Below are 1,070,590 nucleotides of genomic sequence, written 5' to 3'. Positions count from 1 at the left end.
GGGGCATTTGGAATTGTATCCATATTAGAATTGGTTTCTGTGCAGCCATGACAGCTATGTTCCTTTCAACTGAAGACATGGCTGTTGCTGGGCAAAGAATCGCACTACACTTGAACCTTTTTCATCTGGCAAGCCTGGGAAACAGTGTATGCCAGATTGAAGATTTTGCTGGGCTAGGGAGGGCATGGTGGGGTCTGGGTGTTAGGGAGATGGGGCTGAGGTGCTTTCATGGCACCCTGCTCCCAAAGGCAGATGATGTGCCACACCACACCACCACTGCTATGGGAGCAGTAGGGAAAAGCTGCAGGGAAAGTGTGTCAAAGCCACGTCCTCCTCCATACCAGGAGTGTTCCTTGGTTAGGGACACCTGCTGTGTGGAGGTAAAAGTGTATCAGCTCTTCCCTGCTTAGTTGGAGACTTATGCTAACAGATGTTACTGTTATAGCTATTATACCTGCTCTCTCTTGCACTCCCATGCACTCAGTTATGAGGCTTCCACCTACTCATTGCCCCCTTCTTTCCCTGAGTATGTGACCATTTCATGGTAACTTCCATCACAGTCTTCTGGCACCTACTTTCCCACTTATTTCTGGCAAGTTCCATTCAGTCCTTAGATCTGAAAGCCAGACTCATCGGAAGTAATGATATTTTCAGACAGACCTCCTGCAAATGATTGACAATTGGTTCATATGTTAGGCTCAATCATTGTAAATGTCTCAGCTAAAGAGATGTGGGAAGGAAAACACTCTTTCTGGTTTTCATAGAATGGTAGCTGCACCATCTCCAGACAACATTAATGTCCCTGCACTGTAGTGAAAATCCATGTGTTTAAGAACACCAAGGAAATAATCTCTAGCCATACTTACACAACACATAAAAGGCAAAGCTGTCAGGATGATCCCAATGATGTGAATTGTGTCCTACTTGTGAAAAAAAGATCTTTAACCTGTGCATATTGCTTTTCCATCAGTTTGTGTATTTCTTTACCTGAAGGATATTATCAGGTCATGGACAAACTCATTAAGCCTCCTTCAGTTCCTTCTGAATTCAGTAACACTGTCCAAAAGAGGTGAGGGGTAAAGGCCAAAATGATTGTGGGGAAAAGATCTCTTTATCACCACTCTCTCGCTGTTAGGGAGTGGTGCAATTTTATGTCACTAACATCAATTTAGTTTCCTTTTTTTACAAAGCTGATTTCACAGGCAGGTTGCCCAGTGGATTTTATCCCAGTTAGCTGTTGTCTTCACTGTCCCCAAGAAGACATTGAATCCATTCTCAAGGTTGGTGTGAAATTGGTTTAACCATTTGCACTCAGTCTTGTTAGTGACATTTAAGTGTTTATAAAAAGTTGCTACCTTTCCAGCTATGCTAAATTGAATGAATATTGCTACATGGTTTTTAAAGATTCTGATGTCTTCAGTTGGCCTGTACTTTATGAATCTCACTATAAAGCCTTAATTTACTACCAAGAAATAAAGCAGTATATTGGTAACTGACAAATATGGGTGGTCATTTGAGCTAATCAGTTAATTTCTGGCTGATCATGGGGAGAGACTTAAAATATTCCCAAGGTTTAGTTTTCTCTAGTTCATTAGTATGTGAGTGGACATCTCACTAAAAACTCATAGTTGAATATAATTCAGGATTTCCCTACAGAAAAGATTACAAGAGACAGCAGTGATGGCCTCCATATCTGTTTAGAATTTTCCTTCACTCGGTCAGACTTGATCTCAAAATGTGGTTGGTGATTGGCAAGTATTTGAAACAAATGTCAGTATTTCATTACATTTACAAGAAATTCTTGAAGGTACCTTGGCTAGTTTAAAACCCAGCTTAATGTTAACTTGATCTTTTAAAAATAAATGTAAGAATATAGAGCACTTGTATGATCTGAGTAACTATTACCCATTGAGTGTGCCATTCTACCAAGGGTCAGGCTCAATGCAGACATATAATAACCATTATTCTTCACACTTCACAGAGACACTCCTCTTCTGAGAAATCACGTGTGTTATTCTGGGTGGGTATGGAAGATGAATGAAGACTTGAATCCATTTTAAAATAATCTCAGGTGGCCCTAATCTTAAGTGCTATACTATTGTGAAGCTGAAATTGATTTCAAGAAAATTTCCATGTAATTTATTGATACTACAGTAGTCAAGTGATTTAAAACAATTAATTGATTAATCACAGCATTTTTTTAAAATGCACAATTAATTGTGCTGTTAAACAATAGAATACCATTTATATAAATATTTTAGGACTTTTTCCAAATTTTCAAATATATTGATTTAATTTACAACACAGAGCTCACTTTATATTTGGGCTGTAAAAATAAAACAAATTATTTTTAATTCTCTGACTACAAGTACTATGGTTCAATCTCTTTATCGTAAACTTAAAAAATGTAGAATTATGGACATAAACTAACTACATTGAAAAATAAAACTTGAGGTCCACTTAGTCATACTTCTTGCTCAGCCAATTGCTTATACAATCAAGTTTGTTTACATATGTTGGAGATAATACCACTTGCTTCTTGTTTACAATGTCACGTGAAGGTGAGAACAGGTATTCATGTGTTAAGACTGTTCAGTGTGTTTTAGCAAAAACAATGAGGAGTCCTGTGGCACCTTGAAGGCGAATAAATTTATTTGGGCATAAGCCTGATGTTTCATGCATCTAATGAAGAAAGTTCCAGCTCACAAAAGCATATGCCCAAATAAATGTTAATCTTTAAGGTGCCACAGGACTACTTCTTGTTTACTACAAACCACATATTGGTTCAAGCCAATGATTTGCATCTAAATGAACTTTCACTATGTCTAGAATTAAGTAAAATCAAAATCATTTCTCTCAGTGAAAGTGGGGAATTGGTATGAAGTTTAACATGTTTGTCTTTGCAGGTTATGCTTACTTGGCCTACTACAAAATGTAAAACAGTTTCTATAGAGAATCTTGAAGCAGAATCAGGATCCAAGATTCACTAACTCCATTCTAGATAGTGAATATATGGCTTTTGAAAAAAATCTGAATTTTGTCTTTATACTGGAGAATCAAAAAAGGAGTTACTGCAAATATAGTGCTAAGAAAATTATGTCAAAACTAACATGAAAGGGAGCATATTAAGAAGCTTCAGGGGGTAGTAGAGTTAGTCTGTACAGAAGAAAACAACAGCTGTCTGACAGCACTTTATAGACTAACAAAACATGTAGATGGTATCATGAGCTTTCGTGGGCACAGCCCACTTCTTCAGATGACCGGAGTTCTGAGTTTAGGATGTGCAGACCCAAAATAAATAGGAGAGAAGGAGGGAGGGACTGGGACTGGAATAGTAGAGGTGGAGAAATTGTGACTGAAAGTTGGAGGGGAAAAACTGAGGCTGGCCGGGAAAGGATAATGGAATTGGGAGACAAGGGAGGGTAGGATTGATTGGACAAGTAGACTGGGAACTGGTGGGAAGCTTAATAAGGAAGCTGTAAGGTTTGAGCAAGGAGACTAGGACTGAGAGTCAGTTGACTTAGGGGAGAATGGTGAGGTTCCTGTGTGGAGAGATAGTATGAGGTCATGGAATTAAGGGTTTTATCAAAATGAATGTGCCTTAAATTACACTGAAACTTCCTTGGAATAAATTGCAGCTTCCCAAGAGAAATGAATTCTGGTTGCACAGCCAGCCTTCTTTCGGGAACTTGCTGGCTTTGGCGTGCCGAACCTTGATGTTCTTTGACACAGTTTTTTGTGTTCTATATGAGTGATTCCAGAACAACTACGACAATGGCTAGCAGCAACGCAACTGTCCACAAGTGCCTGGCCTGTTTTAGTCCTAGCAGTGGTTCTGCCAAATTATAATGGAGAAAGAGAAACTTTGAATCTGTTCAGCTCCTTCCTTTCCTGTTGAGATGAACCCAGGTGCCAATCACAAATGGCAGTGGCATCCTTGTCACCAGAGGCTCATCTCGGTTCACAGCGACCAGCATGCTCTCCAGCCATCAAAACATACTGGCCAGAAGCCATTCACCTCTGCAAAATAAGCCATGTTTTTAAATGAGGATGACCTAGATGTAAAAGCCTCCTAAACAGTTGCTAGGGCAACATAAGAAGTTCTGGAATTATGGTGAGTAAATTTATTCCTCCTAGGCACTCTCAGCAGTACAACTTTATATTCCAAAGAAGAAAATCTTGGATTTCATAGATACATTTACTGCCAGTAAAAAGATTTTTTTTTCCTGAGCTATTTGTCTTTCAGCTTCCACAGCCAATATACTTTCAGAGCCTGATTTTCTTCATTGACTTCAGAGAAGTTACTACTGTCTTTCTCTTGTATAAATGAGATGCTACAAGGAAAATATATGAATAATCAGGTTCATAAAGGAGAGAGTTTGTTTTTGCAGCTCATTTCAGCAATATCAACTTAAACATTTTGCACTGAGGCCAGAATCAACTCTGCTTCAATTATGACTCTTCTGACATGCTGAGGAAAATCAGAGGCCATTACTGTAGGGATAATCAAAAGCAGGTTCAAATTACTTCCGGATAACATTCTGTCAAACAAATATTTTTCTTTAGGTCAAGCTTGAATTCAGAGGCATACAAGCACAATAGCCATTAAATAATTTTTTTCCTATAAAGTGGCTAAGATATTTGTGGTATAGTAGCTCCCTTGTGGTATAGTAGCTTTCCACTCTGGAGAAATTTTCTTCTGAATGTTTTTCTGTCTTCAGTAATGTTGGGTCATTTCCCCTGTCCTCTGGATGCTCATCGTTTTTTATTTATACTATGTTTTTTTTCCAGTGGACTCCACTAATGCAGATTTTTAAAATATTGTGATTGTAATGATCCAGTTGGCTACAGTTTCACTAGATTAATCCATTAAAAATACAAAAGTTACCAAACAGTGACAGCAGAGGCTTGGAAAGCAAAAAGATTTGTTTATAAAAAATAAATAAAAACAAAGTTAACAACAATAAGCCCTTCACTCATAATGAAGAACATAAAAATATCCATAATTTTATAATAAATAATATCCATAGTCCCCAAATATTTGTCAGTGTTAGAAATTATTAATTTTCCTTCCTTTTTTGAAAGAAACTGATGACTCAAACTGTGATGAAAATGTAAGCAAAAAATAAAAAGACAAAAATAGTAAGAGAAGCAAAAGCACTAGTGCCGCCAACAGGGAATTTGTATATTTTACAATCTCTTCTTGCATTGTCTGATGGTCCACTCACCTCAATCCCCGCCCTCCCCTGTAGTGGGAAGCCAGCACTGGTGCTTCAACTTCATGGGGGAGGCACGGGGCTGGAGCATCAGTGCAGGCTCCCCAGTGCACAGAGGCAAGCCCTTAGCCTGCGGCCCACCTGCAAGATGGTTGCCGATCACTTTGAGAACCACTAGTCTAACTGACAATGGTCCCACAGTTCATCTCTTTCCATGGAGTAGAGAGGGTGGAAGGTGTGCACACTGATATACTCACAGAGTGAGCTGGCTGGGGCACACGGCTGCTGGGGACAGGAGAGGTGGCTTCGGACAACTCAATTTTTTCAGAGTTACAAGTATATAAACAAAATGTTAAATTATAATACACTGACAAGACATAACTTACAATTTGTTCAAGTCCAGAGAGATCTGTATTTCTCTGTTTTCACACTGCCTAGCATTGTGTGATTCTGCTTGAAGTTTCTAGGTGCTAACCTAATATAAATGTTAATAATTAGAACAGTCAAAAAAGAAAACAATAAATAATTTTAAAAAACAGATTCAATGTGTGCAAGGATTAGGGGAGTGGTAATCTTTTGCCCTTTACCACTCTTGGGGCATGTCTAGATGACATGGCTCCATCGACAGAGCCGTGTAGATTTGTTTACTCAGCAAAGGAAATGAAGCGGCGATTGAAATAATCGCTGCTTCATTGAAATAAAAATGGCTGCCATGCTGTGCCGATCAGCTGTTTGGCAGCACAGCGCTGTAGTCTGGACGCTCTGCAGTCGACATCAAAGGCATTTTTCGACCTCCCCAGTAAACCTCATCCCATGAGGTATAATGGGGAGGTCAACAAATGCCTTTGATGTCGACCGCGGAGTGTCCAGACTACTGCGCTGTGCCGCCAAACAGCTGATCGGCACAGCATGGCAGCCATTTTTATTTCAATGAAGCGGCGATTATTTCAATCGCTGCTTCATTTCCTTTTCTGAGTAAACAAATCTACACGGCTCCGTCGATGGAGCCATGTCATCTAGACATGCCCCAAGAGCCATGTAGTCTAGACGTGCCCTTGGTGATGAATGATGGCTTCAACCTTTCTTTGAAAGAATAAAATTCTTAGCAAGCTGATCAGGACAGACATACTGGGCTCTTTTTTCCCCTGCCTGTGCTAAAGGACAAATCTTTGCAGGATTTGAATAATGAAGTCATTTGAGACTAGTGCCCTGGGTTATAGCTGCTGCTCTCCCTTTTCCTGGTCAAATGGGAGGTGATGCTGAATCACAAATTGAGAATCACATGGGTTATCCTAACACTTAATCTAGTTCAAAGAACACCATTCCCTGCTCTGCTGCCTGCAGTATCATTAACTGTTGAAAACAAAACAGAACCCTAAACTCAAGCCTGGTAGTTAACTGGAGAAATTAGGGGTTCAATTCTCAGCCACACTAAGGCCCCTATGGAAGCTTTTTGGCTGAAAAAGAGCTGGCATATGGGTTTCTAATTTTAGCTCTGCTCTCAACTTCCCAGGTAAGATATATGACAGGGGTGGGGTGAGGGAGATAAGGGAGGGAGCCAGAACAAAGAAGGAGCATGGGCCACACACTCTCCTGTTCTGTTTCCCAGGGGTCCAGGGTGGCAGAGCATTGAATTACAGCAGCCCTAAGACTGCCCTCAAACTATGGGAAGCACAAATACAAGTAGCTCAATGGTATAGGCAACTCGTGGTAGCACTCAGGAGGTGCACCACACCCAATGCCACTGTCATAATGTTAATTGCTAAATGGGTTGCCTCCATGTGCTACCTTTCTGGGTGGCCCTCCCTGAACTCTCTCCCTTCCCACGCAAGCACCAGGCTCCCCTGCTCTATGACACAGCCATAATTGCCTCTTCCTCCTCCACTCTGACACACATGAAGACACCATGTTCCTGTGCCAAGCATAGGAGTGGAGTACCTATGAACTAAGGCTAATTTGCTATTGTATATTTGCTGTACCTAGTGCACAGGTACCAGTGCTCAGGAACTTCTGTTACAATCTGAATTCTAGAGTGCTCACAAACACATCCTCAGGAATGGGCCTCAGCTGTGTATTACAGAATATAACAACCAATTTGAGTCTTCCTTGAAGAATTCCTACAAAACAATGACAAAATACACTGTGGTTCCCATTCTTCCAGCTCAGTTTATCTGATGTTCTTTGTCTCCACACATTTTTGCTTTGCTTTATTCAGCCTTGGTGGCCCATCCATCCCATCCCCACCTTTCTTGTTGCTCTGCAATGACCCCAACTCTCTGGCTGGCACTTTTGTTTTAAAATCAGCATCCCCTACAGCAGATGTTACAGCAGCTGCACCCTTCAGAAACACTTGACATTTTTCCTTTTTACTGAAAAAAAAGCTAAATCAGAAGAAGCTTAATATAACAAATCCCTGAGTTTGTGTAATATAAAAATAACAGTCCTGCTATATGTGTGTAAATGCCAGCAAATGAGTTCTAACTCAATTTTCACCAGTAGCTTTGGAGCATCTATTGATCCTTTTCAGACAAAGGCTGACTTGTTGGGAAAAAACTAATGGCTGATGACAGCATTAAATGAATTTATTTCTCTCTTGCTATATTCTTCTATACTAAGAATCATAATATATGCATCATCTCCATCATTCAAACAGTGGCTTAGTATTTCTGAAATCCCGTATTTCATTATTTTAATTATATGTTGTACCCTGGTACTCACTGAAGGGTTAAACAGCTTTGGGTAGTTGCTAAGTAACAGTTTTCTAGCTTGGGAATCACTGATTGACCAGTTTTTAAAAAATGATTGCTTGCCTGTTTATAGCCTTGATAAAGATTTCTCCAAGCTGAATTTCTCAGCTCTCGTTCTTCAGCATGTGAAGATGAATTAATTTCTCTTAATAAATGCTGTTGATATTTTTCTAATTTGTCCTAGACACTTGATACCGATTACCCTAAATGAAGCAAATTACTGACATGAAAGTTGTTGGATTAAAAGCCCTGGTAACTACAGCTTCCATTTCTTGCCACCCACAAAAAATGGATTGGCTGACCGTTAAAATTGCTACAGCAAATTGTGCAACCTAGTATAAAACGAATACCATTAAAATATGGTAATATTAAGTTAATTTCCATAAATAATCTCTCAGGGCACATCTACACACACGGCTAAAACTGAAATAAGGTACGCAGCTTGAGCTACATCAATTGCATAGCTTAAGTTGAAATAGCTTATTTTGGGTCTTGGCGCTGTCTGCACAGCAGGAAGTCCAAGAAAGAGCACTCTTCCTCCAGCTTCCCTTACTCCTTGTAAAATGAGGGTTACAGGAGTCAGAGTAAGAAGTCCTCCAGCTTGACATTTTGTTGAAATAACTGCTTGCTATGTAGACGTGGGCTATGTTATTCCGAAATAACAGTGTTGTGCAGACATAGCTTTTTCCCTACAGTTAATACATGTGAGTAGCAATAGCAGTGAAGTATGAAAATTCACCTGACACAAAACACTAGCAACTTGATTAAAGCTCTTCGGTGGCGAAGTTATTTTTGAAAATTTTACTGGGTCACATTTTCCATACTGCCTCTGGGTCCCTGAAAGTCAATGGGTGGCCTGCATTTTGGACCCTGTCAGCATGTCTTGAGTGCCATCCTTAGGTGACAGCCTGGATTCCTACACCTTCTTTTGGGTGGGCAGCAGCCTCTGGGTTTCCAACTGTGGTAAAAGCACAAGCCCAACTTTAGCAGCTATGTCCCTTTGGCATCCTATGATTGCATAATTTTGTAGTGATGCAGAAACAGCATCTTCAAATGAAAATATTATTTATTCATTCCTAAAAGTTACAAGCGTGTAGAGCACATTAACGGATCCTATGTACAGAAGCTTATTTACACCTAAATTTCCCCCACCATTGTTATAAGTCCAGCTGCCTCCATCACTTGCTGGGAGAAACAGACTGACTTGCTCACAGCATCTGTGTCTGTCAGTTGGGGTGTCAGCCTGAGTGTGGTGACAACTCTTTCTCCAGGTCAGTGGCTGTAGGAGTTAATAGACATTTTGGTCCCACACTTTAGTCTTGGGAAGGGTAAACCATCGCAGTCTGGGTGGAGCCAGACAGCTAGGCCCAGATCCTCAAAGGTGCTAAGTTCCCAGTAAGTGAGAGTTAGGTGGCTTAATCCTTTTGAGGATCAGGATTGCAGTTTGTTCTCCATTGATGCCCCAGCCATTGTTAGTTCAGCTGCTTTGAAGCTGGTCATCCCAGGTATCTTACCTTTGCTATTGTTTCTTTCCAAAGAGTTTTCCCCTTGCAGCATCCTTTGAGTTCACTCTATGCATTCAGGCAGGATAATACTACACAGATGTATTGAGTTGCCCGTAAAAAACAGTTTTCCCCAGTTTTTGAGAAGGACAGTCCCATTTTCAAAACTGACTTAGGCACTATGGCTCAGATTTGTAAAGATATTTAGCCACTTTGTAAAGATGACTTTAGCTGTCCAGCCACTGATCATCCCTATTTTTAAGAGGAATAAATTAATATTTGCTCTTCTTTGTGAAATACTCAGAGCGCTATGAATACAGAGTGCTGTAGAATTGTCAACTTTTAGTATTTTTTATTAGTTATAAATAGGAAATTAGGTGTAGGCCACTTTAAGACTATAGCTCCCTCTAAAACTAAGTGTGGTCCATGCCCTACACACTGGCTAAGTCCACCATCACTTGTCAGTTTTTCCCATCTCCATATGCTACCAACTCCCCATGGCATCTCTTGTGCCCCCCATTAGTCCTGGGAAGTGTTGTCTGTCTTGTCTCAAGCTCGCTAAAAATCCTGGTTTGTGACACAGATAAAACCAAATAAATTAACACAAATCTCAAGAACTAGAGATTTGCAATCAGATAAATGATTGCACAAACTATTTAAAGCTGACTTTCTTGTATAGGAGCTGTTTCCCTTTTTGTGATTTTAATCCACATCACAATGGACTACTTTGGTGTTTTGTTGAGCAAGAGCTCCATCTAAGGGGAAAGTACTAAAATCCTCATCAGAAGTAAGTGCATTTCTACTTTGCTAAAATTATGCCATCTGAAAAAGTCAGCAAGAAAAATTAAACTATATGAACTTTTCTTCCAAAACTGGAAATTAGTCCCTAACTAGCATATATTTTAGAAACAGCTATAACGTTGCGGAGCTTGATTTTAAGTTATTTAAGCTCTAAGTAAAGCTTAAGGTTTTTTCCTGTTATGAAAATGTCTTTCTGAAGCTTAAATTCCTTTACTGCATTACTTCTTCCTACATGCCTTTTTCATTTCTGGCCTGTTTCCTTTAACTACTTCTTTCATTCTCTTCTCTGAAAATTTTTTTATGTTGCCACAGGAAAAGGCACATCCTGCCAATTCCCAAACTGGCTACGTCTAGACTACATCCCTTTTTCGGAAAAGGGATGTAAATTAGACATATCGCAATTGCTAATGAAGAGGGGATTTAAATCTCCCGCGCTTCATTAGCATAAAATGGCTGCCGCTTTTTTTCGGCACGGAGCTTTGTTGGAGAAAAGCGCCAGTCTAGATGCTGATCTTTCAAAAAATAAAGTCTGTTCTTAAAAACCCATTTCTGTGAAGTCTTCCTAGATTAATTGCAGCAAAAATACTGCCAGAGTAGTTGGGTTTGCATGTAGTCCTGTGTACAGCTTTTGTCTGTTAGATGATAACATGGGGTCTATACATGTTTTGTAAATCAGTAAACCCTACAATGGGGGGAGGTGGGTAGATTCTGCAGCTTCTCCTGGCCTATTATACCTGCCACCTATGAGGCAGCATACACATTTTTATCCTCACTTTGTGTTAACAAAAGAACTTTGAACAAGGAGGGATTTCAAGTTCCAACTACATATGCAAAATCATGTTTTCTTTAATCCATTTCAGTTGCTGTAATTTTAAGGGGAATGTGGTACAAAGCCAGTCACATTTCCATCTGAAAAGTAGTGATAGAGATGCAGCCGGGTTAGTCTGGTCTAGCTGAAACAAAAGACAGGACTATGTAGCACTTTAAAGACCCATCTTGTTAGTCTTTAAAGTGCTACATAGTTCTGTCTTTTGTTCTATCTGAAAAGTATGTGCCTGCTATTGATCTAAATGGAAAGTATTCTTGGTTTGTGAGGTTAAGTTGTTTTCTTTCTTTTTTTCTGGAATCCCACAAGATTTATCCTCCAGGTGTTCATGATGAATTTTGAATTCAAGCCTTTGTCATTTTCACTATGGGTACATCTACATAGCACTCTTATTTCAAAATAAGCTATTTCTGAATTTATTTTATTTAGCGATTTTGAAATAGCGCGTCCACACTGATTGGACACTAACTCACATTTAAGGCCACCCAGAGCCACTTTAGGCAGGGCATTAGGACGCAGTTACTTCTTGCTGCCTGAGGCTGCCTGAGGCTACCTGAGACTCGTGCTTAAAGGGAACCCCCCGTACAGCCATTTCTCAGGTTCTTTTCCTACTTGCCTAACTCTCTGAGAGACAGCAAAGCCTTTTCTCTGACTGCTGTGGTTCTACATGCGGACACCTCAGCTTGCCAGCCATGGACCCAGAGCTTCTTCTAGGCCTGCGATGGCCCCTGTCTGTTGTGCTGCAGTTTCTGCAGGCTGCCCTCCTGACCCTGCAGGACCACAACCTTCAGCTGATTGAGGAGACCCTCACCATCTGTCTGGGAGCACAGCTCTTCCAGCTGGACCCCACTGTGCATCGCTGCTTCTGGCAGCTGGACACCAGTTCCAACTGGGGGGACCGGCTCGTTATGGAGCAGTGGGATGACCAGCAGTGGTGGAAGAAGACCTTTCTGGAGCTGTGTGCCTGTCTCGCCCCTGCCCTCATGCGACAAGACACACGCTTGCCTTGCCATCCCCCTAGAGAAGCGGGTCACTATCACTGTGTAGAAGCTTGCCATGCTAGACAGTGGGAGCCAGTTCAGTGTGGGGAAGTCAACCATCGGGGCCCTCGTCATGCAGGTCTGGTGCTCTCAGGCTAAAGTCCCAGGAGGGGGAGGGGTGAAGTGCTGGAATGGGAAACCCTAAGGAAAGGGAAGTGGGGGAAGACCCATACCCTAGGCAGTTCTCCAGTCCCGCCCTCACACAGCCCTGCCAGGGGGTGGGTTACATAGGGGGTAGCTCCTGGTGTGATGTGTGGGGGGAAACGGGATGTGGGCTCAGGGACCTGTCGAGGACTCTGGCACCCTTGTGATTCTGTCTTGTTTGTCACCTTCTACAGGTGGTGAGGACCATCAACGCTGTCCTGCTACGCAGGTTCATCCACCTTAGCAACGTGGACCCCATCATTGCCGTCTTTGCTGCCGTGGGCCTCCCCAACTGTGAGGGGGCTATTGACAACACCCACATCCCCATCTGGGCCCCTGACCACCAGGCATCTCTCTACATAAGCCACAAAGGCTACTCCTCCATAGTCCTGCAAGCCCTGGTCGACCACTGTGGGCAGTTTTCTGACATCTACATCAGGTGGTCGGGGAAGGTGCACAATGCCTGCATCTTCAGAAACTCCAGTGCCTTCCAGCAGCTGGAGGCAAGCACTTTCTTCCCCAAGTGTGCCATCAAGGTCAGGGATGTGTCCATGCCACTAAGCATCAGGGGGGATGCAGCCTATTCTCTCATGCCATGGCTCATGAAGCCCTACACCAGACACCGTGACCCCAGCAAGGAATGCTTTAATGCCAGGCTCAGCAGGGTCCTCATGGTCATGGATGGTGCTTTTCGATGTCTCAAGGTGAGGTTCAGATGCCTCCTCACCCGGCTGGCTGTTGGGGAGTGGAACATCCCCCAGGTGGTGGCTGCATGTTGCATGCTCCACAACATACGTGAGCAAAAGGGGGAGGCGTTCCTTCTTTGGGGGGGGCAGAGGCAGGCTGGGTTGGCAGGACCTTTGAACTGCATCGCACAGCTGCCATCCAGCACACTCAGTAGGGGGGAGTGCACATCCAGAAAGCCCTGAAGGAGTGTTTCTCACAAGGACCCGAGTGACGCTCCCCCCAAAGCCTCCCCACTAGGGGCCTGTGCCTTTCCTCCCTAATCCCTCCCTTCCCTCCTCACCTGCAGAGACGACAAAACTGACACTGTTTTTTGTAAACAATAAATTGTGTGTGGTTTTTATTTGGGGTCAAAGTAATTGGGAAGAGACTGGAGAAAGAACCTGGAGAGGAGAGTGGGGGGAGGAAAGGGAGGAATGAGAAACTTTGAGTGGGGAAGAGGAAGGGAGAGGAGAGGCTCAGGGCTGGGAGTGGGATTGGCACCTGGCTTGATTGATTCCACTGCCTCAAGTGCAGGGACCTCAGAAACCATGGGGAGGGGGGAGACTAGGGGGAAAGGCAGGAGGTGGAGCTGGAGGAGGGGCAGGAGCAGGAGCTAGCTCCGGGAAGGCAACACCATGTGTTGCGCACATGGTGAGGCCCTGATGCAGAAACTCCCTCCAGGTCTCTCTGCATAATTGCATGTCCTCCTGGAGTCTCTGGTCAAAAGTCTAATGCAGGGCCCAGAGCACAGAGATGTGCTCCCACAGCAGTTCCTCTTGCATTCTCAGGCACCTGTGGCTCCCATGGTGTCGGGCGGCTGCCCTGCGTGGTGTCACTCAGCCCTCTCATGCAGCTGGTCTAGCTGGGGAGAATAGAGATGGTCAGTCATCCCTGGAGACACTGTCCCTGAAGCCTTCCCTCATCTCTGAGCTGAGACCAACAGTTCTTAGGTTAGATGAAGGTGATGTAATGGGAGCAAGGCCATCTGTGGCCTAGACAGCAGGCCCTTTCTTACAGATGCCCTGATGTCCCCAGGGTAGCAAGCTTCCTCCCCCACGCCCATCCCAGGAACAAGCAAGTGTGGGAAGTTGCCTGCCACACTGGGATCTGGAGGGCAACAGGGGGGCCATGGGCTGCCTGGGCTTGCCTCGGTGCTGTGCAGTGGTGGCATCCTAAGGGGAGAGGACTTGTATCCCTGACCACTAGAAGAGAGGGGGTCAGAGTCTAGGGAGGAGGGGTGTGTGAGCAGCAGATGCACCTGCACCTGGCAGCACAATCACAGGAGCGGGTGCTATAGGCATGCCTGTGTGCCATGTGTGGCACTCCTGAGAGTGTGTGTGTGGGGGGGGGCATGTCCCCAGCCGCCTCCTAGTGGTGGCTTGTGGTGGGAGGGTGTCCCACCGTGTCCCACCCGGGTGTCAGAAGTGTGCCCAGGCTCCCTAGACCCTGTGAGCAAGAGCCCAGGGGTACTCTGGTGCAGCCTCATGGGGCTGTGTGGCCCAGACTAGTGCTGCACGTGCATCCATGTGCACGGATAGCAGCGCCATCCCCAGGCTAAGAAGGCCGCACAAGGAGTGAAACCCAGCCCCTTATCGCCTGCCACCTGCACACTGTGTCACGTGCCTAAGATCACTCACCTGATGATCCTTCCTCAGCCTCGGAGGATGCCTGGGACACATCCAAGCCATAGGGTACCAGCTCCAGGGTCACCATGGTCCTGGTGCTGGCCACGTCGGGGTCCTCCTCCTCCTCCCCACGACTGGTCCCACCCCCTGGGTGGGCAAGGATGTGTGTCTCCAGCTCAGAATTGACCACCAGAGGTGGGGAAGGGTCTGTACTGTCCTCCTTCCCACCCAAGGACTTAACAAGACTTTGAACTTTCTCACCCATTACCAAGACAGTTTCCCCAATTATCACCTGTAATACCATTAACTCACAAACATCCCACTCTCCCTACCTTTAATATCAGCAATTCACAGACACTTACCTTCCTTCCTCCCCCTCCCCCCCCCCCCCCCCCCCCGCATCCGCCTCCTGTTCTGAAATGTGATTTGTCCTTTTCATATGTGTTCATTTTTTTTAACTGTAACCTTTGGTATATATGGTTGTGACTATTTTCTTCCACTATTTGATCTGAGGAAGTGGGTCTGGCCCACGAAAGCTCATCATCTAATAAACCATCTTGTTAGTCTTTAAAGTGCTACATTGTCCTGCATTTTGCTTCAACCTTCCCACCCAGGATGCAGTGCAGGTCCAGGTAATAGGGACAAGATTGTGTTTCTGTCCCAGAGTAGAAGCTGCACTGCCTTGCCTTGGAATAGGCTTGGCCTCTTTAACATTCATCTGGACCTGCTCCTGGGTCCGCATTTGGCCTTTTATGGACAGGCTATCAGCCATGCAGCTGTAGATATCGACGTTGTGTCATCTGGTGCAGGGATCCTGGAGGTTTTCCTGCTTGCCCCACACCTCAATGAGGGCCAGGATCTCCACCCTAGACCAGGACGGTGTGTGCCTCTTGCAGTCCCTGGCAGGCTCCTGAGAGACATCAGACTGCTCCCTGGGAGCGATCGAGGGCTCTTGGGGGGAGAGGGAGGGGCTTTAGGGTCATTCACTATGGCCCTAGGAATGGTTGTGGCAGTAGTAATATGGCTGGAGGCTTTCAGGGCCAGCTTCCTGCCACAAGTCCTTTCCCCTGTGGCTACAGCTTTAAGGGCTGCAGGAGAAGAGGAACTATAAAGTCCTCATGAGTGTAGCGGGAGTGGCCAGCAGGGCACCTGTGGGATTTTCTGGAGGCTCCTTATTTCTAAAAAACTCCAGCTGCCACATCCACACGCTCAGGCTATGTCTACACTGGCATGATTTTCCGGAAATGCTTTTAACGGAAAAGTTTTCCGTTAAAAGCATTTTCGGAAAAGCGCATCTAGAGTGGCAGGATGCTTTTCCGCAAAAGCACTTTCTGTGCCCCCTTCACCTCATTCTTACTTACTGCAACCAGAGGAATCCCAGCTTGCCCACCTGAGCTACCCTGAGCATTGGCCTGCACACCTGCCCAACCCAAGCCTTGGTCACCCACAGGAGTTCTGAGCCCCAGGAGTTCTGTGGCTGTGGCAAGGAGCATTAGTAGAGGTTTGGGGAGGCTTAGCCTCCATTACACATCATCCATGCTAACCAATCCTGAAATATGTTTTTTTATTTTCAATCTATTTCTTAAAAGCCACCAGTGATGAAGATTCCACAATCTCCTCTGGAAATTTTGTCAAGAGCTTAACCACAATGACAGAAAAATTTTCCTAATATCTAACCTAAATTTCCCTTGCTGCAGGTTAAGCCCATTACTTTTTGTCCTACTTTCCCTGGATATAGGGTATGTCTACACTACAGCATTATTTTGAAATATCTTATTTCAAAATCGTTAGTTCAAAAATAAGTTATTTTGAAATAATATATCTACTCATAAAATGCATTTTGAAATAGTGCATCTACACTGATTGGATGCTGAATCTCATTTAAGGCCAGCTGAAATGAGTTCTGGCAGGGCAACAGGTCAGTCGTAGCTTTGTGTGGCTGCTGTCTGAGGCTATCTGAGGATTGTGCTTAAAGGGACCCCCCGGACAGCCGGTTCTCAGCTTTTCCTGCTTTCTTGCCTACCTCACTGAGGGACAGCAAAGCATTTTTCTCTCTGCCTGCTTGGTTGCCTTCACTCGGGACACCACAGCACTCAACACTATGGAGCCAAAGCCCCCTCTGGGCATTCTGGTGCTTCTTTTGGAGCTTTTGCTGCAAGCCTGGCAGCAAGTGCTGGAGACTGCCTGGCACCATCTGCGGCAGCCAAAACCCCATGTCCTCTTCCGGACTCCCTTGGGGGCCGTGGAGGAGCAGCGGCCGGACACCAGTGTGCCCGCCGCATCTGGCACCTGGACACAAGCAGGGACTGGTGGGACCACATCATCCTGGAGCACTGGGGAGCTCAACAGTGGACCCAGAACTTCAGGATGAAGGAGGACACCTTCCTCGAGCTCTGTGAGTGGCTTGCCCCGCTCTGCAGCGACGAGACATGCACATGAGGCCCACCATTCCCCTCCAGAAGCATATGGCCATCATCCTATGGAAGCTCTCCACGCCGGATAACTACCGATCCGTGGTGAACCAGTTCGATGTGGGGAAATCCACCGTCGGAGCAGTGCTCATGCAGGTATGGCAGTCTTCAGGGGAGTGTGCCAGGGGAGTGGGGGAGGGATGGGACAAGGAGTGGGTGGGCTGCCCCAGGGAAAAGGGAGGGAGGGGGTGCAAGACCCCTCCATGGGAGGGTTTGTTCTGTCTCAGCCGCACTTCAGACTGCCCGTAGTGGCCAGGATTGCGGTGGAGGGGGAGTTACTCCTGGGGAGTGGGGCGCAGGGCAGTGGTGGGGAAGGAACACTCTTGGCCACCCTGGCACCCCAGTGACTCTTGGTTTTGTGTGTTCCTCTGCAGGTGGTCAAAGCCATCAACAGAGTGCTGCTCCGCAGAGTCATCCGCCTCACGGATTTGGACGCGGTCATCGAGGGGTTTGGCACTCTGGGGCTTCCCCAACTGTAGGGGGGCAATCAACGGGATGCCCATCCCCATCCGTGCCCCTGAACACCAAACCTCCCTCTACATTAACCAGAAGGAATACTTCTCTGTCATCCTGCAGGCCGTGTCTGATCACTGGGGCCACTTCCTGGACATCAACATGGGCTGGTCAGGCAAAGCACACGACGCGCATGTACCACAACTCCTCTGTGTGCCAGAGGCTGCTCACCAGGACCTTCTTCCCCGACCATCACATCAAGGTCGGGGACGTGGACATGTCTGTCTGCCTGGTGGGGGATGCGGCCTACCCACTACAACCCTGGCTCATGAAGCCCTACACGGGATACCTCAACCCCTCCTGGCAGGCCTTTAATGCCAGGCTCAGCAGGGCCCGCATTGTCGTGGAGGGGGCCTTCGGCCGGCTGAAGGCCCAATTTCAATGCCTCCTCACCCACCTCGACCTCTCCGAGAGGAATATTCTGCATGTGGTGGTGGCATGCTGTGTGCTGCACAATTTGTGTGAGTAGAAGGGGGAGGCTTTCCTGCCAGGCTGGATGGCAGAGGCCAGCCACTTGGCTGGCCGGCCTGTATGTGCAACTCCATACAGCTGCCAGCCGGGAGGCCCATTGGGGCCTACCGGTATCCAGGAGGCCCTGCGGGAGAGCTTCCAGACAGAGGAGGAATGAAGTCTCCCTGGCATGCCTCACTGGGGCCTTGTGCCTTATTCCACCCTCACGTCCTTCCACTTTCCCCTCCCTAGCCCCTCTTCCTGATATTAAATAAAAACACATGTGTTGCCAAAAAAACCTCTTTTTATTCACCATAACTGGGGGGGGATGAGGATGGGAGAGGAAAGGGGGAAACCTGGGAGCAGGGAGCTGGAAGGGGGAGGCAAGAGGAGGAAGGGGGAGGAGAAGCTCAGGTTTGGGGGTCTTGCAGGTGCGGGGGCCTCGGCATCCCGGGGGGGAACGGGTATGGAGGGGGAGGCAGTGGAGGAGGAAGGAGCAGCAGTGGGAGGAGGAGCGATAGCTGGAGCGGCAGCAGGCAGCAATCTCTGTGCCATGGTCTGCAGGTGGTCGCAGATGTCATGGCCCTGGTCATGCAGCTCCTGCAAGCTCTCCCGCTGCAGCTGCAGGTCTTCCTGCACCCAGTGCATCTGGCTGTGGACCTGCCTTTTCAGTAACCCCAGGTGCTGCCGCTGGTATCCCTTCTGGTTCCGGGTGCGCCTGCTGGCCCAGGTGCGGGAGGATGTCCCAGGTGGGGTGGTGCACCCCGCCCTTGCAGCTTTGGAGAAGCCAGAGAGGTGGTCAGTTATCCCTGGGGACACAGTGAGTGAAGCCTAGCCCCCCTCTGCAAGGTGAGGACAGAAGGTCTCCGCATCATCATGTCCTGCTATTCCCAGGACTGTGAGCTGGCCCGGGACTGTACCTATGCTGCTGTGCTGTATATAGTGTGTGGGGGGGGGGGGGAGGAGAGGAGAAGGATGTGGCCTGCCTCTGCGTAGAGGGGGCTTGTGGAGGGAGGGCATCGTGCAGTGTCCCTACTCAGGGTGTGGAGCATGTCATGTTCCTTCATACATACTTGTGTGTGGGTAACAGGCCAGGGCCCCTGTGTCACAGTCAGCTGGGGCCACATGCCCTGGCTGGCATGGCACATGCACAGGTTTCTGCATGATCTGTGGTCAGCAAAGCTCACACACGCAGTCCCTGGGCTCCCTCTCTCCTCCTCTCCCCCCTCCTTCCCCCCCGCCCTGCATAAGGGGACAGTGATGTCACTCACATGTTGAGGGCTCCCTGGCCTCAGAAGACAGTGGTGATTGTGCTGCTGGTATGCCTCGGGAGTCCAGGGTGAGTGCCATTCTCCCTCCAGGCTTCTGCGACTCCTGGCTGTTGTCCTCCTCCTCCCCCTCCTGCTTAGTGCCCTGATCAGGGCTCTCTGCCCCACGGTCGATGACCACCTGGGGGGGCACGGACTGTCCAGTCCCCCAAGATGCGGTTCGGGGCCTCAAAGTAGGGCAAGAGGTCTGGGTCTGTCCCTGGTTGGGAGCTGCCCCCTGTGGCCCTGGCATGGGCCTGCCTCCGCTCTTTTATCTTCAGGCGCACCTGCTCCAGGGTGCGCATGCAGCCTTTGGTGTCCAGGCTGTCAGCCATCCATCTGCAGACAGCCGCATTCCTGCATCTAGTGCGGAGATCATGGACGTTGGAGGATTCCCCCCAAACCTCAATGAGGTTCATGATCTCCACACTGGACCAGGAAGGCACCTGCCTTTTCCAGCCCCTGGCAGGCTCCTGGGAGCTGCCAGACTGCTCCTGGGGAGCGGTGGAGGGCTGGCTGGCACTGGCTAGCTTGCTCATGCTGGCAACTGGGTCGGGGCAGTGCCTGTGCGCTCTGGTCTGGTAGACCTGACAGGATACCTGTGGCCAAACAGACTCTACCCCTTTAAGGGCTCTGGGGCTGGGAGAAAGGGGGAGCAGAAGAGTTTTCCTGGTTTGGCCCAGAGTGGCAACCAGGCCACCCTGGGAAGGGCTGGAGGCCCCCTATTTCGAAATAAGCGTCTACACAGCGCTTATTTCGATTTAGCTATTTCAAATTTGGCGTTATTCCTCGTAGAATGAGGTTTACCAAATTCGAAATAAGCGCCCCACTATTTTGATTTTACATATCGGTTTACCTGTGTAGATGCTATTAAAATTAATTCGAAATAGTGGCTGTTATTTCGAATTAACTTTGATGTGTAGACATACCCATAGAGAATAATTGATTACAGGTCTCTTCATGACACCCCTTAATGTATTTGAATACCATTATTAGGCCCCCTTCAGTCATCTTTTCTTAAATAAATCATGGCTTAGAAACACCTTGCCTCATGGGTTACATTTCCGAACCCATTTAGGACTTTTGTTGCTCTTCTCTGGACTTCCGCCCATTTGTCCACATCTTTCCTAAAATGTGGTGCCCAGAATTGGATGCAGTGCTCCATCTGAGGATTAAGCTGCGCTAAGCAGAGCATGACAATTTGCTTCCCTTGTCTTATGAAATTCCTGTTATTACACCCCAAAATTATATTAGTCTTTTTTGCAACTGCAAAAGGTCAGAAGAGATTATTATAATCCTCCTTTTTAGACTTAAAACTGATAAATCTATTATAGAGACCATTTTCACATGAGATGCTTGGTTTATCAGAGTTTATAACCTCGGCAAACAGCTGAACATAAACTTGAATTACAGCAGCACTAGACAGAACAAGACCCTAGTGGTAAAACTGCATATGGGAGATATTTGTCCCCTGGCTGTTCAGTTTTTTGTGAGAAAGAAAGTACTTGTCATCTGTAAGTGGAATGTAGTAGCATGGTCTCACTTTAATGGGAAAGAGTTTATTGAGAGGCATATATTCCTACATTTATTTTCATCTTTGCCGTTTGGAGTGCTAAACCTGTGAGGAGGAATCAGTGTAGTTCTTAAAAAATAGGGTTGTTATTGTGTTTAGTAAGTAATTCCTAAAGGCTAGCCCAAAATGGAGCCCAGTTGTGCTAGGTACTGCACAAACACAGATGTTCCCTGTGTCCAAGACTTTATAATCCAAATAGGCCAGGGGTGGGCAATAAGTTTTTGTCAAGGGCCACTTCAGAAATTTTTGAAGTGGCCCTGGGCTGCACCAGAAGGGGCAGGGCCTCAAGTGGAAGGGGCAGGGCCAGGATACTTCTCTGCTTCCCCACCCACAGACCATGATTGGCATGGGGCTGGGGGAGCACATGAAGTCTTTTGCCCCCCCCCCCCAGAGGTTCCACATAGGCATCCATGCCCCTGGTGGTGGGAGGAGACTTTGCACATTCTTCCTTCTGCCCCCAGGCCAATCAGGGCAGGGGAGCACGCAAAGTCTCCTCCCACCCTACCAGGAGTGTGTGGTGCTCCTAAGCACAGCGTGTTCCTTGCTGGGTGGGATGGAAGAATCTTTGCATGCTCCTCCCACCCCCAGGCCAATCAGGAATTGGGGGCAGGAGAGCGCATGAAGTCTCCTCCCGCCCTACCAGGAGCACATGATGCTTTTAAGTACCATGTGCTCCTGGCAGGGCGGAGGAAACTTTGTGCGCTTCCCCCACCCCAAGGCCCTAATTAGCCTTGGGGTGGGGGAGCAGCAAGGCCTCAGTGGGCTGAATCAACCCACTTGGTGAGCTGGATCTGGCCTGCAGAGACCCTTTTGCCCACCCCTGAAATAGGCAAAGGGGTAGAACACACAATCAGAAGTAACAATGTGATGGGTCCATATGGCATCTTAGTTCCATGGTTTTTTGGAAGCTGGGCTGGGGTAGTAAGAGGGCATCAGTTACACTGAAATAAAAAGGAAGGACAGAGACAGGAGGAGGGCAGGATAAGGGAGAAAAGACAGGAGGGGTGAATGTGGCATGAAACTGAGGTGAGGAAACCAAGTTGGAAGAGAGGGATACAGCATAGATGGTCTGAGAATATTCTATAGTTTTTGTCTGGAATGTCTAGTGGCTCTTTTTTGGCAGCTCCTACTTCTTCCAGCTGGAGTCCTTGGCTGCTTCCTCTCTTCAGTTATATATCCTAAGGTCAGATGATGTGGGGATAGCATGGATGGCACTATCCAGGTACTAGATCTCCAGAACTTGGGAAGGTTCCCCCCGTACAGTTTTTCGATTCTTCAGAATGCTGAAGGGATTGACTTGGATAGAAAGACTTTCTTTTTCCAGTGATTTCCCATCATACCCTTGTAGTGGGTCTTCTTATGGGTAACCCAATAAAAAGCCTTTTCCTGCTGAGTTATCAACTGTGAGTATCCTTTTTGGTTCCATTTTGATATTTACATGGCCCTCAACATTATTAATTAAGAGCTTCAAAAATATTAATGAAAGTACCACACCCATCAAGAAGGGAAATATTACTATCCTATTACTATTAGTATTACTTTTACAGGGGGAATCTGATTCAGATAGTTTAAGTAACTTACCCCATGTTACCTCATATATGTCCACAGAGCAAAGAAAAACCTGTGGCTTGTAAAGAAATCTAACATTGAGTATAAAAGCAAGTAAACAGAGACTCCTCTCACACATCATAATCATTAGTGGTTTAATTAAAATCTCAGTTACATGTCACTGCGCCGTTCCCCTGGAGTAAATGAAGAATTCTCTACTAGATATCACAAAAGCTCCCTGTGGGAAAAAATGAGTTTTTTGTAATGGAGGAACATTTCCTTTGCTTGTGGTCAACAATGCCAACATTTATGTCTACCAGTGTTCAGAGGAATTGTTCTGCTTTTGTCATGATTAGCACATTTACTATTAAAGTCAATCAGTGTTCCAATTAAATTCAGCCCAAGTAGATAAAGACTATTCCATTGGTGGCAATGTTTATGTCCTACTGCTGTCTTTCGTTTATAGTAGATCTTTTTTTCATCACTCTCCCTTTCCTGCAAAAAAGTGTTTGGGGACAATTCTGCCTTCCTCATTTATGTTGAAGAGTGCACTCCATAAGTAGTTTACTGATTTCAATTGACCTGACTTTGGAGGAAAGCACTACTCAACAAGAGTCAGAGTGGAAGAACTGAACCCTTTTTAAACTACAATACATACCTTGCCCACAACTGAAATGCACCCACCTCTGAGGTGGAGGGCAGCTTCCAGGCAGACTGCCTATCACTTCACCCATCTCTGAAATGCAACCAAATCTAACATGCAAGTTATGATATTGTCAGGCTACAACAATAAGCTAGACTGTTTCCCTGAAAGCTGACACCCTAACTTATAGCAAGAGACTGACAGAAAAGAAAAAACAGCATCTAGCAGTGAAGAACAGTTTGGCTGTGTCTAGACTGGCAAGTTTTTCCGCAAAAGCAACTGCTTTTGCGGAAAAACTTGCCAGCTGTCTACACTGGCCACTTGAATTTCCGCAAGAACACTGACGATCTCATGTAAGAAATCAGTGCTTCTTGCGGAAATACTATGCTGCTCCCGTTCGGGCAAAAGTCCTTTTGCGCAAAAGCTTTTGCACAAAAAGGCCAGTGTAGACAGCTCAGATTTGTTTTGCGCAAAAAAGCCCTGATCGAGAAAATGGTGATCGGGGCTTTTTTGCGCAAAAGCGCGTTTAGATTGGCACAGATGCTTTTCCACAAAAAGTGCTTTTGCAGAAAAGCATCCGTGCCAATCTAGACGCTCTTTTCCGCAAATGCTTTTAACGGAAAACTTTTCTGTTAAAAGCATTTGTGGAAAATCATGCCAGTCTAGATGTAGCCTTTAGGTTTGGGGGTGATTTCTTCTTCACTTTCATAAGTAGGTTATGTTTTATAAGACATGTATTATTCAACCACAAAAGACAATCCCTACACATACCTAGCTAAATATCAGGCTTTTGCGCAAAACAAAGAATAAACAGCCAAACTGTTCTTCACTGCTAGATGCTGTTTATTCTTTTCTGTCAGTCTCTTGCTATAAGTTAGGGTGTCAGCTTTCAGGGAAACAGTCTACTTATGAACATACAATACAGGCATACAATACTTACGTCGGATCCCTAGATACGAACGGGGTGAGGCAACTCCCGCACATGCGCAGCAGCATTCCCGGGGCTCGCTCACCTGGGTCCTAGGATCCTCCTCGGGCCGGCTCCGACTGGGGTCCCGCAGAGCTGCCGGGCAGAGGAAAAGTGCCTCCCCACGCCCGCTGCCCCCCCCCCCCACTCCCCTGCCAGCAACAGGCTGCCCCCTCCCCTGAGCAACAGGCTGCCGAACAGACAAAAGCAGCCTCTCTGCCCCTCCTCCCCTCTATACATGCCGGGCTCCCGGAGCGCAGCAGCGTCCCTGGGGCTCGCTCACCTGGGTCCTAGAATCCACCTCCTCCTCCTCTTCGGCCGGCTCCAACTGGCCTCTGCCTGCAGCAGCTGGCCACAGGGACAGGGATCCCGCAGAGCTGCCGGGCAGAGGAAAAGTGCCTCCCCACGCCCGCTGCCCCCCCCCGCGGCCTCGCATCCTGCACGCCTCCCCCCTCCCCCCCTGCCAGCAACAGGCTGCCCCCTCCCCTGAGCAACAGGCTCCGAACAGAAGACAAAAGCAGCCTCTCCGTCCCTCCTCCCCCTATACATGCTGGGCTCCCTGGGCAAACAAAGACTCCACCAAATCAAACAAAGTGCTGGCCTCATTGTGTTAGCAAAAAAAGGACCCTCCTCCTAGAACCCTGGGTGGTGTGTGGAAATAAAGCTATTAGCTCAAAGCATGGTGCAGAGCTGTTTGGTATTTGATTACTCCTTTAGTCCTGAGTTTGTCACAGGGACAGAAATAGATGTGAAATCTTCTGAACAGGGGAACAGACAGCAAAACAAACATTAGAGGGGAGTTAACCTTTCCCTATGCTTTCCAAAACTAAAAAAAATGTTTGGCTAGAGTTTCCCCTACAATATGTACCAGTTCCGACTTACATACAAATTCAACTTAAGAACAAACCTACAGTCCCTATCTTGTACGTAACCCGGGGACTGCCTGTATAGTAAGATAGACAGTTGGCACTAAAATACTTTTAATTTGATACTGATAATGTTGTCTTTGAGAAATAATGCAGTGAGGTTAAAACGTGCTAGATAGCATGATATACTGGATAGTGTATAAAGCATGGAAGTGGGCTACTGAGAGTAAAATCATCATTACTGCTAGATAAATGAGATTCTCTTTCAACTTAGATAATAGAAGCTTGTAGACAATAGTGCATGAGACACAAATGGCAATTGAATAGGGCCCTGCTAGGTTGTTGGCAACAGATTTAGCAGCTGAGCCACATGGGAATCTCCACTAGGCCCAATCAGTGGAACCTGATGTGTTTGTTACAGCAGGAAGCTACTATTGTCTTGTTTAATACACATACACATTAAGAATTGTAATGTTCTTGTTATTTTATTTTTGGAATTTCCTCCAAGTAATTGTTGCTAATAATTAGTGGGTTGGTGATGTGTACACACGGAAACTTGGATGAGATTGATCCACTGCAATTTCACGTCTTCTTGTACTCAGGATTTGAACTTATATCCCTACTTATGAATGTATTTGTCTCCTTCTCCTCCCCCACTTTGAAGTAAGTTCTGCTTTTAAGTGTCCTGTGGTTTTATTACTTCTAGGGTATTCTGCACCATTGTGCATGTGCAGAACTCATCTACTGCACAGAATTTTTTTTTCTCCATGGAAAATATATTCTGCTGGAGAGGAGCTGCAGTTAAAACTTTTGCCCACAAGGGACTGCTGTGGCACCAGAACAGAGGGCAGCTGCTCTTAGGCAGGAGTAGCCCCAACTGGGACAAGGAGGAGAAGCGGCATATGGGAGATGCTGGGAGGTCACACATGGGTTCAGAGGGGTGAGTGACAGGGCTGAATGTGAGTTGGGATGCAGGGCATGGGGACTGAGAGGAAGGTATTAGGGATACATGAGGATGTGGAGAAGCTAAACAGAAGCACAGGTACATATGGGACAGAAGGAAGCAGGTGCAGGGGCACATAGGAAGGGAGTGGCTGAGTGGGGGTGCAGGTCCATGAGGAGAGACAGAGAGGAAGGGTGGCTGAAAGGGTCTACAGGGACACACAGAGATGGGTGGGTGCCAGGGAAATGGGACAGACATGACTGACTCAGAGAAGCTAATGAGTCAGCATGAGAGAAGTTCCTCAACTCCCTAATAACCCCTTCTGCCCCCACACCTGATTTTTTTGTTGTTTGTACTCTTACAGATATACTTGCTGAATAAATTATCAAAATAAGTGAAACTGGCATGGTTATATTATTTTGAAAAAATATACAGCATTTTGAAGAACTTTAAAATATTGCTAATAGATTTTTATTTTTATTTTTTATTTTTTATTTTTTTTTTGGTGCAGAATTCACTTAGGAGTATTTTACAAAGCCTATCCAATAAAAAGTGAAACATCATCTATGCTTAAAATGAGAGGCAGCAAAGGGGGAGGGGAACAGGATCCACTGCTGGGGGGAGCCGGCTTAAAAGCCAATTCCCCCAGCACGGTGTCTGTGGCGAGAAGGAGCAGGGCCACAGCAGGAACTGGCGGTGCTTCCACCTTTGAACTGTAGCAAGAGGAGGGCTTGGGACTCAAACAGTCAGCCGCTGGCCCTACGTTCCCTGCTTTTGAAATGTAGAAGAGCTCTGAGAGCCCTGCTAGGGCTCTTGTACATTTTAAAAGCAGGGAGCACAGGGCCTTTGAAAATCTGGTCATAAGTGTCCTATTCAGTTCTGAATGTGAGATGTAGGAGCCCAGTCCTAATTCCTTCAGGCGTTTTGTTTGTTTGTTTGTTTGTTTTAATTTGAACATTTATCTACACTAATTCCCCTCCTTTCTCTTTCACTATCCAATACATGCATGGATCAAAATTATAGATGCTTTGTGAATATGGTGACTTGAGAGTGGAAATATTTCATATTGTCATGTATGATTCCTGGTAACCCATCTCAAATATGAAAAACTAGGTTGATACCTGTTCATCTCAGGAGCTGTTGAATTCAGTTTTCCATTTGCAGTATCTCATTAGGATGTTTAGTAAAGAAGATATTGTTGTTGTTTTTTTTATTTATACTGTGGGCAAAACATGGGCTCACAAGAATTCCTCCATTGTTTTACCATGAGTCTCAAAACATTTGGTGTTTTTCTAAAGGCCTGGTGTCAATTATGTAGGAATCTCAGCTTTCATTTTTAAAAAGTTCTCTATACTTCTGGGCCTTACAGCTAAGGAGGAAAGCTTTAAAACATGAACCCTAAATACTCAAGAAACAAAAGGCCAATAAAAATCCAACATGTTTTATTTTTAAAATATCTTATGATTTGTAGAGCATTCGCATAACTTTGTGTAGGCGTTCCTTGTGATTTTGGGGTTGTCTGTTTGATTGATGAATTTAGAGAGTTCTCTCCCTTTAGTTTCCCTTTCCATCCTCCTTTTTTGTCAAAAGTCATCAGAGAATCATAGAGACAATGGAGAGTAGGGTGAGTCCATGACTCTGGTTAATGACTGGTCAGGGTGACTAACTATTATCAGCCAGTGGTCTGAATGAGCTATCTACTGCCATCTGTTAATCAACTGTAGGAAAAGGCTTCACAAGCAGACCTTATTTATATATACATACCTACTTTGCCACAGAGATCAGTAGACACACTTGATGTGTCAAGGTGCTCGATTTTGGCTCTTTTGGGTCAAAATTATCTTAAGACTTGGAGGTGGGAGAATGAAATATTGTTATCCATATTGTATGATTAAAAGGTAAGAGACCTGAACTTAATAGGACCTGGCTTAGGGTCTACCATAACTTGAACACTAAGCAGAGGATAGTGAGTCACATCTAACTGAAAGTCACAGAAGATGGAAACAAGGTTTTATTTCTGGTGGTGTAGAGTCTATTTGAGAGTTTTCAATTATATGTGACACTTTACATCCAGTGTTTAAAGGCAGAGCTGACTAGAATCAATTGAGAGTCCTTGTCTTGTCTCAGTGATTGCTTGTGTCACGTTACCAAATTTGAGGGGAGCAGCCAGATCGCTGCTGCACCCATAGGTGGGGGTGTTGGCCCCAGAAATTGGTATAAAAGGGAGCCATGTGGGGTATTGAATGGGAGCTTATTGTTTGCTGATCTTATGTACGCTATTTATGTGAGTGTATAATGTCTGTGTGTGTAGGTAGGAATCTGTAATCTGTATGGAAGCTGAATATTTCTCTGAATGTGGTTAAGCATTTCTATGGACAGGCTGATTAGCCAGGCCCTGTAGGACAATGGCACTTGATGGGCCAAGGACACACCCAAAGAATGGGGGCTGTCACCTGAGAGCAGCCAGCAGGGAACACAGAGATTGGCCCCTGACCAGGTGACCTGCTACATACTAGCAGAGGCCAGGAAGGAGGTATAAAGAGGCCATGTGGTCGATGCCATTTTGTTCTCAGCTCAGCACTTCATCCCAGAGGCAGCACTGCAGGGATCGAAGAGCCCGGAAGACCTGTGAACCCATCCTGATGTTAGGATGTGCAACAAGAACTTTTAAACCAGCAGCTGTAACATCTCTGCTAGAGCCTGCATCAAGGACTGGGAGATTCGGTGCATGTAACGTACTATTCTTTAACAACCTGACTCTCAGGCTTTTCTTTCTTGTGATAATAAACCTTTAGTTTTAGATTCTAAAAGATTGGCCCAGCGTAATTTGTGGGTAAGATCCAAAGGGTAAATTGACCAGGGATCTGTGGCTGGTTTCTTGGAACCGGACAGAACTTGTTCGGGGTAGGTGGGATTGGGTGCTAGGACCCCCCACCTGTGTATGAGGCCTGGGGCCATCTGGGGCACGGATATTGCTGGGGTGTTGGAGGGGTTTTGCTCGTGAGGCTTCAGGCAGGCTGCTGAAATGCTCTGTGGGACTGGTTTGTGGCCTGCTTGGAAAGGTCACCAGTCTGGGGGCTGTAAGTAGCCTCGGATTTGAGCAACTCACCCTGAGCGGACACCCTCAGCTGTGCCCAGACATGGCCCGGTCTGTCACAGCTTGAGCAAAAATCATTGATAAAATCTTGTGTAGACTGACCTTGGACTCAACATGCAGGCAATGTGTGTTGAAGGGCAGTGCAAAGGAGGCAATGGTGTTGAGGTACCGTATTACCTAGTGAAATCAGTGGTGCTGAAATCACTAAGGACTGGAATTTGATCACAGAACTGATACTTTCTTAACAAAGACTCAATTTTTGCTATTTCAAACGTAAATCAATGTAACAGAAAACTGCAAAGCTCTCTGGTAACTTTTTAAACATCAAACTTTAAACTTCATTAAAAAGATTGGATAGTTTGCAATTGAAAATATTTGACCTACACTTAAGGCAACTGATTTAATTTTGTGTAAAATTTTGCATAATAAAGGATGGAATTTTTTTGAAAATGTTCAACTATATTGATATACATTTTGATCAGATCTACTTCTGATGTGATATTTGTGTGTGGTTGTGGTTTGTTGTGTGGGTGTTTGTTTTTTTCAAGAACAAATTCTGGGTGGTGGGGCCCAACCAAAACTGTTCGAATTGGACCCCACACTTCCTAAAGCTGGCCCTGCCATGAGGGCCACCATTTCGCTCACTCTATGAGCTGAGATTATTGCCACCTAGAAAGCAGTCTTTAACGTTAAATGGTGTAGGGAGCATGTAACCATAGGTTCAAATGGTGGCTTTGTGAATGTTGTTAATACCATGTGCAAGTCCCATGGTTCTCGAGGAACTGCAACATCTGGGTATAGAGCCTGTAGACCTTTTAGAAATTGCTTAGTTATCAGGTGTGCGAACACTGTGGTGTCCTCCGCTGATACATGGAAGGTTGTAATCGCTGCCAAGTGTTCTCTGATGGAACTGAGAGAGAGTTGTGATTGTTTGAGGTGTAGCAAATATTCTAAAATTGCAGGGAGCGGAGCGTCTTGTGTTGGTATATTATGGGAGGTTGCCAGTGAGTGAAGTGGGTCCACTTATTAATGTATGTTTTTCTTGCTGCAGGAGCCCGGCTTTGTAATAGGACATCACACACCTGTTGGGAGCACTGTAGTTCTACACTTGAGATGGAGTGTCGGGAATTGAGGGTGAAGAGACGTGATTCCCAGTTGGTATAGAATGTTTGGATTGCTTGGAAGCATGATCGGGTGATGTCGTGCCATCCTGTGTAGAAGGGGAAACCACGGTTGGTGAGGCCAACAAGGTGCAATGAGAATGATTTTTCTTTTATCCCTCAGTGTCTTTATCAGGACTCTGTTGAGGAGGGGAAATGTGGGGAAAAAGCATAAAGAAGAGGTGCATTCCATGTTAGAATGAGAGCATCCCCAAGGAAATGTTTCCCCATGCCTGCAATACATTGGGCATTTTTTGTTGGCTCTGGTGGCGAATAGGTCTATGTATGGGAAGCACCATTGGCTGAATATGTTGTTGAGGGCTTCATAATTGAGTTCCTACTCGTGGTCCCACAGTAGGGCTCTGCTGAGGGCTTCTGCTGTTGAGTTGAGGATCCCAGGGAGGTGACATGTGGTTATGCAGGTGTTTTGGGCTAGACACCAGTTCCAAAGTGCAATGGCTTCCTTGCAGAGAGTCTGTGATCGAGCACCGCCTTGCCTGTTTATATAAAATATGCATGCCGTGTTGTCCATATATATTCTGATATGAATCCCTGTGGTAAGGGGGAGTAATTTTTGGCATGCTAGGCAAACCGCCCTGAGTTCGAGGACATTGATGTGAAGGACGCGGTCTGCTGAGGATCATAGGCCTTGTATTGTTTGGCCTTTCGTGTGAGCGCCCCATGCAGTGAGGGAGGCATCTGTAATAATGATTACTGTGGATTCTAGGCTTTGAAAGGGTATGCCTGTGAATAGGTTGGTTGATTTTTTTTTCCACCAATGTAGGGATGCCTTCACTGCGTGTGGTAATGTTAGCATTTTGGTCATGTGATGGATGTGCGGTTTGTATTTGAGTTGGAGACGTCTTGGAGACATCTCATAAATAGTTGTGCATTGGGCACCATGGGATTGCACGATGCCATGTGACCTAAAAGTTGTAGGCAGTCATGAACTGTTACTGAGGGCATCTCTGAGAGAGATTCTGCCAGCTGACTGATGCGGATTAATCTGTTGGTAGGCAAAGACGCTTTGGCTGTGATGGAATTGAGGTGGGCACCAGTAAATTGGATGGTTTGGGTAGGTGTAAGCATTGATTTGCTATGGTTTACCAGGAGCCCTAAAGAATGAAGACAACTTAGGACCATGAGGCTATGCTGGTGGCACTCATGTTCAGTCCTTGCTTTGATAAGACAATCATCTAAGTAAGGGTAGATAGTGACTCCACATTTCCTGAGATGAGCAGTGATGACTGCTAACACCTTGGAAAATATCCTAGGTACTGTGGAGAGTCCAAAGGATAGCGCTGTGTATTGGTAATGTTGGAGACCTAAGGTAAAATGAAGAAAATGTCTGTGAGTCTGTCGAATGGATATATGGAAGTACGCATCCTGTAAGTCGAGAGACAAAAACCAGTCGCCAATCTCCAGAGCTGGGATAATGGTGGACAGAGTGACCATTTTGAATCTCTTTTTTTTATGTATTTGTTTAGCAATCTGAGATCAAGGATCGGTTTCCACCCACCTGTCTTATTTTCTATGAGGAAATAGTGTGAGTAGAAACTGGTTCTGTGGAATTCCGGGGGAACTGGTTCCATGGTCCCTGTGATGGGGCGCCGGGCTCCAGCGTGGAGAAGCACACGGCACCCCACACTCCCCGGCAAGCCAAGGGCAGGGGAGGCTCTGGCGAGGAGGACACAGGTCCAGCCATGGCAGCAGGAGGAGCCGGGCTCTGGGGACATTGCCGAGTACGGGCTGCGTCTTGGCGCGCATGCCCAGGATGTACTGGGGCAGCTGGGGGCCAGGATGTCTCCAACGTGGGCTTCCCCATGGCTGACATCATCACCCCGTGCCCCGGGGAGGAGGCGGGGCCAGGAGAAGCGGGTCCTTCAAAAGACACCCAGAACAGGCAAGGAGGGAGGAGAGCATCCTGGAGAATGCCGGAGGGACCACGGCAAGGCGAGCAGGCCAAGGCATGGAGGACCAGGAGGAAGTGACCCAGGACAGGGAACAACACCCTGAGGGTTGGTGAGTTTCGGGGAATGCCCCACCAACCAGGCGGCACTAGGGTTCTGCTGCCTTTAAGTGTCCTGGGTCGGGACCCGGAGTGCGGGTGGGCCCGAGTCCCCCTCCTGCATCACAGCTAGAGGCACCCCATCGACGAGATTAAGACTGAGTGCACTACCCGCGGAGCCATGAACTTAGCCATAAAGCAGGACTGGGTGATGGGAAACATGGGTATGGGAAAGGTACACGGGCGGCTAACCCCGATGATGAATAGGCTGTAAGCCTGAGGGGTAGCTCAACTTGTGACAGTCCCTAATTGGAGCAGGTGATCCACCTCTTGTTGTAATATCGTCTCATGAGAGGGGTCCCTGAAGAGGGATGGGATAGGTGGGTGGAGTGGGGGAAGGGAGAGGAAAGGGATGGTGTAACCTAAGAAGATGGTTTGTTTTACCCATTTGTCAGAGAGAATAGTTTTCCAGTTATGTAGAAATGGTAACAAATGAAAGTGGAATAGTTTTAATACATTTTGAAGCTCTGGGGTAGGTGATGTGGTTTTCAGTCTCTTGACTGATGTTTCAAATATGCTTATTGGGTTGGGACGAACAGTCGGGGTTGTTATTCTGAGGAAGTCATCTTTGTTGCCTATTTCGCCAGCTCTGTTGGTATGGCGGGTGGTCTTGTCTCTGGTAATAAGTGAGTTGTGGGTACCTTGATCTCTGATATGGTTGGTACCTGTATTGTCTTGGTCTCATTACAGATGTTTGAGTGTAGTATAGCCCTGGAATCCTTCATTGACTAAAGTATTTCATTGGTCTTCGCCAAGAAGAGCTTCTCCCTGTCGAACGGGAGATCTTCCACTGATGGTTAGAATTGGTGGGGAAAAGCAGAAGAGTTGAACCATGAGGTTCGTCTCATAGTCATGGCTGTAACCATTGTCCTTGTGGCCATATCTGCTGCGTCAAGTGTGGCTCGCAACACTATGCACGATACTGTCTTTCCTTCAGAGATGATAGCTTTGAATTGTGTCTTTTTATTATTAGGGATATCATCAATAAAAGTATCAGAGGGATAGCCGTGTTAGTCTGAATTTGCAAAAGTGACGAGGAATCCTTATATCCTTATGGCACCTTATAGACTAAGAGATTTATTGGAGCATAAAAGTGTAAAGCTTCGCATAGTTGTTAAAATCGTATTTACTGAGTAAAGCAGCGTAGTTTGCTACTCTCATTTGAAGTGTAGCCAAAGTGTAAATCTTCTTGCTTAATGAGTCCAATCGTTTATTGTCCTTCTTGGATGGAGTGGATTGGTTCTGTTGTTTATGTCTCTGCTGTGCAACATCCACTATAAGGGAGTTAGGCAGAGGGTGTGTAAACAGAAATTCAGAGCCCTTGGGGGGTACGTAGTATTTCTGATCCTCCTTTTTGCATGTAGGTGGGATGGAGGCAGGTGTTTGCTACAGGGTTTTAGTGGGTTCAAGTATGGCTGGATTGATAGGCAGTGCTATCTTTGCAGATGAAGTCGACTGGAGGATGTTGGTGAGTTCATGGTGAAAATCCGGAACTTCCTCCATAGGGATATTCAAATCAGTTGTGACTCTTTTAAAGTGATCTTGAAAAGAGGAAATCTTGTCTGTGTTTTTAGAGGACGGTGGTAGGATTGCCTCCTCCATGCCTGAAATTGAATTTGTGTGGGCTAAAGTTGCCGAAGTCAAGATTGGGGAATATTGGTTTTCACTCTCATTCCCCTGCATGGACATATGGGGTGATTGGGTTAGGGGTGAGCAAAGTTTCACCATATGTTTGGTTTTAAATGGCCTCTTCCTATGTTGCTGAAGGCATTGATTGGACATTTGCGATTGTGAGGGGTAAAGCATAGGCGGTGGCACCCAGAGGTAAGGAGCCATTGTGCCATTTGTGCTCTGACAAAAATCTGGCTGCACCTGATAACTGGATATTATTGAGCCTTCTGTATATGGCTGAGGTGGAAAACCAGCTAAATCCTCTCCCTCATCCATTGAGAGGAGAGAGGGGGACTCAGAGTAATCAGAGAATGTAGAGTGAGGATATTTATTATCACTCAGAATAGGAGAATGCAGTGTAGAAGAGATTGCCAGATCCTTGTGTTCCCTGTAACTAATGGGAGGAGTTTGTGGCATGGAGAGCTCTGCTGGCTGTGAGTGCTGCCTGCGGTACAGTAAAAGAAGAGCTCCCGGCATGAGGGGTTGCCCTGGCAATGGTGGGGGAAGGGTGGTGCGAGTGACTGCCCTGTGAGGAACTCCTGTGCCAATGCTGGGAGTCTGAAAAGGGAATTACTCACCTTGTGCAGTAATGTCTGTTCTTCGAGGTGTGTGTCCCCGTGGGCTATCCACGTATGGTGTCAGGCTCATCCTGGCGCCGCAGATCGGAGCTTTTTCTAAGCAGTTGCTAGCAGTTGCTGGCAGTTTGACAGTTGAGTGCGGCCCGACCCCCTCCCCTCAGTTCCTCATCTACTGCAGAGAAGATGTACTCCAAGTAGCAGGGAGGAAGGGAGGGTCATGGAGCACCTCAGGGACACACACCTCGAAGAACAGATGTTACTGCACAAGGTGAGTAACTCCTTTTTCTTCTTCAGGTGATGTCCTTGTGGGTGCTCCACGTATAGTGACTACCCAGCAGTGTCCCATGCGATTGGTGGGACTCGGAATTACTGTTTAACGGTTGCAGACAGAACCGCTGTATCATTTGCCAATTACAACATTATTGAATAATGTTTAGAGTGTGTGTGGTTAGAGGACCACATGGCTGCTCAGTAAATGTCTCGTAGAGGCACATCATATATATAGTAGCCCAATGTCTGTGATTCTGTAACGCTGAAACGCTGGCTGTTCCCTCTGGGCAGCACTACTGCCTTCCGCCGTGGTGCTCAGCTGACTTTTGCACCACACAGCTGGGCCGCCACGTGGTGCAAGCAGCTGTTTGGGATCCGTGTTCCCCATGGAGCACGGCTGAGCAGCGCAGAAGTCAGCCAAGCGCCACGGCGGGAGGCAACAGCACTGCCCAGAGGGAACAGCCAGGGGGCGGGGCCTGGACGAGTGTGCATCTCTGATGTCAGGAAAGGGCGCTGGATTCAAAAGGAGGAAAGTGGAGCAGACAAAGAGGATGCGGAGGAGACAGCGAGGAGAACGGAGGAGGCAGAGGACAGCGAGAGAGAGAGTGAGAGAGATGCAGCAGGAGGAGGAGAAGAGAAACACAGAGTGAGAGGTGAGAGGGGGAGAAGAGAAAGAGAGAGAAGGAGAGAGAGGCAGGAGGCGGATGAGAGATGAGAGAGAGAGAGAGAAAAAAGGGCGAAGCAATAGAAGAGAGAGAGAGGCCGTTTGTGCTGCTTGCTCCAGCGCAGCGGCCCGGCTGAATGGCGCAGAAGTCAGCTGAGCGCCAGGGCGGGAGGCAAAGAGGGGCAGAGAGGTGATATACATACCCAGGGGGTGGGGCCTGGATGGGCGTGCATCCCTGACGGAGACAGAGGAGAGTAGAGAGAGAGTGAGAGGCAGGATGGGGAGAAGAGAAAGAGAGAGATGGAGAAAGAGGCAGAAGGCGGAGGAGAGCTAAGAGAGAGAGGGGGAGGCAGTAGGAGGAGGAGGAGAGAGAGACAGAGCGAGAGGCCAGAGGCTCAGGAGAGAAGACCGACATGGAGGAGAGACCTGAAAATCCCATCTTATGATGGGCTAATTGACTAGTTTTTAAAGAATGCCATGGATGCTGTAATAGCCCGAGTAAAATGGGCTCTTGGTAGAGTTGGCAGCAGTTTACCAGAGAGTAAATGGCATTGGAGAATGCAAGTCACTATCAATTTTGAAATTCGCTGAAAGGCGAGTCATAGCAACAAAGAGTCGTGGGATCTTGCAAAAAACCTCGGGTTCTGTCACTGTAAAAAGCCAAATCTCTTTGCACATCCCTTGAATACAGCATTGCCTCTCCGAGCAAAGCATGAGGTCTTGGGAAGAATGTGAGTAAGACAATGGGTTCATTGATGTGGAAGTTTGTGCCAACCTTTGGAAGGAACTCTGGGTGACAAAGTTACTTTGTCCTTACTAAACACTGTATAAGGCAGGCCCTCTATTAGTGTGCCTATTTCACTGACTCGTCTCGTGTAAGTTATGGCTATGAGAAGAGAACTTTCATGGTGAGTAGTGAAAGAGTATACAAAGCCATTGTCTCAAAGGAGGACTTCATGAGAGCAGGAAATACCATCTTAAGGTCCCATGTAGGGGTTGGCACCCATGTATGAGGTGTGTAGAGATTGTGAAGACTTTTGAGGAACCTCTGTGATAGTGGATGTGCAACATGAAAACCCCATCAATCTGTTCATGGAAAGCCTAGATGGCAGCAAGGTGTACCCTGATCAAAAAGACGGATAACCCATCCATCTTCAGGGTGTGTAAGTAGTCTACAATGGTTTGCATTGGCGCTTCATTGGGGTGGACTTGTGTCTGCTGACACCAGGAGGTGACATACCTCCATTTTTGCAGGTAAGTTGACTTGGTGGACTGTCTCCTGCTGTGCAGTAAAATGTCCTTCACCCGCTCAGAACACTGAACCTCATGGTCATGAAACCCTTGAGGAGCCATGCACGGAGATGTAGCGATTGCAGTTTTGGGTGACATAGCTTGCCTCCATTCTGGAATAGGAGGTCGTAGTGAAGTGGTAGTGGGTAAGCTGGTTGGAGAGACCAGTCCCGAAGGGCTGGGTACCAAATCTGTCTGGACCAAGCAGGGGCTATCAAGATAACCCTAGCGCCATGAAGCTGAATTTTTGCACAACACCCTGGGAATCAATTGGGGGAAAGGCATAATATAGTGGTTTATCCCGTTTAAGGAGAAACACATAATCCTTGGATTCCCTGTCCAGTCCTGCTCAAGAGCAAAATTGGGGACATTTGGTGTTGTTTGGTGTTATGAAAAGATCCGTGATGGGATACCTCATTTGTGGAAGACGATATCTGTGACTGCTTGGTGGAGTTCCCACCCATGGTGAATTGTAATGTTGTGGTTTAGGGCGTCTGCCATGGTGTTGTCGACCCCTGGTAAGTATGTGGCTTTCAGGGTAACACTGTGCCTCATGCACCAATTCCAGAAGCAGACTGCCTCTGTGCACAGAGCTCTGGGACATGCTCCCCCCTGCCTGTTTATGTAATAGACAGTGGTCATGCTGTCTGTGAGAACATGAACTGCACAGTTGGTTATGGAAGGGTCAAAGTGCCTGTAGGCATCTTTTATGACCCTGAGTTCCAGAATGTTAATGTATAACATAACCTCGTTTGGCAGTCATTTGCCCTGGGCAGTTTTGCTTTGGAAGTGTGCATCCCAACCCAGTAGTGAAGCGTCTGTGGTAATTTGTATGGCAGGTTCCTCCTGTAAAAATGGGATTCCAGTTAAGAGGTTGTGTGGACATGTCTACCATTTGAGCGACTGCAGTACTTGCTCTGGCACAAGCACTGGTTTGTGCAATGAATGATATGAGGGCATGTGACGGACCGGGCCAGGTCTGGGCACAGCTGAGGGCATCTGCTCAGGGCGAATTGCTCAAATTCAGAGCTCCTTACAGCCCCCAGACTGGTGACCTTTCCAAGCAGGCCACAAACCAGTCTCACAGAGCACTTCAGCAGCCTGTCTGAAGCCTCACAAGCAAAACCCCTCCGACATCTCAGCAATATCTGTGCCCCAGATGGCCCCGGGCCTCATACACAGGTGGGGGGGTCTTACAACCCAATCCCACCTACCCCAAACAAGTTCTGTCCGGTTCCAAGAAACCAGCCACAGATCCCAAGTCAATTTACCCTCTGGATATTACCCACAAATCATGCTGAGCCAATCCTTTAGCATCTAACATCTAAAAGTTTATTGCCACCAGAAAGAAAAGCATGAGAGTAAGGTTGTTAAAGGATAATACTTTACATGCATCGAATCTCCCAGTTCTCGATGCAGGCTCTAGTAGAAATGTTACAGCTGCTGGCTTAAAAGTCCTTGTTGCGCATCCTAGATCAGGATGGGTCCACAGTTCTTTCTGGTCCTTCGATCCCTGCACTGATGCTTCTGGGATGAAGTGCTGAGCTGAGTACCAAGATTGAGTCAGTCACATAGCCTATTTATACATCCTTCCTGGTCTCTTCTTGGCTGCAGCAGGTCACGTGGCCAGCGGCCTATCACTGTGTCCCCTGCTGGTAGCCCTTAGGTGTTGGTCACCATTCCCAAGGTGTGTCTTTGACCCATTGAGTGCTATTGTCCCACAGTGCCTCGCTAATTAGCATGTCCGTAGGCAGGGCTCTGCCCAATGCTCATCCACATTAAGAGAGACTTCGGGTATGTCTACACTACAGCGCTAGTTCGAACTAACTTAGTTCGAATTAATTAATTCGAACTAAGCTAGTTCGAACTAACGCATCTAGAACTAAAAACTAGTTCGAACTAGCGTTTTGCTAGTTCGAACTAGTAAGTCCACATTGAGTGGACTCTGAACAGGGCTTAAGGATGGCCGGAAGCAGTGCCGGCAGGGCATAAAAGGAGGACTTAGAGCATGGAGATGCTGTCTCAGGCTAGCCGAGGGCTGCGCTTAAAGGGTCCCGACCCCCACCCCGGACACACAGTTCTAAGGGGTGCCCCGCTTGCAAAGAAGTTCTGGCTTGGAGTGCCCTGAGTGCCCACACTGGGCACATCACACCACTCGGCCATCAGCCCGGCTGCACTTGCCGCAGGCTGCCATCTGGGGAGAGGGAGTAATTGGGGGGCTGCAGGAGAGCTTCCACCCCCAGAAGCCCGCAGAGCCAGCCCAGTCCTCCCCATCGGGGGCTCGTACCCCATTCCTCCCTCACCTCCTTCCACTTACCCTTCCCTAGCCCCCCTTCTTATTGATGTACAAAATAAAGATAACGTTTCTTCCAACATTGACTCTGTCTTTATTGAAAAAAACTGGGGGAGACTGGGAAAAGGAGGTGGGAGAGGGGAAGAGAAAGGCTGGGAGAGGGGAGGGCAACTAACATGATCAGGGGTTGGGAACAGGTCCCAGATGAAGAAAGGCTACAGAGACTGGGACTGTTCAGCTTAGAAAAGAGGAGACGGAGGGGGGACAGGATAGAGGTCTCTAAAAGCAGGGGTTGGGTGGAGAGGGTGCATTCATAAAAGTTCTTCCTGAGTTCCCATAAAGAAGGACTAGAGGACACCAAAGGAAAGGAATGGGTAGCAGGCTTGAAACTAGTAAGAGAAAGTTGTTCTTCTTGACAAAGCAAATAGTTAACCTGTGGAACTCCTTGCTGCAGGAGGCTGTGAAGGCTAGAACTAGAACAGAGTTTAAAGGGAAGTGAGATAAAGTGATGGAGGTTGGGTCCATGGAGTCCTATTAGCCAGAGGGTAGGAGTGGTGTCCCTGCCCAAAGTTTGTGGAAGGCTGGAGAGGGATGGCACGAGACAAATGGCTTGGTCATTGTCTTCGGTCCATCCCCTCCAGGGTCCCTAGGGTTGGCCGCTGTTGGCAGACAGGTTACTGGGCTAGATGGACCTTTGGTCTGACCCAGTACGGCCATTGTAAGCTCAGGGCTCAGGGTTGGGGGTCTCACTGGACCCCCTTGATTTTCATGCACACCTGGTCCTGGGTGGCCAGGCTGGCAGCTCTCCTGCCCTAGACGGCCACTTTCCTGTGCCTAGTGCGGAGATCGTGGACGAGGTCCACGATGTCCGCACTAGCCCAGGAAGGTGCCCTCCTCTTGCGGTCCAGGGCAAGCTCCCGGGAGCCGCCAGCCTGGTCCCGGCAAGAGGGGGTGGGCTGGGGGGCATCGGGTGGGTGGCTCTGTGCCGTGCCACGTGCAGGGTCTGCTAGCTGGGTGCTGGCAGGCTTGCACCTGGCACGGGCACCATAGCCAGCCCGTGCCCCTTTAAAGGGTCCGGGGCCGGGAGGGGGGCATAGAGTTTCCCTGGTGTTGGCCAGAGTGGCCACCAGGGAAACCTGGGGAGGGCTAGCCTCCCACTAGTTCGAACTAAAGGGCTACACAGCCCTTAGTTCGAACTAGCTAGTTCGAACTAGGCGTTAGTCCTCGTAAAATGAGGTTTACCTAGTTCGAACTAAGCGCTCCGCTAGTTCGATTCAAATTCGAACTAGCGGAGCGCTAGTGTAGCACCTATTAAAGTTAGTTCGAACTAACGTCCGTTAGTTCGAACTAACTTTGTAGTGTAGACATACCCTTCAAGTCTACATACAGATTACAGATTTCTAACTACACACACAGACATTATACAGATATATAAAGAGCAGATACAGAATCAGAAGAAAGTAAGCTTTTGTTGGACCCCTCACATGGCCCCCTTTGTACCACTTTTGGGGCGAACACCCCCCCCATGGGTGCAGCAGTGACCCGGCTGCTCCCCTCACAATCCAATAATGTGACAGGGCATGTAAACCAATGCTAGCCAATGCTGTAAGGCATGGGAATGGAGGCATGCATACTATATCGCATATGTGGTGGCCACCATGTACCCCATGAGTTGAAGACAAGTACCGACTGTGGTGGATGGGTTTGCGATGAGGGCAAGAACTAAATCTCAAAGATTCTGGAACCCGTGTTGCAGAAGGTATGCCCTGGCTGATATGGCATTTAGTCTTGCTGCTATGAATTCTAAGTCCTGAACTGGATTGAGTGTTGATTTCTGTTTGTTGATTAAGAGCTCCAGCAGGTTGAACAGGTCTTTGTTATGTTGGTCACTTCCCCTTGTGAATGACCTCTCAGTAAGCAGTCATCAAGGTAAGGAGAAATCTTTACCCCCTGTTGTGTGAGGTATGCTGCCACGAGTGCTAGGACTTTGGGGAATACTCGCAGGCAGATGATAGGCCGAAGGGAAAGACCTTGTATTGAAAAAGGTCCCCTCCTGCTGTAAAATGAAGGAAATGTCTGTGTGATGGATGTATTGCAATGCGAAAATATGCATCTGGTAGGACGACAACTGTGAACCAGTCCCCTCTGTCCAGCGCTGGTATGATTGTAGCCAGTGTAACTGTTTTGAAACTCTGCTTTCGGAGGAACTAGGGGTATGTCTACACTACAATGTTAGTTCGAACTAATGGATGTTAGTTCGAACTAACATTCATAGGCGCTACACTAGCGCTCCGCTAGTTCGAATTTGAATCGAACTAGCGGAGCGCTTAGTTCGAACTAGGAAAACCTCATTGTACGAGGATTAAGCCTAGTTCGAACTTACTAGTTCGAATTAAGGGGTGTGTAGACCCTTAATTCGAACTAGTGGGAGGCTAGCCCTCCCCAGGTTTCCCTGGTGGCCACTCTGGCCAACACCAGGGAAACTCTATTGCCCCCCTCCCGGCCCCGGACCCCTTAAAGGGGCACGGGCTGGCTATGGTGCCCGTGCCAGGTGCAAGCCTGCCAGCACCCAGCCAGCAGACCCTGCACCTGGCACGGCACAGAGCCACCCACCCGATGTCCCCCAGCCCACCCCCTCTTCCCGGGACCAGGCTGGCGGCTCCCGGGAGCTTGCCCGGGACCGCAAGAGGAGGGCACCTTCCTGGGCTAGTGCAGACATCGTGGACCTCATCCACGATCTCCGCACTAGGCACAGGAAAGTGGCCGTCTAGAGCAGGAGAGCTGCCAGCCTGGCCACCCAGGAGCAGGAGTGCATGAAAATCAAGGGGGTCCACTGAGACCCCCGACCCTGAGCCCTGAGCTTACAATGGCCGTTCTGGGTCGGACCAAAGGTCCATCTAGCCCAGTAGCCTGTCTGCCGACAGCGGCCAACCCTAGGGACCCTGGAGGGGATGGACCGAAGACAGTGACCAAGCCATTTGTCTCGTGCCATCCTCTCCAGCCTTCCACAAACTTTGGGCAGGGACACCACTCCTACCCCCTGGCTAATAGCACTCCATGGACCCAACCTCCATCACTTTATCTCACTTCCCTTTAAACTCTGTTCTAGTTCTAGCCTTCACAGCCTCCTGCAGCAAGGAGTTCCACAGGTTAACTATTTGCTTTGTCAAGAAGAACAACTTTCTCTTACTAGTTTCAAGCCTGCTACCCATTCCTTTCCTTTGGTGTCCTCTAGTCCTTCTTTATGGGAACTCAGGAAGAACTTTTATGAATGCACCCTCTCCACCCAACCCCTGCTTTTAGAGACCTCTATCCTGTCCCCCCTCCGTCTCCTCTTTTCTAAGCTGAACAGTCCCAGTCTCTGTAGCCTTTCTTCATCTGGGACCTGTTCCCAACCCCTGATCATGTTAGTTGCCCTCCCCTCTCCCAGCCTTTCTCTTCCCCTCTCCCACCTCCTTTTCCCAGTCTCCCCCAGTTTTTTTCAATAAAGACAGAGTCAATGTTGGAAGAAACGTTATCTTTATTTTGCACATCAGGAAGGGGGGCTAGGGAAGGGTAAGCGGAAGGAGGTGAGGGAGGAATGGGGTACGAGCCCCCGATGGGGAGGACTGGGCTGGCTCTGCGGGCTTCTGGGGGTGGAAGCTCTCCTGCAGCCCCTCAATTGTCCCCTCTCCCCAGATGGCAGCCTGCGGCAAGTGCAGCCGGTCTGATGGCCGAGTGCTGTGATGTGCCCAGTGTTGGCACTCCGGGCACTCCAAGCCAGGACTGGATTTCAAGCGGGGCACCCCTGAGAATTGTCTGTCCGGGGTGGGGGTTGGGTCCCTTTAAGCGCAGCCCTCGGCTAGCCCGAGACAGCATCTCCACACTCTAAGTCCTCCTCTGATGCCCTGCCGGCACTGCATCCGGCCATCCTTAAGCCCTGTTCAGGGTCCACTCAATGTGGACTTGCTAGTTCGAATTAGCAAAACGCTAATTCGAACTAGTTTTTAGTTCTAGACGCGTTAGTTCGAATTAGCTTAGTTCGAATTAACTAATTCGAACTAAGTTAGTTCGAACTAACTCTGTAGTGTAGACATACCCTTATTTAGTTTGCGGAGGTCTAGGATTGGTCTCCAGCCTCCTGCACACTCTGGGTCAGGAAATAGATGGACTAGAACCCCCTTCCCTGATATGGTTCGGGTACATCCTCTATAGCTCCTAGATGAAGAAGCAGGTGGGTTTCTTGTTTGTGGGGTATCTCATGAGATGGGTCCCTGAAGAGGGATTGGATAGTGGAAAGGGTATGATGGAGGGAGTTGAATGGAATTGAATATCCCATGTGGATAATGTCTATGACCCACTGGTCAGATGTTATGGAGGCCCATGATGAAGGAATGAGCGTAATCTATGGTTGAATAGATGGTTCTGGTCTTGTTGCACTGGATGGTTGGGGAGGTTGGGCATGCCCTCAATCAATGTTTCAAATTTGCTGCTTCAGGGTCTGGCCACCAGAGGGACATGGTTGTTGTTTATGGTTCCTCTGGGTCCGCTGCCTGGTGTGATTGTACTCATTTGGTTTGTATTGAGTATGGTTGTAGTACGAGTCCCTGCTTTTATTGTAGGGGGTATAGCACCTGCACCTGTACAGTGGTGTGTACATTCCCAGAGTACGCAAGGTGGTGTACGTGTTTTTGCTGTTGTGCTGAATCTCATCCATGTTGCTGGCAAAAAGCTTGTGCTAGTCGAAGGGGAGATCTTCCATCTTTGACTGCAGTTCTTTTGGCACCCCATGGCCTAAATCCATGATGTTCTTTTCATCATGACTTCTGTAGCCATTGTTCTTGCTGCTGTGTTCACCACATCAATCACAGACAGCAGTGCTGAACAGGCAGTTGTGCGGCCCTCATGTATGACTGCCCTGAGTATAGGCTTCTTGGTATCAGGCAGATACTCCATCAGGTCTGCTAGTTTGGAGTAGCTGTCAAAGTTGTGATTTGCCAGACATGTTGAGTAATTGGTTATGCTAAGCTGCAGGGTGGTAGATGGGTAGACCTTCTTTCTGAATTGGTCTAGCCTCTTGTGCTCCTTGTTGTCATTATTTGATCTAAAGTGAGGGGCCGTTGGCTTGCCACGGTGATGGCCAGTGAGTTTAGCCGAGGATGGGAGAAAGGGATATCTTGATCTTTAGGTAGGAGGAGATATTTCTTGTCTGCCTTTTGCAGGTCGGTTGAGCCAATGCTAGTGTTTGCCAGACGTCTCCAGAGACCTCCATAATTATTTCATCTATTGGCACTGCGATTCTGCCCTGTGATGATGGGTGGATATTCTTCAGGAGATCATGCTGTTTCTGCTTACCCTCCTGATGTTTTATTTCTTGTGATGTAGCAACCCTCTTAAAAAGGCCCTGAAATTGTTTCAGGTCCACTATCATGTGATCATCATCCAGGACTATGGCATCCTAAGGAGGGGAAGTAGGATTATCTTGTGATTGTGCCAGCTGAGTGTCATCCTGATCATCAGCTAATTGGCCTTCCTCCTCCTCCTCTGAATTGGGTATGGCTACCATAGTGAGGGATGGCGAAACTGGTGGTTGCCTTTTTCCTGAGGATGGGGCAGTAGAGTGGTATTTGGGTGGTGCTCAGCAATCCAAAGGTGCCCACTGTGGCTGATAATGTAGCTGTGGGTAATACCAGCTTGGGTGCCACTGTGGGTGATATGGTCATGGGGTGTAGTGATACCCTTGTAGAGATGAAGTGAGGGATGCCTGCTGGGAGGAGAATACACTCCTCTCATCATGGATCTCTGTTGAGCACCGCCATCCCTGCGAGTAAGCCTGCTCCGGTTGTTTCAGCCATGGATAAGCCATGCTGTCAAATGGAGGGACTGGACATCTGGATGGTGCAGGATGCCCCTCTCCCTGGTCTGAGTGACCAGATCCGGGGTCAGCGGCAGATGATACGATCTGGCTTGTGTCATTTCTCACAGGATGGGATACCAAAACTGCCTGGGCAAGCCCAGGGCTATCAGGATGACCCGTGACTCGAACAGCCTGATCCTGGTAAGAACCTTGGGAACCACGGAGAATGGGGGAAACAGTATCCCTCATGGCCAGGGTGAGGTCAGGGCATCCCCAAGCCTCAGAGGGAGAAATACTGGGGACATTTCCTTTTCGCTCCAGTGGCAAACAGGTCCACCTGGGGATGACCCCACTGTTGGAAGAGCTATATCAAGACGTCTTCCTACAAGCACCACTTGTGGACTCTGAAGGACCTGCTTAGTGAGTTTGCCAGCGTATTTACGCATCCCAGCAAGTAAGCTGCTTGCAACTGGATGCTGTGGGCTATCCAGAACTCCCATAGGAGAGCTGCCTCTTGACACAGTGGAGATGATCGAGTGCCCCATTGCTTGTTTATATAGAAAACAGCCACTGTATTGTCTAGCCACACCGAGACCAACTTCCCCGAGAGCATGGTCAGGAACACCTCGCATGCCCTCCTGACCACCCTCAGTTCTCTCACATTTATATGTAACAACCTCTCATGAGAGGCCCACAACCCTTGCATTCTATGACTCTGTAAGTGCACCCCCCAGCCGTCGTCGTAGGCATCAGTAATTAACGTGACCGACAGCAACTCTGTCTGAAAGGGAACCCCTTGTGCACACCTCGCTCTTTAGCATCCATCAATGCAGAGAGGTGAGGACAGTTTGAGGCACTGTCAGGATCTGGTCCCAAGCCACCCTGGCCTGGTTGAATGACCTCGCTAACCACGCCCAGGGGTGGCCCGTGCATATAGGCAGACTCGGCAGTCACCTAGGACACCGTGTTAAACGGGGCACCCAATGATGACGCACCACTGTTGAGGGCTTTGGATGCGGGGGTGCTGATCACGCATTCTGCCTGGGGTGTCAGTTGCTGGCAGCTCATCTCGGGCTGCCCCTGACCACACCTGTAGTGGTCTGAGCCTCAGTCTGGCGTGTCTTACGACATAGGTGCAGACTGCCATGTGTCTGAGCAGCCTCATGCAGGACCGCACTGTTGTAAGCAGGGACTGCCTCAGATTGGACACCAGGCCCCTGATCGCCTGGAATCTGGACGCTGGGTAAGCCCATCCCATCCTGGCATCCAGGTGGGTCCCCATGAATTCTATGTCCTGGGCCAGTGTTAATTTTGACTTTTCCTCATTTATGATGAGCCCAAGCTGTCGAAAAGAGTCCTTGATAGCTGTATGTGCATGACTAGCTGGTCTCTTGACTGGCCCCTGATGAGCCAGTGTCCAGGTAAGGAAAAACTTGGACTCCAAGTCTCCTGAGGAAGGCTGCCACTACAACCATATACTTCGTAAAAACCCTTGGCGCCGTCAAGAGTCCAAAGGAAAGGATAGCAAATTGGAAATGTCAGTGGGATACCACAAACCGAAGGAGTCTCCTGTGGTTTGGCCGAATTGCTATATGAAAATACGCATCCTTCACATCATACCTATCTCCCTTGTCTAAAACTGTAATGATGGAGGCGAGGGTCTCCATCCTGAACCTTGCCTTCTGTATGGCTGCGTCTAGACTGGCATGATTTTGCGGAAATACTTTTAACGGAAAAGTTTTTCTGTTAAAAGTAGTTCCACAAAAGCGTGTCTAGATTGGCACGGATGCTTTTGCACAAAAAGTGCTTTTGCGCAAAAGCATCCATGGCCAGTCTAGATGCGATTTTGTGCAAGAAAGCCCCAATCGCCATTTTAGTGATCGGTTTTTTTTTTCACAAAACAGTTCTTCCCTGTCTACACTGGCCCTCTTGAGCAAGTATTCTTGCGCAAGAGGGCTTTTTCCCGAGCGGGAGCGTGAAAGTATTTGCGCAAGAAGCACTGATTTTGTACATTACGACGTCAGTGCTCTTGCGCAAATTCAAGCGGCCAGTGTAGACAGCTGGCAAGTTTTTGCGCAAAAGCAATTGCTTTTGTGCAAAATCTTGCCAGTCTAGACACACCTTATATGTTTGTTGAGGTCTCTGAGGTCCAGGACAGGCCGAAGCCCCCATTTTGGCTTGGGAATGACGAATACTGGGAGTAAAACCCCCTGCCCTCCAGATGGGAAGCGACCCTTTCCACCGCTCCTTTCTCCAAGAGCGCGAGGACCACCTGTCTGAGGAGGGCCTCATGAGACGGGTCCCTGAAGAGGGACAAGGAGGGGGAAAGGGAAGGATGGGAACCCAAGAAAGGGATAGAGTACCCCTTGGTGATTATGTCCAGCACTCACCTGTCGGAGGTGATGACTGACCAGACCTGAGCAAAAAGGGACAAACGGTCCCCAAAGGGAGGAGAGATGGTAGGGATTGGTATGCAGTCCCCGAGCGTGCCTTCAAAATGGCACCTTGGGCTGATGGGGGTTGAGTAGAGCCCCTGCCCACATCCAGGCGAGGCCGACAGCGCCTATTGCGTGTACTGGAGCCCTGCGTATTAACAAAACCCCCACCAGGGCCCCGAGGTCTACGCCTCCAATAGTCTGGGTACGCAGCCTGGAACTGACGCCTATGTGTTTGTCTACTCGGCAACTGCCTGCGTATGGATAACCAATGACCTAAACGTAGATCTGGTATCTTTGAGTCTATGAAGCGTGGAATCAGTATTCTCTGCGAAGAGGGCTTTCCCATCGAAAGGCAAGTCCAATATTGTAGCCTGCATGTCTAACGGGATCCCTGAGACCTGCAGCCAGGCACTACGCCTCAGTACCACGCCCAATGCCATGGTCCTGACAGCTGAATCCACTGCATCAAGGGCCGCCTGCAGAGCTGTGCAAGCTATTGTTCTGCCCTCTGTAGCTAGGGCAGCGAACTCCTGCCTGTCATCCTGGGGCAACCGGTCACGAAATTTCTCCATCGCTTGCCAGGTGTTGTAGGCATAGTGGCTAAGTATTGCCTGCTGGTTGGCAATGCACAATTGCACCCCTCCAGTCGCGTAGACCTTGCACCCCAACAGATGCATGTGCTTAGGGTCTTTAGCCTTTGGGGTTGGACCTGGCTGCCCCTGCCCCTCTTCTTGCACTGCTACCTGGACCACGATTGAGCCTGGCATGGGGTGTGAATAAAGGTGTTCATGCCCTGATTGGGGGGTCGTAATATCTCCTTTCAATGCCCTTGAGCATTGGGGATATAGATGCTGGCATCTGCCACAATGCATTTGTAATTTTTGCCGTGGTTTTATTAAGTGGCAGGGCCAGTTTGGCCGGGGCATCCTCGGTAAGAATGTCCATCATCAGGTCAGACTCCTTAGTCACCGGCTCTACTGGTGCCCCTAGGTTTGCTGCAAGTTGGCGGAGCAGCTCCTGGTGTGACCTGGCATCTGCTGCTGGCATAGATGGAGCCAGGTCTGCCAGGGCCTCATCTGGAGATGACGAGGATGATGATTCCCAACCTAGAGCCAGTTGCTCCATCACCACTGGTGCAGGGTCCGGCTGTTGCAACACTACCGGCTGCTGCTGGATATCAGTGTGTGACTCCCCTACACCGGTGTGCCCCTGTGGACTGGACCCCCTGGATGATGGTGGGGCTATGGACAATGAGGCAGACAGTGTGGACCCACCAGCCGAACGGGAAGGTGGCATCGGGCCCTGCCATTGGTGGTAGGCCCAAGATGTCCAAAAGGGCCAGTACTGCTGTGCCTATGGGGGCCACGTCTGTTCAAATCCCTGTGGTACCGGTCGGTGTCGGGAATGAGAGCGGTACCATGACAACAAGTGGAATGAACCTGCAGAACATAGCGATTCCGCCTTGGATTTGAAGGACAGCTCCGACGACCATGGCGGTACCTCAGAGGGCTGCTCTTGTACTGCCACAGGTCTGTACCACGCCATACACTCTGGCTTTCCGGCATGGTTGTGGAGCTGCGGCCACGGCAACTGTGGTACAGGGCCACCAAAAGCCGTTTGGTGCTGTGGCACTGATCCTGGGGCCTGAGCAGGGGCTGCCAGTGCCATAGCTGTTGGTGCCGGGGCCTGAGCTGGAGGTGCCAGTGCCGGTGCCGGTACCAGTGCCAGCATGGCTGATGGAGCCGCCAGCCTCACGGGTGCTGGCAGTGGGTGCGGCACCGCAGATGTCCCCATAGCGGGAAACGGTGCCGCCCCTACCACTTCCAATAGCTGTGACGAGCGGTCTCCCAGCACCTTAGGTGCTGCCGTCGGTGCCAGAGCAGGCTGACCCTGTGTAACTGGTGTCAGCAGCAATGGGTGGTCTCCTGACTCTGACGGTGCCAGCCAGAGTCCTGGAGATGGGGAAGTCACCAGTGCCCCCAAGGCTCCTGGTACTGAAGTCGAGAACCCCTCCGAGGAAAGGGGCGACAGAGGCAAGGCTGTCAACTCTATCAGTTCATGAGCTGCCTCAAAAGTCTCTGGAGTGGAGGAGCAGTGGGTTGGAATAGGCATGGGGCTTCGTGCCCGGTGCGAGGCCACCTTCCTCTTCCATGGTGACGATGGTGTTGGAGAACGTCTATACCGGTGCTGGTCCTCATGGGCCTTTCGGTGCCAGGGACTGATGGCCCTCTGGAGTCCTTCACCCTTTTCGGTGCCAGGGACTGAGATCGGTGCTGCAGTGCCGTCTTCTTCGGCACCACCATGCGGGAGGGGCCGGAATGCGGTTGCCGTACCGACGCCGGTGCATTACGCACTGAAACTTCTTCAGAAGTCATGGGTTGAAGTGATGATTCCATGAGAAGTAACTTTAGATGGGAATCCCTTTCCCTCTTAGTGCAAGGCTTAAAACTGCAGCAGATTTACAGGAGTCCATGAGATGATTTTCCCCCAGACACTTAAGACACTTGTCATGGGGAGCTCCCTTGGGCATAGGCTTAGCACAAGCCGCACAAGGTTTGAAGCCCTGCGGGCCTGGCATCACTGTCCCCCAGCGGAGGGGGTCAGGGGAGGAGAGGAAAGAACAGCAAATGATCTACTAAATACCTAACAACTACTTAACAAAGAACTGCCAACAGGCAACAATTAACTAGCTGGGATCTGCAAGAGACAGTAAGCTCCAATGACCGTCACAGGCGGTAAGAAGGAACTGAGGAGGGGTATTTATGCTCTGCTATAGTGGCGCCACTCCAGAGGTCAACCTGCCGGCCCAACCCGCTAGGGAAAAAATGCTCCAGGAGCCGTGCACACGTCTCGCGCACACCTCATTCAAATGGACATGAGCAACCACTCGAAGAAGAACAGAGTGTTCCCCAGCTTGATTTGTTTGCCTTTGAAGTGGTAATAAAGTATCAAGGATCCAAGATGAATTGAGTTCAAACGGTTGAAGGTTTTATCTATGAGGAGAAAAGTGCCTGAAGAGGGAGGATGACTCCGTCTACGGCCAAGGGCAGTAGAAGAGGAACTGAGGGGAGATGGAGAGGCGGTGCGAGTGACTGCCCTGTGAGGATCTCCAGTACTGTACTGGGAGTCTGAAGTGCTGCTACAGCTGATGTGAGAGCCATCGGTTCCATGCTCAGTACCGCGCTGTATGAGGCAGGCATGACATGGCCTGTTGCTGCTGTGAGGGCAGTCTTTTTTGTGCTTTTAAAATTATTGCATGACTCGCCCGAGCTACCTGGGTAGTCAAACGTGCTCAGGTGTTTTTTGTCAGAATAATCTGATTTATTTCCCTCAGAACGCCTTTTTAGCGAATGGTGAGGCAGCGAGCTTGCCCATCTTTTTAAGGGCTTAGGGGACTTGTCCCTTTTTGATGTAGTACTCTGTCCTGAGCCCAGGTCAGAAGCATGTTGTTTGCCCTTGTCAGTCAGGAGCATTTTAAGCTGGAGCTCTCTATCCTTGCGTATCCACATTTTCAGCTTTGCACATTGTGGGCAATCTTTCTGAAAGTGTGAATGCCCCAGGCACTTGACACATTTATTGTGCCCACTGCAGGTGGGCAATGCAGTTGCAGAGCACGCAGCATTTGAAGCTGGGTGAATCCATGCCGCGGTATTACTCAAAGAGAGCAGTTTGAGGTCAGTCTTTCTTCTTTTTTTTTTTAACTATAACTAACACTAACAAACAGTAACAACAATAATGACTAATAACCCTAATCCTAACCAACTATGAATAAAGTGTGAAGAGAAATTCTTTCGTGAGAGCACTGAAGAGTTCCGTCTGAAGCCGGGGATGGTAGAAAGGAACTGAAGGGGGGGGGCATGCATGCACGATGGCACCGGGGAGGCCAGCGCACACTGCGTGCACAGTCCCCAGTGCACTGCTAGAGAAAATTCCATCTAGAGGCGCTGGGACGCTCAGCACCTAATGTGGAGCACCCCCACGGATGCCTTTCGAAGAATTCACAGTTCAAGCCAAAACTCCATCCACAATTCACCCTTTTGTGCCAAAGCAATCCAGACACATGGTTTTGTGCTGTCAGTTCACCACCTGCCCTTCTGAGATACTCAGCAGAGAAGCAAATCAGTATAGCTCTGACTTTGGCCCCAAGTCTAGACATCTTCCATGTGGGGCAGGGCCAGTGGAGAAGTGGGAGATCAAGGGGACTATATGACATATTTGCACTCCCACCACTGCATAAATGGGAGCAGTCTCAGGGCCATTACACAAGTTGCAGATCAGAGGAGCACAGTGTACACTGGCTACAGTCCTTCTTCCAACACAGCCCCTCCTACACCACAGCAGCCAATGCAGCCTTTTCAAAGTCCAGAATCTGGCCTCTTAACTTTATTCTAATGCAATTTAGTTGTCATATATGAATTTCTGCCCTTACAAATATATGCTGTTTGTATTTTATCAGTAGGCATTAAAACTGTGCTGTTTTAATACTCATGAAGCCAAATAAACTAGTATACATTTTTTTTCAGGCATATAAGATTCATTCAGTTTTACTATAGTGTAAATTATTCCATTGTCTGTTTGGATGTGCACATAATGTGGAGCCCATATTTCATAGGCCTTGCAGCCAGAAGAATGGGCATAATTCTTACACCAAATCCAGTTCCCAACTGAGCATGGGTAACCCCACATGAAAAAGATGAAAGATAAGATTGTAAATTTATACCAATAACTATTTACAGACCTACTATAGAAGACTAAAACTAATGCTGTGTGTGTATATATACTAAGGGGGGAAGATATGAAGAAATTTAAATTGTTGTTGCAACAACAACCATTACTGGTAGTAAGAAGGGACTGAGGTTTGGTTGGGGGCAGTGCTGCTCTTTATACCTGGTTGCAGTGGTGTGAAGAATTAGAGAGCACTCACGCTTCTCCGATGGGTGCTGACAACGGTGCATACGTTGTATGTACACACCTACATTGGAATGCATGTGTGTAATTGTTCAAAGAAGATTACTTTCCAATCTCTTTCTTTTCTTCTTACTTCTGCAGTTTTCCTTCTCTGATTTTCTCATGATATTCTTTTGGTGCCATTTTCATACTTGCACAGTGACCTGGCTAAAAATTTTTGTAAATCGTTTAAAAATAATGGTCTTTTCTCACATTGCTGAGTAAAATGGTCAACTGAAGGACACTATAATTGCAATCAGGCCAACCTATTGCATTTTCTGCTCTGCTTCTGACCTGCTGTCTCCTTCAAAAAGTCACTTTGCTTGTGCTTTTCCCCATTATTTTGTCATGCTTGTCTTGACTGTCTAAACTTTGAAGCTCTTCAAGGCATGGACTGTCTCTTAACTTTGTATTTCTATAGTAACTAGCACAGTGTGATCCTCAGTGGAATTGGGGTATCCAGGCATTCTCTTATCACAATGATTATTGCTTTTATTTCAAATTATAGCTGAACATGTAGTAGGCAAGGGGTTTAGAAGAAATGCATCATTTAGCTGGTCAGCAGCAGTTCAAATGCAAGGTATCAATGAGGTGCCACATTAGAGATTTGAGCTCTAAAGGTGACATTTCTTTCCACAGGTGTCACACTGCATAAAACATCCACACTCCCTACACCAGTGGTCTCTAACCTTTTTAACCACAAGATCACTATTTCAATTTAAGTGCAATGTAAGAGCTACCTCGAACCCAAATACCCTTGCCCCACTTCCTTCCCACCCCTTCTCTGAGGCTCTGTCCCTGCTCCACCCCTTCTCTGAGGCCTCACCCTGCTCACTTCATCTCCCTTCCTCCCTCATCCTCACTCACTTTCATCCAGCTGAGGTATGGGGTTGGGGTGCAGGCTCTGGTCTTGCACCAAGGGTTTGGGAGTGTGGAAGGGGCTCCAGGCTTAGCACAGGGCAGGGGATTGGGACCCAGGAGAGAGTTCAGGGTGCAAGCTCTGGGAAGGAGTTTGGGCGGAGGGGGACTCATGTCTGGGGCAGGAGGTTGGGTCTAGGAGGAGATTCAGAGCTGGGACAGGGGTTCAGGAAGTAAGTGCTTGCTGGGCATTGTTTAACTGAGATGGCTTCCGGGTTGTGGAACAGTGGGGTTAAGGCAGGCTTACTCCTGCCCTAGCCCTGCACCACTTCTGAAAGCAGCTGGCACGTACAGCAATGGCTCCATAGCACCATGTGCTGCCCCTCATCTACAGGCATAGCTTCTGGCTATAGTGTGTGTCTGTGTTTGAGGGTTTCTTGCTGTGTGCTGAGCTTGTGTTTGTCTGTGGTTTGTTTGTTTTTTTCCTTCTCCCCAGCCCCCGCCAAGTGTGTGCTCTGACTGGCAGGTGGAAGCTGTGAGTTGCTAATCCAGGTTTGAAATCTAGAAACCTCTGCTCATTGGCTGAGCCTTAATCAGGCCTGTCCAGGGCTTTATAAAGCAGTGAGTCAGTGAACAGGGAGCTTGTGAACAGGGACTACAAACAGGGAGTTTGGGAGTGGGAAGGGGGTGAGATACACTCGCCACTCTTTAAAATCTTTTCACAAACCTATTCTCAAAACTTCCTGAGCTCTGGAGGGACTTCAGCGGTTGATGGCATCAGAGGCAAGGCTTTGAGTTAGCCTTAGTCTTATAAAAAAGGCAGCCAGAGCGAATGCAGAGAGCAGCGAACAGGGCAGCAGTTTTCCTGGGAGTTCACCCTGGGATATCCCCATAGTGTTAGTGCTCTTTTCCTTAAAAAAAAAAAAATTCTCTCTCCTGCCCTTCAAAGAGACATTTAATAAAATCTGAGGAATCTCTCAGAAGGAAGGCAGGTATGAATAGTGATAGGTCTGCTGTTGTTACATGCACAGCATGTTCCATGTTTATCTTCCTCACAGAAGAAAGAAGGGCTTTCATATGCACTAAGTACAAGCTGGTCACCATTTTGGAAGAAAAAATTAGAGGACTTGAGGCCCAAGTATCAACCCTACGTTCCATCAGAGAGGGTGAAGATTTCCTTGATAGAAGGCAGCATTTAATCCTGCAGGCACAGCAGGCTGAGGAGCCAGTGAGGGCAGTACAAGACAAGGAAGAGAACTGGCAGCATGTAACCTCTAGAAGAAGGAGGCAAACTCAGATATCCCCCATTCCTGTAGTGGTAAGTAACCACTTTCAGGCTCTCTCCACAGGCATTGTGGTGGAGAATGCTTTGGCAGGGACCTCTCAGGGAAGAAATCAGAAGGGTACACCATCTACTGGAAGGCATGGGATGCGTAGTTCTAGGGATGGGGGTTCCACGACCACCACCCCCAAAAGAAGAATATGGGTGGTGGTGGTTGAGGACTCCCTCCTAAGAGGGACTGAGTCATCCATCTGCCATCCAGACCTGCAATCCTGAGACGTGTGCTGCTTGCCAGGAGTTCACATTCAGGATGTGACCAACAGACTTCCAAAATGGACTAAACCTTCAGATGGCTACCGCTTCCTGCTTCTCCATGTAGGAACTCACAGCAGATTATGTAGCGCTGGGAAGAAAGATCAAGGAATTTGAAGCGCAAGTGGTATTCTCATCCATCTTGCCTGTTGAAGGAAAAGGTCCAAGTAAGGATCATTGAATTGAGGAAGTAAATGTGTGGTTGCGCAGGTGGTGTTGGAGGGCTTTGGTTTCTTTGATCATGGTCCTCTGTTCTGGGCACAAGGATTGTTAGGAAGAGATGGGATCCACCTAACCAAGAGAGGAAAGAGCATCTTCGCAGGCAGGCTTGCAAACCTAGTGAGAAGGGCTTTAAACTAGGTTCATTGGGGGATGGTGACCAAAACCCTGAGGTAAGTGAGGAAGTCAGATACCGGGAAGAAACACAAGGAGGAATGAACAACAAAGGAGGACCCATGATTTGAATGGAGAAGGTAGGGCAATCAACTGGTTATCTAAGGTGTTTGTACACAAATGCAAGAAGCCTGGAAAACAAACAGGAAGAATTAGAAGTCCTGGCCCAGTCAAAGAACTGTGATTTGATTGGAATAACGGAGATTTGGTGGGATGAGTTGCATGACTGGAGAACTGTCATGGAAGGGTATAAACGTTCAGGAAGAATAGGCAGGGGAGAAGAGGAGGAGTAGCATTATATGTTAGGGTATGTCTACACTACCACCCTAGTTCGAACTAGGGTGGTTAATGTAGGCAACCGAAGTTGCAAATGAAGCCCGGGATTTGAATTTCCCGAGGAGTAACAGTAGTTCAGAATAGGAAGCCTAATCCGAACTACCTAGTCCGTGTCGCGTGTAGCCGCGGGCACGGAGTCCGAACTAGCGGACATTTAAAAATGGCGGCGTCCGGCAAGATGCAAATAAAGCCCAGGAAATTCAAATCCTGGGCTTCATTTGCAAGTTCGAACTAGGGTGGTAGTGTAGACATACTCTTAGAGAGCAGTATGATTGCTCAGAGTTCGAGTAGAGGGAGAAAAGCTCAGCCGCACTGTTCATGGCACAGGGGCATGGGTGCTGTCTCAGGGCACCTCCCACTCCCAGGGATAGCTGGACATTCCAAACATGGCCTCTGGGCAAGCACAACGGCTCTGACGGTGCAGGGCACGGTCATCCTCACCTCGCAGATGGGGGCTTCACCCACTGTGTCCCCAGGGAGAACTGACCACTTCTCTTCTTTCTCCACAGCCGTACCACCTGCACGTGCAGGGCGCACCACCCTGCCCGGGACATGCTCCCGCACCCGAGGGCTCTGCAGGACCATCGCAACACTGCAGGGGTTCCACGAGTGGCACCTAGCAGCCCTGCGAGACCAGCCCCGCATCATAGAGCAACAGGCGTAGGAAGAATGGGAGTTCCGGCGGGAGCTATTTGCCCAGGGTTGTGCCATCTGTCACTATCTGCAGGCCCTGGTGCAGAGCATGCTGCCCCATGCCTCTCCCACCCCTGCTGCTCCCCCAGCTCCCGCTCCTCCTCCCACTCTTTCTCCCCCCTCCCACCTCTCCCTCCTCAACCTCCACACCCTCCTCCCCATCCCCCTGGGATGGCCTGGCGAGACCCCCAACCGTGAGCCCTGAGCTTCCCCTCCCCTTGCTTCCCCTTCCAGCTCCCTTGTCCCAGTTTTCCCCCTCCCTTTTCCCACCCTCTCTCCTGCCCTCTCCTGCCTCCTTTCCCCCGTCTCCCCAGAGGTTCATCCCCCCCCCCCCCAGTTGTGTTAAATAAAGACAGTTTCTATTTTGAAAAATACGTGTATTTTATTTGACATCAGGAAGGAGGGCTTTGGAGGGGTAAGTGGAAGGATGTGAGGGAGGAATGGGGCACAATCCCCTGGTGGGGAGGACCAGGGTGGCTCTGAGGGCTCCTTGGGGTGGACGCTCTCCTGCAGGGCCTCTTGGATCCTGACAGCTCCCCGATGAAGCTCCCGGATGGCAGCTTGCAGCAAGTGCAGCCAGGCTGATAGCAACGAACCCATGAGATGCACTAGTGTGCCCGGGGGCAGGTCTGGTTCCATGTTGCAGAGTGCCATGGTGTCTCGAGTGAGGGCAAGCAGAGCACTCCGAGACACAAATGCCCTGCTGTCCCTCAGCAAAGTAGACGAAAGCAGAGAAACCTGAAAACTGTCTGTCCGGGATGGGGGTTCGGGTCCCTTTAAGCACAGACCTCAGATAGCCTGAGGCAGCAGCCCCACACACTAAGTCTGACCCTGATGCCCTGCCAGCACTAGTTCTGGCCAGCCTTACCTTCGATTCAGGGTCCACTCAATGTGGACGCACTATTTTGAATTAGAAAAACACTATTTTGAATTAGTTTTTATGTCTAGATGCGTTATTTTGAATTAGCTTAATTCAAATTAACTATTTTGAATTAAGTTAATTCAAAATAGCGCTGTAGTGTATACATACCCTGAGTGCAGCCGGGATGAAAGCATTACATGCGTTCACAGAATTTCAAGAAATTGTCCTGTTAACTTTCTTTTGTGTGCTAATGATGCTTCATAGGACATATATTTTACTCTTAAAAGAACACACTGTGCAATTATAAAAATATTAGTAATTTTTCTTGGCATATTAAGAATTAAAGGGACATTTATAGACCATGTCATTAAGATTGGCAGAGATCTAGCCCTATGATGGAATTCAAAGCTAAATGGTTTTGCAAGAATTAACAGGCGTTTGAAAGTTCAAATAATCTACCTGCTGGTACCTGCAGGGTAATAAATAGGTTTATTACCAAATCTACTTGAAAAGGAAACCCAAAAGAGAAGCATTTATGAGTTCCTTCTCTCTGAGGTTGGTTTGATATAAGAGTCAAGAGAACTAGGAAATTCCACAGGAAGGGAGTTAGTTCCAATTTGAGGCCCATCACAGAAAACAGGGTTACTTACCTGTAACTTTTGTTCTTCAAGATGTATTTCTCATGTCCATTCAAATGAGGTGTATTGCTCCTGGAGCATTTTTTTTCCCCCGGTGGTACCTGTTGGGCTGGCAGGTCGCCCCCTGGAGTGGTGCCGCTATAGCAGAGTATAAGTACCCCTGCCGGCCCTTCCCCTCCCCAGTTCCTTCTTGCCAAAAACTCCGGTGCAGGGGAGACAGGGGGGGAATCGAATGGACATGAGCAACACATCTCGAAGAACAACAGTTACAGGTAAGTAACCCTGTTTTCTTCTTCGAGTGGTTGCTCATGTGCATTCAAATGAGGTGACTTCCAAGCTATCCCCATCGGAGGTGGGGTCAGAGACAGCTTTTATCGAGAAAAGACACCTACACGTGTTACGTAACGTAACAAACAGAAATTTAATTTAACAATACAACGGAACCTACCATAACACAGGAAAGCAGGAGAGGTATTTACAGCACGTAATACATCAATCTCATCCTTTTTTTTTCTTTTTTTTTTAACAGAACTGAGCCTAAAACAGCGGAACCCAAAGCAGCATCCTTCCTGGTCTGTTGGGTGACTGCATAATGCTCTTTAAACGTGTGGATAGAGGCCCATGTGGCCGCTCTACAGATTTCAAGTATAGGAACTTGTGCCCCAATGGTTTACGTGCAAGCTGAGCAAGGTTTGAAGCCCTGCGGGCCTGGCATCACCATCCTCCGGGGGAGCAGGGGGAGGGAGGAGAAAGGGTGAAAACTATCTACTAAGTACCTAACAACTACTTAACAAACAAGGAACTGCCAACAGGCAACAAGTAACTAGCTGGGATTTGTAGGAGACAGCAAGCTCCCATGACCGTCATGGACAGTAAGAAGGAACTGAGGAGGGGGAGGGCCGGAAGGGGTACTTACGCTCCGCTCTAGTGGCACCACTCCAGGGGGCGACCTGTGGTCCGACGGGTACCGCTAGGGAAAAAACGCTTCATTCGAATGGACATAAGCAACCACTCGAAGAAGAAGTTGTGACTACAAGGAGTCACAGGGGTGTTGGTGTTTAGCTGAGAAGAGTATTGGGGCACACTGGTGAAGAATAGGCCAAGGAATAGTAGAAGTAATTTAAGTTTGTGCTTTTGGTTTTGATTTTTTGGAGAACTCCAGAGATGATTCCTACGAGCCACAATCCTGAAGGAACATTGATTCCTGAGTACCTAAGGGTATGACTACACTACAAAGTTAATTTGAAATAACAGCCGTTAGTTCGAATTAACTTTAATAGTGGCTATACATACAAACCGCTAGTTCGAATTTAATTCAAACTAGAGGAGCGCTTAATTCGAACTACGTAAACCTCATTCTACGAGGGCTAGTTCGAATTAAGTAGTTCGAATTAAGGGCTGTGTAGCCACTTAATTTGAACTAGTTGGAGGCTAGCCCTTCCCAGCTTGCCCTTGTGGCCACTCTGGGCCAAACCAGGGAAACTTTTCTGCCCCCCTTCCGGCCCCAGAGCCCTTAAAGGGGCATGGTCTGGCTACAGTGCCCATGCCAGTTGCAAGCCTGCAAGCATCCAGCCAGCAGACCCTGTACCTGGCATGGCATGAGCCAGCCACCCGCTGCCACCCAGCCCTCCGCCTCTTCCCAGGACCAGGCTGGTGGCTCCCAGGAGCCTGCCCAGGGCCGCAAGAAGCGGGCACCCGCCTGGTCTAGTGTGGAGATCGTGGACCTCATCGACGTTTGGGGGGAGGCCTCCAACGTTCACGACCTCTGCACTAGGCACAGGAATGCAGCCGTCTAGGGCAGGATAGCTGCCAGCCTGGCCACCAAAGGCCACATGCGAACCCAGGAGCAGGTTTGCATGAAAATCAAGTTGGTCCAGTGAGACCCCTGAGCCCTGAGCTTAGAACATAAGTATAGCCATACTGGGTCAGACCAAAGGTCCATCTAGCCCAGTAGCCTGTCTGCCAACAGCGGCCAACACCAGGTACTCCGGAGAGAATAGACCGAAGACAATGACCAAGTGATTTGTCTCCTGCCATCCATCTCCAGTCTTCCACAAACAGAAGCCAGGGACACCGTTCCTACCCCCTGGCTAATAGCACTCCATGGACCCAACCTCCATGACTTTATCTAACTTCTCCTTAAACTCTGTTATAGTTCTAGCCTTCACAGCCTCCTGTGGCAAGGAGTTCCATGTGCTGTGTGAAGAAGAATTTTCGCTTATTAGTTTTAAGCCTTCTACCCATTCATTTTCTTTGGTGTCCTCTAGTCCTTCTATTATGAGAACTAATGAAGAACTTTTCTTTATTCACCCTCTCTACACCACTCATGATTTTATAGACCTCTATCATATCTCCCATTAGTCTCCTCTTTTCTAAGCTGAAAAATTCCAGTCTCTTTAGTCTCTCTTCATATGGGACCCGTTCCAAACCCCTAATCATTTTAATTGCCCTTTTCTGAAACCTTTCCAAGGCCAAAATATCTTTTTGAGGTGAGGAGATCACATCTGTATACAGTACTGAAGATATGGCATACCATAGTTTTATACTTCCCCTTCTTCTTCCCCTGGCTTCCCCCTTCCAGCTCCCTCCTCCCAGGTTTCCCCCTCCCCTCTTCCACCCTTTCTCTTCCCCTCTCCCACCTCCTTTTCCCAGTCTCCCCAGAGGTTAATCCCCCTGCCCCAATTTTGGTAAATAAAGAGATTTTCTATTTTTGAACACACGTGTCCTTTATTTTTTACATCAGGAAGGGGGCTAGGGAGGGGTAAGTGGAAGGAGGTGAGGGAGGAATGGGGCATGAGCCCCCGATGGGAAGGACTGAGGTGGCTCTGCAGGCTCCTTGGGGTGGAAGCTCTCCTGCAGGGCCTCCTGGATCCTGACAGCCCCCCGATTGACCCCCCCAGATGGCAGGCTGTGGCAAGTGCAGCCAGACTGATGGCCGAGTGCTGTGATGTGCCGAGTGAGGGCACTCCAAGCCAGGACTGCTTTGCTGTCCCTCATCGAGTTAGACAAGCAAGCGGGGAACCCTGAGAACTGTCTGTCTGGGGTGGGGGTCGGGTCCCTTTAAGCACAGCCCTCGGCTAGCCTGAGGCAGCAGCTCCACACTCTAAGTCCTAACCTGATGCCCTGCTGGCACTGCTTCTGGCCAGCCTTAACTTCGGTTCAGGGTCCACTCAGTGTGGGCATGCTATTTCGAATTAGCAAAACACTAATTCGGCTCAGTTTTTAGGTCTAGATGCACTGATTCGAATTAGATTTTGAATTAACTAATTCTAATTAAGTCAGTTCAAATTAGTGCTATAGTGCAGACATACCCTGAGAGGCTTTTAGGTACACTCTGAACTCAGGAAGGGACTGCAGGAAAGGCCTGCTGATAGGCTGAGGTAAAAGAAGCATGGGCAGAAGGGATGGGAAGGTCTGAATATATATACCTTGCATGCTATCTATAGGGTTCTTGGGCTAGAATGAAGAGGAGAGGAGGAGCCTGGATTACCCTACAGGCTCCCCAGAAACAGTACCAAGAGTCAAAGGACTAGTATGTCTAGATTTGGACCACAAACTTAGTATAATTCTGTTGTACATTAGTTAGTTGGATTTGCTTTTTTACCCCAAAAAAGGAGGACTGTAAATGATCTGGCTAGAAGGTTACATCACATGAAGAAATATACTGCTGCAGGGCTGGACCAGCTGTGGCAGAGGGCACTAGATGAAGTGAGCTTGCTACACCATGCCCAGAGAAAAAAGTGGGGTGGGAACAGTGAATCCGTCTTGAACAAGCCCCTATATATCATTTTTCTGAAATGTCTGACCAAACTACTAAATAGTTTATATATTAAATGATGCACTTAATATGCTTAGAGTTAGTCACAGAGATATCAGTCATCTATTTTCCTCAATGTACACATTTGAAAAATGATATAGATTGGAAAAAATACGCTTGAAGCTATGACAGGGTTTTTTGGAGCTTAAACAATTGCTTTCCTCATTATTCAAGGCAATGACAGTTAAATTATATTTTTATAAATTTCAAGTACAAAATGACCAAACTATGTAATATACCAAACTATAAAAAAAGAAAGCAACAACTTTTTTTCAGAAAAATGTATTTGCAATTCAATTGATCATATAAAAAGCATTAAATGTTTAAAAAGTTGTAAATATTTTTAGAAGTGCTGTGGTATCACCATTCATTGCAACTACATTCCTAAATACTGTAAAGTCCAGGGCACATTATCCGTATTTGTGTAGCACAGTGAGCATAATCTTTACACTGAAGTCACTCTCATCACAACCTCTCCAGAACTGTTATCTTCTGATGAATCCTCATGAGGTCTCATTCGATTAAACAGATGTAACAATACATAGCCACACTGAAATCTTGGAGAGGTTAACTGTGTTGGATGGATTAAATTTCTGTTTCTAAATGCAGTTAGTGGTAACCACAATGTCCTACCCGGTGAAGATGCTCCTCGATTGCTCTCTTCTATGTCTGTAGCTTTATCGTAATTTAATACATCCCAGTGAAGATTAACAGCCCTCCAGCGCTTAAACACTCTGTAAACTGATGCACCTTCATGTACAATTAGTCCTGAAATTTAAAGAAAGAATTATTAGTTACTGAACAACATCTTGGACTCCATTTTAAGAGGGAATAAATAAAGATATAAGTATAACTACATTTATCCCCTTGCAACTGGCAGGTGCCTATCAAATTAAGATGAAAATCCCTGTGAGTATTTTAACTCTAATAGAAATAACTTTTCCATCATAATTTTATCTCCTTCTCCTTACTGTCAGTGTAATCAGAAAAGACAGTTACCTGTTCTATAACAAGTGTTCTTTGAGATGTATTGCTCATGTTCATTCAACATAGGTGTGTGTGCCTTCTACATGCACCAGTGCCAGATGGTTTTCCCTAAGTAGTACCCTTAGGGGTGCAGTACTGTATAAGGCACTATATATTCAGTATTATATAAGGCGATCCTGGCCCCTCCCTCCTTAGTTCCTTCTTGCTGGATCTTTGAAGGAAGGGAGGAGGTTGGGAGGTTGAATGGACATGAGCAACACATCTCAATGCCAGTTACAGAAGAGGTAACTGTCTTTTCTTCTTTGAGTGCTTACTCGTGTCCATTCAGTGTAGGTGACTATAAGCAGTGTCTGCGGAGGTGGGTAGGAATTATGGGAATGCCGACTACAATACAGCCCTGTCAAATGCAGCATCCTCCCTGGACTACGGCATGATGGCATAATGAAATATGAATGTATGTACGGATGACCATGTTGCTGCCCTACAAATGTCCTGGATTGGGACATGTACAAGGTAAGCACCCGAGGAAGCCTGAACCTGGTAGAGTGAGTACTAATCAACTCAGTGGCTGGGCCCCTGCCATCTCATAGCACATGTGGATTCAGGAAGTGATCCATTTAGACAATCGCTGGGAAGAAATGGGAGATCCTTTTCCATGTTCTGCATAGGCCATGAATAGCTGGATGGAGCTGCAAAAGGCATGTGTCCTCTCCAGGTAAAAGACCAGCATCTGACATGTCCAGTGCATGGAGGTGCCTTTCCTCATTATTCCAATGAGGCTTGGGGTAGAAGACCAGCAGAAAAAATGTCCTGGTCCACATGCAAGTTGGAAACCACCTTTGGGAAAAAGGCATGATGAGGCCGCAGCTGGACCTTGTTCTTGAAGAACTGGGTATAAGGCAGTTCCGATGTCAGGGAAAGGCTCCGACACTCATCTAGCCAACGTGATGGCAATCAGGAAGGCTAACTAGAAGGAGAGCAGTGACAATGGAAACGTTGCCAGGGGCTCGAACGAAGGGCCTGTGAGCTGTGCCAAGACCAGGTTCAGGTTCCATTGTGGAAGAGGGTCTCTGACCTCAATGGAGAGGCATTCCATGCTTCTCAGGAACTGAGAGGTAGCATCATGTTAAAACTCCGAACGATCTTGTATGGGCAGATGAAATGTGGAAATGGCCACCAGGTGGACCTTAGTGGTGGTCAGAAAAAGGCCTTGCCACTTTCCTAGCAAGTAGTCTAGGATTTCCTGAAGGAAAGCTGCAGCTGGGACTACCTGCTGCTGCTGCACTCATAAAGAGAACCAAATCTATTTGGCAGCATAGGTGATCATGTTGAAGGCTTTCAGTTCTCAAGGAGACCCCTCTGAACATCACCCAAACACACTAGCTCCTGGGGGTTCAACCATGGATGAACCACATCGTCAGGTGAAGTGAGCTGAGGTTCAGATGGAGCAAGCATCCCTGATCTTAGGAAAGCAGTTCCAGCCTCAGCAGCAGCCACCTGAGTGGGGGGGACACCAGGTTCATCAGCACCCCGAACCAATGCTGCTGAGGACAGGCCAGTGCAATGAGGATCACCATTGCCTTGTTCCCTCTAGACCTTCTTCACGACCTTGCCAATGAGGGGAAACAGAGAGAAGGTGTAGAGACAACTTTCTGACCACCTGTACAGGATGCATTCGAAAGAGAGCCCTGCTCGAGGCCAAACCAGGAGCAAAACTGGCTGCACTTTGCATTGTGTCTCATTGCAAACAAGTCCACTAGGGGAGAGCCGGAGTCATGGAAAAGGGAGGTAGCCACTTCAGGGTGCAAAGCCCACTCCTGGTGAGATGAGAACTCTCTGCTGAGACAATATGTGATTGTGTTTCCAACCCTTGGGAGGTGATGGGCTTCCAGTTCAATATGCAGGATTCAAAACTCCTAGAGCTTCATGCCTCTCTGCCTAGCTCTGGAAAGTGAGCTTCTCCTTGTCTGTTTATGAAGTACATGATGGTGTTGTTGTCTGTGAGGATGCATACCACCCTGCCTGGGAGAAACACCTCGCAATGTTCCTGATCACTCTTAGCTCATTCATGTTTATGTGCAGTGATCTCTCTTGAGCCGAACACATGCCCTGGCTCCCCAACTACAGTCTGAAGCGTCGGCTACCAGCTCTCTCAAATGTGGCTGAGGATGGTATGGAATGCATGACATGACCTGGTCCAGGCTCACCAGGCCAGAATGGACAGAACTTGGTTCAGGACCATCACCACTCTTTCCAGAGAGTGTTCTACCTTGGAGTGAGCTGTCAGCTGATGGATCTCATCTTCTTCTATGACGTCTTTGGTGAGCAACTAAACCAATCCTTGATCAGCAGAGCTGATTACAGATGTCACATAAAAAGCTGCCAAATGCAGGTGCTGTATGTTCTTTTCAGATCCTCTGCTTTTCCTACAATGCCTGAATACGCTGACTCTCAAAGCAATTAAGAGTCTGTACAATGGTTTGTTGCCAGGACAATCTTCGTATTGGCCTTTAAGATGTCTTTATAGAGCTTATATTGACCACTGATAGAGCGCTTAGAGAGCTGGCCATAGAAGACCTTCTTTGGTATCCATGTATCATCCATCCTCATAACATGACCAGTCCAGTGAAACTGTTTGTTCATAAGCATTGCTTCCATGCCCGTGACACCACACAGTTTAAGAACCTCCGTATTAGGAATTTTGTCCCACCAGTTCACATGGGCAATCTTCCTCAGACAACACATATGGAACTGATCGAGCTTCAAAACATGGCGGCGATATATTGTCTATGACTCCAAGGCATACAGCAGGACATTCAGGACAATTGCCTGATAAACCACTGTCTTGGTATGGAGTTTAATACCATGGTTATTCCATAGGCATTTGGAAGGTTTTCCAAAGACAGCACTGGCTTTGGCTAGTTGAGCAGATACATCATGATCCACATTTATGCTAGAAGTCAGTACACTTCCCAGGTAGCAGAACTTGTCAACAGCCTTAAGGACTGTACCAACAACAGTAATCACTAGAGTGCTGAGGCATAACTTCTGTCTTCTTGAGGCTCGCTGTGAGTCCAAAATGGTGAGCAGAAGTACAAAGCAATCAAAAAGCTCCTGTGCATCCTTCACTGAATGAGCCAGCAATGCACAGTCATTGGCAAACAGAAGATCACGAATAATTGTAGTAACCACTTTAGTGTGAGCCTGGAGTCTCTGGAGATTGAAAATACTGCCATCTGTTTGAAACTGAATAGGTACGCCCAATGTGCAGTCCTTAAAAGCAACTAACAGTATCATTGCAAAGTAGATATTGAACAGGAGAGGACAAGGACACATCCTTGCTTTGTACCATTTGATATTTCTACCAGTGCATACATGAAGGCCAACCGCAGTGGGAGGGGCCTTATTCTGCGTCTGGCCTGGGGCACTACATATGTGCAGGCCACCGTATACCCCAGGATCTGCAGACACACTTGAGATGTGGTCATGGGGGCAACTGTGAGTTGTCGAATGAGGGTTCCAAGGGCCTTGAATCTCTGTTGAGGGAGTGATGCTCTGGCTGTAGATGAGTCCAAAACCATTCCTGTGAACTCTATTCTCTGGATAGGCACCAAGAGGGACTTTTTCTCGTTTATGAGCAGGCTGAGCCAGGGGCATATATCCAAGAGGAGACACATGTTGTGCTGGACCTTTCACCTCAACAGGTCTTTGACGAGCCAGTTGTACAGGTAAGGGTACACCTGTGTACTCTGATGCCTCAGATATGCTGCAGCCACTGACACGCACTTGATGAAAACCCTGGGGACTGTAGATAGACTAAAGAGCAGCTAGTAAGGAGCTGGCTCAGGCAGATTGGGGCCAGCTGACTCCACTGCTGGCTTGCTAGTGGCCTTTAAAAGGCTCCATAGTTCAAAGCTGAGGGGTGAGAGTAGGGGTATATCTACACTACAGCATTATTTTGAATTCTTATTTCAAATTAGTTAATTTGAAATAAGCTAATTCGAAATAACGCATCTAGATCCAAAAACTAATTCAAAATAGCGTTTTTCTTATTCGAAATAGTGTGTCCACATTGAGTGGACCCTGAATCGAAGATAAGGCTGGCTGGAACCAGTGCCGGCAGGGCATCAGGGTTGGATTTAGTGTATAAGACTGCCGCCTCAGACTATCCGAGGTCCGTGCTTAAAGGGACCCAACCCCCCATCCTGGACAGACAGTTCTCAGGTTTCTCTGCTTGCTAGTCCACCTCGCTGAGGGACAGCAAAGCATTTGTGTCTCAGAGTGCTCTGCTTGGCATCACTAGGGGCACCACAGCACCCTGCAACATGGAACCAGACCTGCCCCTGGGGACTCTGCTGCGTCTCGTGGACACGTTGACAGCAGCCTGGCTGCACTGTCTGCAGGCTGCCATCCCGGGGGTCCATCAGGGGTCTATCAGGAGGCCCTGCAGGAGAGCGTCCACCCCGAGGAGCCCCCAGAGCCACACCGGTCCTCCCCACCGGGTGCTCATGCCCCATTCCTCCCTCTCGTCCTTCCACTTACCCTTCCCTTGCCCCCGCTTCCTGATGTCAAATAAAAGACATGTATTTTCAAAAATATAAACTGGGTTTATTTAACACAGCTGGGGAGGGGGAATGAAACTCTAGGGAGATGGGGGAAAGGAGGCGGGAGAGGTCAGAAGAGAGGCTGGGAGAAGGGAGGGGGAAAACTGGGAGGAGGGAGCTGGAAGGGGGAAGCAAGGGGAAGAAAGGAGAGGGGAAGCTCAGGGCTCAGGGGTGGGGGTTTTGCAGGGCCAACCGCCTCCCAGCACAGTGGGGAAGGAGCCCTCGGCATCCCCAAGTGGATGGGGAGGAGGGTGCGGAGGATGAGGAGGAAGCAGTGGGAGAGGAGACAGGAGTGAGAGGAGAGAAAGTAGCCGGGGGGGGCAGCAGGCGCAGGACCGGCATAGGGCACCATGCTCTGCAGCAGGGCCTGCAGGAGTTCAGCGCTCGGTCCTGAGCAAGCTGCTCCCGGTGCAGCTGCAGGTCCTCCAGTATCCAGGCCTGGACGGTGTGGTGCAGGGCTCGCAGGGCCCTCAGGTGCTGGTCCCAGTACTCCTGCCGTGTGGTGGTGGTCCGGAGCAGGCCGCGGGTGTGGGAGCATGTTCCGGGCGGAGTGGTGCACCCTGCACGAGCAGCTGGTGCAGCTGTAGAGAAAGAAGAGAAGTGGTCAGTTCTCCATGGGGACGCAGTGGATGATGCCCAGCCCCTCCTGCCGTGACGTGAGGGCGACCGTGCCCTGCACCGTAAGAGCCATTGTGCTTGCACAGAGGCCATGATCAGGATGTCTGGCTCTCCCTGGGACTAGGAGCTGCCCCAAGACTGCACCCACGCCCCTGTGCCTTGTATAGTGTGGCCGGGCAGAGGGGAGATGTCCCCTGACTCCGTGTAGAGGGTGTGTGTGAAGGGAGAGCGTCCTGCTGGGTCCTGCCCCGGGGTCAGGAGCATGTCAGGTCTCTTCACACACGCATGTGCCTATTGGACCACGGCCCCTGGGTGTCACGTAGCTGGAGCCACCTGCCCAAGGGTGGCATGGCACATGCTTGCACGTGCACAAGTGGCTGTGTGATCCGTGGGAGGCATGGCCCACGCGCGCGATCCATGGTCTCCCTCCCTGCCTCCCCCCTGGGTAGGAGACAGTGCTGGCACTTACCCGGTATGGCCTCCCTGGATGACCCTGCCGACTCCGGTGCCAGAACAGCTGGCGGTGGCCCCTCCTGTGCTCCCGAGTCAGGGCTCTCCTGTCCCAGCTCGCTGCCTCCTGAGCTGGCGTGGACTGCCCCGCCCCCAGGAGATGGTTGAGGGCGGGAAAGTAGGGGCAGGTGGCAGCCCCTGCTGCAGTGCTGCCCCTGGTGGTCCTGATGTATGCCTGCCGCAGCTCTTTGACTTTGAGGCACACCTGCTCTTGGGTGCGCCTGTGTCCCTTTCGGGCCATGGCGGCCGCTATGCGGCTGTAGACGGCCGCGTTCCTCCACCTTGTGCGGAGATCATGGACATTGGGGTCCTCCTCCCAAACCTCAATGAGGTCCATGATCTCCGCACTAGTCCATGAGGGCACGCACCGTCTACAGCCCCTGGCTGGCCCCCGGGTGCTGGGGGACTTGGCAGGGGAGAGCTGGCTGGCACTGGCTGCCTGGCTCATCCTGGGGCCACTGGGTCGGGGCAGAGACTGCTGGCAGGCCTGGCTCTGGCAAGTGCTGTCTGGCCAGACACTACCCCTTTAAGGGCCCCGGGGCTGGGGGAGAGGAGAGGAGTTTTCCTGGTTTGGCCCAGAGTGGCCACCAGGGGGAACTGGGAAGGGCTGGAGGCCCCCAATTCGAAATAAGTGTCTACACAGCACTTATTTCGAATGAGCTATTTCGAATTAGGTAAACCTCATTCTATGAGGAATAACACCTAATTCGAAATAAGGGCTCCACTATTTTGAATTAATTTAGAAATAGCGGTTTGTATGTGTAGACAGCTATTACAGTTTATTCGAAATAACGTCTGTTATTTCAAATTAACTCTGTACTGTAGACATACCCTGAGAGGACAGAAGGGAGGAAAAGGAGAGACAGAGTTGTCAGCAAACCAGCATAGTTCTAGAGCAGAAATAGCAGGGGTGGGAGTCCCAGAAGGAGTGGCTGGGCTTCCTACTCCAGAAACCAGCTGCAAGCCCCAACCCCTGGGAAGGAGGGTGAGAGGCCGGCCTGAGCAGGGGCCTGGGTGTTAGGGGCTCTTGCCACACAGGGTATAAAGGTACAAAGTACTTTTGCTCAGCTCTCCTGGCTATAGGCAGAATGGAGGAGGGGATCTGCCAAAGTATCTTGGCAATCTTGGTGACTGTCACATGCAGGGGCAATGCCACCCTGCTGGGCCCTGCTTGATCCTGGACCCCAAACAATACATCTGAGGTCTCTTGATCCTCCTCGGCCTGGAGGACCAAGCCATTGGCCACCCTCCTTTGGAGGTCCCGGTGGGCTCTTGAGTCCTCCTGGGGTAATGCCAGGGAAGGAGCCACAATCGCCTCATCCAGCAATGAAGAGGAGGATGCCAGGGCATGCTGGGCTTCCTCCAAAGGCGGGGGTTGGTCACTCCCTCCCACCACCTATTGAGGGGGAGGACAAATATCCTCATGTCCCCTTGGGGTCACAAGGCCCTGGTGGCATTGAAGGGGTCTGGGACACTTCGGTGACTGAGTAAGCTGGGGCTATACCAGGAAGCCCAAGGGAGTCCACGGGTACCACTGAGCCTGCCACTGTGATGGTGGCCATGGCATGCCCTGGGTCAGTGGTGACAGTGCCAATATCAATAGTACCAGTGGCTGTGCTAACTCCTTTGTTGGGGGTATGGAGGCTATCTCCAAGGCCATGCTGCAGGAATGGATGCTCACCAATGCCCAAGATGAGGAGCAAGAATGGTGGCCCTTCTGGTGCCAGGACTCTGGGTACCGATGGAAACCTTGGAGACCAGGAATGTCCAGAGTATCTGCAGGAGCTGCATGGCCCAAAAACCCACCCCTTAAGTCTGGAGAGCGGTGCTAGCGAGAAGCTCCACAGTTTCGGGACGGGGACCGGGAGAAGTGGGACATGCTTCTGCAGCTTGACAGGCTCGGTGCTAGCGAGTATCCATGGTGCAGCAAATTGTACTGGTGCTATGGAGAGTCCTGAAGATGGCAAGCCATGTAGGGAGAGTCGCTATTTCCTGGGTGCTTCTGACGCTGGGTGGTGTGTGTCTGCACAGATCTGCACACAGACTCCAGAAAAACGGAAAATTGCATGTCGTGCCCTGATCTCTAATGTGCAGACCTATGAGGATTTTGAAGCATTTTCATCTTGGACACCAGAAGAGAACACGATCGGCCCATGCCTGGAGATCATAACGGCAGTTTACACCGTGCCAAAGCCCTGTCAGTGTGGCAGGCGCTACCAATACTTATGTCCTGCTAGGGCCATGGGCGATGACTGGGGCTGAGAGGTCAACGCCAGTGGTGTGCTGTGCACTGAGGCACCAGCACTCGGTGCTGAGTCTGACCGTTCTGGCTGTTGATCTTGTGAGACTAGTGCAGACTCCATTAAGAGTGCTTTAAGATGGATGCTTTGATCTTTAGTAGTTGTGGGATGAAAGAACCTGCAAATGCGACACGTGTCCAACACGTGACCTTCCCCCAGGCAATGCAGGCAGTCAGCATGCAGTTCGTTGGCTGGCATGGGCCTGTGACACCCTGCACAGGCTTTGAAGCCAGGGGAGCAGGGCATGCTTGGTTTCCCCAGGCAGAGTCTTTTCAAGGGATTGAAGACCAACAGTTCACAGGTACTTTGCAGTTCATTAAGGACTATTACAATGCAAAGAGCATATTTGCTACCGCCCAGGCCAGAGCACACTGTTCCAAGCACAGTCACTGGCAGTAAGAAGGAACTGAAATGAGAGAACCTGGGGTGGGGTGCCCTATATTGCATACGTGGGCCACTCTATGGGGCTCTGGGGACCCTGGCCCCTGTGGGTACTGCTTAGGAAAAAACTTCCAGGTGCACACACCTATACTTTATGGACACGAGCAAGCACTCAAAGAAGCCTCTAAACTTTTAAATAAAAGTTTCTATCCTTTATGGTTCTGAAGTAAACCTGAAACAAAAGACAGAACTATGTAGCACTTTAAAGACTAACAAGATGGTTTATTAGGTGATGAGCTTTCGTGGGCCAGACCACTTCCTCAGATCAATATATGGAAGAAAATTGGCACAACCATATATACCAAAGTGATACAATCAAAAAAAAGTGAACACATGTGAAATTGACAAATCAAATTTTAGAACAGAGTGGGAGTGAGGAGGGAAAGAGAGGTTACTCACCTTCGGTGCAGTAACGATGGTTCTTCGAGATGTGTCCCCGTGGGTGCTCCACATTTGGTGTCAGGCTGGTCCCGGCGCCGCGAATCGGAGCTTGCCAGAGCTGTTATTGATTGGGTCGCGCGTGCGCGCCTTTGAACAGCCGCGCGCGATCCGGTCCCCGCCAGTTCCTCTCACCGCCCATCTGCAAGATATAATTTAACAAGATTCCGTAGTGGGGAGGAGGGCGGATCATGGAGCACCCACGGGGACACACCTCAAAAAGAACCATCATTACAGCACTGAAGGTGAGTAACCTCTCTTTCTTCTTCGGGTAGTCCCTGTGGGTGCTCCACATTTGGTGAATCCGGAGCAGTAATCCACTAGACATGGGCTACGGAATCACAATTCTGATGGTTTGGCAGCACTGTTGAGGCCAGAGCTGAATCGGAAGCCAGGCGCTGCACGATCGCATAATGTCTTGAGAATGTCGTGTTGGAAGACCACGTAGCCGTGCGGCATATGTCACATAGAGGGACTCTGACAAATGCTGTTGACGTAGCCATTGCCCGCGTAGAGTGGGCTTTAGGCTGTGATAGAAGTGGCCTTTTACAGATGTCGTAGCAGGTAGTAATACAAGAGACAACGAGCTTCAAAATGCGTTGGGCAGATAAGGGGTGGCCCTTAGAGTGCCCTGAGGTGGAAACAATAAGATGGTCCGTTTTCCTAACATCGCGGGTTCTATCTACATAGAATGCTAGTGCTCGACGGACGTCTAGAGTGTGCAGGAGAGCGTCATGCTTTGACATGTGAGGTTTTGGATAAAAGCATGGTAGAACGATTGGCTCGTTGATATGAAACTCAGTGCAGACCTTCGGCAGAAAGGCTGGATGAGATCTCAATGTTACGGTGTCCTTGGTAAAAACTGTATAAGGGGGTGATGACATCAGTGCTGCGAGCTCACTCACCCCACGTGCCGACGTTATAGCAAGAAGAAAAAGTACTTTCATTGTAAGGACCGGCATCAGTACAGTTGCTAGGGCTTCGAACGGCGGTCGTGTTAGGACATCTAAGACCAGGTCAAGACTCCATGCAGGTGGCAGGGGTCTGTATGGTGGATTGAGGTTAACGAGACCTTTAAAGAATCTTGTCATAATGGGATGGGAGAACACTGACTTCCCTTCGATGGGATGGTGGAAGGCCGCAATTGCTGCTGCATGGACTCTAAGCGATGATATGGACAGACCAGTAGCCTGCAGCTGGAGAATATATTCCAGTACGACATTCAGTGGTGAGATAAGAGGATCCAGGTTCTTAGGAGTGCACCAGCGTGTGAATCTCGACCATTTAGATAGATAGGTCTTTCTGGTAGAGTCTTTCCTGCTATATACCAAGATGCGCTTTACCTGGTCTGAGCAAAGCATCTCAGACGTGCTGAACCATCTACCATCCAGGCTGTTAGGTGTAGGGTGTCCAGCTTCGGATGAAGAAGGAAGCCGTCCTGTTGCGACAGCAGGTCCTGTAGGTGAGGAAATCGGTGCGGTGTATGCGTTAACAGCTGCAGGAGGGTTGAATACCACGGCTGCCTGGGCCAAGCAGGGGCTATGAGTAGCACTCGTGCCTTGTCTATGACAATCTTCTCTCGTACCCTGGGAATGAGCACAACAGGGGGGAATGCATATAACAGTGATGTTCCCCAGTGAAGAAGAAATGCATCTCCCAGGGAGTGAGTGCCCACTCTTGCTCTGTAACAGTAAGCTCTGCATTTCGCGTTGATTCACGTGGCAAAGAGATCTACCGCCGGGTGACCCCAGCGGTGAAAAAGAGGTAGGAGGACGTCTGTGCGAATTACCCACTCGTGGTCTTGATAAAAATGTCTGCTCAGCGCATCCATGATGGTGTTGTTCGCACCGGGTAAATATGAAGCCACAAGAAAGATGTCGTTTCGAATGCACCACTTCCACAAGCGAACCGCCTCTGCACAAAGGGACCGGGAGCGAGCACCGCCTTGCCTGTTCACATAGTACATTATAACGATGTTGTTTGTGAGGATTCTTGTCGTTGTGCCTTTTATGTGCCTCTTGAATTGCCTGCATGCATGAAACACCGCTTGCAGCTCGAGGTGGTTGATGTGCAACATCATCTCTGCCGAGGACCAGCGGCCTTGGGCCTTTTCGGTGCCCATGTGAGCACCCCACATGAGAGACGCATCTGTGGTTATCTCGCTTAATGGTTGCGCCACGTGAAACGGGACTCCTGATAGCATGTTGCTGTGGTCGGTCCACCAGTGCAAGGACTCCTTGACCCGCGCAGGAAGCGCCACGGCTTTGCGAATTCTGTGTCTGATGGGATTGTATACCGTGGTCAGCCAATGCTGTAGGCATCGCAAATGTAGTCTTGCGTGCCGCACGATGATCGTAGTAGCCACCATATGACCCAAGAGCTGTAGGTATACTGTTATTATTGGGGACTGTTATTATTGTAGACTGTTAGTATTGGGGACTGCAAGATCATTCTCACTAAGTCTTTTATGGCTTGGAAACGCTCGACCAGCAGATGCGCTAGCTCCTCGAGGGAGTTCAGCCGAGCTCCTATAAAAGTAAGGGTTTGTGTCGGTTGTAGTCGGGATTTTTCTGTGTTTACAACAAGGCCGAGGGATTCGAATAGAGCCCGAGTGGCCGTCACCATGTGGGAGGTCTCTGCGTGAGTGTGGCCCTTGATCAGGCAGTTGTCTAGGTAGGGGAAAATTGCGACTCTTGTCCTGCGTAGGTGGGCCGCTACGACCACCAGCATTTTGGAGAAAACTCTCAGTGCCAAGACAAGGCCGAATGGGAGTACTTTGAACTGGAAATGGTCGTCCCCTACCACAAAGCGTAGAAATCGCCTGTGTGCTACATGTATTGAAATATGAAAGTATGTGTCCTGTAAATCTAGGACTGCAAACCAGTCTCCTTTGTTTAGTGCTGGTATGATCTTGACCAGCGTGGTCATTTTGAAGCGCTGCTTGCGGATTAAACGATTTAGACCTCTTAGGTTGAGAATCGGCCTCCAGCCCCCCGACTTTTTGGGAACCAGGAAGTACCTGGAGTAAAAACCTTTTCCCTGAAACTCCCTTGGGATTTGTTCTATGGCACCTATGCTTAGAAGGTGGAGGACTTCTTCTCGAAGAACGGTCCTGTGAGATGGGTCCACGACAAGGGCCGGGGTGGGAGAGGTAGTGGGGGGAACTGAAGTAAACGGAATCGAGAGGCCTGATGCTATCAGCTCTAAGACCCATCGGTCCGACATAATGCTGGCCCATTGATGTAGGTAGGGCTTCAGCCGATGATTGAATATGCTGGAAACAGGCTTTTGTGTGATGACCACTGGAGGCGTGTTTGAGTCCTTGGCACAGGAGTCAAACCTGCTGCCTAGAAGCAGGCCAGGCTGGTGGACGATTCTGTTGTTGGTGTTTGCGTTGTGGATGCTGTCGAAATTTGGGCTGGTCAGGTCCACGTTGCTGTTGCTTATATGACGAATAATCGTACCTCCTTTGGAACGGGTAGTATTTCCTTCGTGTGTACATACCCAAAGTTCTGAGGGTAGTACATGAGTCCCTCCCTGAGTGAAGAATCTTGTTGGTAGTGGAGGCGAACAGCTTTTGCCGATCGAAGGGCAAATCCTCAACTTTGGCCTGTAGTTCCTTAGGAGCTCTGCCGACAACAGCCATGAGGCTCTGCGCATGGCGATACCCGTTGCCATGGCTCACGCCGTGGTGTCCGCTACATCAGTGGCGATTTGAAGGGAAGTCCTGCATGCCACGAATCCTTCCTGAACTACAGCTTTTAGAAGGGCTCTCTTGCTGTCCGGAAGGTGTTGCATGAGTTCGGGGAGCTTGGAATAGTTGTCAAAATTATGGTTTGATAGGAGTGCAGCGTAGTTGGCAATTCGGAGGAGTAAAGTTGAGGAAGAATAGATCTTACGCCCGAATGAATCTAGCTTCTTAGAGTCCCTATCAGGCAGGGAGTTCTTGAAGTGAGGAGTCTTTGCCTTATGGCGGACTGCATCAATGATCAGCGAGTTAGGCTGGGGGTGATTAAAAAGAAAGTCTAGTCCTTTAGATGGTATGAAATACTTCTTGTCCACTCTTTTGTTAGTAGGTGGTACTGATGTTGGCGTTTGCCAAATCTCTTCAGCTACCTCCATAATAGCTTCATCTATCGGTAGGGCAATCTTCCGCTGCTGCTTCGGGTGTAAATTTTTGAACAGTTTATGTTGCTTCCCCTGGGTCTCAGTAAATTGTACTTCTTGGGATTGTGCCACACGTCTAAAAAGGTCTTGGAACTCCTTGAGATCATCAGGGGGTGACGTTTCAGCCGGAGTTACAGCTTCATCTGGCGAGGGCATGGAGGAGTGAGCATTAGGGGACATGTCTGGTTCTGTCTCAGATAGTTGTCCCTCCTCCAGGTCTGATTGCTGCGATCAAAGGGTTGGGGATCATGGAGGTAGTACAGGCCTGAGCGAGGACTGCTTCTGCAGTCTGGAGTGTATGGAACGTGGGCTGATCGACCGGCAGGAGCATGGTGACCTACGGCGAGATCGCGACCGGCTAGAGCAAGAGAATTCGCCATAGTAGTGACTATGATAGTGCGAGTAATGTCGGTCAGAGGCTGTAGGTGACGAGTGTCTAGAAGACCTAGCGCTGCTGTGCCTGACATAGTACGTGTGCCATGGTGAGTGCATCGTGGAATGTCTGGAAGGAGATTGAGATATGGAGCACCTGTGATGCGAACAGCTACGCTCCCTATGGTAATGACGACGAGATGATGCACTGCGATTGCAATGCTCTCTGCGTCCCATGGTGTGGTCAGCATGAGTAGACAGGTGAGGGGATGCCTCTGGAGAGGGTGAAAGAGAGAGCGCCTGAACATCCGATCTGAATGCTGCTTTAGGGGGCTGTGGTGGTAGCTGCTCATGGCATAAAGGCTACAGGGTTGTAAGCTCAGTTCAATGAGTGCAATGAGGCAGGCATCTGCTCTGTAACATGCATTCCCGGTGCGCACGGTGCTGAGGACAGCTCCTTGTGAGGAGGAGTGACTGCAGAGGCTGTGGTGGGGTCAGCACCAGGAGCATAGGTGCCGATGGAGCTGGCCCTTTAAGAGGCTCCTCAGGTGCTTGCGGTGCCGATGCGGCCAAGGCTTGGATGTGCCGGACGGCTTTTTTGCTGCCAGTGCCCGGGCTGCCCTGGAACCAGAGGCACCCGGCTTATCTCCTGTGCTCCCCCGCGACTGTGGGGCTATTGGCAGGGACTTAGCAGGAGAGGCTCTCTTCCTCTTTGGGGAAGGCGCAGTCGGGGAAGGAGCCCTCCGTTTTTCCAGAGTGGGGTCTGAAGCAGAGGAGCCTGTTGAAGTAGAAGGCATCTGTGCCTTATCAAACAGGATTTCCTTAAGTTGCCGTTCTCGCTCTTTGCGAGCTCTAGTTGTAAGCTTCGCACAATGGGCACATTTTTGAGGGATATGTGCCTCCCCAAGGCAGTGAATACAGGCAGAGTGACCGTCAGAGAGCGGCATAGACTCTCTGCACATGCAACATTTCTTGAAGCCGGGGGAACCCGGCATTTTAACAGATCAAGAGGGGTTTATTTCGCGCCTCTCTATGCTGGCTTGTTCTCTTGTTCCCCGTTTCTCTTTTTTATTTTTTTTTTATTTTGAAGAACGGACCTAAAAGTAACAGAAACAGTAGCCACAAAGGGCTAGAAAAACTGTAACTATATACAAATTATAACTGTTTAACTTCCTAATGTTATTAAAATCTGTCTTTTTTTTTCTTTTTTTTTGAAGGGATGAGCCCTCGGGGATAAGGGCTGCTGCAGCAGAAGTATCGGAGAGCTGCGCTTCCAACTATAACTCTTAAAATTAAATATATATCAGAGTTGTTTTGTTTTCTCTTTCTTTTGAAGAACAAAGCAGTAAACTGCAGAGGGTAAGAAATTATTCTGTAAGTTTTTCTTTAACTTATTGTGAGGTAAATGAGGAGATGAGGAGAGCTCCGTCCACGACCAGGGGCGGATGAGAAGGAACTGGCGGGGACCAGATCGCGCGTGGCTGTTCAAAGGCGCGAAAGCTGCTCGCGCATGCATGACCCAGTCAATAACAGCTCTGGCAAGCTCCGATTCGCGGCACCGGGACCAGCCCGACACCAAACGTGGAGCACCCACGGGGACTACCCGAAGAAGAAGGTAAGTTTCTGTGAGGTATGGCGGGATGTAGGCCAACGTAGACGCGCTTTTCCGGAAAAAAGCCCCGATCGTCATTTTCACGATTGGGGCTTTTTTTGCAGAAAAGACTACTGTGCTGTCTACACTGGCCCTTTTCCGGAACAGTTTTTCTGGAAAAGGACTTTTGCCCGAACAGGAGCAGCATAGTTTTTCCGGAAAAACACTGACAATTTTACAGTAGATTGTCATTGCTTTTCCGGAAAAGCAAGTGGCCAGTGTAGACAGCTCGCAGCTTATTCTGGAAAAGCGGCTGCTTTTCCGGAATAAGTGGCCCAGTGTAGACACAGCCGCACTGTTAGTGGTAGGATACCAGGGAGGGAGAGATAAAGTGTTAACTATAATTAAGTTCTAAATGTATTGTTTTCATAGAATCTAGTTGTAGGAATTGTGCGCTTAGCCAGGGAGCCACAACAATATTGGAGAATAGTAGCTGTCTTTTAAGGGATTACTCTATTCCTTTTATTCCAATATTCATAGAGGACACAAATATCTGGTTCCCTTTAATCATGCTTTAATTCCCCTCTGCCTCTGGAAGCCTTATTTTACTTGGGATACAAAATAGAAGAATAGATTGGTGTTGCTCTGTGGAGGGAATAAAGAGCTGTGATTTCTCTTTCTGGCACTACCTCCCCAGAACCCAACTATAGAAGACTAGTTAGCATTGTCGCCCTCAGGACAGCTGAGAAGTCCCGCTAGCTAAACAATTAATTGAACCACTGCCCACTCATAGCCAGTTTCTGTCCTTGATGCCATTTTAGGAAAGAGTGATTTGTAACTTCCTGTAGCAGCCATAAAGACTTCAAGTCAGGATACACTGTGGATATATGATATCAAAGGTGTCATCCTCCAAAGCTAAGTGACTCCTGAGCTTCAGCAAATTCATCATGACTGGCTGTGTAGTCATATTCACTTAGTTTTTTTATCAGAGATGGTTTAACTGTCTACAAAGGCCACAAATTAGCTCTTCAATTTTCTAAATTGCTTAGTTGTGTCTTAGTAGTAGTTCTCTGGATATATAGGTTAAACAACTTTTTCCTTCAAAGTTTTAGACATTCTGATGTGAGATGAAGACAAACAATGATATAAACTAACTGAGATTAAAGTCCAACAAAATACAGGCAGTCCCCGAGTTACGCAGATCCGACTTATGTCGGATCCGCAGTTACGAACGGGGTTTGCTGCCTGTCTCCCTGGTTTGCTGGAGACCAGCAGACCAGGGAGACGGGGAGCAAAGCCGTGGAGCACACGGGCAGCGGACAGCCCAGACCAGCAGACCAAGAAGACGCGGATCAAAGCCGTGGAGGACCCGGGCGGTGGGACCGCAGTGCGTCTCGGTCCCCCGCCCGCGTCTCCCTGGTCTGCTGGAGGGGGGGGCGCAGCTAGTACACCCCCCCAGCAGTCCAGGCTTTTCTCCGGATGCCTGTAGTAGAGCAGCTGGGGCACTGCTGGTTGGTCCCGCAGCGCCACTCTGGGCGCTACTGGACCAACCCGGCAGCACCACAGCTGATCTGCCCCAGGCATCCTGATTCAGCTGCTGCTGGTCAGTTTCAGCAGCGGCTGAATCAGGACGCCTGGAGCAGAGCAGCTGGGGTGCTGGTGGATTGGTCCAGTAGCGCCGAGGAGCGGCACTACTGGAGCAACCCAGCAGCACCCCAGCTGCTCTGCCCCAGGCGTCCCCAAGTCAGCCGCTGCTGAAACTGACCAGCGCTGACTACAGGAAGCCCGAGGCAGAGTTGCTCTGCCCCGGGCTTCCTGGAATCAGCCGCTGATCAGTTTCAGCAGCAGCTGACTTGGGGACGCCTGGGATTCTTAAGTTGAATCTGTATGTAAGTCGGAACTGGCGTCCAGATTCAGCCTGTTGAAACTGATCAGAGGCTGATTCCAGGAAGCCCGGGGCTCCGCAACTCTGCCTTGGGCTTCCTGTAGTCAGCCGCTGGTCAGTTTCAGCAGCGGCTGAATCTGGATGCCAGTTCCGACTTACATACAGATTCAACTTAAGAACAAACCTATAGTCCCTATCTTGTACGTAACCCGGGGACTGCCTGTACTTACCAGAAATTTGAAATTATGTCTAAATACAATCATGACCTTGTTTTACAGTATAAAATCTGTAGGCCATAACTATTTTGGCAAGGACTCTCTCTCTTTAGTACATGAGACACACTGTGGCTGTGTCTACATTGGCAAGATTTTGTGAAAAAACTTGCCATCTGTCCACACTGGCCGCGAGTTCTTGCGCAAGAACACTGACGTTCTAATGTAAGAAATCAGTGCTTCTTGCGCAAGCACTCTAACGCTCCTGCTCAGGGACTAGCCCTCTTGTGCAACTGTTCTTGCGCAAGAGGCCAGTGTAGACAGGGAATGTTAATTTCTTGCACAAGAAAGCCCGATGGCTAAAATGGCTTTCTTGCGCAAGAGAGCGTCTACACTGGCACAGATGCAAGAGAGCGTCTACACTGGCACAGGAGCAGGTTTGCATGAAAATCAAGTTGGTCCAGTGAGACTCCCGGCCCTGAGCCCTGAGCTTAGAACATAAGAATAGCTGTACTGGGTCAGACCAAAGGTCCATCTAGCCCAGTAGCCTGTCTGCTAACAGCGGCCAACACCAGTTACCCTGGAGGGGATGGACTGAAAACAATGACCAAGCGATTTGTCTCCTGCCATCCATCTCCAGCCTTCCTCAAACAGAGGCCAGGACACCATTCCTACTCCTGGCTAATAGCATTCCATGGACCCAACCTCCATGAATTTCTCTAACTTCTCTTTAAACTCTGTTATAGTTCTAGCCTTCACAGCCTCCTGTGGCAAGGAGTTCCACAGGTTGACTATGTGCTGTGTGAAGAAGAACTTTTGCTTATTACTTTTAAGCCTGCTACCCATTCATTTCCTTTGGTGTCCTCTAGTCCTTCTATTATGGGAACTAATGAAGAACTTTTCTTTATTCACACTCTCCACACCACTCATGATTTTATATACCTCTATAATATCTCCCCTCAGTCTCCTCTTTTCTAAGCTGAAAAATCCCAGTCTCTTTAGTCTCTCTTCATATGGGACCTGTTCCAAACCCCTAATCATTTTAGTTGCCCTTTTCTGAACCCTTTCCAAGGCCAAAATATCTTTTTTGAGGTGATGAGACCACATCTCTACACAGTACTGAAGATATGGCGTACCATAGTTTACTACTTCCCCTCCTCCTTCTTCCCCTGGCTTCCCCCTTCCAGCTCCCTCCTCCCAGGTTTTCCCCTCCCCTCTCCCACCTCCTTTTCCCAGTCTCCCCAGAGGTTAATCCTCCCCTCCCCCCAGTTTTGTTAAATAAAGAGAGTTTCTATTTTTGAACACATGTGTCTGTTATTGTTTACATCAGGAAGGGGGGCCAGGGAAGGGTAAGTGGAAGGAGGTGAGGGAGGAATGGGGCACGAGCCCCCGATGGGGAGGACTGAGGTGGCTTTGCGGGCTCCTAGGGGTGGAAGCTCTTCTGCAGGGCCTCCTGGATCCTGACAGCCCCCCCAATTGACACCCCCCCCCCGGATGGCAGCATGCGGCAAGTGCAGCTGGGCTGATGGCTGAGTGTTGTGGGCACTCCGGGCACTCCAAGTCAGGACTGTTTTGCTGTCCCTCATCGAGTTAGACAAGCAAGCGGGGAACTCTGAGAACTGTCTGTTCGGGGTGGGGGTCGGGTCCCTTTAAGCACAGCCCTCGGCTAGCCTGAGGCAGCTGCTCCACACGTTCCAGCCAGCCTTAACTTCGGTTCAGGGTCCACTCAATGTGGACATGCAAAACGCTAATTCGAATTAGTTTTTAGGTCTAGATGTACTAATTCGAATTAGCTTATTTTGAATTAACTAATTCGAAATAAGTTAGTTTGAATTAGTGCTGTAGTGTAGACATACCGTAAATTATTATTGTCCTGCAATTCTGTTGCAGCTCTTTATATATGTTCTTTTTTTAAAATCATTGGGGGTACACTCACATTACATTTACAAACCTTTTTCTGCAACCATAAAAGCTTAAAAAAAATTAAATGAAAGCAGAGATTCTCATACACTCACTTAACTCAAGGAGCTGTTAAATTGAATAAAAACATGAAATATCACAAGACTTGCAATAAAACAGAGATCTGGCAACAGTTGATGAGACAGAAGGGGCAACATTTGAAGAATTTCCCACCATTTACTCCCTTAGCACTGAGTCTGACTCTGCATTTGACATAGCTACTGCTTCCAGGGACTCAGGTGAAGGGGGGACAAGATATCTTCAGCAGTGCTTTCACCTTCTTTGCGGGACATTTTCTAGGGAAGTCCTGGAGCTGTGGCCAGATCAGTCTTATCTAGCAGGATCAAAAAAGGCTTATATTCAGGATTTCTAAGATTTAAGAAAAGGGATTACAGTGGCATCTGGCCAGATCCAACTGTAGGAGCACTTTTTCTTCTAATTGTGATCTGTTTCAGAAATTGTACTACTGTAAGAAGATCTTTCCCTGGCTCCCTACAAAGAATCTGGATTCTGAACTAGTGGAACAAATTTCAGAAGTCCCTGCAAACACCTTTAGAAGAAGACAATCCTTTTTTATCTAAGAGTTGGCATCAGGCTACAGCACCAAAACTGGCTCTGCTTCCATAAAAACCAGTTGGTTCACAGATTTTTCCAGTTTGTTAGCAATTACTTTTTCCCCTATGCACTCTAAAAACATTTTATATTGAACCAAAACCAAAGTTTTCCAAAATGTTTGGCAAATCAAAAAGTCAACAATTCATTTCATGTTGACCAAATGATTCGTTTTGATTTTGATCATTTCTACATACTTTGATTTTTTAATAAAATTAAGCCAAATTTTGAAAGTAATTTTGAACCAAAAAGCAAACTTTAAAAATGTTGAAATTAATTCTTTTTTACTTAAAGAATTCAGCAAAATTGAGGCAAAATCATGAAATATTTCAGGATCACTGAATCTGTTTTTTGTGTAAAATGATCAAACAATTATTATGAAATATAAATAAATCTAAGCTTAGCAATACAACTATTTAAAAAACTACTTTTAACTAGGTTTGTTTAACATGAAGGAAAAAGACTGGTTCTGGAAATACTCTGGCAATACTGGTTCTGGAAATACTAGAAAGATAATGCAGTACAATTAGAGGTGGACATTTATACCATTGGTCCATTGAATATTACAAGTGAGGGAATTGTACACATACTGACAACTAGTACTTCAAAAAGTTTCCATTATCACATACTTAGTCATTCTTTGCCAATCCTGTGGCTTTGTGGAGGCAATGTGGTGAAGGATTGCAGCCAGGTTCAAGCAATAGAAGAGCAGGGAGGTCCTCAGTGATACCTTAATGTTTTTGCATCCTTAGTTCCTTGAATGTAACTGTCTGAGTTGTTTCTTTCTCTTTCTCTGATAATCCCAACAGGGAGGGAACTAATCTCTGGAAATATCAATGTATACAGTTTTAACTGGTCACAGTTCCATTCTTTGCAAATCTTGTGTACTCTGGAAGTTTTCCTGTGAGAGCTTCATGCTCAGTTCAGATTCAGAATTGCATAATCGCAATAGTTGACTGTGATGTGACTAGAAGGGGATGTTGTAAGGAGGGACCCAGAATTTCCAGGGAAGATCAGAAGAGGATGAAGGAAAAAAGGGACACAAATTTAACCTACATGTTCAAATGTATAAGTTAAATTTATGTTGATAGTACACTGTCCTGTACATAGAGTTTACGGATAGACTTGTTAAAGCCACTTACAAAAGTGGACTTTGCGTAAAACAGAATGGCTGTGTCTAGACTGCATCCCTTTTCCGTAAAAGGGATGCAAATTAGACACATCGCAATTGCAAATGAAGTGGGGATTTAAATCCCCCACGCTTCATTTGCATAAACATGGCTGCCGCTTTTTTCCGGCTCGGAGCTTTGCCAGAAAAAAGCACCAGTCTAGACGGGGATCTTTCGGAAAATAAACCCTTTTTCGGAAGATCCCTTATTCCTCTTAAAAAAAGGAATTAGGGATCTTTCGGAAAAGGGTTTATTTTCCGAAAGATCCCCATCTAGACTGGCGCTTTTTTCCGGCAAAGCTCAGAGCCAGAAAAAAGCGGCAGCCATGTTTATGCAAATGAAGCGAGGGGGATTTAAATCCCCGCTTCATTTGCAATTGTGATGTGTCTAATTTGCATCCCTTTTACGGAAAAGGGATGCAGTCTAGACACAGCCATTAAGTGCAAATGGACTTGAACAGAGACTCCACGTAAATTATTTAGTGGATGGAATACTGGTGAGCTGTAACTTTTGACAGTTTTCTCTTGATACAAATAAATGACAAATCTGGCAGATTAAAATGTTACTTTAATATTACTTACTGGATAGGAGTGTTGACTGATATAATGAAATCAGATTTAATGGAAAAATACTAAAAATAATCTGTTAAATTGATAAACGTACAGGTTTTAATATAACTGCAGTTTTTAATATAACTGCGATTATTGAACTACATTTTAAAATTATAAAAACAAAACATTTCAAACAATGCAGATAGTTACATTTCTCAGATGACTGAAAACATTTTGTTTTATAGGCAGAGCCATTGTGTGCATGATTTTAGATAACTGGAATAGGTCTTTAGTCATGGAGTTTACAACTCAAGCCCTAACCCTATCCATAAGCACACCCTTGTTCTTATGAAGATCCCCACTGAAGTTGTGAGGTTTTGCCTGGGTGCAGGGACCTATCCACAGGAAATTTATTTCAGAACAAGCATCTCATTGATAATAGAGGGACAAAATAATGGATGATAATGGATAAAGCAATGAATGATCACAAATAAAGGGTGAGATGCTTAACTTTTAAGCTTGTGCTTCATAACAGTTCTGTAGGTTGTGGGGATGTCAACATGTAGTCAACTATATGATTAACCAATAAGCCTAGGCTTATCAGTTAATCTTGTTGACTACATGTATTCAGTCCCCCTTTCTACCTCTGTTTCAGAGGCAGTGGGGGGGGAGGGGAAAGCAGGGGCTGGTGATGGGGGGAGCCAGCTTAAAAGCTGGTTCCCCCAGCACTGGCTCCATGGTGCCATCCTACCCCCCCAACACACCTATCAGAGGCAGCAGTATGTGGGAGAGAGACGGGGATGTTGCTGGGGACCAGCCTCTGTCTGTGATGGGCCCAAGCTTCCAGCAGACACAGTCTGCTCCGCCTCCCACGGAGCAGCCTCTGTCCATGGCAAGCCTGGGCTCATCACGGACAGAGGCTGGTCCCCAGCAACATCCCTTGTCCACGTGGGGTCCAAGCTAAGGATGTTAAATATCAGTTAATTGAATATTCAATTAACCTCATGAATTCTTATTGATTAGTCGACTATTCTATAGTCCCCGGGGGTGGAGCCAGCAGCAGTGTGGAGTGGCAGCGGTCCCTGTCTTGGGGGGACTGAGCTCTCTGAACCAGTGCAAGCTGGAATTGACCTGGGCTGCCTTTCTACCTGGCTCCTTAATACACTTTAAATGCAGAACTGCAGCTAGTGGTAGGTCCCAGACCCAGCATAAGCCAGGACTGAGCCAGGCTGCTGGCTAGCCTGCTAAAAAATTTACTGGTAAGAGGGTGCAGGGGGGAAATGTGCGTAGTAGATAGCAATGTTTCTGAAAGTGCTCCACGAAATCACTTGAGAAACACATTAACTGGTCATGCCAGTTTGTTTATTTAGTGGCGCTGCAGCCACAGAGCCTTGCGGCTCCCATTGGCTCCTTTTTGCTCTTTGCAGCCAAGCGAAGCAGTGCGCCTGGCCCACACCACTTCCCGCGACTCCTCTTGGCTGCAAAGGATGAAACGGAGCCAATGGGAGCCGTGAGGCTCTGTGGCTGTGGTGCCAGTAAATAAATAAACCGGGGTGGCCAGTTAATGTGTTTCTCAAAGTGGTTTCACGGAACACTTTCAGAAACACTGGTCATAGCATTATCCTATAAGCTTTTGCTTACTGGTTAATCGGTTAATCGACTACACTACTATATCCCTAATCCAAGCTCCCTGCGGACAGGGGCTGCTGCTGGAGTAGCCTCTGTCTGTGGCTGGCCTGGGCTCACCATGGATAGAGACTGCTCTGTGGGAAGTAGAGCAGCCTTTGTCTTAGGAGAGATTGGACAGCAAACTGGCAGCATCTAACCTCTAGAAGAAGAAGAAGGCCAAATCAGGTATCCCCCATTCATGTAGAGGTAAGTAACTGCTTCCAGGCTCTCTCCACAGGCACTGCGGTGGAGAATGCTTTGGCAAGGACCTCTCAGGGAAGAAATCAGAAGGGAACACCATCTGCCGGAAGACATGGGATGTGTAGTCCTCTGCGTAGCAGAGTGACCTAGACAGGTTAGAGGATCGGGCCACAAGAAATCTGATGAAGTTCAACAAGGACAAGTGTAGAGTCCTGCATTTTGGACGGAAGAATCCCAAGCATTGTTACAGGCTGGGGACTGAATGGCTAAGTAGCAGTTCAGCAGAAAAGGACCTGGGGATTACAGTGGATGAGAAGCGGGATATGAGTCAACAGTGTACCCTTGTACCCAAGAAGGCTAATGACATATTAGGGTGCATTAGGAGGAGCATTGCCAGTAGATCCAGAGAAGTGATTATTTCCCTTTATTCGGCTCTGGTGAGGCCACATCTGGAGTACTGTGTCCAGTTCTGGGCCCCCCACTATAGAAAGAATGTGGACGCATTGGAGAGGCTCCAATGACCAAAATGATTAGGGGGCTGGAGTGCATGACCTATGAGGAGAGACTGGGGAATTTGGGTTTGTTTAGTCTGAAGAAGAAAAGAGTGAGGGGGGATTTGATAACAGCCTGCAATTTCCCTGAAGGGAGGTTCCAAAGAGGATGGAGAGAGGCTGTTCTCAGTAGTGACAGATGGCAGAACAAGGAGCAATGGTCTCAAGTTACAGTGGGAGAGGTCTAGGTTGGATATTAGGAAAAACTATTTCACTAGGAGGTTAGTGAAGCACTGGAATGGCTTACCTAAGGGAAGTGGTGGAATCTCCATCCCTAGAGATTTCTAAGTCTTCACTTGATGAAGCCCTGGCTGGGTTGATGTAGTTGGGACTGGTCCTGCGTTGGGCAGGGAGCTGGACATGATGACCTCCTGAGGTTTCTTTCAGCTCTCTGATTCTGATTCTATAGACTCTGTCCACAGCAGCCCAGGGCTCCGCAGACAGAGACTGCTTTGCAACAGTCTCACCTCTTCCTCCTCCCTGTGAGCTGAGATCCCCGCAGACAGGGGCTGCTGCCACTCCAAAATGCTGCCTCTGTATCAGAGGCAGCAGTTCAGGGTGGCAGACAGTCAGTCTGCGCAAGGAGCTGTTTTTTTAATAGAAGCAAGAGCGTGTGGTAGAAGAAGGCTTTCCAGGCTTCCCTGGCTGCCAGCCCCACTCCTTGGCTGCTGACCCTACATCCCAGGGATTATAGAGTAGTCGAATAACCAATAAGAATTCATGCAGTTACTCGACTATTCAATTACGCAATTTCTAACATCCCTAGTAGTCTGCATCAGCAATACAGAGGCCATAGTGTGTGAGAAAGGTAGAGAATAGCATATACTTACTGGTTAGTATTTTTGCATAATTTCATGCTAGCAGGTAAGAATTAAACATTAAGATAAAAATTTTCTAATGTAATATAATTATAGTCCACTGAACTGTTGGAAACTTACATCTGTCACCAGATTGTCTTGTGGCTATTTTAGACCATTCAGAAACATAAACAACACTTGTATTATAAGGCATTTAATGCAAATATTTTCAGTTAAAACAATTAATCAGATTAAAGTCCTTTATCCTATAGAAGTTACAGTAACAGACACCTCTAGTACACAGTCCGTTTGGAAATGCTAATAAATATTTTTAAAATGTGCACATGGTCTTGAATCCACATTTAAATTACAATAGGCTGCATAAAATTACTTGAAATTATATTGTACTTGAATGGTCTGAGCTGATCAGAAGTACAGGAATGCTGAACAATTACCCAGCCAGTTAATTAGTTATTTCTTAATTCTCAGACACAAGTTTAGTAAGAGGAGGTTACTCACCTGTGCAGTAACTGACATTCTTCAAAATGTGTCCCTGTGGATGCTCCACATGAGGTTGGTGCCCCACCATAGCTCCGAGGATTGGAGTCTTCAGAGAAATGTCTCTGGGGCTCTGCATGTGTGCACAGCTAGCCACACACTCCTAGAATGTGCAGGCATTGCACATGTATGAGCCTCCCTCTCCCCTCAGTTCATTACCTACCTCAGAGAGAGACCTTCTGGAAAGGCCAGAGCTCCGAAGTAGAGTGGAGGAAGGGAGGGTAGTGGAGCACCCACAGGGACAATCATCTAGAGGAACATATGTTGCTGCAGGGGTAAATAACCTGCTCTTCGAGAGACAGATGTCCCAATGGGTGCTCCACATGAGATGACTACAAAGCTATATGGGTTTTAAGTAGGCAGGGACTTCTGATCTGGCATGAAAGCAGTGGAAAGGACTGCCTTAGGAAATCTGAGTTCTGATAAGGGTCTCTGAGTAAGCACACGGTGCTTTGCATCTGTGTCGTCTGATGTCCATGTAGCAGCCCTACAGATGTTTGTTATGGGAACCTTGCACAGAAATGCTATTGAGGCAGACATGGCTCTAGTAGAGTCATGGTCATTGGAGGTTCGATGTCAGATAGAGTATAACAGAGTCCAATACATTCTGATATCCAGTGCAAAAGCCTTTGAGATGAGATGGGCTGTCCCTTGTTATAGTTTGCTATGGCAATGAATAGACTTGGAGTGGATCTAAAGTGCTTAGTACAATGGAGGAAGAAGGAAAATACCCTACGTATTTTTGACACAAAGGAGTTAGTATGTGGTTTGGGGAAAACTTGGGTAGGTGAATCGTTTGGTTAATATGGAAGGATATCTTAGGGAGGAATCTGGGGTGTGTGCATAATGTCACTTTGTCCTTGAAAAAGGTAGTATAAGGAGGGTCTCCCATGAATGCAGCAATTTTACCTACTCATCTGACCAAGGTTATAACTAGAGCGAAAGGCTGTTTTCATAGATAAATGCAATAATGAACTGGTAGCCCTTGGTTTGAAAGGGGACCGTGTAAGTGCATTTAAGACCAGGTGCAGGTCCCAAGGCTCTACAGGTGGAATGACCTCTGGGTAGAGTGCTTGTAAACCTTTCAAGAATCTCCTAGTGAGGGGATGTGCAAATATTGAGGACTCATCTATCTTGAGATGAAAGGTTGTTATAGCAGTGGGATGGACCTTGATGGAAGTATTTACAAAGCCTGGTTCTTTAAGGTGCAACAAGTAGTCAAGGATAATGGGTAATGAGGCTGTGGATTGAGCGATCTGATGGTCTATACACCTTATGGTGAACCTCTTCCATTTTTGAGAGTATGTCTTGTATGTACTTTGAGCTCTGCTTTGTACCAAGGCGTGTTGCACCTGCTGTGAGCATTCTAGTTCCTGCTCAGAGAACCATCTAGGAGCCATGCTTTGAGATGTAGTACTTTCAGATTGGGGTGTCTGCTCTGAGTTCCTGGCAGAGAGAGATGGCCCACTGTGTGGGGCAAATATACTGGGTTTGTGTAGGACATCCTTACAAGGAATGGGAACCAAGGTTGACATGGCCATGCAGGGGCTATGAGAATCTTCATACTTTGTCTGTTCTTGCCTTGTGTGCAACTTTGTTCATTAGAGGTATGGGAGGGAAAGCATAGAGGAGATGGGACAACCAACAACATTGCCCATTTAACCTTTCCTCATACCTGTTCTGGAGCAAAAGAGATGGCACTTTCTGTTTGAGTGGTGAAAAGATCAATGGTGGGATGACCCCACAGGTGAAAAATCCATAATAGCATGTATGGGTTAATCTGCCACTTGTGATCGGTGGGAAGAACCCTGCTGAGTTCATTGGCCATTGTGTTGAGGTTGCCTGGAAGATGGAAAGCGGAAATTTTTATACCATGCCTTAGGCATCAGTTCGAAAGCATCATGGACTCCATATATTGGGCATGAGATCGAGCTCTACCCTGACGATTTCTATAAAACATGGCCTCAATATTGTCAGTATATAGCCTTACATGGTTGTTGACAATAAAAGGGAGGAATCACTCACATGCATATCTTACTGCTTGGAGTTCCAGAACGTTGATGTGAAGATTTCTTTCTGTGTTGGACCATGAGCAGTGTGATGTTCCCCACCCCATGAGGGAAGCATCTGTTGTCATAGAAACTGATGGTTCTGGTGTGAGAAAAGGAACTCCCAAGCAAAAGTAAAGTGATTGTATTACTGTCAGAGGAAGCAACAGGGATTTTGACACATCTAAGGGTATGTCTAGACTGCATCCCTCTGTTGGCAGAGGGATGCAGATTAGGCAGGTTGACATTGCAAATGAGGCAGGGATTTAAATATCTCATGCCTAATTTGCATAAAAATGGCCATCACGTTTTGCTGACTCAGCACTTTGTCGGCAAAAAGTGGCAGTCTAGAGGGGGATCTGTCGAGAAAGAAAGACTTTTTCAACAGATCTTGTAAACCTCCTTGCAGGAGGCATAAGGGATCTGTCGAAAAAGTCTTTCTTTCTCGACAGATCCCCCTCTAGACTGCAGCTTTTTGCAGACAAAGTGCCGAGTCGGCAAAATGTGGCAGCCATTTTTATGCAAATTAGGCACTGGATATTTAAATCCCTGCCTCATTTGCAATGTCAACCTGCTTAATCTGCATCCCTCTGCCGACAGAGGGATGCAGTCTGGACATACCCAAAGCCAGCCTTGCATATACTTCATGTACAGGCGTGCATTGTTGACAAAAAAATTGCACGCGGCCATGTGGCCCAGGAGTTGCAGGCAGTGGTGAGCCATAACTTTGGGGGCAGACTGATAGGTTTGCATGATCTGCACTATCTGCTGGAAGTGCTCTGTTGGGAGTGAAGCAATGCCTTGGGTAGACTCTAGGTAGGCTCCCATGAAGTGTATTTTCTGTGTATTTTCTGTGAGAAGCAAGATTGATTTTGTTTTGTTTATTTGTAGACCAAGGGAATGGAAGATGTGCTTAATGATGGAAGTGCTGTGATGTGAGTTGAGTTCAGAGCACACTTTGAGGAGGCAGTCATCCAAGTAAAGAAATATAATGACATTCTGTTTCCTGAGGTATGCGGCAATTACAGCTAGGACTTGTGGAAACACCCTTGGGGCAGTGGAAAAGCCAAACAGTAGGACTTTTACTGGTAATGTTGGGTACCTAAAACAAATCAGATAAAATGTCTATGAGCTGGGTGAATAGAAACATAAAAGTATGCATCTTGTAAATCGAGGGACGAAAACCGGTCAGCTTGTTCCAACGCTGGTATAATGGTAGTGAGTGTCACCATCTTAAACCTCTATTTTCTTACAAATTTGTTCAATGCTCTTAAATCTAGAATGGGTCACCATCCTTCCGACTTCTTTTCTGTCAGAAAATAATGGGAATAAAAACCCTTCCCCATTAAGTGTTGGGGAACTGTCTCTATTGCACCTACATGTAAGAGGTGTTCCACCTCCTATGGAGAAGAGTCTCATGAGAGTGGTCTCTGAATAGGGATGGGGTAGGGAGATGGGAATAGACATGAAAGGAATGGTGTATCCATGTTTAATTATTTTAAGCACCCATCGATGTGATGTTATTTTATGCCAATTTTTATAGAATTGGAGAAGATGGAGCTGAAAGAGCTTGTGAGATGATGGTGGCATTGGAATAGGTGATATTCTTTCTCAACCCTTGATGTGTTGTTCAAATTTGATTGCTGGGTTGCTGCTTGTTATTGGAGGATGGGCATCATTGTTGGGATTTATTTTGATGACATTGTTAATGCTGCTGATCCTCTCTGGGATAGTTATGAGTATATTGAGGGTATTGTGGTCTGGGATAAGGGTGATACCTGAACAGTTCTCTCCCCGTATGTTCCTCTGCTACCATGGCTTTAAATAGTTGTTTCTTTGCCTCTGGGATGTCTGAAATAAAACAACTGAATCTAGAATAGTTCCTGTGATAGCATTTACTCACTAGTACTGCATAGTTTACTATGTGAAATTGGCACATGGAAGACATGTAAACTTTGCAATTGAGTAAATGCAACCTTTTGCTATCTCTATCTGGGGGTGTGTATCTAATGTGCTGCTGCTTATTTCTCTGATGAGCAGCCTCCACCACAAGTGATTTTGGAAAGTGAAGAGTGTGTGAAAAGAAATTCAGATCCCTTCGGTGGAACATATTTTTTGTCCACTCTTTTGCCCATGGGGGTAGCAGTGGTTCATAGACTCATAGACTTTAAGGTCAGAAGGGACCATTATGATCATCTAGTCTGACCCCCTGCACAGTGCAGGCCACAGAATCTCGCCCACCCCTCTTAGAATAATCCTCTCACCTATGTCTCAGATATTGAAGCCCTCAAATACTTTGAAGGCCCCAACATGCAGAGAGTCCTTCAGCTGTGATCTGTGCCCAATACTACAGAGGAAGGCGAAAAACCTCCAGGGCCTCTGCCAATCTACCCAGGAGGAAAATTACTTCCTGACCCCAAATATGGCAATCAGCTAAACCCTGAGCATGTGGGCAAGACTCACCAGCCAGACACCCAGAAAGTTCCCTATAGCAACTCCTATCATCCCTCCATTGACCTATTTCCAACTGATAATGAATGGTCAATTAGTTACCAAGATCATGTTATTTCATCCAACCACCCCCTTATCATAGAATCATAGAACTGGAAGAGACCTCAGAAGGTCATCAAGTCCAGCCCCCCGCTCTAGGCAGGACCAATCCCATCTAAATCAACCTGGCCAGGGCTTTGTCAAGCCGAGACTTAAACACCTCTAGGGATGGAGACTCCACTACCTCCCTAGGTAACCCATTCCAATGCTTCACTACCCTCCTAGTAAAATAGTTTTTCCTAATATCCAATCTGGACCTCTCCCACCACAACTTGAGACCATTGCTCCTTGTTCTGCCATCTGTCACTACTGAGAACAGCCTCTCTCCATCCTCTTTGGAACCTCCCTTCAGGAAATTGAAGGCTGCTATCAAGTCCCCCCTCACTCTTCGCTTCTGCAGACTAAACAGACCCAAGTCCCTCAGCCTCTCCTCGTAGGTCATATGCTCCAGACCCCTAATCATTTTGGTTGCCCTCCGCTGGACCCTCTCCAATGCATCCGCATCCTTTTTGTAGTGGGGGGCCCAGAACTGGACACAATACTCCAGATGTGGCCTCACCAAAGCCGAATAAAGGGGAATAATGACATCTCTGGATCTGCTGGCAATGCTCCTCTTAATGCATCCTAATATGCCATTAGCCTTCTTGGCTGCAAGGGCACACTGTTGACTCATATCTAGCTTCTCATCCACTGTAACCCCCAGGTCCTTTTCTGCAGAACTACTACTTAACTGGTTGGTCCCCAGCCTGTAACTATGCTTGGGATTCTTCCGTCCCAAGTGCAGGACTCTACACTTGTCTTTGTTGAATCTCATGAGATTTCTAGTGGCCCAATCCTCCAATTTGTCTAAGTCACTCTGGACCCTATCTCTGCCCTTAAGCGTATCTACCTCTCCCCCTATCTTAGTGTCATCTGCAAACTTGCTGAGGGTGCAATCTATCCCCTCATCCAGGTCATTAATAAAGATATTGAACAAAACCAGTCTAGAACCGAACCTTGGGGCACTCCACTAGAAACCGACCGCCATCCTGACATCGAACCGTTGATCACTACCCGCTGGGCCCGGCCTTCTAGCCATCTTTCTATCCATCTTACCGTCCATTGGTGTGTTGGTGTTTGCGAAAAGGCTTTAGAAGGCTCCATAATTGTTGGATTAATGGGCAACACTATCTTGGATGACGTGACTGACTGTAAAATGTTGGTAAATTCGTGTTGATTATTGGTTACCTCCTTCAGTGGGACGTTCAGTTCTGTGGAGAAGCACTTGAACAAATCCTGAAAATGAGAGAAGTCATCAGCAGTAGTTGGAGGAGAGGGCATGATGGCTTCATCCGGTGACAAGGATTCATTAGTATCTGGAGATGTATCAGGGGATGGATCAGTGTGAAGTCCTCAGCAGCTTGTTGACATTGTAGGGAAGGTGACTGTGGTGGAGGAGACTGTTGAGGCACAGCATGGAACTTCTTTGCATGATGGTATGTATGATGTGACTGCCAGGGTCTCCAATATTGCCAGTGTGAATAAGGCATTGGAGGTGGCATCCAAGGGTTACCATACTATGGTGGTATGTCCCTGTATTTAGCGTATGGAAGTTGGGTTCTGGCAGAATAAACAGAGTGGTCTGTCACAGGCTAGTTGTGCAGGGAAAACACAACATCCACATCCTCATCCGAATCACTAGAGAATCTCTATGGAGAGAAAGTTGGTTGTGGTGCCAGAATACCTAGGGAGCAATCAGTGCCAAGAAAAGTCTAATTAAAGTGGATGATACCATTAGGTCTGCATGTTGTGGGAACTTTTGAGCAGGAGTTGACAGTGCTGTAGTTGGCTGCGCCAAGGCAGTTTGTGGTGCCATATGGGTTCTTGGTACCGAGTGCACCAGAGATGTTGTCGATGCCATTGTGGTACTAGCTGATGGCAAGGAGGTGGTAATTGGCACTGGGGTTGGGTGAGGTGCTGGCCCAATGAGGCAGGCAACTTGAACCCTGTAGCCTTGTTGAGGGATTTTACAGAACCCGCTCTCATTTCAGTGCCAGTTGCGCCAGATACACCCAATGCATCATAAGTGCTAAGGCGTGGAGGCGTTCCTGCTTTCAGCACATAGGAGCTGGTGAGCACCTTTTGGGTGCCGTAGCTTCATGAAGTAAAGAAGAAGCCTGCTTTTTCATGGGCTTTTTGTCTTTTCATGCATGTTGGTACTCAGAATTTTGGCCTGGGTCTGATGCCGAGTGTAGAGATTTTTCTAAAAGTATAAGCTTCAATCATAGGTCTCTGTCCCAGAGAGCACTAGATTTCAATGGATACATTGTGTGTGTCCGTCAGACAAAGGAATGGGGTTGTTGCAGAAGGATCAGCATTTAATTCCCAGTGAGCAGGGCATAATACTAACCATCTAACTATTTAACAAGAATGGAAAAATAGAGAAAGGTAGTGTTTTTTAACGATGAACTATTCACTACTAACTGTAAGCTAACTAATTAACAGGTAAAAACAGGGTTGAAAGGATTACTTATCTAAGAACGAGGAATGAAGTGAGGAACACTGCTGAACTCCTTCTCTAGCCAGAGAGAGTAGAAAAGGAATTGAAGGGGGATGGAAAAGGAACTGAAGGGGGGTGCACGCACAACGCCTGCGCACTAAGAACATGCAGCTAGAGGCATGCGCAGCCCCAGAGACACTGCTCTGAAGACTCCAATACCTGGTGCAGGAGCGGGACACCGACCTCATGTGGAGCAATCTATGGGGACATCTCTGGAAGAAGAACTTAAAGCTATTAAGTAACACAGTTTGTTAAAACAAAACCAAAAAAACCCCTCCTACACAAGGTAAAAGCTCTGTTATTTGGCACTCAATTAATCAGCATTTCTGATATCTCCCCATACAAATTTTCAATTTGGTAACCAGGACTAGTATACTGTCCAGCATGTTATGCAATTGCATATTCTGCGCTCTACTTTTATGCTAAAGAGACAGATGACAAGTAAGCAAGCTAAAATCAGGGAATACATATATTTTTGATGATTTCGGTGTACACCATGTGCTGTCAATAGTGATATGTTGTGTCATAAGATAATCTAATGTTTGGAAAACTTTTCCTGTATACACCAAAGTGCTTCAAGAAAGCAACTACACTGCAGTGCACTGCTACTAATGGATTGGTGAGTATGTGTACACTATTGTATATTTCATGCATTGTATTGTATTCTAATTCTTTGAAAATTTGTATTCCATCGGTAAATTATAGCTCTCAGATAATCAGATCACTCAATTCAACAAAACCCTCCATTCCCCCAATAAGCTGGGTACCCGAGCTTTGACTGTAGTAAGATTGTTACCATTAATTAAAAGTCAATGTTCAAGTAAGGAAACTATAGTTAGAAAAATGTATATAGAGATTTTAATGAATGTATTAGTATTAATTATAAGACTGTAATTATATGCATATATTTAGATATCCAAGACCACTGGCAGATTCCCAAGTACTGTATCACTACTGTGCATTGTTTTAAATCTAGATATGAAAATTCATATTGGACATTCCGGTGACTATTTTATAACTCTTAGCAATCCTTTCTTAGAATTGAATTTTCTCATTAGTACATCCACGATACTATTCCATTGATACATTTAGCTCTATAGATGCATACCCTAATGTATTTTTAACTGTCTATAGATACTAAGCAATATATTTTGAACTGATTAGAGTTTGATTTCTGTTACAAATAAAACCAATGAATAAATTCAATTAATACAACTAGTTTCAAATAACTATGTTATCAACAGAAATGTATGATAACGTGTACATAGTATAATAGGAGGCACTGTGTTCTCATGCAGAGCAGAACACTGAGAATCTGGAATTCTAAGTTCTCCCCCTCACTTTGTCATTATCTTACTATGGGCACAAGTCACCACCCTTTCCCTGAGTTTCCCGATATATAAAACTGAGTTAACAGCAATACTTGCAAAACACCTGAGACTTTTAAAATTAAAAGCATTATACTTTTCATCATGTTATTAATATAAATATTTGAGTTCAAATTATTATGCCTGTCTTGCTCTTAGAGAGACTAAAATCCCTATTTTTATTTGAGTATAAACTTCTTTCACATTCAGCTCATAGTTGCTTTATTAACTATTTAAAAGATTTTATTTAAACATTTTGGGATCAATTAATTAAAGGAAGTACAAACATGTATGCACACAAAACCCAAAAGCTTTCAGAAAGTTACATCTTACCCTTTAAAGTGATGGAATCATATACCAGTTGAGCTCTGCTTTCAAAGTATAATACATTAAAATGCTTAGCACTTATACAGTGTTTTTGGTCTGTTTAGGATATCAGCAGAACTCTTGAATGAGTTTTTTCATTTCACAATAGGAGTGCACCCTATTAGGTATACTTTCTTTCTAAGATTGTGATTTACAGAACTCTGTTCAGTGTAGTCCTAGATACGTAGTTCTAAAAGAAAATCTGCCAGGACCTGTTCTATCCTTGATGGAAATATCTAGCTCTGATTAGCAACAAAGAAAGATTTGGGAGAACAGAAAGATTTGAGAGAACATTAGTCCCTTTCATCAAATCTTTGTTATAATTTCACCAATTGATCCTCCCCTTTAAATGTCAAAGTAGGCAAAATTGATTGTGACTCCAGGAATTTAACATTTAGGGAAAGTGATTTGAACAGTCTGAGGGCTACATTTGTGTTTGGTTCCCGTCTCATGGTGTCTCTACTTTTATGAAAGTCAAGTGTTTGTTTAATATGCTAGCTAAGAATACAGAAGCAGAGAAAGTTTGATCCATAGTTATACTTTTAAATCATAGTCTGTGCTGTTTAATATTTTGAGCTTACCTATGCACACTAGATCCATAAAACCATACATTCCATAGCAGATTTGAAAAAGGATGTCCTTTCTTTGCCATACTGCATAGGGGCTGAAGGCTGACCAGAGAAGCCAAGTCACACTTGCTACTAAGAACAGAGATCCTAGGATTACAGCAATCATCTGCACTTTCTCAACCAGTGTTATAGTAATGCTTTGCCACTAGAAGAGAAACAAAGTAGTGTAAGATAAAATGTTATTTTTGCAAACTTTACATTCAACTCCTGTTTTCTCCTGAAACTAGAAATCATTTACATATTCATATAAATCAACATTGCTAATATTCTTGACACCACAGTTTATGCAGGAAAGAGACTAGTAGTATAGAAACTGGTTATGTTAAGGTTTATTTTAATGTAATCCGTATCATCATCTAGAAATGTACTTTAGAAGATTTACATTTATTTCGATCCTACTATGAATACATAGGACAAAAATATTCAACCTCAGAAAATCCAGCTTGCCTTTTGCATTTATGTCACAAGTACCATCAAGACACTATGGGAAGGACAATATCAAAACCTCATGAAAAAGACCAACAAAAGACTTTGTAGTTTCATATTAGTTTTATACAGAATAGAAATCAAAGTAAGTTTCCTTCAACTAAGGTACTGTACATATACAATACAATTTACCAGTATTTAAAATCTGTAGAACTATATTTGGATCTTATTAGGGTTATGTATTCAATTGAAAAACCATTTCATACTTCTCAGCTACAGCCATAGAGTGCTTTTAACAATTTTCTATTCTATAACGCTATCAGTAACCAACATTTCTGTTCTTCTCTTCACATTTACCAAAGTGAGTCAGAACCAGAATAATTGTGTTTTTGCTAAATATTAGAAATCAAAACAACACTCTCAAATGTAATAAAAATTATTTTTGTGAGTCACATAATTGTTCAGAATAAATATAATTTTTCAAACATATTTAGAAAAAATTAGTCATAAATTGATAAACAGAAAAACCTTCCCAGTACAATTTTGGCAAGTTTAAGGTTCCTTTGTAAATAAAGGTATGGTCATATGAACTTGTCTTTCATTTTTCTTTTTGTTATGTTTAAAAGAAAATGAATTACATGTTTTAAGTTTTCTTTGATATCATCATTAAAGGTTTTAACTTTGGAAGGAAGAGGAAATGCAAATGTTTGGTTTGGGACAAATATTACAGGACTCTAATCCTCCTCCTGAATTACTGAGGGACTTCGTCAAGGGTTCCCATTTGGATTAAGAATGACATTCATAACTGGGAAAGGGGAAACAACTGCTTTTTATAAACAAGTGGTAATTTACCAACATCATTTGATAATTGGCCATCTTCATTTCCAGGATGTCTGGTACTTATTTATCTACTCTTTGATGTTGAAAGCAGAAATGTAAGGATGAGATACAAATCCTTGGACAGGTCTTAGTTCCCGAGATGCCAGAATTTCTGCCAGTGGACATGCGCAATATCACCGAAAGTCCTAATACTGCTAAAATGCTCAGCATTCCAGCTCAGGTCTAATCCCTGCTAATTCACAAATTAGATATATCTGTAGGATCTGATCTGGTTGCCATACTCTTAGCATGCCAAAGAAAGGCGGAGTAAAGAGAGAGCAAGTCCCATTATCTACAGGCAGGAGAGCTGGGGCAGGCCAGGGCTGCCATGCCTCAGCCTGGCCTTCTCTAGTGTCCAGGGGAGAACCAGGGCTGCCTACCCCCAGAGAGGGGGGTTGGTGAGTGTAGCAAGCAGGGGGCACAGCCCCATTGTATATGTATATGTATACAGGTTACATCTCTAAAATCTGAGATTCTCTGGTCTGGCAACATCTGTGGTCCAGCATGACCATGGATGTTCTAGGATCAGAAATTCCTGGTGCAATGCAGGGAGATGGGGGCAGGAGTCAGTGGGCAGCTTAGGTGGACTGCGAGGGAGCCCCGGGAGTCAATGTATGGCTCAGTTGCACAGTGGAGGGGCAGCTAGGAGTGAGCACTCAGCTAAATTGGGCTGTGAAGGGGGGCAGGAGCTGGTGCACAGCTCATCTGGGCTGCAGGGGAGAAGGATGGGCAGGGAGCCAGCAAGTGGCTCAGCTGGGCTGTGGTGAGGGGGGTTGCCAAGAGCTGGTGCACAGATTAGCTGCACTGGGGAGTTGCCAGGAGTTGGCACATGGCTCAGCTGAGCTGCAGGGGAAGCTAGGAAGCCCATGGGGCAGGGAGAGTGGTAGGGGGCCTAAAATAATGTCCCCTGGTCTAGAAAAATCCTTCATCCGGGACCAATCAGGTCCTGAGGGTGCCAGACCAGGGCGGTCCAACCTGTACAAGAGTTGCTATATCGTCTCAGCTGAATGACTCATCTAACCGTGTCATGACAATGGCCCATACCTAGCCTTCAGAGAGAGTGTGCTAAACAGGGCAGTTGGAGTGATCCATCCCTGTCTTCCCCTTTCAGCTTTTGGCAATCAAAGGTTTAGTGTTGCAGTGAACATGGGGTTACATCTCTAACCATCTTGACAAACAGCCATTGATGGAACTATCCGTTCTTTTCCAAGTGTCCTTTAAACAGGAATGCACAGAAATTTTTTTACAAGTTTCTCAGTTGTCACAACAGGTACTGAATAGACAGAAGAAAAGAAGCAAAACACCAAAACCATGTTGTAAAACTCTCGGTCTTTACTCAGGACATACAACTTGAATCCCCAAGAAATATTCTGGCCCTGATTCTTCTGAGTTATCGCTTTTTAAATCAGGAGTGGTATTTCTGAAGTAAGTGCAATTAATCTGGTATGAAACAAGTGTAAAAGTGAGCTTCATTATCACTGTCTTTTGCTCTGTAGGGACACCTTACCATATCTGGCACACTCTTACCATTCTTTAAATGTGTCAATAAAATAGTGAACAAAAGAGAAGCAGTTGACATATATTTGATCTTTCAACAAGCCTTTGAAAAGTATTTCACATGAAATCTCTGAGGTGAGAGAAAAAAATACTTCCATGGATCAGACATTGGCTAAGACAAAAATGAAGGATTAGAATAAACAGTCAATTTTCTTCCTGGCAAAAGATTAATAATAGTACGTCTCAAGATTTCATACAAAGCTAAGTGGTATTCCATATATATATTATCTAGAGGTGAGCAGTAAAGTGGTACATTTTTCAGGGGACAGCAAGTATTTCCTCAGGACTGGAAAAGACTAAATAAACTTGGAGGGACTTAAGCAAGCTAGATGAATGGAAGATGAACTCCAATGTTGACACATGCAAAATAATCCACCTGGGAAAGAATAACTTAATCTACTCAGGGTATGTCTACACTACAGCGCTATTTCGAATTAATTTATTTAAAATTAGTTAATTCAAAATAAGCTAATTCGAAATAACGCATCTAGACACAAAAACTAATTCGAAATAGCATTTTTCTAATTTGAAATAGAGTGTCCACATTGAGTAGACCCTGAATCGAAGATAAGGCTGGCTGGAACCAGTGATAGCAGAGCATCAGGGCTGGACTTAGTGTGTGGGGCTGCTGCCTCAGGCTATCCGAGGTCTGTGCTTAAGGGGATCCGACCCCCCATCCTGGACAGTTCTCAGGTTTCTCTGCTTGCTGGTCTACCTCGCTGAGGGACAGCAAAGCATTTGTGTCTCGGAGTGCTCTGCTTACCCTCACTCAGGACACCACGGCACTCTGCAACATGGAACCAGACCTGCCCCATGGGACTCTGCTGCGTCTCATGGACACATTGCCAGTGGCCTGGCTGCACTGGCTGCCATCCGAGAGGACCATCATGGGGATGTCAAAGTCCAGGGGGTCTGCGGGGGAGCTTCCACCCTGAGGAGCACTAACAGTCTGCCCCACTGTGGGCTTGTGCCCCATTCCTCCCTCTCGTCCTTCCACTTACCCTTCCCTAGCCCCCCCTTCCTGATGTCAAATAAAAGACACGTATTTTCAAAAATATAAACTGTCTTTATTTAACACAACTGGGGTGGGGGAATGAAACTCTGGGGAGACAGGGGAAAGGAGGCGGGAGAGGTCAGGAGAGAGCGAGGGAAGGGGGGAAACTGGGAGGAGGGAGCTGGAAGGGGGAAACAAGGGGAAGAAGGGGGAGGGGAAGCTCAGCACTCGGGGTGGGGGGTCTCACCAGGCCAACCGTCTCCCAGCACAGCGAGGGAGGGGGCCTTGGCTTCCCCGGGGGGATGGAGAGCAGGGTGCGGAGGTTGATGTGGGGGGTGTGGACATTGAAGAGGAGGGTGTGGAGGTTGTGGAGGAAGAGGTGGGAAGGGGGGCAAGAGTGGGAGGAGGAACAGTAGTTGGGGAGGCAGCAGGCGCAGGACCAGCATGTGCTGCAGCAGGGCCTGCAGGTTTGCGTTCATTGTTTGGTCCTCAGCAAGCTGCTCCCGGAGCAGCTGCAGGTCTTCCAGCATCCAGGCCTGGATGGCGTGGTGCCGGGCTCGCAGGGCCCCCAAGTGCTGGTCCCTGTACTCCTGCCGTGTGCTGGTGGTCCAGAGAAGGCCATGGGTGCAGGAGCATGTCCCGGGCAGGGTGATGCACCCTGCACGAGCACCTGGTGCAGCTGTAGAGAAAGAAGAGAAGTGGTCAGTTCTCCCTGGGGACACAGTGGATGATGCCCAGTTCCCCTCCCCCCACCCAACGTGAGGGCGACCGTACCCTGCACCATCAGAGCTGCTGTGCTTGCACAGAGGCAATGGTCAGGATGTCTGGCTGTCCCCGGGACTGGGAGCTTCCCCAAGACTGCACCCATGACCCTGTGCTGTGTATAGTGTGGCTGGGGTCGGGGGGGGGGGGAGATGTCCCCTGCCTCTGTGTAGAGGGGGCGTGTGAAGGGAGAGCGTCCTGCTGGGTCCTGCCCCGGGGTCGGGAGCGTGTCAGGTCTCTTCATACATGCATGTGCCTATGGGGCCACGGCCCCTGGGTGTCATGTAGCTGGAGCAACCTGCCCGAAGGTGGCATGGCACATGTTCGCACATGCACAGGTGGCATTGTGATCTGTGGGAGGCATGGCCGACACGCGTGGTCCCTGGTGTCCCTCTCCGCCTCCCCCCTGGGTAGGGGACAGTGGTGGCACTTACCTGGTATGGCCTCCTGGACGACCCTGCCGACTCGGTGCCAGAACAGCTGGCGGTGGCCCCTCTGGTGTGCCCGGGTGAGGGCCCTCCGGTCCCAGCCCGCTGCCTCCCGGGCTGGCGCAGATAGCCCTGCCCCCCAGGAGTCGGTCGAGAGTGGGGAAGTGGTGGCAGGTGTTAGACGCTGCTGCGGCACCGCCTCTGGTGGTCCTGGCATATGCCTACCGCAGCTCTTTCACCTTCAGGCGCACCTGCACTTGGGTGCGCCTGTGGCCTTTCCTGGCCATGGTGGCCGCTAAGCGGCCGTAAATGGCCGCGTTCCTCCGGCTAGTATGGAGATCATGGACGTTGGGGGCCTCCCCCCAAACCTCAATGTGGTCCATGGTCTCCACACTAGTCCATGAGGGTGTGCGCTGTCGATGGCCCCTGGCTGGCCCCTGGGGGACTGGCCGGGGGAGAGCTGGCTTGCACTGGCTGCCTGGCTCATCCTGGGGCCACTGAGTCAGGGGCAGAGATTGCTGGCAGGCCTGGCTCTGGCAAGGGCCCCCGGGCTGGGGGAGAGGAGAGGAGTTTTCCTAGTTTGGCCCAGAGTGTCCACCAGGGGGAACTGGGAAGGGCTGGAGGCCCCCTAATTTGAAATAAGTGTCTACATAGCACTTATTTTGAATTAGCTAGTTCGAATTAGGTGTTATTCCTCGTAGAATGAGGTTTACATAATTCAAAATAAGGGCTCCGCTATTTCAAATTTATTTTGAAATAGCGGTTTGTATGTGTAGACATCTATTAAAGTTAATTCGAAATAACGTCTGTTATTTCGAATTAACTCTGTGGTGTAGACATACCCTTATACACATAACTAGCTTCTAAATGAATTATAACCACTTAAAAGGGGTGAGCACCATTGTAAGTCATTTTGCAATATCATGTTGCTAGGCAGCCTTCTTCTCCCCTTTGCCACACCCCGGGGGCTCTTCCAGGAAAGCTCTCCCCCCAGGGAGAAAACAATGTTATTTTTTATGACAGATGACAAAAGGAGGCGCAATGGTCTCAAAGTTGTAGTGGGGGGGTCTAGGTTGGGTATTAGGAAAAACTATTTTACTAGGAGGGTGGTGAACCACTGGAATGGGTTACCTAGGGAGGCGGTGGAATCTCCATCCCTAGAGGTTTTTAAGTCCCAGTTTGATAAAACACTGGCTGAATTGATTTAGTTGGGATTGGTCCTGCTTTTTGTTGGTGGTTGGATTCAATGACCCCCTGAAGTCTCTTCCAGCCCTATAATTTTATGAAATGCATGGCTGTAGCAGTGATCAAAAAAGTCAAGTGTTAAGACGTATAAGGAATTGGATAAAGAGTAATACTAAAAATATTACACTAAATTAATGGTACTAACTTATGTGGAATAACTTCATTTTTGGTTATTCTATCTCAAAGGGGGTTCAAGGATGGGAAATATCAATTATGTTAGAGGCATGGAAAAATTCTCAATTGAAGAGAGAGTAAAAACAGTAGGATTACTTGCACTAGAATAACAAGTGAGAAGTTATGGTAATAAGCGTATGGTGAAAGAAGATTAGGCATTGATATTTTTCCAATCTCCTACCATATATGTAAGAAGATATTTAATGAACTTGAATAAAGTACATTGAAAACTGAAAAAGGAAATGCTTCTTCATATAATACACAGCTAGCTTATGGCATTCAATGTTACAAAATATCACTGAGGCCTAGAATTAAGCAGGATTAAAAAAACCATGGTTTTATAAGGATGATAAGAACAGCGGTGGGCCCTGGGACAAGGTGGGGGGATCCCTAGCTCCATGCCCCCTGTAGAGCTGGGCCTCATGTGGAAGTAGAAGGACTGAGGGCAGTCAGCCCTTAGCACTGCCCAGACCACTGCGCCCCCACACTCCAACTCTCAGAGCCAGGCAGAGTGTTGCTTCAGCATTCCAGCAGCAATCCAAAAGTGACCAGAACTCAGTGGCAGCATCTAGGAGCTTGGGGCCTATTTGAATCTCTGGACCCCAGGGCAATTACTCGCTTTGCTATCCTCCTCCTCCCCCCCGCCCCCAACAGCAGGCCTGGACAAGAACATCTAAAATTATGATTATAAGTACTTTAAAAATAACAGGCATGGATACTAGCTCTATCTACTGGAAGGTCAGAAATGAAATTACTGACCCTTCTCCCACCCCCATCAGTACTTTTCCAAGTGCCTTCTACAAGGTTCTTCCTCAGAAACACCAGCTGTTAGTCACTAATCAAATCCAGTATGATAATTCCATTGTTTCTGAACTGGGGAAGACCGAACTACTGTAAAACCTCACCAGATATAAAGCCATCCCATGGAGGTTAAGCAAGTGTCTTTTTGCATATATCATGCAGTTTTGCAAAGTGTTAATGATTATTTTATTTCAAGGATAATTTAGAATACCTAAAATCTGCAAAACAATGCAATGTACAACAAAAGCAGTACCTACTTGACTCCCCTTTTGCCCATAGTCAGCTCTATGCTCAAGCGAGATTTTACATAAGAATATAACAGCCATACTGGGTCAGACTAATGGTCCATCCAGCCCAGTATCCTGTCTACTGACAGTGGCCAATACCAGATGCCCCAGAGGGAGGGAACACAACTGGTAATCCTCACATAATCATTCCCCTGTCACCCACCTCCAGAGAAACACAGGGTAGGGACACTGTTCCTACCCATCCTGGCTAATAGCCATTGATGGACCTAACCTCCATGAACCTATCTAGCTTTTTTGACAACTTATAACATAATGGATGTTGATGTGTCACATCAGAGAAGGTGCAGGCAAGTGGATATGTTACTGGATTTAAGAAGAAGTAGTATGTTATTTTTAAATGTGTTAACTCTCCCTCTTAGCCTGGCTATGTGGGCATTGACCATGGATTGCTACAGCTGAGCAAAGTTTATAAAGCCTACTTGTGGTTCACCTCTAAATACTGTGACTAAGCTGAACAGATACCAATTGGAAGACATAAAAGCTTTCTTCCTGTTCTGATTGCCAGTTTGAGATTGTTCCAATAAATACATGTTAACCATAATATTCATTATGCAATATTGGATTTGAAACTTGCTTTTACACATGTAAAATTCTTATTTAAGCAAAAAACCCAACATTTTTGTGAGCTCAACAAAGGTTCTGAAAATACACAATTAATATTTTTATTCCAATGGAAAATATGATTAAACATTCAGAAAACCTACTTTCTCAGAGGCATAGCAACAGACACAAAGTTCCATATGTATGACTTCTCATGAAGAGAATGTAAAATACAGGTGATACCTTAATGACCGAATAGCTTATATGTTGGCAAGCATAAGTATTTTAAAATTCAAATTTCTTCAATATTTTAAATGATAGGATATAGCTTTCTCTAGAAGCAAGCACAGTTATGTCAACTGCAGATACCTGCTTTGATGCATCTAAATTTTGATAAAACATGAAAACTAAGGGTGCTTAAAGTTAATAATGAGCACCCTGTCTTTTGTGTCCCACAAATTTCTCATGAAGAGCACTACTAGGTTTGCTTAGGTAAACTTTATCAGCCCTATCATGACAACATGTGTCAAGAGAGAAGGATGTTTATATGAGATTCTTAAATCTTCCTCCTTCTTTCTTCCTTCTCTTCAAGCTAGAATTCTGGAGCTATTCCTGTTCTGCTACAATCTTTTTATACTGAGTCTGGGCAAAATATGGCCTGTGGGCTGGATCCGGCCTGCCAACCCACCAGATCCAGCCCACGGATACAGCAGAGAGCCCCAGATAGGCTCCCTGCTTGCCTCGCCCCACCCACACACCGCTCAGAAAAGCAGACAGTGGGAGCTGCCTGTTTGAATAACAGGCAGACACAAAACACCATGTCTCCTTCTTTCCGGCTCGTAGTTATTCACACACAAATAGCCCTGCAGCCTGTGTAGGGGGAGGGCAGGTATGATGACTGCCTGAGAAACATGCTGGGCTGTTGTCCAGGAGTCACCCAGTAAGTCTCCTGGCCAGAGCCTGCCTCTGGTACCCCAACCCCTCCCCCAACTCTCTGCCCTCCATTCATGCCCCCCTACTCCACATATCCAAACCCTCTGCCCCCTCCTGAACACCTATCCCCTCCCAGATCTGGCACCCCAATCTCCTGCCACAGATCACAATCCCCTCCTGCCCTAGATTACAACCCAAACTCCTACACCCCAATTCCCTGCCCTACATCAAACCCCTATAAACCCTCCTGTTCTCCAATCCCCTGCCCTAGGTCACAGCCCAAGCTCGGGCTCCTCAGTCCACTCCCCTAAGTCACAACTGCCTCCTTCACCCAACCTCCATCCCAGACCCCACACTTCCTCCATTAATATCACGGGGCTCATCTAGACTACGCAGAAGTGCTGAAAAAGGATATGCAAATTCCATGAGAGGATATGCAAATTCTATAGGGGAGAACCCAGAGGGAAGGGTGCCATGGTCTGGGAAGGGAGCAGGTCCTAACAAGGTGGTGGAGCCATTAACAGAAAACAATTAACAGAAGGTGAGACACCAGCCAGAAGAGGGTGCACCAGCAGGAGGTGCCATGGTGGTGAGTGCTCACCATGTTATACCCCAGCCCCTGTCCTCAAAGACCTAGGCAATGTCAACTAAGTCTTCTAGTCACAAATATTTTAGGATTCCAAACAGATCTGTGATAAGCACTGTATTTTGGGAAGAGGTTAATAACTTAGGGTATGTCTACACTGCCACCCTAGTTCGAACTAGGGTGGCTAATGCAGGCATTCAAAGTTGCAAATGAAGCCCAGGATTTAAATATCCCAGGCTTCATTTGCATCTTGCTGGGCGCCGCCATTTTTAAATCCTTCTTAGTGCGGACTCCGTGCCCGCGGCTACACGCGGCACAGAGTAGGTAGTTCGAATTAGGCTCTCTAATTCGAAATACCGTTACTCCTTCTCAGAAGGAAGGCAAGTATGGAAAGTGATAGGTCTGCTGTTGTTACCTGCACCACATGTGCCATGTTTGTCTTTCTCCCAGAATATACAAGGGATTTCACCTGCACTAAGTGCAAGATGGTTGCCATTTTGGAAGAAAAAATTAGAGGACTTGAGGCCCAAGTATCAACCCTATGTTCCATCAGATAAGATGAAGACTTCCTTGATAGAAGGCAGCATTTAATTTTGCAGGTACAGCAGGCTGAAGAGCCAGTGAGGGCAGTACTGGACAAGGAGTAAAACTGGCAGCATGTAACCTCTAGGAGAAGGCCAACACAGGTATCCCTCATTCCTGTAGAAGTAAGTAACTGCTTTCAGGCTCACTGCACAGGCTTTGCAGAGAATACTTTGGCAGGGACCTCTCAGGGAAGAAATCAGAAGGAGACACCATTTACCAGAAGGCATGGGATACGTAGTCCTAGAGATGAGGGTTCCACGACCACCACCCCTAAAAGAAGAAGACGCGTGGTGATGGTCAGGCACTCCCTCCTAAGAGGGACAGAGTCATCCATCTGCCATCTGCACTTGGAATCTCGAGAAGTGTGCTGCTTACCAGGAGCTAGAATTCAGGATGTTACCGAGAGACTTCCAAAACTGATTAAACTGTTGGATCACTACCCCTTCCTGATTCTCCACTTAGGAATGAACGATACAGCCAAGAATGACCTTGAGTGGGTCACTGCAGATTATGTAGCTCTGGGAAGAAGGATCAAGGAATTTGAAGTGCAAGTGGTGTTCTCATCCCTTGTGGTACTGATCGTCGAATCATGGAAGTAAATGCGTGGTTGCACAGCTGGTGTTGGAGGGCTTTAGTTTCTTTGACCATGGTCCTCGTTCTGGGCACGAGGATTGTTAGGAAGAGATGGGATCCACCTAACCCCAAGAGAGGAAAGAGCATCTTCACGGGCAGGCTTGCAAACTTAGTGAGGAGGGCTTTAAACTAGGTTCGTTGGGGGACAGTGACCAAAGTCCTGAGATAAGAACAGGCAGGGGAGAAAAAGAGGAGGAGTTACACTGTATGTAAGAGAGTAATATGATTGCTCGGAGCTCCAGTATATAGAGGGAGAAAAGCCTGTTGAGAGTCTATGGGTTAAGTTTAGAGGTGGAAGCAACAGGGGTGATGTTGCGGTTGGTGTCTGCTATAGACCACCTGATCAGGTGGATGAGGAAGATGAAGCTTTCTTCAGACAACTGAGGGAAGCTTCCAGATTGCAGGCCCTGGTTCTCATGAGGGACTTTAATCACCCTGACATCTCTTGGGAGACCAATACAGTAATAAACAGACAATCCAGGAAGTTTTTGGGGAATGTTGGGAGTAACTTCTTCATACAAGTGCTGAACGAACCGAACAGAGGCAATGTGCAGCTTCCCCAGCTGATCACAAACAGGGAGGAAATATTAGGGGAAGTAGATGTGGGTGACTTCCCACTTATTTTAAAGACACCTTATTGAAGGCACAGGAAGAAATCATCCCGATGCACAGTACCAAAAGCAAATATAGTAGGTGACCAGATTGGCTTACCAGGGAAATCCTTGGTGAGCTTAAACACAAAAAGGAAGCTTACAAGAAGTGGAATCTTGGACAGATGACTAGGGAGGGGTATAAATATATTGCTTGAGAATGCAGGGGAGTTATCAGGAAGGTGAAAGCACAACTGGAATTGCAACTAGCAAGGAATGTGAAGGGTAACAAGAAAGGTTTCTACGGGCATGTTAGCAATAAAAGGGTCATCAGAAAGGGCGTGGGGCCCTTACTGAATGAGGGAGGTAACCTAGTGACAGATATGAGAAAAGCAGAAGTACTTAATACTTTCTTTGCCTATGTCTTCACAGACAAAGTCACCTCCCAGACTACTGCATTAGGCAACGCAGTATGGGAAGGAGGAGGACAGCCCTTGGTGGAGAAAGAACAGGTTAAGAACTATTTAGAAAATCTAGACATACACTAATCCGTGGGTCCAAATTTAATGCATCCTAGGGTACTGAGAGGGTTGGCAAATGTTACTGCAGAACCTTTGGCCATTATCTTTGAAAACTCATGGTGATTTGGAAAGATCCTGGATGATTGGAAAAAGGCAAATGTAGGTAAGAAGGATAATCCAGGGAACTACAGACCAGTCAGCCTTACCTCAGGCCCCAGAAGAATCATGGAGGAGATCCTCAAAGAATCCATTTTGAAGCACTTGGAAGAGGGGAAAGTGATTGGGAATAGTCCACATGGATTCACAAAGGGCAAGTCATGCCTGACCAATCTGATTAGCTTCGGTGATGAGGTAACTGGCTCTGTGGACATGGGAAAGTCAGTGGATGTGATCTACCTTGACATTAGCAAGGTTTTTGATACGGTCTCCCACAATATTCTTGCCAGCAAGTTAAGGGAGTATGGATTGGATGAATGGATGGTAAGATGGATAAAAAGCTGGCTAGAAAGCCGGGTCCAGCGGGTAGTAATCAATGGCTCGGTGTCAGGATGGCAGTCAGTTTCTAGCAGAGTGCCCCAAAGTTCGGTTCTAGGACCGGTTTTATTCAACATCTTTATTGATTACCTGGATGAGGGGATGGATTGCACCCTCAGGAAGTTTGCAGGTGACACTAAGCTAGAGAGAGAGGTAGATACGCTTGACAGCAGATAGAGGGTCCAGAGTGACTTAGACAAATTGGAGGATTGGGCCACAAGAATTCTAATGAAGTTCAACAAGGACAAGTGCAGAGTTCTGCACTTGGGACGGAAGAATCCCAAGCATTGTTACAGGCTTGGGACCAACCACCTAAGTAGCAGTTCTGCAGAAAAGGACCTGGGGGTTACAGTGAATGAGAAGCTGGATATGAGTCAACAGTGTGCCATGTAGCCAAGAAGGCTAATGGCATATTAGGCATATTAGGTTGCATTAAGAGGAGTATTGCCGGCAGATCCAGAGATGTCCTTATTCACCTTTACTCGGCTTTGGTGAAGCCACATCTGGAATATTGTGTCCAGTTCTGGGCCCCCCACTGCAAAAAGGATGTGGACGCATTGGAGAGGGTCCAGTGGAGGGCAACCGAAATGATTAGGGGGCTGGACCATATGACCTATGAGGAGAGGCTGAGGGAGTTGGGTCTTTTTAGTCTGCAGAAGCGAAGAGTGAGGGGGGATTTGATAGCAGCCTTCAACTTCCTGAAGGGAGGTTCCAAAGAGGCTGGATGAAGGTGGTTCTCAGTAGTGACAGATGGCAGAACAAGGAGAAATGGTCTCAAGTTGTGGTGGGAGAGGTCCAGGTTGGATATTGGGAAAAACTATTTCACTAGGAGAGTGGTGAAGCACTAGAATGGGTTACCTAGGGAAGTAGTGTAGTCTCCATCCCTAGAGGTGTTTAAGTCTTGGCTTGACCAAGCCCTGGCTGGGTTGATTTAGTTAGGATTGGTCCTGCCTAGAGCAGGGGGCTGGACTTGATGTCCTTCTGAGGTCTCTTCCAGCTCTATGGTTCTATGATTCTATGAATTCCATGATAGAGTCCAGAGCCTTAGACAAATTGGAGGATTGGGCCACAAGAAATCTGATGAGGTTCAACAATGACATAAGAACATAAGAATGGCCGTACTGGGTCAGACTAAAGGTCCATCTAGCCCAGTAGCCTGTCTGCCAACAGTGGCCAGCACCAGGTGTCCCAGAGAAGGTGGATTGAAGACCATGGTCAAGCGATTTGTCTCCTGCCATCCTTCTCCAGTCTGTGACAAACAGAGGCCAGGGACACCATTTCTATTCCCTGGCTAATAGCCTTTTATGGACCTAATTTCCATGAAATTATCTAGCTTCTCTTTAAACTCTGTTATAGTGCTAGCCTTCACGGCCTCCTCTGGCAAGGAGTTCCACATGCTGACTACATGCTGTGCGAAGAATAACTTTCTTTTATTAGTTTTAACCTGCTACCCATTAACTTCATTTGGTGTCCTCTAGTTCTTCTATTATGGGAACTAATAAATAACTTTTCTTTATTTGCCCTCTCCATACCACTCATGATTTTATATACCTCTATCATATCCCCCCTCAGTCTCCTCTTTTCTAAACTGAAGAATCCCAGTTGTTTTAACCTCTCTTCTTATGGGACCCATTCCAAACCCCCTAATCATTTTAGTTGCCCTTTTCTGAACCCTTTCCAAGGCTAAAATATCTTTTTTGAGGTGATCTCTGGGTTGATTTAGTTGGGATTGGTCCTGCCTAGAGCTGGGGGCTGGACTTGATGACCTTCTGAGGTCTCTTCCAGTTCTATGATTCTATGATTCTATGATCTGTACACGTTATTCAAGATGTGGGTGTACCATATTTTATACAGGGGCAGTAAGATATTCTGTGTCTTATTTTCTATCCCTTTCTTAATAATTCCTAGCATCCTATTTGCCTTTTTGACCACCACTGCACACTGTGTGGAAGTTTTCAGGGAACTATCCACAGTAACACCAAGATCTCTTTCCTGATTTGTCATAGCCAAATTAGCCCCCATCATATTGTACATATAGTCGGGGTTATTTTTCCCAATGTGCATTACTTTACACTTATCCACATTCAATTTCATTTGCCATTTTGTTGCCCAATCACTCAGTTTGGTGAGATCTTTTTGGAGTCCCTCACAGTGGGTATGTCTACACTACCTTCCTAGTTCGAACTAGGAGGGTAATGTAGGCATACCGCACTTGCAAATGAAGCCCGAGGAGTAACGGTAGTTTGAACTAGGAAGCCTAGTTCGAACTACCTAGTTCGTGCCCCGTGTAGCCGCGCTGCACGGGGTTTGAACGAGCGGGGTTTTAAAAATGGCGGCGCCCCGTTTATGCAAATGAAGCCCGGGAAATTCAAATCCCGGGCTTCATTTGCAAGTGTGGTATGCCTACATTACCCCGCTAGTTCGAACTAGCGGGGTAGTGTAGACATACCCAGTCTGCTTTTGTCTTGACTACCCAAAACAGTTTGGTATCATCCGGAAACTTTACCACCTCACTGCTTACCCCTTTCTCCAGATCATTTATGAATAAGTTGAACAGGATTGGTCCCAGGACTGACCCTTGGGGGACACCACTAGTTACCCCTCTCCATTCTGAAAATTTACCATTTATTCCTACCCTTTGTTTCCTGTCTTTTAACCAGTTCTCAATCCCTCTTATCCCATGGCAATGTAATTTACACAAGAGCCTTTGGTGAGGGACCTTGTCAAAGGCTTTCTGAAAATCTAAGTATACTATATCTACTGGATACCCCTTGTCTGCATGTTTGTTAACCCCTTCAAAGAACTCTAATAGATTAGTAAGACATGATTTCCCTTTACAGAAACCATGTTGACTTTGGTCCAACAAATTATGTTCTTCTATATGCCTCACAATTTTATTCTTTACTATTGTTTCGACTAATTTGCTCGGTACTGAAGTTAGACTTACCAGTCTGTAATTGCCAGGATCACCTCTAGAGCCCTTTTTAAATATTGGTGTCACATTAGCTACCTTCCAGTCATTAGGTACGGAAACCGATTTAAAGGATAGGTTACAAACCACAGATAATAGTTCCGCAATTTCCCATTTGAGTTCTTTTAGAACCCTTGGATGAATGCCATCCAGTCCCAGAGATTTGTTGACATTAAGTTTTTCTATTTGTTCCAAAACGTCCTCTAATGACACTTCAATCCAGGACAGTTCCTCAGATTCATCACCCACAGAGGATGGTGCAGATTTGGGAATCTCCCTAACGTCCCCAACCGTGAAGACTGAAGCAAAGAAATCATTTAGTTTCTCCGCAGAGGCTTTATTGTCCTTGATTGCTCCTTTTATATCTCGATCATCTAGGGGACCCACAGGTTTTTTTAGCAGGCTTCCCGCTTCTAATGTACTTAAAAAACATTTTGTTATTTCTTTTTGAGTTTTTGGCTAGCTGTTCCTCAAAATCTTTTTTTGCTTTTCTTGTGACATTTTTACACTTGACTTGACAGTGTTCATGTTCCTTTCTATTTATCGCACTAGGATTGGACTTCCACTTTAGAAGATGCATTTTTGTCCCTCGCTGCTTCTTTTACATGGTGGTTAAGCCACGGTGATTCTTTTTTTATGTCTCTTGCTATGTTTTTTAATTTGGGGTATACATTTAAGTTGGGCCTCTATTATTGTGTCCTTAAAAAGTTTCCATGCAGCTTGCAGGGATTTGGCTCTAATCACTGTGCCTTTTAATTTCTGTTTAACTAACCTCCTCATTTTTGTGTAATTCCCCTTTTTGAAATTAAATGCCAGAGTTCTGGACTGATGAGGTGTTCTTCCCACCACAGGAATGTTAAATGTTATTATATTATGGTCACTATTCCCAAGCGGAGCTGTAACGGTTATCTCCTGGACCTGATCTTGCGCTCCACTCAGGACTAAATCGAGACTTGCCTCTCCCCTTGTGAGTTCCTGTACCAGCTGCTCCAAGAAGCAGTCATTTAAGCCATTGAGAAATGTTATCTCTGCTTCTCTTCCTGAGGTGACATGTATCCAGTCAATATGGGGATAATTAAAATCCCCCATTATTACAGAGTTCTTTATTTTGGTAGCCTCTCTAATATCCCTCAGCATTTCAATGTCAGTATCGCTGTTCTGATCAAGTGGTCGATAATATATCCCTGCTGCTAATTTCTTATTTTTGGAGTATGGAATTACTATCCATAGCGATTCTATAGAACATGTTGATTCATTTAATATTTTTATTTCATTTGATTCTACATTATCTTTCACATACAGTGCCACTCCGCCACCCACACGGCCTGCTCTATCCTTCCGATATATTTTATATCCCAGTATGATTGTGTCCCACAGATTTTCCTTATTCCACCAGGTTTCAGTGATGCCTATTATGTCAATCTCCTTCTTTAATATGAGGTACTCTAGTTCACCCATCTTATTAGTCAGACTCCTATAAGTGTAGAGACCTGCACTTCCTTAAGGGAGTTTCCAAATAGGCCGGAGAAAGGCTGTTCACAATAGTGATGGATGGCAGAACAAGGAACAATTGTCTCAAGTTGTGGTGGGAGAGGTCCAGGTTGGATATTAGGAAAAACTATTTCACTAGGAGGGTGGTGAAGCACTGGAATAGGTTTTACCTAGGGAAGTAGTGGAGTCTCCATCCCTAGAGGTGTTTAAGTCTCAGCTTGACAAAGCCCTGGCTGGGTTGATTTAATTGGGATTGGTCCTGCCTTGATGGCCTTCTGAGATCTCTTCCAGCTCTATCGTTCTATGATTCCATGAAAATGTAAAAGTATCATCAAGCCACCTTTTGTCCCTCTCCTCAGTCTTGTAGAACTTGGCTAAGACCCAAAGGAAAAGATAGCTTTAATTCCACTTTTGAATCCAGGACATAAGAGGAACCAATATTTGAGTTATTACCAGATCCAAAGAATTAATACATATTACTGAATGACTCTTTAACCCTAACAATTCCTGCACAGTGCTGAATAAAATAGATCCAGAGTGCACTATGAGTCCTTAGACGGCCTGGCTGCTCTGCTTACCGGCAAGGGATCCAGACCGTTCTTATCAGGGCAGAAGCAAGAACTTCTTTAAGTAGGCTTAGGCCAGAAGAGCCACTCCCTGCCAAATGACTAGATTCTGCTCTGATGTGTACTCTTCCCCAATGACTAAGCACTTTGAAATGGGATCCAGTTTTCCACAACAGGGCATGCATTCTCTCAGCAGTGATCTGTTTAGACAATGTTCGGGAGGAGAATAAAACCAATATGTTATACAATCTACCTGTGTGCCATAAATCAACATTTGCAAGTCTCTGACATAGAAACTAAGCAATATTTTTGGTCTGTATTAAGTATGTAAAAATGTTACCTGGCAAGGTTTTTTCATTTTAATTGCTATTACATGGTATCTGTAACAGCAGAGCTCACAGGTCCATGACCCTCTTTCACTAATCCACTTTAACAGGCACAATTGATGTGTGTACCGTACTGACCCATCACATCGGCAAGGATTTAACAATTCACCCTGAAACAAGACAAAAATATCAGAGTGATTTTATTTTTTTATACCATATTTCATGTTTTGTGTTCTGGAATGTGATTGTTTTAGTCACTGTCTTAAGATTTTGTATTTTTGGCTAGAATAACAACCAAAAGTTAGAGCTCTTTTAAATATATCATCTCTCACTATCTCCAAATATTCTACCACATTGCAAACAACAGGTTGAAGTGCATTACACTGCATGTGTAATTATTATGCCAATGATCTTCTTGGGTAAACAGTAATGCTATTTATTATCTTTTTCTAGTAACTACAGAGGGATGGTTGCATGTATTTCCGCTGCAGTTACTCTTAATCATGGGTAAAAAAGAAAGGCATGACATCATAGTGAACTGCATGCTTACAGTAGCAATTGTACTGTTAAGATTCCTAACTGTCAAATTACAGTATAAAAATTCTCTACTAAATGAACAGTTTTCAAAAAAATAATCTAAAAATGTCGTTCCAGTCAAAATATTATACTATGTCAAATTATTTACTGAAATTGTGTTTGCTTGAAGCTTTTTTGTTTCTTATTTCTGTGATGCTACTTCAGAAATATAACAGACTAAGCTACCTAATCATACTAACAGTTGCCCTCATCTATGTTCTAAAATAAAACACCAAGTTAATAGTCTCTTATATTAAAGTCTAACTGGACAATTCAATAATAGCTTTCTTTTTCTAGTTTCTTTTAATAGAAAAATAAAGTATAACAACCCGCATTCCTCTTTTTATGTCATAATGGCCCAAAGAGGGAGCTGGCCGACTAAGGTGACATGTATAAAGTAAAATGCTAGTGGAAGGCTCCAGCTCCGATCCTGTGGGAATGACCAATCATGAAACCTTTTCAGAGGTTTTCCTCCTAAAAGTAGTGGGGAAGCTCGTCCCGGTTCATTAACACGCAGAGGACACGCAGCTTTGAGAAGGAGATTTGCCCGTGCAGGCTGCTCCCTGCTGAGCCACGAGGCCGCTATTTCCTGCCTTTCCAGCCGGGCAGAGGCGGCCGGCAAACCGCCGCACAAACGGGACCTGCGGGTCCAGCCCGGGCAGGCGCAGCTGGAGGCGAGGCCCAGCCGCAGCCCCTGTCCAAGGTGCTGATCGCGGCGCGCTGGGGCCGGCAGCCTCCCGCAGCCTGCCCCGGCCCCATGGGCGGTGTCCGTCCGTCTGTCCCCGCCGGGTCCCTCTGTCCGGCCGGCCGGCGCTCACCTGCTCGGCGCCCTGGAAGCAGATCTTGCAGATGGGGCCGGCGCCGCCGGGGTTGCTGTCGCTGCCGCTGTCGCTGCCGCACACGGAGCGGGTCTCGGGCTTGTCGCCGCCCCCCGCCTCCGCCCGGGCGCTCTCCGGGCCGCCCCTTCTCCCCTCGGAGGGGCCCCGGGGGGTCCCGCCGAAACCGCTGCTCTGCCCCGCCCCGGGGGGGTCGTCGGCCGCCGGCTCCTCCTGGGGCTGCAGCCGCTGCAGCCCCGCGCTTTCCTCGCGGGGGGCGGCGCCGGGGTCTCGCGGCGGCTCCCGGGGTCGGTGGATGCTGCTCGCCCCGCCGCCGCTCATCCCCCCGCCGGCCCGGCCCGAACCGGGTGGGGGCGGGGACCGCGTTCTGCGCTCACGGCAGCCGGGAAGGTGACCGGGGCAGAGGCTGCGGGCGCGGGCGGGGGGCGGGTCCCGCTGTCAGGGCGGCTCGCGCCAGTCCGGCTCCAGACGCAAACAGCCGCCTCAGAACGGCGAGAGAGAGACCGTTACACGCGCGAGCCGGGCGGGGGAGCGAGCGGCGCGAGACAGCCACTGCCACCGCCACGCGGCACAGACACCGAGACGCCTCCCCCCGCCCCCGCACTCCCTCCTGGGGGCCGTCACCCCTGTGCCCCTCCCCCACCGGGGCTCTGTCATAGCGGGAACACAGTCACCACGCACCCCCACCGCTACTAGGGCAGCCGCCTCTCAGGTCCCACAAGCCAGAGCATCTGGCATGATCTTGAGCCCAGAGACCTGCACTGCTGGCGGTGGGCTATGGGTACCCTACAGATTGCCCAGAACAGAGGCCTCAATCATGGGAAAACCTGAACAGGTGGCAGCTCTGCCCCTCTGCGCACACCGAGGCACTCACACCCAGGGCAACTATACACACCAAGGACATTGTCACCTACTCCCCATTGGGAAACATTCCCTTCTAACACTATCACCTTTGCCTCTTCCACACAATGATCTTTCCCAATGGCCCCCATTCAACTTCCCACTAACACTAGCATTTGTCTTTGCAACAGCCTGTCACTTCTCCACAGCTGCTCCCCTTTTCAAAATGCTCACCTTCCTGCCCTTGACAATCAACCTTTCCTCTTAAAATTCCTCACTATGCATCTCTTCTGTCCCTTCAAAAACCTCTCTCTCCCTACACACAAAGCATCCATTGCCACACCATTACCTCTCCTTTATAAATACTCACTTTCCTTCCAAAACTATTCATCTTTCCCAAGCAGACAGAAAAATTGTCCTCCCTCCATCCAGCATTGTCTACCCACAGACACAGTCACTTGCTCCTTTTCATCACAAACATCGTCGCCTCATGGACACAGTCCAATCAACATTGCACACACCTATACATTCCCTCTCTTGAACGTCGTCGTCCTCCATCACGCTTCCCTCCACTCCCAGACACTGTCACACTGACTCTTACGTACATTTTCCACTTTAAATATGCCACTACAAGACTCATCGCTCCTCTCACGAAACTGCCGCACTCCACTGCAGGATTTCTCCTTAGTAAATAAAGCCTACATTATTGTACAAAGATATTGCCACAAAACATTTCATTAACATTTGCATGCCGAACATTTTGGACTGTTACTAGGTCTTTAAAAATAGGAGCAGGGCATAGGTTAGCAATACAGATTCTAATTGATCTGGTAACAAACACATGTCGTTGAGCCTTCATATTTACACCTGACTTCAGTTTCCCTTTCTGCTCTACATATGTACTAGAAAGTGCTCATTCTCTTCCCTGGAAAATAAAGAGATTTGTGTCAGACTCTCAGTCATATATTCATATTTAAGAGTGAAACTAGGTTTCTTGCTAAATCATATACCCTCTCCTTCAAGAAAGGGTTAGGGGCAATCACCCAATCAGTGAACAAACTTCACGTATTTTGCTGTCTCTTAGAGGCAGTTCATCTGCACTGCCTACTGTGTATAACAGAATTATGCTTGTTTGATAAAGCTTTGCTTCAGACACTAGTGCCGCTATCTGTCACAACCTCCTTGAGAAAATTGGGGGAAATTGTGAGTTCACAGGCTTTTAAGAGTCAACAGTACATGTTTCATCTCTTTCCTCCTCCCCATTTTCTCTTTGGTTTAACAGTTGCATAGTATGGTTTTCCTCACTCCCCTTTATTAAAAACAACGACACAGTTATAATCCATACACTACAGAATTACAGTAGCATTGTTGAAGCATTTGGAATGCTGTCATTCAATCAATAGCAAAATGTTGCTTATGTTTGAGAGATGAATGTGTATTATTGCATAAGGGAAGAGGTACATTTTGAAGAAGAGTATGGGATAAGCACAATTTTTTAGGTATGTGTTGCTGGTGATCTTTGGAGAACAGGGTTGGCATAGTTGCCAAGAGGACTCCCATCTCCTTGGACTAGTGGTTCATTTATTTTATCTGACTGGACCACATGAATTGTTTTTGTAAAATAATAGTCCATGTGTTCTTTTCCAAAAATTCCATTTCCCAAAAATTCATGCTCTCACAGGTTTATACAATTACCATATTCTTGAAAATATTTTGTTTATCTTCTAAGTCATAAACAAATACTGTGTACAAATACCCATTCTGGAGGAATTACGTGTTTTCAGACAGTACTTTATAATAAAAATCTTAAATCCCTTATATTTGCAATTTTGTAAACTTTTACTGTGCTTCATAAAGTATATGGGAAATTCTGTAGCTAAAAAATGAATTGTTTGTCTTATAATAAAGGAAGCAAAAGGACTTGACAAGGAAGAGATAAGGAAATCAGGGTATGTCTACACTACAGCCGTTAGTTCGAATTAACTTTAATAGCGGCTATACATGCAAACCGCTAGTTCAAATTTAAATCGAACTAGCGGAGGGCTTAATTCAGACTAGGTAAACATTCTGGGTATATCTACATTACAGCACTAATGCGAACTAATTTAATTCGAAATAGTTAATTTGAACTAAGCTAATTCGAATTAGTGTATCTAGACCTAAAAACTAATTCGAATTAGCATTTTGCTAATTTGAAATAGCATGTCCACATTGAGTGAACCCTGAACCGAAGTTAAGGCTGGCCGGAACCAGTGCCGCCAGGACATCAGGTTAGGACTTAGAGTGTGGAGCTGCTGCCTCAGGCTAGCCGAGGGCTGTGCTTAAAGGGACCCGACCCCCACCCCGAACAGACAGTTCTCAGGGTTCCCCACTTGCTTGTCTAACTCGATGAGGGACAGCAAAGCAGTCCTGTCTTGGAGTGCCCTGAGTGCCCGCACTCGGCACATCACACCATTCGGCCATCAGCCCGGCTGCACTTGCCTCAGGCTGCCATCTGGGGGAGTTAGTTGGGGGGCTGTCAGGATCCAGGAGGCCCTGCAGGAGAGCTTCCACCCCAAGGAGCCTGCAGAGCCACACCAGTCCTCCCCATCGGGGGCTTGTGCCCCATTCCTCCGTCACCTCCTTCCACTTACCCTTCCCTAGCCCCCCTTCCTGATGTAAAAAATAAAGGACACGTGTTCAAAAATAGAAACTCTCTTTATTTAACAAAATTGGGGGGGGGGGCGGAATTAACCTCTGGGGAGACTGGGAAAAGAAGGTGGGAGAGGGGAAGAGAGAGGGTGGAGGAGAGGGGGAAACCTGGGAGGAGGGAGCTGGAAGGGGGAAGCCAGGGGAAGAAGGAGGAGGCGAAGTATAAAACTATGGTATGCTCACATCTTGAATACTTGAAGCAACTGGGATGCTTCAGTTTAGTAAAGAGGAGACTGAGGGGGGATATGATAGAGGTCTATAAAATCATGAGTGGTGTGGAGAGGGCAGATAAAGAAAAGTTATTAGTTCCCATAATAGAAGAACTAGAGGACACCAAATGAAATTAATGGACAGCAGGTTTAAAACTAATAAGCGAAAGTTCTTCTTCACACAGCGCTTAGTCAACCTGTGGAATTCCTTGCCAGAGGAGGCTGTGAAGGCTAGGACTATAACAGAGTTGCTTTAACCTCTCCTCATATGCGACCCGTTCCAAACCCCTAATCATTTTAGTTACCCTTTTCTGAACCCTTTCCAAGGCCAAAATATCTTTTTTGAGGTGAGGAGACCACATCTGTACACAGTATTCCATATGTGGGCGTACCATAGTTTATACAGGGGCAGTAAGATATTCTGGGTCTTATTTTCTATCCCTTTCTTAATAATTTCTAGCATCCTATTTCCATTTTTGACAGCCATTGCACACTGTGTGGAAGTTTTCAGAGAACTATCCACGATAACTCCAAGATCTCTTTCCTGATTTGTGATAGCCAAATTAGCCCCCACCATACTGTATCTATAGTCGGGGTTGTTTTTCCCGATGTGCATTACTTTACACTTATCCACATTAAATTTCATTTGCCATTTTGTTGCCCAATCACACAATTTGGTGAGATCTTTTTGGAGTCCCTCACAGTCTGCTTCTGTCTTGACTATCCTAGGGTATGTCTACAGTACCTCGATGCAGGCATACCGCTCTTGCAAATGAAGCCCGGGATTTGAATTTCCCGGGCTTCATTTGCATAAGCGGGGAGCCGCCATTTTTAAAACCCTGCTGGTTCGAACCCCGTGCAGCGCGGCTACACGGGGCACGAACTAGGTAGTTCGAACTAGGCTTCCTAGTTCGAACTACCGTTACTCCTCGTGAAATGAGGCACACACAGTGGTGTGAAAGTGACAGAGATTTGCCAAGCTTCCTCCATCCCTTTCTCTCTGTGTGGAGACAGGGTACAGAAGTGGGGGGAGGAGGGACACCCTGACATCAGTGCCCCGCTTCTTTCTCCCATACCCTGCACAGCAAACAGGAGGATCCCAGGGGGGCAGCTCCAAGGCAGAGGGCAGGAGCAGCAGGACAGTGGGTGGAAGTGCAACTGAAGTGCCAGCGCTTGATAACTTCCTGGCTAAACCAATCAGGATCACTAGTCCAAGATCTACCAGTAGATCCCAACCTGCAGGTTGGTGACTGCTGATCTAACACATATTCAAGAAAGAAGAAAGATGCAGTACAAATGAAAAAATAAGAACTATAAAAAAAAGTCAAATATTGAAGAAAAAAGAAATTAAATTAAAAACAATTAGATACAAGTGGTGAAACAAGAGCATAAAAAGGGGAAATGGATATTGGAAGAGTACTGTATAATGGAGCAATAATGCATTGGTGTCCTGATGTTCTTTCTCTTTCTCTTCTGTAGAAATTGGACCGTTGTTTTATTAATATCAGAAGAGGAAGAAATAAATATGACTGAGATATATAGAATAATGTGTTAGGGAAGCTATTTGGGTTTTCCTATTTTATCTTTCCTAAGGTGTAAGTACAAAAAGTATACTCCTTAATCAAAGACAATCTGAAATGGAAAAGAGGAATTGTATGTTTAGGGAGTGGGAATGGAGTATAACATAGATTTCATTCCCATAGGATATTTTTAGACTAATAGTTTAGTAAGATTTTTAAAGAACTACTTATTTATCTGCTTAGGAACATGTGCAGTTACATACAGGAAAATAAAATTGCAAAGACTATCGACCTTCATGCTTCAGAGTTGATCTTTGTTTTTCAGCATTCTGAGTGATGGGAGGAGAAGCAAAGGAAAAGAGCAGAAGGGGTAGAGAACATTATATGACACATCCTCCACTCAAAGCAGCATGTGGCCTTCTGGTGAGTGGGAAACAGGTATGAGAGCCAAAAATAAGAGAAAAAGAACCAGAAAGGATTAAAATAAGAGCAGAGAAGAAGGGATAGATTTTGAAGTTGTTGTCGTAGATTTTAAAAACAGCAGAAAACCAGGGATGAGACGCTGGATATGAATCAACAGTGTGCCCTTGTAGCCAAGAAGGCGAATGGCATATCAGGGTGCATTCAGAGTCAGCAGATCTAGGGAAGTGATCATTATTTGGCTCTGGTGCAAGGGGCCTCATTTGCATATCTTCTTGCGCAAGAATGGGTAATTTAGATATAGCCCCCCTGGAGTATTGCATTCAGTTCTGGGGCCCCCATTACAGAAAGAATGTGGACACATTGGAGAAAGTCCAGTAGGGGCCAAGAAAAATTATTAGGGGGCTGGAGCACATGACCTACAAGAACAGGCTGAGGGATTTGAGCTTTTTTAGTCTATGGAAGAGAAGAGTGAGGGGGGATTTAATAGCTGCCTTTAGCTACGTGAAGGCAGGGTTTCAAAGAGGATGGAGAGAGGTTATTTTCAGTAGTGACTGATGACAGAACAAAGAGCAGTGGTCTCAAGTTGCAGTGGTGGAGGTGGAGGTTGGATATTAGGATAAACTAGTTTACTTGGAGGGTGGTGAAGCACTGGAATGGGTTACCTAGGAAGGTGGTGGAATTTCCATCCCTAGAGGTTTTTAAGTCCCCACTTGAGAAAGCACTGGCTGGGATGATTTAGTTGGGGTTGGACTGGATACACTCCTGAGATCTCTTCCAACCCTATGATTCTATGAAAAAAGAAGGATGTTGTGTTTTGAAGACAGCAGCATGGGATTCAGGAGATTTGTGTTCAATTTCTAATTCTATTGCAGATCTTCAATTATTTAAATTTCATGCTGCATGGACGTTCTTGCACAAGAAAGCACTGATTGCCATTAACAGAATGGCCAACAGAGCACCTGTGCTTTTTCTGATAGGCTCTTTTTGCGTAAGAAACCCCTGCGGAGCGTCAACACCTGCCTTTTTGCACAAAAGCTGTAGCACAGAAAGGAGTTATTCCTTCTGGGGAGAGGAATAACTCTATCGGTAAAAGCCCTCTGTTCTGTCCATTTACTGTAATTTTTTTGTGCAAGAACATGCTTGAGGTGTGGATGCTCTGCTGGCTGTTTTTGCACAAAACCCTTGTCGTGCAGACATAGCCTGAGGGACACAAACAGAGTGGATATGTATATTATTGCATACTTAATTACCAAATCCTCCTATTTAACAAAGAATTTCACTGATGCACTAGCATTTGCCACTGTCAGACAAAATAATAATGGATGGATCATTTGACAATTACGTTTCTATGAGAAGATACAATGCATCTTTTTTGTTTTTATAAAAGAGAAAATAAATGAATTACCAACATGTTAAAATATTATCTCATTAGAATTCAGCTAAGCAAGGGGAAAAATGAACTCACTTAAAAAGGAAAGTGAAAAATGATATAATCATAAAATATATGCTAAATAATTCAGAATCCTAATGCAGTATTAAATATGTTCTTTGATGTACAAAGCAGTACACCTAACCAGGGACAATCACCTGTACTTTTTAAGGCATTTTTAAAATAATTGAGCATTCAGATTTAATTTTAAATATGCTTTACATGTTTGGACTAACATAAAATGGATCTATAAATAAAACAACCATTTCTTAAACTTCCATTTTAAATTGTTCAGCAACAACGCTACATCAGAAAATGTGAACAGATGGTTAACTGCAATGCTCATGATTGTATATCATTTGCTTATTCATACAATATTACTGTTTTCTGTTATGAACATGTACTCATCCTGCAAGGAAGACTTTTATGGTTATGTCAACCAATTAATATCTCCTGTATTATAGAAAACCACTGTTTTATAAAACCTTTAATTATTAGTTGCTCTTCTCACTGTCTTGGAAATATGTATTTAGGGCCTTATCTACCAAATATTGAATACACAGATCCACTAAAACTGCACATGCACCTAAGAACAACTAGCCAAAAGGTTGATCCTGATTTTAAGAATAGTGATAGAGATGCAGCCATGTTAGTCTGGTGTAGCTGAAACAAAAGACAGAACTATGTAGCACTTTAAAGACTAACAAGATGGTTTATTAGGTGATGAGCTTTCGTGGGCCAGACCCACTTCCTCAGATCAATATGTGGAAGACAAATCGGCACAACCATATATATCAAAGTGATACAATAAAAAAAAATGAATGCATGTGAAACTGACAAATCAAATTTTAGAACAGAGTCAATTTCATGTGTTCATTTCTTTTTATTGTATCACTTTGGTATATATGGTTGTGCCGATTTGTCTTCCACATATTGATCTGAGGAAGTGGGTCTGGCCCACGAAAGCTCTTCCTCAGATCAATATGTGGAAGACAATCGGCACAACCATATATACCAAAGTGATACAATCAAAAAAAATGAACACATGAAATTGACTCTGTTCTAAAATTTGATTTGTCAGTTTCACATGCATTCATTTTTTTTTTATTGTATCACTTTGATATATATGGTTGTGCCGATTTGTCTTCCACTATTTGATCTGAGGAAGTGGGTCTGGCCCACGAAAGCTCATCACCTAATAAACCATCTTGTTAGTCTTTAAAGTGCTACATAGTTCTGTCTTTTGTTCCTGAACTTAAGAGTGAAATTCAGAAATTCTGTGACCACCCAAGACTCTCATAAGGCCAAAGAAAAGAGGACAATTTTACATAATTGCTTTTTTTATTGTTTTTATAAACCTCAATCCATAATCAATAAGACTTGTCAAAGATGCTTTGTGACTCATCCAACATTGTATTGCGGTGCGACAATGTGTGCCATCATGTCCACAAAGCAGCACACCCGCCTGATGCCGCTGCTCCTGACTTTCACCCTCCTGCCATGCCCATTCTCTATCCACCTGTCCCTCCTGCTATGCCTCTGCTCCCTCCCCAGGTGATGCCCCTGCTCCCCCCCGCCAACCGTTACCCCGCTCCAACCCCACTCCCAGCCACCCACCTGTGCTCCCCAGACCCACCCAACCACAACTCCAACGAGATCCCCACACCTGAGGTGGCACATCAAGTTGCTCCCCTCTCCCTTCCAGTTCTGAGCCCCCCTTCCCCTTTTCAGAATCTTTGATTAATACAGACTACATTTTTTTGAAAACCAAACAGATGTGTTTACTGGGAAGTCAGGGAAAGGGCGAAGGGAAGGATTGTGGTGGGGAAAAGATGGGCCCACAAGCCAAAGGCCCCTAGGGAAGAGGCCCTGGGGAGAGTTACTGAGAGAACCTCTCCCTTAGGACCTTCCAGATAAGCACCCCGGCCTAATGGGCCTGGTGGATGGCAGCTGTCCACAGCTGCTGGAAGGCTCACCCCAGAAGGCCTCCCTCTTCCACTCCACAATGTTGTGGAGAACACAACATGCTGCCACCACCTCGGGGATGTTGTGCTACCCCATGTCAAGGCAGGTCAGCAGGCACAGGAAATGTGCCTTGAGGAGGCCAAAGGTGCACTCCACCTGCATCCAGGCCCAGTTCAGGTGGGCATCGAATTGGTCACTGCTGGGATCCAGGTGGCTGTTGTAGAGTTTCATCAGCCACGGCATCAGGGTGTAGACCGCATCCCCCATGAAGCACAGTGGCATCCGCATATCCCCAACAGCAAGTTCACAGTGGGGGAAAACTGTGCCTGCCTCCAGCTTGTGGTACAGGCTAGAGTTTCTGAACACGCGAGCATTGTGTGCCCTGCCCAACTACCTGACAAAAATGTCGGTAAAGTGTCCCCAGTGGTCGTCCAAGGCCTGCAGCACCATTGAAAAGTAGCCCTTTCAATTAATGTGCAGGGCTACTCGATGGCCCGGTGCTCAGATCAGGATGTGGGTCTCATCGATCGCTCCCCTGCAGTTCAGGAACCCCAGTGCAGGAAATCCAGCCACTGTCATGTCCAGGTCTCTCAGATGGATGACTCTCTGTAGCAGGCTGGAGTTGATGGCCCTCACCATCTGCAGAAGGAGACAAAGAAACACACAAAACTGAGAATGAGAGAGGGGTGCCTGAGCCCTTGGAAGGTGCCCGCCCTGCTCCCCTCCTCTGTCCCCCGCACACACACCCCAGGAGCCACTCCTATGAGGCTACTCTCCCTCCTGCAGAGCTGTGTGAGGGCAGGATGGCACAAGCCCCCAGAGACAGGGCTTCCCCCCCAACCCTCACTTCACCCCCCAACAGCCTCCAGCTCCCCTTTCTCAAGAGTCCCTCTTATGCAACACTCTCCCCACCCACCTGTAGGGACTGCAGCCCAAGAGCTCCTTACCTCCATGAGGAGGGCCCTGACAGTGGACTTCCCCACGCCGAACTGGTTGCCTACTGACTCTTAGCTGTCGGGGTGATGAGCTTCCAGGGGCGATAGTGAACCACTTCTCCAGGGGGGTGGCGGGCCACAGGTGGGTGTTGCATCTCCAGAGGGCAGGGGCATCAGGCACAGAGCTCCAAAAAGGTGGCTTTCCTCATGCAGACATTTTGGAGCCAGCGCTGGTCGTCTCACTGCTCCATAACCAGCCAGTCTCACCAGTCCGAACTGATGTCGAGCCTCCAAAAATGCTTCTCCATAGTGGGGCGTGGTTGCCAGAGTGGAGCAGCCATGGAGAGAGTCCCCAGAATGAGGTTGGGGTCCAGGGTCATGCAGGACCAGGAAGGCAGCTGGCAGAAAGTGCTGCAAAAACTGTAGCATGGTCGTGTGGGGCCATCACATGCCCAGGGCAGTTCCGGCTCCATGGCACAAAGGAAAAAGCTGTGGCATTCAAAGAGAAGAGGGCAATAACAGCAGGCACTGCGAGAGCTTTGCTGTCTCTTGAAGAGCTGGCAAGCAGACAGCAGAAGCAGAGAAACAGCTGTCCTTGGGAAGGTCCCTCTAAGAGCATGTCTCTGCAAAGCTCCGGCACCAGCACTCGGAAGCAACTGGTGACCTAAACCCCTGGTTGAAGTGGTTGCCTTTTATGCGAGACAGCATCCAATCAGTCTCCATGCTCTCCTTTGAAAAGGCGCATCGCTTTTTCCATGTGCTTTTGTGTGTAGACATGGCCTTGTGCAAGAAGTTTTTTCAGAAGATCTCATCTAAAAAAAAAGCTTCTTGCGCAAAAAGCCTTCACTCTAGATGTAGCCAAAAAGAGACACATCCCCATTGCTGGTGGGTTATACTTCTATTTATGTAACAGAAGTTGAATCCTGTGCCTCAGAATTCTTGGTTTTCATTCGTGGCTCTGAGAGCAGAGTGTAGTCTTATGATTACAGATGTCAAATACAGCACCAACAACATTTTAGCTGTCAGTGGGAACTTAAATCCTCAATCTCTAGAGATAAAAACATGAACTTCTGCAATTTCAGCTAAAGAACCAACCCTGTTAACAAGCAGCCACAGAGTTTTAAACCTCTCTATGGGTACATCTACCCAGCAATTAAAACCAGCCAAAATCAGGTTTCCTGTGATAAATTCACAAGAGCCTGTCCTGTGGCAGGCTGGATTAAGGAGGGAAGAGGCTAATTCCCTACAAAGGGAACCAGGCAAAAGGCCTGCTAGACCCAGCTTGCCAGTTAAGAAAAGAATTTCCACCAGGACTCAGAAAGGCATTTATTTAAGCCAGCCATTTTTACTCATATCAACGGGAAAGTAGAAAGTGTTCTGTTTCTGCTTGCCTCAGTCTGAAAAGGCAGAATTGAGAGAAGCAGGGGCCTGTATGTATAGAAGAAAGGTTACTACAATCTAGTCAGAAAAGTAAAATACTGAGCTGGGATCTCAGGTAAGTGTTACTTTGGTTTTCTTTATCTTAATTGCCTCAGCTGGAGAAGCCTGCAGTCAGACAGGGTGTTATAAAGGTAGGCATGCCAATCAGCATTGGGAAGTAGTTCTGACTGGGAAATGTAGCTGTTATTTGTGGTGGTAGCATAGGGCTGTATCTGTAGCTAAGGCCAGTAGGTTGGATTTCATGCTGGAGGAATGGCATGGACTCACATCTTATCACTTATTCCTGGAGTCAGGGATACATTCCCACAAACAAGGACTGAAGAACTACTTGTGAAGAAGACCCTTAGTTTGATTGGAGTGGAATACTATTCTACCAGCACAGGACTTGAACTAATGAGGGGAAAGTGAGTCATGGGCACACCTGCTGATGAGGTAAAATTATGCTTGGAATCATACACACATAAATAATACCTGCTCAAGAGGTTGTGCACTCTAGTTAGGATGACCGGACATCCTGGTTTTAAAGGGACAGACCAGGGGCATAGCCACAAGTGGGCCTAAGTTGCCCCCAGGCCCACCCTAGGCACACTGTCAATGGGAAAGTAGGAAGTGTCGTCTGGAACATAAATGAACTGCTTCCCTCCTGAATTAGCTCCAGGCCCATTCTAGTATAAGCCATAGGCCCCTACCATCCCTGAATCCACAAGCTGGGACTCCTAACCCCAGCTTGGGGTCTGTTAGCCCAGCTGTCTACCCTCTCCTGCTCTGCCCCGCCCCACCCCACCCCATGTCCTGCCAGCATCACATATCTCTCTCTGTTCTCCAGCACAAGTGTTAGCTCCATATTGGGGGGCAGTGTAAAGGGGTGGGGGAAGACAGGTCCCCATACCTCTTGCCCACTTGCCCCATGGTACTAAATCCACCTCCCTCCCTCCCTCCCTAGGGCACTGGATCCTTTCTGTGCCCCTGATTCTTCCTGACCCATTGCCCCAGGGCCTTCCATCCCTCCTGTCCTTCCCACCTCCTTTCACTGCCTATCCACTTTTTCTATCCTAGCTGCACCAGTGGAACAGACCTGTATTTAAGCCCTTCTACAGGGGTCCTTATATTTTCTTAAAACCAGTTGAATTGTCACACATCTTTTGTCTCCCATATCAGCACTGACAGATCTCCGTGAGACACAATTTGTGCTTTGCAAATTGCATCACTTATTTTGATCTAATTTCAAAATAGCTTATTTTGAAATTTAATGCTGTCTACATAGCACCAAATTTCTAAATAAACAGCTATTCTGAAATGTCCCTTTACCCTTATGGGACAAGGGTTACAAGGGCGCTGGTATAGAACACCTGTTATTTCAAATCTATTTCAAGATAACAGTCACACTCAAAAGATGCGGAATAGCTATTTTGGGATACTTCCGGTATCCTGAAATAGCGCTGCGGTCTAAAGGAAGTTTTGCTGCTGTGGAAGAAAACATTGTCCTCACTCTGAGTTTGTAAGCAACAAGTAGCCAGAGGCAGTTTTATTACGAGCTGCAGCAAGGGAAAAACTGGTTCGGGCAAGGGGGGGAGTCCCCCCCCTCACCGAGGCAGATCTTCGAATACAAGCAATTATGAAGCAGTTTATATACTGTCTATTAGATATAATAACAATAACACTTAGTCTCCTTCCCATTACAAACACCAATGGCTAACAGTTATTTAGTTCCACCCAGATGCTCCTTATCTCAAGGTCCCTACCAGAATCAGCATTCTATCCTTATCTCCGTATGGAGGCGAGAGGCGAAGGCAGCGTCTAATTACAGATCTCGCGTTGTCAGGCCACAGACTTAGCCTGACTCTTGCTCTCTTGATAACAAGACCAAGATGGCTGCACACAAATTCCCTTATTCCCTTTTCCTGCCTCCACACTGCCTTTCCACTAGTAACGAGTGGGAGGGGGGGGTCCAGTGGCCAACAGTGGGGTGATTATGCACAGCTGGTGATGGGGCAAAGATATTGCACATGAGACCACTGTGAGCTGAGGTGGCTAGTGAGTGCAGGCAGGTGCCAGGCAGCAGCAAGTTACTTATCCCCTTTGCGCCCACCCACCAACTCCTTTCATGTCCCTCCCCCTTTGCTGTCCACTCCTCACTTTGCCCTTCACTTCCCCCATACCCCTGCTGCTCCTCCATATCCCTGCGAAGGGAGTGCATCACACCCAGGCTATGTCTACACTGGCATGATTTTCCGAAAATGCTTTTAATGGAAAAGTTTTCCGTTAAAAGCATTTTCGGAAAAGTACTTTTTGCGGAAAAGTGTCCGTGGCCAATCTAGACGCACTTTTCTGCAAAAAAGCCCCGATCGCCATTTTCGCCATCAGGGCTTTTTTGCGCAAAACAAATCTGAGCTGTCTACACTGGCCCTTGTGTGCAAAAGTTTTTCAGAAAAAGACTTTTGCCCGAACAGGAGCAGCATAGTATTTCCACAAAAGCACTGACAATCTTACAGGGGATAGTCAGTGCTTTTCCGGAAATTCAAGCGGCCAGTGTAGACAGCTGGCAAGTTTTTCCGCAAAAGCAGATGATTTTGTGGAAAAACTTGCCAGTCTGGACACAGCCCCACAGTACTGGGTGTAGAACCAGCTCCTGGTTAGAGCACTTTGTTACCCAGGTGGTTGGTGAGCTGTCTCATTCCCCTGCTCCCTGTCTCTGACTGGACTTGTGCCCCAGAAAAACCCAAGACCCAGGCACTGTCCAGGAGAAGCCAAACCCTATTCCTACAGTTCTGTCAAGGGGAAGCTTCCCCAGTCTCTACCTCTTAGCTAAACTCTGAAGTGGTGACTGTGGGGTAGGGGAAACCAATTTCCAGCCTATTCATACCTCAAACGGGCAGGCTCATAAAAGCCTGTAAGCAGGGGATTAGCACCTGCTTCACCCCAGTGCCTCATGTTTTGGGTCCTGCCTCCAGAGAATGTAGGGCTGCTCCATCCCATAGGCACCATTCTCTGCTGAGCCACATTTCTGATTAGGTTTGTGGAATCCCCTGCAGTTAAGTTTCCTAGGCTCTGGAGCATGATGTATCTTTAGGGCTTAACCTCTTCCTGCCTGCACTATAGTTGGGAGACAGGTGGTGGCTGGGTTATATTGGTGGATATAAATTCTGTGCCCACGAAAGCTCATGATACCATCTACATGTTTTGTTAGTCTATAAAGTGCTACCAGACCATTTGTGGGGGGTTTTCCTGTAACAGACTAACTTGGCTACCCCCTTAAGGTCTTTCACAAACTGTGTCACTGATTTGATCAGAAAATGTGATGATCAGTTATCTGACTGGAAAAATTATTCAGCAATTTGCTTGCTAGTACATGTGGCTTATTTTTAAGATAATTATATGCAGTTCAAGTAATACTTTCTATAGCTAATATTGCCTGGTGGTTTCCAGTGTTAAAGCCTGTTATCAGTTGGCTACACTTATTAGAAAGTGTCAGCCCAAACTGTGTCAGGTTTGTCCTGACATAATGAATTCTTTGGAAAGTTTCAGTTAAAATAGTTCAGCCATTTCCAAGAAGGTGCTTAAAGGGGGAAAATAGGTGTTTTTTTCCATGTTAAACAAATGTGTACAGTTATTTTGCTGACATGCTCTAACACTGCCATATTTTGGAGCTGGGACTTGAAATTTGGTAGAGAGATCATGGTGATGTCGGATGTGTCCTTTTCTGGCCCTTTGAGAAATTGTCTAAATTTGATTAGTTGCCACTGGAAATAATTTGATTCTGCCTTTGTAATTATGGTCGAGTCACATAAAAAAAATTTCACAAATGACCACTGCGTGTTGCTCACTCTCTGGGTGTTCAGATTGGGACACCAGAATCCTGATTTGCAGGAGTGCTCATATTAAACACTCAACAGTAGCTGGTGTTTTTGAATTCTATGAAGAACTGTCCTCCTTCAAGATGGTGCCTTCTCATTATTCTCAATGGATCTAAGTGTCCCATCTAGTGTTGCCTGGCATCCAGTTTTGACCGGAACATCTGCAGCTCCCAGAAGCAACCAGCATGGCTAGCTCCTAAGTGCAAAGTCTGCATATGCTGCCCCACCCCTACCTATGGGGGCAGTACTTGTAGACACCGGCGACACAGAGCCCCCTGCCTCCCCACACCTAGGAGCTGGACACACCAACCACTTCCTGTATCCATGTGGAGTCAGGGCCTTAACCCCTCTGCACAGCCAATGGAAACTACCTTCGGTAAGGGTCATCGAGCAGGAGTCCATGCTCCAAACTCACTCTCACATCCCAGCTCCTTGCTCCAGGTCAGAATCCCCTCCAACACCCAACCTCCCTCACAGAACCCGCAAGCAACCAACCCTCCCTCCCTCCCTCCCTCTAGCCCCTTGTCCCAACCTGGAACCCCCTTCCAGGTGCCAGCCCTCCAACCTTGCACCAGTCCTCAGCCCCCTCCAACCCAAACTCCCTCTCAGAGCCCACACCTCCTTCCACACTGCAGCCCTGAGCCCCCTTCCACATCCAAACTCCCTCAGAGCTTGCACCCCACTCCCTGCTCCAGTCCAGTGAAAGTGAGTGAAAATGGGGGAGGGCAAGCAATGGAGGGAGGGGGGATGGGGTGAGTGGGGGGCAGGACCTCAGAAAAGGGGCAGGGCAAGGATGTTCTGTTTTGTGCCATTAGAAAGTTTTCAACTTTAGCCTTACCTCCTGACCGCACAAGGAGGCTTCTATTTTCTCTGATGCATGGAAATGTGCAGGTGGGGAGAGGGCAAGAGGGAGTTGATAATGGGGAGTGTAATTGGGGGTAACAGGGAGATAATGGTGATCAGACCTTGAGGAAAATAGCTGGTGTGTCCTGGCTGCTCTGTCTGCTCCAGGGTGATACAAAGTAAACAAATTACTAGAGAATCTGGTCCTAAAAGTTATGTTTCACATTGATGCATTCTTTTTTTACTCAATGGTCAAATCTTTGGAAAAACATCACATAATATTCTTTAAGGTTCTTTTATTTAGCTCTCAGGTATGACCATTTTAATTTTTAATTTAATTAAACAAACTCCCAGAAAAAAGCTGTTAAGAAGGAGCTAAGATTGAATATGTCAGAGGAAGTTAAGGATAAAAAATTATATGGATATTGCATTTATCCCCAGAAACAAATACTGAACTATAAGACATTTGGAGCCTAAGTACCTTTTAGAAAGGATTCTTTGTGGACTTAAGTCTGCTCTCTGTTACAATGTAAATCAGGAGCAACTTCACTGAAAGTAGTTAATTTTTCTGGATTTCCACCGAATATTACTATTGTGCATGCAATTCCTCAACTGTCACATGTAAACAGGGAACTGCATGACTTCAATAGTACATATAGGCTCTGAAATTTCAACTTTTAATATTCAGGCACATGATTACTTGAGGCAAATTAAAAATCTAGAAGTTAAAAACTACTACTAAAACTTGTATTGTAGGACTAGAGATGCCAGAGTTTTGAGTGAGTGAAAGAACAGCCTCTCTCCATCCTCTTTGGAACCCCCTTTCAGAGAGTTGAAGGCTGCTATCAAATCCCCCCTCACTGTTCTCTTCTACAGACTAAATAAGCGCAAATCCCTCAGCCTCTCCTCATAAATCATGTGCTCCAGCCCCCTACATGTTTTTGTTGACCTCCATTGGATTTTCTCCAATGCATCCACCCCCTTTTGGTAATGGGAGGAGGGGGGAGGAGGCAGAATTGGATGCAATGCTCCAGATGTGGACTCACCAGTGCTGAATAAAGAGGAATAATCACTTTTGTCTGGAAATGGGTGACAGGAGAGGGATTACGTGAGAATTACCTGTTGTGTTCCTTCCCTCTGGGGCATCTAGTATGGCCACTGTCAGCAGACAGGAAACTGGACTAGATGGACCTTTGTTCTGACCCATTATCTTTGAAAACTCATGGAGATTGGGAGAGATCCTGGATGATTGGAAAAAAGCAACTGTAGTGCCCATCTTTTTAAAAGGGAAGAAGGACAATCCAGGGAACTACAGACCAGTCAGCCTTACCTCAGTCCCTGGAAAAATCATAGGGTATGTCTACACTACAGTGCTATTTCGAATTAACTTAATTTGAAATAGTTAATTCAAATTAAGCTACTTTGAAATAATGCATCTATACACAAAAACTATTTCGAAATAGCACGTCCAGATTGAGTGGGCCCTGAACCGAAGTTAAGGCTGTCCGGAACCACTGCCAGCAGAGCATCAGGTTAGGACTTAGTGTGTGGGGCTGTTGCCTGAGGCTAACTGAGCTCCATGCTTAAAGGGACCCTACTCCCCTCCACCCCACAGAAAGACAGTCCTCAGGGTTCTCCACTTGCTTGTTTACCTCGATGAGGGACAGCAAAGCAGTCCTGTCTTGGACTGCCCTGAGTGCACGCACTCGGGACACCACAGCTCTCGGCCACATGGAGCCAGAGCTGCCCCTGGGCTCTCCAGTGCATCTCGTGTGGTTGTTGCCATCAGCCCGGTTGCACTTGCTGCAGGATGCTGTCTGGGGGGTCCACTGGGGGGCTGTCAGGATCCAGGAGGCCCTGAGGGAGAGTGTCCACCCCTCAGAGCTTCCCCGGTCCTCCCGACCCGGGGCTCGTGCCCTATTCCTCCCTCACATCCTTCCACTTACCCTTCCCTAGCCCCCCTTCCTGATGTCAAACAAAAGACACGTATGTACAAAAATACAAACTAGGTTTATTGAACTAAACTCAGGGGGAGGGAGAATGAATCTCTAGGGAGATTGTGAAAAGGAGGTGGGAGGGTGAAGAGAGAGGGTGGAAGAGGGTGGGGAAAACCTGGGAGGAGGGAGCTGGAAGGGGGGAAGAAGGGGAACGGGAAGCTCAGGGCTCAGGGTTGGGGGTCTCGCTGGGCCAACTTGACTTTCATGCTAACCTGCTTCTGGGTTCGCATGTGGCCTTTGGTGGCCAGGCTGGCAGCTATCCTGCCATAGATGGCAGTGTTCCTCCATCTAGTGTGGAGATCATGGATGTTGAGGGCATCCCCACCCAAACCTGAATAAGGTCCATGATCTCCACCCTGGACCAGGAAGGCACCCGCCTTCTCCAGCCCTTGTCAGGCTCCTGGGAGTTGGCAGACTGATCCTGGGGAGCGGTGGAGGGCTGGCTGCTAGTGGGTTGCTGGCTCATGTTTTGGGGCCCCTGAGTCAGGGGCCCCAGTTGCCACTGCTGGCTCTGGGCTGGCAGGCTTGGAGCTGGCACAGGCACTGTGGCCAGGGTCTACCCCTTTAATGTCTCCCGGGGCTGGGAGAGAGGAGAATAAGTTTTCCCGGTTGTGCCCAGAGTGGCCACCAGGGCTCCCTGGGAAGGGCTGGAGGCTCCCTAATTCAAATTAAGTGTCTACACAGCACTTAATTCGAAATAGCAATTTTGAATTTGGCATTACTCCTCATAGAATGAGGTTTACCAAATTCGAAATAAGGGCGCTGCTATTTAATTTAATTCGAAATAGCAGTTTGCATGTATAGATGCTATTAAAGTTAATTCGAAATAAGGGCTGTTATTTCGAATTAACTTTGCATTGTAGACATACCCATAGAGGGGATCCTCAAGGAATCCATTCTGAAGCACTTGGAGGAGGGGAAAGTGATCAGGAATAGTCAACATGGATTCACCACATGCAAGTGATGCCTGACCAACCTGATTAGCTTCTATGATGAGGTAACTGGCTCTGTGGACATGAGGAAGTTGGTGGATGTGATATACCTTGACTTTAGCAAAGCTTTTGATACGGTCTCCCATAGTATTCTTGCCAGCAAGTTAAGGAAGTATGGATTGGATAAATGGACTGTAAAGTGGTGTGGCAGGGTGTTGCCCTGCCCTGGCCCTTTAAGGGGGCCAAGGAAATGGAGGGAGGAAAGCCCAGCTATGGGCAATTAGGAGAGCCCAGCTGTGGGCCATAAGTATAGCCTAGCTGAGGGATATAAGAACAACTCCTGGGAGGAGAGAGAGACCTGCCTGCTGCTCTGGAGGAGAGAGCAGTTAAGACCTGACAGCCAGGGAAGAAGGAGGCTCCCTGGAGAAGGGTAGGACTGGGAAGGCTCAGGCAGGAGGAACCCAGGCTACACGGCTGCATAGGAGGCAGTCATGAAGGGCCGGGGCAAGCAATGGAGGCATCCCTAAAGGGCCGGGCCGCATAGGAGGTGGCCACAGCTAGCAAGGAGGCAGCTGCGGTAGTCAGGGGGAGACTTAGCCAGGGAAGCCCCAGCCCATAAGTCCAGGAGGCAACTGGGCAGGCAGAGGCACACCTGTGGCCATTGATTAGGGGCCTGGAGATCCTGCAGACTGCCCAGAGGGGCTGTTAAGGGGCTGGCAGGGGGCCTGAGGCCAGGATGAAGCAAGGGGAGTTAGGAGTCCCCAAGGAGAAGAACTAGGGGTCCCAGAGCGTCGGGAGGACCCTGGAGAAGTGGACTACAACAATATGGACTCTCCCCCGGAAGGGGGGTGTGGAGCAACCAAGGAGTGGTCACTGTCGGAGGGCAGTGCCCTGAAGCCACCACCACACCCAAACGGGGCGTCCGACCAGCCAGCTTCTTTCCCCAACTAGCCACACTGGAGGGAAGAGCTGGGCAAAAAAGGAAAAAAATATGAGTCAACCTACTACAGTGGATTGATTGGCTAGGTTGTCGGACACAGTGGGTAGTGATCAACAGCTCAATGTCAGGTTAGCAGTTGGTTTCAAGCGGAATGCCCCAAGGATCGGTTCTAGGGCCAGATTTGTTCAACATCTTTATTAATGACCTAGATGAGGGGATGGATTGCACCCTCAGCAAGTTTGTGGATGACACTAAGCTAGGGTAAATATGTTGTACAGTAAGGATAGGGTCTAGAGTGACCTTGACAAATTGGAGGATTGGGCCAAAAGAAATCTGACTAGGTTTAGCAAGGACAAGTGCACTTGGGATGGAAGAATCCCAAGCATTGTTACAGGCTCAGGACCAACTGTTTAAGTAGCAGTTCAGCAGAAAAGGACCTGGGATTACAGTGGATGAGAAGCTCAATATGAGTCAACAGTGTGCCCTTGTAGCCAAGAAGGCTAATGGCATATTAGGTTACATTAGGAGGAGCATTGCCAGCAGGTCTAGAGAAGTGATTATTCCCCTTTATTCGTCACTAGTGAGGCAACTTCTGGAGTATTGCGTCCAGTTCTGCCCCCCCCCCCGCCCATTATAGAAAGGATGTGGATGTATTGGGGAGGGTCCAGTGGAGGGCAATGAAAAGGATTAGGGGACTGGAGCACATGACCTAGGAGGAGAGGCTGTGGGATTTTGTCTTATTTAGTCTGCAGAGGGGGGATTTGATAGCAGCCTTCAACTTCCTGAAGGGAGGTTCCAGAGAGGATGGAGAGAGGCTCTTCCCAGTAGTGACAGATGGCAGAACAAGGAGCAATGGTCTCAAGTTACAGTGGAGGAGGTCCAGGTTGGATATTAGGAAAAACTATTTCAGTTGGAGGGTGGTGAAGCACTGAAATGGGTTACCTGGAGGGGTGGTGGACTCTCGTTCCCTAGAGGTTTTTAAGTCTTGGCTTGACAATGCCCTGGCTGGGATGATTTAGTTGGGATTGGTCCTGCTTTGGGCTGGAGGTTGGACTATGACCTCCTGAGGTCTCTTCCAGCCCTAAGATTTTATGATGTCAGGTTCTGGTTCTCATTGCTGCAGGGTGATCAGGTGACCAGTGGGGGTGCTATGGCAGCTTCCTGCCCATTCTGGCACCTCAGATTGCATTTCACCCCAGAAGCGGCTGGCAGCAGGCCTGGCTCCTAGACTGGTGGGGGAGGGGTGGGGTAGTGCATAGGGCTCTGCACACTGCCCTGCCCCAAACTCTAACTCTGCACTCCCATTGGCTGTGAACCTGCTGCTAGCTGCTTCTGGGGCACAGCATGGTCTGTGGTGCCAGGATAAGCAGGAAGCTGCTGTAGCACCCCTACTGACTTGCTGACTGGGAGACACTCAAGGTAAGTCCATCCTGTCCCAATCCTGACCTCTCCCCCAAAGCCAGAGTCCCCTCCTTCAAGCAAAGTTCTCATCCTCAATCCCACTCTGGAGCCCACACTTTAGTCAAATGATGTTGGGTCACTGGCATCAACAATTTTCTTCTACTGGGTCATGAGGAAAAAAATGTTGTCACCTTGTTGCAGTGGTTTTCAGAGTTAAGGTTGTCTGACCAACCTCACCTCTGGCATTTCCATACTGCTAAAGTAGCCAACTGGAGCAGTTTATAGGTGATTCTGGAGATTCTAGATGCAATAGTAATAAATGTTTCTTTTTTTTTCAACAATTGGCATTAGCATAATAAGCAATTATTTTGTTTGCAGTGTAATTGAAGCTATGTTGGTCTCATAGACCAGATGGGAGTGGTAATCTATTTTTGGACCAACTCGTGCTTGGTGTTCTGTTTGTCAGAAGCTGGGAATGGGTGTCAGGGAATGGATCTCTTGATGATTACTTCTTATGTTCATTTCCTCTGGGCACCTGGAATAGCCACCGTTGGAGTACAGGATACCTGGCTAGATGGACCTTTGCTATGACCAAGTATGGCCGTTCTTATGGAGAAAGAGGCAAGCTTTGGCACTTATACACCACTCTTGAGGTCTGGGGAAATTACTCCGAGTATCACTACTTGAAATAGATTGTTTCTGCCTTGTATTTAGCTGAGACAATGAATACCTATCCCAGATGTGAAAAAAGTTCTGTGTAAACTCCAAAGCTTGCCTTTCACCAGCCACAAGTTGGTCAAATAAAATAGATTACTTCACACGCGCTCACCTTGTGTCTTTAAATAATGTATTTCTTTAGTATGCTTTTGCTGCAAATATCTTACCAGAACAATAAATACAAATCTCTTCTCTGCATTCTCATGTTACATCTTTACACCTGCATTGCAACGCTGGCACATTTGCACAGCTGTGGAAAAACAGCCATCAATGGTAGAATAGATTCAAGAAGCGTTGCCAAGTATAAGACAGTATACCAGTACAGCTGATGAGGTTGAACTCTCTCCCATTCTGCAGATGCCAAACCTTGCCCAGATACAGAAGAAAAGCAAATAACTTCTTGTCCCCTAAACTGCTTTTCTCATGCCAAAAAATATGGCTATTTATCATAGCTTGCAGAAGTACAAAAACTAGATGTCATTGTTAAAGAAACACTGCTAACTGGCTAGTCTATTGCATATGTGTTGAGGGGAGGGGGAATTCTGTTCAATATATTTTCCTATATGTTCTGATGTTATAATCATCCCAATACTTGACAGAATAGTTGAGATAGTTACAAAGGAACTTGATCTGCAAGAATTAGAAGACCTTGGGATAATTACAAGGAGCTCTTTCATCATTCAAAATAAAATGGGGAACCTGGCATTTATTTTACTGATGAATGTCATGCAGAAAATGTCATGCATTCAAAAAACAGCATCTGTACAATGTGCGTATTTAGAAACTAATCATTATTCCTTATTGAATTAGAGTTCGTGAATATGCATAGGTTACTGTGTCTTCAGGTGAAGTAGGCCAGCCATCAAGAACCACATGTGATTGACTGTGAGCTTTTAAAATTCTGCATCTTCCATGGCATACAAAGTCTCCTTTCAGTTGATTGCTAGAAGTGCAGCAGTACTTGGAAAAATAAGCTTGAGCTTTAATTAAAATCTGAAAAAATAGATTTAAATATATGCTAACTTAAATTTCAATTCATCGTCTGTTTTCTTCCTAATGCTTCATATACTTACTAATGTTGCCTTCTCTGAAATTTGATCTTCCTTTGTTTGTGTAATAAATGTAGCAAGATGAGGGCCTGGAACATAAGCCCATCTATTACAGGCCTGGCATGCAACCTGAGGCCTGTGCTAAAGGTCAAAACTTGCTAATATAAAACAAAAGCCAGGTTCTGACCAAGAAGCAGGCCCAGTTCACAGAATCTGGCATGAACATGGCTGATATTGCAAAAAGCACAAGACATACTAAGCATAGGACGTGTGCAAACACATTCCAGAAAAGTGGTACCAGAAGACCCCATTAAGAAAAATCTTGATATCTGCAAACTCCCCATAGATAAGAAAAAAATATCTATCCACCCTGAAGAGAAGATCACAATGACAAGATGATGGATAGGGATGTTCTGATTAAACCATTAGGAGTAACATGTAACTTTTTGTATCTGTGTAGAAAGATGTAGTTTAAAGTGGGCTGTCTTTGTCTATCCTAGGGGGCAATGGAAAGTCCTGCCACTGACTGAGCTGTTCCATTGCAATGGCCATACATGTGTTAGTGGTCAAGTAGAGACTTCTGGATACTAGGATCATGCTTTTTTGACAATAAACCTGGCCAGCTGCCTTCATCCCGTATCTGATTTTTGTGGTCATTGGGGATTCTTGCTAGGTTTGCTGTGCTGGCTATCTGTGCAGAGTAGGGGCAGTACACAGAGGGAGAACACACACACAGATGAATGGTTATCAACATTTGTTGAGGTTTTTTTTTAATCTTTATCGGATACATTCTTCTGGGACTTGTATAAAGCTTGCTAGGGTGCACAGTTGATGCATTTGTGGACCTGTGATGTTGCCATTGCACCAAATGCAGCACCACTGTGAGATTTGTATGAAAAGATTGTGTGTGTTATCACATACCTCCTAACCTGGGACATCAAATGGATTTTTACAATGGAAAAATGCATTATGTCTATTCTCACTGTTCATCTGATCTGTCATATATAGATTTTTATCAAGCTTGATGTTTCAAAATAAGAAGCATGACTGAAATCTGTAAAAGTATACAAATGTTTGGATTCCAGATTAAATAAATGAGCACATGTTTACAGTACCTATGTACATTGAAACCCTACATCCCTATGAACATATGAGAACAGATGGTCTAGCTACTCCAAAATCCTGCTTTTAGGATTGGCCTCCATTTACTTCTTTCAAAGTAAGGTGAACAAGTCCTGTTTTTTCATTCTTGATCAAGCTCATTTGGATGGAAATACACATGGGTGTCCAATGTCCTAGGTGGGGGAAGGCACAGCTTTCCCAAATCTCCAGGCATGTCCCCGCCCATATTCCACCCCAAGACCATCGACTGTAGGTGTACTAAAGTAGAGTGTCACAGCCCCAGGGTGCCTGGAAGGCTGCGGGCATGCACCCTTTTCCATCTCCAGTGCTCTAAGGCCAGGGAGGCTGGGGTGCACACTCTCGCCCCCTTCCCTCTACATGGGTGGGGCATGAGCTCGGTGCACTGCGCTGCCTCCTCTTCTCCACATTGTGGGGAATGGGCCTCAACAGAAGGGGTGAGGCTGTAGGTGGGGCTCGGGGCCTGCCTTCCCCAGGCCTACCTTCACTGACCACACATGGAAATTCTAGCCCTACAAGTGATCAATTATGCCCTAAAGCATAAAAGGGTTTTTTTTGGTAAGTCATCCTACAGGTGTTTTGTTTTTCTTAGTCTCTTCAGAACACATTTCGGTTCCAAGTACTCAAGGGAGATTATTCAATACAAAAAACCTCTTTCTTTGGCAAAAGGTTTTAGGTGATCATCTTTCTCTTTTAATAATTGCATAGGTTTCAGGAACTGTAAAATTCTAGAGTACAGAATTTAATTACTCCACATATTTATCCAGATACATTCCTTGGAAGCTACATCCGTAGTATTACTGCCCTAACTCATATCTAATAGAGGTCATACTCCAGGTTAATAGCCTGCAGTTCAATGTTCATTAAGTCATTCATTGATCATTAAAACATCCTGAAAGGGCTTTGTGTTGAAGTTTTAATAGCTGTAATATATGAAGGTTTGGTGTACTAAAATAATAATAATGTTTTTGAAAGTTGGCCAGAAACTATTTGCACACAGCAACTGGCATTAATCTCAAATATCAGTTTATTTCTTTGGTTTTGTAGTTATCACACTAGAATTTGTGCACTTCTTAAAAATATCAGGGCCGGAGACAGCATTTGAATGAGTAATGTTTTCAAGCTAAGGAATTTCCTCAGTTCAAGGGGGCAAATGGTTAGAATGCATTCAAAAAAATGAATTGCAGAAGACTGGAAGTCTTAACCCTTTTAACAAATTTCACTTTGGACGCTTTTATATGGCTCTGTATCTACCAGGTTTTTTTCTTGGGCAACTTTTTTAATATGACTGTTCAAGGGAGGTTTCTTAAATTTCATGTTGGTTTATAGCGCAGTACTTCTAAATGTTAAATAGTGGAACTGGAGGGACTAGATTCACAAAGACACATGGACATGAGGGCCTGGCATTGCTGACCATCACCACCCCAAACTTTAGATGCTTAGAAAATCACTTAGTTCAATACTTAGGTGCTGTATATAATGAATGGAGAAAGAAAGGCACTTCAGAGTGGCATTCACAAAAAATGCTAGGCAGCTTCTTGCCTAAACTATTCCATGGCAGATGCCAAGCTGAAGAGCACATGTCAAATCCTACCTCTTTTTTTTTTTTTTTTTTAAAGGACATGTGAGACATCTCTATATACTTGGATTTAGAATCATAGAACACCAGGACTGGAGGGACCTCAAGAGGTCATCGAGTCCAGCCCCCTGCCCTCATGGCAGGACCCACTACCATCTAGACCATCCCTGATAGACATTTATTTCTCAGCTGCAACCACTCTGTAGGAGTTAGATGCCTGTGCTCTTTAACCAAAAAACTTGCGGAAGGAAAAAGAACTCCCTAATAACTTTTAGCCCAGTGGTTAGGGTAGTACTCACCTGGGACTGGGGGAGTGGGAACTAGATCCTGGAGCTCCTATGTTGCACATATGTATCCACTGGGCTCTGCCAGGAGCTGCAGCAGTGAAAGGAAGAGAACACAGAGTCACTGCTCCCAGGGGTCTGCACACCATGCCAGCAGCTTCCACAGGAGAGATTGGGAGCTCCACATCAAAATCTCCCATAGCTTTAGATATTCACCTGAGAGGAAATACACCCCACTTTAAATCTTTTCTCCCCATCGGGCAAAAGGGGGGCTGTGAAGCGGGGTCTATAATAGCTCAGGTGAGTACTGTAATTGCTAGGCAAAAAGGTATGCCCTTCTCATCCTTAAGTTCTGTGCAAGCTTCTCTGTAGCAGCCTGATAGGAAAGTTCTGAGCATATTGGATTGGGCCCTGCAGGTGAGTTAGGGAAAGGAAATTTTATCTTCTCCTGGTACCTGTCAATTTGGTGTGGCACCCCTGCTATGGGATCCCGCTCAATTGGTTAAACCTAACATTTAACCTGTTAACTGATTAAATGGGATTTTACATCCCTAATTTCTAATAGATGTGATTTATCTCAATTTATTTTTAGCCAGAAATGGCTTCAAATGTTTGAATTAGCAACAGGAGGCCTGGAATTGTGTTTTCTGGTTTGGATATATACAAAAGAACAGCCCATGCCCAATTTGGACTCCATGGAACCCATTTGTATGCCTCAGATATCTGGATGAGTCTGTATAGATAATTCCAGAGGCTCAAGAGCCAAATCCAAAAGTAATGGAGACAGTGGGTACAATCTTCCTTACTACCTCTGAAGAGGCTCGCTGTATCTGAGATCACCTTATTAGTTGTGATGTGAGAGGTTGGATAAGATTGTAACAGTTGGATTCAGAAACTATATACAGGTTGAAATACAAAACATACTTTAAGCCCACTCTATGAAAAGCTTTTTATGTATCTAAAGCTACTATGGTGACTGGTCAGAAAAGAGCTGAAGTGTATGGGCTGACTCCTAAAAACTTTTTCACATGCCATCAGTGGGGACGCCTATATAGAGATATTTACAATCTTGACCTGCGTGCATGGGCTATATTCTCTGCTTCTACAAGACTCTGAAAATATCTAAGGGCTACCCCTACTACCTAGAACACATCATTTTGAGATGGTGGATCATTCTCAATTACTCATTGGGGAAGGTGACTATCACTGAACTGTCTTAAAGGCACACGGCTCACTTGCTGGAGGAGTCTCTGCATCTTGGGGTCCTTCAACCATTTGAGGACCTCAATATCTGAGATATAGGTGAGAGGATTATTCTAGAAGAGGGTGGGTGAGATTCTGTGGCCTGCATTGTGCAGGGGGTCAGACTAGATGATAATAATGGTCCCTTCTGACCTTAAAGTCTGAGTCTGAGGTTTGGCTGGCATCCTACAATAATGCATCTATCTGCCCTTCTGTTTTACTCTTGGATCTATCTCTGACTATATGCTATGTTGGTTGAGGACAACTACCCTACTATGTAACTCAGGCTGCATCTGCACCTCATCTTTCCTGTAAAAATGAGCTCTCTTGACATCGCAGTTGTGGCATCAGTGAAAAAGCAGGAGATCCCAGAAATGTTCAGGATGCTCTAGTGTATGCCAAAGGGCCAACTTTACCCCCTGAAGTGAATGGTATCACAACCCTGGCCTAACACCACAATGGACTCTAAACACAGGTGGAATATATAATGTTGTGAGGTAGCCATTTCATTTAATCACAATAAACAAATGTTATGGTTCTATACTTCTTTTATATGTGCTAGTACAAACAGCTTGTAAATTCATATATAAATACAGCCCCAGTATCACAAAGGTCAGGGATCTGATTCTCCCTGCCGTATATGTTGTGGAACCCTTTTACATCTGTGTGAAGGGTGTGTGAAAGCTACCATTCTGATGTAGTAACATTTTATACCTATTTTCCACTGGCATAAATAACTACGGTAAATCCTTGCCTAACTTGAAATGTCCTGTTCCTTTAAATGTTTGAGCACTCTGTCTTCTCCAATGCAAAGCCTCACTTTCAGGTCGGTTTCAATTTTGCTGCCAAAACAATCAAGTCTCCACAGTAAACAGCTATGTTTCTGTTGGGTACTTCTGTGACTACATCTCTCCTATTATCTGCTGTATCCAAATATATTGGCAATGCTGATATTCTATCCCATGAGAGCTCCCATTGCCTGAACAAAAAGGAATTTTAAAAGGGGAAAAATGCTCACCTAGAAAGAGAAGGTTGCAGACTTCTGCTGTGTTTTAATATAGGTACAACTGGACCTAGACAGCTAGAGAAGGGGGACTTGGCAATTAAGGACAGAACATAGGAAATATCTTCTGCAATTCTTATCTGTTCAGAAAGATTGATGGGCACACCATGCCAGAAGAAAGGACGTGTGACCATAATCTGTCACACAGTTCAGCAGACAGCAACACAAAGTAAGCATTAATCCAAGAAGATGTCTATCAAGACAGTACTTAACAAAGGTCAGAAGTCAGGAATTTATAATGTGGGAATAGACTAACTCGAGTGACACTGACCAGACCTAGCAATGCATGTAATGTCAGAAATATCACCTGGGTTACATCCTTGTTCGGGGGAGTATTTACATGACTGGAGTTTGACACTGGAACATCTGTTTTACTTATTTTTGCATCTACCTATCATGAGACATCCAAGTTCCTCTAGAAGAAATCTCCACAGTTTTGAAGACTTCTATGGAAGAAAACTTGGTTCCAAAAGGGACACTCCAAGCAAAAACTGAAGTAGGTGGGCAGTCATTTTACCCTGGTAAGTGATGGAAGGAAAGAATCCACCATTATTTGATAGGTCTTGGCTTGAGAAACTCAAAATTAATTGGACTGAGATCAAGGTGATCATAAAAGCTCTTGGTAATCTTCAAGAAATCTTGCACGGGCTTAAAGAATATGGGGTGCAACATCTACAGTTTTTGAAAAAGTACTTGGACAAAGGAGCAGTGAAGTTCACTGTTATGTCTGACAGCAAACCAAAATATTGCAAGCCAAAAATTGTGCTGTATTCTCTGGTGGAAGCTGATTGGATTTCCAAGTACAGTTCGTTCTTTCTCTGATCCCTTCTCCTCAGAGGAATATGTGTTTTGATGGTGTGTTTATTATATGTGTATATGTGTGTGTGTGTGTGTGTTTGTGTGTGTGTGTTTATGCTATTGAAAGGTTAAAAAATTGCACACTTGGAGCAGCAAGTTGTGAGGTTAGTGGAGTGAGATTGTTTGCTTGTCTGGGATCAGCCTCTGAGAAAGTGCTCTCTCTTTTCTTGCACAGAAATTCAAGCTTCTGTGCTCCTATACACGAGGAGTGGAGCTTTCAGCCATGTTCTTCAACCTTTAGCAAATGTTCTCAAGCTGCATTGCACCACAACTCTCTTCTGATAACAAGAATTACTATGTGATCTGGGGGCGGGGGGGAGACTGAAGCCTGAACCTGCACAAGCTAGAGGCCCACTGCCCAGGGCAAAAGCCGCTAGGCTTTGGTAAGATTCAGGTTTTGGCTCTTGGCCTCCATCACACCTAAGCCAGCCATAGCAATTCCATTATATTGGCCTATTTTGAGGTCCTGACCCACAGTCTGAGAACCACTGACCTAGAGACTTAGTCAGAGTATGTCTACACAGCAAACTTATTTCAAAATAACTTTCCTAGTGTCTACACAGCCAAACCGCTATTTTGAAATTAATTCAAATTAGCAGAGCACTTATTTCAAATTTGGTAAACCTCATTCTACAAGGAATAACGCCGAATTCAAAATAGCTATTTCGAAATAAGAGCTGTGTAGACACTTATTTTGAAATAGGAGGCCTCCAGCCTCAACCAAGAACACTCCTCTCCCTCCCCCATCCCCAGAGCCCTTAAAGGGGCAGACTCTGGCCACAGTGCCTGTGCCAGCTCCAAGCCTGCCAGCCCAGAGCCAGCAGTCACTGCCCCGACCCAGTGGCCCCAAAACATGAGCCAGCAAGCCACTGGCAGCCAGCCCTCCGCCGCTCCCCAGGAGCAGTCTGCCAGCTCCCAGGAGCCTGACAGGGCCCAGAGAAGGTGGGTGCCTTCCTGGTCCAGGGTGGAGATCATGGACCTTATTCAGGTTGGGGGGGAGGATGGTCCCAACGTCCATGATCTCCGCACTAGACAGAGGAACGCAGCCATCTATGGCAAGATAGCTGCCAGCCTGGCCACCAAAGGCCACATGCGAACCCAGAGCACATTTGCATGACAATCAAGTTGGTCCGGTGAGACCCTGAGCGACCCCTCCCTCTTTTTCCCCTTGCTTCCCCTTTGCAGCTCCCTCTCCCACCCTCTCTTCTCCCCTTTCCCGCCTCCTTTCCCCCATCTCACCAGATTTTCATTCCCTCCCCCCCCCAGTTTTATTAAATAAAGAGTGTTTGTGTTCATGAAAATACATTTTATTTTATTTGACATAAGAAGGGGGGTTAGGGAGGGGTAAGTGGAAGGACGTGAGGAAAGAATGAGGCACAAGCCCCCAGTGAGGAAGACCAGGGAGGCTCTTAGTGCTCCTCAGGGTGGAAGCTCTCCCGCAGGGCCTCCTGGATACTGATAGCCTCCCGATGGACCTCCCAGATGGCAGCCTGAAGAAAGTACAGCCAGGCTTGCAGGAATGCTTCTCTGGCTCCATGTGGCAGAGTGCTGTGGTATCCCGAGTGAGGGCAATCAGAGCATGCAGAGACAAAATGCTTTGCTGTCCCTCATCGAGGTAGACAAGCAAGCAGGGAAACCTGAGAACTGGCTGTCGGGGGGTAGGGAAGTCAGTCCCTTTAAGCACAGACCTCTGTTAGCCTCAGGCAGGAGTCCCACACAGTAAGGGTATGTCTACACTACAAAGTTAATTTGAACTAACAGATGTTAGTTCGAATTAACTTTGATAGGTGCTACACAAGCGCTCCGCTAGTTCGAACTTAATTCAAACTAGCGGAGCGCTTAGTTCGAACTAGGTAAACCTCATTCCACAAGGACTAAGCCTAGTTCGAACTAACTAGTTCGAATTAAGGGCTGTGTAGCCACTTAATTCAAACTAGTGGGAGGCTACCCCTCCCCAGCTTTCCCTGGTGGCCACTCTGGCCAACACCAGGGAAACTCGTATGCCTCCCTCCCGGCCCCGGCCCTGGTCCCCTTAAAGGGGCACGGGCTGGCTACGGTGCCCGTGCCAGGTGCAAGCCTGCCAGCACCCAGCCAACAGACCCTGCACCTGGCACGGCTCGAGCCAGCCACCCGCTGCCACCCAGCCCTCCGCCTCTTCCCGGGACCAGGCTGGTGGCTCCCAGGAGCCTGCCCAGGACCGCAAAAGGTGGGTGCCCGCCTGGTCTAGTGTGGACATCGTGGACCTCGTCCATGACTTCCGCACTAGGCACAGGAAAGTGGCCGTCTAGGGCAGGAGAGCTGCCAGCCTGGCCACCCAGGAGCAGGTTTGCAGGAAAATCAGAGTGGTCCAGTGTGGAATGTGGAGTACAGCTAGTTCGGATTAGGTAGCCTAATCCGAACTAGCTACTCCGTGCCGCATGTAGCCGTGCGGCACGGGGTTCGAACTAGCCGGGATTTTAAAATGGCGGCGCCCGGCTTATGCAAATGAAGCCCGGGAAATTCAAATCCCGGGCTTCATTTGCAAGTGCAGTATGCCTACATTATCCCTCTAGTTCGAACTAGTGGGGTAGTGTAGACATACCCCCCAGTCTCTTTAGCCTCTCTTCATATGGGACCTGTTTCAAACCCCTCATCATTGTAGTTGCCCTCCCTTCTCCCACCCTCTCTCTTCCCCTCTTTCACCTCCTTTTCCCAGTCTCCCTGAGTTTTGTTCAATAAAGAGAGTTTCTATTTTTGAACACACGTGTCCTTTATTTTGTACATCAGGAAGGGGGGCTAGGGAGGGGTAAGTGGAAGGAGGTGAGGGAGGAATGGGGTACGAGCCCCCGATGGGGAGGACTGGGCTGGCTCTGTGGGCTCCTCCGGGTGGAAACTCTCCTGCAGCCCCCCGATTGACCCCTCTCCCCAGATGGCAGCCTGCGGCAAGTGCAGCCGGTCTGATGTCCGAATGCTGTGATGTGCCAAGTGTGGGCACTCAGGGCACTCCAAGCTAGGACTGCTTTGCAAGCGGGGAACCCCCTGAGAACTGTCTGTCCAGGGTGGGGGTCGGGACCCTTTGTGCACAGCCCTGGGCTAGCCTGAGAAAGCATCTCCACGCTCTAAGTCCTCATCTGATGCCCTGCCGGCACTGCTTCCGGCCATCCTTAACCCCAGTTCAGGGTCCACTCTGTGGACATGCTAGTTCGAATTAGCAAAACGCTAATTCGAACTAGTTTTTAAGTCTGGATGCGCTAATTCAAATTAGCTTAGTTCGAATTAACTAATTCGAACTAAGTTAGTTCGAATTAGCGCTGTAGTGTAGACATACCCCCAGTCCTGACCTGGTGTCCTGCTGGAACTGGTTCCGGCCAGCCTTAAATGTGATTCAGAGTCCACTCAGTGTGGATGCGCTATTTCAAAATAGCTATTTCGAAATAACCTATTTCAAAATAACACTGTAGTGTACCCTCAGTCTTTTAGAGATCCTCTTGGTGGCATTGCTTCCATCCTCTTATTTAACATGATGGACCTACCTTTTATATTCTTTGCAATGCCAGTGTGTTCAGTGGTGTTCCCTAGAGCATAAGGAGAGAATTCGGCCCAATAGTTTTACTTCAATTGGTGTGCCTCTTTTTATTTTTTGTTAATTTCTGTCTCCCTAAAAATAAAAACACCAAGCATAGAAAGAGGCAGCTGAGTATCATGCTCTTCTACTAAGAAGTTGAGGTAGCCAGTACTTTATACATAAAACGCCTGACACACACTCTAAATCCCTCCCTGAAATAGCAAAGTTGTCATTATTCAGATTCCATCTCAACTATTTTTGATCATATAGCCCTGACCTGTTTCCAAATATCTTCTGAGTGCTACAAGGAGTTCTCTTCTCCTGCTTTTGATGGTGCTGCTGTAGCAGGTTGTGTTCACCTGCTTTTTCTCTTGCAGTTGCACTGTTTAGCTCCTGCTACTTCTTCCCATGTGAGACTCAAGTATGAGAAAATAGTGGCTAGTAAGCACCATGTCACCATGGTTCTACTGCAGTGAACACAGTATAAATTCCAACATCTTCAAAGTGTCTACTCTATGGGTATGTCTACACTACAGTGTTATTTTCAAATATCTAATTTTGAAATAGTTATTTTGAAATACATAATGCATCTACACACAAAATGCATTTTGAAATAGCTTTTTGCTGTTTCGAAATAGCACGTCCACACTGACTGGATGCTGAATCGCATTTAAGGCCAGCCGGAACTGGTTCCAGGCATCAGGTCAGAAGTTACCTTGTGGCCAGAACAGCCAGCAGGGCACCCTGGGAAGGGCTGCAGGCCCCCTATTTCGAAATAAGCGTCTACATAGCACTTATTTTGAAATTGAAATTGGTGCTATTCCTCGTGGAAAGAAGTTTGCCAATTCTGAAATAAGCCTTCCGCTATTTCGAATTAATTTCGAAATAGCAGTTGGCTTGTGTAGACGCTAGGAAAGTTATTTCAAAATAAATTTGCTGTGTAGACATACCCTATGAGAGCAGCTTTTTTGTGTGAAGGAAGAGAGCAAATAAAACTTAAATTTTACACCCTGACAATAAACCTTACAGTAGCCTAATTTTTTTTCTGGGAACAACGTCTTGAGCAAGGACTTTGTGCCCCAGAAAGGAAAAGATTTATTATTTTAAATTTTTTTATCTGTCCCACAACAGGGACACTGCCCCAAGAGTCAAAGCCCATGTGGCTTCTTCAAACCTTCCTCTTAAGGAAGAGCTACACATACCCTATTAGTGAAGAAATGATATCACGTGACTTGTGATTACTATTGTCCTGTCCCCTAGACTGCATCGCCTTGTAGTCAAGATTTGCACATTTTATGCCACTTTAAGGTTTTGGACAGTGTAACTATCTACTAAAACACATTGAGCTAGAAAACTGAAGCATTTTAAGGGTTAAACTTTGTAAAGATAACTAATGCATAGTAACACTTACTCTCCTCCACTTGCCTAAAGACAAACAGAAATGTCAGTATGATGCCTACAGAACAGTTAACTTTTTTTTTCTTTATCCTTTCACAGAATGTACCTCTATTGCTGTTGTTTCTCAACTCTCTTTGAGTATCTCCTCACTTAAGTCTCTCATTAGTGGCTAACTGTACTAATGTAATTCTAATGGTAAATAAATTTCAGTATCAAGTACACTGTGTCCTATATTTATTCTTAAGCAGGAAGTTCTCCCTCCTAAAGAAGTGCACTAATACATCTATTTTATTTTTATGTTTTCATATTTGGCAGCACAAAAGACAGATTGCCATGCACTTACTCCTGGTGGAACACAGTTTTAACTCCCTCAGTACCTTATGTTAGAGACGGGTAAAACATCTTGAAGTTTCACTAGGTTTTTGGGTTCCCCCCCCCCCCCTTCATTCCACTCTTGAATCTGGATATTTCTAGAAGATGAAATTTCTGAAGGGTGCCACCTCTGATATTTGAGTTTGAATGGGGACTTAAAACTAGGAAGTAATAGCTATATTTCCATATTCCTAGTTCAACTTACCAATAATGAGAGAAAATGAGGTCACCTTATAAGCTTTCTAACATTTTAAGTTTGCCAGCTTAATTTCCAAGTCACAAAAAGCTTCAGAAAGGCAAATGAACTTTCACGTTCATATAACGCCACATTTCTCCATTTCTTGAGACCATCCTTGGATAGATTTATATCAGCTGAGAACATTTAGCTCAATTGTCAACTTTTTGTTGTCTTCTAATTCACATGCAAATCGAAAACAATCCTGACTGGTGTAAATCAGCATTATCTTATTGACTACATAGAACTATATTAGCTGAAGATCTGGGCAATTTGTGTCTCCATTAAAAAATCCACAAGTCCCCACAATCGTCTGTGTACAACAGTTGTGCTATCTACCTATTAAGAAAAACCTTTTGAATGGAACATAAGCCTATGTAAATAAAAAAAAGTAGTGGCTTGTGCTGATTCTACCAAAGTCAATGGGAGAGTTTTGCTATTGACTTCAGTGGAGTCAGGTTTGGATCCTGGTCAGGAACCTATTAACAAAAATGCAGACTCACCTTGGTGTGGGTGTGTGTGCATGTGTGTTCAGTTCAAGAGTTCTGAATTCTGGCTGCTATAGGCTTGGAAAATAATACTTCCACTAGAAATTAGCAGCCAACATCCCAACACCTGAGTGGGTGCAATAAAGTCCATCGTAATGCATGTGAAGTTTTGGTAAACAACCTCAATGAAAAAAAGTGTGATTTTTAACTATTTTGATCTTTTAAAAATATAAATCTGAGTATTAGTTGACACAAAACATTTAATTATTCTTACAATTCCTTTTTTCCCAAGCCAGCCAGAATATTCTCAAGCCAAATATTTTATGCAGATCTTTCTAAATGTGTGAAGTTGTCTTTTTCTCTAGAAGAGCCAAGATTTAAAAAATAAAGCAATATGATATAGTAGATTGAGCATAGGACTGGGAACCAAGATCTCCTAAATTAGAACTCTCCCCCCCCCCCATATCTATAGCAAGTCAGTGATGGAATCACTTAACATGTTCACTCTCTCCTCTGTCAAATGGAGATAATGCATACTTAATCCAACAAGGATGCTGTAAGGATTAATTAACTATTATCTGTTTGTACAGCACTCTTAAAAATGTAATGTGGGGGAAAGGACCAGTAAGAACTAAAGCTAGTTTAGTTGACATTATGGAATCTAGTTTGTCCTTCACTCATTTGGCCATAATGAAATAAAGTATGGAATTTTGAGATTCTAATTGCATGTGTTAGTCAAATGTTAGGTTACTTGTTAGAGGAAGCCTTAGCATAGAAGTCAGCTTTGTTAGATGCTGCCAAAATATTTTTCTCCCTCTTTTGTTTTAAGCTCAGATAACTATAGCAATCCCTCTGGTCCAGCAATATCTGTGGTCCTGCATGATTTTAGTTATTTATATTTATCCTAGGTGTGGCCATGTTTCCTGTAGTCCCATAAAGTTTGTTCATGGCCATCAGTCCTGGCTCTTGGTGGTCTCTGCTATTATCTATGTCTAATTCAGTGGTCCCCAATCTTTGGAGGGTGCCGGATGCCAGGGGGCGTGGCTGTTCGCCCGCCAGGGGGCGGGGCCCCCCATATCCGCGCGCCCGAGGGCGGGGCCACCTCCAAGAGCCGTGCGCCTGGGGGTGCGGCCCCCCCAAGGGCCGCACGCCCGGGGCCAGAGCTCCCCCCAAGTGTCACGCGCCTGGGGCCGGAGCTTCCCCCCAAGTGCCGCGTGCCCAGAGCGCAGGCGGCCAATTCGCGGTGCTCCCGGGGCCGGCGCTTACCGTGCGCCCTGCGCCCGGGGCTGGCTCCAGCACCATGCATGCGCCACGTGCCCAGGGCCAGGCCAGCCCCGAGCACTTGGCGGGCATATACAAATGCCCCCGCGGGCGCCATGGCACCCGCGGGCACCGTGTTGGGGACCATTAGTCTAATTTATCTCTAAATTTCTTCTAAGAAATCAGTAAGCAGTGGAAGTGTTGGTAATGCTGCTTAGACAATATTGACATCCCGTGGTTTGGCAAATTCAGATCCCAAAGGTGACAAAGAAGTTCAACCTGTATAAACATGGTAAGAACAAGTGGTCCCCAACCTTTAATTAAAATTAGAAATTCCCCAAATTTTCATTTTGGGGCTAAGCTTTTAGCATGAAAAATTATCCACAATCTCCTTGTTTTGGGGGCAGGAGTAATAAAACAAGAGAGGTATCACAAAACAAAATATGAAATAAAATAATCTGATCACATCTAACTAAACATTCTCTGTTGTCCCAAAGTGTAATTTTATTTTCTTATTCCTGTTCAGTCCATTTCTCTCCAAGCTCCTCTCCCAACTCACACACAAAGGAGACTGAAACAAGCAAAACTTGTTTAGCTACAAAAATTTCTTATTTCTCTTTGCCAATACTTCCTGGATACCCACTGTTCTGGGTTTAACCCTTTCCAGGCACTTTAGTTACTGAACAGTGGGGATGTCCAGAAAAGGGTAGCACTCCTCCCATCCAACACAGGTGCTGTTTCCTCAAATTAATACTGAATTACTTCCCTCCTTTTATTCATTTTGCTTTACTCAGACTCTATGCTTGTGAGAGGGCAAGTATTGCCTCTTAAAGATGCCCAAGGGTGATGTGATAAGATCCCTGTAAATGTCATGGTTGTGCAGTTACCTCGTTAGCACCATGCAGGTTCTCAAGGCCCCCCCACCAATTCACATGCCCTCTAGCCTGCTGTGGTGAGGGGAGGAACGTCCTGAACCCAGCACCTCACCTTGAGGGTGAGAACAAAGTTACATAGGTCTGCTATCAGATTGGCAGTGGTGTCCTCTGGGATAGTGTTTCTAATTGCTTGTAATCCGTCTTCATGTGGGATGTTGGTGTATAGAGCTTCTATACACCATGGTCCCACAGTATGCTAATATCTTTATGGCTGACCTAGAACAATGTTTCCTCAACTCCTGTCTTCTTTTACCCCTTCTCTACTTATGCTACATCGATGACATCTTTATGATCACAGGACATACCACACTAATACCAACCCTGGTACCTTCCCTTGCAACAAACCCCGTTGCCAGCTTTGTCCACATATTTACTCTGCTGATACCATTATTGGATCCAACCAAGTGAGTTATAAGATCAAGAACACATATTCCTGTGCATCCAGAAATATAATTTATGCAATCATGTGCCGAAAGTGTCCATCCGCTATGTACATTGGACAAACGTCTCAGACACTTCGCCAAAGGATCAATGCCCACAAAACAGATATCAGACAAGATCACAAAAAAAAAACCAGTTTCTTGCCATTTCAACCGGAAAGGACGTTGTCTCAACGACTTGATTACCTGCATCCTGCTTCAAAGACCTTTTAATACTTCACTTCAAAGAGAATCCTCTGAACTGTCATTCATGCTTAAATTTGACACTTTACACTCAAATTTGAATAAAGACGCTAATTATCTTACCCATCACAAAGATAGTTTCCCCAATTATCACCTCTAATATCATAAGCTCACAGACATTTACTTCCCCCCCTTCTCCCCCCTCCATCTCCCTTCTGTTCTGAATTTTGATTTGTCCTTTTCATATTTGTTCACTTTTTTAATTGTACCCTTTGGTATATATGGTTGTGACAATTTTCTTCCACTATTTGATCTGAGGAAGTGGGTCTGGCCCACGAAAGCTCATCACCTATTAAACCATCTTGTTAGTCTTTAAAGTGCTACACAGTCCTGTTTTTTGTTTCAGCTACACCAGACTAACACAGCTACATTTCTACCACTATTCTGTATAGATTTACTAACAGTTTTTCAAGACTCACTTCAATAAAATGTTTGTTTATATTAAATACATGTTTATACTCTATTTATATTTGCAGACTTACCCAGCATTGTCCGGTCCTTCAAGGCAGGGGGCTGGTAGTGTGGAAGGGGGTGGTGCAGGGCCTTGGGATGTGGCGTGGAAAGTGCAGGAGGCTGGAGGCCAAGGGTGCGTGCAAGAGTGAGGGTGCTGAGATGACGGACTCACAGCATGGGGGTCCTGTTTGGCTCAGGACGTTTTTCTTGCCCCAGTCCCTCCTGGCCACCAGAGCCCCTTTTTCTCCTTCCCCTTCAGTATTGCGGCCAAGGACCGGGTAGGGGGAGCAGGAAGGGTTTGGGGAAAGAGGACTGGCACAGGTGTGTTGGCAGGCAAGATGACAGAGCTCCAGCCCTCCTGGCCACTCCCTTGGTGGTATGGCTGACCACAGTGGACACTCTGCAGGATAGCTCTCCTCTATGGGCTCACTGCTCTCAGTGCCCACTCTCATATTGTGTCCCACCAAATAGCAGCCCTTCCTTTTGCATATTATAGAAAACTGCAGATAAAACCTGCATAATTTTCAGATCCATGTAGATACTTTGCAGATAATACTAAAACATAATACAGTTTCATTAATTGTTTCTTCATAACAGAGATGGTATTCTCTGTGTGCATATGCACACATGCTTGCATGAAATACAGATGCTCATCCTCTTATCTTCTTCTAAAACAGCAGCAGCACCACCATCACCACTAGACACCATCACCTTCCTTTTGGTTGATCATAGTATTCATGGGGACTGATGTGTAAAAGTTAAATCAACCAAAGGCTTGATTTAATGTTTTGCCCATATGGTGAATCAGTTATCTCATTAATTTCCTCTTTATAGATGCAAGCCACATAAGACTGCATTTTCAGAAATTCCTAGGTGGGTTCCAACCCAGTATTCACAAATACTCATAGACTCATAGACTTTAAGGTCAGAAGGGACCATTATGATCATCTAGTCTGACCCCCTGCACAGTGCAGGCCACAGAATCGCACCCACCCCACCTAGAATAATCATCTCACCTATATCTCAGATATTGAAGCCTTCAAATAGTTTGAAGACCCCAAGAAGCAGAGAATCCTCCAGCTGTGATCTGTACCTCATGCTACAGAGGAAGGCGAAAAACCTCCAGGGCCTCTGCCAATCTACCCTGGAGGAAAATTCCTTCCCGACCCCAAATATGGCGATCAGCTAAACCCTGAGCATGTGGGCAAGACTCATCAGCCAGACACCCAGAAAGTTCTCTATAGTAACTCCTATCATCCCTCCATTGACCTATTTCCCACTGATAATGAATTGTCAATTAGTTACCAAGATCATGTTATCTCATCAAACCATCCCCTTCATAAACCCATCTAGTTTAATCTTGAAACCAGATAGATCTTTTGCCCCCACTACTTCCCTTGGAAGGCAGTTCCAGAACCTCACTCCTCTAATGGTTAGAAACCTTCGTCTAATCTCAAGTCTAAACTTCCTACTAGCCAGTTTATATCCATTTGTTCTTGTGTCCACATTGGTATTAAACTTAAATAATTCCTCTCCCTCTCTGGTATTTATCCCGCTAATATATTTAAAGAGTGCAATCATGTCCTCCCTCAGCCTTCTTTTGTTAAGGTAAACAAGCCAAGCTCCTTGAGTCTCCTTTCATAAGACAGGTTTTCCATTCCTCGGATCATCCTAGTGGCCCTTCTTTGTACCTGTTCCAGTTTGAATTCATCCTTCTTAAACATGGGAGACCAGAAATGCACACAGTATTCCAAATGGGGTCTCACCAATGCCTTGTATAATGGCACTAACACCTCCTTATCCCTACTGGAAATACCTCGCCTAATACATCCCAAGACCGTATTAGCCTTTTTCACGGCCATGTCACAATGGCGGCTCATAGCCATTCTATAAACAACCAGGACTCCAAGGTCCTTCTCCTCCGTTACTTAAGAACATAACAACATAAGAACGGCCGTACTGGGTCAGACCAAAGGTCCATCTAGCCCAGTATCCTGTCTACCGACAGTGGCCCCAGAGAGGGTGGCCCGAAGACAATGATCAAGCGATTTGTCTCCTGCCATCCCTCTCCAGCCTCTCACAAACAGAGGCCAAGGACACCATTTTATCCCCTGGCTAATAGCCTTTTATGGACCTAACCTCCATGAATTTATCCAACTTCTCTTTAAACTCTATTATAGTCCTAGCCTTCACAGCCTCCTCTGGCAAGGAGTTCCACAGGTTGACAACACACTGTGTGAAGAAGAACTTCCTTTTATTAGTTTTAAACCTGCTACCCATTAATTTCATTTGGTGTCCTCTAGTTCTTCTATTATGGGAACTAATAAATAACTTTTCTTTATCAGCCCTCTCCACACCACTCATGATTTTATAGACCTCTATCATATCCCCTCTCAGTCTCCTCTTTTCTAAACTGAAAAGTCCCAGTCTCTTTAGCCTCTCCACACTTCCAACTGATGTGTCCCCAGCTTATAACTAAAATTCTTGTTATTAATCCCTAAATGCATAACCTTACACTTCTCACTATTAAATTTCATCCTATTGCTATCACTCCAATTTACAAGATCATCCAGATCTTCCTGTATGATATCCTGATCCTTTTCTGAATTGGCAATACCTCCCAACTTTGTGTCATCCGCAAATTTTATCAGGACACTTCCACTTTTGGTGCCAAGGTCAGCGATAAAAAGATTAAATAAAATTGGCCCCAAAACTGATCCCTGAGGAACTCCGCTAGTAACCTTCCTCCAACCTGACAGTTCACCTTTCAATATGACCCACTGTAGTCTCCCCTTTGACCAGTTGCTTATCCACCTCTCAACTTTCATATTAATTCCTATCTTTTCCAATTTAACCAATAATTCCCCATGTGGTACTGTATCAAATGCCTTACTAAAGTCGAGGTAGATTAGATCCACTGCATTTCCTTTATCTAAAAAATCTGTTACTTTCTCAAAAAAGGAGATCAGGTTGGTTTGGCATGATCTACCTTTTGTAAAACCATGTTGTAATTTGTCCCAATTGCCATTAGCCTCAATGTCTCTAACTACTTTCTCCTTCAAAATTTTTTCCAAGATCTTGCATACTACAGATGTCAAACTAACAGGACTATAGTTACCCGGGTCGCTTTTTTTCCCCTTTCTTAAAAATAGGAACTATATTAGCAATTCTCCAGTCAAATGGTACAACCCCTGAGTTTAGAGATTTATTAAAAAATTTTGCTAATGGACTTGCAAGTTCATGTGCCAGTTCCTTTAATATTCTTGGATGAAGATTATCTGGGCTCCCCGATTTACTCACATTAAGCTGTTCAAGTTTGGCTTTTACCTCGGATATGATAATATCTACCTCCACATCCTTAGTCCCATTTGTTATGTTACCATTATCCCTAAGCTCTTCATTAGCCTCATTAAAGACTGAAGCAAAGTATTTGTTTAGATATTGGGCCATTCCTAGATTATCCTTAACCTCCACTCCATCCTTAGTAATTAGTGGTCCTACTTCTTCTTTTTTTGTTTTTTTTTCCTATTTATATGACTATAAAACCTTTTACTATTGGTTTTAATTCCCTTTGCAAGGTCCAACTCTACCTGACCTTTAGCCTTTCTCACTTTGTCCCTACATGCTCTAACCTCAATAAGGTAGCTTTCTTTACTGATCCCTCCCATTTTCCACTCTTTATATGCTTTCTGCTTTTTCTTAATCATCTCTCTGAGATGTTTGCTCATCCAGCTTGGTCTAACACACCTGCCTATAAATTTTTTCCCTTTTCTTGGGATACAGGCTTCTGACAGCTTCTGCAACTTTAACTTAAAATAATTCCAGGCCTCCTTCACCTCAAGATCCATAATTTCTTTAGTCCAATCAACTTCTCTAACTAATTTCCTTAATTTATTAAAGTTAGCCCTTTTGAAATCAAAAACCCTAGTCTCAGATTTATTTTTGTTTATCCTTCCAATAATCTGGCACCTTTGGGACCTAGGTGATGCCAGATTATCGGATATGACAGAGTATCAGGAGGTACTGCATACTCCCAACCCAATCCCCCTCTCCCACCAACCTTATGCTCAGGTCCCGGAACCACCAGTACAGCTGCATGTCTCCCCTCCAAGCACTGGGGCACGTGCGCTGAGTGGCTGGCTTTTCGATGAGCTGGCTGGGATACCATGCGTAACCCAATCTCCCTCCTCTCCCTATCCCCTCCCCTTCCCCAGAGCCAAACATCTCCCCTCCCTGCTGTAACCCATGTGAGAGCAGCTGACCTGAGCGGTTCTGGATTCTGTCCCGGTTCCGTCAGGAGCACTTGCCATTTTGATGCCCGACTATTGGAGTTTTACTGTATATTGATTCAGCTGAGAAAATGAGAGGGGACAAAAAAGCATAGATAAAGAAGTCAATGCCAAATAGACTGACTCACTCTTCCTATTACCTGCGTGGGAGGATTATAAGTATTTCAATCAGAGATATGCTTAAGAAATGGTTATGAATCACTGCATTCTGTTTCTAAGTAACATAGAAGTTCATAGAAGGTGTGGCTGCTTTCTCTTTTAAATTCTGCCTTAAAATATATATTTCTGCTATGTTCCTGTGTCATCATGGAATTGGGACAGGAGCTGTTAACAGGGAGTTTGGAGAGGGAATTCTCCAGATAAAGGAGGAAGCTAATATAGGACCCTTAAGGGAAGTGGTCTGTCTGGCATGTGTGTGTGTTTGTTTTTTTTGCTGTATGCTGAGCTTGTGTTTGGCTGTTTGGGGTTTTTTTTCCCCCTCGCCCTCCTCCCCCCTTAAGGAGTGTGTGCTGTGGTTGGCAGGTGGAAGCTGTGAGCTTCCAATCCAGGTTTGAAATCTAAAAGCCTCTGCTCATTGGTTGAGCCTTAATCAGGGGGAGGGTCTATCAGGAAGTCCAGGGCTTTATAAAGGAGTGAGTCAGCAACCAGGGAGCTTGTGAACAGGAGCTGTTAACAGGGAGTTTGGAAGAGGAGTGGGAAGGGGGTGAGATGCACTTGCCATTCTTTAACATCTTTTCACTACACTCCTTCCCTTCAGGAAGGCATTGAATAACAACTGAGGAATTTCTCTGAAGGAAGGCAGGTATGGATGGTGATAGGTCTTCTCAGAGCTGGACTAAGGGATGGGCTAGCTGGGTAGCTGCCCAGGGCGCCAACCTACAGGAAGCCTGGGAAACAAACAGGGAGAATTAGAAGCCCTGGCCCAGTTAAAGAACTATGATTTGATTGGAATAATTGAGACTTGGTGGGATGACTCGCATGACTGGAGCACTGTCATGGAAGGGTATAAACTGTTCAGGAAGAACAGGCGGGGGAGAAAAGAAGGAGGAGTTGCATTGTATGTAAGAGAACAGTATGATTGCTTGGAGCTCCAGTATTTAGAGGGAGAAAAGACTTTGACTGGGCCAGAGCTTCTAATTCTTCCTTTTGTTTCCCAAGCTTCTCGCATTAGTGTCCAAACACCTTAGATAACCAGTTGATTGCCCTACCTTCTCCATTCAAATCAGGGGTCCTCCTTTGTTGCTCATGCCTCCTTGTGTTTCTTCCCAGTATCCGACTTCCTCACTTACCTCAGGACTTTGGTCACCGTCCCCCAATGAACCTAGTTTAAAGCCCTCCTCACTAGGTTTGCAAGCCTGCCCGCCTACACGGAGAAGCATAAAGGGGTAGCGACCCGAAGGTTTATCAGTTTTGGAGGACTCCCAGGCACATCTTGAATTCGAGCTCCTGGTAAGTAGCACACTGCTTGAGATTCCAGGTTTGGACAGCAGATGGATGACACCCTGGCTGGTGACTCACTGCTTTGTAAAGCTCTGGCCTTCCTGATAGCTCCACCCCCTGATTAAGCTCAACCAATGAGCAGATGCTTCTAGATTTCAAACCTTGATTAGAAGCTCACAGCTTCCAACTGCCAGCCACAGCACATAATCCTTGGTGGGGAGGGGGAAAAAACAAACAAAAAAACCAGACAAACAAAAACAAACACAAGCTCAGCACACAGCAAGAAACCCCCAAACACAAACTACAGCCAGCCACTTCCCTCAAGGGTCCTGTATTAGTTCTTCCTTTATCTGCAGAACTCCCTCTCAAAACTCCCTGTTTTCAGTGCCTGTTTGCTCTTCTTCAAGAAGACATAAGGCATACCAAATTACCAGTTTAAATCTCAGATCACTGCTGTGCTTGACATACAGCACTTATATGTACTTGTTTTCACTATAAACCTAAGTGCATACACCAAATAATTTGCAGAAGCAAGCAGAATTAATGGAAACAAAGGGTTAGATAAAAATTAAATTTTAATATTCATCCTAGAACCCAGATTTATCTAAGAAGGTATTTCCAGGTCCTGTAGCTCATTCTCTGAGAATTTTACAGCCTAGTTGGTTGGCACCCTCCATTTGTGAAACATGCATACTGTCATCTTATCTTATAGGAGAAGGATACTGGGTACACTCTGGCTATGTCTATGCTATAAAGATAAATTGGGGAAAGAAATTATTTACTTCCAAAAGAGGTTTTTCTGAAATTTAGCCTGTATACCTGGGGCCAAATTTCGGAAAAAACCCTTTTTCTGAAGATCCCTTCTTCCTTGTAAAACGAGATTTATGGGGATGTTGAAAAACACATCTACTTTTCTGACATTTTTTTTGGAAAAGCAGACACATTCCTGGGATGTGGCAGAGCTTTTCTGGGATACCTCTTTCTTGAGTAGTTATAGACAAATTAGTCCCCATCGTATTATGTATTATATAGTTGGGGTTATTTTTCCCAATGTGCATTACTTTGTTTATCAATATTAAATTTAATGGATTCATTTTTTAGGGATAGAGAATGGCCTTGACAGACCAAGTTCTCTACAACGGATGCAGCAGAACAAGGAAAAGTGGCTCAGTGGTTCATGTCCCTCCAATTGTTCCAGTTCCACATGCAACACAGTGCAGGGATCCATCATGGCAATGCCAATGGCCTGTCACATATACAGTGCCTAATGTCCCAAGTTGCCCAACCCCTGGGTGTTTCATGGAAGGGGAGGATATGTGACAGACCAGCTGGCTGCCACACTATAGTGAAAGGCAAATATGCTGGGCTCTGGGTAAACAGTTTCAATTTCCCTGCATAACCAGGGCCAAGCCAAGTGCAAAACAATCAAGCAGAGACCTGGGGCCAGTTAAGAGTTTTTTAGAAGAAGCAAGCTAATCAGAGCACCTGCAGCCCATTAAGGCTTTCTGGGGCTTGTTTAAAAGGTCTCCCTGTAGGTTGGAGAATGAAGAGGTGCACTGGGTGAGAGCTGAGCTGAGGATTGCGAGCAAGGCCAAGTACCATGGAGGGAGCAGGGCAGTCTTGCTTAGGTACCAGAGGAAAAGTACTGGGAGAGACAGTTTGCCAAAGTATCCTAGGGAAGAAGCTGCCAGACTGGGAGTAGAAGAAACCCTGTCTATTGCCACTGCCTTAGAGTCCCTGGCCTGGAACTGTGAGTAGTGGGAGGGTCCAGATTTTCCCAATCCTCCCCATGCCACTACAGTGGAGACCAGGACTATGGAGGGGGTTTCATCCCACACTGTGGACTAGCCTATGATGAGTGTGGCTCAGTAGGCTGTGAAGAGAAAAGGAAAGAGGCTCTGTGGAGGGTCACAGTGATCAACAGAAGTGTAGGACTCTCGGGGCACAGCCAGAGCTCTGCCACAGCACGTAAACTACATTTCTTCACCCTCGTCCTCACTGGTTGTTCTTTCCTATAGGCTTCTTTTTTGTAAATTTTGCAAATGTTGATTAGGAGCTATCTCAGTGTGTAAATAGGCATACAGTCTGAAGCATAGACTACTCAATTTATGTATAACCAGACAGTGAGATAAATGTCTTCTGTCTGCAAGACACATTTTTGTCACCTCCTGGTGACATGCTTCAACTCACAGACCTGAAGAAAATAATGTCATATATATATATATATATATGATCCATTTATGCTTTTTAGCGTGATGAGCTATGTGGTGATAGTATCCAGTAGAGATCTCACATGACTCCTTTTGTGGCATTTTATGCAAATATCAGGTCCAGGGGATCCTTGTAAAACCCTGGGCTACACCTTTCTGTGTCCTATGCCAATTGAAAGCAAGAGGTCTTTGGGTCACAACTTCCTCTTCTTCAAGCTTTAACTTCATTATGGCTTTCATTCATTTATCTGGAGATTGTGTCACATTCCAGGGTGCAATCCAGACCAGTTTTGTCACTGTCTGACTTGCAAACCTGGGTGCCTCACTATGCTTTACTGTTGTAGCTTCCAGTCTGGGCCACCTTCAAACAGCCTTCAAGTATGTAGATCACACTCTGAGTGTCTGTGTATAGCTACAGCTCTGACCCAGCAGCTCTGACCCCACTAGCCTATCAGGATGCTCTCATCACACTCTGGCTTCCACCAGCCTTGGTTACCACTTGCAGAGTGACCTGCAAACGTTCCCAAATTGTCCTCAAAATGTGTGTTCTGTACTGCTCAACCCTCTCCTGGGCTGTCCAGATAGAGTACCATTGCCCCTATAAGAGGGGCAATATTCAATAGTTTGCTGTTTCAACTAATGTTAACAAAGAGCTCAATTTACACACAATACTGGATTAGTTTTGATTGAAAAATAAAACTGCATTTAACTACAAAGAGTGCTTTTAAGTGAATACAAATACAAGGTACAAAATCAGAAATGATTACCAGAGAAATAAAGGTAAAATGTTTTCTGTAAGTTAAAACTTACTGGCTATGTCTACACTGGCGTGTTCTCACGCAAAAACTCTTTTGCAGAAGAGTTCTTCTGCAAAAACTCTTCCAGAAGAGAGCGTCTACACTGGCATGTGCTTTTACACAAGAGCATCCATGCAAGTGTAGACGCTCTCTTGCGCAAGAAAGCTCTGATGGCCATTTTAACCATAGGGCTTTCTTGTGCAAGAAATTCATGTTGACTGTTTACACTGGCCTCTTCTGGAAGAGCTCTTGCACAAGAGGGCTTATTCCTGAGCGGGAGCATCAGAGTTCTCGCGCAAGAAGTCCTGATCTTATACATTAGAACGTCAGTTTACTTGAGCAAGAACACGCGGCCAGTGTAGACAGACAGCAAGTTTTTGTGCAAGAGCGGCTGCTTTTGCGCGAGATCGTGCCAATGTAGACAGAGCCACTGAAGCAGATAAGTTTAAAGTAAAATTCTTACAATGTGTTCCCAGAAAATTGCTGACCATATTCTCAGGTAGGGAACCCCTAAAGTCAGAGGTCTTGGCTCCTTTACTGTCTTTGAGCACGTCTAGACTACAGAGCTTTTCCCAAGGAACGCATCTGCTTTGCTGAAAAAAATTTCAGAAAAGCAGACACATTTTTTCAGCATCCCTGTAAGCCTCATTTTACGAAGAAGGGATGTTCCAAAAGAGGATTTTTTCCAACATTTGGTCCCGTGTAGATGGGCCAAATGTCGGCCAAGCCTTTTTCGGAAGAAAAGTGGAAAAAGATACACAAATTGCAGTTTGCAATTTGCATCTCTTTTTCCAACTTTTCTTTGTAGTGTAGATATAGCCTCTAGTTAAAAGAGGTTAGATACCTTGAGATATGTAATATAGAGAATTTGGTGCCAGACCTGAGGACTGAACCAGAGGCCGTGAACTAAAGTCAGTGTATGTATTAAAACAGATGATTACAAGTTAACTGTGTGATACAGGGTGTTTTTGCCCTTTGTTTTTATAGTCCAGTCACCCTTTGAACTGGATTCTTCTGTGCGGCCATTACCGCATGAGGGAGGTAACCTAATGACAGATGATGTGGGAAAAGCTGAAGTACTCAATGCATTCTTTGCCTCTGTGTTCACGGACAAGGTCAGCTCCCAGACAAATCCACTACACAACACAGTAGGGGAAGGAGGTGGACAGCCCTTGGTGGGGAAAGAACAAGTTAGAAACCATTTAGAAAAGCTAGATATACACAAATCCATGGGTCCGGATTTTAATGCATTTGAAGGTACTGAGGGAGTTGACAAATGTCACTGCGGAGCCTTTGGCCATTATCTTTGAAAATTCATGGAGATCGGGAGAGATCTCGGATGATTGGAAAAAGGTAAATGTAGTGCCCATCTTTTAAAAAGGGAAGAAGGACAATCCAGGGAACTACAGACCAGTCAGCCTTACCTCCTACCCCAGAAAAATCATGGAGGAGATCCCCAAGGAATCCATTTTGAGGCACATGGAAGAGAGGAAAGTGATCAGGAATAGTCAACAAGGATTCACAAAGGGCAAGTTGTGCCTGACCAATCTGATTAGCTTCTATGATGAGGTAACTGGCTCTGTGGATATGGGAAAGGCAATGGATGTGATATATCTTGAGTTGAGCAAAGCTTTTGCTACTATCTCCCAAAATATTCTTGCCAGCAAGTTAAGGGAATGTGGATTGGATAAATGGACTGTAAGATGGATAGAAAGCTGGCTAGACTGTCAGGCCCAACGGGTAGTGATCAACAGCTCGATGTCAGGTTGACGGTCGCTTTCTAGCGGAGTGCCCCAAGGATTGGTTTTAGGACCGGTTTTGTTCAACATTTTTATTAATGACCTAGATGAGGGGATGGATTGCACCCTCAGCAAGTTTGCAGATGATGCTAAGCTAGGGGGAGAGGCAGGGCCGGCCTTAGGCCGATTTGACTGATTCGGTCGAATTGGGCCCCGTACCTAACGGGGCCCTGCGCCTCTGAACCCGGAAGTGCCGGCTGGCGAGTTACAGAGCCGGGGGCCCTGCTCCACCACTATGTGGAGCTGGGTCTCTCCCCCAGCTCTGCCCGGAGCAGGCCCCGGGCCCCCCTTACAAGCCCCGCCCCGGCAATGCCCTCTGGTACCTTTTTAAAAATCAAACTTTAAACTTTATTTAAAAAATTGTATAGTTTTCAATTGAAAATATTTGACCTACACTTAAGGCAATTGATCACCAAATATAGTAGGCAACTTCCTCTTACTCTAACTTAAACCAAGCTCAGGATTTGGTTGTGCCTGGCAATTGGGAAGTGCCAGGAATGGGATTATTTTCCATAGCATGAAAACCGAGGGGGCAGAGAGCAGAGGGACGCAAAAGGAAGGGGCATAGAGAGGAGGAATGTGATATTGTGCCCCCTCCAGTGCCCCACACCTCCACAGCTCGCTGGCTCTCCATAGAAGGGGGGCGGCCACCGGGAGAAGCTGCAGTACAAAGAGAGTGGCCAGCAGGGCTCTGGCCCTGTCATCTTGCCTGCCATGAGGCCAGGTAAGGAGCCCCAAACCCAGTGTCCGCCCCCCTTCTATGGAGAGCCAGCGAGCTGTGGAGGTGTGGGGCACTGGAGGAGGGGGAGAAGCTGCCCTTCTCCAGACAACCTGCAGGCTGAAGAGGGGTCGTTGGAGATTGGGGTCAGCCCCAGAGTTTTGCCTCTGCCCCAGACAGTCTGCAGGCCATTGTGGGGCTGCTGGAGACCTGGGGCAGCTCTCAGAGCCTCACAATAGCCTGAAAGCTGTGTGGGAGAAAATGGGAGGCACAGCCCTGGAGCCTCGCCCTGCCCCACTCAGCCTGCAGGCTACGGGGGGCCATGAGAGGGAAGCATCTGGAGGAGGGCTACCCTGAAGCCTGGCATCCCTGACCACCTGCAGGCTGTTGGAGGTAGGCTTCTCCCAGAGCCTGACCCTCTCAGCCTGCAGGCAGCAGGGGTCCACTGGAAGCTGGGGGCATCCCCCAGAGCCTCACCCATCCCCCTAGACAGCCTGCAGGCCACGGAGCTGGGGGGACCTGGAGGCCACGGGCAGTCCACAGAGCCTGGCCAGCCCTCTGGATTGCTCCCCTCCCCAATCAGCTGCAGGATGGAGGGGGCTGCTGGTGACTGCCCCCGAAGCACCACCACCCAGATCAGCTGGAGTGTTGGGGGCAGTTGGAGGCTGGAGCCAGACTGCAGAGCACTGTTCCCCACAATGGGCTACAGCCGTGGTCACCAACCAGTAGATCGCGAGCTACCGGTAGATCTCAGGGGCTCTAAGAGTAGCTCTTGAGCCCTCTCTGAACTGTGCACCTGCGCAGTACATTTACATTAGATTTCCTCATGTAATGTAGGCGGGGCTTCAAGGAAGGGGCGGGGCAGTAGATCTTCGCCTGTTCTGTGACTTAAAAAGTGATCTTGGGTGTAAAAAGGTTGGAGACCACTGGGCTACAGGATGAGGACGCTACTGCTCCAAGCAAGCAACTAGAGCAGCTGCCAACCCTCTGTCCTAAGACACCATCCCCCTGCCTCTCCTTACCCTCATTCTAGCCTTCTTTTTCCTTAATTTTTAAAGAATACAATCATTGAAATAAAGCATGTACATTTTTCATTTATTTAAAAAAATACTTCAGTTAAAGACCCAAGCAATGCATGGTACATCTGCTAGTATTTTTATATTTTAAAACATAAGAATGTTTCAGGATTTTTCAGATTGCTACCTTTAATTCAATTGCTTATTTTTGTCCCAATTTAAGGTTGCATTTCTCAACCAAGCTACCAAAACTACCATCATTGTGTCCTAGTAGAGATGCCAGATAATCATGTCCATGTGTAGGATATTGTATGTAGGATATTGAATATGCTCTACAGAATATTTGGTTTCATAATTTTATTTGATGGCTGCCAGTCAGTAAAGCTGCATTCTTGCCCTAAAATGCCCCTACTATGAGTAAGAGATTTGGAAGACTTGAGGAAGTAACTGTCATGAAGGAAAATAAAACAGACAGAGAGCTGAAGGGAGATGGATCTTGATTTAACTTGTGTCTGGATTATCCAGAAAGAGTGTGCCAGTGTCGGGGCTGGTAGAGGAGCCAGAGTAGGAGGTACAGGTTTCAGGTAATGTGAGAGGATTGATTTGGGGTATCTGGAGAGATGGAAGACATAAAGGAGTCAAGAAACACTGAGGTGAGAGGGGAAATTTTTATTTGGGTTCATATAACAGCTTCTGGGTAATTGTATATTAAAATGTTTAGGCTCTGGCCATATCTCCAATTACTGTTGATGGGAGTGAGGCAATAGGCCTCAATGGTGCTGAATTTTATTGCAAGTTTCTTGTTCTATTTCTTTAAGCTCCAGCTCCTGGAGAAGTGTGATTGCATGCAGATCTCATTGCTTTAAAGAAAGTTTCTAGCCTTCTTGGCTGCAGTGTTAAAATGATCCAGATGCACCCTAATGACATTGAAATTGAGAGGCACGTGAAAACAACCCCAATTTTACAAAAATCATTACATTGTTTTACCAGTCCCATGATGTTGAGGCCTGCTTCATGACTTTATGAACAAAGTTCTACCTTAGCACATGGGTTGCCTTATTCCTTCTCAGTTTTGCAGGTGATAGTGAGACTGTATCAACATTGTCCATTACTGCTTCCAAAAGGGCAGAAGCTAAATTTCTCTTACGGGAGATGGTTGCCACTTGTTTTTCATGGGAAGGCCAAGCAAATGTAGAGGTGCTGAGAAAGGGACTGTAAATGCAGAAAAGAGGGACCTTACAGTGGCCTGAAACCTGATATAAGGGGCAGATACGTGATGCCAATGTGTAGGATAGATGTTGGAACAGCAGGAACCTCCAAAGATCCTGAGAGCAGACAGGGTATTGAACTCTGTAATAATCCTACACACCAGCACTATAATTACAGCTGGGCCTGTATGAAACCCTAGTGAAATCAGTAGTGCTCTGTAGGGACACCACAGTCCACCCCTGAGCAAAGAACTACAGAACTCTTTTACTCTTCTCATCTGCCTATGAATGAAGTGAGCAGACAAAATGTATTGATGGCAATATACACCTATGGACCAAAACAAAGATGGCATTCAACAGCAATGTGGGTGGGGATAAATGGAGTTTACTCACTTCCCATTCTGGGAATATGGAGTTTTCTATAGGCTAGTGTCACAGTTCAGAGTAACTGCACTTGTCTTCTCCACTCCATGGTCCAGTAAGAGCACATGCATTATGCTCCTCAGCCATCATCTCGCTTCGATGGAAAACCATTTCTCTCTCCCTCCTGATCAGGGTTTTCCCAGGCTACACAGCTCCCTACATAAGCTACTTTGTTCTCCAGCAAACCAGACTACCTAAGCAGGCCAGGATCTTCATGCTGCTTTTTCTGTGAAGGCTCTCAACAGCTATAATTGCCAGCAGTTACAAGTTACCCCACAGCTCTGCCTAAGCAAGTACATTTATTCTTAAGATTAAAGCATTACAAAACAATCCAATTTAAAATTAATAAAAGAATCTACATGCATGATAAATGCTTATGAGAGGTCATTCATCTGCATTTAGAGGTCCCAAACGGTTAAGTTCTCCCAATCCCTCCATGAGGATTTGGCCCCTCCCACAGAGACAAAAGGTCCTGTCCATTTTCTGAGACAACAAGAAGGCTCTGATTTGTTTAAACTCAGAACTTTGGGCCAAATCTTTGTCTGATGGTAGCTGGACAATCCAGTTTGAACTGGCATATGAGTCACAGGAGGTGTTACAAATTGAGTGAATTTGCCTGATCACCTCCCACTCTTCTTGTGGTACGTCTATACTGCATTTTAAAACTTATGACGGTGAGTCTTAGAGCCCCAATCTACAGACACAGGCTTGTAGGGCTTGTGCTACAATGCTAAAAACAGCTGTGTAGCTATTATAGCTCAGGCTACAACTTGGGCTTTGAACCTCAACCTCCTCCTTGGGCTTCAGATCCCAAGCCTAAACGTGTATACAATGGTTTTAAAGCCATAACACCAGTCTTGCTAATCCGAATCTGGAGACTCAGCCTCTGGATATGTCTACACTGAATTCTTCTTTCAAGAGAGTAATGCAGAGTAGACATACCTTCTGAGATTCACTGATGCAAGTTTTACAATGTATCCTGCATTCCCGAAAAGCTGTTTTCCCCCTCTCCCAAGGAAATAGTCTCTGGCCCACAATGATACATCATTTTTTAAAAATCAATGAGTTTTGTCCAGGCTATTGTAGGAAATTACCATGTCTGTCAAAGTTAGTTTTCCTACTTTTCTTTTTTTACCATTGCATCATTGGCCTGGAAGGTCTAATTTTAGATCCTGTAATCTTGAAATTGTCTATTTAAGTCAATAACAAGTGTATGAAATTAAGTTTAAGAGTTTTTTTGATGTGACTTGTAACAATGCTTCATTCTCTTCCTCCTTGATTTCCCTCAAGAATACATGAAAATTTCAGAAAATAGCAGCTGTCTACCTCTTGTAGCATATCATTATTGTGCCTAAAAGTATAAATTGATCATTTGATGGCTTTGGGAAGAAATGTCAGTTTATGGCACATTAATGTACAGTTCAATGCATTATGTCTTCCTCTGCAGGATCCATAATTAGCCACAGTTAGTTGCATGATTGGTCTGTCCAGTATGTCAGTTCTATGTTTTTCTCAGTAGCAACATAATGAAGATACAAGAAGGTTTTTTGTGGCTCTGCAGTAGGTTCATCTCTTTCCTGTATGTTTTACTTTACATAGCTCTAAACAGTGTTGAATTCAACAGCAAGTATCAGTCCATTAAGAATCACTGCCAAAGGCATATAACCTTTCCTGCTTAAAACAGGAAAGCAAGGACAAGAGGTCAAAAGATGAAGCTCAAATATATCATTCATATTGCAGTATCAACACATTGGCTACGTCTACACTGGCACCCTTTTCCGGAAATGCTTAAAACGGAACAGTTTTCCATTATAAGTATTTCCAGAAAAAGCGGATGTTGATGAGCTTTTCCGGAAAAAAGCCCAGATCGTCATTTTTGCGATTGGGGCTTTTTTGCGGAAAAGACTACTGTGCTGTCTACACTGGCTCTTTTCTGGAACAGTTTTTCCAGAAAAAGACTTTTGCCTGAATGGGAGCAGCATAGTTTTTCCGGAAAAACACTAACAATTTTACAGTAGATCGTCAGTGCTTTTCCGGAAAAGCAAGCGGCCAGTGTAGACAGCTGGCAAGTCATTCCGGAAAAGCAGCTGCTTTTCCGGAATAAGTGGCCCAGTGTAGACACATTGTGTAGTAGATTAACTGTAGTAATGTATTGATTTTTCTACATGACTAACGTTTAATCCATATTCAGGACATATGAGGGAGATGGATGAAGAGCAAAAAGTTTCTTAGCACGTTGATAGATGGAACCATATTTAATAGCCATTTATATCCAAGACCTTACTTTTTATTTGACTTCATGTCTCTTTGGAAGCTAACTGGGTGATCTTTACTCAGTGAGCAGTGGATGGTTGTCCATAACTATCTGGTACATGCACAATTTACTGTGTCTGGTAGTTTTATGTTGAAAATGAAAGAAAATACGAAAGAAAATAAAAATTCAGTATTGCAAATCAACAATCTTGTCTCTGAATGCAGCATAACAAATTCTTCCATTTACATTTTCCCACTTACTAATGCTCTTAAGTGCTTTTTCCGGGGAAAACTGTGGTTAAAATACTACAAGGTTCATTGTAGGGAGTAAAAGTCATGCATGATTCTGAAAAGGGGCATAGTTTTGCAGTCTTGCAAAAGTGATAGAGGGTATTTCCTGCCAATTTTAAATCATAAAGCGAAAGTAGGACCTAAACTTGGGAGATGTTCTTTCCTTCCTGGCCTCACTCGTGGCACTGCACTCAGGACTGACCTTACCATGAGGTGAATTGAAGTGGCCACCTCAGGTGCCAGACTGTGGGGAGGAAGGGCGCCACTAGGACCCAGAGTGTAGAAAATTGTGTCTGCTGCTGGTTCATATGTATTCTCTCTGCTCTAGATGCACGGAGATGGTGGAGTGCTGTGCTGTGCTGTGCTGGAGGAAGGAGGGCACAAGAGACATAACAGGCAGGCAGGAGAAAATGTGAGAGGGAATAACAGAAAGCAGCAGGAGCTTCAGGGAAAGAGAGGAGGAGGAGCCTCTTATGTACCTCTCTAGCACCCCCAGGGGCCTGGACTGATTAACACCAGCGTCTCAGGGAGCTTCCTGTGTCCTGCTGCTTCCCTGAACCCACTTGAGGAGAACAGGCAGTCAACTGAAGTATTAGGAGCCAGTTAGGCCCTTAAGATGCTGATATCTTCCCTCACTCAGGCCCTGCTACCAGCCTGCTTATTTGTCCCCTTCAACTGAGTGTTGAGAGCCACTATAGCTGGCACAGAACAGGAGTCATGAGTGAAAGAAGAAAACGCCCCTCTGGGGCAGCATTCAGAAAAAGCAAGCAAGGAAAGGAAGCTGTTCTATCTAAGCAGGAAGGAGCTCTCCTGAGACACATAGACACAAATGTTCATGGTGTCTTCCATGAAGACTTCCAGCCCCAGTGAGGATGTGCGTGGTGAGGAGATGCCTGATCTTCCAGTTAGTCAGAGTGCAGGTGACCTGGCAGCTACTGCAGCATCCATATCTCCATCTCAAATGGATGTAACCATCACATTCCTGAAGAAAAGTGTAGATCAGAGAAGAGTGTGGTGGAGGTGCAAGAAACAGCTGCTGCTGAGTTTAGTTCCTTTAGTCTAGATGATCTAGGACTGTGGACCCACTTGAGCAGTAGCCTGAGGGACTTCCTTGTACTGCATGGGCCACAGCAAGTGAAAAACATCATGTTCCCCAAATACAATGAAAATAGAAGTTTCCATCCAACACATTACTGGCGTGAAATCCCCAGTGGTGACAAAGTGGAGAGGCCATGGCTTATGTACTCAAAAATCTAGAATGCTGCATACTATTTTTGTTGCAAACCCTTCCAGTCTAATGTTCCAGCCACATTGGGTTCTACAGGAACAAAGGACTGCAAAAATCTGGCTAGAAATCTGGCATGCCATGAGAAGGCAGCAAATCACCAGAGAGCATTCCATAGGTGGGAAGAGCTTGAGATGAGACTAAGGTTAAAGGACACCATAGATGATCAGCATCAAGAGAAGATTGCACTCTTTATTGGCAAAATGTTCTGAAAAGGCTCATTGCTGTTCTGAGACTGCTTGCTACCCAAAACCTAGCACTGCGTGGCACTTCAGATCAGCTGTACGTGCCAAACAATGAAAACTTCTTTAATATTGTGGAGTTGATGGCTGAGTTTGATGCTGTACTCCAGGAGCATCTAAGAAGAGTCACCACCCAAGAAATGTACACACACCACCTTGGAAAAAGAATTCAAAATGAGATCATACAGTTACTGGTAACAAAAGTCAAACAGAAAATAGTGGCAGATCTGAAGTCAGCAAGATATTACTCTGTTATTCTGAGCTGCACACCTGACATCAGCCATACGGAACAAATTACTTTAATGCTGCGTTTTGTAACAACAGAACCTAGTGAAAATGTCCCTGCAATGGTGACTGTCAGAGAGCATTTTCTAGAATTTATTGACATTGATGATACTACAGGAGCTGGTATGACAAATGTGTTTCTTAAAAAGCTGGAAGATACAGGAATTGCGATAGCTGACATGAGAGGTCAGGGCTACTATAATGAGAGGAAAACATCAGAAGAAAGAACAGAGGAGTGCAGACACGGATCCAAGAGTTAAACCCTCGAGCATTTTTTGTCCCATGCAGTTCACATTCATTGAATTTGGTTGTCAGTGATGCAGGATCAGCTTCTAGTGAGGCTACTGAATTTTTTAATGTAATTCAAAGCGTCTATGTATTTTTCTCTGCGTCAACTCATTGATGGCAAATTTTGAAGCAACATCTGGGAACGTTCTCTCTCTCACTGAAACCACTGAGTGCCACATAATGGGAAAGTCGAGTGGAGGCAATAAAGCCAAATTGGGAAGATAGATGATATCATAGAATTATAGAGCTGGAAGAGACCTCAGAAGGTAATCAAGTCCAGCCTCCTGCTCTAGGCAGGACCAATTCCAACTAAATCAACCCGGCCAGGGCTTTGTCAAGCCGAGACTTAAACACCTCTAGGGACGGAGACTCCACTACTTCCCTAGGTAACCCATTCCAGTGCTTCACCACCCTCCTAGTGAAATAGTTTTTCCCAATATCCAACCTGGACCTCTCCCACCACAACTTGAGACCATTACTCCTTGTTCTGCCATCTGTCACTACTGAGAACAGCCTCTCTCCATCCTCTTTGGAACCTCCCTTCAGGAAGTTGAAGGCTGCTATCAAATCCCCCCTCACTCTTCTCTTCTGCAGACTAAACAGACCCAAGTCCCTCAGCCTCTCCTCATAAGTCATATGCTCCAGCCCCCTAATCATTTTGGTTGCCCTCCGTTGGACCCTCTCCAATGCGTCCACATCCTTCCTGTAATTGGGGGCCCAGAACTGGACACAATACTCCAGATGCGGCCTCACCAAAGCCGAATAAAGGGGAATGATGACATCTCTGGATCTGCTGGCAATGTTCCTCTTAATGCAACCTAATATGCCATTAGCCTTCTTGGCTAGAAGGGCACACTGTTGACTCATATCCAGCTTCTCATCCACTGTAACCCCCAGGTCCTTTTCTGCAGAACTACTACTTAACCGGTTGGTCCCCAGCTTGTAACTATGCTTGGGATTCTTCCGTCCCAAGTGCAGGACGCTACACTTGTCCTTGTTGAACCTCATCAGATTTCTTGTGGCCCAATCCTCCAATTTGTCTCAGTCACTCTGGATCCTATCTCTGCCCTTAAGCGTATCTACCTCTCCCCCCAGCTTAGTGTCATCCGCAAACTTGCTGAGGGTGCAATCCATCCCCTCATCCAGATCATTAATAAAGATATTGAACAAAACCGGTCCTAGAACCGAACCTTGGGGCACTTCTCTAGAAACCGACCGCCATCCTGACATCGAGCCATTGATCACTACCCGCTGGGCCCGGCCTTCTAGCCATCTTTCTATCCATCTTACCGTCCATTTATCCAATCCACAATCCCTTAACTTGCTGGCAAGAATATTGTGGGAGACCGTATCAAAAGCCTTGCTAAAGTCAAGGTATATAACATCCACTGACTTCCCCATGTCCACCGAGCCAGTTACCTCATCATAGAAGCTCATCAGATTGGTCAGGCACAACTTGCCCTTGGTGAATCCATGCTGACTATTCCTAATCACTTTCCTCTCATCCAAGTGCCTCAATATGGATTCCTTAAGGATCCCTTCCATGATTTTTCCAGGAACCGAGGTCAGACTGACCGGCCTATAGTTCCCTGGATCATCCTTCTTCCCTTTTTTGAAGATGGGCACTACATTTGCCTTTTTCCAGTCATCTGGGATTTCTCCCGATCTCCACGACTTTTCAAAGATAATAGCCAAAGGCTCCACAATGACATTTGCCAACTTCCTCAGTACCCTCGGATGCACTAAGTCCGGACCCATGGATTTATGTACGTTTAGCTTTTCTAAATAGTTCCTAACCTGTTCTTTACCCACCAAAGGCTGTCCATCTTCATCCCATCTTGCGTCACTTGGCGCAGAAGTCCAGGAGCCGACCTTGTCTGTGAATAACAGAGGCAAAGAAAGCATTGAGTACTTCAGCTTTCCCCACATGATCTGTCACTAGGTTACCTCCTTCATCCATTAGGGGCCGCACACCTTCTCTGATCACCTTCTTCTTGTTAACATGCCCTTAGAAACCTTTCTTGTTATCCTTCACATCCTTAGCCAGTCGCAATTCCATTTGCGCTTTCGCCTTCCTGATAACACCCCGGCATTCTCGAGCTATACCTTTAAACTCCTCCCTGGTCATTTGTCCAAGTTTCCACTCTTTGTAAGCTTCCTTTTTGTGCTTAAGTTCACCAAGGATTTCCTCTGTAAGCCAGTCCTGTCTCCTACCATGTTTGCCTCTCTTGCTACGCGTCGGGATGGTTTCTTTCTGTGCCTTCAATAAGACTTCTTTAAAATACTGCCAGCTGTCCTGGACTCCTTTCCCCTTCATGTTAACATCCCAGGGGATTCTGCCCATCAGATCTCTGAGGGAGTCAAAATCTGCTTTTTTGAAGTCCAAGGTGTGTATTTTACTACTCTCTTTTCTTCCTTTGGTCAGGATCCTGAAATCTACCATCTCATGATCACTGCTTCCCAGGTTGTCACCCACCTCCACTTCTCCTATTAGTTCCTCCCTGTTTGTGAGCAGAAGGTCAAGCTGCGCACGGCCCCTGGTCGGATCCTTCAGCACCTGTGTCAAGAAGTTATCCCCAACATTCTCCAAAAACTTCCTGGATTGCCTGTGTATTGCCGTATAAGTTTCCCAGCAGATGTCAGGGTGATTAAAGTCCCCCATGAGAACCAGGGCCTGCGATCTGGAAGCTTCGCTCAGTTGTCCGAAGGAAGCCTCATCTACTTCATCCACCTGATTCGGTGGCCTGTAGCAAACACCAACCACAACATCAGTGCTGTTGTTTGCTCCTTTAAACTTAACCCATAGACTCTCAACAGGTTTTTCTCCCTCTTTATACTGGAGTTCAGAGCAATCGTAGTGCTCTCTTACATATAGTGCAACTCCTCCTCCTTTTCTCCCCTGCCTATTGTTTCTGAACAGTCTATACCCTTCCATGACAGCGCTCCAGTCATGCGAGTCATCCCACCAAGTCTCTGTTATCCCAATTAAATCATATTTCTTGGTCTGGGCCAGGGCCTCCAGTTCTTCCTGTTTGTTGCCCAGGATTCTCGCATTAGTGTACAAACACTTCAGGTAACCAGTTGATCGTCCTATCTTCTCCATTCGAAACATGGGTCCTCCTTTCTTGCCCTTCCTCTCTGCATTTCTTTCTGGTATCTGACTTTCCCACTCCCCTCAGGGTTTTGGTCATCGTCCCCGACGAACCTAGTTTAAAGCCCTCCTCACTAGGTTTGCAAGCCTGCCCGCGAAGATGCTCCTTCCTCTCTTTGTTAGGTGGATCCCATCTCTTCCTAACAATCCTTGCGCCCGGAACAGAGTCCCATGGTCGAAGGAACCAAAGCCCTCTCTGAGACACCATCTGCGCAACAACGCATTTATGTCCTCAATTCGACGATCCCTGCCCAGTCCTTTCCCTTCAACAGGGAGGATGGAGGAGAATACCACTTGTGCTCCAAATTCTTGGATCCTTCTTCCTAGCGCTACATAATCCACAGTAACACGCTCAAGATCATTCTTGGCTGTATCATTAGTTCCCACGTGGAGAAGCAGGAAGGGGTAGCGATCTGAAGGTTTGATCAGCTTGGTAAGCTTCTCAGTGACATCCTGAATGCGAGCTCCCGGTAAGCAGCACACCTCTCGAGATTCCAGGTCCGGACGGCAGAGGGATGGCTCAGTCCCTTTTAGGAGGGAGTCCCCGACCACCACCACCCATCGTTTCCTTTTGGGGGTGGTGGCCGTGGAACCCCCATCCATAGGACTATGCATCCCATGCCTTCCAGTAGATGGTGTTCCCTTCTGGTTTCTTCCTTGTGAGGTCCCTTCCAGAGCTTTCAGCACTGCAGAGCCTGTGGAGAGAGCTTGAAAGCGATTGCTTACCTCGATAGCATCGGGGGATTCCCGTGCTGGCCTTTTTCCCCTTCTAGAAGTTACATGCTGCCAGTTCTCTTCTTGGTCACGTACTGCCCTCTCTGGCTCTTCTGCCTGCCGTGCTTGAAGGATTAAATGCTGCCTTCTATCGAGGAAGTCTTCATCCTCTCTGATCAAGCGTAGGGTCGACACTTGGGCCTCCAGTCCTCTAATTTTTTCTTCCAAAATGTTGACCAGCTTGCACTTAGTGCAGATGAAATCCGTTCTTTCTTCCGGGAGGAAGACAAACATGGCACACGCTGTGCAGGTAACAACAGCAGACCCATCACCAACCATCGCTGCTATCCTGGAAAAGGGATTTAAAAAGAAAGGCAAGAGAACCTCCCGCCCTTCCCAACTCCCTCTCAAAACTCCCTGTTAGCACTCACCTGTTCGCAAGCTCCTTGGTCGTTTGCCCCCTGCCTTATAAAGCCCCTCCCACTACCAAGGCTCAGCCAATCAGCAGAGGCTTCTAGAATTCAAACTTTAATTAGAAGCCAACAGTGTCCACCTGCCAATCACAGCCAATCACAGCACAAACTCCATCAAGGGGAGGGGGAGGGCAGAGGGGAGGTGGGGGGGGGAAAGCCTCACTCTCAAACACAGGGGAAAATAAATAAATAAACAAACAAAAAAGAACACACACCAACCCTCACTCACAATCACAAGCTCAGCACACAGCAAGAAAGCCCCAAACACAACACCCACTTCCCTCAAGACTCCTGTATCTGCTTCTCCTCTTCCTGGAGAACTCCCTCTCTAAAGCCTCACTCAAACAGGGGGAAAAAAAAACCCAACACCACCACACACCAAACAAACACAAGCTCAGCACACAGTAAGAAAGCCCCAATAACAAAACACACTTCCCTCAAGAGTCCTTCCCTCATTATGGAGGATAATGCTATGACAGGAACTGTTAGTGGGAGAACAGTGGCAGAGGGAAATGGAATCACCAGAAACATACATAACTTCAAATTTCTGTGAGGTTTAGTGTTGTGGCATGACATACTGTTTGAAATAAATGTTGTATGCAAGAGACTCCAAGGTCTTGACCTTGATATATCTGGAGCAATGGAATAACTGGACAAAGCAAAGTCATACTACAGTCTTACTGGTCAGATGAGGGATTTCAAAATGTTCTGAAGAGTGCACAGACATTGGCAGAGGAACTTCACACTGAAGCTATTTTCCCACCCATTCAAGAAAACAAGAGTCACTGAAGAAGACGACATTTTGATTACAAGGCACGGGATAATCCCATAAGAGACCCCAAACAACAATTCAAAGTTGAATTCTTTAACCAGGTGCTAGATTGTGCAATCCAGTCAGTTGAAGAACATTTCATTCAGCTCAAGGAACACAGCGGTATATCTGGGATGTTGTATGATATTCCAAAACTCCTCACTATACCTGAAGACGACCTACACCAGCAATGCAGGGCACTAGAGATAGTGTTGACATATGATGACATGCATAATACTGATGTGAGTGATTCAGGTGATGAACTGAAGCCCTTTCAAGATACATTTCAGCAGGATCAACTACAAAGGCTGTTCTGGAATATATGTGCACAAATAAGATGACCACTCTCTTTCCAAATGTTTTTGTTGCTCTGCGCATACTTCTAACACTTCCTGTAACAGTTACCAGTGGAGAACTCAGCTTCTCCAAGCTGAAGTTAATAAAAACACATCCACGCTCCACAATGACACAGGAGAAGCTGGTCGGCCTTGCAACCATCTCAATAGAGCATGAGCTGGCCCAGACTGTGACCTTCAGGAAGCAGTTCAAAGCTTTGCAGCCAAGAAGGCACGGAAAGCACCACTTTGATTATTCAAACGGATAAAAATGCCAGTGTTTACTATGCAGACAAGAAAAGTTACATTTGCTGTTCAGGCATTTGAAAGTTAAGTGTTACTTAACATTTTTGAACAAGGCATTTTAAGCTGTTAGTTCTCCTTTATTGGGGTAGGTAGCAGAGCAGCACCACGAGAGGAGTAGAACAGGAAGAAGGCAGAATTGAGACCTTTCAAAGTTTTGGCCCAAACAAGGGGGCAATGGGGGCATCATTTGAGCTCCCCACCTCAGGTGCCAAAATGTTATGGGCCGGCCCTGACTGCACTTCTGAAGGAGCAAGGCTATCACTGGTGGCAACCTGCACCCTACTTTCCACAGCTGCAAACAAGGTAGAAGTGCGAAAAGGTATGTAGGGCTTCATACACAATTATCTGTCTCTTGATCCTGTGCCTGCTTACAGTTAAAAGGAAACAACTACAAATAAAATTACAAAAAGCAGAGCAGTCCAAAAGAGCCCCTAGCACAGTGGTCCCCAATGCGGTGCCCGTAGTCGCCATGGCGCCCGCCGGGGCATTTATGTGCACCTGCCAAAACATCTGGGCTGGCCTCACCCCCGGCGCACGTCACATGCGCAGTGCCGGCCCCGGGCACAGGGCGCATGGGCAGCCCCCACCCCCGGGCATGCGGCGCATGAATGGTCCCACCCCCGGCAGTGCGGCACATGAGCGGCCCCACACCCGGACACCCAGCACGTGAGTGACCCCGCCCCTGGGCACCCGGCAGTCACGAAAGGTTGGGGACCACTGCCCTAGCAGATGAGAGCTTTAACTTGCATATTGTTACTGGGTCAATAATTTATCACAATTCTGATGGACAACTAATTCCTGTCAAACAACAGTCAGATTATGGTCATTCTTATTGCAGGTCTGCGTGCTGTTTATGTTCCCTTTTCTCACCCACTTAAAAGGAATTTCAGGCTGGTTTAATCACCCTGATGGTATGCAAAGAGAAGGCTTTGATTTACAGGGCCATCTCCTCCAGTGAGAGCAGTCTGTTCATTATTGATTTTAGAAAACATCTCCAAGTGAGGTGACAACTTTATTATATAAATAGTGTTAATAAAGATTTGTAAGCAGATAAGCTGGGCTTTTGCATTTTGAAGCATAAAGCCAGAGTGGTATGCACCACTGAACTGTCTAGGTCCTAAAATGGTGACATTATGGATTTTAATGTAATCACACAGGATGACAGTTGGCACTGAAAGAAGATAAAAGAATAAAAAGCTGGCATTTACAGAGAAGCAACAGCATGACCAGTTTCAATAGCTCTGTACTGAGCTGAGACACGGAGGGTGGGATGGATAAAGGGATCAATGTCAACCTTCTGTTCTTTTGTGATTTATTTCCTTTAGCCCTCTAGCCGCAAATCCAGCCATTTACTTACTGTGATGAACATAGCCCATCATAACCAAAGCGCAATCTCTGTTACTTTGATTTGAACAAAAGCTACAAAAGTAGCTTGACTTATATTTTTGGGAAAGGCTTTAGCTTCATTTACTTGCAAGGAGATATTAACACATGAATAAGTGTGTATCTGTAGTTTCTTCACTATGATGCATTTGAAACTTTCATACAAACTTAATATATCTGATGTTCAAAGAATATTAACAAAACTTTTCATTTACTGAAGCTCTTCACCTGGCTGTTTTGTCACACACCCTGGGTGCGTCTAGACTGGCATGATTTTGCGGAAATACTTTTAATGGAAAAGTTTTTCCATTAAAAGTATTTCCGCAAAAGCGCATCTAGATTGGCGTGGATGCTTTTGCACAAAAAGTGCTTTTGCGCAAAAGCATCCGTGGCCAGTCTAGACATGATTTTGCGCAAGAAAGCCCTGATCGCCGTTTTAGCCATCGGGGCTTTTTTGCGCAGAACAATTCTTCCCTGTCTACACTGGCCCTCTTGCGCAAGTATTCTTGCCCAAGAGAGCTTTTTCTTGGGTGGGAGCGTGAAAGTATTTGCGCAAGAAGCACTGATTTTGTACATTACAAAGTCAGTGCTCTTGCACAAATTCAAGCGGCCAGTGTAGACAGCTGGCAAGTTTTTGTGCAAAAACTTGCCAGGCTAGACACACCCCGATTCTGGTCTCATTTAAGCCAGTGAATATTGGAAGTAAGTCCACTAAAAACAGTGGAGTCACTTCCTTACCACTGGAGTAATTGGGGGACAGAATCAGCTCCAAAGGGAGTGCTTTATGACAACTTCATTTGTTAAATTTATGCAATGTTGAATTGTGGCACTGACCTCACTTGCTATAATTGCTCCATTTCTCACTCCCTGACTATTACATTCTGAGAAATAGCAGCTGGCTCTTCCTAAGTTTTAATTGCCAGTTCATCAATGGCTATGCATAAGTCTTAATATTACAGGGGAGCTGACTTGCATTAAATTGGCAAGTAGTTGCCCTGTCAGCAAGGTGGCAATATTTCATGAAAATGACTAGGGCACTGGCATGTTTACAGAAACTTCTTTAACCAAATGAAAGGAGCAACAGGACTTATATTCAGAATCACTAAAGCCTTTTTCAGTGTCTTTAACACATGACTGAAGCCATGAGATAATTTCAGAAAATTGACACTGGATTTTGTTGTATGTTCTCCAGATCATCCTTTCTGCAGTATTTTTTCCTTTTCCCATTGTTACGTAGCAGTTCTCAGACTTAGATGTTGAATTTGCAAAAATAAGTACAGAGTTGGGAAGGTCACTTTTGTGTTGGAAAGGAAATTGAAGCTCCAGAGTTACATCATAACAGATATCCGATTGCTGAGGTATATGTGTCACGGAGAGATCCTGCTATCTAGCTCATGCCTATCCTGAAGAAATTGGCAGGACTTCCTGCATGTCACGCTAATTAGGAAGATATCTGGGAAGTTCTTTTTATGCTGCAAGAGATGGACATCCCAAACAATGTACACAAGTGCATTAAGAGAAGAGTGCGGTGGAAGTGGATGGTTTATGTGAATGAAATCAGTTAACCTCATTAAAAATAAAGAGAAAAATTGATACTTTACAGTTCCTGATTTCAAGCCGTTCAGTCTGGCTTGTCTGCTGTACGTGGTTTTGTTCTGGCTTGGTGGGCAGCTGGAAATAAGGATACTCCTGACAAGTAGGAAGTGGATTTATATGCTTTGTTTGGCAACTATCTTTTTATGATTGAATTCCCCGATCCACAAATCACTGAAATTCATGGCTAGAAGGACACAGACAAGACTCATCTGGCACGTTTTCATCCTTTCTTATTAAGGTTTTGTTTAAACTGCTCTTTAATTACAATTTAGTCAAGTCAATTCAGTTAGGTTATGGAAATAGAGTTTGTCACCCTATCTTGAAATGTTGTGTGTAAATTTTTATACTTCTTTGCAAAATTACAATAAAAGATGAGGCTATTTAGTTAGTGGTTGATGAGAAAGTGTGATCTGAAGGTTTTTATTGAGTTCTGTAAAGTTAAGTAGCAATAACCTATCAATCACCTTGAATCTATTCCAAATATCTTGGCTCTTTGTAAAAGTTAATAAATGAAAAAGAAAGCTTTGTTAGGGCTCAGCTCAGAGAGACCTGGACGTATGTTCTGGACATCTGACAGATGATCAAACATGGATTTATTCTAGGCAATAATTAGGGGTGGCATGTATGGAGGGTACAAAAGGTCAAATGCTCCCCAATGCTGTGGGGCACAATTGCCCTTATGGGGGGGGCTCCATAGCACTTGGGTGAATGAGTACAAGGGGGCAACCCATGCCCCCCCCCCCAGCCATCCTGTGGTAGGGGGAAGTGGAGAGACTCAGACCCAGCCCTCTCCATTCCCCCAGCTCCCAGCCATGCCACTCCCAGCCAAGCATGAAGGAGCTTGGGGGATGGGATGGAACTGTTTCTGCACTCACCAGTGGCGGGAAGTGGAGCAGGATGGGCTGAGGCTGGATTGCTCAACTTCCTGCCACCCATTCTGCTGGCAGCAGGAGCCCCGCTAATCCCTCAGGCTGCATCAGACAGGGAATGGGATTTGGGGAAAAAGGTGGAATGGGGATGGGGCAGAGCAGGGGCAGGGAGGAGACAGAGGCATGGGAGAAGCAGTGGAGTGTGGGCAAGATGGGGGTGAGAGGAGGTGGGGCACTCCCTTGGGCTATGGGTGACACAGAGTCATGGGGTGAGGGGGAAACACATGGCTGGTATCATCCTTGTGTCCCTCCACAGCAGCCGCTACTGGTACGTATATTTGAATTTAACTATTTCAACTAGATAGTCGTAAAAATGGAGAACTCTAATGGTAAAGCAGTGTCTTGGGCCCAAATCCCCACAGGTTAGGGTATGTATGTCTACACTAGCCCCCTCCTGGAATGAGGTTTAACAGGCTTTAGTTCAAACTACCGGGTCCCTGCCACGTGTAGACGCAGGCAGTTAGTTCAGACTTGTAAATTTCAAAAATGGTGACCAGCCAGGAAGATGCAAATCAAGAGCGGGATATTTAAATTCCGGGCTTGATTTGCAACTTCAAATGCCTACATTAGCCTCCCTAGTGTAGACATACCCTTAGATACTTATAGTAACTCCATAATCAGGCTCCCAGAGATACCAGCTTTAGTGCACTGAATCCCTGCTCTGCCACACTCTATCCCTCCCCACAAGTGCCCACCACTACCCCTCCTCTTCTTGCCTCTGTTCCACCCCCTCTCCTTAGCACCTACTGAATGCTGCTGAACAGCTGATCATTATCAGGCAGGAAGCGCAGAGCTGGTCAGTAGGGCCCCCACGGCAAGTAGGAGGTGCAGGGTGGAGGAAGAGGGTTTTTTTTCCTGTGGGTGCTCCAGCCCTAGGAGCACCCCTGAAGGGCAGCACCTATACTCCCAAATTAGTTGCCTGGTTTTCAAAGGAGTTGCACATTTCCAATTGCCATTAGAAATCTAAGGGCTCACGCGGTGGCTTGATTTTCAGATGGGCTTAGTCCAATTACAGATTTAGTTGCTTACTTGGTGAACCAATCTGCTCGGTCATGGATGCCTATGTGACTGTCGAAGTTCACATAAGATGATTTTGCCAGAACACGGAATTGAACCCAGAACTCTGTTCCCCATCACTTGCTTTTCCATATACATTACACTAGGAACATTTGCAGATTGTCCAAGAAATAAGGCAAAGCAGGAACGTTAAAGAGAGTAAAAATTAACTACAATTTGCACACATTTCAAAGCCGTTGTTTCTTACATTCAGTATGACACTGAGAAACACCACAATTCCACATAAACTGCAAAGCATACATACTGCATGCAATCTTAGGCTACATCTACACTCCAGGCTTTTTGCGCAAGAACAGGTGTTCTTGCACAAAAACTTGCAGAGCATCTATACTGCATGTGTGTTCTTGCACAAGTATATTTACAGTAAAGCATTAGAAAAGAGGGCTTCTTGCACAAGAGTTATTCCTCTCCCCATGAGGAATAAGCCCTCTTGCGCAAGAGCTCTTGCACAAGGCGGCAGTACGGACGGGCAACTATGGCTAAAATGGCTAGCAAAGCTTTCTTGTGCAAGAGAGCATCCACACTTGTCATGGACGCTCTTGCGCAAAAGCACATCTCTTGTACAAAAGCACATGGCAGTGTGGATGTGCTCGTGCACAAGACTTTTTGCCCAAGAACTCTTGCACAAAACAGTTCTTGCGCAAGCAGCTTGCCGTGTAGACATAGCCCCTGAGTAAATAATGGAGTTATTCATTTTAAAATACCTTGCCTAATAAGTTATTATTCTAAAAGTTCTTCTGCCCAGCTAGTGTCTCTGTACACATTGTGATACAGTCTTAAGATCCACAGGGGCTCTTTACTCATTGAGAAGACTGCAGGAACAGCCAGGGGACGGTGCCTGGATGAGCGTGCGTCTCTGATGGCAGGAAAGGGCACCAGATTCAAAAGGAGGAAAGCGGAGCAGACACAGAGGATGCGGAGGAGACAGAGAGGAGAATGGAAGAGTCGGAGGAGAGTGAGAGAGACACAGCAGGAGGAGAAGAGAAACAGAGCGAGAGAGGTGGGAGGGGGAGAAGAGAGAGAGTCGGAGAGAGAGGCAGGAGGCGGATGAGAGCTGAGAGAGAGAGAGAGAGAGGGCGAGGCAGTAGGAGGAGAAGAGAGAGAGAGAGGCTGTTTGCTCCCGCGTGGCTGCCCAGCTGAGCAGCGCAGAAGTCAGCTGAGCACCACGGCGGGAGGCGACAGAGGGGTGGGGCAGTGATGTACATGCTCAGGGGGCAGGGCCTGGACAAGCGTGCATCCCCAACGGAGACAGAGGAGAGCGGGAGGCAGGAGAGAGAGAGAGAGAGACGGAGAGAGAGGCAGAAGGCAGAGGAGAGCTGCTGGGGGGGGAGAGGGAGGGAGAGGCAGGAGGAGGAGAGACGGAGATGGAGTGAGACTGGAGGCTCAGGAGAGAAAACCAACATGGAGGAGAGACCTGAAAATCCCATCTTATGACAGGCTAATTGGCTAGTTATAATATATTAATCAAACTCTTCATCTCGCAGTTGCCCCCCCCAATGTTCACAAAGACACAGGATTGCTTGAACTTGCTAATAAACATTTAAGAAGCTGACCAAAATAGAATTATTTGCGTTTCATTAATGTGCTAATAAACTGCTTTAATGAATAATTTGGGGATTTTTTTTTCACTTCTCACCAAATCATTTACTACCTTAGCTGCTACCAATAGCTGTCCAAATAGTTGGAATTTTGTCCATTTAAATGTTTTATATTAGTTACTAGACAGTTTACCCGACATTGCTCAGATCCTTCTGGGAGAAGGGAGGGGCAGGACATGGGGGATGCTTGAGGACAGGGGGGCTCAGAGAAGGAGGTTGGGGTGTGGTGGAGTGAGGGTTCAGAACAAATGGGTGGAAGGTTGAGGCGGGGGGGGCTCAGGTATATGACCAGACCAATGCAACCTGCTAGTCAGGCAAGACAGAATTGTGAGGATGGGGTTGGAGGCAGACGTGGACAAGCCATTACAGCAGTGAAGGTTTCAAGTCAACGTGTACTGCAAACACTGAATAGCTTTGCTGAAAAGGCCACAAATATAAGGTCAAGGTTGGTAGCTATTTTACGTACTTTGCAATTCAGAGCAATTGCATTGGATCAGAGTGGCTGGACTGGCATCAATTTTATTGCTTCATGCAACTGTGCTACCTTATGATGCTTCAGTTCTAAATTTAACATTGTACTTGCTGACTGACTTTGGTTTAAATCCAAGTCTGCTGCCTGGCTACAGAATTGATTAGTGACGATGTCCTCTAATTTGGCAAACCGTATCTGGATTTTTCCAGGCATGCTTTAATTACTGGTTTTATCGCTCATTAAGAAGGCAGAGTGAAAAAAGAGATAAAAAATAGTTTGGTGGTAATGAGAGTTAAGTGCTAATTTGCTTTGCTTGCCTCTAAGTCACTATGAAATGTGGCAGGGTTTTGCTCTTTGTCCTTTGCACTTTTAAAAGCTTTTAGGATTCATTAATTTTAAATGAGCAACCTATGTGACTTAAGTTACATAACTACTCAGAAGACCTCTTGAAATCCTCAAATTCATAAGAACAGGCACAAGAAAGGTATAACTTACATGACATGCAGACACGTGTCTCTTTCCGAATTCCTGCTAGGCTGAGCCCTTTACATTGTAGTGCTTGCTGAGATATTTGATTCATACCACTATAGTGTTGTATTCATGTAACTCGTCGGTGGAACTCAGCTTTGAAGTGCTGGCTGGAACTGGGGTATCAGCCCTCTGACTCACTGGCCTGAACTCCCTCTTAGCACTGTGCTGCTGTGACAAGTCACAGCCTGCTGCCAGTCCTACATTTCCCCAGCAGTCACACCATCTGCGACATACTAGCTGCAGTTACATGCAGGCTGACCAGAACCAATAACAACGTGACTACAGACAAAATAATCCCCAGCCCAGGACCATCTCACCTTGATCAAAATCCCAAACCATAGCAATGTATAGCTCAGTTCACACCCCCATCAAAGAGGAGAGGAATATGCACACTTATGGTAAGCAACCTGAGATTTTCCCCGGATACTTCAAAGGTACACTGTAATTTCTTCTATATTCAATTGCTCCTTTTAATCTTTATTAAGCCATCAGCCCCACCAATCTTCTCTCACACTTCCTGCATCTGTCTGCTGTACTTGTTGAGTTGTCATTTTCACAAGGGCACCATTATTGGAATGCACATGAGCCATCACTTGAAGAAGCAGCATGTCTTCCTCCACAGTGTGAGTGCCAACCTCAAGCTAGGGATTTTAATCTCCTTCCTTTCAATGCTAGGCTTTTTTTAACTAGCTTCCTCGGGTACAGGACACTTACTCTTCCATCTTCATTTCTGAAAGCCTCTTCTCCCAGCTGTTACTTGCTCCCCCTATTAAAATAAATCCTCCACTTCATTAACCATTCCAGAAATCCCTTCTTCCCCACCATCCCACTTAAATATATTCACTACTGCTGGCTAGTCTACCTCCCCTCTGCATTATTCCCAGACCTCTGAATTTCCCTTTGACTGCTAGGAACACATGCTCCCTTCCAACTAGCATTTTCTTCTGATTCCAATCGCTCTGGTAAAGTAAGATCCAGAGTGGAGAAGATGGGTCATATGAGTGTTGTGCTGAGGGTCAGTGAGGATTGCAGGAAAAAGAGCACAAGTATCCCCACCACTACTCATGCCTACAATCTTGGAAAATAGCTACTTACATACTTTAAGCCCCTGGTAAGAAAACTGTTTCCTAAGGCTTAATGAAGCTTTAAACCAATGCACATGTTAAGAGTGCACCCAGATACATGATTTACAATCAGCAATTACACTTAACAACTTTGGGCAGGGGGTTGGAATCAGTAAACTCGTGAGGTCTCTACCAACCTGTGATTCTATGAACCTACTGTGCACAGAATCAGAATAGCTTTGAAGCACTACATAGCTGAACCTGAGCTCCATCTATATCAGTAGCCACCAAAAGGTTTCCTCTGCCTGATAGTTCCTCCATAGTGATTAGACAGTAGGTTATAAAATGGCTTAAAACTAGCAGATCCCCTTGGAGTCATTTACTATGTGCGTGAGCTTAAGCAAACACAAATGGTCCCTTGTTTGTGATAGACTCCTTGTGCTCAACAGTGCTACGCTAATAGGGCAAAACTCCCCTATACAGACATTTTATTTGCTTCAAGGACTGCAGGCACTGCCTCAGCAATAGCTGGAAAATAACACTTTCAACACTTTCTTAAACCCTTGTTTCCTCTCCAATGCTTCTTTTGGGGGACAAACCACTATGCCCCCCCATTTAGTCTTAGTGGTACAAAGGAGAACAATGATGAGTGGGGGGTTGCTGCACCCTCCGTCGGCTGTCCGTGGCACGTGAATTGTTAGTTCAAAAATGTTTAAACTAGCAAGGTTAGTGTTTGGATAATAAATAATAAAAATAACAATTTGACCATCCTTGACCAGTTAAAGTTAGGTCATACTGAGTCAAACATATATGAGTATAACTGGTTCCCTTTTTCATGAGTAACAATGTCCACAGTCAGATTGGAAAAAAATTACTTATGTAAGTGGCCAAGTTAGTATAGTATTTGATAATTACTGCTTATTGAAAACAGGAACATTTGTAACTTTCTTACAGTACAGACTAAATATCAAAACTTCATTAAATAATGTACAGGTTTCAAAACAGCATACGTTTTACCATTTGCATTCATGGCTGGTGCTTACATACTAAGGTGATAATGGTCACGAGTCTAACAGCAGCTAGATGAAATGATATCAAAACATTGTTAGCAAAATAACAATGTCTACAACTATATGCTTTGGTTTTAATAATTATTCAAAACCATACATTTGTATGCAATATATTGCACTGAAGTTAAATGCAGATAGTTGGGTTTACTAAAAATATTACAATGAAACTCCTAAAAAGTGAAGAGGGCGTGGCACAATGTACCAGGATAGAAACCATTGGAATTATGATTTTAGAACAAAACTATTTCTTTTTTGATTGTTACTTCAAACTAGCACTGAAATTTTTACAGAAGCTGAACAAAACCAATTAAATTGCTAGCACATGATGAGTGACAGACAATTTATTCTGAGACGCTCTCTTTAATTTACTCAATGAAAGATCCACTCCTGTCCCAGTGCCTCTTACATAATTGTTTGATATACAGAAAAAGTGTGTAACATCTGGAAAGTGCTCTCTCCTACTTTTATTTTATACAATTTTTCTACATTACTCCAGAAGGGCAGAGGCCCATGCCTCAATCTTACTTCAGAGCTCTGAGGCTTATAATCAGAATCTTCTCCTAGTCTCCCTTCCACTCTCATCCCCCTTTCCCTGCCTCGGTTTTCTGTAATTGAGCTAAAGAACCAAAAATTGAGCTGTTTAATCAACACCTACTGCATAAAGACGGATACTAGTACAATGCACACGATCTACATCAGTGACTAACCCACACCACATACTTTATTTGGACACAAATTTGGTGTGCCAACAGTTATTAGAATACAAGAGCTCTTCACAAGACTTATCAGGAGGAGAAGGAATAGTAGCATCCAAGGAGCTGATAGGCAGATAGCAAGTTCTATTTTAATGACAGATACCTCCCACCCCCAAAGGCACTAGCTATTATTTCTCCTCTACAGGAGCAAGCTCTGTACAGCGGATGAGGCAGCTCAGAATCTGACTTGCATCCGGAAATGCATCTGCTTTGTCGCATTGTTACTCATGCCTGTCTTCAGCATCCACTTAGACTTCATCCTCTGAAGATACTGCATGTCACGTTCGCATGCTAGTGCTGTTCCTTTTGTAAAGGAAAAATGGGTAAAAAGTTAGTAGATTGCAAGACTGCAAACTGACTTCAGATATAAGGCCTTGCCTTTTGCTTCACCAATCTAGTTACCCTGGTATAATATTCTGTATCAACACTTATTTTGGAATAAGAATGGCTTTTTTCATTTTAGCTTTACCAAGTTCCAAAGAAATGGACACTAAGCTGAAAGAGGTCTCATGTTGAAGTAAGTGTCCAACAGGGGGCTTATACCTATATAACCATCAGTTTAAATTCACAAAGCTCTATGTGGATACAACTTTGTATCGGCTGATCCACGGGGCTCTACTTTTGGAAGATGCAGTGCCAAAGGAGAAGAACTTGGCGCCGCCACTACTAGGAGGCAGTGGTCTGCACTGGCATATGGCTGTACTGCCCATTAGACCCACCCTGTCTGAACAAGGGTTTGCTTGTTCAGAGATCAAGATCTAAATAAGGGAAGACGAGGGTGAGGGGGCGAGTTTTTGAATGGCTACAGAGCTGAAACAGACGTAAATTAATTGAGTAACTTCCTTGAGCCTCTGTATGGGGCTTAATAGGCAGCTGCTCAGACATGCAGCTTAGAGGGAACTTAGCTGGGGTCACAGATTACCATATTAAATGGCAAATACAGGAGATGCTACCATTCATAGAAGAAGGAAGAGTGCCACACAGATGGATAGGTAATCTTAATCATTGTCATCAATCTTAGGCAAAGAAACTATTAACCATAAAACTCTGCACATTCGAGGGGGGTGGGGGGAAAAGAGGAGGACCACCTTATTTTGTAGTCAGCACAATATATGTTCCGAAGTGTCAAAAATGTGTTTAGAATTCAGTTCTAGACTAATCCTCTGAAGTATTCTAAGAACAAAATGGCCATACTGGGTCAGACCAAAGGTCCATCCAGCCCAATATCCTGTCTGCTGACACTGGCCAATGCCAGGTGCCCCAGAGGGAGTGAACAGGTAACGATCAAGCGATCTCTCTCCTGCCATCCATCTCCATCCTCTGACAAACAGAAGCTAGGGACACCATTCCTTACCCATACTGGCTAATAGCCATTAATGGACTTAACGTCCATGAATGTATCTAGTTCTCTTTTAAACCCTGTTATAGTCTTAGCCTCCACAACCTCCTCAGGCAAGGAGTTCCACAGGTTGACTATGCGCTGTGTAAAGAAGAACTTCCTTTTGTTTGTTTTAAACCTGCTACCCATTAATTTCATTTGGTGGCCCCTCGTTCTTATATTATGGGACCAAGTAAATAAAGTATTCTGCCATACTTTACACTTAACTAGGTTTGTGCATAGTACAATAGTGCACAAATACAACAGTACAGGAGCAAAGAGAAATACATTAGCACAAATTAAGGGAGAATAAACCAACATCTCCTTTATTTTCTACACAGATTCATCCCTCATAACTTCATATCACCCTACTACAACAGGGAAGTTTCAGGCTTCTACACAAATACACTTTTGCAACAAGAAGCAGTGAGACTATAATCAATTTAGATATATGCAAGGGTTGCCTTCTCAAAAAGCAGGGCTGGAATGGCAAATTTCTACACTCTATTGTGCTTATGTGCCTGAAATGAAGAGGACTAGAACAAGAGGGGATACCTAAAAGTCAGATACTATGCAGGGGTATGTCTACACTACAGCACTAATTTGAACTAACTTAGTTCGAATTAGTTAATTCGAACTAAGCTAATTCAAACTAACACATCCAGACTAAAAAACTAGTTTGAATTAGCGTTTTGCTAATTCAAACTAGCATGTCCACATTAAGTGGACCCTGAACAGGGGGTAAGGATGGCCAGAAGCAGTGCCGGCAGGGCATCAGATGAGGACTTAGAGCGTTGAGATGCTGTCTCAGGCTAGCCGAGGGCTGTGCTTAAAGGGACCCGACCCCCACCCCGGACAGACAGTTCTCAGGGGTGTCCCTCTTGCAAAGCAGTCCTGGCTTGGATTGCCCGGAGTACCCACACTGGGCACATCACAGCACTCGGCCATCAGACCGGCTGCACTTGCCGCAGGCTGCCATCTGGGGAGGGGGGCAATTGGGGGGCTGCAGGAGAGCTTCCACCCCCAGAAGCCCACAGAGCCACCTCAGTCCTCCCCATCAGGAGCTCGTACCCCATTCCTCCCTCACCTCCTTCCACTTTCCCCACCTCTTGCAGTCTCGGGCAAGCTCCCGGGAGCCGCCAGCCTGGTCCCGGGAAGAGGGGGAGGGCTGGGGGGCATCGGGTGGCTGGCTCAAGCCGTGCCAGGTGCAGGGTCTGCTAGCTGGGTGCTGGCAGGCTTGCACCTGGCACGGGCACCGTAGCCAGCCCGTGCCCCTTTAAGTGGTCCGAGACCGGGCAATAGAGTTTCCCTGGTGTTGGCCAGAGCGGCCACCAGGGAAAGCTGGGGAGGGCTAGCCTCCCACTAGTTCGAATTAAGGGGCTACACACCCCTTAATTCGAACTAGTAAGTTCGAACTAGGCTTAGTCCTCGTGGAATGAGGTTTACATAGTTCGAACTAAGCGCTCCGCTAGTTCAAATTAAGTTTGAACTAGCGGAGCGCTTGTGTAGCGCCTATCAAAGTTAATTCGAACTAACGTCTGTTAGTTCGAATTAACTTTGTAGTGTAGACATACCCCAGGAGACAAGATCAAAGTTTTACCACAGAGCTCCGATTCTCCCCTCTGCCCTTCCTCCTAAATCTTCACCTACCAGAAACTTAGTTTTTCCCTTGCAAAAGCGATACTGCTCTTTGCTAGAAAGCTCTGAATCTGACAACATGTAGCAGTATCTACATGGAGATTGTACTATAGTTCCACAGCAAGCAGCAGCAAATCTTAAAGCGTGGGAAAACTGACTTGGGCTCATTGTATATCGCTAACAATAGATGGTTGAACTGGACAAGAAACCAGGCTCTGTCACCCATCCTCCTCCAAGAATACAGGCTCAAAAAGAGAGTTTAAAGAACTTAAAATTTGTCACTTACCTGTACTGCTTGTCCAGCCTAGAGCTTTGTACTGTTGCAACACCCTGCCTACTGCCTTCTTATTTTTAGTAATAGCCACTGCTCTTGACAAACCAAACCGCTGCTTGTAGTATCGCATCAAAGAGCGGTGACCAACTCTGGCACCTGTTACACAAGAGAATATTTAACAGTTTAAGTCAAGCAAAATGAAACAGCCTTTGAAGCAAATTAATCACCCAGGTGTCTCTGGAAATTAATCTTACTGAGGACTGACTTTTTAGGACTATGATAAGAGAGACACTAATGTAGCAGCTTCTACCACGCATCATATGCTGAGGAAAGGAAAAACAGAAAAAAAACCAGCAGTTCAACTAAAGGATGCTTAGGAATTATAAAAGCCTACAGTAGGAAGATTTAATTAAAGGCAAGAAATGGAAAGACAGACTGTTAGTTTTGTTGCAAGGATTTGGGCCAGCTTTCTAATGCTCGAAGGTACCATTATAAAAGCAGATAATCTAAAGCGTACAGGCCAAAGAATTTCCCCTAGTAATTCCTGCATCAAGTCCAACAACTTCTGGCTGAACTAGAGCATTTCACTTAGAAGCCATCTCCTCTTGATTTAGGGGTCAGTAGGAGTCATTGTCCTGACAAAACTATTTAAATTCACTAAGGTTCTCTACCACTTGCAAAATGATGGAGATGATCAATCTGAGTAGTGCAGAGTCAAAAAAAAAAAAAAATTGGGTCCACTGTCAAGATTTATATAGCACCATAAACAGAGAGGACTTACATTTACATGGCACCCTGCTTTGCAATTGATCAAGTAGGCAGCTGAGTAAACACTGTATTTTACAATTCAGGTGTACAGGAGAGATTTCCTAATTATATGTTTACTACCAAATCAGAACAAAGATTGGTAAGGTAAGGTGAGCTGTGTTATTTCTGAAAAGTCCCTTCTTGTTTTGTGACCTCTGATGAGTAAAAGCCTCTAACCATCACTGGAATAAATTTTTTTTTTTTTTTTTTTTTTAAAGAAACTGACATTTTTGGTAGGCAATCCTAAGTAGTGAAAACAGGAAACGTAATTTCCTGACAAAATACAGTCCCAATTCTGCACGCTTCTATTTAAATGTTCCATGGAGACCACCAGACTCCAACCACACAATCGCTAACAGGATTAGGTAACGAAACTCTAAACTGCTTCACGATCAGTTACTACTTTATGATCCCCTGTTGAACTCATGCATAAACAAAATTAGAAGGGCTGACATTCCCCCTCTCACTGGAAAATAAAGAAAAATGGGGACTCCGTACCCAAAATGCTTAATTCCACAAGGATGAGCATTTATGACAAGAGAACAAATGCTTGTTTTCTGTTTGTCAACAGTAATGGTAAAACCCTAGTGCTAACAGTTGTCTATTTTTGATGATAGCTTTTATATGAATTTTATGTGCACCAAGGCATGTGTGAATGTGCACCACCAGTAAAAACACAAACCTAGCTGTGGGCACTCCGCTAATTAGTTGGGCAGCATTTGAATTTCTGATGAGTAACTGCACAATTTACAAGGAATACTGCATGGCTCTGCTTCCTCGGCCTTGTTTGTCCTGTAAGCTGAAACAGTGATTGGTGCTAGAAAGACGTGTGACCATGCCACCTGGTGCCGGAATCCATTTTGACCCTGGTATTTTGCAATGGGAAGGCAAACAAAGGGTTCCACTCTGGGGGAAAGTCTATTTAAGCAATGGGAAGCTATCAGTTTGGTCTTCAGCGGGCTTTTGAAACTGCCTGGCACACCCCAAGAGGATACAAAGAACTTTGAAAAGGGCTGAAGACCCAGGTCATAGTAAAAGACTGCTCTATTTGAAGCTTATATCTGAAATAAGAATAGCTGTTTACCGTGATAATTTGTAACAAGTTTCTTAGTGGATTAGAATTAGCTATGCATTTTCTGTTCAAATGAGTAACTGACTTTGATCTGTCTGTTCATTGATAAAGAGAACTTACCTCACAAGCTTTAAGTTTTACATGAAGACACAGACTGATTTGGGGTTTTGAGCCCTGTTGGGGGCTGAGCCCTAGAACTGAGTCCTCCCAGAGCTGAAGTGGTTCAGTGTCTGTATGTCTTGTCTGGAATGGGGGGAGAGGGAGACGAGGATCTGGCCCAGCAGCACAGAGTGGTGGCGATTCCCAGGGGGCAAGGAGGTGGGTGTCTGTGGAACAATCAGCACACTGGGGAACAATCCTAAGGAGACTTCTGTGATCAGACCTTTGGGTCCAGCAATGCTTCTGGCCCCCAACCTGACCATGCTCCAGCCCTGGAGCATCGATGGGGTCACCAGCAATCCTGGATAGGGGTGCTGCTGGACTAGAGGAGTCTGAATTATAGAAGTTCAACCTTTATTGCACCACAAAGAGGAACATAGATCCTTTTAAGTGCTACTTTATTAGCCTTTCCATGCACTGAAATGGTGAATACTACAACTTTATCACAGTAACATGCAATAAATACTTATTGAACCTTTGCGGAGAAAGGCTGGCTGATTATTTACATGTTGTGGAATAAAAAAAAATAGGAAAGTTTGAAAGTACAACAGCACCCTCAAGTGATTTCCCATCATCGATAAATTTAAAGATGAAGCAGTGGTACCCTTTGTGCATCACTAAACAGCCACTGGAGTAGCTACAATTTAGTGAGCAAATCATCCATTTATTCATTTACACGCCAATATTTTCCAATTTTTTTCTACCTAAAAACTAATGGGGATGATCACTAAAACCCAAAGTATTTGTGCATTCTTATATCATGAAAAAGAACAAATGGCAGATCAAGAAGTGCTTTTTTGTTTAAAAAAAAAATCACACATATCAGGTCTGTAATATGCCTGATATTACACTGAGAAAAATAGGATTTTTCACAAGAGTCTTTATAGAATACATTCTTATAGGCACACCAGAGCATGTATTTCTCCTGTATATAGCTGTAGAAGACCTGGCAACATATATTTTAGATTTTATACTAGAGAAACTATTAAACTGGATTTTACCAAAAGGAGGAAAATTTTCAGATGAATAAAAGGGAGTTTGGCACTTATCTTCCACATCATTGCAGTCAAACAAAAGCAGAAGAAAATGCCTCTCCTCTAATCTTTCAATTTTAGCCAATTTAGACTGAGTTATTCGTAGTGACAATGTAGTTTTATTTTTAAGATGGGGGTCCCTTCAGCTCAGTTGCTCAAGAGGAAAGCTCTCTTTTGATTAAAGATTTAATATCTAAACCTTCAACAGGATGCGGAGAAAGCTCCTACTTTAGTTCTCTGGTCATTCAGCAAAAATAGGACACACAATGCAATATTCCTGATATTTTTGAAGTTTTAATAAACAGTCTAGTCTCTAGCACCACAACTGCTTTTCATGCCATCTTTAACCAATCATAGAATACTAGGACTGGAAGGGACCTCTAGAGGTTATCGAGTCCAGTCCCCTGCCCTCATGGCAGGACCCAGTACTGTCTAGACCATCCTTGATAGACATTTATCTAACCTACTCTTAAGTATCTCCAGAGATGGAGATTCCACAATCTCCCTGGGCAATTTATTCCAATGTTTAACAACCCTGACAGTTAGGAACTTTTTCCTAACGCCCAACCTAAACCTCCCTTGCTGCAGTTTAAGCCCATTGCTTCTTGTTCTATCCTCAGAGGCCAGGAAGAACAATTTTTCTCCCGCCTCCTTGTGACACCCTTTTAGATACCTGAAAACTGCTATCATGTCCCCTCCCAGTCTTCCTTTCCAAACTAAACAAGCCCAATTCTTTCAGTCTTCCTTCATAGGTCTTGTTCTCTAGACCTTTAATCATTCTTGTTGCTCTTCTCTGGACCTTTGCCAATTTCTCCACATCTTTCTTGAAAGGTGGTGCCCAGAATTGGACACAATACTCTAACTAAGACCTAATAAGCACAAAGTAGAGGAGAAGAATGACTTCTTGTGTCTTGCTTACAACCAGGGCTCGACAATTAAGGTAATCGTCTCACCACGGGCGAATAAATTATAGCCTGGCATGGCACCGCAGTGCAATCAGCGCACGTGCAGCGCAGTCTGCGCATCCGCAGCCTGCTGAACCACGCGGCTGGAGAGCAGGGCTAGCCACGGCTCGGCAAACCCTGCTTACAACACATTTGTTAATGCATTCTAGAATCATGTTTGCTTTTCTTGCAACAGCGTCACACTGTTGACTCATATTTAGCTTATGGTCAACTATAACCCCTAGCTCCCTTTCTGCCGTACTCCTTCCTAGACAGTCGCTTCCCATTCTATATGTGTGAAACTGATTGTTCCTTCCTAAGTGGAGCACTTTGCATTTGTCCTTATTAAACTTCATCCTATTTACCTCAGATAAGTGGTTCCCAAACTTTTCAGCATCATGCCCCCTTGATTTTTGAGAAATCCTCACGCGCCCTACCCTCAAAAAAGCAGCAAAACTTGTTGGGGGGGATTAATAGGAGGGCTGGGTTGCGTTGCACCCCCCCCCCCCCAGGGGAGCATGCCCCCTAGTTTGGGAACCCATGCCTCAGACCATTATTCCAGTTTGTCCAGATCATTTTGAATTATGACCCTGTCCTCCAAAGCAGTTGCAACTCCTCCCAGCTTGGTATCATCTGCAAACTTAATAAGAGTACTCTCTATGACAATATTTAAATAGTTGATGAAGATATTGAACAGAACCGGTCCCAAAACAGACCCCTGTGGAAGCCAACTTGTTATGCCCTTCCAGCAGGATTGTGACCCGTTGATAAGTCCTCTCTGAGAACGGTTATCCAGCCAGTTATGCACCCACCTTATAGTAGCCCCACCTAAGTTGTATTTGCCTAGTTTATTGATAAGAATATCATGGGAGACCATATCAAATGTCTTACTAAAGTCTAGGTATACCACGGTACTGCTTCTCCCAAGTCTAGGTATACCACATCCACCGCTTCTCCCTTATCCACAAGACTCGTTATCCTATCACATTGGTTTGACATTATTTGTTCTTTACAAATCCATGCTGGCTGTTCCCTATCACTTATTATCTTCCCAGTGTTTGCAGATTATTTCCTTAATTACTTGCTCCATTATCTTTCCTGGCACAGAAGTTAAACTGACTAGTCTGTAGTTTCCAGGGTAGTTCTTATTTCCCCTTTTTAGAGATAGGCATTATATTTGCCCTTTTCCAGTCTTCTGGAATCTCGCCTGTCTTCTCTGATTTTCCAAAGATAATAGCTAAAGACTCAGATACCTTCTCTATCAGCTCCTCAAGTATTCTAGGATGCATTTCATCAGGCCCTGGTGACTTGCAGACATCTAACTTTTCTAAGTGATATTTAACTTGTTCTTTTTTTATTATTATTTTATCTTCTAAACCTAACCCCTTCCTACTAGCATTCACTATGTTAAGCATTCCTTCTTCAGACTTCTCAGTGAAGACTGAAACAAAGAAGTCATTAAGTTTCTCTGCCATTTCCAAGTTTCCTATTACTGTTTCTCCCTCCTCACTGAACAATGGGCCTACCCTGTCCTTGGTCTTCCTCTTGCTTCTAATATGTCTATAGTATTTCTTCTTGTTTCCCTTTATGTCTACAGCTAGTTTGAGCTCATTTTGTGCGTTTGTCTTTCTAATCTTGCCCCTGCATTCCTGTATTGTTTACCTATATTCATCCTTTGTAATTTGTCCTAGTTTCTATTTTTTATATGACTCTTTTATTTTTAGATCATGCAAAATCTCCTGGTTAAGCCAAGCAGTCTTCTACCATATTTTCTATCTTTCCTATGCAGCGGAATAGCTTGCTTTTGGGCCCTTAATAGTGTCCCTTTGAGAAACTGCCAACTCTCTTCAGTTGCTTTACACCTCAGTCTTGCCTCCCATGGGACCTTACCTACCAGCTCCCTGAGCTTACCAAAATCTCCCTTCCTGAAATCCATTGTCTTTAATTTGCTGTTCTCCCTTCTACTATATCGTAGAATCACAAACTCTATAATTTCATGATCACTTTCACCCAAGCTGCCTTCCACTTTCAAATTCTCAACCAGTTCCTCCCTATTTGTTAAAATCAAATCTAGAACAGCTTCCTCCCAGTAGCTTTTTCAGCCTTCTGAAATAAAAAGCTGTCTTCAAAGCAGCCCAAGAAATTACTGGATAGTCTGTGCTCCACTGTGTTATTTTCCCAGCATATATCTGGATAGTTGAAGTCCCCCATCACCACCAAATCCTGCGTTTTGGATTATTTTGTTAGTTGTTTAATAAAAAGCCTCATCCATCTCTTCCGCCTGGTTAGGTGGCCTGTAGTAGACCCCCCTAACATGACATCAGCCTTGTTTTTTACCCCTATGTAACATAAAAAAACCCCAAGAGAGTACTACAAAAGCAAGGGGGTTCCATCATTGCAGATAACCTTTATTCACACTTCCACATGCATTTCCTATAGCACCTACTACTGTTTCACGTGATACACATAAGATTATTGTAACTAAGATTAGAATAATAGATTCCTAGGGCTGGAAGAGACCACAAGGAGGTCATCAAGTTCAGTCCCCTGCCCAAAGCAGGACCAACCCTAATTAAAACATCCCAGCCAGAACTTTGTCAAGCCAGGACTTAAAACCTCCATTGATGAAGATTTCACCACCTCCCTAAGTAACCCATTCCAGTAACTCACCACTCTCCTAGTGAAACAGTTTTTCCTAATATCCAACCTAGGCCTCCCCCATTGTAACTTGAGACCATAGCCCCTTGTTCTGCTATCACTACTTAGAACAGCCTCTCCATTGTCTTTAGATCAGAGGAAAGATTTTATTTCACCCTTTTTCACTGCATATTTGTCAGCACTTTACAGGATCCAAGGGATATGCTGATATTAAGCCTATACAAGGGATCTTTGTGTGTCAAACCTCACACCATTTTCAAAGCATCCAGACTTAGTGTAGAAATTAAATACACAAAGAACAATATGTGGTTGTTTAATGAAATTAATATGAGTAACAGGTTGTCAAAACTGGTTTATGAGCAGGTTCCATTGTGTAGTACTACACTGGAAGAACTTATCTCCGTAAGATATATTGCAACAAAGTGCACATTACAGTCTAGCATGCATGAAGTCAGTCAAGGGCAAATAAGAGAAAGTGACGTCCAAAGAAACACACGCCAATGCAGGAGGATGACAAGAAAAAGGAGTCTTGTAAATTTCAATTTGAGCAAATTTAATAAGAGCATTTTAAAATGAAAACAAGTCTTCAGTTTGAAAACTGGAAGAACAGAATTTGAGATCAAAGCAGATGAAGGATAAGTGAATGTCAAACTGCGTGCTATGAAACAAAAATAGGAATTGTTGGCAATAATTTAAACTACAGTAAAGTCAAGAATATCGCTCAGCGGTGGGCAACCTGCAGCCCATTGAGGTTGTGTGTGTGACCCTCCTGACATTTGTTTACTGTTGCCCATATAAAAGGTTACCAGATTCTGTTTGTTTTTATTCACATTATGCAGCCCACTGAGATGCAGGGGGGCCACTTGTGTGGCCCGCTCATTAGCCTAGGTTGTCCATCACTAAGATGAATGCTACAACAAAAAGTATCTATTCTACGTACCTGAAGGGAGAATCAATTCCATACTTTCATCATCATATTCTAAATTCTTCCCTGCTGGGAACTCTTCAGTCATCATCGTCACATCCTCCCCTTCCCTGTGATCAGGGTAACTGCTCCTATGGAACAATTATAGCAGCTGCTAAAATACACATGAATAGCAGCTCCATTTCAAAACTGTCCTATTTAAACCAAGCATGCTGTAAACTTGTTAAGTCTCAGCATAGTGACAGGCTCCACTGATATCAGGGTTACCAATCTTTTTCACTATGTTTTAATATAGACAGTTCTCTGGGAGCACCTCCCCTTCCCCTCTCAATTCAATTCTACCGCATCAATGTTGCAACAAACTTTTAAATGCTATTCATATAAAAAAGTCCAGTAATATATGACCAGCCAGCTCCCCACTGAGCTAAAATCATACCTAAAATCATAGAAGTCTGCAAATTCCAAGGCAGCATCCCCATCTGTGAAGAGCTTGCAGTGGCTTTTATCATTCATATGAGCCTTCACTGCTTCTGTTGAATAGAAGGATTTCCCCTTTTCATTGCACCACAAGCAGATTTTCCCAACACCAACTTTTTCTCCTAGGGGGAAAAAAAGGGTATCATTTTGAGTTTACACTCCATTCAATTATCAGTTTCAACATCCCTGACATCCATGACTCAGGTCTCCCATTCATTGCAAATGGGAGACCTGAGTCATTCCAAATTAGAGAATCACTGGCTGGAACTGAATTAAGGCTCTGGTCCCTCCGAACTAAAGAATTAAAGAATAATTACAATGACAGAACAAAGGGCAGCATACACTCTGGACAAAAGCTCTCTGTGAAATGCTATAAAATAGAAAATGCACAAAATAAGGTGTTCTCTCATCCTGTGGCAAGAGCTTTAGTAAGGATAGAGTAATATTGAATCTACTTTTGTTACAGCAGTTCCACTGCAAATGGAATATTTACTCTCTCGTACATCTGAAAATATTTGCATCATTTACATTGGTTGAGTAATAGGCACAACCAGTGTAACTATTTTAGAACTTGAGGTTTTTTGCATAAACCTCATGCTGCATGGTTTAAACTAGGGCTATCAAGCAATTAAATAAACCGATCACAATTAAACAGAATACCATTTATTTAAATTTTTTGGATGCTTCCTACATTTTTATATATTGATTTTAATTAGAGTAAAATGCATATAGGCATCACTTTATATTAATTTGCATTACAAATATTTGCATTATAAACAAACAAAAATTCAGGCCACCTAATATAAGTACTATAGTGTAATCTCTATCATAACAGTTGAACTTACAAATAACTATGTTCAAAACACCTGCGTTCAAAAATAAAATGAAGTAAAACATTAAGCTATAAAGTCCACTCAGTCCTACTTCTTGTTCAGTCACTCAGGGAAAGTCCTCACTTGCTGAGATCGACCGGGTCTAGCATAGACCTATAAATTGAACATGGAAGGCAGCTCTGGCTGGAGTTTGTACTTCTTGCAGTCATGGAAAGCTGACAGGAGCATTTGCTCCCATCAGCCTCCTGCAGTGGGGATGGTGCCAAGCCTGGCTTAAGGCAAGCTGATTCCAGCTACATCTACTATGTTTGCGTGATGTTCTTCCAGGTGTGTAGACCTGGCCTAAGACAAATAAGTTTGGTTACAATTTGCAGGAGATAATGCTGCCCACTTCTTGTTTACAATGTCATCTGAAGTGAGAAGAGGTGTTCTCATAGCACCGTTGTAGCTGATGCTGAAAGATATTTACATGCCAGATGCACTAATAATTCTTGTATTCCCTTCATACTTCAACCACCATTTCAAAGGACATGCATTCATGTTGACAACAGGTTCTGCTCAATAACTATGCAAAGCAAAGTGGACTGATGCATGTTTCATTTCATTTTTTGAGTCACTTTTAAAATATACCTACCCTTGGTATTTAACTGTTGGGGGTGGTCATACTTACCCAAGTACTTAATCAGTCCCCTGAGATCCACAAGGTATTCTATATCCGGAATAAAGAAACTGTGGGCTTTTGTCATATGGGCCACATTTTTCATGAGAGAGCTTGAATGGTGAAGACAAAACAAGCAGTCTGTGAATGGCACTGCACCAGCAGAAGTCTGTTTCTCATCTTCATCCACTGCACTTTCCATCTGCTCATCTTCAGACTCAACTTCATCAGAATCCATGTCCTCCCAGCCTTTCAGTACAATTTAAAAAACACTAAGTTTATTTACATTTTCCCCCCCAAACAATCATAATCTATTTGCTCTAGTACAGAATACGCTTACAATATAAATTACAAACTAATACAAAATGTTACGTGTTCTTATTAGGGATATTAAAAAGTGGTTAATTAGATAACCATTTAACCACTAAGATTTTCAGTGGTTACACGCTGCGGGCTCTGCAGTATAAAGCTTACATGGCAGAGTTGGCAACCAGGGCATGCCTGGAGCCAGTTCCCAGCCCCACTCCCATGGAGCCAGCTGCGCTGTGGGCTCTGCAATATAAACTTTATACTTCAGAACCCATAATGCAAGGTGGCTTCCAGCTCCCAACCCCACTCCCAGGGATCTGGCTGCCGCCTCTCATTGCAGGGTCTGATATGGAACCCCCCAGTGCAGGCAACAGTGGGCTCTCCAGGAGTGGGGCTGGGAGCTAGAGTATAACCATTATGGTAACCAATAAGCTCATGCAAAATGATTATTACTACATCCCTAGTTCTAATTACTATACAGAAATTAAAATCAAGTGATGAGCCCATACTGCTATCAATAAAACTAACTTACAAAGAAATGACAGAAACTTAAGGCAAAACTGAAAATTGCTCAGGAAAAGGTTCACCAGATCTAAGAATTTAGGTACAATTTTCTTGAACATGAAAATCCTCTTGCTGTTTGGAAGCAAAATTATTAATGTACCATGTAACATTAAAACAAAGCATAACCGGTAAATAACACAATTCTGTCATAAACATGAGGATCTAATGTCTAATAATTAGGACCTTTTTATAGAAGAAAAAAAGTGATGAATGAGATTACTGGACACTAAGCCTTGCTAGACTTTAATCTTTCTACCCTCTTCATAGCAGGTTCTCTTTTGATGAATCTCATTAGGAAAAAAAGCCACCCCCATGGAATTGTGTTTTCCTTCCTCCCCTATATTTTTTAAAAAAACTACAACATGGGACTTCTACCCACAACCAATAACCAAATTTGCATAGCCAGAGCCACCACTTTACCACCTTGCAGGTTTTCTTACCTTCCATATCCTCATCTTTCTCGCCATCCTCTGCACCCTGTTTCACCAGCTTCCTTGCTTGCTGTTCAAACCACTGTAGCCTTGGAGGTTTTTCCAATCTCTCTCTGCTCTGTGACAAATCACCTCCAGCAGAAGTTGCAGAGCTGACTGTATCAGTTGGGAGCAATGGTATCTTCTTTGGAGATAAGGATGGCTGGGCCCTGATGGCTTGCTGAATAGCTGTATTCATTGCATCTTTGTTTAAACTCTCCTGGCCCAGTCCCTTTTCCAGATTCTTCTCATTTAAGGTTTCTACTTCCTTGCTGACAGCCTGGACAGCTTTTTTTTCAAGATCTAGGTGCTTCTTGGACTTCAAATGGTTCTCATAGGCATTAAAAGTAGAGAACCTCTTGCTGCAAGCTGTACAGTAGGTTGCAGTGTCTTTGTTCTGTTCCTCTGCCACTGCTCGCTGTGCTAGAACTCTCTCTTGGAAATTCTCAACAGTGACAGGTGGCATGTCAGCAACTTTCCTCTTTAGATTGTATCTATGCCAGTCGGTTTTGTAGTGGGCACGCTGAAAGTCAGCATCTTTAAAAGCCACACGGCAAGTGATGCAGGTAAAAGATGCCATTACTAGGAAGTAAAGAAAGGCAGCATGTCAAAAGAAAATTATCAGAAGATGGCAGGAGGAGGAAACATGAAAGAGAAGCCAGTGTTAGGTCCTCGCTTTTTTGAACAACTGCACGTTTGATGCAATCCTGGGGCAAGAGTGTTAGTAAAGTTTAAGAAACATTGATAATGTATTAGACAATGGAAGGGATAAACAAAGATATAAAATTAGTCACAACTATCAAAAATGTGCTATTTGTATTATCATAGCACCTAAAATCTCTCTTAATGAACAAGGACCCCAACTGTGCTAGGAAAGCAAAAAGATGGCCCTTACTCCAAGATGATGTATTTATAGATCTTTTCATTCTTCATCAAAGAGCAAACTCCTGAAGCATCATGCTGACTAGAGTCAAGAGACTGAGAAAGCTTTCAGTTGATTTTCAGCATTTTGTGTACAATCAATGACACATGTTATCCATTAGAATCAGTTCTCCCCATTCATAGGCAAGACTCTCCTAAATATCAACTGGAAGAGTTAAATAGGAAGATGTCACTGCAGAACAACAAAAGCTGGCAGAGAACATATTTTATGTTTGTAAAACACCCAGCATGAGTCCCTCTGCTTGATTGGAGATACATACCAACAATGGCAAAAGTTATCATTAACTCTTCTTTGTGATACTGCTATGGTAATAATAATAATCAGGGCTCGCCGAACTGCGGCGAGCCCTGCTCGCTAGCCGCACTGTCCGGCAATCTGCGCATGCACAGATCGCCCAAACCCAGCTCTTCCAGATTGCAATCTACTCGTCACGGGCAAGTAGATTGCATTATTTGTCGAGCCCTTATAATAATAATAAAAACCAGGATGGACACAAAGTTCACAAATTGAGATCACACCCACCATTCCTGTATACAGAAGTGACTAAACTAAAGCATAGGAAAATGTCTATAATAGAGAGGAAAAAAGTCCCAAAAGTTCCAGCATACAAAAACTGAAATCCCTTCAAGGGTACTAACATGCAGAATTCAGTATTAGAAAACTCCCACAAACACTAAAAGAGACTAAAAGGTGTGGATTTTAAGGAGAGGATGGGTAAATTTCAGAACTGACATTTCCTTTTGGAAGCCAGCATTTGCCTTTCCTGCATTTCTTATCGGTAAATGCAAAGTAAAAAATTCATATACACAAGGGAAAAAAAACATGGAAAATGCTCATTTATAAGAAACACAGAAATAAAGAATTACATTATTATACATAACCCATTTAATTTAGAAGAGAAAAAAAAGTCACTCGTTCTTCAGTGGGAAATAGTTCACTCAACTAACTGTAGGATCATATGCTGTTAAGCCAGCACTTCTGTTATATGCACTTACTTTCATCTATAGCTTTCACTTTAAAAAAGCTAAAGTGAAAATTTTCTCTCTTGTGTGTGGCTTAGGGGCAAACACTGAGATATAGCTGAATTTTTGAAACAAGTCTGTTATTGGATTTCATCTAATTTTTGAAAGTTAGGTTGTTTGCTATTGGTCTTCTATCAAATCTGATTTCTGCTACTTTAACATGCCATCAAATCAACAGCTTAGGAACACAAGAACAGACATACTGGCTCAGACTAAAGGTTCATTTAGCCTCATAAGCCTGTCTTTGAACAGTGGCAAATGCCAGGCACTTCAGAAGGAATCAACAAGTGAGCCATAGGACATTGTCCATTCTCAACTTCTGGCTGCTAGGGACACTTCAAAGCATCGTTTTGCATTCCTGCCAATCCTGGATAACCACCATTGATAGACCTATCCTCCATGAGCTTATCTAGTTCTTTTTAAAACCCTGTTATAGACTTGGCCTTCACAACATCCTCTTGCAGAGTTCCACAGGTTGACTGTGCATTGTAGGATGAAAAACTTCCTATTGTTCATTTCAAGCCTCCTGCTCATTAATTTCATTTGGTGTCCCTTAGGTTTTGTGCTCTTGAGAAGTAAACAACACTTCCTAATTTACTTTCTCCAAACGGGCATGATTTTATAAGTCTCTAACATATTCCCCTTAGTCATCTGTTTTCTAAGATGAGAAGTTCCAGGCTTATTCCTTTCTCCCCATATAAAAACTGTTCCATATGACTACAGGTTGCACCTCTGAAAACCAGTACTCTATGGTCCGGCAACATCTGTAGTCTGGCAGGTCTACAGATGTTCCTGGATCAGAGAGCCCCAGAGCCTAATGGCAGGAGGGCCAGCAGCCCGGCGAGGGACAGTTGAGCTGGAGGAGTGCTGTGTTGGCGTCAGGGACTGAAGAATCCTGGCAGTGTGGAGTCAAGAGGCTGGGGAAACCCAGACACCTATGGCAGCATGGGGCCAGAAGCAGTAGAAGCCCAGTGCCTCCAGCAGCATGGGCTCAGGGAATTGGAGAAGCCCATCCGCCTATGGCAGCCTGCGGCAATGTGGAACCGGAGAACCCGACAGCCAGTGGCAATGTGAGGTAGGGGGCCAGAGAAGCCCGGCTGCCCGCCGCAGAGCAGAGCTGAGGAAATCTGGATTCATGCAGCAGCACAGGCCAGGACCAGAGAACCCCAGCCACCAAAGACAGCCTGGTGTCAGCAGGGCAGGAGAGAAGGGGCCGGAGGCAGGGGGCCAGCTGGCTCCAGGCCCATGGCAGGGGATGCCTCCCCTGGTTTGGCAAATACTGCCAGGTCCCAACCACACTGGACCAGGGAGGTCCAACCCATAGTCATTTTATTTCCATTTTCTGAACCTTTTCACATTCCAACATTGTTAGAACAACTGCTACTAAGCAGAGAGTTAGCAGAACATAAGAGCTTCTGCTATGTAAGCTAGGAACTAGAATACCTGTGCAAAAATGGGCTGACAAGTAAAATCAATTTCTACAGTCACTTTGCATTTCCGTTTTGGTGGTGTTAAATTAGATAGGCCCCACAGTTACTTTTAAGCACTGTAGGTAGAGTTTAGTGTCAGAAAAAGCCCCTTATCTATGAGGAAACTACAAGGTGAGCGTACAATAGGTATCAACTTAGGTGACTAGGCATGAGATGTAGACACTTCACAACATAAAGAGCATTAAAAACAGGGCTGGCAGGATTCGTTTCCTGACAGGCTGCTTAGTCAACTAACTCGCTCCAACGCTACTTGCCCTCAGCGACCGGCAGCCAGGCCTGTCTCACGCAGCTGAGCCCGGGGATGGAGCAGCCCACTTTGAACTCGAGGGGCCACAATTCGCTCCAGTTTCTGCCTAGGACGCGCAGCTGCCACAGCGCCCCGGACGCTGCGTATCTCCCCGGGCCCTTGCCACGCATCTGCGCCCTCCCTGGGAAAGCCGCAGGCACGTGGTGCTGGCTGCAGAAGGGCCGGGCTGAGCCACCTTCCCCGAACCCCCCTGCAGCGCAGGGAGCGGCTTCCCGGGCCTCCCCGGCGCGGCGCCCCACAGGCCCGGGGGGCACAGGCCGCTCGTGGGCAAGGCCCAGGCAGCCGCGCAGCGCAGGGAGCGGGCGGGCCCCTCACCTCTGGGGTCCCCGGCACCCAGGTGCTGGGCGCGCAGCTACTCGCCAGGCTGGAACGCGAGGACAATCGACTCAGCCGCGAGGATTCCAAAATGGAGCAGGAAGGAATCCCGACAGCCCCGCCCCCGCCAGGCCCCGCCCCCCAACCCCAGTGACGCGCGCCGGCCGGGGCCGCAGGGAGGCGCCTCTCGCTGCTCTGCCTGATCGCCCTCTGCTGGGGCTGCCACAGCCGGGCTCGCGAGCTAGTGCGGTGCAAGGGAAGGCTCGCAGCCCAGGTGCCCTTCAGTGCTGGGGGCTCAGGCCCGGCTCGCAGGCTTCAGCACTCCTGAAATCAGTTCCCTGGCCTATGTAATAGCCGCTTACAACCCTTTATTTTGACTGCGGAAGCCACTGGCTTAGTCCATTACTAGGAATTGCCTGTGGACAAGTGTGATGATTTTTAAAGAGCCCCCCCCCCCATGTAGCCCTGATGGTGTAAAAGGGCAAATGGAGGAGGGGGGGGGAGACAGAGCCCACACAAGGTGCATCTACACATCCCTCCCGCCCCTCCTTACCTGCTTCTTTTGAAATTAAAGCTCTATTCTGACAAGTCCCTTAACCCTTGTGAAAAGAGGGTTACAAGGACACCAGGGTAGTGCCTAGAAGTTCCTGGCATGTTCCTGCAGCCCCTGAGAGAGGCAGGGCAGGGCAGGGGGTCTCCATATGCTATCCTTGCCTGCAGACACCGCTCCTGCAGTTCCCATTGGTCAGTAATGGAGAACTGTGGCTAATAGGAGCTGTGGGCTCAGTGCCTGTAGATGAGGGGCAGCACATGGCACCATGGAGCCAGTGCTGTACATGCCAGCTGCTTACAGCCAGGGCCAGGGCCAGGGCCAGGGCCAGCGCAGGAGTAAGCCTGCCTTAACTCCATTGCTCCACCACCCGGAAGCCATCTCAGTTAAACAGTGTCCTGGCAGAGCCTGCTTCCTGAACCACTGTCCCAGCCCTGAACCTCCTCCCCTAGCTGTGAGTCTCCCTGCACCCAAACTCCTTCCCAGAGCTTGCATCCTGAACCCCAATCCCCTGCCGTGGGCCAAATCTAGAACCCTTCCCATACTCCAAATGCCTTGGCCCAAAACTGGAGCCTGCATCCCAACTCCTAATCCCAGCCGGGTAAAAGTGAGTTAGGATGGGGGAGGAAGGAAGATGGAGTGAGCAGGGTGAGGCCTCAGAGAAGGGGTGGCATGGGGCAGGGCCTCAAACAGGGGCAGGAAGGAAGTGGGGAAGAGGGTATTTGGGTTTGAGGTAGATCTTACATTGCACTTAAATTGAAAAAGCGATCTTGTGGTTAAAAAGGTTGGAGACCACTGACTACAGCTTCCCTGGTTTCATACTGCAACAGCCTTTTCTAAATTCCATTCCGGAAGGTCTTGTGCTCCTCGTGATTTAAGCTTCCCAGGCTTTACTCTTCCTAAGCTGGATAGGGGATTTTCTTGTCCTTTGCTGTGGAGAAGATCCTTTCCCCTTTTGCTGATGCTTCCAGGGTTTAGGGGATTCTCTGCCTCTGCTGCTGCCCTTGTTTGTAACAGCTGCCATCCTTTTCCTAGCCCTGTAGCTGGGAAGCCTTCCCGCTGAAGTTCATAGATTTCCCTAATACGATCCTCTAACTCCTGTAGTGAGGTGTTTTGAAAATCCACATGTCCAAGGGCTGTACAGAGGGTTGGTATCAATCCCTCCTGGAACTCTGCTGTATCACATGAGAGAACACCTGCTAAACAATACCGCAGCCTCTTCCTTCCTAAATATCTCTCTGATTTCTCATGAATCATATTTGCCTATAAGATTCTGGTAGCACTTTATGGTCTAACAAAACATGTAGCTGGTATCATGAGCTTTCATGGGCACAACCCACTTCTTCAAATGACTGGAATTTATCTGGTCATCTGAAGAGGTGGGCTGTGCCCACAAAAGCTCATGATACCATTTACATGTTTTATTAGTCTATAAAGTGCTACCAGACCATTTGTTGTTTTTTAAGTTTATTCCATACAGACTAACTCGGCTACCCCCTGAAGCCTATAAGGTTCTGATTAGGGTAGTAAAATTTAATAAGGTCCTCATACATTTGCAGAGGGTTGGTGGCATCTCCCACATACAAGTGCACGGGCAAAGCACTAAATCAAGGGTGGCCAACCCGTGGCTCTTTGATTAAGGAATTGCAGCTCCTGCTGCTTCTGAGCCGCATGCCCAGACTGCTCACGGCAAGCCGCTCTGCGCACATGCCTCGCACCTGGAGGGAGAAGTGAGCAGCATTAGGTTAGAGCGGTGGAGTGGGGGATGGGGAGCCTGGCTCTGGCTTTAGGGGAGGGAAGGGAGATTGGGTTAGAGCAGGACAGGGGAGAGGGCTGGGAGTGCCTGGCTCTGGGGGAGAGGAAGGGGATTAGGTTACAGTGAATTTCATGAATTTCTCCATAAGCAGGGACATTGTTTTCAAATCATGATTTGTTTTTGCCTGCCCTACCCATGGAATGGTAGTTTCAGCTACTGCAAGGGCAGTTTGTTCTATCCAGTTCCATGCTTTCTCCCAAGACCCGTCCCACCTGTTCCTGATATGCCCTGGTGGCAAAGTGTTAACAATCCTTATAGCTGGTGCCATGAGACCGAGGTAACAAAACCCTAAGGCATTTTGCGGAAGCCTTTTATAGGCAAATTTACCACATATCCACCAATAATTATACATGTTCCATGAGTCAGACTGATATATCATCATGGCTCAGTTTGCAAAAGGGGTGTTACCTTCCTTGCAAAGGTCTGCACTAGTGGTCCCTCCCGATATGGTTGTTATTTCTGGTTTGAATAGAGGACACCAAAGGTTTGTGGTAGACATAGTGGAACCATTATGCCATACATATGTTCCATCCACCTTTGTTATAATGTGTATACAGCTTGATTTCCCTACAAAGGTGGTACCTGTAAGGTTCCTATATAGGGGACTTGTGCCACTAAATGATAATTGGATGCACCCAGTCTGGTTGAACCACACAGTTTGTTCCAGTAATGCGTCACTTACTAGTTCAGTTCTGTTTAACAGAAGGGCACTTATTGGCTATCCACTATGCGCGCTTTGTGGTGCCCAGGCACACACCCAACAGTTAGTTTTGTTTGCGGATGTGTAGCGGAATAAACACGCAGTCTGATTTATAAGTTTCGGTCAGGCAGAAATGATTTATTTTTTTCTATGATCATAGGAGAGCAATGCCCAAACAGAGGTCTAGCATCTGATGATACAAGACTCTATAGACAAAGAAAGCTTCAGGGTTTATATACATTTTTAACTCCCATGAGCATATAATGGAATTCAGCAGAAAACCAGAACCATATGTGCTTAAGTGGTTACATCTGTTAGTACATTTTCTCTTTTTGCAAGCCTTGCAATTTCTTTGTCTTCAGGAATGCTCACTTCTGACGCAGCAGACCCCACGTATAGGCCCCAGTCCTTTGACCAAACTTCTCAAACTACATAAAGCTTGATTCACATTCCCCCCTTTGAGACCTTTGGTCTCACTATACCATGCAGTCTTAGAGTGCAGTAGACAAGCTGCAGACGTCTTTCTCCTGACTCTTCATCTGAAGATCAGTCACTGAATGGACCATGCTGTCTTGTCGTCTGCTCTTGCCTCTAGGCCTGTTCTTCCATCATCATTAACTTCTGTATCTCTTTTTCTCTTTCCTTCTTACACAAGTCCATACTCAGGTACATGACCCAAACTTCTTGTCACTGTTCTGGGCTTAACTTCATGGTTCACATTTCTTTAACAAAACATTGTAAGCAGCATTTGATTAATAAGAAAAGAATATACAGCATAAGCAAAGCACAGAATACTATAAGTAACCCGTGGATTATTGTGGATCCTACTGATCCAAAAAGATTACTAGCCCAAGACCATAGTGGCCATTTTTCTTCTTCGTGGAGTCTAGCCACAGTTTTACGTATGTGATCATCTTGGTCGAGGATATCTTGCGATTTATCGGGAATATAAACACAACACTCTTTTCCTATCAAGGCACATACCCCTCCTTTGCTGGCCAGCACATAATCTAATGCCATTCTATTTTGCAGTGTTATTTGGCATATGGCTTGCAATTCAGTGTTTATGTCACTCATACCTATGGCTGTGGAGTTAGCCACTTTCTCCAGAGTAGTGGAAACAAGTCTAATCTCCTTTATGGCCAATCCAGTTCCATAAGGAAAAACAACAATGCTCCAAAATCTTTTCCATTCAGAAATTTCTCTGTAATTACGTATTTTTCCTTTGGGTAATTGTTGCCTGACCATTATAGCTGGATAAATCATGCCTATATAACAAATCCCATTCCATCCTAGGGGAAGGTATTTATAGGCTTTATAGCCACAAACAAAAGAGTGACCGGATAATGCAGTGGTTCCTAATAGATCACTGTAGCTCAAAAATAGCGAATACTCATAATACCCATAAATGCCTGCCTCAGAAGGACCATACTGATTTCTGGAAACAATGGTACCATTTGAAAACTCTGTCCCATGTATCGTGAAAGTCATATTGTTACATTCACTTACACCCACAATTTTACTTATGCCCGTACTTGAACCATCACTAGCCCAACAATACTGTCCTGAAATGGGATGGGCCAACCATACATAATCAGAACCATTAAGTCATATGTCCTGCCAGGTTTCATTTCCTTTAAAACTAGCTGAGGTGTTTAATTGGGAGGTGTTTAAGGGTACTGGTATCATGGTGTAGTGGGGTCTATTTGGAAAACCATGGGAGGGTGGGCGGGCAAAGCCCGCCCACCTTCTAAAAGCCCCTCCCCACCGCCTCCTGGGTGGCGGCCTCCGAGGCAAGGAAGAACACACCGCCTTGCCATACATTTTGGAGGCTGCCACCACAGCCGAGGCCCCCACCACCCTCGCCAACGCCCGCACGTACGTTTCCATGTGGGGCGAGGCGGCTACCAGGAGGCCCGGTGGCAATGGGGGGACCATGGGTTTGACAGGGGCAGGGGCTTCCTCCATCACGGAGGGGAGGGGGAAGGAGGTGCAGGTAACAAGAGGGGGGAGCAAGGGTTAACCACTCCTCCCCACCGGACAACAGGCAGGGGAGGAGGGTGTCCGTGAGGGAGAGGGTGGGGAAGAGGGAGGACGCTGGTTTTGGGAGGGGCGACTGAGGATGTGGGGGGAGCTTGGCAGCCTCTCCTCCCTGCTGAGGCTGTAGCAGAGGAGGAGGGCGCTATTGCGGGGGCAGGGACACACGAGGGAAGGGGGGTGCAATTGGGAGGAAGGGGGGGAAAGGAAGGGGGTGCAACCACTTCCTCCCGCCGACTGGTTGCTGGGAGGGAGGGACCCAGAAAAGGGCAGGATAGGGACAGGGAAACCGAGAGGCCAGCAACCACTCCTCCCCGCAAGGCTGGAGGCGGAGGAGGAGGGCGCTGGCGGGGCAGACAGGGGGCAGGGTAACGGGTACTGGGCAGGAGCCGGCTCCTCCGGCTGCACTGGGATACAAGGGGGGGGGGCTATGGGGACATTGGGGAGGTGCAATGAACAGGGGGACTAATTAAAAGGGGGGGAGGGATGGGGCACAAGCGCTCGGGGCAGGGGGGGACAAGGCAGACTGGGAAGTGCTCGAGGGCTGGCGGGTGGCTGGGGGGGGATAAAACGGAGGCAAAACAACAGCTGGGTGGGGCAGGGCACACACACTTGGACTAGCTAGGGCAGGGGTGTGGCAAATAACTTTGGGAACAGGTGTGGTGGGTAAGTATCTTTGGGGAGGGAGGGAAAGAAACAAACTAGGCTAACAGGGAGGGGCAGGCAGTGGGGAGAAACCAAGCTGCTGGGGTAGGGTGGGTGACCTGAGATGAGGGTGGCCCCCCCCCAGCCAAATGTAACTGAGGGAGGGGGGCGGGAAGGGAGCACGCCCACAAGCGCTGTGGGGGCTTGAACTCGCCCACTGCTGCAGCAGAGTCCCAGGTGGAGGGCGGGGCAGCAATTCCCTCAAGGGGGAGAAGAGCCAGTCCAGGTGGTGAAGGGCAGTGGAGGGGGTGTTGGGGGTGGTGGCAGCAGGGGGGGGGGGCACAGCTGGACTACAGGGAGGGCTCTGAGCCTCTCCCCCAGCCCCCCTTTCAACAGTTCAGTTCACCTCCACCCCTGGAGCAGATTAAAAACAGCTCAGTCTTTAACCAAACCCCCTCCACAGTTCCAGATGGTGGTAATCTCCTCTTCTACCACTCAGCGGGGTGCAGCAGCAGCAGTGAGCAGGCAGCAGGGGAAGGCCTCCGGGTGGTGGGTGCTGGTGGGGTGGTCGGTGCTGGTGGGGTGGTCCTCCTTCTCTGGAGCGGTGGAGGGGAGAGGGAGGGTCTATTTGGAAAACCATGGGAGGGAGGGTAGGCGGGCAAAGCCCCTCCCCAGCCTTACGGGAGGGACACTGGACCCATGTCCAATTAATTTCGGGGGACAAATAATGAAAAAAGGATCAGGGAGTGCAGGCTAAAGATTTATAACTAGGGAACCGGATGGGGACACCGAGCAGAGAACCCCGGACAGCACCCACTGCTCCTCAAAGCTATCAAGGGAGCCGGTGGACGCCGCCCAGAGGAACTCTGCACGGATTCGTGAAACAAGGAAGGAGCGGAAATAGGCCCCACAGTCGCAGAGATCCTCCTCGTCTAGCATCCTCCTCCTGGTATTATAGATGGTCACTTTTGCTAGGGCCAGGAGGAGGTTGATGAGGAGGTCTCGCGACTTTGTGGGGCCACGGATTGGGTCTTCATAAATGAAGAGATGAGGGGAAAAGTGCAGCCAGAACCTCAATAAGAGGTTCTGGAGGAGCCGGAATAGGGGCTGCAACCTGGCGCATTCAAGATAGGCGTGCGCCAGGTTCTCCCTCATGCCACAGAAGGGGCAGGTGTCCAGGACTGGGGTAAACCGCGCCAAGTACACGCCCGTGCTCATGGCTCCATGAAGGAGCCGCCAACTGATGTCCCCGATGGGCTGCGGAATTAGATCAGAATAGACGCTGGCCCATCGGGGTTCCCCACTCTCTGTGGGTCTTAGGTAGTCCCGCCACTTGGTATCGGGGCGGGACATGAGGGTGGGGAAATGCAGGGTGTGGAGCACGAGCGTGTACAGCTGTTCTCTGGGCGCGGTCCGGAAACAGACCGGCTGCAATTTTTGCAGCCGGCTGGGGATCCAGGGATGGGGAGGCCGGGGGGGCCCGCGGAACAGGGACCCAATAATAAGGGACGGAGGCTTTGCAGGAAGGGAGGGGCGGGGCGTCCCCTCTCACAGGGCTCTCTGTTGGAGGTCGAGAGCGGGCTGCGACAAAGCCGCCTTCACCTCCTGGAGTAGGCGCAGGGAGGTTCAAAGGGTGGAGAGCCCCATGAGCCAAGCGAGCGCTCGGGGGTCCACCCAGTCCCCCCTGTCGTAGTCCAGGAGGTCTCCGACCATGGTGGTTTCTGCCAGGATCAGACTCCGGCGCACCGAGGGAGACTCCGCCACCTGCACGCACAAGGCTGGATTGTGGAGCAGGGGCTCCGCGAGGAGGTCTGCCCCCTCGGAGGCCACAACGGACCTGGTCGCCGAGAGCAGCTTCCAGGTCTGGAGGAGGTCCTGGTAGAATTCCGGCAGCTCTGAGAGGTCTCGCGGAAGATCCCTCAGGTAGATAAAAAACAGCTGCCGGTCGTATCGGAGCCCTCGGAGGCGGCAGAGGAAGGTGCGCGCCAAGGTGCCCCATGCCGGACTACCTGCACTAAAGAGGAGTCTCTGCAGGGCCTGGAGGCGGAAGGTCCGGACCTGGCTGTGCACGCAGACCAGGCCCTGACCCCCCTCCTCCAGGGGGAGGGACAGGACCCCTGCAGAGACCCAGTGCAGTCCTGGCCAAAAGAACCCCAAAGCTGCCCTCTGGAGCTTGGCCAGGACCTCCGGAGCCGGGCGCAGGGTGTTGAGCCAGTGCCAGAGCATGGACATGACCAGCTGATTGAGCACCAGCGCTCTCCCGCGAAGGGAGAGACACCGGAGCAGTCCCGTCCATCTCCGCAGCCGCTCACCCACCCTGGCCTCCAAACCTTGCCAGTTTTCCGGCGGAGAAGGATGCGTGGCGGATAAATAGACGCCCAGATACAGCAGCGGACCCGCACTCCACCTGATGGCCTGAAGCGCGGGTGGGAGGGAGCCGGCCCGCCACCCGTCCCTGACCACCAGGCCAGAGCTCTTGACCCAGTTGACCCGGGCGGAGGAGGCTGCCGAGTAGACGGCTTGGCAAGCCTCCACCCGCGCCAGGTCGCCCGGGTCCTGGACCACGAGGCGTACGCCGACAGGACCAGCCGCAGCTCCGGCTCCCGAAGCACCAACCCTGTCAACCTCCTACGGAGGAGACAGAGGAAGGGCTCGATCACCAGAGCGTATAGCTGGTCCGACAGCGGACACCCCTGACGTACCCCCCGCCCGAAGCTGACCGGCTCGGGAAGGAGGTGGCGGAGGGAACAAGGCAGCCCCTAACAGATTGGGGACCGGGGATACGAAAGCGACCCCCGAAGGGCCGCCCGCAGCTAGCGGGAACGAGACGGCCCTTGCGGGGGTGGCACTGGCGGATGTTTGGGAGGGCGGTAGGGACGGATCGGGCAACACAACAGGGACCAGGATGGGAAAAGAAGGGGGGGACGGCAGGGGAGGGGTTTCTTCCATGGCGGGGACGGCGGGAGGGGTGGTTCAGGGCCGGACAGTGGGTCGGGGACAGGGAATGGGGCAGAGATGGGGGTAGGAGAGGGATCGGGAAAAGGGGAGGCTTCGGGACTGGAGATGGGTTCATAAAGGGCGGAAGCGGGAGTAGGGGGAGGATCGGGACATGGGAGGGAATCGGGATCCTGGACGGGGTCTGGGAAAGGGTCCCCTGTGGCAATCCCACCGGGCTGCGGCGCCTCCCGAATGGGAAGTTGGGGGTCGGGAACAGGAAGGGGGCCCGTGCCGACGCCGGGCTCAGGTGGAGAGGCAGGTGTTAATGCCTCGGCGTCGGCCTGGATGGCATTTTCTGCTGGGCCCCCAACGTGAAAGGGGGATGACTGCCCCGCCTCAGTAGCTGGAGAGGGGGCACCCTCAACCCCGGGACCCGGCCGCTCAGCGCCAGCCGTCGCCCCGGAGGGCTCGGCGGCATCCGTTCCGGCGCTCGAGTCGGCCGGGCCAGTGGGCAGTATCAGGGGCGCCCCGAGCGTGAGGACGGGGTCAGCCACCTGGGACACGGGATCGGGGAGAGGAGGGGGCGGCGCCATAGAGTCGCCGCCCAGACCGAGGCCCGCTGGCGGAGGGTCGTCCTCCCCCTGGGTGAGCGGGGTCAGACCCAGGGCCTCGATCTCCTCGAAGATGGAGCTAAGCTCCATCCCCTCGGCCCCGGAGCCTTCCCCTCCGGCCGCCGAGGCAACAATTACCTCAGCGGGGACGGAGGGGGGCTCAGTTGGAACCGGGGTCGGGGGGGCTCCACCCGAGGCCTCCTCGTGGAAAAGCTCCGCAGGGGGGGCGTCGTCGTCCCCCCTCGCCGCCGCGGCTTCCTCAGGCGGCGCCTCCCGCTGATGCTCGTCGGGGGCGCTCTGGGCAGCGCCGGCCCCCCTCGGGATCTTTTGGAGGGGGGCCTTCCCGCCCTCCTCATCGGAGGGGGGAGATTGAGCCCGCAACCGGCGGGCTTTGTGCTTGCCCCCGACGAGCGTCCAGCCCTCCGAGGTGGAAGTGGAGGGCCGGTCAGCGAGGGCAAGGCCGGGGGGCACTTTTGGGGTTCGGGGATGGCGTTGTGGCAAGGGTGGGAAGGAAGGGGATACCTCCACCCGGGGAGGGCTCTCTCCCTCGCCCTGCGGCAACCGCGCCACCCTCTCCTCCTCGGGCCCCGCAGTGACTGACCGAATAGAGGTGGGGCCCGCCTGCCCGCTTGGGCATGCCGGAGGGGGCGCCTCTGGCTCCCGAGCAGGGCCGTCGGTTGGAGGAGGGGCGGCCGCGGATCCCGGACTACCAGGGGGGCCGGCGGTGGTGGGGCTGGCGCCCTTACGGGCCCCGGGGGGCCCAGACGCCTCCTCCGACCGGGCCAAGGGACAGTCCCTCTGGACGTGCCCCATCGCAGAGGAGGAGGGTGCTGGCAGGGTGGGCAGGGGGTTAGGGAACAGGCACAGAATGGGGGCCGGCTCCTCTGGCTGCACTGGGGTATGAAACGAGGGGGGGGGCTACAAGAACATCAAGTGGGGGGAGTGCAATGTGCAACGGGGGTAACTAAAAAGGGGGGGAGGAAAGCGGTAGAAAGTGCTCAGGGCGAGGGCTAGGTGTGCTGGGTGGGGGCAGGGAGCTACGGGGGGCTCGGGGAAAGGATAATGGTGGGCAAACACGGGCGGGGCTAAACAAACAGGGATTGGAGGGCGGGACACACTATAGCAGGAGGGGCAAAGGCAGGGCAGGGCAGGCGGGGCTGTGCTAAGCTCAGGCGGGGCAGGTGGCGAACAAACAAACTCTAGGCTGGGCAGGGTGGATCAGCAAACTTAGGAGGGGAGAGAGAAGGAAAGCTGGATAACAGGGCGGGGTGGGCGAGGCTTCTGCGGGGCGGGGGAGCAGGGATGAAGAGGCCCCCCAACCATACACTAGTGAGGGAGGGGGGCCGAGTCCAAGGGGGGGTGGGGTGCTGGGGGCACACCCACGAGCGCTTGTGGGGGGAAGGGGGACACAGTCCTTGCCCGCTGCTGCAGTGGGGTGACAGCTGGCCCTACCAAGTGGCAAGTCCAAATGGTGAACGGGTTGGTGGAGGAGGTTGTGGGGGGTGGTGGTATGGGCGGGGCCCTCTGGACCAGGGGGAGAGCTCTGCGCCTCTCCCCCAGCCTCCCTCTCGGTGTCTCTGTCCACCACCACCCCAAGAGCAGATGGAAAAAACTCAGTTCTTAGAGACAAACCCCCTCCACAGTCCAAATGGTGACCTTATCCTTTTCCTCTCGGAGGGGTGCAGACGATAGGGTGGCAGCAGCAGCGGGCAGGCAGCAGCCAGGTGAGGAGGGCCTCCAGGTGGTGGGTGCTGGCAATGGAGTCCTCTTCCTCTGGAGCAGGGGAGGGGGATAGCCAGCAGGCCCCCCTCGCCCCACAGGCAGCAGTGGCAGCTACAGCAGCAGGTGGTTGTGGTTGTGGTTGTGGTGGTGGTGGTAGGCCGGAGCAGCAGCAGCAGCGTTCTCCAGGAGGAGCAGGCAGGCGGGCGGGCGGCTGGATGGAGAGGGCTCCGGCCGGTCTATTTGAAAACATGGGATGGTGGGCGGGCGAAGCCCGCCCACCTTCTAAAAGCCCCTCCCCAGCCTTATGGGAGGGACACTGGACCCATGTCCAACTAATTCCTTGGGACAAAGAATGAATAAAGGATCAAGGAGTGCGGGTTAGAGGTTCAAAATAAGGGAGCCGGATGGGGACACCGAGCAGAGAACCCCGGACAGCGCCCACTGCTCCTCAAAGCTGTCGATGGAGCCAGTGGACGCCGCCCAGAGGAACTCTGCTCGGATTCGTGACACAAGGGAGGAGCGGAAATAGGCCCCACAGTCGCAGAGAACCCCCTCGTCTAGCATCCTCCTCCTGGTATTGTAGATGGTGCTCTTAGCTAGGGCCAGGAGGAGGTTGACGAGGAGGTCTCGCGACTTTGTGGGGCCACGGATAGGGTGTGCGTAAATGAATAGGTGGGGGGAAAAGTGCAGCCAGAACCTCAATAAGAGGTTCTGGAGGAGCCGGAATAGGGGCTGCAACCTGGCGCATTCGAGGTAGGCGTGCGCCAGGTTCTCCCTCACGCCGCAGAAGGGGCAGGTGTCTGGGATGGGGGTAAACCGCGCCAAGTACACGCCCGTGCTCACGGCTCCGTGAAGGAGCCGCCAACTGATGTCCCCGATGGGCCGCGGAATTAGATCGGAATAGACGCTGGCCCACCGGGGTTCCCCACCCTCTACGGGTCTTAGATAGTCCCGCCATTTGGTATCAGGGCGGGACACGAGGGTGGGGAAATGCAGGGTGTGGAGCACGAGCGTGTACAGATGTTGCCTTGGTGCGGCTTGGAAACAGACCGGCTGCAGATTTTGCAGCCGGCTGGGGGTCCAGGGGTGGGGAGGCCGGGGGGGCCCGTGGAACAGGGGCCCAATAATCAGGGACGGAGGCTTTGCAGGAGGGGAGGGGCGGGGTGTACCCTCTCGCAAGGACCGCTGAAGGAAGTCGAGAGCGGGCCGCGGCAAAGCCGCCTTCACCTCCTGGAGTAGGCGCAGAGGGGTTCGGGGGGTGGAGAGCCCCATGCGCCGAGCGAGCGCTCGGGGATCCACCCAGTCCCCCCTGTCGTAGTCCAGGAGGTCTCCGACCGTGGTGGTTTCTGCCAGGATCAGCCTCCGGCGCACCGAGGGAGACTCCGCCACCTGCACGCACAAGGCTGGATTGTGGAGCAGGGGCTCCGCGAGGAGGTCTGCCCCCTCGGAGGCCACAACGGACCTGGTCGCCGAGAACAGCTTCCAGGTCTGGAGGAGGTCCTGGTAGAATTCCGGCAGCTCTGAGAGGTCTCGCGGAAGACCCCTCGGGTGGATAAAAAAGAGCTGCCGGTCGTATCGGAGCCCTCGGAGGCGGCGGAGGAAAGCGCGCGCCAAGGTGCCCCATGCCGGACTACCTGCACTGAAGAGGAGTCTCTGCAGGGCCTGGAGGCGGAAGGTCCGGACCTGGCTGCGTATGCAGACCAGGCCCTGACCCCCCTCCTCCAGGGGGAGGGACAGGACCCCTGCAGAGACCCAGTGCAGTCCTGGCCAAAAGAACCCCAAAGCTGCCCTCTGGAGCTTGGCCAGGACCTCCGGGGCCGGGCGCAGGGTGTTGAGCCGGTGCCAGAGCATGGACAGGACCAGCTGATTGAGTACCAGCGCTCTCCCGCGAAGGGAGAGACACCGGAGCAGTCCCGTCCATCTCCGCAGCCGCTCACCCACCCTGGCCTCCAAACTTTGCCAGTTTTCCGGCGGAGAGGGATGCGTGGCGGATAAATAAACGCCCAGATAGAGCAGCGGACCCGCGCTCCACCTGATGGCCTGAAGCGCGGGTGGGAGGGAGCCGGCCCGCCACCCGTCCCCGACCACCAGGCCAGAGCTCTTGACCCAGTTGACCCGGGCGGAGGAGGCTGCCGAGTAGACGGCTTGGCAAGCCTCCACCCGCGCCAGGTCGCCCGGGTCCTGGACCACGAGGAGCACGTCATCGGCGTACGCCGACAGGACCAGCCGCAGCTCCGGCTCCCGATGCACCAACCCCGTCAACCTCCTACGGAGGAGACAGAGGAAGGGCTCGATCTCCAGAGCGTACAGCTGGCCCGACAGCGGACACCCCTGACGTACCCCCCGCCCGAAGCTGACCGGCTCGGTCAGGGTCCAGTTGAGCCTGACCAAACACTCCGCGAGGGCGTACAGCACCCGGAGAAAACCCACAAACCGGGGCCCGAAGCCGAAGGCCTGCAGGGTGCCCAGGAGATACCCGTGGTCCATCCTGTCGAACGCCTTCTCCTGGTCCAGGGACAGGAGGGCGAACGACAAGCCGTCCCTACACCCGAGCTCTAAGAGATCCCGGACCAAATACAAGTTATCAAATATACTACGGCCCGGGACGGTGTAGGTCTGGTCGGGATGGATCACGTCCGCCAGCACGGACCGCAGTCGCAGCGAGATGGTTTTCGCTACGATCTTGTAGTCCGTGCTGAGGAGCGAGACGGGACGCCAATTCCGTAGGTCGCGGAGGTCCCCCTTCTTCGGCAGTAAGGCGAGCACCGCTCGCCTGCACGACAGAGGGAGGACCCCGCTCTCCAGGGACTCGGCCCAGACGGTGACGAGGTCCGGGCCGAGGACGTCCCAGAACACGCGGTAGAACTCCACGGTCAGCCCGTCCATGCCCGGGGTTTTGTTGTTGGGCATGAGACGGAGGGCTTCCGAGAACTCGGCCAGAGTGAGAGGCAGCTCCAGCCGGTCTCGGTCGCCCGCGCTGACCGTCGGGAGCTCGGTCCAGAGCGCCCTGCAGGCGTCGGCTTCGGTCGGATCCGGGGAGAACAAACTGGCGTAGAAGGCCCTGGCCCTTCCACGCATCTCCACCGGATCCGTGAGGGGGGTGCCGTCCTCCGCCAAGAGGCAGGTGACGTGCTTTTTTGCCCCCCTCCTTTTCTCCAGGGCATAGAAGAAGCGGGAGCCGCGATCCATCTCCCGAAGGAGGTGGATGCGGGATCGGACAAAAGCGCCCCGGGCCCTGTGATCTTCCAGGGCTCGGAGCTCCTCCCGCTTCTCCCGGCACGCCTCGCGGAGGAGTGGATCCTCGGGGGCGGACGCCAGGCGCCTCTCAAGCTTCAAGACCTCCCGCTCCAGCTGCTCTATCGCCGCATCCCTCCGCCGGCTGGCGCCCCGGGAGTAGTCACGGCAGAAGAGCCGGGCGCGCACCTTCCCCACATCCCACCATCGCCGCGCCGAGGGAAAGGCGGGCCGCTGCCCCCGCCAGGCCTGCCAGAACTCCCGGAAGGACGCCACGAAGCCCACGTCCTCCAGCAAGCTATTGTTAAAATGCCAATAGGCCGGCCCCAGCCTCTCCGAAGTCAGAGAGGCCTTCACGGACGCCAAATGGTGGTCCGTGAACGGGGCCGGCCGGATGCTGGAGGAGTGGGCTCGTGCCAGATGGAATCGTGATAGGTAAATGCGATCCAACCGGGAGTGGCTTGACCGTGTTTTCCCCACCCGGACGTAAGTGAAGGTGGTACTGTCGTCCGGGTGGTGGTCTCGCCAGACGTCCACCAGGGAGTGATGTTCCACAATCTCCCTGAGGACGTCCGCCGCGGCCTGGCAGTTCGTGAGTCCTACACGGTCCCGGTCATCGAGGGTGGTGTTGAAGTCCCCGCCCAGGACCAGGCCCTCGCGAGGATCCAGAGTGCCGAGGAAGGTGGCCGCCTGCCGATAAAAGGTGACCTGGTCCGGGCCCGCGTTCGGGGCATAGACGTTGACCAGGTTCAACGTCCGCCCCTCCACGCGGGCCCGGACGTGCAGCAGGCGGCCCGGGACAACCTCGGCGGTCCCCAGCACCTCGGGCCGTAGGGCAGGGGAGAACAGGGTGGCCACCCCGGCAGAGTGGGCGCCGAGGTGGCTAAAATACACCCCGTCCCCCCACTCCAGCCGCCAGCCAGCCTCGACGGCTGGAGTCGTGTGGGTCTCCTGCAGGAAAACCACCGAGTACCCCCCCTCCCGAAGGAAGGAGAGCACCCGGCTCCTGCGGAGACCCACCCTACAGCCCCGGGCATTCAATGTTGCAAAGATGGTAGAATTCATAGTGAGGGCTGGGGTAGATCCTCGCGGACAGGCGAGTCGGCGGCCTCACGCAGGCCCCGCAGCAGACCGCTCCCCGACCCGAAGGTCAGGAGAGCGTCCCGAAACCTGCGGGTCTGACGGTAGGCCGCGTCGTCCTGCCTACTGGTCCCTCTCCCCTCCTGCAACAAGGCTCTAGTGGCCTGGAGGATGGAGTGGAAGTCCCCCCAGCGCTGGAGGGCGAGCTGCACCTTTCCTTTCGCCCCGCGGTTATCCGCGAGGAACTGGCGCAGCTCGCCCTTCAGCACCGAGGGGGAACCAGGATTCTCCTCCGTCCGGGCCCCCGGATGAAGCTCACGGGCCACGGAGACGGACAAACAGGGATCCGATCCCCGACGCGGCGCCGTTACCGCTGGCGCCGCGCTGCCCGCCCCCGACCCCGGCAGGGAAGGAGGCGGCGGAGGGAACAAGGCAGCCCCCAACGGGTTGGGGACCGGGGATACAAAAACGACCCCCGAAGGGCCGCCCGCAGCTAGCGGGAACGAGACGGCCCTCGCGGGGGTGGCACTGGCGGACGTTTGGGGGGGCAGTAGGGACGGATCGGGCAACATAACGGGGACCAGGATGGGAAAAGAAGGGGGGGACGGCGAGGGAGGGGTTACCTCCACAGCAGAGCCGGGGGGAGGGGTAGGTTCAGGGCCGGACAGTGGGTCGGGGACAGGGAATGGGGCAGAGGTAGGGGTAGGGAAGGGATCGGGAACAGGGGAGGACTCGGGGCTGGAGATGGGTTCGTAAAGGGCGGAAGCGGGAGTAGGGGGAGGATCGGGACGTGGGAGGGAATTGGGATCCTGGACGGGGTCTGGGAAAGGGTCCCCTGTGGCAATCCCACCGGGCTGCGGCGCCTCCCGAATGGGAAGTTGGGGGTCGGGAACAGGAAGGGGGCCCGCGCCGACGCCGGGCTCAGGTGGAGAGGCAAGTGTTAATGCCTCGGCGTCGGCCTGGATGGCATTTTCCGCTGGGCCCCCAACGGGAAAGGGGGATGACTGCCCCGCCTCGGTAGCTGGAGAGGGGGCACCCCCAACCCCGGGACCCGGCCGCTCGGCGCCAGCCGTCGCCCCAGAGGGCTCGGCGGCATCCGTTCCGGCGCTCGAGTCGGCCGGGCCAGTGGGCAGTATCAGGGGCGCCCCGAGCGTGAGGACGGGGTCAGCCACCTGGGACACGGGATCGGGGAGAGGAGGGGGCGGCGCCACAGAGTCGCCGCCCAGACCGAGGCCCGCTGGCGGGGGGTCGTCCTCCCCCTGGGTGAGCGGGGTCAGACCCAGGGCCTCGATCTCCTCGAAGATGGAGCTAAGCTCCATCCCCTCAGCCCCGGAGCCTTCCCCTCCGGCCGCCGAGGCACCAATTACCTCGGCGGGGACGGAGGGGGTCTCAGTTGAACTCAGGGCCGGGGGGGCTCCATCAGAGGCCTCCTCGTGGATAGGCTCCTCAGGGGGGACTTCATCGTCCCCCCTCGCTGCCACGGCTTCCTCGGCCGGCGCCTCCTGCTGACGCTCGCCGGGGGGGATCATGACAGCGCTGGCCCCCCTCGGGATCTTTTGGGGGGCCTTCCCGCCCTCCGTATCGGAGGGGGGAGAGGAAGCCCGCGAACGGCGGGCTTTGCGCTTCCCCCGGACGAGCGTCCAGTCCTCCAAGGTGGAGGTGGAGGGCTGGTCAGCAGGGGCAAGGCCGGGGGGCATGTTTGATTTTCGGGGGGGGGCGTTGTGGCAAAGGAGGGAAGGAGGGGGATACCTCAACCTGGGGAGGGCCCTCTCCCTTGCCCGGCGGCAGCCGCGCCACCCTCTCCTCCTCGGGCCCCGCAGAGACAGATCGTGTAGAGGCGGGGCCCGCCTGCCCGCTCGGGCACGTCGGAGGGGGCGCCTCCGGCTCCCGAGCAGGGCCGTCGGTTGGAGGAGGGGCGGCCGCGGATCCCGGACTACCAGGGGGGCCGGCGGTGGTGAGGCCGGCGCCCTTACAGGCCCCGGGGGGCCCGGACGCCTCCTCCGACCGGGCCAAGGGACAGTCCCTCCGGACGTGCCCCATCGCCCGGCAGAGGAAGCACCGGGTCTCCCCCGAGGAGTAATGAATCCGATAATGGGCCCCCTGGTAGGGCACCAAGAAGGACCCCTCGAGCGCCTCCCCGCCACGCGCCGCCGGCGGCAGCTGCAGCTGTACCTGCCGGCGGAAAGATAGGACGTGGCGGAGGGCGGGGTCCTTACAGCCCAGCGGGAGAGGGCTGATGGTCGAGATGGGCTTCCCCAGGGTGGAGAGGGAAGGTAACAGGGCGGCATTAGGGAGGAAGGGCGGGACGGAGGTGAGGACCACCCGTACGCCCAGGTCCTCCAGAGGTTCGAGGGGCACGTGCACGCCCCCCACCGCCAGGCCCCTCTCCACCGCCTCCTGGGCGGCGGCCTCCGAGGCAAGGAAGAAGACCGCCTTGCCGTACATCTTGGAGGCCGCCACCACGGCCGAGGCCCCCACCACCCTCGCCATCGCCCGCACGTAGGTTTCCATGTGGGGCGAGGCGGCAACCAGGAGGCAGCGGACGCCGTGCCTCCTGGTCATGGTGGGAAAGGGGCCGCGGCCGCCAGGGATGGAGCTGGAGGCGGCAGTCGGGGCTGATGACGGGGCAGGTGAGGGGGTAGCAGCGGCCACCTGGGCGTACGCTCTGGGGGCCTTAGTTGTGTCACCCCCAGAGCTGGTGGAGGGGATAGCAGGGGAAGGAGGGGCTGCAGAGGGCGGGGCGGCTTTGGCCGTGATGGATTTGGCCTTTGGGGCCGGGCTTTTGCCCTTTTTCTTCCCCCCGCCCTTTTTTCCGGCCGAGGTGATGGTTGCTCCCGTGTCTGAGGGAGCGGCGGCCGTGGCGGCGGCGGAGCTCGGGCCTAGGGTCGGGAGGTCAGCCGCAGCGGTTGTCGGGCCTGGTGGTAGCGAGGGGGCCGTGGTAGGGACTGCCTCCATCATGGAAGGGGGGGGGGTAGGAAGGAGGCACAGATAACAGGAAGGGGAGCAAGGGTTCACCGCTCCTCCCCACCAGACAGCAGGCGAGGGAGGAGGGTGTCTGAAATGGAGGGGGTGGGAGAGAGGGAGGGTGCTGGTTTTGGGGAGGGCAACTGAAGATATGGGGGGGGGGAGAGGAGTTAGCAGCCTCACCTCCCTGCTGAGACTGTAGCAGAGGAGGAGGGCGCTAATACAGGGTCAGGGGCACACAAGGGAAGGGGAGGGTGGGGGGGCGTATAATTGGGAGGGAAGGGGAGAAGGGGAAAAAGGGGGGCAACTACTCCCTCCCGCCGACTGGTTGCTGGGAGGGAGAGAACCAAAAGGGGCGGATAGAGCAGGGGAACCGAGGGGCCAGCAACCACTCCTCCCCGCAAGGCTGGAGCGGAGGAGGAGGGTGCCGGCAGGGCAGACAGGGGGCAAGGTAACGGGTACAGGGCAGGGGCCGGCTCCTCCGGCTGCACTGGGATACGGGGGGGGGGGTTATGGGGCCGTTGGGGAGGTGCAGTGAACAAGGGGGCTAACTAAAAAGGGGGGGCACAAGCGCTCAGGGCAGGGAGGGGGCGAGGCAAATCGGGTGGTGCTCAAGGGCTGGGGGGGGTGGGGAGGGAAAAAATAGAAGCAAACAACAGCTGGGTGGGGCGGGGCACACACTCTTGGGCTGGCTGGGGCAGGGGCGTGGCAGATGACTTTGGGAGCAGGTGTGGTGGGTAAGTGGATTTGGGAAGGGAGGGAAGGAACCAAACTAAGCTAACAGGGAGGGGCAGGCAGTGGGGGAAAAAACCAAGCTGCTGGGGTAGGGTGGGTGACCGGGGGTAAGGGTGGCCCCCCAGCCAGATGTAGCTGAGGGAGGGGGGCCAAGTCCAGAAGAGGGGGGAGGGAGCACACCCACGAGCACTGTGTGGGGCTCAACCTCGCCCACCGCTGCAGCAGAGTCCCAGGTGGAAGGCGGGGCAGCAAACCCCACTAGGGGGAGAAGAGGCAGTCCAGATGGCAAGGGGTGGTGGAGGGGGCGTTGGGGGTGGTGGCAGCGGGTGGGGTGGGGGGGGCAACTGGACTGGGGGGAGGGCTCTGAGCCTCTCCCCCAGCCCCCCTTTTAACAGTTCAACTCACCACCACCCCGGAGCAGATTGAAAAAGCTCAGTCTGTAAACGAACCCCCTCCACAGTTCTTGATGGTGATGATCTCCTCTTCTCCCCCTCAGCGGGGTGCAGCAGCAGCAGCGGGCAGGCAGCAGTGGAAGGCCTCCGGGTGGTGGGTGCTGGTGGGGTGGTCCTCCTTCTCTGGAGCAGTGGTGGAGTGGTGGAGGGGAGAGGGAGGGCAGCCGGCAGGCCCCCCCTCTCCCCCCAGGCAGCAACAGCAGCAGGTGGTGGTAGCGGTGGTGATGGTGGTGGTGGTGGTGGGGTGCAGTGACGTCCGGGGAGCAGGCCTCAGCGGGCGGGCGGGCGGGCAGACAGCTGGGTGGGGAGGGCTCCGGCCGGTGCAGAGGCAGGAGAAGGACCAGGAACGGGGAGAGAAGGAAGAGGGCAGCCCCTGCACCCTGCTGCCTCTTCTCCTTCTCAAGAGTGGAGTGGGGGCAGTCTATTTGAAAACATGGGATGGTGGGCGGGCGAGCCCGCCCACCTTCTAAAAGCCCCTCCCCAGCCTTATGGGAGGGACACTGGACCCATGTCCAACTAAGTGCTTGGGGCAAATAATGACTAAAGGATCAAGGAGTGCGGGTTAAAGGTTCAAAATAAGGGAGCCGGATGGGGACACCGAGCAGAGAACCCCGGACAGCGCCCACTGCTCCTCAAAGCTGTCGATGGAGCCAGTGGACGCCGCCCAGAGGAACTCTGCCCGGATTCGTGACACAAGGGAGGAGCGGAAATAGGCCCCACAGTCGCAGAGAACCCCCTCGTCTAGCATCCTCCTCCTGGTATTGTAGATGGTGCTCTTAGCTAGAGCCAGGAGGAGGTTGACGAGGAGGTCTCGCGACTTTGTGGGGCCACGGATAGGGTGTGCATAAATGAATAGGTGGGGGGAAAAGTGCAGCCAGAACCTCAATAAGAGGTTCTGGAGGAGCCGGAATAGGGGCTGCAACCTGGCGCATTCGAGGTAGGCGTGCGCCAGGTTCTCCCTCACGCCGCAGAAGGGGCAGGTGTCTGGAATGGGGGTAAACCGCGCCAAGTACACGCCCGTGCTCACGGCTCCGTGAAGGAGCCGCCAACTGATGTCCCCGATGGGCCGCGGAATCAGATCGGAATAGACGCTGGCCCACCGGGGTTCCCCACCCTCTACGGGTCTTAGATAGTCCCGCCATTTGGTATCAGGGCGGGACACGAGGGTGGGGAAATGCAGGGTGTGGAGCACGAGCGTGTACAGATGTTGCCTTGGCGCGGCTTGGAAACAGACCGGCTGCAGATTTTGCAGCCGGCTGGGGGTCCAAGGGTGGGGAGGCCGGGGGGGCCCGTGGAACAGGGGCCCAATAATAAGGGACGGAGGCTTTGCAGGAGGGGAGGGGCGGGGTGTACCCTCTCGCAAGGACCGCTGCAGGAAGTCGAGAGCGGGCCGCGGCAAAGCCGCCTTCACCTCCTGGAGTAGGCGCAGAGGGGTTCGGGGGGTGGAGAGCCCCATGCGCCGAGCGAGCGCTCGGGGATCCACCCAGTCCCCCCTGTCGTAGTCCAGGAGGTCTCCGACCGTGGTGGTTTCTGCCAGGATCAGCCTCCGGCGCACCGAGGGAGACTCCGCCACCTGCACGCACAAGGCTGGATTGTGGAGCAGGGGCTCCGCGAGGAGGTCTGCCCCCTCGGAGGCCACAACGGACCTGGTCGCCGAGAACAGCTTCCAGGTCTGGAGGAGGTCCTGGTAGAATTCCGGCAGCTCTGAGAGGTCTCGCGGAAGACCCCTCGGATGGATAAAAAAGAGCTGCCGGTCGTATCGGAGCCCTCGGAGGCGGCGGAGGAAAGCGCGCGCCAAGGTGCCCCATGCCGGACTACCTGCACTGAAGAGGAGTCTCTGCAGGGCCTGGAGGCGGAAGGTCCGGACCTGGCTGCGTATGCAGACCAGGCCCTGACCCCCCCCCTCCAGGGGGAGGGACAGGACCCCTGCAGAGACCCAGTGCAGTCCTGGCCAAAAGAACCCCAAAGCTGCCCTCTGGAGCTTGGCCAGGACCTCCGGGGCCGGGCGCAGGGTGTTGAGCCGGTGCCAGAGCATGGACAGGACCAGCTGATTGAGTACCAGCGCTCTCCCGCGAAGGGAGAGACACCGGAGCAGTCCCGTCCATCTCCGCAGCCGCTCACCCACCCTGGCCTCCAAACCTTGCCAGTTTTCCGGCGGAGAGGGATGCGTGGCGGATAAATAAACGCCCAGATAGAGCAGCGGACCCGCGCTCCACCTGATGGCCTGAAGCGCGGGTGGGAGGGAGCCGGCCCGCCACCCGTCCCCGACCACCAGGCCAGAGCTCTTGACCCAGTTGACCCGGGCGGAGGAGGCTGCCGAGTAGACGGCTTGGCAAGCCTCCACCCGCGCCAGGTCGCCCGGGTCCTGGACCACGAGGAGCACGTCATCGGCGTACGCCGACAGGACCAGCCGCAGCTCCGGCTCCCGAAGCACCAACCCCGTCAACCTCCTACGGAGGAGACAGAGGAAGGGCTCGATCGCCAGAGCGTACAGCTGGCCCGACAGCGGACACCCCTGACGTACCCCCCGCCCGAAGCTGACCGGCTCGGTCAGGGTCCAGTTGAGCCTGACCAAACACTCCGCGAGGGCGTACAGCACCCGGAGAAAACCCACAAACCGGGGCCCGAAGCCGAAGGCCTGCAGGGTGCCCAGGAGATACCCGTGGTCCATCCTGTCGAACGCCTTCTCCTGGTCCAGGGACAGGAGGGCGAACGACAAGCCGTCCCTACACCCGAGCTCTAAGAGATCCCGGACCAAATACAAGTTATCAAATATACTACGGCCCGGGACGGTGTAGGTCTGGTCGGGATGGATCACGTCCGCCAGCACGGACCGCAGTCGCAGCGAGATGGTTTTCGCTACGATCTTGTAGTCCGTGCTGAGGAGCGAGACGGGACGCCAATTCCGTAGGTCGCGGAGGTCCCCCTTCTTCGGCAGTAAGGCGAGCACCGCTCGCCTGCACGACAGAGGGAGGACCCCGCTCTCCAGGGACTCGGCCCAGACGGTGACGAGGTCCGGGCCGAGGACGTCCCAGAACACGCGGTAGAACTCCACGGTCAGCCCGTCCATGCCCGGGGTTTTGTTGTTGGGCATGAGACGGAGGGCTTCCGAGAACTCGGCCAGAGTGAGAGGCAGCTCCAGCCGGTCTCGGTCGCCCGCGCTGACCGTCGGGAGCTCGGTCCAGAGCGCCCTGCAGGCGTCGGCTTCGGTCGGATCCGGGGAGAACAAACTGGCGTAGAAGGCCCTGGCCCTTCCACGCATCTCCACCGGATCCGTGAGGGGGGTGCCGTCCTCCGCCAAGAGGCAGGTGACGTGCTTTTTTGCCCCCCTCCTTTTCTCCAGGGCATAGAAGAAGCGGGAGCCGCGATCCATCTCCCGAAGGAGGTGGATGCGGGATCGGACAAAAGCGCCCCGGGCCCTGTGATCTTCCAGGGCTCGGAGCTCCTCCCGCTTCTCCCGGCACGCCTCGCGGAGGAGTGGATCCTCGGGGGCGGACGCCAGGCGCCTCTCAAGCTTCAAGACCTCCCGCTCCAGCTGCTCTATCGCCGCATCCCTCCGCCGGCTGGCGCCCCGGGAGTAGTCACGGCAGAAGAGCCGGGCGCGCACCTTCCCCACATCCCACCATCGCCGCGCCGAGGGAAAGGCGGGCCGCTGCCCCCGCCAGGCCTGCCAGAACTCCCGGAAGGACGCCACGAAGCCCACATCCTCCAGCAAGCTATTGTTAAAATGCCAATAGGCCGGCCCCAGCCTCTCCGAAATCAGAGAGGCCTTCACGGACACCAAATGGTGGTCCGTGAACGGGGCCGGCCGGATGCTGGAGGAGTGGGCTCGTGCCAGATGGAATCGCGAGAGGTAAATGCGATCCAACCGGGAGTGGCTCGACCGTGTTTTCCCCACCCGGACGTAAGTGAAGGTGGTACTGTCGTCCGGGTGGTGGTCTCGCCAGACGTCCACCAGGGAGTGATGTTCCACGATCTCCCTGAGGACGTCTGCCGCGGCCTGGCAGTTCGCGAGTCCTACACGGTCCCGGTCATCGAGGGTGGTGTTGAAGTCCCCGCCCAGGACCAGGCCCTCGCGAGGATCCAGAGTGCCGAGGAAGGTGGCCGCCTGCCGATAAAAGGTGACCTGGTCCGGGCCCGCGTTCGGGGCATAGACGTTGACCAGGTTCAACGTCCGCCCCTCCACGCGGGCCCGGACGTGCAGCAGGCGGCCCGGGACAACCTCGGCGGTCCCCAGCACCTCGGGCCGTAGGGCAGGGGAGAACAGGGTGGCCACCCCGGCCGAGTGGGCGCCGAGGTGGCTAAAATACACCCCGTCCCCCCACTCCAGCCGCCAGCCAGCCTCGACGGCTGGAGTCGTGTGGGTCTCCTGCAGGAAAACCACCGAGTACCCCCCCTCCCGAAGGAAGGAGAGCACCCGGCTCCTGCGGAGACCCGCCCTACAGCCCCGGGCATTCAATGTTGCGAAGATGGTACAGTTCATAGTGAGGGCTGGGGTAGATCCTCGCGGACAGGCGAGTCGGCGGCCTCACGCAGACCCCGCAGCAGACCGCTCCCCGACCCGAAGGTCAGGAGGGCGTCCCGAAACCTGCGGGTCTGACGGTAGGCCGCGTCGTCCTGCCTACTGGTCCCTCTCCCCTCCTGCAACAAGGCTCTAGTGGCCTGGAGGATGGAGTGGAAGTCCCCCCAGCGCTGGAGGGCGAGCTGCACCTTTCCCTTCGCCCCGCGGTTATCCGCGAGGAATTGGCGCAGCTCGCCCCTCAGCACCGAGGGGGAACCAGGATTCTCCTCCGTCCGGGCCCCCGGATGAAGCTCACGGGCCACGGAGACGGGCAAACAGGGATCCGATCCCCGACGCGGCGCCGTTGCTGCTGGCGCCGCGCTGCCCGCCCCCGACCCCGGCAGGGAAGGAGGCGGCGGAGGGAACAAGGCAGCCCCCAACGGGTTGGGGACCGGGGATACAAAAACGACCCCCGAAGGGCCGCCCGCAGCTAGCGGGAACGAGACGGCCCTCGCGGGGGTGGCACTGGCGGACGTTTGGGGGGGCAGTAGGGACGGATCGGGCAACATAACGGGGACCAGGATGGGAAAAGAAGGGGGGGACGGCGAGGGAGGGGTTACCTCCACAGCAGAGCCGGGGGGAGGGGTAGGTTCAGGGCCGGACAGTGGGTCGGGGGCAGGGAATGGGGCAGAGGTAGGGGTAGGGAAGGGATCGGGAACAGGGGAGGACTCGGGGCTGGAGATGGGTTCATAAAGGGCGGAAGCGGGAGTAGGGGGAGGATCGGGACGTGGGAGGGAATTGGGATCCTGGATGGGGTCTGGGAAAGGGTCCCCTGTGGCAATCCCACCGGGCTGCGGCGCCTCCCGAATGGGAAGTTGGGGGTCGGGAACAGGAAGGGGGCCCGCGCCGACGCCGGGCTCAAGTGGAGAGGCAGGTGTTAATGCCTCGGCGTCGGCCTGGATGGCATTTTCTGCTGGGCCCCCAACGGGAAAGGGGGATGACTGCCCCGCCTCGGTAGCTGGAGAGGGGGCACCCCCAACCCCGGGACCCGGCCGCTCGGCGCCAGCCGTCGCCCCAGAGGGCTCGGCGGCATCCGTTCCGGCGCTCGAGTCGGCCGGGCCAGTGGGTAGTATCAGGGGCGCCCCGAGCGTGAGGACGGGGTCAGCCACCTGGGACACGGGATCGGGGAGAGGAGGGGGCGGCGCCATAGAGTCGCCGCCCAGACCGAGGCCCGCTGGCGGAGGGTCGTCCTCCCCCTGGGTGAGCGGGGTCAGACCCAGGGCCTCGATCTCCTCGAAGATGGAGCTAAGCTCCATCCCCTCGGCCCCGGAGCCTTCCCCTCCGGCCGCCGAGGCAACAATTACCTCAGCGGGAACGGAGGGGGGCTCAGTTGAACTCAGGGCCGGGGGGGCTCCATCAGAGGCCTCCTCATGGATAGGCTCCTCAGGGGGGACTTCATCGTCCCCCCTCGCTGCCACGGCTTCCTCGGCCGGCGCCTCCCGCTGATGCTCGTCGGGGGCGCTCTGGGCAGCGCCGGCCCCCCTCGGGATCTTTCGGAGGGGGGCCTTCCCGCCCTCCTCATCGGAGGGGGGAGATTGAGCCCGCAACCGGCGGGCTTTGCGCTTGCCCCCGACGAGCGTCCAGCCCTCCAAGGTGGAAGTGGAGGGCCGGTCAGCGAGGGCAAGGCCGGGGGGCACTTTTGGGGTTCGGGGACGGCGTTGTGGCAAGGGTGGGAAGGAAGGGGATACCTCCACCCGGGGAGGGCCCTCTCCCTCGCCCTGCGGCAACCGCGCCACCCTCTCCTCCTCGGGCCCCGCGGTGACTGACCGATTAGAGGTGGGGCCCGCCTGCCCGCTCGGGCGCGCCAGGGGGGACGCCTCTGGCTCCCGAGCAGGGCCGTCGGTTGGAGGAGGGGCGGCCGCGGATCCCGGACTACCAGGGGGGCCGGCGGTGGTGGGGCCGGTGCCCTTACGGGCCCCGGGGGGCCCGGACGCCTCCTCCGACCGGGCCAAGGGACAGTCCCTCCGGACGTGCCCCATCGCCCGGCAGAGGAAGCACCGGGTCTCCCCCGAGGAGTAATGAATCCGATAATGGGCCCCCTGGTAGGGCACCAAGAAGGACCCCTCGAGCGCCTCCCCGCCACGCGCCGCCGGCGGCAGCTGCAGTTGTACCTGGCGGCGGAAAGATAGAACGTGGCGGAGGGCGGGGTCCTTACAGCCCAGCGGGAGAGGGCTGATGGTCGAGATGGGCTTCCCCAGGGTGGAGAGGGAAGGTAACAGGGCGGCATTAGGGAGGAAGGGCGGGACGGAGGTGAGCACCACCCGTACGCCCAGGTCCTCCAAAGGTTCGAGGGGCACGTGCACGCCTCCCACCGCCAGGCCCCTCTCCACCGCCTCCTGGGCGGCGGCCTCCGAGGCAAGGAAGAAGACCGCCTTGCCGTACATCTTGGAGGCCGCCACCACGGCCGAGGCCCCCACCACCCTCGCCATCGCCCGCACGTAGGTTTCCATGTGGGGCGAGGCGGCAACCAGGAGGCAGCGGACGCCGTGCCTCCTGGTCATGGTGGGAAAGGGGCCGCGGCCGCCAGGGATGGAGCTGGAGGCGGCAGTCGGGGCTGATGACAGGGCAGGTGAGGGGGTAGCAGCGGCCACCTGGGCGTACGCTCTGGGGGCCTTAGTTGCGTCACCCCCAGAGCTGGTGGAGGGGATAGCAGGGGAAGGAGGGGCTGCGGAGGGCGGGGCGGCTTTGGCCATGATGGATTTGGCCTTTGGGGCCGGGCTTTTGCCCTTTTTCTTCCCCCCGCCCTTTTTTCCGGCCGAGGTGATGGTTGCTCCCGTGTCTGAGGGAGCGGCGGCCGTGGCGGCGGCGGAGCTCGGGCCTAGGGTCGGGAGGTCAGCCGCAGCGGTTGTCGGGCCTGGTGGTAGCGAGGGGGCCGTGGTAGGGACTGCCTCCATCATGGAAGGGGGGGGGGTAGGAAGGAGGCACAGATAACAGGAAGGGGAGCAAGGGTTCACCGCTCCTCCCCACCAGACAGCAGGCGAGGGAGGAGGGTGTCTGAAATGGAGGGGGTGGGAGAGAGGGAGGGTGCTGGTTTTGGGGAGGGCAACTGAAGATATAGGGGGGGGGGAGAGGAGTTAGCAGCCTCACCTCCCTGCTGAGACTGTAGCAGAGGAGGAGGGCGCTAATACAGGGTCAGGGGCACACAAGGGAAGGGGAGGGTGGGGGGGCGTATAATTGGGAGGGAAGGGGAGAAGGGGAAAAAGGGGGGCAACTACTCCCTCCCGCCGACTGGTTGCTGGGAGGGAGAGAACCAAAAGGGGCGGATAGAGCAGGGGAACCGAGGGGCCAGCAACCACTCCTCCCCGCAAGGCTGGAGCGGAGGAGGAGGGTGCCGGCAGGGCAGACAGGGGGCAAGGTAACGGGTACAGGGCAGGGGCCGGCTCCTCCGGCTGCACTGGGATACGGGGGGGGGGGTTATGGGGCCGTTGGGGAGGTGCAGTGAACAAGGGGGCTAACTAAAAAGGGGGGGGCACAAGCGCTCAGGGCAGGGAGGGGGCGAGGCAAATCGGGTGGTGCTCAAGGGCTGGGGGGGGTGGGGAGGGAAAAAATAGAAGCAAACAACAGCTGGGTGGGGCGGGGCACACACTCTTGGGCTGGCTGGGGCAGGGGCGTGGCAGATGACTTTGGGAGCAGGTGTGGTGGGTAAGTGGATTTGGGAAGGGAGGGAAGGAACCAAACTAAGCTAACAGGGAGGGGCAGGCAGTGGGGGAAAAAACCAAGCTGCTGGGGTAGGGTGGGTGACCGGGGGTAAGGGTGGCCCCCCAGCCAGATGTAGCTGAGGGAGGGGGGCCAAGTCCAGAAGAGGGGGGAGGGAGCACACCCACGAGCACTGTGTGGGGCTCAACCTCGCCCACCGCTGCAGCAGAGTCCCAGGTGGAAGGCGGGGCAGCAAACCCCACTAGGGGGAGAAGAGGCAGTCCAGATGGCAAGGGGTGGTGGAGGGGGCGTTGGGGGTGGTGGCAGCGGGTGGGGTGGGGGGGGCAACTGGACTGGGGGGAGGGCTCTGAGCCTCTCCCCCAGCCCCCCTTTTAACAGTTCAACTCACCACCACCCCGGAGCAGATTGAAAAAGCTCAGTCTGTAAACGAACCCCCTCCACAGTTCTTGATGGTGATGATCTCCTCTTCTCCCCCTCAGCGGGGTGCAGCAGCAGCAGCGGGCAGGCAGCAGTGGAAGGCCTCCGGGTGGTGGGTGCTGGTGGGGTGGTCCTCCTTCTCTGGAGCAGTGGTGGAGTGGTGGAGGGGAGAGGGAGGGCAGCCGGCAGGCCCCCCCTCTCCCCCCAGGCAGCAACAGCAGCAGGTGGTGGTAGCGGTGGTGATGGTGGTGGTGGTGGTGGGGTGCAGTGACGTCCGGGGAGCAGGCCTCAGCGGGCGGGCGGGCGGGCAGACAGCTGGGTGGGGAGGGCTCCGGCCGGTGCAGAGGCAGGAGAAGGACCAGGAACGGGGAGAGAAGGAAGAGGGCAGCCCCTGCACCCTGCTGCCTCTTCTCCTTCTCAAGAGTGGAGTGGGGGCAGGGAATGGGCACCCACTGAGCCGAAGGCAGAGGAATCCCTCTGGGAGCCATTTTGGGGCCAGCCTACCCCCGCCCCCTCACCTGACCGGAAGTCAAAGGGCGGGGCTAGGACTATAAGAAGGCTGCCGCGGAGCTCGGTCAGGGCCCAGCCTCCAAAGGAGCCAGAGGGCTGTCTGGAGCTTCTGCCTGGGGAGGGTAAGACCCGGGCTAGGCCACCCTCAGCCACCTTCCCGGAGGCCGGCCAAGGCTTCCCTGCCCGGGCTACTGAGGCCTGGCCAGGCCTGCCAGCAGAAGCAACCGTGGACCCTGAGGACGGGACAGAGCCGCTGGACCAGCTGGAACCCCGGTGGGTACTGGAACGCTGGGGCCGGACAAGCCCGTGGGACGCTACAGAGCTCCGACCTCTTGACCCCTGGATTGGGCCGCCCGGCCCCTGCTGAGACGACACGGGCCTCAACTCCCCGACAGGCCTGCTGGAGCTACAGATACCTGGGAAGGGGGAGACGAGAAATGGCCCAGGGGTAGCCCGGGCCGAGAGCCGCCCACGGCCATCAAGTTATGGGCCGGAGCCCTGCTGAGCCAATCGCAGCTGCATTGCTGCATTCAGGGCCCCTGGGCCGGGGCGCAGTGAGGCGGGTGGGCCTGCGCCCCCCCCCGCCACCCCCTAACTGGGTGGCAGTCTCCCCCCCCACCGCTGCTGCAGGTGGCCTACTGGGCCCGCTCCTGAATGAGGAACTCCTACGAACTTGTGTATGTTTGTGGCCACGCCTTGCCCCAGGGCCTGGCTGCCAGTTGCTGCCCCGCCCGGAGTTAGGGCCTGGGTTTGGCTGGATGTGTTGCTTGGCCTGCCTGACTTGAGGGCCAGGCCTTATAGACTGTATGTGTTACCTGCCCTGCTCGAGGGCTCGGGCTTACCGACGGGCGGGAACTCTTAAAGGGACAGGACTAAACTGGGCACCATGCCCTGAACTGTGCGATAATAGACTTGCTGAGAGGGGTTGAACTTATCCCTCTGCGGCCCGGACCTGGAGCAAGGCGGGGAAGAGGCTTGTCTCCGTCCCCCCGAAAGGGGGGAAAGGCTTTGGCTGTTGTGGACATTGCCGGAGGGCAGTGTCCTGAAAGGGATCCGGCCACCTGCCAGCCGTTCTAATTCCCCAATTCAACGGCAGGTGGCGCGGTGGCCAGCGGGAAGCCGCCACACATGGGTATTCCTCTCTTAGAATCTATGGGAGTGTGACTACAAATCCAACAGTGAGAAACATTTAAGTCTTGTCCGAGTAGGTTTATATAGTTCAAGTGTTGTCGGTAAAAGCCAAGTCTAAAATTGCTAAGCAAGACAGAAACAAAAGAAATGTCATGGTGTTTTGGAGTGACAAATCCTCTTCAGGTGAGAGAGAGGTTACTAGCACAATCACTGGATTCCTTTTTCTCAAAATTTTGGTTTCCACCAGAGCATTAACAAAAGAATTTTGTTTACAATTATACAAAAGAATAATACCCCCTGTGGTTTTTCTAGATCCCAATAGTTATCAAGAGTTGCCCAAGGATCCGTATGATTCATTCTCTTCAAGGCCCTACAGTATAACAATTCTTACACATTAATAGCGCCATATAACAGAAATCTAATTATAAAATCTCACATTAAGAATTTACAAAAAAGTGCAGACATTAACACCAATGATTAGTTTCAGGAATTGAAGATTCATAGAATTATATGGAGATATACCATCTCATAGAACTGGAAGGGACCATGAGAGGTCATCAAGTCCAGTCCCCTGCCCTCACAGCAGGACCAAGTACCATCCTTCGTTAAGTACAGTTCCGTGGTCGTAAGTTATATCTGAGAGGTCTTATCCTTGGAAACTCTATTTTTTTGATTCTTGTTAGCTGGGGCGTTCACCACTGGAGGTGGTTCCGGGTCCGCTGGAGGAGGGACCTTTTTGCAATGTGATGCGTGTGTCCAGCTTAAAAGTCCTTTACGTTTTACAGTGGTATGAGTGGTTAAAAGAATTTGGTAGGGTCCTTTCCATTGAGGTTGGAGTGCGTTTTTTCGTTGATGTACCTTGATGTAGATCCAGTCTCCTTGTTCCAGAGAGTGGCACGGTTCTGAGGCAGGTTCCGGAAGAGCTTCCTTTACCTGTGCGTGGATAGACCTTAAACTGTTTTTTCACCAGTGAGTGCTGCTTACCGTCTCCTCATACTCTGCTGCCCAGTGTAGCAAACTGGGAGCTGACCTTGTCTGTGAAGTCTGAGGCAAAATCATGAAATACTTCAGCTTTTTCTACATCATGTGCCATTAGGCTGCCTTCCCCATTCAGGAGGGTTCCATACTTTGCCTTACCACCTTCTTGTTGCTAACATAAAAAACTTTGTTATTCTTCACTTCCTTTGCTAGTTGCAACTCCAGTTGTGCTTTGACCTTCATGATTGCCCCCTGCATGCTCAAGCAATATCTTTATTCTTTCTGCCCATTGGGATGGCTTAGTCCTGTTGGTCAACTAGAGTCTATAGCAGTGGTCCCCAACCTTTCAAGGTTGCCGGGCGCCAGGGGGTGGGGCCGTTCACCTGCCGGGCACCAGGGGGCGGGGCCGTTCGCCCGCCGGGCGCCAGGGGGCGGGAACACTTGCGCCCCAGGGGCAGCCCCCCCATCGCCGCGCGCCCGGGGCCGGCGCTCCCCCCGCCCATCGCCGCGCGCCCGGGGCCGGCGCTCCCCCCGCCCATCGCCGCGCGCCCGGGGCCGGCGCTCCCCCCGCCCATCGCCGCACGCCCGGGGCCGGCGCTCCCCCCGCCCAGCACCGCGCGCCCGGGGCCGGCGCTCCCCCCGCCATGCGCCCGGTGCCAGGCCAGCCCCGAGCACCTGGCGGGTGCATGGAAATGCTCCCGTGGGCGCCATGGCGCCCGCGGGCACCGTGTTGGGGACCACGGGTCTATAGCATTTGTATTTGCTACCTGAGAGGTGCCATTAGGTCTCCCTCTCCTTTTCCTGTTGAGCTTCCTGGGACTTTTTCCATTTTGTCCTGTGTCCCACTCCAGGACCTCTGGCATGTTGGCCAATAAGGCATTTTGTTCATAGTTCAATGCAGCATTGATATGCAGGATCTTAGTGACCATATCTTCTTTAGGACTTCTTTCCCCTTTTTCAGCACAGTCAGGCATTCTATGGATGTGGAAGGGGCACCCCTCATGGTTGCAACTGTAGCTGTTGCTGGTAGAACAGATGTATAATTGGATTTACAGCCACAATGGAAAAGGAGAAGTAAGTTTCAATACTCCCTTTCCTTTTTCAATAATATTTTTAATAATGAATATTTATTGACATCTCAGCTTTGGAGTGCCTCTCTACAGCACTGCTCTCCAGTCTTAGCTACAGTGAGTATTTGAGAGAAAAAGGGGAGAAGGGAAAAAAGGAGTCGTCATGCCTCCATAAGAGTTTTGTAATGGAGGATGCCAGATACAGGACAAATTGCTGAGGAAGAGGGCAGACTCATCCTCTCTTTCCCCTTTGCACAGCAGGTTCTTTCTTCATGCCCAGGAGATGCAGTACCTCCTGTCTACTCCTACCAGCTCATAGAATGTCCAGATTCAAGAGCTTGTTCACTTAGAGATCCTGCGTGCAGACATTAGGGCAGTTTTCACCCTTTTGGCAGAGATGATACCAATGAAAGGGCTTTGTCTGATCTAGGAAAAAGACAAGAGCACTGCTGATGTCTTGGGCATGGAGACCCCGTTCCTCATTGGCAGAGCTCGACAAATACACTCGCCCGCGGCAAGTAGATTTTTCCAGCTGGCGAGTGCAGGGCGGACTGGCCCAGTGGGCCGTTGTGATGGGCTGGCCGAAGCCCGCACTACGAGCAGCGTGGCCCCATCCGACCCGCCGGCAGGCGGAGGCGCAGAGCGCTGCGGGGGCGGGGGAACCGTGGCGAGTCTCAGCGCTGGGCTGCCCACGTGCAGCTGCGGCGCGAGGGGGCGGGCGGGGCGGGGCGCCAGGACGCTGGTGTGACTTGGCTTCGCCGATTGTAAAGGGCCGCGGCAGCTCGGCTCTGGCCACGTGTCCCTGGAGCTGGCTGCGGCGCGCGGTGGAGCCAGACCCTGTCCCGCCCCGCCCCGCCGGCTCCAGTCCTGCCACGGCCCCAGCCCCTCGCCTGCGAGAGACCCTCCCTGCAGAGCGCCCGGCTCGCTGCGCCCGCCCCGCGCCCCATCTGGCTCCCGCCGCCCATTCCCCACACTGCCCCTGCACCCCGGATCCCCTGCTCTCCCTCTGGCTCTGCACCCCCCTTGCACCCCGCACCCCCTAGCTCTGTGCTGCCCGTTCCCTGCACCGCCCCTAGACCCCGATCCCTCTGCCCCTCCCGTTCCCCGCGCCTCCACCGCACCCTGCTACCCCCGGTCCCTGCATCCCTCTGGCTCTGTGCCTCCTGTTCCCCGCGCCACGCCTGGCCCACTCTCCCCCCCCCCCCCCCCCCGACACACACACACTGTTCCCTGCAACCCTCTGGCTCGGTGTTGTCCCTGCACCGTGTTTCCCCTGTGGGGTGTGAGTGAAGGGTGCTTGCCCATAGGGAGGGGCTGGACAGGGCAGGGAAAAGGCTGCTGTGACCCAGCAGCGAGTGAAAGGGGGAGTTCACTTGAAACGCCTTTGCCTTTATGGAAAAAAATGAATGAAAATGCTACTTGCTATTTATAGGGCTAAAATGCTGAGACAAAAATGCTGATTGTCGGCACAGCGCTGTAGTCTAGACAGGGATCAGTAGACCCCAGAACCCTTTGTCGTCAGGAGGCATAAAGGATCTGGCAACAAAGGGTTCTGGGGTCGGCTGATCCCCTTCTAGACTGCTGCGCTGTGCCAACAATCAGCTGATCGGCACAGCACGGCGACCATTTTTATGTAATTGAAGTGGCAAGTATTTGAATCGCTGCTTCATTTTGCTATGTCTAGTAAACTCATCTACATGGCTCCGTCGACGGAGCCATGTAGTCTAGACACACCCTATGGCTACGTCTACACTGGCATGATTTTCCGGAAATGCTTTTAATGGAAAACTTTTCCGTTAAAAGCATTTTCAGAAAAGCGTGTCTAGATTGTCAGGACGCTTTTCCGGAAAAGCACTTTTTGCGGAAAAGCGTCCGTGGCCAATCTAGACGCGCTTTTCCGCAAAAAAGCCCCAACCGCCATTTTTGTGATCGGGGCTTTTTTGCGGAAAACAGAACTATGCTGTTTACACTGGCCCTTTTGGGCAAAAGTCTTTCGGAAAAAGACTTTTGCCCGAACGGGAGCAGCATAGTTTTTCCGGAAAAGCACTGATGATTTTACATTAGATCGTCAGTGCTTTTCCGGAAATTCAAGCGGCCAGTGTAGACAGCTGGCAAGTTTTTCCAGAAAATCATCTGATTTTCCGGAAAAACTTGCCAGTGTAGACACAGCCTATGTGTCCTTGAGATTTAGGGTAGCATACCAATCTCCTGGATCCAAGGAAACCACATGAAAAAAGCAGCAACCTACCTCTTGTAACTGTTTTTCTTTAGGAGGTATTGCCCATATCCATTCCATTTAGGTGTGAGTGTACAGAGTGTATGATTGTCAAAGTTTTCCCCCTAGAATGGTGTCTCTATGGATGCCTGTGTATGGCCACCCCCTCAGTTCCCTTTTGTTGGAATACAGAGATGAACAACATCTCAAAGATAGGGTTGCCAGGTGTCCAGTTTTCGTCTGGACAGTCCATTATTTCTGGCCCCTGTCCGGTAAAACCCCCCTGAAAATACCAGACATGTAAAATGTTTCTCTTGGACGGAAGGCCATCAGGAACATTTTTTTCCTGCTGCATCTGGCGAGGGGAGCATAGGGATATTTAAAGTTGCAGTAACTTTTTTTCTCAACAACTTTGGAGTCCCCCCCCCCTCCCTTTTTTTTTCTTGCTCAACAACTTAAGCTCCCTGTTTGTTTTTTCCTCAATCAATTTTTTTCCTGCCATGATCAGGATTTTTTGTGAACATATCTGGCAACCCTACTCAAAGATCAATACTTATGAGAGGTAGATAAGGGGCTGAAACGTCATAGCATACCTTAATGCAGGATGTGATTCATGTTGAGATGCCCTGGCATGAGACTGGTGCCAGCACTTGTGGACAGCTGAGGTGGCAGTGACCTTGTTGGTGACAGCCTGCACACCCTTTGCCTCTTAGGGGTCAGGGAAGCCGATCTCTGAATAGGGAGATCTGCCACTTTACTGTCGGGATCTGCATTAGGCTGTAAAGCCCTTTACAAAAGCAGCATATGGAGCCTGAGCTCCCGGTTTTTCCTGCCTCTTACTGTTATACCACAACAGTGGTCACATTTCTAGAGGACAAGTGTCTCCCTCAAACAGTGAATGCAGATGCTGTGCCCATCAGAAGCAGGCATCAGGTCAGCGCAGGATAGGCATTTCTTGAAGCCTTGCAAGCTTGGCATGACAAGCCATTAATGGCTGATTATGTGGGGGGAGAAGGGGCGGTTCTTGCTTTGATTGAAGGAGCCCTCAATTTGTGGGCTTGAGATAAGAGTGTCTCTGCAGCCTCCACCCACTCAGGGCAGTAATCTTCTTCTTTTCCTGTTGAAATTTTTTTTTCTCCCCAAGCAGCTGAATGAGAGTGGAGCTGCTGCCACCAAAGCGGTCTATGGGGACTGGGAGAACAACTTGTTGTTCTTAATTAACTTTTTTTTTAAGAAAATGAAAGAAAGTAACTAGTGAAGTAACCTCTAATTGAACAATGAGAGGCAGCTAGAAAGTGAAAGTTTCTCTGAGGAGATTAAGTGCCTCACGAGGCAGAGAGCTCCATCTGTGACCTAGGGTGGTTGAAGAGGAACTGAGGGAAAGGAGTCGGGCTGCGTTCAACTGTCAAACTGCTGGCAGCACAAGATGTTTGCTGTGCATGTGCAGCCTGACTAGCAACTGCTTAGAAAAAGCTCCAATTTGTGGCTCTGGGGATGTCCATCACCATACATGGAGCACCTATGGGGACATTACCCAAAGAAAAAGTGAAGTTATTCACCTTGGTGCAGTAACTGTCGTTCTTCGAGATGTGTGTCCCCATGGATGTGTGTCCACTGTAGGTGTTGGGCTCATCCCGGCACTGCAAATCAGAGACTTTTCCATAGCGGTAGTCAGCAGGATCGCGCATGGGCTGTTGGCCCCTTGCTGCATTCACAACCTTTTGCACACGTGCGCGGTCCAGCTCTCGCCAGTTCCTCGAATCCGCCCTGGGAATCTGACAGATATAAGAAAAAGGTCTCCAGAGCAGGGAGGAAGGCAGGTAGTGGAGCACCCCCGGGGACACACATCTCGAAGAATGACAGTTACTGCACCAAGGTGAGTAACTTTGCTTTTTTCTTTGAGTGATGTCCCTGTGGGTGCTCCACTGTAGGTGACTGAGTAGCAGTACCCTGAAGACTGGAAGGAGGGTCTTGGAGTCACAATTTAGATGTCGTTGAAAGTAATGCTGATGCCAACGAAGCATCCGCAGTCAGTTGATGTTGAATGGCATAGTGTTTGATGGATGTATCATGGGATGACCGTGTGGCTGCGCAGCAAATGTCCCTGAGGGGAACACCCTTCAAAAAGGCTATTGAGGCTGCCACTGCTCTTCTTGAGTGCACCCTTGGCTGAGCTGGGAGCTGTATATTACATATAGAGTAACGTGGTGATACACGACATGATTAGTCTTGCAACTCGTTAAGAGGATATTGCTTTGTCTTTGGAGCACTCAGCTATTGAGACTATTACTTGGTCCATCTTATGAAAAGGTTTAGTCCTGTCTATATAGAAAGCTAATACCCTGCGAACATCAAGAAAATGAAGTGCTGCTTCATGCGCTGAAGTGTGCTTTAGGATAGAAGGAAGGCAATATGATCGGCTCATTGATGTGCAAGTCAGAGGAGATTTTGGGGATGAAGGCTGGGTGAGGTCTTAGTACTACCCCTTCCGGAGTAAAAACTGTATATGGTGGAACTGCCATCAGGCATGCCATCTCGCTAACTCTGCATGCAGATATTATGGTGAGTAGGAAAACCATTTTCAAGGTAACAATTTGAAGGGGAGTAGTCACCATAGGCTTAAATGGCAGTCTGAACAATGTTCCAAGCACCAGATCAAAATCCCATAATGGGGGACCAGGCCTCCAAGGGGGGTTGTAGGTGACTGACTAGAAGTACCTTGAAGACTGGAAGGAGGGTCTCAGGGTCACAATTTCGATGTTGATGAGAGTACTGCTGATGCCAACGAAGCATCCGCAGTCAGTTAATGTTGAATGGCATAGTGTAACAGATAGTCAAGGACTGCATGCATGGGAGCTGTGTTTGGGTCTACGTGGTGCAGGGAACACCAGGATATGAATCTCTTCCATTTGGAAAGGTAGGTAGATCGAGTGTTTTGTCATCTTCTGTGAATTAATATTTCTTTGGCCTGTGTTGAGCAAAAGTCTTTGGATGGGCTGAGCCAATTAGGAATCAGGCCATGAGGTGTGAAGCTGGGGGTGCAGGAGGGACCCCCGGTCCTGAGTCAGGAGGTCTGTGAGGGAGGTATGGAGGGCAGGGAGATATTCGTTGCAGGAACAGAAACCAGTGTTGACGAGCCCATGTAGGTGCCACTAGGATTAATTTGGCTCCTTCCATGTTGGCCTTCTCTAAAACTCTCACTATGAGTACTATGGGAGGAAAGGCATAAAGGAGTTGTACTAAGGGATCGTAACAACATATTCAGGAAACAGGAAGGATACAGCTGAGGACTTGGGAGTCCCGCAGTCATGGGCGATGGCATCGAGGGGTTCAAGGCCGAACATACGGGCATTAGGGAGCGTGGACACAGTAGTCCGGGTGCCCGGTCAGCTGGCATCCCGGGAGGCAGGTGGACCTGATGCCCGAGCCATGGAGGAGGCAGCAAAGAGGGACAGGACACTGCTGCCTCTTTCAAAGGGGGGGTGAAGACCTCTCCCGGTTGGAGAGGGGTCTCACCAAGGTAGGATATAATCCCTAGGGTTCTGTGGCAGAGCTTCAGAAAAGAGTGCAGACTTGGCAGGATTTGTTAGACCTGTATGCCAAGTATGAAAAGCAGAATGGTAAAAATCTAGGGGCAGCAGTGGGACTAATTTGGACTGTAGCAGGTTAATTTGGGAGCATATAAACAAGAGTTTGAGATAAGAGTCATCTAAGGGTAGCTGCAGAACAATTAAAGAAAGTGAGGGGAAAACTAAAAAGGAGAATCAAGTTTTACAGGGCATGATAAAAAGATTAACCCTTAAGTAAGGTAGAGCCCCTCTGGATCATAGCCATTGTGATATAATCATTGAGAACCCACAACAAAAGTTAGAGTTCACCAATAAGCAAGTGGCTGCAGTGGCTTCTGGGGAGTGGGACAACATCCCTGAGTAGGAAAAAGATCCAGAGGAGATTTAAAAAGGAATAAAAGTAAGAAGCTAGAATTTGCAAATAATATAACATGGCTTAAACAGAATTCCACAATACTAGCTTCCTAAATAAAAAGAAATAGAAAAATAGAGGAAACAACACGGACTGTCAAGCAATGGAAAGCTGTTCTGCAGGCAGAGTAACAGGCTATCCAGGCATATGATTTGCTTGAACAAGTAAAGCAGGAAAATGGGAAATTAAACAAAAACTGTTAAAAGCCTGGAAAAGGAATGAAGTACTGTCCCCTGTTGTAAACATACTGAAAGCACTTTTAGTGTGCTTGAAAAGTGGGGACAAATAGAAAAGGTGGCCCTGGCAAATGTAAAAGATTAAATGGGGTCCACTGTATTCCAACCACAATCATAGGAGGGGCAAGCCCAAAAGAATTAAGGGTAGTGTTTCTGTTCTTCCCTCATAAAGAACCTTAAAAGTACATGACAAATAAGACTAAAATTGGTGACCTATTTATTGGTTTACAAACCCTTAATCTTAGTCAAAAGAAACACTGCTGTTGTCTGGCTGTTATGAAAACCTGTACTGAGGAGTTTAAAAAATTTTATTAGCTGACTGCAAAAATAAACATTTGAATGTACCCAATGAAAGGAACCAGAAGGTGTGGGGGCTAACTGAAAAGCCCACCCTTCTTACTAAATTAGTAATGGACAAATCTGTGCCCCCCCGGGAAGGAGCCATTTAGCAGGAAAAGCAGAATCAGGTACAGACAAATAAAAAGGGAAAAAGCAAGTGAAAGGGGGTAAGAGGTTTGGAACCCTGTGTGGGCATAATACAGTAGACTTCCGATAATCCAGCACCTTTGGGACCTAGGTGGTGCCGGATTATCAGATATGCCAGAGTATCGGGAGGCTGACACTTTTGCTAATCTACTAACAATTAACTGCTAAGAGGGGAGTATTTACAAACAACTATTACAAGAAAAGCGACAGCAAGGGCAGTGGCACTGCAGTTACAAGCATGGTCACTGGTGACAAGAAGGAACTGAGCATGAAGGGGGGTCCAGCAGTGTCCTTTATAGCATGGCATATGCATGCCATACCAGTGGGCGCTGGAGCTGACCCTATGCCACCCAATGAAATTAAAAGGCAACAATTTTAAAACAAACATTTTTCACACATCAGTCAACTTGTGGAACTCAGTATGGGGGAATATTGTGAAGGCCAAAACTGTAATGGGGTTCAAAACAGAACTAGATAAGGTCATGAAGGACAGATCCATCACTTGCTATTAGTCAAGCTGATAAGGGATACAACCCTGTGTTCTGGTGTCCCTAGCTTCTGATTACCAGAGTGGACAATAAGGGATGGATCCTTCTATGATTGCCTGTTCTGTTCATTCCCTCTGAAGCAGTTGACATTGGTCACTGCTAGAAGGCAGGATACTAGGCTAAATGGACCACTGGCCTAACATATTATGGCCACTCTTATGTACGTTAAACATAGACCCCAGATTACACTGGTAATGTCCTTTGCCTCAGTTTTTCACCTTGTGGTGTGAAAGTCCTACAAATTTTCCTTTAACCTGCCAGTGACCTCTCCTTCTAGTGCACCTCAGTCAGGGTATGTCTACACTACCCCGCTAGTTCGAACTAGCGGGGTAATGTATGCATACCGCACTTGCTAATGAAGCCCGGGATTTGAATTTCCTGGGCTTCATTAGCATAAGCGGGGAGCCGCCATTTTTAAATCCCCGCTGCTTCGAACCCCGTGCAGCGCGGCTACACGGGGCTCGAACTAGGTAGTTCGGACTAGGTTCCTATTCCGAACTACCGTTACTCTTCGTGAAACCAGGTTTACCTGGGCCGATCAAGAAAGGCTTCTTTGTCGGCGCGTCGCGTCCAGACTGCCCCGATCTGCCGACAAACAGCTGATCGGCAGAGCGGGGCAGCCATTTAAATTTAAATGAAGCCGCGATTATTTTAATCGCGGCTTCATTTCCCTCTGCCGATCTGGCTAATCTACATGCCTCCATCGACGGAGGCATGTAGTTTAGATGTACCCTAAGGTGCTACTAGACTATTTGTTCATGTTTTTCAGCTGTAGTGATCACTTAACAAAGACTCTCAATGAATATAATTAGCTCTGTCTTTAAACAGAGGAGAGGGGAAGGATCTTTAGGGAGAACCCAAGTTCTCCGTTTTTCAAGTGAAATTTGGCCTCCCTATCCTCCGCAAGTGAGGTTCAGTTTGGGGAGTATCCATCAAGAGAATAACAACATTCCATTAGCCCACCCACATCTAAAGGACCTCTCCCCAGCCTGCGGGGAGGGTCCACAGAACCTGGAAGAACCAACTAATTACTGGGGACAAATAATGAAAAAACAGGTACGGGTGTGAGGGTCAAAGGGTTAAAACCAGGGAACCGGATGGGGATACCAAGCAGAGAACCCCGGACAGTACCCACTGCCCCCCGAAGGTCTCGAAAGAGCCAGTGGACGCTGCCCATTGGAACTCTGCCTGGATACGTGAGCGGATACAGCAACGGAAATAGGCCCTACAGTCGCAGGCCCCTCCCCCAGCCAACCTCTTCTCCCTGGTTTTGTAGATTGCCACTTTGGCCATAGCCAGGAGGAGGTTGACCAGGAGGTCCCACGACTTTGTGGGGCCACGGATGGGATGTGCGTAAATTAACAAGTGGGGGGAAAAGTGCAGCCAGATCCTCAACAGGAGGTTCTGGAGGAGCCGAAAGAGGGGCAGTAGCCTGGCGCACTCGATGTAGATGTGTGCCAGGGTCTCCCTCACGCCACAGAAGAGGCACGTTTCGGAGGTGGGGGTGAATCGTGCCAACTACATGCCCATGCTCACCGTGCTGTGCCAGATTCTCCAGCAGATGTCCCCGGTGGGCCATGGCACCAAGGTCGAATAGAGGCTGGTCCACAGGGGCTCTCCACCCTCCATTGGTGGTAGGAGGTCCCGCCACTTGGTGTCTGGGCGGGACACAAGGGTGGGGAAGTGGAGCGTGTGAAGCACGAGCGTGTACATGTGACTCTTTGGCACAGTTCGGAAGGGGACCGGCTGCATCGCGTGCAGCTGGCTAGGATGACGAGGGGGAGGCAGTCAGGAAGGCACGCAGGGCTGGGGGCCAATGGAGGGATCAGGAGGGGTTGGGGTGAGAGGTGGGCGGGGTGCACCCTCTCGCAGGACCTTGTCAAGATAAACCCGAGCAGTGGGCGGCAAAGCATCCTTCCCCTCCTGAAGTACGCGCCGGGGAGTACGTAGGGTAAAGAGCCCCATGCGCTGGGCGAGCGCCCGAGGATCCACCCAGTCTCCCCGGTCATAGTCCAGGAGGTCTCTGATCCTTGTGATCCTCTGATCCTTGTGACTTCTGCCAGGACCAGCCTCCGGCGCACCGAGGGGGACTCCGCCGCCTGCACACGTAGATGGGGATTGTGTAGCAGGGGCTCCGCGAGGAGGTCTGCCCTGACGGTGGCTCCCAAGGACCTGGTCCCCTCTAGCAGCTTCCAGGCCCGGAGGAGGTCCTGGTGGACGGCTGGCAGCTCGGAGAGGTCTCGCGGAAGACCTCTCAAATAAAGGAGCTGCCGGTCATATCGGAGCCCTCGGAAACGGTGAAGGAAAGCGTGCAGCAGTGTGCCTGCATCAAATAGGAGACTCTGCAGGGCCTGGAGGCAGAGGACATGAACCCACGTGTGCAAACACGTCAGGCCCTGCCCTCCCTCCTCAAGGGTAAGATGGAGAACCTCTGCAGAGACCCAGTGCAGTTCTGGCCAGAAGAACCGCAGCAGCAGCTGCTGGATCTGATCCAGGAAACCCGGGGGCAGGACCAGGGTGCTGAGATGGTGCCAGAGCATGGACAGGACTAGTTAGTTAAGCACTAGTACCCTCCCATGCAGGGAGAGGCACCAGAACAGTCCTGTCCATCTCCGCAATCGCTCAGCCACCCTGGACTCTAAACCTTGCTAGTTCTCCGGCAAAGAGGGATGTGTGGTAGAGAGAAAAACGCCGAGATAGAGCAGTGGACCCGCGCTCCACCTGATGGCCTGAAGCACGGGTGGGAGGGAGCTTGCCTGCCACCCGGCCCCTACCAGCAGGCCAGAGCTCTTGACCCAGTTGACTCGGGCGGAGGAGGCCGCCAAGTAGACGGCTTGGCAGGCCTCCACCCATACCAGGTCTCCTGGGTCCTGGACCACGAGGAGCATGTTGTTGGTGTACGCCAACAGGACCAGCCACATCTCCGGCTCACAGAGCACCAACCCCGTCAACCTCTTGCGAAGGAGACGGAGGAAGGGCTCGACGGCCAGAGTATACAGCTGGCCTGACAGCGGGCAGCCTTGACATACTCCTCACCCGAAGCTGACCGGTGCGGTCAGGGTTTCACATACTAGAGTGATTTGTAACCCAACACCAGCCCCACTTAATCATTTTGGCAGAGCAATTCCTTCTGCTGGGTAACAAGGCAGAATAGGAGCTTCAGGAAGAGCCGAGTTACTCTGTTGCAGGTTTGTCTATCCAAATACAGTCTGTTTCTGAAGTCCTTCTCCCCAGGTCATCACAATATATCAGGGGAGAGCTCACTCAGATCCTGCTTACATAGATAAAATTCTAAAATTATCAGGCTGTAACTAAGAACTAAAATTATTTATTTAGTATAACCCTCCACACTATTAAACAGTAGCTCACATCAGATTAGGGAAAAAGTGGTATTAACTTGAGAAGAGTTTGGGTTGGGGTTTTTTTTTTTTTTGAATAACAAACATACAATTTTATACAATGAAAGATAAAACTACCATATTTATTAAATGGATTTACAAACAGTTTCTATCGTAATTCTTATTCCATGTTTTTAAAATAGTAATCATATTAAGTAAAGTGCTGCAAAATATTTTAGATAAATAAATTTAAGACATTTTGTAATTTTCCAGTTTCTGGTTACCTGGATAGATTGTATCTATAGGAAATTAACTGCTTTAATATTAAATAAATGGAGACCAAGCTACGTCTGTTCAACGGAGGGCTTAGTTAAATGCGCATTAGTCTGGAATACGTCCAAAATGAACAAAAAGCAAGTAAAATCTGTATTCATATTTAGTAATGGCCTATTATCTGTGTTCAAAAAAAACTTAGGTCTAGACCACAGTCCTTTCCAATCACTTTTCCAGAAGAGGCTTTTCTGCCATTTGGCACAGTCTAGGGCTACGTCTAGACTACACTCCTCTGTCGGCATGTAAATGTCAGCAGAGGGATGTAAATTAGACATTTCGAATGTGCAAATGAAGCAGGAATTTAAATATACCGTGCTTCATTTGCATAATCGCGTAATGGCACTCTTTTGAAAAAGCACCATTTTGAAAACGAAACCACAGTCTAGATGTGTTTTTTCGAAAACGGGGAGCTTTTTCAAAAGATCCTCTAAACCTTTAAACTGTCTAGACTGCAGTTTTACTTTCAGAATGGTGCTTTTTCAAAAGAGCGCATTACGCAATTATGCAAATGAAGCATGGGATATTTAAATCCCTGCTTCATTTGCACTTTCGAAACATCTCATTTACATCCCTCTGCTGACAGAGGGGTGTAGTTTAGTCGTAGCCTATATGGGGCCAAATGGTGGAAAAGCCTCCTCTTTCGGCAGAGCCCTTATCCCTCGAAGAACAAGGAATACAGGGCTCCCTGAAAGTGCATTTGCTCTTCCGCAAAAAAAGCGGAAGAACAAGCATGTTCCTTGGACGCAGCGGAATTTTTCTGGGATACATCCAGTATCCTGGAAAACCCCCGCAGTGTAGACATAGCCTTAGATATCTCTCTTCATTGTAGACTCAGTTTAAAACAGAATGAAGCTCACTAAACGATTAAAGGTATACATTTATGTTTGTGTGTGCCAAAAAGTCTTCTATATCTACGTTTAAGTTTTCAAAAGTTTCTTTTATTTTGGATTTAACATATTGTTCAAGAAACAGGAGTAACATAATTTAAGCTCCCAATTCAGTCATCCTTACAAGGGCAACAGGGCCAATGAAGTCAATAGGAATTTTATTGAGTAAGGAGAACTGAACTAGGGTCCATATATATTCTTCTAACAAATGGAGAGATACCTTAATGATAAAATCACCATCTAGCTCAATGTGAGTATCTTTTTTTAACAATATATCATGTCAAAACAAATTTTCTATTAAGCTAATATACACTTTTACAATGTTTAATTTATTCTCATGGCATTATTTCTGTAATTGCATTCATTTTTGGAAGGTGGGAGTAACTCTTGGTATGAATGAAGCTGTGCGAATTATTGCAAGACTGTAAAATATTGTAATTCTTAAGTAACTTGTTTTGTTGCTGCTACTGAGTGCAGCAAAATTACAATCCCTAATACAAATTCCAACTGAATGCACTCTAGACTAGGGATGTTAAAGTGGTTATTTAGATAACTGTGTATCTGGCTCCCATCTGTTGCCCTGTGCTGCTGCCTGTGATAGAGGCAGCAGCATGGGCCGGCAGCTAGCTTTCCTGGAGTAGGGGCAAGAGCCTGTATGTAACAGTTACTGGTAATCAGTTATTCTATTACATCCTCCTCTAGACAGATCTTTGAGAAGTACAGACATTTTTGTGTGTGTGCTCAGCTGTTCAGTTAATGCAAAGGGAATGTATAACCAATATTTCTTATTTCTGAACCAAGCACATCTGACTTGTGCTATTTTTTTGTGTGGCATACTCAATTAATTATTGTTCAGAATCCAAAGCCTTCTTTTGCAGTTCCCACAGATGTTCATAGGACAAGAAGCAATGGGCTGAAACTGCAGCAAGGAAGGTTTATGTTGGACATTAGGAAAAAGTTCCTGTCAGGGTGATTAGGCACTGGAATAGGTTGCCTAGGGAGGTTGTGGAATCTCCATCTCTGGAGATATTTAAGAGCAGGTTAGACAGACATTTATCAGGGATGGCCTACAGCAGGGGTGGGCAATCATTTTTGGCCAGGGGGCCACTTCAAAATTTTTTGAAGTGGTCCTGGGCTGCCCTGGAAGGGGCGGGGCCAGGATGCTTCCAGGTTTCCCCACCCACAGACCATGATTGACCTGGAGATGGGGGAGCATCTTTTCCCCACCCTTCCCACTAAGCACCCATGCCCCTGGAAGGGTGGGAAGAGGCTTCACACACTCCCCCCACCCCCAGGCCAATTAGGGACTAGGAGCAGGGGAAGCGCACAAGGTTTCCTCCGCCCTGCCAGGAGCATGTAGCACTTTGAAGTGCTGCGTGCTTGTGGTAGGACAGGAGGAGACTTCACAGCACTCCCCCACCCACAAACCCTGATTGGCTTGGAGGCAGGAGAACATGCAAAGCTTCCTCAGCCCTGCCCTCGCCCTGAAAGGAGCACGCGGTACTTAGAAAAGTGCCGTTTGCTCCTAGTAGGGCAGAGGAAACTTCGTGCACTCCCCCACCCCCAAGCTCTGATTGCTTAGGCGTGGGAGAGCATGCAAAGCCTCTTCCTGCCCTGTAAGGAGCATGCGGCACTTTGAAGTGCCACACGCTCCTCACAGGGTGGGGGTAGGGCGGAGAAAACTGCACACTCCTCCTGCCCCCGGGCTAATCAGGGCTTTAGGGCAGGGGAGCATGTGAAGTCTCCTCCCGCCCTGCCAGGAGCTTGTGGCACTTCAAATTGCTACGTGCTCCTGGCAGGACAGATGAAACTTTGTGCGCTTTCCCCGACTCCAGGTCCTAATTGGCCTGGGAGTAGGGGAGCAGCAGGGCCTCTGCGGGCTGGATCAACCCAACTGGCGGGCCGGATCTGGCCCGTGGAGGCCCTTTCCCCACCCTGATCTAATGGTGCTTGGTCCTGCCGTGAGGGCAGGGGACTGGACTTGATGATGAGGTCCTTTCCAGTTCTAGTGATATATGATTCTATGATTTTATAGGTCAATCCGACACTAATAAATATGACAGGATATGCTATAAAGAGCAGCCCTCAGTAATTTAAAGAGTAATACCAACTACTATTAATTTTTTAAAGTAGTCTTCTAATCCTGCAGTATTTGGGGTCTTGAACAGAAAGTTAAAGTATAATTAACCACTGTAAAAACAAAAGCGTAAAATATTTTAAAAAGCCAAACACAGGCTAATGATCAATTGTGCTTCCACATTTCAATATGTTCCGTATTCTGCTTTGGTTTGACTGGCTTCATTATAGACAGTGCAGAACTTATTCTACACTAACTCATAGTCAAATTTATTTACTTTTCTATCCTGAAACCAGAAAATGAATCATTTACAAAAAGTCTGAGCAGCTCCTCATGCAACTACTTTTCATCCTTGATGTAATTTGCATTTATATACGAGTGCCCCTGTTTTATATAGTTTTTGTAACCACAAATATTCTTCAGAAAACAATAAAGTGCACACTGTTACAATGACACCATCAACACCAAGCTAGCATGCCTTATCAGTCTTGTTTAAACCTCCCCCCGCCAGCCAATGCCCATCCAGTTTCTGGGTTGAAACTTATTAAGCTTCTTGATACTTGTATCATCACCCAAGGGAAGCATACTATTGTCAAGATGTTCTGTAAAGCTTCAGCGGTGACTTGCAACTTCTGACTATGCAGATTGTCTTAAATACGCATTAAGGAAACAGTGTTCTTCATTCATCTGAGAAATTGAAATGGCTTTTATACTCACTAATTTCGTGGCCACTGCCTTTGTTTTTATTTGGTTATTAAATGGAGATGAACAGGGTGGGGAAAGTCATACACAACATTTAACAGCTAACACTGTATAAAATATGTGGCTCTGTTGTATGTATTTTTCAGAAACTTGCATTAAATGTCAGGATGCTGTAATTTAAACTACATTTTGTGGGCTCTGTATCCAGTTTTCACTTGTTTCAGGATGGTTTAGATAATGAAGGCACAGGCTCACTTTTGTACTGATAAAGGACAGCAAACACAGTTAAATATGCATTACTGACACACAAGCACAAGCAACAATAAAGCTAGTGTCAACAGTCTTGAACAGCTTTCCTTTACCTAAAACTTTTTGGCAATCTGTCTAGCTTTTAAATGCCTTAGAAAGAAAATCAAATGTAAAATTGTGCTACTTTGAAACAAGTTTTTTTTCCTAAAAATATTTTATTATGGAAGAAAAGCTGACCTTGATAAGCTTGGTCTGTTCTTTCCAACGGTCCTAGATAACAACATTCACCTGTTAAAATGCCAGCAAATAGGAGATCACGTAAAGACCAGTGAAAACAGCTGACATGGTCCCTCAACCCTGTTAACAATTTACAGCACATTAATAAAACTAGCTTTACTTCTTCCTATTTATCTTTGTTTACCTTTTACCTTTGTTTAAAGGTGAGCCAAAAATCTTGAAAAAACTGAGTAAGTTACCCAATCCAGTTTCAGTATATATGGAGTTAAAAATTACAAATATTTTTAAACAATTTCCTCCTTTAATTGTATGCCAAGAAGTTATAAAAGAAACAAACATCTGGCCTCAATGAACTCCAGATATAGACTAAAGAATAGCTCTCTAATGACTAATTATCAGTGATGGCAGCTATCTCACAAGAAAAACAGAACCTTTACAATAGGAATTGGCATATAAAAAGCCTCTCTGTTCACCTTGAATATTTTTGGTTTACCTAGCCCCCCAAAAATAAAAAAAAAACCTTTAGTTTACATGATATTCATAATCTCAAGTATAACATTGTTTTTGTCTTACTTTTATGGATAGTACTAACCAGTACCAGACTCTAGCAGAGGATACATCAAGCAGTCAATTTAGTAGCATGCCATTTCATAACTCTAGAAGCCTAAAATATCAAAGATAACATGGAAATGTATCAGCCTACCAAAAAGGTATTTGAAAGTTTACAAACTCAATACAATTTTTGTTAATTTTGATGGTGTTCTACACATCCTTAAGCTAGGAGTTTATATTAAATTAAGTGTTCATTGACACCAAATGTCACACACAAACCATAATGATCTAGGTGATTCATTATAATCAGGACAGATAAGAAGATTTTGCTAATCTCACTGCATCCTATTAATTATTTCTTTTCACTGTACATATAGTTAACTACTATGGATAGTTGAAAATTAAGTGTAAACAAAATGAAGATGGAACAAATTTGGCTGAGGACCCCAAAATCAAGATTTGGCAATTCAATTTTTTTCTTAAATAACTAACCTCTAACACATCAGTGACCAAAGAATGTCTATATGCTTCCTTATCATGCTACTACATTGAGGCATAACTATCAAAAACATTAACCTACAGAGTCAGCTGATACATGTGCAATTAATTCATTCTGCATAAGGGAAATGATTACACACATCTGAAGTAATAGATAAAAGCTTACAGCTCAGCATTTTCCTTTTTATTTTTTTATTTTTGCATTTTTTAGTTTCACTTCTGCTATGATACTAGCTCCAATTTCCAGGTTAATGACCTCCAAGCAGATTTGAAAGGAAGCCTGAAGATTTCTTTTTTTCCTGTGTCTTTTCTTCTTGGCCTTGTGTAAGCCCCAGTTCACTCTCAATCTGCTCAAGCTCTGATTGGTCAAGCAGTTCAAAATCATCAGCTTCTTCTGTGTCTGTCTCTTCACTCAAACTGGGAACCTGTGAGGGTGCTGCTCGCTGTGTGGACTGCAACTGGTCTTTGATGGCAGCAGACACTGCAGCTGCTATAACATCACCAGCAATACCACTCACTAAGTTAAAGGTTTGGTCACTGGTCAAAGGCAGAGAAAGGCCTGTGGCAGATTGCCTCTCTTTCCTCTGTCTAGGAGAATGAGCCACCTTGGAAGGCATCTGTTCCCTTTTTCTCTTCTGTTGGATAGGCATGCCAATGCTTGAGTCATCATCATCGTTTGTTCCTACTCCATTTTCTAAAGAAGGAAATTCTGCAAGATCTCTGGCAAAAGCTTCTTCATGATCACTAGGTCGGTCAAAATCTATTAAGTGATCAACAGCAGAAAATAATGTTAGCAAACATGGGTGAATGAAAGAGAATAAACTTCACTAATAATAGTTTATGTTCTATCACAACTTTGTGATTTAAGAGAGAGAGATTTCTGGCACCATTCAAATTAGATGTTTCTCAATTTATACTCTCAGTATTTCAAAGATGTGAACATTGTGCACCAAATCTGATGATACTGCTTCAGTGAGACAACAATGGGAGAAAGTATGGTTAAAAGTAAATTAAAAGCTTCCTTATATTATAAAAATGTAAACAAATCTTTTTACTATTTACATTGTTTACTTTTTACATTTCACTGTGGCTACAGAATGAAACTGCCTGATGAAACATGTTTTATTTCATGAACAAGAACCACACTATGGGTGTCAGTTGTAAAATCTGATTGTGAATGTCTGCACCCATTATCAAATCTCTTTTCATTAAAGTATGAAAAATATGAAAACATTTTGTTAATATTCAAGTTGTACATAAAATATCCCCCACATATTTTAAACAGAAAACCTTCACAAAACTGACCAGTGTAGTTTCTCTTAAAGTATATTTGATTTCTAATATTTTTGTTTTAATAAACTCAGTGTTATTAGTAATGAGTTTTTTTTTTTAAATTAAAACTTCACAGTGTGCCTTAGGAATGGATGCTATCCATAGTCTTAAAAAAAATCCAACTGACAGGTGTTAAGGAAGTGAACTAAGGAGAATGTATGTGACAAGACTTTGTTTGAATGTGCACTGATAATTTAAAAAATGAGTCTGAATTTATTTTGCTTCATAGGAACAAGTGATGATGCATTCTGATAAGGTCCTGAAGTTTCAAATATTAAAATGCATCATGCATATCTATCATTAACTTTTAATTTTTCTACCAAATAGTTCTGTTTGATTACAACTTCTTTATTTAAAAAAGAAAAAATGAAATGATGCTGATTTGGCATTTATTACTGGCCGGCAATACTATCCCACCGGTAATGTTAAGTAATCACCGGCTTAGAAGAAAAGGCCGGAAAACAGAGTGAATCACTGCCTGACTAAATTACATAAAGATTACTGTAATGACACCAGATACAGCATATGTAATATCAATGACATTTACAATACTATGTGTTCTCTCAATCTGGCTAGGCGGCAGTTCTCCATAACTAATCTAGAGGGTCAGATCCTGAACTCCTTACCTTGCTTTTACTCAGTTCTCACACAGACAAATTTCCAGTGCGAGCTTGGTTGAGTAAAAAGAGGGTAAGAATCTCATGATTTGGCCTTGAAAGAGGTGTCTTTGAGTATCTCCATGTAGCCTATTAAACTCCCCCAATGAATCCTGGCTTAATCATGGAATCCTAGGGCTGGAAGACACCTCAGGAGGTCGTCGAGTCCAGCCCCTGACCAAAGCAGGACCAATCCCAATTAAACCAACCTAGCCAGGACTTTGTCAAGCAGAGACTTAAACCTTCAGGAATGGAGATTCCATCATCTCCCTAGGTAACCCTTTCCAGTACTTCACCACCCTCCTGGTCAAATAGTTTTTCCTAATATCCAACCTAGACCTCTCCCACTGTAACCTGAGACCATTGCTCCTTGTTCTGCCATCCATCACTACTGTGAACAACCTCTCTCCATCTTCTTTAAAACCTCCCTTCAAGAAGTCGAAGGCTGCTATCAAATCCCCCTTCACTCTTTTTTTCTGCAGTCTAAATAAGCCCAAATCCCTTGGCATCTCCTCACAGGTCATGTGCTCCAGCCCCCTAATCATTTTGGTCACCCTCCACAGGATGCTGTCTGATGCATCCTCATCCTTTCTATAGAGAGGGGCCCAGAACTGGATGCAATACTCCAGATGTGGACTCACCAGTGCTGAATAAAGGGGAATAATCACTTCTCTAGACCTGCTGGCAGTGCTCCTCCTAATGCAACCTAATATTCCATTCACCTTAAAGGGCACACTGATGACTCATATCTGGCTTCTCATCCACTGTAATCCCTAGGTCCTTTTCTGCCAAACTGTTATTTAGCCATTTGGTCCTCAGCCCATAACAATGCTTGGGATTCTTCTGTCCCAAATGAAGGACTCTAAACTTGTCCTTGTTGAACCTCATCAGATTTCTTTTGGCCCTATCCTCTAATCTGTCTAGGTCACACTGGAACCTATCACTACGCTCCAATGTATTAACCTCTCCCCCTAGCTTAGTGTCATCTGCAAACTTGCTGCGGGTGCAATCTACCCCCTCTTCTAGGTCATTAATAAAGATGCTGAACAAAACAGGTCCTAGAACCGATCCTTGGGGCACTCCGCTAGAAACCGACAATCTAGCCAGCTTTCTATCCATCTTAGTCCATTTATCCAATCCACATTCCCTTAACTTGCTGGCAAGAATATTGTGGGAGACCATATCAAAAGCTTTGCTAAAGTCAAGGTATATTTCATCCACTGACTTTCCCATATCCACAGAGATAGTTACCTAATCACAGAAGCTAATGAGATTGGTCAGGTACAACTTGCCCTTCGTGAATCCATGTTGACTATTCCTGATCACTTTCCCCACTTCCAAGTGGTTCAAAATGGATGCCTTGAGGATCCCCTTCATGATGTGTGTGCTCAGCTGTTCAGGGGCCTGAGGTAAGGCTGACTGGTCTGTAGTTCCCTAGATTGTCCTTCTTCCCTTTTTTAAAAATGGGGATTACATTTACTTTTTTCCAATTATTTGGGATCTCTCCCGATCTCCATGAATTTTCAAAGATAATGGCTAAAGGCTCTGCAATTACATTTTCCAACTCCCTCAGTACCCTCGGATGCATTAAATCTGGACCCATGGATTTGTGTATGTCTAGCTTTTCTAAATAGTTCTTAACCTGTTCTTTCTCCACCGAGCACTGCCCACCTCCTTCCCATACTGTGTTGCCTAGTGCAATAGTCTGGGAGCTGACCTTTTCTGTGAAGACAGACTCAAAGGAAGCATTGAGTACTTCAGCTTTTCCCACATCAGTCACTAGGTTACCTCCCTCATCCAGTAAGGGCCCCACACCCTCTCTGATCACCCTCTTATTGCTAACATGCCTATTGAAACCTTTCTTGTTACCCTTCACGTCCCTTGCTAGCTGCAATTCCAATTGTGCTTTTGCCTTCCTGATAACTCCCCTGCATTCTCAATAAATATATTTAAAGTAATCTGTAAAAGTTTCCACTTCTTGTAAGCTTCCTTTTTGTGTTTAAGCTCAGCAAGGATTTTCCTGGTAAGCCAATCTGGTCGCCTACCATATTTGCTTTTCTTACTGCGCATTGGGATGGTTTGTTCCTGTGCCTTCAATAAGGTTTCTTTAAAATACTGCCAGCTCTCCTGGACTCCTTTCCCCTTCATGTTAGTATCCCAGGGGATCCTGCCCATCGTTCTCTGAGGGAGTCAAAGTTTGCTTTTCTGAAATCCAGGGTGTGTATTTTGGTACTCTCCTTTCTTCCTTTGGTCAGGTTCCTGAAATCTACCATCTCATGATCACAGCTTCCCAGGTTGCACCACATCTGCTTCCCCTACTAGTTCCTCCCTGTTCGTGAGCAGCAGGTCAAGCTGCACATGGCCCCTGGTCAGCTCCTTAAGCAATTGTACCAAGAAGTTATCCCCAACATTCTCCAAAAACTTCCTGGATTGCCTGTGTACTGCTGTATTGGTCTTCCAAGAGATGTCAGGGTGATTGAAGTCCCCCATGAGAACCAGGGCCTGTGATTTGGAATGCTGCCCATCTCTCCCAAGATTCTATTATTTGGAGCCCATTCATGCTGTTTTTTTTAATTGGTGCTGGAATGGTTACTGAACAAGTCAAGGTAACTCTTCCTCTGCTTCCCTTTGCATCAACATGGCACATGCAGAGAGAGCACGAGGATAAATCCTATTTTTCCATCCAGCCCGAGAACTCTACTGGAGATAGCTGGGTCTTGCTCTCTCTGTGTGCATTTTGTTTAGTCTTTGCTGCTGCTATTTAAGTTATGCATTACCATGCTGCACAAGACATAGATGATCCTTGTCCAGCATATGTCCCCAAAGCACAGTAAGTTAAATGTATTGCATTGCAATATAGCTGAATAAAAAATGCTAGCTTTTACAAGGAATTTGTCACGTCCTGACGTACCCCACACATTTTAGATAATTTTTAGTGCTATAATAAATGCAGAGATAATGAAACCATGACATACCATCAGATGTGTCTGTCTGTGGAGTGTATCCCTCAGATAAATTAAAGGTCCCATTATCAGTCCAAGATACTTCTGATACATCCGTATCAGATACCGATAGCTCTTTGGCAACAACCGTAGGACTAATCTATATTAAAAAAACATGAAATGTGACATTTTGACATTCAGAGAATTCATTTTATAGTTAATGCCTGGACACTAAAAAGGAAACAGTGTAATACATCTTGTATGTGATGTCACATGCCCTCCCAACCCTAAACGTAGAAACACGTAGATAACATATATATGCTGCTGCTGGGAGCAGGCTTCCCAGCCTAGGTAGACAAACACATGCCTAGCTTGACAAGAGCCAACTACGTCTACACAGCAACATTATTTTGAAATAACTTAGTTCACGCCTACACACCAGGCAGTTATTTAAAAAAAAAGTTGAAATACTGTCAAGCTGGAGGACTTCTCACTCTGACTCCAGTAACCCTCATTGAATGAGGAGTAAGGGAAGTCAGAATAAGAGTGCTCTATTTCAAAATAAGTGCTGTGTAGATGCTCCCAATTTTGAAATACCGTATTTTCCGGCGTATAAGACGACTTTTGATGTTAAAAAACATCCCCCAAAAATCGGGGGTTGTCTTATATGCCGGGTATACAGCTTTGCGGCTTTGCAAAGCCTCGGGGGAAGCCGGCGGCGGGGCATCCCAGGTGCGCCTGGGCTGCCCCGCCGCTGGAGCCCCTCCGTGGCTTTGCAAAGCCTCGGGGGAAGCTGCGGAGGGGCTCCGGCGGCGGGGCAGCCCGGGCACGCCAGGGATGCCCCGCCACCGGCTTCCCCCGAGGCTTTGCAAAGCCGCGGAGGGGCTCCGGCGGCGGGGCAGCCAAGGTGCGCCGGGGCTGTCCCGCTGCCGGGGCGTCCTCAGAGGCTTTGCTCCCGGTGTCCCTGGTCTGCTGGAGACGGTCCCCTGGCAAAGCCTCAGAGGCGCGGGACCCCACCGCTGCTGCGGCTTTGCTCCCAGTGCCTCTGGTCTGCTGGGGACCATCTCCAGCAGACCAGGGACACCGGGAGCAAAGCCGGGGAGGTGGAGGGGCGCTGGGGTATAAGACGAAAACCTATCTTTTAACTAAAAAATTAGGGGGTCGTCTTATACGCCCAGTCGCCTTATACGCTGGAAAATACGGTAAGCTATTTCGAAGTAAGCTACACAATTGACATAACTGAATTTGCAAATCTTATTTCGAGTTAAACCCTGTTGTGTAGATTCACTGCTAATGTACTCAAATAAATAGCTGGGGGTAACACTGATGGCATTTTAGGCTACCTACCTAAATAGGTACAGAAGGGGGCTGGGCAAGTTTGTACTCAGGCTGACTAGCCCAAGATATTGCCTGGTTACACTTCTATATTTTAGAGACTAGCTTCTGCAGAGCTAGTATATTTGTCTACCTGAGTTAGGAAGCTCCCTTGTAGATATACCTAGTGGTGTGATATGTTTGAAGTTATGCAATTTTATAACGCATTTTGAGGCCTCTGATTTTATCACTCCTTGGTACTTCAGCCTCGTTCCCCACCACTTGAAATCAGACTATGTTAAGCAAGAATGGGAAAACACCTGTAGAAACCATTTCATATTTAGCTAGAAGCCATTCTGTATAACAAAAGCCATTTCAGTTTCTCTGTGTCTGCACGTATACTAGAGGGAGTGAACTGGCCTTCACCGAGGTGGGGAGAGACCAGAAGGATGCGCTGTTGGAATGTGTTAATGAACTATTTTGAGCTGAAGCTCGAACTCCCTCTAAACCTGTTTTTCTCTGATAATAATTCCTCTTTGAAGTTCGCTTTGATTTCTTGCCCTGACGTCAGACTTGTTTGGTTAAGGGTATAAAATACTAGAATTGATTGTATTAGCCAGCCTCACTCAGCCCGGCTTTGCTTGGACCATGTTTGGCTCACTTTGCTTTTATTGGCCAATAAAACTGTCTGTTTAGCCGTGTAAACTGAATGAGGCTTTTGCTTTGACAATTTGGAGGTTCCACCGAGATTCCTAACGCGCCACTTGCCTGTATGGACGGACCAGCACTCCACTCCCAAACCTCTCAGAATGCTCAACAGAAGGTAAGGGGATACCTGTTATGAAATCTCCTGGCGAGGACTTAGGATTTGGAGTGACGGCCGGCCATTGAGGTAAGGGGAGCTACAGAATTCAATTTTGTGGAGCGGCTAACACTTTGTCTGTCTGTGTCTGTCTTTGTCTATTAGGCCTGTCTTACGTATCACAGTTCCAAAAGGGCACACTGGTGTCTCTAGTGAGGCAGCCATGCGCTGGACCTTCTGTGTTCAGACGCTAAAAGCTGGTGTGGTGCCATTACACTCTCTCGGCACATGGAACTGTGGGAAAGCTTTGTTGTCTCTCTGTTATTTGTGGACGTAGTACTGACCTCTGAGGCTAACCCAAGGCCATAGTATTTCCCCATTCTGCCAGGCTGTCTCCAGGCACCAGGACGTGGTGTTCTGTCGGGCTGGGGTGGGTGCCGGAAACCCCTGTGAGTGGGTGGATTTTGGTCCAGCGTCTCAACAAAAAAAGGGGAGGGATCAGAGCGAGCAGGTGAATTCTTCTTAATTCGGTGACTCGCAGAGCAAGCAGGCGAATTCTGATTCGGTGACTCACAGAGCGAGCAGGCGATTCTGATTCAGTGACTCGCAAGAAAATAGTGTAAGCAGGCGGACTTTTGGTTCGGTGCCTTACAAACTCTGTTAAAGCGCGCGCAGAAAATGGGGATAGGTCAGTCTACAGGAATTCCAGTGCCTTTATGATAAGTGCCTTCTGGTATAGGTTCCTAACAAAGTCTGATATTAAGTGCCGGGTGTCTTAGGGCAGCGCCACTTAATAGAAACATCCATGGGAATTGGACAATAAAGATGCATCTAAATGTGGAAACTGCAGGAAAAATGTGAAAAAGGAGAAAAATTTTGTGTGTGAAAAATGAGTATGAATGTAATGAGTGAAAAATGAATGCTGCTGCATAGGTCTGAGACTTGAGCTGATCCCAGCTGCACCAGGGCTCTCCCACGAGGGAGCTCTGAACACAAAGGAGGGGGGCCAGCTGAACCTTGAGACTCAGCGGATATGTGAGGGAGTGATGACTCCCCTTATTTCATGAGCTGTTAAGGTCTGACATTCTAGACCCAGCAGACTCTTTCTTTAGAGTGTGTAGAGTTAGCTTAGGTGGGGGTTAGTCTAAACACCCCCCACACTGCCGAAAGGCACCCCTGTGTACTACATGTACATGCATAATGGTCCAAGGACCTGTAAGCATTTAACAAATTGGAAAAGAGGAAAAAATTAAAGCCCTGAGGGATAAAAGTAAAGCTCAGAAAAGCAAAAATCCTCCCTGCAGTAAGATATGTAACTTAAAAGTTGCTGCAGCGCCTCTGTGCCAAAATAATGCACAAGAAGTTGGGAAAAAAAAGAAGAGATTTCTCAGCTGGCACACCCGTATCAACCAAGATTGGGGGAGAAATTTGGCACAACATCACCCCTCTATCCCTCTTTATAACGCATACACAGATAGAGAGGAAACATGAAAAATAACTGAAAGGAATTAGCTCTTCCCTTTGAAAACACGGGCTCCTATAACAAACTTGCCTGATCCAAAGCAAAACACCAAGTTTAAAATAAGTTTAACAGTTTAAGGGAAGTGTTCCTTGAAATCCTAAGGAAGAAAAAAATTAAGCAATATAGTAATGTGTAAGGAGGGGAAAAAAACTGCTTTAAGAAATGACTCCTTGTTTCTTGTAGTCTCTTTTGGTCATCTCAGCAAAGAAACAGTCAAGTTAAACATTTGGCTACAGACACTTTGTTAAATCTATTAAAGGGAAAGTAAGGAATTCTACTGAAACTTAATTGGTTAACCGCATAAAAGAATAGAATCTATAAATTGTAAATTTGAAAAACCTGCACCCTAAGGGTTAAATGTGTCTTCCAAGGAAACTAATTATTGTTTAAAAAAAATCCAAGCCCAGAAACTTCACCGTGTTTCTGTTCAAAGCTGAGTTGATAGCACTTTTAGCTTGCTTTCAGATCCAATGTTGTGTGTGTCTGCAAACTGCCTGTCTGTTGTGGAAGGGGGAGGAGCACTGTCCCCCCATAAGTAAACTTGTAACATTACATGTGATTCTTTTCAGGAAAAGAAAACCTTTTTGCTTACAGGAATAGTAACTAGCAAGCACCTTGTTCTAAGAGTTTCTGTGGCAGTAAATCATTTGAAGCTTCACATTAAAGAAAAATAAATAAATAAATAAAAAGCCTAGTCTGCAGTACAAGAGGGAAACTGAGGCATGCCTGTTGGAGAAGGCTAGCATCTCTGAGGTAATTCAAGGGAGTGGAAAGTCACAAGTACCGATGAAATGCCCTTGTTCTCGGAAAGTTGCAGCTCACTTGCCCATAGAAGTGGTAAGTAGCTAGCTGTAACCGGTTCCCCTAGCAGATCTTAGGCAGTATTTTAAGTTATAATGGGCCACCCCAATGGGGGTACAAGTGTTTTCTTTGTCTTTCAGATCATCAAGAAGTGCGAATATCAGCTGAAAATTAACTGAAGAGAAAAAAAAAAAAAAACCATGGTTCTGTGTCATGACATAATAAGTTTGTGTTCTGTGTTCTGTCCAGATTTGTCTTGTGGGTCTTGATTTTGATATATGTATTTCAAACGTTGTGTGTACAATGTTGTTGTTTTAATGAAAATAATTTAAGTCCCTTGAATAATCTTAACTTTGTGCTTTACACAAACAGTTCTTGCTTTTACAATTCTAGTGGAGTTTTAGTAGCAGGCTATACAGTTTGTATTGTCTAGAATGTAGTGAAATCTGCTCCTCTACCTGCTGTTTTTCCCTTCTCTCCTACCATCGCCAGCTCCTACGCCGTCTCTTTCAGAACTGGCCCTCCTGCGAGACCAAGCCCCAGAATCGGAAAAGCAGGAGTGGAGACTGGCAGGGTGCACCTTGCACCCAGACCACTTGTGGTGCAGCTCTGACAGCCGCATTGTTGCCCCAGTGGTCTTGCTACCTCACCTTGCCTCCGTGCTCCCTAAATTGTCGCACGTTGGCAAAAGGGGGGATTGTAGCAACCCTAAAACAAAATTAGTTTGCTCCTAAATTCTCTCAAGCAGCCAAAGATTACTGTCTGGCTTGCCCTGTTTGCCAAGCCTACAATGTGAGTAAACCTGTAAAGACAGTTCCGGCAACCAGACCTCCGCCTCTGGGACCATTTCTGAATTTACAAATGGACTTTATTCAGTTGCCTAAATGTCAATCTTTTGAATAATGTGCTGGTTATTGTTTGCTTGTTTTTGAAATGAGTAGAAGCTTATCCCTGCAGGAAAACTGATGCCATCACAGTGGGGGAAAAAAAACCCACACTTCTAAATCGTTACATCCCATCATGGGGAATACACCTTGTGATCTCCAGTGATAGAGGTACCCACTTTACTGGACAAATTGTTAAAAAACTGGCAAAGTACTACTCTTTCAGACAAGCACTGCACTGTGTGCGACACCTGGAGAGCGCAGGAGCAAGAAAGAAATGAAACAGGATTTTAAAGAACAAACTTGCAAAAATATGCAAGAACTCTGGCTTAACATGGGTATAAGCACTCCTGATTGCCCTAATGAGCATGAGAGCCACTCCTAATCAGAAAACTGGACTCAGTCCACATGAGATTGCATGTGGCCGACCTATGAGACTGTTAAGCAGCCCAGACATTAACCTGGCTGATGCCACACTTGTTAAAGGAAGCATAGTCAAGTATTGTCAGGAACTTATGAGGTGTGTGTATAGTCTTATCATTCACAGATTAAGGACGCCTTCCAGGAGTCCCTGACTGAGCCGTGCCTTAAACTACAACCAGGAAGCTAGGTTCACCAGCGAAAGACTGCCCTGGAACCCAGGTGAAAGGGTCCCGACCAAGTCCTTCTTACCACTCATAGGGTATGTCTACACTACCACCCTAGTTCGAACTAGGGTGGTAATGTAGGCAACCGGAGTTGCAAATGAAGCCCGGGATTTGAATTTCCCGGGCTTCATTTGCATGTTGCCGGGCGCCGCCATTTGTAAATGTCTGCTAGTGCGGACTCCGTGCCCCGCGGCTACACGTGGCACGAACTAGGTAGCTCGGACTAGGCTTCCTATTCCGAACTACCGTTACTCCTCGTGAATAGGAAGCCTAGTCCAAACTACCTAGTCCGTGCCACGTGTAGCCGCGCGGCACGGAGCCCGCACTAGCGGACATTTAAAAATGGCGACGCCCGGCAAGATGCAAATGAAGCCCGGGAAATTCAAATCCCGGGCTTCATTTGCAACTCCGGTTGCCTACATTACCACCCTAGTTAGAACTAGGGTGGTAGTGTAGACATACCCTAGGTGACTTCCAAGCAGTGAATTAAGGGGAAGGGGGGAAAGGCATACAGGAGGCCCACTGGTCACCTCTCTACCAGGGCATCTCCCATTGAACCCCTGCCTTGGACCCTGTAAGAGAAAAACTTGGGGCATTTCTTGTTGGCCTGAGAAGCAAAGAGGTCTAGTAGGGGAGTTCCCCACCTGTGGAAGAGAGAGCATACCACCTCTGTTTTGACGAACCATTCGTGTGCCGAGAAGGCCCAGCTGAGGCGGTCCGCTAGGGTTTTGCAGGAACCTGGAAGGTAGATCGCCTGCAGGTGTATGCCTTATGCAATACACAGACCCCACTGCGCAGAACCTGCCCAGCTGATCTTAATCCCCAGGCAGGTTCATACAGGAAGAAATGGTCCTTCAAGTACCCTGGTCCCAAACTGTTTAGGGCTTTATAGGTCAGAACCAGGACTTTGAATTGTGCCTGGAAACATATCAGAAGGCAGAGCAACTGCTGGAGCACTGGCATAATGTGCTCCATATAGCAAGTATTAGTTAAAACTCAAGCAGCCACATTCTGTACCAGTTGAAGTTTCCGAAGACTCTTCAAAGGCAGGTAAAGTGCATTGCAGTAGTCCAATCAGGATGTGACAAGATGGCTTAATTAATTGGGGGGGCAATCTTGAAGAAAGATGAGGAAAGGAGGATATCAAGGTGGCCTCCTCCAGTGGATGGAAATTGTCTACTATGGACAATCGAGAAAGCAGACCACTGTGTGGGGGGAAGAAAATAAGTCTTTAGAGGACACATTATATCTTCCTCCATGTCAGTCTCCTTCTGGTGTCTGTGCTGATGGAGATGGAGACTTAATCTGTACTGGTCTCTCTGGTGCCAGGCGGACTGCTGCTGCTGGCAGTACTGAGGTTGACCAAGAGGGTGTTTTCCTAGGGTGTGTTCTGAGAGGACTTCCCACTCTCCTTTTTCACTTGAAAGAGGAGTTACCAGTCCATTTCTTCAACCCACTGTCCTTTGAAGTTGAAGACTGTGGGGAAGACTCACATTCACCGGAAAGTTGAAGAGCTGCCTTCATGAAGACGTGTTTTGGCAAAGGTCTCTATCCTTGAGAGATCTCAGCCACAGATGCTGGCAGAGGATACATTTTGCTGAGGTAATGGATGCACTGAAACTGTTTGCAACAGGGATCACACTGGGGTAAATGTGGCATTTCTTGAATCCCAAGGAGTTGAGCATACCCTTTTTTCGGAGGGGAGAAGTTGGAAGAGGGTTTCTCACACACTGGGGTTGATAAAAGAACAAAGTCCTTCCTCCCTCCCTCCAATAACCAAAGGAAAGCAAATAAGAGGTTTCAGAGGAAGCCAAAAATCAGCAATTGTAGACCAGTTAATGATCTGTCAATAGACAGCTAAAAGCCAGGGTGGTTGAGAGAGAACTGAGGACAGATAGCTCAGGCACACTTGCTAGCCTCTTGGCACAACGTGAGGAAAGACAGGGTATGTGCAGACTGAACAGACATTGCAAATGAAGCTGTCTGACCAGCAGTGCAGGGATGCAGACGCCTACCGTGGAGCACCCACAGGGACACTACTGAAAGAAGAATGTTTCTCTTCTTATTTTGAAGTTAGAGAAGGGGCACTGCAAATAGACTTAATTTGCTTTATAACGATGTCAGTTGTTCCTTTAGAGTTACTGTAATAAGAAGAATCTACATCTGCACCCCAGAGAAGTGGCATAAAGTCAGTTGCTGTGAATTTCTGGAATAGTCCTTATGCTGCAAATACCATAGGGGTGGTAACATGTTAGAACAGACGTAGCTTCCCCAGATAAATAGCTCAGAGAGCCACAGACATTTGGGAGACTTGTAGTCATAGATGTAATTAGGTTCTGGTTCAAATTCTCAGGATGAAGATAATGAGTCACTTTGGGTATGTCTAGATTACATGCCTCTGCCAACAGAATCATGTAAAATAGGCTACCGGACATAGTCAATGAAGCAGGGATTTAAATATCCCTGACGTCATTAAAATAAAAATGGCCGCTGCGCTGTGCCGGCTCAGCTGATCGTCGGCACAGTGCGTGAGTCAAGAAGTGGCTTGGTCAACAAAGGAAACCTTTGTCGACCGCTCCCTTTTGCCTCATGAAACGAGGTTTACAAGAGCGGTCAACAAAGGCTTCCCTTGTGGACCGATCCGTGTCTTGACTCGTGTGCTATGCGGACGATCAGCTGAGCCAGCACAGCACGGTGGCCATTTTTATTTTAATGAAGCTGGGGATATTTAAATCCCTGCTTCATTGATTATGTTGGGTAGCCTATTTTACATGCCTCTGTCGGCAGAGGCATGTACTCTAGACATACTCTTAGAACATGATGTGATGCACATGGCTGAGTTCCTGGTCACAATGGAATTATGGGAAAGAAGTTACTCTTTCATGGAGCATAGAGACCCTGAGAAGTCTTCATGCTCTTCAGTGCTTTTTTACATAAATGGAAGGCGTTAACTAAAATCCAGTCACCTTAGGACACAGGGCTGATATGTCTAATTCACTGTCATCTTCTGTGGACTTTGGTTTTGCAGTTTCTGAAAGAAAATTACAGTTAGTTATTGTCTAATCCTACTCTTATGACAAAGCATTTCTAAGTTATTTCTATTATCTCTGTACAACAGGTTAAGCTACAGCTCATTAAATGATGTAATTGTATTATGGGCTTCATTTGTTAACACAATGAATTATTCATATATTATACTAGAGGGCTGCGCCCCCTACTTGCTACACTTGCCAGCCCCCTCTCTCTGTGGGTAGGTGTCTGGCTGAGGGGAGGGTGCAGGAGCAGGCTGGAGGCAGGTGTCTGGCCAGGAGAAGGGAGTAGGAGTGGGCTGGTGGTGTGGGGTCTCAGTGGAGGGGGTGTGCGAGGAGGCTGGGGGTGTGAGATCTTGTGAGGATGAGTGAGGGAGCTGGGGGTGCGGGGTCTTAGCTTGTTGTGCTATGAGTAAATGCCAAGACCCCACACCCCCAGACTCGTCACACCTCCACTGAGACCCCACACCTCCAGAGGGTGTGTGTGAGGGGGTTTCGGTGGAGGGTGTGAGTGAGGGGGCTGGGTGTGCAGGGTCTTGGCCGAGGGTATGTGAATGGGCTGAGAGTGGGGGGAGGGCATGTGGCTCATGGCTACTGCCTCCCTAGAGCACTAGGGATGGGGAGGCTGCGCAACGCCCACCTGCTGCCCATTCCTAGAGCACTGGGCAGGAGGGAGGCCTTGCAGCTCCTACCTCATTGGAGCACTGGGGAAGGGGCTGGGGGGAGGGAGGGAGGAGGCAGGGTGGCTGAGGGCGGCAGGACACAGAATGATATGATGATGTCACTCTGTCATCCTGCAGGGAAAATTTTTATATAGTGAGAGAGATACAATACACTGGGGATGTAAATTGACTCGGAAGCTGGATATTAAGGTATTATTATTCTGTAACAACTATAGCTGAAGAGACAACATTTGTATGCACTATCTTCCCGCATACTCATATGCCTATATTGTATTTATTTGTTTTAAGAACTGGTTGCTCCTTGCTGTGTGTGAAGGGCTTTGACAATATACATCCCTGAAACTTTCCTCTGCATTCACACTACACACCTTAACATTTGCATTGAAAGTGACTAAATATATCTGGTAGTTTTTGTTGGGTACCAGGTATCGCCAACAAACATATGAACAACACACATTTTGCCTTTTCTGCCGTTCTATCAAATACAGTCTTATCCTCCACTTTTTTTAGAGCCTCTTCAAATGCAATTTTTACTTGATACAATAAGTCAATGGATAAACAGAGACATGCTGAGGTTATGTACGTTGCCTGAAGTCGCACAGTCATTAGCATAATTTAGCTGGATTAGAATCTAGGGGTATGTCTACACTACAGCACTAATTCGAACTAACTTAGTTCGAATTAGTTAATTCGAACTAAGCTAATTCGAACTAACGCATCCAGACTAAAAAACTAGTTCGAATTAGCGTTTTGCTAATTCGAACTAGCATGTCCACATTGAGTGGACCCTGAACCGGGGTTAAGGAGGGCTGGAAGCAGTGCCGGCAGGGCATCAGATGAGGACTTAGAGCGTGGAGCTGCTGTCTCAGGCTAGCCGAGGGCTGTGCTTAAAGGGACCCGACCCCCACCCCGGACAGACAGTTCTCAGGGGTGCCCCGCTTGCAAAGCAGTCCTGGCTTGGATTGCCCGGAGTACCCACACTGGGCACATCACAGCACTCGGCCATCAGACCGGCTGCACTTGCCGCAGGCTGCCATCTGGGGAGAGGAGGCAATTGGGGGGCTGCAGGAGAGCTTCCACCCCCAGAAGCCCGCAGAGCCAGCCCAGTCCTCCCCATCAGGGGCTCGTACCCCATTCCTCCCTCACCTCCTTCCACTTACCCCTCCCTAGCCCCCCTTCCTGATGTACTAAATAAAGGACAATTGTGTTCAAAAATAGAATCTCTCTTTATTGAACAAAACTGGGGGAGACTGGGAAAAGGAGGTGGGAGAGGGGAAGAGAAGGGAGGGCAACTACAATGATGAGGGGTTTGGAACAGGTCCCATATGAAGAGAGGCTAAAGAGACTGGGACTTTTCAGCTTAGAAAAGAGGAGATGGAGGGGGGGACAGGATAGAGGTCTATAAAAGCATGAGTGGTGTGGAGAGGGTGCATACAGAAAAGTTCTTCATTAGTTCCCATAATAGAAGGACTAGAGGACACCAAAGGAAAGGAATGGGTAGCAGGCTTCAAACTAGTAACAGAAAGTTGTTCTTCACAAAGCAAAGAGTCAACCTGTGGAACTCCTTGCTGCAGGAGGCTGTGAAGGCTAGAACTAGAACAGAGTTTAAAGAGAAGTGCGATAGTCATGGAGGTTGGGTCCATGGAGTGGTATTAGCCAGGGGGTAGGAGTGGTGTCCCTGCCCAAAGTTTGTGGAAGGCTGGAGAGGGATGACACGAGACAAATGGCTTGGTCACTGTCTTCGGTCCATCCCCTCCAGGGTCCCTAGGGTTGGCCACTGTCGGCAGACAGGCTAGTGGGCTAGATGGACCTTTGGTCTGACCCAGTACGGCCATTGTAAGCTCAGGGCTCAGGGTCGGGGGTCTCAGTGGACCACCTTGATTTTCATGCACTCCTGCACCTGGGTGACCAGGCTGGCAGCTCTCCTGCCCTAGACGGCCACTTTCCTGTGCCTAGTGCGGAGGTCGTAGACAAGGTCCACGATGTCCGCACTAGACTAGGCGGGTGCCTGCCTCTTGCGGTCCCGGGCAAGCTCCCGGGAGCTGCCAGCCTGGTCCCGGGAAGAGGGGGAGGGCTGGGGGGCATCGGGTGGCTGGCTCGAGCCGTGTCAGGTGCAGGGTCTGCTAGCTGGGTGCTGGCAGGCTTGCACCTGGCACGGGCACCGTAGCCAGCCCGTGCCCCTTTAAGGGGTCCGGGGCCGGGAGAGGAGCATACGAGTTTCCCTGGTGTTGGCCAGAGTGGCCACCAGGGAAAGCTGGGGAGGGCTAGCCTCCCACTAGTTCGAATTAAGGGGCTACACACCCCTTAATTCAAACTAGTAAGTTCGAACTAGGCTTAGTCCTCGTAGAATGAGGTTTACCTAGTTCGAACTAAGCGCTCCGCTAGTTCAAATTAAGTTCGAACTAGCGGAGCGCTTGTGTAGTGCCTATCAAAGTTAATTCGAATTAACGTCCGTTAGTTCGAATTAACTTTGTAGTGTAGACATACCCTAAGAGTCTATTTCATAAACCACAATTTAATCACTAGCTGCTTTCATGTGAATAGAACATATACATTTGGAAGTAAATGTTAACTCTCAGTAAGGTGGCTAGAATATGTTTCATATTTTAAGACTAGCAGTTTTCCTAAATATATGCAGTGATGGGGCAGATCAAGTCTAATGAGAGGAGAAAACTCTTCATCCCATCCTAACTGGTCAGTCTGATATACACTGTTTAAACTCTGCTCCCACCTTTTAGCTTAGAATTTGAATAATAAGTATACTCCTACTTGGTTTCAAAAGAGGAACTGTGATGATTACAGTATGAGCAGATTTTTGCCTAATTTTAAGATATAAAATACTGGCAGATTACCCAGCATTGCCCAGTCTGCCAAAACAGAGTACTAACCCAACATTTTTCCACTTTATCTCTTTTCTGTAAATTTTATTGAAAAAAAATCCTATTCCAGGTTCATCCTATTTTTCTGGTTCATCTTGGTTCAATCTCTTTCAATATTTGCTCAGTTAGGTCAATTTTGAGGACTGTACTTGCTTTGGTTATTCTGTCTCTTTTCTGTTTGGTTTTATGAACCAAAACATCCTGTTTTCCTGGCACAACCAAACTCTTAGAGTATGTCTACACTAGCTTGTTAATTCGAGATAGGTAGGCAAATGAGGCGACCAGAGTTGCAAATGAATCCTGGGATTTAAATATCCCAGGCTTTATTTGCATGTTCCCGTCCGGTCGCCATTTTGAAATTTCACTAGCCCGAATTCAATGCCGCGCAGCTACACGCGGCAGTGAAATGTTAATTCGAACTAAGTCCTTAGTTCAAATTAACTGTTACTCCTCATGGAATGGAATGAGGAGTAACAGTTAATGCAAACTAAGGACTTAGTTCGAATTAACGTTTCACTGCCACGTGTAGCCGCGTGGCAGTGAGTTCGGGTAGTGAAATTTCAAAATGGCGACCAGACGGGAACATGCAAATAAAGCCCGGGATATTTAAATCCCGGGATTCATTTGAAACTTCGGTCGCCTCATTTGCCTACCTAGCTTGAATTAACGAGCTAGTGTAGACATACCCTTATATTGCTTTAAGTTATGGTAAGAGGAGCAACCAAATTTTGGGGGGTCCTAAGTCCTACTATTTAGGAGGAGCTCTTGATCAAATAGACAGACAAACAGACATACACTTTAAAATATAGTGAATTTGGGACAGCATATGGGAAAAACAAAACCACCCCTTCACATTAGTTACTTACCAGATCTCTCTCTCTTTTTTTGGTTGATATAGTCCCCAATTCCAAAATCCAGTTTTAGCAAAACTGACTTGATTTTGCTGTATATCTTCTGCCCAAGTTCATTGCACTTGAACAGTGGACATAAAAAGGCACACAGTACTGTAACACAAAACAAAGATATAAAGAGAAAGATTACTTACAATAATTTTTAGGGGTAATATTTAGTTAGAGATTTAAACAGAAATATGTATTTCATTAATAGAGTTACCTTTACATAACTTAAGCAAAAGTTACGTAAAGGTAAGAAAGAAAGAAAGGTAAGAGAGAAAACTGTTGCTTGCCATTTTAACCAGACTGACCATTCTCTCAATGACCTTAAAACATTAATATTGCTTCAAAGAGATTTTAACTCCAGACTTCAAAGAGAAGCCTCAGAACTGTTATTCATGCTTAAATTTGACACTTTGCGTACGGGTCTTAACAAAGATGCTAATTATCTCACCCATTACAAAGATAGCTTCCCCAATTATCACCCCTAATGTCATTACCTCACAGACACTAACCTTTCCCCCTCACCCTTCCTCTGTTCTTAAACCTGATTTGTCATTTTTACATGTGCTCACTTTTTTTTTATTGTATCACTTTGGTACATATAGTTGTGTTAATTTTCTTCCACATATGGATCTGAGGAAGTTGGTCTGGCCTACAAAAGCTCATCATCTAATAAGCCATCTTGTTAGTCTTTAAAGTGCTGCATTCTCCTGTCTTTTGTTTCATCTAGACTATAGGGATTTTTTTTAAAGTGGCCTTTTTCCACTTTACCTGCGTCTAGACTGCTGCCACGTTCTTTCAAAAGTAAATCGAAAGAACGCAGCAGTTTTTTCGACCGTGGAAAACCTTGTTTTATGAGGAATAACACTTTTTTTCGAAAGTGCTCTTTCGAAAATTGTGCTTTTTCGAAAGAGAGCATCCAGACTGCCTGGGTGCTGTCTTTTGAAAAAGCAGCTTGCTTTTTCAAAAGTACTGGTTATAGTCTAGACACTCTTTTTCAAAAAAGCCTCTTTCGAAAGAGGCTTGCAGTCTAGTCGTAGCCATGGGGACACACATCTCAAAGAACAATCATTACTGCACGAGGTGAGTAACTCCCTTTTCTCCAAGTGATGGTTCTGTGGGTACTGCACTGTTGATGACTACAAAGCAGTACTTAATGTGAATGGTGATTTCATTTATGCAGATAAATTGTATGTGTGGAAAGTCTCCTGCTATGGAGAAGAATGTCCTTCACCTGATCAGAACAGTGGGCTTCTGATTCTTGGAACAAGACAGAAGCCATGATTTGAGGGGAAGGATGTGAGGTTGTGGGTGTAAAAGCATCTTGTGATCCTGTGAGAGGAGTTCGTAATGGTGCGGCAGAGAATATGGGGGTTGGATGGACATTCAATGAAGGTATGGGAACCAAGTCTCTCTGGACCACAAGGAAGCTATCAAGATGACTTGAGTGTCATCCGAGCAGATCTTGTGGAGAACTCTTGGAATAAGAGGAATTAGTGGAAAAGCATAATGTAGTGGGACATTCCATTGTATCAGAAAGGCATTGCCTAGCGATCCCTTGTCCAGACCGGCCCAGGACCAAAACCAGAAGCATCTGGCATTGAGGTGTGATGCAAACAGGTATGGATGGATACCATCATCACTAAGATCAAGTCAAGGACCCAGAATGAAGCTCACATTTGTGATCAGTGGAAAAACTGCAGCTCAGAGAGTCTGCTATGGTATTGTTATGCCAGGTAGGTACTATGACACTAGTGAGACTTGGTTGTGGATGCACCAGTCCCATAAATAGATAGCCTTCACACATAAAGAACGAGAGCATGTGCCCCCTTGTCTTTTTTATATAAAATGGTGTCTTATTGTCCATGAGTATTCAGACTGGCAGTTGGCAATGTTGGAGGCAAAATGGATGCAGGCATTCCTTACTGCTCTGAGCTCCAGGAAGCTGATATGCAATGAGGTCTTGTGTGGTGACCACCTGCCTTGAGCGACATGATTATTCAGATAAGTGCCCCAACCCAGTAAGGAGGCATCTGATGTGATCTGAACCTAAGGCTTGGGTTGGTGAAATGGGATTCCCACAAGAAGACTGTCAGGGGATGTCCACCAGTGTAAGAAGATGAGAACACCCATGGGCACAATGACCAGCTTGTGCAGAGGATGATGACACAGAGTGTAGAAGGATGCTAGCCAATGTTGTAGTACGCAAAAGTGGAGGCGGGTGTGTTGGATGGCATAGGTAGTTGCCGCCATGTGGCCCATTAACTGAAGGCAGGTAAGTATTGTAGTAGGAGGACTCATGGAAAGTATGGCTAAGAGATCCTGAAGAATGGTGAAAAGATAATGGGGTAAATAGGCCTGAGCTGACATTGAGTCTAGTTGAGCTCCAAATAACTCTATGTCCTGAACGGGTTTTAGAGTTGATTTTTGTTAGTTTATGAGAAGGTCCACGAGATGGAACAGACACCTGGTTTTGAATACCACGGTGGCCATCTCTTCATGAGATCAGCCTTTTATGAGGCAGCTGTCGAGGTATGGAAAGATCACAACGTCCTGCCATTGGAGGTAGGCCATAGCTACCACTAGGACCTTTGAGAAAACTCTGGGAGCAGAGGATAGGCCAAAGAGCAGGACCCTGTGCTGGAAGTCGTCTGTGCCTACTGTGAAATGAAGATAGTGTCTGTGTAATGGGGTGTATAGCCACATGAAAGTATGAGCCCTATAGGTCGAGGGCTGCGAACCAGTTCCCTTCATCCAGTACCAGAATAATTGTGGCTAGAGTGACCATCTTGAAATGTTGTTTGTGGAGAAATTTTTTAAATTTGCAGAGATTAAGGATTGTTCTTCAACCCCTTGTCCTTTTCTCAGTGAGAAAGTACTTTGAATAAAACCCCCTTTCCTGATACTAGTTAGGAACCCGTTCTACCACTCATAAATGCAGATGTCATTTGGTTTCCTATAATATGGGCTGGATATTTTTCAGGAGTCAGTGCTGTTTTTCTTGAACTTCTTGGAGAGGGACCTCCTGACTAGCAGTCACCCTTTTAAAAAGCTCCTGGAATTGCTTGAGATCATCAGCTGGGCATGGATCTGTAGGAATCACTACCTTGTCAGGAGACAAAGAGGAGTTATCTGTCGATTAAGTGTCTTGGGTCTGGGGGGCCAGGATCCTATTCTTGGATCTGGCCCACCTCCTCTTCTGATACCTCCGTCAGGAGAAGGTGCAGGGTGGTGAGACTGGTGTATGTCTCTTCGCAAGCGTGGATGATGATGTGGAGAAGATGGTTACTTACCTGTAACTGTTGTTCTTCGAGATGTGTTGCTCATGCCCATTCGAATGAGGTGTGCGCGCACCATGTGCACGGTTCCCTGAGCATTTTTTCCCCAGCGGTACCCGTTGGGCCGGAAGGTTGCCCCCTGAAGTGGCGCCGCTATAACAAAGCATAAGTACCCCTGCCCCTCCCCCCGTCAGTTCCTTCTTGCCGGAGGCTCCGAGAAAGGGGAGGTAGGGGGAATTGAATGGACATAAGCAACACATCTCAAAGAAAGTGAAGTTACTCACCTTGGTGCAGTAACTGTAGTTCTTCGAGATAGTTCCCATGGGTACTCCACAGTAGGTGCTGGGCTCGTCCCAGCGCCGCAGAATGGAGACTCTTCTATAGCAGTGTTCAGCCGGACCGCGCATGAGCGGCAACGTCTCGCAGCATGCACGCTCTTTTCTATGCTCGCGCTGTCTGGCCCCCGCCAGTTCCTCAAGGCCGCCTTGGAATCTGTGAGACAGAAGAAAGAGACAGAGACTCCGAAGCGGGGAGGAGGGCGGACAGTGGAGCATCCATGGGGACCATCTTGAAGAATGACAGTTACTGCACCGAGGTGAGTAACTTAGCTTTCTTCTTCGAGTGGAGTCCTCATGGGTGCTCTACAGTAAGTGACTGAGCAGCAGTACCCCCATGAGCAGGAAGGTGGAAATGGAGTCCCTACTTGTCCACTGATGAGAGTACAGCTGACACTACCGCAGCATTACCCATTAATGGGTAGCAGGTTTAAAACTAATAAAAGGAAGTTCTTCTTCACACAGCGTGTTGTCAACCTGTGGAACTCCTTGCCAGAGGAAGCGGTGAAGGCTAGGACTATAATAGAGTTTAAAGAGAAGCTGGATAAATTCATGGAGGTTAGGTCCATAAAAGGCTATTAGCCAGGGGATAAAATGGTGTCCTTGGCCTCTGTTTGTCAGAGGCTGGAGAGGGATGGCAGGAGACAAATCGCTTGATCATTGTCTTCGGTCCACCCTCTCTGGGGCACCTGGTGCTGGCCACTGTCGGTAGACAGGATACTGGGCTAGATGGACCTTTGGTCTGACCCAGTACGGCCGTTCTTATGTTCTTATCTGAGAGCTATTTTTGTTGGATTGTGTAATATTTAACAAACGTACCATGGGATGACCAGGTGGCTGCCCTGCAAATGTCTTTCAGGGAAATGCCCTTGAGGAAGGTTGTTGATGCTGCCATTGCTCTTGTAGAATGTGCTTGGGGCTGTGTTGGAAGTGATAAGCCCTTGGTAAGCCTGGGTTATGCGCGTGGTTATGAGTTTAGAAATACACTGGGACAATAAAGGCTCTCTCTTTAGCTCTTTATTTCCCAGCTAAAGAGATGATTAGGTGGTCTGTTTTCCTAAAAGATCTCGTGCCATCTATATAAAAGGCGAGGGCTCTATGGATGTCAAGTGTATGGAGAGATGTATCACGAAGTGAGGACTGATGCTTGGGATAAAAGGACGGCAGGATAATAGAGTCTTTGATATGAAAGGACGAACAAACTTTAGGTATAAATGCTGGATGAGGCCTTAGGACTACCCCATTTTTATTGAAGGTAGTGTACAGTGGTGTTGCCATAAGTGCTGATAACTCGCCGAATCTGCATACTGATGTAATTGCAAGAAGGAAGGCTACCTTCATAGTTAAGGTGCGCAAAGGTATGATGGCCAATGGTTTGAATGGTGATGTGGTTAAGGCCCCAAGAACAACGTTCCAAGAACATACTGGGGGAACAGGTTTACGAGGGGGGCTTAGGTTCACAAGGCCTTTCATGAATCTCTTGGTAGCTGAGTGGGCGAAAAGGGAGGTGTCTTCGATCAGTTTTCTGAAGGCAGAAATCACCGCTAGATGAACTCTGAGAGAAGCTGAGGTTAGGCCTGTGTGTTTTAGGTGTAGCAGGTAGTCGAGGACAAGGTGAAGTGGAGCAGAATATGGGACCAGCTGCTGTGTGGCACACCAGGAGGCGAACCTGCGCACATTTGAGAGGTAAGTATTTCTGGTTGTCTGCCTTCTACGGTGAATTAGTACGTTTTGAACCTGAGTAGAGCAGACGGATTCAAAAGGGTTCAGCCAACTAGGAGCCATGAGGTGAGCCGCAAGGTATGTATTTGGAGGTGTTGCAGTGTCCCTTGGTTCTGAGTGAGGAGGTTCAGGAGGGTTGGTAGCTGATATGGTCTGTATGGTGACATGCATCAAAGGAAGGGGAACCAGTGCTGACGCGCCCATGCTGGTGCTACCAGTATGACTGTGGCGCCATCCATTTTGATCTTCTGCAGAACTTTGGGAATGAGAATTGTAGGTGGGAAAGCATAGAGGAGAGGTCTGCTCCAGTTGAGGAGAAATGCATCGTCTAGGGAGCCCGGGCCGTGTCCAGCTCTAGAACAGTACTTCTGGCATTTGCTGTTCTGACACGTGGCAAAAAGATCTATTAGGGGAGTGGCCCCAGCGTCGGAAAAGAATATGGAGGACTCCATCGTGCAATTCCCACTCGTGCTCTAGAGCAAAATGTCTGCTGAGGAAGTCTGCATGAATGTTCATGATGCCAGGCAAGTAAGATGCCACAGGTGTTATGCCGTGGCGAATGCACTAGTTCCAAAAGCGGATTGCTTCCGTGCAGAGGGAGCCGGAGTGGGCTCCACCTTGGCAGTTCACATAATACATTGAGGTGATGTTGTCTGTGAAGATTCTTACCAAGGTATTGCGGATGTAACTGAGGAAATATCTCAGTTATGTGGAGTTGTGTCTCGGAAAGTGACCAGTGGCCCTGGATTGAAATTTTGTTCAAGTGTGCTCCCCACCCCAGAAGGGAGGCGTCGGTGGTGATGTGACACGAGGGTTGTTGTGAGTGGAAGGGCATGCCCGCAAGAAGATTCATGTAGTTTGTCCACCAATGGAGAGCTTGGATAACAGATGGCGGAGGGGTCACTGATCTGTAGAGGTTGTGCTTTGTGCGGTTGTATACGGACGCTAGCCAATACTGAAGGCTGTGAAAGTGTAGTCTGGCATAGCAGACCACATAAGTTGTAGCTACCATGTGACCCATGGGTTTTAAACAAGTGAGTATCTGGATGGACGGACGGATTGTCTCAAACAACTTCTATGAGGTCTTGGATGGCCTGGAACATCTGGATGGGTAAGTATGCTCTTGCGGCGATTGCATCTATGCGGGCACCGATGAGCCCAAGAATCCATCATTGGCATCGATGGAGAAGCCAACCCCACATCCAGGGAGGATGATGAGTACTCGTGTACCATCGAGTCCTCATACTCCTGAGGTTGCTCAGAGGCCTGGAATGGAGACAGGTAGCTCGGAGGGCCCTGATAAACAAGGGGAATCCTTCGAGGTTGACATCGCCTTGCCTGGTGCCAATCATCAGGGCAGCAGCGTGGGTGATGGCAGCACCTGAGGCCCATAGGGCCAGGAGCCCACAATGGATGGGGCATTCCCCTGTACCTGATGGTAGGCCCATAGAGTCCAGAAAGGCCACTGGTCCAAGTGTTGCCGCTGAGGCGGTTATGTCTACTTCACTGATTGGCCCAAGGTGCTTCAGTGGCACAAGCAGTGCTGGGAGCTGGAACAGTGCCGGGAGCTGGAGCGGCACCAAAACTGGGGGCAATGCAGCAGTGTGAGGCCAAGGACTGGGACTACACCAACTCCACATCATAGTCCGAAGAGTACTCGGACTCCAACCATGGCAGTGCTGAAGATGGGCCCAATGAACAGTGCCGGGAGGAGTGATGGACCATTGGCGCCGGCTTGTGCCAGTGCTGGACAGGCTGCAGTGGCATCAGGTGCTCCTGTGTCGCAGGTTGTGCTGCTGGGATAGGGATGCTGGAAGATGAGCGCTCCCTTGACTTTCAAGGAGAGCCAGTGCCACAGCCAGTGCTGGTACAGGCGTCTATGGTTGCTGCCCGGCCTGAGGTCTTTGGCAAAGAAGTAGCTGGTTATTACTTCAATGATCATCTGCCTAGGTCTGGTGCTGACATCTCAGTATGTGCATGGGACTGATCATGATGCGCCAAGGACTGTGAAGGTGTGCTCAAAGTCAATTCTATTAGATCTTGTGTTGCTTCAAAAGCGTCCAGTGTGGAGGGCTGATTAACGAGCACCAGCTCGTCCTCAGGGCTACACTCCTTGGCCGGGCTCAACTGGCCGCGTATGGGCCCAGGAGCAGCAGGCCTTGATGCCAATGCCAGTGCATCAGGGTGTCCTGACTGGGGGCACACCACAGGCACATGACAAGGTGGCCATCTGCCCCTCTCTCCTTCTTCCAGGGCAGAATGGTGATTGAGAATGGAGCTAGGTAGAAGCGCGTTTTGATCCCGTCAAGGCCCCAGAGGAACTCAGCGCCTCCACACCAACGCTGGTGCGCAGTGGGAGTCGGGTGCCGTGGCCGGTACTGATTGGAGCGCTGACACTATCAGGAGTATTTTCAGGTGCAAGTCTCTCTCTCGCTGAATCTGAGGCTTAAAACTACAGCAAATATTGCAGTTTGCCAGGACGTGAGCTTCATTCAGACACTTCAGGCAGAAGTTGTGCATGTCCCCACAGGGCATAGGCTTAGCACAGTCCACACTGGGCCTAAAGCTGTGAGGCCTTGGCATGCCCCAGATGCGGAATGGAGCGCACTGGGTGAACCTTGACCCAACACTAACACTATCTATGAAGACATCTACGATCTATAAATATATAACAACAACTTAATAACAGACTAACAGGGAAAGCAATTTGGAGAACCATGGACTCAACTAAGTGCTAAACTGTGAATACCACTGGGACCACACTAGCAAGCAACCAAGATAAGAGCTCCAACAATTGTCACATGTGGGAAAAAGGAACTGAGGGGTGGAGGGCTAGCAGGAGTAAATATGTGCCGCTCTAGTGGCGCCACTCCAGGAGGCTCCCCTGCTGGCCCATCGGGTACTGCTACTGAAAGTCTCCAATAATCTGTGCATGCAGTGCATACACATCTACATACAATGGTCATGAGCATGCACTTGAAGAAAACCTGCATTTATTTAGTTTGGAAAAGAGAAGACCAAGAGGGGACGTGATAGCCACTTTAAAGTACCTAAAAGTGTGTTACAAGAAGGAGGAAGAAAAAATGTTCCCCTTGAGCTCTGATGATAGGACAAGAAGCAATGGGCTTCAATTGCAGTAAAGGAGGTTTAGGTTGGACGTTAGGAAAAGCTTCCTAAATATCAGAGTAGTTAAAAACTGGAATAAATTGCCTAGGGAGGTTGTGGAATCTCCATCATTGGAGATATTTAAGGACAGGTTAGATAAACATCTGTCAAGGATGATCTAGATGATGCTTAGTCCTGCCATGAGGGAAGAGGACTGGACTTGATCACCTCTCAAGGTCCCTTCCAATTCTAGTGGTCTATGATTTTATGATACTTACACCAAATGACTAAGTGTTTGCAGAAGTTCTAACAGAAAATGTGTTATGGTAGCATTTATTTTTATTCATAATCATGTTTTATTTTGGCATAAACATGTGCCTGTCTACATCACTATCTGAAAGAGACTATAGTGTTGTGCAAATGTTTCACCAGAACTTTAACTAACAAACTTAACCTGATTGTCATACAAAACCATCATTGGTCAAGATCCATATACAGAGCTTATTTTTAAAACAGACTGCATGTTACACTGCATAATGAACATACAACATGCATATGACATGGCTAAAAAAAAAGACTATACTTACATAGAAAGTAGGAAAGTACAACTCCTGGAATGTAACTACCCACGATAGTGAAAAAAGTACACAAACTGCAGATCAAAAGGCAAAACTGAAAACAGAAGAGATCAGAGAGATGACAGTTAAAATGTCTATTACTATGACATTTAATATTTATACTTTATTATACAAACAGTTCCCAAGCAGGCTAATAATCTAGTCTAAAAGGACAAAATTGGAGATTTTTTCAATTATAATTTCAATACAAGTATTAAAGTAAACGTTAAATAAAATATTTTTCAGAGATTAGGCTATGTCTCAGGTGGTATAAAAATAAGGTTTCTTCCTTCCTCCTTCGTTCCTTCCGTTAATTACCTTCTGGTCATCACCATTGATAAAAGCTGGATACAGTGAATACAATGGTTTAGATCAGGCCTGCACACCTCGGAAAGCGGCGAGGGCCAAATTACTCCAAAGAAAACAGCTGCGGGCCGCAAGTAATGCTGCCAGATCCTCTCCCAGAAAATACCGAAAACGCAGGCTAAAAATTTTTGTCAAGCCAAAAAAGAAAAACAAGAAAACCCACCATGCGTGTCAAGATTTTGTTGAATAAATTCACACACAAGGGAAAGACTCAGTCACACACAAAGAGAAGAAATAACTGATACACGTTATAATATCGATGGGGCGTAGATTTTATCAGCTGGCGAGCTGTGATGGGGCAGGGCCACCCCATGGCGGCGAGGGCGACCCGCCCCACACTCCAACAATGCTGACCCCCGTGCTGCACGGGGAGCACGGCGTTCTGACAGCGGTCTGCGCTGCGTAAGCAGCTGCTCAGCCGAGAGGCATGCAGGGGGGCCGAGTCCTGGGGTGGGAGCTGGAAGTGGGGGCAGGGCCGCACACAGGCGTAGGGTGGGGCCAGAGCATGCGTGCGTCCCTGATGTCAGGGGGAGAGGCACAAGAGAGTGCCACATTCAAAAGGGGAGTAGAGGAGAGTGGAAGAGAGGAGGGAGGCAGAGGAGAGTGAAAGTTATTTCCGAAAGTCGTCACAGGCCACACAGTGAGCCCCTTCGGGCTGCATGCAGCCCGCAGGCCGTATGTTGTGCGAGCCTGGTTTAGATCACCATATTCAAAAGCAATTTGAAAACTACAATTTGGTTGGATTTTTTTAAGACTTGGGGCTGATTTTGATGATCATGAAAGGAAGGCACTGACAAGGTCTAGCTAAAACTAGATATAGTTACATCTTATACAGTGCTAAACCTTGGCACTTGTCAACACTATATAGTGTAGGTGTGGTCAATCATTTTTTATGAGATTTTTGAAGAGTTTAGAAAGTGGTCAAGGGCTGCACTCTTCCATGGTATCAATGGAGAAGGAGTGGGGTTTGAGATGGAGGTTGGGTAAGGTAATGAGGTACAGGAGGGGCCATGGGATCTGGTAGGGAGTTTGGGTAAAGGGAACTGTTGTGACCTGGGGCAGAGGCTTGGAGGGAGGGAGGGATGCCAAAGGCAGACTTTGACCAGGAGATGTACCTGGGTTTCTCCTGGGCAGTAGACCAGCAGATTTCTCAGGCAGGCTCCCTGTCTGCCCTGCCCCTGCCCCTGCCCCAGCTGACCGGGCCACGTGAACAGTGATGAGCCTAACGGAGTAATGGAAAGGACTGCTTTGTGTGCTGCCTATTCTAGAAACAGGCAGCTCCCATTGGCCAGAAGCCAGTCAACAGGATTGTGCTGGGAGCAGAGGCAGAGTGCATAGGCTCTCCTCCCTAATAAATAAATAAATAAATTAATGGAGATTGCCTATCTCCTAGAACTGGAAGGGACCTTGAAGGTCATCAAGTCCAGTCCCCTGCCTTCACAGCAGGACCAAGTACCATCCCTGACAATTTTTGCCCCAAATCCTTAAATGGCCTCCACAAGGATTGAACTCACAACCCCAGGTTTAGCAGGCCAGTGCTCAAACCACTGAGCTATCCCTCCTACCCTGGGCTTGTAGCTGTTCAAAGACAAACAGGGGCCCATAGCCTCTTTTCTGAGTGAAGTGAGGTGGGCGAGGCAGGTTAGATCCAGGGGCTGGGCTGGTTGGATCCAGCGCACTGGCTGTATTATGCCCAGCTCTGATAGCCCAGTTACTGCTCCATAGGTTAACTGAATTTTACAAATTGGAATGTATCCTCCCCCAAACTAAAGCACTTATTTTTAGAAAATTGAGAATTTACAAGCCTGTTAATCAATTTTATCTCCTCATTTAATTAAGAAGGAGAAGCACCCAATATCAGATCATATTTAATCTCTTATGCTCTTAACAACAATATAGTGCCATTGTCAGAGAAAGGGGAGGAGGAAAAAATTGAATGTACCTTTAAAATCAGTTTTGGCTAAATTGAGCCCTCAAAAACTAAAATATACTAAATATACTCAAAAGGTACTGCATGTTTGCCTTTTGCCCACTGGAGACCACTGTGGTGCCAGAACAAATGGTTGTGTTCATGCTGCTGACTGTTCTGGTACCACAGCAGCCTCTGGTGGGTGAAATAAGAAACAGTAGCACTTCTTAGGCAGAATGTATTTTTTGAGGAAAAAGTTCTGTGGGATGCAAATTCTGCATGTGAACAGTTGAGCAAAATTACCCCAGCAATATTTAATGACAGATGTGACAATGTACCAGGACCTTTTGGCCTTCTGCTGGAGGCCCCACTGCTTTGCTGCACCTTGCCCGAGGAAGGAGCAACATGCAAGGAAAAGACAAATGAAGATGGGCCTTCCAGGCCTACTTAAAGAGGCCTCTTGGAAGCAGCCATTTTGAAAACTAGAAAGATCTGGTCCTCCACTGACTAGAAGGTATAGTAACAACCTAAGCCCAGCAGGCTCAGATAATATTTTGTGCAGAGCCTTAGTAGGGCAGTCGCTGGGTGGGAAAGTTTTCGTTTGTGGCCAAGGGAGTCTGAGGACTAGCCAGGGTACAATTCAGGCCCCACTTGCATCGCTGAATTAGCAGGGAAAACTGAACTTGAAAATTTTGGCCCTGAAATATTGATAAAGATAAAGGGGTCAGATGAGAAGTAACAGCAATACATTTAACTGAATAGTATGTGGTAGCTGTTTAAAGGGTCTCTAGTAATGTGGTGAGTTCAAGTTCCCTCACCAATAAAACGGCATAAACTCTGAAAATGAGAAGAGTGGGGGAAAGAAGACTAACTTAAGCCCCAAGAAGGGGACAAGTCCTTCTTGGAAGCTTGAGCAAAGGGATGAACTTAAAGGGCCAAAAGCACGAGGGTGGACAGACTGTTCTGTTGGACACTTGTTCATTCTGACTGTATGACCTGGCTGGAAGGCCAAGACAAAGAAGACTGGCAATAATTTTTACAGATGGGTCACTAATAGAAGATAGGATACTTGGCTAGATGGACCTTTGATCTGACCACTGCACCAATTCTGGTGTTATACAGTGGCTGGCTGAGAATCCAGCAGCTATGTGGGGGAGGGAGGGAACTCTGCTGCCATAAACTTTTCTCTTTGGCGACATTTCTTCTACATGGATCCAGTTTGCTGAGATATAACACTTCCTGATAAAACAGGATACAAATATTGATTTTACTTTTTTGAACTTACCTTGCCAGGGTTTTTCTCTTTGAAATGTGACATTTCTTGAAGAAATACAAATAAATTCACCAATGCATCTGCAATACATTGGTTTATTCTGGGCCTGTAGTCAGGTTTGGAATTAATGACCTCCCAGCTGAATATAGAAAAAGAAAAATTTTAATTACAAAAAAACAGAGAAAGTATTACCTTGAATGGAATATTTTGCTCACATTATGAATATTTCATATTATATCTGAAAAAAGCTAAACAGAACCTGAACATTTTGAAAACTGATGTCTTTGATTTGTCCTACTGCTACTCCATAGAAATCTACAGTGCTTATTTTCTAGTTAATGAATTACAAAACAATCTCATTAAGTCTCCTTGCCAAGTGAGGTACAAGTCAAGAATATTTAAATATTGTTATATTGTTAAATATTAAATATATAATCACAGTATTTTCTTGTGTACAAACCACTCAATTTAAAGATTACAAGGTGGCAAGCACCAATCATATCATCAAACTATTTTCTACAGGTTTTAACTCTGGACGTTCTTTCTTAGCGTGTTTGCAAACCACCACTCTATTTACCCAGTTACATTCTTCTCCCGCCTCCCCCCATCCTTTGTCTGCCTTGTCTATTTAGATTTAAACTCAGAGAGGAGGTATTATTGTCTCCTGTTTTATGTTAGTATTGTGCACAATGAAACCTCAATCTTGCTAGAGTCTTTTGGGTGATATTGGAAGACAAGCAATTAATAACAGTTGGACATGATGATGAAAAGCCCGAGCAAAACATTTTGGAAAACACTAGATTCAGGTACAATTGTCAAACACATGCAGGTTACTTGACTTCTGAATATTTCCAATGTTTGGCTGTGTTTTCCAAAATCAAATCTTTTTCTTTTTTTTTTTTTTTTTTGGAATAATGAACTACTTGTACTCTTGGTTATAACCAGAGCTTGACAAACCACAGCGAGATCTACTCGCCAGCCCTGCACCACGCATGCAAGCGGGCAAACGGAGCAACCAACAGAAATTTACTCGCCATGGGTGAGTAGAAACAGCTGTTTGTCGAGCCCTGGTTATAACAATACTTAACACTCTTAGCTGGGGACCACATCAGTGATGTTGGTTTTTGTTGTTGTTTTGAGTCTCACTTTTGTGCAGTCCCTGATTTTTCTGTGGGTCAGTGGCCTCTGACCCAAAAAAAGTTCTTTGAGTGCTTGCTCATGTCCATTCCACATAGATATGTGCATGCCATATACAGATTGTTAGAGAGTTTTCCCTTAATAGTGCCCATTGGGTCAGCAGGGGTGTCCCCTGGAGTGACACCACTATAGTAGCACATATATACCCCCTGCTGGCTCTCCACCCCTCAGTTCCTTGTTATTGCTCCTGACGGTTGTTGGAGCTCTGCTCTCACTTGTTTGCAAGCGGGCTCCCAGTGGTATTTGCAGTTAGTTAGCACCTAGCTGAGTTTCATTGTTCTCCAAGTTGCTTTCCCTGTCAGTGTGTTATTAAGTCATTGCTTTATCTGTATAGTTAGTGTTCATGTTGTGCACCGTCCTGCCCCTGGGGCATGCCAGGGCTTCACAGCTATAAGCCCTTTGCAGGCTCTGCTAAGCCTATGTGATTTTTGCCTGAAGTGTCTGGATGAAGCTCACATCCCGGCAAGCTGAAAGATTTGCTGTAGTTTTAAGTCCCAGACCCAGCAAGAGAGACTCGTGCCTGAAAATACTCCTGATGGAGTCAGCGTTCCAACTGGCCATGGCACTGGAGTCCCGTAGCACACCGTAGCATGAGGCACTGGGTTCCTCTATGGCCTTAATGAGATGCCCTTCTACCTGGAACTGTTCTCAAATACTTGTGCTCCGTAAGAAGAGGATGGAAAAGGGCAGATCACCACCTTGGCATGCGTCCGTGGTGCACCCCCCAGTCAGGGCACCCTGTTGCAGTGGTGCTGGCCACAAAGCCTGCTGCTCCTGGGCCCACGAGTGGCCAACTGAGCATAGCCCAGAGGAGGAGCTGGTGTTCACTGATCAGCTCTCCATTCAGGACACTGTTGAGATGGCATGAGAGCTGATACAATTGACTTCAAGCTTGCCTTCACTGCCCTTGGTGCACCATGATCGGTCCCATGCCCGCAATGAGACGTCGGCACAGGACCCGGGCAGATGATCATTAAGACTGGCAACAGCTGCATCTTCAACAAAAGCCTCAGGCCAGCAGCACATACGGTGTTGCATTCGCCAGTGCACATACTGAGGCCAGTAACAGCACTGACAGTGGCCATGGCACTGGCAGTGAGGCACTCCCGGGACTCAAGGAAGAGCACAACTTCCAGGACCCCTAATCTGGTGGTGTAACTTGCAGCACCAGAGCACTTGATGACATGCCACCTATCTAGCACCCAGGCAAGCTGGCGGCAATGGTCCATTGTTCCTCGCAGAACAGCTCAGCGGCCCCATTCTTGGCACCGCCATGCGCTCTGATGAGGAGTTGGTGCGATCCTGGGCTTCGGCCTCACACTCCTGGTGCCACTGGTGGTTTCTGCACTGCTCCAGATCCCGGCAACAGTTCCAGGTCCTGGCATTGTTCCTGCTTACAGCACTGCTCACACCGCCACAGTGCCTTGGGCCAATTGGAGCAGCAGACCTGGACACCTCAAAGGCAACATCCGGACCAGTGACCTTTATGGACCCCGTGGGTCTCTCAACAAGTGTAGAGGAATGCCCCATCCACTGCAGGCTCCTTGTGTTCGGGACCTGCCCTTGGTCATGCCACTGCCCCGATCACTGGCACTGGACATGGGGACGTCAAACTGGAGGAATTCCACTAGGCCCTCGCTGGAAAGGGCTAGAGATCAGGGCCCTCTAAGCCACTGCACTCCATCCTAGGCTTCAGAGTGACCTCAGGGCATGAGGACTTGATGGTACGTGAGTATTCGTCATCCTCCCTGGATGAGGCCCTGGGGTTGACTTCTCCATCAATGGCAACAATGGATTCTCAAGCTCACCAGGACCTTCTCAAGAGTCTGGCACAGTCTAGCATGCAGCTTGAGCAGGTGCTATAGGATTTCAACCTGATGGTGGACATTCTCAACTTTGAGGCCTGGTTTTGTGTGGTCCTACCCTTGAACAAGATGATGGGCAAAATTACAAAAGCCCTCCGGCAGACACCTTTCTCCATGCTGCCCATGGATAAGAAGGCTGACCGGTGGTACTTTTTCCCCACAGGCAGGGCATAAACACCTGTTTTCACAGCCATGACCAGGCTTGACTGTGGTGCAGACCACTAACAAGTGCAACTGTGTAGCCAGACAGGAACCCCCCTTGTAACATCCATTTTTGCTTGCCTGGAGCATACAGGGCACACAGAGCAGAAGGCCCAGGCTGCTGTGACCATGAATGGCTGTAAACAGAGATATGCCAATTGCTGACCAAGAGGCTGCCAAGGAGTGCCCTTGACTCAAACCCATATTGATACGAACACACATCCATCCGCGGGGGGAGGAATCTCTCGCCCAGTAAAAAAATGTCTAGTACTCACAATTTAGTTATCTCTCTTGCAAGTGTAAATTAATTTGAAACTTGCTTGTAAGAACTGGCGCCACAAAATGGACCAGTAGAATTTGGCCTCTTAGATAAGAAAGAGGATACAGGCCCCCAGGGGTATATAGATGGGTCCAGCAGCACATTTTCTCTGAGTGTCAATCTACCATCTATCTGCTGGTCGGGTTAGGTGTTTGATCTCCCGAGGTTCCAGAGGGGACGCCCACCCCGTATTTGTCTTTCCTAGGAATTGAGAGACTGGCCCTGGCCTGACACGCTGGAGTTGAGAGGCACAGAAAGGGGTAAAAATTGTACCTGGATGTGGTCCTTTGCTTAAGTATATATATACATAGTGTTAGAGGTCTTTAAAGATTAAGCTGTCATTTGGTGCTATTATTTCTATGTTCTATCTTTACCTTTTTCCTGTGATCATTTTTAAGACATATATATTTGCTAGCATTTAAGAAATGGAGCAATAGCCATTGTAACCATATGCTTTTATAAGTCTTTTAATAAACCTGTAACTGTTTAAGCTTTAACCTGACTCCTCCAGTTGCTATAACAGAACCAAGCACAATTTAAAAGAACTTCAGCCGGTCATAAAGGGACAGACATAGGGAAAGCCTGGGTGTTTGGATCTGTGTCACTCCCAGGTGACAAGAGCCTTTCCTAGGCTGCCCGCTGCGAAGGAACCCCTGTGTTCTAGCAGCTAAAATCTAAGGTGTAATAAGCTCTTCCTATATAACGGGGCGTCTGTTGGCCTGCTGGCCACCCTCTGCGATGGGACCCCGGTCCTAGCAGTAAAGACATGGACGTTAAACCTTGTATCGGAAACACACACACACACACACACACACACACACACACACACACACACACACACTGCCCTGACGGTCGGCTGACAAACTGCCAGGGTCAACCCGGGCCTATCCCCAAGAATAGGAAGGCCAAGCAGTCAGACCTCTTGGGTCATAATACCTATACTTCTGTGGATCTTCTACTCAGTATTGCCAACTAAAAGGTGCTCCTGAGCTGATATGCTTTCAATTCGTGGGCAGTGATGGACAAATTTAGGGAGCTGTTGCCCCAGGACTCCAGGCAGGAGTACAAAGGCAAGGGTCATGTCCCGAGCAGCAGTCCACATTGCCTCGGATGCTGCAGATGCAGCGTCCTGTATTATGGTGGCCAATCTTGTCTTACAGAGGGGAACCTGGCTTCAAATGTCTGGAATCCCATCAGAGATCCAGAACACTATTCAGGATCTGCCATTCAAGAGGGCAGGCCTGTTTTCCAAGCACAGAGACACTAGCTTTCACAGGCTGAAAGGCACTAGGGCAACCATTAAATCGCACAGCATCCATACCCCAGCCCTGTAGAGATGCTTTCTCTCGAGAGCCCCCTCCTATCTATTCCAGCAGGGAATCAGGCCAGACTTCTCAAGGTGCAGGGGCTGCAACAATAACAGAAATGGCAGGTGTCTGTCCTGCTCCTCATCTGATAGAGGGGCAGGCCCCACAAACAAGCCCCAGCACCCCAGGCTGAGTCTTTGAAAGTTCAAGCAGGGACAGCATACCAGCCACAGGTCAGTGACCCTTTGCCAACAATTTATCCCCTTTCACGGCAGACTGCTGTGTCCTGGGCACAGTGCAAAGTGGATACTTCATCCCATTCCACTCCAATCCCCTGCCCGCCCACTTTGTCCCTCTTCAGGGACCCTTCTCACAAATATCTGCTAAGGTTAGAGGTGCATCAGCTCTTTGATCTGGGGCTATGGAAGAGGTTCCATCAGACCTCAGAGGCAGGGGGTTCTACTCCCGTTATTTCTTGATCCAGAAGGTCAAGAGCAGTTTTCATCCTGGACTTGAGGGGCCTCAATGCCTTTATAGTCAAGTCACAGTTCAAGACGGTAATGTTGGCCTTGATCATTCCATCCCTAGCCCCAGGGGACTAGTATGCTGCCTTCAATATCAAAGATGCTTATTTCTGTATTTTGATTGCACCTCCTCACAGGTGCTTCCTATGATTCATAGTGGGTCAGGATCATCATCAATTTATGGCCCTCCCCTTTGGCCTTCCTATGGTATTCACAAAACATATGGCAGTTGTTACGTTCCTGTGGAAAAGGTGGGTCCAGGTTTACCCATACATGGATGACTGGCTCATAAAGGCTTCCTTCCCTGCCCAGGTTTTGAAATATAAAAACCTTGTCAGGGAGACCTCTCTCAGAGTGGGCCTCATCTTAAATGAGGTCAAATCCACTCTGACCCCCATCCAAAGGATAGAATTCGTAGAGGCCTGTCTGGACCTGATACGGACTAGAGTCTCCTCACCCGTGGCTCGCTTCCTTGTGATAAAGGAGGCCGTTCTGTGGCTCCAGTCATTTTTCCATCACCTCAGCCCTGTGTTTCATGAGGATGCTATGATTCATGGTGGCATACACCCTTGTGATGCTACTTGCCAGGCTCAGGATGTGACGGCGCCACCTCTGGCTGGCGCAGGTCCACAACCCAGCATGTCAGCCATTTGATACCATGGTGACAGTGCCCGTTGACATGTTGAGGTCCCTTGACTGGTGGCTGTGCGAGGAGGTGGTCTGTAAAAGGAAGCCATTCCACAGCCCTTCCCTGTCCATCCAGTGGTGACCGACACTTCTGACACAGGCTAAAGAGCCCACCTTGGGGAACTACAAACTCAAGCTATGTGGTCATCCAAAGATCTTTCCCTCCGTATCAACATTATGGAGTTGAGGACTATTCACCTCATGTGGACTGTTTTCCTGACACAGCTTTGAAACAAGAGTGTTTCGATCTTGACGGACAACACGGCAGCAATGTTTTATAGAAGCAGACAGAATGGTGCTTGCTCTTATCCCCTGTGCCAGGAAGTCCTCCTCCTGTGGGAGTTCTGTGTCACTTACAACATGCACCTTGTGGCCTCTTACCTCCCCATGGCCAGAATGCATTGGCGGATCACCTCAGCAGGTCCTTCGAGGGGCACAAGTGGTCCCTCAAGATGGATATGGCTCTGTCCATCTTCCGCACATGCGGGTTTTCCCTCTTGGATCTGTTTGCAAACCAAGGCGACAGGAAGTGCTCCTGCATTTGCTCCCTCTTCAACCACAGTCTGGGGTCTCTGGAGATGCTCTCTTGGTTCCCTGGCCTTGGGCCTGCTGTATGCCTACTCTCCATTCCTTGTGATTCAAAAGATTATCCTCTGGGTCAGGGATTTCCATGCCTCCGTACCAACATTGGTACTATGCCAATGCCCCACCAGCATTGGTTCCTGGCCCTGTTCAATCTCTGAGTGCAGTGGCTCCTGGCCTTATCCCCTGTAACCAGACCAGATCTCTCAGGATTTCAGCAGGCTTTGCAACCCAAAATCTCCTGTCACTGCACCTCATAATTTGGTATCTCTGTGGCTGGCCACCATGGAGAAGCAGTGCGGAATGAGTTTCGGTGGTCCTTTTGGAGAGTCATAAACCACCTACAAGGGCCTCTTACCTGGCAAGGTGGAGGCGCTTTGTCCTTTGGCTGGAGGACAAGGGGAATCACTTCCTTAAGGAGTTGGACAGGGTAGATCCTTAGATACGTAAGCCCCTGCCCCCCTGGGACCTTAACCTAGTGCTCACTAGGCTCATGACCCCTCTCTTTGAGCCGCTGGCAACGTGCTCTCTTTGCATCTCTCCTGGAAGGTGTCTTTCCTCTTGGTCATCACCTCCTCCGGGCAGGTCTTGGAAGTGTGGGCATTAACAGTGCACCCTTCATATACAGTCAAGGACAAAGTTAGACTTTGCCCCCATCCTGCATTTTTGCCCGAGGGGGAGAAGTGTAAACTTGTCTTAGAAATATATCCTGATTAACCCTCCGTACATGGTCATTTTCAAAGTTTTTTTCAATCTGAATCCTCATGGTTCTGGGATGGGGCAGGCTCTACACACCTTAGATGTTAGGTAAGCTGTAGCTTTTTATTTGGATAGGACAAAATCTTTTTGTAAGTCCCCCCCAATTATTTGTGTCAATAGCTGACAGGATGTAGGGCTTGCCGGTGTCAGCCCAGCTTATTTCGTCTTGGATCACTTCCTGTATCAGGGTGTGCTATGAGCTGGCACATATGCCAGCTCTGCTCATCAGGGCCCATTCAACCAGGGCCCATGATTTTTCCGCTACCTTCATTGCCCAGGTGCCCATTGTAGAAATCTGCAGGGCAGTCACCTGGTCATCTGTGAATAATTTTGCAAGCCACTACACAGCCATATCACAGGATGCCAGGGAGGACACGATGGTGAGCATGCAATTTTGCAGTCCATCTCTCTGTAGGCTTTAAGCCTGCCTCCTTGAGTTTGGATTTGGACTCACCTATGTGGAATGGACATGAGCAACCACTCGAAGAAGAAAAAACAGTTACTTACCTTTCATAACTGTTCTTTGAGATGTGTTGCTTATGTCCATTCCACATCCCACCCGCCTCCCCTGCATTGGAGGATTCCGGTAAGAAGGAACTGAGGGGGTGGAGAGCCAGGAAGGGCATATATGTGTCGCTATAGCGGCACCACTCCAGGGGACTCCCCTGCTGGCCTGATGGGTATCACTAAGGGAAAACTCTCCCACAATCTGTGTACATGCATTTGCACACCTATGTGGAATGGGCATGAACAACACATCTCAAAGTTATGAAAGGTAAGTAACTGTTTTTTCTCCATCTCTGCTTTATCTCAAAGAGACAGCAGCGTGGGCAGCAGGCAGGAGGCACCAGTGGTCTGGGGGAAGCCAGCTTACAAGCTGGCTCCTTGCAAGCACCGGCTTCTGTGGAGACACCTGCTCCACACCCATCTGATAGAGAAGCAGTAGCGTGGACGGGAGGCTGGCTCTGCGAGAGCCGGGTGCGCGGCGTCTGATGGCAGCTGAAAGGGACACTGTGCGCCCCTTACAGCTGCCATCAAGCGCCCCCCCCATAGGTTGGCGTCCTGGGCAGCTGCCTGGCTCGCCCACCCCTTCGTTCGGCCCTGACCACTGCTACCATCACGCCAGGGCCTCATAACACTACAGGCTGCATTGCTCGAGGGAGAGTGCACAGTGGGGCAGAGCAGGAGTAGAGCCTGGGAAAGGGATAAGGGGTGGAGTGGGGCAGGGTCTGTGGCAGTGAGGGTTGCCTCAGACCCTGCACCTGTGGCACTGGAGAGGAGGTTGCCCCAGGCCCTGCACCCATTCGGGACAGCCCTGCTCAGGTGCCTCAATTTTTGGAACAGTCTTCCACTTTCTCTTCCTGAAACTTCCTCCTTAAACGCACTTCCAAAGTTATGTATCCTTTATGAGTCTTTTGTATTGAACTCTCTTCACCAACAGTCTTTGTACCTCAAAGTATATCCCAATAAAATCAATTCGATTATTTGAATTATGTACTAAAACAACTGCCCATGGAGCTCCCTGATACTACTTAGGGATGTGAACTAGTTGATTATCCGATAAGCAAAAACGTATTGGATCATCAGCAGGCTAGTGGACTAGTCGCTTAGACCTCCCCACACCCCCGCTGCCTCTATCAGAAAAGAGGCTGCAAGAAGGGGGGAAGAAGAGAGGGTGCTTCAAAGTGGCAGCGCCGCGTACAGTCTGGGGCCAGACACCAGGCTTCACACGGTACCGCCTCTTTGAAACACTGCGTATAGCCCGGAGCCAGCTAAGGTGCCCCCAGGCTGCATACAGCACTTCAAAGTGGCAGCGCGGCATGAAGGCCTGGATCAGCTGGGGATTCGCCCAGTGACCCTGGGCTCCTGTGTGGCACTTCTGCTTTGAAATGCCATGTGGAGCCTGATGCTGGGCTCCCTGCAGCATTTCAAAACAGCAGCACTACATGAAGCCCGGGATCAGCAGGGGAGTCCCCAGCTGATATAGGGCTCCACAGGGTGCTGCTGCTGTGAAACACCATAGGGAGCACCAGGCCAACTGTTGACTAATTGAAATTTAATATCCCTAATACTACTCAGGAACAAAACTATACAAATAACCCACCAATCCCCGGCCAGGAGTTTTCTATCCACTACCCAAGATACACAAACCTGCAAATCCTGGACCCATCCTCTCAAGCATTGGCACACTTACAACATGATTATCTGGCTAAACTGACTCTCTCCTCAGACCCTATGCTGCAAGCACACCACACTATCTTCGAGACACCACCGACTTCCTGAGAAAATGACAAACATTAATAATCTTCCTGAAAACATCATCCTGGCCACCATGGATATAGAAGCTCCTTATACCAGCATTCCACACAAAGATGGATTACAGGCTGTGAGGAATACCATCCCTGATGACTTCACTGCACTCCTAGTTATAGAACTCTGCAACTTTGTCTTCACCCAAAACTGTTTCTAATTTGGAGACAATTTATATCTTCAAGTAAATGGCACAGCCATGGGCAGCAGCATGGCACCTCAATATTCCAACATCTTTACAGTGACCTTGAACGTTTCCTCAGCTCTCGTCCCATAGCACTCTTACTCTACGTACACTACACTGGGTTCATATGATGAAGATGTCATCATGGGAAAGAGACCTTTGAAGAATTTCGCAGGGATTTCAACTTCCACCCCACCATCAAACTCAGCCTGTACCAGTCCACATGAGAGATCCACTTCCTTGACACTACAGTACAATTACATGACGGACACATTTCCATCACCTTATATTGGAAACCTACTGACAGTTACACTTACCTTAATGCCTCTAGCTTCCATCCAAGACACATTTATCAATCTATTATCAGAGGGGTAGCCGTGTTAGTCTGAATCTGCAAAAGCGGCGAGGAGTCCTGTGGCATCTTATAGACTAACCGAAGTGTTGGAGCATAAGCTTTCGTGGGCAAAGACCCACTTCGTCAGATCAATCTATTGTTTACAGCCAAGCCCTAAGATACAACTGGATTTGCTCCAATCCCACAGACAAATACCTACAGAATCTATATAGACTAGAGCATTCTTAAAACTGAAATACCCACCTGGAGAATTAAAAAAACAGATCGATACAGCCAGAAGAATACCCAGACATGAACTACTCCAAGACAGGCCAAGAGAAGAAAGGAAGAGAACACCACTTGTCATCACCTACAACCCTAACCCTTCCAACACATTATGCACAATCTACAACCTATCCTGGAAAACAATCCCTCACACTCATAGGCCTTGGGGGGAAAAGGTCAATCCTCACCTGACAGCCCCCTAACCTCAAATTCTTTCCAGTAACCATGCAACACACCTCCATCATACTCATCCAGGAACCTACCCCCACAATAAATCCTGGTGCCAACTCTGTCCACACAATTATACTAAGGATGTTAGGGACTAGTCAAGTCGACTAGTCGATTTCCCCCCCTTCCCCGCCACTTGCTGCCTCTATAAGACTTCCTACTGGCCCCGGGATGCACACGGAGTTCTAGGAACATCTGACTGAAAGGGGCTCTTCTTCTCCCTATCCATAATAGTATTTGCTCTCTCTTGCCATGTGTATCTGGTCTAGTATTCCCCTATAACACAGAACCCAACTCCCAGCTCTCAGTACCCTTCCTTATCAGAATTTGAGCAGGGTTTAAAGAGTTCAGCAACACCTTAAATAACCAACTTACAGCATGTAAGTAGTTCCATCTGAATCCAATGGAACTACCTAAGTGCTCAAAGTTAAGCATGCCTTTAATCCAGCAATAGGCAACCTAAGCTAGTGAGTGGGCCGCACGGATGGCCCTCCATCTCAATGAGCCATAAGACTGTCATAACCAAGACAGTCTTCTGGGAAGTGGGTCTGGCCCACAAAAGCTCATCACCTAATAAACCATCTTGTTAAAGTGCTACATAATCCTGTTTTTTGTTTCTGGGATAGGGTAGTTTTGCTAACTGTGCTCGAATACCTAGAATTTGAGGGGTGTGCTAAATGAAGTGGAGCAGTGCTCTGATTGGATGTAGAGCGAGCACACGGCTCTCACCATCCAGGCTACATGCAATCAGCATGCAACTTACTTCTGGTGCCCTTGCTTTATGTGTGTGTCAGTTTAGGAATACCAGTAAAAATAAACTACACAGATGGAAAGTAGTGGAATCTGGCAACCCTGTACATTGCAAAATGTCTTATGAGTCACACATAGAACCCAGCAGAATCGCATGTGGGCCCACAGGCCACATGTTGCCCATTTTAATCACTTTACTTGACTGGGGCACACAATAGCATTCAGCAACTTGCAGGATTGAGCCTGAAATTACCATTAGGTTTATATAATAGAGTTATATATGTCCTATCCTATGAATCCTTTCATGTCAGTGTCTTTATGCAAGTTTTACCTTTTTGGTATATGTTGCCAGATGTCTAAATTTAACAAAAAAGAACCAAACCATTGTTTCTAAACTACTATTTATTCTTCTCATCCTTTTGGCAAACTGCTGCATCATTTCTAAAACTGCAGCAAGTGAATGCACAAGCTGTCACACAGCAGCTGTAAAAACAGATGCTTCAACCCATCACGGTCACAAAATCTGGCCAGGAGATTTAGTAGCACCGTGTTCTCTGAAAATGACTAATGGTCTCATGCTCTCAGTTTGTATCTAGACATCTGCTCAAGCAAAGACCCATTAAGTTCTTCTCAGAAAGGTCAGCTGATCTCATATTACTGATTTAAAAATTTCTGAGTTGTGCTGGAATGATTTAATCACGTGTACATATTACATATATGTACACATACACACCCCACTCAGAATTACAGACATGACAAAGCAGAACATGATGTGACAACTGGAGAATTATAAACAGATAAACAAAGAATTAATAAATTATACAGCTTTAAGACTTCCTGATTTTCCAAGAACCATAATCACATCTGCTTCGAGCCTCTGCAGGTTTTGTAGACTAGATGATGCCAGTTAGGACCTATTATTCAAGTTGGTAGAGTTAAAAGTTACATTCCTACAGAAATATAAATCAGAACTAATATAATTGCAGTCTTTACAAAAAATCATAAATCAGAGCTCGCAGAACTGATTTTCTAAATGTTACTTAGAATTTATCAGATAGGAACTTTACAAAGTTTAACAAATATTACAACTAAATAACTTAGAGGCCTAAGAACTTTTCTCAAGGGTTATAAGCAATAGTTACAGAATCTAAAATGAAAGCAAGTTTCCAAAGTATTTGTTTTGGATTTTTGTGTGCTATTTTATGCTGATTTTACAAGGGACTCCAGTAATTCACAAGTTGGGAGTCCTGACACAAAAGGGAATTGCAACAGGGATCACAAGGTTATTTTAGGAAGGCTGTAGTTTTACTACCCTTTCTTCTCCATTGCCTTCAGAGCTGTGTGGCTGGAGAACAGCAGCTGTTGGTTAGGAGGCTAGGTCTTAAGGTAACACCCCACCAGCATTAGCACAGAAATAATGGTGGCAGTACCACACCATGCCATTCTTACTTCTGCACTACTGTCTTCAAAGCTGGGCAGCTAGAGAGTGGCATCTGCTAACTAGGAACGTAAGCAAGTAGTCAAATTGAATCTCAACTACTCTCCTCTACCCCTTTATTGCCTCGGTATCAGAGGCAACAAGGGGTGGGGGAAACAGGAGCTGGGGCTGGAGGGAACTGGCTTTTCCCTGCAGTGCTGCTTGCTCCCCACTGCGCAGCAGCAGGGTGGAGGAGGCTACCGCAAAGCAGCTTCTGCCCATGACAGGCTGAGGCTCACTGCTGGCAGCCCAGGCTGCTGCAGACAGGGGCTGCTGGACCCTGCATGAGTAGGGTTGCAAGATGGTCTCCCAAAAAATACCGGACACTCGGTATTTTTTGCTCGAGCAAAACAAAACAAAGGGACGCTGGGCGCCATCATAAATGTGGGTCAAGAATGTAAGTTGGGGGTTTTCGGCCCCTTCCACATTTACAAAAATGGTCGTAACTGCGGGGGGGGGGGGGGGGAGGAGGAAGAGAAAGGGTCTTAACTCGGGCCATCGTAAGGTGGGGGTTTCCTGTACATACATTCGAGTTAAAATGTTTTGAGCGTTTCCATTACCATCCCATTTGTCTAACAACACAGTCCTACTTTTTGGAGTAAATTTTGATGAGCCAGCCCTTGCATAAAAGGTTGCTTTAGGCCAACAGTTCCAAATGCTGCCAGTATCTCTTACATAGTCAATCTTCTCGCTCTGGACTGCCAAAGAGGAGGATGGCCAACAATACAAGGCTCCTGGTTTTGAGGTAATTTAAAAAATAACGTATAATGTGACATTGGCCAAATGTTTTACATTTGAAGTCCTAATTCTGCCAAATCACAATATAAACATTTTGAAATAATTAGAAACTTGTTTTTTATACATCCACAATATGCAACTTGCTCTAATATGTTGAATTTTTGCATTTTGCCAAACAGAATCTATGGCCTTAAAGTTGAATTTTTCAACTGGAGCATAAATTTGTGATACATTACACTAAAACAAATCTGTATTTACAAAATGTATAGAAGTTTTGCTTCCTTGAACAGTTTTCCACACTTTTCACCTGGGAGACCATTAGTCCAAGACTGCTCACCAATATCATGATTCTGAAAGGTGAGTGGGGCATCTATCCTGCTTTTGTGAATTTGCTCCTCAACAGAGAACACTCAGGTCTTCAATTGCCAAACAAAGTTATTTAATTCCTAAAATATCTTTAATAACTCAGAATGTTAGTTATTGCTTGGCTTTTTGAGCTCTTTGTATGGGATTTAGGGATGTGGGGGGGGGGGGGGGTTGGTAAATGTGTAACCTCTGAAATTTCCCAACTCCCCACGCATACCAGCCTCTGCATAGGCACCTGCCCTATATCAGAGGTAGCGGTGCAGAGGGCAGCAGGCAGCTCCCCAGGAGCCAGTGCTTGCAGGGAACCTGCTTCAAAGCTGTCTCCCCATGAGCACTGGCTCCTGCCTGCTCTCTACTGCGCTGCCACCTCTGATATAGAGGCAGCAGTGTGTAGGGGGAAGGTCTTGTGTGTAACTGTGAAGGTTAACCAATGAGCCCAGGCCCATCGGTTAACTGTTTAAACATATACACAATCGCATCAAAAGTCTTATTGAAATTAATACCTGCTTTCTCCCTAGCCAGTAAGTGTGTAATCTTGTCAAAGAAGAAATTTAGACTGGTTTGGATTTATTTGTTCTAGACAAACTCATGACGGTTATTCCCTAGTTGATTGCTTAATAATTTGTTCCAATGTCTTTCCAAGAACTGGAGGTTAGCTAACTGGACTATAAGTCCCCTGATTCTCTTTACTTCCCCTTCTGAAGATAGATATTATGTTTCTTCTTCTGCAGGTTTCTGGGCCCCTGTACTCTATCAGTTTTCAAAGACAATTGCTAAAATGATTCTGACGTAGAAACTAGCAGAAACAAAGTACTCAAAGATAATTTTCACGAGGCGCTGTCCAATCAAATATATCTAGTTTATCTATATATTATCTTAAACCTTTTATTTCCCTCTTTTGGCTTACATTCCTTCCTATTTGCTGCTAATATACAAAGAATTCCCGATCAGTAGCACCTCTCAGTTTTCATTTATACCATATCAAACCACAAATTCTGGGTTACATGCAGAAGAGTAATGGGGTGGGGGGGGAATGCATTTTCCGTGTTGGAATTTTACTTTGGATCCTCTGACCTCTGTCCACAAGTGGAATTACAACTTATTTTACCATCTTTTATTAGTTCTTGCTACGAATCATCCGCTAGAACTCTCTTTGATCTACTATACATTTGAGAGCATTTGTGCATCTCTCTGTCAGTCTGTCCATCTGTCTGAGTCTGTTCAAGAACCTCTCCTAAATGGTAAGAGCAAGGACCACCAAATTTGGTGTGCAGCTTTCTCGTGTCATAACTTAAAGCCAGGGTTAAGGGTTTGGTTGTTCCAGGACAACACATAGAATGCAGTTGTTCCTCATCAAATGAAAAGGAAGGGCTGTGATAGCAAAGACAGTTATACTCCATAATGACCACAAGGCAGAAGCAAGCAAGCAAGCATATCCCTGCCACTCAGAGCCTCACAGAGCCCCTGCTGCACTAGCCTGGGCAAGGGCAGCAGCCACTGGCCAGGCTGGACAGCACAACACCTACCAAACCAAGCCAGCCCCAGAGAGTAGCCAGCGGCTAGGCATCACAATGCCCTGGGGCAGTCCAGGGGAGCAGTTGGAAGCTGGGCCCTAACTGACCTAAACCATCCCCACATATCAACCACTGGCTATCCTTACCACCTGCACTGAGTCCCTGCTCCTCCCCTAGTCCCCACACATCTCAACCGCCTGCCCAGACTCCTGCATTCACCCTTCTCTCAGTATCTCCTCACCCCCCAACCCTGACTCGGCAACCTCCCCACACACACTCCCCAGCTCCCTGTCCTGAGACCCTTTTAATCTTCTTCCCTGATTCCTGCACACCCCACATCCTGAGCCCCTCTTCATCCCCAACTCTGACTCCTGCACCCTCCACACAGTCCCCATCTCCCTGCTCTGAACCCCTAAAACTCCAAGCCCATGCCCTGATTCCTCCACCCCCGAAGACTCCTGCTCTGAAGGACCCAAGTAACACTGGTGAATCTTTTAGGAGTTAATACTTTAATGACTTTTTAGAAAGATCTTATTGAAACTGCTAACAGAGGATAAAATACTAGGTAATGAAGTGTAGGCATCGATTAGAAAGTTGTCATGGCTACTGGCTTGTGGAAGCAGCTCTATGCAGTCCTTTTGTGGAGTAAAAGTTAGTTGCTTGTAGTCTAATTTTATTTAACATTATCTATGACAGTTTAACTAGATAAGAGAGTGTCATGAGTGGGGCAGAACATATAAATACAATTAAAACAAGGCAGGCCATATAATGTTGACGAATCTGGGACGTGATTTTAAAAATGCTCAGCTTTGGCCTAACACTTTTCTTCCAGAAGTAAATGGTAAACACGGAGGCTGCGTCTAGACTTGCATGACTTTGCACAAATACTTTTAACGGAAAAGTTTTCCGTTAAAAGTATTTGTGCAAGAGAGTGTCTATACTGGCATGTGCCTTTGTGCAAAAGATTTGCTATTGCGCAAAAGCATCCGTGCCAGCGTAGACACTCTCTTGCACAAGAAATTAACGTTGCTGTCTATACTGGCCCTCTTGCGCAAGAATACTTGCGCAAGAGGGCTTATCCCTGAGCGGGAGCGTCAGAGTATTTGCGCAAGAACCACTGATTTTGTACATTACAAAGTCAGTGTTCTTGTGCAAATACTCATGGCCAGTGTAAACAGGCGGCATGATTTTGCACAAAAGCAGCTGCTTTTGCGCAAAATCATGCCAGTCTAGACGCAGCCTGACTGCTTTTGAAAATTCCATCTTTAGTGTTTAAATTTTGAATGGACTGAATATGACCAGTGGAAAATATCTTCAACGTCCTAGTTCTCTGCAGAACACTTGGCCTCTGCAGAAATGTCACTACCCTTTTTCTCACTGATGAAAATGTAATAAATTAGTTACTTCTAAAACTACATTTTAGATCAGTATGTTTCTCAATCCCTCTCGTACAATTTTACAATCTAATTTAAACAAACACCAAATCATAGAAAGAAAGTATTTCACAAGCATACCTCACAGGAACACAGTGCCCTATTGTAGCAGTAGGAATTCTGGAACTGTCAGGAACAGACTCCATAAAGGTTATTTGTGTCTCTGACATTTTGAGGTTTATGTTATTGCCAGGATTATAGCTAGGAGAAGTAACTTATTACAAATCAAATTATTTTATGTCATTCACTTAAAAAAATTAAAATACACTAATACTTAATATAGCATTCTCCAACATAAAATATATCTAAAACCATTTACTAAATTTCCAACGCTGCTGGGAATTAAGTATCCATAGGCCCATTTAAAAAACCACAAAGGAAGATGAAGTGACTTGCAATAATTGCAGAGCAGGTTTGAGTAAGAGCTGGGATCAGAATTTAGGAGTTCTAGGTTTTTACTTCTATGCTACTTCAAAATATATAATTATATATGAAAAAAGATATACAGATAATTACAGTACCTTTTAACTTGTCCGAAGTCCTCACCTCCTGACATTTCAGATTTTTTTTTTAAATGACACCAAACTAGTTAATCCAAAGACTTTCAATTCTTTGTGTTCTTTAAAAAAAAACAAAAAAAACAGCCCAGGACTGTACTTTGTGTGCTTCCGAATAAAGTGCTTCTTGTTCAGAGTATGTGTTTACACACATCTGAAGCAATTGCTTGTCTTGAATGAAGTTCAGAATGTTCTATTTTGATTTGTTAATTCTATAAATAAATAGGTTACATCTTACTACAAATAGAGTGACAAGGTGTTGGGTTTCAAGCACAGCCCAAAACCAAATATTTTTTTATGGTCATGTGAAAAGGAATCACTAACCAGCAAGTAACCTTTATTTGTCAAACACCACTGAAGGTTCTCTGCTTCCTCTCTACTTTTCTTGGCTATAACTAAGTGCAAACCAAAATGATAGAGAGCTACAGTACATGGAAGTTTACCAAGAACTTCTCCGCAGTCTAAAAATCATTTAGAAAATACTGTATAGTTGGTTAGAAAAAAATCACTAACTGTCATAACATCTAAAAACTTTGTTTAGAGGCTGCTTCTGCTGCACAGTTGGTAGACATTATATACTATTATCTTCCCCCCTCCTGCATCTAGAAATGCCATGAAACACTAGCAGTTCAGTAGGGAAAATGAATTGGGCCATCTGTATTTCCAGTTAGGTCATTTCCTTCTTGTGAAATAAACACAAGTTTCTTGAGTCTATATTACTTGTGAGAGTCTGTCAAGTCAGTGAAATTGCTTCCTTACGGGGTTGTTTCTTTCCATAAGACAACAGCTTGACATAGGCATATGATCTCTATAATATCCTTATGGACCAACACTATTTATGGATATAATTACACAAAAAGCTGCTTTCTAGATGGGAAAGCAATAAGTTTAGAAATTCCCTACTTGAAAGAAATTATTCAAATATTTTGGGAATAACAAGTCTTTTAAAAACATATCATGTTAAGTATCTGATCAAAGTAGGGATAATGGGTAAAGCCAAAGTCAGGCTCTATGTTCTATTTATTAACACTTCTGAATTTTATAATGTGTGTTTATTATATGTAGTACAATATTGACCAGAAAACTATTTCTTAATTTAAAAAACCAAAACTAAGGAAAAAAGAATTATATACTTCCTAAATAAAAAGAGGAACACTCTTGTACCAAGAATTATCTAAATTCATGAAAAACTAAATAGGTCTCATAGGTCATTCCATCAAAGACCAATTATTTCTAATCACAAAAGCTAAGCAGGCTGTATAAATATTTGAATTAGAGACCATGTAAAAGTCTCAGAAAATATGCATGTCGGAAGTCTGTAGGAAAGGGAAGTTTCTTACTCTTTTCCCTTGTACTCAACTTTTCAGCCAATTTCCATTTCTTTCCCACTGCCAGTCTTTCACATTGTCCCGCTCTCTCAGTTCTCAGCTAGCCAACTTTTCCTTCCAACCAATACTCCTTCCCTCCCTCTTTACAGATGTTGAGGGTCCAGCAGACATAGGTGATGATGGCATGTCAATAAGCCACTTTAAGTGTACACACACACTAGCAGAAATGATGCTTGCAAAGTAGATCTGTTGGCTATGAATATTCAGTCACACCTGCTTACTTCAATGATCAAAAAGTATATTGCTTTTTGCTCCTGTTAGCCTAAATAAGAGAGTATTCCATTCTGGCTTTCAACTCTTCAACAAAATTGTTAATTACATAACATAATCTTTATTAAGTAATAATGATACGCAACACAGAAAGAACCCAGTTTAACTTTGAGTTTGTGGGCTTATCAATTATAAAATAAGTGTTTTTCTTATATAGAACGAGTGTATAGCTACCTGTCCATCCACCCTATTAAACTAACATTAAAGACCGTAAAGCCAATCACTCCAAAATTAGGAAATGCCAGAATCAAGGTTGCTTCACATCTTTTATTCCTCCCTTGTAATTAAAGATTGTTTCATAATGCATGTACACATGATTATACACTATTTTTCCATATGACCCTGGCCTGAGTCAGTGCTCAGGATGGATGGTATGCACTTAATGATTCAGTATTTTTATCCTCATTGTTTAATATGTGACCTTGTTTATTGCACACTATTCAAACCCTGCTTAATTTATTATTAAATTATGAAATTATTAATTTCACCATGAGCTTTTCTTTGTTGTTCATCTCTATATTAACTGAATGCTTCACAAAAATTGTATCTTTTCAACATCCCTCTCAGTTATTATCCTCATTTTACAGACATGGAGTTGAGCCACTGAGAAATGTTCAAAAGTGCCCACTAATTTGGAATGCCCAATTTGAGATGACTTCAACCTGTTTGGTTTGCCAGGTTACTTAGTATTATTTAGCACTTTATATGTTTCAAAGCACAACTCCCATTGATTCAAGTGGCAACTGTGAATGCTCAGCACTTCTACAAATCATCTTTCTGTTCCCAGAAAATGGGAGCTGTGGGCATGGTACTTGCAGGCAGAAGCAACATGCCAATCCCATTGCCACTGCCCCTTCCCCCCCCCCCAAGTGGCTATGCTGGCCACTTCTGGGAGCGGTGTGCAGCTGAGATAGGCAGGGACGTAGAACCCTGCCTTAGTGATAGCCCTACTACATTGAGAGGTTGCAATTGAGTAGGAGAGTCCCCCGGATCGACTGATTGGTGACCACTGCTCTAAATAGATCTCTACTTTTATCCAACTTTATCAATTGCACAACAAGAAACCTCCACCAGGCATTCAAATCCATTATACCTGTACCATGTATACATTGCTAGCAATCCTGAACAGTGTCTCTCTCTAACAGATATATGCAGAACTGCCACATAGGCATCAGAGCACACCTTTGCGAAACACTATATTGTTGCTCAGTGCTCTATGCCAGATGCTATAATGGGTCTTACTAAAATTGGGGGAAAGAAGTTGCCAGCGCGCCACAGACCTGGCGTTTCAGGAAACACATCGGCTGTTTGGGGGAGGGAGGAGCAGCCTGCGCATTTCCTGAAATCCCAGAAGAGGCATTCCATTAGCAAAGTTAGCTTGCAACTTCTTATACTAAAAACATTTGCAACTGCTAAAAACATAAAGACTAATAATGTCATTAACCATATAAAAGTGGCCTGCTAATGGCATTTCAAACACTATGGTGGAAGCAAGAAACCCTATCTTCCATTCTTGTACAGCAGTGGTTCTCAAACCATAGCCCACAATCAACACACAGCTGCGTGTTTAAAAAAAAGTTACCACTCTGTTCTGACATGGATGGCTGAGGGGGAGACAACATCAGACTGCCTGCCCGCAGGGGGCAGGAAAGTGGGTCTTTGGACAGGTTTGTGGAGGAGGAAGGGGCTCAGGGTAGCGAGGGGAGCCCCTGGGAACCAGGGGTTAATGGATTGCCAAGTTTTATGTGGGACTTAATGCCTAGGGTCTTGGCTAGGCTTGCTCCGTGCCCAGTACTCTGCTCCTCATCCAGCACTGGAGTCCCAGAGTCCAGCTGGGCCCATGCTACAGTGTTTCAGTGCCCAGAGCTCCCCTCCTTGCCCTGCTCTGTGGAGGGGTCTCTGGGCAGAAGGAAGGAAAGCACTGTTCACAGGAGACTGTAGGTGATTTTGACAGCCACTGTGGTTCTCAACAGGTAGCCCACATAAACTGTAGACTGGAGAAGGAAAAACATAGTACCTATTTTTTAAATGGAATAAAGAGGACCCAGAGAATTACTGGACAATTACTTTGATATTTGGAAAGATACTGGAACAAATTGTTTAATAATTTGTAAGCACATAGAAGACAACAGGATTGTAAGAAATAGGAAATATGGATTTGTCAACAAATAATCATGCTAAACCAACCTAATTTCTGTTTTTGACAATGGTTACTGGACTACTGGATGGGGGAATGAAACAGACAATATATTTTGACTTTAATGCAGTCCCAACATTACATTCTTATAAGCAAACTAGAGAAACGTGGTCTAGATGAAATTACTAAAATGTGGTGCACAACTCATTGAAAGAACATACTCAAAAAGTAGCTCAGTCACTGTCAAGCTTAAAGGACACATCTATTGTGATTCTACAGAGGTCAGTCTTGGGGCTGGCCCTAGTCAATATTTTTATTAATGACCTGAACACTAGATATGTTGCAAATCTTCAGATGACATCAAGGTGGGATGGGTCTGAAGCACATTGGAAAAGAGGATTAGAATTCAAGACAACCATGACAAATTACGGAAACTATCAAAATAAATATAATGAAATTCAATAAAGACAAAAAGTACTTCGCTTAGAAAAAAATAAATGCACAAGCACATAGGGAGGAAAACTGGGTAGGTGGAAGTACTAGAGTCAACACTTGCAAAATGTTGGGGCATTTGCAAAAAAAGGCTAATATTTTGCAATGTATTAAGAGGAGTGCTGTATGTAAGAAAAGGAGAAAAGAGTCTCCTTCTGCTTGGCACCGATAAAGGTTTCAGACTTCAAATTTCTTAAGAACTGTTACACACAGGACTGCAATTATTTATTCTCCATGTCCACTGAATACAAAACAAGAAATAATGGGCTAATAGAGATTCAGGTTAGGTAAAGTTAAAAAGATTTTCCCAACAACAGAGGGAAAGCTCTAGCATAGGCTTGCAAGGGAGGTTATAGAATCCCCACCATTAGAAGTTTCTAATAACAGGCTGGAGAAACAACTTTCGGGGATGATTTAGTTTTACTTAGTCTTGCTTTACTGCAGAATCATGAATTTGACCTCTGAAAGCCCCTGAAAGTTAAAAATTTATTGCAGATTGTTGAAAATGCTTTACTTGTGTGTCTTAAAGAATAAGGAAATTAACATGTATTTTACCCTAATTCACCTATTTGGAAGATACAGAAATAAATGATTTAATGAATATTCAGAAATAACTTCGCTAAAGCCTTATCTCCATTATGCAGTGGAAGGACACTGAAGTGATTGATCCATAAGCAGTCAATTTATCATGTCTGCTTAACTGCAATAAATCGATCTCTGAACACTCCACTGTTGACTCTAGTACTCAACAAGGATGAGAAGAGTGCCTGGAATACACAGGAGAGCAGGCCCCTGCCAATCTTGATATGTGGAAGACACCACAGTAAATGTATCAACTTCAGTTACGTTATTTGCATACTAAAGTTTGGTAGGGTAGATTGGAGAGGGACTTAGTGTAGAACATGGCCAGAGTATCATTCTGACTATACAGAAAACAAGGACTAAAGTGCTAACAGCTGAATTCAGTGAAGTATTTCACATGTGCTACTAGAAAAACTATGCAGTGAAAGGAAGTTTAAGGTTTTTAAAGGATTTCATTGTTATTAGACAAAACTTAACTCTCAATCTCCCAATCAGGAGTGATGTCACATAATAAAGCTTAAAAGAATGAATGTTGCATCTGGATGGACTGAAAAGGAATTTTATACTTTAATTTTCTCCCCTATGTTACATATTAATTACAGTGAAACTTTGCAATAGACTGATCTCAAGGATACTTTTGGTCACCTGGTTTCAAGAAATAATAAATAAACCAAAAGCATAAAAAAAGCTTGAATGCATTAGTTTCAATTATTTTCATGACACATTTCTGACTAAAACACTAGAGAAACAGTTTAAGAAGAGTAAAATATATTTCAACAGATAAGCACATTTGATATCTTGTCATACGGAAGACCAATTCAAAGTATCATAGCACTTTGTTTATGAACAGTATATGAATACCAAGTTGTTTCACTAGACTGTGTCTCAAAATGCGTAGTAAGAAATAAACATGTTATTCTGCAGATATATTCACATGCTTTGATAAGGTATGTGCCAGGACATTCCTTGCTAAGTTAAGTGACTAATCAGATGCTGTGCTGGAAAGCACACCCTCGAGTGTCGTCATAACCTGGATGTTTGCACATGACATTCAGAGGAAAAAAAGCTGTCACTGTTGGTTCTTGTGCCTTCTGTAAATAATTTCCATATAACATTTTGTAATCTAATGCTTGTATTTAGTGAACTAGGATACAAATATAAAGGTCAAAACCTACCACTTTTCATGTTCATTCTCTCATTACTTCCTCTCTCTCACCCTATTCCACGGGCAGTAAGCTTTAAAATCATCTTCATTTGGGAGCAACAAAAATATTTTAATAATTGTTTCCAGGTGTCTCATTTTTTTCACTGTAACAGGAATGTGAAAAACACATTCCTGGAATTCTCAAATTAACCAAAACCAGTTTTCTTTTTTCTCTTGACCCTAAAATTTCTCCCTTATGAAATTTACAATGTGGTTTACAAACTGAAGTTAGAAACAATTAATAGTAATTAGCTTATAATCATGAAATTTTGGTTTGTTGTAAGTGCTGAAAATATTTTCCCAAGTCACAGATATCAGGAAAATAGCCTTAATTGAAACTATATATACTGTATGCTGCCTATTGCTGAATGTTATGACAATACAGAATTTACAAAGCCTATTTCTTAAGGCAAAATAGGTACAGAGAAAGTGTTTAAAATTACTAGCTTTATGAAACAAAATGTAACAGCATGGAAAAGCGGGATGATGCCAGAGCAGCATTAAGATGCCTGGAGGTTCTATGCCCATGTGCTAACCCCCAAAAAACATAGCAAGGCATCTGAACTATGATCAGTCACTGAGTTTATGAGTAAGGTATCAATGCTTAGAAAAACGGCTTTATTACACCATCTCTGTACAGGACCACATGTATATTTTTGTAACTATATTGCTGCTCACCAGCTTCATGTCGAAGGACTGATATTGTGACTGGTAGTGAATGATCCCTGAAAATAAGAGATACATGCTCCAAGCAAACATGTCTAATAACAAGACAAGATTTTAGGCTGGACACTAATCTACTCAGCATGGATTAAACACTTCCCTAACACAGCAGTGTTTTCATTTGTGGAATAAGTTAGATTCTGTGAAAATTCCTCATTAAATTGGCACTTTCATTATGATCAAGAAAAGGCACTTAAATAGTGTAATTTTTCTTTAATACTGAACATACTCCCTGTGCTGCAAGTGATATTACAAGACTCTCTGAACAATATAGTTTATAAATACCCTCTAAGAAGACAAGCCAAATGACTGAAGGATTGTAAGTTCTCTCTACCAGTTGTTCAAATACTAAAATGGCAATCAGTGAGGACACGGGGAGGGAAATAAAAAAAAAAGCCAATGTTGAAAACTTATGTGTACAACAGAATCAACTTTCTGAGAAGCACACAGAATTAATACTGTGGAACTCTTAAAATTCAAGTTTATTTTTCATCTCCTAACAAGATCAAATACATACAATTTGGGGATTCTTTTTCTAACAATGATTCCATGTTCACTACTAATTTAAGATTTTCTGACAAGAGAAGAATAAATATGGAAATCACTTATCTATAACTGTAGGTTCTTGCAAAGTTGTGGTCCTTTTCTGTCATCCACATGTATACCATGCTCACGGGATTGCAGATTTCACAAGCAATGCCCATTGGTCCATGCAAGTTGCCTTCCTTTTGCTCTGGACTGAAGGTATAACAGGCAATGAAGATCAACACCTCTCTGGGTCTCTGCTCTTACTGTGAATCATAAATATTTAAAGCAGAGGGGAAAGAGGGCAGACATCTTGTATAATCTCCAGTTACAGGTAAGTAAACTCCCTTTTTATTCCTTGAAAACAGATCCCTGTTTTTCAAACAGGAGGGGAGTGTGAAGATGCAGTTGGTATAGATATCTATAATGCTGTTGTCCCAACTGCTACATCTGCAAAGAGGCTGAACTAATGCATAATGTTTTGTGACTGTTTGGCTAGAGCTCCTGGTAGCTGCCTTACAGATTTCCAGTATAGGTAACTCTTGAAGAGGTGCTGCTGAGGTTGCCTGTGCTCTAGTGGAATGGACATCACTCCATCCAGGGGAGGAATGCATGCTAATTGAGAGCAAAAAATAATGCAACCAGAGATCCACTAAAGCGTATCTGAGTAGATATTGCTTGCCCTTGTACTCATTCAGGTATAGCAAAATATAACCATGGGGATTTTCTATATCTGTTTCATTCTTTGCAGGTAGAACACCAAACCTCATCTGACATACAGAGAGTGAAGTTTCCTCTCCTCATTGTAACCATATAAGTGACTAGGTTAATTTCTGTGAAACTCTGAAATTATCCTAGTAATGAATTTTGGGTGAAAGTGAAGAGAAATCTTCTCCTCATTAAATATGGTGTATGGAGGTCGGAGGGAGTCATCCATGAGTGCTCTCAGGTCACTCACCCTTTTGCTGAAGTCAGAGGGTGTGTCTAGACTACCTAGTTTTGTCGACAAAAGTGGACTTTTGTCGACAAAACTATACCAGCGTCTACACTGCCGCTGAGTTCTGTCGACATAACGTCGACAGAACTCAGCAGTTTTGTCGACACTGGTATACCTCATTTTACGAGGCATAACACCTTCTGTCGACAGAACTCTGTCGACAGAAGGTGTTATTCCCTGTAACATTGCGTCCAGACTACGGAGTTCTGTCGACAAAGCAGCTTGCTTTGTCGACAGAACTCAATGTGTCTGGACGCTCTTTGTCGACGGAAGTTTTGTCGACAGTATCTGTCGACAAAACTTCCGTCGACAAAACGCGGTAGTCTAGACGTACCCAGAGTGACTAAGAAGGAAACCTTTATGAAAAAGTGGAACACAAAATCTGACCTCAACAATTCAAAAGGTGGTCTGGTAGGTACTGGTATTAGAATGTTGAGATTCCATTGTGGTGCAGATTTCATCACTAGTGAGAAGAATCTAACTAGACCTTTTATGAATTTAAATTGTGGGACATGAGTAAAAACTGAATGGCCTTCTATTGAAGGATAGAAGATACTGATTTCTGGTGCACAGATCCACATGAACTTATGGAAAGTCCTGAAGTTTTCAGGGATGGGAGACAATCTAAAATCGCAGAGTTAACTGCAGATTTCAGATATAACAGATTACACTGAGCTTAAATAAATGCCTTCATTTATCCATAACACATTTTGGTGGCATCTTTTCTTTGAGAACAGACTAAACAAGCCTTCAACCATAAGTATTCTAGATTTGATCTCCATCCAAATGCCAAGCAATATAGTGATGGGAGGCCTGGGTTGGGGTGTCTGGTCTTGCCATTCCTCTGGGTTTAAAAAAAATCATCTGGGAAGAGCAGAACGCAGATGGGAGGACAGACTGATATTCACAGAAGGTCTGGAAAACAGAACTGTCTGGGCCAGTTGGATGGTACAAGAATAACTTGGGTTTTATTGTAGAAAATATTTTGAAAGACTTGTGGTAGAAAAGGGACGGCCAGAATAACAGAAGGGCCACACCTGTGGATCCAAGACTCGGAACTGCCCTGGAACAATATAGAGTGAACTGCTCATCCATTTGGAAAGCAAACAGGTCCAGGCTGGTAGTCCCCACAGTATGAAGATCTTGTTCAGGATGGAATTGAGTACCTTCCCTTCATGGACTGTGAAGTACCTGCTGAGATGGTCTGTTACAGAACTCTGTGCACCTAGTAGGTATATAGTTGAAAGTGCTATGTGGTTCTTGATGCACCAGTCCCATAGGCTGACTGCTTCTATGCAGAGAGGAAGGGATTTTGATTTTATTTTTTTGTATAAAATAAAGTTTTCACATTGTTTAAATTGGACACACAGGTCCAAAGAAGAGGGATGAATGCATTGCATACTAGAAGGACTGTTTGCAGCTCTATGCATCCTGGTCTCCTAAGAAGTTCAAATGCCTTGTGCAGTGTAGTTGTCCAGGTGAGTTCCATAGTCACTGAATCTATGAAAATGGCAGCATTGATTGTGGGTATAATGAAGGTTAGTACTCTCACTCTCACCTGGTATCCTGTTCAGCAGCGGAATCTCTTGCTCTCCCTCTTAAACTCCGCTGTCTGCAGGGGAGTTTAAGAGGGAGAGCAAGGGTATGTCTACACTACCCTCCTAGTTCGAACTAGGAGGGTAATGTAGGCATACCGCACTTGCTAATGAAGCCCGGGATTTGAATTTCCCGGGCTTCATTTGCATAAGCGGGGAGCTGCCATTTTTAAAACCCCACTGGTTCAAACCCTGTGCAGCGCGGCTACACGGGGCTCGAACTAGGTAGTTCGGACCAGGCTTCCTATTCCAAACTACTGGTACACCTACGGAATAGGAAGCCTAGTCCGAACTACCTAGTTCGAGCCCCGTGTAGCCGCGCTGCACGGGGTTCGAACAAGCGGGGATTTAAAAATGGCGGCTCCCCGCTTATGCAAATGAAGCCTGAGAAATTCAAATCCCGGGCTTCATTTGCAAGGGCGGTATGCCTACATTACCCCGCTAGTCCGAACTAGCGGGGTAGTGTAGACATACCCCAAGAGATCCCGCTGCTGAACAGGATACCAGGTGAGAGTGAGCGTACTAGCTGTTGGTGTGAGTTTGCTCGACTGTTTGAATTTTAATTTTGATTCTGATTTCAGGTGACTTCAGTTTCAGTTGCTGTGGCAGTTGGGACTGAGTGCCTGACCTTTGTTCCCTTGATTGTCTCTGGTCAGCCTTCCCCTGTGTGACTCACAAGGGGGCAAGCCTGACCTAGGCGAGCAAGCTTTAAAAGCCAGAGGCAGAGCAACCAGGAGAGCGAGGTGGACAGGGGGCTGCAGACAGGGGAGTTTAAGAGGGAGTTTGAAAGAAGGCACCTTCTCTGCGGCGCGGTGAGCTGTGGTCTCCCAGTGCCGCCATCTCTTCTCTGGAGCGGCCGGTGCTCGCTCCTGTGGAGGGGTCGGAGGTGCCCTCAGCGGTGCAGACTCTGGTGCCGCTCCTGACTCGTCCCGCTGCTGCAGGGACGGTTCCTTGTCAGGTGGCATCATTGGTGGCATTAGTGGCGTGGCCAGCTTATCCCTCGAAGGGGTTCTGGCATATGCTCCCTATAAGTAGGCGAAGCTGCTGCAGGAGCCGAAGCCGTGCGCAGCTTGGATGATTCTGCCACAGACCGGGAAAGTGATTTAGATGTCAGTTAAGTGCCTACTGCTGCTGCATCCAACTTGTCCTGACTCACCCGCAGCAGGGGGATGGCGGGGAGGGAGCGGGCAGGAGAAGCCCTTTTCTTTTTTGTTTTAGGCACTCCTGATGATAGCACTCTTCTCTTTGGAGCAGTTAGTTGCTCCTGTGAAGTTTGTACAGGCTGAAGAGCCTTGTCACAGAGAAGAAGCTTGAGCCGGAGATCCCTGTGTGCCCAAGGGGTTAATTTCAAGCAATGAGCGCATTTTTGGGGCACATGGGACTCCCCCAAACAACAGACACAGACTGCATGACCGTCTGAGGCTGGCATAGCCTCTTTGCACTGGGAATACAGTTTGAATCCTGGTGTCCTAGGCATGATGAAATTGACTAGGCGAACTGCTGCACTCGCAGAAATTGACTAGAACGACATCTTTCTTTTTTTTTCTTTTTCTTTCATAACTAATTAACAGGAAAACTAACCACTGAACAAAGATTAACTATTTTACACTTCTTTCTGACAGGATTGCTCTGCGTCTGAGGAGATTGCAAAGCTCCGCCAGCAACCAAGGATGGTTGAGAGGAACTCGTGATCAAAGGCACGAAAGCCACAGGCTGCAGGGGCCATGCACAGACTGGCCGAAGATGGCTCTGAAATCTTCCGACCAGCGGCACCGGGATGGACCCGACACCTAGAGTGGAGCATCCATGGGGCCACTCAAAGAAGAATGAAGCTTTTTTTGAAAGAACTCTTTCAAAAAAGCTTCTTTCGAAAAAGAGCGTCTAGACCTCAAAACCGGATCGAAAAAGCGATCTGTTGCAAAAGGCCACCCGGAACCACTTCCGGCAGGGCATTAGGGCAGCAGTTACTTCCGGATGCTGCTGCTTAAGGCTAGCTGAGCCCGAACCTGGGAGGAGTGTGGGGAGCTTCTACCGTGTCTTCCCTAACCCCCTCCAGTTTGGGGCTGGGTCCTGCATGCAGTAACCCTCTGACAGAGGTAGAGGAGGTTGGGCTGGGGGCAGAGAGGCAAGTAGGAGGTAGCTCCAGCCGGTGGTGGCAGGCAGAGGAGGAGCAGGCGAGCAGAGGGATGACAGGGGGAGTGTAGGGGGCTATACTGGCACCTTACTAGTGTGGCACCCAAGGGCCACTTCACTTCCCCCCCACCTCACTACACCACTGTAAATAATCCACCTCTTAGGATATTTATTGTTTAATGAATTACTTATTTTACTAACGACAGACATATAAATTATAATGTTTTGTGGTTTACATTCTGTTAAATATTTTTTCTCTTTAATTTGTTTATATCCCATTAGGTTCATGTCTTTTACATAAAAAATGTCAAATTCTTAAATATGTAAGTTTTATAAAACATGAGAGAAATTAATGCTATACAACCTAAATATGAATGTCATCACTATATTTCATTCAAGCATTTAAAACCACTTTTATAGCAAATGAGTAACACATTGCTTTAATGAATAAAAAGTAAAAAAGATTTTGAGCATATCAAATTTATTGTAATAGAGAGGTAGCCGTGTTAGTCTGACCTTGGTAAAACAAAAATAAAAAAATGTATGTAGCACTTTAAAGACTAACAAGATACCGAATACATTTATTGTAAGCAATCTGTAATGCTTCCTAACTGCCCATTTACTTACCTAGTTAATCTAACTGTTTTTCACATTATCGCGCAGCGAAAAACTACACGAGAGTTATGAATGTTAGAGATTAACTTACCTGTTAAAATAACGCTCCAAAAAACTTTTCAATAAAACTAACACACAAAACAGGAATCACCCTCACTTTCTTGAAGGCACTTGAAGCAGTAAGTAGCTGAAATTTCACACAAGCCATTCAACTGAAGCCATATAAAGATTCAAGGCCAACTTTGCCTTGAGCAGACTACTTCTCCAGGCGTTCACAATCACAACATCCAAACATGTGTAAGACTTTTAGTTGAGAAATCCACGTTAATCCCAAGTCTCTGCTACGACTGGGAGATGGAAAACTGGCAACAAAAAGTGGGGTGATCTATCACTTCAGTAATGCCAACCCCTTTAGAATTGAGGCTCTGATTATCCAGCACCAGCTGAGGCAGAGCAGGCACTGTGTGCACGTCTGATACATTTTTTTACCAAAACTCCTGCCTGCCCAACTCACAAGGGGAAAAAGGAAACAGGGAGGCAAAAAGGAATGGTTTAATATAGAACCTTTTTTATAAGCTTCAGAGGGGTAGCTGAGTTAGTCTGTAACAGGAAAAACTTAAAAAACCCAAACAGTCTAGTAGTACTTTTAAAGACTAACAAAACATGTAGATCAGAGGTAGGCAAAAGTGGATCTGAGCCATGGAGACCGTCTGGGGAGGCCCTGCTACTCTCCCGCCCCAAGCCCTAATTGGCCTGACGGATCCGGTCTGCGGAGGCTCTGCTGCTCCCCCACCCCCAGGCCAATTAGGGCTTGGGATGGGAGAGCATGTGAAGCTTTCTTTGTTCTGCCCCCACGCAGGGAGCAGCACACAGCACTTCCAACCACTACATACTCCTCGCAAGGCAGGAGGCGGCTTCCCGTGCTCCCCTGCCCTCAAGCCTTGATTGGCCTTGGGATGGGGGAGCGCACAAAGCCTCTTCCTGCCCTACCAGAGACATGGGTGCCTAGTGGGAAGAAGGAGACAAAGGGGTTCCCCCACCCCAGAGCAATCATCGTCTGGGTAGCCCCATCCCTTCCTGTTTAGTCCCTGCCCCTTCCATGGTGACCCAGGGCTACTTCGAAAATTTTTGAAGTGGCTCCTGGGCAAAAATTATTGCCTACTCTTTATGTAGATGGTATCGTGAGCTTTCATGGGTGGAAGTGGGTTGTGCCCACAAAAGTTCATGATACCAACTACATCAGGCATGTCAAACAGGCTTCTGGCGGGTTGCATGTGGCCCAATCGAAATTTTTTGTGGCCTGCCACTACATTTTATAAAAGAATGACGTGTGGCCCGCTGCCCGCTCGGCGCATGTGGCCGAGTGCAGATCATGGCTGGCTGGGCTGCTCTGCACAGGCATCAAGTGCCTGCTCACAGCTGGCTGCTGTGCTCACACCTCCCCAGCTCCTGAGGAGGAGATGTGTGGCAGCAGTGACACTGGCTCTGGGACCCAGGCATTACATATGGGGGGGGAGAGGCTGGGAGTGCCTGGGTCTGGGGGAGGGAGGAAGCATTGGATTAGAGGGGGGTTTTCTGGGGGAGCAGAGGAAAATTGGGTTAGAACGGGGATATGGGAGTGCCTGGCTCTGGGGCAGTGGAGGGTGATATTTTGTTTATGTTTTGATTTTTGTTTATTTCCAAATAAAATCACAACATGTGTATTAATTTTATATCAAATATTTGTCAATTTTTTGCAATTGCACGAATAATTATATGTTTATGCAAAATCTCAAACTTACAAAGTATCTGAAATTTTCACAGAAGCCTGTTCTATTTGATTGACCATGGTCTATACTTGTTTTTATTTCAACAAAACAAGTTATGTATCATGTACAAAATTTAAAAGTACCTTAAATTTATATTTAAATTAAAAATTGTTTTATGAGTAAATAACAATTTTACACATCACATTATTGAATTATATTAAAACAAGACCTGAAAAATATTATAAAATATACCTAAAACATAATCTACAATAATAAATAATTACAACTTTCCAAAGGAAGCACATTTTCTTTGGTGTCCCTAAAAGCTATCAGTTTTCATTTGTGGCCCTCAGTGGGCTTCAGGTTTGACATGCCTGATCGATATATTTGTTAGTTGTTAAAATGTAACCAGATTATTTTTTTAAAGTTTTCCTTTCGTTATCAAGTATCTTTTATTTAAAAAAATTATAAGTAACCCCAATACACCCACCTTTCCCCCCCAGAGCCAGCCCCTCACCAGCATTCCCCCCATCCCAATGCACTCAGGCCTCCCACAGAGCCCAGCCCCCCCATTCCAATGCACTCACCCCTCCCCTGAGCCAGGCTCCTCCAGTGCCCCCCATCCCAAAGCACTCACCCCTCCCCCTGAATGTGCCTCCCCCCCATCAAATCCTTCCCCTCCCCCCCAGAGCCAGGCACTGGAGGAACGGAACGGCCGGGTAAGGGAATCTAACCTTTCAAGTGGCCGTTGCTGCCACCCGGCCCTGCTGCCTCAGCTCGCAGTGTGTAGAGCACTTAGCCAAGTCCCAGTCTCTGTTCAAAAGCATCACGTGGCCCTGAGCAGCGTGCGCTTTGCTCCCAGCCCAGCCCGGTGCCCCCCTAGCGTGGCACCCGGGGGCAACTGCCTCCCTCTGCCCTCCCTTTACTACACCTCTGGGCTGAACACCAGTTACGACTGGCGGGACCGCCTTGTCCTGGAGCAGTGGGATGACCAGCAGTGGCTCCAAAACTTCCACATGAGGAAGGCCTCCTTCATGGAGGTGTGTGCCTGGTTCACCCCCACCCTCCAATGACAGAATATCCACCTGCGGCCTGCCATCCCCCTGGAGAAGAGGGTCGGTTATGCCGTGTGAAAGCTTGCCACCCCCGACAGCTATGGCTCGGTGGGACACCAGTTTGGCATGGGGAGGTCCACCGTCGGGGCCTCTTGATGGAGGTAAGGCACTCTTGGGGGACAGTCCCTGCGGGGAGAGGGGCTGGAAAAGGGGGACCATTGGGAAAGGGCAGGGGGAGTGAGGGCAAGGCCCGGGTCCAGGGGGTTGGCGTCCTAGCCTCACTCAGCCCTGCTGCTGGGGAGGCAGCCTTCTGGGGTCTTTGAGGTGGAGCTCCTCCCAAGGGCTCAGGCAAACCCCTTTCATTCTCTGTTTTGTGTGTTTCTGTGTCTTCTTCTGCATCTACTCGGTGCTGTTGCGCAGGATTATCTTCCTTGGAGATGTGGACTCCATTGTGGCCAGATTTGCTGCCCTTAGATTCCAGAACTGCAGAGGAGTGATTGATGGGACACTCATCCCGATCCGCACACCGCCCCATTGAGCAGCCCAGTTTATTAATAGTAAGGGCTACTTCTCGATGGTGCTTCAGGACCTGGTTGACCACCGTGGACAATTTACAGACATTTGTGTCGGGTGGTCTGGCCACGCACATGATGCCTGCATATTTAGGAAATGCAGGCTGCAGGCTGGAACATTCTTCCCACAGCAGGACTTTGTGCTTAGGGACCTGCAGATGCCGACTTGCATCGTGGGCGACACGACCTATCCACTGATGCCATGGCTCACGAAGCCCTACACTGGCCACCTGGACCCAAGCAAGGAACAATTTAACGTGCACCTGAACCAGGCTCGGCTGGAGGTGGAATGCACCTTTGGGTGCCTGAAGGGCCAGTTCAGGTGCCTGCTGACCCACCTCGACATTGGGGAGGGCAACTTCCCTGAGATGGTCTCTACATGTTGCTTGCTCCACAACCTGGTGAAAAGCAAAGGGCAGGCCTTCGTCCCGGGGTAAGGGACACTGGCTCGTGGCGAGGGGAGGCAGTTTGAACATCCCGGGACAGCTGCCATCTGCCAGGCCCATCAATTGGGGGTGCACATTCAGGAGGGCCCTGCGGGAGAGGTTCTCTGAAAGAGCCCAGTAACTCTCCCGAGGACACACCAATGGGAGCTTGTGCCTTGCCTCCCAAAACTGTTCCCAACACAACCCCTTTCTTCCCCAGACAATCAATAAAGACACCATTTTTTATTTCAAAATAAACTTCGTTTTAACTTATAGAAACTGTAAATAACTGGGATGGAGAGGGGTTCAGAACCTGGAGGGAAAGGCGAAAGTGGGGTTCAGAACTTGGAGGGGGGCTGAGAACTAGGAGGGAAGCTCAGGGCTGGGAGTGTTGCCTGCAGCGCCTGCAACTGCCACCTTAGGTCTGGGGACCTCAATGGACTCGGGGTTGGGTGGGGCCTGGGACAACAGAGGGCTGGGCAGGAGAGGGGGCTGCAGCTGCCTTGGGAATGGCAGGGCAGTAGGGGGAAGGGGAATTGGGGATGGTAGGAGCGGGGGCGGGGCAGGAGCAGGGGACAAGACCCGGTCAGCCATGACCTCCCGGATTGTGGCACACATATTATCTCCCAGCCTCACCAGCTTGCCCCACATGCGCTCGCGCCACTCAGCCTCCTTAAGGAACTTCTGGGTGTGGGTTTGTGGCAGGTTTCGAATGACCACGATATGCTGGTGCATCAGGTCCTGATGTGTATACCAGCGCCTGTGGCTCCCACAGCTTTGGCTTGCTGGCTGGGCTGGCTCACCCCTCATCGATGGCTGGTCCGGCTGTGGAGGACAAGAGGGAGAGGTGGTCAGTCATCCCTGCACACACTGGCCCTGAGAGCGTACCCTCCTCTGTGAGCAGTGAGCAACTGTCCTTGGTAGAGGGGACGCTAGTGTCTGGAAAGCAAGGCCATGTGTGGCCTGCACAGCAGTCCCAGACTCACAGGGGTCCCGAGGTGCTCAAGGGACCATCCTGCCTGCTCTCTCCCCTCCTCCATCCATGGACAAGCAGGACAGGGAAGTGTCTGGCTACAGTGGGTTCCCAGGTATGTGAAAGGGGCCTGGCCCGCCCTGCCCCTCCCCCCACCTGCACCTGGCAGCGCTATCTGCGGTAGCGGGTGGTACCTTGTGCATGCACACATGGCCATGTGCTATGTGCGACACTCGTCGGTCTGTGTGGGGTCACGCATGCGCCCTTGTTTCCAGCAATGCCTGGAGTGGGGAGGACAGCCTTCCCAGGGGTTGGATGTGTGTGTGGTCTCTGCCCAGGCAGCGAGCAGCAGCCTGTGTGCGCTCCAGGACTGGCTCCTGAGACTGTGTCACACTCTGCCGCTGCACGTGTTTGAACATGCACAGCCAACTGTACACTATCCAGGATGAGCGACGATTGTGCCCCATCCCGTGCACCTGCCTCCCCTACCCTGTGTGTGTGCCAACCTCACAGCACTCACCTGATGTTCCCCCCCCCCGCCGTCAGATGATGCCTGGGAGGCGTCCTTGGCCTAGGAGACTGGCTCCAGGCTGAGGGTGACAACTCTGCCTGTGTCCTCCTCCTCCTCCTGCAGCTCTCCGGCTGGGTGAACATGGGTGTCTCCAACCCCAACTCCATGAGGACGCGTGGAGACAGGGCTTCCCCATCCCCCCAGAATCTGGTGGAGCTCCTGGTAGTACGGGCAGGATTAAGGTCTTTAGTACTCCAGCAAATGGCTCTATATCTCACACACAAATTCCCTCCCCAGGGTCTCTCCTATTCGAGCAGCAGCTGCATTTTTAATTAAAGTATTCAATTCACTGACTGCTTTTCCTTTCATGTCATGAACAATCCAGACACACACAAAAAAAGGGAATAAAAGGAAAGGAGAAAAACTCAGATAAAAATAAACTTCAAATATGGAAGTACCTACTGAAGAGAATGCTATTAACCAACAGTATGCACATTTCTAAGTACATGGGTATAGGCAGATGTACCATCATAGAAGTGCAGGACTGAAATGGGCCTTGGGAGGTCTTCTAGTCTAGTCCCTTGCACTCAAGGCAGGATTAAGTATTATCTAGACCAGGGGTGGGTAAAAGGGCCTCCGTGGGCCAGATGCAGCCCGCCAAGTGGGTTGATCCAGCCCACAGAGGCCCTGCCACTCCCCCGCCCCCCAGGCCAATTAGGGCCTGGGGGCAGGGGAGCGTGCAAAGTTTCCTCCCACCCTGTGAACAGCACGCAGGTGTGAAGTTTCCTCCCCTCTCCCCCCGCCCCCCACACCCTGTGAGGAGTGCATGACACTTCAAAGTGGGAGCAGGGTTAGGGAAACTTTGCACAGCTCCCCTGACCCCAGGCCAATCAGGACTTGGGGGCAAGGGAGCATGTGACATCTCTTCCCACCCTGCAAGCAGCACATGGAAGTTTGAAGTGCCACATGCTCCTCACAGGGTGGGGGTAGGGCAGGAGGAAGCTTCGCGCACTCCCCTTGTCCCCAGGACAAGCAGGGCCTGGAGGTGGGGGAGTGTATGAAACTTCTTCCTACTCTGCCAGGGGCATGGGTCCCTAGTAGGAAGGGGAGGGGCAAAGGAGCTTCCCCACCCCCAGATCAATTATGGTCTGGGGGTGAAAAAGCCCAGAAGCATTCTGGCTCCTCCCCTTCTGGCCTGGCCCGATGCGACTTCAAAATTTTTTGAAGTGGCCCCAGACAAAAATTATTGTCCACCGCTGATCAAGACCATCTCTGAAAGACATTTGCCTAACCCGCTCTTAAAAATTTTCCAATGAGGGAGAGTCTATACTCTCCCTAGGCAACTTATTCTAGTGCTTAACAACCCTGACAGAAAGTTTTTCCTAATGTTCCTCTTTGTAACAAGTCTTCCATATACTTGAAAATTATGTCTCCCCTTAGTTTTTTCTCCAGACTAACAAACCCCATTTTTCGATCATCCCTCATATGTCATGTTTTCTAGACCTTTATGACTTTCTGTTGCTCTTCTGAGGATTTTCTCAAAGTTGTCCAATTTTTTCCTGAAATGTGGCACCCAAAACTAGACACAATATTCCAGCTGAGTTCTAATCAGTGCCAAGCGGAAGAATTACTTCTCTTCTCTTGTTCATAACTCTCCAGAATGTTTGCTATTTGTGCAACAGTGTTACACTCTTCACTCATATTAAGTCTGTGATCCCCTAGCACTCCCAGACCCTTTTCCACATTATTTCTTCCCAGGTTGTCATTACCCATTTTGTATGTTTGAAAATGATTGTTCCTTCCTAAAGTGGAGTACTTTTGCATTTGTTCCTAATGAATTTCATCCCATTTACTTTATTCCATTTCTCCAGGTCATTTTGAATTTTAATTCTATCCTCCAAAACACTTGCAATCCCACACAGGTTGGTATTGTCTACAAACTACATAAGTGTACTCGTTTTGCCAGTATCTAAATCACTGATGACAATACTGAATGGAACTGGACACAGAACTGATCCCTCATTCAGTATGTCCTTTCAACTTGACTGTGAACCACTGATAGTTCTGGGAATGGTTTTCCAACCACCTAAGTTGTATTTCCCTAGTTTGTTTAGGAGAAGGTAATGCAAGAAGCCACCACCCACTATTTACAAGACTAGTCAAATAAAACTATTAGGTGGGTTTGATATGATTTGTTCTTGGCAAATCCATGCTATTACTTATCACATTAATGTCTAGATATTTGAAAATTAATATCTTAATTATTTGCTTCATTATCTTTCTGGTTACTGAAGTTAAGCTGACTGACTTGTAATTCCCCAAGTTGTTCTTTATTCACCTTTCTACAGATGGACAAATATGGTCAATTTCTCAGTCCCCTAGAGTTTCTCCTGCTTTACATGACTTTTTGAAGATAGCTGCTAATGGCTCGGATAGCTCCTCTGTCAGCTTCTTGACGTATTTCATCAAGCCCTGGTAACAAAGGAATCTAATTTTCTATGTAATTTTAAACTTATTCTTTCCATATTTTAGCCTCTGATCCTACCTCATTTTCACTGACATTTAAATATGTTAGCTGTCCAATCACTATTCGATTTTTTGGTGAGAATTGAAACAAAAACTCACTTGACATATTTTCCATTTTCTGTTACTGTTTTTCCCATTCATTGAGTAACAGGCCTTCCATCACTGGTTTTTCTCTTGATTCTAATTTATTTGTACAATGTCTTCTTGTATGTATTATGGCAAAGTTCTGGCTGTGCCCCATAGGTCCTGCACTCCTTAGACAGTGGTTATATGCCTTACAGGAAATTGTTACTCACCTTGTGCAGTAACATCTGTTCTTCCAGATGTGTCTCTCTGTGGGTGCTCCAGTACAGGTGTCGGGCTCGTCCCGGCGCCGCAAACTGGAAAGTTTTCGTCAGCAGTAGCCCCCTCCAGAGGACAGCGCATGCGCAGAGCATCCCGTGGCGTTTGCGCCTTTTCTGCGTCGCGCAGTCCGACTCGCCAAATCCTCCTAGCCGGAACATCTGAAACAGAGAAAGACAGAGCTCCGAAGCAGGGAGGAGGGCGGGTCGTGGAGCACCCACGGGGACACACATCTCGAAGAACAGATGTTACTGCACAAGGTGAGTAACAATTTCTTCTTCTTCGAGTGATGTCCCCATGGGTGCTCCACTACAGGTGAGTATGAAGCAGTCACCCACCCAAAGATTGGTCGCCTATGCCCGCTCTTGAGCAGTAAGCGCGACATTTCTTGTTGTCACGAGTGGCAAAGAGGTCGATTTCTGGGTAGCCCCATAACTGAAACAGATTGGAAGGATCTGCTGAGTGCATCTGCAATTGTATTGACCTTGCCGGGGAGATAGGAGGCTGTGAGAGTGACACTGTGGCGAATCGCCCAGTTCCAAAGGCACACTGATTCCGCACACAAGGTCCTGGATCTGGCTCCGCCCTGTCGATTGATGTAGTATACAGTGCATATGTTGTCTGTAAGGACCTGTAGTGTGGTTCCCTGGATCTGGTGGACGAAGTGGCGGCAAGCGTTGAAAACTGCTCTGAGCTCCAGGAAGTTTATATGGAGTAGGGATTCCTGGTGGGACCACAAGCCTTGAACCCGGTGTTGTAGTATATGTGCTCCCCAGCCTACAAGGGACGCATCCGTGGTAAGCTGGATCGATGGGGGTTGAGCCCGGAAGGGGACACCAGCAACAGTATTGGCAGGGTGGAGCCACCATGCAAGCGAGTCCTTGACGCGGGCAGGGACAGGTGTGAGCCTGTTGATATTGGTAATACCGGGTCTGTAGGTTGCGAGAAGCCAATGTTGCAGGCACCGCATGCGAAGGCAAGCGTGGGCTATGACATACGTAGTGGAGGCCATGTGGCCTAACAGTTTCAGGCAGGTGAGGTATGAGACTGCTGGGGCAGTAAGCAGGACGCTCGATAGGTCTCGGATGGCGTGGGCTCTGTCTATGGGTAGGTACGCCATAGCGGTTGTAGAATCTAGTCTGGCTCCAATGAAAACGATGGACTGGGCCGGGACTAGAGAAGATTTTGGTAAATTGATGATTAGTCCAAGAGTCTCGAAGATACCTCTTGTAGTGGTAACTGCGGTCTCGGCCTCTTCCATCGAGGGGGCTGTGAGGAGGCAGTTGTCGAGGTAGGGAAAGATGGTGATGCCGGCTACGACTGCCAGGGTCTTCGAAAACACTCTTGGGGCTGCAGATAGGCCAAAGGGGAGCACCGCGTATTGGTAATGATCGTTGCCCATGGTAAAGCGTAGAAATCTCTTGTGAGCTGGATGGACGGCAATATGGAAGTATGCGTCCTGTAGATCAAGGGACACAAACCAATCCCCTTTGTGTAGTGCCGGGATGATGGAGCCCAAGGTAACCATTTTGAATTTCTGTCTTCGCAGGTGGCGGTTGAGGCCGCGAAGATCCAGGATCAGTCTCCATCCGCCAGACTTCTTCTCGGTGAGGAAGTACTGGGAATAGAAGCCTCTGCCTCGGAACTCGGAAGGAACTACTTCTACCGCACCTATGGTAAGTAGGTGCATGACCTCCTGACGTAACAGAAATTCGTGAGAGGTGTCCCTGAAAAGGGACGGGGATGGGGGGTTTGTGGGAGGTAGAGTGGAGAAGGGAATGGTGAGTCCAGAGGTTACGATCTCCCTGACCCAACGGTCCGTGGTGATGGCGAACCAACGGCGGCAATAAGGGTTCAGGCGGCCGTGGAAAAGCTTGGTTACTCGTGATGGAGACTCCAATAGGGGGATGGTACGCAGACCCTCGACAAGGGCGTCAAACTTGCTGCCGAGGTTGTTGTTGATTCTGATGCTTATTAGGCTGCTGGCGGTGACGTTAGGGGCGCTGCCTTTGTTTATGTTAGTCATAGGGCCTGAAACGTTGGGTGGAATAATAATAATAAGAAGGCCTTTGTCTGTTATACGGCCATGCTCTCCTGCGCCTGTTAGGCGGAGTGTACATCCCGAGGGTTCTTAACGTAGTTCGGGAGTCTTTTCCGGAATGGAACACTTGATCCGTGTTCTGGGCAAACAGGGAGGCTCGATCAAATGGAAGGTCCTCCACCTTGGGCTGTAGATCTTTTGGCACAGAAGCAAGGTGGAGCCAAGAGGCACGTCGCATGACGACCGATGTCGCCGTAGTTCGGGAAGCCGAGTCGGCAATATCCAGAGATATCTGGAGTGCATTACGGGCTGCTGTATAACCCTCCTGCACAATGGATTTCAGTACATCCCTTTTGGAGTCTGGCAGATGTTGTATCAAAGGCACCGACATCGAGTAATTATCGAAGTCGTGGTTAGCAAGTTGGGCAGAGTAGTTGGCCATCCTCAGTGTGGCTGTTGCCGACGAATATACCTTCCTGCCGAGCAAGTCCAGATGCTTAGCTTCCTTGTCCGCAGCAGAGTTTCTCAATTGCGCGGACTTCGCCTTTTGCTGGGCTGCGTCGACGACGATGGAATTAGGGGCGGGTTGAGTAAAAAGAAATTCCGCATCTTTGGCGTCAATAAAGTATTTCCTGTCTGTGCATTTATTGGTAGGGGGCACAGATGCCGGGGTTTGCCAGATGTCATTAGCTACTTCAAGGATAGTGGCATCGAAAGGGAGAGCTAGTTTCGATTTGTTGGACTGTTGTAAGTTTCTGAGGAGGGCATGCTGCTTCTGTGGCACCTCGGAGGTACGTAGGTTTTGTGAATATGCTACCCGTTTAAAAAGTTCATGGAATTGTTTGTAATCATCCACGAGAGAGGGTTCGTCATTGAATACTGCGTTGTCCGGGGAAAAGGAAGAGACATCTGTGGGAGAAGCCGTGGGCTGTTGCTCTGCTACAGGCGACTGAGTGATATCGTCATGTGGGGCAGAGGCTGTTGACGCATCACCAGGAGGCGTTGGTTGGCGTTGAGCTGGCGGAATAGAGTCCTGAGTCATTGGTCGTGGTGAGAATAATTGCTGCCGCTCTGGAGACGAGGGTGAGCGTCTTGTGACTGAACATGAACGATCACGATGGGGCGAGGTGTACATACGATAACGAGAGTCACGGTGTGAATATTGCGGAGAGTAAGAAGCGAAGCTCCTATGGCGATCGTAACGGGAGCGAGGAGGAGATCGCGGGGATCGTGAGTGGTGTGAATGGTGATATGGAGATCTTGAGTAGTATATACGGTGGTAATGTGGCGGTGTAATAGATCGCCTCGGGGATCTGTAGTAACGGTGCGTAGGAGAATAACGGTAATGGTGGTCCCACCGTCTTTGGCAAGGTGAGAGCGATGGCTCAGGGGAAAAAGCCGCCCTGTCGGGACTGGGGGAAGGCGTACGGGGATGGTGAGTCTTCCTTTGCTCCTTAGTCGGTACCCCCGTGGATGGGAGAGCCCTGGGGATTGTACTACCCGGAATGGAGACGACCGAGGCAAAGTCAGAAACTTCCTCCGGGAGGCATGGTAACTGAAGTGCGGAGGATGGGGATGGTGGTGCCATATCGTCCCCCGAGCCGTGGGGTTGTGGGCCCGTAGGGGCTGGCGCCAAAACAACGGACGGTGTCGGTTCAGCCACACACAATGGGTGGTTGGTGTGGGCAGGTCTTGAATGGAGGCGGGTTGACCTGGGTGCTTTCTCGATGCCGTCTCCAGTGTCTGCACTGGTTGTGGTTTAGTCTTCGGTGCCTGCTTAGGCTTCGGTGCCGGGTCGACTCTCGGTGCCGGGTTAGTCTGAGAGTCTTCATGAGGCAATGGTGTCGAGTGTCTCGGTGCCGAGGACTGCACCGTATCTGGCTGCGGTGCCGCTCGGAGACTCGAATGATGGTGCCGATTCCGGGCGACCTGGCGGGACCGAGAGCACTGAGAGTGCGGGGCTTGGCGCCGACGTACTACGGGCTTTGGGTAACTTGTCCACTCCCTGTGTGGGAGGGCAGCCCGATGAGCCTCGTGTCTCTCCTGCACTTAGGCTCCTGGACGGAGCGGAGCTTTTTCCGTCCCTGGACTTATGCGGGGCTGGAGCTTCCTGTTCTTCTACTGACAGGGGCTGAAGCGCCTTATTGAAGAGTAGCATCTTCAGGCGCATTTCTCTATCCCGCCTCATCTGCGTGGTCAGCTTGGAACAGTGACCACATTTCTGGGGGATGTGGCCCTCTCCCAGGCAGCGAATACAGCAGGAGTAGCGATCGGAGACCGGCATGGCGTCCCCGCACGAAGCGCATTTCTTAAAGCCGGGAGAGCCGGGCATGTTTAGTGCGGCGGTCTCCGGGGGAAGAAAGAACTTGAGGAGCTGGTCGGAGCGGCCCTCAGAGGTTATAACGGCAAGAGAATTTTTTTTTTAAACTATTAACTACTAACTAACTAACTAAGATAATAACTGACTAACACTATGTGGGAAGGGGCTAACTGGGAAAGAACAAACGAATAAACGATATGATTTCTCCTCAGGAGAGGAGCGTGTTCCAAGTCCATGTGTGGCGGTGGACGGTTAGGAGGAACTGGCGAGTCGGACCGCACGACGCAGAAAAGGCGCGAACGCCGCAGGACGCTCTGTGCATGTGCGGTCCTCCGGAGGGGGCTACTGCTGGTGAAAACTTTCCGGTTTGCGGCGCCAGGATGAGCCCGACACCTGTAGTGGAGCACCCACAGGGACATCACTCGAAGAAGAACCTCGCTGTGACCCTTTATGCTGTCTCTTGTGTTTTTCTAGAGGTCAGGCTTACAGCTTATTGAGACATTTTCAACACTGGCAAAGTTAATAAATGGGGAGAGGTAAATCCCTCCATAATCCCGGATCTTGTTTTCTCAGAACTAGATGTTTTCTGTGATGTGGGAAGGCAGTGGCAACTGCTCAACCCCCAAGACAGCAGCCTTTTCGGCCACTTCTCCAAATGCTCCCCAAATGCCTTTTCTGGTACCTGACTGAATCTTTCCCTTCTCAGTTTCTCCGCAATCACACTTCCTCCTCTTGGTCCATCCCTCTTCTCCTTCCCCCTTTTTACTTGGGGGAAACCTTTTAAAACGGCACCCCAGGCTTTAATTGGCTTCAGGTGTCTGATTAGCCTACTCCTTCAGGCTAGCTGTTTATTAGCCTCAGGTGTCTGCCTGCCTTAATTATGAGGCAGCAGACTCTAGGAGTTGATTTAAGGAATAGAAAACTATTTATCCAGTGCTCTGCATACCTGCCCTCTATTAGAGTGTGACAGCCAGCTAGTCTGGGTCTGTTACATTATCTAAATAGTTTAATCTCATTTTGCGCCCTGGCCTTTCTAATTTCATTCCTAAATATTAGGTTATTTGTTTATCTTCGTTCTTTGTCATTTGAAGTAGTTTCCACTTCTTATAGGACCCTTTTTGAGTTCACTGAAAGTCTAGTTTAGCAAGGATGGTCTTCTACCATACTTCCTATCTTTCCTATGCAGTGGCATAGTTTGCTCTCATGCCATTAATAATGTCTCTTCAAAAAAACTGCCAACTCAAACTGTTTTCCCCCTTAAAATACCTGGTGTTGTGAGGAATGAAGGTTTTACTGGCATGAGTTTGAGATGATCATGTCATTCACTAGTGGCAAAACCGTAAGCAAATCATATGGATTTTTCCAAATATGTGCTGATAAAACTTATGTCACAACAAACCAGGATATGTTCTGTATGCACTACATATGTTAAAGAAAGCACATTTTAATAGTTTTTATATGGGTTTAAAAATTCTATTGGGATTCTTATTTCTCCATCTGTAAAGATGTATGCCTCATTTGTCATGAGTGCAGCTATACAAAAGGGAAGAAAAATTAAAACTGTTAGCTTCAAAATAGCCTTAATAGTCTTTCTATGCAAAAATTGGTCACTCTGTTACGTGAAAATTCCGTAATCCAATGTAAAGCTAGGAATCTCCCCTGCTTAAAGGGATAATTATTCCTATTCCTATCTCCGCAAGACAGTGAAGAGTAAATTTATAGTACTTTATGTTTAAAAAAACCCTGACTGGCCCATAACTGAATCCCACCTATCGCAGAACTCAGGAAAGGGTAATTTGAGACAGGAGAGATGGAATTGCCATATTTGGAAGCAAAAGGAGGAAATGTTTTTGTGGCAGAGTGATCTGCAATAAATATCAGAGATTTGAAGTCTCTCATGAGTTTGGAATGTAAGAATAATTCCCAACAGAGGGATTAATTAATAGTGATGTATTAAATTGTATCAGCAAGTATTAAATTGTACAGGAAATGTTATCATATGAATAGCACACAAAAGGAAGTTACTCACCCTGTGAAGTAACGATTGTTCTTCGAGATGTGCCCCGTGGGTGCTCCACTCTAGGTGTCGGGTCCCGTCCTGGCGCCGCGGCTCGGAGACTTTTCATAGCCGTGCTCTGCCGGCTCGCGCATGCGTGGTTCACCAGGACAGCGTTCGTGCCTTTGATCAGCTGCGCGCGAGCCGGCAACCGTCAGTTCCTCTCACCCGCTCATCTGAAAGACAAATTAAGAAGAAAATCCCAGAGCGGGTAGGAAGGGCGGGTTGTGGAGCACCCACAGGGCACATCTCGACGAACAATCGTTACTTCACAGGGTGAGTAACTTCCTTTTCTTCTTCGAGTGGCCCCGTGGGTGCTCCATTCTAGTTGACTCCGGAGCAGTACACAGAACAGAATTAGAGGGCTCCGGAATCAAGACTACCGGCACGATTCAGTACTGCTGTAGCCACAGAAAAATCTGAAGCAAACTGATTGACTATAGCGTAGTGCTTCATAAAAGTCACATTAGAAGACCATGTTGCCGCTCTGCAAATGTCACGAAAGGACACTCCACTGAGGAAGGCCGTAGTAGTAGCAACTGCCCTAGTTGAATGAGCTTTTGGAAGAGAAGGGAGAGGCTTCCCCTGTAACGGATGGCACATGGATATACATGAAACTATCAGTTTCGAGATACGCTGAGAAGTTAGCGGTTGCCCTTTTGAATGGCGCACTAATGATACTAGCAAATGGTCTGTTTTCCTAAAATCCCATGTTCTGTCAATGTAAAACGCTAAGGATCTTCTCACATCCAACGTATGCAACTGTGCTGCTTGTGTTGAGGTATGGGGTTTTGGAAAGAAACATGGCAAAATCACCGGCTCGTTTCTGTAGAATTCAGAGGAAACCTTTGGAATAAACACCGGATGGGTCCTCAGTGTCACCGATTCCTTTGAAAAAACTGTATAGGGCAGTGAGGCCATAAAAGCTGCTCTCTCACTCACCCTGCGAGCCGAAGTAAGGGCTAGGAGGAATACCAGTTTGATAGTAAGTAGGTGTAATGATACTGTAGCTAAGGGCTCGAAGGGGGGACGTGTCAGAGTTTGAAGGACTAGATCCAAATTCCATAAGGGCGGAGGAGGCCTCCGCGGGGGATGGAGATTCGAGAGCCCCTTCAGAAATCTTTTTGTAGTAGGGTGAGCGAACAAGGAAAAATCGCTATCCTTGTGGTGGAAGGCATTGATTGCTACCAAATGCACTTGTAGAGATGCAAGTGCCAGGCCATTGTCATGTAGCTACAAGAGGTATTCCAATATACAAGGTAGGGTTGCGAAACGCGAGTCCACATTGTTGTCCGTACACCATGCTTGGAACTTCGACCACTTAGCTCCATAAGCGGTTCGTGTGGATTGTTTGTGACTATGCATCAGCACTTGCTTGACTCACTGAGAACATGATTGTTCGGAGTCGGTGAACCAGCAAGCATCCATACAGTGAGGTGCAGAACTTCGGGTCTCGGAAGCCTGAGAGATCCGTTGTCCTGGGTCAACAGATTCGGAAGAGAAGGCAGAGGATACGGCGCTCTCACTGACATCTGGTGGAGCACTGAAAACCAAGGCTGACGAGCCCATGCCGGTGCCAGGAGGAACATCCGCCAGCTGTATTTCCTGCGTGCCTGCCACTCATTTGAAGAGATCCTGAAAGTGTTTCAGATCATCCAGTGGGGAGATGTCAACTGGGCATATCGCCTCATCCGGGGAAGACGAGGAACAGTCTGCTGGAGGAGTTTCCGGCTTAGGGTCTTCTGCTTCAGACAACTGCCCCTCTTCCGGTTCGGACTGGTCTAGCTGGATCGTTGGACTCTTAGTCGGAGAAGGTGAGTGTAATGGCTGTGATCGGTGAGGTAAGTATTTTGCTGTCGGTGATTGGCGGATGCAGGAAGATCCCTTGCGTGATGATGGAGTATAGTCACGCTGGGGACGATCGTAATATGATCCATGATAGCGGTCATAATAGAGCTCAGACCGCGACGGGGAGGAGTGCCGAGAGGAACGTGCACTACCATGATGGATATAATAGACGCGACATGGAGAGCATCTAACAGACCCGTACCTCGAAAACCGGGAGGGTGAACTGGATCATGAACGGGACCGATGTGTGTCTAAGTACACTGCATCTCTATAGTCATGCCGGCTGTGCATAATCCGCGAAGGAGACACATAACCACGATAGCGATCATGTCTTCCTGGTGAAACAGCTGGAGAAAGGGACCTGTCCCTATAATGGGTTTTGGACAATGATTTTCTAGGTGTAGAAGTCCGAATCATCCCCAGAGGCATGGGGGAGCCAGGCACCGAATGAAAGTGAAGCGATGCCGGAGAAGTCAGCTGTTGCTGGAGTGATGTCGGTGCCGGTATGACGCCCGGTGCCGAGGTTAACGATGGTGCTGCGCCTGAGGCATCAACATGTTCCGCCTCAGATACCGGTGCTGGAAGGGACGGTGCCGACGCCAGGGCAGGCAGGATAGGCACCGATGCATTAGGTGCCGCTGAAGCTGGTGCGGAGAGGCTGGTCAATTGCGGCACAAGTGTGTCTGTCAGTTTCAGGGAGCGCGCCGCTGAAGCCGATGCAGACTTGCTGGCCAGCAGCGGCATCGTTCCTGATGTCAGCGCTGAAGCCAATCTCCCTCTGGGCGGTGGGGGTTCTCTCCTACCAGCCCCAGCAAGGTTACCAGACCCCCCCGGGGTCACCTTGGAAGCTCCTGCCAACGTTGTGGTTGCCTCAGGGAGAGAGCGCGCCGGGGATGGCTTTGCTGTCTTGGAGAGAGCCGATCCCAGAGAAGCCGCTCTCCTCTTATGCCCCAAGGTTTTTGTGGTCGCAGGAGGGATCGGATCAGGCTGCAATGCCTTGTCAAACATCAACATTCTTGTCTTCATCTCCCGCTCCCTCCGGGCTCTTGAGGTTAATTTTCGACAATGGGTGCACTTGTCAGGGACATGAGTTTCCCCCAGGCACCTGATACAAGTGTCATGGCCATCAGCCGTTGGCATGGCTTCACGGCACTTTAAGCATTTTTTAAAACCAGTTGATCCAGGCATTGTCACCACAGTTAAGGAATGCCTGTGTAATCCCCGTGTGGGTAGTCAATTTCACCAGCTTAGCGTCTTCTTGCGGCACTTTTCACTAAACAGTCTTGAGAGAAACTTTTTTTTTTTTTTTTTACAGAAGAACAAGTAAGGGGAACACGACTAACACTAAACTTCAACTAACTCTAACTATTTACAATAGAGAACGATCTAAAACCACCAGTAAAGAAGAGATCAGGGAGCTGATCAAAGGCGCGAACGCTGTCCTGGTGAACCACGCATGCGCGAGCCGGCGGAGCACGAATATGAAAAGTCTCCGAGCCGCGGCGCTGGGATGGGACCCGACTCCTAGAGTGGAGCACCCACAGGACCACTCGAAGAAGAAGCATATTATTAAATAGACAAATGTAATTTAATCTGAAGTTGCATATGTGAAATCAAAACTTTAAAATGTATTTCAGTAAGATTATATACATTACTTTGTTCTTCAGCATTTTGTGTTTTTTTTTAAAACTCTTTTTAGCCACTAAATCAGAAAATAACTACAAATACTTAAAGGAAAATCTTGCCCTTTCCTAAGGCACATGATTAGGGGACAGAGGTGCCACTTTAGCACCTTACATATGTAACCCTTCTGCCGGGTAGGCCTGCCAGCAACCAGGGCCGGGTTCAATATCTCGGGGTCCATCTCACACAGAACTGGCTCGAGCGCCCACCCAGTAACCTGGGAAATTCACACACCCCTGGGTGCCTCTGAGAGGCAATGCTTCCCCACTCACAAGCACAGAGTCTGAGTATAGGAAAGAAACATTTAATGAAACATAAAGAGAAGTCATACGGCATTAACTTGGGAAAATACCACAAACAGAGTTCATACCCAAACATGAGCTAAGCCCCCTACCCCCAGCCAAGAATCACCCAAAGTCTGACACCCCAAAAGTCTCTGTCCCTGGTCAGTGTCACCCAGAGTCCAAAAGTTCACCCGTAGGGTTTCACCTCCCAACCTGGATAGAAATGGGGGTGGGGGATAAATAGGGAGAACCTTACGAGCCACTCCGCCACACTCCACCAGCTGTCTTGTTCCACGCCACTGGACACTCCGTTGGTCACCTGCCGCTGCTCCTTGCCTGCCGCCACTCCTACCAGCTGCGCCATGCTACTGGTCACCGCTCCTCACCTGCCGCCACTCCACACCTGCCACGCCGCTGGTCGCTGCTCCTCGCTTGCCGCCGCTCTGCGCCATGCCACTGGTCGCTGCTCCTCACCTGCCGCCGCTTCGCTGGCTGCAATGGGTCTGGCTCCCAGCCAAACAAGTGATTTCAGCTCTTAATGATTTCAACTCTTTAGCCACCACCTGGACTGGCAAAGGATTCCAGCTTCCACTGGACTAGCAAAAAGAATCCTCATGGAGTCTGCTTTAGGTCTGTCCTTAAAACAAAGGGGGAAAGGGGCAGGTTGGGCCAGTCTTACAGCTCATACCTGGCAGGTGTGAAGCAGGCTGACTCAAGCCCTTTAACCCTTTCCCCCAGCTTGGTTCACTCAACTCTGGAAGGGGGGAGGCTTGTTCCTCAGAGACTCCTTACCATGATGGTGATGTCTCTCCTGCGAGCACTGGTGGCATGTTTTACAGTTCCCACATTTAGGGGTAGCATGATTAGTGACCTCACAACAGCCCCAAATTATTTATAATACACCACATTCATTCCAACACTGATCCTCCATCAGCCCTGGCTAAATGGGATTTACATAGCCACACCTCGAATTCCCTCTCCATCCTGGCATGAGCTGTATTTACATATCAACAGTTAACAGTTAATTATCTTGCACAGCTAAACAATTGTAATGGGCACACCCACCCCAGGGCAGCTCTTTCCTTGTAGCTGGCTGATAGCAAGCAGCAGTTTAGCCCCTGCTTAAACATAATGCCATCAAAGGCAAGGCAACACTACTGCCAATGTGTTGTTAGACACTTTTTTTTTTCTTTTCATTGGAGCAGCAAGTACTGTGGACAAGTATATGCTCCATCAACCAGTTATAAGGGGGCTGACTGTGGGCAACAGACACACCTTCTATGTAGCACAGTGGCCCCCAACCTTTTGGGGCTGCCGTATGCCCGGGGCCACACATGCGCCACACGTCCAGGGGCAGGGCTGGTCCAGATCATTCTGTGGGCGCACATAAATGCCCCAGCGGGCTCCATGGCGCCCGCGGGCATGGCATTGGGGACCACTGATCTAGCAGTTAGTGGTCCTCTAAAGTTGCAGTGTGCAGTGCTACTCACAAGCTGGGTATTCAACTCCACACAGGCTTCAGCCCTAGACAAAGGTCCTGCACAGAGAGGAGGAAATTCCCTGTGTTTTCTTTCCCTCTCCCTATCTTGTGCACCATCACAAAAGAAGTTAGAATCTAGCCCTTAACCAATACCACAATATTAAATAATGCAATACTGAAAAATTCTCACTAAAGAAAAGAGGAATCCATGAATGATCACATGGCAAGGTCTGAACATAACACTTAAATATGTGGTTCAGAATAAAAACCTGTATTATTGATCATTTTAATTGGTTTTCTCATTCATCAGTAAAGTATTATAGGTACATAAATTAAAAATACATAGAGCTAAGTTTTTTTTTTAAAAGATTTACCAATGGTGATTATCCTCTAATGCTCTGGCTGACAACTGCCAGGGATAGCTATCCCTTTTGCCTGTCATTTTCAGAAGACAATGTTTGTCAAAAAGATGTTTGAACTACCTTGATTCTCTAAGGAGTCATTTTCCTTTACAACCTAAAAGCCTCTCATTGCAAATTAAATTGGATGAGGGTCCAAAATTTCCCTGGTAAGTCTACTTCAATATTTTCTAGTCCAGGCACACTAAGCACACAGCTGCATATATGTTTTTTAAAAGACTACCAAAGCAAAGCACATCATAGCCCATACATTTTCTTCATGGGAAGAGGATGACCAAAAAAAAAAAAAGAAGACCCATATTATATTACCTAATAGACCATTGGAAGCATTTAGATACTACAGCACTGAACGAGAAAGGCAAATACCAATTTAGAAAAATATAAAGGCTAAGTCTTATGTTTCTATGTCCACATTATGGATTGCTATCTTGTATACAGTAGTTTTGTACTACAGTTGAATGGATTTTTTAAATGATGTCACTAAGTCAGTGACTTACCCTTCAAGACCATGGTTTCAAATATTGTCAACAGCAAGGTAACTGAAAATCATTACCGTCCAACATCTGTTTGGTGGCCTACATAAGTAATGATGCCTTACATTTCTATAGCATTTTTATTCAGAAAGTTTCCAAATTACTTTATAGACTATAACATTAATTTCATCCACTAATGAAATATAGCTAATCTACCCCAGTAACACTATACAAACATTTTTGTGTGGAAAATAAATGCAGAAGGTTTTCGGAAGGGGGGGAAAGGAGAACCTTTTTTGGGGTTAAGAGCCACTGATCCGCAGAAATATCAGCAGGGGCAACACACAAATGAGGAAAAAATTAAAAAAATAAAACCACCCCCCTCACTGATGTGGCCCCTGACTGAGCAGGAGAAAGACACTCTCCAATTTCCCCTCACACACCAGAGCTAGGGGAGCCCAGCCTAGTAGATTTTGTATGTTCTACCCCTGCAGTGGGGCAGCGGGGGGAGGCAGGGCCTGAAGTGCCAGCATCAGCTCTCCAGTGCTAGGGGAGAGACTAAGCCTCAAGGGCTAGATCCAGTCAAGCAGGGGCCCACCTGTGGCCCCCAGGCCTGAGGTTCCCCACCCTTGGTTTAGACAGACAAAATTAGCCAGCTATGACAGCCCAATGACCTGTTACAGGTTTCACCACTATAATTAATTGGTATCCACAATAGCTACTTTAGAGACACTAGCCATTGACAGAGCACTGAATTGATCTACAGCAAAATCTCAGAATTATGAACACCTCGGGAATGGAGGTTATTCGTAACTTTGAAATGTTTGTAACTCTGAAGTAAACATTTTGGTTGTTCTTGCAAAATCTGATACTTGACTGAAAAATATATTGTGGTATAATTCAAATAAAAATGTTATGACTTTCACAAACAATACTACAGGTTGCACCTCTATAAACTGGAACTCTCTGGTCCAGCAACATCCATGGTCTAGCAGTACCACGTATGTTCCAGAATCAGAGTCCCTGCACTGCAGGACATGGGGAGGAGCGGGTGAGAAGAGTGTCCCAGATGGGTTGGAGGGGCAGAAGCCAGCATGTGGCTCAGCTGCGCTGCGGGGCTTGGGAGTAGGCGTGCACCTCAGCTGGGCAGAGACGGGATCTGGAAAGTCTGGTACGCAGGTCAGCTGGGCTGCAGGGAAGGGGAGAAGGCGGGGGGGCACCAGCAGCAGGGGCCAGAAATGACCTCCCCTGATCCGGCAAAATCCCTCATCCGGGACCTGTCAGGTCTTGAGGGTGCCAAACCAAGGAGGTCCAACCTATATTTTAAAAATATATTTAAAGCTGAGGCATCATGTGAATAGCCAATAATAGGTGGTATTAAGAGTGTGACTACACTGTAGTCACAAAAACGTAGTTCTTATTTTGTTGGCTTTTAGGGATAATCATTTGTAAAATTCAGAATTTGTGATGTAATAGAAAATAATTTCAATGTCATCTTAATTACCAGAACTTAGAAACAATATTCCTACCTGTCAGTGAGTCTCCTCCAGACCTGTGTACCTGAAATAAGCAAAGCTTAAGGTAAAAAACAGCACTGGATTTTTTCCTTCAATTTTTCAGGAGAACTCCAAATTACAGAAAAATTACACTAAAAGTATCTGTTTTATATACAAGTCACATTATCCCCATTGCTAGTTAAAAAAAATCATTCACTGTTCCTATTTGGAAAAAATAGAGTAACATGCGTCAGAAAAATGAGGAAGTGACTTACCTTTAGCGGTAACTGACGTTCTTCGAGATGAGCATCCCTAGGGGTGCTCCACAGCAGGCATCAGTGTGTCTCAGCACCACAGACTGGATTCTTCTTAGCAGTGCATTGGGGGGCTGCATATGCATGGTGTGTGGGGCACGCACACACTCCCCTCAGCCCTTTATACAAAGCCTGGCTGGGCAGGAAAAATTCTATCACCCTTGTCTGGAGGAGTTTAGGTGTGTCTTCCCGGGCCTTTTCATTGCTTTCTTTGATACAAGCAGAGTCCTGGGGGAGGGGAGTGGTTTTCCATGATTGTCACTCCCTGGCTCCCCAAGAGAACATGGCTGACAGGTGGCCATGCCCTGGTTCCCCAAGAACACAGAGCTGGTAGGTAACACTGACCCCAAAACCCTTTGTAGCTGAGGGACTAGAGCTTAAACCCTGTCAGACTGCAAGATTAAGGACTGAGCAGGGTACTGGGACCCCAGAGTTACCCTGCCACAGAGGTAAAGTCCTCAGTCGTTTCTGGGGGTGGTGGTATGAGAGCCTCATCTGTCATAGATGATGAATTTGTATCTAATGATGTGTCTGGACCTAAGTCACATAGCTGCAGTTCATCAATTTCATTTTGTTCCCTCTGAATCAGGGGAGATTGGGACAGGGGAGAAAGTGTATTTATAGTAGTTTTCCTCTAATTGTTTCTTTTTATGATTTTGAGGCGATGAGTTCCAATATTGCCACTGTAGTGGATAAGGCATAGGTGGTGGTATCTCTGGATATGGAGCCGGGGGCGGGAGGGGGGAGCATGCCCACATTGGTAGGGTGGGCAATACTAGTATGGGACAAACATCCTGATGTCTCTGTGCCAGGTCACAGCTGGGGTGAGAAAACTCCTGGTGCATTGTCATAATCACTGGATAACGTAGGTGATGACATGTATTAAGATGGTATTGAGTAGGATAATATGTCTGTGCCTTGGAATGGAGAATTAAAAAGTTGATGAGACCACAAGGTGTCTCTGGTGTCAGTAGCTAGGTGTAGGAGAGAACGGCACCATGCTCGGTGCTGATGCTTTCTGTATTTCTGGCATAGAGATCACAGCTGGAGTAGTTGCCATCAGCAACGCCACGTGGGATGGTGCCAATAGACTGCTATCGTGCCACGGTGGGTGCTCTCAGGTGCTGCGTCAGTCGGCACCATACTCAGTGCCGAAGTCTGTGCGGCAGGCACTGAAAAGCCTGTAGCCTCCATACAAGCACCATGTGTGGTACATTTAGGGAGAGCCCGGTCAGCACCAGAAATACCTGGGGTATTGTACATGCTGAGGCAGGGTGGTTTCTCAGACTCTGTTGCTTGTTTCTCAGTTAAACGCCGTTTAGTCAACTGACAATCATGTCTTTGAGGATTTTTTAACTTTGTCCTCTTTGGTTTTTGGAATCCCCTGGGTATGTGGGAAGGAGGAAGAGTGTTGCCCTTTTTTGAGCATGAGCATTATTCAATTAAGGTTTCTATCTCTCGGAGTATGTGCCTTAAGTTTAGCTCAGTGTGGGCCGTCCCGTTCAGCATGGCAGTCCCCGAGACATTTAACATACTTGGCCTGGCTATCTGAGATCAGCATTGCCTCACTGCAGGCTGAGCAGCATTTAAAACTGGGTGAGCCCATCATCTCAAGTGGGTAGCCATAAGCAGTGGGAAAAACAACTTGGAGAAAATGAACAGGGGTTGTTGGCTTTTTTAAGGGGGAGATCTTGGAATTTAAACTAAACTACTTATTATTAAAACTATTGAGGAACGAAGAGCACTGAGGAGGTTCGTCTTGAGGACAGTACGAAGGAACTGAGAGGAGGATGGCTGTGCATGCGTGGTAGTGCCAAGCAATGCCTGCATGCCGCACATGTGTGGGCCACCTACCCAGTGCACTGCTAAGAAGAATCCAGTCTGTGGTGCTGGGACAGACCAACACCTGCTGTGGAGTACCCCAGGGACATCTCTCTCTCTCTTTCTCTCTCAGAAGAAGAAATGGTTTTCTGTAAACTTTATATCTCAAAACTAGGGATGTTAGATATCAATTAATTGAATAATTGTGTAACCACTTCAAAACTTAGCAGTTATGAGATTATTTGATAGTCTCTCCCCTGTCACCCTTCACTGCTGCCTCTATCTGTGGCAAGTCCAAGCTCCCCATAGACAGAGGCTGCTCTGGCATGCCACGGAGCATCTTTTTTCTGCGACAAGTGTGAGCCCGCTGTGGACACAGGCTGCTCTGAAGCAGCTTCCCCTGTTGTGTCTATCAGGAGACAGCAGTGCAGGGAGGAGTAGCAGGTGGCTCCATGGGATCCAGTGCTTCCCACCGGCGCTGACTCCCACTTCCTTCTCTCCCTCTCAACTTGCTGCCTCTAATACACAGGCAGTAAGGGGGGGTGGGGTGGAATGTATATAGTCTATAGGATTAACCCATAAACCGAAGCTTATTGGTAAATTGTGTAGTCGACTACATGTTGACATCCCTATTCAGAACAGTTTGAAATACTCATGACAAATCAGTGTACTTATTTAATATGGTCTGTCTTTAAACTAGAATGATTAGATACCCAATATGACTTTTTTTATCCAAATGTAATCTAATTTTCTAATCCAAGCCTCTGACCGCCACTTTCTATATTTGTCAGTATAACAATCTTGCCATCTAGTGGTGGCTATAGTTAAATAAAAGTAATTCTCCCACTGTGAGCTAACACATTTTCTCTTTTAGTTTAAATGGTAATTTGTTTTCTGATGTGAAAAGGTATATGATTCAAATTAAAGGAGATTCTTCATGACAAAACTCAATTAGTAGTTCTGGACTTTCCTGAACGCTTCCTCTGAGATCACTTGAGACATTTTATATTTGCTCAGATGAAATATGATTAGCCCATGATTTCATACTTAAAAACATATAGATTTATTAGTCTCATGTAACACTGCTGAACTGCCAAACATTAAAATAGGAGCGTATTTTTGCACTTTCAATCAGATCACTAATACTTGGTGCCAAAAATATTAGTGGTACTCATTACTAAAGATCACATAAAACTAATTACCTAACGGAAACAAATAGGTCTCAGCAATCTGAACTGAAGCAGCAGCACAAATAGGACATATACTTGCTTAATCTTCTGCTACTTTTTAGAGTATGTCTATATCACAATAAAAGGAACAAATATGTAGCATTAGGCTTATCAATAGGTATTATAATATTGATGGGCCTAGTAATTCCGGATTAGCCACTCATTGACTTACAATAAACTATTTCCTCTTTCCCTCTCCCTCGCCCCACCTTTTGTTCTAAAATCTGATTTATTAGTTTATAATGTGTTCACTTTCTTCATTGTATTCCTTTGTTATATATGGTCATGCCAATTCTCTTTCAGAATATGATCTGAAGAAGTGGGTCTGGCCCACGAAAGTTCATCACCTAATAAACCATCCTGTTAGTCTTTAAAGCGCTACATATTTTTTTCTTTTGTTTTACCAAGATCAGACTAACACAGCTACCTCTCTATTACTATTCTATATCACAATGTAAGTCCAGGAATAACAGAACTTGGGTTAGCAGGTTTTACAGTGTAGGGCTTAAGCACTTCGTTACTCATTTGTAAACACAGATTAGAAACTATTGAACTATGGGTTCTAATATAGAACTTCAATTCCTATGCTGCATTATGTAGCCCTAAGTCCAACTGCTCGTATCCCAGTTGACTTAGAGCCCTTCCAAAATGTGATTGTTCATTGTTCTTTCTTCAGCATGCCTGTTCATCAAGCTTCACTGTTCAGAAAGACTAAGAAAGTCAGCCTCGGGAATCATAGAATCATAGGACTGGAAGGGACCTCGAGAGGTCATCGAGTCCAGCCCCCCGCCCTCAAGGCAGGACCAAGCTCCGTCTACACCATCCCTGACAGATGTCTATCTAACCTGTTCTTAAATATCTCCAGAGAGGGAGATTCCACCACCTCCTTTGGCAATTTATTCCAATATTTGACCACCCTGACAGTTAGGAATTTTTTCCTAATGTCCAATCTAAACCTCCCTTGCTGCACTTTAAGCCCATTACTCCTTGTCCTGTCCTCAGAAACCAAGAGGAACAAATTTTCTCCTTCCTCCTTGTGACACCCTTTTAGATATTTGAAAACCGCTACCATGTCCCCCCTTAATCTTCTTTTTTCCAAACTAAACAAGCCCAGTTCATGAAGCCTGGCTTCAAAGGTCATGTTCTCTAGACCTTTAATCATTCTTGTTGCTCTTCTCTGTACCCCTTTCCAATTTCTCCACATCTTTCTTGAAATGTGGAGCCCAGAACTGGACACAGTACTCCAGCTGAGGCCTAACTAGTGCAGAGTAGAGCGGCAGAATGACTTCACGAGTTTTGCTTACAACACACCTGTTGATACAACCTAGAATCATATTTGCTTTTTTTGCAACAGCATCACACTGTTGACTCATATTCAACTTGTGGTCCACTATGACCCCTAGATCCCTTTCCGCCATGCTCCTTCCTAGACAGTCGCTTCCCATCTTGTATAGAACTGATTGTTCCTTCCTAAGTGGAGCACTTTACATTTCTCTTTATTAAACTTCATCCTGTTTACCTCAGACCATTTCTCTAACTTGCTAAGGTCATTTTGAATTATGTCCCTATCCTCCAAAGAAGCTGCAACCCCACCCAGTTTGGTATCATCTGCAAACTTAATAAGCGTACTCTCTATCCCAATATCTACATCATTGATGAAGGTATTGAACAGTACGGGTCCCAAAACAGACCCTTGCGAAACTCAACTTGTTATCCCTTTCCAGCAGGATTTAGCACCGTTAACAACAACTCTCTGACTACAGTTATCCAGCCAATTATGCACCCACCTTATCGTGGCCCTATCTAAGTTATATTTGCCTAGTTTATCAATAAGAATATCATGCGAGACCGTATCAAATGCCTTACTAAAGTCTAGGTATATGACATCCACCGCTTCTCCCTTATCCACAAGGCTCGTTATCCTATCAAAGAAAGCTATCAGATTAGTTTGGCATGACTTGTTCTTCACAAACCCATGCTGGCTATTCCCTATCACTTTATTACCTTCCAAGTGTTTGCATATGATTTCCTTAATTACCTGCTCCATTATCTTCCCTGGGACAGACGTTAAACTGACCGGTCTGTAGTTTCCTGGGTTGTTCTTATTCCCTTTTTTATAGATGGGCACAATATTTGCCCTTTTCCAATCTTCTGGAATCTCCCGTCTTCCATGATTTTTCAAAGATCATAGCTAAAGGCTCAGATACCTCCTCTATCAGCTCCTTGAGTATCCTGGGATGCATTTCATCAGGACCTGATGACTTGCTGACATCTAACTTTCCTAAGTGATTTTTAACTTGTTCTTTGTGTATCCTATCTTCTAAACTTACCCTCTCTCTGCTTGTATTCACTACGTTAGGCACACCTCCAGACTTCCCGGTGAAGACCGAAACAAAGAAGTCATTGAGCATCTCCGCCATTTCCAAGTTTCCTGTTACTGCTTCTCCCTCCTCACTGAGCAGTGGGCCTACCCTGTCCTTGGTCTTCCTCTTGCTTTTAATGTATTTATAAAAGGTCTTCTTGTTTCCCTTTATGCCTATAGCTAGTTTGATCTCATTTTGTGCCTTTGCCTTTCTAATCTTGCCCCTGCATTCCCGTGTTGCTTGCCTATATTCATCCTTTGTTATTTGTCCTAGTTTCCATTTTTTTATATGACTCCTTTTTTATTTTGAGATCATGCAAGATCTCCTTGTTAAGCCAAGCTGGTCTTTTGCCATATTTTCTATCTTTCCTACACAGCGGAATTGTTTGCTTTTGGGCCCTTAACAACGTCCCTTTGAAATACTTCCAACTCTCCTCAGTTGTTTTTCCCTTCAGTCTTGCTTCCCATGGGACCTTACCTACAAGTTTTCTGAGCTTATCAAAATCAGCCTTCCTGAAATCCATTACCTCAATTGTGCTGGTCTCCCTTCTACCTTTCCTTAAGATCATGAACGCTATTATTTCATGATCACTGTCCCCCATACTGTCTTCCACTTTCAAGTTCTCAACTAGTTCCTCCCTATTTGTTAAAATCAAATTCAGAACAGCTTCTCCTCTGGTAGCTTTTTCAACCTTCTGAAACAGAAAGTTGTCTCCAATGCAGTCCAGAAACTTATTGGATAGCCTGTGCCTCGCTGTGTTAGTTTCCCAACATATGTCTGGATAGTTGAAGTCCCCCATCACCACCAAATCTTGGGTTTTGGATAGTTTTGTTAATTGTTTAAAAAAGGCCTCATCCACCTCTTCCACCTGGCTAGGTGGCCTGTAGTAGACTCCTAGCATGACATCACCCTCATTTTTACCCCTTTTAGCTTAACCCAGAGACTCTCTACACAGCTATCTCCTACGTTCATCTCCACTTCAGTCCAAGCGTGTACATTTTTAATATAGAAGGCAACCCCTCCTCCCTTTTTTCCCTGTCTGTCCTTCCTGAGCAAGCCGTACCCTTCCATACCAACATTCCAATCATGCGTCCCATCCCACCAGGTTTCTGTAATACCAATGATATCATAGTTGTATGGAAGTGTGGAATTCCTTCAGCATACTTCTATAGCACAAGTTAATTGGGACTGAATCTACACAGCAAATAGGGTTTGAACCTTTGGTCCAGCATAACTCAGGTTCACACGCTTCACTCTCATAGGTATATCTACATAGCAAAAAAAAAAAAAAAAAAAAAAAAAAATCTGGGACTGGCCCATGCCAGCTGACTTGAGCTCCAGGGCTGTTTCATTGCTGCATAGACTTTCAGCTTCAGGCTGCAGCTTGGTCTCAAGGAATCTGCAGTGGGGAGGGTCTCACAGCTGTGGCTCCAGCTTGTCTGAAAGTCTGCAAAGCAATGAAACAGCCCTGCAGTCATACCCCAGGACTGCTGGCATGGGCCACCTGTAGGATCTTCTTTGGTATATAGATATATCCACAGTAGGGATGTAAGAGTTTAACCATTTAACTGATACACATTAGGGATGTTAGATATTGTGTATTTTAGTCATCGTGTAGCCAAAACAATTTGTAGTGGCTCACAGTAACTGAACTACTCCCTGAGGGCAGGGGCAGCAGCCAGTGCACTCCCAGATCTCAGCTTCACTCCCAAGGAGCCTCCTGCCACCCCACACTGTTGTCTCTGTATCAGGGAGGCAGAACTGGTTCGCTAGGAGAGCCAGTTTAGAAGTCCCCTCCCTGCACAGACTGGCTCCCACCTACTGCCCCATGCTGCTACCTCTAATACAGAGACAGTGGGGGGCAGAGGGTAGCAGGTGGTTCCATGGAGCAGAGCCAGCAGCTGGAACCAGTGCACATCAGAAACTGGATTATAGTATAAACTAGCTCCCAACATGCACAAGCTCCAGCTCCTAGCCCTGCTTCCAGGAAGCTGGGTGTGCTGAAGGATCTACAGTATTCGCAGCAAGTGTAACCATGTAACTGCTAAGATTACACAGTTACTTTTTAAAAAACATTTTTTACATCCCTAATCCATAGAGTCCTGGGGCATTGGGTCTGAGTCCTGGCTTACAGTTATGTGTGTGTAGATGCAAGGGGAGAGGGGATTAGGCTTGATTCTGAGTTCAAACTCTGGGTTTCCACTGTAGGGAAGACGTGCCTTCAGAGACTTTTCTGATACTTTGCAGGAAACAGAGTCATGAAAAAAAAAAGGGAAATTGCATAACAAGTACAACTCTATTTTAAAGTGATTTTTCACAGTACAATTTCTTTCTAAAACTTCTTCAGAAATTAGTGGTCACTTGTCTCAAAATATTATGATTAATACTTTTACGATGATATGTTATACACTCACAAAAATTAAACAAAAAAGAGGAGCACCAGTAGATGGGAGGCATGCATTTGTAGATTAAAGATAATTTCTGTACTGACATTTGCCTTACCTTTTATCCGAGACAATACCATATCCTTCATTATCTGCATAATTACAACTCCAAGTATTGCAAGAGAAGTTAGCTGATATACTCTCCAAGGGGTCAAAGCAAGGAACCTAGGGTCAATAGAAAAAAAATCTTCTAAATGTTTTAACTTACAGTACAGACTTACTTTATATAGGACCATGACTGTAACCCAACCTGAATGACCAAGAATAAACAAAATAAATGAATATTTACATTGCTTTAATAACTCCATTGAATTAGCTCCTCATTGTCATTTCCAAGAAGCAAATACCGAATAATAGTATAATATGGCCATTTTACCCTGATTTAAAAAGCTATATTTAAACATCTGTTGAGCTTGACAGCAGAAATACTCTTCAACAAAAAAAACATGAATCAACATTTTAGCTAAGCAGCAACAGGCAAAAAAAGCAAAGTATGTTCACGTGTTCCATACTCAAGTTTCCCCAGGATCTTAGGGAGTCTTTTTTTTTTTTTAATTAACATGAACAAAGGGTAGGTAAGAAGGAAAACAGAACTGCATGAGCTTGTTTACTTGGTGACATGGTACACCTCAGAGCAATGTGAATTCTAAGAAACACTTGCATGCTGAGCACTCACTAACTGGTCTCACAGACCCTGCTAGTACACACTAAAGAACTTTTAGTGTGCATTAACAGGGCTATTTGAACAAGATTACACTAACTGGTATCAGAGAACTTTTAATGTAACCTTTTAATGAACTTTTAATGTAACACAAGCAGGGTCTATATAGGTCAATTAGCATGTGACATACTCATGTGCATTAGCATTCATGTGCCACTGATGCACACTAACCACATAAACAAGCAATTCTGTTTGCTTACATCAGCAGCAACTCTAAATATTTAATCTATCATCAAACTAAATTCGTATAAAACTAAGCCCAATTACTTAATGTAGATTGTTCGAGCTTTATAGAAAAAGATCTCACTATTATATTGTTCATGGTATAGCACAATTTTATTTTAAAGAAATTAGTCAAGCTTTAATTATTTTTCTTTTTCATAACGAAATGTTAACCATGTCCATTCAAAAAAAGTTGGACCTAGAGCGAATGTATATGATTTATCACACTACTGCTGATCTTGGCATGCAAGTATCTATAAAAACAAGTCTCAAATTATTAATCTTCTCTCTTTCATTGGCAGATTTTTTCCCCCGCTAACATTACTCCTACAAGAAATGATCTGAAGGTTGACAGGATCCAAATTAACATAGATCCACATGCAGATCTTTTATCTATGGTTAATAACAGATCTCGTTAAAGGTGATGGGGTATGCTAAACACCTTTTTCAGTATAAATGGAAGGAGGATTTTAAAACTACTTTAAGTATTTGTAGCTGAAACAAAGGAAGCCACCATCCAAAACAGAGGCCCACATCACATGGACAAAGAGGAAATAAATATACAAAGGGTTTCTTAGGCTATGTCTACACTGCACCTGTAGCTCTAAATAAGCTACAAAATTTGAGCTATGCAAATTGCATTGCTTATTTTGAGTGAATTTCAAAATAGCTTATTTTGTAATTTGGTGCTGTCTACACAGCGCCAAATTTCTAAATAACCTGCTATTCCGAAAAATTTCTTATTCCTCGTGGAATGAGTTTTACAGTGATGTTGGAATAGCGAGCTTGCTATATTTTGAAATAATGGGTTCGCTGTTAAGACGCGGTATAGCTATCTCGAGATACCGGAGGTATCCCGAAATAGCGCTTCAGTGCAGAAGTAACCTTAGAGTAGTTTCAAATGCAGGGATTAGTGGACTAGTGACTTGCAGCTGTTCAAATCTGTATGCAAGCAGCAGAAAACAGGCTTTGGTGAGTTTACCCCAGGAGGGAACAGACACACAAAGCTCTGGGGCACAGTACTTGCTAGAAAAGCACACTGGATTTCTGACCATGGAAATTGCCTGATGTTTGTTTCTATTATGTTCAGAGAGACAGGATTTTGTGCACTTTTTGTAAACAAACAGCACTGCACCAACAAAATTCCTAATTCATATAATCTATTTCGCCTCCTAATGGAAGCAACCTGATAAGGCCCCAAATACTGGCTAACCACTTAGGCCCAAAAAAGAGAACAATATATAGTTCTGAAGTAAATTCACATTCTGGTTCTTTAAAAAAGTTATCCCACCTGCCCAAAACAATTCCTTAGTATTTCAAGGAGATGATTCAACCAAAATTAACCTAATATGCTACATTACCTAGTGATTACAGGCATGTGAAGTTAGTGTTCATCTCTTCTTGCAATAGCATAGATACTCCAACTGCCCAAGAGTCAATAGCTAGGTTGAGGGGAGAATTCTCCCATTGACCGAGCACTGTATACAACAGAGTGACCCCTCGGTCTGTTTGAGTCACTCAGTACTGTGGAATTTTCACACCCCTGAATAGTGTAGCTATATTGACCTAATTTCTTAGTACAGTATACACCAGGTCTCAGTATTTGACTCTGACTAATTTTTATAATTCAAATTTTTCCTATTCACAAGAAAACTAATCCTACAGAGTTAACACTATGGCTGTGTCTAGACTACAGGGTTTTATCAAAAAAGTGGACTTTTGTCGACAAAACTATACCCGCGTCTACACTGCCGCTGAGTTCAGTCGACATAATGTCGACAGAACTCAGCAGTTTTGTCGACAGCTGTATACCTCATTCTATGAGGAATAATGCCTTCTGTCGACAGAAGGCATTATTGAATGTACACTGTCCTTTGCGTCTACGCTGGCTTGCTTTGTCAACAGAACTGGCTGTACTCTAGATACTCTTTGTCAACAGAAGCTTTGTTGACAGTATCTGTTGACAAAAGCATGTAGACTAGACATACACTTAGTGTGTGAGTATATGTGTGTGTATGTGTGTGTTTGAGAGACAATCTAAAGGTCAAATTGGCATTTTGAATGCTTCAACATACATGCTTTGTACTTCAGAAACAGGTAAGCATACAGAGAATAATGCCATGAGGAACACATGCAAGTAACAGATCTCCTTAATTCAAAACTCCAAATATATGTTGTCCTAATATTTCCTCAAACAACATTTTGTACCATCAAAACAGAGTTGATTTAGACATGAGCATGTAATCTGGTTGTAGTGAAGACTTCTTTGTTTGCCCTGAAGCCTAACTTGTTGAAGAGACTGTATACAGCAAGGCTGTGTAAAGTGTGCCCTCTAAGCCAAATCTAGCCTGCCAAGCCACTAGATACAACCTAAGGATGCAGCAGGGAGCCTCAGACAGGCTCCCAGCTTACCCCCGCAACGTGCTGCTGAGAAAAGCAGCTGCTGTGAGATCCTGTTTGAACAGTTGCGAGCCTGAGGGAGTGGGGAGAAGCTTCACACACTGCCCCCACCCACAACACAATCCCATTGGCCAGTTTCTGGCCAGTGGGAACTGCCTGTTGTCAACAGGCAGCTTGCAAAGCACTCTTCCCCACCTCCCCTTAGGCTCATAGCTGTTCAAAGACCACACAGCCCTTGCAGCCAGTACAGGGGTGGGGCAGGCAGAGAGTCTGCCTGAGAAGGCTGCTGGCCAGGAGTCAAGCAGGTGAGTTTCCCAGCCAAAGCCGGGCTCTGGCACCCCAACCCCTTGCCCCCTCACCCCACATAACTCAAATCCTCTACCCCCTCTCCTGCACTGATATCTCCTCCCAGATCCTACACCGCAAATCCCTGCCCAAAATTACAATCCCTCCCGCCCTACTTCATAGTCCAAACCCCTCCAATCCTTCCTAGTCCCCTGTCTCAGGTCAGAACCCCTCCTGCTCAAGATCACAATCCAAACCCCTTTACCGCAAGTCCCCTGACCCAGGTCACAACTGCCTCCATAACCCAAACTCCCTCCCAGCCCCCACAGTCTCCCCTGTACCCCAATCCCTTACCGCAAGTTCGTTTCTGCACCCAGTCTCCATCACATACCCCTCACCTCCTCCATTAATATCATGGAAGAGTATGGCTCTTGACCACTTTCCAAATTCTTGGAATGCCCCCCCCCATCAAAAATTATTACCTACCCCAGTATACCATGGGAATAGTCCACATTATCCACTGAGAAAATGGAGTCTCATGAGCCAGTTGTCCAAGAAAAAATATTATCAATATTATCAATATTTTGTTTGGGAGATCTGAGTCTCTCCACATGCGTGAAGGAAGACTCAGCAGTCTGTGGACTCTTCCCTCTGTTTATGGAGCAGAAAAGGAGCCAGGCTGCTGTGGAGGAGTTTGATCCAGTTCAGAAGCTGTTATGTTGCAGTTACAGACTGGGACAGTAAGCCTTTGGAACTAAGATCTAGCAGGCTGCTTCTGATTGCCCTAGAGGGGAGGCCCTTTGGCTGTACTTGTGGCTAGAAGCTACTCTGCATCCAGCACACAGGAGACTGTGAGTAACTGGACATCTTTGGGAAAATGCTGCCTGGGACCGATCTCAGAGATATAAACTAACTCTGGGTTTGAAGAGAGGCAGAGATGCCTGGCCAACCCAGTGAACCAGAGCTGCTGCACAGCTTGGACCCACATACTTACAGAGAATCTCCATTACAGCTGCAGTTCTTCAAGCGCACCCACGCAAGCAAGAGTCCTGGACTCTGAGTCCAGGGGTGTGCACACTCTGGGGTGGGATAAATATTAGCAGTGCAAATGGCAGCTAGATAAGTTCCTTTTACTTCGGTGTACTTTGTTAATTAATGTGATTCACTGTTAATTTGTTCAATCCTGTTTCTTTAAGTTAAGTAAAGGTTGTTCATTCTAATGCAATCTATTAGATGTATATTATTTATGATTTGTAATTGTTGTTCTGGAGTTAGATCCAGTTTATTGTTGGAATAAGTTTATTCCTGGAGGTTCCCAAGGTACACCAGTAGGTGTGTTACAGGGCCAGCCAGGTGGAGGCATAGCCATTATATGTTCTTTATGAGCAAGGGACAACAGCAATGGGGTGGATAGGGTTTCCCAATTAATCATGACCACCACTGGGGTACTCAGGATCTCCTTTTATGTTAAAACCATCAGGCACCCAGGCACACCTGTGAGTGTGACCTGCTCCCAAGTAACCTGGGGAGGGAAAAGGGGGTTACATTTTATTCCACACATTGCTCATGAAAAGCGCTGTCATATGCATGGAAATCGGGTAAATGTTGCATTTTATTAATATTAGCAGAACTGACTTACATGGGGCCTGCGTGTTGCGTAGTCCTGCCTTAATCTTTGTAGTCATGCCCGTCAGTGTGAAAGAAGCTGTTTGCATATATTTTTGCATGTAAATGCAACCACAATTAAGTTGCGGCCATCGGCATGTGCTGTGAGTATCATTGTGGCCCCCGGTGCTTCCAAAGTTAGAATCACAGAATCACAGAGCTGGAAGAGACCTCAGGTGGTTAACAAGTCAAACCCCCTGCCTAAGGCAGGACCAATCCCAATTAAATCAACCCAGCCAGGGCTTTGTCAAGCCAAGACTTAAAAACCTCTAGGGATGGAGATTCCACCACCTCCCTAGCAACCCATTCCAGTGCTTCACCACCCTCCTAATGAAATAGTTTTTCCTAAAATCCAACCTAGACCTCTCCCATGGTAACGTGAGACCATTGCTGCTGGGTCTGCCATCCGTCACCACTGTGAACAGCCTTTCTCCATCCTCTTTGGAACCTCCCTTCAGGAAGTTGAAGGCTGCTATCCATACCCCCCATACACTCTTCTCTTCTGCAGACTAAACAAACCCAAATCCCTCAGTCTCTCCTCATAGGTCATGCGCTCCAGCCCCCTAATCATTTCGGTTGCCCTCCGCTGGACCCTCTCCAATGCGTCCACATACTTTCTATAGTGGGGGGCCCAGAACTGGACACAATATTCTAGATGTGGTCTCACTAGAGCCGAATAAAAGGGAATAATCACATCTCTGGATGTGTCATTAGCCTTGGCTACAAGGGCACACTGTTGACTCTCATCCAGCGTCTCATCCACTGTAATCTCCAGGGCCTTTTCTGCAGAACTGCTACTTAGCCATTCGGTCCCCCAGCCTGTAACAATGCTTGGGATTCTTCCGTCCCAAGTGCAGGACTCTACACTTGTCCTTGTTGAACCTCATCAGATTTCTTGTAGCCCAATCCTCTAAACTGTCCAAGTCACTCTGGACCCTAACCCTGCCCTCTAGTGTATCTACCTCAACCTCTAACTTAGTGTCATTCGCAAACTTGCTGAGGGTGCAATCCATCCCCTCATACAGGTCATTAATAAAAATGTTGAACAAAACTGTCCCTAGAACTGATCTTTGGGGCACTCCGCTAAAAACCGACCGCCAACCTGACATTGAGCCATTGATCACTACCCATTGGGCCCAACAGTCTAGCCTTAACTTGCTGGCAAGAATATTGCAGGAGACTGTATCAAAAGCTTTGCTAAAGTCAAGGTATATCACATCCACTGACTCTCTCATATCTACAGAGCCAGTTATCTCATTATAGAAGCTAATCAAATTGGTCAGGCACTACTTGCCCTTCGTGAATCCATGTTGACTATTCCTGATCACTTTCCCCTCTTCCAAGTGCTTCAAAATGGATTCCTTGAGGACCCCCTCCATATTTTTTCCTGGAGCTGAGGTAAGGCTGACTGGTCTGTAGTTCCCTGGATTGTCCTTCTTCCCTTTTTTAAAGATAGGCACTACATTTGCTTTTCTCCAATCATCCGGGAATTCTCCCAATCTCCACGAGTTTTCAAAGATAATAGCCAAAGGCTCCGCAATGACACTTGCCAATTCCCTCAGTATCCTCGGATGCATTAAATCCGGACCCATGGATTTGTGTATATTTAGCTTTTCTAAACAGTTCCTAACTTGTTCTTTCCCTACCAAGGGCTGTCCACCTCCTTCCCATGCCGCGTTGCCTAGTGCATTTGTCTGGGAGCTGACCTTGTCTGTGAAGAGAGACAAAGAAAGAATTCAGTATTTCAGTTTTTTCCACATCATCTATCACTAGATTACCTCCCTCCTCCAATAAGGGCCCCACACCCTCTCTGATCAACCTCTTATTGCTAACATGCCTGTAGAAACCTTTCTTGTTATCCTTTCACATCCCTTGCCAGCTGCAATTCCAATTGCGCTTTCGCCGTCCTGATAACTCCCATGTATTCTCGAGCAATATATTTATACTCCCCCCTAGTCATCTGTCCAAACTTCCACTTCTTGTAAGCTCCCTTTTTGTGTGTAAGTTCATCAAGGACGTCCCCGGTAAGCCAACCTGGTTGCCTAACATATTTGCTTTTCTTGCTGCCCATCGGGATGGTTTATTCCAGTGCCCTCAATAAGGTTTCTTTAAAATACTGCCAGCTCTCCTGGACTCCTTTCCCCTTCATGTAAGCATCACAGAGAATCCTGCCCATCAGTTCTCTGAGGAAGTCAAAGTCTGCTCTTCTGAAGTCCAAGGTGTGTATTTTGTTACTATCCTTTCTTCCTTTGGTCAGGATCCTGAAATCTACGATCTCATGATCACTGCTTCCCAGGTTGTCACCCACCTCTACTTCCCCTACTAGTTCCTCCCTGTTTGTGAGCAGCAGGACAGGCATGGCCCCTGGTTGGTTCCTTCAGCACTTCTACCAAGGAGTTATCCCCAACATTCTCCAAAAACTTCTTGGATTGTCTGTGTACTGCTGTATTGGTCTCCAAACAGATGTCAGGGTGATTCAAGTCCCCCATGAGAACCAGGGCCTATGATCTGGAAGCTTCTCTCAGTTGTCCAAAGAAAGCCTCTTCTACCTCATCCACCTAATCCGGTGGTCTATAGCAGACCCCAACCACAACATCACTGCTGTTGCTTCTACCTCTAAATTGAACCCATAGACTCTCAACAGTCTTTTCTCCCTCTAAATACTAGTGTAGTTGTGTGGCCTTGCCTTACACTCTGCCTCTTCTGTCTTGGAGTATGATAATCCAGTACTGTCCAACTGGAAGGTCTTCCTTCAAAGTATGTCAGTATTCTTTGAAGTTCCACACCAAGAACAGCAGAGGCTACATCAAGGAAGCTCTGACAGGGAACAGTAGTCTCCTATGCTGCACAATTTATCCATCTCATGTAGGACACAGACTAGAACAAGGCAGCAGATAGGCACCACCAGAATGAATATCTAAGGCCGTGTCCAGACTCAGGGGTTTTTTCGGGAAAAGTAGCCTTTTCCCGAAAAAACTTCCCCTGCGTCCAGACTCAAGCCGCGTTCTTTCGAAATTATTTCGAAAGAACGCGGCTTTTCTTTCGATGGCGGTAAACCTCATTTCACGAGGAAGAACGCCTTCTTTCGAAAGTTCCTCTTTCGAAAGAAGGCGTTCTTCAATGTAAAGAGGCCGTCTTCGAAAGAGAGCATCCAGACTCACTGGGTGCTCTCTTTCGAAAAAGCGGATTTCTCTTTCGAAAGATCCGCCTGCAGTCTAGACGCGATCTTTCGAAAGAGGCTTTCGAAAGAGCCTCTTTCGAAAGAAGCCTGCAGTCTAGACATAGCCTAAGAGACAAATTTAAGGACAAATTAGCCTAGGTAGACATTCCCATGATTCTGGGTTACCTTCATGGATCTTGTCATCTATATAGACAATCAGTTACAGGAACAAAGAGGAAAAAATTGATTCCTCGCAACTGTGCAGTCCAGGTACTGTGCTTCTGCTTTGATGAATCAGGTCACTCCATTTCTGCCCTTTATGAACTTCAAGGAGTCAGGGAGAAGAGCCCCCTCACATTTCAGTTTTGTCTGGAATGCACTCATAATCCTACCCAAGGGCTTCCTCTTCTAGTTGTCAGTTCAATTGCACATACCTGGGGTGCTCCTACAAAATCCCATCTTACCCTAACTGACTCAGGTGTAGCTCACTGCTTCATTAATGCAGATATCCTGCAGATTTCCATGAAACCTAAGGTCCTTACCTTTTATCTTCTGATCCAATAAAGAAAGAAACAGCTCCCCTGGAGATGGTTATTCAGGGGTATGCAGAAACATTATAGTTTGATATGAGTCATTTACCATACTTTCCCCTGATCCTTGGTATCTTCTGGCAGGTCTGCCACAATCCACTCACTCAGAATCATAAAATCACAGGATTGGAATAGACTGTAGGAGGCCATCGAGATAAACCCCCTGCTAAAAGCAGGACCAATCCCAATTAGATCATCCCAACAAGGGCTTTGTCAAGCCAGGACTTAAAAACCTCTAGGGATGGAGATTCCACCACCTTTCTAGGTAACCCATTCCATTGCTTCATCAGCCTCAGAGTGAAATAATTTTTCCTAATATCCAACCTAGACCTCCTTCACTGCAACTTGAAACCATTGCTCTTCATTCTGTCATATCTCATCACTGAGAACAGCCTCCCTCCATCCTCTGTGGAACGCCCCTTAGAGTAGTTGAAGGCTGCTATCAAAAACTCCCTCACTCTTCTCTTCTGTAAACTAAAAAAGTCCAAATCCCTCAGCCTCTCCTCATATGCCATGTGCTCCAGCCCCCTAATCATTTCAGTTGCCCTCTGCTGGACCTTCTCCAATGCATCCACATCCTTTCTGTAGTGGGGGGCTCAGAATTGGACACAATACTCCAGATGCGGCTTCACAGTGCTGAATAAAGGGGAATAATCACTTTCCTGGATCTGCTGGTAGTGTTCCTACCAATGCACCCCAATACGCTGTTAGCTTTATTGAATACAAGGGCACACTGTTGACTCTTATCCAGCTTTTCATCCACTGTAATCTCAAGGTTGTTTTCTGCCAAACTGCTACTTAGCCAGTCAGTCCCCAGCCTGTAGCAGTGCTTGAGAGTCTTCTGTCCCAAGTGGAGGACTGGGCACTTGTTCTTGTTGAACCCACATCAGATTTCTTTTGGCCCAATCCTCCAATTGTCTAGGCCACCCTATTTCTAATCTCCAGTGTATTTACCTCTCCCTATAGCATAGTATCATGTGCTAACGTGTTGAGGGTGCAATCCATTTCCTCTTCCTGGTCATTAATAGAAATGTTGAACAAAACCAGAGCGAGAAGTGACCCTTTGGGCACTCCGATTGATACTGACCATCAAGCAGACATCGAGCTGATGATCACTAATTGCTGAGCCCAACCATCTAGCCAGCTTTCTATCCACAATCCACTTATCCAATTCATACTCCCTTAACTTGCTGGCAAGAATATTGTGGGAGACCATATCAAAAGCTTTCCTCAAGTCAAGGTGCAAATTTCTAGAAGGGGAAAAATACTTCTAGAAGGGGAAAAAGGCCAGCGTGGGAATCCCCCAATGCTATAGAGGTAAGTAATCGCTTTCAGGCTCTCTCCAAAGGCTCTACAGTGCTGAATGCTTTGGAAGGGATCTCACAAGGAAGAAACCGGAAGGCAGAGACTTATGAGGAGAGGCTGAGGAAGTTGGGTCTGTTTAGTTTGCAGAAGCAAAGAGTGAGGGGGAATCTGATAACATCCTTCAACTTCCTGAAGGGAGGTTCCAAAGAGGATGGAGAGAGGCTGTTCTCAGTAGTGACAGATGGCAGAACAAGGAGCAATGGTTTCAAGTTGTGGTGGGAGAGGTCCAGGTTGGATATTAGGAAAAACTATTTCACTAAGAGGGTAGTGAAGCACTAGGGAAGTAGGGGAGTTTCCATCCCTAGAGGTGTTTAAGTCTCGGCTTTACAAAGCCCTGGCCGGGTTGATTTAGTTGGGACTGGTCCTGCCTAGTGCAGGGGGTGGACTTTATGACCTTCTGAGGTCTCTTCCAGCTCTATGGTTCTATGATTCTAGGTGTATCACATCCATTGTCTTTCCCATATCCACAGAACTAGTTACGTTGTCATAGAAGGTTATCAGGTTCATCAGGCATAACTTGCCCTTGGTGAATCCATGTTGATCTTTCGTGATGATTTTCCTCTCTTCCATGAGCTTCACAATGGATTCCTTGAGGAACCTCTCCATGTTTATTCCAGGGACTGAGGTGAGGTTGACTGATGTGTACTTTCCTGGATTCTGCTCCTTTTGTTTTTTGTAGATGGACACAATACTTACCTTTTTCCAATAGTCTGGGGCCTTCCACAATCGCCATGAGTTTTCAAAGATAATGTCCAATGGCTCTGCAATCAGACTGGACAACTCACTCAGCACCCTCAGATGCATCAGGTCCAGCACCCTTGGATTTGAGTATGTCCAGCTTTTCTAAATAGTTCTTAATGTGTTCTTTCTCCACTGAAGGCTGCCCACCTCCTTCCCATACTCTGCTGCCCAGTGCAGCAGTCTGGAAGCTGACCTTGTCTGTGAAGACAGAGGCAAAAAAAGCATTGAGTACTTCAGCTTTTCTCACATCATCTGTCACTAGCTTACCTCCCTCATTCAATAAGGGTCCCATACCTTCCCAGAGAACCGTCTTATTGCTAACATGCCTGTAGAAAGAAGAAGTTACTCACCCTGTGAAGTAACAAATGTTCTTTGAGATGTGTCCCTGTGGGTGCTCCACTCTTGGTGTCAGGACCCATCCCCGCGCCACGGCTCAGAGAACTTTCATAGCCATACTCCGCCGGACCACATATGCGCGGCTTCTCTGCAGCGTCGTTCGTGCCTTTGATCAGCCGTGCGCGGTCCGGCACCCGCTCAGTTCCTCTCACCCGCTCATCTGAAAGAGAAAAAAACAATTCCAGAGCGGGGAGGAGGGCGGGTCATGGAGCACCCATGGGGACACATCTCGAAGAACAATCGTTACTTCAGAGGGTGAGTAACTTCTTCTTCGAGTGGTCCCCGTGGGTGCTCCATTCTTGGTGAATTCGGAGCAGTACCCAAACTTCCGGAGGGCTCCGGAATTAAAGATTGTGATTACAATTCAGTACTGCCCTAGCCACTGCAGAGTCTGAAGCAAAATGATCATCTGCAGCATAGTTCTTCATAATGGTGCCATTAGAGGACCAGGTTGCTGCTCTGCAAATGTCACGAAATGGGACTTCTCTTAGAAAGGCTGTAGTAGTTGACACCGCTCTGGTGGAATGGGCCTTAAGTGGATTCAGTAAAGGTTTGTTACATAGTTATGCATGAAACTATCAGTTTCAAAATGCACTGAGAAGTCAATGGTTGACCTTTTGAATAGTCCACTAATAACACTATCAAGTGGTCCGTTTTCCTAAAGTCCCGCATTCTGTCGATGTAAAACACCAAAGCTCTCCTTACATCGAGTGTGTGCAGCGTTGCTTCTTGCATTGAAGTATGAGGTTTAGGGAAGAAGCATGGAAGGGCAACCGGTTCATTGATGTGAAAATCAGAAGAGACCTTTGGAATAAACGTTGGGTGGGATCTCAGCATTATTGATTCTTTAGTAAAAATTGTATAAGGGGATGAAGCCATGAAGGCCACTATCTCACTTACTCTACGAGCTGAGGTAAGGGCTAGAAGAAACAAAAGCTTGACGAAAAGTATGTGTAATGGAATTGTGGCTAGGGGTTCAAAGGGAGGGCGAATCAAAGTCTCCAAAACTAGGTCCAAGTTCCACGAGGGCGGAGGCAGCCTCCAAGGTGGATTGAGGTTTGTGAGCCTTTTCAGAAACCTTTTTGTAGTGGGGTGAGCGGATAAGGAGACCCACTCGTCCATACGGTGAAAAGCGCTAATTGCTGCTAAATGCACCCATAAGGAGGCTATTGCCAGCCCGTTGTCATGGAGCCGTAGGATGTAATCCAACATATGAGATAAGGTTGCAGAGTGGGGGTCTAGATTATTGCTCGCACACCATGCCCGGAATCTGGCCCATTTAGCTGTATACGTTGCTCGTGTAGAATCTTTTCTACTGTGCATTAACACTTGCTTGACCCGTTGTGAACAGAGTTGTTTGGTATCGTTGAACCAACCAACATTCCTGCAGTGAGGTGCAGGATCTCGGGTGGCTCAGTGATCCACTGTCCTGGGTCAGAAGATTCAGGAGGAGCAACAGGGAATATGGTGCCCTTACCGACATCTGATATACCATTGAATACCAAGGTTGGCGAGCCCATGCTGGGGCTATAAGGATTACTCAAGCTGCTTCCATATTGATCTTCTCGAGGATCTTGGGCATTAGAACCACTGGGGGAAAGGCGTTTAACAGCGACCTTCCCCAATGGAGAAGGAAAGCATCCCCCAATGAGTGACGTCCTATTCCTGCTCTGGAACAATAGGTGGGACATTTCGTGTTGTATTCCATTGCAAATAAGTCTATTGTTGGAAATCCCCACCCGGAAAATATACGATTCAGAATGTCCGTGCGGATCTCCCATTCGTGATCATGGGGAAATCGCCTGTTGAGTGAGTCTGCTATAGAGTTGTCAGCCCTTGAAAGATAGGAGGCTGTTAGAACCGTAACCGGATGCTCTCCGCACAAAGAGAACGAGATTGGGCACCCCCCTGCCTGCTGATATAAAACATGGTTGCAATGTTGTCTGTTAGGACTCTGGTCGTTGTATTCCTTATCTGGGACTGAAAATGTTTGCAAGCATGGCATACTGCCCGTAGCTCGAGTACATTGATATGTAACAGCATTTCCTGTGTAGACCAGCGACCTTGGACCATAAGGTTCCCCATGTGTGCTCCCCAGGTGGTAAGGGAAGCATCTGTGGTTATTTGCTTTGTAGGTTTTGGGCGATGGAACGGGATGCCCACCAAGAGATTGTTTGGCTCAGTCCAGCTCTGAAGAGACTCTTGTACGTACTGCGGTAGCACTACTGGTCTGTGAATGCTGTGCTTCGCTGAAATGTAAATCGTGGCTAACCAATGTTGGAGGCAGCGAAAATGTAACCTTGCGTTTTGTACCACGATGGTGGAGGCAGCCATGTGGCCCATTAGCTGTAAGCAAATGTGTGTGGGAATCATTGGAGCGTGCGTCAAGGTGTGTACAAGATCCTGGATTGCTGCAAAACGTTCCCTCAGTAAGTAAACACGTGCCGCAATTGAGTCAAGTCGTGCCCCTATAAAGATCAGATCCTGAGACGGTACCGGTGATGATTTTTTTGCATTTATGAGAAGGCCCATATACAATGGACGCTGTTGCTACCATCTGACATGCCTCCATATACGTGTGGCCCCCGATGAGGAAATCCTCTAAATAAGAGAATATCATCTCCGCTGTGGTGCGTAAGTGGGCCGCTACTACCGCTAAAGTTTTGGTGATAACCCTGAGGGCACACGCCAGGCCGAAGAGTAGTATCCTGTACTGGAAATGCTTATCTCCCAGCTGGAATCGGAGAAAGCATCTGTGTGCCACATGAATAGCAATATGAAAATAAGCGTCTTGCAAGTCGAGGACTGCAAACCAGCCTTTGTTCAACGACGGAATAATAGTTGTTAAGGTCACCATCTTGGAACGATGCTTTCGAAGGTAGAGATTTAATTTGCGAAGGTCCAAGATAGGTCTCCATCCTCCTGTCATCTTTGGGGTGAGAAAGTATCGGGCGTAAAAACCTTTTTCCCCCAAACTGCTTGGGCACTCTCTCTATTGCCCCGATAGTGAGCAGGCGCTGAACTTCTTGCCATAGCGGCTGCTTGTGAGAGGGGTCCCTGAAAAGGGACAGGGTAGGTGGAGTAGTAAGGGGAATGGAGACAAAGGGGATGGAGAGACCGGACTCCATAACTTCTAGTACCCATTTGTCTGAAGTGATGTTGGACCAATGGTGGTGATATGAGCTCAGACAATGGTGAAAGATGGAAAGATTTGTTTTCTGTGTTGATTATGGAAACTGTGCTTGGACTGTGGTTGGACAATTGATTGGATGAACGGTTTTGTTGGGGCCGCTTTCATTGAGGGCATCGTCAGAGACGCAGATTTTCTAGGGCACAAGACTGTTGCCTTTGGAAACTGTAATCGTACCTTTGTTAATAAGTGTAGTAGCGTCTACACCTAAAGGGAGGCGTGTACATCCCTCGTGTACCTAGAGTGGTCTGAGAATCTTTGCCCGAATGAAGGACTTCGTCGGTGTTGGCAGCGAAGAGCTTATGCTTCTCAAAGGGTAGATCTCGACCTTGCTTTGGAGCTCTCTTGGGGCTCCTGCAGAGAAAGCCATGACGATCTTCTCATGACAATACCCGTAGCAGTGGCTCATGCAGCTGTGTCAGCCACATCCATGGCAATCTGCAGTGCAGTACTACATGATGCATACCCTTCTTGCACTATTGCCTTCAGCAGTGGTTTCTTAGTATCTGGGAGATGATGTAATAATTCGGCTAGTTTTGAATAATTATCTAAATTATGGTGCGATAGATGAGCCGAATAATTTGCAATACGTAACAGTAGTGTGGCCGAAGAATAAATCTTTCTACCAAATATATCTAATTTTTTATTGTCCTTATCTGGAAGTGTGTTTCTGTACTGCGGCGCTTTAGCTCTACGTTGCGCCGTGTCAACTACGATCGAGTTAGGTTGGGGTTGACTGACTAGAAAATCCAACCCCTTAGCTGATACAAAGTATTTTGTATCGGTCTTTTTACTTGTAGGTGTAGCCGATGTTGGGGTCTGCCATATCTCGTCCGCCACTTCCATAATTGCCTCGTCAATCGGTAAGGCGATGTTCGCACGCTGTTGTGGGCGCAGATTCTTTAGGAGGCGGTGTTTTTTAATCGGGATGTCTCCCAACTGTATTTCTTGAGTGCTTGCTACCCTCTTGAACAGGTCCTAAAATTGCTTCAGGTCATCCAGTGGAGAGATGTCGTCTGGGAATATCGCCTCATCCGGTGATGAAGAGGAACAGTCAGTTGGAGAAGTTTCCATCTTAGGGTCTTCTGCTTCAGACAGCTGCCCCCTCTTCCGGTTTGGATTGGTCATGCTGGATGGTTGGACTCTTCGATGGAGGAGGTGAGTGTAACTGTTGTGATTCCTGAGGTAAGTATTGCACACTCGGTGATTGACAGTTGCAGGAAGATCCCTTATAAGACAGTGGAGTGTGGTTATGATGAGGACAATCGTAGGACTTACGATGGTGCCCATAGTACTGTTCTGAGCATGTCGGGGAGGAGTGACATGAGAACTGTGCACTACTGTGACATACGTAATAAACACTGCATGGAGAGCATCTAGTAGATCCGTGCCTTGATGATCATCCAGGTGTGCGAGAGCATGAGTGGGACCGTCGTGCTTCTAGATACACTTTGTCTATAATTGCGTCGCCTGTATGTTACATGGACAAGAGAGACAATACACCCATGGTACTGCTGATGCCTTGGCAGAGAGGGGGATGGTCCTGGAGAAAAAAATGTAGAGACAGACCTCTCCCTTGCATGAGTTTTTGCCAGTGGTTTCCTAGGTGCTGAAGCACTCTGTTTCCATGGCAACTGGGGAGCTCGGTGCTGACTGAGGGCAGCCCGGTGCCGAGGAGATTAGCTCCGGCGGTGGTGTTGCCAGTGCTGGCAGTATGCCCTATGCCGATGTTGCTGCCGGTGTCGATGGTGGCGCAGCAATGTCCGGTGCCGCAGGGGTCGGTGCCGCTGAAGCCGGTGCTGATTGGCTCATCAGTTGCGCCACTGGTGCTGTTGGTGCCGATGTGGCTCGAGCTCTGGTGACCCCCTTGTGCAAGAGCCTGCAGAGTGTTGGGACCCTGCGTTGGTCACGTTAGAGGCTCCTGGCTTTTTTGAAGATGCTGGCGGGAGGCAGTGCATTGGAGACGGCTTGGTCCTCTTTGAAATGGCCGCCCCGAGAGAAGCCGCTCTGCACTTATGGTCAGAGTGCTTGGTAACGGCTGAGGCAGGCATGCTGTCAGGTTGCAATGCCTTCCCAAACATTAACATTTTCAATCTCATTTCCTGCTCCCTCCGAGCTCTTGTCATGAACTTGCAACAGTGGGTGCACTTCTGAGGGACATGTGATTCGCCCAGGCACCCAATACAAGCATCATGGCCGTCAGAAGCCGGCATGGCTTCACAGCAGAGTGAACACTTTTCAAAACTGGGAGACCCCGGCATTCTCAAGGGCTGGTAAAGGTAGCTGAGTGCTGACGTTCCCCTTAGTCCCCGTCTTCCGCTGCCTGTTTTTGTTGTTGTTTTTTAAAATGATTAGCCGCAGCGGCTTCCTATGTAGTTCTGAAGAAAAAAATTTTTTTGAACAAGAGATAACTGTAGAACAAGAACACGACTAACAAGGAACTTCTAAACTATTTACAGATAGAGAATGATTTTTAGTTTTTCCCAAGAGAAAGACTAGAAGAGCAAAGGGAGCTTAGTCCGTCACTGGAGGTGGTTGAGAGGAACTGAGCGGGTGCCAGACCGTGTGTGGCTGATCAAAGGCGCGAATGGCACTGCAGAGAAGCCGTGCATGCACGGTCCAGCGGAGCACGGCTATGACAGTTCTCTGAGCCGCCAGGATGGGATCTGACACCAAGAATGGAGCACCCACAGGGACCACTCACATTCCTTGCTAGCTGCAACTCTAGTTGCACTTTGGTCTTTCTGCATACTCAAAAAATATATTTATACTCTTCCATAATCATCTGTCCAATTTTCCACTTCTTGTAAGCTTCCTTTGTGCGTTTAAGTTCACCACAGACGGGATGGTTTCTCACCTTGTGCAGTAACTGGAATTCTTCGAGATGTGGCCCCGTGGGCGGTCCACTTAGGCTCCCTGCTGTGCACATGGCCCTGGAGATCTTTCAGTAGCAGTCTCCCGGCCACCGGCGCGTGTTGTGCTATTGCGCAATTGCTCAGAATGACAGGCATGCACTGGCAGCAATTCCTTCCATTCTTTCTCTACGTTGGACAGTTGTCAGCCCGGAGCAGAGGGGAGGAGGATGGGTGTGAAGCAACCATGGGCACACATCTTGAAGAAATACAGTTACTGCACAAAGTGAGTAACTGTCCCTTCTTTTGGATGGTCCCTGTGGGTGAGCCACTTAGGTGACTCCACAGCAGTATTCCTGCTTGGCGGTGGGTGCTCCGTTATGCTGGATTGGCAATTGGATAGTATGGTACGTCCAAAGCAAGTGCCAGAGTACTGAAAGGACTGAATAGCAGAATGATGTGCGAAGGCAGTGGCCGAAGCTCACATTGCAGGTCTGCAAATTATGGCTATTCCCCTGTGAAGAACAGTTGTGGTATATACTGCTGTCATGGAATGCGCCCGTATGACAGCTGGTTGCTGCCTGTGTTTCTAAGGGTAAGCCAGGTGTATGCATGTAGAAATCCAGTTGGCTATTCATTGGTTGGAAACGAGGCATGCTCTGGACCTGGCTGTGCACGACCAGTGTGAGAGTACACCAGACATCTCGTGTACCTACAAGGTAAAAGGCTAATGTCCTGCGAACTTCCAGAGTGTGCAGCCCTGCATTATATCTGTCCTCATATGGTTTCAGGAAAAACCCACAGAGGAGAACAGTGGTTCATTACCATGGAACACAGTAGGTATCCTGCGCAGGAATTTTGGGTGGATGATTCTGTCCTTGTGGAATTCCCTGTATGGTGGGTCCGCTATGCATACTACTATCCGTCCCACCCTCCTACCATATGGTATCTGTACAAGAGAAACTCCCAGTAGAAGGTGAATTAGCGGGCAAGTTGTGAGTGGCATGAAAAGCCATCTCATGAGTAAGTCCGGCACTAGAGATAATTCCATAATGGTTCTGGGTCTCTACGTGGTGGATAGAAGTTCTGTATCCTTTTCAAGGCATCTGTTTACTGATGGTTAGTGAGACCAGAGTACCCCATTATGGTTGGACGTACCACGAATATAGCTACCTACTGTAAACTGATAGAACTAAATGATAGTCCTGTGCCACACAGGTGGAGAATATACTAAAGTACAGCCGCTATCCCCACTGTGTGTGGATCCTGTGCCTGAGCTAAACTCCAGGCTTGAGATCGGGCCCAGTTCTGCAGATAAGTCCATCTCGCAGTGGGTCTCCGAGAGTTCACCAGGATATCTCCAACTCTACAAGACAGCGTCCTCTCATGAGGTGTAGTATGGCCTCCTGAGTGAGTTTCCATATGGTCTGTTGCGTAAGAGATACAGCTGGAATGCGTATGCCAATATGAAGCCACAGATGACTGCTAATGCATCCCCAAGGGATCATGGATCAACACCTACCCTGGAACAGTACAGGGCCACTTCGAGTTGGCGTGTGTCACAAACGCTGCCCGGACTGGATAACCCTCTTCCTTGGAAGGGTTGTTCATGATGGATTTATTGACTGCCCATTCCTGGTTCTGCAGGAATTGTCTGCCAAGGGCATGCACTAATACATTGCCCTTGCACATGCCCAGTAAATGCATTGCAGTAGGTGTGATCTTGGGAGTGAGTCTCAATCTGCACCGTTCCATTGCTTTCACACATAGGGTGAATGACGACATGCACCCCCTACCCGTCTGTTTATGACCTATGTTGTTGCCGCAGTGTTCGACATAATGCTCACTGCTGTTGTTCTGTACGTACTTCTGCCATTGGGAGCACACTTGTCTGATGGACCGAGGCTCCAACCTATCAGCATGGAGCTTGGACTCCTGACCTAACCCTTGTCACTGTGGTATCACTCTCCCATGCAGACTCCCCATCCCAGAAGTGAGGCGTTTGTGTTGTGATAATGATGGACGGCATTGGTGGCTGAAACAGAAGTCCCTCTGCATATATTGTGTATACCTGTCCACCAGTCTAGGGTGGCCTTGACCCGACCTGGTACATGGGGTGCTCTGTGGAATGGTTGGCATCTGTGCTGATACACAGAGGTGAGCCAGGCCTGGAAGGGCCTCATATGTAGTCGAGTGCATGGGACTACCAACGGGTGCGCAGCCATGTGTCTAAGTAGGTGTAGGCCTGTACATGCTGAAGCGCATGGGCCACTGTGTACTGATGTGATGACATCGCCTAACCTTTTCCCCAGTGGATTGGCATTGCTGCTATACTCTGGTGCTGTCCAACTGCGCTCCTGTACACTCCATAATAAATGAGGGAACATTTGTCCTCATGCTGTAGGAGCCAGAGCGTGTCAAGTACCTGCCTTAATGGGTATAGCACCTGCTACATGCCCCATACATAGGTGCCCTGATCAGAGAGTCGCTGAGATATGGACATATGTTTATTTGCTTTCTCCATAGGTGTGCTGCCACCTCATCAAGGACTTTGGAGAATATTCTAGGTGCTGTCTACAGACCAAAGGGGAGCACCCCGTACCGACATTGATATTACCTGATGGTGCACCTGAGGAACCATGTGTGTGACGGATGAACTGACCCATGAAAGTATGTGTCCCGGAGGCTGAGGGTAGAGCCATGCTCTATTTCTACTCTGGCCAGGCTGACCTCTGCCAACGTAACCCTCCTGAACCTCTGGTTTTGAACCCACCTGTTGGGACCACGAAGATCCAGGATGGGTCTCTACCCCAACCCCCTATTTCTTGATAGGGAGGAAGTCTGTATTGGCTGGATAGTTCCTCCATGGTGCCTAGCTCCCTGTGGTGCTATGCCCGTTCTGAGAGGATACTCTCGGAGAGGGGTCCCTGAAGAGGGATGGGGAGGGGGTGGATGAGTTGGTGGAACTGCTGTGAACAGTATGCAGTATCCGGTTCATATTATTTCTAGGTTCATTGGCATAGGCAGCTGAATGCCTATCGTGCGAAGCAGTGCCCTGGACCCCTTAAGGGTGTGGGACGATGCATTCATTGCCTCAACCAAGAGACTCTTTCCTTCGAATAGAAGATCCTTGCTGTTTGATTGTACCTCTGTGGGACAACCTGACAGTGGCAGGCCCTGCCATGCTCTGCAGCAGCACGGCATTCGGCGTGGACCTGGCTACTGTATCTGCAGCGAGCAACTCTGCATGTAATGCTGTGCGGGTTATCAGAAACCCATCCATCACCTGTGATTCACATTGTTCCTGTATCTCTTCTTGAATAAAGGGATTGAGGGTCCCAGGTGTCTGTTGTGACTAATTTGCTAAGAAAGCCTTTCTGGGTTGACGGGGCTAAGGAGTATACCTTCTTCCCAATAGCATCCCTCCTCTTTATCTCGTTGCCCAACTACACTCTGGGGCACTGCTATAGCTTCCCCCTCAGAGTATCAGCCTTGACCACCAATGCCTACAGTGAAGGATGAATAGCATTACTTATCTGTGCGCTTGGAAGTCACCAGTACCTAGGCAGGGACCTGAATATGGCCCTAGCCATTGGGGTCTCGTTCAGCTGCAGAGACAATTTAGTGTGTTTGCTCTGCTGTACAGCCGGGAGTTGTATGTGTAGAGTTTCTGCAATCCCGTGGAATAGTTCTTAAACCCTTCTATATCCACCCCTCTAATCAGGGCGAAGGCATACTATGGTAATCCATCATTGCACTGAAAGTATTAGGAGGGATAAGCAATCTTGTGTTGCTTCCTCCATCAACTTACTGTCATGTTTGCCTAGGTAGTAGTCAGCACTCCCCCGCCTGCGTGGGTTGGCCGACAGAGCTCTTAGTACCCAGAGGGGTTGTGGTAGGTGCATCTGTCCACAGGGTACCTATGGGTCCCCATAGGGCCACTGAGGTAGGGGTTGTTGGGGTACACACTGTGTCACCTGCCAAGTCTGGAACAGCATAGGGACAGCTTCTATGCTGGCCCCTTATTTTCTCATTGTCACTGCTAAATGTCAGTGATATGAGAGAGGCTGGTGTGGATGGTAGGACGGGACCGATATACCCGGTGTGAGTTGGTACCAGATAACAGTTAGCATGGTACCAACAGTACTGCAAGGTCCACCTCCATGACGTATCCTGGTACTGGAACAGTGATGGTATCCTATACAGCCTGCCATTGCTGAATGCCTCTGTGCATTCGGCGCTGTAGGGTGCACTGGTACCGACAGTATCATGAGGTCTTCCTCATTTCCGTAGCACAGCACTGTGCCCTGGTATCGCTAGATCTGTCCTGACCCAGATCTCAGTACTGGGGCAGCGATGGCAACCTGTAAAACCTGCCATAGCTGAATGCTTCTATGATTCGGTGCTCTAGGGTGCACTGCTACAGACAGTACTGTGAGGACTGGCTCTGGAACGCATTGCCATACCGCATCCTGGTACCGATGGTACCACTATGTCTGACTCTGACATGGGCAGTGGTGGCCTCCCTATGCAGTGTGCCATGTCTGGATGCAGCAGTATATATGGCACTTTGGGGCGCACCGGTACTGATGGTACAGTGAGTGTACATGGGAGCAGCATTCCGCTGCTATGTAGCCATCTTGCTATGTTATCCGCTGCCGGTACCAGGTTCACCAGCGGTACTGCAGGATTGTTCTGGGGGGGAGCTCGAAGCGTGGTCAGGGGCTTAGTGCTTCCTTCAGAATCATTGGCTCTTTCTAAGCAAGATCCCTTCACCTGCTTGATGTGCCCTGTTCGGGACAAGCACCATCTGCCTCTTTGCCTGGAGGACTTTAATCGCTCAGTGACAGAACATCAGCGGTGGGACCTTGTGCGTTTTGTTCTGTGCTCCTAGTCCAGCTTTCTCCAGCACGTCCCTCCGAGGGAGTGCTCCATTTCCCTCTATCCCAGGTAATTGTCTCTGGGAGGGATTAAACCAGGCTGCAGTGAGTTTCTTGCCCCGTTTAGAGCTAGGGGCAAGTCTCTAACAGCCAGGGCAGCAGCTCCTCAGATGGTCTTGTCCTAGGCAATGGCAATACCCAACTGCCAAAATAAAGACGCCACGTCCTCACATTTTAAGATCACAAGGTGCTGGCATGAAAGGCTTTTTTTTTTTTTTTTTTTTTTTTAAAAAGATGCCATGGGTGAGTGGAATGCGGCAGCAGCACTGGCACATCCTCCATTTGTTGTTTACATTCTGTGGCACTTTTGTTAATCCTCACGTTCTTTTTCTTCTTTTCAAAAGCTACATGTGCTTTTGAAAAGACTGTGCTACGTGTGACCGATGCTGGTGGTGGAGGAGAAGGAACTGAGGGAACTGCCGCCGGCGCATGCCTGTCATTCTGAGTGATTGCGCAGTAGAGCAGCACGCGCCAGCGGCTGGGGGACTGCTACTGAAAGATTTCCAGGGCTCTGTGCACAGCGGGGCTGAAGCATCTAAGTGGAGCACCCACGGGGACCATTGAAGAAGAATTCACTGTTAAGCCAAGCTTCTCGACCACCATATTTGCTTGTCTTACTGCATATCGGGTTGGTTTGTTCCTGCACCTTCAAGAAGGCTTCTTTAAAATACAACCAGGTCTCCTGGATTCCTTTCCCACTCATGTTAGGGTCCCAAGGGATCCTGCCCATCAGTTTCCTGAGGAAGCCAAGTCTGCTTTTCTGAAATCCAGAGTCTGTATTTTGCTGCTCTCCTTTCTTCCTTTGGTCAGGATTCTGAATTCAATCATCTTATCACCATTGCTGCAGAGGTTGTTACCCACATCTACTTCCCCTTCCTTCCTGTTTGTGAGCAGCAGGTCAAGCTGGGCATGGCCCCTGGTAGGTTCCTTCAGCACTTTTACCAGGAATTTGTCCTCAATATTCTCCAAAAACTTGATAGTCTGTGTACTGCTGTATCAGTCTCCCAAGGGATGCCAGGGTAATTAAAGTCTCCTATTAGAACCAGGGATGGTGATCTGGAAGTTTCTGTTAGTTGTCTTAGGAAAGCCTCCTCTACCTCATACACACGATCTTCTGGTCTATAGTAGACACCCATCACACCATCATCCTTGTTGCTCTCACCTCTAAACTTAACCCAAAGACTCTTTTCTCCAGCTTAGTTTCTCCCTATTTTATGATCTCTAATAGGGATGTAAAAGTTCAGTTAACTAACTAAACAAAAAGTCGATGCAATTTGCATCGACTATCTGATTAGTCGATAAGGCGGTTCCACCTTTGAAGTGTAGCAACAACCCCAGGGCTGTTGCTACATTTCAAAGGCAAAAGGGCTATGGGGAGCACGGGGCCAGTGGGGGATACCCCTGCAGGCCCCTTGCACCCCATGGTGTTTCAAAACAGTAGCACCACATGGAGCTTGGGGTCAGCTGGGGACCCCAGACTACATGCAGCGCTACTGCTTGGGAATTCTGCATGCAGCCTGGAGCCAGCTGGGGACTCCCAGCTGGCCCCAGGCTGCACGCAGCATCTCAAAGCGGCAGAGCTATGTGGAGCTCAGGGTCTGGTTCTGGGCTCCATGTGGCGCTGCCGCTATGAAGCATCTCTTCCTCTTCCCCCCCAACCTTGCTGCCTCTTTCTGACAGAGGCAGCAAGGCAGGGGGGAGGGAAGCAACTAGTCAACTAGTTGTTAACATCCCTAATCTCCATAGTGAAGGTACAAATTAAACTACAATAGAACCGCAGAGCTATGAACATTTGGGCTGTGTCTAGACTGGCAAGTTTTTCCACAAAAGTGGCCGCTTTTGTGGAAAAACCTGCCAGCTGTCTACACTGGCCGCTTGATTTTGTGCAAAAGCACTGACGTTCTACTGTCCGAAATCAGTGCTTCTTGCGCAAATACTATGCAGCTCCCGTTTGGGCAAAAGCCCTTTTCCGGAAATGCTTTTGAGCAAAAGGGCCAGTGTAGACAGCTGAAAACTGTTTTGAGCAAAAAAGCCCCGATGGCGAAAATGGCAATAGGCGCTTTCTTGCGCAAAACCGCATCTAGATTGGCACGGACGCTTTTCCGCAAAAAGTGCTTTTGTGGAAAAGCGTCCGTGCCAATCTACATGCTCTTTTCCACAAATGCTTTTAATGGGAAAACTTTTCCGTTAAAAGCATTTGCGGAAAATCATGCCAGTCTAGACGTAGCCTTGGAGTTACAAGCAATCTCCCTCCCCAAGAGGTTTATAAGTCGGAAGTTATGAACACCTTGGGGAGGAAGGTTGTTTGTAATGCCAAAATGTTCATAATGCTCAAGAAAATATTATGGGTATTGTTTCAAAGGTTTATAATCGATCATAGACTTAATACAACTTTGAAACTGCACCACAAAGAAAAAAAATGCTGCCTTTAAAAAAGCAAAACTTTAAAAAAATAGTTTAACAAAGTACAGTTTGTTTTTGTCATTGCTGCTGCCTGATTGTGCACTTCCAGTTCCACACAAGGTGTGTGGTTGAGCAGTCAGTTTGTAACTCTGATGTTCATAACACTGAGGAACTACCGTATGCAGGGTTGAGACCACACACACACACACACACACACACACACACACACAGAGGTCGACAAATTATGGAAAACACACACACACACACACACACACGTACGTCGACAAATTATGGAAAACCCTACTCGCCAGACAAAAAAGGGACTCGCCACCCTCCTCCACAAGAAGTGTTTTTTTTAATGACATAAATTCCTAGTAAGAATAAGAACAGTAATTACTAATAAGTTATTCATAAATATCACCCAAGTTATTAATAAATATCTTATAAACCTCTACCTTTTCTCTCTGCTGCCATGTCTCCTCCCCTTGCTCCATCAGCTCCCCTGGTGCCTGCTGCCCCCCAACCTCTCACCCTCCTCTGCTGTCCTGACTCACTGCCCTCAACCTTCCTGAGACCTGACCCCTTCCGCCAGCCCTTCTATCCCCCCTGTGCCCACTTCTCCAGTAGCCCCACTCTGATCATGTGAGCTACCCCTCCTCATCCCTCCCTCTACACACCTGCCCTACCTCTCCCCTCTGGTGCTGGTCCTTCCCCTGCAGGTGTCTGCCCTTCTGCTTCACCCCCAGAATCCCTTGGCACCTGCACCCTCCTGGTGCCTCCCTCTTCCCTCACTGTCCCTGCCCTCTTTTTCCCTGATACCCACCCCCTCACCACCCTCTGCCCCCATTCCCCTCATGCCCCTGTGTCCTCACAGATGCCTTGCTCCATCCCCGCCTTCCTCATGCCCACCCCTTCTTTCAAGCCTTCTCCCAGCACCTCCTCCTACCCCCTGTAGCCGCCAGTGCCCTTACCTTCTCCTCTCCCAGCATCACCCTGTCCCCCCTCCCACTGACACCTCCCCTCCTGCCTTTTTCCTCATTGTCTGCACTTGGTCCCCTGGCATTTTTCTCTCCTGCACCCCTGTCCCTTGGTGCCTTCCTCTTCCTTCTTTTTCTTCTCCTGACCTCCTCCCCTCCCCTCCCCTCTCCTCACCACAGTCCAGCCCCTCCCCCTCTCCCAGGGCCAGATCTAGGTTTTTTGCCGCCACCTCCCCTTTTTTTGTTGTCTTTTACAGTTTGCATTTTGCAATGGGTTTTTTTTTGTTGCTTTCATTTTAGTCCCGACATTTTAGCCCTATAAATAGCAAATAGCATTTTCATTCATTTTTTTCCATAAAGGCAAAGGCGCTTCAGCTGAACTCTCCCTTTCACTCGCTGCTGGATCACAGCAGACTTTTCCCTGCCCTGTCCAGCTCCTCCCTATGGACAAGGACCCTTCCCTCCCGACCCACAGGGGGAGCAGGGTACAGAGACAGCACAGAGCCAGAGGGGTGCAGGGAACAGTGGGGAGGTATGGGGGTGGTGTGGGGAATGGGAGGCACAGAGCCAGAGGGACGCAGGGATCGGAGGGAGCAGGGTGTGGTGGAGGCACAGAGAATGGGACGTGGGGAATGGGAGGGGCAGAGGGATTGTGCAGGGAATGGGCAGCACAGAGCTGGGGGGGTGGGGAGCAGGGTGCAGGGTGTAAGGGCAGCGCAGAGCTAGAGGGTCGCAGGGAAGAGGGAGAGCAGGAGGTCCAGGGAGCAGGGGCAGCGTGGGGAATGGGCGGCGCAGAGACAAAGGGGGGCTGGGGCCGTGGCAGGACTGGAGCCAGTGGGGCGGGCCCTGGCTGTGCCGTGCGCCACAGCCAGCTCCCAGGGACACGTGGCCAGAGCAGAGCTGCCGCGGCTCTTTAAAATCAGAGGGGCCACATCATGCCAGCGCCCTGACATCCCGCCCCGCCTCCTCGTGCTGGAGCTGCATGCAGGCAGCCCGGCAGTGAGAATTGCCATACTTGCCCCTTCCCAGTGGCACTCTGTTCCTCCGCTGGCCGGCAGATTAGATGGGGCCACACCGCCCGTAGTGCGGGCTTCCACCAGCCCATCACAATGGCCCACCGGGCCAGTCCGCCCCTGCACTTGCCAGCTGGTAAAATCTACTCGCCACGGGCAAGCGGGCGAGTGTATTTGTCGAGCCCTGTATGTGTGGTGCTCAACAAGAGATACACGTACCGCTGGAGTGAGGGGTTACAGAAGTCCTCTGGGGGTACATCAACTCATTTAGATAACTGTCTACATAGACTACATAAAAATCACTAGTGAAGTCAGTACAAACTGAAATTTCATGCAGACATTAACTTGTTTATATTGCTCTACAGACACACTGAAATGTAAGTACAGTATTTACATTCCAATTGCTTTACTTTATAATTATATGGTAAAAATGAGAAAATAAGCACAGATTCAGTAATAGTGTGCTGTGACCCTTCTATATTTAAGACAACAAATAGTCTGGTAGCACTTTAAAGACTAACAAAACATGTAGATGGTATCATGAGCTTTTATGGGCAAAGCCAACTTCTTCAGATGAAGGAAGCTCATGATACCATCTACATGTTTTTTTAGTTTTTAAAGTGATACCAGACTATATGTTAAATATCAGAGGGGTATATTACCATACCTGATATCAGATATCAGAAATGGTAATATACAAAAACCTGGAGAACACTTCAATCTCCCTGGACACACAGTAGTAGATTTAAAGGTAGCCATCCTGCAACAAAAAGCTTCAAGAACAGACTTCAAAGAGAAACTGCTGAGCTACAGTTAATCTGCAAATTTGACACCATCATTTCAGGATTAACGAAGACTGTGAATAGCTAGCCAACTACAAAAGCAGTTTCTCCTCTCAGTGTTCATACCTCTGCATCCTCCCGGACTGATCTGATCTCATTATCACTAGCCTTACTCTTGATTGGTACTCTTTTCTTATGCCGGTATATTTATGCTTGTCTCAGGAATTTCTACTACATGCATCTGATGAAGTGGGTCTTTGCCCACGAAAGCTTATGCTCCAATAAATCTGTTAGTCTGTAACAGGAAAAACTTAAAAAACAACAAATAGTCTGCAAAAGCGACGAGGAGTCTATAAGGAGTCACCTTATAGACTAACTCAGCTACCCCTCTGAAACTTTTGTATTTTTATGTCTGATTTTGTAAGCAAGTATTTTTAAGTTAGATGGAACTCAAGGTACACAAAACACAACAGACTCCTGAAAGTAGGTTGGAAAGGTTCAGAGCCACTATTTTAATATTTTCCAATCATTTGCTATGAAATAACGTTGTGCCAATAGAAAGTTTTAGTTTAAAGTGTGACTGTTGATTCATCGCATTTAACTCATGTAATTAACTCAAACAATTTTGATTAAAAATAATTGCAATTAATCACATTTTTAATCACACATAAAACCACAAACATAAAATACGAGTTGAAATGTACTAAGTATTGTAGATGTTTTTCTACATTTTCAATTAGCACAGAATACAAGTGCACAGTGATTACTTTATATTTTTATTACAAATATTTGAACTGTAAAAGTATTTTTCAATTTACCTCACACAAGTACTGAAGTGTGATCTCTATCACAAAAGTGCAACTTACAAACGTAGACTTAACTGCATACAAAATCTGCACACTACATAACTGCACACAAAATCAAAAAGTAGACTATTGCATAACTGCACACAAAATCAAAACGATGTAAAACTTTAGCACAAACAAGTACACTCAATCCTATTTCTTGTTCAACCAATCGATAAGAAAAACAAGTTAGTTTATATTCACAAGAGGTAACATTTGTTATTTTATAATGTCACCTGAAAGGGAGAATAGGTGTTTTCATAGCTTTTTTAGCAGCAGGCATTGCAAATATGATAGACATTTGTATGCCCCTTCACACTTGGGCCACCATTTTAGAGGCCATGCTTCCACATAGATTATGTTTATTTAAAAAAACTATGTTTATTAAAAAAATTACATCTGTGTGTGAACTCCTTAGGGAAGAACTGTATTGTCTGTGTAGTGGGGTTAAAACTACGCCAGAGAGATTCTGCACAACCCCCCTGTAGACTCTAAAATCAATGACAGGCAACCAGGGGCCCATCAAGGTTATCTGCTGGCAGACTGCAAGACGGTTTGTTTTAAGGATGTTAAATTGCGGTTAATGTACTAGTTGAGTAGTTGATGGAATTTGCATCAACTACTCGACCAGCACTTCAGCATTCCTCCTTTGAAATGTACAAGAGCCCCAGCAGGTCCTGTTGACTCCGGGCTGCACACAGGCATGCCAGCTTTGAAATGTACACAAGTCCCCAGCGGGTGCTCTTGTACATTTCAAAGCGGCAGTGCAGCATGAAGCCCAAAGTCAATGTGGGACTCAGAGTATCCCAGGCTCCATACTGCGCTGCTGATTTGAAATGCCATGCTGACCCGGGGCTCCACACGTGGCAGCGCCGCACAACTGATCCGAGGTGGCATTTCAAAGAGGCAGCGCCTCACAGCTGAGCTGGGATCAGCTGTGCAGTGCTGCCCTTTGAAGTAGCCCATTTCCCCCTTGCTTTGCTGCCTCTGAGAGTCTTTTTGCTTATCGGACAGTCGACTGGTATTTAACATCCTTAGTTTGTTTACATTGAACATCAGCAGGCATGGTCCCCCGCAGCTCCCAGTGGCTGTGGTTGACCATTCCTGGTCATTTGGATCTGTGGGGATGGGTATGCCTGCAGATGCTCAGCATAAACAGTCTTGTGGCCTGCCAGCAAATAATCCTGATGGGCTTCATGCGGCCCACAGATGGCAGGTTGCCCACCACTTCTCTAAAGTATTACATTGGTTTATTTTTGAATTCAGTTTTTTTTATGTAATTCTACATTTATAAGTTCAATTTTTATGTTAAAGAGATTGCACAAGAGTACTTGTACTAAGTGAACTGAAAAATTCTATTCTGTTTTTTAACCGTGGAAATATTTGTAGTAAAAACAAATATAAAGTGAGCCCTGTACACATTATATTGTGTTGTAACTGAAATCAATATATTTGAAAATGTAGAAAACACCCAAAAATATTTAAATAAATGGTATTCTATTATTAATACCGTGATTAATCATAATTAATTTTAACTGCTTGATAGTCCCAGTTTAACAGAAATTTTTTAATTCTCCATATACAACTTTTAATGTCTTTAAAATATTGTCGAAACTGTCATTTAAGAGTGGAAGCGGTAGACACTTTCCTTATTGGGAAATTTAACTACTGTTTCAGAAAAGATGCAGAAGGTGATATCATTTTGGTATTTGCAGTTAAGCTGTGCTCCACATTAACACCACTGTCATCCATTATCAGTAACAAATAATTGTCCTAAATGCAGACAAGGATTAACAATGAAGCAACCTGTCAGCAAATTCTTGCTTATACACAATGTCATGCCTTCTATACTCTTATAGTGATTATTTTTCACTGACTGGTGGACTCATTCTGTAGTGTTGAGATGCACATTTGGCATGTAAATTCATCAAACGTTTAGTTTAATATTGCAAGGTTTGAAAAATTATTATATTCTAGCTGAATAATTGTTTGATTTTTAAATCTCATAGGGATTATCGATACAAAAACAAAAAACACCTTCCTGTTCAAAATGTCCTAAAATACTAGTCACACACGACAAAATGCAGCACCACCAAAAGGACAGAATACCATTTACTGGGTAACACACACAGATGATTAGTAGGAAAACTACATACCGACTGTAATAGCTTCTTTTTAAGCCATGCACAGAAGCCATACTATTTGCAATTTTCAAAGCAGATTAATTACAGGCTGAGCCTCTCTAGTCTGTCACCTTCAGGACCTGACCAGTGCAAAATCATAACATTTTACTAACCACAGGAAGTCAATATTGTCTAGCAGAATCACTAACACTTTCACTGCTTACTGGGTTCAAGACACTTTGGGATAAATTAGAGCTAAATAATAGCATAAAACACAGAGAGTCAGGACTGGTAGCTAGGACCACAGGAAACTCAGCCACACCTATGGTAAATTGACATCTGGACAGCTAAAATCATGCCAGACCACAGATGTTGCCAGACCAAAGAGTGCCAGACTAGAGAGGTTCAACCTGTACTCTAGACAAACATTTTACATTAATTTTAATTAAAACATCAGTCTTGTAGATAGCTTGAAAACAGCAATCAATTACCCTGGGGATTAAAAACAAATTTTGGTATTTGTAAAATTTGAACTGCCTTTCAGTTTTGGGGGCTTTGTGGAAGGGAGGGAAGGCCATATGTTATTTCAAAAAACAGGGAAAAAGTAAACCAATTACATGCATCATATATATAGTAGCCCAATGTCTGTGACTATGTAATGCTGAAACACTGGCTGTTCCTTCTGGGCGGTGCTGTTACCTCCTGCCATGGCGCTCAGCTGACTTCTACGCCACTCAGCTGGGCCGCCGCGGGGGAGCAAGCGGCGCAAGCGGCTGTTTGGGGTCCGCATTCCCCATGAAGCACTCCCCTGAATGGGGAGCACGGGGCCCAAACGGCTGCTTGCGCCGCTTGCTCCCCTGCAGCAGCCCAGCTGAGCGGTGCAGAAGTTAGGGGCCAGAGGGTGGGGCCTGGCCGTGTACGTCACCACCCCATCCCCCTTCACCTCCCGCTGTGGCTCTCAGCTTACTTCTGTGCCGCTCAGCCAGGCTGCCAGGGGAGAGCAAGTGGCACAAGCGACCGTTTGGGCTCCGTGGTCCTCCGAGTGAGAGGCAGGAGGGGGAGGAGAAGAGAAAGAGAGAGACAGAGAGAGAGGCAGGAGGCAGAGGAGAGCTGAGAGGGGGGAGGAGGAAGGAAGTAGGAGGAAAGGGAAGGAGGGAGAGGGAGAGAGACAGACACACGGAGCAAGAGACTGGAGGCTCTGGAGAGAAGACTGATGTGGAGGAGAGACCTGAAAATCCTGTTTTATGACGGGCTAATTGGCTAGTTATGTAATAAAAATAGCTCTGCAAAATCCATGTTACATTCTAAATTTAGCATATTAAGCCACAATAGCTTCTTGTGCCTGGTCAGATTATATACTTATTGCTTCTAAACTAGCACAGCACATTGCACAAGTAAGATTCAAACTTGACAACTTCCAACTGGTAAAATTAAAAAACAAAAACTTGTTTTCTGATCTGTATTAAAGCTGACTTCCTCTTACCCCTCAAACTTTATTTTGCTTTTATTCATTTGTAGACTTGGAACTTTACACAACTCTATCTTTATTTATCGTTGTCCCTCACCCATTAAGCTTGAAAAGCACAACTTAACTTTTTATTCTGCATTTAAGATTTTTACAAGTTCTTGCCTAAGTCAATGCTTAATACAGGATATTACCATTATGCTGCATTGCCCTGTCCAATTACCTATACAAAGGCCAAATCCGTTGAGGTGTCAAGGACCTCAATTTTCCACTAATGCCAACTACTGTTAGCATCATTTAAGCATTTTTGTAATTCTGATATTTTAGCTACCAAAGTTTACTTTTAATTTAGGGCTTTCCTATTGATTATACTGGCTGCTCTTTCACAGAGAACAGCAATTCCAAATTTTCTATAAATTATTCTTCTTTTGAGGCAGGGTTGCTGTTATGGTTGGTTTTCTTTCAACGAAAACAAAGCTTCTTCCCACTAAATCCAAATCTCAATGTATACGCAGATTGGTTAGGACCATCTGGATGGAAAGGATCTGTTATTCTACACTTGCCGTTAGTTTGCGATACATCTTGAAGGCATCTCTCCTAAAGCCAGAGTGCCTGAAATACCTACATATAATCCTTCCTCATCAACCCCTGTGGTGTGGAAAACCAAGTGCATTAACATTGACAGGGTCAGTATTAAGTAGCATGCCAAATCATCCACAGGGGTCCGCAACAATGTCCCAACTCTGACATTTCACAACCTGACTTTGTGAACCCTTCCACAGAGTTGCTGGCATGTGTGTTGCTAGTAGGAAATGTCACAAAGACAACTCTTTGCCACACTCTCCTCTTCCATTCTTCCCTCAACCATTTATGCTCAATAAGCACTTCCGCATTCCTCCTCTGAAATGTACAAGAGCCCCTACAGGATTTCGCACTGGACCTGGGCTGCAAGCAGCATGCCAGCTTTCAAATGTTCAAAAGTTCCTCAGGGGAAGCGCCCGCCTGGAGTCTAGGTTCAGCCAGGCACCCCAGGCTTCATGCGGCGATGCCGCTTTGAAATGCCGCACAGAACCAGGTTCAGCTCAGGAATCCACAGCTGACCCTGGGCTTCACATGGCATTTCCACAGAGCCCAGGTTAGTTGGGGAGTCTCTAGCTGACCCCAGGCTCCGTGCGGCATTTCCAGGGAATCCTGGATCAGCTGGGAACTCCCCAGCTGGCCCCGGGCTCCACATGCTTTGAAAAGCCACATGCGGAGCTCAGGATCAGATGGCAAGTCCCCAGCTGATCCCGGGTTCCATGGAAATGCCACACAGAGCCCCAAGTCAACTTGGGACTCCCCAGCTGACTTCGAGTTCTGCGGAAATGCTGCATGGAGCCTGGGGTCAGTTAGGGAGTCCTCAGCTAACCCTGGGCTCCACATGGTGCTCCTCCTTTGAAACGCCGTGGTGGTGTTTCAAAGGGACACCGCTGCACAGAGCCTGGGATCAGCTGTGCAGCACTGCCCCTTTGAAATACCGCCTTGGCATTTCATAGTGGAAGTGCCGAACAGAGCCCTTACTGGGCTCAGTGTGGCGCTGCTGCTTCGAAGTACTCCTTTCTCCTCTCTTTGCTGCCTCTCTCTGATAGAGGTAGCAGGGGAGGAGGAAAAGGAAGAGACTGTGTTTATCCGATAGTCGACTAGACCTTAACATCCTTAATTTAGTATGCAGTGTCCTCTTATCAACTTAAAGCAAGGTCAAGGTTTGGATGTGCCAGGACAATGGGAGGTGCATGGAATGAGAATATTTTGTATCACGCAGAATGGGAGGGATGTGATATTAGGGACAATTATATTCAGGGGAGCAGCTGCCTACTGTGCCGTGAAGCCTCCACTGATTCAGATCAGCCCCAGGGAGGAGCCAGGAGCAGCACCTCTGTCACAGGGAAGTCACTGAAAGCTGGAGACAGTATTCCATCCCTATTTCCAAACACCCACCATGGTGATGGAGAACTGTTATGCTGTCCTGGAGACAAGAAACATGGAACCACCTCCTGAGATGAAGGAGAAGAAGCAATGTACCCCTGAAGGCTGGGAGATCTGCAGCCACCACTCCCTGGAGGAATGCATCCTAGAATACTCAAGGAGCTCACTCTGGAGATATTTGAATCATTAGCTATTATCTTTGAAAAGTCATGGAAGACAGGAGAGATTCCAAAAGACTGGAAACAGGCATTTACAGTGCTCATCTAGAAGAAAGGAAATAAGGAAATCCCAGTGAATTACAGACCAGTCAATATAACTTCTGTACCATGAAAGATAATGGAGCAAATAATTAAGGAATCAATTTAGAATACATATAACTAGAAGATAATAAGTAATAGCACAGATTTGTCAAGAACAAATTGAATCATAGACTTAGAAGAGACCTCAGGAGATAATCAAGTCCAGCCCCCTGTCCGAGGCAGGACCAATCCCAACTACATCAACCCAGCCAGCGCTTTGTCAAGCTGAGACTTAAAAACCTCTAGGGATGAAGATTCCACCAACTCCCTAGGTAACCCATTCCAGTGCTTGAACCAAGAGGCTTCACATAATGATGAAAAAAAATCAAAGGACAAATCTCTGCCCGCCCCAAGAAAAGCATACATTTGTTATAAGTTTAGCCAGGTCACCCACCCACCACAAGGTGCAATATATAAGCTATGTAAATGCAGATGTCCTTCCTCATGTGAATTAATGTAGTGTTACTGTGAACATCTTTCATGGAATCTTGTTCATCTCTGAACAGTACACAAAGCCATACTGAGGCAGATCATTGTATTCCACAGCAGACTGTAAACCTCATAAATCCTTATCTGGCATGCCTCCAGATAACATAAGCCATAACTGCAGCAATAGAATGCATTTTACATATACCCAAATAAAATAATGTAGGGAAGTGTTTTTAATACATACAAACACACATCTGTGCAGAATCATTCTATCCCCCTTAAAATGTATATTAAAACATGCATATTTGCAGAGACTAAGCTGTCACAAACAATTTTAGCCCTATTGTTAGAGTAGTGTTTCTAAATGGCAGTCTCTTTTGATTGTGACAATATAAGTCCATATAAATGACATGGTTTAGGACAATTCAGAGAAGGAAAAGAACAACTCCAATACTCATTTAAACTCATTAAAAGATATTAACAATTTTTATTCATCTTTTTCTTGCCACTCTGAACTGGATGATACAGTTGATAGCAGGTACCAATCTACGTAACAGTATTTATAAAGGCACCAAAACCTACAGTATCCAAGATATCAACTTGGAGCATTATGAAACATTAAAGCAGAAGTAGGGAACCTAAGGCTTGCCTGGATCTGGCCCCTGAGGCTTAGGGCTTTCCCTCAACATTGGGGAGCTTGCGCTGGCACTCCAGCCCCCCTACTACTTCTCCTGGGGTGGAGGGGAGGGGATGGAGCACACAACATCTTCTAGCCTGGGCCTGACTGATTTTCCCTGACCGAAAAAAGGTTCTCCAACCCTGCATTAAACAGTGTTTTATGATATCACGTATTTGATAAGAAAACTAAGATTTTTTTGAGCAAGTTCCACACTGAAGATTACTAGAATTTACTAGAAACTTACGCTCAAGAAAACAAGGGTAAGTTAAGAGGTAGGGTGTTTGATAGTTACAGTATATGCTAATCTTTCCAGACAAAAATTATTTGTGGGCTACCTCATGGGTTTGGTATTAGTACCTCTTTTTATTAAAAATGTAAAATACTTGGGTGAGAATATCACATCTAGAAGACTATGCAAAGATTGTGTATGCCGCTTACACTTATAAGCTTATTTAAAAAAATTAACTACTTTTGATAAATGTGCAATTATGTTAGGATGGACATTCAGTTTTATGTAAACTGTGTACTACTGGGTTTAAAGACATCAAGCGAAATAGACAACACTTAAGAAACACAACCGTCATGTAGAATTATTCTTACCAGAAAAGGAATTCAGAGGTTATATGAAAACTCTAATTTCTTCTTTAACTCACATCCCATGCAGTTAGTGGGGTAGAATTTGCTTCCCTTAATTAATTTTTCTACAAACATATATCTGCAATCACTCAAAAGACTTGTATCATAAGTAAACTATTCTCCCCAATCTCAAATAAAAAGTTAGGATGATGTGATAAAGGGATAGACTACAAATGAAGTAGTGATTAAACCAGGGGTGGGCAATAATTTTTGCAGGGGGTCCACTTTACCAATGTTGGTATGTGGCTGCAGGCTGGTTACAGGCCTCCTGGAAGGGGCAGGGACTTGAATGGAATAAGTGGGGCTGGGGTTACATGGAGGAAGAGAGTGCGTGTGTATGAAAGACACACTTTGTGTGCGTGACACAAATTGAGTGTGTGTGGCACAGAGACCAAAGAGTATGTATGGCACAGTGACTGTGTGGGTGTGGGTGTGTGAGAGACAGTGACACAGAGTGGGTGTGTTGGCTATGTTTGAGAGATTTTGCACTCTGTCTCTAAGGGAAATCCGTCCTGCTCTGTTGTCTCCTTCCACCTCCTCTCTTAACTCCTGAGTCACATGCTTTAGATTCGAGCAGCTCTGCTGACCATGTATCTCCTTCTATGATCCCTGCTCTGCAGAGATGCGGTACAGCAGCATAGGGACATCCTGACTTCAGCACTTCCCTCTCCCTTCCACGCGCCTGCATAGCTAGCAGGAGAATCCTGAAAACAACTGGGAGGCAGAACAGAGCACAGTGTGTGTGTGGGGAGGGGGGGGGGCAAAGGAGAGAAGGGGCACACACACTGCAGACTGGGGGCTGTAAGTATTAGGGATGTTAACTCTCAGTTATTTATTGGTCGAGTAGTCAATGGAATTTCCATTGACTATTCAACTAGTCGATAGGCATGTCCATATTCCTCCTTTGAAATGTACAAGAGCCCCCGCATGCAGAGGAGGAATGCAGAACTCTGCACGCAGCTTGGGGCCAGCGGGAAGTCCCGCTGACTCCAGGCTGCATATCGCATGCCAGCTTTGAAATATGCATTTCAAAGTAGAAGTGCAGCATAGAGCCTGGGGTCCATGTTACCTTGTATTTGAAATGTCATGTGAAGCCATAGTCAGCTGGGGACTCCCCAGCTGATCCCGGGCTCCGCCAGCATTTCAGCAGAACCTGGAATCAGCTGGGGATTCCCCAGCTAATCCGAGATTCTGCAGAAATGCTGCACAGAGCCCGGGATCAGCTGGGGAGGGCTTTGCGTGGCGCTGCCACTTTGAAACGCCGAGGCAGCTGTGCGGCGCTGCTGCTTTGAAGTACCCCTCCCCTCCTCCTTTTCTGCATCTATTTGATAGAGGTAGCAAGGGGTGGAAATTGACTTAACTGACTATCTGATAAGCATTTGCTTATCAGATACAGGTGGTCCCTGAGTTATGAATGCATCGACTTACGACCGTTCGTATTTACGGCCAACCTCCCATTAAGCGCATCCCCGAGTTACGAAAACGAGATCAGCACTTATGAACAGCACGGTAACATGTAAAAGAATGGGGCCCAATTTACGAACAGATCGAGTTACAACCAAGTGTTTGGTACATAACTCGTTCATAAGTCAGGGACTCTCTGTAGTTGACTTGTCCTCAACATCCTTAGTAAGTATGCCCTTCTGCTAATCAGGAGGGCAGGCTGGAGAGAAATGGTTAGCAAGCCAGATCTGGACCTTGGGCCTGAGTCTGCCTGCCTGCCCACCCACCCCTGGGTTAAACAGTCACATGTAAGATAAATTAGAATTATCTTTGATCACCTTCTTGCATACAGGTCTCACTCTTCTCAGAATGAGAGAAGCATACATTCAAACCCGAAAAAAACCTGACTGTGAAGTGATACCGAGAAGGAAAGTCTTGTGATTAAAACACTGGACTGGGAATTGTAAATCTAGGTTCAACTCCCAGTGCCATTGCTGGCTTCATGTGTGATCTTGGGCAAATCTCTCTACTCAATATCTCAGTCCCCTATTTGTAAAATCAGTATAACACTTCCTTTGACCCAATCTTTGCCTTGATTGTTTAATATGTAAATTCTTTTGGGACAGAAAAATGTGATTCAAATACGGGCTGAGACTTGCAGGTGCTATTGTAATACAAATATTTTAAAAATTGTATAAAAACTAAGACTTTAAAAATAACATTCAATTTGAAAATACTTTCATATTAATACTCTTAATTTTTTGCAAAATTTGCCTGTACACAAACTTAAGTTGTATGTATGCTAGGTTTTTTTTTTAATTTACTGACACCTCAGAGTAGGAGAGATAAACATACGCATAAGTGTTTGCAGGACTGAGGCCTTCAAGGAGCCTTAAACTAGAAGTCAAGAAAACTTCCACCATAAGAAATCTTGGATATACTTCAAAGCAGTTTCAAGGTTCAGAAGGTGGCTCCTAGCACACATTTCACTATTCACAGTCAGAAAAAGAAGCTGAGCTAAATTTTACTATAGATGATCCATAAAAATATAATCCAAGGTGATCCATAAAAATATTTAATCTAAGGATTTTTTAAACAGAGATAAGAATGAGGTCAAACTAAGGAGTTTACAAAAAGAAATTCTAATATCTTTTTCTTCTTACTTTGTACAGGGGAGCACACTTTGCACAGTGTGATCATTATGATCAAGAATGGGAGGGAAGATTATACCACCAGGCAACAGAACGTAGTTGAGCTACAAATGCTTCCAGTCTCTGCCTACACACACCTTCCATGCAGGTTTAAAATGTGTGATGACATGCAGAGGTTAAAGGCAGGTGGGGGGGAAGCATGGCTCCTTCTGTCTGCCAGAACTTTAGAGATGTGAATGGGTAACCAGACGATGCTTACTGAGTGTCAGTTAACAGAGGGCTGCTTCAGTTCCAAGGGGCTGATGGCTCCTAGTTGACATGGGCCAGCAGCCCAGCGCAGGGCCAGGAACAGCCGGGCTGGAGCAGTTCTTCCACCCTCCACTATTTAACCAGTTAACTTTAATATTTAAGCAGTTAACTAATTAAAAAGGATTTTACATCCCTAGCTAGAACTAGACAAAGAGTTCCTACTGTTCTCCCTGACTGCTTCTCCACCCCCAATTGCACTCATGTGCAACAAATTTCCCATTCAACACTTTGGCTGAACCTGATGCCCCATCCTGTTCTAATCTACTTTAACCATTGATAATATAGTTCCATAGGCTATCATTTACATCCCTGAATCTTTCCTGGTTTTCCCTCACCCATCAATTCTCTCTGCACAGTAAGGTGGATAAAGGCTCCAAGAAGAGCTCTGCAGTGAAAGCCAGGTTTTCTTCATCCTGGCACTCTCTGGCATTAGGCACATAGCATGAATTTGAAATTCTTCCAAAGTAATTTCACTTAAATATCAGTAGACATATAGTGAGCTGCCAATAAGACCACCAAAGTCAACAGTATATACATGAACATAACAGGAAAAATGTTTTTTAATTGAAGGAGCAAAAATAACAATGGTCACACCCATCTACTAATGCACAGGTTCAGCTCAGATCTGGACAGACAATGTACTTATTGTGACTGACTATTCTTTTGGCTCGATGTTATGCTCAAAATGAGTGACAAATGGGGAGGAGTCCTGTGATGCCCTAAATAAATGCAACTTACACTACCTGAAATGAAGAATGTAATACAATTATATTATAGCCTAACTAGCTTTAATGCTATTATTAATATTCTTTTATCAATACTCTATCCTTATTTCATTACATGGCTTTGTTAAAAAAAGGTTATAAGGCATTATGACCCCTCCAAACTTTAAGAAACCATTATTGCAGAAACTGATTAGATCTGACATACCTAGAAAACAATGGCACACTTCTATTTTCTTAATCCAAGAATCTTAACTTCTATAGCAAATATAGGAATGTCTGTTATGAATTAGGAGTTTTTAGGTTGGAATTCAATTGAGTTACATATCACCTATCTTGCAAACAAGGAAAGGACCCTTTTGTCAAGCCTAGGCATTAAAATATCTCTCCTTTCAAGTCAGCAAATGAAAATGCATCCATTTTAATTAAAGAGCTCAGGGTTATTTTTTTGTATACGACATATATTTTCCTGTGTAGTGTGATGCTGAAGAAAATATTGAAGTTCTTTCCTTATGATTTAGACTGCATACTACTTAAAAATTAACATTTAAAAGGTCATAAAACACTGAACACAATTGTCAGTAATCCACCTGTTTGCTTTGTCTCTTAGCCTACGTCTAGATTGCATCCCTTTTCCGAAAAAGGGATGCAATCTAGATGTAACCTTCCTTTCCTTACTGAGGAAGAAAGGGGGCCATGCTATGGTGAAAAAAAACCAAAAACAATTTGGTGCCCTATTTTCACTTGTATTAAAAGAATCAGGACTGAAATATGTGTACATACAATACTGTATGTATGGACACAAAAGAACACATGTAAAATCTGATGATGGAGGTGTGGATTTTTTTTTTATATCTTGGCACAGCCATGGCTGAAAGAAAAATTGAAACACAGAGAATAAAATATTCCTATAGGAATATATTGAAGATTTTGGTTGGTGAGTGCAGGGTGATTTTGCAACACAATGCTAACATATTTATGTCAATTTTAAATCTTTCTTGTTCATTCACAAAGTTGACCTAACCAACTAGAAATGATTGAGTCAAGCACAGATGGTATGTTTGGTGCTGCACACAACACAAAATACAGAAAGCCCTTTTCCTGCAAGACTACCTATTTTATAAAGCAAGCTTAACTTTACACCCATTTATGGCCTCACTCCCCTTGTTACCAACTCCACATGAGTGGACTACTCATTTGTGTACTGCTCATTTCATGATTTGGGTCTAATTTAATGAGTACAACTCCTCTTCCACAACCGTTCTGGAGCTCATGTGCTCCCCATCCCCCCATCTCAAATCCAGAGGACGATATTTGGCGCCTGGGCAAATCCCCGTCGTACGGATTTGTTGGTGGGGAAGGGAAAGGCCAAAAATATGCAAAAGTAACGAATGCAAGTGCAGGGAGGGCACACTGTACTCTCTTCAGCTCTGGATGTTGGGCAGAAACGAGGAAGGGAATAAAGTGGTCAGAGATGTCTCCTGGAGGCAGATAAGAAGGCAAGGATGGGTCCCTTCCAAAGGGAGGAGATGCAGACTAGGAGGAGCCCCGCGGGCAGAGAGGGGGTGGGGGTATCTCAGAGAACGGGGTGCACTGGGCACAGGCGCTCATGGAGCGGGGCCGGGAGGAGGGCTGAGGTCTGTGGTCACTGGCGGGAGGTGTCGAGTCTCTCCGGGGGCAGGGCGGGGCACAGCTCTCACCAGAACAGCAGGTTGGCGCAGACGAACCCGCCCAGGCTGCGGAGCGGCCTCTCCCAGCTCAGAGCAGCCGCGATGCAGCCGCCCAGCGCCAGCCCGGTCTCCCCCAGCAGCGCGGGCGCGGCCCCGCCGGACACCTGCTCCGGCGCCGCATCCCCGACCGCTGTCTCCTGAAGCGGCGGCTGGAGGCTCCCCGCCGCCGCGCTCCGAGCCCCGGGCACCTCCTGGCCGCCGCCTCCAGCCTCGGCGCCGCCCTGCTCTGGCTGCTGCTTTTGCTGCCGCGGCTCCGCACTCGCCATGTCTCGGTGGCGGTTGCTGGGTGCGGGCTGGGAAGGGGCGGGGCGAGGACGCGGGGGGGGGGGGTCCGCGCGCACAGCAGCTCCCTCGGACAGGCACCGGCTGACGTCAGCGCGGGCCCGGGAGCCGTTGCCACCGCTGGGGGAGGTAGAGCTACGTGAGGCAGGTGCTGAGGCGAGCGCGAGCTCTGGCGTGTCCGGCCCCGCCCCCGCGCCGGCCGGGGTAAGGGGGCCGCTGTCAACAGGGCAGCGGTTGGGTCGTGAATCCACGTCCCGCGCCGAAGCCCGGCTCCGCGGGGAGTGGGCGGGAGGCCGCGGCGAAGCTGGCCCGTCCGGTTCCGTGGCTGGGCCGGGGGTGGAGGGAAGCGGCCTCCCGTCGGGGCGCCTCAGCCCCGCAAGACCCACCGAGCGCGCTGGGCAGCTGCGCAGTTCCTGGGCTGACGGGCAGCAGCGACACGGAGCGGCCAGGTCCATGCCCCCACAATGGGTGAAGGGGGCACTTAGGGAGGCCCAGTAGCACTAAGGGCAGGAGCTAGGAAAGCTTGGGTCGGAGGCTACTTGTCCATAGAAAAATCAGCCAGGGACTGCACACAAGTGAGAAGACAAAACCCCTCACCAGCGTGGGCCTGGACTGAGAAGTAGAAAGCAGGTTCCCCCACATCCCCCTGGCACAGCAGAGCCTAGTGGGGCCCAGGCTAATAGTGTGAGTGCTCCAGCACCCTGTGGGAGAGGGCGGGGTGCTAGAGTGGCAGCACAAGACTCCCAATGCTGTGGGAGCCCTAACCTCAGGCGCTGGATCCAGGCAAGCTGGGGGTTGCATCCAGGCCCCAGGATTTAGGTTCCCCACCTGTGGCTAAGGGGATCATACAGAACTAGCTACAGTGAGGTGTTACAGGATTGCAGCACTTATACTTAGGCTGGGGTTGGGCAATAATTTGTAATACAGAGACGCACCAAGATTTTGGTATGTGGTCAAGGGCTGAACGTGTGTGTGGGGGGGGGGGGGGCAGCAGGTGGGCTGTAGAACGGAGCTTGGGATAGAGGACTGGGGTGCAGGAGAGTCTGTGGCTAGTTCTCTGAAAACTTCCACACAGTGAGCAGTGGCAGTCAAAAAGGCAAATAGGATGCTAGGAATTATTAAGAAAGGGATAGAAAATAAGACACAGAATATCTTACTGCCCCTGTATAAACTATGGTACGCCCACATCTGGAATACTGTGTACAGATGTGGTCTCCTCACCTCAAAAAAGATATTTTGGCCTTGGAAAGGGTTCAGAAAAGGGCAACTAAAATGATTAGGGGTTTGGAACGGGTACCATATGAAGAGAGGTTAAAGCGACTGGAAATTTTCAGTTTAGAAAAGAGACTGAAGGGGGATATGATAGAGGTATATAAAATCATGACTGGTATGGAGAGGGCAAATAAAGAAAAGTTATTTATTAGTTCCCATAATAGAAGAATTAGAGGACACCAAATGAAATTGATGGGTAGCAGGTTTAAAACTAATAAAAGAAAGTTCTTCACACAGCATGTAGTCAACCTATAGAACTCCTTGCCAAAGGAGGCTGTGAAGGCTAGGACTATAACAGAGTTTGAAGAGAAGCTAGATAATTTCATGGAGGTTAGGTCCATAAAAGGCTGAGGATAGAAGTGGTGTCCGTGGCCTCTCTTTGTCAGAGGCTGGAGAGGGATGGCAAGAGACAAATCGCTTGATCATTGTCTTCAGTCCACCCTCTCTGGGGCACTTGGTGCTGGCCACTGTCAGCAGGCAGGCTACTGGGCTAGATGGACCTTTGGTCTGACCCAGTACGGCCTGAGGCATAGTGGGGGTGCTGTCTACTCTGTGACCCGGGATCCCCCTGCGCTGTGTTGGGAGATTCTCACTGACTCTCCCAAATGTGTATTAACCCAGGCTCAGCCTCCCAGGGAAGAAGACAAAGGAAGGAGGGCAGAGGCCGACACCTGGCTGGGGGGCAGGGCTGGAATAGAGGTTTTTTAGTTTCTGTCTGGTATCATGGAGGAAGCAGCCTAGGAAAGGGTCTGGGGTTTAGGGGCCCAGTCTCCCCCATCTGAAGGGGGGCTGAGGCATCCTAGGCCTGCCCTGTAACCAGATTACATCTATTCTGTGCTGTATCCTGGAGAAGCAATAAACTCCCTCTATTCTACTGGCTGGTGGAGTCTGTTCGTGCCATTACGGGGGTGCAGGAGTCGGGGAAACTCCAACGCACCGCCACATGGCCGTTTTTATGTTCTTATGTGGTCAGAAGAAGTTTGTATGAAGGTGGGGGTTATGATCATGAGTGGGGGCTTGAGGTGCAAGGTCCAGGAGGTGGTATGGATGCAGGAGAGGATTCTGGCCTTGGGAGGGGTCAGTGGGGGTTGCATGGTCTTGAAGGGAATTGTGACCTGGGAGAAGGGGGAAAGTGGGTGCAGAGGGTTTGGGTAGTGACGTGGAGCAGGAAGAGGAGGTCGGAAATACTTATCTAGGCAACTGCCAGCCAGCAGCCCTACAGGAACCTGAGACAGGTCCATACCTGCATGCTGAGATGGCTGCTCCATATGGCTCCAGCACAGAGAGGGGTGAGTAAGGGAAGGAGGAGGTATCACTCTTTGCCTCCAGCAAAATTTCTGACCACCTATTAGCTGGAAACTGGCCAATGGAAGCTAAGGGATTTTGCTAGAGGGTAGGAAAGTGCTTGAAGCCTCTCAGTCCCTCCCCAGCATACAGAGGATGGAGAGCCAGCCTTTAAAGTAGCAGCTGCTGTGTGGTGCGGATGCCAGTGAGTTGGCTGGGGACTGGATCTGGTGGTTGGCAGGCAAGATGTGGTCTGCTAGGTGCCTCTTGTCCACCCCCAAACTAGCCTATGGACCTGGGGAGACTGCAGGGTCTGTGCTACTCCTGTCCTTCCTCCCTCATGAGGTGGGCCCTGTGTGGCTGCAGGAAGAGCCAACAGTGATGGCTTCAGCTCCTGAGTTGGCCTACTGCAGTGTTTCCCAATTAGATTTGGCCACAGCACCCTATTAAACTCAAAATAATTTTGCGGAACTCCTAAAAACAGTCTTATATATGGAGCTTAAAAAGTAGACCTCAAAGTAAGTAAGGATACTAATAAACAAATGCTGAGCAAGGTCATGACGTCAACATTTAGTTTAATTGCACATATTTAAAAACAAATCACAATATGTACAAAAAATAAAACTCAAAAACTAATATGCATTATATTGGTACATGGTTTTATGAGTGATTCCCCAACTGTGTATACTTCTCCGTCTAGTGACATATGATAGCTAACTTTTACACCTCTGTTGTGTTTCATTATCTGTTTTGGCAATTTGTAACATGAAGAGTTTACTTTATTCAAGTAATTCAAGCTTCTGCTTAAAAAACCTAAAGTCTTTATCTTTGTATTCTGAGTGATTTCTTTTGAAATGTCTTCGCAATTTAGCAGGTACTAAAGAACTATGAGATAATATTTGGTTGCATAGTACACACTGGGCATCTGGAGCATCTTTACTTCCACTGCTTGAGAATGCAAATGACAAATAGTCCTTGGTATAACTGCGGTTCTTATTACTTGATGATAATTGAGTGAAATCGGGCAGTGCTTGCTTATCGTGGAGGAATCACTCATCGTTTCCATCAGTGCGGTAACAGATTGCTGAGTATGGGAATTTATGGAGATATATAACGTGATTACACCACTGACTACGTGTGCAGCACTGAGTAGTGACATCATCATCCTCACTCTCTGGCTAAGCTGGCGTTACACAGGGATATTTATCATGGCAGACAAGTGAAAATTGTTTTAAATATTCATAGAATCATGGAATCATAGAGCTGGAAGAGATCTCAGGAGGTCATCAAGTCCAGCCCCCTGCCTAAGGCAGGACCTATCCCAACTAAAATAAACCCAGCCACGGCTTTGTCAAGCCAATACTTAAACACCTCTAGGGATGGAGATTCCACCCCCTCCCTAGGTAACCCATTCCAGTGCTTCACCATCCTCCTAGTGAAATAGTTTTTCCTAATATCCAACCTAGACTTCCCCCACTGTAACTTGAAACCATTGCTCTTTGTTCTGCCTTCTGTCACTACTGTGAATAGCCTTTCTCCATCCTCTTTGAAGCTTCCCTTCAGGAAGTTGAAATCTGCTATCAAATCCCCCCTCACTCTTCTCTTCTGCAGACTAAACAAACCCAGGGTATGTCTACACTACCCTCCTAGTTCGAACTAGGAGGGTAATGTATGCATACCGCACTTGCTAATGAAGCCCGGGATTTGAATTTCCCGGGCTTCATTAGCATAAGCGGGGAGCCGCCATTTTTAAATCCCCGCTGCTTCGAACCCCGTGCAGCGCGGCTACACGGGGCTCGAACTAGGTAGTTCGGACTAGGGTGCCTATTCCGAACTACCGGTACACCTCGTTTCACGAGGAGTAACGGTAGTTCGGAATAGGAACCTAGTCCGAACTACCTAGTTCGAGCTGCACGGGGTTCGAAGCAGCGGGGATTTAAAAATGGCGGCTCCCCGCTTATGCTAATGAAGCCCGGGAAATTCAAATCCCGGGCTTCATTAGCAAGTGCGGTATGCATACATTACCCCGCTAGTTCGAACTAGCGGGGTAGTGTAGACATACCCCCAGATCCCTCAATCTCTCCTCATAGGTCATACGCTCAAGCCCTCTAATCATTTTGGTCGTCCTCTGCTGGACCCACTCCAATGCGTCCACATCCTTTCTATAGTGGGAGGGAGGGAGGGAGGAAGCCAGAACTGGACACAATATTCCAGATGTGGCCTCACCAGAGCCGAATAAAGGGGAATAATCACTTCTCTGGATCTGCTGGCAATGCTCCTCCTAATGCACCCTAATATGCCATTAGCCTGCTTGGCTACAAGGGCACACTGTTGACTCATATCCAGCTTCTCATCCACTGTACTCCTCAGGTCCTTTTCTGCTGAACTGCTACTTAGCCTTTCAGTCCCCAGCCTGTAACATTGCTTGGGATTCTTCCATCCCAAGTGCAGAACTCTGCACTTGTCCTTGTTGAACCTCATCAGATTTCTTGTGGCCTAGTCCTCTAATCTGTCCAGGTCACTCTGGACTCTGTCCCTGCCCTCCAGCGTATCTACCTCTCCCCTCGCTTAGTGTCATCTGCAAACTTGCTGAGGGTGCAATCCATCCCCTCATCCAGGTCATTAATAAAGATGTTGAACAAAACCAGTCCTAGAACTGACCCTTGGAGCACTCTGCTAGAAACCAACCGCCATCCTGACATTGAGCTGTTGATTGCTACCCGCTGGGCCTGGCCTTCTAGCCATCTTTCTATCCATCTTACCGTCCATTTATCCAATCCACATTCCCTTAGCTTGCTGGCAAGAATGTTGTGGGAGACTGTATCAAAAGCATTGCTAAAGTCAAGGTATATCATATTCACTGACTTTCCCATGTCCACAGAGCCAGTTACCTCATCACAGAAGCTAAACTCAAGTGCTTTGTGCACCAGGCCACCGCCCTTGAACACAGTGGAGTCCAAGTATGAGGATTTGAGATCTGCCTCTCTTGTGCAGGAGCCATTCCTATCTATGATGGGCACATATAGGCTACGTCTACACTGGCCCCAAATTCCGGAAAAGGGATGCAAAGCAGGTAAGTCAGAATAGGGAAATCCGCGGGGGATTTAAATATCCCCCGCGGATTTAAATAAACATGTCCGCCGCTTTTTTTCCGGCTTGGGGAAAAGCCGGAAAAAAGCGTCTAGACTGGCGCGATCCTCCGGAATAAAGCCCCTTTCCAGAGGATCTCTTATTCCTACTTCCATGTGCCTTTGGACTCCGTGGGCTAGAGTAAACAGCACTTTAAGCTGCCATCCTCATAAGCCCCCAGGTTCAGCACCCTCTATCCCCACTTTCACACCACAGTCATTCACAGGTAAACCACACAATGAGCAAACCCCACAGGATTTTGGGCACTACAGGGATCTTTTGCTTGGGTACAAGAAGCATTGTTGCAGAGCGAATGGGGAAGCCAAAACAACACCCCTTAAGGAAGAGTGAGCAAAAGAGAAAGAAAGAGAGAGAAGCAACCAGCTTAACAATGAAAGTGATTTATTTCTGAGTAGTGAATAGATATCAAACAGTTACAATATTAAATCTAAATTGAAGCTGATTACAAATGTTAGGTAACCATATAACAGTTTACACAGGGCAGGGTCAGGAGGCTATGCTTAGAGAGATAGTTGAGAGAGAGAAAGAGAGAGAGAGACCTCACCACTCCACGGAGCTTGCACTGATCGGGATTCCCAGATGATGATGGTAGCCGAGGGTCCAGAGGGCAGGAGAAAAGCAGGACAGAGCCCCCAGCACAATCAGACAGGAGATGAAGTCTCAATGGAACTGATGTAGTTTAAGTCCAGGTATCAGAACAGTTTTCTTGGGGCAAGGATAGGAGTTTTTATAGGGATAGTTCAAAGAGAAAGAGGAGAGACAATAGAGATTGATCACCCCTGGTTATGGGTGATGTTCCTTGAACAAGCTCACAATGCAACTAGGCAGTTTCAGTATTTTAGATGTCAATAGGATCGTTACTAGAATTGGTCTGATAATGACTAATCTGGGTGTGAGCAGGCCTAGGTTCATTAGCATCTGGAGCAGGGATTTCCCATCAGGCAGTGCTTCTCTGCTTTCGGTGTCCCATAGTTCACTGCGGTTCCTGCCTTGGAAGATCTGCTCTCCATTCTGTATGCTAATGAGATGTCCCTCTGTTCCATCTTTAATGCAAATGAGGCTGGGGTGTTTCCTTAATTATATCACCCTGGTCTGAAGCAGTTTAGGTGTGTCTTCCCCGGCCTTTTCATTGCTTTGTCTTTGATTCTAGCAGATGCCTGAGTGAGGGGAATGGTTTTCCATGAATGTCACTCCCTGGCTCCCCAAGAGCACAAGGCTGACAGGTGACCATGTTCTGGTTTCCCCAGAATCACAGAGCTGGTGGGTAACAGGAAGTGGAGGGGACACGGGTGTGGGGGGAGGCGGTGCGCATGGTGTGCCGGCCGCTCAGCGCACGTGCCCCAGGACCTGGAGAGAGACGCACAGCAGTGGCGGCTCTGGGACCCGAGAATTAGGTTAGAGTGGGGGGGGGGGAGGAGGGAGTGTACCTGGCTCTAGTCTGGGGAAGGGGGATTGGGTTGGGGGGTATGTGCCTTTCTCTGGGGAAGGGGAGGGGGATTGGGTTAGAGGCTGTGTGTGTGCCTGGCTCTGGGGAAGTGGTTAGAGCAGGGAGGAGTGCCTGGGGGGGGAGGGGGAAGGGAGAGGAGGAGAAGAGCAGCCAGTGAGCTTCCTGAGGCCTGGGATCCCTAGGTACTGGCCCCAGCTGTCTCTGTCCCCTCCTCCTGGCCAGACACCCCCACAAGTACCCTGCCCCAGCACTCTGTCCCCTGCCCCCACCAGCACAGTTGGGGCCACATTAGTGAGGCTTGGGGGGGGTTGGAGTAGTTAGTTTTTTGCATCTCACTTGTATGGCCCTGACTGACTTTTCTGTGGATCAGTGACCAGACTCAAAATAGGTTCCCTGCCCCTCTCATAAATAAAGACAATGCTGAAATATTTTGTGTTTGATATATTTTATTTAAAAATGAAACCTGGCCAAGAAGCCCCCATCTGGCCGCAGCATCATAAAAGTCCTGCACACCCCCCCAGACCACAAACCTGAGCCTGTCATACACTGGAACCCCCTGTCCTGAGCCTCTCACATCCCCACACTCCTGTACCCCCACATCCCCAGTCTTCTGCCACAACACTCCTCCACCATCCACACACCGCAAACCTGTGTCCTGAGCCCATCATACTACCAGCCTCCCTGCCCCGAGCCCCTCATAAACCCCATCCCATCCCAAATTCCCTCCCAGAACTTGCACCTCACACCCCTTCCCGTTGTTATTTTTGCGAGCCAAAATAGCAGTGGAGACAGCATGAAGAGCCGGGGCAAAGTTATTGAGCAAAAAAAAAAGGGGAGGGAGGGGAGCCGTACCCTGTGATGATTGTACCAGCACCTATTTTCCCTCAGCACGGCGGGTTTTTTTTCCCTCAACAACTTTTCCCTGGCTCTTCACGCTGTCTCCACTTCTCCACTGCTATTTTGGCTCTTCGTCTGGAACGGGTTGGCCACCCCTGAACTAGAAGAATAAAGTTGCACCGAATGTGGATATGCAGACACTGCTAGTGTTCCATCTTGCAGTTATGGGTGGCAAGTAGGAATGGATAGAGCAGCTGAAGCTGCCCTACTCTTTTTTCACTCTGCTATGGAGGGTCCAACTGACATTCAGAATTATTCCAATCTCACAGAGTGGGGTGTGCGCACAGACACACCAGGAGTGGAACACATGTGGACAATCACTAGAACCATAGTTTGACTGTTGTCTTGTATCTTACCATGGGCCCAAGGTATTGGAAATTAATGTTTTTGCTGCCCTGCATTACAATAACATAAGATGACGGTGAGACAAACAACATTACAGGAAACCTGCTTTAAGATATGCTCTTCTTTCGCTCCAGGGGGGAAAGGAATGGAATGATGAGAAATGTGTGAAGAGATCAGAAACTCCAGCACAGTAAGTTTGCTACATGCTATGTTGTGGATTCTTTGAGAAAAAGATTCAACAAATCTCAGGAGGTGAGGGTCACACCTCTGGCAAGTTGTCTAGCACTAAGTATAGGGCCCTATGAAATTCATATTAATGAGAACATGAATGATGTCATAGAATCCAGGATCTGCCCAGCATTAGGATCACAGTAGCAGGTGCTGGCAGAAAGAGATCAGTGGGCGCAGGGAGTGAGGGACCATGAAAAAGTGTAGGGGTTAGGAGAGAGAAGGCAGCATCTGAGATTTAAGAGCAGCTTCTGAGAACTCAGTTCCTTGCTGTGTCAATTTCATGCCAGGCATTGTAATGCAGCTGAGGTACTCTTCTGGGACATTGGCATCATAGTACGGGAGAAGCTATGTCAGTGAAAGTATTCAGTGCCCAAGAAAGCACAGGTGCCTTTAAAAGAACCTTTTCATGCTCCTCTATGTAATATCAGTGTCTCACTCCTCATATACACACTGAGAATATATATGTGTTCTGAAGGGAAGAGTGCCTGAGATTGCCCTATTTAACATCATCATCTCTGTCAGCTCTGTAGACACAGAGAGGTGTGTTAGTAAATATAAAAATCTACTTACAGACATTAGGGAATTCCTTTCTGAGGAAAATGCATAAATTACCATAATGGAGATGTCTGCCAGAGATGGCAAAAATAATGACAAAAACTGTTGATTTGGTAGTTTGAATTATTTAATCAAATTTGAAATTAATTTAAGCAATCCTTCAGAATATAGGAAATATGAAAGTACTGAGTTTAAAAAGACAAAGAATGCTGCAAGTATGAATTATTTTATGTTTAGTGCTTTTTTAATCAAATATGAATTAAGTTAAAATTGACATTGTAAGAGGCTTTTATTTCTGTGGCCTTGTTTTACAGTTCAGCAATGTCAGTTTGGTCATATTAACAAATGCGACTTTAAAAAGTGATTTAAAATTAATCATGTACTTTGTAGAGGCAGTAAACTTTGCTTAAATTGTCACTTTTTTTTTATAAAATCACTTTTTCACATTGTAATCCAATTCTGAACATTTTATGCATGTATAGCAGTGTTTCTCAAAGTGGTCCACAGATCCACTCTGAAGAAGCTGCTAAATGACCACTGTGGTTTGTTTATTTAATGGCTCCACAGCCACAGAGCCTCATGGCTCCCATTGGCTCCAGTGCACTGTTCACAGCCAAGGGGAGCCACGGGAATCAGCGGCCCAGCCCATGCCGCTTCCTGTGGCTCCCCTTGACTGCAAACAATGAACAGGAGCCAATGGGAACTACGAGGATCCGTGGATGCGGAGCCAAAATATAAACAAACCAGAGCTGCCAGTTAGCAGGTTTCTCAGAGTGGATTTGCAGACCACTTTGAGAAACACTGATGTATAGTAAAGCTACTTGTCAATGTATCAAACAATTTTGATTAAAAAACATAATGGTGAAATTATTTTTTTTAATGGAAAAATGAAATCAGAAAATCCACTCATTTCATGGGGCCCTAAATAGGGATGTTAAATTGTGATTAATTTGCTAGTCGAGTAAGTAGCTACATGTGCCTGCACAGGGAAAGAAGGATACTGTTTGGCTAGGTCTACACTGCATGCTTTTTGCGCAAGAACAGTTCTTGCGCAAAAACTAATGGAGCGTCTACACTGCACGCGTGTTTTTGCACAAGTATATTTACAGTAAAGCATCAGAAGAGAGGGCTTCTTGCACAAGAGTTATTCCTCTCCCCACGAGGAATAAGCCCTCTTGTGTAAGAGCTCTTGCGCAAGAAGGCAGTGTGGACAGGCAACAGGGGTTTCTTGCGCAAGAAACCCCTATGGCTAAAATGGCCAGCAGAGCTTTCTTGCTCAAGAGAGTGTCCACACTCTTTTGATGCTCTTGCGCAAAAGCACATGGCAGTGTGGACGCGCTCTTGCACAAGAACTCTTGTGCAAAACAGTTCTTGTGCAAGAAACCTGCAGTGTAGACATAGCCTGCATGACAAGCTTTTTTAAAATACCAGGTAGCTTGTGGTAAAGACCTCTTGGCCACGCACCTATCAGACCTGTGTATGCTGAAAGTTGCTGTAATGTATACTGTGCATTTCTAAGGTGTTTCTGTTTCCTGATTAAATTATCTATTGCTAGGACAACATTGCATTTTGTTTCCAGAGAGATTTTATATTATACAGTAATACTCAATTCTCATGCTTTAGCATTTCCCTGATTTCTCTCATATTTCCTCAGGCTGCATCCCTATCTTTTGCTATTTGTGGATTGTTTGTGTAATACCAATTTTGGGGTAATCCATAAAGCTTTGTACCAAGCAGGTGGTTTGGGGTCACACTAAGGCTTTGAGAAACTGAATATATTAGAAGCCATTATATATTGCTGTACTTTTTTTTACTCAATGTAAAAGACAAATACCATCACAAATGTAAAAATAACTCCAGTTTGCCCCTAAAAAGCTGGAAGATAACCAGTTTCAACAGAAATAGGAAACAAACATATTAACTAGGATCTTTTATTGCTGGACCTTCTTTGAGCACATAATATTTCTTAAAGGCTGAGGTTGTCAATAAGGGCTAGTACATGTCTGTTTGTTCTTTGCTATACACAAAAAGACATAATAAATTCAAGTTTTGCCTTATATTACAAGTCTTCCATACAAAAATAAAAGTCCCAAATCAGCTTTCTATTGGCTGATAGCACTGACTTATTTACAGGTCCTTTATCAAGAACCATCATTAGGCATCAGGGTAAATATTGCGAGGTATTTATAACAATCGTTTATATATAATTTCTCTCTTGTCTAATTTCTACTTTAAAGGGTTCTAATCTTTTCTGATTGGTTTATTTTGGAGCATCCAATCAGAGTTTTATAAGAATAATATCTTTACAAGAAATGTTTAATATGTAAAAATTTAAATTGAAACAAATTAAAGAATATTGTATGGATAACTGTATTTCCTTATTAGAGCAGTTTATAAATAGCTTCATATCTATAATACAGCACATACGAAATGAAGACGTGCTATTTACGTGGTAAAATGCAGAAAAAAGGTATGAAAATTCTAGATTTTGATTTTTTAATAAAACTGGTTTATAAAAGTAACTATAAAATGGAAACAACTATAACTCTGTGGACTATTAAAATATACAGAAAGACTGTTTACACCATTGCACATCATTATTCCCTTTGCTATAAATGCTTGTGAGATATGGAATAAAATTAGAGTCTATGTTGGACATATGCATGCACACATAAGCATGCATCCAGGAAAACAAGGGGAAAAACAATACACACTGTCAATTAAGTCTACAAGGAAGGCTGCCAGCAGCACTCCGACAAAATACTTTCTCCCCCACACACAGATCAGGCCAGTAGGTTAGTGTATATTCATTATGGCTAAATTAACTCCTCCTCTTCCATCTTTTCTTAGAATTCTAAATAGGGAAAGAAAGCATATCCCTGCTCCCCAACAACACAATTTATGTAAATACAAGGTGGTTTTAATATCTTAAGGCACTTCTTACTGCTTGAATGGCAGTGTACTAAGTTTTAAGGCATACAATATGTCATCTAAAAGTAATAAAGCTTCAGAATTTTGAAGAAGGTTAGTCAGAAGTTTTTAGTATGTTGTTATTAACGTTGATATTTTACAGAGGCCTCTTGGAAAAAGCTTTGCTTGGCAATTTTCCCAAAAATTCTGTTTCTTGGGTAGCTTGTTGACAACTCTGATCAGTATTTTCAGGCCATCTATGGGTCACGAGTGATATGTTCTGATGATAATGGCACAGTGAGACTGGTTCTGTTTTCATCTGGAGCTGTTTTGACTCCCATGGCTACTCACTGATCGAGAGGTGCTGTAACGTTTTTTCACAATCATACTTATATAAGCTTTCATCAATTTTGCAATGTCAACCACCTGCCGAGAGAGTAAAAATAACCCAAACCTTTTAGCATGATACAATAATGCATCTAGGCACATAAAACAGCAGTATGACTTCCGCTATTTAACCCCTTACCAAAACTTCTTAATTTTAGTTAACACAAATACTTATAAACTTAGTAACTTCTACATAAGTGCTACTCAATACGTGGCCCGCATGGTGCCATTTGGGTTTATGCAGGGCTCAACACGCGGCATGTGGGTGGGATCCTCTGAACATGGATTCCACTGTGAACACACTCCACAACAGCAAGGCGTTCCCCGGAGGGGTGAGCATTGAAAGATACAAGCAGATGGGCTGGCTGGAACAGATGGGTACAAGGTGTCAGCGTTACTAGCTCCCAGGGAGGAGGTGCCGGGAGCACTGGGGCATCATGGGAAGTGCTTGTAATTAATGACCATCAGTGTGAGAGAAACAATTTGCATATATTTTTGCATGTATATGCAACCACACTTAAGTTGTGGTCCTTGGCATGTACTGTGAGTATCATTGTGGCCCCTAGGTCTTTCAAAGTTAAGTAGCCATGTTTTACACTATTTCTATTTTGCCTCGACTCTATGCCTCTGCTACAGAACAACAATTACTTTGGCTACTGTTAAAAATCAGTGTTTTAGATGAAAAAAAAAAGTCTACAAAACTGTATTTAAATCTTTAAAAATTGAGTTAAAAGTAATGAGAAATCCTGTAGAATCTTAGGGTACGTCTACATAGCAGCACTAAAGTCAAATTAAGCCATGCAACTTGAGCTACATCAATTACTTAGCTTAAGTCGAATATCTTAATTCGGCTTTTGGCTCTGTCTACACATCAGGAAGTTGAAGGAAGAACACTCTTCCTTTGACTTCCCTTACTCCTCATGAAATGAAGGTTACCATGAGTCGGTGTAAGAAGTCCTCCAGTTTGACATTATTTTGAAATAAAGGCTTATAGTGTAGACGCGCACTGTTATTTCAGAATAATCTCAGTTATTCTGAAAGAACGCTGCTGTGTAGATGTACCTTTAAAGACTAACAGATTTATTTAAAAAAACAACAAATAATCTAGTCGCACCTTAAAGACTAACAAAACACATAGATGGTATCATGAGCTTTCATGGAAAGTAATCTGCGAGCCAGCTGATGTCCCTGTTCATGCCATTTGCATAAGAATTAAATTTGTAAATGAAGTTAATTTCCAATCCTTCTCTGTGTATTTGGCTTGTGGAATTGGCCTGAAACAACATGGAGACTTGGAGATCCATTAATGAGTGTCCGGACAAATTAAAGTGTTCTCCAACAGGTTTTTGTGTATTGCCTTTTTGGATATCTGATTTATGTCCACTAATTCTTTCCTGTAGAGACTGTCCAGTTTGGCCAATATACATGGCAGCGGGGCACTGCTGGCATTTGATGGAATAGATCACCTTAGTGGATGTGCAGTTAAATGATTTAACTACCTTCCACATCCTAATGACTTAAGAACAATTAGCACCTCCATTTTTGGTTGGTTGGTTATCAGCCTCTTATAACTACTTGAAGCATCTACTCAATCTCTCTCTCTCTTTTTTCTCTCTTTTTCCCCCCTCACCCTCCTTTCCCTTATTTAATCTTGGATCTGGACTTCTAATACTTCAGTCATCTGAATAAGTGGGTTGCACTCACAAAAGCTCACAATAACAACTAACATGTTTTGTTAGTCTTTAAGGTGCTACTAGACTATTTGTTGTTTTTTAAGTTTTACCTGTTACAGACTAACTCGACTACCCCACTGAAGATTTATTTTATTAGGGCATTAGCTTTTGTGGGCAAAAACCCATATGATGAAATGGGTCTTTGCCCATTAAAGTTTATGTCCAAGTAAATCTGTTAATCTTTAAGGTGCCATGGGACTCCCTATTATACTTGAGTTAAAAGTATTACCTGGAAAAAGTAATGAGAGATTAGAATAATAGAATCCTAGGGTTGGAAGAGACCTTAGGAGGTCATCGACTCCAGCCCCCTGCCCAAAGCAGGACTAATCCTAACTAAATCATCCCAGTCAGAGTACATGTCAAGATGGAACATAAAGCCTGTAGGGATGGAGTTTTCCCCCACCTCCCTAGGTAACACATTCCAGTACTTCACCACCCTCCTAGTGAAATAGTTTTTCCTAATATCCAACCTAGACCTCCCCCACTGTAACTTGAGACCATTGCTCCTTGTTTGGCAATCCGTCACTACTGAGAACAGCCTTTCTCCATCCTCTTTGGAACCTCCCTTCAAGAAGTTGAAGGCTGCTATCAAATCCCCCCCCCCTCACTCTTCTCTTCCGCAGACTAAATAAGCCCAAATCCCTTAGCCTCTCCTCATACGTCATGTGCTCCAGCCTCCTAATAGTTTTGGTTGCCCTCCGCTGAAAAAGTTTTTCCATTAAAAGTATTTGCGTAAGAAAGCATTGATACTGGCATGTGCCTTTGCGCAAAAGATTTGCTTTTCTGCAAAAGCATCCATGCCATTTTAGCCATCAGGCCTTCTTGCGCAATTAATTAACGTTGCTGTCTACACTGGCCCTCTTACACAAGAATACTTGCGCAAGAGGGTTTATCCCTGAGTGGGAACGTCAGACTATTTGCACAAGAACCACTGATTTTGTACATTACAAAGTCAGTGTTCTTGCGCAAATACTCGCGGCCAGTGTAGACAGGCGGCAAGATTTTGCGCAAAAGCAGCCGCTTTTATGCAAAATCATGCCAGTCTAGACGCAGCCCAGATGTGGCCTCACCAGTCCCGAATAAAGGGGAATAATAAACTTCGCTAGAACTTCTGGCAGTGCTCCTCCTAATGCATCCTAATATTCCATTAGCCTTCTTGGCTACAAGAGCACACTCATATTTAGCTTCTCATCCACTGTGATTCCCAGGTCCTTTTCTGTTGAATCCTGAAACAATGCTTGGGATTCTTCCGTCCCAAGTGCAGGACTCTACACTTGTCCTTGTTGAACCTCATCAGATTTGTTTTTGCCCAATCATCCAATCTGTCTAGGTCACTCTGGACCCTATCCCTGCCCTCCAATGTAACAACCTCTCCCCCTAGCTTAGTGTCATTTGTAAATTAACAAGAAAAACGTACTACAATTTCTCTTACTCTTTACTTACCTTACTGGTCTCAAAAAGTAGTTCTCGCTCATCCACCACAATCTTGTACGTGTTGGCTAGTGGTGCCCCAAAGGACAAGATATGTTCATACTGGAAAACTTCCAAAGGCCTGCCTTCCCCACGCTTGTACACAGAAACTGCATCAGCACTGACTCCCAACCAGAGTTCTTGTGGGAAGCCTCCTTCTTTACACTAATGAAGGAAAGAGTATAAATGAACAGTTGGTAAAACTTGAAAAAAATGCTTATTGCTGAGGTAGTGGGTGTTCCCTAAATCAGTTCAAGTAAAGGTAATCTAATATTCTGTGCAATAATTTCTATTCTTCATCTTGCCAACTTTTTTATGGGAGGCAGTTATTTGATTTTGTAGAAAATATTATGGTTCATTAATAGACATATTCATGTCTACATTGGGTATTATAACTAGAGTTCCTTTTGACTAAATACTTCATATTATGCCAGCCTTCTCTCCTCCAAGAGAAAGAGAGTATTATTCCTTGAAGTAATATATTGTTACATTCAATGGGGACACTTTGGCATTGAGTTTGTAGTCTAGAATAGTAGCAACTTGCCAATTGGCAACTGACTGCTTCGTCTGTCTTACTCACCTCCACATCAAAGAGCGTTGACCCATAGCCAGGCCACTCCTTCATCAGATACATGTATTTGGCCATAGCCTGTTCCTGGTTCATTCCCTGAAATTTTTTCCACTTGTCGATAACACTAGTCTTTGCAGCTGAGACTTCCTCTTTGATCCACATATCCAACATCTGCTCCTCCTCCATCTTCTGTTTACTGATGGAACCACTCCGGAAACTCCTCCTCAATGTTCCTTCAAGAAAGCTGGCTCGCTTCCTCTCAATCCTCTCTGTTGGGGTAAACATTTTAGTAGACTGTATAATATGAGATTTTAGCCTTTGTAAGGGATAGACTTCTTCTATTTCCATGATGGTGGTATGGAGACTGTAGTCTCCTTGTAGATACTGGAGTCGCAAGGCAGCAAGGATCTGGAGGGTTTCTTCAGGAGCAGGGTAGTGTCCTCTAATCACTGCTTCATGAGCCTAATGGAAAGGAAGAAGAGATTTAGTTTTACACACAGGTAGTAGAACTCAGTTCTTTGGAAACTAGATATTGCCTGCAAACTGGCTTTTTCCCAGGAGCAGGTATGGAAAGCTAATGTGGGGATTTGAGAGATTGTCTTTAGCAGACTAAGGAGGTAGGGTAGGTCAATATGCTTTCTATCCTGGACTAGTAAGCAAAGAACAGCAAGAGTTAAGTGGGGAATACAGTGGAGTCAGAGAGAGAATGAGGCAGCAGTACTGGAGGCAGCAATTAGGGAGAAGAAATTGCACAGTAAGAAAAGCAAATGTGGTAGGCGACTAGGGTGGCTTACCAGGAAAATCCTTGGTGAACTTAAACACAAAAAGGAAGCTTACAAGAAATGGAAAGTTGAACAGATGATCAGGGAGGAGTATAAATATATTGCTGGAGAATACAGGGAAGCAACCAGGAAGGCAAAAGTGCATTTGGAATTGGAGACAGTAAGGAATGTGAAGGGTAACAAGAAAGGTTTCTACAGGCATGTTAGCAATAAGACGGTGATCAGGGACGGTGTGGGGACTTTACTGGATGAGGGGGGTAACCTAGTGACAGATGATGTGGAAAAAGCTGAAGTACTCAATGCTTTTTTGCCTCTGTCTTCACAGACAAGGTCAGTCAGACTACTACACTATGCAACATAGTATGGGATGGAGGTGGGCAGCTCTTGGTGGAGAAAGAACTATTTATAAAAGCTCAGCATACACAAATCCATGGGTCTGGGTTTAATCTATCCAATGGTACTGAGGAAGTTTACAAATGTCATTGCAGAGCCTTTGGAAATTCATGGAGATTGGGAGAGTCGCGGACAATTGGAAAAAGCAAATGAAGTGCCCATCTTTAAAAAAGGAAAGAAGGATAATCCAGGAAACTATAGACCTGTCAGCCTCACCTCCATCCCAGAAAAATCATGCAGGAGATCTTCAAGGAATCCATTTTGAGGCACTTGGAAAAGGGGAAAGTGATCAGGAATAGTCAGCATGGATTCACCAAAGGCAAGTAATGCCTGACCAATCTGATTAGCTTCTACAATGAGGTAACTGGCTCTGTGGACATGGTGAAGTTGGTGGATGAGATATACCTTGACTTTGGCATAGCTTTTGATACAGTCTTCCACAGTATTCTTGCAAGCAAGTTGAGGAAATATGGGTTGGATAAATGGCTAGATTGTCGGGCCCAACAAGTAGTGATCAACGGCTCAATGTCTGGTTGGTGGTTTGCTTCCAAGCAGAGTGCCTCAGAGATCGGTTCTAGAGCCGGTTTTGTTCAACATCTTTATTAAAGACCTGGATGAGGGGATGGATTGCACACTCAGCAAGTTTGTGGATGACACTAAGCTAAGGTGAGGGGTAGATACATTGGAGGGCAGGGATAGGATCCAGAGTAACCCAGACAAATTGGAGGATTGAGCTAAAAGAAATCTGATGAGGTTCAAGTGGAGTCCTGCACTTGGGATGGAAGAATCCCACTCATTGTTACAGGCTGGGACCGAATGGCTAAGTAGTAGTTCTGCAGAAAAAGACCTGGTGATTACAGTGGATGAGAAGCTGGATATGAGTCAACCATGTGCCCTTGTAGCCAAGAAGGCTAATGGCACATTAGGGTGCATTAGGAGGAGCATTGCCAGAAGATCTAGAGAAGTTATTATTCCCCTTTATTCGGCACCGGTGAGGCCACATCTGGAGCACTGCATTCAGTTCTGGGCTGCCCACTACAGAAAGGATGTGGATGCATTGGAAAGGTCCTATGGAGGGTAACCAAAATGATTAGGGAGCTGGAGCACATGACTTATAAGGAGAGGCTGAGGGATTTGGGCTTATTTAGTCTGCAGAAGAGAAGAGTGAGGGGGGATTTGATAGCAGCCTTCAACTTCCTGAAGGGAGGTTCCAAAGAGGATGGAGAGAAGCTGTTCTCAGTAGTGACAGATGGCAGAAAAAGGAGCAATGGTCTCAAGTTACAGTGGGGAAGGTCTAGGTTGGATATTAGGAAGAGGGTGGTGAAGGTACTGGAATGGATTACCTAGGGAGGTGGGGGAAACTCCATCCCTACAGGTTTTATGTCCTGGCTTGACAGAGCCCTGACTAGGATGATTTAGTTAAGGCTGGTCCTACTTTGGGCAGGGGGCTGGACTCGATGACCTCCTGAGGTCTTTTCCAGCCCTAGGATTCTATTAAATTAGTTTGGGCTACAGAGCTGGTTGAGAAATGTACATCAATTGGTTTAATAGAATTTGTTTGACAAAACAAATATTGTGAAAAGTGTCGGTTTTTTGGGGAGTATTTTGACCACAAAAATAATCAGAAATTTTCAGTTTGGAAATGCAGCTTTGGTGCTTTATGGGAATTATAGTTCAGGTCCCATTTCTCCTCTGTGTGTTGAGCTCCCCACTATATTTTCCATGAGGCGCTGCAGTAGTGCATCAGAAAGAGAGCTCATGGTAGATTATGGGAGATGTAGTCCAGCCCATAAAGGAGAATGAAGGCAAGAGGAAGCCAAACTACAACTCACTGTCACTATGGTGACATTTCTGAATTTAAAATTTTCAGCCAAAAGTTTACATTTTTTTCTACTGAAAAGTCAATTTTTTATTACAATTAATTTTTTAGTCAAAATTTTCTATGGTGGGGGGAAAAAACGAAATTATTTTCTAACTAGGGGTACAAGGAGAAAAGAGGGGAAGGAAAGAGATGGATGATTGCATTGATGTGTGCGCATTTGTATGTGTGCCTGCATGTGCAGTAGGGTTAAGTTGTGAAAGAGTACCTTCATGTTCAAGAAGCTGAAGGGCTAAAACCTTTAAATATTCAAAAAGTTCAGAGCTTTAGAGATACAAAAATTCAAGTTGGAGAGACTTATTTTTAATTGATAAAATGATACCAGTTACTCGGTAGCAAACACATTAGCAGATTTTTTTTTTAAGTAGCAGCATAGCTGATACCATATCACAATGACATCCTTAAGATATATTCATGAAACTCATTTTAGTCATTGAAAGGTCTTGCTTCCAACTATGGCAATATACAGAGTACTTGAGTGACCATGGTGTGCTAATAATTGCCATAAGATAGTGAAGAGGTAGATTCTCTGAAAAAACTGCTTTCCTTTAACTGCACTCATTTGAATTACAAACTCTCCCAGCACCTGTCTGCAGTTCAGTTCAGTACTACAATGTGATGTTTCAGACAACAGCACTTCAGTGCTCTACAGCTCTGCTAAGTTATATTGTCTATAGAATTTTCTTAACAGTTCTGTTTAAGTTTCATATAAACTTGGGTTGGCTGTTTAATGACTGATTAATAAAAATCTCTCTAGACTGGAAGGAGTTTGGAGTACTGCTGTGGTAGCCTTTTTAGCCTGTGTGCACAGTGTGAATGAACAAGGAATAGTAATTAAGGAGTGTGTCAATGAGCTCTGAAGGGAGCTCCCGGATAGACCAGAAGGACTGCCTCTGTAAAGCATTAAGTTGACTGAGCTACTGTACACAGTACGAGGTCAACAGAAGAAACAAAAGGTTAAACACTCTGAAAGTTTGGGGGTCATTATAAAAAGTGGTCATTAGAGAAGGCTAGGGCTTTCTGTGCTTCTTCACACTGTGGCACAAAATGAAACAACAGCTAAAATCTTCTGCAAAAGACAAGTACCTGTTCCATAACTGGTGTTCTTCAAGATTTGCTGCTCATATCCATTCCACAATAAGTGTGCATGCTCCCCATGTGCACTGGTGCTGGAAGTTTTGTCTCCTGGCAGTACCCACAGGGGAACACCTCTAGTGACCCCTGGATTGCTGTCTCCATGCTATAAATATATGTAGCAATGCATGCTCCTCCCACCCTCAGTTCCTTCTTGATAGAGACTATCAGTGGGGAAGGAGGGCAGGATGTGGAATGCACATGAGCAAAACATCACAAAGAATACCGGTTACCAAACAGGTAACTGTCTTTTCTTCTTGGAGTGCTTGCTCATGTCCATTGCACAACAAGAGACTACCAACAGTATCCACACAGAGATGGGTAGTAATCATGAATAAGAAGGATGCAAGACTACTCAGACAGCATCATCCCTGGTCTGGAAGACACAGGTATAGTGTGCAGTGAAGGTGTGCACGGACAACATAATAATCTCCTGACATATGCCTGTACAGGTAATGCCCACAAAGAAGCCTGTATCCTAGTCAAGTAAGCCTGCACAATCAGCAGTGCCAGTCGGATAGTATATGCACAAGGCAGGTCACATACTCCAAAAGTGACTAAATCTAAAGGAGTGCATCCCATACTGGGACACCCTTTGGAGCCAAAGACCCGCTGGTACCATCCACTCCAGTGCCACAACTTGCTCCTTTGAGTCTGGTTCTGGTGGGCTCCCTTGCCAGGGAAAACCATATAGGGGATGTGGACATACCATCTGTCATGCTCATGAGGGATGGGTAGCAACCTGGGGATCAAGGGGTTAACTGTACCTAGCCAGGTAGCAGTCAGCCAATAGAAATGCTGATAGGGATTTCAAACTGAGACAAAGGAATTTTTCCCCCTCCTTTGTCTCTCGGCCAGTTTGTACTCTAGATACTGAGGGAGGGAGTCAGCATGTCTCTCTCTCTCCAAGAAAAGACTCTTCACCAGCTGTAAGTAGGGTAAAGTTTAAATAAATCTGTTAGGTTTTATTGTTTTATGGTTTGGGACTGGATCTGATGTCTGTGCATTTAGAAATGGGGCTTCCTCTCTTTTGTAACTAAATTTTGGCCCATGGGAGTCCCCCTGAGTATATTAATTGGTGACTTTTTCCATCTAGTCATTACGCTTGCAACAGGAGTATTATTTTGATATTAAAAGTTATTTCTTTTTTATTAACCTGCTATTGGTTCAGTTCTGTGTCCTGGAAAATCTGTCTATGGGATCTGCATGCCTCTGACTAGGGGATAGCAGCCACAGACTGAAGTTTGTATTTTTACTTTTCTTTTTCAAGCTCTTTGGGGAAGAGAGCTTGGGGTGCCGTGGGGTTGGTTTCAAGTGTCCACCCGTTTGTGAGTTCAAAAGCATTTGATGGTGGCAGCGGATTTTTTTTATTGCCAAAATGTTGGTTTTTAGGATTTTGGGGGCAAGATTCATACAAAAGCCTGGAGAGATAAGTTCTTACGACCCAAATTACCATGACAGATGGGTAGATACAGTGCAACTGGGGTTTTCCAATTTTCCTCTAACCTCTCCTTCACACCCTCCTTCCCTGTCCTTCCTCAGGGACCTCTCTAGAGCAACTCCTTTTTCAGGAGGTACAGTTGCTCCTTCAGCTGGAAGCAGCGGCCCGCACTGAGGAGCCCGAAGGGGGACAGGAAGAGGCGGGGTCCTCCGCCGCGATGCCCGGCTGGGGGGAGCCGGCACGCGGCAGACGCCGGCTGCAGAGACTCCCTCCGCAGCTGCAAAGCCGAGCCGCGGCCAGCCCGTCAGGCGGCGCATGTCTGCCGAGGGCGGGGCAGGGTGCGGCGGGAGCATGTCACCTCCGGCAGGCCATTCAAAAAGGGTCCGCCAGCAAGGAAGGGGGAGACAGTCGTGGAGGCCGGCTCCCGAAGAGCGGGGGGCTCGGGAGGAGGCAGTGCCACCTCCAGGAAGCCCGGAGCCCCCAACGGGGACTCCTGGAGCCGGGAGTTCGAAGATACCCGCAGCCGCGGGCTGCCGCCAGACCTGGACCCTATGACGGAGAACGGACTCCTCCCACACCGAGCGGCCGAACCGGTAGGCCACGGGGACCCCACGGGCAGGGCAACAGGGTTCGTAGGGGGGAGGAAGCAGCCCGGGGCAGGGCCCTTTTGGCGCCCGTGTGTGGGTGTGTTTCGGGAAGGCATCCCATGTCCACCGCACAGGGAGCAAGCGGACCCCTGTGTTTAGGGCCCCAGGCTGGGACCCGGTGGAGAGGGTGGGCCTGGGTCCCCCTCCTCCCTCCCTGCCATCGTCAGGGGTGAAAGTTGCTCCAACGCCGGCGAGGGAGAACCTCCAACGGAGACCGTGGGGAGAAGCCCCGCAGAAGGGGACAGGTGACCCCTGGGTTCGCAGATCCTCCGGACTCGGCCGAGCGGGGTGATCACGCCCAAAGATGCCAATACCGACTAAACTCCGGGACCAACAGACCGAGGGCCGTCGACGGTGTTCGCTGAACCCCCCTCCCGGGCGGGAGGGGGTGATCGCACCCCCGAGGCGGTCACAGTGGGCTTGTGGTGCCCATGCTCCCACAATATTTGGAGCTGGAGCGGGTCCCGCCCCCCCCCCGCCCGCATCCTCCCACCCCGGCCCCAGAGCGTCTCTCCCCCATCCCCGGACCCGTCCCTGCCGTGCGCAACCTTCCCTGAGCTCCCCCTCACTGGCTGCTGCTGCCCTGCGCCACAGGCTCAAACCAGTGGGTGGAGAGACGCCCGGACATGACAGAACGTCACAGCCCGGGATTTTAAACTTGCTGGGCGCTGTGTTGCACCGCATGGCTGAGTTGCGGGTTCGAAGTCCGGAGACAGAGCACAGACTCTGGCCCCACAAAGTGGAAGGCAGAAGGTACGGGAGTGGGAGGGAGAAGGGCAGGAGGAAGGGAAGGGGCTTGTGCAGACGGAAAGGGGAAGGGCTGGGAGAGGAAGGTGCTTGTGTAGAGGCGGAGGGGAAGGCACCAAAGGGACAGGGGTGGAGGAGAGACAAATAGCAGGGGGCCAAGCGCAGACAATGAGGAAAAGGGCAGGAGGGGAGGTGTCAGTGGGAGGGGGGACAGGGTGATGCTGGGAGGGGAGAGGGTAAGGGCATTGGGGGCTAGAGGGGTGAGGGGAGGTGCTGGGAGAAGGCTTGAAAGAAGGGGTGGGCATGAAGAAGGCTGGGATGGAGCAAGTCATGTGAGAGGGCACAGGGGCATGAGGGGAATGGGGGCAGAGGGTGGTGAGGGGTGGGCATCAGGGAAAAATGGAGCAAAGAGGGCAGGGGAAGTGAGGGAAGGGGGAGGCACCAGGAGGGTGCAGGGGTAAGAGAAGGTGCAGGTGTCCGGGGATTCTGGGCAGACACCTGCCCAGTGGAGGGACCACCTTCAGAGGAGAGACGCAGGGCAGGTTTGTAGAGGGAGGTGTTAGAAGAGGGGATGAGGAGGGGTAGCTCACATGATCAGAGTGGGGCTACTGGAGAAGTGGGCACAGGGAGGAGAGAAGGGCTGGTGGAGGGGGGCAGATTGCAGGAGGTCTGAGGACAGTGAGAAGAGCAGGAGTCAGGACAGCAGAGGAGGGTGAGGAGTCAGGGGGCAGCAGAGGGAAAAGGTAGAGGTTTACAAATATTTATTAATAACTTGGGTGGCACATCCAAACAATCCACATGAACTCAATACTGGTGCACAACACAAACTTCATTTTGCTCATGTGAGGAAACTCTTAGGCTATGTCTACACTGGTTGTTTCTTGTGCAAGAACACATCCACTCTTCCATGTGTGAGCTGTGCTTTGCACAAGAGCATCTATGGCAGTGTGGACACTCTTGCCCAAGAAAGTGCCGATGGCCATTTTAGCCATAGGGCTTTCTTGCTCAAGAAATTCATGTTGCCTGTCTACACTGGCCTCTTGAGCAAGAAGTTGCTCAAAAGGGCTTATTCCTGAGTGGGAGCATCGTAGTTCTTGTGGAAGAAGCCCTGATTTCATACATGAGAACGTTAGTGTACTTGCGCAAGAACACACGGCCAGTGTAGACAGGCAGCAAATTTTTGCGCAAGAGCGGCCGCTTTGGCGCAAGATCGTGCCAGTGTAGACACAGCCAAGGGGAGGGAGGAAGGCAGGGGCAGGGAATCAGCACTGGCTCAGCATGTCTACATGGTTTGGGGGAAGGTGCAGAGAAATTGAGCTCAGCTGGGTTGCAGAGTGGGGAGGTCTGGGGGGATGGGCTGTGGGGTGGGGTGTGTGTGTGGAGCTCAGAGCTCGGTTTGACTGCAGGCGGAGGGAGGTGCCGGGAACCGGGGCTAGACTCAAGGGGAGGGAGGGACAGGGAATCGGCTCTTGGCTCAGCAGTTTTGTGGGGCTTGGAGGAGGTGCAGGGGAACTGGGCTCAGCTGTGCTGTGGGGGAGGCATGCAGGGAACCAGTGCAGGGCTCAGCTGGGCTGAGGTGGATCGGGGAGGGCATACGGAACAGACGGGCAGCTCAGCTGGGCTGTGAGGGGCTGCAGGGAATTGGTGCTGCACTCCCTTGGATTGTGAGGGATGGTTTTGGGGGAAGTGCAGGGAACCAGCAGGGGTGGGCAGCTTAGTTCGGTTGCAGGGGATAGAGGTGCAAAGAAGCCTAGTGGGGAAGAAGTGGGGGGACCAGGAGCCCTGAAATGACCTCCCCTGGTCCAAAAATTCCTCATCTGGGACCAGTCAGGTCTAGAGGGTGCCAGATGAGGGAGGTCCAACTCCTACCCAAGTCCCCTCCTCGCACCCTCCCTCGTAGCCAGACACCCTACATCCAGCCTGCTTCTGCACCCTACCCAGACCTTGTCCCCTTCCGCCCCCCAGCTCCCTCCCAGATCCTGCACCCCATCCCCATCCCCATCCCGCTCCTTGGCAGCCCTGCCATCCACTCTAGCACCTCCCTGGCCTCAGCACCTTGCCTCACACCCCAGGACTCAGCACCACCCTGGCCCCAGCACCCTGCCATCCACGCTAGCACCCAGCAGCACCCTGTTCCTTGTCCCAGCACCCTGCCAGTCACCATAGTGCCCAGCAGGACCATGTCCCTGACCCCAGCACCCTGCCACCTGCCTGTCCCAGCACCTTGCCCCAGCACCCTGCCACCTGAGCCAGCATCCTTCCACCCAGCAGCACCCTCTCCCCAGCCCCAGCACCCACTAGCACTCTGTCCCCTACCCCCACCAGCACATTTGGGACCACATTAGTGAGGCTTGGGGGGTTTTGGAGGAGCTTTTTTGTTTTTTTGCATCTCACTTGTGTGGTCCCAACTGACTTTTCTGTGGGTCAGTGACCTTTGACTCAAAACAGGTTCCTCACCCCTCTCATATATAAAGACAATGCTAAAACCTTTTGAGTTTGACATAATATTTTATTTAAAAATGAAGCCAGGCCAACAAGCCCCCAATTGGGACCAAACCCCCATTTCACTGCAGCATCATAACACTCCTGCACCATCTGAGCCTATCATACACTGGAACCCCCTGTCCTGAGCCTCTTATATCCCCACACTCCTGCATCCCCACATCCTCAGTCTTCTGCCACAATGTTCCTCCACCATCCACACACCACAAATCTGTGTCCTGAGCCCATCATACTCACAGCCTCCTTGCCCTGAGTCCCTCACATATCCAGTCCAAACTCCTGCATCCTCAAATCCACAAGCCCTGGCTTGCTCAGTACCCCAAACTTCCACTTGAACCCAACACTCGCCAGCTTAGAGCCCCCTCCCTGAGTCAACAGCCCCTTCTCCTGCATCCAAATTCCCTCCTAGAGCTTGTACTTCTCACCCCTTCCCACACCCAAATCCCTCATTCCCACCCCACACCTCACTCTCACTGGGTTGAGACAGGTATAAGGGCTGGGTATAGCAAGTGATGGAGAGGAGGGGAACAGAGCGGATGAGGCCTCACAGAAGGGAGATGGGGGGGGGGGGGCTCTTGGGGAAGGAATGTGAATTTCATGAACTGGTGGGTCCCTTTCTCCTCCCCCCCCCCCCTTTTTTTTTGCTCAACAAACCTAGGGGTTCCTTGAAATTTTGAAAAGCTGAAAAGGGTTCCTCAGCCAAATAAAGTTGGGAAACACTGGTGTAGTGGGTGGGAGTGGCTGCCCACTGACTCCAAGGGGGAGGCACCCTCCCTGAACCCTGCAGTAAGAGATTTTTGCATCTGGTCCCTACAAAAGATCATTCAGCCCTTGCAGGCACTGATTCCCTTGATTTTGGGCTATTTCTTGTACGTGAAACAGCAGGGGCTAGTGATAGCATCCATGAGCATGCATCTGGCAGTAATCTCCATGTTCCATCTGGGGTTGAGAGGCTGATCAGTGTTCTACAATAAAACCTTTGTTATCCGGCACTCTGTTAACCAGAAAACTTTGTTAATCAGCATTGCCCCAGACAATACTGTGACATCTTCAGGCGCACAGGCCTGGCTTAACAATTTTTTATTTAAGAAGTATTAATAATCTTTAACTCAAATTAGAAATATGAGACCAGCTGCCTCACACTACAAAATTAACAATATTAAAGACTTGAGTTTTACTATTATTGTCCACTGGTTTTTTGTAGGTTGATGGGACCCTGATAACAGGAATTTTTAGATAACCGGAATGCCCTAATTCCCGAGCGTGCCAGATAACACAGATTTTACTGTACATCAGTTGGTGATCCATTTCCTCAAAGGACAGGACAGATTACACCCACCTATGAGAGACCCAGTGCCACAGTAGGACCTTAATCTAGTCCTAGTGCCTCCTCCTGTGCTGAAGGAGACTCTTCAATATAAGGCTCTGCACAGGGCTCAGGACCATATGCCTGTCCAAACCCCAGTTACTGACTGGGTCACCTGGGACAAGTCAGATTCAGGGAGGCCAGTTGTACCATGGTGGCAGCCATGGACCCTGGTGCCATTGCACCTGCTGCCATGCCATCGGAGCAGGAGGCCCCACTGGGAAGGGTTTGTCAGGCACCAGTAGGGAACTCTGGACTGAAGACTGGTTAGAGTCCAAGCACCCACAACCTGGTGATCGGGAAGTTGTCAAGGTGTACTGGGAGCAGTACTGGGCTCGAGACTGAGTCTAGTATCAAGAATCTGGGTTCCCGCCAAGCCCAACAGCTCACAGAGCAGCTGCGGTCAGTGGATCTGTGGCAGCCAGTGGCCTACTAACTATGCCTAGCACTTCTCTCTCAGTACTGCAACCTGGAACATAAAGCAGCTCTTATCAGTGATCTTGTTGACAACCCATGAGAAGGGGCGCCCTTGAAAGGGGCCACACAGTTGGCTCACACTGGCACCCTGATGGTGCCAAGGGCTTATGGATCCTCAGTTCAATGCATGAAGCACATGCATCCAAGGGTCCGTACTCTTGCATCAGTGAACCATGCCGTAAGTCTCTGTGTCTTGAACCAAGCCCAATAGTCAAAAGGGGAATAGCAGGGCTGACCTCTCCCGCGTTGACTCCAAGCCATCACAAGCTGGGGAATGGTGCCTAGACCCTTCCCTTCAGAGAGTTGGATGCTAACACAGAAGAGAGCCCACTGTGCCCCTAGAACAGAGTCACAGAGGCCTGGGATGTCAGTACCAGCAGAGACAGTATCTCCTGTGCAGCCTACAGGGCCTCTGGCATGGAGGGCACCTGAATGTGACTTAGTATTCTGCTCATGTCTGAGGAAGGAGAGAGAGAGTGGACCGGGGTGCTCTGCTCTGAGTCAGGTCCCATGAACTTCCGATTCAGGTCCCGTGAACTCAACCGAGAGTAGGAGCCACTCAACACAGGCCAGCGCTTGTCTGCCACCTTGTCCCCTTTGCTGCCCTCCCTGGTTTCTTCAACAGGGCTGGGGAGAGAGGACGGTGCCAACAGGCAGATCGTGCTGCCGGGGCACTACACACCAAGCCCTACAGTAGGGATTGAAGGACTAGTCGACTATCCAATTAGCAAATGCTTATCAGATAGTCAACATGCTAGTCGACTAGTTGCTTCCCCTGTTGCTGCTTCTATCAGAAAGAGGCAGCAAGGGCGGGGATGGGATATTTCAAAGCAGCAGTGTTGCTTGAAGCCTGGGACCAGCCCCCCGGGGTCCATGTGGTGCTGCCGCTTTGGAATGCAGCCTATGGCCACCTGGAGTGTCTCCAGGATGCACGCAGCGTTTCAAAGCGGCAGTGCTGCGTGGAGCCCGGGATCAGCGTAGGTGTCCCCAACTGATCCTGGATTCCATGCAGTGCTGCCACTTTGAAATGCCACGGGGAGCCCGGTGTCAGGCTCCTCGTGGTGTTTTAAAGTGGCAGTGCCACATGGAGCCCAGGACTAGGGCTGTTGCTACACTTCAAAGGCAGAATCGCCCCATTGACTAATCGAATATATGATGCAAAATGCATTGACTGTTTGATTAGTCAGTCAATATTTAGCTTCCTTACCCTGCATATTAGGCACTGACTGCAGTTGGTGCACTGGTGATGGGATTAAGGCTGACTCCATCATGAAGGCACTAAGCCAGATTCTTTCTTAGTTCTAGGTTGGAAGGATTTGTAAATTTTGCACCTGACACTGATGTGTATTTTGCTATGACAAAGCAGGCAGCTTCTGTGCAGGTCGCTGACTGGTATGGACCATTTGCATGAGTCACAAGGCTTAAACCCTGAAGACCAGGGTATGCCCCCAAACCAGGTCAAAGTCCTGTCGGGGGACCAGCTTCTCTAATTAACTACTAGGGACAAAAATATCAGCGGGGAGAAGACAACAGCCGAGGATGGAGCAAAGCTGTTCCAATGCACCAGCACTTGTGACAAAATGGAACTGAGGATGTGGGGAGTATGCAGTACCCCTTATACCATGCCATGGAGGTACCACTCTAGGAGTCTCTAGAGGCATTCCCCTACAGGTACTGGTAGGGGAAAAATTTCCAGCAGTGGTGTACATGACTAGCATGCACACCTCTTATGGAATGGACATGATTAAGCACTCCAAGAAAAGAAGAAATCCCAACGGTGAGAATCTTTGCTGATTATAATAGAGGGCTTGTTATCAAGCAAAATTAAAACTTTCCTGTCACTATTTTAAGATCAATTTACACCCACAGATGCCTCCAGTTCTGTCCTCTGCAATAATGAAGTCAATTCTAGGACAAAATTACATATATAGTTGCAACCCAACTCCACACACTTCATTTCCCCCATTCTTTACCTGCTCAAACATAAATGCGAATTCCACACTGTCTTTTGGCACATTTTCTGTGTCCAGGAAGCAGTAAAGCTTGAAGTAGAACTTCCATAGCACGTCCCCAGCATCTGAAGTGGCAGCAAGCCTAGAAACAGAAGTTTGGAGCAGACAGCAGTGACCAGAACTATTTTCTAAATTGATAAGACATTGAGGATTCCACACAAGATAGCAACCACATTCTGCTCTATGTTATACCCAGTGTAAATCTGGAATAATTCTACTGACACTGGTAACATATAAAGAATTTGGCCTAGTATTTTTAATTTGCTTTAAAAAATTACTTTGCTCAGTCAGTCTACAAAGAGAGTCTAGTATTACAAATGTTAGTTGCCTCAAATCAGGATTGTTTCCACCACAAACTATTAATAATCCAAGGAACGAAATTGTGAACAATGTGTAATGAGAGAAAAACACCAATGATTTTAGAAAGTGTGACTGGCTAATAATACTGAAATGTAAGGAATCTCTGTAGGAGCTACTACAAATATTTTTACTATAAGTGTATTTACAAATAGTTGAACACCATGCACAGTAGCCATAGATGAGAGAAATATGGATTTAAAACTTGAATTACACTGTGGGATTTTTCCTAAAATCTCCCACCATTGCTATCAGTGGCAGTAGCGATAATTGAGAGCACTAGTATTTTAAGCATCATGCCATGTAGACCAGCTCTGAGCAAGCTTAAGTGACATAGTGACTGCCTTGAATCCTGCTTATATTGTTGCTTCTAGCACTGCTCCCATCCATGGAGCCACATCAGAACCAGTAATGTGGGAAACTTTAGCGAAGAAAAGGCTAGCATAGATGTGACTAGGGTTGGGGGTGGGAAGAGAATGGGAGTTGGGGAGACAGAAAAAGAAACAACAGAATGCAAAAACCACCATGATGGAAAATATGTATTTCATTGTCATGAGACTGAGGAAATCAAGCACTTAATTTATCATTCTAAAAAAGATGCTGTTGTTTCAGAAACAACAGTATGTGGAATGCAGTTGTATATGCTGTCTCACCACAAATGAATAAAGAAAGGGAGAATTTAGCATATTGCTGATGTTAGGAAATTTTCTTTTTTAATTGATGCTTATTAGCACAAAGAAGGACACTCACTTTTCAAACTTTGCCAAAATATCGGCCACAATGGTCCTGCTTTCAATTGCTTTGTCAGTAGTTCCATTATACTCAAACAAGGCAAACATATTTCTGCTATCCTCCATGGCTAAGCCTCGGATTAACTTTTCAACAACCTAATGAAAAAAGCACACCAACAAAATCATAAAATAATGTTAGTATCTTAGAGGGTAATTAAGTTTAAGGAAAATTAAGATGAAGTCTCTGTAAGGCAAAAAAGCATGGCCATCACCTGGGTCAATAAAGTAGGCAGCCCTATAAACTCTGCAGCACCTCCAGAGTTTCTGAGAGAATTAATGGCTAAAATTGTAGAGCCCACAAGAAGACTTTAACACTTTATCTCTATGATACCCTGCTCTGTCACAACCTCTTCTCACCTCTCCAGCTGTGGTATGGGAGTTGATTGTGATTTTACAGGAACCACCACCATGGCAATAAACTGTAGATGTCATTTCCTGTCTTCTGATCAAGGCTTCTATTTCATCCCGCGATGGCACAAACTCTCTGCATTTAGTTTTTTTGAGAGATTCATAAGTGAAGAGGGCATACTTTTCCATTTCTGTTCCTGGAAACTGGTCACGAATCCTGTGTGACAAAACACTGAACTCAAATCACCTGATAATAAAATGGAAGATTTGCGGGGAGCCCAAGGGACTTAATGACATTGAGGAATTGATATACAAAGTTCTCTAGTGGTTACTGCAAATCAGTACAGTTGTGTACTGACACACAGAGGCTTGTCTTCATTGCTAGCCTCCCCCCTTTTCCCTGCATAACATCTAATACTTATTAGCTATCCTGTTGTAAAATCTCTAGTGGAGATGACACTGTAGCTTACATCATGAGAAAATGTAGTTGAGATGAACCATTGCAGGAGTAGAGGGCAAGGGAGGGCATTAATGTTGATCTTGCCCTGCTCCCTTATAAGAATGACAGGTGTCTTGTTTCCACTAGGATTGTACAGCAAGATAACAATTATATAAGATATCCCGCTGTAGAACCAAACCTTCCTGGCAGCAAAGAGATAGCCTTAATATGTTCTATTTTGATGACAGTGTTTCTCCTTCACCCCTCCCCCCCAAGAACCAATATTAAGAAAAAAAATCCAGCAAAATGTGTCTCAATTATTCAATACTGCAACAGTGGCACTAGAGAGGGTGTAGTTTACCAGCTAGAGCAGAGTGTCCAGACTTCTGATTTCTCCTTATGGCTGGGTTATATTGTATAACAGTTACTCATGATGGTGAGTACAGGCAGTCCCCGGGTTACGTACAAGATAGGGACTGTAGGTTTGTTCTTAAGTTGAATCTGTATGTAAGTCGGAACTGGCGTCCAGATTCAGACACTGCTGAAACTGACCGCCAGTTCTGACTTACATACAGAATCAGCTTAAGAACCCCAGGCGTCCCCAAGTCAGCTGCTGCTGAAACTGATCAGCAGCTGATTCCAGGAAGCCCGGGGCAGAGCAACTCTGCCTGGGGCTTCCTGTAGTCAGTGCTGGTCAGTTTCAGCAGAAGCTGACTTGGGGACGCCTGGGGCAGAGCAGCTGGGGTGCTGCTGGGTTGCTCCAGTAGCGCCGCTCCTGGGTGCTACTGGACCAACCTAGCAGCACCCCATCTGCTCTGCCCCAGGCGTCCTGATTCAGCCGCTGCTGAAACTGACCAGCAGCGGCTGAATCAGGACCTGGGGCAGAGCAGCTGGGGTGCTGCCGGGTTGGTCCAGTAGTGCCCAGAGCGGGCGCTGCAGGACCAATCGGCAGCGCCCCAGCTGCTCTGCCCCAGAGTCCAAAACAAAAGCCTGGTCTGCTGGGGGGGGGGGAGCACACTAGCTGCCTCCCCCCTCCCCAGCAGACCAGGGACATGGGGAGCAGAGCCTCTGAGGCTTTGCTCTGGCAAAGCCTCAGAGGCGAGGGACCCCGCTGCGGCTGCGGCTTCAGTCTGGGAGCCTGTGGTCTGCTGGGGACGGTCCCCAGCAGACCACAGGCACCCAGATTGAAGCGGCAGCAGCGGCGGTTCCCCGCGCCTCTGAGGCTTTGCTCTGGCAAAGCCTCAGAAGCGCGGGAACCCGCCCGGTGCCCTGGTCTGCTGGAGACGGTCTCCAGCAGACCAGGGGCACTGGAGCAGCTTACGAACGGGGCTTTCTCGCCCCGACTTCCAGGGCGAGAAAGCCCCGTTCGTAAGTGCGGATCCGACATAAGTCGGATCCGCGTAAGTCGGGGACTGCCTGTATTCATTCACACAATATACTCCTTGCACAATCTGTCCCTCTGTAACCTTAGATAACTTGTAGCGCAGATTCCATGCTCTGCCCATGTGTAAAACAGAATACCACCTTTTTCACAGGAGCACTGTGAGGCTTAATTCATTAAAGAGTGAAAAGGGCTACAAGATCCCTGAATCAGAGGGTAAATCTACAGTGGAGGAACAAGTTCCTGCTTGAGCAGGTGTACATTTGGTAGATTTGATTTAGCTACTATGCTAAAAATAGCACTGGCTGCAAAAGTAGTGTGGGAGGCTAGTTGCTCAAGTACAGGCAGTCCCCGGGTTACGTACAAGATCGGGACTGTAGGTTTGTTCTTAAGTTGAATTTGTATGTAAGTCGGAACTGGTACATATTGTAGGGGAAACTCTAGCCAAACATTTCGCCAGAGCTCAGTTTTATTCTCCCACACCTCACTTCCCTCAGTCATTTATTCTCAAGCTGAGGTGTCTGCTGAGAAAAGCCACTCCGCGTCTCCCTGGTCTGCTTGGGGGGGCGCTAGCTTCGCATCTCCTTGGTCTGCTGGGGGGAAGCAGCTAGTGCGGGGTTGCCTCACCCCGTTTGTAAGTAGGGATCCGATGTAAGTCGGATCTATGTAACCCGGGGACTGCCTGTACAACACTCCCATCAGAGATCCTAGGTAACTTTTTACAGTGGTAAGCTTCGCCCAGGCCTACTCTGCTCTTTTTAGCATACTTGCTCAATCAAAGCTAATGTTTGTAAATCTACTTGAGCTGAAAATTACATTTCTAGACATACCCATGGGTACTATAGAAGTACTGTTTATAGTGAAATAAGAACAACCCAGGAAACTAAAGACCAGTCAGTTTGACTTCACCACCCTCCCAGTGAAAGTTTTTCCTAATATCCAACCTAGACCTCCCCCATTGTAACTTGAGACCATTGCTCCTTGTTCTCCCATCTGTCACTACTGACAACAGCCTCTGTCAATCCTCTTTGGATCCTCCCTTCAGGAAGTTGAACGCTGCTATCAAATCCCCCTCTTTACTCTTCTCTTCTGCAGACTAAATAAACCAAAATCCCTCAGCCTCTCCTCATATGTCATGTGCTCCAGCCCCCTAATCATTTTGGTTGCTCTCCGCTAGACCCTCTCCAATGAGTCCACATCCTTTCTATAGAGGGGGGCCCAGAACTGTATGCATTACTCCAGATGTGGCCTCACCAGAGCTGAATAAAGAAGAATAATCACTGTGTAGACCTGCTGGCAGTGCTCCTCCTAATGCAACCTAATATTCCATTCGCCTTCTTGGCCACAAGGGCACACTGTTGACTCATATTCAGCTTCTCATCCTTTTCTGCTGAACTGCTACTTAGCATTCGGTCCCCAGCCTGTAACAATGTTTGGGATTCTTCCATCCTAAGTCCAGGACTCTACATTTGTCCTTGTTGAACCTCATCCGATTTCTTTTGGCCCAATCCTCTAATCTGTCCAGATCACTCTGGACCCTATCCCTGCTATCCAGAGTATCTACCTCTCCCCCTAGCTTAGTGTCATCCACAAACTTGCTGAGGGTGCAATCCATCCCCTCATCCAGGTCATTAATAAATATGTTGAACAAAATTGTCCCTAGAACTGATCCTTGGAGCACTCCACCAGAAACCGACCACCAACCTGACATAGAACCATTAATCACTACCCGTTGGGGCCGACAGTCTGGCCAGGTTTCTATCCATCTTACAGTCCATTTATCCAAATCGTGTCAAACCAATCTGATAGCTTTCTTTGATAGGATAATAAGTCTTGTGGATAAGGCAGAAGCGGTGGATGTAATATACCTAGACTTTACTAAAGCATTTGATACAGTCTCGCATGATCTTCTTATCAATAAAGTAGATACAACTTAGATGGGTGCATAACTGGCTGGATAACCATTCTCAGAGAGTAGTTATTAACAGTTCACACTCATGCTAGAAGGGCATAACAGGTCGGGTTCCAGAAGGGTCTGTTTTGGGACCGGTTCTGTTCAATATCTTCATCAATGATTTAGATGATGGCATAGAGAGTACGATTATTAAATCTGCAGATGATACCAAGCTGGGAGGGGTTTCAAGTGCTTTGAAGGATAGGGACATAATTCAAAATGGTCTGGACAAACTGGAGAACTGGTCTGAGGTAAAAAGGATGAAGTGCAATAAGGACAAATGCAAAGTAGTCCACTTAGGAAGGAACAATCAGTTTCACACATACAGAATATGAAGTGACTGTGCAGGAAGGAGTACTGCAGAAAGAGATCTAGGGGTCATAGTGGACCGTAAGCTAAATTTAAATCAACAGTGTGACGCTGTTGCAAAAAAACCAAACATGATTCTGAGGTGCATTAGCAAGACATGAGAAGTCATTCTTCCACTCTACTTGGTGCTGATTAGGCCTCAATCGGAGTACCATGTCCAGTTCTGGGCACCACATTTCAAGAAAGATGTGGAAAATTGGAGAAGGTTCAGAGAAGAGCAACAAAAATGATTAAAAGCCTTGAAAACATGAGCTATGAGAGAAGACTGAACGAATAGGGCTTGTTTAGAAGAGAGAATATGGAGAGGGGACATGATAGCAGTTTTCAAGCATCTAAAAGGGTGTAACAAGAAGGAAAGAGAAAAATTGTTCTCCTTGCAGAAGCTAGTTCCCCCCAGCACCATCTCCACAGTTCCATCCATCCCCTTCGCTGCTACTGCCTCTAACAGAAGCGGGGGAGAGGAACAGGGGCTACTGCCTTGAAGCAGCTGATAAAAATTCTATCGACCACTCAATTAGTTAAATACTTGCATTTAAAAATTCCTGTGCTGAACCAGAGAATTTGCCAAACCACAGGAGGTCAATATTATAGCGAGTGGGTCTTTTTTTATTTGTATTTCACGGAGGTGAATAAAAATAACAATGCTTGCAATACTGCTTAATAACGTATCACTATACTGCTATGCCCTATTTAAGCCTATGCCTAGCCAAGGCTTATTAGCTGTCCCTATAACAAAGTGTTAGTGTTTTTACACCATTTTATTATATTGGCACAAGGAAATAAGTAGATTAAGCATAAAAACCATGCTAATGTTTAGTAGCATTACCAACACTTACACTGCTTGCTGGGCCCTTACAAGACATTTTGGGTAAGTTAGAGCAAAATAACAGCACAGAACCCTGAGAGCCAGGAGTGGTGGCTGTACAAAAACTTTATGGGACCATAGGAAACTTGGCCACACCCATGATAAGTGGACAGCTAACTAAAACCATGCTGTACCACAGATGTTGCCCAACTAGAGAGGTTCACCCTGTATTGTGAAAAATGCTTAAAAATAAACATCAATGTGTACTGTTTTAAAATAATAAATCTGCATTCATAAGTTTCAGCTAGTGATCGCTAAATGCTTCACAAACACTCAAGGAACAATTTCAGTTAAAAGGAAATCATGTAATTCAGATGCAAAACTTTGATTTTGTAAAATGTAAATTTGTACCAATACAAACATCAACAGGAATGTTGACATGATCTAAATTCCAACAGAAACAGTTTATTTTTAAAGGAATAACTTTTCCAATGAACCAGTCACTTTTTAACCTTTTACAATATTAGAATCAAAAGTGAACCTAATGATAGTACAATCCAGAGTGAAACTAACTATTCTATTTCATTGTCCAAATAGACAACAAAAATTGTGATGAAACGTAAATTTTAAAAACACTTCCCTTTCTAAGTAGCAAAGTTAGTAAATAGATCCTTTTTAAATAGTAAAGTTCTGACTTTAAACGTCAGAAAAGTAAATATTTTGAAAAAATATTTAACATAATATCTTCAGGCATGTCTACACTTGCCCCCTAGTTTGGACTAGGGAGGCAAATGAAGCATACCTAAATTGCTAATGAAGCGTGGGATTTAAATATCGTGTTCTTGATTAGCATATTCATGGCCGGTCGTCATTTTAAAATGCCAGTTGCCCGATTTAACTTGCCACGTGTAGAAGCGTTAGTCCAATCCAAAACCCTTCACTCGAATTAACTGTTACTCCTGTTATATCTTAAGCATGTGTTGTTGCCTCTTACCTTTTGAGGTGGAATTTCAGATACTTGAGGATACCACGACTGGGCAGGAATGTGCAACTCATGCAGGTGAGTATCTGCCAGCTGTACAGATTCCCCACACTTCCTGGGTTAGGTACTTTGTTAGTCTGTTTGATAAGTTGACAGTAGAGCTCATCTCGAAGGGGTCGTAAATCATGCCCTGTCTGAAGGATACCCTGGATTATAGGTATTGGATCAGACATGGATTCTAGCTGCTGCAGAGAATTAAATATCTTGATGGCTTCATCCTGAAGTGTTGTGTAGCCTTTGTCTTTCAGCACTACAAAAAGTAAGTAAGACATAGGAAGTTCTTACAAAACAGATGATGTAGCTCAACCAGAAACTATGAACTTGTAACAGGAATTACTTGGTGTGTTAATTAGGAGGCGAGACTGGATGATTACAGTGGTCCTTTCTCACTCTGAAGTCTATGAATCTATTAGACACGTGTTGAAATTAGGTTCTTAAGAAATGGTAATTCCATACTGAAGCTTGTTTTGTGAGAACAACAAAAATTTCCCATGAAAGAACATTTTCAAAAAAGCATTTCATGTCAATTGAAGCATTTTGTTTTGATTTTGACTTTTTAGTATTTTATAATATAAACAATGGAAATGAAAAGTGTTGAAGTGACCTTGTCAAAATGATTTCCTTTTTCCTCCAAATGAATAATCTTTTTTCAACATAAAAACATTGTTAGAAACATTCTGACCAGCTTTAGAATTTGTACTTTGAAATGTCTACTGCTTTTTCTACACAAGTAGAGATCACAAGTTTGTTAATGAATTCTTGCAATTTCCTCATTTTCTGTATACATGGAATTGTTTTTTTTTTTTTTTGTAAGTTTAGCATATCGATGAAACTCTATGGCTGTGTCTACATTGGCATGATTTTGCGCAAAAGCAATTGACGTTCTAATGTATTAAATCAGTGCAAAACACTGACGTTCTAATGTATTAAATCAGTGCTTCTTGCGCAAGAACTATGATGCTCCCGCTCAGGGATAAGCCCTCTTGCGCAATTGTTCTTGCGCAAGAGGCCAGTGTAGACAGGCAACGTTAATTTCTTGCACAAGAGAGCGTCTACACTGGCATGGATGCTCTTGCGCAAAAGCACATCTCTTGCGCAAAGGCACGTGCCAGTGTAGATGCTCTCTTGTGCAAATACTTTAACGCAAAAACTCTTGTGTTAAAAGTATTTGCGCAAAATCTTGCAAATGTAGACGTAGCCTAACAAATTAGCTTATTGCCTTGATTGCTGAAACTTGCTTTTGAATGCAAGAAAATTAATCACTCTTTGTATTACCTAATGTTTGCTAGTGCCTTGCTCAATAAAGCTAAAAGCATTGCATACAATTTAGGTTTGAGGAATGGAAAGGACTACACTGCACTGATGTGTAGTCCTTATGTTTGATTTATAGTTAGACTGAATCCCTCTGGAAAGATTGGGAGCTGTCTATTTTAATGAATGGTGAGTCACTGATACTTCTTTACTGTTTGTTATTATAGAAAATAACTTGGGGCTCAAATAAAAATTAAAAACTGCCCATGTGACATTATTGGATTTTTGATGTGGACATGCAGAACATTATTAAACCCTCTTATATTTTTGCCCCAAATTTTGTACACAGTGGGCCAAGTGAGATGTCTATTGAAAGCTTATGTTTGCTGATTTTCTTTGTACTATTCATAATGCATGTGTGATTTTTGTATTTAAAGTTATAAGTATTGGCTATGTATTGGCATTCCACCAAGTATTTGCTTCTGGGAGCTATCTTCAGGCTTCACACACCTATTGTGAAAGGGTGGAGAGTCAAGTGAATTGGAGTACTTGACTGACAATGGACCTTAATGCCAGTGGACATCTGAGGAACTGTGCTGTGAACCTACAGACCAGCATGTACACCATGGCTGCTTACCTAAAAAATGGACATGGACAGGTGACTTGCTCATGTGACAAATTCCAATTGCACACAAAGGCTACGTCCATACTGAAAAAATGAAGAATGGCTCTTGTGCAAGAGGGGTTTTTTGCACAAACAGGAGCCATCTACACAGCTCCTTTTTGCACAAAAGCCTCTTGCGCAAAAACGGCCCTTAATTAATTATGCAAATGAAGCATGGCGATATTCTGCTCCATATTTCATTTGCATAAGTTTTTGTAGAAGAAGGGTGCAGAATAGACGTAGCCATTGGGAACAACAGAATTACATCCATATGGACAGGGTCATAAAAAGGACCCTATGGCTTTCTCCAACTTTGTCTTCATTCCAGATCATTACCTCAGGAGCATCTTTGCTATGAACTGAGCCTGAAAAGACTGATGACTCAACTCATCAAAAATATATTCCAGAGTTTTTTAAGAGAGCACTTTATTCCATCTCTGCTATGGGCCTGTATCAGGAATTTTGTAATTGGTGTATGTAATATATTTCTTTTAACAATTTTACTCACAACCTTTTATTTCTTTTGTTAATAAATCTTTAGATTTTAGATTCTAAAGGACGGAAACAGTGTGATCTTTTGGGTAAGATCTGAGGTATACATTAATCTGGGAATGTGGCTGGTCCTCTGGGATCAGAAGAACCTGTTTGGATTTGCTGAGATTGGTTTTCATAATCTCTCATCTGTGTAAGGAGGGGTACTGGTTGTTGCACTGGAGAAGCTGGAGTGGATTGCTTGTGTGACTTCTTGCTGGCCAGTGCGGCAAACAGAAGTGCTCTTTTGTGACTGGTCTGGTGTGCCTTATAGTGGAAGACCCCCAATGTTGGGCTGTACATAGCCCTGTTTCTAAGCAATTTGCCCTGATGTGAATGCTCAGCAGTGCCCCAGAAACCTGTATTTTTAAATCTGTTTGCAATATTCATCTGTATTAACTGAGACTTTTCAAATTAAATATCCTCAAAAGTAATATATGTACATTGGATTCCATATTCTCCGTATACAAATGATGAAATATGAAAGTGTCTTAAACGGGAGGTTGTAGTGGTTTAAGGCAAATGCAATTCCCCATATACTCAAAAAGAGGGGGCCTGAATAGAGCCTCTAAAGTTCACAGTGATAAATCAAGGAAGATGTGTCCGGGGGCTAATGGAATTAAATAATTTAACTAATTCCTGCTGCAGACTTCACAAAGACAGGACTTCTACAGAGCCCCTCGTGGCAAATTAAATTTGTGCTCCCTAGAGCAGGGCTACTCAATTTTGGAAGCTCTGGGGGCCACAATGATGCTCACAGCACATGCCGAGTGCTGCAATTTAAGCGTGGTTGCATATACATGCACTGGGCTCAACAAACCGCTGTTTCTACTCGCTCATGGTGAGTAGATTTCAGCCAGTTGCTCCGTGCATCCCATTCACTGGCGCTGCGCGCACATGTGGGGCTGTCGAGTAGCTCTTGCCGCAGTTTGTCGAGCCCTGTACATGCAAATATAGATGCACACTGATGGGCTGAGTAAAAAGCACTTCCCACAATGCCCTGGTGCTCCCTGGCACCTCTTCCCTGGGGGCTAGAAATGCCATCACCCTGTACCTGTCTGTTCCAGCCAGTCCATCTACTTGCGTCTTTCAATGCTCACCCCGCCTGGCAGAACACCTCGCCATTTTCAAAGGACCCCACCTGCAGGCTGCATGTTGAGCCCCGCGTAAACCCAAACCACACCATGGGCCACAAACAAAAGGACCGCAGGCCGCATGTGACCTATGGGCCACATGTTGAGTAGCCCTGCCCTAGAGTACAGTACTGGGAGAAAGAGCTCAAGTTTACATATCTGGAAAAAACAACAACAACTTACAGTTTAGATTAATATCGCCATATGGCAATGGTAGTAATGGAGAGTGCAGTGGATGATGCGTGTAACGTAGAATAGGGTTTCTCTTATAAATCTGTTCGACAACATCTGAGTTCAGGCAGTTCTCCTGGTAGGTTAAAAAAAAGCATAATTCCTTGTTCAGTGTGATAATCCAGTAATGGCAAAACAATTATTCAATGCAGTATCATGTCAAAAAGGGTATGTCTACACTACCCCGCTAGTTCGAACTAGTGGGGTAATGTAGGCATACCACACTTGCAAATGAAGCCCGGGATTTGAATTTCCTGGGCTTCATTTGCATAAGCAGGGAGCCGCCATTTTTAAATCCCTGCTGGTTCGAACCCCGTGTAGCGCGGCTACACGGGGCTCGAACTAGGTAGTTCGGACTAGGTGTACCGGTAGTTCGGAATAGGAAGCCTAGTTCGAACTACCTAGTTTGAGCCCCGTGTAGCCGCGCTGCACGGGGTTCAAACCAGCGGGGTTTTAAAAATGGCGGCTCCCCGCTTATGCAAATGAAGCCCGGGAAATTCAAATCCCGGGCTTCATTTGCAAGTGCGGTATGCCTACATTACCCTCCTAGTTCGAACTAGCGGGGTAGTGTAGACATACCCAAAGTCTGTAAGTAAAACTACTTGTTGCTCATATTGAGTTGTTTAAGATACAGCAATAAAAACTGAAATGTAAAATTATTTCTTCAAGTGCTCAGTCATCATTTCAGAATGATAGAGAAGTGCCAGCCATTTTTCCCCACAGTGAAGATGTACGAAGTGGCATTCTCATCTTGTTTTGATGCCCAAAGAAGCATATGCTATTTGTGACTCTCCTAAATCCTATGCACTTCATAGTCCTGCCTATTTCCCTATTTAAATAATGCATGGCAAGATGTTTGCAGAGAGTGATAGACAAGATCAAGCAGCTATTCTCAAAAACACACCACTTTAAGTTAGAGATATGAATGTGTAACCGTGCACATGGTTAACTGCTGAGCCTGGGCTTATCGGTTAACATTCATGGTTACACGCAGACTCTTGGTATGTGCAGTGCGCATTGGATCCCAGGAAGCCACCTGCTGTCCCACACATAACCGCTGAAATTTTCAGCAGTTACAAGGTTACTTAAGTACATACATTTTAATATCTCTACTATAAGTAATGATCGTGAGAAGTGCTTGGTATTCCCAATTCCTATTGATATTGAAGGGAATTATAGGTGCTCAGCAATTTCTAAGATGAGGCCCAGAATGAACCATACTTTAATGTCCGTGTTACACAAAGAACTGTGCAGAAGATGGAAAATCCATTTTGAGAAGAATTTTAAGGTTTCAAAATTTATTTTCATTTCCCATTGATATGAAAACAAATTTTAAATTTTTTTTTTCAAAATGGAATTATGTTTAAAACGTGTTTTCTAATAAAAAAGATCAGATTTTCAGGTTTTCTCTTTCTTTGGTCAAGAGTAGTCGGACAGCCCTAGACTTTAAAAACCTGCAAAATCCTGCAGTTTTTAGCTTTTCTGAAGATCCCCCACTTCATCCCCTTTAATGAGACCAACAGAGATCCGCAGGGAGAGATGGTGAGAGCCCATGCATGTACCCCTCTAATGGGATCAAAAAGTGCATAATACTGCCTAAAGCTACATTAAGCAGTGCGGGGCTTGTTACAGTCTGGCACTCATGATCAAATGGAGGAGCTCTTGGTTCCCCACTGTGATCTGTTCCTGAAGTACTTTTCAGATAAGATCGCTCGCATTCTGTCTGATTTGGACTCTGGCTGCTATGTAAGTGGGGCACAAAATGTGTTGAGCGCAACACCCAGTCGCTTTTCTTTGGAACAGTTTCAGCTACTGCAGACTGAGGATGTGGACAAGGTGCTTAGAGGAGTGTGACCGACCACATGCTTGCTCAACCCCTGCCCTTCATGTCTTATTAAATCTAGCCGGGAAGGGATGACTGACAATGTCCACGGGATTATTAATGCGTCTTTTAGATCTGGTATGGTTCCTACCACCTTGAAAGAGGCAGTGATAAAACAGTTACTCAAGAAGCCTTCCCTGGACCCACATGATTTAAATAACTATCACCCAGTTGCTAATATTCCCTTCTTGGGCAAGGTACTCAAGTGAGCAGTGGCATTGCAACTCCAAGCTTTCTTGGAAGAAACAGATTATTTAGATCCATTTCAGTCTGGTTTTAGGCTGGGTTTTGGAATTGAAACCACCTTGGTCACCCTGGTAGATGACCTACGCTGGGAGATAGATGGGGGAGTGCATCCCTGTTGATTCTCTTGGACCTCTCAGCAGCTTTTGATACCCTGCAACCATGGTATCCTTCTGGAACGCAAGGGGGCTGCTATTTGACCCCATGGCAATATGGAGTCCTGCAAGGTTCCAGCTTGTCCCCTATGCTGTTTAACATCTACATGAAGCCACTGGGAGAAGTCATAAGGAGTTCTGGAGGACAGTGTCATCAATATGCAAATAACACGCAACTCTATTTCTCTGAGACATCAAAACCAGGTGTGGTGGTGACTGATCTAAATCGGTGTCTGGAGGCGGTGATGGTTTAGATGAAGTCAAACAAATTGAAGTTGAACCCAGATAAGACTGAGGTTCTGTGCATCAGGAGGCCATCTGTTCGGGAATGTGGCGTGGTACCTGTTCTAGACGGGGTTACTCTCCCCCTGAAAGAACAGGTACGCAGCTTGAGAGTCCTCCTTGACCCGTTTTTAACAGTTAAGAAACAGATTTCTTCGGTGGCCAGGAGTGCTTTTGAGCAACTTTGTCTGATCTGCCAGCTGCGATCCTTCCTGAACAAGCATGACTTGGCCACAGTGATGCTCTTGTTACATCCAGACTGGATTACTGTAATGCGCTTTATGTGGGGCTGCCTCTAAAAAGCCTTCGGAAACTTCAACTGGTCCAGAATGCGGAGGCTCGAGTTTTGACTAATACCCGTTATATGGGACACCTTATTGCCAGTGCTCTGGCAGCTGCACTGGCTTCCGGTGTGTTTCCGGGCACAATTTAAAGTTTTGGTTATGACATATAAAGCCCTAAACGGGTTGGGTATCTGAAGGACCATCTTCTCCCATGTGAACCTGCCCGGGGATTGAGGTCAGCTGGGGAGGCTCTGCTCAGTGTTCCCCCACTTGTGGAGATAAGATTAACATCAACACGGAATAGGGCCTTCTCAGCTTTTGCTCCCAGGCTGTGAAATTCTCTTCCTCGGGTTATTGCATGGCACCAACGCTAGCATTGTTTCAGTGTCAGGCTAAAACTGTCCTTTTTATTCATGCTTTTATTGGTGTTGGAATCTGTATATGTATGTTCTTCTCTATATTTTTTAGCAGGTTTTATGTCCCTCTGGATCTCGTATTTTACATTTTATATATATTTGTATTGTATTTCAACATTTTTGTAAGCTGCCTTGAATATTTTAAATAGAGAGGCAAGGTAAAAATAAATAAATAAATAAATGAAGTTACAAAATTAACAAGACAAAAATTATACTGATTTCCAAGGGAAACAAACATAGTTGGTAGGTTTTCCCTGACTCATTCCCTTCCAAAGGTTATATCCTATGTTTTTGTTCTTGTGAGAGGAGAGATTTCTCTGGCAGCTGGATGGTGTACATACGTGTGAGAGTATTAATATCAAGCATCTAATTGTTTAGAAAATTGGCCAGTAGACTTTTATTACGCTTTGTACCACATAACACAGGGAACATAAAGGGCTCAGACTCCAAATGCATATGTTGTCATCCCCCTTCAGAAACTTATTGTTACCTTAATATCTTGAATAAGCTGCTGAGTTGGTGTATCAATTGGTGCTTTTGTGTCAGTCACATTCTGGATGGCACTTGACCAGCGGGTGGCCTCATTGAGTAGTTTTGTATAGAGACGGTAGCAGTGCTTGCGCCCATACACAGTTACATTCCAGAAGCCTATAACAATAGAAAAGATTAATTATCACAAGATATATTGTGGATGAGCTTATTCTAATGTAAGAATAGAGGTCAATATTCTACTAACATGTAAACTGCATGTTAGGCACAGCTAAACGGATTTACAGTTTTTATAGAATGAGTGGCATGTGTGTTAATGATCCACATTTATATAAAATTGTAGGCTATTAAAGGATTTTTTCTGTAAGACAATGTTGTCCCAGTATCTTCTTGTACAGCTACGGTGAGACAAGCCTGTCTTTACAACGTGGCCTGTGGTTCCTTTCAGCCTTACCAAGAAGATGAGGCCTGAGAAGACTGCGCATGTGTGGATCAGGGTGGAGTGTTGCATGCTGGCACTGGTAGTCTCAGAGGCTTGAATCTGACTGGCAATTTCTCTGAAACCCAAACTCTGTGACTAAGTGGTCTAAAACAGAGCAAACTACAGTCATCCATGTTTCTGTTAGGGAGGCACAAGGCTCTGAGACTACCAGTGCCAGAATGCATCACTCCATCCTGATCCATACATGCACAATCTCTTCAGGCCTCATTGACTTGGTAACGCTGAAAGTGTCCACAAGCCACATTGTAAAGATAGGCTTGTCTCATCATAGCTGTACAAGAAGATACTGGGACAACACTGTCTTACAGAGAAAAATTCTTTACTAGCCTGCATTTGTATATAAATGTGGATCATTAACACACATGTTACTCATTCTGTAAGACCAAAATGTATTCTCATCTGTTCAGTTTTCTAACAATATAAAAATGCACTGCTGATTCACTCCCAATGGAAAGCAGGATATCTTCAGACATTATCTTCCTTATATCCCAATATAGGATTTTTATGACAAAGGAGAGCCTGAAGAAAGCTTATTTACTCTTTGGGTGGCAAAAAACAGTTTGTAGGTCAAGGGCACAAAGTGAAGATTGCATTAAAGAGTTCAAATATGAAAAGGGGGCCTCTTGCTTGAAAATGGCTGACTCCCAGCTGAAAACCAGTTTAGAAAATGCCATTGATCAAATTCAGGAGTGACATGGAAGGTGGTGTAAATTCGACTCTGTTACTGTAGATCTATTTAGACACAAACACTGATAGAGTCTAAGCTGCTCTAATATACATGCTGAGAAGCTAGAAAAAAGTTAGAAAATAGGATGAAGGCTGCCTTAATGTATACCTTTTTCCAAATCGTTTACATATAAACTACCATACATAAAGTTAGCAGTATTAGGAATTTTAGAAAGAATGAATTATACCTTGCACATCACCTCTGCAGTTTTGCCAAATGAGTTTAGATGACAAAATTCTATAAGTACCACCTCAGGGATTTAAAAGCCAAAATTCCTCTGACCTTCTGTTTACCCATATGCATTAGTGGAACCCAAATAGTGGATCTTAATTATTTTCCTATAACACTTGTTATATTTCCAGGTAGGCTGGAATGCAACTCAGAGCACCCAAAAACTTAATGTTTACAAACAAATTACCTGTCTCTTTAAAGATTTTCTCATCAGGCAGTACCACAGAGCAGAGACTATTCAGGACTAGGGTACCCAATTTCAGGGCATTCTTCTCTGAGCTCTTGTAGTAATCCAAAGAATTGTGTGTTAAGACAAACCAGCGCTTCTTTAGCTTTAACGAAGACATCTTTGGGCTGTTTTTCACTTCTTTGTGTAACCATCCTGTTAAACAGATACCCCTTGAATTAAAGCTTTTCGTCAAAGTAGGCAAAGCTGTGCTTACCTGTTGGCAGCATGATTAATACAATTTACAAAACGTATCATTAAGTATTGATTGCCAAATCCTCTTAATAAGTAACTTTTGTTTAAGTTAAGTGTCAAATTAACTGTCAAGCAAAGGAGAGGTTGAAATATAGATTGAACCTTTCCATTCCAGCACTCTCTGATCTGGCAACATTTCAGCTTAGAAAAGAGGAGACTACGGGCGGATATGATAGAGATATATAAAAATGGTGTGGAGAGAATGAATACGGAAAAGTTATTTACTTGTTCCCATAATATAAGAACTAGAGGCCACCAAATGAAATTAGTGGGCAGTAGGTTTAAAACTAATAAAAGGAAGTTCTTCACACAGCTCACAGTCAACCTGTGGAAATTCTTGCCTGAGGAAGTTGTGACGGCTAGGACAACAACAGGATTTAAAAGAGAACTAGATAAATTCATGGAGGTTAAGTCCATTAATGGCTATTAGCCAGGATGGGTAAGGAATGGTGTCCCTAGCCTCTGTTTGTCAGAGAGTGGAGATGGATGGCAGGAGAGAGATCACTTGATCATTGACCTGTTTGGTTCACTCCTGCTGGAGCACCTGGCATTGGCCACTGTTGGCATATAAGATACTAGGCTGGGTGGATCTTTGGTCTGACCCAGTATGGCCATTCTTATGTTCTTATAGTCTGGCATGATTTTAATTAGCCGGATTGCTACTTATCATGCATGGGTGGGGCCAAGTTTCCCATGGTTCCATAAAATTTGTTTAGAGCCACCAGTCCTGTACTGTGCTGTTATTTAGCTCTAATTTACCCGTAAATGTCTTCTAAGAACCCAGTAAGTAGTGGAAGTATTGGTAACGCTGCTAGACAATATTGACTTCCTGTGGTTCGGCAAATTCTTTGGTTCGGCAACAGTCAGGTTCCAAGGATTCCAGACAAGAGAAGCTCAACCTGTACTACATCTTATCTATACTGGGACTGCTCAGTCTTTAATGGCATGAACCACATTTTATTAAAAGGACTCTGGGATCCTCATCCATTCACAATCACAAAATACCCGTGTGGAAGCTAGATCAACTGTTTACATGGACAAAATGATGCTAAGAAAATCTGAATGTGTTTTTTGTAGTATCCCTTGAATTTGCAAAAAAAATAAATCCAGAAGCATGCAACTAGAGAGCTCTCTGCAAACCACCAGCAAGAGTTCCACAGACCACATTTTGGGAACCACTTATCAATACAATTCAACAGTTTGCTATCCCATTAATTCTTACCCCTTATTATGAATTCTTGACCCTCCACTCTGGTATCTCCCTTTGATCTCTGCAGCAGTGTTATCCAGTGATGCATCTCTTCAGGGGTATCAGCATTACAGTGGAGAACACGATTAGCGGTGATGATCACAAATAAATTGGGTCTATGGAAAAAAACGAAGGTTGAAAAGTAAATATACCTACTGTTTGCACCATAGATAAATGGATGAGAAACTGGATATGAGTGAACAGTGTGCCCTCGTAGCCAAGAAGGCTAATGGCATATTAGGGTGCATCAGGAGGAGCATTGCCAGCAGATCCAGGGAAGTGATTATTCCCCTTTAATTGGCACTGGTGAGGTCATTTCTGGAGTATTGCATCCAATTTTGGTCCCCTCACTATAGAAAAGATGTGGATGCATTGGAGAGGGTCCAGCAGAGGGCAGCTAAAATGATTAGGGGGCTGGAGCACATGACCTACGAGAAGAGGCTGAGGGATTTGGGCTTATTTAGTCTGCAGAAGAGAAGAGAGAGGGGGGATTTGATTGCTGCCTTCAACTTCCTGAAGGGAGGTTCCATAGATGATGGAGAGAGGCTGTTATTAGTAGTGACAGATGGCAGAACAAGAAGCAATGGTTTCAAATTACAGTGGTAGAGGCCTAGGTTGGATATTAGGAAAAATTATTTCACTAGGAGGGTGGTGAAGCACTGGAATGGGTTACCTAGGGAGGTGGTGGAATCTCCATCCCTAGAGGTTTTTAAGTCCCAACATGACAAAGCCCTGGCTGGGATGATTTAGTTGGGGTTGGTTCTGCCTTGGGCAGGGGGCTGGACTGGATGACCTCCTGAGGTCTCTTCCAGCCCTAGAATTCTGTGATTCTATGATTAAATGACTGACTTACCTTACTTGCCCTAAGCACATTTTTATTTCATAACCGGGCAAGTGTTCCTCACTTCTACACCATTTATTTTAAGAACTGTAGCCTTATACAATGTTAAGCTTTTAAAAAAGACTGTAAAGATGGGATTGTACCAAATACTGGCTCTATGTAGCCCTGAACTTTAGGAAAACGTCTATCCAGATTTTACAACTCAGGCCCCATCTTTCTATCAGCCCAACATAAATCTTCCCTGCTCCAGAAAAAAAAAACACCTTGAAGAAGTTTGGCTCTGGATTTAGATCCTGTAGTTCATGGTCATCTCCATTTAAAAATATTTGATTCAGTTGCTAATTTAGCTAAAACCAACTGTAATTTATGAAAATGTATAATGAAGCAGCATGTGAACACAGTTCCCTTTATTTTTAATACAGGCAGTCCCCGGGTTACATGGATCCGACTTACATCGGATCCCTACTTACAAACGGGGTGAGGCAACCCCGCACTAGCTGCTTCCCCCCAGCAGACCAGGGAGACACGAAGCTAGCGCTCCCCCCCCCCCCCCAGCAGACCAGGGAGACGCGGAGCGGCTTTTCTCAGCAGACACCTCAGCTTGAGAATAAAGGACTGAGGGAAGTGAGGTGTGGGAGAATAAAACTGAGCTCTGGCGAAATGTTTGGCTAGAGTTTCCCCTACAATATGTACCAGTTCCGACTTACATACAAATTCAACTTAAGAACCTACAGTCCCTATCTTCTACGTAACCTGGGGACTGCCTGTACAGTAAAATTGAGACAGCAGAATCTATTTTTAAATGAGATTCTGGCTTTCATCCAATCCTACCCCAATATTCGCTGAAGCATCAGGAAATTGGGCTGCTTGCATATGATCATACAAGTGGACAGTCTTGGTGGCTTCACATGGATTAGAATATAGTGTTACTTTCTTTTGTCTCCAAAAGCTATGTGCTTTGAACTCTTCAAATCCGTTTCCCCCACCATGATACCAGTTTGCAAGAATTATATAAGAAAGCCTTTATCGGATGTACAAACACATTTAATTATGGGACACATGAGCAGATCATCAGCATAAAGAAGGAAGGACATGACAGACCTTCACTTCACAGTTTTAGTGAGACAACATTAGGAATATTGCACTCGGAATTGAGCGTTTTAATAGCAAAATTACTTGGAGACAATTCAGAGAAGAGCAGCAAAAATTAGTTACTGGACTTCAACCCTAATGGAATGGGCACATTCCAAACACAAAGGAACAAACTGTACAAGGCAAGGAAAAGAGAACCTACAGAGTGATCAGGGTGACCGTAGGCAAGTGTTTTGCATTGAAGAGGGAGAATGTACGTATTGGGAAGGTCAGTGAGAAGGAGGTTATAGTAGTCAAAATCAGAGAGAATGAAGAGCCTAAACTAGTTTTAGCTTTGTGCAGACAGAGAAATATTATGTAGAAATAAGTGTCAAGATCTGGCCACTGTCTAGATGTGTTGAAAGGGCTGGAACTGTGTCAAAGTAAAAAAGGTTTCTACATCAAAAACTCAACAGTAACAAAAACAGGAAAGTAGAACTTCAGGCCGAATAAGCAGTCATTCACAGTTTTGGGTAGGTTACACATTGTCAGAAACATTCAGGAGATAAGTGGAGAGTTGGAACTGGATGGAAGATGAAGCCCCATGAGTAGAACAGACTGGAGAGAGGATGAAGAAAAGGAGGTCTAGGATAGAGCCCAGGGAACACCCTCTGGGAAAGCTGGAGAGGTCAGACATTTACAAGAACAGATAAAGATCAGATTAAGGAGGTGGAAAGAGAACCAAGTGAGGATGCAATTGCTACTTCTTTGGGGAATTCTACACCACTGGGCGCGCACAGAATGCACATCCCCTTCAGATAAAGTCTGCTTGAGAGGTGCTTCAATTATGCCTCACCCCACCCACAAATGCTTTGGCTGCCACTTCCACTCCATGACTGGGGAAACAGGAGCGCAGCAAAGCATTGCTTGGAGGCTTTACCCCCAGCTGCTCTGATTGGCCATAATCACGGCCAATAGGAACAACAGAGTATGGAGTCATGTGAGTCCCTAGGGAGCTGCACCAGGTAAGTGTCCCCATCACTCAGACCCTGCATTCAGAGCCCACTCCTGCTTCCCCCTCCTGCCCAGACCCCACCCCTATCCCGAGAAGAAGGATGACTTTCTTCATAACTTTTAGCCAAATTCTTAGGATAATTAATCACATCATTGGAGCAGTGGGAGTAACCGCTAGCTAGAGCATCATTTCACACTTGCTCTCTCTCCTGCCCAGTGATAATTTGGTGATAGTACAATAGCTTCAATCACTAAAGCAGATGAAGGACTTGAATCAGAGATCTCCTGCACCTACACTGGGCACAAAATTGGAAACTTCTCCTCCTCCTGCTGTTCTCCCTCCTCCCTCCCCAGCTAAAATGGCACAGGCATGTAAACACAACAGGTTTGTAGCTGAGAATCCCAAGTAGGGAAGTGCCTCCCTGCAACTGAGACTTAGGCACTGTGACAGACTCTCTAATGTAAGGAAGGTATGCTGGGCTCTGGGTGAATAGTTTTCTCTTCCCTGAGTAAACGGCTGAACCTAGTGCAGCATAATCAATTAAGAGCTTGCCAGAAGCAGCAGGCTAATCAGGACACCTATAGCCCATGAAGGCCTGCTGGAGCTTGTTTATAAGGCCTCCCTGCAGGGAGTGCAGAGTAGCCCAAGATCTGAGAGTGAGAGCTGAGGATTCCGAGTAAGGCAGAGTGCTGGGGAGGAGGAGGACAGATTTGCCCTGATACCAGAGGAAAGGTACTGGGAGGGATCATTTAGGGAAGTGACCCAGGGAAGAAGATGCCAGACTGGGAGTAGAAGAAACCCTGCTTCCTGCTCCTGCCTTAGGGTACCTGAGCCAAAACCCAGATTAGTAGGAGGGCCTGGGTTCCCCCCAACCCTCCTTATGCCACTACCCATGTGAGTAGTAAGAGGAGAGACCCGGACTATGGAGGGGATTCCCCCCCAAACTGTGGACTAGCCTATGATGAGTATGACTCAATAGGCTGCAACCCTTGCCTCTAGAAAAAGAAGAGGCTGTGTGGAGGTTCACAGCAAACCTCTGAAGCAAATACTATTTGCCAGGAAGCATAGGACCCTTGTACCACAACACATCTCAAAGAGAGGGATGGAGCTTTGAGCACATCCTATGGGTTGGCATCTTCCACTGGTTACTTTAGATGAGGAACCTCCTAGCATGCTGGCTTTTGTGAATCCCATTCTTAAGCACCCATTTCTCCCCATTCATTGTATAGGGAGCCTAGGCCCTGAATTCTGGCTTTTTGTGAAACTCAGTGTTTTTTTAGGTGACAAAGTTAGGCATGCTTAAATTTCTTTGTGAATCTGTGTTCCAAGATGATGTCATTTTTTTCCTCCTCATTACTCACTGTTATTCATAGTAAAGTACACCCTGGCTAGAGTTCTGGGATTGCAATATAGTTAGGAGTAGTGAGTTTAAAAGTAGCGTTCTTTAAAAGTAGTGCGTGCAAATAAACTCATTGTTCCTCTGCTTTCTGGCCTCCTGAGAAACAAAAGTGCTGACTGATGCACACGCTGACCCAAACGAGAGATGTTCAATCTCTTTGTGTCCGACAAATTAACAGAACCTACACTAGAAATGACAGAAGCTCCCTCCTCACCAACTTTGTATATCATGTTGGAAAAATCGCAATTTTTGGCGCTAACAGAAGCGAGGCAGTGTAATAACTGTATGCGCAAAAAAAAAAGATCAGTGTAAAAAAATTCAAATTTTGAAAGAAGAAACATCCACCCCAATCAAAAATAAAAGTGGAACTTACCTATCTGGGTTGTCAGAAGCACATACAGAATCAATCAGTCCAACATCCAATGTGCCCTATGTAACAAAAACCCAACCAAAAAGAGGCAAACATTGAAATATCACCAGAATACATTATTCAGTATATTACTTTTAGATATAAGCAAACTGAGAATTATTTTGGTTATACAAAACTATACAAATCTAGGTGACCATTTCTTCTCATCACCAAAATTTAGGGGAAAGGGAGTAAAGGTTTCAGATAAATAGATCTAGTAACAGATCGGCTTTAGTTACATTCACTGAATAGTACAATGGTTCTCACACTGCAGTCTATGACCACCTCCCAGGTGGTCTGTGGCTCAAACTTAGTCCCCCTTCTTCCACTGCACAATATGGGACATGGCAGACTCTCATGGGGGCTTGTCCATGTCCCCGTGCCTCAGATGAAGCTTCCCGCCCCACCTCATTCTTTGTGCTCGAAGTCTGCAGCAGCAGCCTCTTGCCGCATCCCCCGCCACACACCTCCAGTCATCATTGTTGCTGGGAGTTGGCCTGGAGGCAAGATTCTCAAGTGAGGAGGTGCTGACCCTGCACTTCCCTCTGCACCGTGCCTGCTTGGATGAGGACCTGCCCGTCCTGTGTGTGTGCTGTAGGGTGTGTCCTTGGGCCATGCACTTCAGCAAGATGCGGCCCAGGTCAGGGAGGAGGCGTTGCCCCACAGGACCCATGCACTCACACAGAGCCACTGTGTTGTGTGCAAGAGTAGGGGGGAGGTTCTCCTTAGCTGCAGCATTAGCAATATGCTTGGGTATAATTATGTAAATAACGGTGAGTTTCCATTAGCAACTGGTGATCCGTGAAAAGGTTTACATTGAGTCAGGTGGTCCACAGGCCAAAAGTTTGAGAACCACTGGTGTGGTGTAATTCGGTGTCCTTAGAGGGAACCATGTACTTCCCATCCATGTGCTTGCTTGCAGGTGTGATGGAGGCAGGAGTCTGCCATATAGTTTTGTGCAGGCTGCAAGATGGCTGCATTAATGGGGAGTGCTATTTTGGAGGTAGCTGTGGTCTGTGAGCTCATGCTGGTTATCTGAGACTTCCTCCAAAGCAATATTGAGGTCATCCACCACTCTCTTAAAGAAGTCCTGAAAGTGGGAGAGTTCATCCGTAGATGTGGATATGGTGGGCAGTTTGGCCTGTTGGGATGAAGGAGGTGACCCAGTGGCCATAGATGATCATCCCCTGCAATTACCATTTGTATGTGTCTGGTAGAGATTCAGCATTACAGTCCTCCTCTACTTGAAGGATTGGCAGGGGAGGACTGTGAACTTGCCTCCATGTAGCAGGACGATTAGTTTATCATGCTCTGTAGTGTTCCCAGTTACCCTACTATGGCAGGTAGCCAGGGAATGGTATGACTGGTGCCATCCAGGGAAGGGCATACCATGGGTATTGTGTGGCAGATGTATTTTGCCCTATAGGATCCCTATACTAATAGGGTGGAGAAAGGTCTTTGTTCTCCAAGTCATCTTCCTCTGTTGGAAAGGTGGGGAGGGGTTGCAGGAGACTGGCAGTTTTGTGTTTGTGGCTCTGGTGAAAAATCCCGCTCCAGAATAGGAGAACCTTGAGAGGGGAAGACCGTGAGATCAGCTGCACTGTGGAACTGGTGCTGAGCAGAGCCAAACTGCAGTGTGTGTACTGGGGCAAAGTAGGACTGTGGTGCCATGCTGAGGTGAGCTCGCGACGGCACCGTGGAAGCTGAGGAGAGTGTCAGTGCTGTGCGACAACTTCTAAGGCTCAAGTGGAGTGGCAGAATCAAAGGGAAGTGCCGATTCTGCTGTTTGAATAGGCTGCTGTGACTCTGAGTTCAGCACCAGAGTCACTGAGGGCAGCATGGGTGCATTCAGAGAGGCAGGCAGCTGAAAGCCCTTTGCCTTGGTACCTTGTAAAGCGGCTGCCGACTCAATAGTCAGTAGCGGAGGTGCCTGCAGAGTCAAAAGTGCTCAGACACAGAGTGTGGCTTAGTCAGTGCTTCTTCACTCTGCCTGGGAAAGCGCAGGAAGCAGGTCTTTTCCTGGATTGGAGGTTGTTTGCTGAGACTGTGCAGAGTTTTATCCAGGGTCTGATGCAGGGTCCTGGAGAGATGACAGCTTCAGACACAACTACCTGTCCTTCCAGGTATGTGCTTTTAATTTTTGATGGTGAGTACATTTTTGGGGGACATGGGACTCTCCCAAACACCTGACACACTGAGAGTGGCCATCAGACACAGGGATCAAGATATAAAAGGAGCAATCAAGTATGATAAAGCCATTGCGGATAAACTAAATGATTTCTTTGCTTCAGTCTTCACGGCTGAGGACGTTAGGGAGATTCCCAAATCTGCACCATCCTTTGTGGGAGATGAATCTGAGGAACTGTCCTGGATTGAAGTGTCATTAGAGGAGGTTTTGGAACAAATAGAAAAACTTAATGTTAACAAATCTCTGGGACCGGATGGCATTCATCCAAGGTTCTAAAAGAACTCAAATGGGAAATTGCTGAACTATTATCCTATCCTTTAAATCGGCTTCTGTACCTAATGACTGGAAGGTAGCCAATGTGACACCAATATTTAAAAAGGGCTCTAGAGGTGATCCTGGCAATTACAGACTAATAAGTCTAACTTCAGTACCGGGCAAATTAGTTGAAACAATAGTAAAGAATAAAATTGTGAGGCATATAGAAGAACATAATTTGTTGGACAAAAGTCAACATGGTTCTTTAAAGGGAAATCATGTCTTACTAATCTATTAGGAGTTCTTTGAAGGGGTTAACAACCATGCAGACATGGGGTATCCAGTAGATATAGTATACTTAGATTTTCAGAAAGCCTTTGACAAGTTCCCTCTTGGGATAAGAGGGAAGGTCCTTTCTTGGATTGAGAACTGTTTAAAAGACCGGAAACAAAAGGTAGGAATAAATGGTAAATTTTCAGAATGGAGAGGGGTAACTAGTGGTGTCCCCCAAGGGTCAGTCCTGGGACCAATCCTTTTCAACTTTTTCATAAATGATCTAGAGAAACGGGCAAGTAGTGAGGTAGTAAAGTTTGCGGATGATACTAAACTGTTCAAGATAGTCAAGACAGAAGCAGACTGTGAAGAACTTCAAAAAGATCTCACCAAACAGAGTGATTGGGCAACAAAATGGCAAATGAAATGTAATGTGGATAAGTGTAAAGTAATGCACATCGGGAAAAATAACCCCAACTATACGTACAATATGATGGGGGCTAATTTGGCTAAGACAAATCAGGAAAGAGATCTTGGAGTTATCGTGGACAGTTCTTTGAAAACTTCCACACTGTGTGCAGTGGTGGTCAAAAAGGCAAATAGGATGCTAGGAATTATTAAGAAAGAGATAGAAAATAAGACACAGAATATCTTACTGCCTCTGTATAAAACTATGGTACGCCCACATCTTGAATACTGTGTACAGATGTGGTCTCCTCACCTCAAAAAAGATATTTTGGCCTTGGAAAGGGTTCAGAAAAGGGCAATTAAAAAGATTAGGGGTTTGGAACGGGTCCCATATGAGGAGAGGTTAAAGTGACTGGGACTTTTCAGTTTAGAAAAGAGGAGACTGAGGGGGGATATGATAGAGGTATATAAAATCATGAGTGGTGTGGAGAGGGCAGATAAAGAAAAGTTATTTATTAGTTCCCATAATAGAAGAACTAGAGGACACCAAATGAAATTAATGGGTAGCAGGTTTAAAACTAATAAAAGAAAGTTCTTCTTCACACAGCGTGTAGTCAACCTGTGGAACTCCTTGCCAGAGGAGGCTGTGAAGGCTAGGGCTATAACAGAGTTTAAAGAGAAGCTAGATAATTTCATGGAGGTTAGGTCCATAAAAGGCTATTAGCCAGGGGATAGAAATGGTGTCCCTGGCCTCTGTTTGTCAGAGGCTAGAGAGGGATGGCAGGAGACAAATCGCTTGATCACTGTCTTTGGTCCACCCTCTCTGGGGCACCTGGTGCTGGCCACTGTCGGCAGACAGGATACTGGGCTAGATGGACCTTTGGTCTGACCCAGTACGGCTGTTCTTATGTTATGGTCTCTTCACAAGGACCTCTTCAAACTGGGAGAGCCTGACATGTTGAAATGGAGGGATTTTGTTGTTGTTGTTTTGGTTTTTTGAACAGGAAGAAGAAAGTATGTCATGCTGTATGTTAACTGAAACTAAGTAGCTATGTACGGGTATGTGTACACTACAGCACTAATTCGAACTAACCTAATTTGAATTAGTTAATTCGAACTAAGCTTATTCAAACTAGTGCATCTAGACCTAAAAACTAGTTTGAATTAGCATTTTGCTAATTCCAACTAGCATGTCCACATTGAGTGGACCCTGAACCGAGGTTAAGGCTGGCCGGAAGCAGTGCCGGCAGGGCATCAGATGAGGACTTAGAGCATGGAGCTGCTGTCTCAGGCTAGCCGAGGGCTGTGCTTAAAGGGACCCGACCCCCACCCCGGACACACAGTTCTCAGGGGTTCCCCGCTCGCTTGTCTAACTTGATGAGGGACAGCAAAGCAGTCCTGGCTTGGAGAGCCCTGAATGCCCACACTTGGCACATCATAGCACTCGGCCATCAGCCCGGCTGCACTTGCCACAGGCGGCCATCCGGGGGGGGGGGGTCAATCGGGGGGCTGCAGGAGAGCTTCCACCCCAAGGAGCCCGCAGAGCCACCCCAGTCCTCCCCATCGGGGGCTCGTACCCCATTCCTCCCTCACCTCCTTCCACTTACCCCTCCCTAGCCCTCCTTCCTGATGTACAAAATAAAGGACATGTGTGTTCAAAAATAGAAACTCTCTTTATTGAACAAAACTCGGAGAGACTGGGGAAAGGAGGTGGGAGAGGGGAAGAGAGAGGGTGGGAGAGGGGAGAGCAACTAAAATGATCAGGGGTTTGGAACAGGTCCCATATGAAGAGAGGCTAAAGAGACTGGGACTTTTCAGCTTAGAAAAGAGGAGATTGAGGAGGTATATGATAGAGGTCTATAAAAGCAGGAGTTGGGTGGAGAGGGTGCATAAAGAAAAATTCTTCATTAGTTCCCATAATAGAAGGACTAGAGGACACCAAATGAAATGAATGGGTAGCAGGCTTCAACCTAATAACAGACAGTTCTTCTTCACAATGCAAATAGTCAACCTGTGGAACTCCTTGCTGCAGGAGGCTGTGAAGGCTAGAACTAGAACAGAGTTTAAAGAAACGCTAGATAAAGTCATGGAGGTTGGGTCCATGGAGTGCTATTCGCCAGGGGGTAGAAATGGTGTCCCTAGCCTCTGTTTGTGGAAGGCTGGAGGTGGATGGCACGAGACAAATGACTTGGTCATTGTCTTCGGTCCATCCCCTTCAGGGTACCTAGTGTGGGCCGCTGTCGGCAGACAGGCGACTGGGCTAGATGGACCTTTGGTCTGACCCAGTACAGCCGTTCTTGTTTTTTTATGTTCTAAGCTCAGGGTCGGGGATCTCACTGGACCACCTTGATTTTCATGCCAACCTGCTCCTGGGTGGCCAGGCTGGCAGCTATCCTGCCCTAGACGGCCACTTTCCTGTGCCTAGTGCGGAGGTCGTGGATGAGGTCCACGATGTCCGCTCTAGATCAGGCGAGCGCCCGCCTCTTACAGCCCTGGGCAGGCTCCTGGGAGCCGCTAGCCTGGTCCCGGGAAGAGGCAGAGGGCTGGGTGGCAGCGGGTGGCTGGCTCATCCCGTGCCAGGTGCAGGGTCTGCTGGCTGGGTGCTGGCAGGCTTGTACCTAGCACGGGCACCGTAGCCAGACCGTGCCCCTTTAAGGGCTCCGGGGCCAGGAGGGGGGCAGAAGAGTTTCCCTGGTGGTGCCCAGAGTGGCCACCAGGGCAAGCTGGGGAGGGCTAGCCTCCCACTAGTTCGAATTAAGTGGCTACACAGCCCTTAATTCAAACTGCTTAATTCGAAATAGGCGTTAGTCCTCGTAGAATGAGGTTTACCTAGTTCGAATTAAGCGCTCCGTTAGTTCAAATTAAGTTCAAACTAGCGGTTTGTATGTGTAGCGCCTATTAAAGTTACTAACGTCTGTTAGTTCGAATTAACTTTGTAGTGTAGACATACCCTAACTGTGTATAACTAAAAAACTATGTTGCTGAGGTGGGCAGCGTGACTGCTATACTCCATCTCTGGCCGAGGACAGTAGAGAAGGAACTGAAGAGCCCGGATCGTGCATGTGCTATTTATACAGCTTGTCGGGCAGGCAAAGCGCACGCACAGCCGGAGGGGAGGAAGGGGATGCATTGCTGAGAAAATCTCCGATCAAAGGCACTGGGATGCACCTTGACCTGAGTGGAGCACCCTCAGAGACATCTCTCGAAGGAGAATGATCAGGTCCCACTGTAAACCTAAGGAAATGGCTATGCCCAGGAAAAACTGCAATGTGAAAGTATGTGCCCTTTAAGTCAAGAGTGGCATACCACTTAGATGATATGTAAGGGGCTTGGAGACCATCTGGCTACCCATGACTATTAAAGTACTTTGACTAAAAACCTGACTTGAGTGCCTTTGTATTTTATTTGAGTTTGCGGTTTTGGGGGGCTCTCGTGAAGTCTACTATGCTAGCTACTTGCACAGGGCTGGCATGGTATACTGAGGGACCATACAAAAATGCACACAGCTCAATGTTTATCATCACTGACAGAGCAGAAGACCTGTCAGGACACTACTGGTAAGTAAGTGAGCTGTCCACTGCATGTTCCTATCTGATTGCCAATTTAAATGTTTTATGCATTTGTCTAGTTTTTTATTTATAAAACATTTTATTGTATTATTTTATTCCTACAGTGGACAGCTCGCTAACTTACCAGATCAGCGGTCGGGGTCACCAATGTAGTAGGTCAGGGCAGCAATGTAGTAAATTTACATATTTCATGTGCTTTTAGCAGTGCTAGCAGTTCTAGTGCTGAGAACTACTGATTTGCAGGCAAACATCTGTTTTTGACATTGCCTATTACTCATAATATAACTTTTGCTTACTTTGGTGCAAAGACTAGGCCCATACTTTGGGCTCTTTCTTTCTCCTACAGAGACTTTCTGCCAAATGACACACACCAGCTTGCAGGAGGCAGCAGAAGGTTCCAGCACGATCACCAGTGGCAAGAACGCACCAAGGGTGGGGTGAGTGCACAGCTCCCCTTAGACCATGCCATGGAGGCATCACTCCAGGGATTGCTAGAGGCCTTCTCCTATAGAGTACTGCTAAGCGAGAAACTTCCAGCATCGGTGCATGTGATGAGCATGCACACATCAACTGTGGGATGGAGATGACTGATCATTCAAAGAACAATCTAGATTTTTATTTTTCTTTGTTTCCTTTTTAGCATTCTATCACCTAAATGGGTTAAATATGCCCTCCAGTTATACATTCTTGTAAAAATAACTAATGAAAATGTTCCAGGATTTATTTTTAGGTAACAGATAACTGTATTTTTTAATTTACTAAAACAATCATGGTTTTGCAGTACTTTAACTCCAAATACTTCACTACTGTGTTGGAGCATTAAAATTTGATAAGGAAACTAATTAGAAAGAAGTGGCCAACTAATATATTTTCTTTGCTCAAAGTCAGTAAAATGCAAGAAAATCAAGAGGACTATAAAAAATGAAAAGGAAATTTAGTTTACTAAAAGAAATGTTAAAATCTAGATATTGACGTAGCTTCCTGGAGCAGGGTCGATCTTCTCATTATGTATATGCACATAGTACTTACCACAGTGGGGTCCTGACCACTCACTGGGGCATCCTAGCCCCTACCACAAGCACATTTGTAACATATACAAGGAAACTTATGAGTGATTGACAGAGGTGCAGTCACAATTTGAGTGATTGACAGAACTCCGGTCACAATTTGGTTCTTTTGTTTTCTTTAAATATGCTTCTCAACCTGCCATTTAATTTTGACTCACCACAGCATTCTGTGGGTTTGCCTGCTCATCATGCATCTCCTGGATCTCCTGTTCTGTGGAACCATTGACTTGACTCAGCACACTGAACCAATGGCTGCAAGAAAAAGGTAAACACCAGCATGACAAAAGGCTCACAACCAAGAAACCTCTTTATCACCTTTATGGCCTGTAGAAAAGCAACAGGTTCTACAGGTTTCCTGAACTGCCTCAGAAAGAACTTAAAAAACAACAAATAGTCTGGTAGCACTTTATAGACTAACAAAATATGTAGCTAGTATCATGAGCTTTCGTGGGCATAGCCCACTTCTTCAGATGACCGGAGTGTTGGATGTCCAAAACCCAAAATAAGGAAGGGGGGGGCGGGGAGGAGAGACGAAAAAAATGGAAGGGGAGGGTGTGACGGGGCGAGCAGGCCCCCCACTAAAGGGCTGGGAGTAGCCCAGGCCCAACTGGCTGAGACTCCCAGCAGAGCCAGCATATAAAGGCGGAGGGAGCCCAGCAGGAGGAAAGGCAGCTGGAGGCTAGAAGGACCGAGGCCGCATCCCCAGTGTTCCTGCAGCAGCTGACGCCAGAGCGAGGGCCCGCGTCTGGTGCCAGGAGTACTGACAGCAACCAGCTCCGCCTGAGGGACCGGAACCCCTACGCCTCCAGCCCTGGCCCCGGTAAGAACCGCCGCTGAGGCAGACGGATTATAGGGACGCCAGGGGGTAGGAAGCAGCCCAGGGCATGGGATTGCTACCACAGCTCGGTGTGTATCGGATGGAGTCCCCACCAAGCAGGCAGCGGCAAGAGTCCCTGCCTACAGGGCCCTGGGCTGGGACCCGGTGGAGAGGGAGGGCCCGGGTCCCCCTACCACGCCTTTCCGCACCCGGGGAAATCACCCCGACAAGGAGAGGCTTTTTCCCGGAGCTAGGCCTCTGGTACCATATATGCCCTGAGAGAGGGGCCTGGACTTTTGTACTGGGACTCTGGTACAGTAGACGCCCCGAGTGAGGTGCCAGGACCGAGACGCGGGACCCTAGAAGGGGGACGCATCCCACGTCAGGGGCGTACCCCCCAACAGGGTGGAAGAGGCAGTGGCTATATAAATAGCAACGGGAAAGCAGAGCAGCATGTAACAGGCAAAACTGATAGTCTATAAGCATATAAAGACTGGATAGTTAAAAGAAGCAAATAAGAGCCATTAGTTAGCAATTAGAGAGGAAGAGTACGAACACCAGATTCTACAGAGACAAAGAACCATTGACACCTTCATTGTTTGATTGATTGATAATGTGGCATGAGAATTAAACTTATGAATGAACTGTAGTTCTCTGTTTTTTGTTTGTTTTACAACATTGGATGTTCACATCTCAAATGACTTCCCAAAATCCTGATGTAGTAATGCTGTGTTTGGACACTTCTTATTACTATACAGCTAATTTTTTTTATATAATCTGGTATTTAAATCCTCTATGCATCTGGCATGGGAAGATGAAGGACAAAAAACTTCACACACTTTTCCGTAGTGTGAAAGTAGGCCAAACTGTATTATAAAAGTAGAATGAATTAAAGAAATGTTGTTTGTTCTTCTAGCAGGAAGAGAGATGTAAAGGTAAAGTTGTTTGTGTGTAAGCAGGAAGAAGGATGTTAAGGCAGAGGACAATGGTTTCACTTATTAAGGGTGATAGTGGGACATTAACAGGAGATTGGTGAGAGTTACTAAGGAAATGAGATACTTGACTGACCCCATGTAACTTTGTCAATTAGCGCCCTTTTTCAATCCTTTGTCTGCTCTACTCTTTTATCTGTATAAATAAGGTGACTTGGGTTTGTGTGGGGGTCTCACTTTTTCTGGTTGTATTAGCGAAGCGCTTTGCTAATAAGACAGAGTGGTCTACAAAAATCGTGAGTCCTGACTCAACTTTGACAGTAGTTAGTAGCTAGGCAAAAGTCAGCCTATGCTACATTGCTTTGGAAAAAAGCTCTGAAGGTGGGCCAGTATCAATTTATTCCAATCCAGTAGCCAGGTATCTCCAAATAGCAAGAGTTGCTATTCCAAACGGCAATCCTGAGTAGCAACTACAGTAGGGATGAAGTTCAGCCATGTGGTCTGTCTTTGGGATATATTTAATCTACTTCTAGTCCCCGCACAGTTAGAACTTGCATACCTTGTTCAATCGCCCTGAAATATGAACACTGAACCTGACCTGTTATGAAGGTTTCCTAAACATCATTCTTTGACAGTGTTATAGACTAACACAACTACGCCTCAGTAATTCTTTGAGATATTAGCTTGCCATTCTAAAGATACTTATCTAAGGGCCTCATTAGAGGAGTGAGGTTCTGGAACGGCCTTCCAAGGGAAGTAGTGGGGGCAAAAGATCTATCTGGCTTCAAGATTAAACTAGATGGGTTTATGAAGGGGATGGTTTGATGAGATAACATGATCTTGGTAACTAATTGAACTTCCATTATCAGTGGGAAATAGGTCAATGGAGGGATGATAGGAGTTACTATAGAGAACTTTCTGGGTGTCTGGCTGATGAGTCTTGCCCACATGCTCAGGGTTTAGCTGATCGCCATATTTGGGGTCGGGAAGGAATTTTCCTCCAGGGTAGATTGGCAGAGGCCCTGGAGGTTTTTCGCCTTCCTCTGTAGCATGGGGTACAGATCACAGCTGGAAGATTCTCTGCATCTTGGGGGCTTCAAGTATTTGAAGGCTTCAATATCTGAGATATAGGTGAGAGGATTATTCTAGGAGGGGGTGGGTGAGATTCTGTGGCCTGCACTGTGCAGGGGGTCAGACTAGATGATCATAATGGTCCCTTCTGACCTTAAAGTCTATGAGTAAAGGCCAACTTTCAAAGGGCCTCGATCCCAGCTTCCAATACTACATTTTCACACTTTTTGCACCTCCAGTTTTTCAGGTGCAGAAGTTGTGTATGCATGAACATTTTCTATGAAAAACTGTGGGTTTAATTTTAAAGGACTCTGAAAAAAAACGGTTACTTACCTTTCATAAATTCTTCAGGATGTATTGCTCATGTCCATTCCAACAGATGTGAGTATGCACCATATGCACAATTCTCACAGAATTTTTCTTTAGAGGTCAGGTTGGCTGTGGATCCCCTCCTAGCACGGTGCCTCTATGGAACGTTACACAGAATACTGCAGACCCCTCACAGTTCCTTCTTGCCCAATTATTCCAACAGAGGGGAGGTGGGTAGAATTTGGAATGGACACAAGCAACTAATCTTAACGTACAACCGTAATGAAAGATAAGTAATCATGTTTTCTTCTGCGAGTGATTGTTCAATGTGCATTCCAATAGGTGACTCACCAGCTAGTTCCATGGAGGAGGGGTCAGAGATCACCTGGTTGCTGCTTGTAGGACCAGCCTGCCAAAGGCCACATCATCTCAATCCACTAGAGCCTTGTTGACTCTCGGGAGATGGCTGGCCTCCAGATGGCTATCGTAACTGATGCAAAAGTCCCTGAGATGAAGTGCTTTGGCATAAAGCCAAGGACTGCACCCAGCTCTCTCATCTGTTGATGAAAAACATGGAGGCTGTATTGTCCATGTAGACTCTCACCACCTTGCCCAACACCTGAGCAAGACTGCGCAGACTAGCCGAACTGCTCTGAGCTCTCTGACATTTATATTGAGCTTTGCGTCCTCCAGGGTCCACACGCTTTGGAGCAGAGATCACCTAGGATCTGCAACAGGAATCCAGTGATCAACACCTTCCAATGCTCCCTCAGTACCAGGATCAGGATCAGACCCGGAAAAAAGATCTCCAATCCGAAGACCTTCTCAACCCAGACGGAAGTCAAGAAGGGTACTGGTGTCGGCGTGATGATGAATGTCGGTAATGCACTGGGCAGCCTCAAGAGTGATACTGAGGTCTTTGGGATACTGGGCACTGAACTCGGTGTGATCCATAGATGGCCTGTTCACAGGATGTTGTCTGAAGGTGTCACTCATTGGAGCCCTGAGTCCTGCCTCCTGCACTTAGGATTGCATGTGGAGCCCTTCTCCCATTGTCCAATACTTGAAGGCTGTGCGTCAAGAAGTACTGGATGACAGCACATTGGGTGGAGATCGGGGCTGCTGGGAAGGTGATGCCCACATCAGGCCCAACATGGACTTACCCCTAGAGCTGTGCTGGTGCAGATGGGACTAGCAGAATCAATATGTCCTGCACTGGCCGAGGACAGTGGCCTTTATTACTACTCTGCGTTGCTGGAGTGGGATGGGAAGAGTGTGGCCACTTTGCCTGAGCCAGTCCCTGGTTCCCTGAGGGGGTTGATGATCTGCCTTGAATGGGTCTGGGCTCTCTTCCCATTTTCCCCCTACTGCTATGGGCTCTTAGGGATTGTCCCCTCACCAGTGTCTTCACCTCCCGTGCCGGAGATTGTAAGGGGGAACGGTATTGCCCCAATGAGGGCACCGAGGGAGTGCCTTGCACAGAGGCCTGAATCTCACCTGGTCTCCAGTGTCAGAGCTAGCTTGGATTTCATCAGGAGAGCTTTGAGGCAAACGTCTCTTTTTTAGTCTGAGGTTTAAATGACTTGCAAATGTGCTACATTTACACTTATCGCCAATGTGCTACATTTCCAAACATCTCAAGCAGCAGTTATGGGGATCACTAACAGGCATCAGGTTTTTGCATTCTAAAATGGTTTAAAACCTGGGGATCTCCCCGTCCCAAGGCTAAGTTCTGTCCAGGACACTAACTAGAATGACTAACAGTGTCTACACAAACATATTGCCTATGCAGCAAGAAAAGAAGCTGTCAATAGCACAGAAGCTCTGATGCACAGTCACTGGCGGCAGGAAGGTTCTGAGGCTGAGGGAGCACGCAGTGCTCCTTGTATGCACTATGGAGGCACCACTCCGGGGATCGTTAGGGCTGCTCCCCCACAGATACTTCTGAGGGAAAAACTTCTGGCACTGGTATACGTAGTGAACACACCCATACCTTATGTAGAATGGACATGAGCAAGTAGTTGAAGAAGAACCTTAATTATTCTCTTACTTTTGAATGCTTGTATTTTTGAAAATGTTGTGATTGGCAAATATGTTATTGTCACTCAGGAAGTGCAGGTAGTTTTTAAATTAAGATTTTTAGATTTGGAATATAAAATTGATCTAGCAGTTTCGGCCAGTGAAACTATGGTTATCAAGTTTTCCTTGCTGCTGCCAAGGATTTGTATCTGATTCTAAAACCTTTAACAGCTGAGCAGATGGAGATCAAGTGCTTTGCTTTCACAAAAGAGAAGAGCAGTCTTCTCTTTTGTGAATGTGAGTGGACGCCTCCGAATTACAGTGATCTCATGAATTCTCACATATGAAAAGTTTTCAGACTCTAATTCTGCAAAAAGTATAGGAGCCTGCCAGACTGGAGCTTTATTTCAGACAGTAGAGAGTGGATGCATTGCATCAATTTTTTAAGCAGATGAAGAAGGGACTGAGAAGCATAAAAAATAGACGTGGCCAAAGAAAATCACCCTGTACAGGCAATAGAATATTAAAGGAAGCCAGAGGGAGCAGGATAGGAAGCCACATACAGCCAAATCCTAGTTCTCATCATCGGTAATACGACTCTTTTCTGTACCATACTGCCATCGGCATCCTTGGTGGCTGCAATCCTCAGCTGCCTCAGAAGATCTTTGCAAAGGGAAGTTAATGTACTGTGTTTAATAGTGCTGGCCAATATCTCCAGAGACCACATGTCAATACATTGCTGCTGTTTTTTGCAAAAGTTAGAATGATATGGAGATGAAAAGTTTAATAATTATCTCACCTAGCATCTTCAGGAGTCTCAGCAATCAAGTGGTAGGTCCGGTCGGCCATTACTATGTCAATCCCATTTTCTTTACCGGTATTATCAACAATCTCTCTGATATGGACAGAAATGCCAAAATTAAAGCAGGAGTGATACTGCAAGCACGGTGACAATGCTCTTCTTAAGAGTGGCTTAGGTACTATTATTTCAGAATAGCGTTCACTTGTTTTACCCTGATTCACTTAAGATGTACAATGCAGATTCCAATTTCACCAAAACAATGTTTTTCATAGCCATTGTAGCCGCTGTCAAAGTTACCCATGTTCAAAGTACTACGAAACTTCACTTACTAAAGTGGACTTTAAAGAGGGGGAAGAGAGCCAAAAGAAAACATAAGGACTGACCCTGACTCCTTAAAATATTCAAGGGGTTGTTGAAAATGCCAGAAATGCAGACCAAGATTTTCAAATGTAATGTGATTGTGTCTAATCTGGCCACCCAAAACCTGACAAAAGACACATTAAAGAGGCCTGATTTCAGAGAAGTGCTAAGTACCCACCCCCTCAAAACCAAACCTTCAGAAGTGTTTCAAGACAGGCATGAAAATATCAAGGTCCCCCCAAAATCACAAGCCATTTTTTAAAAGTCTTGCCCTGTGTGTTTAAAGCATTATAGAAACTTAAGTTATTTCCATGTACTGTTGAACATTTCCCAAGGCTTAAATGGTAACTTTTTTTGGCTTTTTGTCCTGCCACCCATTTAAGTCTAAAGCTTATTTTTCCCCTTGTTAATTAACTAAAACCTCTTTCCCATGACATTTCTGATGTACCCTTGTCATCCAAATACAGATAAAACAAAAAGCAATTTTAAGTGAAAGAGAATATTATCCCATGTTTTGTCTTTCCTGAATTTTATTTTTCTCCTCCTTACTATGATGTTATCCTATTTGCCTTTAAATGAAGTAGCACTAGATTTCATTCTCTTTGAAGAAAGTTCAGATGTATTAAGAATCTGATCACTAATTAAACAAATCTCTGAAATTCCTATTCCACTGCTTAGAAACTACACTTTATTTTTTTGTTCCACATAGACCTTTGAAAATACAAATCCCTTTTGTTATTTTGTGTGTTTATAAAAGAGAGGTTACTCATCCCGTGCAGTAACGATTGTTCTTTGAGATGTGTCCCCGTGGGTGCTCCATAGTTAGTGTCGGGCTCGTCCCGGCACAGAGCAGTGATTGGGCGGGCTGTGCATGCGCGAGTGGAGAGTTGTGCTTCTGCCTTTGAAGTAGTGCGCTCAGCCTGCTTCTCCTCCATTTCTTCTTTGACGCCCTCGTGGGCTGCTATTATTGTCTGAAGAAATGAGGAGGAGGGCGAGTAGTGGAACACGCATGGGAATACACATCTCAAAGAACAATCGTTACTGCACAGGGAGAGTAACTTCACTTTCTTCTTCAAGCGATGTCCCCATGGGTGCTCCACAGTTTGTGATATGTGCTGGGAAGACTGTGTGCCCATTCAGATGGATGGTGGGCTTCAATGAATTGCTAAGATTGTGGAGAGAACCGCATTGGCTCCTGCAGTATCTCTTGTGGAGCATGGTGGAATAGCGGAATGCTTTATGACAGTGAGATTAGACAACCATGTCACTGCTCTGCATACTTCCTGGAATGAGACTCCCTTTAGGAAAGCAGCTGATGTCGCCATAGCTCTGGTAGAGTGGGCCTTTGGATTTGTTGGTAATGCCCTATTCTGGAGCAAGTAGCAGGTATTAATGCATGATGTTATCGGCTTTGATATGTGCTGGGAAGACAGTGGTTTTCCCTTGGACCTTTCAGCCAGGGATACCAGCAATCTCTGGGATGATTGAAAGGATTGAGACCTATCCAGATAGGTCTAATGCCCTTCTAATGTCCAGGATGTGTAAGACGGCTTCTTCTCTGGAATGTTGTGGTTTTGGATAGAAAGTCAGAAGGATTATCAGTTCATTGATATGGAATTCTGAGTTCACTTTGAGTAAGGACAGGTGTGACCTCAGAATGACCTTGTGCTTGTGAAAGGTCATGTATGGAGGCAAGGCTGTGAGAGCTGCGAGTTCGCTGACCCTCCTTACAGAAGTGATCACCAGAAGGAACAACGTTTTCATGATAAGAAAGACAAGTGGTGTGGTTGCCACTGATTCAAAGGGTGGTCTTGTGAGTGAATGTAGGACCAGTTGTCCCATTTGGGGGGAATGGGTTTTTGAGGTAGGTGAAGGTTCTCCAGACTCTTCCAGAATCTTTTAGAAATGGGATGTGCAAATATGGAGAACCCATCTGTAGCCAGACAGGAACCCCCTTGTAACATCCATTTTTGCTTGCCTGGAGCATACAGGGCACACAGAGCAGAAGGCCCAGGCTGTGTGACCATGAATGGCTATAAACAGAGATATGCCAATTGCTGACTAAGAGGCTGCCAAGGAGTGCCCTTGACTTAACCCATATTGATACGAACACACATCCATCCGCGGGGGGAGGAATCTCTCGCCCAGTAAAAAAATGTCTAGTGCTCACAATTTAGTTATCTCTCTTGCAAGTGTAAATTAACTTGAAACTTGCTTGTAAGAACTGGCGCCACAAAACGGACCAGTAGAATTCGGCATCTTAGATAAGAAAGAGAATACGGGCCCCCAGGGGTATAAAGATAGGTCCAGCAGCGCATTCTCTTTGAGTGTCAATCTACCATCTATCTGCTGGTCGGGTTTGGTGTTTGATCTCCCGAGGTTCCAAAGGGACGCCCACCTCGTATTCGTCTTTCCTAGGAATTGAGAGACCGGCCCTGGCCTGACACGCTGGAGTCGAGAGGCACAGAAAAGGGTAAAAATTGTACCTGGATGTGGTCCTTTGTTTAAGTATATATATACATAGACTTAGAGCTCTTTAAAGATTAAGCTGTCACTTGGTACCATTATTTCTATTTTCTACCATTATTTCTATTTTCTATCTTTATTTTCTTTGTAACCATTTTTTAAAATCTGTATTTGTTAGCATTTAAGAAATAGAGCAATAGCCATTGTAACCATATGCTTTTTATAAGTCTTTTAATAAACCTGTAACTGTTTAAGCTTTAACCTGACTCCTTCAGTTGCTGTAACAGAACCAAGCACAATTTAAAAGAACTTCAGCCGGTCATAAAAGGACAGACATAGGGAGAGCTTGGGCGTTTGGATCTGTGTCACTCCCAGGTGACAAGATCCGTTGGGGCACCTTTCCAGCCTTTCCCAGGCTGCCCGCTGCGAAGGAACCCCTGTGTTCTAGCAGTTAAAATCTAAGGTGTAATAAGCTCTTTCTATATAACGGGGCGTCTGTTGGCCTGCTGGCCACCCTCTGCGACGGGACCCCGGTCCTAGCAGTAAAGACACGGACGTTAAACCTTTTCTCGGAAGCATACACACACACACACTGCCCTGACCGTCGGCTGACAGAATTGGCGTAGTCGGCAGGATTGTGCTATTGGTTCAAATACAGCAGCATGAAGCCAGTCACGATTGACATAGATTTTAGCTGTATAGAAAAGGAGTTTGCCCGAGAGGGATGGGGCAACCCTAAGTGGGATAAAGAGATGTTAAGGAAAGGCGCTTGCATCTGGCTGTTAAAGGGTGTGTGGCAAGCAGCCTGCTCTAGCTACTGGAACTTAGAAACAGAGCTGATAAAAGTGCAGAGAGAGAGATACAAACTCTGGGAGCAATGCCAGAACCTGGATACCCAGGTGCGAACCCTAAATAAGGACATGGAGCACCTTTAGGAACGGCTCCTCCTGAGGCTAGAGAGGGGAAGGAGAAAGTAATTAATGGAGAAAAATGAGCTTTTGGAGCTGGCTTTAAAACTTTGCTAGTTCAAACCCCCTCTCTCCCGCCTTCCACTATAACCAAGATAAAACAGTACAGCATTCCAGCCGAAGCTATGGCTCCGGTCTGTGAACTAATTAAAGATCTGAAAAAACAGGGAATCTTAATTTGTACCTACTCCCCGTATAATTTGCTCAAGAAGCATGCTTGATGGGAATGAGCCCCCCCTCTCATGAGGAAGCTCTGAGAGACAGCTGATAACGAGATACGCACTTATCAGTCTATAGGTTCGATTTACCGTAATGGGTCCCATTTCATTTGTACCTTACTGTGGGAAACACAGAGATGTCCTATGCCTTATGGCAAGAAGGAGAAACTGTACCCCGCCGCCCCATACAGTTTGGCTCAAAGTTATGGCAGAGGTCATAGTTAAATTACACGCTTTATGAAAAGTGCTTCTGGCAGGCTACACAGCACTAAGAGAAACAAAGGAGCTAACCCAAGCTCAAGCCATAACACTTCACACTCCTCTCCCAATCATTAAGCCCATATTGGAAAGAAAGGAGTTGCCACCGGGAATAGCCCAAAGGAAAATTAAGGATTCTACTGAAACTTAATTAGTTAACTGCATAAAAGAATGAGCTCTATATATTGTAACTTTATTTTGTGGGTTTCAAATGAACTAGTTTTATTTTGTTTTAGATTATGTCCTCTTGCTTAAAATTGCAAACAGACAAAGCACAAATTAGTTAGTGCTTGCGTTAGGCATTCAACTTTTAAGGTTAAATTTGCTCTCTAAGAAAACCAAGTTATTGTTTTAAGAATCCAAACTCTGAAACTTCACTGTGTCTATGTTCAAGGCTGAGTTGATAACACTTTTAGCTTGCTCTCAGATCCAAGGTTGTAAGTGGGTGCAGACTGCCTGTCTGTTCTGACGAGGTTTGAAACCAACTGTCCCTCATAAGTAAGCCTGGAACATTGTACATATGGTTCTTTTCAGGAAAATAAAAGCTTTTTGCTTGCAGGAACAGTAACTGGCCAACCAACACCTTGTGCTAAGGAGAAGCATTATAGCTTCACACATTAAGCCTGATCTGTGGTACAAGAGAGAAACTGAGGCATGCCACCGTTGGGGAGGGCTAGCAACTCTAGAGGTAATTCAAGGGAGTGGAAGGTCACGAGTACCGATGAAGCGCCCTTGTTCTCGTAAAGTTATAGCTCACTCGCCCATAGAAGTGGTAAGGAACTAGCTGTAACCGATTCCCCTAGCAGATCTTAGGCAGTATTTTAAGTTATAATAGGCCACCCCGATGGGGGTAGAGATGTTTTCTTGTCTTTCAGATCATCAGAAAGCGCTGGTGCCAGCTAAAGAAAAACAACAAACAACAACGACAAAAAACCATGGTTCTGTGTCATGACACAATAAGTTTGTGTTCTGTCCAAGTTTGTCTTGTGTGTCTTAATTGTAATACGTATTGCAAATATTGTTGTGTGTAAGATAGTGTTTTAATGAAAGGATAATTTGAGTAAAGCAGAAGCATTAATTTAAACCATCAAAATTAATAATTGGGCCCAATCAATTGGCAACTTTAAAATTCAGTGAAAGGATAATAGTTTGGAAATTGTTTAGGCTAGGAGAATGTTAACAATGTCTCCACAGGTGAATAAAGAAGAAACTGGAAAGAAGCAAGGAGTGCATCACGTGAACAGAAAGACTGGGAGTGGGGTAACAGCCCTCTCCCCCACCAGATTAGTTTTGCTTTAATAGCTCTAGAGCGCCAGAGATAATAAGAAATCTATAAGAAACAACACAGGCAAGTGGGACATCAGCATATTTAAGTAAAGATGCCCACAACAATGAGGAAACTAGTAACCTCACCATTGCAATAACAGCTACTTGCCCTGCTACTTACTGGTGCCTGATGCCTTAAAAGGCCTCAAGAATTATAGAATTGCATGGGTTAACAATTAAATATCTGTGAACCATGCTTGGTCCTTTAAAAGAAACAGTGACTCTAGTCAACGTAACCTCCTTCAAGTCACATACATAGAACAAATACACAGTCCTCTGAGTTAAAGTTTGTATAGAATACAGGCTGGTAGATGCAGTAATATCCAGTGCCTGTAAAGGCCTACACACCAGCCAAGCCAACCAAGTGATCCTAGATAGTTTGAAGGATCTGTCCAGCTCTGTGTCCACTTCACTAGATCTAACCAGATATTTGGACCAGAGACTGATTAGATTGTTAATTAATGGAACTAAATTAAAGAATTAGAAGGCCAGTATTGAAGAATAAGATAGCTTTGACCACCCAGCCCTGATGGTGGTGAGTCCCCATCTCCCCCGTGCCTACCCATGGGAGTGGGGAAGTAAAGAATCCATGAGGACCCAAAGGCCCACAGATGGCAAATGGGAAAACAGATTAGATACTGTGGTGCAAAGATTAAACAATCGGCAGACCCCTACAGGCAGTCCGATCAGTAAGAGATTTCTTCCCTACAGGGAGAACCTCTCCTAGCCACACTGTGCCACTCAAAGATTCTAAATATGCACCTGAAGACACTGTAGTAATCAAACACCCCAGTTTAAGAATGCAAACCCGCGTACTGCACTCCTTCAAAGGAAAAGGAGTCTAGACCACTGCAGACGCTGGGCTAACACCAATAACCATTACTGAGGCTTGGATTGTATCCAAGACCGGTGAACTTTTTTGTTTTATTACAGGAAACTGAGGCAATGGCCCTGAACAGTGCTCCAGTGGGATGTATCCCTCCCAGCGCTGGTGTGGATCCGGGAAACCATCATGAACTTTTTGTATATATACCGCTTGCTGTTGCAGTGCTTGCAATCGCTGTTGTTATAGACTGAACTATAGAAAAAGAAACCTAAGCTGAAGCAAGACATGGTACTCCAACTCGCCATGGTCTTCTTCCTCATCCCAACTGCTACTGCTGTACCAGAACACCTTACATAACTCCTCTACTGGACTGAGAATCGAGTTTGTCCCTCTCAGCCCAAAACAACTGATGGAACAAGAGTGACATCTTCCAATGGAGACCGGTATGGTTCGATAACAGCGACCACCGCAATCCTCAAAATAACTTTGGGGGGAGGCAAAGGAAGTGGCAATAGATGGTATAAGGTAAGACATGCTGTAACTAAGAATGTAAACATCTCATGGCTAAATTGGTTAGCCCAACAGCTGAGATTTTCCCTAACTCCTTTTTTTACACTCTGTTATAACCACTGCTCTAACCACTGTAATTTTTGTAATCATTTTCTGCATAGCTCTATGTATTGTGCAATGCCTAGTTAATGCAGCTATCTTTTCTGTGCACATTCGATATACAGCACTAGGAAAGGACCCTCGCCAATTCCTAGATCCTGAACCTTCTATTCCGGCCATCGGGCACTTCTAGATTCCCCCAAGGTGGGCAAGAGGTGCTGGTATCACCGCCATCTTGTATCCTGGGATGTGGTGTGTCGTATCAGGGGGTGGAATGTAGCCAGACAGGAACCCCCTTGTAACATCCATTTTTGCTTGCCTGGAGCATACAGGGCACACAGAGCAGAAGGCCCAGGCTGTGTGACCATGAATGGCTATAAACAGAGATATGCCAATTGCTGACCAAGAGGCTGCCAAGGAGTGCCCTTGACTTAACCCATATTGATACGAACACACATCCATCCGCGGGGGGAGGAATCTCTCGCCCAGTAAAAAAATGTCTAGTGCTCACAATTTAGTTATCTCTCTTGCAAGTGTAAATTAACTTGAAACTTGCTTGTAAGAACTGGCGCCACAAAACGGACCAGTAGAATTCGGCATCTTAGATAAGAAAGAGAATACGGGCCCCCAGGGGTATAAAGATAGGTCCAGCAGCGCATTCTCTTTGAGTGTCAATCTACCATCTATCTGCTGGTCGGGTTTGGTGTTTGATCTCCCGAGGTTCCAAAGGGACGCCCACCTCGTATTCGTCTTTCCTAGGAATTGAGAGACCGGCCCTGGCCTGACACGCTGGAGTCGAGAGGCACAGAAAAGGGTAAAAATTGTACCTGGATGTGGTCCTTTGTTTAAGTATATATATACATAGACTTAGAGCTCTTTAAAGATTAAGCTGTCACTTGGTACCATTATTTCTATTTTCTACCATTATTTCTATTTTCTATCTTTATTTTCTTTGTAACCATTTTTTAAAATCTGTATTTGTTAGCATTTAAGAAATAGAGCAATAGCCATTGTAACCATATGCTTTTTATAAGTCTTTTAATAAACCTGTAACTGTTTAAGCTTTAACCTGACTCCTTCAGTTGCTGTAACAGAACCAAGCACAATTTAAAAGAACTTCAGCCGGTCATAAAAGGACAGACATAGGGAGAGCTTGGGCGTTTGGATCTGTGTCACTCCCAGGTGACAAGATCCGTTGGGGCACCTTTCCAGCCTTTCCCAGGCTGCCCGCTGCGAAGGAACCCCTGTGTTCTAGCAGTTAAAATCTAAGGTGTAATAAGCTCTTTCTATATAACGGGGCGTCTGTTGGCCTGCTGGCCACCCTCTGCGACGGGACCCCGGTCCTAGCAGTAAAGACACGGACGTTAAACCTTTTCTCGGAAGCATACACACACACACACTGCCCTGACCGTCGGCTGACAATGGAAGGGTGGAAGGATATGTGCACCCGGAATGATGAAATTGACAAATTTTGTTGTTTCAGGTGCATGATGTATTCCAGAACTTAGTGGAGCAGCGCCCTGTGCGGTTCAATTGCACTGTGTGTGTACCACTGTGTAAACCAGTGCCACTTGTATAGGTAAGTCTTGCGTGTTGTTTCTTTCCTGCTATGCAGCAGGACATTTTTCACTTGTTGGGAGCACTGTTGCTCCACTTCCGAGAGCCAGATAGGTACCATGCCGTCAGGTGTAGCATTTACGGTTGGGGATGAAGTATTGATCCCTGGTTCTGGAAGAGCAGATCTGGGTGGTTCGGAAGCGGGCAGGGAGGTGGTAGAGACAGGTGATAGAAACATGTAAATTATGTCTATTGGGGCCAGGCGGGGGCTATCAAGATCACGTGTGCCCCATCCATCTGTATCTTCCAGAGGACTCTGGGAATGAGAAGAATGGGTGAGAAGGCATATAATAAGTGGGCCCACCAAGTGAGAAGCATCACATCACCAAGGGAGCCGTGTCCTATGCCCACTGTCAAGCAGTACTGAGGGCATTTGGAATTCTATCTGGTGGCGAAGAGATCTATCTGTGGTCACCCCCATCGGTGGAACAGCTCATGGGTGATCTGGTTGTGTAGTTTCCACTCATGTTCTGTGAGGAAGCTGAGGCTGAGAGTATTGGCCATAATGTTCTTGTCTCCAGGCAGGTAATCTCCGGAGATGGTAATGTTGTAGTGGATGAACCAACTCGAAAGCCTGATCTGCACATAGCGACTGAGATCTTGCACCACCTTGGCGGTTGATGTAAAACATAGTTCTCATATTGTTGGTGAGGATATGCACCAAACAGTCTTGGATGTAAGGGAGGAAGTGCTTGCATGCGTTACGGACTGCTCGAAGCTCAAGCAGATTTATATGGAGTCTGGACTCATCTTTGGGTCCAGATGATTTTGTGGAAAAACCTGCCAGTCTAGACACAGCCTTGTATGTGGGGTGCAATGTGATGTGAAAATAGGCATCTTGAAGTTCGAAGGCTGCAAACCAGTCCACCATCCAGTGCCAGAACTATTGTGGTGAGCATAACCATTTTCAAGCATTGCCTGTGAAGGTATTTGTTTAATTGTCGCAGGTCCAAGATAGGTCTCTAACCTCCTGTTCTCTTTTTGTGAGAAAGTAGTTTGAATAAAACCCCCTCCCTTCATATTTTTCAGGGATCTGTTTTATGGCTCCTATACTGAGAAGGTGCTGAACCTCTTGGCAGAGCAGTGTCTTGTCAGAGGGATCCAAGAAGAGGGAGGGAGAGGGTGGGGAGGTTGGGAGGATTGCCGTGAAGGGGACAGAATAACCACGACTGATGATTTCTAGGACCCACCAATTTGTAGTGATTGCTGCCCACTTATTTTAAAAAGGGTGCAAGTGGTGGTGAAATATATTGTGCTTGCCTGGTACTGTAATTGGGGGGAGGTTGGGCAGACCCTTGATCAAATTTTCAAACATGCTGCCTCGAGGCCTGAGTCGCAGAAGAGTGGTTGTTTGGAGTTCTCTTGCATTGGTTTCATGGTTGGAAGCGGTTTTGCTCAGAGGGTCAGTATTGCTGTTGTCTAGTGAAGGTTGTATCCCTGTGTCTTGGATACAGTGTATAACGCTTTCTTCGAAAAGGGAGAGTATAGATCCCCAATGTGCATAGGAGGGTGCTCGAATCTTTGCTCGAATGCAGGGCTTCACTGGTACCTGCAGCGAACAATTTAGCTTTGTCGAATGGCAGGTCCTTGACTTTGGCCTGGAGGTCCTTAGGGACTCCTGCTGCTTGCAGCCAAGATGAATGTCTCATCACGACGGATGTCGCAGTGGACCTAGCCACGGTGTCTGTGGCATCCAGGGCCATTTGCAGCACCGTACAGGATATAGTGTGACCCTCCTTAATGATCGCCTTGAGGATAGGTCTTTTATCCTCTTCAAGACTGTGCAGGAGTTCTGTTAATTTCGTGTAATTGTCAAAATCATGATTTGCAAGCAGTGCTGTATAGTTAGCTATGCGTAGCTGGAGGGTTAATGAGGAGTGCACTTTTCTCCCCAACACATCCAGGCATTCATGGTCCTTGTCCTGTGTATGTGCTTTGTGTTATGAGTTCTTGAACCTTTGATTGGCAGTGTGAACCACTAAGTAGTTTGGCTGAGGGTGCAGGTAGAGAAAGTCCATACCTTTAGATGGAACAAATACTTCCTATTGACCCTTTTATTAATTGGAGGGAAGTGGCTGGTGTTTGCCATACTTTGTCGGCTGCCTCAAGCATTACTTCGTCTAGAGGCAGTGCAATTTTTGATTTTGCAGAAGGCTGTAGCTTCTTTAGTTTGCAGTGTTTCTCCTGAACCTCTTATAAAACTACCTCCTGGCTTGTAGCCACCTTTTTAAATAGGTCCTAGAATTGCTTGATATCATTGGTAGGTGTTGGGTCATTTGGAATAACTGCTTCATCAGGAGCAGAGGATGAATTATCATAGGGTGCTATATCAGACTGGTGGACGGTTGGGTCATCCTTGATCTGTCCTTCCTCTAGATCCAGGCCCTCAGATGGGGAATGTGATGCATCTGAGTGCATGGAAGGCAGTGACCTTTGTGTGGGTGTAGGCAGTGCAGTGGAGGTGTGTCGAGGTGCCCAGTAATGATAGAGGGACCAACGGTTGCAATGAGTGTCATAGTACTGCCAATCAGTGTGCCACAGAGGATATTGATTGAGTGGTGGTCTGTATGCCCCGTAACGCACACATGTCCTATCTGGGGAGGAGAACATGCTTCCTGTATCCCCATGGTAGGCACTGAATTGTGATGAGGACAGTGACCGTGGCGAGCCCTTTGTTCGTAGTGGGGATCATGAATGGTGTCATGGCAAAGGCTCAGGAGGGTCCCAGTCCTCCTGTCATATCTTGGTGGCATTTATGTTTTGCAAAGTGGGGAACGGTGGTGGGATGCAGGCTTGTGACCCACTGAAGTGTGGGTCAGTGCCTGCGGTCGTGGCATGGGTGTAGTCGTGACCCCAGGTGATCTAGAGTTAGTATGGGATACTGGAAGGTAGTTGGAGCTAGCCCTGTCCGTTTTCTGGTGCCATAGGTGAATGTCGTGCCGTAGGTTGGCAATGTGCTGGGGATCTTGAGTGTGCCGTGGCGAGCCAGGTGCCATTAATGAGAGTGGTGTCTCGGTCACCCACAGGGCCCTTGCTAGGTGCTCTTTTTGTGGTAGCAGGTTTCGAGGGCTGTTTAGAGCATGTCTTTGAGCCTGTTATTGAGGAGGCTCAAGACTTTGCCATGCCTGAAGTTCCTGGCTCATCTCCTTTGCTAATTCTCGAGGGGAGAGAGTAGGTTGGGTTTAGTTTCCAATTGTATTCTCTGAGGTGGAGGGCTTGGATGTTTGCCCCGAGGAGAAATTGCACTTGAGCCCTTATTGCCCCTTGATAATTATGGGGGTCTAGGGATCTATCCATACACTGTGTGCATACTGTGAACTCCCTTTCTTTATGAGCTCTTCTTGTGAGGCTATGGCAATGTACACATTTCTGTGGTACATGTGTCCCCCAAGCAGCATATACACTCGCTGTGGGCATCAGAGGCTGGCATAAATTCTCAGCATTTGCCTCATCTTTTCTCTTTAGGAGAGTCTGGCATGTCTCCCAGAAACTAGCTGTACTTGTACAAGCAGAGCTGACTGCTTGTGGGTTGCTAGTTCCTGGTTTTTTTTGTTTTTTTTTTTTTACTTGCCACGGCTTGCCGCTGCACAGCGGTAAAAGCTGGTTGCGGCAGCTTCTTTTGTTGTTGTTTGTTTTCTTTGTAAAGAGAAGAGAGTCCTGTATGGCTCAGGACTGACTATCTATGTTAATAAAGTGGTTCTGCTTTGTCTTGCAGCGTGCATTGAGGAGGAAAGAGTAGTGCTCCGTCTGTGGTCAAGGGCGATGAAGAAGGAACTGAGGAGAAGTAGGCTGCACACTCTATTTCAAAGGTGGGAGCACCGCTCTCTGCTCGCTCATATGCAGCCCGCCCAATCACTGCTCTCAAAGTCTCCAATCTGTGAGGCTGGGACAAGCCCAACACCAACTGTGGGGACATCACTCAAAGAAGCATATATTGTTACTAATCAGAAAAATCTGAAGAGTTCAATTTAGCTTTAAACAACTTCTCTAAGGTTCAGATTTAAAAGAGAGAGGATAATAGATGAATTCATCAGAAAGCTTTTTAAGATTACCATTAGTGATACAATGTAGCAACAAGAAATCTGGATATTGATAGACATAGTAATAAGAACAACCACAAGCTATACAGTGTATGTGAATACCTAATTCTGCAGTAACCAAAGTCTAGTTGTAAGAATTCAGAATTGTTATTCATGGATTTACTATGACAGCAGCTGTCCATTACTACTGTTGTGACAGATGTGTGCATACTCAAAAGGTCTGATCCAAAGCCTACTGAAGTAAATGGAACTCCCATTCACTTCAATAGGCATTGCATCAAGCTCGCAGAAAGCAGACATTTCCATAAAGAAAAACTTGATGGTGCTTTCGTTTACATTAAAAAGTAGTATACCAAAATACAAATGATAGGTTGTGCTCAAGAGAGGCAAAGAACAGGAACAAGGCATTGTAACCAATTCTAATGTGCAGCTGGGAAGCCACATGGGGCAGATTTACATATACTTCCACAGAGAAATGAGACTAGTCAGCACTATCAGTCTTTCATCTTCATATTCATTTTGGAACCCCCCCACCCACCAAAACCTGTAAGATGTAGTGAAAATTTAGAGAAAGTAAAAACATTTTCACACAGAAAATCTTTTTTCAAACATACCTTCAGAGGTTTAGAATTGTGAACCATGTGGAACTATGTGTACCTGATAACAGTTTGTTAAAATGTTGTGTGGGAGTTTAACTGGAATCAAGAAACTAAAAGTCAATGTAGGTTACACAATTAAAGCCCCATATAGCGTTGTGAAAATGTTCTTCCCAGAGTCTGAAATCATTTTGATTTATTACAAGAATCTGGCATAGTATGGAGAGATGGTAGCCACTCGACAGTCAAGGTTTCAATCAGTTTCCATTATAAAGCCCTCTTTTAACCACTGTGTAATTTTAGAAAACTGGTTTGGCCAGGAAATTACTGCATTTATTTTGAAGATAAAGGAAAATGTAAGTGCAGTTACAAACCTCCCTGAGAAGACATCTGACTGTGACCCACTCTAGATAAAAAACTACTAAAGACTTTAGGCAATACCTCTTCCAACTTCTTCATTCCGGGTTTCCCCACAACTAAACACTTGGCAGCATATGTCAAATTGACCTGGACGAATGACTACTAAATAAGTAAGGCTGCCAATTTGGGCTGGGATTTTCAAATATACTTAGCACTGATCTGACTGCAGTAAGGCCTCAATTGACTTCAATTGGACTCAAGTTAGACCAGTGTTGAGTATTTTTGCACACATGCACTGACACAAACTGATGAGTTGATGGCACTCAGCACCTTTCAGGGCTGAGCCTTGACATGTATTTATGTAAAACTCTGTCCAAGCAAAATGCTCATATAAACCTACCTGGCGGTTCGGATTTCAATGGTGCCCTTCAACTTTTCTTCATTGTCACTTTCAAAGTACATGAGCCTGGACTGTCTGAGGACAAACCAGCGTTTCTTCCAGTTCCTTCTGGAAAGTGTAGATGATCCACCTCCCTTTTTATGCAGCCAGCCTTGTTTGAGAGCCTCCTGCTTGGAACGGAACCACAGAAAGGTCTCGTCTTTCAAGACACACCAGCGACGCTTCCATGTGTTCATTAAACCACCTGGCAGAAAAGAGAGAGGGTTAACTTAGAAAGTGACTTTAAAAACAAACAGAAAACACCAATTCAAAAAATTTAATCCAATGAGTGTTTCTATCTCAGATAAACTAGTAAGCAAATAACTTTTATTTATAATGAAATCAGGAGACTGAATCAACACTGAAATAGGGAAATTCCTGAGCAATCACTGAAGTGACAGTATTTCTGCCTTTGAACCAAGAAACGATCGATAGATAGATAGATAGATAGATAGATAGATAGATAGATAGATAGATAGATAGATAGATGCAAAACCCACTCTTCAGATGAGATGATCTTCTAGCATTGTAAACCAGCTTTAAAGTGGGTGAATGATTTAAAGAGATCTTATTTTACATGATAAATAAGGCCCCTAGTAGTTTATTCCAACAAAAGCAATGCTGACACCACAACATAATAAATTTAAGTCTATCCAAACTTTCAAAAAGCCTCCTTAAGCATTTAAGTTTGCAATGAGCAAATAATGGCAAACTAAAAACCTAAAGAGCAGGTATAGTTAAGGAAATGGACTCTACAATGGAAAACTCTGCAGCTTTATTTATATTAGCACAGCTGAAGCACCATAACTCTCATAGGGTACATCAACAGAGCAGGGCAAAAGTCAAATTAAGATACACCATTTCAGCTGTGTTAATTGCGTGGTGGAAGTTGAAGTACCTTAACTCAGCTTTAGGCACTGCCTACACAGCAGGAAGTCAAAGGTAGAACAGTCTTCCTTCGACTTCCCTTACTCCTCATGAAATGAAGGTTACAGGAGACAGAGTAAGAAGCCCTCCATGTTGACATTATTTTGAAATAATGGCTTGCCGGGTAAACGCGCACTTCATTTCAAAATAACGTCAGATATTCCAAAATAACACTACTGTGTAGATGAACCTATAGTGTGGCTGCAGTTGTCTATTATATATTTGAGAGAGTTAGTCTGTGAGCAGGTGAGTCTTTCTATTTGTCCATTTGTCCAAGAACTCCTCCTAAACCACCAAATTTGGTATGTAGCACTTCCTCTTATCATAATTGAAAGCAAGGTCAGGGTTTGGTTTTTGCCACGAAAATGAGCTGTACCTAGAATGGGATTCCTTCTCAGAAAGCCATGCAGAAAAGAGACAGAATCACTAGGCAGGTGAAAGAAGCTGGCTGGGGGTATCATCCCCCATCCAGAACTGCCCCAGCCCTGAGCCTCCCACACCCGAAAGACTATTTAAGAAGGGCGAGAGAGGTCTGCAGCTTCCCCATAGTTCATACAAGGACATTACTGGCTGTTCCCTTTCATCAGGGAGCAAAGGGGAAGTGCACAGTTTCATCCTTTCCTCAGTCGGGCTGGGGAGCACAGGGAGCAGATAAACCAGCACCTGCCCAAGACATGCACTCCTCCCCTGGCTGTACTGCCTGGAGCTGCAGCAGCCATGGAGAGGCCCTTCTCACCTGGCCCCAAGCTGCTTGCAGTGATAGATGATTGGGGAGATCCTCTCTCCCTGGGTCAGCCTGCATACTGAACTCCTCATCCTCAGTCCCACCCCAGATTACTGATTTAAATGATTTAAATGAAGAAAAAAAAATTAACTGAGTTAAAGACCTGAACAATGCTACTAGTGCCAGTATAAAAGTGTTTACACTGATACAGATTATTATGATTTGAGAACCAGGGACTAACTGCAACCCCACTAGGATTTTTACTAAAATATAACAAAAAACCCTCAAACTCCCCCCCCCCCCCCATCAAAATACTTACAGTATTAAAACTTTTGAAGATAGATCAGGCTTTTAGCCTGTGATGGATAGGAGGAGTGATGGCCAGCATTTGGTGACTAAAGGTTTAAACTCAGCTAGCTAGGGGGTTTTGGAGCCAGGAGAGCCAATAGGAAAGGGTGTTGAAATGTGAATTGAAAAGATACACCTGCCTGCTGTTTTCTTTATAGGAGTTTTTAAGCTAGGAGCTGTGGAAAACAAGATGAAATGAACCAAGTAGAACTAACATGCCTACAAGAAATACTGGGCATGGAAATGGACTAGGACTTGAAGCACGGATCGTGAGTAGATAAGAAAATGTATGTTTAGTCACAATCAGGTTATTTTCTTTGGTTTTGTTGTTTGGTTAAACTTCTCTGTGCTAAGTCCATGTGTCCCCCGACACATTCACTATATCTAAGCTGTAGCCCAGAGATATCATATTTCTCTATGTTTTAATCTGTTCTTTTCTCAGTTGCTCTTTAACACCTACCAACCAAGTATGCTTTATCATGTATATCTTTTTGTTTTGTTAATAAAATCACCTTTTCTTTTTAAGGCAATGATTTGATTCTTGTGTCCTGGAAGATAATAGGAGGTCTGTGTATGCATGACTAAGACTGAGAAGTCAGCCATCAAAGATTGCAGTTTGTTTTCTCTTTTTTTTTCTTCAAGCTTTCTTGTGGTAAAAGAGCTTGGCGGTACCCCTCTGGAAGAAGTTCAAGTGTTTCTTCCTGGGTCTAAGAAGAAGGGTGTTTTCATTTGATGGTGGCAGCCTATTTCCCAAGGCCAGGGAATCTGTGACGTTGGGCAGCTCTTAAGCAGAAGCCTATAGAGGCAAGGTATTTTTAAGGTATCTTGTGGACCTCCACCTTCTGCACTTGGAGTGCCAGAGAGGGGAACAGCCTTGACAAAGCCATTCTGCATTCATCACCTTAACACACACCCACACCTGCGCACAAATACCTCACCAGCTAAACCCTGAGCAAATCAACACAAATCAGTCACAGTCATAATGCTAACACAAACCCAAACAACCTTAACTCTTCCCATTGTAGGATGGCTATGTTCCTGAAGGATGGTTACTCATTAATTTGGCTGTGATATGCCCTCTGGAACTTTAACTGGTTTTAAGGATTTCTGGAGGGCAATATCGAACTTGAGAATGAAATTATGTTGTAATTACTAAGGAGAGATGATATGGTGTTACATAGGATACGTCTAGACTACATGCCTCTGTCGCCAGAGGCATGTAGATTAGGCTACCAGACATAGTAAAATGAAGCGGCGATTTAAATAATCGCCGCTTCATTTAAATTTACATGGCTGCCGCGCTGAGCTGACAAACAGCTGATCAGCTGTTTGTCGGCTCAGCGCGATAGTCTGGACGCGCGGGTGTCGACATCAAAGATATTTGTCGACCACCCAGGTATGCCTCCTGGGATGAGGTTGACCTGGGTGGTCGACAAATACCTTTGATGTCACCACCCGCGCGTCCAGACTATCGCGCTGAGCTGACAAACAACTGATCAGCTGTTTGTCGGCTCAGCGCGGCAGCCATGTAAATTTAAATGAAGCGGCGATTATTTAAATCGCTGCTTCATTTTACTATGTCTGGTAGCCTAATCTACATGCCTCTGGCGACAGAGGCATGTAGTCTAGATGTACCCATAGTGTGTAGAGAACTTACCATTGCTGTCAGAAGTAAAAGGTACAGCAAATATATGAATTTCTGTGGGTCATGTAAGTTCCCAGGGCCTCTTATGTGAGGGAACTACATTGATAAACCTCACATACAGAATAGAATAAAATCTATATGCTGTTGCCACTCATCTATATGCTGTTACCATTATCGTTAAAAACTCATGGCAATTGGAGGAGGTTCCAGACAACTGGACAAAGGCAAATATCTTACCCATCTTTAAACAAGGGAAGAAAGAGAATCTGAGAAACTATAGACTGATCAGCCTCATTTCACTCCTGGAAAAATCATGGAGCAGATCCTCAAGGAACTGATCATGAAACAACTGGAGTAGAGGAAGGTGATCAGGAACAGTCAACATGGATTCACCAAGGGCATGTCATGCCTAACCAATCTAATCATCTTTTATCATGAGATAATTGTCTCTGTAGATATGGGGAAAGTGTTGGACATGATGTATTTTGACTTTAGCAAAGCTTTTGATATGGTCTCCAACACTATTCCTGCAAGCAAGTTAAAGAAGTATGCATTGGATGAATGGACTATAATATGGATAGAAAACACAGCTCAATGTTTATTTGGCAGCCAGCATCAAGTAAAGTGCCCCAGGATCAGTCCTAGGGCCAGCTTTGTTCAACATCTTCATTAATACTCTGGATGATGAGATGGATTGCACCCTCAGCAAGTTTACAGATGGTGCTAAGCTGGGGAGAGAGGTAGATACACTGGGGGGTAAGGATAGGGCCCAGAGTAACCTAGAAAAATTGGAGGATTGGGCCAAAAGAAATCTGATGAGGCTCAAGAAGAATAAGTGTAGTGTTGTGCATTTAGAACAGAAGAATCTCATGCTCTGCTACAGGCAGGGGACTGACTGGTTAAGAGGCAATTCTGCAGAAAAGGATCTGGAGATTATATGAAGCTGGATGAGTCAACAGTGTGCCCTTGTAGTCAAGAAGGCTAATGGCATAGGTCATAAATAGTAGCTGCTAAGGAGAGTCTGACTTACCTGGAGAGTGAGGAAAGGGTTAAGCAACTGGAGATGCACCTGAGGAGGGGGCTTGGGCATTCAACCAATGAAATGCAGATAGGAATTTCAAACGGAGACAGACAGACAGAGAGAGAGAGAGAAAATTGTCTTTCTTCTTTGTTTGATATCAGAGACATTTTTCCAGGTATGCAGGAAGACGAGCTTTCCCAGGAATGGACATTTTGTAATGTGTAAATGTGTAGGGAAAAGCTTAGATAGTCCATCAGGTTTTATTGTTTTTCTTGTTTGGAACTCATGTCTGAGCTGGTTAGTATTTTTTTTTTGTAAGTAAGGATTACAGCCCAAGGATTTTCCTGGAGTCTATGTCACTGGTCTCAAGTTGCAGCGGGGGAGGTCTAGGTTGGATATCAGAAAAAAACCTATTTTGCTAGGAGGGTGTGAAGCACTGGAATGGGTTACTTAGGGACGTGGTGGAATCTCCATCCTCAGAGGTTTTTAAAGTGAGGCTTGACAAAATCCTAGATGGAATGTTTACTTGGGGTTGGTCCTGCTTTGAGCAAGTGGTTGGACTAGATAACCTTCTGAGGTCTCTTCCAACCCTAATCTGTGATTCTATGATGTGCAAGGAAAACTAAGAATCATAATGAAAGAACTCCTGAATATATCTTTGCTAAATCTCTCATCGTGCCCTCTTTTGGATTACTGATGCCAAGTCCACTGAGAGACCTCCCTGCTGACCTTACTGGTCTCTAGTACTGGTCTCTAGGGGTGTGTCTAGACTACATGCCTCCTTCGACGGAGGCATGTAGATTAGCCAGATCGGCAGAGGGAAATGAAGCAGCGATTAAAATAATCGCGGCTTCATTTAAATTTAAATGGCTGCCCCGATCTGCCGATCAGCTGTTTGTCGGCAGATCGGGGCAGTCTGGACGCGATGCGCCGACAAAGAAGCCTTTCTTCATCGGCACAGGTAAGCCTCGTGAAACCAGGTTTACCTGTGCCGATGAAGAAAGGCTTCTTTGTCGGCGCATCGCGTCCAGACTGCCCCGATCTGCCGACAAACAGCTGATCGGCAGATCGGGGCAGCCATTTAAATTTAAATGAAGCCGCGATTATTTTAATCGCTGCTTAATTTCCCTCTTCCGATCTGGCTAATCTACATGCCTCCGTCGAAGGAGGCATGTAGTCTAGACACACCCTAGTATATGGGATGTCAGAAGTTTTTATTTATCTATTTAGACTGTAAGATTCGTGGGTCTCCTTTACCTCTGGTACAATCTGGTTTTCTGGGCTATCTTGCCACTCTATAAGGCATATCCACTATTCAGTTGTACACCAGTCAGTGAAGATGTTATATGATGTGGATGCTAAATATAAAAAGGAATGAAGCTGAGCTTCTCAGTCCATGCTCCTTTGCAGAAGGGGAACTATCTGAAATCTGCCTGATACAAGAATTTGCAATCAAAACTGTACGAAGAGAATGGCTCTCCTGGTCGCTCTGTCACCCCTTAAAAAAAATAATAAAAAACCCAAGCAGTACTGGAGTGGAGTTCTTACCCTTAAAATAGGAAAATACTAGAGAGAATTCTGAACATTTCAGATTATGACCTGCTCTGGTCTGCTCTGTACCTTTCATGTATAAAAAGCTGTGGAAGTAGGGCAGGCTGACACAACTATAGACAGAATCCCTCCGATAGGAAAGTTCATCATCTGTATCAAACCTGGAGTCAAAGTCTTCTTCGCTGTCTTCAAACTGTGGAAAAAGGGAAGAAAGATGAAATAAGCAGCCAGGCTTTGGAGGCAGGAAGCAAAGTGTCTTAGACAAATGTTAACTCCTTCTAGAGAGGAGCTTATACCATAATGGCTAATGGATGCAGAATAGAAACATTTTAAGAGAAAGCAAAATTTAGATTTTTATACAGCAGATTTTTTGAAGTCTGATACCATAACATTATGTGGCAAGTTCAACAACACATGTTCTGCTGTCAGGTATGCATTGTACAGCTAATTTAGGGGGGTGGAATGAGTGAAAGGAGGTGAGAAAAATACATAAAAATTTCATCCTCACTCATCTCAAACTGCTCTTGGAAGATCTTTACCATCTCTAAAGTCTTCCACCTGGGAACATAATGTTTCCCATCGTAGTCATTATACTTGGTGGTAATAGCCCCCCGGTTGTTACCGTGGGGCAGGAAAAGTACTCGGGGGGCAAAGATTTTTTCTTCTCCTGATTGCCATTGTAGGTAGACTTTCAGTCTAGTTATTGTCTTCCCCTGGACTGATAATTTCATTTTGGAGCTGTCAGCCAGGAATACGAGATGGAATTAAAAAAAAAACTTTGTGAGTTTGTTGTTTAAACCCTATTGGCATAATTAGCTCACTTAGGCTTGTTTGAAAACCTCTGTGTTGAACAGCGTGACCCTTTCAGATATCCCATCTGAGAAAGAAGCCCCCTCAGCTGGAACACTGGAAAAGTCACTGCATCCTCAGCTAGTGCGCCCCCCCCCCCCCCCCCCCCAGCAGACCAGGCTTTTGTTGTGGACCCTGGGGTAGAGCAGCTGGGGTGCTGCCGGGTTGGTCCTGCAGGGACCTACCTGGCAGCTGTTCTGTCCCAGGCTCGAGATTCAGCCGCTGTTGAAACTGATCAGTGGCTGATTCCAGGAAGCTGGGGGCAGAGCAATTCTGCCTCCAGCTTCCTGTAGTCGGCCCCTGGTCAGTTTCAGCAGCAGCGGCTGAATCTGGCGCCAGTTCCGACTTACATACAAATTCAACTTAAGAACAAGCCTATAGTCCCTATCTTGTGCGTAACCCGGGGACTGCCTATATAACAAATATATGCAACTGCTTTACACTGTTAAGGAGAGTTATCATTTTGAAGGGTGCAACTAGAGTGCACTACCTCCTCCCACCCCTCAAGGACTGTGTGTAACACTCAGCTCAGAAGGCCTTCAAAAAGGAAAATCTACAAAGTATCCTTAAGGGATGGGATACTCCTCCCACCTCCAAATTCTCTTCCCACCCCTCAGCTCTTACATGTTCAGAGGTTTGCCAAGTTTCTGATCTGGTTTTGTACATGGATACTGCATAGGGGATGAGGCAGAGGCTAGAAAGAGTCTTTGGTTCAAACTGTTGAAATATAGTAGGATAGAAGATGTTATTGTTCACTAATTCTCTGAGGTGGGAATTGGAAATTGATCACTAAATACTAGGCAAAGCTGGTACAGAAAAGTTCCCAAATAGTACCACCTAAGCTAATTCTCAAATATCAAGGAGGGAAAGGGTGCCAGGGTTTTCTTTTTCCCAGAAACACATTCGTATATGGAGAGATCCTCAGGTCCTAAACCTCTGTTCACAAAACTGTTATGTCTCCTGAAGACTGCTCTTGTCCAGCAGAGGAAGAGACTTCCCCAGAAGATAAGCTGATGAGAAACTCCTCCTCCCTAAAATTACTCTAAGAAATAGCAACTTATTCCAAGGGTAAGAGCAATAAGAGTAAAAATAACTCATTGTATTGTACTGCCTGAAGTAAACAGACAGATATTTTAGTCCTGCTACTGCCCTCAGAGCCAGTCAATATTTGTGTGTTTTCAAATGGCTGCTCCAGTTCTTTTATTTTCCCAGCCATAAATCTCTTGGGTGTATATGTGGTAAATGAAACCAAATTATTTCAGGAGATGTATAGTTAGAAAAATAAAAGGACTGAAAGCCTACACCCCGTTAGAGGAACACCTATGAAGAAAAATGTGCCCCAAAATACAGATTCTATCATACGATATTTATTGTTGACAAAGAAAGGTTTTGTGTGTCTAGTTTCTCAAGGCATTATGAAAACTGCTGATTTAATATTATTCTATCCTGCATATGTAGTTTGAATCCTCTTACAATGAAATCACTCCTCTCCACAGAACTCCCTAGTCAGGGCATGTAACTCCTGATTATAATTAATGGCAAGTTCTGCATCAAAACTAATAGGATACATAATCCTGTAACCAGAGGTTCATTAGGAATGCAATTCACACATCTCATCTGTTTGTGAATTTCTGCTACACCCATCTCAATGGTATCTAATTGCCAGTAGATAACTATGTCCAAGTTCAGTGTAAGCAAATTCAAACTGCATATGATGCACACACATATTTATAGGAACTGACACAGACACACTTATTTATAGGAGTTGACACTTTTACCTTTTAAGGTAAAATTTAACTCCCATTTTTTCTAAATGCACAGTGTAAGTAGATAACAAGAAAAACAAGTACTCACGGATGACTGGGCTCCTTCAGAACTGAACCTGTATGCTCCGGAACTGTTGTACGTCCCCACAGAGCAGTGGTAGTCAGGAGACCACTGGCTACTTTGAGAATTAGAGAAGGTGATGCTGCTGCCTGAAGTGATGGCACCATCTTCATAGTCATCTTGATCATAATCATAATCCCCTTCCGGAGAAATTAGTTCTTCAGAATTTTGGGGTCTGCAAGATACACTCTCTGGCACGCAGTATGTGGATTCACCACTCGAAGAGTTGTGGAGACTGAGAGAGTGGTGGCCGGCAGCAATAAGCATAGTGTTGCTAGCAGCAGGGCTTGTGGGCACCACTGTGTCATTCATATAAGGATCCTCTTCTGAAGAGTCATCACTTGTTCTAATGCCACTCGTTCTCTGATCTGAATGGCCATGCTCACTTGGATTGGGTGAATCCTTGAATGTGTCATCATCAGCTTCAAAGCCCTCATCCACTTCCTCTTCAGGGTATGGCTGGCTGAAGTTAAAGTTGGGCTTTTCACTGCATGCATTCCCAGTCAGTTCACTGAGCGTGGCAGAATAATCACTCCCCACAGAGAGTGATCGCTCAATGTTTCGGACGCATTCATCAATCTCATCAAAGTTCAGAGACTCCAGGAATTCCTGAGCTGCTCGGCATGCCTCATCCTCGAGCCGTTTGAGTTCCTCATCTCGGAGCTGCTGTAGCCTCTGCAAGGAAGCCTCTGTCAAGGATAGCTCTTGCTGCTCCTTCATGCGTTGCAGGTCTTCAATCTCTTTCTCCAGGCGCAGGATTTCTTCCACTTGTTTATTTTCTTTCTGCTTCTGAAGTTCTTGCTTCAGCTCTGCTTCCTTCTGGGCTTTTTGAATGGCTGCCAGATCCTGCTGCTTCCTCTCCTCCTCGGCCTGCATTCAAAAAAAAAAAAAAAAAAAAAAGCAGCAAGATTCCTTACTTTCTGTCATTCAACCTCCTTAACCCTTCCATACTGTTCATTTAAAGAACCCTTCTCCCTCCATATAAAAAGATAAAGTGTTGTTACATTTATCCATAGACACTGGAAAGCTCAAATGTGTGCCAAGAATGAAATGAAGTGTGATGTGAAAGACACACCCCTGCAAACAACCATATCAAGTTTCTTTTGGCTTCACCTGCCAACTCCTGTAATAAGTTTAGCTGAAATGTCATGGGTGCTTTTTCTTTCTTTTTTTAATTGGTTAGGGCAAGAGACAGAAACAAACAAGACAGAAGAAAGTATTAACAGTGTAATTTACCTGCTGGGCAAGCCATTCTGCTTCTTGCCTTTGCCTTTCTCTGCAATGATAAGAAAGAATAGTAAGAATAAGGGGATGGTGCTATTTCACTAGGGCAGTAGTGAGTTCTCAGAGGAGTTTTGTCAATCACAAGTAGCAACTCAAAATGAAAACCCTCTGGCTGCATCTAGACTACAGGCAGTCCCCGGGTTACATCGGATCCCTAGTTACAAACGGGGGGGGGGGGACGCAGATAGTGCGGGGTGCCTCCCCCACTGTCGCCGCCTCTGGCGGTGCGGGGGGCGCTTCCCCCCAGCAGACCAGGGAGACGCGGAGCTGCTTTTGTCGCCGCGGAGGACGTGGGTCTGCTGGGGGGAACAAGACACCAGCCAAAAGGGGGCACCCCAGAGCGGAAAAATTAATTTCCTAGGGAACAGCAGGAGCAGCAGGCAGTGAGACCCATTGTGTTACAGTCCCCACCTTGGGAGCAACAGCTCTTTCCCTCTTCAGCACTAGAGCTGCAAGTATCTTGTTAGCGTCACGTGAAATTAACAAGTCCCTTCCAGCCTGGCAGAGGTGAAGCTGAAAAATTACCCAGTGGTGTGGGTGGGCAAGAATGGGGAGGAGCAGGACAGAAGGGAAGAGGGGATAAGCCCCAACCCCACACCCTGGCTGGAGCGGACCGGGGTAAGCCCCGAGGAGATGGGTCTGGTTGCAAAGTGGGTGAGTGGACAATGAGGACCCACCTGTGGCTAAACTCCTGTTCCCAACACAGAATTTTTCTTTAAAATTAATCCTGTGGATAAATTCACACACACACTTCACAGGAAGGGATTTCCATTTTCTGCTCAGCAGAATACAACAACAGCTTTGATTGTATCAATATTTCACTGTACTCTCCAATGACTATTGATTACACTTAATGCCCATTTCACTGAACCATCTGTAGCAAATTCTATTTGGAACAGTAATATGCATTGAATAAACTTTTTTAGTTATAAAAAACAAAGATTCTGACTATTAAATGAATAACTGGGATCTTTCGGGTACCCCAAAAGGAAGATATGGATATAGCATGAAACACTGAAACTTATGATCAATTTTTAATTAAAATATCAACCAAAAAAACCTTCATATCAAAACAGTATGTGTTTTTCTTAGAATAAGGAAGTTGAATGAGAATCAGGGTCTTTTCCACCTAACTCCAGCTCCCTGTCCCCCCCAAAAATATGTACCAGTTCTGACTTACATACAAATTCAACTTAAGAACAAACCTACAGTCCCTATCTTGTACGTAACCCGGGGACTGCTTGTACATCCCTTTTTCGGAAAAGGGATGTAAATTAGACGTATTGCAATTGCTAATGAAGCGGGGATTTAAATCTCCTGCGCTTCATTAGCATAAAAATGGCTGCCGCTTTTTTTCGGCACGGAGCTTTGCCGGAGAAAAGCGCCAGTCTAGACGCTGATCTTACGAAAAATAAAGCCTTTTCCGAAAGATCCCTTATCCCTCTTGAAATAAGGGATAAGGGATCTTTCAGAAAAGGCTTTATTTTTCGAAAGATCAGCGTCTAGACTGGCGCTTTTCTCCGGCAAAGCTCCGTGCCGAAAAAAAGCGGCAGCCATTTTTATGCTAATGAAGCACGGTAGATTTAAATCCCCGCTTCATTAGCAATTGCGATACGTCTAATTTACATCCTTTTTCCGAAAAAGGGATGTAGTCTAGATGTAGCTTCTGGGTATATTCTCCACTTGTGTACCTGAGAAACTCCCACAAAGGCTATACATATATCTCATCATCATTAGTGAAGCTTTACTAAATTTGTTGTGATTATTTGAATCAAAGTTGATTTAGTGTAGCACTTAATGTCTGCCTTTCAGTTCCAGTCAAATAACAGCATACATTGAATACCTTTCCTCCTCTTCTTTCCTCCTCTTCTCCTCCTCTTTCTGTTTCTTCTCCAGGAGCTGTCTATAAATACGTCGAGCAATTTGGCCTCGCAGCTGCTTCTGGAAGGTTATGGCAGCTTTCTTCAGGTGAAGGAACTGTCTCCTTAGAAGGAATGCCCTGTAGTTCTTCTGTATCACAACCACATAGTAAAGCACCTTTTTATAATGCTTTCTGAAAGAAGACAGGAAGAGGTTCTGTATAAACAGGGTTAGACTAACAACTACTGTATGTTTCTGTGTAACTGGCCTGCATTAAAGAGTCCATGATAATAAAAAGGACAGAGGTTTTAACTTTGGTCTTGTGACAGATTTCCCATTATGGTTTATGTTATCTCTCCCTAAAAAGTGAACAAAGACTTTCTCTGAGAGAGCTAGCTATATTTTGACTCAGTAAATACATACCACCCAGCCTTACATTTTTAATATCCCCTGACAAGGAGATGTTGTTAGAAACTACCAGGGTTTTTTATATATCCCACACTCATTAAAAGAAAAAAAATCACACATAGCTGGATAACTTTGTCCTTAAAAAAGAATTGTTTTTGTTTTATGTGATTGTGACTGGGTGTTTACCCTGCACTGGCCTTTTTAAGGCAAAACCCCAGCCCTGAGCAAGGGCTGAGAGCAAAGCCCCAGTTGGGGGCTATATATAGAAGGACTCCTGGAGGAAGAAGGAGAACTGACTGCTGCTCTGGAGAGAAAGCAGCAGGGACCTGACTGCCAGGGAAGCAGGAGGCTTCCTGGAGGCAGGGCCGGCCCAAGCCCTCTTGGCGCCTTGGACCCGGGCACGCAGCGCTGCCCCTGGGAGCAGAGCGCATGTGCGGGCCTGCCCCCGGGGTGCGGGCCCACCCTCCGAGGGTGCGCAGGCCCGCCCTCCGGGGCATACGGCGCATGTGTGCGCTGGCCACGGCCGCTGGCGCATAGCCCGGGGCCCGCCTCTGGGGCACTTGGCACATGCGCGGGCCGGTCACGGCCGCTGGTGTGCAGCCCGGGGCCCGCCCCCGGGATGCACGGCACAGGCGCTGCCTAGCCTGGCCCGGCCAGCGCTGCTGGCTCACGTGCAGGGCGGTGCAGTGCCCAGGAGCCGTGGGGGGAAGGGCGCTGCTGGCTGGCACCGCGGGGCCGACGCTGCGAAAGCCGGGGGTGCAGCTCCTGATGGCAGCTGTAAGGGACGCCGTGTGCCCCTTACAGCTGCCATCAGGCACCCCCCATCAGTTGGCGCCCTGGGCAGCTGCCCGGCTCGCCCATGCCTCCATCCGGCCCTGCCTGGAGGTAGAGCAGTGCTGGTGATGAATGGTCATTACAGACTACAGTTTGCCCCTGAGGCAGGGGCTAGTTGAAGACTGACAGTGGGTCACTGATGCAAGGTGGGTACCGGGGAACTGGGTATTCCCTGGGGAAAGAACTGAGTGGCCCTTGGGAGGGGAGGACCCTGGAATGCGCAGTTGGGTAAACAGCACCCCCTGGAAGGGGACTCAGAGAGACTGGAGTGGGAATTGTTGGAGGGCAGTGTCCTGAAGAGGATGCTGGGGTCAAAGAGAAATACAGGGAGACACCACTTAGAGCAAAGCGTCCAGTGAGGCAAGCGAGCTAATTCCCAGGACTGCTGACTGGAGGCGCCATGGTGGAGAGTCTGCCCCACGACAGTGATACATTGTTCAGATTCTTCAAGTGCATATTAGTTTTGTCCATAAAGAAATGACCTCATTATGCAAACAACTACTGAATTGTCCTCTATGTATTTCAGAAGAAATACAATAAGTAAACAGATGGGCTACAGCACCTTAATACATAATGCATGAAACTAGGTGAGCAAATAAAATCATAATTCAATCACCTAATTTCATTGTTCTTTGACAATCATAAATGGGTTGTTCCCAGTTTATATCTTCTCTTCCTTCTTTCTATCAAGGCAAAAAGGATAAGACAGATCCTTAGCTAGTCTAACTCAGTGTAGCACAATAGGCTTCAGTGGAGCTACACTGATTTACACCAAGTGTGGACTGGGACCCATGATACTATATGAATGCTGGACTTCATGCTCCTCTGTGTATCTTCCACACTCTGACATAAAAAAATTCAAACAGCCTACTGTTTTATTAAAAGACTGACAAAATGGTTGAGATTTCCAAACAATGTATGGGATTTGGGTGGCCAATTCCTATCAGAAATTAATGAAGCTCCTCAGGCAGTGCTGGAAATTGTTCCCAATGAAGAAGCAAGTCTGCATATGCAGCCCAATATTTAATACTCCCACCTTGTTACCTACCGTGCCATATAGCCTAAGACATATGCACGGATAATCATGGCTGCCTTGGTAATTTCTACCTCTCTTTGCTTCTCCAGCTTGTTTTCTAAGGACTCCCGAAGAAAGACCTATGCAAGAAAAGTGCTGGCGTAAATGAATTCAGCTACCACAGTGATGAATGTCTTACAAATCCACATGAACATAATAATGACAATAGTAAAGGACTGTTAGGATACAAGGTAATATAGACAATCTGATGGCACAGCTGACATTGATGGAGGAATTTAGAATTCAATATATACATATTTTCCTAAAAGGAAAAGAACACTTTTCTCTTAAAAACAAGAAAACCCCCCAAAATGGCAACTCCTCCTCCTCCGTCCCATGAGATCCTAATCCTAATAAAGTCAATGGTAATTTTCCCTTGGACTTAAACTGGTCCAGGTTTTTACCAAAATTATCTACTAACTAATGAGTAGATAATTATTGCTAGACTGATTATTACTGACTTCTTTTTAACCAGCGCGATCCTTCTGAAAATTAATACACAAAAAAGAATTATGGCTCAGTAATGTGAAGTGCCTGACTTACACTGACAGAGCCAGAAAATTTAGCCTTGAGTCTTAAACTGCTTCAGAACAACAATAAATTACTACAAATTCTTAGAGGGCCCATTCTACAGACTTCTTTTGCCAGATCACAAATCAAATCAATAGGAGTAGCACATATGTAAATCAAAGCAGTTTTAGGGTTAGGGGCTTGACTAAGGAGCAGATTTTTGCTCTGTTAAGCAGAAACAACGTAGTACTTCCACTCACTTCTTTTCAAGCTCCTTAGATGTGTTACAGAATGGATAGCACTGTTAAATGTAAATGTTTACTATAGAAAGTCTCAATGAAATCAATGAGATTTTCCAAGTTTTTGTATATGGTGTCCTTGAAATAGATTCATTAAGGTAAAAACACAACAACAAAGCTCTTCACAAATATTTCTAATGGACAATTGACAATGCAGCCAACTTTATCTATGAGTCTGTTAACCCCTCATTTCATTGCACAAGGCCCACCTACATCAGTGGGAGGTTACACTTTATAGCAATGTTTCTTAAACTGTGTTCCGTGGCACACCGGTGTGCCACGAGGCAGTTGGAGGTGTGCTGCGGAGAACAACAGAGTTAAAAATGGCTGCCCTTAAAGGGGCAGGCAACTTTTTTTTCCCCAACAAAAAATCCTTGGTTTTCCTCATAAAAAAATATTGTTTGGTGTTCCTCGGTCTTAAAAAAGTTTAAGAAACACTGCTTTATAGTATATTCCCTAGTACTCTGCCAGTATACTTTTAATTGTTTCTTGGATGCCCATAAATGTGGAATATCTATGCATACCAGCGATGTAACGCCCCGGGATGGCATACCGGCACCTATTTTCCCATCATACTTTAATTGAATGGGATTCCCCTCTGGTTTACCGGCACCTATTTCCAGGTGTGTCTTGAGTTCCGACGGCAGCCCACTCGGAACACGTGGTGCGGCTGTTAAAGAGGTTTTTACGTGATTTAGAATACATGGGGCATCAATTCACAGGAAGGATGGAATCTCTGCTAAGGCCTGTTTGAGATCAAGCTTTTTTCCTCTGTGTTGTAGTCAAACAAAAAACAAAAACAAAAACAAAAAAAATGTGGGGGTTTGGTTCCTCAAACTGAAATGTTTCATAAACATTTTTTTGAAATGATCCGGCATAGAAAAAATGCAGAAGTGAGAGTTAGCTATCTAACAATATGAATGTCCAGTTTCAGCACAGTATAAATATCAAGTCCATTTTTCCCACCCTTCAGAATATTGAGTAAAGTCAATCGGATCAGAATTTCACCCACTAAGAAGAACCATATTCTGTAAACAACAACATAGGAATGAATAGGTCTTCTTGCTGAGAAAGGTACTGCTATGTATGCATGAGGGTAAGAGAATCTAGGCATGAACGTTCTAGGCCCTGATCCCATAAACACATGTGCACTTGAATTGTTTTACTTACATGTTTAGTGGTACTGGACTCAAATGGTCTACTTTCTATGAATAAATCTATGTGCACACACAAATCTTTTCATCATCAGAATCTGCAGCTGTACAATTGGGAGCAAATTACTGTCCTCAGGTGCCTATTAACAACAGCCATAGAATTAAAGAGGGCAACTATCTAGTAAAATTATTTTACCTTATTTTTTCCAAGCTGCCATTCTGTACATGTATTGTCATACAGATGAAGAAGGACGGCACATTTCTCTGTTAAATCTTCAGGCAGAGTCAAATTTCTCATTAGGACTTTATACCTGACCACCACAATAAATTAATTAATTAATTAATTAAATTTAATTACTTATCTCTTAATTTGACAATAGAACTCCTCCCCCCCCGCCCCTCCATTTCATTAGGTTTTTAATCTCCTCCACTGAGAGCATGAGCTCACTGTCCAGGATTTATGCTTGTTTCACACAACTGTCCCACAGCACGTTTACCTTTTATAAAAATCTTGAAACTGTCTTCTCACTGGAAAGCCAGCCCTTCGTATCCTCACTGTCTCCAGCATCCCAGAATAATGTAGCTGGTTAAGCACCACAGTCTGGTCGAACTGATCCGGCATCTAAAACATATTTTTAAAATGAAAACAACAACAAAAATCAACAGTAACATGGTCTCTAGCAAATTTGTAATGGAGGAAGGGAAGGATCTGAGATGACGGTTGGGTGCAGAAGGGAGATTGGTTTAAGGGGCTGGCATGCAGAAGGGAAAGTGGGGTCTGGGAGGGAGTTCGGGTGGTGGAGAGGGTTTTAGCTCGGCACGGCACTGCAGCGTGATCAGCGCATGCGCAGTGCTATCTCTGCATGCGCAGCGTGCCAAACCGCGCGGCTGGCGAGCAGAGTTCGCCGCTGCTTTTCAAGCCCTGATTATTACAGAGAAGTGGCTGAGTGGACAAATAAGGGACTGCGGGTTTATGACTACTGAGAGCTCTTGCATATATGAATGCAGGAGCAGGGCAGAGAGCTTGGGTATGTAGAGTAGGGGGGGAAGGAATGGCGGGCAGAAGATTGGAGGAAGGAGGGGCTGAGGCGCCAAAGGCAGGCTGTGGCCAGGAGACTTATCTGAGTGACTCCTGACCAGCAGCCCAGCACATTTCTCAGGTAGGCAGGCAGGGAGCCTGCCCTGTCCCTGCAAAGGTTGCAGGGTCATGTGCACGTGTGAATAATTATGAGCTAGAGGGGAGGAGGATGTAGTGCTTCATGTGCTGCCTGTTATTCAAACAGGCAACTCCCATTGGCCCATTTCTGGCCAGAAACGGGCCAATGAGATTGTGCTGGGTCCACAGGCAGTGCCTGAAGCCTTCCCCCCTCCCCTCTGGGCTCAAAGTTTTTAAGAGAAACGGCCCAGCAGCGATTTTCTGAGCAGTGCATGGGTAAGGTGAGGCAAGCAAGCAGCCTGCCTTGGGCTCCTCGCAGATTCCGCAGGCTGGATCCGGTGGGTTGGTGGGCCAGATCCATCCCACGGGCCATATCTGGTCTAGGTCTAGTATAAGGTGTCTCTCCTGCAAACTGAACCTGAGCACCCTGGTCCCAGTATATATATGTGCTTGTCTATATAAGGCGAATAATTCTATTGAGTTCAGTGGAGCTACTTGCTTACAGTAAAACACTTGCTCAAATGCTTTGCTGGTAGAGGCCATCTACCTGAGTAAGCCTGGAGTACAGAGTATGGCACATACAGCTAACTGATAGAGTATTCAGCTCCTAGTGCAGTTAATGGACATCAGTATTCTTAGGAAAACAGTCTCAGAATAATTATTTTAGAGCTGCACTACTTCATTCAATTAAATATCTTCTGTTGCTTCCTTCACAATTAAACTAATTTATTAGTTTTATGTTGTGTTTACTAGATGTTTAAAACAAAGCAAAATAGGTACAGAAAGTAACTTTAAAAATATTAATTTCAACCTCTTTCTCCCACAAAAAGCAATCACCATTTAAAATAAAAATAAGTGAATACCACAATAATCTTCCTTTCCTTCCTTCCTCTCACATAGTACTATTTTATCATGTTTATCTGTGGGCAGTAAAAATATTCTGAACCAAACTCCATAGTCCAAAGAACTTTATAGAGTTCAGAAACACCATTTTACAGACATTGTAAGTACATTTCACCCTCCTCTATGCCAGACAGAGGCCAAAATTAATATGAAAAACAACAGCCACACTCACCTTTTCTCCACAGCCTATGACACTGAACAATAATGAACACCATTCCTATGCTTTAAAAAGTGCTCGGTCACCATAGCAACCCCTCCCATTCTCAGGATAATTAATGTGGTGTGGCTGCAAGATTTGATAAGGCATTAGAGAGAGAAGAGTGAGCCAGTAAGAAATTCAGCCACTAAAATCTACTTCTCTTTCAGCACTGAGATTGGATATCTATGACTCTGACACCGATTTACCTAGTGGGATGAAGAATCTATAAAAATTGCTCTCATCATGCCAGGCATTATTTTAGTAATTTATTCCTGTTACTACTAGTATGATTGTTTCACTGTTTTACCTTCCTTCATCCCCATGAAATTTAATGTTCTTGAAAATAAAGGATCTATAATCTGGGTGAAAATAGACTTTTGAAAGTGCCAGCCACATTTGTAACTGCATCTCAAGCTTGATTTTCAGTATCCTCTTAACCTATATATTTGTCTTTTATTTGAGAGCACTATGTAAATGTTAACAGCAGCATTAACATTACACACTTTCCAAGTATGCTTTCCAGAAGTATCCGAGATACACTGGTTTGATGATGTGGACACGTGCATTGTGTGGTTGAGATTCAGGAGCAATTCTGGACTAGTCTTGCAAAATTGTCATTAAAATGTATCAATCTAGACACAAAATCTGCTTGCCCTCATCTTCCCTGATGATTGACAATCATGAAGACCAACAAACAGGATTTTTAATTCATCTGTCAAAATAATGTGGATATGAGGAGTTTTGCAAGACTGCTTTACAATAACTACAGTCTTGCAATGATTTACAGTATTGCCAAACCCAAGTATTTAACATTTATGAGATCAGGCCATAAAAGTAGTTTGAAAATGTGATTGGGGGGGGGGGGGTAATTTGCCTTCTGAGTTTTAAGCCTTTAGGGAGGAAATTATATATTCAAACTTTTTTTTCCCTCCTGAAGCCCTGAGGGCTAGAAACATGTATTTTTTTAAAATGAAAGCTAAGATTCTCAAGTTATCAGCTGACTCCAGCAGCAAGGTCTTTTAAGAAAAATACCAAATGTAATTAGAGCTGGCAACCCTAACAGCACCTAAGCGCTCTGAGCTATTTTATCACATAACAACCTCCTTCAATTTATGCTACTAATTTTTTAAGAATTTACTAAAACATTGGGTGCCAAATTCATCCCTGGAGTTAATGTCCCTCTGACATTAATTGAGTTAAAGTAGTAACTAAACCGTTAAAAAGTACAGTATAGTTATTGTTTCAAGGGATTCTACCATTACATAACGCTAGTTTTGTCAATAAATTTCATAAAGCAACTGCCTGCTGTGTGACATGAACTACCTGGGCCCGTGGAAGCAGTGAACTTCATTGTCCTGAGGGAGAGCTGCTGGCTATTCTGCTCTCCAGAACATTTCCCCCCCTTCATTTCTAAGCAGTAATATCGGCTTTGACAAGACAAGAAGCTGACAGGGGTGCTCTCAAACTGCCGGTGAGGGACAAGACATTTAAGCATATCCACTATTTTACATTTAGAAGTAAAACAGCTAAAAGAAACACTAAGTCCTAAGCACAATGTATTACAATGCAGCATATACATAGAAAAGTATCATTTTAAGCATCATAATCTTATTAACTATCTAGCAGACTCATTCAAAACTTATTCAAAGACATAAAGCACCGAAACCTTATAAGACAATAATAAATATATCTTACTATTTATTATTTGTATTGTTGTAGCATTTAGCATCCTAAGTCATGGACCATGGCCACTGTGGTAGGCATTGTAGACAGACCAATAGACAAGGTAGGTAATTCATTTCCTTCTTTAGCCAAGAGAACTTTACAAACTATAGCCCTAATCCTGCAAACACTTACGTCTTAAATTATTGGGATTATTTGTGCTGTTTGTGCTTGTGAAACTGGATGCTAAATAATATATATACACTACTATTAAAATGCAGTCAGTTCTGAGATTGAAAATGGTGGCCAACCATAACTTGAACTACAAAAGTATGTTCACTTGAGCGTAAACAGTGTTTACTTCATGCATTGGGCTAGATTCCCAGCTTGAAGAGGGTCTGCTCAGATTTCACCTACACTAGTCTAAGTCTGAAATAACACGAGTAGAGTACTTCCAGATTTAAATCAGGGTAATGTGAGGGCAGATTTGGCCCTGGACGCCAGTAGACTAAGAGAGCGAGAGAGAGAGACTTCTTTGATCACTACTGCTTTCAAAATTTAATTTATAAACACACACATAAAGACTGGATTTTGTGAAGTATTTTAAAGGGGCCAGAACCAAAATTCATTTATTCTAGAACACCGTATTGAAAATACAGTAAAAATTAATAACATACTAAAAATAAAACTAGTCTAAAATATGAACATTCTAGCAAACTCAGAAAAGCAATTAGATTCAACTTAAGGCTCTCAAAGCCCCTTATTCTGATATGATCAACATAAAAAAAGTCAATTTCCAAAAATGAATTAAAATTATTTCATCTTCTGTACCATCCCTGTATGCCTGTATACTGTCTTTCCTTCCTTTTTAGTAATCATGTTTTTCCCTCCCCCATTGCTCTGTGAAAGACCCACATAAACAAAAGAGGAAAAAGACTTTATGCCAAATAATTGTCAAAGGACAAACTTTGACAATTATTTGGCATAAAGCACTGAAAAAATTCATAAAATAAAGTGAAGCAAATGGTTTTTTCTCATCTTTCATTACAGGAATCTTAGAAGTTATTGTAACAATAGCATATTAAGAGTTTCCAAAGGACACATTTTTTTATTTTTAAACTGTGCATCCCTTTAACTTGACTTACTGGCACCTATTCAATGCTGCACACAAGATCCATTATTAAATATTTAGTCCATCAGCCCACAGTCCATGTTGAAAAAATAATTACTCATCAGTGATCAAAGTAAGCAGTGCTAGGGGCTACTCTGACAGAGGATCACATGAAACTGCACTAACAGGCCAAACTGTTTTAATAAAAATATCACATTTAAGGCAGTGAGGGAACCTCAACTTGGATCTTCCCTGGTTTTAGTGGCTGCATGTAAGAACTGTTCTGTTGGATACTGGGTTTTTGTTGTTTTCCTCCTCATCTTCTAAAGTACAACCTGCATTTTATCAGTTTGTCATATCCATGGATCTCCAATGTATTTGTGTCAGAAGACACTAAAGCAGGGGTGGGCAATAATTTTTGTGGGCGTCGGACCGCTCAACGCAGAAAAGAGCGCGAACGGCGCGAGACACTTCTGCGCATGCGCGGTCCTCCAGAGGGGGCTACTGCTGGCAAAAACTCTCCGGTTTGCGGCACCGGGACGAGCCCGACAACTTCAGTGGAGCACCCATGGGGACATCACTCGAAGAAGAAGTAGCAGTTCAGCAGAAAAGGATCTGGGGATTACAGTAGATGAGAAGCTCGATATGACTCAACAGTGTGTCCTTATAGCCAAGAAGTCTAACAGCAATATTGGAATGCATTAGGAGCACAGCCAGAAGATTTAGGGAAGCGATTATTCCCTTTTATTTGGCACTGGTGAGACCACATTTGGAGTATTACAGAAAGGATGTGGACGTATTAGAGAGTCTAGTGGAGGGCAACCAAAATGATTAGGGGGCTGAAGTATATGACTTACGAGACGAGGCTGAGAGATTTGGGCTTATGCAGTCTAAAGAAGAGTGAGGGGGATTTGATAGCAGCCTTCAATTACCTGAAGGGGGAGTTCCAAGGGGATGGAGAGAGGCTGTTCTCAGTAGTGACAGATGGCAGAACAAGGAGCAATGGGCTCAAGTTAGAGTGGGGAAGGTGTAGGTTGGATATTAGGAAAAACTATTTCACTAGGAGGGTGGTGAAGCACTGGGATGGGTTACCTAGGGAAGTGGTGGAATCTCCATTCCTAGAGGTTTTTAAGTCTCGTCTTGACAAAGCCCTGGCTGGGTTGATTTAGTTGGGACTGGTCCTGCCTTGGGCAGGGGGCTGGACTTGATGACCTTCCAGCTCTATGATTCTATGATAAATATTATTAAGAAGTTGAGAGAGAGAGTGAGATTTAAGGATTGCACTGAAGGGACATGGCAAGACACATTTAAAATAAGAAGTCTTTCCCTACTTGTATCCAAAGGAAAGAAATCTTAGTATATTATCTTCAGGGAGATGAACTTGATTAAAAACGCTCAGTGGTTCCTTATTTGTTTTATAGTGGACTTGAATAGTGGTTTTCAAACTCAGGGTCACAACCCAGCACTGGGTTGTGAAATGTCAGGTGCTGGCTCCCCTTGCTGCAGGGTGACCTGGGCACACTGTGCCCCACAAGAGGCTAGCAGCAGACCCAGCTCTTAGGTGACGGCAGGGGGCAGAAGGGTCCCACACACTGCCCATGTCCTCAACACTAGCTGTGCACTCCCATTACCTAAACCTGCTGCTGGCAGCTTCTGGGGCACAGCATGGTCTGCGGTGCCAGGACAGGCAGGAAGCTGCCTTATCACCCCCACTTCATTACTGACTGGGAGTCGCTCAAGGTCAGCCCATCCTATCTCAGCCTTCCCCATCCCCAAAGCTGAGGCTTTCATCCCCAACCCCACCACGGAGCCCACACTTTAGTCAAATGACGTTGGGTCATGGACATCAACCATTTTCTTCAACTGGGTCATGAGAATAAAAAGTTTGCAAACTATACGACTTACCTAGCATTGCATGGGTCCTTCAGGGTAGGGGGCTGGTGGTTTGTTGGAGAGAGGGGGCATGAGTCTGGGCAGGGACTCGGGATGTTGGGAGCTATGGGCAGGAGGCGGGCAGGAGTCAGGGTTGAGAGATAAGGAGGGGTTCAGGCCAGGAGATGGGGCTTGTAGGAGTCAGAGCAAGGGAGGTGAGAGGCTCAGAGTGCAGTAGTTGGTGCAGGCGGTAGGAGGAGGAAGGGCTCAGGGGAGAGGGTGGCCACTGGCTTCTGCCTGAGGCAGGGGAAGGCCATATGGCCCACCCACCAGCTTCTTGCCCAGCCCAACTTCTTGCCCAACAGAGTGTGAGGCTGCCCACCCGCCAGCTTTTCCCCTGGCCCCACTCAGTTGTTGGGACTCCCTGGTGCTGATGGGGGCTACACAGACTGTCTTCCAGCACTCTCTGACCGTGGCCCAGGGTGGCGAGGGCCACGCTACAGCTGGCAGCTGCTAACTATGGTGGTTGCTGTCCCTCTATGGTCATTCATGAGAGTAGAGGTCCTTCATGCTTTCTGCACCCATGTGGTCATGCATCCATAACTGTCCCTGCTATCATATCCCTCCTTGTCCATTTGATATGAAACAATTACATTTTATGCACATCCCATTGGCCTGGCACAACCAAACCCTGACTTTGCTTTTAAGTTATGATAAGAGGAAGTTGAATACCATATTCTGTGGCCCTAGCTCTTACTGTTTAGGAGGAGTTCTTGAACACATGGACGAACAGTCAAAAAACACATATTTCTAAAATATATAGTAAGCTTTTGTACCAAACCCTAAGTCTAAATTGATTTCTGCTTAAAGACAAATTAATTCTACATTGAGGGATTTCTTATACCAGTTCTTTGCAGATGGATCCCTGTGTTTTTCCAATAAAAATAGATATTAAGCACTTTGAAAATCAAAATGTATGCTTGTTGTTATATGCGAATATTTAATCAAGACAGGGAGATATTTTTCTTAACAAAAAAATCTATGCCCAACATTTTTTGAGAGTTAGGTTCTGTTCCACACTGAGCTGATGTATGACTTTGGGAAAATCATTTTCCCTCTTTTTCTTGCCCATTTTCCCCAGCCTTCATTGGTCTTGTTTATTTAAATTGTAAACATTTTGGGGACAGGGACTGTTTGGGAATGTGTACATAAGAAATTACTTCAAAATAACTTATTTCAAAATAATAACTCCCAAAATAACTATTTTGAAAAAAAAACTGTATTCCTTGTGGAAAGCAGGAGTTATTATTTCAAAATAACCAGCTCATTATTTTGAAATAACAGGCTTGGTAGTGTGGATGCTCCACTTGTTATTTCAAAATAAGGGGAGTTATTTTGAAATAACTTCCTAGTGTAGAACAGGTCTACCTGTGTGTTTGTACAGTAGGGCTCAAATCCCAGTCAGGGCCTACAAAGCAGGCTGATAAATCCTTCCAGGCTCCAGGGAAGCTACTCCAGACCTATGTGGCCCTGAACAGACTGAAGGCTAAATGCCTTCCTCTCCCACACACTACATGTGTTTCTTTAGAAACCTGCCCCGTCCCCATCCCACCCCTCATACAATAGAACCACATTGTTTTTTAAGTTCTTGCCCCCCGCGATTAAGTTATCAGTGCAAGTCACAGGTGAAAGCCTTGTTTTGCACTGATGCAGCTCTTCTGTGTTAGGGGAAGAGTTAGTGTTTGCATTAGTCTACTTACATTGCTTCAAATCTCCCTCAGAAATTGAAATACAGGCAGTCCCCAACTTACGCGGATCCGACTTACGTCGGATCTGCACTTACGAACGGGGCTTTCTCGCCCCGGAGGTCGAGGTAGCGGATTGCTACCTGCGAGCTCCGGGGCGAGAAAGCCCCGTTCGTAAGCTGCTCCGGTGCCCCTGGTCTGCTGGAGACCGTCTCCAGCAGACCAGGGGCACCGGACGGGTTCCCGCGCTTCTGAGGCTTTGCCAGAGCAAAGCCTCAGAAGCGCGGGAACCACCGCTGCTGCAGCTTGAGACCCGGTGCCTGTGGTCTGCTGGGGACGGTCCCCAGCAGACCACAGGCACCGGGACTGAAGCCGCAGCCGCGGGGGGGGAGGGGGGGGGAAGGTCCCACGCCTCTGAGACTTTGCCAGAGCAAAGCCTCAGAGGCGCGGCACCCCACTGCCGCTGCTGCTCTGCTCCCCGTGTCCCTGGTCTGCTGGGGGGAGGGGCGCGGATAGTGTGCCCCCCCCCCAGCAGACCAGGCTTTTGTTTTGGACCCTGGAGCAGAGCAGCTGGGGCGCTGCCGATTGGTCCTGCAGCACCCGCTCTGGGCACTACTGGACCAACCCGGCAGCACCCCAGCTGCTCTGCCCCAGATCCTGATTCAGCCGCTGCTGGTCAGTTTCAGCAGTGGCTGAATCAGGACGCCTGGGGCAGAGCAGCTGGGGTGCTGCTGGGTTGGTCCAGTAGCGCCGAGGGGTGCTACTGGAGCAACCCAGCAGCACCCCAGCTGCTCTGCCCCAGGCGTCCCCAAGTCAGCCGCTGCTGAAACTGACCAGCGCTGACTACAGGAAGCCAGGCAGAGTTGCTCTGCCCCAGGCTTCCTGGAATCAGTGCTCATCAGTTTCAGCAGCAGCTGACTTGGGGACGCTTGGGTTTCTTAAGTTGATTCTGTATGTAAGTCAGAACTGGCGGTCAGTTTGAGCAGCGGCTGAATCTGGACGCCAGTTCCGACTTACATACAGATTCAACTTAAGAACAAACCTACAGTCCCTATCTTGTACGTAACCCGGGGACTGCCTGTATGTTATAAAATCATCGCCCTCAGGCCACAAGAAGTGAAATCTGAGCCCTCTTGTCAGTTTCTATGGCACTGCACTATCCACAAAGTTAATTCTGAATGCACATGAGAATAAAATATGAATGTTTTAGAAGTTCTGAGAGTAAACAAATTTAGACCATGTGTTAGGCAGCATAGAAGGCCCAATCTTATTTACCGCTGAGCAAATCCAGCTAGAGTTAGAGCTTCTCAAACCATAGGTGCCGAGTCCATGGGTGTACGGGGAAAAATTAGGGGGTATTTTGCACCCAATGGCAGCTAAGCTGTCCCCAGCATATCCTGCCCACCAGACCCCTTGATCAGCTCCTCCTCACCCTCCCAATGCCTCCACCACACAGCAGAACAGTTGTTCCCCAACATGCAGGAGGCACTGGGAGGAGGATGGGGGAAGGGGAGAATTCCTGGAGGGGGCGGGAAGAGGCAGGGCACAGGTGGGGCCTTTGGGGAAGGTGTGGAGTGGGGCTGTTGAGTGCACCCAAGGAAAAGAGGAAGCTATTACCTATGCCTCATACCCCAACGACGTCAAGAAAACATACTTTGAAGACAACAATAAAAAAAAACAGTATGTGGAAGTGTCTGATGTCCTCCAACATGCAGCCTGCAGCACTTCCTGGGTGCTCTGAACAGAACTACTGCAAAAATGATGGTTCATTGTTGATTTTGAGAGATGCTCCTTCTCTGTTCCAATAAACATGCAAGAGTAAGACATGAACCCCGGGACACAAAATTGCACTACAAATGCTAGAAATTCACATGGTGTCACCACTAGACTAAAATGTTAGGCAGAAATACTTGGAAACATAGGAAACATGTCATGTTACTGGATTTTAAGGGGAGCAGCCAAGATCACTGCTGCACCCATGGGGGGCTGTTTGCCCCAAAAGTGTTACAAAGGGGACCATGTAAGGTGTCAAACAAAAGCTTACCTTCTACTGATTCTCTATATGCTATTCATGTTAATTGTATAAAGTCTGTATGTGGAGTTATAAACATGTACTCTGTATGGAGGTTGGAAACTTTTCTGTCTGTGGTTGAGCAATGGGTGAGGAACGCTCAACCAATGGATATGCTAATGGGTAAGGCTCCAAGGACAATGGATCTCCAAATGCCAAAGACACACCTGGCATGACCATGTGACCCTCTCCAGCTTGGAAGAAGAGGGATGGATATAAAATGTCACATGGGAGATTCCATTTTTTGTCTTCAGCTTAGCTCTTGATCCCAGATGCAGCCTTTCAGGGAACCAGGAGCCGGAAAGAACTGTGGACCCATCCTGACATAGGATGTATCCCAGAGACTTTTAAGATAGCCGTTTATAACATCTCTGCTAAGAGCCTGCATCGAGAACTGGGAGATTCGATGCATGTAATGTATTATCCTTTAACAACCTTACTCTCATGCTTTTCTTTCTTTTAATAATAAACCTCTAGATTTTAGATTCTAAAGGATTGGCTCAGCGTGATCTTGTGGGTAAGATCCAGAGTGTAAATTGACCTGGGAACTATGGCTGGTTTCTTGGGACAGGAGAACCCGTTCGGGGTAGGTGAGATTGGGTCCTATAACCCCTCACCCGTGTGTTAGGCCTGGGGCTGATTAGAGAGAGCTGGGGTGTCAGAGGGGTTTTGCTTGTGAGGCTTCTCGCTGGCCAGATAGGCAGCTGAAGTGCTCTGTGGGACTGGTTTTGGCCTATTTGGGAAAGGCCTCCAGTCAGAGGTTGTAAGGAGCCCCAAGTTCGAGCAATTTTCCCTGAGCAGATGCCCTCAGCTGTGCCCAAACCTGGCCTGGTCTGTCACAGTTAGGTAGAAATACTTGGATACATAAGAAACAATCAAGAGGCTCTCTTTGAGTGAGTGAGTGAGTGAATGAGTGAGTGAGTGTGTATATATATATGTATATATATATATTTATTTATTTATTTATTTCTCTCCCTAATCTATTCTGTCCACCACCAAAAAAACAAAAACAAAAAACAAACAAAAAAAAAAACCCACCACCCTAACAGAAACTGGAAAAATACTAACAGTGATAGTGATTAATTGCTAGATTAAGGCAACAATACAGCAAGAGGCTGTTTGAATATTAAATTGACAGTTACAAACATCTAGCAGTGCCATGTGAATATTTGAGAGATGGATACTCAGATTAAACATTCTGTACCATATTCGAGGCAAGAATTCATAGGTAAATTAATAATAATCCCTAAGGGTATGTCTACACTACCACCCTAGTTCGAACTAGGGTGGTAATGTAGGCATACCGCACTTGCAAATGAAGCCCGGGATTTGAATTTCCCGGGCTTCATTTGCATAAGCCGGCCGGCGCCATTTTTAAATGCCGGCTTGTTCGAACCCCGTGCCGCGCGGCTACACGCGGCACGGGCTAGATAGTTCGAACTAGCAAGCCATTCCGAACTATCTGTACGCCTCGTGGAACTAGGCGGGGTAGTGTAGACTAGCGGGGTAGTGTAGACATACCCTTAGTTATTTGTATAACTGGTACAAGAACAAGCATGAAAGCTCCACATTTGCCAATTACAAGTAATAACAAATGATTTATAACTGTATATGCAATTAGCTCATCTATTTAATTCCAGTGATTACATGCTATAGTACGACTCTCTGATTTGTTCCCTCGATACATTTCAAACATCAGAATTTTGGGGCATCAGAGGGACGTCACACATCTGAGGGACATCAACATTTTGATTATTACTGTACTATAGTTTCTAGTCTCTTATGCTTAAAATAACACTAAGAGTGCTTTAACTTTACATTGTCTTCTTCACAAAAAATAGTTATTAAATGAGGAAACAGCAAAATGACAAGTCTTGAATTCATATAATATCTTTCCTTCAAATTGCATTACAAATCTTTACTGATTGCATGTTTATCTCTCTCACACACTGCTACATCTAAGAGGCATGAAATGTTGCACTGTTAAACAGTTGCTGCAGCTGTTCAGCAGTTTTATTAGTATTACAACATTGGTATTACAGTAGCACCAAGAGGTTTCGACCAGGTCAAAGCCCCATTGTGCTAGATACTGCACATATAAAGTAGTGACAGTGCCTGCTCTACAGAGTGTATAATAGCTTCCATGGCAAATATGTGGTTTAGAAATGATTTTACAAATTTGAGAGGAGGGAAATGGATGCCTCTAAAATGGTTGTGATCTTATTTTAATGTCAACAATGGTCAATCAATTCACAACCCCCTAGACATTTTCCCTTGGCTATTATTTAAAATTAAATTTAATTAAGATAGTAATACATGAATGCTACATTTCAGGGCAATTTGGTTGAAATGGGTTGAATTCAATTCTCAATTACACCTGTGAGTGATCCACAGAGGTACAAGGGCAGAATCTGGCCTGCTATGCCTTCAATCTGGTGACAAATAACTCCTAAGACATGCTGTCTCCTAAAAGTTCAGGACCTATCATTTCTTAGGCACTGATTCAACAAACATCCTTACAACGAAGCATGTGCTCAAGTGTTGCTGAATTGGGGCCCTACTGCTTGATTATGTTATTTTGAAGAGCCTATTGAAATCCACAGTGAGGTTCATAGGGATCCATCCCAAAATGAAGACTGTCTCTCTACACTATCCCAGAGGACACTTCTGCCAACCTGATAGCAGACCTATGTAACTTTGTTCTCACCCACAATTATTTCCAGTTTGAGAACAACTTACACCTCCAGATCAGCAGCACAGCCATGGGTACACACATGGCCCCACAGTATGCTAACATCTTTATGGCTGACCTAGAACAACGTTTCCTCAACTCCCGTCCCCTTTCACCCCTCCTCTACCTACGGTACATCGATGACATCTTTATGATCTGGACGCATGGCCAAGAAACACTGGAGATATTCCACAGAGATTTCAACAATCTACACCCTACCATCAAACTCAGCCTGGACCATTCTACACGAGAGATCCACTTCCTGGACACCACCGTACAAATCAACAATGGAAAATTAGACACCACTCTCTACAGAAAACCCACCGACTCATACAGTTACCTACATGCATCCAGCTCCCATCCAGAACACACCACACGATCCATCGTCTATAGCCAAGCCCTTCGATACAACCGCATCTGCTCTAATCCCACTGACAGAGACCAGAAGCTTTAGGATCTCTACCAAGCATTTATAAATCTCAACTACCCACCCAGAGAAATAAAAAAGCAAATTGAAAGAGCCAGACGAATACCTAGAAACCATCTACTTCAAGACAGACCCAAGAAAACCAACAATAGAACACCACTTGTCATCACCTACAACCCCCAACTTAAACCTGTCCAACACATTATCAATAAACTACAGCCTATATTGGAACAGGATACCATACTCAAAGAGGCTCTGGGAGACAGACCCATAGTCTCCTATAGACAACCACCTAACCTCAAGATGATTCTTACCAACCACCACAGGACATACCACACTAATACCAACCCTGGTACCTTCCCTTGCAACAAACCCCGTTGCCAGCTTTGTCCACATATTCATTGTGCTGATACCATTATTGGACCTAACCAAGTGAGTTATAAGATCAAGAACACATATTCCTGCGCATCCAGAAATATAATCTATGCTATCATGTGCCGAAAGTGTCCGTCTGCTATGTACATTGGACAAACATCTCAGACACTTCGCCAAAGGATTAATGCCCACAAAACAGATATCAGACAAGATCACAAAGAGAAAACAGTTTCTTGCCACTTTAACCAGAAAGGACACTCTCTCAATGACTTAACCACCTGCATTCTGCTACAAAGACCTTTTATATCTGCACTTGAAAGGGAATCCTCTGAACTGTCATTCATGTTAAAATTCGACACTTTCCAACAAGGACTTAACAAGAATTTGAACTATCTCACCCATTACCAAGATAGTTTCCCCAATTATCACCTCTAATACCATTAACTCACAAACATCCCACTCTCCCTACCTCTAATATCATTAATTCACAGACACTTACCTTCCTTCCTTCCCCCCCCCCCCACATCCCCCTCCTGTTCTGCAATGTGATTTGTCCTTTTCATATTTGTTCTTTTTTTTTTAATTGTATCCTTTGGTATATATGGTTGTGACTACTTTCTTCCACTATTTGATCTGAGGAAGTGGGTCTGGCCCACGAAAGCTCATCATCTAATAAACTATCTTGTTAGTCTTTAAAGTGCTACATTGTCCTGCATTTTGCTTCAGCTACCCCAGACTAACACGGCTACATTTCTATCACTACCCATGTGAGGCACCCATAAGTAAGAGCACTTGAGGAAAGGGGATTTGAGATTTGGAGCAGCCTTGACTGTAATAATAATCTAGCAATTAATCACTACCACTGTCAGTCCTGCTAAAATCAACAAAAGGGGCAGACAGCACAGACCCCAGCTAGAAATCTTCATAGACCCCCCCCCCCCTTTCTACCTGTTGTCATTTTATCTAAAGTCATCCTAATTAAAGACTCCAGTCCCTGGAGGCTAAACCTCAGTCTGGCCACTCTTTCTCGCTACATTGTAATTCCTCAGCAGTCTTCCCCAGAAAAAAATCAAGCAAGCTGTTTGTTAGTTACAGACTTACTATGAAAAAACATGCTGTAAAATACTAATTAAAAGACATCTGTCCTTCCCTTTGAAGAGGGCCAGAATCAGGGTCATCAATGTTTATTACAATGGTCAAGAGAACGGTATCTGCAACATATACTATTCCATATATAGAATAATGGCTACTGTTAAAACAAACAGATACACACCTCCTCAGGCTGCATACAAACTAGTCTCATAGGGTGAAATACTGACTGTTGAAACCTATGGCACAACTCCCATTGACTTAAATGGGGCCAAGATTTCACCCATAAACTTTTCCAAGGCAGTCCCTCCGATACTGGGTTTTTAAAATCAAGGCATATTCATTTTCAGCAGTTTACAATTGATACATATTAATACAAGTTTTCTTTAAAAGACCACAACCGTAATTTAAAAACAAAATAAAACAATGTTGAAATATGGTGGCAATAACACGATACACTCTTGCTTGTGTGGCACACAAATTAAAACGTTTCAAAATCATAACCTGAGATGGATCATGTCTCTGAATGAACATGATTTATTCTATCTACAACAACATAACAAAGTCCAATCCTACAAACACTTTATTGGCCAGCATAGTACTTACTACTGCTCAGGGATTTTTAAACTGTGAAACAGTCCCATGTGCTAGTCCTCATTCAGATGCTAATATGTGTCTCTTGTAACAGGAGCATATCATGAACACAATGGCACAAATGGTGTTAGGCTAGTCTGTCACAGCCCTTAATTTGCATGCAGTGAATGATGGCAAATGAGGCCTCCTTGCTCAGACTGACTCTAGACTCTAGACTAATCATGAGTCTGATTATTTTATAGTCCCTATTCTGAGCAAGTGGGCAAGGAGGAGGAAGAAAAGGGATGGGGAGTGGTTAAAGTTCTAGCTCCACTCCCTCCTTTTCACCAGCTAGAGTAGCTGGATGCTTGTAAATGGGCAATGCACTGCCCCACACAAAAAAGTAAACTTCTTTCCCAGAGCCAGGGAAAAGTACAGGAGGCCCCCAAGATGCAACCTCCTGCATTTTTGTAAGTGCGCAAGGGGCTGGAAACCCCCAAATTACAACCTCAGCTCACATTTACAACTACTCAGGGTGCCTTTCGTAAATTTGGGTTCGAGTTACGATGCCCCCCGACTTGCAACACTTCCCCCAGAACCGACTGCCTCACAAGTCAACGGCCTCCTGTACATGGAAGTAATTGTTATTCTGCAACATAATCATAGAATCATAGAACTGGAAGAGACCTCAGGAGGTCATCAAGTCCAGCCCCCTGCTCTAGGCAGGACCAATTCCAACTAAATCAACCTGGCCAGGGCTTTGTCAAGCCGAGACTTAAACACCTCTAGGGATGGAGACTCCACTACTTCCCTAGGTAACCCATTCCAGTGCTTCACCACCCTCCTAGTGAAATAGTTTTTCCTAATATCCAACCTGGATCTCTCCCATCACAACTTGAGACCATTGCTCCTTGTTCTGCCATCTGTCACTACTGAGAACAGCCTCTCTCCATCCTCTTTGGAACCTCCCTTCAGGAAGTTGAAGGCTGCTATCAAATCCCACCTCACTCTTTGCTTCTGCAGACTAAACAGACCTAACTCCCTCAGCCTCTCCTCATAAGTCATATGCTCCAGCCCCCTAATCATTTTGGTTGCCCTCTGCTGGACTCTCTCCAATGCGTCCACATCCTTTCTATAGTGGAGGGCCCAGAACTGGACACAATACTCCAGATGTGGCCTCACCAAAGCTGAATAAAGGGGAATAATGACATCTCTGGATCTGCTGGCAATGCTCCTCTTAATGCAACCTGATATGCCATTAGCCTTCTTGGCTACAAGGGCACACTGTTGACTCATATCCAGCTTCTCATCCACTGTAACCCCCACGTCCCTTTCTGCAGAACTACTACTTAACTGGTTGGTCCCCAGCTTGTAACTATGCTTGGGATTCTTCCGTCCCAAGTGCAGGACTCTACACTTGTCCTTGTTGAACCTCATCAGATTTCTTGTGGCCCAATCCTCCAATTTGTCTAAGTCATTCTGGACCCTATCTCTGCTCTTAAGCGTATCTACCTCTCCCCGCAGCTTAGTGTCATCCATAAACTTGCTGAGGGTGCAATCCATCCCCTCATCCAGGTCATTAATAAAGATATTGAACAAAACTGGTCCTAGAACCAAACCTTGGGGCACTCCGCTAGAAACCGACCGCCATCCTGACATCGAGCCGTTGATCACTACTCTCTGGGCCCGGCCTTCTAGCCATCTTTCTATCCATCTTACCGTCCATTTATCCAATCCACATTCCCTTAACTTACTGGCAAGAATATTGTGGGAGACCATATCAAAAGCCTTGCTAAAGTCAAGGTATATAACATCCACTGACTTTCCCATGTCCACCGAGCCAGTTACCTCATCATAGAAGCTAATCAGATTGGTCAGGCACGACTTGCCCTTTGTGAATCCATGCTGACTATTCCTAATCACTTTCCTCACATCCAAGTGCCTCAAAATGGATTCCTTAAGGATCCCTTCCATGATTTTTCCAGGAACCGAGGTAAGACTGACCGGCCTATAGTTCCCTGGATCGTCCTTCTTCCCTTTTTTGAAGATGGGCACTACATTTGCCTTTTTCCAATCATCTGGGATTTCTCCCGATCTCCACGACTTTTCAAAGATAATAGTCAAAGATAATTTGTTCTCTGGTCTGCTCCTGGCACATTGTGGCAACGTGCCACCCCTAGGGCACAACAGCTTATGAAGTTACTGTCTAGGCCATGGGTTCTCAAACTGGGAGGTGTGAAGAAATTCCAGGGGGGGCATGAGGCGACCCAGCCTCCTCCTCCCCATCAAATTTTGCTGCCCTGCTCAGTTCCTTATTTTTTTTCTCTCAACAAGTTTTGCTACTTTTTGCGGGGTGTGTATGAGGGGGGGGAACGAAAGGGTTTTTCAAAAATCAAAAAGGGGGAGTGATGCGAAAAAGTTTGGGAACCACTGCTAGGCCTTTTGGATTGCAAGCTCGAATGCTGTCTGAGATTTGATGGGCTTCCATCCTGGAGCATTACCTGGCAGAGGCTGCTCAGCATTCTTCATTATTCACAAAGTAAAGAGGCTATTACCCATCTTTGGCACTGAGGCAACTGCTGCTAGAATACGAGTCCAATTCTGGTGTCCATAATTCAAGGATGTTGATAAAATCAGAGCAGGTTCAGAGAAGAGCCACAAGAATGATTAAAGAATTAGAAAACGCGTAGGACACTGTTAGATTCAAGGATCAAAAATCTTCTTAGCTTATCAAAAAGAAAATTGAAGAGTGATGTGATTACAGTCTACATGCACTTTCATGGAAACAAATATTTGATCTAACAGAAAAAGGTATAAAAGGATCCAATGGAAGCTGATACTAAACAAAGTAAAACTAAAAATAAAGCATACATTTTTTAACAGTGAGGGTAATTAATCCTTGGAACAATTTACCAAGAGTTGTGGTAGATTCTCCATCATTGGTAATTTTTAAAATCAAGACTGCATTTTGTCCTTCTTTAGAAAGATATGTCCATGTTCAAACAGGAATTAATTCGGAGTAGTCCTATGAACTGGTGCTATATAGGAGATCAGATTAACTGATGATCAGAATTTCTAGCTACTTCCTTCTCTACGTGCATATTTGGCAATGCTAGGAAGAGTGCCAACTGGGATGTTGACACCTTCACTTAAACCATCTCGCAGCCATCAGATGATCCAAACAAAGCACTGCTTAAAAATGCTTTAAAAATTCATGAATCATGGCTCAGAAAAATCACAAGATTACTTTAAAACCATGAGATTTAAGAATAAAAGATACAGTTCTTTTTCAGGCTGCGTCTAGACTGGCATGATTTTTTTCTTGCCGCCTGTCTATACTGGCCGCAAGAATTTGCACAAGAACACTGACATTGTAATGTACAAAATCAGTGGTTCTTGCGCAAATACTCTGACGCTCCCGCTCAGGGATAAGCCCTCTTGCGCAAATATTCTTGCGCAAGAGGCCAGTGTAGACAGGCAACGTTAATTTCTTGCGCAAGAAAGCCCGATGGCTAAAATGGCCATCGGAGCTTTCTTGTGCAAGAGAGTGTCTACACTGGCATGAATGCTTTTGCGCAAAAGCAAATCTTTTGCGCAAAGGCACATGCCAGTATAGATGCTCTCTTGCGCAAATACTTTTAACGGAAAAACTTTTCTGTTAAAAGTATTTGCGTAAAATCATGCCATGTCTAGACTACATCCCTTTTCTCAAAAAAGGGATATAAATTAGACACTTCAAAATTGCAAATGAAGCTGGGATTTAAATTTCCCACGCTTCATTTGAATAATGGCAGCCACGTTTTTTTTTTCAATACTGGGCTTTTCAATAGAAAAACGGCAGTTTAGACGGGGATCTTTTGAAAACAAAACCCTTTTTCGAAAAATCTTGTACTTTTCAAAAAATGAGGTTTACAGGATCTTTTGAAAAGGGGTTTTCAAAAGGATCTTTTGAAAGGGGGTTTTTTCGACACTGGGCGAAAAAAAACGCAACCACCATTATTCAAATGAAGCGCAGGAAATTTAAATCCCGGTTTCATTTGCAATTTCAAAGTGTCTAATTTACATCCCTTTTTCGAGAAAAGGGATGTAGTCTAGACACACCCAGGGTGTCAGTGGATGGAGATTCTAGGAAAACGTCAATTAATGCTTGGCTCATAAAACTGTGAGCCTTGGTAGCGCTAAAATCATAATATTTGATCTGTTCATTTTTTAACTAGGAAATTATTTACTTCTTTTTCTCTGATAGAAACAGTTCCTGCAGTGAGTTTACTTCAGTATTACGTTCATAGATCAGGAAAAAAATCTCTGCAAAAGGACCACTATAATAAGAAGGCTTGTTTCTCAGTGTTTTCTCAAGCAGGTTAATGTTCCTGGTAATTCTTACTCTGAGGAAGAAAATGCCAATTAAAAAAGTCTGTCTCCTAGGAGCCTTCCTTTTACTTCTTCACATATTAAGATAGTTGTCTGAAAGTCATAAGGGGAAATTAGCCAGACTTAGAGCACAGCTAATATTTGAGATGTATAAATTAGAAGCACTACAAAATATTCCACTGACCAGCTCTGTGTTGCTAAGAAACCAAAGGTCAGGCAGCATTTAAAGGCCAGATTATTCCCATCCCTGGTAAACTTATAGGATTCTATTCATTCCAGATTCTTGTCTCTGTGGGTGCTGACTGCAAAGACTCTGGGTAATTGTGATTCAGATCTGGGTCCTATGACACCAGCCTCCCTGAACTTGTATGGTGGCTGGATGCTCTGGTTCTCCCTTGTCTGGAGACTCAAGAAATGCTGCCTGTTTTCCATAGCATGGAAGTGAGGGCCCAACTCACATTCAAGAAATCTAATCAACTTATAAATCAGGTGAGGGCAATCACGTCATTATGAGGGATCCCAGAGGGTAACTGCCAGTGATGTTTAAGATAACTAATGGTGGCCAGCCTGTTCTATTAAATATTTTAAATGACCTCTCTAGCTCCAAGCTTAAATACTCAGTATACAAACAATTGCACTGACCCCTTAGATAAGTATTGAAATGTTTCATTTTGCCACCTGGCTAACTGCAAAAGATTCATCCCGTGCTCTTGGAAGATGATCCAGCTTTATCCAATATAAATATAATAGCTACTCTATGTGTAAAAACCTTCCAACTAATTTCCTCTCAGGTGTAACCAATCTTCTTCTGTAGTTGGTTACTCTCTGGAGTCATATATTTAAAGACAATCTCTCTTGCTTTTCTCTTCAGAACTTTTTGTCCTACTTGTTTTTATGTTAGAAATTTAGGACCTGTCTGGAAGACTGTATCAGTAACTGGGGAACAAGTAGAACTAAGGATGTTAAATTGCGGTTAATTTACTAGTTGAGTAGTCGATGGAATTTCCTTCGAGTAGTTGATAGGCACTTCTGCATTTTTCCTTTGAAATGTTCAACAGTCTCCAGCAGGGGCACACAGAGTCCCCTGCTGACCCCGGGCTCCATGTTGAGCTGTCAATATGAAATGGCACACGGAGCCCAGGTCCTGGGCTCAGTGCGGCATTTCAGCAGTGCCTCAGCGTTTCAAAGGGCCAGTGCTACATAGCTGATCCTGGGATCAGCTGTGTGGCGCTGTCCTTTGAAGTACCCTCTCTCCTCTTCCCCTTTGCTGCCTCTATTAATAGAGGCAGCAAGGGGGATGGGGGGAAGAATCAACTAGTCGACTTGCTATCCAATAAGCATTCAGATAGTCGGATAGTCTTTAACATCCTTAACTACAACAAGGAGATTCACGTGCAACCTGACCAACTGAAAAGGGGAGTTATTTCAGTCAAACTCTTTAAATCAGATTACTCCCAGGCCTGACAAACAGTTTAGACTAGAGAAAAGTATCCATTCCAGACTCAGAACATCTTTAATAGCTGAAACATCCCACATTATATTTCTCTGGTGTTCCAGTCAGACCACTATCAAAAATAAGACCTGATAATGTAAAAATATACCAGGAAAAAACCAAGAGTCCCTTCCTCAACTGAAACCTCTCCCTAAATTGACAAATTTTTCATGATTTATTTATACTGTGTGTAATCATACAAAATAGCACATGCTTCTCCCACCCCTATTGCCAGAAACCTTTATCTGTAGCATTTCTCAATCACAGTAATTTAAATTCATCTGCTCAGCGGACTGTGGTATTTAATTTGACACTAACGAACTAGTAGAATGATAACCGTCTACCACAATAATTGCCACAATATAGCATCTGTAACACCACCAGAATTGATTTTTTATTTATTTGTTATTATTGTAAGAAAGCATTGCAATGTCAGATACAACAGCAGGATAACTGTTGGTAAATGCTAACATTTTAATGGAAAATACTGAGTATTACTATGCATTTTCCAGGTAAAACTGGATAGCTTACTTGCCTGTCCAGATTCCTAGTCTGTTCTCAGTATGGGGTTAAGGATACATTTTTCATTATTAGCCTGAACCAATTCTCCCAGAAGTAACAGAAAGATCCCCACAGATTTCAATAAGCATTGGATCAGACCCTAAATTACTTAAAATTTCCTATATCCATATCCTGTATGGTTTTAAATTGGCATGCCTGTCCATTTCAAAGGCGCTCCAGCAATTTACTCCAGTAGAGTTTATGATCTTGACTTATTTAACACTAAGTTCGGTCCTTTTTAATGGTACTCCCTTAAATAATGTTTTAGAAGACAAATCTCTGGGCCCATCTTTGCATAACAAAATTTGGGCCTTGATCGTTCCATGTAAGTTTTTTTCTGTTACAGCTCTAGAATTTTTGTTCTTAGGGCCTGCAGCAGGATTTAATATTAGACTCTTCATTTTATCATGAGTTATCTCCATGCATTTTGATTACTGACATACTTATGGGGGGTTCTCTTGCAGCTGGATGGCAAGTTGGATCAAATATCAGTGGAATAAGGGATAGTAAAAACCTGTCTTGCATCTCTACACACTTTACATGAATCTTGGCTGTGGAGTGGAAGAATAAGCAGAGCTACATGTCTGCCCATTCACAGCAAGTGCTATTACCCACTCTATACACTTGCCAGCACAGCTAACCAGGAGCAGGGTGGGTAAAATGCTTGAGCACAGAATTAAATATGTAGGATAATGTATGTTTCCTAAAATAGGATTTATAATAACAGTTAATTGGTTCATAAACTATGTAGAATATAATTTTTATTGTCCTTTATATTGTAAAAAGCACCAGGATTGAAGTACTCCTGAGTTGGGACCTTACTGAAGTCAATGGCAAATTACTACCTATTAGAAGCAAGGAAGTAATTTGGCTTCCTGAGTTACAATTCTTTCCCCAGGGAAATTCTTTGAGTAATGCAAATATGTGCTATCCTCAACAGTTTTTCCTGCAATAAAATTTAGTCCTTGGAGAGTCAGAATTAGAAGTTTCAAGCAAACTCTGTCTTCCACAAGAGCATGTTTCTGTTTGCTAAAGGAAATTATGGTCTGCAATTAGCTGTGATGGGCTTGTGTGACATATCTGTTATGGCATTTTTAACAAAGCCCACTGCTTCTTCCTTTGGAAGGCTGCTCCAAACTTATGATACTATCGTTTTCAGCCTGGGCAGTTCTTCTTTTTGCTGAAATAAGCACAAATGTGTCTGGCACATTTTGCATGGCTATTCTGTCCTTTCAAGCTGAATCTGGGGCAGCCATTCATCTGAGCAAGCTGATACCACACAGGATTTGGAAATCATCAGCATCCTTCTGAAAGCAAAGGAGTTCTTTTAACCTGTACTGTTTCTCTATTTGACTATAAAAAGTTGTAGGCATTGAAATTTCAAAATGGCCATGAAATATATTAAAAAGTGATTATTTCAAATTGCTTTTTAATGTAAAACATTTTTGTCACCATGGTATAATCTCAGAAATGCAATTAGAAATCCACTGTTTATTCATGCAATTACACTACCCATAGATAACATAAACCTATTTGAGAGATCACTGATAATGGCACCTAGAAATGATCAATCAATAACATGATGTTGCGTGTAATTTATTGGTAAACTTGCTGTGGGTGTCAATGAAGTGAAACACAGTGGAATATAATATGCAAAGATATATTTGACAGTCAAGGAGTATAATAAATACATAGGAATTTCTTGGTGCCGTGAGTCATTCCAACTCTCTTGGCTTGTGTGCAACAAAACTAGTAACTTCGCAGCACTGAACACAACAATACAATGTAGTTGTTATATCATTAGACCAGAAAACAATATTCAGGTGGCTGACATAACCATGGGACCCTAAAGACCTCTGCATTATGACTTTCTTATCCAGTCAGTACTTCTTGTGCCAAAATCTACTGATCTGACAGCAGATAAAGCTATAACGAGAAAGAAATGCCTTAGCATAGATGAACTCAACACGTTTTGGGCAAAAAAAAAAGTACAGGCAGTCCCCGACTTACGCGGATCCGACTTATGTCGGATCTGCACTTACGAATGGGACTTTTCTCGCCCCGGAGCTCACGGGCGGCGGGTCGCCGTCCGTGTCCTCCGGGGCGAGAAAAGCTTCTCCCGGTCTCCCTGGTCTGGCGGCTTTGCTCGTTTGCCCGGGAGCAAAGCCACCCAGGCAGCGGGACTCCCGCCACCAGGGCGGCTTTGCTCCTGTCCCTCTGGTCTGCTGGGGGGGTCCAGAAAAGCCGCTGGACCCCCCAGCAGACCGGGGACACCCGAGCAAAGCCGCCGCCTGGGCGGCTTTGCTCGTTTGCCCGGGAGCAAAGCTGCCCAGGCAGCGGGACCCCCGCCGCCTGGGCGGCTTTGCTCCTGTCCCCCTGGTCTGCTGGGGGCAAAGGAGCAAAGCCACACGGGCGGCGGGGTCCCTCTGCCTGTGCGGCTTTGCTTGGGTCTCCCTGGTCTGCTGGGGGGGCGGGGGCGCAGCTAGTGAGCCCCCCCCGCCCCCCCAGCAGACCAGGCTTTTGTTGCGGGACGCCTCGGGTAGAGCAGCTGGGGTGCTGCCGGGTTGGTCCTGTGGGAACCTACCGGGCAGCGCCCCAGCTGTTCTGTCCCAGGCTCCAGATTCAGCAGCTGTTGAAACTGATCAGGCTGATTCCAGGAAGCTGGGGGCAGAGCAACTCTGCCTCCGGCTTCCTGTAGTCAGCCCCTGGTCAGTTTCAGTGGCAGCAGCTGAATCTGGAGCCAGTTGCGACTTACATACAAATTCAACTTAAGAACAAACCTATAGTCCCTATCTTGTATGTAACCCGGGGACTGCCTGTATTCTGCCAGATTCTGAGGAGTCACATAGCTATAACTTTACCAACTTCAAGAAAAAAAACCTGGAGATTTACACCTAGTAAATTCTGTTTGATACAACAAAAATCAAAATCTTTTCCACACTAGGTCAAATATTTAATCTTTAAAGTTGGCGCAGTGTTGGAGGAAATTGTATAAATCACTTGCAAATTACTCTGCAGAAATTTTAGAGATAGGGAAACAGACTATGTAAGGTAACAAAAACATGCTTGAAGATGCTCTCAGGGATACCAAGAAGTATTCCCAAAAATGTTCTTGTCTTAGATTAAATTATTAGGTGCACATAAAATAACTGAAGGGTTGCCAACTCTTGTGATTTAATTACAGTAATTGGTGTTCTTCTTAAAGTCCTAACTTGCTTATGAGACAGAAAAATAAGTTTCTAGCCTCATGGTTGAAGAGGAAAAGCTTTAAAAAGTAACCAAAGTACACTATAAAGTCTCAAAAAATCAAAAGACAGATATAGATAGAAACCAAAACTGATATTTGAAAAACGCCTCCTGACTTTTATATCTAACACATGTTGTTGGGGGACCTGACTCATGATTTTTAAGCACTTAGTGCTGGCAATCTTGTAATTATTAGATAAATACTATGTAACTTAGCTGTATGGTGGGGGGAGGGGATTCTAAATTACCCTTGTCATTAGGGTTGACAGGTGTCTGGTATTCAACCAGACAGTACAATTTTTGGCCTCTCTGTCCGGTAAAAAAATTCAGAAAATACCAGACATGTGCAATGTCCTGTATTTTCTGGTTTTCCAGCTGGGTGCCTGACGGAAGCCTGGAGGGGGCAGAGGGAGTGGCTGGGAGGCGGGGCGTGATCAGCGTTGGGAGCCTGTGGTTGCGTCTGACATAGGAGTGACGCTTTGGGGAGGAGGAGAAGCCCTGTCTATGCTCCTGAGCGCTGTTCAAGCACGTTGTGGAGTCGTATCCGGACTCACTCATGCTTCGCTGGGACCATGTGTGGGTCAGGCAGCGCCCTGGGATCTGCATGTGCCCAGGTCAGTCCCGCTCCCCGCCGGCCGATTCTCTTCCCCCGCTCTCTTCCCTCCCCCCCACCCCCGATCTCCCCCAGCCAGCCCTGCTCCTCTCGCGGCTGGTCTCTTCCCTCTTCCTCACCTCCAATCAAGTGTGTCCGGTATTTTTTCTGAAGCTACCTGGTAACCCTACTTGTCATAATTATTTATTTTGCTTCATTTGTAGTGAGCTATCCATGTGCAAGGCTCTTAACTATGCATGCAAGGCTCTTAACTATGCATTTATAATGAAGTAAATGCAAAAATGAATATATATATATATATATATATAAAAAACTCTAAAATATCTAGTCATATGTTATTAACCATGTCTAGCAAAAGAAATGTAGTTAACATATATCATGCTCTACCTAACATTTCACATTTTATATTATCAAGGCACTGTTCAGGCATTGTCAAAGTTTCATTATACCCCAAGCCTGTGTCTACATTGGCAAGATTTTGCGCAATAGCAGGTGCTTTTGAGCAAAATCTTGCCGCCTGTCTACACTGGCCGCGAGTATATGCGCAAGAACACTGACTTTGTAATGTACAAAATCAGTGGTTCTTGTGTAAATACTCTGACGCTCCCACTCAGGGATAAGCCCTCTTGCGCAAGTATTCTTGCGCAAGAGGACCAGTGTAGACAGCAATGTTAATTTCTTGCGCAAGAAAGCCTGATGGCTAAAATGGCCATTGGAGCTTTCTTGCACAAGAGAGCGTCTACACTGGCACGAATGCTTTTGCGCAAAAGTAAATCTTTTGCACAAAGGCACATGCTAATATAGACGCTCTCTCGAGCAAATACTTTTAACGGAAAAACTTTTCCGTTAAAAGTATTTGTGCAAAATCATGCCAGTGTAGATGCAGCCCAAGTGAGGTAGATAAGCAATTACAACTTTCACTTTTTACAGATGGGGTAAACGGGCACAGTTGAATGCGCAGAGTATGTAGAATGTCAGTGGCAGAGCAAAGATTACAAGTTAGAAATCTCCTGTTTTCCAGCTTCATATGCAATTCATCAGACCAGAATGCTTCTCTAGATCTGTAATGGGAATTTAAATCTGCTGCTGTTGAATACATCGTAAGATTCCTTTTGAATTCAATGGTGAAAGATGAAGCCTATATACTTTAAAAACAACTTACAAAATATCGTTTTCTCCCTTACGATTTTCTTCAAGTTTAATGTACAAACATTACTTCCTGCTATCTAAAGGACCTAATCCTGCCAGAGGTTGAGCTCTCCCATCTATCTTTGTAGCCAGACTGCAGGGTGCTCAGTACTCAATAGAATCAGGCCCCCAAAGCAGCAACACTGTTACCCCTGTTAAAAGTTAAAAATAAACTTTACTAAAAAGGCAGAGTCATATGGAGAGGCACTGAATTATTGCCTCTTTGTTACTGCCCCACATTCTCTTTCCTGCAAGTTGCTTTGCCTCTGCTCCAGTGAAGAAAGAATGATCATTTCACCAAATGTGCCCCATCAGTTTTCTCCACTACTATGGCAAAAGTCATTATAGACTTGTGGGTGCTTGTATAAAACAGACTCATGCAGCAGACAACTCATTCTACTTCAAAACTTCCCATTTCTCCCTCTGGATTTCTTATGGACCATAAGCCAATCAAAGCAAAAATACGGACGTGCTTTATATTCTAATACACTGCCAGAACAATGTGTTCCAAAACTGTACAGAGTAGTTGATGCTTAATGAGGTGCATATCTGCTTTTAGCTATTCATATTTAATGAACTGACTTGATAGGAAAGAAGATATTTCTGTATGCAGCACACACACCCCCAATCCATTTCCACATTTGCAGCTCAATTTAAAACTATGTGCTCACTTATTTTCTGCTTTAAAAAACAACATACCAGCCCTTTCAGCCAGAAAGGGAATAACCTTGCCAAAACAGTCTGTTTGAATGTCTGGGTACCTTGGTATTAACAAATACAATTACCTTAGTTATTTATAAACTGATTCGGCACTTACCCTCTTTAAAAGAAATGGCAAGACTAGAAACATTTCCAAAATAGTCTGCAGCAGCCAACTGGTTACCTCTGTGTTCTCACTTTACAAATCCACTGAGGCACCAGCACACAAAATGAAAACTTAAAAAAAAAAACCACCTCAAAACAAAACTCAGCTGAAACAAACCCCCCTACCTTTGAGGCTTTTTCTCCCTTCAGTTTTTGTCCATTGTGAAAGGCTGCATCTTTAGTTGTTGCAACTATGCATGCATACACTGACCATTGACACACAAAACAGGGCTTTCTTCGGCTCACTGGTATTTCAAGTCATTCATGTGATATCTTTGGCTAGGCTTGGTTAATTCATTCCTGCTGCTACTCAACAGGAAGTCATGCCTAGCAAGGATTGGCTCCACAGGAATCACTTCAGATACTCCCCTGACCAACAGTATATGAGGGCTAATCTCACTTTATGAATATCAAGAATGCAAATATGTTTCAAAGCCAGTGGACTCCTAGATTTTCAGAGAGGAACTGTGCAAAATGCAACAGGGACACAGGCATTTAGGCAGGGACTTAGAACCTTTAAAAGTTTTCCTGGAGTACATATTGTGTGCTCCCACTGTGCTTCTGAGCATTATAGCTATTTATCATGGGCCATGCATATTATCTTGGTGCCATTACCATGACAACATGGTAAACAGGATTTGAATTTCTATCTAGAGATCTGGGGGTTGGTTTACTGGCTTTTTTGTTTGATTGTTGTTGGTTTTTTTTTTTGTTTTTTTTTGAGGTAGGAGAATAGTTTCTCAAAAAGTAATTTTTTGATGCACACACAATAAAATACATACATAACTGGCATAGCACACAAAAATAAAAAACAACATTGGCTTGATGTTTATAAAGGCAAGCATTGCACATACATGACCTGCATGTGTGATTGCCCAAATACACTTCATATACAGAAAATATATTGATAACATTATCAGAAAATTTAATAAACAAATATTGTAAAATGTATTCCACAAGGCATTTTCAAATAGTACACAACAATAAAGTGCGCTACTACTAACAAGGTTCAAGAAAACTGATTTACTCACATAATGAACTGCAGTTGGTACTTAGACACATAACATATGGCTTGTCACCCCACAAAGCGCTTGTGCATGGTTGTATAATCTGGATAGCATGCTGTTTGCGGTCCCTCCCCACTTGAAAAATGTTTTTCATATGATAATTCTAAAACAGATTTTGGTATCTGAAAAATATTCCCAACAATATTGGACTGACTTTCTCTATATAGAGCAATTTGATTACTTGGCAGGTTGTGCTTGTTCATACTGTAAAACAGAGATAATCTACTGCCTGCCATGACTGAAATTTAGTTTTAAGTTACAGTATCACTATTATTTTTTTGTGTGCGCCATGAGTTTTAAAACTTCATTTCAGCTGAACTTTTTGGACTACAGTTGCTTCAAAAACATGCTCAAAATGAAACCTAATACTCCTCAAAAAGGACCTAAAATAAACTCCAATCATCAACAGAAATCAATAAACCTTGATAACTGCAAAGACAGAGTATGTTTGTCTGGGAGCCTGACTTCCAGCACATTCTGGAAAGAAGACTGGATTACTTCAACATCTCAAGGCAGCTATTATTCAGAGGTATGGACACTCATCAGCTTTTGTGGCTGCATAAGAAGGGAGCAAGCTTGTTGGGAGACTATGCAAGGGATGGGCACCTGTGCAGCACAGATGCCACTGGATATATTGTCTGGTCCTACAAAATATGGACTACAACAGCAGCCTCAGATCTGTACTGTTGCCACTCAACACCAAGAAGAGTCCTCTACCTCCTCTCCTGAGGACTCTTGTTCCTTGAATAATCAGCAGAAGATACAGCAGGACATACTTCGCAGACCTTGAACAGGAATTGATTTTGACACAATAAAATTCTGCAAAACTCAAGGTGTGAAAATGAAGGTAGCTGAATTCAGCAGCATGTTAGCTGGGCAGGATGCCATGCCTAATCATGACTTTCCCAAGAACAATAAAGCCATATGAGTAAGTGGATGATTTTGAAAGAATAAATAGCTGAATACATGGTTGATGTATTTTTGCTAAAAGATATGCACCTGGCTGCATTTTAGGAAAACTGCTGACTTATCCTTCAAGGAAGTGAGCTTACCCAAATATTGTGGAATTTTACCAAGACCTACACTTATTCCAACTGCAATTCTTCTAGTGTAAGGACAGAGCTTTTAGAATCTGTTATGAGCAACAATATCATCAGAACATCTATATCTCTTGAAAGATTTCAGAGGTCGCCAGAGTGAAATAAAGATCCACCCAGATAGCATACACTCATGAAAAGATGAGTACATTTCAGAGTAGCTATGTAACATAGGTGGGCCTTTAGGCTACATTCAGGTTTGGTTCCCTAACCAGAACATAACCCAGATGACATTCTTGATTTAATTTCAATAGGAAGGAAAACAATGAAGAAGAACAAGGAATCTGTCACAGCTCCCAACCAAACTGTAACTCTGACTTTTCCCAGTCTTCAAGTATCCCTCTCAGGTCTTAGGCTGTCAGCTAAAGGTGGAATCACACAATTCTCCCACTCTCAAACCTGGCTTTAGTGTAATCCCCTGGTATTAACTGTGATTACCTCAGCACACCTAATACATTCAGTGCCTGTGTTATGTTCCCTCTTAGAGCAATGGCCAGTAATGTCCAGTAACTAATAGCACTGGTAACGCACATTATTACTTAATGAGAATAAAAAAGATCTTAAAACATTAAATAGACCAGGGCTACTCAACATGCGGCCCGCGGCCCATTTGTTTGCGGCCCATGGCACAGTTTGGATTTACGCAGGGCTCAACATGTAGCCCATGGGTGGGAGCCAAAACAAAAAAGTAGTCAGTATAATGGTCTTCTGTTGATATGCATTTTAGTAGTTATGTGCCTGGACTGTCATTGCTCATTAAAAGTGCTGTCATAGGTGCGGCCCTGAAACAGACTGTATACACATGTCTAGCTTACCATGTCTCCATCCATTTTCTACACAGGAATACTGGTAGGTCTAACCTCAGGTTCATCTCCTCAGGGCACATCTAGACAACAACTGGCTTCTGAAAGAAGATATGCAAATTAGTACCTAATTTGCATATCTTTTTCCAATCCCCTTTTCAAAAGAAGTCTTTCTTTAAACAAAAAAAAAAAAAAAAAAAAAAAAAAGCAGTCTAGATGGGGTTTTTTGCGCAACCCCCCCCCCTTTTTCTAAAGAACCTTATTCCTCAAAAAAACTTCTTTTGGAAGCCGAGGGTAGTCTAGACATGCCCTCAGTCTCCTTTCATAATTCAGGGTTACTACTTGCCTTTATCTGTAATGTTGGCATACTTCTTACCCACAGCTTTTCTGCTGCTCCTCAAAACCCTATGTCTGCAAATCTGTCTAGCATGACCTCTGAAATGTTGCCCATATATGTCATTGTCTCAGGTCCCCCTCTTCTGGAATCACATGAATTCTTACCTTAACTAGTGCGAGGGACTGCAAGATTATTAATGTGATCAATGTGTTACACCTTTAGAAAAAAAGCTCGCATTTTAATATCCCGAGAATATGGTACGGCCAAATTTAATAGTTAGGAGTGAAATCATCACAAGGAGGGACAAACAGACAACCAAATCAACATGGATAATGTTCAAAAGGATGAACAGTACTCTAAATTGCACCGAGGTCAAGAACGAGGGAGAATGACCCTCAATTAGCAGATAATATTAATTAAATCACACAGCCTAGATTAGCTTCCATGCTATGCCTACAGCAGAACCCAGACTGAAAATATGAACACAGATACATTGATTGTTTAAAGGTCACTCAAAAACATATGAATGGGACTCTATTCTTCCATCTATGGCTGGAAGAACCACAGGACGAAAGGTTATGCACTCCAAGTGCTCCCTTTAGGGAGTAGCTCTAATTAGAGCAGATTCTTCTCTGATATGTAAACACGTAGTGGTTTGCTGAATCTGTTGGATTGTTCTTGCCTATTTCTGAAATGTTTGATAAAAATCAATGTCTTAATCAATTACAACTCCGGTAATTTCAAATGATCAAATTTCATGTCTAATTAACAAACTTGAATGTACAGTACACAATAAGAAGTATTGCCCATTGACATTTTTTGTTTTTCAAAGCTTTGAATTTTATCTTCCATCTGTCTCATCTTTTTCTAACTTATCCAAATATATGTTTACTGTACTGAAGCTCCTATATCTAGTGCCCCCTGAAAATATTACAGCGTCTCTTACTAATTCATCAAAAGGAGAACAAGCGGTTTAGGAATATTTCTCTCCTTTTTATCATCACCTCTCTGTTTCTCTCCTGTGCCTCTCTCCATAAGGATGTACTGTCTCAAAAGGCAGCAAAAGTAGCTTTAGTTTATACCATCATTCTTTAAAAAGTGAAAATCTAGCATTCCAGATCCCTTTTGCTTCTTTATTTGCATATCTAGAGTAAAAAGTAGGAGGAGAACCAATACATAGTTATTAAATGACAAGGACAGGTAGTCACTAAGCTCTTGCTTTCTTCCAACCCTTGCTTCTCTGCTAACAGCAGCTAATCTAAATAGTTCATGCAGTTAAATCCACCCTTCAGACTATGCAGTCTGAATCATATACATGTCATCAGCTGAATAGTAATACAAGCTCAAGGCTAAATTTTCTTTTAGCCAAGCTGTCATGGAGGTACACAAACTGATATACTTTTCTCAGACAATATAAATCATGAAGTTGGTGTGTATGCACACATAAAGGACCTGAATCTAAAGAAATAAAACTGGCAGTTTTTAGGGAGTGGTTGTCTTCAGAAAATTCCTACGTATAACTTTAAAAATGTCAAGTGAGGTGAAAATCCACTAAATTGAACTGAATTATATCAGGATTAAACTTGGTTAATTGGGCCTGATCCTAATCTTATAACAGTTTAAATGAGGATCAACTACAGTAGCTTCACTGAAGTGGGAAAGGGGTAGGTTTAGAAGTGGGAAGGGGGTAAGTTTAGAAGATAAAATAAAAAAAGAACATGTTAAAAATCACGTAGAAAAGTTAGATGTCTGCAAGTCACCAGAGCCTGATGAAATGCATCCCAAAATATTCAAGGAGCTGATTAGAGGAGGTATCTGAGCCTTTAGCTATCACCTCTGAAAAATCATGGAAGATGGGAGAGATTCCAGAAGACTGGAAAAGGGCAAACTTAGTGCCCATCTATAAAAAGGGAAATAAGAACAATCCAGGGAAATATAGACCAGTCAGTTTAACTTAAGTGCCAGGAAAGATAATGGAGCAAGTAATTAAGGAATTCATCTGCAAACATCTGGAAGATAAGAAGATGATAGGAAACAGCCAACATGGATTTGTAAAGAACAAATTATGTTAAACCAATCTGATAGCTTTCTTTGATAGGATAATGAGTCTTGTGGATAAGGGAGAAACGGTGGACGTGGTATACCTAGACTTTAGTAAGGCATTTGATATGGTCTTGCTTGATATTCTTATCAATAAACTAAGCAAACACAATTTAGAAGGGGCTACTATAAGGTGGGTGCATAACAGGCTGGATAACCGTTCTCAGAGAGTAGTTATTAACAGTACACAATCCTGCTGGAAAGGCATAACAAGTGGAGTTCCACAGGGGTCTGTTTTGGGACCGGTTCTGTTCAATATATTCAGCAACGATTTAGATACTGGCATAGAGAGTACACTTATTAAGTTTGCAGATTATATGAAGCTGGGAGGGGTTGCAAGTGCTTTGGAGGATAGGGTAATAATTCAAAATGATCTGGACAAACTGGAGAAGTGGTCTGAGGTAAATAGGATGAAGTTTAATAAAGACAAATGCAAAGTACTCCACTTAGGAAGGAACAATCAGTTTCACACACACAAAATGGGAAGCAACTGTCTAGGAAGAAGTACTGCAGAAAGAGATCTAGGGGTCATAGTGGACCACAAGCTAAACATGAGTCAATAGTGTGACGCTATTGCAAAAAAACCAAACATGATTCTGGGATGCATTAATAGAAGTGTTGTGAGCAAGACCTGAGAAGTCATTCTTCCGCTCTACTCTGCACTGATTAGGCCTCAATTGGAGTATTGTGTCCAGTTCTGGGCACCACATTTCAAGAAAGATGTGGAGAAATTGGAGAGCAATAAGAATGATTAAAGGTCTAGAGAACATGACCTATGAAGGAAGACTGAAAGAATTGGGCTTGTTTAGTTTGGAAAGGAGAAGACTGAAAGGGGACATGATAGCAGTTTTCAGGTATCTAAAAGGGTGTCACAAGGAGGAGGAAGAAAAATTGTTCCTCTTACCCTCTGAGGATAGGACAAGAAGCAATGGGCTTAAACTGCAGCAAGGGAGGTTTAGGCTGGACATTAGAAAAAGCTTCCTAGCTGTCAGGGTGGCAAAACACTGGAATAAGTTGCCTAAGGAGGTTGTGGAATCTTCATCTCTGGAGATATTTAAGAGCAGGTTAGACAGACATCCATCAGGGATGGTCTAGATGGTTCTGGGTCCTGCCATGAGGGCAGGGGACTGGACTCAATGACCTCTCAAGGTCCCTTCCAGTTCTCGTGTTCTATGTTTTATGATGTACAAGCAATATAAGTGACAAGCCCAACACTGCTAATTCCACAGATGTTTGCACCACTACATGCTAAGTAGAGCTGAGAGAAAGTAAGACCAAAATAATTCCTTATATCATTTTGAGGTTTCCAATCTCAGGAACTATAAATAATAAAAGCCCTACTTTACAGTGACACATTAATCAACTTCCTTTTGTAAAAAAAAAAAGAATCTTAAATTTAGCTTGCGCAATTTTACTCTTTCACAAAACTACTACTACAGGGGAAAAAAAGATTAATAAAAGCCAATATACAATGGGTTAAATTTAAAAACAGTAATTTCCTGACACTGATTTTGGAACCTTAAAATGAATGGAAAGTGCCACTGCCAGAAATTTTTGCTTGCCTGCCCTTCCCCTTTTTCATGAAATCTTGTAGGAATTCACTCTGCTGGTTTCAACTCCTTTCTTAGTAACTAACCCTAAATTGCAATCTAGTTCTTTAACTAGGGCTTATTATTTGGCAAAGTTATCTTACATTGATTTAACTTAAATTTACAATCACAGCAAGGCAAGAAGAAAACCAGGGAATAAACTCTCTCTCTCCTCTTGTGAGGATTTTTAATTATAATAAATACATTAAAAGATTAGGATGGCAGCATATTTTACTAAATGTGAGCAGGATAGGGTAAGACTGATGGGTGTTGAGGACTGTGTAGGACGTAATATGATGCTGGATCAGAGGTACAGGTTGGGTCAGAGTAGTGGGAAGAGCCTTCAGGATGGAAGGAAAACAACTACTAACTTTGGAATTCCCACTCTTTCCCCCTAATTTATTTTCCCTCTCACCTTACCTCAGTGTCACTGACAGACTGAGGAGGGAGCACTACACACAAGGCCCTGTTGTTCCAAGACAGTGGTAGCAAGAGGGAAAGAAGGGGACTGCCGAGGATTCTCCCAATACCCAGCAGGAGCTGGAAGTAGAGAGTGTTTTGTACTCGCTTCCCTTGTGGCAATAGCACTAAGAGATGAAAAAGCCATGCTAGCAAAATGCAAGGATTATGCACTCATGCGATGCAAGCAGCATAATACAATGAGACTCATCCTTGCACCATCCATTTGGGGTCCCCGTACTTTTGTTGGCATTGGGCAGAGCTTGCTCAGGGCTCCTGGTTGCAAGAAGATACAGTAGGGTCCCTCTTATTCCCAAGTGGCAATAGAAGAGGGGCTTGATCAGGTCTCTGTGGGTCCTTGCAGCAAAGGAGAGTAGTCCTAGGTGCATGAATACCTCCCTGAGCAGTGCTGTGCAGGCACTTGACTAAGTGGGCCCCAGTGGTCCAAGCCACTGGCGTATATGCCAAGCTGAGAGGTTTTTATGTGTACTCAGAGCCAGCATCAGGGCATTTCAGCATATAGGCAACTGGCCCCCCTAACAGGGCTGAACAATTTCCCCACAACACCCAGATATTACATGGGAAGCATCACAGAATGTCATTTGAAACCCGATAGTCTAGGTTAAAGTTTTCCCCTTAAAGAAAAACTTAAAGGATACTCAGAATCTTTAGTGGCATCTAATGAAATTCCTTGATGTTTTATAGTCCTGAAAAATCAGGGTTGTATTACAAAGTAATAATCTTTAGCTACAGTCTCCAAACTACACTGTGAAGGCTTAGCATTAGTTAAAGTCTTTGCTTGTTCCATTTTCAGCATTAGATAACCCACTATGATGGACAAATGAAAAGGAATTCTTTGACATTGTAGGATCAGGGCAACAACGTTAGATTAAATGACTCCTAAGACTCCAACTTTTTTATTTCCTAGAAGGACCCATATTCTAATGTTTTGATAGGCCTCATTATTGCTTTCTACTAGCCATGGCATATGTGGCAACTTGGCATAGTGAACATTAATTTTTTTTAAACTGATTGACAATTTTTCCTGTTTTAAGTACATAAGTGTCTCAGAACTACAACATAAAACCAAACATTACTTCACCTGGCATTTTGCAGAAATTGAAAGTTTGAGTGTCAGATAGTCAAAAAAATACAGCAAAGGAAAGCTCCCAAATTACTAGATTGCAAGTTGGAAATAAACAGTATTTCTTAAAATTAAATTGTACCAAGCAGAACAACAACAGCACAAACTGTGAAATCTACAAGTGACTTTATTTGACAATGTCCTGTCATAAAAGACTATTCCCATAAAATCCCCAAATGCACTGAGCACAATTCTGCTCTATCTTTTTTTATTAAAATGTCAGTACTGTAACTGATTTTTGTCCATTCTTTGGGTAGTTGCTTAAACATATTTCACTGTAGTAATTATTATACTTGTTGTATACCCCGCATGTGAAATAACCCGCTTCCCAAATAAATAAATGAATAAATAAACCAAACCAAACCAGGCACAAGAGTGGTAGAAGTCTGGAGATTTCTCCAGAACATGCCATGTTTTTTTGGAGTCAATTACACTCATGAAAGTGAGTCCAAAATGATATTATTATGATTATTATGATTTGCATAGGTATAAATTACCATACAAGATATGGAGCATTGGACCATAGGTACTTGCAACCAAGATAGATGCAGTTTTAAAACTTACCTTCTGCATATTTGGCTTGATACATCGAACGAAGAATGGATTAGAGGAACTTAATGTTGCCATTAAGCAGTGCAATGAGTCCTAAAACACAGGTAGAAAAAAAGTACTTTATAAGTTGATTTTTCTTAAATTCTATGCTTTATCTAGCTCAAAACTAAGCATTTAAGGTAGTTTCTAGAGCAACACCTAGTGATTCAGAATAGAAATTACAACCACAACCATACACTTTTTTTTTCCAGAACAAGAGTTGATCATAGGGATACACGAGAGGTGACATACTGCTCTATTGTTTGACATTTAGTTTAAAAGTAATGACAAGAGTTACTGATCAACATGAAGAAAGCTCTGTTTATAAAGAACCATCAACTTGAGAATCTAATTTTGTTGCTAAAAATACTATAGGAATTTTATTTAATGGAGAAGCATGCACTATAAAATACAGCTACACTTAGTAAAACACATATGAATGTCTTTGTTACAAATAAACTCTCAAAATGAATTTTGTTCATCGATCTTTTTAAACCTTGTTTCTGAAATTCTAATGTTTAACTTTTTAATGTTACATTTTAAAGAACTTTTGGAAGAATATCTAGGTTCTTCTGTGTACTTGTTGATCTAATCTTTCTTTCAAGTGTCTCTTCATCAAGAGAGGGAAAACAGTGAAATTGATGATATACAAAGCGCTTGCAAATGTACAAAACAGAAAAGCTGGGAAAAATGGGAGAAGGTGATACTATTTTTGCTAACTTCTTTCAGTAATAACAAACAACGAGTAGTCCCGTGGCACCTTATAGACTAACAAAAATAACAGAAACCAAGAGATGTAACAGCACAAAATACCTGTCAATTGTAGGACTGGTGCAAATAAGACTAATTAAGGGGGCTGGAAGTGTCCCATTCTTAGCTTTTGATGTAAAAATACAGTTGTTAAAGGCAGGGGAGACAGGCAAATCCTCACCTACTGATGTGGTCCTGTTTCCCCTTTCACAGCAGGCAGGACCAGAGGCGACACTGGAGGATGGATGTAAAGATATTTGCAGGGACATAAAACTGGTTTGACATTTCTGTTCAGGACCAGTCAGGTTCTGATGGTGCCAGAACTGGGGAGTTTGCCAGGCCAGGGGAAGTCAATGCTACTCCATTTGCTGCCGCGCCCCCATCCCTCCAGGCTCCAACTCTCGGCGGAACCTATCGCTGGGCTGCCAGCCACTGGGGCTCTGGTCCAGTAATATTCATTTTCCGGCTATGCTGGCTTGTCCCTCCCAAGTACTCTAACCCAGGAATACCCATAGGGTCCCCAAGGATGCTTCCTCTATAAGGCTGGCATATGAAGGTGCAGAGTTTTCAAGGTTGCCCTACTCTCCTTCAGGCATAGAATCAGTCTGTTTGGCAAAGAGCCCCGAGCCAATGAAGGGCAAGACACAAATGGTCTGCTGAACCTCCAGTGAGAGGCCAGAGACCTCTGGCCATGAACTCCTGTTCATCACAATGCCTATGGACACTGAGCAGATGGCAGAATCTGCTGAGACCAACAAGGTATTTAAGGAGGTTCTTGTTATAATTTTCCCCTCCTCAATCAGAGCCCCAAACTCAGAAGGAACTCTTTAAACATGGACAAACAGGTCCAAGAACTGAAGTTATAGCGGCTGAGTACCACTTGCTGATTGGAGAACCTAAGCTGGCACCCCCAGTAGAATAGACCTTACAGCCAAAGAGGTCCAGCATTTTCTCGCCTTTTGATTTTGGAGTGTGTCTCCTTAGCATTGGCAGCATCCGCAACAAATGTGCCCAGTCGTGAGTGAGTGTATAAGTACTCATAGCCTTTAGAGGGCACAAAGTGTTTTCTCTCCAATCCCCTTGTGGAGTTTGAAATTGTTTTCATCAGTGGCAATGACATCCAAGATGGCTCCTCTCAGAAGAGGATGGCAACAATCAGGTCTATTTCCTCCACAATTCCTAGGCCTGATGGAGGGTTTTTCCCCTAGCAGTACCAACAACTGTCCGTGTGGTGCACACACACTTACTTGGAATTGACATGAGCAATCCTCACAGAAGAATAATCACTTTCAGTAAAAAAAAAATGCATTGTTTAAACCCAAGGGATAAATAAACCCTGATATATAAACCCTGAGTAGAAGGGAATGAGAAAATCCAAAACACACATGTAGTGGGGGGAGAGGGGGCAAGGGCTGTCTCCTCCATTCCTCAACTCTCCCCTTTAGTTCTCTGCTTGGCAATTAGTTAGGCAAAGGGAAACGGACCAGGTGTTTGGCTGCTGTGCACCTTGCCCTAGGTCTTTGCCTATTAAAACTGAGCCAGGGCTTACCTCTGGTTAGCTGTCCTGTCCTCTTTCCCCTTAGTAGAAAATTAGCAGTTTTGCCAATTACGGTGCTGTGGGGCTTACCAACTGCCTGTTTTAAGGGCTCAGGAAGGAATTTTGGCCCAAACCAACAAACTGGCATGCAATCCAGTGAGTTTTTCCACCTTTCTTGCAACCTTCTGGAAGCACAGTTGGTTTAGAAACAAGGATTCAAGATCCTATATTGCTGTTGAGCTACTAACTCATCACAACTTGCAGCTGCTGACCAGTCCCAGTAAAGACTAACCCGCAAGCTCCCAGAAGTAAATGAAACCCAGGATTGTGCAGGTGGACAGTGTGATTATAAGGAGGAAGGAACTTGATGTTCTTGCGCACTGAGGTTCTCCACATCCAGCATTATGGCTTCTGTCACTTCCTTCATAAGAGGGCAAGTGACAGAGGTAAAGAGGGCAGCAAAGGTTTCACAACTGAATTGAATCTGAGAGGTACACCAAGGAGGACCTACCTTACCATGACCTATACATACTCTGCCCTGGGACAGAAGGGGTTAAAATTCTGTGGGCAGAGGAAGACCCATCCCTCCAGCCAGACTGGGCATGCTCCAGGTGCTGGGGCAATATAAAAGGAAGCAGCTCAGCTCAGTCTGGGCTGGAAGCCAAAGAGGAAGGACTTGCTGCAGGAGCACCAGAAGTAACCTGGGAGACTGCATCAAGTCTCCAGAGACAGTGGAGCCTCAAAGGGAGACTGGTGCCATGGAACCTGGATGATGGTGGAAGTCTCCCACTGACCTAGTGCTGTCTATACTGGGGTTAGGTCAGTTTAACTGCATTGCTCAAGGGCGTGCATATTTCCCTGCCCCTGAGCAATGCAATTATACCAACCTAATTTTCTACTGTACACCAGGCCTAAGTGAAAGCGAAGGAACCAGTGACAGAAATAGAAACTAAGCAAGATGGGGAGAAAGACAGACAAAAATCTATGAAGTATGATGGGTCTAGCATATGGGAAAGAGGCCAGGAAGGAGGGGGAGAGAGAAGCAGAAGGCAGGTTAAAACAAGAACAAGTAAATGAATGGGAAGCAACAATTCTTTGTCATGTCAAGTCAACTTTTTCACAAGGTAATGGAAGTTTTATACAGAAAGAGGCAACATTTTGGTACAAAAGATTTTCAACATTTTAAAGTTTCTACGGACATACACCCCCAGCCCAACCACTGGCATTTGGATTGACTACTGATTATTTATCATCTATCAGGTGCTGAGAGCGGGTGAAAGGACATATTAACGAACCTTGAACTGTAAGCTGACAGTGGGCTTCCGGTGTTTACTTCCGCATTTAAGGGTGTCTTGGTTGTTGCGACTTGAAGTGTGTTCAAACAGATCATAAATAAAATCAATTCTGAAAGAAAAATGTTTATGAAATATCCCAAGACTCCACAAAATTTACCACAGTACAATCCAGAGCAAGCTTTGCTCTTTAAAGAAAAGTAACTCCTATTGCTTCTCCTTTAACTCTCAGTAACAATTAGCCACAGGACTTTCAAATGTATCATTTGTTCTGTGAGATCAAGGAATAATAGTCCAAATGCCACACACTACATTTTCGACATTCCCCCTTGGATAGGAATCTTGTCATCTTTATCACTTTTTACTTCATCATTATGCAACCAATAGACCGTAATATATTCTACATCAGAGTGAAGACCAACTAATATTTACTGTTTGCTTTTCACCAGCGTAGAAATAACTGTGTGTGGGAACTTAAGCTTCAGCTCTTAATTTTGGGTGTTATATGTATATTAACTGAGGACTATAGGAAGCCCCTAACACCACTTTGACAACATAACCGCTGACTTGACTAGAATTGTTCCTGATTGACATGGGTAACTGAGAAGACAATCAGACCCTATGGCTATAATTTTCCTATTGCATTTGTCTGCATATTTTGAGACACACACATATTACCTCAGGCATAACATGAAAACAGAACATATTAACTAGGGAATTCATTAAAAGGGAATTTCTGAAGCACCTGAGAATTAGGAGCAGCACAAGTCCCACCAACTTTCAACAGGACATATCCAATTAAATCCCTGGAAATCTCCCTGTGAATCGCTTACTATATTGCTGTTGTCTTTATTTGTGCTACTGTATAACCAAGGAACCCTCCTCCCAGACAAGGACCCCACAGAGGTAGGCACTGTACAAACAATGAACAGAAAGTCCACAGGCCTAGTCTTCAATTCCATGTGCACCAAAACTCCAAGAAAGTAGGGGTCATGAAAGTGCAAGAAATGCAACATCAGGCCTCATGAGACACACTTTAAAAAAAATTACATATATGTTTGGTAAAGCACCCAAAAAACATGAAGTATCATGGGCCAGATTCTAATACATTTACTCAGACTGAGTAGTACCTCTCTCCTCTAATAGACACACTACAATCACTAGAAATAAGATACTCTGACAAGGGAATCAGAATCTGGCCCAAAATGGTCAAGTGGTATTATATTTAGAACTGTTCAAAAGAGACATTTACTAAGTTCCTATCTCCTTGGCCACTTGTATAATGCTCACTTGTCCTCAGTAAATGTCCCATCCTATGCTATATGCATTGCTCTCAACTCTCATTGAAATCCAGACATGTGGTACCACCCAAGACCATTGCAGGATGCACCAACATACTTGCTTTCACGTAACAAGTTTAGGAGATCATCTCTGAAAGTATCTCTGTTTTTCTCTAAGATTCCTCTGACATCATACTGGACCTAGTAAAGAGCAGAACAGGCTCAAATAAAAAGTGCAGTCATTAAAGTAGCTCTCACAAAGGCAGTAGCATAAAGACCATTGAGGGAACAGAATCTTTCAGTTAATGTATAAGTGGCTGTGATTCTGACACACTATTTGGAAGCATTTTACCAAATGACAAAAAGAAAGTTACCTCACCGGCGTAGTGTTTCACTCCAAAGTTGTGAACAGCGACTCTTGGTTTCACATAAAAGGAATTGTTCTAATTTAAGGAAGAATAAAAACATTTAAGGAATTCAGTGGGGAAAGCAAATGAAATCCATGTAAAGGGCCAATTTGTTGTCAACCTAAATTTGTCCAAACCACTGTCTTACATTGAACATCCTAAAAAGTCAATGCTCTAAGAACAATCAACCATTTCTATATTGGGGTATGTCTACACTGCCGAGTTTTTCTGGAAAAACTACATTTATGTCCACACTGCAATACAGAAAGCATATAGTATATAGAAAGTCAAAAGAACGCAGGATTTTTTCCAACAGTGGTAAACCTCTTTCTATGAGGAAGAAGCCTTTTTCCAAAAGAGCTCTTTCGAAAAAGGCGTGTGTGGATGGGGAAAAGGCATTTTTTTCCAAAATAAGAAGCCGCCAGGAAAAAGTACAAGTGCCCTACTGGCCACTCCATCCATAGTACTCACACCTGAAATGCAAGAGAGCATCCAATCAATGTGGATGCTATCTTTTGAAAAAGCAGATCACTTTTTCAATGCACTTTGACTGTGTGGATGCTCTCCTTTGAAAGAAGTTTTTCTAGAAGAAAAGCGTCTTCTGAAAGAAGCCTGCAGTCTTGATGTAGGCTCGGTAATAAGATTTGTTAATCTGGAGCTGCTTCGAACACAGTAATGGGAGATTTATAGTACACTAAAAGACATTAGACTAACCATAAACCATTTGGCAAAGTGATCAGTGATCACACAGTGGATAAGAAGGATTTGTTTTAACTGGCTGCTGTGAGGTTAGATGGTTGTGAACACAGCATTATTCTTGTATCAAAGTATTTGTTGTGACCAAGTTGGTCCCAGGATATTAGAGACACAAGGTGGGTGTGTAATATCTTTTATTGGATCCACATCTGCTGGCAAGAGAAACAAATTTTTGAGCTTTTACTCGGGCACATCTTTCCAAGGTCTGAGTAAGAGCTCTGTGTAGCTTGAAAGCTCATCTCTCTTGCCAATAGAAGTTGGTCCAATAAAAGATATTACCTCCCCCATCTTCACTTAGCATTAAAGGGGCCCTTGTACTATAAAGGTAATAATCATCTAAATATGGAAGACAGACATTGTCAAATAATTGACAGTGGGCCAAATTCCAATCTGTTATATCATTGCAAATCTGGAATAACGCTGGAAAAGTAATAGAGTTACTCTGGATTTACATTGGTATAGTTGAGATTAGCATCTGGCCTATTTCACTACCTTTTCATAAATATACATGTGTGTATTTTAAGGTTTCTGTCTGTGTGTCCATTTGTTCAAGAACTTCTCCCAAAAGGTAAATTTGATGTGCAGCTTCTTCTTTTCCTAACTTCAAGAAAATTTTGGTTGTACCAGGACAACCAGAAGCCCCAGCTGTTTTCCATAACATGCAAAGGGAGGGTTACTGTTCCAAAGGACCTGATATGATAGTGGCCACTGGAGGCAATGAGCCTGCAGGGGAGAGCTATGCTGCAGAGTGTCCACTGAGGGCAACAGTACAAACAAAGGAGTAGCCAGCAGTGCTGGGGCTCTGCCATCTTGCCTACCAGCATACCAAGTAACTAGCCCCCTTGCTCCAAATCCTTTCACCCCTCCTAGCCCTTGGCCATAGTGTTGGGGGAAGAGGACCCTGGTGGCTGGAGAAGGGGGCTGGGAGGAGAAAAAAGGCCCTTGTTGGCCATTGGGGAGGGCTGGGGGAGGAAAGAAAAGGCCCGTGCAGGATGGGTCTCCACACCATGCTCCATTTTTCACCTCCCAACCCTCTCTCTTGCATCTCTACACCCCATCCATAATGCCCTGAGTCCTGCAACTCCCACACTGCCAGCCTGATGGACCTGGGCAGCACCAGGTAAGTCTACTAGTACTTATCTATGCATATGAAAGTTTCTACATCCACATAGGGTTGCCAGGTGTCTGGTATTGACCCGGACAGTCTGGTATTTTCAGCTCCTGTCCAGTAAAAAACTTCAGAAAATACCGGACACCTAAAATGTCCAGTATTTTCTGATTTTTTCCCAGCCAGGAGGCGAAAATACCAGACACCTGGCAACCCTACAAACACTCAGTGCCTGACCCCCAACACTCCCAGCCCCCCAAAAGCATGCTTACTTGGTTCTGCAGGGGAGCTAAGGATACGTCTAGACTACATGCCTCTGTCACCAGAGGCATGTAGATTAGGCTACCAGACATAGGAAAATGAAGCGGCGATTTAAATAATCGCCGCTTCATTTAAATTTACATGGCTGCCGCGCTGAGCCGACAAACAGCTGATCAGCTGTTTATCGGCTCAGCGCGATAGTCTGGACGCGCAGGTGGCGACATCAAAGGTATTTGTCAACCACCCAGGTAAACCTCATCCCAGGAGGCTTACCTGGGTGGTCGACAAATACCTTTGATGTCGACACCCGCGCGTCCAGACTATCGCGCTGAGCCGACAAACAGCTGATCAGCTGTTTGTCGGCTCAGCGCGGCAGCCATGTAAATTTAAATGAAGCGGCAATTATTTAAATCGCCGCTTCATTTTCCTATGCCAGGTAGCCTAATCTACATGCCTCTGGTGACAGAGACATGTAGTCTAGACGTACCCTAAGTTCTAAGAACACAAAATGGCTGCCAGCAAAAAAACCAAAGGGAAGCAATGCCTCCACTGGGTCTTAGTGCTCAACCACTCCCCTGTTCCTATTCTTATTCTGACTGCATTCACTCTGAAAGGGGCCATGCTGTTTTATTATTTATTTATTTATTGCTTAATAAGTCTCTTTTTTTTTTCTTCAACAAAATTTTTTTCCCGGTGTTTTTTTGGGGGGGAGAGGGGGTTCGGTATTTTTGGTTCAACCATCTGGCAACCCTACATCCAGATTGTGAATTTTCAGATAAAAAACTCCATCTTGCTTCCACTAAAGCAAATGACTTGGTCACTGATTTTACCAGAAATAGAATTATGCCTAATATGTATTGGAATATTACACATCCGAGCATATGAATCACAAACATCTGTAGAAACAAAGAACCTTACAAATGACACACAAAATAAATTAGAATACAACATACAGCATGTTGGGAGTGTAACTTTTCCAACAAGGTGGAGTCAGTTGCTTGAGGAAAATGGCTCTCTTCATTGATCAGTGCTAGCAGACCAAGTTTCTAGATCAGTAAAAATAAAGAGAACAAAGCTGAATTAATTCATACGGCATTTACGTGATCTTTCCAATAGCTTGGAAAGTTCTTGTATATGTGTGAAAATAGCCTTTAAGATACTGTCAAACAGAATGCATCAAGAGAACATAAATGAACCACTATACCATAAAATTCTCACAGGAAGTTATAACACTGTTAGAGAAAAGGAACATAAAGTAGGTAAAGATAAAACAATGGAGGAAAAAGCAGACACTGAAGTACTTTTTTAGTACAAAGTCATTGTTTAAGTGAAGGGGATTTATTTGCTTTGGGTGAGCCAATAGTTCAATTGGAGCTGTATTCTGAATCTCTAGAAATTGCCATGTGGTATTTGCACAAGTATTCTCAGCCTGAGGTTTGAGGAACACCTCAAAGTGGTACACCAAGCTGCTTCTGTCCGTGGTGAAACCAGTGTCTTTTTTAAGTCAGTTACTGATGATTGCCTCCTGATCTCAGGCTCTTTTAAGGTTCCCAGAATCTTTTAAAACCAGCTGAATACAAATGATAATAAACACCACCACATCTAATCTTTTATAAGTACTTTACACACATTGATTAATTCTCACAACACCCTTAGGAAGTGGGCAGCTGGTATAGTTCTACTGTATGGGATGCTGAGTTTAAGTAGCCTGTCCTGTGCCCCAGAGTCACTATTGAGCGGGGACAGAAAATAATGAGTTACTGATTCCAAGGAAAGCACTTGAATAGATCACTTGAATCACCTTTCTCTAGACCCAATCAAAACCATATGCATTCATACATATCAACACTCCTTGAAACTGTTTCATGCCGTTCCATGTTCTGTGGGGTGTAGGGCTTTTTGTTTTTTGTTTTTGCTTTTGGTATTTGTTAAATCATAATCAGTTTTATTGATGAAACAAATCTAGGGGAGAGGTGCTAATAAAAACACAGCAAGACAGAACTAAATTGAAAAAGTGACCTGGAGACACTGTGGCAGGGGGGAATATAGGCAATAAAAGAAGACTAGACACACTGAAAAGCAAAATTCTACATTTAGGAAAAGAAATTTAAGATCATATACTGCTTTAAAACTCCTGCTCACTCAAATAATGAAAACACCTTGGCTATATCTAGACTGGCATGATTTTCTGCAAATGCTTTTAACGGAAAAGTTTTCCGTTAAAAGCATTTGCAGAAAAGAGCGTCTAGATTGGCACGGACGCTTTTGAGCAAAAGCATTTTTTGCGGAAAAGCGTCCGTGCCAATCTAGATGCGCTTTTCCGCAACTGCTTTTGTGGAAAAACTTGCCAGTCTAGACACAGCCCTTGAGAATATAGTCATTTATCCAGACATCCCACAATATCAAATATTTTATTACCTTTTCAATAAGGTCCAGGCACTCTCCGTTGTCTGTCCAGTCAATATCTTCCCAAACTAGTCCTTCTCTAGTATAAAGAAAGAGGGGGCATTTTATTCTTAATTACAAACATGTTCAGGGTATATTTTTGCTATGCCAAGTAAAATTAAAATCAATTGGTTTCTAAAATGATATTCAGCTATAGGCCTGGATTTTTAAAAGGTGCTCATGGGACTAGGGCACATGAATTTCATAGATTAGAGTATTTCTCTTCCCTAGGCACCTTTCAAACTCCAGCTTTAATTCTTACCTGCTATATTCCAGTTGCTCCAAGGAAAAAATGTGCTTGTTGAAATATTCCTGAAGCTTTTCATTTGCATAGTTAATATTGAACTGCTCAAAACGATTAACCTAAAAGACCAGACATTTAAAAGTAAATACTTCAAAAAACATTTGTTTTGTAAAGGATAAACTGATTTGTTTTGAGTCATAAAACATTTGATAATCCAGTTCCAGAGAAATTATGTGGAATTGTTGAACAATGGCATAGATACAAATTAAAGAATTAATTCTCAGCAATTTTTTGGAACATACCTCAAAGTTTTCAAATCCAAATATATCTAGAATTCCGATGGACTTGAAATCTTCTTTGCCTCTGATCCTGCTGTTGATTTTTTTAATAACCCATGCAAAACACTGGGAGTAAAGTGCCATTGCCACAGAATCTCTGCTATCCACCGCCTGCATTAGATAGGTAATACACAGCATAATAACTTACTTAGAAATCACATTTTACCAGTGTCCTTTATACAGCGTCCTTTCCACAGTGCAGTGAAGAATACCATACAGTTTCATATTTTCATCAAATTGATTACGATTAAATCACTAACTGTGATCCACTGTGAGTTATAATTCAGTATTTGTATTAAATTTAAAAATAAGCTAAGGTTTCAAAGTCAAACATTCAAAAATTACAAAATAATGCAATTAAGAGTACCTGTGCTACCTAAATTTGGCTCCTTTATATTTAACATATTTAGGAATGTACACTTTTCCCTAATCTCATTCTCAGAAATCATTGAATCATATTTTGCTGAAACTTTCCAGAATAAACTGAGCATGGATAGGCATCTTGCTTGGGAAATTTTAATCCAAATGGTTCAGTCTGACAAAGTCATAGGCAACTAAAAACACGGTCGTTATACTGAAAAGTGTCATGTAACCTTAAAGGAAGGGTTTCCTGCTCTTCTATAGAGATCTATAAAATCATGAATGGTGTGGAAAAAATGAAAAGTGCGGAAAAAGTGAAAAGTGCTATTTAAGTGTTTTTCCACAGTTTCACAAACTAGTAGTTGCCCGATAAAATTAACAGGCAGCAAGTTTAATACAAATAAAGAGGAAGTACTTTTTCACACAATATGCAATTAATTATGGAACTCATTGCCATGGATGAAAATATATCTGCATTAAAAAAGAAGTAGGTCAGTTCATGGAGAATATCAATGGTCATTAGCCAGCATGGTCAGGAATGTAACCCCATGCTCAGATTTATCTGAGAAAGTGGATTTCTGCCCATGGAAGCTTATGCCCAAATAAATCTGTTAGGGCTCGTCTACACTGGCCCCTTTTCCGAAAGGGGCATGCTAATTTCACAGGTCGTAATAGGGAAATCTGCGGGGGATTTAAATATCCCCCGCGGCATTTAAATAAAAATGTCCACCGCTTTTTTCCGGCTTTTAGAAAAGCCGGAAAAGAGCGTCTACACTGGCCCCGATCCTCCGGAAAAAAGCCCTTTTCCGGAGGATCTCTTATTCCTACTTCAAAGCACCTTCATCTACTTCAAAGTAGGAATAAGAGATCCTCCGGAAAAGGGCTTTTTTCCGGAGGATTGGGGCCAGTGTAGACGCTCTTTTCCGGCATTTTTATTTTTTGCAGATACAGACTAATACGGCTACTCCCCCACCGATACTCCCTAACAAAGTATCTGACTAAAATTTTAACATCAGCTTCTTAGGGTTTGTCTACTTGGGGTTGTTGAAGAACATTAATCCCCACTGACCAAAGATGAGAATTAAAACTGGTTTAGTTAAAGCAAATTAAGTTCCTTTTAGGACACAGAATGAAGACCCCTTTCATTCAAATTTTGTTAATTCAGATTAATTTTTCTCAGTGCCCCTGAGCAGACAAGTCCTTATACATGCTTCAAGCTATCAGTTCATTGTAGTCCTTGACCTCAATGGAACACTATGCTGGTTTTACATCAGCTGGAGGTCCACCTCAATTGTTTTGTTAAAAATAAATCCAGAATGGTATATCTTTACCTGTTGTATGCTGAGAGGTGTTAAGATTTCTTCTCCCCTGAGTATCATTGATCTCTGTGTCAATACTTCAGTCAGTTGTGTTGAGTCCAGCCCAAGTAACTCTGCAGATCTACTCAGAGCTAGCAAAAAAGGAGGCAAAAATAAATACACACAGGTATGTGGAAAGACAATTCTCTCAACATTTTGTAACCTACTATAAGTACAAGCAGCCACATAGCTGCTTCTGACAGAAATTAGAAAAATATGAGTTGGATTCTCTACCATGCTGAAGTGCAAAGTGCTAGCAGAGGTGATGTATGTTCCTTCTACATCAGCCCCTTTCATCTCCAGCTTAAGAGAAGAGACTGTGGGTACCATTGATAGGGTGACTGTATTTCCCCAAGCCAAATATGGGACACCAAGAGAGGGGCTGCTGGTGCTTGGGGCTTCAGTCCTGAGGGGAGGGGCACACTCAGGGCTCCAGCCCCGTATTGGGGGGGGGGGGGGAGAGCTGCCAGCATTCGGTGCTCCAGCCCCACAGGGTGGGGTGGGGGGAAAGGAGCCACCAGCATTTGGGGGTGCTTGGGGCTATAGCCCCAGAATAGTTGACGAAAGGAGCCATTGGCAGTCGGGGCTGCAGCAGCTGAAACTTCAGGTGCTGGCAGTTCCTTCCTCCACTGCAGGGATGAAGTTCAACCATGCAACATGCTGGGTGGGGCGGGGAGAGGAGCGACTGGTGCTGGGACTTCAGTGGCTGAAGCCCTGAATTCTGGCTGCTCCTCTCTGCCCCCTGCTGAGGGGGAAATATGGAAAAATGTGCCCTTTAAAAAAAAAAGTTGGGATGCCGGGAACAGCCCTTAAGTAAAAACAGGACGGATGGTCACCCTAACCACTGAGCTCCACTCCTGTTCTAATTTCCACTGGAGGCCGGCAGCCCTTAATCAGGGAACCACACCTGGCTCCCATCAGCCACCCTTCACAGTTAAGTACATAAGAACAGCCATACCAAGTCAGACCAAAGGTCCACACAGCTCAGTATCCTGTCTCCTGACAGTGGCCAATGCCAGGTGCCCCAGAGGGAGTGAATGAAAAGGTGATCCATCCACTGTTGCCTATTTCCAGCTTCTAAGGACACCATCCCTGCCCATCCCGGCTAATTATGGGAACAAGTAAATAACACTTTCTTATTTACTTTCTCCAAGCTAGTCATGGTTTTATAGACCTTATCATATCCCCCTTTAGCCATCTCTTTTCCAAGCAGAGATGTCCCAGTTTTATTAAATTATTCTCATATGGCAGCCATTCCATATCCCTAATAATTTTTGTTGCCCTTTTCTGCACTATATTCAATGCGAAGACATCTTTTTTTATATGAGGCAACCACATCTGTACACAATATTCAAGATATGGGCATAGTGTGGGTTTATACAGAGGCAATAAGAGTCACAGCCGTCCCCAAGTCAGCTGCTGCTGAAACTGATCAGCAGCTGATTCCAGGAAGCCCGGGGCAGAGCAACTCTGCCTCATGCTTCCTGTAGTCAGTGCTGGTCAGTTTCAGCAGAAGCTGACTTGGGGACGCCTGGGGCAGAGTAGCTGGGGTGCTGCCGGGTTGGTCCAGTAGCGCCCAGAGCGGGTGCTGCAGGACCAATCGGCAGCGCCCCAGCTGCTCTGCCCCAGAGTCCAAAACAAAAGCCTGGTCTGCTGGGGGGGGGGGAGGGACACACTAGCTGCGCCCCCCCCCTCCCAGCAGACCAGGGACACGGGGAGCAGAGCCGCAGCGGCAGCGGGGTGCCGCGCCTCTGAGGCTTTGCTCTGGCAAAGCCTCAGAGGCGAGGGACCCCGCCGCGGCTGCGGCTTCAGTCTGGGTGCCTGTGGTCTGCTGGGGACGGTACCCAGCATACCACAGGCTCCCGGACTGAAGCCGCAGCCGCGGGGGGTCCCGCGCCTCTGAGGCTTTGCCAGAGCAAAGCCTCAGAGGCGCGGGGAACCGCCGCTGCTGCCGCTTCAGTCTGGGTGCCTGTGGTCTGCTGGGGACGGTCCCCAGCAGACCACAGGCACCCAGACTGAAGCGGCAGCAGCGGCGGTTCCCCGCGCCTCTGAGGCTTTGCTCTGGCAAAGCCTCAGAAGCGTGGGAACCCGCTCGGTGCCCCTGGTCTGCTGGAGATGGTCTCCAGCAGACCAGGGGCACCGGAGCAGCTTACGAACGGGGCTTTCTCGCCCCGACCTCTGGCGCGAGAAAGCCCCGTTCGTAAGTGCGGATCCGACATAAGTCGGATCCACGTAAGTCGGGGACTGCCTGTAATTGGCATTATGTTTTCCAAGGTGCATTGCTTTGTATTTATCAACATTAAAATTCATTTGCCATTTTGGTGCTCAGTCACCTAGTTTTCTGAACTCTTTTGAAGCTCTTCACAGTCGGCTTTGGACTTAACTATCTTGAGCAAGATTTTTATCATCTGCAAACTTTGCCACCTCACTGTTTACCCCTCTCTCCAGATCATCTATGAATATGCTGAATAGGGTACCACTAGTTACCCCTCTCCATTCTGAAAACTAACCATTTATTCCTACCCTTTGTTTCCTGTTTTTTAGCCAGTTATCAGTCCATGACAGGACCTTCCTTCTTATCCCATGACAGCTTACTTTACTTAAGAGCCTTTGGTGAAGGACTTGGTCAAAGGCTTTCTGGAAATCCACCTAAACTTTATCCACTGGAACCTCCCTGTCCACATACTTGTTTACCTCCTCCAAGAATGCTAGTCGATTGGTGAGGCATGATTTCCCTTTACAGAAAACATATTGGCTTTCCCTCCAACAAATTATGTTCATCTATGTGTCTGACAATTCTGTTCTTTACTATAGTTTCAACCAATTTGCTCAGTACTGAAGTCAGACTTACCATCTTGTAATTACCAAGATCATCTCTGAAGCCCTTTTAGAAAATTAGTGTCACATTAGCTATCCTCCAGGTCATTTGGAACAGAAGATGATTTAAAGGACAGGTTACAGACCACAAAGAGTAGTTCTGCAATTTCACATCTGAGTTCTTTCAGAATTCTTGGGAGAATACCATCTGGTCCTGGTGACTTGTTATTGTTAACATATCAAGTTGTTCCAAAACCTCCTCTAGTAACACCTCAATCTGAGACAGTTCCTTAGATTTGTCACCTAAAAAGAAAGATTTCCAAACCTAAACCAATCTCGTGTCCTCAGCCATGAAGACCAATGCAAAGAATTTATTTAGTTTTTGAACAACAAGCTCATTGTCCTTGAACATTTCTTTGGAATCTCAATTGTCCGGTGGCCCCACTGATTGTTTAGCAGGGCCCCTGCTTCTGATGTTCTTAAAAAATGTTTTTCTACTACAGTAAACTTCCGATAATCCAGCACCTTTAGGACCCAGGGGGTGCCGGATTATCAGATTTGCCGGACTATCGGAAGGGGGGGCTATGAGGGATCTGGGGTGGGGGGGATGCCACCCCAGACCCCTCATAGCCCCCCCTTCTGATAGTCCGGCTCTGCCCCAGGCGTCCCTGATTCAGCCGCTGCTGGTCAGTTTCAGCAGCGGCTGAATCGGGGACGCCTGCAGCAGAGCAGCTGGAGTGCTGCCGGGTTGGTCCGGTAGCGCCGACCCTTGGTGCAGCGAGACCAACCCGGCAACACCCCAGGTGCTCTTGGGGACGCCAGGGGCAGAGCAGCTGGGGTGCTGCCGGGTTGGTCCCACAGCGCCACCCCTCGGCGCTACTGGAACTACCCGGCTGCACCCCAGCTGCTCTGCCCCTGGTGTCCCCAAGTCAGCCGCTGCTGATACTGATCAGCGGCTGACTCCAGGAAGCCCGAGGCAGAGCTGCTCTGCCCCGGGCTTCCTGGAGTCAGCCTCTGGTCAGTTTCAGCAGCGGCTGAATCAGGACGCCTGGGACAGAGCAGCTGGGGCGCTGCGAGGTTGGTCCCACAGCGCCGAGGTGCAGCGCTACTGGACCAACCCGGCAGCACCCCAGCTGCTCTACCCCAGGTGTCCCCAAGTCAGCCGCTGCTGAAACTGATCAGCAGCTGACTCCAGGAAGCCCGAGGCAGAGTTGCTCTGCCCCGGGCTTCCTGGAGTCAGCCGCTGGTCAGTTCCTACAGCGGCTGAATCCTGATGCCTGGGGCAGAGCAGCTGGGGCGCTGCCGGGTTGGTCTGGTAGCGCCAACCCTTGGCGCTGTGAGACCAACCCGGCAGCACCCCACCTGCTCAGGTGTACCCAAGTTAGCCGCTGCTGAAACTGATCAGGGGCTGATTCCCGGAAGCCGGGGCAGAGCAGCTCTGCCTCAGGCTTCCTGGAATCAGCCGCTGGTCAGTTTCAGCAGCAGCTGAATTGGGGACACCTGGGGCGCTGTCGGGTTGGGTCCTGCAGCCCCGAAGGTCAGCGCTATGGGACCAACCTGGTAGCGTCCCAACTGTTCTGCCCTAGGCGTCCCCGATTCAGCCACTGGTCAGTTTTAGCAGCGGCTGAATCAGAGAACCTGGGGGCAGAGCAGCTCCAATGGTCCGGCTGCCCGGAGCACTTCCGGGCTCCTGATGGTGCCGGACCATCAGGAGTGCCGGGCCATTGGAGTTTTACTGTACTTAAGTTTTTGCCTAGCTGTTCTTCACATTCCTTTTTGGCCTTCCTAATTATAATTTTATACTTCATTTGCCAGAGTTTATGCTCCTTTCTATTTTTCTCACTAGCATTTATATTCCACTTTTTAAACAATGCCTTTTTATCACTCTCTGCTTCTTTTACTTGGTTGTTAAGCCATGGTGGGCACTTTTTTGCTTCTCTTTGTGTGTGTGGGTTTTTTTAAAAATTGGGGTATACATTTAAGTTGAGCCATTATTTTGGTGACTGAAAAGTTTCCATGCAGATTGCATGTATTTTACTTTTGGGCACTGTACATTTTAATTTCTAACTAATCTCATTTTTGTGTAGTTTCCCTTTGTGAAATTAAATTCCACGGTGTTGGGCTGCTGTGGTGTTTTTCCCACCATAGGGATGTTAAATTTAATTATATTCCGGCCATTATTTCCAAACAAGGCCAGCTATATTCACCATTTGGACCAGATCCTGCACTCCACTTAGGACTAAATCAGGAATTGCCTCTCCTCTTGTAGGTTCCAGAACCAGCAGCTCAAGAAGCAGTCATTTAAGGTATCAAGAAATTTGATCTCTGCATCCCGTCTGGAGGTGACGTGCACCCAGTCAATAAGGGGATAGTTGAAATCCCCCACTATTACTGAGTTTATTTTATAGCCTCTCTAATCTCCCTTAGCACTTCATAGTAACTGTCACCATCCTGGTCAGAAGGTTGGTGATATGTCCCTACTGCTATATTCAGATTATTAGAGCATGGAAATACTATCCATAGAGACTCTATAGAACAGTTTGGTTCATTTAAGATTTTTACATCATTTGATTCTCTGCTTTCTTTCATATACAATGTCGCTCCCCCACCAGCAGAACCTGTTCTGCCCTTCAGATAACTTTTGTACTCTGGCATTAGTGTGTCCCATTGATTATCCTCATTTCACCAAGCTTCTATGATGTCTATTTTAGCACTATCCTCATTTAATACAAGTTCACCCATCTTCTTATCTAGACTTGTAAGCACTTTAAAAACTATTACATCATGTGACTGAATGGAGTTTTTTCATTTGACTGTTTCTCATCAACTCTTATCCATATTTTATCATCTTCCATCCTCTCTCTTCACTAGGACATAGGGAATCTCTATTTATAGACCATCTTTGTCTGATACATGTGCTCCTCTGCACCTGTCAGCTTTCCCCGAGCCCTTAGTTTAAATACTGCTCAACAACCTTTTTAATTTTAAATCCCAGCAAGCTGGTTCCATTTTGGTTTAGGTGGAGCCCATCCTTCCTGTTATAGGCTTCTCCCTTTCCCAAAAGTTTCCCCAGTTCCTAATCAATCTAAACCCTTCCTCCCTACACCATCATCTCATCCTCGCACTGAGACCCTGTACTTCTGCCAGTCTGTAAGCATTCTGTTGGTCTGGAAGCATTTAAGTGAACACTACCATTGAGGTCCTAGATTTCAATATCTTATCACTACCACTGAGGTCCTAAATTTGGCCTCCAGGGTCTCTCTCCTACCCTTCTCTATGTCATTGGTACCTGCATGTACCACAACCACCAGCTCCTCTTCAATACTACACATAATTCTATCAGTTAAATGTTTTCAGGATTTTCATCTGTCCCTGAACATCCTTGCTAATTTGTTAGGGATATAACATCTCTTTTTTCCTATTTCTTAAAATTTGCTCATTTCCTCCATTACTCAATGAAGCACCCACACAACTAAGAAGGGAAACTTGACTAACTGTACACTGAAAACTGAGTGAAACAACACAGAATGCTATGAAATCCATAAAGTAAAGAAAATGGAAAGTAGACAGCGGTGACAGTTCTGCCCTCCAAATAGTAATTCATTTAATTTACATAAAACAATGGCATTTAAACCATCTTTCACAGACCCTGAAAGGAATCAGAGACTTTGTTGTCCTGTGTGGTTTCCAACACTGCTATTAATCAATAATGGACATTTCCTCATCCCATAACAATCTCACCTGTTTTGAAGGACACCTGTGCCCCACCAGCAGTGATAAATTCAATGTTCCCTAGATGCAGAATGCCAGCTAGCAGCCTAAGAACTTCTCGCACCTCCTCCTTGCTGAACTGCATCACTTCCATTGCAGTCTGAAAGAAAATATTTCTTTCAGTTTGAACTTGATTTTTATTGGTGAACCAGAATCTGAAGGAGATGAATTACACAACTGAGTTTTACAGCCTTTAGCATTTGAAAGACATAAGAACAGAGAAATAGGAACAGCAAATGCATTTCTTCTTTTAGGCCTCAATCCACAAAAGCATTTTCACACGACATATGAAACTTTAAGCACATGAGCAGCACAATGACATCTTTAAAATGTCCTTTTCTTGACTGTCACTGATCCTCTAAGGAGCTACACCACTGCAACAAAATTTGATTAAAGTTATGCACATGCTTGGATACTTTGTAGGATCAGGGCCATAGTAAAAAAAGCCCCCTAATTTATACTAGCAACTGGAGGAAACCAGATTTGCAGATTAGTCATAGAGGCAACAAAACATGTATCATGCAATTTAATTTGTCAGTGCACTGTAATTTAGTTTTATTTATCACACTCTCACTCTGCATTATATGTTGAGAAACTAACAAAGTCTTAGTGGTAAAACTTATTATTGTTCTCTATTAACTGGTATGAGGCAGTTTTTTGTAAAAATTAGTGGGTTTATGGATGGACAAAATAAGAATGACTACTGTCCTGCTGTATACAGGGAACAAACAAAACAAAAATTTTAATGTAAAGGAATGCATTATTGTAAGGGCTTGACAAACTATGTAATCTACTCACCCACGGCAAATAGATTACAACCCGGAAGAGCTGGAATTGGGGCGATCTGCCCATGCGCAGAACGATCTGTGCCGCAGTTCTGCGAGCCCTGATTATTGTACAGGCAGTCCCCAAGTTACTTACGTCGGATCCGCAGTTACGAACGGGGCCGTTCCTCTCCTTGGTCTCCAGCAGACCAGGGAGAGGAAGCAAAGCGGCGGAACACGTCTGAGCTGTCAGCTGATCTCGCGCTCCGCGGCTTGGCTCTGCTTGGCTCTGCTTTGCCCCCCCCCCCCCCCGTCCCCCTGGTCTGCAGACCAGGGGGACGGGGGGGGGGGGGGGGCAAAGCAGAGCCAAGCAGAGCCAAGCTGCGGAGCGCGCGGTCAGCTGACCGTGTCCTCCGCGGCTTGACTCTGCTTTCCCCCCCCCCCATCCCCCTGGTCTGCAGACCAGGGGGACGGGAGGGAAAAGCAGAGCAAAGCCGCGGAGCACGCGGGCAGCGGACAGCCCAGACGCGTCTGGGCTGTCCCGCTGCCCCCGTGCTCCGTGGCTTTGCTCCGGACACCTGTGGTACAGCAGCTGGGGCGCTGCCAGTTGGTCCCGTAGCGCCGCTCTGGGCGCTACTGGACCAACCGGGCAGCACCCCAGCGGCTGAATCAGGACGCCTGGGGCAGAGCAGCTTGGGTGCTGCTGGGTTGGTCCAGTAGCGCCGAGGAGTGGCGGCGCTACTGGACCAACCCAGCAGCACCCCAGCTGCTCTGCCCCAGGCGTCCCCAAGTCAGCCGCTGCTGAAACTGATCAGCGGCTGACTACAGGAAGCCCCTGCCCCGGGCTTCCTGGAATCAGCCGCTGATCAGTTTCAGCAGCAGCTGACTTGGGGATGCCTGGGGTTCTTAAGTTGAATCTGTATGTAAGTCAGAACTGGTGTCCAGATTCAGCCACTGTTGAAACTGATCAGTTTGAGCAGCGGCTGAATCTGGACGCCAGTTCCGACTTACATACAGATTCAACTTAAGAACAAACCTACAGTCCCTATCTTGTACGTAACCCGGGGACTGCCTGTATTAATGCAAGAAAAACAGACTGAAGTGGATTCAAAAAACAAATGTAACCTTTTTGGAATGGCTTGTATTTTCCAAACATCTCTGTTACCAGGGCTGCAATCTGAATCGGATTGTGCAAAATCACTGCATTTCGTGGTTTGCATTGATGAAACACTTTAATTCAGGGACATGGAGTATGCAGAGAGTGACATATACTTGAATTGGGCTATTTCAGTGTGTTGTATTTCTGTGCAAATATGATTGCACACTATGACCAAAGATCATCTTTTTGAACCAGTAATGACAATAGTGTCTTTTTTGCAAAATGCAAGCAGCACTGATATGTGTTTTTGCAGCGGGATTACTTCTTTCCCACAAAGAACCTCTACCTCAAGTGAGCCAGTTTAGGGTTTATGAAAGAAATTCTGTTCTGTTCTCTCCTCTTTCAGCTCTCAAAGGTACTGTTAAGAGATCATTCTGTTCACTTGTAGATGATTGTCCTGTTCACCTGTCCTCCAATCACAGACTTGCAACAACATTTTTAGTAAATAAGAATGAAAGGGATCTCTGCAGAGGATCTGAGAATTTATTCTAGTGTGTCTGCACAGAAAAGCTATTATAACAACGATTAAAATCCACAGAACATTCATCTGAGAAAATGCACACTCTTCTAATGCATAATAAATATATACGACCACCAACAGTTTTAGGAAGATTCATAATTTTATGGTCAGTAAGTAGCTTTAGTGCACCCCAAAAAAAACCTGACTTACTAAACATTCCTTATCCCTGATATAGAACATGTATATTAATGTAACTGGTACTAAATAACGATGCCATGCATTACACCAGCATTTCTTAAACTGTGTTCCGATGCAGTCAGAGGTGTGCCGTGGAGAAAACAGAAAAATTCTGCTCCCCCACTGCCTGCAGAGCCCTTAGACAGCTCCCCTTGCGGCTGCCTCCCCGTCACACGGGGCCTCCGCTGCTGCGCAGCCTCCGCCTCCTCCTCCACGTGTGCAGGCGGCTGCTTTTACAGTGGCCGCTGCTGCTGGGAGGGGGAGGGGTGGCTGGAGCTAAGGAGCCACTCCCGGACCTCAGCATTTTAAAACTGCCGCCTGCAGGGAACCCAGCTCAAGCTCTGCCACCCCTCCCCTCACCTGGGGTGCGCTCATGCTCTGCTGCCCCCCCCTTGGGGCGCGTTTGGGCTCTGCTGCCCCTATGTGGTGCTGCTCTCTCTCTCCTGCACCCCTCCCAAGCCTGCTGGGGAAGTGGCAGTTTAATCTGGTGGGGATGGTCGGGGGTTCTACTCTCCCCCCCCCCGCCCACCCTCCACCTTGCCAGCAGGAAGACTGGCTGGTGCTGCAGCTGCACTGGGTTCCCCGCTGCATGGGGGGGGAGGGGACTGAGCTCTCCACCCCAACTCCCCCCGAAGAACAAGAGTGTGCTCCCTTGAGGCTTTCCCTGCTGCAGCAGGGTGCTAAGCCAGGTAAACTTCCCCCCTCATGCCCAGACCCTGCATCCAAACCCCCCTCACTCCCCTCCTCCTGCCAAGATCCCGCATTCCCAGCTTGCTCTGACACCCTGCCCCAAGTTGCCTCCTCTATCCTCCCTCCTGATCCCGTGGGTTTTTTTTCTTTGTTTTGATTGACACATTTTTCCTGGGGGTTCCCCATAAAAAAATATTGTTTGGTGTTCCTCAGTCTTAAAAAGTTTAAGAAACACTGCATTACACCTTAACAGCAGCTCCTGCCACTTCGGCTCTACAACATTGGCTGGGTTTCTTCCGGTGGCAGCACCAATCCATTTTGACCCTGCACCCTTAAAAAGGGGCATGGAGCACCAACTATTGTGAATGAATTTGTGAGTTGCCAAAGGGCATCATAGTACCACTCAATCAAATGGTGTGGCTGCATACCCTGCCCACCATCATGATGGAGGGGTTGCTCAGTCCAACACAAGTGGCACTGCGACCCCAGAAATCACAACACCAGGAGTGAAGAACTGAACCCAGCCAGCCCCTTTGGAGTAAATCACTAAGAAGTCTCCATCCCTAGAGGTTTGTAAGTCTCAGCTTGACAAAGCCCTGCCTGGGATGAGTAAACTGGGATTGGTCCTGCTTTGGGCAGGGGGTTGGACTCAATGACCTTCTGAGTCTATGACCATATGACTTCAGCCTTTTGGTTCATGAGCCACAGACTGAGAAACCCTGATCTATTTTGACATTAGCATAACACTAATGAAACTTCATCTAGTAACTCCACTTGTTCCTGAGAATGTTAACCAATTTATTCCAATTTCTCCTATCAGCCATAATTATTGAAGGGACTACAGGCTGAAGAGATTTTTGTTAATAGGATCAAGTTCATGACACGGTAATCACAGATGTGACAAGAACACTTAGGAATGCAAGTGTCGTGCTCACACTGCAGATCCCCATTCCAACAGAGAAGAACTTTTACAACAAACCCCCCCACCAAAAAAACCGCCTGGAGAGGAAATCATCTGGCACCTCGAGGGATGCTAGATACTGGCTAATTGAATAGTCATGTATCTGCATGAAATCTTAGTGGTTTCACCACTATTCTATAGTCCCTGAGAGGTAGGGCTGGCAGCCAGTGCGCTTCAGCCCCACTCTCAGGGAGGCCCAACATGCTGCACTGCTGCTCCCTGTGGACAGAGGCTAGTCCACAACAGCAGTCCCTGTCTGTGGCAGGCCCAGGCTCACTGGATAGAGGCTGTTCAGTGGGAGGCCAGACCAGCATCTCTCTGCAGGGAGCTCGGACCACCCGGCAGACATGGTCTGCTGCTCCTGACCAGGCTCTGTCCACAGCGAGCCCAGGCCGCTGTGGACAGAGGCTGCTTCATGGCAGCCTCCCCAGCGCTGCTGCCTATGGGGGGGGGCGGGGCACTGCAGAGCTGGTGCGGAAACTGGCTTTTAAGTCTGCTCCCCCCAGCACCAGCTCCTGCCTTCCCCGCTCGCAGCCTCTGTACGAGGCAGCAAGGGAGGAGGTTGACGGTTCTACAGATCCGCCACATACGACGAGCTTGCTTGAAAGCCAGCTTCCCGCATTTATAGGCTCCAGCCCGCCCCCCTCCCCAGCATGGCCCCCTGGGCACCTCGGGGCCCCTGTGCTGTGAAGGCCACACATGGCCTTGCTCCCTGGACGTGCCCCTCCTCTGGCCCGAGGACTATTGGGAGACCCATACAGCAGAACACAGACAATCCAGGAAGTTTTTTGAGAATGTTGGGGATAACTTCTTGACACAGGTGCTGAAGGAGCTGACTAGGGGCCATGCGCAGCTTGACCAGCTGCTCACAAACAGGGAGGAACTAGCAGGGGAAGTAGAGGTGGCTGATAACTGGGAAGCAGTGATCATGAGATGGTAGATTTCAGGATCCTGACCGAAGGAAGAAAGGAGAGTAGCAAAATACAGCAATTCCTCATTTAACACTATAGATATGTTTCACAAAATGATCGTGTTAAGTGAAAACGTGTTATGCGAGTTGAAAATAATGGAAAAGGTGGGGGTTGCGTTTCAAGTGGTGGTGTCTGTTGGGACCGGGACATAAGGTTGGAGGAGAAAGGGGACTGGGTTACAGCAGGGAGGGGAGGTGTTTGTCTCTGGAGGAAGAGAAGCATAGGAGAGGGGAGGGGGATTGGGTTGGGAGTATGCCCCTGTGACGGGTCTGCTGGGACCCGCACTGCGTCTGGCAAGAGGGTGTACCAAGAAACAGTGCAGTGAGCGGCAAATCTTCCGCCGCTTTGCAAGGAGGCGGGGGAAGCCCCTCGCAGCTGCCAGCGACGGGCCAGCTGGGGAAACCCAGCCGTTGGCCTGTAAACAGGGGCGGAGGACAGGGGGCAAGGCATCCGGCGAGGAGGAGTCAGAAGGGAATGGCACAGCGAGCGGCGAACCCTCCACCGCTTTGCAGAGAGGCAGGGCAAGCCCCACGCAGCCACCACCAACAGGATGGCTGGGGAAATTGTGTTATTCAGGGGACGGTCGTGTAATTCAAAAATGTTCCCTTAAAAAAATCGTACTATCACGAAAACGTGTTAAGCAGGCACATGTTAAATGAGGAATTACTGTACATACCCTGGATATCAGAAGAGCAGACTGACTCCCTCAGAGAACTGATGGGCAGGATTCCCTGGGATGCTAACATGAAGGGGAAAGGAGTCCAGGAGAGCTGGCAGTATTTTAAAGAAGCCTTATTAAAGGCACAGAAAGAAACCATCCCGATGTGCAGCAAGAAAAGCAAATATAGTAGGCGACCAGTTTGGCTTACCGGGGACATCGTTGGTGAGCTTAAACACAAAAAGGAAGCTTACACGAAGTGGAAACTTGGGCAGATGACTAGGGAGGAGTATAGATGACTAGGATGACTAGGGAGGAGTATAGATGACTAGGATGACTAGGGAGGAGTATAAATATATTGCTTGAGAATGCAGGGGAGTTATCAGGAAGGCGAAAGCTCAACTGGAATTGCAGCTAGCAAGGGATGTAAAGGGTAACAAGAAATGTTTCTACAGGAATGTTAGCAATAAGAGGGTGATCAGAGAGGGTGTGGGGCCCTTACTGGATGAGGGAAGTAACCTAGTGGCAGAGGATGTGGGAAAAGCTGAAGTACTCAATGCTTTCTTTGCCTCTGTGTTCACAGTCAAGGTCAGCTCCCAGACAAATGCACTAGGCGACGCAGTATGGGAAGGAGGTGGACAGCCCTTGGTGGGGAAAGAACATGTTAAGAACTATTTAGAAAAGCTAGACATACACAAATCCATGGGTCCAGATTTAATGCATCCAAGGGTACTGAGGGAGTTGGCAAATGTCATTGCGGAGCCTTTGGTCATTATCTTTGAAAACTTGTGGAGATCGGAAAAGATCTTGGATGACTGGAAAAAGGCAAATGCAGTGCCCATCTTTAAAAAAAGGGAAGGACAATCCAGGGAACTACAGACCAGTTAGCCTTACCTCAGTCCCCCGAAAAATCATGGAGGAGATCCTCAAGGAATCCATTTTGAAGCACTTGAAAGAGGGGAAAGTGATCAGGAATAGTCAACATGGATTCACAAAGGGCAAGTCATGCCTGACCAATCTGATTAGCTTCTATAATGAGGTAACTGGCTCTGTGGATATGGAGAAGTCAGTGGATGTGATATACCTTGACTTTAGCAAGGCTTTTGATACGGTCTCCAACAATATTCTTGACAGCAAGTTAAGGGAATATGGATTAGATAAATGGACTCTAAGATGGATAGAAAGCTGGCTAGACTGTCAGGCCCAACGATACTGATCAATGGCTTGATGTCAGGATGGCGGTCGGTTTCTAGCAGAGTGCCCCAAGGTTCGGTTTTGGGACTTGTTTTGTTCAACGTCTTTATTAATGACCTGAATAAGGGGATGGATTGCACCCTCAGCAAGTTTGCGGATGACACTAAGCGAGGGGAGAGGTAGATACCCTGGAGGGCAGGGACAGAGTCCAGAGTGACCTGGAGAGATTAGAGGATTGGGCCAAAAGAAATCTGAAGAGGTTTAACAAGGAAAAGTGTAGAGTCCTACACTTGGGACGGTAGAATCCCAAACATTGTTACAGGCTGGGGACCGACTGGCTAAGGAGCAGTTCTGCAGAAAAGGACCTGGGGATCACAGTGGATGTGAGTCAACAGTGTGCCCTCATACCTAAGAGAGCTATTAGGGTGCATTAGGAGGAGCATTGCCAGTAGATCCAGAGAAGTGATTATTCCCCTTTCTTTGGCTCTGGTGAGGCCACATCTGGAGTACTGTGTCCAGTTCTGGGGCCCCACTATAGAAAGGATGTGGGTGATTGGAAAGGGTCCAGCGGCGAGCGACCAAAATGATTAGGCGGCTGGAGCTTCTGACTTATGAGGAGAGGCTGAGGGATTTGGGTCTGTTTAGTCTGCAGAAAAGAAGAGTGAGGGGAGATTTGATAGCAGCCTTCAACTTCCTGAAGGGAGGTTCCAGAGACGATGGAGAGAGGCTGTTCACAGTAGTGATGGATGGCAGAACAAGGAGCAATGGTCTCAAGCTACAGTGGGAGAGGTCTAGGTTGGATATTAGAAAAAACTATTTCACTGGAGGGGGGACGGATGAAGCACTGGAATGGGTTACCTAGGGAGGTGGTGGAATCTCCGTCCCTAGAGATTTTTAAGTGTCGGCTTGACAAAGCCCTGGCTTGGTTGATTTAGTTGAGACTTAGTTGAGATTTAGTTTAGCTGGACTTGATGACCTCCTGAGGTGTCTTCCAGTTCTATGATTCTGTGGCAGTGTCTGCATGGATGACTGACCACCTCTCTCTCTTTGTGTTCTCCACAGCTGGACCAGCCAGGACTGAGGGGCAACTCACGCCACTGCAGCCAGCTGCCAGAGCCTGAGGGACCCGAAAGTGCCCAAGGGTCTACGAACACCTCTTGAAGCAGCATATGGGCGTCCAGAGAGACACGCAGCAGACTCTGACACACAGGACCCGGGAGGACGTAGAGTTGCGGACCCTCATGTGGGACCAGCTCATGCGGCAGGACGATAATATGTGTGCCGTCATGCGGGAACTGATGGCACTCCTCTGCCCCCCTGCTATGCCCATTCCCCTTCCTCCTAGCCCCCAAGTGATGCCTCTGCTCCTTCTCCCTGCCATCCCTGACCCTGCTCCAGCCCCCCTCCGGCTCACCCGCCTGTTGCCCCAAGCCCCACCCAACCTCAAATTTGCCAAGGATCCCGGACCTGAGGTGTCACTTCCAACCTCTCCCCACGCCACTCCCAGCCCTGAGCTCCCCTTCTCTGTCCCCCCTTCAGGATCTCAGCCCCTGTCCTCTCCAGTTTATTTTATTGAAAGAAAAATACAAAGTTTGTTATGTTGAAATCAAAACAGGGGTGTTTATTCAGTGTTCAGGGAAGGGAGAGGTTGTGGTGGGAAAGGGATAGTGGAGCAAGGCACAGGCCCCTAGTGGGGAGGCCCTGGGGAGAGTTACCAGGGTCTTCGAGAGAACTTCGCCCTCAGGGTCTCCCGGATGTGTACCCCCACTTGATGGGCCTGGCAGATTGCAGCTGTGCGCAGCTGCTCAATGGCTCTTCCTTCCCGGCTGGCTTCTGCCCCCCCACGACAGGCTGAGACCACTTCAAGGATGTTGTGCTCCCCAACATCAAGATCGGTCAGGAGGCACCTGAACTACACCTTCAGGCGTCTTCCACCTGCATTTGCGCCAAAAGAAGTGGGCATTGAATTGGTCCCTGTTGGGGTCCAGGTGGCCGGTGTACAGCTTCATCAGCCACAGCATGAGAGGGTAGACTGTGTCCCCCACATGACACATCTGACAAAGTGGGTCTTTGCCCACGAAAGGTTATGCTCCAATAAAGCTGCTAGTCTATAAGGTGCCACAGGACTTTTCATTTTTTATTTAGAATGTAAGTTAATTTCATGCTCTACCTGCCTCACACTGATTACTGCAAATGAAATGTCATACTAATCAACCTGAACTATATGACTGCAGTGACAGTATCACCCACTTCCACAAAATTATTTTTGCCAATAAACTTTAGTAGTTTTACAGCTGCAAAAACATGCATACCTAAGCACCTTTTAAATAAGCTACACCTGACCATTTTAACTGATTTTTAAATCCCACAGAATACGTGCCACATAATAAAATGATGGCAGTGCTAGGAAAAGAAATTGGTCATTATGGCAATGGTCAGTCAGATAATTGCTGAAGCTATTTTGGATGTGAAAGTTAAGAGAAATCCTTTACTAGTGTTAGTGCTTCCATTTCACCTGTGGTTGCATTCTATTTAATAATCATATTTGATCAATTACTCCATATTATCTTCATCACATCCTTTTTACCCCAAACACACATGGCTATAAGACACTGGAAAGCTGCAGAAGCCCACATACTACCATGGATTTGCTATTTCTGTATTTCAGTAAATGATGCAGAAAGTGTACGAAGCCTTAAAATGAGAAAAGCAGGAGAAATATGCACATTGATTATGTAAAACAATGTTTTCTTTTAGTAAGAACATTAAGACTCTCATAAAAGAAAGGCTGCTTCCTGATTTCTTGGTACTAGTATTTGACAATTTTGTATGAACTGGTCCCAGGAGGATAAGCAGCAGATAAATAAGAAAGTGATGCTTCTCTTTTATCACAATCAGCCTTTTATCACAATCAGCACTGTACATTCAATAGTTATGAAGAAAAAAGCCATCTAGTGTATTCCAAATACTAAAATCTTGCACAAGATGCAATCGGATGGGAATGCTACCCTGTACTCTAGTGGATGCTTGGGATAAGTTAGGTAAGCAACTGAATAAATGTTTGATTTTGTCTAAAAACTGAGAATGAATCAGAAAACATACAGGTTTTCAACCAACTGTGAAACAAGCAACTTTATGCTTCCATTGCTGTCTATGTACATCCCTTGTTATATCCTGTGGGGTCCTATTTTGGATATGTATTACTATGACAGAAAAATACATATATTGTATTTATTCTGTAATAGTCCTTCCCCGCCATCATGTGCTGAGTAATTTGCTCCTAGGTATAAATACATCCTTTGTTATAAACTACTGTAATGTTAATTCTATGTAAGTCGTGCTGGGTGAATTATTGCCTTCCACCACTGTCCTCTTTGTCCCACAATTTAATTATTTCTCTTAATCAGACAACTCCCAGGAATGGTGGGAGAGTGATTTCATGCATTGCACACAAGGAAAGAAATGCTCTCTATCATAGTGAAGTGTATGACAGAAAACTAGTCACTTCTGAGCAATAGCAGATTCTGACCCTCCACGCAGAAGCCACCTTATGCCCATGTGGAGTGATGCTGAACTGAGAGTGACTGCAGATAGCCATGACCATGAACTCTTTCTGCAAGATTAGGACCCTAGTTAGCTGCAGATCACGATAGCTTTCATCAGTATCACTATCAAGCAAAGAGATGTGAATCTTATCACCCTTGAATCATAAAGAACCAATCAAACAACTCACAATGACTTCTTTGAAGGAGCCTTTGTCATTGATTGTCATATCTTCTATACATCCAGACTGATTCAAATAGTGGTAGTGCTCTGGTAGAGATAAGTAAAATGCATCTGCAAAGAGAAAAAACATGTCAGAACCTAAAGAGTTAAAGAATTAGTTCATGTTTCATTTATTAGAAATATGCATGAGCAGGGACACAAAATCAAGTGGTTGATAGTTGTGATTCTCAGCCAGGGGAATATGTATCCCTGGGGTACGCAGATGTCTCCCAGGAGGGTTACATCAGCTCATGTAGGTTTTTGCCTAGTTTTACAAGCTACATAAAAAGCACTAGCAAAGTCAGTACAAACTAACATTTCATACAATAACTTGTCTACACTGCTTTAAATATTATACACTGACATTAAGTAAAATATTTATACTCTAATTAATTTTATAATTACATGGTAAAAATGGGAAAGTAAGCAATTTTTCAGGAACAGTGTTCTGTGTGACATTCTGTATTTTTATGTCTGTCTGATTCTTTAAAGAAGTATATTTTAAATGAGGTGAAACTTGGGGGTAGACAAGTCAAACTCCTGAAAGGGACACAGTAATCAAGAAAGGCTGAGCCACTGGTTTATAGTATTAGAAAATGTATCACATTAATTGGATAATTTTCATTTTATCTAGTTGTGAAACACCATGACCTGTACTCTGCATCGCACACAGACAGCTGGTGAAAAAGGTGGCAGTAAGACAGCTTAGATATTTTTACACAAATGCTGTTTTTCTTGCAAGGAAGTTAGTCTTCATGGACAAAGGCCTGAGAGTACAATTCCTTCTCCTCTCTTCCCTTTTGACTTTCCTAGTGCCTACCCAAGATACTTAGTCTGGATGCTGTGATACGTGTTTGTTCCTAACTATTCCCAGGTCACAGAGTGAATTTGCAGGAGCTGGGAATAAATCCCAGGTGGCCTGGTGGATTCTTATGCTAAAAAGCACCCTCCCACCACCACCACTTTTGAAAGTTGGTGTCAGGAATGTGAGACGAGCTTTGCCACTCACCTTTCTCTTCCTCTTCTATCCCTGCCAATAGTGCATAGAATATGTGATAATTTCTCTCCCCAGGGTTCTGCCTTACCACACGGTTCTGTCAAAGCAAGTAAGATTTCTATTTAGAGGATTATTTTTAAGGGGAACCTATTCATCAGCAATATTTGAGAAAATCTATGAATAAAACAAAAATACTGAATGACAGCAAATGTTGACTTACTTTTTCTAATAAATCTTTCATGAGGAACAAAGTAATCCATCAAGGAATAAAATGGTGAAGTTAAAGACCTATTTGTTTATAACTCTCTCATAGTTTGACTTGAGACTAAAAAGAGCATTGTATCTAATGTTTTACACCTGTTTGCACAGCAAAAGGAGGAGTTTCCATAACTAACACATTCAGCCATTTCTAATCCCAAAGCCTTTTTCAACAGGGCATACTGAAGTGTTGTCATGTTCTGCAGTAAATGAGGATTTGAAGTGATACTAACCTTGACATGTAAACAAGTAACTTTTGTGCAAAGACCTAGGCATGATTTGGAGGCTGAGCGTGTAGGGACAGAATCACTGCCTCCTCCCTTCAAAAAACACACAGACAAGATGCAGCTGTTCCACAGCCAATAATCTTGTTACAGTGCAGAAAGAGCAACCACAACACAACACCCCTATGTAGGGCTTATGGGTACTTCAGCTCTCTAAATACACTCCTCAATTTGCAACCTTCCGTATCCTATATGAAGCTGGTGCATAGCCCAGCACTGCTGAGTGCAAGCAGTGTGACCAACTGGAGGCTACATCTCTCATAAAATGGAACCTCTGGACTGGGCTTTCCTGGGTTATTATGCCCTTGGATGACTTTCACCTGGCTGGTGAAGAGCTGGTAATCAGAGATTTTCCCATGAAAAGGCATTATTCACTCACTCCGAGAAAACACGCACATTAGTCATTATACCAGAAATGAGATGGTTTAATGATTTTGAATTTGGTTAGCAGAATGGATAGATGGACACACACACTGCATCTGGACTAACTGATTTCTTTTTCAAGGTCACTCAGGATAGGGTTTGTTTTTTTTTAAACCTGGAATCTTTGTGCATCAGCAGAGGGGCAGGCTAAGCTGGTATGCCCCTTGCTATTCTCCACCAAAGCGCTAAAGGGAGCATATCACCCTGAACTACAAAGACACGCAGCAAGCAGAGAGGATACAATCTACAATTCTTCCTCCCTGGATGTTTCCCTTCTGACAGATGCTCAGTTGAACAAATTTCCCAAAGCGGCTCGAGTTGTTGTTGTAAACAGTCTTCGCGTTGCCAAAAGCTTCCATAATTGGGCTGTGAAAATAAGTGAGAACAACAAAAGTATTAACTTGTAAAGGAACGTCACTGACAAGAGCACTGCACTCCAGCATTTGAGGAAAGGCATAATCTCCATAAAGCCCAGCTCTAACACTATCCTCAGCCATGGTCCATGTCCTCCATAACTGCCATAGCTCGAAACAACTCAGTTATACCACAGGCTGGATGTCTGTAGTGAAGTGGCCATAATACTAAATAATAAAAAGGCATTAACCATGTTCAGCTCCAAATACAAAACTGAAATAAGATTTATTATAAAAGGTCTATATTATAATTTTTGTTTAGCGTTTGCATTATAGTAAAGAGAAAAGGCCCCGTCAAACCAGGATACAATTATGCAGTATGCCATCCGGAAATAAGGGGACAGTTCTCATCCTAAAGAGCTTATATAATCTTACTTTAGGGTGAAACACAAAACAGAGGTAGGAAGGGACAGGGAAGATGTGTGACAAGCAATAGCAGAAGATTTGTTTATAGTCTAGCTGTGTGCACAACTTGTTAAGATGTTGAATGAATTTAGTGCTTGGGGAAGGTACTTGCTTAAGGGCAGATCTTTCAAATCAGCTGGCCTGATTTTTCATTATCTAATCAAGCTACCTGCAGCAACTCTGCAGATCATTACTGCCTGTTTCTCTTTAGCTGCCGCGCAAACCTCTCTCTTGCCCGCCAAATTTTTTTATAATATATTTTACTTATTTCTCTGCTCCATTCAGTTCTCCCCTTCACACCTCCTGTTGGCTTCCCTCACTCCCATCCACTCAATTCAGTCCCAAGCAAAAATGAAAAAACCCCTAGAAAACAAAAGCCCAATTTGAACAAAACTGCTTCAACTCATTGCACAGAGCCATTCCATTAGCGACCATGTAACTCTCCCCCACACTTACTGACTTTGAATTCACTTTAATTTATTGTCCAGCATGTAAATATCACTGAGACTACAGTAAAACAAAGATGTGGAGGTTTTTTCAAATAGAAATAAATATAAACACTAAACAAAAATACCAAAGTTATTTCTGCAGCACCTCTCTACTGAACAAGGAAAATGAAAAAAGCAAAACTCTTAATGGGCTTATTACACAGAAATTTTGAATATATGTAGCTCCCCTGACTTGTTTTGATTTAAAAAAAATTAGAGCTCTAAGGCTGGGAAACAGTGGAAAACCCATAGGCTCCGTCTAGACTGGCATGATTTTCCGCAAATGTTTTTAACGGAAAAGTTTTTCCGTTAAAAGCATTTGCGGAAAAGAGCATCTAGATTGGCACGGACGCTTTTCCGCAAAAGCACTTTTTGCGGAAAAGCATCCATGCCGATCTAGACACGGTTTTGCGCAAGAAAGCCCCAATCGCCATTTTCGCAATCGGGGCTTTTTTGCGCAAAACAATACCGCGTTGTTTACACTGGCCCTCTTGCGCAAAAGCATTTGCGCAAGAGGGCTTTTGCCTGAATGGGAGCAGCATAGTATTTCCTCAAGAACACTGATAATCTTACATGAGATCGTCAGTGTTCTTGCAGAAATTCAAGCGGCCAGTGTAGACAGCTGGCAACTTGCCAGTCTAGATGCAGCCACCGTGTATAATGAAATTCTAAGAATGTGGGGAGAAAAAACAGTGGGAAAACAGTGGGAAAAACCTGCAATGTGAATCGACAACTCCTAGTTCAACAAATGCCAGCAACACAGATTTTATATCCCAAGAGCCACAAACACTGGAGAAGGCAAAAACATGGTGGTTCATCTGTCTATTCCCTGAGTGACAGCACAGGATCATTTTCCAGTGTTTGTGCAGCAGTCTAGTTTTAAATCTCTTCAGCATCAATGGTTGTTCTACCTCTGTTGTTCTGTATTGTGTGCAACAGGCCATGCATGACAACATATAGTACCTGCTCTCAAGAATCGCTTGCTCCACACAGGAGGTCTTTTCTTTACAGGACAATTCCAGCGAATGTTGGCTCATGGCGGATAAGAATTTGAGAATCAGCTTAGTGCTTTCTGTCTTACCGGCACCACTTTCACCACTGAAAGACAAAAGAAAAAAAAACCCACACCAAAGTGTTTCTGAAAAAAAATTCCTTGGTCTGGGCTACATCAAGGCACATACAAGTCAAAGTGAAGGGAGTGATTAGTGAGGGCTGTCAGACCATGACAATTTGAATGAGTGAAATTTAAAATGCTATGAGAATGTAAATGTCACATTGGAACTTCGTACAACACTCATAATAGCTCTACACTTCTATAGCATCTTTCAGCCAGGATCTCAATTTACTAACATGTGACAAGCACGCCTTCAACTCCTGGGAGGTACCAAGAGAGAGATTACATAATACACCACCGCTGAAGTGCAGCCATCTCAGAGTGGAATAGAGTACAAGGCCAGATGGTCAGGTGCCAACAGATATGTTAAAACCAGTTGTAAAGTGAATCCAAAACCAGGAGTCTTCCCACACATAAGGGAGACTGGGTAAGGCTGCAGAATGGTTATTCATGGGATTACTTGCTGTGAAACAGCGCATTAGTAAATGCATAGGCAGTAAGATAGGCACATGTTTGGCAATGCATACTTAGATATCATCATTACTGTTCATAATGAAGATGAGACTACTGCTACAGGTTTCTTTTAAATAAATATTTTTTATGCAGGGGTAGACTCTCAACTTAATCATCCTAACAGCATAAATCCACAGCAACTCAGTATACTTTTACCTAATCTCCACTCATTTTATTTTATATATAAACTATTAGGGTATGTCTACACTGCAGCATTATTTTGAAATAGCTTATTTCGAAATAGTTAATTCAAAATAAGTTATTTCAAAATAACGTATCTACACACAAAATGCATTTCGAAACAGCGTTTTGTTATTTCGAAATAGCGCATCCACACTGAGTTGATACTGAATCACATTTAAGGCCGGCCGGAACCAGGTCCGGCAGGGCATGAGGTCAGGAGTTACTTCATGTGGCTGCTGCCTGAGGCTATCTGAGGCCTGTGCTTAAAGGGACCCCCCTGGACTGCCGGTTCTCAGCTTTCCCTGCTTGCTTGCCTACCTCGATGAGGGACAGCAAAGCATTTTGTCTCTGAGTGCTCTGGTTGCCCTCACTCAGGATACCACAGAACTCTGCAACATGGAGCCAGAGCTGCCCCTGGGCACTCTGGTGCTTCTCTTGGACGCGTTGCTGCGAGCCTGGCTGCACTTTCTGCAGGCTGCCATCTGGGAGGTCCATTGGGAGGCTGTCAGTATCCAGGAGGCCCTGCGGGAGAGCTTCCACCCTGAGGAGCACTAAGAGCCTCCCTGGTCTGCCCCACTGGGGGCTTGTGCCTCATTCCTCCCTCACGTCCTTCCACTTACCCCTCTCTAGCCCCCCTTCTGATGTCAAATAAAATACATGTATTTTCATGAACACAAACTCTCTTTATTTAACAAAACTGGGGGGGGGGGGGAATGAAACTCTGGTGAGACTGGGGAAAGGAGGCAGGAGAGGGGAGGAGACAGCATGGGAGAGGAGAGGGGAAAACCTGGGAGGAGAGATCTAGAAGGGGGAAGCAAGGGGAAGAAGAGGGAGGGGAAGCTCAGGGTTGGGGATCTAGACCAACTTGATTTTCATGCAAATCTGCTCCTGAACCTGAATAAGGTCCATGATCTCCGCCCTGGACCAGGAAGGCACCTGCCTTCTCCAGCCCCTGGCAGGCTCCCAGGAGCTGGCAGACTGCTCCTGGGGAGTGGTGGAGGGCTGGCTGTCAGTGGCTTGCTGGCTTATGCTTTGGGGCCACTGGGTCAGGGGCAGTGACTGCTGGCTCTGGGCTGGTAGGCTTGGAGCTGGCACAGGCACTGTGGCCAGTCTACCCCTTTAAGGGCTCCGGGGAGCGGGGAAGGGAGAGGAGTGTTCTTTGTTGAGGCCGGAGTGGCCACCAGGGCACCCTACGAAGGGCTGGAAGCCCCCTATAAGTGTCTACACAGCACTTATTTCGAAATAGCAATTTTGAAATTGGCGTTATTCCTCATGGAATGAGGTTTACCAATTTTGAAATAAGTCCTCCATTATTTTGAATTAATTTTGAAATAGCGTTTGGCTTGTGTAGACACTAGGAAAGTTATTTCAAAATAACAGCTATTACTTCGAAATAACTTTGATGTGTAGACATACCCTTATATATATTATATTTTAAATAGAATCTAAAACACCTATTACCTCATAGAGCAACTATCCAATTGGTAAAGTTGTATGCAAAATTAGTGCCAAAATAGAACTGTAAAACATACAGAGACTTTGTGATACAGTTAAAGACACACTGATGCTTGAAAAACAATCAGTTCTGATACAAACAGCGTATTTACATTACTAGGCCATTTACCTAGAAACAGTGAGACACATTTTGCTTTTTTGTTCAATCCCATTTCCTTCAATAATGTTGCATGTTAGCAGCTTCAGAGCATAATTTAACCCAAAATTTAATTGAGCTTACTTCTTTAAAAAAAACAAAACAAGTTATTTATCTTTCGTAACTACTGTATGAGAAGTGTTGCTCATGTCCATTCCAATAGGTGTGTGTGTGCATGCATGCCCAGTCTCCAGAAAGTTTTTACTTTAGCAATATCTGTAGGGTCATCTGTTAAGCCCCCTAGTGTGGCATTGCTATGGCAGTGCAAATAAGACACAGCCGCTCCCCTGCCCTCTCAGTTCCTTCTTGCCAGTATGTTTCAACAGAGGGGAGGCTGGAGGATGTGGAATGGACATGAGCAACACATCTCGAAGAAGAACAGTTACGAAAGATAAGTAACCATTTTTTCCTCAAGTGATTGCTCATGTGCATTCAAATAGGTGACTTTCCAGAGGTTCCCTTTAGAAGAGGGGTCCAACGTCATCTTATGGCTAAAGTGAGGACCGCCCTGCCTAATGCTGCATCATCCCATGTGTGCTGCATGATGGTGTAGTGTGACGTGAAGGTGTGTACAGACAACCATATCGCTTCCCTGCAAATGTCCTGAATTGGAACTTTCTCAGGGAATACTGACGAAGGGCCCTGGTAGAGAAGACAGTCAAAGGAAAGTGTGGCACATTCATCAAGTCGTAACACATCCTGAAACAGGATGTGATCCAGTAGGAGAGTCATTGAGAGGAGACAGGGAGACCTTACATCCTCTCTGCCAGTGCAATAAAAGAGTTGAGGTGATTTGCCAAACTGCTTTGTTTTTCCATATAAAACGTGAGTGCGTGCCAAATGCCCAGGGAGCGTAGCAGCCCCCCTCATCACTGGCATGGAGCCTTTGGTAGATGATAGGCAGGCAGAGAGTCTGGCTGATATGGAAATGGGAGGCCACTTTAGGAAAAAAGGCCAGATGTGGCCATAACTATAATTTTTTCCCTTATAAAAGGCAGTGTACTGGGGTTCTTACATGAGTGCCTGGGGCCCAGAGACCCACCTGGCACAGGTTACTGCTACCAGAAAGACTACTTTCCATGACAGGAATGACAAGGGACAGGTGGCCAATGATTCAAAGGGGGGAGGGGGTCCCATCAGTTTAGTGAGCATGAGGTCCAAATCCCACTGGAGATGGGCTGTCTGACCTGCGGGGATAGTCTGTCCAGCCCTTTGAGAAAATGGGTTACCATGGGACCACGACTCTCTATATGGAATACAGAAACAGCTGCCAAATAAACCCTTAGAGAGGCCAGCACTGACCCTTATTGCAGGGATAGGCAAATACTAGCTCATGGGACAGATCCAATTCCTCAGGGTTAGCCCCTGGCAAGCCACTACCACTAAATTTACCCATGCCTCCACGAGTATGGCGATTGCAGCTCCTGTTGGCCACAGATCGCCATTCCCAGCCAATGGGAGCTGTGGGAAGCAGTGTTCCAGTCATCACCTCTTTCTGTAGCTTCCATTGGCTAGGTACGGTGATCCACAACCAGCAAGAGCTGCAATTGCCCATGTTTGCAGGGGTGCAGGTAAATATATTATTTCCTGCTCCTGCCTTACAAGAGACTCTTAAGTACAAGAGACTGTCTGGAATGACAGACATGGGGGACCTTTGGGACCAGAGATTCTTGTGCTGGTACCACGAAGAAAAGTTTCCATTTGGCTGGATATGCAGCCCTGGTAGATGGCTTTCTGCTTCCCAGGAGGATCTCCAGAACTGGAATGGACCAGCCCTGCTCCATAGGATTCAACCACAGAGTATCTATGCTGTTAGGTAAAAGAACTCCAGGTTAGGGTAACAGAGCCTGACATGGTCCTGAGTGATGTGACCCCTGCAGAAGGAAAGGATTGTGGGATTTCTTTGCAGAGGCTCAGCAGCATGGTGAACCAATGTTGTCTGGGCCACCCAGAACTATGAGGATAACCAAAGCCCTATCTTTCCCGTTGTTGAGAAGGACTCCGTGAATCAGGAGGAACAGGAGAAAGGTGTAAAATGTGTGAGGTGTCCATGGGGAGTAAAATGCATCTGACAGGGACTCCGGGCTGCTGCTCAGGAAGGAACAATACATTGGGCACTTGCCCTCATTGCAAACAGGTCTACTGGGGACAGCTCCTCCTCTGGAAGCTGGGTAACAGAATGTTCACCCCGAGACACCTTTTTTGGCCAGAGAATGAGTAGCTGAGCTGGTCTGCAGGAAGAACAGGCAGAGGAGGAAAGGAGGAGGAGTTGTACTATATGTAAGAGAGCACTATGATTGCTCTGAACTCCAGTATAAAGAGGGAGAAAAACCTGTTGAGAGTCTATGGGTTAAGTTTAAAGGAGCAAACAACAGCAGTGATGTTGTGGTTGGTGTCTGCTACAGGCCCCCGAATCAGGTGGATGAGGTAGATGAGGCTTTCCTCGGACAACTGAGAGAAGCTTCCAGATCGCAGGCCCTGGTACTCGAGGGGGACTTTAATCGCCCTGACATCTGTTGGGAAACCAATATGGCATACACTGGCAATCCAGGAAGTTTTTGGAGAATGTTGGGGATAACTTCTTGGTACAAGTGCTGAAGGATCCAACCAGGGGCCGTGCACAGCTTTACCTTCTGCTCACAAACAGAGAGGAACTAATAGGGGAAGTGGAGGTGGGTGACAACCTGGGAAGCAGTGATCATGAGACGACAGATTTCAGGTTCCTGACCAAAGGAAGAAAAGAGAATAGTAAAATACACACCTTGGACTTCAAAAAAGCAGATTTTGATTCCCTCAGAGATCTGATGGGCAGAATCCCCTGGGATGCTAACATGAAGGGGAAAGGAGTCCAGGACAGATGGCAGTATTTTAAAGAAGCCTTATTGAAGGCACAGAAAGAAACCATCCAGACGCATAGCAAGAGAGGCAAACATGTTAGGAGACTGGACTGGCTTACAGGGGAAAGTCTTCATGAACTTAAGCACAAAAAGGAAGCTTACAAAAAGTAGAAACTTGGACAAATGACCAGAGAGGGGATTAAATGTATAGCTCGAGAATGCCGGGGGGTGTTTATCAGGAAGGCGAAAGCACAAATGGAATTACAACTGGCTAAGGATGTGAAGGATAACAAGAAAGGTTTCTACAGGCATGTTAACAAGAAGAAGGTGATCAGAGAGGGTGTGCAGCCCCTACTGGATGAAGGAGGTAACCTAGTGACAGACGACGTGAGGAAAGCTGAAGTACTCAATGCTTTCTTTGCCTCAGTATTCACGGACAGGGACGGCTCCTGGAATTCTGCACTAAGTGACGCAAGATGGGATGAAGATGGACAGCCCTTGGTGGGTAAAGAACAGATTAGGAACTATTTAGAAAAGCTAAACATACACAAATCCATGGTTTCGGACTTAATGCATCCGATTGTACTGAGGGAGTTGGCAAATGTCATTGAGGAGCCTTTGGCCATTATCTTTGAAAAGTCGTGGAGATCGGGAGAAATCCCAGATGATTGGAAAAAGGCAAATGTAGTGCCCATCTTCAAAAAAGGGAAGAAGGACGATCCAGGGAACTATAGGCCGGTCAGTCTTACCTCGGTTCCTGGAAAAATCATGGAAGGGATCCTTAAGGAATCCATTTTGAGGCACTTGGAAGAGAGGAAAGAGATTAGGAATAGTCAGCATGGATTCACAAAGGGCAAGTCGTGCCTGACCAATCTGATTAGCTTCTATGATGAGGTAATTGGCTCTGTGGACGTGGGAAAGTCAGTGGATGTGATATACCTTGACTTTAGCAAGGCTTTTGATATGGTCTCCCACAATATTCTTGCCAGTAAGTTAAGGGAATGTGGATTGGATAAATGGACAGTAAGATGGATAGAAAGATGGCTAGAAGGCCAGGCCCAGCGGGTAGTGAAAATGGCTCAATGTCAGGCGGTCGGTTTCTAGCAGAGTGCCCCAAGTTTTGGTTCTAGGACTGGTTTTGTTCAATATCTTTATTAATGATCTGGATGAGGGGATGGATTGCACCCTCAGCAAGTTTGCGGATGACACTAAGCTACGGGGAGAGGTAGATACGCTTAAGGGCAGAGATAGGGTCCAGAGTGACTTAGACAAATTGGAGGACTGGGCCACAAGAAATCTGATGAGGTTCAACAAGGACAAGTACAGAGTCCTGCACTTGGGATGGAAGAATCCCAAGCCTAGTTACAAGCTGGGGACCAACCAGTTAAGTAGTAGTTCTGCAGAAAAAGACCTGGGGGTTACAGTGGATGAGAAGCTGGATATGAGTCAACAGTGTGCCCTTGTAGCCAAGAAGGCTAATGGCATATTAGGTTGCATTAAGAGGAGCATTGTCAGCAGATCCAGAGATGTCATTATTCCCCTTTATTCGGCTTTGGTGAGGCCACATCTAGAGTATTGTGTCCAGTTCTGGGCCCCCCACTACAAAAAGGATGTGGACGCATTGGAGAGGGTCCAGCAGAGGGCAACCAAAATGATTAGGGGGCTGGAGCATATGACTTATGAGGAGAGGCTGAGGGAGTTGGGTCTGTTTAGTCTGCAGAAGCGAAGAGTGAGGGGGGATTTGATAGCAGTCTTCAACTTCCTGAACAGAGGTTCCAAAGAGGATGGAGAGAGGCTGTTCTCAGTAGTGACAGATGGCAGAACAAGGAGCAATGGTCTCAAGCTGTGGTGTGAGAAGTCCAGGTTGGATATTAGGAAAAACCATTTCACTAGGAGGGTGGTGAAGCACTGGAATGAGTTACCTAGGGAAGTAGTAGAGTCTCCATCCCTACAGGTGTTCAAGTCACGGCTTGACAAAGCCCTGGCTGGGTTTGATTTAGTTGGGATTGGTCCGGCCTACAGCAGGGGGCTGGACTTGATGACCTCCTGAGGTCTCTTCCAGCTCTATGGTTCTATGATTCTAGGGACTGTGAGGGGTTCCATCTGGAGAAGGGAATCACCACATAAAATATTTGGTGCTGTAGCCAACAGCTACGTGCTTGCAGAACATGAGATGGCAGGAATATTATTCTGTGCAATCGATCCTTGCTCAGCCAGGCTTGTAGAAGCTGTAGGCAAAGGTGGGTATGTTGCACAATGTATGTGCATGCTGCCATGTGTCCTAGCAGCCTCAAGCAAGTCCTGGCTGTGGAGAATTGCTTGAGGTCCTGGACAAGGAGGCTGAGGGCCTGGAAGTGCCTCCCTGGCAGCGACACCCTGGCCGTTGAATCCAACAAGGTCCTTATAAACTCTACGTGTTGGGTTGGAGTTAGAGTGGATTTGAGAGTCCGGAGGTTCAGATCCAGCATCCAGAACACTTTGCATGCTAAGGCCACATGTTCCATCACCTCATCCTGCGAGTTGGTCTTGATAAGACAATTGTCCAGTGGGATAATTAGATATGCTTCCTGGCTGCCATAGCCCCACACACTGCCCCAAGCAGCTGGCTGCTGGTGCCAGGGTGTGTGTCTCTGGGGGTGGAGGTAGCATGCAGAGATCTCCCTACCAGCAAGGCAGCACCATGCAGAGACATACACACTGGCCCCCGCAACCTGCCACTTCAACTGCATATGGGTTGCAGCAGGCAGGGAGCTTGTCTGAGGGTCTCACTGGGCAGATCCAAATGCTTGGCAGGCAAGGTCTGGCCTACTGGCTATATTCTGCCTGCCCCAGCATGGCCTCACTGCAGTTATCTGGGTCTCAGAGCTATGCCAATGGATCACATTCCAACTAATTATTAGAGTTGCCATTTCTGTCCTATGCATGGGCCAAATTCTGTTCCAACTCACTCCAATATGAATCTGAAGTAATTCTACCAAAGTCACTCTGGATTTATACAGAGAGTAATTGGGAGCAGCATTTGGCTATACTGAGCTAGTAAGTGCCTTTACATTTGAATTAAAAAGGTTTTTTCCTTCCTATTTCTAATATAATTGGTACTATGCTGCGGCTTTTTCTACAGCTTTTTGACACAATGAAAGTTGTTTTATAAATCAATGATTATTAATAAAGAATATGAAAAACCACCAAGCACTCCAAACTTACCATTCATTTGCATGACTGCAACTATTTAAATAGTTAGACTGTGTTGTGATAGATCACTATTATAAAATCATCATGGAAATAGACTCTTGTTAGTGTGCACTCAACCTTTCAACTACCTCTCACCCAAGCATTTTTCAACACAAAGCCTGTTCCAATTCATTACATTCAGTGCTCTATATACATTAAGTCTGACAGAAGTCTGTGAGGTCTGCATTTTGGAGATCTTTAATCTTTCCTTGTGATGCAGTGCTTTGTGAAGGACAAACCAGTCTGAACTTTTGACTACTGCGGGGACAGAGGCTCAGTAAAAGAAATAGACTTCTCATGTCGAGGGCTTTCATATGTGAAATGACTGAACCACTTCAGTTGACACGCTAAATCACTACTCCTCTGTTCAGTCTTTTGACTTTATAACTTACATGGAGATAAGAAATTAAGCCCCCCCTCCCCCTCCTCCTCCCCCAACAAACACGGTTCTTCAAATTCACAGTTTAATCTTGGGACCTGTCCAAAGAATGGCTTGTTTTATGTTGATATTCAGGCTGAGCAAAAGGAGTTTCAGATAAACAGCTGATAATAAAGCAAACAGTCTGATATTGGATTGTGATGTCAGGTTTGCTATTTCCATTTCTTCAATGGTTTTAGGGTTTGGGATTTTTTTTTAAGCTTCTAATTTAAAAAATATAAGAACTACTAACATATGAGGAGAGGGATACACATGGATATGGCCAGCTAAAAATCAAGCTATGGTATTACCTTACATCTGCATGTGACGGGGGGACTCACCCCCGCACTCTCGGCCCCTGGAGCTGAAGCCCCGCACCCTAGCGGGACGAGCAGCTGGCGTCGGGAGTCCGGCGCGGCGCGGCGGCAGAGGGGCCGGGGGAAACCGGCGGGCCCGACGCGCATGCGCAGGGCGGCTGGGGCGATAGCCAGCCGGCGCGAGGACCCCGGGGCGGCAGGGTGGCCAGCGGGGGGGCGGACCGGACGCCGAGCGGGGGATTCAAAAGGGGGCCGGGAGGAGCAGGGAGGGGGGAGGACTGGAGAGAGCAGGAGAGGTCCTGCTCTCAGCCTCCTCCACAGAGCCCGTGGGAGACTCGGCAGGAGCCGGCACGGCGCGCGGAGCCCGGATACCAACAGCCAAAGCGGGCGGCCGGGCCAGGGAGCAGCGGGACGGGACGGCGCGGGCCCGGGATGGCAGCAGACGCTGGACAGACGGTCGGAGGCCGGGAGGCCGGTGATCCCAGGGACGGCAGGAGCTGCGGGCTCGGGGAGCCGACCAAGAGGAGAAGACCGTGGGAGCGGTGAGATAGAGGCCGGGAGCAGGGGCAGCCCAGGACCCAGCGCCGCTCGGGCTTGTGAACTGGGGGCGCCCCAGGACCCCTGAGCAATGGACCCGGTTACACTGCACTAGAAAAAAGATCAAGTTTAGGTCTGTCTTAACTAACATGTGTTACCTATGCCTGACCTAAACTCGACCGCTTTTCCTAGTTAAGGAACTCCCTGCAAGCTGAAAAAGGGAGGATTCCTCTCCTACCCCTACAGAAATACCTAGAGTCCAGTACAGCTACACAGGCCGGGTGCCAGGCCTGTGGTTTGTCTTTCCACAGTGACATACATGTTAATCAAAATAAAAAAACTGTCCTAATATTTTTGCAGTCTGTCTGTTGTATTATAATAGCTAATTGTTTTGAATGAAATGATCCTGTGACATAAGGTGTAGATGAATACAAAATATAAAGCAATATGAACATGTCTCAGCGTAGTCATCTGTTTACCTAAGGATTTAAGCATATAAACTGCATCCGTAATATTCAGCCTTGCAAAGCTCAAGGAGCATTTCACACAGCGCCAGTTCCAAAGGAGTAATGGAGTTCCATGATAATCACAGAACGCTGTGCACACTGGAGAGCAGTGTTTGCAGCATGGCATTAGATCGGTATGTTAGGAGCTGCATCATTTTCATTCAGTATTATCATGCAATAATAGAGCATTAACAGAGATTGCATAATTATGTCTTTTTTCTACCTCATTTAAAACACCTCCTCAGCCTTCCACTGGCTGTTATGAGTTAAAGACTATATATTAATAAATACAGGGTTTTATTTTCCAATGTGAGTTAATCCTGGTAACGTTACATGCCCATTTTCTCACATTAATTCTCCAATCAGAGAAACATTCATAGTATTTAAATATAATCCCACACATCTGTTTTAATATTATGTTCTGAACTATTATATTCACAGGAATGCCTTCAAAAAATTGTAAAACTAATTAACTCCGCTAGAGGGTGCTTTATGCCTAGGCAATTACAAATGGTGCTAACTGCTTTTTAATGCAGCTCTAAACTCCTATAATTTTAGATACAACATAACAATGAAGAAGAACAATACACCAGGATCAAAAAGCTTACAACTCACTTCATTTTAGCTTAACCTGTGTACAATACTTGTTTTTTATCACAGCTTTCAAGATGGAATTTGCTAAGATTTCCTTTGTGGTCCTCTTGGAGGCAACATAACTCTCTTAATTCAGACATATGGCAGCTGAGTTCTCCTTTTCATTACCTTTGTCAGACATCAGAGCTAATAAAATTGACAAAATTAATCACTCCCACATCTTTAAATTCTAAGCAAATAAGAGTTCAGGCATGGCCAAGGCATTTAAAATTGACTAGTAATTATGATCACCTCAATTTTATGTTACCCAAATGAGACACTTTAATAGAATCTGATTTTCAGAAGGTGTCACAGGATAACTGGTCCCTTTGAGGGGCTATGGGTCCAGCCACACTTGGGACATAATCAATTACCTGCTTCACCTGGGCCTTATAAAAGGCCATAAAGACCAATCTGAATGCTGGAAGCACAGGGAATGAGGCAGGCTTCTAGGGCAGGTCCTGAGCCAGGGTCTGCAGGGTTTGGGGTAGTCTAGAATAAACAGCCATAAAGACTCTCACAGGTAGCCCAGAAAGGGGTTGGGAATAGACCCTAGAGAGGCGGTAGCAAAGCCCCTGAAAAGCAGAAAAATGTTTGCGTTTGTTGGGACTTTTTAGTTTGAACTTATTGTTCTGTGACTTGGTTGCCGGATTAAGTCACAACTCCAGCACAGAAAGATGTTTGGGAATCAGAGGACACTAGCCTCAGAGAAGGAAGCTGGGACAGGGAGTGTTCAGCTACACCAGTGGTCACCAACCAGTAAATCGGGATCTACTGGTGGATCTTGGAGCCTTTGACAGGTGATACTGACTGATTTGGCCGGGAGGCTGTCAAATGCCGACACTTCAGATGCGCCTCTCAGCACTTCCATGTTGCTCCTGCCCTTTGCCTTGGAACTACCCCCCCACATACACACACACCACCACCAGCCCTGGGAGCCTCTTGCTTGCTGTGCAGGGCACAGGAAGAAGAAGAGGGGGTGCTGATGTCAGGGTGCCCCTCCCTCCACCCTATACCACATCTCCACAGAGCAGGGGTGGAGGGCAGGGATTAAGACAGTTTCCTGGCTGCTTTTGGGAGTGGTGCAGGGCCAGAGTAGGGGTAAACCTGCCTTAGTCCCCTGCACCACCACCCAGAAGCCACCTGTGGTAAGCGGTGCCCAGCCGGAGCCTGCATTCCGAACCCTGGCCCCAGTCCTGAACCCCTCTTACACCCCAAACTTCTGCCCTAGCCCTGAGTCCCCTTGCACCCAAATTCCCTCCCAGAGCCAACACCCTGCACCCCCCTCCTGCACTTCTACTTCCTGCCCCAGGCTCAGCTCAGAACACCTGACACACTCCAGATCCTTTAGCCCAAGATCAGAGTCTGTTTCCCCCGCCCCCACACCTCAGCCATCCAGCACCAGCCTGATAAAAATGAGTGAAGATGGGGAGGGAAGAAGGATGCAGTGAGCAGAGCCGGGGCCTTGGAGAAGGGGCAGGATGGAGGCAGGGCAAGGATGTTTGGGTTTGAGGTGGATACTGGATTGCATTTAAATTCAAAAAGTGATCTCATGCTTAAAAAGGTTGGAGACCACTGAGCTACACAATACTCAGCCAGCAAGGAGCAATATGAGGCTACTATTGTGTAGGGGGACTTTAGCACTCTCTGAAAATCAGGCCCCTACTTGGTCTCAAGTCTTCCACCCAAAAACTGAGATACTCAAAAATACTAGTCACATTTAAAAGTCACAGCCCTTGCTATGAGTCTGCTCGGTGGGCCTCACGCCCAAAAGAAATTAAATTACTTTATAACACAGAAATTAGCACTGATTTTCTTGGATTCTTTTAAATTATTGCCCTGAGAACATTTTTTTGTATTTTTTGTAAAAGTGATGCCTACTCTTAAAAAAACCTAGCTAACTTTCCAGTACTTGACCTTTGTAACTGTTGCTCTTTGAGATGTGTTGCTCATATCCATTCCAATAGGTACGTGCACAATCACTGGAAGGTTTTTTCTGTTAGCTGTCCCCATTGGCCGTGGAGCCCCACGAGTGGCACCTGCATGGTGTGGTATATAGGGCTCTGCCAACCCTCCGACCCCTCAGTTCCTCCTTGCCAGTACTCCAACAGAAGAGAGGTGGGTGGGATTTGGAATGGACAGGAGCAGCAGATCTTGAATAAAAGTTACAAAAGGTTGATAACTGTTTTTATTTCTTCGCTTGATTGCTCATGTGCATTCCAATACATCCGAGGTCTCCAACCTTTTTAAGTCCAACATCGCTCTTTGAAGTCAATCCAGGATCTACTTCAGACCCAAACACCCTTGCCCCTCCTCCTTCCCAGCCCCTTCTCTGAGGTTTTACCCTCCCTACTCTGTGGAGATGGAGTACAGGGAAGGGGATAGGGACACCCTAACATCAGCACTCCCCTTCTCTGCCTCATCATCATCACATAAGAACCTAAGAACTGTCATACTGGGTCAGACCAAAGGTCCATCTAGCCCAGTATCCTGTCTGCCAATAGTGGCCAAAATCAGATGCCCCAGAGGTAGGGAACACAACAGGTAATCCTCACGTGAACCCTCTCCTGTCACCCCCTCCAGAGAAACAGAGGGTAGGGACACCATTCCTACCCATCCTGGCTAATAGCCATTGATGGACCTAACCTCCTTGCACAATAAGTAGGAGGCTCCCAGGGGCAGCTCCAAGGCAGAGGGCAGGAGCAGCATGGCAGTGGGGAGAGGGGCTAACTTTCCAGCACTTGACAGCCTCCTGGCCATACCAGTCAAGATCACCTGTCAGACACTTCAGGATCTACCAGTAGATTCCAGCCTATTGGTTGGGGACCACTGCAATAGATGATTTCCAAACAGTTTACTTGGAGAAGGGGTTGGAGAACAATGTGCTGCTGTCTACAGAACTGCTCTACTGAAAGCCACACAGCCCCTTTCTTGCTGGGTGATGGCGTAGTACGCTGTGAAGGTCTGGGTGGAGGACCACATCACTGCTCTGCAAATGTCCTGAATTGGAACTTGTGTGAGGAACACCACCGAGAAAGCATGTGCCCTTGTAGAGTGAGCTGTCAGGGCTGAAGCTGGAACCTTGGCCAGGTCATAACAGGATCTGATGTGGGATGTGATCCATGAGGAGAGACACTGGGGTTCAGAGGCGAGAGCTCAGAGCTCTGAGACTCGTCTGGCTGAGGTTATGGCCACTAGGAAGGCTACCTTCCAAGAGAGATAGGATATAAGGGACAGGCTGCCAGGTTGAGACCTGATTGAGGGATTGGGTATTTAACCTAGGGGTATAACCTTTCCAGCCCCTTGAGGAAGTGCTGTATAGTGAGTTGGTGAAAGAGGTCTATCTCCCACCCCTGAATGGAAGGTCAACATGGCAGTCAAGTGGAACTTGATGGACAAAAGAGCCAGTCTCTGGTGCTTCAGGTACAAAAGACAATCTAGCACCAATGGCAAGGCTGCCTCACAAGGGTGAATGCCTATCAGTAGGGACCAGAGTCAGAAATATTTCAACTTGTCTAAGTATGTTGCCTTAGTGGAGGGTTTTCTGCTACCCAGCCAGACCTCCCTAACTAAGTCAGAGCATTGAAATCCCAGTTGATTCAGCCATGGGAGTCTCCATGCCATGAGGTGGAAGGACTGGAGGTTTGTATGCTGTGGTTCCAGGTAAGAAGGTTGGGGTAGAGCAAGGGCTGGGAACCTAAGGCCCAAGAGCTGGCTGCAGCCCCCAGATAGCATGGATCTGGCCCCCGAGGCTCAGGGTTCCCTCCCAGCATTGGGAAGCCTATGCTGACACTCCAGCCCTCTGCCACCTCTCCTCAGGGCAGGAACACACAAAAATCTACTAGCCTGGGCTTCACCAGACACTGGTGTGTGAGGGGAATGTGGGGACTGTCCTTCTCATTTGCAGTTTGGGGGCCACGTCAGTGAGGATTTGTTTTGATTGGGTTTTTTCCTTTTGCTTCTCACTTGGGTGAGGCCCCTGACAGCTTTTTCTGTGGGTAAGTGGCCCCCAACCCAAAAAAGTTTCCCCACCATTGGAGTAGAGTGAGAGCGCTATTGGTGTGTACTTTGAGAGGCTGAGCAACATTGTGAACCAATGCTGCTAAGGCTACGCAGGCACGATGTCTACCTTGTTCTTCTGAATTTTGAGGACTCCATGTACTAGTGGGAAGGAAGGGAATGCATAGAAGCAGGTGGTCCAACCAGGATGTGAAACACGTCTGCTACAGCTATTGTTCTAAACAGAACCTGTGACACTTCCTGCTGTCTCTCATTGTAAACAGGACCATTGTGAGGAGCGACTGCATCTCCTGACTGAGGAGATGCTTGTGAGAGGGTTCCTTGAGGCTGGAGGGCTGATAGGGTGGGGAGAGAAGGGAATATCCCACCCTTACCATGCTCAGGACCCAGTGGCCCATAGTGATATGGGCATGAGCATAGCAGAAGTGGGATAGGTGATTTCCAAAAAGGGGTAGAGAGCAGATTCAGGAAAAGAACTAGAGAGCCCAAGGATGAAGCACTTTCAAAAATTTGGTGTGCCGCCTGAGGGCAGTTTGGAATGGCACTGGCCCTAGCCTAAGAATGGCTGTGAAGACCGTCTATGTTGATAATTCATGCCCTGACTGCAGGAACAGTCTTGATGAGGGGGACCAGTGAAGAAGTGCAAGGGGGGTTGTGGCCTAAACTGATGATGTTAAATTTAATCAACTAATCGACTAGTCAATGGAATTTTCATCGACTAGTCAATTAGTCGATAAGCGAGGGAGCTGCAGCGCGGTTGGCTCCCGGCCCTGGGAGTTAACCCCGCTGCAGCTCTGCCTTTCAAATGTATTAAGAGCTGAAGTGCAGCAGGGGGGACCTGGCCCGATCGGGGACAGCTGATTCCCAGCTCGTACTGGGTTCCCCCACACTGCACACCAGCCTTTTAAATATATTAAGAGCTGATAGAGGCAGCAAGAGGGGGGAGGGAGGGGATGCAACTAGTCGAGAGACTAGTCAACTATCCAATAAGCTTATCAGATAGTCAACTAGTCAATTAGTCACTTACATCCCTAGCCTAAAGAGCTTGTGCTGAGGCAATGGCATGTGAATGTCGAGTGACTTTAGGGTCACCTGGGAGTCTTTTAGACTGTTCAGCCTGGAGTAAATTTTGTCAGAGAACAGACCTACACTGTTGAACAGGAGCGTCTGAATTATGTTCTGGACTTCTGGGGGAGCCAGACACTTGGAGCCATCCAGTGTGCTACATCCTGATGGGAGAGGTCATGGCTCTAGTAGCCAAGTTGGCCTAGTCCAGTGCTGCCTGGAAGGACATGTGGACCACCATTCTGCCGTCTTCTAGGACTGCAACAAATTTTTGGGGTACATCTGCAGGGAGCAGCTCCTGGAATTTGTTAACGTGCTCCATGAGTTCTATGTATATCAACTCAACAATGCCTTTTGATTTCATATGCGAAGCTGGAGCCCCCAATCAAATCCATCTTATGGCTGAAGAGGTCCAGCTTCTTTCCCTCTTTGTTCTTTGGGCAGGCCCTGACTGTCCCTGCCACTGCCTGTGTTTAACTGTGTCGACCATATGTGACCCTGGAGGGAGATGGGTGAACAAATGTTCATACCGCTGCTGGTGAACAAAGTAGCGTCTCTCAACCCTTTTACCTGTCAGTGAAAGAGAGGGTAGGATCTACCACACCACCTTCATGGTAGAGAGTATAATCTTGATCAATGACAAAGCCACCCTTGACAGACCTTCAGAAGCCAGGATGTTAATCACTGGATCTGAATCTTCTATCACCTCCTATGTTGGCACAATTATATGAGGGCCACCTGCCTCAGAAGGTCCTGATGTGCCTTAGCATCAAAGGCAGTAAAAGAGGAGGACATGCCCACAACAGCATCTTCTAGAGAGGACGACGGTGGCCTGGGAACCAGGTCCTCCTGGCCCTTGTCCTCTCTGAGGTCCCCACTTGCAGATGGCAGGCGAGAGGAAGCCACTGACACCTCCCTCGGCACTGGGTCTTGACTTTGATGGTAGGCCCGGGGTGTCCAGAATGGCCCCAGCACAGGAACAAGGGCAAGAAGCACCCAATGGCAGTCCCAGGAGCGGTGCTGTGAACGGGAATGGGAACAGTACCAGCCACTATGGTAGAAGAACAACTTGAACTACGACTCTAACATATAGTCGGAGATGGACCACAGAGGTACAGTGCCAGAGAACAGTGCCGAGGAGATGGAGAGCAGCACTGTAATAGGATTGGCTTGCCTCAGAGCAGAACTGGAGCCAGTGCTGGCATAAACGCAAGAGTTGGTGCTGAGAGAGAGAGGGCTGTGGTGCTGGCAGTGCCACTGGCCAGGTAGATTCTGGGATAGGCATCTAATAGCGCCCCACAGCTGGGGCTAGTGCCTGTATGTGTGCCAGTAATTACCAGTGCTGTATGTACTATCTTTTGGATAAGCTCCCCTGGCGGCCTCAAAAGTATCTGAAGTGGATGGGAGGTCCAGGTCCTCCTTCAGGACTCTCGGCACTGGAGGGTCCAATAAGCCCGGACTCGATGATCCCATTCTCAGGTCTGGAGTCGAAGTTACTCCTGGGCACCTCAACGAAGTATCAAAATTGGGCATGATTCTGATTGTTTCCTTATACAGGAAGTCTGTCCATGTCTTAAACAGATGGGTCAGTAGCATGCCTGTTCTAAAAAATCTGCATGGTTATCAGGCCATATGTTAACCAAACCATCAGCTAGACCTAAGGCACAGAATGCTAGAGGGATGAACAAGAAAAATAGAAAGACTCAACACAAACAAATAAACAAAGACCAGTTTTGAGGCACATTTGTTTAGAAATCAGATGAACAAGTAAATTAACCAGGTTTGTCACAAACATTGGTGATAATAGTGAGTATGAAGTTTTCAAATTGCTAAATCTATTGACTTATAATGTTTTTACCATCTGTGGCATCAAACCAGTTACTGCCAACATGACACACAACATGTAAGTTATACTTTACCAACTCTTTTATGAGACCAAATAATTATTGTGAATAATGTAAAAATACCATTCCTTTCACAGCTCCACTCCTGGGACCACTATTGGGTGCTCTCTGAGCACCATAGGCATCTTGCTCTGTGCAATGGTAGGTTCCTGTGCTGGGACCATTCTGGACATCCTGGGCCTATCATCAAAGTCAGGACTCAGTGCCAAGGGCAGCGTCAGTGGCTTCCTCTCGCCTGCCATCTTCAAGTGGGGACCTCATATACAGCGACGGAGACCTTTTGGTATATCATTGCTTTAAGAGGTGCCATCTGGACTTTACACTACACTGTCATTATGCAGAGTCTAAAAAAAGAAATGGGATTCTCTCTGCCCACATTTGAAATATGCGGTAAACCAAACTGGTGCTATTACTAGGCAGTGTTTGCTTGGAGATGATGGGGTTGGTATTTAAGACATTTTTAGTGACATTTAAGATGCAGTGTAATTCAATCCATTTTACATTTCCTGCAAGAGCATGGCTCTGAACTACATGAGCCATATCATGGCCTTCACAAGAAAACTAACACAGCTGATCAGTATTCTCTTCCGTAGGGAAACTTCTGCTGACCGGGGGGAAATGCTAACACACCAAGTGGCTTTCACTAGACCACTTCCCATCTAAACCCAGAAATGCACCTTAGAATATGAGAGCCCCACACGTGTTGAAGGGCTTTCATGGAGAGAGAAAAGATGCTCTCTCAAACTCAAACATCCCCTCTCACAAGAACTGTAACCTTTTAGTTTGCAGAGACCATGGTCAGGCCCTAGGGTATTTTACTTGTCTGAACCATCTTCCCCACAGGTAATGGCCAGGCAACCTCTCTTTTGGATTAAGAATGATAAGTATCTGTTTCCAGTTTCCATCCTGAAAGGGGGACCTGTCTTTTCAAATGACATCAGATAACTGCTGCTTCAATTCTAGCTCTCCCATGGCTTAGCCTAGGAGTCATTTTTGTTTCAAAAGATTATTTTCCTCTAAGAAAGTGAACAAGGTAGGAAAGAGAGAGGAAGAAATCCAATGATTTGTGAGTTTAAATACTGCTTCAGAGGGGGGTACATCAGTAGTTTACATTAATCTCCAGGGTTCTAATCCCAACTCTGCTACCATGTAACTTTAAAGATTATCCCAGACAAGGCTTTTGACTTAACTATTCCTTCATTTTTTCCTCTACAAGATGAATAAGCTACTTATGTACATTAGAATGCTTTCAGGGTTAATTAATAAAGGGCTCAGTGATAAGCCAAGGCAGTTTGAGGAGACTCTTGCTCCTGAAAGCAGACTCCCCACCACATTAAACCCTCCGAGGAGTGGGAAAATGGATGCTACCAAGCTGCTGCTCCCCGTTCTATGTAGGTATGCAGAGAATGGGTAAGCAAAGGGAATGAAGTCTTGGCTTTGCCTTCCAACCTGTCAGTCAGCAGGAGAAGTAATCTACCTCGGTGAAAGAGCGGGCTCACTTCTTTCACGTAGGAAGGGGGAAGCAGGGGTTGAACTGTGTACCCTACTGAAGTGCCAGCTGTACTTCTGAACGGTAACAAACAGCAGAGCATCTCCATCAAATTAACACACAGTTGGGTTAAACAACAGGAGACACATAACAATTCATTACACTGAAGTAAATGGTCAACGAGTTCGAAGATTTTATTATTTATAGGTTCCCTAAAGGTCTTTTTTTATGGATACAATTTTCAAGACTAATGATGACAAATTATCAGGCTACACAGTAAGGCACAAACCAATGAGGAAAGTGAAACATTTAGAGAGAAATAAGGAAGCAAGCGAGCAGCCCAACGTGTGTGGAGTTCAGACTTCTTTTCCTTAAATGACCACTGAGCATATATGAGAAACATGCCTTATCTTTTGAAGGCAGATTAGGATCATGTAATAATTCTACATCTGCACAGACTTGATGATTAATGAGGTTAAGGGCGAAGGCTCAGGTCAAAGCATGCCCTTCCTCTGTGCTTTCCCCCCTGCATTCCAAGCATTCATTTTCAATTTACCTTTAAAGCTCAACAGTAGGACCAGTAATAACGAATGTAGTAGACACTTACCTGATGAGAACACACTGGTTGTCATGACGCTTCCATAGGCAGCGGTAGCACTCGTTAGCGACAGCAAAGATATGAGGTGGAATTTCCCCCACGCGGTGCTTGCTATATTGCTCTACTGCAGTGTGGTCATACAGTCCCGGAATGATTTTGTAGGGGTTCACAGAGGCAACAATGGAACCAATATACGTCTGCAAAGGCACACAAAACAGTATCCCCGGGTTAAATATGGGTATGTTAAGGACCAACAGGGAGTTCTTTGGGAGTAGAAACAGAACTTACTCTTTTGCAAATGCCTAGTATGTGACAGGGGCACTCTCTGATACAGGCATACAGTATTTTGTCTGTGTCTTGCTCTGATACTAGCACATCAAGCTTAAGACAAAGCAGCAGCCTGTTAAACATTTCTACTTGCCTTGCAAATTTCAACTAACTCTCAGCTACTCAACATGCCATCTGTTTGTTTGCAGCTCAAGGCCCGGTTTGGGCAGTGGCTCTCAAAGTGTGGGGTCCACAGCAGGAGCTCACCCTTCCTCCTCCATGCAGAGGAGCCAGCAATGCCACTGCCGCTGCCACTGCCACTGCCTGGCGATTGGCCGCAGCTATGAGGCTGCAAAAGCAGCTCGGCCGACAGGCAGGGAGGTAAGGCAAACTCCCCCCTTCCTCTGCAAGTTACACGTGGAGGAGCGCTGCCGCCTTGGTAAGAGCAGCGCTCCCTAGGTTGGTCCCACAGGGCAGGCAGCAGGTTGGGATGTGCTGGCCAGCAGCAGTGAGAGGAGGCAGCGCTGGGACTAAGGACCCTGCACACGCAGGATACAGGTGGGGCCCTTGCACTAAAGTTCCCTTTAAGCTGCACGGTCTTAGCCACTCAAAGCTCCCACAGCGGGCAGCGAGATCAGCTGATCCCCGGGGACTGGCCTCTGTTAACAGCAGCTAAATGCTGCCTACTGTTTGGAAGCCAATCAGCAGCTAGGCAGGGAATGAGTGGCTGGAAGGAGGGAGTAAATAACTGGCATGGGGGAAAGTCCCATCTGCAGAGGAAAAAGAGGCAGAGACCCAGCAGTCTCTTCAATTCTCCTGGGCTGGGCTGGGCAGGGGGAGGTAAAGGGGCTGCATGAGGTAGGCGGGGGAAAGAGGGAGTGACTAAGTGCTGGCATCCCTGCAGTGAGGTGAGAGTTTGCATAAAGAATCTTTTCTTTCTTAAGCCATTAACAGTTTCAGAGTCTGTAGCTGAAAAGAACAGTGACTAGTACTAAGGTGCTGCAGGACTTATTTGCAAGCTCTTTGAAACCTGCAAATGTCTACAAACCCTGAAGCCATGTGTTAATTTGTTCTAGGGCTTCTACTTTTCTCTGGTGGAAGAAGGCTAATTCCCTATCTTTGTACAGCACCTTTGTAGTCAGTAAGGCTACGTCTAGACTGGCCCCTTCTCCGGAAGAGGCATGCAAAGCAGGCAAGTCAGAATAGGGAAATCCGCGGGGGATTTAAATAAACATGGCCGCCGCTTTTTTCCGGCTTGGGGAAAAGCCGAAAAAGAGCGTCTAGACTGGCGCGATCCTCTGGAATAAGCCCTTTTCCGGAGGATCTCTTATTCCTACTTGCAAGTACCCTTATAGGCCCCATATTGTGTGTGTGTGTTTTGTGTGTATTGGTGGTGTACATTGACACACCACCTCAGTATTAGTGGTGCACACAAGAAAATTCAACCCGCCCAAGGATAGAAAATGTTAGAGGGAACACTGCTTTGCACCCATGGAAACTCAATCTGGTGGGAGGAGCTGAACAGCGGCTCGGCCCCCGAGAGCACCATGGACTGGACCCCGTAGTACGCCATCCCCTGCAGAGCTGGACACCCTGGGGTCACCTACCTGCTCACCCCTGCCTTACCGCACCCCGCCTCCTTGCCCTCTGCCTCTCCATTTCCCTGAACCTCCCCACCCCGCACCACCTTGACCCTAGCCCTGTTCCCAGGGGCATCCTGTCCCCCATCTCCCTGAACCCACTCTGCCCCCCAGCTTTAGCCCTAGGCACTCCTTGCTCCCATCTCAGTGCCCGTGGTCAGACACACTACCACCAGTCTGCTCCTGCACCTCCCTCCTGGCCAGACACCCTACCTCCACTCTGCTTCTGCATCCACGGTTGCTCCTTGCACCCCCCCTTGCTCCTGCTCCCTCTCCCTAGTAAGACACCCTACTCCCAGCCTGCTTCTGCACCCTACCTCCCACCCAGATCTTACACCCTCATCTCCTTCTGCATTTCACCTCCCTCCCAGACCCTATACCCCATCCCTATCCCAATCACTGGCAGCTCTGACCTGCACACTGAACCCCTTGTTCTTATCCCCATCCCAGAGCCTAAGGAAGGGTCTATACAATCCACTAACTCCAGAACCCCAGAAAAGTAAATTTGGCCTATGGAAAGCCCTGAACCTCAGTCCTCCCTGTCCCTTCCCTTCCTCTTCTCTCTCTGGTGCTGGAACGCTAGAGAAGTGAGGTATCTCAGTTGGGGACCACATCAGTGAGGGTTGGGGGTTTTTTGAAGGAGTTATTTTGCTTCTCACTTGGGTGGCCCCCAACTTATTTTTCTGTGGTTCAGTGGCCCCCGACACACAAAAGATCTCTATACCTGCCATAAATAAAAAAAAATTGAAACCTTTTGTGTTGGACATAAATTAACATTTTATTTTATTTAAAATGAAATTTGATAAACTAACATAAGAAAGTTAAAATGCTTAATCTGTTTCATAATTTAAATTAAACCATTTTCCCCAGCTGCAGCACTAGCAAAATGGCTTGGGCATAATTATGTAATTAATGATGAGTTTCCATTAGCAACTGGTGGTCCGTGGAAAGGTTTACATTGAGCCAGGTGGTCCACATGACAAAAAGTTTGAGAATCACTGGGTTTGGGTTTACACGAGACTCAACACATGGCCCATGGGTGGGATCCTTTGAACATGGCCTCCACTAGGAACACACTCCACAATGGCAAGGCATCTCCCAGGTGGGGTTGAGCATTGAAAGATGCAAGCGGCCGGCCTGGCTGGAACAAATGGGTACAGGGTGTTGGCATTTCTAGCTTCCAGGGAAGAGATGCCAGGAGTGCCAGGGCATTATGGGAAGCCTTGCGGGCAGAACCTCAGAAGTGCCAACTGGCTCACATTGGCCACATTTGGGTCCAGTGCCACAGCCAGGCAGCCCTGCCTCCATCCCACATGAAACGATAGATTCCCACGTGGGGATGTCAGCCCTGCTGGGAATCCAAGACTGGGCCTCTCATGTCCGCCCTGACTCACCCAGCTCCCTGTCCGCTGAAGTTTGGAGCGCTCTGACTTGGAAACGTTTTCTGAGTAAAATCACTACAAAAACGCACAACTTGAAGCTTCAAGCTAAACACTCAAAACACTGGTATACAATTTTCTTTTTAATAAGAAGCACTAAAAATGGCAACGAAGAGGAAACACTTGTTGGATGAACACATGATGATATGTGTTTTAATAGTTAAATTTAGTAATTTTAGTAGTTAAATTCCTGGACTGTTGTGAAGCCAAAACAAAAAAGTAGTCAATATAATGGTCTTCTGTTGATATGCACTTTAGTAGTTAAATTCCTGGACTGTTACTGTTCATTAAAAGTGCTGTCATATGGGTGGACATTGGGTCAATATTGCATTTTATTAATATAGGCAGAACTTAAATGGGGGCCTAGGTATTGTGTAATCTTGCCTTAAAACTTTGTATTCCGTGTGAAAGAAGCTATTTGAATATATTTGCATATATATTTGCATGTATATGCAACCATACTTAAGTTGCGGTCGCCCGCATATGCTGTGAGTATCTTTGTGGGCCCCGGGGCTTCCAAAGATGAGTAGCCCTGATCTAATCTATTAATATTTCAGAATATACATGGGTCTCTAAAACAGCTGTAAAACTGAACTGAACTGCTCGTTGCACCAAAATCAAGCAACCATATTAGAAGAGAAGCATCTCTTGCTGTGCCAGTTACTGACATGCTGGTGCAGTTACTCGTAGAGTGTCAGCAAGCCCAAAAACAAGCATTCAACTATTCTTATGGCTTTGCTAAGAGAAGGAATTCCAGAATAACAATTCCTGATTAAATGATTGTGTGGATGCTCTTTAAATTAATAAATTTAATCCATTTTGGATTAAGCTAATTAGGAAGAAGGCATTTTTGTTCTAGAATAAGTGTGTCCGCATAAATTAAGTAAGAATAACTATTGCATATTAAATTCACAACCTCATCTTAGTACAAATTAGCTTCCATGTGTAAAAAGCGTTTGGTGTCTTTTTTTTCCTTTGACTCCTCTATTTTTCAGGGCAAACTTTTTATAACATCTATCTTCCCTAACGTTGCAAACAGGATGTGAAGTATCAAAAAATACTCTTTTTACTCACTCACACCATAAAACTCCCTCATGCACAAAAATCACTGCTGTTTGCTAAGTCTACCTCACATTTTGCATAACGCTATAATGGCTATATTTCAGAAAGAAGTGTGCATCACAACTCCAAGTGCAATTAAGCCTATCCATGGTGGTGTGAATACTTTCAAACACACAAAATAGACACATATAGGTATACTCTTCTCCATAGTAACAGAGCTAAGCGGAGATCACTTGTCAATGAGCAGGCCCCTCAAAGTTGAGCTAAAATAGGAAGGAGCATTTCACCCCATCTGGGGAGCTGGTTCATTTATTATACTTTATTCAGTCCTTAACTCAAATAAATGTTGTTTTTCTTCACTTAAATCATTGCTGGGGGGGGGAGGACTGGGGGTGAGGGGTACACTTATCTTTTGCATAGCACAACCCCAGTTCTGCAACAGGCACTTCACAAGCAGACCACTTTTCCTACATGATGTGACAGGCTACGTGGAGCTCATTAATTCAATGCCTGAATTGGGAAAAGTTCCAAAGTGCTGCTCTAGCACGCACACTATTGGCCCCAACAGCATAACTTCAGGTTCTTTGGTCCCTTTCTAACAAGCTGTGAAAATGTGACTCAATTTAATAAAATGTAATAACGTAAGCTTCCTCTTCCCAAGGTTTGTGCTATACTTCCTTAGATTTTCTTCTTTCCTCCATTCTCTCCCATCTCTCCATAGTACTCATGTTCCTTATCTCAGGCTCTTCTTAGGCTTTGTTTACACCAATGTTTCTGAAACTGTGTTCTGTTGCATACCGGTGTGCCAAGGAGAACAGAATTCAAAATGGCTGCCCTTAAAGGGGCAGGAGACTTTTTTTCCCCCCTCAACATAAAAATCCTTCATGTTTCTCATAAAAAAAATTATTGTTTTTTGTTCCCAGTCTTAAAAAGTTTAAGAAACACTGGTTTACACTGATCCAAGTTTTGTTGAGGAGAAGTGTCTTGTTGACAAAACTGCATGAACAGTCACATTACAACACAACTTTTGTCATGTAAAACAGACATATCCCGACAAAAAACTTCCAGCTCTCTTTTCCCCTCCCTGTGTTGTCAACAAACATGAAATGTAGCCACCTTGAGGCATTTTGTCGCTGATTCTGGCCACCAGGAAGTTGCCCACAATTTCCAATCAGCTTCTCTGGTCATCACTTTAAAAACTCAACTGCCCTGTCACCAGGTGACCAGCTACTCACCCCAGCTGGAAAGCCCCATGAAATGTAAATCACATTTCCTGCTGCTTGAGCACCGGGACTCCTCTGCTCCTCCACAGGCTGGCTCATCATGCAATGGTCTCATGACGTCTTCCCAGGAGCTCATGCCTGGCCATTGCACTAAACGCTCTCCCACTTGGACTGCTGCAAAGCTGTTGGATCTGATCAGCATATGGGGTGAGCAGTATGTTAAGTCTCAGCTGCGAGTGACCAGTAGGAACTAGAAAACCTCCAGGCACATTTCTCAGTCCTTGTGTAAAAAGGGGCATGAGCAGGACATGCTGCAGTACAGAGCAAAGATTAAAGAAGAGAGAAATGCTGAGGAAGCGAACTGATGCGCCAGTGCTTCACTCAACGGTGACTCCACCTCCATAGCCAAGAGCCCCTTGTACACTTTGGAGACATGAGGCAGTGCATGGAGGACATAACATGGAGGACAAAATTGTAGATGAAGAGGCCGAGGTAGAAAAGGACCAGGATCTCCCTCCAGAGTAGACAAGTGTCTCTGGCAATCAGGCCTGCTGATAAGAGGGAAGGAGGAAGAGGCAGTTGCCCCTAGAAGCCCAGTGATTCAAAAGGACTCAGGTCTCCCATCTGCCACTGCTGAGACATCAGCAATGGCAGTCAGAGCCCTGGGCCCTTTAAATCGATGCTTGAGTGCTACACTACACTGGGGGGCAGGGCCCTGAAGGCTGGCTCCCAGTCATGGCCTTTTCACCTGAGGCCCCACCCTTTCTAGGAGTGCAGAGCTGGGGCCCCACCACCTGGTCCAAGTGCCCAGCAACTTTGTCAGCTCCCCTGCTGACAGCCAGGAACTGTTCTCCACTGCTGACAGTCTGAGCAACTGCTTTTGGGGACCGGGAAGCAAGGGACAATCGGTTATGGCTTGTGGTGTGCAGGGATGAGGGCATGGAAAAGTGGGAGGCTGGCTGTGTTTCTGTGAGCTGCACAAAGCCCTGTGTGGCCAAGCAGGATGCTGAAGCTCACTGTAATCCAGAGTGCACAGTGGAGAATGGCAGTTGAAAAAAAAGACATGAAAGGACAGCAGAAGCCCCTGAACAAAACCATCCCGACGCGTAGCAAGAGAGGCAAACATGGTAGGAGACAGGACTGGCTTACAGGGGAAATCCTTGGTGAACTTAAGCACAAAAAGGAAGCTTACAGAAACTGGAAACTTGGACAAATAACCAGGGAGGAGTTTAAGTGTACAGCTCAGGAATGCTGGGGGATTATCAGGAAGGCGAAAGCACAAATGGAATTGCAACTGGCTAAGGATGTGAAGGATAACAAGAAAGGTTTCTACAGACATGTTAACAAGAAGAAGGTGATCAGAGAGGGTGTGCAGCCCCTAATAGATAAAGGAGGTAACCTAGTGACAGATGATGTGGGGAAAGCTGAAGTACTCAATGCTTTCTTTGCCTCTGTATTCACGGACAAGGTCGGCTCCTGGACTTCTGAGCTAAGTGACACAAGATGAGATAAAGATGGACAGCCCTTGGTGGGTAAAGAACAGGTTAGGAACTATTTAGAAAAGCTAAACGTACACAAATCCATGGGTCCGGACTTAATGCATCCAAGGGTGCTGAGGGAGTTGGCAACTGTCATTGAGGAGCCTTTGGCTATTATTTTTGAAAAGTCGTGGAGATCGGGAGAAATCCCGGATGATTGGAAAAAGGCAAATGTAGTGCCCATCTTCAAAAAAGAGAAGAAGGACAATCCAGGGAACTATAGGCCGGTCAGTCTTACCTCGGTTCCTGGAAAAATCATGGAAGAGATCCTTAAGGAATCTATTTTGAGACACTTGGATGAGAGGAAAGTGATTAGGAATAGTCAGCATGGATTCACAAAGGGCAAGTCGTGCCTGACCAATCTGATTAGCTTCTATGATGAGGTAATTGGCTCTGTGGACGTGGGAAAGTCAGTGGATATGATATACCTTGACTTTAGCAAGGCTTTTGACACGGTCTCCCACAATATCCTTGCCAGCAAGTTAAGGAAATGTGGATTGGATAAATGGACGGTAAGATGGATAGAAAGATGGCTAGAAGGCCGGGCCCAGCGGGTAGTGATCAACGGCTCGATGTCAGGATGGCGGTCAGTTTCTAGCAGAGTACCCCAAGGTTTGGTTTTAGGACCGGTTTTGTTCAATATCTTTATTAATGACCTGGATGAGGGGATGGAGTGCACCCTCAGCAAGTTTGCGGATGACACTAAGCTAGGGGGAGAGGTAGATACACTGGAGGGCAGAGATAGGGTCCAGAGTGACTTAGACAAATTGGAGGATTGGGCAGCAAGAAATCTGATGAGGTTCAACAAGGACAAATGTAGAGTCCTGCACTTGGGACAGAAGAATCCCAAGCATAGTTACAAGCTGGGGACCAACCAGTTAAGTAGTAGTTCTGCAGAAAAGGACTTGGGGGTTACAGTGGATGAGAAGCTGGATATGAGTCAACAGTGTGCCCTTGTAGCCAAGAAGGCTTTAGGTTGCATTAAGAGGAGCATTGCCAGCAGATCAAGAGATGTCATTATTCCCCTTTATTCAGCATTGGTAAGGCCACATCTGGAGTATTGTGTCCAGTTCTGGGCCCCCCACTACAAAAAAGATGCGGACGCATTGGAGAGGGTCCAGCGGAGGGCAACCAAAATGATTAGGGGGCTGGAGCTTATGACTTATGAGGAGAGGCTGAGAGAGTTAGGTCTGTTTAGTCTGCAGAAGCGAAGAGTGAGGGGGGATTTGATAGCAGCCTTCAACTTCCTGAAGGGAGGTTCCAAAGAGGATGGAGAAAGGCTGTTCTCAGTAGTGACAGATGGCAGAACACGGAGCAATGGTCTCAAGTTGTGGTGGGAGAGGTCCAGGTTGGATATTAGGAAAAACTATTTCACTAGGAGGGTGGTGAAGCACTGGAATGGGTTACCTAGAGAAGTAGTGGAGTCTCCATCCCTAGAGGTGTTTAAGTCTCGGCTTGACAAAGCCCTGGCCGGGTTGATTTAGATGGGATTGGTCCTGCCTAGAGTGGGGGGCTGGACTTGATGTCCTTCTGAGGTCTCTTCCAGTTCTATGATTCTATGATAAGGGGATGGGTTGATGAGAGAATATGATCTTGGTAACTAATTGACCATTCATTTTCAGTGGGAAATATGTCAATGGAGGGATGATAGGAGTTACTATAGAGAATTTCTGGGTGTCTGGCTGATGAGTCTTGCCCACATGCTCAGGGTTTAGCTGATCGCCATATTTGGGGTCGGGAAGGAATTTTCCTCCAGGGTAGATTGGCAGAGACCCTGGAGGTTTTTCGCCTTCCTCTGTAGCATGGGGTGCAGATCACAGCTGGAGGACTCTCTGCATCTTGGGACCTTCAAAGTATTTGAAGGCTTCAATATTGGAGATATAGGTGAGAGGATTATTCTAAGAGGGGTGGGTGAGATTCTGTGGCCTGCACTGTGCAGGGGGTCAGACTAGATGATCATAATGGTCCCTTCTGACCTTAAAGTCTATGAATCTATGAATCTATGAAAAACGGTGCCTGACAGGATGTTTTGCATGGTCCAAAGATACCCCGTGCTCTGCTCTATGGTCTAGCAACAGATGGTGTTACCAGGCACTATGGCACACATACCCACAGTGCATTGCTCCTGCTTTCAATGGGGGAGCTAAAGATGTAGATACAATCTGTTGATAGAGGGAGCAAGTTTACACACAGTTTGGCAACTTTTTTTGGCAACTTTTACATGTCGATATAAGTTTCCTCGACAAAACTTGGTAGTGTAGACTAGGGATGTGATAGTGTATACATTTAAATGGTTAACCTTCATGGTCACACAGAAGTCCCTCCCCACTTAGAGCAGGATGTCCCGCACTGCTGCCTCTGATAAGAGCTGGCTTTTAAGGAGATTCCCCGCAAACATGCTCCCCCTATGCTGCTGCCTCTAACACAGAAGCAGCAGCCAGGGTGGGAAGCAGGTGGCTACACAGGAGTCGATGCATAAGGAGCAACCTTAAAACCAACTCTGAGCTCCCTCCCATATAAACGTGTAACCACTGAAAATTTCAGCAATTACACATTTACAAAAAAAAGCACTTTTTAACATCCCTAGTGTAGACATACCCTTAGGCTTTGTCTACATTGGCAATTGAGAGACAAAGCTTGTGTCATTCACAAGTTGTTAAACCCCAGAGACAAAAGCTTTGCCATGGCTAATACTAGTGTAAACAGTGTTTTGGCAGGACAACGCAAACACCCCTTAAAGTGGATGGATGTTTTTTGTCAGCAAAAGTTCTGACAAACCCTGTTTACATTGCCTGAGTTTTACACAGCCACATCCTAAAATGTGTGTAGAGATACCCTTCGTATCCGCTCTTCTTCATTATTCTCTTGTACTCATATTTCCCTTCCCCTCAATCCTTCTGTCTTTACTTCTATACAGTGGCCCAATACAGATGCCTTGAGCTTCTGTTTTCTAATGTCACTAGAAAGCCCTTGATGTTATTACAGGTTTATTATACATAGTTAGAAAAGCAATCATTCTTATGTGTATATTTTACACATCTGTGTACTTATAATCTGTGGGGTTTAAAAAAATTCCCATTCTGTGCATCAGTCATTAGGAATCGTGTGACATTTAGGGGAAAGGCACAATCTAACTAAGATAATAACATTAGTCATTCACAGCATTGCATGAACATCCCTGTAATGTCCTAGTGGCATTCCCTCAAGTATTTTGGAATAACCAAAGAGGAAACTTCTCTTTGTGGAGAATACCCCCTAAGGTTTTATACTGTATCCAGCATTGGCAAGATACAGTAAAAAGCATCCTAAGTCAAGTTACAGTGGGGGAGGTCTAGGTTGGATATTAGGAAAAACTATTTCACTAGGATAGTGTACTATTTCACTAGGAGGGTGGTGCAGCACTGGAATGGGTTACCTAGGGAGGTGGTGGAGTCCCCATCCCTAGAGGTTTTTAAATCTCAGCTTGACAAAGCCCTGGCTGGGTTGATTTAGTTGGGATTGGTCCTGCTTTGGGCAGGGGGCTAGACTTGATGACCTCCTGAGGTCTCTTCCAGCCCTAGGATTCTATGTCCTAAGAAAAGCATCTGGAGTAAAGACTGCCTGTGCAAGTAGATGTGTCCTAATTTGCTACTACAAATAGACCTTGCTATGCTGCTCCTGATACCTTGTCTTATTCTGGCCCTGGCCTGTTCCTGATGCCACCAGGCTACATTTCTACATTACTAATCTTACTTAAGCTGATTCATTTAGCTCCTAGCTGCTTTGGGTCAATCAATCTCAACTCTAACTTGATCCTATGGTGTGACACTAGTACAGACTGCATCTTCTGGCTACAACCCCATAGACGGAACACAGGTTATCAATCCTGCTCCAAACTAAGCCTCGACCTGTGCCCGGGTAGCTGAGATCTTGATACTCATATTTTTATTAGGGATGTAATAGTGTAGTCCATTAACTGATAAGCAAAAGTTTATCAGTTAATGCTACAGACTACATGCATATCCTCCCCACCAGTAAATTGTTTCGCAGGCAAGCCAACAGCCCAGGTCAGTCCTGGCTTGCGCTAAGTCTGGTCTTAAAAAGCTGACTTCCTGAATGAGCCAGCTCCGGTCTGCCCCCCTGCTGTTCCCCCTCCATCAGAGACAGCGGGAGGAAGGGGGCAAACGGCACTGTGGGAGCTCGTGCTCATGGGGTGCCAGCTTTGGCTCCCGCCTGCCCCCTCGTGTTGCTGCCTTTGTGGAAGGCAACCGGGGGCGGGAGGAGGGCAGTGGCTCCATACAGGCATCAGCTCCTGCCTCCTTCCCTTGCTGACTCTGACACACGTGTGCGTGTGCATGTAGTCATTAGGATTAAGCATTAAGATTGGGCTTATGGGTTAATTGTGTGAATGACTACACGCTAACATCCCTAATCATCAGTAGGTGCCTTTTTCCCCCTCAGCCTACCTCCAGCTGCAGGATCTGCTGTTAGGGGGTCAGCAGAGCAATAAGCTTTGTTATTTGGCAAATTCACTTAACCAGCAATCCCCCATTCTCCATGAGAGCTGGATAAGAAAGCTTTCACTGTACTTCTGTTTTGCTTTGACTCTGTTAGTGGACATTACAGAGACAAAGGCATTATATACAAGGAATGCATATTATTTATGTTGTATCTTCTAACTGATTTAGAACAAAGGACATTTAGGCTGTGTCTAGACTACATGCCTCTGTCAGCAGAGGCATGTAGATTAGACAGATCAGCAAAGGCAAATGAAGCCGCGATTTAAATGATTGCGGCTTCATTTACATTTACATGGCTGCCGCACTGAGCCGACAAACAGCTGATCAGCTGTTTGTCGGCTCGCCGCTAGTCTGGACGTTCCCCCTGTCGACATCAAAGCCCTTTGTTGGCAGCCCCGTTATTCCTCGTGGAATGAGGTTTACCGGGGCTGCCGACAAAGGGCTTTGATGTCGACAGGGGGAACGTCCAGACTAGCGGCGAGCCGACAAACAGCTGATCAGCTGTTTGTCGGCTCAGCGCGGCAGCCATGTAAATGTAAATGAAGCCGCGATCATTTAAATCGCGGCTTCATTTACCTTTGCTGAACAAACAAATCTACATGCCTCTGCCGACAGAGGCATGTAGTTTAGACGTACCCTAAGTGAAAAGGGAAAGATAAACCTTAAGCTTTTAAAATGGAAATTTTTAATTTAGCTGGTTGAACTCATTGCTTCAAATTATGAGAGAGCATTATTTTAGATTGTTTCAAACAATCTTAGATATGGATAATGAAATATCCATGGTTTTATGAGATGGGATAAAAATTAGAGACTTTAAATATCAGTTAATAGAAAAGTCGATTAACCTCATGAACTTTTACTCAACTATTCTATAGTCCCCAGGGTGAGGCCAACAGCCAGTGAGCTCCAGCCCCACTCCTGAGGAGCCCTTGTCATTCTGCGCTGCTTACTCTGTATCAAAAGCAGCAGTGTGGGGTGCCAGGCGGGACTGGTCTACAAGGAGAGCCATCTCCCCTCGTGGACCAGCTGCCTGTTGCCCTGTGCTGTTGCCTCTGATAAAGAGTTTATCAGTTAATCATAGAACAGGCATGTCCAAAGTCCGGCCCGGGGGCCAATTGCGGCCCGTGTTCCAGTTTAATACGGCCCCACAGGTAATTTGGCAATATCTATCTTTTATGGCCCCCAACGAATCCATATGTATTGAGATGAATACATTGTAAAATCTCAGTTAATGTCAGTTGGTCTAAATCAGTTATAAATATATTTGGACACAACATGTATACTTGGTGTTATGTTCCTGTTCATAATTTTTGAACTTAAAAGTTGACAGACAACCTTTATTACCAATAATATGTAATGTACTTTACAATGTTCCTGACATATATTTCAGCTTCCTGGATTTTTTTTCATCTGGCCTTCAGATATGAAAGGCAGAGTGATTTAACACCTGTTTAGATTTGTCATCCATGTGACGAAATGAAAAGTATGCCGTTTGCAATAAACTTTGCATAAAATAGTTAATTTGCATTTAATTTTAATGGTTCAAAAAATGTCAGGCAAAATGGTCGGCCCTCACGCATGTTTACTTCATCAAATCTGGCCCTCTTTGAAAAAAGTTTGGGCACCCCTGTCATAGAATCATAGGACTGGAAGGGACCTCGAGAGGTCGAGTCCAGCCCCCCGCCCTCAAGGCAGGACCAAGCTCCGTCTACACCATCCCTGACAGATGTCTATCTAACCTATTCTTAAATATCTCCAGAGAGGGAGATTCCACCACCTCCCTTGGCAATTTATTCCAATATTTGACCACCCTGACAGTTAGGAATTTTTTCCTAATGTCCAATCTAAACCTCCCTTGCTGCACTTTAAGCCCATTACTCCTTGTCCTGTCCTCAGAAACCAAGAGGAACAAATTTTCTCCTTCCTCCTTGTGACACCCTTTTAAATATTTGAAAACCGCTACCATGTCCCCCCTTAATCTTCTTTTTTCCAAACTAAACAAGCACAGTTCATGAAGCCTGGCTTCATAGGTCATGTTCTTTAGACCTTTAATCATTCTTGTCGCTGTTCTCTGTACCCTTTCCAATTTCTCCACATCTTTCTTGAAATGTGGCGCCCAGAATTGGACACAGTACTCCAGCTGAGGCCTAACTAGTGCAGAGTAGAGCGGCAGAATGACTTCACGAGTTTTGCTTACAACACACCTGTTGATACAACCTAGAATCATATTTGCTTTTTTTGCAACAGCATCACACTGTTGACTCATATTCAACTTGTGGTCCACTATGACCCCTCGATCCCTTTCCGCCATGCTCCTTCCTAGACAGTCGCTTCCCATCTTGTATGTATGGAACTGATTGTTCCTTCCTAAGTGGAGCACTTTACATTTCTCTTTATTAAACTTCATCCTGTTTACCTCTGACCATTTCTCTAACTTGCTAAGGTCATTTTGAATTATGTCCCTATCCTCCAAAGAAGTTGCAACCCCACCCAGTTTGGTATCATCTGCAAACTTAATAAGCGTACTCTCTATCCCAACATCTACATCATTGATGAAGATATTGAACAGTATGGGTCCCAAAACAGACCCTTGCGGAACTCCACTTGTTATCTCTTTCCAGCAGGATTTAGCACCATTAACAACAACTCTCTGACTACGGTTATCCAGCCAATTATGCACCCACCTTATCGTGGCCCTATCTAAGTTATATTTGCCTAGTTTATCAATAAGAATATCATGCGAGACCGTATCAAATGCCTTACTAAAGTCTAGGTATATGACATCCACCGCTTCTCCCTTATCCACAAGGCTCGTTATCCTATCAAAGAAAGCTATCAGATTAGTTTGGCATGACTTGTTCTTCACAAACCCATGCTGGCTATTCCCTATCACTTTATTACCTTCCAAGTGTTTGCATATGATTTCCTTAATTACCTGCTCCATTATCTTCCCTGGGACAGACGTTAAGCTGACCGGTCTGTAGTTTCCTGGGTTGTTCTTATTCCCCTTTTTATAGATGGGCACAATATTTGCCCTTTTCCAGTCTTCTGGAATCTCCCCTGTCTTCCATGATTTTTCAAAGATCATAGCTAAAGGCTCAGATACCTCCTCTATCAGCTCCTTGAGTATCCTGGGATGCATTTCATCAGGACCTGGTGACTTGCTGACATCTAACTTTCCTAAGTGATTTTTAACTTGTTCTTTGTGTATCCTATCTTCTAAACTTACCCTCTCTCTGCTTGTATTCACTACGTTAGGCACACCTCCAGACTTCTCGGTGAAGACCGAAACAAAGAAGTCATTGAGCAGCTCCGCCATTTCCAAGTTTCCTGTTACTGCTTCTCCCTCCTCACTGAGCAGTGGGCCTACCTTGTCCTTGGTCTTCCTCTTGCTTCTAATGTATTTATAAAAGGTCTTCTTGTTTCCCTTTATGCCTGTAGCTAGTTTGATCTCATTTTGTGCCTTTGCCTTTCTAATCAAGTATGCAATTACATTTCTACCCCCCACTGCAGAACCCCACATAATTGCTGAATATCACAGAATCACAGGGCTGGAAGAGACTCAGGAGGTCATCGAGTCCAGCCCCCTGCCAGAAGCAGGACCAATCCCAACTAAATCATCCCAGCCAGCGCTTTGTCAAGCCGAGACTTAAAAACCTCTAAGGATGGAGATTCCACCACCTCCCTAGGTAACCCATTCCAGTGCTTCACCACCCTCCTAGGGGAATAGTTTTTCCTAATATCCAACCTAGACCTCCACAGGTCCCTTTCTGTCGAACTGCTGCTTAACTGTGCAGTGAGAAGTAACAAAAACAAGAACAATAATTCATCCTTTTTAGATGGCTGCTAAGCATCTATTTAATGTGGTTAATGGTATAAAACAATCAAAAATCATACATAGCACAATGCAGCCCAAATCCTAATAGGAGGCTTTGGTACCACTGTAATATAAATATAAAACAACAATCGTTAATAAAATGAACTAATAAATCAAAAAGAAGTCAGTCAACTTAAAAGGTAGCCTGAAAAGTAGAAGATAACTTGGCTTTACTTCTTTATGAGCCAGAAAGAGTAAATTATATATATATTTTTAATTTGTAACAAAAGATCTTTTTAGATTAGAAATTCATCTCCTGAGTAGCCCAGAAGACTCAATAAAGACTGATGAACAAAAGTCAAGAAAGTGAAATGTGAGGAAGAGATTTTTATTTAGTTTCTAAAACCCTTTTATTGCTTGTTTCTTTGTTTTTGCTAACAATTAATTTCAGTGACCAATCCACATGCGGGAGAAAGGAAACCTCTCTTAAAGACCCAACACCCAACTCCTTCAGCTACCATGCTCCAATCTAGTAAGATTTTCAGAAGCCCATAAAAAAGTCCTTCAGCAACACCAGGAAAGATTAGAGCGGCAGATAAGTCAAAGGATTTATCTACAAAAAAAATTGAAAACCCATTTTAATTCTGGGTGTGTTTTTCAATATTAGTCAAAATGGTGCAAAAACCTAGAGGGACACAGTTTTTGTCTGTTTAAAGGCATAGGTGTAGCGGGGGACCAGGCTGATTCCCGACTTGTGCCCAGTCCCACTTTTAAAATGTATTAAGAGCCGCGAGGCAAGGCTGAAGTGTGGGGGCAGAGACCAGGTGTGAGCCAGGAATCAGCTGGCCCGGCTTGGACCTGGTCCCTGCCGCTGCACTTCAGCCTTTTAAATGTATTAAGAGCCTGGCAGCTGGGAGCTAACCTGCAGTTTCTCACCTTATAGACTAATTGACTAGTCAATGGAAATTCCATCGTCTAGTCGATTAATTGATAAAACACAGTTGAACATCCCTAGTCCCACCACAGAGGCCAGAGTAAGGCAGGCTCTCCAAGAACCTTATGAGAAGGAGCAAAGGGTTCCTGTGTGAGAGGATCATGGGGCTGAGTGCTCCACACTGGCATTCCATGTGCACTCACAAACACAGTCTGTTGTGCGAGCCCCAGGCTGAGAACGCCAAATGAGGAGCATGCAGCCCCTCACCACATGTAGGTAGGGTAAGTGATGGAACTCACCTGATCTGACTTCCCCAGCCTTGTCCGAGCTCTGGGAGACATCCAGGGGAGTTCGGGGGAGAGGGGGAGGGAGGGTGACGACAAAACACCAGCTCCAGGACGATGACGACCTTCTGGATGGTGGGCATAGTGTCCTAGCTAACCTGCTGCTCCTCCACCACCTCCTCCTCCTTCACAAGGAGGCTGACACTGCGTGTGTCCTGGCCAGAATCAACAACAGGGCGTGGAGGGCGTGGGGGAGGTGACCAGCCCCCACTCCCAGGATTGTATCCAGCTGCTTATAAAGGCAGTAGGTGTGTGGTGCCATCCCGGAGTGGGAACTTAGCTCCCTGGCCTTGGTGTCGGACTGCCGGAGCACCTTAATTTTCATTTGGGCCTGGTCCAGGGTCTTGCCATGCCCTTTGCCCATTAGGCTGGCAGGCAACCAGCTGTAAACCTCGGTGTTGCACCTCTTGGTGCAGAGATCCTGGATGTTCGTCTCCTTCCCCCAGACCTTGATGAGATCCAGGATCTCCGCACCAGTCCAGGCCAGTGCACTCTTTCGCCTTGGCCAGGGGCATCAGATGGTGCAGTGGGCATGGTAGGAGGGCGCAGAGGGTGCACTGGGGTCGGGCATGGCTCCAACAAAGGGCGCTGCGTGGTATGGGGCTAGCAGGGCTCACCTGGTGCCACAAGCCCTTTCCCTTCTGCCTGCAGCTTTAAAAGTCTGCAGGAGAAGAGGAGCAGTTGAGTTGTCAGGGGTGGACTAGAATGGCCACAAAGGCAGCTGTGAAAGGTCTTTGGAGGCCAATTATTTTGAAATGGAAGCAGCTGAACATTGACATTAATACTATTTTGAAATAACAATTTCGAAGAAGAAAGCATTATTCCTCATGACAAGCAGAAGTTATTATTTCGAAATAACCAGCTAGTTATTTTGAAATAACAGGCTTAGTAGCGTGGATGGTCCACTTGATATTCTGAACTAAGGGGAGTTATTTTGAAATAACTTCCTAGTGTAGGCCAGGGCCAAGAAGCTTCTTGGCCACCTAGAAAAGTCCCATGCAAATGAAAATACATTCTGAGACATGATAAATGAAAAGAGTTGGAGAACTCCACAAGCACTGTAAAGTTTGAAGTTCTGCGCTCTTATTTTGTCTAAGATTATTTTGTAGGCCCGCCCAAGGATTTTTACATGCTTCATATTTCTTCAGTCTTTTAAAACTTCCTCTATAAAAGAGGATTTTTTTGCTTTCCTTATGCAGACCATGAAAAGGAAAAATAAAAATCCCAAATCAATCGAAGTATAGTCCAAATCACATCCATCATGGGAAAAAAAGCCTGTCATGTAAAAAAGCAGACAGTTGACTAAACTAAAGCAGCTCCAAAAATAATGTGGGCCACTGAACTGTCTTATCTGTTAAAAGGCTAAAATATTCATATTGGCAATAAGTCACAAAAGGTTCAGAGTCTTGGCTAGATTCACTCAAGTTGAAAGTTTGGGTTCCCATGTGTAAGCTGCTTGAGACTCCTCTGTTCTTCTGAGCTAATAGTACAATAAGCTTTGCTATAGTAGAATTACTCCATTCCTGGCAGTGGTATAGATGAACTGGTCCTAAACACTGCTTCAATGCAATTATAGAAAGGAGCAAACAATGGTTGATAACAGTTCAGGTACCTACAGCACCCAGTGAGATTTTTTGCATTATAGCCAACCAAGTAAGGGAAAAATTCTTCTCTCAGATCTGAATGGCAGCTCTCCATTCTTCTATTCTGCTTTTTAGGGCACATTCACAGAGTTGCCACTGATGTCAAGGGAAGATGTCAAGAAAGTGCAATGTTGGAATGAAAATCTGCCATAAGGATGTGATAGGGACAGTTATTACAAAATTACAGGTAATCAGGGTTATCATTTATGATGTAAAAATATTTCATCATTTGATGTCTAATGTGCTAGACCCATTCAGCTTTGTATGTTGCGTTCAACTTTAAATGATTCACAAGATACAACGTTCACTGGGGTAAATAGGGTAAATACTGTAGATACAGTTTTCAAAAGTGCCTAAGAGACTTTGGAGCCACGTCTCCCTTTTTCAAAGGGGATGTAGGTAATCAGGAGAGTAAATCCTATTGATGAACCTTAGGCACTTTTGCAAATTTTACTGTGTTACCTTTTTTAATATTTTTGAAATAAATGGTTAATCATACAAGCATATACTTGCAGAAGTACAGCAGTTTCTTCTATAGCTGGAATAAGTAATTAGAATGTAGCAAAGACAAGCTTCTAAACAATAGGAAACAATTCCACTGAATCATATACTCAAAATCCAGGTTTGGAAAAATAGCCTCCAGACTTCCATTTGCTATTCAGACTCTTGGTAACAATCCACAAGAGAAAGAAGTGTTTGCATCTATGAGTTACTTCACTTTAAAGGATAATCAAAACCTTTGAGGGTGAAAGGTGAAAATATATTTGATAAAAAAGGAACTCACAGCAGTTCTTGAGCAATTCCATCTCCACATGCACAAGGATGAATAAATTGAACCAATGGACTTCACTAGGCAGCCCAATAACAGTGAAATCTGCTACTATGCTAGCCGTACAGATGCTACCTTCAGAAAATTAGAGGACTGTGAGTATAACTAAGGGTATGTCTACACTACAGCACTATTTCAAATTAACTTATTTAATGGCCACCCGCCATTCCCCTCCACAAGCGGGTGGCCATTGCCCTCTGGAAGTTCTCCAATAGCTACTGCTCCGTGGGGAACCAATTCGGCATGGGGAGATCCACCGTCGGAGCGGTGCTCATACAGGTACGGCACTCACCGGCCACTGGGCCAGGAGAGGGGGCTGCAAGGAGGACATGGGCTGTCCCAGGGAAAACGGGGAGGTGGTGTAAGTGTCCTCCCCAGGAGAGTTCGGTCTGTCCCAGCTGCGCTACAGACAGCCCGCGGTGGCCAGGATTGCAGCGGGAGTCGCTCCTGGGAGTGAGGCGCGGGGCAGTGGTGGGGAACGAACACTCCCAGCCACCAGGGCACCCCAGTGACCCTCGGTTTTGTGTGTCTCTCTGCAGGTGGTCAAAGCCATCAACAGGGTGCTGCTCCGTCATCCCGCAGGCTATGTCTGACCACCAGGGCCAGTTCACGGACATCAATGTGGGCTGGTCCGGCAAGGCACACGACGCGCGGGTGTATGCAACTTCTCCATGTGCCAGGGACCTTCTTCCCCGACCACTACATCAGGGTCGGGGACGTGGACATGTCAGTGTGCCTGCTCGGGGATGGGGCCTACCCCCTACAGCCCTGGCTGATGAAACCCTACAGAGGAAACCTCAACCGTTCCTAGCAGGCCTTCAATGCGAGGCTCAGCAGGGCCCGCATTGTAGTCGAGGAGGCCTTTGGCCGACTGAAAGCATGATTTAGATGCCTCCTCACCCGCCTCGACCTCTCCCAGCACAATATTCCGCACATGGTGGCAGCGTGCTGTGTGCTGCACAATTTATGTGAGAGGAAGGGGGGAGGCTTTCCTGCCAGCCTGGATTGCAGAGGCTGACTGCCTGGCTGGCCAGTATGCACAGCCCTGCATGGCTGCCAGCCGGGAGGCCCTTCAGGGGGCTGTCTGCATCCAGGAAGCCCTGCAGAAGAGCTTCCACTGGGGCCCTGTGCCTTACATTCCACCCCCTTTCCCCTTCCTAACCCCACTTCCAGATATATATTAAAATACCTGTGTTGCCACAAAAAAATCTCTTTATTTAACATAACTGGGTTGGGAGAAGGGGGTAGAACGAGGGTGGGAGAGGGGAGGAAGGAAACCTGGGAGGAGGGAGCTGGAAGGGGGAGGCAAGGGGAAGAAGGGGGAGGGGAAGCTCAGAGTCAGGGGTCTTGCCAGCCCTCCTGTCTCGCAGCACTGTGGGTGCGGGGGCCTCGGCGTTCCCGGGGTGGGGAGTGGGTATGGAGGGTGGGGCAGGAGGGATGGGGGGGGGGGGAGAGCGGAAGAAGTGGAAGGGGGAGCAGGGATGGGAGGAGGAGAGATAGCTGGGGCGGCAGCAGGGGCTGGAGCAGCAGGAGGCAGCAATTGGTCTACCAGGACCTGCAAGTGCTCGCGGAGGGCACGGCCCTGCTCCCGCAGCTCCCTCAAGCTCTCCCCCCGCAGCTGCAGGTCCTCTTGCAGCCACTGCTCCTAGATGTGGACCTGCCGTCCCTATAACTGCAGCTGCTGCCTCTGGAACTCCTCCAGGTTGCGGGTGCGCCTGCTGGCCCAGGTGCGGGTAGATGGTCCAGGCGGGATGGTGTGTCCTGCACTCACAGGTGCTGTGGCTGTGGTGAAATAAGAGAAGTGGTCAGTTCTTCCTCGGGACACAGTGGGTGAAACCCTGCAAGGCGAGGACGGCAGGTCTCCCCACCATCACGTCCAATCCCTGGGAGTGAGAGCTGGCCCAGGACTGCAACCCAGCCCCTGTGCTGCCTATAGTTGTGTTGGGGGCAGGGATGTGCCCTGCCTCTGTGTAGAGGGGGTGTCTGGAGGGAGGGCAGTGTGCATTGACTCTCCTCGGGGTCAGGAATCATGTGCCTTCATGCGTAGACGTGTGTGGGGAACAGGCCAGGGCCCCTGCACGGCACACAGCTGGGGCCACATATCCTGGATGGAACAGCAGAGGCACAAGTTGCTGCCTGCTCCGTGGTCGTCTAGGTCGACACGCACAATCCCTGGGCTTCCCCTCCCTTCCCCCCGCCCCGCATAAGGGGACCGTGATGTCACTCACATGTGGAGGCCTCCCCGGCCATGGATGAGGCTGCTTACAGGCTCTCCAGTTTGGCTCGCGGGTCCTGGGTGCAGGGCATGCTCCCTGCAGGCTCCTGGCTGCCGTCGTCCTCCTCTTCCTGTGTCAGGGACAGGGCCCTCTGCCCCGGGGTCGATGACGACCAAGAGGGCACAGACCATCTGACCCCCAGGATGTGGTCCAGGGCCTCGAACTGTGGGCAGACCTCCGGGTCAGCCCTTGGTTGGGAGGCCCTGGCATAGGCCTGCCGCAGTTCTTTTATTTTGCTACGCACCTGCTCCTGGCTGCGCATGTGGCCTCTGGTGGCCAGGTTGGCAGCCATGCGGCTGTAGACGGCTTCCCCCCAAACCTCAATCAGGTCCACGATCTCCGCACTAGACCAGGAAGGTGCCCGCCTTTTGCGCCCCCTGGTAGGCTCTTGGGAGCCGCCCGCCTGGTCCTAGGGAGTGGTGGAGGGTTGGGTGGCAGCGGGTTGCTGGCTCATGCTGTGCCAAGTGCATGGTCTGCTGGCTGTGTGCTGGCAGGCTTGCAACTGGCACAGGCACTGTGGCCAGAGTCTGCCCCTTTAAGGGCTCTGGGGCTGGGGAGGGAGCAGACAAGTTTTCCTGGTTGTGCCCAGAGTGGCCACCAGGGCTCTCTGGGAAGGGCTGGAGGCCCCCTAATTCGAAATAAGTGTCTACACAGCAGTTATTTCGAATTAGCTATTTCGAATTTGGTGTTATTCCTCGTAGAATGAGGTTTACCAAATTCAAAATAAGGGCTCCACTATTTCGAAAACCACTGTTTGCGAAATAGCAGTTTAACTGCTGTTATTTCAAATTAACTTTGTAGTGTAGACATACCCTAATGGAATTACTTGAGTTCCAGATTCACATGTCCAATGAACATTTTTCTAATGCCTCAGAAATGCAACCATTGGGAGAAGATTGAAATCAAAATTACAGTGGACAAAATTGATGGCACAAGAATGAAAAGCAAACACTATTCATACCAATCCATTATCCTGACTTTGCATTCAGATGCTGTGTGGGGGGCAGACAAGCCTTCTTGTCATACATCACTATTGGATGGAAGAGATGAGGGACAACCTTTGCTAGTTCCCTCCTTCCCAATGAGAGCCACACTCATGCATTGCACTTGGAATATTGTATTTATGAAGAAGGACAGATAGATAACCATTTTGCTAAGGCACAGAACTGAGAGACTAGAACACTTGGTTCATTTCCCAGTTGTGTCAGAGACTTCCTGTGACACTTTCAGCTTAATCCAAAACCTGAGTTCAACAGAAAGATTCCTGTTGGTCCAATGGGTTTTAGATAAGGCCTGAATATTTATGTGCCTCAATTCCCGATGTGTAAAATGAGAACAATACCTGCCTCCTCATAGGAGTGTTTAGAGGTGATTATTATTCTTTATGAAATGCTTGAGTATTATGGTGAGGTGGATCTTCTTGGATGCAACATGGACATAACTTGTAATGATCAATCATTATCAGTAAAATATTTTGAAAGGAAAAATGAGATGGTCTGTCTTCTGTTTTCTAAATGGTACAGTGTAACCCAGTTATCAAAATTAATTACTACACATAGATACAAAAAACTGCATACATCCCAAAAGAGACACGTACAAAGTAGCAAAATCTTTATCACCAACAGCAAGTGTGGAATAAATTCAGCTACACATTTTTATACTAATCTAGGTAAGGGTCCAATTTACCTGTTGCCAAAAGGCATTCAAAGAAGTGCAATGTTACTTTGAAAATTAAAAAAACAAAACCAAAAAACCCACAAGTGTACTTCTAGATAAATCTTTCAAATTTATTTCACCCCTTGAGGAGTATAAAGGTACATGTAACTGAATGACCACTAGAAATGGAGATCATTAAAGCAAATGGCACTAGAATTCCATTTATAAATTCACTAAAAGATTTTCCTGGCATTATTCTCTATTAATTAATTAACTCAGTCATTGCTCTGGGGTGGGGCTAGGAATGAGGGGCTCAGTTTGCAGGCTGCCCGAGAGAGAGAGCTACCCCTGCACTCTCACTGCAGCCTCTCCATTGCCACTGCAGCTCCAGCGGGCACAGTCAGGGGAGGGGTGCACGTCCCCCGCCTGGGGCAGGTGCAGGTGTGTCTGTCTCCTGTGCTCCCCAATCACACTGAGGAATGGAGAAAACTGTGCACTTTCCCCTGCCTCCCTGATAAAAGGGGACAGTCAGCAATGTTCCTGTACCAATGGGAAAGGGGCATGCAGCCCCTCCCCCCCCCGCACACCCTTCCTAAAAGGTGCCCGAGAGAGAGAGTGGGGGGGAAGAAGCTTGGGCAGTCCCAGCTGGGGGTAGACATGTAAGGGTTGCCCCAGCCAGCCCTTTCACCTGTCTGGTGATTCAATCTCTTTTCTGTATGGCTCTGTGTCCCAATACTCATGGGGGAGAGCTTCAGCCTCCCCCTCCCATGCAGTACAACCAAACCCTTACCTTGCTTTAAATAACAGGAAGCTGTACACCAAACTTGGTAGTCCTAGCTCTTACCATTTAGGAGGTGTTCCTTTTATTCGTGCCCATACGAATCAGAGGGAGGAGGAAGGTAGAGAGATGCATTCCTCCCCGGAATAACCATACCCTTATGTTTTAAGTTATGATAAGAAGAAGCTGCATATCAAATTTACATTTAGGAGGAGTTTAGGAGGGGTTCTTGAACAGATAGACATCCGTCTCACTTGCTCACTCTCTCAAATATATAATAGACTGATTTATACAGATCTTTGTCTACAATGATTTAAAATATTTTCTGATCCTGACTTCTAGTAATGAATGGAAAATGCAAAGAGTAATAAATACTTTGTGACAGGAGTTCACTGATGTACATTTTCAAAAGTTTACATGGTATATAAGTGCACAAAATGCCCACCAAGCAGGCAAACTGATCTCTGTGCATACTTCATGCAATGTTTTACCACATGCCCTATCTCTCGTTAGTACAGACCTACACAACTGGCAGAAACAATTATCTTAGCTCAGTGCTGATATGGAAGAAACCTAAATGCAAACCATGCAATCCACTTTATCAGTGTAGAGTCCTAATTTCTATAGCATGTGAGATTTAACTGCAGAAACCAGATAAACAGCAGTTTACTTAATGAGTAATGAGTAATCCTATTTGGTTCCCTCTGTGTAGAAAATACTAATATGAAATAGTACAGGACACTAAATACCAACAGAGGGGAACTACAGGCAGTCCCCGGATTACGTACAAGATAGGGACTGTAGGTTTGTTCTTAAGTTGAATCTGTATGTAAGTCGGAACTGGCGTCCAGATTCAGACACTACTGAAACTGACCGCCAGTTCTGACTTACATACAGAATCAACTTAAGAACCCCAGGCGTCCCCAAGTCAGCTGCTGCTGAAACTGATCAGCAGCTGATTCCAGGAAGCCCGGGGCAGAGCAACTCTGTCTCGGGCTTCCTGTAGTCAGCGCTGGTCAGTTTCAGCAGAAGCTGACTTGGGGACGCCTGGGGCAGAGCAGCTGGGGAGCTGCTGGGTTGCTCCAGTAGCGCCGCTCCTCGGTGCTACTGGACCAACCCAGCAGCACTCCATCTGCTCTGCCCCAGGCGTCCTGATTCAGCCGCTGCTGAAACTGACCAGCAGCGGCTGAATCAGGACCTGGGGCAGAGCAGCTGGGGTGCTGCCGGGTTGGTCCAGTAGTGCCCAGAGCGGCGCTGCAGGACCAATCGGCAGCGCCCCAGCTGCTCTGCCCCAGGGTCCAAAACAAAAGCCTGGTCTGCTGGGGGGAGGAGGGGCACACTAGCTGCGCCCCCCCCACCCCAGCAGACCAGGGACACGGGGAGCAGAGCCGCAGCGGCAGCGGGGTGCCGCGCCTCTGAGGCTTTGCTCTGGCAAAGTCTCAGAGGCACGGTACCCCGCCGTGGCTGCAGCTTCAGTCCCGGTGCCTGTGATCTGCTGGGGACGGTCTCCAGCAGACCTGGGGCACCGGAGCAGCTTACGAACGGGGCTCTCGCCCCGGAGCTCGCAGGTAGCAATCCGCCACCTCGACCTCCGGGGCGAGAAAGCCCCGTTCGTAAGTGCGGATCCGACATAAGTCGGATCCGCGTAAGTCGGGGACTGCCTGTATACAAATATTAGCTTGGATGCGGCATCTTATTTTACAAATAACTGGACCAAGACAAAGTCTGATTGGGTTTAGACTAAGGAATTAACTGCATTCTAGATATTTGTTCTGGGGCACTGATGACCTGGCCAATTTGTGCATGAAAAACTGCCATATCACTTCTAATGCAAATTACTGACAAAAGTGCAGGTGCAACTGATGTTAACATATAATTGTTTATCATTTCATCTACGAGAGTTTCACAGCAATGAAACTTGCTTTCACAGAGTTACTCCTAATTACACTAATTTTAGAATGATAAGGGGCAAAGGGTCATGTCATCAGCTGGTATAATCTGGCACAGCTGCACCAAAGTCAATGGAGCTATGATGATTTGTGAAGAACTGGCACAAAAATTGCTTATGTGGTTTTAGTGTATTGTGGACTGTGTTTCAATAGGACTATGTTTGGACAGTTTACACATATTGCAAAGGCTTGCATCCCAAACTTTTGCATAAAATCACTAAGGGTATGTCTACACTACCCTCCTAGTTCGAACTAGGAGGGTAATGTATGCATACCGCACTTGCTAATGAAGCCCGGGATTTGAATTTCCCGGGCTTCATTAGCATAAGCGGGGAGCCGCCATTTTTAAATCCCCGCTGCTTCGAACCCCGTGTAGCGCGGCTACACGGGGCTCGAACTAGGTAGTTCGGACTAGGGTGCCTATTCCGAACTACCGGTACACCTCGTTTCACGAGGAGTAACGGTAGTTCGGAGTAGGACCCTAGTCCGAACTACCTAGTTCGAGCCCCGTGTAGCCGCGCTACACGGGGTTCGAAGCAGCGGGGATTTAAAAATGGCGGCTCCCCGCTTATGCTAATGAAGCCCGGGAAATTCAAATCCCGGGCTTCATTAGCAAGTGCGGTATGCATACATTACCCCGCTAGTTCGAACTAGCGGGGTAGTGTAGACATACCCTAAGGGTTTTGGCTTTGTAAAGTGGCATCTTATTTTTTTGACCATGTCATCCCATTCTCCCTCACCTCCACATCTCTTTTAAACTTGTACATATGCCAGAGGAGATGAGAAGAGTACTGGTGCTTCAGTTAAACTCAACCTAAGGAATTCTAGTTTTATTGGCCAGCAGGTGGAGAAGCATTGATATCAGTGCCCTGTTGGACACATTGGCATGGCACAGAACAACTGTGATACTAAGCTAGGAGGAGAGATAGATATGTTGGAGGGCAGGGATAGGGTCCAGAGTGACCTAGACAAATTAGAGGATTGGGCCAAAAGAAATCAGATGAGGTTCAACAGGGACAATTCCAGAGGCCTGCACTTTGGGCGGAAGAATCCCAAGCATTGTTACAGTCTGGGGACTGAATGGCTAAGCAGCAGTTCGACAGAAAAGGACCTGGGGGTTACAGTGGATGAGAAGTTGGATATGAGTCAACAGTGCACCCTTCTAGCCAAGAAGCCTAATCGCATACTGGGGGTGCATTAGAAGGAGCATTGCCAGCCAATTTAGAGAAGTGATCATTCCCCTTTATTCGGCACTGGCGAGGCCACAGCTGGAGTAATGCATCCAGTTCTGGGGCCTCCGTTACAGAAAAGATGTGGACACATTGGAGAAAGTCCAGCAGAGGGCAACAAAAATTATTAGGGGGCTGGAGCACATGACCCACAAGAAGAGGCTGAGGGATTTGGGTTTATTTAATCTGCAGAAGAGAAGAGTGAGGGGGGATTTGATAGCAGCCTTCAACTACCAGCAGGGAGGTTCCAAAGAAGCTTGAGAGAGGCTGTTCACAGTAGTGACGGATGGCAGAACAAGGAGCAATGGTCTCAAATTAAAGTGGGAGAGGTCTAGGTTGGATATTAGGAAAAACTATTTCACTAGGAAGGTGGTGAAACACTAGAATAGGTTAGCTAGGAAGTTGATGCAATCTCTACCCCTAGATGTTTTTAAATCCCGGGTTGACAAAGCCCTGGCTGGGTTGATTTAGTTGGGGTTGGGTCCTGTTTTGGGTAGCGGTTGGACTTGATGACCTCCTGAGGTCTCTTCCAGCTCTATGACAGCATTGATTATTATGCACAAACATCAATCAGTTCCTTCAGGGTACCCATACAAACTAAATAAGAGAAAAAACATGCTATAATTATTACCAGCAGAGTACACACACCTAAAAGAAATAATATGAAAGGAAAGCAGAGTTAAATAAGACTGAAGCAATTTTATACACTTTTCTGAAGACAACTACGTAGTACTGATTCTGGTGCGGTTTCTGAGATGTTTTCAGTCAAACAAAGAATCAAAAAGGAACTAATACCCAGTTTCAGAGCTTTTTAAAATTAAGAATGCTTTTGCTATCCCATCCCAGGTTATTATAAGTTTGCTTCCTCATCTATAGGAGAATGAGTGGAGGCAAAAAGAGCAAATAAAGGAAATAGAGTTCTCTGATACCACTGTCCCTTTCTGATATGGAAGAGGCTGGTGGAGCACTTTGCAGCTAAGTTCTTGGTAAAAGAATTATATACACGCACACACCCTAACATACGGTTATAATCACCTGTAGGCGGTTACAATCTTAATTTGGACTAGAAAATAACCCATTTTGTTCACCTAGCCCTCCCAAACCCACTACAGACTGTCTGCCAAATTTGCAGCGGCCATTTGACCTTTTTTCACAGTCTTCAGCCCATTATTCACATAAGAACATGCAGCAATTATAGATAAACTGCTGCTTGGCACTTGCTTAGCTGCGGCAAAAGGGGCAGGGGAAAGCCCACTCTGAGTAAACTGAGCTAAGGAAATGAAACACAGATTCAAAATTGCAAATCCAAGGCAATGAACGTGTGATGGAATGAGCACCTGATACTGGGCATCAAAAGCATGTTTTTTTTAAAAACAACTGTTTAAGTGAGCGAGAATAGGCTACTCAAGTTTTCCCAATGTCTTCAAACGTGCACAATTCAAAGAGATCGTTATTTCAGAGCAAGAACTAGCCAATTATTACTTCACAGTTTAATTCAAAAGGAAAATCAAACACATTTATGGATTGTGTTTAAAATGGCAAATAAGTGAAATGTAGAAGCTTTTGAGAGTCTTTATAAAGTATACAAGAGGACATGTGCATGAATATTAATTTTATTTTTAAATATTTTCTGACTTAAAAAAACTTCTTTACTCCAATTTCTACAAAATATGCTTGCTTGGACCAGTCACTAACCACTTGACTGGCTGGGACAAAAAAAAAAGAGGCAGTTCCCTTCAGTGGCAACTCTAACACCATAATTTAAATGACCTGTCCGCAGTACTCTCCAAGTGATGTGGTTTATAGCATCTTCCCCAAGACTGAGCTAGTCTCTTCTGGGATGTGTGATTAACTGAAACTGACCCAAGGAATGGCAGTCTGAACTGCACTTATGGACATTTATCCCTTTGATATGGCAACAAGAATAACCACTAAACATCGCTGAACTGCTTGACACTTCTATTTTTGGAAATCAACATACAAATGAAATAGAAATTACATACTTTAACTCTCTGTTTTATCATGTGCCCACCGCTGGCTTAGGTTTTAAAAAGACTGTCTCAATTCCTGCTTTGCCTTCACCAAAGAGGTCACATTTTCAAGCATGGCACCTTAATGTGATATTCATATTTAGTATTTGGATGTCGATACTGGCATTTAGATATTTTTAAAGGCCATTCACATACCTACTGTGAGTGGTGATCTGAGCTTTCAAATACAGGAGTCTTGACCTCATATTTAGGCTCACACAAAATTGGATTTCTCACATGAAATTAACCCCAGCTTTCCCCATGGCAAAGTAATGAAGTCAGTAGAGATAATCACCTCAACAGCATCTGACCTCCACAAGTGTTCCCTATAAGCTGTGTGCTTCTGCAGCCACTCAGGAGAGATTCAAATGCCACCCAGCTGATTAGCAGAGTGCCCACGTCTAGGTGTTTTTTCTACTGGTGTTGCACATTCAATGCATGTAAAAATGTATTCTGCACATGCACGGAAAAGATGAGAGGAAACAATCTCCATAGGTGCCTAAATGCTTTCTCATAAGGCTTCAGATCTGCAAAGGGTACACAGACAACACTAATGACAGAAATGACTATTCACTCTACCCAAAACTTCTGCTCTTTGGTTACTGAAGTCATGCATTAATGCAGAGTTTTACTCTTTATACAAATGCCTCAGTAGCCACAAACATATCCTTCCATATTTGATTATCAAGAACACTGTACTTCTTCCTGTCAAATGCAGTCCTAGTCATAGTGACTCATGCCTTCATCCCCGCCAGAGTAGGCAACTGTTACATGATCTCTTTGGATCTGTCTGAAAAAGCCATATTTAAGTTTCAGCTCATCTAACAAGACAATTCACCTCCCTTCTAGGAGAGATAGGGGACACATGTTCACTACTCCTTCCGGGTATGTCTACACTACCACCCTAGTTTGAACTAGGGTGGTTAATGTAGGCATTCGAAGTTCCACGAGGAGTAACGGTAGTTCGAATTAGAAAGCCTAATTCGAACTACCTACTCCATGCTGCGTGTAGCCGCGGGCACGAAGTCCGCACTAACGGGGATTTAAAAATGGCGGTGCCCGGCAAGATGCAAATGAAGCCTGCGATATTTAAATCCCGGGCTTCATTTGCAACTTTGAATGCCTACATTAACCTCCCTAGTTCAAACTAGGGTGGTAGTGTAGATGTACCCTCCCTGTGCATTTCCCAATTGAGGGACAATTACTAATCTTCAGTTCCATAAATGGACTAGGGCTTGCTTACCTCAACATCCACCCCTTCCTCACGTCTATACCAGAAAAGACTACCACCCTCAGCAAATTTATAATAGACGGAGCCCAACATGCAACTCTCAGCAGTCAGAAGAATGCATTACGTGGAGACCTCTGAACTACAAAGCTCCCTATCACCAGAGATAAGGAGGAGTTCATGTCTCCTCTTTTAGTGCACAACTTATAGCATACTTCTATGGAGCAATATGTCACAAGAATGGTTACAGAAGAGCTAAAAAGATTGTCCCTTTCCCCAGATAACTTACTCCAAAACAAAATACACCCTGAGGCCACTTTTGCGCAAAAACATGCTGCCTATCTACACTGGTGGAAAGTTCTTGCTCAAGAACACTGATGTTCTAATATGTTAAATCAGTGCTTCTTGCGCAAGAACTATGATGCTCCCGCTCAGGAATAAGCCCTCTTGTGCAACTGTTCTTGTGCAAGAGGCTAGTGTAGACAGGCAACATGAATTTCTTACGCAAGAAAGCCCGATGGCTAAAATGGCCATCGGAGCTTTCTTGCGCAAGAAAGCATCTACACTGGCATGGATGCTTTTGCGCAAAAGCACATCTCTTGCGCAAAAGCACATGCCAGTGTAGACGCTCTCTTGTGCAAATACTTTAACGCAAAAACTCGTGTTAAAAGTATTTGCGCAAAATCTTGCCAATGCAGAAGTAGCCTAAATGAAGAAGGAGCATTAGCAGTTTTCCTGCTTTTAGTATTAAGTTTAGGGCCTGAATACTGAAGTAACAATCCTGTACCAATCATTTAAAAGGGTGGGCACTCCTAGGGATGCATGCAAGCGACTAGTTGACTAGTGACTAGAGAAGTCGCTTTCCTCTCCCCCACCGTCCACTCCCCCCTCCCACGCTTGCTGCCTCTATCAGGGAGAGGCAGCAAGGAGGGGGGAGAGCAGGATCTGGTGCGGGAGGAGCCGGCTTAAAAGCCGGTTCTCCTCCAGCATCGTTTCCGTGGGGAGAAGGGGTAGGGGCACAGCAGAGAACTGGTGGTGCTTCCACCTTTGAAATGTAGCAAGTGCTGGGCTCCTGCTACATTGCAAAAGCAGAAGCACTGCGGGGAGCCTGGAGCAGCTGGGGACATGTCTATAACAAAACAGGAAGTGAGGGTATGTCTACACTACCCCGCTAGTTCGAACTAGGAGGGTAATGTAGGCATACCGCACTTGCAAATGAAGCCCGGGATTTGAATTTCCCGGGCTTCATTTGCATAAGCGGGGAGCCGCCATTTTTAAATCCCCGCTTGTTCGAACCCCGTGTAGCACGGCTACACGGGGCTCGAACTAGGTAGTTCGAACTAGGATTCCTATTCCGAACTACCTAGTTCGAGCCCCGTGTAGCCGCGCTACACGGGGTTCGAACAAGCGGGGATTTAAAAATGGCGGGTCCCCGCTTATGCAAATGAAGCCCGGGAAATTCAAATCCCGGGCTTCATTTGCAAGTGCGGTATGCCTACATTACCCTCCTAGTTCGAACTAGGAGGGTAGTGTAGACATACCCTGAGAGAGGAATAGCACGTTTATTTTCCTTGTGGAAATTCAGCCAAGGAAGGAGGGGAGCAGGTCCAAGAAAAGGCATTAAATAAAAAACAAATATAAGTATATTCTGTTTTGATTTGAAACATCAAAATGGTTCAACTCAAATTAGAATGGATATTATCATCTCTTCCAACCTTAATCAGGACCCCAGTAGTTGCTTCAGAACATTGACTACAGAGTTAGATGGCTTTTTGATAGTGCAGAAGTACTTCAAAGCTTGGCAGAAATATTTCCCTGAACAGAAATAGGGAAAAAATAATAAGGCTTATACTTTGTACTGGTCTTCATTGTTGGAGTTGGCGGCTGAGGCTAAGCAAATCAATAAGAAGCCTAAGAAGCCTTAGCATGCATAGCAAATATCTTTATAATGAAAAAACTAGGGGTCTGCACCCCCTGCTCACTATGCTTGCCAACCCTCCTCTCACAGGGGTAGGCAACCCCGGCTCTCCCCCACAGCTACCGGTGAGGGCTGGGCTGGGCTGCAGCTGTGCTAGCCCAGGGCCCTTTCTCCCCCCCTTCCACTACCCTCAGCTGTGCCAGCCCAGGTCCCTTCTCCTGCATGTCCTCCCCATCTCCCCCTGCATCAGCCTGGGCCCTTTCTCCACTCCTCATTCCCCTCCCCAACCCCATGCCCTTCCCACCCTCGGCAGCTGGAGCCCTTTCTCCCTTCTCTCCCCCCGCCACCCCAGGTCCATGGCCTAACCCTAACCACACCCTGGCCGAGGCCATGGCACACCAGGCCTGGCTTTCCACAAGGCTACGGGAGAGGACTGGGCTGGCAGTGGGTGGGACTTAGCTCCAGGGACAAGGCCTGGGGAAGAAAGGGCGGGGCTTTACCCCCTATAGCCTGTAGACGCTGTGATGACATCACTTTGTTGTCTCTCAGAAATTTGTTAGAGAGAGAGAATGGAAGGCCTAGGGATAAGGTATCATTATGCCAGAAAAAAAGGCATAAAAGGCAAAATTAACTGAAGTGAATTGCAAACTGAAAATGGACATAAATCTTCAGATGTTTACTTGTTTGCTCTACAGGAATAAGATTGCTTTAATACGAGACAGAAGGACACTTGTTTGCAACAAATGAACTATCAAGGGAAAAGACCTACATTTAAAATATTTTCATTGAAAAGCAACAATGTTAACATTTTTCTGACAAAATCTATATTTATTCTCCCTTGTACTTTTTCAGATAATCCTCACAGGCCTTTCTACCTACAATTTAAAAATTAATAGTGTGTGTTTCAGGTCATGCCCCCACTTAGGTATGTAGAGATGGTGTGACACTTCATTGCCATATTTTTATGGAAATAGGTTTTTTTAATATGAATATTCACAACTTGAATATGCTTTATGAAAAACAGGGCAAGTAACCTATCATTCAAGAGTCTGTGATTCCCCTGAATGTGTATATTCTATTTGTATGCATGTATCATTTTTGTATGTGAAGTTAGAAATAGGAAATATAATCCTGTTTATTAATCTAGAATTTCTAGAGAAAGACATTATGGGGCTCACGGTAACAATTTATGATTGGTTTGTTTTTCCTGTATGCCATAATTGTGGTTGGTCCTACAAAATCAAGTGACCATCCCACCGGGTGCTAGAATCCATCCTGAATCTGGTAATTTTCCATGGGAATGGAGAGAATGAAATAAAAGGTTCCTGCCCTGTGGACATTCAATTTAAGGAATAGGACACAATCAACATCATCTTTAGTTGGCTTTAGAAAACTGCATCACCCACACTAAAATGATATACATGAAGAAAGCTCAAAAACAAATAACTGTAATGACACAGGAAGAAGAGCCAAGCCAGAGCAACGATCAGCTCTGGTTTGAAGGATTTTAACTGAAATAAAGACTAGGATGAGAATTGTGGTCTGTAACAATTTATCTTAGTGTATTGGGCTTAATTGGAGTCTTTTGTTTATGTTAGCTTAGTAACTTGCTTTGATCTGTCTGTTTTCACTTGCAGTCACTTAAATCCTACATTTTATACTTACTAAAAACACTTTTGTTTATCATCAAACCCAGGGTAAATAATTGTTACCTGGGGGAGAGACATAGCCGTGCATCTCTCTCTTTCATTGATAAAGAGAGCGAACATCTTTGAGCCTTCTCTGTGTAAAACTTCTATAGAGTAAGATGGATTTATTTGGGGATTGGTCCCTCTTGAGGGCTGTGCTCTTGGGTGCTGGCAAGTCCCTATAACTGAGCCCTCTCAGAACTGAGCTGCTTCAGCATCAGTGTTGCTCTGTTGGGGACCCCAACTCTGTTTTCTCCTTGGGGAGACCAGAGCTTCTGGCACAGCAGGACAGGTGGTGTGGTGCAGGTAGGCAGGTTTAGTAATATGATCAGCACATCGGGTGATAACTCCTCTCTGATCCCGCCCATCATACATGGACATTTTAACAAACAAGTACATATGCCATTACACTGCATTGACTATTATGAGGAACAAGCTAATTCCTATTCTCATTGCAATGTGAGCCAGAAAGTTTTAGGTTTTTAAAATCATAATATTTGTGTTATTTTAAATATAATTTTTCTGATGCTTTTTTAAAGATACATACATTAAATGATACTGTATTAATATACAGAAAGCACATTCTTCCACAGGAGAAATAAAGTTAGCAGAGACTCAACTACAGATCTGCAACCTAAAGGCCAGGCTGTGGCATCTGCAGAATGGCCTGAGCTAGGATGTGGTCCAGAGATAGCTCAGCCCAAAAACAGGATGGTGCTTAGTGAGGCACGATTCCTTGCTGATTTGCACACACAGAAACAGGGCTCAACAAACCGCTGATTCTATTCACCCATGGCGAGTAGATTTCAGCAGGTCGCTCCCATGTGCCCCATTCACAAGCGCTGCGTGAATACGCAGTGCCAGTGTGGCGCATGCGCAGTGCGGGGCTGGTGAGTAGCTCTGGCCGCAGTTTGTCAAGCCCTGCATAGAACCATAGGGCTGGAAGAGACCTCAGGAAGTCATCGAGTCCAGCCCCCTGCCCAGAGCAGGACCAATCCCAACTAAATCATCCCAGCCAGGTCTTTGTCAAGCCAAGACTTAAAAATCTCTAGGGATGGATACTCCACCACCTCCCTAGGTAACGCATCCCAGTGCTTCATTACCCTCCTAGTGAAATAGTTTTTCCTAATAGCAAACCTAGACCTCCCCCACTATAACTTGAGACCGTGCTCTGCCATCCGTCACTACTGAGAACAGCCTCTCTCCATCTTCTTTGGAACCTCCCTTCAGGAAGTTGAAGGCTGCTATCAAATCCCCCCCCACTTTTCTCTTCTGCAGACTAAATAAGCCCAAATCCCTCAGCCTCTCCTTGTAGGTCATGCACTCCAGACCCCTAATCATTTTAGTTGCCCTCCGCTGGACCCTCTCCAATGTGTCCACATCCTTTCTATAGTGGGGGCCCAGAACTAAGTGCAATACTCCAGATGTGGCCTGACCAGAGCCAAATAAAGGGGAATAATCACTTCTCTAGACCTGCTGGCAATGCTCCTCCTAATGCAACCTAATATGCCATTAGCCTTCTTGGCTACAGGGCACACTGTTGACTCGTGTCCAGCTTCTCATCCACTGTAATCCCCAGGTCCTTTTCTGCAGAACTGCTACTTAGCCAGGGTATGTCTACACTACCCCGCTAGTTCGAACTAGCGGGGTAATGTATGCATACCGCACTTGCTAATGAAGCCCGGGATTTGAATTTCCCGGGCTTCATTAGCATAAGCGGGGAGCCGCCCTTTTTAAATCCCCGCTGCTTCGAACCCCGTGTAGCGCGGCTACACGGGGCTCGAACTAGGTAGTTCGGACTAGGGTCCTACTCCGAACTACCGTTACTCCTCGTGAAACGAGGAGTACCGGTAGTTCGGAATAGGCACCCTAGTCCGAACTACCTAGTTCGAGCCCCGTGTAGCCGCGCTACACGGGGTTCGAAGCAGCGGGGATTTAAAAATGGCGGCTCCCCGCTTATGCTAATGAAGCCCGGGAAATTCAAATCCCGGGCTTCATTAGCAAGTGTGGTATGCAAACATTACCCTCCTAGTTCGAACTAGGAGGGTAGTGTAGACATACCCCCAGTCAGTCCCCAGCCTGTAACAATGCTTGGAATTCTTCCATCCCAAGTCCAGGACTCTACACTTGTCCTTGTTGAACCTCATCCGATCTCTTGTGGCCCAATCATCTAATCTATCTAGGTCACTCTGGACTCTATCCCTGCCCTCCAATGTACCTACCTCTCTCCCTAGCTTAGTGTCATCTGCAAACTTGCTGAGGGTGCAATCCGTCCCTTCATTCAGGTCATTAATAAAGATGTTCAACAAAACCAGCCCTAGAACCGATCCTTGGAGCACTCCGCTAGATACCGACCACCAACCTGACATCGAGCATTAATCACTACTCATTGGGCCCAACAGTCTAGCCAGCTTTCCATCCATCTTACAGTCCATTTGTCCGATCCATACTCCCTTAACTTGCTGTCAAGAATATTGTGGGAGACCGTATCAAAAGCTTTGCTAAAGTCAAGGTATATCACATCCATTGACTTTCCCATGTCGACAGAGCTAGTTATCTCATCAGAGAAGCTAATCAGATTGGTCAGGCACGACTTGTCCTTCGTGAATCCATTTTCACTATTCCTGATCACTTTCCCCTCTTCCAAGTGCTTCAAAATGGATTCCTTAGAGATCTCCTACCATGATTTTTCCAGGAAATGAGGTAAGGCTGACTGGTCTGTAGTTCCCTGGATTGTCCTTCTTCCCTTTTGTACAATGCATTACACTTTCATTAGCCAGCCACCTTCTTACGCTAGTGCAGGGGTTGGCAACCTCTGGCTCGTGAGGGAGCCAGATATGGCTCTTTTGAATCTTGAACCCAGCCCCCTCTTACTTCTCCCACAGCAGGAAGCCCGCGCTGGCACTACAACAAGCCTGTGCAAAACAAATCAAGCCACGGACGCAGCAGGGAGCCCCCAGATAGACTCCCCTGCTTGCCCCACACCCTGCTCAGAAAAGCTGCTGCGAGGCCAATTGTGTTCCATATACTGTGAGACCGGAGGGAAGGGGGGAGTGGTGCTTCATGGTTGCTCCCGGCCCCAGAAGGGCAGACTCCAAAGAAACATGAGCGGGCTGGAGTCTCACTGTTAAGTCTCTTGGCCAGAGCCTGTCTCCAGCACTCCAGCCCTCTGCCTACTCCACATAACCCAAAACCTGTGCCCCCCCTCCTGAGCCCATAACTCCTTCCAGACTGTGCACTCTAATCCCATGCCACAGATCACAATCCCCTCCTGCCCTAGCTCACAATCCAAGCTCCTGTACCCCAATCCCATTCCTTGGGTCACAACTGCCTCCTTCACCGAAACTCAGTGGCCCCCGACCCAAAAAAAAGTTCCCCATCCTGCCATAAAGGCAATGTTGAAAACTTTTGTGTTGGACATAATATTTTACTTTATTTAAAAATTAAGCCTGGCCAACAAGACCTCTCTTGGAGCACAGCCACCATCTGGCCACAGTGTCATAATATTCCTGCACACCCCCCACACGGCAACCCTGAGCCCCTCATACATCCCAACCAAGACACTTGCACCCCCATATCCCCAGTTCCTTGGCATAACAGTCCTGCACCTCCACATTCCCCAACTTTATGCCCTGAGCCCATCATATACCTGAGCCCCTCATAGCACCACATCCCCAGACTCCTGCACCCCCACGACCCCAGTCTCCTGGCAGAACACTCCTGTCCCCACCCAAACCCCAACCCTATAACCTAAGCCCATCATACATCCAAACCATCTGCCCTGAGCCTCTCATTCAACCCAACCTCCTGCACCCTCATATCCCCATCCCCCTGCCATAAAACTGACAGAAGAGAACCTGAATGCATTCATGAAGCTGGATTGATCAGTTATGATATAAACTTGAAACAAATATGTGAAAAGATACAGCAGCAGAAGTCTCATTAAAGTCTGTGAGTACAAGGTTTCATATGTGCTATTATTAATCATTATGTCAATTATCAATAATATTACGTTGTATATTTTCAGTCATGCAAATGGGAATTCTTATAGAGCTCTTTGTTGACCACTTGTTCTGAATTTTGACGTAGTTTGGCTCTTTGGTTTGAAAAGATTGCTGACCCTTGAGCTAGTGGCTAGTCACATTAATGGTTCCATATCCTTCCTGACCCAGGAGGGAGGAGGGACGAGGAGGAAGGCTATGGCTTCCTCTGGCCCTTGTAGAAAGAATTTACACGTAAAGAGGATGTTCCTTGTGGGTTCTGTGCAAGGAACAATCCAGTCCAAAGCAAGAATTACAATGAAGCATATAGTGTCCACATTGTGACTGGCCATTCCACACAACAAAGAATTCCATGCTGCATGTTTTGCTATCTGAAGTGCCACCAGTCCTGAAGGCCTTATCCCATTACCTCATTATCCTCAACACTAAAACAGTGCTCTAGCTGGGATGGAATAGCACTACTTCCTGTATCAGAACCTGGCTCCATATATATGCCAAGTTATTTACTTCAGTACAAATTTTACTGAACTGCATTTGAGATTCTGTGGCCTGCATTGTGCAGGGGGTCATACTAGATGATCATAACAGTCCCTTCTGACCTTAAAGTCTATGAGTCTATGAATGAGCCTGAGTTTTGAGACACAGAGTTAGGTCCAAAACAGTAAAATAAACAATACTGTAGGGAGAAAGAAAAGCATTAGCAAATGAAGGTGCCATATTACCAGCAACAGTACACAAATCTGTCTAAGAATTTATCCTGTACTGCTCATTAGAATATTTAGAAATCCAAGAGTTTCCACAAGACAAGGAACAAATTAGAACACAGCTCTTTAAATATAGCTATTTCTTGATTCTCCACAAGGGTTTTTTTCCTCCTCAAAAGTTCAGCAGAAACTAAATGTCATCCCATCTATTCACACTGGGAAATGATTAGGCAATTATTTATTTTTACTCTTTTAAAATTAATAAATCCCAAGGAAGACTCAAAAGAATTTCCTTATTTTCTTCTACTTCTCTTGCATACACAGAGTTTTTCATTTCAGAGACATAGCAGTGCTAGTCTGTTTCAACAAAAACAAGAAGTCCAGTGGCACTTTAAAGACTAACAAACTGATTAGAGTAACACTCTAATCAATTTATTAGTCTTTAGAATTATTCAAGTGTGCTGGACCATCGGCATTGGTTTTTTTTTATTGATTTATCTTTTTTTAAACAAAATTGTTTGTTTTGTGAAAAAGACATAAACATTATGAGGTCTTCACAAAACAAATTTTTAAAAAGACAAGCTCAAAATTTAAGATGCTGACCACTTAAGATGCTCACCATTTAAAATGCTCCCTTTAGCAGCAACATGCAAAAGAACAAAAACAGCCTTGTCCCCGTTTGTGTTTCTTTACAGTGGATAATGAAATCCCTAAAGGTAATGGCTCTTTGGTTTTTAATTCTGTGTTCGTTTAAATTCAAGCTATTTATAAATAAGAGATGCATCTTGGCAGAAATTAACATTATAGTGGTACTTCTAAAAAACTGGAAAGAAAATTTAAGTTAAATTACATTTTCTGCATGTCACGTTACTTTATTACAAAATGAAAAACAAGCATTCAAAAAGCCTACAAGACAGTATTGCTCTCTGTATTATGTTGCTCACAATAATGTTAGATTGCGATCAACATCGATGCTGAAAAAGTAAAATTTAAGCTCTATTAGCCATAGAAATCTGCAATATAAAGTCAAGAAAATTAAAACTCCATGTAGACTAATGGCCAGATTTTCAGAAAAATCCCAGCTGCTTCCATAGATGTAAGCTCCTAAAACCACCCAATTTCTATGGCATGGATTCTCCACCTGCAGAGTCATGACCACCCTTTCCTATCTATACTGATGAAAAGAAGAAGCACCTCAACTAGATACTGGCCAGGTGAGGACTTGGTAGGTAGAGAAGCATTGTTCCACTGTGTCCTCTCAGAAAATCTTTTGTCAACTTCATCTGTTGCAATATATTTCAAAAACTGCATGGATTTCCCCAGGTGCCCTTGACCCAACTTTCCTTCCATTTTCTTCAGGTGGGAAGTCAGCCTCCACCTCATAGACAGATGCATTTCAAATCATATTGATGTATATAATCTGAAGAACTCAGGGGAAGGGAGGGAGGTGCTAAATCAGTGTAAAATATTGCTATTAAATGCAGGATAAACTTCATAGTTTTTGTTTTAAAACAAACTTACATAGATTTTATTTTGTTGATATCGCTGGAATAAATTGTGCATGATGGAGCCCTCGTGGAGGTCTACAAGTGCTGCCATGTCTTCTACACTCTCCACACTTGTTTGATGCATAGCTGTAACTTTCTGATGTGTGATTGTACTCTGTTTGTAAGTGAATACCTGAAGAAGGAAAAACAGTGCATTAAAGTCTCATGGTTACACAAGAAAGTACTGTTCAAGCTGATAACCTGGACCGAGAGATGAAATTCAGGGGGATCAGAAAAAGCATCTGCACCAAATTAGTCCCATGTACACCTCTTATGAGGATTTACAGGAGACCTAAAGTCTTGTAGACCTACACTGATCCTCTGGTTACTACCCAATGCGTAGTCAAAGAACTGTGGTTCAGTTTGGGGTGAATGGAGTCCCATCATTTCACACGGCACTACAAAAAATCCTCAGCATTCATGTTGGATGCATTCTTGGCATGATCATGAATGGCAAAATTTGTGAATGGGGGAGCCATGGCTCTTGGCCCCCTGGTGAGCTCTCCGCAGCTCTCAGCCTCCGCTGTTCCTCTTCCCCACAGGGAGGGGAGACTCTCATGAATCTACAGTACTATGTATAGCAATACTGTGAATTGCAGGGGTCTCCTGTATTTGGGACTTCATTAACCAGGACATATTTCTCCCCAAAGGAACTCCACTTATTTCAATGAAATTACGCTGAGAAAGAAACATGTTTTGCATTAACAAGTGTCAGAAATTGATTCAATCATGGCTAGCAAAATAAACATTCATGGGCAATGCTCATTTAAATCTTTCAATTGTGCATTATGACCAGGATCAATAACATTAGGTTATTAATCCAATATTAACGTGCAGGTTTGCGTACTATGTGGTGCCAGAGCAGGTGTTAGACTGTGATGAAAATGTATTGAGTATTTACTCATTAAATGAGTTCATGCATTTTCTATACAGTCGTTCTATCCATCTGCCTGGAAGATATTTACATGTAGAATCCAAATCACCTGATATGGGTTCTTGTAGAAAAAAATCAATTACCAAGGATATTCAATAATTTCAGAATTCAGTTTCCTGTTTCGTTTTTAATTCACATTCCTGGTAGCTAACTTCTAAAAGGTGCAGACTATATAAAAATAATTTTTGTAGAAGTTGCCAACTCTACTTGGCAATTTTATTCACCAGTAATATAATCATCCTTAAAAGATGAGCAATCCAGACACTGCGATAATGCAGAAATTTTAATACTGTTGTATATAAAAAATCCTCAAAGCCTTCCTTCTGAAATAATAAAGATTTTCTTCTAACTTAAGGACTATGATAACTGTCAGTCTAACTAGCGGAGAACATTTCAGAGTTGCCTATATGGGCTCTGATTTGCATGTTACTGTAGATTGGAACAATACGGTGCAAGATGACAAGTCTTCTCAGGAACAGTAAAGTTTCTAAAACCCAAACATTATCTGGAGAAAAACACTGAACAGATTTCTTCTAGCGAGGAGCTGAACAGGTACAGTAAAGTTCAGAAGTATAGGAACGCTCTCTGTAAAAACAGAAGCCTGCCACTACTGGTTATAACAAACATGTAATTTCTGCAACAAAAACAGAGGGAGGAAGGGGACCAAAACTGAACCAAGGAAGAAATAGGTTGTACTGCTGAAGAAACTGAGGCTATGTCTGGAAGATATGAAGCACTGTCAATTACTGCACTACTCACAGAGTGAAGCCAGTGTCCACACTGTCAGCTGCAAGTGCAATAACCTGACCACACTTGGAGCACTTGCAGCAGCATTTAGTGCAGTGCACTCTGAGCATCTATTCCTCTTCTGCTGCTCAGGCTTGTGGGAATGGGAGGAGAGGGAGTTTGCAGGGCAGTTTGGGTTCTGTCCCAATGTCCCATAGTGCATAGCAACCCCTGCACTTCCATCCACATTTGGTGCCACCAACGGCTTTTGTGCTGCATACTTTGCCTCCTCAGTCTGCAAGAATGAATCTGTGACTGATGACAAAAATGCTGATAGGTCTCACTCACACATCATGAATGGCTGTCACAGTATTGCTTAAGCTACAAAGTGTTGATGAGGAGTCAGACGCTGATCTCGCCACACGCAGAAGCTCCAATACAAGATTTCTTGTGGCACTCACAGAGTAGAATACTACTTCTGAGCTCACAAAATGAGCACTGAATGGTGGGATCACATCAAGATGTAAATCTGGGATGACGTGCAGGGGCTGCAGAACTTTCAGATGGGACCATGTGATGAGCTCACCCTACCCTGCAGCACAATAACCCGAGCATGAGAACTGTCCTGCCGTTGGAGAAGAATGTAATGATTGTACTATGAAAGCTGCCTGGTCAAACAGCTACTGATCCACTGCCAATCAGTCTGCAGCAGGAAAGTCAACTGTTGGATACATGTTGACAGAATTGTGCAGGGTCATTAATTGCATCCTGCTCCAAAAGACCATGACTATGGGCAACATGCATGAAACTGTGAATGGCTTTCCACAAATGGGCTTCCCCAAATGAGGAGGGGAATAGATGCCACACACATTCTAATTCTGGCACCAGACTACCTCGCTTGAGTATATTAATTGGAAGAGGTATTTCTCCATGGTTCTTCAGGTATTTGTAGAACACCATGGGCATTTCACAGACATTAATGCAGGCCAGTTTGGAAACATGCATGACACATGCATCTTCTGGAACACAGGCCCATTCAGAAAGTTGCAAACTTCCTTCCTGGACCAGAGGATCACTGTGGGGGCAGTCAAAATGCCCATCATTATCCTGGGAGACCCTGCCTAATGCTGTGGCTCATGAAGCCATACATGGGGGAGCCTGGCCAGCAGCAAGGAGTGTTTCAGTAACAGGCTGAACAAGTGTAGAATGACTGTGGAGTGTACTTTGGGCTGTTTAAAAGCCTGCTGGAGATGTTTGTTCAGGAAGTTGTAATGGCAGATGACAACATCCCTGTGGTTATAGCCAAGTGCTATGCCCTCCATAATATTTGTGAACGGAGGGGCAAAAGCATCACTCAGGGCTGGACCACTGAGACCCTAGAAGCTGAGTGAAAATGATCTCAAGACCAGGGCTATCAGAAGAGCATAGCAAAGGGCTATAAGGATCAGGGATGCCTTGAGGCAGCAATTTGATGATGAAAGTAAATAATATGTGTTCCCATGCACAGGAGAGCAGTCACTGCATTTCTAGGGAGTTATTGCGATTGGACCATATTATGCACTTAATGCTAAAATGATAGTCACTTTGCTGGGGTGTGCTTTGATGGAATGGAATAAAGATTGCTTTGAAAAACTAGAATTTCATTATTAGACTACACACACACACACACACACACACACACACACACAGAGCATGACACATCTGCACTTTGAGAGAGAAAGAAGAAGAGAGGAGGTGAAGCCCCAAAAAGTGTACAGATTTGTATTGGTCCATGTTTCAGATGCAACCCTGACATTAAATGTGATGTGCATTGGGAGATGCAGTTCATCAGAGCTAAACTGCATAGAGATGGGGGGACAGTGCACTGGATGCCTGGGGAGTCTGCAGAGATGGACAGTAAAGGAGCAAGGTATGGAGTATGGTGAGTGCCAGCTGGGGACAGGGCGGTGGTCAAAATGTCTGAGCAATGACAGGTGTGTATGGAAAACAGTTTTGGGACACTGGTACGGCTGTTTGCAGGTGCTCCATCTGAAGTGCTACAGCACCAGGAATGTGACCACATGGTGCTGAATCATGTTTAAGAGCTGCTCCGTGTGATTCTTCCTCTCACAGTCCCGCCACTCTCAATTCTTTCTTTTTCAACAGCAGCCTGAATCATGACACCAGGGAAAAAGTCCTCTTGACATTTACAAGGATGCTTTCTTGCCCTGCCTGGCAATAGCAAGGCAGGCTGGCATCTCAACCTTAAATCTGTGAAGATTAAACTGCCATATTTTACAGAGGGACCACAGATAACACTAGTCAAAGTATTGCCACAGCCCATCATATATATTGTAGCCCAATGTCTGTGACTCTGTAATGCTGGCTGTTCCCTCTGGGTGGCGCTGTTGCCTCCCACCGTGGCCCTCAGAAATGACTGAAAAGTAATAGCATTATAAGAGAAATGAGCAACTTCATTAGAGAATATGGAAGTAGGGTTGCCAGGTGTCTGGTATTGACCTGGACACCTAAAATGTCCAGTATTTTCTGATTTTTTTCCTCAGCCAGGAGGTGAAAATGCTGGGTGCTTACATGGTTCCTCAGGAAGCAGGAAGACAAGCTGGCAGATGGCCGCCGGCAGCCTTTTAGGGCCAAAAAACCTCAAAAACGTTTCTTAAAGTGGCCACACTGGTTTTTTTTAATTTTATTTTTTTTTAATTTTTTTTTTTTTTTTGCTTAACAATTCTCAGGGTCCTCCTCCCCCCCCGCCCCCGCCTCCCCAAACAACTCTGCTCTTCCCCAGTGTTTGGCTGTTTTTCTTTTTTTTGCCGGGGGGGGGCGGGGGTTCAGTATTTTTGGTTAAACCATTTGGTAACCCTATATGAAAGAGGAAGGAGATGAAATTAAAACAAAATGGGTTCTGTTAAGAAGGGCTAAGAAGGGATAGAGAGAGAGTCTGGGGAGAGGGCATGCGTATGTGTTCGGTTAATGTCCTGTTGGTATGGGTCATGTGAAGAGAGCAAGCACCAGCTATGAAAATAAGCAAACTCACTTCTAAAAGGAGGATAGGGGATTTCAATTTCCTTCATCTTTGCTCAAAATCTAGGCACCTCACACAGGTGAGCAAGAAGTTCCTGAATAGTTAAGCACAAACACTATTAGCAGGAGTAACAAATAAAGGAATTAAATTGGTGGGGGGACCCAAAACAACTTAAACCTTGCAGGGACTAATCTAAAGGTCACAGTGTGAGACACTGTAGCACAGGAAGGGGTGGGGAGACCACTAATATAAATTACAGAACTAATGCAAATACACAGAAGGATGAACAACAAGCAGATTTCTTTACTTTAAAGCAACAAACTTTGGCAGAATACAGTACCTGGCACACACTGTGAACTGGGCAGTGGTATTGGGAGGGTCACACAAAACACACAGGAAGGTTGTAATAAGATTTAAAATGAGGATTCAACAAAAATGATTTCCACTCAAGATACCAGGGAGATCATTTGTACATACGGAATGTATACAATTTAACTAAATGCTAAGGAAGACAGTGTATGCAAAATAAAAGTAAGAGGTCTGAAAATTACCATGGAGAGGCAGCAATACTGGAATTCAATTAGAAGGTTCAATCTTGCAAGAAAATCAGAGGTTAAAATAGCAGGGAACAGAGTGAAGAATAACTAGAAGGGAAACAAATTATCTGAAAATACACCGGAAGAAAACAGGTCCCCCTAAAGGACAAAAGGGCACCCCTCTCCTAGCAGGACAATGAAATGCTTAATGACTAACCTGAAGAAGTAAAACGCACCATAAATAAAGCAAAGATAAAGATGACTAATGACCTGACCATAGTAGGAAAGGTAATTCTAAACCATGGTCAGGAGGGAACAAAGTGTGAAAGAAAAAGCAGTGGGAACATTTCAGGGTTCTAAAGGAATTTAGAAGGGCACTGCCAAACCCCAGATACCATTACATTGCTAAAAAAAGAGAGAACATACGTCTGAGGATCGGAGGAAAATTTGGTTAGTGCCAAACCTGGAGAAGGGTAGAAAATATGACTGAAAGCAGATAAATACAGACCACTAAGACAGACCTCTCCCTAAGCTAAATATTCTAATTGTTGTTAAGATGCATTGATAAATGTTAACTATAGCAAGAGGGTGACACAGGCAGTGAGGAGAAGAGGGAATAAAGATGAGAGGTTAAAATGGTGGACAACATGCCCTGATTTCATCAGAGCTTGCAAGAGAAATGGCATGTGTTGTGTATTGGGTTGTAGATATAGACCTTGTTATTATAGTAACTGAGTTAGGTCACTGGGGTCAGCCCAGCTAGTTTGGGCTTGTTCTAGTTCAATGGTCCCCAACACAGTGCTCGTGGGCGCCATGGCATATCTCCTCACAACATAACAGCATATGGCCCTACACCTCAGCCTTTGGGCTCATTTCTGTTTAGAAATCCAACACCACAGGGTTTTCAAGCATGCTCATTGTTAGCCTAACTTTACTCACTTTGAGTCAATGATAAAGCTTCACTGATTTCATTTAGAGCATATCAGTGTGCAGTGCTTAAAAAAAAAAACTCCACTCAAAAGATTATGACATCTCAAGCCTTCCATTTGCCAGGCCTCCCATGAAATGTCACATGCTGTTCTGAGAGTACAGTGTGAAAATTATACATCTCTTTTAGAAGTAGTACAGACCACAGGAAATGATTGAGGAGGTGGAAGCAAGATCCTACAGAGAATGTTTTTGTGACCTCAATATAGTCAGCCAAGGAAAAGACAGCTAGAAAAGGGAATCCAGTTATGGTATGCAAATACTTCAAGGGAATGTACAAAGATATGGGCATGATTGTGTTCACCACAGCAATACCTATATTTTCCTCAGAATGACTTTCCAAATAACCCACTACAGGCAGTCCCCGGGTTACGTACAAGATAGGGACTATAGGTTTGTTCTTAAGTTGAATTTGTATGTAAGTTGGAACTGGCTCCAGATTCAGCCGCTGCTGAAACTGATCAGCGGCTGACTACAGGAAGCCCGAGGCAGAGTTGCTCTGCCCCCGGCTTCCTGGAATCAGCCGCTGATCAGTTTCAACAGCGGCTGAATCTGGACTCCTGGGACAGAACAGCGGGGGTGCTGCCGGGTAGGTCCCTGCAGGACCAACCCGGCAGCACCCCAGCTGCTCTACCCCAGGCGTCCCGCAACAAAAGCCTGGTCTGCTGGGGGGGAGCGCACTAGCTGCGCCCCCTCCCCCCCAGCAGACCAGGGAGACCCGAGCAAAGCCGCAGAGGCGCAGAGGTCCCGCCCCCTCTGCGGCTTTGCTCCTGCCTCCCTGCTGTGCTGGGGGGGAGGAGGGGGGGAGTCCCCTCCAGCACAGCAGGGAGACCTGAGCAAAGCCGCACAGGCGGCGGGGTCCCCCACCTGTGCGGCTTTGCTCGGGTCTCCTTACTGTGCTGGGGAGTTCCCCCCAGCACACCAGGGAGACCCGGAGCAGCTTTTCTCGTCCCGGAGGACGCGGTGGCGGGACCGCTGCGCTCTGGGCGGTCCCGCCGCCCGCGAGTTCCAGGGCAAGAAAATCCCCATTCGTAAGTGCGGCTCCGACGTAAGTCGGATCCGCATAAGTCGGGGACTGCCTGTACTATAATGCAGGAATGTTATGTACTTAAGGGGGGCATTCAACAAGTGACACTCTTAAGACATGCAAGACCAGGAAAAAGTTTGAGAACCCCTTATGTTCAAGACCGAAAATGAGGGCTGACTTGTGACATTATTAGAAGACAAGCATTTATGAATTATATATATCCATGACATTTGTAATATAATATTTGTCTATTTTAAGTCATCGTGTCTTTTTTAATCTAGTCATAAATTCATTAATTATAGCAAGTAAACAAGCCATGGATTTGAAGTGTTACATTATAAAGAAAAAACAACAAATAATCTGGTAGCACTTTAAAGATTTACAAAATATGTAGATGGTATCATGAACTTTCGTGGGCACAGCCCACTGGCACATCCAGCACTCCAGTCATCTGAAGAAGTGGTCTGTGCTCACAAAAGCTCACAATACCATCTACATGTTTTGTTAGTCTTTAAAGTGCTATTTTAAAGACTATTTGTTGTTTTTTGTACAAACTAACTTGGCTACCCCTCAAAAGTGTTATAAAGAAAATAATTCAGATACTTTTTAAAGGAACATATAGACTCTCCACCAGTTTGCCCCTCCCTATTTCTTTATATGCAGCGAACCACTTTATTTTGCAGTGATTCATCTTAAAGAAAAATAGTGAGGACTTTTTTTGTTAGCTCTTAAAACAAAGAACAAATAGAAAAATATGATTATAGCAGAATTTCCTAGTAACTCATGGTGTGTCTAGACTACAGGGTTTTTGGGTTTTTTTTTAAAGTGGCCTTTTTTCGAAAAAACTTCCCCTGCATCTAGACTGCTGCTGCGTTCTTTTGAAAGTAAATCGATCGCAGAAAACCTCATTTTATAAGGAATAACACCTTTTTTCAAAAGTGCTCTATTGAAGGTGAACTGTGCTTTTTCGAAAAATAGCATCCAGACTGCTTGGGTGCTTGCTTTTTCGAAAGTACTGGCTGTAGTCTAGACGCTCTCCTTCGAAAGAGGCTTTTTCGAAAGATTCTTTCAAAAAAGCCTCTTTCAAAAGAGGCTTGTAGTTTAGACGTACCCTCAGGGTGTGTCTAGAATACAGGGTTTTTTCGAAAAAAATGACCTTTTTTCGGAAAAACTTCCCCTGCGTCTAGTCTGCTGCCGCGTTCTTTCAAAAGTAAACTGAAAGAATGTGGCAGTTTTTTCAACCACGGAAAACCTCGTTTTATGAGGAATAATGCCTTTTTTCAAAAGTGCTGTTTTGAAAAAAGCCGCTATGTAATGCAAACTGTGCTTTTTTGAAAGAGAGCATCCGACTGCCTGGGTGCTCTTTCGAAAAAGTGGCTTCCTTTTTCAAAAGTACTGGTTGTTGTCTAGATGCTCTTTTTCAAAAAAAGCCTCTTTCAAAAGAGGCTTGCAGTCTAGATGTAACCTCAGTGTATAGATGCTAAAGGACCAATACTATGGTACTTCTACAGTCTAAATTTGGGATGTCAGGGACATAGGATAAGTTTCAACTGGTAAACTTTGGAGTATACTCTCTCTCCCTTCATCCATATTGCCGCATGATGTGGTATCAAACAACCAGATCACTATATGGAGACCACTATCCTACCACCACGATCATTTTCATGGAAAAAAAACTGGAAGGGCTTAGGCTCTGCCTCCTGATGACATCACAGTTATTTGCATGCCATGCTAATAGCATCCCACCTCCACACACTCACTTTTTCTATTAATGTTTATTTATACTCGCTTTGAGTCAAATCAGCTGCATTTGTGCCTCCCAACGTGGAGTGTGGGACAGGAAAAACGCACTAACTAGTAGGATCTCATTCTGTGCAGATGCAGCACTCCAGCAATCCCACTGAATGGAGACAAGTACAATTTAAATGTAACCCTGTTTATGACTGTTTCACCACTAATCATTTAACAGTAATATTCAGCACTGTGCGCACTGAGGGTGCTGACCAATGGCACTGGAACCTCTGTACATGTGGGGTGCGGTAATACAAGACCAAAGTGTCCCTCCCTCTCTGCAGTGGGCTACTTGGTAGTAAGTAAGCCAGTTGTCTTCTCATTTGTGACAGCAGCTCCTGGTTGGCAACAGGTGTAATTTTAGCATCGCCCCAGCAGACCAGATTCTGCAGACGGGAAAAATAATCCCCAAGGCACATGAATTCTGCACTTAGGTTTCTTTTGTTAAAAAGGCGTGGGAGGTATGGCCTTCTGATTTCCCTCCCAGTTTGGGTGCCAGTGCTGGTGACAGTGTTTAAGTAAAAATATGTTTTCAAGGCTATTAATGTGTTGGTATAGTTTATTATTATGATGGCAGTGGGCTAATGCCTGTAGAATAGCGTTATGTCAAGATTACAGGCTGTCTTAATTTAGGATGCCAATGTTTTTTCATATCTGGATTGCAGTATGGAAATACAGAAATATTTGTAAGTGGGATAAAATACAGGAACTGAATTTTTCTTTGCTATCATTCTGATCTATTTAAGCTGTAACTTTCTGTGTACAGGAGACCTCCGGGAGTCTTGGAATGGCTATTTGTGGTTCCATGTATTTGCGGGGGGTCTCCTGGCCTAGCCTGGGGACGGGGCGGAGGCTGGGAGCCACAGAGAACTAACTATGGCTCCCCACGGTTGCCTGCAGCAGTAGTGAGTTCCCAGCAGCTCCCAGTCCATGCAATGAGTTCAGGTGCCACGGAGAGCTTACCGCAGGGTCCAGGAGCTGTGGCTACCAGTATTTATGAATTTTGTCATTTGCGGTGGTGCCGGGAATGCATTTTGGGTTGCCAGGTGTCCAGTATTCACCCGGACAGTCTGGTATTTTCGGCTCCTATCCAGTAAAAAAATTCAGAGAATACTGGACACCTAAAATGTCTGGTATTTTCTGAATTTTTCCCTGGCCAGGAGAAGAAAATGCCAGACACCTGGCAACCCTACAAACACTCAGCGCCCGGCCTCCCACCAAGCCCTCCCTTAGCTCCCAACACTCTCAGGCCCCCAACCGCAGCCCCCATGCTTACCTGGTTCCCCAAAGCTGCCAACACAAAATGGCTGCCAGCCAAAATACCTAAGGGAAGCAGTGCTTTCCCCCGGTCTTAGTGCTCAACCTATCCCCTGTTTCTATCCCTGCACTAACTCTTAAAGGGGACATGCTTTTAATGCTGTTTTATTTTATTTGGAGTCCTTTGGCTCAACAACTTTGGTCCTCCCCCTTTTTTTTCTCCTTCAACAGAATTTTTTCCCAGAGTTATTTTTTTATTTTTTTTTTGGCGGAGGGGAGTGAGGGTGGATATTTGGTATTTTTGTTTCAACCATCTGGCAATCCTAAATGCATCCACCACGAATGGCAAGAATTTCTCATATCTGAAAGGTAAATCTATATTATTTTGTTAAGTATGCATGTGACATATATGGTGTTATCAGTGGCATAACTGAAATTCTAAGTGCAAGAAATCAGTACCAAAGTCTATTTAGGAACTTTCATTTGAATGTTATGAATTTGTGCAATTAGAAGGTTTTTACAAAGTACTGTAGTTTAGATCTAAAATTCAAAGAGATGTAGGGCGGAGAAATGGGTTTTACAGAAATTATTATTACAGAAACATTTGGTAATAATCACTTCCCTGAAGTGTATGCAACCCAAGACCTACAGAATCTTTTTAACACATGGAAGCCAGAAAATGAATTTAACTACAGGTATAAACAAAAATTAAACTGGCAGGCCTTCCTTTCATTGCCCAAACTGAAGGCACATTTACAGGCAGTCCCCGACTTACGCGGATCCGACTTATGTCGGATCCGCACTTACGAACGGGGCTTTCTCGCCCCGGAGGTCGAGGTAGCGGATTGCTACCTGCGAGCTCCGGGGCGAGAAAGCCCCGTTCGTAAGCTGCTCCGGTGCCCCTGGTCTGCTGGAGACCATCTCCAGCAGACCAGGGGCACCGGGTGGGTTCCCGCGCTTCTGAGGCTTTGCCCTGGCCGTCTCCAGCAGACCAGGGACACGGGGAGCAGAGCAGCAGCGGCAGCGGGGTGCCGCGCCTCTGAGGCTTTGCCCTGGCAAAGTCTCAGAGGCGCAGGATCCTCCCCCCCCTCCCCCCCCCCCCCCCCCCGCGGCTGCGGCTTCAGTCCCGGTGCCTGTGGTCTGCTGGGGACGGTCCCCAGCAGACCACAGGCACCGGGACTCAAGCGGCAGCCGTGGGGGGGGGGGGTCCCGCGCCTCTGAGACTTTGCCAGGGCAAAGCCTCAGAGGCGCGGCACCCCGCTGCCGCTGCTGCTCTGCTCCCCGTGTCCCTGGTCTGCTGGGGGGGGGGGGGGGGGGCGGATAGTGTGCCCCCCCCCCCAGCAGACCAGGCTTTTGTTTTGGACCCTGGAGCAGAGCAGCTGGGGCGCTGCGGATTGGTCCTGCAGCACCCGCTCTGGGCACTACTGGACCAACCCGGCAGCACCCCAGCTGCTCTGCCCCAGGTCCTGATTCAGCCGCTGCTGGTCAGTTTCAGCAGTGGCTGAATCAGGACGCCTGGGGCAGAGCAGCTGGGGTGCTGCTGGGTTGGTCCAGTAGCACCCAGGAGCGGTGCTACTGGAGCAACCCAGCAGCACCCCAGCTGCTCTGCCCCAGGCGTCCCCAAGTCAGCTGCTGCTGAAACTGACCAGCGCTGACTACAGGAAGCCCGAGGCAGAGTTGCTCTGCTCCAGGCTTCCTGGAATCAGCCACTGATCAGTTTCAGCAGCAGCTGACTTGGGGAAGCTTGGGGTTCTTAAGTTGAATCTGTATGTAAGTCAGAACTGGCGGTCAGTTTCAGCAGCGGCTGAATCTGGACGCCAGTTCCAACTTACATACAGATTCAACTTAAGAACAAACCTACAGTCCCTATCTTGTACGTAACCCGGGGACTGCCTGTATATGGGAAGTCATACCACTATAAAGTAAGGGCATATTTTTAAAATGTTATAGTTATACCTGTATAAGTTTCTATGTAGAAACTCTTACCCTGATGTGAGCGTCCTTTTAGATTTAGCTTATGCTGGTTTGGAAGCTGTTTTAAAGCAGAAAAAAGCACTCACAGAGGCTCAGTCCTACACAGGAAGCTATACTGATATAACTATTAGAGTTTAACTTTCCATGTGGGATGAGTCCCCTACGTGAGATACAAAAAGTAAACATGAAGCCTAACTGATAATTAGATTATAAAATTATTAAAACTCTAAAGAAAACTCAGGTAAAGTCTGTATTATTTTATAAAGTTATGGCTTTTAATTAGATGACCTCTTTTAAAATTCCAGCCTTAATACTGCAAATTTGGAGAATATTATATCATTACATGATGTAGGGAAAATCCAGTAAATTACATACAATCAGAACATCCACTTTAAAATAATTGTATGCATTCTCTGTTGTTGGTCCATTTGGAGGGTAGTCATTCATGTTTTCCTTCTGCTTAGAAGTTAAAAGATTTAATGTAATAAATCTTATAAAACCATTCTAGACATAAATCCAATTGGGGAACAGAGGCCCTGAGCTAACGTTACAAGTTATGGAAAGCAATATCCCAAGGAGAAGTCTTTCAAGGACCTAAAGATTAAAAAAAAAGTTGTTTTCCAGCTCTTATCTTTTCTAGTTATATCAAATAAAATGTAAAAACTTAAAATGTAGGATGAAGAGCAGTACTTAGAAATCAAAACAATTTAACGAAGGGGAGACAACAACCTGTAAGTAAAGAATTTAAAAGTTCTTTAAGTTTGTTTCAATAAGATTACACACCATTGTAACATTGTGGCATGATTCCTTATCCTCCCCTCTTCTCCCCCCCCCCCATACTTGTAACCTGACCTTCAACTTCCATTCTATTAACATTTATGGTACCACACGGAACAATGTGATCCTCATGAAACACAGTCTGCTATGGCTCAAGACTTATTATTCTTTAATCAATGCTGTTGTAATCCATAATTTAATTTACTTTAAGTTTAAATGTAAAATGGAGTTCTCCCCCCATTTCCTCCACTAGCTTCAGCCAGCAACATAAGATATATGGGGGGTGGATGGAGCCAGTGGCTGTCCCCACTCTGAGTCCACCCCATCCACTGACTCTTCCCCTAATGCTCAGAGTGGTGATCCAGACTGCGGGAAAGGAGCTGGAGCCCTCAGGCCCATTGTCTGGAATAGCAAAGGGCAAGTGATAATCTTGCCCTCAGTGAATACAATTTGTTAGGAAAGGTGTTTCAATCTTTGCCCAACTGCACAACAAAAATGGCTTAATTTATTTAAGTATCCCATCCAAAGTATCCAACATTGGATTAAAGAGGAATGGAGAAGATATGCTCGGTATACTGAACCCTACGCATGCACAGACTGTGCTGCACATGTGCTGATTGTGCTGCGGCGCCATGCCGGGCTAAAGTCTACTCGCCACGGGTGAGTAGATTGCCCTAATTGTCGAGCCCTGCCTATATCCATATTTCTCTCCATAGATCATCACCTGGTAGTGGTGGAGATGCTTGCGTGTTCCAATGACAGTGAGAACAACACTTCCTGGAGTCATGTACTCCTTTAGGATTGCCCATGGCAGAACTGTCGAGGGAGAGGTTCCAGACAAAGTGTGATTCAAGAAGTCCTCAGCAGCAGAGCAGATGGAGGATAACTGCACAACGGCCTATCCCTGAACCACACGTACTATTACAAAGAGAACAAATGTTTCCAGGTACAGCAGGAGGCTGTTGACCATGATTTAACTAAAGCCTTTGACTTAGTAAATCACCATGCCCTTTGGACTGTTCTTTTGAAGACTGGCTGTCCTGATAAATACATCAATGTTCTAAAGTTGCTTCATGACCAAATGAAAGCAACTATTCTGAGTAGCACTGGCTTCCAGAGTGAACCTTTCAAAGTACAAACAGGAGTCAAACTGGGCTGTAACATCACCCCAAGAGAGGGGGTTATTGTGAATAGATAGTGGTCGGTAGGCCACAGGACTGGAATAGGGCGTTGGGGGAAAAAAAAAAAGTAGATAATGAATAAGTATTGGAAGGTCTGGGAGGCCCTACAGGCTGGGCCGTGGGAAAAGGGGAGCGGGCCACGACAAAGGGGTGACCTTGGACTCCGTAGTAAAACAGGCTCCAAGAGTTGGGGGCAAGGGCCGAGCCTGAAAACTTGTTTTGCCTGTGGGCTCAGGGGACACCTGAGGAAGGAGTGCCCCTACGGGGTGGGAGCCAGGAGGCCCCACCCAGCTAATAGGGACAAAGGGAGAGCGGCCCCTGTGAAGGCAACAGCGGAGGCATGGACATGTTGGGCCTGCGGGAAGCCGGGCCGCATCCGGAGGCTGTGCCCTAAGAGGACCCAGGGAGCCCCGGCTAGCACAGGGGGAAGGTGGCGGCGACAAACCGCCAGGGAAAAGACTCAGAACCACCGACCCAGGATGGTAAGAGAAACCAGAGGGCGGGCGGAAGGTGGTTTGGACCCGGGCAAAACCAACGCGCAAGGGAGCCCAGACTGGGGGCCTACCACGAAGCGTGAGGGGCCGGGACAAGTAAGGGGCCAGCGAGGGGACGACCCCCACAGAGAGAGAACGTATGGACAGGTGATGGCGGCGGACGTGCGGGCGAGACCGCGGGACAAGACAAAGATTACCCTGCAGGTATGGCTAGAGGGAAGGCCAGTGACCGCCCTGGTGGATTCGGGGTGCAGCCAGACAATGGTACGCTCAGAGCTGTTCCCAGAGTGGGAGGCGGCTGGGGGATCCATCTCGATGCAATGCATCCATGGGGATGTTAGTGCCTACCCCACGGGGTGGGTTCGTTTGTCGGATGGGGTAGATGAGGTGATCTGCAGGGTAGCATTAGCCCCAAAGCTGGTGTACCCAGTGCTACTGGGCCGGGACTGGCCGGGGTTCAGACGCATCCTGCGAGACTGGGAGAAGCAGGGGCAACCACCACCAGCAGGGACGGAGGACTGGGAAAGGGGAACATCCCAAGGCCCGGAGGTGGAACCGGACCCGGAGAAAACCCTCAGTTCTGAGGAAATAGGAGGGAATGAGGACTTCACGAGAGACCAACGGGAAGACCCCTCCCTAACCCATGCCTGGGAACAAGGGGCAGGAGAGACTGGGGACCCCGGCACGGGGGCAGCTGTTCGACCAGCACCGCGATTCGAGGTAAGAGCCGATCGACTATACCGGATCGCACGGTCGACCGACGGGCAGACAGAGGTTAGCCAGTTGTTGGTCCCCGCACAGTATCGTAGGCAGTTATTAGACCTAGCCCATGCGAATCCCTGGGCCGGACATTTGGGGCGAGAGAAGACCCTACAACGCATAACGCAGAGGTTCTTTTGGCCAGGGATTCATAAGAGGTCAGAGACTTCTGTGAGTCCTGCCCTGAGTGCCAACGGACGGCTCAGGGAGGAGTGCCCCTCTAGTCCCTCTTCCCGTGGTGGAGGTGCCATTCGACCGGGTGGCTTTAGATCTGGTAGGTCCCCTGGAGAGGTCCCGACGTGGGCACCAGTATATACTGGTCATAATTGACTATGCCACCCGATACCCCGAGGCTGTCCCCCTTAAGAACACGACGGCGGCAACGCTGGCGTGTGAATTGGTGCAGGTATTCTCCCGGGTGGGACTCCCCAGGGACATACTAACTGACCAAGGGACCAATGTGACCTCCAAATTGATGGCGGAGCTTTGCCATCTCTTAAACATTAAGACCCTGCGTACCTCAGTTTACCACCCGCAAACAGATGGACTTGTCGAACGTTTCAATAAGACATTAAAAAGTATGTTGCGGCGGTTTGTGGAACTCGACCCAAAGGATTGGGACTTATTACTACCGGCACTGTTGTTTGCGGTACGAGAGGTGCCCCAAGCCTCAACGGGATTCTCCCCATTTGAGTTGCTTTACGGCCGACGACCCCGGGGGATACTAGACTTATTGCGGGAGTCCTGGGAGGAACAGGACTCCAGGGTGACGGGTACAGTACCCTATATCTTGGACTTGCAACGGCGACTCCGGACCGTAGGGGAGCTGGCTAGGGAGAACCTCCTTCAGGCCCAAAATAAGCAAGCCCAGTATTATGACAGGGGGGCCAAGGCCAGGACATTCCAACCTGGGGACAGGGTACTCCTGCTACTACCGGCGCCAGACTCAAAATTGTTGGCCAAATGGCAAGGGCCCTTTGAGGTCCTACGGCAGGTAGGACCAGTAGATTATGAAATCAAATTGTTAGGAAAACGGAAGGACAAACAAATTTATCACGTCAATTTATTAAAGAAGTGGAACGCCCGACAGGGTATGCTTATTACCTTACAGCCACCAGAACCGGAACTAGGACCCTGGGGAGGTGACTTGAAGGCAGAAGGGACAGCGCACATTGGGGCCGAACTGACGGAGGAACAGCAAAAGGAGCTGAACTCCCTCCTTCGGGATTTTGACCAGGTCCTAACCACACAACCGTGTAAGGCCCCCCCACCCCCCGATGAGTCATCATATTTCGACAACCCCAGGTAAAAAGATCCGGGACCACATACGACCCCTGCCCCAGAAAATGTGGGGGCCAGTTCAGGAGGAGCTGCAGGGGATGCTGCAAATGGGGGTGATCAGGGAATCGAAGAGCGAGAGGCGGAGCCCCATTGTGTTGGTGCCTAAACCCGACGGCACCATACGATTTTGCATAGACTTTCGGAAGATCAACGCAATCTCGCGATTTGATGCGCATCCTATGCCACGAGTAAACGAACTGCTGGAGCGGCTGGGCAAAGCCCACTACATATCTATGCTAGACCTCACCAAAGGCTACTGGCAGATTCCCCTGACACCCGCCTCGGAGAGCAAGACTGCGTTTGCCACGCCTTTTGGCCTATTCCAATTCAACACCGTGCCTTTCAGACTGAATGGGGCGGCAGCGACGTTCCAGAGGCTAATGGACAAGGTACTACAGGAACATCGTGAGTATGCGGCCGCATACATTGATGACATTGTCATTTTAGTGAAACCTGGACGGAACATCTGCAGCATTTGAAGGCGGTCCTTGGGGCGCTGGCCACGGCCAAGCTCACGGCAAACCCAAGTAAGTGCCATTTTGGGCAAAGAGAGGTGTCCTACCTAGGCTACCGGGTGGGGCGGGGAAGGATAAAACCCCAGGTGGACAAGGTGGAAGCCCTGCGAGATTATAAGGCCCCCACCACCAAAAGGCAAGTGTAGCCAGACAGCCACACCCCATCTCATCCATCTTATTTGCCTCTCTGAAGCATACAGGACAGAGAAGGAGCAGTAAAATCAGCATAGTCTATGCTGGCTCATCTGATCCTGAGAAGTTGAAACATAGATATGAGGAGAGATCAGGATATGCGAGACTGCCACCGGCTGGCACCTATGTTGATTAGAACACACACACAGTCCCTGGAAGAGGAATTTCCCACTGAGAAAAGAATCCCCAGTAATTCCAATTTAGTTATCTCTCTTACAAGTGTAAATTAAGTTCACAACTCCCTTGTAAGAACTGGTCTCACAGCAGACAGACCAGCATCAATTGGCATGACAGATAAGAAAGAGAAATACGTGACCCCATGATTATAAAAGATGGGCCCAGCACACACTCACTTTGAGTGTCATTCTACCCTCTACCTGCTGATCGGGTTAGGTGTTTGACCTCCCGAGGTTCTATGGGGACGCCCACCTCGTATTTTCGTTTTTCCTAGGAATTGAGGGACCGGCCCTGGCCTGACATGCTGGAGTCGAGAGGCACAGAAGGGGGTAAAAATTGTACCTGGATGTGGTCCTCTGTCTTAAGTGTACACATAGAAAGAGTAAGCTGTTACTTGGTACCATTATTTCTATTTTTCTATCTTTATCTTCTTTGTAACCATTTTTAAGATCTATATTTTGCTAGCAGTATCTATATTTTGCTAGTAGTTAAGAAATAGAGCAATAGCCATTGTATCCATATGATTTATAAGCTTCTTTAATAAACCTGTAACTGTTTAAGTTTTAACCTGACTCCTTCAGTTGCTGTAACAGAACCAAGCACAATTTAAAAGAACTTCAGCCGGTCTTAAGGGACAGATATAGGGAGCCCTGACCGTCGGCTGACAGCAAGTCTGCCAGTTCCTGGGTCTAGCCGGTTACTACCGGCGATTTATACCCAATTTCGCCACGATTGCAGCACCCTTGACAGATTTGACCCAAAATACAAGACCCCAAAGAGTCCAGTGGACCCCGCAGTGCGAAAAGGCGTTCAGAGCATTAAAGTACCAACTGACGCAGACACTGGTTCTCCATCAACCCGATTTTACAAAACCGTTTATAGTACAGACAGATGCGTCAGATAGAGGGCTAGGAGCGGTCCTCTCCCAGGAGCAGGAAGGGGAGGAACACCCCATCCTGTATTTAAGCAGGAAATTACTACCACGGGAACAACAGTATGCCACGATCGAGAAGGAGGCCCTGGCAGCTAAGTGGGCAATAGAGGCATTGCGCTATTACCTGCTAGGGGGAACGTTCACACTGATAACGGACCATGCGCCACTACGATGGCTGCAGACAATGAAGGAGACCAACCCTAGGATTATGAGGTGGTATTTGGCCTTACAGCCTTATAAGTTTGAGGTCTGCCACAGCCCTGGGAAAGCCCATAACAATGCAGATTTTTTTTTCTAGGTCCATAGGGACTAACGAGTTGGCAGAAAGGGATGGAGTTCCGGGAAGGGGGTGGAGTGATGGGGCATTGCCGCCCCACACTAACATCGATGGGGTGACCCTCTGGGGAACGCACCGGCCAACACGCCGACATTGTGGGAAATGCTCAGAGGCAGCCAGGGCGGACCTGGCGGTGGTTGGGGCCAGGGGGAGAAACCAGATCCCGAAGGAGGGCAGAGGAGAGGCCGGGCGGGGGGCTGGCCGAAGAGGGGAAGCTTGATCCGAAGGGGAAGGTGTGTGACAGGGCGCCTGCCCTGCACTGGCCCTTTAAGACCAGGACTCAGGCCTGGAGCTGGGGCTAGACAGAAAGAGCCCAGCTGGCAACTATCTAGGGCAGCCCAGTTGGCTTGTGGAAACCAGCTGAACCCATTAGGGGAGTGACAGCCCAGCTGGCCTGTATAAATAGAGAAGCACCGGTTGCTTAGGGAGGCCAGTGGAGGGCTGACGGCAGGGGAAGCAGGAGCTCCTTGGAGGTAGGCAGCCTAAGGAGAGGGACGGGAGCTGGGAGCTCTCCCTCAGCGGTTGCCAGGGACCCCAGGAGAGGCCGGAGGAAGGCGGAGGCAAGTTGGTGCCAACCGGAGACTGCCTATCGAGGGGACGCCGGCCTGGAGATTCCAGCCAGCCGGGCAAGTCCAGGGAAGGAACCCCGGGGATCCAGGTAGGAAGTAGCCCAGGGCAGGAGCGGGAGTCGCCCCTCCCGGCCCGAGAACCTCGGTGCGCTTCGGCGGGACGGCCGCCGAGGGAGTAACCTGGTACCAAGTCACTCACAGGGCCCTGGGCTGGGACCCGGTGGAGTAGGGTGGGCCCGGGTCCCCCTACCTGGGGTGCGCCCTGCTACAACAGTTATAAACTGCTTTGTGGACTCGGCCTTGCTTAAAGGGCCAGTTATATACTGCTTTGTGCCTATGATGAGCAACCCATACAGACTGTAACTTGCCCTGAGAGGGGCTAGATGAGGACAGTCAGGGGGCACTGAGGCACACTGGGGTGTGAATCCCCCGACATAGCCCCTAACTTAAACCCATCCAACACATTATCAATAAACTACAGCCTATACTGGAACAGGATACTACACTCCGAGAGGCTCTGGGAGACAGATCCATAGTCTCCTATAGACAACCACCTAACCTCAGGATGATTCTTACCAACAACCACAGGACATACCACACTAATACCAACCCTGGAACTTTCCCTTGCACCAAACCCCGTTGCCAGCTTTGTCCACACATTTACTCTGCTGACACCATTATTGGACCTAACCAATTCAGTTATAAGATCAAGAACACATATTCCTGCTCATCCAGAAATATAATTTATGCCATCTTGTGCCGACAGTGTCCGTCTGCTATGCAAATTGGACAAACGTTTCAGACACTTCGCCAAAGAATCAATTCACACAAAACAGATATCAGACAGTGTCACAAAGAAAAAACAGTTTCTTGCCATTTCAACCAGAAAGGGCATTGTCTCAATGACTTGACTACCTGCATCCTGCTTCAAAGACATTTTAACACAAGACTTCAAAGAGAAACCTCTGAACTGTCATTTATGCTTAAATTTGACACTTTACGACTGGGTCTCAACAAAGATGCTAATTACCTTACCCATTACAAAGATAGCTTCCCCAATTATGACTTCTAATATCATTAGCTCACAGACATTAACCTCCCCTCCTCACCCCTCTTCTGTTCTGAAATTTGATTTGTCCTTTTTATATGTGTTCACTGTTTTTGATTGTATCCCTTTGGTATATATGGTCATGCCAATTTTCTTCCACAATTTGATCTGAGGAAGTGGGTCTGGCCCACAAAAGTTCATCACCTAATAAACCACCTTGTTAGTCTTTAAAGTGCTACATAGTCCTGTCTTTCATTTCAGCTAGACCAGACTAACACGGCTACATCTCTATTACCCTCCTATCCCTGTTATTTTTACTAAAAGTCATGGACAAGTCACAGCTCCCATGAATTTCTGTTTATTGCCTGGGACTTGTGCATGACTTTTAGTAAAAATAGGCATGACAAAATCTTTAGTTATAAGCCAGTCCCACAGTATTTCAGTCATTTGTGACTCAAAACCATAATATTAAACACCTGTTTTACTGCCTGCTTGATCAAACACTGGCTAGGGAGAATTGCATCCTGCATCAAAGTAGCTGTGCAAAGGGATCATGCAGCATAGTAATCTGATGCACTGGTGGGTGCCTCTCCTTCCCTGACTTGATGAAGTGAGAAACGTCACACCCGCCTGCACAGCTTGGAAGATAACTGAATAGATAGTGCCAAGAGAACTTCACACTATACAGAGCCAAGTGCTAACTGGCTGATGTAAAAGAGAGTGCTGACAGCCACTAGCTCCCAGGCTTTCTCTGTCATATATGGAAATGAAACACACTCAATGAACCTATGTGAGAAAAATCCAAGTCAGAAAAGTCCCATCCCACTGTGATCTAGTTCCTGACTATGCTTATGGACTAATGAACATGTTACTATATAACCATGGATCGCCCTACATTACCTGGAAGTGTATATGTGACAATTTCACACAGCAAACCTTGTAGCCAGCCTGATTTACTAATTTCCTTCCTACCTCTTTCCCTTGCTGGCTATTCCAACTGCAGTGACTAATCCCACAAATGCTCACTGTCATCATTCCTCTGCCACTCCAGCCAAAATGCTACTTCCCTCCTGCCTACCTCCTCCCCCCACTACAGTTTTTTTTCCTCCTCCTTTCTTCTCCACTTTTTTCCTCTCTCAGGGTATGTCTAGACTACATGCCTCTGTCATCAGAGGCATGTAGATTAGGCTACCCGGCATAGGGAAATGAAGATGCGATTTAAGTAATCGCAGCTTAATTTAAATTAAAATGGCTGATGCGCTCTGCCGACCAGCTGATGATCAGCTGTTTGTCGGCAGATCGGGGCAGTCTGGGCGCGCCGTGGTTGACAAGGAAGCCTTTGTCGACCGGCGCAGGTAAACCTGGTTTCACGAGGCATACCTGCGCCGGTCAACAAAGGCTTCCTTGTCGACTGCAGTGCATCCAGACTGGCCCGATCTGTCGACAAACAGCTGATCATCAGCTGGTCGGCAGAGCGCAGCAGCCATTTTAATTTAAATGAAGCCACGATTATTTAAATCACGGTTTCATTTCCCTATGCCGGGTAGCCTAATCTACATGCCTCTGACGACAGAGGCATGTAGTCTAGACATACCCTCTGAGAGAATTTTTTTCAGTGGGCCCCTGGATTTATTCCAGTCAGCAGCATTGCCAGGGAGGTGGATTAGCCCCTGAAGCACTTAACTTCAATCCCATAGCACATGTAGTATTAATTTAGCTTTGTCATTAACAACTTCATTCCCAGAGCTGCAACAACAGAAGACTGTACCACACATGTGAACATTGGCAAATCAGATTTATAGTTAACTAGTTCGTCCCCTATATATCACCAAAGAAAGGAAGAGGTTTAGTTGAAAGGAAAAATCTATAATACATGGGTGCTGACTAAATTACTTAAGTACATACATAAGAAGCTTATGTAATATAAAGTCAAAGTTATCAAAGATGCACTGGACCCTCATAACAATAAAAATTTGCAATGAAATACTGGAAGGTGTTACTTAGGAGATTAGGGCTTGCAATAGGAAAAAATACCTATTACATTAGTTGAAAAAGATATGTGAATGAAGATTGTGTTTGCATATAAATGCTCAATTATTATTGGGAAGTGACTGTCTAAGAAGGAGTACTGCAGGAAATGGTCTAGGGGCCATAGTGGACCACAAGCTAAATATGAGTCAACAGTGTGATACTGTTGCAAAAAAAGCAAACGTGATCCTGCGATGCATTAGCAGGAGTGTTATGAGCAAGACACGAGAAGTCATTCATCTGGTCTACTCTGTGCTGATTAGACCTCAATTGCATATCAGTTCTGGGCACCACATTTCAAGAAAGATGTGAAGAAATTGGCAAAGGTCCAGAGAAGAGCAACAAGAATGATTAAAGGTCTAGTGAACATGAGATATGAGGGACGACTGAAAGAATTGGGCTTGTTTAGTTTGGAAAGGAGAAGACTGAGGGGGGACATGATAGCAGTTTTCAAGTATCTAAAAGGGGAGGGAGACATATTGTACTCCGTGGCCTCTGAGGACAGAACAAGAAGCAATGGGCTTAAACTGCACCAAGGGAGGTTTAGGTTGGACATTAGGAAAAACATCGTGGTTAAAGTTGGAATAAGTTGCCTAGGGAGGTTGTGGAATCTCCATCTCTGGAGATATTTAAGAGCAGGTGGGACAAACATCTATTAGGGATGTTCTAGAATGGTGCTTGGGCCTGCGGTGAAGGCAGGGGACTGGACTTGATGACCTCTTGAGGTCACTTCCAGTTCTAGTGTTCTATGATTCTATGAATATTTATTATTTGTATTACCTAGGAGTGTCCACATGTAGACGATTACATGATTAACCGACAAGCCTGGTCTTATCAATTAATCCTGATGACTAGATGCATTTCCCCTCATCTTGTCCCATCTGTATCAGAGGCAGCAAGGGTGGAGAAGTCGGAGCCGGTACCCACAAGGAGCTGGCTATTAAGCTGGCTCCCCATGCCCACCTACCCCAGCAGTGCTGCCCCAATTAAGTGGTAGGGGCTCCGCGGCTCAAACTCAGCTCCCCTTCTTCCCCCTGCAATGGGGATCCCGTGCTGGTGCTCCAGCCTCACCCTCCTTCCATCCCCCTCATAAAGTTGGAGCGCCAGTGTCATCTTCTTGCAGAGGGGAAGGGGAGAAAAAGCCTTGAGCCTTGCTGTGCAATTTGGCTCACAGGGAAGAGGCACTCTTCCCCACCCCCGGTAGGGGGAACAGCAGTGCGTGGACATCTGCCTGGAGATTTTTCCTGCTGCTCCCATTGGCCAAAATCCAGCCAATGGAAGCAGCGGGAGGCCATCCCTGGGACTAACACAGGGCATGAAGGCGAGTAAGTGCTCCCCCATCCCTCAACGCCAAGACCCCTGTACCCCCACTAACTCAAGCCCCTTACTGAGACCCTGCACCCTCCTCCCTGGCTAGAGACCTACCCCCAGCCTGCTCCTGAACCCTGGTCACTGGCCAGATACCCTGGCCCCAGCCTACTCCTGCACCCACACTTCCTCTTATACCCTTCCTCCTGGCCACACAAAGCACCTACCCTTTTCTCTTGCTCCCTCCACCAGGCCAGACACCTTACTCCCTCCACCAGGCCAGACACCTTCCCACCCTGTTCCTGCACCCAATCTCCCATCCAGACCTCACAACCTCCTACATTCCACCTCTTTCCTCTCCCCCATTCCTCTCACTGGCAGTCCTGTCCTGCACACTGAATGCACCCCCCATTTTTCCCCAACCCTCAGAACCTACGGGGGTCCACAAAATCCACTAACCTTAAAACCCCAGAAGACTAAATCTAGGGTTGGTCCTGCTTAGGCAGGAGGTTGGACTTGATCTCCTGAAGTCTCTTCCAAACCTATGATTCTATGGGAAGCCCTGAACCTCAGTCCTCCCTGTCCCTCCCCTCTCCCAGTGGGGCTGGAGCACCAGAGGAGTGAAGTGTCTCAGTTAGGGGCCATATCAGTGAGGGTTGGGGGTTTATGGAGGTTTTTTCCCCATATCTCACTGGTGTGTTCTCCAACTTATTGTTCTGTGGGTCAGTGGCCCCCAACCCAAAAATGGTTCCCCACCCATAGAATCATAGAACCATAGAGCTCGAAGAGACCTTAAAAGGCCATCAAGTTCAGACCCCTGCTCAAGGCAGAACCAATCCCAAATCAACCCAGCCAAGACTTTGTCAAGCCGAGACTTAAACACCTCTAGGGACGGAGACTCTACTACTTCCCTAGGTAACCCATTCCAGTGCTTCACCACCCTCCTAGTGAAATAGTTTTTCCTAATATCCAACCAAGACCTCTCCCACTGCAACTTGAGACCATTACTCCTTGTTCTGCCATCCATCACTACTGAGAACAGCCTTTTTCCAGCTTCTTTGGAACCTCCCTTCAGGAAGTTGAAGGCTGCTATCAAATCCCCCCTCACTCTTCTCTTCTGCAGACTAAATAGACCCAACTCCCTCAGCCTCTCCTCGTAGGGTCATGTGCTCCAGCCCCCTAATCATTTTGGTTGCCCTCTGCTGGAGCCTCTCCAATGCATCCACATCTTTACTGTAATTGGGAGCCCAGAACTGGACACAATACTCCAGATATGGCCTCACCAGAGCTGAGTAAAGAGGAATAATCACATCTCTGGATCGACAGGCAATGCTCCTCTTAATGCAACCTAATATGTCATTAGACTTCTTGGCTACACGGGCACACTGATGACTCATATCCAGCTTCTCATCCACTGTAATCCCCAGGTCCTTTTCTACAGAACTTCTACTTAGCCATTCCGTCCCCAGCCTTTAACAAAGTTTGGGATTCTTCCGTCCCAAGTGCAGGACTCTACACTTGTCCTTGTTAAACCTCTTCAGATTTCTTTTGGCCCAATCCTCCAATTTTTCTAAGTCACTCTGGACTCTATCCCTGCCCTCCAGCGTATCTACCTCTCCCCCTAGCTTAGTGTCATCCACAAACTTGCTAAGTGTGCAATCCATCCCCTCATCCAGGTCATTAATAAAGATGTTGAACAAAACAATTCCCAGAACCGAACCTTGGGACACTCCACTAGAAACCGACCTCTATCCTGACATCGAGCCGTTGATCACTACCCACTGGGTCCGACCTTCCAGCCAGCTGTATATCCATCTTACCATCAATTTATCAAAGATAATGGCCAAAGGCTCCACAATGACATTTGCCAACTCCCTCCATACCCTTGGATGTATTAAGTCCAGACCCATGGATGTATGTACTTTTAGCTTCTCTAAATAGTTACTAACCTGTTCTTTCCCCACCAAGGGCTGTCCACCTTTGTCTCACATTGCGTCACTTAGCGCATTAGTCTGGAAGCTGACCTTGTCCGTGAAGACAGAGGCAAAGAAAGCATTGAGTACTTCAGCGTTCCCCACATCATTTATCACTAAGTTACCGCCCTCATCCAGTAGGGGCCCTACACCCTCTCTGATCACCTTCTTCTTGCTAACATGCCTGTAGAAACCTTTCTTGTTATCCTTCACATCCCTTGCGAGTTGCAATTCCGAGCTATACATTTATGCCCCTCCCTAGTCATCTGTACAAGTTTCCATTGGCTTGTAAGCTCCCTTTTTGTGGTTAAATTCACCAAGGATTTCCCCGGTAAGCCGATCCGGTCTCCTACCACGTTTGCCTCTCTTGCTATGCGTCGGGATGGTTTCTTTCTGTGCCTTCAATAAGGCTTCTTTAAAATACTGCCAGCTCTCCTGGACTCCTTTCCCCTTCATGTTAGCATCCCAGGGGATTCTGCCCATCAGGCCTCTGAGGGAGTCGAAGTCCAAGGCGTGTATCTTACTACTCTCTTTTCTTCCTTTGGTCAGGATCCTGCACTCCCCACATCCCAACCCTGAGCACAACATACACCTGAAGCCCCTCATACTCTATGTCTCCAAACTCATGCACCCCCACATTACTAGTCTCCTGCCTTAATACTCGTGCACCCCCCCACACACACACACACTGAGCCCATCATCACCTGAACCCCCTGCCCTGAGCCCCCATCCACCTGCCATAAAGAAAACATGGGAACCATTTGTGGACATAAATTAATATTTCACTTTATTTAAAATGAAGTTTGTTAAACTAACATGAAAAAGTTAAAGCACCTAGTCTGTTTAATAATTTATATTAATATTTCCTTTCTTACTGGTTAAATTAAACCATACTCCCTAATCTGCCGCACTAGCAAAATGGCTCGGGCATAATTATGTCATTAACAGAGTTTTCATTAGCAACTGGTGGTCCATAGAAAGGTTTGCATTGAGCCAGTTGGGCCAAAGGCCAAAAAGTTTGAGAACCAGTATTTTGGAGAGTGCTGTGTTGCAGGAGGATGGGAGGGGTGGGCTGGTGGCAGCATGGCAGGGGTGGGGAATAGCACCCCTCACCTGTGAGGAGCAGCCGGGGCCCAGCCCTGCTGGCTAGAAGCCCTGCCCACACTTGTCCAACACTGGCCTTGCCAAACAGGTAGGGCAGGAGCAGGCAGAAGTAACTGAGGGAGCAGGGGACCATGGTGGCTGCACTGCCTGCCATGATCCCAGAAGGTAATTTCTATCAAACCTTTGTTACTGTCTACGTTTTAGTATGTTATCACAAAATCATGTTACCAATCGCTGTTTCCATTCAATGTTTTCATTAACCTCTTTTATGCACACTCATTGCATAACTATTCTGAAACTCCTTTATAGCTAAACAAATTGTGATCCACGTTTACCAAAAAAGCACACATACCCCTTGCAATTCCTCCCCTATAGCTATTGTTCATCGTCTCATGTAAAAAGAAACAAGGGGGATTCATTTTCCTGAAGGGGAGTTCAGCTTTTCTAAATCTGAGAAACAATGACTTATGCAACTGCACCAGTACATATAAATGTCACTGCATTCTTAGCAAGTTTAGTGACTCTGCTCTTTGTACCTCATATAAACACAATTATGAATTGGACCGTTCAATGCAACGTATCAGATTTTGTCAAACTGACTATATCAAATACACCTTGTTTGTGTTTAGCATCTTATGCTCTTCTGCAATAGCACTGACAACAAACAACTAGAGATGTGAATGTTACCCGAGTGATGCTTAACTTGTATCGTTAACCAGCGGGGGTGGGAGCAGCCCCCACAGCTGACACAGGCAGGGGGCTGCTCCAGTCCAGAGGGGCCCACAGTGGTAGGGGCCGCTCCAGCCCAGATGGAGCTGCTCCATTTAAGCAGTTAAACATAATGTTTAACTGATTAACTGATTAAACAGGATTTTACATCCCTACAAACAAATGCACTTCTGGCAACTGCTCCTACTCGTAACACCTATCACTACACACCTTTGTTCAGACCAAGAGATTGGAAACTGGTTAGCTTCTTAATCACTGGTACGGTGTTTGAACCTTGATTGGAGTCACAATTTCTAAAGCCTTTTTATGTAGGGCAGTGTATTTTAACTGCCTTCACAGAATGACTGTACTTTGAGATTTTCAGATTATTATAATGCTAACTACATGCTAAGACATTTAATTTGGGGATCAAAAATCCCATTAGGCTAGTGGGGAACACCAACAGGAACTCCACAAGAATGTAAATACCCCATCTGAGGTGGTATTGTACCTTGCTCAATGGAAACTAACTACAGTAAAAATAATTTCAAGACCCAAGTCTGATGAATTCCTAAGGGATAACCATATAAAGAAAGTAGGAATGTAAAATATAGATGAATTGGCTAATCGAATAGTCCATGCAATCTGCATCAACTATTCAATTAGTCGATAAAGGCGCCTCTGCCTTTCAAGTGTAGCAACCTGCCTAGGGCGGCTGAGTCCCCAGCTGACCCCGGGCTCCATGCAACACTGCCACTTTGAAGCACTCTCTCTTTCTCCTCCCCCTTGCTGCCTCTTTCTGATAGAGGCAGCAAAGTAGGGGGGGGAAGCCACGAGTCGTCTGGAATGTTGACTATCTGATAAGCATTTGCTTATTGGATAGTTGACAAGTCACTCACGTCCCTATAAGAAAGCAAATATTTTATGGGATTGCACATGCACCATTTTAAAGGATTTGTCAAGCACAACCACGGATACATACGAAATATGAATCAAGGCATTTTCCCAAAATTTGTTACTTTAATCTGGGCATATAATGCTGTTACTATGGTGGTTTTGTTTAGGAAATGGCAAAGGTGAATGTTATTTCAAAGCAAAGTCTTATCTTGACTTCCTGTCTGAAACAATGAGTCAGCCCTTTAGGAAAGGGACCAGCCAAGAAAAGCATACAGATGTTCTTCCCACTACTACCACAGTTCATCACCTTACTAAACTATGATCAAGACATAATCCAAATGTCATTGAAAGCAAAGGATAAACTCCCCTTTCAATTATCTGTTTTCTATCATTTGCTCTGACATGCCCAGGGGTTTGGGCAGTGTCAGATGAGCATCCATTTGGGTCCTACATCTCTCTTTTTCAGACCTGTCCAAATTAGTTCTCATTTTACCATTCCTTAGCATTCAAACACACAGGTGGGGTCTATGACAAGATAGGGTTTTTTCCCTGTGTCAAATATCAAGCATGACTAGGATTCCACCCCACCTCCCACTCCTTGCTGCCTCTGTATCAGAGGGCAGAAGCAGGAGCTGTTGCTGCGAGGAGCCGACTTACAAGCTCATTTCCCCCCAGCACAGTCTCGGCAGTGTAGCCTGCCCCTGACCGCTGTTGCCTCTATCAGAGGCAGCAGCATGGGGGGGATGGGGCACCAGGGGACCTTGGGGTCCAGGGCTGCTGCTGGAGCAGCCTCTGTCCACAGCTAGCGTTGGCCACTGCAGACAGAGGCTGCTTTGAGGTAGCCTCCCCCTCTCCCTCACCCCAACCAGCAACCTTTGTCTGCAGGGGGCTGGTTTTTAATCTGGCTCCCCTCATGTACTGGCTCCTGGCTGGCACCCCGGGAGGGGAGTTGGACTGCACTGGATGCTGGCCCCATGTCTGGGGACTATAGAATAGTTGACTAACCACTCAGAATTCATGCAGTTAGTCGACTATTCTGTTACCCAATAACTAACATCCCTAATGTAGATTACATCAAAATTTCACCTTTTGATTTGGAAAATTTCTAGCCCTCAGGATTGCAGCTTTTTTAGCTTATCCAAATGACCAAAGTAATGATGGTTGCCTGAGTCTGCAGACAGACTGACAGAATAGCTGAGAAAGGTCTGAATTGTCCCATTCATCTCTATGCAGTATTAATTCCCAAACTACACCTCCCCCCCATACTCACACACACACTCACACACACACGCACACACACCGCTCTGAAGGCCCCTGTCAATACCATTCCAACAGAGGGACTCTGAAGTATGACATTACTGCAGGATTAACCTGGGCAATGAGCCCACAGGCAAAAGCCCACTGAGTTATCCTAGGCTGGGTGTGATAGTACAGTCCCACTCTTGTTATTGTGCCCTCAGTGTTTTCACACTGATGGGTGTTGGGGCAGCACCCATAGGGGAGTGCTTCCCTGATGCACCATGCTCCATGATGCTTCATGCTTTAAGCTGGAAATGACTTAAAGAAGGGATGCACCAAACCCTGATTCTTCAAATGAAGCAAGTAATCCAAGATCGATTGGATCAGAACCTTTGTTAGGGAGATGCTGTGGTAACACCACCTAATGCACAAACCTAGCCCATTTACCCATCTAACTTTGTTGAGTTGAGGGTTTCCTGCTCTTGAGGAGGACCTGGCAAATATCCTACAAGCAGGCCTGTTCCTCCAAGTTCAACCACAGAGCTTTCACGTCGTGAGGTGAAGAGATATGAGGTTGGGATGAAGGAGACAGCCATGGTCTTGGGACAGAAGTTGGAACAGTAGAAGCTATGGTGGAGCACTGCAGGTTCCTGAGGGCCCCGAAACAATGTTGACAGTGCCATGCCAGAGCTATCCTAGTGACCATGACTTCGTCTTTCTTGATTTTCTGTAGGACCTTGCTTATGAGTAGAAATGGGGAAAACGTGGAGAGCAGACCTCCCATCCATGACAAGAGGAAAATGTCTGAAAAAGAGCCCACACCCAGGTCCCACCTAGGACGGAACAAGGGGCAGTGGCACTTCTGCCTTGGTTGGTTGCAAACATGTCCGATTAGATAGGGGTGGAAGGTCTTGCACATAAGATACACTGTCCTGGGTTCTTTGACACTGATATGCAGGCCCATCTCTTCTGGGGGCCACAGGCCTTGAGTCCTGGTATCGCTGAGATGGACTCCCCAGCAGAGATCCGATGCATCCACTACCAGCACGACGGGAAGAGGACAGTTCTGGAATGGGACTCTGTGTAGCACATTCCCTGGAATTGTCCACCAATGGAAGAGGGATGCATGGGACAGTGAGGACCTTGTCCAGACAATTTCTGAACTGCTGCAAGACTGACGCCAGCCAGATTTGCAGGGGACATATATGGAGTCTGGCATGTCAGATGACATAGTGCATGCCACAAAGTGCCTCAACAGGTGCAGACACATTCTGGCATCGTTACTGAGAACCAGGAGACACCCATGACAAGATCTGTCTGAGGCTGGAACCTCTCCCTATTGAGAGATGCCGTGGCAGGTATGGTATCCAGTACAACACCAATGAACTTCAGCTTCTCTATTGCCACTAATGTGGACTTTCTGTCACTCACCATCAGGCCTAAGGTACAGCACAGGCACAGGAGGGGGCAAGTAGAAGGGGTTGAGACTTATTGGAGGATGTAACCTCTGGAGACCATATTGATACCTAAGACCACTGTGGTCACGGACACTGATTCTGGGAAAAAATGGGAAAGGCGATTAGAGCAGGGCAGAGAACCTGAATCTATCCTGAAGACCGGTAGGCTGTCCCTCCTCCACGAGTGCCTTAAAGTCCTTTCTATCTGCCTCCAGGAGGGAGGTCTCAAACTTGGGTATTTTCTGCCACAAGCTGAAGTTGTACTTCCCCAAAAGTGCCTGATGATTTGACACTCTCTGCTGAAGACTAAAAGATGAATACATGTTTTGACCAAAGAGGTAGTCTCCTGGTATCTTTATTTTTAGGGCTTACTGCAGCTTCTCCCTGAGCCTCGCAGTGGTTCACTGCCTCCACCACCAAGAAGTTGAGGGCCGTGCAGAAGCACAAGTGTTTGTGATACTTGGAGGGGATAAAACACTTGTGTTCTCCCTGCTTTAAGATTGGGCTTAGGGAGGATGGGGTATGACTTGTGATATGCATGTCATCCCACATGGAGTGGCAGGGCCATTCTTGCTGGTGCCACAGCCAATAGTATGTTGAGTAGGGTATCAGAGGACTCCATTAGCTCTTCTGCCCCCAAGTTGAGGGTGAAGGCCACCCTCTTCAGTCATTCTTGGTGGGCCTTGGTGTCCTGTGGGATGGGAGGGAGTGGGGGCCATGACAGCCTCACCCAGGTATGAGAAGGAAGAGGGTCCCATTCTGGTGCCCCTCCAAACACCGTGAGCACCACTGCTGGTGACACCTCTACTTTGGGGCTGAAGGAAACACTGCCACCAAGGGCTCTGCATGGTGTTGGGAGTTGGGAATGCTTGTCCTAAACCCTGGCTACAGACTGGATAATGTGAAACAGGTGAACGAAGCTCCAGAGAGGCCAGTGATACCATGGAGATGGACCCTGGTGCCATTGCACCAGCTGCAGGGCCGTTGATGCTGGAGGTTCCACTGGGAGGAGATGGTCCAGCACTGGCAGGGAGCCCAACACCACAAATCCAGCACTGAGTATCTGGATTCTCTCTGAGCCCAGCTGCTTCTGGAACGGCTATGGACAGTGAATCTACAGTAGCCTGTGGCAGGTGATCTATGCCTAGCACTTTTCAAGCAGTGCCAAGACTGCAAACTGGACAGTGAAGCAGAGCACGACCAATACCTGTAATGACTGTCAACTGGAAACAGGTGCTCTTGAAGGATACCACGTCACATGTATGGTCTAGTGTCCCAACAGTGCATATTCTCTCACTTGATGTGCCTCTGAGTCTGCACTCCTGCTTCAGTGAGCCATGCCATGAGCTCTTGTGCCTTGAAACCCAGCCCGATGGTCAGAGGAGGGTTAGGGGGGCTGGCCCGCCCCAGTGATCACAGGATGGTAAGCGGCACCAGAAACTTTCCTTCTGCAGAGTCCAATGCTGCCCCAGAGGGAAGCCCACTGTATCGAGCACAGATTTGCCCCAGAAATGCGGAGCCATGGAGACCTGGAATGCTGGAATTGGCAGAGACAGTCTCTCCTGTGTGGCCTGCAGGACCTTTGGCATGGAGGGCACCTGAATATGACAGAGTTCTGCTCATGTCTGGGAAGGGAGGGACGGAATGGACCAAAATGCTCTACTCTGAGTCAGGCCCTGTGAGCTCAACAGAGACTGCCCAACACAGGCCTGTGCACATCCACCACCTTGTCCCCTTTTTTCTAGGATGGGGATGAGCAGCCCCTGGCTGCCCCCGGTACTGCTAAGGGAACAACATCTGGCACTATGGTGAGCATGCACACCTACTGTGCAAAGGACATGAGCAAGCACCTGAAGAAGAACTGTGGGATTCCCCTGGATGGCAATCAGCACTGAAGTGATTTAAAACTGCATCTTCACTGCAGAGTAGATGTATTCAAGCCCAAGTGAAGGCAGACTCCTCCAACAGCTGCAGCTTTCACCAAGAGAGCACTCCAGGATTGGCAACACTGCTGCCTCGTGTCACTCTGCCCACTTCATCTCATTTCAGTCTGCACACTGGCCACCTCGCTGCGCATAGGGAAGGACTGAGATTATGAAATAATTAATGCCCGACTCTTGCTCTTGTAAGAAGTCTTCTGATTCCACTGACTTTTTGCAAGAACCACACCCACTGCCAAGCTTGTTGTTTTAAACAGCCACTACACGGCCAGCCTTTGTCAACGGAGGGATGTGAACGTATTATACAGCATGCGTAATTAAAGGCTGCTTTTCATTTCTATACTTTTAGTCAAAGTAGGAAAAATCTTTACTGCAAGAGCCAAAGAGGCAGGCCTGAGCATGCATGAAACTAAGCTGTGTGTCTCATAATAGCAAAAATTTGGCCTGAATATTTTTCACTGGGACTGTGAAACCATGTTCGACACCCTCCAAGCACAAACAACTCACGACTACAGAAATGATGCCTCTAAGAATAGGGATAAAGCAATGTCAGCTAACTCATTAGAGCTGGTGTGCTGTTTTCAGCTTTTTACAGAAGCTCAAGCGTTTCTTTTAAAGCTCCTTTTTTGGTTCTTTTTTTAAATAAATAAGGGTATGTCTACACTACAAAGTTAGTTCGAACTAACGGACGTTAGTTCGAACTAACGTTCATAGGCGCTACACTAGCGCTCTGTTAGTTCAAATTTAATTCGAACTAGCGGAGCGCTTAGTTCGAACTAGGAAAACCTCATTTTACGAGGATTAAGCCTAGTTCGAACTAGCTAGTTCAAATTAAGGGGTGGGTAGCCCCTTAATTCGAACTAGTGGGAGGCTAGCCCTCCCCAGCTTTCCCTGGTGGCCACTCTGGCCAACAACAGGGAAACTCTTCTGCCCCCCTCCCGGCCCCGGACTCCTAAAAGGGGCACGGGCTGGCTACGGTGCCCGTGCCAGGTGCTAGCCTGCCAGCACCCAGCCAGCAGACCCTGCACCTGGCACGGCTCGAGCCAGCCACCCGATGCCCCCCAGCCCTCCCCCTCTTCCCGGGACCAGGCTGGCGGCTCCTGGAAGCTTGCCCGGGACCGCAAGAGGCGGGCACCTGCCTGGGCTAGTACAGACATCGTGGACCTCGTCCACGATCTCCGCACTAGGCACAGGAAAGTGGCCGTCTAGGGCAGGAGAGCTGCCAGCCTGGCCACCCAGGAGCAGGTGTGCATGAGAATCAAGGGGGTCCAGTGAGACCCCCCGACCCTGAGCCCTGAGCTTACAATGGCCGTCCTGGGTCAGACCAAAGGTCCATCTAGCCCAGTAGCCTGTCTGCCCACAGCGGCCAACCCTAGGGACCCTGGAGGGGATGGACCGAAGACAGTGACCAAGCCATTTGTCTCATGCCATCCCTCTCCAGCCTTCCACAAACCTTGGGCAGGGACACCACTCCTACCCCCTGGCTAATAGCACTCCATGGACCCAGCCTCCATGACTTGATCTCACGTCCCTTTAAACTCTGTTCTAGTTCTAGCCTTCACAGCCTCCTGCAGCAAGGAGTTCCACAGGTTGACTCTTTGCTTTGTGAAGAACAACTTTCTGTTACTAGTTTGAAGCCTGCTACCCATTCCTTTCCTTTGGTGTCCTCTAGTCCTTCTTTATGGGAACTAATGAAGAACTTTTCTGTATGCACCCTCTCCACCCCAGTCATGCTTTTAGAGACCTCTATCCTGTCCCCCCTCCGTCTCCTCTTATCTAAGCTGAAAAGTCCCAGGCTCTTTAGCTTCTCTTCATATGGGACCTGTTCCCAACCCCTGATCATTTTAGTTGCCCTCCCCTCTCCCAGCCTCTCTCTTCCCCTCTCCTACCTCCTTTTCCCAGTCTCCCCCAGTTTTGTTCAATAAAGACAGATTCCATTTTGGAAGACACGTTATCTTTATTTTGTACATCAAGAAGAGGGGCTAGGGAAGGGTAAGTGGAAGGAGGTGAGGGAGGAATGGGGCACGAGCCCCCGATGGGGAGGACTGGGCTGGCTCTGCGGGCTTCTGGGGGTGGAAGCTCTCCTGCAGCCCCCCAATTGTCCCCTCTCCCCAGATGGCAGCCTGTGGCAAGTGCAGCTGGGCTGATGGCCGAGTGGTGTGATGTGCCCAGTGTGGGTACTCCGGACAATCCAAGCCAGGACTGCTTTGAAAGCGGGGCACCCCTGAGAATTGTCTGTTCGTGGTGGGGGTCGGGACCCTTTAAGCACAGCCCTCGGCTAGCCTGAGAAAGCATCTCCACGCTCTAAGTTCTTCTCTGATGCCCTGCCGGCACTGCTTCCGGCCATCCTTAACCCCAGTTCAGGGTCCACTTAATGTGGACATGCTAGTTCGAATTAGCAAAACGCTAATTCGAACTAGTTTTTTAGTCTGGATCCGTTAGTTCGAATTAGCTTAGTTCGAATTAACTAATTCGAACTAAGTTAGTTCGAATTAACGTTGTAGTATAGACATACCCTAAGCTATGACATACCCTAAGGTATGATTTTCTCTCTTTCGCTCCATTTGTGTTTGTTTCTCATTTGAGCAGTCTTCCAGAACTGGGGAGAAAGACACCAATTCCCCATTATGAAAGCCTTGCTTGGGTCAATTACTTTTTGTTTTTCATGTAAATCATTGCTCTGGTGTGGGGCTGTCCTGGGGAGAGAGGTTTTCCCCAGAACTCACTCACCGCAGCAGCTTGGAGCCAGGTGAGAAGCACCTCTCCGTGGTCACTGCAGCTCCAGTGGGCACAGCTGGGGGAGGGGTGCATGCCTGCCACCTGGTGCAGGTTCAGGTTCAGGTTTATCTGACCCCTGCACTCCCCAGGCAGAGTAAGGAATGCAGCAAACTGTGCCCTTCCCCTCACTCCCTTACACAGGGGAACAGCCAGCAATGTTCCCCTACGAATGATGGGGGAGGCTGCAGCCCCCTTCCCGCCCTCTCTAAAGGGCCCCTGGGCGGGGGGCTGAAGGCTTGTGACTGGGGCATCCACAGATGGCAGGGGGAGGGACACCCCAGCCAGCCCTTTTCACCAGCCTTGTGATTCTGTCTCTTTTGTGTGGTTTCATGCATTTATGCGCTCCCGTACACATGGGGGAGGCTTCAGTTCCCGCCACACATACACACATAATCAAACCCTGACCTTGCTTTAAGTTAAGGTAAGAGGAAGCTGCCTACACCAAATGAGGTGGCCCTGGCTCTTACGTTTCGGAGGAGTTCTTGCGCAGACAGACAGATGGGCAGATATACTCACTCACAAACTCACACATATAGTAGATTATCTCAACCTTATTTTGAACAAATCTAACAACTAAGGAAATTCAACCCTTGTGGAAGAAGAGAGCTCTTGGTTTTGACTTGCGGTATGAGCCTGTGTGCACATACGCACAACTGTAAAATTAAGAATGGTATTTTTAACCACCATCAATGAGCTAGAGTAAAAGATGAAGGAAGCACAGCCGATACATGCCTAAGTACCCTGGCTGTACACTACACACGGTGATGAAGCTAGTGAACCACAGAAGCCAGGCTTCATTCAATATGATCTTCCAGCGTGCATGGTGACACGGTGTGAAATACTAGTGTTAGCAACATATTGTAAGGACAATTGACTAACTCACAATTGGTGCAGCCATAAAGCTTTAAACCCCATCATTTATTCCTTGGCATACCACAGTAACCTCTTACTTAATATGAAAGCTCTTTGGGGAAGGGACCATCTCTTTCTACAGTGCCTGGTACAGTGGGGCTAAGCCCCTTAGAGCCAAGCATAACTGGCAATACAAATAATAACTTGCAATATGAGAAAATGACTTTATAAGGAATTCTTTGTTTGCATCTCTGTGCTTCTAAAACCAGGTTCTTCACTTGTAATGAGCACAATTATATGGGAGTTGGAGAGAACCACTGACACCCACCGAATCACTTAAAATAACATTTCTGTATCTTACGACGTTACCACTTCCATCCTATACATCTAGAAATAATGCTGTTCATCTTACTGGAGAGCCATGAATCTCATCTCTCCAATTTCTATTCCGCCTGGATTGCAAGCTACCAATTTTGAACACATCCTTGGTGAAGGGCTGTATATTGTTTATCACGGAGCAGACTTCTCTCAGGTTACTTGAAAAAACAAAAACAAAGGCAACTATTTGAAGCTGCACAAGAACTAAGAACGTTAGCTGCCCCATGAGATTGACTAGCAGACAAAGGATAAGTAAAAGGTTCCCACTAAGCTGCGCGCTGGCATGGCCCGCACAAAAAATGTCAGGCCTGCCCACCTCACCTGCTGAGGTGTGCAGTAGCACTCACCACCACTCACTTTCCTGCTGGAACAGAAGGTGAGTGGTGGTGGTAGCAGACTGGTAGATTCTGCTGGGGCCACATGACGGTGAACGGCTGCTCTACCCCCCCTTTGCTCCGGCTGAAGCTGGGGCACAGAGAGGTTGTCCTTGCCGGGCCAGCCTCCCTGGCCCCAGCTTCAGCTACGGTGGGCAGGATACTGCTGCCCAGTGGGCGGGGCCACATGGTGAGCGGCAGCTGCGCCAGAGCCATGTGGCAGGAGGCAGGAGCGGCCCTGGCTGGGGAGGTGGCAGCTCCAGCGGTGGCGGTGGCAGCTCCAGCAGCCAGGGCTGGTGCCGCCACGAGGTGTAACAGTAGTTCAAATTAGAAAGCCTAATTCGAACTACCTACTCCGTGCCGCGTGTAGCTGTGGGCATGGAGTCCGCACTAAGGGGGATTTAAAAATGGCAGCGCCTGGCAAGATGCAAATGAAGCCCAGGATATTTAAATCCCAGGCTTCATTTGCAACTTCATATGACTACATTAACCACCCTAGTTCGAACTAGGGTGGTAGTGTAGACATACCCTCAGTGAGCAGCTTCCTGTGGGGCCGGGCAGCTCAGTCCTGGGCCCACTCCCAGCAAGGAACCGCTGGAGCAATGGGCAGCCTGGCTCCAGCCTTTCCCCAGGGAGGAGCTGCCACCTCCCCGATTTCTCAGATCCCCAGCTTGAGCTCCCTCCTGCCTGAATCCTGCACCCTCTACCCTGAGCCCCCTGGCCAGACTGCAGATCTTTATGGGAGGAAGGGATGGAGCTGGGCTGCCTGGCCCAGCGCTTCCACCCGGCTTGCCGGCAGCTCCTGGAATAAGGCGGCTGCCCACCTGGCCAGTGTTGTAGCCAAGAGCCAGGGAGATAGGTTTGGAGGTTTGGGGCCATGCGGAGTCCGCACTAAGGGGGATTTAAAAATGGCGGCGCCCGGCAAGATGCAAATGAAGCCTGGGATATTTAAATCCCGGGCTTCATTTGCAAGTTCGTATGCCTACATTACCCTCCTAGTTCGAACTAGGGTGGTAGTGTAGACATACCCACAGATTTTCCATTCCTCGGATCATCCTAGTGGCCCTTCTTTGTACCAGTTCCAGTTTGAATTCATCCTTCTTAAACATGGGAGACCAGAACTGCACACAGTATTCCAAATGGGGTCTCACCAATGCCTTGTATAATGTCACTAACACCTCCTTATCCCTACTGGAAATACCTCGCCTAATACATCCCAAGACCGTATTAGCCTTTTTCACGGCCATGTCACAATGGAGGCTCATAGTCATCCTATAATCAACCAGGACTCCGAGGTCCTTCTCCTCCTCCGTTACTTCCAATTGATGTGTCCCCAGCTTATAACTAAAATTCTTGTTATTAGTACCTAAATGCATAACCTTACACTTCTCACTATTAAATTTCATCCTATTGCTATCACTCCAATTTACAAGATCATCCAGATCTTCCTGTATGATATCCGATCCTTTTCTGAATTGGCAATAGCTCCCAACTTTGTATCATCCGCAAATTTTATCAGGACACTTCCACTTTTGGTGCCAAGGTCAGCGATAAAAAGATTAAATAAAATTAGCACCAAAACTGATCCCTGAGGAACTCCGCTAGTAACCTGCCTTCAACCTGACAGTTCACCTTTCAGTATGACCCGCTGTAGTCTCCCCTTTAACCAGTTGCTTATCCACCTCTCAACTTTCATATTAATCCCTATCTTTTCCAATTTAACCAATAATTCCCCATGTGGTATTGTATCAAATGCCTTACTAAAATAAAGGTAGATTAGATCCACTGCATTTCCTTTATCTAAAAAATCTGTTACTTTCTCAAAAAAGGAGACCCTGCACCTGGCACGGCTCGAGCCAGCCACCCGATGCCCCCCAGCCCTCCCCCTCTTCCCGGGACCAGGCTGGCGGCTCCCGGGAGCACCCGCCTGGGCTAGTGCGGACATCGTGGACCTCGTCCACAACCTCCGCACCTGGCACAGGAAAGTGGCCGTCTAGGGCAGGAGAGCTGCCAGCCTGGCCACCCAGGAACAGGTGTGCATGAAAATCAAGGTGGTCCACTGAGACCCCCGACCCTGAGCCCTGAGCTTACAATGGCCGTACTGGGTCAGACCAAGGAGACACAAAGCTTCTAGGTGAGAACTGGGTGATCAGCCTGGCAGAATTCTACAGTGCCTGTGCGCTTGTCAACGGGGTTCGCCGGGACATCATTGCAGGCTTTACCCTGGACTGCATCAGAGGATGGGTTGGCACTAAGGCTACCATGGACTTTTCTCCCTTTTGATGGTGAGAAAAGCATCATGAAATGCATTAAGCTGCTTGCCACCTCAAAAGCCACTGATGTCAAGGGAAGGGGAAGAGATTGATCTACCAGGCCCAGAGATTCCTGATGCTGCGGATTCAACCTCCCTTCTCAGGTAGGGGTTGATGCGCACCTCTGCAGGGAATTGGTACCATGGCCATCTCGGGATTGGACTTCCCTGGGCTTCAAACAAAGTTCTGCCTTCAGGCTTCTTGCACTTCTGAGGCACCGCTGAGCGCAAACAATGCCTTTCAGAAGTACCTCTTGCGGACCCATGGTGGTGCTGAGATGAGTCCTTTTTCAGCGTTGACGGATCTGACGGGGCCTGGGCACTCCACACTGGTGAAGAAGTGCTTGGCATCAGGTCAGCCAGTCATCCCGTCACAGGTCTAACTGTTGGCACAACGCTGCCTCCATTAGGAGCACTTTGAGATGCTGCACTGTCCTATAATGTCCTGGGACAGAATTCACGGTAAACACAGCAGCAATCTCTTTAATGACATTCACCAACACAAAGGCTCCTCAGGCAGGAGGAGGGAGGGTCACTTTTTGGGATGCACTTGGCATAGGCCTGACAATTTTTAAACCCTGGAGACTGCAGGATGACATTGCTCCATGGATTTTAAGGAAACAGAGAGGGAAGAAACCCCCCCATGAAAGCTAACTGTAACTATACATAACACTACTAAGAAGCTTAGAAACTGTATACACTAAAGCTAAGAGAAGCAGCGCTGGCACAAACAAGAGTTATGGCAGGTTCCCACCTGCCATCACTGGTGGTAAGAAAGAACTGAGGAGGGGATGGTTAGCAGAGCTATATATCCGGCCCTAGAAAGCTGCAACTCCCGGGGACATCGAGGCTGACCTGGATGCTGCTATGGGAAAATCTTCCGGACACCATGCACACACACACACACATATTCACCTAATTGGAATACACATGAACAAAAACTCGAAGAAGAGTCATGAGATCAAAGCCACAAACATGTACTTGGTTCATCTAAAAAGCTACATTTGGTTATTTTAATTTAAAGCTGCCAAAATTTCATCTTTTTGATAATTCAGGACCAAATCCCACTGAAATAATGTTCAAAATTCTCTCCAACTTCAAATGAAACCATTTTGGACCCTACCAACCCTTCGGTAAGGGTTATACAGTCCAAGACAATGTTTAATCACAAACATTAACTGCAGAGCACTGGTTACTTGTTGCAATAACTTGTGGAGGAGGGAAGGTATATGGTTTAGTAAGCAAGCATAGTACTGGAGCCAGCATGATCTGGAGTTCTCTCTAATCAACCACTCTGTGACCTTGAGAAAGTCCATCACCTCCTAGTAAATCTGTCAACACTGCTGTGAAATTGGATGAAAGCAGGACTTGGAAAAAAAACACATGTCGTGTGTAAATTGCCCTTTATTAAATAAATTCATCACCCTAGCAAAACAAAAACAAAAATCAATCTAATTTTTATGCCCACTGTGCTTTTCATTGTAATACATAAAAACAGACTATTTTAACAAAAAGGAGGGAACTAGAATGTAAATATTTACTCATTGTGCTCTGCAGACTGTTACTCACCCAGGAGACAAACATTTGATAGGTGTATAATTTTAGAACTAGGTCAATATTCTAGGGATAGATAGACACCCTATATTATTCATGTTGTAACTAAGCACTAAACTAGGAATGCTAAACAAAAACTGACTTCAGGGAATTATTTATTCCCACCAGATTATAATCTAAATTAGCTTCCAAGAAAGCACAGACTCAATAAAAATACAAGTGTTCAGGGCTCAATTGTAACAGAGATATTCTTCAACTATGAGATTAGTACCCAGAATTAGACTGCATTTCAATTCCACAAACCCTTACAAAAATGTTAAAAATCCTAGTGTACTTTGGACTAAATATGAAAGGAATGATGAAAGTTATGTCTTCTCATGAAACATATAGCATTCTGCCCCTTAGATCTACCTAGCCTGCAAAAGGATGTATAAGTCCCAAATATGCACTAAACTGACGCCTGCCACTTCAGCTACAAACTTAACTGTTTGACTTGCTGTTTTAATGAAAACACAGGGCTCAACCCTGCAATTCTTCTGTGAATGGAACCACAAGTAAGTGAGTGCTGTGTTAATTTGTAGGCTTGGGCCTAGCAGGTCTGTCTTATGCTTCTAAATTGTTTTTACAGTGCCAGCCAATCCTAATGCAAGTAGGCCTGAATGCAAATTTAGCACAGGTTGTAAACCTGCATCACACCAATCATGGGGGAAGATTAAACTCTCTTTTTCATGGTCTAGCAATATCCATTTACTCAGTGGTATGTAGAGGGGCTCAGCTTGCACCTTGATTTTTAGGACTGAATTCTATATCTATATATATATATCTATATCTATCTATCTATCTATCTATATATAGTACTTAAGGCTGAATTCCAATCTTCCATAATATATAGGGTTGCCAGATGTCCAGTTTTGAACCAGACAGTCCAGTATTTGAGCTTTCTGTTCAAGAAGCAAATTGAGAAAATATAAATGTCCGGTATTTTCTAAATAAGATGTAATATAGATTGTGATGTAATGTCAAGTGTGTCCAGTATTTCTGTTGAAACCATCCGGCAACCCTAATAATAAATCTCATTTCCATTTAAGTATTTCCAAGATAGAGAGCCTTTGTGCTAATATTTTCCATATTTTCTTCTCCACCCAAAATGAAATTAGGGTTGCAGTTTGATTGGCTAGTTGTTGTTGTTTTAAAATGCTCAACTGTTGGTAACCAGCCACTTCCTAGATATCCAACTCTGAACAAAACATTTATTGTAGTTATTATAGCAGCTAAGTTTAAGTCTCAGCTTGACAAAGCCCTGGCTGGGTTGATTTAGTTGGGATTGGTCCTGCCTAGAGCTGTGGGCTGGACTTGATGACCTTCTGAGGTCTCTTCCAGCTCTATGGTTCTATAATTCTAACTTACAGGGTTGCCAGATGTCCGGTACTGACCTGGACAGTCCCGTATTTTGCCTCCTGTCCAGGAAAAAAAATTCAGAAAATACTGGACACCTAAAATGTCCAGTATTCTCTGGGTTTTTTCCCCTGCCAGGAGGTGAAAATACCAGACACCTGGCAACCCTACGACACACTCAGCAACCGGGCCCAGCCTCCGGACCTCAGCCCCCCTGCTTACACCTGGTTCTGCTGGGAAGCTGCTTTCTGGCTTGACCAAGAAAACAAGATGGCCACCAGCAAAAAGCAACCAAGGGGAAGCAATGCCTTCCCTGGGTCTTAGTACTCAACCTCTCCCTGTCCTGACTCTGCATGCATTTAAAGGGGCCATGCTGTTTTATTTTGTATGTATGTATTTATTTATTGCTTAATAACTCTCAGGGTCCTTTTTTTTGCTCAACAACTTTGGTCTCCCCCTTCCCGCTCAACAGAATTTTTCCCCCAGTATTTTTTTTTGGGGGGGGGAGCAGGGGGTTCAGTATTTTTGGTTAAACTGTCTGGCAACCCTATTAATGTACACTAAACATTCAAGCATAGATATGTCCAATATTTGTACAGTGGTTTCAGCAACTGAAGTACTTTGTTACAGTTTCTTAAGCAGTTTAAGAAACTAACAACTTTGGCTCCTTCAAGCAGCTTAAATGGCTAAGAGCTTAATGTAACTTCCATTTGTTTAGTTTGCGGGGGTTTCAATGCAAGTGTCTTGCTGTTCAGGATGCATCAAACCAAGCAGTTTCTGATCAATAATTTTGAAAAAAATCTGTTCAGTCATTCTCCCCGTCCTCTTTTTCATTAGAAACCAGGGAAGATGGTGGGAATGGGGAAAATGGGCAAGGCTATGTGACTGGGGGCATGTCTACATTACAAGCTGGATCATCTAGTATATACACAAACTGACCACCAAATGCTCTCACATCAACTCCAGTACTTCACCAAAATTAAAAGAACAAGTGGAGTACATGGGACAGCATCAGCTGTCAATCTACCATAGTAAGCAGACCTAAATACATTGACTTCAGCTATGTTATTTATTACATTGTGTAACTTAGCTCAACAGCCTGTGGTAGTGTAGACAAGGCCTGAAAGTTGCAGAGAAGGAAGATTGGATGAGAAGCTGAGGAAAGGAACAGAGACTGGCAGAGCAAGGAGACTGGGGTTAAATAGCTGAAGTAAGGGGAAAAAACTGGGAATTCATAGACTCATAGACTTTAAGGTCAGAAGGGACCATTATGATCATCTATTCTGACCCCCTGCACAGCGCAGGCCACAGAATCTCGCCCACCCCTCTTAGAATAATCCTCTCACCTATGTCTCAGATATTGAAGCCTTCAAATACTTTGAAGGCCCCAACATGCAGAGAGTCCTTCAGCTGTGATCTGTGCCCAATGCTACAGAGGAAGGCGAAAAACCTCCAGGGCCTCTGCCAATCTACCCTGGAGGAAAATTCCTTCCTGACCCCAAATATGGCGATCAGCTAAACCCTGAGCATGTGGGTAAGACTCACCAGCCAGACACCCAGAAAGTTCCCTATAATGAATGGTCAATTAGTTACCAAGATCATGTTATTTCATCCAACCATCCCCTTATCATAGAATCATAGAACTGGAAGAGACCTCAGAAGGTCGTCAAGTCCAGCCCTCCGCTCTAGGCAGGACCAATCCCATCTAAATCAACCCGGCCAGGGTTTAGTCAAGCCGAGACTTAAACACCTCTAGGGATGGAGACTCCACTACTTCCCTAGGTAACCCATTCCAATGCTTCACTACCCTCCTAGTAAAATAGTTTTTCCTAATATCCAATCTGGACCTCTCCCACCACAACTTGAGACCATTGCTCCTTGTTCTGCCATCTGTCACTACTGAGAACAGCCTCTCTCCATCCTCTTTGGAACCTCCCTTCAGGAAGTTGAAGGCTGCTATCAAGTCCTCCCTTACTCTTCGCTTCTGCAGACTAAACAGACCCAAGTCCCTCAGCCTCTCCTCGTAGGTCATATGCTCCAGACCCCTAATCATTTTGGTTGCCCTCCGCTGGACCCTCTCCAATGCATCCGCATCCTTTTTGTAGTGGGGGGCCCAGAACTGGACACAGTACTCCAGATGTGGCCTCACCAAAGCCGAATAAAGGGGAATAATGACATCTCTGGATCTGCTGGCAATGCTCCTCTTAATGCATCCTAATATGCCATTAGCCTTCTTGGCTACAAGGGCACACTGTTGACTCATATCTAGCTTCTCATCCACTGTAACCCCCAGGTCCTTTTCTCCAGAACTACTACTTAACTGGTTGGTCCCCAGCCTGTAACTATGCTTGGGATTCTTCCGTCCCAAGTGCAGGACTCTACACTTGTCTTTGTTGAATCTCATGAGATTTCTAGTGGCCCAATCCTCCAATTTGTCTAAGTCACTCTGGACCCTATCTCTGCCCTTAAGCGTATCTACCTCTCCCCCTAGCTTAGTGTCATCTGCAAACTTGCTGAGGGTGCAATCTATCCCCTCATCCAGGTCATTAATAAAGATATTGAACAAAACTGGTCCTAGAACCGAACCTTGGGGTACTCCACTAGAAACCGACCACCATCCTGACAGCGAGCCATTGATCACTACCCGCTGGGCCCGGCCTTCTAGCCATCTTTCTATCCATCTTACCGTCCATTTATCCAATCCGCATTCCCTTAACTTGCTGGCAAGAATATTGTGGGAGACCGTATCAAAAGCCTTGCTAAAGTCAAGGTATATAATATCCACTGACTTTCCCATGTCCACTGAGACAGTTACCTCATCATAGAAGCTAATCAGATTGGTCAAGCACGACTTGCCCTTTGTGAATCCATGCTGACTATTCCTGATCACTTTCCTCTCATTCAAGTGTCTCAAAATGGATTCCTTTAGGATCCCTTCCATGATTTTTCCAGGAACCGAGGTAAGACTGACCGGCCTATAGTTCCCTGGATCGTCCTTCTTCCCTTTTTTGAAGATGGGCACTACATTTGCCTTTTTCCAATCATCCGGGATTTCGCCCGATCTCCACGACTTTTCAAAGATAATGGCCAAAGGCTCCTCAATGACATTTGCCAACTCCTTCAGTACCCTTGGGTGCATTAAGTCTGGACCCATGGATTTGTGTACGTTTAGTTTTTCTAAATATTTCCTAACCTGTTCTTTACCCACCAAGGGCTGTCCATCTTCTTCCCATCTTGCGTCGCTTAGCACAGAAGTCCAGGAGCCGACCTTGTCCGTGAATACAGAGGCAAAGAAAGCATTGAGTACTTCAGCTTTCCCCACATCCTCTGTCACTAGGTTACCTCCTTCATCCATTAGGGACTGCACACCCTCTCTGATCACCTTCTTCTTGTTGACATGCCTGTAGAAACCTTTCTTGTTATCCTTTACATCCTTAGCTAGTCGCAACTCCATTTGCGCTTTCGCCTTCCTGATAACCCCCCGGCATTCTCGAACTATACATTTAAACTCCTCCCTAGTCATTTGTCCAAGTTTCCACTTTCTGTAAGCTTCCTTTTTGTGCTTAAGTACACCAAGGATTTCCCCTGTAAGCTAATCCGGTCTCCTACCAGGTTTGCCTCTCTTGCTACGCGTCGGGATGGTTTCTTTCTGTGCCTTCAATAAGGCTTCTTTAAAATACTGCCAACTGTCCTGGACTCCTTTCCCCTTCATGTTAACATCCCAGGGGATTCTTTCCATCAGATCTCTGAGGGAGTCAAAATCTGCTTTTTTGAAGTCCAAGGTGTGTATTTTACTACTCTCTTTCCTTCCTTTGGTCAGGATGCTGAAATCTACCATCTCATGATCACTGCTTCCCAGGTTGTCACCCACCTCTACGTCCTCTATTAGTTCCTCCCTGTTTGTGAGGAGAAGGTCAAGCTGCGCACGGTCTCTGGTCGGATCCTTCAGCACTTGTACCAAGAAGTTATCCCCAACATTCTCCAAAAACTTCCTGGATTGCCTGTGTACTGCCGTATAGGTTTCCCAACAGATGTCAGGGTGATTAAAGTCCCCCATGAGAACCAGGGCCTGCGATCTGGAAGCTTCGCTCAGTTGTCCGAAGAAAGCCTCATCTACCTCATCCACCTGGTTTGGTGGCCTGTAGCAGACACCAACCACAACATCACTGCTGTTTGCTCCTTTAAACCTGACCCATAGACTTTCAACAAGTTTTTCTCCCTCTTTATACTGGAGTTCAGAGCAATCATAGTGCTCTCTTACATATAGTGCAACTCCTCCTCCTTTTCTCCCCTGCCTATTCTTCCTGAACAATCTATACCCTTCCATGACAGCGCTCCAGTCATGCGAGTCATCCCACCAAGTCTCTGTTATCCCAATTAAATCATATTTCTTGGTCTGGGCCAGGGCCTCCAGTTCTTCCTGCTTGTTGCCCAGGCTTCTCGCATTAGTGTACAAACACTTCAGGTAACCAGTTGATTGCACTATGTTCTCCATTCGAAACTGGGGTCCTCCTTTCTCGCTCCTTGCTCTATGCATTTCTTCCCGGTATCTGACTTTCCCACTCCCCTCAGGGTTTTGGTCACCGTCCCCCGACGAACCTAGTTTAAAGCCCTCCTCACTAGGTTCGCAAGCCTGCCCGCGAAGATGCTCCTTCCTCTTTTCGTTAGGTGGATCCCATCTCTTCCTAACATTGTAGAATCATAGAATTGTAGAATCATAGAATACTAGAACTAGAATACTAGAACTAGAATATGACAAGATTGTCAGAATTGGTCCCAAAACTGATCCCTGTGAAACCCCACTTAAAATAATAATGTCAAACTAGCTTCACTGTCACGTTGCAATAGCGATTTGGGGAAAAATATTGCACAGATATTCCTCTCATTCATGATGTAGTTTAATATCCTTAAATAATATAATATCACTTTAGAAATTTTCCAAAACACTTGTACAGTAAAATTCCAACAATCCGGCACCTTTAGGCCCCAGCGGGTGCTGGATTATCAGATATGCCGGACTATCGGAAGGGGGGGCTATGAGGGGTCGGGGTGGGGTTGGGGGGATGCCACCCTAGACCCCTCATAGCACCCCCTTCCGATAGTCCGGCTCTGCCCCAGGCATCCCTGATTCAGCCGCTGTTGGTCTGTTTCAGCAGCGGCTGAATCAGGGATGCCTGCAGCAGAGCAGCTGGAGTGCTGCCAGGTTGGTCCGGTAGCGCCAACCCTTGGCGCTGCGAGATCAACCCGGCAGCACCCCAGCTGCTCTTGGGGACACCTGGGTTGGTCACTCTTCGGCGCTACTGGACCAACCCGGCAGCACCCCAGCTGCTCTGCCCCAGGTGTCCCCAAGTCAGCCGCTGCTGATACTGATCAGCGGCTGACTCCAAGAAGCCCGAGGCAGAGCTGCTCTGCCCCGAGCTTCCCGGAGTCAGCCGCTGGTCAGTTTCAACAGCGGCTGAATCCAGACGCCTAGGGCAGAGCAGCTGGGGTGCTGCTGGGTTGGTCCTGCAGCGCCGAGGAGCGGCGCTACTGGACCAACCGGCAGCACTCCAGCTGCTCTGCTCCAGGTGTCCCCAAGTCAGCTGCTGCTGAAACTGATCAAGGGCTGATTCCAGGAAGCTGGGGCAGAGCAGCTCTGCCTCTGGCTTCCTGGAGTCAGCCGCTGGTCAGTTTCAGCAGCGGCTGAATCGGGGACAGCTTGGGTGCTGCCGGCTTGGTCCCGTAGCCCCGAGGGGCAGCGCTACAGGACCTACCCGGCGGCACTCCAGCTGCTCTGCCCCCGGCTTCCCCGATTCAGCCGCTGGTCAGTTTTAGCAGCGGCTGAATCGGGGAATCCCGGGGCAGAGCAGCTCCAATGGTCCGGCTGCCCAGAGCACTTCCAGGTTCCTGATGGTGCCAGACCATCAGGAGTGCTGGACCATCAGAAGCCGGACCATCGGAGTTTTACTGTATTTAGTTAGGGCTTACCTATACATATGAATAGCGTATGTTACCTCTCACTTGAATATTTCTTACTGAAGTTATTGCAGCTAGCAAACAACATTTCCATGATTCAATATATATTTCCATAAGTTCAAAGCAAAATTTAAAATTACAAAATGTGTTTGATTTTCTCTTTCCAAAAACTAGGAGAGAGGGTTTCAAGAAAAAAAACCTATGTATGTTAACCATAATGAATATTAATGTTATTGGAAGTCCTGAAAGAAAAGTTTAAAATAACCAAAATATGCTAATTTGTGTAGAAAAGAAGTTAAGTGCATGTCATGTCCACGTTTCTTTATTCCTTTTTTCTTTTGAAACACTAGAAAGTTAATTTTTCTTGAAATCATTTTCTTGCCCACAGTGGAAACCAATGCCATTTTTAATCCACAAGCCAGGCACAGAAGAGGTGACAATATCCAAACTTTCTAATTTAGCCTATCTGATGAACTTGCCAACTGTAGTGTCAAAGAATGCCAGTTGTGACCATACCTTTTTGGTTTTTTACTACCTGGCTAGTTGTTCAGTAAGGACTGGACTGAGATCAACAACTCATTTACATAGGCCCCAAATAGCTCTCAGATGAGATTGTTTACAGATTTTTTTTTTAACTACCCAGTTGGTTGGATTTGAACCAATAACCTAGGGTATGTCTACATTAGCCCCCTAGTTTGAACTAGAGAGGCTAATGTAGGCATTCGAAGTTGCAAATGAAGCCCGGGATTTAAATATCCCGTCTGGTCGCCATTTTTAAATTCCACTAGTCCTAAGTAACTGCCTGCGGCTACACACGGCAGTGAAATGGTAATTCGAACTAAGTCCTTAGTTCAAATTAACAGTTACATTCCATTCCATGAGGAGTAACAGTTAATTTGAACTAAGGACTTAGTTCGAATTACCGTTTCACTGCCGCATGTAGCCGCGGGCAGTTACTTCGGACTAGTGGAATTTAAAAATGGCTACTAGACGGGAACATGCAAATAAAGCCCGGGATATTTAAATCCCGGGCTTCATTTGCAAGTTTGAATGCCTACATTAGCCTCCCTAGTTCGAACTCTGGGGCTAGTATAGACATACCCTTAGAGATTAGAAAAATAGAGCAGCAACTTCACCCATTAACTTCAGAAAATTGAAACCAGGCTATTAGTATTATTGAGTTTGGAACTTTTTAATTGAAGCTACATGGAGAAACCATGTACAAAACAAAAGGATATAGCACAGAAACAGATGAAATGATATGGCTCACTCTGACACTAATATATAGTGACTAAGTATAAATTACATGTTACCAGAGTGTTTCTTACTTTCTTATACTTGCTATTAGATTCTTTTCAACAGCCAATTATTGGAGACCCCAGCCTGAATGTTGAAAGGAATTGTTGATCTCTCCTTTTTCATAGGACAGCAGCTACTCCTTATATGATTACAGGTGGTTAAGTTCCTGCCATACAACTGCTTCCTTAACTTCAGTCTATTTCTTGTAGTTGTCTTCCCCAGTCCTGTTTCATACATAGTAGTGGTATTCCATCATGCGTCAATGGTTAAATAAAGGACAGTGCAACAGACCAACAGCATTCTATAGCAGTGGCTCAAAACACTGCAGCTTGCAATAGTCATTGTACAACGTTTGGTGCAAATTATTCTGAGGGGGAGAGAATATATTTTTATCCATTTGAAAAGTTGATGCAATTAAATGACCCCAAGAAAAAGCTTACCTAATTTAGTTTCTTTACACATTTGTCTTTAAAGTGCACCTGCAAACCCAGACACATATAAAGAGTTTTTATTCAAAAAGTAGCTTCAGTGTCCCCCTACAATTAGAAATTTGCAGGATGAACCACTGGAGATCCTTACATTTTTATTCAGTTCTTACTCCGGCAAATACCCATACAAGCCAAGAGGACTTTTGATTTGAATAAGAACCTCAGGATTTGACGAATGGTTACAACACTTCAACTGAGCAATATGAAACATCTATTTGTTGCAAAATGACAAAGTAATATATATTTTGTTTAATCCAAACCATATGTTCCCAAGGCACTGGTAACACCAAACAATAAACTCAGTTCCACATCCAAAGAAGTTTGGAATCATTGCTAAAAATTTGAATTGACAAGCTTACTCATCACAATACTCCATTTTTATGAACAAAGTAGCCTGAATTCCCTTCCATTTTTTAACAGCTGAGATACAGTGTAACCCTTACAGAAGAAATTAAAATGGCAGTCTGTGTACATCTGCTTTAATCTTAAAACAAAAGCAGTTTTGCTCTTTAGTGCAGGCACAATAAAAGCACAGATGGTTTAGATTTTCTTTACAGAAAGCAACTGAAAAGACTGACATCTTAACCGTGTACATAGCCAAGACAGATCATGGCGAACACAGTAGGTCAAGAATTTCTACAAGACAAAAAAGTAGCCTCATCTCACAGGACTAAAAATACCAATTTCTACATTGCACAGAGGTGAGAGGAAAGCTTTAATTCATACTACACTAAAACACTAATTTTTCCAACAATGATAGCTGCAATAAATACCAAAACAATGAATTTCAGCAGTTACAAAAAATAGTACCTAACAATACTCAGTAAGCTAAAAATATAATTCTTGAAGAAACAATTAGTTTAACTTTGTGGTCTTGTAAAAAAAAAAAAAAATTCCTGAAGAGAGCAAAGAAGGCAAATAACAAGAGACTGTGCCTTTGGAAAATAAAAGGCAAAAGTATGACTCAGCATATGATATTTTACACATTTTACAATAAATGCCCACTAGGACAAGAAGGAATGAGCACATTGGAGAGGGAGCAATTAAAAAAACCCCACTGGTATTTCTTAGTGGTAATGGCTCCATTCAGTCTTTGATATGAACAAACACGGCTTGTTTTTCTAAACATTAGGTTAGTCTTGAGCAAGGCCAAATAAAACCCTCTATGAACTAAATTAGCCCTGAACAGGCTTTCAAGGACTTAATATTGGTGTGTAAAAACATCACACTTGGTGCTAAGCACACAGCATCAATGCATGTTGTCTGGTCTTTCAATCTGTAACTAGATAGTTTTAGTATCAGCTCAACTGCAAACAAAGGAATCACATTTTTCTTTAAAGTAACGGCTGTGTTGAATGTTTTCATTTTCTTTTTAGCTTTTATATACAAGAGAACATCTATAACACAAGTTGCAAATTACTGAATTGTACAAATTAGCAAGTAATTAAACAATGTACTCAAAAGGCAAGGATAATTAATCAAAAATATAATCTGTTCATTCTGCAAGTGTAATTTAGTTTGAATTATTATATCAGAAAGTGTTCTAAAACATATATTTGTAAAAGTAAGGAAAGTTTTAGCAATACAAGAGCTCATGGCAGCAGTCTATCAAATCTTTGTACTGAAGTGGGGATGCAGACTTTTTTGTGTTTCACTTTAGGGTGCTAATTGAATCCCAGGATCTTTTGCAACTGTTCACTGTGTGCTTGATAGGAGGCACTATGAGATTCAGCACAATAGTCCCCATGAGGTACCTTTGGCATCTGTGGACTGAACTTTTTAAAACAAATCAGCCTCAAAGGAGCACAGACTATGCACGCAGCCCACTTCACTCCAACAACTTCTGGTGACCCCTTAGATGTCATGACTCACAAGCTGGGAAGTGATGACCTAAAAAGCTTATTGCCAACTTCACGTTTATACTCTGCAAGGCTGTTTGTAGAACATTAAAATATCTGCACAAAAACTGGCCAAGCACTTGTTCACTGAGCAACACATGTTCTAACCCATTGTTAAACAGCTATGCATCCCTAAAAATCACTCAAGTTAACATCTGTCATTAGGGCTGTGTCTACACTGCACCCCTTTTCAAGTATTCCTTTCAAGTAGGAATAAAAGATCCTCCGGAAAAGGGTTTATTTTCCGGAGAATCACGTCTAGACTGGCGCTTTTCTCCGGCTTATCTCCAAGCCGGAAAAAAGCGGCAGCCATGTAAATGCAAATGCCGCGGGGGATATTTAAATCTCCCGCAGATTTTGCTATTCCGATGTGTCTAATCTGCATCCCTTTTCCGGAAAAGGGGTGCAGTGTAGACACAGCCTAGCTGTTTATAAGGGTACCAACGATGTCTGGCATAAAAGACACTGAATTTTGACATTCTGCATGCAGATGTAGTCATTACTCTACACAAGGTAAAACCAGAGTACAGAAAACACAATCTGAGTTTGTGCTTTTCCTCCCTTCACTCCTAATATTGCCATATCTTACTTCTGAGAAACCAAGATCCCAATAATCACAGCAGTAGTTGTTGCAAGTATTCTCAGGAATTATTATATATATTATCCAATATCAACTCATTGAAGAATTAGTCCTAACATTGCAGTGTTTAGCCAGATGGTGTCTGTTGCCTGATTTTTAGATTATGATTCAATTATGTAGATTACTGAAAAATTCCTAGTTATCACTTTGAGGGTTGACAGGTCCTTGTTCCCACATTAGGCCCAGTATTATTTAAATTATTGTATATTTGGAACCCTGATGTGCACCGTTGCAACACTTACAATATAGGAACTCTTTATATTTACAAAAATAGTTTATTAATACATTTAGCACAGTCACAAATAGGGATGTTAAAACAGTTAACCATTAAGCAGGGGCAGCCCCAGCCTCAGAGGGGTCAGCAGGACCAGAGGTGGGCCCCAGGACTGCAGCAGAGCCATGTAGCAGGCCAGACGGTGAGCCCAGAGTGAAAACGGTTAAACAAATAACTGCTTTAACATCCATAGTCAGAAACAACCCAACTTAATGATATGGATGGTACAGAATGTACATTTTCACTTCTATATACTCATGCCATCCCTTGTTAGAACAACCTGAAGTGTTAACCATTATTTTTCTCATTAACATTACCTTCCCCATTATTACTAGTGACATTATTTTGGCAGCTTTCAAGCTACAGCTCTTTCTTCTACTGCCTCTGGGCTGGGGTGCCACTTCAACAATATGTAACACTGATTCTATTATGTTTGTTGCATATTCTGTAGGGTATTTTTCCCCTTTTCTTTATTTGTATTTTCTTCTTACTAATTTTTCAGTGTCCTTTTCCTGTATGTTAGGATTGTAACTTATCATCACGTAAGTTAGTTACTATGGCCCTTTTGTGGTTAGGTATCAATTTATTATTCCCATCCTAACAGATTACTTTTGTTCTTTCCAAATTGTATCTATGAAGTTTAAAAGGGTGGGAACTTAGGAAAGTCCCTACGACAACCTGCTTTGAAACATTATATGTGGATCTTAAGCTTTAGCTCATCAACTATTTAAGTGAGAGGTCCTGAACATATTTGAGCCAAGTTTGCTACCTGGATAAAAGAACCCAGATACATGTATACTTACTTTCTCATAGGTCTGTATGCTCCATATGTAACAGCCAAGCTACTTTAATATAAACCTTTATATATAAAGACACACAAGCAGATTAGCCCCATAAGCTACTGATTTGGAAATCTCTGTTATCTGCTATATGAGAGATTCTGTAAAACTACAGGGGGTGAGAGCCAATAGTCCTGCAAAGTATTACATAATAATAATAATAATAATAATAATAATAATGATTGCATCCTGGAGAAATCATAACAAGTGATAACAACTCAAGTCTTTATGCAAAACTATCACATTTACCCAGCCTTGCTTGGGTCTTTGAGGGCCTCAGGGCATGACGCTGAGAATGCAGGGGGTGCAGGAGTAATGGTTGGAGGATTTGGAGGGGCTATGAGAAGGATAGTGGGGGGGGGACAGGAAGGACCGGAGGCAAAGGTCCCCCCCAAGATTCATACCAGGGCTGCTTGCTCTTCCCCTTCCTGTTCCTGTCAGGGGAGCGAGAGCAAAGTGCACGCCTCATCTGCCCCCTGCACTCCCCAGCCACAGTGAGGAATGCAGCAGACTGTGCCTTTTCCGCTTCCTTTCAAAGGCAAACAGCCAGCAATGTCCCCTTAGAAATCTAAATGGGGGTGGGGAGGGGGAGAGTTTCAGCCCCCCACACCCTTTCTAAAGAACACCTGGGGGATGGGAGTCTCAGGACTGAGGCAGTCCTGGATGGGGAAAGAGGCAACACCCCCCCACACACACACCATCCCCCCTTTTACCTCCCTGGGGATTCTGACTCTTTTCTGTATGTTTTTATGAGAAGCAAACCCATACCAGCAAATTCCATTTTCGTGGCACAACCAAAGCCTTACGCTGTTCAAGTTAGAATAAGAGGAAGCTGTATACCAAATTTAGCAGTCCTAGCTCTTACCATTCAGTAGAAGTTCTTGAACAGACAAACTCTCTCAAATATATAGAAGCTGGATCTCCCTTGGGACCTGACCAACCACAAATGAGCAAGTTTGCCAGATGAGGGGAAATCAATTCCACCCCTCTGCTGACAGATTCCAGGCTCTCCTGGGATCCGTTGGCAGAGTGGACAGGGCTACCCTCTTGGCAACAGGGCTCCTCTGGTGCCCGTCATTGGTCTCCCAGCTCTGCGCTCAGCCCCAAGACCACCAAGGCTTCCATGGATGTTGCCAGACCAGAGAGTCCTGGATCTGAAAGTTTCAACCTATAGTAGATTTAAGAAAAGTAGCTTTGAGAAAAAAAAATCACCTAAGTATCCAAGTATATTTTCTAAGCAAGTTTGCAGAAAAAAGGAACACCATGAGGGAGTGTTAAAAAGCAGAGACTTTTTGTGTGTATGCTTCAGCAGTGACACTGAATAATAAATAAAATATGGTTTATGGTTTATTTACTGAACACTTATCATATATATAGTATCCCATTGTCTGTGAGTCTGTAACGCTGACGTATACGGCCACACCCCCTGGCCGTGTACGTCAGCGCCCCGCCCCCCTTTCCCTCCCGACGTGGCGGTTCAGCCAGCCCCATGGCCCCCCGGACACTACCCTTCCCCCGCCAGCGCTGCTTCCCTTCCCCCTTCCTCCAGGCCCACCCCATCCTCCCCTCCAGCCCCACAGCCCCCAATCCCCCCGCAGCTCTGCCTACACTATTGAGTATGCCACATGAAGTATAGATGACAGAATCTGACCCAAAAGAATTACTCTATGTATTAATAGTACACCAAGTAGTACAGGTTTGTAGAACAGGGGCCTAAATTATGATGCAAGACTGGATGACATGAGGCACAGAAAGAGTATTTATACAAAAATAAGACTCAGGATGCTTGTCATAACATTGTGGGGATATGTTTTAATTAACTTACATGTTATCTATTTAGATGTATATGGACAAGCATATTTTTCAGTAAAGTTCAGATCTAACCTCTCTGAATAAGCTCATCATGGAGGTTAGCATACATGGGAGAACTAGAGGTGCAGAGGTTCTTGCAGCACCTTCTGCCTTGAAGTGGTTTCCTTTAGACACAGGGTTTACAGTTTGGTTCAATGGCTCTCAGCACTTCCACTGCCCAAACTGTTCCAGAACCCCTGGAAGCTAGGAGATGAGCTCATAATCTCCTAGCCTCCAGACAGAGGAGGAAAAAAGGAAGGTGCAAACCCCTGTTGAAAACATATATGAGTTGTATTTAACACAGAACATATGTAGTTTTACCATTCTTGTTGTGCATAAGTTACTCCAGCAGAGTCATGTTAAGTTAAATGTACAGAAAACGCAGACCAAACCATTTACAGGTGCCTTTTATTTGAGGCCAAGGATACTAAGCTATGTCCTGTTTGCTGACAATAATATCACACTATGAATTACTTCTCTGTAAAGAGAATTCAAAGAAAGTTGTTCTGACTGAGGAGGTCTTTGCTAGTGATATTTACCATCTGTGTTTTTAAAAACCTACACGTTAGGGATATAATATCTCAGCTGGTTCCATTTAGAATCTATTTTGATTTAAAAAGTTACTCTGTTAGTAGACAAAGAGAATGCAATTTCAAAGTCAGAAATGCTAATCGGTTTGTAGCAATCATTTCAGCTTTTACAATCTGTGCAAGTTTCTTCATACCAGAACAAAGTCTAGACCCAACCTTGTGTCAAGTCTTGTTAAAAACTTACAGGACAGTTTTTCAGGAAGGCAAAGAAAAGGGATGTTCAGGAACTATATTTTTCATGGGATTGTTCACAAGGACTGCTAGCTATCCCTCTCAAATACATTATATAACTTCTACAAACAGGAACAGCTACCTAAAAACTCAATCCCCATGATGCAGTTACATAGCTTATATAAGGTTCTGGGCACTTTTATACATGGACCAGCCCTTTGATATGCAAGTACTAGAGAAGGATCTTGATTACAATAGGAAGGATGGTCTTGTGGTTAAATCACGAAACTGGGTCTCAACAGGTCTGAGTTTATCTACTTCCCTACCCTTTGACTTATCTATATAGATTTGAACTCTTTAGGGCAGAGACTAATTTCATATTATGGACATGTACAGCTTCTAGCACAATGGGGTCCTGATCTTCAGCAGATATTTTAGGCACTACTGTAGTAAAAAAACAAAGTGGTAATAACAGTAAGAGTGAAATCCATGCTATCTGAATAAGTGCAAAAGGATAGACAGGAAAGGGTCCAACTTCAACAGCTGTTTGTGATCTCTTGTGGCACCTTGATAAATAAAACCATTCATACTCTTTCTTGAGTGTGTCCAAGGGACCCATTTCAAATGGAGCTTACAGTGACAGTAGTGCATTTGAGGTTTTACTTCACATTCAGTTGAGTATTTTATAAACTCACATAACTACATGAAAATGTATAGAATGTGGAGATAAGGAAATGCCTGTTTTATCATAAGATAACTAAAAGCTTTTTTTAAAAGGAGAAAATACCATATTTTATCCTCAAAAGTGGGCATATGAAGGTACTGATGAGCAGGCGCTCTCAGAGAATGACAGAGACCCGGGCCACTTTGAGTTTAGAGGCTCTAGCTCAGACCCAGACTCAGGCCCCCCAAAGTATCTCACTTCTCACCCACAGAGTCATACTAAAACTAAAACAATATATGAAAATGAACATTTGAGACATTTATTTATTAACAATTAAGTCATTATACCAATAACATGTAATATTAAAAATGTAACTTCAATTGTGAGTTTCCACTGCAAGCAAAAACATTCATTTTAGGAATGCTTTTCTGGCTTTGTTGTGTGAAAACTCACTTATAATGAAGAAACATCTAATTTACGTGCAACATCACTATTAATGTTAAGCATTGCAAGCCCATTCAAACGCTCTTGAACTACCATAGAATGATGATAGTTCTTCACTTGTTTTAACACATTCACCTGAAGCCACTGATGCAGGGAGACTGACAAAAATATAAATGCAATTGTGATATTAGGAAATACAGTCTACAGGCCCAAATTGAATATTTCTTGAAGCAGTCCTCTTGGCTTGCAGTCTGATTTAAAGTTGGTGGAATGTACACATTTCAGGAAGATGATCTTGTCACAGAGAATCTCTTGAAATTTCTTTGTTTTACCTTTGTTGAAATTGTTCAGCTGCTGAATACAGATCTTCATCGCTTAGTTTTCTGAACTCCCCAAAAGATCCAAAAAGGGTACAAATTTGTCACAGTGACTCAAATCAATCTGTAAGACCAAATTTGATGGAGACAATAACAAAAAAAAATGGACTCGATAGTGCCTTTCTGCATCAGATTGAGATGTTAAGCTAAAGTTGGTGGAAAACTCAGATGAAATGTCAAAACCCTGTGCGACTGATTTGGTCTCAGAAAGAATTGTCCCTTCAATCATGAATCTTCTGAATACCTTTAAGAAGTCATTCAGTGTTATCCCTCCCAACATGTAGGGTGCATCTAGACTGGCAAGATTTTGCGCAAAAACTGGCCAGCTGTCTACACTGGCCGCTTGAATTTGCGCAAGAGCACTGACGTTCTAATGTAAGAATTCAGTGCTTCTTCCACAAATACTTTGACACTCCCGCTCAGGGATAAGCCTCCCCGCGCGTCCTCCCACCCCGCCCCCAGAGTGTTCCCCTTGGCCCCGGATGACCCTGCCGTGGGCGGCTCCTCCTCTCTGCCTGCTGCCCATGCGCGGCGTTGCACGTGGGCGGGGAGGACACCAGGGTGTGACGTGACGTCACGGCCCGGGGTTTTGAAACCCGCGGGAGGCACATGGCGGGGCCTGGCTGGCTCCGGGTTCGGCCTCCGGGGCCTGAGTGCGGACTCTGGCCCCGCAACATGGAAGGAGAAAGTGGGGAACTGGCTCATGCAGCGGCGGAGAAGAGAGGGGAGGGGAAGAGAGGAGAGGGGAGGAGAGGAGGGGTGGGGGAGGGTTGGAAGGAGAAGGGGCTTGGGCAGGGGAGGGGAAGGCACCAAGGGACAGGGGTGCAGGAGAGAGAGACAAATGCCAGGGGGCCAAGTGCAGACCATGAGGGAAAGGGCAGGAGGGGAAGTGTCAGTGGGAGGGGGAACAGGGTGATGCTGTGGGAGGAGAGGAGAGGGGAGGGGAAGGGCACTGGGGGCTGGAGGGGGAGGTGCTAGGAGAAGGGTTGGGCAAGAGGAAGGTCAGGATGGAGCAAATCATGTGAGAGGGCACAGAGGGGCAGGAGGGGAATGGGCAGAGACTGGTGAGGGGGTGGGTATTAGGGAAAAAGAGGGCAAAGGGAGGCACCAGGAGGGTGCAGGGCCAAGGGAAGGTGCCAGGGGATTCTGGGGTGAGAAGGAGGGGAGAGCTGGTCACCGGAAGCAGAACTGGACGGGGGAATCAGGGCAGGCTGGGGAGATTGGGGGGCTGGTGGAAGCAGGGCTGCCGGGGAGGTGCGAAGTTGGGGGCAGGGAGCTGGCTGGGGAAGATGAGGGTGGGGTTCCAGCTAGGGGGATCCAGGGCACCCTTCGAGATCTGGTGAGACTCACAGAAGAGCAGGACTCACAATGAGCTTATACTTTATCTGTTTACTGAGTGTGCACGAGTTGGCCCCAATGCCACTCTCGATGTTCCCACAGGGCTGAGAACCGAGGTCATGTTATTTATCCCATACTTGGCTTTCAGCAAGCATAGGGAATTGCGGCTGATGAAGGATTTCTGATAAAGAACACCTGGTATTTTTGCAAGCAGGGCTCGTGGCTGGCCTAAAAGAAAACAAATTTAAACCCTGAAGGCCTACATATGGCTTTTTATATGACACCCCTGCACCCCAGCGTGATAAAAGTGAGTGAGAATAAGGGAGGAGGGAGGAGGGAGTGAGCAGGGTGGGGCCTTGGAGAAGGGGTGGGAAGGACGCAGGGCAAGGATGTTTGGGTTTGACGTGGATCCTGCTTTGCACTTAAATTCAAAACGTGATCTCATGCTTAAAAAGGTTGGAGACCCCTGTGTTAAGGTAACATGAGCCTCTTGAATGAACAACGATGCAAGAACAACCACAAGAAACATGCCTTCTAGTGTTATCTCATTACATCTTGACATTCCATTCACATGACTAGATATACAATTGAAAACTACCAGTGTGGCAATACCTGCATGTTCTGGCAGTAGATATGGGGCAGCAGATATGGAAAAGTTGCCAGCAAACAAGAATAATAACGTAGTTCTGTGCTCAGTAAAGATCTTAATGCTTCCACAATTTGCTGATAGACAAAAGTACCATGCTTGGAATTTTCTGAAGAGCTCAGTAATTAGTTTCCAAACTCATAAAATTTAAGCCATATATTTGGTACATTACATAGCACACAACACACCAAGGGGAAATTTCAAATAGATGCATGAGAATGTACTTGTTCAGAACAAAATGTTAAATGTCAACTGGTGTGGTACTGCCCCAAAGCATTCTTCAGAAAACACAAGGGTTACTCAGCGTAGTAAATTGCTTTATCCCACTAACTATATGCTAGCCAATAAAGCTGTAAACCATATTATTTATACTAATGCTACTTAATGGTTCCACAAGTTGTTGTTCACATCTTAGGTTTCATCTTATTGTAAGTGAGAGAACCTGTTAAAACAACAATTAAAACACTGACAGGCCATTTACTATCAATTGTGAGGCTCCTGGAGGAAATGGAATCATTCATATTTTACAAAGTTAATACTATGAATCCTGCTTCAAGTCCTGTTCAGTTCAGCCTTTCAATACATACATGCTGAAAAGACAGCACCACTACATTTCAGGTATTAGATGTACAGAACAATTGTTCAAATTCACAAAAGTAGTACTGGGCACATTTTTCATTTGTAGGGTGATTAAACTAGATGGCTAGTGTATGTCATGACAATCAATTTATTCCATAAACACAAATAAAGTTACAGTGCTTTAATCACCCATCTCGTGAGGTCTCCTTTCTGGTTGATCTGATTCGAATATCAGTCTGTATGCAGTGACAGATTTTGCATCAACTGATGATCTAGCCTTACATTTTCAAAGGGTTGGAAAGCGGAATGGATCAATATTCCATAAATGGATCAAATAGGAACAATCAAAGGTAAATAGCTTGAAAAAATGTTTTGTGCACTGTTTCTATATTCGATATCTCAAATCAGTACAGAAAGAGAGAGAGTAAGGAAGAAACAAACATGCAAACAGCTTGACATTTAATGTTTTAGCTATACTCAGTAACCATCTACATCTTTTGTTAGTCTATAAAGTGCTACCAGACCATTTGTTGTTTTTTACGTTTATCCTGTGCAGACTAACTCGTGTAGCTGAAGCTTCAATAACTAACGTAACACGAGTACCAGTATACACAAGCCAAAAAATAAAGGGTTTTCTTATGATAACACAAAAAATCATAGAACACTAGACTGGAAGGGACCTCGAGAGGTCATTGAGTCCAGTTTCCTGCCCTCACAGCAGGACCACACACCATCCGACCATCCCTAATAGATGTCTAGCTAATCTGCTCTTAAATATCTCCAATGATAGAGATTCCACAACCCACCATCAAGGCAATTTATTCCAGTGTTTAACCACCCTGACAGTTAAGAAGTTTTTCCTAATGTCCAATCTAAACCTTCCTTTCTGCAGTTTAAGCCTATTGCTTCTTGTCCTATCCTCAGAGGCCAAGGAGATCAATTTTTCTCACTTCTCCTCCTCTTTTAAGTACATGAAAACCGCTATCATGTCCCCCCTCAGTCTTCTCTCTTCTAAACTAAACAAGCCCAATTCTTTCAGTCTTCCTTCACAGCTCATGTGCTCTAGACCTTTAATCATTCTTGTTGCTCTTCTCTGGACTGTCTCCAATTTCTCCACATCTTTCTTGAAATGCGGTGCCCAGAACTAGACACAATACTCCAATTGAGGCCTAATCAGCACAGAGTAGAGTGGAAGAATGACTTCTCGTGTCTTGCTCACAACTTTCCTGTTAATGCAACTCAGGATCACGTTTGCTTATTGTGCAACAGCGTCACACTGTTGACTCATATCTAGCTTGTGGTCCGTTATGACCAGGAGGTGCATGTAGCCGTTTGGCTACACTCTGACAACCCTAAAAGGGATTCAGAAACAAACTTACATTTGGCATGCTACCCTTCTGCTTTCACAGAGATAGAGATGTGAAGACCACTTACCCCTAGATCCCTTTTTGCAGTACTTCTTCCTACAGAGTCACTTCCCATTCTGTATGTGTAAAACTGATTGTTCCTTCCTATGTGGAGTACCTTGCATTTATCCTTATTAAACTTCTACCTATTTGCATTTATCCTTATTAAACTTCATCCTATTTACCATTTCTCCAGTTTGTCCAGATCATTTTGAATTATGACCCTATCCATCAAAGCAGTTGCTATCCCTCCCAGCTTGGTATCAACTGCAAAGCTTAATAAGTGTATTCATCAATATCGTTGGTGAAGATATTGAACAGAACCGGTCCCAAAACAGACCCCTGTGGAACCCCCCTTGTTATGCCCTTCCAGCAGGATTGTGAACCATTAATAATAACTCTCTGAGAACAGTTATCCAGCCAGTTATGCACCCACCTTTTAGCAGCCTCATCTAAATTGTATTTGCCTAGCTTATCAATAAGACGATCATGCAAGACCGTATCAAATGCCTTACTAAAGACTAGGTATACCACATCCATCTCCATTATCCACAAGACTTGTATTCTTATCAAAGAAAGCTATCAGATTGGTTTGACATGATTTATTCTTTACAAATCCATGCTGGCTGTAACCTACCACCTTAATTACTTGCTCCATTATCTTTCCTGGCACAGAAGTTAAACTGACTGGTCTGTAGTTTCCTGGATTGTTCTTATTTCCCTTTTTATAGATGGGCACTATATTTGCCTTTTTCCAGACTTCTGGAATCTCTCCCGTCTTTCATGATTTTTTGCAAAGAGGATAGCTAAAGGCTCAGATACCTCCTCTATCAGCTCCTTGAATATTATAGGATGCATTTCATTAGGCTCTGGTGACTTGCAGACATCTAACTTTTCTAAGAAATTTTTAACTTGTTCTTTTTTTATTTTATCTTCTAAACCTATCTCCTTCCCACTAGCATTCACTATGTTAGGCATTCTTTCATCAGACTTCTTGGTGAAGACTGAAACAAAGAAATCATTAAGCACCTACGAGGTGTTCCGGTAGTTTGGAATAGGAAGCCTAATCCGAACTACCTAGTTCGTGCCGCAGGCACGGAGTCCAAACTAGCGGACATTTAAAAATGGCGGCACCCAGCAATATGCAAATGAAGCCCGGGAAATTCAAATCCCGGGCTTCATTTGCAACTCCGGTTGCCTACATTAACCACCTTAGTTCGAACTAAGGTGGTAGTGTAAACATACCCTAACAGACCCCTAGCATGACATTACCCATTTTTAACTCCTTTTAACCTGACCTAAAGACTCTCAACACGTCTATCTTCTACATCCATCTCCATCTCAGTCCAAGTGTATACATTTTTAATATATAAGGCAACACCACCTCCCTATTAACCCCGTCTATCCTTCCTGAGTAAGCTGTACCTTTCTATACAAATACTCCAATCATGTTTATTATCCCACCAAGTCTCTGTGATACCAATGATGTCATAGTTGTGTTTATTTATTTGGACTTCCAGTTCTTCCTGTTTATTACTCATACTTCTTGCATTTGTATACAGGTATCTAAAATACTGATTTGATTTTGCCTCCCTGTTCTGTCTAGTCCCTCCTTTTCCTCTGTTATTATAGTCCATGTCCTTCCCATTTCCGACCCAACTGGACACCCATGTGCCTGTCCATTTACATTAACACATACTTTTGTTTTATTATTAATGTAGTTCTTCAGGGAGGGCTGGTCAGGATTTACTGCCGAGGTGTCCTCACAGATCTCCATTGATGATAACCAGACGGCTGCTTGCATGTGTGCTGAGTGGTGTGTGCCATGTTGATCTGTGCACTTAATCTCCACAGCCGACCCCAAGAGAGCCCCCAAAGACCACAAACCAGATAAGAATCAAAGGTGCCAGGCCAGGTTTATTGTAGAGCGAAGTACAGTAATAGCTCTCAGTAGACTCTACTCAAACACTACCCACATGTAATGACTCAATCAGTGGGAGGTCCCACTGCCCCCTAGGTCATTCAAAGGCTGTCTCCCAAGACACCACCTTATATACATGTACAAGTCACACCTCACTGCTGACGTATCAGGTTGCCACCCTCTCACGTTGTCAGGTTACCACTCTCTGACATTACTTAGATACCACCCATCACTCTGAACCTCGTAGTTTGATTAGTTCATCTCTATCCATCATTCGGACATTTTAGACCCTTTCTTGAACCTGAGTCTGTATCTGTGCGGAGAGGGTACCAAATTCTTTTTTAATGTGCTAGTGATTTCATGTGCTTTCCACTTATAACCAATACCAATTTGTTCTGCAGTCAGTACCTAGCACCAATTAGTGCTTTGTACTCTCAGCCCTGTTCGTGCCAAGTTCTGTGAGCTGGGGCCTGCCTTTTTCTCACAGCTTAGCTTTGCTTTATGTTAGTCATGTTTTGCCCATTGTTAGCTAGACCTCAGGCCTCAAACCAGGTCTGTGCTGCATGGGCTTATGCTTTAGGCCCTAATCTTACTACAATTATTACTTTTTAGTAACAAGCTAATGCAAAGATGTTTCCTGAGAGAACCTGACTACCATTACGAATATCTGATTCTCCACATTCCACTGCTGTAGAACTGGCACATACAACTAGAGTGTGATCTCTGTAGGGTTGCCAGATGGTTTAACCAAAATTACTGAACACCACCACTCCTCAAAAAAATATAACACCAGGGAAAAAAATCTGTTGAGAAAAAGGGAGAAACCAAAGTTGTTGAGCCCCTCCCCCCAAAAAAGACCCCGAGAGTTATTAAATTAAATAAATTTAAAAAACCCAGCATGGCTCCTTTAAGAAATGCCTTTGAGGCTTTTTGGCCCTAACAAGCTGCTGGTGGCCGTCCGCCATCTTGTCTTCCTGCTCCGGGCCAGACAGCTCCCCTGAAGAACCAGGTAAGCACTGGGATTTTCACCTCTTGGCCGGGAAAAAAAATCAGAAAATACTGGACATTTTAGGTGTCTGGTATTTTCTGAATTTTTTTACTGGTCAGGAGGCGAAAATACCGGACTGTCTGGGTCAATGCCAGACACCCGGCAACTCTAGATCTCCGTCAACAGATAAAACAAGGCGAAATGAAGCAGGGGTACTTAGAATTACTGGACAGATATCATAGGAATTCTGGGTCACCATAGTATTGATCTTATGAGAGCAGAGCCATTTGTATTCCTTTCTGGCAATCTTCAGCGTCTGATAACATTCTTCTGAGATGAGATCTTTAACTGGAAAACATGCGCTCTCAGCTCATGCCTATGACTGACTTCCCTGGTACATGACTGTGTTTGTCCCAAGTCCAGTACTCCAGGAACTGTAGCACTCTGTATGTTTGATTCAGGTTTTTATGGCCTGATCATCTTTGCACTGATCTACCATGCTGTACTGTGTGTGAGGGTCAACTGCAGAACCCAGCACTCATTACGCGCCCCTTGTTGCATTCTGTTCAGAAGAGAAGGTTGAACAGAATTGGTTTTATTTTTTCTCATCACCCAGTCATCCTGTTTCAGAGCAGAAGAAGTGAGCAAAACTGGCTTCCTTCTGCCTCATGAGCTCCTACCTGGTCTCTCAAGACAAGTACTGGCCTGTGGCTCAAGGATGGGCTCCATAGAAGCTATTTCCCTCTCTCTTCCTTGTGACTCCCATGAGCCATAGGGGTCTGTGCTTCTCCTGGAGGTCTCAGTTTGAGGCATAAAGGCACAAAGGGATTAGGGATGTTAAAATGTGTGTAATCGATTAACCCTGTAACCACTGAAATCTTCAGCAATTACATGCAGGGAAGCAGCCAGCTCCCCAGGAGCCAGCTTTGAAGCCTGATACAGAGGCAGGAGTTCAGGGCAGCAGGCAGCTCCCCAGGAGCTGCACCAGCAGCCACATGTAGCCATTTGGGTAACCAATAAGCTCTTGCTTATTGGTTACCTGTTTAAACAGCTACACTCTGACAACCCTAAAAGAGATTCAGAAGCAAACTTAAATTTGGTATGCTGCTCTTCTGCCTTCACAGAGAGATGTGAAGACTACTTACCACACAAACAATTCTTGTCCAATCCTGCCTGGCTACTTTTCTGCTGGGAGAGAGAGGACTGAGGCCCACCCAGAAAAAAGAGGAACAGGAAATACAGGCCATTCCTTTTAAATCAAACCTTTTCAACCTAGCTCGCTCCCAGCAAGTACACCAGTCACTGTAAAAGGGGAAGCAGAACTAAAGGAACAATCTCCCCAAAAATCAAATGCAAAATCTGACAGTGAAGAGCTTCAAAAGGATTTCATAAAAGTAGGTGCTTGGGCAACAAAATGGCAAATCAATTTTAATGTTGATAAATGCAAAGTAATGCAAATTGGAAAAAATAATCCCAACTATAAATACAAAATTATGGAGACTAATTTAGCTATAACCACTTAAGAGAGAAATTTGGGAGTCATTGTGGATAGTTCTCTGGAAATATCCATTCAATATGTAGCGGCAGTCAAAAAAGCTAGCAGAATATTAGGAATAATTAAAAAAGGGACAGAGAATATCTATTGCCTCTATATAAAACCATGGTACGTCCACATCTTGAGTACTGTGTATAGATATGGTTACCTCGTCACAAAAAAGATACCTTAGCATTGGAAAAAGTTTAGGAAAGGGCAACAAAAATTATTAGGGGTTTAGAACGGGTGATACAGGACGAGATTAAAAAGACTGGGACTTTTAATCTTAGAAAAGAGGAGACTAAGAGAGGATAGGATAGAGGTCTATAAAATCATGATAGGTATGGAGAGGGTGAATAAGGAAAAATTATTTACTTGTTCCCATAAGAACTAGTGGATCACCAAATGAAATTAACAGGCAGCACCTTTAAAATAAAAGGAAGGTTTTTCTTCACATTGTGCAGGCTCAATCTGTGGAACTCTTTGCCAGATGATGTTATGAAGACCAGGGCTTTAACAGGCTTCACAAAAGAGCTAGATAGATAAATTCATGGAGGTTACGTCCCTCAGTGGCTATTAGCCAGGATGGGTAGGAATGGTATCCCTAGCCTCTGTTTGTCAGAAGTTGGGAATAGGCAACAGTGGATGGATAACCTGTTCATTCATTTCCTTTTGGGGCATCTGGCATTGGCCACTGTCAGAAGACAGGATACTGGGCTAGATGGACCTTTGGTCTGACCCAATATAGCCGCTCTTATGTTCTTATGCAACCCTAACCTATGGCAGAGAGTCAGACACAATAAAGAGCTGAACTGTTGGTCTAAAAATAGAAATACAGTTTGGAATTTCCTCAGAAAAGCTGGGAAGCAAAGAGGCCTGGCTGAGGTCCGGAGCTGGCTGCTATGGAAGCAAAAAGCCTGGAGGAACTTCAAGATGCAAGACATTCCTCTGCTGCTAGGTCTGATTCTGCTCTCATACTGTAGGCAGACTGAAGTATCCATTTTAACAGATCTGTGGACTTCAGCATGAAGAAGTAAACTACACTGTGCCCACGAAAGCTCATGATACCATCTACATGTTTCATTAGTCTATAACGTGCTACCAGACCATTTGTTCTTTTTTTTTTCTGTTACAGACTAACTCGGCTACCCCCTGCAGATTACAGCAATGAGTATTAACCTGTGATTCTAGCGCTCCTTGCAGCTATCTGAAGTTTTGCATGCAGATCACATTGACTGCAAGGGTTTGAGTGAGTTCCTCTAATTCTAGAAGGTCTCATGCAAAGCCAATAAAGTTCTTGTATCAGAAGAGCTCTCACATTACCAGACATAGGCAAGGTCACCTTAGCAAATAGATTAGAGAAACTAATCAATTTCCATCCCTCTAAGCAGCCAGAAATGTATCTGATAGCAGGGATGAGTAGGAAAACAGGATTTATGCCCCCATTCTCTCTGCATTCCCTGGAAATAAAAAGGGAAGGATATTAATGGAGTCACAGAAAGCAATAATTATAGCATCAAGTCCTGTTCCCACTCTGAGAGGTGTGCATTGCATCAGTGATGATTCTGTGCTGTGAGGTATCAATGTACAGATATTACTGCACCTGTTTTGACAATCTTCAGATCACGAGGCTCTCCCATTCTGTAGGTGAGTGGTGCTCAGCCTTACAGACCTGGACAACTTTCAAAGGAGATCAAGCTCTAAATATCACAAATGTTGACAACATTTCTTCAGCTTTGTGTAACAACCCAACAAGAAGATATATTAAAAACAGCAACATTTTTATATCAAATTATCCAAAGTCAAATTTTATTTATCATTCATCTTAACACTATATATATTTTTTTTTAAACTTAGGGTCTCTCTTTTATTTTCTAAATAGTGATAGAAAAGATTAAGTTGCTTCTTACCTGACCATAATCTGTTCTGAATACAACAACTCCCTCTGCACAGGAATGTACTGTGCTTGGATAACGCTGACCATTTTCTCGTAACCAGACCCGTGATCCCTATAACAAACAAATTCAGACTTTAAAAGGTGGGTGTACATTGGAAACAAACACGAGAGACAAAGCAAAAGTCTAGTCAAAGTAAGCAAATAAGAGAACGGTGTAAGATCATTGTCCAATGAACATTTGACAATTTCTACTAAAAAAGCAATTGTGAGAGATTTAGACTACAATGCTCCCTTTATTGTCAGCAAAAATAGCTGCAGGCAAATTGTTGAGTCCTATGCCTTATGGGTTAACATATACTATATGAAGTTACATCAAAGCGGTTTTAAGTTTATCACCCAATGTAAATGTTCTCTCAGAGATGGCAGACCCACTGTGCATTCATTTTCAATCTTTCCTAAAAGCACTACTATTGCAGAAGCTTTTAATTCAACAGTATTTTAGACATTTCCATCTCTCCTTATTTTGAGGGGATTAGAAGGGAGTGTGACAAAGGAAAGCAAAAGGATGGTGATAGGGAGAGTTAGAACAGACCTACACTAAAAAGTTAGGTCAATCCAGGGATCTATGTTGGTCAGGGATGTGAAAAATCCATACCCCTGAGCAATGGAAGCCAGGTCAAACTCACTACGAACAAAGACTGCGCTAAGTTGCCAGAAGAACATTTTCATTGACCTAGCTACCACCTTTAGGGGAAGTGGATTTGCTTACACGGACACTGTCCAGTTAGTGTAGACAGTGTCTCAGTTGTTAGATTGCAGCTGTGCTGCTGTTGAATTTCAGCTGTAAACAAGCCCTAAGTAACTGTCAGATATAACCCAGTGGTGGGCAATAATTTCTGACCAGGGGCCACTTCAAAAATTTGGGCTGCTCCGAAAGGGGCGGGACCTCAGGGGGAAATGGCAGGACCAGGACACCTTTGAGCTTCCTCACCACAGACCCTGATTGGTCTGGGGATGTGGGGGAGCCCCTGCACTCCCTACAGAGAACTGCCAGCTGTTCTGAACTGCTGGCAGTTCACTCTAGGTGCCTGAGCCCCTGGTGGCAGGAGGCGATTTCATGTGCTCCGCCTCCAGTTCGATCAGTGCCCGGGGGTAGGGGGCCGCATGCGAAGTCTGCCCCCGCCCTGCAAGGGAGCGCCATGCTTAAGAGTCACCCACCACCTGAGCAGCAACTGGCAGTTGACTGCGGGTGGGGGGAGACTTCATGCACTCCTCCCACTCCCAGGCCAATCAGGGTTTGGAAGTGAGGGGAGCACGCGAAGTCTCCTCCTGCCCTGCCTCCATCTTGCAAGGAGCGCACGGCGCTTCTAAGCACCACGTACTCCTTGCAGGGCAGAAGCAGAGTGGGAGTTGATTTTGTGCACTTTCCCCCACCCACAAGCCCTGATTGGCCTGGGGCAGGGGAGAGTGAAGTCTCTTGTTCCCTGCCCTCCGGCACATGGCACTAAGGTTGACTCTAAGCACCGTGCATAACCCCATCCCTAGGCCCTGATTAGCCTGGGGGCAGGGGAGCAGCAGGACCTCTGTGGGCCAGATCAACCCACCTGGGGGACTGGATCCAGCTCACAGAGGTCCTTTGCCCACCCCTGATCTAACCCAAACCTCACAGAGACAACAAATGGAAAGACTCCAACTGACTTCAATGGGTTTTGGATTAGGCCCTAAAGCTCTATAATAGCCCAACTTTGTGGTGTGTTGGGCATCTCTTACAAGTGCTCAAGTATGTTTATCCCTGGCAGGATTAGGGCCCTGAAATGTTGATTTGAGAGTAAATTATATTTTGCTTTTTCAGGGGAGGCTGGAAAGTTTATTTTCCTGTATGGTAACAGCCACGTTTCTGGACACTTGAAAGTTATGTAGTTTGCATAATATTTACATATGTCCAACTTTAGTACTGCAGCATAACAGGCATTTATTTCAAGATTTTCTCTCACTGTTAACATTTCCATAAGAGCCAACTTAACATAACGAGGTAAGTAAAAAACTATCTATCTATCTAAAGTATTCCCATGAAAGGGTACGTCTAGACTCACAGGCTTTTGTGAGTGCCCTGCTTCCTGGGACACAACAGCAGTTTGGGGTTTTTTTGGAGGTTTTCCTCATTTTGATCCCTTTTTTTTTGTCAGCTGCCCCTGGGCAGGCGATGGCCCCACACCATCATTCTGCAAGTTCTGCTGCATCTGCAGGATGCAGTCATGATGCTCCTTCCCCATCTGGACCCAGACCAGAGATTTGAAAGCTTTGCCCGGGATGCAGGACCAATGCCCTTGCCTCCAAACTTCTTCCTGGAAAGGCGTTTTTGGAGGCTTGACACCAGCTCCGAATGGTGGGACCGGCTCGCTATGGAGTTGTGGGACGACCAGCAGTAACTCCGCAACTTCTGGATGTGGAAGGCCACGTTCCAGGAGCTGTGTGCCGGGCTCGCCCCTGCTCTCCAATGACAGGACACAGACCTGCGCCCCACCATCCCCCTGGAAAAAAGGGTTGCTATTGCCCTCTGGAAGGTCACAACGCCTGACAGCTATCGCTCCATGGGACACCAGTTTGGCATAAGTAGGTCTACTCTCGGGGCTGTCTTGATGGAGGTACATCATTCTAGGGGGACAGTCACTGCCGGGGGGGGGTTGAAAAAGTGGGACTGTCAGGAAAGGGCAAGGAGAAGTGGGGGATGGGGTGGAGTGAGAGTGGGAGGGAGCTCCGCCACTCACCCTGCGCTGCTCTGGGGGGGTTCCTGAGGAGGGGATTCCCGGGGTGTTTGGGGTGGCATGTTGGGGGTGTTCTCCTCCCAAGGGCTCAGGCATCCTGTCTAACATTTTTTTTGTCTGTCTATTTGTCTCTTTCTGCAGGTGGTGATGGCCATCAATTCCGAGCTGCTGAACAGGCTCGTCCGTCTGGGAGACCTGGACACCATCATGGCCGGCTTCGCTGCCCTTGGCTTACCGAACTGTGGAGGAGCGCTCAATGGGACACACATCCCAATCTGTGCACTGCCCCATCGAGCAGCCCAATTCTTTAATAGGAAAGGCTACTTTTCAATGGTGTTCAAGGCTCTGGTTGACCACCGGAGACAGTTTACCGACATTTGTGTTGGGTGGTCAGGGCGGGCACATGATGCCTGCATCTTCAGGAACTCCAACCTCTACTGGAGGCTGCAGGCGGGATCATTTTTCCCGCATCGGGACTTTTCCCTTGGGGACGTGCACATGCCGGTGTGCATTGTAGCTGATGCCACCTACCCCCTGATGCCGTGTCTGATGAAGCCCTATACCAGCCACCTGGATGCGAGCAAGGAGCAGATTAATGCTCATTTTAGCCAAGCTCGCATCCAGGTGGAATGTGCATTCAGACTTTTAAAAGGGAGATTCCGTTGCTTGCTCACACGGATAGACATGGGGGAACGCAACATCCCTGAGGTGGTGGCCGCGTGTTGCGTTCTCCATAGCCTTGAGGAGAGAAAAGGGGAGGCCTTCCTCCCAGGGTGGGGTACAGGTGCTGATGGCACAGAGAGGCAATTTGAGCAGCCCCAGACAGCTGCCATCCACCAAGCTCACCAGTCTGGACTTCGCATCCGGGAGGCCCTTAGGGAGCGATTCTCTGAAGGAGCCCACTGAGCCTCCCGAGGCTCTCCTCTATGGGGGCTTGGCCCTGGCCCAATACAACTTTCCCTCCATAACCCTCACCCTGACTCTCTTTCTAGAAATAATAAACACCAGGTTTTGTTTGAAAAGAATAAGTTCTGTTTTATTGTTATCAATATCATTAACTGAAAGTATCTAGAAATAAAATCTTTTGTTCATTGTACATAGTTTTCTCTCAAAGCAGTTTCTGATTCAAAAATAAACATTTTCTTAAGTAACCAACATTGTCTGTAACTGGGGTGGTGGGGGTGCTTAAAACCTGGAGGGGGGAGGGGGTTCAGGTGGGATGGTGCTTCCCTGCTCGCAATCTCCTGCCGCCTCATGTGCGGGGACCACCATGGCCTCTGTGTCGGGTGGGGCGACTGACAGAGTGCTGGACAGGAGAGGGGAGGCACACTTGGGTCTGGGAGAGCTGGGGGAGAGGAGGGCCGAGGGACAGTGGGGGCTGGGGAGAGAGAGGAGCAAGGGGAGAAGGGGTGGTGGTAGGGAAGGGGGGTTTGGTGGGGCAGGGTCATGGCGTGCTGGAGGAGCGGTACCAGGGACAGGAGCAGGCAAGCCACAGACCTCACGGATTGTGGCACAAATTGAAGTGCACTGATGTACAAGCTCTTCCAGCAGGTGATCATGCCACAGAGCCCCCGTCCTCTCTTTCAGGGTCTTGTTGAGATCCTGCAGGGTCACCACATGTCTTCAGAACCTCTGTATAAGCACGCCAGTGCCTGAGGCTCCCGTGTCCCCGAGATGGAGGTGGGGCTGGGGTGCTGCAGCCTTCTTGCACAGGTGGTCTGGCTGTGGAGGAAAAGGGGAAGAGACAATCAGAAGGAAGGGAAGGGACTCTCCTTCAGACAGGGGACTCAGAGGTTCTGAAAGTAACACCATGCGTGAGCTGGGCATCAGCCTGAGCATCACACGGGTCCCAAAGTGCCAGTGGTACCATATGCCCCCTCACACTGCCAACCCACCCGTGTGTTTTGTGGAAATAGCTCCTGGCACCACATGACGCACACCCATGTGTCACACTCTACCACTGCACGTGTTTGCACATGTACAGCCAGCTGCATGATGTCCAGGCTGAGCATGACACATTTCTCTTGTGCATCACCCACTGTGCTCCCACCTCCCCCCACCCTGTGTGTGGCACAACCTCACAGCACTCACCTGCTGGTTCTTCCCCGACATCCGAAGACACGTGGGAGGCCTCTGGGGTCTGGGTGACCGACTCCAGGGTGAGGGTCACGGTGTTGTCATCGTCCTCCTCCTCCAGCAACAGGTCTCGCTCTCCAGATTCCCTGGACTGCTCGTGCTCCTGCTCTGGTTCATTCACCACAGGCTCCGATAACCCAGACTGCACAAGACGCAGCAGTGTCCGGGCTTCCCCACAGCTGAGAATGTGTGCCAGCTCCGCATAGTATGGGCAGTAGTGTGGGGTTGCCCCAGAGTGGGAGCTCTCATCTCGGGCCTTCACATACCCATGGTGCAACTCTAACTTTGGCCAGCACTTGCTATAGGATGCGGAGGGGGTGCCCTCTCCTGGCCAGTCCCTGGGCCATGCGGCTATAAATTTCCACATTCCTATGGTGTGTGTGGAGGGCTTGTAGAATTCCTCCTTGGACCACACCTCCAGGAGGTTCTTTATATCTGACCCAAACCATGTAAGAACCCAGCGTTTGGAGCCCCTGGGTGGGTCCTCAGAAGGGACCCTGGAAGGGCCAGGACGGTCTTGGGGCTGGGACATGCCTGTGATCCTGTGGGACAGGAAAGGCCCTGTGCCGTGGCTGGTTTCCTGCCACTAATGGCTTTCAGGGTGTCTATCCCTGTAAAAGATGGCTACCGACAGGAACAACAGAGGTGCCAGGCATGCAGATGGACTGTCCACCAGGGCTTCTTCCTGGAGGCCTTTTTTGTTGACAAAACTGGCTCCCTGTGTCCACACACACCCTTTTGTAGACAGAACTGTCAACAAAGGTGTTATTCCTCATAGAATGTTTACTGCTGTCGACAATAATGCCGCTTTCTGTTGACTTACTGTCAACAGAACGCGACAGTAGTGTAGACGCAGGTATAGTTTTGTCCACAAAAGGCCACTTTTGTCAACAAAGCCCTGTAGTCTAGACACACCCAAAGTTATTTTTCTCCTACAGATCAGAATTATGCTCATTCTGATTCAAGAGTGCTGACACACTTAGAAGAAAACAGGCATTGAGCAATATTTCTCATCATTACTACAAATGGGAGCACTCTAAATGCAAAAGACAAAGAAAGGCCTTTTTATGTTAACTACCAAAGACACAATTGCTATAAATACATTAGTTACCATCAGCAAGAACAGGTTCTGCCAACATGACTACCCCACATAGCCAGCTTCCCTCAAACCACACCTCCCCATACACATGCTTATTGTTTTCATACAGGCTCACACACTTTGGATCGAAACAATCTTGACTGTTCACATTGTGATGTGAGACAGCAGAAGCTCAAAAGATACAACTGACACTTGCAGCTGGTTGTTGGCTTAAATGATTCAGTTATTAGCAGACAGCTGCTGCATAGGAAGGATGCCTATTTTCTCCAATTGACTAAGTGTGGTGTTTTAACGTTCATAGTTTTGTTTGCTTTAAACTGCATGTACGCAGAGACAAGATAGTAATAGGCACACACCTGGATTATGCTTGCCCTAAGCAAGGGCACAAGGAAAATAAGAGCACTCAGTGTTTTCCCCACTACGGTCCATTCATAATTGCAGTCCACTTTACCCACAAAATAAAAGGGACTTTTCTCTGTCACCAGAGGTCAAAATTACAAAAGGGGAGCAAGAAAGAAGATCAACAGACCATATCCCAGGACCAGTGCTGACCTGCAAGGCAGGGATGTGAATGGTTAACCGGTAGCCCTTACCCTAAATGAGTGAGACTTACTGGTGGGGCTGAAGCAGCTCCCCACTTGCCGCAGGCAGGGAGCTTCTCCCAGCACCATGGGGCCCACCACAGTCCCTGTCCAAGGCAGACCCAGCCCAGACGGTACACAGCAGGCAGAGGCTACTCCAGCCACTCACCCCCTTGGTCCACTGTGGTCCCTGTCCATGGCAAGCTGGCCAGGACAACTCTGGTCAACAGCAGTGTGGGTGGGGGGGGAAACTGCTCAAGCACAGACCCATTAATCAGTTTAACCAGTTAAACATAATATTTAACCAGTTAACCCTGCATTTCTCAAACTGTGGGTCCTGACCCCCTGAGGGGGTCGCGGTATCACAAAGTTTAAGAACCCCTGAGTTAACCAATTAAACAGGATTTTACATCCCTACTGCAAAATAGCCCACACAAAGAAAGCGGCATAGAGTATGTATACACAGCAAAGGTATTTCGAAATAACTATCCGAGGGTATGTCTACACTACAAAGTTAATTCGAACTAACAGATGTTAGTTCGAATTACCTTTAATAGGCGCTACACATAGAAACTGCTGGTTCGAACTTAATTCGAACTAGCGGAGTTCTTAATTCGAACTAGATAAACCTCATTCTACGAGGACTAACGCCTAGTTCGAATTAAGTAGTTCGAATTAAGGGCTGTGTAGCCACTTAATTCGAACTAGTGGGAGGCTAGCCCTTCCCAACTTGCCCTGGTGGCCACTCTGGGCACCACCACGGAAACTCTTCTGCCCCCCTCCCAGCCCCGGAGCCCTTAAAGGGGCACGATCTGGCTACGGTGCCCGTGCCCGTGCCAGGTGCAAGCCTGCCAGCACCCAGCCAGCAGACCCTGCACCTGGCACGGCACGAACCAGCCACCTGCTGCCACCCAGCCCTCCGCCTCTTCGCGGGACCAGGCTGGCGGCTCCCAGGAGCCTGCCCAGGGCCGCAAGAGGTGGGCGCCTGCCAGGTCTAGTGTGGAGATCGTAGACCTCATCCAGGTTTGGGGAGAAGCCTCCAACGTCCACGACCCCTGCACTAGGCACAGGAAAGTGGCCGTCTAGGGCAGGATAGCTGCCAGCCTGGCCACCCAGGAGCAGGTTTGCATGAAAATCAAGGTGGTCCAGTGAGACCCCGACCCTGAGCCCTAAGCTTAGAACATAAAAACATAAGAACAGTCGTACTGGGTCAGACCAAAGGTCCATCTAGCCCAGTAGCCTTTCTGATGACAGCGGCCCACACTAGGTACCCTGGAGGGGATGGACCGAAGACAATGACCAAGCCATTTGTCTCGTGACATCCATCTCCATCCTTCCACAAACAGAGGCCAGAGACACCATTTCTACCCCCTGGCTAATAGCACTCCATGGACCCAACCTCCATGAATTTATCTAACTTCTCTTTAAACTCTGTTATAGTTCTAGCCTTCACAGCCTCCTGCAGCAAGGAGTTCCACAGGTTGACTATTTGCTTTGTGAAGAACAACTTTCTGTTATTAGTTTGAAGCCTGCTACCCATTCATTTCATTTGGTGTCCTCTAGTCCTTTTATTATGGGAACTAATGAAGAACTCTTCTTTATGCACCCTCTCTACACCACTCATGCTTTTATAGACCTCTATCATATCCCCCCTCAGTCTCCTCTTTTCTAAGCTGAAAAGTCCCAGTGTCCTTAGCCTCTCTTCATATGAGACCTGTTCCAAACCCCTGATCATTTTAGTTGCCCTTTTCAGAACCTTTTCCAAGGCCAAAATATCTTTTCTGGGGTGAGGAGATCACATCTGTACACAGTGCTGAAAATATGGCGTGGCATAGTTTGATACGTCCCCTCCTCCTTCTTCCCCTGGCTTCCCCCTTCCAGCTCCCTCCTCCCAGGTTTCCTCCTCTCCTCTCCCATCCTCTCTCTTCCCAGTCTCCCCGAGTTTTGTTCAATGAAGAGAGTTTCTATTTTTGAACACACGTGTCCTTTATTTTGTACATCAGGAAGGGGGGCTAGGGAGGGGTAAGTGGAAGGAGGTGAGGGAGGAATGGGGTACGAGCCCCCGATGGGGAGGACTAGAGTGGCTCTGCGGGCTCCTCGGGGTGGAAGCTCTCCTGCAGCCCCGCGATTGAAGCCCTCCCCCCCACCCCGAATGACAGCCTGCGGCAAGTGCAGCCGGGCTGATGGCCAAGAGCTGTGATGTGCCGAGTGTGAGCATTCAGGGCACTCCAAGCCAGGACAGCTTTGCTGTCCGTCACTGAGTTAGACAAGCGAGCGGGGAACCCCTGAGAACTGTGTGTGGGGGGTGGGGGTCGGGTCCCTTTAAGCACAGTCCTCGGCTAGCCTGAGACAGCAGCTCCACGCTCTAAGTCCTAATCTGATGCCCTGCCGGCACTGCTTCCGGCCAGCCTTAACCTCAGTTCAGGGTCCACTCAATGTGGACATGCTAGTTCGAATTAGCAAAACGCTAATTCAAACTTGTTTTTAGTTCTAGATGCACTAGTTCGAATTTGCTTAGTTCGAATTAACTAATTCGAATTAAATTAGTTCGATTTAGTGCTGTAGTGTAGACATACCCCTAGAGCAGGGGAGTCCAAACTTTTTTCAAAGAGGGCCAGATTTGATGAAGTGAACATGCGTGAGGGCCGACCATTTTGCCTGACATTCTTTGAACCATTAAAATTAAATGCAAATTAACTATTTTATGCAACGTTTATTGCAAACGGCATACTTTTCATTTCGTCACATGGATGACAAATCTAAACAGGTGTTAAATCACTCTGCCTTTCATATCTGAAGGCCAGATGAAAAAAAATCCAGGAAGCTGAAATATATGTCAGGAACATTGTAAAGTACATTACATATTATTGGTAATAAAGGTTGTCTGTCAACTTTTAAGTTCAAAAAATATGAACAGGAACATAACACCAAGTATACATGTTGTGTCCAAATATATTTATAACTGATTTAGACCAACTGACATTAACTGAGATTTTACAATGTATTCATCTCAATACATATGGATTCGTTGGGGGCCTTAAAAGATAGATATTGCCAAATTACCTGTGGGGCCGTATTAAACCGGAACACGGGCCACAATTGGCCCGCGGGCCGGACTTTGGACATGCCTGCCCTAGAGTCTACACAGCCATTCTGTTATTTCCAAATTAAATCAAAATAGCAGAGGGCTTATTTCGAAATTGGTAAACCTCATTCCACGAGGAATAACGCCAATTTCAATGTCAAAATAAGTGCTGTATAGACACTTATTTCGAAATAGGGAGCCTCCAGCCTTCCCAGGGTGCGCTGGTGGCCATTCTGGCCTCAACCAAGAACATTCCTCTCCCTTCCTCTCCCCAGAGCCCTTAAATGGGTAGACTCTGGCCACAGTGCCTGTGCCAGCTCCAAGCCTGCCAGCCCAGAGCCAGCAGTCACTGCCCCTGACCCAGTGGCCCCAAAACATGAGCCAGCAAGCCACTGGCAGCCAGCCCTCCACCACTCCCCAGGAGCAGTCTGCCAGCTCCCAGGAGCCTGCCAGGGCCCGGAGAAGGAGGGCGCCTTCCTGATCCAGGGTGGAGATCATGGACCTTATTTAGGTTTGGAGGGGGATGCCCCCCACGTCCATGATCTCCGCATTAGGCAGTGGAACGCAGCCATCTATGGCAGGATAGCTGCCAGCCTGGCCACCAAAGGCCACATGCAAACCCAGGAGCCGGTTTGCATGAAAATCAAGTTGGTCCAGCGAGACCCCCAACCCTGAGCCCTGAGCTTCCTCTCCCCCTTCTTCCTCTTGCTTCCCCCTTCCAGCTCCCTCTTCCCAAGTTTCCCCCTCCCCTCTCTCACCCTCTCTCTTCTCCTCTCCCTCTTCCTTTCCCCAGTCTCACCAGAGTTTCATTCCCCCCCCCCCCCCAGTTTTGTTCAATAAAGAGAGGTTGTGTTCATGAAAATACATGTATTTTATTTGACATCAGGGGGGTTAGGGAGGGGTAAGTGGAAGGACGTGAGGGAGGAATGAGGCACAAGCCCCCAGTGGGGCAGACCAGGGAGGCTCTTAGTGCTCCTCAGGGTGGAAGCTCTCCCGCAGGGCCTCCTGCGTACTGACAGTCCCCCGATGGACCTCTCGGATGGCAGCCTGCAGAAAGTGCAGCCAGGCTTACAGCAACGTGTCAAAGAGAAGCAGCAGAGTGCCCATCAGCAGCTCCTGCTCCATGTTGCAGAGTGCTGTAGTGTCCCAAGTGAGGGTAACCAGAGCACTGTAGTGTCCCAAGTGAGGGCAACCAGAGCATCGAGGTAGGCAAGCAAGCAGGGAAACCTGAGAACTGGCTGTCATGGGGGGTCCCTTTAAGCACAGGTAACCTAAGATAACTTCAGATAACCTCAGGCAGCAGCCACACAAAGTAACTCCTGACCTGATGCCCTGCCGAACTTGGTTCTGGCCAGCCTTAAATGCAATTCAGTATCCACCCAGTGTGGACACGCTATTTCAAAATACATTTTGTGTGTATACACGTTATTTCAAAATAACTAATTTTAATTAGATATTTTAAAATAATGCTGTAGTGTAGACATACCCATATTCCCTGAAGGACAGTGCAATAAACATATTTCCCCTAATCCTGCTATAAATCTGTGAAGGGTTATGCCTCCTAACACAAACAGACTCCACAAGTTTCCCATGGCAATGTGTAATTTAGCAGTAACCCAGTGAATGAAATACACAATCTGGTCACATTTATACATAATTAAGATGTAATATACATTAAAGAGAGCCAATTCAGGGGTGAGAATTGGGAGCATGAACTCGTCTGCAACTATCTGTGGGCATTAGGGTTGCCAGGTGTCCGGTTTTGAACCGGAGAGTCCAGTATTTGAGCTTTCTGTTGAGGAAATAAATTGAGAAACTATAAATGAGAAAATATAAGTGTCCGGTATTTTCTAAATAAGATGTAATGTAGATTGTGATGTAATGTCAAGTGTGTCCGATATTTTTGTTGAAACCATCTGGCAACCCTAGTGTGCATGCCTTTGGGTATCTCATTATCCTCTCCACTTCAGGTTCTCCCCTGCCTATACAGAGAATACTTCCTAGGTTACAGCAGTGCTGTGAGGCTTAATGTCAGGAAAGTGAACGGATAACACTGCTGTGAAAGAAGCTTTTGAGCACAAATTATGTTATGTAAATACAACTGTACAGCCTGATCCATCTCTGATTGCTCTAGTTTTAGTTAGCATGATTCTGCAGAAATCAACTGAAGTCACACCCATGTACTGTTGGAGTAATGCAATGGTGAACTACGACCATGATCCTTTACACTACAGATTAGTCATTTCCTCTGAAAGGATTACTGTCTGACTTACAAACACAAACCTGCAATGCTGCCTATTGTATTTTTAGATTACCTGGCGAAATATGGTACACTCAGAAAGTAATATTTTGGAATCAGGTTTAAAAAGGTATGTAACACTTGTAACTCATTCATATGCAGTCAAAATCATTTACTAAGTACAACTCATATTCTTTTGGAAGCAGCACCTCTATATTGTTTATTCGTACAAATATTTCACAAAAATTTCTATCCCATGGCATCATGCTCAAATAGAAATTTAAAAAAAGTTCTGAACACACACCCACACACACACACAAAGAAAAGGTGGATGTCCCTAATCTTCTGAAACTAGTTTGCAGTCCCAAGGTCATGTGTCCTGATCCCTGCTTCCTCTCCCCAGCTTAAATAGCCCTGGTTTAGACCTTAGCATAGAATAGCCCATGATATGAAGTGGTTGGTGACAGAGAAAACTCAGTGGTTTATATTTTTTTAAATAAAGAGGTTTTTAAATAAAACTTGCCAGAGGTGTGCATAATTTAAGGTGTTTGGGCATATTTCTACTTGAAAGTTAGTTAAATTAGAATTATTTTTAGATGAGACTGAGGGTATGTCTACACTACAAAGTTAACTTTGATAGGCGCTACACAGGCAAACTGCTATTTCGAACTTAATTCGAACTAGCGGAGCGCTTAATTCGAACTAGATAAACCTCATTCTACGAGGACTAACGCCTAGTTCGAATTAAGTAGTTCGAATTAAGGGCTGTGTAGCCACTTAATTCGAACTAGTGGGAGGCTAGCCCTCCCCAGCTTTCCCTGGTGGCCACTCTGGGTACCACCAGGGAAACTCTTCTGCCCCCCTCTCGGCCCCGGAGCCCTTAAAGGGGCACGATCTGGCTACGGTGCCCGTGCCAGGTGCAAGCCTGCCAGCACCCAGCCAGCAGACCCTGCACCTGGCACGACACGAACCAGCCACCCGCTGCCACCCAGCCCTCCGCCTCTTCCCGGGACCAGGCTGGCAGCTCCCAGGAGCCGGCCCGGGGCCGCAAGAGGCGGGAGCCCACCTGGTCTAGTGTGGACATCGTGGACCTCATCCAGGTTTGGGGGGAAGCCTCCAACGTCCATGACCTCCACACTAGACACAGGAAAGTGGCCATATAGGGCAAGATAGCTGCCAGCCTGGCCACCCAGGAGCAGGTTTGCATGAAAATCAAGGTGGTCCAGTGAGACCCCGACCCTGAGCCCTAAGCTTAGAACATAAAAACATAAGAACAGTCGTACTGGGTCAGACCAAAGGTCCATCTAGCCCAGTAGCCTTTCTGATGACAGCGGCCCACACTAGGTACCCTGGAGGGGTTGGACCGAAGACAATGACCAAGCCATTTGTCTCGTGACATCCATCTCCATCCTTCCACAAACAGAGGCCAGAGACACCATTTCTACCCCCTGGCTAATAGCACTCCATGGACCCAACCTCCATGAATTTATCTAACTTCTCTTTAAACTCTGTTATAGTTCTAGCCTTCACAGCCTCCTGCAGCAAGGAGTTCCACAGGTTGACTATTTGCTTTGTGAAGAACAACTTTCTGTTATTAGTTTGAAGCCTGCTATCCATTCATTTCATTTGGTGTCCTCTAGTCCTTTTATTATGGGAACTAATGAAGAACTTTTCTTTATGCACCCTCTCCACACCACTCATGATTTTATAGACCTCTATCATATCCCCCCTCAGTCTCCTCTTTTCTATACTGAAGAGTCCCAGTCTCTTTAGCCTCTCTTCATATGGGACCTGTTCCAAACCCCTGATCATTTTAGTTGCCCTTTTCGGAACCCTTTCCAAGGCCAAAATATCTTTTCTGGGGTGAGGAGATCACATCTGCACACAGTACTGAAGATATGGCATACCATAGTTTGATACTTCCCCTCCTCCTTCTTCCTCTGGCTTCCCCCTTCCAGCTCCCTCCTCCCAGGTTTCCACCTCCCCTCTCCCATCCTCTCTCTTCCCCTCTCCCACCTCCTTTTCCCAGTCTCCCCGAGTTTTGTTCAATAAAGAGAGTTTCTATTTTTGAACACACGTGTCCTTTATTTTGTACATCAGGAAGGGGGGCTCGGGAGTGGTAAGTAGAAGGAGGTGAGGGAGGAATGGGGTACGAGCTCCCGATGGGGAGGACTGGGGTGGCTCTGTGGGCTCCTCGGGGTGGAAGCTCTCCTGCAGCACCCTGATTTACTCCCCCCCCCCCGAATGACAGCCTGCGGCAAGTGCAGCTGGGCTGATGGCCGAGTGCTGTGATGTGCCGAGTGTGGGTATTCAGGGCAGTCCAAGCCAGGACTGCTTTGCTGTCGGTCATCGAGTTAGACAAGCGAGCGGGGAACCCCTGAGAACTGTCTGTCCGGGGTGGGGGTCGGGACTCTTTAAGCACAGCCCTCGGCTAGCCTGAGACAGCAGCTCCACGCTCTAAGTCCTAATCTGATGCCCTGCCGGCACTGCTTCCGGCCACCCTTAACCTCGGTTCAGGGTCCACTCAATGGGTCCACTAGTTCGAATTAACTAATTTGAATTAAGTTAGTTCGAATTAGTGCAGTAGTGTAGACATACCCTAAGGAACAATGGGTAGGTGTCTGCCAATATCTTTGGCAACTCCATTCAGAATAACAATTTCAAGACCATGGGTACTCACTTACTATGATAAGAAAAAGAAAACACCCAAGGCTGAAGTGTGGGGGAAGGAAAAGGGGAAGGAGAAGGGGGTGGCAGGGGAAGAGCGTGAAGGAAAAGTTGTGCGTGTCTATACAAGGAATATTTTACCCTACCAGAGGAAAAAAGCAGAAATACAAACTACTGTATTCCAAAGGTCTTTTGGACAGGTATGAATCAATGCTGGTGACTAGCAACAGCCCACTTCTGTATCAGTTGTGATATTATTCTCACATTCTATTGGCCAGTCTCATGTTAGTATTCAAACAACTGACTCATATGAGGAAGGGAGCCGGTGAACGCACATACTGTCGTTTATTGTTCCAAACTTATTTTTAGAGGGGAAAAACTGATAACTTTGTTACTGAAAAGCTGTCTAATATGGCATTTGGAAAAACAAAGCAATGAAACATACATTTGCATTACAGATATTACTCACATGACTAGAACCTAATACTTTTTTATTTCAAGTTAAGTGAAATTATAATTTTTTTTCAGAATTAGGGATGTAAGCGACTAGTCAACTAGTCCCTTCCCTCCCCTCTGATAGAGTCAGCAAAGAAAGGAGAGAGCAGGAGCTGGTACCGGGGGGAGCTGGCTTTTTAGCTGGCTCCTCCCAGCACCATCTCCATGGAGGGCCGAGGAGGCGGAGGGGAGGGGGGGGACAGAGACCAGATGCAAGTTGGGAATCAGCTGATTCCTGGCTCGTGCTCAGTCCCAGACACTGCTCCTCTGCTTTTTAAATGGATTAGGAGCCTGCCAGAGTTTATTACATTCAAAAATCAGAAGCGCAGTGGGCAGGGACTAGGCACGAGCTAGAACAGCTGATTCCCAGCTCACGCCAGATCCCCCCACTGCACAACACCCATTTTAAATTTAAGGCTGGTGCACAGTGGTGGGGAGAGGGGGGAAGACCCAGAGCGAGCTGGGGATCAGACTGGAACTAGCCCAGAGCAGTGCTCCAGCCCCAGAGTAACAGCCTGAAGGTGAGAGGTGAGCCCCTGCAAAGGGCCGGACCAGGCAGGAAAGTGACTCTGTTCTGCCCACCAGGCCCCTCCTCGCCACGGTGCTGCTCCCAGTAGGGTTGACAGATGGTCTCCCAAAAAATACCGGACACCAGGTATTTTTTGGTCGAGCAAAAAAAAGGAACGCGGGATAAGTGGCGATCGCAACCCCGTCTCCCAGGTGGGACTCACAGTCTGGGAGGCGGTGCCATGATCGGTGCTGGGAGCCTGTGATTGCGCAGAAGCCTGGCGGGGCAGACTCCCAGCCACTCCGCCCCCACCCCCACCAGGCTTCTGCGCAATCACAGGCTCCCAGTGCTGATGGCCCAGCCCCACCCCCTGTCCCCGCCAGGCTTCTCCACAATCACAGGCTCCTAGCGCCAATCGTGGCCCCGCCTTCCAGCCGCTCCCCCCACCCACGCCAGGCTTCCATCCAGTGCACAGCCGGAAAAAATCAGAGAATATCGGACATTGTACATGTCCGGTATTCTCTGATATTTTTACCAGACAAAGAGTGCAAATACCAGACACCTGGCAACTCTAGCTCCCAGGGGGCTGCAAGTCCCAGCACTGCTGCCCTGCCCGTGTGCATGCTGGGGGCCCAGGCATGCGGGGGTAGGAGCAGAGGACGAGGGAGGATAAGCAGGGGTTGCACTGAGGGGGATGGGGCGATGCAAGGGATCAGGCTGGGGGAGGATCATGGGAATGAAGGGAGCAAGGCTGGAGCAAAAGGAAGATGTGAAGGGGGATACAATTTTATTTTCAAAAGCTGTACTTCCCTTAACTCCCCACTACTTGCTTCCCTCCCCAACTAGCTATTTGGATGCATTCTCACCCTCTCACCTTTTCTGCGTTACTCCCCCAACCTTCACCCGCCCCCAAAAACCCTCTCGTACTCCCACCCCACTCCCTCTCCAGCCCCCAAACTCCCTTCCAGACCCTTCTCTCCTCATCCCCTCCTACACTCCATCTCCTGCATTCCTATCGCATTTGCTGGCAGTCCTGTCCCGCACATTGAACCCCTCATTTCTGTCCTCACCCCAGAGCCTAAGGAGGTCCACAAAATCTACTATCTCCGGAACTCCAGAAAAGTAAATCTGGCCTATGGGAAACCCTGAACCTCAGTCCTCCCTGTCCCTTTCCCTCACCCTGTGGGGCTGGAGCACCAGGAGTGAGGTGTCTTATTTGGGGACCATATCAATGAGGGTTAGGGATCTATAGAGGAAGGTTTTTTTGCTTCACAATTGTACAGTCCCCAGCTAATTATTCTGTGGCTCAGTGGCTCCTGACCCAAAAAAGGTTCCCCACCCCTGCCATAAATAAACTATTGAAACCTTTTATGTTGGACATAAATTAATATTTTACTTTATTTAAAATGAAGTTTGATAAACTAACATGAAAAAGTTAAAACGCTTAATCTGTTTCATAATTTAAATTAAACCATTCTCCCTAACTGCAGCTGGTTCAGAAAATACGGTCACCATACCCAGCCTGCTCCTGCCCCCCTTCCCTCCAGCACACAGATATGTATTTACAAGTGAATAAGTTAAATATTGGCATGCCACTTCTGAACAGTTGTCATCCTCTGGTCTGTAGTAATGACATGGATTGTTACATTGTGTTTTGCGTACATAGTAATTAAAATGGTATATATATTTAAATTAAGGCTGGTGATGAACATACTTTAAGCTATATTTGCCAAGTGCCCTTTTTTTTTTCATTCTTGGCAAAGAAAATGGAACAGCCTTAATATGCCAGAGGCACAGAGAAACTTCTAGTTTATACACCATATAATAACTTGGCTACAAATGCTAAATCAGAGAGAGAGAGAAATTATGCCACTGTAATTGGGTCAAGTTACAAGTAGGGATGTAAAAGTGTAAATGCGTACACAGCTCATCGATTAACCTTCACTGTTACACACAGCTCCCCCATCCACATACCCCCCACTACTGCCTCTATATCAGGCAGGCGGTTCTGTGGAGCCAGCATGTGCAGAGAACAGGCTTAAAAGCTGGTTCTCCATGCGTATCCACGCCTGTCTGTCTCCCTCCCCACCATGCTGTTGTGGGAGCCAGCACACATGGGGAGCCAGCATTGCCCCTTGCTGCTTCTAATTCAGAACAATAGAACACCACTTGTCATCACCTACAACCCCCAACTTAAACCTGTCCAACACATTATCAATAAACTACAGCCTATATTGGAACAGGATACCATACTCAAAGAGGCTCTGGGAGACAGACCCATAGTCTCCTATAGACAACCACCTAACCTCAAGATGATTCTTACCAACCACCACAGGACATACCACACTAATACCAACCCTGGTACCTTCCCTTGCAACAAACCCCGTTGCCAGCTTTGTCCACATATTCATTCTGCTGATACCATTATTGGACCTAACCAAGTGAGTTATAAGATCAAGAACACATATTCCTGCGCATCCAGAAATATAATCTACGCTATCATGTGCCGAAAGTGTCCGTCTGCTATGTACATTGGACAAACATCTCAGACATTTCGCCAAAGGATTAATGCCCACAAAACAGATATCAGACAAGATCACAAAGAGAAAACAGTTTCTTGCCACTTTAACCAGAAAGGACACTCTCTAAATGACTTAGCCACCTGCATTCTGCTACAAAGACCTTTTACATCTGCACTTGAAAGGGAATCCTCTGAACTGTCATTCATGTTAAAATTCGACACTTACCAACAAGGACTTAACAAGTCTTTGAACTTTCTCACCCATTACCAAGACAGTTTCCCCAATTATCACCTGTAATACCATTAACTCACAAACATCCCACTCTCCCTACCTTTAATATCAGCAATTCACAGACACTTACCTTCCTTCCTCCCCCTTCCCACCCCCCCGCATCCCCCTTCTGTTCTGCAATGTGATTTGTCCTTTTCATATTTGTTCATTTTTTTAATTGTATCCTTTGGTATATATGGTTGTGACTACTTTCTTCCACTATTTGATCTGAGGAAGTGGGTCTGGCCCACGAAAGCTCATCATCTAATAAACCATCTTGTTAGTCTTTAAAGTGCTACATTGTCCTGCATTTTGCTTCTAATTCAGAGGCAGCTGATGGGGGGCAATTGTGCTTGTAGTCGCTAAGATTAATTGATAAGCCCACATAAACAACAATACACTAATATCCCTAGTTTCCAGGTGTATATTAGGTTAGACATCTAAGAACAAATGCAACCAAATTTAGTGGGCATTTTTGACAATTCTACACTGAGCTTTTTACAGGGCCATTCCCGGGGGTACAGGATGTGGGGCAAACCCCAATGCTCCAAGCCCTGCCTGTTCTCACCCCTGCTCCTCCGCAGTACCTCAACCTTTTTCACAACAGAGCTAGAGTATCTCCTAGCACCCAACTTGTTTTATTCTTCTGCTTGCCACCTGGCTGAGTAGACAAGAATATGCAACAGATGGAATGTGAGCTGTAGAGATGAAAGTGAGGCAATGGGCCCCAGGTTCAACTGGAGATCTAATCAGGATAAATATGTGTCTTGCTGTTTATGAGGCTTGCACACAATCCTCTGCAAAGAGAATCTCTCAGTTTGCAAGGGATAAATAGTCTCATTTTTAAATACTTTTTTTGCAGAAAAAGGCAAAGATCAAACAGCTTTAAGCCAATTATTTTCAACTGATTTAACAGTGAAGAAAATTACCTCACTTCAAGATTTGAGTGGAAAGCACATACTATTTACTTAGGAAGCTGCATCAGTTTCTGAACATTTTTCTACTGAATGAGATATATTATACGGTTTACTTTTCAAAATAAAACATAATATCCCACAGCTATGCATGGGATTCATACCGATTCAACTTAAAATCAATTTTCAAATCAGTTTAGTTAAATTGGTACTTGTCTATATGGACACATTTATTTTGAATTAAATGATCTTTTGTCTGTTTAGCTTAATTCACCTCTTAGGTTACGCTGGGGTAACTTCGTGCTATAGCTAAAATCTTCTGTTATTTAACTATAATTTGCCAGACATTCTATTTTCTTAATATGTGGAGTGTGCCAGACTAAGATTTGCATAGGTAAAAGAAGCTCTAACAGGGCTCGCCAGCCATGTGCAGATTGCTCTGCGCCGGCTCTTCCGGGTTGTAATCTACTCGCCACGGGTGAGTAGATTACATTATCGAGTAGATTACATTATTTGTCGAGCCCTGAACATCACAATACACGATATCAGTGCTGAATCTGAAAGTAGAGGTATGCTTGAGTGAGAGACACAGTTTCCCAACACTGGTGAAGTTTGTCCCTCATCTACTCGGCTCAATAATATACTTCTGAAGTACAAGCTTTTTTTTTTTTAATATACATTGCATTGCACAAAAGGATAGGCAAATTCAAAAACAGTATTTCCAGTGTAAGAAAGCCACAGCTCCATCTCTGCCAATTACTAGGGCTCGACAAATAATACAATCTACTTCCCCGTGGCGAGTAGATTGCAACCCAAAAGAGCCTGGTTCAGGTGATCTGCGCATGAGCAGAACGATCTGCGCATGTGCAGACTGCCGGAGAGCACGGATGGCGAGCGGGGCTCGCTGCAGTTCGGTGAGCCCTGCCAATTACTATAATCAAATAAAGCTTCCTATTCCTAACACTGCCCGTTTTCCTGATTTTACTATATGGCTAACAATATTTGGTATTTTCCTTATGTGCCAGCTCCTGGAAATATCTGATTACATGAGAATCTCTTCATTTAAAAAAAAAATTTAGCCTCCTGGATGCAGAGAATAAATTTAAAAGTGTGAACATCAAAGGCAAAAAAACCCTCAAATTTTAAAGAGCTTTCTGATTTTTAAAATCATTTAAATGATTTTAACTCGGGATTTCTTGGCTCATAACTCATGATTTCTGAGTACTTTGTATTAGAAATACTATATTTCCCAATATCATAAAAATAAGGGGATACTGTTGAACACTGTTAACAAACATGTGTTTTGCTTACATTACTAACATCACCAGATATCTGTGTTTCTCAAACTTTAGGTTAGGACCCCAAAGTGGGTTGCAAAACTATTTTAATAGATTTCCCCTTGGTATTTTTTACCCACTGCCTCTTCTTGTTCCCTGGCCCCCCTCACTTCTCTCCAAAGGTATGTCTACACTACAGCGCTAATTCGAACTAACTTAGGGTATGTCTACACTACCCCCCTAGTTCGAACTAGGGTGGTAATGTATGCATACCGAACTTGCTAATGAAGCCCGGGATTTGAATTTCCCGGGCTTCATTAGCATAAAGCCGGCGCCGCCATTTTTAAAAGCCGGCTAGTGCGAACCCCGTGCCGCGCTACATTTCTATTACTGTGACCTTTGGACATTCCTGTCAAAGCTCAAAAAAACCTGTTTTTGCCCTATGCTAATTAGCAGTTCGCACCAAATCTGCCTGTCCTGTCTCACAGTTGCTTTCTCTCAGCTTCCCTCCACACCTGTCCCTTTTACCATCTATCCCCCTTGTCCTGTCTCCCTACCCTTTTTCAAACCCACCCACGGACTACAGAAAAATGAAAAAACCTCAAGGAACTATCCTTCCATCAACACTCTTCTTATGTGTTCCACCCCTTCCCCTAACCTGTGTCTGCAGTGTCTATTTAGACATTTTCTCCTTGGTGTCTTGTATTCCCTGGTCTGTCAGTTCATATCCATCTGTTGTCTCTTTTGTTGTACTTCGATAACTGGAAATTACAGTGATGTATCAACAATGCCTGATCTACACTACTCTGTGAGGGTACTTCTAGACTGCAGTGCTATTTCAGGATACTGGAGATATCCTGAAACAGCTATTCCGTTTCTTTTGGACCAGCCTATTATTGTGAAATAGTGCCAAATTTCAAAATAAGCTATTTTGAAATCAGATCAAAATAAGATATGCAATTTGCATAGATCAAAGTGCGTAGATCAAATTGCGTATCTTATTCCAAGCTAAGGATGCAGTATAGATGCACCTTAAGACTCTACACTAAATCTTGCTTCCACTAGGGATGTGAACGGGTACTATTTAACCAGTACCAGGGAGCAGTCTGGGAAAAGGACTACTCCATCCCTGTAGGGGGTCAGGAGCTGGCACCCCCATTTGGGGAAGAACCGGGACCAGGAGCCTGTTACTCCCTGCACCGGGGGACCAGGGCCAGAATCAGAAGTGTACAGGATGGGAAGGGCAGAACCAGGGTCCCACTTCATCGGTTAACCGATTAAACTGAAGGTATGACCCGTTAACTGATTAACCGGGATTTTACATCCCTAGCTCCCACTGGTGTAAGTCACCTATATAGGCATAGCACTTAGGTTAGCAAAAGTCTCAGGATACGTCTACACTGCAAGATGTCTTCTGGAAAATCTTATTTCAAAATAGAGCATCCACGCACAAAAAGCGCAATGAAATAGCGATGTGCTATTTCAAAAGATAGAGTCCAATCAGTGTGGACTCTATCTCGCATTTCAGGCCACCTGGAACTAGTTCAGGTAGGGCATTAGAGCAGCAGTTGCTTCCGGTAGCTGTTGCCTAAGGCTATCCAAGACCCGTGCTTACAGAGGCTCCCCTGGACAGCCATTTCTAAGGTTCTTCTGCTTACCTGCCTACCTCTGAAGGACAACGAAGCATTTCCTCTGCGTGCTCTGGTTGCCCTGCTTCAGGACACCACAGAACTCCTTGCCAAGAAGCCGGAGCTGCCTCTGGTCATATGATGGCCCCACGCTGCCATGCTGCAATTTCTGCAGCAGTTTCTGCAGGCTGCCTTCCTGGCCCTGCATGAGTTTGACCCTGAGCTCATCATTGAGAACCTCTGCCTGTGTGTAGGAGCAATGCCCTTGCAGTGGCACCCCGTGGTGGAATGACACTTTTAGAGGCTGGACACCAGTTCCAATTGGTGGGACCGGCTTGTGATGGAGCAATGGGATGATCAGCAGTGGCTCCACAACTACCACATAAGGAAGGAGACATTCCTGGAGCTGTGTGCCTGGCTCGCCCCTGCCCACCACCAACATGACACCCAGATGCAACCCACCATCCCTCTAGAGAAGTAGGTTGCCATTGCTGGACAACCAGTTCAGCATGGGAAAGTCGACATTGGGGACCTCCTCATGCAAGTATAGCACTCTCGGGCTGCAGTCCCTGGAGGATGGGAAGACTACTGGAGATGGGGGGCGAGGTTGGAGGTGCGGGGAGACTGGGGGTGGTGGGGAAGAAGCCCCATCCCCAGGAGTTTCTGCAGTCTCACATACTGCCCTGAGGAGGGAGGGGAGGGAGGAAGGGTTCATAGGAGATGGCTGCTGGGGGTTTTTTGGGGGGGGGGGCAGGGGGAAGGAACCTCCCAAGGGCTCGGGCACTCCCTTTGAGTCTCTGGGGTTTTTTTGTTTGTCTCCTTCTGCAAGTGGTGAGGGCCATAAAAACACCACCCTGCTGCGCAGGGTCATCCACCTAGGCGACCTGAACCCCACTGTCGCGGATTTCCCCCCTTGGATTTCCCCAACTGCCATAGGGCTTTTGATGGAACCTGGAAATGGGGAGGGGGTGGGGGGGCTGAGAACCTTGGGGGGGGAGGCTCAGAGCTGGGGCTGAGAATGGTGCGTGGCTCGTGTGCTTCTTCCTTGTTTCCGGCGACCTTAGGGGTGGGGGGGGGTCCTGGGAGGATAGGGGGATCTCGGCAGGAGGGGGCCTGGAGCGGGGTCAGGCATGGGAAGAGGGGCAGAGACTGGAGCAGGGACTGGGACTGGTGCCGGGTAGGTCATCAGAGTCCGGACAGTTGCACACATGTTGCATCCTGCTGCAGCAGCTCGGTCCACATCTGGGTCCACCACTATACATCGTCCCAGACCTTCTGGGCCAGCATCTGCTGCATGTCCCAGAGAATGGACGTGTGCTCCTTCATAAGGTCCTCCTGGATCATCTGGCGCCTGGGGCTCTCCCCAAGTCCAGCACCAGGGGTGGGGAAGGAGCTGCACCACCCCCCAGGATGCAGTTCATCATAATAGTGGCAGGAGTGGGGTCCTGCCCTGGAGTGTGAGCTGCACTCCCTCGTCCTGGCGTAGGACTGCCGCAGCTCCTTGACCTTGCTGCAGAACTGCTCCAGGCTTCTGGTATAGCCCTTTGTGACCAGGCTCTCACCCAGCCAGCCATAGATACTGGCATTGCACCATCTGGAGTGGAAATCCTGGAGGTTCTTCTCGTTGCTCCACACCTCCAAGAGTGCCAGGATATCCGCCCCAGACCAGAACGGCACATGCCTCTTGCAGCTCCTGGCAGGCTTCTGGGAGCCCTGTGCATGCTCCCTGGGACATGCAGGAGGCTCTTGGGGGGCTTGTGGCTGAGATATATTGCCCAGACAGGTGGCACTGGCAGCTGCGTTGGAAGCTGTGAGGGCCGGCTTCCTGAGTCTGCAGCTTTAAGAGCTGTCAGGGAACAGAAACTACAGAGTTGTGGTGAGTGTGGACGGAGTGGCCAGCAAGACACCTGTGTTATTTCCTGGAGGCCTCTTTTTTCGACAAAACTCCCTATTCTGCATCCACACACACCCTTTTCTGATGGAACAAGTCATGTGTGAGGGCAGAGAGGGACATTAGAAGAACTAGGGCAGAGGGTGATGAGGGGGTGGGCACTAGGGAGAAAGAGGCCAATCAGGGCAGGAGCAGTGAGAGAAGGGAGAGGCACCAGGAAGGTGCAGGGGTAAGGGAAGGTGCACGGGCCAGGGAGATTGTAGAGGTGATGCAGAAGGGCAGTCACGTGGAGGGGAGGGATGGGCACCAGAAGAGAGAGGCAGAGCAGATGGGTAGAGGGAGGTGTTAGGAGAGGGGGTGGGGAGGGTAGCAACTGATGATCAGAGTGAGACTAGAGAACGGATGGGCACAGGGGAAAGAGAAAGGCAGGTGCAAGGATCAAGGAGGATGGGGAGAGGAACAGGTCCCCAAAGGGCTGAGGGGAGTCAGAAGGGCAGGAGACAGGAAAGCAGAGAAGGGGGATGGGAGGGCAGCAGCAGCAAGCACCAGAGGAGCAGATGGAGCAAGGGGAGGGTGGGAGACATGGCAGCAGAGGGAAAAGGAAGAGGTTTATAAGATATTTATTTATAACTTGGGTGCCACAGCGGCACGCATTACAAGACGACATGAACTCAATATTGGTGCACAAGACAAAACTCACTCGGCTCAGGGTTGGAAAATCTTAGAGGGAACACTGGTCACTGGTTATTTCTGAAGAGTTGTTAAAAATTAAGTACAATATTTAAAAAAAATTAACTGTACCATGATCTCAAAAAAATATTCAACTCACATCCACGTGTCCTCAGAGAGAATGGCACCTTCATGAATATATTAAACGAAGAATCTCAAGATTTGGTCTCACTTTTAATTTAAACAGTCAAGTAGAGAGAGAAAGAATGTGGTTTATTGGAGAGAACATGAGAATCAGGGCTAATCCCAGACCTACCAATGATTTGCTGAGTGACTTTAGGGTATTTGGCAGCAATTTACACAGGTGTAAATAACACAATGTGCAAGGAAGTAATTATTCTGGCTCAAGATTTGTAATAAACACAAATAAGCAATGCAACATGGTCTCCTGTGTATTAAACCTTTTAAGGATACATTTTAATTAAATCATTCATGGATTTAACTTTGGTAAAATGAGAATTTTGGTTTGTGCAAAATATTTCCCTGTTCACGTTCTGCAAGCTTTCAACCTGTGACAAAATGATTATTACAGCAAAGCCTCATCACTGTCGATGAACTTTCCAACAGTATGCACAAATTCCAAGAGAGAAAGAGGTTTTGAAACACTGCATTCAGTCTAATCAATCCCTCAAGGTCACAGCCCTCTGAAAAGCAATCTCCTGTTTTTGCTTAGTCTCCCTCCTTTCCCGCCAACCAAAAGCATTTCCTTTTGGTAACTCTACACTCTATTAGCAGATGGTATTTTTATTTTTCTGTAAATGTACCACTGTAAGATGACGTATCCAACAGGAAGTATACCTTAATGAGTATTTTTTTTATTGGGAGTCTATTATCAAGGTTACAGATAATGGTTACTAATTCTTCTTTATACTTGCTCATCATTAAGCAATGATGTATTAACATAGAAGTGGGCAATAATTTTGATGTGGGGAGGGCACTCCAAGAATTTGATAAGTGGTTAAGGGCCGCATTCTTCTGTGCTACTGGGGCAGGATCTGGGATAGAGATTGGATGCAGAAGGGAGCTCAGAATAAGGAAGTGAGGTCAGGACAGGAGGTATGGATGCAGGAGAGGATTCTGACCTAGGGGAAGCTTGTACGAGACGGTGCAGAGTCTGAGAGGGAGTTGTGACCGGGGCAGGAGTGCAGGAAGGGTTGTTGAGGGTTTGGGCAGTGATCTGGGGCAGAGGGCAAGAAGGGGTAATGACCTAGGAGAAGGAGTGGGGTGCTAGGTGAAGGCTCTGACAGGGAAGCACTTACCTAGGCAGCTCCCAGACAGCAGCTTAATGGGACCCTCAGGCAGGCTTTCTGCCTGTTGCGCCCCCACACACAGCTCAAAAAAGCTGGCTGCTGGAGCCATGTGTGTTTCTGTGCCATGTGCCAGGACTTTGCATGATACCTGCACCGCAAGCATGCTGCAGGCAGTCCCCATTAGCCACCATTGGGAACTGCAAGGATTTTGCTGGAGCCAGAAGTAGAATGCAAAGCCCCCACCTCTCATGGGGCGTACAGCACAGAACTGCACATGGCCCAGAAATTGGCTGCTTTGAGCTGCGTGTGGGGGCATGGCAGGCAGGAAACCTGATTAAGGTTCCTGCTCGGCTGAGGGACACTGGGAGCCCAGAGTACTGTGATGGGCCAGACTCAGAAGTTTAGCAGGACAGATCCAACCTGTAGACAGGATTTTGCTTGCCTCTGCAATAACACCTCGCACTAGGGAACCCAATAACAAGATTTATTTCAAAGCACTCCTGACCTTATTACAGGCAAACACTCCAGCTAACTACATAGGGTTGACTGAAATTGGTAATTCAGCGTTGCTCTCAGTCTAGTTCTATCCCTGTATAAATTCACCATCGGCTTCTCTAGATGAAGACGTAGTTTACAGCAATCCGGAGTGCGACTATCCCAGGGATTGGAACCTATAGCTCGTGAGCCAAATATGGCTCATTAGGAAACCAGATGTGGCTCTTCCTGCAGCAGGGAGCCAGGACTGGCGCTAGAGTCTTACAGCCCCTGCAAGATTGGAATGCCAGTGCCTGCTTCCTGCACGGGGAGGGGCAGAGAGAGAAAACCCCAAGCCTTCCCACCAGATCTGGCATGCAGGAAGCAAGCGGAGTGAAAAATGACTCTGTGCACTGCCTTTTCTCTTCCCCCAGCACGCAAGAGACAAGCAGAATCAAAAATAGCACTGTGCTATTTTCTTTCCCCTAGAAACACTTCCTGGAGGCCTCCCCTGCGAATCCTTCATGGCACATGGTAGCAGCGAGAGGCCATTCCTCCAGGTCAGACACCCTGTACCCAGCCCACTCCTGCCCCTGCTCCCTGGGCAGGCAACTTGCCTCCAGCCCCCTCATTGAACCTCAGTCCTCCCTGTCCATCCCCCCAGCATGAGAGTAGGGATTTTAAATATTGATTAATTAACTAATCAAATAGTCAATGGGATTTCCATCAACTATGCAATTAGTCGATAAGGATTAGTGTGCAAGATCCCCAGCAGGGGCTCTTAGAATCATAGAATCCTAGGGCTGGAAGAGACCTCAGAAAGTCATCAAGTCCAGCCCCCTGCACTAGGCAGGACCAATCCCAACTAAATCAACCCAGCCAGGGCTTTGTCAAGCTGAGACTTAAACACCTCTAGGAATGGAGACTCCACTACTCCACCCTCCTAGTGAAATAGTTTTTCCTAATATCCAACCTGGACCTCTCCCACCACAGCTTGAGACCATTACTCCTTGTTCTGCCATCTGTCACTACTGAGAACAGCCTCTCTCCATCCTCTTTGGAACCTCCCTTCAGGAAGTTGAAGGCTGCTATCAAATCCCCCCTCACTCTTCGCTTCTGCAGATTAAACAGACCCAAGTCCCTCAGCCTCTCCTCATAAGTCATATGCTCCAGCCCCCTAATCACTTTGGTTGCCCTCCGCTGGACCCTCTCCAATGCGTCCACATCCTTTCTATAGTGGGGGGCCCAGAACTGGACACAATACTCCAGATGTGGCCTCACCAAAGCCGAATAAAGGGGAATAATGACATCACTGGATCTGCTGGCAATGCTCCTCTTAATGCAACCTAATATGCCATTAGCTTTCTTGGCTACAAGGGCACACTGTTGACTCATATCCAGCTTCTCATCCACTGTAACCCCCAGGTCCTTTTCTGCAGAACTACTACTTAACTGGTTGGTCCCCAGCTTGTAACTATGCTTGAGATTCTTCCATCCCAAGTGCAGGACTCTACACTTGTCCTTGTTGAACCTCATCAGATTTCTTGTGGGCCAATCCGCCAATTTGTCTAATTCACTCTGGACCCTATCTCTGCCCTTAAGCGTATCTACCTCTCCCCCTAGCTTAGTGTCATCCGCAAACTTGCTGAGGGTGCAATCCATCCCTTCATCCAGGTCATTAATAAAGTTATTGAACAAAACCGGTCCTAGAACCGAACCTTAGGGCACTCTGCTAGAAACCGACAAAGATTGAAACACCATGTGGAGCCTGGGGTCAGCGCCGCTGCAGCACCCCTGTGATACAGGCAGTGGGGGGAGGGGGCTACTAATCAACTAATTTGTTGACTATCCAATAAGCTTTTGCTTATCAGATAGTCGAGCAGTCGCTTACATCCATACATGGGCGTAAGGTGTTTCAGTTTGGGACCACATCAGTGGTGGTTGGGGGGGTTTTGGAGGGTTTTTTTTCTTTGCTTCTCACTCATGTAGCCCCAACCCAAAAATGGTTCCCCACCCCTGCTATAAATAAAGACAATGTTGAAAACTTTTGTGTTGGACATAATGTTTTACTTCATTAAAAAAATGAAGTCTGGCCAACAAGCCCCCAATTGGGCCCAGCGCCCATTTGGCCGCAGCATCATAAAACTCTTGCACACACACCCCACACGGCAACCCTGAGCCTACCATATACCTAAACCCCCTGCCCTGAGCCTCTCATACTCCCATGTCCCCAAACTCATGCACTCCCACATCCTTACTCCTGAACCCCTCACATTCAACCCAGACTCCTGCACTGCCACATCCGCAGCTCCCTGCCATAAGACTGGCAGAAGACAGCCTGAATGCATGTATGAAGTTGAATTTGACCAGTTATGATGTAAACGTCAAAGAATTGTTCAAAAAGATGCAGCAGCAGAAGTCCATCCCATTAAATAAAGTCTGAGAGTACAATGTTTCATTTATACTGTTATTAATCATCGTCAACTATCAGTAATATTAAGTTGTATATTTTCAGTCATGAAATGGGCATTCTCATATGGCTCTTTGTTGACACTTGTTCTAAATTTTGATGTAGTTTGGCTCTTTGGTTTAAAAAGGTTGCCAACCCTTGCTCTATCCTGTACTAGCCTCCTGTTTACTAAAAATGAACTGAATAGTTTCAGAGCAGAGATGCATCAAAGCAATTGGTCTATACTAGGAAATTAGGTCAGTATAGCTGTCATGGGGTGTGAAAAATCCACTCTCCTGAACAAGGAAGTTAAATTGACCTAACCACTGGTGTAAATGGTGTTAGGTCAATGGAAGAATTCTTCCTACAATGTGGCTATCGCCCCTTGGAGAAGTGAATTATTTACACAGACAGGACAGTCCCTCCCATCACAGTATGTTCAATGAAGCGTTTTAAGTGTAAACTGTTAGTTTGCATCCGTAGGGTCTTCATGGATCATTTGTACACAGCCGGCTAGAGCCCAATTATCAGGATAAAGAGTTATTCAGCAACTCACAGCATTATAAGGTATGTAGCAGTACGCCCCCCCTTGGCAAAAGGGTTCTTTTTTAAATAAAAAGACATTTGCACTTCACCTTCCAATATAAAAAGGCATGTGAATTTCCTCACTTCTAGGCACACCTTGAGATGTGACTCATTCTCATACTTCCTTCTTTGTCCACTATGGTAAGGCTATAAACATTTCCAAGTGCTATGGCCCTGCTACATGTAGACTTGCAGCAACTGACAAAGAACACCTTCCTGGGCATAGTTCTTGTGGCAGGAGAAGAACAAAAAATATATTGCTAACTTTATTTCTTTAAGTGTGTGTGTGTGTGTGTCATTCTGTACTACAATATATAATCCAGTACTAAACCACAAAGCAGTGTAGAAGGATAGACACACTATGAAGCGGAGGTGAAAGGTTAAACTGTGGAATGCCTCAAATAGCAAAAGGCATTTAACTGATTTAAAACACACTCTCATTTTTGTTTCAGGTGACACAGTGCTTTGTCAACCAAAGAGCTTTGATGAAGTTCTATGCACATACAATCAATTCTCATCTCTATTCAATTGGCATTACCAGACCAAACATTATCCTGAATTGAACCCTGCTGAGCGGAGTAGAATGCTGAAGCTGAGGTCTTGTCTATACGGGCAAGCTACATTTCCAACACTAACTCCCAGAGTGTTCACACTGGCAAGCCACTTAGTGTTCACTAATTTCAGGAAGCATAGAGCTTACTGTGCAGTGCCTACAGCGCTGAGGTTCCAGAGTGGACCCCTGGTGAACTACAGTGCTGTGACTGGCCCCTGGTACATGTTTCACAAGGCCTGCTCTCGCCTCTCTGGTCATTGTTTTGAACTCTACTGCTCACCTCTCAGGTGACCTATCACCAAACCCGCCCTTTATACTCCTTGGAAATTCTGAAAGTCCTCTTCCTGGTTTATTCGGCCACACGTGGAATGCTCTCAGAGCCTCTTTCTAGGTGGCTGTGCCTGCTCTATGCACTAGCTTCTTCATCAGCTTTTGGGGAGAGGAATCTGTTCAGTCACAGCAATTCTGTTCCATCCGTAAGAATTATGATACCTAAAGCAAGATGCATGACTAAAAGGGGCCATGACTGGGATGCACTGCATGCAGTCAGGAGCTTTTTCTATGTCAGAGGAGAGTAGCCAGTCACAGCAGTAGGAGCTTGGGGAAGGCTCCTCATAGATGTCTGTCTATCTCCAATGTCTGTGCAGGGCTCAACAATTACTGTAATCTACTCGCCCATGGCGAGTAGATTACAAATTGGCACAGCTGCGGTCAGCGCATGTGCAGCTCACCGCCACTTGGCGAGCCCTGCCAATGATGGAGATTATACAACCTCCTTAGTCAATGTATTCCAGTATTTATCCACCCTGACAGTTAGAGTGGTTTTGCTAATGTCAACCAACACCCCCCCCCCCCTTGTTGCAATGTAAGCCCACTGTTTCTTGTCCTATCAGAGGTCAAGGAGAACAATTTTTCTCCCTTCTCCTTGTAACACCCACTTAGATACTTGAAAGCTGCTATCATGTCCCCTCTTAGTCTTCTCTTTTCCAAACTCAACAAACCCAATTCTTTCAGTCTTTCCCTCATAGCTCATGCTTGTATTCAGAGATTAGGTGGTTTGGTGCCAGAATTGAAATATGCACTCCACCTATCACCCCTCTACAGTTAAGAAAGTCCATTTGTGCAAAGCCATCCACAATTTCAAGTGATCCTGCCTCCATCATGCATGTTGCCCAGAGTCACAGTCTTTCAGAGCAGGATGTGATTAATGGCCCTGTGCACTTCCTTCAACCCCAGTCCAACGGACAACTTTCCCACTCCAAACTGATTGCCAACCGATCAGTAGCTGTCTGGAGCAGGCAGCTTCCGCCGTGTGATCGCCATGTGCTTTTCCACTGGCAGGGCAGCTCTCATTCACATTTCCTTGTGCCAGAGGGTGAGGGTGAGCTCAGCACACGGTCTCCTGAAAATGGCTGTCCTCATCCGAAAGCTCTGCAGCCACTGTTAGTCATCCCAGGCTTGCATGATATGAAACAAGCACTGAGTGGTGGGATCACAAGTCCAAAGGCAGCATTTACACTGTGGTCAGCACCTCCATGAAAACCATAAGCAATCTTACATTGTCACTACTTCTCATGGCAAGCTCAGAGTCAGACTCCGCTTTCTCACTTAGTAGTTTAAGGAAAAACTCGACTGCTATTCCTGGAGTGTTGGTGAGGCCTATCAATGTTTCCTTCAGCTTGGGATCCATTCCTGCAAAGTGCACAGCACAAAAGCTGCTGTAATATGGCGCCAAATGCTAGACAAACACAGGGATTGCTAGGATACAAAGCAAAGCACCATAGAGCATTGGGACAAGACCCAGGATGCCCTGTGACACACACCCCTTGGCCTTACCACAAGCCTCAACAGAAGAGAAAGATGTTTTTGGCAGGATAGGTGCCCAGGGTGTATCACTCCAAATGCCACTGCAAGTGTGGCCAAGCTACTGTGCTGGTACTGTGGGCACACAACAGTGAACATTCACAAGTGAAATATGGTCTGTGAGCAGTACTATAACTGCCAGCATAGACATACCCTAAGTAATGACTCGTAATCCAACACACTTTGCTGAGGCCTGGATTCTAATTCTGGTCTAAATCCAGAGTAATCTCCACTAAAGTCAAAAGGGGAGATAATATGGTACGTGTGTAGTGACCTGTTAAATACCCCTATAAGCAAAAAAAGATAACATGAAAGCAAGACAATCCAGCATACTCCTCCTCCCAGGATCCTGGAAACACCAGTGAGTATAGTTTGGATGGTGAGCGGCTCTATGGATTGGAAGTGAGATATTGTGTGTTAAATCAGAAGGGGATACAACAGGGAAAGAGCTTTTTTAACCCAGCAATATTACATCCACCAACAAACTCATGAAACTGATTGCCACAAGAAAATCCAGTAGACTTTCAAGTTGACTGTTTTAACATTGTCTCCGAGTCTGAAAATTAGGGTGTCAGGATGGATCCGTGTGTGTGTGTGTGTGTGCGCACGCACCCCCAGCTGTGTCACTTGGGATAGGGGTGGGACTAACACAACACTCACCAGCTGGAAGCAGGGATGTAAAATCCACTCCCCCATATGCTGCTGGTGAGCTCGGGGACGGGGGTGGGTGAGATACAACCCCTGTTGCCACTACCAGGCCCTCCCCATTCTCCAGCCCACATCGCATGGAGGAGGGATTTGGGGAAAGATGCAGGGTCAGGACAGAGCAGAGAAGAGGTGGGGCAGGGGCGGTGCCTGCAGCGGAGGGGACTTTATCCCATACCTCCCTAGAGCTAGAGACAGCATGGAGAGAAGTCACATGAGGAAGGGGGGGCATGCTGGTCACATAGCCAGCATCACCCCTCCCCCTTGTGTCCTTCCTCATCAGTCACCCCTGGACATGGGCATGTTTCTGGAGGGCTTCCCCCCTTCCCTCTATGGCCTTCTCTTCACTAAAAACAAGTTGTGTTTTCAGCGCTTGTTAGTTAACACAAACTTGCTAAGGATAAAAAATAAAGTGTCGAGGGGGGAGGGGTAGCCGAGTTAGTCTGTACAAGATAAACTTAAAAAACAACAAATAGTCTGGTAGCACTTTAATGACTGACAAAACATGGAGATGGTATCATGAACTTTCGTGGGCACAACCCACTTCTTCAGATGACTGGAGTGCTCGATGTCTGCAACGACTTCAGACAACTGAATGAGATCTCCCACTTTGACACCTATCCTCTTCCCCACATCAATGAATTAGTGGCTAGGTGATTCCAGATATTTGTCCACAGTAGACCTAACTAAGGGATATCGGCAAATTCCCCTAGCAGAAGATGCTAAAGAAAAAACCGCATTCTCCACCCCAGAAGGTCTATTCTATTACACGGTACTCCCGTTTGGCCTCCATGAGGCCCCAGCGACATTCCAGCAACTCATGGATAAGCTGCTGCGGCCCCACACCAAATACGCAGCTGCCTACCTAGATGACGTGGTCATCCATACCCCAGACTGGGAGACATACCTACAGAAGGTAGAGGCAGTACTGGAGACCTTCAGGCATGCTGGCCTCACGGTAAATCCAGTGAAGTGTGCTGTAGGATTTACCGAAGCCAAGCAGCTTGGGTACATGATAGGGAAAGGTCTGTTGAAACCCCAATTGAATAAGCTAGAAGCTATCCAACAGTGGCCCCAGTCAAAACGCAAAAAGCAGGTATGGGCGTTCTTAGGGGTTATAGGGTATTATCATCGTATTATCCCACATTTTTCTTCACAAGCCAGTCCTCTGACAGACCTAATAAAAGCTTGAAGCCCTGATGTAATCAGTTGGTCGGATGCAGCAGAAAAGGCATTCACCAATTTGCAGTCAGCCCTCTGCAACAACCCGGTACTAATAGCCCCAGATTTTATCCTGCAAACGAATGCATCTGAGGTGGGGCTGGGGGCAGTCTTATCCCAGATGGTAGGGGAAAAACACCACTCAATACAGTACCTCAGCAGAAAATTGCTACCTAGAGAACAGAAGTACGCTGTGGTAGAGAGGGAATGCCTCGCCGTAAAATGGGCCATGGAGGCACTACGATATTACTTGTTGGGACACAAGTTTGCCTTAGTAACAAACCATGCCCCACTCCAGTGGATGCAACGAAATAAGGAAAAAATGCCAGGGTGACTCGCTGGTTTATATCCCTCCAACCCTACCAATTCCAAGTGCAACATAGGGCAGGAAGCCACCAAGGGAATGCCGATGGTTTATCCCGCATGCACTGCCTAACGACCCAAGTTGCCCAACCCCCAGGTGTTGAGGGGGTGGGGGGAGGATGTGTGGCAGCCTGAGAACAGGAGGCTGCTGAAGTCTAGTGGAAGGCAGATACACGGGGAGCTGGGTATGCAGTTTTATGTTTCCATTATATGCTGCCAGAGACTGTGGCAGAGCAGTTCAATGCCTGAAGCCTGTGTGTCATCAGCCTGAAGGGAAGGCTAATCAGAACACCTGAGGCCAGTTAAGGCTGATGAGTGCACCATAAATAACCCTCTCTCAGGCAAGGCGAGGGGAAGGAGTGGCGGGATGGACCAGAGGAGAAGTGAAGGCAAACAGAGCAGCCCAGCACAAGAGACTGACCCTAGACAGCCTGCAACAAAGCCTGACCCAAGGCATTGGGAGGAGGTACTTGGGAGGGGTTGGGGAAGTAGCCCAGGGAGAAGCCACTGTTCAATGGGGCAAGAGCCAGGCCTCACAGCCCACCTGGGTCTACCCCCTGCATAGGGCCTAGGCCGGAACCCGGAGCAAGTGGGTGGGACCGGGATCCCCCCAACCTCCTCCTAGCTGGTGGGCTGCTTGCAAGAAACAGGAGAGGCCCTGTGGTCTAACGTAGGGGTTGACCTCCCATACCCTGGACTTGCCTATGATGAAAAGAGCTCGGAAAACAGGATACCCTTGCCTTCGTGGCAATGTTAGGGACACTGTAAGCCTCTGAGGCACGTGAAGAAAACCCTACCAAGAAGCGCAGAACCTAGAGGCTTACCCCAACCGGCCACAGTATATAAATATCAACGGGAAAGCCGAGCAGTATTAACAGGCAAAACTGATAGTCTATAAGCACCTAAAGACTAGATAGTTAAAAGAAGCAGATAAGAACCATTAGTTTGCACTTAGAGAGGAAGAGTACTAACACCAGATTCTACAGAGACAAAGAACCATTGCCACCTTCATTGTTTGGTTGGTTGATAATGTCCCAGCCATCCGGTATCTCAATTCAGACCATTGGCATGAGAATTAAAGTTGTGAATGAATTGTAGTACCAACCCTTCCCTGTGTATTTGGCTTGTGGAATTGACCTGTAATAAAACAGCAACTTGAAGATCTCTTAATGAGTGACCAGGCAGATTAAAGTGTTCACCAACAGGTTTCTGTATGTTCCCTTTACAGATAGAGAAGTGACTCATTCTGTGCGGTAACGATTGTTCTACCAGATGTGTGACCCCGTGGGTGCTCCACTGTTGGTGTCGAGCTTGTCCCGGTGCCACGGATCGGAGACTTTTAGAGTACTGTCCAGTCGGGCTGCGCAGGCGCGAGAGGCGCATGGTGTTCCCACCTTTGAAATTAGTGCATGCAGCCCATCTCCTCTCGGTTTCTTCTTTGATGACCTCCTGGAAAGTTGTTAGTGCCCAAAAAAGCAGAGAAGAGGATGGGTAGCAGAGCACCTATGGGGACACACACCTCAAAGAGCCATCATTATTGCACAGAGTGAGTAACTTCTCTGTCATCTTCAAGTGATAACTCCATGGGAGCTCCACTGTTGGCATAGCAGTGACCAGTTAGATGGTAGGTCGGATTAGTCTAGTTGTTGCAGGCCGGAGAGAGGACTGCCGTTGCTACTGTGGTGTCCGTTGTCGAGCATGGTGGAATTGCATAGTGCTTCATGAACGTGTGGTTAGATGATCATGTGGATGCTTGACATATTTCCCTGAGGAAGGCTGTTGATGTTGTCATTGGTCTGGCAAAATGAGCTTTGGGAGTCATCCATTCCGGAGTGTGTAGCAAGTGGTAATACAGGATGTTATTAGTTTTGATACGCGCTGGGAAAAAAGTGGTTTTCCCTTTCAGCTATAGATATGAGCAGTTTCTGTGATAGTCGAAAAGACTGCATCCTGTCTAAGTAGAAGGCAATGGCCCTTCTCACATCCAGCATGTGTAATATAGCTTCGTCCCAGTTTTGCATAGAAAATAGGAAGGACTATGGATTCATTGATATGAAATTTGGGGTCAACTTTGGGTAGGAAGGAGGAATGGGACCATAGACTAACTTTATGTTTGTGAAAGGTTGTATATGGAGGTGAAGATGTGAGAGCTACGAGTTCACTAACCCTCCTTGCAGACTTGACTGCCAACAGGAACAGCCTTTTCATGGTGAGAAAGGTAAGTGATGAAATTGCCATTGGCTCGAAGTCACGGTTTGTGAGTGAGTGGAGGACCAGTTCTAAATCCCACATGGGAGGTATGGGTGCATGTGGTGAGTGAAGGTGCGGTAGGCCCTTCCAAAACCTCTTAGGGATGGGGTGGGCATATATGGAGAATTCTTCTATAGGAGGTTGAAAGGCCATGATTGCAGCCAGGTGCACTCCGAGTGATGAAAGAGCTAAATTTTGTTGTTTCAGGTGCGTGATGTATTCCAGGATGAAATGTAGCAGAGCCATAGATGGTTGGACTCCCTTCTGGGTGCACCACTGTGAAAATCATTGCCATTTGTACAGGTAAGTATTACATGTAGCTTGTCTTCTGCTATGAAGTTGTACCATTCTTACTTGGAAGCAGAGTAACAGTGCTTGCAAGAAGAACAAGATAGGTACAATGCTGTCAGGTGCAGTGTTTATAGCTGGGGTGAAGGATCACACTCTTGCTCTAGGAGGTCTGGGAGGTCATAGAGGCAGTTGGTAAAGACATCTGCCGAGGCCAGCCTTGGGGCTATTAGAATTACATGGGCCCTCTCTGTCTGTATCTATCTTCCAGAGAACTCTGGGGATGAGAGGGATTGAAGGAAAGGCATGTAGCAGGTGACTATCCCATGGGAATAGCATTGTGTCTCCCAATGAGTTGTGCCTGATGCCCACTCTCAAACAGGATTGAGGGCATTTGGAATTTTAGCTGGTTGCAAAGAGGTCTATCTGCTGTCAACCCCAACACTGAAATAGATCGTGGGTGACTTGATTGTACAGTTTCCGTTCATGCTCTGTGACAAAGTGGTGGCTGAGGGTATTGGCCATGGTATTCTTGTCCCCAGGTAGGTATGCCACCGTAATGGCTATGTTGTGGTGGATACACCAATTCCAGAACTGAAACATCTCTGCACATAGGGAAAAGGCCTGGTGCCCCCTTGGCAGTCGATATAGAACGTTGTGCTCATATTGTCAGTGAGGATATGCACTGAGGATATGTACCGAGGATATGTACCAAGGATCCCTAGATATGTGGAAGGAAGGAAGTACTTACACACATTGTGAACTGCTCAAAGCTCGAGCAGGTTAATTTGGAGCCTTGACTAGAAATGTTAAATATTGGTTAACTGAATATAGAGGCAGCAGCGCAGGGTGGCAGCAGTCCCTGTCCAGGGTAGTGGCTGAGCTACCGGATGTGGCATGAGCTGGAACTGAATTGGGCTGCCTGTCCACCTGCCTCCTAAAACACTTTAAATGCAGGGGTAGATCCTGGACCCAGTACAAGCCAGGACTGAGCCAGGCTGCTGGCCAGCCTGCTAAAAAATTTACTAGCAAGGGGGAAGAGGGGAATGCATGCAGTCTATAGCATTAATCTATAAGCTTTTACTCACTGGTTAATCAACTACACTATTACATCCCTAGCCTGGACTCATTGCTGCACCACTTTCCTTGGGCATATTATGCCTGAAGTGGACACCCCAACCTGGCAGTGATGCATCTATAGTAATTTGTTTGGGTGGCTGATCTTGGTGGAAGGGCGCCCCACTGCAGAGGTTTTGTGCCTGTGTTGACCACTGTAAAGAGGTAAGGACTTTGGGTATGTCTACACTACAAAGTTAGTTCGAACTAATGGACATTAGTTCGAACTAACTTTCATAGGCGCTACACTAGCGCTCTGTTAGTTCGAATTTAATTCGAACTAACGGAGCGCTTAGTTCGAACTAGGTAATCCTCATTCCACGAGGATTAAGCCTAGTTCGAATTTACTAGTTCGAATTAAGGGGTGTGTAGCCCCTTAATTCAAACTAGTGGGAGGCTAGCCCTCCCCAGCTTTCCCTGGTGCCACTCTGGCCAACACCAGGGAAACTCGTCTGCCCCCCTCCCGGCCCCGGAGCCCTTAAAGGGGCACGGGCTGGCTACGATGCCCGTGCCAGGTGCAAGCCTGCCAGCACCCAGCCAGCAGACCCTGTACCTGGCACGGATCGAGCCACCCATCCGATGCCCCCCAGCCCTCCCCCTCTTCCCGGGACCAGGCTGGCGGCTCCTGGGAGCTTGCCCGGGACCGCAAGAGGCGGGCACCCGCCTGGGCTAGTGTGGACATCGTGAACCTCGTCCACGATCTCCGCACTAGGCACAGGAAAGTGGTCGGCTAGGGCAGGAGAGCTGCCAGCCTGGCCACCCAGGAGCAGGTGTGCAAGAGAATCAAAGGGCTCCACTGAGACCCCCGACCCTGAGCCCTGAGCTTACAATGGCCGTCCTGGGTCCATCTAGCCCAGTAGCCTGTCTGCCGACAGTGGCCAACCCTAGGGACCCTGAAGGGGATGGACCGAAGACAGTGACCAAGCCATTTGTCTCGTGCCATCCCTCTCCAGCCTTCCACAAACCTTGGGCAGGGACACCACTCCTACCCCTTGCCTAATACCACTCCATGGACCCAACCTCCATGACTTGATCTCACGTCCCTTTAAACTCTGTTCTAGTTCTAGCCTTCACAGCCTCCTGCAGCAAGGAGTTCCACAAGTTGACTCTTTGCTTTGTGAAGAACAACTTTCTATTACTACTTCGAATCCTGCTACCCATTCCTTTCCTTTGGTGTCCTCTAGTCCTTCTTTATGGGAACTAATAAAGAACTTTTCTATATGCACCCTCTCCACCCCAGTCATGCTTTTACAGACCTCTATCCTGTCCCCCCTCCGTCTCCTCTTTTGTAAGCTGAGAAGTCCCAGTCTCTTTAGCCTCTCTTCATATGGGACCTGTTCCCAACCCCTGATCATTGTAGTTGCCCTCCCCTCTCCCAGCCTCTCTCTGCCCTTCTCCCACCTCCTTTTCCCAGTCTCCCCCAGTTTTGTTCAATAAAGACAGATTCCATTTTTTAACACAATTGTCCTTTATTTTGTACACCAAGAAGAGGGGCTAGGAAACGGTAAGTGGAATAAGGTGAGGGAGGAATGGGGTACGAGCCCCCGATGGGGAGGACTGGGCTGGCTCTGCGGGCTTCTGGGGGTGGAAGTTCTCCTGCAGCCCCCCAATTGCTCCCTCTCCCCAGATGGCAGCCTGTGGCTAGTGCAGCCGGTCTGATGGCTGAGTGCTGTGATGTGCCCAGTGTGGGTACTCCGGGCAATCCAAGCCAGGACTGCTTTGCAAGCGGGGCACCCCTGAGAACTGTCTGTCCGGGGTGGGGGTCGGGACCCTTTAAGCACAGCCCTCGGCTAGCCTGAGACAGCATCTCCACGCTCTAAGTCCTCCTCTGATGCCCTGAAATTTGCCTGTGGACGACGTGTCTTGTTGGTGTATAGACTGAGGCAATTCTGTGTTGAAAACATTGAAAGCGCAGTCTGACATGCGGGACAACATATGTGGTAGCTGCCATATACTCCCTGAGTTTGAGATAGGTTACAATGGGAACAGTTGGTCTGGAAGTCATTAATGTGACCAGGCTTTCTATAGTTTCAAAATTTTGATTGGGGAGATAGGCGCGTGTGGGTATAGAATATATGTGAGCCCCTATGAACTCTAGGGATTGTGTAGGGCAAAGAGTAGATTTTTGTTCATTGACAATGAAACCTAGAGACTGAAAGAAGGCCTTTGTGAATCTGATTATGTCCGTTGTAGTCTGTTGGGAGGGACCTCGGTTGAGGCAATCATCCAAATAAGGGAAGATTATGATGCCTTTTCATCAGAGGTGTGCTGCTGCAAATTGTCAAAGTCTGGGAGAAGACTCTGGGGACAGAGGAGAGTCTGAAAGGAAGGACTCTGTATTGCTGCTGATGCTACTGTGAAGTGTAGGAAACATCTGTGTGCCGGTTGTATTGTGATTTGGAAGTATGCATGTTGGAGGTTGAGGGCTGCAAACCAATCCCCCCATCCAGTGCAGAAATAAACATGGCGAGTGTAACCATTTTGAAGCACTGCTGGTGAAGGTATTCATTTAGTTGTCAGATGTCTAAAATAGGCCTCCAAGGCCTTGTTCTGTTTTTGATGAGAAAGTAGTTTGAGTAGAAACATCTCCCTTGGTATTGTTCGGGATCCATTCTATAGCTCCTGTGTAGAGAAGGTGTTTAACTTCTTGGCAGAGCAAGAATTCAAGAGAAGGGTCCCTGAAGAGGGCATGAGAGGGTGAGGAGGTTGGGAGGGGATCAATATGAAAGGGATAGAGTACCCACAACTGATGATTTCTAAAACCCACCTACCTGTGGTAGATTGCTGCCTAATGGTTTTAAGAAGCGTGCAAGTGGTTGGAGGCGTGCAAGTGTTGGATTCACCTAGCACTGGTGTGGAGGGGAGGTTGGGCAGAGCCTCGACCAGTTTCTGAAACCTGTTGTCCAGAGGCCTGAGTCATGGAAGAGCATGTGCTTGGTGCTCTTCGATGTTGGTTTCATGGTCAGAATGGAGTTTGGTCAAATGGTCAATGCTGCTGCTATCTACCAAAAGTTGTATCCTTATGTCCAGGGCTCGCCAAGCGGTGGCGAGCCCCTCTCGCCAGCCACGCGGAAATGCACGCTGCACATGTGCAGACCACACTGCGTATGCGCTGACTGTGCTGCGCGGCCCCGCCGGGCTAAAATCTACTTGCCACGGGCTGCTTGAAGTATTGCCTCATCTAGAGGCAGTGCAATTTTGGATTTTGTAGAGGGCTGGAGGTTCTTTATAAGCTTGTGATGTTTCTCCTGTGCTTCTGATATCACAATCCCCTGACTGACAGCCAATCTTTTGAACAAATCTTGAAATTGTTTTAGGTCCTCACTAGGGCCGTGTCTACACTCAGGGGTTCTTTCGAAAAAAGTACCCTTTTTTCGAAAGAACTTCCCCTGCATCCAGACTCAAGCCGCGTTCTTTCGAAATTATTTCGAAAGAACGCGGCTTTTCTTTCGATGGCAGTAAACCTCGTTTCACGAGGAAGAACGCCTTCCTTCGAAAGTTTTTCTTTCGAAGGAAGGCGTTCTTCAATGTAAAGAGGCTGTCTTCGAAAGAGAGCATCCAGACTCGCTGGGTGCTCTCTTTCGAAAAAGCGGATTTCCTCTATCGAAAGATCCGCCTGCAGTCTAGACGCGATCTTTCGAAAGAGGCTCTTTCGAAAGATGCTTTCGAAAGAGGCTCTTTCGAAAGAAGCCTGCAGTCTAGACACACCGTTGGTGAGGAATCATCTGGGTTAACTGCTTCATCAGGAGCAGAACATGGAGTTATCATTTGGTGGCATGTCTGCTTGTCGGATGGTGAGATCATCCTCAGTCTGCTCTTCCTCAGGGTCAATGCTCTCTGTGGGAAAGCATGAGAGGTTAAAGTGTGTATAAGACCGCAATCTCTGCACTGGTGTGGGAGGGGCAGTGGAGCTGTGTCAAGGCACTCAATAACGATAGGGGGACCAGTAGCTATGATGCTGAGGATAGTAGTGCCAGAGAGGGTGTCATGGGGCGTATTGATATTGTCATGGTCTGTGTGCTCCGTATGATGCATGTGCTCTCTTTGGGGATGAGTGTTGTGAAGAGAACAGACTCCTTGTATCCCCTTGTATGCACTGAGCTGCGATAAAGTACGTGAGCATGGTGAGGGCAAAAAGCCTCTCATTGATGGGGGGAGTGCAAGTGATGCCGTGCCAAAGATTCATTCAGGGACCTGGTTCTTGGTCTCCTGTCAATCATTGATGGAGTGTGTACTTTGCCGATGCTGCATGTTGGGGAACGGTGGTGGTTTATGCCTTGGTGCCAAGTCTGCCGGTACCAGTGGTGAAGGCATGGGTGCCATTGGAACCCCGGGAGATCCAGGGTCAGTCTGCGCCATTAGAGGAGGGTTGAGGTTTGTCTAGTGTTTTCTCGGTTCTGGAGATTCACATGGTGCCAGGAATATCACCAGTACCTTTGCTGATTCAGAGCCCTTAGTAGGTGCCCTTTTAAGTGGCTAGGGAGCTGGCTTTGCAGGCTTTTTAGCATGTGTTTTTGAGCCTGTTTAGTGAGGAGGCTTGTGCTTTTTGAATGCTCGAGGTGCCTGGTTTCATCTGCCTTGCTAATTAGCGATGGGAGGGAGCGGGATGGGGAGGGCTTTGTTTTTTAAAGCACTTTTTGCCATCAGGGGCTTGAGAGGTTCCCAAAAGGACGCTGTGTCTGAGCCTTTATTGCACCCGTTATGTGGATGGGGGACTTTGTCAAAGGACAGCATGAGTATTCTGAGCTTTCTATCCTTACAAGTTCTCACCATCAGGCTGCGACAATGAACGCACTTTTGTGAAACATGAAACTCCTCCAGGCAGTATAAGCATTCACTGTGGCCATCAGAGGCTGGAATAGAGTCCCAGCATTTCTCATGTTTTTTGAAGCCAGAGCCTGGCATTTCACCAAGTGGCAGACTCTGTCATGCACTCCTGTGGCTCTTATTTATAAGTAAAAGCGCCCTTTTTTTTTTTTTTTTTTTTTCTTTCTTTGGGTTTGGGAGGGTTCGTCACAGCTTGCCACTGTATGGCAGTGAGTAAACTGTTTAGATACAAGCTGAAGCAAGAGAATGGGTTTGGGTTTTTTTGTTTGTTTTTTTAACTATCAACTGTTTAACAATGGAAAACCTAACTGGAACGTCTGCAATATCTAATTTTATTTCTTTTGCTTCACAGAAGTGACATGAGGAGGAGAGGGGCTGAAACTCTGTCTGCAGCCAAGGGTGATGAAGAAGGAACTGAGAGGAGTTGGGCTGCACACACTAACTTCAAAGGCGGGAGCACCACGTGCCTCTTGCAACTTCACAGCCCGACTGATCACTTCTGTAAAAGTCTCCGATCCGGGACAAGCTCAACACCAATAGTGGTGCACTCATGGGGATATAACTCGAAGAAAAACTTAGGTTTTCCCTTAACCAGCTGTACATTAAACCACAACTTGCCTTGTCAATACTAGGATTTTTCAACATTTAAAAAAATATAGATCTTCCTAATGAAGGCAAAGTCTGTTATGGTAATGCGCCTACAGTTATATTCTAATTGCAAACTAAACTGCAAAAAGTGAAAGTAAGTTAAGATGTTAAGCAGTTGAAGTAACCTATCATAGCAAAGTGTTAATGGGAAAAGATGTGAAAACGAGACAAAAAACAATTGAATTAGCCTCCAAAAGAGGTTCACTAATGTAACTCAAGGACTGTGTTAAGATCATGGAAACAAAAATCAATTAATTAAAATGGGGGTCTCAGAGGCATAGCCATGTTAGTCTGTAACTAAAAAAAACAACTATGGTCCTGTACCACTTTAAAGACTAACCAAAAAAAAAAAAAAAAGAGAGACAAAATTGGGTGTCAGCTACTTAGGCCTATCAGCAGTCACAAAAATACCAGGATGGGCTATTCTCTCTCTCACTTCCTGTTGGGGTTCCTTAGGGAGAATAACTGATTTTGAGTGCAAACTTTACCCCCACGACTGCCACCCTCACCATCTCCAGACACTTGGGTCTTCTTCATTTAATACTGAAAGATATCCTGATCCCCGGTGGACCCAGACGACACCACGACCTCCATCAGCTTTGGTTAAATTCCAATCGCCATCTTTCCCAACCTTATTTTTTTCTCCCTTTTCTATGCCTCTCCTTTTTCTTTCTATCTGATAAGAATTTGTTAGTCAACCAAGACTGTATTTTGTAACCTAGCTATGAGCTACTTCAGGAAGTAGCAGCTAAAGCAATGCTGATCATGTCTCAGAGTGGTTGATATGTCTGTGTACTGTTGCCTGTGTTTTCCCACCCAGGAGTGAAGCTGCAAGTGACAGTCAACACCAAAGACAGAAGCTGCATTTTTAAAATCTTTGCTATTTTTTCACATTTCACACACATTTGTGTGTGTTTTGTTTTGGTCTTCTTAGGAAACAAGATCAGACTTTAACAACAGCAAGTACAACACCAGCCCAACCCTACTAACTTCTATTTTCTGAGCTATGTCAATGCCTTTGGCACATATTTTCCATCTAAATTAATACAGACCTTAGTGAGCTGGTAAATCCCTGTTCTTCACCTCCAGAGAAAGTTAGTAGGAAACGTTAAGCACTGAACAATAAGGAATTTTCATGAACAATGTTCCTAAACATGTATTTTCCTAGAAAGAGTGATGTCCTATAAACACACAAGATACATCTATGCAGGTTTCATTCCCCTTTTCCTTTAGCTAAGTGCAATTAACTGGCCATCAATTAAGGCTGTTGTAAACATTAATCAAGACGCTCGACAAATATTTACATCAGATACACAGAAACTGAGAAGCATCGTACACACTACTGTTAACCAGTCTTTTAGTTGGGATTGGTCCTGCCTTGGGCAGGGGGCGGGACTTGATGACCTCCTGAGGTCTTTTCGAGCTCTAGGAGTCTATGAACCATCAAACTGCCATGGCAACACAGTGAAATGTGGTGTCTTTGAAGTGCTTCTTCGGGCTGCAACAGCAGGAGCTATCAAAACCTGCTTATATTGTGTCACAGATAAGCCTTTCATTAGCTCCATGCTCATCTGTTGCCAGCTCCATATTAGCCTGTCTTAACTGCTAGTCAAAAACACTAGTCCATTTCAAACAACATGACTTGCTTTCCAAAAGCACCTAATAAAAATAATTTAAATGTAGGATAATGGCTTGTTCAGCCATCCCCCACCTTCTGCAGAACAAAATAACTTAAAATCCCATGTAGCATATAAAATCTTTCACCTACCAGGGATAAAAGACATTTTCTCTTTTCATAACCTTTTGAAAACTTGAAGAGTTTGACAGTGTTTCTTAATCTATTCTTTCCCTTCATTCACACTACTATCATTTTATATGGCCATGATGATGGACCTGCTTCTGCACTACAGAAATCAACTGGAGCCTTCCCATTAACTTAAATGGAAGGGGGATCAGTGTTTATCTAAGAACTAAATATATTTGCATAGGGAACATTCTATATTCAAGATCATGTCCAACGGAGAACAGCATGTGTCCACCATGTTGGAATTTTGTTGTAACTGTAGTTACTGCAACAAGTAACAGCAGTAGATCTATTTGCAAAAATGATTTAGCCATTATCAGAATTGTTTTATTTGCTGTATTGCAGAAGCATGTAGGAAGCCCAGTTAGAATCAGGGCACTATTGTGATAGGATCTATGAAAAAACACAGCAAGTGATGGCACAGGCCCAGAAGAGCTTACTTATCTTGCATAAAGACGACAGACAGAAATAGGGGAGGAAAAGAACAGTTATCCCCCATTACATGGATGGGTAAACCAACGGGCAGAGATTAAAGTACACGGTCATGATAACACCAGAGGTCTGTATCAAAGTCAGTAACTGGATGTAGGTTTGTTGACATCCCATTTCAATGCCTTAATCTCAATATGAACCGGATATTTCCTCTTCTATATAGTTATATATTACAAAAACTTCCTTACGGTTTTTGATGAGTCCAGGTGCGTCCTTGTTTTTGTTTTAAATAAATGTAGCAATTACTTTATATTAGTAGTGCTTTTATCTGCTAAGCACTGCAGAGGTGGGGTTCACCTATTAAGGAAGGGGAAGAGCATATTTGCATACGGATTGGCTAACCTAGTGAGAAGAGTTTTAAACTGGGTTCGAAAGGGACAGGTGAACAAAGCCCATAGTAGAGCTGGTAGGCAAGTTTCCTTGGGAAACTAGTCTCAGGGGAAAACAACAGAAGACAACTAGCAGTTTTTCAAGGGGACATTATCACAAGAGCAGACTATCCCACTGTCTAGGAAAGATAGGCAATATGACAAGAGAGCACCCTGGCTTAATCAGGAGATCTTCAATTATATAAAAAAATTATTTAAAAAAAGTTCTAAAAAAGTGGAAATTAGTCAAATCGCAAAGGATGAATATAAACAAATAACACAAGTACGTAGGAACAATATTTGAAAGGCCAAGTGTAGTGGGGTCCTATTTGAAATCGTGGGAAGGTCCACAATGGACCTGGTCGCCTAAAAGCCCCTCCCCAGCCTTTCGGGAGGGATAGCTGGACCCACTTTCAACTAATTCAGGGGGACAAATAATGACAAAAGGGGCAAGGAGTGCAGGTCACAGGTTTAAAATAAGGGAACCAAAAGGGGACACCGAGCAGAGAACCCCGGACAGTGCCCACTGCTCCTCAAAGCTGTCGATGGGGCCAGTGGACGCCGCCCAGAGGAACTCTGCCCAGATACATGAAGCTAGGGAGGAATGGAAATAGGCCCCACAGTCGTAGAGAAACCACCCGTCCAACATCCTACTCCTGGTGTTGTAAATAGCGGCTTTCGCTAGAGCCAGGAGGAGGTTGATGAGGAGGTCTCGCGACTTTGTGGGGCCACGGATAGGGTCTGCATAAATGAAGAGGTGAGGGGAAAAGTGCTGCCAGAACCTCAATAAGAGGTTCTGGAGGAGCCAGAATAGGGGCTGCAACCTGGCGCATTCCAGATAAACGTGCGCCAGGTTCTCCCTCCGCCGCAAAACGGGCAGGTGTCCAGGACTGGGGTAAACCGCGCCAAGTACACGCCCGTGCTCACGGCTCCGTGAAGGAGCCGCCAACTGATGTCCCTGATGGGCCGCGGGATTAGATCAGAATAGACGCTGGCCCATCGGGGTTCCCCACTCTCTATGGGTCTTAGGTAGTCCCGCCACTTGGTATCGGGGCAGGACACGAGGGTGGGGAGATGCAAAGTGTGGAGCATGAGCGTGTACAGATGTTGTGTTGGCGCAGCTTGAAAACAGACCGGCTGCAGATTCTGCACCCAGCTGGGGGTCCAAGGATGGGGAGGTCAGGGGGGGCCCGCGGAACAGGGGCCCGACAATAAGGGACAGAGGCTTTGCAGGAAGGGAGGGGCGGGGCGTCCTCTCTCACAGGGCTCTCTGTTGGAGGTCGAGAGCGGGCCGCGGCAAAGCCGCCTTCACCTCCTGGAGTAGGCGCAGGAGGGTTCAGGGAGTGGAAAGCCCCATGAGCCAAGCGAGCGCTCGGGGGTCCACCCAGTCCCCCCTGTCGTAGTCCAGGAGGTCTCCGACCATGGTGGTTTCTGCCAGGATCAGACTCAGGCGCACCGAGGAAGATTCCGCCAACTGCACACAGAAGGCTGGATTGTGGAGCAGGGGCTCCGCGAGGAGGTCTGCTCCCTCGGAGGCCACAATGGACCCGGTCGCCGAAAACAGCTTCCAGGTCTGGAGGAGGTCCTGGTAGAATTCCGGCAGCTCTGAGAGGTCTCGCGGAAGACCCCTCGGGTAGATAAAAAAGAGCTGCCGGTCGTATCGGAGCCCTCGGAGGCGGCGGAGGAAGGTGCGCGCCAAGGTGCCCCATGCCGGACTACCTGCACTAAAGAGGAGTCTCTGCAGGGCTTGGAGGCGGAAGGTCCGGACCTGGCTGTGCACGCAGACCAGGCCCTGACCCCCCTCCTCCAGGGGGAGGGACAGGACCCCTGCAGAGACCCAGTGCAGTCCTGGCCAAAAGAACCCCAAAGCTGCCCTCTGGAGCTTGCCCAAGACCTCCGGGGCCGGGCGCAGGGTGTTGAGCCGGTGCCAGAGCATGGACAGGACCAGCTGATTTAGCACCAGCGCTCTCCCGCGAAGGGAGAGACACCAGAGCAGTCCCGTTCATCTCCGCAGCCGCTCACCCACCCTGACCTCCAAACCTTGCCAGTTTTCCGGCGGAGAAGGATGCGTGGCGGATAAATAGATGCCCAGATACAGCAGCGGACCCTGCGCAGGTGGGAGGGAGCCGGCCCGCCACCCGTCCCCGACCACCAGGCCAGAGCTCTTGATCCAGTTGACCCGGGCGGAGGAGGCTGCCAAGTAGACGGCTCGGCAAGCCTCCACCCGCGCCAGGTTGCCCGGTTCCTGGACCACGAGGAGCACGTCATCGGCATACGCCGACAGGACCAGCCGCAGCTCCGGCTCCCGAAGCACCAACCCCGTCAACCTCCTACAGAGGAAGGGCTCGATTGCCAGAGCGTACAGCTGGCCCGACAGTGGACACCCCTGACGTACCCACCACCCGAAGCTGACCGGCTCGGTCAGGGTCCAGTTGAGCCTGACCAAACACTCCGCGAGGGCGTACAGCACCCGGAGAAAACCCACAAACCGGGGCCCGAAGCCGAAGGCCTGCAGGGTGCCCAGGAGATACCCGTGGTCCATCCTGTCGAACGCCTTCTCCTGGTCCAGGGACAGGAGGGCGAACGACAAGCCGTCCCTACACCCGAGCTCTAAGAGATCCCGGACCAAATACAGGTTGTCAAATATACTACGGCCCGGGACGGTGTAGGTCTGGTCGGGATGGATCACGTCCGCCAGCACGGACCGCAGTTGCGGCGAGATGGCTTTTGCTACGACCTTGTAGTCCGTGCTGAGGAGCGAGACGGGACGCCAGATGCCTCACCCGTCGAATAGTGGGCCCGGTAGAGGGCCCCCTGGTAGGGCACCATAAAGGACCCCTCTAGTGCCACCCCGCCACGCGCCGCCGGCGGCATTTGCAATTGCACCTGCCAGCGGAACGATAATATGTGGCGGAGGGCGGGGTCCTTATAGCCCAACGGGAGAGGGCTGATGATCGAAATGGGTTTCCCCAGGGTGGAGAGGGAAGGCAGCAGGGCAGCATCGGGGAGGAAGGGCGGGACGGAGGAAAGAACCACCCGTACACCCAGGTCCTCCAATGGCTCAAGGGGCACGTGCACGCCCCCCACCACCAGGCCCCTCTCCACCACCTGGAGCTGGAGGCAGCAGTCGGGACTGATGACACGGCAGGTGAGGGGGCGGCAGCGGCCACCTGGGCGTACGCTCTGAGGGCCTTGGTTGAATTTCCCCCAGAGCTAGTGGAGGGAACAGCAGGGGAAGGAGGGGCAGTGGTAGATGATAGGGCCACAGGGGACGGGGCAGCCTCGACCGTGGGGGGTTTGGCCTTTGGGGCCGGGCCTTTAACCTTTTTCTTCCCGCCGCCCTTTTTCCCAGCTGAGGTGGTGGTTGCTCCCAGATGTGAGGGAGCATCAGCCGTGGCAGCGGCGGAGCTCGGACCTGGGATCGGGAGGTCGGCCGCGGCATTCTTTAGGCCCGGTGGCAACAGGGGGACCGTGGGACTGACAAGGGCAGGGGCTTCCTCCATCATGAAGGGGGAAGGGGCTTTCAAATGGCAGAATTAACCACTCCTACCCACCGAACAACAGGCAGGGGAGGAGGGCGTCAGTAAGGGGAAGGAGGGGGAGAGAGGAAGGGCACTGGTTTCAGGGAAGGGCAACTGAGGAAAGGGGGACGTTTAGCAGCCTCTCCTCCCTGCTGAGACTGTGGCAGAGGAGGAGGGCGCTATTGTAGGGGGAGGGACGTGGGGAAAAAAGGGGGGGCGCGATTGGGCGGGGGGGGAATATTGCAGGGAGGGAGGGCACCAGGAATGGCGGGACAAAAACGGGACACCGAGGGGCCAGCAACCACTCCTCCTTGTAAGGCTGCAGACAGTGGAGGAGGGCGCTGGCAGGGCAGACAGGGGGGCAAGGTAACGGGTACAGGGCGGGGGCCAGCTCCCCGGCTGCACTGGGATACAATGGGGGGGGGACTATGGGGCCATTGGGGGAGTGCAGTGAACAGGGGGGCTAACTAAAAGGGGAGGGGTGGGGCACAAGCGCTCGGGGCAGGGGGGACAGGGCACATCGGGCAGTGCTCAAGGGCTGACAGGCGGCTGGGGGGGGAGGATGAAATGGAAGTGGAACAGCAGCTGAGGGGGCGGGGCACACACACAATTGGGCTAGCTGGGGTAGAGGCGTGGCTGGTAACAGACTTTGGGAACGGGTGTGGTGGGTAAGTGACTGGGGAGGGAGGGGAAATGAAAAACTAGGCTAGCAGGGGAGGGGCAGGCAATGGGGAAGGACACAAGCTGCTGGGGTAGGGTGGGTGACCAGGGGTGAGGGTGGCCCCCCAACCAAATGTAGCTGAAGGAGGGGGGCCAAGTCCAAGGAGGTGGGGAGGGAGGGAGCACACCCACGAGAGCTGCAGCAGAGTCCCAGATGGAGGGCGGGGCAGCAATCCCCCGCAAGGGGGAGAAGAGACAGTCCAAGTGGTGAGGGGTAGTGGAGCGGGTGTTGGGGGTGGTGGCAGCGGGGGGGGGGCAGCTGAGCCTCTCCTCCAGCCCCGCTTTTAATAGCTCAGTTCACCACCACCCCTGAGGCAGATGAAAAAAACTCAGTCTTTTTAAACAAACCCCCTCCACAGTTCTCAATGGCGATCTCCTCTTCTCCCCCTCAGCAGGGTGCAGCAGCAGCAGGCAGGCAGCAGGGGAAGGCCTCCAGGTGGTGGTGCTGGTGGGGTGGTCCTCCTTCTCTGGAGCGGTGGGGGGGGGGGAACAGCCAGCAAAGCCCCCCCTCCCCTCTCAGGCGGCAGCAGCAGCTGGTGGTGATGAGGAGGAGGAGGAGGAGGAGGAGCAGCAGCAGCAGCAGCAGCAGCAGCATCCAGGGGAGCAGGCAGGCAGCTGGGTGGGGAGGGCTCCAGCTGGTGCAGGCAGTAGGACCAGGAACAGGGTGGGGGGGAGAAGGAAGAGAGCAGCCCCTACACCTTGCTGCCTCTCCTCCTTCTCAGGAGCATCCTATTTGGAAATCATAGGAGGGTGGGCGGGCAAAGCCAGAGGCAGAGGAACCCCTCCGGGAGCCATTTTGGGCCCGGCCTAGGCCCGCTCCCTCACCTGACCGGAAGTCAAAGGGCGGGGCTAGGACTATAAGAAGGCTGCCGGGGAGCTCAGTCAGTCGCCAGCCTCTGAAGGAGCTGGAGGCCTGTCTGGAGCGCCTGCCTGGGGAGGCTAAGACCCAGGCTAGGCCACCCTCAGTTGTCTCCACGGAGGCTGGCCAAGGCTTCCCTACCCGGGCTACTGAGGCCAGGCCAAGCCTGCCAGCAGAACCACCCGTGGACCCAGAGGATGGGCCCGACCTGGTGGACCAGCTGGACCCCCGATGGGTACTGGAACGCCGGGCCAGAGGAGGGCACGGGACGCTGCAGAGCTCTAACCCCTGGATTGGGCCGGCTGGACACTGCGAGGACAGCAGCGCCTCAACTCCCTGATGGACCTGCTGGAGCTACAGCTACCTGGGAAGGGGGAGACAAGAAGTGGCCCAGGGGTAGCCCGGGCCAAGAGCGGCCCACGGCCAGCAAGTTACGGGCCAGAGCCCTGCTGAGCCAGTCGCAGCTGCATTGCTGCATTCAGGGGCCCTGGGCCGGGGCGCAGTGAGATGGGTGGGCCTGCATGCCCCCCCCCCCCCCCGCCACCCCCTAACCGGGTGGCAGTCTCCCCCTCAGCGCTGCTGCAGATGCCCTACCGGGCCCGCTCCTGAATGAGGAGCTCCTACAGACTTGTGTCTGGTTGCGGCCATGCCTCGCCTCAGGGCCTGGCCTCCATTTGCTGTGTTTGTTGCCCGCCCTGCTCGAGGGCGCGGGTTTACCTACGGTGTGTCTGGGACCGACCATGCGTTGGGCGGGACCTCCTGATGAGGCAGGACTATACTGGATGCCCTGCCCATAACTGTGCAATGACAGACGGATAAGTGGTGGACTTATTCCTCTATGGCCCGGACCTGAAGGAAGGCCGGGGAGAGACTCGCCTACTATTTTAGGGCGCAGTAATGCAGGGAGGCAGGCACGTCCCTCCTCTCCCCCCCGTGCTGGAGGCAGAGGAGCCGCCTCCTGAAGGCCTACCGGCCTATCACAAACCCATTAGCCCCCGGAAGGGGGAAAAGCTCAGGCTGTTGTTGACATTGCCGGAGGGCAGTGTCCTGAAAGGGATCCGGCCACCTGCCAGCAGTGCTAATTCCCCAACTCGACGGCAGGTGGCGCTGTGATGAGCGGGAAGCCGCTACACTAAGGAACAAAACAATTTCAAAATAGAGAGAGACAAAGGGTAACAAGAAACATTCTACAAATATATTACAAACAAGAGGAAGACCAAGGACAGGGTAGCCCCATTGCTCAATGTGGAGGAGGAACAATAACAGAAAATGTGGAAATGGCAAAGGTGCTTAATAACTTCCTTATTTCAGTTTTCACCAAGATGGTTGGTGGCAAATGGATGCCTAACATAATGACCACCAATGAAAATGAGATAGCATCAAAGGCTAAAATAGGGAAAGAACATGATAAAAATTACGTAGACCAAGCCTGATGAAATGCATCCTGAAATACTCAAGGACTTGACTGTAGAGATCTTGGAGCCATAAGCTATTATCTTTGAGAAGTCATAGAAGATGGGAGTTCCCATCTACAAAGTGGGAAATATGGACAACCCAGGGATTAACAGACCAGAGCTTAATTTCTGTACCTGGAAAGATAAAAGAGAAAATAATTGCAAACATGTAGAAGATCATAAGGTGATAAGTAGAGCCCTACTAAATTCACAAGCATGAAAACTCTGTCACAGACCATTAAATCTTGTCCTCTCCTGTGAAATCTGTAGGTTAAAAGTACAAAAGAGAACAGATTGCACATGGGGAGACCATGTTTCTCAAATTGGGCATTCTGACCCAAAATGGAGTAACAGGGGGTTGCCACGTTATTTTAGGAGGGGTTGCAGCTATGTTCCCTATAAATTGCATGAATGAAAAGTTGTTTTCTAAGCTCTGCTCAGAAGTTCAAAGCACCTATGTAGGCAGGGAGTTCAGCTGACCAGCAGGAAGTGGGGTATCCTCTCACCAAATAAGCAGCTAAGCAGAGCTAGCTGCCTGCTTGAAACCCAGCAGCAGCTAGAACAGGTAAAAAGTGAGATATGGAGACAGTAAGTGGCTGAGAAGAGGGGGAGGGGAAGGGGGAAGGAAAGGAGGGAGAGAGTGAATGATTGGCTGAGGGGGATCAGAGGGGAGGGAGGATTTGGAGGAGTCCCATCTGCATGAGAGAAAGGCAGGAACTCCGCACTCTCAAAACTTCCTGGGAATGGAGAGAAGGGTCTGACTGCATGGGATAGGTGGGGGAAAGAGGAGATGGGTGGGTGCTGGCATTGGAGTGAGGTGAAGCCTGGCTGTGGGACAGGGGAAAGGCATTAGATTGGGGGGGCTGGGAGTGCCTGGCTCTGGGGGAGGGGAAGGCATTAGGTTGGGGGTGCCTGGCTCTGAAGGAGGGGAGAAGGCATTAGATTGGGGGGGGCTGGCTCTGAGGGAGTGGAGGGGGACTGGGTTAGAACAGTGATATGGGAGTGCCTGGCTCTGGGGGAGATGAAGGGGTTATTTTGTTAATATTTTGTTTTTTATTTATTGATTCCTAAATAAAATAACAATGTATATTAATTGTATATCAATAAATATACCCTTTTTTGCAATTGCATGAATAATTATATATCTTTATGCAAAATCTCATTCTTACAAAGTATCTGAAATTTTCACAGAAGCCTGTTCACACACACAAAGGACAAATCAAATTTCAGAACAAAGGGGGGATGAGGAGGGGAGGTTAATGTCTGTGAGCTAATGATATTAGAGGTGATAGTGTCAAATTTAAGCATGAATGACGGTTCAGAGGTCTCTCTTTCAAGTCTGGTGTTAAAATGTCTTTGAAGCAGGATGCAAGTAATCAAGTCATTGAGACAATGCCATTCATTCATGTCATTCATGCTTAAATTTGACACTTTACGCTGGGGTCTCAACAAAGATGCTAATTACCTTACCCATTACAAAGATGGCTTCCCCAATTATCACTTCTAATATCATTAGCTCACAGACATTTACCTCCCCCCCCCCCCGCTCCCAGAGTATAATTATGCTCTGTCAGCATGAACACTCTCTTGAAAACAACATAAGAAAATAGTCTCCTCTTGTCCAAGCTGAAAAGTCCTAATCTCTTTAATCTCTCCTCATATGAAACCCGTTCCAAACCCCTAATCATTTTAGTTGCCCTTCTCTGAACCTTTTCTAATGCCAGTATATCTTTTTTGAGATGAGGAAACCATATCTGTATGCAGTATTCAAGATGTGGGCATACCATGGATTTATAGAAGGGCAATAAGATATTCTCCATATTATTCTCTATCCCTTTTATTCTCTATCCCTTTTTTAATGATTCCTAACATCCTGTTTGTTTTTACTGCCACTGCACACTGCGTGGATGTCTTCAGAGAACTATCCATGATGACTCCAAGATCTCTTTCCTGATTAGCTGTAGCTAAATTAGTCCCCCATCATATTGTATGTATAATTGGGGTTATTTTTTCCAGCATGCATTACCTTACATTTATCCACATACAATTTCATTTGCCATTTTGTTGCCCAATCACTTAGTTTTGTGAGATTTTTGAAGTTCTACACAGGCTGCTTTGGTCTTAACTACCTTGAGCAGTTTAGTATTGTCTGCAAACTTTGCCATCTCACGGATTATCCCTTTCTCCAGATCATTTATTAATAAGTTGAATAGGATTGGTCCTAGGACTGACCCTTTGGGAATATACCTCTTGCCACCTCTGAAAACTGACCATTTATTCTTACCCTTTGTTTCCTGTCTTTAGCCAGTTATCAATCCATGAAAGGACCTTCCCTCTTATCCCCTGACAACTTAAGAGCCTTTGGTGAGGGACCTTGTCAAAGGCTTTCTGAAAATCTAAGTACACTGTATCTACTGGATCCTCCTTGTCCGCATGTTTATTGACCCCTTCAAAGAACTCTAATAGATTAGACAGACATAATTTCCTTTACAGAAACCATGTTGGCTTTGCTCTGTTTAACATATTCATAAATGATCTTGAAAAAGCGATAAAATGTGAGGTGGCAAAGTTTGCAGATGACACTAAATTACCCAAGGTAGCACACACACTTTTAAGAAATAAACATTTTAACATCTCTAATGCACACTGGGAAATATAATCCAAACTATAATTACAAAATGATGGAATCTAAATTAGCTGTTATTCAAGAAAGAGATCATGGAGTCACCACGGACAGTTCTCTGAACATATCTGTTCAATGTTCAGCAGCAGCCAAAAAGCTAACAATGTTCAGAAGCATAAGGAAAGGGATAGATATTAAGAAAGAAAATATTATATGGCCACTTTATAAATCCATACTAGTCCCATACTTTGAATAATGAGTACAGTTCTGGTCACCACATCTCAAAAACCAATACAGGCAGTCCCCGGGTTACGTACAAGATAGGGACTGTAGGTTTGTTCTTAAGTTGAATTTGTATGTAAGTCGGAACTGGTACATATTGTAGGGGAAACTCTAGCCAAACATTTCTCCAGAGCTCAGTTTTATTCTCCCACACCTCACTTCCCTCAGTCCTTTATTCTCAAGCTGAGGTGTCTGCTGAGAAAAGCCTCCCTGGTCTGCTGGGGGGGGGGGGGGGGGCGCGCTAGCTTCGTGTCTCCCTGGTCTGCTGGGGGGAAGCAGCCAGTGCGGGGTTGCCTCACCCTGTTTGTAAGTAGGGATCTGATGTAAGTCGGGTCCATGTAACCCGGGGACTGCCTGTATATTAGCAATGGAAAAGGTACAGAAAAGGGCAAAAAAAAAAAATGATTGGGAGTTATGGAACAGCTTCCATATGAGAAGACATTAAAAAGATTGGGACTGTTCAGATGACTAAAGGGGACATGACAGAAGTCTGCTAAAGCATGAATAAGCAAACAGAAAACGAGAGCCAGGATTCACTCAATGAAATTAATAAGCAGTAAGTTTAAATCAAACAAAAGGAAATATTTCTTCAAAAAAAAAAAAGAAATTAAGCCTTCAAATTAAGCCTGTGTCACTCGTCAGAAGATGTTGTGAAGATCAAAAAAAGTATAACTGGGTTAAAAGAATAGCTAAAAGTTTATGGAGGGTAAGTCTGTCAATGGCTATGCTAGGAGTCCCTAAACCAGGGGTTGGCAACCTTTTCAAACTAAAGAGCCAAACTACATCAAAATTCAGACCAAGTGGTCAACAAAGAGCCATATGAGAATGCCCATTTGCATGACTGAAAATATACAATTTAATATTATTGATAAATGACATGATTACTAATGATAGCACAAATGAAACATTGTACTCACAGACTTTATTAAAAAACACTTCAGATGCTGCATCTTTTTGCACAGTTCTTTGAAGTTTACACCATAGCTGGATTTGACCAGTTTCATGCATGCATTCAAGCTGTCTTCTGTCAATCTTATGGCAGGGTACAGGAGATGTGGGGATGCAGGAGTTTGGGCTGTGGTATATGATGGACTTAGGGCACAAGATTGGGATGTGTGGGGGCTGCAGAAGTGTTATGGCAAGGGACTGGAGATGTGGGTGGATGCATGAATTTGGGGATGTAGCGGTAAGAGGAGCTCAAGGCAGGAGGTTCAGGTGTACGATGGGCTCAGGGTTGGTGTGTGGAAGAGGGGTGCAGGTGTGGGATAATGCTGCAGCCAGATGGGGAATGGACCCCAGTTTGGAGCTTGTTGACCAGGCTTCATTTTTAAACAAAGTAAAATATTACGTCCAACACACAAGCCTTCAACATTGTCTTTATTTATGGCTGGGTTGAGGAGCCTTTTTTGAGTCCGGGGCACTGACTCACACAAAAATCACTTGGGAACCACACAAGTGAGAAGCAAAAAAACCCTCCAGCACCCTCCTCACTGATCTGGCCCCAAACTGAAATACCTCCCTACTCTGGTGCTCCAGAAAGTAGGAATAAGAAATCCTCTGGAAAAGGGCTTATTTTCTGGAGAATCGCGTCTAGACTGGCGCTTTTCTCCAGCTTATCTCCAAGCCGGAAAAAAGCGGCAGCCATGCAAATGCTGTGGGGGATATTTAAATCCCCCGCAGATTTGCAATTCCGACTGGTCTAATCTGCATCCCTTTTCCAGAAAAGGGGTGCAGTGTAGACACAGCCTTAGGGAAAAGTCAACAGTTTCTGTAAAGGGAAATCATGCCTTACTAATCTATTAGAGGTCTTTGAGGGGGTCAACAAACATGTAGACAAGGGAACAATTTTACCACCTCACTGTTTACCCCTTTCCCTAGATCAGGGTTCCTCAACTTTGGAAGCCCCTGGGGTCACGATGATACTCACAGAACATGCTGAGGGCCGCAACTTAAGTGTGTTTGCATATAGAAGCTATTTGCACATTTCACACTGACAGGGATGAATACAAAGATTAAGGCAAGACTACTCAACACGCAGGCCCCTTATACGTCAGTTCTGCTGATATTAATGAAATGCAATAATTATCTGATTTCCACCCATATAACAGCACTTTTAACATGCAATGGCCTGCCCAGGAATTTAACTACTAAAACACATATTAACAGAAGACTATTATAGTGGCTCGCCATTTGGGAGCCTGTTCCCAGTGGAGACCATGTTTGAAGGATCCCACTTGTGGGCTTCATGTTGAGTCCCGCATAAACCCCACACTACAGGCTGCAAACAAATGGGCCATGTGAGTAGCCCTGCACTAGATCAGTGGTGCACAACCCTTTTTTCAACCACAATCCCCATATACTCATCTCACGACCCCCAAGATAATTTGAGCAGCGCGGCGCTTAGCTCCGGGCAGCCGGGAGCTGGGTCCAGCTGTTGTCAGGCCCCCCAGGAAGACATCTGCAACCCCCTTGGGGGGGTCACGACCCATGGGTTGCACACCACTGCCTTAAACCTTTGACTGACAGAAACAGGAACTAAACAACAAAATGGATCACTTGAGAATTGCCCTGTTTTGTTGATTCTCTTTGAAAGCACTTGGTACTTGCCACTGCTGGACAGCATGCTAGAGGGGCTACTGAACTCATTCTATATGGCAATTCTTATGAGTGATGTATGTACACTGAAAGCTATATTCTTAAGGTACATGTCTAAGGACTGGTCACCAGGAAAGGTAAAAACACACTTTCGTTTAGGCAAAAACATTTGTCTATTTATATGTAAATTAAGTAGGGTGTGGTACACAGTGGGCCTCCACTTATCAGTCTGAACCAAATGCTAATGAAGGACTATGAAAAATTCAAAATAAAGGTAACAAGCAGAAATTATTATTTGGGGTGGGAGGAGGGAGGAAAAAGAGCAGCGACTTCGGGAAACCCTATGTTTAGGTACATATCAAAGCTTCATTGTAGTATTTTTTCCTGAAAAAGGCATTCTGATATCCTTCATCTAGATAGAAAGTAAATGAACAATGGGGCATCACATCTAGGCCTGGCAATTTTGGGTGAGATATACTTCTGTTTAAGAAATACTTCTGTTTAAGTTAAGTTTGGTCTCTAGAAAGTATGTTATGATTATTTTATTTCTAACCATTCATTTCCAACATTCTTATTCACAATCACCTGAATCTCTATTAATTTGATAATGGATATTTATAGTGAAAACAAGAAACCACCACCACTCTACTAAACTTCATGTCATTCCTAGCATAACGCATGATCGCATAGTGGGCATGAAGGTATGCACTGAGGACCACATTGCTGCACAGCAGATGTCCTGGATTGAGACATTGGTTCATGAGAAGCTGCTAGCGAGAGGGATCCTTGCAGAGGGATAGGGGAATAGAGGACAGCTGAAATATATCGCCATCCTGTATGGTGACCAGGATTCAACAGCCTGAGGTAATATCTGGCCCAGGCCAGAAAGAAGGGACATAAGCGGGAAGCAAATAAATGGGGAGGATTCAGAATGGCTGCTATGTGCCCTGAGAATTCTGTAACTGGGCAAAAGGTATGCTTGCCAGAAGGTTTGGTCTGGGTAGAGGAAGGCTGAGGAGTGAACTGGGATTGATGGTCAAGCCTTCTGCAGAAAGGCTTTGGGTGCCCCTGGGCCAGGTCCTGCTGAGCACATGGCCCTTTTCACTGTGGGAGCAGATGCTTAAACTTTTTACACTCATAGCCTGGTACATACAACCCCAAGTCTTTAGGGCTGTGCAGGAGTCGAGCCCATCCAACTTAGTATCTGTTCTGCAAACAGGGCGGTGCCATCAAAAGGGAGATACTGGATGGAATTCTGAGCCCCTGGGGGCAGGCTTCACAAAAGCAGCCAAGAGGCCCTTCACATGGAGATTGTGGACACTATGGACCGTGCCATCAAGTTCACCACATCTGATGCTGTCTGCAGGGCAGCTTTAGTTGTAGTGGCTCTCTTGTGAGACACAGCCTTAAATTCTTTCCTGGATGCTTCCAGGAGTAAGCCTCAGATTTGGACATGTCCCATCTGCCACGTATTGAGGTCATACTGGGCAAATAGAGCCTGTTGGTTTGCCACCTGGAGTTGGAAGCTGGCAGGCAATAACATTTTCACCCAAATAAGTCTAGATGTCTGAAGTCTTTATTCTTTGGCATGGGGGAGGGCTGATCCTGGGGTTCTCAGTGATTCACAGATTCTACCACAAGGGACTTAAGGAGTGGGTGGTTGTACAGATAGTCATTATCCTTGGTGGCACAAAGCACTTCCTTTCCACTTGTTTGGACACTGGTGGTATGGACAAGGGAATCTGCTAGCGTGCCTTAGCGATCTTGCCGACACCTTCTTGCAGGGGTGGGGCCTGTCTGACCTATACCCCCTGGATCTTGTGTAAGACTTAGGTCATGAATAAGCAAGGCAGATTCTGTGGCTGTTCCATCAAAACAATGACACATCTGAGATGAGAATTTGGCCCTTACTGTTGCAATCTAAAAAATAAATAATAAACCATTCTTTATTGCAACTGCTTTATAACTTAATGAAATGAGATAAAAACACAACCTCCACATTCCCTGTACTTCCGTGTCCTAAAGAACTGCCTGTCATGTGTTATTCAGTGTGTAAAATATTGGAAACAGAAAGATACCACATAAAAGAAGGCAGCTGCAAAAATTATGCTATGCAGCATAGACAAACAGCTCCTTGACTTGTTTATTCTTGAAAACAGACTTAAGTATCACATGGCAGACTATGATTCTCAGACTTTAAAACAACAAAAGCTTGCTTCATCAGATATTCTGCCTGGTTTACACTTGGAAAAGAAACCGGAAATGCCAGCTTTGCCATAAAAGTCAAACCGACCTTCTCTATGAACAAAAATAATAAATGTGTTCTACATCTCAAAACACAAGCAAACTGTTAAACATGCCTATCAATAAAAAGCTCTAGTGAGTAGGTAAACATGAAACCTACAGCAAAACTACAATCTACATTAAGCATAAAAAACCCAAAACAAACAAGACCAGAAGAGAATCTACCATTTGTCCTGACCTGAACTCCACAATCCTGCTAGCTTTGTTTTCTACACAACATAAATAACCCATGTCAAGATGTGCTATTCCACTCCATTACCCAGTGAAGGGGAACTGGTCAAATTGCAAAATATTCCTCCGGTTCAGTTTCATTTCAAAGCACTCCGAGCCAGCTTTGGACTCAGAGCGAGCGCGGACTCAGAGTCCCCAGCTGATCCCGGCTCCACGTGGCATTTCAAATCAGCAGCACCGCACAGAGCCCGGGGTTAGTGGGGGACTCTGAGTCCACACTGACCCCAAGCTCCACGTGGGTGCTTCCTCTTTGAAATGAACAAGAGCCCCCGCTAGGGTCTCTTGCACATTTCAAAGCTGGCATGCTGGATGCAGCCCAGGGCCAGTGGGAAGTCCGGCTGACTCCAGGCTGCTCAGACGCTCAGGGACTTGAGAACAATTCCTGCAACACTGGTTGTCCCTACACTGAGCCCCTCCACCTCATTTGCTTCCACTTCTTAATCAAGAACTTCTGCCTCCGGGTTAAGTCCTGTTTCTGCTAACTCAGTGTTATGGTAAGCATCCACAGGGTTCTTGCCTGCAGGTGTGGGGTCCCCAGGATTGCATCCAGTTCTTTATAAAAATGATGTTTTGGGTCCAGCACCAGACCAGCAGTTAGCATCCTTCACCTTCCGGTAAGTCTTCTGGAGTTCCTTTCTCTTGGCTCTGCATTGCAGGGGGCCTCAATCAATATCCCATAGCACATAGGGCTTGAGAAATGTGACAGTGTGTGTCCCTGGTCCTATGGATCACTCACAGTTATGACTGCACGGATTCAGGAGTGTCTTGAGTGACAGCCACCCCTGTTTCCCTGAGAAGATGCTAGGAGGTGCACTACACCCTGAGCCAGCTAGCTCCCTGGGCTTACAGGAGGGAGGGGAACATTTCTGTTTACCTGGATGCCAAGTAGTTGAGTTCAAAGCACTGTCCAGAGTAGCTAATCAGCATTGGGGCAGGTAAACACCCTGAAGTTCAATAAAACTGGAAAAAAAGGCTCCTGTGGTACACAATGCATGAATGTCAACAGTATAGACAAGGGAGAGACACAAATTCCTCACTGAGATGGAAGTTTTTTGTTGTCAAAACTGGGTGTTTTTCGCTACTTTTGTCATGCTGCAATGTGAATGCTCTCCCTGGGTTTTATCACAAAAAAAGGGGGATTTGGTGACAAAACTTGCCAATGTACGCAAGCCCTTACACTCCTTGGATATGCCGCAAAGCTTCTCTCCCTCCTGCTTTCCTTGTTCTTTCAGGGGGATGGCATAGGAAAGACAGACAAAAAATGTAATACACTTATAAAGGAGACTATGCTACAATTTATGTACCCATCTGAATACATCTGTGACTGGAAGAATCCTTCTGGTGATGTGAATTATAATGAGCTTATTACTTGGGGAAAACACTAATGAAAGAATCACCAGTGGGTGAAGATCATGTTTCTGAAATCTGACATCTCTGTTAGAAGCAGACAGAATATCCCTCCAATTTCACTACAAGTTATATTTGCAAGGAGGAATCTATCACTAAACTCTAATAAATTTTGAGATGGAAGACTGTTAGAGATGGCACACGGCATTGGTAAAATATACCATTTTCTAAAATGCCATGAATCTTTGAGATTATTAGCCAGTGTTGGCTAACCTGCTTTTCCTAGAGTGAGCAAAGGGGGAGCAGGACTCAAACCCACCAGACTGCCACGTCCAGGGAACACATTTCCTCTTCCGTTTTTTTTTTTGTTTGTTTTTTTTTAAGGAAGAGCAAATGCGCTCTTTTAGAAATCCCTGTATTCCTCATTTCATAAGGAAGGGGGCTTTCGAAAGAGCTTTTTTGCCAAACTTTGGCACAGTCTAGACAAATTTTGGAAAAGCCTCTTCCGATAGAAGTATCGGACTGCCACAGACAGAGGCTTCTTCACAGCAGCCTTCCTTCCCACCCCCCACAGCAGCTTCTGTCTGTGGGGAGCTTGGACCCCCATGGACAGGGGCTGCTGCCTCTATATCAGTGCCAGCAGCATGGGGTGGCAGGCAGCCAGTCCACGAGGGGAGCTGGCTTTTAAACTGGCTCCCCTCATGGACCGGCTGCCTCTGATAGACACCAGCATCTGACTTCTAATATGTCTGTCTACTTGAACATTACCAAAATTAAATACATGTAAAGTATAATATCTAGATCTTTCATTCAAGACCATCACCCATAATTTTACTTATTACACACACAACTAAAATGCAGATACCACTAGGTGGGAGAGCAACTGGAGGTGAGGTTTGTTTGCAATTCCTGTAATTGTACCTGAACTATCTTTAATCTTGCTAGCTCACTTAAATTGCAGTGAGAATTCAGCAGCATGGTCTGTGAAGTCTACCCAGACCCTTGGATTTCTACTGAAGCTGCCTACTAGTCTGAAGTATGCTGCTGTGGTCTTGGCTTCTCTTTTTAGTGAGCTACCTGATTAAAGCTAACATGGGTATTTTTGCACAATTGCAAAGTACACAACTGCTTGCATTGTAGACATAGCTAAATGCCAGTTTCAAAGTTCCATTATGTGATAATCTGTTTTAAAGAAATGTAGGTCACAGATGAAAATATAGCAAATCCAAAATAGCTATTTTTCAAAATTAAGTGTCCTGCAACTGGGCCAAGTATATTCATTGCTCTTTCTATCCAGAAGGCAGAAAAGATTTGCTTTAGAAATATTAAGTGAGGTGCACATGTAAGAGGCCACTCTTATAAGGCAACTTATTTATTTTAAAAAGAGACAGACTAGTAATTTTGCAAAATAAATTAGGTACAATTTATTGACCAGTGACATGTGTCTTATGATTATTTTGTTATCCATTTAAAATGTAGATTAGAAAGTGAGAGACTCAATGTCTATCTACACGGGGAAACAGCTCAAAAAGTCTGTTTCATTCTCTACAACGCTAGCAGAACTCACTTGAAAACAGTGTAGTTTAATAAAGTCAGCTGTCAAAAACCATGTGTGCAACAGCAGTATGTATGTGTCACTGACAAATTCCATGACTTTCAGTGGGGTTGCTGCCCCACAATGGCACATAATTACAATGTTAATTAGGTCAGTCCTTCAATAGATTGTTCTGTCATTGTAATATTGTTGCTGAATCTTAGGTTTATGCTTGGTGAAAGCCTAATAGTTTTTTATGAAGCTCTTAAATTATTTAACTTTGAAAAGTTGTTTCCATGAAAACTGATACTTCTGGTTTTCTGTATAAACTACTGTAGTTCCATGAAACAAACAGACAGTCCCAGTTCCTGTTAAGTATGTGTATGTGTTTTTTTAAATATGTGACTATTAAATGCCTATTCCTAAGCAGATGTTGATATAATTGCATTAGAAACTAACATTCTGTATTCTTCTTTTTGTAGAACTCTGTGAGAAGGTTTCAATGGCTGGAAACATTCAGCAGATAAAACTGGCCACAAGAGCTGTATTTTCCTTATTGAATCATAGTTCCCACTTGTGGTCGGAGCAGAGCCATAATTCTGGGTGGAGTCATGGTGAAAGGGGCAGGAGATGAGGAAGACTTTATGAATCAATAGACTGTTGGGGGAAAAGTAATACCACCCTTCAACTAATTGTAGCCACTGCTGCATATGTACTTAGTTGCTTGTAAAGTATTCAAGGCTGTTCCCACAGCAGATCACAATTTCAAATTCCATGGAAATATCACAATTTGTGTGTTACAGTTTCTACAAATTTTTCTTCTGTTTTCTCATTACCCTGAATTTTGCCAGTAAAGAGGCAATACACAATAGGACGGGTAGGCACAAGGACAGTAATTTTCACTGAACTAGTATCCATTTGGTTTTTCTGTTCTAATATTTGACTGAATTAAATATACAGGCAGTCCCTGGGTTACATGGATCCGACTTACATCGGATCCCTACACAAACGGGGTGAGGCAACCCCACACTAGCTGCGTCCCCCCAGCAGACCAGGGAGACACGAAGCTAGCGCCCCCCCCCCCCCCCAGCAGACCAGGGAGACGCGGAGCAGCTTTTCTCAGCAGACACCTCAGCTTGAGAATAAAGGACTGAGGGAAGTGAGGTGTGGGAGAATAAAACTGAGCTCTGGAGAAATGTTTGGCTAGAGTTTCCCCTACAATATGTACCAGTTCCGACTTACATACAAATTCAACTTAAGAACAAACCTACAGTCCCGATCTTGTACGTAACCGGGGGACTGCCTGTAGTTAAAATTTACTCTGAGTACCCCTGAAGTGTAAGAATAAAGATATGGTAATAAATGGACGAGAATACCCAACAATAGCTCTGTTTCAGACAACTCCCCTCCCCCTGTTAAAACAGGTTTACAATATTTTCATTATTGCAGGAAAGCTGCTAAATAGTTTCAGTGTTCTGAAATTTAAGGAGGTAACCTTTTGAAGTTTAGGATAAAGAGAGATCTGATACTATGATATCGAGCTAGAAGATAGTTTAAGTATTTCCATGCTAAGGAAAGCATTTAGATACAGAGCGGTCCAGGACATTATCCACATTTTAGAAATTTTGTCCCCCTTCCTATATAGTCTTCAGCATTTCTAAAGATATCATTTAAAGGGAGCATAGCTTCAAGAGACAAGATTAATTTGATTGGCTCATTGGACATAGATTTTTAGCAGCAAGGATAACCAACCATTAGAACAGTTTAGCAAATGTTGTGGTGAATTCTCTGTCACTGACAATTTTAAAATCAAGATTGGATGTTTTTCTAAAATATACACTCTAGTTGAAACATGAATTAATTCAAGGAAATCCTATGACCGGTGTTATACAAAAGGTCAATCAATTGTCCTTTCTGACATTATAATATGATATTTGTATTCAGGACATGTCCCTCAAAACTGGAGAAATCTGTATTGTTGATTGTTAGTTTTAAACAGAAACTAAACAGATGTGCCACAAAGACGTGCCATACATTTATTCTACAATGTAGCACACAGGAGATTCCTCAGGTCATTCTCTCTCCAGAAGTCTGCAATGGGGCCCAAGTAGAATTGCATATAGCAGTTGTACACTGCTCCTGCACTGGGGAGCATTTTCCCCTTCAGACAGCAGCAATGCCTTTAGGGTGCATGCAGTATCTGAATATAGGGTAGGGGCTAAAACTGGCCAAGCAGTTACAAGAATTAGGGAAAACAGTCCCTTGGCATTATATTGTTCCAGAGTTTTAGTGTTGCAGCTTTTCTGTATGTGTAAGCCCCACAGAACTTGATGGCCATGGGGATATCAAGGGATTGGGCCTATCTGGTTAACACACCTGTTTTTCTGTCACGGAAACATGGTATACGTTTGTCAACTCAGGGGGCCATGGCCAAACAGGATTATTGATTTGCTTCAAGACAGAGTCGATTAGGGATAGTTGCATTTATTAATTTCACTACTATTACAGGCTTAATACTGCCAGATGGTTACACAGCTACTGCAAAGTGACCCATCAATAAGCACAGACAGAGAAATGCATACGAGAGAGTAACAGGCACTTAGAAATGCTTACGCCCCCTTCAATCTGCAGGGAATCCCATTCCATCACCTCGCACCAGGCCACAGTGGACGTGGCTCCAGATAGGAAAATCCAGGGTACCCTCCGAGGTCTAGGACCCTGGTGAGATTCACTGGGCCCAGGACTCCCTACACTAGTTATACTACAATTGTTTACCGCTTAGTAGTTTCTCAGCTCAAGGCATAGGTTAAAGCTGATAAAGCCCAGCTGCTGTTTGTGTTTGCCTCTGTACAGCTAGGATGGAAACATCCATCCTGGGCTTGCTAAGCTGCAGCACCCACATATGACTATTTATGTGACAATTTGGACCCATTTGGCATAATCAGGGAAATACATCCTGATGCATGTGAAGTTTCTCAGTCTCCTACTCATCAGTCTCTCAAGAGAGAAGGCCGCAGTGTTTTCTGCCCCCCAGCCCATAAGTGTTCAAGGGGGATGTGGCCACACAAGGCCACTGAAGAAACACCAGGGCTTTGTCTACACTGGCAGCTTCGTGCTCAAGAAGATATATGTTGGGAAAATAACACAGCAGAGCACAGACTAACCAGTAATTTCTTGGACTGCATTGGAGACAACTTTTTATTTCAGAAGGTTGAAAATGCTACCGGGGGAAGCTGATCTAGATTTGATCCTAACAAATAGGGAGGAACTGGTTGAGAATTTGAAAGTGGAAGGCAGCTTGGGTGAAAGTGATCATGAAATCAGAGTTCACAATTCTAAGGAAGGGTAGACGGGAGAACAGCAAGATGGAGACAATGGATTTCAGGAAGGCGGATTTTGGTAACCTCAGAGAGCTGATAGGTAAGGTCCCATGGGAATCGAGACTGAGGGGAAAAACAACTGAGGAGAGTTGGCAGTTTTTCAAAGGGACATTGTTAAGGGCCCAAAAACAAGCTATTCCGATGTGTCGGAAAGATAGAAAATATGGCAAAAGACTGCCTTGGCTTAACCACGAGATCTAGCATGATCTAAAAATAAAAAGGAGTCATATAAAAAATGGAAAGTAGGACAAATTACAAAGGATGAATATAGGCAAACAGCACAGGAATGCAGGGGCAAGATTAGAAAGGCAAAGGCAGGGTATATCTACACTACCCTCCTAATTCGAACTAGGAGGGTAATGTAGGCATACCGCACTTGCAAATGAAGTCCGGGATTTGAATTTCCCGGGCTTCATTTGCATAAGCGGGGCTCCGCCATTTTTAAATCCCCGCTCGTTCGAACCCTGTGCCGCGCGGCTACACGCGGCACGAACTAGGTAGTTCGAACTAGGCTTCCTAGTTCAAACTACCGTTACTCCTCGTAGAATGAGGAGTAACGGTAGTTTGAACTAGGAAGCCTAGTTCGAACTACCTAGTTCGTGCCGCGTGTAGCCGCGCGGCACAGGGTTCGAACGAGCGGGGATTTAAAAATGGCGGAGCCCCGCTTATGCAAATGAAGCCCGGGCAATTCAAATCCCGGGCTTCATTTGCAAGTGCGGTATGCCTACATTACCCTGCTAGTTCAAACTAGCGGGGTAGTGTAGACATACCCGCACAGAATGAGCTCAAACTAGCTACCAGAATAAAGGGAAACAAGAAGACTTTTTATAAATACATTAGAAGCAAGAGGAAGACCAAGGAGAGGGTAGGCCCACTGGTCAGTGAGGAGGGAGAAACAATAACAGGAAACTTGGAAATGGCAGAGATGCTCAATGACTTCTTTGTTTCGGTCTTCACCGAGAAGTCTGAAGGAACGCCTAGCGTAGTGAATGCTAGTGGGAAGGGGGTAGTTTTAGAAGGTAAAATAAAAAAAGAACAAGTTAAAAATCACCTAGAAAAGTTAGATGCCTGCAAGTCACCAGGGCTTGATGAAATGTATCCTAGAATACTCAAGGAGCTAATACCTCCTCTATCTGAGCCTCTAGCTATCATCTTTGGAAAATCATGGGAGACAGGAGAGATTCCAGAGGACTAGAAAAGGGCAAATATAGTGCCCATCTATAAAAAGGGAAATTAGACAACCAAGGAAACTACAGACCGGTTAGTTTAACTTCTGTGCCATGGAAGATAATGGAGCAAGTAATTAAGGAAATTGTCTGTAAACACTTGGAAAGTGGTAAGGTGATACGGAACAGCCAGCATGGATTCGTAAAGAACAAATCATGTCAAACCAATCTGATAGCTTTCTTTAATAGGATAGCGAGTCTTGTGAATAAGGGAGAAGCGGTAGATGTGGTATACCTAGACTTTAGTAAGGTGTTTGATATGGTCTCGCATGACATTCTTATCAATAAACTAGGTAAATACAACTTAGATGGGGCTACTATAAGGTGGGTGCATAACTGACTGGATAACCATACTCAGAGAGTAGTTATGAATGGATCACAATCCTGCTGGAAAGGCATAACAAGTGGGGTTCCGCAGGGGTCTGTTTTGGGACCGGCTCTATTCAATATCTTCATCAACGATTTAGATATTGGTATAGAAAGTATGCTTATTAAGTTTGCAGATGATACCAAGCAGGGAGGGGTTGCGACTAATCTGCAGGATAGGGTCATAATTCAAAATGACCTGGACAAATTGGAGAAATGGTCTGAGGTAAATAGGATGAAGTTTAATAAAGACAAATGCAAAGTGCTCCACTTAGGAAGGAACAATCAGTTTCATACATACAGAATGGGAAGAGGCTGTCTGGGAAGGAATACGGAAGAAAGGGATCTAGGGATTATAGTGGACCACAAGTTGAATATGAGACAGCAGTGTGATGCCGTTACAAAGAAGGCAAACATGATTCTGGGATGCATTAATAGGCATGTTGTGAGCAAGACACGCTCTACTCTTCGCTGGTTAGGCCTCAATTGGAGTATTGTGTCCAGTTCTGGGCACCACATTTCAAGAAAGATGTGGAAAAATTGGAGAGGGTCCAGAGAAGAGCAACAAGAATGATTAAATGTCTAGAGAACATGACCTATGAGGGAAGGCTGAAGGAATTAGGTTTGTTTAGTTTAGAAAAGAGAAGATTCAGGGGGATATGATAGCAGTTTTCAGATATCTAAAAAGGTATCATAAGGAGGAGGGAGAAAACTTGTTCAACTTGGCCTCTGAGGATAGAACAAGAAGCAATGGCGTTAAACTGCAGCAAGGGAGGTTGGACATTAGGAAAAAGTTCCTGTCAGGGTAGTCAAACACTAGAATAAATTGCCCAGGAAGGTTGTGGAATCCCCATCTCTGGAGATATTTAAGAGTAGGTTAGATAAATGTCTATCAGGGATGGTCCAGACAGTATTTGGTCCTGCCATGAGGGCAGGGGACTGGACTCAATGACCTCTCAAGATCCCTTCCAGTCCTAGTATTCTATGATTCTAAGAACATCTTGCGCAAGTGTTCTTGTGCAAGAAGTCTTGCGCAAGAAAATGTCCACACTGCCATGTGCGAGCTGTGCTTTTGCGCAAGAGCGCCCATGGCAGTGTGGATGCTCTCTTGCGCAAGAAAGCTCTGAAGGCCATTTTAGCCATAGGGATCTCTTGCACAAGAAATCCCTGATGAGCGTCCATACTGCCCTCTTGCACAAGAGCTCCTGCGCAAGAGGGCTTACACCTGTTAAAAAAAGAGCATAGCTCTTGCACAAGGAGCCCTCTCTTACCAAGCCATACTGTAAATTTACTTGCACAAGAATGGGCAGGCAGTGTAGACACTCTGCAGATTCTTGCACAAGAACGGCCGTACTTGCACAAGAAGCTGCAAGTGTAGACATAGCTCAGGAGCACAGAATGCTCTAGTGAGCCTGAGGGAATCCCATGCAACTACCATGACAAAGGGGAAAGCTGTTTTCAGAGTATCTCTGCCCCCATGCTAGCATAGCTCCCTCAAGAACCTCAGATGCAACCCAATAGGAATCTCAAATGATGTGAAGGAGCACTGGGTGAGCATTTACAAGCGTTATATTGCAACATCCTCATGGGATTAAAAGGGATGAATACTAATGGAGATCAAATTTTCTAGTCTCATCCTCTCCAACCTTGCTACATGGCTTTCAAAACTGCAACCTTGTGATGTGGCCTGCAAGTTTCAGGGCTACAGGAGGCAGTTTTATTTGCCCCCTCACCCAATTCCTCTATTTTTGTGCAGACACAGTATTTACTTGTGTTCTTTCATCGCCATGATTATATCTTACAACCCACTTTCCTTATTTGAGCAAAACTTGCATTGAAATCCCAAGGTTTACATCAGCAGTGAGCAACCTGAAGCCCATCTAAGTTATACTCTGGTGAGCTGCAAGACATTTCACGTCCGCAGCCATGGCCCCCTCACAGCTCTAAGTGGCCACAGTTTGCCCATTCCCAGCTGTGAGAAGCAGTACAGGTCACTGGGACGTGCTGGCTGCCGCTTCCCACAGCTCCCATTGGCTGGAAACAATGAACCACAGACACTAGATCCTGCATTCCTACAGATCCTCAATGCAAACCAAGTGTCTTGCAGTCGACCAGCGAATAACCTTGATGCAGACTGTCCACCACTGATTTAGACTTCAGCTAAAAGATAACAATGTCTCTTCTTGAGCCAGTCTGTGTAACCAGTTGACTGTATAGGATGAGAAATATTTGGGCTGTCTTATTCAGTGGCTCATAATGGCTCCATTAAGAATTAAAAATGAAAAAATCTGAATCTGCTTATCCTTAGGATGCTAGACAGTTTTTAAAAATATTAAAATAGTAGCATATTTTTAATATACATAGTATCTACATTTTTGGTAGTCTCCAAGGTGCTGCCATTTTTTTTTTAATTTTTCAGTTACAGACTAACACAGCAACACCTCAGAGATGATTATGCAGTGAAAGTTAAAATAAACCAAGGTCTTAATTTAGGTTAACCACTAGCTTGAAAAAGTATTTTAAAATCAATTTTTAATTAATTATATATATAACTTTAGAGAAATAACTAAACTATAACTTTAACCGGATTTTAGAAAGGGGAGAAGAAAAAGATTCCTGAACAGAGACTTTCTAGATTAATTTTCTCCCTGAAGCAATTTTTAAATAGCTGAATTATAAACCCCTGGAAAAAAAGGCTTCTATAGAAGGCGAGACACGAGTTTTGTTACAGCACTGCCTAATGAAGGTAGGCAGCAAGAAACAGAAACTCAATTGTGAGTTTAGTGCCTTCAGCTTTTTCTCTCCAAAAATCAGTTTGTAGTGAGTATGTCAGCTGAGTGGCATAAACTTCCTAACACTCACCATCAGGATTCCAGATCTTATTTAAAACAGACAAGTGCCAACAAGAATGTTTTTTTCTTTAAGGCATGTACACGCGCATTAATACAATTAGACAAATGCTTGATGTGTTCACACCAACAAGTAACAAAATTTATTAAAAGCTTGTTACAATTAGCACCTATCATTACCTAGGCATTTATGAAAATAATTTATGCAAACAATGGTAAATTTTTCCCATAATATCAGTTAGCTAACCTATAACAATTCTAGCTGATAGGCAGAATCCCGATAGGCAGAATCCCCTGGAATGCTAAAATGAAGGGGAAAGGAGCCCAGGAGAGCTGGCAGTATTTTAAAGAAGCCTTATTGAAGGCACAGAAAGAAACCATCCCAATGCGCAGCAAGAGAAGCAAATATGGTAGGAGACCGGATTGGCTTACCGGGGAAATCCTTGGTGAACTTAAGCACAAAAAGGGAGCTTACAAAAAGTGGAAACTTGGACAGATGACTAGGGAGGGGTACAAATGTATAGCTCAAGAAAGCAGGGGAGTTATCAGGAAGGCAAAAGTGCAATTGGAATTGCAACTCGCAAGGGATATGAAGGATAACAAGAAAGGTTTCTACAGGCATATTAGCAAGAAGGTGATCAGAGAGGGTGTGGGGCTCCTACTGGATGAGAGCGGTAACATTGTGACAGATAAAGTGGGGAAAGGTGAAGTACTTGTCTTAATGCTTTCTTTGCCTCTGTCTTCACGGACAAGGTCAGCTCCCAAACTAATGCACTAATTGATGCAATATCGGACGAAGGTCGACAGCCCTTGGTTACAAAAGAACAAGATAGGAACTATTTAGAAAAGCTTAACGTACATAAATCTAAGGGGCCGGACTTAATACATCCAAGGGTACTGAGGGAGTTGGCAAATGTCATTGAGGAGCCTTTGGCCATTATCTCTGAAAACTCGTGGAGATCAGGAAAGATCCCGGATGATTGGAAAAAGGAAAATGTAGTGCCCATTTTCAAAAAAAAAAAGGGAAGAAGGATGACCCAGGGAACTATAGGCCAGTCAGTCTTACCTCAGGCCCTGGAAAAATCATGGAGGGGATACTTAAGGAATCCATTTTGAAGCACTTGGAAGAGGGGAAGGTGATCAAGAATAGTCAGCATGGATTCATGAAGGGCAAGTCGTGCCTGACCAATCTGATTAGCTTCTATGATGAGGTAACTGGCTCTGTGGATATGGAGAAGTCAGTGGATGTGATATACCTTGACTTTATCAAAGCTTTTGGTACGGTCTCCCACAACATTCTTGCCAGCAAGTTATGGGAGCATGCAGTGGATAAATGGATGGTAATATGGATAGAAAGCTGGCTAGACTGTCGGGCCCAGTGGGTAGTGATCAACAGCTCAATGTCAGGATGGCAGTCGGTTTCTAGTGGAGTGCCCCAAAGTTCGGTTCCGGGAACGGTTTTGTTCAACATTTTCATTAATGACCAGGATGAGGGGATGGATTGCACCCTGAGCAAGTTTGCGGATGACACTAAGCTAGGGGGAGAGGTAGGGAGGGCAGGGATAGAGTCTAGAGTGATTTAGACAAATTGGCGGATTGGGCCACAAGAAATCTGATGAGGTTCAACAAGGACAAATGTAGAGTCCTGCACTTGGGACGGAAGAATCCCAAGCATTATTACAGGCTGGGGATGGAATGGCTAAGTAGCAGTTCTGCAGAAAAGGACCTGGGAATTACAGTGGATGAGAAGCTGGATATGAGTCATCAGTGTGCCCTTGTAGCCAAGAAGGCTAATGACATATTAGCTTGCATTAAGAGGAGCATTGCCAGTCAATTCAGAGATGTGATTATTCCTCTTTACTCAGCTCTGGTGAGGCCACATCTGGAGTACTGTGTCCAGTTCTGGGCCCCCAATTATAGGAAGGATGTGGATGCGTTGGAGAGGGTCCAGCGGAGGGCGACCAAAATGATTAGGGGGCTGGAGTATATGGCCTACGAGGAGAGGCTGAGGGAGTTAGGTCTACTTAGTCTGAAGAAGAGAAGAGTGAGGGGGGATTTGATAGCAGCCTTCAACTTCCTGAAGGGAGGTTTCAAAGACACTGGAGAAAGGCTGTTCAAGGCAGTGACAGATGGCAGAAGAAGGAACAATGGTCTCTAGTTGCAGTGGGAGATGTCCAGGTTGGATATTAGGAAAAACTATTTCACTAGGAGGGTGGTGAAGCACTGGAATGGGTTACCTAGGGAGGTGGTGGAGTCTCCATCTCTAGAGATGTTTAAGTCTCCGCTTGACAAAACCCTGGCTGGGTTGATTTAATTGGGACTGGTCCTGACTAGGGCAGGGGGTTGGACTTGATGTCCTTTTAAGGTCTCTTCCAGCTCTATGGTTCTATGATTCTATGATACCACAAGGAGAGTTTTGTGCATAACCTGGCTTAAAATATTTTCAGAATACAAACAGAGGCTTCTTTGGTAATAAGCAGGCATCATGAGGTGCACGCTAATTTTATTTTTAAATAGGACTAATTTAGGTTTTATTTAGAGATGTTAGATAGCAGGTAACAGAATAGTTGAGTAACCACATGAATTTTTATTTTTTACTCAACTATTCTATAATTTCTGGGGGCAGGGCTGACAAGCCAGTGCACTCCCAGCCCCACTTCTGGGTAGCCCCCTGCCAACCCATGCTGCTGCCTCACAGAGAAGCAGCAGCATGTGTGACAGCAGACCCTGTCCACAGGGGTCTAAGCTCCTCATGGCAGAGGCTGCTGCGAGAAAGTAGGAGTGGCTGCTGCCAAGCAGCCTCTGTCCAGCCCAGCCCGGGCTACTGTTGACAGAGGCTGTGGAGGGGGGGTCTGCAGGATGTGAAGTAGCCTCTGTCCCCAGGGAGCTTGGACTCAACTACTCATTTACATCCCTAATTCACATTCTGGTTTTTTACTCCATTGATTTCAATGCAAATACTGTTAACATAGCGGAGCCAGGGCTGTTATTGAGATGAACACTTTTTTTACACAGCTCCTTTCTTTCACATGGTGCAATGGGGCACTAATATAATGGGACAATTAAATTCTCTAAAGGTATCATTTACAGAATGTTTGCTTCAATCAAGTTTAGCTAACAGGTCATTCAAATGACTTCAGCAGAACTCAGTGGCAGCTGGATCAAGCCCTTAATGTGTTTCTACTTTACTATGTGTTGAGCTAAATATATAACCTACATATTCACAAGTTCAAAGAAAGAAAAATGTTTATACTTATGGGTGGGACTTTGGATATAGATTAAAGCCAAGGTGCTCTATATACTGATCTTTTAAAGTAATATCAACATGTTGCAAAAGCTCTTAGGACACATCAAAGTTACATTTAGGAATTACAAATTAACATAAATATACATTAAAATGCTAATGCAGCCTGGCATAATTTTACTCAATCAGTTGCCTGGGGCAAGTAATTTCAGCTAATGGACAAGTAAATACCATTAGTTCTTTTCTTCGGGATTAACAAGGGTATTTTGTGTCAGGACTGGTGACTTCACGATATTTTGGCAAAGTTACACTGAAATATGTTACAGAGAGGCTTACTCTTAACTTTTGAAAAGATAAGGGACTAGTCACTTTAGAAAAACCAATATTATTTAGTATTTATCACTCACAATTCTTGCCAGACCACCATGAAAATTTCCCTCTTATGGCACATTATAGAATGCACATTGCCTTACATATAGAAGGTGTTTTGTATGCAGTGCCACATAAAACCTTCTTTTATCTGACTAATTACAATGTTGGTAAACAGATCCGTTTTTTGTTTAGTTTTGTTGGGAAGGGAAGCAGCACCAGGAACATGAAAATGCTAGTTCATAAAGACATGACAGTCTTGCGGCTAAAACACAGGACTGGAAGACAGAGATTAATCTACACCTGAAGTTTTATTGACATCACTATTTCAGTTAGCGGTGTGATTTTTTTTTTTAACTGCAATAATTATACTGGTAGAAGTCCTACTGCAGTTGTGCTTATACCAATATATGGTCATCTGAAGAAGTGGGCTGTGCCCATGAAAGCTCATGATACCATCTACATGTTTTGTTAGTCTATAAAGTACTACCAGACTAGTTTTTGTTTTTTAAGTTTATACCAATATAGTTGTTCCAATTCCTGTACTGGAACAGCCATACAACAAAAACGATCAGTAATAACTATAGCCACAAACACTAGGAAATACTGGTATAGTTAAAGTGATACAACTTTCTAGTTTAGACAAGGCCAGAGGATTCAGTTTCTACCCTAGTCTACACTACTGTGGGCCATCGATCCAAGTTACGCAACTTCAGCTACATGAATAATGTAGTTGAAGTCAACGTACTTAGAGCTACTTACCACAGTATCTTCACTGTGGTGAGTCAATGGCAGATGCTCTCCTGTTGACTCCATCTACACTTCTTTTTCTGGTGTTGACAAATGACATTTATTAGATGTGATAAAAAATTGACCTGTGCTGTATCAATCGCTGCCCCTCGATCTGGCAGGTAACATAAACATGCCTTGTTTCCAGCAACAACAGAGACTCCCTGCATAACTATAGGCAAGTAACGACTGTTTTCCCATATCAAGGGTGAGCAATAAAATGGCAGCAGTTCTACAGAGTAGTCCCTGGAGGCCACTGCCGCTATATTCACCTGTGCCTCCGCAGGTACTGGTGATTGCTGCTCCCATTGACCATGGATCACTATTCCCAGCCAATGGGAGTGGCAGAAAGCTATGGAGCAACAGGAGCTATGATCACCTATACCTGTGAAAGCGCAGATAAATATAGTGGTGGGGGCAAACCCTGACATATCCAGCCCACAGGCCAGTATTTGTCCACCTCTGCACCGGTATACTTCTCAATATGGAGTATCCCATCCTGTAGGTACAATTTACTTCCTTTGTTCCTTGGAGGTGTACGTTTACATTCAGCCATATTAAAATACAAGCCATTTGCTTTTCCCTTCTATTTCAGGAGAAGACACTGTGTTTTACCATTCATAATGATACTATTTCATGCTTCCATAACATCTTTCTTCTGAGGTCATAATGCACTGTATAGATATCCCCTTTGACAGGTAAAAAGGGCAGGCTCTTTTATGGAATGGTGGGGGGGGGGGGGGAAATCAAGCCACAAAGAAGCAGAGTGATTTCCAAAAGGTCTCTGAGCAAATTGGCAGCTGAGCTAGGAATAGAAACCAGACTTCCGGAGACTTGGTCCTGTTTTAATCACACGTAACAGCTTCCCCCTTTCTCTATTAATACCATCCCAGTTATCCAAAAACAGAATCATGTCACTCAATATATATTGTATTGAGAAAGTCCTCAGTTACCAGCCTTTGCTCAGTGGCAGTGCCCAAAAGATATTCTGATGATCAAAGCTGTATCCTTTTATTCCTTATTATCCTCAGATATATTTCATTTTTCTCTTTGTGGCAAAGATACAGAAGCACTCTAATGGTGGGGACATTGCAAGTGTGCTAAAAGTACAATGCTCAACACACAAAAAAGCTAGGAGAACTGTTACACACAATCTCCTTTGAATATAAAATTACCTACAGAAGTAAAATGCAGGACAATGTAGCACTTTAAAGACTAACAAGATGGTTTATTAGATGATGAGCTTTCGTGGGCCAGACCCACTTCCGTACTGTGCAAGAATACTGAAATCTGTAGAGTCAGTCAAAGAAACAGCAACCAAAACTATTTTGCAAATGGCAAAATCACCTAGTCCACATCAAATCACCTAGTCCACATCTGCTCTAAATACGTGTGAATGTGAAACCGGTTAACAATCAGTAACACACTTGGGCCCCCAATCTTGTAAAGAATTTCATGTGTTCTTACTTTATGCAGTGAGCAAGTCCAGGGATCTGGATGGCACTACCGGCAATGCAGATGTCCACATGTGTAGATCTGTGCAGGACTAGGACATTAGCTCTAGATTTTCAAAAGGTACAGAGCATCCACAAATCCCATTGACTTCTTCAGTAGAGCTGTGAGTTCTAAGCACCTCTGTGACAGGGGCTAACCCCCCCCCCCAATAATGTTTATTATACTTTTTGTAAAGTGTTCTTAGATGAACTTTAATCAGAACATAATTAATATCAACCATCAACTGACCTAACTCAGAATTATAAATCACAATCTTAAAACTGCATCGTTTGCAATTATCCCAAAATACAAATAACCAACGTCTGGCCAATGTTATGACTTAGTTATTGGAAGTCAGCAGGGGAAACAGACGTGGAATAAATCCTTCTCTTTCCCCTTTGCCCCCCCCCCCCCCGCCCCTCTTCTGGTCTGGCAATGAGTGCACGGACCCCTGCAGTCACTACTGCACCCCTCTCACAGGAAGCCAACAAGTTTTTGAAAGGAAATACCAGACCTCTTCGTGAGAAACCAGGCATTTAGCCACGTCCTTGTTTAAAGTTTTAGTGGGCTTTCTCTTCAAGGGTGATCTTGCAAAACCGGCACTCTTCTAGCATTAGCTCACAAATGCAGTCAATGGGTCAAAAGTCTCACTATTTGCTAACCTAATACAGTGTACGGTGTGTATGTGTGCCACACAAAGCAAACTTACCTACAGTACAATGTGGAGAAGAGGCAATCACACTCACTGCAGACCAGCCAAGACTCATATTTTATATCCCGCTTGTCATACTTTAATATTTGAGCCACTGGCGTTTCAATTATATATGCAAAAATATATCTCACTTTCTTTTGATATGCTCCAAAGTGTGTCAGCCTCACAAAACTACAAAAAGAATGTGCTTAAACCATACTAAACGCAGAAAACTTTCAGCTCAAGGGCTAGTCGCACAGTAGTTGGAAAAAACCTGCCCTCCCTTTTTAAGGGGTTCCTGTAACAAAGCGAGCCAGACGGGGAAGAATGGAGGGGAACAGACCTCAGAAACCTGCTCTTTAAAAAGAGCTGATCACTACCGCAAAGACCTGCCCCCTCCCCCATTCCGCTCCCTCCCCCGTACTCACCTCTGCGTAGAAGTTATCCATTGTTGAAGTGGAGAATGCAACTTGAGGAAGTCAGTCTAGCAAAAGGGCTGAGCTGCAAACCTTGAGTAGCCAGGGCGAGTACTCCCGGCAGGGCTGAGGAATTTCAGCTTTCACAGCCCTGCTCTTGCTGCCATCACTTTTGCCCCCTCTCGACTCCTTCCTCTCCCGCAAGTCAGGAGCACATTCATTCAGACAGGCCCTTTGTCTCTTTCTCTCCCCAGAGTGCTCAGATCCGTGGCAAGTGGCTGAGCCAGAAACCTTGGTGGCCCATTGCTGCCTTGTCGTGGAGCCCCGGGAGGGAAGCAAATAACTACAATATACAAGAGGAGGAGGCGAGAGGGGTTCCGGACGCCGGGAAGCACGTGTCTGCTCCGCGTAAGTGCCCCCCAGCCGTGCAGCGCCTGCAAGGACTTGCAGAGAGCGCCGAAGAGACACGCGCGCTCTGGCTGCTCCCTACGCAAGGCGCCAGCAGGGCCGCTCGGGTCACTCGCGGAGAGTCCCCGGGGATTGGCAGGCCCCGCCCCCACAGGAGAGGCGCCGCCAATCCCAGCCCCGCGCCTCTTTGGAATCCCGGGGCGGCTGGCGGCATGAGCCCTCCTCTGCCCGCAGGCTGGGCGGCCGCCGCGCTCCAGCCAGCTCACCTGGGCGTCGCTGGGCTCCTCCTCCGTACACACACGCACAGCAAATCGGTTGCTTGTCCCGAGAGAAGGAGCCGCGTTCACCAGCCCACACGGGGCAAGGGATGGGGCGAAACGCAGGCAATTGGGGTCACTGCTTTGATTTGTGGCCTGGTTGTGAAGACATCTGGCTTCATCTGCACCCCTGCGGGGACTCCGTGAGGCAGGCACACACGAAACAAGCTCGTGGGAGACGCAAACGCCAACCACGCTGTTTGGAGCCGTGTTCAGTAAGCGATTCAGGAACGTCGCTGTTTATTAAGCACCCGCAGTGCTAGTGTCGCCTAGGACCCAGAAATGAAGCTAGTAGCGGTCACAAGGAGCTTACTTGGAGTTGTTTGGGCTCTTGTGCACTTTCCTACCTGGTAATGCAATAATGGAATTTCACACCTACCTGGATTTTGTGTTGTCACTGCTGGCTAAGGGTTGTTAAATTCTCTTGTATTTCTATTTTTGTGCTTCATTTGAGCCGTGTCAGAGGAAAAAATAAAATATATATTTGATCTTGTTAGTGTATTCCTATCAATCACCAGTTGAATTGACATGAAATGACACTTTACTTTAAATCCCGCCAGGATGCTTAAAAAAGCCTTTTCAGAATGTAAACACAAATACCAACAAACACAGACACTTGAGATAAAAATACTAGGCCTAGCTTACTCCCCTAGTTCCTAGTGAAAGGGGTCTGTTTATTTTGAAATACAAAGCCACTGTGAAGGTTTACCATCAAAGCTACTAGGGATCAGGTTTACACCTGTTTTAAAGGATATACATCCTTGAGGGGGTAGGGGTTTGCATATAACAAACGCTTAAAGTCTAAGAAGTTTGTATGCAGCATCTACTTCACCAAGATACAACAGCTGCCCTTATGAAACTATCTATGCACAACTACCTATCTGTATTCTAGTATTCAGTATTTTACAGGCATAGTTCTCAAATTTGGCACCATACTAAAATTGCAGAATTCCTCCAGGACAGAATAGTACATATTAAAATTGTTTTATTTCAACATGGGAATCAGTCATTTTGGAGTATTCTAGGCCTATATCTCCTGCAGCTTTTACATTGGTACACAGGGAATGTACAATGTTACTGTTTTGATTTAGTATCATTTTACACCTGCTTTATGTTGTTGTAAATCACTATGCAAGATGCAAAGGTCGGGAAGAATCAAGCATCTAAGTATTTCTAGAAAGGAGCCTCTACAATGTGGGTCTCGCCTTAACAAAACTCAGATGTAAGTGCACAACAAACACTACCACACAAGCTTAAAATAACATGGCCTCTTTTATTCAACACAAATGTAAAAAGTTACCTTTCAACTTCATTTGAAGTTTCACATTCTTGGTGTCATAATGCACAGAAATAAAAAATGAAATTCTGACAGGAATGTGAAGCGGGGGAGTTGCAAAGCATCCTCAGTCCTGACCGAATGCCTTCCGGTGCATCGCTTCGCATCCCAAAGTCACTTGTGCTTCCATCTGCATTTGGCACCATCTCTCAATAACTTTTGTGCTGCACACTCTGCCTTCTCAGTCTGCAGGAATGGATCCACAGTGGTTGAAAAAAAAATGCTGATAAGTCTCATTAACACATCACAAATGGCAGTTGAGTTATTCCTTAAGCTGCAGAATGACAATGAGTCAGAAACCGCTTGCCTCGCTCACACAGTACCTACCACAAAAGCAGAAGTGACTGGTAAGGGGGGTCTGGGACAGGGCACTGGCCACATTCCCCAGCCCAGCCCAGGGAAGGGCTGGGACAACCCCTCTCCATCCAGACCCTACTTCCTGCACTCGCCTTTGCCCTCCTCCTGCCTGACCCTATCCTTGCTGAGCCCCATCCCTGCCCTCTTCCACAACCCCTCTTCTCCCAACTGAGGTAGCCTAGGCAATTAATGGGATTGGGGGGCTGACGCTAACTGTAGGAGTCCACTCCCACCCCCATGTTCCTTGGCAGAGGCAGGAAAAGTGCAGCAAGGCAGCCCCAGCTCACACTGCTTTTTGGCCACTCCACTCCCTGCAGGAAGTTGCAGGAGCAATCCCACCCCCTTCCTGCAACAGAGCAGCTGGAGAGCAATGTGAGCTGGGGCCGCTTTGCTGCACTTTCTCCTCCAATGCCAGTGAGCTGGGGGGGGACGGACTCCAGCTGCTAGCACTGACCCTATGACCTGCAAGTTTCCCCACCAGCTACTAGCTGGCCCCACCCACCACATTTGGGAGCATACGTGATCCCTCATGCCTCCCATGCATTGCCTCTGCACACAAGATTACTTGTGGCAATCACAGAGGGGCTGACCACAGTGAAATGCCTCTTTTGGGCTCATGAAACAAGCACCGAGTAGTGGGATCACATTGTCAGGCAAGCCGAAGATGATGAGTGGTGGCTGCAGAACTTTTGGATGAGGAAAGCCACTTTCATGGGACAATATGCTGAGTTAGCTCCCACCCTGCTGCACAATGACCAAAGAATGAGAACTGTCCTGCTGGTGGAGAAGCGCATGGGGAAGCTGGCTACTCCAGACAGCTACTGATCTGTTGCCAATCAGCGTGAAGTGGGAAAGTAGACCTCTGGACTTGTGTCGATGGTCCATCCTGCTCTGAAAGACTGCGTGAAATTGTGGATGGCTTTGCAGATGGATTTCCCTATCAGCAGAGATGCGATAGATGGCATCCATATTCCAATTCTGGCACTGGACCACTTAGTCTCTGTGTACTTTAATCAGAAGGGGGCATTTCTACATGGTTCTGCAGGGGGTTGTGCCTCACAGTGGGCAGTTTACAGACATTGACACAGTCAGGTCCAGAAAGGTGCATGATGCAGGCATCTTTTGGAGCACTGGCCTTTTCAGGAAACTGCAAGCAGGGGACTTTCTTCCTGAACCAGAATATCAGTCTGGATGGAAACCCCACCTAGCCCTTAATGCCATGGTTCATGAAGCCATATACTGAGAGCCTTGACAGAAGCAAGGAGCTGTTCAACAGTCTAAGCAGGTGCAGAATAACTGTGAAGTGTGATTTTGGCCATGTAAAAGCTCACTGGTGATGTTTGTATGGGAAGCTGACCTAGTTTATGACAACATAGTTATAGCTATAGTTACAGCCAGGGCTTGACAAACTATGTAATCTACTCACCTGTGGTGAGTAGATTACAGCCCGGAAGAGCTGGGTTCAGGTGATCTGTGCATGCGCAGAACAATCTGTGCATGTGCAGATCGCCGGACAGCGTGGTTGGCAAGCGGGGCTCACCGTGGTTCAGCGAGCCCTGGTTATAGCCATGTGCTGTACCCTCCGTAATATTTGTGAAGGGAAGTGTGAAAGCTACGCTTAGGGCTTGATTGCTGAGGCTCAGTGCCTGCAGGCTGAGTTTGAACAGCCTGAGACCAGGCCTATCAGAGGAGCACAGCATGGGGCTATAAAGATCAGGGGAGCCTTGAGCAAAGCCACTCCCTCCCCAGGATGGTTAGTGGTCGTTCATAGCGGCTGCCTGAAATGCCTAAGGCAGCCCAGGGGATTACCTGGAGGCTTGGTATAGGACACACTGACCACAACGGCAGGAAGTGAAATGACCCTGTCCTCATCCCATCCCAATTCACTCCCCTGAGCAATGCAGGACTCAGTGAAGCAGAGGGGTACAGGCGAGAGGAAGGTGGTTCTGCTCCCTATCTTTGTGGTAAAGCAGAACGCAGTAGGTTGGGAGATGGATGGAGGAGCAGAGCCGGCTTCTGGGTACACTGGCTCCCATTGCTGTAGAGTGCAGAAGGGTCCCAGCCCCTGCTGCCATCTTGCAGTAGACTCTGGGTTGTGTAGCTCAGAGGAGGAAGCTTCACAGAAGGGTGCAATGGGGAGTGGAGTAGAGGCAGAGCATGGGCAGGATTAGGGCAGTGGAGGTTGCCTTGGGCCCTGCGCTCCCCTAGGGAGCAGCCTTGCTTTGAGGTGACAACTGGATGATGAAAATCAGAAATATTTGTTGCCAAGCAATGGCTGTAATGCTACTAGCTCAGCGCTCCCTTCTTTCCTTGTTCCTCCACTCCAATTCTTTCTGTTCAGCAGCAGCCGGTAACATAACTTCACACATGAAGTCATCTTTACTTCTGAGGAAACTTCCTTGCCCTGTGCAGGCTATCAGCAGGTGATAATGGGGAAGGCTGGGATCCTAAGGTTAAATCTGTGAACCCCAAATACTACATTTTACAGAGAGACCATTGTTAACACCAGACAGAGCACAGACACAATCCTTCTTAAGCACAAGCACTGTTCACGTATCTATCACTGCCTGGCTGTCCCAGAGTGAGCACACATAATACATGAGACTCCCAAAACGGTGAGTTAACTACTGGGGTAGTGGATTTCATTGTGGTAGGGCCTTCCTGCTGTGTCAGCAGGTTTTTGGGGTGAGCCAACACTGCAGAGAGGCCCTATAATCACTAGTGCCCACACATTTTCTACAGCCTGTGGTAATTCTGGAAGATATGTTGTTGCTGAGAGTGAGAAGGAAAGCAAGGAAGGGTCTTTAGTGTGACTGCAGCTTCCGACCTGGCCCTTATGCAGCTTGCCTGTGTCAGCAATGATCCCCTCCCCAGTTATGGCACAGTGGCAGGGGAATGTTACACTTAATAGGCAGGGACACCATTTCGGATTGGGGTGGGGGTGACCTGTGTATGTGGGGGAGAGAGTGAGAGCATCGGGGGCAGACTGAGGACAACAGTTTCAGCAGTATTAGTGAGCATGCTCAGTACAAGCAAACCATAAACTGGGGGAGACTAACCCCATCTATCCTTCTCCCCCACCCCACACACACTCCTCACCTATTTCCAGGGGCACTAGAAAACTCTAGAGTTTTTAGCAGATAACTTAGTAACTAACTGACAGGAGTACTGTATATAATTCCTATAAAATGTAAGAAAAATAATTAGAGCCACTTAGCTCTAACACTAACATTCTGACATCTCAGGCAAGACAATAATGGGACACTGGTTAGCTTTACAATTTTTATATATATATTCTGACTAACTCTACAGAGAGAGATTGAGACAGATACAGTCAGGACTGCTGGGCTCTGTCTCATCTCTGAAAGAGGAGTGGGGTCTAGTGGGTTACAGTAGGGGCAAATACATAAGAACATCAGAATAGCCATACTGGGTCAGACCAATGGTCCATCTAGCCCAATATCCTGTTCTCCAGCAGTGGTCAATGCCAGGTGCTTCTGAAAGCATGAAAAGAGGCAATCAAACGATCCTTTCCCTGTCGCCCATTCCCCGTTTCTGGCAAACAGAAGCAAGGGACATCACCCCTGCCCATTCTGGCTACTAGCCTTTGATGAACTAGCTTCCTTTAACTCATTTTGTTCTTATTGGAATCCTTTTACAGGCAGTCCCCGGGTTACGTACAAGATAGGGACTGTAGGTTTGTTCTTAAGTTGAATCTGTATCTAAGTCGGAACTGGCGTCCAGATTCAGCCGCTGCTGAAACTGACCGCCAGTTCTGACTTACATACAGAATCAACTTAAGAACCCCAAGCGTCCCCAAGTCAGCTGCTGCTGAAACTGATCAATAGCTGATTCCAGGAAGCCTGGGGCAGAGCAACTCTGCCTCGGGCTTCCTGTAGTCAGCGCTGGTCAGTTTCAGCAGCGGCTAAATCAGGACGCATGGGGCAGAGCAGCTGGCGTGCTGCTGGGTTGCTCCAGTAGCGCCGCTCCTCGGCACTACTGGACCAACCCAGCAGCACCCCATCTGCTCTGCCCCAGGCGTCCTGATTCAGCCGCTGCTGAAACTGACCAGCAGCGGCTGAATCAGGACCAGAGCAGCTGGGGTGCTGCTGGGTTGGACCAGTAGCGCCCAGAGCAGCGCTGCGGGACCAACCGGCAGCACCCCAGCTGCTCTGCCACAGGCGTCCGGAGAAAAACCTAGTCTGCTGGGGGGGGGGGGGGGGCGTACTAGCTGCGCCCCCCCCCCACCCCAGCAGACCAGGAAGACACGGGCGGCGGACCGAGACGCACCGCGGTCCCTCCACCTGGGTCCTCCGCGGCTTTGCTCCCCGTCTCCCTGGTCTGCTGGAGACCAGCAGACCAGGGAGACGGGGAGCAAAGCCTCTGAGGACACCGGCAGTGGGACAGCCGCGGGGCGACTGGGCTATCCCGCTGCCGGCTTCCCCCACGACTTTGCAAAGCCTCGGGGAAGCCGGCAGTGGAGCAGCCCAGGCACGCCTGGGGTGCCCTGCTGCCCGAGCCCCCCCCCCCTCGGCTTTGCAAAGCCTCGGGGAAGCCGGCAGCGGAGCAGCCCAGGCGCGCCTGGGCTGCCTCGCTGCCCCCCTCTGCAGACCAGGGAGACGCAGAGAAAGCCCCAGAGTACACGGGCGGCAGGACCGCGAGGTCCCGCAGTCCGTGTACTCTGGGGCAGCCCCCGTTCGTAACTGCGGATCCGACGTAAGTCGGATCCGCGTAAGTCGGGGACTGCCTGTATAGTTTGGGACTTTCCACCATTTCCTGGCAAAGCGTTCCACAAATTGACCATGAAGAAATAATTTGTTATGTTTGTATTAAATCTGCTGCCTATAAATTTCATTGGGTAACTGTGGCAGATTTACGGGTGCGAGCGTCTCGCGCCCCCCCCCTTTTGACTTCGCACCGAGCCACGGGGGGGGGGGGGGCGGGGCTCTGCGGACCCACCGCCTTCGTTTGCCCTCCTCGTCCCTGGCCCCAGGGTTCGTCGGCAGGGTCTGCTGAGGGTGCGATCACCTCCCGGCCCTTGACGGCAGAGAGGGTTTGGCGAACCCCGAGTCCGGGCCCCCTTCTCCCACCCGGGAGAGGGGGCGGGTTCTGGCGTGGTCGGGAAAGGGGGAGGGGGTTCTGGTCCTTGGGTGGTTCCTCCTGTGGTCCCGTCCACCCAGGTCCTGACTCTCGAGGGTTACAGGGAGGATGGGGGAGTGGGGGACCCGGGCCCTCCCTCACCACCGGGTCCCAGCCCGAGGCCCTAAGTGGAGCTTGGCGCCTAGACGTCGCCCTCCACGGCGGACGGGGCGGCAGCCCTCAACGCATCCGCCCACGGGCGCCAAAAGGGCCCTGCCTCGGGCTACTTCCACTCCAAGCTGGCCCGCCCCAGTGACGGGGCAGGTCGAGGGTCACTCACTGCGCCGGAGTCTCTGGGTCCGTCCCCAGGCGAGCCGCCAGTTGCCGACGCCGTCCTTCCAGGTCGCCCGGGGGGCCGGGAACTTGGTGTCCCCGGAAGCCAGGGCCACCACCTCCTCATTCCTACCCCCTTCTCTAGCAGCCCGGCCGCCATCTTTATTGGCGCCGGGGAATGACGTCCGGGCGATCCGCCCCGTCCGCACGGCGCTGCCGCCCCCGCGCTCGCCCCGGCGTGGGCCCACGCTGGGATCGGGGCCGCAAGCCGGGGCGAGCGGGCTGGCCGCTTCGGCTCGGTCCGTGCCCTCCCGCGCTTCCGGCGGGGCGCTCCGGCTTGGGCTTCCCGCTGCCCTGGCTCTGGGGCCGCGGTGCTGGTAGGCGCGCTGCTTGCGGCGTGCGGTTTCCCCGGCGGGAGGGGGAGTCCCGTCCCAGCCTCTAGTGCGGACCCCGCTGGGTCCGTCACAGTAACCATCCTGTATTATGATAGTGAAGGAATGAATAACATTGCCTTATTCTATTTTTCCATACCATTCATGATTTTCTAGACCTCTGATACATCCCGTCACCCTTTAGTAATCTCTTTTCCAAGCTGAAAAAAATCCCAGTCTTGTTAATCCCTCCTCACAGAGAAGTTTCTCCTTACCCCTAATAACTTCTGTTGCCCTTTTACGAACCCAATATATCGTTATTTAGATAGGGTGACTAGTTCCGCATGCGGTATGCAAGATGTACCATGACTTTATACAGAGGCAAAGTGATGTTTTTTGTCTTATTATCTATCCCTTTCCTAATGATTCTCACTATTCTGCTATCTTTTGAAACTGCCAATGCACATTGAGCAGATATTTTCAGGGAACTATCCACAATGACTCCAAAATCTCTTGGGCAGTGTCTAGACTAGCAAGTTTTTCTGGAAAATCAGCAGCTTTTCCGGAAAAATTCGCCAGTTGTCTACACTGGCCGCTTGAATTTCCGGAAAAGCACTGACGATCTCATGTAAGATTGTCAGTGCTTTTCCGGAAATACTATGCTGCTCCCGTTCGGGCAAAAGTCTTTTTCCAAAAGACTTGTGCAAAAGGGCCAGTGTAGACAGCACAGTACTGTTTTCCGCAAAAAAGTCCCGATCGCGAAAATGGCGATCGGGGCTTTTTTCCGGAAAACCGCGTCTAGATTGACCACGGACGCTTTTCCGCAAAAAGTGCTTTTGCGGAAAAGCATCCTGCCAATCTAGATGCGCTTTTCCGAAAATGCTTTTAACGGAAAACTTTTCCGTTAATACATTTTCGGAAAATCATGCCAGTGTAGACGTAGCCTTGGAGTGGTAACAGCTATTTTAGACCCTATCATTTTTGTATGTATAGTTAGAATTATGTTTTCCCATATGTACTATTTTGTACTTATCAACACTGAAGTCCATTTGCTCTTGTGTTGCCCAATCACCCAGCTTTAGGAGATCCCTTTGTAACTCTTTGCAGTCAGTTTTGGATTAACTATTGAGTAATTTTGTAGCATCTGCAGGTTTTGCCACGTCAATCTTTGTCCCTTTTCAAGAACATTTATGAGCAGTTTTACAGCAGTGTCCAAATAAAGATCCCTGCAGCATTATTTATTACTACTCTTTTCCCCCTGTTGTTTAAGTGGAGTACCCAGACTATATCTACACTATGGAGCTTTATTGGAAAAAGGTACGCAAATTGCACTCCACCACTCCACAATTTGCGTACCTTTTTTGACAGTTTTTTTTGGAAGAGGCTTTTCTGAAATTTGGTCTGTCTACACTGGGCCAAATTTTGGAAAAAAACCCCTCTTTCGGAAGCACTTTTCTTCCTCATGGGAGGAGGAAGATAGGATTTCCGAAAGAGCGTGACTGCTCTTCCGCAAAAAAAAGCGGAAAAGCAGATGTGTTCCCAGAACGGGGTGGAGTTTTTTTAGCCCGGAAAAAACACATAGTATAGACATAGCCCCAGCAATGTTTTCATGCTGATCTGATGATCCTTCAATTACTTGAATGACAAGCCATTTGTTGTCTTAATCACCCTGCCACCTCCTGTTTATAAACAAGCTCCCTGCCCCAGCGGCAAAGGCTGGAAACTGTTAATTAAGAACTGCCTCTGGAGCTAAGGTATACATGTTAAGGAGATCTCAGGTATGAAATCTAGGTTTGCTCACTAGGTTGGCAAGCCTGCCCGCGAAGATGCTCCTTCCTCTCTTCGTTAGGTGGATCCCATCTCTTCCTAACAATCCTTGCGCCCGGAACAGAGTCCCATGGTCAAAGAAACCAAAGCCCTCTCTGCGACATCATCTGCGCAACCACGCATTACGTCCTCAATTCAACAATCCTTGCCCAGTCCTTTCCCTTCAACAGGGAGGATGGAGGTGAATACCACTTGCGCTCCAAATTCTTGGATCCTTCTTCCTAGCACTACATAATCCGCAGTAACACGCTCAAGATCATTCTTGGCCGTATCATTAGTTCCCACGTGGAGAAGCAGGAAGGGGTAGCGATCCGAAGGTTTGATCAGCTTGGTAAGCCTCTCAGTGACATCCTGAATGTGAGCTCCCGGTAAGCAGCACACCTGTCGAGATTCCAGGTCTGGACGGCAGAGGGATGGCTCAGTCCCTCTTAGGAGGGAGTCCCCGACCACCACCACCCGTCGTTTCCTTTTGGGGGTGGTGGCCGTGGAACCCCCATCCATAGGACTACGCATCCCATGCCTTCCAGTAGATGGTGTTCCCTTCTGGTTTCTTCCTTGTGAGGTCCCTTCCAGAGCTTTCAGCACTGCAGAGCCTGTGGAGAGAGCTTGAAAGCGATTGCTTACCTCTATAGCATCGGGGGATTCCCGTGCTGGCCTTTTTCCCCTTCTAGAAGTTACATGCTGCCAGCTCTCTTCTTGGTCACGTACTGCCCTCTCTGGCTCTTCTGCCTGCCGTGCTTGAAGAATTAAATGCTGCCTTCTATCGAGGAAGTCTTCATCCTCTCTGATCAAGCGTAGGGTCGACACTTGGGCCTCCAGTCCTCTAATTTTTTCTTCCAAAATGTCAACCAGCTTGCACTTGGTGCAGATGAAATCCGTTCTTTCTTCCGGGAGGAAGACAAACATGGCACACGCTGTGCAGGTAACAACAGCAGACCCATCCCCAACCATCGCTGCTGTCCTGGAAAAGGGATTTAAAAAGAAAGGCAAGAGAACCTCCCGCCCTTCCCAACTCCCTCTCAAAACTCCCTGTTAGCAATCACTTGGTCGCTTGCCCACTGCCTTATAAAGCCCCTCCCCCTACCAAGGCTCAGCCAATCAGCAGAGGCTTCTAGAATTCAAACTTTAATTAAAAGCCAACAGTTTCCACCTGCCAATCAAACCAATCAAGGGGAGGGGGGGAGGGGGGGGAAAAGCCTCACTCTCAAACACAGGGGAAAATAAATAAATAAACAAACAAACAAAAAAGAACACACACCAACCCTCACTCACAAACACAAGCTCAGCACACAGCAAGAAAGCCCCAAACACAACACCCACTTCCCTCAAGACTCCTGTATCTGCTTCTCCTCTACCTGGAGAACTCTCTCTCTAAAGCCTCACTCAAACAGGGAAAGAAAAATAAATAAATAAATAATAAAAAGAAACCACCACCACCACACACCAAACAAACACAAGCTCAGCACACAGTAAGAAAGCCCCAATAACAAAACACACTTCCCTCAAGAGTCCTGTATCTGCTTCTCCTTCACCTGGAGAACTCCCTCTCAAAACTCCCTGTTAGCAATCACCTGTTCACTAGGTTCGTCGGGGGACGGTGGCCAAAACCCTGAGGGGAGTGGGAAAGTCGGATACCGGGAAGAAATGCAGAGAGGAAGGGGCAAGAAAGGAGGACCCATGTTTCGAATGGAGAAGATAGGACGATCAGCTGGTTACCTGAAGTGTTTGTACACTAACGCGAGAAGCCTGGGCAACAAACAGGAAGAACTGGAGGCCTTGGCCCAGACCAAGAAATATGATTTAATTGGGATAACAGAGACTTGGTGGGATGACTCGCATGACTGGAGCGCTGTCATGGAAGGGTATAGACTGTTCAGGAACAACAGGCAGGGGAGAAAAGGAGGAGGAGTTGCACTATATGTAAGAGAGCACTACGATTGCTCTGAACTCCAGTATAAAGAGGGAGAAAAACCTGTTGAGAGTCTATGGGTTAAGTTTAAAGGAGCAAACAACAGCAGTGATGTTGTGGTTGGTGTTTGCTACAGGCCACCGAATCAGGGGGATGAGGTAGATGAGGCTTTCTTCGGACAACTGAGCGAAGCTTCCAGATTGCAGGCCCTGGTTCTCGTGGGGGACTTTAATCACCCTGACATCTGCTGGGAAACCTATACGGCAGTACACAGGCAATCCAGGAAGTTTTTGGAGAATGTTGGGGATAACTTCTTGACACAGGTGCTGAAGGATCCGACCAGGGGCTGTGCGCAGCTTGACCTTGTGCTCACAAACAGGGAGGAACTAATAGGGGAAGGGGAGGTGGGTGACAACCTAGGAAGCAGTGATCATGAGATGGTAGATTTCAGGATCCTGACCAAAGGAAGAAAAGAGAGTAGTAAAATACACACCTTGGACTTCAAAAAAGCAGATTTTGACGCCCTCAGAGATCTGATGGGCAGAATCCCCTGGGATGTTAACATGAAGGGGAAAGGAGTCCAGGACAGCTGGCAGTATTTTAAAGAAGCCTTATTGAAGGCACAAAAAGAAACCATCCCGACGCATAGCAAGAGAGGCAAACAGGGTAGGAGACTGGACTGGCTTACAAGGGAAATCCTTGGTGAACTTAAGCACAAAAAGGAAGCTTACAAAGAGTGGAAACTTGGACAAATGAGCAGGGAGGAGTTTAAAGGTATAGCTCGAGAATGCCGGGGGGTTATCAGGAAGGCGAAAGCGCAAATGGAATTGCGACTGGCTAAGGATGTGAAGGATAACAAGAAAGGTTTCTACAGGCATGTTAACAAGAAGAAGGTGATCAGAGAGGGTGTGCGGCCCCTAATGGATGAAGGAGGTAACCTAGTGACAGATGATGTGGGGAAAGCTGAAGTACTCAATGCTTTCTTTGCCTCTGTATTCACGGACAAGGTCGGCTCCTGAACTTCTGCCCCAAGTGACGCAAGATGGGATGAAGATGGACAGCCCGTGGTGGGTAAAGAACAGGTTAGGAACTATTTAGAAAAGCTAAGCTTACATAAATCCATGGGTCCGGACTTAGTGCATCTGAGGGTACTGAGGGAGTTGGCAAATGTCATTGTGGAGCCTTTGGCTATTATCTTTGAAAAGTCGTGGAGATAGGGAGACATCCGGATGACTGGAAAAAGGCAAATGTAGTGCCCATCTTCAAAAAAAGGAAGAAGGATGATCCAGGGAACTATAGGCCGGTCAGTCTTACCTCGGTTCCTGGAAAAATCATGGAAGGGATCCTTAAGGAATCCATATTGAGGCACTTGGATGAGAGGAAAGTGATTAGGAATAGTCAGCATGGATTCACAAAGGGCAAGTCGTGCCTGACCAATCTGATTAGCTTCTATGATGAGGTAACTGGCTCGGTGGACATGGAGAAGTCAGTGGATGTGATATACCTTGACTTTAGCAAGGCTTTTGATACGGTCTCCCACAATATTCTTGCCAACAAGTTAAGGGATTGTGGATTGGATACATGGACAGTAAGATGGATAGAAAGATGGCTAGAAGGCCGGGCCCAGCGGGTAGTGATCAATGGCTCGATGTCAGGATGGCGGTCGGTTTCTAGCGGAGTGCCCCAAGATTCGGTTCTAGGACCAGTTTTGTTCAATATCATAGAATCATAGAATCATAGAATCATAGGACTGGAAGGGACCTCGAGAGGTCATCTTTATTAATGATCTGGATGAGGGGATGGATTGCACCTCAGCAAGTTTGCGGATGACATTAAGCCAGGGGTAGAGGTAGATACACTTAAGGGCAGAGATAGGGTACAGAATGACTTAGACAAATTGGAGGATTGGGCCACAAGAAATCTGATGAGGTTCAACAAGGACAAGTGTAGAGTCCTGCACTTGGGACGGAAGAATCCCAAGCATAGTTACAAGCGGGAAAGTAGTAGTGGCCCAATCCTCTAATCTGTCTAGGTCACTCTGGACCCTGTTCCTGCCCTCCAACGTAACTACCTCTCCCCTTAGCTTAGTGTCATCTGCAAACTTGCTGAGTGTGCAATCCATCCCCTTATCCAGGATCTCTCCCAATCTCCACGAGTTTTCAAAGATAATGGCCAAAGGCTCCTCAATGACATTTGTCAACCACCTCAGTACCCTGGATTTGTGTATGTTTAGCTTTTCTAAATAGTTCTTAACTTATACTTTCTCTACCAACGGCTGCCCACCTCCTTCCCATACTGTGTTACCTAGTGCAGTAGACTGGGAGCTGACCTTTTCTGTGAAGACAGAGGCAAAAAAAGCATTGAATACTTCAGCTTTTCCCACATCATCTGTCACTAGGGGCATGTCTAGACTACATGGCTCCGTCGACGGAGCCATGTAGATGAGTTTACTAGATATAGCAAAATGAAGCGGCGATTTAAATCAGAATGGCCGCCGCACTGTGCCAATCAGCTGATTGTCAGCACAGTGCTGTAGTCTAGACGGGGATCAGCTGACCCCAGCACCCTTTGTCGTCAGATCATGTCCTATGAGCATTCCGAATATGCCACATATTGTAGAGTTTGGGTAGTTTGAGCTTTAGGGGGTAGCTGAGTTAGTCTGTTACTGAAAAAAACAACAAATGGTCTGGTAGCACTTTATAGACTAACAAAACATGTAGATGGGATTATGAGCTTTCGTGGGCACAGCCCACTTCTTCAAATGACCGGAGTTATGAGTTGGGGATATGAAAACTCAAAATAAATAGGAGAGGGGAAGGGGACGGGGGGGAGAAAGAAAGAGGAAGGGGGGTGGGAGACAGAGCATCATTAAGTATCTGGAGATGTTCTGTCTCTGATGCTTTTTCTTCTACAGACCAAGCTGGAGGACTCCAGAGGAGCTGTGGGCATCCACTCACCAGTGGCTGAAGAGAAGCAGTGTTTTCCCCTTGACGTGCTGCTTCTCTCCAGACAGCAGCATGGCCGTCTTCTGCTCCGCCAGCCCACATTTGTGCTACCCACCACTGCCCATGTCTTCTGCCTGCTGCCGTGAGGCTGCAGGTGAACCTCCCTGCCCTGCTCTAGGGTTGCCAGCTTTCTCAGATCAGATGGACTAGATGCCATTTCAACAAATGACATTCAGACCATCCAATCTGGGGAAGCTGGCACCCCCTGCTGCCTTCTGTCCCCTCTCACCCTGCAGTCACCTCTTGGAGCAGCTGCACCCCTTCCTCAGCTCAGTGAACTGCTGGTACTGTTCTGGGTAGGGCACCAGGACAGGTAGGGCCACTCCTAGATAGGCAGGCCTCAGAAAGAGGCAAAAATGCAAATGCTTGTGCAAATCTATGATAGGAGCTGTGTTAAAGAGAATTTAGAGGCCACTAGACTGAAGTAGCCTTTTCTAGAGCAACTCTACAACTACTTCATTGACTTGGAATCAAAATCCAGTTGGGTTTCCCTGTGCAGGTTACAGAAGGGATGTGGACGCATTGGACAAAGTCCATCAGAGGGCAATAAAATTATTAGGGAGCTGGAGCACATGACTTATGAAAGATTTGAGCTTTTGTAGTCTGCAGAAGAGTGGGGACGGCAAATTGAGTTTAATCAGCTAATCGACTAGTTGATGGAATTCCCATCAATTAGTTGATTGGCTGATAAGGGGGGAAGCTGCAGAGCTGCAGCAGGGTTAGCTCCTGGCCTTAGGAGACACTGCCTTTTAAATGTATTAAGAGCCACCAGGCTCTTAATAGATTTTAAAGATTGAAGCACAGCAGGGGAGACTGGGCGCAAGCCAGAAATCGACTGTCCCAACTTGAACCTCAGCCCCCCTGCTGCACCCCTGAGTGGCTCTTAATGCATTTTAAAAGCACAAGTGCAGCAGGGGGTTCCCAGCTGATTCCCAGCTCGCACCCAGTCCTCTGCTACACCTCTGCCTCCCCTGCGGAGATGGTGCTGGAGAGGAACTGGCTTTTAAGAAAGCTCCACCCAGCACCAGCTCCTGGTCTCACCCCACTTTGCTGCCTCTCTCTGATAAAAGCAGCAAAGAGGAGGGGGGAAGCAACTAGCTGAGTTACTAGTCAACTATCTGATAGCATTTGCTTACATCCCTACAGAAGAGTGAGGGGGGATTTGAGGGCAGCCTTTAACTCCCTGAAGGGAGGTTCCAAAGAAGATGGAGAGAGGCTGTTCACAGTAGTGACAGATGGCAGAACAAGGAACAATGGTCTCAAGTTACAGTGGGGGAGGTCCAGGTTGGATATTAGGAAAAACTATTTCACTAGGAGGGTGTGAAGCACTGGAATGGGTTACCTAGGGAGGTGGAGAAATTTCCATCCCTAGAGGTTTTTTAATTCTGGCTGGGATGATTTATTTGGGATTGGTACTGCTTTTAGCAAAGGGTTGGACTCTCAATGACCTCCTGAGGTCTACCAACCCCATGATTCTATGATTCATTGCCTTATCTGGGATAGCTCCCAACTACACTTCTTGTCCAGTGTATTGCCCAACCATTCAAGATAGACTTTGATTTATCTTTTAATTACACAAAGGTAATTAAAACATAATAGAGTAATTCCCTTGCAAATATTGGTGTTATTACTCTAAGTTTCTGTGATGGGGTGAGCATACCCTGAACTGGCAAAGGAGGGGTCAAAACCCTGTGGGCAGAGGAAGTTCTTCCCCTCCCGCCAGACAGGGAATGATCCAAGTGGTGGGGCAGTATAAAAGGGAGCAGCTTAGCTCAGACTGCCAGAGGGAAAGTATCTGCTACAAGAGCTTCAGGGGGAACTCAGCCAGAGACCCAGATGTTGGCAGCTGGAGACTGCAATGAGCCTCCAGACCTTGTGGAGCCTCCAGGGGAGACTGGTGCCATTGAGCCTGAGGACCTGGAAGACATGTGGATCAACCCAATGCCAAAACTGGTAGGAAGTGACCCAGAGAGAGTGTGTGAGCAGTATCTCCCACCCAAGTGAACTCAGTGTGTTGTGTTGGATCACTCCTCCACTCACAGGGCCCTGTGTTGAGGCCTAGTGGAGTACGGTGGGCCTTCTCCTGCCCCAGTGGGGCTACTGCCCGAATGCCTTAGACTTTAGCCATTAGGCTGTGTTGCTCTGTAAGCCAGAGCCTATGTGACTGACTCTGGCCATTAGGCCACATTGCCTCAGGGTGACAGGTGACTCAAATCAGTCCATGGACCGACAGCTGTATAAATAGCATCCACACACCCCTGGGCCTTTGTCTGAATGTAATGGGGTGAGCATCTGCTATGAGAGTGCCTTTTAAAAATGCCCTGACTGTAATAATATGTTTTGGGTGTAGCTAAGTTAGTCTGTACAGGATAAACTTAAAAAACAACAAATGGTCTGGTAGTACTCTATAGACATGGAGATGATATCATGAGCTTTTGTGGGCACAGCCCACTTCTTCAGATGACCAGAGTTTTGAATTTAAGATGTGCAGACTCAAAATAAATAGGAGAGAAGGGAGGAGGGGGAAGGAAAAAAAAGGAAGGGAGTGGGAAACATGGAGCAGAGGGCATGAAAATATCAAGGAGAAAACCAAATAGGCAGAGCTGGTTATCTATAAGCACCTAAAGACTGGATAGTTAAAAGAAGCAAATAAGGATCATAGGATAGCAATTAGGATATGTCTACACTACAAAGTTAATTCGACCTAACTGCCGTTAGTTTGAATTAACTTTCATAGGCGCTACACATGCAAACCGCTAGTTCAAACTTAATTCGAACTAGGTAAACCTCATTCTACGAGGACTAATGCCTAGTTCGAATTAAGTAGTTCGAATTAAGGGCTGTGTAGTCACTTAATTCGAACTAGTGGGAGGCTAGCCTTCCCAGCTTTCCCTGGTGGCCACTCTGGGCACAACCAGGGAAACTCTTCTGCCTCCCTCCCAGCCCCAGAGCCTTTAAAGGGGCACGGGCTGGCTACGGTGCCCGTGCCAGGTGCAAGCCTGCCAGCACCCAGCCAGCAGACCCTGCACCTGGCACGGGATGAGCTAGCCACCCGCTGCCACCCAGCCCTCCACCTCTTCCCGGGACCAGGCTGATGGCTCCCAGGAGCCTGCCCGGGGCTGCAAGAGGCGGGTGCCCGCCTGGTCTAGTGTGGAGATCGTGGACCTCATTGAGGTTTGGGAGGAAGCCTCCAATGTCCACGATCTCCTCACTAGCCACAGGAATGCGGCCGTCTACAGCCGCATGGCTGACAGCCTGGCCACCAGAGGCCACATGCGGACTCAGAAGCAGGTCTGCTGCAAGGTCAAGGACCTGCAGCAGTCCTACTCCAGGGCCTGCTAGCCAGGGGCCGACCCGGAGGCCTGCCCCCACTTTGAGGCCCTGGACCGCATCCTGGGGGCTCACGCCATCCATGCTTCCTGGGTGGTGATCGATCCCGGGGCAGAGGGACCTGTCCTGGACACGGAGGAGGAGGACGCTGAGAGCCAGGAGTCTGCAGGGAGCCTGCCCAGGACTGAGGATCCCCGAGGAATCCCATAGAGCACATTGGCTGTTTCTTCCAAGGCCAGGGAGGGCTCCCCTTATGTGTATGGAGGGTGTGGGGGGAGAAGGAGCCCAGGGACCATGCGTCTGGGCTTTGCCCACCATGGAGCAGCAGCTGGGTGTCATGCAGGGGCCCTGGCCTGTTCCCCAAACGCCGACCTCACCTTGCAGAGGGGGGCTGGGTTTCACCCACCATGTCCCCACGGAGAACTGACCACTGCTCTTGTTTCACCACAGCCACAGCACCTGGGACTGCAGGGTGCACCACCCCAACTGCAACAGCCACCCGCACCCGGGCCAGCAGGTGCACCAGGAACCTAGAGGACTACCAGCGGCGGCACCTACTGGAGCACCAGATCTGCATCCAGGACCACTGGGTCCGGGAGGACCTGTGGCTGCAGCTGTGGCTGCGGCTGCAGCAGCGGAGCTTGGAGGTGCTGGAGGAGCAGATCCATGCCCTCAGAGATCACCTCCAGATCTTGGTGGACAGGTTCCTGCCTCCTCCTGCTCCAGCCCCTGCGGCCGCCCCAGCTCTCGCTCCTCCTCCCACCCCTGCTCCCCCTCCCACTTCCTCTGCACCCCCTGTCCCTCCTACCCCCCTCCACACCCACTCCCCCCCGATGTCCCCACACCCACATCCCTTAGGGTATGTCTACACTACCCCCTAGTTCGAACTAGGGGGGGTAATGTAGCCATACGGAGTTGCAAATGAAGCCCGGGATTTGAATTTCCCGGGCTTCATTTGCATAAAGCCGGCCGGCGCCATTTTTAAATGCCGGCTAGGTCGGACCCCGTGCCGCGTGGCTACACGCGGCACGGACTAGCTAGTTCGGATTAGGCTTCCTAATCCGAACTAGCTGTACACCTCGTTCATTTGCAACTCCGTATGACTACATTACCCCCCCTAGTTCGAACTAGGGGGATAGTGTAGACATACCCCAAGAGAGGAAGGGTAGTAATGCAAGAATCTACACAGACAAAGAGCTGTTGGCACCTTCATTGAATGTTAGGTTGGGAATGTCTCAGCCGTCTGTTATCTTGATTGGGGAGGCCATCAGTGTGAGAATTGAATTTGTGGTTGAACTGTAATTCCAATGCTTCTCTGTGTATTTGGCTTGTGACAAGACAGCCACTTGAAGATCATTTAAAGAGTGATTAGGTTGATTGAAGTGTTCCCCAACAGGTTTCTGTATGTTCCCTTTACGTATATCTGATTTGTGTCCATTGGTTCTTTCCCATAGGGACTGTCCAGTTTGTCCAATCATATATATAGTAGCCCAGTGTCTGTAAGTCTGTAACGCTGAAATGCTGGCTGTTCCCTCTGGGGGGCGCTGTTGCCTGAAATGCTGGCTGTTCCCTCTGGGGGGTGCTGTTGCCTCCCTGGCTGTTCCCTCTGTGCAGCACTGTTGCCTGAGTCACGTCCTTCGCCTCCCGCCATGGCGCTCGGCTGACTTCTGCGCCGCTCAGCTGGGCTGCCACGGGGGAGCCCAAATGGTGCCTTGCACCACTTGCTCTCCCGCGGGAGCCAGGCTGAGAGGTGCAGAAGTCAGCCGAGCGCCATAGTGGGAAGCGAAGGGGGTGGGGCGGAGACGTGCGGTGTGACAGCGGCTCCAGGCCCCACCTCCTGGCCGTGAACGTCACTGTCCTGCCTCCTTCACCTCCCGCCGTGGTGCTCAGTTGACTTCTGCATCGCTCAGCCGGGCTGCCCCGTGGGAGCAAGAGGCGCAAGTGACCGTTTGGGCTCTGCGGTCCCCCGAGTGAGAGGCAGGAGGGGGAGGAAAAGAGAAAGAGAGAGAGAGAAAGGCAGGAGGTGGAAGAGAGCTGAGAGAGAGAGAAGGAGGCAGGAGGAGGAGAGAGAGAGAGAGAGAGAGACGGAGCGAGAGACCGGAGACTTAGGAGAGAAGACCGAAGTGGAGGAGAGACCTGAAAATCCCATCTTATGACGAGCTAATTGGCTAGTATATATAGAAATGGGGCATTGTTGGTATTTGATGGCATAGATCAAATTACTGGATGTGCAATTAAATGATCCTCTGATTTGGTAGCTTATGTTGTTGGTTCCGTTAATGAATTCGCTTGTATAGATATATGGGCAGAGTTGGCACTGTGGCTGATTGCAGGGCTAGGTTGTAATATTGTAATAATATGGTTTTTTCTGTAGCCATATTGGAAGGCCTAAAGCAGGGCAAATCAACTTTGAAAGCCCCAAGGGCCACAGTGATACTCGCAGCACATGCCAAGGGCTGCAACTTAAGTGTGGTTGCATATACATGCAAATATATATGCAAATAGCTTCTTTCACTTTGAAAGGCATGAATACAAAGACTACAAGACTTTGTATTAAGGCAAGACTATACAACACGCAGGCCCCATGTAAGTCAGTTCTGCTGATATTAATAAAATGCAACATTTACCTGATTTGCACCTATATGACAGCACTTTTAATGAGCAACGACAGTCCAGGAATTTAACTACTAAAATGCATATCAGCAAAAGACTGTTATATTGACTACTTTTTTGTTTTGGCTTCACAATTTTAACAAACCAAGCAAACTGCTTCTTATTACAAAGATAATTGGATACCAGTGTTTTGGATGTTTAGCTTGAAGCTTCAGGTTGTGCATTTCTTGGAGTGATTTTACTGTAAAAAGAAAAGTTTCCAAGCCTGAGTGCTCCAACCTGCAGCAGGTAGGGAGCTGGGCGAGTCAGGCCAGACATAAGAAGTAAAAAAGGACAAGTGCTCAGGAGCCCAATCCTGGATTCCCAGCAGGGCTGATGTCCCCACACAGGAGTCTGTCGCTCTGTGTGGGACAGAGCAGGGCTGCCCAGCTGTGGCGCCAGACCCAACTGTGGCCAGTCTAAGCCAGTTAGCACCTCTCAGGCTCTGCCTACAATGCAAGGCTAAACACCCAGCACTTCCCACAATACCCTGGATCTCCCAGCACCACCTCAGTGGTGGGTTAGAAATGCTGACACCCAGTACCTGTCTGTTCTAGTCAGCCCATCAGCATGTGTCTTTCAATGCTCACCCTGCCTGGGAGATGCCTCGCCATTGTGTAGCATGTTCCCAGTGGAGGCCATGTTCAAAGAATCCCACCCATGGGTTGCGTGTTGAGCCCCACATAAATCCAGACTGCACTGCAGGCTGCAAATAAATGGGCGTGGACTGCGTGTTGAGTAGCCTTGGCCTAAAGCCTCCCTCTGCAGCCAGACTGAAGAGCCATTACCTGTAAAACTTGGAGTCATGTAATCCCATTCCATCTAAATTGAATTAAAATAGTGTCATACCAGGCTTTACTTCTTATGTCTGGCCTGTCTTGCCCAGCTCCCTGTCTGCTGCAGGTTGGAGCGCTCAGGCTTGGAAACTTTTCTTTTTACAATAAAGTTCTTTGGGAATCAACTCCAGGACACAGCTCCAAGATCAAAGCTTCCAGGCCTTAACCCCATGCCGATGACACTGTGTTGAGCCCCTGCCCCCACAATGTACCTGATTCTGACTAGCCATCAAGAGAAGTTCATCTGTCTCACTGGGAGTGGTGAGAACTGTATGTTTGGTGTGTGCATTCTGGTATTGATAATTAATAAATAGAGATGAAGTAGGATATTACTGTGTAAGGCTCTTTCACTGGCAAAAGATCCTCACAAAACTGCAGTGTGTGCGGACTGTGAGGTTATACCTGAACCTGCAGATAGGTGAGGGTGAGTGCCTATATTGGAAAGGTTACATCTGAGCCCTAGGAACCGGTAAAGGTAGGTGCCGCTAGAGTGTGAGTATTTTGTGTGGTAACATTGACCTGTGTTATGAATGTTACCTGAAGTTATTAAACTTGAAAGGCTTTTAAAACAGTAATTTACTTTTCGTCATTTATGCTGTTTGGGTTTTGCATGTCATTCAGCTTGAACAATAAAGCTAGACTGGCCAGTTTTCTGATTCTCAATATTAATTATGCATTGCATAGGCGCCAATCCCGTGGGCCTTCTGGACCCAGCTCTCTCCCTGCTCTAGCACCTCCCACCTGCTGCTCAACAGCTCATCATGGTTACATCTACATTGGCCCCTTCTTCGGAAGGGGCATGCTAATTTCCAACTTCAGAATAGGGAAATCCACGGGGGATTTAAATATCCCCCGCGGGATTTAAATAAACATGGCCGCCGCTTTTTTTCCGGCTTGGGGAAAAGCCGGAAAAAAGCATCTAGACTGGCGCGATCCTCCGGAATAAAGCCCTTTTCTGGAGGATCTCTTATTCCTACTTCAAAGTTTCCCCGCGGATTTCCCTATTCTGAAGTTGGAAATTAGCATGCCCCTTCCGGAGAAGGGGCCAGTGTAGATGTAGCCCATGAGTAGGTAAGAGATGCTGGAAGGCAAGGAGACTAAATGGGGCAGGGGGAGGATGTAGGAACCCATGGAACAGCAGTGGGGACTTGGGAAAAGGGTGGAGTGGGGATGAGGCCTGGGTGAGGCAATCAAGCACCCTATGGGAGTTCTCCACATCAGCATCCCTGAGAAGATGCAAGTGCTCTCCAGAACCACAGTAACAAGGAAAGTGCTTACAATCCATGTCCCCAATCTTACCAAGACTTAAACAGTCTCCTTGACATATGTGACCTCGATGGGGCTATTCACCAGTATAAGGATGTGTGTGTAGTTTTTCTATGCAGAATGGGTACCCATTTATGGCCCCCATCATGCAGTTAAATTTGTGTAAGCAAATAGATGCATCCACACAGACCCTCGTTCACTTGAGTTTGGCTTTCCACAGTAGCATGGCATGCCCCATGATGCCTATGAGTGGCAATAATATACAATAGGATGAGATTAAAGTAAGAAAGGACAAAGTTTAAAACACTAGTGTCATGGCTCCTTCCCCAATCTGGCATGATAAATGCAGAAGTGGGGGCCAGCAAGTGTACCCCAAAGCCTTATCTACCAGGCTTTGGTATAAAACTTCCCCCAAAATCTTAAAAACCTAGATCTTGGGAATAAAACTTCCGCTGCCACCACCCAAATGTTGATAAAGAAATCAGGGGAAAGATCATTTGGGAAATCTTACCCCTAAAATAAAAATCAAGGCACACAATTAACCACTGCCAGGTTAATAAAGAAAAGAAAGAACTTTTATTATTACAACAATATTCCTGTTGCAAGCATAATGACTAGATAGCAGGGTAACAAAATATACTCATGGAGAAACTCCATGGGCCTAGAACTTAGTTACAAAGAAAAGCCAAAACATCTTTTAAACAGTGCCAGATCTCAGATCCCATACCCAATCCTTAAAACAATAAAACCTAACAAAACTACCTAAACTTTACCCTACTTACAGAAAATGAAGAATGGTGTCTTGGAGAGGGAGAGACATGCTTGTCCCTCTCTGTAGCTGCAGAGAACTCTCTCAGAGAGACAAAAGGAGACAAGAAAAAAAACCCAAATTCCTTTGTCCCAGTTGGAAAAGTCCCACCTACATTCCTACTGGTCACTCCACCTAGCTAGGTGTAGTTAACCCCTTAATTCCCAGGCTGCTGGCTAACCCTCATAATCATGACAAAACACTAGGACGATACATTACATAGACATAAGCAGACTCTGATGCCTTTTTAAATATATAAAACTAGAAGATTTACCCTTCAATTCTCAGGCCCTTAACTCAATTTGTGGGTGTGGGTTTTGGGTTTGGGGTTTTTTTTTTTTGAAAATAAAATGAAAATGCCCATGCTTCATTTAAATCACTGCCCTGGGGTGGGGCTGAGATGAGGGGTTCAGTATGCAGGCTACCCTGGGGAGAGAGGACTAACCTCAGCCCTCTCTCACCACAATAACTTGGTGCCAGATTAGAAGTGCCTGTCCATGGAAACGGCAACTCCAGCAGGCACAACTGGGGGAGGGGTGCATGTCCCTCAGCTGGGGTAGGTCCAGGTTCATCTGCCCCCATAGCTCCCTGAGGAGAGTGAGGAATGCAGCAAACTGTGTACTTCCCCTTCTTCCCTGACAAAGGGGAACAGCCAGCAATGTTCCTCTCTAAAGGGCACCTGGGGGTGGGAGACTTTGGTTGGCCCAGAGTGGGAGGTGCCCCCGGCAGCCCCTTTCACTTGGCTGAGGATTCTGTGTCTCCAACCTTTTTAAGCATGAAATCACTTTTTGAATTGAAGTGCAATCCAGGATCTACCTCACACCCAAACACCATTGTCCCACCTCCTTCCTGCCCCTTCTCTGAGGCCCCACTCCTGCTCACTCCATCCTCCTTTCTTCCCCCATCAGTACTCACTTTTATCAGGCTGGGGGCAGAGGCCTGGGATGCAGGGGAGGGGGATGCAGACTCTGATCTTAGGCTAAAGGATTTGGAGTATGGGAAGGGTTCTGAGCTGAGCCTGGGGCAGGGAGTTGAGGTGCAGGAGAGGGTCCAGGGTGCAGGCTCTGGGAAGGAGTGTGAGTGCAGGGAAACTCAGGCCTAGGGCAGGGGTTTGGGGTGTGGGAGGAGTTCAGGACTGGGGCTGGGTTTTGGAATGTGGGCTCTAGCTTGGCATCACTTACCACAGGTGGCTTCTGGGTGGTGGTGCAGGAGGCTAAGGCAGGCTCACCCTTACCACTCCCAAAAGCAGCCAGCAAACTCTCTATCCCTGCCCCTCTCTGCTCTGTGGAGATGGGGTACAGAGTGGGGGAGGGGCACCTTGACATCCGTACCCCATTCGTTCCTCACCTCCTTCCACTTATCCTTCCCTAGCCCCCCCTTCCTGATGTACAAAATAAAGGACACCTAACATTCAAAAATAGAAACTCTCTTTAGTGAACAAAACTCGGGGAGACTGGGAAAAGGAGGTGGGAGAGGGGAAGAGAGAGGGTGGGAGAGGGGAGGGCAACTAAAATGATCAGGGGTTGGGAACAGGTCCCATATGAAGAGAGGCTAAAGAGACTGGGACTTTTCAGCTTAGAAAAGAGGAGATGGAGGGGGGATATGATAGAGGTCTATAAAAGCATGAGTGGTGTGGAGAGGGTGCATAAAGAAAAGTTCTTCATTAGTTCCCATAATAGAAGGACTAGAGGACACCAAATGAAATGAATGGGTAGCAGGCTTCAAACTAATAACAGAAAGTTGTTCTTCACAAAGCAAATAGTCAACCTGTGGAACTCCTTGCTGCAGGAGGCTGTGAAGGCTAGAACTAGAACAGAGTTTAAAGAGAAGTTAGATAAATTCATGGAGGCTGGGTCCATGGTGTGCTATTAGCCAGGGGATAGAAATGGTGTCCCGGCCCAAGGTTTGTGGAAGGCTGGAGAGGGATGGCATGAGACAAATGGCTTGGTCACTGTCTTCGGTCCATCCCCTCCAGTGTCCCTAGGATTGGCCGCTGTCGGCAGACAGGCTACTGGGCTAGATGGACCTTTGGTCTGACCCAGTACGGCCGTTCTAAGCTCAGGGCTCAGGGTCGGGTGTGTCACTGGATCACCTTGATCTTCATGCACACCTGCTCCTGGATGGCCAGGCTGGCAGCTCTCCTGCCCTAGACGGCCACTTTCCTGTGCCTAGTGCAGAGGTTCCTGTGCCTAGTGCCTAGTCCACGACGTCCGCACTAGACCAGGCAGGCGCCTGCCTCTTGCAGCCCCGGGCAGGCTCCTGGGAGCCGCCAGCCTGGTCCCGGGATGAGGCAGAGTGCTGGGTGGTGGCGGGTGGTTGGCTCGTGTCGTGCCAGGTGCAGGGTCTGCTGGCTGGGTGCAGGCAAGCTTGCACCTGGCACGGGCACCGTAGCCAGACCGTGCCCCTTTAAGGGCTCCGGGGCCAGGAGGGGGGCAGAAGAGTTTCCCTGGTGGTGCCCATAGTGGCCACCAGGGAAAGCTGGGGAGGGCTAGCCTCCCACTAGTTCGAATTAAGTGGCTACACAGCCCTTAATTCGAACTACTTAATTCGAACTAGGCGTTAGTCCTCGTAGAATGAGGTTTACCTAGTTCGAATTAAGTGCTCCGCTAGTTCAAATGAAGTTCGAACTAGCGGTTTGCCTGTGTAGCGCCTATCAAAGTTAATTCGAACTAACGTTTGTTAGTTCGAATTAACTTTGTAGTGTAGACATATCCTAAAAGACTAGGGAGCCAGTTTTAAAAAAATGTGGTTTACAGAATCTTTCAAAAAAGGGTTTTATTTTCGCAAGAGCCCCATCTGAACTGCCGTTTTTCTATCGAAAAGCCCTGTTTCAAAAAAGCTGCAACCGCCATTATGCAAATAAAGCACAGGAAATTTAAATGCCGGCTTCATTTGCCATTTCGAAGTGTCTAATTTACATCCCTTTTTCAAGAAAAGGGTGAATCTAGACTACATCCCTAAGTGATGGTCTCCTTTTATAATATCATGCCAGGAGAATTTTGTAGCATAAATTCAGGAGTGTAATCGATCACAACAGATTTCAGTTTAATCTGATGCCTTGCTTACACACAGAAAATAGAAGGGCATCACAGATTCTAGAAATATTGACTCAGAATTGCCCTAAATCACGAGTACTTCAGTCATCCAGTGAGTAATATCTCCTGAGCTGCTGCTATTACAGGGACTATGAGTGCTAAAAACCTAATATTTTTGACAGTGGCTGTTCTCATCTGCATCCAACTTAAACTTTTGATCTTGTATCTTTTTCCTGAGAAGACTATGTCTAGTTTCCCTGAAAATATTTTATAGGAAGAAACCTGCTGACCCTCACCTTGAGCTTGAATTTAACTGGAGCCTAGTCTAGAAATTACCAAGCAAAACTGAGCTAAAAGGAATTATGCTGCTTCTAAGCCACCAAAAAGGTAAAGTTTTAAGTTGGGTTAGCTGCCTCATTAGCTAAAATTGTTCTAAACTCTACTATTTTTCATAGTAGAGGGAAAGCCTTTGATTTGCTTAGATGAGAAAGAGACTGAAGTTTGCTACCTCTTCGCTTAATTTTCTCTAGACAAAGCCTTAGATTTACTCTGTGTAGGTCATTACTGAGGCGGGGTATTCTGGGAAGCAGCCTTTATTGTACCTGTTCTGTAGATGAAGGACTTCATTCTGCATTGTTTTCACTTTGGTACTTTTCATTAGCACTAAATTCACATGAATATTTTTAAAAGGATATTAAGAACATTTTTTTTACAATGTCCATTAAAATACATGCTCTTACAGAAGGATATACAGAACTACCTCTTCCAGTAACTAACAACTGCCTCCAACTGGTAGCTGCTCAAACTATATTAAATTTGATATTTTGTGTATCCTGCAATAAGTATCCACAAAGTACTATCAGAAATGAAATAAAACAAATAGAATTGCCCCTGAATAAGGGTGCCATTTATGGGAGGCTGAGGAGGATGGGGGGAAGTAGCCCACCCTCCCAAGTTTTAACTAGGGATGTTAAATATCAGTTAATTGAATAGTCGAGTAACCTCATGAATTCTTATTGGTTGATCAACTATTCTAAAGTACCCATGGGCAGGGCTGGCAGCCAGTGCGCTCCAGCCCCACTTCTGAGGAGTCCCCTGTCACTCCTTGATGCTGCCTCTGGATCAGAGGCAGCAGTGTGGGGTGCCAGGTGGGAGCTGATCTGCGAGGGGAGCCAGTTTAAAAAACAGCTCCCCTGCTGCCACCTCACACCGCTGTGCACAGGGTGGCAGCATCCCCTCTCTGGGGATGCGCTCCTGGACTTGATATGAGCCAGAACAGGAACTAGGCTGGCAGGCAGGCTGGCTCAAAAACACTTTAAATGCAGAGCCACAGCAGGAGAAGTTCCCAGACCCATTGCAAGCCAGGACTGAGCCGTACTGCTGGACAACCTGCTAAAAAGTTTACTTGGGGGTGGGGAAATGCATGTAGTCTATAGCATTAACCTATAAGCTTTTGCTAATCCATTAATCGTCTATACTAAAACATCCCTAGTTTGAACCACTGGATTTCATACTTGAGGTCTGCTTAAGGCTGCATGCCCTGACTCCAGAGGCAGTTCTTAAATGCAACAATTTGAACTGCTCCCAGTTTTCCCTTTGGGGCAGGGAGTTTGTTATTAAAAGAGGAAGGCAGGGTTGTGACAGGATAGGTCTGGGCATTGCTGAGAGCGTCAGCTCAGGGCAAATTGCTCAAAACCAGGGCTACTTACAACCCTCAACTGGAGACCTTTCCCAAATAGGCCACAAAACGGTCGAACCAAGCACTTCAGCCACCAACCCGGCCAGCAGGAAGCCTCGCATGCAAAACACCTCAGATAACCCAGGGCCTTACACACAGGTGAGAGGTTATAAAATCCAATCTCACCAACTCCCAACAGATCCTCAGTCTTCCCCCATGCTTTCTCACACTTCCTTCCCCCTCCCCCACCAAAGTCTGAAATGGCACCCCTACCCCAGTGGCCCATCTTGGTATTCAATTTAATCTGGGAATAAAAAAGATATTTGCTGATGAGAAGACAAATTCTTAACAGCTTGCTAGATGGATACCTTCAAGGAAAGCCTGTTGTGGGGAATGGTGTTTGCAGTTCATTATTAAACATGCTTATTTAAGGATGTTAGATATTGGTTAATTTACTAGTTGGTAGTTGATGGTATTTCCACTAACTACTTAACTGGTTGATAGGCACTTCCACATTCCTCCTTTGAAATATACAAGAGGCCCCTTGGGAGGAATACGGAGGAATAAGGAACTCCGCGTGCAGCCCGGGGCCAGCGGGAAGTCCTGTTGACTCTGGGCTGCACACGGACATGCCAGATTTGAAATGTACAAGAGTCCCTAGCAGGTGATCTTATGCATTACAAAGCAGAAGTGCCTTCATGGAGCCAAGGGGACTTAAAGTCCCCTGCTGACCCTGGACTCCACGCTGTGCTGCTGCCACTTTGAAATGCCATGTGGAGCCCAAGGTCATCTGGGGACTCCCCAGCTGACCCCGGTCTCCATGCAGTGCTGCCAGTTTGACATGCCGCCTCGGCGTTTCAAAAGGGCAGCGCCACACAGCTGATCCTGGGCTTAGCTGTGTGGTGCTGCTGCTTTGAAGTACCCTGTTTCCCCCTCCCCTTTGCTGCCTCTATCTAATAGAGGCAGCAAGGGTGGGGGAATCAACTAGTCTACTATCCAATAAGCAAATGCTTAAGATCCTGATGCCTATTATTTGAGGCAGTTGTGCTCCATGGTACTAAGGGCACATCATGCTGGCGATGTGGTGCTTTGAATTAAATATAAGTGGAGGTACTAATCCACCTGTGGTTATTAATTTCTCTTACTGTAGCACTCAGGAGACCCTAGTATGGGCCAGGGCATGAGCCACCGTATTAATCACTGTAGTGTAAATGTCAGGTCCAGAGTTCTGACCAAATTCTAATTTAGATCATTTCCTTCTGTCTGATTCAGTTCTGCTGGGAGTTTCAAACAAATATATTGTCTTTCTGCTCCTCTGCTTCTCTAAGAGTTTGCTATCTGTTTTTAAAGCTGTAGAACTATGAGGGGGCTACATGTCAGCTACAGATGTTCAGTTTACATTTTAGATATTGTAGATTCTATAAAGTGAGTTGGGAATCCTTTTGCATGAAACTCATTATGTACCTGTCAAAGATTTTTTTAAAACCCTGAAATGAAAATACTTACTTAAGAATGGCCGTACTGGGTCAGACCAAAGGTCCATCCAGCCCAGTAGCCTGTCTCCCTACAGTGGCCAGTGCTAGGTGCCCCAGACGGGGTGGACCGAAGACAATGATCAAGCAATTGTCTTGTACCATCTATCTCCAGCCTCTGACAAACAGAGGCCAAGGACACCATTCCTACCCTCTGGCTAATAGCCTTTTATAGACTTCCATGAATTTATCTACCTTCTCTTTAAACTCTGTTATACTTCTAGCCTTCACAGCCTCCTGTGGCAAGGAGTTCCACTGATTGACTATGCGCTGTGTGAAGAAGAACTTTCACTTATTAATTTTAAACCTGCTACCCATTAATTACATTTGCTGTCCTCTAGTCCTTGTATTATGTGAACTAACAAATAACTTTTCTTTATTCATCCTCTCCACACCACTCATGATTTTATATACCTGTATCATATCCCCCCTCAGTCTCCTCTTTTCCAAACTGAAAAGTCCCAGTTGCTTTAGCCTCTTTTCATATGCTACCTGTTCCAAACCCATAATCATTTTAGTTGCCCTTTTTTGAACCCTTTCCAAGGCCAAAATATCTTTTTTGAGGTGAGGAGACCACATCTGTACACAGTACTCAAGGGCTGTGTCTAGACTGGCCAGTTTTTCTGCAAAATCAGCTGCTTTTGCAGAAAAACTTGCCAGCTGTCTACACTGGCCGCTTGAATTTCCGCAAGAACACTGACGATCTCATGTAAAATTGTTAGTGTTCTTGCGGAAATACTATGCTGCTCCCGTTTGGGCAAAAGCCTTCTTGTGCAAATCATTTGCACAAGAGGGCCAGTGTAGACAGCACAGTACTGTTTTGCACAAAAAATCCCCGATGGCTAAAATGGCGATAGGGGCTTTTTTGCGCAAAAGCGCATCTAGATTGGTCTAGATTGCTTTTGCGGAAAAATGTCCGTGCTGTAGAAGCTATTTCATATTTAGCTAGAAGCCATTCTGTATAACAAAAAGCCATTTCAGTTTCTTGTGTCTGCACGAGGGAGTGAACTGGCCTTCACCGAGGTGGGGAGAGACCAGAGGGATGCGCTGTTGGAATGTGTTAATGAACTATTTTGAGCTGAAGCTCGAACTCCCTTTTAACCTGTTTCTTTCTATGCTGATAATAATTCCTCTTTGAAGTTCTCTTTGATTTCTTGCCCTGACGTCAGACTTGTTTGGTTAAGGGTATAAAATACTAGGATTGATTGTATTAAGCAGCCTTACTGGACCCAGCTTTGCTGGGACCACGTTTGGCTCACTTTGCTTTTATTGGCCAATAAAACTGTCTGTTTAGCCGCGTAAACTGAGTGAGGCGTTTGCTTCGACAGTGCCAATCTAGATGATCTGTTCCGAAAATGCTTTTAACGGAAAACTTTTCCGTTAAAAGCATTTCCAGAAAATCATGCCAGTCTAGACGTAGCCAAAATGTGGGCGTACCATAGTTTTATACAGGGGCAGTAAGATATTCTGTGTCTTATTTTCTATCCCTTTCTTAATAATTCCTAACATTCTATTTGCCTTTTTGACTACCGCAGCACACTGTGTGGACATTTTCAGAGAACTATCCACAATAACTCCAAGATCTCTTTCCTGATTTGTCATAGCTAAATTAGCCCCCATCATACTATATGTATAGTTGGGGTAATTTTTTCCAATGTGCATTGCTTTACACTTATCCACATTAAACTTCATTTGCCATTTTGTTGCCCAATCACTTAGTTTTGTGAGATCTTTTTTAAGTTCTTCACAGTCTGCTTCTGTCTTGACTATCTTGAACAGTTTAGTATCATCTGCAAACTTTACTATCTCACTGCTTGCCCCTTTCTCTAGATCATTTATGAATAAGTTGAATAGGATTGGTCCTAGGACTGACCCTTGGGGGACACCACTAGTTACCCCTTTCCATTCTGAAATTTTACCATTTATTCCTACCCTTTGTTTCCTGTCTTTTAACCAGTTCTCAATCCAAGAAAGGACCTTCCCTCTTATCCCATGGCAATGTAATTTACACAAGAGCCTTTGGTGAGGGACCTTGTCAAATGCTTTCTGAAAATCTAACTATACTATATCTACTGGATCCCCCTTGTCTGCATGTTTGTTAACCCCTTCAAAGAACTCTAATAGATTAATAAGATATGATTTCCCTTTACAGAAACCATGCTGACTTTTGCCCAACAAGTTATGTTCTTCTACGTGCCTAACAATTTTATTCTTAACTATTGTTTCAACTAATTTGCCCGGTACCGATGTTAGACTTACCAGTCTGTAATTGCCAGGATTACTTCTAGAGCCCTTTTAAATATTAGCTATCTTCCAGTCAGTAGGTACGGAAGCTGATTTAAAGGATGGATTATAAAACACAGTTAACAGTTCTGCAATTTTCCATTTGAGTTCTTTTAGAACCCTTGGGTGAATGCCATCCGGTCCTGGTGATTTGTTAACGTTAAGTTTTTCTATTTGTTCCAAAACCTCCTCTAATGACACTTCAATCCAGGACAGTTCCTCAGATTCATCTCCCACAAAGGAAGGTGCAGGTTGGGGAATCTCCCCAACATCCTCAGCCGTGAAGACTGATGCAAATAAATCATTTAGCTTCTCTGCAATGGCTTTATCATCCTTGATTGCTCCTTTTATATCTCGATCGTCTAAGGGACCTACTGATTTTTTTAGCAGGCTTCTTGCTTCTAATGTACTTAAAAACATTTTGCTATTGTTTTTTGAGTTTTTGGCTAGCTGTTCCTCAAAATCTTTTTTGCTTTTCTTATTACAGTTTTATACTTAATTTGATAGTGTTTATGTTCCTTTCTATTTATCTCACTGGGATTGGACTTCCATTTCTTGAAAGATGCCTTTTTGTCCCTCACTGCTTCTTTTACATAGTGGTTAAGCCATGGTGACTTGTTTTTTAGCTCTCTTACTATGTTTTTTAATTTGGGGTATACATTTAAGTTGAGCCTCTATTATTGCGTCTTTAAAAAGTTTCCATGCAGCTTGCAGGTATTTGGCTCTTGTCACTGTGTCTTTTAATTTCTTTGTTTAACTAACTTCCTCATTTTTGTGTAATTCCCTTTTTTGAAATTAAATGCCAGAGTTCTGGACTGCTGAGGTGTTCTTCCCACCACAGGAATGTTAAACGTTATTATATTATGGTCACTATTCTCAAGCGGTCCTGTAATAGTTACCTCCTGGACATGATCCTCTGCTCCACGCAGGACTAAATCGAGAATTGCCTCTCCCCTTGTGGGTTCCTGTACCAGCTCCTCCAAGAAGCAGTCTTTTAAGCCATTGAGAAATTTTATTTCTGCATCTCTTCCTGAGGTGACATGTACCCAATCAATATGGGGATAATTGAAATACCCCATTATTATAAAGTTTTTAATTTTGGTAACCTCTCTAATCTCCCTTAGCATTCCAATGTCAGTATCGCTGTCCTGGTCAAGTGATTGATAATATATCCCTACTGCTATATTCTTATTATTGGAGCATGGAATTACTGTCCATAGTGAGTCTATTGAACATGATTCATTTAAGATTTTTATTTCATTTGATTCTACATTCTCTTTCACATACAGTGCCACTCCGCCACCCACACGGCCTGGTCTAGCCTTCCGATATATTTTATATCCCGGTATGATTGTGTCCCACAGATTTTCCTCATTCCACCAGGTTTCTGTGATGCCTATTATGTCAATCTTCTCCTTTAATACAAAGTACACTAGTTCACCCATCTTATTAGTCAAACTTCTAGCATTTGTGTAGAAGCACTTTAAAAATTTGCCACTGTTTATTTGTCTGCCCTTTCCTGATGTATTAGATTCCTTTCTATGTGGTTGTTTGTCTGCTCTGGCCCCTTGTTTGTCCTCTCCCCTCCTCTCTTTCTGACTACAGCCTAGAGAATCTCTATCAATGGATTCTCCTCTAAGAAGTCTCCATCCGATTTATGTGCTTCTCCACACCAATCGGCTTTCCCCCATCTTCTAGTTTAAAAACTGTCTACGTCCTTTTTAATGTTCAGTGCCAGCAGTCTGGTTCCACTCTGGTGTAAGTGGAGCCCATCCTTCCTGTATAGGCTCTCACTCTCCCAAAAGTGTCCCCAGTTCCTAATAAATCTAAACCCCTCTTTCCTACACCATCGTCTCATCCACGCATTGAGACTCTGAAGCTCTGCCTGCCTACCTGGCCCTGCACGCGGAATTGGAAGCATTTCTGAGAATGCCACCATAGAGGTCCTGGATTTCAGTCTCTTTCCTAGCAACCTAAATTTGGCCTCCAGGACATCTCTCTTACCCTTTCCTACATCATTGGTTCCTACATGTACCACGACCACCGGCTCCTCCCCAGCACTACACATAAGCCTATCTAGATGCCTCGAGAAATCTGCAACCTTTGCACCAGGCAGGCAAGTCACCATACGGTTCTCCCGGTCATCACAAACCCAACTATCTATGTTTCTAATGATTGAATCACCCTCTACTAACATCTGTCTCTTCCTAACAACTGGCATTCCCTCCCCTTCAGAGGTATCCCTAGTGCGAGAGGATACTGCAATATCCTCTGGAAGGGATGGTTTGGGATGGTTTTCCTCTGTTCCCATTGAATGCTCTGCCCCCCTGAGCCTTTCATCCTCTTTAAGAGCACTGGGGCTCTCAGACTGAAGGTGGGACAGTGTCCCGGAAAGGCTCATCAATGTAGCTCTCTGCCTTCCTTAGCTCCTCCAGTTCAGCCACCCTGGTCTCCAAAGCCTGAACTCTGTTTCTAAGGGTCAGGAGCTCCTTGCAACGGGTGCACACATATGCCACCCGCCCATAGGGCAGGTAATCATACCTGTTACACTCGATGCAATAAACAGGATAGCCTCCACTATGCTGCTGGGCTTCTGTCTCCACTTATTAGCATATTAAGTGATGAGTAAAATCCAATATATCTCTGTTATATACAAACTTCTATTCAGAGCTCTCATAATTGCGAGGATTTGCTTATGGTTCTGAAGTGTTCAAAAAAAAACAACAACAACAAAAAACTCCCAAACCCCCATCATTGGCAAGCTAATGTACATTTATTGCTGTTAGCCAAAGCCTCATGGGCTCCCATGCCCACACAGCAACATTCACCACAAGTATAAGCAAATTCCATGACTCTAACACAAAATAACTTTCTTATTTAAGATGAGAACTGGGCCCATAGTCTCAATATTCTTGCCATTCATGCAACTTGACACATCCAGACAAATACCAGTTGTCTCTAGGGGAGATTTTCAAAGGCACAAATGGTGGTTATGTAACTCTCACTGAAAGTCAGTGGGAATTAGGAGACTAACTGCCATTGACATCTTTGAATATCTGCAAATTTTTGCTATGTTTGCTGTATATCTATCAAAATCCCACAAGTGTTTTCTACAGAACTGCTTTCTACTGTTTTTCCATTCAAGACTCAAAATACTACCTATAGTTTATTGCTGAAATTGATTCAGATCTTATCATCTTTTCAGAAGCGTGAGCTAGGTGCTTCTGGGGGTTAGTGTTAGAGGAATGGCGAGTGCTTTAAGAATCAAAGTATATAAACAGTCTCTAGGGCAATACAAACAATTGTTTTCTTAATATTAATAATCTCTCCAACCATCTGGGAACATATGTTCTTCAATATTCTAGTTTAGTCTCTAGTCTGTTCTTGATTTCCCAATAACGTTGCAGAGATAAAGAGCAAGTGTGACAGGCCGCTCTATACTTGCTCATTTCCTCAGCTTCCCTGACTTCCTCCAAGTCTTGAAATCGGAGTGCATAATATCATTGTTTACCCAAAAACAAATGCCTTCCTATTTCTAAATAAGGATAAAAGTAGGCTGATAGTTCTTGTGACTGTTCTGGAATTACAATGTAATCTTTGACAGGAATTTTACTTTTGTCTAGCTTTAATTAAAGATCCATTCAAACAAACATAGACAAACAAACATAGCTTTATAAGCAAACTTATAAAGCTGTAATTCCTTGAGGACCCAAGCCATTTCCCAAAATAAATCAAGAATGTTAGACCTTAAATGGCCAAAACTAATCAGGCTTCTGAAATGTATATATGTATATTACACTCTTGTGAGGATCTGAGGACACTCAAGTTAATAAAATGTACAAATCTGAGTATCATTTTTATACTATTGATCACATTTTGGAAGGTGCTTTTCCCAACTACTTTTGTCCTGAATGTACAGATTTGCTTTATTCTATTTGCCCATTTGTGCTTTCAGCAGGGGGCTGTTGGAGAAGACTTAAATTCTGCTCTTGGTGAAGTATCACACTATCATGTAAAATCAATGAGGCTGAGGCATCCAAAGATGACAGTAACTCAACAGAGAGTATCCTCTCCCTATCAGTGTTAAAACCATGTGACAGAGCAGAGGAGGTAGGTAATATAAAAGGAGTGGAGTAGATCTTTAAGTAGAGCATAGTACTTTAAAATGGAAAGTCAATGCCTGGATGCCCTAGCAGAATGTGGAAAGTGCAATCTGAAGTGAATGGGGAATCATGGCCTTAACTCATAATGGAAATCATGGAGTTGTGCTTCTTGATATGCATTGCCTTCTACTAAATCCACAGATGACTGCATGTCAGTAGTAAATGAAGATGTTAGACACTCCACACTCTGAGTTTGTTTTAGGATCCATTTTGGGTACAAGTGACTGTGGAAATGTAGAATAGAGATTTGTGTTCAGTGAAGTCCCCCTTCCATACAGCTCAGCTTCTCACCAGCATTGCATATAGCTTATGTTTTGGGAGTGGATCCTACTGTTTCAGCTGTCTTACTCCAAAAGACTTACTATTTCATGTCAGGAAATAGGGGCTTGAGTCCTCTTGGTTGAATCTAGGGCTAATTTGCTCAGCTTCAGGCCAGTTAATGTATCTAGCTGGGCTATGAAAAGATCAACTAATTGGCTGTAAGGAGCCAACAGGTTTTTTAGTTTAGCAACAGTGACCCATGGTTAGCTGTTTAATACTTATACCTGCAGCTGCAATCTCTCCTGAGCCTTGCTCCTGCCTCATTCCTATTCTGTCCCCTAGCTTGGCTTCTGACTCCAGTTCTGATCCCTAGCTTGACTTATGGTTCCAGTTCTGGGCTCTAACCAGTAGTCTAGGCTCTGGTTCTGTCCAGTAGGGCAGACCTCCCACATCCTGACTCCTGCTCCCTGAAATTTTTTACAACATTGGCCCTGAAGGAAAATGCCTATCGCTTCCATCAGCTTCAAGAAGGTTTTGCCCAATCCCTACCAGAATAACATCTTTGTATTTCTAACGTAAGTCATCCTCCAGTTGGATATCAAATTTCAGAACAAGTACTTGTACCAGAAACAAACCCTCTAGAAGATAACGTCCAAAATCTAAAAATAAGCACATAGGCATAAACCATCATTCTTCACTAACTGATAGTAACCAAGATTCAAACTGCGCACTGATTGAACAGCCCCCTGTTAAGTCCCAGCTAAGCTGTCTTTGTGAATTAAACAGTACATCAGGGTACCTTCACCAAACGTCCTTTACTCTGGTTTATGCACCAGGTACCATACAACATAGCAGTAGTTACATGGAACCTCTTTCCTGCAACCTGGCTCAGCCTTTCATGCTGCTTGCTTGCTTTTTCCCATCTACCCAGCTAGTGAGCTGATGACCTCATTAGTGCATCAGTCTCTCTACAGACGGAAGGTTATTCACTTGCCAACCCAACTATGATAGCTAGCTAGATACAGATTATGCCTACGCTTGCATTTAATGGACACAACTTTTGTTGTTCATGGGTTTTTTACCCCCTCCCATAAATGATAGTTTGCTGCACAAGTGTAAGCATGAAAGCTGCTTCATTGGCATGAGTGCTCTCTTGTGGACAGAGAAAACCACTTGTTGGGGTAGAAGATTTTTGTCAGCAAAAGTGCAAACAGCATTCACACACACTGACTTAGCAACAGGGCTGTGCCACTTAAAGCTATGTAGTGTAGACATATCCCCAGTGACCAATGTGCTGGCTTTCAAAGGGCCCATTTTATATCCGCTAATAGCATACTTTCACATCCCCACAACCAGTCAGCTTGATGCAGTTCTTTCCAGAAACTCATTCCAGATGGGAATAATGCTCCTGCCTCACCTTAAATATCTACTGAAAAGTCCCCATTGCTTCAGAGAGGTCTTATATGGATGCAAGGTGCCATTTATGTGAAGTTCCTGATAGTCCTGTGGCATAACACTTTTCTTCTACTGACATACTTATTGTTACTCTGTAAATTCTGGTCTCTTCTCACAGCCATAAAGATTAAAGCTACATCTGGGCAAAAAGTCTACACTCATGTAAGCTAGTCCTATACAACCTTCCTTAGTATAATGAAACCACTTATAGGTGGGATGAGTAACAATGCCTTTTATTAAGGTTTCTTTAGGCTCCCCATTATGCCGCTGTTTGAAGTTGCTTAAAACTTTTCCAAAGTTAAACCATTCCCTAAGTAGGGAGTCTGTTCTGAAATGAAATTGACTTTACTCCAGCATAACTTTTCTACTTCCTAAGCAGAACTATTATTCTGAACTAAAATCACTTTAGTACCACAATAATGACCATATGGTTACTTATTCCACTACAATTATTCAATTATTCAATTATACTCTGCTATAGATATGCCAGGAAATGTCTCTGCAGAGACAAACTCTTACTTCCCCAGGTATAAACTAGTGCAAACAACCATATGCCTTGCAGCATGATCTGAAGATCATGCTTTGTTGTATGACAGGGATCAGAATTTACTCCCTCTCATGGATTTCATTATAATGGTCCAGGAGGAGCAATCAGACAGACATCACAACAATCATAGGTAATGAGTTAAATGGGCCCATGGTGCTCGTGTTCCACCAATATTCAGGAACATTGCCCTGACTTCATGAACATTCAGGTTTATATTGCTTTTGGATGTGAATAACATCTCTTCTCATAATTGTACACTTAGGATCAACTTACTTTAAGGTCATGAAAACAGGCTAAATCAGGGAAATTTCACGATGGGCAGGCGTCTGACAGTCTGCATAAACAATAATGACAATGATCCAGAATTGCAATGCAGACCTGCATCATTTTTGTCATCGTCTAAGCAGACAGTTGAAAGTCTGACACAAATTCACCTACTCTGTACTATTGCATCTCTTACAATTAAGGCCCTGGTTTGGTTTCATTTGAAAGGCATCTATATACTATATGAGTTTGAGGCGGGAAAAACACACATCTTAAATTCAGCGATCAGTTTGGCACAATACTTGATTATTTTGTACTCTTCTTCAACTGACTATACTTTAAAGTGTACAACACATGTCATGTACTGAAGTAGACTAGTGCTGCTTTTACTTTTAATTGGACCTTGCAATCTTGTGTTGGTTCATTGTAGCTTCATTTTATCTCTGCAACAAATACTTGATTTATAAGACTGTAATAATGATCAACAGTGGATAGATAGTAGGTGGAGGAATCTCCATCCCTAGAAGTTTTTAAGTCCCAGCTTGACAAAGCCCTGGCTGGGACAATTTAGTTAGGACTGGTCCTGCTCTTATCAGGGGGTTTAGACTTGAGGACCTCCTGAGGTTTCTTCCAACTCTATGATTCTGTAGTCCCGACAAGTCAGATGAATTGTATTAGGAAGGTGGTGTGGGAAAGTCTTTACTGCTGCATGGATGGACCCTATTCAGTAGGGGTATGTCTACACTACAGCGTTATTTCAAAATATCTTAGTTTGAAATAACTCGTCTAAACACAAAATGCATTTCAAAATAGTATATCCACACTGATTGGTTGCTGAATCACATTTAAAGCCATCCGGAACCAGTTCTGGAAGGGCATCAGGTCAGTAGTTAGCCTCAAGCAGCAGCCACACATGGTATCTGAGGCCTGTGCTTAAAGGGACCCCCCCACAAGACAGCCAGTTCTCAGGTTTCCCTGCTTGGTTGCCCACCTCACTGAGAGACAGCAAAGCTTTTTTTTTTTTTTTTTTTTTGTATGCTCTGGTTGCCCTCACTCAGGACACCACAGCACTCTGCACCATGGAGCCGGAGCCGAAGCCGAAGCCGAAGCCGCCCCTGGGCACTCTGGTGCTTCTCCCAGATGTGTTGCTGTGAGCCTGGCAGCACGTTCTGCAGGCAGTAACAGTCTACCTGGTGCTTGTGCCTCATTCCTCCCTGTGACAGGGCGCCTGCCCTGCACTGGCCCTTTAATACTCGGACTCCGGCCCGGAGCCGGGGCTAGCAGAGAGGAGGCCAGCGGGAGCTAATTAGGGCTAGCGAGGGCCCAGCTGGCAAAGAGCCAGGACTGCACGAATGGCTGGTAGAAGCCAGCTGAACCTATGAGGGCAGGGGAGAGCCCAGCTGGCAAAGATCCAGGACTGCATGCATGGCTGAGAGAAGCCAGCTGAACCCATTAGGGCGAGTAGGAGCACAGCTGGCTTGTGTATATATAGAGAAGCCCAGGTTGCTCAAGGAGAGAGAGAGGCCAGTGAGGGGCTGGCTGTGGAGGAAGCAGGAGCTCCCAGGAGGGAGACCTGCTGGGGCTAGCCAGCTAGAGCTGGGAGAAGGCCAGCTAAGGCTACCCTGATGAGGGGCCGGAGGAAAGGCCCGGGCATGGAGACAGGTGACAGCCTGGCTTAGGTAAGCGGGGCCACGGAGATAAGCTCAGATGCCTATGATGAGCAACCCATACAGACTGTATTCTGCCCTGAGATGGGCTATATGAAGACAGTCAGGGGGCACTGAGGCGCATGGGGTGCGGACCCCTGACACTCCCTCACGTCCTTCCACTTACCCCTCCCTAACCCCCCTTCCTGCTGTACAATAAAAAACACGTGTTCTTACAGCACAGCCTCTTTATTGAACAAAACTGGGGGGGGGGGAATGAAACTGAGGTGAGACTGAGGAAAGAAGGTGGGAGAGGGGAGGAGGAAACCTGGGAGGAGGGAGCTGGAAGGGGGAGGAGAGGCTCAGGGTTGGGGGTCTCCCTGGCCCAACTGTCTCCCAGCACTGCGGGTGTGGGGGCCTCAGCATCCCCAGGAAGTGGGGGAAGAAGCGGGAGGGGGAGAAGGAGTGGGAAGAGGAGCGGTAGCTGGGGAGGTAGGAGGGGCTGGAGCGGCAGGAGGCAGCAAGCTCTGCACCAGGGTCCGCAGGTGCTCACAGATGGCATGGCCCTGGGCAAGCTGCTCCCATCAGAGTGGTTGAGGATGTGGTGCAGGGCTTGCAGTGCCCCCAGGTGCTCCTGCTGATACCCTTCCACTTCATGGGTGGGCCTGTGGAGTCCTTGGATGAAGGAGGATGTCCTGGCTGGGGTGGTGCGCCCTGCACTTGCAGCTGGTGCGGCTGTGGAGAAACAAGAGAAGTGGTCAGTTATTCCTGGGGACACAATGGGTGAAGCCCAGCCCCCCTCTGCAAGGCAAGGACTATAGTTCTCCGCACCATCAGAGCTGATGTGCTTGCACAGAAGCCATGTTCGGGATGTCCTGCTATCCCCGGGAGTGGGAGCTGCCCCAGGACTGCACCCGTGCCCCTGTGCTGTATATAGTGTGTGTGTATGGCAGGGAAGATGTCCCAGTCTCTGTGTAGAGGGGGCTTGTGGAGGGAGGGGGTCCTGCTGTGTCCCACCCCGGGGTCAGGAGCATGTCATGTCTCTCCACACATGCTTGTGGCTAACAGGCCAAGGCCCCTGTGTGGCAGCCAGCTGGGGCCATGTGCCCAGTGGTGGCACAGCACGTGCTCGCATGTGCACAGGTTTCTGCATGATCCGTGGTCAGCAAGGCCCACACGCACGGTCTCTGGTCTCCTCTCCCCCACCCATAAGGGGACAGTGATGGCACTCACATGCTGGGATGGCTGTGTGGCATGCTCCCTCTGGGCTCCTCGCCCTCCTTCTCCTCCTTCATGCCCTGGTCAGGGCCCTCTGCCCCAGGGTCGAGGGGTCTGCCCCTGCTTGGGAACAGCCCCCTGTGGCCCTGGCATAGACCTGCTGCAGCTCCTTAATTTTCATCCAAACCTGCTCCTGGGTTCAGATGTGGCCTTTGGTGGCCAGGCTGGCAGCTATCTTGCCATAGACAGCCATGTTCCTCCATCTAGTGCGGAGATCATGGACGTTGGAGGCATACCCCCAAACCTCAATCAGGTCCATGATCTCCACACTGGAGAAGGAAGGTGCCCTCCTTCTCCGGCCCCTTGCAGGCTCCTGGGAGCTGGGAGACTGGGCCTGGGGAGCTGTGGAAGGCTGGCTGGCACTGGCTGCGTGGCTCATGCTGGGGCCACTGGGTCAGAGGCAACGAATACTGGCTCTGGGCTGGCAGACCTGGAGCTGGCACAGGCACTGTGGCCAGAGTCTACCCCTTTAAAGGCTCTGGGGAGAGGGGGAGGAGAGGCGTTTTCCTGGTTGGGGCCAGAGTAGCCAGCAGGGCACCCTGGGAAGGGCTGGAGGCCCCCTATTTTGAAATTGCCCCTATTCCACGTCTACACAGTGCTTATTTTGAAATAGCAATTTCAAAATAGGTGCTATTCTTTGTGGAATGAGGTTTACCAAGTTCCAAATAAGCCTTCTACTATTTTGAATTAATTTCGAAATAGCGGTTGGGTTGTGTAGACGCTAGTACAGTTATTTTGAAATAACAGCTGTTATTTTGAAATAACTTTGCTGTGTAGACATACCCTGGGAGATAAAAAAAGATTAATACTTACGGCTCTCACTGAAGCATTTTTATGATAATCTACTTTAGCAGATACCACCCCTTTCACTCACATTAGTGTAACTACTGAAGCCAATGGAGTTCTCTGTGTAAAACAAGTATAAAAAGGAGGAAAATCAGATCTAGTTTTTTTTATCTTACAACACATGTATTTAATGTCTAAGGGCTACAGAGAAGCAGTTGAAGGACCTGTCTGATTTTATCACAGAGTATATCCAGTTTAATTTCTGCTGGATATATTCTAATAGTTATTAAGGTCAACAAAGCACATCATTAATTTTTGGAGAGGATGGCACTAGAGATGCGCCAAGCAAGCTGCATTGATTCAACTCAGGGACACATGATATAGCCACTGAACCATTCCCAAAGGGTGACCAGATGTCCTGATTTTTAAAGAAACAGTCTGGTATTTAAACCCTCCTGCAGGTATCCCAACTTTTTTTTTTTAAGGGTAAATTTTCCCATGGTAAGTACAACTGCTGGCCAGATTCTTGCTCACTAGCTGCCTATCACTGTTACCTCTAAGCTGGGCACTTGGGTGACCACCAGGAGAGATTCAAATGCTACTAAGTTGATTAGTACAGTGCCCACAGTGGCAGCATGTGTTTCTATGGTGAGCTACAGACACACATGCTTCAGTGCACTCAACAAAATTTATTCTGCACATGGATGGAAAAAATTAGAGGGAATATTTCCACCCTACCCCAAGTGGTGAGGGGGTTTGTCCAGTGCCCAGATATGGGGGTGAGTGGTGGTTGGGCAAAGCTGCAACATGCAGGGCTGGCCACTCCTCCTGCCAGCCCTTGGCCAGCAGGCTCTCCCCTGGCCTGTTTCCAGCAAGCACTGGCTACTTGCTGTGGTGGCTGAGTGTGGGCTAGTGGGGGCTTGCTAACGTGTCACCTCAGCTGCCCACCCACCAGCCCTTGACATGCTTCCCTTTTCATAATCCTCTCCCTACTGTACCCATTGACCCTCACCCCCAGCCCTGCTGCTCCTCTATCTCCCCCCACCCCAGTGGGGTGCATCCTGTTCCTGGCCCTGTGCAAGAAGCCTGCCCTTGGTTGTGTCATTCATCTCATCAATAGCCTGGCTGGCAGGCTCCTTTCTTTTCCCACTGCCTCTGGCTTGACTGGCACCAAGGGAAGACTTTAGGCTCTTCATTCCAGGGTGCTGGCCAGAAGGAGCCAAGCCCTGCATCTGCCAATTGAATGCAGCACTGGTATGGGGAAGCTTCTCCTCCCCACCACTCCAGAGCTTAGCTATTTCCAACTTTTTTGTGCCCTTAACCTGGAGGTCCCCACGTAGGGGCACTTGGCAGACTCTTCACATGTTGCCCCCATCCTAGATCTTGCTCCTAGGGAGTGTGGGGTTGCTCTGTCCTCTGGATACCCTCCTTCACTGAGTCACCTCCCTGACCAGCTTTAGTGAAGCCCCTGCAGCCAGATTTCCTGGGCCCTGGTTCTCAACGCATCCTTAGGACTTAGCCCCTTCCTGCCCCTGCTGTAGCCAGCGGCCAGCTTGAGGCTAACTTGTGTGTTGATGGCCCACAGTTGTTAGCTGCCTTTCTACAGCTGCTTCCAGCAGAAAGGGACCAGCTGCTCCTACCCAGAAAAGAGAGGGACTGGTGGCAGGAGAGGAGAGATGGCCTTAGAAAGACACAGGCCAGGTCATCCCTAACCCCATTCCAACCCCTTTCAGCTGGAAGCAGTTTCCATCGCTGCCCTCTTGCACAGAGCCAAAAGGCTGCTGCTTGCCACGTTCTGATGTGAACCCCCACAGACATTTGGGGAGGGGAACCCGTGAGTCCCCCACATGTTGCCTTGAGAAGACATAGCACCAAATACCAAGAGAGGCAGATCAGTCTCAGGGGCCCAGCCAGACATGGAGGGTAGAGAGCACTGGGTAGGGATGGCTGGGTCAGATAAGTTAGCCACCCCTACCTTTGTGTGAGAGGTGTACAGGAATACTGTATATGTGTTTGTTACTTTTCCCCATGCAAACCTTAAACAGACACCAGCTGTGCAGTATTTCTTTAATAAGGGCTCAGCCAGCTAGATGTTTGTACATTTGTACTGCCTATGTCTGATTGTTTACCATTGAACTTGTTTGAAGTTTTACCGGGTGTCCTCTATTCAACATAGGGAAATATGGTCACCTTAACATTGACTTACTGCCTGAGCTCATGGCTTCCAATTTCTGATTAGAAGAAACCTGGATGCCCTTTATATCTGATGTGCAAATACCATATTTTGGCTTTGTGTCAGGAGACCACTATTCACCTCTAGGTGGCATCTCCTCTCGGCTGCTCTGGGAATTAGCTCTCCCTCTTTCCCCTCCCCCGCATATCCTCATCTTGCAGTTCCTTGGCCTGTCATCTTGCTCTTTTGATTTGCACCCCATTTTGTTCCTCAGGCAATGCTGAACCTCATCTTTGTGGTTTAACTCTTCTGGCAAGTCATAGTGATCCTCGGCTTCCCAGGTAATCACACACACAAAGTCTCTCAGGACTGCTCTCTGCAGGGTACACTTTCACTGATCTTTAATGGTGCTGCTTCTCCAGTAGCAGGTAGGGGAACTCAGACCCACTTTTTACACAGGGATCCAGCCCAGGGACCCTACAACCATCAGCTGAGATCTGCAAAGTCCTAGTCCTTGCTGTATACCTGGAATAATACTTACCTTTCCTTCTCTCCTCCCGGGATTGGCTGCAGTCTTTCTCTCTGAAACCCCCTTCTACTCTCAGCAACTGGGCTTTTTACAGGCCCCTCCTGTTCCTGTATATTAAACTTCCTCTTTAATAAATCCTCATTGATCCTTAGCTCCTCCTCCAGATGCAGCATATGCAGTTAATTAGCCCATTTAGCCACCTTAACCCTTCAAGCAGCTTTCCAATGGTCACTAGTGTAAGCGGGGGAATGATCCTGCTATTGTGGGGAACTTTCCTGGCTTCTATACCACCCCGGTGAAATGAGCCAGCGAAAGGATCTGAGTCCCCACTCCCACTTCCTTTACCCCATGGCTCCCTGATCCTGAGGGCTCCCCCTTCACTCTCCTGAGTAGCAGTGCCCTTGAAACCCCAACAAGGCTGGGCCCAGGTTTCCTGGGGCTTAATCCCCGACCTTGTAGTCACTAGGGCTATGTCTAGACTGCAAGCCTCTTTCGAAAGAGCCTCTTTCGAAAGAGAGCGTCTAGACTGCACGTTGAACTTTCGAAAAAGTGGCTTGCTTTTTCGAAAGAAAGCATCCAGTGAGTCTGGATGCTCTCTTTTGAAGAAGCCCTATTTACATTGAAGAACGCCTTCTTTCGAAAGAGGAACTTTCGAAAGAAGGCGTTCTTCCTCGTGAAATGAGGTTTACCGCCATCGAAAGAAAAGCCGTGTTCTTTCGATTTAATTTCGAAAGAACGCGGCTTGAGTCTGGACGCAGGGGAAGTTTTTTCGGAAAAAGGCTACTGGCCAATAGGAATTGACCCCATCCAATCTTTCCATTCCTATTCACTGGAAACAACCAGCCAATAGGAGCTGATACATTGGCCTGGGGAACAGGGGCAGTGCAAGCCTTTCCCCCCTCCTGGAGTTAAGAGCCACATGGAGGGAGCAGCCTGCAGCTCTAAGTTATCTGGGGTTGCAGCAGGCAGGGAGTCCAGCCTGCACTGGGGGTTCTGGCCAGGAGACACTTAAGAAAGTGCCTCCTAGCCAGAGCCTGCCTCTGGCACCCCTGCCTCTCCTGCACCCTGACTCCCTCTCCCAGGTCACCATTCAAACCCTCTGTATCCCTCTGCCCCAAGTCACAACTCCCTCCCAGACCCTATACCCCCCTTCTACACTCCTCCCCCAGGCCAGAATCCTCTCCTGTACTCATACATCCTCCTTGACCCTGCACCCCATTCTTCTGACACAGATCACAACTGCCTTCTTCACCCAAACTCCCTCGCAGATCTCACACCATCTCCTGCACCCCAGTCCCTTTACCCTGTGTGCCTTTCTGTACCCAGCCTCCAACCTAGACCCCACACCTCTTCCACAGAAATGTGTGGCCCTTGATCACTTTCCAAAATCTTGGAGTGGCCCCCACCAACAATTATTGTGCACCGCTGCCCTAGAGCTATGAAAAACCAGAACTTCTGGAATTTGGCACTTGACATTGGATATCTGTAGCTGTGTAAATCAAGGCCATTGAATTAGCTAAAATTGGTCTAGAAATTTCCTCTGTCGGTGTAGAGAAATTGCAAGGCGTGAAAGTCTGCGTTCAAAAGCAAAGAATTTCACAAAATGAAGTGAGCATTTCTGACTATATTCATGTTTCAGAAAGTATCAGCAGTGCTCAGCCCACCTCTCAAGCCTGGTTTAACAAATTCACAAGAAGGTTTCTGGTTTACGACAGACAGTTCCTACTTGTGTTTGACTTCTATGGAATTTTTAGGAGAAAACTGACACTAACAGAGAAAGTCAGACCTGGCCTAAAGTGGATGCAATTAGGACTGACTTCATTGAGAGATGTACTCCTCGTACACCAAGATTCAGTTTCATCCAGATAGAGATGAATGGACACACAAAAGATTAAGTGACAAGGAGTCCTGTGGCACTTTATAGACTAAGTCTATGTCTACACTAGCCTCCTAGTTCAGACTAGGGAGGCTAATGAGGGTGACCGAAGTTGCTAATGAAGCATGGGATTTAAATATCTTGCGCTTGATTAGCATAATTGCAGCTGGTCGCCATTTTGGAAACTGACTAGCCCGAATTAAGTGCCTGCGTCTATACACGGCATAGACGAGGTATTCTGAGATAAACCCCTTAGCTCGAATTAACTGTTACTCCTCGTGGAATGAGGGCTGACAAAACTGGACCTGTCCCAGCTGGAGGACATGCATCCCTCCTCCAACTGTGCCCCCTAGACTCAAGCTGCTGAGGTGAGAGAGGGCTGGGGGTAGTCCTCTGTCCTCAGGGAAGCCTGCATACTGAGCCCCTCATTCCTAGCCACCCCCCAGAACAATGATTCACATGCAGCATGGTCACTTTCATTTTATTTTCCAAATGAAAATTAATTGAGTTAAAAACCTGAGAGACACTGGGTACATTTTCTACTATCAAATACATTTACAATAGAATTTCAGAAACCTGGTTTTTATGTGTTTAATCTTTTTTGGAGGGGTTGTCTCTTGCTATCTCAAAATATTAACTCTAATAACTTAATGGTGCATTATTGCAGTTTTTGCAGGCAATATTTAAAGTTAAAATACAATCATTAACTTTTTCCAGCAGCATTACTAGAGCCATGTGGCACATTCTGTAAATTTTGTTCTTCACACAGTGAAATCTTATTTTTTCTTTCCAGAACTTGGTCAGAAAAACCTCTTATCTGAGAGTTGTATCTACTCACAAAGTACTGTACAATGGCACTGCCAGCTAGCTGCAAGGGGAAGACTTCATTTTTTGAGGAATAAGGGTTCTTGCAAAAAAGGGTTTTTTTTGCACAAAATGGCCCCATCTATACTGCGTTTTTTTGTGCAAAAATCTCTTCCACAAAAAGGATCAGAAGAGGATATGCAAATGAGAGCACAACATATGCTAATGAGTGCTCCATTTGCATTTCCTCTTCTGCAAGAGGGAACCAGTGTAGATGTAGCCTGAGTGTAGTGAGGCAGCTACCCCACTCATGCCAGAGGGAACCTGCACAAATGCATCCAATTGGAGAAAGGCTTATAGAAAGCCAATCAAAGGTTCACTTGCTGGAGCAGCCCTGATATAAGGGACTGCTCAGCAGAGCAGAGGGCAGTTGGGTCCTGACTAGCAAAGAAGAAGCACCTTGAGTGCAGTAGTGCTGGCTGGGCTCAGGGGAGCTGGAAAGAAGCTTGTGCCTGACCCAGGCTAAGGGACTTGATAAATGACCAAGAAGATACAAGGGTCACAGGGAAGTGGTTCAGAACATTTGAGGGCAGTTAAGTGGACTGAAGGAATGCAAGACAAAGCTACTACCAACTACCATAAGGTTTCTGGGTTGGGACCCAGAGTAGTGGGTGGGTTTGGGTCTCCCTCGTGTATCACACCTTACTGCCAAGGATTGTGCCTCAGGAACAAGCTAGTAGGCCAAAGGGCTTGGCTTTGTGGCTGCAGCTGGCCACAGTGGCTGGGGTACTGATTAAGGACTGCTGGAAGGGGGCAAGAACGGAGTAGTAGGCCAGAGGGCAGTGTTCTGAAGAGGATATTGTGGTCCAAAGAATGACATGGGTACAGAGTCACAGGGTGGAGACAGCAGAGCGGAGAGCATGGTGACAACGGGCGAGACACCAACCAGATGATGGTGCACTCCCACAAACTGAGCTAATTTTCAGTGTGACCAGTAGGAAGCCCCATCATGGTTAGTTGCCCCCATTACAATGAGCTTCACATTTTAGAAGAAGACTGGGATGAGAGAAGAGTACAGGTGTATGAAGTGGCTCTTTTAAGCATGCTTTTGGAACCCGAGTTAACCATTCCCTACTGCAGAGATGGGAACTTCAGGCCCAAGGGCTGGATGCAGCCCTTGGCTTGCCTGGATCTGGCCCCTGGAGCTCGGGGATACCCCGAGCATTGGGGAGCCTGTGCTGGTGCTCCAGACCCCCTGTCCTCTCACCCCAGAGCATGCCCCCTTCTATTCTCATCTTCTCATGTCCTTCCTTCTCCCCCTCCTTTCTTTCTCCCAATACAGGTTCCCACCCCTGCAGTCAACCCAACCTCTATACACTGATGGTTTCACCTCCCTGGTGTGAATAGATGACAGGTAGCAAGTTTAATTTTCTTCCTTTGTGAAATCCCTTAATTTTGTAAGCACACATTTAAGTAATTGTCTTTACTAAACTTTTGTGAAAACTTTCTGCCATGTGTTGATTGCACCAACAATGGCCTCTATCAAAATGTTTGGGTAACCTTGTTGGAAAATAATTTTAAAAATGTTTCAAGCCATCTATTGGGCCATTTATGAGAGAACAAGGACAACTAGTCCCTGGATTTGATGACCTCCTGAGATCTCTTCCAGCTCTATGATTCCATGATTCTAACTCACTCTGTGTGTATAGAAATATAACAAGAAACACAAATCAATATAATAAGATTTTTTTCAACCCTCATTCCAGTCTCAGGAAATGTCCAGTAGCTGGAAGGCCAACATACTGGTTGGCACAATGCCAGCCTGACTGTGGAATTTGGTTTGTCACTGCTTCTTGTCTAGAGTTCACCCTGTACCACTCCAAATCCAGTGCAGAAGCCTATTCAGCTGTTCCAGCCAGGAAGCCCAACCCACACATTGCTGCCACTGTGGAATCCACAGATTTTCCCCTTAGGTTGAAAATTATGGAACCAAGGGCACACAGAGGCCCTGGGGAGAGTGCTTGCTTCTTGGAGTCAGGCTCCCACATGCTAGAAAGAGCTCCTTCTCTCTCCTTGTTCTGGACCCAAGCTTTATTACCCCACTGAAATGTAATTCTGGTTGTGCTAGTGACCTTGCACTCAGGGCATATTAAAAACAATTTTGATGTCTCTTTTGTAAGTACTGACAAGAAAATTGTTATTACCCGTCTACTAAAACAAATATCTAGCCTAGTCAGTGGAATTGTGGATAAATGCTTATGGAAATGGAATTCAGAGCTGTCTCCTCCCCTTCTCACTTACACAGGACTCGAGGAAGCTATATCCTTCTAGGCTTTCTAGTGTTGGGCCATACTTCTAGACTTTGTCATTAAAAGAGAAAAAGTGCATTCACATGAAGATAATATCACAGTATAAAATTAGCAGAGACAAGGCACTATGGCAAGGATGCAGAACCTTTTTTTGGGTCAGGGGCCGCTGGCCCACAGAAAAATCAGTTGGGGGCTGCACACACGTGAGAAGCAAAAACAAACAAACAAACAAAACCTATCAACCCTCACTGACTTGGTCCCTGACTGAGGAAAAAGATGTTCCCCACATTCCCTTGCACACCAGAGGTTAGGTGGGTGCAAGCTAGTAGATTTTGTGTGCTCCAGCCCCACAGCGGGGGAGCTTGTCACCATCCCAGGCTCCCCAATGCTGGGGGGAGGTGAGAGACAGAGCCTCACAGGCTAGAACCAGGCAATCTGGGGGTTTGAGGTTCACTAGCCCTGTGTTATGATTTTTTACTTTTGTGTAGCTGGTTGGTGATAAAGGGGGGTTAACCTCAACTAGCTACACTGAAATAAAAAAAAGTGATTTGTTGCCTTCTCCAAGATTTTATATATGTTTTTAAAAAACACTTATGTTTTTCTAGTGAAGGACAAACATGTGGGGTGTGTCTACACTAGCCATTACAAGTGTATTAAATACCTAGAGTTAATTGGTAATCAATTTACTTTAGGTACAAAGGGCTAGTATAGATGAGCTCATGTGATTATAATAGACAATGCCAAAGGAGAAAATTAAGAATCTTAACTTGAGTATTACCTGACAGTTCAACACTTAACTGCAGACTAATTGTTCAGTCATGTTAACATGGGGATTGTGTGGTTGCAATATTAAGTATTTCAAAATTCACAGGATCATGGTAATGTAGGACTGGAGGGAATGTGAGAGAGTATCTAATCAACCCCTTGGCAGAGGCAAGACCATGTAAGTAATATGGATACCTGTGCATTATAGGTGGGCCCAAGTTTTTACATACACATCTAAATGTGAAATTTCTCAAAACTCAGGAGGAAACTGGACTTGCTTTTTAATTTGAGTAAGCACCATTCAAAACCTTAAACAGTTCCTTTTTTGAGGGTGTGCGTGTGTCCAAGGTTCACTAGATGGAGTTGGGCCTGTTATTGTGAAAGCAAACAAAATAAAACACAACTTCTGAAAGAGGACTCTGGAGTATCCTCAAACTATAGTCCTAAATAAGGATTCAAATGATATGACACATAAATCAGGCACAGAATTTGCCTAGAAGACTTGCAGACTTTATATATGAATTCTGCAAGGGAAACAGATTTCCTTCTGGTACTGTCTGGAGAATTTCTCATTCTTCCAGCCTCTGAACTTCAAGGCTTAGAAGAATGGAGTAAGCAGAACTAAAAAAATGATTAGTATATTCTAGCTATCCTTTGTAACAGGTTTAATATTAGCGTTTATCATGTTGTTATTGAAAATTATAATCTGATTTCTCTCTAAGGGTATGTCTACACTACCCCGCTAGTTCGAACTAGCGGGGGTAATGTAGTCATCCGCACTTGCAAATGAAGCCCGGGATTTGAATTTCCCGGGCTTCATTTGCATGAAGTTGGCCGGCGCCATTTTTGAATGCCGGCTAGTTCGGACTCCGTGCCGTGCGGCTACACGTGGCACGGACTAGCTAGTTCGGATTAGGCTTCGTGGAATGAGGCATACAGCTAGTTCGGATTAGAAGCCTAATCCGAACTAGCTAGTCCGTGCCACGTGTAGCCGCGCGGCACGGAGTCCGAACTAGCCGACATTTAAAAATGGCGCCGGCCGGCTTCATGCAAATGAAGCCCGGGAAATTCAAATCCCGGGCTTCATTTGCAACTGCGGATGACTACATTACCCATTAGCGTAGACATACCCTGACTCAACATGTTTCTTATTAAAATATATGATGTTTTCCCTTTTACCATTGGTCATAATAAAGGCTTCCACAGCATTCAAATCTATAGCCAAGATTTTAAAAAGTGATTTCTTATTTTAGGTGTCCAACAACCAGGTTCAAAGAGCCTGATTTTCAGAAGGTGGGTACTTGACACTTTCTGAAAATCAGGTCTCTTAAAGGCATCCCAAGGGAAGCAAAATGACTAGTCACTTAAAATCTTAACCCTAGATTCCCACCAGTGGACTGCACGCTTATTTTGAAATAGTGCATGTACACTCATTGGAGGCTGAATCGCATTTAAGGCCACCTGGAAGCACTACAGGCAGGGCATCAGGACAGCACTCTTCTTGGAACTGCTGTATGAGGCTCATGCTTAAAGGGACCCCCCTGTACAGCTGTGTCTCAGGCTCCTCTTCTTTGCCTACCTCCCTGAGGGACAGTAAAGCCTCTTCTCTGCCTGCTGTGGTTGCCCTTGCAGACACTACAACACTCTAGCCATAGATCTGGACCTGCCTCCAAGCAGTCAATGGGTTAGACTCCATGCCGTACAATACGAACAATAATGTCAGGTGGTCAGGGAAGATGAACGCTGCCCACATCTTCTGCAACTCCAGCCTCTATAAGAAGATGCACACCGGCACTTTTTTCCCCAACCACATCATCAGGGTCGGGGACATAGACATGTCCATTTACATAGTGGGGGTCACTGCCTACCCTCTGCTCAAATGGCTGATGAAACTCTACACTGGATACCTGGACCACAGCAAAGAATATTTCAATGCCAGGCTCAGTAGGGTCCTCATGGTAGAGGACAGCACCTTTGGGCATGGGAGGACCAGAAACAACTTATTTGAATATTCATAATTTGCTTAATGAATATGCAAATATGAAAATGAATGTTACTGGTCCTCCAAAGGCTCATGAATGGATTTACTGGTCCCCGTGTCATAAAGTTTGGGAACCCCTGGTCTAGACTACACCTTGCTGTCGACAGAGAGATGTAGATTAGGCACACAGAAATTGCTAATGAAGCAGGGATTTAAATATCCCATGTCTCATTAGCATAAACATGGCCACCGCTTTTTTGAAACAGTTTTTTTAAAAAAAAACAGCAGTCTAGACACAGATCTGTAGAAAATAAAGCCTTCTTCGACAGATCCTGTAAACCTCATTTTTTGAGGAATACGGAATCTGTCAAAAAAGGCTTTATTTTCGAGAGATCTGTGTCTAGACTGCCTTTTTTTTTAAATTTCCATTTTGAAAAAAAATGGTGGCCATGTTTATGCTAATGATGCATAGGATATTTAAATCCCTGCTTCATTAGCAATTTTGATGTGCTTGATTTTCATCCCACTGTCGACAGAGGGATGCAGTCTAGACGTAGCCTTATTTTACTGTGCCCCTTTCCCCTCAAACCTGGTGTGCATCCTATGACAGTGTTGTTAGACAACACAAGCTTCTGCACTTAGCCCCCTGAATGTAGTAAAGCTCTGTGACAGTGGCTATGGGGGAAGCCACCAGTGGAGAAGCCCAAAGGTGATGCCCCAGAGAACTGTAGGCATAGATTTACTTCTGGTTTTGTGGAATAAAATATATTAGAAGCAAGAGGAAGACCAAGGACAACGTAGGCCCATTGATCAGTGAGGAGGGAGAAACAATAACAGGAAACTTGGAAATGGCAGAGGAGCTTAAGTACTTATTTGTTTCAGTCTTCAGCAAGACGTCTGATGAAGGAATGCCTAACATAGTGAATGCTAGTGAAAATGCGGTAGGTTTAGAAGATAAAATAAAAAAGAACAAGTTAAAAATTACTTAGAAAAGTTAGATGTCTGCAAGTCACTAGGGCCTGATGAAATGCATCCTAGAATACTTAAGGAGCTGATAGAGCAGGTATCTGAGCCTTTAGCTATCATCTTTGAAAAATCGTGGAAGATAGGAGAGATTCCAGAAGACTGAAGAAGGACAAATATAGTGCCCATCTATAAAAAGGGAAATAAGAACAATCGAGAAAACTACAGACCAGTCAGCCTCAATTGGAGTATTATGTCCCATTCTTGGTACCACATTTCAAGAAAGATGTGGAGAAATTGGAAAAGGTCCAGAGAAGAGCAACAAGAATAATTAAAGATCTAGAGAACATGAGCTATGGGTGAAAAAAATGGGCAATGCAAAAAAAATGGGCAGGGTGAAAAAAATGGGCTTGTTTAGTTTAGAAAAGAGAAGACTGAGAGGGGACTTGATAATGATTTTCAAGTACCTAAAAGAGTGTTACAAGGAGAGAGAAAAATTGTTCTTCTTGGTTTCAGAGGATAGGACAAGAAGCAATGGGCTTAAAATGCAGCAAGGGAGGTTTAGGTTGGACATTAGGAAAAACTTCCTAGCTGTCAGGGTGGTTAAACACTGGAATAAATTGCCTAGGAAGGTTGTGGAATCTCCATCTCTGGAGGTATTTAAGAGCAGGTTATATAGATATCTATCAGGGATGGTTTAGACAGTACTTGGTCCTGTCACAAGGGCTGGACTGAATGAGGCCCCTTCCAATTCTAGTGTTCTATGATTCTATGATGTACCAAGACATAAGAACTTCCTGTCTGTTCTTCAGGGGGTGAGTTGACCCCAGCCCTGCATGGAACAAAAAGAATGGGAACTCAAATGTCCACATCTCTTTATGGGGTTTTCCTGCACCTGAGGGACAACATAGCCTTAGTGCCATATTTGGATCTCTCTTCATCAGATCTAGAATCCAAAATTTTTCCAAAGGATGCATTGGGACTGATCAGCTGTTTTCAAACTTATGGGCAATTGTCAGCAACCCATAATTAGTGTAACTTCCTGCAGAGGGCTATTTTTTTTCTAAATGTAGATTACATCCTGAAAAGTCATTCCTTGAATTAGATGTAACAGTCATGGTGCTTCTAAAGCAGAGTGAACAATTCCGTCGAAGCTGTTTTATATGTGTAAAGCAAGGAAGACTTTTCCCTTGTACAACTGCACATTAAAAAGGGTGCTATTACTATTATGATTATTTAGTCTAACAACTAGAGGAAGGAAGAGACCAAGCTATTTTTAAAAACAGGGTCTTATATAGATTATGACTAGAGTGTTTTGTGAAAAGTAAACTTACATCAGAGTTGAAACCAGGTCAAGGCAGGGAAGGAAGCATTTGTTTCCTCTTTCTGTTTATTAAGAGTCTAGTGTCTAAAGGGTAATTCCAAACAAGGGAAGAGATCTTTATCACCATCCTTGGAAAATGTCTTATTGTCAGCTCATTTTTTCTCCTTTAATCACCTTTTGCAGATGAAAAACATCAGTTAAAGAATGCTATCAGTACACCAGCAGTTCTATAAAGAAATTATACCATTCTGCTTCATTGTTTCTAAGGCCTTTCAAATGTTTCTAATATTATTCAGTTATTAAATGGCATTTAAAAATACACAACATGACTCAATTCTCTTAGGCTACGTCTACACTGCCGCTTTTTTTCGGAACAGAAAATGAATATGGAGAACTAATTAGAATATCTCATGCTCTCATTTGCATATTCTCTTCTGATCCTTTTTGTGGAAGAGGTTTTTGTGCAAAAAAATGCAGGGTAGATGGGGCCATTTTGCGCAAAAAAATCCCCCAAAATTAGGAATAAGGGTTCTTGTTCAAAAGGTTTTTTTTCTCTCGCCATCTACACTGGTAGATCTACACTGCTTTTTTGTGTGTAAAAACCTCTTCCGCAAAAAGGATTGGAAAAGAATATGCAAATGAGAGCATGAGACATGCTAATTTGTGCTCCATTTCCTTTCCACAAAAAAGCAGAAGTGTAGATGTAGCATTATTGAAGTAGCTCCTTTGTAGTGGTGGCATCTCACTCTGCCAGTGGAGAAGCAACATGTAAACTCATGTAACTATGAAAAGTAAGAGTGCAGATGTAATCCTGTAGATAAATCTTTGTATTAGTCATTTTGTAATGTCACTTCAAGTCTTTTCATAATATCGAAACCTTGTATTAAGTCTCTTTATAATTATGGTGGCCATAGTTTCTGAACCAAAAATAGAGACACCTTAGCCACGCCCCCTGAAACCAATAGCAATGCCTCTGTCCCCTTAGGCCCCACCTGCCTGTCACAGGAGTCCCACCCCTGGGTTGTTCTTCTGGGGTAAAGATGAACATATAACCAGAAGTAAAGGGTGTCACATGACCCCTCTAAGAACTCCTCCCACTACCAATAGGGATGGGTTTGGGCCCCATAGAAGCCCCCCGTGCAACTATACTGCAATTACACTAACCCAGGTCGCAGACCTAGGGTCTCATGACACTGCAGTGCTAGGGGTCCAACCTTGATTCAAGATGAGGTCCAGGATCTAAGACTTATTACTTTGCAGTGTAGATGCAGCCCCATTTGACTCAGGGCCTGGGAATCATCCAGAATTATCCCACAATTTCATTTGATAGTTTCCTTAGTCATGTTAATGGATGATGCCTACTGGTTCCAGTTAAATGGTAATCAGAGCGTGTTGGAGCAGCTCCCCACCTGCTTCAGGAAGGGGGCTGCTCCAGCTCTGTAGAGGGCATGCTGCAGATAGGGGTTGCTCTTGTCCGGAGCAACCCCTGTTTCTGGGGAGTCCGGGGCCTCAGAGGCAGGGTCTGCGTCAGTGCACAAAGAGGCCTCTTTTTGTGGGGAGTCTAGCTTGCTGTGGATAGGGGCTGGTCTGAAGGGGGCTGAGAACCAGTGGCAGCCTCAATGTGGCCTAACATTAACCAGTTAACTGATGAATGGGAATTTGCATCCCTAATGAGATGTGCTGCAACAGCTTTTTTTGAAGTTACTGCAAAACTATCAAGTATCCTCCATTTCCACAAGCCAGAATGACAATCCTGAACTAACCATGACAATTACAGGGTGGAGAAGACCATGTCACTAACCCTCACCACCACTGCTTGAAAGGTCCATTGCCCATGGAGATCAATGGGGTTGGGCTATTTTATCTGTAAAGCTACTGAGAAATGTTTATGTCAATACCACGATGGCAATGCCTGTATTATGTACATAATACCTAATGATAATTACCAGATGAGACCACTTCCCAACCGGCTTACAAAGTTCCTGATGCAATTTAATTTTAAGCTAGGATTGAGCCCAAAGCCATCTGATATTACCCAAGAAGATCCAGTTAATATTTAGTCATCCTTCCAAAATGTAAGGGACCAATCAGTCAAAGTCCCACTGCCTGGTAGAGCACAACCCTCTGTGTAGTGAGACGATACATCCTGCCTCTCTGTGGATACACCAAGTGTTTTCACATGGCATTTTAACACATTGTTTAAATCATCAACTGTTTGGATGAGGAAAACTCACAAAAAGTCTGTCCGTCATCCACACTGGAGTGCCACGGTGATTTCAACACCGTGGTAACAGACCTGATCTGTCTGTGGACTCTCCTGGTGCAACAGAGAGCCTGGGGAGGTCTCTCAAGGAGAGAGGCCAAGGGTACCTCTATTTCAGTGATTCTCAACATTGTTGGCCTGTGGACCCCCTGGCTCAATGTAAACCTTTTCATGGACCACCAGTTGCTAATGGAAACTCACTGTTAATTACATAATTACACCTGAGTCATTTTGCTAGTGCTGCAGCTGGAGAGAATGGTTTAATTTAAATTATGAAACAGATTAATCATTTTAACTTTCTCATGTTAGTTTATCACACTTCGTTATAAATAAAATAAAATGTTAATTTATGTCCAACACAAAATATTTCCATTTTTTGTCTTTGTATGGCAGGGGTGGGGAACATTTTTTGGGTCAGGGGCCACTGATCCACAGAAATATCAGTTGGGGACCGCACAAGTAAAAAGCAAAAGAACTCCTAAAACCCCAACCCGCACTGAGGTGGCTCCCAACCGAGACACCTCACTCCTCTGGCGTTTCAGCCTCAAGTGGCGATGGGAAGGGACAGGGAGGACTGAGGTTCAGATCTCCCCACAGGTCAGATGTACTTTTCTGGTAGATTTTATGGACCCCCCCTTAGGTTCTTGAGCAGGAACACAAATGAGGGGTTCACTGTGTGTGACAGGGCTGCCAGTGAGTGGAATAGGGATGGGGTGCAGGATCTGGAAAGGAGGTGGGGGCAGAAGAAGGAGAGGTTGCAAGGTCTGGGTGACAGGTAGGATGCAGAAGCAGGTTGGGAGTAGGCTGTCTGGCTAGGGGAAGGGAGCAAGAGCAAGGGAGGGTGCAGGGTGGCCTCAGGAGGGAACAATAGTGGGTTCAGGAGCGGCCTGGGGGTAGGATTGCTGGCTAGAAGGGAGGGTTTCTGACCAAGAGGGAGGGTGCAGGAGTGGACTTGGGGGGTAGCGGTTGGACCTCCCTGGTCCGGCACCTTCTGGACCTGACTGATCCCAAATGAGGGATTTTTCTGGATAAGGGAAGGTCATTTCAGGCCCCCTGCTGCCACCCACCATACTGGGCTTCCTGGCACCCTCATTTCTCCAAACCCAGCTAGGGTAACTAAGCAACCAGAAGATGGAGTATGTGTATCTGTGTGTGTAAGTGCATGAGTATGATATTTCAACACACACACACACACACACACACACACACACACACACACACACACACACGTATATATTACCATATTACCAATAAATGTGGCATTTTGCCTTATTCCCTGAAAAAGATCCCATGCAATTCTTTAAGTACCACAACCCACTGGTCCATGGATGCTATATATTCTCCTCTGGGCCTGACCTGAAGAGGATATGCATCTGTGACATATCTTTGGGTCTTCAGATCAAGCTACAGCATGTGCTTTTGACTCTGGTGATTCAATCCCCATTGCTCGCCCCTGAGTATACTCACTAATCCACCATAATAAGTACTTTAGAAACTGTTTAGGGTTAATTAGTTCCTTCCACTGAAAACCATAAGGACAGCTGAAGCAAATAGTCACAAAAATCCCACAAAATATTCTGAGAGGTTTATACATTTCTGGAATTCTGTATCTTCTGACAGGGTTATTACTGAAATCCTAGCAATTTCCCAATCAGCTCCCACCTTCAAGTGAAGTCCTGTTTTCTTCATCATAACACCTGGGCTGCTCAGTTCCCTGTCAGGAGGATGGTCATAAGGAAAATTATTAGAAAAGACTTCCCTTCTCCATTCCTCTCCAAGTAGCATATCGGATGGTCAGACTCCTGACATGAAAACTGGTGAGGCTTGAGTACTGTGTCTACAAGATTACTGACAGTATCCCTGTGTGGCAAGCTACTGTCAATTATAGGAGACTGCTGAAAGATCTACCTATTAACCTGTCAGGACTTGATTGTGGTTCTTTTGACTTAACCTCAAAAAATGAGTTTTACAGGATCTTTCAAAAAAGACCACAGTTTTACTTTCGAAATGGCGCTTTTATGAAAGAGCGCCATGACACGATTATGCAAATGAAGCCTGGGATATTTAAATACCCGCTTCATTTGCACTTTCAAAGTGCCTCATTTATGACCCTCTGTCAACAGAGGGATGTAGTCTAGACACAGCGTGGCTACGTCTAGACTGGCATGATTTTCCGCAAATGCTTTTAACAGAAAAGTTTTCCGTTAAAAGCATTTGCAGACAAGAGCGTCTAGATTGGCACGGACGCTTTTCTGCAAAATCACTTTTTGCGGAAAAGCGTCCATGCCAATCTAGGCGCGCTTTTGCGCAAAAAAGCCCCAATCGCCATTTTAGACATCGGGGCTTTTTTGAGCAAAACAGTACTGAGCTGTCTACACTGGCCCTCTTGTGCAAATGATTTGCACAAGAGGGCTTTTGCCCGAACGGGAGCAGCATAGTATTTCCGCAAGAAGCACTGATTTCTTACAGTAGGAAGTCAGTGTTCTTGCAGAAATTCAAGTGGCCAGTGTAGACAGCTGGCAAGTTTTTCCGCAAAAGCAGCTGATTTTGCGGAAAAACTTTCCAATCTAGACACAGCCCATGAGTGTCTCCCATAGGATATGAACAATTAATTTCACATGGAGGACACTAGATGTTTCAGAGTCATTTTAATCTAGATTTAGGCATGATCTGGTTTTAAACTACCTTCAACGAAAAGTCTTAATTTCAAGGTAATTTCCAAGGCCACATGTTTTGGACTCTCTGTTGTCTTCCCACACGAATGAATGAAGGAGATTTGCTATGTGGAGACATCTGTGAAGATAAAGTAGTGCTGCATGTATTAGTATTATGTTATATGCTAAAATTGTGGGGGATGCTGCTGCAGATAGCAGCCATCTCCCATCCATTCCCACATCGTCTTTTGCCTATGGTTTATCTCCAGAAGGACTACTGCAAGGTCAGTTTATACTGGAGTTTAGATGGCCTCCTCTAGCCCAGTCCACCTGTTCTAGACTCTCTCTGCTCAGGAAGTAGAAAGGATGATTAGGCTCCATGATGAAAAGTTAATGTAGGCTGTTTCCACATTATGGTGATGATGTGGATAACACTCTTGTGCTGCTGCAAGCCAGCTGCCCATCATAATGGAGAAGCTCTTATGAAAGCAATAGCAAACTGCAGTGACTTATGTGTTTCCCTTTGCTAGAAGTAATACTCCCTCACAGCAGATAAGGAATGTCAACCTTTATCATTTGTAAGTGGATTGTACTCATACTTGGTACTATAATTATAAGAAGAATGATTCCTTTCCTCCATGCCCCTCATTTAATTTGAGCCAGATTTCTAGGGCTGCCTTAAAATGATAACAGGAGGGCTTTAAACTAGATTCTCTCGGGGATGGTGACATAAGCCCTGAGGGAAGTGGGATTTCTGGAGGAAACAAGGAGGATGCAAAAGAGGAGGCCTCCTGTGAATGTAGGGCCATGGTCACCTACTCGTAGATTGTGATCTACTGGTCAATCCTGGAGGCTTCACCAGTCGATTGCGAGGCTTTGGGCCCCTCCCCTCGCTGTCCTCCACTCCTAAGATTAACGCCGTGCTGATGCTACCTCCAGGGACTACAGAAGTAGTGCAGGCTTCCTGCGGGGTTGGGGGCAGTTCTGCAGCTGTATGCCAGGTCCCAGAAGTGCGTGGGCTGTATCTCCCCCCCCAACAGCCGGCATGGTACCTAAAATGCCGGTCCACCGCATGCTGGGGGCTTTGTTCCCATGCTGCCTTCCTGTGTGTGGGGGAGGGGCTGGAGGTCCGGGACTGTGCCATCTCCAGCTGCTCGAGTGGTACGCGCTGCCATGGAGAACAGAGGAGCAAGGCACGCACTGCACAAGTGGTTGGGGCTGGCGCAGTCTGGGACTCCCCCTCCCTCCAGCTTAGGAAGGCATCAGGCGTGCGACCGACCAGTGTTTCAGGTACTGTGCTGCTGTTTAGGGGATGGAGGAGCAGTCCATGTACTTCCAGGGCCTTGGTGTGCAGCTGAAGGATCCCCAGGTACCGGTCCCTGTCCCCTCCTCCCACCCAGACCCCCACAAGTACCCTGCCCCAGCACCCACTGGCACCCATTGTCACCCTTCCCCAGCACCCACAGTCACCCACAGTCCCCTGTCCTCTGAGGCAGGGGCTAGATGACAACTGGCAGTGGGTCACTGAGGCAAGGTGAGTATAGGAGAATTGGGGGATCCCTGGGAGAGGAGGAACCCAGAGAGCAGGGACACTGGGCTGAACCAAAAGACCACCTGTAACAAAGGTGTAGACACTGACCAGAAGAGGGCACTCTGAGGCAAGACTGTTCATTCCCTGAGTGAACACCTAGAAGTGCTGTAGGGGTGAGTGCCTATCCCATGACAGCAGGTAGAATGGGTTTTACCAATATCCAAAATGTCAGACTTTTAAATGGTAATTGATGTAACTATATTCACACAGATCTGGGACAACATTGTAATATAACTTACTTATCATGTTTCTTTGTCATGACCTATTACTCTTCTTTTCTTGGTAGTTTGGGCCCCGCAAATTGCATTCTGTAGCTTCATGAATGCACAATTTGCCTGTGCATTATTTTGACCTTCTTTCTATTAATCTATTAGCTAGCTTAATCTTGTCATACTGTTGATCAGCAAAACAGGCTCAGGGAAAACTTGTTTGCCCTATTGCCTATTAAGCAATAGCTGTCCTTCAATATCCAGCAGTGACACTGTAGCCTTGTTATGACATTAGATTCCAATGTGCTTTGCTGTGACATGATCCCGGCAGTTCCTCTGGGAAGAGCATTTCAGAAAATGTGTTTATTTTAAAAGCATGTAGCGTTGACAAACAGTTAAATGGCAGCTGTTGTGACTGAGTTCACTATTTTAACTAATGCTCATGTGGAAGTCATTCTAGAAATGATAAAGCACTAGTTTTTGGGGGGTCATGGAGGAGAAGTATGTCATGGGGAGCAAGATTTCTGACCATTGGGTGTCAGATCATTTCAAACTTCTCACCTGCTGGGAGTCCTGGTGGTTCCAACTTCAGTTCGGTCTCCTATGGACATTTGGGTTCCTTTAATTAAAAAAACTAGCCTGAGAAGGCTAGGGGGTGATCTATAAGAACTAGTACTGTGGGCACAATATTTCCATCCAGAAGGGCAAGGCTAGCACCAGAGGAGAGACTGGTGTAATTGTGTGGATGGGGGAACAAGACTGGGGACAGGGTGGTGAGAGCTCAAAGGAAAGGTAGAAATATGAATATACTTGCTATCATAACTTCATTGTAGAAAACCAAGAACAAATATTCTTGGCATAGTATCCTATAGCCATTAAGCCCAATGGAAATGAAGGTCAACTACAGAAATGGCTAACTGCTTTGGATAAAATAGGAGCCAACTTGAATCTTTCTCCAGAATTCAAGTTCAATGCCTATCATTCTTTTGCAGTCTAAACATTTTTTAAGTCCTCTTCAGTCTTTTCCAGCTTTGACACATGCCTCCACATGTTCTGATTTTATCTAGGGACAAAAGAACAAGTTAAAAAAAATGTGAAAAGGCTGTTCCTACGTTATTTCCTTCCCTGCCAAATCAAACATTACTGGAAATCTTGCAAGAGACCTGAATCTTGCAAGAATTCCAGCTCAATGAGCTTGGATAAGAATCCAAACTTGTGTATGATGATCTGAATGGAACTGCCTACAGCTCTGATTTTTTTCTTTACATGGTGATATCTTTGCTACAGAGTTGCATCATCAATGTAACTATCTCTTTACTAAATTAATGTCCTAAATATCCATTTAAATCTTGTGTGTGTCCCACTGTCACTTTTCTGGACTTCCACTAATTTCACCATGGGATTTTTTTTTATGGTGCTAGACCTTATTTGAGTGGTGCTGAAATGGCATAGTCAAAAATTTTATGAAAAAAATCCCTTTTTCTATGCAGTGATAGCCCAGAACAAACTTGGGGGTCTGAAAAGCCCTGAATATTGAGGAATTCTTGATTTAACTTTCCTAATTGTCCATTTGTCCAACAGGCAACATCAAAACTCAAGAGCCAAATAACACTGAACTTGTTGGAAGCCAGGATCCAGATCTCTAACCAAATTTTATAGCTTGGGTACCTCTCCAAAATATTTGGCCTAAATATTATGCTCTTTGAGGAGGAGATCTGTGGCTTTCAGACTGATCTGCAGGATGGTCAGGCTAGTGTAGATGACTGTTCAGATGATACATAGCCAGCACCTGCAGAGACCCAGCAGAGACAGGAAGCTCATATAAATTCCCAATCCCCTCTCTACTAGGAGTCTCCAAATACCGATCTGCTTTGTCTCACTTTCAAAGACCTTAAAGCTACTGCTGCCCAGGGACTTCTGTAATTGCCAGTGAGGCCCCTCTGTACTGGAATGGAGGCATGGGGTACATCTAGACTACAGGCTTTTGTTGACAAAGCTTCTGTCGACAGAAGCTTTGTCAACAAACAGTGTCTAGACTACATTAAGTGGATTAACAAAGCGATCCGCTTTGTCGACAAAGAGTGTCCAGACTGCAGGACGCTCTGTCGACAAAAGAAGGCAGCCGGAAGTGCTTCTGGAAGGTCACAGGGGCAGCCTTAAAGCCCAGGCACTGCTGCATGCTCTCTGCAGAGATGCATGCTTAAAGGGATCCTCCTGGACAGCCATTGCTCTCCTCCTGCTTCTGGTTTGCCTACCTCCTAGAGGGAAAGCAAAGCTGATGCAGTTTTTGCTCTGATTGCCCTGTTTCCTTGGACACCACAGAAGTTTATTTTTTAGTTTGGTTTTTGGCTTGTGTGTTTGGGTTTTTTTTGTTTTTGTTTGTTTTGGCTTTTTTGGCCATAGAGCCTGAGCTCTTTAAGAAGTTGCTTAAATTTAGAATATAATCCAATCTTGTCACTCACCAACCCTGTCCCACAATTCTTAGGTCAGGCTTGTACATTATGCTGTGATAATAGTGGAATCACATAGACTCATATATTGCACAACTTCTGGGGCATCCAATCCATTTTGAATAAGATACATTGTATCAGTGTCGCCCAATGTTCAGACAAAATACTTTTAAGGGCTATGTGTCTGGGGTGTGACTCTCCAGTGTGGCATTTCCTGCTGGCTCTTGATGACCAGCCCCACAGGTTGGAACGCTAGCTTGTAAGGTATTCATGGGCCCTGGTTTCCATTCCCACCATTGTTAGTCTTTAAAGTGCTACATAGTCCTGTATTTTTGTTTCAGCTACACCAGACTAACACAGCTACATTTCTATCACTATTCTACATACAGGCCAGTGTGGGATAAACACTCCATCACAGATTGTGATAAATCTTCTTCCCATACTTTTACAAAGAACTCCACATTATTACAGTTCATCTTCATTAACAAAGCATATGTAATGGACATAGATCTGAGGAATTTATGAAGTATTTCTAAAGTTCCTAGTAGTTTCGGGGCCCTTTTTGAGTGCCAGGATCAAACTGAGATGTGAGTAAGTGTCTGAATTGTAAATACTGCTACTCCACTGAGGGTTACAGATCACAGAGTTGATTGACTTAACTCCCTCCCCTTTTTTAAATGAAAAAATGCAGATCTGATGACATAGAAGCATTTTGCAACTTTTAGTCCAGTTCACCAACTGTTTCAGGCAAAAATATCCTTAAGCATTCAAAAAAAAAAAAAAAAAAAACCCTAAACCATTTTGTTTCAACAATTTCCAAGTGAAACACTGACAACTTGATTTCAAATTACTGTACTCTGTTTCAAAATTTCCTTTAATTGTGTTTTAAATGCTCAAAATCAAAACAAAATGCTTAATTACAGGTCAATCTGAAACATTTTTTGACTTTTCAATTTACCAAAGCCCTCCAAGTTAATTTTAGGTTTAACCCAAAATTTTTTTCCTGACTTTTTGGAATTTCCAGCAAACTAAAATATCCATTATTTGCCCCATTTTAACTCAGAATCATTTAACACTCTCCAATATTTAGGCTCTCCTGTCCACAATTTTGGAAGGCTCAACCTTTTAGTTGGTAGGCTGGTCATCCCTATAAAAATAACTCATGTGTATTGATGTGGAATTGCTATTGGCATCCAAGTAAGAAGGCTTGTGAGGGCCCAGAGGGAGAGAAGTGAAATTTTTTCCCCAGCTCCAGCTGCCCTGGGTTCTGACTCTGTATCCTGAGCCTGAGTTCATACCCACCCTTTCTTTATGATTAGATGGGAGGAGGGTCCTGAAACATTTTTTGTAACATGAGGGTGTGTGATATGGAAGAGACTGAGCGCCGCTCATTTGGAGGTAAAAGAGAGATCCTCAATGCTATTTCTGAAAGCTGAGAGAAAAGAAACTTCTGAACATGTGGATTAGTGAATTGAGTTGCACCTATCATTTAATAAAAGTTGTGCTTATGTTGTTAATAATGAATCTAACATGCAAAGTGCATGTCCAGTGTAACAGCCAACTTTCTATTGGTAGTTCTGAGTTCATTCCTATATCTCAACACATGGGGACAGAAAACAATATATTTTGTTAGCGTCAATCCAGTCAGCACATTTGGCCCTTGAAGTTTTATCAAATTACCTTATTTGGCTTCTAATCTTAAAACAGCAGCAATTCTGAAGAAGAAATGTCAAACATTTATCTCCACTCACCCTTTCTCTGAAAACTGCATGCCTGAGAGACTCAGACTGTATTCTTAGTTAATAAATTGATGTTTGAGGTTATTAGTGATTTGAAAGAGAGGAAAAAACACAAGGAAGTGTCAAAAATGCAAACACCAAACAAAAGGGATGATAAATTGGTCTTGAGAAAATAGGAAATGTTCAGATTAAACAAATAGAGTTGGCAAGGGTCCATTTTGTTTTGCTTTTGGGTCAGAAAGAAGGATACAACCCATTTTGACTACAAGTATTTTGAATAATTAAAATGTTGAGGGAATTTGGTGGTTAAAGGAAAAATCATGAAATATACAAAATTATAGAGCTTTTTCAAAATAACATTTCATAATCTAAAAACAATGAGTAGTCCTGTCTCTAAGGGCTTAACAGTAGGACTAAACTCAAAATAAGTTATGCAAATTGAGCTATATCAATTGTGTAGCTTATTTCGAGTTTTGGTGCTGTTGACACAGCACTTATTTCAAAATAGGGCACTCTTCCTTCAACTCCCTTACTCCTCATAAAATGAGGTTTAGAGGAGTTGGAGTAAGAAGTCCTCCAGCTTGACAGTATTTCGACACTATTTCAAAATAACTGCTGGCTCTGTAGATGCAGACTATGTTATTTCAAAATAATGTTTCTGTGTAGACAGCCTTAGGTACAACAGGACTATTCATTGGTTTTAAAATTGCAGACTAGCACAGCTACCCTTCTGAGATTTCATAGAAAATTTGCTCTCCACATACAGAACAGCTGCTCTGTAGTGCAAGAGTTTGGTCACATGTTTCATAACTCCAATAGGTTGCTGTCTTTGAGTGAGAGAATCAGAGGAAATATTTTATAAATTTGATATTTTGGAATTACTAAGGAACTGGCAAATAAAACATATTCCTCCCCTTCCTCCATTTATTTGTGGTTTGTATAAACTGTTTAATTTTAAATTTAACCCTTTGATGCCAGGAGTCAGGTTTTCCCAGGACAATATGATATAAAGGTTTCTGAATCCAGAGTTTTACCCCCAAAAATATTCTCACTGGAGATCACCCAGATTACACTAGCATGGGTTTATTGCTTGAGGAATTAACACTCCACTATATGCACTACAAGGTAAACTAAAGAGGATAAAGCTGCCACCAACGGTTTAAACTAAAGAGGGAACCAGCGATCTCTCTCTCTCTCTCTCTCTCTCACTCACTCTCTCTCACACACACACAGACACACACACCCCTCCATTCATTCACACACATTCATTCCTGCCCTCAGGCACTCACACGGGCATATGGGTTGCAGAAGGAGTCAAGGCATGTTGGTTCTGGAGGGTCTGTCTGCTGATTATGGCTGGGAAGCTGGTCAGGAGGAGAGACGCTGGCTGTAGAGAGAAGTTTCTCAGGAGCAGGGGAAGAAGGAGAATCTCACATGTGCTCCCTTTCCTTATTATTGTGTTTGTATGGCCCCTGTGACTCATCCACCTCATCACCAGGGAGCATGCCCAGACTTCCCTTTATCCAGCAAAGCAGCAGTCTCTGACAACTCATCACTATGTGCTCCAGCCTCAGCCTTGCAACTTCAAAAACACACTCACATTCTTTCTGTCCATCACTCAGGGGAGAATGCAGGTTAGAACAAGTTACAAACAAAGCGGCTGAGAGTTACAAAGGTTACAAAGCTGCAGTTTACAGTAAGTTTCTGAAAGTTACAAAGATTACAAAGGTTTACAAAGATTACAGCAATTTGCAAGGTTTGACAAAGGTTACAATGAGTTGCAGTTTAAAACCTTAGACCTTACAGTTTAGTGTACTTCCAAAAAATGCAAGTGTAAAATCAAGTAAGTTCAAGTGGAGGCTTTTTATGCAATACAGAGCTCTGGAGTGTCTGCACTAAAATGTTATACAGACACGGCTGGATTAAGACCTTTAGAGGCCCTAAGCACTGAAAAGATTATGGTGCCCCCCATATGTAATTCAAAATAAAAACAATACTATACCATAAAATCTCTCCCTTTTTTTGGTGCCCCTGCTTAGCTGGTGCCCTAAGCATGTGCTCAGTCTGCCTATTGGGTAATCTAGCCCTGTATACAGAAGTAACATGTTTGGTGTTTACTCTATTTCAGGGATGTTGGCCACTACTGAAGCATACACACACTCTATGCAGCCATGGAAAACTAAGGAAAATCAATATGCTCACAATAATACTGAAGAGAAATAGAATATTAAACCAACAGCTGCCTGTTGCCCCAGCAAGATCACACAGACTACCGTTTACACTGCACAGTAATTTCAGAATAAGATATTCCAGAATAGTTATTCTGAAATAGCTTCTTTTGAAATAGCACTGTGACGGGTTTACGGGTGCGAGCTTCTCGCCCCTCCCCCCTTTTGGCTTCCCACCGAGCTGAGGGGGGGCGGGGCTCTGCGGACCCACCGCCTTAGATTGCTCTCCTCGTCCCTGATCCAGGGTTCGTTTGCGGGGTCTGATTAGGGTGTGATCACCTCTCGGCCTCTGGCGGTGGAGAGCGTTCGGCGGACCCTTAGTCCGGGCCCCCTCCTCCAGCCGGAGAGAGGGGGTGGGCCGTGGCGTGGCTGGGGGGGGGGTTGGACCGGGGTGGTTCATTCTATGGTCTGGTCCACCCTGGTCCCTGTTCTCGAGTGTTGCGGGGAGGATGGGGAGTGGGGGACCCGGGCCCTCCCTCACCACCGGGTCCCAGCCCGAGGCCCTAAGTGGAGCTTGGCGCCTAGACGTCGCCCTCCACGGCGGATGGGGTGGCAGCCCTCAACTCATCCGCCCACGGGCGCCAAAAGGGCCCTGCCTTGGGCTCCTTCCACTCCCTGTTGGCTCGCCCCGGTGACGGGCAGGTCGGGGGTCACTCACCGCGCTGGAGTCTCCGGGTCCGTCCCAGCGCGAGTCGCCAGCTGCCGGAGCCGTCCTTCCTGGTTGCCCGGGGGGTCAGGAACTTGGTGCCCCTGAAAGCCAGGGCTGCCACCTCCTCATTTCCCCCCCCCCCAGCTACCCGGCCGCCACCTTTATTGGCGTCGGGGAGTGACATCCGGGTGATCCGCCCTGCCCGTACGGTGCTGCCGCCCCCGCGCTTGCCCTGGCGTGTGCCCGCGCCTTGCTCGGGAGCGTAAGCTGGGGCGGTCGGGCCGGCTGCTTCTGCCCGGTCCGCGCCCTCCCCCGCTTCCGGCGGGGTGCCCCGGTTTGGACTCCCCGGTGCCCTGGCTCCGGGGCCGCGGCGTCGGTCTGTGCGCCGCTTGTGGCGCGCGGTTTCCCCTGTGGGAGGGAGAGTGGAACGAGGAACGAGGCGTACAGATAGTGCGGAATGGCTTGCTAGTCCGCACTATCTAGCCCGTGCCGCGTGTAGCCGCGCGGCATGGGGTTCAAACGAGCCAGCATTTAAAAATGGCGCCGGCCGGCTTATGCAAATGAAGCCCGGGAAATTCAAATCCCAGGCTTCATTTGCAAGTGCGGTATGCCTACATTACCCTCCTAATTCGAATTAGGAGGGTAGAGTAGACATACTCCCAGGGCTGATCTCCATGTCGCCATGGTACACTGCTAGTAGCAATCCCAGTAGTCCTCAGTAACCCTGGTCATCTGCCAGCTCTGGAAGTTTTGGTGAGTGCTCAGCACTGCAGAGTCCTCATCAGGCTCATGCTCCAGTAGATGGTGGGAAGCCTCAGTCTGTTTCTGTAGCTCCAGTCCAACTGAGATGCAGTTTATACTACCTGTCCTCCCCCCTCTGATTCTGGCAGGGGAGGCATAGGTGGCTTTGGCTCCACCCACCAAAGGGTGGATGTGGGGGGGTTCCTTCCTGTCAGTCTCTGAAGCTAGGCACCTTCACTATACATTGGGACTTGACTCAGGGTTTCCCACTGCCCAGATGTCTAGTTGCTGTGTAGGTGTTTGGGCTCAGGCTGGAAGCCAGGCACTAGGACCCAGTGAGATGGGAGGGTCCCAGAGTCTGGGCTGCAGTCCAAGCTCAAATTTCTACTTTACAATTAAATGGCCCCATAAGCGCTCAAATCAACTGGCATGAGTGAGCCACGGGTGGTCTAATTGCAGTGCAGATATACCCTGTGTGTGTGTTGGGTTTTTTTTGAAAAAAATTATGATAGATTCTGGTTGCGTCCCAAAGTGGAAAGTGAAATTTTTTTTAAAGTGTTTATAAGATGGGAAAACCATTTCCTTCCTGGTTCTAAAACATGCAGATCCTGGTTCAGAGGCACGCTCACAGACAGGATAGGAGGGAAAGGGGACAATTGCTCTGGGGCCCAGCCATTTAAAAGCCTTGTGGCTCCGATGGCTGGGGAGGAGGGTATTGTGCTCTGGGTGGTGTGGAGAACTGGCTGCCCCTGACTCCACCGCTTCCAGGATCATGGAGCTGGCCCCCACACCTTGCCCAGGAGCCTGCTGCGAAGCACCCCCAGAGACATACCCTCTGACTGGGGGAAATGTAGAGACTTTTCCCATTCCTGCTGGATATACTCTAGCCCAGAGCACAGACACAAAACGAAATCATTCCTTATGAGGAACTTGTTTTCGCTGCTGCTGTGGTGGTTAATCTTCCAGCATTTGATTTGGCCGATCTAGTAAAGACTCACTAAATTGAATACTAACGGTGCCCCCATCAATGGGGGTGTTTCTTCCATTGACCTTGCGTTGTGCATCTGCCCCAGAAGACTTAGGTAAGGTAGGTTGACTCCAGCTATGCAACTGTCATGGCTGGAATTGTGTATCTTATATTTATTTTCTCTGCCAGTATAGACCTGGTCTAAGTCATTGGGTTTAAACCAGCTCCCCCTTTTCTCAGACCTTTTACCTCACTCAGACAAGGGTAGAATTTTTTTTCATGGACAATGTATGTTGAATTCTTTAATCAGTTTTTGATAGGGTAAGATTCTCAACCCAGCTCTGGCTCCCTTTATGTTGTGTAAAAGGGCTGCAGTAGTATAAAAGAACCTCAAAAGCCCCAGTTCTGATTGCGGGAGAATTCCCCTGGCACAGGCATCATGGAAAGAAATCAGGAGATGGCTCTCCACAGACCTTTCAATAAGCCCTGGCAAGGGGGCATGCTGGGGGTGAAGAGACGAGTGTTGGGATCTGAGACACAGCCCTGCCTAGATTCTGCAGCACTGCAGCCCAGAGACCAACCTTGGGAGACTGCCTAAGTTAGACAACTCCTCGCAGCTACCTATGTCACACTAGGAGGGCCTCTCCAATAATCTGCATAGAAGAGAACTGAGAGGATGCAAAGGAGAAATTCATCTTAGTCCCCCTCCCACCTGGGCTGTGAGTTCTGTACCTATCTGTCTTATTCGAAGCTTAGCAGATTTTGTGCATCCAAGATCTATTTTGTGATAACAATAAAGTTGCATGGCATCAACATGGCTATTGCAAGAACAGAAACATCTTTAACAATATGTTGTTAGTCATTATGCAGCAAGTCATACTGCTCTCTAGAAATTTGGTCTGTAATGCAACTCTATTTCCATTCCCTCTTTAAATGGAAGTCTTTGCCTCTAGGGACAAAAATTACTGAAAATAGTGGTGGTTAGTATTCCTCTCATCTGCCCTTTCTAGTGGTCACTAACTAGTGTCAGAAACATGCTGGAATGATCAGATAGATCAAATTGTCAAGATCCTTCTACTTTCAAATGAAGAAACCTGGAAGCTCAGCTAAAGAAAAATCACATTCACATACACTAGCTTTCAAACAGTAGGGTCTGCTCTGCTTTCCATGCAGGCTGCTAAGGTACACTGTCAAAATCACCCCAGGCTTATGGTGAAAAAAAATATTCCTTGCCTGTGTTGCTAGCACCATACTTGAGTGACAATGAAGTCATTTTTAAAATCTAAATTGCTTTAATTACTTATGCCCTTGTTTCTCCTTTTTTAGCTTTTCACTTTGCATCTTGGACAATGCAGAAAAGTTTAATTTTATGTATGTTTCTAATTAGTTTTTAGTCATTTTCACTTACTGGCTCACATGCTCTAGCACATTTCTCATTGGCTAAGGAAAGTCATACAATGAGTTCCCAGGACAGAGTTTTGTTTGGGGTTTAAGTGACTATATGTTGTATAATTTTACACAACATACTGTGGTAAAACAAACATAGGCAATGAGTGATATTAATATATTTTGACCTCCAGTGTCACCAGATGGAGAAATTGGTTTTGCCACTGTATTTTAGATACATAGCAAAGGTCCTATTCACAAAAAAATAATTTCTGCCTGTACATAATACTGTATGGATTAATTGAAGAGCAGAAAGAAATTGTATGGCTAATTCTTGATCCACAAAGAAAACTCAAATGTTGCCCTCTGCCACATTTTATTTGGAGTTGGTATATTAGTATGTTGGTATATTAGTACATTAATTGGGTAGTACTGGGGATTGTATGGAAGCAGGGATCAAATCGAGGCAAGGGTCAGGCCTGGCTCTCTCCTGGGCTGCTGGGAAGGGGGGCTGGGCTGGGGCTGGGACCAGCTCTCACCCGTGTGACCAGAGGGGGTTGGGCTGAGGCCACGCCAGGCCCAGCTCTGTCCCTGGCAGCTGGGAGGGGCTGGCGCTGGGCTGAGGCCATGCCAGGCCCGGCTTTCCGCCCCCCCCACCCTGCTGCCGGGGAGGGCTAGGCCAGTGTTGCAGCACTTATGGGTCTCCCCCAGGTGCTGGGGAGAAGAGGGAAGAGGAGGTCCAGGACTGCAGAGAGCCCCAGTTCTCCATGTGGGCACTTGGTTCCTGTGGACACAGAGTGATGTGATGACATCACTCTGTTGTCCCACAGGAAAAATTGTTATATATAGAAAGAGATTCTCTCACATGGATGTTGTGAAGAGAAATTATCTGTATAAACCGTTAGAAATTAAAATGTGGCCCATATAAATGTCTAAGCATAGGTATTGTTAGTGCCAGACTACTGTCCGAGGAAGTATTCCAGTAGTTAGGTGATAAGAGTCTGTACTTATAGCAATAGGAAACTTCTGAAAGAAAAATCAAAGGAAGCTGCCACCAGGAAAGGTAATGATGTGGCATCCTGTTGACTCCACACTGGGACATAAAGGGAGATTCAAATCAAAGAGCATGAAAGGATGGAGAAGCTGGCACAGAGACTCTCTCTTCTGGACAGTTTTCTCAGAGCGGAACAGAGGAGTCTGTATTTTTTTTAAACTGTGTCAACAGTTTGTTTTAATATGCTAAAAGGGAATAAAGCATGTGTTCTGGGAGGTGAGAACAGGACCTCTAAGTGCATGCTGCTGTTAGTACTTTTACAACTCGTGTCAGTATTTCCACTCAAATTTTTCAATATGGTTAGGTTTGAAAGCACATAACAGCCGAGTCCAAATATTTTTAAACCTACCTTCACACCTCTCCCTTCATAGCCTACACGTTGGCAGTATGGAGCTATTTCTCTATTTGTCAGTGAGTGGTCAAATATAATGAACACCTAACCAGTTTCCAGTATTCACTCAGTGTTAACTGAATCAGGCAGGAGTTCCAAGGAACAATTATCATGGGATCATGTAATTAAAGCCTCTATCAATATGATGGGGACTAATTTAGCTATAACTTCTCAAGAGAGGATAGTATAACACAGTTCTGGCTCCTAAGTCATAATGTAAAAGGTTCTGATGTCTTAGATGTAGGTTTCCGATCCATTATCTAAAACCAGCTTGAAGGCGTGTTATTTTTGGCTTTTCATCAGAACTCTGCATTTTTACCTGTATTACCATGTCTGCATTAGCAGATGCATGATCAGCAAGTGAGAGCTCTTCTTCTTTGAGCAGTGCCCCCATGGGTGCTCCACTGTAGGGGTGTGTCTGAACTACACCCCTCTGCCGACAGAGGGATGTAGATTAGGCACATCGCTATTGCAAATTAAGCGGGGATTTTATCCTGCGCTTCATTTGAATAAAAATGGCCACCGCTTTTTGCCGCCGCTGCACTGTGCCGGCAAAAAGTGTCAGTCTAGACGGGGATCGGTTGACAAGGAAAGCCTTTTGCAACTGATCCCTTATGCCTCATGCAATGAGGTTTACAGGATTGGTCAGAAAAGGCTTTCGTTGTCGACCGATCCCCATCTAGACTGCCGCTTTTTGCCGGCAAAGTGCTGCGGTGGCAAAAAGCGGCGGCCATTTTTATTCAATTGAAGCGCAGGATATTTAAATCCCTGCTTCATTTGCAATAGCGATGTACCTAATTTACAACCCTCTGTCAGCAGAGGGGTGTAGTTTAGACACACCCTCGGTGTTGGGCTCATCCTGGTGCCACAGGTCGGAGAGTTGTCAGCAGTAGTCTGCTGGACCACGTATGCATGTCTGGAGTCTCATGTCTTTTGCGCCATTTCTAATAGCATGTGGTCCAGGTCCCGCCAGTTCCTTCTAACTGTCCTCGGTCACAGGCAGAGCGAACTACCTCTCCTCACAATTTTCCTGTCAGCAAAGCAAAAAATTAGATAGTTTTCGTAGTGTAGTAATTATAGTAGTTTAGTAGTTAGTGTAGTTAATAGTAGAAGTTCCTTGTTTACAGCTTGTTTAAAAAAAATCTGTGTATCTTCAGTATGCTGGGGTCTCCCTAAATTCTTCATTCAGGGAGTCTATGCCCACATCTGATGGGCACTCCCGAAGCATCAAGTGCTTGGGTAAGGGGCACATTCCGCAAAAGTGCCCCCACTGCTTCAAGCTCACCGCGCGGGCCAGACGCGACAGGAGAGGAGGCTGAAAATGCTCTTATTCAGTAAGGCATTACAGCTGGCCACGACAGACTCCTCCCAGATTGACAAATCGCGGAGCCTGAGAAACATTGGCACACATCTCCGGCCCATACTAAAAGGAGGCCTTCGCCGTCCCGCTCCTTGCCTCCAATAAGGGTCAGTTCGGGAGACAAGCCAAACGAAAAGCTGAAATCAGAACAACTCCTAGTTTTGAAGGATTTCAGACTCCATTTTGAACTTTGCAATTTACACCATTTCCAAGTATCACATATGTATACTGATGGACAGTGTTTTTCTTGAGAGCTTCCCGTTTCTTATTTTTTTGAGTGAAAAACTACATCCCTACCATCTACCTGCTGTAAAAACTCTTATCAATGGGCAAATCTCCGAAGTCATGGGATAATTGTGAGCAACTTTGTTGTTGAGGTTCCCCTAGAATAGATGCAGCCTCATGGCACAACTGGACTTGCTTACCTGGACAACTGATGAGTGTAAATGTTTTATGCTATAAACTAGTGGAATGACTCGGTAGAAAAATAAATAAATTAATGACATGCAAAAACTTAAATGAATTCCTGAAAATTGGCAAGGAAATGTCCAAGTCTGGGGTTCAGCCCAACCCCAGGTGTGGAACCTAACCTTCCCTAAGCATTCTTCCTGTTCTATTGTACATGTAGCCCTGTCCTATGCATCTGAGAAAGGATGGAGAGAGCTGAAATAGATTTTATCCCCTCTTCATAGCACCAAAATTCCACCATGGTAGTGACCAGCCAACATACCTCTACTCAATTATAAATATGCTTTTGATGACCTTTTGGACTCTATGATACTTTTGAAAAGGTCACACTCTAAAAAGAAAAGAGACAAAGTAGGGAAAGACGTTTTAATTATTTTTATTCTGATTAACTTTATTATGTCTCTAGAAACCATACAATCTCCTTAATTCTAAGCAATATGTAAGGGGACTGTTAGCTCCTTATTAAAACTCTGTGGGAGTTTTTGGTTGGCTAGCTCCCAGTATCAAAAGGGGAAGGGTCCATGAGAAATCAGGGCCCTGAGACTGACAGACCCCAGAGACAATGGAAAGCAGCCAACACTCCAGCTCGGCCTGATTGACAGGTTGAACAGGCCAGTGAGGAAAGTAAGTGAGCTGGGATTTTTCTGGGTCTCTCTGAGCAAGGAGAGAGCTGAGAGACAGCTAAGAGGAACAAGCTGTGCTGAGGGTCAGTTTTGCAGCAACAGAGCCAGGCACACACAGCCCAAGGAGTGCAGACCCTGTGTTGAGCAGCAGACTGGCAGTGCTCAGAGACCCAAAAGGGACAGAGAAGCAACACAAGGAGCTGGAGACTGGCAAATCTCCGAAGTCATGGGATAATTGTGAGCAACTTTGTTGTTGAGGTTCCCCTAGAATAGATGCAGCCTCATGGCACAACTGGACTTGCTTACCTGGACAGCTGGGACCAGCAAAGTGTGGGGAGAGGCTCTGGGCAGGGAGATATCACCAACCAAGAGGCCCAGCAGGCCAGACTGGGAGAGGGGTCTGGCCACTTAGAGCTTGAGGCTGTGTGGTCACTGCCAGAGCAAGCGTGTCCAGCCTGCAGCCCCCCTGCAGCACATCCAGGGCCTCTGAGGGGCCTATAAGGAAGAGACTGTGAACTGTCCTTACATTCTGCAAACTGCTGTTTGTGATGTCCCCATGCTACAGAGCAGGGCTGTGTGTTCTCATTTAACCATTCTCATTTTTTCTTATTCTTTTCTCTTTAATCAGTTGATGTTTAATAAATTGTATTTGCTTTGAACCTTATGAAATGATCACTGGGCCAAGAAGGCCTGCAGTGTGAAGAGAGCACCTCGGAGTGGGGACACCCTAACTCCTGCCCCTAGTGACTACAAGGTTGGGGATTAAGCCCCAGGAAACCTGGGCCCAGCCTTGTTGAGGTTTCGAGGACTCTGCTACTCAGGAGAGTGGAGGGGGAGCCCTCAGGATCAGGGAGCCGTGGGGTAAAGGAAGTGGGAGTGGGGACTCAGATCCTTTCGCTGGTTCATTTCACCGGGGTGGTATAGAAGCCAGGAAAGTTCCCCACAATAGCAGGACCATTCCCCCGCTTACAAATAGTCAATAACATATGCTTCACAGTCTATGAAGTGAAAAATAGTTATTTAGGACTGCAACTTGGGCTCTTCTTGCTGGGGGGAAATGCCTGCAAAAGGGCAACCTTGTATAAAGAACATTTAGTGAGAAATGAAAAATTGCTAAGGGAGATGTGATAATGCTGATGCTTTGGAAACATGGACTGTTCAAAGATTATTATATTGAGATATGACCCAGGCTACAGATACATGGAATATTCAATGGTTATTGTGCTCTCTTTATAGCAGTCACATCTCCGGAATTTTGTATAGATAAAAGCTGACATGGCAACTGGCTTGAGCTACTAAAACCCAGAAAATAATTTCAATTTAAAAAGAAGCTTTTGATATGAATGTGAAGACTTCTTAACTTAAATATGCATAAATATTTGTTTTGAACGATTGCCTAATCCATACGTTTGCTTACACAGGATCAATCTATCCCATACTGGAGATGTACTGTTTGTGTTGTGGCACAAAACCGCTTCTGTTTTGTCAGTCTTAGCATTTCCTCCCTTATCAAGTCACAGGGAAAAGGACTCTGATCATTCTGAGACCAATACACCCATTTCCCACCACTCTCTTACAATCTCAGTCTTGAGATGATCTGCATGACCCAAACAAAGCAAGGCAGCATTGCCAACTATCAGAATTTTATCACAAGTCTCAACATTTTTAGCATTTTTTTCAATGTCAGCTTTTGGAATAATTACTTGAGAAACAGAGATTTCATTTTAAAGTGAAAGCAAGTTTCTAGGCCTCAGGACTCAAGAGAAAAATGGGAAAACATGGCCCGAGTGCACTCTAGAGGTACACCTACACTACAGTGCTGTAGTGTAGACATGCCCCCAATTCCAGGTCTTGGGCTGGTTCCAACTGGATTCCAGAAACTGAATCTGTTGCTACTATCACTGTCTGGAGTCTATTTCTGCCATCTCTACCTGGGTCTCTGGGGGTATGTCTACACTACAGTGCTATTTCGAATTAACTTAATTCAAAATAGCTAATTCGAATTAAGCTACTTTGAAATAATGCATCTACACACAAAAACTATTTTGAAATAGCATTTTGCTATTTCAAAATAGCGCATCCACACTGAGTAGTCCCTGAACTGAATTTAAGGCTGGCCGGAACCAGTGTCGGCAGGGTATCAGGTAAGGACTTAGTGTGTGGGGCTGCTGCCTGAGGCTAACTGAGCTCCGTGCTTAAAGGGACCCTACCCTCACCCCAGACAGACAGTTCTCAGAATTCCCCGCTTGCTTGTCTACCTCGATGAGGGACAGCAAAGCAGTCCTGTCTTGGAATGCCCTGAGTGCCCACACTCAGGACACCACAGCACTCGGCCACATGGAGCCAGAGCTGCCCCTGGGCACGCTGGTGTGTCTCGTCGGGTTGTTGCCATCAGCCTCGTTTCACTTGCTGCAGGATGCCATCGGTGGGGTCCATCGGGGGGCTGTCAGGATCCAGGAGGCTCTGCGGGAGAGTGTCTACCCTGAGGAGCCCTCAGAGCCACCCTGGTTCTTCCCACTTGGGGCTCGTGCCCCATTCCTCCCTCACAACCTTCCACTAACCCTTTCCTAGCCCCCCTTCCTGATGTCAAACAAAAGACACATATGTTCAAAAATAGAAACTGGGTTTATTGAACAAAACTGGGGGGGGGGGGGATGAACCTCTGGGGAGACTGGAAAAAGGAGGTGGGAGAGGGGAGGGAGAAACCTGGGAGGAAGGGGCTGGAAGGAGGACGCAAGGGGCGAAAGGGGGAAGGGAAGCTCAAGGCCCAGGGTTAGGGGGGTCTTGCCGGACCAACTTGATTTTCATGCAAAACCTGCTCCTGGGTTCGCATGTGGCCTTTGATGGCCAGGCTGGCAGCTATCCTGCCATAGACAGCTGCATTCCTTCATCTAGTGCAGAGATCATGGACGTTGGGGGCATCCCTCCCAAACCTGAATAAGGTCCATGATCTCCACCCTGGATCAGAAAAGCGCCCACTTTCTCCAGCCCCTGTCAAGCTCCTGGGAGCTGGCAGACTGCTCCTGGGGAGCGGTGGAGGGCTGGCTGCCAGTGGCTTGCTGGCTCATGTTTTGGGGCCTCTGGGTCAGGGGCCCTGGTGGTCACTGCTGGCTCTGGTCTGGCAGGCTTGGAGCTGGCACAGGCACTGTGGCCAGGGTCTACCCCTTTAATGTCTCCGGGGCTGGAGGAGAGGAGAGTAAGTTTTCCTGGTTGTGCCCAGAGTGGCCACCAGGGCTCTCTGGGAAGGGCTGGAGGCCCCCTATTTCGAATTAAGTGTCTACACAGCACTTAATTCAAAATAGCTATTTCGAATTTGGTGTTACTCCTCGTAGAATGAGGTTTACCAAATTCAAATTAAGCACTTGCTATTTCAAATTAATTTTGAAATAGCGGTTTGCATGTATAAATGCAATTAAAGCTAATTCGAAATAACGGCCGTTATTTCGAATTAACATTGCAGTGTAGACATACCCTAATGGATTCCAAACCAGAAAGCAAATAGAAATTCACATTTTGATACAATCAAATGCAAAGTGAAACCTAAAAGCAAAGAGTTTAGGACACATTTAGAAGATGGGGGACTGTATCTTGAAATGCAGTGACATTGATAAGAATTGGAGGCTTTGGTAGATAGCCAACTGAACAGAAGCACTCCAGAAGGTGCTGTAGCTAAAAAGGACAACATGATGCTTGGATACATAAAATCCCTTGGGGAATGTCTACACTAGTCACCCTATTTTGGACTAGGGTGGCTAATGTAGTCATTCGAACTTGCAAATGAAGCCCGGGATTTAAATATCCTGGGCTTCATTTGCATGTTCCTGGGCGCCGCCATTTTTAAATGCCCGGTAGTTCGAACTACCTGCCCACGGCTATACGCGGCACGGCTAGGTAGTTCAAACTAAAGCTCCTAATTCGAACTACCGTTACTCCTCATTGCGGATGACACTAAGCTGGGGGGGAGGTAGATAAGCTTGAGGGCAGAGATAGTATCCAGAGTGATTTAGACAAATTGGAGGATTGGGCCACAAGAAATCTGATGAGGTTCAACAAGGACAAGTACAGAGTCCTGCTCTTAGGACAGAAAAATCCCAATCATTGTTACAGGCTGGGAACCAACCAGTTAAGTAGTAGTTCTGCAGAAAAGGACCTGGGGGTTACAGTGGATGAGAAGCCGGATATGAGTCAACAGTGTGCCCTTGTAGCCAAGAAAGCTAATGGCATATTAGGTTGCATTAAGAGGAGCATTGCCAGCAGATCCAGAGATGTCATTATTCCCCTTTATTCGGCTTTGGTGAGGCCACATCTGGAGTATTGTGTCCAGTTCTGGGCCCCCCCACTATAGAAAGGATGTGGACGCATTGGAGAGGGTTCAGCGGAGGGCGACCAAAATGATTAGAGGACTGAAGCATATGACTTATGAGGAGAAGCTGAGAGAGTTGGGTCTGTTTAGTCTGCAGAAGCGAAGAGTGAGGGGGGATTTGATAGCAGCCTTCAACTTCCTGAAGGGAGGTTCCAAAGAGGATGGAGAGAGGCTGTTCTCAGTAGTGCCAGATGGCAGAACAAGGAACAATGGTCTCAAGTTGTGGTGGGAGAGGTCCAGGTTAGATATTAGAAAAAACTATTTCACTAGGAGGGTGGTGAAGCACTGGAATGGGTTACCTAGGGAAGTAGTGGAGTCTCCATCCCTAGAGGAGTTTAAGTCTTGGCTTGAGAAAGCCCTGGCCGGGTTGATTTAGTTGGGATTGGTCCTACCTAGAGCAGGGGGCTGGACTTGATGACCTTCTGAGGTCTCTTCCAGCTCTATGATTCTATGATACCTTTGTTTATTAGTCATGAGAAGAATTTGGTGGGGATATCACCCCAGCATGCATGATTAATGAAACCATTACTGAAATATTTTCTTTATAAAGGATATGGATAAATTGGAAAGGGTTCAGCAAAAAGTTACAAGAATGATCTGAAGTCTGGAAAGCCACTTTTCAGGCTGGCCTTAGGGATTTTTTGGTTCCATCCCTGTGACTTTTCTTGTACCTCTAGGTTCTTTCATCATCATCATCATCATCATCTTTCATCACATCATCTTTCTGAGAATTACTGATGCCTTCCCTCCCAGAATCACTTCTTTTCTAATCTCAACTGCAGATTTTACTCTGTTTTAACCAGTAGTATGATTCAACCCCACCACAATTTCTCTCACACATTCTTTTCAGCCTAACTCATTGTTACAGGGTCTGATCCAAAGCCAAATGAAGTTAATGGAAAAACTTCCATTCTTAGGCACTGACTTCACCTCTAGCCAGGGAGTGCTAGACCCCTCCCCATCTCAGGCTCCAACCCCTACTCCAGCTCTTCCTCCAAGTCCCCCCTGCCTCTTCCCACCCCTTCTCAACCTCCGCAACTGCACACCACTCAATAGAAACACAAATCCATCATTTAATCCTTGCAATAAACCCCATTGCCAACTCTGTCTGCAAATCTACTCAAGTGGTATCATCATGGGCGCTAATCACACCAGCCATCTCATCAGGGGCTCATTCACCTGCACTTCAACTAATGTGAGATATGGCATCATGTGCCAGCAATTCCCTCCCCTCTGCCATGCACATTGGACAAACTGGGTCATTTCTACACAACATAATAAATGGACACAAATCAGACATCAAGAGTGGTAACATTCAAATCCCAGTAGAAGAACACTTTAACCTCCCTGGACACCAGTAATAGATTTGAAAGTTGCCATACTTCAGCAAAAAACCTTCATAAACAGATTTCAGTGTGAAACTGCAGAGCTGGAATTCATATGCAAAAGGACCATGTGGCAGCGGCACCTCCAGGGCCACCCCCGGAACATGTGGCCATGACAGCAGGACCTTCCTGGACCTGGACCACATGGGCCCTGGCAGTGGCAGCGGGGCTTCCTTCGGGGCAGCCCAGGATAGTATGGCCACAGCCATTGCTGCAAGGGGGTGTAAAGCCAGGTAAGGTCCCCATGATGCCCAGACCCCCCCCCCATAGTCCAATCCCCTCATGAACTCACACCCCCAACTTGCTCCAACACCATCCCTTGCTCCTGCACCCTCCCTCTTGGCCAGACACCCCACCCTGCTCCTGCACCTTCCCCCACTGCTGGCCAGACACTGCTGCATCCACCGTTGGTGTTGCACCCTCTTTCCTGGCCAATACACACTGCACCTTCTCTTACTCCTGCTCCCTCCACCTGGCCAGACACTACTCCCAGTCTCTTCTGCACCCTACCTCCACCCAGACCTTGCAACCTCTAACCCTTCTGCATCCCACCTCCCACCCAGATCCTGCACCCCATACCTACCTACTTCCTGGCAGCCTGGTCTCACACTCTATACCCCTCATTTTTGTCCCTACCCCAGAGTCTAACAGGGTCCATAAAATCAACTAACTCCTGAAACATAGAAAAGTAAATCTGGTCTATGGGAAGCCCTGAACTTCAGTCCACCCTTTATCTTTCCCTCACCTCATGAGGCTGGGTCTCAGTTGGGGGCCACATCAGTGATGATTGGGGGTTTTGGAAGAGTTTTATGCATTTCACTTATGTAGTCCCCAACTGAATTTTCTGTGGGTCAGTGACCCCCAACCCAAAAACGGTTTCCCATCCCTGCCATAAATAAAGAAAACATTGAAACCTTTTGTGTCGGACATAAATTAATATTTTACTTTATTTAAAATGAAGTTTGATAAACTAACATGAGAAAGTTAAAATGCTTAATCGGTTTCATAATTTAAATTAAACGGTTCTGTCTAGCTGCAGCTGGTTCAGAAAATATGATCACTGTACCTGGTCTTCCCTCCTTCCCCTGGCACACAGATCTGTGAATCATTTAAACCTTGGTACGCCACTTCTGAAGAGTTGCCAACTCCTGCACTAAAAGGTAAGAGCTGCATCTTTCTTTATTAATGAAGCTGCTGTAAGCAGGACTATCATTGACTTTAAAAGGTGTCATTGGCACTTGGACCTGTATATAGAGGTACAGAAGTCAAATCTTTGCACTCCACCTCTGAGAGTTTGCTGACCCGTGTTCTATGTGACTTTGGGTGAGTCGCTTATGCCCAAATTTTCAAATGTCTTCTTCAGTTTTAAAAAGTTGGATGCCTTCACTTTTGAGTGCCTAGCTTACTTTGCTTCCTAAGGTTCAATTCTCATCTGTGCCATGCTCATGCTCTAATCCAGGGCTCGCTGGGGATTGAATAAGACCGTGATGCAAAATAGATGATAAATGTTCAGAAATGAAGAATAATGATGTCTTCTGTAAATGTGCTGAATAAATATAATGCAACTTCAATGAATTCTGCAAGTCTAAGATACAAAGGGATTTGGCTAGTCATTTCCCCCCTGCTGCTGTTTATTTTACCACGTACTTTGGACAAAATAACTGCATAGAGCAAAGTTCTCTCTAATGTTTTCTACCTATCTGCAGATTTCTTCCATCCCATGTGTGAAGTAAATGTTTTTTGTACACCATGGCACGTGCAAATGAGCACAACAAGCAGAAACAAAAAAACTAGTTGTAGGCACTCTGATAATCAGCTGGATGGCATTTGAATCTGTCCTGAGTGGCCATACAAGCACACAGTGTACATGGATCACTGTCCTAGAAATACAATATGGCTGTGTCTGGACTGGCAAGTTTTTCCACAAAATCATCTGCTTTTGCGGAAAAACTTGCCAGCTGTCTACACTGGCCGCTTGAATTTCCGCAAAAGCACTGACGATGTCATGTAAGATTGTCAGTGCTTTTGTGGAAATACTATGCTGCTCCCGTTCGGGCAAAAGTCTTTTTCCGAAAAACTTTTGCGCAAAAGGGCCAGTGTAGACAGCAGAGATTTGTTTTCCGCAAAAAAAGCCCCGATCGTGAAAATGGCGATCGGGGCTTTTTTGCGGAAAAGCGTGTCTAGACTGGCAATGGACGCTTTTCCGCAAAAAGTGCTTTTGCGGAAAAGCATACTGCCAATCTAGACGCGCTTTTCCGAAAAGGCTTTTAACGGAAAACTTTTCCGTTAAAAGCATTTCCAGAAAATCATGCCAGTGTAGACATAGCCTATATATAAAGAAATACCACAAAATTAGGATCTAGATGCCAGCCACAAAACATTCAAGGGTGTTTGGATCCAAATTTTTGTTCAGCCCACTATGGAACTAGGGATTCATTCCATTATTTGGATCACAATTTGGCTTGGTATTCAGAAGTGCTCCGATATAGAGGCTTGGTACATGCCAGAGGTAGGCAATAATTTTTGAAGGGTGACCACTTCACAAATTTCTGAAGTGGCCCTCGGTCATCCCAGAAGGGGTTGGGCCTTGGGCAGATGAGGTGGAGGCAGGACACTTTCTGTGTTCCCCTGCTCACAGACCCTGATTGGCCTGGGGATCGGGAAGCATGTGAAGTCTTTGCCCCCATCCCTTTGCCTAGAGAGAACTGCCAGCTATTTTGAACAGCTGGCGCTTCCCTCTAGGTGCTGCACGCCCGTGGTGGTGGGAGGAGACTTTGAGCACTACTCCTGCCTCCAGGCCAATCAGGGCCTGGGGCGGGGTAGTGCATGAAGTCTTTGCAGCCTGCCCTCATCCTGCAAGGGGCATGTGGCTCCTAGAATGAACCGCCAGCTGTTCAAAACAGCAGGCAGTTCTCCCTAAGTGCTGGGGAGGGGTGGCAGGGGGGGGGGGGGCAAAGACTTCATGTGCTCACCTGTCTCGAGGTCTCATATCCGGCCTGTGGAGGCTCTCCTTCCCGTCCCTGGTAGACGCCCATCATCCAGCTTGATGATATGGGTTGTGTCTGCGTGTGATGAATGAGGCAGATCCAGATGAGAACTGCTAGAGCACGACAATTCTTCTCTTGTACCCAATTTGTCCCTTATGTCCCAGTCTCTGTGTGTGGTGAGGTGGGGTTGAGAGGAGAGGGTGAAATAGGAGTAACATAACTCCATACCAACTGAAGAGAACAAAGGGGACAGTATCAATGGGAGATTTTATCCCCATGAATATTTAACCATAAGTATGAAAGAAAAAAATAACAGGAAATTTCATACAGAATTTCTACCCATATCAGAGTCTGATTTATTTACTCTATTGTTTTGTCCTCTCTACTCTCAGTCTCTCAAACTGAACAACCAAATGCTGTCATACATGATTGCAAATTGGATATTTTTGTAGGAGAAATGTCACAATAAATTGAATATATACCCAAATTGCAACTGAGTATTCTGTATGTGATTTTTTTTCTTTTGATCCATAAAGATTTGTTTCCTTTGGTTGCTCTAGGGTTTTTTTTGGGTGGGTGGGTGGGGGGTGGGAGAAAGAATGCAAAAAGTAATCAAAACTTTGCAGTTAGACCAGTGTAAATCCAGAATAATTCTATTGCAATCAAGAGTACATTTTTACCTTCAGAGTAAATATTTGAATCTGGTCCATCATTTTTGATGAAAAGAAAATTGTTTACATACAGGTTGGTTGAAGTCTAGCTGCATTCTTTATTATTTGGATCTTAAAGATTATTTGGATTTAAAATAATCGTACCTGACTACCTATGGAAAGCATAGTTTACTAAGTCTATAGCATTGGTGGATTAAGATTCTGTGAATGCCAGGCTCCTTATAAGCTTTTTTCCACCGGGAGGAATTCAGGACTCTAATGTTTCTCTGTTCAGCTACAAATAGAACAAATAGATCCTCCAGCAAATGGTTCTATTTTTGCATTTGTCACTCTGTATGTGTTCTCTGGTGTCTGGGATCTGTACTGTTAAGTGAGCTCTGTTGCAAATTTTGGACATCCCCAACAGAATTTCTACTGCCAAGAATGAGTTTTGAGACAATGCATGCAAATTAAGCAATGGAGATCCACACTCTTTATTACCAAGAACAGAATTTTTATACTGAATTCATCATGTAGCAAAGAATCTGAGTTATGTCAAAAAATTGCTACGGATTCACCAGGTCAGATAATCAGCTGATGTAAATCCAAATAGCTCTGGACTTCAGTGGCATTTTGCAAACTGTATCCACTGAGGATGTGGTCCACTGTTTGATCTTAGAAAGCCACTTATCCTCTCAGAGTGTGTGTGTGTGTATGTGTGCGCACGTGCGTGAGGCGGGGGGATTGTCTACACTACATCCAGAGCAAGCCTTCCAGCCTGGAGAGACAGACGTGCACTAGCAGGGTTTGAGCTAGCATGTGTGGATATTGTGGTACTTGCAAGTGAACCACATTCCCAGCTGCAGTATAGAGTTTGCTTTTAAAAGGTGTTTAGACATCTTTGAAAATACCACTAGGCATTCATCTGCATCAATAGGTGCCTAAATACAGTTAAAAATCTGGCCTTCTGTGCCTCATTTTCCCCATTTGTAAAATGGAAATAATACCCACCTCTTCATTGCACTTTGAGATCAATGGATAAAGTGATATAGTCTTATTAAATCACCGTAACTATAGTACATAATTGGCAACAAATTTCTGCTCTTCTTGCTTCTGAGCTCCCATTAAATGGAGTTAAAATGTATTGAGCCAGTAATGCTACTGAACTGCATAAAACGTTTAAGGATCATTATAGTCAAATTTTCAATAGTCTACTGGAAAGAATTAAGGAAATTTTGGGCCATATTATAACCCCAGCATTTCAGTAGAAGTCCCTATTAATATCCCTGGGGATTTTTACTTAAACATGGTGACAAGATCTGCCCCAAATTTCTAGTAAGTCCACTTTAAAAAAAATCAACATTGCAAAATGGGCTGTTTCTTAAGCATTTCAAAATGCTTACAGCTTGAGATTTTTGTGGCAAAAGCATAACCTTTCAAATACATTCCTGTTTCATAAACAACTGGCCAACTTCTCTCCTTTTCACAAGCACATGAGATTTAAATATATCTATAAAAGTTGCCCTCAAAGCATTTCCTTTGGGTGAGTATGGAATGCTGACTATTCATTAAACAGTAGTTGTATAAAGTAGTTTCTTGGCCCCCTGATCTGCTGAAGCTTTTGGCATGAACAGCTGCTTATCTCATGAATGGAATTTCCTGTTAGTATACTTCAGCCTCACAGTTCACCAATGGCACAACAAATGTCAACGAATATAAATATATTATGCCCTGATTTCTTAAAGACAGTGGAGAAGTTGCACATGCTTCATTTTTTTTATTTAAAGGGGTCTCAATTCTAGTAATGAACATGCTCTGATTTTTCGTGTCACAAGCCATTCTTATGGCCTGCTTCTGGTCTCATGTATTTTGACTCCATCCGTTTAAATGAAATCAGACTCAGGCCCTTTGTGCCTTTGCAATGTTGTTTCCCAGTATCAGATAATGTACAGAAACATTTAAGAATCAAACCTGAAATAATGGAGTTTATTGTTCCCCAAAATGAGGGGACTGGACTTGATGACCTCCTGAGGTCTCTTCCAGCTCTATGATTCTATTATCCTACTTTTGCTAAATGATGGAGTCAAATTCTGTACCCACTGGAGTAAACACACAAAAACACTTCTGCTCACTTCAGCCCTTTATCTTTTAAACCGAGACTTGGCTATGCTTCTGGCACAGCCTGTCACCGAGGCTATGTCTACACTGCAGGCTTCTTGCTCAAGAAGCTTTTTGCGAAAGAGATCTTCTGCAAAAGCTTTTTGCACAAAAGCATGTCCACACTACAAAAGCGCATCGCAAAAGCGATATGCTTTTGCACAAGAGAGTGTCCAGACTGCATGGATACTCTCTCAAAAGAAAGCTTGGATTGCTATTCACAGAATAGCCACCAGAGCACCTGTGCTTTCTTCAACTGACTTTTTTTGCACAAAAACACCCTCTTGCCCGTCCACACACACCTTTTTGTGCAACAGTTCTTGAACAAAAGGAGTTCTTCCTTGTAGAAAGAGGAATACCTACACTACAAAAACCCCTCTGTAATTTGACTTTCTCAAAAACGTGCTTGAGGTGTGGATGCGCCGCACGTTTTTGTGTAAAAATGGCTATTTTTGAGCAAAACCACCTATTTTTGTGCAAAAACCCTGTGTGGTGTAGAATCATAGACTCGTAGAACACTAGAACTGGAAGGACCTTGAGGGATCGAGTCCAGTCTCCTGTCTTCATGGCAAGACCCAGTACTGTCCAGACCATCCCTGATAGGTGTCTCTTTAGCCTGCTGTGACAGGGTGGACAGGGGGTAGCCCAGGCCCAGCTAGTGGAGAAAGCCCCGCCCCTCCGGCCCTGCTGGGCATGCTCCCAGCAGATGCTGGGTATAAAAGCAGTGGGAGCCCTGCAGCCAGGGGGACGGCAGGAAGAGGGAGTAGGCCAGGTTGAGCCGGTGTTCCTGAGGCAGCTCAGACCGGAGTTGCTGCCCGCGCCAGACCCGGAGACAGAGCGAGCAGCCACCGACCCCAGGGAGGCCAGAGTGGGCCCGCAACCCCGGCCGGTACCGTCCCGGAGGCGAATGGCCCAGGGGAGCTGGGGCGCAGTAGGAAGCAGCCCAGGGCAAAGGACTCAGCCTGGATCAGTGCATATCGGCTGGAGTCCCTGCCAAGTGGGCAGGAGCCATAGGCCCTGCCTAAATGGCCCTGGGCTGGGACCCGGTGGAGAGGGAGGGCCGGGTCCCCCAGCGCCCAGTCCCCCTGCCCTGGATAATCAACCCCAGGCCAGGAGCCTCTAGTACCGTATATGCCCTGATAGAGGGGCATGAACTTTGCAGAGGGACTGGTAATGTCGTATTTACCCTGACTACTAGGGTTGTGTTCACCTTGATAGAGTGGGCAATGGGCCCGTAAGGGAGGGGGCGCACACCACATCAGGGACGTACCCCGTGACACCTGTTCTTAAATATCTCCAGAGATGGAGATTCCACAACCTCCCTAGGCAACTTATTCCAGCATTTAACCACACTGACATTTAGGAAGTTTTTCCTAATGTCCAAACTAAACCTCCATTGCTGCACTTTAAGCCCATTGCTTCTTGTCCTATCCTCAGAGGCCAAGGAGAACTATTTTTCTCCCCCCTCTTTGAGACATCCTTTTAGATACCTGAAAACCACTATCATGTCCCCTCTGTCTTCTCCTTTCCAAACTAAACAAGCCCAATTCTTTCAATCTTCTCTAATAGGTCATGTTCTCTAGACCCTTAATCATTCTTGTTGCTCTTCTCTGGACCTTCTCCAATTTCTCCACATCTTTTTTGAAATGTGGTTCCCCAGAACTGGACATAATACTCCAACTGAGGCCTAATCAGTGCAGAGTACAGTGGAAGAATGACTTCTTGTGTCTTGCTCACAATACACCTGTTAATGCATCCCAGAATCATGTTTGCTTTTTTTGCAACAGTGTCATATGGTTGACTCATATTTAACTTGTGGTCCACTATGACCCCTAGATCCCTTTCTGCCGTACTCCTGCCCAGACAGTTGCTTCCCATTCTGTATGTGTGAATCTGATTGTTCCTTCCTAAGTGGAGTACTTTGCATTTGTCCTTATTAAACTTCATCCTGTTTACCTCAGACTATATCTCCAGTTTGTCCAGATCATTTTGAATTATGACCCTATCTTCCAAAACAGTTGCAACTCCTCCCAGCTTTGTATCATCTGCAAACTTAATAACCGTACTTTCTATGCCAATATCTAAATCGTATTTGTCTAATTTATTGATAAGAAGATCATGCGAGACCTTGTTCTTTTTTTATTTTATTTTATTTTATTTTATTTTATTTTATTTTATTCCCCCTTCCCACTAGCATTCACTATGTTAGGAATTCCGTCATCAGATTTCTTGGTGAAGACTGAAACAAAGAAATCATTAAGCATCTCTGCCATTTCCAAGTTTCCTGTTACTGTTTCTCCTTCCTCACTGAGCAGTGGCCCTACCTTGTCCTTGGTCTTCCTCTTGCTTCCAATACATTTATCGAATGTCTTCTAGCTAGTTTGATCTCATTTTGTGCCTTTGCCTTTCTAATCTTGCCCCTGCATAACTGTATTGTTTGCTTATAGTCATACTTTATTATTTGTCCTAGTTTCCACTTTTTATATGACTCCTTTTTTATTTTTAGAAAATGCAAGATCTCCTGGTGAAGCCAAGGCAGTCTTTTGCCATACTTTCTATCTTTTCTATGAAGTGAAATAGTTTGCTTTTGGGCCGTTAACAATGTCCATTTGAAAAACTGACAACTCTCTTCGGTTGTTTTCCCCTTAGTCTTGCTTCCCATGAGATCTTACCTACCAGCTCTCTGCGCTTACCAAAATCTGCCTTCCTGAAATCCATTGTCTCTATTTTGCTGTTCTCCCTTCTACCATTCCTTAGAATCATGAACTCTATGATTTCATGATCACTTTCACCCAAGCTGCCTTCCACTTTCAAATTCTGAACCAGTTCCTCCCTATTTGTTAAAATTAAATCTAGAACAGCTTCCCCCCAGTAGCTTTTTCAACCTTCTGAAATAAAAAGTTGTCTTCAACGCAGTCCAAGAACTTATTGGATAGTCTGTGCCCTGCTGTGTAAGTTTCTCAACATATGTCTGGATATTTGAAGTCTCCCATCACCACCAAATCCTGTGCTTTAGATGATTTTGTTAGTTGTTTAAAAAACACCTCATCCACCTCTTCCACCTAGGTAGGTGGTCTGTGGTAAACCCCTAGCATGACACGTAGCCTGAGGAAGTTCATATACATGTCAATGCAGTCAAGGGTTGAAGGTGATTACACTAGCTGAGGAAAAGCCCCTGATATGCAACTAACTCTTGGGACAGATTCTGGTGATTAATGGTACATGGATAACTGCATAACATTTTAAAAAAACAGAAAGTAGACAATCAGATCTCTATAGAGAGGAGTTTAGATATTTGCAATCATTCATATTCAAATTTGTGTGGGATCATAGGGTAAACATCCAAATATTCAGTTGGATCTTTAATGATCATGAGTTGTCAGGTCTTCAGCTTGATGTCCCCTTCTACAGTACAGCTGTAACACAACCTAAGTTACGCTACTTCAGTTATTAAAGTTATGTAACTGAAGTCAATATTTCTTAGGCTGACTTTCAGAGGTGTTTATACTGTGCTATAGTTGATGGGAGATGTTCTCCTGCCAACTTCCCTTAAACATCTTAGGGAGCTGAAGTACAGAAGTCCATGGGAGAGCACTCTGTAATCGATTTAGTTTGTCTTCACCAGATCTGCTAATCTGATACCACAGCATTGTTCATAGCAGTAAAGATCTTGCTGTTAAGTATAGAAATGGCCTAAGTCAGAGTAAAGAGTGACGTCTTCTGAATCGCTAACATTACTGGCTTTTTGTTGGTAGTGTTGTAGGGACTTTCCTCTCCTGACAATGCTTAGCTTATGAGATGGGAGAACAAACACATGACTGATGTTAATCACATTGTTTAATGAACTGCTGGAAGATGCTCAGAAACAATGGTGATGAATTTCATATAAGAATCTTTACGGAACAGAACAGATCCGTCAAGGCCATGCATAGCCCATGGCAGTATGACTGGTATGTGGATTGCTTTGACTGTTCTGTGTTATATTGTCAGTACCTAGTTATACATCCCTGAAGATACCTACATAAATATCAGTAGTAAAAAATGAGAACTATTTAGAAATACTAATTGTAAGCGTTGCAGCGATATTTGGGAATGATCACTCAGTCCGTATTTTGACATATTTATAATTTAAAACTTTGTCTGTGTTTTGCATAAGTAAAAAATCTCTCTCATGTGGAAGAGAGAGGTGTATGTGAATTCCTTTGTACCCCGTCTTCTGTCTGGCAGTGCTGCTGAGAGAGTCCAATGGACAGTATTTTCCAATTGGAGGTCTTATATTCTCTTTTCCATCCTTACAGTGGGTAGAGTATGACTGTTTGTACTAGCTTTTCCTGTGTATTGAGGACAAGTGTCAATTTTCTTTGCTTGTCTCCAATATAATTGCTTGAAAATGTCATTTCAGAGCTCTGCAACAATGTATTTCCCATTAGCACTCTCCATCTCTTTAAAGCTATGTCTACACCACAGGTGTGTGTGATTGCAAGCTAGACTGGCATACACATACTAGCTTTAATCTAGATTCCTCTAATAAATATAGCATTAAAGATATGGACTTCAGTGCAGACTTGTAATGTGAGTGCATACTTAGAGTCTGCTTATACTGTGACCAAAAACCCTACCCAGCAAGTATCAGTGTAGTTTCCTACTCTCCCTGAGATCGGTCAAGATTCTAACTCAACACCACATTATGATAATTACAGGACCAAGAGTGCACCAGAATCATTGCCCTCTGCTAAGGGAGATGTGGGAAGTGGCCACAAAGAACTACAAGTTCTGCTAATCCTGGGAGTCATTAAAGAGTTCCACAGTGAATGAAGAAATCAGATTTTGCTAGTACCAAAAAGCCTTCCCTACCTCTTTGGGACTATACCAATTTGTGACAATGTAATCTGGCCTCCATGGAGCAACAGCCACCTTTCACTGGCTGATGGACCAGTGCTGTAACTGCACAACCAATATGTACCTATCTGTATGGAGGGCAGTCCTACAACAAAAACTTGATGAAGTTCATTTGCATCACCTCATTGTGGTCAGTCTGGCCTTCAAGAAAGCAGGGCTTAGACCAAACGTGGGAAAATACCAGCTAAGACAGAGAGAGGTGATATATCACTGTGGGGTGGGGCTGGCTGCATCTGCTGGGGAACAAAGTCAAGGCTCTGACAGATTGCTGGATACCATCATGCAAAAAGCAGGTGAGCTGCTTTCTAGGCTTCATTAGCTATTACAAGCTGTTTCTACCTGACCGTACCATAATAGCCACCCCCCTTTACCGATCTGATGAAAGGTATTAGCTCCATTAATGTGTCAGGAGGCCTGTGAAAGGGCCTTTAGGGCCTTGTCAGACCTACTAACCCAGAAGCCATTTCTCCTCCTCACCGGCTTTTCAAAGCAATTCATTCTGAGGCGGAGGGTGTAAAGTCCTACACTAGGAAACCAAGGTTTAGCAATCAGCTTCTGGACCCAGAAAACCCAGCCACACCTTCTGGGCATGCTCACAATGGTGGCAGAGCTCAAAAGGGAGCAGCCCAGCTTAGTCAGGGTGAGCAGAGCAAGGAAGCAGTCCTATGCTGATGGCTCCTGCAGAGAGGTAGTTGGAGCTGCACACTGAAACAATCCTCAGTGCAGAGCTGCCAAAGGCCCTATAGAGACCACAAGTTAAGGAGAAACATCTTCAGATCACTGAGAACCACTCCCACCCCCAGAGTCCATATCTGATCCTTGTTATGATTTTGGAGGGCATTGCAAACACAGCAGAAAATGATTGAGGGAGCCAGCATGGTGGCATCTGTCCCCCAGGGTGCATAGCTGACCAGCAAGTCACATGGCCTGGGCTGGAACCCGGCGGAATGGGCACGGAGCAGGTTCCCTTAACACTGTCCTTAGAGACTTGCTGCTGGGCAATACTGCAAGCTCAGATACCAATCTTTCTTGGGTATATTAATAGGAGTGTCAAAGTGTCAATTATCTCCTGCGTACCTGGCACTGGTGAGGCATCAGGTGGAGTACTGTGTCCAATTCGGGGCATCACACTTTAAGAAAAGAAGGCAGCAACAGAACTGATAATCAGGTTTAAAGAAAACCAGAACCAGGAAATATTTCTAAATATTTTTAAACTGATGCAGGGACCTGGTAACAATCTTCAAATATATTAAGAGCTGTTATGAAGAAGATGGCGATCATTTGGTCTCCATGTCCACTGGACGTAGGACAAAAAATAATGGCCTTAATCTGTAGCAAGGTAGATTTAGGTTAAAGAATAGGAAAAGTTTTCCAATATGAAGATAGCTAAGCTCTGAAAAGGGATTCCAAGGAACGTTACTAGAGAATTTTAGAAACAGTTTGGACACACAGCTGTCAGGGACAGTCTAGGTTTACTTGGTCCTCTCTCAAAACAAGGCGCTGGACTTGATAACTTCTCCAACTAGGGGAGGAGAAGCGGATGGAGCCACTTCCTTCACCAAGCCTACACTCAGAGATGGTGTTAGGGAGCTGGGCAGTCACCCGGGGCAGCCAATAGAGCCTGATGTAAGCCCGCTCAGGACACGTGGCAATGAAAGTGGCCGTGACCACTTGACAAATTTTGCCCAGCAGTTGCCTAGGGCTGCCAATTAATTAGGACCAGCCCTGCCTACACTGCTATGATTCTATGATTTTATGAAAATGAAATAAGTAGGTGCTCCTCCCAGAAAACAAATGGAAGATTTTTATTTTCAAAAGAAGAAAAAAAAGAGAGGGAAAGATAAAGTAAGGAATGCCAACCTAACAGAAGTCTTTGAGCAAGACACTGAAGCTCTTAATTGTCTGCATTAGGAGAGTTTTGCTGATACATTTATACCAATCTAGCCATACAAGAAAAGCATATTGTGTGGGTGAAGTTATAGTGATATAGAAGTACTTATATTGATTTGGCTTGAACATCCATCTTCAGCCATACCAACGTAACCACTTTTATACCAATGTAACTTTAACCACTCTAAAGTGTTTTGCTAGTATATTTATGCTAGTAAAAAAAATATTTTAAAAAATCACACCCTAAAAAGACTTACATTTATGGGACTAGTTAAGGGTATGTCTACTCTAGGGGACAAGTTCAAATTAAGATAGGCAACTTCAGCAACATTAATTGCGTAGCTGGAGACCAAGTAGCTTAATTCGATTTTTGGCGCTGTCCACACTTCAGGGAGTCGAAGGGAGAACACTTTCCCTTCAACTTCCCTTACTCCTCGTGGATGCAGAACTACCAGCATCGACCGGAGTGCCCTTCTCAGTTCAAATTAACAATCTTCACTAGACCCGCTACTTCAAACCCTGGAAGATCGACAGTGGCAGCTTTGATCTTCTTTGTACTGTAGACATACCCTAAAGCTACGTCTACACTGGCCAGCCTTTTGCAAGAACATATGCAAATGAGGCACCGCAATGAATATCGCTGCGCCTCATTTGCATACTTAATGAGCTGCCATTTTTGCGCAAGGGGATTTTGCACAAGAAGGAACAGTCTACACTGCTCCTTCTTGTGCAAACCCCCCTCTTGCACGAGAGCCATTCTGCCGCTTATTTTCTTATGCAAAAGCCCCTTGCGCAAAGTGATGGCTCATTAAGTATGCAAATGAGGGACATCAATATTCATTGCTGCACCTCATTTGCATATGTTCTTGCACAAGACTGGCCATTGTAGACATAGCCTAAGTGTACAGCAAGCGTTAGTGTCTCTCTTTCTACACCTTAGTTCTTTCATATGCTCCATGGGATACTAGTACTTCCCTACTCAAAGGGTGTTGTGATACATACAGTTACTACAGTAATGAGGGCCACATAAGCACTTAAGAGACTAGTCTGTTTTATAACAACTGTTGGAAAAATCCATGTTGCTGAAGGTGTGTGGCATTATAGGAGAGAGCCTCAAAATAGCTGGTTGATATTGGTTTGATCAGCAAGTGGCACTGCTGCCCTTCCAAGTTTTTCAAACTGCAATAATCATGACATACACCATTGCAGGACATTTCAGACAAAAACCAATAAAAAAGTCTCTAATCACTTAAAAAATTCTTGGCCAGTCCATAAATCTTCAGGGAACTTGACAAGAAACAAACATCAAATTAAAAAAAAATCCACCCTTTAAAAATATAGTTATATTCTCACACTAAAAACAAAACAAAAACAAAACAAAACACCCCCACCACGTATTTTAAATTTAACATGACTGCCCTATTATGTCCTGTGAGTTTTTAAAAATGAAACTGAACTGAGAAATAAATTAGCACAATTTGAAGTGCCTGTTTCACTCCAGCTTGTTGATCTCTGGTATGGTTACCTCTTTTTTTTTTTAATTATGAGGATTATGACTTTTTTATAGTTCTAAAAATTCAGGTCTGTCCCAGACTGCAAATATGAGAGGTTCAAAAACAATAAGAGAGAGACTCTTATCTCAGAATAATTGCTTCAGCCTGGCAAACAATAGCCTCTGAATTTTCTTTAAAGAAGCACAGGGTAAACCAAGTACATGCTGATTTTTTTTTTACTCTGGAATTTAAATATGACATTTGTGTTGGCTACCTTATTCTGCATCCATGAAGACTTTGAGTTTAAGGTGCTTTAGCTTCCCTCCCGCTCTAACCCAATGCCCCTCCTCTCCCTCAGAGCCAGGCACCCCCCGTTCTAACCCAATTCCCCTTCTCTCCCCAGAGCCAGGCACTCCCAGCCCCCCCTGCTCTAACCCAATCCCCTTCCCCTCCCCCAGAGCCCCAGAGCCAGGCACTCCTTCCCCCTGCTCTAACCCAATCCCCTTCCCCTCCCCCAGAGCCCCAGAGCCAGGCACTCCTTCCCCCTGCTCTAACCCAATCCCCTTCCCCTCCCCCAGAGCCCCAGAGCCAGGCACTCCTTCCCCCTGCTCTAACCCAATCCCCTTCCCCTCCCCCAGAGCCCCAGAGCCAGGTACTCCTTCCCCCCTCTCCAACCTAATGCCTGGGTCCTGGAGCCAGAACTACTACCATGCACTTCTCCCTCCAGGTGGTGGGCACATTCGCAGAGAAGCTGGCCATGAGCAGTCCAGGCATGCGGCTCAGAAGCAGCAGGAGTCACATTTCCTTAATCAAAGACTTGAGAGCCATGGGTTGGTCACGCCTGCACTGAGGGTTTATTATGTTGATTATTTCAACCAGTTCTTCAGATTTTTTATAGTGCTGAAAAATAAGTCAAACTTTTATTTGTAGCGTAAAAAGCAAATAGGGTGAAAGGACATACCGGAAGCTACAGATAAACACAAAAACATAAGATGTTACCTTCTCATCAGGTCTAAGGACCTGTCCTGTTCCAGCAAAGTCAGTAGGAATCTTCATCCACTTCTGTGATCCAGCTGAATTCCTGCAGTTGTTCTTTCAGTCAGTAGGCTACGCCCAATTAAAAAAGAGGGAAACCTAACTACCTGACTGTATTTTTCTCTAGCTCATCACCTAGTTTATAGATACCATTTCCTCTGGAGAAGGGATAGAGGAGTTCTGTTGATTCATTGAGGCACAGAGCTTGTTATCATTATCCCAATCATACACAAGATGAAAATAGCTCTCTGGAGAATGAGAACTCAAGGAGTCAGCTGACTAGCCCTCACAATTGAAATCTGGGGCATTCATACATGTGGGGAAGGCTTGGGCTGGATTTTGTGTCAATTCATTTTTTAAATTCTTTTTTGTAGGCAAAGCCATAAAGCCACTGTCCAAAAGGAGTGAAACTTGTACTGTTTGGAATAGAGTCAGAGAAGTCCATTTCTCACACAAGTGTTTAAAGACTATTTCTGGAGACCCAAAAAGGTAACAGACTTTATTTAAGCATACCAACTAGCTCTGTGGGGGAAAAAAATCCCTGTTATGTTAATCAAACAGGCAATGAAACCAACTCAAACCCCTCCAAAGTATTATTAATAACCTACAACCTATACTTGAACAGGATGCTACACTCCGAGAGACTCGAGGTGACAAAAGCTATACTTTCCTATAGACAGCCACCTAACCTCAGGACCACAGGGCATACCACATTAAAACTAACTCTGGAACTTTCCCTTGCAACAAACCCCGTAGCCAGCTTTGTCCACATGTTTACTCTGGAGACACCATCACTGGACCTAACCATGTCAGTTATACAATCAAGGGCTCATATTCCTGTACATCCAGAAATGTGATATATGCTATCATGTGCCAACAATGTCCCTCTGCGGTGTATATTCAGACATCTCCAAACAGATAAACCTGTTAGTCAACATTTTAATCAAACTGGTCATTCCCTTAAAGACCTAACAACATATGTCTTACTACAAAGAGACTTTAACACCAGATTACAGAGAGAGACTTCAGAACACTATTTTATACTAAAATTCGACATGTTGTGAATGGGCCTCAATTTAGATGATAATTACTTTACACATTACAAAGACAGCCTCCCCACCTTTTGATATTTGTAGTAACTCCAGATAAGCCACTTAATTGATGCTTACAATAAGCAATTTCCTCCTTCCTTGTCACTCCCCTCCCCCCACTATGTATCTGATTCGTTACTGTATATTTTGTTTACTTTTTCATTGTATCCCTCTGTTACATAATCATCATGCCTATTCACTTTCAGAATATGATCTGAGGAAGTGGGTCTGTTCCACGAAAGCTCATCACCTAATAAACCATCTTGTTAGTCTTTAAAGTGCTACCAGACTGTTGTTTTTGTTTTACTGAGATCAGACTAACGCTGCTATTTCTCTGTTACTTTAGATAACATTAGCTGAGACATGCATCTGAGAATGTTTTAACACAAAAGAGGAATCATGTGTGTGACAGGGGTGCGGTCACAGATGACCCCTCAGGGGTGCCTCCTGGGGTGCTGTCATGGCCACTGCCATTCGCCTTCCTGCTCTCTGGGGCTCCTCACCGCCTGGTCCTGCTGGGCCAGCTCTGCTGGTCTCCCTCAGCCAAGGCCCCGAGCTGAGGTCCCTGCCCTCCCCCCTCTCTCCTGAGAAGCAGTACAGGCATTGAACCACTTCAGGTCCAAGGAGAGTGCAGTTTAGGGCCTAGCCTCCTGAGAGAGCTCTCTCCAAATGGGATCAAACCCCAAAGAATTAGGTAAACCCCCTTTAGCAATGAAAGGGGGAATGTGCACACTGGTTGCCCCCCCCCCCCCCCAGGTAACAATCACTTACACTGGGTTTGATAAGTTGGTTTTATTAAGTTGAAGCAGTAGTATTTAAGTAGTAATAAGTGAAAGTAGGTAGAGCAAAGTAGGTTACAAATCAAAAGAAACAAAACCGCTTGGCTAATTCTCCACTGAAACCTCAGTGCAAACTTAAACTCACCCTAAAACCTCTCTTCCAGCTGCCACTCTAAACCAGGGGTGTCTTCCACGCCCTCGGGTCCCTGGCCCCTTCCTTCAGGTGCAGCCCAGCCAAAAGAGGAAGGCCTCTCCTCTTCTATTCTTTTTGTTAAAGAATTGAGGCCCCTCCCTACCAACCACTGCTCAGACTGAAGGACAAAAGAGATAGTTTAACAGTTGAGGGTATCACCCTCCATGTCTCTCATTCACATGTTTGAAACCCACAAAGTATTCCCCACTCCATGTGTCTAATTTTCCACACACAAATGGTACATACAACAGAGTAAGATAAACCAAACCAGCAGATCATGACATGAAGATCGATGGGTTACATTAAATAATTTGCTCAAACCACCTTTGAGTTATGTATATTCGTGTCCATGAATCCATTTCATAAAGCATGGGGGGTGGAGTCCATCACAATGTGTATCAAATGCTGTACATGTACCACCTGGAAAATAGAATAAGTTAAATTTCCCTCAGCCAAGGCCCTGAGCTGAGGTTCCTGCCCTCCCCCCTCCCTCCTGAGAAGCAGTACAGGCATTGAACCACTTCTCTTTTCTCAGACGTGATTGTCTAACAAATCTCTTAACAGTTTATTTTATGAGTGTCCTGTATAACTTAAATTAAGGAAATTGTAAGAATTATACTATGTTAATGAAGTCCAGTTGCCAAATAATGCTTCTGTTTCAGTTAACTACATCTTTATTACTGTTAATACATTATTAGGAGTCAACTTGGATTAAGTACAAACCATTTTTTGAATGTAACAGATGTCTGGCACAATTATAGCTCACTCAATGGCTACGTTTAGACTGGCATGATTTTCTGGAAATGCTTTTAATGGAAAAGTTTTCCGTTAAAAGTATTTTTGGAAAAGAGCATCTAGATTGGCACGGACGTTTTTCCACAAAAGCACTTTTTGCGGAAAAGTGTCCATGGCCAATCTAGCCGCGCTTTTCCACAAAAAAGCCCCAATCGCCATTTTCGCGATCGGGGCTTTTTTGCGGAAAACAAATCTGAGCTGTCTACACTGGCCCTTTTGCACAAAAGTTTTGCACAAAAGGACTTTTGCCCGAACGGGAGCAGCACAGTATTTCTGCAAGAACGCTGACAATCTTACATGAGATTGTCAGTGCTTTTGCGGAAATTCAAGTGGCCAGTGTAGACAGCTGGCAAGTTTTTCCAGAAAAACCAGCTGATTTTCCGGAAAAACTGGCCAGTCTAGACACAGCCATCATGTATAGGAAAGCTATGCTAAAAGGAGTCTGATGCCGCCACCATGCAGGGAAGAGATGCAAACTTCAGGACACATCATGAATCTCTGCTATGGCTTTGATATCTCATGTAGAATATGGTTGAATTTAAAGGGTAGAACAAGTCAGGATCAGAAGCAACTGGAACAGTGGTTCTCAAACCTTTTGGCCCCATGGCCCATCCCACTTAATGCAAAATTTTCTGTGAACCACCAGCCAATCACCCATGATGACAAAATGCCTTTGCTTATTTCTAACTACTAAGAAAGGAAGCATTATCAGTAAAAATCATTAAACATATTAAACACTTTAACTTTATCATGTTAGTTTACCAAACTTCATTTTAAGTAAAGTTAAATATTAATTTATGTCCAAAACAAAAGGTTTCAATGTTGCCTTTAATTATTGCAAAGTGAGGGATCTTTTTGGGGTCAAGGGCCACTGATCCACAGAAAAATAAGTAAGAGGACACACAAAAGTGAGAGGCAACCCCACCAAAACTAAAAAAGAAACACCAACCCTCACTGATGTAGACCCCAACTGAGACACTCCGCTGGTGCTCTGGCTCCATGGGGAAGAGGGCAGGGACTGGGAGGACCAAGGTTCAGGAATGCCCACAGGCCAGATTAAGTCTTCTGGGGTCCTGAGGTTAGTAGGTTTTGTGAGCCCTCGTAGGATTTGGGGTGCAGCCAAAAATGAGGGATTTGGTGTGCAGGAGGGGGCTGCCAGGGAGTGGGATAGGGAAGGGAGTGTGGGAGGGGGTGAAGGTGGGGACTGGGTGGAAGGCAGGGTGCTGCATGAGGTTGGGAATGGCAGTCTGGCCAGGAGTTTGGGTGCAGGAGGGGGTGAGGGTGCATGGTCTGGCTAGGAGGGAGGATTCAGGAACAGGCTGTGGGTGTCTGGAAGGGAGGGAGGGTGCAGCAGTGGACTGGGGATGGGGTGTCTGGCCAGGAGGGAGAGTGCAGGAGCAAGAGTGGGTGTGGGAATGGGATGGCGGTGTGGGATCTTGGTTGCGGGGGGGTGCAATCTGTCTTCACATTCCCCCTTGCTCCCAGACACTGCTGTCCCAGGCATGGCCTTCTGCTGCTCCCATTGGCTATGAAAGGGGGGAAAGCCTACAGCAGCACATCCACGTGCTGCCATTCCCCCAGCCAGGGCAAGGGGGAGCAGCAGCACATGGAGCTGCTTACTCTCCCCACGAGCTTGATTCGGAGGCAAGATTTGGAGCTTTCTCTCCCCTACCCTAGCAGGAAGCCAGTGCTGGCACTCCAACCTGGGAAGGGCTGTGGAGCTGGAGTGCCAGCATGGGCTCCCCACTGTCAGGGGGCGGGAAATGAAGCTTGAGCCACAGCCTACCTGAAAGTTTGAGAACCGCTGGTTTATACGGATGCGTGAATGAGTGCTGACAAGTAACTAAGTTTCAATTGAATTTCAGTCATGAATGCCGATTCCAAATTCTCCTCTAGTACAATTTGATCCTTGCACTTTTTCTTGTATATTTAGCGTACCTATGTAACTGGTTGATAAAATGCTTGTGGTTAGAATCTGAAAAGTTGGGAGGGACTTAGAAAGGCAGTGTGAGCGTATGTGTGTATAACAAACAAAAATGATAGCATCTGAGGTCTTACCTACCCTGAAAATGTTAGAGAATTAATACATTATTTACCACTGACTGCTGAACAGTTGAGAGAGACTGTTTTTTGACATCTAATTACTAAGTAACAGATGGAAAAATTATCTTTGTTCAAGTTTCAGCATCTTTTCCATTAATGAGTAAAGCTCTCATAATACACATTTCCTAAAGCTCTAAAGAGCACCTCCAGCAAAACAAAGGCTGACTATACTTCATATTTCTTGATATTTCTAAGGTGATAGAATGTGATTATTTCTTTTTATTACTGTACTTCCTAGGGATCCAAAAATAAAAATCTGTTTTTAAATACCTCTGATTTTAATCACTAGTACAAAAAAGATTCAGACCCACCTTTATAAACTCTTTTGCAGGTTGTCTTTAAAGGAGCCTTAAATAAGGGATTTATGTTCCCAAAGCAGCAAAGTCCATTGCTATCATGAGCATTTAACCCCTCTATTCCCACACCTTCTGATCCTCTGTTTTCTCCAAACATGCTGCTTTTTACTCATGTACAAATAAAATAAATACACAAAGCTGCACAAACTAGCACAGGCAGAGCAAGCAAATGAAATCCATGTGTCAGTCAATTGTATTGGGCGAGCCAGTATTCCTACATGGTTTGCATGACGGGTTAGTGAAGATTTGGCAAGGGGTCAGCAACCTTTTCAAACCTAACTGCGTGTCGAAGGGGTCATCTAGACTACGCTAAAGTGTCGAAAGAGGATATGCAAATTCTGTGGAATGAGATTCTTCCAATTTCATTTTCGAAAGCGGAGCTTTTGAAAGTGAAAGTAGTCAAGACGTGTTGTTTTCGGCAACCCCCCACTTTTTTGAAAAGCCGCTTTTCCTCAAAAAATGAGGTTTATGCAGCTTTTTGAAAAAGGGTGGGGGGTTGCTGAAAAAAATGCGTCTTGACTACTTTCTCTTTCGAAAGCTCTGCTTTCAAAAGTGAGATCGGAAGAAGATATACAAATTCCCACAGACTTTGCATATCCTCTTTCGACACTTTAGCATAGTCTAGATGAGCCCTAAGGGTATGTCTAAACTACATCCCTTTTCTCAAAAAAGGCATGTAAATTAGACGTTATCGAAATTGCAAATGAAGCCGGGATTTAAATTTCCTGTGCTCCATTTGCATAATGGCAGCCACGGCTTTTTTCGAAACAGGCCTTTTCGAAAGAAAAGCAGCTGTTTAGAAGGGGATCAATCGAAAATAAAACCCTTTTTCAAATGATCCTGTACTCCTCATTTTTTGAAACCAGCCAATGGGATTGTGCTGGGGGAGGGAGCAGCTGTGAAGCACCTCTCCTCCCTCCCCTCCGGGCTCACAGTGTGTGGAAAACAAAGGGCCCAGAAGCTGCAGGGCAAGCAGGGGAGTCTGCCTGAGGTTCCCTGCTGTGTCCGCAGCCGGATTGTTTTGCATAGTCTTGCTGTAGCACCAGCGTGGGTTCCTTTCTGTGGGGGGAGCAAGAAGGGACTGGGCTCAAGCTTCAAAAGAGCCATATGTGGCTCCCTAGTGAACTGTATTTGGCTTGCGAGCCATAGGTTGCTGACCCCTGCGTTAGACCATCAGATCACACATTGGTCAATGATGAATCCACTGTGGCTATCCAGAATGACTTAGCATTCCTGAGCATTAATCATGCCTCATGTCTAGTGGTAGGGCACAGTGTTCTCACACTGGAAAGCTATATAGAGTATGTTGGAGCATTAAAGATTTCACCTCCATCCCCTGCCCTTTACTACTGGAGTGCTCTATGTAAGAGATAGGATGTAGCTGTGCTTCTTCAGGAGCAGACCCGAGAGCAGAATGAGTCTGGAAGTCACAACGCGGCCCCTGGTTTCTCCCTTACTGCAAAGACAGAATGATCTGTATTAGTTATATAGTTAGTTAAATTATTCCCCGCTCTGTGCTAATTTGGCTGTGTTGAAGGCATACTCAAGACTCTTACTCATACTCACCCAACATGTCCACCTGCTCCCCAGTCAATTACATAAGGAGGGAGTAATGGGATCATGGAAGTTCATATTTCTTACCCACCATATGCTTCTATTGTGATACAAAGGGCTCTTATGCACAAGAACCCCAGAGGCTGCAAAACTCCATTGAGTCCATTCAATTTAGCAGTCAAAATACTTTTGAGGATCTGTGTGTCTGTTTAATGAAAATAGTGATAGACATGCAGCCATGTTAGTCTGGTGTAGCTGAAACAAAAGACAGGACTATGTAGCACTTTAAAGACTAACAAGATGGTTTATTAGATGATGAGCTTTCGTGGGCCAGACCCACTTCCTCAGATCAAATAGTGGAAGAAAATTGTCACAACCATATATACCAAAGGATACAATTAAAAAGATGAACACATATGAAAAGGACAAATCACATTTCAGAATGGAAGGGGGATGCGGGGGGGGGGGGGGAGAGAAGTAAATGTCTGTGAGCTAATGATATTAGAGGTGATAATTGGGGAAGCTATCTTTGTAATAGCGACGAGGAGTCCTGTGGCACCTTATAGACTAACTGAAGTGTAGGAGCATAAGCTTTCATGGACAAAGACCCACTTCGTCAGATGACATGCATCTGACGAAGTGGGTCTTTGCCCACGAAAGCTTATGCTCCTACACTTCAGTTAGTCTATAAGGTGCCACAGGACTCCTCGTCACTTTTGCAGATTCGGACTAACACGGCTACTCCTCTGATACTATCTTTGTAATGGGTAAGATAACTAGAGTCTTTGTTAAGACCCCGGGGCCAGGGCGCCAAAAGGGCTTGGGCCGGCCCTGGTCTGTGTTATGGGAAAATTGCAGACTTGCTCACTCTATAACCTAAGAATCTCTGGATATGTCTACACTAGCCCCCTAGTTCGAACTAGGGAGGCTAATGTAGGCATTCGAACTTGCAAATGAAACCCGGGATTTAAATATCCCGGGCTTTATTTGCATCTTCCCGTCCAGGCACCATTTTAAATCCCCCTAGTCCGAACTAACTGCCCTCGGCTACATGCGGCAGCCAAACGTTAACTCGAACTAAGTCCTTAGTTCAAGTTAACTGTTAACTTAGTTCGAGTTAACGTTTGGCTGCCGCATGTAGCCGAGGGCAGTTAGTTCGGACTAGGGGGATTTAAAATGGTGCCTGGACGGGAAGATGCAAATAAAGCCCGGGATATTTAAATCCCGGGTTTCATTTGCAAGTTCGAATGCCTACATTAGCCTCCCTAGTTCGAACTAGGGGGCTAGCATAGACATACCCTCTTAATGCCAATTGGCCAGGATGCATAGAGAGGTTAAAAAATCTTCTGAGTTGGGTGTGTTCATTCTGGTTTATCAAAGAACTTCATGTTAAGTCTTAATTAAAAGTTCAGGACATACCGGTAATCTGTAGCATTGTGAAATGTAAGTACAAATACTATATAAGGAGCTATGTATTTACACTAATATATGTTCTGAGAGTCTGTGTCAAGAGGGCTGGTCACCAGCAACGGTGAAAAAACAGGTTTTCTATCAGACAAGAGATGTTTATCCACTTGTTTGTTTGAATATATTGAGTATTGCCTCATTCCCAGTGGGTCTCCTATCACCAGTCTGAACTGAATAGAAATGAAGGGTTGTGGAGCTTCAGAAAGAAACTTAGGCTCTGTCCACACTGCCACTTTCAGCTCTAAGACATCAGTCATTTGGTGGTATGACACCCTCTTCTGAGTGACAGAAGTATTGGTGCTGAAAAGTGCCCGTATAAACTGTGCAATAACCCTGGGAGCCACGCTCCTTGCTGTAAAGGACCCATTGTGCAGGGTGAGGTTTTATATCACCAGGAGAGCTCTCCCTTAGCTAAAAGCATGACTGCCCATTTCACAGAGCTGCTGCAGCCATGCTGTAACATGTGCAGTGTAGACATGCCCTTATAGAAGAGAAAAACAGCAGGACAGGGAAGGGAGAGAAACTTGTTTTGACTTGAGGTGCACCCCAAAGTTTTCCTTGACTATATTTGGAGAACCAGTGAGGACACCTGGTAGAAAGTAAGTGGACAGTAGATTTGCTTCATGAAACCCTGAAAATACCTTTGGGTTGATATAAGCTTCTTCATCAGAAGGATAACTTGTTAGTTAAGTTGAGTCTCCAGAAAGCATGTTATAATTTTGCTTTATATATAACCATTCATTTCCAATATTCCAACTCACTGCCACTTCAGTTTCTGTTCTTTGATGATAAACTTATTCTTGTTTTCACTCAAAATACACTGAAGTGCTATGTGTTTAGCTGGGCTGTGTTGCCAGGTGTAATTAATATGTTGCAGTGTTGAGTGTTCAGAGAACAAGGGGCTGGATACTAGAGGGAATGCTCAGAGCATTGGGAGTTGGTGCATGTCTATCACTGCATGCACAGATTGAGGATGACAGTGTTTGAATTGCCAGAGCATGGTGGTTTCAAGAAGCTGATGCACAGCAAACACAGTCAAAGCTGCAGTTCACAAAGTCCTGCTGGACATGAGGTAGTTGGGGTTGCTCCTGCCGTGGGAAGGGGTTTGGGCTCAGGAACCTCCCAAGGGCTCCTGCAACCCTCTGAATCTGTGTTCCTATATTTTTACAGATGGTGAGGGCCACCAATGCCATCATGCTGCAGAGGGCCATCACCCTGGGAAACATGTACCCCATCGTCACTGACTTTCCTGCCATGGGCTTCCCCAGCTGCAGGGAGGCTATTGATGGCACCCACATCCCCATCCTGGACCCCAACCACTAGGCCTTTGACTATATAAAGAGAAAGGGGAACTTTTCAATGGTTCTGCAGGCCCTTATGGACCACTGGGGCTACTTCATGGATATTAACATTGGGTAGTTGGGGAAAGGGCACAGCATCCATGTCTTTACGAACTCCAGGCTATTCCAGAAGATATAAGCCGGCACTTTTTTCCCAACTGCACCATCAGGATTGGGGATGTGGACATGCCCCACACAGCACACCTGGACCCCACCAAGGAACAGTTCAACACCAGGCACAGCAAGTGCCACATCATGGTAAAGGGTACCCTTGGCTACCTCAATGGAAGATTCTGGTGTCTCCTCACTTGCCTGGACCTCAGCAACTGAAACATCCCCCAGGTGGTGACAGCCTGCTGTAGTCTCCACAACCTGAGTGAGAACAAGGGGGAGACGTTCCTGCCACGGTGGGGGGCAGAGGCTGAGCAGCTCACAAAGGTTGTTGAGCAGCCATACACAGCTGCTATTTGGCAAGCCCATTAGGGGGCAGTGCTCATCAGGAAGCCCCGGGGGAGAGTTTCAGTCCCCTGGGCCTCCCCACAAGGGGCCTCCGCATAGCTCCAGTGCATCCCAAGGGCTGGGGCTGGGATTGGCACCTGCCTCGGACAACTCAGGATGCCTAGTCTGCCCAAGAGGTCACACCACCTCGTGCACGGCCCTCAGCAGAGAAGCCAGGGGCGCCGGGACAGAGACATGTGGGACTGGGGAGGAGCAGGTGCTGGAAGGACTTCAGGGGTGCAGGTGCTGGAGGGACCTGGGGAGGAACAGGTGCCACTGGAGCACTCAGTGGTGATGAGCTCAGGACTCGCCATGGTGCTGTGGAATGCAGTGCACAGCTGCTCCCAGGTGGTGAGGCACAGTTACTGGTCAGCACAGTGCTCCTCCAGGTCAGTGAGCCATCCCTGGTCCTCCCACTCGAAACTCCAGTGGAGGGCATGCAGGCACTTGAAGTGTTCCGTCACCAAGTTGCCCTGGGGTTGCCTTCACCTGCGACTCTCACTGGGTAATACAGGGGTGCAGGATGTTGTGGACACACCACACTCACAGTGGGTCCAGCTGTGAAGAAAAGTGAAAAGGGCAGTCACCCTTGAGGAAGGGAGAGACACAGGGCAGGGGTTGTACAGAAGGAGACAGCGGAGATATAATGGCAGCTACCCCACCTCATGGGGCAGGAGGGGAGAAGGGCAGAGATGACTGGTGGTAGCACTTGGGGGCACCAGCTCCTATGCCCCTGGCAAAATTTCAGTTGCTAGATAAGGTACCCCACCTGTCCCCGTCCCTGTGGATGCCCTTTCCTGTGCCCCTTCCTCTGCAGGCATTTGTTGCCCTGGGGGGAGAGGCTGCCCCACCCAGCAGCCAGAGGGGAATTCTGTGATTTTTTTTTAGTGTTGTAGATATCTGCAAACTCTGATCCATTACGACATGTATTGTGTGCATACAGATGTGATGTAAAATAACACATGATCTCTTAAAATTAATTACCATATTGAATATGCAAATATTTAAATAAAATGTTTCTGGTCTGCCAAAAGTTTATGAATGGGTTTGTCAGTCTGCGGTATAAAAAAATTTGGGAACCATTGTCCTGGGAGATACTGTGTATGAAGCCTTGCCCTGGTAGCTGAGCCAACACCAAAGGTTTCGGGTCAGATGATGGTGATGTGCTTTGAGCAAGGCCATCTGTGGCCTATATAGTGGGCACTATCCTGCAGAGGCACGGACATCCCAGGTGAGTCTTGCAACCTGCACATCCCAGGGACAAGCAGGCACGAGAAGAAGCCAGGAAGGCTAGGAGCCTGCGGGTGGGATGGGGCAGCTTGGCTTCCCTCTGTGCTACACATGCACTGGGTCTAGCACTGGCAGCATCCCACACACGGAAAACTTCTATCCCTGTGTGACGTAGTGGGGATACCTGGCTGGTTTCTATGCTGCTGGCTCTGGGGTAACCCCCACTGGTTGCCGCGGGTACCACGACCCAGCAAAACAGGATGAGTCACTATGCAAATCAGTATGGCCAGACACCCCCCATGGAGAGGAACAAAGGAAGGTGGAATGCTGCCCTGGCTGGGGGGCAGGGCTGGAAGGGAGTTAGTTAGTTGCTGGCTGGGAGCATGGAGGAGACATCCTAGGGAAAGGGGCTGGAGTTTAGGGGCCCAGTCTCCCCCATCTCAAGGGGGCCTGAGGCATCCTAGCCCAGCTCTGTGACCAGATTACATCTGTGCTGTGCTGTATCCTGGAGAGGCAATAAACTTCCTCTATTCCACCGGCTGGTGCAGTCTGTTTGTGCCATTTCGGGGTGCAGGAGACGGGGGACACCCAACACGCCGTCACACCCTGCCTGCTGGAGGAGCGGGGAGGGTATTAGAGGCTGTGTACCCTCCTCTTTCTCCCCCTGACAAGCTCCTCTGCACAGGATCGGTGTCCTCCACCTTGCTGCACTTGCACAGGAGCAGATGCTACCCTGAGAGTGTGGGCATGAGCCTGTGTCATGTGTGGCACTGCTGTGTGTTTCCATGACTCCAGCCTCCTTAGTGGTAGCTTGTCATGGGAAGGTGTCCCACCATGGAGAGAGTAAGGCAGACCTCTCCAAGAACCTTGTGAAAAGGAGCAATGAGTTCCTGTGTGAGAGCATCATGGGGCTGCATGCTCCGGACTGGTGTTCCATGTGCACCCATGTACACAGGCTATTGTGTGATCCCCAGGCTGAGAAGGCCAAGCAAGGAGCACGCAGCCCCTTGTAACCTGCTGCTTGCCCCCAGGTATTTATAGGGAAAGTGATGGAGTTCACCCGATGTGCCTTCCCTGACCTTGTCGGAGCCCTGGAAGATATCCTGGAGGGGAGGAAAACAGCTCCAGGCTGATGACCACCTCCTGGCTGGCAGGCATCATGTCCAAGTTGGCTTGCTCCTCCTCTGCCTCCTCCTACTGGTCCACAGCCCTGCCCTCATGGAGGTTGAAGATGGCTACGTCCAGGCTGGAGCCCATGACCGGGGGAGGGGGTGAGGAGGGGAGAAGGGACCACCTCTTTCCTAAGATACCATTCAGCTGCTTGTAAAAGTGGCAGGTCTAGGATGCTGCTCCAGATCAAGAACTTTGTTCCCTGGCCCTGATGTGGCCCTGGAACAGCCCTTTTATTTTCATCTGCATCTTCTGCTGGCAGTGAGTGTGCCCCTTCTGGGCCTGGCTTGTGGCCATCTAGCCATAAACATCTGCATTCTTGTGCCTGGTGCAAAGATCTTGGAGATTCAACTCCTCACCCAGACCTCTATGAGATCCAGGATCTCTGCATCAGTCCAGGATGAGGCCTTCTTCCACCCTTTCCAGGGGCTTCTGAGGTGGCATAGGGGGCTCGGACAGAGTGCTGGGGTCTGCCATGGCAGCAGTGGTGGCTGTGCAGGGTGCTGCTGTGTGTCACACGGTGCAAGCAGGGCCTGGGTCATGCCACAAGCCCTTTCTCTTCTGCCTGTACCTTTAAAGGCTGCAGAAGAAGGGAAATTATAGAGCTTTGAGAGGTGTGGACAGAGTGGCCTCCGGGGTAGCTGTGAGAAGCCCTGGAGGCCAATTATTTCAAAATAAATACAACGGCACTGTCTACACTCACCCTATTTCAAAATAGCTATTTTGAAATTGGTGTTATTCCTCATGAATTGAGGGTTTATTATTTCAGAATAAGAAGCCTGTTATTTCAAAATAATTTTGAAATATCACGCTTGCTGTCTGTGGATGCTCACCTTGTTATTTCAAAATAACATGAGTTATTTTGAAATAACTCTGTAGTGTAGACATGCCATTTCAGTATAATGCTGTCACACAATATAAACACATACTTACTATCAAAACTGGGACAAAAACTTTGCTGATGTAAAGAAAGTGAAGAGAGGGAGGGTAGACAATGGGAAGTTAAGAATGAGGGTGAAAGCAAAAGGCCCAAAGAATCTCTTTAACTTTTATTTACAGATGGAGAGTATTCTGTTATGTAGTTCTTCCCCCTTCTTTCAATTCCATATAGAAAGTTTAATTTAAAATATTATTATTGTAGAATGTTGTAATTTGAGGATATTTCTTGTTAACTCAGGAATAATCATATCCCGGGCTAACAAATAACTTAATTTTCAAATTGTTAATATAAACAGCTCAACTTTAGACTCTGGAGTTCTTTCTGTGCAAAATATCATTGTTATCTAATATCAAAGGGTATGTCTACACTAGCTCCCTAGTTCGAACTAGGGAGGCTAATGTAGGCATTCAAACTTGCAAATGAAGCCTGGGATTTAAATATCCCGGGCTTTATTTGCATGTTTCTGTCCGGTCGCCATTTTTAAATGCCACTAGTCTGGACTAACTGCTCGAGGCTACACGCAGCATTTAAACGGTAATTCAAACTAAATCCTTAGTTCAAATCACCTATTACACCTCATTCCAGGAGGAGTAACAGGTAATTCGAACTAAGAACTTAGTTTGAATTACCTTTTAACTGCCACGTGTCGCTGCGGGCAGTTAGTCTGGACTAGTGGCATTTAAAAATGGCGACTGGACAGGAACATGCAATTAAAGCCAGGGATATTTAAATCCCGGGCTTCATTTGCAAGTTCAAATACCTACATTAGCCCCCCTAGTTCGAACTAGGGGGCTAGTTTAGACATACCCAAAGTACCTCTGAGTTATAACTGTATTAACCTCATTTTACAGCTGGGTACATAAGGCACAGACAATGACTTAATTGAGATTATAGAATGAGTAGGGGTGGTTGGAAACTTGGATACTATTGTTGCAAACTGTCATGATGATTACATTTTATCATCCAAATATGAAACTTAGGGAAAACATTGACCTGCTCTAACAGGTAGTCAGCATATAGGACAGGAAAGCCCTAGACTCCTGAGCCTCAGCTCTTGCTGTCCCCAGCTGATGCCAGCTACTGTATGTGTAGCTCTCTGAAGAGGTAGAGTCGGGCTCACAATGAACAATTTTTATAATGGCATTGGGTGAACAGTCCAGTGACATTGAAACCTCATCTGTACAGAATGTTGCTATGCATGCTTTCTGTTCAAACAGACTTCTCCTTGAATAGGCTTTGCACCAACCTTGAAAGAGAATGGAAATCCTTCCAGCATCTTCAGTGGATTTTGGATTAGGTCCTTATTTCTTAGTCCTGTATCTATAGTTTTATTGCCAGCTTCTCTCCCTTAAACCAATTAAATGTAAATCTTTGCTGCTATTTTTCAAAGTCAAGCTTGGATGGTCTTAGCAACCAGCTGACCTGGCCTGAGGAACCAAATGGCATTCAGGGTCACTGACAGCAATTCTGGGTCCCAGGGCAGTACATTCAATGGACCTCCATGAACACACAAGTGACACCTATGCAAATGCGATTCACCTCACATTTGGGCAGTGCCACACCTGTGCTGCCTGGTGCCTAGCAAGCTGTGGCTTATGCTGCTAGGCATGATCTTCTAGCACAGCCAGGGCCTCCACATGCCTGCTTGTAGGATTGCCAACTCACACAAACACAAAGACTCTTGCCCCTCCTCCTGACCCACCACTTTCCTGAGATCACACCCTGACTCACCCCTTCTTGGAGGTGCCACTCAGAGCTGCTCATTCTGCAGTTCCCAAAAGCAACAAGCACACCCCTTTTGAAGAAGTTCCTAGGCAGCATATATAGGGGAATTCCGCATGCTACAGTCCACAGGCTCCACCCTTGCAGCACGCATTGGCTGCAGTTCCCAACCAATGGAAACTGCAGATTCAGTGCTCAGGGCAGTGACAGTGCATGAAGATCCCCCACAGGGCCACAGGGACGTGCTGACTGCTTCCAGAAGCAATGTGGCTCAAGAGTGGGCAGAAAGCCTGCCTTAGCCCTGTTGTGCTGCCATCGGCAGCAGCCCCTGGGCCCAGTTAAATCACCCAGGCCCTTGGGCAATTGCTCCTCCCAGGGGCAGGCCTGGTGGTGTTGGCACTTTGTTCCTGCCATGAAGCCTGTTACCTGTCTTGCCCTATGAGTTCACCCATGTCACTAGGCAAGCAAGCATTTGTCTTTACAATGTGTAAGCATGCAGGTCAGCAAATGTTAATCACTCAAGCAGCAGACTTAGCGGTTTCCTCACTGCAGCTGAGTGCATCATCTGTTTCTCTATCTCCACAGACACCGCTCACCTCTATCTCATTTCCTTTCTGAAGTCATGAAGTATAGCTACAGGATAGTCATGTCTAATGTGTATAAAACACAAACACATCTAATTCTGAAAACAGACGTGCCATATATCTTAGCCTTCCCCATATGTTCATTCATTTGTGGCATCCACACAAGCCACCTAATATAGGCAAAATGTATAGCAATTAGATCTGCACTTAGTCAGATCTAGACAGTTATAGATAGCACACATCTTCAAGATTCTTTAAAGCTCAAGCACTTTCTCCCTCCCAGGTCACTAAACTTAGCACAGAAACAGAGCTGAAAATAAACATCTCATAAACAAAATGGGGTAACATTTCAAAGCAGGGCTCAGGAGCAAGACAGCATGTCTCACCATAACATAGATGAAAATCCTGTGGCTAAGTCCTTGGTACACCACTGTGGAAATGTATCCTACTCCATGGCAGATAGCAGACTAATGTGTATGTGACCACACCTTCATGACCAATGTCCCCATTGAAGCTCTGGTCTCCCTGTTTGAAGGTCAATAGAAGAGGGCTATTTTCAGTGACCATTGTGCTATGTACTCCTCAGAATCTTCAGTCAACATTTTCATTTCACAGGAGAGAATCGAAGCTATTGACTAAGACAATGAAGAGTCCTGTGACACCTTAAAGACTAACAAATTTACTTGGGCATAAGCTCTCACAGACCTTGGGCAGCAGGCCAGTCCTTGCTTACAGGCAGCCTCCCAAACTGAAGCTCACCAGCAACTGCACACTACCCAAAAGAAACACTAATCTAGGAACCAATCCCTGCAATAAACCCCATTGCCAACTCTGCCTGCAAATCTACTCAAGTGGTATCATCATGGGAGCTAACCACACCAGCCATACCATCAGGGACTTGTTCACCTGCACTTCAACTAATGTGAGGTATGCCATCACGTGCCAGCTCTTCCCTCCCCTCTGCTATGTACATTGGCTGACTGGTTTAGTTCTCTTCAGAAATCATACCACCAGCATTTCTGCAGTGTGTAGACTAGTCCTTAGAAACAACTAACCATTTCTTCTATTTATTGCATAAACACTGAGGGTACGTCTACACTAGCCCCCTAGTTCGAACTAGGGAGGCTAATGAGGGCGACCAAAGTTGCTAATGAAACGTGGGATTTAAATATCCTGAGCTTGATTAGAATAATCCCGGCCAGTTGCCATTTTGGAAACTGACTAGCCCGAAGTAACTGCCCACGTCTATACGCAGAAGAGAATCACGATTCTGAGATAAACCCATTAGTTTGAATTAACTGTTAAACCTCATTCCACAAGGAGTAATAGTTAATTCTAACTAAGGGGTTGATTAGCATAATTCCACGAGGAATGAGGAGTAACGGTAGTTCGAATTAGGATCTTTAATTCGAACTATGTACTCCGTGCCACGTGTAGCCGTGGGCACGGAGTTCGGACAAAGGGGGATTTAAAAATGGCGGTGCCCGGGAACATGCAAATGAAGCCCAAGATATTTAAATCCTGGGCTTCATTTGCAACTCCGCTTGCCCTCATTACCCTACCTAGCTCGAACTAATGAGCTAGTGTAGACATACCCTTAGGCTCTGATACCACAAACACTTGTGCCCTTGTTTAAGTCTGTGCATGTAAACAGGTACATTGATTTCATTAGGAATGCTACCATGCATGAAGTAAAGCATGAGTGTAAGCTTTTTTTGCAAATGCAGGGCCTCGATGGTATATGAGGGTCATAAAAGGCCTACAGTGCAGCGGAATAAATGTGATTCTACTGGGCTTCAGGTAGGGTTACCAAGTGTTAGTTTTCAACCAGAACGTTCTGTTGAAAAAGGGGACCTGGTCAGATATACTACCAGACACCAGAAATGGAGGGAGGTCCTGGGACATTAATCTGTTAGGGTATGTCTACACTACAGCATTATTTCAAAATATCTGATTTTGAAATAGTTATTTCAAAATAGCTTATTTTGAAATAATGAGTCTAGACACAAAATGCATTTCTAAATAGCGTTTTGCTATTTCAAAATAGCGCGTTCACACTGATAGGACGTTCAATCGCATTTAAGGCTGGCCAGAACCGGTTCTGGCAGGGCATCAGGTCAGGAGTTACCTTGTATGGCTGCTGCCTGAGGCTATCTGAGACCTGTGCTTAAAGGGACCCTCCCGGACAGCTGGATCTAAGGTTTCCCTGCTTGCTTGCCTACCTCGTTGATGGACAGCAAAACATTTTTTTCTCTTGTGCTCTGGTTGCCCTCATTCAGGACACCACAGGAATCTGCAGCATGGAGCCAGAGCTGCCCCTGGGCACCTGGGCAGCTGCTTCTCCTGGACATGTTGCTTCGAGCCTGGCAGCATGTTCTGCAGGCAGTAACAGTCTCCCTGGTGTGCCTCACTGGGGGTTGTACCTCAATCCTCCCTCACGTCCTTCCACTTACCCCTCGCTAACCCCCCCTTCCTGATGTACAATAAAAGACACGTATGTTCATACAACAAAGCCTCTTTATTAAACAAAGCTGAGGTGGGGGTGGGAGTGGGGGTGGGGTGAGGGACTGAAACTGAGGTGAGACTGGGGAAAGAAGGTGGGAGAGGGGAGGAGGGAGGATGGGAGAGGGGAGGGGGAAACCTGGGAGGAGGGAGTGGCAGGGGGGGGCAAGGAGAGGAAGGGGGAGGAAAAGCTCAGGGCTCAGGGTTGGGGGGGTCTCACTAGCCCAATTGTCTCCCAGCACTGGGGAGCAGGGGCCTTGGCATCCCTGGGGGTGTAGGGAGTATGGGGAGGAAGAAGTGGGAGGGGCAGAAGGATTGGGAGGAGAAGCGGTAGCTGGGGAGGCAGCAGAGGCTGGAGGAGCAGGAGGCAGCAAGCTCTGCCCCAGGGTCCATGACCATGTGGTGGGCACGGACTGTCCTGCCCCCCAGGATGCAGCCCATGGCATCAAAATAGGGGTAGGCGTCTGGGTCTGCCCCTGGTTGGGAGCTGCCCCCGTGGTTGGCGACCAGGCTGGCAGCCATCCGCCTGTAGACGGCTGCGCTCCTCCATTTAGTGCAGAGATCATGGATGTTGGAGGCATCCCCCCAAACCTGAATTAGGTCCCTGATCTCTGCACTGGACCAGGCAGGTGCCCGCTTTTTCCGGCCCCTGGAAGGCTCCTGGGAGCTGGCAGACTGGTCCTGTGGAGCTGTGGAAGGCTGGCTGGCACTGGCTGCCTGGCTCATGCTGGGGCCACTGGGTCAGGTGCAGCGACTGCTGGCTCGGAGCTGACACAGGCACTGTGGCCAGAGTCTACCCCTTTAAGGGCTCCAGGGAGTGGGGGAGGGAGAGTTTTCTTGGTTGTGCCCAGAGTGGCCTCCAGGGCTCCCTGGGCAGGGCTGGAGGCCCCCTATTTCGAAATAAGTCTCTACACAGCACTTATTTTGAAATAGCAATTTCAAAATTGGTGCTATTCATCGTGGAATGAGGTTTACCAATTTTGAAATAAACCCGCCGCTATTTCGAATTAATTTTCAAAATAATGACTGGTTACATTATTTCAAAATAATGGCTGTTATTTCGAATAACTCTGCTGTGTAGACATACCCCTAGGGTACGTCTAGACTGGCAAGATTTTGTTTTGCGCAAAAACTTGCCAGCTGTCTACACTGGCCGCTTGAATTTGCGCAAGAGCATTGACGTTCTAATGTAAGAATTCAGTGCTTCTTACAGTGTCTGCTCAGCCAGAGCCACCTCCTCCCTACATCTTGTGCACAGGCAGACATCAGGCTTCACATGAAGTTTCAGCTCCCCATCCTAGCTCTGGAGTCGAGGGAGACTAGCTGGGGTGAGAGAAAGGTGGTGGAGAGGATCAGGTGATGTGGAGGAGAGGAGGAGTGAGTGAGTGGGGAAGGAAGGAAGAAGAGGAGCAAGGGTTGGGCCTGGGGGAAGAGGTGGAGCAGCGGAGGTCAAGTTTTCAGAAAGTAGAAAGTTGGCAACTCTAGCTATGGACTGGATCTAGAGAGGCACAGAAGCTGTCCAAAGGAACACAGAGGAAAGTAGGGGAAGACAGAGGATGGGCCCCAGGCTCAGGCCCTGTGAGTACACACAGGGGCATGATAATTTGCTCCACAAACTTAGGATCCATTGGTCTATAAACATAAGTAAAGGGGGAGTATCAGCAACTTGTGATGTTCTTCCTGTCTACACAGAGCATCCACAGACTGGGACTGAGAACTGCCTTCTTCAGTCCATGTATGACCTAAGAGGTCCACACATTCAGGTGTTCTCTTTTTCAGAATCCATGACTTAGCCACATTGGAACAAGGATATTTGTATATTTAAATGTTGTGCTTCTAGGAATGGAGTTGGCAAATAGTGTCAGTCCCTGCAGACTTTTCTGATGTTATACCGTATTACAGGCAGTCCCAGGGTTACGTACAAGATAGGGACTGTAAGTTTGTTCTTAAGTTGAATCTGTATGTAAGTCAGAACTGGCGTCCAGATTCAGCCAGATTCAGCTGAAACTGACCACCAGTTCTGACTTACATACAGATTCAACTTAAGAACCCCAAGTCCCCAAGTCAGCTGCTGCTGAAACTGATCAGTGGCTGATTCCAGGAAGCCCGGGGCAGAGCAACTGTGCCTCGGGCTTCCTGTAGTCAGCGCTGGTCAGTTTCAGCAGTAGCTGACTTGGGGACGCCTGGGGCAGAGCAGCTGGGGTGCTGCCGGGTTGGTCCAGTAGTGCCCAGAGCGGCGCTGCGGGACCAACCGGCAGCGCCCCAGCTGCTCTGCCCCAGGGTCCACAACAAAAGCCTGGTCTGCTGTGCCCCCCCCCCAGTAGACCAGGGACACGGGGAGCAAAGCCGCAGCGGCGGGGTGCCGTGCCTCTGAGGCTTTGCTCTGGCGCGGGACCCGCCGCCACTGCGGCTTTGCTCCCGGTGCCCCTGGTCTGCTGGAGACGGTCCCCAGCAGACCAGGGGCACCGGGAGCAGCTTTTCTCGCCCCGGAGGTCAAGGTGGCGGACCGCTGCCTGCGAACTCCGGGGCGAGAGAGCCCCGTTCGTAAGTGCGGATCCGACATAAGTCGGATCCGCGTAAGTCGGGGACTGCCTGTAATGAAAAACCATATTCCCCTGCCTCTGGCCTGTCAATCAATCATTATGTGCTTGTGTAATAAAGTGGAGAGATATATGATCGAGGGTGATATCATGCTAGGAGTCTACTACAGGCCTCCTAGCCAGGTGGAAGAGGTGGATGAGGCCTTTTTTAAACAATTAACAAAACTATCCAAAGCCCAAGATTTGGTGGTGATGGGGGACTTCAACTATCCAGACATATGTTGGGAAACTAACACAGCGAGGCACAGGCTATCCAATAAGTTTCTGGACTGCATTGGAGACAACTTTCTGTTTCAGAAGGTTGAAAAAGCTACCAGAGGAGAAGCTGTTCTGGATTTGGTTTTAACAAATAGGGAGGAACTAGTTGAGAACTTGAAAGTGGAAGACAGTATAGGGGACAGTGATCACGAAATAATAGAGTTCATGATCTTAAGGAAAGGTAGAAGGGAGACCAGCACAACTGAGGTAATGGATTTCAGGAAGGCAGATTTTGATAAGCTCAGAGAACTTGTAGGTAAGGTCCCATGGGAAGCAAGACTGAAGGGAAAAACAACTGAGGAGAGTTGGAAGTATTTCAAAGGGACGTTGTTAAGGGCCCAAAAGCAAACAATTCCGCTGTGTAGGAAAGATAGAAAATATGGCAAAAGACCAGCTTGGCTTAACAAGGAGATCTTGCACGATCTCAAAATAAAAAAGGAGTCATATAAAAAATGGAAACTAGGACAAATAACAAAGGATGAATATAGGCAAGCAACACGGGAATGCAGGGGCAAGATTAGAAAGGCAAAGGCACAAAATGAGATCAAACTAGCTACAGGCATAAAGGGAAACAAGAAGACCTTTTATAAATACATTAAAAGGAAGAGGAAGACCAAGGACAGGGTAGGCCCACTGCTTAGTGAGGAGGGAGAAGCAGTAACAGGGAACTTGGAAATGGCAGAGATGCTCAATGACTTCTTTGTTTCGGTCTTCACCGGGAAGTCTGGAGGTGTGCCTAACGTAGTGAATACAAGCAGAGAGAGGGTAAGTTTAGAAGATAGGATACACAAAGAACAAGTTAAAAATCACTTAGGAAAATTAGATGTCAGCAAGTCACCAGGTCCTGATGAAATGCATCCCAGGATACTCAAGGAGCTGATAGAGGAGGTATCTGAGCCTTTAGCTATGATCTTTGAAAAATCATGGCAGACAGGGGAGATTCCAGAAGACTGGAAAAGGGCAAATATTGTGCCCATCTATAAAAAGGGGAATAAGAACAACCCAGGAAACTACAGACCGGTCAGTTTAACGTCTGTCCCAGGGAAGATAATGGAGCAGGTAATTAAGGAAATCATATGCAAACACTTGGAAGGTAATAAAGTGATAGGGAATAGCCAGCATGGGTTTGTGAAGAACAAGTCATGCCAAACTAATCTGATAGCTTTCTTTGATAAGATAACGAGCCTTGTGGATAAGGGAGAAGCGGTGGATGTCATATACATAGACTTTAGTAAGGCATTTGATACGGTCTCGAATGATATTCTTATTGATAAACTAGGCAAATATAACTTAGACAGGGCCACGATAAGGTGGGTGCATAATTGGCTGGATAACCGTAGTCAGAGAGTTGTTGTTAATGGTTCTAAATCCTGCTGGAAAGGGATAACAAGTGGAGTTCCGCAAGGGTCTGTTTTGGGACCCGTACTGTTCAATATCTTCATCAATGACGTAGATATTGGGATAGAGAGTACGCTTATTAAGTTTGCAGATGATACCAAACTGGGTGGGGTTGCAACTTCTTTGGAGGATAGGGACATAATTCAAAATGACCTTAGCAAGTTAGAGAAATGGTCAGAGGTAAACAGGATGAGGTTTAATAAAGAGAAATGCAAAGTGCTCCACTTAGGAAGAAACAATCAGTTCCATACATACAAGATGGGAAGCGACTGTCTAGGAAGGAGCATGGCGGAAAGGGATCTAGGGGTCATAGTGGACCACAAGTTGAATATGAGTCAACAGTGTGATGCTGTTGCAAAAAAAGCAAATATGATTCTAGGTTGTATCAACAGGTGTGTTGGAAGCAAAACTCGTGAAGTCGTTCTGCCGCTCTACTCTGCACTAGTTAGGCCTCAGCTGGAGTACTGTGTCCAGTTCTGGGCGCCACATTTCAAGAAAGATGTGGAGAAATTGGAAAGGGTACAGAGAAGAGCGACAAGAATGATTAAAGGTTTAGAGAACATGACCTATGAAGCCAGGCTTCATGAACTGGGCTTGTTTAGTTTGGAAAAAAGAAGATTAAGGGGGGACATGATAGCGGTTTTCAAATATCTAAAAGGGTGTCACAAGGAGGAAGGAGAAAATTTGTTCCTCTTGGTTTCCGAGGACAGGACAAGGAGTAATGGGCTTAAAGTGCAGCAGGGGAGGTTTAGATTGGACATTAGGTAAAAATTCCTAACTGTCAGGGTGGTCAAATATTGGAATAAATTGCCAAGGGAGGTGGTGGAATCTCCCTCTCTGGAGATATTTAAGAACAGGTTAGATAGACATCTGTCAGGGATGGTGTAGACGGAGCTTGGTCCTGCCTTGAGGGCGGGGGGCTGGACTCGATGACCTCTCGAGGTCCCTTCCAGTCCTATTATTCTATCATTCTATAATTACTTAGATGTCAGCTACTGCTCATGGGTGTGATATAAGAACCTAAAGAGAATGCCTCTATATATTGGAATAGTGGCGAAAATGTGCTTTGTACTTATAAACATATAGAAAGGCAAAGGCCCCTATCTTCAAAGGTATTGACGTTCCTAACTTCTATTCAAGCTAGGAGCCTAAATACCCTTGAGGATCTGGGCCAAAGAACTTTTCCTATGAGTTTATAGGCAACGCTCTTATAAGGTTACATTGTGCCATTAGCACTTTTCCCTCTAAGGTTTTCTGTCTGTGTGGAGTAATTTTTGTCTTGTGCACCAACATTGATGTCATGTGCACTTGTCTGGATGTGTGCCACTGTGGAACCCACCAGTTAGTAACAAAATTGCACACACATACACACATATAATTTAAAATTGTTATCGAAGAAAAAATACTGAAACAAGGGATAATTAACCAGGTGCATGACCCTGCACCCATCCACCCTGAAAACCACCCAGCTTGCTGGCCCTTGCCCCCAACCCACACTGTAACCCCATCAGGACCACACACAGCCAGCTGGTACCTATATAGGCCTGGCTAACTGCCTACTCCTCCACAACCTGTAGTTGTGCCTAGACTTGCAATCTTTCCCGCCCCCCCACATATGCCACCAGGATATAAGCCAGGGCCATGATATCTGCCCTCCAAACACAGCCAGTTCTTGGGCCTAGGACCCACAGCCCAAGCACTACTGCCCAGAGACCTGTGCCTAGTCCCACATCTCGCCTGTTCCCCTCCCTCAACCATTGCCCAGAGACCTGAGTATGACCCTGCACCTTGCCCTTCCCTGCCCCAAATTGACTTGTGCCTGGTACCTTTCACCACTACAGATGGCTGATGCCTTTGACCCCAAACCAGCTGGCTTTTATGCTGGTCCCCACTGTCCTTGGACCCTCTAGTATGACCCCAGTACGTGCTTTGTCATTCTCCCCCCCAGGTGGCTCGCGGCTCCTCCAGCCCTGGCCGTGCAACAGCCTACTACTTCATGGCTTGTGGTTCCTCCGGCCACCACAGCAGCAGCCTCCTGCTGCCTGCCACACAGCTGTGCAGCTCTGCGTAAGAGGTGTGCGCGGTGGAAATGTTTTCTGCGCACACGTGCAAATACATAACTTACAGGGAACTCTAGCCATGAGCTGTGCTGTTGTTATGCTAAGGCTGAGCCCCAAGGATTCAGAAATAAACCCCTGGAATGGCTAAAAAATACAAAATGTTTCAAATACAAAACTTGTAAAAAATATTTCCCCAATACATTAAGCTTTATGGGGTCCCCTCATCAGGACCCTGAAACTGGGTAGATAGTTATATTTGTGCAAAATACATATAATACAGCCCAATTAGAATAGGGTTTTACTCCAGTCTGATTCTGCACTGATTTTGCACTGGTGTAATTGACTGCATGATGTGCTTGTCAACAGTGAATTGGACTTTTAATGCTTTTTTAAATCTGGTGCATTGACCCTTGAAATCCCAACAGCAGTGCAGAATTGGTTATCATATGGCCATAATTTCTAAGCAAAATCTCAGCATAGATGAAAATGGTACAAGGACTGTTTTTCCTTCTAGGAAGCAAGAAGTGAACACTTCTACCTGAAGCATGTTATGAACTGAAAGCACCCCCTTGTGGCTAAGTCATGGAAATGCCTTTGCAAGTTTATCAGAATGCAGGAGCTACAAGATGCCAGGCTGCTAAGGCAGATGGTGCTATAGGAAATGTCAGATGCACCATTGGCTTGCAATGCTGAGGGACCATTTTTTACAAAGTTTTTATTTTTGATTCCCCATTATCTAAATGAAAGGGGAGATTTGTTTTCTCTTGCCACGCTAACCCTCTTCCTAATGTCTGGAAGAGGGGCAGCTGCACTTTTGTTCCTCTCTTTCTTCTTTCTTACCTCAGCCTGGAATTCCTGCCTTTTCCCCAGAGAGAGAATCTCAGGAGGAAATGGAAAGATACCTCCACTGTAAGTCCTTGCCACTGATTGCCAGTACTGATCAAATACACTAGAGAGGAGAGAGGAAAAAATCAATGTGGAACTATGATATAGGCAGACTGGGATGTGGAGGAGATCTCAGAGGTCTTCACTGGGGATGAACATGGGTGACATGGGTCTCTTGAGGAACTGGCATGGGCTGCAATTAGAAAGGAGCGGAGAGATTGAAGGGAGATGGGGCAAGAGCAGAGGAAAGAATCTGCCTAGGACAACTTACATAGTGGGTGTGTCTAGACTATATGGTGTAGATGAGTTTACTCGGCAAAGGGAAATGAAGCGGCGATTTAAATAATCGCCACTTCGTTTACATCAAAATGGCCACCGCCCTGTGCCGATCAGCTGTTTATCGACACAGCGCGGCAGTCTAGACGGGGATCAGCCGACCCCAGAACCCTTTGTCAGCAGATCCTTTATGCCTCGTGAAACGAGGCTTACAGGATCGGCCGACAAAGGGTTCTGGGGTCTGCAGATCCCTGTCTAGACAATCGCGCTGTGCCGACAAACAGCTGATCGACACAGGGCAGCGGCCATTTTGATGTAAACGAAGCGGTGATTATTTAAATCGCCGCCTCATTTCCCTTTGCCGAGTAAACTCATCTACATGGCTCTGTCGATGGAGCCATGTAGTCTAGACATACCCAGTAAGTATAAAATCAGCAACATGTAGCACCCCCTCTCCACCTGGTTACGTTCTTTAAAGCCAATCTCCTTACAGGTTTTGATGGATAGGTCTGGGTTCTTCTGGATCCCTCCACCCACTCAACTTTATTTTTTCTGATGGATTTATTTGGCGGTGCCTCCACCCCCCTCACTCCTTCCTGGCAGGGTCACCAGGGCAGCTTGGGAGGAAAATTCTAGCCCAGGGCAAAATCCCCTCGTATTTGCCAGATAGTTGGAGACTCCCAGAAAATAGCACAAACACATACACTATAATAAACACAATTATAATAAACAGGAGACAAATATAACAGAACAGGGTAAAACACTATATTTGGGTCACCGGTGCCCAGCAACTGTAAGATCAGTGTCCCGTTGGTACGCATACTTTGTTGGGGCCCTTGATGACTGTTGACCACAAAAGACTTCTCTGCAGTAGTTTAGCAGTGGGGCTGACTAGGTCCAGTACAGCCCAAAGAACTCACAAATGGGAGCAGGCAGTAAAATCCCTCCACAGGTTTAATATGCTTCAGGTAATAAAATCCCCAAACAAATTCCCTGAGGGTACGTCTACACTACAGCGCTAATTCGAACTAACGCGTCTAGAACTAAAAACTAGTTCGAATTAGCGTTTTGCTAATTCGAACTAGCATGTCCACATTAAGTGGACCCTGAACAGGGCTTAAGGATGGCCGGAAGCAGTGCCGGCAGGGCATCAGAGGAGGACTTAGAGCGTGGAGCTGCTGTCTCAGGCTAGCCGAGGGCTGCGTTTAAAGGGTCCCGACCCCCACCCCGGACAGACAGTTCTCAGGGGTGCCCCGCTTGCAAAGCAGTCCTGGCTTGGAGTGCCCGGAGTACCCACACTGGGCACATCACAGCACTCGCCCATCAGACCGGCTGCACTTGCCGCAGGCTGCCATCTGAGGAGAGGGGGCAATTGGGGGGCTGCGGGAGAGCTTCCACCCCAAAAGCCCGCAGAGCCAGCCCAGTCCTCCCCATCGGGGGCTCGTACCCCATTCCTCCCTCACTTCCTTCCACTTACTCTTCCCTAGCCCCCCTTCTTGATGTACAAAATAAAGGACAATTGTGTTCAAAAATGGAATCTGTCTTTATTGAACAAAACTGGGGTAGTCTGGGAAAAGGAGGTGGGAGAGGGGAAGAGAGAGGCTGGGAGAGGGGAGGGCAACTAAAATGATCAGGGGTTGGGAACAGGTCCCATATGAAGAGAGGCTAAAGAAACTGGGACTTTTCAGCTTAGAAAAGAGGAGATGGAGGGGGGACAGGATAAAGGTCTCTAAAAGCAGGAGTTGGGTGGAGAGGGTGCATACAGAAAAGTTCTTCATTAGTTCCCATAAAGAAGGACTAGAGGACACCAAAGGAAAGGAATGGGTAGCAGGCTTCAAACTAGTAACAGAAAGTTGTTCTTCACAAAGCAAAGAGTCAACCTGTGGAACTCCTTGCTGCAGGAGGCTGTGAAGGCTAGAACTAGAACAGAGTTTAAAGGGAAGTGAGATCAAGTCATGGAGGTTAGGTCCATGGAGTGCTATTAGCCAGGGGGTAGGAGTGGTGTCCCGGCCCAAGGTTTGTGGAAGGCTGGAGAGGGATGGCATGAGACAAATGGCTTGGTCACTGTCTTCGGTCCATCCCCTCCAGTGTCCCTAGGATTGGCCGCTGTCGTCAGACAGGCTACTGGGCTAGATGGACCTTTGGTCTGACCCAGTACGGCCATTGTAAGCTCAGGGCTCAGGGTCGGGGGTCTCAGTGGACCCCCTTGATTTTCATGCACACCTGCTCCTGGGTGGCCAGGCTGGCAGCTCTCCTGCCCTACCTGGCCACTTTCCTGTGCCTATTGCAGAGATCGTGGACAAGGTCCACGATGTCTGCACTAGCCCAGGCGGGTGCCCGCCTCTTGCGGTCCCGGGCAAGCTTCCGGGAGCTGCCAGCCTGGTCCCGGGAAGAGGGGGAGGGCTGGGGGGCATCGGGTGGGTGCTCGAGCCGTGCCAGGGTCTGCTGGCTGGGTGCTGGCAGGCTTGCACCTGGCACGGGCACCGTAGCCAGCCCGTGCCCCTTTAAGGGGTCCGGGGCCGGGAGGGGGGCATACGAGTTTCCCTGGTGTTGGCCAGAGTGGCCACCAGGGAAACCTGGGGAGGGCTAGCCTCCCACTAGTTCGAATTAAGGGTCTACACAGCCCTTAATTCGAACTAGTAAGTTCGAACTAGGCTTAATCCTCGTGGAATGAGGTTTACCTAGTTCGAACTAAGTGCTCCGTTAGTTCGAATTAAGTTCGAACTAACGGAGCGCTAGTGTAGCGTCTATGAAAGTTAGTTCGAACTAACGTCCGTTAGTTCGAACTAACTTTGCAGTGTAGACATACCCTGACTTACTAACTAAAATTGACGCACTCACACACTCCATGAATGAGCCTCAGGTTGAGAGATGACTCAGTCACTGCAGAGGGGCTGCTCTCTTCCCGGGATCCTCTTTGGGCAGGAATCAGGCTGCTTCGGTACCAGGATTTCCCCTCACCGTGAAGGGGTACAGGGCTCAACGTGCAGGCCACACAACTGCACCAAAATTCAAACTATAACCTCCTAGCCCAGCATTCAGACCCACACAGCAGGCAGCAGCCCTGAACTCCAGCTAGAGCAGAGCTGACCATGCAGTGACTGGTCTCACCCAGGGAGCTGGAGCCAACTCAGCCTGGCTGGGGAAGTCTCCCAGCAAACTCCACAAACTGGGAAGCAACAGTGGAGACATAAAACCCAGCTGAGGGATCCTGCCTTCAGGTCCATAGAGGCCAGTTCTCAGGGGGAACCCTGCATGCAGGCCTGGGGCTTACTAGCTCCCACACAGCCAGTCCTGCCCTTGCCCTGGCTGGCTCCAGACTCTCTCCTGTCCCCTGGGTGGGGCATCTCACTCCGTGTGGGTTGCCGGGCAGACTCTGGCCCTGCGAGGGAGGGGGAGCCAAGGCAAACTCAGAGTGCCTCTCCCTGAGCTGCCAGCAGACAAGGCCCCGAGAATCTAAGTAATCTCTTTGGGGGTTACAAACATAAAGTGGCTCCAGCGAGAAGGGGGAGCACAAGGTAACAAGGGGTATGTCTAGATTACATGCCTCTGCCGACAGAGGCATGCAAATTAGACATACCGACATAGTCAATGAAATGGGGATTTAAATGTCCCTTGCTTTATTAGAATAAAAATGGCTGCCACATTGTGCTGGCTCAGCTGTTTGTTGGCACGAAGCGGCAGTCAAGACGGGGATCAGTCGGCAAGGAAAGCCTTTGCCGACCAATCCTGTAAACCTCGTTTACAGCCGCAGCAGCAGCCATTTTTATTCTAATGAAGTGGGGTATATTTAAATCCCCGCTTCATTGACTATGTCAGTATGTCTAATTTGCATGCCTCTTTCGGCAGAGGCATGTACTCTAGACATACCCAAGGAGTTGAGCTTCTTCTCCGCAGGCAAAGGGGATGAAAAATCCTGGAAGGAAGAGATGAAGTACTTGGAGTGAGGATGGGACTGCTGGGCTGGAGTAGTGACCATGGTGTATAGGCTGGGGGAATGGCAGTGAGAAAGGACTGGCAAGGAGGATGAGATTCCATTGTGGCAGAACTGCTGGTGGTTGGCCGGGGAGGACAGCTGTAAATTGCTGGGTGTTTTGCAGAGGGAGGGGCCGTAGGCTGTGGGGCAAATAGTGGAAGGGATTTAGGAGAGGCCAGAGAGCTGCTGTGCTAGGGCCTGCTGCACACCTTCTCCCAGACAGCTGTATCTCATAGCACTGCTGTTCATCTGTTTCAGGTAAGCTTGCTTTGCAGTGGCTCCTCAGCATGCAAGCTCCAGAATGCAAGTGCTGCAGACTGCAGCCATTTCTAATTATAGTTAGGCAACAGCTGTATTTTTGACATGTTCTTAAACTCCCAGGGCATTTAACTGCCACCAGTGGCTTTTCAATGTAACCGAAAGGAAATGATGTAGCCCTGGACTTCCTAGCACTTCTGCTGACCTCTGCCTGTCCCTCCACACTTCCATTATTTGCAAATTAGAGTGTATGTGTATGAAAACTTGGCAGAGTCTTTGGAGATTAGGCTGTAGCAAAGAAAACAAGTGGGGGCTATGAGCACAGCAATCCCTGCTGTCCCAGGCCTCATCCAGCTGTGCTAAGCATCAGGAATTAGACCTATGGTCTGCATCTGACTCAGCAAACTTCTGGCTCTGGCTCACCACTAGCCTGCAGCCCAGAGAGAACCTTGGGTACACTCCCTGTGCTCCTGGATGCCACTTAAAGTGGCCAATTATGGAGGCCATGTATATCTGTGCATGTCATGCACCCAAGGGGTGTGTGTGTGTGTGTGTGTGTGTGTGGTGGAGGTGGCAGTTGTGTGCGTGGCCCCTGCCCCCAGCACAATCTCACAGCTTCCATTGTCCAATTTCTGACCAATGGGAACTGTCTGAGCTGTGCCTGCAACCAGGGGCATGTGTTGCTTTGAGCAGTGTGCAGGGGAGCAGCAGGCAGGGTCACGCTGGGCTGCTGGCCGGAAGCTGCCTAAGGTAAGCGCCTCCTGCCAGAACTTGGACCTAGCAGTCCACCCCTTCCCTCCCCTCCCCTCAATCCTCTGCACCCCTGATCCTGCACCCATATCCCCTCCCAGACCCTGCAGCCCAATACCCTGCCCCAGGTCACAATCCCCCTCCCACATCCTGTACCCACTCTTACACCCTCCTCATCCATACCGCCTACCCCCTTCCTGAACCTTAGTGCCCTATCCCAAACTCTTTTCTGCACAACCTGAAACCCAGACCTTGCACCTCCTTCGTTAATATCATGGAATATCAGTGGCCCTTGGTCACTTACCAAATTCTTAGAGTGACCCCCACCCCATCAAAAATTATTGCACACCTCTGAGTTAGACTGTAGCAGGGTAATGGCATACCAGGTGTGGGTTTTTGTTTGGTTTGACCACATGTTCTCAGTTTATATATAGTTCTATTATATTTTAGAAATTAAATGTGTCTCTGTTTTTCTGTCTGTCTGTTTGTTTGTGCAAGAACTCCTCCTAAACTGGAACAGCTAGAGCCACCAAATTTGGTAGGCAGCTTCCTCTTTCCCTAACTTAAAGCAAGGTCAGAGTTAATTTATGCTGGGAACATAGGAAATGGTGGGAATGGGGCTGTTTTCCACAATGTGGAAAGGGAGGGGCAGAGAGAAGGGACGTGATCCTCACACTCACCACCAGGAGCAGTGAGTGGAAATGGGATACTGCAGAGTGAGCATGGGGGACAGCCACACCAGCATTAGACTGACCAGCTGGGGATGGATCTCTGCGCGTTGCCAGCCATGCCACCTTCTATCAGTAAGGTTACTCTCCAACTCCTCTTGCCCCGTAACTACAGGGCCTAGGCATTATCCCCCATCCTGCTACAGGGCCTCGGGGTTTCCCACTCCTGAACACTACAGGGGCCTGAACACTCCCCCTCTTCCACTGCTCCACATGGCTGTAGGAAGTTCCCCTCCCCCCCCACAGACAGCTGTGAGGTTCTTATGGAGCCTAGTAATTTTCTCCTCTTCCACACTTCACCCGGAGCGCGGGGATTCCCATGCCCTCCCCCATCTCGGACCTCCTCATTGGGCCTGAGGATTCCCTCACCCTTTCTCCCATGCTGATTCATCCGGGATCTGTGGATTTCGTTGCTCCCTGCTGCACGCCTCCTCACAGGGGCTAGGGATGCCCTAGTTCTCCTCTCCCCCACAGGGCTCCTTTCAGGGCCTGGAGATATCCTCCTTCCCTCCCCCGCCCATGCCCAGGTGTTTAGTTCTCAACAAAACCTAATCAACCATTTCTAGAGTTACATACCTGAGCAGTGCCTACGGTAGTTCTACAAAGAAGAGAGGGTATGTCTACACTACCACCCTAGTTCAAACTAGGGTGGTAATGTAGGCATACCGCACTTGCAAATGAAGCCCGGGATATGAATTTCCCGGGCTTCATTTGCATAAGCCGGCCGGCGCCATTTTTAAATGCCGGCTTGTTCGAACCCCGTGCCGCGCGGCTACACGCGGCACGGGCTAGATAGTTTGAACTAGCAAGCCATTCCAAACTATCTGTACGCCTCATGGAATGAGGTGTATAGATAGTTCGGAATGGCTTGCTAGTTCGAACTATCTAGCCCGTGCCGCGTGTAGCCGCGTGGCACGGGGTTCGAACAAGCCGGCATTTAAAATGGCGCCGGCCGGCTTATGCAAATGAAGCCCGGGAAATTCAAATCCCGGGCTTCATTTGCAAGTGCGGTATGCCTACATTACCCCTCTAGTTCGAACTAGCGGGGTAGTGTAGACATACCCATAGAGTGCTAATTGGTGAAGTACCTGCTGGCATACTTTCAGTTTTGCCCTCTGCTTAATTAACTGAGAAAAATAGCTCTCCCAGGTGTGATAAAGGGAAACCAGTCCAAAAATATCCTAATGAAGAACTTTTCTTTATTCACCCTCTCCACACCACTCATGATTTTAGAGACCTCTATCATATCCCCCCTCAGTCTCCTCTTTTCTAAGCTGAAAAATCCCAGTCTCTTTAGCCTTTCTTCATATGGGACCTGTTCCAAACCCCTAATCATTTTAGTTGCCCTTTTCTGAACCCTTTCCAAGGCCAAAATATCTTTTTTGGGGTGAGGAGATCACATCTGTACACGTACTGAAATTATGGCGTACCATAGTTTGATACTTCCCCTCCTCCTTCTTCCCCTGGCTTCCGCCTTCCAGCTCTCTCCTCCCAGGTTTCCCCCTTCCCTCTTCCACCCTTTCTCTTCCCCTCTCCCACCTCCTTTTCCCAGTCTACCCAGAGGTTAATCCCCCTCCCTCCCGTTTTGTTCAATAAAGAGCTTTTCTATTTTTGAACACGTGTCCTTTATTTTTTACATCAGGAATGTGGGCTAGGAAGGGGTAAGTGGAAGGAGGTGAGGGAGGAATGGGGCACGATCCCCCGATGGAGAGGACTGTGGTGTCTCTGCGGGCTCCTCGGGGTGGAAGCTCTTCGGCAGAGCCTCCTGGATCTTGTCAGCTCCTCGATTGTTCCCCCTGGATAGCAGCCTGCGGCAAGTGCAGCCGGGCTGATGGCCGAGTGCTGTGATGTGCCGAGTGCGGGCACTCAGAGCACTCCAAGTCAGGACTGCTTTGCTGTCCCTCATTGAGTTAGACAAGAAAGTGGGGAACCCTGAGAACTGTTTGTCTGGGGTGGGGGTTGGGTCCCTTTAAGCACAGCCCTCGGCTAGCCAGAGGCAGCAGCCCCACACTCCAAATCCTAACCTGATGCCCTGCTGGCACTGGTTCCAGCCAGCCTTTACTTCAGTTCAAGGTCCACTCAATGTGGACATGCTAGTTGGAATTAGCAAAATGCTAATTCGAATTAGTTTTTAGGTCTAGATGCACTAGTTCAAATTAGCTTAGTTTGAATTAACTAATTTGAATTGTAAGGCAGAAATGGATATTTAAATGTAAAGTGTAAATTATAAATGCAAATGTAAGCTATTTAATGTAAATTCTTCTTGTGAATATTTGTACAGTGTATGGAACTGGTGTTGTGTGAATTAATATACTCTTTACTATGTATAAAACCTTAATTATAATGGAGTTCTGCAATATCTCAAAATGAAGTCTGAAACTCCATTTTGAAATCTTAGAACTTTCTTTAGACTTCCATTTGAAATATACATTCTGTCACATCCACAGGTAACTGTTAGATTTGAAAACAGCAATGCAGTTACCTGGCAAGATTTGAATAAACTATGAATATTCATTAGCTGTTGTGCCAGCCAATCAGCTTATAACACACATCTTTCAGGAGCCAATCAATTTGAACCAGGCAATAAGAGCATTTCACCGACCAATCATTTTAAACCTCAAACCCTCATGCATATTCATGAGTGTTGAGTATAAAAGGGCTTTGCTGCATAGCAATTGCTGCTGGCCCCTAGGCTTATCCTTGGGTCAGACAGCGTCGGGTCGTCGGGGGTAGGTCTGAGAGAGAGAGAGAGAGAGTGTAAAGTTCTAGATACTCTTGTCCTAGGTTGGATGAGTGAGGTCTTATACAGAGTTTCTCTCTTAGAAGGAACTGACGGAAAGTCATGCTCCCTCAATTTAGTCTAATTTAGTCTTTTACAGGGATAGGCTGATGGAAGGTCAGACCTACTCTGATTAGGTTAGGTATTTAGTTAGGTAGTGTTTAGTTAGGATAGCTCCCGTCATCGAGTTTGTACGTCAGGCTGCGTCGGTCACTGCCTGTCGGCCGTCATCGTGTCTGTTCGTTGGGCTCGTCGGGTTTAGATAGGGTTTTATTTTTAAATTTAGTTAGGATAGATAGGAAGGATCTGATCCGGCTGATCCGGCTGCACCGAAGTGCAGAGATTATGTTTTTAATAATATAGTCTTGTGGTTTCCAGTTAAATCCAAGTCTCCAGTTTTCATTTGTGCGCCATATAAATCTAAGATTGGTACTTCCGGTGATCAGATACGGATTTGAGAGTCACTACCTTATATACCATCCCTTGTGGATGAGCCGAGTTATTAGATAACTCTCGGGGAAGTTGTCCTTAAGACATTCTTCCTAATTCTGTCAAAGAGACACCATAACAGAATTAAGTTAGTTTGAATTAGTGCGGTAGTGTAGACATACCCTAAGAGTGGGATGGAGTGCAGGGGGCTCATAGGGTTAGGGTGTATGTGGGTGTGGGAGAGCTTAGGGCAGGTGGCAGGAGGTTTGGGAGGTTCAGGGCAGGATTTGAAGATGTGGAGGGTGCAGGAGTCAGGCTCAAGGGTTGGGAGTTGTGGGGCTCAGGGCTAGTGGTTGGGAGTGCAGGAGTCAAGGCAGTCAGGGCTCAGGGCAGGGATATGAAGGGACGGGATTCTCAGGGCAGGCAGTTAATGGTGTGCAGGGGAACTAGGGGACGGGAGTGTGTCTATTACACTGCCCAGCTGCCGGATCCCCAGGGCTGGCCAGGGCAACAAGTATGGCATTGCCCGACTGGATCACCCTGGCTGGCCATGGGGACTGTGCTGCCTAGCCACTCGCGCATTGGGGCTGGCTCCTGGGCACTCTTGCTAATGTGCAACACTGGGGTGAACTGGCCTTCTTTCAACTTTGCCTGCAAGGCAAAGTAAGAGCTGGCAGAATTCTGTGCAGATGGCTTGGATGGCTAACAGACCACGACTGTCAGTGAGCAAAGTGGAGACAAGTTGAGATGGCGGCGACTCACAAATCAGGGCACCCCACAACAGCTTCTCACCCACTTCTTGTGGAATTTTGAATTCATATTGAAGAAAGTAACATCACTGACTTTCTGTGAGCCTAAATAGAACTTCCAAACTTTAAGCTTAGGGCACCCTCTAGAGACCTGTGCTCCATAACATAAAAACATTTAAAGATAGTGGGCTAATTCGAAAGTAAAAGTCTGAGTTAAATGCTTTACATAAAAAACACAATAGTACTTGATTACCTGAGTTGTACTACTGTGTTTATTATCAATATCATATCAGGGAGCCACAGAAAAGGGGGATATTCTGGAAACTCCATAGAAAAGGGAAATTTTAACAATCATGATTTTACTCAATTAAATCATGTCTTACAATTATCGTGATATAAGTGAACACTTAAGAATACAACCTAGAGCAACCTTGCAGTAAGAAACAATGGATTTTTAAAAAAATAACATAAATCTTCTTAACATAAAGCTTCTTTGAGAATGTCATTCTTATTTAGGGTCTGCAGTGTAATTATATCTGTATCAGTCCAGAATACTTGAGACCAGTGGGCAAAATAGTATCTTTTTATTGGACCAACTTCTGCTGAGCTCTGTATGGCTCCAAAGCTTATCCCTTTCACCAACAGCAGCTGGTTCAATAAAAAATATTACCTCACCCACCTTGTCATCCTTATTTAGAATATTCATGTTCTCTGCTCTCTTCTGGAGCATTCTGATATTGAAAACTCCTTCCTAAATGTTGCACCTTACTTTGCCTTACTTAAGATTCTCATGAATCTGAATGGCTAGGGTTTTAACTCCACTGGTAAGAATGGCAACTTTTTTTTTCTGAACTCTAGTTTCTATGGGTATGTCTACACTACAAAATTAATTCAAACTAACGGACATTAGTTCGAATTAACTTTGATAGGCGCTACACAAGCGCTCCGCTAGTTCGAACTTAATTCGAACTAGTGGAGCGCTTAGTTCGAACTAGGTAAACCTCATTCTACGAGGACTAAGCCTAGTTCGAACTTACTAGTTCGAATTAAGGGCTGTGTAGCCACTTAATTCGAACTAGTGGGAGGCTAGCCCTCCCCAGGTTTCCCTGGTGGCAACTCTGGCCAACACCAGGGAAACTCGTATGCCCCCCTCCCGGCCCCGGACCCCTTAAAGGGGCACGGGCTGGCTACGGTGCCTGTGCCAGGTGCAAGCCTGCCAGCACCCAGCTAGCAGACCCTGCACCTAGCACAGCTCGAGGCAGCCACCCGATGCCCCCCAGTCCTCCCCCTCTTCCCGGGACCAGGCTGGCGGCTCCTGGGAGCTTGCCTGGGACCGCAAGAGGCGGGCACCCGCCTGGTCTAGTGCGGACATCGTGGACCTCGTCCACGATCTCCGCACTAGGCACGGGAAAGTGGCCGTCTCGGGCACGAGAGCTTCCAGCCTGGCCGCCCAGGAGCAGGTGTGCATGAAAATCAAGGTGGTCCACTGAGACACCCGACCCTGAGCCCTGAGCTTAGAATGGCCGTACTGGGTCAGACCAAAGGTCCATCTAGCCCAGTAGCCTGTCTGACGACAGCGGCCAACCCTAGAGACCTTGGAGGGGATGGACCGAAGACAGTGACCAAGCCATTTGTCTCGTGCCATCCCTCTCCAGCCTTCCACAAACTTTGGGCAGGGATGCCACTCCTACCCCCTGGCTAATAGCACTCCATGGACCCAACCTCCATCACTTTATCTCACTTCTCTTTAAACTCTGTTCTAGTTCTAGCCTTCACAGCCTCCTGCAGCAAGGAGATCCACAGGTTGACTCTTTGCTGTTGGAAGAACAACTTTCTGTTACTAGTTTGAAGCCTGCTACACATTCCTTTCCTTTGGTGTCCTCTAGTCCTTCTATTATGGGAACTAATGAAGAACTTTTCTTTATGCACCCTCTCCACCCAACTCATGCTTTTATAGCCCTCTATCATATCCCCCCTCCATCTCCTCTTTTCTAAGCTGAAAAGTCCCAGTCTCTTTAGCCTCTCTTCATATGGGACCTGTTCCAAACCCCTCATCATTGTAGTTGCCCTCCCCTCTCCCACCCTCTCTCTTCCCCTCTCCCACCTCCTTTTCCCAGTCTCCCCCAGTTTTGTTCAATAAAGAGAGATTCTATTTTTGAACACAATTGTCCTTTATTTAGTACATTAGGAAGGGGGGCTAGGGAGGGGTAAGTGGAAGGAGGTGAGGGAGGAATGGGGTACGAGCCCCTGATGGGGAGGACTGGGCTGGCTCTGCGGGCTTCTGGGGGTGGAAGCTCTCCTGCAGCCCCCCCAATTACCCTCTCTCCCCAGATGGCAGCCTGCGGGAAGTGCAGCCGGTCTGATGGCCGAGTGCTGTGATGTGCCCAGTGTGGGTACTCCGGGCAATCCACGCCAGGACTGCTTTGCAAGCGGGGCACCCCTGAGAACTGTCTGTCCGGGGTGGGGGTCGGGTCCCTTTAAGCACAACTCTCGGCTAGCCTGAGACAGCAGCTCCACGCTCTAAGTCCTCCTCTGATGCCCTGCCGGCACTGCTTCCGGCCATCCTTAAGCCCGGTTCAGGGTCCACTTAATGTGGACATGCTAGTTCGAATTAGCAAAAGGCTAATTCGAACTAGTTTTTTAGTCTGGATGCGTTAGTTCGAATTAACTAATAGCATGAAAATAGCATGTGTAGATAATAGCAAACACTGACATTTATGAAACAAAACCATTTGTTAAAATTCTGAAGCTCATATAGTGTGTATTCTTATGAATTTCAACATTTCTTTAAGCCTGGGAAAAATACCTAGTTTGCTCAAAGACTGTAACAGTCACTACTTCTATTTAAGGTATCTATCTTCTGATTAAATAGTGTGATTTGGCAAATAATGAGTGCTATGGAAATATATTTGTTGTCAGACATATTATATTTCACAATGCACCTGTTGTTTATTAATGAGAATTTTGCAAGCATATAAGAACCTGAAACCAAAATTGATTGGGGACTCACTGGATGTAATTATCCCTACTGAAGAAAGTGAAGGAGAACATCATTCTGTGAAACATAGGCCACATGCGTGTTTTGTAACTCCTTTAATAACCTTATCGCTCTTCTAAGTTAGGTAACTTCTTCTTTAAAAAAACCCCGAACCACCCCCCCTCAAACATATCAATTTTTGAACCTAGAAATGGACATAGGCTTTGTATGGTGCAGGGATGAAAGGGAAGGCATGATGAATCTTCCCGAGAAGGCAGGACTGCAACAAAACCACATTTCTCCAGTCTTTTTTTTTTTAAGATAACTTCTCTGTTGTTACTGCCATTAGTCATTTCTTCTTAATATACTCATTTACACTTACACCAGCTTGCTCAGTAAAATACACCAGGGATAAGGAGAGAGAAATAAGTATCTGAATACTAACAACTCTGGAGAAACTGCTACTGCATAATGTACTAATTAAAGCCTTCTGCCACGAAGAGTATTCATTTGACTTGTCAGTAACACATAAACACAATTTACATCATACCAAGTAAGAAAATTTAAATGTAATTCTTTTTATAACTGATGATACATTTTCTTAACAAAATCTTTTCCTCTTAAATTCCTGGGGCCAAATCCCTCTCTAAAGACCTTGGAGTTGCAGAGTAAACAACACAAATTGTAACATACAAGTCTGGAGTTCAAGGTCAAAATTCAGTAGTTTGCATTTTCTCTATAGTCATGGTATCTCAAGCTGTTAATTAATAACTTTCAGCCCATTAATCACACTGCTGAGCTACGTCTACACTGGCATGAATTTCCGGAAATGCTTAAAACGGAATACTATTCCGTTTTCAGTTTTTCCGGAAAAGGAGCGTCTACATTGGCTGCGGAGTTTTCGTGATAACGATGCACTTTTCCGGAAAAGCGTGTCTACATTGGCGGCACGCTTTTCCGGAAAAGCAAAAGCCCGGAACCATTTTGAAGAGGGCAAAGGCCACCAGACCTTTCCGGGGGCGGGGCCGGAGCTCCGTCCAGACGCGTGGTTAAAGGGGTCTCGCCGGGCAGCCGTTGGTCTCGTGCTCCCGTGCCTTGGGGCCTCTGCCAGGGACTGGCACCCTTCGCAGGGTCAGTGGTTGCCCTGTGAGTTTTGGGGACACCACCCTTTGGCCCCCCAACAGCTTTTCCCGGCATTTTGTTTTATCTGTCCTGCTCTCTGCCATGGAGCCGTGGGTGGCCATGTACCTGCTCGGGCCCCTGTTGCAGCTGTACAGGTGCCTGGAGCTCGTGCTGCAGGCTGGTGCCCTGGTGTTCATGTACCAGGAGGCAGAGATCGCCTTGGACTCCCTCACCAGGGAGGTCCTGGCAACCGTGTGGCATCAGCGCCCCACTGTGGAGAGGCCCATCTGGACTTTGGAGACCAGCACCGACTGGTGGGACCGGGTGGTCCTCGGACGATGGGACGACTAGCAATGGATCGGGAATTTCCGAATGAGAAAGCGGACCTTCTTGACGCTGTGCACCTGGTTCACCCCCGCGCTGCAGAGAACTGCCAACCAGCTGCGGACACCCATCCCCGTCAACAAGAGGGTTGCCATCGCGCTCTGGAAGCTGGCCACACCGGACAGCTACCACTCGGTGGCACACCAGTTCGGGGTGGGAAGATCCACCGTCGGAGTGATTGTCATCGAGGTAAGTCCCAGGGGGAGTGGGATGGGGGGAGGGTGCTGCACTCCAGTCCCAGGGACAGCCAAGACTCCAGGCTGGGTCACCATGGGGTTTGGGCCGTCCCTCCCTTGCACAGGCCCGCTGGTGGGGGGGAGCGTGGGGGGCCCTGGTGTGTGTGTGTGTGTGTGTGTGTGTGTGTGTGTGTGTGTGTGTGTGTGTGGACAGAGGGAATCAAGGGGGGGGGACCCAAGGGAGTGCACACTCACCCCTGCCGTATGTGATGTATTCCCTTGTGTTTCTCTGCACCCTTCTGCAGGTCATCCACGCCATCAATGACGTCCTGCTCCCACGAATCATCCGCCTGCGCGACGTGGATGATACCATGGCCGGCTTCGCTGCCCTCGGGTTCCCCAACTGCGGGGGAGCCCTGGACACCACCCACATCCCCATCCGGGCCCCGGAGCATCGAGCAGCCCATTTCATGAACCGAAAGGGGTACTGCTCCATCATTCTGCAGGCCCTCGTGGATCACCGGGGCCGCTTCGTGGACATCTACGGGGGCTGGTCCGGCCGGGCACACGACGCCTGCATCCTCCGGAACTCAGGACTGTTTCAGAGGTTGGAGGCGAGCACCTACTTCCCCCGGTGGGACTTGACTGTCGGGGATGTGCCTATGCCCATCTGCGTCGTCGGGGACGCGGCCTACCCCCTGATGCCCTGGCTCATGCGGCCCTACACGGGGCAGCCGGACCAAAACCGGGCCCGGTTCAATGACCGCCTCAACCAGGCCTGAAACCCAGTGGAGCTGGCCTTTGGACGCTTAGAAACCCGCTTCCGTTGTTTGCTCACCTGTCTTGACATGGGTGAGCAGAATGCAACGGAGGTGCTGGCCACGTGCTGTGTGCCCCACAACATTGTGGAGCGCAGTGGGGAGGCCTTCCTCCCTGCATGGGTGGCAGCTGAGGTACAGACCTTGGACCAGCCCGACACAGCTGCCATCCGCCAGGCGCGCCAGGAGGCGGTGCGCATTAGAGAGGCCCTGGTGGACATGTTTGCCCAAGCCCCGTAGTAGGGTCGCCTGGGTCACCTCAGACTACTCCGTCCCATCTCCTACCCTTCCCCACCTCCTCCCCTTACCTCCCCCCCCCCCGCAATATTAAAGCGTCGGGTCACAGCACATCGGCCGTCATCGTGTCTGTTCGTCGGATGCGTCGGGCGTAGTTAGGGTTTTTCTTTTAAGTTAGGCTAGGGTTTAGGCCACCATCGCCTGTTCTGAAGAACAGCCAACAGGATTTGGGACTTGTGCGGAAGGCTCACGTCAGTGCCATCTTCGACAGATCTCCTGGCTCTTCCTCTCCTGAGGCCCGGAAGGCCCAAAGGACTGACATGGCCAGCTTCGCTGTCATCGTCCGTTGAGGGATCTCCTGGCTCTTCCTCTCCTGAGGCCCAGAAGGACCAAAGGATTGAGGTGGCCAGCTTCGCTGTCATCGTCCGTCGAGGGATCTCCTGGCTCTTCCTCTCCTGAGGCCCGGAAGGACCAAAGGATTGAGGTGGCCAGCAACACCACAATCGTCCTCCCTGCGCCTAGACTATGTTTTAGAATCTGTACTGTGCATCTTTTAACCATTTGTGCTTGTTTGTTGCTATGTAAATATAGTTTGTGGTTTACATCTTTACTGAAAAGTCTCAGTATTTCTTTATGTGCCGCAAACCAATGACCACTGAAAAAGGTCCCCCCCCCCGGTAATAGAGTCATGAATTTGTTGTCCACAGTCTGCCGCTGCTGCTGAAGTCGTGGGTCTGGTGCTGGGTCCCGCTGCAGGGAAGAGAAGAAAGGACGGGTCAGTCAGGCAGGCCATCCACTGTCCCCACACCGCATGCCCTCCACCCCAGAGCCCAGGTGACCGCACAGTTGTGTGGCTTGGGCCCACTCGGTTCCCCTCCTGCTCCCATGTTGTATGTTGGCAAGGAGAACCGCCCCTGGAGTAGGGTCCTGCCTCCAGTATTGTAAGCACCGGTCTGTATCCTGGCCCCGTGGAGGGCGGGAGGGTTCTTGTGCTGCGTTCACCTGTGGAACTCCCTGCCAGTGGAGACTGTGAAAAGCTTTGGGCTAATCACTGGTGTTTGACAGGGAGCGAGATGCATCCCCACGGCAGTGCCTGGGAGCACACCTGTAAGTGGCGGTCTGGGCTCTCAGATCCCCTCGCGTGGGATATCTCCTGGATGGAACCAGAAAGAGTGACTGGGTGGGGGGATGTCCCATCCTTGCAGCAAAACTCAGGGGCCCTTCTCCCTCCCACTATCCCTCCCACAAGCCCGGTAGCCCAGGGACAGGTGTGGCCACAGTGGGGACTTCCCTCGGGGAACCTGCCAAGGCACCGGGAGCAGGTGAGGGGCTTGGTGGGGGTCCACGGTCACAGGACTGTGATGCTGTGCTTTTCCCAGGAGCAGCTGGCTATGCCTCACAGCCAGGCATGGGACAGTGTGCCGTTCTCTGTGCTGCACCCTTGGTGGAGCAGCGGGCTCTGAGCTGAGTCCCTGGGGCCCTGGCTGGTTCCAGCCAGCATCCACCCTTCCCCCTGGTCCCGCCGAATGTGTGTGAGCAGCACGGTCCCAGGCATGCCCTGCAGCTGCCTGCCACGGCCACCTGCCGCTCGGTCACCAGGCTGCATGTGGTTGCACGTGCTGCTAACTGCCTCATGCTACGCAGCGTGCAGCTCATGTGGCCTGAGTGACATGCTCTCTCCCTCCCCCCACCGCCCTCCGCCCCCCACCCTTTGGGAGTGTAACCTGCAAAGACTTACCAGTGGGTTCCTCCCCAGCCTCAGAGGAGCTGCTGGAGGGGGCCTGCTGGGTGGCAACGCTGGCCTCCTCTCCTGACACGCCGCCACTGTCCTCTCCCTCCTCCGGCTCGGTGGGACGGTTGATGGGGGGGTGCTGGCAGGTGTCCACAGGGACAGCTGGGGCTTGCAGGGCTGGCTGGCCCAGAAATGAATTCAGCCGCTCAAAATAGGGGCAGGCATCGGGTCCTGCTCCCCTCCCCTCCGAGGCCCGCACGTACCCCAGCCGCAGCTCCTTCACCTTCGACTGCACCTGCTCGCAGTTGCAGCTGGGGTGTCCTTGCTGGGCCAGGTTCCGTGCCAGACGGTTGTAGATGTCTGCGTTCCGGCGGCGGGACTGCAGGTCATGGAGACCCTCCTCCTCCTCCCACAAGTCCAGGAGGGTCTCCAACTCCCTGGGGGTCCAGGATGGGGCCCTGTGTTTGCGGCCCCTGGGAGCTTCCTCCCCTGCCCCGGGTGATGGTGGCTGACCACCCAGAGCTGCCATGCCTGCGCTGTGAGGTGGCTGGGCAGCACAGTTGGCATGTTGCAGAGCTGGGAAGGGTGGTCTCCTGCGGGCTCCTGCCACATGCGGCCAGTAGCGTCCGCGCTCTTTAAGACCTCGGCTTACCCGGAAGTCCACGGCTTCTATGGGGTCTCCCGCCGTCCAAACCGCTTTTTTCTGTTTCTTCTGCTTTTCCGGAAAAGCTGTCTACACTGGCCCTTTTCCGGAAAAGCTTTTCCGGAAAAAGGACTTTTGCCCGAGCGGGAGCAGCGTAGTGTTTCCAGAAAAGCGGCTGATTTTGTACAGTACAGCGTTAATGCTTTTCCGGAAATTCAAGCGGCTAGTGTAGACAGCTCGCAGCTTATTCCGGAAAAGAGGCTGCTTTTCCGGAATAAGTGGCCCAGTGTAGACACACCCCTGATGTTGAGAAGTCCAGGAGTAACATGTCTCCAGCCTGTTTAACACATTATAAAATCACTCATCTTTGGCTAGAATGATTGCATAGTGATTATGATACATAGTGATTATGATAGCTGCATGATATATTAAAGATATTTTGGTATGTAGGGCCATTTCTATGTAAATATTAGTTGCATATATATCTGAACTATAATAATATATAGTAACCTTCCTATAATAAATAACTTTAAATAAATAAATTTCTGACTTCCATTTTCTCTTTGATCTACCTATAGGAGGAACATTTGGAAATATTGTACATGGACCTCGTAATTCCATTTTCCTTTGTTATATGTGGTCTAATTCTGTTAACCCTACAACTAATGAACAGATCAGAGCCATATAAATGAATGTGCATATTCATGTAAGAACTGGTGGTACTCTGAATTTAGGGAAGGCAGGGATTCCATCTAGTAGCATTCACTTCACAATCTATCCAGAAATTACGTACTTCTGCAGATATGGTGTTTCTTCTATGAAAAAGTAGCTTGGAGAAACCAATATACACAGAATGTCCGTGGACCTGAGTCTCGCCTCTCTTGCTACTTGTATGATCATTTTTGCCTGTGCAAAGCCAATGTAAAATGTTACCACCATTCTGACTGGACTTTTTACTTCTACTTTGCACAAGCATAACTGATGACACAAAACAGAGGGCAAACATAGGGAATCCTATGTTTTGCACATATATAAATGTTAAAAGATTGCAAAAGGTGTGCTGCAATTCTTCCTCAGTCTTCCCACTTTACTACTTTTGATTTCTATGTGAAGAGGCATATGGGGTAAAAGGTCTCTTATGCAATTTGGACGGCCAGCATCTCTTTCAGAAGTTGTCTGAGTACCTTTCGTTCTGTAATTTTCACACTAAAACTAAGCAGGTCACTTTTTTTCTGTCCATCCAAGAAACACTCCAAAGCTTCTTAAAATGTCATTCTTGCCTTGGGTGCTTCCAGAATCTCAGGAGGTAAGAATAGTAAAACTGATCAGGATCAGGTACCACAGGTGAGCACATAGGTTGTGAGCAGGAGCAGTAGTGACTCTGCACACCCAAAAGTGGACACCTCAAAATAAGTGAGGGTGAAAAAAAGCAACATTGGGCCCTTGTAGTTAGGCAACAAATTCAGCCTCATCCTTTCTTGTCAAACCCTTGCTGAGCATTAGGAGAATATTAGTCAGCTTAGTCAACATAGCTACTCCTGCAATGTCATTGTACCTAACTCAAAACCTAGGGCCATCCTTACCCACCTGCAGAATATGAAAATGCATAGGGCACCCAAAAATTTGGTCTGAGTCTTAATGTCCACCCTCCCGCTGAGTTAACTTAAAAATGAAAAAACCTGCCAGAGCTATTAGCAGAACATCTAACTTTGTGAAAGAGCCATTCAAGGGCGAATTAAGCCATTTAACAGTTATTTAGCAACCCCATGTACACACTATCAGTTTCTGAATTTACTGTGTTAGTCAACATGACCCTAGTTTAAAATTTGCTTTAAAAACTATTTCATTATTATGTTGCTGAAGCTTATTAAAAAACAATCTGTAAAAAATCATACCTCCCTCCCAGGCTATGGTATTGGGACTAGGGGCACCAGTTTAATAATAGTGTGTAAGGCCCCATAAATCCTAAGGTTGCCCCTGTCTGAACCTATCCTATATTAGAATTACTTTAATTTGGTGGAAAATCCCTTCTAATTCTTAAACATGACCCTAAATTTCAACTCTGGGTACCAATTAGTCAGGTTCCTTTAACCACACTAGTTTCAAGGCTCTGCAGTCAGTGAAGTTAATGCATAAAGATGTCAAACAGCCATTTTACATTACAATATTTTACCATTTCACCATACCTAAATTGCAAATGATTGCTCAGTGGAAGAGAGGTTTAAAAGTTAATAAGAAATCTCCCTAACTGTATACATTGGGAACTGTCAGAAGACATTTTTACAAATACGAAATTGTTCTTCATTTACAGGCTTAAAGATATTAAGAGTGGCATTAGTTAAACACTGATTTATGTTAAGACTTAGAATTTCGAGATTTGTTATGCTAATAAAACCATGTAATCATTGCATACACAGGGTGCAGCATTTTTTATCTTGATAAGAACAAGGAAACCACAACCTGTATTCTTGTGAATTTGCAGCCCTTAATCCCAGTGCAGGCTCTCTCTCTAGTTTCTATGGTAACTTGTGGATCTATATTCCAGTCACGCGCTCTCTCATGCTTGATGTCTCCAGCATAAAAGCAAGTCAGCAACACAGTACGTGTGGCTGGCTTGATGCTTTCCATTTTTGGAAATGTACAGGAATGGCATAAGTATGGCATACTGAAAGAGGCAGATTAGCCAGGCTGAAAAGACAATTTTGAAGGCAGAAATTTGCATGTCACACACAAACTGTGTATTTGAATTTCTGCAGAACCCTGGCTTGTCATTACTCCTGAGATATAGACAGCATATTATGTGTAATACTCCAGTGGTATCACTTTGGTGAGAACTTTATGAGCTTGTGTTCACTAGTTTCCCCAGTCTAATATATTTATGTAATTCTTTGTAGTATAAAGAGTCCATATAAGGAAAATGGGAAGTGTATTACTTTGCTACCTATGCACTCCTCTCATAACAGTATGATTTATTGATTTGTATAGGATGGGTTTTTGAAGTGGAGCAATATATGCATGCAAGCAGAACCTTCTTACAGAAGTCTTCAGTTCAATTTGATGGTAAATTAATCTGAAGTACCTAATAGCCACAATTTATATATTATGGTAGTCATAAGAAATGCATTTTACTACATTTTAAAACAAGTCCTGCTGTATTACTGTTCACCAGGGTATGTCTAGACTACAGGGTTTTGTCGACAAAAGTGGACTTTTGTCGACAAAACCATACCTGCGTCTACACTACCGCTGAGTTCTGTCGCCATAACGTCGACAGAACTCAGCAGTTTTGTCGACAGTAGTAAACCTCATTCTATGAGGAATAATGCCTTTTGTCGACAGAGTTCTGTCAACAGAAGGCGTTATTGCATCTATACTGTCCTTTGCTTCTACACTCTCATATCGACAAAGCAGCTTGCTTTGTTAACAGAACAGGTAGTCGAGATGCTCTTTGTCGACAGAAACCTCCTGGAATGAGGTTTACCTGGGAGGTCAACAAATGCCTTTGATGTTGACCACAGAGTGTCCAGACTACCACGTTGAGCCGACAAACAGCTGATCGGCTCAGCACGGCAGCCATTTAAATTTAAACGAGTGGCGATTATTTAAATCGCCGCTTCATTCTCCTATGCTGGGTAGCCTAATCTACATGCCTCTGTCATCAGAGGCATGTAGTCTAGATGTACCCTGTCAACAAACCTCTGTCGACAAAAGCCTGTAGTCTAGATATACACTCTCTGCTGCGAAATCGTATCCCTGAAGCAAACTTGCTACTGTAGTCTGGTGTACTCAGAGATATAGAGTCTCCATAGCATAATGCAAGTTCTGAATTTCTTCTTTCATCGTGTTGTACTCTGTTCATTTCTGCTATCTAGAATGTGAAACTGAATCGGTCTCATACTTATTAATCATTTACAAGTAGGCATATTATTTCGATTCTTTACCTCCAAGTAAGTGAAGAGAATACTTTGATTTGCTGCCTTTTAAAGTTCTGGCATAGCTGTCAATTCCACTTCCAGACTATGAGACCCTCAGTTCCACGATTTTTAAATTTTGTCCTATGAAATGAATCCAGATTTACAGTGTCAGATTCTTTCCCCCTTTACTATATACTCATGAGCACTGTAACAAATCATATCCCTTTACTTGTGTTTACAAACTGTCCTGACCTTTTTTAAAGCACAGAGGGCGTCAAAGTGCTGCAAATCAAATATCAGGTGAATAGGGAGGCTAGCATTTTCATTGATATATAGACCTTTAATCAAATAAATAACCGAGTTAACTGAAAATAATGTTGTTTCCCAAAATTCTGTGTTTGGGGAAAAGCTACGATTCCAGACTGCGTGTATCATTCACTTTCACGTGGGGAACGGGGGAGAAGGGAAGATCCAAGGGCACACGGTCTATGCAGGCTTCAAACATGACAAGAACTGTGGGGCGGTCGGACCTCAAAAAAACCTTGTGATTTCCAGGCTAGTTGGTCAACAGCGGGCGCGATCGAGAAAAATCCTCGCCATACACTTGAGATACGAGTGGCCTTCGTGGCTTTTAAAAGGCAGAGCTGGTCCTGGGCTTGTTAATGGAATAAACGCCTGAGTAGAGCTCTCCCCGCCGCCTCCTCGCTGGGTTTCTTTACTCTCTTCCAGAAAAGGTGACATTGGAGGCAAGCAGCCCAGTTTGCAACTGAATGGACCCATCGCGTTTCCCCAGCAGCACCGGCGGTCTCCTGCTCAGACTTCCCGAGCTCTGGCTAACTGTAGGAAAGCGCTGCTCTGCGGGTACTGCGTGGGCGCCGGCCGCTCTGCTGCACGAGTGAGGCGTGGAAAGCTCTGTTGTCTTGCTCCAGATGCAAATCGTGTGGAAAGCGGCCAGGGCCAGCCTGGCCTCGCAAAGGGCACCTGCCGCCCTGCCCCTCGCCAGAGACAGGCTGTGCGAGAGCTCTTTGGGAAGGCGGCATGGTCCCTCGCCTCCCAACAAATCGCCGCCAAGGTCCTTTCGGGGACCCTAGAGTGGTACATGAAAAAGAGAGTTATGCACCTTCCCAACAAAGCCTCCTCTTGCCTGCAAGCCTCTATTTAAAAGCTTGGGTCAGCGCGCCCCCTATTCGTGGGCGTGGGCAAGCGCCTCGCCTGCTTAGGAGCCTCTTCCGTAAATAAATAAATAACTAGTGCGTGTGGCGTTTGAACTGCCCACAGACTGTCACAGAGAGGGCGGGGGAGTGAGAAATGCAGAGGCAGCAGTAGCAGTAGCAGCAGCGGCGGCGGCGGCATTGCTCCAACAAGCACTAGTCACTCCAGTCCCAGCGATCGAGCAGGGGACCGGCTCAGCTGAAGGCAAGCGGGCGCTAGGCTACCTAAGACTCTCTCTGTGACACCAGAGCACACAAACACACAAAGGGGGAGAGAGGAAAATATAAACAAAAGGTAAGAAACGCAGCGTCTCCCTTCTGCCATTTCCGTGGCAGATACCATGAGCTTTGCATTTGTTTCGGTCTAGATTGAGCTCAAAAGTGGGGAAAGGACTTTTTGTTTTCTGTTAAATAAACAGCTCTGGGGAGAAAGAATAGCAGATTGGGTGGTGCCCTAGCTAAAACCCCTCTCTTACCACGGGCGGTATGAAGGGCTCGATTCCTCGAAAGGGAAAGAGCCTATGCATTCACGTGGGAATCACAAATGGATTAAATTCTATTGCTTTAATTTAAATACCTCTTACCGCCCTTTGGGGATCGTGCGTGTCTTTGAGGGAGGAGGTTGGGGAAATAGGGTGTTTGTAATTCTGCGTAATTTTTAGTGGCTTCTCAGTAAGGTTGCTTTAAACAACACATCTCTTAATCTACTCACGAAATGAAGCACATAGAGAAGAAAATGCATCCATATTAAGAACATGGAGAGGAGGAGAAGAGACATTCTAGCGTCTAACATATACCTGATACTAGGGCAATGTCGTAGATTTGAAAGGATGGCTTTCTGTTTTACCTGTAGGGCATTTGGTTTTTGGAATAGGAAATGTATTTGAGTAAAATATAAATGTTGACGCAAACCCTCACTAAGCTAGAACCTTTCTAAATGGAAGCTTGCCAATTAACCTATTGTGGCTTTTAACAATGTGATTGTTCTTGATTAGGCAATACAATAGCTTCCCTTTTGTTTTAACAAGCACGAATGGGTTTGAAAATGACAGCATATGCTGCAAAAATTTTAATCCTCAGATTTGTCAATTCTTTATGCAAATTTCTGGAGGTTTAGTAGCGTGTTAATTCTGTCTGGGCAGCACCTAACAAACCTGACACCCACACCCCAAATCCAAAACCCCTCCTCTCCTAACGCAGCCTAAAAGTGCGTGACTCCTAAACGCATTTTCCCCTATTCTTTCTCTGTATCTTCACCCTCCCAGTGAAATCTACATGGTCAAGTAATATTTTTGCCTTATTTTTCCCCTCCACCAGCTCCTTATAGTTCAGGGAAGGATCTCTCTCTCTCACACACACACACACACACACACTGTATTTACAATGAGGGAGTTTATTGACTAATACCAATACACACACAACCCGTTTGCCGGGTGTGAATAAACCACATGGCATTGGTTCTTTTTGCTAAAAGAGCAATACTGCAGTGAAAATGAATGAAACTGTACTGTAATTACCTATTCCTTTGTCTTTGCCTCACGCATGCGCCAAACACCAGGGTGTGGAGAGCGGGACAAGTCAGAAAGATCTCTTCATCATTAATCAAGCTCATATTAGAATCAATAGAACAAAGGCATTCAGAGATGTTGCAGTAGACACATGGAAGCCAGGATGTTTGTAGATTCAATCTCCTGCACATTCCTCTCCCACGATCTCATTTTTTAAAAAATAACAGTATTTTTTTCCTTACTGGAGAATTTTAAGAGGGACTACATTACACACTCGTCAAATTCCATGTAATTTTTCTGCAATATTTTCTACGTAATTGTTACACTAAATGAGAATTAGATTTTGTATTGGTACTAAAACTATAGTTTGAGTTGAAGTAGCCATCTGGTCTCCCATATCTTGATCAAGAAAGAACATGAGGTTGGAATTCGCTATCTTCTAGCAAAATGGCCTTTCAAGGTCTGTGCTGCAAATGGGGTAACCATATTCGGCTGCCATGGTTTGACGTTCCGTTTCTTGTGGGAACTGCTGTCTGGCTCGCTCATCTGTAGACAAAGGGGTATTATATAGTAACTGTGAGGAGGCAGATCCATTTGTGAGTCCACTGGAATCGTGGCTGAAGACGATTAAGCGGGTTTAATGTATCTTCAAGCAGTTACACTCCACGTTAATGATCTTGTAAAAGAAACCGTGCTGGGGTGGGGGAGAGACACTTGCTGTGACGGATCATGCCGGGATTCCATCTAGATGGGGATTCTCATGGGTTTTATATATCAAGGGCTGTCTTTTAAAGCACCTCCATTTTACTCGATTTTTATATAAGAAATGTTCTCTCATTTAGAGTGCTGCGTGTTAACATCTCAGCTGTTAGTCCACGCTCTTGTCAAGGATTCTGATGAATACTTGCAGGCTATTACTGTTTTCTGGAGGTTATTACGCGTGGAGATTGTGCAGATCTTGTAGATTATGCCTGCTGTGTCGCAGCTACAAAACGAGCGGGTCCATATGATTAGCTTTGGCCAAAACGTGGAAGTTGTAGACTCTTCCCCCCGCAGGCTGCAGTCATTCACCAAGACGATTTTGGCTATAGATGTTATTGCCTCTTCTCAAACCTCACTTGCAAACATTGATTGGAATTCTTAGGCCTTTTGTCCCCAGTGGATACTGTTTAATCCGATAATCAAGAACAAGGAGTCGAGTGGCACTTTAAAGACTAGCAGATTTATTTGTGCATAATCCAGAGGACTCCATTTTATTTCTTTACAGATACAAACTAACAGGGCTATCCCTCTGAGATTGCCATTAAGGACACTTGTGAGAGAGGGGGAGGAAGCAGATGCACTGTCCATCAGTGCCTTTGAATTTGTCTTTGAATCAGTGCCTTTGAATTTGAGTGGAGCCTGTCATGGCGTACAGATGCATGCCAGACAGTTCCTACAGGGCTGATCAGACTTTAAACACGCAAACAATTTTTAAGCCTATCTGTTTCTCCTCCCCCAACAAAAGTCTCGCAGGAGAAGCAGCAGGAGATTGGGGGATGGGGTAACTGTGTCAGTGAAGCTGCAGTGTCACTACCAGGAGAAGCACCCTCTCTACTAGCAGCCTCTGTCTGCTTTGATGCTTATAGAGTGCGAGAGGGAGGAAAATGCAATAATAATGTTTTAATACAACTGGTAGCAGGAGATAGAAGTGTGGATGGAGAAAATGGGTTCTTGCCTTTGCTGTCGCTCCATGATTTCTTACAGGACTGGAACTTCCTATCAAAGAGAGGCTTATGATCTTCCTCCCTGCAGTATGTGTATATAGGGATTTCAGTTTTAGTTTCAGATGGAGAAAGTAAACTAAATTCCATGGTATGACACCCCCCCCCTCAGAGACAGGAAACACAGTGGTTTCGCCTGGTGTGTTAATGTATAAAACAGCTGATTGTGTAATTCAGGGAATTTGTTAGTACATAGCTGCTGGAACTGCACACCACACTGAACCCTTGGGGATATCCTAATTGTATCCCATTAAAATAAAATCTGGGCTAAAATATGAAACTATTCCGTTCTGGGTTTTGTGTGCAGTAATTTTTCGAGTTTTGCTTGTTTTCCCTATGGGTTTCAAAGACAAGATAAGTGACATGTTAATGATTTCTGAAACTGTTTCAGTTTTTCTTATCCCACACATCTTGAACACCTATTACATTGAAAATCACTTAGGGAACCAATCCTTTAATTTTGAACCTTCCTAAATCTCCATGAAAATATTTGCATATAGTCATCTTTAAACATGAAACCACTGGAATAAATATTACTATTTAGCTAATAGTTCATGTATTTTTCCTGTCTTTCATTGATGGATTTTCCCATATTACATCTACCCCTGAAATCCTGAAAAGAGTGTCCTGTGTGTTCTAGTGATAGAAATGTGTTCTGGGACTCTAAAACATTTTTAGTGAAAACACCAGTATTACAAAAACCTTTCCTGCATAGAACTTCCCCATCTCAACTGATCTTTATCTCTGTAGCAAGATTACTTCCTGCTTAGTGGTTAAATCATCTGATGAAACAGTTAGACTTAACTGTGTAAACAGTTGATGAATAACATACACTAATCAAACTTGCACATCATAGGCTCAATGTAGATATGCAGAATATCTTTTGATCAGCATAGTTTCCTTTCTCTTTGGAGGCAGAATCTTTTTTTACTTACTTAGAATATTTATTCTTTTATCCATTACAGATGTATGAGAATTAATAAATATTCATTAGTAAATAAAAGAGTAAAACATGTGAGAATTAACACCTGGAAATGAACTGCAGCACCAAATGACATAGATTCTTTAATGTGCAAGAGACCACTCTGCAACCATTTTTGTTTTAGTGTTCATACCAGACAAGAGTCCTTGATATGCATACAAAATGGTAGTTGGTCAGGCTTATTAGAGGTTTGGTGGCTCTCTGGGGGTATGTCAACACTACAAAGTTAATTCGAACAACCGTTAGTTCGAATTAACTTTCATAGGCGCTACACTTAATTCGAACTAGCGGAGCACTTAATTCGAACTAGGTAAACCTATTCTACGAGGACTAATGCTTAGTTCGAATTAAGGGATGTTTAGCCACTTAATTCGAACTAGTGGGAGGCTAGCCCTCCCCAGCTTTCCCTGGTGGCCACTCTGGGAACCACCAGGGAAACTCTTCTGCCCCCCTCCCGGCCCCGGAGCCCTTAAAGGGACACGGTCTGGCTACGAGGCAGCAGCTCCACACTCTAAGTCCTAATCTGATGCCCTGCCGGCACTGCTTCCGGCCAGCCTTAACCTCGGTTCAGGGTCCACTCAATGTGGACATGCTAGTTCGAATTAGCAAAATGCTAATTCGAACTAGTTTTTAGATCTAGATGCACTAGTTCGAATTAGCTTAGTTCGAATTAACTAATTCGAATTAAGTTAATTCGAATTACTGCTGTAGTGTAGACATACCCTGGGTGAGGGGGACAGAGGGCCAGGTTGGCTCCCAAAGCAAATGCCTTATCCACTATATCCACTAAGTCACTTACGAGCCCACCTTACCTCCCTACCATCAGGATGTTCCTTATCCTGTCTTCAGGGTGCTGGTTGCTCCCAGGGTGGGCAGAGAGGGGTGGGGCTAGAGCCGTGGTCTCCAACCTTTTTACACCCAAGATCACTTTTTAAATGACAGACCAAGCCAAGATCTATCGCCCCGCCCCTTCCTTGAAGCCCCGTCCTCTCTATTCTCCTCCTCTCCATCACTTGCTATCCCCAATCCTTATACTGCTACTTTAAAAAAAAATTCCCACCATTCCTCACAGCTACTCACCTGTGCTGTTGCTCAGTGAGTAGCTGCTCCTCAAATGAGGAAATCTAATGTAAATGTACTGTGCAGGCGTGCAGTTCAGAGAGGGCTCAAGAGCTACTCTTAGAGCCTCCAAGATCTACCGGTAGATCGCGATCTACTGGTTGGTGACCACTGGGCTAGAGCCTCCTACCCTCTGCTCCCCAGGTGAATACACTAGTGCCCTAAGCCATGGGGGAAATCCAACCTTCCTTCAGGTCATCCCTTACATCCTGTGTTGGAACCCTCTGCACCCCAGGCCAATGCCCTATCCTCGGAGCCATGCAGGAACCCACCCAAACACCAGGATGACCCTTTTACACTGGAACCCGCCCCACCTCTGGGAGGTCCCTTATATCCTGTATTGGCAGTTCGGTGGCTCCCAGGACCAGGCTAGAGCCCACCACCTGTGGCTCCCCAGGCCAATGCCACAGGGGACTGCACCTTACCTTCAGACTGGTGGGTTGGCAGTCAGGTGGATCCTGGGGTGGGGCTAGGACCAGTCACTCTCCGCACCCCAGGCCAATGTCCTATTCCCTGAGCCAACCACCCCACCATGCTCCTGTCAGGAGGATCCTTATACACTGGAACCCACCTCACCTCCCTACCTTCGGGAGGTCCCTTACATCCTGTGTTGGCAGTCTGGGGGTTCCCAGGACAGAATTAGAACCCACCACCCTCTGCACCCTGAGGCAAGTGCCCCTATTCCCACCCCCCTTCATGATGAGCTTTATACAGTGGAACCCACCCCACCTCTGCACCTTCAGGTTGTTCCTTATTTCTTGTGTTGGTGGTCCCGTGGCTCCCAAAGGGGTCCAGATCCCTCCACCTGCTACTCCCCTATCCCATGCAGGAACTCACCTCATCACTCTACCTTCAGGAGTTCCCTTATAGCCTATGTTGGCAGTCCAGTGGCTCCCAGGGTGGGCAGAGGCGGCTCTAGAATCCAGCACCCTCTGCTACCCAGGTGAATGCTCTATCCCCATAGCCAGGCCACCACCCTTCTTTCAGGGCATCCCTTATATCCTGTGTTGGAGGTCTGGTTGCTCCCAAGATGGGGCTAGAACCTGCCATCATCCGCTCCCCAAATAATAAAATGGACAGTATTCATTGTTCTAATACCAGGAAGTGATAACTACTTAATTTTTTTAAGGTAGTTTTCTTTCACCTGCCATGCACAAAAAAGAGAGGGAGGAGGAGCCCATAAGGCTAAATGTACATTGCGGTGCTATTTCGGGATACCGGAATCCCGAAATAGCTACTCTGCATCTTTTGAGTTCACCCATTATTTTGAAATAGATTTTGAAATATCTGGTGTGCTATTCTGGCATCCCTATAATCCTCGTTCCATGAGGGTTAAGGGACATTTCAGAATAGCAGTTCATTTTGAAATTTCAAAATAAGATATTTCAAAATTAGATTGAAATAAGCTACGCAATTTGTGGGGTACAAATTGCGTAGCTTATTTCAAGGTAAGAATGCAAGGACCAAGATAGATCCAAAGCACGAATGTTTTTGAATAGTTTCTTCTTTGACCAAGAGAAAACTAAGGGGAGACTCTGACAAGGAACAAATCAGTGTGAATAAGAGTGAACCACCAACCAGAGAAGTGAAAGAAGAAATTCCTGAAAGTATTAAAACCCTGAAAATAGAAACCATATGCAACATAATGGAGACTTAATGAATTAGGAAATATTTTCAAGACAAAATATTGAGAAAATGTCTTATGGAGACTGAAAAGGACTCAAGTTTCATCTCTTCTCTTCAGCATTTTAGCATCCTACTAAGCAGAACTTTCTTGGTCAAAAATAGTGATGTCAAGTAGGCATCTTGTTTCAAAATGGGGAAATTTTCTTATTACAAATACGTTGACATTGGCTTTCTGATTTAAAAATTGTGTTTTATAATTTGATATTTGATTATATTTGGAAAATATGGCACTTTTAGTATGTGTAAAGGGGACTTGTATAATAGTATGATTTGGTAGATTTTTGAGAATCCCCCTTGGCCTTTTACAATTTTATTTCAGCATTCCAGTAGATATAAAGAGGACTAATTTTCAACAGGTGACATAGTCAGAATTTCCCCAAGAGCAAGCTATGTAGTAATTCCTGTCTCAAATGTGATTTAATGGACTTTAATTCTAGAAAAATAGTTTTAATAATAAAAGCTTGCTTACTTAGTTTTGCCTTCTTATCTAAGCATTGTCTTTTGATCTGTTTTATTCTTCTAGGCTGCAGACTGCTATGTACCATCACCATGACTGAAAGCCATGTGGCACTGTCTGTTATATGCTACATAGTTTGAATTTTAAGCTAGAAACATAGGTGCCACATGATTTATGCCAGAATATTCTGATGATTTTCTGGAATTTTTCATTAGTTGTGTCCACCACCTAGGATGTTGGATTATTTTTTTGTAAGATGAGAACTGTAACTATGTAAATTTCTTTTTTAGCTATTCAGAGAACAGCACCCATTTGGTGTTGAATACCATGGGCTCTGTCCAAGTGAGTTTCAATATTGATTAATTATATGTAGAGTCTCAAGGAAGTTAGTATTAATACTGAAACTTTTAAACGTAATAAGACACTCAGATTTTTACTAATAATGTGTATAATTACTAATAATGTGTTAGAATAACAACTATAGAAACTTCCATTGCCCTGAAAAAGAGTTACTTTAATGCTCCATTGAAGCATAACTGTCAGCTACTGGTAAAAGTAGCTGAGCTACAAAATAAATCCTGTAAAGTTAATTGCAAAAACACGTGCCATCAGCACAAAGTGAAAAATGTAAGTTTCCATATGTGAAATTAGTAAATCCAGTGACTAATATCCAAGTTACATTTAAGTAAACCTTGAAACACTCCAAGGGCTGGCTATTGCTGTACAGTAGGAATCGTCTAATTGATAAGGTCTTTTATCTTCATGGTATATTCTACACTGATAGTCATCACTCTTCCTTTGATTTATTTGATTCCTTGATGATAAAGTAGAAATAGAGTCCTCGTGTTCAAGAATGTCTGTTGGAACTGCTAACTAGTTTAGAATCAAATTAGTGTTCAAATAAGTGCAACACGTGATTGCATTCTAAACAAAGCTAAATTGACAATAGCGGCATAGAAGGGAAACAAAACAAATCTACAGACAGGACAGACTAACAACAGGGCTGCCACACTTAGTAAATATGTAGAATATGATCACACACTGTGAGGTAAAAATACAGAGAGTCAGTATGCCTGCGACAAACTAAATCACAGCCCACAGATCCTTATTACACTGAACTTTCAGAAATAATAATTCTTCCTCAAAGCAGAGAAGAGTTTAATTGTGGGAGAAAGTACAATAGTATAGAGTAAATTGCTACTGAACTGGAAATGGACATTGACCAATGGAGAGAGAACAAAGCCCTATTCACTATTGTTAATAATGAGTGTACTGGGCAAATGTTTGATGTACTGAGGAATTGCCCACATATACTCCAAAGCATTTTTTTTGTTTCTGTTTGTAATTTGTTTTGTTAACAGGAAAATCTATGTGACTATTGCCAAAGGTATGTGTGTTAGTTTATTACAGCAGTGAATGACTTGCTTGCCCCTTGCTTGTTCTGAGGGGAGCAAAATTACAGTGGATGGGGGTGGGAGGAGAGAATGCAAAGATGGCTGTGCAGAATGGAAAGCAGTTCCTTTGAGATTCTTGCCTTCTCCTAATGCGATTGAGGTAAATGGGGACAAGCTAGCACCTGCTCTAAAGAGTATGGCTCTGTGTGCAGAGTGAAGCTGGCCGTGGAAGAGTATCTTGAGTATTCTAATGCTACACTCAGAGTAGGTACAGCCCATGCTGGGAATATGTGCCTGACTGGGGCATGGGCCAGAATTTCATGAGGATCTCTGCTTTTCCTATTTTTTACTTCATGTCTGCCAGCTTTCAGGGATGCATTTTGTATTTTTGCTTCAAACAATGTAAAATAAAGATCATGTACCTTTATATAGCTACTTAATCTCTGCCATAACCTAAAAGGGAGGATGGATATAGGAGCATGCTTCTGACGAATCATTTGAAGTTTGCATTTGCAGTTTGGCTGAGACTGTCCTTTCATGTGTTTCTTCACTGCTAATGCTGAAATGGTGATGATGTGACGTAGTGCTGCCTCTGTGGCATTCTCTTTCCTTGCAGATCCTCTTTTATGATTGAACAGAAGTAATATGACTAGATTTGTGGAGAGAGGTCTTGGAGCAGTAAAGAGCAGGTCACTGCTCATGTTCTGTGTTCTCTGTGGATTGGCTAGTTTTTGATGTCAGATGTCATGCAACTGTGTGCATTAGCACTGTATGTTCCCTGCATGGTTTATACTGAGCAACTGCAGGGGCCTAGCCAATGGAAACATGGCACTTCCAGAGCCATGTTGTCAGAATGAAGCGTGTATAGCCAAGCAGCTTGGAGATACAAGTCATCCACACAGATGACTTATCAGTATGGATCTGGTATTTTCCTTCCTGTGGATATGAGAGTCTGGGAGGCCTTGTTCCATTTTCACTCTACATTCCTGCCTCTGGAAAGATTTCTTCTATATGAAAGTTGCAATGAACAGTATAGAGATCTCCTTAGGCTCACTCACAAACAGCTTGGAATGTAGCTTGTGTGAATATGTTACTTTACAGCTATGTCTACACTGGCATGATTTTCCGAAAATGCTTTTAACGGAAAAGTTTTCCATTAAAAGCATTTTCGGAAAAGCGCGTCTAGATTGGCAGGATGCTTTTCCGCAAAAGCACTTCTTGCGGAAAAGTGTCTGGGGCTTTTTTGCGAAAAACAGTACTGTGCTGTCTACACTGGCCCTTTTGCTCAAAAGTCTTTCGGAAAAAGACTTTTGCCCGAATGGGAGCAACATAGTATTTCCGGAAAAGCACTGATGATCTTACATGAGATCGTCAGTGCTTTTCCGGAAATTCAAGCTGCCAGTGTATACAGCTGGCAAGTTTTTCTGGAAAAGCGGCTGATTTTCTGGAAAAACTTGCCAGTCTAGACACAGCCTACCTGTTTAATTCAGTCTTACATAGCATTACAGGCAGTCCTCTATCTCTTGCCTCTTAGGATGCAGGAGTTGAAGGACATTGATAGCTCAGTATAAAGCTGGAAGATCCCATTTTAAGCTCAATTGCCCCAACTTAATTACACTGTTCCAATGAGAAATACATTTTTCAGCACAGATGTCAGTAATTGCTGGAAGGCCTCCTTACTGACTTGAAGATAGTCAAGAATTATATTAATAGAACACTGAATAAAGTCACCAGAATAGCTCCAGAAAATGAACAGTACTTTTTTTCCACAGACATTTGAGTAATTGTTAGGTCAATGAAAGTTCAGCTGTCATGCTTTTCTCTAGATGAGCCAGTCACTGACAAATGGATATATAAACAGATTATTGATAGTAATATCAAGAGAAGTGTGGAGTTCCTCATAGCAACTCAAACTTTGCTGAACAATATAAAGTATTGGCAAAGTCCTTTAAGGCGTAACATCTAAAGCTTTTGTGTTGAAGGTCACTTCCCACAGTTGGTTGCTTTTGTTTCTAAGTGCTCAAACTTGGCTGAATTATATTTAAAGGTATTTCTTTATGTGAACTTCTTTTGTGTAAGTACTATTACCAAGCAATATAGCCAAGCAAAAACATCTCCAGGTTAACAAAACATTAGATGTTTTGTAAGGTCTTTCTTGTATAGCTCATGAAAGAGTGTTAAGTTAAGAGACTTAAGCCAATATGTGAAAGCAACTCAAAAATTGAGGGGAAGGAGCAGAATTTATGTTGCTTGTTCCTCTGCAGTTATTTGGGTATAAAGCTGATAATGTGGACTAACAAGTCAAATAGCAATGCCCTGTTAGGCACCCCTACCACCAAGACACCCTCCTGAATAACTTGACTTCCTGTCCTTTTTACAGGATTGCAATTCAGAAGAACTCCAGGAAAGAAATACACTGTGGAATCATGACAGTGTCTCCATAGGCTGATAATGGAAATGTTTCCCTCAGGAGCTTCTCCAAATATAAAAAGGCTTTCATTGTCGTGAAAGCTCAGGCTCCTCCTGAAGGATAATGCCATTAAAGGATAATGGGGTGTACAGTGTGTGCCTGAGTAAAGTAATTTTTCATTTTTCATAAAAATTGTTCTGTGGTGACATACGTGGGTCCTCCCACCCACCTAAATATTGTACACTTTGTGGCAGAATGGTGGTTTTGTCTTTCTGAAGACCTATGAATTTTTTAATATAAAATTCTAGAAGATTTACTGTGTTGTTCAGGTTCCTCAATTACGATTTTTTTTCTTCATTTAAATAATTGTCATGGAGTGGGGCTAGAAATGAGGGGTTTAGTATACAGACTGCCCTGGGAGAGAGGACAACTCCAGCTCTCCCTCACAGCGTTAGCTTACAATCAGGTAAAAAGCACCTGTCCATGGTTGCTATAGCTGCAACAGGCACAGTTAGGGGAGTGGTGCATGTCCTCCAGACAAACACATGGATAGAAACACAAACAGAAACTCTCTGAAATATATAGTAGATAGCTTGTCCCTTTCTCCACCCCTGCCTCCTGTTGACAGTGAGGTTATAGTTTTACATATAATGGGGCTATAGCCAGGGGCGGATATAGGGTAGGGCGAATGGGTCGGCCGCCCCGGGCCCCGCGCTTCAGAAAGCCCCATGCATGCGCCATGGCAAAGGAGGGGCCCCGCGGAATTATGCTGCCCGGGGCCCCGCAAAATGGTCATCTGCCCCTGGCTATAGCTGTCCCAGTACCCATCTCTGGCCCCTTATGGTCATTCTTTAGTAATTTTTCACGGGGGAGAGGGGACACTTCATGAATTTTAGTACCTGGTAATGGGCCGGCTCCAGGCCCCTCAGAAAGAGTGGGGCTTCGGGCAGAAGGGGTGGGGTTAAGGGCTACAGAAAGAGACAAAGAGAGTGTGTGAGTTTGAGAGCCACTCTGTGTGGGAGAGCAGGGCCGACCTTATGGAAAATGGCACCCTTGTCAAACTTGTATGTTGGGTGCCTGCCCCTGCTACCCTCCATTTCACTTGGCTGCCATGGGGTCTCCCACCCCTGGACTCCCATCCTGTTCCCCCTTTGCCATTAACTCCTGACTCTCCTGCACTCTAACTCCTACACTGTGCCCCAACCCCAATTTTTTGTCACCTTTATCCTAAACTCTGCACAATGCCATCTTTACCCCAACCCCTGTACTTCCTTCCCACCTACACCCCCAGCTCCAGTCCTGTGTTGCCAGTGTGCCTGCCACATTGCCTCCCTGACCAGTATCACCCAATACCCAGCAACCCCCATTCCCACTAGCACCTCACTGAGAGATACCTGACAAATACCTATGTCCAGTGCACCCCCACCCACAGACCCTCCACACTGTCCAGCACCAAAACTGCCTAGCATCCCATATTTCTGAGGGAAGGAGCAGGCTGGCGGGAGGGTGTCTGGGCAGAGGGAGGGTGCAGGAGCAAGTTGGAAGTATGGGGTCTTTGCGGGGTGGTGGTGCATGAGGGGGCTGGCAGTGCAGGGGGCTGGGTATGAGGGGGTGGGAGGCACTTACTTGCCTTTGTGCCCCATGCTGGGCCCAGGAACGGCCTTCCGCTGCTCCCATTGGCTGGATTCTGTTAGAGCGCCAGTGCCGGCTTCCCATTGTTGGGGAACGCCCATGTGTTGCTGTTTCCCCCTGCCAGGAGAGAGGGATGGAGAATGCTTCTTCCCTGCGACACAGATTGCTCAGCAAGGCTTGGGGCTTTCTCTTGGCCCCCCTGCCAGTGGGAAGCTGGAACTCAAACCATGCAGGCGGGGAGGGAGGGCGAAGCTGCAGCACCAATGCAGGCTCCCTGCTGTGAGGGGAAGGAACAGAGCTGAGCTCAAGCTGTGGACCACCAGGAAGGCCACTGTGGAACCCCCTCACACTGACTTGGGGGACCATGGGAGGGGGTGCGTTGGCACCCTTTGCACCCGCCCTGCGTAGAGGCCTGAGAAAGCAGAGGGAAGGGGAAAAGAGGAAAGCCAGCCAGCAGGAGAAAGGAGTCAAAAGTGAGGGTAGGGTCAGAGCCCTTTGCAGTGCCCCTTTGGCTGCAGCACCCTGGGCCTAGGTCCGGATGGCCCAGCCCTAAAGCCGGCCCTCTGTGAGACAGACTTTGTGACAGATTGAGTTTGTGCAGCAGGGTGTATGGCACAAACTGGGGGGGGGGGGGGTGTGAGAGTGATATGGAGAGAGTCTGTGCTGGCTGTTGTAGGGTAAGTTCCTGAGAGAAGCCACTCTGTTTCTTTAAGGGAAACATGTTCTGCTCTGTTTCCCCCCTCCTTGGCTGAGTATTCTTCTGAGTCACTTACCATCCACACTTCAGACTGGAGCAGTACTGCTGTGTGCCTCCCTCTCCCAGATCCCTGCCCTGCAGAGACTGGGTCCAGGGCAGGAAGATGCCCTGACTTCAGCACTCCCTCTCCCCTTATTGTCGCCCTTCCCAACTGCACAGCTAGCAGGAGAATCCTGGGAGCAGCTCTGCTGTAAGACCAAGCAAGGTGGAGGGAGGGTAGCTGAACTCAGGCTGCCAGCTGTTAAGTATGCACCTGTTAATCATCTGGGCTGGCCAGAGAGAAATGCTTGGCAGGCTGGATCTGGACACCAGGCCTGATTTTATCCACCTGGGTTCTACAGTATAACTCTCTCCTACCAGACTCCTCCATTTCCATTTTATGAGAAACAATTGAATTCCAGGCACATCCCATTGTCTTGGCACAATCAGACCTTGACCTTGCTCTAAGTTATGATAAGAGGAAGTTACATACCAAATGTAGTGCTCCCAATTCTTACCATTTAGGAGGAGTTCTTGAACAAATGGACTCACAGATAGACACACAGTTCTAAAATAGATAAGAAGATTGATTGGCTGTCAACTGAACCTAGGTATCCATGACTTTTAAAAACATTTGAAAAGGCTGAATGGTTAATCTTGGAGTTATTACTTCTAATAACAAGCTTTATGAAGCCTCTAGCAGTTTATAAATTCTTCAGGAATGTCTTGCCTACTCCCTAATCCCCATAAAACCAAATAGCTCTTCTTTATGGAGCTTCCAGCAGACATTTTATCAACACACTGAGTTGAGCAGAGTGAATTGCCTCTGAGCGTTAAGGTTGTAAGCTGACAGGTTTTGCTGTCTGAACTTACAATGTCTGCTTGTGCAGCCCATCAACCTCCTTGTGCTGACTGACACAGAGATCAAATGTTCTGATATTATCTACAGAGTTCCCAAAGTGACCACAAGCATGAAGTGAATAACTGATTTGTCAGCAATTTCAAAAAATCAAAACCAATTTGTTCTGGGACACAGTCTAAATGCAAACATTTCAAACATTTTTGGCATATTGAAAAGTTGAAAAATTAATTGTGTTGTACCAAATGTTCAGCTCAAAATGATTTTTTTCAAGCTTTTAAAATGTCTAAAAACTTCTAAATAAAATTTCAAAATGAAAAGTTGTTTCATACAAAACCAAATATTTTTTGTTGTGAAAATATATACATGAAAATTTTTTTTTTTAAAATTTTTAAATCCATGAAACATTGTCTCAATGAATCTGATGTATGTGTTTTTGATACGTAAAATTTTGTCTGGCTCCATTGATCACTTCAGAGTCCTTGCAGAGTTGGGCCTGTGGACCTTATCCTGTGTACTTGACACATTGTTACAAAAATGAAAGAACAACATTTGCCAAACTAGACTCAGGTTTTACTTTTTCACCAGAAAGGTTGGGAGGAGCAGCCAGCAGTTGTGTGGAATGTAATAAGATGTTGTTTGTAGTAAACAAGGTGGACAGCTTTTCTTGTACAACATTAATAGTATTAATTGTGAGTAATCCTTAGTCTGACTAAAGATGTACAGGGAGCTGCAGGTTCATTTTTTTCTTCCCATTCTAAAACTAACTTTGGGTTTTGAGGGTAGCTGGCTCATGCCTCAATGAAAAACTATGGTTGCTTGCCTATACCAACACTTTCTTATTTTCAGAACAATCAGACCTGTGTGGTTCTTGTGGTGTATTTAACTAATCACTGAATTACTGCAGTTGCTTTCCAAAGTGCCTGTATAGTGGTAACAAATATCCTGGGTAAGAGTTGTTTGGCAAGCTGTGGCTATTCAGAGTGGTTATTAAGTAAAGGGCTGCTATTGGCTCCATCCTATTTATTTGCCTTATATTGCATGTATTAAAACAGGTAGCACATTTTCTTTGAAACTGCCATCATGCCTGATTAGAGTGTACCATCTATAGATGATGGGTGACATTTGTATGATTGCGCTCAGAATTCATTATGAATGCTATCCAGATGAGTGCCATGGTTGGGCCAAATGGATTGATCATGGCATGACTGAGGTAAATAAACTGAAGATAAAATGTGAAATTCTTCTTTCAGTTACAATTTTGTGCCCATGTTGGTTTTAATGTGTTCTCAGGCAGAGCATAGCCCAGGGTGCTTGGCATAAGTGATTGTAGTAAATAGTATCATGAGCTTTTGTGGGCAAACCCACTTCTTCAGATGACCGGAGTATAATACAGGCAGTCCCTGGGTTACGTACAAGATAGGGACTGTAGGTTTGTTCTTAAGTTGAATCTGTATGTAAGTCGGAACTGGCGTCCAGATTCAGCCGCTGCTCAAACTGATCAGTTTCAACAGCGGCTGAATCTGGACGCCAGTTCTGACTTACATACAGATTCAACTTAAGAACCCCAGGCATCCCCAAGTCAGCTGCTGCTGAAACTGATCAGCGGCTGATTCCAGGAAGCCTGGGGCAGGGGCTTCCTGTAGTCAGCCACTGGTCAGTTTCAGCAGCGGCTGACTTGGGGATGCCTGGGGCAGAGCAGCTGGGGTGCTGCTGGGTTGGTCCAGTAGCGCCGCCGCTCCTCGGCGCTACTGGACCAACCCAGCAGCACCCAAGCTGCTCTGCCCCAGGTGTCCTGATTCAGCTGCTGCTGAAACTGACCAGCAGTGGCTGAATCAGGACATCTGGGGCAGAGCAGCTGGGGTGCTGCCCGGTTGGTCCAGTAGCGCCCAGAGCGGTGCTACGGGACCAACTGGCAGCGCCCCAGCTGCTGTACCACAGGTGTCCGGAGCAAAGCCGTGGAACACGGGGGCAGCGGGACAGCCCAGACGTGCTGTGGCTGTCCTGCTGCCCTCGGGCTTCGTGGCTTTGCTCTGCTTTGCTCCCCGTCCCCCTGGTCTGCAGACCAGGGGGACGGGGAGCAAAGCGGCAGAACACGCGGGCAGCGGACAGCCCAGACGCGTCTGGGCTGTCTGCTGCCCGCGTTCTCCGCGGCTTGGCTCTGCTTTGCCCCCCATCCCCCTGGTCTGCAGACCAGGGGGACGGGGGGGACAAAGAAGAGCCAAGCCACGGAGCATGCGGCCAGCTGACAGCCCAGACGCGTCTGGGCTGTCAGCTGGCCGCACGCTCCGTGGCTTGGCTCTGCTTTGCTCTGCTTTGCCCCCCCATCCCCCTGGTCTGCAGACCAGGGGGACGGTGGGGGGGGGGCAAAGCAGAGCAAAGCAGAGCCAAGCCGCGGAGCGCATGGGCAGCGGACAGCCCTGTCCGCTGCCCGCGTGTTCCGCCGCTTGGCTTCCTTTCCCTGGTCTGCTGGAGACCAGGGAGAGGAAGGACCCCGTTCGTAACTGCGGATCCGACATAAGTCGGATCCGCGTAACTCGGGGACTGCCTGTATTGTAAAACCTGATGGTTAACAATTAAAATGAACGCTATAGATGCTTTGGCAACCTTTAATTAAAGCAATCTAGTGATTTTGGTCCTTGGTTTAAGTGGCTAGGGAGGAAAATTTAAATATAATCCTGTGATTCTGGACTACTATAACTCGTCCCCCAGCTAGTGAAATCCACTTGCAGTTCCTAATAGACTAAGTAGGCAAAGTTAAATATAAAGGTTTAGAATACTTAGCTAATTGTACTGCATGTTTGCTAGAAACACAAATGTGCCACTTTTGTCTTAAATATTGTTCAGTTTAATAAAAAGAAACATTTGCATTTAGCACTTTTATAAAAAGTGTTTTATAGAAGCTGGTAGGAATTTGCCCTATTCTATGGGTGGAGAATTTCAATGATCAACTGGTATTGCTTCCATCATTTGAGAGGATGCATGCAACCTTAAGATTCTCTAGTGAGCGCTCTATTCAGAAAAAGTTAATCTCCAGATCAGATTCTGTCCTCTCACTCAATATAATTGACCTTAACTGATTAATATGGGCATGTGAACCAGTGCAAAAGGTAAACAGTAATTTGTGAGAGTTCGAGTCATTCAAAATTATCTTTAAATTTTATTTAGATATAAACATTCCCCTGTGATGGGCCAGATACTCTGCTTTGCTAACACCTCTTTTGCACCACCAGGAAAGCACAAAGGGATCTTAAAGGGAGCTGTCCAAAAGATCAGCTGAGGATTCCTCTGGCTTATTTTGGCTATTTAATATTCAAAATGTGTTAGCTGTGATTGGTCATGAAATAGAAATATTGCTCTAATGCATGAACATGCAAACATGTGTGATGCAAACACATGAGTGACGTTGGTGTCTGAGAACTTCTGAGTTTATCACCTAGCTCTGTTCACAGAACTTCAGGCACAAGGGAAGCAAGTCTTACTCAGAGGCACTGAGACCATTGACAAGGAGAGTGAAGCTTGCTCTACAGCCATAGTAAGGGCTAGTTGGCTTTTAGCTCATACAATAGAGGCTCATAGCTTTAACACCTCAGGTTCCCAGGTTCAATTCTGCCTGCTGATAACCCAGCTCTGCCATATTACAGGAGCATGGGTGAAGCTAATTAACTTTACAAATTGAATGACCACTGGTAAAATTCTCAGACACCTATGCTTCATTTTCAAAAGGGCCTAAGTCATTTAGGCCCCTATTTCTAATTTCAAGTCAATGGAACTTACTGTCTGAAGTTACTTAGGTGCCACTGAAAAAGTGTATACCATCACACATTGGAGTCCATAGTGATGTGTAATATAGGTGACCCCTGCACTTACTACCTAATTGGTTCCTGGAGAACTGTCATAAGTTGGGCTGTAGTAAGTCAAACCCTTATTGCCCATGGGGGCAATGTTATGAATGGGGTTCCATTCCTGGCCTGTTTTGCCTCCTGGGAGTTGTAGTCTCCTGGAGCCAGCGGAGTGAATGGGGCCCAGAGTTGGCTGGGGGCTGTGCTGGGCGGTAGGCAGCCCTGAGGCTCCCAGAGCAGGGTGTCCATAAATGTGGGGGGGGTCGTATGTAGGGCGGTTATTAAATTGGGGGTCTCCTGTATTATATGCTTGTGCAGTGTTGACTTGAAAGGGCAACAGTAGTATACACTATTGCCTGAACCAGATACTTGCAATAAAGCAAAAGTAAATCTATATAAACAAACAACACCCCCCTTGCTTATCTTTATCCAACTTCTGTTCATTTCTCTCTTCTTCCTCTCCTATAGTATTTATTCTAGTATATTGACTCTGCACCAAAGGTTCATACATTAACTTACAACAGGAAAGCCTCTAGTAAGTTCAAATATAGCAGCTCTGTTCATGGTCCTGCATTTATTCTAGTAACCTAAATGTAAAGTCAGAGGAGAACTAATATAGTACTTCAATACTGATTCCATTGACGTTAGGGTCAAAAGTCTCATTGGTGACAGCAGAAGCAGGATTGGATCCTTAATCTCTAGAAGGCACCTATCTGTAGCAATGCAATTGCACCATGATGGGAAGCTAGGTCAAGAAAAGACAAAACTGAGAACAAAGCTGTTGTAGGATTTTTCTGACCAGTGGTAAAAGTCTCCTAGATCATGACCACATAGCTACTTCCTAGTATTAGTTAAGGGCCCACATAACTGTTACAAATGAGATCTGTAAGGCATGCATAAACCACTTCCCTTCAAGTACTCCTGTTCAAAGGACATCTGTACCAGCCACAGAAGTGATGGTGATGTGCACTGAAGAGAGTGGAATATATAGCAAGGAAGGAAGAGGTGTGGGCTGGGCTATCTTGCAGTCCTACCATAGATGTTTGCACTGGGGCCATTGAAATTCCTGAGTTATACTAGCCTCAGGACTACCCTAGCTTGCACTTGGGTTTGCCTCATCCTCCTGTGACTAGAGTGGGTAGATACTGTTTGCCTGAAGCTATTTTACTGAAAAATGCAGATTTGGGTTGACCAAAATAGATCACAAATCCATGTTGGTTTCAATTATTAAACCACAGAAGGAAGAAAGGAGAGCAGCACAATACAGATCCTAGACTTCAGAAAAGCAGACTTTGACTCCCCCAGAGAACTGATGGGCAGGATTCCCTGGAAGGCTACTATGATGGGACTGTAGTAAAATGGGGGCCTGAAACATAAGCCTATGTATTACAGGCCAGGTATGAATAGAAATGTTTTGACATTTCATGAATAAACCATTTAGCCCTTTTTAGGCTACATTCACAAGGAAACTTAAGCACCACTGACATTCACAAAGTAAGGGTTGTGGTGGTGCCCTGTAGCCCAATGGTTAGTGCCCTCAGCTGTCAGGGGAGAAGCCCAGGTTGGAATTCGCACTCTTGAGCCAGGAACTCAAACTCAGATTTGTCCCCTGCCAGGTGAGTGCCCCAGCCATAAGGCTTCCAAACTTCCTTTTGAACCTGTTCTACTCTGTATAAATATTAACTGGAATCTGAGTGTTTGCCACCACCCACACTGTCCAAAACTATTGTATCTGTCTCTCGCTCCTGCTCTGGATCAGTGAATATTAAAGTAATTCATGCTTCAATAGGAATGATTAAAAGAGACCTGCCAGAATACCCAGTAGCTCACTCACTGATTTGGGTACTTACCTGGAAGTATGGCGAGTTCTGAGTTAAAGTCCCTCGTCCAGAGTGGAGATTCAAACCTGGGTACCCACAATCAGGTGTTCAGGTGCTCAGTGTTCAGGTGTTGGAGTGTAAGGAGCACCATTTTATGACTGCCAAACTCTCCTTGTCAGTCCACCACATTTTACTTTAAAAATGGGGAAAATGCTGAACACAAAATATTTTTTTTCAAACTCTTATTTTTGCTGAAATTTTGGAAATACTTGATTTCAAGTTTACCCAAATCAATCCTCTTCTCTCCCATAACTTCCAGAATTGCTAGAACTGACAAACTGAAAAACAAGTGAGTACCACTATTCTAACAGCAGCCATCCATTTGTTCATGTGCTGGCCTGAGCAGTGGTGCAGCAAATGAATTTGTCCTGGGATGAACTGCTTTGCCTGTGTGTCCATAAGAAATCCAGTCAGATTCAGCAAGTGCTACTGGTGATCTATAGCACAAGCAATACGAGTGTAGGATGAAGTGCTAAAAATTCTTGTCAGAATTCAATTCAGAGTTAACATGCTCTGGAAAATATCTGCTTTTCCCCACTTGCCCAAGCATTATGTGAATGCTGAAGATTATACTCTAGAGTAGTTGTTTGTTGTAGGAAACATATGACATGTATAACCCAGACAAGAGACAAGTTAATAAAAATAAATAAATCAATGAGAAGTCCCGTGACACCTTGAATACTAACAATTTTGTTTGGACATAAACTTTTGTGGGCTGGAAACCTATTGGTCAGGTACATGAAATGGAACTTTCTATTTGGCAAGTAATAAATACAAAGATGTGTGTGTTGTATTACTATGCAGAGGAAGAGTGTTAATGAGGTCCATTCAGTCAGGGTGGATGTGGCCCATCCTAAAATCAATCCCAAAGTTTGCACTGAATGATTAAAATGTACTTTCAATCTGCGCAGTCAGAGGAAAAAATATCCCCATTTTCCAGCACGAGGTGACCAGACACTTTCCACAGTTCCATCTTCTTGGGAGTGTTTGGATGCAAGGCCTTGAAACTTGTAACACTGAACACTCCTCATGAGCTAGTGAGTGCTGTTTGAGGGTTGATGAAAAAGCAAAACAGCTTGCCACAATGACTATGCCATCATCTTAAAACTGAATAACTGTAGTGGGTATTTGGTGACTTCCATACTTGTTTTCTGATCAATTAGTGATTTCTGAGGGAAGCAAACTTGTGTAAAGTCCCATCAGCAGTTTTGAGTGAAGTAGGGATATAAACATATTTATTTTAAATTCTAACCCTGTATGTATTTAATTTATTACTAGGGCTATCCCTAAAAAAGCTTGAGCTTTGAACATTGTCACTAACATGGTCTTGAAGGTTATAGTATCAGAGGGATAGCCGTGTTAGTCTGAATCTGCAAAAGCGACGAGGAGTCCTGTGGCACCTTATAGACTAACTGAAGTGTAGGAGCATAAGCTTTCGTGGGCAAAGACCCACTGAAGAAGTGGCATCTGACAAAGTGGGTCTTTGCCCACGAAAGCTTATGCTCCTACACTTCAGTAAGTCTATAAGGTGCCACAGGACTCCTCGTCGCTTTTGAAGGTTATAGTTTTGCTTGCATTTGTAAATCAAATTCCTATGCAGGCATATATTTCCCCCACTCTCTTGAAAAATACCATGAACCTTGAAAATAGCAAGCTGAACATTCTCAGAAGATGTTTTTCCAATTAAAATGTAGATATATCAAATATATGGTGTATGTTTAGATAGGACTTGATATGGCTTCAGTTTAAGCAAATGGCAAAACATGAGGTGAAGTTCTGCCTGCCCCTTGTGTGTGCCTCAGGGTATGTCTACACTACAGCGCTAGTTCGAACTAACTTAGTTCGAATTAGTTAATTTGAACTAAGCTAATTCGAACTAACGCATCTAGAACTAAAAACTAGTTCGAATTAGCGTTTTGCTAATTCGAACTAGCAAGTCCACATTGAGTGGACTCTGAACAGGGCTTAAGGATGGCCGGAAGCAGTGCCGGCAGGGCATCAGAGGAGGACTTAGAGCGTGGAGCTGCTGTCTCAGGCTAGCCGAGGGCTGCGCTTAAAGGGTCCTGACCCCCACCCCGGACAGACAGTTCTAAGGGGTGCCCCACTTGCAAAGAAGTTCTGGCTTGGAGTGCCCGGAGTACCCACACTGGGCACATCACACCACTCGGCCATCAGCCCGGCTGCACTTGCCGCAGGCTGCCATCTGGGGAGAGGAGGCAATCGGGGGGCTGCAGGAGAGCTTCCACCCCCAGAAGCCCGCAGAGCCAGCCCAGTCCTCTCCATCGGGGGCTCGTACCCCATTCCTCCCTCACCTCCTTCCACTTACCCTTCCCTAGCCCCCCTTCTTATTGATGTACAAAATAAAGATAACGTTTCTTCCAATATTGACTCTGTCTTTATTGAACAAAACTCGGGGAGACTGGGAAAAGGAGGTGGGAGAGGGGAAGAGAAAGGCTGGGAAAGGGGAGGGCAACTAACATGATCAGGGGTTGGGAACAGGTCCCAGATGAAGAGAGGCTACAGAGACTGGGACTGTTCAGCTTAGAAAAGAGGAGACGGAGGGGGGACAGGATAGAGGTCTCTAAAAGCAGGGGTTGGGTGGAGAGGGTGCATTCAGAAAAGTTCTTCATTAGTTCCCATAATAGAAGGACTAGAGGACACCAAAGGAAAGGAATGGGTAGCAGGCTTCAAACTAGTAACAGAAAGTTGTTCTTCACAAAGCAAATAGTTAACCTGCGGAACTCCTTGCTGAAGGAGGCTGTGAAGGCTACAACTAGAACAGAGTTTAAAGGGAAGTGAGATCAAGTCATGGAGGTTGGGTCCATGGAGTAGTCTTAGCCAGGGGGTAGGAGTGGTGTCCCTGCCCAAAGTTTGTGGAAGGCTGGAGAGGGATGGCACCAGACAAATGGCTTGGTCACTGTCTTCGGTCCATCCCCTCCAGGGTCTCTAGTTTTGGCCGCTGTCGGCAGACAGGCTACTGGGCTAGATGGACCTTTGGTCTGACCCAGGACGGCCATTGTAAGCTCAGGGTCGGGGGTCTCAGTGGACCCCCTTGATTTTCATGCACACCTGCTCCTGGGTGGCCAGGCTGGCAGCTCTCCTGCCCTAGACGGCCACTTTCCTGTGCCTAGTGCGGAGATCATGGACGAGGTCCACGATGTCCGCACTAGCCCAGGAAGGTGCCCGCCTCTTGCGGTCCAGGGCAAGCTCCCGGGAGCCGCCAGCCTGGTCCCGGGAAGAGGGGGTGGGCTGGGGGACATCGGGTGGGTGGCTCGAGCCGTGCCAGGTGCAGGGTCTGCCGGCTGGGTGCTGGCAGGCTTGCACCTGGCACGGGCACCGTAGCCAGCCTGTGCCCCTTTAAGGGGTCCGGGGCTGGGAGGGGGGCATAGAGTTTCCCTGGTGTTGGCCAGAGTGGCCACCAGGGAAACCTGGGGAGGGCTAGCCTCCCACTAGTTCGAATTAAGTGGCTACACACCCCTTAATTCGAACTAGTAAGTTCGAACTAGGCTTAATCCTCGTAAAATGAGGTTTTCCTAGTTCGAACTAAGCGCTCCGTTAGTTCGATTCAAATTCGAACTAGCGGAGCGCTAGTGTAGCGGCTATGAATGTTTGTTCGAACTAACGTCCGTTAGTTTGAACTAACATTGTAGTGTAGACATAGCCTCAGTTACACTGTGGAATTTTTGAAAAATATTTGACTTTAAAATCTATTTTGCAAATTAAAATCAATACATGAATACTTTCAGTGAGAAAATATTACAAAGACTAACATGAGTTCAAGAAACTTGAAATTTTGTAGAAAACTGTTTTGATTAGCTCTGCCATAGATTTATTAAAAATACACTGAAGTTTCAAAGGCCCAATTTGTAATAGTTAAATGATAACTTGTTTCAGAAGATCAGGCATAGAGTTTGCTTTTCAGCTGTAACTTTTGGTCTCTATTAGAGACTAGCTTATTCAAAGTATAAAGTATACTACTTGATATAACTAAGAAGTTCTGTGATTGATAAATGAACATATGAAAATACTAGCAGATTTACTTGGTATTGCTCGGGTCCTTAACTGCTGTACACAGGCAATCCAGGAAGGTTTTGGAGAACGTTGGGGACAACCTTCTGGTACAAGTGCTGCAGGAACCAACCAAGGGCCATGTGCAGCTTGACCTGCTTTCACTAACGGGGAGGAATTAGTAGGGGAAATAGAGGTGGGTGACAACCTGGGAAGCAGTGATCATGAGATGGTAGATTTCAGTATCCTGACAAAAGGAAGAAAGCAGAGCAGCAAAATACAGATCCTAGACTTCAGAAAAGCAGACTTTGACTCCCTCAGAGAATTGATGGGCAGGATTCACTGGAAGGCTACTATGAGGGGGAAAGGAGTCCAAGAGAGCTGGCTGTATTTTAAAGAAGCCTTATTGAAGGTGCAGGAACAAACCATCCCAGTGTGCAGGACCTGGGGATTACAGTGGATGAGAAGGTGGATATAAGTCAACAATGTGCCCCTATCAACAAGAAGGCTAATGGCATATTAGGTTGCATTAGGAAGATCATTGCCAGCAGATCTAGACAAGTGATTATTCCCCTTTATTCAGCACTGGTGAGGCCACATCTGGATTCTTTGGCCAATTCGGGACCCCTCATTACAGAAAGGATGTAGTCTCAGCTGGAGAAAGTCCAGCAGAAGGCAACAAAAATTATTAGGGGGCTGGAGCACATGACTTAGGAGGAGAGGGTGAGTAATTTGGGCTTATTTATAGTCTACAGAAGAGAAAAGCAAGGGGAGATTTGATAGCAGCCTTCAACTACCTGAAGGGAGGTTCCAAAGAGGATGGAGAGAGGCTGTTCTCAGTGATGACAGATGACAGAATGAGAAGCAATGGTCTCAAGTTGGAGTGGGGGGGATCTAGGCTGGATATTAGGAAAAACTATTTCACTAGGGCTGTGTCTAAACTGTAGGTTTTTTTCGAAAAAAGTAGCCTTTTTTCGAAAATACTTCACCTGCGTCTAGACTACAGCCACGTTCTTTCGCAATTAAATTGAAAGAACGCGGCTTTTCTTTCGAAGGTGGTACTCCTCATTTCACAAGGAATAACGCCGTTTTTTGAAAGTGCTCTTTCGAAAAAAGGCGCTATGTAATGCAAACTGTGCTTTTTTGAGAGAGAGCATCCAGACTGCCTGGGTGCTCTCTTTTGAAAAAGCGGCTTGCTTTTTTGAAAGTACTGGTTGCAGTCTAGATGCTCTTTTGAAAGAGGCTTGCAGTCTAGACATAGCCTAGGAGGGTGAAGTATTGGAATGGGTTACCTAGAGAGGTGGTGGAATTTCTATCCTTAGAGGTTTTAAAGTCCTGGCTGGGATGATTTAGTTGGGATTTGTCCTGCATTTAGCAGGGGGATGGACTCGATAACTTCCTGAGGTCTCCTCCAACCCTATGATTATAACTCAAAATTAAGTTTTATTTTTCTTCATTTAACTCATTGCTCTGGGGTGGGGCTGGCGATGAGGAGTTCAGTATGCAGGCTACCCTGGGGATAGAGGACTACCCCAGCCCAGTCTCACCACAGCAGTTTGGGGTCAAGTGAGAAGCACTTCTCCATGGCTGCTGTAACCAATTAGTTTTAAGTTTCCTGTTTCAAACAATGGATGAAAACTGGAAGTAGCCTACCTCAGTAAATTTAGGCCACTATACATTCATTTCCTTTTGCAGTCATTAAAATGAGTGATAATGTTTCTATACAGGCTGAACCTCTCTAGTCTGGTACCCTCAGGACCTGACTGACACTGAACCAGAGAATTTGCTGAAGCATTGGAGGTCAATATTGTCTAGCAGCATTACCAACAATTCCACTGCTTATTGGGCTCTTAAAAGACATTTAAGGGTAAAATAGAGCTAAATAATAGTACAGAAGACTGACACTTAATGGGACCACAGGAAACTTGGTCACACCCATAATAAGTGGACATCTGGCTAACTAAAATCATGCCAGACCATAGATGTTGCCAGACTAGAGAGTTTCAACCTGTACTAGTAATGGCTGCATAATAGACTATTCAATGTTTTTATTTAGTTGTTTAAACTGAATAAAATAGTACTGTACAGAATCCAATTTCGAATGTTGCATAGACATGCAATGGAAAACAGTTGAATGGGTCTTCTCTAATTTTATTTAAATTTTTTGATTTAGTGATCTTGACTCTTTATAAATAGCTGCAAATTCAAAGTTTTTAAAATGACTGTGAACTTTTATATTACTTTAAAGACTGCTAGTCTTTAAAGTGATACCAGACTATTTGTTGTTTTTTAAGTTTATCCTGTACAGACTAACTCGGCGGCTACTCTGAAGCTTTTAAATTATTGAATACTTAAAATTTGTATCCAGATGTTGACTTGAGAAATTGAAAGAGAGGAGTCTTGTTCTATCCATCTAATTCATTATATTAGACTTGAACAGATGTATGAGTTTTGTACAAATGAATGATACATATAATTTTTCAATCTCTACTATCATGCCTATTGTGCAGGGGGCAGTTCTCTAATATGGTTCACACATTTGCAAAACTGTTATAGCATAATGGTGTTTTAGGACTCTGGCTCCAAATTGCTTAAGGCTCTTATTAATTTATAATATTGGCTATCCATAACGTACACTTGGCTTGGCTCCCAGGGTATGTCTACACTACAAAGTTAGTTCGAACTAACGGACGTTAGTTCGAACTAACTTTCCTAGGCGCTACACTAGCGCTCCGTTAGTTCGAACTTAATTCGAACTAACGGAGCGCTTAGTTCGAACTAGGTAAACCTCATTTTACGAGGACTAACGCCTAGTTCGAACTAGCTAGTTCGAACTAAGGGCTGTGTAGCCCTTTAGTTCGAACTAGTGGGAGGCTAAGGCTTCCCAGGTTTCCCTGGTGGCCACTCTGGCCAACACCAGGGAAACTCTATTGCCCCCCTCCCGGCCCCGGAGCCCTTAAAGGGCCACGGGCTGGCTACTCACTTTGTGCCAGTTGCAAGGCTGCAAGCACCCGTGCCTGCACAGCCTGCACCTGCCACACAATGAGCCAGCCATCCGAGGGTTCCCAGCCCTCCACTGCTCCCCACGACCAGCCTGGCGGCTCCCGGGAGCCTGCCCGGGGGCGCAAAAGGCGGGCGCCCGCCTGGTCAAGTGCGGAGATCGTGGACCTCATCGAGGTTTGGGGGGAAGCCTCCAATGTCCACGATCTCCGCACTAGCCACCGGAACGCGGCCGTCTATGGACGCATGGCTGCCAGTCTGGCCGCCAGGGGCCACCAGCGCAGCCGGGAGCAGGTGCGCTGCAAAATTAAGGACTTGCGGCAGTCCTACTCCCGGGCCTGCCTGCCAGGGGCTGACCCGGAGGCCTGCCCCCACTTCCATGCCCTGGACCGCATCCTGGGGCCTCATGCCGTCCCTGCCCCCCGGGACGTGATTGACCCCGGGGCAGAGGGACCGCTCCTGGAGACGGAGGAGGAGGAGGAGGGCTCTGAGAGCCAGGAGCCTGCCGCCAGCCTTCCCAGGACCCGGGACCCCCGAGGCACCCCACAGAGCCGCTCGCCTGCATCATCAGAGGCCGGGGAGGCGTCCACCTGTGAGTACCCTCGTGTTCCCCTTATGTGTACGGGGGGCTGAGGCGAGAGGGAGCCCCGGGACCGTGCGCCTGGGCCTTGCCCACCACGGAGCAGCAGCTGGGGATCCTGCAGGGGCCCTGGCCTTGCAGAGGGGAGCTGGGTTTCACACACCTGGGCCCCTGGGGTAATTGACCGCTGGTCTTCTTGCACCACAGCTGCAGCACCGGGGCCTGCAGGGCGCACCACACCGCCTGCAGCAGCCGCCCGCGCCCGGGCAAGCAGGACAGCCAGGAACCAGGAGGACTACCAGAGGCGGCATCTCCGGTTCCTGGACCGACAGCTCCGTCTCCAGGACCACTGGGTCCAGGAGGACCTCAGGCTGCGCCAGAGGAGTCTGGAGGCCCTGGAGGAGCAGGGCCGTGCCCTGCGAGGCCACCTCCAGAGCCTGCTGGACCGCTTTCCATTTCCTCCTCCCCCTGCTCCCCCTCTTGCTCCCCCTCTTGCTCCCCCTGCTCCCCCTGCTCCTCCTGCTTCCGCTCCTGCTTCCTCCACACCCCCTGTCCTCTCTGCCCCCCCCTCCACAACCATTCCCCACCGACGCCCCCGGACCCGCAGTGTGGCGAGACGGGAGAGGCAGCCGGACTCCCACCCCTGAGCTTTCCTTTCCCTTCCTCCCTTCCCTCCCCTCCCCTTCCAGCTCCCTTGTCCCAGGTTTCCCCCTCCCTTCTCCCACCTTCATTCCTCCCTCCCCCACCCCAGTTCTCTGAAATAAACAGACGTTTTTGTTTGAAAACCAGGTGTCTTTATTGTACAGTAGATAGGGAGGGGAAAGGGGAAGGGGGGGGTAGGGTGGAAGAAGGCCCCGGTGGGGCATGCAGGGAGAGGTCAGTCCTCCTCCTCCTCCACCTGGAAGCTCTCCCGCAGGGCTTCCCGGATCCGGATGGCCCCCCGCTGGGCTTCCCGGACGGCGGCGGTGCGGGGCTGACCGTAGTGTCCAGCCATGCGGTCAGCCTCAGCCATCCAGGCTGGCAAGAAAGCCTCCCCCTTCCGCTCACACAAATTGTGGAGCACACAACATGCCGCCACCACGGGAGGGATGTTGTGCTCGGCCAGGTCCAGACGGGTGAGGAGGCATCGAAAGCGGGCTTTCAGTCGCCCGAAGGCCCCCTCCACCACGATGCGGGCCCTGCTCAGCCTGTTATTGAAGGCCTGGCGGGAGGGATTGAGGTGCCCCGTGTAGGGCTTCATGAGCCACGGCTGCAGTGGGTAGGCGGCATCCCCCACCAGGCAGACGGGCATGTCCACGTCCCCGACCCTGATGTGGCGGTCGGGGAAGAAGGTCCCGTCCTGCAGCCGCTGGCACACGGAGGAGTTCCGGTACACCCGTGCGTCGTGTGCTTTGCCGGACCAGCCCACATTGATGTCCGTGAACTGTCCCCGGTGGTCACACACGGCCTGCAGGATGACGGAGAAGTACCCCTTTCTGTTGACGTACCGGGACGCCTGGTGTTCCGGGGCACGGATGGGGATGTGCGTCCCGTCGATGGCCCCCCCGCAGTTGGGGAAGCCGAGGGCGCCGAATCCCCGGATGACGGCGTCCGGGTCGGCGAGGCGGACCACCCTGCGGAGCAGCACCCGGTTGATGGCCTTGACCACCTGCGGAGAGAGACACAGCAAAGCGTCAATCAGTGGGGCGCCCGGGTGGCTGGGAGCGTGCGTGCCCTGGCAGTGCCCCGCGCCCCACTCCCGGAAGCAACCCCCCTGGCGGCGTGTAGTACGGCCGGGACAGCCCGACCTCTCCGGTGCGGGGCGCCTTCGCCTCCTCCCGCCCCCCCCTTTGTCCCTGGGGTGGCCCATCCCCTCCTCGCAGCCCCCCTCCCCCCCGGCTCGGTGGCCGACGAGCGCCGTACCTGCATGAGCACTGCTCCGACAGTGGATCTCCCCACGCCGAACTGGTTCCCGACGGATCGGTAGCTGTCCGGCGTGGAGAGCTTCCAGAGGGCGATGGCCACCCGCTTCTGGAGGGGGATGGCGGGCCTCATGCGAGTGTCCCTTCTTTGCAGGGCAGGGGCGAGCCACTCGCAGAGCTCCAGGAAGGTGTCCCTCCTCATCCTAAAGTTCTGGGTCCACTGTCGGTCGTCCCAGTGCTCCAGGACGATGCGGTCCCACCAGTCGCTGCTGGTGTCCAGACGCCAGATGCGGCGGGGCACGCCGGTGCCGGGGCGCCGCCGCGGCTCCTCCACGGCCCCCAGGACGGCCAGGTGGAGAGGCAGGGGGCTGACGTTCCCCAGGTGGTGCCAGGCAGCCTCGAGCCATTGGTGGCAGGCTTGCAGCAGCAAGTCCAGAACGTGCACCAGAAGGTGCAGGGCGAGCCGTGGCTCCATGTTGCCACCTGCGGCGGTCCCCCCCGAAGGGAAGCACCGACACAGACGGGCACAGAGACCGATGCTTTGCTGTCCCTCGGCGAGGTTGGCAAGCAAGCAGGGAAAGCTGAGAACCGGCTGTCCAGGGGGGTCCCTTTAAGCACGAGCCTCAGATAGCCTCAGACAGCAGCCACACAAAGCAACTGCTGACCTGATGCCCTGCCAGAACCGGTTTCAGCTGCCCTTAAATGCCCCCCTGCGTCCAATCAGTGTGGACGCGCTAGTTCGAACTAGCAAAACGCTAGTTCGAACTAGTTTTTAGTTCTAGATGCGCTAGTTCGAACTAGCTTAGTTCGAATTAACTAATTCGAACTAAGTTAGTTCGAACTAGCGCTGTAGTGTAGACGTACCCCCACAGAATAAGAGAACAATGGTACAGTAGTTTTACATTCATATGGCAAGTACTGTATAGGTGAGTTTCTATTATGTAGGTCAAGGATATGAATCTATTAATAATAACCATCCAAGATGAAATTGAAGTTTTGCGAGTAATGTTTCAGGAGATTGTGATCAGATGGAGTAACCAGTTTACCGCCTGATTAAGGCAATGTGAATGCCCTTTAGCTCTGAACCCAGATAGCTAGTCTGAGCTGCTTCCTCTGCCACAATGTCCACACTGATATTTTTAGTGTGCTAGCTCCAGTTAATATAGTGTGAGTCTGTATACTCAGGCTGGGACACCTCTCAGCTATAGTGTAGGACCTGATTCAAAACTTGAAAACAATGGAAAGACTTAGCTGATTTCATGGGTTTTTGATTAGGCTCAAAGGATTGCTATGGCTTATCAGAGTAAGAAAGTTGGTGAAAAGAGCCCTTTGTGACAACTGGAACAGACAGACTCTATATTAATTTTGTATCAGATCTCCTTATTGATGGTATCTGGTCATTTCAAAAATCTAGTATGGATGTTAACAGTACCCTGCACTCTTCAGGAAGGACAAACTTTTTTTATAAATTGCAGCCAAGCGAGTTTCCAGCATGGATCAAATGCAAACCTCGTTTATGAAAAAGCAGCTAAAGACAACTTGATTTTTAATTTCAATAAAAGAGGCTCCTCGTTGACCCTTGAAGGCATGTCAATGGAATCTTCCAGCACATGCCTCAGTAAACAACAAACGATTCACTGAGGTGCTCTAACAAGGATTGCTGTGTTTACCCAATTAGAGGGATATGAAGAGCTCTCTGTTGAAATTCTGAGTTCATTTTAGTTACTCTGTTGTTTCCCCAAACTAATGCTGAAGCACCACTTGAAGGATATTGTTGGCATCAACTGACTTGTATGCTAATTTTTCTATATAACAAATGTTATTCTGTCCATGTTGAAACAGCTACATTTAAAAAAAATTTGAATATTAGAATGAAGCCAGCCAATACTCTCAACTCAACAACTAAGTACAAGGGCTTTTCTAAATATAGTATCACTATTATATATAATCTGAGAAGACTCTGGAAACTATAAACACCTATTTTCAGGTGCTTATAACATCCCAGATTTACTTTTTGGAGCCCAAGTTTCTCATGCCAAAAATTTGGTTTTAGTTTCTGTGCATGTAGTGCTCTTGGTACAGATTTCTATGCATGTAGTGCTCCCTGGTTCGACACTTTTGGGACCTGACCCATCCCAAATGAGGGAATCTGCCAGATTGGGGAGGTCCCCCTGCCTCTGACCTCTCAGGATACTGCCCCTCTTTCCAGGGCTGCTTTTACAGGGCTTGGATGTGGCTCTGGCCAGCTGCTGTCAGCCGGCTGAGGCTCTTTGGGAAGTGAGCTCCCCAGCCGCTGCGGCCCCACTTCTGTCCCACCAGGACGGGACTCCACGGCTGCTCCACTGTGCTGCCTCCGGCCGGGTCCTACTGAGGACAGGGCTCTGTGGCTGCTATGCTGTGCCATGTCTGGCTGAGGCTTCCAAGGGGCAGGGCTCTGTGGCTGCCTCACTGCTGCTGAGTCAGGTTGGTCTCCATGGCTGCCCGGCTATGCTGCACCCAGCTAGGTCTTTCTTGGACAGGGCTTGCCTGTTCCGCTGCTGCCCCGTCTGGCAGGGCTCCCCAGGGACGGGGCAGACAGGTCCCGATAGTGGGGCTCCCCATCACTGGATTCCAGACTGGCTCACACTCCCGGTCACCAGGGCTGTTTGGTCCAGCAAAATCCGTGATCTTGTCCAACCACAGATGTTGCTGGACCAGAAAAATCATAGAATCATAGAACTGGAAGAGACCTCAGAAGGTCATCAAGTCCAGCCCCCTGGTCTAGGCAGGACCAATTCCAACTAAATCAACCCGGCCAGGGCTTGAGACTTAAACACCTCTAGGGATGGAGACTCCACTACTTCCCTAGGTAACCCATTCCAGTGCTTCACCACCCTCCTAGTGAAATAGTTTTTCCTAATATCCAACGTGGACCTCCCACCACAACTTGAGACCATTGCTCCTTGTTCTGCCATCTGTCACTACTGAGAACAGCCTCTCTCCATCCTCTTTGGAACCTCCCTTCAGGAAGTTGAAGGCTGCTATCAAATCCCCCCTCACTCTTCGCTTCTGCAGACTAAACAGACCCAAGTCCCTCAGCCTCTCCTCATAAGTCATATGCTCCAGCCCCCTAATCATTTTGGTTGCCCTCCGCTGGACCCTTTCCAATGCGTCCACATCCTTTTTGTAGTGGGGGGCCCAGAACTGGACAGAATACTCCAGATGCGGCCTCACCAAACCCGAATAAAGGGGAATGATGACATCTCTGGATCTGCTGGCAATGCTCCTCTTAATGCAACCTAAAATGCCATTAGCCTTCTTGGCTACAAGGGCACACTGTTGACTCATATCTAGCTTCTCATCCACTGTAACCCCCAAGTCCTTTTCTGCAGAACTACTACTTAACCGGTTGGTCCCCAGCTTGTAACTATGCTTGGGATTCTTCCGTCCCAAGTGCAGGACTCTACACTTGTCCTTGTTGAACCTCATCAGATTTCTTGTGGCCCAATCCTCCAATTTGTCTAAGTCATTCTGTACCCTATCTCTGCCCTTAAGTGTATCTACCTCTCCCCCCAGCTTAGTGTCATCCGCAAACTTGCTGAGGGTGCAATCCATCCCCTCATCCAGATCATTAATAAAGATATTGAACAAAACCAGTCCTAGAACCGAACCTTTTGGGCACTCCGCTAGAAACCAACCGCCATCCTGACATCGAGCCATTGATCACTACCCGCTGGGCCCGGCCTTCTAGCCATCTTTCTATCCATTCTACCGTCCATTTATCCAATCCACAATCCCTTAACTTGCTGGCAAGAATATTGTGGGAGACTGTATCAAAAGCCTTGCTAAAGTCAAGGTATATAACATCCACTGACTTCCCCATGTCCACCGAGCCAGTTACCTCATCATAGAAGCTAATCAGATTGGTCAGGCACGACTTGCCCTTTGTGAATCCATGCTGATTATTCCTAATCACTTTCCTCTCATCCAAGTGCCTCAATATGGATTCCTTAAGGATCCCTTCCATGATTTTTCCAGGAACCGAGGTAAAACGGACCGGCCTATAGTTCCCTGGATTTCATCTTCCCTTTTTTGAAGATGGGCACTATATTTGCCTTTTTCCAGTCATCCGGGATTTCTCCCGATCTCCACGACTTTTCAAAGATAATAGCCAAAGGCTCCACAATGACATTTGCCAACTCCCTCAGTACCCTCGGATGCACTAAGTCCGGACCCATGGATTTATGTACGTTTAGCTTTTCTAAATAGTTCCTAACCTGTTCTTTACCCACCAAGGGCTGTCCATCTTCATCCCATCTTGCGTCACTTGGCGCAGAAGTCCAGGAGCCGACCTTGTCCGTGAATACAGAGGCAAAGAAAGCATTGAGTACTTCAGCTTTCCCCACATCATCTGTCACTAGGTTACCTCCTTCATCCATTAGGGGCCGCACACCTTCTCTGATTACCTTCTTCTTGTTAACATGCCTGTAGAAATCTTTCTTGTTATCCTTCACATCCTTAGCCAGTCGCAATTCCATTTGCGCTTTCGCCTTCCTGATAACCCCCCAGCATTCTCGAGCTATACCTTTAAACTCCTCCCTGGTCATTTGTCCAAGTTTCCACTCTTTGTAAGCTTCCCTTTTGTGCTTAAGTTCATCAAGGATTTCCCCTGTAAGCCAGTCCGGTCTCCTACCATGTTTGCCTCTCTTGCTACGCGTCGGGATGGTTTCTTTCTGTGTCTTCAATAAGGCTTCTTTAAAATACTGCCATCTGTCCTGGACTCCTTTCCCCTTCATGTTAACATCCCAGGGGATTCTGCCCATCAGATCTCGGAGGGAGTCAAAATCTGCTTTTTTGAAGTCCAAGGTGTGTATTTTACTACTCTCTTTTCTTCCTTTGGTCAGGATGCTGAAATCTACCATCTCATGATCACTGCTTCCCAGGTTGCCACCCACCTCCACTTCCCCTATTAGTTCCTCCCTGTTTGTGAGCACAAGGTCAAGCTGCGCACGGCCCCTGGTCGGATCCTTCAGCACCTGTGTCAAGAAGTTATCCCCAACATTCTCCAAAAACTTCCTGGATTGCCTGTGTACTGCCGTATAGGTTTCCCAGCAGATGTCAGGGTGATTAAAGTCCCCCACGAGAACCAGGGCCTGCGATCTGGAAGCTTCGCTCAGTTGTCCGAATAAAGCCTCATCTACCTCATCCACCTGATTCGGTGGCCTGTAGCAAACACCAACCACAATATCAATGCTGTTGTTTGCTCCTTTAAACTTAACCCATAGACTCTCAACAGGTTTTTCTCCCTCTTTATACTGGAGTTCAGAGCAATCGTAGTGCTCTCTTACATATAGTGCAACTCCTCCTCCTTTTCTCCCCTGCCTATTGTTTCTGAACAGTCTATACCCTTCCATGACATCGCTCCAGTCATGCGAGTCATCCCACCAAGTCTCTGTTATCCCAATTAAATCATATTTCTTTGTCTGGGCCACGGCCTCCAGTTCTTCCTGTTTGTTGCCCAGTCTTCTCGCATTAGTGTACAAACACTTCAGGTAACCAGTTGATCATCCTATCTTCTCCATTCGAAACATGGGTCTTCCTTTCTTGCCCCTTCCTCTCTGCATTTCTTTCCAGTATCCGACTTTCCCACTCCCCTCAGGGTTTTGGTCACCGTCCCCTGACGAACCTAGTTTAAAGCCCTCCTCACTAGGTTGTCAAGCCTGCCCACGAAGATGCTCCTTCCTCTCTTCGTTAGGTGGATCCCATCTCTTCCTAACAATCCTTGCACCCGGAACAGAGTCCCATGGTCGAAGAAACCAAAGCCCTCTCTGAGACACCATCTGCGCAACCACGCATTTACGTCCTCAATTCGACAATCCCTGCCCAGTCCTTTCCCTTCAACAGGGAGGATGGAGGTGAATACCACTTGCGCTCCAAATTCTTGGATCCTTCTTCCTAGCGCTACATAATCCGCAGTAACACGCTCAAGATCATTCTTGGCCGTATCATTAGTTCCCACGTGGAGAAGCAGGAAGGGGTAGCGATCCGAAGGTTTGATCAGCTTGGTAAGCCTCTCAGTGACATCCTGAATGCGAGCTCCCGGTAAGCAGCACACCTCTCGAGATTCCGGGTCCGGACGGCAGAGGGATGGCTCAGTCCCTCTTAGGAGGGAGTCCCCGACCACCACCACCTGTCGTTTCCTTTTGGGCGTGGTGGCCATGGAACCCCCATCCGTAGGACTATGCATCCCATGCCTTCCAGTAGATGGTGTTCCCTTCTGGTTTCTTCCTTGTGAGGTCCCTTCCAGAGCTTTCAGCACTGCAGAGCCTGTGGAGAGAGCTTGAAAGCGATTGCTTACCTCTATAGCATCAGGGGATTCCCGTGCTGGCCTTTTTCCCCTTTTAGAAGTTACATGCTGCCAGTTCTCTTCTTGGTCACGTACTGCCCTCTCTGGCTCTTCTGCCTGCCGTGCTTGAAGGATTAAATGCTGCCTTCTATCGAGGAAGTCTTCATCCTCTCTGATCAAGCGTAGGGTCGACACTTGGGCCTCCAGTCCTCTAATTTTTTCTTCCAAAATGTCGACCAGCTTGCATTTGGTGCAGATGAAATCCGTTCTTTCTTCCGGGAGGAAGACAAACATGGCACACGCTGTGCAGGTAACAACAGCAGACCCATCCCCAACCATCGCTGCTGTCCTGGAAAAGGGATTTAAAAAGAAAGGCAAGAGAACCTCCCGCCCTTCCCAACTCCCTCTCAAAACTCCCTGTTAGCACTCACCTGTTCGCAAGCTCCTTGGTCGCTTGCCCACTGCCTTATAAAGCCCCTCCCACTACCAAGGCTCAGCCAATCAGCAGAGGCTTCTAGAATTCAAACTTTAATTAGAAGCCAACAGTTTCCTTCTGCCAATCACAGCCAATCACAGCACAAACTCCATCAAGGGGAGGGGGAGGGGGAGGGGAAAGCCTCACTCTCAAACACAGGGGCAAATAAATAAACAAAAAACAAAAAAGAACACACACCAACCCTCACTCACAAACACAAGCTCAGCACACAGCAAGAAAGCCCCAAACACAACACCCACTTCCCTCAAGACTCCCGTATCTGCTTCTCCTCTACCTGGGAGAACTCTCTCTCCAAAGCCTCACTCAAACAGGGAAAGACAAAATAAATAAATAAATTAATTAATAAAAAAAACACACCACCACCACACACCAAACAAACACAAACTCAGCACACAGTAAGAAAACCCCAATAACAAAACACACTTCCCTCAAGAGTCCTGTATCTGCTTCTCCTTCACCTGGAGAACTCCCTCTCAAAACTCCCTGTTAGCAATCACCAATCATGGATTTAGGAGGTTCAGTCTATGCAGTGACTTAACTCAAGTGGACAGATGGAGCAGTGAATAGAAAGTTAATCAAGAACTTTTTCTTTTGAAACATTTCTTTCACTTACCATTTTACCCCTTGACTTTTACTGCTTCAGAATTAGTTTCTTATTGCCATCTTAATAGAAAATTAGAAATAATGGTAATGTTCTCCAACTACAGAGTATGTCTACATTTTGAGATAACTAGCATTATTTCAAAATAACAAAGTGAGCATCTGTACAGCCATTATTCTGAAATCTGTAAACCTCATTCTATAAGGAATAACACATTTCTGAAATAGCTATTTTGAAATAAGGCCTGTGTAGATACTCCACAGCTGCTATTTCAAAATAGCCCATCCCCAGGGTCATTCTAAGTTATTCCTCCCCAGTGCCTCCTGGGTCTCTACATCTAGATAGCATGTTCACATTAGGGAAGCCTGCCTCGGACTAATTTTGGCGCTTCCCTGCAGTGTAGATGTGCTATTCCAAAATAAGCTATTTTGGAATAACTATTCCAGAATATTTTACTTCAAAATAAGCGTGCAGTGTAGATGAACCCAATAGAGATTATTTCCATTCCTGAAAAAGCACACTACATGTCTTTTATAGAATAACATGTAAAGCAGTCATATGCAGGACATTAGGGAGGGTATTACCAAAATACAACAAACCACACAGAGATCAGGTTACAGTTGATTGTTTCAGCCAGATACTCTGTGGTGTGAGTTCTACATTAGTGCCTGAAGCACTTAAGCTCTTAAGTCTTGTAGACGCTTTACGACTTCACTGTGACAAAATGTTGCAATTAAAGATGTACTACCTTAACTATGGTTCCAGTAAAAGAAAAGTACATCATGTGCTGTACAGGGTGCACTGAAAGTTCAGAAATATCAGACATTGGTATGTGTGTAATTCCGTTTCCTAGACAACAAATGAAACTCTAACTTGTGAAGCAAATAATCTAAATCTAGCAGCAAACCATTACAATATTGCACATCAAAAGAAGACCAACTGATTTACCTTTTACTTGTACACCTGTAAGGAGCCAGCACACATGTAGAATAATGGAACTACTGTAACTCCTCATTTAACATTGCCCTTATGTTCCTGAAAAATGCAACTTTAAGCAAAATAATGTGAAACTAATCCAATTTCCCCATAATAATTAATATAAATGGAGAGGGCAGATTCCAAGAATGTTTTGTCGTTACATATATAAACAGTATAAGTTTTAAACTAGTAATTTTATAAAAGTTTAAACAAACTATATAATAGAGGAGAAAATAATGTTTGCTGCAGGACTGTGCCCCTCCCTTCTGTGTGTATGCAGGGGCAGAGAAATGCAGCTCATTAGTGGGTGTATTGTGGACATCCGGCTGAGGGAGCTATGCCGGGAAGGAACTTGGCTCATGTCAGCCGTACAGCTCCTGAACAGCCACACAACATACTTGGGGCTCCAGGGGAAGTGTCATAGGGAAGGATGGAAGATAAGCCCTTTTCTGGAAGATCCCTTATTCCTACTTGAATAAGGGATCTTCCGGAAAAGGGCTTATTTTCCGGAGAATCACGTCTACACTGGCACTTTTCTCCGGCAAAAACCCCGAGCCGGAAAAAAACGGCAGCCATGTAAATGCAAATGCCGCAGGGGATATTTAAATCCCCCGCGGATTTGCAATTCCGAAGTGTCTCCTTAGCATCCCTTTTCCAGAAAGGGATGCCAATGTAGACACAGTCCTGGGCTACATCTACACTGCAGGCTTCTTGCTTAAGAACTGTTTTGCACAAGAGTTCTTGCGCAAGAGCGTGTTCACACTGCCATGTGCTTTTGCACAAGAGCGTCCATGGCAGTGTGGACGCTCTCTTGTGCAAGAAAGCTCTGATGGCCATTTTAACCATAGGAATTTCTTGTGTAAGAAACTCCTGTTGCCCATCCACACTGCCTTCTTGCACAAGAGCTCTTGCACAAGAAGGTTTATTCCTCATGGGGAGAGGAATAACTCTTGTGCAAGAAGCCCTCTGTTCTGATGCTTTACTGTAAATTTACCTGTGCAAGAATGCACGTGCAGTGTAGACGCTCTGCAAATTTTCATGCAAGAACATTCATTCTTGCTCAAAAAGCTTGCAGTGTAGGCACTGAGGTTTAAATAAACCATCACTGGAGGATTCCTGTATAAAGAAATGTGCAAACTTAGTTGTGAGATAAAGAGAAAGGAAGAGCAGGGGCGGATATATGGCAGGGCGAACGGGGCGGCCGCCCCGGGCCCCGCGCTTCAGAAAGCCCCACGCATGCGCCGTGGCGCTGCTGCGCATGCGCATGGTGTCACTGTGCACGTGCCGTGGCAAAGGGGGGCCCCGTGGAAGTATGCTGCCCGGGGCCCCGCAAAACTGTCATCTGCCCCTGAGGAAGAGATACTGTAGTGCTAGTGCTTACATTTCAAAACAATAAAAGTTTGAAATATATAATTGTGACGGGGTAAACAGCAGAAAACTAGATCAAGGTAGTCTTGCCCCTCTTGGCCCTGCAGAGCATATTCAACTGCAGATAGAGTTAGGAAAGAAGCGACCTAGCTCAGAAGTGGGAGGTGGGTTCCTGGGAAAGGGGCTAGAGAAGCCTCCCTGAGGAACAGGGCTATATGCGAAGTGTGCCTGAAGCTGATGGTTTGGTTTCTTTTTCTTTTACCTTGTTTGGGACCAGAAGCAGAGGGAGAAACATGAGGTGACTCAGGGAAGGTAACATAGAGGGGACAAACACTGCCCCTGTTAGGGCCTTGGGCTGAATCCTGGTGGAGGAGGCCTTGACTCCTCTTCTACTGCCACAACTACTGGGGGGGGGGGGGGGGTACCAGCCACTAGGTCACCAGGCCCTCCAAGAACCCTGTTACAATTATGCAATATAAAAACAATTTGCTTTACTAAAAAAAAAGGGAGAAGATCTGACATGTATAAAATTAATTAACTGAAGACAGCAACTGTCAAGCCTGATGAAGGCTTTCTCTTGAACAAGTGTGACCTACTTTTCTTGGATTGGTTTATTCATTTTTTTTATATCTAACACAAGATTATTGTATTAATTGATTCCCTGTGTATGAGATTTAATTTTTTTTATTTCTATTGTTTTATGTGGTTTTTGGTCACTGACCCTTTAAAAATGCAGTAGCCTACAACTCAGAGGTCCAAAGTGTACATATCAGTCTTGAGTCATTGGCCTTTGTGTCTATAAACTTATTTGCTGCTGTCTAGTCATAATTATGGTTGCTAAGTATATCTGCATACCAAAGCGTTGACTGTACAAATGAACCAATGTATATTTAATAATTGAGGCTTTTTTGTTTAAGGCTTTGGCACAGGAAAATGCTAAAACTAAAATTCTTAATTAATTGTGGTGACTGAGATACCATCTTTAAATGATGAATAACTCTAATAGATCAGATTAAACATTCAGGAGGGTGGAAGAACTTGGTTGGAATTAGTGCATCTGATGCTACTTCATTGCTTTTCATGTTCATTTAGAAAATATTTATACTTTGGGTTTTGTCACTTCTGTTTCTTTATATTACTTTCTTACACGTGTTAATTTCTCCTGCATCATACCTTCCCAGCCCTGTATATGTAATAATGAATGTACTGTTACCTGCCTTAACAATTGCAGAGTATCCTGGAAACTAGCAACTGCTCTTTTTTTAGATGGCCACTGGCCACTTCATCAATTGGATCTTGCTGAAATTGTCCTAAGGGTCACTTAATGCCTTAAGTTTCATTTTTTTCTAATTATAGTTAATTATTTCTAAATAAATATCTGAGAGCAGGATTTGGATTATCTTATTTATTGGAGTTTTATTTTTTTAAATGCCTTGTTTTAAAATTCTTAGAGGAAAATTATTTCATACACATTTCATTACATGCTCCAAATCCTGGGTCAAATATAGTGAGAAAGCTTGGGCAGGGCCAGCCTTAGGGAAAATGGTGCCCTGGGTGAACTTGTATTTTGGCACCCCGTGGCTGTGTCTAGACTGGCAAGTTTTTCCGCAAAAGCAGCTGCTTTTGTGGAAAAACTTGCCAGCTGTCTACACCGGCCGCTTGAATTTCCACAAGAACACTGACGATCTCATGTAAGATTGTCAGTGTTCTTGCGCAAATACTATGCTGCTCCCGTTCGGGCAAAAGCCCTTTTGTGCAAATGTTTTTGCGCAAGAGGGCCAGTATAGACAACGCAGTATTGTTTTGCCCAAAAAAGCCCCGATCACGAAAATGGCGATCGGGGTTTTCTTGCGCAAAAGCGAGTCTAGATTGGCATGGACGTTTTTCCGCAAAAAGTGCTTTTGCGGAAAAGCGTCCGTGCCAATCTAGATGCTCTTTTCCGCAAATGCTTTTAATAGAAAAACTTTTCCGTTAAAAGCATTTGCGGAAAATCATGCCAGTCTAGATGTAGCCCTTGAGTTTAAGCAGGTACCAGTGTCAATGAACATTTCAGAAATAAAGTGATAATCTCAAAAGTTTTCATACATTTACTGAAAAAATGACACAAAATTTGATTCAATTTTATTAAAGTGTCAGAAACAAAACATTAAACACTAAACTAATGAATAAGAACAAACACAAAATGTTGTTCAGCAAGATGTTTTTGCTGCTGCAAACTAGGACAGTGCTTGTGACAGGGTGAGATTGTGAGCCACAGCATTCTCCATAGACAGGAGATGGAACTGGAGTCTCAGGAGATTAAGGAACAAGGCATGTCCTTGGGGCATACAGGCAGTCCCCGAGTTATGCGGATCCGACTTATGTCGGATCCGCAGTTACAAACGGGGCCCTCTCCCTGGTCTCCAGCAGACCAGGGAGAGGAAGCAAAGCAGCGGAGCACGCGGGCAGCGGACAGCCCAGACACGCGTCTGGGCTGTCTGCTGCCCGCGTGTTCCGCCGCTTTGCTCCCCGTCCTTCTGGTCTGCAGACCGGGGGAACGCGGAGCAAAGCAGAGCAAAGCCGCGGAGTCCAAGGGCAGCAGGACAGCCACGGCGCGTCTGGACTGTCCCGCTGCCCCCGTGCTCCGCGGCTTTGCTCCAGACGCCTGTGGTACAGCAGCTGGGGCGCGCTGGTTGGTCCTGTAGCGCCGCTCTGGGCGCTACTGGACCAACCCGGCAGCACCCCAGCTGCTCTGCCCCAGGTGTCCTGATTCAGCCACTGCTGGTCAGTTTCAGCAGCGGCTGAATCAGGACACCTGGGGCAGAGCAGCTTGGGTGCTGCTGGGTTGGTCCAGTAGCGCCGAGGAGCGGCGGCGCTACTGGACCAACCCAGCAGCACCCCAGCTGCTCTGCCCCAGGCATCCCCAAGTCAGCCGCTGCTGAAACTGACCAGTGGCTGACTACAGGAAGCCCCTGCCCTGGGCTTCCTGGAATCAGCCGCTGATCAGTTTCAGCAGCAGCTGACTTGGGGATGCCTGGGGTTCTTAAGTTGAATCTGTATGTAAGTCAGAACTGACGTCCAGATTCAGCCGCTGTTGAAACTGATCAGTTTGAGCAGCGGCTGAATCTGGACGCCAGTTCCGACTTACATACAGATTCAATTTAAGAACAAACCTACAGTCCCTATCTTGTACGTAACCCGGGGACTGCCTGTATGAAGGAAGCTGCTTAGTCCTTTGCTCCTCTGTATGCAGGGACTGCAATTATCTCTGACCCTTGCAATTTGGTCCTTTGGCCAAGTCCTTCCTTTAAGAGCTACATGGGCACTGGATTATTTTAGATTAAATATTTACCCTAAGACATGAGGCACAGAAGGCAGGCTGCTATTTTTGAATGGCATCAGATTGTGAAATGACATAGTGGGTGAAAAACCTGAGTGTGTCACTCTCCCTTTCTCAGTTTGAGCTGCTTTCCAGAAGCCCTGGCAGCTCCCTTGCCGCAGCTGCATTTCCCCCTTTTGTCTGGTGCTTGGCCTTCAGCTCAAGGTGTGCTCCATGCTGTCAGATGGGGGCTGCATCTTGCCTGAGCTGATGGCCCTCCTGTAGCCCTCTAAACACTCCTGACTTACCATGGGTGCCATTTCAGCTTTGGGGGACAGGGAGAGCAATTGTGTTTCCAGAGGATACTTAGGGTATGTCTAGACTACAGGGTTTTGTCGACGGAAGTTTTGTCGACAGATACTGTCGACAAAACTTCTGTCGACATAGAGCGTCTAGACACATTCAGTTCTGTCGACAAAGCAAGCTGCTTTGTCGACAAAACCCTGTAGTCTAGACGCAACCCTACAGGCAATAACACCTTTTGTCGACAGAACTCTGTCGACAGAAGGTGTTATGCCTCGTAAAATGAGGTTTACCAGCGTCGACAAAACTGCTGAGTTCTGTCGACGTTATGTCGACAGAACTCAGCGGTAGTGTAGACGCTGGTATAGTTTTGTCGACAAAAGTCCACTTTTGTCGACAAAACTCAGTAGTCTAGACACACCCTTAGGCTCCTTAAATCTCTAGGATTTTTTTTCAAATAGCTTAGAAATTAGCTGTTGATTTCACAGGACACACAAATCCTGAAATATTTCCATCAGTCATATTAAATGATTTATAGATAGGAACAGTAAGAAAAAATGCTGCTTGAGAACTTGTTAGAGTTATAATTAAGTGATATCAACTTCTGAACTGGGCCGTTACAAATGAGTGATTGAATGAATAGTTAAAATCAACAAATCATGTCTGGTTTTAGGATATTTGTTTTGTATATCTTGACCTGTGATAGTGACAGTAGTGATAGCAGTTTTTGCTGTTTTGTTGTAGTCATGTTGGTACCAGTTTGAGAGCTGGATCTGGCTGGTGACAGAGACAACCTTTGGAACTCCAGAGAGCTCTTTTCCATGTCTGTGGAGCTCAAAAGGGCTAATCTCTCAACAACCAAAGCTTGTCCAAAATAAAAAAAAAATTATTCTTAGAGTGCTTGCTCATGGACATTCAAATTATATGTGCTCACGTCGCGTGCATGGACTCTGGAGCTTTTTTACCCCAGCGGTATCTGTCGGGCCAGTAGGGAGCCCCCTAGAGTGACACCGACATAATGGTGAACAAGTATCCCTGCTGGCCCTTCCCTCCCTCAGTTCCTTCTTACTGCCCATGACGGTAGCTGGAGCGCCTTGTCTCTCTGTCTTTAAGACCTAGGCTACGTCTACACTGGCATGAATTTCCAAAAATGCTTTTAACGGAAAAGTTTTCCGTTAAAAGCATTTTCGGAAAAGCGCGTCTAGATTGGCAGGATGCTTTTCCGCAAAAGCACTTTTTGCAGAAAAGCGTCCGTGGCCAATCTAGACGCGGTTTTCCGCAAAAAAGCCCCAATCGCCTTTTTCACGATCGGGGCTTTTTTGCGGAAAACAGTACTGTGCTGTCTACACTGGCCCTTTTGCACAAAAGTCTTTCGGAAAAAGACTTTTGCCCAAACGGAAGCAGCATAGTTTTTCTGGAAAAGCACTGATGATTTTACATGAGATCATCAGTGCTTTTCCGGAAATTCAAGGGGCCAGTGTAGACAGCTGGCAAGTTTTTCCGGAAAAGCAGATGATTTTCCGGAAAGTCTTGCCAGTCTAGACACAGCCCTAGTGTTTAGATAGTTTAGTTTGCAGTTGTTCTTTATAGTGTAAATAGTTAATAAATAGTTAGATAGTTCCTAGTTTACCATCCCTCTCCTGTCCGGGGGAGGGTTATGCCAGGTCCACAGGGTTTTAAACCTTGTGGCTGTGTCTAGACTGGCAAGTTTTTCCGCAAAATCATCTGCTTTTGCGGAAAAACTTTCCAGCTGTCTACACTGGCTGCTTGAATTTCCGCAAAAGCGCTGACGATCTCATATAAGATTGTCAGTGCTTTTGCGGAAATACTATGCTCTCCCGTTCGGGCAAAAGTCTTTTTCCAAAAAACTTTTGCACAAAAGGGCCAGTGTAGACAGCAGAGATTTGTTTTCTGCAAAAAAGCCTCGATCACGAAAATGGCGATTGGGGCTTTTTTGCGGAAAACCGCGTCTAGATTAGCCACGGACGTTTTTCCTCAAAAAGTGCTTTTGTGGAAAAGCGTCCTGCCAATCTAGACGATCTTTTCCGAAAATGCTTTTAACAGAAAACTTTTACGTTAAAAGCATTTCTGGAAAATCATGGCAGTGTAGACGTAGCCTGTGAGTCCTGTTCAGAGCCCATGTCCTGCAGGGACTCTCATGACTCCTGTTTAAAGTGTCTGGGGGAGGACCATCTCACAGATTCCTGCAAAATCTGTAAAAGCTTTAAACCTCATATTAAGCAGGAGAGAGATTCCCGCCTAAAACTGACACTTTTGGAATCTGCTCTTCAGCCGGCTTCGGAGCAAGTGCTGGCAGTGCACAGTGCACCGGTGTCGGTGAGGGAAGCCCCACTGGCACCAACACATACGACGGCACCGAGAAAATCCACGGTGCTGAGGCAGGTTTCCAGGGAAGCAAGGACATGGGAGTCAGTACCAGGCCCACACCCTGATAGTGGACTCTCCGCCGCAACACTGAGGCATTCCAGCCCAGTCCAGACACTGGTTGGGCTCTGTGCAGGCGAGAAGCCCAGGGCAAGACAGACCCTTACAGATAGACAGGCTGTCCATGCCACAGACCTTTGCTGCTGCGAGGGAGCTCATAGAACTCATGGCCTTGCCGGCTTCGTCCCTGGCACCAGACCAGACATCTCGTCACCACTTGGGGCAAGTGGTGCCAGTAGCAATGGTACCAGTAGTCATGGTGGCACTGGCAGTACCCATGGCACCGAGGGCCTGGTTGGCACCGAGATCATCGTCAGCACCAATGACCTTTTTGGCAGCCCTCAGTGGCAGCGATGTCCTCATCGGCACCATTGCCGGCACAGGGAGCCTTGGTGGCACCGGGAACACTGTTGGCACCTGCAATATCTCTGGCAATGGAAGAGCAGCTATCCACAGCACCAGTTTGGATGGTGCAGGGTGCTGAAGGGGTGGGCACAATCCAGATGGCTTGTTTGTATATGAGGGCCCCGCAGCCAGTACACTGGGGAAAACCAGAATCCATGGCTCGGCACCATCCTCGGCACTTCTCACATGCACCTTCAATGGCCCTGCCCTGGTCCGCATCAGAATATTCATCTGAATTTGAAGAGGATTTGTTGTGGTCAGGGGCATCTTCTCTGTGACCATCCCGGCACTGCTCCCACTTGCAGCATCAGTCCCAGCACTGGGAGTACCAGGCCCATCAGACATGGCTGATGCAGATGCAGCCGCAGTGGCCTTTCTGGACCCTCTGGGCCTACCATCAAATGCAGGGACCCATGCTATCCTCTCAAGGCTTGGGTATACCTCGGTCTAGGGGTACCCCATTGGCCCCCCCAATGTCAGATGCCCCTGCATCTGAATATAGGGGCAGCCCACAGAGGGTCGTGCCATGACCAGTGGCAGAGGGGGATGGCTCGAGTGCCCAGGACCAACCAAAGGTTGAGCCAGGCCTCCAGGCAGCAGAGGCTCCTCAGGACCAACCCCCAATGACAGAGTCCTCATCCCCAGATGAAGCAACTGTGGACGCTAGGGCCCAACAAGAGCTGCTGCGCTGCCTGGCAGCAAATCTGAGGGTGAAAGCAGAGCTCGTGAACGAGGACTCGGATCCCATGGAGGACATTCTATCGGTAGACACACTGGCAAAGCTGGCACTGCCTCTGAACAAAACACTGGCTAATATCACCACTAATCTGTGGCAGACTCCAGCATCCATCCCTCCAACTCACAAAGGGGTGAAAGATGTTATTTCAGCCCACAGCCTGGGCCCAAAATTTATATTCTCACCCCACACCTGGCTCATTGATGATACAGGCAGCAGGTCAGAAAGAGAGACAGGGTCAACCTGGGCCTACCCTCAAAAGCAGGAAGCCAAAAAAGCTGGATCTGCTTGGCAGGAAGGAATATGCTACAGGGGAGGGGTCTGCAGTTACCCATTGCCAACCGACAGGCAATGCTGAGTAGGTGTGCATACAATAGCTGGACAGCAATGGTTAAGTTAAGGGAGCACCTGCTTCAAGACTCTTGCCAGGAGTTCACAGCTCTGACAGAAGAGGGTAGAACCATCTCCCTAACAGCGCTGCAAGCTGCGTTGGATGCGGCAGTCTCAGCAGCACGCACAGTGGCCACAGGGGTAGTTATGAGATAGGATGCCTGGCTTCAGGTCTCCAGTATACCCCCAGAAGTACAGAAAACCATCCAGTACCTGCTGTTTGAGGGAAAGGACTTGTTCTCTCAACAGACAGATGCCGAAAGATTCTAAGGCTACACTTAGATCCCTGGGAATCCCTGGCCACACAGAGGAGGTCATATAACCCTAGGCCATTTGGGAGACCTCCCTACCAGGCCTTCAGGCATGACCAGGCACAATGTAGACCTCATAACATGGGGAACAATAATAACAATAATGGTGGCAATGGCTGTAACAGGAAACAGCGGTCATGATCAGACATGGAGAGGAGTGGAGGGCCATCCCCTCCCCAGCAGCCAAAGTCCTCATTTTGCGGGTGCGCCCAAGGACAGAGTGCCAGTCCCATAGATAGACCCTCCCTTTGGGGACAGGCTATTCCACTTTTACCATGCTTGAGCCTGGATTATGTCCAACAGATGGGTCCTCAACCTGGTATCAGAGGGGTATTCTATCTCCTTCCGCTCTTTGCCCCCTTCCCACCACCCTTTCCCATCCCTCTTCAGGAACCTCTCTCATGAACTTCTTTTAAATTAGGAAGTGATAGGGTATGTCTACACTACAAAGTTAATTCGAACTAATAGCCGTTAGTTCAAATTAACTTTGATAGGTGCTACACATACAAACCGCTAGTTCGAACTTAATTCGAACTAGCGGAGCACTTAATTCGAATTAGGTAAACCTCATTCTAGGAGGACTAATGCCTAGTTCGAATTAAGCAGTTCGAATTAAGGGCTGTGTAGCCACGTAATTCGAACTAGTGGGAGGCTAGCCCTCCCCAGCTTTCCCTGCTGGCCACTGTGGGCACCACCAGGGAAACTCGTCTGCCCCCCTCCTGGCCCCGGAGCCCTTAAAGGGGCACAGTCTGGCTACGGTGCCTGTGCCAGGTGCAAGCCTGCCAGCATCCAGCCAGCAGACCCTGCACCTGGCACGGCTCGAACCAGCCACCCGCTGCCACCCAGCCCTCCCCCTCTTCCCGGGACCAGGCTGGCAGCTCCCGGGAGCCTGCCCAGGTCCGCAAGAGGCAGGCACCCACCTGGTGTAGTGCGGAGATTGTGGACCTCATCCATGACGTCTGCAGAAGGCACAGGAAAGTGGCCGTCTAGGGCAGGATAGCTGCCAGCCTGGCCACCCAGGAGCAGGTTTGCATGAAAATCAGGGTGGTCCAGTGAGACCCCCGACCCTGAGCCCTGAGCTTAGAATGTCCGTACTGGGTCAGACCAAAGGTCCATCTAGCCCAGTAGCCTGTCTGACGACAGCGGCCAACACTAGGTACTCTGGAGGGGATGGACCGAAACAATGACCAAGCCACTTGTCTCGTGCCATCCATCTCTAGCCTTCCACAAACAGAGGGCAGGGACACCATTTCTACCCCCTGGCTAATAGCACTCCATGGACCCAACCTCTGTGACTTTATCTCACTTCTCTTTAAATTCTGTTCTAGTTCTAGCCTTCACAGCGTCCTGCAGCAGGGAGTTCCACAGGTTGACTATTTGCTTTGTGAAGAAGAACTTTCTCTTATTAGTTTGAAGCCTGCTACCCATTCATTTCATCTGGTGTCCTCTAGTCCTTCTATTATGGGAACTAATGAAGAACTCTATCATACCCCCTCAGTCTCCTCTTTTCTAAGCTGAAAAGTCCCAGTCTCTTTAGCCTCTCTTCATATGGGACCTGTTCCAAACCCCTGATCATTTTAGTTGCCCTCCCCTCTCCCACCCTCTCTCTTCCCCTCTCCCACCTCTTTTTCCCAGTCTCCCCGAGTTTTGTTCAATAAAGAGAGTTTCTATTTTAGAACACACGTGTCCTTTATATAGTACATCAGGAAGGGGGGCTAGAGAGGGGTAAGTGGAAGGAGGTGAGGGAGGAATGGGGTACGAGCCCCCGATGGGGAGGACTGGGGTGGCTCTGCGAGCTCCTCAGGGTGGAAGCTCTCCTGCAGCCCCCCGATTAACCTCCCCCCCTTTGGATGGCAGCCTGTGGCAAGTGCAGCCGGGCTGATGGCCGAGTGCTGTGATGTGCTGAGTGTGGGCATTCAGGGCACTTCAAGCCAGGACTGCTTTGCTGTCCCTCATCGAGTTAGACAAGCGAGTGGGGAACCCCTGAGAACTGTCTGTCTGGGGTGGGGGTTGGGTCCCTTTAAGCACAACCCTCGGCTAGCCTGAGACAGCAGCTCCACGCTCTAAGTCCTTATCTGATGCCCGCGGCACTGCTTCCGGCCATCCGTAACCCCGGTTCAGGGTCCACTCAATATGGACATTCTAGTTCGAATTAGCAAAATGCTAATTCGAACTAGTTTTTAGGTCTAGATGCAGTAATTTGAATTACCTTAGTTCGAATTAACTAATTCGAATTAAGTTAGTTCGAATTAGTGCTGTAGTGTAAACATACTCGTATCGCTTCTCCACCGGGGAGTGGCGGAAAGGGTCCCACTAGAGTTCAGGGGGACAGGGTTTTATTCCTGGTATTTCCTCATCCCCAAAGCAAATGGGGACCTCAGGCCCATTTTGGACTTACAAGACCTCAAAGACTTTATAAAAAAGCAAAAGTTTAAGATGGTCTCTCTGGCATCTATTATCCCCTCATTGGAACTGGGGACTGGTACGCTGCCTTCAATCTCGATAAGATCCGCTCACAGGAGATTTCTCAGGTTCATGGTGGGACGGGAACACTACCAGTTTACTGTCCTCCCATTTGGGTGGTCTATGGCACCAAGGGTGTTCACCAAGTGCATGGCCACGGTGGCCACCTTCCTCAGGAGACACGGAATCCAGGTTTTCCCCTACTTGGACAACTGACTTAAGGGCCAATCAAGGAACCAGGTGTTGGAACACATAAGCTTCATCAGGTCTCTGTTCCACGAGTTAGGGCTCCTGATAAATGGGGCATGCCAGGTTAAGACTCAGACCATTGCAAGCTTGGCTGGCCTGGTCATTCAACCAGACATGAGCTCCATGGAACTCAAGCTTCACAGTTCCATAGAACATCAACCAGTCCCTCGAGTGGTAGACACAAGAGGATGTGGTATGTGCAGGAGTACCCTTTGGGTATGTCTACACTTGCACCCTCTTTCGAGAGAGGGATGCAAATGAAGACATTTGAAATTGCAAATGAAGCCGGGATTTAAATATTCCGTGCTTCATTTGCATTTTCACGTTATGGCACTATTTTGAAATAGCACTATTTTGAAATAACAGACGCTGTTAAGACGCGGTTATTTCAAGAGAAAACCCTTCTCTTGAAATAACTGGCAAACCTCATTGTATGAAGAATAAGGGTTATTTTGAGAAGGGTTTTCTCTCGAAATAACCTCATCTTAACAGCATCTGTTATTTCGAAATAGCACCATAACGCGAATATGCAAATGAAGTGTGGGATATTTAAATTCCGGCTTCATTTGCAATTTCAAATGTCTTCATTTGCATCCCTCTCTTGAAAGAGAGTGCAAGTGTAGACATACCCTTCGTGAGTGAAGGCCCAGCGGTGAGGCTAGTCACTGGCACTTCAGACACAAGATGGGGTGCACACGTGGGCGAACTGTGGACCCAAACAATATGGTCATCCTCGGAATAGGAACTCCACATAAATGTCAGGGAGCTAACGGCGGTCAGGCTAGCCTGCCAGGTGTTCTTGTCCCACCTGAGTCACAAGATGGTCTCAGTGATAATGGACAATATGGAGGCAATATTTGATATCAACAGACAGGGTGGAGCTCATTTCTCTCCCCTCTGCCAAGAAGCCCTCCTCCTTTGGGATTTCTGTATAGCCCACAACCTTCAGTTGGAGGCAGCATGCCTGCAGGGTACCAACAATGTTTTGGCGGACACTCTCAGCTGCACCTTCACGACCCACAAATGGTCACTCAAGGCAGAGGTGTTAGAGGAAATATTCTGGAGGCAAAGTCGTCCCCGGGTGGACCTATTTGCCTCTCACGGAAACAAAAAGTTCCCAGACTACTGCTCTTCCCTGGGGCAGGGCCTAGGGTCCTGGGGGGATGCCCTGGTAACCAATTGGCTCCCAGTCCTCCTCTACGCATTCCCCCCATTTCCATTGATACACAAAGTCCTCATCAAGGTGAAGGGGCACAAAGCATCAGTCATCCTAATAGCATCGGCGTGGTCCAATCAGTATTGGTTCTCTATCCTCCTGGACATGATCTGGGATGATCCCCTAACCCTGCCCAAAGTTCCAGATCTGATCACCCAGAATCTGGGAGAGGGCTTCCTTTGCCACCCGAAGTTGCCGTCTCTACACCTAACTGATGGAGGAAAAGAGGGCATGTTTGGATGCTGTAAAGGTGGTCTTGTTGGGAAGCAGAAAACCTGCCACTAGAGCTGCCTACTCTGCTAAATGGAGGCATTTTTCCAAGTGGGTTTTACGAAAGGGGGTGCAGCCTCTGCGAGCTCCTATCCTGCTAATTCTCGATTACCTTCTACAGTTGTGTAAGTTGGGTCTCTCTGGGTACGTCTAAACTATATGGCTCCATCGACGGAGCCTTGTAGATTTGTTGTTTTGGCAAAGGCAAATGAAGCCGCGATTTAAATGATCGCGGCTTCATTTACATTTACATGGCTGCCGCGCTGAGCCGACAAACAGCTGATCAGCTGTTTGTCTGCTCAGCGCGCTAGTCTGGACGCTCCCCTGCCGACATCAAAGCCCTTTGTCGGCAGCCCCAGTAAACCTCATTCCATGAGGAATAACGGGGCTGCCGACAAAGGGCTTTGATGTCGACACCCGCGCGTCCAGACTAGCGCGCTGAGCGGACAAACAGCTGATCAGCTGTTTGTCGGCTCAGCGCGACAGCCATGTAAATGTAAATGAAGCCGCGATCATTTAAATCGCGGCTTCATTTGCCTTTGCCTATGTGTCTAATCTACATGCCTCTGACGACAGAGGCATGTAGTCTAGACACAGCCTCTATGTCCTCGCTTAAGGTTCACTTGGCAGCCATAGTGGCCTTCAACCGGGGAAAGGGGGGGTAAGTCCGTGTTTGCTAACCACATAGTCAAGAGAGTCCTTAAAGGAGTGCACAGGCTATTTCCACATGTCAGCGACGCAGTGCCTCCATGGGATCTCAGCAGCGTGCTCATCAGGCTGATGTCCTCACCCTTTGAACCACTGGCCATATGTTCTCTCAGACACCTTTCATTCAAAGTGGCCTTCATTGTGGCTATTATGTCAGCAAGGAAGGTCTCTGAGCTCAGGCCATTGATGGTAGACCCTCCATATATGATTTTTTCGGCAGACGGTATGGATGTGCCCTCACCTGGCCTTCCTTCTTAAGGTGGTGTCTGCATTCCATATGTCACAGGATAGCTACATGCCAGTATTCTTCCCAAAACCCCATGTAGCCCCCAGGGAGTGAGACTTGCATTCACTAGACACAAAGAGGATGGTGGCTTTTTACAATGATAGGATGTGGCGGGGTAGCCCCGCCCCTCCCGGAAACCGCCGGGGCGCCGCGACCTCGGGGGAAGGACTCACCCCCCGTAGGGGAGCGGATCCCGGCCCGTCCTTCCCGAACGGGGGGGCCGGCGCACCGGCCGGGTGACGAGCCGGGGCCGGCAGATAGTGCAGGGATGGGGGTGCCGGCACACCGGCCGGGTGACGAGCCGGGGCCGGCCGGCAGCGCAGGGAGGGGGCGGGGCCAAGCTGACGTGATAGAAACGTCACAGGGAGGACGGCCCTGGGAGGGGCCGGAGACGGACGAGGGGGGTGACGTAATCTGCCTGCGACCGGCGGGCAGCTCAAAAAGCCGGAGGGAACCAGCCAAAGAAAAAAACGCGGAGGAGCCGCATCCCCCCCGCGAACCGGCGAGGGGCCGGCATTACTGGAGGCCCTGGGGAGGCCCAGAGGAAGGGCCCAGGTGAGCCTGCGGGACCGGAGGGGGAAGAAGCAGCCCAGGGCGGGGACGCGGACCCTGAGGGCAGGGGAGTTTAGGGGTCTCGACCCCCCCTGCTAGGTGGGGGAGCATTTTCCCCGACCTTAGGGCCCTGGGCTGGGGTCCGGAGAGAGGGCGGGCCCGGACCCCCTTCCCCCGTCCAACCGCCTATCCAAACCAATCAAAACTGGTCGCGTCAAGGCATTAAGAACGGGAAAACCGAGGGGGGCGAACGTAAGCCCCTCCGCACAGGGGGGGATCCCCTACACGTGGTGGAGAATGTGGGCATAGTGGACCCCGAAACGGGGGTTCAGATAAGGGAAAGGATTAACAAAGTATTGATCACCAGGAGACAATGGAAGCCAGTAAAATTCTGGAATGGTGGACAGAGACCCAGAAGGTACAACAGCAGCAACAGATGCAGGCGCTGCAACAGCTCCTCAACCAGCTCCAGGAGCGCCAGGAGCAGATGGCGCGAGGCACCCCAACGACGGTACCGGGGGCGGTAGCGGGGTCGGGAGGAGGAGAGGGGGTCGGCACCCAATTGCCCATAAGGCTGACGAAACTAGGGCCGGAAGATGACCCCGAGGCATTTCTGGTTACGTTCGAGAGGGTGGCCGCCGCCGCGAAGTGGCCACCCGAGCATTGGGCCACCCTCCTCGCGCCTTACCTGTCGGGGCCGGCCCAGCTAGCATACCGAGGGATGTCCGCCAGCGATGCCTTATGTTATTATAAAGTTAAAGAGGCTATTTTGGACCAATTAGGGGTAACCCCCGAGACTCACCGCCGGCGGTTTAGAGAGGCCAGGTACGACTCCCGCGAGCGACCACGGGCGGTGGCGCAACGAGTTAAGGAAGCAGGGATGAGATGGCTTGAACCCGAGACTAAGACGGGGGCTCAGGTGGCAGACCTCGTGATACTTGAGCAATATGTCAGCATCCTCCCCGCGGAAGGGCAGCGGTGGGTCCGGCGGCACCTTCCGGAGACCTTGGATGAAGCGGTGACCCTCATGGAACACTACCTAGCCGCAGAAGGGCCTGAGGGGAAAGGAGCCGCTGGGGCACCGAGAGAACACCGAAGGAACGAGGCTGGGACGGGTAAGCCCACGGGAACCCAGCGGGCTGGGGAAAGCGCCGGGAGTTCCTTGGGCCCCCTCCCGACGAGGAGGTTGGCACCTCGGTGGAACAGGCCGATCGGTGAGACCAGGGGAGACCGGGCGACCGAAACGAGGCCGGGCACCCCGCCACCCGAGGGAGCCCCGAAGGTGGTCTGCTATCAGTGCGGCCAGGAGGGCCACTACAAGCGGGACTGCACCCTGATGGACTGCACCTTTGGACAGAGGCGGGCGGGGAGCTCGGACAGGAAGACGGCCGGCGCAGCTCAGGTAATTAAACGACTGTGGGTTAATGGGAACCCGGTGGAGGCTATCCTTGACTCAGGATGCGGGCAAACCATAGTCCGAAGGGACGTGATACTTCCCGGGCGGGCCCGGGGTGCCCCCATAGCCCTCCGGTGCGTCCACGGAGACATTCACTACTACCCTACGACCCGGGTACGGATAGGGGACGGGGAGTTGGAAGGAGACTGTGTAGTCGCCGTCGGCCCCAAGTTAGCATACCCCCTCCTGCTGGGGCGGGATTGGCCCGGCCTGAAGCGGCTCCTAGGACAGTGGGATAGCGGAGGACATCCTAAAAGGGAGCCAGAAACGGGGCAGGGGACCTTGGTAGCCCAAGGAGAGCAAGATGAGGGGGGGGCCGAGTCAGCAAGGGGCCCGGACGCCGGGACACCACCCACCGTCCGTCTTGACGTAGAAGAAGGGGACTTCCTCACTCAACAACGCGAGGACCCCACCCTACGGGCAGCCTGGGAGCAGGTGCGCACGACAAGCGAGACGCAGGAGGGGGACCAGCCCAATCAGCCGGACGGGCCACGATTTGAGGTAAAAGAGGACCGCCTGTACCGGGTGGCTGCGGGGGAACTCCCTGGGGAAGAAAGGTGGCAGCTGTTAGTCCCAAGACCGTACCGGTGGAAGGTCCTGGAATTGGCCCACGAACACCCGTGGGCCGGGCACCTGGGCCGGGAAAAAACCCAACAGAAGATACTCCAGAGGTTCTATTGGCCGGGGGTGTACCAGGAGGTCAAGAATTTCTGTAACTCCTGCCCCCAGTGCCAAAGAACGGCCGGGGGCCGGGTCCCGCCGGCTCCCCTGGTGCCCCTGCCGGTGGTAGGGACCCCCTTTGAGAGGGTAGCATTAGACCTGGTAGGGCCGCTCGAGAAATCTGGGCGCGGACATAATTACATCCTGGTCATCGTAGACTACGCCACCCGGTGCCCCGAGGCAGTGCCCCTGAAAAGAGCCACCGCCCCCGCCATAGCGGAAGCATTAGTTAAGCTATTCTCGTGGGTCGGGCTGCCCCGGGAGTTATTGACAGACCAGGGGACGAATTTAACGTCGAAGGTTATGACGGAACTGTGTAAAGTCTTGCAGATCAGGAAGCTCCGGACGTCAGTATATCACCCCCAAACCGACGGGCTGGTGGAGCGATTCAACCGCACATTGAAGGGGATGCTGCGGAAGTTCGCACAAGAGGAACCCCGAGAATGGGATAAGCTGCTGCCCGCACTGATGTTCGCCGTCAGAGAGGTACCGCAGGCGTCGCTCGGGTACTCCCCCTTCGAGCTATTATACGGGCGGCGGCCGAGGGGGATCCTGGACCTCGTAAAGGAGGGATGGGGAACGTCAGTATCGCCTGCCTTGGGGGCCGCCCAGTACGTACAGAAACTGAGGGGGACCCTCCACGACCTAGCGGGCCGGGCCCGAGCGAACCTAGAAAAGGCGCAAGAAGGGCAGAAGACCTACTATGACCGAAAGGCGCAGGTGAGGGAGTTCGAACCAGGCGAGCAGGTTCTGCTGTTGCTGCCTAGCGGGGAGTCCAAGCTCCTGGCCCACTGGCAGGGACCCTTCCGGGTAATCAGGAAACTCGGCCCGGTCGACTATGAGGTTCGGGTAGACGGGAACCGCCGGGCAACCCAAATCTACCATGTCAACCTCTTAAAGAAGTGGCATCCACGGGAGGCCCTCCTGATTGACCCCCGGGACACCGACATTGAGCTGGGCCCGTGGGGAGAGCCGGAGGTGAGGATCGAGGGCATACGGGTCGGAGAAGAGCTCCCGGGCCCAAAGCGAGAACAGCTGCACCACCTTCTCGACCAGTTCAGGACGGTCCTAACCAGCCGACCCGGACAGACCTCGCTAGTACAACACAAGATCGAGACTGAACCCGGCAGAGTGGTAAGAGATAATATGCGCCCCCTTCCCCGGAAGTTATGGGGCACGGTGAAGGAAGAACTCCAAGCCATGTTGGAGTGGGGGGTCATACAGGAATCTCGTAGCGAATGGCGAAGTCCCATCGTTTTGGTGCCCAAAACAGATGGATCAACGAGGTTCTGCATTGACTTCCGTAAAGTTAATGCGATCTCGCGATTTGACGCATACCCCATGCCGCGGATAGATGAGTTACTGGGACGCCTGGGGAGGGCCGCCTATTTGTCGACCCTCGATTTAACGAAAGGGTATTGGCAGATCCCCCTCTCCCCCGAAGCCCAGGCGAAAACGGCGTTCGCCACCCCCTTTGGGTTGTACCAATTCAAAAACATGCCGTTCGGACTGCACGGGGCTGCTGCGACCTTTCAGAGACTCATGAACCAGGTCTTAAGGGATCATCAGGACTACGCAGCGGCTTATATTGATGATATTGTGATATTCAGTGAGTCATGGGAGAAACACTTAGAGCACATTACGAGTGTATTAAGGGCACTGAGGGAAGCGGGACTCACGGCCAACCCAAAGAAATGCCAATTTGGGAGGGCCGAAGTTTCGTATCTGGGGTACACGGTAGGGAGAGGGAAGCTGAAGCCCCTAGTAGATAAGGTCCAGGCGGTACGGGAACACCCCACCCCGACGACAAAAAGGAAAGTACGGCAGTTCCTGGGATTGGCGGGCTATTATAGACGGTTCATCCCGAATTTTTCCTCCGTAGCCGCGCCACTGACAGACCTCACAAGGAAAGGGCAGCCCGAGAGGGTGAGGTGGACCGCGGCGTGCGACGACGCGTTTCAGGAGCTGAAAGACCGGTTGGTCCGGGCCCCGGTGCTGGCCCAGCCCGACTTTAACAAACCTTTCACCTTACAGACCGACGCGTCAGAAGTGGGGTTGGGGGCGGTACTGACGCAAGAGGAGGAGGGACAGGAGCATCCCATCCTCTATTTGAGTCGTAAACTGTTCCCTCGGGAGAAGGGATATGCAACAATTGAAAAGGAGGCATTGGCCCTCAAGTGGGCTGTCGATTCACTAAGATACTTTCTTTTAGGCGATGAATTTACCGTGGTGACGGACCACGCCCCGCTGCAATGGATGCAGCAAATGAAGGACACTAACCCACGGATCTTGAGATGGTACCTCAGCTTACAGCCATACAAATTCCGAGTCGTGCACCGCCCGGGGTCCGCCAACGGGAACGCGGACTGGCTATCCCGGTCAGCGGCAAACACAGAGACCAGAACCGCGAGTATGGCACCGGACTTAAGGGGGAAGGTGTGTGGCGGGGTAGCCCCGCCCCTCCCGGAAACCGCCGGGGCGCCGCGACCTCGGGGGAAGGACTCACCCCCCGTAGGGGAGCGGATCCCGGCCCGTCCTTCCCGAACGGGGGGGCCGGCGCACCGGCCGGGTGACGAGCCGGGGCCGGCAGATAGTGCAGGGATGGGGGTGCCGGCACACCGGCCGGGTGACGAGCCGGGGCCGGCCGGCAGCGCAGGGAGGGGGCGGGGCCAAGCTGACGTGATAGAAACGTCACAGGGAGGACGGCCCTGGGAGGGGCCGGAGACGGACGAGGGGGGTGACGTAATCTGCCTGCGACCGGCGGGCAGCTCAAAAAGCCGGAGGGAACCAGCCAAAGAAAAAAACGCGGAGGAGCCGCATCCCCCCCGCGAACCGGCGAGGGGCCGGCATTACTGGAGGCCCTGGGGAGGCCCAGAGGAAGGGCCCAGGTGAGCCTGCGGGACCGGAGGGGGAAGAAGCAGCCCAGGGCGGGGACGCGGACCCTGAGGGCAGGGGAGTTTAGGGGTCTCGACCCCCCCTGCTAGGTGGGGGAGCATTTTCCCCGACCTTAGGGCCCTGGGCTGGGGTCCGGAGAGAGGGCGGGCCCGGACCCCCTTCCCCCGTCCAACCGCCTATCCAAACCAATCAAAACTGGTCGCGTCAAGGCATTAAGAACGGGAAAACCGAGGGGGGCGAACGTAAGCCCCTCCGCACAGGGGGGGATCCCCTACATAGGACAAGAGATTTTCCTTGGTCATCTCAACTCTTTATTTCAATAGCAGAAAGAATGAAAGGTCTGCCAGTATCAGCACAACGGTTGTCTTCCTGGATCACATCCTGTCTCAGGGAATATTACAAACTGGCAGGCAAAGTGCCACCTTGCATCACAGCCCATTCCACTCATGCGCAGGCTTCCTCAGTAGCGTTCCTAGTGCAGGTTCCTGTAGTGCAGCATTTCCCAAACTATGGGCTGCGGCCTGGTACCGGGCCACAAGAAAAAAATACCGGGCCTCAGTGTGGCTGCCAGGAGGGGAGCAGAGAGGGGCGGGATGGGAGGAGGTGTGTGTGTGGGGGAGGGGGGAGGGCAAAACCAGCCACCGGGAAGCAGAGTTGGGGGCAGCGGGGCTGTCCCGCAGAGATCTGGGCAGGTGGGCGGTGGAATCAGGGTTGGGGGCAGCGGGGCTGTCCCGTGGAGATCGGGGAGGGCAGGTGGTGGAACCAGGACTGGACAGGAGCCAGTGGGGCTGGCTGGGGGAGATCAAGAGGAGGAGAAAGGGAGAACCAGCTGCTGGAAGCAGGGCTGGACGGGGGCAGCGGGGCTCGTCAAGGGAGGGGGTCATCAGGGGAGCAGGACTGACCAGGGGAGATTGGTGGGGGGTGGGTGGAACTTACCTCCGGAAGCAGGGCTGGACGGGGGCAACAGGGCTGGACTGGGGAGATCGGGAGGAGAAGGGAGGGGGAGCGGGACTGACCTGGGCACATGCAGACCCTGGCACATGAGTGAGTCTGGCCCCAGGGATTCCATTTTGCACCCCCTCCATACCCTTCCTCGAGTAGTTGCAAACTGCCTGGCAGGTAGACACAGTCAGGCAGTGTGAGCACATCTACCAGCCAGGCAGTTTGCAGCTAAGGACTGATACACCTAATTATAATAAAACTTACCTAATTAGAAAGTACCAGACATTTTATATGTCTGGTAATTTCTCAATTTGTTTCTTGGACAAAACCCTCAAATACCAGACTGTCCAGTACAAAACTGGACACCTGGCAACCCTGCCCTTCCTTGCACCCTCCCTCCTAGCCAGATACTCTACTCCCAATCTGCTCCTGCTCCCGCCTCCTGGAGTGCTCATGCAGTGCCGGGTCCCCCAAACCCTGGCCCAGGCTGGAAGGATGCAGCCGGGTGAAACACTGGCAATTTATTCATTTTTCATTCTTTTTTTATATGTGTTTATATTTTTGGGCTGCAAAAAACAGAACTGAAAAAAAACTCGGGTTCCAACTAAAGTAAAATTCTAACAGGCTCTAGGCATCATTTAACTCCACTTCAGCAATTGCAGTGTTTGTTCCCAGTGCATCTTTTGTTCCTCCAAGAGGATATTTGCTGCATCTTAGCTTTCTATTTTACATAGAATATGGGTCAAGAATAGGAGTGACTCTGTCTTGAGTCAAACTATTCAGTTGCTTTAGGTAGCGGATTCTTCTTGGGGAAGCTGATCCAAACCTGAGTGATGCTGTGACCCTGTGCATCAGGTTGCAGTGCCACTTTCACGTACAATGGAGGGCTGGCTGGGACAAACTTGAGGCTATGTCTACACTGCGTTTGTTTTTCAGAAAAAGATATGCAATTTGCGAACCTTTTTTCAAAATTTTTTTTTTGGGAAGAGGCTTTTCTAACATTTGGCCCATATACACGGAGCCAAATGTAGGAAAAACCTCCTTTTTCAGAAGAGCCCTTCTTCCTTATAAAATGAGGAATACAGGGCTTCTGAATTTCTGGTATCCTGGAAAAACTCTGTAGTGTAGACATAGCCTAAGTGAGTGGGGATATGACCTGGTGCGTCTTCCCTTCATTTCTGCTATAATCACAGAACCATCAGAAAGCTTGATGTGCCTCCTCGCCTCTGAAAGCCTGAAATGCCTCCTGTTTGAGGAACCTCTATTCTAGGTAATAGAGATATAGCCGTGTTAGTCTGGTCTTGCTGAAACAAAAGACAGGACTTTAAAGTGCTGCATAGTCCTGTCCTCTATTCTAGGTGTGAGAATGGGTGACACACTCAAGCTTTGCCCAAGGCAGGCTCTCATCAGGAATGACTGACATCACCAACCACATAAATTCTTGTCATTTTCTTTTTTTTTAAAACCAAACCCATCATTTCCTTGTAATTGTCAAGAAAGGTAGATTGAAGTGATGCCAGTTCATCCTAAAACAGGTGGAATTCAGTTTATTTTAAGTTGAGTTGGCTCTTGTTGGCTAATCCGCTCCCCCCCCCCCCCCCCCCCCCCCTGCTAATCTCTGGGCCACATGATTGAGGGGAAAGACTGGAACTGCTTCCTGTGCTCACCGGCAGTGGAAAGTGGAGTGACATGGCTAGGAGTCAGTGGAGTGGACTGGGGCCAGGTCTCTCTGCTTCCTGCCACCACCACATTACATGTAAGTTCTTACCCTAAACAATGTTATTATCTCAGGCAGAGTTGATCTTTTTCTGACCTGGGCCCAGCAGCTTAGCCTTCTTTACCCTTTCTCTATAGTTCTAAGTTTCTAGGTCTCTTCCTGCATATCCTTTTAGGATGGCAAGGCAAGTTCAAAAGCCAGCTGATGACCAAGACCTGATTGTTTTCCATTCCTTAAATAGACTTTCCCCAGGATAGGACCCCTTTTTTCAGTCTCTCATCCCCATGTAAAAGTACCAGATTCAAGATGGATTCTAGTACCAGGTGGCATCGTTCACATATCTCTCTAGGACCAGCCTCATTTTATACTTATAGGAAAATAAAGTAATTCATGGGTTGCTGGTATGAGTACTGAGCCATTAAGTTCCTAAAGTGTCACTAATGGCCCTCATTAGCATATTTAAAATTTAAAACTAGAATCACACTTAATATTTCTAACTTCACATACAAGAATGATATATGCACAAAAATAGAAATATACACATACAGCAGTTTGTAACTTACATGACCAGTTTTGCATAAAGCATCTTTGAGTTATGCATTTTCCTATTAATAAGCCAATTTTCCTAAAGCATGGGGGGCTGTGAAACTCTCATGCTGAATAATTAATCTGCAAACAATTCTTATAAAACTTTCAGTTGAGATTTATTTGAGAGAATGCCAGCTGTACCAATGGAAGCTTAGTTTTGGAGAAACTTTGAAAATATGTAATGATTAATGCTGGACTGGATTTGATGTTCTGGAATGCAAACAAGACTGTTCTACTAGCTCGTGCTTCAGCAGCTCAAGCATTAAATAGTTGTATTTATTACAGTAGATCAGGAATGCCAGAAATAACTCTGGTTCCAACTAGTAAGTTCTACAATCTACAGTGCATTGCCAAACAGTTATAAATTCTTTCTCAGGCTGCTTTTGCATCGACTCTGCACTGCTGGAGGCAAGACCATCTAGCATGTTACTGAAAGAAAGCCTAAACCTTTTCCTAAATGGTTAAGACTGCTGGGAATGCACATCTCAGACAGAGGGGGAACCTTCATTAATTTATTTATTAATTTAAGACCAAAGGTTACAATTTAAGAAGTAGGCTTGCTGCAGAATGAAAGAAATATGCTCCCGGATCTGACATGCTACTAGTTAGAGTGGAGCAAATGTAGCAGTTGGATTTAATAAGATTTGGTACCTTTGCAGTAGTATGTGGCAATTTGTAATTAAGATCACTACAATTTCATTTAGTTCTGTTTGTGTCTGAATATGAAAACTGATTTTTGACAAGCTCTTGTTTCTGGGCTGCTTGGAACTGATAATTTATTCTCTTATCTTTTGGTCATTTTATCACTGTTCTTTGCTTTGGAAACCAATTTACACAGATGATGCCGTATTCTTCTTCTCTAAGAAGAAATAATATTGTCATTCCTGTCTCCTACCAGCCCTAATGAAGTCCAAGGTTGAAGAAGCATTTTTCACTTTTGCAATTCTGTTGGCTGGTGGTGAAAATATGGTTGGCCAATCAGGTAGAAATAGTCTTCTGTTGCTACTGCCTCTACTTTTCTGTCCGTGGTATGACTTCATGATCTTGGTCTGAAAAACTACTTGCACTTTTTTTGCTATGGGCAATAGAACCTTAACTGCTTGGAGTCTGACAAATATTCTACTTTGCTTTAAGAGTCCACTTAGAAAGGTTATCTATGGGTATGGAAAATTGGAATGTGTACCAACTGTAGTTGATATAAAAGCATCCTATAAGGGTCATTGACAGGAGTGGGAAGGAAAGGGGCAGTTGCCCTGGGGCTAGGGATTGAAAAGGGGCTCTGGCTTTGGTTACCACAGCACCAAAGGCGGCTGGAGCCTCAGCCCCTTTAAATCACCGCTGGAGCCCCATGTGGTCCGTTCTGGGCAGCACTGAGGGCTGGAAGAGGCGATGTGGCCCAGTCTGGGTAGTGCTGAGAGTTAGCTTCCCCTAGCTCCACCCCTTTGAGGGGTGCCTGGAGACAAGCCTCCCCCACCACGTTGCCCAGGACCCAGGGTATGTCTACACTACAGCGCTAATTCGAACTAACGCATCCAGACTAAAAAACTAGTTCGAATTAGCGTTTTGCTAATTTGAACTAGCATGTCCACACGGAGTGGACCCTTAGCCGGGGTTAAAGATGGCCGGAAGCAGTGCCGACAGGGCATCAGATGAGGACTTAGAGCGTGGAGCTGCTGCCTCAGGCTAGCCGAGGGCTGTGCTTAAAGGGACCCGACCCCCACCCCGGACAGACAGTTCTCAGGGGTGCCCCGCTTGCAAAGCAGTCCTGGCTTGGAGTGCCCGGAGTACCCACACTGGGCACATCACAGCACTCGGCCATCAGCCCGGCTGCACTTGCCGCAGGCTGCCATCTGGGGAGAGGGGGCAATCGGGGGGCTGCAGGAGAGCTTCCACCCCCAGAAGCCCGCAGAGCCAGCCCAGTCCTCCCCATCGGGGCTCGTACCCCATTCCTCCCTCACCTCCTTCCACTTACCCTTCCCTAGCCCCCTTTCCTGATGTATAAAAAAATAAAGAAAACGTGTGGTCAAAAATAGAATCTCTCTTTACTGAACAAAACTCGGGGAGACTGGGAAAAGGAGGTGGGAGAGGGGAAGAGAGAGGGTGGGAGAGGGGAGGGCAACTAAAATGATGAGGGGTTTGGAACAGGTCCCATATGAAGAGAGGCTAAAGAGACTGGGACTTTTCAGCTTAGAAAAGAGGAGATGGAGGGGGGATAGGATAGAGGTCTATAAAAGCATGAGTGGGGTGGAGAGGGTGCATTCAGAAAAGTTCTTCATTAGTTCCCATAATAGAAGGACTAGAGGACACCAAAGGAAAGGAATGGGTAGCAGGCTTCAAACTAGTAACAGAAAGTTCTTCTTCACAAAGCAAAGAGTCAACCTGTGGAACTCCTTGCTGCAGGAGGCTGTGAAGGCTAGAACTAGAACAGAGTTTAAAGAGAAGTGAGATAAAGTGATGGAGGTTGGGTCCATGGAGTAGTCTTAGCCAGGGGGTAGAAGTGGTGTCCCTGTCCAAAGTTCGTGGAAGGCTGGAGAGGGATGGCACGAGACAAATGGCTTGGTCACTGTCTTCTGTCCATCCCCTCCAGGGTCTCTAGTTTTGGCCGCTGTCGGCAGACAGGCTACTGGGCTAGATGGACCTTTGGTCTGACCCAGTACGGCCATTGTAAGCTCAGGGCTCAGGGTCGGGGGTCTCAGTGGAGATTTTCATGCACACCTGCTCCTGGGTGGCCAGGCTCGAAGCTCTCATGCCCTAGACGGCCACTTTCCTGTGCCTAGTGTGGAGGTCGTGGACGAGGTCCACGATGTCCGCACTAAACCAGGCGGGTGCCCGCCTCTTGCAGTCCTGGGCAAGCTCCCAGGAGCCGTCAGCCTGGTCCCGGGAAGAGGGGGAGGGCTGGGGGGCATCAGGTGGCTGTCTCGAGCTGTGCCAGGTGCAGGGTCTGCTAGCTGGGTGCTGGCAGGCTTGCACCTGGCACGGGCACCGTAGCCAGCCCGTGCCCCTTTAAGGGGTCCGGGGCTGGGAGGGGGGCAATAGAGTTTCCCTGGTGTTGGCCAGAGTGGCCACCAGGGAAACCTGGGGAGGGCTAGCCTCCCACTAGTTCGAATTAAGTGGCTACACAGCCCTTAATTCGAACTAGTAAGTTCAAACTAGGCTTAGTCCTCGTAGAATGAGGTTTACCTAGTTCGAACTAAGCACTCCGCTTGTTCGAATTAAGTTCGAACTAGCGGAGCGCTTGTGTAGCGCCTATCAAAGTTAATTTGAACTAACGTCCATTAGTTTGAATTAACTTTGTAGTGTAGACATACGCCCAGAAAGGTCTGTTGCCAGTCTTGCTCCCATATAATGAAGTTCAAGAATACTACACCACTTTTAACTGTCAAAAGTCCAGGGTAATTGTGTGCAGATGTGTGGGAGCGGTAGAAATATGACTTTATAGGTCCATTCCTTAAACAGCTATATATGTACTGCAGTACTTGAATAGTAGTACAACATTAGGATTAATGATTAGCACAACTTACATAGGCCTAACAGAATAAGACTCTTAAAAGGTGATAGACTAATGCAAGTTTTTGAAACATGTTAGGGCTTGTGTATTAAGGCTGTCTGCGAAAACAAAACTGGTTGAATTAAATGAAACGTCAAGATTATTGACCTGTTTAGACCATCTCCAAAACTATTTAAATCTAAAATTCAGTGTTTGTTCAGAGCTTCCTTTACCATTTTTCAATTAGCTTGCATCTGTACACAGTTACATTGCAGAAACTACAACTGCGCAGTAAAATTACTTCACTACCATGCAATTGCACTGATCCAATACTACCTTATTTTTCTGCACAGTCAGGCATATGGATGTGAATCTCTCCTCTTTATGAACTGTGCTCAGAGTAATGAATAAGAGGTAGCCATGTTGCAATGCTAGGAAAAAGAGCAATTGAAAATGTCTCTCAACCATTTTGTATCCCACGATCTGATTAGTCTGATTATCTCCTTGAAAAAAGGTTGGACAAAAGTACTGTTGTTTTTCATTTTAACTTGACTAACCTGTAACTTCCTGGTGCTTGAAATCACACAGCCACCTTTAAAAGCCTTTCAGAATTTTACTTAGGTGGAAACTTGAAATATCTCATTCCTACCTTCCTGCATAACAAGATCCTAGTAGAAATTGTAAGGTTAGGTCAACTTGCATTTAGGGATGTAAGTGACTAGTCAATTAGTGATGTGACTAGTCGCTCCCCCACAACCTTCCTGCCTCTACAGAGAGAGGGAGAAAGGGATGGGGGAGCAGAAGTCAGTTCTGTGGGGAGCTAGCTTAAAAGCTGGACCTGCTTCGTCTGGCAGCCTCGGGATCTGACCAGTTCCAAATGAGGGAGATTGCTGGACCAGGGAAGGTCAGTGCCCCTCCTGGTGGCTGCTCCCTGCTCCCAGGCTCCCTTCCCAACCACCAACCCCATTGTTGGCCCCTCACTGGGCTCCGCTCCCAGCCCTAGCCAGGCTTCTGACCATTGGACCCCTGCCGCCAGCCCAGCTCCACTCCAGGCCCAGTTGCTCTTCTGGCTGCTGGCCCAGATCCGCTCATAGCTGCTGCTGGCCCCTCTGCCACCGGACTCTCAGCTGGTCCCTGCTTCCAGCCAGACCACGAATGTTGCCGGACCAGAGAGTCCCAGATCAGAGCGGTTCAAGTATATTTATATTGGAAGGCTTAAGCCCTAAGAACTAAGCTAAATCTTACTCCCATTGCCACTGCCCCTGCCTTCCAACCGTCCTGCCCACCCTCCTATGGCCCTTGCCCATCCATCTGCCCACCCTGCTATGCCTCTGCTCCCTCCCCATGCTATGCCTCTGCTCTCTGCCTTCCCCATGTCCATCCTCTGTCCCCAAGTGATGCCTATGCCCCCTCCTCCTGCCCCCCTGTGAACCCTAGCCCAGCTGTAGCTGCCCCTCCTGCCCAACCCTTTCAAGTCCCCAGACCACCCAATCCTGAACACATCCCCACACTCGAGGTGGCAGAGTAGGCTGCCACACTAACCTTCCCAGTCCTGAACCTCCCTCCCAGTTCAGGCAATCTCCATCCCCCTGTCTCTCTTCTCATTATGTTGAATAAAAATAGACTCATCTTGTTTTCAAACCAAACAGGTATGTTTATTGGGAGGTCAGTAAAGGGGCAAGGAGAGGGGATGAGAGGGGGAAGGAAGAGAGTGGAAAGGTAGAAGCTCCTGTTGGGGAGGCCCTGGGGACAATTACTGGGGGGGCCTCAGAGAAGCTGTCCCTCAGGGCTTCCCGGATATGCACCCCAACTGATGGGCCTGGTGGATGGCAGCTGTCTGGGGCTATTGAAACACTCGGCCCTCGTGGCCAGCCTCCCCCTTGCACTCCACAATATTGTGGCGCACACAGCACGCTGCCACCACCTTGGGGATTTTGCACTCCCTGATGTCCAGGTGGGTGAAGAGACCGCGGAACCGTCCCTTGAGATTCCCAAAGGCGCACTCTACCTGCATCCAGGCTCACTTGAAGTGGGCCTTGAACAGGTCCTTACTGGCCTCGAGGTGGACAATGTAGGGCTTCATTAGCCAGGGCATGAGTGGGTATGCCGCATCCCCCACTATGCATATGGGCATGTTGTGCTCACCCAGCAAAGTCCCGGCAGGGAAAAAAGGTGCCCACGTCCAGCTTCACGCACAGTCTTGAATTACGGAGCACTTGGGCATTGTGCACCCTGCCCAGCCATATAAATGTAAGTAAGGTGGCCCCAGTGGTCCACCAGGGCCTGCAGGAGAAGTAGCCCTTTCTGTTAATGAACTGGGCTGCTTGATGTTCCGGGGCCCGGATGGGGATGTGTGTCACGTTGATGGCTCCCCCAAAGTGGGGGAACCCCAGGACAGCAAATCCACCCAAGGTTGCCTCCAGGACTTGGAACCAGATGACTCTGCACAGCAGCAGGGAATTGTTGGCCCAGACGACCAGCAGAAGGAGACAAAGAAACACACAGAAGAGAGAATGAGAGAGGGGTGGTGCGAGCCCTGGGAGGTTCCTGTCCCCCTCCTTTCCTGTGCTCCCCCAAGCTCCCAGGAGCCACCCCTTACCAGTCCGTGCCACCCTCCCCAGCAGCAGGGCTGTGTAAGGGTGGGACTGAACCAGCCCCTGAGGCCAAACCTCTCCCCCTAACCCCAGTTCATCCCCTACAGTCCCCAGCCCCCCCCTCTCCCCAAACTCCCCCTTATCTCGCACCCTTTCCCCCGCCCCGGGCAGGCACTGCAGCCCGTGAGCTCCTTACCTGCATAAGGATAGCCCCAACGGTGGCCTTCCCCACCCCAAACTGGTTGGCCACTGAGTGGTAGCTGTCTGGGGTGGCCAGCTTCCTTATCTAAATATAAGGGCAAGAGGATTGTTAGGAACAGATGGGATCCACCTAATCAAGAGAGGAAGGAGCATCTTTGCGGGCAGGCTTGCAAACCTAGTGAGGAGGGCTTTAAACTAGGTTTGTTGGGGGATGGTGACCAAAGCCCTGAGGTAAGTGGGGAAGTCGGACACCGGGAAGAAACACAAGGAAGAACAAGCAACAAAGAGGACCCCTGATTCGAATGGAGAAGGCAGGGCAATCAACGGGTTATCTAAGGTGTATACAAATGCAAGAAGCTTGGGAAACAAACAGGAAGAATTAAGCCCTGGCCCAGTCAAAGAACTGTGATTTGATTGAAATAATGGAGACTTGGTGGGATGACTCGTATGACTGGAGCACTGTCATAGAAGGGTATAAACTGTTCAGGAAGAACAGGCGGGGGAGAAAAGGAAGAGGAGTTGCACTATATGTAAGAGAACAGTATGATTGCTCGGAGGGAGATAAGACTGTTGAGAGTCTATGGGTTAAATTTAGAGATGGAAGCAACAGGAGTGATGTTCTGGTTGGTGGCTGCTATAGACCACTGGATCAGGTGGATGAGGTAGACAAATCTTTTGTCAGACAACTGAGAGAAGCTTCCAGATGACAGGCCCTGGTTCTCATGGGGGACGTCAATCACCCTGACATCATGGGAGACCAATACAGCAGTACACAGAGATTCCAAGAAGCTTTTGGAGAATGTTGGGGATAACTTCTTGGTACAAGTGCTGAAGGAACAGACCAGGGGCCATGCACAGCTTGACCTGCTGCTCACAAACAGGGAGGAACTAATAGGGGAAGTAGAGGTGGGTGATGACCTGGGAAGCAGTGATCATGAGATGGTAGATTTCAGGATCCTGACCAAAGGAAGAAAGAAGAATAGCAAAATACACACCCTGGATTTTAGAAAAGCAAACTTTGACTCCCTCAGAGAACGATGGGCAGGATTCCCTGGGATGCTAACATGAAGGGGAAAGGAGTCCAGGAGAGCTGGCAGTATTTTAAAGAAGCCTTATTGAAGGCACAGGAAGAAACCATCCCGATGCGCAGTAAGAAAAGCAAATATGGTAGGCGACCAGTTTGGCTTACCAGGGAAATCCTTGGTGAGTTTAAACACAAAAAGGAATTTTACAAGAAGTGGAATCTTGGACAGATGACTAGGTAGGGGTATAAATATATTCCTTGAGAATGCAGGGGAGTTATCAGGAAGGTGAAAGCGCAATTGCAATTGCAGTTGCAGCTAGCAAGGATGTAAAGGGTAACAAGAAAGGTTTCTACAGGAATGTTAGCAATAAGAGGGTGATCAGAGAGGGTGTGGGGCCCTTACTGGATGAGGGAGGTAAATTAGTGACAGATGATGTGGGAAAAGCTGAAGTACTCAATGCTTCCTTTGAGTCTGTCTTCACAGAGAAGGTCAGCTCCCAGACTATTGCACTAGGCAACACAGTATGGGAAGGAGGTGGGCAGTGCTCGGTGGAGAAAGAACAGGTTAAGAACTATTTAGAAAAGCTAGACATACACAAATCCATGCGTCCAGATTTAATGCATCTGAGGGTACTGAGGGAGTTGGCAAATGCCACTGTGGAGACTTTGGCCATTATCTTTGAAAACTCATGGAGATCGGGAGAGATCCTGGGTGATTTTTTAGATAAAGGAAATGCAGTGGATCTAATCTACCACGACTTTAGTAAGGCATTTGATACAGTACCACATGGGGAATTATTGGTTAAATTGGAAAAGATAGGGATTAATATGAAAGTTGAGAGGTGGATAAGCAACTGGTTAAAGGGGAGACTACAGCGGGTCCTATTGAAAGGTGAACTCTCAGGTTGGAGGAAGGTTACTAGCGGAGTTCCTCAGGGATCAGTTTTGGGGCCAATTTTATTTAATCTTTTTATCGCTGACCTTGGCACCAAAAGTGGAAGTATCCTGATAAAATTTGCAGATGACACAAAGTTGGGAGCTATTGCCAATTCAGAAAAGGATTGGGATATCATACAGGAAGACCTGGATGATCTTGTAAATTGGAGTGCTAGCAATAGGATGAAATTTAATAGTGAGAAGTGTAAGGTTATGCATTTAGGGATTAATAACAAGAATTTTAGTTATAAGCTGCGGACACATCAGTTGGAAGTAACGGAGGAGGAGAAGGACCTCGGAGTCCTGGTTGATTATAGGATGACTATGAGCCGCCACTGTGACATGGCCGTGAAAAAGGCTAATAAGGTCTTGGGATGTATTAGGCGAGGTATTTCCAGTAGGGATAAGGAGGTGTTAGTGCCATTATACAAGGCATTGGTGAGACCCCATTTGGAATACTGTGTGCAGTTCTGGTCTCCCATGTTTAAGAAGGATGAATTCAAACTGGAACAGGTACAAAGAAGGGCCACTAGGATGATCCGAGGAATGGAAAACCTGTCGTATGAAAGGAGACTCAAAGAGCTTGGCTTGTTTACCTTAACCAAATGAAGGCTGAGGGGGGACATGACTGAACTTTTTAAATATATCAGAGGGATAAATATCAGGGAGGGAGAGGAATTATTTAAGCTTAATACCAATGTGGACACAAGAACAAACAGATATAAGCTGGTTAGTAGGAAGTTTAGACTTGAGATTAGACGAAGGTTTCTAACCATTAGAGGAGTGAGGTTCTGGAACGGTCTTCCAAGGGAAGTAGTGGGAGCAAAAGATCTATCTGGTTTCAAGATTAAATTAGATGGGTTTATGAAGGGGATGGTTTGATGAGGTAACATGATTTTGGTAACTAATTGACCATTGATTATTAGTGGGAAATAGGTCAATGGAGGGATGATAGGATTTACTATAGAGAACTTTCTGGGTGTCTGGCTGGTGAGTCTTACCCACATGCTCAGGGTTTAGCTGATCGCCATATTTAAGGTCTGGACTGGCGCGATCCTCCGGAATAAAGCCCTATTCCGGAGGATCTCTTATTCCTACTTGCAAGTAGGTCTGGAGCCAGTCTGGACGCTTTTCTCCGGCTTATCTCCAAGCCAGAAAAAAGCGGCGGCCATGAAAATGCAAATGCCGCGGGGGATATTTAATTCCCCCGCGCATTTGCCTTTTCCAGAGTTCTACATTAGCATGCCTATTTCGTAATAGGGGCCAGTGTAGACATAGCCTATGAGTCTATGATTGGAAAAAGGCAAATGTAGTGCCCATCTTTAAAAAAGGGAAGAAGGACAATCCAGGGAACTACATACCAGTCAGCCTTACCTCAGTCCCCCGAAAAATCATGTAGGGGATCCACAAGGAATCCATTTTGAAGCACTTGGAAGAGGGGACTGCGAACAGGAATAGTCAACATGGATTCACCAAGGGCAAGTGATGCCTGATCAATCTGATTAGCTTCTATGCTGAGATTACAGGCTCTGTGTTATATGGGAAAGTCAGTGGATGTGATATAATTTGACTTTAGCAAAACTTTTAATATGGTCTCCCACAGTATTCTTGCCAGCAAGTTAAGGGAGTATGGATTGGATAAATGGACTGTAAGATGGATAGAAAGCTGGCAAGACTGTCGGGCCCAACAAGTAAAGATCAACTGCTCGATGTCAGGTTGGCAGTCAGTTTCTAGTGGAGTGCCCCAAGTATCGGTTCTAAGACCAGTTTTGTTCAAAATCTTTATTAATGTCCTGGATGAGGGGATAGATTGCACCTTCAGCAAGTTTGCAGATCACACTAAACTAGGGGGAGAGGTAGATTCACTGGAGGGCAGGGATAGGGTCCAGAGTGACGTAGGCAGATTAGAGGACTGGGCTAAAAGAAGTATGATGAGGTTCAACAAGGACAAGTACAGAGTCCTGCACTTGGGACAGAAGAATCCCAAGCATTGTTACAGTCTAGGGACCGACTGGTTAAGTAGCAGTTCAGCAGAAAAGGACCTGGAGATTACAGTGGATGAGAAGCTGGATATGAGTCAACAGTGTGCCTTTGTAGCCAAGAAGGCTAATGGCATATTAGGGTGCATTAGGTGGAACATTGCCAGCAGATCTAGAGAAGTGATTATTCCCCTTTATTTGGTTCTGATGAAGCCACATCTGGAGTATTGCATCCAATTCTGAGCTCCCACTACTGAAAGGATGTGGACACATTGGAAAGGGTCCAGCGGCGGGCAACCAAAACGATTAGGGGTCTGGAGCACATGACCTATGAGGAGAGGCTGAGGGATTTGGGCTTATTTAGTCTGCAGAAGAGAAGAGTGAGGGGGATTTGATAGCAGCCTTCAACTTCCTGAAGGGAGGTTCCAAAGAGGATGGAGAAAGGCTGTTATCAGTAGTGACGGATGGCAGAACAAGAAGCAATGGTCTCAAGTTACAGTGGGGGAGGCCTAGGTTGGATATTAGGAAAAACTATTTCACTAGGATGGTGGTGAAGCACTGGAATGGGTTATCTAGGGAGGTGGTGGAATCTGCATCTCTAGAGGCTTTTTAAATCCCGGCTTGACAAAGACCTGGCTGGGTTAATTTAGTTGGGATTGGTCTTGCCTTGAGCAGGGTTCTGGACTTCATGACCTCCTGAGGTCTCTTCCAGCCTTATGATTCTATGAATCTTTGATAAAGGGAAATGCCCAGTTGACTATAAGTCGTTTCAGCGTAAAATTTACATTGTGGCTGTTAAATATAATTTGATATTTAGATGATGTATTGCATTATATGGTTGGTGTCTCAATTACACTGTACTATGCATTGCTGTTTCTCCACTCCCTGAAGTTCTGGCAAAACAAAATGAATGTAGTATGAGACTATCCTGTCAGAACAATCATAAATAAATATGGAGTGATGCAAGAGAGAGAAATAACACATTTTATTCTATCAAAGTGTAATATAGCAAGAACAATGAGACAGGTGAAGTAGGAAGCTAATGTTTATGAGGCTTTGTCTGGAGTGCAAAGCTTTTCCAGGATTGCAGAGGTATCCCATAAAAGCTATGTCGCGTTCAAGGAAGGCGTCTCCTTTTTTGGAACAATTTCCAAAAAAGCAGATGCATTCTTTCGCCATCCCTGTAATCCTCATTCTATGAGGAAGAAAGGATGTGCCAAAAGAGGAGGTTTTTCCAAAATTTGGTGCCATGTAGACGGGCCAAAATTGAGAAAAGCCTCTTTTGAAAGAAAAGTGGAAAAAGATAAACAAATTGTGGTTCGCAATTTGTGTATCTTTTTCTGACTTTTCTTTGCAATGTAGACATAGCCTGATATTACTATTTACAAAATGAGCTTTGCTGACATTGTCATAAAAAACTACAAACAACTCCTTAAAGAGACCAGGAGGAGACAGGATGACTAGAGTTGATTCTTGCCATGCTCATGAATTATGGACAAATACTGCATTATAAAAAAGCCATGGAATCGGATTATACATTTATCTCCTGTGAAAAGATCTAACTTCTATCTAATCTTCAATTTGGGTAGAAATTTTGGTAGAGATAAGAACAAAGTAAGATCATACATCTTTTCACAACCTACTCTTCCTATTTGGGGGAAGAAAGGTTGGATATAAGTTGCTAGAACCAAATCCAGTGGTATGGTATTTAGGTGTGTGAGTCAGAACCATAACCAGAAATATGCTATTTCCTGGGAGATAAGTGTTTTCAGTTATCGTCCATGAAGTCTGATATGCTGTTCCCCCTTGAATTACAGCAAAAGGATTTCTTATTAAAGATCACCATGGATACAAATAATTTTGGGAAACCTCTACTGATTGTCTGCAGCTCCAAAAGTTAAACAGCACTGTGTCCTTAGCTGCAGCAATAATGACATGGATTTTTTCCTCCAGAATTACAGTAAAGGCCTTAATAAGATGTGCTCAAAAATCAACCGAGAAGGAAGAGAAAGGAGCAATTAGATGATCGTGGACTCAGTATTCCCTCTAACATTTTCTATCCCTGGTTGGGTTGAATTTTCTTTTGGGCAAGTTGAAATCTCTTATGTGCAACACTAATATTGAGGTAGTGTGTGGGTGAACACCACCAACAGTGATCTGTCCTCCCCCCCCCACATGCATGGGCAGCAGTGGGACAAGCAGAGCAATGTAGTAATATTTGAAAGGAGAGCATGATTTTTCTAGTTGACTCATAGGTGTTTTTGTTTGTATTGGTGTTGCAGGCACTAGGCTCTACAGCTAGGCATTGTCTGCTGCCCAGAGGCTGCTAGACTCCCACCCATGGCAGTTGGGGGGCATGCGCCCCCTATGCTTATTCTAGTACAATTGATTAATGCCACCACATTGCCAATCAATGTAATTCAACAGCCAACTTTCTTAGAGGCAGATTAATGTATTTAATGTAAGCTATACAGGTCAGAGAACTGCCTTTCCGTGTGTGTATGAACTGCCAAGCACAATAGAGCCGTGATCTCACTTGTCTCAATGGGTGGAGGGGACTCGAGGGCTGTGTCTAGACTGCATCCCTTTTCCGTAAAAGGGACGCAAATTAGACACATCGCAATTGCAAATGAAGCGGGGATTTAAATCCCCCCCTGCTTCATTTGCATAAAAATGTCTGCCGCTTTTTTCCGGCTCAGAGTTTTGCCGGAAAAAAGCGCCAGTCTAGACGGGGATCTTTCGGAAAATAAACCCTTTTCCGAAAGATCCCTTATTCCTTATTTTAAGAGGAAGGCTTTATTTTCCGAAAGATCCCCGTCTAGACTGGCGCTTTTTTCCGGCAAAGCTCCGAGCCAGAAAAAAGCGGCAGCCATTTTTATGCAAATGAAGCGGGGGGGATTTAAATCCCCGCTTCATTTGCAATTGCGATGTGTCTAATTTGCGTCCCTTTTACGGAAAAAGGATGCAGTCTAGACACAGCCACTGTGTCTGTGCTACACATGACTTTTGGTGGCATATTGGGTACATACTGCAGTGAAAAGCAACCTGTGTCCAGCTATCTGGAGCGGCCCAGGCCTATGGAGTGGGATGAGCACACAGGCAGGGACTGCAGTGGCCCCCCCAGCTTGCTTCCCTTTTAATTGATTAACCAGTTTAAACATCACATGTAAATAGTTAACCTATTAAATGGGATTTTACATCCCTAGAGGCTACTCTACCAAAAATAGCACTGTAACTGGGGAGATACCGTTTGGGTGAGTAGAGAGAGATAGGTAGGGTATGCAGTTGGATACATACCCACACCATTCAGGTGTCTTCTACTCTCCTAAGCCATGCTTTACTGTCTACACTGACACTTAAACCCTTGCAGTAAGGCTGCCCTTTCCCTTTAATGCAGTGGGGCCGGAGTAGTTTGTCCAGTGGGGGTGCTGAGAGCCATTGAACCAAACTATAACCCCTATAAATAAAGGAACTACAGTACCTCCAGCACCTCTTAGATCGAGCATCTATGCTCTCAGGTAAAATCTCTGGTCTCAATTTCCCTCTGCCTTGTACTTTTGTATAGGGATTTATGCCACTGCAAAGTAAATGTAAAATTATACTATTGGTATGCTCTGTGTTACACAAAATGCATCCAGTGGTGAGGGGAGACCACTGTTGGGATGGTTTGTAGTGTGATTATAGAGGGAATGTGGTGAGGGATGGGTCTTTAGTAAGTCACAAGGAAATAGGTATCTACAGGTCCTCTGTATGCATGGGTGTTGCCCCTCGTAGAGGTGGACATGACAGGAAGGCTGTAGCAGAGCTCAGGATTGAACTTCTGCCTCCTCTGTGTGAAGCAAAAGATGGAATGACCTACTAAAAACTCCACAAGAAAGACCTCATGAGATTTTCCTTCCTCAGGTCATTTCCCAATATGTTTTCCATGGGAGGGGTGATTTGTCTTGTGAGAGTGTTTGATATAAAACAAGATATGAGATATATCCCTTCTAAGAATGTTCTCAAGAGATTGGCTGGTTTCTTTGTCACACCAACAAATAAAAACAATCCCCAAAACAAAACCACTCACATATAAAACTCTACTGGACACTACTCACAATTTTAAAATTACCCTTTATGTTTAGCACAGGGCTGATGACAGACTTCTCAAGACTCTGGGCAATGTGGTGGTGGGCTTAGGCAGAAGGGGCAGGTTAGGAGCAGCCAGTGCTCTCTGCTGTCTGGACCATGCCACGCTTCCCCCCAGCAAGCTCCTAGTACTGCCCCTTGAGCATGTTGCATGGGACACCAGCAGCAATGTAAATCGTTCAGCACCCTTTTTGTCACTCATACCCCTGCCAGTGGCCTTGGTTTACTAACATATTGGCTTCTACAAAACTCAGTGGTCTCCCAAAACAACTGGCAGCCTTGGTGGTCTGCAACAGTGTATCTTGAATTTAATGCTTAGAAAATCATGGAACCATGAAAATGGCAGTACTTTTGGCATAATTTCCCCAGGAATATCAGTGCTAATCTGATAAATTATATCTGACACTAGATAATTACACATTCATTTTTCTGTAGGGTATCTTGCAAAATAGATCGTGAGTTTCTATGACAATATTTATCAATGCACATTCTTTCTTCAGAATAGAATAGCCATAGCTCTAATAGAGAGCCTTAGTTTAGTATCTGTTCAGGACTTTCTTAGTTTTGTAATTCAGCACCATCAACTCTTTTGCCTTCTGGTTCCACACACATGATTTTCCTGGCAGCCAGTCCTCTTCTAGTGTCCAGGTGTGATCACAAATGATTTAACCTATGCTTAAGATCAAAAACACAATGCTGTAGGTAACTGAGCCAGAATGCTTCAATAGACTAGTATAAAACAGAAAGCTGTGGGAAAATAGAAAATAAAGTAAGAGTTCAATCACCTAACCAAACTATGCAAAAAACACACTGGTTTCATTATGAACATGAAACTGCATCTAGGTTTCTAAGCATGTGGGATGGGTTATTTTTGTATGAGGTGTGGGAAATAACTCAGGCAAAAATGGGTGAGTTTGGTTATATTTCTATTTCAGAGTGTAGCTGAAATTTTAAATATTAATGGGAGTGGGGAGTTGCATGTGAAGACAGAAACTCACGTAGACCTATAATACTCATGGTGACGCTTAGGGCACATCTACACAGCAGGGTTAAAGCTGAAATAAGCTATGCAACTTCCACTATGTCAGTTGCATAGCCTAAATTGAAATAGCTTATTTTGGCTTTTGGTACTGTCAACACAGCAGGAAGTCTGACGGAGAGCACTCTTCTTCTGACTTCCCTCACTCCTTGTAAAATGAGGGTTATAGGAGTCAGAATAAGAAGTCCTCCAGCTTGACAGCATTTCAACATTATGTTGAAATAACTGCTTGTAGTATAGACGTGGACTGTGTTATTTCAGAAAAATGTCAGTTATTGTGAAATAACACTGCTGTGTAGATGTACCCTTAAGTATCTGATAAGGATTAGTCTTGGGCTAAGTCCACGCTGGCACTTTACTTTGCTGTAACTTTCCGGTTCAGGGGTATGAAAAAAACACTTCCCCAAACACAGTAAGTTAGGGTATGTTTACACTGCCATCCTAGTTCAAACTAGGGTGGCTAATGTAGGCATTTGAACTTGCAAATGAAGCCCGGGATTTAAATATCCTGGGCTTCATTTGCATATTCCTGGGCGCCGCCACTTTTAAAAGCTCCTAATTCGAACTACCGTTATTCCTCCTGCAAAGAGGTTTAACGGTAGTTTGAATTAGGAGCTTTAATTCAAACTACCTAGTCCGTGCCGCGTGTAGCCGCGAGCAGGTAGTTCAAACTACGGGGCATTTAAAAATGGTGGCACCCGGGAACATGCAAATGAAGCCCAGGATATGTAAATCCCGGGCTTCATTTGCAAGTTCGAATGCCTACATTAGCCACCCTAGTTCAAACTAGGGTGGCAGTGTAGACATACCCTTACAGTGCTGTAATGCACCAGTGTGAACCAGGCTACAGCACTGGCAGCTGTGTTCCCAGAGCGGTTAGGTACTTGCCTTGTGGAGATGATTTAGGTTTACATAGAGCACTGGGAAAGCTCTCTCCCAGTACTCATGCCAGGGCCTCACTTTCAGTTTAAAGTGCTGCTGTGGTAGCACTTTAAACTTGTAAGTATAAACAAAGCCTTTCTTAGCTTTGTGGAGACCTGTTAGTAGTTCATGGAACGTGATACATAAGTAAAGTTTGACTAAATGTGCATGCATTAAATTTGAAGAAATGGTTTAGTCTCATGACCATTGTTTCAGTATGGATTTTTGGTTTTGTCCGACTGGTAGTTCTTCCAATAAAGCTGAACAAATGGTCTTTAATAATGAGACTACCTCACCTTTGTGAAGGGATGAGTGCGGAGATATGGACCTTTTCAAACAGTGTTTAATTTATAACTTGTAATGAAAGAGGTGCTGAGCTCAAGCAGTTAGTTCTGGGGCTCAAGTAATTTCTTTTACTTTTAGAAACAATGCGGAAACTCTGGAAGTGCCAGTAATTGGCAATCCTGGCTAGTTAGGATGTAGCTGGAAAGTAGTGCTTTGGCTATTTGGATACACCCGGTTGATCTCAGCCCATTTCAGATCAGCAATTGTGTACATAACAACTAGTATATTTCAGCTTCTAAACAGAAGATCCAAGGAGTCTGCAGGGAAATGCAGAATTAACTTTTCTCTACTCCTAAGGTGAGTAGCTTCAGGTCAGATTTGAGGCAAAATGGTAGAACAGCTTGAGGAAGCTTGCAGTGCCATTCCCATTCTGAATTTGCTCTGTAGAAAGGAAACCATGTTTTTGCAGTGCAGTAGCTTTGTTTCCTTCTTGCAAAAATTAAGTGCTTTCTTTCCTGGTGAATCTAATCTCAGCAATGCTCTAGTATTTCAATTGATTAAAGTGCAAAATATGTCTGTGACAAAAGCTTCTTTCTATCAGCACCTAATCCTTTTTATTGGCAGATTTACCAGTAAGGAGAATTGAGCTTTGTTTCTCTAGTTCAGCCCAGTATTTATTTCCATGAGAGAATACAGACTGTAAATGAAGTCATGTTTTTATTTTTAATAGTTCACTGCATACTGTGACTTACATCTCTGGAAGGTCATGCAAGATGTGGTTAGGCCCACTCATGGGGGTGGGATGGGAAAGGGGGCAACTGCTCTAGGGCCCAGAGATTCAAAAGGCCTTTAAATCACCACCAGAGCCCTGGGTAGCAACTTTACAGTACCAGTTGAATCTCTCTAGTCCAGCCCTTTGGGACCTGACTGGTGCTGAACCAAAGAATTTGCCAAACCATGGTAGGTCAATATTGTCTAGCAGCATTACCAACACTGCCACCACTTGCTGGGCTCTTACAAGACATTTAGGTGTAAATGAGAGCTAATAACAGCTCAGAACATGGAGAGCAAGGACTGGTGGCTGTAAACAAATCTTTATGGGGCCATAGTAAACTTTGCCACACCCTTGATAAATGGACATCTGGTAAATGGACATTAATATCATGCAGGACCAAGGATGTTGCCAGACCAGAGGGTGCAAGACCAGAGAGGTTCAACCTGTGTAAACACTAAGGCAGGTGGAAAGAACTCAAATTTTCAAAAGCACCTGAATCTTAAAGATGTTGGCATGGAAATCTTTGGGACTTAGACAAAGTAGTGACTGAAGTGCTTTTGAAATTTCATCTGATATAAATAAAAATGAGTTGTTCAAAAAACAAATGAGTCTTGCCTCTCTTTCTCATGTGGAAGATCCCTGCTCTCTGTTGAAACAAAAGACAGGACTATGCAGCACATATGCATATTCCTGTCTTTTGTTTCAGCTAGATCAGACTAACACGGCTGCAGCTCTATCCTTGCTCTCTGCTGTAGCATTGCAATAACGTACCGATGTATACATCAGATACCAAGTGACGAAGACAATAAAACATGCCATCTAGGGTGCCTCTAGACTACAATCCTCTTTCGAGAGAGGAATGTAAATGAAGGAAATCGAAAATGCAAATCAAGCACAGATTTACAAATATCATGCTTCACTGGCATAATCGCGTCCAATTACTTTTTCAAAAAATATTTTTTTTTAAAGCAGTCTAGACATGGTTCTTTCAAGAAAAAACACCCTTTTTAAAAAGAACCCTTATTCCTGAAAAAATGAGGTTTATAGGGTTCTTTCGAAAAAGGGGTTTTCTTTCCAAAGAACTGCATCCAGACTGCTTTTTTTTGAAAAAAACTTCTTTGAAAAAGCAATCGGATGCGATTATGCAAATGAAGTGTGAGATTTGTAAATCTGAGCTTCATCTGCATTTTCGATTTCCTTCATTTACATTCCTCTTTTGAAAGAGGAATGTAGTAGTCTAGACGCAGTGGCAACAGTACTCTGAACAGATTTCAGAACTTTTTTTCTAATCTAGACAATAGAAAGCAGCTACTTGTAATAAAACAGATTCACTGATTAACTATTAATTGTAGTGTAATGAGGTCTGGGGAGAAGTGAAGTCTGGAACAAACTATCATAATGACGTACAAAGCAGATAATTTCAAGTTTCCATATTTTCATGTTATCAGTTGTGTGGCTTCTTTATGCTCCATAGCTATTTAACATGGCAGCAAATTTCAAATGACGACATATGCCTTTGTTTCTCTAGAGATGTATTGGAATGCTGTAAGAAATCTAAGAGAGAAACAGAAAATATCAGATAAGTGCAAGTGAACAAAGACAGGCATAAAATAACAGACTCAAAACACAGCAGACTGGTGGATGAAAATGAATTGTGTATGCAATCTTGCAGTGATTTATAAGAACTACTCAGCAGGTTACCTTATCAACTGTTGACATAAACATCACTGGATAATTACAGGAAAAATGTCACAAACTTTGTACATTATGTTTCTTGATCTAACCTATCTTTCTACATGGTCATCTGTACAACCTTCTGGAAGTTGCCTGCTAAATTTGGGTGTCTACACAAAATTATTCTTTTAGCAATTGCCCAAAGGCATAATTAGAAGTGATAGTGTTTATGGTGATGTATCAGATCCATTTTTGATAATAAATGGGGTGAAGTAAGGATGTGTCCTTGCTCCTAGCTTTTTTGATATATTCTTCACTGTGATACTATAGGAAACCCCTCCATGGCTCTTCAAATGATGTCTTTATATGTTTTTGTACTGACAAAATTTTGAATTTCTCTTGTCTACTTGTAAATACAGAGGTATGTCTACACTAACAAGTTTTGTCAAGGAAATCAATGTCAGCTTGCAGAGGTCACCAACAAAAATCACCAAAGTGTGTTTATACTTGCTCCGTCTGTTGACAGATTATGTCCACATCTTTAGCTATTGTGTCAGCAGTGGGAGCAATGCACTGTGGGTATGTGCTCCACAGTGCTTGATGACACCATTTTCCTCTTGGTGTAGTGAGACTGTGGAAAAGAGTGCAGGGCATCTTGAGACCATGCAAAACATCACATCAGGCATGACTTTGTTCAGAGGCTTCCAGCATGCTTTTGCACTTTTTTTCTAACAACCATTACCTGCTGTGCAACATGGCATCTGCAGTGAGAAAGAATGGATCCCGCACTTCTCTTGCACGCTCTGTTAACTAGAGGACATTGCACATGGCAACAGAGGTCATCCTGAAATTATTGCCAGAGGAAGTAGACTTGGAGGAGCCTGACAATGTGCATGATATGGACAGCAGCAGTGTGTCATTAAATTTGGCAGTCACAGAGCAGCTGTACAGGATAGATTGGCAATTTTGGAGTGGGGAAACTAGCACTAAGTAGTGGGCTGCCTCATCACGCAGGTGTGGGATGAAGAGCAGTGGCTACAGAACTTTAGGATGTGTAAAACAACCTTCCTAGAGCTGTGTGTTGAGCTGTGAACTGCTGCATTAAGACACCAGAATGAGAGCTGCCCTCTCACTGAGAAGCGTGTAGCAATTGCTGGGTGGAAGTTGGTGATTCCTGATTGCTGCCAATCAGCTGCAAATCATTTTGGAGTGGGGAAGTCTACCATGTATTACTTGAGCAAGTGTTCAGGGCAATAAATCACGTTCTGCTACAGAGGACCATGACTCTGGGAAATATGCATTACATAGTGACTGACATTGCAGCTTTGGGATTTCCCAACTTGTGGGGGGAAGAGGACAATAGATGGCACGCACATTCCAATTTTAGCGCTAAGCCTCCTTGCCACTGAATACATTGACAGGAAGGGCTACTTCTCAATATGGTGCTACAGATGTTTGTGGATCTCCATGGGCATTTCACAGACATTAGTGCGGGATGATAGGGAAAGCTTCATGATACACACATCTTCAGAATCACTGGCCTGTATAGAAAGCTACAGGTGAGGACTTTTCTTTCCAGAACACAAGATTACAGTGAGGGTTGTGGAAATGCTCCTTGTGATCCTGGAAGACCCAGCTTACCCTTTGCAGTCCTGGCTCATGAAATCAACTGCACATGGACATCTGGACAACAGTAAGGAGCATTTTAACAACAGGCTGAGCAAGCACCTTCTGTCAGTGGGATGCACATTTGGGAGATTGAAGATGAGAGGGAGGTGTCTCTGTGACAGTCTAGACCTTGCTGAAGATAATATTCTCATGGTTATTGCAGCTTGTTGCACTTTGCATAATTTGTGTGAATCTAAGGGAAAATGAGGACTCCCAGGCTATGCCTATACTGCGCCTATTTGGTGTAATAAATATGCAAATGAGGTGAAGCGTGGAATATCGCTGTGCCTCATTTGCATAATTAATGAGCAGCCACTTTTGCACAAGAGGCTTTTGCGCAAAAAACCCCTCTTGGACAAGAGCCGTTCTTTCACATTTTTTTCAGGAAGAACGGCTCTTGCGCAAGAGGGTTTTTTTGCACAAAAGCCTCTTGCACAAAAGTGGCTGCTCATTAATTATGCAAATGAGGCACGGTAATAGTCCATGCTTTGCCTCATTTGCATATTTTTTTGCACAAGAGGGGGCGATGTAGACATAGCTCCAGAGAGGAAAAGGAATGTGAGGGCATAGGGTGGGTGGGGATTGCTGGGCACAGAATTTTGAATTTGCTGTAGAGTGGGGGAATTGCTGTTGGCTCATTGTGCTGTTTCAGCTAAGCACTCCAAGATCTCAGTCTGTTCCTCCTTCACCCTGGTTATTCTGTGGCCTGCCTGGCGAAGACCTGGTTGTCCTTGTGGTTCCTCAGCTCCCTTTCCAAACATTGTTCCCGACATCTGCCGTCACTTACTGATTGATTTAGCACTTCATGAATCTCCCTGTTTTTTCTAAGGCACTTCGTTATCTGTTGTAATCTCTGAGATATAATCCATGGCAGGGTCATCAATGTCTTTACTGTTCAGCACAATACACAAAAAGAAGTCTATTAACAATGAGTCCTACATGGTAACATTTCACTTAAAAACTCTTTTCTAATATTTCCACTCACTTTCCTGCTGACCCTTGCAAGGAATGCATCTCAGCATCCACTGTAATCATAGTGAAGGTGAGGATAGCTGGCAACTATGCATAAAGACAAAAGACATTCCAGATGGGTCTGGAAAATTCCCTTTTCAGGAACATAGTTCTAATTATGCCAAACTGCCCCACAGCCAGGTAACACCCTGGCAGACATCTCCTTGCTCATAGTAAGCAAGGAAATCAGGGCACAACTTCTCCAGACTTGTGGCTTTCACCCTGATCCATATGTAGCCCACCTAAATTCTGGTTTGGTTCCTGCACAAGTGATTGATGAATGGTATGGCCTAATATCCTGCATTGGTGGAGGGGACAAGGCTTCACTGCAACAACAAAAAAATAACAAGTACTCCTCCAAAAGTTTCAACAGCCTCTCTCTGCAGGATTCCATTGAGATCCTTTGAGCATCAACATCCTGCTCAGCCATGTGGATTAGCTACACAGGGATGCATGCAGCTCACAGGAACACAGCCAGCCTCCCACATTTCCATGACCTCAGCCCTGCACCCCACAAGCCACAACCACTTACTTTGCATCTTATCCCCTGCTTCCTGGCCCCTGGAAAGCAGCTGATCAGACTGGCTATGTCTGTTGGCAGTGGAGAACAGTTCCTGGGTTCTAGACACACTTGGGGACTATGGAAGGGGTCCTCATTTACCTCAAACTTGCATCTATAGATTCATTCTCTGGCTTAGGTATTCCATGCCTTCTGAATTATCCAGAGGGTTCTTGGTGATGGAGGTGGGTCACTGCCGAGGATAGTGTACAGCTCCTTATGGAAATGGCTGGTCTATGATGAAGCACTGGAGCATCTGTTGACTTCATGGACCTTATGATAGGCTTGTCTCAGTTCTTTAATCTTCTCTCTGCACTGCAGCATCACCCACTCAGATTGCTTTTTCATACAAGATGTAAGAAATGTGCCTGTATATTTTCTCGTTCCTATGGGTCACTTGCAACTGGGGCTGAACAGACTCCTCTCCACATACACTATACAGATATAACAGCTCTGTAGTGCTCCAAGCATGAGAGCAGGTCCAGGTGCTCAGGCAGCAGGAAATGGGATTTAAATTTTATGTGGATAGCCAGGGAGTGGGGTAGAAAGCTGGTCACCTGGCTTACAGGACAGTGGAGTAGAAAATGATGACCAGAGGATCTGAATGAGAATTGTGGGCTGCTTGAGAATTGTGGGAGGTCAGAATCAGCAACAAAATGCCTTATGCTGTCTACTCTGAATGTTTGTTGACAACACAGAGAGAGGGAAAGAAAAATCTGTCGTGAAACTGGAAGATTTTTGTTGCTGAAAAAGTCAATTTTTAGTGACAAAAGTTGTGTTGTAGTGTGAACATTCATGCAATTTTCTCAACAAAGGCACTTTTCCTCTACAGAACTTGCCAATGTAGTCAAAGCCTAAAATGACTGAAGTGTTGATCCAGGAAGTGCACAATACTGATGGTTGAACATTGGTGGTACACTCTGAAGCAGCACAAGATCTTACAAACTACTTTGCTATGGCAGCTTGTATTTTTTCCTTACCATCAATTGGACAAAAATGGACTCCTTGTACCAACTAGTTCCTCAATAACCTTACCAAGATCTACCAATGAGTTTGGAGGTTACCACATTCTAAGAAACCATACTGTTTCCTTATCTTGGTGGCATGTAAAACAATGAAATGACAAACGCTTAGGAAGTAGGTATGTGAATTAAGAAAGCCATCACAGCATATAGTCACCTTTATCACTAAATCTGGAAGTAATATGAAATCTGTAACAAAAATTACAATGTTCAATGCTTTTGTTGTCATGACATTGCTTTGTGGTTGTGAAAGATGGATCTGTTATCAATGGTACATTTTAAAGGTCTCCTGAGGTCTCTTCAAGCCCTAAGATTCTATGATTCTATTATTCTAAAAGCTTGACAGTTTCCATTTATGACACCTACAATTGCTAGGCATCATATAGTGGGACTGGGTCTAGACCAAAGCTGGTCCAGTCAGTATTGAGGTTCATGTGATTTGATTTGCCAGACAAGTAATTCATATGCTCAAGAACTGTCTGTCCAAATAAATTCTGCATCCCAAATTGGAGATTAAGTCCATCAATACTTCTTAGCCTGGATGTGTAGGAATGGTGTGCCTAGCCACTGTTTGCCTGGGGCTGAACATGGGTTACAGGGAAAGGATCACTTGATAATTACCTGTTCTGTTCACTCCCTCCGGGGCATCTGGCATTGGCCACTGTCAGAAGACAGGATACTGGGCTAGATGGACCATGGTCTGACCCACTGTAAACGTGCCCCCCTTCACCCATGGGGGTCTGTCCGTTAGCCCCCTTTCATCACCCTTGTCCTGTGGTCCCAACACCCTCCAAATCGCCTCCCGGCGTCCAAGTCAATCGCACTGTCAATTCCCCAGGTCTCCTCCGAAATGCTGGAGGCTTCGCTTCCCGCGATGGGGAGAGGGAGGTCCGGGCCCGCCTCCTCTCACGGACCCCAGCCCAGGGCCCTAAGGACTCGGACGCAATTCTTGTCTGGTCCGACTGGCGAGGCCGTAGCCAAAACACGCCAGTCCGCAGGCTCCCTTCACCCGCCCTGGGCTGCTTCCTCTCCCCACGCAGGTCTGGCCCGCCGAGTTGGGGCTTACCTCCTCGGCTTGGGGCCCATCCGTCGGCTGCTCTCGGGGGAGGACGCTCTCGGCACTCCCCCCGGTCTCGCTCCCGGCGGGCGTTTAAATCCCTGCACCGCGTCCCGCCGGCGTGGCCCCGCCCGGTGTGGCGTGGGCGCGTTTCCGGTCTGGCATGGCGCCTAGCTGTTGACGTCACCAGCCTGGTGACGTCCCAGGAGATCCCTGGAGTTCCCGGTCGGCGCGCCGCCGCCACCAAACAGCTGGTGCAGCGGCTTGCGGCTTGCGAGGGCTTGCGAGGGCCGTTCTCAGCTTGCTCTGCTTGGGGCTCCCCGGCTTTCCCCCGAGAGCCGCCAAACAGGCGGTCAGCTGGGGGCCCTTAGTGCGGGGTGCCTCTACCCCGTCACACCCACTATGACTGTTCTTATGTTCTTATGAATTAAGTTCTGGCACTTGTAAGCCCAGAGAGGCAGGTAAAATGATTTAAAGATATTCTGAAACAAAATCTGTACAAGACAAATGTTTCTGACTAGATCTTTGACCAACTAGCTATTGATCATATTGTGTGGCACCATGCAGTAACTGTGGGTGTCCATGACTTTGTGCACAGTGAGTCTTCTCAGCTGGAAGTGCAGCATTAGGTAAAGAAACAACATGCAGCTTAATCAACCCAATCAGAGAAATGACTATGTGGTCAATGCAGTAAATATTTTATGTCTCCCAAATTGGTCTGTGGAGCCATGCAAAGCCCGATTAGTGCAAACTGTGATTGTTGTCCTTGAAATTGGAGTGACGAATATTACATTGTTGCATCTGTCGGCTTAGTGCAATTGGGCTTTCCTGAGTATGGCTAATAATTCCCAATGCATCTAATTTTAACACATCAGAAGGGCTTATAGCCATTATGATAATTGGGGGGGGGGGGGAGCAGGGGAGAGAGATTGAGATAAAGAGAGATTTGGCATTTAAGAGGATTGTGAGGGTTTAGTTAGCAATCCCCCTAAAGAAGTTATTACTGCAGCACAATTAAAATTGCCCTGGAAGAGTTAGTGGACCAAACTTGGAGAGTAGTGCAATCACTTAAATAAAAGGGATTTTTGTCCTGCTTTAAAAGCAAATTGTGCAACACTATGAAGTTGTTGCCAATGCCTCCAAGATTAGAAACACCCATCTCAGAATCTCTAAGGGTATGTCTACACTATCCTGCTAGTTCGAACTAGCGGGGTAATGTAGGCATACCGCAATTGCAAATGAAGCCCGGGATTTGAATTTCCCGGGCTTCATTTGCATAAGCGGGGCGCCGCCATTTTTAAATCCCCGCTCGTTCGAACCCCGTGCAGCGCGGCTACACGGGGCACGAACTACCGTTACTCCTCGTGGAGTTACATTCTTATGCAAATGAAGCCCGGGAAATTCAAATCCCGGGCTTCATTTGCAATTGCGGTATGCCTACATTACCCCGCTAGTTCGAACTAGCGGGGTAGTGTAGACATACCCTCAGGGTATGTCTACACTACAGCGCTAATTTGAACTAAGCTAATTCGAACTAACGCATCCAGACTAAAACACTAATCATACCAATAAATAGGTAATAAAATAATTGCTTTTGAATTGTGACCATTCTTCAGAATCAATGACCCTCTTTCCATATTTCTCGAATATTGCTCACTTTGAAGGATAATTCTTGTCTTAGTCTTCCTAGGTCCTAAGTCTATTTGATGTTTCCTTATTTCTGTTATTGCAAATGAAAGTTTCATTATTATTTATTTCCAAACTTCCGAGAGTATTCCACAATATTTAAAGACTTTTGCGTGAATAATTTTACTTTGGGTCTTTAACACATATTGTGTTCCACATTTGGACTGTGAAAGGTGAGATTTTAGGTTTGAATTCTGATCAGAAAACAAACTGGCAAACCCAGACTTCACTGATGGGCAGACAACAACAACACAAGTATTATTTCTAGTAATTTGATAGAGAACTGCAGAAAATGAGTGGAAATAATAGGAAATAGTGTTTGTCTTTCCCTCCAGAAGAAAACCCAACCCTTACACCCTCAGTTCATGTTTTCTCAGATTTCAATATTATTTTTTGTCCTGCTTCCATTTTGTGGTTTATCTTTTTTCAGATGTCTTTGAAATGGTCAGGCTGTGTAATAATAGATCACTGACACTAGCAATTTTAAATAAAAAAGAAAAGTGCAAGCTGTTCTACAGTTGAAGGGAATGCTGAACTGAAAAGACTTTTGCTTTTAAGTATCCCCTTTTCACAATTACAATTTTTTATTATATTCCTTTTCAGTGTTTGCTCTTCAAAATGACATAAAGTTACTAGGCTGGAGTGGTTCTGCTTGAGTAATCATTAAACTAGGATTTTGAATGGTTTGTCTGATCTGAATGTGAATCTCTCAGTGGAACCCTATGGATTTCAGTTGGTTGCTTGCCTTAAGACTTGCCAAAAGGATTGTCTGTTGTCCATTAATATGTGCCTTGATATTAGCATTAGCATGTCTATACTTGTAAGATCTGGTGACAAAAGTGCTGTCAACATGGCCACATCTGCAGTTCTCTCATTGACAGAAGGAGTAATGCATTGTGGGTATGCATCCTGCAGAGCCTTGCCTCACCTTCACTTGCTAAGTCCTGTGGAAATGCACAATGTAGTGCTAGACATGTTGGGAACATGAAAAATGTCCCGTCAGCAGTCTGTTTTTCCTCAGCTTCTAGTTTAATTTTGCGCCAGCTTGTGTATCCGTGCTGAGAAAACATGGATACCATACTTCTGTAGGTTGTTGTAAGCAGTGTGCAGAAGATATCACACATTGCAGCATACCTACTTATGGAGCTACTAGCATACAACTATGACTCAGATTCAGGCACAGAAGATGGTGAATTGTTATATCATTGGGCTATGTCAGGCCTAGTATACACAGTGAATTGTCACTTTTAGCTAGGGAAACCAGCTTTGAGTGGTGGGATCACATTGTCATGCAGTTGTGGGATGAAGAGCAATGGCTACAGCAATGGCTAGGAGGTGTGTAAAGCAACCTTCCCAGAGCTGTGTGCTGAACTGGCCCCTGAACTTCAACACAAGGATTCCAGAATGTACACCAGTGTGCTCTGCTGATGGCCTCACTTTGATCACAGATAGTGCTAAAATCCTTGACTGCTGGGCTGAACATTTCCACGAAGTATTGAACCAGACCTTAGCTTTTGACAGCAGCGTTCTTGAAGAGATTCCTCAGTGGGCTAATGATTTACAGTTGGACATACCACCAACTCTTGATGAGGTACAAAAAGCTGTTAAACAGATGAAATCTGGAAAGGCACCTGGCAGTGATACAATTCCATCAGAAATTTATAAAGCTGCTGGTGGCCAGCTGATGTACTGTCTCACCCATTTGTTTAGCACCATTTGGGAGAAGGAGCTACTCCCCCAGGACTTCAAAGATGCCTTGATTGTACATATATATAAGAGGAAAGCTGACCGTGCATGTTGTGATAACCATTGGGGTATCTCTCTCCTCTCTATAGCTGGTAGGATCCTGGCCCGCGTTCTTTACAATCAGCTCTCAGTACATGTGTTTAAAAATGGTATTATTCCTGAAATCCAGTGTGGATTTCATGCCGGTCGAGGCACTGCCAATATGATATTTACAGCCAGACAGACACAGGAGAGATGTAGAGAGCAACATCAGGACCTCTATGTGATTTTCATCAATTTGACAAAGGTATTTGATATGGTCAACAGAAATGGGCTCTGGAAAATACTTGAACGATTTGGTTGTCTGAAAAATGTATCAGCGTTGTTTGGTCTCTCCATGATGGCATGCTTGGTCACGTCCTTAACAATGGAATCACATCAGCACCTTTTGAAATATCAAATGGTACAAAACAAGGATGTGTCTTTGCTCCTCTCCTGTTCAATATCTACTTTGCAATGATACTGTTAGTTGCTTTTAAGGACTGCACATTGGGCATACCTATTCAGTTTCAAACAGATGGCAGTATTTTCAATCTCCAGAGACTCCAGGCTCACACTAAAGTGGTTACTACAACTATTCGTGACCTTCTGTTTGCCAATGACTGTGCATTGCTGGCTCATTCAGTGAAGGAGGCACAGGAGCTTTTTGATCACTTTGTTACTTCTGCTCACCATTTTGGACTCACAACGAGCCTCAAGAAGACAGAAGTTATGCCTCAGCCTGTCTGGAAAGAGCCCAGCACTCCAGTGATTACTGCTGCTGATACAGTCCTTAAGGCTGTTGACTAGTTCTGCTACCTGGGAAGTGTACTGTCTTCTAGCATAAATGTGGATCATGATGTATCTGCTCCACTAGCCAAAGCCAGCGCTGTCTTTGGAAAACCTTCCAAACGCCTTTCCGGAAAAGGGATGCTAATGAGACCAGTCGGAATTGCAAATGCCACGGGGGATTTAAATATCCCCCACGGCATTTGCATGAACATGGCTGCCGCTTTTTTCCGGCTCAAGGTTTTGCTGGAGAAAAGCGTCAGTCTAGACAGGATCTTGTGGAAAATAAGCCCTTTTCCGGAAGATCCCTTATTCCTACTTGAATAGTAGGAATAGTACTTTATTATTATTAAATAGTACTTTACTATTAGGTCTTACCACAAACTGAAATGATAGAAGGAAACACTGTCCTTTACCTACCCATCAAACAGGGCCATCTCTACCAAAATGCAAAATACACAGCCATGCAGGGCACCATGGAAGTAGGAATAAGGGATCTTCCGGAAAAGGGCTTATTTTCCGCAAGATCCCGTCTAGACTGGCGCTTTTCTCCAGCAAAACCCCGAGCCGGAAAAGAGCGGCAGCCATGTTCATGCAAATGCCATGGGGGATATTTAAATCCCCCGCGGCATTTGCAATTCCGACTGGTCTCATTAGCATCCCTTTTCCGGAAAGGGGTGCCAATGTAGACACAGCCCTATGGAATGACCATGGTATTAAACTTCATACCAAGATAGCAGTTTATCAGACAGTTGTCCTGAATGTCCTGGTGTATGGCTCCGAGGCATGGACAATATATCGCCGCCATGTTTTGAAGCTCGATCAGTTCCATATGTGTTGTCTGAGGAAGATTGCCCATGTGAACTGGTGGAACAAAATTCCTAATACAGAGGTTCTTAAGCTGTGTGGTGTCATGGGCATGGAAGCAATGCTTATGAACAAACAGTTTCACTGGATTGGTCATGTTATGAGGATGGATGATACATGGATACCAAAGAAGGTCTTCTATGGCCAGCTTGCTCATGGAAAGCGCTCTATCATGGTCAGTATAAGTGCTATAAAGACATCTTAAAGGCCAATATGAGGTGATGTGGCATATCTCCTAATGATCTAGAAACTCTAGTTCAGGACAGATTGTCCTGGTGACAAACCATTGTACAGACTCTTAATTGCTTTGAGAGTCAGCGTATCCAGGCATTGCAGGAAAAGTGGAGGATCCGAAAAGAACATACAGCACCTGCATTTGGCGGCTTTTTATGTGGCATCTGTAATCGGCTCTGCTGATCAAGAATTGGTTTAGTTGCTCATCAAAGGTGTCATAGAAGATGAGATCTGTCAATTGATGGCTCAGTCCAGGAAGGGCTATATCAGGCCTGGTATACACGGTGGCTGTGTCTAGACTGGCAAGTTTTTCCACAAAATCATCTGCTTTTGCGGAAAAACTTGCCAGCTGTCTACACTGGCCGCTTGAATTTCTGCAAGAACACTGACGATCTCATGTATGATCGTCAGTGTTCTTGAGGAAATACTATGCTGCTCCCGTTCGGGCAAAAGCCCTCTTGCGCAAATCATTTGCACAAGAGGGCCAGTGTAGACAGCACAGTACTGTTTTGCACAAAAAAGCCCCGATGGCTAAAATGGCGATTGGGGCTTTTTTGCACATAAGCGTGTCTAGATTGGCACGGATGCTTTTCCACAAAAAGTGCTTTTGCGGAAAAGCATCTGTGCCAATCTAGATGCTCTTTTCCGAAAATGCTTTTAATGGAAAACTTTTCCATTAAAAGCATTTCCGGAAAATCATGCCAGTGTAGACGTAGCCAGGGGATTGTCACTTTTAGCTAGGGAAACCAACTTTGAGTGGTGGGATCACATTGTCATGCAGGTGTGGGATGAAGAGCAGTGGCTACAGAACTTTAGGAGGTGTAAAGCAACCTTCTTGGAGTTGTGTGCTGAACTGGCCTCTGAACTGCAGCACAAGGACACCAGAATGAGAGCTGCTGTCTCAGTAGAAAAGCATGTTGCCATTGCTTTGTGGAAGTTGGTCACTCCAGATTGCTACTGTTCAACTGAAAATCAGTTTGGAGTTGGGAAGTCTACTGTCAGGGAGCACTTCTGCAATTCAGGGCGGGGGGGACGGGACGACAATAAATCACATTTTGATGAACAGGACTGTGAGTCTGGGAAATGTGGATGACACAGTCTTTGCTGAAAAGAGCTTTCCTAACACACATACCCATTATAGCACCACTCCACCTTGCCTCAGAGTGCATCAATTAGAAGAGGTACTTCTCCATGGTGCTTCAGGTGCTTATGGATCATCATAGACATTTCACAGACATAAATGGCGGGTGGTCTGGAAACATGCATCTTCAGGAACAGTGGCCTATACAGGAGGCTGCAGGCTGGCACTTTCTTTCCAGATCAGAAATTTTCATTGGGGGAATGTGGAAATGCCTATAGTGATCCTAGGTGACACAGCATCTACCCCTTGCAGCCCTGGCTCATGAAGCCTTACACGGGGCACATGGATGAAAAGGAGAGGTTCAACAGGCTAAGTTGCTATCAAATGATTTTTGAATGTGCGGTTAGCAGATTGAAAGGGAGATGGAGGTGTCTTTGTGGCAGGCTGGATCTTTTGGATGATCATATTTCCAAAGAGGTAACCACATGTTGTTGCTTACATAATTTCCGTGAGAGTAAGGGTGAAGTTTTGGGTTGGGTGCACAGTTTGAACAGCCAGACACTGTGCTGTCAGAGAAGCACATAGGATGGCCATCAATATCTGAGGAACCACTTTGACAATGAGGGGACCTGACACTTCTGTGTGTTGAGGTTGCTTACTTGCCTCTAAGGGGATGTCTAGACTACAGGCTTCCGTCGACAGAATTTTTGTCAACAGAATGTGTTGACAAAACTTCTGTTGATAAAGAGTGTCCAGACTACATCGCTTTGTCGACAAAGCCATCAGCTTTGTCGACAAAGAGTGTCCAGACTGCAGGACGCTCTGTCGACAGAAGAAGGCAGCTGGAAGTGCTTCTGGAAGGTCACTGGGGCAGCCTTAAAGCCCAGGCACTGCAGTGTGCTTAAAGGGATACTCCTAGACAGCTGTAGCTCTGCTCCTGCTTCTGGCTTGCTCCTAGAGGGAAAGCAAAGCTGCTGCAGTTTTTCTGGCTCTCGTTGCCCTGCTTTGTCGGACACCACAGCAGTTTATTTCTAGTTTGTCTGTTTGTCTGTTTGTTTCTGTGTTTGCGTGTGTGTGTGTGTTTGCTTGTTTGGGTTTTGGATTTTTTTGGTTTTTTGTTTCTTTGTTTGTATTTTTGTCTTTTGTTTGTTTGTTTCTTTTGTTCTTTTGTTGTTTGTGTGTTATTTTGGCTTTTTTGGCCATGGAGCCTGAGCTGTCCCTGGGCAGGTGATGGCCCCACACCATGCTGATGGAAGCTATGCTGCATGCTCAGGAGAGCATGATGACCTTGGCAGCAGAGCTGGATTCTGAGCCCAGCTTTGAGCCCCTTGCTCAGGCTGCAACCCTGCTGCCCTTACCCCCCAACTTATTCCTGGAGAGGTGAGTTTGGAGGATGGACACCAGTTCCGACTGGTGGGACCAGCTAGTGCTGCAGCAGTGGGACAACGATCAGTGGCTCCGGAACTTCCGGATGCGGAAGGCAACCTTCTGGGAGCTCTGTGTCTGGCTCGCCCCTGCCCTGCAACACCAGGACACCCATTTGCGGCCTGCCATTCCCCTGGAGAAGTGCGTTGCCATTGCGCTGTGGAAGCTGGCCACCCCCGACAGCTACCGCTCCGTGGGGCATCCTGCTCCACAGAACCGTCTGCCTTGGAGACATGCAGACCATCCTGGCTGGATTTGCAGGGCTGGGGTTCCCAAACTGTGGTGGAGCACTCAATGGGACCCACATCCCCATCTGTGCCCAGCCCCATCGAGCAGCACATTACATCAACAGGAAGGGCTACTTCTCCATGGTGCTGCAGGCCCAGGTCGACCACAGGGGACAGTTCCCCGACATTGTTCCCCGACATTGTATTGGGTGGTCAGGCCAGGCACGGACACGGACGAGTGTCAGGCAACGGTTGAGGCTCCCACAGAGTGCTGAGAGGCCTGCGGCTGTGTGGCAATCCCAGCGTCTCCAGCCCATGCCTGCATGTGGCATCCCTGCCTGCAGTAACAGGCGGTGCCTAGCAGCCATGTGAGTGCAGGGGGGTAGCATGGCTCACCCTGAGGGAAGCCATGGGTGTGCTACCCCTTCCTCCCAGGCCGTGCTCAGCATGACATGTCACAGAACTGCACTGTCCCCTTTGCTCCCGCCTGCCCTGCCCTGCCCTGTGTGTGTTGGACCCTTACAGCACTCACCTGATGTTCTCTCCCCAGTGTCCGAGGTGGTCTGTGAGGCCTCCTGCATCTGGGTGCCTGGCTCCTGGTTGCTCTGGGTGCCATCCTCCTCCTCTTCTTCCTCCTCCTGGAACTCCTGGTCTCCCAGCAGGTGTTGCAGCCGCTATACCACAGGGGTCTCCAGCCCGGACTCCACAAGCCTCTCAGGAAGCAGTGGTTCCCCTGCCTCTAGGATCCTGTCCAGGTCCCCGTAGTAGGCGCAGGAGTGTGGCCTTTCCCCAGAGTGGGAGCTGTGCTCACGGGCCCGGACGTACCCCTGCCTCAGCTCCTTCACATTGGTCCTGATCTGCGGTGCTGTGCGGGGGTCGTGGCCTTTCCTGGCCAGGCCATCTGCCAATCTGTTGTAAATGTCCACTGAAGTGCCTCCTCCTCAGCCCACAGCTCCAAAAGGGCTTTAATCTTGGGCCCAGACCAGGAGGGTGCCTGCTGTTTAGTGCCCCGGGGTTCCTGGGGGGGATGAGTCCCTGGAAGGGCCAGAGGGGTTTTGGGGGGCTTGTCCCTGGGAAATGGCTCACCACACAACAGGGCTCCAACATCAGGGTCCTCTCTGGAGGTGGCTTGTTGCCAGAGTGCCGATCCTGGGTGCTTTTAAAGATGGCTGCAGGCAGGAACAATAGAGTGGAAAGCTGTGGCAGGAGTGTCCACCAGGGCTTCTTCCGGGAGGCCTTTTCTGTCGACATAACTTCTCCCCTACGTCCACACTGTGTCGACAAAGGTGTTATTCCTCATGGAATGAGGTTCACAGCTGTTGACAAAACTGCTGAGTTATGTCAACGTTATGGCGACATAAATCGATGGCAGTGTCGACGCAGGTATAGTTTTGTCAACAAAAGTCCACTTTTGTCAACAAAACCTTGTAATCTAGACACACCCAGGGTATGTTTATACTAGCTCGTTAATTCGAGCTAGGTAGGCAAATCAGGCAACCAGAGTTGCAAATGAAGCCCGGGATTTAAATATCCCAGGCTTTATTTGCATGTTCCCATCCGGCCACCATTTTTAAATCCCCCTTAGTTCGAATGAACTGCCTGTGGCTACACACGGCAGTTTAAAGTTAATCCTGAACTAAGGGGGATTTAAAAATGGCGGCCGGACAGGAACATGAAAATAAAGCCTGAGATATTTAAATCCCGGGCTTCATTTGCAACTCCGGTTGCCTGATTTGCCTACCTAGCTCGAATTAACGAACAAGTGTAGACATACCCCAGAGATTGGTATGGGTTGTTTAACACAAAATAAAAACTCATGGAAATATGGATGATATTTGTCATTATTTGTCTTTGAAAACCTTAGAGCTGTGCTAATGTCCAGCTGTTGCAGATACTTTCACAGGGAGTGCAGTGCAAGGGGAAGAAACAGTTACTGGATTGTGATGAGTGTGAGTATGAAAGAAGGATTGCTGGATAAAGAATTACACCTTTGCAGCCATGAATGATGATGTTTGGGGGTAGAGGCACAGTTGCTGGCAAAATTTCTGCATGGAAGGCCTATAATTCTGGTCTCTGTTATTCATCAGAGTGTCCTTTTGGTCTTGCATGAGCTATAGCATGCTCTTGGTGGTCTCCTGTCTCTGTTCATTGGTCCTAGCTTGTCTCTGCTCCCTCTCCCTATTTCATCTGTGCTCTCTCTGCTCCCTGTTCACAGTTCATCTCTACTCTCTTCATTGCTCTTTTTTCTCTGACTCACTTGTTGAGCAACTCAAGAAATCCTTCACCAGATTCTTGTGTATCCTTTGCTTCCTTTTCCTCAGTTGGTGTAGTTTGTCTGCTGGGGGACATGGCTGACTTCTCAAAACCTGGTCTGCAAAAGTAACCATTAACAATAAAGTGACTGTGCTTTTCATGATAAAGATTGTTACATTTAACTAACATGCATACCCCTGAAAAATCTTGCCACTTTTTTGGATTAGCCTCGAGGCAAACATAGATCTTTCCTGACACTATGATCATGGTGGGTATGTCTACACTACAGCACTAATTCGAACTAACTTAGTTCAAATTAGTTAATTCGAACTAAGCTAATACGAATTAGTGCATCTAGACCTAAAAACTAGTTCGAATTAGCATTTTGCTAATTTAGCATGTCCACACTGAGTGGACCCTGAACTGAGGTTAAGGATTGCCGGAAGCAGTGCCGGCAGGGCATCAGAGTAGGACTTAGAGCGTGGAGCTCCTGTCTCGGGCTAGCTGAGGGCTGTGCTTAAAGGGACCCAACTCCCACCCCGGACAGACAGTTCTCAGGGGTTCCCCACTTGCAAAGCAGTCCTGGCTTGGAGTACCCTGAGTGCCCACACTCGGCACATCACAGCACTCAGCCATCAGCCCGGCTGCACTTGCCGCAGGCTGCCATCCGGGGGGGGGGGGGTCAATCGGGGGGGCTGCAGGAGAGCTTCCACCCCGAGGAGCCCGCAGAGCCACCCCAGTCCTCCCCATTGGGGGCTTGTACCCCATTCCTCCCTCACCCCCTTCCACTTACCCCTCCATAGCCTCCCTTCCTGATGTACAAAATAAAGGACACGTGTGATCAAAAATAGAAACTCTCTTTATTGAACAACACTCAGGGGGTATGTCTACACTACCCCGCTAGTTCAAACTAGCGGGGTAATGTAGGCATACCGCACTTGCAAATGAAGCCCGGGATTTGAATTTCCCGGGCTTCATTTGCATAAGCGGGGAGCCGCCATTTTTAAATCCCCGCTGGTTCGAACCCCGTGTAGTGTAGTTCCTGTACGAGGTGTACCGGTAGTTCGGAATAGGAATCCTAGTCCGAATTACCTAGTTTGAGCCCTGTGTAGCTGTGCTACACGGGGTTCGAACCAGCGGGGATTTAAAAATGGCGGCTCCCCGCTTATGCAAATAAAGCCCGGGAAATTCAAATCCTGGGCTTCATTTGCAAGTGCGGTATGCCTACATTACCCCGCTAGTTCGAACTAGTGGGGTAGCGTAGACATACCCAGGGAGACTGGGAAAAGGAGGTGGGAGAGGGGAGGAGAGAGGGTGGGAGAGGGGAGGGCAACTAAAATGATCAGGGGTTTGGAACAGGTCCCATATGAAGAGAGGCTAAAGAGACTGGGACTTCTCATCTTAGAAAAGAGGAGACTGAGGGGGGATATGATAGAGGTCTATAAAAGCACGAGTGGTGTGGAGAAGGTGCATAAAGAAAAGTTCTTCATTAGTTCCCATAGTAGAAGGACTAGAGGACACCAAATGAAATGAATGTTCAGAAAGTTCTTCTTCACAAAGCAAATAGTCAGCCTGTGGAACTCCTTGCTGCAGGAGGCTGTGAAGGCTAGAACTAGAACAGAGTTTAAAGAGAAGTGAGATAAAGTCATGGAGGTTGGGTCCATGGAGTGCTATTAGCCAGGGGGTAGAAATGGTGTCCCTGGCCTCTGTTTGTGGAAGACTGGAGATGGATGGAACGAGACAAATGGCTTGGTCACTGTCTTCGGTCCATCCCCTCCAGGGTCCCCAGTGTTGGCCGCTATCGGCAGACAGGCTACTGGGCTAGATGGACCTTTGGTCTGACCCAGTACAGCCATTCTAAGCTCAGGGCTCAGGGTCGGGGGTCTCAGTGGACCACCCTGATTTTCATGCATACCTTCTCCTGAGTCTCCAGGCTAGCAGCTATCCTGCCCTAGACGGCCACTTTCCTGTGCCTAGTGCGGAGGTCGTGGATGAGGTCCACGATGTCCGCACTAGACCAGGTGGCCGCCCACCTCTTGCGGACCTGGGCAGGCTCCCGGGAGCTGCCAGCCTGGTCCCGGGAAGAGGCGGAGGGCTGGGTGACAGCAGGTGGCTGGCTCGATCCGTGCCAGGTGCAGGGTCTGCTGGCTGGGTGCTGGCAGGCTTGCACCTGGCACGGGCACCGTAGCCAGATCGTGCCTCTTTAAGGGCTCCGGGGCCAGGAGGGGGGCAGAAGAGTTTCCCTGGTGGTGCCCAGAGTGGCCATCAGGGAAAGCTGGGGAGGGCTAGCCTCCCACTAGTTTGAATTAAGTGGCTACACAGCACTTAATTCGAACTACTTAATTCAAACTATGCGTTAGTCTTCGTAGAATGAGGTTTGCCTAGTTCGAATTAAGCGCACCGCTAGTTTGAATAAAGTTCGAACTAGCGGTTTGCATGTGTAGCGCCTATCAAAGTTAATTCGAACTAACATCTGTGAGTTCGAATTAACTTTGTAGTGTAGACATACCTGGTGAGTTTTAAAAATAGGGGAAAGTGGGAATGAGGGGAGAGAGTTGCTTATGACTCCCCAAGAAAATACAGACTGCAGTTGTGCAGCAGTAGTACAAGGAAAACAATTTTATAATCCTACACTTGTGCATAGGCTGCAGTCACTCTTGTTGACATATCCCTGTTGAAGGTTAACAAACAAACCTGGGCTGAGCTTTCGGAGGTGAGTGGGGTGATTCCTGGCCTTTATGCAGCCAAACTATGTGCTACCTTATTTTTGGCAGCACACATTGAGGACTGGTTTGGGAAAGTGTTATACTACGTCATCATCATCATCAACAACAACCATGGGCTCAACACGTGCTCGTGTCCAATGCCTCCCTCACTATTTTCTCCCATCTTTCCCTGTCCAGTGCAGAGTGGCTTAGTTTCTGTAGACTAGCTGCGCACCAATCTGCTATCTCATCTACCCATTCTCTGTGGGGTCTGCCTCGAATACCAGGGTCTTATCTTTATTATACCATGGACGTGGGGCAATTGCAGCCCTGCCATGGAATCTCCATGACAATTTTTCCCAGGAAAACTCTATTGCTACATGTACCTATATCAAAGCTGTGTTTGGCCAAAATGTTGACCAAGGAGAGTGCTAGCCAACTCTCAGAAATACAGCCTCAGGTAATCCCGTATTGTCATCCCGCCTCTCAACGAAATAGAGCAACTCACCACCCCATATGGCTGCCACCCACCCTTCCCCCAACCCTGGACACCTGCGCAGCCATGGCACCTCCTCCATTATTTGATTAGAACACATGATTGTCTCTCAATGAAAGATTTCTATTCGTTCTGATACACTTCTTGTGGGGTCCTCTGATGGCAAGGAGGGGCAGTTGCCCTGGGGATAGTGATTCAAAGGGGCTGGGGCTCCAGATGCAGCTTCTGCTACTGTGGGAGCAGCAGTGTCCAGAAACCTGGGCCCTTGAAATCAGCGCTGGATCACGGAGCACTCTGGGCAGCATTAAGGGCTGGTGAAGCTATGCTGCACTAAGGGCAATGCCAGTGGCTGCCTGGGAGCTGGCATGGTGCATTTGGGCCAGGTTGCCCCCAGCACCGCTCCTTCCCCTAAGGACCTGTCCCTTTCAGGAGTGGGAGCCAGGCCCCATACACAACTTGCTCAGAGGACTGCACAGGCTGTCGGCACCCCTGCTTCTCATTGCTACATGCCACAGACACACAGAAAAAAGAAATGTGCTTCTCTTCTGTTACTCTCCAAAGGTATTAGGCATCTCCACTGAAACTGTGCATATACTGCTAGGAAAATGCAATGTATGTGCCACAGGACAACATCGGTACATAGCTATGCTAAAATCAGCTCTGGGTCAAAATGCTACTTTTGTTCCTGAAGTTTATGGGAATATACCTAATTTTATCACCCAAGGCATCCTTTAATTGTAAATAAGCTTAGGGAAAGGCATATTGAATCATCTCTAAAATGGATAATAGGGGAGAATGTGCAGTTAAGTGCTTAAACTCTCTGAAAAGTTGGTGGTATTTAGGTATCTTCCTTCCCTTTGTTCTTTTGAAGATCTCCTCTAGTTTTTTAAAAGTGACTTCGAAGTAGGAATAAGATCCTCCGGAAAAGGGCGCTTTTTCCGGAGGATCGGGGCCAGTGTAGACGCTCTTTTCTGGCTTTTCTAAAAGCCGGAAAAAAGCGGCGGACATTTTTATTTAAATGCCGCGGGGGATATTTAAATCCCCCGCGGATTTCCCTATTACGATCTCTGAAATTAACATGCCCCTTTCGGAAAAGGGGCCAATGTAGACGTAGCCCTTATGTTTCAATCCAGACCCCTGAAGGGCTTAAGTACAATCAGTGTTCTATAATGCAAAACATGACTTGACTTGTGTTCAATGAATTCTTCACTGCATTGCAGCATAACATTTTGTACTGAAGTCAGACCTATACACATTTTTTTTCCAAAGATGGAATGTAAGCCCTTTCAGGGTCTGCATAGCCTACAAATCCTACTATTATAATTACTGAGCCAATGGCTCCCTCCATGGTACAGCCCCCACTTTCGGCAGGGATGCTTCCAGCACCATCCCCAGGACTTATACCAGCATTGACTCTGGCTCAGAATCATGGCAAGCTGACTCTGCTACAGTGTCGCTTCCTATCTCTTTGGCACCATTTTCTATTGGGCACCATTCTTCCATGGCCTGGCTCCAAATTAGAGGCAAAATCTTTTATGTCCCACAGCGGCTGGTACTGCTCCAGCTCCTGGCACTCCCACAACACCACAGGCATCCTGGTTCACACATTGGCAGGCACGTGTGCAGTGGCCATTCTAGACACCCTGGGCCTAACATCAAAGTCTCGGCCCAGTGTCACATGTGGCTTCAGTGGCCTCGTCTCACCTGCCACCTTTGGTCACCATCATGGCTCCAGTTCCTTCCAAGCACCCTGAGCCACTTCCAGTACAAGTTCCACCTCAGCATTTGTTTACATCTGACATTGAACCACCAATATCTCTCCTGCCCAGTGTCTCCAGGGACACCAAAGAGCCTGATGATCAGCAGGATCCTGTTCCTAGGGTGTCATCCGTCTCCTCCTTGGATGAAGCAGCTATGGGCACATCCTCCTCCCTCCCTGCCCTGAAGCTAAGGAACGCCACAATCTTTTGTGACAGGTGATCCATAGTCTTAATGTTTCTATGGACGAGGTGGTAGAAGATGCGGACCTCATGGCCAACATCTTGGCCACTGAAGGTCCATTCAGGTGGCACTGTACTTGATAAAGACCACCACCAAGATGCGGTAGCAAACAACGGCCTCCCTCCCACTGATGGCAAAGGGGGTTGAGTTACATTTATTTACAACCACTCGCAGCAAGGATCACTTGTGGTCAATGCGGTCAATCATGAGAAGTGGCAAGGGGCAACTGAGACACTGCTCTTAAGAATAAGGATGCCAGGAAGCTGGACCTTTTCAGTTGTAAGGTCTACTCGACCTGCTCTCCAGCTTCGTGTTTCCAACCAACAGGTGCTATTGAGCCACTATGCCCATAACTCCTGGAACATGTTGTCTAAGTTCCAGAAATTGTTCCCACAGGATTCACGCCAGGAATTCATGGTAGTCCTGGAAGAGGGAAGGACCATGGCCCACACCTCCCTCCAGGTGATTTTGGAGTTGGCCACATGGTGAAAAGCTAGGCTCCTTGTGTCTGGGCTTCTCCCAGAGGACCAGATTACCATCCAGGTCCTCCTATTCAACTATGCAGGCCTGTTCTCTGAGAAAACAGACACCAGGATGCACAGTACTAAGGAATCCTGGGCTACCCTCAAGTAGCTCAGTATACATATTCAAGTACCTCAATGTAAGCCATTTAGGCAGCAACCTCCTTCACACGTTTTCCCTGTTCCTCCTCTGCAGAACTACTTTCACAGGCAAGGTAGGAATAACCACCGCAGGAGGCTTTCCCATTCTTCCTCAGGTCAGGGCCAGGGCTACTCCAAGCCATCCTGTGGCCTCAAACCCAACTTTTGAGGGTGTGCCCAAGGACAGATCACCAGTTCATCCCCTCTTCCCCTGCAATGTCTAACTGTTCTTGGGCCAGTATTACCCTGAACCATTGGGATAGTCCATCCAGTTGTCTAGCCTTCCACCTTCCCACATCCTGCCTTTCCCATCCCTCTTCAGGGACCCTTCTGATGAGCAGCTCCTCAGTCAGGAGATTTAGTACCTCCTTGTGTTGGGGGCAATAAAGGAGTTTCTGTACTTAGCCAAGTGGCGATGCTTCTCACTTTGGTCTCTGCAGAAGGGCCAGTTGGTCCTAGATTACCACATGTACCTGAAGAACCAAGGCCTGGCTCTTTCATTCATCAGGGTCCACTTGGCTGCAATTTCAACTTTCCATCCAGGAGTGGGAAACAGACAAAGTGCAACTCTGTCCCCACCTGGCTTTTCTTCCTGACGTGGTCTTCCACTTCCAAATTAACCAGGACATTTTCCTACTCGTGTTCTTCCCAAAACTCCATGCCACTTCTAGGGAGAAGGCCCTTCATTCCCTAGATGTTAGGTGTGCCTTAGCCTTCTATATTGAATGTACCAAGCCATTATGTAAATTGCCATAACCTTTTTATTGCAATAGCAGAATGGATGAGGGGACTACCCATCTCGTCCCAGCACTTCTTTTCCTGAATCATATCTTGCATCAGGACCTGTTATGACCTGGCTAAGGTCCCACCCCTGGCCCTGACAGCTCACTTGTGCAAGTTTCTTGTGCAAGTTCCCATTCAGGACATTCCAGGGCAGAAATATAGTCCTCCACCCACACCCCTGCAGCGTACTATGCCATCACCCAGCAGGCCTGGGATAATGTGGTGTTCAGTAGAGCAGTTCTAAAGACAGTAGTGTATTGCTCTTCAACCCCTTCTCCAGATAAACTGATTGCATATTACCTATTAGAATGTACATGATCAATCACTCAAACAAGAAAAAATGGTTACGTAGCTTTTTTAACGGTTGGCCTTCAAGATGTGTTGTTCATGTCCATTCCAAATCCCATCCACCTCTCCCTTCTGTGAGAAAGCTGGCAAAAAGGAACTGAGGTGGTGGAATATCAGCAGAGCCCTATATACCCTGCCATGCAGGGGCCATCTAGATGGCTTCACAGCTGACCTGATGGGTACTGTTAAGAGAAAAACCTTCCAATGATGGTGTTCATAGTGTGTACATATCTACTGAGCAACACATCTCAATGAACAACAGTTACAAAAGGTAAGTAACCATTTTTTTGACCGATCCAGAACCACAGATTCTGCAAGTCCTATGGTATCTGGGGACCCAAGAAACACGGGAGTCCCCAACTTGGCAGTCCAAAGCCTCAGTCTATGGAAGCTCAGGTTCTCCAGCAGCTTGCCAAATGGGCTGGTGAGCTGACATGTAATCCTGACCAGTTTCCAGAGAAAATGTGTTGACGTCTGTCTCTGTGGAATGTTTTTATGTTAATGAATCAGCAAAAGGACAAAAAACGTGTTTCACAGGGATTTTTCTGATCTCTATTTTTCATAATTAATTGTGAAAGTTCTTTAGGAGTTGAGGGTGTTCAGTATCTCTGAAAACCAAGCCATTTCTATTGAGGAGTACAAATAATGATTTAGGTGCCTAACATTAGGCATCAAGGTTTGAAAACTTTTTTAATATTGTGAAATTAGTAAATACTCTTTGCTGGGAAGAAATACACACTAAACCAACCAGTATGGCAGCTTGTAATTTGTATGCAAAAAGAATGTGCCAGTTTTTGGCTGTTGGTTTAGTTTATTATTAAAGACCTGCTTTTATTTTCCAGAAAGTCTTTCTTGTAAAATCTAATTCTATTAAAAGCCTAAGAAAAGGAGTTTATGCCAGAAACCTTGCTTCCAGTTGTGAACAATGGTGTGATTAAGATTTCTGGTCTTGGGCAGACTGACTTTTTGCAATACATTTTTTCAATGTTTAACTTGTTGCAAAGAGCCTTTTTATTGGAGGCTGACAAAAGAAAATGACCCTTAACCTGAAACGTCCAGTGCTGTAGCCACTACCTTGCATAGCTGATGGGAAGCTGGACTTCCATTGTGTAGCATGTTTCCTAGATTCTATAGCACTCTGATGTGGCAAAATGAAAATTCTGTGTCTTTCTTGTAAATTAAAAAGGGAAGTTTTGAATGAATTAAACATGAAGATGAAGAGTTCAACCCATGTGTAGCATTTATTAAAATAATCTCTTACATTGTTCCTTCATTTTACAATTTTCCATGTGCCAAATCTTTTGCTTGACAGTGCATAAATGTTTTGTGGAAATTATAGGAGAGGAAACTGGTGGTATGGTAGTTGCATGGGGGATAGTTGGTGCATTTTTGCCACATAGAGCATCGCTGGAGGCAGTCTGGGACTTCACGGTAAACACATTAATTGATTCTATTTAAAATCTGCAGTAGTGAAATAGTTAACGATGGGGACATTTAAAGTTGACTTCTCTGTTGTAGAAAATGCACTGAGTTTTAATGGAGAACTTCATACCTAGCAGAGATGCTGTATGATGGTGCCTGTGAACTCAGGAAGACACATTGGTTTATGCTGTGTTCATGTATTCAGGGTTTTCTTTGCAACCATAAGGGCTAGACACATAACCTTTTTAAATGAGCATTGACTATCAGGCTGATTATATAGCCTCATTATTTCTTTTTACTCTCTCTCCATCTGAATGTAATCTATTTTATATTTGGACTGTAAGCTCTTTGGGGCACAGTTTGTTTTTTTTAAATTCTGTTTTTACAACACCTACCACAATCAGGTCCTCATCTGATAAACAAAATAAATAAATAAATAAATAAATAAATTAAATAAAGGGTTACATTCAGGAGTAAAATTATATTACAGATTGTGGATTCTACAATAAATGTTGTGATCAGAGTAGATAGGGCCCAACTTGTACAATACTGCACCAATATGACTTGAATACAAGGTGACAAATAATATAAATCACAAAATCAAACACCTTCAGCTTTTGGTTTCCTCTTCTACAATGAAACATGCTTGTTTTTATGGCTTCTCCTAAGAACAGAATAGTTTGTGTGATGCCAAGTGTATTATGTCTTTATTGAACATATGGGCTACAATATTCAGCTCTTTCATTAAATCACCTCCTGAAACATGATCAGTGGTGGGAAAACTGAATGACATTGCAGCATTAAGCCAACAAGCCCTGTTATCTGGAGCAGAACAACATTAACAAGCCTTGAAAAATGTTGCTATTTGAGCGATGCTACTGTAATCTGAAATACAATAGGTATATTTAACTAATTTAATTCCACTCCAGCACTTAATATTGAAATAACAGTATATCTGTATATCTTGAAATATTTCAGACACTTAATTGATCAATTATACTCTACTTTAGTATTCTCTAACTGGCTGGCTTTCTCCTGCAATGGTGATTAATATGACGCATTCAAGCAGATTACATGTGATTTCAGTTTGGTGCTAATTGGATTTGGTCATTATGGTATGTCTTGAGTTTTTAATGAATCTGGCTGAGAGACAGTGTTTCATCTTTGTTCCTTGAATAATAGATTTGTCTCTTATTTTTTATTACTCATCAACAAATATGTGATATCAAGTATTTAAAGTAAGTGTGGACAATATCTCATGTATCCTTTCCTTTTTGACCTGTTCTCACAATACTGACAATTCTACCATGTGCATACTTTTTTTTTGTTTTGGTTTCCAGCTATCTGTACTTGTCCATTCCAAGGTGGATTGCTTATTCAGTACCTTGCAGCTATTATTATTTTGGACTAACAAAGCTTGGCAAATTCTTGAAACTCTGCATTCAACAACTGGGGTTTGTTGTCAATAACCAGAACTTCATTTTTTACATATTCTAAGTTTTATATGGGTCATTGTCATTTTGCTTTTCTCTGGTAGTAATAACATCTCCATGAATTTAGAACAGTGGCTCTGACAGACTTGCTGGGCCACTGGGCTGGGTGGAGGGGCTGCCTCCGTGCCTCCCTCAAGGAGAGAGGTTGGGGCTGGTTTCCCCCAGGAAGCCTCAGTACTGTCTGGGGTGTGATAAGTAGGGCTCTGGTGTCAATTTAAAGAGCCCAGAGCTCTGGCTACCACCGCTGCTATAGCAGCGGTGGCAGCCTGGAGCCCCAAGTCAGTTGTTCCCTTTACCCCAACTGTTGGTGGGCCTGATTAAAAATAATTCTTAACAATTTTTTTCCAGATCTAAATACATTTTCACTCAGCCTTTTCCATAGTTTACAAGAGATAACATGACCCTGAACTGGCTCTTCTGTTGGTGTTTTTCAGAAGAAATTAAATGTATTGCTTTGTATAATTCTGGGAAGCAGTGATAGAATACATTATCTTCAAAAATTGTGCCTGTTACTGAGAATTTTATATTTTAAAAAAATTATGGGGCAGACACACTCCAGTTCTGCAAGGAGAGAAGTAACAGTGAAATCTATCCATCTGGGAACTAAATACCTAGTCTTCAGGTACACAATATTCTGGAAGTGCCGTATTGGCTTGCACATGGAAAAAAATAATGTTGGTTTTGATAAGGAACAAAGGATGGCCCATATCTGTTTAACATTTTATGTGGGAAATGAGGTGACCACTGTTTTTGTATTTTAAGGATGTCTCCTCTTACTATGTAGTTTTTTACTCTACCTGAACATTCCTTAAGTTTTTGAAACGGTGCCCATGAGAAAGGCGAGAGAGATTATAAGCTCCAGAATCAACCTGCAGCATGAGGAAATGAAAAAGGTTCTTTGTTGTCAATATAGAAAATAGGCATGAAAACTATGTGACATCCAAGGTCAAGAATCTCTCAGTTTATTACCTGAGTCCCTATTTTAATAAACAAATGTAACTGCTAGCTATTAAGGACATAAATTGAACAGTTTGGGGGAATCTGGAGACTGCTGGCAACTTTCTCTCCTGTTACATAGGCAGCAGGTTTAAAACAAACAAAAGGGAGTTTTTCTTCAGGCAGCACACAGTCAACCTGTGGAACTCCTTGCCAGAGGATGTTGTGAAGATTAGGACTTTAACAGGGTTCAAAAAAATCTAGATAAATTCATGGCAGTTAGGTCCATCAATGGCTATTTGCCAGGATAGGTAGGAATGGTGTCCCTAGCCTTAGTTTGTCTGGAAATGGATGACAGGAGAGGGTTCATGTGATGATTATCTATTGTGTTCCCTACCTCTGTGACATCTGGTATTGGCCACTGTCGGCAGGCAGGTTACTGGGCTAGATGGACCTTTGGTCTGACCCATGTAATTAACTTCACTGATGTTAATGGCTTTATATTAGATATACATCAATGTAATAAGAGCATAATTTCATAATTTGACAATGTACCTACAGACTTTGAAAAGTAAAATTTTCCATGGCTTCTTAATTTCTTTGTGTTAAGAAGCCTGAACGGTAAGCCTTTATGTCATATTTAGTGTAATGATGACTGAGGATAAATGTGAATAGGAAGCATGGATTTTTGGCTAAGGAACAGGACTTGGAATCTGACTCTGCCAGACTTCTGTTTACTTTGGATTAGCCAAGTAGCTAGTTAGCCAGTACTGGTACCTAGGGTTTGTTGTATACACTGTGAAACAGCAAGTGAATTTGGTTGTTTTTTCTGTTGCAATGGAAGTAGACCATCAGGATCCCACTGTTCAGATTTTCAAAAGTGTGCAGCACCCATTGTTCAGTGAGAGCAGTTGGGTGTGGAGTACTTTTGAAAATTTGGTCCTAAATGTACATGTAACTCTACTTAATTAAAAGCTAGGAACACTTCAACTAAGTTCTTAATGCACACACTATTTCATGATCAATATCTATGGCTTTTTCTAAAAACATGAGGATATTAAGTCATTGAATTACTGAGCTTCATCGATGTTTGATTACTTACAGTTTGTTGCAAAACCTTATTAGATGGCATTTGGTTGGGTAACCTGTGGGCATGGTATCTATCTATCTCTTTTGCATTTTGCTTTGAATAGTAGACTTTTGTCTTACAGTATTTAGCTGGGAAAGAGATGGAAAGTAGCTGAGGCTGAGGTAGCTTGGCAGCTAATTTTTGTAGTGGGTGTGATTGAGGCTGACTTCTTATTTCCTCCAGATAACCTGTGGAAATTTACTTCTATTCTCTATGGTGTGCCAAATATTCTAGTTAAGGCCTTACATTATTTAAATATATACTTAAGTCCCATGGACTTCAATTGGATTTAAATATATTCTTAAGTGATTTCTTGAAGAGGAGCTTTGGGGGCTTAATTTTTGGTTTTGCTGAGTACCACACACTGCCATTGAAGTTGAGTGGCAACTTCTGAAAGCAGACCTTTAGTATAGCTTTTCCACACAGTAGTCTTTCTAGTCATCTTTGAAGTTCTCTTCATTAAGGATGTTTGCAATGATCTAATCTGTTGCTAGAATGTGAAGGCTTTTACTAAATGGTGCTTTATATAAAATACGTATATGGCTGTGTAAATCAAAAGTATAACTTTATAGAGAAATCTTGAGACACATGGTTATATAAAAAGCTAGTTCTGTTGATTTTTTTTCTTCAGAAGGATGCAATTTCATTATAAAGGCACAATTTAATTATGACTTTTAAAAACTGCTCAGTCAGATTTTTATACTATACTATTTTCCAGTGTCTCCATTTCTAATCTATCATCTGCCTATTGAATTTTTAAAACATTATATTCTGTGAATACTTTACAGTAATCCATGGCCTTAGATTTTTGTGATGCTGTTATTCTGGGCATCTAACTAATCATGTTTATTGAATCTTGGGGGAGTGTTTGACAATATGTTATGGGTGAAGGACAGTTGCTAATTTAGTGAGAGATATTATTTTTAAATGAATTGTGAAGAATACTTAACTTGGCTGCTACTTTCTGAGAGTGATAAACTTCAGGCTGAGTAGTTTAATGAAGAAGACAAGGATGCAGATTGTTAAAAATCTGGTCCTTGAAGCTTTTGGAAGGAGTGGAACAAAGTCTGTTAGTATATACTGATCTTCTTTAGAACATCTTGGCTACGTCTATATTGGCAAGATTTTGCGCAAATACTCTTTAACGCAAGAGTTTTTGCGTTAGAGTATTTGAGTAAGAGAGCATCTACACTGGCATGTGCCTTTGCACAAAAGATGTGCTAGTGTAGACACTCTCTTGTGCAAGAAAGCTCCGATGGACATTTTAAACATCGGGCTTTCTTGCACAAGAAATTGATGTTGTCTGTCTACACTGGCCTCTTGCTCAAGAACAGTTGCGCAAGAGGGCTTATCCCTGAGTGGGAGCGTCAGAGTATTTGTGCAAGAAGCACTGATTTCATACATTAGAATGTCAGTGTTCTTGCGCAAGTACTTGCGGCCAGTGTAGACAGGTGGCAAGATTTTGCGCAAATGTAGACGTAGCCCTTAAGTATAATAATTGGGTACAAGCTTCTTTGTTTTCTTAATGTTTCTTCTACCTTTGAATGAACACTACAGTGAAATAATTCTGGATGGATTGAAATGCTTTTTATCTTTGTTGCCAGCTCACTCTGCCTACTGGGAGCTTTGCTTGGCCTGGAGTCCCTGCCCCCTGACTTCTGGCCAGGGGTTAGCCTCCTCCCACAGTTGTCTGCAGTGGAGGCTTAGATTTCATATAACAGGGCTTGCAACTCCTGGCCCCCTGCTAGCCTGGTGTCTGGCAGCTGCCTGGCAGGTACAAGCCCTTTGAATAGAAGCAGCTGAAAGGGCTCATGCTTACAGGCAGCTCCCAGGCAATGGGCCAGTGGGTCAAAGCTGTTAGCTTTTTTCAATTGGTTCTGTGTAAAGGGCTTGCACCTGCTGGGTGGCTGCCAGGCATTGCAGCTACCCAGCAAGTGCGAGCCCTTTAAATAGATGCAGTTCAAAGGGCTCACGTCTCTGGCTCCCTAGCAACAGGCAGTTCCAGGCCCTGCCCCCTAGTGCATTACCTCGGAGCGGGAGAGGGGAAGAGCCCTTCTAACTGCTTCTATTTAAAGGGCTCGCGTCTTCCCAGCACCTTGCCTAGCAGCCACAGGGAAGGAGGAAGACACAGGGAGCTGCGAGCCCTTTTAAGTGCTTCTGTTTAAAGGGCTCGTGCCTTTCCCACTGCTGAGAGGCAGTGTTGCCTAGCAGCCATGGGGAAAACGAGAGCCCTTTAAATAGAAACAGCTGAAAGGGTATGTCTACACTAGCCCCCTAGTTCGAACTAGGGTGGTTAATGTAGGCATTCGAACTTGCAAATGAAGCCTGGGATTTAAATATCCCGGGCTTGATTTGCACCTTCCTGGCCGGTTGCCATTTTTGAAATTTACAAATCCGGACTAACTGCCCGCCTCCTTGCAGGAGGTTTAACAGGTAGTTCGAACTAGGGCTTTATTTTGAACTACCGGGTCCTTGCCGCGTGTAGCCGCGGGCAGTTAGTCAGGACTTGTAAATTTCAAAAATGGCGACTGGTCAGGAAGGTGCAAATCAAGCATGGGATATTTAAATCCCAGGCTTGATTTGCAACTTCAAATGCCTACATTAGCTTCCCTAGTTCGAACTAGGGGGCTAGTGTAGACATACCCAAAGGGATCACGTGTCTCCAGCAACGCATTAGAGGTACCAGGAGCTGCAAGCTCCTGACAGGAGCAGGGAAGGTGCCAGGAATAACTCCTTTTTGTGCTTCAGCTCTTGCTCAAAAAGGCAAGTGTGGATACTCTAGAGGGTTTTTTTCGTGCAAAAACTGGCCTCCCAGAAAAAACACAGGTGGCCTGTTGGATGCTCCATAGCAAGCAATCACAACTCCCTTGTTCCTGTCTGCTGGTCCCTCTTAAAGGGGCAGGCACCCTGCAGAGCCATTGTGACAGGAAGGTTGCCCACAGCCAGCTGCCTTGCTGCGTGTCTCTGTCAGCACAAATGGCAGAGGAAGCAGGTGTCCGAGACCCCCTGGCCCTGTCAGGGAGCAGCCACAGGGCTCCCAGCCCACCTGCCCCAGGGGCAGCAAGTGCCGCGCACCAGCCTGGTCATCTGGAGAAATCATGATCATCCATGAAATGTGGGGCGAGAGGGAGTCACTCCAAGAACCCTGGGCAAAAAGGCACAATGCCACAATCTATTCCTGCATGGCCACGTCCCTGACAGAGTCAGATCACCCTGCCCGGACCATGGAACAGGCCCGGGCAAAGGTGAAGGAGCTCTGTCAGGGATACGTCAGGACAACGGAGCAGAGGGGGTACTCAGGGACAGGACCCCACACCTGCCCCTACTACAAGGAGCTCCACCACAACCTTGGGGGGGGGGGGAACCCTCTTCCCCCACCATCATGGTGGACTCCAGGCTGGAGCAGCCCATCTTCCAGTGACCAGAGCCTGTCCCCGAGATGGAGGAGATGGAGGGGCAGGTTCAGCCCCCGACAGAGGAGGAGAAGGATGACCAGGACTGCGGGACCGTCACCCTGTCCCTGGAGCCAGTCCCTGCTAGCCTGGACATCTCCAAAGCCTCCGAGGATCTTCAGGTATATTGGCACACACACAAACACACACAGGGCATGGGAGGTGGGTGCACAGGGGGTGAGCCGCAGTGTCATGTGGACTGCTAGGCCAGCACATGCTGCTACAGTCTCGGCATGTGCAACCACATGCAGCAGCCCCTCAACGTACCTGGGAGCCTGCTGCCAGCCTCATGAGTGGCCTCCCAAGGGGGAGGAGGCACAGCCAGCTGCAAGCAGGCTAGCTGCAAGGGTGCAGGCACGAGCCCATACACGCCCTGGAGCGCTGCACACAGCACACAGGCATGCCTGCGAGGAAGCAGTCACTCACACACACACCAGAGCAAGCCACAGCTTGTGTGTGCATCCCCTGGGGAGGGGCAGGCTGCACACAGCTCCTCTGCCACTCATCAGGGGATATCTCTCTGGCTACACACTTGCCTGGCCATGGTGTGTGTGCGCGGGGGTGGAAGGGTGGAAGGGTAGGAGGAGGAAGGAAGGTGGGCAGCACGGTCCTCTGGCTACCTCAGGGCCCCTGTGACATAGGGCGTGTTGTGCAGGACACACGTGGCCTTGCACCCGGGACATCCCCCTCCTGTGGGCTGCAGATTGGTGAGGCCTCCACTCCCCCAGGAGGGCACAGCCACAGAGAATGTGTGTGCAGGGAGGACTGACCGCCACTCTCTCTTGTGTCTTCTCCACAGCTGTACCAGCTGGGACAAAGGGCTCTGCCACACCACTGCAGCCACCTGCCAGAGTCTGCGGGAGCTGCAGATCAGCCCAGTCTGGGGAGGAGCTGATGCGCCAGCACATCAGGGTGATGTGTGACATCAACACCACCCTGTCGCACCAGCTGAACGCCAACCTCAAATGGTGGCAGCAGGCCTGGAGTGAAGTCACGGTGAACTATGACACCATATGTGGCATCCTGTCCTGTATGGGGGAACAGCCGCCTGCTGTCACTGCTCCTGCCTTCCACCCTCCTGTCCCTTCTCCTATCCCCATGGCCCACCCAGCCATGCATCTGCTCCCTCCCTTCCCCATGGCCATGGGTCCTCCCCTAGCCATGCTTACTGCCCCTCCTATGGCCTCTCCTCCTGCCCCCCCGCTGACTCTGGCCCCGCTCCAGCCGCTTGTCCTGCCCAGCCCTATGGGGTCCCTAAACATGCCCAACCCCTGACGATGTCCCTGCACCCGAGAGCGCTCAGCAAGCTGCCCCAACTCTCCTCCCAGTCATGAACCCTTCTCCCAGTTCACTGATCCCCACTCCCAGTTCAGATAGACCCCCTCCCCCTGCAAACCCTCTTTTCTGTTCAATAAAGAAAGACTCGTTTTGTTGGAAAACCAAGTAGGTGTATTTATTCATAAGTTGGGGTAGGGGCAAGGAGAGGTGGTGAGAGGGGGAAGGGAGAGAGAAGGAAGGGTTTAGCCCCTGTTGTGGAAGCCCTGGGGAGATTTACAGTGGTTCCTGTAAGAACCTCTCCTTCAGAGCCTCCTGAATGCAAACCCAGCCTGATGGACCTGGCAGTTTGCAGCAGTCTGAGGCTGCTCAAAGCCCCAGCTCTCATGGGCAGCCTCTGCCACCCACCCCGGGAGGAAAGTCTCCCCCTTGTGCTCCACCAAGTTGTGGAGCACACAACAGGCCACCACCACCTTGGGGATATTCTGCTTCCTGACATCCAGGCGGGTGAGGAGGCAGCGGAACCGTCTCTTTAGACGTCCGAAGCAGCACTCCACCTGAAGGCAGGCTCTGTTGAGGCAGGCATTGAAAATGTCCTTTGTGCGATCCAGCTGGCCGGTGTAGGAGCGCATTAGCCAGGGCATGGGTTGGTATGCTGCATCCCCCACTATGCACACTGGCATACTCAGGTTGCCCACCGGAAACTCCCATCAGGCTGGAGTTCCTAAATACTCGGGTGTCATGAGTCCTGCCTGATCAACCCACATAAATGTATGTAAAGCAGCCCCAGTGGTCCACCAGAGCCTGCAGGACTACAGAGAAGTAGCCCTTGCAGTTGACAAACTGGGCTGCTAGATGTTCCGGGGCCCAGATGGGGATGTGTGTGCCTTTGATTGCTCCCACACAGTTGGGGAACCTCAGGACAGCAAAGCTGCCCATGGTGGCCTCCAGGTTGTGGAGCTGGATGACTCTGTGCAGCAGCAGGGAGTTGATGGCCCAGACGACCTGCAGAAGGAGAGACAGAAACACACAAAACAGAGATTGAGAGAGGGGTTGTGTGCTCCCAGTGGGACATGGTTGCCCCTCTCCTGGCCCCCACCCCAGCTAGGCCAGTGTGAGAGCGAGAAGGCACCAGCCCCCGGGGCCAGTGCTTTCTCCCCCAGTCCACTACATACAGTCCCCAGCACCCCTATCCTGAGGGTCCCCCTTATGTAACACCTCCTCCCCCCTCCATGCAGGGGCTGCATCCCATGATCTCCTTACCTGCATCAGGAGGGCCCCGATGGTGGACCTCTCCACCCCAAACTGGTGTGCTGCCAAGTGGTAGCTATCTGGGGTGGCCAGCTGCCATAGCATGATGGTGACATGCTTCTGGAGTGGGATGGCAGGCCACAGGTGGGTGTCGTGTTGTTGGAGAGCAGGGGCGAGCCAGGCGCAAAGCTCCTGGAAGGTGGCCTTCTGCATGTGGAAGTTCTGCACCTATTTCTGGTCATCCCACCGCTCCAGGAGCAGCTGGCCCCACCATTCCGAGCTGGTCTCCAGCCTCCAGAATCTTCTGGGTATGGTGGGCTGGGACAGACAGAGTGGCGCACCAGCCATAAGACAGAGGCTGATGAGGAAGATCTTGGGGTCCACCTCCAGGTGGAAAAGGACCCATGCTTGAAGCAGGCACTTCAGGGAGTGCAGCATGGCCCTGGGGGGTCTGTCTCATGCCCAGGGGCTAAGGTTACCAGGTGTCCGGTATTGACCCAGACAATCCGGTATTTTCGCCTCCTGTCTGGTAAAAAAATTCAGAAAATGCTGGACACCTAAAATATCCGGTATTTTCTGATTTTTTTTTTCCCGGCCAGGAGACAAAAATACGGGATACCTGGCAACCCTATGACACACTCAGCAACTGGGCTCAGCCCCTGGCCTCTCCCCTGCCTGGGCGCCTGCCCCCAGACTCCCTGCTTACCTGGCTCTGCAGGGAAGCTGCGTTTTGGCTTGATCACAAAAACAAAATGGCCACCGGCAAAAAGCCTAAAGACCAAGGGGAAGCAATGCCTTTCCTGGGTCTTAGTGCTCAACCGCTCCCCTGTTCCTATCCCTTTTCTAACTCTGCAGGCACTCTGAAAGGGGCCATGCCGTTTTAATGATGTTTTATTTAATTTTTTTTTTGCTTAACTCTGAGGTTTTTTTGGATGGGGGAAGGAGTGTTCGGTATTTTTGGTTAAACCATCTGGCAACCCTACCAGGGGCAGCTCCAGCTCTAGAGCACAGGGCAGAGTAGGCAAAAGCTGTGTACTCCCCAAAAAAACAAAGGGCAAACACAGCAGGCAGTGCTGAAGCTTAGCTTTGCCAAAGAGGCTAGCAAGCAGGCAGCAGCAACAGAGAAGTGGCTGTCCAGGGGAGTCCCTTTAATCACACATCTCAGGAGGGCTACAGCAACAGCACTCAAGAGCATCTAGTGACCTCTAGCCTGGCTAGAACCAGTTCTTGGTGGCTTTATGTGCGGGATAGTATCCAATAGTGTGGCAATGTGCTTTCAGGTATGGACATGTTTTTGTGTAAATCACACACCTAGTGTGGTTACTGAGCAATGCAAGTAGTAGCTAGACTACAGCAACAGCTAAGCTCAAGAGACCTCTAAAGCATAGGCTAGGAGCCATCTGGCTTTTAGCTCAGAGGGTAGAGGCTCCTATACTCAGCTTTGAGAGGTCCCAGGTTCAAATCCACCTGGTGGTGGTTACGTTTGCATAAGAAGTTTTTGCACAAAAACTATTGCGCAAAAGGCTTCTTCCGCAAAAACCCTGCAGTATAGACAAAGGCTGAGTGGAGGCCAAAAATAAAGCAAACCTTGGTATGCTGGCATTAAATTTAGGATTTGAGGTAAAAACTGAAATAAATGTTATAAACACTTTGAATATATTTAAGGATTCTCTTTTGCCTTTGGTTTGAATTAACCCAAGTGTGGGTATTAAAGATGGCATTTGACCCATCAGTAGTACAATATTCTAAGGGAATAGTCTCCAGAGGAAGCCTTGTATATGTTACATATGTGATTACAGAGCACCAGACATCCTGAGCTCTGCAGTAGAACTTATGACCGCTGTATTCTCTTACCAACAGACCACTCTTGAATTTTGTTTGCTAAGTTTCTTTGCATCTGCTCCAAACCATTTGTTGTTTAATATTCTGTTCAGTTATGTGCAGCAGAAGCCCTCTGTATCTGATCTAGCCTGGGATTCCTTACACTAGATGCACAGAGCCTTTTTTGAAGCATGGTCGTTAGGATACTGGGGATGATGGCACCTTCTTCAGACAATGGTAACAAAGATAAGGAAGCACTTCAGGAGGAGGAAATGGAGAGAAGGAGAGAGGGGACTAGGTTCATTGAGAGAAAGAGTGATTGACTGGAAAGTAGGATGGATTGGGGAGAAGAAAATGAAAACCCATCTTTACCTACTGCACAAATTCACCTCCATAGTAGCATTGATAGTTCCTATGTCCTTATTTTGTGTTATAACCTGACAACGAAAGGAAGGGAAAAGAACAGTCTATTTTATTATAAAATGAATAGAAACAAGGCAGCTAGAAAACTTACTGAAAAGATGAGTGATCTCTGTGCAGCACTTCTAGTTAAGTAAATGACAGTTAGTGCATTACTCTTAGCAACATCTACTAGGGTAGGAAACTGCTAACAAATCAGCTGGCCCACTGGTTCGAGAGTGGTCTATCTTGTTTTTTTGAAATATAAAAACAATATAACAAAATATAAAAACCCTTATCTGCTTTTCTTTGCATATACCCAAACCTGAAAAGTAGCAGGGATTTTTAACTCGAAGCATCTATAAATAGACCTGAAAAGTAGTTGGTTCATCTTTCGCCCCACTTTCTGTTATAATGCATAATGACAAATGGTGGTAGGTAAGTCTGGGGCACTGGAACCACACAGAAAATACATTTGAACAAATAACATACATGCCAATTTTATACGTCCTTGAGCATAGAAAAATAGGGTTAGAAGAGACCACAGGAGGTCAAGTCCAAGCCTCAGGCCAAAACAGGACCAACCCCAACTAAATCATCCCAGCCAGGGCTTTGTCAAACTGGGACTTAAAAACCCTCTAGGGATGGAGATTCTACCACCTCCCTAGGTAACACATTCCAGTGCTTCACTGCCCTCCTAGTGAAATAGTTTTTCCTAATATCCAACCTGGACCTCTCCCACTGTAACTTGAGACCATTGCTCCTTATTCTGCCATCTGTCATCACTGAGAACAGCCTCTTTACATCCTCTCTGGAACCTCCCTTCAGGAAATTGAAGGCTGCTATCAAATCCCCCCTCACTCTTCTCTTCTGTAGACTCAATTAGCCCAAATCCAGCCCTGTAATCATTTTGTTGCCCTCTGCTGGACTTTCTCCAGTGGGTCCACATCCTTTCTGTAATGTGGGGTCCAGAATTGGATGCAATATTCTACATGTGGCCTCACCAGTGCTGAAATAAAGGGGTCTAATCACTTCCTAGATCTGTTGCCAATGCTTCTCCTATCTCTGCCCCTAGCTTAGTGTCATCTGCAAACTTGCTGAGGGTGCAATCCATCTTCTCATCCAAGTCATTAATAAGGACATTGAACAAAACTGGCCTCAGAACTAACCCCTTGGGCACTCAACTTGATACTGACTGCAAACCAGACATTGAACCATTGATCATTACCCATTGAACCCAACAATCTAGCCAGATTTCTGTCTGCTTTACAATCCATTTTTCCAATCCATACTTCCTTAACTTGCTGGCAAGAATACTGTGGAAGACCATATCAAAAGCTTTCCTAAAATCAAAATACATCACATCCACTGCCTTTCACCTATCCACCGAATCTTTTACTTCCTGATAGAAGGCAATCAGGTTGGTCAGGCATGACTTGTCTTGGTGAATCCATGTTGACTGTTCCAGATCACTTTCCTCTCTTCCAAGTGCTTCAAAATGGATTCCTTGAGGATTCCTTCCATGATTTTTCCAGAGACTGAGGTGAGGCTGACTGGTCTTTAGTTTCCTGGTTTGTCCTTCTTCCCTTTTTTAAAGGTGGGTACTACATTTGTCCTTTTCCAATCATCTGGGACCTCCCCTGATTGCCACAAGTGTTCAAAGATAAAGGCCAATGGCTATGCCATCACATCAGCCAACTGCTCAGCACCTTCAGCTGCATTAAATCCAGCCCCATGAATTGAGTATATTCAGCTTTTCTAAATAGTTCTTATCCTGTTTTTTCTCCACTGAAGGCTGCCCACCTCCTTCCCATTCTGTGCTACTTAGTGCAGCAGTCTGGGTGCTGACAATGTCTGTGAAGGTAAAGGCAAAAAAAGTATTGAGTACTTCAGCTTTTCCCACATCATCTTTCACTAGGTTACCTCCCTCATTCAGTACTTTCCTTGACCACCCTCTTACAGCTAGCATGCCTGTAGAAACCTTGTTACCTTTCACATCCCTTGCTAGCTGCAATTCCAATTGCGCTTTGACCCTCCTGATTACATTCCTGTATGCTCAAGCAATATATTTATACTCTTCTCTAGTCATCGGTCCCAGTTTCCATTTCTTGTAAACTTCCTTTTTGTGCCTGCATTTCTCTCTTAAGCATACATTTCTGCTTCTTGAAGGACCTCTATATCCTAGAGCATTTTGTGATGAGAAGTATTCAGAGCAAAAATAATTTGCATTAAAAAAGCAAGTTTGGCAAATAGCAATACATGTTAGAGTAAAATCTAGAAAAATAGAGAAGGAGCAGCAAATGAAATTAGGCTCATGGTATTTGGGCACTATTACTGGAAAACAAATAGAGGCTTAATTAGGGATTGGAAATCTGGAAGTGTACACCGCTCTGGTATAAATCTTTTTCTGCTGAATTGCAGAAACCTGTGATGCTCACTTGGGTGTGTAAACTGCCTTTTGTTTCTATAAGAAATGCTGGAATTGAAATCAATGGACTAGGCTAGTAAGTAGTGAGAAATGGGGAGGCCATGATTTTATCAGCTGGCAAAGTCCATGGCTTGACTTTAAATAGATAACAGATTGACCTTCGTTCAACAAAAGTAGTCCTTAGAATCTTCTGGTATCATTCAACTACGGTTAGAATTCTTTTACAGTTGTTCACCTGTGAACCTCTTTGGGAATAGCATTTTACTTCTGAGCATAAGTCTTCTAAGATACAGTACCATTGCAAGATTCCAAACCTGCCATTCTTCACCTTGTGATTACTCTCCTGTTTGAGGCTAGAGTTCTGAAAGTTCACTGTCCATCATAATTTCCAATTTCAACTGCAGAAGAGCCAGTGTTAGGCTGTGCAATACCTTGTTGATACAGAAGCAGGAACTCTACCTCTCTACAGAAAGTTTCCTTGTCCAGACTGCTGAAAGAAAATGTTCTCCATCAGGATCAGTGGTAATTTGCTAATCCAAAACAATGAGGACTGAATGGCACATCACTGCTTCTTGTCAAGTAATGTGCTAATTAATGGGGGTTGTATTTTAAAATCGGTCAGGAGATGGAATATCACCTGGTCATGTGTAACTTGAGAGTATGGGCCACCAAGGGTGGAAGGATGGAAAAGATTATTCCTCTCCCCTCACAACTAATATTATCACTATTTTACTAAAATTTGATATAGAGTGCTGTTGTACCTTAAAGGGGCATAAACAGTTTAAAGTATGCCCTAAAATTAAATTTGTGTAAACGAATAATTGCAGTAAAATACTAATAGAAAGTTATTAAGGAAATAATACATTTCAATCTTTGCAATATAAAAATGCAAGATTGTCCTAGAATAGAATTTGATGAGTCAGATTCACTTTAATTTTTCTGTATTATTTTCATATTCCAAGCTAGGAGAAATACAAAAAGTTAAAGGGTCAAACGATGCAGATTAAATTGGATATTTGTAAAAAGAATTTCAGGAAGATTTAAGGTGTTTAAGGGACATAATCAACTGAAAAGCTGGTCACTTCTGAAAAAATGCTTAAGACTAATTTCTGATATTATACTTGCCCTTGATTTTCCCTGATTTTTTTTTTGTGTATCTTTACATTCACAATTTCATATACTTTTTTCTCCCTTATAGTTGTATGAAAGAACCACCCAGACAGAAACTTAGTAATTTGACTCTTCAGAGGAAACTCTGAAAGTGGATGTATGTTTGATAGTACATTTGACTGTTCACTGTCTTCTAAATATAAAACTGAAAGTGTGATTTTTCTCCCCTCTAAACTTTCATTTATGATGACCTTGAGGTTACAGCAGTGGTACTACTGGTACCAATAGTAGGTAAATATTTTTCAGACAGAACGGTGGATTTTCAAGTTGGGGCCTATTAATAATGTCATCTTTTAATCTCTGCTTTGTTTTAACCAGATCAAATTTGTGTTTTAATGTATAGTTCAGAATTAAAGATCTTGTTAGCCAAGACTTTATCTTCTTACCAAGGGTGTATCTAGACTACAGTTTTTTTTTAAAAGTAGCCTTTTATCGAAAAAACTTCTGCTGCATCTAGACTGCTGCCACGTTCTTTTGAAAGTAAATTGAAAGAATGCAGCAGTTTTTTCGACCACGGAAAACCTCGTTTTAGAAGGAAGAACACCTTTTTTTGAAAGTACTCTTTCGAAAAAAGGTGCTATGTAATGCAAGCTGTGCTTTTTTGAAAGAGAGCATCCAGACTGCCTGGGTGCTCTCTTTTGAAAAAGTGGCTTGCTTTTTCGAAAGTACTGGTTGTAGTCTAGATGCTCTTTTTTCGAAAGATGCTATTTCAACAGTATCTTTAGAAAAAGCCTGTTTCGAAAGAGGCTTGCAGTCTAGACGTAGCCCAAGAAGATATAAAATCTCACATCATATATGGATGTACGCACCCATTTACAGAACCCAAGATTTTCAGAAATGACAAGGGATGTTGGATTCCTTTCCTTTTGCAGATCCAGCTTGAGGCATATTTTAAAGGTGTATGACTGGGGGAAAGGGGGGGCCTTAGGGTTCTGAAAGTTGGGTCTCTTTTAAGTGACTCAGACTGGGGAATTAATTGCTAGTATACCTAAAAATCCTGGAGAGAAGCTGTAAGAAAGAGGTTTAATATTTTAAAAATGTGAAATAGATTATATTACACTGTGTACTACATATAAACCTGCATGTAAAAATTCCTACTTTTGGTTTGTTGCTCTCTATTAGAAGTCATGCTGTATTTCAGGTTGTAAGTGTTTCTGTTTCTTAATTCAACCTCCTGTGCCGAACATTGCAGCTCATAAAGTTCCCTGTGTGTTAGAATTAAAACTGTGGGAGATTCTTACATGCCATATGTGTTGCAATATGAAGAAACAACAAGGTAAATTGCACAATAAACCAGTTTAGTCCTCGTTTCAAAGTCTTTCCTGATTCTTGATTCCATTTTAATATTGAGCATAATGGACATATCCATTTAATAATGTGTGTGCACATTTTTGTCCTCTGTGAATACACTTTTAGGGGGCAAACTACCTTCTTAATGGAAATGAATTATGTAAGCCATAGGACATTGTTGTGAAGTATATGCAATCTTTTAAGTTAGGTAAAACATAAATATGTTCCATGTCACTGTTCAATGGGTCAGCACTTTCTTTCTAAAAACAGTGTGAATCCATTTATAGCTTGTCTGTAAAAAAATCTTTCTAGGCTAACATGTGGCTTGTGGTCTCAACTCTGCATCAAAACATAAATAGTTGAGTTATTAACAGGTGAAATGTGGCTACTGAACATGTGTTTTTTGTTATACCATGTACCCTTAGTATGGATCAGTGCTGTCAAGTCACTTGTATGGGTTCACTACAATCACTGAGAAGTGACTATGTTTAATCTCCAAGCCTCTAAAAATATTTTAGGGGCTAGTAAATCCTTAGTCAGTTTTTTTTTTAGGGACAGAGTAATAATGGATTTTTATGATAGCTGAAGATGGATACAGCAACTAGGCTTTGTAAGGAATCAAATTTAGTATTTGCCTAACTTGAATGGTACTGCTGAATTCTTTTTATTCCCTTTGAATACCTTTCCATGGCTTAAGAGAAAGTGAGTGAGTGAGTGAGTGAGTGAGTGAGTGAGAGAGAGATTGCATCCTTTTTCTTCTTCCCTTTTCCATTCCTTTTGACATAAATTGGAGGATTGAGGGGTGAATAGCACTAACAGCTGATTCTTCTTGACTTCTTGGGGATGATGATTAAAGGATCTGCTGGTCCAAGTATTGCAGGGTCTCTTGGGCAGGGCAGGTAGCCCAGATAGATGTTTGGAACATTAGTGGACCGTTATATTCAGCAGCTAATCACTGATCAAATTTCTGCATTCTCTACTGGAAAAATCAGCAGCCAAACTTTCCAGCTCCTGATGTGAGAAGCAGTAAGTAATTTAGCTTTTAGGAAGGCTTGATAGAGTTTTTGGTAACCATTTTTTTTCTTTTTTTGCAGAGCTCCAAACATGGGAGGCAAACTTAGCAAGAAGAAGAAGGGATACAATGTGAATGATGAAAAAACTAAAGACAAGGACAAGAAGACTGAGGGAGCAACTACTGAGGAAGGGGGGACTCCAAAACAGAATGAGGATGCCCAACAAACCACAGACACTGCAGAAGTGAAAGAGAACAACATGGAGGAGAAGGTTGATAAAGAGTCCCAAATTGCTGCTAATAAGATAGAAGACAAAGAAGGGGAAAAAGAAAAAGCAGCAATCCAGGAAGAAGACCAGAAATCTGAAGCAGAGAAGCCAGAGGCTGTTGTTGATGCAAAAATAGAGCCACAGAAGAACAATGAACAACTGGCACCTAAGCAAGAGGAACAGATTCCAGCTCCTGCTGCCAGTAGTGAAGCACCTAAAACTTCCGAGCCCAGCAATGATGCGAAAGTTTCCCAGCCTTCAGAAGCTACAGCTACTAGTAAAGCAGATGACAAAGGCAAAGAGGAAGCGGAAGCCAAAAAGACTGAGGCTCCCACAGCGCCTGCAGCCCAAGAAACTAAAAGTGATGTGGTGACTCCAGCTTCAGACTCAAAACCTAGCAGCAGCGAGGCTGCACCTTCTTCCAAGGAGACCTCGGCAGCAACAGAAGCACCTAGTTCTACTCCCAAGGCTTCAGCACCTGCAGCCCCACCAGAGGAAGCTAAATCTTCCGAAGTTCCAGCGACTAGTTCGGATCAAACCATAGCAGTGCAAGATTAAACTGGACAGCCTGTTGAAATTAACCATTTAAAACAACCTGTGTCTTTTTTTTAATTTTTTTTCCAGCTATACTAACTTGTTTCAGATTTGAAATAACAATATATATTGCCCAGGGGGGAAAAAGAATGTCCTATAATTTGGGAGGGAGCAAGGGGGGGAGGTCGAATCCAAATAGTATTTTTGTGGGGAAATATCTAATATACTTTCTGCCAGGATTTAAAAAAAAATTATGAAAACTATGGATGTCTGAAAGTACAGCAAATCTTTTGTATCTGAACTGCTGTAAATGAACTCCACCAATGAATCAAAATCTTTTTTTTTTTTTTTTTGGTTCTGTAATGGGGTTTAGGAGTGATATATTTGATTTTGCCCACTGGGCTTGTGCCAAGGCAATCAGATCTTTATGAAAGCAGTATTTTCTGTGTGTTTTTTTAATTTACAGCCTTACTTATTTTGATATATTTTTTATGCAGTGGATGAATGCCAACTTTCAGACAAAACCCACTTAGCTGTCCACATTTTTCTCAATGCCAATCCTCCAATTCTTCTTCCTCTCCAGATATTTTTGGGAGTAAACAGCATTCTCATTCTACTTAGCCTACCTAGATTTCTCATGACGAGTTAATGCATGTCTGTGGTTGGGTGCACCTGTAGTTCTGTTTATTGGTCAGTGGAAATGAAAAAGTCTGCGTTCATTGCAGTTCCAGTTTCTCTTCCATTCTGTGTCACAGACACCAACACACCACTCATTGGAAAACAAACGACAAATAAAATGTACAATGGATGCATTGAAATTATATGTAATTGTATAAATGGTGCAACAGTAATAAAAGTTAAATAATTAAAAAAAATAAAGCTGTAAAGACTGATAGTTTATTTAGACTAATTCTTCATATTAGTCCTTTGACAGCCTAGCAATCACAATCCACATTTTCAGAGGAAAAGGGTAACTAAGGGAAAATCAAAATCATTAGGGTCAAGATTCAGCTACCCACATTCACAATGAATATCCACATAAAGTGCTATTCAGTATCAGTAAGATTATTTGTATCTGGCCCTAGAGATATCTTGTCTTAAAGTCTCACATGTGGCACAGAGCTCCATGTGAGTTTAGAGGTAGTAAGATAACATAAAATACTTTATACCCTATGCATAGGCAGACTATGAAGTCTGTCATATGCCAATACAATTGTTAATCAAAATAAGGGTTCTGAATATTCTCACTTGCCATTTTACACAGCTACAGGTGTCTTGCTTGATTTTAAGTGCAAGACGAATAGTCATCAGTGAAAAAAGATCCAATACATTTTTTTTTTGCAAAAGATGCATCTTTTCAATTGATGCAATAGAGCTTAGTCCTAGGTAGTAGGAATCCTATTAAAATACTTTCAGTATTAAATTTGGTTAACTTCTCAATGCTGCTCATGACTTAACAACAAGCCAAATGCTTTTTTCTTCAAAAACGGTTATATGTGTGTAAGTGAAAATTGATCACATCTTTCTTTCAATAGAACTTTCCTGTCATGACATTTTAAAATCAGTTTGAACTAGCAAGCACAAGTGGTGCAACAGTGATGCATTTAATTCTGTCTGTTGGGCTTATACCAAGCAGTGGCATAGCCGCAGGTGAACCTGGGTAGACAAAAGCCCACCCACCAGGGCTGGCCCGAGCCAATCGTGCGTCCTAGGAGCGCGGCACCGCCCCCAGGTGGCTGGCACATGTGTGGCACCACCCCTGCCCAGTCCGGCAGCCCCACACGGTGCCCCCTACAATGGGACGCCCCAGGTGATAGCCTGCTCTGCTACCCACCTAAGATCCAGGCCCACACACCTACAGTCCTGGCTCTGCTCCCACCCAGACACAGGGCAAGTCCTTGTGCCCTGAGCCTGCTCCACATTGGCAGCAGCAAGAGGCTAGAGTGGGGCAAGCCCCTGCAGACCTGCCCCATGCTACCTAGAAGGAGCAGGGGGTAGGAGGAATGGGGAAAGCCCCATGGATGGGCCCTGTGCTCCCTAGCAGTACCACCTGGAGGACACAGAGAAGCTGCCCTGACCCCGCTCCAGGAACCTTCTCTTGGGCAGGAGTGTCCCAAGGGGCAAGTGCCTAACTCCACTGCAAGGATTCCACTTTCATTCCATTCTACCTTCTCCAAGGTTGGTTAGTGGGAGGCAACCCAATCTCGCCTGAGCCCCTCTTCAGCCCTCCTATCATTGCTCACCCATCTGAAGTTGGGGCCTACCCGATTGTCCCCTTCTGGCTACATCATTGGTGACAAGTCAATCAGATCTCCATGAAAACAGTATTTTCTGTAGTTGTTTTTTAAAAATGTACAGCATTTCTTATGTTGATACATTTTTTATGCAGCAGATGAATGCCAGTTGTCAGACAAAACCCTCTTAGCTGTACACGTCTCAGTGCCAATACTCTAATTTTTCTTCCTCTCCAAATATTTTTGGGAGTAAACAGAATTCTCATCCTACTTAGCCTACCTAGCAATCATAATAACAAGCAATCACAATCACATGCTGTCTGATTCAGTTCAAGATTAGCATATGCAACCCAGAGTTCATAAAACAAGGTTAGGAAAGATCTTTGCTGTGGGGTATTACTAGGAACATCACAAGCTGTCAATCATCATATTGAATCTACTGTTCAGTGGCAGTGAAAGAAGTGGGGCAGCAATAAACAAAAAAGAGAGTAACATTTAGACTTACCAAATGCATGAATGGAAAGGGTATACAGAAATCTTGTTCTGAAGGTAATATAGATAATACACACATTCATTTCTGAACAAAAATATCTTGAAATTGCATTCAGAATATGTGGGGTTTATGTATTTTATTCACATAGAGGGAATAAAATGCCATAAGTTTGATGCAAAGCCAACTGGAGTCAACAGATGTTAGTCCTATTGGCAAGAAGGGCTTTTGATCTGGCTCTAGAGGCATAAATGGAACTTAAGGATGCATTGGTCTTGTTTTGGCCTTGTGTACATTGATGAGTTTCACTCCTAGTATGTTAAGATCAGATTTGCTTTTTCATGTACTCACTGTTGAGTACTTTTCCAAAATTCTGATAAATGAGTTTCTCACTAGGGCTATGTCTAGACTGCAGGCTTCTTTCGAAAGAGGCTCTTTCGAAAGTATCTTTCGAAAGAGCCTCTTTCGAAAGAGAGCGTCTAGACTACACGGAGAAATTTCGAAAAAGCGGCTTGCTTTTTCGAAAGAGAGCACCCAGCGAGTCTGGATGCTCTCTTTCGAAGACAGCCTCTTTACATTGAAGAACGCCTTCTTTCGAAAGAGGAGCTTTCGAAAGAAGGCGTTCTTCCTCGTGAAATGAGGTTTACCGCCATCGAAAGAAAAGCCGCGTTCTTTCGAAATAATTTCGAAAGAACGCGGCTTGAGTCTGGACGCAGGGGAAGTTTTTTCGGGAAAAGGCTACTTTCCCCGAAAAAAACCCTGAGTGTGGACACGGCCTAAATGACAATACCTAAAGGAAAGCAGAGTGCAGGTAGCCACTGTGCAAGTTAGTCCACCAAGTTCTGTCAATGCACCTAATTTTGACCTGCAACATCATTGTTATGCCAATCTTTAGCGCTCCCTGCAAAATCTATTGCACCAAGTCCCATAACTTCTCAAAGGTGGATACATTCTAGAGATTTAAAAAATTCTGTATAGCACTGATCACCATACTATCAGATGAACTTCCAGTAGTACCTTAACCAATGTGACTACACATCTTGTCATGTGATGTTTGTTCTGGCATGGATATGGAGAAGCTAAAACTAGAACCTCAAACTATTTTTTCTTACCTTGGTTAAGACTAATTCACCAGGTAACAGTCATACTTCAGTCCTATCAATTTCCACATAATCTATAGAAAAGTTTTTTATTCTCTCTCAACTTCATACAGACTCAACAAATACTTTAGCTTGTTATCTACCCTGTGATACAAAGTGATTAGAAAAGCTCAAATGATTGCTCATGTTAATGCTTCATTAGTGATGGGAGATAAATGAAGTAAACCAAAATACTCCACAGCAATAGCCACATCAAACAGACTCAGCAATACTTGGAAGTAAATCCTTGCATACATTCCACAGACTTTGCATTATGGTGATGGCTATTTCCTCCTTATCTTATAGATGGTGTGAGGACAAGAGCAGAGTTCTGTATTTGGGACAGAAGAATCACAAGCACTGCTACAGGCTGGGGACTGACTGGTTAAGCAGCAGATCTGCAGAAAAGGACCTGGGGATTACAGTGGATGAGAAGCTGGATATGAGTCAACAGTGTGTCCTTATAGCCAAGAAGACTAATGGCATGTTAGGTTACATTAGGAGGAGCATTGCTAGCAGATCTAGGGAAGTGATTATTTGGCTTTGGTGAGCCCACATCTGAAGTATTGCATCCAGTTCTGCCTCTCCCCCCCACTATAGAAAGGATGTGGCTGCATTGGAGAGGGTCCAGCAGAAGGCAACCAAAATGATTAGGGGTCTGGAGCACATGACCTACGAGGAGAGGCTGAGGGATTTGGGCTTATTTAGTCTGCAGAAGAGAAGAGTGAGGGAGAATTTGATAGCAGCCTTCAATTACCTGAAGGAAGGTTGCAAAGAGGATGGAGAAAAGGTGTTCTCAGCGGTGACAGATGGCAGAACAAGGAGCAATGGTCTCAAATTACAGTGCGGGAAAGCTAGGTTGGATATTAGGAAAAACTATTTCACTAGGAGGTAGTGAAGCACTGGAATGGCTTACCTAGGGAGGTGGTGGAATCTCCATCCCCAGAGGTTTTTAAGTCCTGGCTTGACAAAGCCCTGGCTGGGATGATTTAGTTGGGTTGGTCCTGATTTGGGTAGGGGATTGGATTCAATAACCTCCTGAGGTCTCTTTCAATCCTATGAGTCTACTGTGGTTCCATGAAGCATGGCAATGGGTGTGAGGTACTTTGGGGGAAAATAAATTAAAAGGTGTGTGCAAATGCGAGAGAGACATGTTTGCACTTGAAAAATAGGGAGAGAGGGAGGAAAGTGCAGTCACAAGTAGTTGTTTTAACTAGCATGAAATGACTGGGCCTCCCTTTTGCTATTGTTCATGTAGTTGCAAAATTGAATCTATCACTATAGTCAAAACTTTTGGGGTACGTCTACTCAGCAGCATTATTACTGAAATAACAAGGAGCACACCTGCACTACAAGCCCTTATTTTGACATGTTGAGCTGGAGGACTTCTTACTTAAACTCATGGTAACTCTCATTTTACAAGGAGTAAGGGAATTTGAAGGAAGAGTGTTCTTCCTTTGACTTCCTGCTGGGTACAAAGTAACAAAAGCCAAGTTAAGCTACTTGAACTTCAGCTACTCAATTAAAATAGCTGAAGTTGCGTAGTTTATTCCAACGTTGGCCCTACTGTGTAGACATACTTCTGGTGACTTATATGTATTATACTAACACCTAGAAACCCCACCGGAGATCTGGGTCCTGTTGTGGTAGGCACTGTGTACTCTTGTTCTATGAGAGAACCCTTGCCCCAAAAGCACAACAGCTGACAAACATTGGGTAGGGAGGAAGGAATTGCTTTTTCTCTGGGAACCTGAAGCACAGAGATTATGATTTTTCTAAGATTACAGATGAACTCTGAGGAGAAGTTCTCCTTAATGCCAGACTAGTGCTTCAATTCTGAGACTCTTTCTGAGTTTTAACCATACCTCATACATTACACCTCATACTTACAGCAGTAGCAAAAATATTTGTTATACCCAGTTAATCAATATGCAGTTCAATACATTCATTTTAAATGTGTTGAACTCTTAAAAGCTTCACTCTTTTCATGGAAGTATATGACACTGAAATAAAAGGGCAATCTAACCTAGCAGAAGGAATGATCTGCTGTTTGTTGAAAGTTTTACTAATAGCTGTCTTTCTTGTTTCCCCATATGACAATGTTCTTAAACTGATTTGGAAAGCATTAAAATACTGTGATGCATTTTAATAATCATGGGCCAAATGCCACTTGTTACCCCAAGATAATTCTGAGATAACCCCTCTGAAATGTTCATACTAATTACAAAAAATGTGTCCTTATAATAAGAGCTCAGAACTGTCCTCCTACTCTGTACAACTGCATTTTTCATTAGTTCCTGTGTTTCAAACTATTATGCCAAATTTTTGGCTGAGGAAAAGTTGTCTGGTTCAATACCTGCCCATTACAGAATTATCTTTGACATAAGTTACAAGAGAAAGACCAATATAGGAATATAAATGAAGTGCACTAGGTTCTTTTCAAAGGGGTGAGTAGGCCCTATCATTCACATGCAAAAACGATAGGATTCAAAAGTGTATTTTTATTTTTAGGCCCTGACATCATTTTAAAAATAATTATTCTGGACTGTCAGGAGTATTCTGAGGTTGCTACCATTTTGTAATGGAGGTTGTTAAATTGATTATGGGGTAGGGAGGCACTTGGTAAAGTCACAATAACTTGCAGTCGCAAAAACTGAGAATTTGAGGAAGTCTAGAGCCTGACCTAGTTCCCATTTTAAGTTAATGTTCCCACTTACTTTAATGGGACTCCCCATCAGGCCCATAATTTTGGTTTTATCTGAAAGTTTGATATAAACTTAGGAATAATCGAGTACACTGTGAAGAGGTTAAAAAATGTGAATACATCAATATTACCAACATGTAATTGCCATCTGTTAAGTGTCTTGGAGGCCAAAGTGCGATGAGTTGGTGATTACATTCCAGTTCCCTGTGGATAGTAGAATCAGAGACCATCAAGGTAAACAGAACAAGTTTACAATCACAGCTAGAGTTGGACAGGAAACAGTTTGCCTATTCCATAGGACTTCAAGATTTCAAAAATGTTCCACATCCCAAATCTGGAAAAATAAAAGAACTCTAAATAATATTGAGTTATTAAAAATTGGAAACATTGCTGCCCATCCTGCAAATCCTACAGCCATTACAATGATGGGAGGCTCTTAATATTTAGTGTTTTAAATACAATCAATGAAGGGCTTCTTTGAAAAATGGGTTGTTTACCTGTAGCATCTGTAGTACCTCCTAGGGGAAATTTACAACTTAGATTGATTGAATTCTGTACCCAGACCACAGAGTCAATGTAATTAGACTAGAAGGTAGGTCAGGAATGGACAATAGGCTGCCAGCAAGTTAGATCCAGCACTGCCAAGCCACAGGCCTGCAGCTGTTTTGCCAGAACTCCTAGGTAGAGAGCAACTCACACTTTAAAAACCCAACTGCTCTCTACTCTGGACAGCTGGGGAGAGAGGAGGGAGTTGTTGCATGCTGCTCCCACCGTCCCAGCAAAAATCTCTCAGTTCCCATTGGCCAGTTTTTGGCCAATAGGAGCAGAGAAATTTTGCTGGGGACAACAACAGTGTGGGAAGCTTTCTCTCCATCCCCATGCCTGGCACAGAGCTGCATGAAGCAGTGAGCAGCCTGCAGCAGACGGCCTGCCTCAGGTTTCTGCAGGGCTGCTGGCTGGGTGCTGCCAAGGTAAGCACCTCCCAGCCAGTGCCTGTGTCTAGCACCCCACCCCACCTTTCCCCTCTGACTACCTGCCCCAGGCCACCAGCCAAACCCTCTGAGTCCCTTTCCCTCCTTCTCCTAGATAGCAACTCCCTCCCAGACACTGCTCCCCTTCCGATCCCTCCCCCATAACAGAATCCTCTCCTGCACTCATACCCGGTCCCTGACCGTGCACCCCCTTTACCCTCTGCATTACCTTCACTCAGGTCACAACTCCCTCCCAGATCTTGTACCCCCATTCAAAAGCCTCTCTTCCAGGCCAGAATCCTCTTCTGCACCCATGCCCCCTCCTAGACTATGCACCCCAAGCCTCTGCCCCAGATCACAGCCCTCTCCTCACCCAAACTCTGTATCAGACTCCTCGTCCCCTCCTGCACCTCAGGCTCAAGCTCCCTCTCCATAGAAGTGTGGCCCTTGACCACTTGCCAAAATCTTGGAGTGGTTGAAAATATTAAAAATTATCACCTACCCCCGAGGTAGTTTCACAGTCCTATATTTCAACTACATATGATAGGAGAATTCCACAATACCACTAATAAGATTTTTCCATATTTCTCAATTGTGTATTAACAATTTCAGTGTTCTAAGGACTAGAATAATTGAGGTCTCACACAATTCATTAATTAAATATGGCTAAGTGAATCTAGTGGGCTGGAGAGGTCAAAGATTTTTATAGTGATGAAATTTGGGACAAGGTTGAAAGAGCAAACCTTTTGTTTTCCAATAGCCCTGGATTCTGAAATGGAATGCTGTAAGCTAAAAGTCTCTGCATAGATTTCAAAAGATATCATGTCTGTGTGCTAAACACATTGTTGTTTCAAGCTTCACTGCCCTATCTGATTATTGTAATTTTGTCAGTTGCACTTTATTTTTATTTTTAAATAAAAGGAAGCATTACAAAGCTAGCCTTTTGTGTTCCCAAAGACAAACTACAGTGATTCATAATCACTATGATGCAAGGAATAATTTCAATACCACTAAACTAGAGGTGGACAATAATTTTTGAAGGGGGACCACCTCACAAATTTCACGAGTGGCCCCCCTGGAAGGGGAGGGACCTCAGGTGGAAAGGGCGGGACCAGGAGACTTCAATGCTCTCGTACCCACAGACCCTGATTGGCCTGGAGATGGGATAGTGCTTGAAGTCTTTGCCCACCCAGTCAAGACCTGGGGGTGAAGGAGCACGTGAAGTGTCCTCCCTCCACCAGGGAACAGCTGGAATTCCTCTAGGCACTGTGTGTGGGAGAAGACTTTGCACACTACCCCCTGCCCAGAGGCCAATCAGGTCTCTATCCTCCTGCCCCTGTCCTACCAGGGGTAAATGGTGCCTAGAGGGAACCTCCAGCCATTTTGAGCATCTGGTGGTTCCCTTTAGTGCCATGTGCCCCTGGAAGGGGGAGGAGACTTCACGTTATCCCTCACCCCCAGGTCTTGATTGGCCTGGGTACAGGGGAGTGGCAGGGTGACCACAGGCTGGATCAAATGGCTTGGCAGGCTGTATCCAACCCACAGATGCTGTCTTGCCAACCCCTGACCTAGGCGCTTTGCCTCAGCCCCCTGTCCTGCCAGATAAGTTTCCCTCTTGCTCATGAGAAGATTATGGAACACACAACAGGCTGCCACCACAATGGAAACGTTGCATTTTCTGAGGTCCAACCAAGTTGGGAGAATCCTAAACCTTCCCTTTAAACATCCAAAAGCACTTTCAACCACCATTCTGCACTTACTCATTCTACACTTGTCCGTATATGGCTTCATGAGCCATGGGATCAATGGTTACATTTGGTTGCCAAGGATTACAATAGGCATTTCCACCTCTCCAATTCTGATTTTTCTGCCTGGGGAAAAAACTCTACTCTTTGGTTACGTTTAGACTACAGGCTTTTGTTGACAGAGGCTTTGTTGACAGATACTGTCGACAAAGCTTCTGTCGACAAAGAGTGTCTAAACTACATCCAGTTCTGTCAACAAAGCAAGCTGCTTTGTCGACATGAGAGTGCAGACGCAAAGGACAGTGTAGATGCAATAATGTCGACAGAACTCAGCAGTTATGTCGACAGAACACAGCAGCAGTGTAGACGCAGGTATAGTTTTGCCGACAAATCCTGTAGTCTAGACACACACTTTGTATTTCTGAAGAGGCAGGAGTTCCTAAAGATATACATGTCACACACCTTTCCTGAGCATCCCATGCTGATATTGGTGAAATGGCCCTAGTGATCCACGAGCACCGGCATCACCATAGAGAAGTATCCCTTTTAGTTTAAGTATTCCTTGGCAAGATGGTTGGGGGCCAAGATGAGGATGTGTGTTCTGGCTATTGCCCCACCGCAGTTAGGGAACCTCTTCACAGCAAAGCCATCCACTATGGTGTCCACATTTCCCAGAATCATAGGATCATAGAATTCCAGGGCTGGAAGAAACCTCAGGAGGTCATCAAGTCCAGACCCCTGATCAAAGCAAGACCAACCCTAACTAAATCATCCCAGCCAGGGCAGAATAGTATTGATTTCCTTGGCTACTTGTATGACATCAGCTCCCTCAGTAGATTTTCCCACTAAACAGTATTGCAAGGTTCCAGAGGGCTATTTCCATGCACCTCTGTAGGGTCAGAGTGGATCTCATTCAGGTATTTTGGTGCCTCAGGGCAGGGAAAAGCCATTCCCAAAAAAGAAAGTGGCCTTGTGCATTTGGAGATTTTGCTGCCGCTGCTGACCGTCCCATGTCTGCATCACAATGGTCCCACCAGTCTGAACTTGTCTCATGACACCAGTACTGGTGTTCACTGTGTCTAAGAGGATTGACTGGAAGCTGCGCTTGCCTCAGAACCAGGGCTTCCCTGAGCAGTTACTCTATGCCAAGCTGAGAGTCGTCCTCTTCCTGGCAGAGCAACATGCGTACATTTCTAAATAGTTTGCCATTAGGTGAATTACGGCACACATCAGCATTAGTATGGTGTGCTGCAAAGCGGGATCCACGCTCACACTGTTATTACACTTGTGTGGGAAACCAGGGAACAAACTGGTGTGAACACACTGCTTCCTGTTTATGTTATGCAAGGGGCAAGGGACTAGGCAAGTGCATTCTGGGATGCTGGTGACACGAGCCTATAACCTGCACTATTTTGGTCCCAGTGGGCACTGAGAGCATAGCCCAGAATGTAAAGCTATTCACAATGCATCACTCTCTGAGTTGACGGTGGGCTCCCTAATGGGGATGTGCTACTTTGTACTATATTCAATTCTTCCACACAGTGAGGACACGGACCTTAAACTTTGCAAAATTAGGTGCTCAGAAATCAACTATATTAGATTTGACTTTACCTCATATTGTAGACATGGCCTTAGAAATATGAAGTGTAAATTAGTTTAGATCTCATTCTTATGTGTGAAGTTAGAAATATTAAGTGTAAACCTGCTAATTAATTTAGGTCTTCTAGTGAAAGCTGTTAATGGTACTTAAGGAAATGAATGGCCTGGTGCTTACAATAATGAGCTGTAAATAATTTTGGTTTTTCTGTAAGTCCAAATGGTGGTTGATCCCACAACAACAGGTGACCATGCCACATGGTGCTGGAATCCATCTTGAATTTGGTACTCTTCCAGAGGTGGAGGAGAATGGAGCAAAGGATTCCCACTCTGGAAAAATTCTATTTATGAGAAGGGAAGCAAACTTTGATGGTTTTCAGATGGCTTTTCAAACTGTAATAGAGTATTAGACTTAGCTGGCGTGCTTTGTTTTATTTTTGCTTAGTAACTTACTTTGATCTGTTTTCAGTTGCAATCACTTAAATCTTATTTTGTTTATTATTAAACCCAATTTAAATAGTTGTTACTTGAGGGGGGCAACAGCTGTGCATATCTCTCTTTTATTGGTAAAGGGGGGACTTTATCACCTTTCTATGTATAAAACTCTTATACAGAGTGATATGGATTTATTTGGGGTTTTAGCCCTTTTGGCGGTTGTATTCCTAAATACAAGGAATCCTAGGTCAATCCCTGTAACAGAGTTCCCCCAGAAGTAGACAATTTTAACTATCTGTGTTACTCTGTTGGTGGTAGGGGGGGGAGGGGCTGTTACCCTGTCATGGTCATGAGGGATGGCCAGCAGCCTAGGGATTAAGAGGTTAACTGTACCTAGCCAGGTAGCAGTCAGCCAATAGAAATGCAGATAGGGATTTCAAACTGAGAAAAAGGAATTTTTGGTTTTTCCCTCCTTTGTCTCTGAGCCAGTTGACTCTCCAGATACTGAGGGAAACAGACAACAGGTCTCTTTCCAGGCAAAGACTCTTCACCATCTGTAAGTAGGGCAAAGTCTAGATAAATCTGTTAAGTTTTATTGTTTTATGGTTTGGGAATGGGAATCTGATGTCTGTGCATTTAGAAATGGGTTTTCCTCTCTTTTGTAACTAAGTTTTGTTCTGTCATGGTCATGAGGGATGGCCATGACATATCCCAACTCTGTGCCTTTCCTGGGGGAGACCAGAGCTTCGGTCCCAGCAGGGCAGGGTGATGGGGTGTCCCCAAAGGCAAGTAGGTGGACTGAGAGTTATGATCAGCACATTGGGTGACAGTGTTAAGGGCATCTCTGTGATCCAATCCATCACAAGCACCTCTTGCCATTTCCACATTTTCTGTTACTGTTTTTATTTAGTAATAGGCCCACCCTGTCCTTGGTCTTCCTCTTGCATCTAATGTACTTATATAATGTTATCTTGTTACCCTTTATTTATCTATCTAGTTTGAGCTTGTTTTGTGCGTTGGCCTTTATATTTTGACCCGTCATTCTTGTGTTATTTGATTATATTTGTCCTTTGTAATTTGACCTAGTTTGCACTTTTTGTAGTCATCTTTTAGATTTTTAGATGATTCAAGATCTTTTGGTTAAGTCAGGGTGGTCTCTTGCATACTTCCTATCTTTCAAACACAATGGAATAGTTTGCTCTTGTGCTCTTAATAATCCCTTAATAATATTGTGTTTTGAAAAACCACCAACTGTCTTCATTTGTTTTTTCTGCTTAGCTTTGCTTCCCATGGGATCTTACCTACCTGACTCTACTAAAGTGTGATTTCTTAAAATCCACTCTCTTTATTTTGCTGTTCTCTCTCCTACCATTCCTTGCAATCACGTACTCTATTATTTTCGGATCAGTTTCTCAACCAGTTCCTCATGTTGGTGAAGGTAGGGCTGGGGGAGACAAGCCCCCAGCCTCACCCCCTGCCCTGCCCCTTCTGCTGATGTCCCATGGGGAGCCAAGCCTCCTCCCTGACCCCCTCTGCCACTGGGGAGATAGAGCAGTCCCCTGCATTCATACACTCCCCAGCACCACAGAGACGGGAGGAGAGTGGGTGGGCGTGTACGCACATGTGCTCCAGCCTCCCCAGCACACGGAGAATGGAAGGCACACGGTCCGAGCGTTCCCAGCCCTGGAGCATAGGGAGGGCAGGTGGTGCATGACCTCGTAGCCCAGAACTTGAGGAGGGCAGAGCACGTAAGGCTCCAGCCTTCCCAGCCCTAAAGCATGGGGAGGTGAAGTGGTGTGCTGCTCTGGAGCACAGATAGGGCAGCTAAATTCCCTGTAAGCTGCAAGGCTACATGAACGTGCAGCCCTTTAATGAGCCCTACTCGGAGACTCAAAGCTCCTGCACAGGCAGGGACCTCAGCTGTTGGGTGGAGGTGGGGGGAAGGGCTGATTTTTTCCAGTGGAGGAGCTCAGAGAACAGGGAGGGAGGGGAGATAAGGAGGAAGGAAGGTGGGAATATGTGACTGTGGGGAGAGTTGTAGGGTAAGAGCATTTGAGGAGAGGAGGAGAGGGGAGGGAGTAATTGGGGGGGTAAGAGTCAGAGGAGAGGGGAATTGGGGGATTCCTGTCTGTGTGAGGAGAGAGAGGCAGAAACCCAGCACTCTACTCAAGCTTCCTGGGCTGGGAAGGGGGTCGGGGTAAGGGGATGATAGCATCAGGTAGGTGGGGGAAAGAAGGGGTGGGTGGCTGTTGGCACTGGGATGAGATGGAGACAGGAGGAGTTTGTTTGGGTTGTCTTGACTTACTTGACTTCGTCTTCTCTGTCTGTCTGGACTGGAGTGGAGGGAAAGCAGGCTGCATGGTATGTGCATGCTGGGACATTTTCATGATTACATTTCAGACAAAGTTTACATAACTGTTAATGGATTAAGGTAAGAAAGAAAAAGATTCTGTTAACAGATTTTTTTGAGTGCTGCAGAGATCTAAAACTCTGATTCTTTTAAATCCTGTGTTACTAATTAATACATGGTATATTGTATTGCATTAAGGCCAGATCTTTGCTACTTGGCAGAGTTCTGGCTCTTATGAGTCAGAAGTAATAAGTACTAGGTGTGATGCTACTTGTTTTGTAGGATGAAACCTTATTTGCAAGCTCTTTGAAAACATGTGTCTGTCTAATTTGCTCTGGGGTTTCTACTCTTTGAGTTGGTGACACACACAAGGTGAAAGTTTCAAATCAGGAGAACTTGTATCTGTTTTTAGTCTCTGTTTCACTTGTTCTTGTATAGCATGGGTTCTAACCATTCCCCAAAACTGTACAAGCCTTTTATTCTCTTTTCCAGTGTCAGTAAATATTTTATTAATACTTGCCAGGAGAGCGTGTTGCACATGGTTGGGGGAAGCAGCTCTGTGGCCCAGGCAGTGCTAGGACTGACTGACTGTGACCCCACCTCCTCTGGGGATGTAAAACTATCCCCCTATACCTTGCCCTGGGGCCTGTAGAGGCTGGTGGCCCTGCTGAGTAGAGAGGTGGGCTTGGGATGGGAGGGGGTCTGGCCAGGAGGGAGGGTGAAGGAACAGGTTGGGGTCTGGCGAGGGTGTGTATGTGTGAAGGCGATGAGAGTAGGAGGTCTAGGCATGAGAAGGATGGGGGAGCCATCCCATTTTGCCAATGGGAGCAGTGGGGAAAGCCTCCAGGCAGTGTGTTTCCAGTTGACTAAGATTTGTTTAGCATGTTAAAGCTGAGCTATGTGTGGATAATATGCATTTTGGTGTGTTTACTAGCTTGAGTTGTTAGAAAGGATGATGATACATGTAGTCCAAGGGTAGTGTTGTTAATTTTCTTTTTTATTTGATTGCATGTTAAATATTGTAAGCATTGCTCCTTGTTAACTATCCCTTGTTTCAGCAATTTTCTTTCACACCTATGGACTGTTTATATATAATAGTTTCCCACATTCTACCTCAATATTGCTGTTGAACGTAAGAAATTTCAACCCACTCAAAAGAAAATTCAGTATTTTGGTTTGTTTGTTTGTTTTTTGAAGGAGCTTCTAAAAGGTTTGAAATCTAGAAGCCTCTGTTAATTGGCTGAGTCTCAGTCAGGGGGAGGGGCTATCAGAGCTATAGAAGCCTGTGACTCAGCGACCAGGGAGCTTGCGAACAGGAACAGCTAACAGGAGAGTTTGGAGAGGGAGTTCAGAGGGGGAGGTTAGAGGGCACTAGTGACTTCTGACCTTCTTTAAAACATAACTCTTATAATAATCTATATTCCAGAGGTTTAAAAAGAATCCCAGTTTATACTTAAACTTCATTAGAAAAATGGAAACAGAAGCCCAGCAGCAGAGTGGGGGTTATCCTGTTTATTGCATCAAGTTTAACATGTATGATTACCTGCCCTGTGGAGCCCAAGGAGCTCCTGACCCTCAGAGGCCGAGTTCGGGCTTTGGAGGCCAGGGTGGCTGAACTGGAGGAGCTAAGGGAGGTAGAGAGATATGTTGATGAGCCTTTCCGGGACTCTGTAGTACTGTCCCACCTCCAGTATGAGAGCCCCAGTTCTCTTAAAGAGGATGAAAGTCTCAAGGGAACAGAGCATTCAATGGGAACAGAGGGAAACCATCCCGTAGTTGGGACCCTCCTCCCAGAGGATGTTGCGGTATCCTCTCACACTGAGGATACCTCTGAGGGGGAGGGAATGCCAGTTAAGAAGAGGCAGGTGTTTGTAGTGGGTGATTCGATCGTTAGAAACATAGATAGTTGAGTTTGTAATGACCGGGAGAACCGTATGGTCACTTGCCTGCCTGGTGCAAAGGTTGCAGATCTCTCGAGGCATCTAGATAGACTTATGTGTAGTGCTGGGGAAGAGCCGGTGGTTGTGGTACATGTAGGTACCAATGACGTCAGGAAGGGTACGAGAGATGTCCTGGAGGCCAAATTTAGGCTGCTAGGAAAGAGACTGAAATCCAGGACCTTTTTGGTGGCATTCTCGAAAATGCTTCCAGTTCCACGTGCAGGGCCAGGTAGGCAGGCAGAGCTTCAGAGTCTCAATGCGTGGATGAGACGATGGTGAAGGGAAGAGGGGTTTGGATTTATTAGGAACTGGGGACACTTTTGGGAGAGGGGAAGCCTATACAGGAAGGATGGGCTCCACCTAAACCTGGGTGGAACCAGACTGCTGGCACTAAACATTAAAAAGGCCGTAGAGCAGTTTTTAAACTAAGAAATGGGGGAAAGCCGATTGGTACGGAGATGCACGTAAATCGGAGGGAGACTTCTCTTAGAGGAGAATCCATTGATAGAGATTCTCTAAGCTGTAGTCAGAAAGAGGAGGGGAAAGGGCAAACCATGGGCCAGAGCAGACAAACAACCGCATACAAAGGAATCCAATGCATCAGGGAAGGGCAGACAAATCAGCAGTGGCAAATTTTTAAAGTGCTTCTACACAAATGCTAGGAGTCTGAATAATAGGATGGGTGACCTAGATTACCTTGTATTAAATTAGGAGATTGACATAATAGGCATCACTGAAACCTGGTGGAAGGAGGAAAATCTGTGGGACACAATCATACCGGGATATAAAATATATCGAAAGGATAGAACAGGCCGTGTGGGTGGCAGAGCGGCACTGTATGTGAAAGATAATGGAGAATCAAATGAAATAAAAATATTAAATGAATCAACATGTTCAATAGAATCGCTATGGATAGTAATTCCATGCTCCAATAATAAGAAATTAGCAGTAGGGATATATTACCGACCACCTGACCAGGACAGCGATACTGACATAGAAATGTTGAGGGAGATTAGAGAGGCTACCAAAATAAAGAACTCTATAATAATGGGGGATTTTAATTACCCCCATATTGACTGGATACATGTCACCTCAGGAAGATAAGCGGAGATAAAATTTCTCAATGGCTTAAATGACTGCTTCTTGGAGCAGCTGGTGCAGGAACCCACAAGGGGAGAGGCAATTCTCGATTTAGTCCTGAGTGGAGTGCAGGATCAGGTCCAGGAAATAACCGTTACAGGACCGCTTGGGAATAGTGACCATAATATAATAACATTCAACATTCCTGTGGTGGGAAGAACACCTCAGCAGTCCAGCACCCTGGCATTTAATTTCAAAAAGGGGAATTACACAAAAATGTTAGTTAAACAGAAATTAAAAGGCACAGTGACTAGAGCCAAATCCCTGAAAGCTACATGGAAACTTTTTAAAGACACCATAATAGAGGCCCAACTTAAATGTATACCCCAAATTAAAAAACATAGCAAGAGACCTAAAAAAGAGTCACTGTGGCTTAACCACCATGTAAAAGAAGCAGTGAGGGACAAAAAGGTGTATCATAAGAAGTGGAAGTCCTATCCTAGTGTGATAAATAGAAAGGAACATAAACACTGTCAAATCAAGTGTAAAAATGTAATAAGAAAAGCAAAACAAGATTTTGAGGAACAGCTAGCCAAAAACTCAAAAAGAAATAACAAAATGTGTTTTAAGTACATTAGAAGCAGGAAGCCTGCTAAAAAACCTGTGGGTCCCCTAGATGATAGGGCTATAAAAGGAGCAATCAAGGATGATAAAGCCATTGCGGAGAAACAAAATGATTTCTTTGCTTCAGTCTTCACGGCTGAGGACGTTGAGGAGATTACCAAATCTGCACCGTCCTTTTTGGGTGATGAATCTGAGGAACTGTCCTGGATTGAAGTGTCATTAGAGAAGGTTTTTGAACAAATAGAAAAACTTAATGTTAACAAATCTCCAGGACCGGATAGCATTCATCCAAGGGTTCTAAAAGAACTCAAATGGGAAATTGCTGAACTATTATCTGTTGTTAGTAACCTATCCCTTAAATCGGCTTCCGTACCTAATGACTGGAAGGTAGCCAACATGACACCAATATTTAAAAAGGGGTCTAGAGGCAATCCTGGCAATTACAGACCGGTAAGACTAACTTCAGTACTGGTCAAATTAGTCAAAACAATAGTAAAGAGTAAAATTGTGAAGCATGTAGAAGAACATAATTTGTTGGACAAAAGTCAACATGGTTTTTTAAAGGGAAATCCTGTCTTATTAATCTATTAGAGTTCTTTGAAGGGGTTAAAAAACATGCGGACAAAAGGGATCCAGTAGATATAGTATACTTAGATTTTCAGAAAGCCTCTGACAAGATCCCTCACCAAACGCTCTTGTGTAAATTACATGGCCATAGGATAAGAGGGAAGGTCCTTTCTTGGATTGAGAACTGGTTAAAATACAGGAAACAAAGGGTAGGAATAAATGCTAAATTTTCAGATTGGAGAGGGGTAACTAGTGGTGTCCCCCAAGGGTCAGTCCTGGGACCAATCCTTTTCAACTTATTCATAAATGATCTGGAGAAAGGGGTAAGCAGTGAGGGTATGTCTACACTGCCAACCTAGTTCGAACTAGGATGGCTAATGTAGGCATTCGAAGTTGCAAATGAAGCTTGGGATTTAAATATCCTGGGCTTCATTTGCATTTTGCCGGGCACCCCCATTTTTAAATCCCCCTTAGTGCGGACTCCGTGCCCGCGGCTACACGCTGCATGGAGTAGGTAGTTCGAATTAGGCTCTCTAATTCGAACTACCTTTACTCCTCGTCGAGGAGCGCCCGGCAAGATAAATCCCGGGCTTCATTTGCAACTTCAAATGCCTATATTAGCCACCCTAGTTCGAACTAGGATGGCAGTGTAGACATACCCTGAGGTGGTAAAGTTTGTAGATGATACCAAACTGTTTAGGATAATCAAGACAGAAGCAGACTGTGAGGGACTCCAAGAAGAGTCCCAAACTGAGTGATTGGGCAACAATGGCAAATGAAATTTAATGTGGATAAGCGTAAAGTAATGCACATTGGGAAAAACAACCCCAACTATACATACAGTATGATAGGGGCTAATTTGACTACGACAAATCAGGAAAGAGATCTTGGAGTTATCGTGGACAGTTCTTTGAAAACTTCCACACAGTGTGCAGTGGCAGTCAAAAAGGCAAATAGGATGCTAGGAATTATTAAGAAAGGGAGAGAAAATAAAACCCAGAGTATCTTACTGCCCCTGTATAAAACTATGGTACGCCCACATCTTGAATACTGTGTACAGATGTGGTCTCCTCACCTCAAAAAAGATATTTTGGCCTTGGAAAGGGTTCAGAAAAGGGCAACTAAAATGATTAGGGATTTGGAATGGGTCCCATATGAGGAGAAGTTAAAGAGACTGGGACTTTTCAGTTTAGAAAAGAGTAGACTGAGGGGGGTATGATAGAGGTATATAAAATCATGAGTGGTGTGGAGAGGGCCGATAAAGAAAAGGTATTTATTAGTTCCCTAAGTAGAAGAGCTAGAGGACACCAAATAAAATTAATGGGTAGCAGGCTTAAAACTAATAAAAGAAAGTTCTTCACACAGCGTGTAGTCAACCTTTGTGTCATCTGCAAATTTTATCAGGACACTTCCACTTTTGGTGCCAAGGTCAGTGATAAAAGATTAAATAAAATTGGCCCCAAAACTGATCCCTGAGGAACTCCGCTAGTAACCTGCCTTCAACCTGAGAGTTCACCTTTCAATAGGACCCGCTGTAGTCTCTCCTTTAACCAGTTGCTTATCCACCTCTCAACTTTCATATTAATCCCTATCTTTAATGTTGTAGTGTAGACATACCCGTATATTCTTATTAGAGCAGTAAATTACTATCCATAACGATTATATGGAACATGTTGATTCATTTAAGATTTTTACTTCATTTGAATCTAAATTTTCTTTCACGTATAGTGCCACTCCCCCAGGTGCAGGACTTCTTCTGTCATTCCAATATATTTTGTACCCCGGCATGATTGTGTCCCACTGATTGTCCTCACTCCATCAGGTTTCTGTGATGCCTATTATATCAGTATCCTTCTATAACATGAGGCACTCTAGTTCTATTATAATCACTATAGAAATGTGGACCATTACTCTGAATACTGAGGTACTTTTTTTATGGAAGAGGTCTATGAAACCGGTGAACTTAAGATAATGCTTTTTAACTTTGTTTTTCTCTTGAATGGGTCCTCATTCTATATGTCTCCCACTTGGCTTAAATGTGAAAGAACTGTTATGCAAAATTGTTTTCTCTTGCTTATATACAGCCAAGCCACACATTAATCATTCACAGTAGGATAAACATTATCCCTTGTATTAGCTGTGACATATCTTTGAAAATAATTTTTTAGATATAGAGTTGGTATTTCTAAGTCTTCTGTTGCTAGGAAAAACTAAAACAATGGGCCATACCACAGCTGGCATAAATCAGAAAGCGACTAAGCTGATCTATATCAGCTGAGGCAAAGGCCTGATGCTCTTTTAGTGAGCATTATTTTCAGTGCAATTCACAATTGGTAGCTATTGCAAAGTGCTGCTCACCTTGTGAACTTTCAGAGCTCTATCCTGCACAAAATGGGTGAGACTTTCTTTTAAGAAGTACATCTGCTGATCTGGCAGAATTGGTACAGTAAGTTGCAATGATGAATTGTATAAAAATGACCTGGAAAATCCCTGCATGATGTACACAGTGCTGACTGCTGAGTAATCCTAGCACAGAACAGCAATTTCTTTGTCCTGGGCTGTGCAGAGACACATTAATACTGAGCTAGGGGGAAAAACCCACATAAATGTAATTTGTAAAGCCTCTGATTTTTGTGTGTGGGGAGCAATAAGGTAATGGATTCAACTTTAGTTAGATTTTCTCAGCAAATGTATCTCGCCCTACATGGGTGGGGAAAGCTACAAACTTTTTAGAAGCGATTAATTTGTAAGTATGACAATTAGATCTAGCTGAAATTTATCATCTGGGGCTTTGAGGGGTCTTGCCACTACTTTCACTTTAAAGCTTCCTTGGTTTGCACCCAGATGTCTTGCTTCCATCATCTCCAAAAATTCAAAGCAACATATGCTAAAATAGCCATATGTTTCCTTGAATTTGTGTCCAAACTATTTGAAACCAACATATTTTTGCATATTTCCCACCTTAAATTCTAAAGTGCCTCATGCTCAGACCAAGTTAATTGAAAGGTTGGAACATTTCACCCTATGCATAAAGCATGTTCTGGTTTAACTAACCTAATTTAAAATGTAATATATTAAGTAAGCCCTCCAATTTAATAACTAATTTTAATGACCTAGGTACAAGCTTTGTATGTCTAGGTAAGGCCTAGATTTTGTTTTGTAATAAAATATACAAATGTCCAGGGCTTTTCTGTGTGGCACATTGATACTCAGAGGCTACACATTCCTATTAAGTTAACTCACTTGGTATCTGAACAAATGGATGTGTTACCTTATCACCTTATAGGTAGTTTGTTTGTAAATGTGGACTCATGAGCAGGTATGAAGTATTTCAGTCCCTGCCTGTCTCAATTTCTAAAATGCACAGAAAGTGTCTAATCTTTATTTAACACATTTATCTTTTTCAAATAAGAAACATGAATTATTTACAGAATCTAAAATTGGAGCTCTCATGAAGAGCTACTGCATAATTTGGGTGGAGGGAAGGGTTAGCAGAGCCATTGCATCAAACCTGCGTACACAAACAGAACAGCTGGAGCTGCTTTTCTTTCTGATGTTATGAACAATGACCAAAGTCTGGCAATAGAGATGTAGCCATGTTAGTCTGGTCTAGCTGAAACAAAAAACAGGATTGTGTAGCACTTTAAAGACTAACAGGATGGTTTATTAGGTGATAAGTTTTCTTGGGCCAGACCCATTTCCTCAGATCAAATAGTGGAAGAAAATTGGCATGACCATATATACCAAAGGATACAATCAAAGAGATGAACACATATGAAAATGACAAATCAAATTTCAGAACAGAAGGGGGATGAGAGGGGGAAGGTAAATGTCTGTGAGCTAATGATATTAGAGGTGATAATTGGGGAAGCTATCTTTGTAATGGGTAAGGTAATTAGGGCCCTTGTTAAGACCTAGCTGTAAAGTGTCAAATTTAAGCATGAATGACAGTTAAGAGGATTCTCTTTCATGTCTGGTGTTAAAAGGTCTTTGATGCAGGTAATCAGATCGTTGAGACAATGCCCTTTCTGGTTGAAATGGGAAGAAACTGTTTTTTCTTTGTGATCCTGTCTGATATCTGTGGGCATTGATTCTTTGGAGAAGTGTCTGAGATGTTTGTCCAATGTACATAGCAGATGGACATTGTCGGCACATGATGGCATAAATTATAATTCTGGAAGAGCAGGAATATGTGTTCTTGATCTTATTACTCACTTGGTTAGGTTCAATAAAGGTATCAGCAGAGTGAATATGTGGACAAAGCTGGCTACAGGGTTTGTTGCAAGGGAAAGTTCCAGGGTTGGTGTTAGTGGGGTATGTCCTGTGGTTGTTGGTAAGAATCATCTTGAGGTTAGGTGGTTGTCTATAGGAGACTATGGGTCTGTCTCCCAGAGCCTCTCGGAGTTTAATATCCTGTTCCAGTATAGGTTGTAGTTTATTGATAATGTGTTGGACGGGTTTAAGTTGGGGGCTGTAGGTGATGACAAGTGGTGTTCTATTGTTGGTTTTCTTGGGTCTGTCTTGAAGTAGATGGTTTCTGGGTATTCGTCTGGCTCTTTCAATTTGTTTTTTTATTTCTCTAGGTAGGTAGTTGAGGTTTATAAATGCTTGGTAGAGATCCTAAAGCTTCTGGTCTCTGTCAGTGGGATTAGAGCAGATGAGATTGTATCAAAGGGCTTAGCTATAGACGATGGATTGTATGGTGTGTTCTGGATGGGAGCTGGAGGCATGAAGGTAACTGTATGAGTCGGTGGGTTTTCTGTAGAGAGTGGTGTCTAATTTACCATTGGTGATTTGTACTGTGGTATCCAGGAAATGGATCTCTCGTGTAGAATGGTCCAGGCTGAGATTGATGGTGGGGTGTAGGTTGTTGAAATCTCTGTGGAATGTCTCCAGTGTTTCTTGGCCATGGGTCCAGATCATAAAGATGTCATCGATGTAGTGTAAGTAGAGAAGGGGTAAGAGGGGACAGGATCTGAGGAAATGTTGTTCTAAGTCAGCCATTAAGATGTTAGCATACTGTGGGGCCATGCGTGTACCCATGGCTGTGCCACTGATCTGGAGACAAAGTCTGGCAATGAGCAAACTTCCCTTCACTGTTTTTTCTCTTGAAAGTTGCAATGTTTTCACTTTTTAGTTAGGTGAAAAATGTAAGGGCTCTGTAGTCTATCAAAAACTCATAGGCTACGTCTAGACTGGCATGATATTCTGCAAATGCTTTTAACAGAAAAGTTTTCCATTAAAAGCATTTGCGGAAAAGAGCATCTAGATTGGCACAGACGCTTTTCCGCAAAAGCATTTTTTGCGGAAAAGCGTCTGTGCCAATCTAGACGCTCTTTTCCGCAAAAAAGCCCCAATCACCATTTTCACGATCGGGGCCTTTTTGCGCAAAACAAATCTGAGCTGTCTACACTGGCCCTTTTGTGAAAAAGCTTTGAGCAAAAGGACTTTTGCCTGAACAGGAGCAGCATAGTATTTCCGCAAGAAGCACTGATTTCAGACAGTAGGAAGTCAGTGTTCTTGTGGAAATTCAAGCGGCCAGTGTAGACAGCTGGCAAGTTTTTCCCGCAAAAGCTTCTGCTTTTGCGGGAAAAACTTGCCAGTCTAGACACAGCCATAATGTGCTTAAAGGAAAACTTTGAAACGCCCTCCCCCCAGATCACTATGGCTACGTCTAGACTGGCTCCTTCTCCGGAAGAGGCATGCAAAGCAGGCAAGTCAGAATAGGGAAATCCGCTGGGGATTTAAATATCCCCCGCGGGATTTAAATAAACATGGCCGCTGCTTTTTTTCCGGCTTGGGGAAAAGCCGGAAAAGAGCGTCTAGACTGGCGCGATCCTCCAGAATAAAGCCCTTTTCCAGAGGATCTCTTATTCCTACTTGCAATTTGCTTTCCCCAAGCCGGAAAAAAAGCGGTGGCCATGTTTATTTAAATCCCGCGGGGGATATTTAAATCCCCAGCGGATTTCCCTATTCTGACTTGCCTGCTTTGCATGCCTATTCCGTCTTATGTGGCCAGTCTAGACGTAGCCTATCAGTAAGAAAGATTCTAAACTCCCTTTAATGCTGTTATCCTGGCCTGAGAGATCCTTTTCTGAAGGCCATGAGAAGCACCGTCCTGGAATTGGTGGGGTGGACTCCCCTGGTGAAAGTGGGCACCCCAAGAGAGAGTCACCGCACTGGAGTAGACTCCCTGAGAGAGGACTGTCTCACTGCTGCTGGACTGGAGTGGGCTCCTCAAAAAGGGGCTGTAACACTGGAGAGGGGGTCCTGCCCAGGGACAGATGGGCCAAGCCTGGGCACAACCGGAGAGCCATGAAAGGGTCCTTCTCTACGGTGCTGTAGGTCATAGTGGACCACAAGGGATGGTTCATGGACATTAACATTGGTTGGTCAGGGAAGATGTGTGATGTCTCCATCTTCCAGAACTCAAGCCTGTTCCAGAAGATGCACGCTGGCTCTTTTCCCACCGACCACACCATCAAAGTTGAGGATGTGGTCATGCATCCTGGGCAACTCACTCTACTTTTTGCTCCCCTAGCCTATGCAGGCAGCCTAGACCCCACCAAGGAGATCTTCTCCGCCAGGCTCAGCAGGTGCTGCATCATGGTGGAGTGTGCCTTTGGCCGCCTAAGTTCAGGATCTCCTCACCCACCTGGACCTCATCAAGTAAAACATCCCCTTTGTGGTGGTAGCATGTTGTGTGCTCCAAAACCTATGTGAAAGTAAGGGGGAGACTTTTCTGCCATGATCGGAGGCAGAGGCTGATCAGCTAGCCAGGATATATGAAAAGCCAGACAGCAGTGACATCAGGAGAGCACACCAGAGGGCTATGCTCATTCAGGAGGGAGAGTTTCACCCAAGGCCACCTGTGAGAATCTTCCCCTGGGCCTCTCCTCAAGGGGTTCCTGCATTGCCCCGTGTGTTTTTCCTACCCCACCTCTCCCATTTCCTTTCCTCTCTTCACACCTCCCCTCCAGAGCAAATAAAAAAGCCCCCCCTTTAGAAGCTGTTAGTTTGAATTAACTTTGTAGTGCAGACATACCCCCTGGAATAAAGTGTAACAGTTAATTCGAACAAAGGACTTAGTTCGAATTACCGTTTCACTGCCGCATGTAGCCGCGGGCAGTTACTTCGGGCTAGTGGAATTTCAAAATGGCAACCAGACGGGAACATGCAAATAAAGCCCAGGATATTTAAATCCCAGGCTTCATTTGCAAGTTCAAATGCCTACATTAGCCTCTTTGGGAGGTTTTGTACAGTCTTGTCCTCACAAAGCCCTGCCAGGGGATGGGGTAAGTATGAGGTTGCTTCTCGTGTGTGTGTGGGGGTGGGGTGGGGGGGGAATGAGCACACCATGAATCTGTGTCCTTCTGCAGGTGGTGCAGGCCATCAATACCATCCTGCTGTGCAGGGTCATCCACATCAGCGACATGGGAACCATCATTGCCAGCTTGGCTGACATGGGATTCCCCAGCTATGGGAGAGAGGAGCATTGATGGCACCCACATCCCCATCTGGGCCCACAACCACCGGACATCTCTCTTCATCAACTAGAAGGGATACTTTTTGATGATCCTGCAGGCCATAATGGTTCACCTGGGTCAATTTATAGACATCTGTATCGGGTGATCAGGGAAGGTGCATGACGCCCACGTGTCCCGAAAGTCCAGCATCTTCCAGAAGCTGTACACCGGAAGATTTTCTCCCACCACCTCATCAGAGTTGAGGCCATGGACATGCCCATCTGCATGGTGTGGGATGTGGCCTACCCGCTCTTACTTTGGCTCATGAAGCCATACACCAGCTATCTTGACCATTCTTGGAAACTCTACAATGCCAGGCTTAGCAGGGCCCACATGGTCATGGACAGTGTCTTTGGGCATTTGAAGGTGCATTTCAGATGCCTTCTCACATAGCTGGACCATGTGGAGTGCAACATCCCTCACATGGTGGCCGCGTGTTGTGTGCTCCACAATATTTGTGAGCAGAAGGGGGAGGCATTCCTGCCAGGCTGAGGGGCTGATCGTATTGGCAGGGCCTTTGAGCAGTCGCACACAACTGCCCTCTGGCAGGCCCATCAGAGGGCCATGTGCATCCAAAAGACCCTGAGGGAGAGTTTTTCTCAAGGACACCCTCCCCTTGGCCTTCCCACTTAGGCCTATGTATCACCCCTCTCTGCCTTTCCTCCCACACCGCTCCCTTTTCCCCTCCCTCCTTCTCTGCTGAGACAATACCAAAATAATTTATTTTGGATACAATAAAATCTCGGTTTCTTTTTATTTGGGGTCAAAGTAACTGGAGAGGGTCTGAGAAAAGAACCTGGGAGAGGGGAAGAGAGAAGGGGATAAGAACCATGGAGGCAGGAGGAGGGAGCTGGAAGCAACAGGAGGGATGAGGAGAAGCTGAGAGCTGGGGCTGGGAGCAGTGCCTGGATGTGAAGAGCCTTGGCTGTGGGGATCAAGGTGTCCACAGGGCAGGTGGGTGTTGGGGAAGAAGCAGAAGGAGCAGGGGAAGGAGCTACAGTGAAAGCAGAAATGGGAGCAGGAGCAGGAGCAAGCCTCATGCTGGCAACAAGGGATTGCACAGCTGTGCCAGGTGTCTTGCTGCAGATGGATGTCCTCCTGGAGCCTGCGTTCAATGGTTAGAGTGCTGTGAGGTGCTTCCTTTGGAACTTGTTCATGGGTCTCCAGCGCTTGTGGGTCTCTCGGGTTGGGAAGGCTGTTCCAGGTAGTGCTGACCATCCCCTTTTCACTGCTGGTTCAGCTGTGGAGAATAAGAGCAATGATCAGTCATTCCAGTGGACACCGTTCTTGAACCCTGGCCCTCATCTGTGAGCCAAGAGCAACAGTTCTCAGCTTGGTCGAAGGCAATGTGCTTGGAGCAAGGCCATGTGAGCTCTGGCAAGTGGACCCATTCTTATAGGGGCCCTGATGACCGCGGGAGGCAGGAAGTCTCACCATCCCTACATACTAGAGACAAGCAGGCATGTGAAGGTGCCAGCCAAACCGGAATTCTGCAGGTGGAAGGGGGGGCCTCGGGGCAGCTTGTGGAGGGAGGTCCCACCCTGGTGTCATGAATATGGCAGGCCCCTCAAGACCCACTGTGGCAACCTCCCGGTTCTGTGTGGTCAGCAGTGGTGCAGCACATGCTCCCTCGTCCACAGGCTGCTGCCAATCCCCAGAATGTAAGGGATGAGCGAGAAGTGCCCAGCTACCTCTCATTGCCCACCACCTCAACCCTATGTGAAAGGGAATGTGATGGCACTCACATGATGTTCCTTCCCCCACCTTGGACAATGACTGGGACACATCCTGAGAGTGGGGTACATTAGGTAGAGCATTTCAAGCAGATCTAGAGATGTGATTATTCCCCTTTATTCGGCATTGGTGAGGCCACATCTGGAGTATTGTGTCCAGTTCTGGGCCCCCCACTATAGAAAGGATGTGGACACATTGGAAAGGGTTCAGCGGAGGGCAACCAAAATGATTAGGAGGCACAGGCACATGACCTATGAGGAGAGAATGAGGGTATGTCTACTCTACAAAGTTAATTTGAAATAACAACCGTTATTTCGAATTAACTTTAATAGCATCTACACATACAAACCGCTATTTCGAAATAAATTCCAAATAGTAGAGCCCTTATTTCAAATTTGGTAAACCTCATTCTACGAGGAATAACACCAAATTCGAAATAGCTAATTTGAAATAAGTGCTGTGTTGACACTTATTTCGAATTAGGGGGCCTCAAGCCCTTCCCAGGGAGCCCTGGTGGCTGCTCTGGGCACAACCAGGAAATCTCATCTGCTCCCCCCGGGTATGTCTACACTACAAAGTTGGTTCGAACTAACGGACTTTCATGGGCGCTACACTAGCACTCCGTTAATTCGAACTAACGGAGCGCTTAGTTCGAACTAGGTAATCCTCATGCCACGAGGATTAAGCCTAGTTCGAACTTACTAGTTCGAATTAAGGGCTGTGTAGACCCTTAATTCGAACTAGTGGGAGGCTAGCCCTCCCCAGCTTTCCCTGGTGGACACTCTGGCCAGCACCAGGGAAACTCGTCTGCCCCCCTCCCGGCCCCGGACCCATTAAAGGGGCACGGGCTGGCTACGGTGCCCATGCCAGGTGCAAGCCTGCCAGCACCCAGCCAGTAGACCCTGCACCTGGCACGGATCGAGCCACCCACCCGATGTCCCCCAGCCCTCCCCCTCTTCCGGGGCCCAGGCTGGCGGCTCCCGGGAGCTTGCCCAGGACCGCAAGAGGCGGGCACCCGCCTGGTCTAGTGCGGACATTGTGGACCTCGTCCACGATCTCCGCACTAGGCACAGGAAAGTGGCCAACTAGGGCAGGAGAGCTGCCAGCCTGGCCACCCAGGAGCAGGTGTGCAAGAGAATCAAGGGGGTCCACTGAGACCCCCGAACCTGAGCCCTGAGCTTACAGTGGCCATCCTGGGTCAGACCAAAGGTGCATCTAGCTCAGTAGCCTGTCTGCCGACAGCGGCCAACCCTAGGGACCCTGGAGGGGATGGACCGAAGACAGTGACCAAGCCATTTGTCTCATGCCATCCCTCTCCAGCCTTCCACAAATCTTGGGCAGGGACACCACTCCACTGGCTAATAGCACTCCATGGACCCAACCTCCATGACTTGATCTCACGTCCCTTTAAACTCTGTTCTAGTTCTAGCCTTCACAGCCTCTTGCAGCAAGGAGTTCCACAGGTTGACTCTTTGCTTTGTGAAGAACAACTTTCTGTTACTAGTTTGAAGCCTGCTACCCATTCCTTTCCTTTGGTGTCTTCTAGTCCTTCTTTATGGGAACTAATGAAGAACGTTTCTGTATGCACCCTCTCCACCCAACTCCTGCTTTTAGAGAACTCTATCCTGTCCCCCCTCCGTCTCCTCTTTTCTAAGCTGAAAAGTCCCAGTCTCTTTAGCCTCTCTTCATATGGGACCTGTTCCAAACCCCTCATCATTTTAGTTGCCCTCCCCTCTCCCACTCTCTCTCGTCCCCTCTCCCACCTCCTTTTCCCAGTCTACCCCAGTTTTGTTCAATAAAGACAGATTCCATTTTTTAACACAATTGTCCTTTATTTTGTACATCAAGAAGAGGGGCTAGGGAAGGGTAAGTGGAAGGAGGTGAGGGAGGAATGGGGCACGAGCCCCCGATGGGGAGGACTGGGCTGGCTCTGCAGGCTTCTGGGGGTGGAAGCTCTCCTGTAGCCCCCCAATTGCCCCGCTCCCCAGATGGCAGCCTGTAGCAAGTGCAGCCGGGCTGATAGCCGAGTGGTGTGATGTGCCCAGTGTGGGTAGTCTGGGCAATCCAAGCCAGGGCTGCTTTGCAAGCGGGGCACCCCTGAGAACTGTCTGTCCGGGGTGGGGGTCGGGACCCTTTAAGCACAACCCTCGGCTGATGCCCTGCCGGCACTGCTTCCGGCCATCCTTAAGCCCGGTTCAGGGTCCACTTAATGTGGACATGCTAGTTCGAATTAGCAAAACGCTAATTAGAACTAGTTTTTTAGTCTGGATCCGTTAGTTCGAATTAGCTTAGTTATGGTAAATAAAGATTTTTTTTGTGGCAACACAAGTGTTTTTATTGTATATCAGGAAGGGGGGTTAGGTAGGGGAAAGAGGAAGGAGGTGCGGGTGGAATGTAAGGCACAAGGCCCCAGTGGGGCACTCCAGGGGGACTTCAGTCCTCATCCGCCTGGAAGCTCTCTGCAGGGCTTCTCGGATGCGGACAGCCCCCCGAAGGGCCTCCCGTCGACACAGAGCAGGGGAGAGCCACTCGCAGAGCTCCAGGAAGGTGTCCTTCTTCATCCTGAATTTCTGGGTCCACTGTTGGTCTCCCCAGCGCTCCAGGACAATATGGTCCCACTAGTCACTGCTGGTGTCTAGATGCCAGATGTGGCGAGGCACGCTGGTGTCCGGGTGCCGCTCCTCCATGAACCCCGGGGGGGGGGGGCAAGAGGAGGGCTAGGGGGCTGGCCTGCAGCAAAAGGTGACAGGCAGCCTCCAGCTATTGCTGCCAGGCTTGCAGCAAAACGTTCAACATGAGCACCAGAGTGCCCAGGGGCGGCTTTGGCTCCATGCTGCTGAGTGCTTTGGTGTCCCAAACAAGAGTGACCGAAGCAGGTGGAGAGGAAAACACTTTGCTGTCCCTCGGCGAGGTAGGCAAGCAAGCGGGAAAGCTGAGAACCGGCTGTCTGGGGGGTCCCTTTAAGCACGAACCTCAGATAGCCTCAGACAGCAGCCACACAAAGCAACTACTGACCTGATGCCCTGCTGGAACCGGTTTCAGCTGCCCTTAAATGCGACCCAGCATCCAATCAGTGTGGACACGCTATTTCAAAATAGCAAAACGCTATTTTGAATTAGATTTTGTGTCTAGATGCGTTATTTTGATTTAGCTTATTTTGAATTAACTAATTCAAAATAAGTTAATTCGAAATAGTGCTGTAGTGTAGACATATCCTGAGGGATTTGGGTTTGTTTAATCTACAGAAGAGAAGAGTGAGGGGGGATTTGATAGCAGCCTTCAACTTCCTGAAGGGAGGTTCCAGAGAGGATGTAAAGAGGCTGTTCTCAGTGGTGACAGATGGCAGAACAAGGAGCCATGGTCTCAAGTTACAGTGGGGGAGGTCTAGGTTGGATATTAGGGAAAACTATTTCACTAGGATGGTGGTGAAGCACTGGAATGGGTTATTTAGGGAGGTGATGGAATCTCTGTCCCTAGAGATTTTTAAGTCCTGTCTTGACAAAACCCTGGTTGGGATGATTTTGTTGGGGTTCGTCCTGCTCTGGACAGGCAGCTGGACTTGATGACCTCCTGAGGTCTCTTCCAGACCCAGGATTCTGTTTCTAAGATTCTAATCCCTGGTTGAAAGAAAATTTTCCTTCTTACTAGAGTAGAAGGCAAGGTTAGTGCTATCAAGGCAGGTCAACACTTAAAACTCTGCACTGGTGCAGATGTACTGATGCAGTTATGCCACTGTAGACTTTAATGAAGACAGTCTAAGCTGATGGGAGAGAGTTTCTCTCATTGGTTTAATTAATCCACCTCCAGGTGAAGCAGTAGCTATGTTGGTGGGAGAAGTTCTCACACTCCTGGGCAATGTAGTTATACCAAAGTAATTCTGTAGTGTAGACCAGGGCTCAGAGATGGGAGGACATGTTTCTTTGATGTTTTCCCTGTTAACATTTTCTCCATGTCCTTCCCAGACATTCACTTCCCATTCTGTATGGCTAGGTCTAGACTGCAGCCTTTTTCTGCAAAAGCTTATGCAAATTGAAGCACGGAGTAGAATATTGTTATGCTTCATTTGCATAATTAATTAGCAGCTGTTTTTGCGCAAGAGCTTTTTACGCAAAAAGGAGCTGTGTAAATGGTTCCTTTTTGCACAACCCCCCCCCTTGCACAACAGCTGTTCTTCCTCGTTTTTTTTCAGAAAAAATGGCTGCTAATTAATTATGCAAATGAAGCATGGCAATATTCTACTCCGTGCTTCATTTGCATAAGCTTTTGCAGAAAAAGGCTGCAGTCTAGACGTCGCCCCCATGTGAAACTGATTTTTCCTTCCGAAGTGGAGGACTTAGCATTTGTCCTTATTGAACCTATTTGCCTCAGACCATTTCTTCAATTTCTCCAGATTATTTTGAATTATGACCCTATCCTCCAAAGCACTTGCAACCCCTCCCAGCTTGGTATCATCTGCAAACTTTATAATTATACTCTCTACGTGATCATCTAAATCTCTGATTGAACAGAAATTATAACACGCTGTATAGGTATTAATAATTGCATGAGGTGCAAGGCAGTAGCAAATCAGGCTGTTTCTCCCCACCATATGTAGTTCAACTAAACAGTAATTAAATTTAATAATTTGTTCTCTAATGACTCTCCTTTGGGCTTCTACTACATCCACAAAAGTCAAAAGCAAAGCCCCAACTGGCTTCTATGGGGCATGATCAGAACCTTTAGGAGTCTTGCTTCACATAGCCTGCCAGATCCAGAGCCATTGAATTCAATGGAAAGACATTAATGATCTATTAATGAATTAATTATCTAGTCCAAAATGTCATCAAATTAAAATGTTTATCATTTCAGGTTTTTTTCAGAACATGAATGAACTTAATAGTTGTTTCTCCAGAAAAACAGTTGAAAACAAGAAATGTACAATGTGCATGACTCCATAACTCAGCAAAGACTTTTCTAGTACAAAGGGTCAGAGTATAAGAAGACAGGAAAATGTGTCTAGACATCTGACTTCTCTGCATCATCTTTACTCACAGTAGCAATATTGCTTCAAAGACATCATTGAACTGGAAGAAGTGGTCCTGGTCTGGAGGCCTTTCCAGCTAGTACGGACTGTTGAATTTTTTCTGCTTTTAAGCCTTATTTGCCTTAGTAAATTTTAGGAATAAGCTTTTGTCTTTATCTTTTTATTTCCTGATTTTTCTGTCTTATCACTTACAAATCACTTTAAAAGTATATTTCTCTAGTTAATAAACTTACGTTATGGATTTAGCTAAACCACTGTGTTTGTTTTCAGCATTTGTGAAATCTCTACTTAGATCAATATGGCTGGTACATGTACAGTCCAGTGGGCTACTGAATAGTACAAGACACATTTCTGAGGGACAAGGCTGGGACTGATGCATATTAATATATTTTGTAGGTGCTAAGCAATCCCTTTGGAATAAGATAATTGCTTAGAACACTTGGCACTTCCTCGCACTTTTCTTATATTAGTTTTTATGATTCAGGGATTTATATCTGAACACTATATTTACACCCTTGTCCCCCTGTCCCTTCCACTCTGTCTTGGCACACGCAAGTATCTGGTAATTCTATTTTGTGTATTACTCAAAACCATTCCTTAAGAGTTGTTTCCTGTCCTTGTTCTTCTCTGTGTTGTGCAAAGAAGCCTTCCTGTGTCTCTCAACTTATTCCATCCAAGTAGGTGTCCCAATTTCTGGTTAGTTAGTTGAAATCTCCTGCTAGTATCAGTTTATTGTTGAATCTCTCCTAGAACCTTTTATTAATTTCTCATACCAGGTTCTTCTGATTAGGTGTTTGATAACAGTAAATGTTTCTTTGGGATAGATTCTGCAATGTCTAATGTTGAATAGCATTTTCCTGTGCATATTGCCCCAATTATTGCAGTGATAATATTAATGGAGTAAGCAAGTAAGATATAATCTGGCTCCCTGTTTGTAGTTTGAAAACACAATTCCAAATATAAGTGTCAAGAGGCACCTTCCCTGTCCAATGATTAGGACTGTGACAGGACCTCTTGCGGCCTCTCATACTTTCTCTTGGGGTAAAGTAGCATAACAGCCATAGAATCTACACACATTCCCCTGTGTTCAGGGCAGTATGGCCTACAGGCACCAGAGTCTATACATTGCCCCCGAGTTCAGGGTAGCATGGCCTAGTGGCCACAGAGTCAATATGCAGTATAGCCCTGCAGTTTAAGAGCCAATATACAATTCCCCTGTGGTCAGGGTAGCACGGCCTAGCAGCCAAAGAGTCAATAAACAGTAGACAAAGCTCCCTTGAGGGGTAGATGAGGAGCGGCTAGTGGAACATGAGCCCTACTTCTCTACCGGGTCCCAGTCCAAGGCCCTGTCAGCAGTGAAGTTGTCCACTGCTAGCTTGGTAGGGAATCCCACCACTCTACACCGAGCTCTGGGAAAACAATTCCCTGCCCTGGGTTACTTCCTACCAGCCTCTGGTGGATAGTCCTCTCTGGCCATTTTTCTGGTCTGGGGGTTTCCTCTACAGTCCCTCTCAGCCTGGGTGCCGTGGCTTGTTCTGTCAATGCTTCCTCCCCTGGAGCTCCAGCAGCACCTCCTTCTCTTGCAGCCACTAGTCCTCACTGAGCAGCTCCACAGGCCTTTATAGCCAGCCTCCAGCTGGAGCATGCCCAGCTGGGCTGTGGGGGTGGAGCAAGCAGGTGAGCCAAGTTAATCCCTTTGGGCCCAGCCTGGGGTTGATGCACTCCATCACATACCCTCCCCCTAAGCGGGTATCTGGTGAAGGGTTCCTGTATTGTGTCCTCCCCTCCTGTCTGGGAGAAAAAGTCTGTTAGCATGTCCCCTAATTGACCAATGAGCTGTGCTGAAGTTGTATGGCTGCAGTGATAGGTACAATCTTATGATCCGTGGGTTGGTGTACTTCATGCTATTCAGCCACCTAAATGGGACGTGGTCAGTGACCAGTTGAAATGGGGTTATCAATAGGTATAAGAACATAAGAACGGCCTTACTGGGTCAGACCAAATATCCGTCTAGCTCAGTATCCTGTCTGCTGAGAGTGGCCAATGCTAGATGCCCCAGATGGAGAGAACTGATCCCATAGATTTCCATGGTAACTGTCTGGCCAAACCTCAGTGCAATGCTTTGAAAATACAATGTTTAGGGTTGAAGTAATGGCCTCTCATTCATTAAGATATGCTATCTAGACCAGTGTTTCTCAACCAGTGGTCCGAGTACTATTAAGGGAACTCGAGAGAAGTCTGGGGGTTACATCAATGCAACTGAAATTTGGAGAAAACTGGATTTTTGTTTTAAGTTTTACAGCGCTTTGTGATTTTTGTACTTCTTACACCCAAAAATTTCATCATCTGCCCAGCTATGATTAAGTGTGTTGAAATTGTAGAAAAAAATGTTGTGTGTCTGAAAACTGTAGGTACTGGGGTATTTATAATTTTGTTTTTGATTGATAAAGGGGATACTTATAATTTTTTTAAAAGGGGTACTTTATAAAAAAAGATTGAGAAACACTGATCTAGACTATAGAATGATTTACATTTTTTGCAACAAATGTTCTTTATCACTGGATTGATATTCAACTAGCTTATAACAGTTGCCTTAATAACAACAGAGTGGTTAATTTAAGTATGTTTAATGAAAGTAGTCCATCTTTTTTGTTTCTTTGCATAGGAATTTATTTGTAAGAGATAACTGTTGGCTGTTCTCATAGGGTATGGTTACACTAGCCACCCTAGTTCGAACTAGGGTGGCTAGTGTAGCCATACCCATAGGATCTGAGCCAATGTCCACTGAGTCTTCCCATTGACTGGATTTATAGTCTCTGAAGCTGACTGAGCAGCTTCACATGCAATAATATACAGCAGTCACCCTTAAAAATTTTCCAGTTTTACCTTGGATGAATGGATAAAACTTTGTCGGCATCTGTTGTATTTCTTTACTTCCCATAACTCCTACAGGAAATAACTTGGTAACTATAAATGTAATTACTCTTTACCAGTTGGCAAGACATTAAGGCTATATCTACACCACGTATTTTTTGCGGAAGAGGCAATGCAAATGAAGCGCTCATTAGCATTTCCTTGCACTTCATTTGCATTGCCTCTTCCGCAAAAAAACATAGTACAGACATAGCCTACGGGTGGCAACTGTTAGCAAGTTAGTTCAGGAATGTGATAGATGGCATAGCTAATCCAAACCAGGTCCAGAAATAACTGTGCAAGATAAGTTTATGAAATGGGCTCTGAATACTACCGCAGTATTCAAGGAACCAGCCTCTGATTTATAAAGTAATACTGAAAGCTAGAATGTTAATACCAAGTCACCCCTTAGCCTTTTGTTTGTTAGACACAAAGAACTGATTCTACATAGTTGATCACCATAAGACAGGTTTTCTAATCTTTTTGTAATTCTTGCAGCTATTCTGTGAACCCTCTCCAATTTATTAACATCTTTCTAGAATTGTTGACACCAGAACAGGGCGCAATATTCCAGCAGTGTTTATATCAGTAGCAAATGTAAAGGTAAAAGAACCTCTCTACTCCTACTCAAGGCTGCCCTTTTTATATATGCAAGGATTACATTAGCACAGAAGGTGCAACATTGTACTGGGAGCTCAAGTTCAGCTTATCTTGTTCAGACATTGCTTCCCACTATAGAGACCCTCATCAATATATATGACCTACATTTTTTGCACAGACATTTAGTAACATTTTAAAATGCTCATTGTTTTCATTTACCATGCTATCCAGAATGCACTGTAATATGACCAGTCCTCTTCAATACTTAACACTACCCTGGTTTTTGTGTCATCTGCAAACTTTATAAGTGATAACTGTATGTTTCTTTTCAAATCATCAGTAAAAATATTAAATAGCTTCTAACAGGCCTACAGGACCCTATTAGAAATATGCTTATTTGATAATGATTCCCCTTTTACATTTTACATTTTGAAACCTATCAATTAGGTAGTGTAATGAGTCAGCTTGGCCTCCTGCTGATCCGGAAAGGGAATCACTCACTAAGACTCTTTGAGCACCCCAGACCCATCCACAGGAATCAGAAAGGCAAGGCTAGGACTGTAAAATCAGGGGTGGAGAGGGTTGGAACCCAGCAAGGAAGCAAGCCAGATGCTCTTCCCATGCTACCGAGGAGGAAGGTGGGGCTGCCATACCTCAGGAGGAAAGATTGCGTTGGGCTACCTGGGTCACTGCCATCTCCAGAAAATGACTGGCTGGTCTGTCCAGGACCCCTGCTGGGCTCAGGTGATTGGGCTGTGCCACCTGGACCATTGCTGGACTCTGACCTAGAGCCCATGGTCATGCTGCCAGCCCCTCTGTCCCCAGCAGACCCTGCAGAGCAGAAGTAGAACCAGGTAGGTCCCCAGGGGGAACCGGTAAACAGTCCAGGGGAAGCCAGCCAAGGCTTTTTTTCCCTTTTCAACTTATTCATAAATGATCTGGAGAAAGGGGT

General features: G+C 46.4%; 6 protein-coding genes and 2 long non-coding RNA genes across 13 annotated transcripts; 3 read left to right on the top strand and 5 right to left on the bottom strand.

Moving 5' to 3' along the window:
• Positions 1–61,684: 61,684 nt before the first annotated feature.
• On the bottom strand, positions 61,685–116,975 carry MARCHF11 (membrane associated ring-CH-type finger 11). Its single transcript, XM_075921453.1, has 4 exons — positions 116,346–116,975; positions 114,966–115,121; positions 97,054–97,246; positions 61,685–62,179 (listed from the first exon to the last, which is right to left on the bottom strand). The coding sequence occupies exons 1-4, from the start codon at positions 116,682–116,684 to the stop codon at positions 61,857–61,859; spliced, it is 1,011 nt and encodes a 336-aa protein (XP_075777568.1). The 5' UTR covers positions 116,685–116,975; the 3' UTR covers positions 61,685–61,856.
• Positions 116,976–189,835: 72,860 nt separating this feature from the next.
• Positions 189,836–208,326, bottom strand: ZNF622 (zinc finger protein 622). Of its 3 annotated transcripts, XM_075921452.1 has the most exons (8): positions 208,169–208,274; positions 204,987–205,178; positions 204,062–204,673; positions 202,761–202,997; positions 201,217–201,379; positions 200,796–200,911; positions 193,194–193,337; positions 189,836–190,194 (listed from the first exon to the last, which is right to left on the bottom strand). In XM_075921452.1, the coding sequence occupies exons 2-8, from the start codon at positions 205,015–205,017 to the stop codon at positions 190,067–190,069; spliced, it is 1,431 nt and encodes a 476-aa protein (XP_075777567.1). In that variant the 5' UTR covers positions 205,018–205,178; positions 208,169–208,274; the 3' UTR covers positions 189,836–190,066. The 3 variants fall into 3 exon arrangements, with proteins under 3 accessions (XP_075777567.1, XP_006126163.2, XP_025041920.2); XM_006126101.4 differs by lacking the exon at positions 204,987–205,178 and having other exon boundaries at positions 208,169–208,326; XM_025186135.2 differs by lacking the exons at positions 204,987–205,178; positions 208,169–208,274 and adding an exon at positions 207,801–208,162.
• A 42,427-nt stretch (positions 208,327–250,753) lies between these two features.
• Positions 250,754–389,799, bottom strand: RETREG1 (reticulophagy regulator 1). Of its 4 annotated transcripts, none has more exons than XM_075921450.1 (9): positions 389,476–389,799; positions 348,066–348,172; positions 339,870–339,900; positions 287,319–287,445; positions 283,729–283,813; positions 274,672–274,809; positions 270,181–270,245; positions 261,278–261,404; positions 250,754–257,074 (listed from the first exon to the last, which is right to left on the bottom strand). In XM_075921450.1, the coding sequence occupies exons 1-9, from the start codon at positions 389,769–389,771 to the stop codon at positions 256,563–256,565; spliced, it is 1,488 nt and encodes a 495-aa protein (XP_075777565.1). In that variant the 5' UTR covers positions 389,772–389,799; the 3' UTR covers positions 250,754–256,562. The 4 variants fall into 4 exon arrangements, with proteins under 4 accessions (XP_075777565.1, XP_014435364.1, XP_075777566.1 ...); XM_014579878.3 differs by lacking the exon at positions 389,476–389,799 and adding an exon at positions 353,275–354,317; XM_075921451.1 differs by lacking the exons at positions 339,870–339,900; positions 348,066–348,172; positions 389,476–389,799 and adding an exon at positions 322,021–322,209.
• A 6,720-nt stretch (positions 389,800–396,519) lies between these two features.
• Positions 396,520–407,607, top strand: LOC142827211 (uncharacterized). Its single transcript, XR_012901788.1, has 3 exons — positions 396,520–396,753; positions 398,317–398,372; positions 407,310–407,607. It is a non-coding gene; the product is annotated as an uncharacterized LOC142827211 (long non-coding RNA).
• On the bottom strand, positions 397,681–766,297 carry MYO10 (myosin X). The gene is made up of 41 exons (XM_006135809.4): positions 765,141–766,297; positions 686,786–686,884; positions 618,077–618,235; positions 577,873–578,060; positions 557,811–557,945; positions 555,783–555,907; positions 554,797–554,810; positions 554,589–554,673; positions 553,548–553,651; positions 542,691–542,820; positions 536,106–536,224; positions 534,379–534,525; positions 534,095–534,195; positions 533,806–533,872; positions 532,341–532,433; positions 529,230–529,298; positions 528,974–529,056; positions 527,579–527,687; positions 523,970–524,050; positions 487,058–487,182; positions 486,757–486,871; positions 484,571–484,677; positions 482,264–482,473; positions 480,373–480,412; positions 479,104–480,006; positions 476,470–476,593; positions 470,146–470,389; positions 456,099–456,194; positions 450,310–450,403; positions 442,356–442,411; positions 437,630–437,772; positions 436,114–436,308; positions 434,468–434,625; positions 430,668–430,791; positions 426,858–427,155; positions 420,925–421,132; positions 420,527–420,663; positions 419,381–419,501; positions 406,049–406,501; positions 405,442–405,633; positions 397,681–402,304 (listed from the first exon to the last, which is right to left on the bottom strand). Exons 1-41 carry the CDS (start codon positions 765,159–765,161, stop codon positions 402,194–402,196), a joined length of 6,183 nt encoding a protein of 2,060 aa, XP_006135871.2. The 5' UTR covers positions 765,162–766,297; the 3' UTR covers positions 397,681–402,193.
• Positions 766,298–909,027: 142,730 nt separating this feature from the next.
• On the bottom strand, positions 909,028–924,788 carry LOC142827210 (uncharacterized). The gene is made up of 3 exons (XR_012901787.1): positions 924,655–924,788; positions 923,876–923,998; positions 909,028–910,806 (listed from the first exon to the last, which is right to left on the bottom strand). It is a non-coding gene; the product is annotated as an uncharacterized LOC142827210 (long non-coding RNA).
• Positions 911,018–1,034,846, top strand: BASP1 (brain abundant membrane attached signal protein 1). The gene is made up of 2 exons (XM_006135811.4): positions 911,018–911,225; positions 1,033,247–1,034,846. Exon 2 carries the CDS (start codon positions 1,033,257–1,033,259, stop codon positions 1,033,989–1,033,991), a length of 735 nt encoding a protein of 244 aa, XP_006135873.2. The 5' UTR covers positions 911,018–911,225; positions 1,033,247–1,033,256; the 3' UTR covers positions 1,033,992–1,034,846.
• LOC142827209 (uncharacterized) lies at positions 934,736–939,486 on the top strand. Its single transcript, XM_075921448.1, has 2 exons — positions 934,736–938,798; positions 938,994–939,486. Exons 1-2 carry the CDS (start codon positions 938,249–938,251, stop codon positions 939,431–939,433), a joined length of 990 nt encoding a protein of 329 aa, XP_075777563.1. The 5' UTR covers positions 934,736–938,248; the 3' UTR covers positions 939,434–939,486.
• Positions 1,034,847–1,070,590: the final 35,744 nt, after the last annotated feature.

This window comes from Pelodiscus sinensis, chromosome 2 (assembly GCF_049634645.1).
Source record: "Pelodiscus sinensis isolate JC-2024 chromosome 2, ASM4963464v1, whole genome shotgun sequence".
NCBI lineage: Eukaryota > Metazoa > Chordata > Testudines > Trionychidae > Pelodiscus > Pelodiscus sinensis.
The sequence above is the reverse complement of the archived record's forward strand: the minus strand, read 5'-3'. Positions and strand labels throughout refer to the sequence as shown.

Excerpts from the sequence above, each read along its gene's own strand:
- MARCHF11 (XM_075921453.1), bottom strand. The coding sequence starts at position 116,684 with ATGAGCGGCGGCGGGGCGAGCAGCATCCACCGACCCCGGGAGCCGCCG. Across the intron at positions 115,122-116,345 it reads GCTTCCAGGGCGCCGAGCAG|GGTGAATTGTTAAATCCTTG; the intron begins GTGAGCGCCGGC and ends GTCTTGTTTCAG. Across the intron at positions 62,180-97,053 it reads TATGGATCTAGTGTGCATAG|GACTAATTGTACATGAAGGT; the intron begins GTAAGCTCAAAA and ends TTTAAATTTCAG.
- ZNF622 (XM_025186135.2), bottom strand. The coding sequence starts at position 207,963 with ATGCGTGGCAAGGGCCCGGGGAGATACGCAGCGTCCGGGGCGCTGTGG. Across the intron at positions 202,998-204,061 it reads GAAAGATGAGGATATGGAAG|GCTGGGAGGACATGGATTCT; the intron begins GTAAGAAAACCT and ends TTGTACTGAAAG. Across the intron at positions 201,380-202,760 it reads GGGACTGATTAAGTACTTGG|GAGAAAAAGTTGGTGTTGGG; the intron begins GTAAGTATGACC and ends TTTTCCCCCTAG.
- RETREG1 (XM_075921450.1), bottom strand. The coding sequence starts at position 389,771 with ATGGCGAGTGCGGAGCCGCGGCAGCAAAAGCAGCAGCCAGAGCAGGGC. Across the intron at positions 261,405-270,180 it reads TATCAGCCCTGTGTCCTAAG|ATTAGTCCTACGGTTGTTGC; the intron begins GTGACTGGATTT and ends TTTTTAATATAG. Across the intron at positions 257,075-261,277 it reads ACAGACAGACACATCTGATG|ATTTTGACCGACCTAGTGAT; the intron begins GTATGTCATGGT and ends ATCACTTAATAG.
- MYO10 (XM_006135809.4), bottom strand. The coding sequence starts at position 765,161 with ATGGATAACTTCTACGCAGAG. Across the intron at positions 542,821-553,547 it reads GCTCCTTCAAAGAAGTCATT|ACTGCAATGGAAGTGATGCA; the intron begins GTGAGTTGTTTG and ends ATTTTCTTTCAG. Across the intron at positions 534,196-534,378 it reads TTGGATTTGAAAACTTTGAG|GTTAATCGTTTTGAGCAGTT; the intron begins GTATGTTCCAAA and ends CTGGTCTTTTAG.
- LOC142827209 (XM_075921448.1), top strand. The coding sequence starts at position 938,249 with ATGAGCCAGCCATCCGAGGGTTCCCAGCCCTCCACTGCTCCCCACGAC. Across the intron at positions 938,799-938,993 it reads GGCCGGGGAGGCGTCCACCT|CTGCAGCACCGGGGCCTGCA; the intron begins GTGAGTACCCTC and ends CTTGCACCACAG.
- BASP1 (XM_006135811.4), top strand. The coding sequence starts at position 1,033,257 with ATGGGAGGCAAACTTAGCAAGAAGAAGAAGGGATACAATGTGAATGAT.